The sequence below is a fragment of the Pelecanus crispus genome, chromosome 1, assembly GCF_030463565.1.
Source record: "Pelecanus crispus isolate bPelCri1 chromosome 1, bPelCri1.pri, whole genome shotgun sequence".
In the NCBI taxonomy this organism is placed as follows: domain Eukaryota; kingdom Metazoa; phylum Chordata; class Aves; order Pelecaniformes; family Pelecanidae; genus Pelecanus; species Pelecanus crispus.
In genome coordinates this window covers 112,045,221-113,033,157 of record NC_134643.1, presented here as the reverse complement: position 1 = coordinate 113,033,157, position 987,937 = coordinate 112,045,221, and the positions used below count along the sequence as shown (strand labels likewise).

Sequence of the window (987,937 nt, the reverse complement as noted above, 5' to 3'; positions counted from 1 at the left end):
ATAGCTGCAGGGTGCTCATTTCTGGAAGCAGTTTTACGATGCTACAAAATGTCTTCTCTGCTTTTGCTGGCACATATCATACCATATAGCTGAAGCAGAGCTGTCAGGACAGCATGTCTCTATTTAGCAGACCATTGTTTGTCATCGAACTGATATTCTTGGAGTTTTTTCAACTATAGCATTGTTGCCAATGGTTAAAATTTCAAAGCTTCATAAATGACTGTGCACAAGAAGATTAATCCAGCTGGCAAACTTTCTACTTTTAAGATTTTTGTAAAAGTCATCAACAGGGGAGCCAATAATTTTCACTCTCTGATGAAGTCTTCATTATGGAGCATCTGAAACCTTGTTATAATGTGCGTGACTTTGACATTATATCTGCAGTTATATGCTTGCACGTCTAATAACACTCATACGATGGGAATTGAGTACCACAAAAAGCCTCTGAAAGTAGAGTAACTTAATTTTCCTCTGCTTTCATACAGTGTGCAGGTTTAGCAAGGGTCGCTCATGTTATTTACAATGTCTTTGTTTGTCAGATTCTTCTTATTTTAATTCCCTGGTATATAAAACCTGGCGAATGTCAGCACTTGTAACTATCAGCTTTCAAGAAACACAATCTACAGGGATGTGAGTCGCGTAGGACGCAAAAAGTGTAGGTCACTCCATAATGAGCAACTGCAAAGGGAGGACAAGTTAGCTCAAAACACTTTCTGTGTTTGTCAGATTTAATTTAAGGTTTTGACTGTGCGCAGATTCAGAAACACTTGTCACAGGTGGTCAAGACATGCTAGGAAGAACTACAGTGAATAATAAAGCTATTGTGCTATAATGGTATCATAACACCTGAAGCAGCCACGGTAGCTGTTGTTTCATCATTCTTCAGCATTGATTTTATTATTCTGAAATGAAATTATTACAACTTTGACCTGCTAGTGGATTCTGTGATATTGAGGAAACACTAATAACATTTTTTTTTGTCTCTGTTCCTCTTCTTTTTTTTGCCTTCTACTTCCCCCTGCAATAGGCTCAGGTTCATCTCACTTGAGGTGTAGCCAATTATCAGCATAACCCTGCTGATAAAGCACTCCTGGATGGCTGCATTGGGGGGGAAAAAAACAAAACAAACCAAACAAAAAACACAACAAAACCAATTGGCCAATGCTATATTTCCTTTTTCTCTTTATAGAACTTTTGTCAATCTTCACAGCTCTCCAGAAAGAAATTTCTTATTCAGAAAAACAAATTAAGGTTTCCTTCAGAGAAACAGTTTGATAGAGGCATTAATTCACTGCCAGACAGGACCTGATCCTTATCCTTTCACATACATTAAGCACCATCTTACCTATGGCAGTCCCAAACAAGAAGTGGTGTTACTCAGAGTGCAACATCTATCCCATGCTGCTCATACAAGCCACTTGGACCTTCCTTATTTATGTCATTCATTTTTCACACCACTGCTCTTAAATTTCTTGTGTCCTACAGTCTGGACTCTAACATTTGTAATGTATCCTTATTTTAGTACTAGCTTCATTAAGAATAGTCTTAATTTTCTTACCCTCAGTTTTCCTACCTTTTTTTCCTTAAAAACATGATTTTGTTCTTTGAGCCCCTTCTACAGATAGTGCATGACTTCTTTGCTGTTTGGATAAGAGAAATCAGAGCCTAAGTGTTCACCCTGCATGAGCAGAATCATTTACAGATTGCCACACTGCGTACATGTTAAGATAGCCGTTACTGCTTTTACAGGATATCTTGGGTATGTGTTCAGATGTTCCTTCCTTTGGTACCTTGTATGACATGAAAAAACCTGACCAAATAAAATATTAACTTTGAGAAGCTTTTTCACCTCTCCTAGGCAAGCCTAGCTCCTCCCTCTGTGACATATTTACTAAAGTGCCATGCAGCTTTAAAGAGTTTTATATTTTCTCTTCCAAAATTCTCCTTCAGCTACAAAAGTTATTGATGCTGATTACACCTGGAAATTCAATAACAACTTCAGCTTCTCTGAGTTGCATCCACATAGCCAGCCAGTGATTTGGAATGGCTTCAGTTCAACACAGCTAGTTAGGGAGAGACAGAACATAGCCACCATCCTCATTTGGTTATAGTCATAAATTATCATACAACCTGGCATTGACAAATTGGTCTTGGCCTAGAGCATCCGGGAGCTTTGTGAGAAACCTGGCCAGGATAGGGCTAAAACATTAACAGCAGGCATCCTGGGATATGTTTTCAAACTTCTGGATGGAGGTGGATATGTAAACAATATGGTTTGTGGGCAAATTTCCAGGAAAATCTATTGAAAATTTAAATTTGTCTTCAATTACTTTTCATGGAATTTTCTTTCAGTTCAGTTGCTATCTTTGTTGTCCAAATGAGCATGGGCAAGCTGGATCTAGGATGATAATCGGGCTCATCTGTCAGCAGTGATATGAGAAAAATAGCAGGGCAGTTGCAATTTAGTGTACAAAACATTGCTGTTAAAGGGTAACCAGTTCATCAAACTTTCCTAAAAATGATGAGGCTTTCCAGTGGTAATTTAGACCAGTAGTTGGAAAACAGTTCTAATCGGACTCCAAGGCTGAGTAGCTGTCACATATGGTAAATCTCCACAGAGACTGAAAATAAGCTGAGAATTAATGAGCTTCTAATTTCAAGACTGACGTCTCTTGAATATGTCTCCTTTTTTCTCAGAGATTTTCCCCTTATCCCTCCTCTCCCCCTCCCCAGTCTTACCCTTCCTTTTATACAAATTCCTTATCTCGTAAGCAGTCATTGAAGCACTTTTCTGTGCATGTGCCTATGCGTGTGCAATAGAGCTTAAACCGAAGGGTATAAACAGGCATTTCGGTATCTTAATCTACCAGCAAGTGACTGGCACAACTGGAAGAGTGGGGGGACAACGGCCCCATTAAGTTATTCTGTGAAAAAATTGCATCAACTTTGTACACACTAACACATTTCTTATTAACTAGTGTCAATGAAATGCCTCTATCTGAACATTTTCATGTTTCTATTTGCTGTTAATCTTCGTCTTTTCACTTTAGCTTTTCCTCAGATTCTTTACTCCATCTTCCAGTCTTTTCTTCTAGTGCAGTTTTTCCGTCTTTTTCTAACATATCTTTCTGCTTTTCCCATTCTGCCTCCTCTCCAATACCCTTTTTCTCTGCTTTGTCTAGGATTTCCAACTCTCATGCTAGTCTCCAACACCAGTCTTTCCACCGTCTAATTTTCCAAGATCATTTGTTCCGCCATCAGCATTGCTAATGTGAAATTCAATACTTTAAATATGTCATTCTAATACGTGAAGAGCTGAATCTCTGAGCATGCACATAGCAAACTACAAAAATGAGGAGAATCAAATTCACTTGACTGCTAAAGTGACTGATAGCCCTGTTCTATCATCTACTTGATTTCTGTTTGTTACAAAACGTTAAAGGATTTTCTACACCTGTATGTAGGTGTATAACCATCAGAGAGGAATTAACGAGTTGCTACAAATATACTAGCTCTTTAAGAAGGTCTTGCAGGGAAACATCAATCCTTTTGAGGGGTAGGGGGCAGAGGAATCTGGCAATGCCTCTTTCTTTTTTGTAATCTCCATGGTGCTGTTACAGAAAGATTTAGAACTGCTTACAGGCCTATTGGCTGGGTAGTGTAAGATGTGAGTACAGTAAAATATTATTCTTTTTCCTCATTAAAGTATTATGAGTCCACTTTGACATAAAATCCATAAAACATATGGATTTGGGGAACTCTGAATCATTAATAACACAATGGCTTGTTTGTGGAATAAATATAAGGGAAAGATGAAGTAGAAATTAAATGTAATTGAAAAGGAAGTGAATTTTTGCAAAGATAATATACCTTACCAGTATGGCTTAGTCTACTGGTTTAACTGTAAAGGAGAGCAGGTTAAGATCATATTTTAATCCAGGTGACAAGTGCAGCTGAAAGTGTTATTCTCATCTCCTGATATTTTTTTGAGAATCAGCAGGCAAATCATCCCCATTTTGGGGCACAGGTTTTATCTTGGCTGGTGACCACGTGACAGCCAGGTCCCTGAGAGTACCATGGCCATGAGCCCCCACAGGGAGCGGAGGTGTTATGGGGACAACCTACAGGGCTTTGGGCATGCTCCTGTACACTGACTGCTCATTTGCCTCTCCTGGGGAGGAGGGAAGCCAGTCTGTGTCCTGTGTGACACTGCAACAGCAAATGCCACTTTTTGGTTTCGTTTTGTTTTCATCCTACACCCTGCTGAGGATTTGGAGAGTTGCTGTGGTCTGCCTGGAAAGAAGCAGCTTCTGCAGGGCCCAGTCAACTTCTCTGGTGTCTTTTGCCTCTATCTGTAATGCTGGATGTGGTGGAAATACCTCAAAGCAGCTTCTCCCTTCCCTCTCGTTGCTTGCAGAGAGGTGGCTGGGGTAAGCCTGTAGAACGAGGAAGGGAAGAAGGTACTGGCTTTTGGGGGGTCTGGGAGGCAGTCAGGAGTTTGGAAACAAGGAAACTGTTTGGATCTCCTTCTCTTTGTCCCATGTGCCAGATCTTTCTTCGCCCCCCTCCCAACTGCCTCCCCTTCCTGACTCTGTGTTTTTTGTGTTGATTTCTGTAAATTCTAGAGAAGTTTCATGTTTTGCTTTTCATTGGTTGGATGCTGAAAGGTAAACCTCCTTCCTGGTGCAAAGATTAACAAATTAAATCTCGGTACAGAGTTGCCATGTTCTCATTTTCCCTTTTCCTGCATAAGACTATGGTTTCTGCATAGGCTGGAACCACAAAATTGCACTGACAGTCTCTGGAGTGCTCTTGTCCTCCAGCACTTCTAGCTAGGAATGTAGAGATTTCACAAGGAAATCTCAATCTCCATGAAGTATTTAAATAATCTGCTAAAACTTTTTATATATATATATATATATATATATATATATATAGGTAGAGGGATTTTTTTTTTGTCTGTTTGTTTTCTAGAGAGCTGCACTAGCTGAAGTTGAAAACTAGATAGATTTGTTGCTGACATTATTTATGACAACAGTTCTCTCATTCCAACCCTTCTGAAAAGCCCAAACAGCTCTTCATATGTATGTATTGCAAACTACTTGGCAAGTGTTTTCTATTGACACTAAACTAGTTAAAAGACAAGTAAATTATTTCATACTGTAGATCACAGACTGGCAGTCTTGTATACAAGGCTAGCAAAACTACAGAAGTAGCCAGCTGATATTCACAGCATTTCTTACCAATAATAGAACTTTAACCGTCAAAATGGAGGGATCGGGGTTTTTCTGTAATGTGTAAAATGACATCTGGCATCCAGGTTGGTTTGGTTTTGAGCATCTCATGACAAAGCACAGACAATTACACCAAATTACAGTGTTTGGTGTTGAGAATAAGGGTTACACTGGGTCTCTCCAACCGATTTCAGTCAAGATTATCGAATGAAGTTATACCAAATAATGAAGATAAATGAAGATGTGACATTACTCTACATTACTAAAAAAGCTGTATTACTTATTAAAAAGAATATATTCATTCTGTCTAACACATATCAAGTCTGAATAATATAATATATGAATACACCAGCATTTTACAAAGATTCACAGGCAGATGGATAAAGTAAGCAACACACACTGTTCCTCTCTGTTACTGTGTTGTCAAGGCTATAAGTAACGAAAGCATGTTGAAAAGAGTCCTCGCAACCTGAGTAAGAGTTATATATTGTCAAAGGAATGCTCATAGAAGCAAGTTTCATGAACCAATAAAGCAATTCCATGGATGTGTGAATTGTAGAATTACCTATTAAATGAAAAAATAAATGCCAGAGCTTTGGGGGACATTGTGTTTGGTGTCATTGTCTGATAAATTTGTTTTAAAACGTAAAAGGATTAAAAATGATCATTACTTAGGCTAGGATTAGTAATAAATAAGCAAAAGCTTTTTTGCTAAAGCCCTAGGTGAACAATGGCACTTGAAAATGAAACACTGGCAAAATGCCCATCTCCTCTGGGAAAAGCCCAAAGAGCCAGCAGTTTCTCTTTGTAAGCAAACAGCCTACAGAATGCAAGCGTCTTCCCGGTGCATTAAGAGCATCTCAACAGGGCACAGTTTTTGTGTATTTTTGTGATTACTTGTTTAATCGTAGGTAGCGGTTAAATTCACAGAGGCAAATACAGGGATGGTACGTTTTTTCCATCTGCTCTTTGAGGGTCATATGTTTACATCTAAACTCATTTTTCCCTCATCTGTGTGTATGTGCTTTTGGTTTTTAATTTCCTCTCCAAATGTGCCTCACAAGAATGAAAAGACCAAAATGTGACCACAGACCTTAAGAACTTATTTTTCTCACGCGTTTTTAATTTTTTTTTATATGTGTCTTACTGGAAGCAGACACATTCCAGCACGCATGCACACAGAGCAGAATTTTCCTACTGCAGTAGTTCTGGCATGAGATACTTGCACAGCTCCACATAATGATCTACCTGTGTGAATGGGGTGGGGAGGGTTCACACATCAAAGTAAATATAATGCCAAATTCAGCATTTCACCTATGAAATGGGAAAAAGTTGACCATTCCATGTTGTCTGGCAAAACATAACTTGGACTGTGACTTGCATCCATAGTTTCAGGTTAGGTTTTTCTTCAGAGGTGAGTTTTATAAAATCAGGTATTTAATTCTTTATGAAAATGGCTAAATGGCCATTTCATCCCATTTTTTGAAAGACTGGTGTCACTGTAGCATGTACGAACATAGCAACGAGTTTCTAGAGTGCTCCCATATGGCAGTACAAACAGCACCATTTCATCAGTGTATGTCACTGGCATTTAAAAAACATAATTAAAGGCATCAATTACACCTATCCTCTGTTATTTATACCTGGCACTGTTTAAAAAAAGACACACATTTGAGAGTTTAAAGACCAGGTCCAGGCTCCCTCTGGGAGCTGAAGCCCAGAGGAAGGAGCCACTTTACCCCTTAGCTCCCCTTGCCTGCCCCACACTGCAGCCCCCCCAGGGCCCAGGGTTGCTGATTGCACACAGTTTTTTGGCAGCCACGGGTGACACGCCATGCTGGACCATTGGACCAGACTGAACTAGAAGCAGCAGCAGGAGGACCTTGCTTCACCATCTCTGAGGGCTGTAAGGCAGGAGGAGCTGGCTTAGCATTGCATGGCTAAGCCATCATCCTGGGGCAAGAACCGCTGGGTCACCGTGCTCAGGCCAGGAGCGAGTCTTGGGGGGGAAGAGCCCCACAGCCACAGCGGCAAGCAGCAGGGCTGCCACACAGGATGCGCTGGGAGAAACCTGTGGTTCTTCGCAGAGCGGGTGCTGGGCAATAGAGGTGAGCTCTCTGGTTTCTTATGTGGAAACGTGAGCGACAGTTTTCAAACCTGTTTGGCTTTTCCAAAAAGAAGTGGTTTTGTTTCTACCTCCTGCAGGATGCTGAGCACCTGCTAGTGCTGAAGAATCACCTGCGAGAGTAACCAAAGAGGTCTTGCTTTAATGCTTAAGATTGGTTTTGCAGAAAGGCTGCATTTATTTCTAAAAAAAATAAGGGCTCTTCAGAGGCACGTGCTTGTGACTTGCATACAAAAGAGGGATATACTACCTTGGTGTACAAAGTGTGCCAGGGGCTCGCACTAGGGATCTGGATTGGGCACGCTGGCACTGGTAACTGCATCCAGGACCAGCGATTCCCTGTCCTCGGGGTCAAGCAATGCAGAGCGCTTGTGTCTGAGCTGCTCTGCACCAGCCTCCTGTAGAGCCTGCTGACTGCTCCGGCTCTCCACACTACCCCGACAGTGCTGAAACCCAATTATTTTCTGCAGGTTTCTTCTTGAGTTTAAAATGCCTGAATTGAAGTGAGAACTGTGCTGTACCATGAATGTCTTTATAGCATGAAACTGAGGTATGTGATGGGAGCTGTGGGACGTATGAGCAGAAGCATTTGGGACAGTGATGAGAATGTGTGTTTGTTTCAGAGGGAATTTTGGTTTTACTGCTTAATCTTGAAATGGAACAGAGTATCAATATATTTAGATTATCCCTACAGCAAAAATAACAATTTAAAACCTCCCTCAAGTCAAAATATGTCTTTTTCTAAACTTGTGTTGGCAGACGGGAAACTGCATTAACGTCCTGGCTGTGAGCAGGCCTCAAAGGTGTGTCCAGCAGCTCTGCATTAATAGCCTGAATGCAACAGTGCTTTGGTCGCAGTTGCTTCCTTTTCCTGAAATTGCTCCTATTTTAAGCTGTCAATTTACAGACTTAAAACACACTGACTTTGTAATGGATACAGATATTCCCCAAACAGATAATGTTTTCAGATAGGAGATCTCATCAAGTGTCTGAGCCCTATACACCTGGATAACATCGACAGGCCAACACATAACAACAGATTTTGGATTAGCATTAAATCTGGGTTTTACCCAGGAATAGCTTCTTTGTAACTGGGTGCTTAAGCTACCCCAAACCAAGGAACAAGCACAATTCTTTTTGCATTCCATGAAAATGGGTGGATCTTGGGGGGTTTTTTTGTGGCACATTTGTAGTTTCTAAGGAACAACTCAGTGGGATGCTGCCATTATGCTCAAGGAAACAAATTTAGTTTTTCCACATGCCTCTGGTCCTATAAATTAAGAGAAGATTTTAATATATTGCTTATTGTTTCTGTTCAATTCAAACAGTTGTTTTTTGGTGGGTTTTTTTTAATGGAACAGAGTAATTTCTATGTTTATATTCTGTATTTTATATCTAATGCTTTTGGTGTTAAGTATGCATTCTGTGTGTGTTTTCCAATGCCAGCCCCCAACACACATACTCCACATATGTTTCCTCTCCTGATTTGAATAGAAATCTAACACCGCAAGTGAAGAATGCTGAACTACTGTTTCACAAGCTGTCATTTAAGTGATAGATGGTAAATTGGAATTTTGCCATGCAAATTAGTTAATGCTCAGATGAAGACAGTGTTTAACTATTCAAATAAGATCTCATTCTTGATCAGCTGTTTCAGCTTATATCTCCAGTGAAGCAGACAACTAGCTTTCAACTGGAGCAGACAACTAGAACTCCACAAAACCACCAACTGTGTTCACTTAGTACCATCTCAGTAGATCAAATGATGTTCAAACAGCACTCATCTGTAGCTATCAGCTGGAAACAGCCATGGATGCTGATCCTTCAGGCAAAAAAATTGTGATAGTTGGTAGTATTTTGAAAGAAGAATTTACATCTCTGGAATCCACTACATCCAGAAATGTAAAAATCCAGCAAACTCACAGTGTGACCTTTCTTTTAACAAAAACATATGTAAAATTCACACACAAAGAATAGTATATTTAGAATCTTAGTGGGAGCCAGGAGTGACTCCTATAGTGAAGTTCCCTAAGCCTACATTTTAAATGCCTATAACCTTTCTTTAAGCAGCTTGCTACCACTTTTGTTCACAGGAGACCTTTGAAATCTGGGAGGAAGAAAGCCCCTTGGTTATACAAAATGCCCTGTCTTTACCTGATAAAACTCTATGTCGTTACACATTTATAGCACTTCATTTCAACTTATTTTGCTTGGATTCCTTAGAGAAATTTTGGCAACCTGTCAAATAACTGAGAAGGAGCCATCTACAGAGCTGGTCCTGCTTCCTCACTAGGAGACCTGCAACCGCCTTGCTTACTCCTGAGAGGTACCAACATCACTGTAAGGGTAGTGGGGAAGGAGAGCATCTTTCCCACTGCAGAGCTTCCCTATGGCCCTTCACCAGAGTGTTCCTGAAAGACGAAGTACCACAGTCTTTTGAAGGTGAGGAATAACTACAGCTGAATTAACTGCATCTGGGTCCTCACAGTTATCTCAGCAGTTCATGCATACCTTTCTTATGGGCCAGAGTGACAGCTGCTTTGCCAGCTAAGGTGCTTGATCCTGTAGTACATGTGATAATAATCTGTGCTGCAAGTTCATACTACAATGCAAGTGACAATGGATGATGGGGTGTATAGCAAAATAGTTATTTTATTTCAAGAAAAGAGGGCACAGAAAAAGGGGTTTCTCTCCACTACAAAAAATGAAATCTGGCCACCTACACCTTCAACAGTCTGAGTGCCCTTGTTCATTTGATAACAAGGGCAACATTTTGTTATCAATGCTTCTTTTTTCAGCCTGCTCAAAAAACATCCGAATTTTCTCTTGAGAGGTTTGTCTGCATATGTCTTCTAAAAAGTTTGAAAATACTGCCCACAGTAGACACACCTGATCTTCCCTTAGGTCCTTCAAGAGAACATTGTAAAGGCTGTACCTAGTTAGATGGTGCCTGCCACAGTGGCTGGCAGGGGCAGAAGGACCAGTCTCCCCCACCTGCTCTCACTCAGATGGTGGGGTGTGCTGGCTGCCTCAGCTACTGCCAGGGTGGACAAGATAAAGTTTCTGAAGAAGTACAGCATGCTGAATTTTCCAAAAGAAGGAACCAGTGGGGTGACCAGGGCAGAAGAAAGGAACCTGGGGCTGAGATGTCTGTGAGTGGGCAGAGAGGTGGGAGGAGGAAGGCAGAGAGTGGGGCAAGCACCAGAAGAAAGGACTTACAGAGGCTGTGTAGGTAATGAAGGCTGGAATCAACTTCAGGTTTTAGAAGCCACCAAGGAGAGTGGGAAGACAAAGCAGATGATGCATGGGAGATATTTGGAAGGGGACACTGAACTCAGTTTAAAGAGGAAGGCTGTCAGTTTAGTGATACAGTTAGTAATGTCCTTTGAACAATTCTTTTTATGTAGTTTTATGTGTACAGGTATGGAATGGGCCATTTCCCTGTTCACTAATGTGTATTCTAATCACATTCTGTTCTTTATATGCATCTTAGCAGCATCTACACTGTTAAGACATCTGCTGGAAGTGATGTAGGTAACCAAATCAGTTTTGGGCTAGCCTGGCGTTTCTCCCAGTGTTCTGACTTAAAGCAGAAATGTGTTGCTATCTTTTGCAAGATGTTCACAAAGCAACTCTTTACAAAAGGAGACTGTACAGTGTGCCACCATTTGAAATCTCTTTACAGTGTTTTTCCATTAAAACAACAAGCCTTGGCAGCTAGCATCTACTGTTTTCTGATTTGCAGCCAGCCAATTATATCACTTAGAATGCACTTGATTAGCAAGGACACAAGTTCAAGGCACTGTCATCTGCCTTTGTGTAGTTCTAATTGTGCCTTAGGAGACACTTACTTTTGTCTTCCCTTCTGTATGTTTATCTCCTTCACTGGTTTTGTTACTCCCAGCTACAAGCAGTAGTTCCCTTGCAAACATTATTTTAGCAGTGATCTTGCAGTGTTCTGAGTGCCTTCTAAAATGTCAGATATTAAAAGAATTCAGCTGCCTCAATCTTTAGTGTGACCTTCAGTCATGAAAGTAGATCTGATGGTTTCAGTGGGAAGATCTGCAAGAGTGAAAATTGCTCCAGTGAATCAGGGCTTGGAAAAACAGATTCTATTTTTGTGGCTTACCAGATGGAAGAGTTACTGTAAGGTCTGTATTCAGAAGGGCAGGCATGCTAGCTATAATGGAGATGAAAACAATAGAATGGCCTTCAGCATGGGCTAACCAGCCAGGCACGACTGTATGACCCTGCTGAATGTTTACAATGCATGCTGAGGCCCATAGGAGCAGCCTGGCTTCTTTTGCTCCAAAAGCATAATTGCCCTATCTGGTGTGGTATGTCACCCTGTAGAGTGATGCATACACCCACCATGGCTCAGTAAAGAGGAGGCTCACCGTGATTCGGGTGGCTCTGCCCCACCAACATACACACAAACACACACAACATACATACACCACACACACACACACAGAGTGGTCCATGGTTGCCACTATTGCATCCTGTGAACGATCTGCAAATCATGACGTGTTAGAAATGATGCCTGACCTAGTTAGTCACAATGTTTATGGAAATTGGGCTTCAGTTCAAAATTGTGATACAAACTTCACAGTTTCAGGGCAGCTCTAGATGAAAGGCTTTCCCATTATAATGTTTTCTCTCCTGGTGAAATCATAATCATGATAAATTTCTTATGGCACAGACATTTTTATATTTAACAGAGTGAGTGCCACAAAGCACGAGATTGGAACTTCATTTTCCTGTAATCTCAGTAAAAGAGAGCTTATAGATTGTGAAGAACAAAGCACATATATATATAGTGAATGTAAACAAAGTTCAGGAAAACACTGAAAGACTCTCAATTTATATATATGACTTACTGAATCAAGGGGTCTACATTAAGAGTCCTATAGATAACATACATTATTACAGGTTTGTTCTCTATATAATCTGTTTCAGGAAAAGACTTTTCTTTTCACAAAATAATTTTAAATGTGTGTTTTCCTGATCTGCTGTCTTGTGGTGTGACATCCATGTTACATGAGTAGATTTCAGTTTTGCAGTGGAAACTCCCTTTTTTTAAATTTTCTTGAGCATATGCAAGACTTTCTGGTTTAAACCTAAGTCTCCTGCCTCTAAATAAGATTTCAGTATTAAATAAACTCAATCCAAACTCTATTTTCAACAGAAGGTCCCTGCCCAACTTTTCCTTTATGTCTATTCAGATTATAGCACAGTGGACCCGGGCCCTGATGGGTAACTGTCATAGGGAAATATGTTAACAATAATAAATGTCAGTTATGCTTTTAAGCCCCTGTGAAACCTTCATCAGTCTCTGTCCCTGCTGTAGCACTGCACTGGGAATGCAAGAGATAGATCTGATAGGAGGAGTAGAAACTAAAGTCTTTGCAATACCGAGAGAAGCGCAGTGACATGGTGGGTCATAGCTGGGGTGAGGGATACAGGTGGCTGGCAGCTGTGCTGCCTCCATGGGATTTGGTTGCTGCTGTGGTGTGGTTTCCAGTTACTCCTAACTGGAAACTTATTTCTAACACACTGTCTGACCCATGTGTTTTTGTCTTCTTCCCCCCCATGTCCTGCAAAAGTAAGTTCAATGTTCACTGATTTCCACAGAACGACCAGGATGGGATATAGCTATAGTTGAGAGGTTGTTTTTAAGTATCTCTGCCCACCCTTTTGTCTGCCTACTTTTGTGTCCTGTCCTGTCCTGTCCTGTCCTGTCCTGTCCTATCCTATCCTATCCTATCCTATCCTATCCTATCCTATCCTATCCTATCCTATCCTATCCTATCCTATCCTTCAAGAGATGTAAACATTAAATAATGCTATCCATATGTGATGCAGGTCACATCACACGGACTTGAAGCATGGACCTGGACAATCTGTGTATGTTCACCACGTGCACTTAACACATTCCCATAATCAAAGCTATTCCTGCCTGCTTTGGTGCTCTGACATCCTGCCAGTACAGTGGGGTCAGATGCCAGCTGACCCAATCACAAGTGACCTTATTCAGCAAAAGAGAAGGTAGCCTCGTTTGGTATCAAACAAGCATTATGTCTGTCTCCTACTTTTTCTTCAGTGGTAGGAATTAGTCAGTGGTAGCAGTTCAGTTCTGCTTCCTTTTTTGCTGTTCATCCTCCTCAGCTGCTGCACTTTAGGAAAAAGCAGTGTGGGTCTGAAAATCTTATTTAAAAGAAAGATGTTAACAACACAGTGAAAGACACCATAGGGCTTTCAGATGAAAAGTATATGATGCATGAAAAGTGTATACAGAAAATAATTCAGCTGCTGATTCCTTTCCTTATTCATGACACCTTTCTTTTGTTTTCAGCGGGGAGAACACCATGAAATGTGAAGTATTTCCTTTGTTTGTGGCTGCTTTCTACACCACTTTTCTTTTGTGTTGGCATATCCAAACAGAACAAATCTGTTTGCAAACAAAGGAGGGGAATAAACTGGATGTTTTGGGTTTTAAGCTAAATGTTTTCAAGAAGTCCCAAGTATCATAAACAATCTAATTTTAGGATCCAGTCTGACTTGGGTTTATCCTATTAAAAGGCTCAGTCAATTTATTTAGGGTATCTTCTGCTATATTTGCTTTCAGAGGTATTTTCCCTGCTAATGGACATGACACTCTTTTCCATTTAATCTGGTGTTTCTCATGAAGACTGTAGTAGTATGATCAATTGTAACTAGGAATAACTTTGAATTTTCTCATTACTGCAAGATGTTAAGTTGCCAGGGTGTGATTTACTTTAGCAAGTGGCTTTTTATGTCATCTAAATTTCAGAAATTCTGTGACTTCTTTAAATTTCCATTTCCTTCGCAATGTATCTGTGTGTCTGGTGAAACAAAGAAAGAATTGACTCACACACTGAAAACAGTAGGCATTTGAAACTGCCCTGTTAGACAAATACAACAGCAGCACGCTGCACCACATGAAACCAAAGCAACCACCTGGAAGAGAAGGAGAGAAGAGCTTAGGCTATTAGCACAGACTTTGAAACCATTTTGTCAACAAAATATTCTTCTTTAGTTTGACTGCAGAGATAAGGAGCGACATGAAAGTGAAAAAATTAGAATACGCAACTATCCTAAAAGTCTGAAAATATGCGATGTATTTCTTCGGGTCTTTTGCATCTGATCTAACTTTTGTTGACTTACTGACAACATGAATTTCCCCTTATGCTTGATTAATATAAGTGCACTGAATACCTATGTAAGAGTCCAACCATACCCATGACTGAGCGTATACCATATGTTCCTTTGCAGAGGCTGCACTGTAGAGTCCTCATGCCGCTATCTGCTGGAGGAGGGCACTGGAATGTGAAGCTGGTGGCAACTGGTGTGCTTACCACATCAGGTACATGATACTTAACTGAGTTCACACAAGAGTAAAATGCAGTGGTGTGGCAGGAGGCAGATGGGATTAGTGTTATTCATATCAACAAACGACTCTGAGAAAACAAAAGTTTGAGTGAGTTATTTCTTGTATTAAACTCAGACCTGCATATCTGTTGAAAAGCTATTTCCCCTGCAAAACCTGTTGCTGATTGTCAAGCCAAGTACACTCTGTTGCTCGACAGTCAGGCACAGTTCCTTGGGCATCTTCTTGAGCATCACAGCGATGAAGTAGGCCCGCTTGGCTGCCTGAAGGAGGCATCCGTCCAAGCTGGGCACATGCGAAGCACTGGTCTGTGGGTGGCGGTGCTTGCTGTCCCTTCTGGAAGGGGACAAGGTGATTTCTGTCACTAGGTGAGAGAGAGGTGGCTGCAGAAGTAGCTTAAGAGAGCGGTGTCCTTCCTGGGAGCCAAAGGTATTTTCACAGGAGGCTCACATTTAAGAAATAGGCAGGGACCGCCTCGTGGTAGCTGGGGCACAACACCCATAGAGTGCCTCAATTCTGGCATGATCCGCTACTGGCCTGTTGAAAGGTCCTGGCCAGGAGCGTGTCAGAGAGGTGGGCAGAGCCAGCCCCGCTGCTGGTGTGTGGCACCTGTCTGAAACACTGATAAATGAAATAAAACACTTTCTGTTCAGAGTCACTTTCAGAAAGAGGATCTCGAATGCTGTCAGGTTTCTGTAACTAATTAGCAATTAACTCAGTAATGGATTTTCCTATCTACCTCTGCGATACTTGCATATCTTCTTTATTTTACCAGCCAAAGAGTTTTAAGTCCAAAACCAAAGGCAACATCCTTTACCACCCAAGCAAAGCACAATTTAAAAATACTTAACAGTTCCTTCATGAGTATTTTAAAAGTGTCTTATAGCATTTGGGATTAACAGGCAAGCAAGCTTTGTCACCAACATATAGAGCAATTGTAATACTGCAGAAACCTCCTGGAACACTTTCTTAACAACCTATTCCCATTGTACCCTTAACTGGGTTTCAGGTATACCTTGAAGACTAATGGACTGGATGCTACTTGCATAGCAACAGTTTCCCCTATAGCTGCAGGAGAAAATGGCTTTCTGCAACTAGTCTCTATTTTGGTGAGACTGCACGGCCAAGTGTGCAAACAGAGGTATAACCCTACATGAAATTAGTAACTCGATGAAAGGATACTCAGTGGTGCTGTATGTCCAGAAGAAAAAGCAGGTCTGATTTGTGCCTGGCTCTCTGATAAATGGGCAATGTTAGATATTGGAAGGAACAAATGTTTCCTTCTGAAAAAAATCTGGACATGAACAGGGCACCTGTACTTTCAGGTTTCTTCCTGACATGCAACAAGGATCTGGCCATCAGATCCTCATTCAGGAATGAGGACTGCAGGGTTTACCACAGAGCAACAGAGCAACACCTACTGCACAGTGTGGACAGAGAACATTTGTGCTTTTCTTGGAGCTGCACAAATTGACCTGCCAAAAAAGCGCTTGCAATAATGAATATCTTAACATGTTTGACTTGTTGAATCTATCTGCTTTTTATTTTCTCTCTGACACTTAACATTTTCACATAAATACCACTTAGAAAATAAAATCACTCTCTATACATAATAATCTTGGTGTTAATATGGCCCTGAACAATTATTTTGTAATGTACATTTTAAAATATTTAAACAGGCTGAAACACTGTGATACTTTGATGACTCTCTGGACATATTTAGTTTGCCTGAAATATGGCCAAAGGAACAATTTAGAAATATTTTGGGAAAAATTCAGCTATACAAGGAAGAGTGGAGTGTTATCATAGTTAAAAATGGAAGAGTCTTGCAGAATATCTAAGTAGTGCATAATCTCTATATATAGTTCATGAGAAGCTTTGGGTGCTGTAAAAATGCAGGGCCTACTGCTCTTGGATAGGACATAATTAATATGCAGCCTTTTCTTCCCCTTCATACCCTTGAAACGTCCCCTAGAGATTGGGTGAAAGTCTCTTCTTTTTAAAACCAATGAAGGATTAGGACTATATTGTGAAACACTGGTGTGGGTGCTCTTTTGGTGTGTTCACTGGCTGATAAGGACACTCAAGATGCTGTTCAGCATCCTTTATCTGAGAGGATTTGAACCCAAAGCTCCCAGGAGACTGTCCTAATTAGCACTCTACAGGGTAGCCAGCCTAGGCTGAGGTTTTGCACACTCGTTACGTTTTGTTGAAGCTGCTCTGATGTCTGTCATATTTTATGTTTACAGAATTTATGTTTAAGTGTGTGCACATGTCCTGACTGCCAGGCCAAATGGTTAAGGTGGCAGGCTGCTGTCTCATGTTAAGGGACTTAGGGGATTCTTCTGTTGGAAAGTTTGGGTTGCATCATTTTCAAGTGCTATTGGGCTAGGTGTGGTTTTTGAGGATCTAAATTAGGCATCTAATTGATAATTTAGATGCCTAAATCTCTTTTAATTCCCCATGGGACCTAGTCTTTAGTACATATTCTTGAGGTTTTCCCAAGAAAGACCTTTTTTAGCTGAGAAAGATAATTATGCAGAGAAACATTACCTTCAGGCTTATTATAAAATCCTGACTGTGCAGTAAAGATGCAGCTGCTTGCAATTCATCACTTAACGTTCCTTAAGTTCTGTTGGTGGGTGAGTTTAATAACCACATTTCTGCCAGCAGATGTAACACTGCTTGCTTTTATACGCAATATTTAAAAATATATATAACTGCATAAGGCATACAGGTTTTACGTCTATTGTATACTGCTGAATTTTTCTTTGTTATCTAAAAGCTGCATAAAACTGCACATTTTTGTCCACCTATGAAACGGAGCTCTAATTTTGCAGTCTATTCATAGAAAACCTCATTGATATCAGTGAGATTTCATGTTTACTGAGGCCCTCCTGTGCAGATCAAATTGTCTACACCCTGATTCAGTAAGGCCATTTAAGTGCATGCTTAAGTCCATCTCCCCTCACTAATTTCCTTACGCATGATGTATGTTCTGTTGATTCTAGTTGAGCTGAGGAAAGCCTTCAAATCATCCATATGCTGAAGTGCTTTGTTGATTAGAATAAACTAAATCAGGTGATAAAAATTGAATCTCCTGGCACACCCTTGTGAATCAGTGCCTGTTTTTCCAACATAGGCTTTGAAATTTGAAAAAAGAATTAATTATTCCATCATTTGAGTAATGATTTGCTAAGATCTTTTCTGCTGAATGGTAGCACTTAAAAACCAAAACAGAATAATTCTTCCTACCTTTGCCTCTATGACATTATTTGTGAAAACTCCTATGCTGTGTTTCAAAATGATTTCTCTCTACGTACGCTGAACCAAGAGACTCTGCTGTTCAGTCAGCTAAAAGTAATGTGGAAAAAACCTCATTCCTTTGCTTACAGTAAGTCTGAATCTCTGACTATAGTAGTAGATTCTACAAGTGATGAGCTACATCCTTATTTTGGTTGGTTATGAAAAAGGAGGTGCTTGCAGTGAAAAATTGGACATATTTTTGCTTAAAGCAATAAGTTATGTTCCTCTTGCAGCGCTTGTTCATTTAGCACAGCTACAAAATAAAGCTAAAATGCTCTTGGGAGGGTAATGAAAAATACACTTCAGTGTGCAAGCTTCCTCTTTCCTTTTAGTGCTATGCACAGTGTGCAGACAGAGATGCAAACTGGAGCTTCAGAAAGCTTGACAGATAAAGGCCTTCACCTTGACCAGAAGAGAACCATCTGATGATGAAGCTACAGAATATTCTTATTGTTCATGGTCATTCAGTTTCTCACTTCAGTGAAAAAAAATTGCCAATTATCTTTGAATGAAGCATTTTCAGTATAGATTACGATTTACTCAGAAATCAACCCCAAACTTAATTTCTCTGATTAATCCTTTAAGGATTTTCTTTTGTTATTCAACACAACAGACTAATGATTATTAATACCACCTGGGAGAAGGAGATTATGCAACACTAGAGCTGCATGATGTCCATACACTAGATGTGTGTTAATTCACCATGCAGCTGTCCAAAAAATCCCCCAAACCCAGAAACAGGGCATATGTGTATCTATATGGAAGGGAGGAGGGGAATAATGATAATTTTTTGAACAAGAAATAATGCAAACCTTTTGAAATCTATGTCTGCTTCTGCTGGGTAGGTAACTACAATACAACCAGATATGATCAATCATTTCTTGGTATGGAGCATTTGTACTCTTCAGCTATCTCCAACATTTGTTTTTACACTGACAGTGTAACAAGTCTCTTGCTCCATACTTTTTATACAAAATAGAAACGCAATTCAGCTACAACATCTACAGTAGCGATGTACAATAAGCAATAAGCATTGTATAGAATCTGTATTGTGAGAAAAACCAATTATTGTCATGCAGTCTTAGTTTTAAAATCTCGGAACAGATGGCCATACTTTGAAATCATGAGTATTCTCAACAGACAAAAGGCTTTTGTCCAAATGGATCTGATTGCAGAATCAGGGCCTATATATATGGAAATACAAACTTGTACAATATTACACAACAGGGTCTGTTGATACACAAGGAGTGTAGGAACAGAATGCAGTTGCCACAGTCTAGGTGACAGTGTGAATGCCTTGAAGACTGTGCAAAGCTTGGTTTTGTTCCAATATAAAGTCTCTTAAACCAGGGAAAAGTCTTATTGTGAGCTAAAAATAAAGGAAGAACTTTTGCTGAGGAATTTTCTCCCCTTAAAACCAGCTCAATTATGGCAGAATTTGACTTACAAAATTAAGGCTATAACAGTTATGAAGAATATAAGTTTATCTTGAGATTATAAATATGAGGGGTTTATGCAAAAATAAATACCATTGTTTTTCAAACTCATACATTCTGGACTTCAGCCTCTTGAGTGGAAATGTTATAAAGCCATAAGATTTTTGTTACCACCTTTTCATTTTGATCAAAGAAGACATTATTCACAGAGAAAATCAAGTTTTGCTGAGTATGGTTTTCCCAGCTTTATTAGGAAATTAGAAATTACCTAGATTTTAAATCTATACAGAAGACTATCCAGATGTTGGTTGGTTTACTTTTTTTTGTTTGTTTTCCTTCTGTAAAACAGGGATCAAGAAGGAAATGTGCTAAAATATTTGGAGAGTAGAGGGAGTAGGAACTGGTGAATAACAAGGGGGGAAATCCAAGCTGATCAAATTGGGACTAACTAGCTGAGGCAACTGCACAGTTAACATTGCTGTTACAGTCATACTCCTGTTCTTGCTTTTTCTTAAACATATCATAAATCAGTGAATTTGGGGAGAATAGTTCCTATAGCTGTCCATCTTTTCATAAGCGGCTATCATAATAAGACACTGATCCTGATTTAAAACTTCTGAGTAAAGGCACGTAAGAAATTACTTGATTTCAGGTTCTTGTTAAGTTAGTAACTAACATCAAAATGAAAAGGAGAAAGTGTGAATAAAAAACGTTGGAAGGTATTACAGGGCAAAGTTCTTTGGAGAGTCGAAGAAAAGAAATCAGTTGTTTTGTCAGGATATTAAGTTGCAGAATTGCAAGAAACAGAATGACATGCCAGTTTAAAGATTTAGGCAACAAGTTCACAAAGTGTTTCCAAACAGTAGATTACATGCTTGTGTCCATTCTTAACCAGAAAAGCACATAAATACCTGGTAAAGTTTTAGCCGTGTTCATAATGCTGTGAACCCCATGTACTCTAAACACTGGTCTTTAATGTTGTGCGGATTTGGGATGAACTGCTGATCTGGAACTCAGTTGAAGAAGAAAGATGACCCGTGAACCACAATTCATTTATCTTTATGGTTGTCATACATCAACATTGCCAATCCAGTGCCATCAACATAATTTCTCATGTGTCACTTCCAGTCTCTTGTAGCCTATGCAGTCAGACTTGCCCAAACTTGTGACCATTTCCAAATGATACTGTAGAGTTTAGGAACATTTTGCAAAACAGAACAACAGTGAACATTTACAGTTATTTTTATAGCACAGAGAACAATTTCCATACTTTTGGGAAATGACTGGCAGAATCTGTTATGAACTTCCAATAGGACAGCAGTTTGTAGACTTTTAATTCTTTATCAAAATAACCAAAGTCCTTTCTCACCCCTTGAAAACATCTGAGAATTTACTGCTTTTTAGTGATGACAATCTAAATAGGATTTGTTAGCCTTATTTCAGGAACACAGTCCTTAAAATGTCGACATGTCAGATATCCTACTGAAAAAAAATGAATAAAAATTGAGCATGGGATCTGAGTGAGTGGATATTCAGCATCAGGCAGTTAATTTGATTGAAAGCTATTAATATTATCTCATTAGAAGCATTAGAAGAAACAACTTCCATTATTAGATCTCTAGTTTTTCAAAAGGGCTATAGCTAGGTAAAAGACACTCTTTTCCACTCCTGCATTTATTAAAATCTTCACTGAATACTTATTTCTATATTTAGGTGACAGTACCACAGCTCATTACCAGTGAACAAATTAGTTTGAATCAGAATCCAATCTACCTGGTGTTCAAGGGAATAAGGGTGCAGGGGAAGTGTTCTTGGTGGTGCTCTGTAAGGGGGCCACCTGCCCTCTTACTCACTACAACAAGTCAGTAAGGGACAGGAGAGTACCAATGAGGTACTGTTTTGCCTGCTGACCTGCAATGTGAACATTTTGAAGAGAGACGCTGTTTGTTTTTTCTCATCAATGTGAACTTTTTCTCTTCCAGCTCTCTTCCTTTATATTTTCTGGATCAATCAAACCCTTTCCATTGACTCAGAGCAAATATTTCAGTCCTGTTTGGGGAATCTTTAATTAAAGCTAACCAGCAGATGTAAAGAGATGGGTATAGGTGCTGTGACAAAGCTGTAGGAAGCTTTGTCAGCCTGGAGCTTAGGTTGTTAAGAAGTGGGAGACCCAAGTTCATTGACTGCATGCTTGGGGCCCTGACATTTCAGCAGCTCCATCACTGGGGTCACTCATCATTGCTGGAAGAGTTATTTTCATTCCTCTGGACCCCAATAAATATGTTATTACCTCACACCATGTAGGACAGCTGTAGCAGGGGTATTGTGAGAGACCATGAAGCCTGGTGCCTTGGGCCTGCCAGGATCAGCAGATCTGGGTCCAAGCAGAAGAACAAAATGAACTTTGGTCCCTCCCATTTCCTCCATGATTGTCCCAACCAGAGTACTAACAAAAGGTGGGTCCCAGGCCTTCTGTTTTTTACAGGCAATTTTGTGTGTGTGTGTGTGTGTGTGTGTGTGTGTGTAAAATCCAGTAGAAACCCTTTGATGGGTTTGACCCAGTTTTGCGACTATTTTTCAGGTCAGTTCTTTTTTGATGAATAAATCATTTGTCTACATTCTTCTGCTCTGCTCTAATGGGGTGAACAATTGATGGTGGTGAGGTGATGTATAACATTCATCCATCTTACTAGATGGTCAGAAATAACTGAGCTAAAGAGTTAATTAAGGTAGGTGTAACCCAGCAGTGCATCTACTGCAACCACTACAGCTTCACCCCTGAGCAAAGGGAAATGGAAGAATAGTTGAGCGCTGCTGAATGTTTTGGAGCCTTTGAAGGTTACTTCAGGACTGACTGAACTTCTTCACCATGATTTTCTCAGTCTAAGCCAGCTGTCAGATATTATACCATAGAAAATATTCAGAGGCCAAACTTTTCCTGAACTATTAATTATTTGGATAAGAAATCAAAGAAAATAGGATTTCTCTTTGGAGTTGTGCTTATTTCTTATTTGATGAAAAAAAAAAAAAGTAATTTAGTCTTGCAATGAATAAGGCATTTGCTAAAAGTTGACCATTTTTTAACCATTCTGTTCTTTAGATAAGTCACTGTGCATTGGCAGATCATCTCGCCTGAGCAACTGATTTCCACTTCTGAGTTTTTGCATTTCTTTGACCCTGAAATTTTGGGATGTCAAAAATCCTGGGAGAAAAAGATGCAGAAAGATGTTAATTTTTTTTCATTTAGTTCCAATTAACTTTAACTGGAATAGGGACATAGCTAAAACTGGAGGCAAAATCAAAAGAAAAATTGAAAGCAGGCACAATCAATGTTTGTTGTTTTCCTAACACAGGCTATTATTTAACTGAATGTTTTATGTAATTGACAATTTCTTCTTACATATCCACAAACTTGAAATTGTTATGAAGATGTTTAGGTCTTATCACACCTTAATTTTCCTTTTTACAGTTAGTGTAATGATGCATATAATGCAGTGATGTACAATGCAGATGGATTAGTCTTAAAATGGATGAAGTAGTATTATGGTAACACAGTCATTTTTATGCCAAGCAAGGTGTGAAACTATCATGTTAAAGATGATTTATAAATTTATTATTTTTTCGCAAATGCTGCCTGTCAGGTAATGTCTTGTCAAAATAGGCTTGTAAAAGAAAAATAACAACAGCAGCAGCAATCTTGTTAATAAGAATTCTCTTAGAATGCTAAAGGTATTTTGTTAACTAAACCAAGTAAACTATCCGTATCATATTTGTATACCTGTTGGTTCATGCCTCTTCTTTGCTCAGGAGGGATTAGGGTAACTGCTCAAAACAAAAGAAACATCTATTTGAATCTTGATTTCCATAGCTCTCTGAGTTTGATTAATCTATTCCTGTAGTAAAAAGGGTTGATTTTTTTGTGCTGTCCTCTCACAAAAGTGTGGAGGCGTTTTATGCCTAAATCTTAATGTAGGACATTTTCAGGCCATGCAGAAAGAGAAAATGATGATAAATTATGATAACATTATCACTGATGTTGTGTTTCATCATCTTTTTTGTTTGTATTTCAATAGCATCCAGAGATCTGATTTAAGGACAGCACTGTGGAAAGCACTATATGAACACATGGCACAAGATAGATCTTGTCCAAAAAGAGCTTAAGATCTAAATAAAAATTTCTATAAAGAAGTGAATTGACTAGTCATAGGCCAAGCACCAGGTTTTTTGGTTTCCATTTCTATCCTCTGACTTACATCATCTTTTGCAGCGCACACCTCATATCTGCTCTGACTAATTTCATCTGGGGAGGCGGGGGTAGCGTGAAATCATCTGTGCATTACACAAGTGATTCAACCGTGGTGTATTTCTCTGATTTCCTTCAAAATAATTTCGATGTGATTACCCAAGCATGTAAAATAGTCAATAAGTAGAACATAGAAAAATGTAGTTTCTGATACAGAATTCAGTTGTTCCAGTGATCATGAATAAAATTTGGTAGTGAAATAAAAATATTTAGATTTCTTTTGAGAATGGAGCCAAAGTAAAACAATTAACAGCATTCCAGAGAATGCAGAATTTGGAACATGTGAAGAATGGGAATTAGTTGTTGATGTTCCAGGAGCAATTGCTCCCAGGGACCTCATATCTCTTAAATCATCTGGAAGACCATCTGCTCCAAAGGATTTATCAATTACTATATTCCTGCTTAAAGGAGTTTTAGGTATTCAGTTATACTTCCCTCTGCCTCCTTTTTGCTGAGAAGATTTCTAATGTGTCTATTACTCCATGGAAAACTTTCATAATGCAGCTCCAACTGAAAAGAAATGTGGCTTGCTATATGTGTCATTACCCACCCAAATGCAGGCTCTATTTATAATGCTTCCAAAATCTGTGTGTCTGAAACATAAAATATATAAAAAACAAAACCTGTTGTGAACTAAAAAATTACCACATTCCTTTTGTTTTTTCTCTCGTGCTAGTCAGTGGTGCAAGGAAAAGAGGGCCAGCTCCTTGATGGGGCACCTGGCTTGTAATTCTTAAAAACACAGGAAAGTCTATGTTTCCAAGCATCTGCTATTATAATAATCTTGGAAACTTTTCTTCAGAACTCCTCCTGCTCCAAAATTATTTCAGCCCACAATTATCAGATTCTGCATTCTTAGAAACTGCCTTAAACTGGACTCCTGGCCTCTTGGCAGTATTGAATTTTATAGGTCATATAATGGTGTTATAAAGATCATCTTTACATCCTACCGTGAGATCTCAGGGAACTAGGGGTGTTGGTCAATGATGAAAGCAGTCTTAAACATATTTATTACATAAAACATGTATAATATATATAGACTTGTTGTTTCTGCATGGAATCATTACATCAAAATCTTTGCTATAAACATTTCTCTTTCATCAGAGTTTTTGTACTTGATTATGCTCCTATGCCCTTTTTAGCAGAACAGCAAGAGTGTGTACCCCTCCATACTCCTTGGGGCCGGGCTCACTGCGGCAGATCGCTGGAGCTGTGGACTCTACCAGGAAATCCAGAGCCATCTGGGTCTGTCCTTGTGGTTGGTTGATTTAATCCTAAGCCATGTTGCTGGTTGTTTGTTTTCTGCTAAAAAGCATTTCTATTTATTAGGAAATGCGTGTTAGACAGTTTGACACTAGAATTTGGCGCATGTCTTTGAGTTAACTTGGCCAAAGTGATTTATAGCTGTTTGTTCATGACCAGCATCCATTAGGGGAAAATGCTGTCCAAGTAAAATCCCATGAGAGAGGAGCACAATGGGGAATTGTTAGGAGCTAGCTGCACAGCCAGTGCCCCAGCCACCACTGAGTGCAGGGACAATTACCTGATGGCTTTCCTCTAGCCATGCAACCATACAATTAGGGACCTTTTAAATTCTGTTCCTATTCTTATTTTGTCTTCCTGACTTTTCAGAGATGGGTAGAATTCTGTCATCAGTGCTGAATAGCTGCTATGCAGAAGGAGCGAGCCAAATTATGGACTGCAATCTGATGCTGTTCCAACAATTAGCACCTGATCCTCACATAGTCCTATTAAAACTTACTAATGTAGTAAGCATGAGTAAGCATATCATTATCTGATCCTGGCTGAGCATGAAGCCTTCACATCTGATGGCATCTCTCATTTAGTGGAAATGAATGCTTTGTCCTGTACATTAAATATTAGATGAGCGAGGGAGGGAAAGGGGCAGTAAATGGTCTTCCCAACATAGGCTGAAGAGAATGGTTGGATCATAGTCTCTTTATCCTGTGGTACAGCACTTTGTAAATAATATAGGAGCTAAACTATATTACAGGAACACGGGGAGTTAATGAAAATGGACCATTTGAATAGCTTTGCATTACAGTAAGTACCAACTGCTAACTTTGAGACAAGCTAGGTCATGGCTGCCTTTATATTTCCCCTGTTTCATGACTACTGTCAAAATTCCAGAAGCACTGGAATTCATTCAATGTCTTATAATGGCATTTTCTCCTACAAAATTATGAAGCCAAGTAGGCTGGTGCCTTACCTTTCCTCACTGGTAGAGCTCCTGAGATGATAGGACACTTTGCATCAAGGCTTATAAGCTTGTTGGGATAGCTACCAGGCCTCAGAAATAAACAAGCACAAGGTAAACATTAGCACCACTGTTGTCAGTTCTATGCCAAGTTATTAGTCTGAAAATATGGCTGGTAAGGAGCATCTGTAAAATTTGGTAATTTATGAGGTCTGTGGGTTTGGTTTTTTTTGTTTAGTTGGTTGGTTTTGGTTTGGTTTGGGTTGGGTTTTTTTCCCCACTTGTTTCAGGATTTCTTAGCAAAAAAATGATTTTGATTCCAACCCCTTTGACCCTCTTCCCTCTTCAACTGCTCTGCTAATCAATACCAAGCTGGTTTCTGATTAACTTTCTGGAGCTACACAGGTATTTTGCACCCATGGTAGTTGTGGTTTTACCCCAAAGACACAGAATTTAAAACTAGACTTAAAAGATTTAACAAAAATGGTGTATCAAGCAAGAAACAAAACCACTAGCCTGCTATTCGCCTTCTCTCCTGGGCAAATATTTTAAGCCATAACACTGGCCAGCTTTCCTTCTATTCAGACATTTCTATTAGTATCAAAACATACCTGTGCATAGTAATTTTAATATAGAAATATTTTAATAAGGAAAACAATTTTGAAATGTAGTAAAAAGAACCACTTAAATATCTGTATTTTGATTTTTTTCTGCAGTCCTTTATGTTTAAGAAAGTATGCTATACTTGAAAAAAAAGTTTGAAAGGATGTTTTAATGTCTTTAGCCTTAGTTCAGGGAAACATATATATATATATATATATATATATGCTCTTAACTGTAGCTACTTTCCTAAGTGATAAACTGTGTATAACCTTTGTTTTAATAAAATAAGAAAAGCATACATACAAATATTAAAAAGCAACATGCTTTTTTTTTCCTGTGCTGTGGTCAATAAAGTGCTCTGTATATCATAATACATATTTCCAGCATCTGGTTTTGATGTCTGAAAATGTGTTAGTCTTTCTCCAGTGTCTCTCTGTTCCCCTGGTCTCTCCCAAAGTATGAAAATAAGCATTGACAATAATTCATCTTGGTGTTAATCTTAAAAAACAACAGATTTTTTTTTTTTTTGGCTTTATAGAACAAAGTTTAATTAAAAGGACAAAAAAACAGTTTTGAAACTACACAGTCAATATTTGATGCACACGGTAAATACTATTCATGTGGGCACAAAAAAGGGAGCGAACAACTGGAATGGTTTCAAAAGGCCACCACATGAATAAAGGTGTCATCAAGAAACAGCAAATCACTTTGAGCACATTACGGGAATACTTCACCTTTCTCAGAAACACTAAGCATAGGCCATTTTCAAGAACCTCACCAGAACTTGTTGTTAATCTTAATTATGTGCCTTAGCCTACATGCTAGGAAGATGGATTCTTTAGAAATGTTTGCAGCTGATGGCAATCACAAAACATGAATACTTTGTACATGAATGCTTTGTAGCCTTTCAGTGTGATAGGCTCTCATACTTTCAGTGGAAGATTAGTCTTTATTTTCAAATAATCTCAGGAAAGCTGTTATTGCTATTACATACTGGTACTTGGTGACTCTGTGACAGCATAAAAATTGCATGGGAGTTTTATGGTATGTTGTGGCAGAAAACATAATTCTAAGCACAATGGATGAACAGTGTGTGTATCCTATTACTTTGGTATGCAATTAATAGAAAACCTTGTGCTGTGTGTTTGATTTAGTGAGTTGCAATGCTTTGTAGCAGATAACTGGCTAGAAAAACCTTCCCCATGAAGTCTTGCTAGGAGTAGGTGCAGTGGTAAATCTCACTTTCGTCAATGAAACCTATTTAGGAGGAAAGATTTATGTTAAACTGCTTTGTGCTTGTAGCCCCGCTCAAAACTATAACCAGGTTTCTCTCGTTACCTACTTTCCACGTTAGAGTAGCTGTTGCTATCATAACCCCCCATCACTGCCCCCTTCCCCTTTGCTGTCTATTGTCTGTTTTCACACTCTTCCTTGCTTTATAATCACTCACTCACACTCATTTATCACTGGCTTACTCTGTCCTGCCTACACTATCTCCCACTTTTGTCATGGTGCACTGGTACATTACAAATACAATTAAACCTTTTACGATACCGCAGCTTTTGGCTAATGCATCCCAGCTTCAAGGTTGAAAGATTTCTGATATTACCACTGATATCAGTTCTTTCCCATTTATCGGCAGTGTCCGGACTAATGCAGAAGTGTTGCATTAATTAAAGGAAGCATCCAGTAATGCTGCTGTTTTTGCCAGTCTGACACTGAATTGGAGCTTGATGCCTGCTCATGTTTTAAGAGCCATTCATCACACATGTCATCCCAAAGCAGCCAGCTGTCTGAGAAAAGCCTCATTTGCATTTCATCAGCTACACTCTCCCTCTTCTCCCTACCTTTTGTATGGAGCTATGTTTTTTTTTTTTTTAAAGAGCATAGTCTTCAAAAGCAGCTTACCTAAAATTAGTATTCCATTTAGAATGATGATTTTCTTTAGTTCAGAGGTCTTAGAATTGATCTGTGTGGAAAAAAAGTGTTATACAAACATAGCCACGCAATCTGTCTATATAAAGAAATTAATGCATTATGGGAGAAGACAAAGATTTTTATGATGGATGGACTACACCTCTATTAGTTCTGTACATTAAGCTGTTAGAATTAATAAAACATTTCATTTATTTTGAAAGTACCTTAAAGGGCATGGGATTTTAAAATCCCAGCAGCTCTGAATGATTCTGCATTATGGGTTTTGATTTCCTTTATTGTTAGACTGAAATTGACTGTGTCAGGTTATATTGAAGCCATTTTGCGAGGCCAAAGAACATGCGAAACTGTCTCAGTGTGCTGAAACCACCTGGAGAAAACAGAAAAAATGAAATGAAAAGCTCACACTTTCATTCAGTGACTGACTTGACGAACTAATTTTCGGTTTTGTTGCTTTACTGAATAGTGCAGAATCTGTAAGCAAACATGTCCACCATATAGCAAAACTGAAATGCAGATCTGTCTGAATGCATCTTTATATACTAAATACAAAATATTGTAGATGTAGGTACATGTACACGGTTATCTGTCTTAACTTCAATTTTTGCACAGTGTCAGGAGGTGCTTAAAAAGAAACCCCTCAGTCCAGATTTGGCTGCTATGTCCCTTCATCTAAACAGCAATAACACAGAGAAGTAGTTCAATATGATGTAGTTTCCAATTTCAAAATAAGAGTATACCTATTTCTGAACTGTATAAGAAGATTGCCAAATCACGTAGTCCTTAAACCAGCACTAAAAATCTATTCTCCCACACAGTGAATGGGATGTATCGTACACAAACATCATGACTGAAGTTGTTATCTGTCCCCAATGGCGAGAGGCAGGGGCATGTATGTACCATAGGTGTCTACATCTGAATCTAATTTGAGAGGCAGGTGCTCTAGGGTGTGCCTTGCAGTTTTGCTCTCCTGACTGTAGAATGCACCTTCTGCTCTCTCCGGGGCGTGTAACTAACCTCCAGTTGAAACTAGTAGGCAGCGGGGTACTGATGTGCACCTGGTTCTTATTCTGACTGCTCCTGGAAATGGCTGGTGTATGCATCTGGAAAGATCCCACAGTTTTAACATAATGAAAAAACTCAGACTAGATGCTTAATTATTAGAGAACTCAAGATTAATTTTGTGTCGTGTGTATGTTATATGCTGAGCTAGTGGGCAAAACCCAATAGTTACCTGAACCTAGGTAAATATTAGCCAACCTAACTTTAAGCATATGTACTTAAGTCCTGTTCATTTCAACACAGTCTAGGAAGTGAGTGTTTTGCTGAATAGGCTTTGTGGTTGAACCCTTAAAAAGAAAATGTGTATTTGCACTAGCAGTACAAATGTTAACTTTTATTTATTCTGATTTCTCTTATTTTAGCTGCCCCATTTGACACTGAATTTGAAATAGATGCATTTAATTTAAATTCTAGCAAAAGTTACTTTAAGTCAATTTCTAGTCCCAGCAGAGGTAAAGGAGAAGCAAACATCTCAAAAGTCTGACCTGGTGTAACAGTAAGTGTGGAAGGGATCCACAGTTCAGAGCAGCTTTGCAGTGGCGTTTTCTGTGCTTGCCTGGTCAGCTCACAGTGCAAATATAGGATACAGCATCTTGCTTCTCTCTTCTCCACAAATGTGGCTTATTTAATTCTGTCCCCATGTTAGCCAGTGAAACACTGGGACTGCATTAGGCTGCTCTGACTACCTTTGGGGAGCCAGAGAAGAGACAGGCAGCGAAGTGATTTGTAGAGGATAGAAAGTGTGGAAACAGCCAAGGAGCATGCACCATTTCTTCTTACTGTCACTGGAGTCAGAAGGTCATGATCATAGCCGGTGTCTCCTTTTCAGAGATATATTTATGCTGCATTTGAGCAGACTATTGCAACAGGGACATAGTTTTGTACATAGATGATTTACCTGTGTGCTTTGTCAGCCATGGGAAAGGATCTCCACCTTAGCGTCAGGTGAGCACTGGGCATTGTGTCTATTCCAAGCTGTAGTAGGTTGTTGCGTGTGATGCATAGAAACCTTTTTCCTGTAGTTCCAAGAGTAATTTCAACAAATTTGTTTATCAAAAGCAAGAAATGAGCACAAGTTGCCTTCATTTCTCTCCATGTGTCTACACACATCTACAAGATCTTTTCTGTTTATATTTCAGAGTGAACAAAAATGAAAGAAACGTCTTATATAGATTTATTATAGTTTATTACTCCTTTAAAGAATTATTTTTCTAGTCAATAGGAAAAGACACCATCAGAGATAGCATTTTTCTATGATACATACAGTTGCAGCCACTCCCTGTCCCATTCTTTCTTCTGCTACACGCACCACAGCTGTTCTTTGTGTGACACTGTAGCTACTCCCACTATTTCCACTATAGACCTGGAAAAAACCAGCAATAGTTGGCTTAGCTTTTGTAGGTGGTTAAAATTTAATACATTTGTATCTGTTATTCCTAACACAGCTCCTCCACATTTAATATTACTTTTGGGAGTGTGCAGGGTAAAAGAACTTGAACATGCACTATAATACTTTAATGTTTCTTATAATTTTTCAAATGACTGGCTTTTAAATAGAACAGACATAAAGATTTTAAAATCAAATTTATTTCAATTTCCTGGTTTCAGCATATTGTGGACTAGCTCGCCAATACCTTTAAACTAACCATGAGTATATCTTTATTGTAAAATAGTAAAAAGGATCATCTTTGGTTTTTGACACCTGATGTGAATTTAGAGCTTTTTCTGATTTTTTTTTAACCCAGTCATCTCACTGGGTTAATCACTTATCTATCCCCCAATTTATAAAACTTCTCCCTTGTTCTGACGTGCACTTGATTCACTATACTCCTTATAGATTATTTTCTGTTAATGTGATTGGTGCTTTTATATAGGGATTACTACCAGAATCAGATCTGCTTTTAAATGCTTTAAAAGTTGTCATCTCTCTTTTGTCCAATTTATCAGATACACAGTTATTAAACCTTTTTTTTCCAATCTCAGAGTAAAATATATATACACGCAACCTTATCTCTGTTTCCAGCTGGAAAATATGAATTATTTGTAAAAGTAATTAGGAAGGATTGATTCCTAATCAAATTAAAATACTTGGAAGCCATATTCTGTGAACCCAATTGTCATTTAAATAGCATCTGAATTGGTACCTGAATAGACTAATAGTTCTGAAGGCAAAGCAATGATTTTGGTCCTTTATAAAGCAATGACATATAGAACTGAGCAAATATTTGACAGCAACATCATCGTATATGAAGAGTTTAGGCTCTGACAAAGCATAGGGGATTAGACTTTGTCTGAGAGATGGGGTGGAGACAGCCTGTTAGGGGGAAGAATGAGAGCGACAACTTAGGGTACCGCATGTGGGAAGCTGCTTTACATATAAAAGACAGCCTGGAGAGGGGAGAGGGGCTCTAGGGGGAGGGTGCCTGGCACAGAGACTGGCACCTGGTGAGACAGGGAAGGCACCCGACCTAGGAGGAGAGGCTGACACAGGGTTGTGAGCTGAAGAGAAGGACTGGGGAATGCCAGGGCACTAGCACGGAAGTGCTTTGCGCTGCACGTTTCAGCATGAGGTCATGTTTGTCGGGAGTGTGTTCTCACTGCCTAAAAATGTGATAGTGACTCCCAAAGAACCTGATGCAGAGGCAGCAGGGGAAGGTCACGTACACTCAGTGTCCCACGTATAATAGAAGAGGAAGAGGAAACTGCGGGTAGCCCCTGAAGTGAGGAGGAACTAGGTCTTTGTCAGAACAGGTCATGTTTGGAATCCTACAGAAATATGATGTCTTCCCATCTGAGCCATTTTGTGGTGAGATTTGTGACATCAGAACTTTTGCGAGCATTGGGGGGAAGCGGGGGGGGGGGCAGGAATTACATCCTTAAAGATGGCAGTAAAAGAGACAAAAGGTGTTGAAATGGCAGTAGAAGGTACAACAGCTGACAGCGACTGTGAGCCATAGGCACCATGGTGTAGCAGAGAGGCCTCTGAGAAAGTGTAGGGGAAGAAAGGTGTTAGGGTCTGTGCCTGGCACCCAAAGAAAGCATCAGGCACTTGAGGAAGGAACATGGGTTGCTGTGAGAACACAGCAGTCCTGGGCACAAAGGCTGATATAGGCACCTCAGTCTATAGAAGAAAGTAGCACTTTCTTCCTGCCTTCATGCTGCTTTTTTTTTTTCTTCCCTACAGCTTTGCCTGTCCTCCATCTCATTCACTGCCAAGGAATGAGGGTAGCCTGGGCACTCAGGCAGCATGCAGAGAAAGCATGAATGAGCAGTCTGAACTGAGGTAAGATGAGTACCTACACTGCGGTGAGATCAACAGAAAAATACAGCTGCCAACAATCCTACAAAAGGCTATACGCAACTGTTTTCTGTGCACAGCCCCTGAGGATCCTGTTTAGCCAAAATCTGCAAGTTCTCTCTGTATTTCTGTGCTACCAGCTTTCTTCTGATAGCCGTACCCTTCCGCCCTCCTTCTGTCATCTCTCTCTCCTTGGATTTCCATTATCATGTTTTTCTGGTTCTCCTTGGCATTTATTTTTTTCTGGTTCTTCAAGAAGAAGACCATATGAGGCAGAAGTAAATAGAAACATAGAAATACACAGAAAAGGCTTGCTGATTTTGGCCAAGGTCAATTGCCCTTGGGTATATCCTCTTGTAAGTTTTCTTTCTAAAGAAAACCTTTTAGATTTCAGACTCCTGATTGTGCAATGTGTAAACATGAAAGAGACTGTTGACAGAGGATTGGATTCACAAATTTTTTTGCAAATGGAACATTTGTGAATTGAATTGTCTTAAAAGCTTCTATTTCTGTTTACATTTAAATTTCACTCAGAATAAATTTTAGAGATTAAAACTTATATTAAACCATTAGGAATTTAACTACAATTCTGAATGATTGTCATGGAAATTTATTTTCTTCAAAATTACATTTGTTTCAGTAAGAGAAACAAAAATAGAAATTGTAAAAAGCTCATTCATTTAACAAAACAAAACAGTTGCTGTGACTGTTACAGGATTGTAGTCCAGACTGGTTAAAGCTCTGGAATAGTGAGATAATTTGCAAAGCAAAATGCATATGCAAATTAGTTGATCAAATCACTACACTATTTTTCCTGGTGCTTTGAGTAAAAGAAGGAAAAGGCAAGAACAACAGTAGCAGGATGTCAGAATATACATTATTATTGTTAATGTAATGTAATACTGAGCATGAGGAAAACAAAATTTTCAGGACTCGTGAGGGTATGGACAGCAGTAATCTCAGTGACGATGCAGTTTAACTGAGATTGGATCTGATGCACAAGAGAATAGGGATGGCATTTATTCCATCTGACTTACATTATCTACAGTGTTGTCATCTGGACTTCTCTCACAGGCAACAGAGAGAAAATAGCTCTTGCAGGACAACAATTCAGGTTGCAGATGGCAGGTTGGATAGTACAACCCTTGCTGGTTCTCGGTAGAATATTAGTAACAAAATGATTTCCAACAACTTGACAAATGTTAGGTGTTAATTATTATTTGTTAGACTTTCACACTTTCATATGTTATGTTTTGGAGGTTTTTCAGGCTTGCACTACAAGGAAAACTTTTAACAAGCGGAAGGCCTATGCTTATCTGCAATGAGCAAGTCACTACTGAGATTAAGTCCTGTTAGCTATCACTTTGAAATAAATGTTCATATTATGTATAAGAAAAAGCATGTCTAGATTCCTAAAATTTGCTAAAATCAATTAATGTTTGGGTGTAACAAAACTAACAAAAGAAGATTTTTTGTTATATCTGTACTACGTCAAAGACATGGCAGGTATTTATTGAAGTAGCTTTGGCTTGACTCGTACATATATTGAGGTATCTTATTGTGAAATTGAAACTGGTACTGGAGAGTGATCAATGAAAAACAATGAAAATTCCCATTTTGAGTAATAGACATGTTGATTTTTTGTCCAGTGCCTGTTTTCCTCTCCAGAAGTGGAATATAGCCAGGGAATTTCTATCCTTTGAAGACTTAGATAGACAACAGTAAATAAATACATAAATAAAAATACTGTATTAATTTAAAAAATAGTAGACTTCCAGATCTGCACAAGTGAAAAAAATGTAGCTGTTGCTGTTTGTAACCTCTTCTAATGACAATCTTTCTGCTCCACTGTTTCTTAAACACATAGTACCATCTCCTTAGAAAAAGCTCTTTGGAGTTGGACTTAAAATCTCTATAAAGCATTGTATCTGTATGGGATTTTATAAACAGGATAAGACAATTTCTCATGCTGTAAACATGCCAAACGAATTAGCATTACTGACCGAAAAATTCTAACTGCACAAAAGGATGAGGTTCAGTTCTCCAGAGAAAACCCAGGGAAGGAAGTGGCCATCAAGCCAGACTTCATCAGAGAATGACTCTCATTAATTTTAAAAATCTGCTGACTTTTTGGAATGGTTACAGCAAATGACTTATGAAATGAAAAACTCTTTCCCAACCCAGTGAGCTTTTCAATCAATGTTCTCCATGATGTGCTGTTTGCTAGCTGTCTCAATTCAGCAACCCTAAAAATATTTAGCAATATAAATGTACATTTTAATAGCTTGCTGTGATCTCTCTTTTGATATCTGGCTTTCATGATCTGTCTTCATCCATCCACAATCTCTGGTGCCATCAGCCGAAAAGTCAGTTTCTCTCAAGGGTTCACCTGAAGGCATCTGCAGTACTGAGCTCCCCCCTAGCCCCCGCCTGCTCCACGTCCCCATCAGTCTCACCAAAATTTTTTTTCCTCTCTCATGAAAAATATAATAAGAATTTCTTCCTGTGCATACTCCATGCCCTGAGGAGAAGATTAAATTAAATTAAAACTTAAAAAAGGATTTGCCAATGGCTTAGATTTCTAGTTAAACTGCCTGAGCTACAAATAGGTTTTATGCAGGTTATTGTTCTTTGGCAAATGCATCATTACTGCAAGTCTTTGCTAACAGACAGAGTAATCACTGCTGAGGGAGAGAGGGCTTGTTTATTGACTGGCTGTTACACCACTTTCTGACTAACTTTTCCACCTTTTTTCCACTGTCTAACCTTTTCTTCTCTCAATGGCAGAACCACTGAGATCTTCTGGGAAGTCAGCAGATACTGTCACTCTGGGGAAGAGGTGCATTATGCACCAGGAGTTTTAAGCTATTTGAGGCATATGCTTTACACTATTCACAGGAATGTTAGGAAACAAGGTTTCCTATGTATTTCCTCTGTGTTTTCTTCACAGTCAATATAGGGAGGTGTTTGTCTCTCAGCCAAATGATACAAATGCCTAAAATAACCTGGTGTAACCCCCAGTATCACCCCCCCGCATGGTAACTGCTGGTGTTGAAGAGCAGCAGGGAAGAGCAAAGGACCCTGCAGACACTTTGAATAGGCATGTGCCGTACTGTGCACAAGCTCTGTAACAAACCTGGCTGCTTCAGCATGAGTCTCTCTGCCCCTGAATGGCACAGCTCCGCATCCTGACAGGGAGGGAGACAGAACTAAAGCACCTGCTGGTGTCGATAGCCCTGGTGCTGTTTGTTGAGAGGACACCCAGAGCAGAGGTAGGTACTTAGATACAAATGGATATTGGTTAGTTACAGCTTTGATTTTCTCTGGGATTCCCTCTTTCTTTTTCAGCAGTTTTTATGTCCAGTTGCAGAAAGACGCTGTGGAGGTTTATGTACCTTCGATATGCAAAAGCTGTTGGGACAAGGCATTGTTGCGTAACACGCAGAGCGGTTTCTGATGCTAGATGTGTCTGAGCAATTTGCACTTGGCCGATGCATATGCAGATGCTTCTGTCAGTCTCCTTGGCTCTGAAAGATATTTGAAGGCCACAACCCTCTTTGCCTCACAAGCTTCAAAGATATTTCTGCATTGACAAAAAATGAAAGCACATAGGGTTAAGCCACTGAGTAATTCATAGCTAATGAATATTACAAATGTGTAGCACTTGTATGTAATAAATATTACCTTTCCGTACCAGGTAAATAAAATTGACCTGAAAAGATTTTTTGCAACGACTTACATCCTAGGCCACAATAAAAGAACAGGTTTCACTCTCTGTAATAAATATGAACTAGGAAAATCTGCAGCAATAGGGATTTTCAGAGAACTTTCCCCAAAGTGAGGAAGCAAGATGATTTTTAAAACTTGCCCTACTGTTTCAGTTATTTAGGTTATGAATGATAAAATTTTGAACAATAGCTACTTGATTGCATCTACGTGTAAGACACATATGAAGGACAAAAGAGGCATGGAAAATTCAGGAATAAAAGTGCAGAGAAGTTTGTGTTACAATTTGCTGGCATAAAACTGAAGCAGATTCCTCAAAGTCTGCACTTGTTTGTCAGTAAGAAGAGTCTGTTTGGAAATATAGCCTGTAATAATATAATCCTTGCTATTAGTATAGCATGAATGATGTTCAGCTGTGGATTAAAGAGAAATGAGGAGAAACAGCAGGTTTTCAGAGTTCCTAGCCAGGACACCATCAATTACCCATCTTGCTTAGGTCCTGGGATGTCTGGCAGTTTCCCAGCTATATCTCCTTTTAGGCAGCACCTCTGTGCTGGAGCTGAGAAGAATCATTGTGCTACCTAAGATACATGCTGTGTGGGGAAGTCCTTGTGTAACAAGTTAAGCCCAGTCTAAAATTATGTTGAAGGCAGCATGAGAGGCAGCACAAAATGATCTCGATGAATCTGGACCTTTGCTTTTTTCGTGACAGCACTGGCTAGAGATTTTATCAGCTAATCCAAAAATGGCATCCAATAGACTGAGCCAGTATGTGGGTATAAGCCTTGCCGAATGTTTTGAGATGAACTGATTCAAACTGCCTGTCTTTTTTTTTTCCTTTGTCTTGTGTACAAGCATACGCAACAGGAAAGACTAAATCCCCAAACCTTGAACTGCAGTTATAACCTTGCTGAAAAACATAAAAATCCTGCTTGCCTTTCCCATGTTTCACAAGGGTGTTCTCTTAAAAAGGACACAACGGTAAAGTAAGAAAAAAGGACACTAGGTGTGGTTTGAAATGGTATCTTCACATTTTAAAAGAGTTTTGAAGGATATCATGTGCCAGGAAAAGAGATATAAATCTGTCCCCTGGCTTTAGATGACAGATCCCTGTCTGAGCAAAATGTCAGAGCTTATGCCAGAGTGATACGCAGCCAGACATCAGGTGCTTTCTACCAAGGATTTCTAGGCTTCCCCTTCTTTTAGGGACAAGTGAATCATGGCAGCACAAAGGTTAAACAAAGCCTTTTTGGGTCTTCCTCCACAAATACCATGCAGTTCTAGTGCCCTTTTGAAATAATATTTATTTACATTACTTCTTGCCAGAAATCCCCACTTGATGGTTTTTTTAGGTCTGGTGCTAACATTTTTTGCACCTTTCCATTCCCTGTCATGATCCCCAAGCTCCACATTTCAGCCCCACCAGCCTTCCATCATGCTCGCACATGTGTTACAGTAAACACATGCATTGTTTTGTCCAAAGTCTTCCAAATTCTTGCAGTCTCAGGAGAGGAACACGAAGATGGCCTCAGGAAAGAAATCATAAATGGGTGCATACTTTGCACTTGTGACTGTATACTTTAATCTGATTGAGTATTCATGGGGAAAAAAAAAAATCTGCTTTATTACTTACTATAAATCCAAGCTAATTCTATTTAATGTTCCTTTAACTGACAAAAAAGGATAAGCATAGCTAACTATAAACATGACATAAATAAACTCTAGCATTCCTCCCATTCCCCACCCACTGTCCCAGTTGGCTATTTTATCATATCACTCGATATAAAATTTAACAGTATGGTATATAAATGATCCTTTTTTATTCTTTTGCATAATAATTGGCTGGTTTCCAGTAATAAAGAATAGTAAAGCTACAATTTATTCCAAATCATAAACATCTTTATTTTATATGTGCTTCTTTGCTTTTATTGTGGAGAAAACAATACAGTGGCCAACAGAGAGCTACATCAGCAGATTGCAATAGTTGTTTGAAAAGAACTACAGACACTTGAGTTCGGTCTGAATTTAGCTGACTTGGTGTCTTACTTCTTGGCTCAGAGAAGTAGCAGAGCTGCTAAAACGGTGACACAAATTGATGTTAATAAATTAGTACACTCATAAAAGAAGACTCCCAATTTTAGTGCTAACAACACACCATTATATGCAGCATAATGTAGCTTAAAAGGCACACTGATAAGTGGCTGTATTCAAATCCATTTCTGTGCCCTTTTGTGTTCTTATCTACCCTGGTCCAGCAGACAATCCAGCTTTTCACTAACCTTTGGCACTCTACCATCAGCAATAACCCGTGCTCTCCTTTATATCTCCATAGCTTCTGTAATGAGCGTCACCTGTGGTATGCTCCATTTGGAGCTGCAGCATCAGCAAAACGCACCTGCTCTGGTGCCTGCCAGTGGAAAAAAACTCCGTGGCTCAGGGCTCGTGGGAACCCGTCTGTGTGCCCTAAAGCAATGCCAGAGAAATGGCTAAATACCTATCGTCTCCAATGAGCCGAGCCTTAGCCTCTAATCCTCGTAATTGTTGCCTTAGTAAAAGGAAATAACCAAACAGCGTCCTGAACTGACACAGAGTGCCTGGGCAGCTTCTAGGAAAACTATAAGGTTGTTTGCATTTGCAATAAATTCTTTATTTGAATCAAATGGATTACTGTGGCAGCATCTCAGTTGTAAAATAACTTATTTCCTTGAAATGTTAGTTTTTAAGGGTTTTTTTGTAATCATATGTATTTTTTAATTCCTCTTGTACCTTTTGAAGTGTGTTTATACTGAAATTGAAGGCATTTTCCCTTTAGGAATTTGTATATATTTATCAATAGACATGAACATATACATTCGCATGTATGTAAATAACTTTGAATTGTAGCAGCTTTGTAAAGGAATAAGTGGACTTGTAATTGTTTTAAAATAATAGCTGTAACAGTTAATAATGAATAGCACTTAGAAAAGGATAGGTTTTGCAGAGCTACAGGCAGAATACCAAAACTAGAAATACAGAAATGTCATTCCAGTTGTCTGAAATGAGTGCTTCTCAGTCCTTTCCTCTTTTGTTTTTGTTTTGCTTTATTTTGTTTTCAGAAGACAAATCTAGCTGAAAAGTTTAATAAATATGTTTTCTTGAAGCAAAGGTCAGTTTAGCATCAAGACTGTTATACTCAGTTGTAAACCTAGAGAGATGGTGTCTGGGTTTCCAACATTAAGGCACATATTCTGAAAACAGAGAAGCTTCCCAAAATAAAAGCTTTTTGTTGCTGGACTGATATGTTGAAAGAAGTAGAATTCAAGTCAAGAAACGTCCCAAACTAAAGACAATGTTTCTTGTAGTAGAAATACAAGAAGATTACCAGGGCTATAGAACAAAAATCTTCTGTCTTACAATACAATTTACAACAAAGCAGGTAATATTATTTTCTCTTTCAGATGTTCACTGAGACAGACAACAAAGAAATAACATATTCTGAACTGTCAGATATGCTTACCATATTTTAGCATTTCATTTATGTATGTCTGACATCTGATTTTGCTCTGGACTTTCCCAAAGAACTATATCTATAGTTTCAAAATACTGCCTTTTAAAGAGAAAGACATTCAGTTATGTGGTGAATCAGCAGATAACATAGGCAAAATATTCTGACTCTTGAAATTGAATGACTGATAATAATCCATAAATTCTAACCCTGCACATCCTTTATTTTTTTGTTGAAGGAAGGGAACAAGCTGGCATGTTACAAGTATCACATTAACTACTATCTATTGATTGTATTTTTTTTTAATTCATAGCAAGGTATGTATATTGAGGAAAAAACATACCAGAAGGAAGTCTGTGAACGTGATAATCTAAAATCTTTTACAAACTAATGGAACTTGCTACCTTATAACTCAGAGTCCTGGACATTACTCAGGTGAGAACATAAACCAAGATTAATATGTCTCCCACCAACCTTGTGGATTAATATGGCCATGGTTTGGTTCCCCCATACTGGCACAAACTAATTCTGCCTAGCATGAAAACAGACCTCTTTTTTTTATGTGCTCATCAGCAAAGAAATTTATATTGCTTCAGACTTTGCTTCTGTCTTGTGAATACAGGAGTTGGGGCTCCGAATTATTTTACAGACACTGAAAAAAAAAGGCCTTGAGTTAAATCGCTTTATTTTCTCACCCCTTAAAACCACGTGACAGTTTCTGAAAACGTTCGGGAGGGATATAAAAAACACCCATAAAATGCAGCTCTATTGCATCACAAGGCCAGCAGCATTGCTATAGTTCAGGGATATATCCATGTACATGTATCCATCTCAGAAAAATCTCCTGAAACATGGGGGAAAAAATGGGTTGGCCAGAAAAGAAAGGTAATGACAAAGAAAATATGTAGACACAAGTCAAGAGTCTAGTCCTCTTGTAAATTACCCTGGCTGTCCTATGGTCACTGATGTTATGTGGCTTAGCCCGACTGAGTATTTTGCCCAAAATAAGTAGAATGCTTTGGATTTAGCTGGTCACAGGAATCAATCCAAATCACAACCAGCTGATACCATTTAATTGCTATGATTTAGCTCCTTCTCTTTCAGGTGGGATCTTGCGGACATCAGAGGCAATCACATGGGGAAATGCAGACACAGAGAAGCCATAACAGGATGAGAGTTGAAGTGAGATTCAGAACCCATTGATTTCAATTGCTTTCCTTCTCCTGGTTAAAATTCAGGATTACTGTTTTTGGACTGGATCCTCTGTCCTTCAGAAATAGGAGAATTATAGCTGTTTACTCATACTGCATATGCAGTCGGTCACCAAATGCTGCCTGCAGCACAAGAAAAGCAGAGCTGGGTGAAGCTGGGTGCCCACTGGACTCCCTGGAGAAGGAGGCAGTGCTGAGGCGGCTGTGAGTGCTTTTGATAAACAGGGCAGGAGGTGGATTCATAAGCTGCTATGGGAGTTTTCTTCTCTCATTGGTTAACACAACAGAAATTTGCTGCTTTCACAAAGATCTACTTCCTCAGGCCTTAGTGAGTCATTAGGATCCTCCTTCTTATGCATGGGATTTCTTCTGTGGAAGAAAAGTACAAATGTAGAAGGAACAAGAAAGTGTTGTATAAGTTGGGGGTGTGCAAAAATTGCAGGGTTCCAGTGTTGTTGTTATTTTAATTATTCAAATAAATAAGAGACATAAATTATCTTGACAGTGCCTGCTGGCCACCTGCCTAGCCAAATGTTGGAGAAAATATGTATGATATGCAAGGAAGAAATATGGTTAAAAATGGCATTGTACTCTTCTAGTAAGCCTCAACTGCTATTAGTGTTCAATTAGTAATTGTAAAGAGATTTCCTTCTAAACTATTGAGCGGGAGTTTTGAAATAGTGACCATACTCTCTAAGGATAGTTAAGGGACTATTCTGAATGTACTCTGGGCCTTATTAAAGGCATTGTTTTGAAAGAAACAAAATAAAAGAAACTATTCTTATGCTTAGTAAGTTCAATGAGGCTTTACTGGAAGTGCTTCTGTCCTTAATAGATAAAATAATTTCATTAGTGAAACAAAGCCATTCAGTAAAAAATTAGCAATAGGTTTAAAACTAGTAATTTTGCAGTTGTTACACATTTATTTCTTTTCACCTCTTCACTATATATGTTAGCCCAAGATAATGAGCGGCTTTGTTAATTGTAACAAGCCTCCACCGCCTGGGCTCTTGAACTCTCCTTTCTTGCTTGCATCAGCCTTTTAGCCCCACTGGTATCATTCACCCAGTATGCTTTCACTGACCACGGAACAGGTCTCTTCTCAAAGTGCTGCTTCCTACCATCTTATCCTCTCTCAGCTCACAAAACTGCCTGCTCATGCTGGAAAAATGGAGGATTTCTCCGGTACAGCTTAAACAACAGTGACATACAGTAAAACAACAGCTTGACCTTCAGCCACAATAAGTTTCTGTTGAGTTGAATAGCCTGACACATGGTGATGGTTTTCAGCCAAATAAGTAGTGGTATGTCTTCTGAAAAGGGGGAAATCTTACATTTTTATGATGAATATCAATAAAAGACTTTGTCTATCTTAGCAATTCTGGAATGAGGAGAAAAATGAGGCCAGGGTGGAGGAGAGGTGAGAAGCTTTAAGAGGAAATGTTTAAATTAATTCCATATTAATTAAATAGCAAACATTTCTAGAGTTAACTATGAGCATATACTTAATTGTTAGAGATGCATGGGAGCAAAAATAAGCTGAGGTAGTGTTAGAATAATCTGCCCAGAAGTAAATAGCTTTTGAACGTCTCTTTTTAAATATTAAAATTCCTCTTAGTTGTATTTAAAATGTTTAATGAGAGAGAAAAATCTGTAGTCTATTCCAATCTTTTCCCCAGCTGAGCTACAAATTTGCTTACAACCTTATTGTTATCATGAAGTTAATAATCACGGTGATAGCAGAGAACAGGTGGGGTGTGTGAGATTTTTGTTTCTGCTAGATTCAGAATCGCACTAATGACTTCGATCAGCTCTTTCCTTCCCCTCTCTTCTTCTGGAGTCATGTCAGATTCACGCCACCTCTCAGAGTCCATTAAGCCTAATGTGGGATCCGAGAGCGTGTAGAGTGCTGCCCAATGTCAAAGCTCTTTAGAAGAGGAGTTGTTCGAATTAAACTCTTACATGAACTGTTTGGTGGAACAAAAATAAAACCTAGAAAAAGAGAGCGAGAGCCTGACCAGTTTCTTCCCAAGGGCTTTACCAGCTAGGTGTGTGCATGCAGCCGTCGGATATGGCAGGTGCCTAACAGCAACATGAGCGGGAGCTGGGGCTTCTAACTCTGAGGACACTTCAAAGGACTCTCTGATCTCACTTGGCTCCACAACACATTTGATCAAAACTATTTCATGAAAACGCATAAATAAGTTGAAAAATAAAAGACAGGCTGGAGCCAAGCTGACTTCCTCCAATCACCTAGTAAAGTATACATGACATGTTCAAAAGGTTTTAGTCCTTAAGCCTGTAGCTGCTAACCTTTTCATATCACAAGTAAAGTGAGATTTTTGGCAATGCAGAAAAATCTATAGTCTTTCATGTATGAAATGGAAATACTGCGTATTGAAAAAAAACCCAACCAAGCAACCAACAAAATAAACCCAACATGTTCATGAATATAGCAGTTATTTTTTTCTCAGTTAGGGGAAAGGTTTTTATAACATTCAAGTGAATGTATTCTTTGTCTCATTCAGAAGCCAGCTCAGCTGATAGCACACTAAAATGAAAACTTTTTTCCAGGATTATGACATCGTAAATAAGACAGGACCAGACCAAAGGTACATCCAACCCAGTATCTGGCTTCTGACAGGGGCAAATTATGAATGCTTTGGGAAAGAGCTTAAGAAACAGGGAAAATGTGGGGTAATCTTTCTCCAGTATAGTCTCCAAATTCTATAATCTGTCATTAGTCTGCAAGTGAACTGTAGTTTGTGATTTGATGAACCAGAAGTTTCAATTACATCCCTGTGTTTCATAGATATTCATGGGCCTTTCCTTCATGATTTTATCTCATCTCTTCTTTACTCATTCATATACTGAGCAGATTAAAAAATGCTACTGCAATGATTTCCATCATTTAATTATAGTGTGAGTACTACTTTCTTTCACTGAGTGCCCTCTCAATCTCCTATTACGAAGAGTGAATGTTTTCTTCTTTAGTTTCTTCATGCTATTCATGATTTTGTAGCCATTATTTGATTATATTTTATTATTGTATTATATTTATTTTAGATTATATTTCATTATATTACGCATGCTTTCATTTCTCTCGTTTCTAAACTCTAGAGTTATAGTTGATTTAAATTCCCCCATAGAAAAGAAAGCATGATGATCATCCTTTCTGCCTCTTACCTTGTCTCATACTAAAATGTGAACTTTGAAATGGCATGACCAGGTTTGCACATGGCAGTCAAAACATGGGCACAGTCTTTGCTGGAAGATATGTAGTCTTACAGAGAGTCCGATCCATTGCAGAGTATGACTTTGCAGACTACTGTCCTAATTCAACTATGGCAAGTAAATGGTAGGAGAGGATGAGGCATCAGTTGAAGGCAAATCCTTCAAATTTTTGTTTTGAATGCTTGATTTTGCAACCTTAGTAATATTTTTCTAACATACATTTTCATACTTACCAGAGGTAATCATGACTTTTTTGCAAGAGACAGGCCAATTCACTGGAAGAGAAATGTAATAAAAGGTTTTATAATCAGATTTTGAAAGCACTATTTCAGATCAATTCTACAAAAGCAAATAGTCTGATATGGGGGTGAAAGAAAATGTGAGATGAGTAGGTTCCAACTGGAAGACAGGTTTCAGTTTTCCAGAAAATTTATTTCTCTGGAATTCTGAATATTCATGTTGGATATGAACATTTCTCTTGAACATATACAAAAGCATAAGAAAGAAAAATATTAATAAACTTGTAAAATCCAGTATTCAGAAGTCAGGAAGCATAAAAATCAAGATAATGTCTTGTTCACTCTTCTATGTATTTAGTAATATACTAATCTTTAATTAGATGAACATGTAGAGTATGTCCATAGGAACATTTCTTTATTCAATGTACAGAATTAACAGCACTCCCTTACTGATTCAATATTGTGTTTTGTCTTCTATGGTCAATATGAGGTCATAGGCTTTACTTAACTACAGTATGTTAAAACCCTTCTCCAAAGCCAAGGTTATTAATTCCTGATGGGCTTTTCTTTCATATCACTGTTCTAGTATTTTAGTGCTCAGAGACATTAATGAAAGTACCTTCCCTGTGCAGTGACTGAGGGATGTTGGGAGCTGGCTCACAGAGATAAAAACTTAAAGTGTACACTCACTTTGGGGTTCAACTTCAGACGTACGGTTGGCTTTTCAGAGTGCTTACTGTTATTTTGGATGTTAAAGCAAGAAAAACATTGATTCAGTTACAATTGTGAGGCTCAGCCATTCTGTCAATCAGCCTCACCTCCAAGAAGAAACGTCCATTTAATCTGGATCAACTGTTTGCCTAGTGCACAAAGGAACTGGGAGTCATGCGCAGGCAGGGCATCTGCATCCTGGACATGGTATTCCTCTCCAGCTTGAATGTAGACTCCTTTTGTCTCCTCTGCAAAGGGTTTACAGAAAGGCTTTTGATGCATTCCCAGAGCAGGTGCGGTCCTCTAGTCTGAGACCTTCGTCCCTGCTCTGCAAGGCTCGGCTTTCCAGATATTTTAGTTAACTGGAATCACATTTATATTTACAAAAGTTTTTGATTTGTGTAATTATTGATGAATTGTAGAAGAAAAACAAAAAAGAAATCCAACAATCAGTGGCCCTCCTTTCTAGATTTCATAAAACTGATCTAAAAAATGCAGGCATCATTGATGTTCAAAGAATGGTCACCAAGTGTTTCAGGTGGGTGAAATTTTATCTATCACACTGCATTTCACACAACTCCAGGGTAGGGCTGTCTATTTTTCCACCAGCAGAGAATCCCCCTGGCTCTTCTGCCCACCACATTGTCCTGCTGCTTCGTTTGCTCTATTGTTTTTTCCTGCAGAGTGATACATTGCTGTACCTTCTCTTGCTGCAGCTGAAGCAGAGCCATCCATCATCCCAATCACTGGAACTAAGGACCTTATGGACTGGGAGTAATTATGTAGCTTTGGGGGGTGAGAGAAGAAAAGAGTGAGATTTTTTTGTGTTGGGGTTGTGGGGTTTTTTTTCTGTCCCTTAACCTGATATTTTACATTATTATTTCCTTTTACAAAATATTTCTGTCTTGGTTGGGATCATGATAAGGTAAATTCAGGAGAAGTAGTTTCATTATTTCCAGAATGTAAATTTAATCAATACAAATGCAGTTAGCAACTCCATAGCTGACTCAACTGTTGCTTGGACCTGAATTTGAGTTTCATTTGTGGCTTTCCTTTCAACTTTAATGTAATGCAGATGCAGACTTCACAAAAATAAATGTCCAGTAAACCATAAAATAATGTTGTATAGGTGTTGAATCCAATTTACTGTTACAGGCAAGCTCCTCTTCCTATTCAGATAAAATAAGATCCAAGTGAGGCTCCTGGTTTTAATTTTAAAGACTACAAATTATTAAAACCTGAAACTTTGCCCTCAAACTAAGTCATGTCTTGGCACTTAAAATTAAGTCTTAAATCTAGCTCATAAACTAAACCAGAGCCCAAAATCTCAGCAGTGTATCCTGTCCAACTAGGACAACTGAAAACAAAGGAGATGATTAGGCCTAATTTTCACTCCTCAGTATTGCTGAGTATCTCTTCCTTCTGGAGCTTTATGGTATCTCTGGTCTTTCACTTTAAAATTCTGGCCACCTGTGGTAGGGTATGGGAGGGCTACAAGTGGCCTTTTCCCTGAGGTTGATCCCAGGCACCTTTATGAGCAAATCAAGTACTTAAGTATATTGCTGTCTTCTGCCAAACCCATAACCTGACTTAATTCTTCGCGCTGAGATGAAGGCTTAAGTTAACAACAGCACCTTGTGCTGCCTTCCCAGGCTTCACACCCCCCTCCCCACCTTATCTCTCTCACAGTAGGCCTGAAAAATACTTTTTATCCTCCAAAATTTTTCAAGGCCTTAAAGGCATTTTTCCAATTTAAATTAAGCTTCAAGCTTATATCAATTAAGTTGCTTATAAAGATCTAAGAGCTGAACTACAAAGCGTGTGAAAGACTTGGGTGTTAAGGTACAGATTTTTACTTCTAGCAAGGCCACACTAGGCTTCATACCCAAGTTACACTTCAGATTGCCTCTTGATGTTCAGGGCATATCTGAAATGACTGAACAAAGAAATAATGAAACTGCAATTTAATGATAGAAGTGCCTTGTTTTTCATAGTCTTGTCATGGAAATTGTGTGTAAAAATAAATTTGAGCAAGCTTTGTCGTTATAGTTAGTGAAACAATCAAAGATGCTCATATAATCTCTTTGATAATTAACTGACAAGTTTTAATGTCACCATTGAATCAGACAACAATGAAATATCCTTTCTAGTGTTTCAAAGTAAAATGAATTTGCTCTGCAGTTGGTAAGCTTACTTGGGATATCAATTTTAAAATATGCTCATAGCACGGTTTTGTAAGACCACCAATTTTCAGCTGCCCCTTCTGGGAGAGACACTACAAGGAGCTGCTCTGCCATCAGAAATGATTTAAGCTTAGATCCATCTGGCAAAGGCTTGACCAAAAATCACCTTCTCTGTATGTCATGGTTTAGCCCCAGCCAGCAGCTAAGCACCATGCAGCCGCTCGCTCACTCCCCCTGCCCTGGTGGGATGGGGGAGAGAATCGGAGGAGTGAGAGTGAGAAACACTCCTGGGTTGAGATAAGAACAGTTTAATAATTGAAATAAAGTAAAACAGTAATGATAATAGTAACAGTATAATAATGATGATAATAATAATAATATATAAAGCAAGTGGTGCACAATGCAATTGGTCGCCAACCCAGCCAGTTCCCAAGCAGCAATCACTGCTCCCCAGCCAACCCCCCCGTGCCAGTTTATGTACTGAGCATGACATCATATGGTATGGAATAGCCCTTCAGCCCATTTGAGTCAGCTGTCCTGGCTGTGCCCCCTCCCAGCTTCTTGTGCACCTGGCAGAGCATGGGAAGCCAAAAAGTCCTTGCCTAGCATAAGCAGTACTCAGCAACAACTAAAAACATCAGTGTGTTATCAGCATTCTTCTCCTACTAAATCCAAAACACAGCACTATGCCAGCTACTAGGGAGAAAAATAACTCTATCCCAGCTGAAACCAGGACACTGTCCCTTAAAGTCTGTTTTGTTGTGGGATGAAGCTGAGGAACTGGGCCCTGGTGGGCTACGAGGCAATCACACCTCCATACTGAAGCTTTAGCATAACATGCGAGGAATCACCTGTGCATCTTGTTAACACTAAGCGCTAAGTGCCGGCATATTTATCTGAAAATTTACTTTCTTAGCTGTCGAAGGAAGTGTCTGGGGCTCCGTACAGCTTATCAAATCAACAAGACCATGAAATTGGCATTAATTTCTTTTTTGCTAGGGTATGAGTAAAAATTATGCGTACAATGTAATTTTTTTCAGTTCCACTGTGAGACTAGGATCTTTAGGTGGGTAAACCCCTTTTTACCAGCTGCGATATATTGCACCTTTTCTCAAATTTACCCTGGTTGACAGACCATAATGAGCCGTATTTGCTCCAGCCAAGGAATGCTATAGATATACTCAGACCCACAGAATAAGACTTAGTGCCTCTCTAATGCTTATAGCTCCAAGGCCATGTATAAGGAGAATTGCCCTATTTAATAAAACAAACTACATCTAATTTTGTGATGACTGGTATGTCTGTTGCTGATTAATGAAAGAAAAGCTAGTAAAATGAGACAGGAGAGGCACCCTCTCTACAAGTGCTAGGCTAGATGCAGTGTGGTGTCTACCATCAGAGAGATGGCAAGTACTTATGGGGTTATAATATAAAATGACAAAGTATATCACACAGTGGCCATCAATGTGTGTTAATTAGACATCTGCATATGGTAGACCAAGCTATATGCCATCAAGTCATTTATATCAGATGACTTTGAGCCAAAAATATTTACTCTAAACCAAATTATTTAGAACTTATTTTTGGTAACAGGAATTTATGGGTATAAATTCCTGACAGAATCCCTAAAGCCATTTCACCATCCCCACCCTCCCCACCCTGAACAGTCATCAAACTGGTTTACTGCAATTCTGGACTGGATTTGTGTGGTGTAAGCTGCCATGAAACAAAGTTTATGTCCTTCATTGGGTTCACTAGTCATCACATTTCCCCTTCAGTTGTCAAAGGTAGATATTTGCATTTCCTCACCTTGTTCCTTGATGTCAGAAATTAATTTTGTATTTTTACAGAGATTACTGGCTCTTTATTTCCTTTCTTTACCTAATAAGGGTGGGTTTTTTCCTGACAATGTGTTTGTTTTGAATATTCATGTCTGTGCAGTATCTTGCAAATATACTTTGTACTGAAAATGGAATAATTACATCTATTTCTGTTCCAGCTCTGCTGTTCTTGGACTCATTCAGTTGCTGAATTGACCTGACATATTCTTAGCTAAGTAAGGCATGTTATTAGCAATTCTAATGTGCTTCATTTGAAACCCATATGCAGAAAGAAAAAGTTTTAAAAATATAAGAAAGTGTAAAATACTGTTCCCTATAGGATAATCACTTTCAAAACAGAGGGAACATCATCATAGTCAGGTTTTTTTATTCTGGAAATCACTTTGCTTGGGACAACAAAAGGATTGGAAGAACCAAGAGATATTTAGCTTTACTTCTTTGTTTTCACACTTATTTTTAATCAGTGTTACCTCAATGTCCCAGTTCCATACCCAGTACTCAATTACTGCTCTTTCTGGACTGGATTTATGTTCTCTATGTTATTATGTTCTTTATATTAAGTTGTCCTGTGATGGTCATTTTCCCCTTAAAATCTCAGCTGCTGGAGTAGGTTATTGTGTGAAACACTAAAAAACCTTTTTTCTTTTTCCTTTTTCTTTTTTTTTTTCCCCAAGCAATATTAGAGCTCTCCCAAGTTGTTCTAAAAAAGGTTTAAAATTGTCAAGTTTTATGCTCCCAGCACTAGAACTCAACATTTTCAGTTTTTAAAATATTATTTTAAACCCAAACCATAATTCTGGGGGCTAATTTCTGACTCAATACCCCTTAAAACTTGTTTGATATTTATTATCTTCCTATGTGATTCTATGTGATGCTATGAATATCTTAAAACTTTTAAAACATGACATCTCTAGTACATGTCTCTTTCCACCATTAGTGGCTGAACCATAGAAGCTGTCATCATCATCATCATCAACAGCACCAAAAGCAAAGGGGTTATTATGCCACTTCTGACTACAGGTGTGGCCATAAGCACAGAAGAGGACTGGGGAACTTGAGAGACCCTTTTGTATGAATTTCTGTTGTCTCAGCTGGAAGTTCCTGCAAGCATTCAGGAAATCAAATTTTTCATTCACATCTAAAGAGAGATTTTTATGGGGTGAGTGACACTACGCTGTCCACATCGCCTGTCAGAAATCTGGGTCAGCGGGATACCAGGTAAAGGGACAGTCTTGCCAATGTGTGGAAAAAGAAAAAAGAGGAACACTTTATACCTCCAAATCTTTTAAAGTATATAAAATATTCTGGTTTTCTCTTTTAGATCTGCCAGTGAGTCAAAATTGCATATTTTACTTACATGAAATTCTGACAAGACTCCTTTGTGACAGAAATGTTTAGGTATTGACTGAAATTTTTTGTTTGCATCCCTCTTCTGAAGAATCTAGGCTATAAAATCAACATTTTAAGCTATACAAAGTAGGAAAGCACCTCTGATAATGTTCAGCTAGAAGAAGTAAGTGAGTGGGACTGTTTTTATGAGGACGTGTTTAGGTAAATGAACACATTGTGCTTCTCTGTTGCATTTTATGTCTAGACAGGGAGAATATAACAGTAGAAATTTTTATGCCTTTTTTTCTCCAGAAACATGTAGGTGTGTTTAGAGCATGCAAATCTTTTGATCTCTGCTACTTGCAGGAACCCCACTGATATAGCTCCTGGTGCCTCATAATCTTTAATGCTTCCATCTTCAGATGGCTCCATTTCACTTCTCCTTCCCCCAGCAAAGTACGCACTTATTTTCTCATTTTAAATACGGGGAGCTGAAGTTAGATTTTAACATTCTTGATTCCCAGGAACAAAAAAGAACAGCCTGGAGGGAAGAATCCCAGGTTAGATTATTTTAGATTAAATACAAACAGAACAAATGAACAACATAGTACTGGGGACATGTTTGCTTTGCCTCTTTCCATCCAGCAAGTGTCTTCAATATGCAGAGCACAATTTCAGCACTAGTTTAAAGCTCCCAAAAAGTCTCAAGAGTGAACAGAAACTGATTTTTCTTGTAGGTCAAAGGGCTGCTGGAGAAGATTGCAGAAAAAGCTGATCTGGCATGAAGGGAGGAACATGCAGGAAAGAGAGGGGCTCAGAGACTGAGTCTTGCTGCTGCCGTCACTGCTGTGAGACTAGGGAGGAACCCTGGAGTCAGCGATCCAGCTGCTTCAATGGGATGCCTCCCTGAAAGCATGGATCCTCTGTCCTTCAGCGCCTGCTGCCTGCCTGGCTTTAGGTGATAGGGCAGTACCCATTGCGCTTCTTGAGAGTAGTTTTACTGACCTAAGCATCTGTCTATTTTGCCTTTCCCACAGCTGGCTTGAACAGTTTAAAGGGGAAATTGTTTTGTGGACGCGTCAGGATCACATGGAATCATTCCCATATTCATATAGCATCTTTGGGACAACTCCAGCCATTGTTTCAAGGCAACTTCATATTAGGAGATGTTTAATGTGCTTTAGCTCTTATTAATGTGATTTGGCAGCTGGACATAAGAACAACAAATCAGACAAAGTGCCATCAGCCAATTCACTGCATGCCAGGGTTTGGAAATCTTGGCTATGTGGCACCTTTGTTTCACACACCCACCTCATAGCTTTGGTGATACCTGCCTGGCCTGGCCCCTCTCACCCTCCGGACAGTACCACAGCCTCTACTTCCCAAGCTGAAGAGGCCAACAGGACTTGGGTGTATTGGCTGGTGCCCCTGGGACCTTACACTGTTACAGCTGAGCTCAGACCACGCGTTTCTAGGTTTACAAGCCCATGCCTTGATGTCCTTACAGGGAAAGTGTAAGTATTCATATTGGCTCATGTAGTTAAAGCATGCTGTGCAATTAACAGACAGTAATTTCTATTTGGTTTTGACCAGTATAATGTCCAGCACTGTCTGGCTGTTATTTTCCCTACAATGGCAGATCTGAAGAGGGCTCAAGAGCCAGGTACTCAGCTGGGACAGATCAGCATTGATGTGTTTACATCAGTGAAGTGTTACTGTTTTACCATAGCTACCACATATCCCTTTCTGAAAATGTTTGCTATTGTTAGTGCCCATGTTGGTGATAACAGGATAACTGTGTTGTTACTCACAAAGTTTCTTGCTTGCATTTATTATAGCCTTTCCACTTCCCACACCCTGCTCCTGCTGTTTGGCTGTCATTATTTATACAGCTCAGTAATGTTTTTCAACAAATCTGTCTTTCCCAAACGTTCATTTAGGTTTGCCTGAATTTTATGAGACTGACTTGGAAATGCTGAATAAAATTCTGACCTGCAATGCTGTCTAGACCTCTGCTAAGCCTCCAGGGCATTGTGGATGACAAGTGACAGCATTTAAGATTAACTTTTTCTAAGAAGAAGGTGTTTAATCCTCCTAAGGAAACCCTTATGAATCCAAAATGGTAATGTATTTCCTTAAACTGTTTAATCTAGAAGCTTTTCTGGGTTCCTGTTCTCTGCAGGAAAGGTTTTGCCTCACACGTATTTACGCTTTCATTTTTTTGCTCATGTTTTCTTGTATTTTTGACAGTAATAGCTTTGAAATGGTGGAAGGTAGCTAACTGCTCAGAGGTCTAACTACATGCTCAGGGGCTGAAGTCCATGTTATTTAAAAGTTTGCTTGTTTGCTGGAGAAGAGTGCTTTTTTTTCCCTCTGACTTAATTCCTCCAAGAAACAGTGCAGACCGGGAAGGAAGGCCTTTTTGCTGGCTGAACTGCAGTTTAGGCTAATAATTTCAGCCTGAGAATGCACGAGGTGTAAACTCCCCCTCAGTTTGACTGTTTTGTCTGCTATTTTATCCCCAAAATATGTTATCCAAAGTAATTTTTCTGTAAACAATGAATAGGCTATTCTGTAACATCCTGTGCTGTAAAAGGAAGGTACAGTGGGATGAATCCAGGCTCAGCAGAAACTTCCAGTTCCAGCAAGATCATGCAGATCAGCTCAAGCTGGCCTGCTTTGCAGTGTGTGGAAGATTTCTGGGGGAGTCCCTGATTGCCTTGATGCTACCTGCGTGCAAGGCAGAAGAGGCTCCCCAGAAGAAGCAGCAGGATGCTGATGTTCAAAACAAAGCAGTGGTGGCATGGCATGCTGCTCCACAAAGGGCACCCACCTGAGCAGTGAAGAGAGCTATGCTGATTTGTACTTGCTGGTGGATGATACAGCCCCCAAATTGCTCTATATTAGTTAGCACTGCTCAGCTCTCCTTCTGAACGAGGCTAGGAAAAAACCAGTGCTTTATTGCCGCCTTCCCTTTCCCCAGATAAAATGTTTCTTTTCAAAAGTTCAGGGGTCCCTATGTTTTGCAGCAATAAATACTCCACTATGTCCAAGTTGCCCACCTGAGTACACGTAGCAGACACTTGCTGGATTTCAGCTGGTAAAAATCTGTCAGGATTGCTTTTCAATTACACATCCTTGAGACTCTCATAGCTCATCCATTTTCCAGGCAGAAACGCACACAAAAAGTGTGCATCCACTATGAGTCTGATGTGTTCAGGCTGTGTCAGAACTTCTGCACAAGCTACACAGGTGACAAAAGTGTGTGTAGCAAGTCAGATACTTTCTGGAGGTACTGGATTTACTGTGCATACACAAATTGTCTCCACAGTGCATGCAAAAAGTGGATGATCTGTCACAAATGAGTCATAGTCACTACACATGCACTGCGGTGTTGAGATCTGGCTAGCTGTCAGCTCCCTCTGAGCTCGTGCTTCTGGGAACCACTGGTCTAAATGGATGGATGGGAAGTGCCGCCAGGGGAGCAGAGGCTCAGAGCATGGGCCAGAGCCATAGCAGGGACCAACAAAAATTCTCAGCTTCCTGAATTCTAGTTAAGTATCTTTCACATTGGATTATTTTGTCAGGATACATAATTTCACAGTCTTTTGATGTGCATTCTAAAATATTCAGTTCAAAAGTAAATTCATGTGTACTGGGGAAAATGCCACATACTAAAGTTGTCATGAGAGAAATCAAGAGTCAGCAGCTCCTGTGGTCTGCATGATAGGGAGTGATTAACTGGAACAGATTCCTTCACAAAGCCTGCAAGGGACTCTTACCGTGCTGAGCATGAAGGGAAATACCTGAGAATCAGGCATGCTTTTTAAAGAAAGTTTCACTGCACCTTTTTTTATGCTACTGCTGGAAAAGTTAATAAAGAGTTACCAGAAATTGCAATTTATGGTATTCATATTCTGCAATTGTGATACTGCCTACAGAAGATGCCTGATGTGCAGACGCTGTAAGGACTCACCCTGCCACCGTAGGACCTAGCTAGCTAGGTTCTTCTCTGCATCTTGTGTATGTTCAGCCACCCTGTGGTGACACTATGATGACTCTGTAAGTCTGTATGTCTGTTTTTGTGGCCTCTGCTCCTTCTTGTTCACACACTTATAGCTGAGGGCTACTGATTCGGGTAAACTGTTGTTTCATTAGTGTGCCTCGTAGTGCTGTTTCAAATCTACATTTGGAATTGCTTGGAAACAAAAGCAAAACTGTCCCAACAGTTTAACATGTTCTAATACTAAAATTAATACTGCAATTAAAACTTAATTCCTACATGGAGGCTGCGTGGAGGCATGTACACAGAAGTGAGGTGTCCCGAGTTCACCAATTTTCCAGAAAGGACATTATAAACTCTGCATGCCAATACAAACAAAACAAATTGATATATCAACCTCTGTTTAAATTACTTTTAAAACATAACTGTTGAGGGCATAAGGCATAGATGGAAATAGGCCCCTGCTTCAGAAATGGCCAACCCATCAGAATGCAGAATACTGAAAAGGTCATCCTGAAATGGCACAAGACTCTATTTCATAAAATATAGGCATTACATTTCTGGAACCTCATTTGTGTGACAAAAACTGTGACAAGAACAGAGGTTGGCACAAAATCAATATACTCGGGCAGGGACTGTAATAAATAATAAAAATGAAGAACAGCATAAATTTTAACTGGTTTTCATTACAAGTTAAAGCTGGTCTGATTTCCTATGTGATCTCTTGAAGCAGCATAATTTCCAAAGAAACATCAGCAAAGGTGTATTTCTCACTTTGGATGAAAGGTGCTAAGACAAATATCAGAGAGAGAGAGAGAGGGAGGGATGTTCGTCACCTTCACTTGCACTTGGGTGTTACCAAGAGGAATGGAGGTGTGGAGGAAGGTGCAGGAGGCAGGTGAGGGCCTGCCAAGGCCCATCGCAGCCACAGTCCTCCGGGCGCCAAGGAACCTTGGCTGTTTAGGTGTTCTTCAGTCCAAAGTAGGCTGTTTCACATGGTGTTGAGCAACTCCTCACCCATGAGCTGCTGTGCCATAGCACAAGCCCTAGTTTCGACTGTCTCTTTACAGAGCCAGCTCAACACCCAGATCCTGACGCCTTCATTTTCCAGTCATATGTACTGGTAATATCAATTAACAAGCATAATCCTCTTGTGTTAATCTGTCGCTATCCTCTAAAATTTCAGCAGCACTGCTGCTGCGAAACAATAAATCCATTAGTTACAATTTTATCCACCCAAATGGACACGAGCTCTGCAGGCTGGCTCAGCCTGTGGTGGCAATTGTCTTGCCGAGACCTCCTTGGGCAAGATGAGTGACTCAGCTCCCCTGGTTTCCCTCCCTCGGGGAGGCAGGGAAAGTCAAGCCTGGTCCGCCACAATACGTCTCCATTTAGATTGACAACTTCCCGTGACTGCGGGGTTAACCTTGTTATGACAGCACAGCTGCAGTTGCCATCTCTCCCAATCGCACAGATAGCGCAGCCTTCCCAAAGTAATAGCAGCTCTCGGAATCACAAATTACAGCGAGTGTTTCATCCCTTGTGTTGCTATTTAGCCCCAAATGACTCTGACATCAGTTTCTAACGGCAGAGATGTGCTTTTTTCAGTTTTGTCCCGAGCGAAAGGTTAGCAGGGGACAGCGCCTGCTATACTGGTTCTATTTTGTTATTTTATAGTGAAAAATATGAATCGGTGTCTACTTTCATGTTCCTATTTGGCAAGTACTTTGTTACTGGAACACCATTTCCACCCTCCCATCAAAAGTAATAGTGCTCAGATGCATCTGTACGTCACTGTACATTGAATATATTTCTGCCTGGAAAAATTGTGCCTTTAATGCAAATGCTATTTTGAAATTGTGGATTTTATTTGGCATGTACAACATTCTTTTTTTTTATTAGCAGAGGATTTGGTTATATTATTTGTAGAAAGAGAATAGTGTGGTAGAAAGACTGATGGTACCTGTGGACAGTGTAGTTTTTATTACTGTCAAAATATTTCAGGTAGAAGGCATGTTTAATTAGATCCTCACTTCTCAAATCTCCTTTAATATTTTCCTTCTATCACATTAGAACACTTGTCAAACACAACTCAGGGTTGCAAGACTGGATCTCTGACCATTGATCATTTTTTCCAAGTGTTAGCAGACCACTGTATTCTCTCTTCACCTTCCAGATAACTCCCTAGATAAATACACTTTCTGGGTAAACATCACTCTACCTTCTAGATAACCATTACGTGATGTTCATTACTGCCCAAATGTCTATGTTACAATTTTATGCACAAAAATCTGATAATATCTGGGTGCCTTAGAACTGGCTATTATTAGACAGAAATAAATTTTGTGAGTGGATATTTTTAGTGTTCACAAATGTAGAGTGCAGCATTATTAGATTTCTTCAGTTGCCCTCTGTGTCTCAGGAATGTGCCAAACCCAGTACAGCTTTTAATTGCTTCATTCTCTACTCAGTAATTTTCCTGCTGTTATTAGTGCGGGCTGCTCAGCAATCACTCGGAGCCAAGGCGTTTGTCGGAGATTTCCTTTGTGCAGTGTTTGTGTTCTGCCTCTCAGCGCTCTGTAACGCAGTTCTGCACATGAATTTCTGCTCTACACCGTAACTGGTTCCAAGTGGCACTTACAAGAACGCGGGGAAAATATATTTCTTCATGAAGCAGGTCTTATAGCTATAACTGGACTATATTTCTTAGTTGGCTATCCAAAATTGCTGAAAAGATCTGGAAGATCTGTTAACACATTGCAGGCATGTGATTTGCAATCACGTGGGAGGAAGGAAATCAGGAAGGGGAATAACAGCATCAAGCACCTGCAGGCACTGCCCTGGGTTAGAGAATCCTGACCTGTACAGTCTTATCCATTGTACAAGTATCTATCTTTCCATCTATCTATCTTGTGTGGAGTTGTAATCGTTACAGATATATAAAATGCAGAGGGACATAAAATCCACCCAAATAAGGGAAAATAATGAACTAGAATATTTTTTATGCAATATATATTGGTTTCCTCAAATTTCAAACAACATTCTATTTATTGGAAGTTTGCAAATCTATACACTTTGCTGACATGAAACCGTGTAGGAACATAATGATTAAGACTGATTTACAACTATATCCTAGCAATGGATGCACAGTGGTTGGACCAAATTCAAATTTTATTGCAAAGTTCAAAGTTAGAAAAATTGGACCAGTACTATATACTGAAGGGTACTACTGACTTAGCTGACAGCTTGTTGCCACTGTTCTGGGGATTGTATTAAATCCAGAGTGTCATAGTCTTTGGGTTGTTATGCAAGATGATTTCAGCACAGGGTGGACAACAATCTGTGGAAGGGCATGGTTGTGTGTCTCTGAAGGCAGCTGCAAAGTAAGTGGTTTGCAAGTTAACAGATTCATATTGAAGGGAGGAAAGTTTGGTTTCTTTCCTTGAGGCAGCCAATGCAAGCCAAAATGGAAATAAGAGAGCTTAGGCATTTTGGAGAGGTCCTTCAGAAATGCATATCATAATAGCAATATCTTCTCTAATTGATTATGCAGTCTGAATCTTTGCCATTAAGTGCTTGGCAAAAATATTACGCTCTAGCTCTCCCTACTGGATTATTATTACACAATTTCTGTATTTAATGGGTGCAATGTATCTCTGTGTTAAAGAATTAAACAGATAATCCAAGCATCTCACTACATTGTATAGAAGTTTCATACTTTATGTGCATCACAACAAGTATGGCTATGGTTTGTTTCTTTATTTTGCTAATTATTCTTATTTTGTAGTATATCAGAAAAAAGTATGCTGTATCTCCTGCTGCAGTTTATGAAGAGTCATTCTAGAACATGAGAATATTTCTTTTGGCTGTAGTTTCCAAAAGTACCTAGGTGATTTTTAAGAACTTAAGGTAATTTTTCAAAAGTGAATTAGGCTCTTAGAAGCCTGAACCTCAATGGCTGTCCTGGTTTCGGCTGGGATAGAGTTAATTTTCTTCCTAGCAGCAGGCATAGTGCTGTGTTTTGGATTTAGGATGAGAATAATGTTGATAACACGCTGATGTTTTTAGTTGTTGCTGAGTACTGCTTATGCTAGTCAAGGACTTTTTCAGCTTCCCATGCTCTGCCAGGCGCACAAGAAACTGGGAGGGGGCACAGCCAGAATAGTTGATCCAAACTGCCCAAAGGGCTATTCCATACCATATGACGTCATGCTCAGTATATAAACTGGGGGGGGTGGCCGGGGAGCAGCGATCGCTGCTCGGGAACTGTCTGGGTATCGGTCGGCGGGTGGTGAGCAATTGCATTGTGCATGACTTGCTTCGTGTATCATTATTATTATTATCATTATTATACTGTTACTATTAGCATTACTATTTTACTTTATTTCAATTATTAAACTGTTCTTATCTCAACCCAGGAGTGTTTCTCACTCTTACTCCTCCGATTCTCTCCCCCATCCCATCGGGGTAGGGGGAGTGAGCGAGCGGCTGCGTGGTGCTGAGCTGCTGGCTGGGGCTAAACCACGACAATGGCTTTCACTGAAACTTAGTTGCCTGTCTGAAATATCTTTTAGTTACGTTTAACTGCATACTGTTCTAATTTAATTGATTTTGGAAAGCTAATGGAGAGACGGGTCTATACAGATTTCATTTCTGCCGTATCCAGTGGTGGTTATCCACTTTTTTCCAAGGGAAAAAGCAAGCAGAGATATTTTAGCTGAGGCAAAATATGCATAGGTTATATTTTGCCTGTCTCCCCCAGTATGACATCTGACATATCAGGACTTAGCTAAGAGAAGGCAGGACCTTCATTGATAAAAATTTGATTAAAATATGTTTATCCACATAGTGCAATAAACTGTTTTTTTGCTGGCAACAAGATGACCTTTTTGACTCATTATGCTAAAGAAAAAGTGTATTTATACTTTTACCCATATGATGAGCTAATGATGGGCTTATGACATGAAGTTTCATGTTTCTGCTGAGATGTGACATCCACTGAGAAAGTGTACAAAGAATATAGTCATACACTGTGACTGTAAATGCAATAATTTGCTTTATCAAATAATTTAAGAGAACACGTTTATTGGGTTTTCATTAATTTCTGCTTCACTGCAAAAATCTGTAAAGCAAAAGAAAACAGAATGTTTTTCATGTATCCATGGTCCACACTAAATATCACTGTAAGAACTGAAGTAATTTTATTATCACTATAAAATCCATAGGCTTGAATTCACCTGTGATTCTGTCCTGGGTCCTTGTCTACTTATGATGCACAATGTAAGGCAGTTCCCTCCTGAGCTGTCTTTCACAACAAATCAGCTAATTCCTTTTGAAAACATGATGCAGCTCTGGGAAATGGTCCTAGAACCACCTTTGTACCATATGGATGCAACTGCACCAGGTTTGGCTCCATCAGTTCTCTGCACACCTCCAACGTGATTCCTGCAGTCTTTGCATCCTTACCTACTCATTTGTATCCTCATGCTGCATCCAAAACATTTTAATTAAACCTACAAGGAATAACAATCCTATTCAGTGTGGGCATGGAATTTTTACCTGAGAAAGACATGGTCCATCTATGGGGCAGACATGGGTGTCTCTGTACCACTGCACATGAAGACCAAGAATTTTGCAGTGGAGTCGATGCTTTCAATGATGTAAGTTTAACCATAGGAGATGCCAGACACAAACTGAGATTTTAGGTGGGCTGAATTTCTGAGCAGTCTGTTTCTCCATGAGCAGAACAAAGGCACGCCTAGTTTAGGCACTTCAGTTTGGTACTGGAAGATACATTTCCTGAATCTGGGCTAAAAATCCAACCTCTACACTAATTTCCATTAAATTAATGTTTTATCCAATATATTGCAATTTTAACCTAAAAACATTTTAGCAATGACATTACTGAAAAATACCTGGACCTATAAATCACTCAGTCTGTACAGAGCCTCTAGTCCATCCTCTTTTTTTTAATTTGCCTTGCCTCTTTAACTGTCCATTAATTATATTAACATGTTTTACCGACATAGGATGTTTACATAAGGTAAATCAGTGGATTAGATCAAATGAAAAGATATTTGTATTTCAACCAAAAGTTTTTTGGGAGGTGTTTGATAGTGCTAAAATATTGGCTTGAAGTATACACTCTTCATTTCAGAACTGCTTCCTAATGGCCAGCAGTTCAGAAGGGGCAGGGTTTGCGATTGAGCTCAGCATGAGCTCCCAAAGCTATGCAGTGGGAAGAAGTCGTCAAGGTGGTATCAGCTGCACAAGCAACCATAGGCATGGGAAAGGACTAGGTTTTACCTCTGAAGAATATTAGCTTGACTCTATCTACCACAGGTTTGGTCCAACAAGAGCAAGATATTGAAAAGCTAGAGAAGGTACAGAGAAAGGAGAGAAAATACAGCTAAACACTGAGTAAAAAATGCCATGTATTTTAAGAGAGACATATAGAACACAAGTTGTTTAATTTGTGGAAAAGCAGGTTGAGAGATTACTTTGATTATATTGATAATCTCTCCCAGTGGAAAAATGTCTAGGTGCTAACTGCTCTGTAATATAGTGGAGAAAAACCAGAGCCAGTATGTGCAAACTATAGCTGCGTGAAATTCACATGAGAAATAACAGAGTTTTGATGCAAAGGTGATTAACAAGTATAATAAACCACATTCATAAGTGATAGATTTTCCATTTCTGATGTCTTTATGTTAGTCCCTAATAAAATAACTACTTGGCTTAAAGACACTCACCTTAGCAGAGCCCTGCATTAACATAGCTATACTGCTTCTGTGACAACCTGTTTCACAAGTGTTTTGGGCAGTACAGAAATGGATCCAACCCATTGATGCAATTAGTTGTGAGCCGTAGTCATATGTTTGAGAGAGAATCCGGCCTGAAGACAGAAGAGATGAGCAAATGCATTAAGCAATCTGTCAAGATAGGGAGCTGAAGTTTAAATGGGTGTGTAAATTTTTGCTGTTGCAAAAAAATAATCCATAGCACCTTTCAGCTAATCACGTCCTTATAATATCAGATGCATAGAAGAATAAGTATACATATAGGGCTATTGCAAAAAAGGTCTTAACTAGTACTTGATGCTGAGCTTGCACCTTCTTTTAGAAGAATTTTAAGGTTGTTTCTCAACTGGCTGTTCTCAAATTGGGCAAGTCCCCTAGGATCTAGGAAAACTTCATCTGGTCTCGTTTTTCTTCATTCCCTCTTTCTGTCTCTTTTTCTGTTTCCTCAAAAATGCTTTCCTTTCTGGCAGTCACAGGGGAATATAACATTTACTCTGACCCAATTAGGATAAAGAGACAGAAAGCAAGTGGGACACAAAGGCTGCGACCTTAAGTAGGGGTTGCACACTGTGCAAGTGCAGGATTGCAGAGAAGAATACAAATTTTATTGCAGAGAAAAAAGAGCCTTCCCTTCTGCTTCTGGGTTGAGTTTTTTTTTCTAGTTATGACTGTGAGTTTCTAGATGAATGTGAAAAAAATAAAGCAGTATGTTGAGCTGAAAAGAGTGAAGGCACCCCACTCTACAGTAATATCAAGAGCCACCTACAGGCTTACTGAATAGACCCCCTAAACCTAGGTACATCTCATCTGTCATAGAATTATAGTGTTTAAAAACAAAACTGTACACCTGCAAGAAATTGATGAATGGAGGGACAGATCCATGGAGCATTTTATCAACTGCCTGCCATTTTCAGTATAGCAAACAGTAAAATCTCACTCATTCTGACAGGGAACGAATCATTAAAAATATATGCATCTGGTGGAGAAACTGGGCTAAAGATGGCCTACTAATGACATCATATATCACTATGTGACCTGGTGTGGAAGAAGAAAAATCTGCAGAAAATACCTCCTTAAGAATATTTATAGGAACTAGAAGAACTTTATTATATCATCAGATATGCCATAAACATGTCTTAAAAACATTTTAGATAGCCTATTTAAGGGAAATAGTATTTTTAATAGTATAATCCAAAAGGAAACAGTTAATGTGGACTTGAATTGAAACAATATTCTGCAAAATAAGCCTTATAACAGATGGACAATCACATTGCTGTCAAAATTTGTTGTCACACTTTTATGATTAATGTATCCTGCTGTTTGACTGAACCCATTTTATGATCCTTATATGTATTTCATGTAAAACCCACTTGCATGATATTTACATGTATTTCATGTAAAGCCTGCTAAGTGACAAATTTTTTGTCTTCTTCCACAAGTAAGATTTGGAAATAAAATATTTGCTGCCTGCTGGCTGATCTTTGATCCATGATCCTCACTTGTAGAGCAGATTTGGCCTGCAGTAAATAGAAATAGCATTCTGTGTGGGCTGTGACTAAACTCATTTCAGCACATTTGGAGGGTGTTGAACAAGTCAGCCCTCATTTGCTAAGTCTCTGACTGGAGTCAGGAAAAGTGAGACAATCAGGAGCAAGAACAAAATGTCCCTAAAGCATATGCATGAAGCAATTTTTTTCCTTTTCCCCCGTGGCTTACTCACAGAAGTGAAGTATTAAATGTATTTTATGATGTGATTTATTAATATTGGTAATTTGAGTAAGTTCAAACAATATGTTTTTCACACAATGAAACAATGATAGTACATAAATATATGGGTGTACTATTGTTCTGAGCACAGACACAAAATATACAATGAATATATTAATCCAAATCAATTGTCTTCTAGAAGGAAAGTGTGCTGCCAGCCAAGGACCATGTGCATGCTAGACAGTTGTTTCACAGGAGGGATGCTTCTAACATATCAGTACAAGAGAATGGGACTTATTTGGCTCATTTCTTCAAGCTGTGCTTTTCTGTTGTGGTTGTTTCCCTTTTTTTTCTTGTCTCCCTTTCAGCACATTAAAGATGGATAGGAGGAACAGTTGTGCTGCTCTCTCTATTTTACCATGAGTTTTGCAACAGTTTTGTTTCTCTGAAAGTTCTAGTGAGTGGAAGGCCTATGACTGTGATAAAATTTCAGCATTTATTTTAGGGAGAAAATAAAGCTTCTAAGTATTGTGGCTGCAGAAAGCACTTCAAAATAAGATCTTTCTGGCCTTAAAATAGATCACAGTAAAGAAAATGTAGTTCAGAAATTATTATAAAGTCATGAGTATACATCAGTTGGATGAATTTTAGAGGGGAAAAGAGAATAAAGGGGGATTTGATTTACCATTTTAAAACACTGGTGTATTTTAAGCCTACAGAAAGAGAAGAAGAAGAGCCAGAAGAAAAAAAAAAATCAGAAAAGATGCTAAAGAAGAGGTGAGGACATGAAAAAAATGAATGGCAGCCAGAGACTAATAATGAATGTAGGGTACAGAAAGTGTTTCTGTATTCTTGTCCCAGTCCATTACTCTGATCATGTTTCTATACCTTACCTTCCTTAAAATAAAACAAACAAAAAAATTTACTAGCTTCCCAAATAAAACCTTGAAAGGAATGGTGAGGTAGTATGAGGGAAAGGAAGAAATGATAGTTGGGAGGCTTTTTGTCAAGTATGTAGTCTGCCACAGAAAAAAAGGAAAATAAAAAGGTTTTAAATTGAGAAATGCAAGGTATCTTTACTCTGTGCATTTTTCCATTTAATAGTTTAAGAGAGGATAGACTGAGAGAAAGAATCACATTTTTATGCCAGTCAGTGCAATATTAGACTGAGGCAAACTTCGCTTTTTTTTTCCCAGGCTTTCAAATGCCTTTCCTACTGATATGAAATGTAAACTTGTATATATTCACCTAGAGCAAGACGCGCAGCTCTTCTGCCTCCCACTGATAAATCAAGGCAAACAAGCTGTGCTATGAGACCACTTGCTCTGCAAACTGTTCGTGTGGCTCAGTGGATAGCATGGAAGGGCATCTGTCGAGGTGAGTTTGAGAAACCTGTGTGAAGAGGGAGTGCTGACTTTCAGATAAACAGTTTTATAGCTGTACAAATGCCTGACCTGCTGAATACTACAGGATTGGGAAAATAGATGAGAAAAAGTATTCTCTCACATTAGTTTATCCGGTGTTCTTGACTCATTGCCTGCTGCTGAGTTGCATAGCTGAGTACATATACCTTGTAGGTAAATGTCAGTGATGTATAGATTTAAAATAGCATATTTTAGCATATTATATTACAGCTCAGGGGAGGGAGCAACCTCTGTAACAGACTATGGGCTATTCTACACATGCTCTTATCTGTACAATTATTTTTAGGATAGCCATCTATATTTCTAGTATAGTCCTATAGTGCAGCTGGGCAGGTTGTGTTACGTCAAAGTAGATCATGTGCAGGCATAAGCCTGAGAAGTGCTCTTCTCCAGATACTCATTTTTCATTTGTGCATCCTGAAGTTTCAAGTCATCCTCAGACAGGCAGAACTCTTGTTTCTTTTTAAAGTTCACAGTCCAGAATACTGCTCTCGTATTTGGCAGAAAAAGGAAATATATTTTCTGTGAATGAGGAGAAGAAATGCCTGATTTTGATACTTATTTTTCATTATCCATAGTTTAAGGTGCATTGGTATTGGTCAGGTGCATGACGATTGGTCATATAGTTAAGTCTTTAGTGCTAAGAAATAAAGATTTCTGGCCTGTTGCATATGAGAGAAGCAGTAAGGAAGTATTCTCACTGGCAGGCAAGTAATCAGAGCATATCCATGATTTTCTTTGACACTACTAAATTTAGAGAAGGAATGTGAAAAATTGACTTCATGGGCATGGTGTTCCCTCTGAGGCACACAATGAAGTGTAGATTGGACAGGGATAATTCACTTTCCTACGTTTTAGCCTGACCTCCTAAAAAAAAGTTGTTTGTGTTTGCATGCTGTCCCCTGTGTCCACTTTATTTCTGTTTTCTGTTAACATTTGAACCCATGGATCAGTTTTAACTAAATGGGATGAAAAGATGGAGGGTTTCCAAGATTATTTCAGTTCTACAAGTTTTATGACAACTGACAAGTTTTGGAGCAGAGATACTCAAATTAGTACCTCTAGCTGAGGAAGAGTCTGAATAACTTGCCTGTCTGTCCATAGCTATGTATGAACCTAGTAGAAGGTTGCACCACAGTCACGCAGTCCATCCTACCAATGATATGAGGAAAAGCAGTGGGGCAATGCAGCTACATGGCAGAGAGAGGGGAAAGCAGCAAAAGCAATTTTGATGACAGAGTGCAAATCTAGAGGAAATCAGTCTACAGCACTGCTGCAGCTTGCTGATATATTTATTCAGTTTTATATTCACTTTATTATGCATATAGCATATTGGGGGTTTTAAACAGAGTCTTCAAAGAAAGAAAAGCTCCCCTTCTGAAGCCCAAAATCTTTGCCCCGTGGGTTTTGGAAAGGCTGTTTGATGATGTTCTGGGAGTAAGACAAGGCTGGTTGTCCTGTTCTTTATTAAAACAACAGCAACTTTAAAATGTTGATATTAAATAGAAGGATATTGGGGGGGGGGGGGGTGTACTTTCTCTTTTCTATAGAATTCAGAGAAAAACTACTTTTTCATGAAAGTTCTCATTTAAACCTTTATCTAGGCTTGCAACTGAATGATGTGAGGCAGATATACAGCTTTTCACAGAAAACAAAAAGTAGATATTGAAACACAGCATTAATAATGTTGTTGCAACAGCTTTGCAGAGTTGCTGGGTGAGCAAGTTAACATTTTCTGAAGTGCTTAACCCTATTGGCTACAGGTTGATTATTGAGGTTCTTAGGCTCTGCAAATAACAACATATTGGCACATAAAGTCTATACAAGGTCTTGATAGTCTTTCTACTGACAGTGTTTATAAGACTTTCTTTTTATTTTATTAATACTATTTACAAAACTTTGGGTAAACCCGGGTCAATTCTTAATTGTGTAGTGTGTGGTGTCTGTGATTAGATTAGGAATCTGGAGGGCACTCTCTGAATCAGAATATTTGGTAAGAGGAAGTAGGAGAAAGTGGCACTGTGAATTAATAACTCTTTTCACCTTGTGATGAAGATTATTAAAAATGAAGGGGAATGTGGAAATATGGAGTCAGTTTAAATTGAAGTATTGAGGGGGAAGGAAAAAGTGTTTACCACCTGTGGTTCAGGGTAGGGAAGCACACTCAGAGATAGCTGAGAGCATTAAATTAGTGACTACAGTGATATCTAGGGAATTTTAATTTGTATAATTTATTCAGTCATTAATAAGGAGGACTAGAGTTTTATGTAGAACTTATTTTTATATCAGTATGTGTTACAGGCAACTCAGCAAGGAAAAACTTCAGACTGAATTTTATTAAGTAAAATGGATATGGTAAGTACCATGATCATTAGGGATGGATTTTGGCTACAAATACAGGTGTATTAACATGTAAATGATCCAATTTAATACAATCAGAAATGTATTAAGTAAAATAGTTTGGCAGTGTTTATGAGCAAAGAACTCTGAGGACCAAAAAAGAGAATAATTTGCAAAAAGATTGGGAGGATATACTGCAAAAAAACCCCTGAAATATAAATTATTTAAAGCCTCTGTGGATGAGTGATAAGTTGTTAAGTTAATTGCAAGTAACAACAGAGAGGTTGAAAATTGCATGGAGTCAAAAACTTTGGCACAGGTATAATGTCATTGGAAGAAACAGAGGAAGTGCAGGAAAGAGCATTTGAAGAATAAAATAGAATAAATGAATCACTGTTGCCTGCTCTAGAGGGACAACTGTGGGGCGAAATATCCCTGTGATGGAGCCATCCCCTCTGGGTGGTGGATGAGGCAAGAAAAATAAGTAAAACGAGTAAGAAAATAGCAAATACAAGAGAAATTTAACCTTTTCCTTTTCAAGAACCTAGAGTCCTGTTCCTGGTAAACCCTTCATTAAGACATTGCTTTTGACTTACTGTCTGCCTTATACTACTACAAACTACCATAGGGAAGGACTGATTCCTTAAAGTGTCATAATATTCATGGAGCAGCCCTCTACTGTGTCTGCCTCAGTAAGGTGATATGCACCTCTCTGCACCTCTTTGCACAAAGGTACCTAGACAGCTGGAGGTGAAAACCACAAAACAATGATTCACATAAGAAAGAGAGCTTTCTCCCCCAAAAAGGGGAGGAGAAGTTGATCCAATTATTGATGGTAACAAACACAACAGATAAAACATTAGCGGTATAAGCCAATAGAAGAGATTATAAGTATTTTCCAGTATGTTCTTAAAACCAAAACAAAACAAAACAAACAACTCAGCGGTTGCAATGCACTTAGGGAAATATTGAATCTCAAACTACTGGAAGGATGTCAGACATAATCTGTTTAGTAGAAAACTGTCTTTCTGTGTCTAAAGAAGGACATTACTTCATGTCAGTGGGTGGCAAAATTTTGCATGAGTGATTTTTTTTTCCCTATGATGAAAAAAAAAAAAAAGCTGTTTAAACATTTTCCAGGGTTTGGGAGATGATAAATAGTGTTGTCAAATTATTGCAAAGAACACAGGTACTTCTCATTTCTTTGCTACATCTGAGTTGCTTTGCTAGTGCTGGAAATAAAGTGGCACACAACAAAAAATTTTTAAAAGTCAGACTCCTTTTTGTTTTGTTTTGATTTTTTTTCCCTTGGTTGAAGCAGCTGACAGTATAATAAGATGCAGTGGCCAGAGACAAAACTTAGGATGTGAATGAATTGGTACAATTCCTAATTATTTGCAAAATAAGGTAAACCATTGAGTTGAGGGATATTCCTGACAGGAGCAGAAGCTCTTTCTCTTCTCTAGCTGCTGTGGCCAGGGGTGTATTGCTTGAGAAAAGGATGAATCTTGAGGTCATTTGTACATTTTTCCTTGCCAACTTCTTGGACAGCAACTTATGGTTGCTGGAAATGAAGTATTAGTTACTGCAACACTGTCTGTGTTGGAAAGAAATAGTACACAATAAAGTGTTTCAGTGGGTTGACTGTGAACTGCAAGGTTCATTACAGGCAATAGGTAAGGGAAGTGCCTTGAAAATTTTATTACACAGCGCAAGAAAACAAACAAACAAACAAACAAACAAACCCAAACCCAAAACCAACCCATGCATTTCAGAGCAATGAAAACCTTCAGCATTTGTGAGATTAGCTAGAATAGTATCATAAGCCTAATAATCAGCTTATTAACAATAGCTTTAGAAGAGGGAACCTTGTAGTGAACATAAAGAGGTTGTGAAAGGTCTTCACAATGGAAAAGGAACAATTGGAAAGGTCAAGAAAATGCTGTTACTAACTACTATCCACCTCATCCATAATCAGTGATAAATTAGAAGAGTGGGTACTGTATTGGATAATTTTGCTAGCATCTTGACAGATACATCTTGGTAATGCTCAAATCAAAGCACACCTACCACAGATTTTCCTTTAATCTTAGGAGAAGCACATCAGCTGAAGCCTTGTAAGAGAAAAGTGAGCTGTTTCTCTTCTGGGACTAAGCATGGTCATATTCTGTACAGAAGTATTAGGAAAAAAATTATATTTTTAGGAGGAAATAACTAGGAATTCTAGCCAATGAGTAAAGTCTGTATCATTTGAAGTGAACGGGGGAGAGTGAGAGAAAGCTGTCATTTGAAGGAGAGCAAGGGATGTGGTTTATCATGCAGTTTAGTTCTTATAATCCAGGTGAAAATTATGGAAACTCAATTTGCCTTTTGTAATCTAAGTTTTAGCTGTGTGATAGATTTTGTGATTCCTGTGTTATGATCAAGAAATGAGGAGAAAAACATTCTTTGAATGTGCATTTTTTAAGTTTTAGTACCCCAATGACAAACCAGTGCAGAATTATTCAGGACACCCTAACAGCATCTCTTATCGCATTTGTTTGCTTCACTTAACGCTTTTGCTCACTATGCCATTCAGCTTGTATCTGCACTGCACCTGATCAGCAGACAGCGATCCAAGGCTGTGCCCTGGATCTGTCCCCCTCACACACAGGAAGGTGAGGTGGGGACCCCTCACTAGCAGCCGTTCCCTGCAGCTCAGCCTGTGGCCAGCAAGGCTGTGGCCGAGTGGGAGGGACGGCGACCTCCATCAGAAACCTGGGAGCCTGCTGCCATGTGTCCTTAGAGGAGAGCTCCCCACAACAGACATGCTGAGTGTTGGGTTTCACAGTCTCTACGAGGTGGTTTCCTGTGGGGAAAAATAATAGTTACATGGCTTGGAGTGCCCAAAATAAATGGTTCTGACAGCCTTCAGTGCTTCAGGTAGAAAATGACAACATGTTCCTGCTCTGAAATAGTGATGCCAGCTAGGGACACTGTCCCTTTGGCCCCCTCCATGCCTTGCAAAGGTGGCAGGAGTCCTGGATGGGTGAACAAGGAGCTCCTGACTACACTCAAGCATAACAAGTGTACAAGGCATGGAAGCAGGGACAGGTGACCTGGGATGAAAATAGAGACACTGTCCAGGTGTACAGAGATGGAGCTAGGAAAGCCAAAGCCTGCCAAGAGTTGGACCTGGCAAGGGATGTGAAGAGCAACAAAAAGGGTGTCTACAGATATTTCAACAGCTAAAGAAAGAGCAGGGAAAATGTGGACTTGCTGCTAAAATGGAGCAGGGGATGTGCTGACAGGAGACATGGAAAATGCCAAGGTGTCTTCTTGACCTCAATCTTTACTGGTAATATTTGCCCTCAGGAATCCCAGGCCTCTGAGAGCGCAGGGGAAGTCTGGAGCAAGGTAGACTTACCCTCAGTGGAGGAGGACCTCATGAGGGAACATTTAAACAGCCTGGATGTACACAAGTCCCTGGGACCTGAAGGGGTACAGCCACGAGGTGCTGAGGGAGCTGGTCCGTGTCACTGCAAGTCCTCTCTCCATTGTTTGTGAAAGGTTGTGGTGATCAAAGGAGGCTTCTGAGGACCAGAAGAAAGCAAATGTCACCTCTATCTTCAAGAAGGAAGGTCCAGGGAACTACAAGTCATTCAGCCTCACTTTGGTGTCTGGGAAACCATTTCCAAACATGAAGTAGAAGAAGGTGATTGGGAGTAGTCAGCATGGATTTATGAAGGGGAAATTATGCCTGACTGACCTGAGAGGCTTTTATGATGAAATGCTGGGCTCAGTGAACAAGGGGAAGCAGAGGATGTTGTTTATCTTGACTTCAGCAAGGCTTTTGACACTTACCAATGTATATAAATACCTGGTTGGTGAAGTAAAGAGGACAGTCAGACTCTTCTTAGTGGTGCCTAGTGACAGGTCAAGAGTCAATGGGCATAAACTGAAATACAGGAAATCCCATTTAACCTAAGAAAACACTTTATTATTGTGAGGGTGGTTGAGCTCTGTCACAGGTTGCCCACGGATGCTGTGGAGTCTCCATCCTTGGAGATATTAAGCAGTCAACTGGATTTGGTCCTGAGCAACCTCCTGTAGGTGACCCTGCTCTGATCAGCGGGTTGGAGGTGCCTTCCAGTCCCTGTGAGTCTGTGATTCTGTAACATTGCAGAGACTTACACTGGTTCAAATAACTTTTGTTTCTACCTTTGGGAGGCTTATAAGCTCTTAGAGGAAATGTATGAAAAATAGTTGAATTAAAATTTTTCATATAAAATTATTTTTTCATAATTAATGTTAATTATGGAAACATTTCTTGTACAAATGAAATAAGCTGTCTGCAATCAAAGAAGGTATCTATATTTTTAAGATCTGGAAATAGGGCTAAAAGTTCCTGTGTTTAAAAGTTTCCATGCTGTCATTGCTATAAATTAAGTTTCTAATTAAACACATGCTCATATACACACTCTTGGATGGGAATGCTATGCTTGATCAATAGCCCTAGGCTACACGGTAGCAGGCAGAATTATAGCAAATGGAACTGGATGAATGGGTTTACTTAATGACCACAATATGATTTATTTCATTGGTGGGAAAGGGGGGAGGAAGACATCAAATTGCTAAAAATACTACCCAAGCAAATTAAGGTATGATCTTACAGGAGATACATTCCCAAGGGATCCTGTGTGAGTATAGCAGATCAGAGCTCAGATCACTCTTAAAGAAGCGTACTTGATGAAAGTGTGTCAGCTAAGCAGCATTCAGCTTGTTTTCCATTTATAATTAAGAAGGCTTTTTTATTATTTTTTAATGTAGATGCCTTAACCATGGACAATTACTGACTTAATCAGCACATTTACACAGTGTCATGATTTTAGCCGTTGGAGGAGTCTTAGTACAAGAAACAAAATTAATGCAGATAATTCCACATACAGATAAACAGATGAAAAATATCTTTTTGAATAAAGTTTCACAAAATTTAATTTTTTGATCCCTGACCACAACCACTTGTTATTTGTCATTTGCACTCAGAGTTAAAACAACAGCCCCTGCAAGACTTGCCAGGGTAGCAATGTGGTGGTATCTGCTGATGGTGAATCAGGGACAGGTAGCTACATGCTTGGCTCTGTCACTGACCCCTCTGCCCAGTTACTTACTTTGCCAGCGAAGACAATAATGCCAACCAGAGCTGAGACACAGAGAGAGAGAAATAGATGAGACAGCTTTCTGAATTTTGACTTCGCTGTAAAGAAAGTTTTGTGTTATATGGCTTATGACCTAAAGTGAGCCAAAACTGAAAGAGCTGGCAAAATTTAAATGAGTAGAAGAAATCTTCCCCAGCTCCCCAAAATACATACACACACATATACTGATTTTGGTTCTGCTTGTTAGAAATGTTCCTCCAGTTTCTCTTTCTCCTTACTTATTTATCATGAAAAATGCAGAAACTGAATATAAATCAGGTTTTGACTTTTTCTATAATTGTGCTTTTCAAAGGAGATAATTAAATTTCTGCCTCTTTGGGAAAAGGTCAGCATGTTGGGGTAACAAATATTCATATCTCTAGGGCATTTGCCCTTATTAGCCATGAATCACTGTTTCATAAGCTTGGAGCCTTGGCTAGAATCCATGCAGCCTGAAATACTTTGAAAACCTATGAATTAACAGAGATCCACTTTAATAGTTCAACTTTATTACTAATTAACCTGTATATGCCCCTGTTTGTTATGCTGTAATTCAGAAACTAACACTATTGCTATTGTCTAGACCTGTATTAAATGTATGGTGCTACTTCTCCATTACTTTAGGAATTTGTTGCTATGCTGATCACTTGTTTTGTACACAAGTTAAGGCTGTAGACAGGCTAAGGAGATTAGTGAAGAAGCCTTTGAAAGGCTGATGGTTGGCTTAATCTTCATCTCCACATCAACTGACCCAAATCAAGGAAACAGCCTGTATTTGGTTGATGCTGGAGAGTTTAGTCACAAGTTGACTGACATAATACAAGGAGCTTTGTGGAGAAGCAAACAGACCAACTGGAAGAGAACACAAGGATTTTTTTGGGGTTTTTTCATTTTGTGCAATTATTTCTTGTGATCTGAACTCATAATTAAGGTTTCTATTCAGATTTTCAACTGCTTTTAAGCTTTTGGGATGGCAGAGGTGATCAGAGCTGCTTTTTATCCCACCTGTGGTTTCAGAATGAAATATCGTGACCAATATCTGTGTTCTTGTCACTTCAGCTAGATCCATAAAACCTCTCCAGGCCTTTTGATGCCTGCTGTGATGGAGCTTGAGCTGACACCAAGCTGGGAACCATGTAACTGTGCCATTGCAACACAGCCGGTATTAACGCACCCTCTGGGCAGTGGGGCTGGGAGCCTGGGGCAGTGCCGTTTGGGGTCCAAATCATTTTGCTGGTGCAGCTTGAAACATGGTGACAAAGGCATGACATTGTATGTCTTTGTCAGCATGCCCTTGCTCATCTTAAATGCTCAGACCTATCATTAGCTATCCCTTCTAAAAGTTTAGATAGTCAAATGACCGCAACTCAGCTGCATCCTTAACCTCAGAAGGTCACTAAGTGTCTTGGTTTCTACTAATAAGGACCCTGAGACATATAACTATCTGACTACTATGAGACTGTGCTTAGCTTAATTTAAAGCCCACTGAAATTGAGACACTGAGCAGTCCTCACTTTTCTCACCTGTTGAGACTCATCCTTAGAAGACTCTTCTAGATTGTGCTTGTGCAAAGCAAGAAAAAAAGAAATATCCTCTTGTTCTTACCATCACTTCCTCTGTGGATTAGCCATTAGCATACACTTCCACCATTCAGAGGTTTAGAAGTTTGAATCTCTTCCTTCTTCTTGGTGGTCTTGTGGACATTTTTAATTAATTCCTCCACTTAATACTTTCACCCCTGGTCTTTACGATGCTCTTCAGTCTTCATCCTTCCTGTTGAAATGGTTCCATATGGTGTGGACCAGAGAGGAAGGCCTGTAAGCAAGCTTCCTGTGCCTTGTTATAAGAGTGGTTGCCTAAGAAGTCTAGGTTCTTCTTGAAATGCCAGTAAAAGTTTAAGCATTTTAAATTTAAATATGCATTGTAGCAAGGAGAGTAGCGGAAAGTTGTTTTTTTTCTATGTAAGTACCCTAACAGTTAACCTATATGGTTCTGCCCATTCACCCTCTCTTTCTGGTCTACTGAGTATGGAATGATGATATGATATTTAATATTAAAGTGGAACAATCACAATAGGAGGGCATGAGAGCATTTCCTCTCACATAAGCCTGTAGTATACTGATTCAAACCTTCACCTGGAAGGTGACAGAAGTGGGTTCATAGCCCTTTAGAGAAAGGAATTGAAGCTGGGAGCATTAAACTTACATGTGTGAGAGCTGTTTTATGCAGGATTTCTTTATTAAATGTGACAGTAACACATAGTTCGGATAAGAACAAACAAAAGTGTGAGTATGCCTAGTCATACAAAGAAAGCAGATGTTAGCAATACATTAAATTACAACTCCAGCACAGGCATATTCTATGTCTTTTTTTATTTGCCATCGATCTCCAGACCACATAAAGCAAAAGCTTTCTCATAGTAATTTAATATATTTTCAAGTTCTGCCAAAAAGAGCTGACAAAATGCATTGAGGCTCTGATAATAGCTAAGTGTGACTTTATCCGAACACTTTAAATGACCTTAATGTATTACATTAACTATGCCATAGGATTGGCCTAAAAGAATGTAGGTCTACTTGGGGGAGCAGAGGAAATAGTGAGGTATATTTAGGATAAAAGTTTGTATGTGTAATTTCATAGAAACTAACCTTGTATTAACTGGTTTAGGGTAGACCAACAGAAAAACAAAAGTTGGAGCAAACCAGCTGGTTTTTGGAGCCTGATGTGCTGTATAGAAAAGTCTCTAGAACCAATTGCTTCAGAGAATGTGACAAGAAAATCTGCAATAAGAAGCTGTATAGGAAAAGGTCTAGTCATCTCTTCTGAGCATACTAATAATTTCACTATTTCAATTCAATTTCATTTTTACTAGCTGCCCCTTCTCTATGTCTAAGGAGAAAAGGTGAAAAGAAGTGCTTGATGTATACTCTGTAGCATTTACTATTTTGTTTGTTTTTATTACTTACCCTATAATTTGTCTCTGCTCAAAGATTAATGCTTTCCAGCCATCTTTCCCAGGAGGAAAATAGAAATGGATTTTTTCAATTTAAAGAAGCAAACAAAACCAAATCTTCCTCTCTGAAGACAGCATTGAAAGTATACATACTTGATACCAAGTAAATGGAGCTAAAAAAATAATCATCTTGGCTACACTTCTATGACTGGAAGGCCTTCAGTATACACAAGCATCTATATGTGTGTATATATATATATTTATGTACTTTTAAAGACAGGTGTGTGGGGTTTTTATTTGGAATATATCCTGAAGATTCTTGATAACCCCAGCAGAACTTTTTAAATTTAATATTGCATAGTAAAATTTGATAGAATGACAGAATTTTTCCTAATGGAAGAAACTTTTGCTATACAGGTGAATATGGAAAGATCATAAAAGAGTTTTTCTCTTTAAAGACATCCTAACAATGCATATTTGTCTTTCAGTGGTGTTAATTTAATAGTTAGCGTGCTCTGATATCCAACTGTGTGATGTTTTCATTTGAAGGTGTAGCAACTCACTGAACTTGCTGTCACTAGCCATTTCTCTCACACTCACTTGTGACTGGACTTTCTATTACATTGCTGGAAAAGAGGGGAAATAATGGCACATTTTTTTGGTGGATTTAAGGAAATGAAGAAAGAAAAGACAATTGCCTGCCACAGTTTGAAAGAGCTCTTTTCATATATTCCCATGGGCTTCATATCAGTGTAGACCAAGGCACACGCAGAAATGTGTTGTATTATAAGTTAATGATCTGTTAAAAGAAAAAAGAATTAATATCAACAGTCATAAACCCAAAGATTTTTTTTTCTACTATTTGACTGTTACTTCCTTATTTAAAAAAGGCTACATTCTCTTGGCATTTAGGTGCTGGAAACAATTCTGTAACAGTAGTATTTTTACACCCACATTTTTATGTAATCTTTTCTTTTAAAGATTTACATATATATTTTAGGCTTAACTTTTATAATTTCCCTTGTCTACCTATCCATACTCCCATCAACACTAGAGGTGTTAAATCATTTCATAAGTTAAAAGCCATAATTTTCCATTTTGACTTTGCAAGTAGTCCTCTGACTGGTACCTTGAAGAAATTATGGAATCTAGGATATTTTTCCAAACCCATGTCTGCTTTTTGGATTATCCTTCAGGGCTCCATTGTGCTAAAGCAACCAATGTTCTTTAATGACTTTCTGCGATACCTCCAGGGAAATGAAATGGCTTTTTCATGTCTGAGCATTCAAAGTACCAGTTCCTTGTCCTGTTGCCCTTACCGTGGGACAGGGCTTTGACAATGCCTGTCAAAGCAGCATTGTCTATGGTATCAGAAATGGCAGTGTAAAAAGCTGTTAGATTTTTGATCCTGTTGGCTATGGGCATTTGTATTATCTTGTGGGGGTGTATATTTTTTCAGCGTAGCCTTCATCTTAATGGAGTGTGACAGCTTATGAATGCCAGCTCTCCATTCATTACTGCACAGATTTTTTTCCCCCTTTGTCCACCAATAATATCATTGTGACAGCAGTAGAAACTGTTTACATAAGAAAATAATTGGAAATATTCATGATTTTCTAGGTACTTAGGGCGGTAAGTCCCCTTATTCATACGATGCAATAATATTAGGCATGCAACTGCAAGTATTCATACTCCTGCCATCTTATAACAGGCTAGCAATCTAATATTTTTTGTGTCCTGCACAATTCCATCATTTGCCTTGTATGTGGCACAGGGCTGAAGCTGCACAAAACCTTAGGCACTGAAATGTTCAGCAATATGGCCTCAGTGTTGAGTAGTTTTGTTAATATAGGAGAATTCACAGTTCTGACTTCTGTTCCTAGGCTGCCTGTGCAGTCCTGAAACATGCATGTGACAAATCAGGATTCAAAGGATGTAACTCATATCAGACATCCTAATAAGTTTGCAAACGGGAAGTGCAGCAGAGAAAGTTATGCTATCTACTTGCTCCTTCTCTGGGGTTTTGGAGCTTCATTGCAGGACTGTGACTTTGCTTTGTGATCCATTGACTGGAAGCAGGTGTCTAAATCCAGCCCTTCCCAATAAAACACAGAGGGAAGAGATTTTTTTTTACCTGTCAGTCTAACAATGAAAGCATTTACTCTGAGTGCAGGAAATACAGGAAGATGTGTCTTACCATCGTCAAACGTGTGTCTAACCTATTGGGCCATAAAGCATTCCTTCATGTGCTTGTTACTCTGTTTTAGTACACATTGGAATATCAGTCTTGGCTACTTCTTCACTATTACACTACACTTTTTTAATGACGTCTTATTGTGTCCTGTGAAGATTCAATTATTTCATGCACACTAAAACAATTCCAGCAGGGGAACTGCCTCACATGCAATCTCCTGAACCAGTCCATGTCAGAAAACAGGGCTTGTAAAATCTTAAAGCCACGTTGCTTGAGTTTGGCCAGCATGTTCAGGAGGAGGTCGTGTGACTAGCTGCTGAGTGTGTATTATCCAAATTTTTCTGGTTTTTCCCCTTAGCTTTCAAAGATAAGGCACGGGGTCTGGGATTTATGTAGACTAAAATGGTGGGTTAATATACTGTGCTTGTAGCAAGCCAGGGAAGCTCTGTTATCATTTAGTCGTGTTGCCTCAGCTTCATCTATCCAAAGATGAGAGACCATTTCTTGCTATGGATGTAGTCAAGGTAATCATGGTAAAGAATATTACTCCCAAACTCCAAGTAGAGAGGGGTAAGTACTTGAGTGGGGTGATAACATGTAGATTACCAAGAACATAACTGAAGAGAAGCAGTCATTGCTTGGATCCTCACCTCCTCTTGCCGGGCCAGCAGGAGACATGCTAGTCCCAGCAGGTCCATGGCAAGGATAGTTTGCTGTACCCTGGCTGGAATAACAGTAGTAATGGCATGCTGACACTTTTGTGCCACAGAGCCCCCCAACCTTAAGTAGAATCTATGACAATGAGGAACAGAAAGCAAATTGATTTTTTTCAGTCCAACTGCAAGAGCCATACATTCCTATTTTATTCTACTCTCTTCCTTCTATTTTATAGACTGGAAGAGTACAAAACTTGTTCAAATGGCAGAAAGGTATTCAAATAGCTGGATGGAGAAAACTTAATCCAAATGTCCTAAATCATGGATAAATGCTCTGTTGCTATGCTGTTGGGCAAAAGTGTGTGGATGAAGACACTAGATTTTTCTGGCATCTGATCTTGAAGATATGAATTCTTTTACTGAATTGGTCCCTGCAGGCGATACAGGCAGAGAAATTCCATATTTATGGATCCTGGAAGGCCTTCACTGATCAATGTTTTAAAATTTGGGTGATCACTTAAGCCAAAGTTTATGGGTATGCAGAATACTTTAGGAGGAGAGGTCAGTATGTTGCAGCCCATTTCAAAGAGAGAGTTTGAAAGGCAGTTCCAGCATTTACTGCCACACGTCACCAAACCTTATTATGCTGGGAAGCAAGCAGTCTATGCAGTTTTGCTCTTAGTCAGTTTTGGACTAGCAATACTTCAGGAATAGGCATTAGGAATTTTCAGAATCCCAGCTTTAAGCTTGGCCAGTTTTCCTGGGGTTTTGCCCCCAAAACACTATTATGGATTTAGACTTCAGTGAACAATGGTAGTGAACAATAGTCCCACCGAAGAAAGAGAGATGAGTCTGTATTTAGGGGAATAATTTCTTGGCTTTACTATCATGTTCTGCGTATCAGGGAAGCCAAATCAGTGTCTTTAAATTGATTTGCCAGAGACCAAGGAACAGAATAAGAGTCAGAATCTGCTACTTCAAACCCATTCCACTTTTGGACCTTCCTTAGACATTTTAATTAATATTCCTAAATGCTTAAAGATAAATGAAAGAAATAATGTATTTTTTAAGTAAAGAAATATCTGCAGTATGAGAATTTCCAATTGTCTACGTTAAGAGCAAACAGATGGCTCATTGTAGTGTGTTATTTTGTTATTTACAGAATAGCTAGCTTGTACTACAGGATCTCTTAATCTCCAGAATTTCTCTTCCAAGATTATATATAGGCTCTGTCTTAGTCGTAATATTTTAATTCATCACCACATATTTAGCAAACTCCTTCTTTTATCACTTGATGACAGAAGGGATTTTTTTCTCTGACATTTATTGCTTTTTAAACTGTATTTCTGGTCGGGTGCCAGATTTCTCCCCAAATATTGTAAATAAATGTGAGTAATACAGATTTCGATTTATGAAGCATAATGGCTGGATGCTCTAGCTGTGAAGAGATGCTTTATCACATTGTCCACCATTATGTGGGGAAACTTTAAGACTTTCTTTCCTGCTTTATTTTACTACAGTCCTTAAAGGTTTTAAACCGAGTTGCTTTGAGACTTGAACACAATTATAGTAACCAATCTGACATACGCACAATGTGAATAAAATGCTCTATTATATACAGGCATTTTAACACTGATACATTCTACACACATAAAATAAAGGCACCTTGAAATAAAACTCTTATCTCCCTCACCTCACTTATCTACTAATTACATATAAACTCACAAAATACAAAAAAAAGACGTCTGTATGTATATCATTAAGGAACATAAAAGAAAGGCTTGTTATCTTTTTGCACGCTTATCTGTAAGACTCAGTAATGTTGCTATCTGTAAGAACATATACTCTCTATATATGTGTATGTTCATATATAATTTATATATACTAATGTATCTCCCTTCAGACTCTGAAGGATTAAAACACAGGCTGGGGAACCGTTCCTGTGCTTGTGCTTTCTGAAATCAGAGATTCTTTAAATGGAAGACCTGCGTTTCTTCCTTCATGAGCGCTGCTTCAAGAGAGCATGAAATCAATCCTGCCACCTTTTTGGCTAAATTTAGATTCAAAATGAAAAATTGCCTCTCCTCTAATATCTTTATTCTCTTTCAATCATTATTTCACAACCTGGAACATTTTTTTGTATGGTAGATTGTGCTGGTAACAAAGTTTGAAAACATGGTGGCTAAGCAAAACCATCACTCCTTTGCATCACATTCCTTACATTTTTTGCATAGTGACACATTGTGTGGTTTACCTTGAAGAGCATGAACGAACTTTAGACCTGAAAAGAAAGCATGTGCCTGGGAAAAAAAAAAAAAAAGATATTGATAATCAGTAGGAAATAAATTCCCACCCAACATGTGTAACATTCACCTCCCACTCATTATGTGGGGCTAGTTAACCTCTGAGCTTGATGTGCTGCAATTGAAGATGAATAGTATCAAATTGGGCTGTGGTGGGTTCTGATATAACCAGTGCAGGAATCCGGATTTCCCCAACTCCTGCCCCAGGGAAGAATAAAGGACTGCTTGTGTTCCCTGCTGTAGCAACAGGGGCTGGCATCACTTTTCATACAGTTAGAGGCCATATGCCACATTTCAGATGTGATGTAGAAATGCAGGCTTCCCCGATTTCTTAGCTGCTTTTGATTCTGATTTTTTAATGATTTCCCAGTGGATCTAAATGTTGCATAAGAATTCCAAGGAGAGGGACGACCCAGTTCAGAGAGATACCGTCAGGGGACATTTCCCAAGTGCCTGTTTCATAGGGATGGGAAAGGAAACAGATGTTTTCTATCAACAACTAATGCTGAAGAACTACTAGTACTCCCTCCCTAACCACAAGCTTTAGGCCATAATCATGCACTCCCTTCTTCTGCTTCTATAGATATAACAGCAGCATGTAATAATTCAAATTCTGTCTTGTTGACACAGCTTGCTTCAGCTGTACAGAAAGCAAGTTGTTTGTTCGCTGAATCTGTGGACACATCAGCACTTTTCAGAGAGTTTAAAAGGAGTTTCTGCTTTCTTGATGGCAATTGTAATTGCCTGCTGTCATCTGAGCCTCCTCGAATTCTGTGGCAACACACTGAAATAGCCACACATAGTAAATTTCTGTCAATGTGGCACAATTATTTTGTTAGAAAGTATCACAATTGTCTCCTGAAAAATTCCCTTGAATAACTGATGCAAAGTAAATCTTTATTTTCTGTTAATTCAGGAAGCTGATTTCAAAAACTGCATCTTTGTGTTGAGTAATTATGTGATTTTGAATATGTAGGGCAATTCTAGGAATTGCTTCAGTGAGGCCTGTGTCACTGATGGGGAATAATGTGCTATACACACATGGCTTTGGAGAGAGTGAGAATAACAGGTATTCTGGTAGTGTGTTGTAGACCAACGAGTAAATATGAGGCGCAATGGATAAAATTAGACTTAAAATACAGGCATGTGTGCAAGAATTTCCCAGAGAGAATATTAAAGACCAAAAGGAGGGAAAACCAAAAATGAAATAGTTAAACAGTGTTAGTATAATAAAAGGGGAATAACTGCTAACCTGTTGAACCAAAAAAGATTAGCTGAGGGACTAAACAATTTCTTTTTTTTTTAAATGTAAACATGGTCAAGATGTCTATTCTATGAGAATGAGCACTTTAATACTCTGTTTGGCCAATGTGTGTAATATAATAGCTATTATATATTTCATCTTCCAGTACACAACTGTAGATGTACCAAACTGGAAAACAAAACCATTAACTCCTCTCCATTTGCAACCTCACAGACACCTACTATTCATAGAATCATAGAACAGCCCATGTTGGAAGGGACCTCGAAAAATCCTCTGGTCCAACCTTTCACAGAAAAGGAAGCCTTGATCTAGCACCGTGTCCAATCGCATCTTGAAAACCTCCAGTGATGGGTACTCCACTGCATCCCTGGGGAGGTTGTTCCAGTGGTTGATCATTCTCACTGTAAAAAATTTGTTTCTTATATCAAGATGAGTACTTATTTAAGACCTCTGAAGTGTTCCACAGTACAGACCTTTTCATTTTTGTACCAAAAGGCTGCATGAGTACAGCTGTGGTCTAGGTTCTGCTTAAGGTCAAAGAGCCAAAGTTGACCTTAATTCATAGGAATCCTTGTTCACAGTGTAGACAAGTCAGGACAATCCTGAGGCCAATTATATAGGGGACTATCTTATTCCTTCCATAGTAAGAGTTCTGAAAACATTGAACTCAGTAGGAAGGACATTTAAACTATGAAGAATGTGAAACTGAGGAATGCCACGGGACTGTAAACCCTAAACAAAGAGGAAGGATCCCGTTCGCTGCAACTGCATCATGTGTCTTGGATACCAATCCCTAAGAACAAGCAAGGATGATTAGTAGCTGACATATTTAGTATAAATCTAAAAGCTGCTTCTCATTCAAAAGTGAAGAAAAGGATGAAGTGAAAGGAAAGATAGGAGGGGAAGCTTTACCATAAGCAAAAGGAAAAGGAATATGTAGATAATCCCTGAGGCAATGCAGACAGGGTGAAGAGGGCTATGCTGCTAGCTTCCTACACTAGTTTTAGAGGTCAGTTTTAAAAGGTAGGAGTCAGGTGTGGAGGACTTTTTTCCCACCCAAGACATACTGTCAAGAAATCTTAGGAGACAGCAAGGAAAGGTGATTGATGCCTGGGTTTGGGCTGTTTGGGCTTTTTTTTTCACTATTTTTATTTTTGTAACATTTTTTCCCCTAAATTTAACCATTTCCTTTGCCAGAAAAAGCTGCATTTTAATTTCTAAGTTTCAACTTTATTCAAGGGTGACAAATCTATAATGTTCTTTTTTCTTGGGGTAACATTCAAGTGAAATGATATTTTGCAGGAAACCCTTGCAAGAGCACTGCTCATGGAGGAAGCGTCCCTCAAAACTGTGAAAGTCTGGGGATCTACAGGTTCAAATGCCAGGACTCAGAACAAATTCTCCCTGAGCATGCACTACCCAGCACCTTCCTCGCAAAAGATAGGAAAGAGGAGGCAGCCTCTGTGCTGAATATTCCCAAATTGCTACAGCTGATCAGTGCAAATTTCGTTTGGTGGAAAAGATATGTGACAAGTGAGAGTGGAACGTTGCTTTGTTATTCTGATTTTTCACTGACAAACGCAGATCAGCAGTATGTGTGAAAGGAACCTCGGCCTCTGTGAAACAGGAGAGAGCTCAGGATATGATGCATAGACTTTTTTTCTTGTTTCATGGGGCTGCTGGGATATGAACATGCCATTTTGGGGCAAGCTAATTGCCTGTTCAGCAACTAAAAGCAAGATACCTTTGTTCTGTGAGTTACAATTCCCTGAAGTACACTGTGGTAGCAATGCAGTAATTACAATGCAGCATGTCTTAAAAGAGCACCATTATACATCTCATGAAGAAAAGGATAACTTAGGCATTGCTGTTCACTGGTTAAAGCAAAAGATTTAAAACATCTTGAGCACAATCATGTATGTTTTATGAATACAAATTTTTGTTCATGCAGATTTCTTATGTTAAAAGTATGCTTGAAGCCTACTGTTTTCAGACTGCTACCAGACCAGGTTATAAGCTATTTTGTGCTTCTGGCAAGAGTCCAATAATCTAAACCACATTTTTTAATTTTCTTCTTTTTTTTTTTTTTTTTTTTTCTCTCTTTTCAGTCTCCAGCAAAGAGATATTGTCTCACTAGAATGGAATGATTTCTGGATGAGGTGGCCAATATAAATTAAAGCAGGGTCCTTGGCTGAAGTGAAGCACAATGAATGTTCAGAAAAGGATGGTGAAAAACAGAAGTGTGAGCAGACAGAGGAAGCCAGGCAGCAAATACAAAAGAATATGGGTTTAATATATTTCTGATATCCAAAATAGAGTGAGCATGGTTGCAGCATTCTGGAAATCATAAACACCTTAGAGAGTTAAGACTACCTCATAAATGAGAATAGGTCATTTCTTGGGGAGTATTTATAAATCAGACTTTAATTAAAAGGTCAAGGAAAGATGAATATATGTTTTAATAAATAGTTCATTATTACAGATTCCAAACATCAATAAGCTGTTAATACTCACTTATTGATAACTATAAGCATGCTATAGTTATTTATTAACCTTTAGTTATTTATTAACCATTGACAAATGGAACCTTGTCTATGCAGTATAAAATTGCAGAAGGAAACTGGAATGAAACAAGATATGAATTAGGATTTTGACAGAAATCAGTAAGGGAAGGTAACTTGCACAGCAGTTATGCTGTGTTGTATTATAGGTTCCATACTCTCTCCTAATAACTATGTAATTTTCTTATGTCTCCACGGCACATATTTTGTGACTTTTTCATTAAAAAAGCTAACACAAACCCAATAATCTTTTGCCACATAATACATTATTAGAAGAATCATAAGGAGGGAGGATAAAGGAGCAAGTTTAATAAATGCTGCAAAGCATACTACTGCTCCTGAATGTTTGTGTTGGATTTCATATGATGTATGAGAAGCTGACATGTCCTGTGAGGGCTAGTTTACTTTTTTTTATGAAAGGTTACAGTACTCTGGTCCTATAGTTTATTTAGTTTTGTACTAGTGATGTAAATATTTATTAAAGATTTGACTCATTACATTTTGTGCAACCCTTGCACTCCAAATCTGTGTGATTCACAGCATACTGAAAACAGAAATAATACCCCTAAATCACACCTGTCTGCAAAGAGAAAATCTGTCAGCGCTTTCACTCCCAACTCTTCACCTTGCGTCAGGCAAGGCAACAAAAAAAGTCAGAAAGAAAGCTGGCTGCTACTCGGAAATTAATTCACTGGAAAAATGTTCCTTTGTTAAGAAGTGCCTGGCTAGGATAGCTAGGCAAATACAGAACTCGAAAAAGTTAGCATGTTCTTGGTTTTTAGGTCATCTAGCCCCTGATTTGGAAAAAATCTGTATCATTTCTCTTTGGTTTTGTTTATTTATTTGTTTGGGGGGTTGTTTGGTTTTTGGGGTGTGTTTGGTTTTTTGTTTGCTTGCTTTTGTAAATCATCCATTGAAGATTAGTTTTATGAAAAAAAAAAAAAGGTACATCAGATCAGCAATGTGATATATTCAGATTATATATCCAGTATCAAGATGATATATATACAGCTTGGATATCTTACACTGACTAAGACTTTATTCCAAGAGATGGCAGCGACAACGGAACATGCCCCGGCCAATAGGTTATTTCTGAGACAGACCTGCTCACTGCTGGAATTAAGAAGTGCTAGATTCAGTAAAGGGCGCCGGAGTCTCAGTATTCCACAAACAATCAGAAGTCACTGCGACTAGCAAAAGGCTTTTTGATCCCATCAAAATTACAGTATTTTTGCTCCCATTGCTCCTAATGACCTTTAACGTAGACCTTGCTAAGCTTATGAGAGGCACTCAAAGACTTCATGGGTTGTGCACAGAACCCTGCACATATTTCCAGTGTGACATTTCTGTGAGGTAAACTGGCAGCTACAGACTTGCAATATCTTCTGCTTGTTTGCTTTCTAAATGGCTTTGTCCTGATATCTTTCCTGCAAAGTGGCATGATTGCAAAATACATGAATGAAAATATGAATAGCTGATATTGTGGTGATAAGCGCAGTATTTTGAGAGAGATGAGTTTGAATTCCTGTATGCTAGGCAGATGTAAATCATGGTCTTCCATCTCCTACTGTATCCATCTTTTAAACAAGTATGTCTGCCATCTCATTGTGTGATGAGCTTGACCCTGTCATACTCTAAAACTACTTTCATGAGCCTCTCTCTAAATAAAAAACTACAGCCATTGTGGAGTTCAAGTGGTCCCAAGGTTGTGCAGTGTTAATCAGTTTTGTGGTTCTTAATTCTATTTTCAAATTTGACCATAGTAGTCTTTCTATTCACTTTTGTGGCACTTGATTGATTTTGTTATTAACATTACAAGTCATGGGATCAGATAGCAGTATGTTGAACAGACATACATCAACACAAGTCTACTGAAATGTATATTGATTTGCATTGGTATTTTTAGTCTAGAAAGGTGTTTAAATTTTTGGGTTAAAATGTTTCCCTGTGTATAACCTAGATAAATATATTACAAATATTTATATAACTGCAATATAATATATATATATATTTATCTTTCTGATAAATTACATCTCTCTATAGGTCTGTACTGTTACCTTATGCCTCCAGATAAAAACTGTAAACCCAGCTTTTCCTGAGTACAAGAAAATCCATCTTGAAACTTTAATTAAAGAATAATCTATCAATGACAAATTACCAGAGGGTGGATATGTCACTCACAGTGTTGGCATGTCATTTCAAAGAACACAAGTGAAATCAGAGGAGGCTAACAGATCTGAGTATTTGTTTGCACTTAACAGACAAGGGGAACATAACTGATATGAAGCAATTTCTAGATAGTTTCTATATTAAGAGATTAGTTGGAAATTTCTTCACTCTGGAAGAAGAAGCAGGCACAGAAGCAAGTCTGCATCTTTTGGAAAGTCTGTAAAAATTCTACTAAAACAAGTAATCACTTGACATGTTTAAAACTACTAGTGTTTTTTTAATTGTATTCAGGTTCATGAAGTCTCCACACTGGATGAACTCCTGAGCAGCTTTTTATCTGGCTTTATGGAGACAGTTCTTGTAACCCTATATCAACTTCTCTTTCAAAAGAGTGAGAAGAGGCATCTGTGAAGGTATGAGAAGTAAGAGCTTTTTTTTCCTCAGTTCTGTAGATCAAATAAATTAATTTGTACATATGGTAACTGATCAGCTGCATGTGCATTTCTGTGCATAGAGCCATTTACAAAATAGTGGCTCTATGTAGAGTTCCTATGTAACTGGTAGGTAGGCTAAAAATTATTTGTCTCTTCTGTAACAGAAAATGCACTGGCAAATATTGTACAAATATTTGTTGCAATGTTTTTCACTCAGCTGATTAGTAAAAGCTCTTTTAAAAACCTAAGTGATTACTATTGTTCAATTTCCCAAGAAATTGGGATTTGTTGTCCATAAGTTATTATTATAAGGCCTGTATCAAGACAGATTTCAAATGGGAGGCATATGATCTTAGTATGAATAACCTTGCTGTTAACTCCTCCTGCTTAAGAGAAAACACCGGGCATAGTAAAAGTCATAGTGAGCAACGCTTATCTGTTCTTTATTCCTTCTCCACAGAGCATAGTTTTACCTTTGCCTCATCCAGGAGAACCTCGTAAATCAGGTGGAACAAAAATTACGTCAGAATCATATGGAAATTTCATATAATCTGAAAGCAACTTGCTGGCAGGAAAGAAACCTATTATCCTGGGCTATATACAGTTCCCTGATCACCTCATGCAGGAGGTATAGATATACTTTAGCTATAATCTGTATGTTTTCTGGTCACTGTTGCCTGTTTTTAACTTTCTGTTTGGGTTTATTGGCTTCTATTTTTGGTTGCCAGCTACCAACTTTTTGCTTATTTTTGACCCCTGAAACGTGTCCAGCATGTTCTACCCTTAGAAGAATGTTAAGTCTTCAATAAAAGCTTAAAAATTCACATCTAAAGGTCACAGCTACAATTCTATATAGAGTCTCAATTGGACTACATTTCTTTCAGGAACCACATTGAAGTCTTAACCCATAGGAATCCATTTGGTCTCTATCATGCCCTTTGGCATGAATACAGTTGTATTATGTTTCTCTCAATCTATTAATGTTTTCTATATGAAAAGGGTATTGAAATAAAAATCTGAAAGACAAGAAATCTAATGAATTTAACTTTCTTAATCAATAGCAGTGTTAAGCAAGGTGTTGATTAGACTCTTATTGACCAGAAAGTCCCAGTCAAGGAATTTGCTGTTAGCCTAGACACCAGTGCTGGTTGCACAACTTGTTCACCAGTTTGGCCTCAAGCCCATGGTAAACTACAAGTCACCCCTTTCTGTTAGGATATGGTCATTCACTGCATATGTACACTTTGTGGGACCAAAAGCAGTACAGAAGTGCAACACTGGAGGTTGGCAGAGTATTGTATTCTGATGATCACCTCCCTTCTTAGGTATTGTATCATACATTTTAGTACTTTCTATACTGCATTAACTGAACAATAGATAAATTTATTATTTTCTTAAAATAGAAATTGCTTCTTTCAACAGAGGAAGTCATGGATGTTATTCTGGAATTACCAGTCCTTTAAACTTATATGTTTTTCGTAATGGTGGTCCAAGTACCCTTCCTTGCAGTTTTGAACATCCTATAACATACTCGGCTTTCAATACAGAGGACATTTAACACCTTGCAAAAAATAACATTTTGCAGATACCTGAGAGGACAACAGCTCAGCTTTCTTCATCTTGCTATGATTGGAAATAGGATGATTTTTTTTTTTTTAAGGGTTTACATTCTTGTCTTGTTGATTTGTCATTCTTTTATTTTCCTTTATTATAGATTTCACTGACCGGAGAGAAGTATATAACTCCTTCCCAATGAGTCTCAGTGTTTGGGGAAAATAGCCAAACCTGAGTAACTCTCAATGGAATTCTATTCTTCCTGGATAATTTTTTATTTACTAAGTCCTCTTAAATGATTAGTTTCAGTGTGAGAGTTACTTTTTAATTATATTATATTAATAATAGCCTGCTTCTGTTACACATGACACTATAAAAGGTGTTCAGTAACGATCTGATAGGACTTACTTAATTAATTAATTCTCTGGGAAAGAGCTTCCCAATGATGGCATTTTTCCATTACATGATGAACATACATAATAGACCATCATTCTAGCAGGCTGTGCAACGATTAACAGCAAGCTTTGCTATGCTCACTGGCTTTCCACTATTAAGAATTTTAATTTAACTATAAATAATATTGTCAACACATATATTGAGAAGAATCAGACTAGAATTTTACACCGAAATAAAAACCTCAGACCAGTTATGAAATACCAGTTATGAAATAATACTACGAAATAGTATAATCGTTAAGCAGGAATTGAACTGGTAACATTATGGTTCCATGATTAGAAATATCTGAACAGGATATAATTACTTTTATTAAGGAGTATAGAAACACTCTACATGTGTAAATCAAAACAAAACAGGCAGGAAATACTGGTGGTCCTTCGCTATGCACAAATGGCAGGCTACTATTTTCAGTTAATAGTGTTCTCACAGGTTATTACAAGTGACAGTATCAGATTTAGTTACTCTTTCATAATAAAATGGAATGCATAATGATGCCACTTATTTCTTGGAATCAAGATCAGAGTTGCTGGCTCAGGGGTTTTCATAGACTTTTTGGTTTGTGGCAAACAATTTTTAAGTTCACCCATGCATTCAGAGATGTTTGTGTTCATTTGAAAAGGTGGGGGCAAAAAGGAAAGGGAAAAAAGGGCATGGAAGTACCATATTGATTTTAGTGGCACACACTATCCATCATAAACAGCTAGCACATAGATGCACATCTTACTACACTTAGTTACCTCTATATATAGGATGACCTTTGACACAGATCCTAGGATGGCAAGCTTTCTATTGTGAAACGTTTGTCTTGAAGCTGGCAGAGGGAACAGTGGTAAGACTGGTTTATGTAGCTGTCTCTGTGCAGCACAAACACACCTTTTACTTGAAAACAGAAGTTTTGTCCTTTCTTTGGGGGCAAAGCTGTATTTTTCTCGATATGAACTGTTATCTTTTCCTGGGAGCTATTTCCAAAGACAATCACTTCAAACGCGTTATAGAACAACATCAACTGTTGAGTCTGCCTGATTCCTTCAGGTGAGCAACTCCATGTTTGCCTGAAAAGCAAACAGTTTTGTAGGGTCTCATCTCTATCCTTCTGCACAGTCCTTGAAGAGCACATAACTCAAGGAAGTGTGAGCTACTCTTTACTCATATGCCCAGTTCCCTTCTGTTTATTTTCTGTAAGAAAGGGACAGAATCAGTATAAAATGTGTAGCTGGATTGTTTGAGCACCTGAGCAGAAGGTTCTTTGTGTACATCTTGGCTTTCTTCCTGTGTGGCTCTTCAACAATTCATTTTTACACCTGAGATGGTCTACCACCAAATTCAAGTACTTATGGCCTGATTATAAAACATACTGAAGATTTACTTTTCCCTCTAGCTTCTGTGAGGGCTTAAGAAGTTTGGAAAATTCAAACTCTATATAGCCTAATCTGGACAGACAAAATTAATGCATGGGGTTTGGGGGTTTTTTTGGTTTTTTGGGGGTTTGGGGTTTTTTTGCCACAACCCACTTGCCCAAAGTTAGAGGGAGATGATGTTAGAGACAGTCAGTATTCAAACATTTTCTTAAGAAAGATGTCATAGTTTGAGATCCAGACATCTGGTCATCATTTACCATCTCTGTTCACACATGATATTTTACTTAGGCTGAACCAGAAGGCAGACATTAATTTATATCCTGTAGTCAGTGGGAAAAAGTCTGGTAAAATGTATAAGTGATCATGAATGGAAGTCTCTAGCAGGTTCAGCTGTGGGGTAAGGTCAGTGAGGAGACAGATTTAAGGAAGGAAATCACACCTTGGTGATTTTCTTGGCTTACAATAAGGATGCTCCACCTAAGCTCATCAGATGACAAGTGGTGTTAAGGTACCTTTTCTACAGAATGTCAGGCTGTATGTAAAGAGATTTTGTGATATAAATGTTAAGCTTCTTTGTGGTTTTGTTTGCTGTTATTTTTTAGGTCCATCTCTATAGCATTTTCTGGGGGAAAAAATTATAGCATTACTTCAATTTCAGTTGGCACTGTGAAATGTTAGATTAATAGCTGTCAGGCAGTCAAATATCACAAGAGTTTGCCTATGTACTTCCTGAATTTTGCCAAAGATTAAAATGTCATCACTACCATTAGGGACACTGGGTGTGTACTGAATTACTCTGTGGATTATACTTTGAAAAGTTTCAGCAGCTGAGTATATTTCAGGCATTCATCTCTTGTACTCAGTATTTCAAATCTTTATGAATTTGCTTCCTGGACTCAGGTTAATAACTCAGGAAAGACCACTAATTTAACAGACTTCCACTTCAGATATTCTATTTTAAGCTTTAGCTCCTTGTATCCATACCTTTATAGTTTTTCCTAGTCTTCAAAGAGCTTTCTGAATTTGTACAAAGTTCAAGAAAGTCTATGATACTGCAGCATACTTGGGCAGAAGGATTAAACAGTAAGACTGATCAAGTAATTTTGTGGGATCAAAGAAGATTTTTTCTTTTTTAGATGAATTGAAATTAAAGTGTTTCACAGTTCTGGAAAGGTTTAAAAAGGGAATGGAAGGGAAGGGAATGGAAGGGAAGGGAAGGGAAGGGAAGGGGAGGGAAGGGAAGGGGAGGGGAGGGAAGGGAAGGGAAGGGAAGGGAAGGGAAGGGAAGGGAAGGGAAGGGAAGGGAAGGGAAGGGAAGGGAAGGGAAGGGAAGGGAAGGGAAGGGAAGGGAAGGGAAGGGAAGGGAAGGGAAGGGAAGGGAAGGGAAGGGAAGGGAAGGGAAGGGAAGGGAAGGGAAGGGAAGGGAAGGGAAGGGAAGGGAAGGGAAGGGAAGGGAAGGGAAGGGAAGGGAAGGGAAGGGAAGGGAAGGGAAGGGAAGGGAAGGGAAGGGAGGAGAGGTCCCAATTTTGTCTTTCAGTATGAAGAAAACTGCGGAAGCCTAATGGCGGGCGGGGAGGTGGGGGGGAGCGGGGAGGAAATTAAGGTTTTTTGGTTTTCAGTTCTAAGAAATATCAGGACAAGATGTAAAGCTCTCCACAAAGTTGGAGATTACCAGCCATGCAAACTGGCAGGAGGTGACATCCTTGTATAGAGGTTTTTGCTTTGCTTCCTTTCCAGATAAGCAGTTCATTACTTTCATTGGCTCAGCTACTGAAAAAAGCCTTCAGAATTTGTCCCCATATCCATTGCAGATAGAAAAGACTCAAATGTCTCAGTTTCTGATCAGTGTATCTATTTCAATGGCTTTGTTCATATGCTTTGTCCTAATTTCATTAATACCTAGTTTTCTGGGGAAAATTATGCTTACACCTATTCATATTCTCCACACAGAAAAAATAGCTACTGAAATCAATGAGCCAAATAATGGCTTTCCCACCTTTTTCCTTGGCATGCACTAGAAAGCAATGTTGCAGAATTCCAGATTTCTCCCTTCCCCCACAAGGTAACCATGTGCCTGAGTTCACTGTCCAGCCACACCAGCATAATTTTAAACTGCACTAAATTTGTTTTGATTCTCTGTGTTTTCTCTGTTAGTCTGACAGTTAGATAAAATCTCATTGAGCTTGTGGACATACAGGCTGTCCTTCAGTCATGATAAACATAAAAAGCAATTGTCTTCTCAATGTGTATATATGTGTGCACAGAAACAGCAGAAGCATAGCAGATGCAGACAACTACAAACAGTCAGAGGATCACTTGCAGAATAAACCCAAGAAAAAAGATCTTTCTGGATATCGTGCTGGTGAAAACCTACCCTGCAAAAAAGAACCCCAAAACCCCCCAAAGCATGTCAGCTGTTGTGAGATTTCTGATGTGTTCAAGAAAGACTAGTTTTTAGTACATTTTTGTAAAATGAGATTTGTTTGAAAGAAACATGATTATTGTAATAAATGTTGCCTTCTAACAGAAGCAGAAACAAGTAGAAATACACTGAACATTGATGAACGGATCTTATGAAAAGAATCAAAGGATATTTATATCACAGACTTTTTGTTTCTAAGCTACTGGCCTCTTTTGATTTTAATTTTGAATTTTTGGCTCATTCAGTGTCAAAAAAGTAGCACATTTTTTGTCAAAGAAACCAATACACTTGATCACAAAAATGACATTAAGGAGTTCAGCTCAAGAGTCAAAATCAGTAATTTTACTTTGAGCACAAAGATTGGTCCCAAAGCAGATGTGATTAATGTGAGCTATTCAAAATGAAAGCAAAAAACTGATTAGAAAAAGAAGGATGATGGAAGTGTGGTTTATATAGAAATGAATGAGTAAAATTTCCAAACAAGCTTGGTGATAGTCTGACAAAAAACAAGTTTTTTTTATTTTTAGTTTTCATTTTGAAACAGTTTTCTTCTAATCTAGATTCAAACTCACTACATGACTGTCAAAGCTCTTCATGTGTCTTCATTTTGTATTTCCACTCCTCAGCCTAGCATGAATTTTTACAAGATTGATCTTCAGTATAAAGAACTTACAAAAGCACTTATTTCAAGTAGCAGGGAAATATAGGTAAGCCATTGTACTCCTTCAGAAACTATTAACTTTCAGCATCCCTAACACTGATTAGCTTTAAGGTAATTGAGATCAGTTAAGGTCTCACTGGGACAAGAACCTTATTTTTCCAAAGTCTGCCATTAAAACTTCTATCTGCAGTGAGAACTCTAGGTATTGAATGGGACTCCATCTCATTTTCTGCAAGCTGCTGAACATATTCTTTATAATTTTAAATTTAAACATCTCTGGGATAGTATCATGAAAACAGAATGTTTCATTGGCTGCATAAGGGAGTAACAAAGCTGTCCCCCCCTTTCTGGTCAATTATATCGATTGTGATTCTGACATTTTTAAATGTATTTCTCCATTTACTCCAATTATATTAAGCATAAATGTTAAGATGATTGTCTTGGACTTCAAAAGATGTGCAATGAGCCAGCTCACTTGTAGTTGTGTCAAAGTTAATTAATTTTTCTAAATCTAAAATGACCAGGGATGCATTCTGCTTTCTGTTTTGAATTAAAATCACTTTTTCACTGCTGTTTTATTCCTAGTTTGTATTGATTTTAGGTTCAAAGAGTATTAACTTCAATTCTAAATTTTCTTTTAACCTGTAGAGAACATGGAGGGATCACAAGCTCTGCTTAGAAATTTCCCCAAGGGGTTCATCCAAAGCTTAACGTAACATTCATGAAATTGCTACTATACCCTTAATTGGTTTAGTGGTGGACTTGGTAATGTTAGGTTAATGGTTGGACTGGATGATCTTAAAGGTCTTTTCCAACCTAAACGATTCTATGATTCTATGATTCTCAGTGACTTACTTTCACTTGATGTCTTTGAAGAACCTTCTCTTTTATCCTTCAGGTTCAATTTTTTGGGAATGTTTTTACTCAAATGCAAAATATCCTAAACTAAGAGTAGTATTCTTGCAGCTGGAATTATTTGAATTTTTGCAAATGCCCAAAAGCAAAAACAACAAAAAAAGAGAAATAGGTATTTAAGAGTTATTTTAATTAAAAAAAAAAAAAAATTGTAGTAGGTTAGCCTTGGCTAACAGTCAAGATCCCACCCAGCTGCTCACTTACTCCCCTCTCTCAGTGGGATAGGGAGAGAAAATACAAACAAGAAAGAGAAAGATCCCATGTTGAGGTAAGGACAGGGAGATTGCTTATCAATTACCTTTGTGGGCAAAACAGACTCAAACTGGGGAAAATTAAATTAATTTATTGTCAATTAAAATAAATATGTAATTACTGATTCAGGTACTGGGAAACAAAAAGACAAATGTTAAAACAACATTTCTCCTCCTCCTTTCCCTAGAGTCAACTTCACTCCTTTCCAGACTCCACCACCTGAGCAATGTAGGGCGTACTGGAGGGTCACAGTCATAGAATCATAGAACCATCGAATGCTTTGGGTTGGAAGGGACCTTTAGAGGTCATCTAGCCCAACCCCCCTGCAGTGAGCAGGGACAGCTTTAACCAGATCAGGTTGCTCAGAGCCCCGTCCAACCTGACCTTGAATGTTGCCAGGGATGGGGCCTCCACTACCGCTATGGGCAACCTGTTCCAGTGCTTCACCACCCTCATTGTAAAAAATTTCTTTCTTATGTCTAGTCTAAATCTATTCTTCTTTAGTTTAAATCTATTATTCCTTGTCCTGTCACAACAGGCCTTGCTAAAATGATTGCCCCCATCCTTCCTGTAGGCCCCCTTGAAGTACTGAAAGGCCACAATAAGGTCTTCTTGCAGCCTTCTCAAGGCTGAACAACCCCAGCTGCCTCAGCCTGGCCTCATAAGAGAGGAGCTCCAGCCCCTCGGATCATTTTGGTGGCCCTCCTCTGGACCCACTCCAACAATTCCATGTCCTTCTTGTGCTGAGGGCTCCAGATCTGGACGCAGTACTCCAGGTGAGGTCTCACCACAGCAGAACAGAGGGGCAGAATCATCTCCCTCGACCTGCTGGCCATGCTTCTTTTGATGCAGCCCAGGATACGGTTGGCCTTCTGGGCTGTGAATGCACATTGTTGGCTCATGTCCAGCTTTTCATCCACCAGTACCCCCAAGTCCTTCTCTGCAGGGCTGCTCTCAGTCCCTCCATCCCCCAGCCTGCATTGATAGTGGGGGTTGCCCCGTCCCAGGTGCAGGACCTTGCACTTGGCCTTGTTGAACGTCATGAGGTTCACACAGGCCCACCTCTCCAGCTTGTCCAGGTCCCTTTGGATGACATCTCGTCCTTCTGGCATGTCAACTGCACCACTCAGCTTGGTGTCATCTGCAAACTTGCTGAGGGTGCACTCGATCCCACTGTCTGTGTCATTAGTCATAGTGCAGTCAGGATACAGCAGCTTCTCTCTGCTGCTCCCTCCTTCTCACATCTTTTCTCTGCTCCAGCGTGGTCTCTCCATGGCAGCAGCTCCTTTGGGAATAGCCATGTGCTATGGCACGGGGTCCTCCAGAGACTGCAGTGGATGCCCTGGCCCAGTGCCAGGTAGTACCTTCTGCTCCTGCTCTTCCTCCCCTTCTTGCTCTTCCTCCTTCTCCTCTTCGCCGCTCCTGTTTCTCACTCTTTTTGTTCTCTCGTCCTGTCTTCATCTGTCTCTTTCTGCACCTTCTTATATACATTTACTCTGAGGTGCCATCATTTTCTCTGAGGGGGCTCAGCCGTGCCCTGCAGTAGGTCCATTGGAGTCGGCTGGAACTGGCTGTGTCCAGCATGGGGCAGCCCCAGCCTCCCCTCAGAGAAGCCACCCTTTGACACCTGCACCCAATACAAATTCAAACAAAATATTTAAATCAAAGCTTACCGCTTCAAAATTTGGATTCTATGGTTTTTTTGCACCTGCAGTTAATTTTAGCCAATAAAATCTGTAACTGAAGCGGCATGGAGGAGCCATTACAGTCAGCCTTCTCACTTGAAAGAGGAGTGTGCTTTTTTGGAAGCAAATTTAGTGGTCACCCTAATTTACTGTGACACAGCCTCAGAGTACACAAACCAGGTTCCTTGCAGTGTTGCCTTACCCACAAGGGAAGCCCCAAGGTACCCCTAGCCTGCACCAACCCCAGGCACAGCCCTGGAGTAGGGCTGAGCTGGTCTGAGCACCAGCATGCATGGGCAGGGCATGGACGTGGGCACGGGCACATCTGTCAGCACCAACTGCTTTGCTGCCTGCGGTGCCGCGTGTCCCAGCAGTGCACAAACAGATGCACTTGCAGAGCGACAAACAGTCTGGTATTTGGTCCAGGGTCTGTCACACACCTTGAAGTATTGTGACCAGTGTGATATGATGTCTGCTTGCTGGACTACATGCAATGAGTTCGACAGTATCAATCTAAAACCTAGTGAGACAGAAGCCATGTGACCAAAAAAAGATAAAAAACTGCAAGTAGGTTTGACACAGTAATTACCCCTATGATAGCTCTTTCTAGGTAAGGCAAATTGGTGATGACAATGTAGGGAAATTTGCCTCTCTAGCACTGTTTTCTGAATAAAATTTCCCACAGCTGTCAATCAGGCCATTTTACCCTCACACTAAATTAGCACCATTTATTTTAAGTGTCTTTTGTACAATGCTGAAAGGTGAACTATATTTTAATTCAACCTTGAGAATACTCTGTTGTGTTAAAAGTTCCTATTTTTGTGTAGTCTTTATTATTTCTTAACTAAAAGTCTTAGACATATGAGCTTTACTTTCTCAGCCTGGTTCTGATCTGTAGCCCATAGCCTAGGAAGTACTTTTTACTTTATAATTACAAGTGAATGATAGTTTCACTTTGATTGTAGTCATACAAATTTCCATTTCATTTTACTGTGTAGCTGTAAGGTGTTGTCTGTTTCATATAGCACCTATTGTACTTGGATATTTTGTTTTATTAAAACAGCAAATGCCTTTTAAAATTACTCTTTTGACTCTCCTGCACTGTCAAAATTCTGTAAGACTGAGTGATGCATGGGACATTGCATAGGCTTGTTAATGCTACAGGTAGTTTTACAAAATGGCTTACGGCAACATAAATTTGAGTATTTCAAAGGCAATTCTCAGGCAAATTACTTTTCTTCTCAAAACAGGAGCTACAAAATACAGTGTGCTAAAGCAGGATATGCCAGGAACTAGTCACTGAGTTCAAGAATGATTTTTAATTCCTATACATCGTGAAAGTTTAAATATTCTCATGGAAAGAGAGAGGACTTGGATTTCTATTCTGTTCTAGTTCTGGCTGGGATAGAGTTAATTTTCTTCATAGTAGCTAGTATGGGGTTATGTTTTGGATTTGTGCTGAAAACAGTTCAGATAATACAGTGATGTTTTCATTATTGCTGAGCAGTACTTACACAGAGCCAAGGCCTTTTCTGGACAGTAGGCTGGGGATGCACAAGAATTTGGGAGGGGACACAGCTAGGACAGCTGATCCCAACTGACCAAAAGGATATTCCATAACATATGACGTCACGCTCAGCATATAAAGCTGAGAGAAGAAGAAGGAAGGGAGGGACATTTGGAGTTGATGACGTTTGTCTTCCCAAGTAACTGTTATGCATGATGGAGCCCTGCTTTCCTGAGGATGGTTGAACACCTGCCTGCCAGTGGGAAGTAGTGAATGAATTCCTTGTGTTGCTTTGCTTGTGTGCTTGGCTTTTGCATTCCCTATTAACCTGTCTTTATCTCAACCCACGAGTTTTCTCACTTTTGTGACTCTCTCCCCCATCCCACTGCGGGGGAGTGAGCAAGCGGCTGTGTGGTGCTTAGTTGCTGGTTGGGGTTAAACCATGACAAGGACTTATTTTATCCAATAACAATCATAGTTACTGCTTGAGACAAGGACTGTACCCCATGTTTCATCTTTCAGTGCCCTGATCCCTTGACTGAAGACTGATACTCCTTAACAAGCAATGTGAAGCTCTTTAGGAAGCTCTTTCAAGAAGCAATATTATGCTCACTGTTCTCCTCCTGCCTGTCTCACATCAAATGAGCTGTGTTTGACACAAACCCATGAAAAGTGGCAAGACTTCTGTGCAAAAAGTTAGGCTCTCACAGACTTGCCCATAGCCTACCATGAAGGATGCTCTGAAAAGTATTTTCCATGTGGATTCCAGACCTGGAAATGCAACAGAGGCTTCCTGACTCTTTGAGTTTAGAATGCAACAGCTTTGGAAAAATGAAAACAGAAAGCAAGTACTTACATTATTAGATTTATCATAGATTAATAACTTTGAATGTGATTTTTTATTGTTTTTTAAAATATTCCAGGTTTGCTCAGGGCTGTTATTTTCTCTTGTATTAATATCAGGTAATCTAGTCCCATAAAACAAGCTGAACCATTACAATGATACTTGCACACAGTATGTGTAGCCAAGTGCTTAATTCTTCTGTGTCTGCCATTTCCTTTCAGAGCCATCCAAATACATAGATGGTGGTGTTTATAAGCTTGAAATTCTCTTAGTGTCTGCGATTTCATTACCTTCAGGCACAGATGCAGACCGCGTTGACTCACTTGAGCTACTTGGTAAGCCCAGATCTCCTTTCAGAGATGGAATCTAGCACTATCATTTGTGTTTCCTGAGGAGTCAATGTCAAGTTCACATCTGGAGCCTACTCACCATGCTATGACTATGAAATGGTGGTGGTGTCACCCACCTACCTGTTAGTGAAGGATAAGGAAGGACACCCATAGGTCAAAAGTGGTCCACAAGTTGCTCTACCTGACCACTGCCTTCTCTGAGACAAGAACAGATGCAGAGCTCCCCCTGTGCTCGCCCCAGCACATGCGGATAGGCTCCATGCTGGGTACAGCTGCGAAGCATGAGCATCTGCTGGCACAAGGACAAGCAAAACAGATACTCACTGATGAAAAAGAGGAGTGAAGCAAGTTGCTGCCACTGTGCCGGGAGGTGGACCACCCATTTGGACAGATGTTTGAAGGTGTGCAGGTGGCAGAGAGGAGCAGCTGTTTGCACCATGCGGGCAGGTAAGCGTCTGTGTCTCTGTGCAGGGGGAAAGGATGGGACATCCTTGTAGGAACGGAGGGGAGAAGAGGCATTTGCAGAGAGGTGAGGTAGGACTGCTCTGGAGTCAGCAGGAGGAAGGACTTCCACAACCACATTTGGCACCAGCTGTAAGTTCGATCACCTTGGACCCTATAACCTATTGCTTACTGTACTGTATAATCTCCATTTCTTGAAGTGCCTGAGCTCTTCATTAAACCTCACCTTAACCACTCTGGTGCCAGCTGAGGAAATAGGCTTGTAAGATTAAGAAAATTTGGTAGAGTCTCAGAGGTATCAAATAAACCTGAAACTACTTTAAATTTGTAACTTAAGAAGGCTCTTCTTTCTGGTCTCTTGGTTAGAAAAAATAGATGGTATGGAAAATTTCATTTGGGTTTTTTTGTGACCACTCAGATTTCATTCCATACCACTTCATCCACCCTTTATTGAAACTTTTCATCAGACATACAAATTGGATAATGTGAGGCCTCTCTTTAAAAAGTGAAAGAAATGAGTAAGCCTTTGCTAGTGAGCAAACCTATTCAATCAGCTTCTGTGTAGAAGCAGTTTTCAACATTAGCAACTGGATACCACCCATTAGCATGACTTAGAGCAGCTGTGAAATGCTGCCAAATTTTTGTAATACAATTATTATGTGGCGGCATTGCATAAAATAAACCAGGGCTGCCACTGTAAGCTCTCATTTGTAACAATTCTTTTTTTAAAAGCTGATGAAGAACATCAGGCAATTCTGTGATATACGGTGGATCTGGCAAAGCTCAAAGAGTCCCACGAGCATAAATAAAAAAAATTGCAGTACGAGACGTCTTATCAAATTAAAAGCCTGTTGCATTTCTGTGTTGGTGCTTGCTTTCCTAGAGAAAAATGCCAAAATGTTCTTTTCTCTGCAATAAAAAAAAAAATGAATTCCCAATATTTGCATGTCATGAATCAGGCTGCAGAGACTTATTGTAGTGTCTTGCTGACTGTTCAGAAAAAAATAGTTCACAAAAGTTTGTTGATTTAAATTAGATAAGCTTTCTGTTAGTCTAATTCTCTAAGCAAGGAGGGGAAAAAAACCCACAGATGGTGTCTTTTAAATAATGGTGGGTATTTTTCTACAAAAGCCAGGAGACCATAGACTGTGTGTGTAAACAGATGGTTCAGAAGAAACTCACCTGTTTATGACTTTAAATAAAGATCTGTGAATCCAGCCAGAACCTCAGAAAGGATCCTTAAGACTACTGAATTGTGTTAGTCCACAAGATCTTTACAATACATGTCACTCCAAAATCGCATGCAAGGACTCAGCTATGCAATGCTAACATTTAAATGTATGTACTTATTTCCCACACACTATTGTAATAATGAAAGTTATATTGCTTCCTCGCCTGTTAGCTCATTTAAGGTTTTGTACTTTGTGGCCATATTTTGGAAGCTTTGCTCAGGGAGGGCCCCTGCTGCTGCAAACAAATCTTTATCTGTAACCAGCTAAGAGGAGTTTTAGCAGCTTTGTTCTCCCTCATTATTTTCTAACTCTTTCCTTGTAAACCTTTGCTTTTTCAGCATTCAATTAACTACCAAATATCACTTGCAAAGACATATGAACTAATAAAAAAAGTTCATTCAGTACATTCTTTACAGTCAAGTCATAACACTTCTCTTCTTTGCTTTTGCTGTTCTTCCGTTTTTTTGATCCCTACTAAATAACACTGCTAGCTAAAGTCTGTGTCATGTAATTCTGTGATTTTATCACTCATTAGTCAGTTACTTAAAGCATTCCTCTTTCAGGACAGCATTTTATCTCACTGAAACCTTTCAATTCTTTACTGAAGAAGTTCTTCACAGGATACTGTTTGTACTACCCTCGTGTGTTAAGAGGTAGAGATGTGAGGAATCAATCATCTCGTTGAAGCGTCACATCCTGTAACTTACATTTTGCTATTAACTAGCTACAATGGGTCTCTACCCTTGTTATAGGATGAGCAGGATTGCTTCTGGTGGTAGGCCTTACAAATTCTTAGCTGACCCAGTTGATTTTAAGGACAAAAGATAGGGATCTCCAGAGATTAAAAACTGGGTAGTTTATTTGCTAGTTCTGGAGCACTGCTATATTCTTGATAAAATGACCACACAATTTTTAGCTAGAAAGCAAAGGTGCTGGCTCTGGACCCATTTCTATGGTCAACAAAAAGGCTCTGTGTTCTTTGGGTGAACCCACATGATTGAAGAGATGTGTACTCATAGTTTGCTGCCACCAAAAAGTAGAGGTCCTTTTCCACCTCCCACCTGAAGGCTGTGGAGTCCTGCCAGTTAACTTTTGCCACTTATGGACCACTGTGTGAGCCACTTTAAGTCACTAAACAACTAGAATAAGATGTGGATTGATTTCTGTTGGATTAGCGAGCTCTGACAAGGAAGGAAGCACAATGACCTGGGCAAGGGCAGAGATTATTTAATGGCCTTACTTGATAGGTGAAAGAAGAAACTGGAGTTGAAGCAAGCTTGGGTTGGCTCTGGATCTTTCACAATTGTTTGCAAAGGATTTGAGGTGTTATTTTTCTCGTTAATCTGCTCAAAAAAAACCCAAGATGACAAAAAAACTAGGACATTTACAACTAGGTTCTTGGGATTTAATTCCGTGTAAGGACTCCTGAACCACAAATTCTGTCCTGTGTTTGAGCAGAATTAAAATGAGATGCAGAAAAAGAGAGGATTGCCATGGAGTTATACATACTATCTCATCACCTTCACCTGGTTGTACTTATTTTCCCATTTGAAGTCCATAACTGTATGAGTTCTGTAAAGGTCAATTACTATGATCATTTTTCTATTTTAATTAGGTTTGGTTTGCTTATTTGCATTTTTGTGAAATTTTACTATAATTATTTCCTGCAATCTGGCAACTTTTCACCACCCCAGCTGCACAGAGTTTCTGGAGAGTCAAACTTGACAGGAAACCTGGGATTTAATTTTGTCTATAGGGAATCCTAAGTTGCCATAGAGATAGTGGGAGTCCTGGCCCTTAATATTTAAAAGAAAAAAACCAAGAAAATGGTATGAGCTCAAGGATTTGTGTTGTTCCAATGATCCCTAAAAGCTGGAATGGTCTCATGGGCCAAGGGCAGCCAGGTGCATCTTAGAACATGTCAGGAAATACTGATAGAAGGTGTTGAATCACAACCTTCGATGGCCTCAGTTCCTGGGAACTGCAGTAGCAGAGAAAAGTCAACTGGCCTTCAGACACTCAGAGACTAACCTTCTCTAGCCATAGAGAAAAAGTGATGCAGCTAAATCTCAGGAGAAACAAACTTCAGAAACTCTTGCTATGAGCTCCAGGTTTACTAGAATAAACCTCTGAAATTCTGATGCATGGAAGTTTGATTAGAAGATATTGTTATTCCTTTTTTAGTGTCCTATTTTATTACTCTCCAAACTTTGATTCACAAAGCATTTTTCTGGTTATACAAATTGCCACTGGGTTTGTGTCCATCAAAATAAAATGATGGGGAGTTATGCTGCATGTATACTGCAGCTCAAGGAAAATCAAAATTGTAACTGAATACTGAGAATTTGGACACTCAGGGTTAGGGTTAGGGTTAGAGTTTGTCACAGAATTTTGAAAAAAGGCCTCTATGTAGTCTGCATGTCTTCTGCTGTCTGTGTAGAATTAACATTTAGTTACAGAAAATATATCTGTTTAACTACTTGTTAGTTATAGAGGAAGATCTATACATTTTGCCATGGTTAAATCTATATTTGACTTAAAATTTCTTTTGGCAAACAACACAGTAAGTGGATCAGCTTACAAACTGCTCTTTACAAGGTGATGGCTTGGGGAACATAGGTTACCCCAGCAATCTTTCTCCACATCCATGTGCACAACCCACTTTTAAAAATTCAGATTAGTGGTCTACCATAGATCTTTGATAGACCATACCATAGACCAAGCTACGCCTTTGATTTTTCCATTTGCTCTCAGGCTGTTTGCTTATCTAAGTGGACTTAAAATTAGAAAATGCACCTGGTTTCTCCCATTTCCCTGTCTAGCATTTCTTAAATGGTGATTTTAATGTATGCTTAGTACTTGGGGGACTTCCTAAACTCTAATCTATAACTTGCTGTAGACTCAACCTTGAGAAACTTTATTTCAAACTACAAGCGTGGTGTAATGATCACATAGGGAAATACAAATAGTAGAAATCAATAGGCCAAACACTGTTTTCTCATGTAAGTCTGTCAGCTCGGAATACACCCTTTGAAATCAATATATTTATTCTGGATTCACTGCTTTTTCCATGGATAGCCTGATATAAAGATCTAGGCTTTGGATTTCTTAGAATTTATGTGTTGTATCAATTGCCATACAATGAACTTTAGGCATCACTTCATAAAGATTCAGAGCAAAAATCAGAACAGGTAAATCAACCCTCTAAATATTTAAAAAGAAAGCTATCAGTAAATACTCTACCTGAATAGATTGAGAGGGAAACAATGGCATAACTGCAGAAAGAATTGTATCCACAACTAATTTTTTAATACTCATTTATAATACAGATTTTGTTTATAGCTAGGATAATTTAAGAGAAGAAAATAAAAAGTTATCTATTCAACAAAATAAATACCAGACTTGATAGCTCACCCTTTCATGATACATACTAAATTGCATGTGTGAAGTTTTTCATACAATACTATCAGGAATCAAATTAAGAAAAAATGAGTTCTAGATCAATATAGATTGTGTTTGCAGGAGATACAATGTGACGGATTAGAAAAGCAGTTAAAACATAATTATAGAACAATGATAAATCCAGGAGAACAAAAGGCAGTCTCCATTAAATAGGGAAGTGCTACATGATATAGATAAAGATTTGGAAGTTAAAATCATGTATCAAAAACTAAACAGACCTTGGACTTGTCAACGCTTGAGTAGAAGAGCTCTAAGAAAAGCCCATTTGCTGCAGGAAGTTGTTTGAATCAGTGACCCTCTGAGTTAGCGCTGGAACAATGTTGCACCACTGGGTTAGGGGGGATGCCATGGAGCCATGATTTGTCAGCATTCAGAGATGTTATTGAAAACACTGGATTTGTGTGTGGTTTTTTGTTTCCCCAGCAGCCAAGTGTGTTAATTCTGGTTCCCTGGATAATTTCAAATACCTAGTTATATTGAAGGCTATATAGAGTAAATGATGTGACTCATTTTATCCCAAAATGATAGCTTTTTTTCTGCCTTGTTTCAAAATTGTCACTGCAAAGTCAGATCAAGTTAGGCAAACTGATTTTATCATTCTGTTAAGAAACATTTTCTTACCTTTTCTGCATAAGGCAAAGTGAAGTTTTTCTAAAGTCATCTTTTTAAAAAGAAGAAAACATATTATTTGGAAAACCCTAGCATTCTCATGATTTGGAACTGGAATTTGAAGTTAGATACATAGGGTGGCCTTTGTAAGAGATCTGCCTTTTGCCATCCCTGTAAAAGTGTACTCAAACTTGTTACATCTTTGGGAAATCACAGTTTGCGCATGCTTGGTAATGTTTTGTTAAATTTTTTAACACTTATATATTCCCAAAAGATGCCATCTGCACTGGCAATGCTCCAGCCAGGGCTGAGAATGACTTTCCCTGCAATTGTCTTCTAACATGCTTCAGGCCATGCTTGGTCCAGCAGCTGCATTGAAAACTGAGTCTGTCATTCTAGTGCTCTCAGTGACATCCTACAAAGGGGTCAAGGGGAACATAGTAAGAAACCTCCCAGACTGAAATACACAGGAGAAAAAGTCTGGCAGTAGAATGAGAGGCAGGATGCCAGGGTAAAGCATGGAGAGACAGAGACCGGAATGGCAGCATTGGTATGGAAAGGACTGTGGTTCTTAGGGTGTAATGGGAGAAGAGCGTGGACCTGTAAGGTTAACGATGGTGGGACAAGAAGTTTGAGTGATGAGGACAGTGAGAAGTGATAAAGGTTTTGAAGGAAAAGTCTAGAACTGGAGGCTACAAAGTGTGTGTGGAAGAGCAAGAGAGAAACTGAATGAGGAAGCAGAGAAGGAAACTGCATATGACTTATGAAACCAGCTTCTTGTGTGACCTCAAGGTCATACAACTTCCACACACTGAATCAGTTCCTGCAGTTTTCATGAAGTCTAGACTGGAAGGGGAAGCCACAAGCACCAACTCTAATCTTACCCTCTTTGTTTCTGAGCCTGGCACGTTAATCCCATTGGGATATCTGCCCCATCATTTAGACAGATCTGCCTTTCTTCACCTAGGACCTCCACTCAGAGGTTAGCCTACCTCTTTCCTGGCCTTGAATGATTCATCCTCCCCAGGAATTTTTCTCCTTTTTGTCCATAAATCTCCCAGCAGAACTGGCTCCAAGTCAGATGTTTCTTTCATCTCACAACCTTTACACTCATTCTCTTTATCTGTGAAGGCACCACTTACACTGGCACAGGCAACACTTGAACATCCACCCACCTCATGACAGCCTTATATTCAAACCCATTTATTTTGCTGTTGACCAGAGAACTCAAGTGCACAAAAAAACTCCACAACTATCAGAAAGTGACCACTAGCAAATGCACCCAAATTCTTCTTAAAAGCAACACAAAAAAATATTCTTTTAAAGGCAGAAGGAACCACTATGGTTGCTTAGTTAGACAGTCTAGTTTAAGTAGCTTCCAGAATTCCAGCATACAACTCCTACTGACTGTTAGTTCTGACTCAGGTAGCATCCCCCCTTTAGAAAGACAGCCAGCTGAACAAATCAATGTCAATTTTTTTTCCTGTTTCTTTTTTTTCTTTTTTTTTATTTTCTTTTTTTGGGGTCTGAGGAGAAGGGAAAATACATTGGGAAGAGGCAAAAATTCTAGACAGGCTACGGCTGGTTAGGCAAGGGATGCAAATAATAAGACATAGAAATGGGAATCCTATTCCTCACTTTTAAGCATAACTGTGAGCAAGCCCACTGATTCTCTATGCCTCTTTTCCTCCAGCAGTATTGTTCTGTCTTTCTTCATTTAGCTGTGTGGAAAGCAGAGTGTCATGGTTTAGCCCCAGCCAGCAACTAAGCACCACGCAACCGCTCACTCACTCCCTACCCCAATGGGATGGGGGAGAGAATCAGAGGAGTAAGAGTGCGAAACACTCCTGGGTTGAGATAAGAACAGTTTAATAATTGAAATAAAGTAAAATAATAATGATAATAGTAACAATATAATAGTAATAAGCTAAAACAAAAATACAGTATCATCACATTTAGTAAGAGCACGTGAAAGGAGACTTTACCAGAATTAGCATGTTGGCCATAGAAACACGCAATCCTCGTGTGTCACTTTTTAATGGAGAAGACCCACTGGTATAGTAGGACTGGGGAAGTAACCAATTTTTTATCTATTGATATGAGGGGGGTGTGTGTGTGTGTGTGTGTCTTTTCCAGCAGGAAATATGAAACTAATTATTTTTCCCTTAAGACCATGCACAGACAATAACAATGTTTCATGAGGAGTATTTTCAAATAAATATATATTGTGAATCAAAAAAAACCCCACCTCAAACCAACTCTGAAGACTGAAACTCACAAACAAATTTTGCCTTAGAGATTTTAGTCCAGAAACAAATCCAGGATATAAAATGGTCAGAAAACAGTGCTCATTCTGTCACTTCTGAACAAAATTTCTTTTGGTTGTACCAACATCATTGGATTTGCTTGTTTAGGATGCCTCTGTGCTGGTTTTGGCTGGGATAGAGTTAATTTTCTTCATAGTAGCCAGTAGGGGGCTGTTTTGGATTTGTGCTGGAAACAGTGTTGATAATCCAGGGATGTTTTAGTCACTGCTGAGCAGTGCTTGCACAGCATCAAGGCCTTTTCTGCTCCTCACCCCACCCCACCAGTGAGTAGGCTGTGGGTGCATAAGGTGTTGGGAGGGGACACAGCTGGGACAGCTGACCCCAACTGACCAAAGGAATATTCCATACCATATGATGTTATGCTCAGCCTACAAAGCTGGGGGAAGAAGAAGGAAGTGGGGGACGTTTGGAGTGATGGTGTTTGTTTTCTGTCATGGTTTAGCCCCAGCCAGCAACTAAGCACTATGTAGCCACTCGCTCACTCCCCCTGCCCCGATGGGATGGGGGAGAGAATTGCAGGAGTGAGAGTGAGAAACACTCCTGGGTTGAGATAAGAACAGTTTAATAACTGAAATAAAGTAAAATAGTAATGATAATAATAACAATATAATAATGATAGTAATAATAATATACAAAGAAAGTGATGCACAATGCAATTGCTCACCACCCGCCGACCGATACCCAGACAGTTCTTGAGCAGCGATCGTTGCTCCCCGTCCAACCACCCCCCAGTTTCTATACTGAGAATGATGTCATATGGTATGGAATAGCCCTTAGGTCAGTTTGGGTCAGCTGTCCTGGCTGTGCCCCCTCCCAGTTTCTTGTGCACCTGGCAGAGCATGGGAAGCTGAAAAGTCCTTGATTAGTATGAGCAGTACTTAGCAACAACTAAAAACATCAGCGTGTTATCAGCATTCTTCTCCTACTAAATCCAAAACACAGCACTATGCCTGCTGCTAGGAAGAAAATTAACTCTATCCCAGCCGAAACCAGGACACAGAGACATATTTGGGGTGTGCGTTTGGAGGCATTCATGAGAAAATACCTTGCATATAACTGAAACAAAGCCCACTCCCAGCCTGTGGTGCCAACCTCTCCCTGCTTGTATTGCCTGGGATCTGAGAAAGCTTTTAGCAAAATTTTCAGAAAACTTTGAAAACATTTCCATCAACTACATGGAAGTGAATATAAAATCACTTCTGATAAGCTTGCAGAAGAGGTGAGGACTGATGGCATTTAAAAAAAAAAAAAAGATGACTGCAGGAGCTACTCTACTTGGCGAATGGGTACCCTTCAATCAAAATGTGTTTCATTCTGCCTCACCAAATGCCAGATAACAGACTGAGAAATACAAGGTAAGCCTAGAGAATGGAGTAGTTTGTCTTGGAAAGCAGTGACTCTGAAAGGAATTTAGGGGTCACAGTAGATATATGACTCCAAAAGCCTTTATATGGTGCTGTGGGAAAAGGGTTAATGCCATCCATGGGTATATAAACACAGGAGTAGAGGGAGGTGAGCTTACCTCGCTGTGTTTGTTATTGCAATACTCTGTGCTGTTCTGGTCTCCATATTTTTAAAGGATGTTGGTGGGGGTGCTAAAAAGAGCCATAAAAATTATTTAATGGCTGGAGACTTAATGACTTACAGTGAGAAATTTAAAGCACTCATTTTGTTAAGCTTATAAAAAAGAAGATTGAAAGGTAATTTGATAATGGTTTATAACCACATGCATGGGGAAAAAACACCAGGGAACAAAGGATTCTTTAATCTACTGGGGAAAAAAAGAAGTATAGAAAGAATTGATGACTAAAAGCTGAAACTTAAAAATATGGTACATATTTTTAGCTGGAAAGGCAAAAAATTATTAAAATTAGCAGGGGAAATAGTGGATCCTCCACCTCTTGCTGACTTTAGATCAAGACTGGAGTCACCTTCAGAAATTGGCTGTAACTGAAGAAAATATTTTTAACTATGTTAATGTAAGGAGAAAATGAGAGAAAAAAAAAGTATGTTCCCCATCAATTTCTGATTTTTTTTTTTTTTTTTTTTTTTAAATCAGCATGGCATGGGCAAGAGAATACTGTATTACTTGGTACCTTGCTTGAGCCTCAGGGTCATAGGTCTCTAGTGAGTGGCACAATGCAGAGGGTATAGTGTTAACATCCAAATCAACTGACTAGAGACATCAACTTAGCTCTGCAGGAAAAAGTGGATAAGACAATGATTTGTACAGATAGGCTGAGAACTATTAGGCAAAGATAATGGGCTAGACCTGATATTAGAAAAAGTTTGCCATCACATTTGTAGGACTTGCCGGAAGATATACAGCAAACATCACCTCCTTTCCCAACATTTATTTTGAAGGAATTTGACCCCAGCTGTCTAGAAGGTAAGAGCCTTTTTGGTATTTAGACCATATTCAGACTGAGTATTCCCTTCTGGAGTTCATGAAGTGAAAAAACACTGAGCTAAAATGTCAGGGAAAAAAATTCTGAATAGAAAACTCCTTAATCTTTGAAAATAATTCCAGGGGTTTTAGTCTGAGTTTGAGTTTTATTTGTTTGGTTGGTTGTTTTCACCTTTCCCTTTTGCTTCCTTCCTCCCCTACCTTTCTGGGTATTTCTGTATGTCCCACACAAGGAAGTCAGGCTGGAATAGCTCTCTGACAAGGGTCTGCTCTTGTTACAGCTCCTGTCCCCCAGGCTATCTGTGCTGATTGACTGCACTTCACCTTACTGTTGAGACAGGAGGACACCCTGGTCCTTATGATTCTCCTTTAAGAGTGAGCAAATAATTCATAATGAATTGCTGTTTTGGTTAATTTCACTTCCTCCTCCCTGTTTGTGAGTTATTTATGATTCTCATAAATACACTTGCTAAATAATTCCTATTAACAATTCTGGTCTGCATCTCATTTCAGAGCACTTTACTGCAAGTCTTCAATGTGTGACATTTGAGCTGTGTTATCTAGTTTAAAGTAAGGATTTCTGGTATACTTTTCCATCAGATGACTGAATTCCTGGGATTCACTTTTCTTAACAGCTTAGGATAGTTTATCAAAGAAAAGCAAGACTCCTTCTTCTGTCACACACACAGTGTGATCTCTGACAACTATCACCACCTTTCTCTGCCCTAGGTGTAAATTGGAGACAACACTTTCCTACTCACTTTTCAAGCATGTATTCCTGTAATAAAGTATATGTCCTGTTTATAAGCAGTATGTTAAATGAAGCTTTTTCTGGTCTGGAAAATGATAGCAGCTCTTTTCTTTTCTTTTCCTTTTTTTTTTTTTTTTTTGGCTTTCTGAATTCCTCCATATTTGTGATGTTTCCTTGCATCTTCAGGTCCTTTCTCGCCAGGCACTAGAGGAGGTGATGTGTCCTTGCCCATTCATTTGCTGTAGTCATGATTGCTTTCTGGTGCAGGGAAACTACTTAAGCAACAAGCAGGCACACAGGCACAGAGTCTAAACAAATTACATTAAATCCTGCCTGTAACATATTCCAACAACAACAAAAACAAAAATGGCTCAGTGTTTTCTGAACCTTGGGCCAGATTTTACTATGTGAGGGGCTCTGTGTAGCGCATTTATAGTAGCCACAGTGTCACTAATCATGTAGCACTGATACTCAGGGCAACTGTGAGTCTAAGGAACTTGAGTTGTAATAGCTCCTCTCATGAACCTGGTAAATAGACAACCACCATATTTCTTTGCTCTTATTCAGCCTGCAAGGAAAATGTGGGCCTGGAAAAAAAGCACAGCAAGAGGATTTATTCTCATAGGTTGTCCTTCAGATTCATTACAGTAATCAAATGGTCCATTCTTGCCATAATTTATGCTTTGTAAGTACAAGTTGTACTTGATGGTTTCTCTCTTACAGTTCTTGTTTTTCTTCTTAAACATCACCTACTAACAATTCTGGCTGGAGGGAAGACAAATATATGCCAGACTCAAGGTGATAAATATGATTTATACAGAGGAGGAAAAGAACAAGAAAATTAATTGCTTATTCATTGGTGTTAAACATCTAAGTAATAAGCACAAAAAACTGGAAATTTTCCTCACAGAGAGGTAATCTGGTCTAACTTGCTACGCTGAAAGCCAGTGAGAAGGGTTGTATGGTTGGAATGTCAAAAAAAACCCCAAACCACCAAACCAAAAAAAAACCCAAAATCACTGGCCACAACGTTTTTAGGAAGGACAAGGCAGGGAGAATGGTATTTACTAATGAACAATAATTTGCTGTTATTGCTCATTCAGAACTGGAGAGCCAAGAACATATGTAAATCAGTGCACAGTCTAGCAAGGTGAGGGGTGGCTGTTTGTTACAGGTCAAAATTAAACCAGCAAAGAGGATCAGCTACACATTCAGCAGTGGTCTGAACAGAAGCAAATGAAGTTACAAATGAAACTGCAGTGGGTTGAGCATGAATAGTTATTTCAGACAATTTAAGATAGTTTCCTTACATAAAACTACTGCATTAAGATTAACTAGCTTCCTGGTCATCATGACAATGGACAAAGGTGAATTGATCCTTAAACTGAAATTACAGTAATTGCCCAAACCTTCCCCAGTCATAGCCGGAAAACATTCAACAAGCATGAACAGAGGCTTTATTTTTAGCCTTGCATACTTAAATTTGACAACTGAATTAACCAAGTCTTAAGAACATTATATGTAAGGAATGGGAGGAAAAAGAAAGAAAAGAAGAAAACCTCAAGAAATGAAAGTAAGGAATGCATTTAAGATGTTTGCCAGTAGTTAGAAAGCCTGCTCTGGCTCAAAGCACATTGTGGTTAAATGAGATGCCTTGAAAACTCACAGCAGTTAGATAAGGAGGTGGGAGAGTAATACAGTTGCAAACTTGATGTCTGACACAACTGAGCATACAGTTGCTCAGATTAACATGTAGTCCCCTTTGCAATAGTGACCATTAGAAATAAGTGACAGAATATTCACCTTTGAAAATGTGATCCAGATGTGGAGGTTTAGGATATACAGCCATTTCATTCAGTTAAATGAACACTCTTTTATGTAAAGTCTATACACCACAGCCTTAGAAGTGGACTTCATAACCATGGTCCTTGTGCCTGTTAGTCACTGACACTCCAGACACAGATTACAAAGGCTTCTCACAAAGCAGATTTTAATTTTAGTAGCTTCTCTGCAAAGATACGGACCTACCCTAAGGGATACTGGTATTCAAAATTACAATTGAATCATTTGTACGCTTCTTATATTTATTAAAGGCAGTATTTGCAGCATGAGCTATTAGTTAGTTTCCATTGTTTTTTATACCAACTTTTATTTTTCTTTCTCATAACTCAGTTAATAATCTACATATTATTGTATTAATACATAATGTGTTATTATATTATAATTGTTATCCTCTCTGGGTTCTGTGTACTAATAAATATTTTGGACCATGACAGATATTGCTGAGCTGTTTCCAGTGAAGAGAAAATATGATAAAATGAATAATGCTTCTAAATGTACAGTTTGAACACACTCAGTAGATATGCATGAGATTTTAGCTGCTAAAATACCCTAGGCCTAGTATAAATGCTCTGCATTTTCTTCTGGAGGATACTCTCATTCATTATCTCTCTCTCTCTGTTGACTACAGGAGGCAGCCTAGTCAAACTGACCTAAAACTAGATGTCTGAAAGAATGTTTTAGATAAGTGGTTTGTTTTGGGTTTTTTTTTTCCCTAAACCATTGAAAAGGTCCAATAAAACCCATTTCAAACCATTATTAAGGTTATAGGATGAAATATTTAAAAGTTAGAAAATAATAATATTAAAAAGTCTGGTGAAAATTTCAGGTATGTTGGCATAAATTATGTGACAGTTTAAATCTCATGAACACATTTTTCTTTTCTCCTTACGAGTTCTGTTTGCTATAGTGTTCATATAATGAGCAACAATTCAAGATCTCTTTTATCATTATTGTCTAATACATATCTCCAGGATTTATTTACTGCACTCTGTCCAACCCTTATCTGAAATCAGAAATATTAATTGCCCTTTTTTTAATGGATTTTTCTGATTTGATCATTACTATAGCATCTGAGTACTTTAAACCATAAACCATACCATAACACCTCTTTACAGCTGGAAAAAACATCATCAAGATTAAGATCAAAAGTGTTCCCTAATTTTAGAATCCCCAAATTATGCCTTATTCTTTGGAGGGTGTTGTATTATCTACAAAATGAGTTACACCGCACGCAGATATGCCTGAATCTTCTCAGTACCATCTATGGTACCTCTGCTTTGTCACCTCCCAGAATTAATCTCTCCATGTCAGATTTTGGTCCGTTTAATGCTACTGAGAAATAGTTACACTCTTACACTGCTCAGAAAATGAAGTCATATGCAAATGAATAAGAATCAGATGGCAGTGAAACTCTTCAGACAAAATTTATTAGTCTCTGGCATATCAATCAATGGCTGTGCATAAAAGATACATGTCAGACTAATCCTGCATCTTTCATAAAGCATAAAATTTACAGTACCTATAATATCCTTATGCATAAACTTAAATGTGAATTGCCAATGTTTGCAATTATCTAGAAAATGGCCCGCTCTTATAATTATTAAAGCAAATGTATAAGCCCTGGATGACAGAAAACACAATTTTACTGCTATTAAGAGAAATTTTAATGTATGAAATCACATTAGAATGCTCAAAAGATGGCTTTCAATCATTCACATGAACATTACAAACCTGTTCTATGGAACTTCAAAAAGGGGATGGGTGATTTTTCAGAGATAAACATTTATGAGTATATTACTTGCACATTGCAAGTAGAGCAGAACAACTATCTGCTGTCCTGAGAAACCATCAACTATACAAACTTCCTTCATATACCAAGGAGTGGAAGTACTTATATAAACTTGATACAAAAATTTTGTTTAGGATTAAAGCCAATTTCCAGATCTCATCACTTAGTATTAATTAGATATTTATCTCCCACTTCAGGGGCTGGGAGGGAGGGAGGAGAGGGAGATGAAGGAGTTTTCTTCATGGGGTCCCTCACATATTCTGTGACAGAATGAGAGAGGACTTAGACTCCCAGCTTCCTCTGCCTGGGAGATCTCAAACCAGTGACCAGGCTGGTATCCTAACATCCAAACCCTTGGATACCTGGAGGGGAGAGTGCAGACACATTGAGTACAGGCCATTCTGAAAATGTCTGGGTTTATATGCCTGAAGTTTCCTCTGTAGACCTGGTCTTTCTTCTGATGCCTCTCCCACAGCAGCAGCCATCTCCCCTAGTCTTTCTCAAGAAGACTTGATCCTCTCTTTGAAGATGAAGTATACGGGCATTTCTAAATGTGCATACACTTCATCCTCAAAGAGAAGTTTAGAAAACTTCCTCTTTCCATTTGCCCTCCTGTCATATAGCTCCATAACAATCTAGACTGTTCCAGTTGGTACAATAGCTAAAGTTTTTGACATTACTCTAAGGCTGATGTCTGCTCTTTGGAGATGTGCTTCCAAGTCCAGAAATAATAACAACAGGAAAACTTACTTCAAATAGCATAGGCCTGATCCTGAATTTTGAGGATTACCTGGCTGTTGTATATTTTTACTAGAACACTGCTTCTGTAGAAGTGCCACATTTTCTTGGTACAAGAGAACCTGCATCAGATTCATAGGAAGGTATCCAAAAAGTAAAGGTGGAAAAACAGACCTTCTGTAATTTAAACATATTTTATAATGTCTTTCATGTAAATAGTTTGCCTTTTTCATTATGGATTGTTTAAGGTCTGCCAAAACTCAAGAGCCAGTTGTGCTGTAGTTATATTTCTGACTATCTGATAAATATGAAATCCAGTTTAATTTATGAGAGGACAGGTAAGTGCAAGACCTTGATATAGAAGCCACATGAATGACCAAGGTCAAAAACCATAATAGACTTTTGTGTTTAGAGCTTAAATAATAACTCATAATTAGTAGAGATAGAAGAGAAAATGGAGGTCAAACATTGCTAGAAAGACTGAAGCAGCAAGTGCAGATGTTATTCAAACTGACAAAGTAAATATTATTTCAGTGAATGGCACATTCACAATTTTTTTTTTTCGGCTCTAATTTGTGGTATGCAATAAAATGTTACCAACCTGAACTGGAACTCCTTATCTGCCAAGTGAGGGGAAATGGTACATATAGGACTCATGCACACACAAACTGGGAGGGAAATCTCATTTGTGTAGACAGGCATGTAAGTATGTGTATTCTGGGATTGGGGAATAGCACCCAAGCTCAGTTTTCATTGTTGCGTAAACACGGCTGAATTTCAATTTCCATTTTCTACTTCAACTGTCACCTATATCTCCACCCATGAAAAAAATTAAAATTATTAACAAATAATTAAAACCAACCACTGTCTTTCAGTGCTAGGGGCTTCCTTAGTTTCATACTCTCTGAGCTTTGATTAATAAGTCTTTCATTGGAAGAAATTTTTATTAGGAGGGGACTCCAGGGACTATCTTCCTCTGAAATTTTTTAGTGGTGTAAGATGGTACAGCTTAGAATTCAATTATGTGCATAAAATAAGAGATGCATTTCTTACCAAAGAAAATGGAATTAAGAGTACTTGTTAGAATTCTTTATGATTTTTTTTCTTGAACCATACATTAAAAAGATTTGAATCAGTAGGAAGTCATTCTCAATCAGGAGCTAGTGTCCATATCAAGCTGGATGTTTATGATCCATGGCACAAGGCAAGATCTCAGGAGAAAGACAAAGCCTCAAGATGAAGTCTAAGTGAAATAGGCTATGAGAAGAGCAAATTGGAGCAACGTAAAGAAAAACCTATCTTCAGTCAGAAAAAGATATGGAAAGACAAAGGTTTTCTGAAGTGTTGGCTGAGTTGCAGACAGATACACACAAGGATGAAGTGGTACAGAAAAGAAAATAGACACCAAGACATTGTGTCTTGAATGAAGAATTTACTTGTAAACCCGTTAACTGTTGCTCAAACAAGACACTGGGCAAGAGAGGAATATGAACAAAAATAGAAGTAATACACCCACCTGGCCACATTCCATAGGAACTGACAATATTGGAGGATCATTAAAAAAAAAAAAAGAATTACAACTTAATTGGAGAGTAGAGAATAGGGAATTAGGGCTCACTAACCATCTGAATGTCATCCAGCTGTATGGCTGATAATCCCATACAGAATGTGCTCAACAAAATATTTCTAAAGTGAGCCTGGTCATTTATGCTTCAATAGCATAAGAACAGAGAAAGTTTAGAATTGATGTAATGTCAAAAGTTACTGCCTTTTATTGGTATATTGCCTTATACCTTCTGGTTGTGATCTAACACAAACATTAATTCCAAACACATAAATTGTATGTGACAAGTTGCAACAATAGAAAGAAAAGCCATGCTACCTTATGAATGGCAGTCTAGTCTCATCAAATTCTTGGTCACATAATGCAGAAAAAAATCCAACACATTACAGACCTGAATTATAAAACAAGTAATCTCTTTACTGTACAAGTCCATCTACATGAACCAAAGAATCTCTTAACCAAAGATCAGAATAAGGAAATCAGTCAATCAAATATTAAATGAGAAGATAGATGTGAGTTATTTTGCCTGCACTCAGTGCTTTGAACAGCAGATGCAAATCATATATGGTCATTGTGCAAGACTGATATAATTGGATTCAGCACCCTTTTTTGTATCCAACATGCTAGAAGGCCAAGACAAAAATCTGCCCAAAATTTATTAACATTAGTAAAAATAATATCCTTCTTTGACCTTAAAGTATGGAGTGCATTATGGACCAGTATGACTTCTGGGATCATTGTACTGTTGATACTTTTCTAAATAAGGAAAATCAGAGAATACTAAAACTTGGGCAAAAAGGAGCCCAGTTTAGACAAGTGCAAAGCATTATGATCCAACAAGCTATGGAGGGACAGCTGACTTCAAAATGAACCAAAACAGTTAGGGACTACTGGATCATCAGCTCTCAAAGCTGTCCTGAAGTTTATGAAAAGCAGCTTGTATAATGAGTGAATATATACTGATTAGCAATGGATTCAAGTGTACGGAAATGTGCAGGCTAGCAACTGTACCAATCAAAAATTAATGATAAGTTGTACAGAAGTGTGCAAAATTATTTTAGTGATGACTTGTATGAAGAAGGGAATCGTGATGACACTTGCAATTCACATGTAGTTTCTTTTGACTGCTCTCCAACTTATCCAAAACATCTTCAGTATACTTACCAGAGGAAAACTATTGTGTTGTTTCTGACTGGCATATTCAAAAAATAATTTTCTCTCCTAAATTGCATAAGTGTATAAGGCTAAGGTATAATGCAAAAATGTACTTCTTAACAGAAGGGAGAGAATCATCAATAAGAACATCACAATCCCTACTCTTAGTGAAGTTAGATCCAATTCAGGTTGCAAGGTTCATATTCCAAAGTCACTGGGTCCTACTCCACCACTTGAAGCAAGGTCATCTTCCACAACTAATTAATTACAATTTCAGAAACAAGGGCTCCCTAAGATAGCTCTGTATTCAATGACAAAAAAAAGAGAATGAGAGTGCAAATGAGAGAGAGGATCCTCCTTTGGGTCAAAATAGGGCTTGCTTTTATTCTGACTTGTCCCTGGAAGGTCTTCTGCAAATTAGAGAGTTCAGTGTCTTAATGACTAAAACTAGTCTTATGATTCATAATGTGTCAAGTACTTCAGAAAAAAATAGTTTCCAAATTATTCATTGTTCTTACCTCTGTACAAAGAAGTTTTGGTTTTCTCTTTCTGAAATAAAGTATGGGTTTTTTAATAAAGATTACTGTCATATGGCTAATTTCATGCCCCTGAGCTCCAAATTGGAGAATGTTCTAACATTCAAGTAAAGGCAATGAAAGGAAGGCGATCGCCTCCCTTATTTTTGTAAGACTGCACCTGCACAGTGGTGCCATGGACCAGGAATAACAGGGAAGGTGGGTCAAGTGGGAAAAGCAGACTGGTATGGATATTATAGGCTGGGATGTTGATGACAGATATGGTTACAGCATTTCCAGTGGGATTTACAGTAGCTGTAATCCAGAAGCTGTAAAAATTCTTGAGGGATAGTATGGAAATCACACAGCTAGTTCCTTCCAAGCAGAGAAACTCAGAAAACATAACCCTAAGAACAGATTCAATTACTACTTTTAAGCTGTTTCTTATTGCTGTGCATTTTTTCACAACCCTCGACAATGATATTAATGTTGTTCCCCCTGAGCCACACTTTGCAGTGCACCATTAACCTTCTTGTATCCTATGAATTTGATACCTTCCACCCTGCTGGAGTGCAGAGCACACACATATGTGCATGTACACACAGAGACACATGCACACACACACTGTGCTACAACACTATTCTTACAAACTTGGCAAAGGTTAAAATTAAGTTTTAGCATAGGCATACATTGTACTCAGATGGCAGTCAACAGATCTAATGCTACCATCAAGTACACAAAGTGTGTTTATAAATTTTCAGTGTTCAAATTAATTTCAGGCTGCGCTGCACACTCTTGCATCTACCAGTCTCTTATGTACCTGGATTTTAATTGTTTCTCTCTTTGACATAACGAATGCCAGAAAGTAACCCTGAAGCACTCATTTTGTATCATAAATCACAGTATCTTTTTAAAAGGGAAGGATAATTACAACAAAATAACAGTTCAAAACTGCTTGGAATTTATTTCTTACCTTTGACAAATAGCGAAGAAAATAATTGCCTAAAGACAATGTACAACATTGATTTAGTAGACTTGTTATGCACACATAGTGTATTCTCTGAAAACAACCTTCTTTCCAAAAAAAAAAAAAAAAAACCAAACCAAAAAAACACCACCAAACCTGAGAACTCTTCAAGCTCCTGACAAATTAATTTGTTCAGGGCAAAACACTGAACATTTGTAATTCCTTGTCTCTTTCTTAAAAGCCTGTATGTCACATTTCTTCTGCCCTCTGTATATATGTGTGCTGTAGTTTATTTTAAAGAATGCTTCGTTTCACCAGCCTGCTTGCTTTCTGCTCCTGTTATTTTTCATAAGAGTTGTCTTTCCTTGGCTTTTTTCCTTTTCAGCTCTTTTAGTTTTAATGGAAATATGATAAGATGCCATGGTTATGTGAACCACTGTTCTGATACTGTTCTGTTTGCTGACTCTCTTTCTGATGTGGAATCTGTCTTTACAGATTCTGCCACTTTTGCTGAAAGCTGCTTGAGGTCCGACAAAGTTATACTTGAAGATATGATGATCTCTTATAATTGCTGTCCCAGACAAATAATTACTATTTAAATCATATAACAGCCATCAGATTGCACTAGACTTCTCATTGTGAAAAGCCAAGAAGAGTTGTCTTGTTCTTATTTTAAAGAAATATGAGGGAAAGAGGGACAAAGTCATCACTGTTCAAGCTCGCTAGCTTGAAGATAGTTCAGGTATGTCTATATGAGTTGCTGTTACTTTTGCATTTACTTGTGCTGTTATTTTTAAATAGCAATGAAGACATAGCCTGTATGATATAGGCAAGCTATTTTACTTCCCTTTTACTCCAGTCCTTTCTCTCCCCTTTTTAGATGCCTGAGACTTGTTTCACTAGGCTAGCAGCTCCATTAAAGTCACTAGGGTTTGAGTCTCCAAGCAGCCTGGAACACTCTGCTTTGTGGGGTCAGGATTTACCAGGGAAAGTTGTTCAGCCACTCTTTAGCATGCCAAGATTTTACAAAATACTCTCACCAGAGGTATATTTAATCATAGTATTTTATTTTTCATAGAGAATAACTATAACAGCACACTAAAATATATAGCTAAGAATTACACTTACTCTTATGACTTAGTAACCTAATAGGTCTACTTAATGAATTTACCATGGTTCTATACTTTTTCATGAACTGTTGAGTAACTATGAATTTAATTATAATTAGCAAAATTATCTCTTACAATATATAACATTATTCCTTTTAAACTTTACCTGTGATATTAAAAAACAACTGTCCCCTAGAAATTAGGAAAAACCATTTTGAATTTCTTCTTCTAATATAAGATCTGCTTGAAGTAAATTGTGATTAGGCAAAATACCTCTGCTTGGAGCAACAGAAAATCAGAATTACCAATTTCTACAAAACAGTCTGGTGCTCTGAAGAAGGGCATCAAACCAGGCTTCTTTTCGTGGACTGAAGATCATAGGGGCAGGAATGTACTGCTGCAGGCATCAGTGAGAGTAAAGACTAATTTTTATTCTTTAGGGTACTTTGGACAGAAGAAAAAGAAGGGAAAAAACAGGGCATCCCTGGGCAATTACGCAGAATTGAGTTATTTACTACTGGAGATGAGGTTTGGTTTGAAGTCAAATGTTCATTGGAAGAGAATGTAGAGGGCAGGAAGGAGAACTTGTAAACCACCTATGGACAGTATTAAACAAAAAAAAAATGTTGTGAAGAGAATGATTGGAAAATCCATGGAGGTTAGGAGCACCAAACTTCAAAACTCAGCTGGTAAAATTCTTTTCCAATTAAGGTTTCTTTAATTTCTTTTGAATCTGTCCTGTCATAGCAATACTGGCAACATCCTACTGGAGTCAATGCACAGAAATCTAGCTTCTGTTTTTAAAAAACCAAAAAACGGTTCATTGTCAGTATGCTCATTAGAGAAGAATGTTTCACTTACAAGTTAGCTGATACTTTTCTTAATGACTTAGGTAGTAGTAAAGCCCATTTTAAAGACTTTTTTTTTACAAAACAACCACCAAATGGAAGTGACAGCAGTCAGAATACTAAACCCACAATGGAAATTAAAATTTCCTAATAATGTGTAGATGTTGAAAGTACAATTTATGTCTTTGGACACATTATTATGAAATTCATCATTGCTAAAGTATTGTTTTGATGACATTTTGTAGAATAGCTTTTCATTAGCAGGGTGTTTTGTTTGCTTATTATTAGTTGTGTGGTTTGGCAGCAACTATTGTAAAGTAGTTCTTCAGAAGAAAGTATCACATATTTTCTTATTTTTTTAGTATTGGAAGAAAACATAAATTAGGGTCTCTCTCCTTAGCTGTACAACTGATATTCAAAACAAAAAAATTAACTGACATATCAGTGGTCCGTCTTGGACTGCGTCCCAGGGAGCGCCTCTCTAGCATTGGCTGGTTGCTGAGGCTAAGAGCTCAGCACCCGAATGACTTGCCTTAGACAAAGCTTCCTCCAATCTATGTGCTATGGTTTATGCCTAGAAGCACAGGGGGTTTTTGCCCTCATAAAAAAAATAATAAAGCAAAGCAAATATATGATGCCATGGGATGCATCTGTGGCTACTCTCAAAAACTCTATAAAATATCTAATCTTGTCTCCCAAAGTTCTCTGGCTTTACTGTCGCCATGGCAACACATTTCAACAGATACCTTGATCAGTATAAATATGTCACTCATCTACTAATTATCTATTTCTGTAGAAACAAGTTATCAAAGGCAATTTAGGTAGAAAATGGGAACTGGAAGTTGGTATGGTAAGAAGTAGACATTAACCAAAAAAAAAAAAAAAAAAAAAGGATCCAAACACATCTGAACTGCAGATGGATTTTAATTTCTTTACTTGGATCCAAACATTAATTTCACTTCTGTAAAGGAGTGAAGAAGCATTCAGACTGAATATACTTAGACCTGGGAGTTAAAATTTGAAATTCATACGTATAGGATTTAAACTGTGGGTCCTACAAGGTTAAATCAAAATACTTCAAGAGAGTTTCAGGAAAGTATTACTTTCCCGAACATTGCTGCAGTGATTTCAGCAACAGTAACAAAGAGAATATTCATGCATGGCTGAAAACATTTTAAGATCTACATGAGTGATGTGCAAAAATGGTTGAGAAGAGAAACGCTTAAACCAAACATATCTAAATGCTGATTTTCTGAGAATAGCCAGACACCTTTGGGTTATGCCTGAATGATGTTGAAAGACTATACTGTAGCAGGTTCTTTCCTTCTCATATTGCAGAGTATTCTTTGGCATTCTAGGCTTTACCATTAATCTCTCAGCCTCAAGTAAGTTAGGCAGCAGCTTTTGGTGTACTTTTAAGGACATATACATGCATAGAATTACAGAAGTGTTCAAGTTACGTATGTATAAGACAAGCCACACCTTGATATAGATTTGGCTAAGTAGTGCTGGCAGGAAATAAAACAACAGGAAAAACACCAGAAGTGGCAGACAAAGTAGGGCTTTCCAAAAGAACAAATAATAAAATGAACTAATCTGCAGTCAGCAAAACAGATATATTTGCTTGAGTTATTTAGATTCACCTGAACACTACCTGAAATACCAGGCTCTCAAATTTATGCTGATTCTTTTCAGTTATCATACCATCTCCATGCAAAGCCAAAAAAAAAATTTGGTTTTCTGTAAGTTTATATACCATAGCTAACAAATTGCTCCCCAGTTAATGTCACTTATTCCTCCTAATTATGAAATGCTAAATAAAGCTGTCATTCTCCCCCATAAGAACTTCTGCTAGCCCAAACACCAAATTTACTAGTCAAAGGATCCTTAGTAAAACCACTTCTCCTTTTCTTAATCAGTGGGTTTCAAAATAAATTTCCCTATCCCTTTCTGGACAATCCATTCTGACCCCAATTAAAAAGTTCGGTTTTGTCCCCTGTATTCAGCAGTGTTTGGCCAGTTCAGTCTGTCAGTTCTTCCAGATCCCCACCCCTCCTCACACAATTATATCCACAGCTGCCAGTTCCCAAAGGAGTCAGTCTCCCAAATTCTCATCTATGAAAACTTTACTTATGCAGGAAGATAAAACTAGGATACCAGATGTCAAGAAGTAAGTGGAACTGCTACCACCTTTAAAAATATATATACTGTCAAACTACATAGGATCTAAACAGCATTTAGCATCGTGAAAGCGTGGCAAAAGTAATCAACTAGAAGAAACAAGTCTCTCTTAAAATACCAGATGGTGTAAAAGAAACTTTTCAGACCTACATGGAAATGATAGAAAGGCTGGTATCTTGGAGGAAATAAAACCACAGACTTCCTACTGTTTAAGAACAAAGTATGACAAGCATGAGCAGCAGAGAAAATGTCATTAAAGTTCTATGTGGGAAGAGCTCTAAGTGTATATCAATCAAGATAATATCAGTGGGAAAATGGCTTCAAACCACCAGTGGCTAAAACAGCAAGGTATACTTAGAAACATATGCTCACCTTGAAAATTTAATGCAGAAAGGAAAAGACTTAAGTAATCAGTTTGCATGCTTAGTGATTCCCAGAAAGCTTTTCAGCCCATCCTGTGTGAAAGTGTATGCTGAAGCATTGCTATGGCCCTTGCTGTCAGGGTGTATTCTCATGGAAATTTCTAACTGAATCACTCAGTGGGCACATTTACATGGTAAAAAGCTGTAGAAAAATCTCCCAAAGCCAGAGGAAAGTTATCCTGCCAAAACTGTTAAGCCCTAAGTGGGTTTCCAAATAAAACTCAGTTGCTCTATTGGGTGCCACTTGAATGAGTCAACAATAAACTAAGGCACTAGTTAAAAAAGGCCTTTTTAATATGGAAAAGTATCTTTCAGTTTGTGAAACAGCAATCCCCTTGAGAACAAACTGAAAGGTGAGACTTGTGAATGGCTTTGTCCAGTTTCAGCCCAGTGCCTTTCATATGTTTAGAGGTGCATTCTACTGTTGCTGCATATCAAGTTTGTGGCTTTAGTGTGGGTTTTATCAGTTGCACAGAGCAAAAGAAACATTTCTTTGGACTTTAGACAGCTTTTTAACATTTTCCATATTGTGACTAACCTTCTAACATACAGACCCATTCACGGACCATTTTCACTCCCTCTCCTGTTAACCTCATTCTATGCCTTTTCCTTCAGAAGTTCATCTGTTCAAGTACATGAAAAGTTCACAGAAGGTAAGATTAAAATGAGCTTCCTTCAGTGAGGGGCTGTTGTTGGATGTTGTAAATAATTTCATCCAGCAATGAGTCTTTGGAGGCCCACTGTTATTTCATAATGATCTTCATAATTTGTTTTGATCTGTAGCTTTCTCCAAGTACTCATTATGTCACTGAGGTAGAAAAGACATATTTATTGTAACAGCCAAATATCTGGGGTGTATGGTTGACATAGTATTGATGGTGACTTCAGGAAACAACAAAAAGTCTGTGGTAAGAGGAAATATGTACAACCTCATTGTTTGTGATAAATGTTACAAGACATTGATTAGAGTGGTAAATATATGCTGGGCTAAATTCTTTCTTTCTTTAACATTCTCTCTTCTCTAAAAATACCAGTAAAATACCAGATGTGAATCTTGAATCTTAAGGAATTCAGTTACTTAAGCTCACCAAAATATTCCGGAATATTATTTCAGCATTATTAAACAGTTGTTAAAGAAATGGCCCTCTTGCCCTTTACCTCTAACAGATATTTTATGTAAGAATATCTTCTCTTTGGTTACTTGAAAAGTGAGAGCATTTAATATCTTAACAAGAACTACCAGCTGCTAAAACCTAAGACCAACAACTTCCTTGGTCTGCTGAGGTTCACCTCTAAAGACCACAACCACAGACTTCCACTGAGCTTTTGCTCATGTGATTGTGATTCTCTCTCTGGTGTTTCATGTGCGCTGTGGCAATATTTCAAATATGTTAACCAGGCTGCCTTTTTGTCATGTTTTACCCAGTTAGCAAGGTTGTACCTAGAGGAATGGCTCCTAGAAGGTTCAAGACATGGCAGCAATTGAAGCCTAGTCTGATGTTTGAGAAGGGTGCAATATTTGCGACAAACATACATTTCAACCTCCCACATCCTGAAAAGTGCCAAAACCTCTAATATCCTATTAAATAGAAAGGTCCCTATGCAATACCACCCTCTCTTCTACTTAAAAAAAATATATATATTTAAATGTTTATTTACAACCTTTTTTTCCCATATATAAAAGAATATTTTCCACCTCATACCAAAGCTTCCAAGCTTAGACCAGCCTTACGGTGGAGATTCAGAAGGTGGAATTAGTTTTGTTAACTCACACCTTAAAAAAATGCATCAGACTGGTATTTGGGGGCACACATTATGCTGGTGGAGGCTTTGACTTTTTGGTGAGACACAGAGTAAAAATTCAGTTGCAGTCATGGTGGCCTTAAATTCTGCCTGATATTCCATTTGATTACAACTCAGTTGTGTATAATTCTTTGCTTTCTGTTTAAATGTTTTGTTGCTGTTTAAATTTTCTACTTACAGAACATAAAGTCTGACAAACAACAGCAATAATTAACATATACTGAATATATGAAAAGAGACATATCCATCATCCTTAGGAGCACAAATAAAATCCACTGCCAGATCTTCTTGATATTCATAGTAATACTTTTAAAAAACCCCACCCATCTGCCATGAAAGGAATTTCTCATGTTGATCCTTTCCCAGTCAAATAGAGTAGGTGGATAATAGCATTGAAAACAGGGAGTGAAAAAGGGGCTGTTTTAAATAGCATAAATGATAGCAGCATATAGACAAGTTTGCTTTAATCAGTCAGCCAGCATTAGAAAATTTCAAAAACTGGCAGTTAACAGTGTTTTTCTTCGCTTGTGGTATTTGAAGGACATTGATATGCACATCAAAAAGAATTCAGGGCATGCATTGTGGAATTGCCAGTTGAAGCTTTATAGGTAAGCTAAAGTTGGAATTCAATCCCTTTATCATACACAAGACATACAGACTCTCTCCTACCAAATTTCCACTAATTTTGATTGAAGAATGAATTTTCTGAGGATTTACAGGTAAACGTGTTCATTAAAATCTAGTCTCTAACCCAAAATTGTCACATACTCTACACCAAAGATTTAGCGTAGGTCAAATTGCATAGTGAACTCACAATGCTTTTTTATTATTCATAAAATTTAGCATTAAAAATATAAAAGACTAAATTTCTTAAAGTGGTCCTATTAAAAACAAGAAGAAAAAAAATCACCTTTTTCCATGGAGGGCATGAACAAATGTACATTCCCAAATCATTACATTTATCTTCTTGTTATACACCTGCTTTAACCTGCTCGTTGTTTTGTCCATGTTCCACTATACACAAACATGCATGAGCATACACATGCCCAAATAACAACTTCCCGCTGCTTTCTGTGGCCACATTACCTCACTTGAAACCATGTCAGCCCAAATTCTTTTACCTTCCTGAAGTGTGACCCTTATTGAAATAACAATTTTTGCTATCATTTTTAATAGCTAGCACTTCACCGATCAGCAGAAGTAGCTGCATAACCTCTTCTCCAGGAAAGAATTACAAAGGCTATCTCCCAGTCATCTAAGGAAAATAGTAGAAATGGGTGTCCTTCTAAAATAACCTCCTGAAAGCAAGCTGGTAACTTCAGTTGTATTATTAACAATGGAAGACGACAAACATTTTGGAAGATATTTCTCTGCATACAACCTGCAAAACAACATTGTTTTCCTGAAGAGACAACTACTGGTTAGAGGATAACAGGGAAAGACTTATCTGTTGAGGTGGCTTTGTTGTCCTGTTTTCACATACTTATGATGAAATAACAAATTTTTCCTTGCATGAGAACTGCAGGATATCTTCTCCTAAATATTTGCACAGCAGTGCCACATGCTAATAAGAAACAAATGGAAGTCCTTGAAAATGAAGAAAGGCTCCTTAGCCCAAGCAGCTAGTTAGTTACCAAATCTGTCCACTGTATTGTTAAATCGTCATATGCAGTCTTTATAGAAAAGCTGTGATACACCAAAAATTATAAACTAAACCCAGTTGCTTTACGTTTTATATATTTTACATTTGAAATATCAAGAAATAATTGTAATTGTTTTTAATACCATCTGGAAAGGAAAGAGTGGGTAGATAATGTAATGCAACACACTTCTAGGAAGAAAGGTAAGAAAGATTTGGAAACAGACTATACTGAATACTTTAAAGATGAATGATAATTACTTCTAGCTAAGTTCTGAATATTTCAGCTGCCATAAAAGGGAATAATAAGCCTCTGGCAAATTTGCTTGGGAAGCTGTGACTAAGCAAAAGGGTTTGCATCTGGAAATAAATTTAGGATGATCCAGTGCTTTGAAGATAAGACATCCCAACATAGCTGCAAGTACACTTGATTCGTGGGGGGGACTTGCAGCCCAACAGGTGGAGGGGGAATAGCATCTCCTGCCAAAGTGTGTAGAGAGGGTGGTCCTGCTGGTACCAAGCTCTGGGGAGGAATTTCCCTCCACAGGCACAGACCTGTACCCCTCTTCAAGGGCAACTGACAGCCAACACACACTCCTAGGCAAATGCACTACAAAATCCAGCATACTAAGAATCTTTTTTTTCAATATATTTAATGAATCTTTTGCGACTCTTTTAAGCAGCCACAGGATTTCAGTCAGGACTGGAGAGCAATTTTTTTACATGTACGTAAAACTCCACTCCTTTCCCAAGGATGGCAGCTGTTCCCATCCCAGCCAACCAGAGCCACAGATGCTTAGACAACACATACAAAGCTGTAGTCTTTTGAAAAGGAGGTATAAATGTCCAAGTTTATTTCTGTCCTTTACCTTAGGCACCTGTTTTTGTAGATGTTTGTTCCACTGTGCAGTATATAATATTGGTGAAAAGCTAAGGAATCATTTGGATGGAAGGCATGATACAGTTGTAAGAAATTATTATTTTTGTTCCCCAAATGTCACATAGTCCATGAGAGGAAAAATTGTTTCTGTGAGAAATATTACTGCTTCTAAAAGATTAACACTGATGAAAGAGAATAGCTAAACAACACCCTACCTTTTCTAAATATTTTTTAACTTCGTGAGACAATTATTTTTGAACCTATACTATGAATACTTTTTTCTTATGCATCTCAGCTGTATGGACTCAAAGAGAAGAAGAGAAGGGGATTGATTCATTCCTTGTATCAAAACATACCATTTTACACTGACTTCAGTACTTGGAAAACCAATTAGTGTTACATTAAAAAATGAAATTTTCAGAGAAGTGAGAGGTTTATGATCTTCATTGACTCCTGAGTGGTGCTTAAGGTGTCAGACTCGGTGTAAAGCTACAGATATTAATTACTGTGCAGTAAGCCAGACAGGGGATTCATGGTGTGTTAGCTACTCCATTGAAATTTCTCAAGTTTTCAGTTTGCAAATGTTTACCCTACAGCAAATGTGAGGAGTAAGTTATCTTACTTTGGATAGTAGCATGCACACAGTTATTTCAAAGTAGCTGAATCTGTAATGTTTGTCCTAAGGTGACTTGTTCATGTAGCAACACCTGTAACACAGTGTGTTTTGGAACAGATTCGCTAGTTTGTCTGGTCGAGGTCACTCAAGAGGTTGATTTAAAGAAACAAAATACATTTGTTGTGGCTTTGTTAAATCACATTAAACTTGAAGTATTCATTGAGAACTTAAAATATTCATTTAAACTTAAACTGAGCTTCATTTAGTTTAGTTCACTTCCAAGATAAGACCAGATTTAACACTATATGGAAATTGTTTCACTTACCTAAAGTAAGACAAATATAGGATCATAGAATCATAGAATGGTTTGGGTTAGAAGGAACCTTAAAGATCATCTAGTTCCAACTCCCCTGCCGTGGACAGGGACACTTTCCACTAGACCAAGTTGCTCAAAGCCCCATCCAACCTGGCCTTGAACACTTCCAGCGATGGGGCATCCACAGCTTCTCTGGGCAACCTGTTCCAGTGCCTCACCACCCTCATTGTGAAGAATTTCTTCCTTCTATCTAACATAAATCTACCTTCTTTCAGTTTAAAGCCATTACCCCTTGTCCTATCACTACATGCCCTTGTAAAAAAGTCCCTCTCCAACTTTCTTGTAGGCCCCCTTCAGGTACTGGAAAGCTGCTATAAAGTCTTCCTGCAGCCTTCCCTTCTCCAGGCTGAACAACCCCAAGTCTCTCAGCCTGTCTACATAGGGGAGGTGCTCCAGCCCTCGGATCATTTTTGTGGCCCTCCTCTGGACTTGCTCCAGCAGGTCCATGTTCTTCTTATGTTGGGGGCCCCAGAGCTGGACACAGTACTCCAGGTGGGGTCTCATGAGAGTGGAGTAGAGGGGGAGAATCACCTCCCTTGACCTGCTGGTCACGCTTCTTTTAATGCAGCCCAAGATACAGTTGGCTTTCTGGGCTGCAAGCACACATTGCCGGGTCATGTTGAGCTTCTCATCAACCAACACCCCCAAGTCCTTCTCCTCAGGGCTGCTCTCAATCCATTCTCCACCCAGCCTGTATTTGTGCCTGGGATAGCCCTGACCCATATCAGATGAAGTAGCAACTCTGAGACAAAACACTTTACAACTAGATCATTTTGTCTCCAAGACTTACCTTTTAATTCTTATTTAATGACAGAAACCTTTAAGGTTTCTCCTAAAGTAGGTTTACCTACGCTACACTAAGACATTTATTTGATTACTGAATAACTAGCAACAGCCAATAATGCCAGATAAAGCTAGCAGGACAATAACCCCTAAGTTTCTTCCATATTTCAAAGGAATGACTTTACTGTAGAAGAGTCAAACTTACGTTCACCAGCAACACAATCAATATTTGAAAATTTGCCAGTATTTTAATATTAGATTTGCTTAGGGCAAAGCAGAAGCATCCAAAAACTGCAGCAGAAATGTGTGTGGTGTCCTCTAGCCTTTAAGAAGCATGTTATCTACCTTAAGTCACCTGGTGACCAATTAACTGATGATAGAAATGTCTCATGAAAAAACCCTCTTCATGGTACATTTTGAAACTATCTGCTGCTAGAACCTTTTTCTCTGCAAAATGCATAGGTTTGAATCTCACTGAAGCATAGAAAAATTTCAGAAATTACTTTGAAACACAGCTAAATCATATTGCAAAGGGTAGGTGACAAGACATTAGCAGAGATATCAGTATTTCACTGTAAGCTGTTGTTATACAGCACAAGTAGCTGCAGGGACAGAGCCCAAGTTTTGGAAAACACACACAGTTATATGCACACATATGTGCAGACACATACAGCCATAGATGCACATAGTCATGTATGCAGGCACACACACATGTGCCTACACGTGCATACATGTGCATGACCTAAAATGCACAGAGACTCACATGCACACATGCACACACACAGATCCAGTCCAGGAAGGTAATAGACTTTCTGGACCTACCACAGAAGAATCCTGAAGAACATCCAGTTGTCCTAAAATCTCAGAACAGCAGAAAACTACGGTTCCTTTTGTCCCAAGAAATACAAAAACAAAATTACAGAATGAGACCCTTGTTCTTCCCATTTTTATACTATTTCTAAAGGCTGTCCCAAGCGATTTTTTTTAAGGATATCTGTGTACATATCAGCCTGCACAGTTCCTTCCTTTAGTATTGTTCCTTTTAGTATCCGAAAAAAATTTTTTTGCTTTGCCTTCGGCTGTGGTTTCTCTTCTCAGTGGAAAACTGAATCTCATTCCAAATCTACCGCCCAACACATAGATCAATAAATGTGAAGTAATGCTGCCAGTGACACTGATATGAGGGGCTGAATGAGCCCTTCTGCTGTGCTGCTGAACCGATGAGCCCAGAGGTGCAGCAGAAATTGCAGAAATGGGGAAACTGTGGCAGAAACAGGAAAATGTGGTAGGACACAGCAGGCACCACAAGGTTTTTGGTGCTCAGGCAGACGTCACTGCCCCTGCAATCAGTCCTGATCTTTTCTAGGGAAAGGGCAGAGTGTTAGAGGGAAGCAGCTCCTGGGTTTGACCCATGGCATTACCTTGACCTAGACTGTCCAGATTTCACAGGGACAGCAGACAAGATTAAATACTAGAGAAAATTAATAAAATCCCTAGTTTAATTGGCAACTACTACTGATATTAAATAGATCCTCTTAAAGAATAGTGTTTCTGAAACACTAAGCTCAAATATAATTGAAAATGTGCTTAAGAGAAACATTTTTTGCAAAGCCTGTGAAACTGTAAGGATTAGGTTGAAGTATCCAATGTGATCAATATCTTGCAATCGCATTAGGGCCTCAGGCAACAGGGGCCCTCGTTCCTTCCCGTTTCCCATTTTCTGTTTTCTGTTTCTAGGCACCATCGTAGGCAATCAGACATGAACAGAAAATGAATTCTCTACAAGCTAGTAGCACTGTAAGTGGCTTTGATATAAGTGGAACAAGGGTCGGTAACTTCTAAGCTCCAGTAGCCTGATAAGAATATTAAGTCTACCATTTATCCCCAATGAGTGCTTGATTAGCCATACAGTGCTCTGCTGACAGAGTTCACTAAAAATACATTATGCTAATAACACTTGAGTGCCAGCAATGCTGGGAAAGCCCAAGTCTTAACACAAAGAATGACTCATTATGATATTTACCTGGCAGATACAGTTAAAAGCAAAAATATGACTTCCTAGTCCTGTTTGCAAAGATACAAGTAGAAACAGAGGTAATTCCTCAAAGCATGTAAGGATTAGAAAAAATAAAAAGAAATACCCCATGTTGGCACACTGGCATGTGGGAAATTGAGACGCTTAGTTTTTCAGAGCAGGCAGCTGTTAGTGGGGACAACTATCTTATGTGTATTTATCTTTGTCTAAACTACATCATATGGCTATTCACTAGTGCCTCTTTCTGCCTGGTTTAACATTGAACGTGTTTCCTCCCTTGCTGTGCACTTGCACCATAATCAGGGATTCCTGCTGCGGTCCCACGGCTCCCGCCTGTTCCCTAGCCCACTGCCATTGCCCCACTACTCCTGCTCCTGCTAACATGGCATTTGCTCTCATCTAAGGGAAGAATTTATAGGCTGTCTCTTTTTCTTAGTATCAGCTACAGGTGCTACATACGCCAGCAACAATCCAAAGCGTACTTCAAAGTGTAGAAGATAGCTGGGTGGAGAGGTTCATTGCTACTTCAAATTAACTCACTGAATCTTACAGCTTCTTCCAAACACTGAACACCCCAGTCCTCTTCACAGTTCTCCTGTCCTCTACCATGGCTGCCAATGTGCAATTAGCAACCTGCCTAGCAGGCCTCTGGACTCCACACAGAAGACAGATGCATTCTGCAGCCGACTGCCTGGCTGCCAGCTATTGCACAGGCAAATTGGTGTACAGTATTTGGCCATGACCCGTAGCAAGGGCAAGCAATCATTTCACAGACATAAAACTGAGAGTTTTGCAAAAAAGGATGAAGCTTTGGGAAAAAAAGCACAATTAATCTGTCCATTAGAGCTGGTCAAACTTTTTTTTTTTTTAATGTTTTACTAGCAAAAAATGCTTTTTAAGCCCAGCCAAAATTAAGTCAAATTTGCCAAACAGTTTCAAAGAATGAAGATAACATTTAAAAAGGCAATGGAATGTCTCTTCAATTTTAAAAATATTTGATTTTTTATATATTTTAGAGGTGCCATAAAAATATTTTTAAGAGTTGATAAAAGTTAAAACCAAAAGATTTGCTTTAGTATGTGTAAAACATTTCAGTGTACCTGACACTTATCTTTATTTTTAGTGCGTCATTTTGCCCAGAAAATGGAAAAACAAAAAATAACTTGGGACTCTACCAATTTTAAGAAATGTTGACAGTGAGCCAAAACCCTCAGCTACTCACAGTCAACTATTACAAGCCACCAGACTGTTTAAATGCAAAGGTACGAAAGAGCTAAGTAATCTGATCTATTGTAGCTGCTTGCATGTGAAGTAGTAGTGTGGGAAAGGTCCAGGCAATGGAGAAAAGCAAGCACTTCCATGCCACAATTTGTCTCATGCTAATGTAAATGCCCAAAATAGGTGAGATCAATCATGCCTTAAAAATGTCCATTTCTCTTCACTGACTAGAGGAGAAACACAGGTAACTAGTGATAGTGTAGTATTGTACATTACCAATGCCGACAGTGGGGTGAGATGAATTTCTGTGTTTTATTAATTCACAAAAAAAAAAAAAAAATTTTGCTGTGAAGGACCCAAAACATGGGGCCAGAAATTGCAAGGACTGCCCAATGGAGAGGACATAAATTCTTGTTGGTGACTCTGGCATTCAACATTTCATGTCCTACTTATTCTCCTGTGTTTACCTTTTTCCTCACCTTTTCTTCCATTTAACCCTCTCATCTTCCTTCCCCCCCCCCCCCATCTTCTGTTTTTCTTTCTTCAAACCATACAGCTTGATAGTAGTTTTTTAGAAGGTACTGTTGACACTGTCCACCTCCTTCTGTCATCTGCTTGCTATCTTTCATCGCCATTGGAAAACAAAAGAGGACACTTTAAAAACCATGAATACTTATGCATATTAGGGTATGGGAATTCTCCCAAACTGGCAAACTGTACTGTTGTCAGCAGGAGATGACATTAGATGTGGCACCAAGCAACAATTGCTCTGTTTTTTCAGACTTTAATCCTGAAATGCCACTGTCATTACCCTCCACTTTTCAATGTATTGTCTGGATTCAGACCTCCCTTTGAAGTTTTGTTATGAAATCAAGTATTCCGGGAACCCTAACATTAATTTTTTTGTCTCACCCTTCCAGGACCTACCGTGAATTCCATATGCAGTATTCCAAGTTTTACATTCATCTAGTTTCCTTGCAAGTGAGACAAGAGTCCTTAGTGGGGCCTTAGAATATTTTTCAGTTGGTCCAAAACTGGCCAACTGTTTCACTGTTGACTTCCATGTTAACAGGACACTGCGCGAATTTGAAAAAAATAACCCCTATACCTAAGCAGAAAAGAGTTGTGTGTAGAGTTATTAACAATACTTTAGTGTGCATTCTTCATTATATATGCATAGGTATATGTATATGTACACATAAATATACAAACACTGCATCCATCTCTTAAATTTCATTCCATTTTTAGCTAGAGCTTTCTGATGCTGCCTACTATACCCTACAAAAATACAGTAAAGAATACAAAAAAAAATAAGGGCAATCTGTATTACTCCTAGCTGTACAAAATCATGTATTTGACTACACTTCTGAGGAAACAGAGCAATGTCTGTACCACCCCACTCCATAAAAGCAGTTTACAGGCACCACACAACTAAACAGAAAATACAATTCTGAAGGAACCCACCACACTCCTGGATGACTGAACTGCTGATCATTTTGTCTGGCTGTATGGAAAGTTAAAGCAGCTGAAAGTTTTCAATTTATAGTGAATAATGTACTTAAGCAGCAGAAAATTATATACTTACTGTTCCACTCCAACTGTGTGTGATATATGAAGTACAGTGAACTCCACTAAAAAAAGAAATGAAACCAGGTGGTAAATAATCAAAGTATACTCTTCATTAGCCTTGGTATTTATTCTACCATTTTGCAAGCAATAAGAAGCCTCATGCAGTGTTAGTGCTTTTTCTACTGTGCTTTATTTTTTGCCATTATATTATCAATATTTCCCATTTTCCTTATTGCTCCTTTTCCTTCCCCTTCTGGGATTCTGATATTTTTAGTCACCAAATTTACTATCAGGTTTAAACACTCTTTGGTTTATAAAGTTAATTACCCATCACTATAAACATGTCAATGCAAGTTTTCTAGCTAATCATACGAAAGTTTATCCTGTTATCACACTCTCCTTCCTGCTAAATTCTCAGTTATTTTGAGGAATATAGGACAGGGCAGAAATTTTTCCTGAGCGCTTAAGAACCTGATTTTTGACAGTGGAAGGATATGCTTGTCTACATGCAAACTACATTTGAGGCAGAATAGTTATGATCAGGTAAAATCCTGCCACAGATTTCTAAGAATTTCATCAAGGTATGTGTACGGAGACTTCAGCAGATACTGAACATGAAGCAAATTAGACACTGGAGAATGAGGTTTTATGAAAGCAAACCATTGTTCTACCTTTGGCTAAACATGTAAAATTACTTTTATGTGAATGGGAGACTTCGGCCCTTTTTTTCTGATTATTTAAAATCTCTGATTATTTAAAATCTCTTATGATCCTTCTTTTTCATGGTTCTGTGCTGTACTCTTGGCAGTAACAGTGAGCATGTTAGACTCAGAAACAGTAATTAGTATCTGTTCATACTAATGTTCTGGCCTGTTTTTTCTTATTACTCAAACTCCATACACAAGACATGTTTAGAAGCATAAATTGTTTTCCTACTGCGCTTCTAATTAACACTTCCATTAAGACCCAGGCAGAGAGCATGGAACATACTGAAAGAAACTGCTGTTTACAGAAACGGCTATAAAATGTATATAAATATGTCCTGCAAAGTGCAATCAAGCCAGCTTGCGTGACATGTGGATGTGTTTCTCTGCATATGTAGGCACAAACAGATGTGGTACACTCATATGCAAGACTAATTTGTTCATTAACATTAAAAAAACTAGATGAATAACAGTCCATTAATTTTTATAATTACTTCTTGCATGCCCATATCGCTGCTCAGTTTAGTTTCTAAAGCCCTTGGTAGCTTCAGATTGGCTCCTTGGCATGATCATACTGGATACTTCAGTTACCTTGCACTGGTTTTGCATTTACTAGATTGGATTTACTTGGATTTTTATATTTATACACTTTCTAATGGCCCCACCTCTCTTATTCTACGTGAAATTTGAATTAACCTTAAATTAAGATAAATAGTTTAGCTTTTTTTTTTCCATCTTGAAAGGCAGAATGAATTGATCAAATGGCATGCTAAGCATCATAAGTAGTTCTGGATTTCTAGAAGAGCTGATTTATGCCTTTGAATAAAAACATGCATAATCTTTTCGATTTTGCATATATTCAATACAAAACCAAGTGAGGAAAAACCTCCAAGCAGCTGTAACTGAATTTCACCTCCAGAAATCCCGTTGTGAGACTCAGGAGAGTCAATCCACAAGGAAAGAGATTAAACAAATAGTCTTGTGACCTAAAGTGCAAAAAGCTTTGCACTGTGAGAATAAGTTTGAAAGCCTGACAATTAACTGTAACTCAGGGTTGGTGATAGGGGGATATTGTTGTCTTTGTTTTTAATTACATTTTATTGAACAACTAACTGATAAGCATCAAAAGACAAGATTGTCTTGGATCATCAAAGGGGGGGGGGGGGGGGAGTTTGTTTGTTCTGTGAATTCAGGCAAACTAAAAGAGCTTTTCCTGTGTTTACCTGAGTAATTAATGAAAGACCAAATTGCTTTTGAGCCAGCAGGCTGCAGTTAATTGGAGTTATGTGCATTCAGTGAACTTAGTGATTTGGAGTAAAAAGGATTTACAGTGTAGATGACAACCCTTTTCAGGGAAATAACTCGGCAAAGGCTGAATATTAGAAGACAGCTTCCAGACGATGTAATTTATGTGGAGAGCTTTCTCTTTTGGTTAAAGTTTGAAAGTGGAAAAAGTAGTAGGTTAACTGAGCAAAAGGCTTGAAAAAAGTTTAGTTAAATAACACGTTTAAAAAGTGGGATTCAGACATTCAGCCTATTGCTATTATTTTTTAACTGGTAAGATCAGTGAATTCAGAGAAGTTTGCCAGTCTACTGTAAGAAAAATTATGTTTGCAGGGACAGACGTCCTAATTTCTGGAGTTATTACCATGCCTATTTTTCTAATGTATCTCACTAAGGACTGGAGACATATTGTGATGCTCTTGATCAGATGTAGTTGCATCTAATAATCTACTGTTATTATCAAATAATAGTTAAGACAATTTGCTTTTTAAATGTACTACTCCAAATGCCAAGAATTATCAGCATTTGTAATCCTGTTGGTTATTTATTTTATTTTCCAGACCTGTCTGAATGTGTTCACCAAAGGTGTTCTTAGATAGAGCTATGGTGGTACTGGGGATCAAAGACTGCCAATGGACAAGCCTGTTGGGCTAAAGGACAAACAGAAAAGATGTCCTCCTTCTTCCTGATGAATGCTGTTAAGTTAAACAGACAAGGTTCCTCTCGCCTCTTTGCTTGCTCTAGTAAACCTTATTTTCTCTTCTTAATGAAAAAATTTTTTACTTATGCAAGGACAAACATAAAATAAAAATGAGGAAGTGTTCTTCCTTCCTTCCTGAAGAAACTAACTTTTAGGTACATTCAAATGTCTTCAATCTAGTTCTTACCAAATAACAATGACCTGATCAGATCTCAATCTTAGTACACCTCATGAATTTGCACACTAAATATTTATCTTCTTAGTCTGGAAGACCTGTCAAATTCAGCTTTTTCTCTTTCACTCCCTTTTTTTCCACCACGTTTCAAAATAACCTGAGTTCTTTTACTAAATAATTGCATAATACATTGTTGTAGGATAAATGAATCCTCACTCCATCTTCTCTCTGATCTGTGCCCAGAATTCCTTTATCCAGATTTCTTGGAGTTCATGGTACTGTTGACTGGTGGATATTCCCATATATTTTTAATGATAAAAAATGTGAAATGACACAGCTGGTTCAATTTCACATGATTTTAAATGGACTTGTTCGCTTCATATTGTATTTTCCTGAAATAAGAGAAAAGATATGCAGTCATTGTTCTCTGCTTTTAAAAATCATAATTTTACTCAGTCTTCCAGCAATGATTTTTATAGACAGTTTCAGAATTCTTTGTTCAATGTAAATAATTGTACTTCTCCCTCCTTATCTCCCTTCCTTCTTTGTCTTCCTTGTCTTTTTCCAGTAAAAATGCTGATGAGCTGTACTTGTGTTTCCACATACTTTCAAGCATAAAGTGTAATCAAAGTAGTATGTAAAATCTCATTGTCGTGACTGGGTTAGGGATCAAGCCTGAATGTCTTTTCCCTGAGTCCTACTACTGAAATGTCTGCAACACTTTGTAGGAGGTAGCAAGATATTTCAACAGTTTTATTTTTAGCCTCTCTGTTGGGACTAAAATTGTGCAGTGCATTAGAAAACTTCTTTCAGCCTCAAGTGCTGTGGGTGTATGCAGGAGCTGCAGTATAATCTATGTTTAAGTTGTTATGGGCTAGATTCCCAGTGGCTTCCTTTCCAATGTGATAAACCTAGAGATCCATTACTTTTTAATATGCAGTTCATGAGTTAATAGAAAAAGCTGGCTCAAATTAGTAATAAGGCACACATTTCCACACTGGACTTTAAATTTCAGATGACCGGATATTTACAAAGAACTAGAGCGCTCTCTGTAAGTTTCGCAATTTGTGCTGTATGTGAGAAATGGCATAGGGCCATAGGGTGTGGTTTGTTTTTTTTTTTAAACAGAAAAAATGTTTTTCTCCATTAAGTCAATGAGGAACTGTACTGAAAAACTGGACCCTTATTTTTTGTTTAACTCATGGCAAATTCTGACACACTTGCTCTCATTGAGTATGATCTTGTATTGTGAATAATGATAATGAAACCCTGACACTCCATGAAAAGAAGAGTTTTTCAGTGTGCATAATGTCAGTGGAACCTGGTCTTCACCTCCCTGCCCCTCCCCACCCCTCCCCCCCCACACCTGCCTCCAGTATAAAATGCTACAGAACAGGAGAATGGTACTGAATCATTTGTTTTCATTGGAGCCGGCTGTTCTTTTATACTTAAACCACCTAAATGTCATATAGTCAATGGTCATTTAATGGAGCTTCATGAGCCACATACAAACAAGCTATAAAAATATATGTATTTGTATATATATCTATAAATACACACACAAATATCTGTATATGTGTGTGCTCACTGTTAGTTATCTGAATTGTCAAATTCCATATTTATTTCTTCCACTTCCAAAACTGTTGAATACAACCATGTGAGGCCAAAAGACTCAAGGCAACGCTGTTATTAAGTGGAAAGCAATTACCTAGTGATGACTGACATTTGGTAAAAGACATTTTGATAAATACAAATCATATTATTTTCTCTGTTTATGTAAGAATAACAGCTTTTTTTTTTAGAGATGGGAAATTTTCAAGGAAAACACTGGTTTACTGCATAGTCAGTGGCTCTTCTACAGCCTTAGCAACTTTTTTTATAGTTCAATTTTTCCTTCCTTTTTTGATGGCTATTTTCATTACTTATTAGGATAATGTTGTAAAGTCACTGGTTATTCATTGCACAATTCTGTAAATTACATTAAATCACTAAACAAACTGTTAACAAAACAAAAGAAAAGGAAACATGGAAGCTTCTAAATGATGCCATGTATTTCCAATGGAGCTGAGAAGACTTAGCTAAAATCAATTAAAAAATCAGGTTAGAGAAAAAGAAATATATTCTAAACTGATTTCTTTTGGTTGCACTCATTTGTACTTACTTTACAGGAAGATCTAGTGGACAAATTTTCTGGGAATACCATCTTTGGAAGCCATGAGCAAGGATAAATTAGGAAGGCAAAAGCCCAGCTAGAACTCAGACTGGCCACAGTTCTAAGAGATAATAAAAAATGTTTCTACAAATACATTAACAACAAAAAGAGAGTCAAGGAGAATCTCCATCCTTTATTGGATGCAAGGGGGGGAACATTGTCACCAAAGATGAGGAAAAGGCTGAAGTACCTAATGCCTTCTTTGCCTTTGTCTTTAATAGTCAGAGCAGTTATCCCCAGGGTATTCAGCACCCTGAGCTGCAAGACAGGGGTGGGGAGCAGAATGGAGCCCCCATAATCTAGGAGGAAGCAGTTAATGACCTGTTACACCACCTGGACACTCACAAGTCTATGGGGCCAGATGGGATCCACCCGAGAGTATTGAGGGAGCTGGCAGAGGAGCTCGCCAAGCCACTTTCCATCATCTATCAACAGTCCTGGTTAACAGGGGAGGTCCCTGATGACTGGAGGCTTGCCAATGTGATGCCCATCTACAAGAAGGGCCAGGAGGAGGACCCGGGGAACTACAGGCCTGTCAGCCTGACCTTGGTGCCAGGGAAGATTATGGAGCGGTTCATATTGAATGAACTCAACAGGCAAGTGAAGATCAACCAGGGGATCAGGCCCAGACAGCATGGCTTCATAAAAGGCAGGTCCTGCTTGACCAACCTGATCTCCTTCTATGACCTGGTGACCTGCCTAGTGGATGAAGGAAAGGCTGCGAATGTCATCTACCTGGACTTCAGTAAAGCTTTTGACACAGTCTCCCATAACATTCTCCTTGGGAAGCTGGCAGCTCATGGCTTGGGCAGGTGTACGCTTCACTGGGTAAAAAACTGGCTGGATGGCCAAGCCCAGAGAGTTGTGGTTGAATGGAGTTAAGTCCAGCTGGCGACCAATCACAAGCAGTTTTCCCCAGGGCTCTGTTTTGTGGCCAATCTTGTTTAACATCTTTATCAACAATCTGGATGAGGGGATTGAGTGTGCCCTCAGTAAGTTTGCAGATGACACCAAACTGGGTGGGAATGTTGATCTGCTCAAGGGTAGGATGGCCATGCAGAGGGATCTGGACAGGCTGGATCGATGGGCCGAGGCCAACTGTATGAGGTTCAACAAGGCCAAGTTTTGGGTCCTGCACTTGGGTCACAACAACCCCATGCAATGCTACAGGCTTGGGGAAGAGTGGCTGGAAAGCTGCCTGGCAGAAAAGGACCTGGGGGTGTTGGTTGACAGTCAGCTGAACATGAGCCAGCAGTGTGCCCCCCAGGTGGCCAAGAAGGCCAACAGCATCCTGGCTTATATCAGGAATAGTGTGGCCAGCAGGAGCAGGGAAGTGCCCTGTACTCGGCACTGGTGAGGCCGCACCTGGAATACTGTGTCCAGTTTTGGGCCCATCAGTACAAGACAGACATTGAGGTGCTGGAGCGTGTTCAGAGAAGGGCAACAAGGCTGGTGAAGGGTCTGGAGCACAGGCCTTATGAGGAGCGGCTGAGGGAACTGGGGTTGTTTAGCCTGGAGAAGAGGAGGCTGAGGGGAGACCTTATCGCTCTCTACAACTACCTGAAAGGAGGTTGTGGTGAAGCGGGTGTTGGTCTCTTCTCCCAGGTAACTAGGACGAGATAGGATGAGATAGGATGAGATAGGACGAGAGGAGGGGAGGGAGAGGGAGAGGAAGCAACATATGGATGATTAATTCCAGGCACAAAATCCAGCTAGCAGGCTCGTTTTCTTATATCACTTGTATAGGCCTGTGTAGATAATTCAGATATCATAATGCCAAGTCACATAATAAATAAAACCCCAATTGTACTCATCACCTCATATTTTGGCCAATGCAACATTTGGCCTTATTCCACCCTATGGGATCATTTTCATATAAAACAAGCCAAAAAGTCTAGGAAAATTGTTCCTGGGATAAGAGATATACAGAGCCCCAGATAAGTGCCAAGCCAGAGTTCCTTTAAAGGCATAACAATACGAGAAGTTACTCTTAATGTGATTTGGGGATAAATTATATTTGTTGCTGTCTGATTTGTAGTTGTAGAAAGAAACAAGAGACACAAGGGTTTTCTCTCACACACACCTACAGATCCCAGCACATAATTTTGCTGCATACTTCCATAGCAAGCAAATGATGCTTCATAAGTTATATCTAGAAAGGGAAAAGGCAGGAAAAAGACCTTTTCAGTGCACCAAACAGTACAGGTACGAACTATCCTGTATATTTTCTGTACATTGAAAAAAAGCACACACACACACACACACACACACAAAACCAAACTAGGAAACAGGAAATACAGCTGTTCCTTACATCAACAAGCTGTTGTTAGCATTAGGCTTGATCCACAAAAACTGCATTGCACTGGACAACTTGTAATCAACCTTCTACCTGATGGAATTTGCAATGACATGTTAGTCATGAAGGGTCTCTCCCCACCATGAGGAGTCTCACTGAGGACAGAGTGTCCAGGAGTCACCAGGTGTGAGGGGTCAACCTAATCCAGTCACCTCAAATATCCTGAAGCATCCTTTTGAAGCAGCTCCCCTGTCCTCGAAATCATGAAATATTTGGGGGAAGAAGAAACAGACAATGTGAGAATGACAACTAAGATACTGGTAGCAGCATTGTCAGGGTGGGATTCAAGTCTCTGCTCCATCAAAGTTAATTAAGTTTTTTATAAAAAGCATGAATTCAGCCAGACAGATCACAAGAGCCTTGAATCAGAATATGCTGCAATATGGTGATCAGCAAACTCCATCCAGAGTAGAGAACATGCTCAAGTAACTGCAATATCATTTTACAGATGAGTTCTGTAATCACTGAACTACTGGATAAAAAGAACAGACCACACTCTCCCCAGCTGCGCTTTCTGCAGATTTGGAATTGGTTTGGCAGTGCTTTCTGGATCAATTCCTCAAGTGACCTACACAAAGAAATACCTACATTTCCAACTCTTGAGCTAGAAAGGGATCAATACTGCCCTCTGTTTTCCTTTACATTTGCAAGAATATGTCACCATATTCTTCCAATGACAAAGGCTGTTTCTAAATGCTTCACATTATGGACATCTAATTTTTATTTTTAATTTTTACCCATATAAATGAGTTTCCTGAAATCTAATGGAGTGTAAAGGAAGAAGCTGTTCCTTCTCAGAAGCAAACTCTCAAATAATTTTTAGTGTGTTATTATGGTACTCTATATACAAAGTTGTAACAAACTGAATATTTAAAACCGTTAAAATTTCAAATGTTACAGAATTTTTAAAATTAAATCAATGCATTTGATGAAGGCTGTAAGGAGGAGAAAGCAGCCTGAAACCTAAAGCTAGGAATCTACTAATTAAGATATGCAATAAAAATGTTAATCAAATAAACTTAGGGAGGATGGGGGAAAGCGATTACATAATCCTCCTGGCACTGTATAATGTCTCAGTGCTCTCACACAGGAAAATGATGAGTAGGTAAACAAGTAAGAGAGAAAAAAAACCAGGTCCTTTGATTGTGGGCCAGAGAAAAAACTGTTCCAAATGGCTTCTCTAACCAACATTAACAGCTCAAGTAGAAAACACTCAGATCTAAGAGCTCTCTCTAGTGTGCCAGCCTAGGGATAGCTTACAGGAACTAACCAAGCAGCCTGAGAAAGTGGAGTATTTAAGATGATTCCTGGTAAGTATGGGCATAACAATGTCTTTTGTTATTCTATTTCTTTATAACTCTATTCCACCATTGCAAAATGATAAGTAGACTGGATCATAGATATTTGGTTCTGTGTTCCATATTATAGATGTTTCACTGCTAACCAACAGGTAGGTACTTCATTCATACTTACATGGATCCTTAAAGCAAGGGCTTTGGGATTACGCTTGTTTGTAGCCTTGTTGCCCAGTAAGTACGGTGTTATTTGTAACAGGCTTTGTGCTAAGCCGGTAACTCAGAACTCAACACCTATCAGGCTCTGTCTGGACTTGTTTTCACCTAGTTGGGGCCAGTTTTACTCTTGTTACCTGTAACAACATTTATCTAATAATCTGGTGACTATTACCTACTTTATTTTGGCTTGTGAACAACTGTAGGGGGTAATAGCAGGCAGTTATTCAGTGCAGAATGAACTGTTTATGACTCTAGAATAAAAGGAAGAGTAGAGGAGTACTGGCATGGGGTGATAGCAGGGGTGTTGAAACTATGGGCACAGGATGACACTAGGGGCCCCAGGGCTATAAACACATCACCAGTGGCCAGTTAATGGTCATTAAAGGAATGCAGTAATGTGAGCAGGGTGAAGATTGTTTTAAGGATAACAAAGAGAACAATGAACAAGTTTCTAACATAAGTTAAATGTACTACATAGTAATGTGGAAGTGTGAACCAATGAAGAAGCAGCAGGGCATAGATCATGTTACAAAAAAGTATAAAATGACTCCAGACAGACCCAAAAGTGAGGGGGAAGGAAATGTGTACATCGACATCACAGTTCTCCCAAAAAAGGCCCATGATGCTAATGACTGGCTGTAATCCTTCCCCCCTTCCCTGAACCAAAGGCTGAACCTTAGGACCCAGAAACACAGTGGAAGGATGACAGTAATGCCAGAGAAACATGGAGATAGTAGGCTGCTTGTGTATACTAATCTTAACTGTATATAATTTGAATCATAAGTGTTAATATAATTGTAAGCAGACTAATGGTTATTCTTTGATCAATCTGTTAAGACTTAAATTAGAATAACAATAACATTCCTGTTTGTGTATGATACATACTTATTTTCCCTGTAGCAAGATTTTGAGTGTAGCAAATAGGTGGGAATAAATGCAACTTTGTCACCTGGATGCAACAAACTGGCAACAATTGCAGGATGCACAATACCCCTGTGCATTTCTCTGGTGTTTCAAAAAGGTAAGAAAATACATCTCCACCAAGTTGTTGAGCTGTTTTAGGAGATAATAATGATATAAGGTCCATACATACAGAGAAAACATCTTCCCAAATTACCCAAGAATCCCCTTCTCTGGAAGTAGTATAATAAAGAAAATTAAAATTGAGGATCGTCCCAATTTCATAAGAGAGATGAAATTGCTATCATTGGCATCTGCAGCTCAAAGCATGGTGCTGGACTGAGGACTGTTTAGAACGGTCTGTCTGTCTGTCACAAATTCACAAACCAGAACCACAGATCAGGATTCACCCCTCTAGTATGCTAGGACTTTGGTTTTCTTCAGGATAGCTAGGCTCTTTGCTCAGGCAGGTGGTAGGACTTTTCTGGGGTTTTCGCCTCTTGGAGGAATTCCTTTTTTAACTTTAAAAAGATTGGCACTTAACACGCAAAGCAATGATTGTAATTTTACTTTTTCAGTACTATTAAGATTTAAAATGCTTATCAAATAGTACAAGCATACATTTCAGAGCACTTACTCATTTTTAATATAATTTACTTTTTCATTAGAAAGCAAAACAGTTGATCACCGCAATAGGCTAACATCTAGTAAAAATAAACTCATTGACACTAATTTTGATAAAGTTTTCTTGTTACATTACTAACACTATAGTTTTAAATTTCCTGACATGTTTTTTTTTTTTTTTCATTACATTCATACTGAATTATTTTGTCCAATACAAAGAATATTATGAATTAGGCTTAAAAATATTATTCAGGTTAGGTGTAAGTCACTGTAAAAGCTCAAACACTGTATTTATTTATTACCTGGCTAAAGGTGCATGCTGTTTTGGGATTCTGTATATTGATTTCAGAGAGATAGCCTTTATGAACTGTCTTAACACATCTCTCAATTCTATTACTTACTTCCCAAAACAGTAATAATGATTTGCAGTGTGCAATTTTGATTGCAATGGTAATAATTCTGTAGCTAATAAACATAGTTATTACCATGTGACTTCTTACCTGGAAAACCACTAACAGTATGTGCAGTTTAACTTCACACAACAAATTTGTGTGGGACCTGGATTTTTTTTGAATATGGAAAGATTCATTTTTATATGAAAATATCCATTTTGGTAAGGTGTGACAATGCAGTATCAGAATAATGAAGGAAGAGTTATATGAATTGAACATGAATGTGTAATACCTATATGGAGATCATGTCTCATTACTTTTTTTTTTTTAAATCAACGTATTTTAAAGAAAATTATTTAAAGAAGGAAAAGAAAAACATTAAACTTACATATTGCATATATTGTAAGAAAGCAAGAAAATTATGATTTTTGTATCCAAGCCAGTCACATATGTATCTCTTCTACTAACATACAAAACGTGTCATAAAAGCTATGAAAGTAGAGAAATAAAATAAATTATAATAATATTTTGCACTTTTTTCCCTAGATATCAGAGTTAGATATAATTATTGCCATTTTACAAAGAAGGTAGCTTAGGAATGGAAGAGTTATCTGAATTATTCAGGTACAGACTGGTCTAGCTATTGATGCCCATTCACCTAAATCACCCTGGTGCACAAAACCAGTTCAGAAAGTACATCTAAGCCATTGTTAGTTTTGATTTTAGTATCTTGGCTTTGTTTTCAACAGCAATATATAAAGTTTTCTGTATACAGGTGGTGTTTTTCATGTAGTCTTCAAGTAGATATAGATTTCAGCACGATGCAGGTATTTCCAAAGGTGAAATACAACCCCAATAGCATGCAGGTTGGGAACAAATCATGTATATCAAGGAGAAGTCTGGAGAATTAGGCTATAAATACACAGAAACAACGACAAACCTCTAACCCTTAACTGTTACCACTACAGACCAATACAATAATTTATTATGTCAATAAAACTGGATGGAACATCAGCAAAAAATGCCTGTAAAAAGGAAAAATTCTCTTCCCAAGAATATCAGTGACAAAGGAAAGGTTAAAACTGCAATGAACGTGCATTTTTTTCCTTTGCAATCTGGAGTTTTAAAGAAAAAATGAAATTTACTCCACTCAATAGTCAGTGATGTATATAATTAAATAGAAAGGTTTTGGAAGATGTGATTTTATGGTTACCATAGCAACTAGCACCTAGATGGTCCATATTCCTGTGCTCTTCTACCATCAAAAAAAAAAAAAAAAAAAAAAAAAAAGTCTATGACCCACTTGAACATAAATAGGTTTGTACTGCTCAAACTCCCATTGTTCTTCACAAGCATCTATTATCACTGAGAATCAGGCTGCTGGTATAATCCTACTCTGGAAATATTCCAGTGGTTTTACCAAACAGCAATATGCATCCTCCATGGCTTGACCTATATCATGGCAGTGGAAATACTGTGCACACTTATATGTGGCTCTATTTGGCCATACATGGCTCTAATTCTATATTTGGGGAGAGGAAAGGAAGGTTTAAATGGCTGTTGCATTTCATAGCCTAAGCTACTTACATTTAGAAAAATTTTAGATTTTTTTTCCACAGTCACTCAGCTGCTCTCATCCTATCCCTTTAAGAACAATAAAATTTTGAAAACTTATTTCTGAGTGAGCAGAAGTTGAAAGTTTTTCCCCAAGCTCACCTTACCATTGTTCTAGTGTGAACTGAAGATGAACTAAAGCAGAAGTGCTGAATAGTATATTGCCAGAGAGAATTTTCCTGTGTTCATGTTGCTAAGAAAATCTCCTCACCTCTCTCATGTTGCACCTGAGAACTTAGGAGAAAGGGACAGCAGAAGTGTGGCAAAGGGTACAACGTTATTATCTATTATAAAAATATATAGTAATTGTGGACACTACTTAAATTATTTGTTCTGAGTTTAGAAGATCTCTAATTGCAAATCTTTCTTATATGAGTTTTTCAAAGGATGCAATAATATTCAAGCATGAGAACAAAAATTCAGCCCAACAAAGTAAATTACCATTTTATTAAGTTTACCATCTCTTCCCTCAGAGACCTCACAAGTGTTACTCTTAATTTTAAATGTAATCCTTGACTCGCTAGGGGCTTGCTTCTACCATATGTACATATGAAAGGCAGAATTAATATTAACATTAATGCTAAAAGGGCAGGAAGATGTACTTTTTTTTTTGTTTTCTACTGAAATGTCTGGTTATGATTCCAGGCAAATTTGAGAGGAATTTCTTAAAATCTCTCTCTCTCTCTCCCTTTAATAGGCATTTGTTTCTGTAATATCAGAGGTGGAAAAAATAAAACAAATAACATAGAACACCTTTTTATCACATATTGGTTTTAGGTCTTCTAATAACTGACTATACAACACATCCAAATGTAATATATTTATTTATTAACTAAATATTTCTTCTTAGAATGACAGCTTCCCTTTTTACATTCCTTCACTCTTTTCCCTACGGGCCTTCCAATCCTTACTTCTAGACATCTTAACTTTAAATCATACTAATTTCCATTCTGTGATCAGAATAGAAATACCCTGTACTGCCAGATGGGCATATAAGAAACTACCTTTTCCTCCTCACTCAGCTCATCCTTTTAGAATAACAGTGGAAAAAAGTCCAGTTTTAGAAATAGGACTAGGGAGAGGTTTTACACAGGTGGTATTCTGCAAGTTTCTCTATAAGCCTTCATGTACTCCAAGTCTTCACTGTACCTGCCAACCCATATGCAGGAGACAGATGTTCATCCTTCCACTTTGTTAACTACCTTGTCACAATACATCACCATTTATGTATTACTTCATAGAGGTTGGTTTACACAATTTAGCCTGCATTTCCACCTGTGCTTGAGTAGGATTGGAGAAGTACCTGTTAAAGCTACTGGATTACCTTATGTTTATATAACTGTCTTTAATTATTACATTTAATAGTCGTATAACATAGCAAATACTTTAAGTCTGTTCTGTGCTTACTGCAGGTAACAAATTTGCAGTTCTAAAACAGAGATAATTTGGCTGCCTGCAGATGTTAGGCAATGTTTGTACTGTATTTTCACTTGGGTAACCAACCTGGGATGGGTTAGCTGTAAGTGTGGCAAGACAACCAAGCATCTAGCCCAACTATGCAGCTTTTGATCTCATACAGGTACAGCCAGCAAGGACAGACATGCTGTAGCATGTATAGGCTCATCCATGAATTTAAGTGAGACCACTGAATCATTTCACATGCATTTGAAGAGTCATCATATCTGAAAAACTTAAGTCATAATCAGTGTGTGGCATTCGATGCAGAGCTGGCAGAGATGAGAACAGGACCTGTATAAAATACATAGAGGCAGACAGTTGACACCTAATAATGGGGCGTGGTGACCTTGAGCACCCCGCTGACACTGGTGGTCAGCATGACACATAAGTGCACCATCCGTGCGCTGGCATCAGGTATGAATTCACCAGTCTCAGACCAAAAAGTTGATGTTGTTTACATGCTTTGTAGGACTCCTAAGGGGGGTTGAACCCTTCAGGCTCACTGTAATACATATATTAACATTTTCCACTGTGCCAAATAAAAATGCAAAATGAAAAATTCACAAGGTTAATAAACAAAGGTAGATTTTCTGATACAGTCTTATTTGTCTTAGGTTAACTGCCTCATACATTTGACATCTGTCCAGCACTTGGAAACATATGAACCATGCCACCGCCTCCTGACTTAAGCTGCTATGACTGAAAGTGGAATTGGAATTATGTGAGGGGAGTTTAAGATGCTTAACCTTCAGTAAAACATATCTTGCCCTTTTTCTTCTCAACACAAAACACAACTGCAAATATGAGGCTATTCAGTGCATGGAGTCATAAAACACAGGCATAATTCAGAAGAAATAATGAAGAAATGCCAGAATTTCTGAAGCACATTGACACTCCCTAAAATATTCCTACTGCAACCCTGTGTGCTGTCAGACTCCAACCGAAATATGAAAGGGGAAGTTGGGAGGGCTGATGTTCACACACCATCAGTCCAAAGTTATTTAGTGCAATTGTTTCTGTAATTGCAGCTCACTGGGAATGCTCAGTGTTCAATGGTCCTCGAAAATCAGACTTCCAATTGGCTGATGATGGGTTTTGTTAGATGCACACACCGAGCTGGGAAATTCAGCCACACGTCAGGATCAGAGAATTCTCAACACTGTCACAGCTTTTGGGGTGAAGAGGGTCTTAATGGGATCTAAGCTATTTTTCTTCATACAAACATACATCTCTCTTGCTGAATTAATAACACATATATAAGAGTCTAAGCTGCTGAAACCTAGTAGCTGTTTTAAACCAGGGCGAGTAAAAAATTACAGTGACAGTAGGAAATGCATTTTCTAAGAAAGGTCTTAAGGAACTTAAAATTAACCATTTACATACTATTACCTTTGATGAAATAGTTAAGTAACTGAGATGTCACAAACATTACAAAACTGAGGTTATCGACAAAACTTTGCAGATACCTTTTTTTTCATTAGCAGCGTATACAAACCATCCCTCAAGTTAAGTGAGTTACCTTCAGGCTTTATCAGCAAGAGTGGTGTCAACCTCACAGGTGGGGTAACAGAGAAACACTAGGGCATTTTCTCCTACAGGGGACATCAGATGACAAGAGTACGTACGTTCCTGCTTCAGGGGTGGGGGAGACAGGAGGAGGCAGTGGCTTGGGACTGTAAAGGTGCAGGAGTACATACCCCTGCCCAGGGCCACAGGTTGTGTCCGCGTCTTATCAATGGAGAAATCTCAGCAGGACTAAAGGAAAAAGTAGTGAACTGGTCCAAAGCTCTTCAAGGTTCTTCTGTATCCTGCACCCCCTTCTAAATCCACACCTGAAGATACAATAATGACAAAACAGGGTGATAATTAAAGGCTCTTTTACAGAGGCTTCTATTCTGCAGCTACATAAAGTATTGCAGTCAATAACTTTGCTGCCTCAGGAAATATTGTGCTGGGTAAAATCATATCCCTTGGGGGGACAGAACTCTGTGTTCAAACACTTGATCTTACTTTATAGATGAGACTGTTCTCTGACGGTAAAGAAAATTACAGTCCATGTGTAGGAGCTATATGAAAGATCATGCTATGAATCTCAGTCTGGGACTGAAGAGCTCTGCTGTTCCTGGCGAGCAGCCTGTTAGAGGTAGCCTAGATCTCTGTGGGTTCACAGCCCAGTCTACAGCTTCTGCCCATTTGACTGGGTGATAATACTCTGGACTATCAACTCTGCAGGCTGCGGAAGCTGATTCAGCCTCCTTGTCAGATGGAGCAGTGGCAGCCAAAGAGGGCTAAGCCTCCGGCTGGGAATGTGAGACCCAGCAGTGGCAGGACTGCAATCTGTGAGCACACTCAGGGACAGAGAGGCAACCCCAAAACATGCCCATGTAGGAAGGCATAGAAATTTCTGAAAGATGGGTGCAAAAACCTGCCTAACAGAAGAGTTGCAAATAGGCCATGAAATACATTTTGTGTGGATAGTGCTGCCATAGCCATTATTCTTCCCAAAACATATCACACCTATGTTTTAGAGATGTGCCAGAGGAATAGACTGCCAAAAGTGGCCAGGCTCACAGGCATTCCCTAAACAACCTCTCCTGTTGCCAGCACAGGGCGACCAGCTACTGTGGCAGATGAACCTTTGCTCACACCAGCCAGGGCACTTGTTTGCTTATCCCATCAGTTAAATTCTTGAACAGTAATACAAAGCCACAGTAAAGAGACCAGCAAATAAAATCCATTACTGACTGGTATGTGAAGTTTAACCAAGACAACTTTGCAAAGAAATAAACCATGCAATCAAAGCTGTATCTTTCACCATCTCCCACACGCTGCCTAGGTAATCTGCATATTTAAACAAAGCTTCCTAGTATTCATGCCTGAAAGTGCCTACCGAGGGAAACCGAAGCCAGATGGTTAGATGTCAAAGTGACTAAGAAATTGCTTTTAAAAAGGTAGGCTTCCAATAATTAATAGTCCAGATCTTCAGATAATGTAAATCACCAAAGTGAATTGCACCGTTCTGATTTACACTGCCACATAATCTAGTTGTGTGTGTCCAGCCCTTATTCTCAAAAACATTTAGCACAGATTGCTTGGATAACTCATCTTTGAGGTGGGGAGGGGGAATCAAACATCCATTTGCTGAAAGCCTTTAAGGATATGACATATTCTAAAGCACTCTAAAACATAACCATGTGCTAATTAAAACTTCATACTTTTAAATAATAAAGCAGGAAAGAGATGCAACTCCAGCTGGAACAAACATCTCACTACAGCGTACAGACAAGGCAGAATTTCCATAGGCACAAATGGCAGTGAGGCACCTCCCATCGAGAACTGGTAATGACAGGTCAGGTCAGACAATTCTATACACTCTCAGTATTCAAATGGAAAGATGTCAAAAAGCTTCTGGAGACAAAATGACTGTCGCTATTCTTTGCTGATCAAATAAAATTTTGCAGTTTAAGTGTCAGCTTAATTCTTAGCACTCGTAGAGTGGTTAAGAGATGCTATACCCTCTCCAACCTGGTGGACTCTTGTGTTACACCATGCATGGCAGCAATGAAGACAGATTAATGTTATTTATTTGTTGACACTGACAACAGTAGCCTGTCTTTGTTTCTGGATTTTATCTAATATTAAAGTCTTGTTTTTCAGCCTCAAATAGCCCCAAGACAATGCACTATAATAATTAAGCACAAAAAAAAAGTTTAAACATTAATAGACTGGATGAAATGAACAAAAGGCAACAAATTGCACTCAGTGCTGACAATCCAGCTTTAACACACTCCTGAGGTAGGAAACAATAGAAGATGGGTGTGTTTGTTTATGAAGGTTTCTCCCCTTTGCATTAGTGTTCAGGGATCACGGTTCATCAAGCACTATAGGTAAAACACTAAAACCACCCCAAAACCAAAGCAACAACAGCAAAGGTGAGTAGGTAGTGCAGCACTGGAGCACGTTGCCCAGAGAGGCTGTCAAATCTGCAAATCAGTTTTTCACAGCCCAGCTAGACCAAGCCAGAGCTGACCTGATCTAGCAGTAGTGGCGCTCCTGCTTTGAGCTGGGGTTTTGACTGAAAGACCTTCAGTGGTCCCTTCCCACTGATGTTTTGGTGATTTGATGTTTCTATGAAAACAGCTGCAAGACAGTGTCCTGATGGCAGGATGTGCTTGGCCAGCTTACACCCCAACAAGAAAAGAAGTGATGCCGCTGTGCCTTTATCACGTACGTGCAGCCTGAGACTTTCTCTGTCTGCCAGTAGTGGTATAACTCTTACTGAAACAAGCAGGCGAAACATCTCCTAATGAAAATAGTTATACTTTTAAGCGTGGTTTTAATTACGGTGACAAAGACCATTGATTTTCACACATGGAAATAAATTCACTCTGATGCTTGTACTTACAAGACCCATACCACAAGTATGAAATTCTTGGCTTACTTCTAAGTTCTTGAGCTGGCTTCTTTCATCTGCTTTATTTTTCTTTTATTAAGAATTAATTAAAGAAAGCTATCAAGCTCATCTTTCTGACTGAAGTCAGCCTTCTTTGCTTGGGTAAGTACAGGCAGTACTTACAGCTGCATGCAGTGCAAATCTATTTTAAAAATTATTTTTATTTTAAAGGGTCACTGCCAATGTGATTAGTACCAAATCCAAATGGGCTTTTAACCTTTCTCTTTCACTCTGATGCTGATTTAACTAGTAAAATCCTGCCAGCAACACCAGTTTTAAAAACCAGCCCTCGAAGCCATACCACAGCAAAAGGCTTCTTGAAGTCCAAGGAGATTATGTCTGCTGCAGCACTCCTGTCAGCTGTCATTGTCACTTCCTAGGAGAAGTTAATCAGATTTGTTCAGCCTGACCTCTGCTTTAGCTAGCCTGGACCTGTCTAAGGCTGTACCTGTCGGGTGCTCCCTGTCGGGGTCCTGCTCACCTCTGCAGCCAGGCTTGGCTCCCTCCCAAACTGGGGTGTCAGGTCAGCTCCCCTCCCTGCTCGGCCCCTCATCTGCCTCCTCTGGCTGGCAGGGACTCCAGCCTCTCTGCCACTTGTCCTTCTCTTTCCTCATCTAGTGCTAACTTAGGGCTAATGGGTGTTCTGCTTTCACCTTTCCAGAGTGACATCTTCCCAAGATTCAGCGACTTCATGATTATCCACCACCACTGGCTGAAATGGGGCTGCAGAGACCATGGCAGGGAGAAGACCTTGCCTGCAGGCCCTACCCCCCCCAGAACTAAGTTTTAAAATCTTCCTTTTATTTCAGATGTTTATTCACCATTAACTTCATTTTCTCTTACTCAGATCACATGTGTTTATTATGTCGAGAGCTGGTAGTGATGTTTTTAATTAAGGTTGTCTAATAATTTCCTTTATAGCTTTTGGGTTTCTGTATAGTTTATAATTCCAGCAACGTTAATCATTCTGGGCTAAATTTTGCATGCTTCATTTCTGCCTCAAGTGGAATTGAATATGGGATCATCAGCTACCCTGCTCCTGCTTCCTATTTTTCTTCCCCAAAATATTCTCTTCCTTTAATAAAGTACAGTAGGCTGGGAGCCAGACAATCATAAATTGCACTTTCATCATTTCCTCTGCATAATGCTAATAATTCTGTGCAATTGTATCTGTAATCAAGCAAGGTGTTATGCATCTTTTGCATAGAAAGAAGAAAACTGTCAGTCCATCATCTTAATCAGTGAAACAGTGGAGGTTTTCAAAGGTTGTGCAAGGTCACCAGTGTATATTGGGATTAAAACTTCATGAAAGAAATGTGATGTTGTCCACCATACACAATGCTTCTAGACTCCTTGCTTTTGCAAAAATATAAGCAGAAGAAGCCAAGATGCAAAAAGAACTTCTGTAGTCATCAGATTTTTACACTTTGATTGTAGAGGATGCCATGCATACCATATAACACATCAGAGACACTCTCAGTTGAGCTGGGACTACTAGGCTTTTCCAGCACTCATGACAGCTGGCTGAAAGCCTAAATGCAAGTCTGCCAGATCAGCATGGGGAGTCACACATCATTTCTAAAGGTTGAAATAAAAAGTTATTGTGATTATTTAAAAAAAAAAAAAAAAGTTATTTGAGTTTCCATTCCACTAGATATTTCAGTAGTAAACGCTGTACCAGAGTCTTGGTGTTCTTGCTTTTTTCCTTTCCTTTCCTTTATTTTCCCTTCCCTCCCCTTTTATCTCTTCCCTCTTCTCTCTTCTCTTTGTCTCTCTTTCATTCCTTTACAAGGTTAAAATTGCATGCAGAATAGAAATTCAAGATTTCAGATAAATTTTCACCCTTTTTTCTTTTGCACCGTGTCCCCTTTGGTAAAAAGGCTGTCCTCGAAAACTCTCCAGAATTTTTAAGATTAGCTGCAGTCTGGGGCACGCATAAACAGACACAACCCCCAGGGCTGCTCAGCACCAGTAATTTGGGTGTGAGCTCTGGTAAGAACTGTTCAGTTTTCAGGACTCCAGGCAGCAGGGCTGCCCTCTTTTCTTCTATATATTGCTCCTGTATTCAACAAATTGGGAGGAAGGCTTTCTAACCTATACTCTTCCAGCATTCACTAGTTCAAAACAGGTATCTCTCATTTTTCTCCTGCACAGTTAAGCTGTTCAGAGGTCTAAAGGGGCACAAGATGTTCAACAGATGTTGAGCACTTCTTCTGTCCTCCTTGGTAAAGCAGAAGAGTATGCATCCGTGGCCCAACCCTGTTTGCCTCAGCCGTGAGAGTAGTTAAATTGAAGTTACTCTTAAATCATGCAGGCTTTGCCCCTTGTAAAGAAAGCTGCCTTCACCTTTGGCACTGAATGAGAGATCACTCACTCTTCTGCTTCTACTACAATACTTAGGTCCAATGGATAAGGAAGACAACCCGACTCTAAAGTTCTCCTGTTCTGTGAGGTTAACCTTCACTTTAATCCTTATACTTTACATTCATTTTTGTGAGTGTGATTTCTTGAATATATCAGGTCATGAGCTTCAGTAGCAGAAAGAGAAGGGGCAAAAACCATTGTTAGACAAGAATGCTAATTCTGAGAGCGAGCATCGAAAGGTTGAGTCAGCCTGTGCCACATTGTGAGAGTTCAGCAATCCTCCATTCATTTGTGTGACAAGCCTCATTATGAGGAAGCTTTTTAAAAGCAATTCATTCTGTGGAAGCTTTGGATACAGTTCCAAAAGCAGAAAATAAAACCTGGGAGAACTGGGGAAAGCAAAAAGAGCAGGCAGTAGAATCAAGCAGGAAGGCATACAAAATCCGCTCTTTTGCAAGTTCATTTTTTCATTATGTTTGACATACTTCAGGAGACAGAACTGTGCTGCACACTTGTGGCCTCAGGCAGTGAAGCTGGAAGAAGATTTTTCAAGAACTGAAGAACACACACAGAGCTGTATAACACAGAAAAGGTATAAAAACTGAATTGACAAGATCGTGAAGCTAACTTGCTCCAGAATTACATCAGCCAAGGTAGTCTATTTTGAATTACAAAGTTCTACATATTCCTAACTATTTTAATGCTTATTTGGACCCTTAGGTAGTGATCAAAAGATGTGGCATCTAAAGTTCAGTTGAAAAATTAAAGTAAAATCCATCACAAAGTGTTTAGACAGATTTTCTGAAGAAAAGAAGCAATACCTGGAAGTTGTGTGTGGTTTTTTGAGAGATGAGAGTTACCATCAATAGTAGTTCTAAGAAGACAGCTAGAAAAATGTATAATTTGATGATGCCCTATGGGTTCTGACAGCCTCTGGGATTTGTGATTGTCATTTTTAAGTCAACCACACCATCACCGAGAAATTAAAAGAAAACAAACAAACAGTGTTTTGTGCTCCCTCTGCTGGTTCTGGAGCAGCAGGTAGCTGACAAGTGCTAAACCCAGAGCTCTGCTGTTTGACATAATTCAGTTATGATGAAACAGAAACAACAAGCTTTGACTTTCAGTGTTTTTCCATGTAGCTGGGGTTTTTTTGTTCTTAAACAAGTGAACAAAAAAAGCAAAATGTATTTTAGCTCCCTTTTAGAAGAAAAGTTCTCTTTTTGAGAATGATAGAAAAATAGTTTCTAACATTTGCTGAACTTCAAGGCACCTTGCAACAATCACCTCCTGGCTGATGCTTGGATCAAGATTGTGAGACTCAGTGGCTTGCAACGGTACAGATATTGGCAAACTCTCTCCAAGTACTTGTTGCTACTAAGATTTTCAGTCTCTGTCTGAGCTAATAGTTGATCAGGCCTCAGCTATACTTATTAGCCCAGTAGAATTGAGGATTTAACTGATATGCTCAGAGAATGTAAATACAAAGGACTTCCTATTAAAAAAAAAAAAAAAAAAAGAAAAAGATGAGATTCAACATAAATAGACTACTGTGGTCATGAAAGGAAATTTGTACTCACCGGGTTTACAGGAAAATGCGAATGAGCTTGAGATACATTGATATTCTGGTACACTTTGGTGCAAACAAAGTGGTTCCTGTCCTACACAGCATCCACAGGTGCTACGTAGAGGGATGGTTCCTCTCACCCAGCAATGGTACTTCTGCTGGCAGTTCCTGCAGGAAGAAGAAGGTGGAAAGAGTGTTGCCATAGTACAGGGTGACATCATTACTCCTGAAAAAGTGTCACATTTACCTTTTAGTAAAAAATGAAGAGACACCAGAAGTCTTATGGGACTTATGGGATGGGTCAGATTTGATTCATACTGAATGAAGAACCTCTTAACCTTCAGAAGAACAGAAGCTGACCTTCTGCACATAAGACTATATTGGTAGATATTTTAGGTCTGATTAAAGCTGGGTTTTGGTTCCAGAATTAGCCTGGGGAAAACATGTGTTGTAAATATAGAGTGGAATAAGGAAAGTACATGTACAAACATCAGAGACACATATAACTCCAACTTTCTCACTGGGAACTTGTGATGCTCTAAAGCACCAAAATAACATGCATGTTAGTGTTTGAATACATCGTTACGGCCCTAGAGCTATATTATTCATCTACCAGAACATGCATAATTCAACTAATTCTCTGTCCTTTTTCCTACCGTGTTACTATTTCTGCTCTGGAACTGCATTTGTACAATTCCTTCTACATGGGCCACAGTTGCGGAGATCAGTTGGGGAGTTCTGAAACTGAAAATCAGCCTAGTCCCTAGGCAGATACAAGTTCACCAAGGACAACAGGATTGCATTAGCAGAGCACCTGTGTAAACAGCTGGAGGACCAGGCCACTGTCTTGGTGCATCCCACACTTTAGACCTTAGCACGCTCTTCATCATTTGTAGAATTGCTCTTAAAACCAATTTCAGAGTGCTATAAAATGCCTTCCTTCAGCAAAGAAACTTGTGTAAGGCACACATGAAAAAGCTGAGAGAAAATTCCACTGGACATTTGATTAACTAAGGAACAGAACTTGCTAACATAATGAAGCACAACACATCATCAGGAGGCTGCATCTATCTGGAGAAGTGTCAAACAGCACAGTTTTATGAAGCATGAATAGTGTGCATTATGGAAAGAGAAAAAGATTTTAATTTTATTTCAACCTCACCTATCAGCCCACCACCCCTAGGGTAGAGATGCTTCCATATGTAAGATTGCATAGTTTAGAAAGTCACATAAATTATTATGGCATGAATAAGAGCAAAAGCATCAAAACCAGTCTTCTCTTTGTTGGAAATGGTAGGTAAATTCCATCCTTCCTATGTTTTGTTTTGTTTTTGTTTTTTTTTTTCTTTAAAGATATCCTAAGAAAAATTAATTCTTACTTTAAAATAAAATGGACAAGAAATAACATAAAAATTGAACTACATAAATTATTCATTTGATTCAATTTTATAAGAGAAAGATAGATTCAGGGAACATTTTCTTTGTGATTCACTGAAAATTGTATTTTTAATGTAATCTATATGCTTAAACTTTCTGGATAGTTCAGAGAGATAATGTACATCTGTGTACAATTTCCCTCTGTGAAAATTACAACATCTATGAATTATGTTTATAACATCCCAAAACTGGAGAGAGAGATCAGATCTGGCAGCGTTGGGCTCTAATTTTAGAATGCACACAGTTGCCTGATAATAATTTACACCAGAGACGCTACTATGCTTTCTTATGAACTGCAGCTCATTATCGGTAATATATTACAGAAAAAAACACTCCCTCATTTCTGCAATGACTTTTGTATGACTAGAGCCAGTAGAAAGGAGTCTCAGCTTCTGGGGAAACAGCTTTAATTCCCAGACTAAGATTCAGCTCAGGTCCTACCCTGCGTGATGGAAGTTGCCTCGCAGGGTCTGGGCTGGCTGTGGATCTGCTCGCCCCAAGAGACTGTACATGGCAGTAGCTGTAACCCTCATGACTGCTTTTGGGCCACCCTCTGTTTCCTTCAATTGCACTTTCAGTCTGGTTTAAAACCCTGCTTCTGATATTTTCTTTCTTCTACACAATGTCATACATAAAAATTATCTAGTTCCATACTTGATTTTCTTTCTAGTTCCTTTTTAACTTATCAAACATCATTATTTCTCTGAAAATCTCCTTGGCATCTTGAAGACTCTATATTTGGCCTTAACACCACCAACACTAAATGATGTAATGAACTATTTTAATAAGAAAGCTCTCTACCAAACAGGCAACTTAGCTGCTAATATCTCATTCTTAGCACTATCACAATATTCATCAGGGCTATGTAAAGACTGGGAATTAATTGAGAGAGGTGCCTTTTCTGAAATTTTCAAGTGTCCTCATCAAGATTTGTGTAAAATATTCTCAGATCATTGCCCGAATTTCATCTTAGAAATAAAAATTACATAACTGAAATAATAATAAGCAAAAATAAATGGAAAAAACCCCAAACCCCACACAACTGTATATAAAGCAGGCATTAAGACTCATTTTCAACTGAAATAATCAGACCAATTTCTTTCCTTTTGTACCTAATTTACAATAATTAGAAAGAAAATGTAAACACTATCCTGAAATACAGCAGAAGAATTATGAAGCTAGTGATACCTGATCACCATGCCCCGTTATTTTCTACGTACTAATTCCTGCACAGCATGGTCTGCTTGAGAGGTGCGAAAGATCAACAGCTGTAAAAACAGAGCAATAGCTCCACTGAAGTTTCACACCTGCATGCAGGAACTCCTTCATCAACTCCGTGAACTTTGTCCTTTAACTGTAAGGCAAAGGGTGTTATTAAGTGTCATGCTGCTGTTTCTTTAGTAAACAATGGGTGTAATTAAAGCTATTATGTATCCTCCAGGCAAAAGGATACCAGTATTATGTTGGAAAAAATACGGCTTAGGGTTTAACTGGCTAGATTTGTAATTCTACTGTAGATGATAAAATGTTACCAAATGAAAAAAGTGGTAGTAAATTTTTGTTATTGCACAGGAAATGGCTGCAACACTTAGCTGTAAATGCAGTTCATAGTGAAGTGTTATTAATAAATAGGCTTCTGACAAGAAAAGTTTCTTTTAGTACAGCATAATGTAAGTTGCACTGGATTGCACTGCATTTAGTAAACAGAGCTGCCTACAAATCTGGAAATAACTATACCTGGAGAAAAACATGAGAGTTAACAGAATCACTTTGAAACTGTGAATTTAAATCCAGAAGTCAGTGATATAGTGATCACTTGCTGTTCTCAAAGGAGACTAAGGAATTAGCAGAGAGGTAGGGTAGAACAAAAGCAGTGTAATTCATCGTTCTTTCAGCATTATTTTTTAGTAGAAAAAAGGTGCTAAGATGACTGCAGGAATTTAGTTTGTTTTCTCTAAACCTATCAACTGTGTAAATGATACAGACCATGTTGATAAATGGTTAAAAAGAAATGGAACAAACCCAAAAAATAGGAATCCAAGGCAACAGCTGTCCAAAACAGAATATCTCCGTCTTTCATTTAGAAATCTTCAGCAGGTTGACTGAGTAATTCCATGCTGCAGAAATGCCTTTGGGATGTGCTCCTACTGGCATCCTTGTACCACCTGCTTTGGAAGTACTGTACCATGGGCCTTAGCATTTGCACAGACTTCTGTAAAAGGAAAACGTCAGCTTCCATCTGATGTCTCCGTTTTGTAGTTACAAAAGACATATATGCATAAGTGGTCAGTAGGCTCATGGAGGCAAGATGCACACACGCAGAGAGAGCTCTGTGCTGCAAATTTCAGTGAGGCTGGAATCTGCCTCTTGATTTTTCCATCCAAGCAAAGTGATTATGTAGTGAATGTACAGTAGATTTCTTGCATGTGAAATAAAATCTATTCTCTACTAGCTGGTAAATGGGAGCTCAGGATCATTGCCCCCTCAGCTTCAGCCTTAAGTCTTTAAAAACTTCTTATAAGAAACATTTTTTCAAAATATATTCAGTTATTGATATGTCTTCCTTTGAAAATATTTCCCATGTCATGACTGAAATTATTTATACAATGATAGACCTTATGTTCTCCCTCTGCTGTTTTTATAAATGATATTTTTACATCTCAGGGGAAGTGGTCTGAAAAAAGGTTTGTGTAGAGTGATTAGGCTAGGGAATGATTGAGATAAGGTACCTGGAGAATAAAATTAACTGCACCCTATAGGTTATAGAATAACGATAATATAAAAAATAAGTGCCGCATAAAAAGAAGCGTGACCAGCAGGTCAAGGGAAGTGATTCTCCCCCTCTACTCCACTCTCGTGAGACCCCACCTGGAGTACTGTGTCCAGCTCTGGGGCCCCCAACATAAGAAGAACATGGACCTGCTGGAGCAAGTCCAGAGGAGGGCCACAAAAATGATCCGAGGGCTGGAGCACCTCCCCTGTGTAGACAGGCTGAGAGACTTGGGGTTGTTCAGCCTGGTGAAGAGAAGGCTGCAGGAAGACTTTATAGCAGCTTTCCAGTACCTGAAGGGGGCCTACAAGAAAGCTGGAGAGGGACTTTTTACAAGGGCATGTAGTGATAGGACAAGGGGTAATGGCTTTAAACTGAAAGAAGGTAGATTTATGTTAGATAGAAGGAAGAAATTCTTCACTATGAGGGTGGTGAGGCACTGGAACAGGTTGCCCAGAGAAGTTGTGGATGCCCCATCGCTGGAAGTGTTCAAGGCCAGGTTGGATGGGGCTTTGAGCAACTTGGTCTAGTGGAAAGTGTCCCTGTCCATGGCAGGGGAGTTGGAACTAGATTATCTTTAAGGTTCCTTCTAACCCAAACCATTCTACGATTCTATGAAAACTGAAGAGACCAGCATACCTGAAACTGGAACCGAATACTGTAGGTAGAAAAAACACGGACTATAATTTTGTACTGTGAGGGAACTGTACTAAACAGTTATGCTGAATACATGTCTTGTAAGTAGGCAACTGGTGAAGTAAACGGATTTCCATTATAGTTTGTAGATTAGCTTGGAATATGCTTGATGAAAAAACACTCATTTACCACAGAATATCTTATAATGAAGGCCACCAAGGCTGATATCTATACCAATGGGTTTTTTGACATGGGACTAATTCTTCCACCACAGGACATATTTTACCTTATGGTAAAATTCGGTCTGCTTACTCTTTGATGTATCTGCACCACATCTTATTCAAGACAGCTACTGGAGTACTTCCCATGTTACTGAGCACTGTAGTCAGTTGGATTTCTATGGATAAAAATCTGCTTCCTTCTCAGAGCAGTAGGTAGTAACAAATGTTCAGTATTTTAACTGAATCAGTATTTCAGAAATTTTAAGATGTCCTTTATGACATCACTCTTTTCCAATTAACCCCGTAAGAAGCTGTACTCCTGCTGGGATACAAACTTCCCCGTTCAGGCTTGCAAGCAGGCAATCCTGTATAAAATGAATGTTTGTTACATATAAGCAAATAAAAAAGTATATAAGAAAAAGGCAGGCCTCTGAATACCTCTAACACATTCAAAAAAACCCCACGTTAATTCCTCCCAGGGAGAGATAAGCTGCCACATTAAAAGATGACTTCTAAGCTTGATATTTTATTGCAGAGAGAGCGTGGGAGCAGATCCATCCCAGTAACTGGTTACTTAATTTTTATGTTTTCTTGCTGTTCATTGCTGTGCATTTACAGCAAGTCATTTAAACTACATTCACTCTGAAAAATTAAGCCCTGGTACTGCATTTCAATCTTAAGAATTTATTTCATTGCCAGATGTTAGAAGGACACGGGAAATAAACACTTGAAAAGTAGACAGAAGCTGTGTGTGCCTAGCTTACTTTAGAGCTCTAAGGTCTTCTTTTTCCACATACCATAAGCCCATAAATCCCATATTCCAAGATTCTCAGAAATAATTTTCAAGTACCTGAGTATTTTTCTAAGATTCTGGTTACTTCTATGCAGCTGGCAGCTCTGGTTTATTACATTTAAGAAACAAACAAAGCAGTTTTAAACAACATCATTTTTTAAGACAAATTACCTTTCTGAAATTCCAAGGAAGTAATCTCACTCAGACACAGGAAAATCTATTCTCCTCTCATACCTAGACACAACTTCCATTAAAACAGATCAAGAAGTGAATACACTTTCTAGTATTTAGATTTTTAAAACTATCTCAAATCACATCCAAGAAGGATGTTAAGGCCATCTGAATGGACAAGCCATTAAAAAAGAGAGCAAACCACACACATTAATTGAGCAGAAACACTGATGTATTACACACAGGTTGCTATACTAGCGCAACTCCATTTTATTGACTGCAGTATATTACCCCTTCCCAGTAACACCAAGGCAAATGACAAAAAAAAAAAAAAAAGAAAAAATCAGGGTGTAAGACTAGAGTCCACTTCAGAAGAACAGCAGTGGATCTCATCGTGCATTCTCTGCAGTTAACTAGAAAAATCATAGAAAGCAGAGAAAGACATAAAGCTGTTATGTGTAACATCCCATTCCTCTTGTAGATAACCTTCATTTAAAGCCCGCTAACCTCTTTCTGTTTCAGAATCTATAACAACTTTAACATAGAAATTTTAACTTCAGTGATACAGTAAACTTGAGTATCATGCTAAGATAGAAATTCTCCTTCTACCACAGAAGCCACAGATGTTGCTTCATGTTTCTGTATGCAGCAGCTTCATAATCAACTCCATACAGAAATAACTGGAACAGGTGGGGACTTCAACAACATATGACCACCAATGTGTATCACAGGATCTCAAAATAAAATACTGACTAAACTTAGAAAACATTCAGTGGAAAATAAAATAATATCACCTTCTGCTTTTCTCTCTTTTTAATGTCTTTCTGAAACAACCAGCAATGTATATACATATATAAGATATAAATATATCCTATATACCCTATATAATCTCTCTCCACTATTTCTTTTAGGAGGTGAACAAAGACCATTCAGTACTCTAAGCCTGACAGTTATTCTCAGCACCCTAGAGTAACTGCCCTCCCTGTGCTCCATTTGTTTTGGAGCAGAGCCAGATAAAACACTCAAAGCTTAAGTTCTTTTTTTTTTTTCCCCTCCAAATACTTTAGTATTCTTTTCTGTTATAAAGAAAAAGACACATTGGGTAGTGTCTTATTAATACTATAGGTTCATTGTTCACAGAAGGACTGTAGTGTGTCTGAGAATAAATCAAAATAAAGATTTTCTACCAAGTCACCTAAACCTAAACATTTTTTGTTACAGCTTTACACTTGACATACGGAGCATTTATTTTATGTAATATCAGTGTTCAAACTCTTTTATCCCTTCCTTCTGTTACAATGTTTGAGAAGGGGTGACAAAACCCAATGTGTTCTAACTTTCGACTGGCTTCCTTTGCGTTTATAGTATTTCATGCTGTACCTGACTTTAGTATCCAGAAGGAAAATGTCCAATCCAACTGATACTTCTGTCCTTTGGCTCAACCAATGAAAACATAATCTTCTTATAACTTAACTACTGAGAAGAATTATGTACAATAACAGTTAGTTATTACTTAGGTGCAATCTCTTTATTGTAGTAATTTTTTAAAAAAGAATGCACATGAAGAATTATTCCCCCAGAACCAGAAGGTAAGAAGGAAAACAGTCAGTTTCCTTCCTCATCATTTCTAAGCCTGTTTCTCTAACAGCTTGTGTGTTAGAGAAACAGGCTTCTTTGTTCAACAACAACAACAATCTCTTTTACAAGAGAATTTTCTTCTCTCCATCCCAGGAACAAGGCAGATTTGTCTTCCTGTCTTCTGACTCTCTACTTCTAAAATACATGATTTGGATTGTCAGTCACTGCCCACCTCTTCTGTTTGCAGCCAGAGCATGGGAAATGGAGCTGGGAGATGGCACACAGGTGTCACTTCTACTGTGCAGACCCAGACATTTCACTCTACCACAGCCACAGCCACTCAGCTCCTTAGCTTTATGCTCTGATGGACTAATGAGGGGTCACAAGTAGTGGGCCATGGCCTGACCTGCATATAGCATTACCCTCCAGCAACAGGGCAGTATAGTTTTTCACCACACCAACTAGGTCTGAAATAGGTTGTCCACTGTACCTTTAGCTTTGACACAGCCTTTTGTTATGGCCCAAGTTCTTGGACAGAGGCTTTGATGGTAGTAGTTACCAATACACAGGAACATGTACAGCTTTGCACTTCATGAAGGATGTTTAGTGTATATGTTTTTGTTTAGGTTTGTCACCAGTGAAGGCTACAAGCAGGATAAATATTATGATTCTATGAAGTAGAATGTATATGGAAAAATATTATTTATGTTGATCAAAGCCATTCCCATTTTACCTCAAATTCCACATAGCGGTAGGGTTAGTATTTACTCAGTTAGTACTTGCACATAAATAGCTGGGATCATCATGTATCCACTCAATAGCAAGCAGACAGAAAAAAACTTTTCCAATTTCTAAAGTCAATAGCGATTCTTTTTGACTAGTCTCTCTCCCAGTCAGCTGTTGGGATGTATGGGGGTGTGTACTTGCTAGTATACTGTAAAGTGCAAAGGACTCGTGGTAACTTATCTGTACAGGACCAAGTCATCATCTCCTTTGTGCAAATCTAATCTTGTAGTAAGTCAGTGGGCTCAGCAAAGTTATTCTGGTAAAATTCTCCCCTAGGATATTAAAATATGAGCAACTGTATGATTTGGTACAATTCATTGACTGAATCAGTCCTATTAGTACAGCATAAAATATTCCCCCACTTTATCAAGCACTGTTCCTTTTGCATTATTGACAAGCAGTCCTCTTTAACTTTATTTTCTTCATTGTACCATTCCAGAAAAGAGTACTTACATATGAACAGTGAAATTAGAGGACTGAGTTTTGTGTAAGGCATCTTTATGGTAACTTCTGTGCTGTTTATGCTTGCCTTTCCTTTTTCTCCTAATATATGTAGCAGTGACAGGAGATACAGACAAGAGACTGAAATGGAGAACAGATTCTCCCCACATGTAGCTGGAGAACTATTGGCTGTTCTACAGTGCTGGTATCTTTTCACATAAGAGCAGTATAGTTTTTAACGCCAAATCTTAGAGCTAGCATTTACAAATATGACTAAACTGCTTTGAAACTGTAAAAGGTATACTTTTGCCTCCTAAATCCTTTAAGGATTTTGAAAACTCTCAAATGATATTTGGTATAAGAATGGATGCTGATTAGTTGAAGCCTCCTCATTGTTTGAGGTTAGGTGTGATTTACTCTTATATATATAGTCTGTCAACAGACAGACCCAGTCTATTAATACATGGCTCTGGCTGGTGCCACCACCACAATGTGGGGGTTTTTGATAATGGGATGGCCTACACGACACCAGGCCTGCTGGCACCGGATGGAATTCACCTTTCTCAAAGGGGGAAGAGGGTCTTTGTTCACAAGCTAGGGGGGGTCATTGGCAGAGCTTTAAACTAGGCTTGGAGGCGGAGGGGGATAATACCAGGCTTGCCTGTGACAAGCTGTAGGATGACATGTCAAGGTTAGAGGGACAGGGTACTAGCAAGGACCCTCAGCCTGTTGCTCTGAGACATGCTAGCTACGCTGCAGCACACTTGAAATCTTACAGAGATAAGCCAGGGGCTCCTGAGGTAATAGGAGCCAACAGGGAAAGACCAGTGAAATACCTCAAAGGAATTAATGGGTGTTCCTCTAAGAATGTGACACAACCAACAGCCCAGATGAAGTACCTCTACATCACTGCATGCAGTATGGGCAAGAAACAGGATTTGGAAGCCACTGTGCTGCTACAAAGCTACAACCACTAGGCTACTAAGCCATTACTGAAACTTGGTGGGATGAATCCCATGAGTGCAGCTATCAATGTCCACAGGCTGTTCAGAAGGGACAGGCAAGGAAGGAGGGGTGGAGGGGTAGCCCTCTACATCAAGCAATGGATACAGTGTGAAGCGCTGTCACTGAAGAATAGCCATGAGCAGGTTGAAAACTTATGGGTAAGAGGCAACAAAGGGAACCTTGTTGTTGGTGTCTACTACAGGCTGCCCAATCAAGGGAAACCTACTGACCAAGCCTTCTTTCTCCAGCTACAGGAGGCATCACGCTCGTAGGTTCTTGCCTGGCTGGGGGATTTCAGCCACCTCAACATCTGCTAAAAAAGCAGCATGGCAAGCTGCAAGCAATCCAGGGGACTATTGGAATGCATTGAGGATAACTTCTTCAGCCAGGTGATAGACAACCCTACCAGAGGGGTTGTGATACTGGACCTGTTGGTCACCAGTGCAAGTGAGCTAGTTGGTGACGTCAAGATTGGAGGCAGCCTGGGCTGCAGCAATCATGCACTGGTGGAGTTCACAGTCCCGAAGGATGTGGGTCAAGCAAAGATTAAAGTCAGGACCCTGAATTTTAGGAAAGCAAACTTGCACCTCTTTAAAAAGTTAGTCAATAAGACCCCCTGGGAAACTGCCCTCAGGGACAAGGGAGCAGAACGGAGCTGGCAGATCTTTAAGGATGCTTTCTCTTTCTGTAGAGCACAAGAGCTCTCAATGCCCAGGTGTAAGAAATCAGGAAAGGAGGGCAAGAGACCGGCATGGATGAATTGAGACCTGCTGGTCAAACTAAAGGGCAAGAAGGAACTGCACAGTCAGTGGAAGCAGGGACAGGTATTCTGGGAAGAGTACAGGGACGCTGCCTGGTTGTGTAGGGATGGGTCAGGAAAGCCAAGGTGCAGCTGCAGCTGAACTTGGCAAAGGATGCAAAGAATAATAATAAGGGCTTCTACAGGTATTTCAGCCAGAAAAGGAAGGTCAAAGAAAACATCCCCCCCAATGAACAAGACTAGCAAACTGGTAACAACAGACAAGGAGAAGGCTGAGGTACTCAACAACTTTTTCCTCAGCCTTCACTGGTAACGTCTCTTCCCACACCTCTTAAGTGGATGGACCACAAGATGGGGACTGGGAGAGCAAAGTCCCTCCCACTGCAAAAGAAGATCAGGTTCAAGGATCCTGAGGAACCTGAACATACGTAAGTCTATGGGACCTGACAAGACGCATCCCAGAGTCCTGAGGGAATTGGCCGGTGTAGTTGTCAAGACACTCTCCATCATATTTGAAAAGTCATGGCAATCAGGTGAAGACCCTGGTGACTGGAAAAAGGGAAACATTGCACCCACTTTTACAAAGGGTAGAAAGGAGGACCCTGGGAACCTACCGACCTGTCAGCCCCACCTCTGTGCCTGGGAAGATCATGGAGCAGATCCTCCTAGAAACTATGCTAAGGCACGTGGAGGACAGGGAGGTGATTCGAGACAGCCAGCATGGCTTCACTCAGGGCAAGTCCTGCCTGACCAGCCTAGTGGCCTTTTATGATGGAGTGACTACATTAGTAGACAAGGGAAGAGCTACAGATGTTGTCTATCTGGAATTCTGTAACGCCTTTGACACGGTCTCCCACAACATCCTTCTCTCTAAATTGGAGAGATGTGGATTTGATGGGTGGACTGTTCAGCAGATAAGAAATTGGTTGGATGGTCACATCCAGAGGGTAGTAGTCAACAGCTCAATATCCAGATGGAGATCGGTGACAAGTGGTGTCCCTCAGGGGTTTGCACTGGGACTGGTACTGTTTAATATCTTAATGACATAGACAGTGGGATCGAGTGCACCCTCAGCAAGTTTGCAGATGACACCAAGCTGAGTGGTGCAGTTGACACGCCAGAAGGACGAGATGTCATCCAAAGGGACCTGGACAAACTTGAGAAGTGGGCCCATGTGAACCTCATGACGTTCAACAAGGCCAAGTGCAAGGTCCTGCACCTGGGACGGGGCAACCCCCACTATCAATGCAGGCTGGGGGATGGAGGGACTGAGAGCAGCCCTGCAGAGAAGGACTTGGGGGTACTGGTGGATGAAAAGCTGGACATGAGCCAACAATGTGCATTCACAGCCCAGAAGGCCAACCATATCCTGGGCTGCATTAAAAGAAGCGTGGCCAGCAGGTCAAGGGACATGATTCTGCCCCTCTACTCTGCTCTGGTGAGACCTCACCTGGAGTACTGCGTCCAGCTCTGGAGCCCTTAGCACAGGAAAGACATGGACCTTTTGGAGCAGGCCCAGAGGAGAGCCACAAAAATGATCAGAGGGATGGAACACCGCTCCTATGAAGAAAGGCTGAGAGAGTTGGGGCTGTTCAGCCTAGAGAAGAGAAGGCTGCGGGGAGACCTTATTGCAGCCTTTCAGTACTTAAAGTGGGCTTATAAGATGGGGACAGACTTTTTAGCAGGGCCTGTTGCAATAGGACAAGGAGCAATGGTTTTAAAGTAAAAGCAGGTTGATTTAGACTAGATATAAGGAAGAATTTTTTTACAATGAGGGTGGTGAAGCACTGGAACAGGTTGCCCAGAGAGGCAGTGGAGGCCCCATCCCTAGAAACATTCAAGGTCAGGTTGGACGGGGCTCTGAGCAACCTGATCTAGTTGAAGATGTCCCTGCCCATGGCAGGGAGGTTAGACTAGATGGCCTTTAAAGGTCCCTTCCAACCCAAACTATTCTATGATTCTAAGATATACTAACAAAATGTGATGTTGCAGTCACAACTCCTGTTGACAGTAATGAATTTCTGTTAGTATTACTTACATGTGTTCCTCAGAGTATGCCACAGCAGCTTCAATGGGAAGGCTTTCACTTGTGGAGAAGCATTGTAAAGAGTCACACCTGTAACTAACAAACTAGAAAAAGTTTTGTTGTGGATTGCTCTAAGATGGAAACATTTTCATTATCCTTTGTCATATAAATTACTATGTAAGAAGAATACAAGAAAGCTGGTGACCCAGGACTTGGTGCTATTGCTTATTGCCTTTGAATCAGTGGCTGCTTTGTTAATATGCTAAGATTTTGCCTTTTGGTTCCAGCAGTTACCTTTAGCAGCAGGATTTAATGATTGTCTTCAAAGACAAATCACATGCTCAAGAACTGGCCTTGTTCCCCTTACCGCTCTCCTGGACCTAAGGTGGGAAAGGTCTCATATCCTCAGCAGTGGTCTCGTTGCTGATACAGGGGGGCAGAGCCACTCTGCCTTCAATGGCAGAAAGAAATTCTGCACCGTCTTCCTCAGTACTGCTATCTAACACAAATATCCAGAAGCTCATTATTAACCATATTAAATTTGTTAAGTACCATACATATTTTCCTCCGGTTTGTATTATATGCAGTGTGCTAAACTGAAGCCATTTCCTTTTATAGTCTGTAGTCCCATTTTCTGATGCGAGTTCTCTGTCAGTTTTTTTTCTTACAATATGATCCTTCCTGGTAAAGAGGGTTTCAGCCTTTTTTAAAAAGAGTTAAATGCCAGTTGCTTTCATAAATAGAAATACTTCAATCATTCTTTGATAGTTTTGCACTTCTGTAACATGCTGGACTTTCATTTACCAGATCACATCCATATGAAAACATATTGTTTGGCAACCTTGATGCAGACTTTTCTTCTGTTTATGTGAAATATGTAGCTATTTCACTAATGTATTTTAACCCAGACTCTACGTTCTTTACCATCATTCTTCGGTTCGCAAACTTAAAAAAAACCCCCTTCTTCAGATCTATTTCCCTGCTGTCATATTTTCCTTTAGATATATTCTGAAGAAAGCTTCTTTTTCTGAACTGAAAAATGTCATGGCATGCTTTGTACTGTCTAATTTTTCATCTTATTAATACCAATAATATAATGTATTTGAACACTGCAATATTTTCATAAGATTCATTGGGGGTCTGTCTTTTTCCAGCACTACTCTAATGTTCAGATAATGAAGCATGGGGGCTGAAATAGATAGCCTGCTGACCACCTGAACCCAGAAAGATTAAAATGTATGATTCAAAGCTGTTCAAGGGATATGCTTTCTGGAAGAAAGATTCCTGTAGTGCTCTATCATTAACATCTAGACACTTCATACTGGAAAACTCTGAGGAAAGTAGAAATTCAATTGCTTCACATAGCCAAAAATACATGTTTAGACAAAATGCTAGGCACAGGAATAAGGGTCATTGAGCTGCATTTATACTATCAATTAAGCTATTTGAAGAAATTTCTTTTTCTCCCGTAAAGACTAAACTTTTAGGTGGCTCAAAAATGAACAAGTAACTGAAGCAAAATACCTCCTCTGGTATTTCTAGTAAAGGAGGCAGTAAATGGCACCAATAAATATCGAACAAAGAGAATAAAAGCAACGTGCTGATAATAAAGCTTCCTACGACATTTTGGCCTCCAGAAATTAGATGCCAAGGAAAAGGTATAATTAGTGAATTGGAATACCTGCCATAGTAAGATCAACTGTAAAGTATATACATTATTATCAGAAATGATTTTTTAACAAACATACTAGTGATGGACAGGGAACTGCAGGGGATTTTCAAGATTTCAAAGTGCAGACTTTATGAGAGCTATTAAGTAGGTAGAAAGCATAAAAGATTCAACAACACTCATTTTCATCAAAATTGTCTTTAATAATGAATGTCGTAAGAAATCTTAAATGCAGAATATTTTCTGCATGTCTAATTACATTGAAATAACTAGTCAACAAATATGGAGGTAATAACTTGCATTTGACTTCTTCTAGACTTCTACAAGTCAAAGACTGTGTCTTGGATCACAGCCTAGGTACTTTCTGCAGACTGTCAGAAGAAATCCCCAGTCTGATTTGATGAAAACTCTTGGCTTAGTCAAGTGGCTTATTGACTTCATTGAGACTGAGGCTTCACTGACTTTTCAAAATAAAATTTACAGACAGCTAAACAAGAGCTTGAACTGTACTACTTTAAAGGAGATATTTAATTATCAAAACTCAATAACATTCATAAATGTTATTCTATTCCAAATGTAGCTGTACTTTGTATATTAAATATGGGGGTTTTATCTCCTTGCCTTCTCAAATATAACACACATTGTGATTGCAAAACGTAGTTTTTCTGGCTTACTTCATTAATGTTGCATCCAGATGTATTGCACAAACTCTCTGCTGAGGATCATTTATTGTACCTGAAAGCCCTGAGACTGCTTCTGTATAGAATACTGCTGCCACGTCAGAGTCATCTGCACTTCAGAGGAATATAAAGAAGTAAAAATCAAATTTTGTTTGACAACTTGATTGTGCCTTGAGGCTACAAATCTGATGGCTTTTGATTAGTGCAAAGCATTGTGGTTGTGACAACAGGTGGAATATGACAATTCAAGATGTTCCTAAAATGTAGTAAGGGATAAATAGACTTCGATGTCTTTTACAGATGCTTCTAAGAGATAATGATAACCACTTCAGTCTCAAAGGCTTTTTAGCCATGAATGAAACTTTTGGTAATCCATAGGCATTGTGACAAATTGTCAGCTCTTCTGCATTATTTTTAGGGATGCTGGAATTCAGCCTACCCTCTCTGCTCCCCAGGCTATTGGGAGACTTCTTTGGTGGTTGCAAAGTTGGATGGATTGCTATTTATCTTGCTGTGAAGTGAAGTTTTCTCACATAGCAAATCATCTTACAAGGTGTTAACATTTCCCGTTCCCACTCATCAAAACACTTACCACGAAACAGATGCACCAAAGATGAATCAAGTTTGAACTCATACTTTAGCTACCAGGTTTCACTTTCAAGAGATCATTTCAGATAATAAGATAAAACTGGGCTGACCAAGGGACAGCAACCTGCTGTCCTACTCTAAGGACAGCTTAGGTGAAATAATCAGTTTACTTTTCTCTCCTAAATGCTGAAACTACATGGTATTTTGCACTGGCCAATCAAAAGGAGAGGATATAAAGATTTAAACTATTTTTACTAGCTGTTCATGGCCCCAGGAATTATTCCCTCCAACAACAACACTGCAGAATTGAAGTGCCCTGTCTGTAGGATAGTTTACACTGCTTCTGTGTCCTACATCAGAATAAGAACCCTTTCTTATATGTAGAGCCACCAAAAGGAAGATAGTGCTAAAAGACAGTCTTTCAGCAGGATAGGGAGGAAACGGAAGCAGCACAAAAGCACCCAGTTGGACAGGTTTCCAAGCCAAAACCAGGGTTTGGTTCAACCCATAAACCAAAAGCAACATCCAAATTTGGTACCGCCATCTAATAGTCTCCTCCTATTCATAATGATTCATCTTGAAAGAGGCAAAAGAGACTGATTTCCCATAACTAAATTGTGTTTGCATCTTTTGAAGAATTTTTCCTGTTAATCCTCTGTCGTGGTTTAGTCCCAGCCAGCAACTAAGCACCACGCAGCTACTCGCTCATTCCCCCTGCCCCAATGGGATGGGATGGGGGAGAGAATCGGAGGAGTAAGAGTGCGAAACACTCCTGGGTTGAGATAAGAACAGTTTAATAATTAAAATAAAGTAAAATGGTAATGATAATAATAACAATATAATAATGATAATAATAATAATAATAATATACAAAGCAAGTGATGCACAATGCAATTGCTCACTACCTGGCGACCGATACCCAGACAGTTCCCGAGCAGCCATTGCTGCTCCCCGGCTAACCCTCCCCAGTTTATATACTGAGCATGATGTCACATGGTATGGAATAGCTCTTTGGTCAGTTTGGATCAACTATTCTGGCTGTGCCCCCTCCCAGTTTCTTGTGCACCTGGCAGAGCATGGGAAGCTGAAAAGTCCTTGCCTAGCATAAGCAGTACTCAGCAACACCTAAAACATCAGCATGTTATCAGCATTCTTCTCCTGCTAAATCCAAAACACAGCACTATGCCTGCTGCTAGGAAGAAAATTAACTCTATCCCAGCCGAAACCAGGACATCCTCATAACCTCTTAACAGTCCAGAATGATCATTACTGCCAGGTACATTAGTATGTTATTACCAAAATGAATCCTTTCAGTTGTGAGACCTCCAGGAATTTTAGCAAAAAATGTTTGCATAGGAAAGATCACAAATTAAAACACCTGCTTTTCACCAATAAATTCACTAGGAATGTCTTTCTTCAAAGTATAATGATCAGTCATGAGCTTTCATGATTATGAGAATAAAGAGAACTAATTTGACAGTTCTGCCTTCAGTCTCCTTCGCACTTATTTTATATCAAAATAACTCCTCTGACTTCACTGGGACTGCTTCTGCTTTGTACCGTGTTTTGAAAATAATCACATCCAAATTCTTTTATTTCAACAATGTCCTCATTTTTCTTAGACCTTTTTTTTTTAATTCTGAAGAAACTGTAAATGGGACCACCCCTGGTTTGTATGTGCCCCTTTGAACAGAAAAGCTAAGCTATATGCTGTGCAAACTCCCTTGATGGCTTGACAAGAAGGGGCACAGCTTAGGTCTGCTGTTTGCAAGATGTCCCTCTAACTCATTTCATCCCTTTCATTAGTACTAAACAGTCTTTTAATTAGTGCCTTCTGTTCTCCCACAGAAGTCTACATCCTAAAAAACTCACCTGAGGTGCTGGTTGAGGACAGAGGAGATTAGGTTTTGCCAGCCTCCATAGTTACATGCCTGCATAGTTTCACTGCTTAACGCTTTCTACATACGCACCAACTGAGAACAACACACACCTATAGGAAGGAGGTACAGCAGCCAATGCTGCATCCAAAATATAACTAGACACTTCAGGTGTAAGCACAAAGACAGGAAATATTTCAGAATATGTTTTTTACAGGGCTGCATACAAAAGCTTGCTAACTAAACTCATGCTAGATTAATACATAACATATGGTACTACTGATACTACTTAAACCATAACACAGCTGGATATTAATGCTGATGCCTTTAATTTTAACATAAAGTGAAAAGGCTTACCTGTGAACTTTATATGCAAAAAGCTATGTTGAGACACAGACTACAGTCTCCATACTTGAGAGAGCACATGGATGCATCTGTGCCTGTCTGCAACTTGGGGCTTCCAAAGGAGTCTCCCTGTGATCTCCTTGTGCATCCATGCAGGTGCTGTTCCAAATTTGCTCCACTTTAAAAAGAAGAAATGCTTTTTTTAGGCATGTCTTTATTCTGTCTTTTCTGATCAAATTATACAAAACATCTAGGACAAGCACATAGTATGGATGAAATTAGGAAAAAACCCACAACTTGTCTAGCTTTTGTGGGGGTTGCTTACAATAATTTTAAGTCTAACATAACTTGAGAACTGTTTTCTTTCCATTGCTTTGTGAGAAAACTCTCAAACAAAGCCGAGCTGATGAAATTTCTTGTCTACAATCATTTTAGATAAATCAAATAAATTACATGACCAAAAGGTTACACAAATTATTTAAACATCTGAGTGAAATCTTATGGGATCCATAAACATTTCTCAATGATGAAACATAACAATAAGAGTTTTCTTTGTGGAGGTTATGTTGAGGTTCTCTTGGATTCTTTATATAGAAACCCATAAAAAGTGATTCGTGGGATATATATATCAAATGAGGTTCCCTCCACCCCTTACTTGTAGCTAATATTTCACTAAAATCTAATAGCATTATAGCTATAAACAATATCCTGTATACAGTGATATGTTGAATACTTACTGAAGCACTAAAAAAAAAAAAAAAAGTGTCTGGGTATTTGACAAACTTACAAAAAAATAAGTAATGGAATATTAACTACATACTATAATTTCTTTGAAACATTCCCTATTTTTCAGTGCCTGAATAGTGTGTAGCACAAAAGGATTCCCAAACACTAAAATACAGTGAGAAATTTAAAAATTGCAAGTTAAACTGTTGCAGAACAGTTCATTCAAATTTATTCCAGCTGCAATTTACTGGGTAAGTACAAGCTAACTTCCATCAAGCATGTTGTAATGAATAAATAGCTTTACACCACCTTCCCCCTCCTCCCAAGCTAAATACTTTTGTAGTTTATGAAATAAAATTAACAACAATAATACATAAAAGACGTTCTGCAATACCTAACCATTGCATTTGGACTTACAATAGGTATATGTAGAAATGCTAGTGGTGTGCTCAGATTATTACTTTCAGAATCTGAGCTTGCATTTTTGAAGTAAGTAAGAATTAAATCACTGTGTTTCTTGCAGGAAGTGCTTGTATCATAAGCCCTTTGAACAGAATTAGTTGTTTTGTAGTGTTTGTATGGGGTGAAGAGATTTGTATCTGCAGCTACTATCAAAATATAGATCCAGAGGTTCTTATTCCAGAGCAGAGACTTGATCACTTACTCAGGAAAACATTACTACATATTTCAATACATAAATGTTATAGTACCAATTATTTATGGGAAGGAAGTATCGAGAATGAACAGCAAAATACAACCAACCACTGAAAAACGTATAGTAACAACAATGCTACTAGACTTTTTCTTGTTGTCTTGGACATAAATTGCAAATAGAAAATAGTGCTGTGCCACTCTGTCACAAAATTATAGATTTAAAATCACTAAAATTGAAGCCCTAGTAAATGAAAATATTTTTTCTTGTCATCCCTCAGGACCACAATGTTATTACATAAAGGAAACAGAGGAATAAGACATATTGTTTCTACAACTAATTCTCAAAAACTATTTATGTATTTTATAAAAAGCAGATCACCTAGGGGTTGTTTTTCTCTGGATAGTGTTGTTAGATTTAGTCACTCTAAAAATATGTTTCCAATATTCCTGCTTTGAATAGACCTGCAACATCTCAGAGAAAAGAAAAAAAAAAGGTTTGAATGTCAGCTTTTCTGTCATCCTGTTGATATTTTTGCTACTTTCACTGTTGTACTTACGCATGCACAGACAAAGGAATTCTTTCAGCAAAACAAATTCTTATTTCTTCTTTGTCTAACAACAAAAAAAAAAAAGGCAAACAAAACTAAGCAGTGGCTTTTAAATTGAGGCAAGTGTTGTGGTTTAGCCCCAGCCAGCAACTAAGCACCACGCAGCCGCTCACTCACTCCCCCTACCCCAACGGGATGGGGGACAGAATCGGAGGAGTAAGAGTAAGAAACACTCCTGGGTTAAGATAAGAACAGTTTAATAATTGAAATAAAGTAAAATAGTAATGATAATAATAACAATATAATAATGATAATAACAATAATAATATACAAAGCAAGTGATGCACAATGCAATTGCTCACCACCCGCCGACCCATACCCAGACAGTTCCTGAGCAGCAATCGCTGCTCCCCGGCCAACCCTCCCCAGTTTATACACTGGGCATGACGTCCTATGGTATGGAATAGCCCTTTGGCCAGTTTGGATCAACTATTCTGGCTGTGCCCCCTCCCAGGTTCTGGTGCACCTGGCAGAGCATGGGAAGCTGAAAAGTGCTTGCCTAGCATAAGCAGTACTCAGCAACAACTAAAACATCAGTGTGTTATCAGCATTCTTCTCCTACTAAATCCAAAACACAGCACTATGCCTGCTGCTAGGAAGAAAATTAACTCTGTCCCAGCCAAAACCAGGACAGCAAGCTAAATAAATTATGGAGGAAGGACAGCTGTTTTTCAGAAGGGTAAAATGTAGCAGAAACTATATTCTCACTAAATAATTTGGAAGTATCATATACAAAGCACATTTATCAGAAGAATACATACAGTAGAACCATATAACAGTTTGCTTTTTTGACTATTTAATTGCCTATAAGATCCTAAAAATGAACTATTAGCATCAGCTATCTCATGTGCTAATTAAAACATTCAGTGTTAGGGTTCTCAAGGTATACTCCTTTTCAAATGGTTACACCAGAATTTTACATGATATGTTCATCATAGAATAGAATAGAATCATACAATCGTTTAGGTTGGAAAAGACCTTTAAGATCATCCAGTCCAACCATTAACCTAACATTACCAAGTCCTCACTAAACCAATTAAGGGTAGACTAGAACTAAACCATGTCCCAGAGTGCCACGTCTACCCGTTTTTTGAATGCTTCCAGGGATGGTGACTCCACCACCTCTCTGGGAAGCCTGTTCCAATGCTTGACCACCCTTTCTGTAAAGAAATTTTTCCTAATATCCAATCTAAACCTCCCCTGGCACAGCTTGAGCCCATTTCCTCTTGTCCTATTGCTAACTACTTGGGAGAAGAGACCAACACCCACCTCTCTACAACCTCCTTTCAGGTAGCTGTAGAGAGCGATAAGGTCTCCCCTCAGCCTCCTCTTCTCCAGACTGAACAATCCCAATTCCCTCAGCTGTTCCTCATAAGGCCTGTGCTCCAGACCCTTCACCAGCCTTGTTGCCCTTCTCTGAACACGCTCCAGCACCTCAATGTCCTTCTTGTAGTGAGGGGCCCAAAACTGGACACAGTATTCCAGGTGCGGCCTCACCAGTGCCGAGTACAGGGGGACAATCACCTCCCTGCTCCTGCTGGCCACACTCTTCCTGATACAAGCCAGGATGCTGTTGGCCTTCTTGGCCACCTGGGGGGCACACTGCTGGCTCATGTTCAGCTGACTGTCAACCAACACCCCCAGGTCCTTTTCTGCCAGGCAGCTTTCCAGCCACTCTTCCCCAAGCCTGTAGCATTGCATGGGGTTGTTGTGACCCAAGTGCAGGACCCGGCACTTGGCCTTGTTGAACCTCATACAGTTGGCCTTGGCCCATCGATCCAGCCTGTCCAGATCCCTCTGCATGGCCATCCTACCCTTGAGCAGATCAACATTCCCACCCAGTCTGGTGTCATCTGCAAACTTACTGAGGGCACACTCAATCCCCTCATCTAGATCATTGATAAAGATATTAAACAAGACTGGCCCCAGACCTGAGCCCTGGGGAACACCGCTCGTGACTGGCAGCCAACTGGACTTAACTCCATTCATCACTACTCTCTGGGCTCAGCCACCCAACCAGTTTTATACCGAACGAAGAGTACGCCTATCCAAGCCATGAGCTGCCAGCTTCCCAAGGAGAATGCTGTGGGAGACTGTGTCAAAGGCTTTGCTAAAGTCCAGGTAGATGACATCCACAGCCTTTCCTTCATCCACCAGGCAGGTCACCAGGTCATAGAAGGAGATCAGGTTGGTCAAGCAGGACCTGCCTTTTATGAAGCCATGCTGGCTGGGCCTGATCCCCTGGTTGATCTTCACTTGCCTGTTGAGTTCATTCAATATGAACCGCTCCATAATCTTCCCTGGCACCAAGGTCAGGCTGACAGGCCTGTAGTTCCCCGGGTCCTCCTTCCGGCCCTTCTTGTAGATGGGTGTCACATTGGCAAGCCTCCAGTCATCAGGGACCTCCCCTGTTAACCAGCACTGCTGATAAATGATGGAGAGTGGCTTCGAAAGCTCCTCTGCCAGCTCCCTCCATACTCTCGGGTGGATCCCATCCGGCCCCATAGACTTGTGAGCATCCAGGTGGCGTAGCAGGTCATTAACTGCTTCCTCCTGGACTATGAGAGCTCCATTCTGCTCCCCGTCCCTGTCTTGCAGCTCAGGGGGCTGAGTACCCTAGGGATGACTGGTCTGGCTGTTAAACACAGAGGCAAAGAAGGCGTTAAGTACCTCAGCCTTTTCCTCATCCTTAGTGACAATGTTCCCTCTGACATCCAACAAAGGATGGAGATTCTCCTTGGCTCTCCTTTTATTGTTGATGTACTTATAAAAGTATTATATATAGCATTATAGATATAATAGTAGTGTATATATAATAGTATTATATCACCACATTAAGACACACACTTTGAGTTCTCTTCCAGACAAGCAATTTGCTGTGCAGATGCACCCATTTAGTTTCTTTGAAAGAACACTAAATAGAGAAACCAGAAGGAAAACACCTGTATATTTGATATACTAGAACTTTTTAGTTCAAATCTAGAAATAAAGATCTACTCTTCAACTGTTATTGCCAAGATCTGGCTCAGTAGCATGAAAATATGTCTTCTGTATTGGAACTAATTTGTGTCTGGCTGTTTAAAGTGGCCCTACATACCATAATAACAACGTGCACCTGATTTTCAGATCAAGCTAAGTTCACTTCTAGTTTCCCTGAAGTGATAAGACACTTGAGTTTACATTGGTTGCAGCCTTATTACTCCTTGAAACCCCTCAGCTCATGAACCTACAGCTCTCATCCTTCATATAATTCTCATTTTTGGAACTGATGAGTTGGCAGTCCTGCCAGTTGACAAGTCCCCACCCTGGAATCAGTAGGGATTCAGTGAGAGGAGGATTTGTTCCCATCCATCCAGATGACAGAAGCCCTGGCTTGATTTCACCCTACATCTTAAATGCTGGCCATACCAGTGTAACACTGCAGGAAAACAAACAAACAAAAAACCCCACAGGTAGCTCTTATTTGGATGAATATGCTTAAGAAAAATTCCATCTGTTTGTTTGCAGGTTTTTCTGCAAGCCTTGGTTCTATCTATTTTACATCAATACAGGGACCTCACACTTGGTTGACAGCAAACACAGCTATTGGAAATGTAACCAACCCTAACCTAAGCAGACCTGTAAATTTGTTAGTATTACCAGATTTGTGTAAAGGGTTTAACTGTAAAACAGAATCAGATCAGCTGATCATCTACAACAAAATATTCCTCTAGTCAGTGGAGATGCAAGATTTCCATACAGATTTGCCTGTTTTCTTTGTTTCTTAATTGGGAGGGAGTCACTCAACCTTTGTCCATTCTGTCTTTGGCTTCCAGCTGTGGCAGTAGTTTTTCTGTCACTCCTACTCTTTAGGAACAGTGCTGGGATGAACTGCTCCACTCATATTTGATCAATAAACATAAAAAATATAATTTTTTTTTTGCTTTTTACCAAGCTGGCTGTCTTATAACAGCTGATGACAACGTCTGAAAAGTTCAGATCCAGCTGCCAATCTCACCGGCTATCTTGTCCTTAGGGCTATTCATTAGTTGAAAAGCAGCATGTGAGTGCTGATGAATTTCTATAGCTCACATTCCCAAATACAATGAAAGCAGATGAATTTACAACTTTGTCAAACTAATCTATCTTAATGAGTGGAATATAAATGTTTTACTCAAAAGGGAATTGCTGTTTACCAGTTATGACAATAGGGTTTTAGTGAATACTGAAAATACATACAATAATATGCAAGAATGAGGAAAGAAATCATATAGTGGCATTACTGAGCAGATATCTTGCATCAGCACAAGGGAACCACAATCAGAGAGACCCTCAGGAACACACCTTTTATGGACACACACTTTATGGTGCATGCATACCTTCCACAAGAAACAAAGTAGCCTGGAAAAATTAATTTGGAGACCACCAGTGTAGTCAAAGACATTTTTGAATAACATTTGCTTCTTACTGTCAAAATGTTTATGATCATGTATCTCCTAAGCTAAAAATATTCCTGTTGCTTGAATAATGCTCTTGGGGGAATAGCTAGATGAAAGCCAAACATGCGGCTTCTTTTGAAGCATTTGACGCAACAACAAGATTTCCAGTTTCTTAAATATGATTCTGTTGGTTTGCCAGATTTAATGTAGGATCCAACTTGCTGACTTGGAGTGAAACTGCAGTGGGTCAGTTGCTTGGTGTTCAGCAGCTTGGTATACAGCAAAAAGTGTTACATTAGTCTGCCAAATGAGGGAAGTTCATAGCTCCGCTTGGGCAAGACAGATCTGTTCCAGCGCATAGTCTTCATGAGGCAATGATACTGATTTTCCCATAGAATAAAGAACTCTCCTAGAGCAGCATAAAATGAAACTGGTTCAAGACACAAATTGTCCTGTGGTTCACTTGGTTTCCTGCTGAAACAGACAGCCCTGTGGCACATCAAAGTCTACCTGCACTTACACTGCAAACCCTTCTATTTATTTAGCTATGGGCAAATTATTTATCTGTGGGAAAATTTTGAATATAGTTTAAAGGCCAGATCTGGCATCCTTTGATATGAATAATCAGCAATGAGGCCAATAGCAGTTTCCTAGTAGGACTGAAAAAGCAGTTGGTTGACACAAGTTAACCAACATCCCTGACATCTGAAAGCCTTACCTTTGAAAAGTAGAAATTAATAGTGACAAGCAGTCATAGCTTGAGAAGCACCACAAAGGAATATGGGAGGTGAATCATCATGCACATCTCCTAAAGTCAAAGGGAGCTGGTGTCACTCCATATCCAATATTTATGTTGCCTTTGAATCCATCCTGTGCCTAACCCTACACTAGTCCTGCCACCAATAGCAAAAATATTCCAGAGTGGATAAAACAGAAGTTTTGGTATTACTGTCCTGATACGCACACCTTTGTACATAGGTGGAGAGAGCATGCCATGGAATCAAAGAATGGCTGAGGTTGGAAGGGACCTCTTGAGACAACCTAGTCCAAACCCCTGCTCAAGCAAGGTCAGCTTGGGATTTTTGTTGTTGGTTTGGGGTTTTTTTTTGTTTTTTTGTGGGGGTTTTTTTTGTGGTTTTTGTTTTTAAGTATGTAGGATACGTTCATGAGAAAACATGAAATACTTGAATGTAGAATCTGCTAGGGTAGTATTGGAGGACTGTGAAGAGAAGAGAGGGCCAAACCTGACATAGTCTCATCCATATTACCTAGTAAAGTAGTACTCACAGAGAGTGATTTAACCCACCACCAGAACAACCCTGGATTTCGTTTAAGAGGGAACCTTCATGTTTCCTTCAAGAAAAGTCCTGGAGTGAACTAGTATCTGTGGGGCAGAAAATGGGAGCTCCAGAATCCAGGAGTGATGACGGGAGTTATGTGATTTTACCACGCAGACTCACGTGGACACATGAAGGACTCCTGCTAATGCACCTGCAACCATCTCTCTCTGCAAAAAGGGTTTCTCTCAGGCCGACTGAGCTACCTGTGAGCTTGCTGCTGCTTGAGCATTTGTTACCCTCTGTATGTGCTCACACAAGATGCCAGGAGCCTCAGTGCCAGAACAAGTGTCTTGCTTGCTCTTCTGTCACCATAGCTTTGCCTTCACGCTCCCGACTGAAATAGCTGTGCTGGCAGAATCCGAGGTAGATCTGTGCTTAGTTTCTGGAAACAAAGGAAAAGGACTTAGGAGAAGAGAATGAATAAATTTTTAATACACTGAAGATTGAAAGACAGGATGAAAATTAGATCTCTTCTGTTGTTACATGGCTCAACATCCAAATTCTTACTATTCTGTTCAGGTTAAAAATCCCACACATCATCACTGTGATAACTGAGTGCCTGCTGGCGATGGCCGAGATTTTCAAAGGACTGTAAGGGAGGCTGAATTTCAGTGAGATTTGGACCTGATTGTCCCATGATACCTTGATAATCCCACTATACAAAATAAGGTATTTTTGTCTGTAAATTGTTTAAAAAAAAAAAAAGTAGTTAGGGTTCAAACACCACAAATCAATCCACAGCACTGAGAAATTCATTGCATAATGTTAGTTCCCTTTCTAAGATTAGTGATTGCATCACCAAAACCAAGCACATACAGGACAAACTGATCTTATGAAAACCAGAGTCTGTCTGGGGGTAAGGGAAGAGAGTATTAAACAGACAGAAAAGGCTACTTTGAGAAATTTCTCCCCAGACTGAAATACAGGATCTTCTTTGAAAAAAAATAATATTGCAGATGGCAAAGCTCCGGCTAAAGAAAATCTAGTTATAGCAGAGGAGAAAAGCATATGTTCCAGATACATACTATAAATAGACTAGGTACTCTTATGGGATATATCAGCATACAGAAGAGCAGCAATAGAAAAGGCCTGAATAAATGTGCAGGTTGGTTGGTTTGGTTTTTTTTTTTTTCAGTCCAGTCAGCTTCCTGCATGCATCTAGTGGCATTACAGGGTTTTTTTTACTCATCATATGTTTTACAATCTAGTGTTTGATTCAAAATAAAGCTAATTTGCATTGGCATAGTGACTTAACTCACTGGTGTATTATTACTGTGTAAGCAGGTGTACCAGCAACAGCAAATAAATGCTTGCTGATGGAATCCCAGCAGGGTTTCTGATGAGTTTTCATTTTGTTGAACCTTACCCAGGAAATTATTGTGTAAAAAGCTTTGCTCTTAGTTCTTTGCCTGAAACATTATTTAGCTACACCTGGCCAAATTCATGGCAATTATACTAACTATTCATAGAGGACATACCAAAAATCCCATCAGCCTTTTTAAATCATTGTCTCAAAACCTGCGTATGAACAGTGAAAAAATCCCCCTCAGATTAATATGCACAATGAGACTTCTGATCCAAATGCTGTTCACTGTATAACCTACATAGAGAAAGATAAAATGAAAGCTTTAAGGTGGAATCTAGGTAACACATCACTGGAATATTCCAAGTTAAAATATTTTACACTAAAACATGTAATTCAAAGCAAAAGTATTTATTATGATGACGGTTTTGGCAACAATGATCATGTCATTAGAGTTGATTTTCATTTTAGTTATTTGGGCTGAGAGCATCTCCAATAATTTTGCTGTTTGAGGGCTTAATGGCTTATTTGAATCAATTCAGAATACCCAAGAATTGCTGCAATGGGCGATGCATGTCCCACATTCTACAGTCTCCTATGAAGGAATTATTTAGGTCAATCTTTCTTACCTACAGTAAAGAGCATGAAAAAAAAGTTTTCAGTAAAAGACTGAAGAATAGCTATTGATGCTTTTATATAGAACCATGACAATAACCACCAAAAGCACATACAAAATCCACAGCTAATATTATATAAAGATTTGCAAGTCACCTTCAACTATTACCAAGGTAATTATTTGAAAGCCAACAAACAAGTTTAAAATAAATGTTTCCCTTTCCTACACTAACAAGTGAGCATCTGCCAAAGAGTGGGAATTAAAATGAGTTTTCCTATTGATTGTCATGAGTGTTTATGAATCCTTCTAAGTTATAATGATGACAATTTACATACAATGTAGAAAAGTTGATAAAGTACCTAAAAACCACTATGAAAGGTTCTATAGAGGAACCGCACCATTATTACAAAGCATACTGACCTACTTTTTTTATTATTTTTTTAATCCCACCCAAAAAACCTATATACTCAAGGCAGTAAGATTCCTCCCCCCACCCCCCCTTCCCCCTTAAAGCTATATTTACCTGCCTGCTTAATTCCAGAATGGTATACTAATACACAAATTTTACTCACCCGTGATGTGAAAGATGCTGGACTGGATTCCTGCAGCATTGGGAAGCAGTCAACCCAGCCACCACACCATCACAGCATGACACCTACCAGTAGCTGGAGGAACCGGTGTCTTGAGATGATCCATAAGGGCACGTTTTTCAGATTCCATTCTATTCAGTGTACCAGATTACACAAAAAAATATAAAACATCCATCCTGTAAAGACTCTCTGCTTTACAGCTTAGTTTTTAGTACTTACAGCTTTCAATACCACAGAAAAACTTGCAGACCTATCTTGCCCTGCTGAGAAACCACAATTTGGAAGGACTCTCTGCCTAAATCAGAGCAGAGAGAGGAAGTAACACAGGTGTCAGTAGGCTTCTAGATATCACTTCCAGATGCTTTTTATCTGTGGAAACATTTATGCATGTCCAAAGGAAGAGAGTGAGGATAGCACAGCCACTTAAATATCCACATACAGACCTAACTTCTTTAAAAATCCATCTTGAATGATTTGAGGAGGTTCCTGTGTGTATAAAAAAGTCACAATTTACTTTGGAAATGTAAATTGCCCACGACACTTGACTTTGTTGCATGGGTTTTTTTAAGCAAAAAAACAATACATGAAGCAGGGAATGGAACACAACATGTGTCTATGAAGCCATTATGTGGGTAGGCTCAGTAATGAGCAGGAATGTGATGCCTTTTCTAAGGTTTGGACTGGGTTTTTTTGGCATCACAGTGCCACCACTTATTTGGGGAATACTGGGGTAGTTACACTCATAGGTGCTTTGGAAGGGCCTCTCCTGGAAGTCTGCTGTCACCACCCTGATGCACAGCAGTCTCTCCTCTCTGTAAAAAGTGTCTGCTTCTGTTTCTCAGCTTCTGCTGAACGCAGCACTCAGCTGCCTCCTGCAGGGGCAAGAATCCCATTTTCCCCAGAAAAACAGGCTCCTGCTGCCTTCTGGCTGCTGACTTGGTTCTGTGGGAAGTTAGCTCCCAGCTCTGCGATCCCACTTGCCTGCAAGCACAGCAGGAGCGGGAGCTGCTACCTCTCCTGCAAGCATAATTTCCATCTATTTAAAAAGCTGTGATTCACAAATCATGAGAACTCCAAATTTAGCAAAGCACATTTTAGAAAAGTGGGAGTCCTGCCCCTTCTCCCCACTTGCCCTCAGATCTTAGGAGAAGCCTGAGCCTAAGTGAAGGCATAAACCAACCAGCTTTCTAGGACCCAGGTGCAGGCTGGGGAAACTTTGCTTTAGAAGAAAATTTGATATTTTTTTTTTTTTAATTCAGTTAGGAAAGGAATGAGAAAACAAGCATGCCAGATATACAGTTTATTTAAGAAGAAACGCGTAAACAGCATTTTTATCAGGTCAACCTGGAGAAGATGTGATTGTTACCTTGATGAAAATGCTTTATCTCCCTTACTGAGATCTGCATGATAGACTGACTGGCAGAGCTATTAATTGATTCTTTGTATTTCTGATCTCACTAGGGCCAGAAAGTGTTCCTAACGGTTTCTAATTCCTCATCATGACATCCATTATGTTCACCTCTGAGATGTCTAAATGTATTCCATGTATAATGGCAATGTTATGTAAAATGCAACATGACAGGAATACTTAGAATTGTTCAAAGCTACGCTGTGGAAACTAACTTTATTTGTGCTAGTCATCCAATATGGGATTTGCATGTTTTAGTTTTCTACAGGCACGCTGGGAAACTCAACTACGTAAGGGTTTAGACATTGCAGGTGAGCTAGTGTTATATCCCTTGTGGCTCCACTATGAACAGAAAACCAAACATAAACAAAAATAATCTATACAGGAAGAACAGGCATGCTGACAGAGATTGTTTGACATTAGAAAAGCACAGCTACAGCTGCCTACTCCTTGTTACAATGTCTACAGTAAATCTGGGATAATGCTCACACAAGAAACAAAGAACTACCACAGAGGACTCTTAAATAGGAGAAATAGATTCTGAAAGGTGTCAGTTCAAGTAATTTAACTACAGCAAAGGAAAAATAAAACAGTTCTCTCAAATCTGAGCCTTTCAATTACAGAAAGCAGCTGTGAGGAAATCTAGCCTTTCTTTGAAGCAGGAAAACAGGACAGTTGTATGACACAGGCAAGAAACTGTATTCATAATATATAGTGTGCTTTGCTTATCTATATAGCACAGTGTCAATAAAAAACTTAAATGTACTGTTCCTGTGCCTGAACTGCCAAGAGAGTTGTGCAGGGGGATTGGACTAGATGATCTTTAAAGGTCCATTCCAACCCAAGCCATTCCACAATTCTCTGATTTTATGATATGGTCTCCAGCATGGCAAAATGACCTGTGTTCACAGAAATGTGTACAGCTTGTTGGTTCATTGGTGTTATCTTGCTCTAGTACCATCTAGTATCTACCTTACAGGTCTCACCCAGCCTGGGAAGGTAAGGGAGTATCCACTTAACAGAAGAGCAAATTGTACTTTCCAGAGGGGCTCTGCAAGTTATGTTTACATAAGAAAATTGGTTAAGACGCTGTTTTAGGACTTGTAGGATTTGTAACTCAAAAGATGTTCCAAACTATGCTGAAAATAAACATGGTTTATTATTCTGCCAGCTGAGACGAGGGAATCCAAGTTTCTTTTGGATTTACCAAATGTCTGGGAACAAATGCCCAGCCTGAAAAACTCAATGTGAAGAACGATTTGAACACAAAGTGAAATACCTGTGACACAACATTCTCCAACATATCTGAGAAAGACCTGCAACATTGCTCACACTCCACATTCATCCACACATAGATTAGCTGGTAGTGCTATAGGAACACACAGAAACGTTCCTTTTTGGTTTGTATTAATGTGTATTATCTCCCAAATATCTACAAATCATATCTCCCTTTTTTGTCAGAGAAACAGAGCAGTTATTAAAAGACTCTTTATAATAAAGAATTGAGATAGAGATATTAAACGTATGATGCTTTAAGAGCAACTAGATAATTGGTTCCTCCATATCATCACAAAACCAACAGATCCTTTTCTGAAACATATCAGAGCAAAAATCTGTGAAGAACATCTGGGGGCCAGAACCGGCAAAAATATAAGGTAAGAGCAGAAATATTAATTTTTTTTTTTTTTTTTTTTAATTTGGATCTCACTCTAGTCTTTCTCAGCAGAAGATCTGAATCAAATCAAAGTGCAGATAGAAGAGGTTGTGGACTGAATAGATTAAATGAAGGGCAATAAATTGTCAGGTTCTATGATACTCATCCATCACTTTAGCATAATTCAGGAATAAAATACCTTGCCTACTAATTGTGGTATATCACTTCTCTGCATTCACAGGTGATGACTGGGAGGTGGCCAAATATCTAATCAGTATTTTAAAGGTTTTGAGGATCTGACATCCATGGAAGTGCAAATTGATAAACCTACCAGGAAAATGAGTAGAAGCATTATCAAGGAACTGATGGACTGCTGCACAAACAGGGAAAGAAAAATCAACACACCCTTTGAAGGGTAAGTCCAGACTCACAGATTGTTAGATTTTTTTTTAAAGGAGTCAAAGGCACATGGATAAAAGAGGCCTTGTTAATGCTAATCTCAATGAATTTCAAAAAGCTTTTACCATAGGCTCTTAAGGAAAATATACAATCTTGAAATAAGAGAAAAGGATCTTCTGTAGATAAATAATTAGTTAAAAGAAGAGGGGGGGGGAAGGTATTAGTAAATGGGAAGTTTTCATAGCAAAGGAAAAGTCCACAGGCATCTACACTTTTGCTTCTTGGCATATTCATAAGTGATCTGGAAAAGGACAGCAAAATTTGCTGACCAAGTTGTTAAGGATAGTGATGCAGATTATGGCTGAGTGAACCACTGTCAAAGGACCTGTCAAAGGACCTATCAAAGGAGACAGTAGCTAATGATAATGGCAGTTGAAATTCAAGATGGGTAGCTGTAAATTGTTGCACAAAAATAATCCTAGCTTGATATATGAAATGATCAACCCTGAGATGACTATTCCTATTTGTGAATGAGATCTTGGATGGATAGCAGTTCTAAACTGAATGCTTCGTGCTGGGTGAAAAAACCCAAATAGAAAAGAAAGCAAAACTGTTACACCCCTGTATAAATCTGTAATACACCCACAACTTGAAATTGTGTACAGGTCTGATCTTCTGCAACTTGGAAAGAGTAACACAGAAGTGATAAAGGTTCAAGCAGGGACAACATGGATGTTTCTACCAGAGAACTTAATCAACTAGAAGTCCTGAGACTGGAAAGTTAAAAATAGTAAGAGATGTAATAGAGATCAGTAAAATCATGAGTGGCATAAATAGAAAAATGAAGGAATTATTGTATCTTCCCACATAGGAACTAGGAAAGTTAGCAGGTGTTGAGTGCAAAACACAAAACAAAGGATCCTCTCACTGTTAAGCTGTGGAACTTCCTGAAGCAGGATGATGTGAATGCTGAAAATTCAGATGCCTCTTACAGGTTAAGTTCTTGGGAGGAAAAATTCATCACACCTTATATGAAAAGAAATAACATCTGGCACAGGTAGTCCTTGAGCCACAAACTTTTCGAGTTTGAGAGGAAATTTTGTATGTAGTGTCATTATTATATTCTTTGATCCACTAGCCACTGTCAGATCCTACCTTGTTGAATTTAAGTATTACCCAGTGTGACTATCCTTATGTTCTTATCCTAAAAATTTCCCAGGCACATTACAAAAATGAGTTCAAGGAAAGAATCATTCTTGAGAAAAAGTGGCAAAGGAATCAGGGCCTACAGAGCTCAAGGAAACCATGTAGGATAAATGTAAGTGTAATATTATTTTAGTTTACTAGACATACTTTCCAATTCATTTGTATTAGATGCTTAATGACATTTATTTTAGTTCCTTTTCCAATATTTCTCAGCCCTCTGGATGAAGAAGTTGGATCTGAAGGTGCAGATGCTAAGGAAGATCAGGTAAAGATCACAAAGAAAACAGTAAGGAAGTATTTCAGAACAAAGAATAGGTAGCCTACTCTGAGTTTAAAAAAACACGTGAAATGTAAGAAGAGCAGAAGAAAAGAATGATACAAATTCACAGTTGAGATTTATAAACAGAAATGATAAAGAAATTGTTAAAAATATTTTTTTCCTTTCTTCATAGTTGTGAATCCGACAGCACACCTTCCCTACTTGCACAAGGAAGGACAGACTAAACCTCTTCTTGCTTTTACCCTTTCTCGTAAAAGCCTCAAGTAATCTTTCCATAGAACCACACCCTTCCAACACTTAAGAAGAGGATCCCTAAGCCTGTTAAAGGCATTTTGCTAACAAAATTATTTAGGTAAATTCCTTCAAGAACTTTCAGAGAAACCAGATTTAAACTTCAATTTTTAGAGTATCCAGGCTTTCAAAATTTGAGAAAAAGTAACAAGTAAATCTGCCTTAGCAAAAAGTAAAGCCAGGTTTTATTCTTCCTTCCAGCTACACCATTCTCTTCTTCAAGCACTCTTTAAAAATAGATTTCTGTGAGATGCTCTGCATAATCATGCCACTGAAACTCCTGCTGGGCAGCTGTGTAAAATAGTTGCTCAAACTACCCTGCATAGGTGCTGTGGGCTCTGTACATGTGCTATTTTCTACAGTAAGTTCTTAAAGACATAATTTTCATAGTCGTCAGAGGTTCGATTCATGACAACAAGAACATTTAGTTTCTTTTAAGTGAAAAATTATTGCTTGTGTCTCTTGTAAAGACTAAAATCCTGCATATTTCATTTGTGAATCTTAAAAGGCAGAATAAGAAGAGACACACTGGAAATCTAAGGCTTTGGCTGTAACATTTTTTCAAACTATAAAATCCTTTAAGTAGCAAAAAAAGAAAAGGAGAAACTTCTTACTTCTTACCTTGGCAAACTCCGTCTACAGAATCAAAAAGAGATAAGCGTACAAGGGAGGAAGAAAATGGAAGAGGATCGTCATAGCAACCACTTAAGAACATATTCAACACAGGAAACAATCTGATTAATCTCTTTCTTTTTTAAGAATGACAGGATATGCTGCACCATCCAGTTGAGTAACAGGACATTTTTTAAAAGATAGTAGATTAAATCTCACTTCATTAAAATTTGTAGTTTATTCACAGAGCTTTTGATTCATTCAATGTATATAAAGCTAATAGAACCATAAATAAAAATGAAAATAGCCAGGTCTTCTCTTTGTTTAAATTACCTAGGCTGTAATTAAGCCCAAAGATTTTTGGTAGGAGACAAAGAAAAGGTGATATTACTTTCAAAAATTAGTAATAGATACTCTTGCACTGAAAATAAGGGTATTAGAAAATTAAACTAGTCCAGGGCTAGAGACTAAAGAATGTAGTCCTAACTATCCTTTTTTCTCATTTTTTTTACAAGCCAATCTACTATGCTACAGAAATCTTGGTGGCTTCTGAGCAATATCTTCAATTCATGAAACCACACTTTTGTTTTAATATTGACACCAGCCATTCACTTAGTCTTACTCAGTCTCAATTTTACCACATGCAGTAATCAAATACTGCTACATTACTAGGTTTAAGAAAAAACATAGATATTTATTTACTTTCCCTTTGGGGTTAGTCTTGATATATGTACCACTTTAAGAGATGTGTTTCTGAAGGACTTCTTTTCAGTCACTACATCAGTTCACATTCCAGAAGAATTCCAGGAAAGACTCATTAGCAGATATGGATGGAAAACATTGTTGCTCATTAGCAAAACTTTATTGTTTTGCAAACAGAAAAGCAAGAGACAGCAAACTTTTAATTAAATATTCCACCTTTTTTCAAAGAAAGCCAAAGTATAAATACAGCCAAACCCTGCTCTTCAAAGAGAAATTTAAAAATTCTGCAAAAAGCCAACACTTTCTTCTGCTAGTTTTCATGGGATTTCTATTTTTCAGCATGGGAGAATTTGCTCCAATAATAGGTCATTTGCTATTCCTCAAGTTTTCAGAATCAAACTGCATTTTCTACAAATCCTTTCCTCTGTGTAGCTGTTTGTTTATATTTAAAAAGTCAAGGAAAAATACTTCATGAGCTAAAGAAAAAAGGTATTTATTACATAATTGAAATCTGCAATTATTTTCTAGGAAGTTAAATACATCTATTTCAGATCCTTCAGAAAAAAAGCACTATTATTGCAACTATTAAACCCTGCATATTTCTGAAGTCTAAATTTTTACCCTCGGGGCTTCCTTCTTCAGATGCAAGAAAATTAAACACAGAAACTTATTCCAGTAGAAAGGATAAATTATAAATTTGATCTCACTCATTCATTTGCTTTAAAATGCTTTACCAGATCCTAAACATTAAGCCTAATTCTCCACTCAAACCCCAGGGCAGAGCGAGAGTATTTACTGAAGCGTTAGGTTACAGCTACTTATTTCTTGGCAGGGCCCTGGGAAGCACCCTTCAGTTCCTTGGCCAGGCAGCACAGGGTGGCCCCCAGCCGTGCAGAGCAGCAGAAGCACTCCACATCACCAGACCTGTCCCAAAGACCTGCTCTTTTAAACCTCACACCTCCCTTGCACCCCCATCATGGCCACATCTCACCCACACTCTTCCTACAGCAGCCTGGAGAGGCCACTTGCCCCTTCACCACCATCTCTGTACAGCCGCGTGTCCCTCACTATTGCTGCCCCTACTGTTGTCTTCATGGGGGAAAGCTGTGCTCTCTGTCACGCAAACTTTTGACAGTGGACTGAGCTGTCCCAACAGCCACAGCTTCCCCATGACAATGGGTGGATTTGGTGGTGGGAGGCAAGCAGACACTTCACTACTCTACAGAGCTGGCAAAATCACCAACAAGTACATTTTTGCATGATCACCTCCTCACTTGGTGGTCTCACAAATATCTGGCACCTCAATGGCAACTGCAGCACAGTACTCACAAAACCGGCATCGTGTGGGTTTACTGACATTTGTCAGTGAAAACTATCTGAAATTCAAGGTGACAGGTCTGCTATGGCTTTGCAAGGCCACCCTCTGGGTGTGCACCAACTTCCACTGGAGGACCACTGTACCACTGCCAGACAGCAGCTCTTCAAGCTGAACGTTTCCTCTGTTCTGTCGACTGGTTTCCTATTCATATTAATTTTGCTACAAAACCACCAGTAAACTACATTCGAGTTTTGAGCCATCAGTGTTTGAGGAACATAGGAGGAATATATCCCCTCTCCTATACGAAGCTCTGCTTCTCTCTTTCTCCCTCTTCCTCCTCCCTCCTTCCACCTTAGCAAGCTTCTTTCACATCCCTGTTCTTGACTGGTCCCAGAAAGTGAATGCGAGTCACATCTGCAGAACTATTTAAGGTTCAGTTTTGAACTGTCTAACAGCTGATCACAAAAAAGTACCAGTAAAGTACCAGTGATGGTAGCAGCTGAAACATGCCCCTTAAAACTGAAAAAAAGAAAAAAAAAAACCAGAGGTTTGGCTTCCACTGTTCCCTGACATGCTCCACCAGCCTTCTCTACAAAGAGGCAAGGTGCTGGCCTGGAAGTGGCAGGGCAAATGTGGGAGGCTGGGAGAGTCCGTGGGGAGGTGCACAGGTGTGTGCTGGGGGTGGAATGGCCATTTTAGTTGGGAAAAAGGTACTTAAGAAGCTGTTGGGCATTTCAACAAAAATGCTAGTAACCCCATCCCCAAGAACACACAAAGAATGGGAACCGGCTCCAGCCCTACAGTTTGTCCATCATGTGATGTGGACATAAAGATTTACAGATTTATGGTTCATAGTTTAAACTGTCGGATATCTAAGCCTCCTTCTGGTATTTTATGTCCCTGACTAGCATAGTTCTTATTTAATGTATTCAGCCTTTCATCTTACGATACATAATTCATAAGTCAAATGCTCACCTACTGGATTTCAGCTTCATCACTTGTTGTTTCACGTCTTCTGAGAATTTTGTTAAAACTCTTGATAAAAAGTTCCTGCTATTTTCCTTTTAATACTCTTCTGCATTTAATGAAGTCCCAACAAAGTATGTGTTGAAAGAACATACATCTTCAACTATTGTTGTTTTGTGTTGTCCTCACCTTTCATGAAGGATAAAGTGGTATTATTTATTTTCTATATAAATACACTGATTTATGTTAGATGTATGTTGTGCTTATACAAAATCAGGGATAGCTGAACACATTAGAGGGATTAAGTGTTAAGCACTGAATCAAAAATTATATTGTGCAAGCGTCGAAATTGCAAAATGCTACTGAAAAGAGAAGGTTTAAAAAGACAAAGCAATAATATTTTTCTGCTTCTTCCCTATTGTGGGAACTGTGTATTATGTATTAACACGACATATGGAGAAGCTAAATCCCCACCCTGGACACCTCTAGGAAATTGAACTTTGTTACAGAAACCTCAAAACCTCAAAAGTTGGCATTTTTTGGTTGGGTTTTTTTTTTTTTTTTTTCCACATTGCAATATAGTAAACGTTTTCTTTTTCTGTATTTAGCCTCAGGATTACTGTATACAAAAACATCAGCAGAAATCTGCAATCATTTCCAGAAGAATTCACATGAATTTATCTCCCAAATCTCTAAACAGAGGTTAATGAATGAACAGTCTTTGAACCTAGAGTGTATCTTGAGCTTACCTGCAGATGAGGACAATCCACAAAACAGCAGAACACATTTAAATAACTTCCAAAGGGGCAAATAAAATTCTTTTGCCAAATAAGCATTATAACCACAAGTCACACAAAGTTCAGATGGAATGAACGTGGCCACTTTAAAGTGGTCACTAATGACAAACTGCCTCCTACAGACATTTCAGTGACAACGTTGGAACATTTCAGGCCTATAGTTTCAGCAGTAAATAGGTTAGGCACTCGTGCATTATCAGGGTAAAGATCAGCGTGGAGAAATAAATCCATGACCTATGACAGTATTGACTGGCAAAATGACCAGTTTGATGGAGAATTTTGCTTTTATACCTAAGGACTAAGTTGCATGTGTATGTCCTTTCCTTCAGTGTTGCTATCTCAAATTTGTACTTTACTTTGTGACGTGAGTAGTGTGCTGGTTTTGGCTGGGATAGAGTTAATTTTCTTCATAGTAGCTACTATGGGGCTGTGTTTTGGATTTGTGTTGGAAACAGTGTTGATAATACAGGGACATTGTCGTTATTGCTGAGCAGTCCTTAAACAGAGTCAAGGTCTTTTCTACTCCTCACCCCACCCCACCAGTGAGTAGGCTGGGGGTGCACAAGAAACTGGGAGGGAACACAGCCAGGACAGCTGACCCCAACTGACCAAGGGGATATCCCATACCATATAACATCATGCTCAGCATATAAGCTGAGGGAAGAAGAAGGAAGGAGGGGACGTTTGGAGTGATGGCGTTTGTCTTCCAAGTAACTGTTACACGTGATGGAGTCCTGCTTTCCTGGAGATGGCTGAACACCTGCCTGCCCACGGGAAGTAGTGAATTAATTCCTTGTGTTGCTTTGCTTGTATTTACAGGTTTGCTTTACGTATTAAACAGTCTTTATCTCAACCCACGAGTTTTCTCACTTTTACTCCTCCAGTTCTCTCCCCCATCCCACCATGGGGGGAGTGAGTGAGTGGCTGGGTGGTCCTGAGTAGCCGTCTGGGGTTAAACCATGACAGTAGTCACTTACGCTTCCAGAACTAATAGAAAAGATACAGTAAATGGAATCAATAAAAAGTGTATCATTTATCCCTATGAGATATTTGGATATCTGCTTCAAAACTACACTGTTGTTCCAACCCAAAAAAGCTAATGTAGGCCCAACCTATGTAGCCTGTTGTGGATGGATCCCCTATAGAAACATGCATGTTTTTACACATGTATATATGTGCATAAGTATGTATATAATACCAGTGCACAATAACATCCTGGCTTACTTTACCATAGAAAAAGTGAGCTGCTGATCAAAACATAGCAACAAAAGAGTTTAAAGCCAACCTATTTTTTTTGTATCATATAACCTTGCTCAGAGCAGGACTAAATAATGTGGAGGTTGAGAGAGAAAAAAAAATACAATATATTAGCATGAACAGAGTTATGCATTACAAAATAGGAGGAAATTTTTTTTAAAGCCAGTAGGAACAAGTAAGACAATTACCACAGTGGCTTCTTGGACTGGATTAATAAAGACTGATTGCTTACCATCTTACAGGGGCACATCAAATGAACTTAGGAGGTAACAGGTTCAAAACAGTGAAAAGGAGGAAGTTGTTCATACAACGTACAGTCAAGCACTGGAGCATCTTGTTCCAAGATGCTATAAGTGTTTACAGTTTACTTCAATTCAAAGGATAACTTGGTAAATTAATAGAAGATATATCTGCTGTGGTCTATTAACTCTGGACCAAAAAATCACTTGTTTTGGAAGGCTTTTAACCACAAACTGGGAAAATACTTTGAGGAAGTATCATTAAATGAAACTTCTGGTGGCTTATGTATGCAAGTATCACACCAAAGGCAATGCAAACATATTAAAACATGTTGCTGTTATCAGGTTTCTGACCTCAGTTTCTGACTTCTATTTATTATCACTCACGACTGTGTAAAACTTCACTGGGTAATCTGAAGTGGTGTTCTTCTACCTACAGTCCATGGACTAACAGTGACTTGTAAGTCACACGTGAAAACTACACACACCTTCCTGCAATTGCAAGCGAGTGGGGTAATAAATAAGGTAGAAATAAAACACATACATAAACACTCATAATTTAGTCTAATTTTTGAAATAACATAAAGTAAACCACTGACACAGTCTGTACAGAATTATTCAAGGGTTTGGGACTAGCATTGCTTTTTTTCTAAAAGGCTAGCTAAAAAGATTTAAAAGCGGCAATCCATACATTGGCTGCCCTAATACAGCCACAGTGTCATACATTTTTTTCTTATTCTACACACATCCACATCCACCCATGCTAGTTGAGTTTTAAGAAATGGGGACCAAACCAACTTATGTCAAGAAGGTTGTGGAAGACATAGCTCCACATCCAGTATAATATGACCTTAAATATTAATGTGTTTAAATTAATACTGTAAGACACTCTAATTTCAAAAGCATATTTTGCAGGTTTAAACAGAAGCTGCACTGTCCCGTATTTTATTCTGTTCAGTACAGCTGAAAGTGAAGTCACATTTTCTTAGTTAAGTCAAAAACAAAAGAACAAAAGCAACTTGTTTTGTTTGGAGGCTTTGGTTGCTTGGAAGCACTGGAGAGTTCAGATACTTGAGTAAATCAGACAGCACAGTTCATGGTTCGTTATGTCTCCTCCATGTTACTCTGACAGCTCAGTCATATGTCTTTAAATCTGCAAACAAGAAAAACAAATAGCTTTGTGAGTAGTAAAACTTAAGAAACTCAGCTTCCTGTGTCTTTATATTTTATTTCTGAATTTTCCCAATCTGCTCGGTTTTTCTTTTCAGAGGGGCATTCACACTTCCAGTGTAGATTTTCTGGTGTCCGATAAGGTAGGTGAGCTGGCATGACAGTCTTTACCAGAACATACAGGTTCACAAAACTGTTTTGGAAAGATATGCCAGAATTTAAAGTGAAGGAAGCCAACAGGTTTATATAGTAATAAATCTGAAAATCAATCTATATCTACGTGGGTCTTTTTCATTTTCATCCATGTTAGCTGATGGAAGATCCTGAGTCTGCTTCCCCAGGATTAGAAGCATAGTATCATGTCTCAAAATGAAAAACTATGGTAAAGTTGGGCATATGTCAGTGAACAGTGAAAAGATTCTATATAGTTATATCTTTTTAATATATTCGTGTTTACAGACATATGAACATTGTAGAATGAAGTCACATGAGCATTGCTTACTACAGTAAAATTTATACACATGCATAACATTGAACTAGGAGCTCCATGACAAAGGTCTGCATGAAAGCCTTTTTTATTAGACTATATGTTCCATTACTTTTCTGTAATTTTCAGTTCCTAATTTCTGTGGGTTTTGTACAGTAGCATTGCATTAATGGAGGACTTCTCAAAATTAGCTTTGGAATACTGCAGAACAATTTTATGGGTTACTACCCATAAAATTGGTATACATAGATTATGGATTCACATGTGCATGTGTAAATATTCATAACAATAATGTATGTATTCATTGATATTAATAATCTATACATACCATGTGCTTATCCAAATGACTGTATAATGGATTTACAGGGCTTTAAGTGTGGGTATGTGTGGTTGGATGAACAGATTGATAGAATTTTATATTTAATAGGAAGAGAAGAATGTTTTTGTGCAGGTATAAATCTCTTTTGTGTTTGAATATTTGGGAACTTCATGCCATGGTGCTGGCTTATAACTCTTTTATGTTATCTCCTGTCCCCAATTAATAAGCTAGTAAATAGAAACAGAAAAATAAAGAATAAAATGTGCGTGTTTGAAAATTATTCTGTATTTAGGCATGTTGGGGATACTGGACACTGATCTGATTTCACAACACCACAAGACAAGCTGACAGCAGAGAACTCATTTATCCTTAACACAGAGCACAAAGTAAATATTCAGCCTTGTTGTTTGAATGTTCTGTCTGGACTCACTGCTCACATATTACATCTGACTACATTACTTTGAACAAGTTCAGCTACAACTACCAACAAACCTTTGTGATTTAAATTCCTCAGTCATTTTTCTGTTTATGTCTTCCAGATTTGATGATGTCTCATCTTCAACCAACTGCCTTGGGCTACTACTGCTCTAACAATGCTCAGTCTAGAAAACAGTCTAACCTAATGGAAAAGGTAAAAATCAGAAAACAGAATTACGTGGACTCTGTTCTCTTAGGAGCTGTAGTTTATGCTCTGCATGCTCGTCAAAATGTTTTCACTTATTTTTCCTCATACTTCTATAGTCCATTTTCTGAAATCTACAATATTGTAAATACATTTATACCTCTGACTACCTCCAAGACTGAAATCATTATTCAGAAATCATAACTCAGTCCACAATAACATAAATATGAATAAATCTTAAGTTTAAATTCATATTTTTTAAAAATGTCTTTGTACTCCTCACATTGGAACAGAAGAGCCTAGTAAGTAGCAGTCATATAAAGAGAATGACAAATGCACTGTTTTTAAAAATAAAGTGTTTTTTAAGGTGATGCTTTTTTTTTTCTTTTTAGTATTTGAGGCCATAGGCAAAAAATACCTTGTGTTACATATTTTTCAATAGAGTCTTAAAAATAGAGTATCCATTAGTTCTTTCATAGTTTTACTCCTTCAGAAAAAAAAACAGCAAAGAAACAAGAATTCCCAGATAATTTATGTCTGCTTGTTCAGTGCACAACAGAATGTGCCAGCATGAACTGAGCTAATAGATGTAAGTAGCCGTCAGTGTTGCATTTGAGGTGGTTGTTCAGTGTAAATACAAAAGGGAAGGGAAGGGAAGGGAAGGGAAGGGAAGGGAAGGGAAGGGAAGGGAAGGGAAGGGAAGGGAAGGGAAGGGAAGGGAAGGGAAGGGAAGGGAAGGGAAGGGAAGGGAAGGGAAGGGAAGGGAAGGGAAGGGAAGGGAAGGGAAGGGAAGGGAAGGGAAGGGAAGGGAAGGGAAGGGAAGGGAAGGGAAGGGAAGGGAAGGGAAGGGAAGGGAAGGGAAGGGAAGGGAAGGGAAGGGAAGGGAAGGGAAGGGAAGGGAAGGGAAGGGAAGGGAACTTCTGGAGAACTGGTACATTAAAGCATGAACACTTGAACTTAAAATTATTTTTCTTTGTACTAATTAATGATACATTCCTTTCTGAGGACTTACATGGCAGAAAGTGTGTGCCATTTAGTTTGCCTCTGTGCTGGCCAGGATTGAATATAATAGAGAAACCTTCTTGAAAATGTTCTTAATTCCAAACACCGTTGGTTCTGAACACCAAATGGAGCTCTAGCCTAAACTGTTTAGGAAGAAAATGTAATAATTTAACGCTATGTGCTCTGAGTGACAGTGATTGTAAAGTTAGTGTGACTGTAAAGAAAGGGAAGGTGCCTGGAAGAAAAAAAATACTCATAACAACATTGAGTTCTAAATTCATTCAAGTGATTTATTTTTAGTATGTGCTTACCATTTATTTGTATAGGTTGCTTATTAAAAAATGCATGTCCCAAGAATCCATGTCTCCATCTGAAATGCCAACTAATGCACCTTTGCACAAATGCCGAGTAGTGAATAAAAAATAAATTATCTAACTAAATACTGTTTAATGAGATTTAAATGACAAAAAGAAACAAAGTAGAAGTAGAAGAAAGTTTGAAAAGATTCAGGCAAATTTCCATCTGGCTTTAGTATAAAAAGGAAAAATAATAGGTAAATAGAGATTCAGCAATGAATAAAGGAGTGTCAATGAGCTGGAAGACAGAAATTGGTATGGACAGTGAGAAACACCTGAGCTGTTTGTGAACTAATGTAAGGTATAAATGAAGCAGCAAAATGAAATACTAGTATAAGACAGAAGAGCAGATACTAAAGAAACAGAACTATTATCAAGCTTTGTAGGATTTAGTTTTACTTGGTTAAGGTCAGTAAACACTGTTTTTTGCTGTGCTTGTCTGTCTCTGAGTTGTTAGGATAACTGTTTCATGGTTATAATTTCTGGACAATACAGCAATGACTGTGGACTCCTGGAGAGGAAGTTCTGAGTCTCCAGAGTTGTTGCAGGGAAGAAAGGATAAAACTGCCTAGAAATTACGATCACCAATAAGCATCAGCAATCAAACCTTGGTTTTAACACATCATTTTCAAGAAAAATGCAAAATCTAATCCTAAGCAGCTTAATTATAACACAAATATCAAAGGTGATATGCACTAGAAAGTAAAATGTGAAAGTAAAAGAAATCGGGTAACTAATACAGACTGAATAATTAATGCTAAGTACAATTATAAAATGCAGTTATTTCAGGATATAATAGTAAACAGATTTATTCACCAAATACCTACTGAATCAGCAAGAGATGATTTTATCCTATTTTTAGATGAGGTTTTGGTAAGTGGCAAGGACAGAAAAGAAGAGCTGATTGCAGAAAATAACCTTGAATGGGGTGATCATGTCTGAATTCAATTTAAACTAAGATTAATAAACTATGGGTTTCCATTTTGAAAAGACAGACTTTGAGATAGAAGAGTCATCTGGACTGCATTGATGAGTTAATGTGGAAGACACTTGGAATTCCTTTTAGCCAAAAAGTGAAAGAAAAGATGTGGAATTCATACCCTAAGGACAGAGGTAAAAGTTGTGTTATGACCTGTATGCATGCACAAAAGGCCTTCTCCCATTTGCACTAATTTGAGTAGCTATATCAAATGCCATTCCCCATGAACATCTAAGACGTAACTTATGCACAACCAGAAGCACACCAGTTCTGTGTTTGCAATGCTTTCTATTCATTTGTGTTCATTCATCTCAGAATGGCAAGGTTTGCTTGCAGAAATCCCAAGATCTCTGTACTCGATAAATAGACTGTTTTCTCTTAATATTAAGTCTGATCTTGGCAGATGTGTTGATGAGGCAGGGTGCCAGCCCTTGAAAAACACTTGATATTCATCATTAACCATATTATTTTGTCCTTGTGTACTCAGAGAGTAGTTGATGTCAAAGATATTCTCATGACTGACCACAAAGAAAGATTTTTTCCACTTTCATATATGAGAAAGAAATGAAATGTCTGGAAATCATCTCTAGGCTGCACAGATGCTCCAGTGTTCCAGCTGTTGCCATGAGACCTCTGGATTAACTGCCCACATGCCAGAAATTCTCAAAACCCACTAATAGGTTAAAGACGAATGGAAAAACTTGCTGTAAATAAGTACATTATTAGCAGATGGAACATCACTAACCAGTAACAGAAGAGAATGGTAAAATCTAAACAAACATATGTGTATATCAGTTTGTCCTGTGTTGTCAAGCAAAATGTTATCATTTAACTACCTGCCCTGTGAGACCCCAAAAATTTTAAAAATAGCATTTGTGCCTACCTGACACAAATGTGTACACACACAGAAAGTGATACTCTGCGGTAAAGGGCTTGGTTACTTGTTTTAATTTTGTTTCTTAAATCAGAGACTATCAAGCAAGAATCCAGGAAGTCTGAATTGCTGGACAATTAATAGGTTGAATTAAAGCAGTAACTGCAAGTAGAGGAACATATTTAGCCATTATCAGATACATGGGAAAAACATTGGTTGGAAACCAGTAACAAAGTTATGTTATCTTTTTTCCAGAAATTATTTTTTATTGTTGTTCTGAGGAAGCACTGTTTTGGGTAACGAAATTTTTGTCTTTATCAAAGAAAGGCCAAGCGTGTTCACATGGATGTGAACAAGCTATGTACCTAAAACATCATCTAAAATTGAGGAACTTGTTTTCTTCACACAAAAAATGTGACATTTCAGCACAATTTTGTATTTCTTCCAAATGGGAGAAAATTCCATACAAAATGATAAAAGCATTTCAAAGCCCAGGAAGCTTCAGTATCGAACAGAATCACTGTCCTCTGGAAAACTCAAAATTAAGACACAATCACTTTCTCTTTCATTATATTATACTGACATATCATCAATAAGAGTAAATGTGTCTTAAGCTAAATATATTAATATAGCTGATGCATCTTACTCTTACAATATTAATAAGTATAACTGTGTCCCAACTTCAATATATTAGATTGATAAAATATAAGTGAGAAAACTATCACTGTAACCATTCCTACTCTTGTAACTGTAAACCTATACTTGAGCTGACATGTTCTCACAACTCATTGACTGCTCCCAGGATTAAAAAAAAGAGATAAAATGGAAAAGATAAATAAAGAAAATCAAAGAAATGCTACAGATTTTAATACCATCTATTTAATTTCACACTAAGGTTGCATGCCAAGCAGCCTTCATTTTTTTGACTGCAGATGTATGTACAGGTCTTGTTATATAGTTTACTATAATTTTAATCAATAATGCTAAAATGACAAGTTAGTTGATTTTCAAAATTGCCAGCTTCAGTATTAGCAGTAGTGGCATGATTCTCACAGATTCAATGGATAATCCAAAGCTCAGTGGCTGGTCTTTCATTAACTTTCACACACAGTGTGTCAGACCCTTCTGATGGTGTAAACTTTATATATAATAACATCTTATCTCAAAACCTACAACCTATAAAAGAAGTAAATAGGATCCTATCTTTTTGACTGTCATCCTCCTGATACCAAAAGAAAATTCTGTTACGTTTTCCTGTCCTAATAATGTAGATTAATTTACCATTTTTTGCAGTTGAAGGGGTGTGTCATATTTTCTATTTCTCTGCAAGCAAAATGGGAATATTGCTTAACTCACAGAGGGGATTTCAAGCTTAGTTTTATAATCATAGCTTTGAGTAGCCTGAGTGTACAATTGCAAGCAAGCACATTGTCCTTATTTTGTACAAAACTAAGTAATTTTTTTCAGCAGGTACTTTCAAAGGTCTGCATGAGACAATCTTCATTTATTTTTTCAATTGTTCAGCATTTACTACTAAACCTTAAGTTAATCAATTAAAAAAAATACTGTGAGAAGGCCAGTGTCCTTAGGTTACTAGTCCAGTTTATCTCCAGTGTGAAAAGATCATCCCTGAATCTTCCTTCCAAATTATCCTCACTGTTATTTGCTCAAGAGGTTCAGAAAACAGAACTTAGTAGCAAATACTCTTTTCCTCTAAAAAATCTGTTGCCTAATTTTTACTGCACTATCTAGCTTCACCTCTATTTCATTTCAATCACTTCTGATTTTTCTTAATACTGATAAAATTTAGTTTTGAATCAGCAGTCTTGTAAGTATTTTTCTGCTTTATGATCATCTGTTCAAGCTAAGATATTGGACAAAGTCATTATATGATGGTGTACTCTAGAAATCTTTTCCCCCATGTGCAGAAAGGCACAAAACACATACCATATACTTCTTTGAGGAATAAATATTTAACAGTGTTCCGAAACTACATCAATTTTACCCCTTCTTGATCTCTTTGCATTGCCTAGATCTTAGATTAATGCAGAGATTAGATGTCTATTTTGACATAAATGGCTATTATTGTAGTGCATTTAGGAGATTTATAGATTCGGGGAGTTGTAATAAACTGACTGAAGAGAGGGAGGCAAGTAGGTCTGAGGACATGAGGAAAAGGTGTGAGAGGGTACTAAGCAGCCCCCAGAAAGAAACAAACTAGGATGGTAATTACTAAGGAGATACAAGGTGAGTAGTTTCCATGCTGTGGGGTGATATCTTCTCTCATTTAATGCAAATCCAAGGGAAGAGACTGCAAGGAGGACTTTGCTTTCACTTGGATGTCAGAGAGAGGGAGAGGAACTGGTCTGGAAGATATTCAAGTAGCTGCTCCCAGGCAGTAGTCCACAGGTCCCATTAATGGGGGATTATTAGCTTCTAATACAAAACAGATTTTATCACTTCTCAGTGTGATTTTGCACAGGCAGAAAGGGCCATGACAGTAACTTATGCTTCTTTATCAGCTCTCCTTGATAGGGAAGAGGGGGGTCAGGGGTCCTCGATATGAAGTGAGGGGGAAAATAAATGGTGCATTAGGTGTGTGAATGCAGTGTTAGAGTTAGCCATGGCTTGTGGGCCCAGCCCCTCTACTACAACCCCTTCAGCACTCTGCTTGCGGGGCACGAATTCTGCCTGAGGAAAGCAGTGTGCCGCAGAGGGGCTATGCAACACACCTCTTGGAGTGCTGCTGCTGTCCTTGGCTGGTGGGACTCACCCCAGGGAAAAATGTGGGAGCAATTCCTGAGCAATTCCTCGCTGAGCACGGGGGCTGTAACTGTCCACATAAGTGGGGGAAAACCCTTCTGGCACTCTTCCCATCCTCATTCTCCTCTGACATTTTGCACCTATAAAAAGCCTACACAAAATGGGGCTCTAAAAATGAAGCTGAAGATTTAAAATGAAGCAGTTACCACTGCAATTATGTTCACGCAGCTTCTGTCCTCGCCCAGTAGCAGTTCTTTGGAAAAGGACTTTGTGATACCTTGCTTGTAAACCGTGTGATATAAAATTAAGTTCTTTGCCCTTCCTTGGCAAAAGGAAATATAAAAATCACTACTCTAAATGCTGCATCCATCTTTTAAAATGTATAGCTTTTAAGACTATATCACACATGGTGAAAACAGATCAAGAAAACAGATTGAGGCTTTTTAAACCATCGGTTTTATCCTGCCAGCTGCACTTATTCCCACTGTCATTTACTATCAACATCTTAGTGTTCCGAAAAAAGTGTAAAGACTCAAACATATTCTTGAAAAATAGTATAAGCTGCATGCTAATGAAGCCACACTTCCTGAGGGTCTGTCTCCTGCTATTTGTCAATAAAGACATTTAAGTCTCTATAGTAAATAACGTCTGCTCCTTAGAACATATTGCAAAGCACCAAGAAGAAATAGGAGGATAACAAGTACCAGGTATTGTTACTTTGCTAAGAGAAACACTAGCAACTCCCTCCATCAGTCACTATCTCCCCTCCCCAGACCTCCTGAAAATAATATCTAATTATTTGTTATATTGTTCAAAAATTTGGATTCCACAATATGGCAACACAAATATTATATGGTGGACAGATCATTAAAACAGCACAATTTTTTGTGAGCTGTAAATAACGAAAGAGAGAATCGGATTGGTGCCATCATTCTCAACAGCACATACAGCAGTTTCAAGAAGCTGAAGCTGACATCTGACTGACTTCTTAGCAAATATTACCCCTGGCTGCACTGGCAGATTCCACCATAATATCCAAGACTGAAACACTAACTGACTGCTGCCAAGCCAGGACTGAGACTTGGCTTTTATATTGCCTACTTACTGTCTTTTGTTTTGGTTTTGTTTGTTGGTTGGTTATGTTTCTTAAGAAATTATTAATTTGTGGAAGTATTTACATTTCTGCTTTACGTTATCTTAACACACAGTAACAACAAAAAAAGTATGCAAATACTTTCTCTCCCCAGTGGCCCAAGTAAGATTTATATACTCTTATCTCTTAGCATTGTTGTTCTGTGCCATAAAAGCTGTGAGAAATATGTGAGCATATGAAGGAAGGGATAGCCAAGAGGATATAGAAGTTATTTAGTTTTTATCCCAAATATAAACAACAATATTGTAGTGTGCATAGATAAGCACTGCTCCAGTTCCATCAGGGGGTTCTGTTGCTATCTATGTGGCATGATATTTATCATTCATACAATGACCTTCAATCATTTACTTTGCTACACTACCAAGACCCCTTCATAGAATAAAGGCCAAGTTTTACAGAATTAGAAAATATTAGTCTTTCTATATAGTAGCTTTACATAGGTCTACATTTGCCATCAGGGTAATGCAGGGCAACACAGTTTCGCTCGGGTGCACCTACACAGATCTCCCAGTGACTGAATTATTCATAAGTAGTCTCAGGACAAAATACAATCTTTAAAGTATTGACTGGAATTTTGTGCTATTACTGGGGATGAGGCACATTTCTGATCCAAAACATCCCCAGGATTTTTGAGTACTACAAGATTGGAAACAGCAAGCATTCAGTCCACTGGTTCAAACAAATACATGGACATATCCAAATGCATTTAAACTTTTCCACAAAGGTTTGCTCCTGAACCTTTCCTGAACCATCCCTCCATAGAGGGACAAGTCGGCTAGCAGGAGGATCCTGCCTCTCCCTGGGTAACAGTAGGACATTTCTGTAGCTTGAGAGCATCTCCTGGCTGAAGGCAGGCACAGGAGTCTACAAGTCATTTCTACCCAAACTACTCATGTTAGCTGCACTGCTGTAGGAAGGAAAAAATAAAGCCATATTTGCTGGGATTGGAGTAGAGAGATGCAATGTTACCTTCAGGAGATTGTATGAAGGTGTTTTACCCAGATTAAAAGGAGGGGGAAAAAAAAAAAAAAAAGGCACAACAAACCCCTTCAAACATAGGAAGAAGTACAGCCTTTGCAGTTACACTAGGTATGATAACAGTTATAAGGGCTATTAGCTTCCGTATTACAGATCAGCGGAAGAGGTCAGGGACACATTTCAGCCAAGCAGTATATCTCAGCTAGGCAGAAGGAATTATTTTAATCTTCTTTGGGCTATTCACTGGGCTAAATCAAATTATATAAGCAGTCATTATGGAGTTTAGGGACCAGGGCTGCACTGGATTTCTATGGCTGTTGCCAGAAGTAAATCATAATTAGGGTGCCTCTCCAGTGCTAGAGAGAGTTGCCTTGAGAAAGACTAAAGGATCACTGAGGGTATTGGATAGGTCAGAAGTCAAAGAAAGGAACTGGTCTGTTTGTGCAATAGTTGAACGGACCTACAATGGGGCCGAAAAGATAAGGAAGTCTTTTAGGGGGGTTGCTTGCACACCTTATTTTTAATGGCAGTCATAAAACCCTGAAAGAGCCTTCTGTGTCATTTTTTTAAATTAAATTTGTATCCAAACATAAGATTCAGAGAAGAGTTAAAAAGAGACAATGAGGATGTGTAAAAGATTTTATATTTATATTTATATTTATATTTATATTATTTATATAATATATATCATTATATATATGTGTGTGTAAAAGATTTTATATATTTTATATTGTATTTATTTTAGGTTTTGAATAAAAAATTGAAAGTTCAAACTAGAATCACTGGATCCAACACATTCCAATTTTAGGCAAATCTAGATTAGAGTATGGGTACAAATTCCACTTTTCAGCCCTGTCCAGTAAACATGTCCCAAACATGCCATCAAAGGTGGAGGCAGGTAGGAGGGAGGACTTTAATACAATCCAGCTACATTCTCCCATTGATGGGTGGGGTTGGGGGGGGGGCAGGAGGAGGAGGAATGTCCTCTCTGCAACATCACGAAAATGCAGAAATCAAAATTACAATATTAAAAATAGACGTGACATTGTCCATTTTTTAGAGGGACGATTTTGTCCTGCAGAAATGTAATCATACAAATTCCTGGTCAGTCTGGGATATTTATAAAGGTGTCTGCATTTTTCTCTTCCTTTATGCATACTCTTTGCCTGTTAGGAACATTTATTCAGTTTCACAATAAACATTTTATGCTTCTGTGTCCTGCAAGGTCAAGTAAGCTTATGAAAACCAAGATGCTGCCTGTCTGCCTTACCTCATCACTAAAATTCCCAGACAGAACAGAAACTCCAAAACTCATCAAAACACCATCAGTTAGACTGGAGAGAATTAGAGCTGCATACTAATTTTAATACCTCTATTATGTATGCACAAGACAACTATACTTGAGATTGAAATAAGCAACATAACTTGAAGGACTCTTGTTTATTCACTCTTCCCCGAAAGAAGAAAAGTAACAATTCCATCTAATGAAGTGAGAAGGTGAAGGTAGTTTTACTTTGTGAGTGAGCTAGTTATTGAGGCAGTATCCTCTTGAATCTTTGAGATAAGCTCTAGGTCAAAAGTAGACAAATTAGCATAACATTCATATTAATATATTTCAGAATCAGGTACAGAAACAACCTGCACTCTGAAACCTGCCTAATCACAGACAGCTAATTTTCAAAGGAGTTTTGGCACTCATTATGGTGATGGATGACAGCACTAAAAACATCAACATTTCCTTGACAACTGCCAGGCACTTCTCTTATGTACTCCATGCATTGTGTTTTATATTTTTCATAATTTATTTAGATACCCAGAGAAGTAAAATGAGGTTCCTTGTTGAAGATATTTTGCCATGCTGTGACAGAGCATTTGTGTACTTGCAACACAGATAACCCAACACGGTATCATATTCTAGTACCAGGCAGTCGCAGTGCTGCTATTCTGAAGCTAATATTATCATATCACAATGAGAAATACACACAGACATTTGTACACACACACAAAATATTCTGTACATGAAGTAAGTGTGCTAGTATTTACGGACTTCTTCATGCCCATATATAGAGACACGCACACATACGAACACCTCTGCTCTCATAGCTGTGTGTACAGACTGTAGCCACGGTCAACATGTACCAACCCCTATGCTATTGTACACACATTATTAAATTACCTTCTTTTTTTCCTCCTTCTTCTTTTCCCGTAAATGAAATTAAACATTCGTACGCCACAAAACATTGACAACTCTGGGTTAACGTTGCTGATGGTATCTAGTAAAAAGCATACAAAGAAGAGGGAGAGGATATGTGGAAGACGTTATTAAAAAAAAAAATAAAATCAGAGTAATTTTAAAGAAAAAGGCTCCTACAACTGTTTCCTTAACTTTTACTGGATTCAGTTGATGAGGCTGGCTTAAGCTGCCTGCAGTTCTGTGGAGTTCATCTGAACTAGCCAACATAGAGAGCTTGATTCTAGAACTAAGTGCATTCCTTAGTCTCAAAATTCACTGCTGCTGGAGAAAATTAATTTTGAAATACAGTATTAATCGTCGACAAAAATGAAATGCAGCCCTTTGCCCTGTGAGCAGTCGACTTGCATAAATAGGTACTCAGGGCCCCATCTTAGAAGCATGTTAAGCATCTTTGGAGGAGATGAGTACACTCAGCTTACACTGCCTACAAGGGAAACTGATGTCTCTTGGCATCTTCTGGGTTCAGGCTCCTTTTGATTACAGTAAAGAAGAACACAAAGGTCTCGTGCCTTAGGCAGTGCAGATTAGCCAAAAGCGCATATGCCTAAAAATAAGAAGCGACTGGAGAGTGCAAGGCAATGGTAAGGATGATGGGAGGATTTATCCTGCAAGTTACTGGAACACAAGCTGGCCATGGGCCTACTAGCAGCGGAAACTGGAGAGCGAGCCAAGGGAAGGGAGCTTGTCTTATCTGACATGAGAGCTGACAGCATGTTGGCAGCCCTGGTCACAGACATGACAGCTGTGAGTCAGGTTACAGCTTTCCCTCGCCTGCCTTGGGGGCTCCCCTCCCACTCTCATTTGTGATAGGAACAAAATCTGCAGCCCACTGGGTGCCACAGTGGTCGATGCTACTGCAGCATATCTTGCAGTGGTCACTTCCAGCTCACTGCTGGAAATGTCTTTATCACCTCAATATTATTTTTGCTCAGTTTCACAATATTGTTCCTCTTGCATCATCCTAAGACTCCCTTTCCTGCTTACAGTTTTCTGAACAAGTTCTAGCTATGGTCACCTCTGTCCCTTCACTGTTTGGTAAGGTCTGTGTAAGACATAGCACAAAACACTGAACGAGACAGCATCTATGCTCCTTTAAGCATTGTTACACTGGTGAAACCATTGTTCTTTCCTAAAGGGCTCTCTATCTGCTGGCACCTTCCTAAACACTTATTGTAAACATGATACTTGGGGTCTCTTATGGCAGCTGGCTGGCATGAGCTCGAAGGTAAGCAGGGAAATTGTTGGTGACATCCCAGTGTGGAGACTTACTGGCACAAGCACTGCTGACAGCACAAAGCAGAGTGGCTTAAACCTACTGTAAATTCATTTGGCATCCAAAGGCTTCTCTTAGTCAAGCCACTAATGTTCCAGAGGGATTTTCCCACCACCCAAGGACCAGCTGTGTGCTTTGTGTCCTGGGCTCAAATCCGTATGCCTGGCCATATTCTTGCATCATGCAAGAAGAAGGAATTAAAACCATTACAATGAGACCATGAATTAAGGAATTCGTCAATGAAGGAAGCCTGATTTGCTGGATATGTGACTACTGCATAGATATGAACCTAACACAGTATTTTGATTCAGCTTAAAAAAAACGTGCTGTAGTCTCTCCACCCAAAGATGCAGAAAGAAACCTTAAATATAAGCAGAAAAAAACCCCCAAACAAGCAAAAAAGCATTACTAAACCAGAACAATACAATAAATCTCTGATTTCTCCTTCCTGCAAAATTTCTCTGTGGCTCTAACATAGGAAAATTGCTTTGTGAAAAGCTTTTGTTCTCCTCAGATAGTAAATATTCACCTTTATTATAGGTGAACAGGTAGCTAGGAATTTCCTACCAGTTATCTAGAAAGCTCATAACCATGCCCATCTATAGCATCACTGACTCTCCTATATTGTGCCAAAATCTGTGTTTTTTCAAGTCCGTTCCTATGGACAGTCTATTGCCTAGCATTTATTTACTGGTATTGAAAATTTTCTTGTTTCTAGTTAGATTATGACAGTAGCTTTTAGTTCACCAAACATCTTTATGCTTTCTGCTATGTGGATCCTTATTCTTCAGAGGAGCTCTCTGTAAAACACCACAAAGCCATCTTATGGTTCTTTAGATGGCCCCCCCAAAACTCACATGTGTGTTGATGCCAATGAACACCATGAACACCTTGGCTATACCTCGGCTGCTGCTATCCTGACACAACAGAATAGGTTGTCAATGAGATTTTCTTGCATCCCTTTTATCACTTGTCTGAGAGTGTAAGGCCTATGGGAGGGACTGCATTTTTACTCTGTCCTTGCACACCATCTGGCACAAGGTAGTTCTTGTCCAGAAGAAACAGCAGGAGACAGCTGCAGCTTGTGGCCTGAATGACTACAGCCAGCTCCAGAGACCATGTTGTAACTATTCACTGTGAGTGATGCCCACATCAAAAAATACAGGATGCTACTCTAAGTCCTTCTCTCAGTGTTTGGCCCAGGAAACAATGTTAGATTTAATAGCTGATTATAGCCCTTATGTGTAGCAACTTAATTAAGAATTACAATACATAGCAACTGAAATCACTTGTTTGATATCCAAGTTTCACTAGTGATCACAATTGATGACAGGGTCATATACATATTCACATGCAACATTAAGTGTTCAGCTGTTCAGCCTCAGTTGATGGAAACCAAAGAACACAACAAAAGGAAAAATTCAATTAATGTTTTAAGGGCTGGTGGGGTTTTGTCCCTCACTGTCTTTACAGTGTATCTCATATTGTATCTTTAAGCATTATAGATTCACAAGCATTATGCAAAGCATTATGAGGATAATAGGCACAATGAGGGTTCAGTATTTAATGAAAGTAACTCTTGTTTTTAATTATAGCATTTAAGATCATCTTATTGTCAAGTGGAATACAGCCTTGCTGTTTTGTCATTTGGCATCCATGGTTGGATTTAGGAAATATCCCACCACCCTCTCCTTTTACAATTAAGATCATTTCCCAGATTTTCAGCTAGCTGTATACGTTATACACTTTTTGGGGAGCTTTCCAAAACCAGGACTGAATAGCAAACAAATCAAAGGCATTGTATGAACATCCTAGTGAAAAATATTTTATTACTTTAACATACTGTAAATGAAGGAGGGCAGAAGTTCAGTTTTAGGTATCTTACTCCAAGATGGTTTTAACTGCTGGCATGTATGGTTCCCCCCTTTTTGCAGTTTCTTCCTCCTAAAAAGTAAGTCCCATGACTAAAACAGCCCCAATACTAGACTACTTGGAGCAGACACTTTGGCTGCAGGTAATTAGATTTCACACATTTTATATTTTCAATTACTTCATTTACACTATAATAAATGTTTTTCACATGTAAGGAACACTATATTGGACTAGAGATTTCTATCTTGCAAGAGAAACCAGCAAAAAAAGAATAAAACCCGTGATTAACAAAACGCTCCAAATCCTGTTTGCATACAGATATGCACGACTCCTCAGCAACAGCAAAAAGTAATTGTATCCAGACACATACACATTTCAAGACTGGGAAAAAAAAAACCAACCCATAATTGCTGTGTTTAATGTTTGTATCTTTTGTGTATATTTTAACCATATTTGCAATTTGCAAAGCTATTTGCCTGATGGCATTATTATAAATCTATGAAATCCATCCTTTGAACAGATGGTGCTATAAAACACAATTGTATGTGGGAAGAGGTGTTTGAAGACATAGTATATGTGTAGGCATACATGTGATGACACCTAGAAGACCACAAAAGCTATGTAAAATAGATAAGCATGCCAGCTGGGAGGCCCGGTTTTCCAGGATGGCTGATAGGTATGTCTTTTTCGTAATATCAAATGCCATCTTTGCAATACTTGTAAAATAATACCCATTGGGTATAGGAATAAAGATCTCCACTGCTACCTCAGCAGTAGCTTTTTCCTGAAAGCTCTGTATTCCCTATGGATGATCTGTTTCAGCAAGAAAGAGATAAACAATGTGTCATGTTATTTAGTTTCTCTGCATTTTCAGGTGAATTTTCTTTTTTATGGAACAATCTTTTATTTGTATAAGAACCCAACAAAAGTTTAAACATTTCTTTTTATCATAACAGTAGCAGTAGCAACATTTATTTAGTAAGTCTTTGAGGCTATTTTTTTCATGAAAATATGCAGCAGAAATAATAAAATGCCAATAGTATATTATTTGATGTATATAAGAACCTGGCTCCTACTGCTGAAATTCATACATGTTGGCATAGCTCAAGGAAAGCAAATTTACAATGAATGATGATAATTTGCACTGAAAGAAATTAGTGCCTATTTTGATTAGGAATTAGCCTTCTGTTCAAATTTCAGCAGAGTAATGTATTCATTCCTGGTTAGAGCATTAGCTGGGTTGAAAGGGTGAGAGAAAAGCTGGTGGACAAAGGGAAAATTAAAAAGCAAAAAGATTAAAGAGCTATTTCTCTAGTTCAGTAATAAGGTAACTTACACAGTTCAAACAAAGAAATCACAACCAATGTGTTACACTTAAATACACATTTACTATGGTACCCAACCTTTGTGAAGGCAGGAACCCCTATTGTTCGGTTTTTAGGAATACATTGTTCACCTTTCATCTTTGCACCTAATCACACACAAATTGCTCAGTTTTGGAGGCAGGTAGAAGTGTTACCATTTTGTTACTTCCTGAAAAGAAAGCAGCACTTGAGCAAATACTGTATCATTTGTACATTTGGCATGTGCAGCCAACGTAAGCTTCCCCTTACTAACAATTTGATATTGCACAAAGCACTTCACTAACAACTTTGGACCATGGGGTAGATGCTTAGCTAACGAAAATTGCCATCGGTCTTCTGACTTCATAGGCTATGACAACATACAGCAGTTGAGGATGCGGTACGCACTTCATAATTACATACATAAAAATATTGCACAGCTAAGACTGCTTTCTTCCCCTTAGCCCTGTTCTGGAAAAACAATCCATCAATTATCTTAAAGCAATTCATGTTAAACCTACAGAAGCAAGCTTCGGAGCTACTGAAACCTTCAGCTGCCCCACTACGGTTCCTACCCAGGGTGCCACACTAGCCGGGGCTACAATTCTTACCATTTCTAGCCAGGAAAAACACATTTCCAGAAAGAATTGGCTAGAAATTCAGCTTTATGTATTGAAAAATGTGGCAGAGAACAAATGAATTCTGAGCAATCTCTGCTCTACGAAAGTCAAAGCATTGACTGTGATGAAGTGGAACCTGGAAGGGTCTGCCATTCAAGTGTGCAAGTGCTTTGAGGAATTAATCTGTGAGATAAGCTTAAAAAATGCCAGTATTTCTGTTGTGGTGCCAGCTGTCAGGGCTCTGACAGTTTACCTCGGCACTGAATCTTCAGAACAAAGGAACTAGGTCATGAGACAGGAAATTTAAGCATATTCCCCATGAAACTTACCTTAAAAGAAGAGCATTCAGGTTACTCAGTCAAGCACTGAAAAGTCAGAAAATGACAAATTCAGGGCTGTTTGTTCAACTTTAACTCTCCCTCTTTGTATACGTGCACTGTTGAACTACTAATTATATGACTACAGAAATAATTGTATGTAAAGACCATACTTCAGCTGATGGCAAAAAGGAGTGCTGTTATTCAATTTTAAATGATTAATCAAAGCAGAGGTTTAAAATAGCTTGGTGAATACAGTGCCTGTCCATCAGTGTTTTTAAGTTATTTATGATTAACCTGACAATTAAGTTATTTATGATTAACCTGACAATTAAAACTACTCTTATTAAAACTGAAATTAAAACAATTATAAACATAAAAATATTTACAAATATTCTAAAATAATTAGGCTATTAAATGCAAATAAGATTTTCTGCACAATGAAAATAGCCCTCTGGGGTTTTTTCCCCCTGCAGAAAGGTATCTAGTGTCTACCCTAATGGCCAATTTCTTCCTCAATTAATATAACGTGATTTAGGCTACTGAATGAATCTGGACTTATGTGTTAAGAAGACCTTAAACTAAACCCAGTGAAAGCAAGTCATGATCAGATGCAAAATTAATCTGAGATGGAAAGAAGCATCTCAATGCCCAGGCCCATTGAGGAAGAAGCACCTGGGTGATGGCAGCACAGTCCACATAGACATGAAGTCTTTTCAGCCAAGCTGTATGTTGCACTGTAGCAAAACAGGAAGAGCCAGGGGTCTGGTATTTGTTGGGCCCACTCAGGCCAGAGCAGAGACAACTTCGCCAAAAGCCATACACCCTTCTCATTCCCTAAGATCTCCAAATTCAATGAAGTGCTCTAGCAACACTCATTTCTTCACGATAGGAGAAAGCAGAAATCTATGAAGGTTTGTTTAAGAAGGGGAAAGATTGGGACAACATGGGAAAAAGGAGATATTTGTCTCCTTTTCAACTTTAGGAATTGGAAGACATAAGCTCCTTGTGTATCCTCCCCCACAGCCCCAACAAACCTCTGCCACCCCTGAGCTCCATCCCTTAGCCACCTACCTGCCCTCTTTCACTGCCTCAGTTTCACCTCCATCTCCGATCACAGTGCAGCTCTTTGGACCCCAAGATGCTCTAACTCCATTGGTCAGCAGCACCTCTACATCATTATGTTACTTTTTATTCTCTATATTGCTCTTTCTTCATCACTCCCTCTTGAATAAGACAGAGAAAGATGCAGCAGCAGAGGAAAGGGAGTGCTCCCTCTGGGCAGAGCTGAACTGATAGGTCTCCACTCTGGTTTTGCTCTTGGACACCAAGAAGCAGTCCAGAAAAGCCAAGGCAAGGACTTTGGTCGCCAACAGGGAGACACATCCTGAAGCTGTCTCTTGTCTACCCAGCTACTAATTTTTCCGAAGACAAAATCATCAATTGCTTATAGCCAAAGGCTTTGACAGAGATCTCCTTCATTCAGCGTGAGCCAACTTCACCTTCCTTATGCCAAACGCTCTTCAATGTACAGCTCCCAGTGTAATTAAAAAGCTTATAGTGAAGAGACTGCAAGTTTCCAAATGCTGATGCCCTCCGCAAGAGCAGCGCTGCTCCTAGTTCCCTTCTGTCTTCCTGCTCCAGATGGGAAAGGAAAGACGCAGTCTGTAGCTCCCCTTGTATCCAAAAGTTAAGGCAGTGCATTTGCCTTTTCCCAATTTCTACCCAGCCACAAAATGCATGTACTGCTGTCATGGTTTAGCCCCAGCCAGCAACTAAGCACCACGCAGCTACTCGCTCACTTCCCCTACCCTGATGGGATGGGGGACAGAATCGGAGGAGTAAGAGTAAGAAACACTCCTGGGTTAAGATAAGAACAGTTTAATAATTGAAATAAAGTAAAATAGTAATGATAATAATAACAATATAATAATGATAATAACAATAATAATATACAAGGCAAGCAATGCACAATGCAATTGCTCACCACCCGCCGACCCATACCCAGACAGTTCCCGAGCAGCGATCGCTGCTCCCTGGCCAACCCTCCCCAGTTTATATACTGAGCATGATGTCATATGGTATGGAATAGCCCTTTGGTCAGTTTGGATCAACTATTCTGGCTGTGCCCCCTCCCAGCTTCTTGTGCGCCTGGCAGAGCATGGGAAGCTGAAAAGTCCTTGACTAGCATAAGCAGTACTTAGCAACAACTAAAAACATCAGCATGTTATCAACATTCTTCTCCTACTAAATCCACAACACAGCACTATGCCTGCTGCTAGGAAGAAAATTAACTCTATCCCAGCCAAAACCAGGACAACTGCGTAAAACATTCCTAAGTTTTGCAAAGTTTCTCCTGCTGTTGGAGAAAATAATACAATGCTACCATAAATCAAACCTCAGTCTTTAATGAATAGGACATTTCGTAAGGAAAGACAAAATCTTTTATGAGTCTAACTAATAAAGCTGGGAAAAAAAAAAAAAACATGGGAGCTTTTGGGAATACATTCTTCAAAACATTATTTCTTCAGGTCATGGATTTATGGGTCAAGTCTATTTAAAAACACCAGCAGCAATTGTATGGTACCCTGTACAAGACACAGAGAAATAAGGCAGATTACATCTAATATGTATTTACAAAGCCATTGCTCATAAACTGTTCAGAGAATAAATGTTTCCTAAAGCCATTTTTAGCACCCTGAAATACGCTTCCTGACAAACACATCCTTTACAACCTCTTCCAAGTCAGAATTGGTTTTCAGTTTAAAACCAGCAGATACTATTTTTCTAAAGCAGTAGAAAAGTGGCGTATCTTTCTGCATAAAGTGCTTGCTTATTGAAGATAATTGAGGATGGAAAATACATTATTTTTCTGTTCTATACACCATGGCAATTAAAAACAACAATTAATTGTGTCAAGGTGCAAAATGATTATTTTAATTACCCTTCCAGAATAACATAAGAGGTTCACATGCAGTGACTGCATACTTGATTGTTCCAGGATACTACAGAAGACAAGACAGAAATCCTTCCCTAGGGCAATGTTCCCCACCTCGTTCATGTTGATTTACTTCACAAATAACCTCACTAACTTATTTTATTGACCTCCATAGTAACAAGGTTTTTGAAAGGAACACCAAGATATTTTTCCCTTTTATGGAAGTTTTATTATTTCACTCTATTTTTAAATACTACTGAGAGAAGTATGTGCCATATACCCCATTACATTTCCAGTCTGTCTTGTAATTTAAAATTGGTTATGAAGGTAGCAGAAAGAATTCTAAAAGAATGAGCAAGCTGATTTTCAACAACATTCACAGTATCACTGAGGGCTCATGAAGTCCAGATTTCTCGCTTCCATTAGTATCACATTGAAGTACACTCGGAAAGCAGAACGCCAAAAAGACAGTCTTTTCTTTAATTACGCCTTTACCTCTGCCATCATTGAAATAGCATGCCCTAAGGCAATATAGGGAGAAACAGCAAACTCATTCCTGAAAAGTTCATAAAGCAAACATGATCCATACATCTAAGTGTCTATTCCTCTTGTACCTTCAGGGAGAGAGGAATATTATTGAAATGATTAAGTTCATTTTACTGTCTAGTGTCTTTGAATAGTATTGTTAAATTGGAAAAAGAATATCACTGCACTCTTGAAGCCAGAGTCTAATCCAGTGCTAGAGGCACACGGAACCATACCCACATGCTGCAGAAGATTAATATATTCAGATTTATATTAGACATTTCAAGTTGAAGAGGGCAGTTTCACACTAATGCAATAGCCTAGCTTAAAAGACTTTGTCAAAACAAGTTTTCCTGTAGTTTCTGTCCTTTTTTTGTTGAACTGTTACAGATACAGAGATTGTTTTAATCCCTCTTGTTTTTATTCGAACACCTGTGCTGGTGCATATTCATAAAGATGTCTCATATCCCATCATGCATCTTCCAGATGTTTTTTTTTAAAGGTCTTTGGGAAGATTTTCTTCTTACCCCCTTCCTTGCTTCTTCAGAACAGTTAATTAAAATACTTCAACAGAGATGCACAACATGGACCCACTAACTAGTGTCAGTCATTGTGCAAAAAAAGAGCCAGTGTGTTGGGTAACTGGTTATTGCAACAGTTTTTTTTCATGGCAGCCTGTGTTCTTATTGTGATTCAGCAGAACTGCTGAGGCATCAATTACTGTGTAGTTTCTAAAAGCTTTTATAATTCATGTTTAAAATGCCAGCTTCAACCACAAAGCACAGCAGTCCCATAATCTACAAAATAAAATTTGGGGCTCAGTTTCCATTTACCTAAACTTCTTCAATAATAAAAATGTGTCTGCTGAAGACATCTGTTACAACTCAGTAACATCTAATTTTAATGGCAAATAATAGAGTTCAGCTCCATAAGATTAGAGGTTATGGGCTAGGCCTTTTGGCTGGCTTGGCGTCCCTGTTGAAATGTTCTGCCAGCCAACTTAATATATGCATCCAAAAATCCCAATGACTTGATTCCCTCCTCCTCCTAAGCCTCAAAATAAAGCAATTCTGTCGCCTCGTAATGCTTTGCTCCATTGCATTGTTGAGTCTATGGCACTGTCTGTTTGATGGGAATGACAATAATATTATTTCTTTTCACTAAAAATACAGGCTAAATGAGAAGAAATCCAGAGTTAATTATATGGTGGAAACATGCTCTGCTGGAGAGGAGGTGGAGTTGCAAAAATCACTGTATTTCAGGCCAGCCCTGCTTGCTTTCCTGGATTTCAGATATTGAACTTTGTCAAACCAAAGCTTGAGACTCAGGTTTTTTCAGATAAAATTCAGTCTTGTAGCACATGTAAATCACAAAATGGCACACAGCTATTGTAGAGGATGCTTTTGGAAAATAAATATAACAACACTGCCATTCATAACAATCAAACCATCTGTGACTTTTGACCAAAGTTCTGCATTCCTTTTTAATCCAAAACCCTGTGAGAGATATTTATGATTCTCCTGGGTAGTATATATATTAGTGAAATAACTAGATTTGAAATGCCAGGGGAAATCAAGAGCAGAAAAAGGATACTGTCACTTCGTGTAGCCTCTAACAGAGCACCCAGTCCAGTGAATCACTAAGTAGAACTGCTTGCTAGGACATGCATGAATAAAGCTGCAGAGAGCCATTCACCAGAGACTCAAATGCTACTGAATAAGTCTATGTAAAGCCAGCAGAATCTGGGAATATTGTGCCGTCAAAATCAACCTGCTCCATTTGAAAGCTGAGTAGCAGAAATATCATGAGCTTGGGAAGAAATATGAACAGACACCCTACAGGCTTGCTGCTGATGTTGCAGAGGTCTAAATGGCCTGCTGGACTTTTTAAAAGAGAGGAAAGCATGGGCCAGGTCATGGTTTGGGTTTTACTGCACCTCTGTGCCCTCCTTTCCCTTGGGGCATGCATCCTTACTCTGACTGTCCCCTTTCCCAGCTCAGCGGTTTGCACTCTTTCTCCCTCCTTTCTAAAAGGACTTATTATGATACTGTTTCTAGAGACTATCCATGTACAGACAGTGCCTAAGAGAGAGAAGAATTATCAAATCTGCCACTTGCATGACTCATTCAGATAAAGAAATTGTAATCCAGGAGTGGGAGAGTGCCCTGTAATAACATCACAGACTATGTCCCCAGCTATTGCCAGGCTTTCCTCAGCTATCACTCACAAGTAACATTTTAATACACTATGGTCCTGGTTGCTCACTATATCACTTCTGGTACAGTCATTTGCAGCTCTAAAAATCAAATGAAAACCAGGTGGCATGTATTTTTATTTAATTTTAGTAGTGTTTTACGAACAAATCTATAACAGAAAGTTTGGAAGTGAGCAACCAACTTTCGACAAACAAAAAAAAACCCCAAACATTTAAAAGGGCCAAAGACTTTGGACGAGCCACTTGAACCTTTTATTCAAGCATAAGTCCATAAAAAAATCACACACCTCTCCAAGAGCCTTTTGCTCCTTCCTGTCTTCTCCTCTGTGTTAGGATGAGGGCTGGCCATGGGTACCCATGTCAGCATGCAGACACAGCTGACTGTGTGACCACAGACACAAAGGCAAAAGGGATGCAACTGAGGAGCAAAGGAATCACAGCACCAGCATTTTAGAAGCTCTGCAGGTGTAGTTTCAGACCTGAAACTGAGCCAACTCGGGGCAGGGGGTGGGGGGGGAGCAGAAATCACTGTTTTTCCCCCAAGGATTTCCCTCCCTTTCTTTTGGGAACAGTTACTGCAAGCTCACCTGAGTACCACACCACACTCGGGAGGAACAGCAGGAGTGTGAGCCTGACAAAGGAGAGCTGGGTGTGAAGGAAGGGGAAACCCCTTTTCAGATATAACAAGCAATTACATCATTGAAACCTTGTCATGAAAGCACACATCCAGAGATTGGGGGATGATGCTGCAGACTTAGCTGAACAGTCAGGAGGATAAGCGATACTTACCTGCTATTCACTCTTCCAAGCGCATGGCTAGGGAGCAAAAGTGGAGAAAAAGACAAGAGGGAGAAGCTCTGGTAATCTCTCTCTCTCTCCCCCCCCTAGTCATTAGGTAGAACAGCTGAAAACAGTGTTTACCAAATGGGCTAAAGAACCTACTCGGCATTCCAGAATGGGGAAGGTTAAGAGGATGCTGAAATCACAGCCACAGGTCATTCTCTCTTCTATCCAGGAGTTAACCATCCATCTCCCTCTTATTTAGGACACGTCATAGAGCAACAGGCTAGCTCTTTACGACTGGAGGATTATTTTTGTTGAATGAACAAATAGTAAGTAATCCTATTGTTTTCATCTTCTCTCAGCGCTGCACCACGTACTGCTTTCACTCCTCCATTGTCTTTAATGAAGGTCTGTGTGCGATGGACACACCTGCAGAGCTCTTTAGGAACAGAAGATTGGTCATCATCAAGCAAATCTTTCTTCACCTCTCATGACTCTATTTATGATATACTGATTAATCAATCATCAGAGAGATTAAAGGTCATCTTTATAAAATAAATGGTTTATGGCTGCAGCAAATCATGGCTTTGAGATTTATTGGAAAAGGCTGTAAATTGTCAGTCATGTTATTACACAAATAAATCAGATAGTTACTGCAAATTGATTAACTGATTCCAATTTTTTTAGGAACAAATTGTTTCTCCAACCTATTTTTCTCTCTTCTTGGACAAAATGATTGCTTTGTAGTCCAAGTGAATGATTGCCTGTGTGTCCAAGGCCACAGTTATTGCTTTGAGTTGCTTCACACACATTAATGTTTTCTGAGTGTTGTTCACCACAATTTGCTTTCACATGAGCACCGCTCCTCGTTTGAAAAGACTGAATGGTACAATGGATGTTAGAGATGTTGAAAATAATATTTCAACAACATAATCAGCATTACATTTTTATATGAACAACTCTACAATTAATATAGATAGGTTTTGTCAAGTTTCACAATAAAAATAGAGGACCCAGGATAATTTCCTACACTGAAAGAGAAACAATTAAGACCCTCTCATTGTACCTGGCTTGCTGTAAACATATCAGTATTGTGGGATATGGAGGTGAAAGGGAATTAATGGAATGTTTCAATAACAGAAAATAAAGTTGGCTGAAATTCAGGACATTCATTGCTGAGATTACAATGAATTTTCTTAGTGAAAATAATTATATAGAGGTACATGAAATTAGAACTTAAGAGCCGACTAAGCACATTTAACTTAGTCTTATTCTCACTGCATTTGCACCATCTGCATGTCTCAGATAAATCCCCCTGGGTCACAGTTAGTAGACACATTGGTTGAACTTACACTGTCAATTCAGATTACTCTTTGTTTCTTTTCAGTGCCTTGTTGCTGTGACCAGCCTCACTGCATGCCTGCAGGATCCCTTCTGGAGAAAAACAGATAGGTTCCTCTCACCAGCTAAACCCTAGTCATGGCGCCATGGCTAGATCAGCCCAGGCACTGCTCAGATGGGTGCTATAGATAGGTCTGCACCAGGGTTTTCTCCTGCTATAGAGTCCTGTCTATGATATTAACAGGTCTTGCATCCTTGCGCATCCTCTTCACATGCCCTGCCACAGGCACAACCTGAAGTGTCATGTTATCAGAACACACATGCAAAAGGCTGTCATCTCTGGCACACTGCAAAGAAGTATCGATTATTAAAATACCTTAAAATAGCTAAGACATCTCAGGATCAGAGAATGCGAGGCAGGGCCAGGAGGCTCCTGCCTCAAAGTACCCCAGAACTGGGAGCATGTAGGGGGAAGGAAGACGCATTCATAATTGCAAGACCCTTCATGGCCACTTACAGGAGGATGTACCAGCTCAGCTTGCTGCTGAGAATTTTAGAGCAGTGCCACTCAGAACTGAAAAACTAAAAGCATCCCACTTGAAGGCCCATCATGAAAATGACTATGGATATGTGAAAAGTATGGAACAGGCAAATTTTAGGCACTCAATGTATGATGGACCAGAGGAGCCTATATGTCAGATACAGAAAACTGTGTGATAGGTGTGAGTCTGGGATCATTGATGTGCCATCCTCTGGGACTAGCCAGGTCTCCCTAAAACATCCCTAAAGGAAAGAACCTGAAAACAAGTCACTTAATGCTAAGTTCAAGCAGTTTGGTGGAATAGGAGCAGATTAATAGTCTGGTAGGTAATGACACCCTTACATTTGCAGCACGTATGGTTTGGGGTGCTCTTCAGAGCAGATTAGGCTGTTCCAATGGGCCAAAAATCCACACACACAGGATGCTCACCATAAAGCAATCCCAAAATCCTTTCTTGGATGCAGGTCCCTATATAGGCAATCCTAGGAAGCCTTGTATGGTCTTCTTGCCTGTTTTATGCAGAAGATTGAAGCATGTTACTACTCCCTCCATGGTTGGCTGTAAAGTCTCACATGCAGCCACAAGCCTTATTTCTCTTCCTGCTCATTTCTGGTGCCTTCTTTCCAGTCTCCTTTCTTACTCTGAGTTTGTTCAATGTTCAAACAAAGGCTTTGTAAGGGTAGATGAAATCCTGCTTCTGCTACTGTGGGACAATACTGTGAGTGAACAGACAGGGGCCCTCCTACAAAAGCAGGGAGGAATAAGACATGTTACATTACAGCTAACCACAGCAACTGCTTTGTTACTAGCTAACCCAAGGCTCTGGGCTGGGTCAATAAGCCAGAGAGGTGGGACTGCAATGTTGTCTAGATCTGAGACAACCATCACAGGTACAGCACTTTCAGCTGTGGAGGGACAGAGCAGAGGCCCTTAGCTGTGATCTGGCATTGCTAATTCGCCTTCACCAGACAAAATCCTGGAAGCCCAAACTTGCATTCAAGACAGCAGCCATGGCTCTATGAGACCTCATCACCCTGATCTCTTAACAGACAGCAGCCGGATAGTGTTCAAAGAGGTCTTCAAGCAAATAAAGTCATGACAGCCCTTACAGTCAGAGAGTGATGGGGATATGTTATCACCTTGCTGCAGCTCTGTGACCAACATCCTAACTCCAGCAAAGGCTTTAGGTATTCCTTTTCACCTCATCTACTTTCCCTTACACACACTCTATAAACGAATGCAAAACCAGTGCTTTTGGCCTGGATGAAATCTGAAACAGAATGTTTCCTGATGTAGGCCATGACAAGGAGTCTCCAGATACTCATTTGTAGACATCTTCTGTGGGGCTCAGGAACAAGGACCTGAATCAGCTCCAGAGAAAGTGCTGCCTTTCTGGGGGTCCCACACTGTAAGCCCAAGACCCACACTGGGGGCACTCAAAAGACTGACTGGCCCAACTGGGTTTTCTCACCTGACCATCTGTACAAAGTCTCTGTAGTAGGGACACTTATGTCACCACTTCCAAAGGGAGATTGTTGTCCCACACCTTCAATAAAAGGGACCTCATCTTCTTGAATGCTGGTCATTGTGTATATGATTGCAGTCATGAGGTTAGTAGATTGCTTGGATTGCTAATAATGAAATGTTATCTTGCCATCAGAAAAAGTTTTGGTCTTTAGGGCACAGGCTGATGTCAGTGTCACTGGAGCATGTTTCTGGAACTTCTATGAGAATAAAAGGAGATGTGTTACCGTTTCCATGTTGAGCAGGAAGAAAGGAGCTATAATTCTTTAAAACAGTGAGAGAATATAAAAAGAGTTCAGCAAGTGAAGATAAAGCAGTTAGAGAAGTGAGATGATCTTGAACAAAGAGAAGGCTGTATGATGGCAAATGTCTTATAGATCTTAACATACCATAAAGGAGCTGTTCTGAACATTGCAGGACCTCTCACTGGTTTGTAAATCTTCAAGTGTCACATGCATGTTTAGCATGCACAGGATGCCCTTGTGCTGTTGTGAACCAGTCATGGTATCGCATCCCTGTGTCCTCCATGAGGGTTGGAGCACATTTGGTGCATACCAGGAGGAGAACTTACAGCGTAGTTTCCCTTGAAAGGATTCAAGTTTGCACACACCAGACTAACCCTGTGAACCAAACTGATGCCTGGGAAGGTAGGATGATCTGCAATCCACTTTAAAACAGTTCTAGCCCTATTACAAAGAAAATGCTAACACAACCCCAGCCACTTCTGTTACACACACACAATAGCTAGCAGAACTGTTTATGCTATCATGAAGCAGCAGCTCTGGCAATGTGGACAGCAGCCCTGATTAGCAAGTCTGATTCATCCCGGTCCCTCATTAGAGTCTCACCCCTTTGCATATACAGTAGCACAATAGCTCCTAACGCATCCACTTTGCCAACATGAATGCAGCTGAAAAGAAGATATTGTTTGGTCTCCTGCATGTTGGAGTTCCTAGTCTCTTGATACTGGAATGGCCCCAGCAGCTATGGGTTGCTGGTCGTAAAACAGACAAGCTTGAGGATAAACGTTTTATGGCAAAGATTTGACTGGCACCTGGCAGGTCCTGAAAGAAGGAGCAGAAAGATAACTGAAATGTCACATTTTCCCTTCTGAGTCTGCACGAAGCACAGTTCAGGCAAACCAGAGACTCTGGGCCAGACAACTAAAAGGTCTGGTCACCTCCCACCTAGTGGGGGAGGGTACCAGACACTCTGTGTCACCAACTACTGCTTGGCCTCAACCGTTCATCTTTTTAGAAACTGCTGCTTTCAAGGAGGTACAATAGGGGACTTGGTGATGGTTTTTCTGTAAACACATTGATCAAATGCCAATTACCAAGACTTGTTTATTATATAACAGCTAAACTGTTAAGGGAGCTAAAAATGCCACATGCTTGTTAACATACTTCAAAACCAAAAGGTGATAGCATTATCCATTGACAAGGATCCACTAATCTGGTTAGGAGTTCATCTCACAAACACTAATGATACACAGACAAGTCAAAATTTACCGGTCTTAAAAGGTCGATAATACCTAGTAATTCCATTTAGGAGTTTTTTAGGTAATTTCTTCATGCATACTGACTCACATGCATCCTATATGCCAGATACATATCTCTTTCAAATCAGTCTTAACCCATCAACTCAGAAAATATTTCATTAGTTGGAGCTAGGCTGATGCTTTTGTGATAGACTCTTTCCTGCAGATGCCTGCAACACCAGACAGTCAGTGTAAGGTTATTGAATTCAATGGAGCAAGGCTGATTATCACCAGCTGAAAGCCCAGTCCTTCCTATAGGCATGACCAGTTATTTTGAGTATTTTTTTAACTACATCCTGAATACCTTTAAAAAGTTTGACAAAAGTTTCATGCTTTTTACAATGGGCTGTAAAACATTAAAAATGTCTATAAATGTTTTAAAGATTTAACAAAGCCAAATAAAAAAAATCTCTGCAGGTTCATCCATTTCTATTCTGAAGTTCCCTGTGGGCACACTGCTTCATAGAAACTCTTTTCCCAATGTAACAGAATATCCTTTTAATGACAAAAAGCTGTATTGTTATTCTTAACTCTTAGACCAATATTTGCTTTAGTTGCATCATAATGAAACCCTTTCTATAGAAATCAGCTGGGAAAAAAAAAATCCCTGTGGAACTGTAACAAACAGAATATGCCACCTAGCTCACTAATTTTAAAAGATCAGTTATTTTTTCTGATATATCTAGTATGATGCCTGTAATATACTTTCAAGTAGCACCAAGCAGAGCTGTTGAACTTTACTTTTCAAATATCTTCTTTTCTTTTCTTTTTCCTGTTTTGCCCTGAGGTCTCTGAACTTTGGCAAGTGTATGAAAGTCCTCAGAATCCCCACTATTTTCTTTCTCTTTCTTCTGTTAGTAGCCATCTTCTGGGTTACCACTAAAAAGGCCACACTGTTGTAAGCCAGCTGTAGGTGCTCCACTGCCTTCTGACAGTCAGTGGCCCAAAGAGCTGAGCAAACACAACTGCTATTGAGCTCCCTTTAGGGTGTCCAAATATCAAAACATCTTTCAAATGACCAGTAATAGAAGTAAAATGCTGATACTTAAAAAGCGACTTAATTAACTTATTGCTTTGAATATTTAAAGTAAAAGTAATAAGCAAAATCATAAAATACTAGCTTTCTTATATTGCTCAAGCAACTCAAAATCTAGCATACCTATAAATTCCTCTCATAGATCTCACCAGAAAGGAGCATATCTGGATGTATATATCAGAATTTAGAAATTCAAATGCCATCTTGTACAGTTATGATGCTGTGATTTGATCATCTGAGTGAGAGATTTACATGTCCTACTGACATACTCCAGTTTGAAAACTAGGAGCACAGAAATAAATCTTGAGGCTATTGAAGTAAATGGACAAATTTTCATTGTTTTCCAAAGGATGGGATCTGGCACATTGCAAAATCACTGTAGAGAAACACATAATAAAACTAAGTTACAAAAGCTACTCTTCATTTGGCTTCAAACTACTGTATAATGACTCAAATATGTGTATTCCTTTATCGAGCAAATATATACCCTATTATTTTAAAGTATGCTCCAGCATATCTTTAATATATCCCACTACTCCCCTGAAAGAGTTTGTCAGTTTAAAGAAAAATATTTTCTTTCCTTTTGTACAATGTGTTTTAATACTGTGTTAAGCTGTTAAAAACACATTATAGCCTTCCTTAGGTTCTCTTCTTGGTGGCATTGCCACCACTGAGTTATTATGTAAATTATTGCAATCTGGTTAGCTCCTTCCGTCTCTTTTCTTAACAAAAAGGGTCTGCAAGTGCTAATCAAAATGTTGCAATTTACATATTAATGAAGTTTTCATAATGGCATTTGCTTCATATGCAATATGAATGGTATGGAGACTTTTCACTCTTCTTTTGAGCAACTACTACATTTTGATTTCCTGAAGTAGCTGAGGTACATTTGAAAAAAGCCTGTAAGTGCATCACAACACAGTATATTTCTCTCTATATATCAATATTTCTATGTCTTTGTTATCAGAGTGATACACTCCAGCATCTGAAGCTTAAACATAGCATCATTTGTGCCTGTGGACTGTCATTATTTACTCACATTCCTTTGAACACTTCTGTTGCAATCATTCTGCAAAATGCTAAAGGCACATTTTTCTGCTGAGACTGCTGAGCACAAATAAGTAGTTAATCATTTTTGTGGCTTAAAAAAAAAAAAAAGAAAGAAAAAAGAGGCAGAGGGGGATGGAGAGAGACAAAGTTTTAAAAATACCACAACCCACTCCTATGAAAAGTTGAAAGGTAAAAAAATTGTCCTACCATGATAAATGTCATGTTAAAAAAGCTGGATAAGGAAGCACATTGAGTTTCCATTTTCCATTCCATTTTCTACTTTGCTGTTATTTTAAAATATGGCAACCACACAAATTGTGCTCAGTATTAGATGTTTAAAGCTTTCTAATTAAAGATCTGGGATCACATCTATCTACAAATCAATACAGTGGACTGTATCGATTTCTACTTTCAGTTGAATAGCCAAATGTGAACAAAGTTATGTTCCTTAAATTCCTGATAGAAATTGTTAGGGACTGTCAAACAACACATGGTATTCCAAGTGACAAATTGTCATCCATATTCAAATTGAATCTCCAATTGTTCTTTTATAGCCTCCAGTTAGACTGAAGAGTTCTTTACCTAATTTTTGTTTCTCACTAGAAAATGGAGATGAGGTTAAATGTCTGTTTGCTAAACTAAATAGATCATGTGGAATCTCTCAAAACAATCCATTTTCTTTAACCGTTTTCTTTATTCTTATTTTAACCTTCTCCAGTATTTAACTATTTTCTTCATGAGTGGACTCTAAACTTGAGCATTCCAGCAATGTTTATTCTCTATGATAGAAAATCTATACTCCTCATCAGTTCCCCAGGTTTCTGCTCTAAACAATCCCACTGGCCTTTTTTGGTCATAATTTCTGCTGGGAATTCATTTTCAATGGGATAACCACTGTGACTCAGCTTCCTGAATTTGTAACTCTGAGACTTTTTTTATTATGTTCTTGACACTTCAAGATAAAAGATTCTTTGTCAGGATGAGATCTAATAATGGATTACTTCCATGTTGGATGCAAAATATTTTGACCTTGGAACAATATGTATAAATGGCAATCTTTAAGATATTTGAATCTTACAACATAAAACTTTAAACATTACTCGGATTTAAGACACCATTAGAACACTGATTTACCTGTTTTTTAATAAAACAGCTTCAATGTAATTGATAGATGTTCACAGTACTTTACTGTCATCCTCTGCTTGAGGATGAGTTAGTGCTTTATCTAAGAACACTGGCCCAGGAACTTACAAATAATTTCTCTCCAACTTTTCAGGAACAAAAAATGAGAAATTCTATTTTTGTACGTGTCCTGGTTTCGGCTGGGATAGAGTTAATTTTCTTCCTAGCAGCAGGCATAGTGCTGTGTTTTGGATTTAGTAGGAGAAGAATGTTGATAACACACTGATGTTTTTAGTTGTTGCTGAGTACTGCTTATGCTAGTCAAGGACTTTTCAGCTTCCCATGCTCTGCCAGGCGCACAAGAAGCTGGGAGGGGGCACAGCCAGAATAGTTGATCCAAACTGACCAAAGGGCTATTCCATACCATAGGACGTCATGCTCAGTATATAAACTGGGGGGGGGTGGCCAGGGAGCAGCGATTGCTGCTCGGGAACTGTCTGGGTATGGGTCGGCGGGTGGTGAGCAATTGCATTGTGCATCACTTGCTTCGTGTATCATTATTAGTATTATCATTATTATACTGTTACTATTAGCATTACTATTTTACTTTATTTCAATCATTAAACTGTTCTTATCTCAACCCAGGAGTGTTTCTCACTCTTACTCCTCCGATTCTCTCCCCCATCCCATTGGGGTAGGGGGAGTGAGTGAGCGGCTGCGTGGTGCTTAGTTGCTGGCTGGGGCTAAACCACGACAGTACGGAACTTCACTCCTCTTCACTTACTCACTCGATCCACAATTTGCCTTTTAGGGTCTAATCCAAAGCCAACAGAGCCAACATTAACCAGGGTCTAATGGAAGATTTGAGTTGCATGGAACATGTTTTTTATCATTGAAAAAGAGACCTAGTAATGGTTGTATCCAAAGCTTCATGACAAATACTTCAAAAGCAGATTGAAGACATGTAGCAGTTACAGAATGATATTAAGAAGCGGATAATTTATATCGAATTTCAGGGAAACACTTGAAAGTAAGATTGATTCAGCTACAGAGAATATTCCCAGGGGTGTTGATAAGTGTTTCTTTGCTTTGAGTATTTAGAACTAGTGCTAAGGAATAAATATCTTTTCTTTTCTTAGTTCAAAGCGTTTGAAACTGAAGTCATGTTCATTTCTATTTTTTGTTATTCTTTTTTGAAACTGACATATGATCAATATTTTTAATTTACTGACATAGCTAGTGTTTGAAAAATGATACATTTCAATAACTGTTGCAATCATATTTTCACTAAGCAGATCAGAATTAATCCAGCAAGGACACAAAATAGTCAGTCAAAATGTAATATTAAGAATTTACTTCTATGTTTTTAAAAGTGTACTTTTTCAACCAGAAAACCCAGACCATATGAAAATGTAGCCCATATGAAAATGTAGAGCACCTATATTTAGAATGAAGTCAAGCAATGCTTTGGAGATCATGCTCACTTTTTGCATCTCCTATCCAGTTCTCAATATTTTATTCCCTGAAGGGAGAGGCAGGGACGATGTACAATGTCAGCCATTATGCCAGTGTCTCATATTGTGGCGTGGGGGAAAGACGGAAAGTTTTTTGTGTACCTGTTCTCCTTGCCAAGACATCTTATGACCCAACCAGAGAGAGACAACCCTGCTAGCCATGTGAGCTTCTTACCAAAAACATCATACGATTGAGGGCCATTTAACACATCCCACGTACTTCGGAGACCAAAGAGATGATCTCTGAGAGGGTTTAACCAAAGCACAGCAATCGAAGCAGCTGCACTTGAACAGTTCATAAGCTGCGTGCAACTCAAGAGTTGCAAGTTGGCCATCCTGATCTAACTCAGTGCCAGCATCTAAAGCAGGAAATAAAATAACCAGTATAATTCAGCACATATATTGCATACAATATCTGATAATAGATAAGGAAGCAAACACTGAAAATACTGCTTTGAAAGCAGCTTTTTCTCCATAGAACCTGTGGGAGACTCACTCCAACCTTGTATAATTTCTATGAGGAATTCTGGCAAGATGTTAATCCATCCTCATTTTATGGTCAGTTTGTTTATCTTTAAATTAGATACAGAAAATTACTTTTGTCAAAGGCTAAATGTCCTGTTTTAGTGAGGAGAATGCTCTCACCTGTAAAAAGAGAGGTTCTGATGTTTTAGTGGCAGGTGAAGGAAAGCAGTGGCTTGCTTTGCCATTTGGAACCAGAGAAGACATATATGTATTTAGCAAAACAAAGCACCTCTTGGGAACTGGAATATGGTGTTTAATACTGTTATACTGTTAGAAGAGCCGGTTCACCTTTTGTCAATGCTCCCCTTATTCTTTTCCAAGCAATTCTCAAGTACAGCTGAGGAACAAGGTCCTTCCAGAGCCAGTATTTGTAGGCATCTTGCATGCAGCCAACCTTGGTGTGAGGGATAAGGCATTTTACAAGCAAAGACTTGGACCATTCTCTGAAAGTAGCCATCCATGCCCAGGAGCCCTCCAGTTCACATTCAGTTTACTAGCACAGGTGTAAACATACAGTTCTTCCAAGAGTGAGAGGGCTGTTGGATACACAGGTTTATTTTTATAAAACTTAGCTAGCTCTTTTTTCCTGGGATTCGCACACTTTTTGAGCAAATCAGATGCTTTCTCCTATCTGTGATGTACCTTTGAATCTGGTGGGTTTTTTTTTTCTTCAGTTTTATGCATTTAGTGGCTTTTTCAAATACATCCCAACTGAAACAAGGGTTTGCACAAATGCTACAAAACAAAGAATTAACCTTCTAAAGTAGATTTCACTCTGATTCCATGACGGTGGTGGAAGTAATATTCTCAAAACTGAAAGGCTCAGTTTTGAGGCATATCAATAATCTTTTGCAGTTATTCTTTATTCCAGAAGGCATAGCACATATTTAAAATCCTGGAAAACAAATGACAAACTCACCTTCTGCTGTGAATGACAGGGAAACCTCAAACACAACAGTGTATATGTACCTGGAAAAACAAAACATAAAGAGTGTTTTGTGAGGAGTTCTCAATCAAGCATTCCTCAAGAGAGCAAAGTCACTGATCCATACTGTCTCTGTTACTTCTCATCCCAGATCAAATGGCCCAATAGAATTCTTTGTACAGATACTTAAAAAGACACTACAGACAAAGCGATTTTGAACCCAGCAAAACTGCCTTGCAGATTTTCTATTTTTGTGCAGATCTGTACTGCATTCTGCCTCTCGGAAAACTCCAGCAGAGTTCCTTCTATAACATCAGTTATCTATCAGATTTGATCTGCTTAGAACAGATTTAGCGAAGAAATGGAAGCAGAGCAGCAAAAGGTTTAAAAGCATTCCCTGGGAAATATACTCTACAGGGCATCAGCATGAAATTACAGGGGAGGAAGGAAATGGGAGAGAAGAGTATTTCTAGGAAGGTGTTGCATCTGTGACATGCCTGGCTGAGGTATGGAAAGGAACAATGAAGATCTAGCTGGCCAGCTATTACCCAGGAAATGCTCAAATAATTTAAGCACTCCATTCGTGTGAGTATTGCAAAGATTAAAAGGTGTATGGTAAAGGAGTGACAGAAGTAGCAGGGAAGAGACAGAACAGTGGGGTTAGGTGGGGAACCTGGATCTGTAGTGCTGAGAGAAGCCTGACTGCTGAAGGCAAAACCCCTTTTTAGGAACTAACCAACCTCTCCAAGCTTAGGAATTACAGGATATTATGGTATGCATAACCAGTTCTGTAAAGAGCTGAAAGGAAACATATCCCTGGACTACCTGTGTTGTCAAGTCTCTTTGCCATGTGAACGTTATTCCCCACAAAGTGTTAAAATACTTCTAATATCAAATCCACTTCTGGAGTAAGACTTTAAAAATTCTCAATAAACATATTGCTGACTTCTATTACCTACCCTTTTTACCTCATAAATAAATTATTTGTAACTAGGTGCTATGGCATTGGAATGAGATCTATGTTCCTCTCCACTTTTACTTGTAATGAAAGACAATGCCACGCTTCAATGAAATTAATTTTGGAGTCCAGCCAGAAACTTCTTCTGCACTTTAATTTCATTTTATTTAGGAGAAAGGTGTTTTTAGCTATAGCATTCCAGCTAAGTTCAGGAACACAAGGAAGAAAACATGTCATTTCCTCACATTTAGAAACAAGTGACAGATGTCATTGTTCTAGAAATACTAGGATACTGTATTGACTTGGGGTGAACAGCTGAACAGCAATGATAGTCTTTTAATATACTCTCCCTGTAAATCATCAGAAGTTCTCATGTTTTTACATTTTAAAAATTGGCATATTTAACTTAAGAGCAATAAGGAAATATGGAACAAAATGTCAATGGGGGAAAATGTGATGTTTGGACTTTATGGTAAGGATTTGGAAAAGATAATTTACCTGGAACCATGAATGTACAGGCTCATTTTAAAGCATTTGTCAATCCTCCAGTTTTAGCTGGGAGATACAGCCCTCTGATTTGGCTCTACATTTCAAATATATGAGCAAGCAGAGAAGTGTTTTGGGTCCATATGTCTGGAGACCAGTTACTGTCCAAAACAATCTCTTTCTCCTCTTTTTCTAACACTTACTTCCCAAGTAAAGCTAAAAAAAACCTATTTCAAGTCACCTCATACCAGCTGTTAACAGAGATTTCTTGCTTTTCTATGGTATTTGTGTTGGAAACAATTGCCAAGGTGTCCAGACTGTTGAATCACAGGGAAGTTGAGATTTAACCTTGGCAGAAGGCCATGTGATTGACATTTCCATTGCCGGAGTTTGTCCAAGTCATTTCAAGAGCCAACTAGATTTCATTTTGCCTTATCTGTGGGTTATCATTCTTACAAGAATCATCTCATTCTTGCAGGATCTTGATTTAAGGCTTTAAAAGTCAGCTGGGCTCAAACTGATTTTGCAAGGTCACAAGCACTGCAGGTTTGCTCCATAATACAGACTTAGAAGATTGAGTGCCAGTCTTTTCAAGGTCCTATCAACAGTTATATGTGCCTCACAGTTTCATTCTCAATTAGGGCAATTTTTAAGGCTGTCAGCAGCTCACAATTTTATCTGATGGTTCTCACCTCAATATTTTTTTCCAGGTGCACAGTCCTGACAAAAATTTGCCTTCCTTCCATTTGCAAGCTACTTCAAGAGCCTTCCTCTGTGTTATATTTAGGTAAGTACATATTCTAAATTTTCATCCAGTCAAATAAATTTTCCCTCTCCAAAAAATGTCTGCTGCTGTAATTGACTGTCTCAACCAGGGGGGGCACATAAGATGGAAAGCCCATTTGCACCACACTTGCATATGAAGGATCAGCTGTGCAAAATTGCTACCATGTTTGATTTAATTGCCAATTGTTTTATTAATTGACAATAATTAGTTATTGTCAAATATATTGTTGTTTTTTACACTGAGCCATTCCCCAGGGAAACAAAATAAGCACTGAACTGTTGGTAAGTAATTGCAGGACATAGCTTTAATAGGTTTACTATGAAAACACTATGAGTTAACTTGTAGATTTTACCATTCAATATACCCTTTCGGCTAGTCATTTTTTTATTAATTTCATTGAAACAGGGTAGCTCACAAAATCCTAGGCAAGTCATCATACATGTTTGAACTGACTCTGAGAGGCAGAGGTCCCACTGTGAGTGCAGTTCAGAATTGATGCAGACTGCATGCATATGAGCAATAAATGTGATATGGGGTCCTGGAGTGCACCTCTTGTAGGTTAGTCTGTCTAAGCCAGATCAATTGTACAGAGCAGGCACTGCATGGCTAATCAGTCCTGAACATGTGAAGCACTATGAATATGTCAGACGTTACATGAGCACCTTCTTCTGTGTTAGAAATATGAGACAGAAATTGGAGAGCCTTTTCCTTTATTGAATTTTTTTTCATTTTAACTTCAAGTATCAGACAGTAAGTTTTAGTTGGATGTCTCATGCCAACATGCAGCTCTGCATACATGAGGTACGTTATGCGAGGTAATACCATTTACAGGGGGGAAGAAACCCAATCCTATCAGATCTTAACTTTTGAGGTAGCAGCTACCAGTTACTTTTAAATGTCTTAGTTTATCTTTGCCATTGCTAGTTTTTACTGTTAATGTCTCCTCCTTTAGTTGTTCCACTAAGTAATTGCTACATACAAGATGCTCCTTAAGACCAAAAGAAAAGAAACTGCAACCAAATATTTTAACATTGTTGCAGAACCTTGAAGGAACAAAGCAAAACTATGTAATCCAAATTACCAAAAAGATACTCTTTAACTAAAGGAGCCAAGAAGCTACACAAAGTTTTATTTTAATAATGACTGTGAAACAGTACAGTAATTACTACTACTTACTGTTTGCATTGCAGTAATATCAACAACAAAAAGTTACAAATCCTTCCCCACAGAGCTTTGGTCCCAGTCCAGCCATGCACTCAAGTAAATATACAACTTCAAGTAAACCTACTGAATTCAAAATGCAACTCTCGTGCTTCAAGTTAAACAATGTGTTTAACGACTTTCCTGGGTCAGGAGCTTAAAACCTATGAACGTCTTTTTGGAAAACCAGCTTAGCAATGTTCAGCTATGAGATGCTTTATCTAATGAGAAACAAAAAAGGAAGCTTCATTTATAGTTTTCCTTCAGTCTTTTCCAGTAAGACTAATTTCCACTTAGTTAGAAAATTGCTTCCTCCTAAAAATTGCCCCACAAATATACATGTCAGGGACTTCTGCTGGATCATAAATATAACTATCCACAATATAGCCAACCAGGGACAGTCCTGTTATTTATTATATACCATAAAGAACATCTTCACATCACTTTGAATTATCCTGGACATTGTGCTCTGTACCTTCAACAGGGCACCACTCTTTGAAAAGGTCACTGAAACCAGATACGGTGAACTAGCTGAAGTCTGGCCAGTAATTTGTATAGCAAACAATAGCATTTCAATTTCAATTTCCCTATGGAGATGCTTCTATAGCCTGCTTGTCTTTTCTAGTGTCATTACATGCAGTCAGGAATTCAAGGACTGTTAAACAATAAAACCCCCTTTTTGTCGTTTGTGTCTTCAGTTTCCTATAGCTGTTATTATTTGTTTGTCATCCATTTCCTCTTACACACACAAGTATGCACTTTAGCCTTCTCGTGGCAGCTTCAGAAAAAAAAAAATAGTAATTTTGGTGTTCTAAATAAGTCAGTCAGATGACATTTTCATCTGTTTGGACCAGTAACATGACAGCTTCTGATCCTCTTGCAAACCATTCCTTAATTTTTGCTTTTTTTTTTCTTTGCAGATGTGCTATCAGTAGTAAACTGTGCTAGAATGACCAGTATTACTGGCCAGTGTTCATCAGTCTCATGGAGGAAGAGGTACTTTGTTAGTCCGTACTAACAAAGCCTGAAGATGCTACTTGGTGGGGCTCAGGCTGGAGACACTATACAGGAATACAACTGATTGAGTATTATAAGCATTTTCACATCTCTCAGAGATATTCTGTACTTGCTTTTTGATTAGGTTCAAAAATCCCTTTTGTTCAGTGTGTGTCAGTCAATAATTCATACCCATGACTAAAACACAACTACTTAAGGATTTTAGCAAGAGACTCAACTGACACTAGATGTAATTTGACAGGGTGAGGTGCAGTGTCTAACTGGGTCATGAAGCCTTTGTAAGGTAGCTATTTATCATCATTAAAGAATTTTTTTATCCTCAGTGAGCCATATGCAATAGAAAGTAGGAGTCAATGTGTGCAAGCATCTGGAGAAAGCTCAGGACATAGAACTGGCAAAGCAAGTGGAATGACAAGCTCCATGGGTAAGCTAGTGCTCAGTGCAGTCCTCAGCAGCAAAGCCAGGCTCTAACGCTAACAGATTGCTCTTGCAAGTGAAATCACTGTCTGACTCATCACCCTGTATTTCCAGAATTACCTCAGTATTTTGTTTGTCTGCTCCTGAAACTTACTGCTTCCTCAGTCACAAACCTCGGTGCTGCATGCAAAAGAGCCACAAACTAAGAGAAAGCGAACACAGTACCAGGTAGAATGAATAAAGAGTAAGATTTTTACATGCATAACAAATAACTTGGTAATAGTCTATAAGTCTGATTTTCCAGACACTACAGTGAACATTCATAGATGAATTTGCCTTCTAACTGAAACAGTAACCCTGCAATAGTCACAAACTACAAGATTACTATTGCATGGGTAACAGTCCTTGACCAAGAAAACTCTACACCTGTTGAACAGCTATATGTTCCATACTTTACAACCTTGTGAGAGTGCTGGTGAAGGCAAAAGTCTTCTGAAACCTCAGTACCATTCTGCTGTTTGATGGACAGAGAAGTCCCCTCCCCCAAGTCCAGTGTAAACCATATAAGCAGGCTTTTATGAAATTTACTGAAGAAAAGAAAAGAACTGAAAAAGATAAATACTTCATAAAGCTGATTACAAGAAAAATCTGTCTCAAAATCTGAATTATTTTGACATGTTTGTTTGGACACTTCCATTTGGTTGGTCTCAGTCCAGAATTGTGCTCCTTCATAAGTAACTTTTTGCCTGATATTTTCTAGAAACTACTTGGGTAATTTGAAAACCATGAAATCATCGCACAAAAAGTAGCATTAACTCTGATGAAAAATAATTGACCTGCAAGATTCAGTCCTGCTCTCAAAAGTGATGTGTAATATGTCAAAGCCAGAAGCAATTGTTTCAGCAGCATCTGACATGAGGAGACGAGCTGTGGCCATGCAGAGCCTCACAGGAGGGGCAGATCACCTCGCCTCTCTGCCACAGCCAGAACTGAGGAAGGGGCAAGCCCAAACCATACAGCTAGAAGCATCACCTCATGAAATGGTGGGAATAGGCTCAGTCTTCAAAGGAAAAGGGTAAGAATATCTTTGCCTCCTTCACCAAGATAACTCCTTCATGCAATTAATCACTGTTAAGGGTGAAAATGGTAAACATTAAAAAATAAAATTATGTCAATTCTTTCTATACTGAATGCAGACAATACCACCTAATAAAAACTAGGGAATAAATGACAAATGAATTAAGCAATAGCAGACTTTCATAAATTTATGTTACTTGTCTCTAAAGAAATTAAGTACCACAGCATGCTCTATCAATGACCCTACACATTTTTGTTAATATTTTTCCATAATTGATGTCACAGACCTATCTCAGACTAATGACATTATGTTTGCAAGTTTCTAGTGCTCTCATCAAGGAACTTGGAAAGTAATTTCCTGAAGACTTCATCTCTTTCTGGCTTCATTTTCTTAAGCTCTCATAGCTATGAATTATTCGCCTTCTAGTATTTCTCTTTCCTCAAAATACTAGAAGTTTTCCTTTATGATCAGGTCTACAACATGAAGACCATGGCCCTGAATCATTTAAGAACATAAACTTGTTCTCAACTTCAACCAGAAGAGTGGTCTTTTGGAAACAGTTATAATTCTAAGTCATCCATGTGCTTTACAAGCCAGGGTCCATATTTTTTTCTCTTGGACTAGACAAATCAGCCAGTAGTAAAAGCACGGAAGGAACAATGGAAGGACAAATGGAAGGACAGAAGGAAGGAAGGATAGAAGGAAGCCTGCTTGCAACCTAGGCATACAGGTGGGGTTCTGTATGACATGAACATGCATGTGGTCTCTCACCTAGTGAGTGTGACCAGGTCCAGGCCTCCTCAGATATCTCAAACTATTCCACGTTTCCACTTCCTACAGGAACCCCAGATGCCCTCCCGCAAACTATTCCAGTCAGGTGGAAATCTGTGCCATGGCTGGCTTCATTGCAGCTGTGAAAGGTGTCTGCCAGTGTGGAAAGGCTTGTAAAACTGGAGAGTTAATTTCCTTCCTGTTCTTATGCTTTGCTGAGTTATTTTGTTATCTCCCCCTGCCTATAGTCAGAATTTGGCAACCCACTAAGAATGGGACCAGAGAGGCAGGGAACCACCAATCAAAAAGACCTTTCATTTCACCAGTGCTACCAGTCCGCTCTGCACCAGCCTTAGCTCATCTCTGCCTCTGCTTCCCTGTCTGTAAAATGGAGCTAAGATTACTCGTCTGCATCTGTTACCAGGTAGTGCAGAGCTCTGAATGTGTTGTAACGTTAAGTGTTGATAATTGGTTTAATTAGGAAACAATCCTTGCCCCGAGCAGCGTGCCATCTCCCATCTCTTCTCCAAATCTGTTGGTTTATTACACTTTTTTTGGTTCCCCAGTCTCCTTTTTAAGTAGATCACTTTCCCATTTTATTTTTCATTTACTGTAAATACAGCAGCAGAATCCTTTGTTAGTTGAAATACCCTTTAAAATTCGACATTCAGGCCTGTTAATTACGTTCTTGACTTGCTTATGCTTATTTTTAGAGATTTCCCAATCCACCCTTCACTACTTTTTCTATATATTTTTAAAGAATCCTTCTGTTTATAATTATTTTTACATTGCCACTTAAACAAACTTGCATCTATTGCCTTTTTTCCCTCTAGACTGAACCAGGATGGATTTTAATTGCATCACCAACTGTTTCTAAAACACTTCCTAGAGTCTCCACTAGATTCCCACTGCATAATAAAATCTTGACCAATAAAATACTAACCAAAACCTGTTAGGGCATTTTATGTTTTCTCAAAGTCAGCTTTCCTGCAGTCCAGAATGTTCACTTTGCTTCCATCAGCCCCAAAGAATATTTTGAACTAATGATATTGTAATGTCCTGGGTGGTTTTTTGCTTCAGTCCTATTAATCATACTTGGTATATTTTCTAGGACTTGGTCCAAAATAGCCTCTAACCATCTGAATGCTTCAATAAGCCGTGGAAGAAAGCAATCCTGAAATACCTCTCAAAATGTGTTCCTCCTCTTCATTTTTGTATTGAGTGGTATCCAAATCAACATCTGAGTAATTAAAACTCTGCCAGGATCAAATATCCTGCCTTGTTATAGGATTCTCCAATGTATAAAAACATTTGCTGATTCTGTGTTATTTTATTTTAACTACCCTAGAGATGTAAACTCTCTCTGTAGCATCCTAGAATCAACTTACCATTTTATGGCTCTAATTTCTATACAGATTTCTATGTCAGCCATAATATTTCTTTTCACAAATCAACGTTCTGCCTAACCAGTTCACTTACCTGCTGCTTTAATTTACTTAACCCTCTGGCAGATTCTGTATTCTTCATATTATATGATATTTGTCTGCAAAATTATTTTTAAATATATCCTACTTATAAAATCATAAATATATAAAAAGTATTCAAAATATAAAAACATAAGTGCATGGAAAAATATTGGCAAGATGCATATACACAACTGAAAAGAATTTGAATAACTGCTTCAGAATTTAATTTGATAGCTGTGCTAAAGCCTGCCTAACTTCCTTAGTCAAGTTACAGGATTTGTAGTCACAGGCTCATGATTCTCCCTTGCTCTCAGTACAAAAGCTGTTGGTAGAAATGGATATCTGTTTACCCTTTCAAGTGGAAAATGGGTCTTGATAGATCAAACAGACAGAGAAACAGAGATCAGAAGACAGTTTGATTAGATTTTAGACCCCAGACTCATTGCAAAATGAGGATGCAACTCTCTGGGTGCAATGCACCCGTGAGGGACTTGGGGTATGGAGAGAGGAATACCAACGGTAAGAAAAATACCCCAGTCACTGAAGTAGGGCAGTAACTGAGAACAATCTCAGGCAGCAGAAGAATGCAAAGACAGCTGGAATTGCAGGGAAGTTACCCAGATAGGTACGATGAAAAGCCTGCACAAAATCAAGGGTCTTTGTGCAAGGTTCAACACAGAATGAGACAAATTTCAGAAGTTGATAAAAATGGTTGGAATTACGTACCCTGTGATCCCTGAGTATATCCATGCTTCTTCCCTAAATTAAAGCTTTTTTCTTTTTTACTTCACCTACCATCAGCAAATAAGAGAAAAAATTTTATACTGCTTTTCATTTTTGCAGATAGAATTCTACACATGAATTTCTAAAATATTTCCAGTTGCATATTTCTCATGTGATATTCATTTCAGGAATCACAACAAACTGCAGCAGGTTCATCCTTCTAATTTAACTCAACTCACTAATCAACCTTCTCATTATCTTCACTAACATTTGGCCTGTGCTGAATAATCATTTTCCAATTAGCCTTACGCTTCTTACTTTTAAATGGTTATCCAAACGCGAATTAGTTAGCTCTGTTCTAGCAGAAGTTCCATAGTGCCCACCTCGGTTCATGATATAACCCCCTTCTTTTCTTCCTGTGCTGTAGGTGTTCCCTTCCTCTGAGTTACCTTCGAATGGCTACAAAACCTTTAGCTCCTTGGACAGTGAATGGTTTTTTATATCAATTTTCTAACTAGTGTCGTCTTAGAATCTGGTGATAGTGATGGATTTGGAAATAGAGCTTTGGAAGAATTCTGAATTTCGGGGAACTATCAGATCATTCACATTAGGATCCAGATGTCCCAAACTGATGTCGCCACCTTAGTTCTTAAAGCTTTAAAATTCCCACATGCTCTATGGGAAAAGAACAGATTAGAAATATACTTGGGGAATTTCAGCATTGGGAACCCACTACTTGGGAAATGCCATGCAGGGCAGGATCAATATATGGGGTATCATTGTGTTCCTCTGTAATGGCCTAAATTGGAATACTGAAAGCCTAGGGAAAGATTTAACATTGTGGCCCTTGAGGACCTAGCTCTTGCCCTAAGCATATTCTCCTGAGCCCAGTGTCCACCCACACAGACTCACAGCTGCCCTCAATTATAACGATGCCAGACCAGCACCAGTACAAACAGAGCAGACCCAGCAACGTGTCCATTTACTTCTTTGAACCCAAACCTCTTCACAATGACCCAACAAAACCAATTTGGTGTCTTTACATTGAACTCAGCTCTTCTCTTGATGGCACACAGGTGCACACAATGCCTGGAGAGGAGCACCAGAGGCTAGCTGGACAGGCAGCCTTTCTTTTTCATATTCCAAAGCTTGATAATCCATGCTCTACCACTGCTGCTCCATCACACCTTTTCACTTTATTTTGGTTTTACCAACCAGAATGCTGATAGTAGTCTCAAATATACTGAAAAAAGTCAGATAAATGTCCCAAATGTAAACATGTTCCATGGAGCTTAGTTCACTTCTTCCAGAAAAAAAAGAAGGGAAAAAAAAGCAGACTGGAGAAAAAAAAAAAAAAAAAAACAAAAAAACCCAAAAACAAACCCGAACTTTTCCTTTAATCTACCCCAGTTAAATTGAATAAATTTGCCAGGTGCTGAGAAAAATGCTATGCGGTAAGGGAGAGGTCATCAGGACTCCTTTTTAACACTGGCCTTTGTTCACATGATGATCATGGTGTAGACATGACCATGGAGCTCTCAGTATGCAGATGCCCTGAAAATGGCATTAATTGTCCACATTGTTCTTTTACCTATGCTGGCAAATTATCCACATCAAGTGGATGAATACTTATAATACCAAAGTGTTACTGTCCTTGAAATTCTCAGTTTCTTAGTGATTTTAATTCAATGTACACATTGGAGTTAATGTTATGGGGAAGGACATGTTCCTCTGCTTTTATATTCATTAAAATATCTGTGTGTTTGTTTTGATGTTAATATTCAGGCTACCTGACATTTTGGAACAAATACATATCGCCCTTTTCAAGTAAAAGCTTTTTTTCTTTAAAAAAAGAATGTTTATTTCTTGTAATTTTCTGGAGGCTTTGTGAACTTCATTTTAAACAATCAGTATTTCTCCCTTTTTTTTCTCCCACGGATTTTTCTTCCCTAGTGAAAAAAAGTGGAAAACGGAGGTGAAAAAGAACAGGGAAGAAAAATGGAAGAAAAATAAAAGAAAAAGAAGAATCACCTCTGATTAAAGATGCATTTTATTTTTTTACCTAAGTAAGTCCCTTTCCCCTCCCTGGAATATTTAACATTGATAAAAGCTTTTACCTTGATTTTTTTATAACCAAACAGGGTGGGGGGGGGGGGGGGGGGGAATCACTTTTTAGCCTTTTGACTGGGTCTTTTCTGCAAAACACATACACTGGGAAAAATATTTCACACATTATGCCCCCTCTAATTGTTATAGCTGTATTATAGCAACGGGTGGAAGGTATGTGTCTGCCTTTGATGAAAGAAAAGGAAGGAGTGAAAGAGGAAGAAAGACATCTGTATTACCTTCACATTATACCATATTATCGTTTGAAAGCCTTGTTATTTCAGCAAAGCTTATTTTAGTTAATTCTCAATTTTCCCAGAACAGGACAACACAGTCCAGAGAGGTGGTACAGATACAGGAGGTCCCTACTCATTTTCAGCACTCTGAGTGATAAGGCTTAGCAGAAGTCTTCCTGAGATGATTAATGGCAGATTTGACTCTGGGAGGTAATTATAGGTTTTGACAAGAAGTTTGAGACTTTGGGGATGAAAGTGACTGTGAAGGTTTCACTGAGGAAACCAACCCCTGACAGGCACAACATGCTCGTTACAGAAATTTTGAAAAAGCACAGAGATCTATAAAATAAGCTAGATACAGAAGAACATATTTTTATTAACCCCACTGCTGCTGATGGCAGATGCATCCTCTTTGTTGTCTGGGGACTAAAGTGATTTGTAACCTCAGTAACCACAGTCTTTTTAAGACACAGAGGTTTGTTTGCCTGTGAACTCGCTCCCATCCTCCTTCCTTCACCCTTTTGCTTTTGAGGGCTAGGTGGGGGAGTAAAGGGAGGGAATATCAGATAAATAATGTCATCAAAAATAAATTATGACTGATCAGAAAGTTCTTCCCATAATGCAACTAGTTATATTTACTGCTATCATTCTTTTATTGTTTGGGTTTCAGCGGTGCTATGAATAAAGAAAATATCAAAGTGTCATATGCTGTTCTGATTCTCAGAATACTTATTTTCAGTATTCTGAAATGTGATGTCTGAGAACTGGAGCAAAGCCTAATTAAAAGGGCTTCCTCCAAGGAAAAGGTCCTTAAAGACCTGATAGGGGCTCTTAGTGTCAGCAAGTGCTTTAGGGTCTTCAAAGCAGCATCTTTCAGCTACATCACACTACTGTCGGGATTGAGCATCATGTTACTACAACTCAATACACTCACCAGGTTTTTACTGCAGAATGTCTAACTTCCCAGCTCTTTCGGCGATGGAGGGGGAACAGTCTGTATCACACAGCAAAGAGCAGAGCCCTAATGTCAATTCAGAACAGAATTTTTCCCCAAACAAATATTTTTTTCTTCCACTGAATAAAAGCATGCAAATAGAATCCAGCTCTAGGAAAGGGCCATGAAAAGGCTTATTATCAAATCTAAATGCGTTTACGATTCATACACTCCTTTATACATCTTGCCACTATCAGGTACAAACCTCATTCCAGTAGTACCTTCTGGCTCCTTTGTGCTTTTTTGTCAACTTAAAGCAGCTGTAAACCTGCCTGCTCTGGCCAATTAAGTTGTTTTGTATTTCTGGAGTGGCACAAAGGAAACCCACCCCTCATTCTCAGTTTGGTTTAATAAAATAAGGATATATGGGACACACAGGAATCACGAAAGTCAGAGTAGAACAAGAGTCACAGGCCAGATTCTTGAGCTGCAATAAAATGGTGGCAATCGAAGGGAGAGATGGCAAATTATGCTAGCTGGGAGTCTGCCTCTGAGATTCCACAAACGCTGTTCTGTCAGAAAATAAAATGTCATTATTAGGCTGCCTGTCACCACCATCCCAAAAATGTATCTTCTCAGAATGCTTGTGGGAATCTGTAAAAAAGGGGCATATGCCCAAGTTCATTTTTATGAGATCATTTGTATTACTGAATATATAGTTGTGAACAAATGCCCCAGTGCAGCAAGGGCTTATCAAGACAGCCTGGGAACCATTTATCAAACGGATATGCCCCAGACCAGGGAGTCAGCTTGGGGCCATATTGCTTCCCTTCAAAGCCTTGTTCTGATGTTTTGAGTGAAAACCAGAGCAGAAGTTTGGCCTGGACTTCAGGCCAAGAATAAATCTAACCTGCAATGAGCAATGAAAACCTTAATAAACAGAAGCAAGGTGAGTAGCAGAGCTGCTCCTAGCGATGCAGTAGGAATTTGGCTTCTCCAGGCAGAAACGAGTCCTTATTGTTACTACCCATACTCTCATACTCCACTGCATTAAAAAAGTCTGTGATATAGATTACCTCACTGTATTTAGGCACCTAACATAAACAAAGATTCATTTAACCTAAGTTCAGATATCTGCAATGTTGAAATTTCCCCTTGAACTAGCCACATTAGCATTGTGTTGCTTTAGGATAAAATTTATCATTGTCTAGAAATGCCTATTTCACTGGTGTCCTCTACATTTCGGTTAGATAAAACCTGGTTTGGGCCTCCTGGTCTTCTACTGTGATCAGCAGAGAGAGTGAACAAGATGATCTAGAGAGCAATCCAGAGCATTTGTGATCCAAATTGTCCTTGTGTGGTTCCTGTCCCTCTCTGTACCGACTGAAAAGGGAGCCATAACTGGTGGCTATCATGAAATAAACACTTTGAGAGTGAGGCTCACCTCTTGAGCCTCACATAAGGCCCTCAATTACTTGTTTGGAATTAGGTGGAAAGTATCTGGGCCTGTAAATTTCTGTCTCACAGGGATTTGTGGACTATACTTTCACTCAAATATATTAATTTAATGGTCTGTCTTTATAGAAAACACAAGAGGAATAAAAGTAGACTGAGTACTGTAACACCTAAATTTTTTTGTGACTCACCTATAATATTTAGATTCACCTTCACTCCATAGTGAAAGAAGCAGCTACTGGAAGGTCATGGTCTCAGGACTGGGCAGGTGAATGCCAGGAAAAGGCAGATCATACCATACAGAGTAGAGAAAATGATGTAAAACATGAAGCCTCAATGGTGAACTTAGTTAAAAACCTGCAAGGGAAAAATGTTTGAAATTTTAGAGGAAGTTATTTCATTCCATATCTGCAGGAGCTGTTCACAGCTGACCAATACATTCTTTGAAAGTAACTTCAAAGTTATATGCATGAGAATTGGCAGAAACTGACCTTTATGTCTGTACATAAAATGCTCATGTAAGAATTGCTTGTATTTTCATGCAACCAAGGCACAACGTACCATGGGATTCATGAGGCCAATTGCATGTAATCAGGGATGAGATAAAAAGCATCCCATGTATTTCAGCAGAATTAGAGTACATAGCTCCATTTTCAAATAATCGCTGTCAAGACATAAAATAAAAACACAAAAAGACATCTGTCAAATAAAATTTTAATAACATATGAATCAGAATAAGTTGTGGCCTATTTTTTGAATATTCCAATAGCAGAAAACGAGGTTAAATTCAAATAAATTATTCATTGAGAATAGTTGCTCATCTCTACTATATCTCTGTATAATTTCAACAAAAACAAAGGCATACCACAGAATAAAATGAGATTTTTTTTTAAAATACTTCCTTGAATCTAGAGGACGCAATTCCTTATCTCTTTCCAAAATAATTATTAAGCACATGGAAAAAAATACTAATGCATAAAAAAATGTATTCAATTGGCAGATGACAAATGCATTATTTATTGCTTCAAGTTATTGATGAGCTTTCATACCACCTCGTCATTCTGTTTTGCTCTGTCACTCATGAGCTATAAGATCATCAGTAACTCATAATAAATAATGTATCCATAGCCAGTCCTTTGGGTAGCTACCCTTATTTGTCTAGATATATGCACACAGATACGCACTTTCTCACCAAAAGAAATGGTCAGCCCATTAAACAATGCTGATTTGCAGAGGTTTCAAACTTACAGGCAGAGAATGAAAAAAAAGGAATGAGAACATTAGAATTTTTTTGGCTATGTATTTTTTTTCATGCTAAGAATGCATTGCTAGAATAATATGCAAATATGAAAGGTTATAATGGATCTGTTCAAACTGTATTTATGATAATTTAAAATCATAATGAAAACCTATTTTAACAGATTTATTGTAAGCAAAGGGGACAATTAGTACAGAGATTGGTGTGACTTGAGCCAATGAGCTGTACACGTTTAAGCTTATGGATAATATTTGGTAAAGGTTAAAATGGAAAGTAAATTCAAGATGTAAGTTAGTCTTATAAAAATGACAATTACACACATTATTGGACTGAACAGATGTTATTAGTAAGAATAGATGGATTCCAGTACAATAACATCATTTATAAGAAGTAAATCTCTAATATCTTTTCATCCAAGAACACAAATATTCCTGAATATTTGCACTGAAATGCCAATGCAGAGTGATCACTGATGAAAATGCCCTTTGTTTTGACCTGCATGATATTTCAAAGTTATATACAATGCAGTTATTAACTCTTCTTTCAACTAATGAAGTAAGAATTGGGTTGGTTCATGTCAACTATACAATAGCATTCAAAATGGTTAACCTGTTAACCTGAGTTACAATTTGCATTTTGAAAAAGCAGCTAGAAGAGACCTTTTCTACATGCTTTGTCTTTGGGGAAAAAAAAAAAATGCTGGGGCCAGGCTCTAGAGCCTCCAACTCTATATGCTGTGAGCTGGATTACATATTTTTCTATTATTCTATCCACCTTGTTTATAATTTACTATGCACATTCAACATTTCTAAATGACTGAGAAGAGAATATGGGTATATTGGCTGCATAAACTAGATCAACTGATGAAACGTATAAGCAGGATGAACATGAACCATTGGTGCATTTATTATTTTAAAAAAGCTAATATGATGGCACAACAATGCAAACCAACTATTTCCATCAGGAGATGTAATATTAACTGTATTGCATAAGATCTTGATGGCAATTTATGTAGAATACTGTGGGGATACTTTGTGTAGTTCCAATCATGTACAGTCAAGGAAGACAGCTTCAAACTGCAACAGAAAGAAAGAAGGGTGTCTAGGTTAATATGAGTACTAGAAGGGCTTCCTTTGCTCGGTTTAGGGAAAAAAATTACTGTTCATGTAAGTAGGTTATATCCATTTTGCAAATGTGTGTGTGTGTGTGTGTATTATGGGAAGAGAGGGATAAACATTCAAAAGAAAAGCTATTTACACTAAAAGACACTGTATCTTTTGGCACAAGAACAAAGAAGAGGAAAACATGACCAGGAACAAGCTTGTACAAAAAATGAGAAGATTTCCATAGGAGTGAGGGTTTTAAGCAAATTTCTAGTGGAAGTAGTAATAGGCAGCAAAAAGAGCCTAACTGAAAAGGGAATTCAGTAAATCTATGAATGTCATTAGATAACACAAGGCAGGCTGTGGCTGCCCTTGACGACCCCAGGAACCTTTCCTATGCTCTTATAGACTACAATGTGATTTTTCCTGAATAAAGGCTAGCACAATTACATACAGAACCACAAGGTCTCAGCTCTAAGTGAGCAGAAGAAAAAAGAAATAATTAAAAGAAGTGCCTAATAAAACCAAACCAACCAACCAAACAAACAAAACTCCCTGAACCTCCCAGCTCTCAGCTGCTTTCTCAGTGCCCAGCACTGGAGCTATATGGCTAGCGTCTTATCTTAGCAAGGCACAAAGAGCTACACTTCCAATCTATTCTTTTTCTATAGCACCTTTCTCCACAAATGAGAGGTGAGAGGCCGCTCACCCAGAAGTGACAAATACATATGTCTTTTACATATTAAATGAGTTGCTTATGGAAACAACAGTGACTCACATGAAATGAAATCAATAGGTATAGTAGCTGAATACACAGAAATAAAGAGCTGGCATGCCAAAACTCCTCAGTGCTTCCCACTGACTTCAAAGACTTGCATTAGGAGATGGTCCAAATTAATTTTGTACATGTTATTAAAGTTTTCCATCATCCAAGGCAGAGATATGCTGAGGCCCTGGGGCTGCAGTGAGCTCTATGGCAGAGTGTGTGCACAGCCACCCTGAAGCTGGGGAGAATCCAAGCACCTCCATCCAGTCGTACATGATGGAGGCTTTTGCTTGACTGCCATGTAAGGCTCAGAGACTGTCATATGCTGAAAATCAGAAACTAAACTCTGCCTTAACAGAATGTAACAACACAGTCCCCACATATGGGTTCATTTCACACAGTGTGCATAAAGCAACCAATTATAGCAGCAAGCCAGCTAAGTGTCTGGACTTTTTTTTCCTAAGAATAAAATGAACAAGTTCAATCCCCCACAGAATCTCATTCTTCTCCTTTTTAAATCTGACATCTGCTGTCATATCCCAAATTTTACACTAGAAAGCAGCAGCCTAGAATTTCTCAAATGCGTAAATTTTTCATATTGCACTGAGACTGAAACAGCCTTACCTAACCAGCTGGATCTATCTGTCACCTGCCAAGCAGCACTTGCAATTTGTTTACAGTCAACTGCAAGGAGATATATAAACTCCCCCAGATGAGGAAGACGTTGAATTTACACAGACAAGTGACAAACGAGCCCGCAACGAGAACGCATACAAGAATAGCCTACAGTATGCCATTATATCATGACATAAATATATGACAACTACTCCCACCAATGCCCATAGCAAATGTGTTAGCACCACTAGAGTAATTTCTATGTGTTGCAGTTTTCCCTTTCTTTTCTTTTTTTCCTTGAATGAGAGATTCATTCTAAAGTAATAATGAATAAAAAGGCACCTATTAGAATGAGCAGATCATACTGTATTGAATGGGTTTCAGGACAACACTCTGATTATTGCAGTTAATGCATCTCATTTCTTGTGGATCAGTGTCCTGATACCAGTAATACACATATCTACACCCATGGTAAGTTATAAGAAGAGATAAACTATAATCTTGCTATGGTCTATCATGCCATCTAGACTCCAATTATAATAAACAGAATAACTTACCATATGTATCTGCAGAGTAATATAAAAGAAAGCTTTCAGTATACACAAACAGCAGCCTTTCATAAAAGGAGTGGACTCTGCATAACTGTTAGCATGGGATTCAAGCTTTCTTCTGTCAAGCAGCATTTCCAGTTCTTTCAAAGCTTAAAAATCATGCCTCTTTAGAGAAACAAAACCAGAAATCCTCTGGGCACAAGTGAAATCCTCCCTAATCTCTCAAAACGAAGCTTACATTGCAGGAGGTGTTGCATAGATCTTGGGCTAATCCTCTGGAAGTGAAGGACTATCTTTGAAAATAAGGAAAAAGTGGCATCAACCATGGCAACTTCCCCAATCTCTCCAGATTGTTATTGGAGATAAGACTGATCCTTGTTCCAACCTCTGATGCATTTAAGAAGCAGTCTTTCAGTTTTAGAAGGGTAAACTTCTGTAGCCAACAAAATCTCCTATCTAAACACACCCAACCCAGGAGTTTCCAAAATGAGGATCCCACCTTTTCAGATTGAAGCCCATCCCTGTCATTGACTATTCATACCTCTGCACTGTTTTACTGCGAAATTACCATTTATTTGAAGATGGCTGAAAAAGCAACCCACCTTTATTCAGAACAAATATACAAACCAAATTTCTTTGCCAGAGAGAGTTGAAGCAGGAGTCACTGCCTAAATGCCTTCCAATCAGTGCTGGCTGAAATCTAACCAAAGACTTATGACTGAATGAGATTTTTTGTTTGTTTGTTTTAGGATGAATCCAAAACACCACATCAGAAAATGGAAAAGGGAGCAAGAAAATAATCTGTTTCTCAAAAGCACAAGTGGTAAATCCTGGAGAAGGAGAGCTCTAGATTAGATAGTGGTAGGAAATAGTGAACTGTATCCAAGGATAATGAATCCTAGATCTGATTCCTAAAGAGTTCAGAAGACTGAGACTTTGTCTCTTTTCTTTTTTTTTCTCTCTTTCTGTCTTCTTTTTTTTTTTTTTTTTTTTTAATCAAAGGAGAACACAGCAAGGAATTACTTGACTCCATCAACTGTTTCTATCTCTAATAAATATAATCCACAGGACACCGATTTCAACTAACCACTTGGTTCAAAAAATTTAATGTTTTCTTCTCTGTTAGTAGACATGTAATTGATTTTTTTATATCTCATGCAACTGATGAATGAGAGACTTGGAATTGTCCCTGAGTATCAGACAAGACACCTTCTTTATGCCAAACATATCACCAGCTGCTCCCTGGTCTTTCTACTCTCATGTTATAGAAACATAATCAGGGAAGGAGGCTGGGAAGGAGCCACGGTGCATTTGGCCCAAGTTCTTATTGTGGTTACCCAGAGGAGTGGGACTTCGTATTAAGCCGTGGTGTTTATTATCTGCTCAGTAAAGGTCTGACTGCAGTTCAAGACACACACTATGCATTATTGTTTATTTGCAGTAAAGGGTGCAGTATTTTCAAATCCTGAAAACCTTACAGACTAAACACTCAAAGAATGCAACAGAATCACCACTTCTGCCACAGAAAAGCTAGAAGATGGACAGGAGTCGCCTGAAGTTACTCTAATGAAAAACAGGAATTATTCTAAGGAGAAAGAAGCTTCATTATGCCCTTATGCAATCCAGTGCATGAAGCAATTTTCAGCTTCAAGAATAATATAATTCACATTCAGCCTTGCATAGCCCAGAAGAGCTGTCCCAATTGTCAGGCAAAAACCAGGGTAATGCAGGCAACTAACCACTGTGCTATTTTAGATACCCTAGAGTATTGCCTCCAGCTTTGCCTCCAGCTGCCACAAATCTTCCCCAAGTCCTACACCCACATTTGTTACCCTTGTGAAGGTGTCTCAGGTACCTAAGGGCATCTATCTAAAGTGGTCTACATAATTTTGTCTAGGCAGCTGAATCCCACTCATAATGTCTTCCCTGTTTTTATGTTGGGGCAGTAAAGAAGATTATAGTCCATGTTTCTTGATAGCCCTGTGATATGTTCTATGCAAAAAGAACAGTTCCTCCAGCTTAACAGCCCCTCTGTGTAGAAAGCAGCATAAAGAGGTCATATCAGAGCTGAAAATTGGGCCAAAGAGAGTATATTTTCCTCTGGATGCACAGTTATAATTGCTATTATGTTTAGGGAATTGGGCGCGATCACTGAATGGAAAACACTTTGCAATTAAGAGGGTTGAAAGCATAACTAGATTTGAATAATTGATGTTAATTTCCATTTGCAGAGAAGACTATCACAATGCTAAATCCAAATGCCATGCAATCTTCTGGTCCATTCCCTCATTTCTTGTTGCCATAAATTGCAAGGTAATGCTAACTGGAGGGCCTTGTACAGAATTGCTATACGGATCACATCCCATTATACATCTGAAATCAGGAAGAATCCACGCTTGCATCACTTATGCTCATGAAGCAAGTTCTTTCCTTATTTGACTACACAATTAAATTGAATGAAACTGGATGTAATGCCTTGAAAACAATACTAAATTAAATGGTAATGCAGTAATCCATCAATTACAACGGGGCAACTAATGGCTTGAAATAGCTTTGTATAAGAGTTTCTAGTTGGATTAATAATATAATTAATGCTATGTACTCACCATTAAAGTAGGAAATAAAATATTGTTTTAGTTAATCTCTCTTTGTCATTGATGGGGAAGTGCAATGCAACCAAAATGAATATTCATTGTAACGTAGTGCCTAAGTATGCATCTATCAAAAAAACCCAACAACCAGAATTTGCCAACTATTAGAACATAGTTATTACTGGGATTGCTGTAAGTATCAGAAATGGTGAGCACATTTTTAATAACCTTATTTGTCCTAAATGCAATAATAATCATGCTAGCTTTGTACAGGTTAGAGAGAGAGGAAGATTTGAGTGACACTGTGAGCTAGTAGCCTCAGTATTCAGTTGGTTCAATTCTTTCAGAGACACTACTAGAAACACAGAAACCAGAAAAAAGATAGATGTAAACTATCTGGCCAGCTGTAGTAAGAAGGAACAGAACAGACTCTATATTTGGAGAATTGAAGGGAAGATCGCTCCTCTGTTTTCTGATGTTACACACGCAGATGATCAGTTACTTTAGATTTTCACACTTCCTACTGACATCAAACAAAGCTTAAGAACTGCAGGAATCTGAAGCCACATGCACATATTTAGTGTACCTTGCATGACAGGCATGCAAAGGGATGCACAGCAGGTATCACCCTTTCTAGTCTCCTCCATTAGACCCTGGATCTGAATTACGCTGCTCACCCTCCTGGTTTATTTAATTTACAAAAGCAATCTGTTCCATTGCTGACAGTTGTAAACCAGCCACCAGCTCCATGTTACAGAGCAGAGTACCCCATATTTACTCAGTAGATCCCAAAGATGAGGCTTAACCAGCATCGCCATTGGCCAAGGATTGGGAGGGAAAAGGAGGAGGCTCAAGAGGGCAGAGGGAGGGCTCACAGGGGAAAGCCATGCTGAAGCATGTGATGTACACAGGCATGCTGGGACTTTGAAGCCTTGCAGCCCACTCCTTTGGATACCTTTAGATCAGGCAGCTCTGCACATAAGGCTGTATTTCAACAGTTGTTTAACACTTCCTATGGACCTAAAATGTGGCTATAAAAAGGAATCCAAAGCTATGGACCTATAATGTAGCTATAAAATCCAAAGCTACGATTTCATGCTTTTTATGGCAAATTTACCCCAAGAAACTGGTTAACGTATGATGCTAAGGACTCACAGATTTAAATACAGTGTTTATAAACAGAAGTAGGAACAAATATACACACAGACACATTACAATTCATCATGCTATGTTTACAGTGGCCTTTGAAGCAGATATAAAAAACCTCCATCGCAATAGGGTTTGCTCAGATGCTCCCTGGGAGAAATTACTTGTTCCTATACATCTTTGGACCGATGAACTGGAAAGCAAAGATAACGGTACAGGCTCCTCCTTCTTTCACCTTTCCCTCTCTCAGGTTTTGTCTTGCCCAGTAGCTGCATAGATGCAGTTGTTTCTGAGCTGTGGAAAAGCAAGGAAACGGCAATTCTGCTTTGCTTCCTAATGCTTTCCCCTGACTCCAACAGAACACCCTGTGGGCAAGGTATATTCAAATAGACTGTTAGCACATGGCACAGAGGTCACTTACAGAGTAAAAATGCTATTTTGTATTATTTACAAGAAGTATTAGATAACATTTTGGCCACGGGGACACAAAGAAGCATTGTGAGATCATTAAAGCTCTAAAGTGCATGTAAAGCAGAAGGGTGTCTTTTTAAGAGGTTATCAAAGGATCCCACATGTGTATCAAGTTGACTCCAGGAGAAGCAAAAAGAAATATGCCTGTTAACATTAATGGGAACTGCAGGGTAAGTAGAAAGGCATTCAATCCGACTGCCTCTGAAAATCGGAGAATGTATATTTCAGTAATGCCGAGATTTTAACTGGTGATTTAAGGGAATCTATACATTTCAGATAAGAAGCATAGCCCATTAGACATCATGTCTAATAATTTGCAAATGTTTAACATATCCATACTGTTAGCTTTTTGTTTGGTTGGGTTTTTTTGTTTGTTTGTTTGTTATTTGCTATTTAGTGGGGAAGGGTGGTAAGGAAAATCAGCTTTTCCTACTGTATCTATTTTATGCTTGTAAGGGAAATGGAAGAAAACAACACAGGATACCATAAAACCCAAGGGGTGATTTGAAAAAAAGGTTAAAATAACTATGTGGGACAGAGAGTCCACTGACCTCGTGCATTCTGTCCTTTAAATGTAAACGCTGCTTTTCAAACCAAGAGTACTTTGTATTTCATTAGTGCCTGTGGAAGAACAATAAAAATGCAGAAAGTGTAAAAATCAGGCTTCTGCAAGATAACCTGAATAAGTTAAAATTAGGAGCATATCCTACCCAATTAAGGGTTTCTTTTGTGTTACAGTCATGCCTAAGTATTTTCAAATATTGAAGGAGATTATTATGGATATTTGTGGCTATACTTCTGTGTCTCTCAAGAAGAGGAAAAACTGCATGAGAAGCTTGGATCTGAGGGGAAGGAGTGCAGGAAAGAGAGTGTAATGAAAGGTGGGTGGTAAGTGGAGGGAAAAAAAGACATCAAGAGGGAGAGAAAAAGTCATTTTGAAGTCATTTGGACTTGAGGTAGGGTGATGGAATTGCGTAGAGAACTTTTTTACTGTTTGACACTCTACAACTATCCTAGGTGCCTTAATGTCTGGAACAGATTTGAATTATTAAGGGAGTGAATAACTAGCAAAACCCCCCTCATTAAAGTATGAATGGATATATTTTAACGTCCCTTAGCAGGAAAATACTAGTTCTAAGAGAAATCTGTTCAAGTGTAGGACAGCATCCCTCAGAAAACACAGCTCCTCCACACTGCTTGGGATCTGTGGATAGTGGGATCAGGGATGCGAGATGGGAACAATCCTGCGTGGTCACCTTCTCCTATAATTTATTGACGGCTGTCATGGCACGTGGTAGTGTGCAAACACTGCCCTGGGGGGTTTATCCTCTAAATCACACACAGATAATAGAAGTCAGACACAAAATACCAGGGGAGAGTCCAAACCAGATGGAGATAATCCATTTTACATCAGATGTGGATGTGACTTTCTCTTGGGCTGATTACTTCTCGTTAGAAGAGTGCTTTGCTCAAGGATTTAATTGAAAAGTGGCCGCCAGTCCTACCAAGACAAAGAGCTCCCTTGCAGGAGGTGCAGAGTGAGTGCAACAACTGTAAATTAAGAGGACGGAGCACCATCCAGGGACACCGTGTGACTAAAGACAGTTTAGCCAAGGTTCTGGATGCAGCATAGCCACATCATGTAGTGCCACTCTTGACTAATTACTACATTACAAAGTGGCTGTTCTGCATCTGCAGAACACAGAAAGCATGCCACGTGGACCTGCCGCCTTGTTCAGAGCCAGCTTTTATTTCTGTGCCTGGTCTTACATTGCACAGGCTGTATCTTACTCAAGAGGGAAAAAGAAAACTGAGTGATACTAGCGCCGTCTTTTGCCTACTTCAGCTATTTAGGCTGCAAGCTCTTCATGGGTCTGACCATATTTACATATAGGAGGAGGATGCCACAATCTGACATGTGCCGAATAATTCCAGACTATAAATTTTGGCAAATTCACTGTCACAACTTTAAAATCATCATAATAAGTATCCCTAAAACAGAGCCATCAGGATCCCAAGGTCCAACAGGGGTATTGCCCAATGTGCTGAAAGTCTTCACCAAGATGGTAACACACTAAAATGAACTCCTGGGTGATGATTAAAGGACAGAAAGCCCCAGTGACTCACATGAGAGTATTTCCCAGAAAACAACCACTCTATCAGTGATCTCTCAGCCCTGGACTCAAGAGAAATGTGCAAAATATTTCCAGACACAAGCTTAGGAACTAAAGTTTGTAAATCTACCAAATACCAAAAATTTCACATCCCATGTAGTAGCTAGTTTTAAAACTTTCTCAGGCTCACGCTCACCTTACTCCTAACTAATCTTTTCAAGTTCTGGAGGGTATAAACTACCATTTTCTTTTCTTCTACGTTATCATCCCCTGCCAGCAGTAACATCCCCTCTACTTCCAACAGACCTCATACTTTTTGTCTCATGGTCTACCTGAGATTCAACTGATTAAACTCAGCTTATATTTAGCTTTGACGTTTGCTATTTCTACTTCAAACCTGAAAGCTGTGCAAAAAAAAAAATTATTTCCTCTGCTAACTGTACTGGAAGTTTTATTAAAAGATGTTACCTCTGCCTAAAAACTTTTGGACACAAAACTAATCTCTGAAGAATTTCTAGAAGGAAACTTAGAATTTACCAGGTTTTTCCTTATATACCTTCATGAAAAGCAAAACAAATACTGTATTAAATATTTCCACTTACTACTACGCGAATATTTCCAGTTAGTGAACAGAGACAATACTTTAGGCTGTATTTAGCACAGGAAGGAATCTCAACTCCAGTACCATAAGACCTCATCCTCTCTGATCAACTCAGGTTTTTTGCCAAATCACATCTTTCCTGGCATACAGTGGTCACCCTTCTTATTCAAGTGCATAGCGACCCCCCATAGGACTCACAGCTAGCCATTATGCACTAAAGGGCAAGTCACCAAACCAAAATGTTTTTATTTGCTTCAATAATTACTGCAAACTGGGTTCTTTGAATCCTCATTCACATTTTGTCTATTTTGCTCTGCAATTAGTTTTGCTGGGATGAATGGGACACTTGAAATCTAATGCATGCTTCAGTGAGGGTAAGTATAGTGGAATTGGGCCATAACAACGGATAAAGTAAACACATTCTTTTGTTGCCATCCATCCTGTTCTTAAAAGCCCTATTTAAAATATCCATCAGACGAAGATGATGATGGAAAGACACAAAATGAGGCCATGAATAACAACATAATTCAGATTAAGAATTCTAACCCAAAATGGCCTTCAGAATTAATAGGCCATTCAAGGAAAAAGAATACCCTCAATAAAAACAACTATTTGTGTGAAACCCTCCCTTTAATTTAAGCACAGCTTTTCCTCCTGAGCTGTTGTTTTACATGTATATATGTGCTTCAGTCCACATCCAGGAAGAAAGAGAAACTATCTCTTTTACATACTGACATATACAAAATGAGTAAGAAATACCACTGCAGTTACAGGACACCAAAACTCAGCTGTTACAATTGCATGATGCAATTTAATTAGCTGCATAACAATACTTAGATTATTGCAACATTTGGAAATTACTGATTTATTTTGGAAGTCACTGGTAGCAACAGCAAGTGTATGTCACACATGAAGAAAGCATTCAGGTGTCTGTAAACTATAATATTAAAATGCGTACTTACATATACAAGTCATTTTAAAGCATTTTTTTCTTTTGTAATACAGAGTAATTTTAAAGTTCGTAAAATGATGCCATAATACTTTGGAAGATTGGGCGGCTCACGCTTTGCTGGAGGGTAGGAAAGACTCACTCACTGTGGTGACATTTTCTTGAAAAAAATGTGCGCAATATTATGAGAATCTCTCACCAGCTCCTCTCAACTATGTAATGATTGACATTGCCCACTCCAAAGACTCCTGAACAACTGGCTACAGAAATATCTTTTCTAACAATTTGTTATGTTTTATCCCCCCAGTGTCTTATTCTTTATCTCCCTGAAAAACACTTCAACCCATAAAAGTCTGTACAGCCTCTCTGCTAACAGGATTTTGCTCAAGTTGCACTGGCTCTTACCTCAGGTACGAGTGATATTATTTCTGGTAACAGTTGTGACTTTTCTGAAGTACTCAAATTTCCTTAAAAGTTTTCTAATTAATGCAGGCAAAGGAGACTATGCATGAAAATTTATTACAAAAAAAACAAAGCAAAGTGAGTTGGTTGGGGGGGGGGGAGGGGGGGGGGAGAGGTTGCACCATGTTGTGTTCTTTTTAAAAGCACATGAATGTGTGAATACCTGAAAAACCATTTCACAACTGGGAAAAAGAAAAAGGAATAATAAACCAGACTGAATCTGGGAACAAAACTGGAATTTTGTCCAAAGTACTCAAAAAACAGGGGAAAGCCCAACCTGACAAAGAAGGAAATCTTTCTGACTGAATCAACCAGGAACAGTTGATAGAAAGTGCTCAGAAACCAAAAAAGTCATTATCCAATGTACTACAAGAAGAGACATCTGATTAAAAAAAAAAAATCTTATATGCTCTGCAAAGCTGGAATCTGCAAAGGATTGCACATGCTGCTGCAAAAGGAATATGCCAAGGCAATATCCCACCCTTAGTGAGAAGAAAGAGCTGCATGATTTTTTTTTTTTCAACAGAAGAAGAATTTGTTAAAGGTACCAAGAATAAATGTCATGACCATTAAGGCAGAGTATGTATGACCTTCTTGATTAGAAATGAGAAACGATAAAACTCAGAATAATCCCAAAAGAAAAAACATACTTCTGTCACTTAAGAACATGGCAGTCCTTGGCCCACTAGAATTTGCAAGATGCAACAAAAGCCACTGGATATGTTCTCAAAACGGCATATAAAACACCTCAACAGATGATTAAAAGGATGTGAAGAACTACAAGCATTAACATCAAGGTGAAAGTTCTCCTCATTCTTGAAGCTCCAAGAAACAAAAAGCAAAGACAAAGATCAAAAGACTCAGTACACTCCATGATCACTAAATAAATAAATAAATGTCTGTGTATGTGTGTGTATAGATAGATATATATATAAAAATGCTTGTTCACTACCTATGCTGATGAATAGCCAAGGGCAGATAACTGATACTGATTTTTCTCCTGACACCTTGACAGTCAGGAATGTCTTAGCTAGTGCGAAGGGTGCGATCATGCAGAATGTAATGAATTCCCCTGAAGAGGGTAAGTCAAATGATTGTAAGACATTAGAAATAAAGAGGTCTAAAAGAAAATCTGAAGGTCATTAGGAACTGAAAAAAAGAAATCAATAAAAAGATGACTATGGGGTTCTATATTCATCTCAAATATACAAAAGATATTTTACCTCAAAAACTGAATCATGGATGCAGCTCTTTTGTTAGAAAAAATCAGCAGGTAGTTGTTGACATTTTTGTATTAGTTGTAAGAAAATATGTCCTTGTCCTAGACTACTTAGACTCACTTCCTTCAGATAGTCTTACTAGGTAATACGTCAGTTCAACAGTTATTTTTGCTACCCGCTATCCCTGAAATAGTGGGTATGACTATGCAATTTTCGGCAAATTACATGTTTTGACATAATCTGCTGAAAATCTAGATAGGAAACATGGAAAAACACTCTAAAGCCAGACCTTTCTCCATATTTAGCAGTGCTAGATTACAGTTTGGAACCAGTGAAATATAGGTTGCAAGCAGATAACATCTGGTTTGACAGAAATCAGAAAATAAGAATGGTTGCACTTATGTGAAGGGCACTGAAGGCTTCCAGATGTACAAGACAAAACTCTCACTGTGATTTGGAGTTGAGGAAACATCCATTAATTCCCAAAAAAGACAGTAAGTAGTCCTAAGGTCAAGCAGCAGCACCTGGGAATTAGCACCAGAGACCCACAGATTGCTGTTCCAGTCTCATAGGCACACTTGGAAAAAGCAAATATCCCTTTCCACAGTGGCAGATAGCGAGGAAGACCGGAGGTGATGCTCCTGCCATTCTGTCAGACACAACAGACTGACACTGCTCGGCCTCAGGGCCTGGAGAGACCAGAAAAATAGCACTGCCAGAGTCCTTGGAGAAACATGTATGTCTGTGAAGCAACACATGGCACTTCAGAGGCTACAAGAACGTTATTGGTTTATAGGGGGGAACACGTCTGTGAAATCTCGCCATCCTTTTTTGCTGTTAGGACTTCCTATCACCATGTCTGGCTACAGAAAGCAGGTGTGGGAAGCTGTACCTATAGAAAGTCATTGCTGGAGAGCTGAACCGCTAGAGCTGTTGTGCTGTTCGGAGCACTACGTTACACAGCAGAGAGCAGCCAGACTCTGCATAAAGCGAAAAACATCCAACCCACAGATTCGGAGTGACTATTGGCCAGATGTGACATTAGTGAATGGGGGTGCAGCTCCAGGGACAGCTTAGCTAATCGAAAGCCTGTTGCTCCCATGAGCGGAGGGGCCCGCCCTGCTCTCGCTCTTCCCCTTTGCCAGAGACCCACACGGGTTTTGGGGGGTTGCTTGCCATCCCTTAGCTCCTTAAAACAGACATGCGGTGGGGTCCGAGGAAACCGTGGGGTTAATTCTCCAAACAAGGTAAGGAGCAGGAGCCCAAGGCCAGGATTACCAGAGGGAATAGGAAAGGTGGGAATGGGACCCCCACCCCCTTTCAGTAGCAATGAGCTATTAATTTGCCTCAGCCATGTCTTGTAGAACAACAACCTGCAATCAATCTCTGCTCGGCATTAACTGCAGCAGCAGAGCGTTTCTGACAGACTAAATGCACACAATGAATGGCAAGGAGACATAGCAAGCGGTTTTGCTGTGCCGCTCTCCAGCCTTCAGATTCTGGAAACTGAAAAATAAGATGTGTTGCCCCACGCTACTTTTGGAAAAAGGCCTCGCATTCCTCTGACCAATGCAAATCTACAAAATACTGACATTTTTCACTGGAATAGAAGCAGCAAATACTAATTATTAACCAGTTACTAAGTATGGTTATCAGCTGCATCATATACATTCAGCAGAGGAATCGCTGCGTCTGTTATGTGGGAGGCAGACATTGTACTGTAACAGGAATGAACCGAGTGTCAAGTAATGCAGTATTCTTGTTACAGCTTCAGAACAGATGTCATTTTGTCATAGCTGCTGACATAATTTTGAAGATAAGGAGATTTGGAGATTTAGTCCATGATGTTTTAAAGCTAAACACAGACAGGATTACAGCTTTAAATTTAAACATAAGCTAGATATAGCCGTACAACACAGGGTAATATCAAACACATCCTAAAAAACATTTAGGAAAAAACACCATACTGTTTTTAATTTATTGTAATTGTGGTACTAATGCTACCTCTATTATTATTTTGCTATCTCATATATTATTAACCACTATTTTCACAGAAAAATGTAGCCAGAAAACCTGACCCAACATTGCTGTTCTGGAAAAAAAGAAGTAGAACTAATGAGGCTTGGTTTCCTTGGATTAAGTTTTATCGACTTTCATGTCTAGGATGATGTAAACTCAATGCAAGCTTTTGTCTGTGAATGGGACCACTTAAATGAACATCTCCTGTGTGGATTCTCTGGTGTCTGGTAGTGTATGAGCTCATGCTGTAGTATTTTTTTTCCATCAAGGGTATTACAGAGTCTTTCCTCTATCCAGCCTTGTATTTTCAAACAGCTCTGCAGCATTAAAAACTTTCAAAATGATGAACCCCATTCAGTTATGACTGGGTTAGCCCAAAGGGTTTGAGTCTGTTTGGTGCAAGGAAAGAGATACTGGCCCATATCTGAAGATACAATGATCACTTAACCCTTGTTTGAATAGATGACTTTTAGTAGGTTTGTATTTTAAAAAGAGAAATACTACATAACAATTAAAGATGTGGTAGGAATTTCTTCAGCAATCTCCAAGTTAATCTGAAGCTAACCAGCTTGGGTATGGGTACGGGTAGAGACAAAGCGTGAAATTAAGTGCACAGATGAGGTAAACTAGAGGAAGGGTAGCCCATACTGCTCTCTGGTTTACTACAGCTAATGTACTGGCACTCAGACTAGTTTAGGGCAGTTTAAAGGCTAGATACACTTTTATATCCAGGTAAGCTGAAGTCACATTATTGATCACAATGCAGTCTATACACATACGGCTATATCCCATTGTAGTCCCGATGTATATCAGTATAAATGTAAGAAATATCATTTCAATAAAAGGAAAAAAAACTTCAGAGAAATGAGTCTAACCCAGACATGAAAGCTTAACCTCTTATTTTGAAAGAAGTCTATTCTGTGATTCTGGGTCCAGGGAAAAATGAAATACTAAATGCAGTTCTAACTGGGTTTTAAGTATTGCATGAGGATTTTCTTTCATTGTTTAAATAATCTTAGCAAAGGACTCTCATTCTGTCTAGTCATCTAAACTCTACATCAAACCAGTATTTGCTTTCTACTGAGATTTGATCATGCCTACATGTACTATAGCAGATTTCAAATACATCAAACTGTACCCCAGCTGAATGGTTTGAAACCAAATCAAAGTCTTGCCTTTGCAAGACTGAAAGAAGGATTCCTAACGTTTTTGACAGTGATCAAACCAGGTCTTCTGGGAGCTTCCAAATCTTTTACTAATACCTACTCAAACCTCTTCTTCTAGACATAGAAACACTTCTGAACAAATTACTGCAAATGCTTATCAGTCTCTATCTCTTTTTATTCCTTTAACAAGACTTTCAAATAAAGACCTCATGCACATGTACTGCCAATGGCCTAAGCTGGTAAAAATAGTTTTACAAAACCTACAGTGAATAGTCTTGGCCCTCTGGTTATCTTGCCTGTTCTTAGACATTGTAGTAACTTGTCCGTGATCCCCTGGCTACATAGATGTTCATTGCTCATGATTATTTCTAATGTGGGAGGCTTATCCTTCCTGCTGCTTTGTATCTGCACTTGAAGGCCACTGCTACTGCACTTCAAACATTTTTGCAGTTAATACACAACTACTGGTCTCACACTCAAACACAGAATAGGAAAAAATGTCAAACTAACAGTCAGGCAAAACTAGAATGGCTGGCACTGTATGGGCAAAATAACTGGCAGCAGGCAAAGTATTTGTGCCTTCCACAAACACTGCGGCATATACAGTAATTTACTGTCTTTTATGCTAGTAGCATGTGCAAGAATTTTCTAAAATGCTGTTTGAAAGTGTAAGCTGAGGAAGCGGATAAAGACAGAAGACAACTAATTAGGTATATAATCAAATAGCTCTTCTAGCAAATAAAGAAATCCAATCTTTTGATATAGGAATGGTTTTACATTTCAAAACTGAAAGCAGACCAATCTAAGTTACAATAGGAAAAATGGGGCATTCTGTTCAACCTCTACCTTGCTTCCAATTTCATCTTCAGTGGTTATGTAATTAATCTCTGCAGGTATGTCCAAGTTGCTTTGAGTTTTTCACTTAACGTTTAAAATGATCTGCATTGGATTCCTGTACCATCTGCACTCAGGTAGCATTAAACCTACTCCATTTTGATTGTTTTATCTTATGACTTCATTGATTTATAGGGATTTAACACCACACCTCATTTTGAGAGAGAAAACTTATCTCACTGAATATAATCGTTACCTTTACATATTAATGTGAAAGAACCTCTTATTGGCTCTCAGAAGAAAAAAGACTTTATGGTCCTACCCATACAGGAAAAGCAGATTTGAGGCCTGATAAAAACTCACCTTCAATAAGTTCTGTTTAACCTAATGGAAAAACACTAACCAAAGTTAGTCCATCAGAGGACCGCATGTGTCACTTTTCTCTCGAGGCTCATTAAAATTTCCAAGGTGTGGGAATTTGGGGTTTTCTTTTTTATTTTTTCCATCCGCTCTCCTTGAATTCTTTACCTTAAGAACATCCTAGACATGATCCCATTCCAGAACTGCACTTACTTTTGATTTTCTTAGGACAAACAGATCTTGCTCTGATTGTTGTAGTTGTCAATGCCTTTTCTATAATTTTTTTCTGCTGAAACTTTAAGGGTAGATTTTTTAAGGCCTGAAAGGCATTTCCTTTTTGGGGCTTCTAGGGACTGGGGTGAAGAGGACAACATGCCATTCCTGTGAAGTGCAAGGTGAAAGAAGCAGTTACGTTGTCCTTCAGTTCTATTAATTCCTACAGGTGACTATCACCCTTTCCGAGTTCAATACACAAGTAAAGGCTTGTGTGTTGAATCTTAATTCATGTACTTGTTTCTCTCTATTGATTTCCTGCTATTGAATTTTCAGAAACACATGAATTAGAGAAGCCTGTAGCTGTCATTTTATACTCAGTCAGAAAAATGGTTAAAGACCAAACCATGACACAGTGAAATCCTCATAATCTTAAGAAATGCTTGCAAACTAAAATGGTTTTGGCCCTCAGGTCTTCAGGTTTTACTTATACCACTTTAGTCAGAGTTCTTTTCAGAAAAACAGATAAAGGTCTGAAAAACAAAGCTCAACAGTCTTGTTACCCTGCCTAGGATATGAAAACAGTTTACCAGTATAAAAAGCACAAATCAGTGTCTCCAGACCTAAAATAGATCAAAACGTTTGTACTGGGGTCATCACTCTCCTGCGTTAACAGCTCTAGCAGAAGTGTCAGTGGTGTTTGCTGCTGGTAGCTCCCTGGGAGGGTACCCGGTGTTTGGCCAAAAGGCAGGCTGCGGTTTGTGGTGGTCTGGCTCCGGGATGGCTCCTTACCTGTGTGTGCATGTGGCATTTGTGCCTCTGTGAGGATTTCTGTCTACTCAGAGTAGGCTGGCAGGGAGAAGAAAGGAGGAACACTGCCTGCAGGGACCCCGCTGTGGGATGGAGACTGAGAAACGTTCAAGAAGAAGCAACAGCAGGTACACATCCAGGCCTTCCAAAGACAGAAAAGAAACTCCCCCTAGGAACCCAGCTGTTAATATGTGGAGGCTATCTGTACTTAAGAAATCTGGAGAATGTTTCTGGACTGAGAGCAAAGATGACCCTCCTTGCAAGGGCACAATGGGTGGGAGGTCAGTCTTATCCAGAAGATCCTGTGTAAAATGCAAACATTCTAGGCTGTCCTCCAGAAAAGCTTAGGTATTGAGGGTCAAAATTCCCATTATTTTTACATATTTTTTCTTGAAGAAGGATTGGCAGACCTACCTTGCATTTGCCTTTTACTTGTAGTCCAGCCATAGCAGCAGCTAAACATCTGACTCAAAATAACTGGGATTTTGTTTGTGGTGTTTCTTCTTTCTGGATTGTTGCTTATTCATCTTTTGGTGTTTTCCTTTTCATTAAGAAAATAATATCTACTTAATGTTATATTACAACGAAACAAGAACCTTTTTTGGAACCACGACTTTTCTCATAGTATCACATCACACCCATCATCAGACTCCAGTCCTTTTTGACAGGCTAAAGTGATGCAAAAATATCTAAATCCACAGGGGAAAAATCTTCCTTGACAGGAACCATTAGAGAAAGCAGCCTGCCATTCCCATGAACCTCTCGTAGAGGAGAGACCTGGGTGAAGGTGGGGGACCTGTATCAGCGACAGGGCTGATGATACCGAGCATAGCACTGCTGCCTTCTAGGTGAGTTGTGGCTACCAGAATAACTTAGCCTGGAAACTGGACTCAAACATGCTGATGGCTGCAAGCTGCTTTGCATCTTTCTTATCCTGTGGGATACTGAACCCTTCCTTTTTTTACCACAACAAGTACTCCATCCCCTAAGAGCACAGAGGAAGAAGGTTTTTTTTCTCAGAAAATGATACTATGTTTTAAAAAATGAGACTTTCTTAAGAACCAGTAAATATGATCAAATATTTCTGCAAATTTCAGAATTCAAAATTTTCTGCTGTTCATGGGGAAAAAAACCCTATACCTTTTTCATCATATGCCTCTGTACACGTCTATGTACACATACACATTTATATGTGTCTATGTACATATCTCTCTGTATACATACACACGTCTCTGTACACATACACACAGAGTGCATAGATACGCAATACTCAGCACAACATACTCATATTTCCCATCACTTCCTATTGCCCAAGAGCAGACTGAATACAGGTGGCCTTATAATAGCAAGCATAAAAATGACAACCATTTTTTTATTGTAGAATAATCCACACTGTCAGATGTACCACCATCTGTGTCATTCAGTACTACTGCTCACTGCCTGCTGCCACCAGCACTGGCCCATTATTGAAGAAATTACAGGAGGAGATGCTTGGTTTTATGAGAGAGCTTGAAACCGGTCCCAGAGTCGAGTGTGACATAAACCCCAAAGCTGGACCTAACGTGTGTATTCAAATGGTATCCCCTGCTGTTATACAACCCCAGGCATGTCTGAAGGGGACGGTCTCCACTATTCCTTGTCAGACACCAATGAGTTAAAATAATTAAGGCTAGAAAATACTTCATATGGTTGTGAGAGAAGAATTAGAGATCCTAGTGACTCAAGCTTGCTTAAAACATTTGCCTCTGCAGCTGTCATCGCTGCAGTACTACAGAAACGCTCCTAGCACCAAGCCTGTGCACAAATCAGACCTGCACCAGCTTCCACAGGACTGCCAGACTCCAATTATTATTGGGTGAATCCTCACAGGAGTAAAACCTTTGTCCCCCAAACTGGGGACAATTCTCTTTTCATTTTCTGTTGCTGTATTGCTTTAAAATCATGCCCTAGTGAATGCTGATCAAAATCAATGTTAAAATGAACACGCTCGGTGCAGAATAATAAGTGAGGGGACATTAAGACCTTCTATGCTTGTACTCAGCATTTCATTTTCCTCCCTTTTCCCTCACAGCCCCAAGTGTTAATGAAGAATGATTTCTGATATGACAAATGCTGTGGCAGTTTCATTTCTAGTAGACTAGTACCTGTTCTTACTTTGTTGTAGGCAGTAATGTTTTGAGAATGAAAAGGTTATAAAAGCCATTATAAAATTAAAACATTGCAAGACTGAGGGATGTTTCCATGATCATAACATTTTAAATAGTTAAAAGAGAAAAAAAATCTAACTGGACAATTACCTTCAGTAGAAAATACAGTTTAGTCACAAATATTTTGTCAGCCTTTGGCCTTTTACTACATATGCATTCATAATTCAAACCACCATCTACTGTATAACAAATAAAACCTGCCAGATGGACTAAAGATTGGAGGTAATAATTACAGATTAAATATGGACTAGGCATGGTCCCAGGTGTCCCATTCCACCTATGAGGGGCCTGACAAAATGTAGGAGAGGTTCCTACACAAATATTGCTTCAAGGGTTTTAAAAAGGTTTTTCACAGCCATCATATTTTGACATGGCTTTATCAGTAAAACCATAGTGAGCAAATGCAAAAATCTTCAGAATGGCTTAGCAGTCAGGCTACCTAGCATAGGTTTGTATAATTTTCATGTTGCTTCCAAACAAGGCTATAGTAGCAGCCTTTGTCCATTCCCACATACTCCTCATCTGTGACAAACCTTATTCTTTTTCTTGTCATCCAGGTCTGAGCCCTTGAAGAATCAGAAGACAATTGATATCTGCTAGTCATCCACCATCGGTTTCTCTACTGTAATATTTTATGCTATATTGTAATAATACAATAATGCAATAATGTCATATGGTAATGCAATTTAATACTCTCTTTTTCTTTGCTGTGAAAGAATTTGAGTGAAGGCTGAAGTTTGGCTGACTCCAAAGTTGTGTCTTTCAAAGCTGACTTCTCTCTTCACTGTCTCCATCCTGCCCTGACATACTTCAACAGAGTAAAGCGATGTAGCTAGAGAGACATCCATGTTATATTCTCTCTTACAAGATGTCACATTATAATCTTACAATCATGATATCTGTTTCACTGACCAGTTTGCTATTCAGAACAAATGAAGTTTTCATTCCTTCAGACTGCTGTTATTAACTTCCATATATTTGCTGGAATCATAATAATAGATCAACATCTCTTAGAATTAGAAAAAAAAAAAAAAAAAAAACAAAAACTGAGCATGCAATAAACACTATAAATCATGTCTGGAATGACAAAAAAGTATCATTGAAGTAGATCGTAACCCTGCAAGAAGGATGAGTCAAGAACATAAGTAAGCATAAAAAATCATTGCAGTTCTGAAAATGCTTTCAATAGGTATAAAAATTTCCATTATATTACTGAAACATATATATTTGATTGCTTTGCCTTTCTCTTTCTTACTTCCTTTTACTGCTATGAATAAGAAAGAAATAGAAAAAAAGGTTAAAAAAGAGAAATGAAGAAAGCATAAAACAGAAGATTAAATTGTACGTTTTTAGTTCAGCCTTACACAAAATCCATCAAATTAAAGAAAAGATTAAAAGCTTTGTTAAATTTTCTTGAAAAGTAAAAGTTACTTTTGGTTCAAAAGAAAAAATGTTGGCTAGCTAAGCATAGTGAATGTAAAATCTTGAACCTGGTGTTTCTCACTGATGTATTAAAAGGAAACTGCAGGCATTAGAAGGTCCAAAAGAGAATTCTTTTAGATTATACATTGTTATGCTATAACTATTCCATTTACTTTTCTTTGTTTAAAAGATGGTTCTTCATCTATATCCCTATTAATAGAAAAGCATATACCTACAATTGCACTTCCACATTCTTAAAAATACATGTATTTATTAAAACTAAAGCCCTGGTAAATCTAGGATATGTTTAGAATGAATTTAGCTGTAAGAAAGGCAAAATACTAACAAGAACCTCACAGAGCATGAAAATTAACTATGATATGTTAATTGAAGTTGAATTTTAAACAGAACATGGACTTTTGTAGAGCTTCAGTTACTAAAATGGTACATTCAGTTCAGCATAATAATAGTATTTGTTGTATACCACAAACTGAAGGTATTTTTAACTCAAGGGTCAAGAATTGTCAAGAAATGTGAGCATCACATCACACTCAGCGCCCGCTGAGTACGAGTGTTTTCCAAGCACTGATAGGAGTAGTATGTTGTGTCACTAGGAGAGGCTCAGTGAGTATCTTGCCACTGAAATCCGTCTATTGCAGATTACAAATATTACCACATTTAGAACAAATTTTTGTCAAGGTTACTTCTACCAGCAGTTGTTTTTCAGGTCTGGATTGACAGTTTGACTGAATCTATAATTTTCACAGTGGGAGTTTGATGATTTGTCATGCAACAGTAGCCAGCTCAGCACAGTGGGGAAGTCCATGATCCTGTAAGTGGCCCAAAGGACATACCAGGATTTATCATGTGTGTGCTGATCCACTGAGATGGGGTCCAAGTCTCAAACCATTCCTTTCACTCCCAGGCAGGACAAGATTCCTGGACAGCAACAGTACAAGGATACGGTTCCGATCTGGAGGCTTACCTTCTTCTTGTTGTGCTGCTTTTTTTCTGTTTCTTTATACATGCATATATACATACACGCATGTATAGCTTATTGTGTTGACAAGGCAGATAAAACAAGAAAACATTTAGCTCTTGAGTGAAAATGCCTCCTTGCATGCTCTTTGGGCTATAATCTCAGCTATTATTAAATCTGTGAGCTGTTAAGCACCCTCATCTCCACTGAGATAACTAAGAGAAAAGGGTGGTTGGCACCTGGCAGGGCTGGGATTGAAACAATTTCTAAAAGCTCAGTAGCTGCTTCTCTAATTCAGAATAATTTGTATTGAGTATGATTTTATGTGTAAAAAGGATTTACCAGGCTCATAATAAAGACAAAATGGTGGCCTATAATGAGGACTGGCAAGAAAAGTAAGGAGGAAGAGCACAGCATAATGGAAAAGAAAATGGAAAAAGTGAAATACATAAAAGAGTGAGGAGAGCAGAGGGAGAATAATAAAGCTGGTTTCCTTTCAAAATCTGTTATAACAGGGCTTCCTTATGCCAGTTACAACATACTCATACAGCATCCCAAAATGCTTTCTCTTAGCAACATCCATTGAAAGTTGTTGTTAGCAACATAGTGATGACTGAAAATTCAGCATTTTCTGGAGACTGATTATGTTTCCAGCCTTACAGCTATTATTTCATCTTTCGTTGTTACTCTGCTCATTTATGTGCGTCTCTCTATTTTTCTTCTGGCAACATATCTCCTCTGCTTTAGGTTCTTTTCAGTTCATGGACCAAGGAATCCTACATCATCTTCTTAAGTGGGACTCAGAGTAATAGCTGAGGCTGCCAATTTACTCTTTTGACACAGACATTTTCTCTGGCCCAGAAGCTACCGTAGCACACTGCAGTGCAAAGGGGATAGAAAGCAGGGGGAGGACAAAAAGTCAGTGAAATAAATAGCTTACAAACAAGTGCAACCCAAAGGTGAAATGAGTCTGTGGGTAGCTGTTGCTCGATTAATGGAAGAAATAAAGTTAAAATACCAGCTCAAAGACAGCTAGCTGTCACAATGTCAGAGCTCAGGTAAGCCATTTTTTCCCAGACAGGATGTAAAAAGACTTCTCCCTTTCATAATGGAGACATCTTTGTAAGCTGTGTGTTACAAGGGAGGTCTGCTTCTTTAGGAGACAAAAAACATGCTTCTGTGACCCAAAGGCAATATTGGGAGAATGATCCGGGGGTTCTGGGGTAAGTAAAAGGGATGGCAACCTCCAGCACTCCTTATATTTTATATTCACCAAACTGCATCTGAACCTTTCAGCATTCCTCCATGGCTTATCAGGGAGTACTGTATTTTGGGCTGAAAACTTGCTAAGAGCCAAACTTACAAGTAGCTACTGAAAACAATATTCTTTCTTTCATCTCTGCATTGCTTATTGAATATTAATGTGGCTCTGACTTTCTACCACCATCAAAATTCCCCAACCATATCCTGGCCACAAACCTCTGCTCAGGTTTTTTAACCTCATTTCTGCTCTGATAGTTTCCTGGTGCCTGTTTATTCAATACACTGCTTTACCCTTTTTTGTGGGAGCAGGTTAAGTGCCCTCCTGTTCCATTATACAGCTATAGCATACTACTACATTTCCATAACTAAATAGCTGCAAAAGAAGGGGGCAGGCACGATGAGGGATGTGATAGAGCACAGAGGAGCAATGGTGGGGTGGGCACATCAGCAAGGAGCCAGTACCAGTGGGAGCGTGCTCGCTTGCTCGCGTGGAAGAACCAGAGCGAGGGGAGATGCAGAAGCACTGCGGTTTGGCAGAAATGACTGTGCAGTCATTATTCAGATGAGATCTCTCCAGCCAAACAGAGCGCTAGAAACTACATATCTGTGAAATAAGTATACGGTTATGGGTCATTAAGTCTCTGTTCTCTATCTGACGGGGGCAATAACATTTGACTGTAATTTTTAAGAATGTCTGTGGTCATAGGAAGGTTAGATTTCATATTTGCGGATCTATTTTTTGTTTGTTTTCCATATGAAAAGCATGTACAGAATATTCCTTGCTCCATGATAGCTAAAGCAGAGCTTATATTTTTTCTTCATGGTCAAATGGTATTGTGTATGTATGCTTTTCCTGGGTTAATCTGAGAAAGGCTGGGACAACAGAGCTGGCCTTCTTCCTGCAGGCTAACAACATATTATCCACTGTATCTTTTGTTCAGGTACTACCCCTGCCAACAAAGTTGTTCCTCGAGCTATACAAGAAATAGAGATACTCATTTCTTTTCCTTGACTTCAGAACTTCTAGAGATAATGAACTTTCAGGGTATAAGCATTTTCTTTCCTTTTCTTTATTTAGGTATGTCTAAATGTGATAGAGTCTTGTCCATCATGATCTCACTTCTAAGTACTACACAGCCAAATGCATGATTTAGAGGATTAAAATTTGGATCCAAAGCACTTGGGAAGAGACAGAGATCTCTTTTGATGACTGCATCGCTTCAGAACCACAGTGCAGATCTCATGCTGTACTGTTCTGATTTATCATAGAATCATAGAATCGTTTAGGTTGGAAAAGACCTTTAAGATCATCCAGTCCAACCATTAACTTAACATTACCAAGACCACCACTAAACCAATTAAGGGTAGAGTAGCAACCCCCCGCCTCCTGGCTTGGTGGCTGGATCATTTATAATGAAAGTAAAAACTAGGACTCATTAAGATTGGAAAGGACCTCTAAGATCATCAGTCCAATCATCAACCCAACACCACCATGCCCACTGAACCATGCCCCAAAGTGCCACATCTACCCGTTTTTTGAACACTTCCAGGGATGGGGACTCCACCACCTCTCTGGGCAGACTGTTCCAATGCTTGACTACCCTTTCCGTGAAGACATTTTTCCTCATACCCAATCTAAACCTCCCCTGGCGCAGCTTCAGCCCATTTCCTCTCGTCCTATCGCTAACTACTTGGGAGAAGAGCCCAACACCCACCTCACTACAACCTCCTTTCAGGTAGCTGTAGAGAGCGATAAGGTCTCCCCTCAGCCTCCTCTTCTCCAGGCTAAACAACCCCAGTTCCCTCAGCCGCTCCTCATAAGGCCTGTGCTCCAGACCCTGCACCAGCTTCGCTGCCCTTCTCTGAACATGCTCCAGCACCTCAATGTCCTTCTTGTACTGAGGGGCCCAAAACTGGACACAGTATTTTAGACTTCATTACTTACCACAAATACAAAAAAAACCCCAGCTAAAGCTCAATGTTAGGGTTTTAAAGCATCTAGCTGTTCTGTCTTAAAAAAAACAAACAGGGAAAACTCCTTAAATTTTCATTGCTACACAAATTTGCACTAAGCTTCCAGTTCTTATGGGGACTTTTTTAGCTATTACAAAACATTAATTTCTCTTTCGGGTAATGAGTCACATAAACATTTTCAACTCCCTTATCTCACCCATGCCTCAGAGGAAGGAAGCATCTTTCAGCTCTAGATGCAGGGCAGTACCGCTAAGGGATTTCAGTGTGGTAATAGCTCCCCGAAGCCCACCCATCAGTGCAGCAACGAAACACAAACCTTTGCATTATTATTAATACAAAATAATAATCAGCATGACTGTTTTAATGTCTCCTACAGCACTGAATTAGAATTTCCATTGCCATCCATTCCTGTCAATCACTGTGGAAAGGTTTTGCCTGAAAGCAGAACTGATTCTGCTCAGCATGGAAGCTGAAAAATTCAGCTACGAGGCAGTTGGTGTTAATATGCTACCAGAAATGATATTAAGACAGTAAAAAGTTCTGACAAACAAGAGTAAACAAATTTGAAGCTGTGACAAAAATACACTCATACATATACTTACTGTGGCGTTATAAACCAAGTAAAGTGTGACTTCTAGAAATAGAGGGAAAACTGCTCTGGTAGCCCTATTTTCTTGTTCCTGTGCTAAATGCACACCTGTCTCACTCAGCCCACAGTGATGAATAATTAGCTACACCCTGCATTAGTCTGCAGAGAAGCAGCTCAAGAAAACTCCTCCCTACAAGAAAAGGGGCAGAAACCCCTTTTTTTCTTTGGAAGCAGCAAGCGTAGCTTCTCTCTTAGCTCAGGAGAAGAGGAAGCAATGGAAAGCAGATGCTACATCCCAGTCTGCCCCCACAATTTGCTGCTGTAGTACCAGAAAATACCACAAATTTACCAATTACCAGCTGGTATTTACAAATACCAGCTCCACCCTTTGCCTGCAGCTGATCCAGAGGGAACTGGCAGACTGTCCCATTGGGAGCTTTTCTGTAATTGCTTCCTAAATGAAGAATCCTGAAGTGATGGGGTCTCTGCTAACTGGATCAGACCTTGCCTCCTCCATTACATTGCAGTGATGTCTTCAAACTTTATGGGGAGAGAAGTTTCTCCATTTCCTTCACTCTTGCTCTTTTGCTGTCTTTTGCTCACTCTTCCCTTCTCCTTTTCATTCTCCCTTTCCCTCCCTTTTTCTCTCTCTCTTTCTTTCTTCCTTTCTCTTCTTTTTAGCTCAGTCTGGGATGCATTCACACCCTTTCACCAGAGAAGAAATTGCTGTCATGTATGCAAAAAGATTCTTTCATGGTACTGCTAAGATGTTCAAGGGCACAGCAACATTTTGCAAGCTGAAGTCTGTAACAGGTCTTTCCCTAGGAGGAGTTCAAAAAAGGAACTGCCATACAAAATGTTGTGGAGATCCCTCCAGTTCATTTGTTTTCTGGAAAGTAGCTTATAGTGGCTTATCTCACACTTGTGCCTAGGTTGCAGGTAAATTGGAAAAAGTGAGAAGATCCCAAACCCCCTCTTTCTTGATTACCACCCATGAGATGAACGCTTATTCACCTAAGGAAAATGCCTAGCTCAGTTTTTCTGCAGAACAAATAAAAACAAAATTATTTCTGGATCGTATTTTGTCCAATACACCGAACCTGTGCCTGTAGCAAATTTTTACAGCTGAGTCATGAAACTTGAAAAGCAGAATCCATAATGAAAATGATGACAGTGCCATTGTTCTGCTAATAATATAGAAATTTCAACCACTTAAAGTAATATTGTGGCACAGAAAACATAGAACTGCCCTAGCAGACAGAAAGATGGAGAGAACACAAGTCAGTACAACCATATCATCAGACTCAATTGCTCACTGTAGGGTAAATATTTGAAACGACATGAAGGGGATTCAGCCACATGAAGCCGAGTGAAATTAATGGGACCCCACACAGCTAAATCCCCCCGTACAGCTACCCCCATATGATTCTGATACGATAATTAAGCTATGGGATGCGAGCTCCATTGCATTTGCACATGCCTATCCTGTTAACCTCAGAATAGAAGCCAAGTACCACCAGTACAACCAGGCTTAGGTCAACAATACACAAGTCCTGTACTACTGCACCCTATTGCTATTAGAAAATGTTAGCTAGAAACATTTATATAGCTAACTAAGCAATGACGTTCTGGGCTGTAACTGTAATCAGCCCTATTCACTACAAACAAGTTCAGTGTCATGAATGGCGTTGATTACTCATGGTTTGTAAGGCTTCCAGACAATCAGATTACACAGTAGCTCATGCCCATTTTATAATTATGTAACAGAGCAGTAAGTAGAATTTTCATTAAAAATCCAATGAATAATATCCCTATTTATTTTATGTAGCTAACCCTCCACCAACATTTCCACCTGGAATCTCCTATTCAATATTACCAGGGATGAATTTGGCTCAAATTCCACAGACTTAAAAAGATTTATTTAACTTTGATTTTACTTCTGTGTTATCTTCTGTGATTTATTGAGGGTATCACATTTTCACAGAATAGCTAGACATAATTCTACATTTTAAAATGCCCAAATCCCCTTCTTTTTAAACAAGCTTTATTAATGTTATTATATTCTATTTTAGCTTCATAACAGCGAATATGTTATAAAAATCTGCCTAGGTTAATACAGAAGTGCCATAAGTTTAGAAAGTAAAAGCAACATATATATACTTCAAGTATTCATTAAGGATGAAGTAACTTTGTTTCCTAAATCACTAAATTAAAAAAAAAAAAAAAAAGTCAAAATACCAAAATGTCAAAATGTAACAGTAATCACCATCACCAGTAATCAATGATAATCCACAGGAGCTCAAGTTCAGCTGAAACTAAGTAGAGGGTTGTCTTCTAAGACTGCTTTGGTATCTATGCTAGGTGACTAATACAAGGGAGAAAGCCCACAGGATAATAGGTCTAACTGTTTAAAATCGCTTGGGAGGGGAAGACTATTCCTGAACTATGTGATAATGCTATTAGCTCCAGTAACTCGAGCCTCAGCATGATCCCATACTGAAGGAATCAGACAATGTCTGAGTAGCAGAGTCCTTGACCCCAAGAGTTTTGTAGACAAAGACAGACCTCGACAAGACCAAAAAAGTCAAGGACCAAAGACAGGTAGAGAAGCTACAAGCTTGTTCTGCTTGCATAACTTGAGGTTAATACACAATATTTATTCATCACTAGGTATAAATCTGAGTGACTCTGAGTAAGCTTAGCAGCAAGAGATTACTTGTGATTCAGTTATGTATCCGACTCAAAAGGATTATTTTAATACCGATATCAGTATTATGTAGTTTGCACAGGCTGAGTGTTTGCCATGCTGTGACTGGAACTGGGAACTACTGAGTGTATCTTACTCTCCTAATGCCAGTTCCACGGCTTGTTTCTGTCAAACAGAAATCATCATTGTAAATCCTTGCTGTGATTGCAATGTGAGGTACTGTTATGAAGGCGTGAGGGGAGAAGAGGAGTACTCCTGCATGCTACTTGGATCCAAAGTGAGATCTGCTCAGTCAGAATTACTCTACTGGTAAACGCTACCCCAGATTTTCCATCAGTTTTTATGGCCTGAACATAGGAAATTATTGAGATACGACGTACACAACTAGGCTACTGCTATGCAGTTATTGAACTTGGACCGATGGTGCAAGGATCACAGGGTAGAGTGAGAGAGAGAGAAAATGTGAGCTTTCTACCCAGAGCAGAAAACACCAAAGCAATATTCATTACACACTATAAAAAAATATAATCTCTGTACCCTGTAGATGATATGTAAATAATAAACTAAATAATCACAATGATGAGTAGTAACAATATCAATAATAAAATAACCGAGGAAAAAAAAATCAAAGCCAGAGAAAAAATCAAAATAATTAAAAAACAGAAAAGCAGAATATTAGTGAAATAAAGGTGTAATAAGTATCCAGGTAGCAAAGAAAACCTATTAAGTGATGAAGACTAGTTGTTATATATATATATATATATATATATATATAAATAAAGAAAAATTCAGGGAAGATTTTTTTTTTTAGTTGGCTGCTTTCTTGCTAGTGCAGCTTCCAGCTACAGATATTATGTCAATGCATTTTGCAGATATGCTCACAATGGGAGATGTATTAAAAATAAATAAATAAAACATCTGTAAAAGTGCTTAATGAATGTCAGTAGATCTGTAAATACTACTGAATTACTTTTTTAGAGAATCCACACACCACAGCCAGCAAGAATTAAAATGAAATGCCCATGCGTTATTGAAATACATTAAGAAATATTTTGCTTTCCTATTGTCATGATGTTCAAAGTCATTTTGTGTTAAAGTGCTGTGACTATTTATCAAAGACCTCTACTGGTAATTTGCAGGGAAATCATCTATGTTTTAGTTTAGACAAAGCATTAATTTTTACATTCAAGTAAAGGTCAACTACCATACCCAGATGCAGCTGTAATGAAAATGTGTTCTGCTGAACAATGAAATAGTTCTTTCCATATTCGGTGTCAAATGCCTCTTTAAATTAGCTATATTAAAACTGTACAAAAAAAAGCACCCACTAATCCTTCAACTGTCAGGTATGATAAGGAATTAGTGAGATCTGAATTACAGGACTCAGACAGGAAAACAGCACTAAGAAGAAAACACTTGAAAAGTCTGAATTATAACAAATGTTGGGATTGCTTAAAAATAGCAAGGGCTAAACTCTTATGGATTACATCTTATAGGTTTATACACCAGATTTTGTATGTATTTATAGGATTTATAGAATTTTAGCCAATGCCTTTTAGAACAGAAGAGTAAAATATTATGAATCGTTTGGTCATATTCAGTGAAGAAATGGGAGAAATTTCTGCTTAAAATACCATAGTATTTGGATTGTCCTAGGAGTAAGGAAAAAGTCTGCTCTAATTTATACGTACCTTTGATGACTTTCTCATGAACTGCTCTCACGTAATTAGTTTGATGCAACAGTAAGAAGTGGGCCAAAATTATTTATGAACATGATTCAAATAGTAATATTAGGATCTCATTTTAGAGCTCTTAATGAAAACATACTCCGAGCATTAAATAATATATTAAAAGTTATGGCCTATATCACAAAGCGCTATGTATTATTGATGAAAGTATATCTTATAATTGCCAAGTTCACATTGACTTTTAACAAAGCCATACTTAAGAATTTCTAGGAGTAAAAATAAACTATGTTAAAATTTGAACCCTAACTAAAGAGACTATAAAAGCTACCTGCCATAGTACTTTTCTTCAGAAATAAAACTACCAAACTTCTACAGATTTGCTGTTAAAATTGTCTGTCTCTCTGTTGTCCTTTCAGTATTACTACAGATTATGGTTCAGTTCAGTTTGAGGGTAGCCTGGAAGATGGCGATATGGATCCAAGCAGCCTTCACATCATTAGAGTCTGGAAGCTAAGCAGACCTAGATTTTGAATGAAAACTCTGCTTAGAGGCCTCCAACCAAGATCAAGATTTCAATCGTATTTGCATTTATATAAAGCCAGAAGGGTTTGGCTGAAATTGTAGACTTTCTGAAGCCAGCATTTTTAAGCTTCAGCATCTAAAGAAATCCACAGCTAGACAGAAAACAGAATTCCTTTTGAGGTTGTTTTTATTCCCTGTAAGAACCAAAGGTTAGTGTTTCAAAAATTTTCCACTGACAGGATTTGAAAAAAAGCATCTAATAATCCAGAGAATGTTGAAACCTTTCAAATCAAGACTCTCTCATTTTTGCTATGTTAAGATGTAGTGACAAAACAGAATTGATAAAAATGAGAATTTCAGAATAACTCATTTCAGCATTTTCCAAGAGAAACTTGCCTTAGAAGAAGCACAGCTCCACAAAACTTCCACCTTTCAGTAAACTAATGCTTCTGTTGCCTTTTTTTAGAAGAGCAATTCTTATTGTCCTAAGAATGAAGGCAATATAAACAGCTCCCCCCCCTCCAAAAAAAAAAAAAAATCAGGAATTCTTTTGAAGGAACTACTTAAGATAGTCAAACATAAGTATTTGCAGTGTAATGTGAATGGTTATCTCAGTGGTAAAAATAAAGTTTGTATCTTAACACTGTAACTTTTTTTTTAAGTAACGATGACAGGGATGGAATTAATCTCACCCAAGTTTAGGCATCAGCAGTGCAGATACCTAAACCTGAGCTGGTCCTCCTGGGCCCCTGGCATAGACCATCAATCAAGAGAAAGAGGCTGTGTCAGAGCATGATTTATCTGACCTATTTTAGATACTTATCTTAGTATGAAATGAATCACACCAGAAAGGTGCCATTTCTTCTCCCATACACAGAGCCAGAACGCAGTCCCAGCTCAGGTGTAGGCAGCTGTGGTCGGGTCAGAAGAATCTCACCCACGGGGTACGGAACACAACAACAAAACCCAGGAAGTATCACTGTCCTACCTGTAAACCATGGATTTAATCCTGGCAATTAAAATAAGAGAAAAGGATGTGTCATCCATGCATGCATAAGCCCCGTTTATGCAAGGTTGTTGCCTAAACATGGCAGCTGGAATGAAAAATTCTTTCAGACAACTTTGCCTTCTCTCTCACTTTTTTCTTTCTCCTGAAGGACAACATAAGATGTGGCTTTGCAATTTAATTAAATGTGACACGTGTTGCTATAAGCTACATACTTGCAAGTAGAGTATTTATGCCAAGTATGAGCAATCCCAGAGTAATTATGGCTTATGTTTTACAGAGGGCATGTCACTCAGCAGACAAGTTTCATGAAAGGACTGAGAAAAAGAAAAGCCAGAAAAAGAAAAGGAAATTATGGGCCAGAGGGTTTAAAGCTCCCAGCTGAATAAAGTGGAACTGGAAAGTCTCTTAATGACAGACGAGCAGATATGACAATAACGATAATAAAAACCTAGAGGTTAGAGTTTAAGGTCAGACTGCCAAGCCAGGCACTGTGCTTAGGCTGCTGAGAGGCAATTACTCCAAGACTTGCTAGAAGTACTTTTTCCAAAGATCTGCTCCAGAGCCTTTGGGGTGTAATTCCCTTTCAATGATACAAGCTGGATATGAAAGGCAATTTCAGGAGGTGGATGCAGAGAAGTAATGTCTACCAGGGGGTGCCTGAATGTGTTCATAGGTAGACTCCATCTGAAAAATCATGCTACAGCTTTTGTGCTCTGGTGTATAACATCACTGGCAAAAGCCATAGGAGAGATCGTGACAGTCAAGAAAATAGATAAAGATATTTTGGTAGTGGATATAATTTTCAAAAACACTTAAATGCAAACGACACTTATTTTTTGCCACAGAATGGCTATTCAGTTTGGAGTGGTTGATTTACTGCTATATGAATTACTGTGATTACAATCATACTGGCATTTAAGTATCATGTCACTATAAGATACTTCAGGATCAATAAAAACCTTATAAACTATTGTAAATCTCCTTCCCCTGTCTGTGTGAGATTCAGCTATGCAGGTAGCAACATTGTTACACTGAAATATTTGGGGAGGAGGTTATCTCTAATTACATTGAGATACTAAAAATTGCACAACCATCCTGTGAAAGGGCTTAAAAGATGTGAATGTAGTAAAATGTGCTCAGGGGCTAAATCCTAGACTTCTAAATAATTTAAGCATATTTGAAAATTATTTTTTATTTTCACACTTAGTACCTCGGGTGAAAAAGATGTGCTCTCAGGACACTGAATCAATCCTGCAGTCACACAGAAAGGAATCAAAGCAGTACTTAACACCCTATAAAAAAAGCCCCAGGCTAACAAAATTGCAGGAGGACCTGAGTTGCCTCAATTAACTGCATTAAACTAACATGTGAGGGAACTTGTTTTCTACTCTCAAGTTCAGGTAAGGCAGTTAGGTCCTGCTCATCATTAATGCAGCTTCAGAGAATTACCACCAGGCTCAGCGGAGACTTCCTCGGGCCTGGAGACGATCTGCACAACCTTGCAAGCAAGTTTCTGGTAACTTAAATTTCTTCCCTGGTGACATGCTGGTACTGCTCCCATGGCACTCTTGCTCCTTTGCACCTCAAAAAAATTCCTTCTGGTTACAGGGTATTTATTCTCCCTGGCTTCCTGGTGAGTTCCATAATCTCACAGAGTTGTCCTCTTTTTGTCTTCTGGACCATGCCATTGAGTGGGGTTTTTTCAGCTTTACTTCTGGAGGGCTCATCTTCTCATTTCTCCTCATATTCTCATTTCCACTTCCTCACAGTTTTTCTCTGAACTATCTCAGACATTCAGATGGTCTCAGCTGACATCTTTCCAAACAGATTAAGATGCCTCTAGTTCAGATTCAAGTTAGGGTAAAACATTCAACATTGGATCTATCTCCAAAAGGTAAGTTATTACTGGAATGAAGTTCATTATTTTCTGTCTACCCATTTAACTGTCTGAATAGTGAAACTAAGTTGACTACCAGAGGTTATCTCAAGCTATTGGTACCCTGCCGTTTCTCCAAAACCCCTGAGATAACTGTTCAGTTTTCTCTATCTTTAGATTGAGGTTTAGATGGAAAAGCCTGATGATTTAAGTAATAACCTTAATGCCTTGCTCTGAAAGTGAATGTGGTACTCAATCATATCAGCCTGTTTCAGAAGCAGAGTTTCAGAAGCCACTGTCAGGGGAAAAGTTGCATCTTGTGCTTTCATGACTTTCCTGATGAGTCCAGCTGTCAAAAGCTTCCTACTGAAGAGTGAGATTTCACTGGAATTATAGACCAATTACACTGAGACCAGATAGAATTTATTCTGGATTTTTCATGTATAAATACAGCAAACAACTGTTTTTTGGTATATAATAGTTCCTATCAAAAAGTTGCACTATGACATGAATGAGAATCTCTTTACCACAGCCCTTCAGTTCACAAAGAGCATATCTGATCAGAGCATGTAGATACTTCTAATTTTCTATAAATTTCACCACAGCATCAGCTCCACAAACAACTAGGATTGGACAAAGCATCCCATTTGTGGTTCTATAAGTGCTGAGACAATGACACCTTCATTTCCCTCTCTTTCTACTGGAAACACACTTTATGAGATATCTCAGGTATGCATTTATTTCGCTTTGTTTTTATTGGCATCAGCTCACTGGGAGCTTATAAAACTTCCTGGGATCAACAAATACATTCAGGCCTTTTTCTTCCTCACAGTTGTTTACAACTGACGAATCTCCAGCCTATAATAGGCATTCACATTAATCCCTAAATGCATGACCTTGCATAGTGAACTACTTAATTTCATCCTATTTCTGTTACTCCAGTCCTCAAGGTGACCCACTCCTCCTCCATACCGACAATTGCTCACAACTTTCGTGATCAGCACATTTCATTACCGGACTCCTGCTTTTGTGCCAAGTATTTAATGAAAATATTAAATAAGATTGTCCCAAAATTGATCCTCAAGGAGCTCTACTGATAGTCTCACAATATTATTAGACCTTACATTTTAACACTAATTATATTGTATTATTTATGTTACGGCAGCAACGCTAGAATCAATTGTCCTGCAGCACTACACACACACACACGGAGAGAAAGAGAGCGCCCTTGTCCAGAGGAGCCAGCCACCTGAACTGACAAGACAAATGGAGACAGGCTGGAAGGCGTATTCTACTGTTTTGAGAAGCTATAATCTAGGTGATGTTATGGCAGCTGTAATGAAGATTATCTGAGAATGTGGCATTGTTTAAAATTTAGATTTCTGCTATTTGCAGATGAAGAGAGGGAGAAAAAAGAAACCCTGCTAGATCTTACTCAACTACAAGAATGATGATCTAAGGTTAGTAGAAAATTGAAATTTTTAAGCAGCCGGTAAGGAAATGGATAGTGATAAAGATACTTTGCTGCCTGTTATAATGCCTGAAGAAATATTCAGAATTTTTCTTTGATGTCCTTCACAAATCAGCATGCTGTCACATAAGGCTTTTCTGGATGTGTTGAGTGACTTTCCTAACCATTTAATAGAAACATTTTTCAACATTAGTTTCAGCATTTCTAGGAAACTTTTTAACATACCATCTTTCACCAACACAAGATTGGTTTGATGACAATAATCAGAATCAATGAAGAAGTGTTTGCTACTGATTGTTGAAGTATTGCAATGAGCGAATACTTAAGGAAAGTACCATTTATATTTTTCCTCTCAGTTTTGCTTTGATCCTTTCTATAAATTGTCAGTAATATTTGAATTAATTTCTTTAAAACTTGATGAATTTATTAAATCATTCACTTCGTTATGAACTTTGCCAGTGTATCACTGATAGTAACAAAATGTTCCTATTGTTAGCTGGCCTAACATCCTCCATAGTCTGCTCTCAACAAGAAGTATAAAGCAACTGAAATGAGTATATATGTGTTTTCCTGGCATGTGCAATCGGCATTTCCCCAGTATGGGCATGATGTCAAAGCGTAGTGACAGTGTGCATGCATCCAAGAAAGCAGGCCTACAAGCGGTGAGCATGGAACAAAAAAAAGAATCCACACAAAATCTTTTTTTTGTTTTCCTTTTTTTTTGTAGTGTAGATTTATTGCACTTCAGCGGACTGGTTAACTAACTAAATAAAAGCTCTCCAAAAGCTATTGAGAAACCATCTTGACTGTGATCGCAGAGCAAAACTGACAGAAGTGCTGCTAATACTTATGGCTTCTACAGAAACGTTCATATTCAGAGTGCTTGACAGACATTCAATTAATCCCACTGTATCTTAATTCTAATTGCCATAGGGATTCAGTCTGTTCTGAGGCATATCTGCTGCAAAAGTGTCGTGTCTGTAGCCCCTTCCTACTGTAGGAAATACAGTTAAGCTCCAGTTTGTTATTTTAGTGACAATATTCTTTCAAGGAGGTTTTCCTACATTTTAAAATGGGGCTTGGACATCCTGGTTGGTATCTTGTTGGCACAGCCTCGTTAATCTCTCAGTTGTTTAAAAAATGGATGCAGCTGCAATTTCTCATTTGAAAGTTTTATGATGATTACTGTGAGAGCCAAAAATGGCAAACTCCATAGGAAATATCACCTGTTATTTGTTTTCCTAAAGCTTTCATACACAATACCGTAGGAACACAATAGTGTTTACTTGTTCTTTCAGGGGAAAAGAAACCGAAAACAAACATTAACATTAAAGCACATTTTCAAACCCCCTCTTCACCTCCTTTTTCAGCATTGAATTTTCTAGGACATGTAACATTTCTGACCAACTCCTTTCAAAGCACTTGTGCACTCAATCAGCTCATCACAGATGACAGTGCCTGAAGGACCAAATGTTTGGGGGTTTGACACCCTGATTTCTTTCATTGTCCGAGATGAATATTCTGGAAACAACAGCTTCTTCAGCCTCTGCCGCCTTACATCTAGCTTCGTGTTGCTGCCCCACCTAACTTCCTCCTTGGAGCACAGTGGACAAAGCCCTGTGAAAGGTAGAGGAGAAGTACATAAGTACATGTGGATGTGAGCAAGAACTGTACGAGGTGCTGCATTCCCAGAGCATCAGTAGGCTGAGCTTGTATTTGTTGCATTTATTACCGTGGAATGAAGGAAAACATTGCAAGGCTTCAGAAACTGAACGTCAGCACTGTGCTAGTCTTTGTGATTTTGCTAAATTCTCAGAAATGCTACAAGAAGCTATGTTTCAGCTTGAATTCTGTGTTGCTGGGAAAAAAAACACCGCCCGTCTCACAGGAATGCGATGAGGGTGCCTACGTAAGAGGCTGTAATAGCATGAACAGCTGCCTAACATGTAGGCAGGAGAGCGTGTTAGTAGCGTGCGCTCCGGATTTACTGCCTGCCTCTATTATAACTAGCCAAAGAGAGCTCTCAAGGATTAGGTTGCCAATGAATATGGTTTTGGTATCATAGTCCTGTGCAGAGTTTTAAGGAATGAATTAAAAGTTCTCCCTGATGAGAAGCATTTGCAAAATACTCACCAAAGACAGGGAAGTGCTCAACAAACAGAAAAGGTTTTAGCAAACCAGACAGTTATCTTCATCCTGAGGCGCTCTATGAAACAGGTTTTGTAGGACAAAAGGTAGAATGCAAGTGAAAAGACTGTCATACTGCAAGCATAGAAGGGGAGCAGATTTTAGGTTGATAAACAAATGTACGTTCTTTTCCTTTACACCTTGTACGCATAAAGCTGATGGTGACTCCTTGTGAAGTCCTTCTGAAGCATTCACCCTACAGTAGCAGCAGCATAATAATATCCATGTCCCTCCAAAATGGATCACATAAGAATGAGGTTAGCTTAAGGACAGGATATATATATAGAGAGAGAGTGCCATTTGGCACTCACATATTGTTTACATCTGCCTAAATAGATTCCGTTTCCTGTAAGACCGGACTCCATTAGCATCTTGCATTTCGGGAATGACTATCCAAGAAATAAAGACTTCAGGATTATGACAGCTTTTGAATTTTAAGCTGTCTAAGCCAATGAATGCTGCCACCTTTGTAATATCCGTTAATGATGGCTATGGAAACTAACATTTTGTTCCTATCTTAACTTGTATTAGTAAAGTGGGTGAGCAGTGGGATACAGACTTGGCACGCCACTGAGATGATTGTGGCAAGACCTAATTCTCAGCTCCACTTTCTTCAGGCTTTTACTAGGTATGAGAAACTGCATTACTCTGTACTCAGCTCAGTAGAGCGCAATTTCTTTTGCAAGCATCTTGTTCAGGAATATAATTAAATCTTTGATTCTGTGGCAATTAACGTTGCAGAAATAAAGGTTCTTGGCCATTATTTTCATGCTATCCAAATGCTTTAGGAATACCCTATTAGTTACCATTTGCTGAAAGAGGGGGAGTTTAGTTTTGGGTTTTTTTTTTTTTGTTTTGCTTTTGTCCTTCTATGCATCAAAGCGCATAAGGGCTCCTTTACTGTTATCCCTTGTTGCCGACTTTGAACCAACACCTGTGCTTTAAAGACCAGTGGGAAGCCACAGAATAAAAGTCGATACTAAGTAGTTTTATTCTATATTTCCTATTATTACTCCTGCTAAAAATATCTTAGGCCTGAAAAAAAAAAAATCAATAAACACAATTTTTATCATCATGGCTTTCATTGTCAAACTCCAAAAAAGCCTGAAAAGCAACTGGCTCCACTTCATGCCACATACAGAGACTAGAGCCGAGTAGTGTCCCATCCTCATCATCTCATGTGACAAGAAAGCTGAATGCCACAGCGAATTAAACCCCCACTTTCCTCTTCTGGCAGCTTAAAATGAGCCAATTTTGTGTATATTTAGCAAGGACACAGACCAAAACAAGCATGCGGCAAGGATTTCACTCTTCTTCTAGTGTTCATTGCATTGTGATGGCTATTGTTTGCCAGTCCATAAGGAGGTAATTCACTTCCAGGACAGTTCAATTCAACAGGATTTTTGCCATTAGCTTCAATAAGACTTGGGTTCCTCAGCTCCTTGAGTTTTTTTTTCTCTTTATATCCCTTGATTCCCCTTCTCCAGCCTGCCTTCCCGCTTTATGGCTTTCGTAGAGACTGGATTCCAGTTTCACCAATTCCTTTTCCCCTTTCTGAATGGGATGGAATTTTTTGCCATCCTCAATATGGACATAAATGTAAAGGGGATCCTCATTTCCATGGTGTCATCTCAAATCTTTGACTGTTTCTGTGATCCACAATTCAGTGGCTTGATAAAAAGAAAGGAATAATTTAAGAAATAATGTTCCTAATTTTCAGTTGTTTCACTGTCATAGACAGCACACTAGCACACTGGCTTTTGTGACGAACGTATTTAGGCAACAGAAAAAGCATCATATACAATGAAAAAAAGTAAAGAAAATCAAACCTGAATAAACAGTTCACACTGAGATCCACAGTTGCTGTCAATTTGAAAGATTCATTTTGTGATTTGAATTCTGAAATTTTCAGTTAGTTCAATACAAAATGAAGATGTTGAGGACATGTCCAGTGAGGATGACATCCATGGGAACACTGGGAGTTACTCATGTGTGGGTAAACCTCAAACACCCATAAACATGTTCGCCTTTCAGCTGAGTGTTCAGAACAGACTCTCAGTTCCCAACCTTAATCTCAGCAAATACAAATTGTATACACGTGTAAAGAGCATGCTTCAAAATAAGTATTCTTTGGAAAATAATGGATATATAATGCTAAAACATGTGCAAGGCATTTTCTAAAATTTTATAATTCTGATTTTTGTAGACATCTTTCATGGTATCCCAACAAATATTATTTTACTTTAAATAAAGTCAAATTTAACAGTAACTTATACAGGATTTCCAGGCCATGCTACAAGAAAAATCAAACTTTTACCTCCGTTATTTTAACTCATCACACAAATGCTATGGATTTTCTAATACAATGCTTGTTTTCTTCAGGTATACAGTGTAATCAAAACCTCCGAACGCTACTTTCTTCTGTTACGTTGGCTTTCCAACCAATTAATAATTTTTTAAGTAGCAGTGCATAAATGACCTATTTTTACTGTACCTGAGTGCCAAAGACCAAAGACCAAGTCAAGTGTGTATCAATACTGATGAATAGGAGTTATAATTTTAAAACCAAACTGTTGTATTTTTTATCTTCATTACAGTGGTTTTGGTGAGACCACAATGCACTGAGGACCCAGTGTGGGTGCAAGAACTCCGTGACAACTCTGTGATGCACTGTCTCAAGATACTACTAATCACAACTGAATACAATCACAAAACAATCCAAGTAACTTCTTAGGGAACACCATCAAACAAATTTATAACTGAATAAAAAAAATAATTGGGCAAGATTTCCCACTTACCACTGTCTGAGGTCAGAACTTCAGCTGGAGTCTGACTTCTAGTGAAGCTATGCAGATGGACACGGACATCAGCTGGGGATCCAATGTGTGGTTTCCAGTATGTCACCGTGCCAGTAAAGAAGGAAGAGAGTATTGCAGGTACGCAGCACCAGTGTTTCCGGACAGATATACCTTACAGCAACTAGATCCTAGTTTTGTGATGCACCACTACACCTTTGGCAGCGGCTTAAGCTTTTGTGCCAAGTGGCTGACATGCTCAGGGACCCTGCCTCAAGCTCCACCTCGTTCCTCACACCCTGCTATGGCAACGGCCTGGTCCCAAACCATGAGGATGTTCCCAGTGCCAGGAAAGACAATCAGCTGCTGAAGCAGTCTGTGCCCATCAGATCAACCCCTCCTGCCTCCTCCAAAGGAAAGGTGCAGACCAGATGGACGTTTCCTGTGGCACAGTCTGGTCTACGGGCTCCTGTCTGGATTATGTTAGTGGTTCTAACATATGCCAGTCTGAACTCAGGCACGAGAGCTGAAGACACCCAAAAGACACCCCCCCCCCCCCCCCCCCCCAGCAACATAGAAAGGTAACATATTTAACTTATTTTACTGTCTTCGTATCTGCTTCAAATCTACAATTATGAAAAAAACAATATACTTGAGGCTTATGCCCGATTAAGTTGTCAAGGCTCTAGTACTCTTCTGTGGCAAGATACTTGGTGCTGTAGTATACTGCAGCACCTTCGCATCTGGCTCCAGGCTGTTTAAAGCTCTTGGGAAAGGAGAAGTATGGCAGTCAAAGACAAGGAGCAAAAAGGTTCTGTTGAATAAAAGATAATGGAATGTGCTGGCTATCTTTTTTCTCCCTTTTTTAACTGGGATGATGGGTGTAGGGTAAGGAAGGGCAAGAATGGGGTGATTGGTAAGAGTACAGGGTTATGAAAACGCAAGAGCGGAAAAGGGACCACCACCTACTTGATTGTGAGCCACAGCAGGACCCTGCCGACCACAGAATGGCTGAAGTGCAGGAGGACAGCAGGCACTTAAAACCAACTTGTATTTGTGCAGGCCCCAACAAACATATGACTCATAATACTCATTCCCTTCACATATTTGGATCTTCTTCCCTTTGCAGCAAATGTATCTCACCCCTGAGGTGAATGCTTTTGTTGGTACAGATTTTCTTCATCAGCTCTCTCTGGAAATTGGCAGGCTAAGAGATGTTTTCGTTATCACAGTTCATGAAGCACCCAGAAATCAGATCTTTAAGGCAATCAATTGTAATTATGTAAAATCTTAGGCTGCATCCAGCTCTCCCACTTTGCTCGTGCTACTGTAACTGCATGATTTCAGTGGAATGGATTCTGACTCTTGACAATAAGATCAGAGATGGCCCTAAAATTACGTTTCAGGGAACACAAGAAACTACGCAAGAAAGATATTGTATTTGAGAACATTTTTAATAAATAATGTGACAAAAATTACTTTTCTGATTACTGGATCCTCAGTATGCAAAATTATGGCTAAAATATGAGGTTTCTTACATGAACATAATGAAAACATTAATCACACGGATTGTTCCTTTAGTACTGCACACCCTTTCTATGGAACCTTTCTTTAAAAATTAGCTAAATGAAAAATTTCAGTCCTCGGTAAACACCAAACCACTTTTTTTTTTCTTCTTTTTTTTTTTTTTTTTCATTGGGGCTAGTCCTGATAGCTGTCAATAAACAAACACACGTTCTTCCATTAGCACCAATGACAAAGAAATTTTATAATTACAAAAAAGATTATAAATCTACAGACAGAGGACATCATTTGGCAAATTCAATGCAACTAATGCCTCTACTTCAGCTTTAATGATAATCCAATGTTGAGAGAGGCCACAGCAAAATTGGTAATTTTCTATAAGTCCAGGAAGAGTGAGAAGTGTTTTGATTATGGCCCACGTTTACGTTTGTTACTTTACCGTCTGTCATCATTCAAATATTCCAAATACAAACATAGAGCATTAACAAAAAGATGAAAAATATCCCAAACGAATGCTTAACATTTTCAATAAGACAAAAAAAGGTTAATAGTTACAATGGTTTACAAACAAAGTTTAGTGATTGTGCTTTTAAAACCAAAAAAAAAAAAAAAAAAAAGATAAGCAGTGCATTACAAAAAAATTAATCGCCAAGATCAAACAAAACTTCTTTAAGTGGCACTTCTTCTTTAAGGTGAATTGACACAAGTAGAGGTCTGAGATTTGGGCCAGTAACAGTTAATGGTATTACCCAATCATTATTAAAAATGTCCATTGATTTTCCTGCTCATTTTCATAAGCATTGTTGAAGCTGAAAATTAGAAAAAGTTTCAGATGAACTTGCTCATGCCACGATTAGGCAAATAGCAATCACACTGGCTTACCTCCTGCCTATCCCAAAGGACATTTTTAATAAGAATGTACTTAACGATGAAAATGGAAAGACAAATCAAAGTACCACACAGGGGATTTAAAATGAGTACATATTTACAATAAGAGCCACCTCATCCCAAATTAATTTTACTTGCATTTGTAAAACTGTATCATCTGCAAAAGGTTAGCAAGAGACTGGCAGAAAACAAGACACACAGTCTGTATTGAAATTGCAAGATACCATTTGCACTAACAGCGAAACCCCTAGAATAGAAGAATATTCTGCATGATATTCACTTTGGGGTTCTTTTTAATCAATGCTGTATTAGTTGCAATGTTATCGATCGGCTCACTGGTGTACTGGCAGTGTACTGCCTGCCTCGCTGGGGAGAAACCGTGGGATCCCAGGCTCTGGAATCCCCTTCTGTTCTAATCCTGAAGCAGCAGCTGGCCCAAGTACCACAAAGAGCAGCTTACCTGCCTTCTTGGGCAGCGAAGGTGATGGCACTTAGCGTTTGGAATAGGCAAGGGCCGTTCCTCATAAGGAGGGTTTACAAAGAAAGAGTAAAATAAAAACTAGCATTCTGATGGAATGAAGAAAAATGAAAAATTGTACACTCTGATTGCACTGAACATTATTTCTGGCGTCAAACATCATCAGACTTGAGGCATCTTAAGTGATTTTTTTTTTTCGATTAGATTTTAAAAGCCTGTTACAGTACATGTCGTTGTCTTCAGCTTTCTGTTTCCTGTATTAAGAAAAATAAAAGACATAAATGACTCCATGTTAGATTTTGTTATTTAAAGTTTGCTTCACATACTTCTTAGAGATTTGTTACCTTTAAATAATAATTACTACTTTTAATTATGTGCAGCAATCTGACTGCATGTTGCACACCCTTTCTACAATCAGGATTTAAATTGAATTAATATTATTAGGCAGGAAAAAAAGGAAGAAAAAAGTTCATGCCTTAATATCTTACAAAATCTAGAACGATAAACTTCCAAAAAATCTGAAAGGCATTGTGAGGGTGTTCTTAGATGCTCTAATGCTTTATTTTCACTTCTGAAAGAAACCGGATAATGTAAAGTGCACATTTAAATACTGTGTTTCTGCAAGTTCTGTTCCACAGGTTTTAGCGTGGTGACAGTTACACTGTGCTACATATTACTTGTTTCTTATGTTTTTGACACATTCTTAAGGTTTCACTTCTTGGATTGTGCATAGCATTAATAGACTGATAAATGTACTAATTTTTCTGAAGAGAAATATTTCTGGTTCAAAAGTGTTTTTTCTTGGCACCTGTCTAAGCACAGAAAACAGCCTTATTCTAGTCATCTTCAGCAGTACAACTGCAGTTACCTCCATCTCTTCTTCTTCCTCTTCTTGTTCATACGCTCCCAGTACTTGCATTTCTGCAACATTCCTTCGGGCTATATTTGCTTGATCTGCCCTCTGTCTACCTCCTGATCCTCTTGATGACATAGAGCTGGAGGAGCTGGGGTCTCTAGGATTGTTTGATGTTGGAAACGTTGGTCTAGAATATGGCAGGATGTCCTCTGTATAATTAAATATATACATAGTTATGTTTACAAGACCAGAGATACTGTGATCCTTAAATTTCTGCATGCAGTTGATTTATTTGACTTTTTATGATCCTCAGTAGGTTTAAAATGATGCCTGACAGGAATATGAAATACGCTGTTTCCATAATAACATTATAGAAGCTTTCTCAAGGAAATTTATAGTATTCACGTGGTAACGTTCACCACAGAAAAACTAATTCATGATTACTGTCCACTTAATGTCAATTTATGATCACTGCTCTATGTTCTACACGAAAATGAAGAAAAAAAAAAATAACCCCTGTAGTGTATTTTTGATATGACTGAGTAGGAGAAAATGACAATACATACACAATACTCACAAGGAGCTCACTGCATCTGTATTTCTCAGATTGAATTTGAAACAAAATTAGTGGGCATGTTTTAAAATTTCAGCACCATCCTCTTAAGGTAAACTTCTAATAACTTTTCTCTATAGTAATCCACTATAATTAGTACCAATCTCCTACTAATGTGCCCATTTAACCAACTTACTGCCCAGTCACCCCTGATATTGACCCTGGATACCTGTAGGAAGAAAGGACCAGACATTTGTATGAATCTTTGTTGAAAGCCTTAGTGAACACTTGGAAATTCCATTAATCGTGTTCCATTAAGTAGTAATCTTAACAACTTCCATAAACAAGAGATTACATTGATCAGGTCTGATTCATATAATGCCATGTCACTATTTATAACTAATGCATTACTACTATGGCTTTCTTATTTTTTAAACAGGACTAGGTTTACAAATAGACAAAAATGGGCCAAGTGCCAATTCTTTGGTAGAAAAGTTAAATATGTGACTTATAGATCTACTATCTGACTTCACTCAGTTCCTTGTAAATTAGATAGATTGGACATAACTAGACTATAAATGTGTGGTAGGGGCAAGAACACTGATCCTTACAGCTCTCAAGGAATACTTCTGTTTGGGCTTCCTCAGCATTAGCTTTAATACATGATGGGTGCATAAGGAAAGCAGGATAGAAAATCTATGTTTTTCATAAGCTTTTGTTTCCATTTTACCCTAACCAGAACCTGCAACATGACCTGTATTAGCACCTATAATTACAATAAATGGTGACAATTCAGCAGACCTAACTTCACTCACACCATTAGTGTGAGAGACCTGGAAAGAGCTGCCGCTTCCCTGTGATCAACACAAAAGCATGCAGAATGACCTTGAAGAAGATGAGTTTTTGCTGGTGTGCCTTCTCGTTTTGGTGCTTTATTTCCTCGCAGTTTCCCATCGTTTTGCTGTTCCTGTGATTCTCTCCGCTCTCCCGAATTTGTCCGCACGTCTGAATGCTGTCGCCCATCCACCCCATCCCTCCCCTTGTAGCTCGCTCCTTTCCTTTCCGCAGATCTGTCTGTCCTCACTTCTATAGAAGCAAGTTTTGGCAACATGACCGGCCGCACCTCCAGCTGTGATTTGGACTGGGCGGTTGGTGATTTTATAGCTGGAGGTGGCACAGGAGGGGGTGGCAAGTCTACAAAGTTGAAAAAGAATAATAATTACAATGACATCATACACTAATGAAATGAAGAAATAATATTTAACTTCCACTGAAGAAACAGATGCCCTATTTACTTTCAGCCCTCCCTCTGCCTTTCTCTCTCCACCCTCCAAAAAGTATTATGTTAGTTACAACTGCTGATGGGTATTTTTCCAAAGCTTGAGCTTTAAAAATGTGAAGTAAAGATCTCTCACTGCCTTTTCAAATCGCAATATTTTCTTAAAAATCATTACAGAAAGCTGTAATAAACGTTAGGCACTTGGATATTAATATATCAGTTATGGATATCAACACAGAGTTAAAGATATTAACATATCTTTGCTGATATTTATCACTTGGACCTGCTGGAGCAGGTCCAGAGGAGGGCCACCAAAATGATCCGAGGGCTGGAGCACCTCTCCTATGAGGCCAGGCTGAGGGAGTTGGGGCTGTTCAGCCTGGAGAAGAGAAGGCTGCGGGGAGACCTTATTGCGACCTTCCAGTACTTAAAGGGGGCCTACAGGAAAGATGGGGAGAATCTTTTTAGCAAGGCCTGTTGTGACAGGACAAGGAATAACGGATTTAAACTAAAGAAGAATAGATTTAGACTAGACATTAGAAAGAAATTTTTTACAATGAGGGTGGTGAAGCACTGGAACAGGTTGCCCAGAGAAGTCGTAGATGCCCCACCCCTGGCAACATTCCAGGTCAGGTTGGAGGGGGCTCTGAGCACCCTGATCCGGTTAAAGCTGTCCCTGCTCACTGCAGGGGGTTGGGCTGGGTGACCTCTAAAGGTCCCTTCCAACCCAAAGCATTCGATGAGTCTATGATTTTTGCTAAGTCCATTCAACAACGCAGCCCCTTGTGCTATAGTTACTCAAGGTCTTCAGTGTGCTGAGCATTAAAGCAAGTTGGCTGGGGTGTAAGAATGTATATCAGACACACTGCTGACATATGTAAGGATAAACTATATTAACTATGTGTTCAAAATAATAGGTTAATCTAACACACATATCCCTGATGTCTGTGGGTATCTCATGAGATATAAAAAAAATCCACACTCAATCAATGAAGTAACAAGCTGTCAGAAAGAACAACAACAACAAAAAAAAAAGACACAGAAGACTCTTGAATTTGACAAGTTAGCACAGCTTAAGAGGTTGTAAAATTCTGTTTATTTTTAAATAGTATTTATAAGGCACACATGTTTTACTTAGTTAAATTTTTCTATTCCTGCATTAAGACTTAAAACTAGAACATGTAAACTGTTCATCAAGATACAATAGTGCTCTGTGGAATATAAAATGTGAAGTAAAAAAAAAAAAAGTAAAAGTCAAACAAGGAGCGACAATACAAAAACAGTTCGTGACAAAGGTGTAGGAACAAACCACACTTATAAGAGAACAACAGGTTAAAAAAAGTGAGATGTGAAAGATGTTTAAAGTTAATAATCTCAAGTGAGATTGCTAAAAAAAAAAACCCAACAGCACTATTAAAAAAAAATGTAACTTCAGCATTTTATAATAGTGTGCATTCATTTTTTCTACTTCCACAAAAATCTTGGAGCAGCTGTGTTTTTCGAACACCATTACTATATATACAGCTAATTCACAGTCTATTCAAGAGAACATTTCAACTGAAAATTTACTGAATGGGGCCAAGAATAAAGGTAGTACTCCTGAATAAGAAAAAAACAGGCATCTAACATATACATATAAACTCAGATATGGCAGATGCCAGATATTTTCGAGAGGTTTTCCAGTGACACAAAGCACAAATGACTTGATCTAGCCCTGTGGAAAGGTGGAGCAATGCAGAATTCAGTGCTCTGTGAAGGCTTACTGGGCCCCATTCTCCACATTAAACTGGTGACATAACCTGGAATTGCCCTTGACCTGTTTTAAACAGGACTGGAAATTTTTTCAGTTGTCTAGATTGGGATGATGAGGAAGAAAGATGTCACAAAGTTGGACATACTTCAGGTAAATGAGATCTGTAACATTCTTGCTGCATTAACTCCACTGTTTTGGTAAAAAGACTGAATGAATAGAAAAAAAAAAAACCCACACAAAAACCCAACCAAGCAACCTTTTCCTTGTTCTAATTTATGCCTTGAACAAGGGACCAAATCTATTTAACAAGAACACAGAAACTTCTTTCTTTCTGTTCCTCTTAGTTAGGAAAAGTTGGACAACTGGCCTTACATTCCTTGCAAATTCTGTAGGGTAGTTTGTTTTTCAAACTCTGGCAGTTTGGGGAACAACAGTTTTAGAGAGTAGCTGAAGGTAAACAATTGAATACTGACAATTTAAGCATTTACTTAACACCCACCATTTGCATATGTCTTTTAAGAAAAAGCACTGTCATTTCCAAAACTTGAGAAGGCATAATGTAAATTAGCTGGAAGCCTGGATATACTAAGTGGCTGAATGAAAATATTTTTTTTTTATGGAGTGGGAATTATTAGGCTATAAAGTAAGAACAAAGACAGATCTGTGGGCAATGGACTGGACGTCTTTAAGTAAGGAAACTAAAACTGTAAAAGGGAGACGCATCTTCTGAATCAATAAGATATCAAATACAACAGATTTTGGCAAGAAAGCACAGAATCAGTTACGTTCATTCCTTTGTTATCCATAATGCTTTAAACATGGTTCACAGTGGTAACCTCTGTCCAATACACAGCCTTAGCAATGAAACTCTAATTCCACACATCAGAGCAGCATTCAGACTATCTCTTCTATGCATCTAGAAATGCCCTGTGAGCTCTAGCCACCAAAGAGTGAACCAAACTGTGCTGCCCAGCCCTGTAGATGCTTAAATTCAGTATGTGCCTACAGGTATGGACATTTGGATCACAGGGCACCATAGCCAGGTGAGCTTAAGTGTCAATACCTGCTCCAAAAAATCTTGTCGGAAGAAGTATATAACCTCTTACAATTCAACAATTTGGTGAAAAATTGTGTGAAGACTTCAGAATAGCATGTGATATGTTCCTTGAAAGCCCAGTGCATCAGACCACGTCAGATCCAGCCCAAAGCTTATCTAGCACAATAACTGTTCTTCAGAAGCAATGCTGGAGATGGTGATGGTTCCCACCTTTTGCAGAACACTTTCAGTGATTATAGAACTTGGTCAAGATTTAAAAAAATAAGAAAAACTCTTCATTAGCCTGAAGAGATTCAAACAATATTTTCCTTTCTCTGCAAAACATCCTTCTCACAGGTCTTCTCCCAGAAAAGGACATACCGAATCAGAAGTGGATGAAGATACTCAAACTCAGAAGTGTAGGCTTCTGGAACCACAGTTGTTCATGCAATAAATATATTGTGTCTCACATTCCCCGCTCACTGTCTCTATTATCAGAGCACTGAACAGCCCTTCTGTTGAGCCTGCTGATGTAAAGGGATTGTAGGTACCAAGCCTTTTTAGTCACCCTTGGAGCCAGTCTACAACAGTTGTGGCACAGCAATGCACTGGCTGAATACCAAAGGGAAGGAACAATATCTTTCCTGTAGCTTATAAAATACAGCTTGGAACATACTACTTTATTCAAGAATCCTATGCAGCTACACAGGCCAATGAACAAAGTGGTGTTAAGTCTTGACTATGGAAAGATACATTGATATAAAAAGTTTCGTAAAACGGCAGTAGCTCTGTGGTACAGTAATAACTAAAGAAAAGTGATATTCTCTTTCAAGAACATTTTTGCAGCCTGCAGGGAAACTATAAAAATCTTCATTATAACACAGTACTCCTCGCTGAGAAGAATCCTTTACAGAGGAAAAAAAAAAAAACCACAAAACTTTTCAGAGGTCAACACTATTACACCCCTGTGGTATTTATTTTAACAGCTCAGATCACAGAGAAAATCCAGATTCAATCTGCCTCCTTGAGTACAAACTGGCACACTTCTTATTAAAAGGAAAATGGCAGCTTCCATTGTAAGGAATAAAAAATAAATCACAAAGCAACATCAAGCCAATATAAAGCACTCAGAAGTATTTGTTAAAGGTCAGCTGTGCTCACGTTTCATTCATGTCTATGTACTACTGTTGTACACTTCCCACGTAGCTAAAACAACTAATGGATGCCATTTCATAGCACGGTCTACAGAGGAAACCTTCCATATATGTCTTTTGAAAGGAGCGATGATAATTTTCTAAACGAGAACATATACAGGAATCATGGGATAAGCAAAGAACCAGTGGGGAAAAATAATCTGCTAAATTAGTTTGGCACTGAAGTGGAGAAACCACAAATAAGCACAAAAAGATGAACTGTAAGTAGTGACAAATGAGGGAAGTAGGCCTTATTAGGCAACTCTCTCTTTTAAGCTCTATTGGGGTGTAGGTTTCTACAGCCATACCCTGAAGAAAACAGCAGTTACAGATTGTGTGCAACATTGGAGAAGCTACAGAGTGATTTTGTTTCTATTGCATATTTATGCGGGCATGCAAAACTCAAGATCGTTCCTGACTTAGTAAAGCTTTAAGATCATTTAAGATTCCTAGATACTTAATAACCTCAGCTACTATTTATTTTCATGCTTTATCTTTCAAGAAACATGGCTCAAACTGTACATAATAACTGGATGAATAAATAGATACAGCAAAACCCAATATGACGTATAAAAGCAGTGGTTTGTTGGGTTGTAGGGGTTTTTTTGCCTGTATGTGTATTTACATAATGCTTTTATCAACAAAATTTTCACTCCACAAAAACTCCTTCAGTAACAAAATGAACATTTACAAAATATCTCACAATGGAATCAGAAGTAAGGACTGCAAAGAGAGCAGGTATCTGAAAATTATTATCATTCAATAACAAGCTGATTTTTAGCAGAGGTAAGATAGCATTCCTACTTTTTTTTTTACCTTGCTGAAATTTGTGCAGAATACATTCATTTGCACTGCACAGGCAGAGGGAGACAAAAGTACAGATGATGCCAGCCAGCATGCATAATGGCTTAACATTGTAAAGTGAAAACCCAAGGAAATATTTGGCAGATATTCAATTGCCTTTTGTGAGAAATTCAGCTGCCCTAACGTCATGTCATTGGTAACACAGCTAAATAACTCAGTTACAGTCTCAACCAGTTAGTTGTGAAAATGTTAGCATTTTTTCCTTTGTCACTCAGAGATTTAAAAAAGAATCAGGATTTAAAATCTTGTGTGAAATGTCAATGGCCTAATTTCTATTGAAAGACCTACTGAATCGAAGCAATGACAAGTACTTGTATCTTTTTATCTAAATGCTTACAATTCTGAGGGCTTGTAACTACTAATAAATCAATTCAAGACAGTTCAGAAGAGACATTCATATATATAATTTTAGAAAAGACAAAAATATTCTTTTAAAATTTGGTTTCTTAAATATGTAAGTAGGTCAGGCAAGGTTGAGAAGGAGGATACATCTGTTAGTTGGTTCTTGTAATGCACTTAGTAGTTCACTCTCTAAAAGGCTAGATGAACAGCAATTAAAAATTCATACATTTCAATCCTTACCACCTACTGAGCAAAGATTTTAGCAACAAATATGGAGCACATTTCACTGCCTGGATGACTGTCAAGGAATAGAACAACTGAACTGAAATCCCATTCCACATAAAGAAGAAACTGATTTGAACTAATGCTAGCAGAAAATACAAAATTGGTACTACTTATACAATGCACAGTAGATCAAAGCGTGCTCTCCCTTATTTAAAAAAAATGTAGTAGTAGACCTTTTACTGCTACATTAATAACAAACACACTTTCAGAAATACCAGTCTCTTTCACAAATCTTGCTGTATAAAGAAAAAAAATTACAGAATTTAAGACTTACATATATTGCTGCTGCTAGTAGTCTTGGCATTTTCAACCATTCATGCAAAGACTTTCTTTATTTATTTATATATCCTTTCTGTCAACCAATCGTGTAAATTCTTCATGACACTGGTATTTCATGAAACTGCTAGCAAATACTAATTCAGGTAATTTGGGAACAGTAGAAAATTCTTTATATGTGAAAGTAAATTCCATTTTAAAGGCTGAGAAAGTAATGAAGCAATGTATTTTTCTCTTTTAGGATTTATTCAATGCTTCTAGCCACCAATAAATGCTTAAGTTCAGAATATCTGCTTTGCTACAAACACACACATGTTCACCCACTATGAGGGGGGAAAAAAAAAATCTTTTTATCAGGCACTCCTTTATAAAAAAGATAAGTAACAGTGTGACATCAAGCCAATAGAAAAACCTAAGTATATCTTGGAAAGGTCAGTTGTGCTTAAATGTTTCATTCATGTCTCCGTATCACTTTTCTCCACTTAAGAAAAACAATTACTAGATGTTATTTTATAGATAATTCTAAAGGGACAACACATTAGATGTGGCTATTAAAATGAATGGTTAGAATCTTCAGTACGATTCTAAATATGCTTATGTAAATGGACTGAGGGGAAAAAAATAATAATAAAAAAATCAAAACCAAACAAGCCCTTCAACCTTTGAACTGGGTTTTATTAGTTCTGCAGAAATTAAAGCCATAATTTGCTGTTCCCTGAATGGCCACTCTGTATTGCACACTGAACAGGTTAGCGGAAATTCTTACTTAATTAGAAAATACACTGAAGTAAGCAGGTGCTATATAACACAAAAGAAATATTGATCATGATTGTCAAATCTATTGCAATATCTAATCACAATGCTCTGTGATTTAACTTTGTACAATTACTTGCACAAAAACCCGTCATCAAATACAGCTCCACCTCTTATTTACTCCTGTGTTAGAAGAAAATGGCCACATAAAACTCCTGTTCAGATTTTATTTCTGGTGTCCTAGCTGTTGTGTTTGTACTGAGGTTTGATGCTTAGCCAATTATTCAGTTAAGTGCATTCTCTTCAAGAGAATAAAAGCCGATAAATTGTCCATAAAATCTTGCAAAATGCCATTACAAGGGTCTCAGAAACGTAACATTTCTGATACAGTTTTGGGATTTACACCTTGTGTTGTCCTTTCACAGAAGCAAACATGCACAAAACCACTGTAATAACCTCTTGAAATCAGATAATATTCCAACAGCTCAGTTTCACTGACAGAAGGGGCCTGGGCATAAGCCAAGAGGCCCAGGTGCACTGTGTCATGCCAGTATTTAATGCAGCCTAATATCAGATAGATGCTAGTGAGAGAAAATACTCAGAATAAAGTACAGATAATAGCACGGACAACCACTCATTGCTAAATTACTTCTGCTCATCGTGCTGTGAGCTTTGTATTAAATTTTTTCGTCAAGTGGCAGGAATCATAGGGAGAAGTGGTTCAAAACTCCCTTCTTGTAACCCTGGATAAGGATCTATAACATTAGGCTTTCATATGATAATGGCAAATGATGCCCCTCTGAAAAATTTCTGACTGGTAATGAAAGTCCTAATCAGATTGTTGTTGTGGAGAACCAGGAGGTGGGGAACGATGCCTTACTTTCCCCTCCCCACCGTTAGCAAATTTAGCAAACTTGACAAGATGGGTTAAGTCTTGGAGAATTTATCTTACATGAATTTCCAACAAAGCCTGTGGGTTGTTTTATAAAACTGGAAGGTAGTGCTTTAATAAAAACTGCACCACCTGAGGCATTTTCATTAAAGGCTCTCTCTAGACAACATCACAATGTTTGCATTATCCTCCTACTCTCCCAAGAGAATACAAGCACTACCTTTTCAGCAGGAGTTGATATTGTGTGTGAAGGCACGAAAGAAGATGATTAGATTTCGCTTTTACTCACAAAATAACCGCTTGCAACAATGCTGTGGTCAGGATTAAAATTCATTGATTTGTGTTGCCCACCATTTGAATGGTAAATTGTTTTTTTCAGGAAAGGATACATTCTGAACGTTTTAATAGTTAGTCATGTGAACGAAGATTTTTATCCTAACCACACATTATTCTCAATGACTGTACTATTTATGCTATCTGGGCTCTTAAATAATGACAGTAATTAGTCGATTAGGACACTACAGAAAACAGGTGCGAGGCTCTGGAGTGGAAGCATCAATGTACAGTATTAAGGAACTCTGGCATTTAAAATGATTAATCTGTTCAGTGTGTTTAGCAACAGGAAACACAAATCACTGAATTCTGAAACATAATGTTATCTCTGTGGAAAAATTTCACACACACGCACTGAATGCATATTTAGAAAGGTTCACTGACGTTTTCACCCATTTCAGTGGACTCACCATCTGTGTAGACTTCTCTGCGCAGATGTCCTGGCTGGTGTTTTTGCTTTTTGGCAGGTCGGACCTTCTGTATTACAACAGCACTCATGTTGCTGTCGGTAGACACGGGGCTGGTGGGTCTAGGACAGTGTGATGCATGAAAATGTCTACGGCCTGGAAATCGTTACAGAACAAGAGCTATTATTTTCCTTATCTAAAATAAGATATTTCATACTTTCTCTTTTTTCACATCAGAATGACCTAGCTATAAAAGACCTGAAAATACACTGTTGGAACAATAATAAAACTCACATCCTTCCTGTAATCAGTTTTAGAGTGAACCATAACTGCATCGAAGCATTTGCTATCCTGTCAGTAGGTAGGTTGGCTTAGTTTCACAGAAATTATCCAAATGGTTGGTAGCTGGTAGCTCCTGCACCAGGAAGCTGAACACTCTCAGCAGTCAAACACTGGCAGGCTTTTCACCTTCCAGAAACAACAAAGCATTTCACTTCTCAAAAGGGGTTTCGCCTCCCCGAGCTCGGGCAGCACGAGGTCTCCCATGCCATGAACAGAGCAAGCCACCAGCAGGTCTCAGGTACAGATGTCCCCTCCGCCGCTTTGAGTGAATTACCAGGAATGCATCGGGGATATATGGCGTTTCATCACAGCTTATTTGCAGATAAGAAGTGTCCCATTTTTAGGATGGGTAGTCAGGTATGGGTAATATAAATACATAAAAATCACTGCATAACATGAACTTGACTGTTGTAGAATTATTTACGTGTAATATGAACAGGATGTAAAAAGACCTCTTCTAAATATATAAATTTACACACACATAGACACACATATTTATACAAACGTATATGTATAAAATGGATAAAATCCTGGCCCCGTGGGTATGAATGGGAGTTTTGCCACCTACTTCAGTCGGCCAGGATTTCATCCAGAATTACTAAATTACCTCCCCTCTCACTCTTCATGATGAACAGCTGTGTTGAAATGAAACAAAGGACTGTTAACTGGGAGAGGATATCAGAAATGGGAGGAAGATTGCAAATCTGTGCAGTCAGGGTGGACACAGTTGTGACAGAGTACCTCTTCTCCAGGTTTGGCAGTTTAATAGGATTGATTGGCAAACATTCATGGATCTGCTTGAAACCTGCATCCCACTCTGTGGTATTCTTATTTCTTAGCTGAACTATAAAAATATCCACTGGGCCTAGTTACTGATCAGCTTACTGATTACCTGTATGTACCCAGTGTTACTAGTAACCAGTATGTTGTAAAACACTAAATATTTCAAATATCATATTTCATATGTCCAGTGGTGATTCAGGAGAAAAAAACATAAGTAAGAAACGTATCCATAAGGCCTTTCATAATCTATAATCTAAACAGCAACTAATAACAGCTATCAAAATATGAAACCAACACAAAACCAACCCAGTTCATCTCAATACAGCAGTAACAGCTTGAACAGCATTCTCCAAAAGATAACAACTGAATATAAAATGGAAACCAAATATATTACAATTTTTTTTTCAAATCCAGAGGAATATGACTCTAAATTTTTACTATTTATTTGAAATATACATTTCAATACAGAGGGATTAAACCTCTCATGAAGAGTGACTGAAAACACTGGGAGCCTTATACTAGGAAAAGAATACAATTCTGTAATCCTTTTTTTTTTTTTTCCCCCTCATTCAGTTCTGGGTGGAAATCCACCAGCAGGGTTGAGGTTTGGCAGTAATCAATGAGACCAAAAATTAGGAACTACTTATGAAAAACCATGTAGAACAGCAATTTATTTGAACTGTTTCACCAAAACTCCTTTTCTGACTCTTCCACTAGCGTCAACTGACCCCCCCCTTGAATTTCTAAATGTTGTAAGAACAAGAATAATCCAGGAAGCAGTTGTGGATAAATACATTTCACAACAGCCATTTTTTTTCTACTCCCACCAAACAGAGGACAAACTCACCTCCTGCTGCATCCTGCATTTGACGTCTGGCTACTTTCAGGCCAGCGTACTCCGCAGCTGCTGCAACAGCCTGTGCAAAATCTGCATCGGTAAAAAATGATCCATCTGAAGAGCTAACGCTAGACCGCCCGCTTGAGATGTTATCTTCTTCGGAGGCTGAACCCCAGCCATTGATCATGGACCCTGTTACAGAGCTCTCCAAATCCCCAACGCTGGAGGCAGGTGTCTGCTCAAGGCCACGCAAAAGGAGCCTTCTGTTCTGCATCTTGGCAACCTCTACATCTGCCTCATCCTCTTCCTCTTCTGGTGCGTCAGTATCCATATCAGAGACCAAGGGCCCTGAGATATATCCATAGGTATGTGGTGGGGAGATAGGCCTTGGAGGGGGTGGAGGACTCACAGGTTGACGTCTGCATAAAAATACCAGGGTAAGAAGAATTGAAGTCACATAACATAGTCAGAGAAAATAGAAGATTGATGAAAATATTTCTTTTATTTCCCAAGAAGCTTGACTTGAGTTTTTAAATCAACAGAATTTATATTTGAAGGGTTCACAGTTGTTTGGTTTTTTAGTTTTTATTTTTGCTGTAAATCAGAACTGACTGACAGCTATCTAGTTTGAAATCTACACCAAAGAAATCTGATTCTTTAATAGAGTTTCTTTATCAGTGATTTTTATGAAAATTGGCTTATTTTGCATAAAGCTGTTCATTTTTTCCTGAAGCGGTGCATGTATAGCTATGCAACGAGGTGGTTACAGTTCATGTGACTATTTAAAAAAATTATTTGTGCACCCTTGAAAGTATGAGCAAAAGAAGTGTCTGTCTATTGCTCTAGAAGCCTGAAACTATCAATGTCAACAGATGCCTCTATCAAAACAGATTGCTCCATAAACATTATCTTCCCTCCACCCACCCCAGTGATTCAGAAAGATATGAAAAGAGATATTGTTATTTCACTATTTTCTAAATTGGTCTAGGTGATAATGTATAGAAAGAATTCTCTACCGTAACATTAGTTCTAGGTCTTAAGGATACCAAAATGCACATAAATGTATGGGTTAGTTTATTTTGAGCTTAAACCATCAGTAATGGTGTCTCCAGCTTAAAGAGACAAAGTATTAGATATCATTAGATCAACGTTCAGTTTAGTTAATACTTCACTCGGAGGTCGCAGGTATTAACACTGTCAACAGTTTTTCTCACAGGGCCACAGGCATGCTCTGTAATTTGCATTTGTCTGATAGGAAGAAATACGTTCTGCAGCAATGGCTGTACTGTTGGCTTTGCTTACCAGGAATTTCACTGCAGTATGCTTTGCAAAAATTTCCAAAGCAATTTTCCTTCGTCAATTTTTTCCTCTCACCATCCCATTGACAAATGGTTACTCTCATAAATTAAATCTTTTCTTTTGGGGGAGGGGGGGGGGGGGATTTTTAAAATTTTAATAAATGGGCATACTCACTAATTTTGAAAGGAAAATTTAGCAAGGAAAAACCTAATACTTGGTGTCAAGAGCAAGCTGGAACCTCCCTGGACTATATCATCTTGCCACTGGTTTCCACTTGCAGTATTAAGTACTGAATTGAATGAAGAAAAGGTCAGTTAGGGATATATACCCAATAATCATTTAATAGCCCCCAAATCCCAGAAGTCATTGCTGCATGGGAATCTCTACCTGCCTTTGACTAGAGACCTTGCCCAATAAAGTTTTACTGCCTTAATTTACAGCTCTTGTGACAACTGTCCTTGTAATATATTTGCCAGTCTTCCTATTCTCTAGGTTTTGGTATTAGGAGACAGGCAACTGGTTACAAAATACGTTAGGGTTCTTGAAAAATATAGCTTGCCTGCCAACCTTTAAGGATAGGCTAATTGAGAGCAGCTGGTTCATGGGCATACAGAATTAACAATACTTCGTTCACTTTATCTCATGCAGTGGTTCTCGCTTTGACAGTGACATCGTCTCCTATCTCAGTTCTCGCTTTAACATTGACATCATCTGCTATCTCACTAAATCTTTAGCTTTTTCTCTGCTCGTCCACTCTTCCAGAAGAGCACAGATTCCTGTTTCAGTTTGCTATACTTCTAACAAGCTGACTGAACAGAGAAATATTACAGTACACCATCACCACCAGAATCATATTCTAGATGTCTGGTTCTGATCAGAGATTGAGATAATATTCAGCAGAACTACAAGTAAAGCTAATAAAAAGTATGACAAACAGTATTTTAGACATTATTTTCACTATAAAACCACCATTTACAACCCCCCCGAAAACAATACAAAGAAGCACCACTCAGAATATATTCTTAATTGGAAAGTATTGTCACACCATATTCAAAACAGAAACCCCCCTTCCAGAATGGGCTACAGCTGTTGAGCACAGTACATCCAACTCCTAAACAGCAATGCCATGGGTCATATCAACGTCATTAGATGGAAAAGGTAGTCAGCCAAGCCTTACAAATGAAGTAAATAGAATTATGTGAATGTTTCTGAACTGATGAGATGGATGTAGCAAAAAGAAAAGCAACAATGTTTGAAAGAGTAAGATAAAAAAGAAAAAATTAGTTACTAACAATTCTAAGACTTTCAGCAAATCTAGATTTCACCATTGTAGGAAGAACAAAACAAATATACATTCTGTTTTTTCAGTCTACTCAATGAGTAAGCTGTACGCCCTAGGAGCTTAAACCAGAACATCCTTCCAGACACTTCTGCCACTATTTTTGATGACATTCATGGTGACTAGCCATGACTCTTTGCGTTGAGCAAACCTTCTACTTTCCAGGCAGCTGCTGGCTGGTTATGCATGTTTGCATACATCTGCTCCAACACCTACTCCATTCTGTATGTCAGTATGCATCTCCCACTCTCCAGAACATGGTAGCTGCGGTTCTGCAAAGTCACTCACAACACATCGCTCACTTAGCATTTCCCTTTTCCATTAGCGTCCAGCTAGTTTAACCTCTAAATAACCCAGAAAACTTAAGTGATTAAAATGAACACCTCTGTCCCCTGACATATCGGGGCCAATGGAAATTACAGGAAAATATTATTAGCCACCCACTAATAAAAAAGAGTGATTTTAAAGATTCAGGAAGATAGAGGAAGACAAAAAGATACACAGTACAAGAAGTGTTACCATAAAGAATAAAGAAAACAAAACAAGGCAGACCCAGTAGAAGTGGGGAGCAAAAGTAAAAGCAGATATAGCTTACTTAAAAAAGAATATCATAAAAATGAACTAACTTTTCAAAAAACATTCTGGAAAATACATCCATAAATGTCCAGTAAGCTATATTAATAAAATCAAAGTTCTACAGTCTACTCGGCAAGATCAAATTCATTTCATCACAATAGGTCTGCATTTCACTAAAAATAAAAAGTATGACTAGAATATTGCAGGTAAGTTTGTATATTTGTGGTAACAAATGTGCCTTCTTAACAAAAAGCAAGACAAGTAAGTATCATACACAAAAAGCCTCATTCAGAATTCACTGTTTTATGGAAGAGAAACTGTGAGAGTGTATATGCAAAATAGTTTGTACTAAAAGCAACTCAGAGAATAAACAACATTTCCCTGTAACAAATCTATCTTTATTAATGTTGGTCATTCCTTTAAATAAGGGTAGGTGGAAATGTTCAGAAAATTTTGCAAGCAATAATTTTCTGTATTAGGATTTATGAGAGGAGGAAAATCTATAGGTTATATAAATTATATATTTATATATATTCATACATATTGGTGACAAGTTAATTGCACAGTTACTGTGAAATAATGCATGCTATTTTATGGTAATAATGCAGTAAATCTATTGGAAACAATGGAACTGTAATTATATGGTAAGCTGTGTTAACGATACCACTTTAATATCCTGATGACTGTGAATCTAACTTATGTCAGCATCGTATGCACCGTAAAGTGATATACTGCATTCCTTTCCAGGGTATAATATTAAAGCAACATAATTACATATTTCTTAGGTTACAAATAGTTATAGTGTCCTGGATTAGAAGTTAAATATTAACAGAATAAACATCATGGAGAAAATCTTGGCCTCACTGAATTCAACAGGAATTTTCAGTGGGGCCAGGATGCCTTTCGTCATATCATAGAATCACAGAATCATCGAATGCTTTGGGTTGGAAGGGACCTTGAGAGATCATCGAGCCCAACCCCCCCGCAGTATCTCTCTTGCTACATTTGCATTGACACACCTCCGGTCAGGTTGGTGTTGTACGTGTCCCAGATCCTCCTGACAGTCCTGTAACATGGGCTGGAGTTCTTCCTGGGGAGAGGGGGTGAGAGTGGCAGTTGACTGATGGCTATAGGAGACAGCGGCTGGAGAGGAAGCTGCTCCTCGGACAGGTGGAGTAGGACCTCGTTCATCTTCTTCCTCTTCCTCTAGCTCATCCTGCTGCAGATACATCCTTGCAGGTGGGACAGGACAAGGAATTTCTTGGTCATAGCTAAAATTAATTTTTTAAGAAAATAAGGACTTGAATTTTTACTGTGTAATTAACGTATTTGATACATGTATAAATAGCCCAGAAAAAAAAAAATCATTGTTATATGTGCTCTTGAAAACAGCTTAGTAAGGATGTACTGAGTGGATGTACACCTCTGTCAGTAAGTGATCTCTAAATAGCCACACTACAGCTAGATGAGGAGCACCAGAATGGTGCTGAAGGAAAGTCTCGCTGCCAGCTTGTAGGGCAAATTACAGTTCAGTTAACTAGTGATTGAAGTGAGAAATAGAAGATGTATTCATTTTTCTTACCTTTCATCTACTGAAAGACTGTACTCTTCACTATTGCTATGGGGAGGTGGATGTGCTGGAGGGGGTGGAAGAAGATCTGCCCAGTTCATGCCAGCTTGCTTGGGAGCCTTTGGGGTCCGAGCACCCTTCTTGTGCCCTTGACTCCCTGTGAATAAAAAGCAGTACATACTTGTAATGCTTTTAAGTATCTCCTCACAGCTAGCTTCGAAAACCAAAATAACCATAGTCCCTCCCAGGTCCTCTTGAATTCTCTGGGAATTTACTGTTGTGCTCAGTTGGAATAAACTGGCATTCCTCCTTTTTACACCAGTTTGTAACTGTAGCTTCTTTGTAGAATTACTCTATATTTTAAGCAGTTGAATTTAACCAGAAACTTTACATAGCATGGAAAAAAGCACACGGGATACAAAACGTGAATTGTTAATAAATAGTCAAAATGCGATAAAACCATAAATGAATTTTACAAGCAATGTCATTAAGAGTGAGCTTCCTACTTCTATTAATTACATTATAGATTATCATCCAAAACAAATGAGCTGTAGATGTATTTTCTAAAGTGCCTTTATACTATTTAATTGCTGGAACCTAAAATACAATATGATACAGATATGATCTATTAAAGTTCCACCGTTGCATTAAGTCACTGAATATATGTAATTTGTACTTGTCCACTGAAACGTTTTAGGCACAATGAAATTGCTAGTTTTAGTCTAAATGGCAGGTGCAGTTGAAAATAATTGCTAGAAGAACTAAAATAACAGAAGAAAGAAGATCGATGAAGTATGGCACAAATGTTTTCAACTACTATTACTGGGAATTTATAGCTCATAATAGAACAATGCAGCTGCAACAGTTCCAATAACTTTGAATAAGACCAATTATTCAGGTGGTCTTGAATTTTAACTTTGGACATGGCTATGATCAGAACTGACTCTACCATTATTCCTTGTTGTTGTGCTGGTTTTGACTGGGGTAGAGTTAATTTTCTTCATAGTAGCTAGCATGGGACTATGGTTTGGATTTGTGCTGAAAACAGGGTTGATAACACAGGGACGTTTTAGTTACTGCTGAGCAGTGCTTACACAGAGTCAAGGCCTTTTCTGCTCCTCACCCCACCCCACCAGCGAGCAGACTGAGGGTGCACAAGAAGCTGGGAGGGGACACAGCTGGGAAAGCTGACCCCAACTGACCAAAGGCATATTCTATACCATATGTCATCATGCTCAGCATATAAAGCTGGGGGAAGAAGGAGGAAGTGGGGGGACATTCAGAGTGATGGCGTTTGTCTTCCCAAGTAACTGTTATGTGTGATGGAGCACTGCTTTCCTGGAGATGGCTGAATGCCTGCCTGCCCATGGGAAGTAGTGAATGAATTCCTTGTTTTGCCTGGCTTGCGTGTGTGGCTTTTGCTTTCCCTATTAAACTGTCTTTACTTCAACCCATGAGTTTTCTCACTTTTACTCTTCCGATTCTCTCCCCCATCCCATCGGGGGGCAGTGTGCGAGCAGCTGGGTGGTGCTTAGTTACTGGCTGGGGTTAAATCACGACAGGTATACATTTTTATCCTTCTTTGTTATTGTTACTTCTTTAGTTGTAGATAAAGTCACTGTATTTTTGAGTTTTACGATCCTTCACATTTCTCTCCAACTGAGGCATGGCTTTATATTACCATAGTTAAGCCTTATACACGTGATTAAATACGTTGCAGTGAGATTTAGGAAGCTTGTTTTTCTCACTTCTGCCGTCTCAGATTTTCCATTCTTATGGACAGTAGTTCTGCTTATTATTGTCCCACATTAGCTGCCAGATACAAATATGTTTTAGCTATGTACAATTATTTTTCTGGTATCTCAGTATGTCAAGCAAACCCTAACTATCCCAAGGCAACCATCATCTGCATTCTCTACCCTAAGCAACATGATATATACTAGGTTCAGCACAATTAATTTATTACTCTGGTCACCTTGCTTCATTCCTGCTGGAGTCCTTGGTACAGGACTATAAATTGTTAGCCTTATGAATAACCATAATAGGTGTCAGCATGGAGAATACCACCTTCTCCTTTTTAATTTGCATGGGTTCATACCCCTGAGATGTTTCACGCTGAATTTCAGTTCTTAAAGTCATTGAGCACAGGCTAAGCACCACATCATGATGTTATAGACCTGGGAACGGGCAAAAGGCTGGCTCCCAGAAGAACACTCCAGAGCAGCTGGGAGAATCAGGAGTCGTGCTTATCTCACCCCAGCCACTGAGAATTCAGGTCACCCAGAGGCACAGTAGGCTCATCTACAGGTTTATGCCTCTGCTGTGCCTCAGTCACAATCAGTCAAGATGGAGCACAGGTTAGGATTAAGGCAACCAGACTATCAAAGGCAACAGCTGAACAAAAGGTGGAAAGGCAAGTCTTCATCTTGATTAGTAGATGTAAAGTCCAGGGTGCTGGTGACTGTGACCATAACTCACCCTATAATTGGCTTGATGTAACTAAACGTAGGCTAAGTATCAGACTTACAGTAAAACCCCAAACCAAGCCTACGCATAGTTTCTGGTTTAGCTCTGAACATTTCACACACCACTACCAGAAATCAAAGCTGAAAGTGAACAGGTTATACCGTAAAGAGAAGCAATATCTTTTGAATCAAACCATGTTCTGTGGTTCCAAAGCACAGCGTGCAATTTCAGTGCCCTGGTCAGCATTCTACAGCATAAAAAGCTGTTTTGTTTCAAGATTCTTACAAAGGACTTTTAGGTATTTTGCACAGGAGATACCGATGAGAAAGAAAATTTAACTGTAATTATCTACTGTCTATATTTGAATGATGTACAAGAATAGTTTTCATATATAGCCACTGAAATCTATAAAAATTTTATGTATGCATGCATGCTTTTTTACTCAGTAACATGCATGGGTTTGATTTTAAAAATGAAAAATTTCTTAAAGCAGTTCTGTTAGGTACGACTAAAACGTTCTGGTATCTTGACCCTGTTCATGAATAAAGTTGTCTTGGGCAAGTAGACACAAAAAGATGGCAGAGAAGTCAGTAAAGTACCAGAAAGGTAATACATAAATGAAAATCCTCTTTTTTGTGACAGCTGAAAAGGAATTTCTATGACTTGCCCATCTGGAGGCCATAACATTAACCAGTAGGGCATTAACATTAGGAAATCCAACTTCTATTTGATTTCATGATTTTCACAATTTTGGACAATCCAATCAATTACTTAATTGACATTTAGATGGCACTAAGCAATCATGAGGATGCAACAGAAACATAGGCACCTCCTGGGCCAGTTTTTACGCTGTTTAACATCCCTGTGCTGTATTACTGTCAGTGGGTCCCCCCCTACCATCCCTTCTGTAAGCCCAGTAACTAGTGCTAACTACAGCTAGAGTGTCCAAACACCAAAAAACCCAAGGTTTGGAAAACACTGTAAATACTCACCAGATGTACTACTGCCTCTGTCCGAGCTGTTGTAGGATCCACCTGTATTCTGGTCGTATGACTGGTTGTATGGAATAGTTGGAGCAATGTTGTCATTTACCCGGTAATCTGCAAGTTTAATAGTATAGTTAATGCCACCCTTCAGAAACACATCTACTTTTATATACCCGCTTTATAACACAAAGTAAGATCTCCTGAAAATAGTGAGGAAGAAATAAATTCATTTTTTGAAAGGAAAATCATCCTGTAATCACGTTTTATTTTTATCTTCTCTCTAATTGTAAGTTTAAGGAAAACCATGGGAACTTAGTAGCTCCACAGCAAAAATGAAGTAAAATGAAGTCCTATGCACAGGGTTGTCCCAATGCCTCTGCAAGGATTAAGTCTCAGTGTCTCAATATACGACCTGTGTAAGCATTTTGCATCGCACAGACCTTGATTGATTTTCCATGGTCTCTGCTTAATTTATGCATGCAGGGCAGCCAATGGACTGTGGTAGCTACTTTTTGTATTCCAAAGGTGACAAACCCAGGTAGGAGTCAGCCCTGCATAACAAGGGCTGAATGGTCTGCTGGAGCAACAATGCAGCTCCACTGAATCTGGTTTACAACAGAAGACTTCTTTGTTCAATGCCTGCTGGCTCCAAGAAGATTTCTATTTACATTGGGTCATGCAGATTCTAGCTACAGGCAGGGTGGTTTTTTGCTTATGGCTATTACCGTAACTTCCTTCTGCAGTTCCAAAGCACTGGATATACATATGTTACTTTTAAATCTAGATTTGGCAACCAGATCTGTAAAACTTTATCAGAAGTAAAATACTCATCTGACAAAACAGTACTCTCATGCCAAAAGGGAATTATAATTTACAGAGAACAGAAAGGAGCTGAGTTACTCTTCATACAGCAAATAAAACTGCGTCATAAACAGAAGCACTGGACATAAAGTAGTGACAAAGAAGCACAGCATGTAACTTATCAAAATGGTTATTTCCCATCACAAAAGCTATAGGTATAATTGTCAGCAAGATGGTTTTGACTTAGGAAATGAGAAAACCAAGATCAGAATATTGACTCATAAAATAGCAAATCAAAACAAAAATAAACAAAACTAAGAATCCAGTCCCCATCTGCTGCAGAAATGATTGTGATAATGTAAGCATGGGAAAAAGAACAAAATGATAAATTCCACACCAGAGTGTATTCTGTAATAGTTTCTCAGCCTAGTTGCATTCCAGAGACCACGCTGAAGCCCTACATACCGCATATGTTTACACAGAGGATAAACAGTAAATCAACGCTCTGAAATATGTATATATGACTGTCAGCAGACAATGCTTTAAAGGGGGCCTTTCCACACTACAATATGCTGGAGAATATGCAGCTGTAATATACACAGTTTGAAAGATGCAGTATCTTCCAGGGCATAAAAACCAAACACGTTTTAATTCCAAAACAGATATGTAATACACAGCTCATGAAAGAAAACATAATTACAAAAAAAATACAGCTTTCACCCTCTAGTAAGGAGCCACAAAAATTGAATTTTCTTTTGACATGTTTATGTCAAGGGAAGTTGTCACATTTTATATTGCCCTTTGAACTCTTCTGTGAGTAGATGGGTCCGGTAGAGAAATCAACATTCCTGTAATGAAATGTGTTTACTGGATAACTTATCACTATGCGATCACTTGAGTTACAACAATCCATGCAAAAAGTTCCAAGTTAGAATGGGTCCAGTTCCTAGGGATACTGTTTTGCAAATCAGGTTATTAAAAGAGGTTGCATGGTAGCCTGGAGGACTAGCAAGAAATCACATACCTATTTCTTCCAACTCCCACACATTATATTAAAGAAACATGCCCTCAAGGCCACAAAAGTACATTCTGATGTTTCCCGTTAACACTGAAATCAATTTATTTTTAGCTTCTGGATCCACAGACTTCAGTCAGGGTAACAAAGGAATTTAGTTTCCAAAACCGTGTGCTGTAGCATTGCCTCTCAATATGTGAATCGAAGGCTTGCTAGGAACAAGTCTAAAATGAATTGGATCACTCCATTTGTGTCCCTAGTGTACAACACAATACAATTTTACAGAGTTTGATATGCAAAATGTCATTCGTTTACATGAACATGTAGATTTAATTAGTCTCCATCCACGACTGGGAAGAGTGGGTTGACCTATTTAAAATTTAAGGTAGAGTATAATGCGACTACCATGCATCTGGCTTATGAATAAAATATCTGGCCTCTGTCCTAACCAATCCCTTAACTACTATTAAATTTAAATTAATCTAAAATCCATAGGAAATGTATTTAACTCTTTTCTAAAGATACAGCTTGTTATTTGTTGTAATAAATTAAATATCTGAAGGTTATTGTGGTGCTAATTAACTTTCTGACACTGCTAACTGTGGATTTCTAAATCTAAAGAGGGAGACGTCTAAAAGCACCACAGAAGTGTGTAATTGCTAAACCTGAAAGATTTAGACTCCCAGCACCAGAAGGTCAAAACTCCTCTGATGCCTAAAGAGGAGAAACAAGCTAAAAGCTCTTCACCTTTGTTTAATTTGTTTTGCTCCATAATGTTGTACTGTATGGGTGCAACCTCTTGCTTTTGCTGAACAGAGGGTTTCCAGTGTTTCTCATTCGTATCCCCGCTGCCACTGTTAACATTATTGCTGATATTTGACTGGATGAGTTGAGTGGTGGCATAAGGAGTGGGCTGCCCAGGCTGGCTGACAAATCTTCCGTCCTTTAGATTTGGACTATTGAAGGTTTTCATCTCATTGATTTTGTTGCTGAGGTCCACGTCACCATATACAGTTGACTCAGGCAACATCAGGTTTGTTTGCTTGTTGTCCAGCTGATTGTTGTAATTTGCTATACAATCGGCTAACCACAGAGGAAAGAAAAAAGAAAAGGTCATTCTGTTCGCTTACACCATACTTTCAATGAAATTCCCTTTAAAAATTTTTTAGTGCATAACTATATGGCTTGCATCCATGAAGCAAAGATACTGTAATTAACTAAATAATTTATAGAATATTATCTACCTTATAAGCTACTGCTTCAAAAGTAGTGTTCACTGTTTTGATTCACTGTAAATTCAGACCTTCTGAATTGTATCTACAATGACTTACCTTGCTGGGCTTTTTCTACAGTGGCCATATAAAGATTCTCATTTTTCGACATTATTCTCAGAGCAGTACAGATACCCAATCAATAACTGTGATTAAAATAATTTGCATTGAATGGAAAAATCAACCAAAACTTAATAGTGGGAATAACTAAACATGACAGTCATCTCATGTCTTCTCAACAGCATTTAGACTTTCTTGTACTTGTCATAAGAAACAGAGATACAACAGATTTTTATAAAACAGACTGAAAAATGATTACACATAACAGAATTAAAGAGAAACAGTACAACGTGAAAGGTAACTCAGTACCCAGTAGCAAGTCTTTATTTGATCATCGTTTCCTTGTACAATCTTATAATTTGGTTTGAAACATAAAGACAGGAAAGCAATCTGGAATTTTTGCTCATTTTTAGTTGCTTTGGATATTGCAAATTTAATAATACCAGAGTAATACTGTTGTCCTGTATGCTAAATTTATATCATATAGACGGCATGAATTCATTCTTCTAACAGTTATTGCATTATGAGATCACCACTTATTGCATAGAGTAAATTAGACATGTACTGATGCTCTGGCCACTACTGTGTGAACCAGGTGCGCCTGCCTTTCCATGTTCTCTTGCCTCTGCATGATAGCAGCTCCACACACTTTTTTCCCCTCTCCATATCCAGTCCACTGGAAGAATACTGAATGGAATAACACCGTCTGTGGGTCAGCAGTTAGAAGGCTTAGTGAAACCAGTATTCAATCATCATTAAGCAAAAATTCTCATTTGCCAGCTGATTAATGCATCAATAATTACATAACAATCACCAGGAAGATAGTATTCCTCTTTTAAAAGATGTGGTATTTATGCTAATGAGTTTGATTCAAAACCTGAAGTCCCTTACCTGTGGCCACAATTAATTTACTGGAGAGGGTAGCAAGTAAAACTAAATACAGAATTCAGGATTTGACCATTATAAGAAATGAAATAACTACTAAATATAGAGGATGTTAAATTTCAAAAGTATTCCCCAATATGTACATCTTTTTTGAGAAATATTTCCTGAAAAAGAGAAGTAAAATTCTACTTGAGGAAGGAAACCACTGATCCACATTTTCAGTGATTAAGGAACAGTATCAGAACATGCCACATAAAACTTATCATTGTACATTTCATGCCCCCCAGCTTGTGTTTTTTGAAGGTTTTACTGTTTGAAATATTCTTCTTTCATATGTGAGCTGTTATTTATTGCTTTACAGTCTTCAACTTCTTGATTTCTACTTTTAATATATTTTCATTTCTGCTTTTTCTCTCACCTACTGAAACCATGCTAGTCTTTCCTCCTTTCCAAGTCTATTGTATTATACAGGGCAATTATATATCCAGCATATTCTTTATTCATAATGCCTCATGCTTTGCTATAATATCCATGCAGAGTCACTTATAACATATTTTTGCCTCCTTCCATTTTCAGCTACATCTGATTTGTGTGTAGGGCAATATAATCGATACAGTATATGCAGTAGGTACATTTTTTTTACACAGACGCATTAGAATTCCTCATACAAAGTACTTAAACAAAACCGGTTTACCTATATCACAGAAGATTTATTCTGTCAGATTTTTTTATAGCATCCACTTTTAGAACAACCCGTTCCCATTCTGTAGACTTGGAAGACAGTGCTATACTCAAAAGAAATTAAAAATGCACAGTTACTTAGCATATTCACAGCTACAGAGGGGATATCCAACTCTGCTGCTTCAGAGCATAAGCCAAGCCCAAGCTGACCATAATTAAGAAAACTTGCCAGATTTTTGAGGACAGAAGAGACCACTATAAGCATCTTGTCTGACCCTCAAGCTCATAAGCTCTACTTGAAAGGAAGTAGGAAGGAATCACTTTGCAACACAACCAAGCTTAATATAAAAGCTAAATTGAGAAAGAATCCACTGCACCTCACGACAAGATGTTGTAACTTTATAACCCGCAAAAATGTGCATTTTCTTCCTTTTCTGAATTTGTTAAGTTTCAGTTACTAGAACTTGGTATGTCTGTACTTGCCACAATAAAGTATCTCTGTATCAGAAACATTTTTACATAGGTATTTGTGGACGTGATATCCTCAGGCAGGGTAAGATACAAGTCTCTAATGTTAAAATCTCTCACCTTCCTCTGAAACACCTGGCACTGATCACTGTCAGACAGCATATTGCAGGAGATGAATTACCACCATCACATTATGACTGGTTTCACATTAATTACAGGAGGTAATGCTGTTTTGCACTTATGCAACTTCACTACAGGTAATCATGCTCCCTCTCTGAAATGCTGGGAAACGCTACTAGCAAAGATCAGCTAGAGATGCTGGTAGTGGAAAAGACTTGTTTTCATTCCTCACCAGTAACAGAAACCAGGTTAAACCAAAAGGAACCTAAGGTCCATTGAAAACAAAATGTGCAACATTTAGTACTTCCAGATATATTTCCCCAACCGTGTTCCCATGGAATTCACGAGGTTTTCTTCAAGAGCACTCTGAGTCCTGCCCAAGTTCCCAGGAACTACCACTTAACCTAACATTTCATAATTGCTTTTAGAGTGTGAAGTTAACTTTTTTATCCACATGCCCTAAACAGAAAACCAGCTATCCAATTTTGTACAGAATGGCACCCCAAGGGAGGTTTTGAACGTGCCAAAGTAGACTGACTGCTTTGCAAGTACTGTGGCAATATTTTATTTCTTGCTTCCCATCACACCTAAACCAGAAGAAAAATCTCACTAGTGTGTTTTGGTGCTTCTCCATCCAAGCAGCAAGGATGTATAGAACAACCTAAAAATGACCTTATCCGCTTTTTTTCAGATGCTGAAACATACCAGTTCAGCGTGACTTTTGGTAACCACTACTGAACTTTGCAGGGGCTCCTTCAGCCTACAGCTTGCTACAACTATCCAAATGGGACTGAAAAAAGGGATCCAAGAAGGGACTGAAAGCATAAGCATGACAGAGAGGAGAAACTATATTGTCTAAATGCATTGGAAATAAAAAACCCCACCCAAACACCAAATACATACACTCTCTCAGGTATTGGAAGTATATACTCTGTAAAGAAGATTCATTAACAAGATAGAAACATATCTAACCTGGTCGACTGTATGTCGTAAGGTTGCTATCACTGTTTCCGTTGCCAGAGGTGCAGCAGTTGATGGAGCAGTCATTGTGATTGTTCCCTGTGTTAGGCCAAGTATCTGCTAGCCATGGCTGAGTGGCTGGTTCACTGATGTTTAGGAGTCCTGGCCTTTAAAAACAAAGCTTAGTCATTTCAAAAATTAAACAAAAGCTTTTTCACATTGCAATTATATTCTTCTCAAAAGGCTAGATATTACAAAACAATATCACATATTTAAAGGCTTGAGCATTGGAAAATATGGCTTGATTCAATTATTTAATGGTTTCTAGTCTCCTGCATAACCTGTTCCTTGGTAAGACGCTCTGAAGTGAACAGCCAAGGACAGTATCAGTTCAGTTTGCTGGACTACACATATATGTTTGTGTGCAACCTTTAACTGTCACTTTGGTTTTGTTTTGCTTTTTTCTGGGAAGGTTGCATTTTTATTTTTCTGCCCCTCTCCCTTTCTTAAAGAAAGCAAGGTAAAAAAGGGGAAATTGGCAACTCAAACAAAAAAATTCATGCATGGAAGTGAGACAGATATGCAGAAATAAGAGCCAAGTTTGGATGTGAATAGTCCCAAATTCTTGGTGATTTCTGAAGCCAAGTTCTCCTCACCATCAGATAGTACTACTGTAGCGGATCAAGGAGAACAGCAGACTACAGAAACTGCTGTAGCTTGGGAGTATTTGGATCTCACTAAGCATACCGAGTGTGCGATACGTCTTTGTTAATGAGTAAGCTGCTCACTTAATCTTTATGTGGGTGGAACAGCAGCAGCTCCTAAGCAAGTTTAAAGTAACTGGGAATACTGAACACCTTTAAAGCTATCCAGATATCAATTCTGCATATTGGCTGCATTTGGAATTAAGCGTAGTTAATTCTGCCATCAGCAGAAAGAAATAGCATTCCTTGGCTTCCAAGTTGCTGAATTTTTCTAGTGAGTGTGAAAGATGCTCCGATGAATGTTTTGCAGAATCTTTCGTGCCTCTTCAGTTTTCACACTAATAGTGCAATGGCATGTTATAAAGTCCCACAGAAGTAGCATCCCCTAACAACTTAAAATTGCCTTTGATAACTAAGGTGCTTTCAAAAATAAGTAATTTTAGCCACTGTTATATCAAAAAAAGGGAACGTAGTCTCTTTTCTTACAGGATTTAACGGGCAACTTTCCATTTGAAATAGTGCAAAAACTAGTTTCCACAATATTAGATGTGATGGTCTTCAAAAATAAAATATGCTAATCCTCTTAAACTGCAAGTTGAGAATACAAACTGCATGCAGTTAGCTGTGGGGGATACAGTCTGTCAGTGCTGCAGGCTTAAGTCATAGTCTTAGAATGACATTTAAAAGATCTATACGTACATGTGTATACATATTTCTGTACTGGATATGCCATCTGACAATTTAACATAGGAGGTGATGAGGCTTGACTTACTGTCAGGCTAACAAACCAGCCAATACACATGCACTAAACAAGTATTTTCTGTAAATCTGAAATAAATGTACAGCTAGGTAGTCCTGTGAGCAGGCCAGCTGATTTGAAATACCCTGCTTCTTTCCCTACCACTCTGTTCTTACAATGAAACTACACCTCACGGCATTTGGAGAAGACAAAGCCTTCCGGAATGTTTCAGCACTTTCAAGGCCTGTGTACTGGATTTTTGGATAGAGAGTGAAAGGTCCTTTGCTTCTAAAATTCACTTGCATTCACATCTGCTGTCACGTAAGAAATGTGGTGTGAGGTATGTGAGTAGATGAAAACTCCACTGATTGGAGCCATTTAGGTGGAACAGTAGGCAAGAGATGTTTGCATTACAGCTCCATAGCCTGGTGATGATCGGAGATCTTCATTTTGAAAGATCTTTAACCTTTGCAGAAAATTCCTAGAATCCTTGAAATTACTGTACTGGGTCTGGGGTGGGGGGTGGACTGAGCAAGCAGATGTGTGGGTGCCTGGCTGCTGGCTGGAGTCAATCCACCACAATTATCATTACTTGAATCCTGTCTAGAAAAGGGATTGCCACAGACATGGGTATTTTTTCAGCATCGCAGAAGTAGGGATACGTTGAAACATATCACTGTGACATTTGAATTCTGAATAATGCTTTAACATGCTCACATAACTGCACTTGGCAAATATGCTAAACCTCTCAAAAACATTGCAGATATAATTTAAGGAAGTGAAAACCTTAAGTTTGGAAATCAGAGTAAAGGTTTCATGTGTAAAAATAACTGGTTTTTTAATATTGCAGAAGTATATTTCATATTCTACAAAACACAATACAACATAGTCTGTAAATGCTATATATGCAAATGAACAAAAGAAGCATAGATGTTAGCACCTTGAATCAATTACACTGCTAGATTGTGGCACTGATCCTTAAAACTAGGACAGTAAAAAATGATGCTGCTTCTGTAGCAGCACCAAAATGACTGTATATGATGTAGACAGTTCTGGGTTCATTTCTGTCCTCTGACTCTGTAAGTGTGCTTTGTCTAGCTTGTGCTATGGGAAGAGCGAGAAAGCACAGTGGCACAAAGAACACAAAGGATGTTAACTGTGTATCTTTTTGAACATTCTTGTCAGGGAAAGAGAGGGTTCATCTCTGTTCTCTCTTATTTTCTCACTACCCTGGGGTGAAGGCAGCAACCCAGTGATTTACAGATTTGTCCATTCAGAAATCACACTGTAACTGTTCTAGAGGTTTTCCTCCATGGTTTTATGGCTATGACAACACAGCAGCATACAGTGCTGGACAGAGATATCTGCAACTGTTCTTAATGTGCCAGGTTCAGCAGCAGCAGAGTAGCCTCGCCTCTGCACAGCATTCAAGTAGACTGGGAATGTTTAATTTTATGCCTCATGTTTACCATTACCAAAGCTTTGTATGGTCTTGCAAATTAGGAATCGCAAGATGCCACTTGTGAAACAGGAATTGATATAGGAATTTATTGTCCAGCTGGTCTCTGAGATTTTAGAGTTTGTTTCAGCATCATGCCAAATCTTTAACTGACATGCTTATAAAAAAGGCATGCTTGAATGTGACCTGGGGGGTGGGGGTGGGAAGGTGTGCTACTAAAGTGACACTGCTCTGACCTGCCTTTTTGCTAAAACCTTTATTTTGCCTCCTGAAGAAAACTCCACCTCTACACAGGAAATGTAAATTACTGTTTGTCCACTGCCATTCATTAAGTGTAAACCCAGTAAACGTGTTTTAGCTAAATCCTCAGTCTGGAGTGAGCTAGGTTCTCAAAGCAGGGGGCTTTAAATTTAAAGCCTACCTGTTTCCCTCTCCTTCAGTGCCCTGCCTCTTGCAAGAGATGCTTTAACTGTTTTGCATTCAGAGCAATATTTTTTTCTTAAAAAGTCACCTTATAAGCCGTTTATGTCTTCAGCAATTTTTTCCAATAAACGTTTTCTTTCTTTGTAATATTTGTGAACCAGCCATATTTCTTAATCTTCATAAATGCCATGACTTAATTACTTTTACTCCCTTGATCAGCTGGTAAGCCAGGTCGTTATTTTGAAGTTAAAGTGCTCCCTCTGCTGCTCATTTTTTGAGATGCAGTTTTTGCAGGTGAACAAAGCTGAAAATACAACTCATTCTTTGGAAATCAACCTAAAAATTCAAACCATATATCCTTCTTCTAAACAGGAAAACATATGGTCAAAATATATAAATTAACATAATAAATTAAAACATATCGTTGCAAGTGATTATTCTGCTATCACTTACAAGGACAATTGCAGTCCTAGCATCCTTAAATTTAGTAGCACACAATTTATAGCTTTAAAAATAAAGCACATAATTACCTGCCTCCACTGCTTACGGCCTCTCCTCCTCTCTGATACGTTACTGAAATAGTTAAGATAAAAAAAGGAAATAATTTAAAAATCACTCCTTAAATTACTCCTTAAATAGCAGTATTAAATTTGCCTTTGTTTCATTTTAGCTAAGACAATAAACGTGCATTGTTTATATATTAATTCTGAGTCTCATTCTATTCTGAGTCTCATTCTGCAAGCCATTCCTTCAAATGCGAGTTTATACATAATACTTGTGTTGCTTGATAACTGCTAGTCTTAGCTCCAACAAAGTTTTATATTTCAGTTCTGTTCTGAAAAACACACACACACACGTATCACTTAAGAAAGCAGGAAGCCATACATCAGGTTGAACTTGTCCTTAACATAACTCTGCTGACTTCAGTGGAGTTAGTCTGTGGAAGAATTTAGGTCATATATTTATTTCATGAATGGCTAGATGTTAAAGCTTTGCTCTACCTTATTATTTTGGTAGGAGGTATGATAATTCTGTAACAGAACTTACTTCCAATGTAAACAATGGCTCACTACAGCTGAACCTACTGCAAAAACACATGCTCTTTCTGAATGTTACTATACTCATGGAACAGGCACACTCTAGAAGTCCACAGAAGCTTCGCATTGTGTAAGATTTTACAACTGGATTTATTAATGATACTTTTTAATCTAAAATTTTAAATGTATAAAACTTGGCAAAAAATGTCTGGCAGAAATACTACTTCCTAAATTACAAGGAACGGTTTTGCTAGCATTTCAGAAACATTACACACTAACAAAGTGGATGTCCACATGCATTTATTTGTTAGCATGGATTGCATATCCTTCACAGGAAGCATCAAGGTTGAAAAGTTAGTGTTTAGGATGCAAACATCCAAGAAGAAACATTGCTATAAATTCTGCAGGTTTGCATTGGGTTTGGCAAAGGGTTAAGGAGATTGCCTCCCGGCAAATGCTGATAGATTCTATATTTTCCAACTGGAATGTGTTGAAAAAAAGCAGCCAAATTCTGCTCTTTAGAAGAACTCCAAACTGGGAGTCTGCAAGAGAGAGATAAATGCTGGCAGTGATTACAATAACAGGATTAAAATGTAGGACGCATCGCTACAGGTAAGTCTTTTACTATAGGTAATGCTAAAGAAGAGGGTCTGCTTCCATTTAAAGTCAATGGAACTAATGACTGAGATCCTGGATTGAAAAAGGATCTTTTTTCCTTTAAATGTTTTACACACTTTGTGTTTTTTCAAATTTCTTCTTTAAAAAACTCAGTGCTATTTATTTTGCAGCTCTGACATATCTTATGGAGTCCTGATATTTTCTTTTAATGTTAAGAATCCAACCGAGAAAATATATGTTAGCTAACCTACCAACCTCTTCAGAATTTCAGTAGTGTGCTACAATTGTGATTGCAATAGAAGCCCTCTGTTAAGCCAATTAAAGTAACAGCAAATAATAATAGTTTGAATTAGTCTCCACCGTGGATCTCAAAGGACTTCAGAAACATTAAGGGCCACTCTGACTCATGCCGAACAGTAAGCAACTCCACTGAACATAATAGGATGACTTTTGAAACAAGATACTATTCAATGTGATTAAAAGCACGTGGATAAGAATCTAAGCCATTACAATTAGGTCTGTGCGGATGAATGCAGGCAGGCATGAGATTGCTTCACCGGCGGTCCAGCATGGAAGGATGTAACTCAGCTGCTGCCCAGAGGCCAAATTAGTAGAGTGCTGATTTTGAGCTAATATACCCTGCTAACGTGAGCGTGCAGAGGAGGGGGTAAGTGGTTTTTTGCCCTGCCTGGATATACATGTCCTGCAAGTTTCATAGACCTCTTGTGAAAATAAGGGATTTAGAACAAAGGAGGAAGAAACAGCCTGTCTGTTCACTCAGGCTGTAGTTAAACGTAATGCACGCAGTACACCGGTGGGTACCGCAGGTGTTGAGTTGTATCTACTGCGGAGGAAGAGCTGCCGAGCTGCCCGACTGTGGGACTGACTGAAGGTCAGCTCTACAGAATGGAAAGGCTCTCACGGACTTTGGTGGGCTATGGCTCAGGTTGTGTCATATTTTGTACATTTCCAAGCAAAAAGAAGATGATTTTAAACCCACCCTGAATTTGAAATGCACCTCTGTTTATGTAGAACAGGATGATTATTTTAAAATTTCATAGCACAAACACAGTTTAAGGCAGCAAGCAAAAAAATGTAACTGCTATAGCACTTTGATTTTCTGTATCTCCCAAAGCAGACAACTCCTAGGTCAGTGGATTAATGCAGATTCAGAAGAAAGAAAAGAAGCCAATGTTTCACCAACTATAATCCTACTGAACCCCTTTCAAGGCAGCATCTGGGCTCTGCTAAGTCACTCGCCCTCCATCACAAGCACCTTTTGCATCGCTAGATGCAAAGGCCACACTACTCCATCGTAATACGCAAGAAGAGAGCCCAGGTTGTACAACCTGACGGGATCATGCTGCAAAATGGCATGCTTGCATCAAACGGTACGCTACAAAATGGTACACGCAAACAGAAAAAAGTGTCAGCTACAAGGCAAATATAGACTACTTAGAGAAGAAAATAATGATACCTGTCATTAATGAAATTGTTTAAAAAACCTTCAGGACAGCTGGGCTGGTTACGTCAGAAAAAGAGAAACAGTACCACAAACACATGCTAAAGTAACAAAGAAGGGGGGAAAAGTGCAAATATATACCTGTTGGTGTGAAGGTAAAAGACGGGACTGAAAAATCAAAACAAAATACAAACTGGTTATTAAGCTGAAGAGAGAAAGGGAAACATACCACATTAGTATAAATCTAGCAGACAGCTGAACATAAAACAAATGTATATAACTAACCCAGTAGTTCAGTCACATTGATATAGAAATAAAATTAAATTTGCAATTCAGAAAGAAGCTTGTCTCTGCAGGTACTATTCTGAAAAAAAAGCTTGATATTCTATTGTGCTCCTGAGGGGACCGGGCTGTGGTTCAGCCTTTCAAATACCCCTCAGTCTGGTGTTTTAAGTTTTTCTGAAAATCCTAGCACAAACGAAACCCCCACACTGTTAATCATTTTAGAATGCAGAATGACAAATTCCTTAACAAAGCCTTATCAAGGTCCTATTGAATCTTATCTGCAGTTCACTAAGTAAATGCTCATTACGCTGAACTAATAGGCACGCTTAAGTATTCAGTAAGGAAATAATAATCATATAAAGGAACAAAGAGAACTGCTGTTTTACTGTCTCTGAATCAAGAACGGCACCAACTCTCACTGTAATAAAGGCACTAAAATCTACTGCAGCAATTAATTTTTGTTTTCATAGATGAGACTGTTTAACAGAGTTATTACCTTTCTTTCTTAAATAATCACAAAAAAAGATAAAAAAATCTCCCTAGATGTAACACCTTTCTACCATTCAACCCTTGGCTTTAAGAGGGAAAGGTTAACAACGGAACAATGACATTGCTTGACAATCTTCACTCTCACAGCTACTATAAATCCTCTTTGGATCAATAGGGTCTCTAATCCAAATACAGAGCACTAGTATCTGCTCTTCCTATTAGCACATGCCCCCTCTCCTGTTGACAAGACAGTATAGTTTTTCTATCACTGATGGGCAGAAAAAGGCTAACATTGCCCTTTTCGATCTAATGACAGCAAAGAGAAATGTACGAGAAACAATAAAATATTCACTAAAAGTAGCCTTGAGACAGAATTTGACCAGCAAACCTGGCACAGAAAGAAAAGGTCCTGGCTAAGAGAACAACTGCTTAATCTAATTTTTACAATAACTCTGATGTTTGGGGGGAGTCCAGAGTGTCGTCTTGTTGTAATTTAGGATACGTGGTAGTTTTTTTCCCCCTTTTACCAAGCCAATTTATTTCCAGGGATATAACACCAAGCAAAAAAAAGAAAAACCTCTGAGCATTTGCCCATTTCAGGCTTCATTTGTAGCACAGATCTTTATCTTGGGAATTCCATTGTATTTTCTTTGAGCTAGGCCTTTTCACACAGTCAAGTTTAATTTAGCTACATTCAAAAATGCAGAACCATAGTAACAATCTTTCATTAAAATAGAAGGTGCATTTAAACCAGAGCTATTCAAAAGAGAATCAAGTGTCTCAAAATTAATTTGCAATCACAAGGACTTGAAAAAAAATCTTAAACTACTGTCTCATTACTCTTCTGTGAGCCAAGTACTAAACCTAGTTTAGTTTCTTAAGGAACTGAGGAACAGATGAACAGAGGTTCAACTAAATGAAATCTTTATCACTACCACAGGAAAGAATAACTTAATTCTCAGAGCTTCTATTAATAAACTCTTCTGAGTGTGTAAGAGTGCTAGTACAATATGTATGTGTGGGAGTAGTGAAGTATTTTAACAGATGTCAGGCCTGAAGCTAAATATAAAAATAAATAAATGAAAGACTGAAGAAAGTTTGGGCTTGCAGTGATGACTCGATGCACTGCAGAGTAGCAAACTACTCTGCAATTTGTATTTCACTAAAGATGGCTTTTTTCATGAAGAATACTTGATAATGGAGATGCAGACCCTACTTTCCTCTGTATTTTCATTAAAATCCCCACCAAATTACACAAAAGATATTTTTACAGATACTGAAAAACACAGCTGTTTTGAACAATAGCTGATGTCATTAAAGTAACCCTTTTTAAGGACAAATTGAATGCCTTTTGCTTAATCATAGGTACTGCTGAAAGCATAGTGATGTTAGTTTGATAGAACTGTAGAAAGGCAGCATGGCAGCATGCTATTAGTAAAACAAAACAGCGCAGGCCAATGCAGCAGTATGTCAGGGTCTCTCTTACCTAAGAAATCCTAACCAAACAAAATCAAAGGTGAAATTCATCCCTGATTTCTGTGGTTACAACTCTGCTACAACCACTGTGCCTGAAGTCTACTGTGAGCATTGATACTTTAGTAGCATGGGGGACACCCTAAACTCTGCAACACTCCAGAACTATTTCCATGTATCCACTCACTCAGTTGATATTTTTAGCACTGCTTCTTTTTCATAGCAACACATTGCTACTGTTTAAAAACATTTGTGTTGTATTTGCCTATTTGTCTTGCCCATCACACATTCATTCTTGAAGTGACTAAAGAACGTGATCTCATGACACCTTTCATACATTAAGATATGTGTATCTTTTAAGCCTAGGTCTATCTTTTCATTGCTAAATATCAAACATTCTCCCTCTATTTCTTCAAAAGCAGGATCTCTGATTCATTCCAGAATTTATGGTTCTTACTCTATGAGTGCCTATGAGGTACTGCTTTGAGATGTAATGAACTGTAGCTTATTGAATTCAGCTTTAACTTCAGGGCTTAATCAAAAGATTACTGAATCAGGAGAAATCAAGTTTTTATTCCAGCAGATCTTCCAGCTGGAGGTTCTAGTTTTGTCACAGAGTATACTGTAAAGCACTGCTTGCCCACTGACAATCTGATACAAATGGTATCAATAACATGAAGAGTGCTCTAAGTTAGTCCCACTGCTGCCATTCTAACTGAATGCAGATGCAAGATGGGATAGCCCCAGAATTCAGTCCCAACGAAGGGTCTCACAACAGCATTTATGAAAGACTCTTGGAAAGTATTATTGACTGTTGTGCTTTTGCAAACAGCCGCTTCACCACATTCCCCTGGAACACAAGGAAATTCAAGTACACGCACCAAAAGTGTTACTGTAAGGTACACCACTGTTAGTATTCTTAGCAGCAAGCAAAGGATCAAACAGGAGGGACAATGAACTACCGTCCACTTGACTTTTTCAGATGGTACGGTGTCAGGTAGCAAGGGCATATTGGAAGCTCCCAGCCTTAAAACCATCTTTACGTTTGTCATTTGTAGGAGTATCTTTATGAAAAGCTACTCTAGTTATTTTGCTAAAGGCTTATGCTTTAAAGCCAGGTTTTACACGTCGTGTAAATATTGCTGCTTTCTGCGTTGGCTCCTGATCCACGCTTCCTGAAAGTACTGAAGTAATTTGATCGTTCCTGCATCAAGTCATAGAAGAACAAGAGACTGATGATAAAGTAAATAGGCAGTAAACACATTCAGCAGTCAGCGGACTGAAATATAGAATACGGCACCTTTTCTGATACCAGCGTAAGTACTACTGAGTCCATTTCGCTTCTTCCTGTGGCGATATAGCCAGATGCTGAAGACCATAAGGATAATCCAACAGGCTGCACCGATTCCAGCAATAAAGGCCGGCTGCTTTACTACATCAGAAATCTGCTGGGCTAAACTGACTTGATCTTCTGAAGACACAGGGTTTCCATGAGAATCTGAAAAGACGACACCCAAAATAGCAAATTAATTTCAATGAGCAACTGTAAAAGGCAGCATGAAAAGAACTGACCTAACCGTAGTCTAGTTTTTCGTTAAGACTGCTCTGCAAAATACTCTTTTTACAGGTCTAGATAGAAATGGTTTTCCATTTCTTGTTTTCCATATAAGACAGGTACCTCCAACTTCACTGGCTTTTGTTTGCTTATGAAACCTGCTAAAATCAGGACACTAGGCACACACATAGAAAGTTAGGCTCATAAATTTTGAACTTGGGGACTGCTTTTTTTTTGTTTGTTTATTTTAGCAAAGGAACACCAGCTTCAGAAAATTATTTAGAAAGCCAGCAAAGAACACAGCAAGCAAAAGAAAGTTCAAGTATGAAACATGCGTAGTCTGTTCTTTGAGCTCTGAGAACGGGTAGAAGTCAGCTACCCAAACATCCACTGTCATAACTGAAAATCACAGAATTACAAATTCAAAGTACATTCACACTGAGGTTGGTATTGAGGGACACATTTTAATTTAGCAGTTCCTGACAGATGACTTCTATCTTGTAATACACAGTCTAACGTACACTTTGCAGTCTCTCACTTTGACCTCAATTAAAAAAGGCTGAATATTTAAAAGGATATACAAAAGCAAAAGACCAATCCTGCCCTCTTGACATGAATGAAAAAGCTAAAGGATAACTAAAAAATGAGTTAGGAATTGGCAAAAATAATCAGTCTCATTATTACTGAACAAGAAGCCCTTTTCAAAAACAGTTTATCCTTAAATATCCCACATCAAAATAAAGAACATGTATTTTTCCACACACTTTTTATTTTTTTTAATAGAGAAAGCACCTGCAAGAATCGGTCTTTTCTGCTCTTTCCGTACTGAACTTTTGCAGGAACCTTCTAGGAACAGCAGGAAGAATACTCAGTTAGTGACCAACGCTTTCTAAATGAAATGAAGCGCCTCAAAGACAAAATACTGCCTTCCTGATTTTTTACCACTACAGTGAGTGCTTCCTGGAAATTTCATTACTGCACAGGGTGAGGGCAAGAATTTGAAACCTTTACTCAGAGCGGATATTGCTTTACACATTCCACAGCTCAGTCTTTGAAATACCCATTTTTATTCTTGTGTAAATCCCACAGTTGCTTTTTACTATGAGTAGTGACATCAGATTCAAAATAAGAGATTAGTGTTTTAAGTAGAAAGGTGCTGTTATTAATTCTATTGATATAAACTATAGAAGAAATGAAAACCATATAAACTTAAAAAACAACACCTTATCCTTATGAACTAAGCAGTGAATAGATTTTTATTTTTTTCACGATGACATGCCTTGCATTACTCCAAAATAAGCCTAAATAAAATATAAGAAACTGCAATACAAACAGCAGATGGAATCACAACAAATCATACAAATAACAAACCTCCTCTGGAAAAGGACCGTTTTTTGAATGGCAAATGGTTAAATTAATAACAGCTTCTTCCAGTGAAGAATTCCAGATTTCAGTTTTTGCGACATCGAGGTCAAATACCTATTTTGCCGAGGAATCACCACTGCCTTTGACTGCTACCTTATTGGAAATTTTATTTCATATTTCAGGTCCCTTTATCTTCTGTGATCCTAAGTGCACTGCCTAGTCTGAAAGTTCAGCAGGCAGACTCATTCTTTTCTTACTAATACACCCTTTGTGTCTGCTGGGTTTATAGATTTCACGCCTATTTGTGCAAGGTTAAGATGGGTTGCTTCAGATTTTATGGAGACAGCCAAGTGAAGTTCCATACAAGTGGCCAGATGGGCTTATACGTATAAAGTATACTGTGACCAATGAATTAAATCTGTCACTCTTTATCTCATCTTCTGTCTCTTTGCAGCTGAGGCCATATTAAGATATGAAAACTTGCATCATCAGTCTCTTTTCAAAATGAGTAAGCCTACTATTTCTATATTTTTAAACAGCTACACTACCTTGTACATCTTAATGGAATAGAACAAAGGATTTCCGAAGAACCTGTGGTTCTGAATAAATTCAGAAGACTGATAAATATTTTTTCTCTGATCCTTTAAATATATGTATTTAAAACAATAAATCCATGGGAAAAAAAATAATCTCCAACTCAAAAGCCAAATAAGAATCCTTTTTAAACATGTCAACAATTCAGCCATACAGAAAGACAGTACTTTTACATATACATTCTGCATTGCTCAGTCAATGCATGCCTGAAGATTACAAAATACTGAAAAATCTCTTTGAACATTTATTGTTCTATTTTTTAATTAAGATTCATTTCATGGTATTATTTTGCTAGCCATTGCAAGCATAAGAACAGCATAATAATATATTTGCTTTTAAGAAACGAGGCTTATGGCACATTGTACATGGGTGGACTGTTAGAGCCATTACATTAAATTAGCTCATATATATTTACACACACGGTGAAGAGAAAAATGTGTATGTGTTCATGTACAGTCATATAAACAGCATCATAGAAAAGAAGATGGAAAAGCTTGCAAGAGGCTACATTTGACCTATGTCCTGCTCCTCTCATAATTCAAAACCAGAAACTAAGCTAAATATAAAGCAAAGGGAATTAAATCTAGTGAACCCCTCATTACTAAAAATTTCCAGGAACATTATCTTGGAAGCCTTTCTTTGAGAAGGGCATCTTCCCTCTCCATAATAGTCCTGTGAGACCCTGAATGATCAGTCGGGAAAAAAGCTCTTGATCTAAAAAAAGTACTTTTTCTCCATCCCAGGAAATTTCTGGAAGCTTTGACTGAGATAGAAACGGTTCATAATCAACATTCCTGTTCCTGCTTGCACTCCTCGGGGAGACGTGCCAAAATAATAAGTGAACATAAACATTCTAAGGCAAAGCGCATCTTACTGCCAGAGCAGCAGCCGCAGCATTTAATGTACTTGAAAATGCCTCAGAGTTGTTGGCGCAGGCTGATCCCACAATTCCCTGAAACCAGCATATTATCACAGTGACTCATCCGTCCTTCTTCCACCCCAAGATAAGAGCCTTCTTTATAATCACAGATAATGTTGCTATGGCTATTGTTCACAAGCTACGCGATTTGACTGTCTTGAAGCTCCAGGTTTCAAACTTCAATGAAAACTAATTGGAATTTACATTGAGAAGAACTGGGACCTCTAATTCTCTAATGTTAAATATGCATATAAATAATAATAATAATGTAAAAACTAACATTTAAGTTGTTAAACGTCAAATAAAAGATTAATATACAATTAAGATTGGAATGCCAAAGATTCGAAAAAGACAGGAAATTCCAGGTTCACAGGTGTGCAGGCAAACTTAACTTTGCCTGGTACGTGTTCAACCTATGGAATGGTACTTTTGCAAGTGCCTGTCTCATTTAGTATACAAAATTTACAAATGTTAAGTAGGAAGATCTAAGTTTTGTTGTCATTTCTAATTCTGGTGATTCAAAACTTGCAAAGCACCTGGAATCTGTAACATAATGCCTGAGCGTTTCCTCAAATATATGTGCACGATGGAATATGAAAATTAGTTGGTAAAATATTACCAGGTTAAGAATATGCTCTTTTGTCTCCTTTCTAGTTATATACATTTCCAAAACTGGAAAAATATCAGTTTTGCTCTTCGATCTTATAACATACAGTTTGAGGAGACAACACCGAACTGGTTTGGAAGGGTTTGCTGTGTGGGAAAAAAAAAGAGATTACTTTCTTCGAGTCATCTGCAGGCCACAAGAACAAAATATCAACAAAAAAACCTTACAACTATTACACTAGAAGTACTTGAAGGGCTGACAGAATCATACCCCTGAAGGCATGCTAGCTAGTTCACAAATCGCATCTCCTAAATGAAGCAATTAGAATAATAAAGATTCAATGCGACTTTGTGTTTTGTACACTTGAGACATGACTGGTTGAATGAATAATGCACTCAACATTTATAACAATTGTGCAGACATCTCTGAATAAATAAGTGCATACCATATATTCACACACATTATGTGTTTAAGAGTAACATTAACTGCAGTTGTGGGGCTTCTCAGAGCTGGTACCCTGAATAAAATATGTTGCATTATGTTCTAATTTCACTTCTTACTGGCCAACAAGCATAGGTAATACTGCCAAGCTATCATAGGTAGTATCCCAGCACTGTACAAAAGTTAGGCTAGAGATCAGCAAAAAAAAAAAATTGTTGTGATAGTTCTCACCTTTCTGTACAGATCATTTTTGTAACCAATGTCCTGAAGTTACATGTGATAAGAAAGAACGTTCTATCAAAATTCTATGATTTTTTTTTCTCCACAGCACAGTATAAACACAATATAGTGAGCTGTGTCTAGCTCTCATGAAATACGATTTTTTTTTTCCTTAACACCCAAGCTCTTGCAGTCTTTCTTTACATAAAATATCAACTTTTCTTTTAAAACAAACAAACAAACGGTTTTCCAGCCCTTGGAATTCCACAGAAAGCTTTAAAAAGTCATTCCAAAGCCAAGAGGAAAATTCAGAAGCCCCAAGGGGAGTGTTTTAAGAAGACACATGATTTTTCAGTCAATCTCATGATTTTAAACACTGAAAGGTGATCTTTGAATAACAAGCAAGTATATTGTTGGCTTGTCCCTGGCGGCACGGGAAGTCTGGGGTACTGCAGCTCAGTGAGCTGCTTCATGTCAGCCGAGACATGGAAAATGAGAGAGCTTTGAGCTTACAATTTATACTTGTCTTTGTAACAGGTTAAGTGCGTGCACAAGGTCAGTTATCACAGCTCAGCTGATGCATGGGACTGCGACTGCACGCCTCAGCTCTCAGAGAATCCAGTGTCTCCTGTCCTCCCCTCTTGTTCTGGAAGGTGGCCTCCGACAGGTGAAGCTTCCTCCTGTCACACACCCAGCTGAAACCCTGCCCAGGCATTTCTCACAGCCACAAACCTGGGAGCACCCTGCACAGCACGCAGACCCAAATATCAGGTCGCTGTGCAAGACAGTAGGCTACGCTGGGGGAAAAAAACCCTCCTCTTTGGATGCTCCAGAGCCAGCCACAACCTAGTCGCACAGTTTTGTAATAAAAACACATTATAAGGAGACACATGTTTGATTTTAATGAAAAGTTCTTAAAAAAAAAAAAAAAAAAAAAAAAGTGAGTGAATATCTAAATCATATAGTATATTCCGTTTCCACAGATGGAATTCTTAATTAGTTAAAGAAAAAAAAGTAGTAGTAAGGATTGTACTAATTCAGGTATCAGGAAATGATTTCCTGAAGGAATAGTTGGGATCAGTGACAAAAACATAGAAACTTTAAGTTGTCAGTGGCAAACACGCAGTTCCTAGAGCACGTAGGTACAGGGAGTCAGGACTCTTTGAAAAACATCCTAAAAGTAGCATCCTTAGTCCTCTTTCCTGCCCCTCCCTGGCCTCCCTTCCCTCTCTCTGTAACCATGTAATTTATTGCTGGTGAAAAGTGCCAATTGATGACATCAACAAATTAATTTTCTTTCTTCAGAAGAGCTACCAGAAAACTCCAGTGCCTGCTCCACCCCCATGCTGGGAGCACATCCAAGAACTAAGAATGTGATTCCTTGCGGGGGCTGTAGGAGAACTTGCATCACAGGGTAGAGTCAGGTATACTGCAGCCTTTCTTCTGCCTTGATGATTTTAGGTTGATGGGTGCTACTAAAGGATATTCCTCTTAAATTTAAGTACTCATTTTCAGCAGCCTTCTGCAGTTGCTGAAAGGACTGCAGCACTGTCTAGGTATTTCTTGGTGCTGCTTCTAGTGGTATGGATCTCCGTAAGACTCCTGTCTCCAGGTCTTTGCCATGTAATAACCAAATGATGGGATTTTTACTATAGTATATGTAGATTTGGCCATGCCACAATTAGAAACAAGCAGTACAGACTATGAAAGCAAACCCCAACCACAAGGAAATATATGGATTCTACCAGACTTCCACTTTTGAACATCCTCTGAGGTGTGTGATTGCTCCATGCTTTCTAACATAGTGTCAGTAAAGGCCAGGAACCCAGAAGCAGGCAAAAATCTTACCCTGACAGAGCCTCATTTGTTTCTTTTTCCACTTACCAAAACCCCAAAGTGATTAAGTTCCATTATAAAATTCACCTTCATTTAGCATTTGCTTATCATCATAGAAAAGGAAAAAAAAAAAAGTGGTTATGAAGTCTTTGGCTTTGAACATCGAGGTTACCCCATTATTTTACGCTCATAAGCCTCACTAATTTAAAATTTTCAAAATCTAAGCCATATAGAGCAAACTTGACCTTGACAGGAAAGCTGGCTGTAGGAAAGAACAATCCAACAAATAACTATGGGGTTTTGCACATATTAGTGGAATATCATACAAGCTGTGTGCAATTTTATTGTAAAATCTCTATTAATGTAATTGGGAATCATATGCCTCTGTAAGTTAAATAAGTTAAAGATGACCTTCATTTTAATAGCCAAGGAAATGTACATGTAATTTCCCAGATAATATATTATTCGTTTGGTCTTCTTTTCACATGTAGTAATTATAGATTTTTAAATATAAAAAGTGAAATAACAAGGAAGGTCTACTTATGATACAGAGATAGACAGGGCATAAAGTCCGAAGCGACATGCTGAGTTTGCTTTCACAGTTATATACTGGAAAGATAAGGTATTTTGATACAGGCATACTAGTAAAGCAGCACATGACTATACCTAAAACTACTTTAAAAAATCTTCAGTTAACCAACAGCAAAGATGTATTTCTCCCAGATACATCCAGGAGCAATGCCCCAGATCTGCATTTATGACAGAAAAATGTTCGGTGTAAATGAAGTTAGGAGGTCAAGAATATTGTAAGTCATCTGTGTACCTCCTTCTCCTGTACTCAGGTTATTTACTAGCTTACACACATAGTTGATATTTATTGTGCCTAATTTCAGCATGCTCTTGGTTTCTGGCTTCAATAAAGAAAGATGAAATCTGATCAAGACAAATTACATCCCTAAACTAAAGTGAGCCAACACTTAGTGATTCATACTCCCCTAGATGCTTTATTACACCAGTCTTAAGTGTGAAAATTCAGTTTGAAAAATCAATAACCAAAAAGCACTGCTGAATTGGGACTTTAAAAAAAAAACTGCGCTGTTATAATCCCATCTTTAGAATGCAGTTCTAAGGCAAGTTTAAAACCAGAAATGCCAAATCCTGCTATTCCAGAGATCAAGTAACACTATATATTTCACTTGTCTTGAAAGAATTTCTGGTGCCATAAAAGACAAAAGTAAACAAACAAAAATCATTGACACCAATAGGTAGGATTACTAGCAGGCTTACCTAATTGGATAAACTGGGGATCACTTTTCACTCCAGGTCCTGCCCCAGTACTTGCTGCCACTTCCACGCTATATCGAATACCAGGAACTAGGGAGGGGATGACTACAGAAAAGGTGGAACCATCTACCGTCTTGTTTATATGGTATCGACTTTCATTGCCAAGACACCAAACCTGCAGGGAAGTAAGCATATGGTACGTATAAATGTTCAAAATTCAACACCAAAGGATAAGCAGAAGGAAGGATGACAGATTCCTTTCTGCTGGATAAAGAAATTTAGAATTTGTCACTACTCTAACATCTGCAGTCATGGATTGCTGTCCTAGGCACTGTACAAATACTGAAAAGATACTTCTTGTTCCAAAGAGCAGCTCCAACTACTATAAGTATTTGATGAGTTTATGGTAATTAATTTACAGTTCAACCAGTGACATCAGTGCTAATAAAACTAAAAGCATCAGTAACACGGAACAAATAAGGGAAGCCCTGTAGCCAAGAATCGTTCACATAAACAATAAAGCAAGAGCATCCAGTTAAATGAATTTGCAATTCTCTTGTTCAGGAATCATTCGTCAAGCAAGGCTTTCTTCACTCAAGTGCAAGGGCAAGTCTTTCATCACATGACGTCACAAGAGAACCAATGTCACGCTGGAATCCAAACATTATCTTTTTTTTAAAAAATGGCAGCAAGTGGCAAGGAAGATGCCATCTTCTATTGAGAGACAACAGCATGATATCAGATCTCGTTTTTTGGTTGAGATCAGGACACAGCTCTAACAACTTCAATTAACCACTTCATAAATTACATCAGTGATATTAATTGATTGGGAGAAACACTATGATGAGATATTTTTATCTCTTTAGGCCTGCACCACTGATGTGGCAAAAGCTTTTAAGAGTATGGTTGAACTCCCAACTGCTATTAAAGGTGAAGTAGCAGCTAATCCAGATCTGCTAAAAAAACTGATGCTGTGTTGATTTCCTTTTTATGCCCTTCCCATAAATGTATTGCTCTACAATGAATATTTATCCAGAAAGTTAAATTCAGTACTTTATCTCTGTGAAGAAGCAAACTTCCCCGAGAACAGCAGCATTTCTGAACCTGTGCTGGTTGTACACAGGAGGGAAGATTTTGCTTTTGACATACGGAGCTTCTGAAAGATTTAGTACCCATATAGCTGCTCTTAATCCCTCATGCAATTCTGCCACTGTGGAGATTGCCAGGTCAGTAAGCTAGAGTTTCATGTGTAGAACAATTGCTAGGGCCCTTTCTGTAGGGCTCTTTCTGCCTGGACTCTGGAAATTTCATTTCACCTCCAGGACATTGCAAGACCCTTTTTCCTTCTCTGGATGTCAGGGATTGAAACAAGGCTAGTGGGACACTACTAGAGGATCTGAAATGTATTTTAAGCTACTTTGAAATAGAATCCCAACACAGCATATACATAACTGCTGCTGCAGAGCAGGTCAGAGCACACAAAGAGAAGAGAATCTTCTTTTTATATTCTGATACTAAGTAGAGACTGTTTCAGTCAGTAGCAGTAGTATAATTATTAGTAATATTAGTAATATTGCTCTTAAATCCTAAGGGATGGTCCATGAAAATGCTCTTATGTAAATAAGAACTCGATAAAGTGAGGAACAAAAGATTTAAATCCACATTTTGACTTATGTAATTTTCACAGAAATTGTTACTGCCACCTTGTACAATGGTGTATGTGCAAACAACAAAAATTTATTATGTACTTGTAACTATGCACTACTAAATCATAAAAATGTTTTATTCTTAGGCACTCAAATACATGAAGGAATTCACAAAACAAGAATGTTAAGTTAAACATCAGGTTGTTCAGTGCTTGCCATACTATATTTGATTGCAAACCTAAATAGGCAAGTGAAAACAAACTTTTAGAATGTTATGAAGGAAGGAGGAATTAACGTTATAATAAACACATAAATGAAGAAAGAATTAGTACAGCAAGAGAATTTCTAACTTCATGCTAGGGAAGGAGGGAATGACTTCTGCTGTGATTTGAATTTCTGCCTTTTTGTGTGTGCTGCTGACACTTCTTCAGTTAAGATGGTATCCTCCTTCCTATTTATTTTAGCCTTTAATTAAAGCAGGTACACTCTTGCTTTAGATCCGAGTTGCTGGGAAAACAAAGGATTCCCCCACATACGCGTACCTTTTTTTCTGGGAGAATACATAGGAGATAGAAAAACAAAAAGGAAAAAAAAAAAGAGAAAAATTTGCAAGACTTCTATTTGGTTTTTTCTTGTTATTAGTTGTTAATCTTAAATCACTAGTTCTGCATTTATTTAGTTTTTAGACAAAAATATTAATTTCATGTAGCAACTTAAATAGCAATTACATATATATTCATTGTGCCTGTTTTCTGTCCATGGTGAAAAGCACAAAGGAAAACAACGGCATCCACACAATAAATGTAGATGTGAAACGTGTCAGTGTGACATCTACTGCTACACAAGCACTACAAGACGCTTGCTCCTACATCTGACAGCCTATTACCTCTGAATTCTAGGAAGTATGTTAGGTATTATATCCACTCGGAAATGTGAATTTCCTGACTTTTATTGTTTTGTCCTTACAACCTTAACATTCCTCTGATGCAGTTTCTTGATAGAAATAATTCCATCTCTTTGGCTCAAGGTCTGTCTTTAAATAAAATAACTTTGCAAGTATTTTTTTTTCCAATTACATTATGTATCTGAAACTAAGCCATAAACTGAGTTTTTACTCATTGACCAGGTTCTGAAAGGCGTTTTATTATTCTAAATTGACCATGAAGCTTAGCGATCTCTTCCCTTTCCCCTTTCTACTGAGGAAAAAAAAAATAGCAGAATGAGTTTTGAAGGCTAGGAATATATGTCTATAGCACAGTGTTTTAACCTTAAAAATAGCCAAGACATTCTCATTTGAAAAATTTTCTCAATAATGCCCATTTGCAGGAGACTGAATCCCAAGATCCTGCCTCTCCATGGCTATAAAGTTTACTTGATATCCACAACTAGACATTTAGAATATCTGTATCTTGCTTAGGGAAAATAAACTTCATTTACTTTGCTATGTAAATTATTGCAAACTAATTTGAACTGAAAATAAATACAGTTTATGTTGCTAGAAGAACATAAAATAATAAATATTTTTAATGTAATTTGTTAAAACTTGTTAAAATTTGTTAAAATCAAATAGCGTAATGAGCAAATAAAATTTGTTAAAAATTAAACAGCAGAACGACAACTGTGTGTGAAAGAAGAAAAATTTCTGTACACTAAATACATTTATTACACAAGCACATTCTTTACTTGAAAGTTTTCCATTTGTTTTAACTACCCAGTTACGCACAATTTACTCAGATCTTGACACTGTTAATTATTATCCCTCAGCTTTTCAACTCATTAAGCCTGTTTATATTTACTACCTTGGCCAATGTCTTTGAGTCACAAAATGGTTCTCAAACAGGTATGGTTCCCTCTCTACTTGTGTGTGCATTTCTCTAGTTACAACGAAGGCAAGAAGGCAGTTGTTTTAATTAAGAGTGTTGACCCTTTGCTTTGATTTATGGAGGCTGTTTTAATTGCCTTCTACCATCTAGGCAGAAATTACTAAATAGGGAGTTTGAGTCAAAGAAGTGATTTTCCATCTCATTTGCTCTGACCGACCAGTAGATGGAGCCAAGCATCCACGAAAAACCTCATCTGTCACTACCTGGCCAATACCCCCTCTCCCAGGGGATCAAGGCACACCAGCAGTACCTTATATTCTTGAACCATCCCGTTCTGGTTGTCCTCGGGGGGTGGCTGCCAGGTGACCACAATTGCCGTCCCGTTCCCATCGTTCTTCGTCACTGAAACACTCTGCGGTGGAGCACTAGGAGCTGTTCGTTCGGAAAGAAGGATTGAACGGTTATGTTCATCACATGCAGAAGTGAGCTTTTTTAAGAGGAAGATGGTTTATGGGCTATACAAATGCATTCCTTTATGCCCCACCCTTCATTGAGGGTAGTTCTTGCCCACAAAATAAAAAGATACAGAAGAAAAGTGATGTGAACCTGCAACCAGGCTCTTGAGTTCTGCTGCAGTCTTGCTGTGCAGGACAGGAAAAGTCACACTTGTCACCAGACTCTCCAAACTCAGATACCCACTACCTGAATGTCACAGTCCGGAGCACCGAATTCCCCATTGGTCTCAAATCATCTCACCCAGGATCAAAAGTTTTGAAAAATGGAGTCTATAAATTGACCCCAATAGAATGCTAAATCTCAGTTGCTCTAGTGTGTAAATAATAATGAGTAATAGAAAACTTACCAAAATCAGGACAGAACGTGTAATATTAACACGTTTATGCTAATAATTTGTTTTGCATTTTAAATAGTCTTTCTAAAAACTGGATGCTTAGCTGATGCTTAGGACGAATGCAGTTAAGCACACCTCTTGAACCACTCGCAGCAATAAACCAGAGCTACATGGCATTTATACTGGGGAGGGAAGAGAGAAGGGGAAAGGTTGCACTACCCAACAGAAGCACCAAAATCCCTATTCAGAGGCGCTGGCCACCTTGCATACTCATTATGCCTGAGCAGCAAGAAAAGGAAGATCTTCATGAACCTTCTCTTTTTAGCACACATATGAGAAGGAAATACATAATATAGTCCGCTATATCTGTTGCCCTCATTCATCTTTTCATTTTGTCTTACTGATTGATCCAGATAGAAAAGCCTTCTAAAAACGTGGTTTCCATTCCCTCAGCTATAGCGCTTTGATGATTTCTGTGGTGCCTGCTATCTACTCAAGATACTGATTAGCAAGTGCTTGAATCTGACAGAAGTCACTTGTGACCAGACCATGAACTCAGCAGGGAGGAGCGCACACTGCAGTGAAGATAAAAAGCACATTTCCCATTGTGTGTTGGGAGGGGATTTTTGTACCTCCCTCTCTCTCTCTGTCTCTTGCACGTGGTTCTGAATATTTACTTCTGTGTCACCAAACAATTCACATAATGATCAGTCCAACACAGCCTCCTCTGCTGCAGATTGCTGTTCTCAAACAGCACACACTTCAAACAAAATCAAATAATGAACATATCAGAGCAAAGCAGGCCGGACTACTACTTCAAAAAAGGAAAGATGAAGACAGTCTGGTTCCTACTTGCCTTCTTCCAGGGTCTTTGCAAATTTCACTTCACTATCTGCTCCCTGAAACTCATTAAAAAAAGGGCGGGCCTTGATTTCATAGTTTACACCTTTCTTCAGCTCAGGAATGATAACGCTGTTCTTGGTTGGAGTCTTCACTTCAAAGATTAACCACTCTGATTCTCCATAGGACGCGGGTGTAGGCCGGTACAGAATTTTATATCCTTGAATATACTGAGATTGCTGGTCCACCTGGCAAGACAGCAGAACACACAACACATCCTTTAACAAATACGAACCAGGAATGATGTCTGTGACACGACACACGATCCTTGGACTATCTGTTCAGTTTCTTGAAAGTAAACAACACTGCCAAAACAGATAAAGGCTCCTTGCATTACAGCAAATTACAGGCCTGATTATTCACAAGGGCATTAATCTGTTTGACGCTGGTAGAACTGTGCTGGTTTCCATGGATTTATGAAGGCATTAAAGGGGGATAACAGCATTGTATAAAACGCCCCAGATCTGTGAAATGAACAGCCTTTGCACCCATGGAGCGATGAAGCTCAGCACAGGGCAGACTTCTGCCCACCCGAATCTGCCTGGCAGGGCAGGGGGCACATGGGGAAAGGGGGGAGGGTGAGGGCAGGGGACCTACAGCTCCACAACTCAGGGTGATGAATATGGAGATCAAAGAGTGAGCCTGCCAACTCTCCTGAGGTGCGGAAGCCTCCCCAAATCCACGAAATGAGCACTGCTTCCTGCCTGCATCCTTCTGGAGAAAGTGAATTGAAAGGGCAGCCAGCTGGCACTATCTCCATCGCTGTGATTAGGCTGGGCTCTGTCAGAGGGCAGGTTTGTCCAAGCACTTCCTCCACGTTCACCCACCCAGCAGGAGGCTGCTCTGCTGGAGGGAAAGGGCTGTTTTGAGAGGGCTCTGAAGAGGCTCATAAAACTCAGTACGGTAACACAGATGAGACTTGGAAAAGCAGATCAAAATCCTACTCAGTGGTCATGAGTGCTTTTTAGACCGAGGTCATTTTGTATCACATGCATGGAGAAAGAGATCTTAATGCAAACGAGGGTGGGACTCAATGTGTTTGGCTATAGCTGAAACAGAAAGATACCACAGAATGATATCTTGGAGCATTCACTGTCTTTTAACTACCAGTTTCAATTTCTGATCAATAAGAAAGTCCAATAATAACAACAACAAATTTTTTTAAAAGTGCATCAGATTTTCCCTATTTTCAAAAATCTCATACAGTGATATAATAAAACAGTTTGCTTCCAATTTTACTCCAAAAAGCAAAGTGTTTCTTTTTTAATAACCACATAAAGAATGTGTGTGTTAGCTGAAACTGAGGTAATGCTTATTTTTGAAATTGCAGAGAAGCCACAGGCCACCCAAGAGACTGACAAAAACTGCCTGTCTGGAAAAGGTTGTTCTGTAAGTAAAGGTCAAGCAAAATCATGCTAGGAACCTCAAAGATGTTTTAATGTTATTAGTCAAAACAGGAGATTGCCTGCTGCAGGTGGCCGTACTGCAGGTGACAGTGTAATTACCGTGCAACACAGCAGATATTACTTGTACTCTTGCAGCACCGAGGAGCCCTGGTCATGGACCAGGACTCCACTGGGCTAGGGCTCTTCTACAAAGTCAAAACCACCTTTGTTCCTGTTCAAAATGTTGTGCCGTGGCGTGGCAGGGCCTACACCCTGTGCTCTCCTACACTGCCCCTGCCAATATATTGACATGTTCAGATGGAAGTCTTAAAAAGACCTCAAAGCTCACTTCCTTTGGATTTATTCCTGCACCTGGTATAATTATCCCTCATTTTTTCTTCATTCTGTTTCTATTTTAAAACTGCTCTTCTTTGAATTACCTTTTGTTATCTCATTGCTTGGTACTCACAGGTTCCCATGTTGTTCTTTCTCTTCATTTCTACCTCTTGATTGCCAAATGTCTCCCACAGTAAGCCACTTCTAATCCTTTCTCTCACTGAGGCCTCAGCCTTGTAAGCCTACTTGAATCTTTTTCACGTATGTTCCCATTCCCCTTGCTTCAGGACTCCTACAGTACTGTTTCTTCACTCTCTCATTTCCTCTGCTATATCCTCCATGCAGCCAACTTCCTGCTTCCTCCCGCCAGAGCGACAACACAACATCTGAAAACCGTCTGCCCCTTTTGCCTCTTCTCCCTGTACTGGGTGTACTCATAGCACTGTGGGAAAGGGCAGGTTCAGAGGAGGCTGTATGGGTTTGGGTGTGTTTCTCAGTATCTATGTATGTAGGATGGAAGTAACACTTTCAAACAGAATTATGCAGTATTTCTCTCCACTGGTGACTGACAGACAGGGAAGTGCCCACGTTATCTCATTAGGGGACTGACACACTTCCTACTGAAAGCAGTGCAAAAGCTTCAAATGACATGACTTAAGAAGGCTTTGATCAGTCCTTTAGCTTCCAGAGGAGGACTCTCAAACTCTCACCATAGTGTAAACACCACTCTCTATGGAGACATAAAATAGTGAAAAAGGGACAAAATTTAATGAAGTAGGAAAGAAAAGCCCGAGTAGCACTCATTCCAGAGAAAAACATTTGCAAGCATACAAACTGCACAGCTTCTTAAAGTGTGATTCCACTGCAAACAGTACAATTCAGCAGTATGTATAACCACTTCCATGATACAGATTTATACTTACAGTCCAATGAACTTCAATTGAGGAGGAAGAAAGGATAGTAGGGTTGTGCAGATGTAGTACTACATCACCTAGTTCTCTCTGGACCTGCTTGTGATCCACACCTTGACTTGTTGGTGGAACATCTGTAATAATTTAAAATTCCATTCTCACAAGTATATATGATTGTTAAAATAAGTATATGTAAATAGAAATTAATATATCATAAAGCACGTGATGCTATCACGAATGAAGTTTACCCTAAGTACTTCCCAATTAGGTAAGAAAAAACTACATGAAGTATTTTCCACAGCGAATCACTAATGCTTAGGTAGCACCAAATCAATGCACTGCACTTTCTTCAACAGAGAGAAACAGGAGTGAAATGCTGCATAAAAAGAAAAACCACACTCAGTGATGTCTTTGGTAAATTACTACAGCAGCATCTCTTCATTCTTTCCTGCTGGGAGGAGAAAATGTTCTATTAGTCATTGCAAATTCCAAGAGACCGGTAAACCTATAAAGAACAGCAAAAGCAGAAGCTGTATCTTCAGATAAATTAATGGGCGACCTTACTCTTTTTAATTACAAAATAAATGTAACAACTGAAGAAAAGTAAAATGAGTCATGGCTGCAGCTTCTCTGATGGCAAGTGACTTCTGTGAACAGGAGGCAGAGCATGGCTGAGTGCTGTCCGGCTCTTCTGACATTTGGTCTATTTTATAGCCAAAAGAATTGCTCATACGCATGAAGGGACAAATTCCTCTCAAAATACACAATGGTACAATGGAAACACATTTTCTGCATGCAGAACCCTTGAAAAGCATATTTTACTGAAATAGAATTACTGTCAGACATGTATAAAATTTATAGGGCAATCATTAATAGGGTGTCTAAAATATACATGTACTATGGACAGCAGAGTAACACAGTTTCTGTATTGATTTCATATATCTCTCTTTGATCACTTCACTTTAAACAAATACCACGCTGACTATGGCTAAAAATCAGAGACTGGTAAATTAATTAAAAGTATTTAGAGTTCGCTCTTTCTTTTTTTTTTTTTTTTTAATTTTTATTAATCTAATTCCAGATACGGACTAATGCATTACATAAACTTTGCTCCAGCCTACTACTTCCCTGCCTGACCTCCACTAGCAACAAAGCAAGATCAGGAAATCTTCAAGGGTTCTGTTCTCTGAAGACCTTGGAAATTTCCATACCTGTCTGCTTACAAGAAGTGTCAAAGAGAGAGTACACAGAAATTGCATATAAATGTATGCACAACTACAACTACTGTAATAAGCTGTAACTACAACTACCTAACTACTGTAGATGTGTAGACTATCTTGAAAGCTGAGGTTTGGATAGCGCAGCTGATGCTGATATACAAGACACTTATTAAATGCAAGTGCAACAGTTGTAAAGCATGCTTTTTGCATGGTGGTCATATTCTCAGTTTACCAGCTTTTGGTCTTGTCTAAATAATAATAGAACCATTGTAAGCCTGCATTAGGACAAGGCATGAGGACAAGTTTCTTTCCAGAAATATAATTCCCATTTGGGAATACAAAGCCTATGCGACTTTGAACTTTTGTCATACAGTTTCCTCAACATATTTACATGAAGATGGGATTTCTTCAAAGTTAAAGAAGCAAACTGAGGTTAGCGTGCAGTCAGTGGGTGACAAGCCTGGATTCTTAGCAAGGAACACTGATAACAACAAAACAAAAAAACCCTCCATTTAGTCACCGCTGTATCCACGTGTAGTATGTTCCACCAAACAGTCCATTTATCAGAGTATTTCCTTCTCTGCAAAGTTTGAAAGCATTTAAGGTAGAAGCTTCTGTTTGGAGAGTTGCCTAAATATCACCCTGCTTAGAGTGCAACAGGAAAGTCAGTGGAATAATTAGTTCTATCTTTGCTAGTCATAAAAGATGAGTCACCAACAACATGAATCAAACTATTAATAGGCTCAGCCATTTGCACATCTGTGCAATACGTGTGTTTCTTTTTTCGGTTCCAAGCTTCTAAGACAGGGACTGTCAGTGAGAACACCTAAGCACGTTGTTGTTAATGTTGGTAGAGCGTACAGACGAACATAGGTTACGTTCCTGGTCTGGACATGCATTTAGGACAAGACTATACCACCCTCTAGACAAAAGTGAACTGGGAAATTTTTGAACTTGCTTAGCTAGACCACAACTTCGACAAAACTGAAATGGTATTGGAAGAAGAGTGGAAGTGCTTTAAAGAATTTGAGAGTCAATTACATTTCTTACTCTTGATGAAAATTTTATCTATTGGTTGTTATGTTCACCGAGACACTGTGTGTTTCTCAGGTCTTCAGCTCTACTAGATTCCCAGAAGACAGCGAAGTTTTTCCATGCCATTATAAACCATTCCATTCTGTTGAGTGAACAGAACACTGCCTCATTTGCTGTTTATCAGAGTCAGGTCAGTGATCAGTTCATTTGGGACATTCAGACCTGATACCTCATCTCATCTCCAGGAATGAAACTACACTGCATGAAAAATGGACTCATGCAGAAAACTGCAGCCTGCCCACATAATAACACGTGTTGCCCTATTCCCAGGAATACAGAAATCATTAAAATGTTACTAAATCTCTCCTTGGTAACAGACTTAGGAACCCATGCAATCCCTATTTTCCGTGTGGCCGAGACTCTGCTGTCCATATATAGCCATTGAAATTGTCACCCATCAGGAGAAATGCATAATAACAAAGGACAGCAATGTGAAATTGTTTGAACTCCTTTGGGGGAGAGGAGAAAGACTTGCTTTCAGACCAACTGCAGAAAGAATGAAAAGTCACCAAAGGAAAATGCTTTGTTTCCCTTTCAAAAACCAACACATAGTTACTTATGCAAACAAAGAAACAAACATAGAACACAGGCACTCTTAATAAGCCAATTGGTCAATTTCTCCAGTAGGTAGGAAAAGCAGAAAAAAAAATAAAAAAGAAGGATGATCTCTATCACTTTTACTTTGAAGAAGAGTATGTCCAGTTTTCCCCTTCTTAAGAATCTACATATTTCTACTGGAAAAAAGCAGGCTGCAAAATTGCAATGCATTATTCCCTGTACACCATCATAAGTATAATTTATTTTCTACAGTGACTACGAAGTTATTTTAAATTTTATAGAGCTGGATTCAGTCTGTAGCTGTCCTTCAGTCATAGCTGGAGTCAGCAAATGACTCCACCTACCACTACCCAGCCTTTTCTTCCACTTGGCGATCTGTAAGCATTCTCTCTTTTCCCTACTGTTTTACTTTCAATAGTTGTACTACGGAAATACTTTCAATACATTGCCAAAACCTCTTTACTGGCTCATGATGCCCAATTCCTTCAAATTTTAAACTTCTCTCCTTCCTAATACAGCAGAAACAACTTAGATTATGTGCTTTTTCTCTCTCCGTCTCAGTCTTAAGCCTCATTTGATTCACTGGACACAATAATAACATTTCCAGGGAATTTGAGGATTTGCATGATAACTTGAAAATATCAGAGATTGCTTTTGTTGCTAATGAGCTATTCTGCAAGATGTAACTCTTTTTGGATAAGAGATGCTAGGGTTCCCTTAGGCAATGCAATATGCTGTCTAAGCAGTTTTCAGAGTCTCTGTTACAGAGAAATGCAAGTTTAAACACTGTATTTTACTATCTAGTATATATTATAGGCAGGACAGGCAGACAGTCAAAAGCTACCAGAATTCCTGCATCTGGTATTGTTCAGTCAATTTATGACAGCCACTGTGGGCACCTAAACTGTTCAGTATCAAAAGCTTACCTTGAGTTTTCACTGGATCAGATATTTGGCTTGGGTCACTTAGTCCATATGCATTAGCTGCCCTCACAAGGAATAGATAAATTGCATTAGGTTTTAGCCCTTTAACTGCAAAACTCTCTGTTCTCACATTTTCAGCTACAGTTTGCCAGCTGCTACCAGATGCATGGCTAAGGATAAAACACACACAACAGCAGGTTAGCACGTGCTTCTTTAACAACATATTATATACATAAGTGCAAGTACAGCAAGATCACATGAGACTCATATACCTGAAGGCCTCAATTATGTAAGAGGTTGGTGTTGCACCTGAATTCAAATTAGGCTGCCATGACAATGTTACTGTATTTCTGCTGACATCTGTAACCTCAGGTTTTGATGGAGCACTAGGAATCAAGTTTGGGTCAGTGGGTCTTGGTGGCTGCACTGGGACTCCAAACTCTAACAAAGGAGAGAGAAATGCTGAGTATAGACAGGAAGCAGCTGTAAGCTAAATGCTGTTCACATCTGCACTGGCAATTTATGACAGAGTCAGATAACTTCTGCGTTTCAATTTCTGATTTTCCTTTATGTATTTTCTCCATGCAGAGAAACCCTAATTGATTTACCTTGGACCTCTATGTATGCACTCCATGTAGCTTCGCCACTTGGGGTTGAAGCAATGCAGGTGTACCGACCAGTGTCGCCCAGCTGAGTGAGACAAGAGAAGAATAAATATTTGAAACAATCAGGCACTCAGTGGGCTAGGAAAGTAATTACAGCTCTCTGTGTTCCCCCATGAATATGGATAAACGTATTAGCCTGCAAAAACTTTGAACCAGAAACTTCTTCCATTAGAAGTTATGATTTTGTGTGCGGCAAAATGAAAACGGGTACTTATTCTGAGCATTGGTTAAAGCATCGGAAAAGCTGCAGATTCTAATTTAATGTTACCTATTCTGTAATGAACCAACTGAAGGCCAATTCTTGTAGCATTTATTCCTTACTCTGCAGAGGTCCTAATAAAATAAATTGAGAAGGAACTCAGATGACAAGACCCCATGCAACTGTCAACCTTCTGCCTAAATAATGCCTGGGGATTTGTCTGGACTGCTGCACTGGAGAGCACGTCATCCTTAAAACAAAGCTTAAATATTGCACAAGGCCTTGTACATATGGGGTTCCCTGTGTTGGTATAAATTTCACTCTACAGCAGACCCAAAAAGGAACCTCCATATGCTATTCTCATCCAGTTCTGAATGTTGGATTATTTGTCCATATGCAACTTAATCACATTTCAAAAGAGTTTCTTTTCTTCCTCAAAAGAAATGCTATCCTCCTAAGGTCCCAGCCTCAGCAGATGAGCTGAATGGAAGAGCTCAAAAATCAGAGGTTCAAATTCTAAGCCAGGGTAACTTGTAATTGGTAACAGGGCAACTCTAGGGAACATAGTAAAGTGATGCATTCAGCCTAATTTAAAAACTTACATTTCAAACCACAGAAAAGATAGCAGAGAATAGCCAGTATGTGAAAACTTAACATTTTAAAACATTTTACAGCGTGCGTGGCATGACCAGCAATACTGACCAGGTACTTGCTATAATTCCCTAAGGAAGCCAGGTATTTGACAGGTGGTTAATCATTTTAAGCTATGCTTACACTGTTGAGTGAATATATTTAAACTCTAGAAACTGTTTTGAAAAAGCTGGGTACATGGCTCTATTACTGCAGTATGCAAAACAAAGGTTTTCTTGACAAACATTTGAAATAATTAGATCATTTTAATCTATTAGTGCTAAAACCCAAATAATTTAAAGATTCGCCTTACTGAAATACAAGTTTTGCTTTCCCCTTCATGTTTTAAGTACCAAATAATTCCCTTAATTAATACCTCTTAACAGCATTTTACCCTATGAAATCTGAAATAATGTGCCCTAGGCAGAATAAGCCAAGGTGTTAAGCATAAAGAATGAATTATCTGAAAGTATGTAGTATCAAATATTTCAATACATTTATTTAACATTTCATTAATTCTCATCATAGGATTTACTACTTCAAAGTGCCCGGAGGTGAAAAAACAAAGTGAAACAAACAATGAGAAAACCTGTTTGCCAGTTCAAGCTACCTTGGCATATCGGATCTGTAATGCTCCCGTCTCCAACTGCTTGATGCGAGAGTCCTGGGTAGAAACGAGGATCCCATCCTTTTTCCAGAGGATAGTGGGCATTAAAGTGCCTGTGGCCACACAGCTCAGTACTAAAGTACCATCTACAGCTACAGTCTGATTCACAGGACCCTGTCGAATGACAGGGGGAGGCCGGTCTGCAATCACTGCCAGAAGAAACAACAGGAAAGAGATTTCTGCAACTGGAAGCAATTTTCTAATCATCTAAGCAACAGCAGTTGCTTGAGGATTTGAAACAAGCTGAAGATAATTAACCAAGTAAAGTTGGAGGCATGCATTATTCAGAGGAGGGTGCATTATTAACATTATTAACAGGGCTCTGTTTTAGGGCCAGCCTTGTTCAATATCTTTATCAATGATCTGGATGAGGGGATCGAGTGTGCCCTCAGTAAGTTTGCAGATGACACCAAATTGGGTAGGAGTGTCGATCTGCTGGAGGGTAGGATGGCCATGCAGAGGGACCTGGACAGGCTGGATCGATGGGCCAAGGCCAACTGTATGAGGTTCAACAAGGCCAAGTGTCAGGTCCTGCACTTCGGTCACAACAACCCCATGCAGCGCTACAGGCTTGGGGAAGAGTGGCTGGAAAGCTGCCTGGCCGAAAAGGACCTGGGGGTGTTGGTAGACAGCTGGCTGAACATGAGCCAGCAGTGTGCTCCCCAGGTGGCCAAGAAGGCCAACAGCATCCTGGCTTGTATCAGGAATAGTGTGGCCAGCAGGAGCAGGGAGGTGATTGTCCCCCTGTACAGGAGGCGCTGGTGAGGCTGCACCTGGAATACTGTGTCCAGTTTTGGGCCCCTCACTACAAGAAAGACATTGAGGTGCTGGAGCGTGTTCAGAGAAGGGCAACGAAGCTGGTGAAGGGTCTGGAGCACAGGCCTTATGAGGAACAGCTGAGGAAACTGGGGTTGTTTAGCCTGGAAAAGAGGAGGCTGAGGGGAGACCTTATCGCTCTCTACAACTACCTGAAAGGAGGTTGTAGAGAGGTGGGTGTTGGTCTCTTCTCCCAAGTAGCTAGCGATAGGACGAGAGGAAATGGGCTCAAGCTGCGCCAGGGGAGGTTTAGACTGGAAATTAGGAAAAATTTCTTTACGGAAAGGGTGGTCAAGCATTGGAACCGGCTGCCCAGAGAGGTGGTGGAGTCACCATCCCTGGAAGTGTTCAAAAAACGGGTAGATGTGGCACTTCGGAATATGGTTTAGTCTAGTCTGCCCTTGATTGGTTTAGGTGGGCTTGGTAGTGTAGGTTAATGGTTGGACTGGATGATCTTAAAGGTCTTTTCCAACCTAGACGATTCTATGATTCTATGATTATAATGATGCATAGCTACAGAATTTTAGAATGATACACAACACAGTATTTTCAGAAAGTAAAGAAGCATTACATATTACATAGCAGTATCTGCTAGGCATTCTCTAATTCCAATGTCTTTATAAAGTGATAATGGAATGAGAAAGAACTTCCCAAATTCTTTGTCAAGGGACAGATTTCACCTTCTTGTTCTTCTACCACATAGCAGGCCTGTATAACACAATTAATACTTCAGCATTCAAAGACAGAGACAAAGGAGATAGGCAGGCAGGGGATAACCTGACAAATGTGTACTTAAAAAAAATTTTATTGTACACCATCAACTCATCTTGGTGCTGTTTCTTAATTGGGAGATGCCTAGCAATAGGGTAAAGTAAACACAAAGCTACTGAATAGGACCATATTAAAAATTTTCAGCGAAGAAATATTTTCCCAGTAGTTTCTGACTTTTAGTTCTATGATGACTTAATCTGTCAATAGGACTTCGAAGTCACAAAGAGAATCCCACAGTGTGTTTACATGAATTTTAATGCATCTTTCACACAATGAAAATTAAATGTTATCAATGGGTTATTTAATAACTGTGAACAGGAAGGTATAAAGCAGTCTCAGTATTCGCAGAAAAAAAAGAGTGATTGTCTACGTGAGGTTTGTTTTTCCATTATCCAATGGATAATCAAAAGAAGAGGTAAAAGCTATATTATTGCATTTCAGTGACCTCCTCTACCTGTACCATCCAACATGACATGGGCTGATGATCTGAAAATAGCCACAACTTTAAATGACATAAATCTGTTCAGCAGTGTCAAGGGGTCTCATGTAACTTAAAAAATGGTTTGGTACCTGAAATACAAACCTGAAGTTCTGATAATTTGTGAACATCACATATTTCTAAATTACTTTTCATAACAACAGACAGGGTGCTAGTACTGCTTTTTTTTGGCTAAATTCCAACTCCCATAATTTCATTTGCATGTTCAAATGACACTCTGTGTTTTCAACTGCATAATTTACTCTTTACTTCTTGTCCCAACCTGTTGTAATGCACTGCGAGGCCATTAGTATCTTTTTCTGCAGAGACAGTCAAAATAAACTCATTTACAGTTTGTATTTGACTTTGACAAGTTTGTAAAGAGGTTTGCAGATGTCAATAGTAAGAGGCTGACCGATCTGTGCTCTACAGGAGAAATCTAATGCCACTGAAATCCATGGCTAATTTAAGTGCCACTGAAGTTGATGGCAACTCCTATCACCTTTAGGTGACAGCAGGGTATCATTCTGCATATCCTGCCTTCATTTTATAAAAGTACCAAAAAAATATTGTCCCAAGACATTCTACAAAAGAACTACCCATCAGATCAACGCAGAGCATACAGTCACAGTAAAGGAAATATATTTAAATTAATTTGATTTTTTCCAAATTCAGATGACATAGGTCATTAACAGAAAAACTCTTAATTTTCTTAATTTTCTTTTTAAAATTTGTTTCTCACCTTGCCATGGCCTTCTCCCCAGTGAAAAATGGATAGAAGTGGATTAAGAAATGTGGCTTACCACTTGTGAGAAACTAGAAAGGATGCAGTCCTATTCCTCTGAACAATCTCAATCCGGTGGGTGTAAATAAACACTTTTATTTTCCAGGTTCACTGCATGTTTCTAGTATGGCATTATTTCTATGTTTTCTATAGGGCAAAGGCCTAGTTCATGGAAACTCTTCTCAGACAACAGCTTCCCTCCCCTCAAAGTCTGTCCACAGACTGCACTTAGCCTCTTTTTCCATAAGTGCTAAGACTATTATTTTTCCTGTGTATCTTTGCTATTAAAAATATGAAGTATTTCTGATAATTGGCAAATTGGCCTCACATCAGCATGTTACTGCTTACAGTCATGCTACCTGTAGCTTTTTAATCTTAAATTTTTTTCCCAACTGCTCCTAAAAAGGAACATATAATAACATTCATTTATATGTTATTCTACTGACTTCCATACAGGTTGAGGTTTTTTCCTTGTTACACTGCAATATTAAAAAACTAGGGAAAAAACAGGTAAATGGAAATGGTAAGCAAACAGACACACAATAACAGGGATAAAGAGCGAGGCAGCAAGCAATCTGAAAGTAAACTAAATCTAGTGGGGGAACCTAAAGAAAAGCCAGAAAAATTAACAGATCTGACAAAAACCCATAAACTGAAGTATATTTGCTGAATACAAAATGGAAATACAGTGTTACACAATATCCAAAATTTTAAACCCCCAACAGAGATGGCTGAAACAGGATTTTTATGTTTAAAGACACATGCAATCCGTATTTATGCAAAACAGATTTCAAAGTAGTATCATATCACCCCACTGCTGTCTTGAAATAAAAATGAAAACTCGGAAATGATAAAATAAAGGTATCATTACCATCAGTAACTTCCAAGTAGGCTTTTGTTATGATACTTCCTGCAACATTTAAAGTCTGGCAGATATAGTACCCAACATCAGATCTCTGGACATTGGTGATAGTGAGGTCTCCTGTCTGGGAAACTGAAAATCGGCTGGATGACTGAGGGGGCTGGTATGAGAAAAGCAGATTCTACAAGATGTATGGGAAAGAAAGTGGGAAAAAAAGGGTTAAATAAATTCAAACATCAATAATCTTAGTTTTACTATATCTAAACAAATTCATCTTTTCACATTATACATAAAACATTCTGCTCTTCATACCTTAAGCATGTCTATACCACAATGTGAATAGCTTTTATAGGATTTTTTGGTGATAAAATAGGTGCAGACATGCACATGTAAGCGTGTAAGTCTTTTGGGATTGCTCTAACACCCTCTACGGACAACGTTGGGCTTTACACAAAGTTTAACAAGCACTAGCGAAGATGTGATCTGTACAGATACCATAACAGTGCACGCAACTGTGGTGAACCTAAATAATTTGCTTTAACATCCTTTTTTAGAACTTACTCCAGGACATTCTATTTATTTCATTTAAATGCATATGTTGGTTTACTTATTTGTATTTTAACTTTCACCTTCCTAAGGATGAAGTGTTTTTTTAAAAAGGGATGCTGTTTAGATCTCTCTAATCATAGTGTTTGTGTTCTATAACGAGTCTTATAATATAGAATTAAATCCTATGCCAGTTTCTAGTTAGATAGTTTTGGTATGAAGTACATAGCATTTACCAGCAGCGGTCAAAAATCAGAACCGCAATCAAAATAATCCAAGTCCTTTACACTAACTATTGCTTCCGAATTTCTACCTCTGGCTGAACCATTTGTGAATGAGAATACTTCAAGGTCACAGAGGCTATTTTTTATCTCTCTTTCTTGCCTAACTACATTTTTACATTTTGCATTTTCAAAAATAATCCAAAAGAATGGAACACAACACCCTCTACTTCAGTATTAGCAAACCCCATTCACTGACCTCCTCCTCCAGTTCCCTCAAGCATCACAAGTGGTCACCACTCAGCAGAGTCAAAAATGAGCCAGAAAAATTATGTACTAGACAACATTAGGGGGGGGGGGGGGAATCAATCCAGGTCATAAAAAAATACAAACATAATATACTGGTATACTTATACCATTGAAGATTATCATCTAAATTTGATTAGCAGTCTAGTTGTACTTAGGTATTTAGACAGAAATGCTGCAAATGGAGTAAAGCAGCCAATATCTAAGTGTTCTCAATTTCTCTGGCCTATTGTTTTGTAACACAAAGAACCCTGTTATATGCTATTGCACCATTCACTCCTTCATTCACAGGAAAAACAAAATCCCATATTCCTTCCTTCCTTCCAATAAAGAATACTTTGTGTCACATCCCTCCTTCAAAAGATGACTCTGAAAGAAAACTGTGATTCTGTTGCTGTGCTGTATTGTGTTTCATCCACTAACTATCAAGATCCTTTACAAAGCAGCTGAAAATATTTTTGCCTCCCATTCAAATAAGGACGCTGGGAGAAATGTGACCTAGTCAGGTATGACCTGTCAGCCAGCTGACTGGGTGGGAAAGGAGATCTCCTTAGCCCCAAACCAGAGTCCTACCCATGCAGTGATGCAGATCAATACAGCAAATGGTTTAGTTTGCCAGACACACATGAGCACATGGCTAATTAATAGCTGCATCATAAACCCAGAGCCAAACTTTCTGACAATTTGGGAGTGTTTAGGAGTTCAAACAAACTTCAGCATTAGTCACGTCTTCATCTCTTAAAAGTTCTCCCTGTTAGGGGAAAAAGATTTTCACAGTAGTAAAACATGGAATGTTTCTAGTTATTTCATAGATTTATTTTTACATTCATGGAGAAAACGGGAGATTGAGTAAAACATAGATATCCTTTCTAGTAAAGCTGACACCACCTAGCATGCATGTGACTTAGAGGTAGAGAAGAAATATCCAGCATCTCCAAGCTCTAGACCTATTTTCCACATCTTTAAAACAATCATTAAAACATTTTTCTCTCATGTGACTTCATCTCTTCAAGAAACTGCCAGGAAGGAGGGACAGAAAGGCTGTTTTACCTGACTTCCCTCTCTCCGCCAAAAGATGGCTGGCTGAGGGTTTCCCGTTGCTTCACACTGGAAAGTCACCGTTCTCCCCAGTGCAGCTACCTGATCTCGAGGCTTCACAACAAACTGTGGAGGCTCTGAAAGGAAATACCAAAAAAAAAAAAAAATCATCACACTACTATCACAAAAGTTAGCCTATTTGAAAGCACAATTTGCCTACTGACTTTAAATGGTGCAAACCAGAATAGTTAAGTTTCTTTAATAGGGAGAGGCAGCACAAAAGACACATCCGTCTCTAACAGCCACAGCTTCAGCATCACTCGGATCATCTTTTCTGTTGCTGGACCTCACAATTAAAACTCTGACGGTGCATCATGCGCTTTTATTACTGACCACTGACACAAGGAAGTAAGTCCCACCAACTTAATGAGACAACTTGCAGAGCAACAGTCACCAATACGAACAAATTTGGTACAATTTGGGTTTTGAAGGAGGAGTATGGCTGCAAGTCAGAATGGGGAAATCTTTGAGGAACAACCGGCCCACAGGCCACACTTTGTCAAGGGCTGCAATAAACACTGTTCAGTAACTATGAATTCAGGCTTACATGCACAAAAGTCACAATTTTTGATTTACGAAAGCTGAGGAGAGAAAAAGCCCTTAATTGCTTATATAAGAGACTGTCGATGTAGTCGGGGTCTCAAAAAAATTTCAAGTCAAAAGCCCCAGAAACACTATCAAACAACTTATAACCATTTAAAATCTGCAGTCCAATTACTGAAGAGGAATGAATTTAAAGGAACAGCAGAGCTAAATGTCTTCCTCATTTACACAGGCAAGAGCATGTTCAAACAAAATATATATGCAAATGAAGGCAAATTTGAAACATCTGCTCAGCCTAACATTATAAATACTGCCAGCATTGTCCAAACTGCTTGATTTATACAGACTTCAACAACCCCTTCATCCAGTAGCAAATAGAATGTCAAAAATCATGTCAGTCACATTAAAAAAAAATCAGGATAGACGACCACATTAGGTATCTTGATGGGGCTAGCAAAGAAAAAAATCTACCTTGTTTATAGGCTGTTAAGTCTCTCTTCTTGAAAAATGTAATTGTGGCTTTTTCTAGAACGAATTCAGTAACATGCAAAGTCCTTTCTAAAAAAAATGCTTTCAGTGTTCCTGTGGGCCAATACTTTCAGTTATCTGTTCCTCATGCCTTGTGCCTCTGCTCCCTACTGAGTTCGTATTAGAATATACTCTTCTTACGACCCTCCTCCTTTGGGAAGAATTTTTAAAGCACAAGATATTATTGTTTACATTTGGATGCAAATGCTACTTTTCCTAGAATTTCCTTAGATAAGAAACTACGCAAAATGAAGGTGAGATTGACCTACACTAATTAGCAGACTTCAAAACGTTTAGCTCTGAAACATTCAGTCAATACCTTGGAAGAAGATGCAGGAAGACTTTGACATGACAGCATGTTTAATTTAGAATGGAAGGTGAAACTGTCTGGGGTTTGCCACAGGGTTGTAAGGTATGATGGGGAAAATGGAGATGAGAGTGAAGCACCTTTGTTATGCTGTTGGATTCTAATAACAAGAATAAATTGAGCATATAGTTAAATTTAGGGCTTGGTTGGTTCTGTACTAGTCTGTGACACAATGCCACACAAAACGGAACTGAGGGTTTCTAAATCCTGTGCTAGTGCATAGGATTTATAAGGTTTCAGGTTTCGTTGAACTTGAGAATGGGTACAGCTATAAAGAGATTAAAATGGTTCTGACCACCTGAGAAACAGCTGAATGCTTGTGATTCTAGAACCTGAAGATGAGTGTTCATGGACTACTGAACACAAAAAATGAGGGGAAATTCAGTCTTTCAGGTAACCATGGTAGAATTTATGAAATGTAAATAGGTATATGTTTCTCTAGAAATTATTCTAAATTTGTATTTTGTATGTATATTATTCTAAATATATATGTATATTATGCATAGGTGTATTATTCTAAATCTATTGCCATTAAGGTAAATAATAAAAATCCTGTTAGCTTCAATGTCAGAAGGATTAAAACAGGGCTAAGTGAAACTTTGTTATTAAACTCTATTCAGCGTTCACTGCACTGGAAGCATTTTCAATGTCTTTTTTTTAACTTCAGTTTGCTTTCACACCTTGGGTCACATACGTGTGGTATGTGATGAATATACTGTAAAAGATGCTGAAATAATAATCCACTTAAGGAAAGCACAACTTCTATCCTTGAGACCTTTAAAACAAAAATATTTTTTACAGAACACTTTGAGGTTCAACTAATGCAGTCCCATGGAGAAAGAAGACATTAGGATTTGACTTGTTACATCATGTAAAAACAGACAGAAAGTTAGCAACCCATTACCTTTCTCTTTGCCATTAAGTTACCCATACTTCATGCAGAATTTATTCTGTGCGATGTGTCTTGTCAATAACAAGTAAAAGATGTGAGCTGACTGGTTGAAGGACATGGAAGGGGATGGATGGGAAGGGGAGGAGAAGTTCCCGTCAGAGTGATACGATGACTAGAAGATGGCCAATAAAATTTCAACTTACCAGATACAACTAAAAACAAAAACAAAACAAAAAGAAAACATGGAATAAATAAAATTGAATAGACATGAAACAAAGCAAAGAATAAAGCAAAATTAAAAAATAAATAAATAAAAAAGACCCTTGGTAAGGACCTTAGAAAGCACACATATATATTCTGATATATGAAAAATAGGTTTGAAATGTTGAACCACATATTTTTTTATTTTATCTTTAAGCAGAAGTCTCTATCAAATGCTGAAAGCAGGCTGTAGAGGAAAATGGGTAACAGACTGAAATAATTGTCAGGCAACTTGATTTCTACTCCAAGCCTTTCCAATGAACTATTGTGTAATGAGTAAGATTTTTTTTTTTGTGTTATCATTATTTCTCTGCATAAAGAGCCTTCCATGGTAAAATTAACTTGAAATCTCCAGTAAATATCAATCTGCAACATTGCTGAAATGGAACAGTGACATTTACACTCTTTCCAAAGCATCCAAACATTTCCAAATGCAAAATACTTCTCTGAGGCTAATAGCTATTACAAAGGCAGTTTATTAAAAAAATAATAATATGCTGAGGCATTTAGCCCACACACCAATCTCTTCAGTATAAGATTGCTGTATCAAGGTCATAATGCTCACTATTAAACTGCAAATGCAACCTAAACCACAATTAAAATTAATTTCAAAAGATTCTTAACCCTGTTCTCCCCCCCCCCAATTTCACTAAAATGTTCAAACCCAGAGATTTTTTGCAAAATATTAGATTTTTCAACAGAAATTGTTAGTCACAAATTATCTATTATCTTTCAACTATAGTTGGAAATTTTCAAAACGTTTGAGATGGCACAGATCCTGGGAGGCTAATTTTGCTTATAAAAGAAAGGCATGTTAGAAAGCATTCCAACCACATATCACTGACTGAAAGAATGGATTGAAAATAAAAATGTAAAAACATGCATTTTGAAAATATACACAGATACTGGCAAAAAAGTCAATCAAAAAAGGGCAGTTGGTATAAATACAGAAGTCCAAAAACATACAAATTTTTTTTAATGCATGTTACAAATACCAAGCTTTCCAACACTTTGGTCTTATCGCTTTATGTTGAGAGTAAACCAACTATTGTTCAGCAGGGTACACTTTCGTATCGAGTAGGTAAGCATCTGCAATACCCCATCCTCTAATACAATGCATGGAGGAAACTAATAATATCCAGTCTGCCAACATTCATTAGGCATAAGGAATACTGGCTTACAGTTCAAATAAATACAGAGGACTCCAGGTGTATTATGAAAATGAAGCAGAAAGAGAATCAGATATAATATTGGAATTTGGATCATGTTGAAGCCAAGAAGCTGCAACAGAATGCACCAAAACCAGATCACATAGAGAATTTGGGGTTTATGTTATTAGAGACATTTTTTTAGGAAATAATCCCAAACAGAGGAAGCTGAAATTACCATTTTTCCCAGATTTGCATTTCAATTTTAAGGAAGTATTCTGGATGTACGCTAGCTGCCTTTAAGTGTGTCAGTTCAGTATTTCTCAAAGAGAAAATCAACATGCATTACTCTGCTGGGATTATCTGCAAGTCTATGATTTCTAAGAGGAGAGGTCAAGAAATGATACACAAGAATTGCTGAGAGAAATATGCTTGTCCCCAAGACACAGGTCCTAGCTAGTCTTGATTGTGTGTAAGTGTATTAGCCAGTAACCACTCCTTTTTAACTGAAAAGTTCTCTACTAAACTTGCAATTACAGTCTGACCTGCTCTGGAATTAGAAATGCTTCTCCAGAAAACACAACTCACATTCTACATGAAGTAACCTGATAAGAGACTTAATGGGATGCAATTCTTGCACGCAGGAAGTTACTCTGAATTACCAATTTTCCATTACTTGAGTAGTGCCAAAAAGAGAAAAGTTCAGCCTTCTTGGTAGCAATGCAAAGCTGCCTAAGCCCTTTACTGAAAGCTCACTTGAAAACTTCTAACAGATAGAAATCTGTCTTGATTGCTCAATTACATTTCTACAAATAAAACTAACTTGCAACTGCTGAATTTCCACTTTTCTTTTTACCAGTTTTGTTAGTGTAGGTCAAAAATAACCCTGTCAAGGAAATGTATTTTTTTGTCCACCTGTAAAAACAGAGGGGATACTGATACATGAAAATAAATCCCTGTAGAAACAGGGCATCACATGCGTTGCAAATCTGTGGCAAGGGCAAAGGGTGAAATTTCACAGAAAAATTTAAACAGTTCTGTCGGAGGGACATCATGTAGTTTAAAAGAACAATAATAGCAACAACTACAACAAAGACCACTTTCTTAGTTTGATTTACATCATATTAATATCTAAGGTTACTAAAAATGAGAAGTAAATAGTTTTTCCTCTATTATGGCACATTTTATTTGACAGCACTTTCAATTATGAAGTAAATTAATTTTCCCTGTGTTAATCATGGCTTTTCACATGGTACTTAGAGGGAATAACCTGTTTGTAAAAACAGAAAGTTAGCATGTAAAACCACAAATACCAAAGGAATAATATTTTTTCCTTTCAAATGATTTCCTTGATGATTGAGGTTTTTCAGGGAAGATGTGTCCAGTCACTGAACAAAAAAACAAAAGAGAAGTGGTTTCCAGACTAGTGATGTGATCTTTTAATGCCTTATTCTTGCCAGCCATCCTATCAACCTCACTGGGACTATTGGTATCATTAAATCCACTCGCAGGAGTAGGAATTTGCAGTTTTAGGACTTCAACTACAGACTAGTGTAGTTGCCAGATGTTAATGGAGCAACTATTGTATTTGACAGATGTAGTACTGTAGAGTCATAGGATAATCAGGTTGGAAGCAACCTCGGAAGTCTCTAGTCCAACCTCCTGCTCAAGCAGGGTCAGCTACGGGGTCAGACCAGGTTGCTCAGGGCTTGTTCCAGCTGGGTCTTGAAAACTTCCAAGGACTGAAAATGCACAGCCTCTCTGGGCAACCTGCTCCACTGCTTGACTGTCCACCCAGTGAAGAAATTTCTCCTCATATCCAGCCTTGATCTCCCTTGTTTCAACTTAAATTCATTGTCTCTTGTCCTCCCACCATGCACCACTGTGATGAGCCTGGCTCCATCTTACGGACAACCTCCCTCTAGGTATTGGGGGCTGCTGCTACGTGCCCCTGAAGCCACCTCTCCTCCAAGCTGTGCAAGCACCATTCTCTCAGCCTGTCCTCACAGGTACCTATGAGACCTCAACATGCTGTGTGTACTGCTTATATCTCTAAATAACACGTTTTGTAATTCTTCTCACAAAGGTGAATACAAAAGTTGATCTGGTGTTTCTCTGTAACTCATTGGTTTCCTCATATTTACAATTAAATATTACAGGGCTGTGCCTATTTCTTAGTCTGGTATTGGACAAGCTATAAACTTCCAGTACCCTGTTCCTGAAAGCTGTGGTAGTAATTATCCATCTCAAAAAGTAAAATTACAGAAATTTCCAGTCATTTATACTAATAAGGTGCTTTTGAGATCCTGAGATTCAAGGTGGTACTTAATTACTAAACAGTATTTTGTTCTGCACATTAAATACTCATTAATTATTGTTCTGACTATTACTATTTATGAATACCTTCCAGGTGCTTGGAAGATATCTTGTTTTTCAGTTGACACAAACTGAATACTTTTGATTTAAGCTCAATGTGTTTCCTTTTTGATTATTTAAATAAAAATCTTCATGTCTTCAAGGACTGCTTGGCACCCATAGAGGCTATTATAAAAGAAGCAAGAAAGTATAATTCTACACCAGAGAAATGAAACAGTCCCAATCTTCAGGCCAATAATTACATACAACAATCAAGCTCATATACAGTCTTTAGCTTCTGTATAAGTCCTTGGCCATATGGCTAATCTAGCAAAGGGCAGTCACAATGAAATTTAGATTGCTTTCAATTAATTTAGTGATACATTGGTCCCATTTCAAGTGAAAAATATCAGAGGTTGAATGTGCCTGTAGAAACAAACTGGTAGGAGATGGGATGTGAGTATGAGCCTATGCACTGGAAGAGACAGCGGAGCTTGGGAGCAGGCATTTCTGATGCGGTTGGCCAGGTACAGACTAGACAGTGTGAGAGGAGAAAATCCAGAGCTAGCAAGAGAGATAGTATAGAGATAGCTATGTTATCTGTCATGGAACATTGCAGTTCTATAGAATGGCTGAAACTCAGCTGTTTATAATCTTGGTACGAAATGAGTGGGTGAGAAATCCACTGTTAATAACCTCTGTCTGAAATGAGTGGGTACAAAAATTTGGGGTACTAGATTTACATACAGAGGAAATGTGAGAGTCTGAGTAGGTTTAGCAAACTGGTCAAACTCTGACTGCTCACTCCTTAAAAGAAAAAAAAAATCCTGAACACTTTTATTTTCCAATTCCTTCCCTAATTCCAAACAAAAACTCAGCTAAAAAGCTGCCAACCTCTTCTGTTCATAAATGTTTCATTGCTAAGCCTGCTAAACTCTGAAATCTAATTAAATACTTTTTACCTTCAAGTATCTGAACAAGGACCATTGAATGTCTTTCTGCAACATGACTACCAGATATTTATGTTGGTGTTTTTTTTAAAAAACTATTACTAAGGGAGATAGTTTAAGACAATCTTTCATTTCCTATCTAGTGATTTGTAGGCTATTTGTTCTTATCAAAGCAATCTGAAACACCCAATATCCTCGATATGCACATCTCTCTGCAGTCATTTGTGGAAAGTCTCACTTTCTACAGAGAAATAAACAAAGGCCAAAATCTCTCATTCTGGAAAAATATAAATGCTGCCTTTCAGCTGTCTCCTGGATACAACCTGTGAAAAATATGGGAAAATAACACCAGGTATATTACAAAAGAATTGGGGTATATCGCTTTTCATCCTCATTGGCCTCTGTTTTCAGCTGTCACTTCTTGAAGTCTAGATACATATATAAATAATTCATATTTTCCCAGATTTTCTGCTAAAATTCACATTCATGTAAGACCAGACTGGGACACCCTTACTCACCATGAATGCTTTCACAGTACATAGTCCCAGAGCACTAAGTGTGATATAGTGCAGTACAAACTTCTGAGGAAAGGTCTCACAGTCTGGCACCAAGCATGCCACCGGCAGCCATACAGTTGAGGCAAAATGTTTACATGAGATTTTTGATGTTTCAAATCAAAAGTGATGACTTGTAATTCCAAACCCCCAGCAAGGGAGTGATCGTGGTTTATTACATTTATGATGACTGGAAAAAATCTGTTTTGGATTGCTGCTGATGTGTCAGATAAGCCCTTCTTAAGTTTAAAGGACAAGTGATTACAGTTAACTTCGAAGTTACCAACGGCAAGAAGATACAAATCTAACTGATTGGAAAAGAAACAGATTAATTGTCTTCCATAATGGTACTGTAAGTAAGAGAATGAAATTAAGAAAGCAAGCAGTTGACTATTAGGAAAAGTAGTTCTGAGAGTAAGATCGCCTTTACAAGTAGTGGAAACCTAGAAACCTGTAACAACGTTTCAGGTGCATGCACAGGAAAGTTAGTAAGGGGAAAATCTCAGTATCAATTAGCTGCTGTGCTCCTCAACATACTTCCCAAGAAGTTTTTATTTTTTATTTGTATTTATTTTTTGTTGACAATTGACCCACATTCCCTCTTCTGTCTGCATAGTGAAGACTTGCCATGTGCTGGGCAATAACTTAGAAACAGGCTGGCTAGAGTCCGTGCCCTACACAAAAGTGCCACTCTTAGGGTACCGGTGCACTGCCATCTGCACTTCTCACCGTGTCCTGACCTGGCTGTGCTCCGAGCCAGCAGCCACAAGACAGCTGCTGCCTGGAAACCTGGGAGCCACGTCACCATGACACTCACTCTGACCATGCAGGGCAGAATATTCTCTCATTTTCAGCACAGGGCACAAGCCTGGCAGGCTGGATTTAGCTTATGCCTCTTGACTTGGTACCCAGAGAAAAAGGGCAGGTGCCTGTGTGTGCTCAGGAGAGCTAACGTGCTCTAGGAGAAAGTGGTCTGATGATGAAAAAGGGCAAGTACCGCTCCTTGGTGCAACAGTACAAATAAAGCCTTGAAAATATAAGTGCATTTAGAGCTGGGACACATAACAGGGAGAGACACAGGCAAGGATATGGCTTTAGAACACGTACATAAACACGTACATGACAACACATGCAGTGTGGCAGTTCAACATCATCAACTCCAGAGCCAATTTTAGAGATCAACTTAAAGTGCCACGGATTCAAAATCAACACTTCTCCCTCCTGCAGCAAGCAGGAAGGTATCTGTTCTCAGCTCTGCGGTGAGAGCAACAAGCAATTTGTTTCAACAGGTTGTTGGTTCCATTAGCGGCATTAAAGTGTCACTAAGTTTCTCTACTCTCTGGAGGCTTAAACTCCACCCTCTGCTGATAAACAGCGCAAGATCCGTGCATTAACCAAACCTCCTGGCTGGGTGCTATTTTGTTTTCAAGAGCTATCAAATGGCATTGACTCCTTATGGATTTCTGGCTATTTTGAGATTTAATTCAGGATGAGAGGTGTTTCCCTCCTCAACTCTAATTGATGGGGCTGGGCAATAAAATGTGGCTCTATCTCAGCTGTGTCTCAGTCACGGAACTATATTAATGTCTGCTTCACAGCAGGCTAATGAATCTTCTCTTTAAAACATTTGAACAGTCAAGACGAAAAGGGCTACACAAGTGTGTGTGTGCTTGTATATGCATGTGGGGGAGGAACCCACTGCAAAAATTTGTGGGAAGAGAACAGTGCGTAAAATGTACTCACATGAGATTTTTTGATTTGCAACTGATTTTGCTGATACTAGCTACAAAATAAGAAAGTTCATAATCTCACCTTCTGCAGGACTCAACATTTCTACGATAAAAGTAAAACATGTGGAAATAGACTTTGCAGTGTGGTTTTAAAAGGTAGCACTTCTCAGGTTAATACATGTAGTATACAGTTTAAAACATTTATAAATTCTATAGACATTGCCTTGAGGTGACAAGAGAAATCTGAAACATGGGGGTTAGAAGAGAGAGAGAGAGGGAGAGAGGGAGTTAAGGTCTTCCAGAAGTTCCTCTGCTCGTCTCTCCTCCCCCTTCCTTGCTCTGGGTCCTCCTAAACCATCTTCTAAACCAAATACAAATTAGAGAGCACACTTAGGACAAGTCTAATTCCATCTATTTAGAAACTAGAGTAATGCAGTAAACTGTGGAGTCCTGTTTCCCAGGCTTCCCTTTTTGGAGAAGAGTTGTCTTCCCCTGTGTTTAAAAAGAACTGAGGTAATTTTGGGCGCTGCTGCAATCTAAGTAGTTGTGGCTACAAATATTTATACTAAAGCCTTTTACAAGAGTGAAAAAAAGAGAGATTAATTTTAAATAAGCTGCGGAGAAGTACAAAAAGAGTATGATAGCTGGATACAATTTGAAGAATTCTTAGGATCTTCCTACTGCATTTTTTGACTTAGAGTAAAGGATAGTAGAGCTGAAAAGGAAAGGGAGTGGAATTTTTTTCCCAGCTGTTTATGATAGCACAGTTTTCTTCTTGGAAAGAAGTACTTGAAATCCATAGCAACCTTCTTTATTATAAGTTAAAGCTATTTGTGAAAAGTGGCCAAAGCCCCATGATCAATGGATACCAAACACACACTAAAAATGGAAGGACAATAAATCTCTACAGTGCAGTAACTTTTGATCATTAAAAAATGTTATTTTGGGCATGCAATACTCAGTAAGGAATACTGTCAACTGAAACAGATACTACCTCAGAAGAAATCTGGAATTCTTTTTATAGGGACACCACATGCCCCACACAGAGACAACCCAAGTCTACATAGGGGACACTAATAACTGAACTTACTTTTTAATAATGTTAACAGGAAGGTAACTGTGACATATTAACAAATTTCAGTTATAGGTAACAAAAAATACAACATATAAGAATTCTATACAAGATGGAATTATCCATCAGGTACTGGGAATTTTTATGGTGATGGAGGTAGAAAAGGGAACAAGTTGCTTAAGGAAATAAACACAATGTGCAAAAATAAAATAAAATAAAAAAATCAGGGACACTTATCCTGATTTTCATACAGCGAACCAGTGGTTCATCTCTGCCAAAAGACAATGTTATCAAAACTTGCTGGTAGTCTGAAACAAAAGTGTTGCTGCAGCTATAATGGTCTAGGGATATTGGCAAACATGTTTTGAGGTTTAGTCTTTAGTTAGGTTAGTTCTACTCTTTGAGGAAAAAAATCTGACTAGATCAGAGCACCCAAGAACTCTGAAGGAAGAGGTACAGAAAAGGCCATCAGACCTTGCTGGTGGAAGACTGGACCAGAGCAGAACTCTCAGGTGACTTCTTCCTCTGTACCAAGACCCAAGTACCACTGTGCTACCTTAACTGTGTCAAAAGAGAGAGAGGCTGTTTAATTTGAGGAGGCGCAAGTCCTAGGTGGGCTCTCATTATGTCACTGAAAGATGCAAAGAGAACAGAATCCCCTTCAACGCTATGTTTAGAAAGCATATGACATTTATGAGAACAAGACAAGCAACCTGATGTCCATCCAGACAGCTTTGTTTTTTTGTTTCTCAACCCTCTCAATCCTTCTCCATACTTAAATGGAAAAAATAAAATCACGCTAAACTTTGGGAATCAATGTGTGGTCATAGGGGCAAGAGGAGCACGCAGATACCTCCTGCAGAAAATAATGTGAGCATACCTGATACTTAGCAGTTTAACCTGAAGACGTTTTCTTTCCTGAACTAGAATATTCTGATACTGAGGCTGCTAGGTGATCTAGTTCGCGTGTAAAGACTGCACGATACTTTATTACTAGTTCTTGAGTGTTACTCAGCACCTAACAATAAAATATTTTAGTGCTCAAACAAAACATAATTCATAGTAACAAATGGTACTCAAAACAGCTTATCAAAATAATGTTTGAATGCACTGTTATTATAAATCAGCATTTACTTTGTCAAGAACCAATTCAAGAGATGACCGATTTTAATGATGCACGTAAACTAACAAAAACAAGAAAGTGCACTATAATCACTGTATAGTCCTTCTGAAAATTACTTACAGGCTATACACAAGGCAAAAATAAAGTGTGTATTACCGTTTTATGGATGTTTAGCATAATTTAATAAAGGCTAAGTTTATTTCAGAATGAACACATAGCAGAAGTACTGTTTAATGAACAACCAATGAAAATTATTATTCCTTGCACTCTATTTAATTTTATACATAAAACGAAACCCCTGCAAACCCAACAACTTGTAGTAAAATTCTACTTTGTCTACTCTGAAGACAGAATTATTGAAATGTTATCTTTAGAAGAGCAGTCACAAAATAAATTCTGCAACAGTGAAGCCTGATATAAAACCGATTGATTTTTCCCTAGCTGTGGGATTTAGGAAATTACAGGCACTAGAAAAGAGTCTTCAGATTTTCTTTGCTACTTTTTAATTGAGTGTTGAAGTACGCTACACAAATCTACTTTCTTCAATTTTCTGCAGCAAGTGATTCAAAGGTAGAATTTTTAAGAACTTTACAGTAAATAAAACCCTTTCAGCAGGAGAAAGCCTCTAGCTTCAACTTATTTTTGTAGTAACGTTTCTCCAAATTGTTTGGAGTCCTTTTGTTCTACTTGCTCAGAAACATCTGTCTTAAGTCCTTGTTTCAAAGTACTAAATTGCAGGAAGGAATCTCAAAAGTTTTTTTTTTCAATGTTATTTCCCTGTAAGCAATTGCTGTCACTGTTGTGTGACCCTATGTAAAAAAATAAAACTCCATTAAAAAACTTAAAAACCATAGAACCAGTTATTTATTAAAATATGTTACATGGATTTGAAGAAACTATAAATCACTTTTTTTTTTTTTTTAATTCTGCTGAAATATTTACTGATTCCTTCTTTTACGTGTATTTTAGAAATGCTTCAGGAATCTTAGTGTACTTGCATCAGTAGAACAAGCACCTTCAGGGCACTAATCTCTTCTTCAGATAGTTTCCTCAGTTCCTTCTGATTAACTTTTAAGATTTATATTCTTTCACCAGAAATAGGTGGCAAACTTCTCAGATCCTTGATAGAAATCTGAAGTGCTGTCATAGTTTACAGCAGTCATTAAGGGGGAAAGGGCTGTCTCTTTAAGCTACACAAATCACAAGAGATGGTTTCCCTCATTCATCCTGCCAAAAGTTCATTAATTAAAAAATCCTGAAGTTCATAGCACAATCACTATTCTTCCTTCCTCTTTCATGGGGACTGAAGACAGAATATGGCCTAAAATTAGCTCTTTCAAAAGGAGAAATACTAACTTAAAGAGAGACCATGTAGACAAGTTCCGATTTAAATCCAAATCCTACTTTTAAAATTCAAGTGGTTAAATTCACCCATGATACTGTGAGGCGTTCACTGCAACACATAGTAACCACCATATACCTCAATAGCATTTTTGTAATCCCATAAAAATCTGAATTTTGTCTTTGTTATTTTAATGTAGGTAGCTCAGTCACCTATAAAGCGATTACATTTACAGCCAACTTATAATGAGTACCAGCAGCCTGACACAGTGGAAACATTTATATGGTATCTGACAGATAAAAGAGCAAATCCTATTCCTTTTCATTCCAGGTGGTATTCTCAGCTCTACCTAGAAGCCTTATCAAATAGATGTCTTTTATGGCATGCCTTGAAGCTACTTTGTACAAAGAGGGGGTGGAAGGAGGAGGAAATTCCAGACCTGAAGCACGTGCCACCTTTTCAGATTAAAATTCCTCAAATTAAAATTCCTGTCAGTACAGCAAAATCATGGCCAGAAGTTACTTATCAAAAGTTCTGCTCACTATCCACCCTGCAGACAAGCTCCATTAACCCTAAAACTAGTGACATCATAAGCTAAAAACCCTTGATATCAAAGATCACCACTGTAAAATATGAATTGGCCAGCATAATTTCTGTAGGAATTCTTCTTTTTTCCTGCCAAACTGATAACACTGAATGTGTTTAGTGCCTTTGAATGGCAAAATTTACATTTTACAGTTCAGTCACTGCTGCTGCATGTTTAGGTGCATATTAGGCAGAGTACTGTAACAAGTATTGCGAGCTCCTCCAGAGCCACTGCTTGAGGAAGAAGAGTTAAGAAGAACTCAAAGTTTGAGGATCGTTGTTCACTACCAACCTGCTGGTGACAGACCAACAGTCACCAACAGCTGCGGTGTCAGTATGATTCTTGCAAAGTCCTCAAGTCAACTGATCTACTTGGCCTGTTTCTCTTTTAACTCCTGCTGAGTAGCAACTACACTGTCATTCCTGTAATGGTTCCTGCCAACCGCATAGTAGGACTCCCACTGGAGCCATAATTTCTGCTTGTATCAGAGAGTAAAGCCCTTTTCAGCATGAATTATAAACTTATTATAAAAGTAGATGTTAAAAAAGCCTAATTAAGTACTGGAAATGGGAGCAAAGCCAATGAAAGTAGGGGGAAATATGTAGAACCTTTGGTTGTTAGATTTACTTAAAAGCATTTTTATGATTAAATGTGAAATTTGCAGATTCTTCAAGAAGCCCTACTTCCATTTGCATTAATGGCAAAACTAATTCTCTTTTAGAACTGAAGTTCTGAGGCATGCATTTTTGGTAATTTTGTGTGTCTTAGGAACATGGGCTTCAATTATATATACAATAATGAAATATGTAATATTGTAACTTCTACAGTCCCTCTTCAAGGCATAAACCTAAGCAAATCACATAATAGAAATCTCCACGAAAACATGAAAAGTATCTTGCATATATACTAAATACATACACAATAAATATATCCCACTTGCTTAGTGCTAGAGCAAGAGAGGAAACCACTGGTTCCGGAGATGCACTTTTGGCCACAGTTTCCCTTTTCTGGAGCACATCAGCTACTTGGTAAAATATAATGTATTGGTAAAATATAATATATTAATAAAAATGAAAAATAAGTACTCTGGGCTGCTTCCTGGCAGTCTGTATCGACTGGGGTATTTATTTAATAATTAATCATCTCCTGAATGAAATACTTTCACATGTATTTAGCAATGTCTCTGGATGCCTTACATATGCACCACACATTGGTACAAAATGAAAACAGTGGACTGAGACACTCTAATTTTAGGAAAATGCAAACAACAGCAGGATTACATTTTCTTAACTATTTAATTTTCCAAGGAGAAAATAAGATAACTTGACAAGCAGTTTCAAGGATGGAAATGCTTTTAAGCTGCAATAGTAAAAGACTAAGTGAAGGGTTCAAACTTCTATGTCAATACAGAACTCCAAATTTGGTTTAAGAATATGACTGAAATCGCAATAAAAATACAGTATCTGTACTTCACATAGGAAACACTTATAATCCCCAAAGTTAGGAGTCCGTATAAAGGAAAAGAGTGATTCCAATGATCAGAACCTGTGATGCTGGTGCCATGAGCAGGAAGAACATTAAAATGGAATTGATACTCCCTCCCCTCTTTTGTATGTTCTACAGTTAGCATCCTATTATATAGAGTTGAACTATCTGAATTGACAGTTCCTAGTCCACGGACACAGATTGGGCCCATTCACCTAGCTCAGAGGCAGTGCTGTGCAGTTTTCCTGAGACAGGGAGCACAGCAGGGCATGCACTATGCACTCCAAACATCTGCTAGATCAAGTAGGGTTAGAGCTGACCTGGAGGTAATAATACCACCAGATCCAGGGCAGCTCTCTGCTGAGACACCCGGTTAGCTATTCGCCACATTCCATCAACACATCCCTGACACCTAGGTACCCCAATTAGCCCCCTTGTTGCATGTTCCATGTTTTAATACCCTGAATGGAAAATGTGTATTTTCTAGAGCAGTCTTTTCCTTCCCATAAGCCTAGGTCTCCTGGATACTCTAATAAATGGATTTTGATCATAATTTACTACATTACCAACTACAAATTGGCCTTACATATTACAGTTTCTCACATCAATCCCTTCTACGAAGACATTAGTACAGACAAATGGCTCAGGAGGTAATCCGTTCACACTGGGAAACAAATTATCCCATAACAATATCCGCAGAGCAAAGCTGTTACAATGTAAATATCTACTGTGCAATGCAAGTACTTAGAAAAAATAAGAATCTTGCTGAATCAAGACTTACATTATTATCATGTTCCTTGAAAGTACCATTTTATTATAAAAATTCAACAGATCTCACTCTAGATCTCTAACATCTACATACTTACAGAATTTTATATCTAAGTAGCACCGTTAACCTAAATGGGATTACAAGAATGTGTTTGCTTATTATTTTGAATAGGACTACGAAGGATTAGGGCTACCAATAGCTTATTTACAGAAATGTAACTGCTCAGGCAGTCATAAAGCAAATTTTCTTAATAGAAACATTTTACAAGATAAACAGTTGATATAAGATGAGAACTTCATAACAAATCGCCATTTAAAAAGTAACTGAGTCTTTTTCCTTTGAATAAACTGTGCTTACTGCTCACATGTTAACCTTTTATTCTAGAACACTGAGCATAAGAGCTGGTTATTTTGCAAACATGAGGTATCAGTTTTGATGTATAAACATCATGGTGACTAACAAAACAGAACATCTCAAAATTCTTGGTTTTATGAGAGCTTCAACAGAAGGATTCCTATTTTCCTAACAGCTACAGATGTTAGGGACACCAAATGTTTCTGGTGGAAAAAGGAGAGCAGGTTAAGGACAAGACCTTTCCTGTTACAGTAAATGTGTCAAAATAGAGGCCTGTTACCAAATAAAATACTTTTAAGCCTACACTTCCCCAGAATTCCATAATGACTAATTCCCACTGAACAGAGAAAAGGGCAGAAGGACCATCAGTGCTTAGAAAAAAACATTAGGATGACATCATTGCCTGTCTGCTAGCCAGGAAAGGAAGAGAGGGATTATCTGAATAGTGAACATCTGGATTGTGTATATAAAGGCAATGAAGGATTTTTTATACATATTAGTTCACTGAGTTCCACTGAATTTTTATCTTACAAAGAAACAGTAGTGCTACGATATACTTTTATAATAAAAAAAGCAACAGGAATTCCAGTGGTCTGGGTTAGTGTATTAAAAGATACACAAACAGATTTATCATTCACTGCTCCTTCAGTATATTTAATTGAAAAAAAAAAAATTGGCAGATGCTTGAACTTATAACTCTTTCTTTTCAAGTTACAACAATGTAGTTTGGTAATGCTGGTTTTCTTTTTTTTTGTTAGTGTTTCAGATACAAAGATTGTAAGTGACATGATTCTGATCACACTGAAGTTCAAAACATACTCAGTTCCCCATCCCAGTACTGTAAAGACTGCTTACAAAAAATCTTACATCTGAAGTGCTTCAATTTGTTAAGAATACAACTCAAACCAAATTTATATTTTTGCTTTTTTTTTTTTTTACAACACAGCACAGAGTTCCTGCACAAGTAGTAACTCTACTAGTTATGTATAGACTCAACTAGTCTGCTATAGCAACTCTATAAAGTTGCCGTGCAAAAAAATCAACTTTATTCTAGGTTAGAGTACTATGTAAAGAAACATTCTTACCTTGAACCGTTAGAGTTGCTGATGCTTCAGCTTTTCCAACCATATTTTCTGCAACACAAGTATATGAGCCCATGTCTCCTGCCATAACTTTCCGGATTTTCAAGGTGTGATCATCACGGATTTCATATCTTTAAATACACATAGTAATAAACAATGAATAGGAGTAATAGAACTTTGTATAATTTCTGTAAAGGGTAAAAATATGGTGGGTTTGCTCTCAAATATTTTTATTCCTACATTTCCTTAGAAATAAAAATATGTACAAATCCTTATAAATTGATAATATAAAAATAAAGTTCTAAAAGCAAAATATATATAAATATTTGAAAACCTTATTCTGATTTCATTTGCAATGTGAATCCAGTTTTACTGACGTCAGTAGAATTTCACTGGCATAATACAACAGTAAAGCTCTAATGCAAAACATTTTAATTGTTAGAACTCTTTTAACAAGTAAATGTAATAACAGTTATTATTCTCCCTATAATTTTTCCATCTGAATGAAGGATTTTTTTTATATAGTTGAAAAGAAAATATTACTCTCAAGAAGATCAGAATTGCTTGAAAGTTAAGATAAATCACAATTCATTCAATAATTTTTTTTAAAGAACAATGTAGCCTTTTACCATTTCCTCTCCTTTCATCACCTTTTTTCTCCTCTTTGTATAATGCAGTCAATGTGTTTCTCTTTATGGGAAGTAGATTTTTCTCTTGAAAATGCTATAGTTTTGATTAAAGTTATACACTAGATTAACAGGGAGCTGGATTTGGATGACTGGAGCCAACTGTTACATGGTTTCTTTTTTCAATCCCCTCCCCTAATAGGTTTTTAACTGATGATTGGGAATTCAAGGTAAATAAATAAATTGTTTATCTATCACAGAATGTATTTCTTTTCAATAAGGTGTTTTATTTTTTTGCCTGAAATAGAGCAATGACAGGGGAAAGAAAAAGTTAATTAAAAACTTAGTAACAAAACCATGTATAACCAATGTAGCTTTTGACATTACCAGACTACATTTTATATCAATTGCAATTCCAATATATGCTTCTTGATGTTGCAATCTAATTTACTATTTGTTATATATTCTCCAAAACTTTTAGTAATTACAAAAAACTCCTCAGGTGAAGAATTAATCTGTATCAGATATTACTCACTGAACTTATTTTTTGTTGTATGTCATGTGTTGTCACAAAAAAAAGCTTGAGAACAAGCTGTTCTTAAGTTTCAATATAAATTACAAGTTTTATAAATTACAATTGCTCAATGGGAATTAGAAATGTCTTATTAGATCAGCCAGGCCTTCTCCATTCAAGAAAAAGAAATATTAGCTGTCAAATGTTGAATGGCTACGTCATATACCAAGCTGGATATCATAAAAAAGGTAACTCCATGTACTGCACCTTGCTTTTGGTAATTCCCCATCATCTTTCCTCCATCTTACTGTAGGGACTGGGTCACCTCTTGCCTCACATTTAAACTCTGCACTATCATCCACAGTTACAGCCAAATTACTTGGTCTCTTCACAAAAGACGGTCTCTCTAAAAGGAAAGGAAAGGAAAAAAGGGGTTAAGTCCAGCAGTTCTGTGCCCGAATTGTGATCTTCCCTGAACTGTGGCTGTTAGAGCAAGGGGAGCAGGGTGACGAATCTGATGGAGGTGCCTCTGCTGCCGCTCCTCTCACTCCCAGCCCCAGGCGAAGATCCCTGCAGGTGGCCAGCACTGGGAACCTCAGGACAGGAGGCAGATGCTCTCAACAGTGGGTCAGGATCCCAGCACAGACGTCCTTACTTCTTATGTATCGTCATCACAGCTAATACAGCTAAAGGAAAACACAACCTACACAGAAAATCTAAATACACATCAATCCTCAGATAGAAGCAGGCCTGCTACAAGGACCCAGACAAATGACCACCCATCTGCTGCACTGCTTCAAAAAGACAGAAGGCACAAACCAAACACTGTCTCACTGGAGGTTTTGACTCAATGGTGCCTCTAAATTCGAAGACCAAGTAAGGTCCAGTATAGTGTCTCTATGAGATTGCTTGCAGGTGTCAGCATTTCCAATGCTACATCAGAATGACAACATTTGCTTTCACAAGCACACATGAAATAAAACAAGCCAAAACCCCCTAAAATGTCCTCTCTAATTTTTGTTCACAAAAATTGCTGTTATCCCTGACTTACATTGTAGGACATGGATGACCAAAGTGCTGGCTGACCAGAGTCAGATTAATTGCTGCATACAGGCTTTCTGCAAGAACAAAATGGGATCTCAGTATAGGCTGTGCTATTCTGGCAACCTAGCTACTAGCTGGAAATTTCAGGAAAGGGATCGACACACTTTTCTACCTGTAGCAGGGTTCAAAGTTTTACGGTGCTGGGTTATTCATAGTTCTGTAGTTCCACACCAGGCTGGAGTGCAGCGAGGTTCACACATGCACAAGGAAGAAAAATGTTTTTAACAATTTGTGGGATACTCCAGGAAGGACTTCCTATCTAGAAAGGCAGCACCAGATGACAACAGGATGTCCATAAAAGAACAGGGAAGGTTTAACAGGAGACTGCTTGGCAGGTTCCCTTGCCTAAGGCAGATGACCTTTTTGCCTATAAATCTGTGAAATCTCTGAGGGAGTTGAGAAGGCAGTTGTGTGTTTTGACTTGTATATATTAAAGATATAAATATAATCTCCCTGGAACTGGAAGAGTCTGAAGCCATTGGCACAATCAGGAAGTGTGAATACCCCAAAATATGCCACAAATTTCTCATAGGAGTACAAAAGCACCAGACAGAAGGATAAAGAGACAATCCCATACTCTTAGTGTCTCACGTTTGTGTTTGAAAAAGGTAGTTCTGAGTATTACTTTGACTTTGCAGATAAAGATGTAGAGATTCAGTATTATAAAACCTTAGCGAATGGCTCAAAAATGACTGAAGTGGAAATGTGAACTGAACAAAACCCTATAAAAGAGCTTCTTTTATTCTCAAGGATGTCCCGACCAACTGGACACTTGCAGAAAACTTACCTTTGCTTGCAATGCTAGGCAAATAATGTTAGGTGAAATAGCAAGTAGATCTTTAAGCTGCCAGTTCTAGCCTGGGTTCATATACAAGAAGTGAGGCATGAACCAGAGACCTACAGAGACCTAGACATGAATCTAGCTGTGAATTAAAAAAATACAGACATTCCCCCTACCCTGGCCCTTTCTTGTAGGTGCAGTAAAAATGCAATCTGAATACCAGAAAAGAACATTCTGGATTCAACTTCAGAGTACGAATAGTTTGGGGAAGAATATTCAACTTAATTATGCAAGAGAAAAAGAACTGATCTGGTAAGGCCAGGACTGCTGCACAGCAGCAAAGCCCACAAGAGGCACATTGTTCTCTAGATCCCTTTCCTAAAAGAAGAGTAATAGTCCGATGGTTTTTGTCTGCCCATTCATAACACTCTTATTCAAACGCATAAATGGATAATGGAAATCAGCACTGATTTAAGTATCTATCTTTGTCACACAATCATTTGGTAAATAGAAGGAAAGCTTAGCAAGGATCACTTTGAAACTTTCTAATATTACAGTTGCTGGCATGCAATCCTCCCTCTGATCTAAAGCAGAGACCTAAAAGCAAAAGTTCAACTTCTGAATAACCAAAACCCATAAACAGAAGATCTATGTTGAAAGAGTTTAATATATGAAGTCAGCATGTCTCTCATACTTTTTCATGCATATCTAAGGCCTGAGTTTAAAGAATAAGGTGTCTTAAAGATTTCTAGACACAGACTGATAAGACATTCAAAGTTTTACTGTCCTGTTTGAAAACAAAACCTCACTAGTTTTCCCAGGCTGAAAATTAGAAATATGTTTGAAGGGAAAACGAGATGGAGAAGGTGGCAGACAGACCTCTCTCTGCAATGCATCCCTCTTACAGGTGTTCAGCAAGAGTAATATTTTCCAGCCTGGATTATGTAACAGTCCATACCATGATTCCCTGGTTAGTAGTAGACTAGTGATGAGCAATTAACTGGTACAGTTAACTAGAAGCCCAGTGTCAGGACTTTACCCATGTAACTATGACTTTCTTTCAATTCTAGATTTTGCTTGGAAGTTCTAAAAGTCTATTTGACAGTAAACTTCCTCCCAAAGTGCTTCAAAGGTGTCTATACATTAAAAAAAACCCAACAACAAAACAGCACAGTGGATCATAGGAAGTCTTCTTTCACTTCTAAAAAGTTACACACTATCTTGCTAGGTATTCAGTTTCAACAACTTTAAGATGGCATACAATCTCATTTTATTACGGAAAACCCTGCTTCAAATAAAACTCTGAACAGGACTTCAAGTTTCCTGAGTCCTAACTCTAAAAAGTAGTGAAGACAGATAAAAGTGCCAAAGACTGACAAGACAGATCTTAAACCTGAATTTAAAAAAAAAAAAAAAAAAAAAAAAGGATAAAAAGCAAGAGCCAGGACTACTGCAGCAGCACTGTGATGGAAACCAGTGTGTTATGAACCACGGCTTGGATATTCTCATCCTGTGATGATAAAATACCTATTCCTTCTGCAGAAACAATTAAGCTATCTCAAGCCTCCCCTACTTTAAAGTAACATGGGACACATTCTGAATGAAAACTACCAAAACTGCATCTACAGTGATCACAAGGCAATTCTCCTATGCCGAAGGTATTCTGAGATTGCACTTGGAGTTACAGCTTCTTTTCTGCAACAGCAACAAAAAATGAGATTTTCGGCTGAGCTCAGTTATCTTCAATGAAAACCTGTTTTCTGATGCTCAGAGGAACTACCATTAGAATCACTTGAACAAGTAGACCTGTTATCTTTACAACACTCAGTACACACAACTATAAATGAAAGGATAATTCTGTAGAGTAGAAATTTAGAATAATTCTGATTTTCTTCAACGAGAGGGAAAAATTAAGCCTCTGCTTCTTAGTGATGTTAATTTTTGGTTTGCTATTATTTCACAATACTGATCCTGTCAGTGGACACTGGAATTATTTTCAATTCAAGAACTAAGAAAGTGTCTTCCGATAGCAAAAACAGAACTGCAAAGCCATTAACTGCCACCCATTTGGTAGAACACAACCTTGACAAAAAAATTTTCAACATAAACAGTGACAAGGAAATAGACGAGAATGATCCTTAATAAAAGGCTTACTAGGAAAAACAAAAGTTGGACATTTTCATTAACACAGTCTTAAAGGAGGAGTTCTTACCTAAAACAGTGAGCTCCGCAACTTCACTTTCACGTTCTCCAACCATATTTGTTCCAACACAAACATATTTGCCAGCATCATTCTTTCTTGTGTATGTGATCATAAGCTTCCCTCCTCTGATCTAGGACAAATCAAGGATAATAAAAAATACTTTAATATGAACTAACGATTTAATAATATTTATTAACTTGAAAAAGGATTTGTTACAGGTAATGAAAAAAACAAGGTATCAGTGGTTTTCCAAATCATACAAAAAAGTGAAAAAAAAAATACTATTAACCTAGTTTCCTTCTCTTATGTGAAAAGCTTGCTGTTTAGTTTTACATCAGTATTTTAAAATCTCTCAGATTTGGACCCCTATTACTCTTTTCTTCATTCTGTGTCATTTAGTACTGGCTGCTTGTTGGCCAGAAGGACTACAGTTCCTTCCTATGTACTACTGCAGTTCGATACAGTCAGGTGGAGAGGAAAAATTAGAAGTAGACATAAATCCCATTTTCATACCAAGTGCTGCAATTACATTTTCTTGACAAGAAATATGTATACGTTATCCTACCATTGGTCATGCTTGTTATTATTCGTGAATTTTGTGTTTGTTTTGGTTTTCATTTCTAAAGGAAGCAAAGGAAATGTTTTATTCTTTAGTTCTTCACCTTTAAATAAGTAATTTTAAAAGCTGATAAGCAGCTGGGCAGAAGCAATTAAATTCTTACTGGGAAATGAGTAACATTCTGCTCTTAATTCTGAATTCAGTTTTTGGAACATAATGGAATTCCAATAAGCCCAAAACTAGAAAACATACTTCCCCTTTATGATTCCAAATATTTTTTAATAGCTATTAAATGCATATGAAAATATCTGATCTCCCTTTAAAAGTATTTATTCTCCCGTTTGATTGACAAAATGGTTGAACAAATTTCAAAGTTCACCACAATACAGCAAAATTTGTGTAGGCAACTGAATACATACCATGTTTACTTTAATACACAAAAATGTTACTTAATTACATTAATTACATTTTTAAGTGAACATATGCTTGTAAGTCTAATCACATATGAAAACCTCTGCAGTTCAAGGCATGGGTGGAAGTAAACAATAAATAAAAGCCACATATGAAGCTACATGGACGGGTCTAATGTGGTCAGTGACAAGGAGGAGAGCGTTCTCAATATGAGGTATTTTGCTCAAGTTGCCTGCAGCTAGAAATCTATCCCTGAAAATTTGACATCTTGAGCAGCGCTGGGCTCTTATTATCATTGTAAGATGTACACACACAAAGATGACAGTCAGTTATTGAGATAAATGAACATGCACATGTAACGTAGATAGTGTTGCATACAAATTTCACTCTGTTGCCTTTGGCACTTGTTGTTTGAGAACCGAAAAGATATGTCCTTTATCATCCAGAAATCTAGTAATGCTAAAATTTCAATGGGGATATGAGGCATGAAGAATGAAAAAATAAAGGTGGCCTGCAAATACACATTTTTCAAGAATCCATGTGCATTTTTAGATGGCTGACCTCCTGAAATGGTAAGCATGAGACAAGAAACTAACATAAAACTAAAAGTCTATCTATATTTATTCCTTTTTACACCTCCCTTAATCACAGAAAGCTATTTATTTCCAATTAATCTATGCAAAGGATTTTAAAAAAGAATTTTAGAAAGAATTTCACATGTAATTTGGGGTATTTGTAAATCCATATATAGATGAAGAAATACATACTTTTCACGTATATCAATATTAAATGAACTGGATTTAACAAAGAAATGTATTTACATATCACAAGAATTTACCAACTCAGCTGATGATTTCAAACCCATGTAAACTGAAAGCAGTGATTTTCATACATGTCTTAAGAGCTTAAGTCCTACTGTCAATCAGTGGCACTTGCATTCGTCTGTGATTTTGGCACTTAAGAAAGTCCCATTCAAACTCAGTACGATATGACACAATTGCATATTTTGCACAAATTGTAACCTCCAGCAAGAACTATGCTAGGAGCTTCTTCTAGGAATCACCATAAGACTCTTTTCAAAGCATAGATGGAGAGAAGCATTAAAGCAGAAACATTTGAACAACTAAAAAATTACTGAAAGCTGCTTTTCTTCCAAGTTATTTGAGATTTACGTAAGGAAGGAGAGGAAGAGGAAACATTCCCTCATGGACGTTGAGGCAGACTTCCAAAGACGTGACATGCCTACTGAAGGAAGCTGTGCTTCCAAGAAGGAATTCTGAATGCATTTGGTATATTTTTCCTAAGGGTTTTCCTTTGTTGATCTTTTTTGTTTGTTTGTTTTCCTTAAAACAGAAGAATGGTTTAGAACTGTAGCTACAATGATGGCTATGCCACATTAAATTGTAATGAATTACACAGTTATGATAAAATGTACCACAAGCGCATGTGGAATTACATATGTCTGTAACTAGAGCATTCACAGATGGCTAGAAGAAAGCATACTTCCACTGTTGGGTCACTACCCAAGTTTTCCATTAAATTTTAACAATTAGGTACCCACCATCTCAGTAAGATTGATCAAGCCCTTCTCTTCATTAACAAGACATTGCAAATCAGATCTGTAGCTATGACACATTTACATTCTGTATGTGCAATGTTTCCCACATTTTCTCTCAATAGGAAATACTAGAAATACCTAAGGGCCATAGACCAATGGCTTTAACTAACAAAGTACACAATGAAATACATGCATGTGAACTTTTGTAGGAACACATAAATAATCACTGCTACATTTCTTTGTCTTACGAAGTTGATATCCCGTAATCCAGTACTGTAGTTCATATCCAGTACTTAGAACAGTAAAGAGCCAAATCACCTTTGGGAGCAGTATCTGAAATCATGCAAATTAGAACTATTCACAGTCTGTGGAAATTCAACAGTTAATCAAGGTGTTTTAATTTGAGTGCTTTGGCTCTTGTATTTGTGCCCCTGCCCCAGAATACACCAGCTGGACTTTATAGTAGCGAATGATATAATGGTTTGAAAAAGTGACAGGCAGGGTAACATTTCATCTCAAACCTCCAGAAGAGCTGTTACCATACTGAACACAAAGGGAAGTCCTTTCCTCCTAGTAAACAAGATATACCAAACAGTTTTATTGCACTACTCTGGTAGATACTGCACATCATGGGAAAAGAATTGCTCTGCTAACTGTCAAAGCTTTAAGTCCAGTTTTGAAAAGATGGAAGTAAGTATCATGTTTCATTTATACAGAAATGATGCCGAGGCACTTTTTGACTTTTCACGCCTCTTCAGGATTTTGTTCTGTTCTGTGCCTATCAGCAAATTTATCAGGGCTGTGCAAGTAGAGAATACAGGAATAGTACTGAATACAGATGAGAGAAAAAGATTGTGATCAGTGGTACACAGATGATCTTGAGTTTCCTGTAACACATATGGATTGTTGTATGTACGTTAAGAGAATATATGACAGCATGGTGACTTACAAAGACTTATTGAAAGCAATTTTCTATGACCTGTGTGCCTTACTATATTTTGCTCCTTGTGAGTAAATTGTTCATTCAAGCAAATCCCCTTCATTTATTTCTTGAAACAATAGTTGGAGATGTTCATACAGAAAACTCTAGGCACCCACAGAGTTAACTAGGTCCAGAATTGTAAATTATGGCCACCCAGCAGCAAAAAATCATATACAAATAATGAATCAACTTGGTCAGCCAATAAATCAAATCCATAAAAACTTACCCAAGGGTTCTACAACATACCACCAAGTATTCAGTATAGCTGTACACATATATATATTTATCCTAAGACCATATTTTATATACCTATGCATGTTGTGAGCGTGTAAATTTCTGTACGTATAAATCCATACCCATCTGTCTGTGTTAAGAAATATTCTTACATATGTGGGTGATTCTTTTACTTTTCACAGAAATATGCTATGTTACATGAGAAAGAATGAAGCCATGAGAGAAATGCTTGGGAAGTCCAAATAGGAAGGTGACTGGCATTTCTATTTTACTTTCTTTTAGTTTCTAGTTTCATTCTATTTATTAAACAAAACCTGGCCTGTTGCAAAATAATTCTAAAGCAAACTTAAATCCATAAGAAAATCAAATTCAGACTGCAGAGTGAAATACTGAGCTCTGTTTGTATAGCCAGAGTTGCTTCATATGCAATATCACAAATTTCACGTATTTCAGTCTTCTATGGTACAGCATACATAATATCACATTTCATTTAAATGAAATGTGACAGGCATGTGATAGTAACATGTCAGACATGGTCTTTGCTTTAAAAGCGTACCACCTAATTGTAAATGACAATGAAACAGTTAACAAACAAGGTGAATACAGGCAACTGTAATTAATAGCGTCACCAATGGTAGATACAAGTGAAATGGAGCTTTTATTTCTTAGGAAACAGAGTTTGCTCATTTCCCTCTATGCGGTCTAGCATCCCAAGACAGGTTAGTATATCCACATTATGACTTATCATTGCAGAATAGACTATAAGGCACGGAATGTCAGCAATAGAAGACAACTTTGCAGTTTTAACGAAGTTGAGTAAAAAGAGAGTATAAAGCAATACCTATCTTAATTTTTTATTTAAAAAAGTGTATCTTGTTCCAAGCCTTGTGTATCCCATGTATTCTTCCCTACTGATTATAGCATGCTTAAATATCAGACACTAGACATCAAAATGTGTTTGGAATAGGTCTTCAACAATGATTAAAGTTTGTTCTTGTTCAACTTCAAAGTTCAGACAGAGGAGTCTGTCCTGCTTTTGGTTCCATTCTCTGGGACCCCAGGAAGGTACGTGCTGCCTCCTCCAGATCAAACACACAAAAAATTCTATTTGAAAGAAGTTTAAAACATACTTTCAAGTGGTCTTCCTGTGCCATAAATCCCTCACGACAAAGTGCAAGTCAATTGTTCCCCCCTACCATACAGACCAACAAAACAGTCTTGCAATGATGAGAGGCCTGAAGGTAGAGTCTGTAAAGGATGGTGCAAAATGCATAGGAAGATAGCTTTACTTAAAAAGAAAGAGTATTTGAGGTAGATAAAATGACAATAGATTCAAGCTGCTGCTTCTGGCACCCCTGCCAGTCTGGCCAGGATACATCAGAGTCAGAAGTGGATTCAAGTCCGCTCATGAGACTGCCTTCCCCTCTTTTATGGCCTCATTATTAATGGCTGTATCTACAAGAAGATGGATATCTACAAAGGCTTAAGGGTTATCTGTGTCCTGAATTGTTTGGTGACTTCAGAGGGAGCTGAGGGTTATTCAGCACTTGGCATTATCACAAGACACCAAATATCAGAATTACCATATGTGTTTGATACTTCACCCAACTAACAACATTGTGGAAACAGCCAAGATAAATACAGAATGCCATAAATCAACTTCAGAAAAGAAAAATCCATACCTCAGCATATACAGTTTTCAGAAGTTTACAATTGTAACAATCCCAAACTTACTTTCTACAAACATTTGGCTTTTGTTAATCACAAAGGAAGATTTAATTCAAAATAGGCTGTATTGGCTCACATTAAACAGAACTAATTTCTGAACAGACAGCTATGTTTATATGAAAATATTTGAACCAGTAAAATACTTCTCTGAAAGATATTCACAGCTACGGTACAAAACATTTACTATGTAATACTTCCTTTCTTATTATAAACCAGGATTAAAATCCTCCTACAACAAAACCATGTTATGACTACCTTCATGGCCTTAAATTTGCTTTACCAAGATCTCAAAAATAAAAACCAAAAAAAGAAAGTAGCAAACGCTTCCTTCAGAAACTGTTTTTCACAATGCTATTTACTGAGTACAGAAAACAAAATCAGCACATCCTCTGGGTCAGTAAAAAATAGACGGAACTAACCAATCTTTCTGCAACACCCAAAGAAAGACCAACTGAGCCCAACATGGAAACAACGTGTATGTAATGACAACTACAATATTTCTGTAAAACTGTAAATTTAACCTCGTGCATGAATCTCCCCTGGATGCACTGGTGCATATATAGCTTTCACTGCAATCAGTGATTGAAATCAGCAATAAAAGTGAACTTGAACTGAACTTGGGGTCTGGTGTGTCTTCGTTTCTCTCCCCTTAAGCAAGTCAGATGATTTGAAGTATCTGTTACACAGGAATTTTCTTCTAAGCATCACCACCACCGTGCTATTTACACACCTCCAAGGATAAAATCCCAGACCAGCTGGGGTTAATTTGCCACACAAAATCTCTCAGCTTTTAATTATGTTACCTAATGTATCACAAATGTAATATGGAAAAATAATCCTAACAAACCACAAATTTTAAAACATATAAAAAAGTTTTACCTGGTAACCATAAAAGAAACAACATAGCCCAAATCGACACAGGAATTTAGCAGCCTATTTCCCATGGAGAGTGCCTACACTGCAAGACAGACGCAAGGCCGCTCCGTGGGGCTGTGTCGAAAAATCACCAAGAATGAAGCCAAGGGCGGTTTCAGGCCAGCTCTCCAGGGACCACAAGGGCCCCTTTACACAACCAGACCAGACTCTGCAGTGAGTTTGCACGCTGCAGAGTACGCCTAAACCCTGCGGACAGCACTGGAGAGGTGCAGAGGGGAGAAGTACCACCACACCATTTTAGAGGAGTATGGACTCTGCTGCTGCTTTCAAGGGGATTGAAGCTCCTCACTGTCATAGTAGGTATTGACCAATGTTGTCTTTTTTAAGCCTGTTGTTAATGTTGGCAGGACAATGACATGGATTTAAGACAACTCGATATCATGGGGTGTATTTCTGTGATAGGAAATTTCCTACTTTCCCCTAAGGAAAGAGGAGCTGTGCAGAGCACAGGTCTCCAACAGCTGAGTCCTAACTTTCAACTTCAAAGCTTAGAAGCATGCGTAGATAAAACTTCACTAAGTCTTGTAATCAGATGAAAGACATTTCTCAGAATGCAGATCTCTCACAGCCATCATGACAAAATATGGGATTTTTCAAGGTCCTGATGTAGTGTCTCCTAAAGGGAACTGTTCTGACAGGACTCAAGTTGTCAAGAGCTTTGAAGTAGATGTTCATAGCTCCCACAAGAAATTGAAAGGCCTTTAACATGCAAAACCGAGGTTGTCCTAGACTTAAAAGTACAATTGTGAAGCAACAACAACAAAATCATCACAGTCTGAGAAAGGAGAATAGAAATAAGAAAGAATTCTTCAGAATGGTTCTCTTGGCATGGGTCTGTGCAGTGGGTCATTATTGCCAGCTTTGGCTTCAGTCATTCAGTGAACTTCTGAGATGTAGCAGATTTGGCTCAGCCTCCCACTTGCCTCGAGGAGAGGGCATATCCCCTCTGAGACTGCCTGTCCACTGCTGGCTCCTCACTATAGGGCATGCAAATTGCAGCCTCCCAGATCCTTCCAGTGACCGTTGCACGTCCTGCACTCAATTGCCTGTGAAAGCTTTCCTCCCTGGAGCCGGCACAGCAGCTTCCCAAGAGAAGAAGGAATTTCCGTCTTCCTCTGGGAGTAAACCTGAGCCCTTTATGGCATAGAATACAAACTGAGAACCAAACTAAGCAACTAAAATTTGTCACAGGTGGCAAAAATGCAGTGGATTCTCTCATACGTTTCCAAGCTGATTTTTTGGCAGTTTAAAATTTTGAGACAGATCTGACTTCTCATTCAAAACATTTTCTTTTGAGACTTTACAATCAGGTTTACTTCCAAAGAAGTGTTGGCACTACCAACTAAGCACTACAGATACACAAATATTTTGCAAAATGTAACCTTGAAAAAATATAAAATGTTTTCTAACATAAATACTGAAAAACTGCTGATTTTTGACCAAGATGACATGTCATCGAAATGAGACCGTGCTTCAAAAAAAGCACATAAACCTGGCTTAAATTTCTATTGCATTTCCCTCTGAGTCTAAGCTTAGTGGAACTCTAGCATTTATACTAAGACTATGCTGGACATAGAGTTGTGAAAACATTAAATCTTTCACATAATTTGTTTAACGCTTTCAAAAAAAGGAACACATGCACCACATTGCTCATTTTTCATGAACAGTTAAACACAAAAGTCATATATTAATCTGCCACATTTCACTCTTCCGTCAGCGATCACTGCAGCTCTTGTGACTGCAGCACGTGCAAATCATAAATCACAGATTTCCTTGTGTGTTTTGTGGTCTGCACACAAGCTTTGTACTACAGGACTGAGGTAAAAACCTGCAGTCACAGGCAAACACAAGCAAATCTGACTGTAACTTTCATTTTTATTGAAGGAACACCGAAAAGCCACTGGGCTAAACGTTATAGCTACTGCTTGGAAGATGTTAACATTTAAACTTGTAAAGAATAAGGAGGAGAATGCATGCAGAGAGAGGTGAAGATCAAACCCCCCAATTTCCCCAGCCCACACAGCAGCCCTGCATCATTATTTTCATTTTTGTGCTCAACTTTAGATCCTCCAGACAGACTCAACAGGCAGTGAGCGACCTGCAGATCTCAGTCCGTGCACAAATGTTCAGCCCTCTGCTGCCACAGGGGACTATACAATATAAGCTGATCTTTAGCCGTGGACAGTGAAGCCAGGAGCTATCTGGAGTTTCTGTTGCTCTTGAAATAAGCCAGCACAGGTTGCAGTCAAGCAGAACAAAGCATACGCTGTTCCGGTTCTCTGTATGTACTGGGATCGTTGCTCCTTGACGCTCACGCGTTCCCCATTGCCATCCTTGAACTATGATAGCCTCTGAGAGTTGTTGTTTGTGGGCTACTGCTAGGCTTGCCACTGAGAAATACGGCTTCAGCGTCAGCAGGAACAGGCTGCTTACCACTTCTGCTCTTCCCACTCAGCCCTTGCCTTTGGAGCAGCAAACTGCTTACCGCTCTGTGTGTAAATGGAAGTGGTTACGGTCTGAATAGCCAAGGAGACTGAAGCGACAGAAGACTGAAGAATGGTGCCTCTCCCCTTGCCTCGCCTGCAGCCGCTGGCTCTTGTCTGCTCGCAGTTGGGGGCTGCCCGAGCTATTCAGGGGGGCTCTGGAGCCCTGCTGGGATAATTGCTTCCTTTGCAGCAGTTTCTTGCTATTCCTCTCAGATGCTATGGTGGGTTTAAACTCCCAGTACAATTTTTGTTGTTGTTCAAAGGGTATTGTAAACTGCACCAATGGAAAAGGCGGACAAAAAATGGCTGGAAGCGGGGAGAAACTGTTCTGGACACTGGAAATAGCAGCTGCTCAACTTTTTCCATTTGTATTTACAAAGCAAACTACAATCTACTGTATGGAATTCAGTGTCTCCTGTTCGTGGCAGTTTGCTGTTGGTGGAATGGGCTTGTAAAATGGCAGAGAAATTGAAATTACTCAGCCCTTTCATTTTCCCAGTTTTTCTTGTGGCTGCATGCATGCCTTTTTTTAAACTAGCGCTATCCTAACATAAATAAGAAATGTTGACGTCTTCTGTGTGAACAGTGTAAAAACACATCATGAATAGGAAGTGATCTTTACAGAAAACTAAAAGCGTTGCCTGACCAGATTCCAGTTTCTTTGGTATGAATTACCTTTTTTATGACAGCGACAGGAAGTCAAAAACTGCAGTTGCATTCCCGTAGTAAACGTTCCTCCCTAAAAACCCAGAAACAGCCAGACTATGCTCCTAAAACAGATACAAACCCAAATGTTCATTCTGAAGTAAACACTGAACTTTTCAAGACATTACTTTTCCTTCACCAGCCACTCAGCATGACAAACAGAAAAGAAGATATAAATTTGTATTTAAAAGACTAATCTACCTCACATCCTGGCCAAATTTTTCAAAAGCAAATGCCAAAAGTTAGGAGTCCTTGGCCGCTGGGTAAAGTAAGGGGCAGTCAACACTTCTGGCTATCAGATGGACATATTGACATATCCAGGTAGTTGAGTTTGCAATTCCGCTTTCAAAATCTGGTCTTGAATGCACAGCACCAAAAGGCGCTGCCTATAGCCCACGGCATGCAATACACTGAGTGCCATCCTGAACCATCAAGGACCACTTACAAACGGGACATGTAAGAGCTGCCCTCAGCTGGAGCCCCACCAAGGTCTGAACTCACCACTCCCGAGACACTGTGTGACTCCAATCAACACCCCAAATACATAAAAATATTTCTACAAAAAATATATGTCAGTGGCATTTCTCTGTGATGTTCCCGTTACTGCAAATTTTTCCTTTGCTGACTTTCTTCCCATGCTGATGCACCTCAAGGAGAAGTAAGAAAAATGATGCAAAAACACACACTAAAAAATGCTGGTAGAAGTTGATGCATGTGAACAGGCATGGAAGACAGTACTTAAAGGACTGTCCTGATAGCATCTATGCAAACAAAAGACCTTATCAATAAGCTTCCTTAGTCTTCTTGCCTGCTTTTCCAACACAAACAAATATTAACAAGGATCAACCACTACTGCATTATGTAAACAAGCTTAGTAGGTCACATCAGTACCATTATGTCTGCACCAAGGTATAATATAACAGAAAATTTTGTTAACAATAAAGTTCACCCTTTTTTATCTTAGAGGACACATTTGTTCCAACATAGGTTTTGCTTATTTATGTCCAGCAAAGGTAAAGAAATTACACTTGCTACCCTTGCAAGTTCATTTTTAATGGAAGACTAGTAATGGGGTTTTCAAACCCTAAATAGAGAAAACTTTCAGAAATTAAGGGGAAAAGTTCTAAAAACCCTTAGGCGTGATAAGCATAAAACCAAAATAGCTGAATTAAGACTTCATCAACTATGCATTGTCCTTTGTGTTATACTACTATGCATTACACTTCACATACTTCATGCAGACTTTTTCTAAGACAGCCATATTGTTGACTTTTTTGAAGAAAAAAGAAAGCCAAATTCTACTGAAAACCGAAGTCAGTAATGACCAAAAAAGTCAGAACTTTAGAGAATGTTTGATATAGGGGGAAAAAAAGAGTTCTGATGATTCCCTTCACCTCTCAAACAGTTCCATGTGTTACTACACATTTGACAAAAGTGCCATAAAATCTTAAAAAGTTTCATCCTTTGATAAGATCCACTTTTAGGTTGTTTTGCTTTAGTGGTTTCAGTGGATTGCAGCGAAATGCTACATGTTTAGTGTAGACTTGGTAATATTAGGTTAATGGTTGGACTGGATGATCTTGAAGGTCTTTTCCAACCTAAACGATTCTATGATTCTATGATTCTGTGTTCTCCCCAGACCTAAAGTTTGGCAAGAAACGTTTGGTGGAATATAATATGAATATTGCCACCCTGTTTCAGAAAAATGCTTAAATAGTCCTTACATTTCTGAATACTGAATTCTAAATACTGAAATTCTGGAAAATCCTATTAGATTTCAAACTTTTGTTCAAGACCTGTAAGAACTAAAGTATAAATGCTGTACTATAGATATTATTACTGACACTTTCAAACATCCATGCAAAGAACAATCTGATATGCAGGCCATTCTACGCATAGAATATTAAAATATCTTACTTCCTGTATTTAGAGTTACCTTTAATAACATGTTAGATTTTGATCTAGGCTCATTCTGCTCACACAGCAAGCTAATTTCATAGCACGATTACCTGGAAACATACCACAAAGGTATGAGCTTATGATCCTAATGGTACCCTTTCAACAAATGCTTAGGAGAAATTCACCTTGAAGTGGAGGACTAAGACTGGGCTGCTGCTGAGCCTGACATACATGTAGCCCAAAGCAGCAACTCTGTTCCTGAGACATAGGAGGAGGTGCAACCCAAAGCAGGAAGAGGGATTTCATGAGATGCACACTTCCTTGAGGAGTGGAAAACCAGAAGCTTATTAAGTGGGGATTTGGAAGAAGGTATACATATGGGATTCCAATCAGAAAGAAATTTTAGATGCTAATCAGCTAGGAACTTAGATATTAGAGTGGTTTGAAGTGTTGTAGTGTTGTTTCTTTTTCTGTATGATCATATGGTTAAATAAACAATACTTTTCCGTTTCAGAAAGCTCTTTTGTGGCATTGTCAACTACTGTTCAAAGGGAAAAACCATGGGATCACACCTAACTGGAGTTAACGTAGCTGTTACACTATTGTAGGTTTCCAGACAAGTCTAAGAAGAAAAAAAAAAGGAATAAGTGATTTAAGGCTTGTTACCTACAAGACTGTGTTCAGAAAGTTTACACAGAGGACAGAAAAGGATACAGCACCATCCCATTAATATCTCAACTCTCTCAATTGAATGTATAGAGGACAGAGAGTAACTTTGTATACAGTCTGAATGCTGCAGATAGGTAAGTAAGAGTAATCCCTGTAGACCTGTTTTAAAGTAAAGAGGAAAGAATAAAAAGGTAAAACCTTGTAGGCTATGTGCTATTTGGGATTAAAAGCAATCTCTGTGATTAGCAGAAAAAAAAAATTGCACTGGCATTCTCCACTGTACCTGAATCGTCTTTACCTTACAAAACTTTTCAACATTAGCTAGTGTTAATTCTCCAGTGAGAATATGTGGAAGTCATATGAAACAATGTAGGAAAGAGAATAAAACTGATTTTTGCATTTATTCCTTTAATTCTTTCACAAACACAAAACTGATGGCCATTAACAGTATCTAGAAGTAGATCTGGCCTATGCATTTTATCAGACAACAATCTTGAAAAAAACATGAACTTTGCTAAGAGCACATTTATAGAGTACAACGTATTAAAATAATGAATTTGAATACATATTTGGAAAATCTGTGTCAGCAGAGTTCTCTTACAAAAGAGTTCTTCTTTTGTACACACTTTTGTACACACACAAGAACAGTATTTGCAAATATAATTTTCTGGGTTAGCAAATCAAAACCGATTTTAATTCTAACAGGCTAATTATCCAACACAGTACCTTGGTAGGACAATTCCAAACAAACAAATTGTCTTTAACCTGTCAGTAGCTAGAACTGATCCCACAAAGCCAATACATAGTGATGTCATTCTGTCTGTTACCACATACTCTTTTGCACTGTTCGGCTACGTAGTACTGTAAGCAACAGTTCAGGTATGAATCCACCTGTTTTCAAATTTAAAAAGAAAATGCTTCCTCACCTTTTTATTATTGCTTATAACCATATAGTTGTTATCTTAATGATTTAGGAAAAACAGGGATAAAGCTGTAAGTTTTAAAATTTGACATCGATTTTTACACAAAACTAGGAAGAAACATAATTCATTCTCAAAAATCATCGACACATACTCCTATGAAACAGCACTGTGAGACTGAGGCTTCTGTTTCAGTTATCTGAAACAGTGTAGCTTGACAAAGGCTCCAAAAGAACAGGTGTCGCGAATATCACAAGCTGTAATGAGGTGTTAACCTTGGTGACAGAACAGAAGAGTCGAAGGTTCAGCTGGCATCCCTGGGGGTGATCCTTCAAGGTGAATTTCAGACCTATTGACAGGGCAGCACAGTAAAACTGACACTGCAGTCTAAGAAATGTATATGTTACAGAGATGGAGAACTGCCTTTTTCTTGAACTTTATATTCATAGCAGTAGAAGAAATGGCCTTTGTTAAGATGGCTAATGCAAGGAGAATACAATTCTCCACCTGTTGAGTGTGTTCACCTAGAGGTGAACGTTTTCAAAGGTTACCTTCTATTTTTGAATCAGAAACAATTAGCAAAGCAGGCTCGCAGGTTTATTTACTCTGGTTGCACCGGCTACTCTTCATTTTGCAAATTTTAAAAGTTATTCCCCCATGTCCTACTTAAAATGTCCAAATTGCTAAAATTAAGATTTCCTCTCCCACTGAAAAACCTGTTACAACCACCAACATTTGTTAGCTTCAAGAACAATAGATACAATAGACAACCTCTTATACTGGTGGTCCAAAGTCTTTGATTTTGGATGACAAATGTAGAGTTACAGCTGTCACCTCCAGTTGGATAATTCCTAATATTTAAGAATCACAAACACAAGAGATACCAGCTAAACATATAACAAGGAAATTTTCTTAGCAGAAAGTCTCATTAGGACAAAAATGAGAATGAAAATGGAGTATGTCCATAAAACTCCAGCTGGCAAAAGGAAAGTAACTTAATGACAAACAAGCCAGTAACAACAAAAAGTTCATGAAGCAAAAACAACAGCAACAAAAAGATGTCAAAAGAATGTCAACTCATTTAGCACTTCAAAAACGGGCTTCTCCCTTGCTATAAATTATACTATCTGCTTTATTGGAAAGGGTGAAATATTAGTCTCAGTGAAGACAATGGTAATACTCCCACTGATTTCAGCAATGCCAGAATTTCACACTGAGAGTCCAGGATGTGTGCAAAGTGTATTTTAATGAAATATACTAATCATAGTCTTTGAGAATGCAAATTTCCCAGGAGTTATAATCATGCAAAGTACCTACTATAAAGACATTCCTAATTTTTAATAAACTTTTGAGATCCTTGAGTACGAGGGACAATAATTTCAAAACCACTTTGATGCTTCAGCATATAATTTGAATGGTATGGAGATGTTTTCTTTAAAATAAAAGGAAAACTCAAAAAATTTGCACCTGGGCTAGATCCTGCAAGTATTATACAATCACAAACACTCAGACTGGAGCATGACCTGAGTATGTAAGTGACAATATTACTCTACTGTTTTGCCTACAAAAAAGGGGCCCATTCATGATTTAGGATGTAACAACACTTTGCACTTTGCCAAAGTGGCACAACACAGCATTGTTGCAATAGTGTCAGGCTGCTTCATATGTATGAATGAATTCATTCCCAAGACTTATGAAATGCTGAACAAGAAGTACTGAGCAATTTCAAGGCTTGCCGAAAATCACACAGGAAGTTTGCAGCAGCCCAGTAATCTGCTTTGCTTACCTTGCAGACTTTCTACCTCAAGGCAATCTTTCCTTTACTGTACAGTAATTTTCTCTGTAGGAGAATGTTTTGCAGCTCACTTTTAAAAACTGTGTTGCAATGACTGTATAGTCTCATGGTAAAACCAGCTTATCTTTAATTCCGTTCACTGTACAGGCCTGCCAGAGAGCAGAACCACTCATTCCTGGAGTCTGGGGTATCTACCACGAACCATAAAATAGCTTCGATCAGATACCTGCAGCTTCTATGGTAACATTTTACCCTGAACAAGTAATTTTTTTCCTACTTGATTTGCTTCAGGTCTTACTCCAGGATAAATGCTCAAACTGAACAGCAGAGTTCAAAGTAGTCCTAAGAGACAAATGACTCCAAATGAATGGGAAGAGCAAGATCTGCAGAGTCTGAAATGTGGGCCATGGTGGAGGGAGGCCCAAGCCATCATGTCAAAAACTTGGCATTCTGAATGGCATAGCCACTCGGAAAAGCAATGATGCAAAATACACAAACTTGCAGTTAAGAAATCTTGAGTCATAACCATTTTGTTCAAGGAACCAAACTTCACGTTTTGTGAGGGTAGGCAAAGTTACTTAAGCATACATCTCTATGGCTAGTTTCAAAATTAAATATATTCCATGCAGCACTAAAAATATTTCAAGATACCCACCAGGAAAGCATTTCACTTTCTCAAGTTTTACTTTTTTAACAGCATTATTTTCCCTGGAAGGTTTGTGGGGCTTTTTTTCTCTCTTAAACTTATAGGGGGAAGAACTTATTCCCTCTTCCCCCTCTTATATCTGTGTAATTTATTCTCCCCCATGCAGCCAGAACCAGGAGGCCTAGCTGAGGCAAGCAGACAACCGACAACAGCAGCAAAGAGAGGGGCAAAAGCAAAGCTGTTGAGGTAGAAGAAAATGAGTATAATTAGATCCAAGTATAACTAACCACCCACACTTCCACGTTAAAAGAAGAACAATCTTTATGTGAACATGCGCCAAATAGATTCTTGTTAGATAACAATTTTTCAGGAGGGAAAAAAGGATCAATTAATTGCTCAATGCAGCACAAGTATTAGCAAAAATTGTCCTACAGCTAGATAAAGAAAGACAGTAGCTTTTTTTTCTTTCCCTTTTAAGGAGGGCAACCATAAGAAGGCAGACTTGGTCCTGCATAATATTACACAGGAGTCTGGAATAACACCCTACAATGTGTATGTTAGTCCCACACTACTGCACATGGTGAATATCTGAACTTGGCAGTAAGTAATTGTGAGTATATTATTACCTGGCGAGAGAGAAGTACTCTGTTAGGTTGAGGAAACCCAAGAACCGAAAAATTATTATTTTTGAAGTGCTGTGATTTGGACTAGGCTTTTCATATAACCAGAAGCATCACAGGAAACTCAGTAAGGCAAAACTATCCAAACAAAGTGAAATAAGCAAAAATGAAGTTGACAGAACTTTCAAAAAGTAGACCAAAAAATCAAAGCAAACCAAACAAGAAGCTCTAATCACTTACATCTGTTCAAGGCTCCAAAAATGGGCACTGTTCTTCTCTACTATTTTTATTCTACATTTTTCTTTTGATTATGAGAACATAATACGTGCAAACTCAGCACATAGATTGTTGAGGTTTTATTAAACATGCTTTTAGAGTTAGTGTCATTTTTACTTTACAAAACTAATTCCTAAAAAAAGCATGATACACAATAAAGTCTCAGTTAGCAGTTATCCGATATTTAGATTTTAAGTGACAACATGTGGCTGCTGCGGTGTGCAAGCAACTAGGAATATCAAAAATGCCAAGAACAATCAAATTTATAAGGTCCACTAGAGACTTTCAGAACGAAAATGTACTTCCCCCCAAATGGAGATGGTTTCAGTGTTTGGAAAACAGTGAACACAGTGAGGAGCTGTGTTGCTTTACTTCACTGATATAGACTTACCACAAATAATGCATTGATTTCTGTAGGATATTTGTGTGTTAAAAGGTCTTCCATGCTTTACTAATAGAAATATCTCTGTATACGAGTATAAAGTAAACGTAAATACAGTAAAAAATGAAGTAAAAGGCTCACAGGCCCTGGAGTCTGCATGAAAGAACCTTGGAACGCAGAAAATTTCTAGTGCTTTTTTGCACATCCGATCTGTAGGGATCCTAAGTCCCACATCCAACGGACTGAACTCTACTCTGAGCATGTAGTCTGCCTATACAGAGTGTGCACGCTTCCTAGTGTGAGTCCTAATGTTTGGTGTGTCAGATTCATAAAAGGCTTAAAAAGTTTGATTCTTCAAATATTGCTTTGCTTCTCATTGTTTTTGCTCATTATGAGGAACTGGAGAAAGCACACAGCACAGCAGTCCCTAAGGGGCTGAGAAGAACGGTGTCTCCAGAAACAGATTTTTAACTTAGAGGAGGATGTCCACACTCTACATGTAGGATTTCCATATAGCTGGTGAAGGGAGGGGAGGAGAAAAATTAACTTCCTAAACCCAGTCTTCATCTTTATTGTGTGTAATACAAGCAAAGGCTCCTTTCCTGACTGCTTAAAAAACCTAACCAAACAAAAATGTTTCTTTTTCATTAAGAGAATAAAATGAATGAAGAAATAATTTCCCTCCCACATCCTTTCTTCATCTCCCTTACCCATCCCAAAAAACCCCAAGAACTAGAGTGTCAGCCAAACAAAACAAATAATTTACTTTCTCAGCATAATAAATCACCTTTGCTCCTAACCATTCAAATCATAAAGTCCTACATGCTCTGGATAGCTTGAGTAACCTAGGCTGAGATAACAAACACCTGGTTTTTTATTATTTTTTAAGGAGCAGCTTCCCATACTCCATTTCTATAATTTCAGGTAGTCCCAGAGGTTCAAAACTCTCAATAAGCCATTCTAATAAGAAAATCCTGGTAGTCTATTGTCTAGGCCTGGGGAAGCCTCAAAACTCAGATATCTAACACATACCCTATTTGCTGCAGGCATTTATTTTCTTTTACTATCTAGGTCATCAGTTCATGACTAGGGACAAAAGAAATCCATGGAGAAATTTGACTCAGTGAGGCATTTTCCAATTCCTTTAAATCCACAGGGTATCTGCAAAAGAACTTCATTCTTCTTCACTTTACTTTTATACTTAAAAGTAGAAATCAGTGTAAAATAAAGTTGAGCATAGATAAATACATACTTAGTTCACATTAAAGGAGTACTTTTCATTACTGCTGGGTGAAACAATACCGAGAAACCATAGTTATGCATGTCTAATGCCTAACATTTTAAGTGGCGAGAAGACAAAACAGCTGATGCTATCTGCATCACTGATGCAAAGGAACATTTCTGGAAAGTTGTGAGAAAAAACAGAAGGAACAGATACTCCTAGCTATAGGGACAATATGATCACCAATAACTTGGTTTAAAAGGCCAGCAACTAAATGGCCATAACAAGCCTTATGATCTAACACTGAATTATGATGAGTTTTAATGCCAACAGTTTCGGTTAGTGTGAACACAGTCTACAAATCTCATAACCTCATACAGTAGGTTACACTATTACCAGGCATGCTCCTGGGAGCACACGAGGTCAGTTTGGTCCCAAATGCAAAACCTAGTCTCTGTGATAGCCAGCACAAACCCACAGAACCTGGTGTCCTCCCCAGTCCACAGATGTTTGTCATCGGGTCACCCTTTTGCCCTGCATCATGATGCTCCTTCCCTTTCCACTGTAAAGAAGTATTCGGGACAGTTGACTGTAAGAGCTCTAGAGAAGGAAGGGAATGTGCGCACGGGCGTTCTCAGGCCATTTGCTTTGGCTTGGCACGTGGAGCCTTCGAGCCAGCGCAAGCTCATTTTGCCCCTACCCTCAGCGCAACAGAAGCTGTGTGGCCATATTAGCACAATACTGTGCCGGAGTGATCTAGCCTGTCTCTCAGCAGGGCTTATTAGCTCAGGCTCGGCGCCACATTAACCGCTGCCATATGGCTTCTGGTCGATTCAAAGAGCAAACTGAATGAGCTCACATCTGCCTGACAAAGTCTGCATAGCTATGCTCTTTAAAATGGCAAACCTGCAAAAAGCTGCGAGGAGAGAATCTTGTAATAGGTTAGGATTTTCAGTCCACGTTTACTTCAGTGCTTGTAGAAATAGAATCTGTCACTATTAACAGCTGTGGTCAGGGTTGGAAACTACTCGTGGTTGTGTTCGAGATGAAAAGCTTCGTCTCAAAGAGCTGAGTCTGAAAAATGATGCGAGTATGGTAAGGCTCCAAGTAGGATGGAAGAAGAGAAAGAGGAAAATGAATACAGAAAGAAAAGTATGTGCGATATTGTCTCTTCTTTCTTTTAGCCCAGGCTATTAGTCAGATTTTTTACAGCCTACCAAGATAAGCAGGATTCTCTGTAGAAGGTGGCAATGCTTTTCAGGGCTCAGCCAAAAACCCCACAAACAATGTACAAAACGATGCGACAAATGCTAATCAAAGATTAACATACTACTGAAAAGGGCTCAGATATGCCTGTGATAAAAAAAAAAAATTACACGGGAAGTAGCAGCATAGCAGAAGATACCCTGAGAACCTTTGTCTTAACACAGAAAGAGTGGTTCTGCAGATGTGGAAACTCAAGTGGTTTAGACACAGCAGGGGAAACTGCAGGCACACAGAGAGTTGAGGAGGAAGATGGGAAAGGTGCCCTGATAATAATGCAGGAGACGACAGAAGCACATGCCATGGTCAGAACAGAAAACAAGGGAGACAATCCAGAATGATTTGTGGATGATTTTGAATGATTTGTAGAATCTGGAGAGCAGAGAGGCTCCAGCAGGAGCAACAGAGACGCTGAAACAGAGCTTTAAGCGTGAACACAGGAAAACAAGGTCGCATTTTGGAAAAACTAAGAGCAAGAAACAGCAGGATTTAGAGCCATTTTCACTATCCTCTGGGACAGCTGTGTGGTTCCAACTTATTTTTCACAATCTTTTACATTTTTTTCCCCTTGAGGTGCCAAGTTAACTCACAGCAGCTCCAGTTGTGTCACTGGAGGAAGCAATATTAATAGCAGCAGAAATATAAATCATTAACAAAACCTATGCTTGATCCTCAAGGAAGCCACCATTGTAGGCATCAGCAGACGAAGGAAAAAGAGAGGTAGAGTGGGAAGCCAACCCTCAGCGAGTGAGGAAAAGAGACAGAATGAAGAAAAAGGACTGGGAGGAAAGGAAATTGCTGGGGGGCAACAAATACATATTGGAAATCAGAAGAAAAAATACACTTCTCCTTCTAACCCTCCTGGGGCATATAGGAAATTGCTGCCTGCCCTTTAATCTGCCCCAAAAAAGAAAAACAATTAAAATGAAATAAAACCCTGAACTGTAGGTACTTGCTACCCCCCTTCCACTCACCCCCACTGCTTTGTGTGCTGTGTACCCAGGCCATGATCCTTCATGCAGCTCTCCCTAGGACAGGCTATGTTACCATAAGCATTACATCTTCTACAGAAATATGCATTCTTTTGCTATGTATCTAAAATACGCAATTTGAGGAGATTAAGATGTTAAGAGATTAACAAATTAATGAAAAAAGAGAGTAGGCCAGAGAAAAAAGAGAAGCGGAGAAGAAAGAAATAAGGATAAACATCTTGAATTCATTTGGAGTGGCACCGTAACAGCATGGTTTGTGTCAGGACCATAGCTGTTTTAAAGCGTTAAGACTGCTCCTCTTGTACAGCACACAGCAACACATTCGATCAGTTTTTGTTTCCTTTTTCTTGTTTCACCTCTCCTCTGCAATTTTTCCCACTGCAATTTAACTTTGGAAGGAAAGGCCCCTTTCCTAAAGAGTGAATTAATTTCTGCTTTTTCCACTGTTTCCTCCAATACAAACAACTCTTTCTCTTTTCCTTTTTAACTGATAGGCATAGTCATTTCTTCCATTTCTTTTTTCTTTCTTGTTATGACCAAGATCACATTGGGATCACCTATGCAGTTTTAAACTTGCCAAAGCACAATGAGGCTGTGAATGGTCTCCACCAAGAAGAATGCACCAAGTTCTCTTTGACAACTCATTAACAAAAAATTTGGGGCAAATAAACAAAACATCTTCCTGTGGAAGGTTTAAGGAGGTTTTCCTGTCACAGCAGAAGATCAGAGGCTTTGTTGTCACATTTTGTAGAAAACATTTTCATCACTCACTCGTGTAAAAATAGCATTGTGCAAGACACAATAAATGCTTCATATTTGTGATGTACTATTTAAGGGTCAGGAAATGAAACAGGAATCAAGAATTCAAGTTGCAACTTATCTAAAATAAGAATGTAAGTCATTCAAAACTGTTGATGTCACAAGACAGCCACACAAAAAAGGAATGAAAACCTGTATGCATTATTCATCCTGTAACTTTGATCTTAAAAGCTAAGAAACTTGAACAAGGAAAGATAAATGGCTTCTCAAGCTTTTTCTTTTAAAAATCAAATGAGGATGATTCAGGATAAATGATAGATAAGAGTTAATACGAAAGAGGGGGAAATTGCAGTCACAGTGCTGCACCAAAGTTTCAATGCAAAGGCTTTGCTTTTTTTGTTCACTTACAAAGGATTTCTTTTTTAGGTACCAGCATCCATTTTCATGTATATGTAAAAGATTTAACCTATTAAAATTTCATGTTCAGTATGCATAGCTTTTTTCTTCTATCACCTATACCATGACTTCACGTGAACAATTAGGAAGCCTTCTGAAGCATGGGCTACTACTGGTCATGGGGCAGGAACAACAGAAGCTGTGAAACCCTGACCTCCAAACCTGGCTCAAACATCAACTTGCTCTGGAGCTTATGCAAGATACGTACACATTTTCCCACTGAGAAAGTATTGATAATTACAGGCACTCTGACTGCATCCTGATTTTATTGAGGCTTAGTTAATTGTGCAGGCATTGCCCTGAAATATGAGACAAATTGAGAGAGAGATCCAAAAGTGCATGGAGGTTCCCCTGTCTAGATGAGAGATCCACAAAATCCTCTTTGAACATTTGGTGCTCCTGAGAGTCTGTAATTATTGCCAGTTTTTGCCTAAAGATATGCTCAAAGGCCCCACCATCTTGGTTAGATTACTGATGTCAGCATCTTATATACAGGCAATTGCATTTGGGATTCACAAAGACGACGGAGCCACAACACAGTTCCTTAAGGGAGGCTCTGAGCAAACCTAATACAGACAGACAACACTGCATTCATTACAAATCACAGCACACCAGCCACTTACATCAACAGCAAAGCCAGAGGAAGAGTGCTTTTACATCACAGCATACAGCAGGAGGTTTTGCTTATCTGAGCTTCCAAATTGTTACCTCCACACAAGCAGTTAGCACTAGTCAGATGATAGATTGGGGCTAGACAGGTGGGAGAAAAACACTAGGTAGATGCAAGGGCAGGTTGTGAGATGGAGGAAATGGATGGGGAATGAGGTGAAAATTTCATTGCGGTGGTATGTGGTAGGAAGGCAGTGGGGACACCGTTTGAAAAGCACTGGGAGGTTTTGGGGTACAACGGGAAGGTGGCTAAGAAGTGAATGGAGGCATACTGGGGATATTCACAGGCTTACAACCAACCAATATTCTCTGCAACTGCCGTGAGTGCCCAAGCAAGTCATTGCTAATGGTACTCACGGCCACTGATGCTCCTGCCAACTGCATCTAGAAAAAATACGTTTGGAAAGACCAAGCCCAGTGATTACAGCAGTCAGCAGAAACTAGGGGACTGACTGCACTTCCTCCTCAGCCCGAGGGAATGCAAACTCATGGCTTTCGGCACCAAGGTAAGTGCCTGAGACGCGTAGCTATGTCCTAATGAAACTGGGCTGCCATGCAAAGGAGATGGCTAGACTGATGGGGCTGGGAGCAGGCCTGTTCCTGGTGAGGATACCTAGAAGCCCAGAGTCCTGGCCTAGATCCTCGCTCCGAGCACTTTGAGGGTCTATGAACTTCACCTGGCAGGACAGCGATTCCAAGCGCATAAACACCACGAAGGGCTGGAAGCAGAACAAGGAGCTTCCCCACCCTGGTGAGGCCCCTTTTCTCTTACTCATAGGCAAGGCCTTGCATCACCTTTCTCTACTGTGTCTCACCTCCAAGAGGAGAGTCGCACGGTCTCTTGCAGTGCAGACGGAACATTTCAGAAGTTGGAAAAATACACTTTATTTTTACATTGTTTGCAGTGAGAAAGTAGAGCTATACACTGGACTGCACTGAAGCACTCCTTTTCAGTGATATATATTATAGGAGGGATTCTTGATTCCACAGTAATCCCAGGAGAAAAATTAACTAGATGAGCACAGAATCGCACTAGTTCTGCTCTGGCCTCCTAAGTGTTTTTCAACTCAACAAATTAAGTTAAAGATAAGCATTTGCTTCACATGCAAGACTGTCATTCCTGCTTCATTTGTAATATATGGAGATGGATTAGCCACATCAAGCATATGTTTTCATACTGTGGTGTAAAGAATACATATGAGAAAAATCATGTTTAGCTCCAAAGCACTGAGAAAACTGTTTATAGGCAACATATTCAAGAGCAGAGAGAAAAAGATGTTTTGATGATGATTTTTCATCAGGCGCACCCAGTGGACATGTGTACACTGAAGAGCCAAATCTGAGTCTGTACTAAAACTGAGCAGGACTGGGAGAGCTGTGCTCAAAGAAAATGTCTGCTGCTATAATCCCCATCACAGATAGCTGTGCCCATACCCTTACTTTCATTTCTTATTTGTTCCACTCACTACTGTTTATAACCTGAAAGACATATAAATTTATTTCTCTTCAAAGCACATTTATTTGCCCTACAAATGGACCAAAAATACATAACGGCTACTTTGATTTTTATTATCTCACCTACATAAACATATTGATTCCCTTAACCCTACCAGGACAAAATAGTATTTTCTTTTTACTGCATTCCAGAGAAAGTTGTGCCTTAACTTGGATTTTATTTAACTGCTATTTATCTACATCTTTTGCTTCTGTCAGGAACCAAGCTACTACCTCTGTTTCTCTGCACCCTTAATACTTAGTCTGTAAAGCCCAGTACTGCTGACTCAAAGATCAACACTGTCACTGAGGATGAGAAAAAAAGCTTCCATATATAAAAAATAAGGTTGCTTCATGGACATATCGTCTTTTTAAAGAAGGTATAGATATGAATCAAAAAGGAGGTGTCAAGCATCATCCTTTAGTCAGAAAAAGTACAATCTTAATGTTTATTTTAAATCTCTTGTCAGAAAGGAAAGCATTAATATGAAATGCTTTACACAGCCTTTGACACTTACAGAACACTTGAAATGGCAATGAGTCAAAAATCAACAAGCCTTTAAGAATGAAAACAACTGGAAATGCTTTAGAAGCGGAGTCACTGAAGTATTTTCATTGATTAAGTGCCCATCGGTATTACATATACATTGAACACCAACACATATAGTTCGACATTTCCTGATCTGGTAATTTCATGGCTTAAAAAGAGGAAGGTAACACCTGCAAACTGTATTACCTGAAATTCAGTCTCACTGAGTCAATGATAATTTTGCCATCAAATGAATGTAGGTGTTCATTTTAAATATAGGAACTTAAATGAGAAACTTTTTTTTTAAAAAGGTTGATTTAGTGTAAAAATGAAATCTATTGCTTAAAACCCAACAACCTCATCCTAATTTCAGCTGTTGTACTCTTTTAATTCTTTATGTTGCTGCTGCTTAACTGAAATGGAAATGACCTAAAGGAGGTAAGTTAACAGAAATGGAATAATTTTAAGTCAGGCTTCAAAATTATTATTTTTTGCCCATCTGTCCTTTAGCATGTTGTCCATTCCAGGTCCCAGTCTCCCCTTGCCTTCCAGCCACTAGCAGGATAATACAGATGGTTACTGCAAAGCTGTTAAGACATACATCTGAATGCATATTTATCCACTTGGCAAGGTCCTGCTACAGCTGTAAGTCGATGCAAATCTGCATTACAATGTAGCTTCAGTCTCTTGCCTGTGTGAGAAAGCAGCCATGATATTAATTGTGCTGCTTAAGACAATGCTAGGCAAATATGACATAAATGAATGCAGTTGAGCTAGCTATTGCAGCACTGCTAATTTACACCTCTGAAAACAAACACTCATCTGGACACATGAAACAAGCTTCTATCTACACCTACATCAAAACTCATTTTCATTTGTTTGTTTTTGGAAGCAGAAACTGGTAAGGCAAGATAACTCCAGCAGATGTCATGGTGAAAGAGTCATGTAGGTGAGTATTTGATACAATCACCAGAAAAGAAAACCAAACTGAGGGTCTTTTTTCCATCGTAAGCACAGTTTTAATAAATACAGGTGGCACTGCCAGTCAGTGATAGTTGCTTTTGTTCTGGGTATGTCTTTGTTCTGGCAGCTGGGAGGAAAAGAAGTTTTCATGTATAATGAAAGAAATATACTTAATAGGCAACACCTGAAAATCCTTCAAGAGAACAAACTATGGCAATAGAAAATGCAAGTTTAGAAAGCTTTTCCTGAAAAAAAAGGTAGCACTGGAATCTTCTCTTTATCTCAGGTCAATTGACTTGTCACAGTGGGAAGGAGATTTGAAAAGGAAATTGCAAGTTCTTAGCAAGTATGATTGGAGGAATTGAGTTAATAGCCAGCAATCAGTATAGGTTCAGTAGGGTACTTAAAAATTTAAATGTATGCACACGCCACAACTACAGAAGGCCTGAGCTTTGTCTTGTTTGTAAAAAACAAGTGGAACAACAGGCAATTTAAATCTGAAACAAAAATGGTAATTTTTTACTTAGATTGCTGGGGTTTAAGTATTCTTCCATTAAAAATTTCCCTCATTTCAGCATACGATTGAGGTATATAAATTGCATGTGCCTCTTATCTTGTTTTACGCTAGTAATCCTCCCAGGACCAACAGGATCCTATATGGTATGTGCTTTCAGATGACACAGTTTCTCACCATATGGAAAGATGTTTTGTATCACCATGTTGTCAGCATATAAATGATTTTAGAACTCCATTTTTCATTGCCATTTCTTCAAGCTATTTAGGCTCAATAGCTTTTTGTTTCACATGTCAAAAATTAAAAGATGGATAGTTTTCTGGTTTGAGAAGCTGCTTTATCCATATTCTTGAATAATCACATATTCAACATGTATTCAACAAGCTACAGATACAAATGAGTATGACAACACTTCTAATGAGGAAACAGCTTAATTTGAGAGGGCAGGATAGGCCACCATCTCTCTAAAGAAATGTGACTATATCCCCAAACCTTCTTATCATTTCTAATACAACACACAACTTTTCTGCACAGATTCTTTTCAACAGAATTACAAAAGAAGGTGTCACCTACACTACTAGTAGTTCCGCTTTCCAACCAAAGAAGGCAGATATTATAGGTTGCAGAAATTTGTAAGTGGATAAAAGGGCAGAAAATTATAGGACACTGACCAATATAATGAATTTCATTTCCGCAAGCTTCTAATTCCTCCGAGGAAGGGAACAACATAGGTTTTGCATGGTCCTCTTTAACAAACAAATGCATACCTTGCAATGAAGTAGTATGAGACTAGAGGATGCATTCCAAGCTAAATGCAAACTAGCCTTGCCTCCGAGGCAAAGAAAGGACAGATTCTAGAAAGTACATACAGCATGGCTGGATGCCCGCATGCTAAAGAGACTAGTAAATCTAGATTAGTTGACTTTCACATTGTTTGAAAAACTTTTTCTACTTACTGTAATTCTCTCATCTTTGTCATCTAGCGGGGTCCCATCTTTTTTCCACGATATAGTGGGTTCCGGGTGACCTCTTGGGGGCTGACATTCCATCACTGCAGGTTCACCCACGGCTACCATTACATCTGATGGATTTTGTCTGAAGTCATCCCGTAGAACTGAAAGAATAAAGAAAATGAAGTAAAAATTACCCAACAATACACCAATAGTACAGCAAAGTGTTTTGTTTTGGCCTTTAATGGTCCCTGTTGTCATTGTACTTTACATTAATGAACAATTCAGTTAATGAATTTCATTTGGCATCTGCGGATGGTGTCTGGTACTTCCACACAGTAATAGAGAAAACCCATGTACAACTTATATTTAACTTCCAACATACAAACCAAGTGACTTTAACACGGACAGAAGTGAAAGGCTGACACAGACATACGACTGTTCACACAGAAGAGCTGCCTCACTTGGTTGTATTTGGCCTAGCATCTGCCTAGCATGTGAGCACAGGATTCCTATCACAGCTGAAGAAGGCACACTGTCTTCTGCTCAGGTAGCATGTCACTTGGGGAGAGGCACAGCAGAGATTGCTTTCTGCCCCTCTTTTTCTGAGACAAATGGTCAGCCTGCCAATAACTCAAGGTTTTTGGTTAAAGATTGGCCACTGGCTGTATGAATTGCACCTATCACTGAATTTATGGCAAAGATGAACAAACTAGCTAAACCTCCCAGTTCCTTGCTGACATTGTAAGACACAAAACACTTGTCAGCCTTAGCCAAACTCATCTTTGCAATTTGGCTTGTGTCTTTTTCAAGGAGGGAAAAAAAAAAAAATCCTGATCTCTGGGAGTCATCCCTTAGCCTGAGCCAGGACTACATCCTTTATTTGGAAGAAGTCAATTTTACTACCTTTTCACAGAAGGAAACATTTTTGTTGTGGCTTCATTACTGTAATTTGTTCTTTCTTATCATTTGGCCAAGCCCAGGCCTAGGAAACTTTAGTTCCCTGCAGTGACCCACTATGAATTTTATCAATGGCTGTGTGATTATTTTTCTTTTTGGGAGAGGAGAGACATCATACTGTGCTCAGCAGACCACTACACAGGGACACAGTTAACAGAATAATGGCATTCCTAAGTCTTGTCAAGTAAGTGGCATCAGGTTTAATCTGAAAATAAGTAACTCAAATGATAACAAATATAACATTGTAGTCCTCTCCACTGCTGTTACACCATCCACACTGAACAAAGGATATGGTAATGGAAAAGTACATTACAACCAAGAGATTCTTAGGATTGTGACAAAACCATCTGTCACTCTTGCTACCTGCAACAATCTTGTGTCAACAGTAAATAGTGCCAAGAATCTGCAGCAAAAAATATATTCCCCAAGCCATGGAACACAGATGTATGGACATTCACTACTGAATAATGGTTTGGTTGTTAATGCTGCTTCAAAGCAAGGTATGATTTACTGTTAGACATTAAGGAATGTGGGTGTGCTTACAGATTTGGCAGGTACAGCACTGCCACCAAACCATTCCTCTCTGTAAGGTCTTTCATGCTGTTAAGACCTTTTAAAATGGTCTGAGGGCAAATGGGTCATCTACTCTGGGAAAGAGGGTTATACCTTTCCCACACCTACTTTCTGCAATGCTGTATAATCTAAAATGAAGGGAGGAAGCAAAAATGACTTGCAGTTCTTTGTTTTGGAGGATTACTGCCAAATAGCCGTATCAATAATCAATAGGACTATTTTCTATTTTTTCTTCTCAAGTACATCTACCTTCCATCTACCTACCATTCATTGGCTACAATCACAGGCCTACGTGTCCAGCTTGGCTCATTATAACATAATACACAACAGGGAAAGTTCCAGATTCATACAGTAGTGTAGACGGGAATCAAAAGCAATAAATATAGAATATTTTACCACTATTCTTGAAACAGGATATAATTTCTGGAAGTACTAAAGAACATTTGTGTACCAACAAGACTGAAGTATATTGCAGACCTCACCAGACATCATCTGAATTTACCAATCCCTTTCCAAACTGAAGCACTAACGTTCCAACTATTTCAGTTCAATTACTGAGGTTTCTGGATGCCCTGGAGTCAGGAGATACTGATGCACTGAAAGAGGACATTCAAGGATAAAATGTCTCCATCCCTTTAACAATACAAACTAATACAACAGAATGATAGGACTTAATAAAGAAATTAGAGAATAATTTAGGTTGGAAGGGACCTCAGGAGGTCATCTAGGCTACAAGAATGAGATGCTGTTGGATGAACATAGTCCCTTGGGTGAACTAGGTCTCTCGAACAGACTTAGTCTAGAAAGTTTTTTTTTTTAAAAAAATGCATGCTTATTGCTTGGTGTACAAAAACCTGAGAAAACATGCTCTATCTAAGAACAAAGAATTTCTCTCTCTACAAAGCAAATGGACTAGGAAAAAATGACAATGTTTTCAGCTATAAAATTAATCCATGTTACATCTAGAGGAAATAGTATGTTTTCAGAAAGAGGAATGATGTCATTTGTTGTTATTCAAAAAGGTAAGTCAAAAGACCAACCCTTTACCTTCCCTTCTGCTTTCAACAAAACTTCATTAAGTTTAACCTGCATTCTCTTACAGCTTCCTTACTACAGTCCCCTAAATGATGATGCACCAAAATTGGATACATCAAATTATTTTCATTATGGGAGTATTAATATACTACTCACATACACCGAAAACCTTATAGATACTTACTCTGTTTATACTGAATATGGCATTAATAACCAGATACAACTTCTTGTGTTCTCAAGTAGCCCTCAAGCCATCCAGAAACAGTAAATCATGTAGTGTAACTGGCTGGGCTGACACTGCTTCTGCTAAGTCAAAGGATTTTTTCTATTTACTTTAATAGAGACTTGATCTGGCTTGGAGCCACTGGTCATATTATTACTTCTTTTTTTCATTTCTCCAAACTAAAAAACATCAAAGAAGAAGAAAGAGAAGTTGCACTAAGCTACTCAAAAAACTCCACATGTCCAGTTCCCAGTGCCAACAGCACATGAAAGTGCAGAAGAGTTTATTTGCTACACCACAGTTCTATTGCAACACAATAAAAGGGGTGTTTTGACCATAAGTAAGAAGCCTCTTATTACTGCTGAAGATTGTATCACTTGGATAAAGCTAAGAGATATATAAAAAGAAGTGCCCTTAAGTTTAAAAAAAAAAAAAAAAATCAAGTGAAGTGATCTTAATAAACCATAAGTGTTTTTCAAGTCTGAAAGAGCTTGTAAATCTAAGAGGAACGTATCAGATAGCACCTCAGATGGCTTTTAGCACCTTTGAAGCAGCAAAGTTGTCCAGTACTTGCATAATAAAAACAAATTACTTCAGTAATTTCTAAACTCCTTAGTCTCAGATCAGCTTTACAAGAATAGTACCTTGTCTGTAAAGTAAGACCTTTCACAAATTAACCAATGTGTAACAGAATGCTTTAGGAAGACATCAAAGGTCCAGGCCATAGATACATCAAAACAAGTTGTTTGTTTTTTTTTTTTTTACTATGAGTTATTTTGGCTCTAACATTACATAATGAAATGCTAACAAAATGTAATCTATTAGAGATTACCCCACAGATAGTAGTCATGTAATTATTTTTGCAGCTGTAAAGTAGATGCATGCTCTGATTTTTTTGCCTCAGGCCCTGGCAATCTTGCATAAAGTTATAAATTTAAAATTTTCTTCCGTTATGGAAAAAAAATCATTTTTTCTTTTCTGTCCTTCCTAGTCGAGGCTCACTGTAAATTGAGAATACATTTCCTTTTGAAGATATATTAGAAGTATACTTTGTAATCCAGTACAGCATGTGCTTTCAGTCACCAAAGGGTCAAATTTCACCACATGCACTTCTTTCTATATATATGCAGCTGGAATGAAAATAGATAAATTAAAAGTATTCTTGCCTTTTTTTTCTTTTTTTTAATGAATTCAGTGTAGAATCTTCATAGATATAAAAAATCCACTATATTTCTGACATACTGTGCATAAGGTTTTCTACCATTTTAAGCTAACATTTTCTAAAATACAATGAATAATGATCGTAATTATTGTTGTTGCACAGCCAGGACAACTCCATGATCTTGCTGCGTGAACTCTTAACTCCCATGTTTGTGCTGAAAGCATTTTTATGCTATGCTTGCTGAACTAATCAGGTTCAAGAGCAACTTTTGTAACTCCACTTTAAAAGTCAACTACTCATACAACTATTTAAAATTGTGTACTATTCAATCAATAAAGCAGTTACACTTTCCCCAGAGAATCTTTTCCAGAGCAGAAAGGAATTAGCAATCACTTGAGGATAAATTTTTGTTGACAAGCAACAATAAGTAGAGACAGTATTTTTTGTGTAGAACCCTAAACAGTGCTTTTGAAAATGCAGCATCCGGTATTTTTTTTTCTTACGTTCTTCACTGGCTACTATGAAAAAGAGTAGGGAGTCACTACTGGGTGAAATGGAAGGTAGGTAAGCAGGGGGGTTTTGCATATACATGCTGCAGATATTTAAGAAAGATTATTTTTAGAGTTTGTCATTAAATATCTGTGATCTCCTTCAAAGACAATAAAGAAAACCAAAGCAAAACACAAGAAAAAAGAAACCAACCAGAAAGCTTTAGTCAGTAAGTGAAAAGAATGAATTTGTAAGGAACACACTAATTACCATCATACATTGTGGATATCATGCCTTAACAGGTGGTATGATTTAAGAACTGGAAATAAGAAAATCTCTTGGAAATTTTGATTACAGGTCTATTCTAGTCAGACTGGCTAGACACTTCATGCTAGATCAGTCCAAAGCAGTGCACCAAAATATATCCAGGATCTCTAATCAACCAAGATATTATAGCCATGGTCACCTGGTGAGCAGACGAAGAAAAGGAAATGATGAAGTTGCAGGTGCAGTTTCATAATCAGATTAAGGCAAGCTTAATCCATGTCAATTCTTCTAAAAGAGATCATCCAGACTTGCTTCCTGCTAACTCTCCGGCATTGTCCGGGACAAAGCACACTATTTTGCAAGGCTGGTTGTTAGAGGGAGATCGGTGAGCCAAAGTGTCACACAGTTAGACAACCAAAGAGATCACAACAATTTCCACTCTTTCAGCATGAAGATAATTTAGATGTTTCTTTGTATTGTAGCATGTGCCTCAAAAATGTGGAAAAGTGAACTAAACAGAAGAAATGTTTGTTCCTCACATTGCTTTACAACCAACCAGACCTCAGCTAATGAGCCAGTTACCTCCCAGCAAACAAAAATGTGCTAACATCAAAACTATGTGCTAAAGCTGAGCAATGCAACCCTACTGAAGGCCCACTGCCCTGCCTTTTGGCTAATTTTGTTACAAACCCCCCACATAATAGATTTTAAGTATTTTAATACCCACCAATTCTATTATTTTAATTCCTGTAAATTTATAGCAAGTACTTCAATGTTTCTCTTCCCTCCTCCCAAACAAAACAACAGTATTACAAAGAAAGTTTCCATCTAATATGAGGAACGAAACAAAAACAGTGTGCACATGCTGTAAAATGCTGTAAGATTAGGAAAATGAAAAATGGGATTCAGGAGACTATATAAACGTTCTAATCCCATGAACCCATAATCAGAGAGAAACTATACACATGGCCTAACAGTTTAACTCTCTCACAGAGCCCGCCCTCCTCCGACACAGGGCTTCCCTGATTACACAGTCTAAGAATTTGCAGTGAATGGATTACCAGATATAAGAGACTGCTCATTGTAAAGAGACTGATCTTAAGGTGCAGTTAGATGGATGAAATAGCCGCAGTGAAATTAGATCACACTTCTAAAATGTTAACAAAATGTCCTGCTTCAATTACTGTAACCTTTAAGTTGTTTTAAAATGTATTCTCTCCAAAGAGTAATGTTTTTGACTGATTGCTTTTTATACAGCACCACCAAACTGGGATCTTAGTATCTACTCAAGGTCAACAGTTACCTTCTCTGGAAAAAAGTCTCATTCCCTATTATATTAAGCAATACATGTTAGCAAATACACCACCTGCATGCTTCTAAACCATTAATGGAGAAAGAAATCAAGGAGTGCTGCACCTACTAGATCACATCTTTTAAAAGGTGCTGATGACAAATACAAGCGATACGTTTGAATCAAGCAATATGCTACACTGCAAAAGCAATTAAATGTTGAGGCATTTGGCAATAAACATACTGAATGCATGTAAAGATGTTAAAATAAATGTATTTATCGTAATTTGTTATTTTTCATTCAGTCATTAAGAAACTTACAATTGTTAATAGAAAGAAACGCACGCTTAAGGAGCAGGTTCCAAAAAAGACTTCCATAAAAACCATTGGCTGAAAGTTACTGACGATAATTACAAAAACTTACGGAAACCACTCACAGTCAGTCTGATTTTATTTCAGTAGTTGAAGATTTGGGCTTTAAGTATTGCCAGGAATCTTACCGGGCAACACAGCTGTCATCCCACAACAGTATTTCCATGTGTGGAAAGGAAAGTGTAAATGAATTACATGATGAATTGGGAATCAATTAAATGACCAGATCTGATAAGTCATATAAAGAGTCATTTTAACTCCTGTGAGAAGAGTAACTGACAGGCCTAAGAGAGCTCGCTGCAGCACTGGGAATCCTAATTAAACCCTGAAGGATCTGTGATGCCTCAGGCATGCAACTCTGAGAGTGTCCCTTAGGTTGATTGAAAATTGGAAATAGATAAGGAGAATGGGCCTAATTATTAATTTGATTGACTGTGTACAGAACGCGATCCCTCTCAACGTCTTCCAAATATTATGGTCTGGGACAAGGCGTTTACTACCTGTAAGTCAGAATTTACCTCCTGGAAGAGTAGATTCATTTGTACAGGCTGTAGAGACAGTTATTCACTTGTCCTAAATATTTACAGGTATTTGCTTTTCTACTACCATTATTATTATTTTACTGTAGATTTCATTTTAGAGTTTTGGGGTTATTTGAATCATGCTTCATTACTGACAATATTTTTAGTGTGACTAACACAGCGGATTTCCAGACTTATGGACACAAACCAAGGGGTTTTAGACACAGCTCACGAAGAACTGTGTCTTTGGGAGATCACAAATTAGTTTTCCCTAGGCAAAGAAGGGTTTACATCTTTAAATCCAAGGATTTGGGTGTGTTCTGTAAATAGAGGGTTTTTTTTCTGTACACTCAAGTCAAGGTCCTGATGTCATTTGGATAGAAATGTTAGCTATGGTAGCCTTCCTTCAATGCAGATTATAATAGAAAAGAAGAATCGGATTAAGATGCTGCAGTGAGACCTTGTCCTGGCCCTCCAAATTAAAGCATAAAGAGGTAGCTGAAATGACAAAAGACATATAAGGACCAAACAATGAAAAAGAAAAGGTGAGAAGACACTTCACCAAAATGCCAGTGTTTTCCTTAACTGCTTGTTAAACCTTATTTTACTAGCAGACTGGTTGTCCCTTTTAAGAAAGAAGACACAAACCAACCCAGAAACGCTAGTGTCCTGTAACTCAGGATTCCAGGGAGAAAAATAAAGGAAGGAATACAGGCAGCAAGGAGAGAAGCATTTAGCCACTTTTCAATGAGAGCTTAAGGCTGGGATAGATATATGGCACTGGCAAATGGAGCCAGATTGCAATTGATTGAAAAGGTGTTGCTGCCAAATAGCAAGCTATGCTGGCTTGAGATGTGAAAAACTGACTCTCTTCCCATAGTTTCTAAGGTGGAAAATCTCTCACTAGGCCAAACCTGAAAGAATCTTATTTGTCTTAACTCATGTTGTTAAAAGAGGAGATACAGCTATTCCACAGACTTGCCAATGAAACTGTGGCAGCACTGTTTCTGTACTACAGGCAAGACTTCAGTGGCTGATGCTTGTACAATTGCTTATAATCATCCTTTCACTCTGAAGAAGCCAAAAACTTAGGAGAGGAGACATTTTCAAAGAAATAAAGATTCACATGCCTGTGATAACAATGTTTCTGCAGCATAGCCCAAAATCTTCATATGCGTTGTGGTACTGTTTTGCTAAGCAACAATTTTAGCCATGCCCTTCTGCTTAGCATTCAAATTTTAGCGTGTTATAACTATACCACTACCATCAGTGTTTCTTGAAAGGACCCTATTTCCATGAAAAAATCCACATTATGCTGTTAAAGTGGTTGAAAAATATGACATTTTAATATCAGAGAATATACAGTATCATTATCACACTCAACCAGCTAAGTCACTTCTCCTTTATTATTCTGGAAAATTATATTCCACCATTACATCTGAGGTCAAGTCTGAAACATCAGTCAGAAGGTGCAAGATGCAGGCACTTCATACGGCTGAGTGGCTAATTCTAAATAACAGCGCAGCTAAGAACACCATTTGTTGGCACCAGACACTATAGCAAGGCCACACTGCTCAAAAATGTTGCTGAACTATTGCATTCACTTTTATTCTGTTCTGTTGTTCTGTTGTTATTATATACAATTTTGTTCTGTTGAAAGGAACTACAGACCACAGAACTCCACGGTCTTTTCTCACCTCTCCGGACTGCTATAGAGCAGGGTATACCTTAGTGAACGTTTCCTTAATTATGCTCTGCATGTCCAAATGCATGAATATACCATTCCTATGGTAATGTTACCTTGTTTCTTTACCTCCTAAAACATTCAAGATGTAAATTGACAACAGATTGCCACAGCAGAAAACAGGTAAACTTTTTCAAAATTACATTTATGCCAAATATCATATACTTTTCAAATTACTTTTGCTGGTTTTAGAAAACATTCCAGGAAATCACCTCAGGGAAAAATGGCAGACAGCCTTACGCAGAGGTCATAGAGAAATACAGTCTTCATCTAATTCAATTAACTGCTTTGGGTTAGATCCCAAACGGTACAGGCAAACATTTGTTCTATTTCAGGCATACTCCACGATATGAATCATTCTGCTTTCTCAGTATAAAGAAGCCCAGCGCAGTATCATACACTCAAATATTTTATTGCTCAGAATTTGAAAAATCTCTAGACAGACGTCTTTATGTTTTACAATGATAGCTCTTCAACCATCCAAACCACCCAAAGGCTTCAAATATTGTAATATTTTACCTAGAGTGTTACAAAAAGTAGCAAAGTTAATAGCTACAACAATGAAAAATGGTATTGTAAGCAAATGGACATTACCAGATTCACCAAGCTGGAACTCTGAATTGCAACTCTTGGAGATGCAGATGCTATCGTAAATGGCAAAAGATAATAAAATCATGCAGAAAAGTACTTCTGCATTTGGACTGTTATTCTGGCCTCAATCCCTATGAGATATGCAAAGGCAACGTGCCAATTGATCAATATGTTAGTATTTAATGTGCAATAAGTGCTACTGAGTCAAAATCAGAGAAACATTGCCTGTTAGCAGAGTCTGCCTTATTGCTGGCAGGAAGGAGTGCATGAAGTTTTGGATCACCCTATGTGGTAAAACAGCAGCCAGAAGTCTGATTCAGAATTAACAAAAGGAAACAGAGGGTGATGCTCAGCATGAACACAAATGCACATAGCGCCAGCCAGATTTCATTACTGAAGATTTTAATTTTGATTAAACACTTCCTTTTATATTGGGTCACATTCATTGTTTTCAACCCTCTGTTTTCATTAATATTTTAATACACACAGAACACTAAGTTGCGTAACTTCAGTGTTGCGCCTAAAGATAGCATCTTTAATAACAGCTACAAAAGAGATGCTGGCATCCATCGCTGCCCAACTTTGTAATGCTGTGAGGCACCATGGGCTGGTAGGGACTTTGCGGCATGCAAGGCAACGCGTCTGCACTCACCACCAAGCAAAAGGAAAGTGAATGACTGAAACATTAGCTTAGTCTGTTTGAAATAGGAGCTTATAAATGCATTCAAGACAAAACAAACCCATGTAACGGAAATGGCTGTGAAAGTGTAAGAGGATCAAGGCGGTAAGTGCATTTGGTGGAAATGTTGCTTTCACCTTTGTTTTACACCCTGTGAGAAACTGCAGTACAGCGCAACTCCTTAAAAACTTCCCAGGAAACAACGGCAGTAAAGAAATTGTAACATGTAATTTTAGTAATTTGACTGTTGGCTTTTTCCCCCTTGGTTTCGCTGTATCTAACTCCTAATGATGAAACTTAAGTTTGGACAAAATTCAAGAGACCACACTTTTTCCTGACTCCATACGAGCTGGGGTACCATTAGCAGAAGGACCTATGCTTGATTTCCCTTGCCATTACAAACCTGAACTGCGGGGTGCCACGATACACTTCACAAAGACCTATAAACTCCATTAATTCAATTCCTATCAGTCCTAAGCAGCCCATATAGGTTAATTTCCTGGTAAGCCACAAGACTCTTAGATTTCCATTAAGAATTGTTATAGAGAGAAAAAGCAAATGTATTGTGTGAGATTGGGATTCTTTTATTTCTCTATGAACACTGAATATAATTAAATTTTCAAGTCAGTTCAGTGGACTGGTTCTTTTCTGTGTGTTTAAGCACAAAAAGTAAGCTTGAAAACATTATGAGACTTCATCTAGATTACCAATAGAAACACAAAAATGAAAGTCATACATTTTCAGGACAGTTTTAAAAAGCAAATACATCCTGACTAATTTTGGTAAACAGGATACTGAGAAGCCAGTGAATTTGCAAGATAAAAGCTACTGTTATATGCTAATAATTCACTCGGAAACAACTGAGTTAAGGGGAAAAAGCCAACCCCAAAACACTGTCTGGATTGCCAGAATCCTTACACTTGTTTTACTGATATACTATGAGAATACATCTTTGCTGTTACAGGACTTTCTAGTAAACAAAAACTCCAGCTGGTTTGGTGCCGCTTACTTTCATTGTTAAGACACTTTAAATCTTACTGGTGAATGGCACTGTGGCAGTTATTTACTGTTACTCATTACTATTAGCATCTTTAGTGCAAAACACCACTGGCTTCAGCAGTCTACAATCAGGAAGAATTCCAACTTCTCTTTTCCTACCCCACCTAGTTAGTTCGTCCAGAGAAGCTGTACCAGGCACGTCAGAATTTCAATTCATTTGTTAGGCTTCTGGTCTGCATATTTATGTGGGCCTCTAGTAAATACACAAGGTATAATAAAAGAAATTAAAAAATAATTTTGGCTTCTCTTGCTTCTCCTCAGTTTGCTTCGAAACAGAGCAAAAACCAAACTCAAAGGCAAAATGGAAGTTCCTCTATGGATGCGTTTATGTCAGTACTTGAGTTTGGATCAGGACTGAACTGTGAAGGAAGTCTCCAAATCTTCTCCACCAACCTGGCTTTGTTTCGTGCCTTGGACTGGGCTTGGAACGCAAAAACTTATTATTTGGGGAGTGGGGGGGTGGGAGGGGGGTGGGTGGATGGAACTAGACCAGAAGATGAACACCAGGTTCCAATGGGTGTTCAGGCAATAGACCAAACTGCAGTCCTCATGAAACATGGACAGTGTAGACACTGTTTCTCAAGCCAACTGTTTCCCTCTATAAATACACTTCGATTGGGTTGCGCTACTTGCAACTACTTGCTGTAGATGTAATGTACATAGAGCAGAACTAAGAACACCTGATATCATAAAAATTCCTTATCAATATCCACTATAACAATCTTATCTTTTCCTCTCCCCATTTCTTTTAGCTATCACACCATGACCTGTCTGCCAGTTCTTCCAACACCACCATGCCTTTCCTCCCACATGTCCACTAAATTACGATGGGATAAGAGGAGTTGCATGCCTGTCAATATTTATGCACTGTTTGCTCGGCCAGGAGGCCAAAAAGGACAGCTAAGCTTTAAGTTCATATTACAGGTTTTCTTTCAGTGTATGTATCCATTTATTAGATCTTGGCCAGTAATTACAAAACCAACCAGGAGCAAGAGGGCTAAGAGAAGGATGATACAAGCCTTCTCTTGTCAGGAAACAAGAAAATACAAAGCAGCAAATAAGAAGCTTCAAAGTCACCATGTTCATTTATATATGAGATTCTAAAACAAAAAAAGAAATTATCTTTGCTAAAGAAAGTGCTTTGTTGTTGCTTGCATGTTTGAATAAAATTGACTGGCATCTTTCAGTAGCTTACCATGACAAGTGATGACTCAGAAACTTTCCTGACCTTTCAGGCTGAGACACTACAGATGCTTCACGTAGAAAATGCTTTTCAATTGTAGACACTCCTAATGTTTATACAAACTGTAACGTGCATATAAGTACTTGGTTTTCTGTGCTATGTTTCTTGTTTGCTTTACAGCAATAAGATACTCATCTCAGAACTGAAATATGTACAGTGTATTATGTAGTACTAAAAATGCAATACATACATCTAAGTGTTAAAATATAGTTGTCTATTTTGGATTTGTTGGGAGGAAGGAGTATATCTTTTGTGTCCTTAACTAAAGTCACAGAAATAATAGCATTATATATCCACAAATCCATTGAATCAACCATCTCATCTAAAATGGGAACCCTTAAGAATGAAATAGAACAGAATGCATTGAGGATAACTTCCTAAGCCAGCTAATAGATACCCTTACCCGAGGGGATGCAATACTGGACCTGATGGTCACCAGGACTTGGGGGTCCTGGTGGATGAAGAGCTGGACATGAGCCAGCAATGTGCGCTTGCAGCCCAGAAAGCCAACCGCATCCTGGGCTGCATCCAAAGCAGCGTGGCCAGCAGGTCGAGGGAGGTGATTCTGCCCCTCTGCTCTGCTCTGGTGAGACCTCACCTGGAGTACTGTGTCCAGCTCTGGGGCCCTCAGCACAAGAAGGACATGGACCTGCTGGAGCGGGTCCAAAAATGATCCAAGGGCTGGAGCACCTCTCCTGCGAGGCCAGGCTGAGAGAGTTGGGGCTGTTCAGCCTGGAGAAGAGAAGGCTGTGAGGAGACCTTATTGCGGCCTTTCAGTACTTAAAGGGGGCCCACAGGAAAGATGGGGACAATCTTTTTAGCAAGGCCCGTTGTGACAGGACAAGGAGTAATGGTTTTAAACTAAAGGAGGACAGATTTAGACTGGATATAAGGGAGAAATTTTTTACAATGAGGGTGGTGAAGCACTGGAACAGGTTGCCCAGAGAGGCAGTGGAGCCCCCATCCCTGGCAACATTCCAGGTCAGGTTGGAGGGGGCTCTGAGCACCCTGATCTGGTTAAAGCTGTCCCTGCTCCCTGCAGGGGGGTTGGGCTTCATGACCTCTAAAGGTCCCTTCCAACCCAAAGCATTCGATGATTCTAATAGTAAGCAGGGGAAAAAAAAAGTGAGTGCTTTTACCAGTAAACAGAAGGAAGCAGTGCCACTAGCATTTATTCCCATTTCTGTGTCAAACATCTGTTTTCACTGTAAGTCTGTATGAATAACGCCTAGGTAGCCTTTGTTATTTTAGCATGTGAAATTGTACAACAGACAAAACTATCTGATCTCTCAGAGGAAAATTTTTTACGGAGCAGAGTGGTAACTCTATACATATTCATCTAAAGAAACAGTAACAAATACCTCACAAAACTCTGTCAAGGTTCATGGAAACAATTGGGATTTGTATATACATCATTTGGATATAGGCCATTATCAAACTATCTAGAGAGTTAATCAACAGAGGACACTCTCAGCAAAACAAGACTGATGCTACATAATCAGAAACACGAGAGCTGTAAACAATGGAAATGCACATTATTCCCAAACAGTATAAATAATTTAAGACTTCCAGAACAGAAATTAATCTACATACCATTTGAAGCACACAAGAACCACCAACTCAGACAGAATAATAAAAGGTAAGGGAAAAATAGATGGATAATTAAAAAGATACTTTCCAAGTGGGAATACACTTAGCTTAGCAGTGCTGATAACAAGTAAAGAAATAAATATCAAGGAAATCCTATTACGTGCACATATGTTTTATATGATTTTTTTCTTTTTTCCCCAGAAGGGATTGGGGTTTTCTTTCTATGGTGTGATTGGACACTGAACCTGCTATATCCATCAACATCTATCTGATTAACTCCTCAGCTCTTTGAAGCTTCAGTGTTTTATAGGGCATTATTTGCAGAGAGATGGAAACAATCTGATCTGCCCATATTTGAGATGGGCATTCTTTTAGCCCCCACTGCTCTAGAAGCCTGTACCCTTTCGTCCCCAGATGAAGTCTCAACAGAGTACTTCAAAGGAAAAAGATATTCATGGTTTCTTAACCTTTCCTTTGAAACTGAATCTCTAGATCCAATATCATCTAGCAAGGCTAATTGCATAGTATGCAAAGGAATTGCTATTATTTCAATACAACCCACCATAGAGAAATGATGAAAGCTGAGGCACTGCTGTAACAAGCTTCACATAAAGACAGCACTGCAAACACAGTATCAAAGGTGAGTATATTGCGCAGGTAAAACAGGAAAATTTCACATATTATCTTTATAACCTTATCAATTACATTCAAATATCAGCCAGCTTATCCTGCAAAGAAAAGTTTGGGAGAAGACAAGAGAAGAGAAGAAGCGGGGGGGGAGGGGGGGGGAGGGAGCAGGGGGGGAGAGAGCGAGAATGCAGATATGAAGAAGGTACGGTTAGATTTATTATATATCTTTCACCATATAAACTCACTGTATTCACTATTTATTTTACATTCAAGTCTCCTTACCCTCTACAAGTTTTACACTTTCCTGTAATACAGGTCCAAATTACAAGTTGATTTAAGATAAAGTAGAAAAAATATGGAAATGCAACAGAGAAACTAATAAGAAAATTTAATCATAAAAAAGTAGAAATGTTATCTTTTTCATTAAATGTTTATATTTAAGACTATCTACCTACCTAGAAACCCAAGCCACCTACTCTAAACATCCTTTACAATTCTGTGGCAAAAAGTGGGCAGCTGCTTGATTATTTGACAAGAAACAGTCGTATTTGACACTGTTTATCCACTTAGAAATTAATTTTTTATGTTTTAAAAGCCTAGTGATAACATTTTTGGAAGTCAAACACTGAAGAACCAAAAAGCAAGTTTTTTTCCTGTTAGATTAGTTCATCTTTTCAAAACCTCTCAACTCCAGGTAATTATTTTCTACATCACAGGAATTTAGCTTAGTAATGTACTGGAGTCCTTTTTAGCAGTGATACATGAATATGTACTTAAAAAGATTAACTGTACTGTTAGACTTGGATCTTCTAAAATGAGTGGAGTTTGCATATTTCATTTTCTTTCTTATGCAGCAAGAAACAGTGCTAAAAAAATTATGAAGAGAGTGGCATGTGCACAGGTAGAGGTATAACCTAAACAGTAATTTGGAAAACTCTTACTACATTAAACAGCTTCTACGGCAAGAATGTAAAAAAAGGTGACTCATTTGGAGACAACTAGAAGCTTTAAAGTAAAAAAAGAGGAACCTTCTACTCCTCACCATAAAAATTCATACCTTAAATCAGTTCCATGATTTCCATTAATACAAAAGTAAAAGAGAAGTACTAGAATCCGAGTTAGAAAAGTGCTTAAGCATGTCCCAATGTTTCTGGAGCAACAATGAGTTTAAGATATGCTTAAAAGTTTCCTTCAGTCAGAGACCTGTCAGTTCTCCCTATAAATGTTGAAAGCAGGGGAAAGGTCTTCAATCTTGTTAAAGTACATGTATGGTGTTCAGGAAAAAAAAACCAAACCAAACAAAACCCAACCAACCACACAACAACCAACCAAAAAAACCCCACCAAACAAAAAAAAAAACCCCAAAACCCCCAAAACCTTGAATAACACTAACAATCATAATTTTTATAGAATGGGAGCTGCCTTCTCTATTACTTTCCTACATCAGAGTGGGGAGGTACAATTACATTAGTTGCATTCAGCACTGCTTCATGCTACCTGTGATTATACACCAGGGACCGTGTATAATCTTACTCAGAATGCAACAGTTGAATCCAAAGTCACTAAGGCCTGGTATGCAATAAGAAGACCCAGCTCCACGTGAGATACCATGGATACAAAACAGCTTTATCCACCTATGAAATATGTTCAAGGAATTTTTTTTACGTTTACCATATGAGGAGGTTGCAAATTGTTAAAATGAAAGCTTTTGTACATTTTTATATATATAATCCTATATTGTCCAGCTACTTGATCAAAGTAGCTTTTGCCTCTCCTGTTTCAAAATAAATATAATGTACTTGCATGTGCATGTATCGTTTATCATAAAATAAAATATGTCTAGCATTTATACATATTTACTTTACGCAACATGACCAATCAAGAACAATCAATCATGTTTTTAAAGGCAGACAAACTGCTCAGAAATGGGCTGGATATTACTTAGTAACTTTAATTATTATTAACTAGTCAATACTAGCAGCACCCAAGTTCAGGAAACATTGAAACCATCACCCAGTATTTTTAGACCTCTCATGTCAGATGTAAAAGTTAGGCCTGAAACCTTTGGTTTAAATGTTTTTGAGGTAACAGCTATGAAAAAGAGCAAAGAAAACAAGGTTACTTTTAATTAAACACAGAAATTAGTATCTAGCACAAAATAACACATTATTGATGTGGTAATTAAAATATTGCATTCTGAAAGACAAATATATTAGCAAGCCAGAAGGATCTGGCCTTATTTCATTATACTTTAATAGAGGGAAAAATGAGTTAAACAGATGGCACTCAGGATTTCTCAATGAATTCAGCATCTGTGAATACATGTTGCATAAATGCCAATTAAAATGTGTCCGAGTAAATTTAAATCCCTTGCTGATAGAATGTAAGCCAGCCTAGCTGGCTTAAGATCAAGGTTAAACTTAATCATCTGCTCAACTTGTAGCCAGTTGCTCTCAAATTGTTCAGAAATTCCCAGTGAAATAATAAAACAGCATTCCTACTGATTTGTATTTATTTACATTCGTAACTCTCTTCTCAAGCATTGGGCTGAAGCACAAAGAAAAAAAAAAAGTACTATGTGAATCATTTGACAAGTCTAAATTGAAAAAAATACTTCTTTGATTTAAAAAGCTTCTGCAGAAGTGTTCTGCAGAACTTTCCCTTTAGGTAGTTTTATGAAACAATCACTTTAGAAGTGTCTTTATAATTTTTATTAACCACACAAGCCACTTCTTACTTTCCTTTACTCTGTTACTGACAAATTACCAATATCTTATATTAGGTTGTCCTACAAATTTTTCATACAATGCAAAGTGAACGTTGAATATGATATAATAAAATACATACAGAAGAGGCTACATTGAAAAGTTAAAGCAGTGCTGTTATGCAACCCTGTAGCAGTTCTAATTCAATTTGGTATTCAACTGTTTTGTAATAAAAACTGCACAGATATGAACAGAAAAAACAGTACCGTTGGTATAAAAAATTAAATAAAAACCCATCCAAACTCCAAAACTCACAAAACTTTAACTTTGCTGTTTCAAGAATTACAAAGTGCAGTTTAGCAGGTCTGTATCCAAGAAGGCTGAGCATCCACTCTCATGAGAAAAGAGAAGGCATTTTTGTGATGCGCTGAGCCATCCATAAAAATTTGGTATCATTGACTGAACTGGGGCAAACGTACACCAAGCAAAGCTTGGAGCTTTTGCAAAGCTAATCAATTAAGTCCTTTTATACATAAATCCATGTGCGCAGCCTTTTCCCGTACCAATTATTTCATGCTGGTAGCGTTCTGCTGAGGGAAAAGCCAGTCCGAAACTATAAAACATACAACACAACAGCAAACGAAATTAAATGCCTGAAGTGCAAATTACTATCTAGGAAATGACATCTGAACTATTCATGCATGTATACATGCTAGTAATAAATTAAATTATGGTAGTCGGGGAAAAGACCTAAATGTCATTAGGAAGAGTGCAGTGGAAATACTGGTGCCCCAGTCAGCAACCATATAATGAAAGCTTTCCTTGAAAGTGGGAAAACAAAAGGTTTATCACTGTTTTCTACAACAGCAGGAATGAAGTGACCCAACAAGAAACATATGCATGCCTATGTGTCTTTAGATGGCAGAAATCATACTGTATTTTGAACGGTTCACTAATTCAGCAAAATCTGTTTCTTAGGCATTTCCCAAGAGTGGCTGGGGAAGACATCCTCGTGTCTTCTACGGAAGACCGGTGCTCAACAGAATGCACACAAGGAGCCTGATTTTCAGACGTATTCATCACTGAACTATTGAAACTATGGCTGAGGAGCATCACTGAAAATTAGGTCCCTAAGCATTTTAGTAACAGTAAACAACGGTATTGGAGACGAAAGGAAATACCACCACCCCCCCCAAGCCCGGGTCCACAACAGACATGCTTCCTAAATTGAACTATGAACTGGGTAATGTCAGCAGAATTTTCAGATAAGAATTTAACTCAGTAAGGACAGCATACTACTCTTGACTGCCTTGTGGCTTGCAGTCTTCTATTGCAGTATAGTGTGACTGCAGTAGGAACGGTAAAAGACTAAAATGATGAAGTAGTCAAAGGTCCTATAGTACAACATGACTGACTATATAACTTACTGGGAAAAAGAAGTGCATGGTCCGAAATAAGAGAACTTGTCATTCAAAATGCCATTACCAAGAAAAATAAACCAAAACAAATATAAATAATAAATAAAAAACCAAAATTCCGAGCACAGGCAGCATTCAGCACAGAGGGAGGCTGAGGGGAGGAAAGGCGGATGGACAAAGTAACTTGGCACTGCTGAAAACATGACCTGGTACACACTGACGGTGAGCGAAGAACCGATGGTGTCCACTTCAGGCCCTTTCTGTCCTCTATCCTTACCTTCTGGGACAAGTATTTTTGCTTGACTCATCTGAAAAGAGGATTTTGAGGGAAGAGCAAATTCCAGCGGCCAAATGGACAGCCCCCAAGAGTCAGATTTGCCTTAATCCCCTGCAGGAGAGTGCCAGCGAAGAGGAAGGACAGGTCTGTGTGCTGTGATCTTCTTTTGTACTTCTTTTGTTCTCCCGTTATTACTCCTGATTGCAGCTGTACTTGATTTCTTCTATTGGCTAATTTTCCAACCCTCTTCAGAAGCTTTATAGCCTTGCACTTAAAAGTTTCACCAAAGTCAGGACAGGCCCATTCCCCCAATCAGTTGATAATGGCTGAATGTCACACACATCACAGCAAACGGCAAGATTTTTGAAAGTGGATTCAGACCTTTTGATGGCAGAAGCATCTCTAGCTTCACAAACAAGTTTTGCAACCGACGGTCCAGATATATTTGTCTCAAAGGTCTTGGAAAATGAAAGGCAGAGCACCTAATAGGATGGATCAGGCCCTACCAAGCGCTAATCCTCACAATGATTGTAATGATACTTGGATTAGATTCTTTACTCTAGCTTGCAATGCACAAAATAAGATGATTCAACAATTGCTGTAATTCTCCGCAGTTGCACAAAGAATACACACTTAAAGATTCAACTGAGCAGCTTTCATTGTTTTCTGCTGTAACTGCTGCTCTGTTTATTCAGAAGAGGTGACCTTCTAGTAACCTTGTTCTGTGGCTATGAATGAATGGAAATTTGAGTTTGACCTCACTTTATGACCTCTATAAAAAGAATTATATTACAATGATTTTGTGTCTTTATGTCAGCATGTCAGATAAATATTTTATTCAGTTGCTAACTGGATAATGCATTTTCAAAACACCTCACAAAGCTGAATGTATTTTTAAAATATATTGCTAAACGAAGCAAAAATTCAAGTAACTTTTTAGTATTTAAATGTATTTGACATTTAAGAAGTATTGGATATATTTGCCTTAGTGAGAATGCATTATGCGTTAAAAAAGTTTTAGCTTCCGTTAGGAAGCAGTATCCATGAATAATACATCTTTTTCTAATGTCTTTTTATGTACACAAAAACATCGATTTGTACATAGCTTAAAAGAAATCTAAATTACAGGTAAGCCATCTAATGTGTCCCTCACTACCTTTTGGCAAGCTTAGTCTAATCAGAGTTTTTCCACTAAATTACCTAGATCAACAGAAACCCTGCACAATTATATCCTCCTCTCTAAACCAGCACATGATCTTTGCTCATGTGCGTAATTGCCAGGGTGGAAAATTGCAGTGAGGATGATGGTACAGATGTTCTTTCTCAGTTGACCAAACAAAATGAAAGAAAACAAAGAATTCCTGTTTCATAATGACTTCTACTTAAAATGCACTGTTTTATACACATTCACACATACATAAACAAATACAATGGGAATTTTCAACAGATCTTTCTAACAGAAGATTACATTCTTCTGTTGACAGTACAGGAAAAGATTAGGTTTTAAGGAAGAGAAAGTATTAATAAAGCATCAACATGTGAAAAACAAATGTTCGATGTTTGCAAACTATAAGAACATAACCTATGACACTTACTAAGTTAAAGTTGCTGAAGAGGTTTCAAAAGCAGGATAGACACACTGGAGAAAATCTTTTTCACTTGTATGCAAAGACAAAAAACAAGCAATCTCAGCACTGACAGGGTAAAAATTTGCCTGGAATCATTATTACTGCTATATTTACTGGTCCGCATCATTGAAACCAAGAAATTGCACTTTAAGGGTGTCCTGGTTTCGCCTGCGATAGTTAATTTTCTTCCCAGAAGCTGGCATAGTGCGGTGTTTTTGATTTAGGCTGAGAACAATGCTGGTAACACACTGATGGTTTAGTTGTTGCTAAGTACTGCTTACACTAATCAAGGACTTTTCAGCTTCTCGTGCCCTGCCAGCGAGAAGCTGGGAGAGGACACAGCCAGAACAGTTGACCCAAACTGGCCAAAGGGCTATTCCATACCATGTGACATCATGTTCAGTATAGAAACTGGGGGGGGGTTGGCCAGGAGGCAGTGATTGCTGCTCAGGAACTGTCTGGGTATCGGTCAATGGGTGGTGAGCAATTGCATTGTGCATCACTTGCTTTGTATATTATTATTACTATTATTACTATAGTGTTATTATTACTACTACTATTTTACTTTATTTTATTTCAATTATTAAACTGTTCTTATCTCAACCCAGGAGTTTTCTCACTTTTACTCTTCTGATTCTCCCCCCCACCCCACCGGGGCAGGGGGAGTGAGCAAGCAGCTGGGAGGTGCTTAGTTGTTGGCTGGGGTTAAGCCACGACAGAGGGGATGAAGGTAGATCATCATGAGTAATGTCCCATGTATTCATCACAGACTGTTGCAGAACCATGCCCACTGAAGGGACATCTCACGAAATCCGTTTTCCAGATCTCACAACCCCCTGCCTTCCTCCCATCTTGTTCTTGTCTCTCTACAGGTACTCCCTGCTTTGTATACCTTTGGGAGCAGTTCTCCATTATATGTTTGTTCAGTGGATTCTATCAAGTTGTGGGATTTTTTTTTTGTTTCTTACAATTAATTATTTTACATTGTACTCAAAACCTCTCACTGAGAATCACTGCTGTTAGTTGAGGTTTTTTTCATTTAGGTTATTTCCAAAAGTGTCCTGCTTATTCTCAAATACAAAGCAAAACAAACAAACAAGCCCTAGCAATTATCTTGCATCAACGTACATCGGCACCAGTATTCAGTTATGGCAGTACAGAGTGATCAAATTTTTCTATGTTACAGGGAGATGCAACAAGAAAAGGAGACAGAGAACCAGGCAGAGGTGGTGAAGAGCTTAGAAGAGCAGCTGTTTGAAGCTAGAACACCACAGAATTCCTCCATATAAGCGACAGCAGTGGTTTCTATCAAAATGAGTAGCGTAATGTATATCGGAAAAGGAGGGATTGGAACAGAACTTGTGCTGACCCAAGAGTATATACTATGGGGAGTAGTGAAAACCAAATTGCCTTCCTTTACCAACACTGAGAAATATCTTGGCTGAAGATCTTCCACCAGTGTACCCAGGAGCCAGGAGAAACTGAGAGATCTGAACCATGTTATGTTTCCTACCTTTCAGCCCCTCATCAGCAAAAGTATTTGTATTTGAGAAGGAGAAGGACAAAAGTTAACGGGTCTTATATGCATAAAATTTTGCTTTTGTGAGGGGTGCAAGAATCTGCATCTCAAGAATAGCTGCATAACAAATTCTGGTGAGATAGGCACAGGCCAGAGACAAGTGTTGCCCACCTTCTATAGTCTACGCAGCAGTGCTTTACTGTTGTCTGTCTTAAAGCAGACTTTTGTCCTAGTTTGAGTTGCTTGGACACAAATAATACTCCTTCAAAATGGATACAAAAAGACCAAGAGGCATCCACATCACACTCGGACAGCATGCTGCTATCACCTATCTCGAGGGTTCCGTTACATCTAAGCCTACTATAGGGAAGGAACAACGACTCCAAGTCAACATGAGATTGGAACTAGGTATGGATTAGCTACCCTCAGCCTCATTTCTCACAAAATTCAGATGCTTACGTGTCTGGATTAAGAGAAACTGGAAATAACCAATAAAGTTATCAATACTTTTCAAGAAATACAGTATCTATTTCAGGGTTCATAACTGATTATCTTGCAAGGTGTGTAGCTGCTGCATGAAAGCTTGCTGGCACTCTTTACAACTCTTTCCATTACTGGTTCCTAACAGCACCACTGATCATTTCTTTCAGATGATTCCATAACTGCTGCCTCTCTGCACTGCTTTGCTATTCACTGTAAATATCATGTGCCAGAAAGGGAATAAACATCCATGTATGGTATAAACTGCAACTAAAAATCAACCGTATTTTTTCAGATGTCTTTTTACAAATCATGCTAAAAGCCATCTGCTCAGTGTTAGGCTAGACAGAAGAAGTACTAGAGGAACTGCCTTTCCCTAAGGTTTCTGAACACTTACAGAGAACAGAATATGCAATTATTTTACAATAATATATGCACTGTTATGTGTGCATATTCCAGTATGATCTCTAACCATGAACAGGGATGAAACTGTTCTTCCTGTCAACCTCAAGTGTGTGTTTTATTTATCCTCATTTAGAATAAAGTACTTGAAAACATCTGACAAGTGTTTAACAATAACAAATACATAATTACTGAGAGTTACAGATGGAAAGAGTAAATCAGCACTTTGTAGTGTTACCTATCTAAAGGAGAGTCAGTTCCCATTTGTTTCCTCTGCACAGCACGTACCCATAACTACAGGCTAGGCTCACCCTCACTTTGTAGTTCAGCTTTACAGGCAACTAAGACAAAAATATAGCATCCTTTGGGCTATGTTTCTCTCTAAACCAGTCTGTCAAGGATCAGTCATACAAGACAGGCTCCTGAGATGATGACCATCTCTTGAATATGCAAGTGACAAGTCAGAAGAACCATTTCATTTGTATATAATGGCCTAACGCCCACAGACTTAGCTGATGACTAAAAGATCTCTGTTGTCCTCTTACACTTTCAAATATTTGCTCCAAGAGAAACCAGCTGCTTCTGCAAAACGTATCAACTTCAGAAACTGTGAACTACTTCTTGATTTGACTTGAATCACTGAATAACTTCAACAAGTATGCATTTAAATTTCAGGAATGTCATATTAACAATACTTAACTTGCCTCCCAAACAAAACTGATGCCCATAGTATATACGCTGGTGGCACACACATGTTACTTCTCACACCTGAGAGGTCAGTGATTAAGTTCACATCTCCTTGTGATTCATGGAGAAACTTTTAATGTTGTCTTGCTGAACACTGTCTCAAATGGTAAGCTTTTGGTTTATCTAACCAATAAAAAACTAGTATTCGCGGCTCCATCCTATTCTTATTTGTGAGCTCTGTTCTCCGCAAAAAGTTAGGCACATTACCAGATTAATTTAGCATGCAGCAGGTTTAGGCTTCAAGCTGCTTTAAGTATTTGTTGTTGAAAATAATCTCTTTTTACAGTGGTACCGTCAAAATTTTTTCCTTTAGCAAACATGTCAGCATTGAATTTATTAAGTAGTATTTGTAGCTTGTAATAAAACATACTACGACATGGCCTATATTTTTCGTGCTGTGTTCACAGAAACAGCTGCATGTGCACACCATGGAATTTACCAGTGTCCTGGTTTCGGCTGGGATAGAGTTAATTTTCTTCCTAGTAGCTGGCATAGTGCTGTGTTTTGGATTTAGTAGGAGAAGAATGTTGATAACACGCTGATGTTTTAGTTGTTGCTAAGTACTGCTTATGCTAGGCAAGGACTTTTTAGCTTCCCATGCTCTGCCAGGTACACAAGAAACTGGGAGGGGGCACAGCCAGAATAGTTGACCCAAACTGCCCAAAGGGCTATTCCATACCATGTGACGTCATGCTCAGTATAGAAACTGGGGGGGGGGGGGGGGGGGGGTTGGCCAGGGAGCAGCAATCGCTGCTCAGGAACTGTCTGGGTATCAGACGGTGGGTGGTGAGCAATTGCATTGTGCATCACTTGCTTTGTATATTATTATTACTATTATTACTATATTGTTATTATTACTACTACTATTTTACTTTATTTTATTACTACTACTATTATTATTTACCTTATTTCAATTATTAAACTTCTTATCTCAACCCAGGAGTGGTTTTTTTTTTTTTTTCACTCTTACTCCTCTGATTCTCTCCCCCATCCCATCGGGGTAGGGGGAGTGAGCGAGCGGCTGCGTGGTGCTTAGTTGCTGGCTGGGGCTAAACCACGACAACCAGTATTCACATGATGCTTCAGTGACACAAAGACGGACTAATCTCTTTGTGCTTCCAAGAAATGGGAAGTTCTTCAAAACTATTTCAATCAAGTATATAGCTATATATACTTATATATGTACCAAAATGAGAGTACCAGGACTCAGGTTAATTTATTGTTGTTTCACGACTTTGTCTGAAAGCTTGCAAAAAATCAGCAACGTTAGAAATGGATCATGCAGGATTATTCTCCACTGAGTACACCAGTCTGCTCGGGCATCATCTCAATGCCATTCCTGTTCCACTGTAAATATCCCGTACACCTTAAATGGGCCACTCGGGGTGTGTCTGCCTCCTGCAGACAGATTGCAGAGTAGCTCTAAGCAAGTTAGTACATCCCCACAGTGTGGTACCAGTGATGTGGGGATTCCACCGCAGGTCTGAAATCAGTGAAGCCACATAACCCAGCACCTGAGGTAACAAACCTACTCATCAGCATTTACAAATCTGGGAACAGAACCATGCTGATTGCCTCTGTAGTGTAAACATGCCTTTACTTTCTCTAGTCCCAGTTTCTCACCTAAAAAAATGCAGGGCTTACCACACAGCTGAAGGTCATAAAACATTAGAAACATGAAGGCTGTATGAAAACCTCAGATAGACATAGAACATGACCTAGATCTAGACGTAAATACTGAAATGTAGTAAATACTGAGAGGATTTAGATCACTGAGCCCTTTAGAAACTAAAATGGCTTTATGTTAATGAAAATCCTTCCATCGTCGCCATATTGCCAAAAGTCCATGCACATGTTAAGAGAGTCGCCTTATTCATAGCTTTCTGTGCTTAAGGTCCTATTTTTGCAATAGACAGACACATTTTCCTTGACCACACTATCAATATGTTAACCTGAGAAGGTATTAACAGGCTGCTTCACTGTATTTTTTACAGACACATTAAATTTTGAAATGAAAGCCTGCAAACCAGTCATTAAGTAGGTTTAAATCATACTGAAAATGTACAAGTGAGGTTTTCTATTGTCTGTTTATAACATAAAAAGCACTGTAATCATTCATGTGATATTGATCTGATAATTTCCATTCACCTGTTCCAATGGGACCAAGAGGTTAATAAAAGATGCCTATTTAAATGAAAAGTACTATAATTGGAATCTCATCTTTTAATTTGCTCTCATACTATCAAATCCTGCAAAGTAAATGGCTGTGAGATTCCTGGGGCAAAGTATATGAGGACTTTACGGCACTGATTTTTATTGAATAACGAGGCTGCCACCATACCTGGGTCTAGGCTACCATTTTATGTATGCTCAAATTAAATTCACATTCTTTAACAAGCTCCATGAAGCTCTGTTGATATTATGTGTACTCTAATTATTGCTGTACTTTAAAGTTATAAGTAATTACATTAACTTGAATTCAAGTCAGATCGTTACAGTTCAGGAACAGTTATGAGAGATGACAGGAAGAAAGAGGACAGCAGTTCAGTATATTCATGGAGCTGGACTACACACAAGCATTGTACTCTTCCACAGGTTTCCATGTTTTCAAATTGAGTAAATAATGATAATTTTCAGTGACAAGACGAAAATTCACAATCTCATCAGAATCTGCACCTTGATAGATATGATTCAATTCAGACCATGAATCGAAGTAAATCTTTCTTATTGCCTTCCATCCCTTTTTCACATACACAATCCCCAAACTAAGAATCAACAGTTCCACTTGCTTAAAACTCACACCGCATATTTATATACACACATGCAAACAAATATGTTCATGTTCACTGTCTGTTTGTCAGCAGTTCTGAAATAGCAGGCGATCCACTGGAAGTCCCAGTACCTCCCAAGATCCCGACAGTGGCTCTGTGTCCTTCTGATTTCAGAGGAGGTCTTGGGGTCATAACAGCTATGCTAGCACTAACACAGGAATCTGTTTCCAAGCAAACCTGCTTCCAAGTATATTACGGGATTTTTTTGGGTGGTTGGTTGTTGATTTTTTTTTTTTAATAATTTTAGGGGCCTCATGCACAGGTCAGCTCCTATGTAATTTACCTGAGAACATTTTTCAGCTAACTACCATGACTCGTCCTGTGGTTGTGGCTGTGATTCTGTAACACTTGCTACGAGCTCACTGACCGCAAGGCATTGTTGGATGCTTTTTTTAAAGAAAAATATGGGGAAGAGAAGAACAAATGTTAAAGTAATGCTAATCACCAAACTTACACCAATAAAGCAAATTCAAAATTTAAGATTAAATAGTCCTTATTTATTACACTGAATAACTATTTATGATTTTATATTTGGGTACACTGGTGGATGGTACCAAATTTCCAAGCATTATATAAATCCACCTCCACAAAAAAGACAACTGTTCTCCTTTGTGTTTTCTTTGGTGTTAGCCTATTATGATTCTGAAGTGGCTAAAAACTGCTTCCTGAAACAGACTTGTAGCTCAAGTACAAACACATTCATATGTAATGAGTACAATGTGTTTTTAACACAATCAATAACGTTTCGTGTTGAAGTACTCTGTCATCACTAATAGATCATCCATATTCTACAAATTAATTTATTTTACTAATTCTAGTACAGAAGGATTATTAAAAACTCAGACTCTAGTCTACATTTAGGTTTGCATTAGACAGTTGTAATCATGTGACTGCATAATTTTCTGAACTAAAATTAAACTTGCACCTAGATAAAATGAGTGAATCTTGGGTCTTTAACAGCAGAATCTCTGTGGAAGAAGAGCCAAACTGGTAATTTATAAAACTGAACTCCATTTCAATGACTCTAAAATAATAAAAGGATTTATGAATAGTTTCTCTCCTTTTTACACCAGGATTACTGGTGTCATCTGGGTGAGGCTGAGGACTTTGGAGTATTTCACCTAAACTAATAAACCTATTTCTTGAATCTGAACTAAGTGCTGAAGTTCACTTCTAATGAGTGTTGACTGATCTTGGCAAATAAAGTGAATTAGACCACACATATCTGAGCCAGACAAGTCATCACTAGTTAGTGTGTCCCCAGGGGACAGAATGAATAAAAATTGTTTCTCAGCTTATTTTTCTTGAAGGATCACCACAAATGCTCATGTTGATAGCAGCACTATCTTGACATCCTTTCAGAGCTGTTCTTAGCACTGGTAGCATCTTGTCTTGTTGAGACTTTTTCTACAAGTTAAAAAATGGAGCCATTTTAACAGTTTATTTTATTTTTATCTATCCAAACACTTATGACACACTCATCAGCCCCATGTTTGTAGGCCTGAGATTTGAGTGTTGTCACACAAAGGATTAGTGTGCAAATCCCCGAGGGCCTGGAGTGCTCCACATCAAACAAAGGGTTTCATCACCAGTTTCCAGCATAGGAGCACTGGGGTGGCATGGGGCTGCACTCCAAGGGGAGCTGGACTGGGGGTCAGAGGACCCAGCTGGTTTGACTCAGCTTTTCCTGACACCCGGAACAACTCACGTCACGTCTCTCTGCCTCGGTTTCCAAGCAGAATGGAAACAGCGGTATCTCTCAAAAGGCTTTGAAAGCTATCCCCAGAAAGCCTGAAAAATATTCTCTAATACTACTCGCTATTAAAAATGCACAAAACACCACTGAAAGGTTCAGGGTATTACCACATCTAATTGCTTCTACCAAAAGCAATGCTGTAATGCCACCAGCACTGTTGCTCTCCTGAAATCAAAACAGGAAAAATAATCCTGACCTGACAAAAACATAAACATGCAAGTTATGTTTTAAAAAAGTTTAAAAGTTTTGCTGCTTGAAGTGCAAACATGAAAAAGCATTTTCATTTCCCTGGCTTCATGGAAACTCACGTGCGGCTCAGATCAGGAAAGAACCATAACACACGTCCCGCGCGCCTGCACCGATCTCTTGACCCGAGTACGGCTGGAAGAAGGGAAAAGCCAATCTCTTCAGATGTACCTCTCATCACTGACATAACCTGGCGGAATTACTAACTTATTGCTCCCTGGACATCTTTTTTGCTGGACATCGATGTTCTGACTGCTGGGTTCAGAGCATGTGACAACAGAGAAGGGGCCCGGGATGCTTTCCCCGAACGGGAGCTGGGAGCTGAGCTCAGGGCCAGCCCAGCGCCCGTGAGGCCAAGGTGGCCTGTCCTGCCGGGGCTGGAGGAGAGGTGCCCCACAGCGTGGTGGGAGGCCACGGCCGACCCCAGGGATGGGGGACCACCTGCCCCACACCCCGACACTGAAATGCAGAGGGCTGCTGCTTTCAGAGAGAGAAATGAAGGGTGCCTGCACTTACTGCTTGTACTTACTTGTGCCAGAAAGTATTCAACCTCTCCACAGCAGTAAATGCAGAACTGCATTGCTAAAGTTCAGTTACTGTACCTAGTCATAATCTGATCTATTCTTCCATGGGTACTTACATTTGTGTTGCCTTGAACCTGGTTTTGGTAAAAAGTTTTACAGCCACTGGCCTCCCATAGTCTTCTCCATAGTTTAGTTGTCTTTAAAATAAAGAAAATCCACATACTGTGTCATACAGAAATGTCATAATGGACAGATAAATCAGGCCTTCTGTAAAACTTTTTTATATTGGGGTTGCGTGGAAAGGTTTTGGTAGCTGGGGGGCTACAGGGGTGGCTGCTGTGAGACACTGCCAGAAGCTTCCCTGTGTCCAACAAAGCCAATGCCAGCCGGCTCCAAGATGGACCCACTGCTGGCCAAGGCCAAGCCCATCAGCAACAGTGGCAGTGCCTCTGGGATAACATATTTAAGAGGGAAAAAAAAAAGACCAAACCACTGGGACACAAACTGCAGCCAGAAGAGAGGAGTGAGAATATGTGAGAGGAACAACTCTGCAGACACCAAGGTTGGGCTAGAGGATCTCTCAAGGTCCCTTCCAATCCAAAGCATTCTATGATTCTAATAATGTCAGTGAAGAGGGAGGGGCAGGAGGTGCTGCAGGCACCGGAGCAGAGATTCCCCTGCAGCCCCTGGTGCAGCCCATGGTGAGGCAGCTGTGCCCCTGCACCCATGGAGGTCCATGGGGGAGCAGATACCCACCTGCAGCCCGGGGGGTACCCCATGCTGGAGCAGGTGGATGTGCCCCAAGGAGGCTGTGACCCCATGGGAAGCCCACGCTGGAGCAGGCTCCTGGCAGGACCTGTGGACCCGTGGGGAGAGAGGAGCCCAGGCTGGAGCAGGTTTGCTGGCAGCACCTGTGACCCTGTGGGGGACCCACGCTGGAGCAGTCTGTGAAGAACTGTAGCCCATGGGAAGGACCCACATTAGAGAAGTTCATGGAGAACTGTCTCCCGTGGGAGGGACCCCACGCTGGAGCAGGGGAAGAGTGTGAGGAGCCCTCCTCTGAGGAGGAAGGAGCAGCAGAGACAACAGGTGATGAACTGACCGCAGCCCCCATTCCCCCTCCCCCTGCACCGCTGGCAGGGAGGAGGTAGAGAAAATCAGGAGTAAAGTTAAGCCCAGGAAGAAGGAAGGGTTGGGGGGAGGGTGTTTTCAGATTTAGTTTTTATTTTCTCATTATCCTACTCTGATTTGATTGGTAATAAATTAAACTGATTTTCCCCAAGTCGAGTCTGTTTTGCCTGTGATGGTAATTGCTGAGTGATCTCTCTCCCTGTCCTTATCTGAACCCACGAGCTTTTCGTTATATTTTTCTCTCCCCTGTCCATCTGAGGAGAGGAGTGATAGAGCGGTTTTAGTGGGCACTTGGCATCCAGCCAGGGTCAACCCACCACACCTTTTAGGTGAGAAATCAGAATGAAGGCAAGATAAACTCTTCCAAAACAACATACAAAGGTTCAGTCTTATTTCACATTTGCAGAAATTGCAAGCTCCACTGACACTGGGTTTCCAAAAAACAAACAAGCAAGCAAAAAAAACCCAACTCAAAACCAAATCATCCAACCCCCCTTTTTTGGCAAGGGAGGGTATTAGAGGCAGGTGATTTGGCACACGAAACTGGTTGGACCACATTGCACTAGTGACCGTATCACCACACAGGAAGCTGGAGCTCTTCAAAGGTTATTTTAGAGACATCAAAAACATTTGCAGCCTAATATAATAATATCTCCTTAAAAGTAACAGTGCATCTGCTAAACCTCTTTGTGCAAAGGACACAGATCACTTGCTCCCTGGAGATTTTCAGCCATGCTGTATATTAGCTTGAATGATCATAAAAAAGCAGATATGACCTGCCATGAATGTTTCTGTAAGTACATTGTGAGATGGTCCTGAAGTTCTTTTTAACTACACCTTTTGTTACCTGTATGTCTCCTAGATATCTAGGATCTGAGGCCAAAAGATGCTGGTTAAAAGGAAAAAAGAATTCAATGTCGGTGTAGTGTTGGAGGAGGAAATTAGCATGTCCTTTACATACAAGCTTCAGACGACCTGGAAAAAGCAGAAGAAATTGAGGTTTCCTCTAATTGAAATCTAGTATCCAGATAAAGTTGCAGACATCTAACCTTTGTTCTCTTACTACAAAGCTGTTCAATTACACATGGAAAAATGGAGCACAATAAAAGCTATGGCATCTATTCACACCACAGGAATCCAGTTTAATTATTCCCACTAGGAGATATGAAGTATTTCCTAATGCAAATACTGGACTCTCAGAACATCAACATCAAGGACCTGCAATGTATTTTCCCCCACAGGGAAGAAGTATAAAAAGTGTTGCATTTTACACTGAATTTAAGCACAGTATTTTCTGATGATTCTGCTATGGAATTAAAAAAGCAAATCTCTAAGCTTTCAGTAAAGTCCTTGCAGATTTTCTAATATGAAGCATGAATCTGCATGATGGGTTACTGCAAAATACAGCTATTTCTGTAAACATCGACAGAAATGTAACACAGTACGCTCTGCGTTCATTCATGGACCTGCCATTAAAAAGTAAGTTGCTTTCTGTAAGCACCAAACGTTTTAGGGCTGTGTTTCACCATTAGCTATGTACTTACAAATGAGTACCAGTTACCATCAAAATGGGTGATACATTTATGCACCCTCAGCAAGTTTGCAGACGACACCAAGCTGAGTGGTGCAGTTGACACACCAGAAGGACGAGATGTCATCCAAAGGGACCTGGACAAGCTGGAGAGGTGGGCCTGTGTGAACCTCATGAGGTTCAACAAGGCCAAGTGCAAGGTCCTGCACCTGGGATGGGGCAACCCCTGATATCAATACAGGCTGGGGGATGAAGGGATTGAGAGCAGCCCTGCAGAGAAGGACTTGGGGGTACTGGTGGATGAAAAGCTGGACATGAGCCAGCAATGTGCGCTTGCAGCACAGAAGGCCAACCATATCCTGGGCTGCATCCAAAGCAGCGTGGCCAGCAGGTCGAGGGAGGTGATTCTGCCCCTCTGCTCTGCTCTGGTGAGACCTCACCTGGAGCACTGCGTCCAGCTCTGGGGCCCTCAGCACAAGAAGGACATGGACCTGTTGGAGCGGGTCCAGAGGAGGGCCACCAAAATGATCCGAGGGCTGGAGCACCTCCCCTACGAGGCCAGGCTGAGAGAGTTGGGGCTGTTCAGCCTGGAGAAGAGAAGGCTGCGGGGAGACCTTATTGCGGCCTTCCAATACTTAAAGGGGGCCTACAGGAAAGATGGGGAGAATCTTTTTAATAAGGCCTGTTGTGACAAGACAAGGAATAATGGATTTAAACTAAAGAAGAATAGATTTAGACTAGACATTAGAAAGAAGTTTTTTACAGTGAGGGTGGTGAAGCACTGGAACAGGTTGCCCAGAGAGGTAGTGGAGGCCCCATCCCTGGCAACATTCCAGGTCAGGTTGGACGGGGCTCTGAGCACCCTGATCTGGTTAAAGCTGTCCCTGCTCACTGCAGGGGGGTTGGGCTGGATGACCTCTAAAGGTCCCTTCCAACCCAAAGCATTCTGTGATTCTATGATCTGTGAAATATGTCAAAGACCAAAACGTCATTTCTAAAGCAATGCCTCATGAGTGGCAAGAAACAGTGGCTTTAAAGAGGGTAGATTGATTTGCTAATGGTTTAATCAACAAGTCAAAAGATTTTTATGGCACAAAATTCAAAACTGAATCTTCAACCTAAACCAAATCAGTATTTACTGCTAAACACTGAATCCAACCTCTAAGTAAGAGTTTCATCCCTGTTCTCTGTCAGTGGTCCAGCCTCTGTCCTTGCCCATGGTCACCTCTGTGTCCACTTTCATGAGTTGTTCTCACAGGACTCCTTTTCCACTTCCAAGTTATTTCCAGTGTCTTCTGCTGGTCTGTAAACTGAGGCCGTCTACAAGGAGCAACTCTAGGCTGGTAACTGCGCTCCACCACAGAACTCAGCTGCAGGACAGCTGGTAGTCCCCTACACTAAGTACTCGAGTACTACAGAAATTAAAATATTTATTTCCTATATTTTAAAATAAATGAAAAAGAGTAAATATGAGGGGAAGAAAAGGTCTTGAATCTACAGACAAAAGCTTTTATTCCAGTGACAGAAACAGGAAATAGATTTTTAAGGAAGTATCTGTTTATTTTCATGAAAAGCATCTGTCATTTGATCCTGGGAGGAAAAAGGATCATGATTGGGCTATATTAAAAAAAAAAAAAAAAGTCACAAAGTTCAATTTTGGAGGAAAATAGGGATTTACATTGTCCTCCATGCTGTGCTAGCAATCCAAGCATTCTTACTTATACTGGAAATGTTTTGGTTGCAGATCACACTTATAAATAAAGTAAATTGATTCTCAGTGTTTATGATGAATGAAATATATGCATATGTGAATTATATATATGCTTTTATATATATCTTCATCCAAAATACTAGAGCTAAGGTAGGGTCTTCCTTCAGCATTATGTTCAAAGGTACCCTTAAGCATAAAAAAAAAATCTTTTCAATATAACATTTTTAACTTGATATATTGTTTTTAAAAAAGCTGGATAAATGAAATGTTTTAGACAAATGTGGTAGATGCACCAGTTTAACTTCTGTACAGAGACATATAGACATCTTTGCCATACACATAGCTTAAAATTGCTACCATGTGCCAAGTAAACTTTTACAGATGTTCAGCAACAGAGTTCAAAGAAACTGCATTGTGTCTTCCTGGATATATACTAGCCAAATAGATAAAAACAAAGAAATATCAAGATATCAAATGAAGTGTCCATTCGCTGATGTCCAGATAAATGAGATATGCAGGACTGCTAACATTCTTTCTTTCCCATTACTTGAACTACATTCAAACAACGCTCTGCAGTTATTTTGAGCTTACATCGTGAGGCCTTCCAGCTAAACTATGACATGTTTTAAAGTGACTTTTCCCTTTGGCTTTCAAAAGGACATTTCTGTCTCATAGTACATGTGTGAAATCCTCCTCTGAGAAATTTTTGTGTGCACACATAGAAACTGTCTCTCTCTCAGCATTATACATATTATCGACAGAAAAACATACTCTTGTTGGGGTGGGGCTACTTTTGTATATTTTAATCACAAAAACCATTTTACTTGATAGAACCAATAATGTCCTAGATAAGGTATGCCTAAATAAGGCATCACCTCTGCCCCAAAGGGTCTGCTTTTAATTTTTATTGCTTTCAGGAAAAATATATTGCAAGTTCATGTAATAAATCTAAAAATCATGTAATGAAGCCTGTAACTGTAAGGTAAGCCTGTACCTCGTAATGAAGCCTGTAACATGTAATGAAGCCTATAACTGGTAAGTTTAATTCATCATGTCTTGTTGACTGCTCACCTGTTCTATACTTCTGTGCCCACTAATCCATTTTCCCTAAGGCCATTTCTAACATTCCTAACTTTTAAACATTTGAATGTCTTCAATCACTTTTTAAAAATTAAAAAAAAAAAAACAACCCTCCCACCTCCACCAGGAAGTATTTCCTTTCTTCCTCTCCACTGTGGAATTTCCATTTACCTCTTTATCCCCAAAACACCCCATGCACACACTCCAAATTATACTTCCCTAAGGCACAGGACAAGCCATATTCAGTGCTGGAACAGTGACAGGTTTAAAGTATAATATTTCACAGCCCATTAGGGCTGGAAAGAGAGGTTTTTTAGCATTTAGTGAGGTACAAATTCCCTTTCCAGTAGACAGAGCCTGCTCCTACTCTGCGTTATTCACTCACTCTCTCTATATGCATGTACATATGTATACACACACATATACACCCAGCCCAATACATATCTCTTTATATACATCAATCACACTTTTTCAACAGCAAAATTTATGGAAAAGCTGTATTAGGCAATTTTTAAAGGTTTCTACAATTTGTTGCTTATACTTTTCCTTTCTTTCCTAGTTCCACACAGGTGGATTTGTTCTATGAGAGGAATTCAGTCAGGCAAAGGAAGAGATGAGAAATAATATCAATGCAACTGAGAAATAATTCAAGAGAGTTTTATGAAGCTAGATTTTTCTTCCATGCAAGTTATGTGGCACATAGAGAATTCATGGTGTTTTGGTATAACATAAAGGTTTTATTTGCCTTTCCTTACGATGAACTGCAGAACTTACGGCTTTCACATGCAATAACGTCAAAAACTCTTGCCAATAAAAATGACTACCAACCCTTCATGCTTTCTTCCTCTCTTAAATCTAAAATTTCCTCCCATATAAAATAGTCTATAGCTATTACTAGTGAAAAATGACAAGATTTTTTTTTTTAACAAAAAGACAATTAAATAGAAAACACAATTTTGTGAACAGCAAAATTAATGAAGCCTGAATTCTTGTAGGTTTGTATCTCAACCAGTTACTCCAGTATCTAACAAGATGGCAACTTAAACTGCAGCTTTTCACTAGTTAGGTCATTTACAACAGCTCTGTTCTCTGGTGTCTTGTAAGGGCAGAACTCATGCACAGTACTTCCTCCAAGGTCTCTTCTTCTCTGGCTTTTTTACCTAGGTGCCTGTGTTTCAGGAAATTTGTAGGAACAGAATATCTGAGGAACTGGGCCCTCCTTCACCCCTTCAGATTTGGTTGAAATTGGCCACTGTGTTAAAAAATCTGTCATTGTGGGAAACGCTCACAAGCATGTGGATGCACGTGTGCACGAACACCCAGGCACACATAGTGTAATCACATAAACCTAATTTCCTTCGGAAACCAGGCTAAAAATGACATAGCAACAGCAGATGTGAACACAATTATGAAAAGCAGCTGCATGAGTTTTCCATGAAACAAACAAACATAAGGTCAACACACATACAGGTTCCTTTAACAAAGCTGAACTGGCAAGCCTTTGAAATATTTACATAAATATTTTAAATATCCTCTTTCTGTGGGGCAGAGGGTATACATCTTGACTTCAGTTCATATGAGACATGTTCCTTATTTTCTCTCGGTCAAATTCTTACCCACTGAAGTCAATGGAAGCTTTATCTCTGACTTTTAAATCTACAGTCAGGATTTCTTTCTCTGAATATACTGGTATAACTTCTGTGGGTGTGCTCATACCTCCCCTTTCTCTGCCTACACTTGTATATATATTATGTTTTTATATTTTCTCCTTGCCATATATGAATATAGTTGAGGAATTCCAAAATCTCCCACTGACAAGATATGCACGAAAACCTTCGTAACAAAATGAATCAGAGCCCAAGGACATTTGGAAACAAGTATCACCACAAAACAGCCCTATACTCGTAACCAGAGAGATGAGCTTTTCACTGCTGCCGACAACAGAAAGCAGTTTGGGCTCTCTTAGACCAATGTGAGAGCCATTTGCCTAACACTGTTACATTCAACTTCAAAAGTCATCTGGAAATTATACAGTGGCATGTATCATCCTTCTATCATAAAAACACAGGACTGTGAGGGATCTGGAGGGGCAGCGGAATCCAGCCTCATCCTCCCCTCTTCCACTATGCAAGAGACATGTAATCCAGACACGTCCACAGCATACCTACCTTTATACACCACTTTTCTTCTCTCATCTGCTGCACGGAGCTCAAGAAGAAACCAAAGCTAGCACCCTAATTAACCCAAAAAGACATCTCGTGTTAAAGAATCTATTCCAAATGTTAGTTTTTACTCGGCTCGACATTATGAGTTTCCAGTAAGTCACAGGAGCTACATTTCCTCCTCAGTACTCCTCAAGGAAAGCTTCCCATACAGAACATGCATAGTTTGAATGTTTCAGCTAACCAGACCATTAGTTGCTCTTTTTACACCATTTCCAGAGGTAAAAAGGGTTATCTTCACAGCTTCTATGGCAAATGCAGTGAAAGATTTAAAAATGCAATTACATTTTGAAATACTCTAACAAGGGCTCAGTTTTGCAGTGTACTGACCATACTGCTAGACATTCATGAAGAATTCATACAATCATAGAATTGTTTGGGTTCAAAGGGACCTTTAAAGGTCATCTACTCCAACCCCTTTTTTATATAAGGGTTATTTTCCTAAACTCTAATTTCACTTGGCTTTGTAGGGGGTTTAATGCAACTTCTCCTTTGAAATGAGGGACAGTTTCATAGGACATGAGAGAGTTTGGGCTGTTCTTTTTTAGCTGTATGGCTGATCCCTTGTTGACTAAAATAAAAAACCCCAACAGAAATATTGAATCTAGAGATAATAACAATTAAAAAAAAATATGCAGAAATCAAACTTTTAACAACTACCTCACTTACAAGCTGCTTTCCCAAATCTAGCAGTTAGTCTCTTTTTTGTATGGAGTAAGACTCAAAATAAAACTCACTCAGTCACCTCTGCTAGGGAGATCTGGGTAAAAATTAAGAGAGACAAAGAGCTATATGCATCCAATATTGAGGGCACTGGCAGTCATATATCCTCAGGCTATAAACTGAAAATAAAGACTATTAAAATGTAGACTGAAGCACAGATACCTTACAATATCACAACTTCTCAATATACAGAAAACAAACAGCATTAAGTGTAGTACACACTTGGCGATTACCAGCCTAGATGCTATAACCGGAATTAGTTATCTACTGAAACGTTTTCAGCTCACTCTGAAGTTTCTAAGCACTGCTTCACTCTTTTCAAAAGAAAAACTGGCCATGTGCTTTTGCTGGTATAATTTCCATTTGGTAGAACAGACAGTATTTTTCCGCATTTGAATGAATGAGTAAAGCAGCTGTTGAGACAAGGACGCCTAAACTGAGTGCAACTCTGTAAATGCCTGTGTGCATCCCCGTTTGAAACACCGTACTGGGTTTTACCAGTTTTTCCCATTCTGTCACATTTGATTTTTCTCATGGGGGCACAAGGATGATTGGATTCTTATTAAGAATTTGCATAGTAAATGTTTCTTACAATAGATGAGATTCAAAGTACTTCAGTGGAGATGACAATGCAGTAAGTGCTTTGCCTGGTAAAAGGCATGCCACCTCTGAGGTGAGCACTCACTGTTCCATTTATTTAGGAAGGGGAGGGAGAGGAAAGTTCAAATGAAGCCAGAAAGTGAAGATAAGAAATGTAAAGATCAAAATTAACTCTGTCCAGGATGACTCTACTATCATTTCAATTGCGTTTTCAATAACACACAGAACTCATAATTAATGATGTCACCAAATTTGCAGAGACAGAAGTAGAGTGCCCAGATTACTTCTGAAGGCTTATTTGCTGCCAGTGCTTATCTGATGTATTGGGAAGATAATTAGAAGCCAGCAAGCAAGGAAGGAGTTTGATTTGAGAAGTTGGTCTCCAGTGTGCGTGCTTGAGCAATGTTATCAATGTTCCCTGTTGAGAAAGATTACTAGTACCCAATCTTGTTTAGCGTTTGGGATTAGAATTGTGCTCTAATTACATCTTGTTAACTTTTTTTTTTTTAATATCAATTCTAATTTTGTAAGCACATGCCTATTCTTCTACTTTACTAGCATATACATCTTTGTGTCTATAATCTTGTTGTAGAATAAGAATAAGCTTAACGTGATCTGACAATCATCAAGCACATTATTTCCTAGAAAGATTTCCCCCCCCATTCAAAATATGTAAATATTATCTGGTGGCTTTTGTCCTCCCAGATGTGTTTTGGACTCTTCAGAACCAGGGTGTGGTTTTTAGTTTGAGACCACCATCAGATCGATGAAAAGCAATCTCCACTGCAGCGTACCAACTGATACACAATTGCATGTAACAGAGATCACAAAGCCAGATCATGTCAGGAGCACCCCCATTAACTTTGCAAGTCAGTTATCTATCCCTCTGAAAAGTTTAGCAATACTTGCTACAATTTATTTGAAAGATGAGGGGAAAAAAATGCCTCCAATTGTTTAGGTTGGTTTCATTATTGCATACTCATATACACAGAAAGTATTAGGAATTTTCGTACCATGCATTCCTCTGCAGCAAAACTCACACACAAATGCTTTTATACATCAAAATGTTACTTTAGCCCCTCTCTAAATAAGAATTAACAACTGCACTTTTTTCCAGTTTAAAAAAGCAAATCTAAACCAAAACCTAAAATGAAAGAAAAAATCTGATTCCTCAGTGAATCCTTAAAGTAAAGACAACTGATTTTTGTTTTGCATCTGCCTCAGGATCTGGCACATAGTGGATCAGCTTGCCAGTGCTTGGCTGCTTAGTGCACTGGGGGGAAAAAAACCCCAACCAAACAAAAAAGACAAAACAACTAACCAACCAACCAACCAACCAAAAAATCTTCCTGGCTTTGGGAAAGTCCTTTTCCCTCCTGGAAGCCTTCCCAATAGCTGTGGTTCCTCATGCCTTTTTCTATGGACAGCTCCAACATCCCTGGTCTAGCTTGCCTTCTGCAGTCCTCTAGATTTCTTTGCTGTGCGTCTTGGATCAAGTTCCCAAACCCTTACACTCATAGGCATTTTCACAACTCCCGCCTTTCACATGCTTTTCTGGTTTCTGAGCTGATTCTGGCACCCGTTTTTTCATAGCTCCTTTCCAGCAATGAGTCAATCTGTGGTGCAAGTCTCAGCACAGCAGCTGCCTTCATCTTCCTCTTATTTTAACTAGCAGTACTCTGATTAGCACCTTACACAAGGCCAAGCTTTAAAACGAGTTGTAGAGGTCAGCAGCAGCTTTGCTCCCTCTTGTCTGGAATTCAGGATTCCTCCAACGCTCATTGCTTCTCTCGAGTACTGCACCAACATGGGTAGATTCTCTTCATCTTTCCAGCAAGTTTTCAGATGTAGGTGCCTACTTAGATGGCAAACCCACCCACTGAGATGGTAAGAAAATATGGCATGATGTACTTGAAAGATGGGAGCTTGCTTTAGATTTCACCTACCGAAAAAAATCACTCACTTGCACGCGCACACTTTCTCTCTCTCTTTTTTTAACCCCAAAAGTCAATGCAGCTATGGAACACTGAAATGAACCTGATTTTGGATCCTAATGAGAACAATAAAATAGCCCAATCCTTTTCTCATTCTTCTGACTTGCATCTACTCAACCATGCTGAAATATAAGGAAGCCAGGAACTCTTCTATGAAATCAATGCTGCTAATGAGGATATGCAACCTAGAGGAAAAATACCTTTAAGGGAGTCAGGAGAGGAAATTTATTTGTTGTAAAGACAAGATATCTGACTTATAAATCCAGCAGTATTTATATACAATAATTTTGCTTGCTGCTGTTACAGAAAGACCTCTAAAGCAGAACCAAATTCTTAAAGACAGCTCTTCCATGTAATTTAGAACAAAAAGCATTCATACTATCATTTTCCTGTGCCACCAAATATCTGTCAGCTTTGGGATTTAGTGGCAGTCACAAAGCCACTACCGGAGCGCTGAGATAACGAGGAACTCAGCATGCACCTAACTTCAAGAAGGTAAGGAGCCCAATCTTCTTAATGTGGAGTACAAGTTGCATTGGCACATCGGATATCAAGTTCAACTTGCTGTTTTATGCTTTTAAACACTGAAGTTATTAGTACCACTATGAAGATCTAAACAAGGATTTCTTTATAGTTCCTTACATAGCTTTGTCCTTTTTTGTGCATTACAATGCAACAACTCATATCCTATCAATCTTACTTTTATGCATTCCTTACTAAAATGCTGTAACTATTCCTGAATAATTTTTTTTTTTTAATTAGTCAATCATTTCTGTAACCCTGAATTGTCATATCATAGAAAGATGGGTATGAGATTAGGAGTTGAAGTGTAATCTAAAATAGGATTCTGGCATTTGAAGGTTCTTTGTCATACGGAGATTCATGCCATATCAGCCATTTTATATATGGCTACAAGGGAAACATCTGCAAGGTCTAACAGCTGATAAAGAGTAACCTGCCCTGCTACTAAAAAAAGGAAGACTGCATTCTATTCAAAGGCTGCAGATAAGACTTAATGAACTGAGACTTCATAATGGAGAAATGATGGATAACATAGACCTAATATACTCCTCGTACACAAAGCATTAAGAAAATACGTTAAAAAGAGAATCTTAAGCTGGTTTCTTTGAGGTATTTGCAGCCCTGCGTAAAATACGGATTTAACAACTTTAAATAACTCTTTCAATATCAACTTTTCCAAAGATGCTACTTCTAAATTAAGATCATGTGATTCCCTCCCCCTCTCCCACCCATGTTTTGGCAAGTACTACTAAACCACGTTATTTTAACCAGGATAGAGCATGCAGGCTCAGATAGGGCCTCAGGATATTAAGCTTTGCTGGCCATTTTCACAGAGAAGAGGTTAAGACACATGTATTTTAACAGTACTCTTGCTGGTCATTTCAAAGAGAAGCAAAGCTAGTTGGTGGCATGGAAAAGAAGGATGGAATGAGAAGTTAAGGGGGGGGGGGACCTTTTCACTGACAATAAACAACAAGCTTGACCTTTTGGAGGAGGGTACTCTTTCCTAATACTGTAGCTCAAATGAGCTGAAAAAGAGATCTTAGTCCCACAGAATGATTTATAAAATGGTGCATGCTACAGCAGAAGAAAAGAGGAAGCCTAAATGACAATGGACCAAGGAATGCAGTCCCATGATTGCAGGCAGTGCATCACTTCTGGCTATGTCTCAAAACAAATGCATTTGCATCTGCATACTGACTGAACTCCTTTGCAATTCTGTTTAGCAAAGGCCTAGCTTTGCGTCTCCACCTGAATGAAATGAAACCCATATATTGTTAAGTAAGTCCCTGACACTTCATCTGGCTGAAGCTAGTACTATAGCCTGGTTTTAGTTTTTGAGGTATTAAGGCATGTGAGTTTCAAAGCTACAGAAATCTCAGAGACAAACAGAACTTCCACTCCAGATCAAGCCTGTCGCACCACAACCCTTCACAATATTTGTAGCCTTGTCAACAGTTTTCCTTTCAAAATATATTGCTGAATCCAAACTTTAATCTAAAACATTTTATTTGGCTGGGAACTGCTGCTTCTCAACCAAACACTAATTGTGCCAACATTTTTTTCTTGTCTCAGTAACTCTGAGTTGTATTCTTGAAAAGATTGTTAAATATGTTACAAGACTTGTCCTTCACAGCAGTGATATTAGACTAGTAAGTAAAGAGGCTTTCATCATATAACAACTCTTAGCTGCCAGCTTTCTTTACTGCGTATTAGTGAATAAAATGGGATAACCATGTGTTGTACAAGTATAATTGGCTGAAGGGATCAATATGATTGGCTTCCACTCGTGCGGTTTTCATAGCCACACAAATCAGTACACATTTGCCTAATCGCTCAGTAGGTGTTAAATAACAGAAAGTGTGTTTTAGAATTGGCATTTAAAAAACCATTTAAGGTCAACAACGGCTCCTAGGAATGCCAAAGGGGAAGTATGGTACCAAGATTTCTACATTGTTTAAAAAAACCCCAAAAAACAAAAAAACAAAAAACAAACCCTATGCAAGCAAATGCACCTGGTGAAAAAATTACTCTGTAAAATGCATTGGAAAAGTAACTTCATTCTGTAACTACCTTCATAATTCAGCTCTTATGTTACCCGTAATGCTCCCAGATCTGTGTGGGACAAAGGGAAGTTTGCATCCAAAAAAGTGATACATATGGTTTTAATTGCTTTTTGCAGGGAAGTCAGGGTCCAATGTAAAGAAAAGTTATTCCAAACTCCAGCTTGCAAACCAGGTTTTCATGTGAAAATTTCCAATAAAAAAGCAGCAACAGATGTGGTTGAGGCTATTAACTTGCTTGGGACATTTTTTTCACTCTGTTCACTTCCAATCAACTGCCATCTACTTCTTCCTAATCAATACTGTTTTCACTTAGTGCAGTCAAGACTTCCCTCACAAAATCTCTTCCAACAAAGAATCAGCTGTACATACAGCATTGTCCAATACTTTCCTTTCCCTTCAGTTCTCTTTTTTTACAAAAACGTATGCCTGAATTTTTCCTTTTATTGAAATCATAGATTTGATATAGAGTATCATTTTTAAATGAGGTAATGAAATATGGCATCAAGCTACTGCACAGCAATGTAGCTGTCTGTTCTAACACTAACCAAAGCAAAAGAACTCAACTTTGAACTTCCATAAAATATAACTAACATTTTCCTAATTCAATTCCTTGGTCTTGGCTACAGTAACTCAGGGCATTAAGCACAGTAAACCTTCACTTACAGAAATTGTACCCAATGACACAGTACAATTTTAATACCTTCAGAATAAATGCTACCTTTTTTCTTAAACAAGTTAAGAATTTCCATAACTGAGAAGTATCTGCTGTTACATACTCTACACTCCCAACTGCCTGTGAATGTGTTTAATTCTGTAACAGAACCATTCTCATGTGGGTGGAAAGCAAAGGGAGATAGACTACGCAAAGCTAAATGTTGGGGGCCAACGTAAAGGTCAGCAAGGATACAGGAAGAAACCTTTTAAAATTTAAGGAAGAAGAAAGATGATGTGAAAGATAACGAAGACATTAGCAGAACAACAAAAAAAGTAAAATAACATCATGTAATTAAGAAAATAATATTCTGAGTGTAAGCTAAGTTTTTTAGGCCTGGGTAAATAAATAAAGCACAACAAGCACACCAGAGTGAAATAAAAATAAAAATACTAAACAAGCAGCTAAGCTAGGTGAAATTTTACAAAGCAGTGACAACTAGATTTATAGAAGATAGTAGTTATTAGGTCAAAATTTCTTGTCAATTTATACATATATTTTGTTCAGTCCTTATGATTCACAGATGATCTGGATTGTTACCTCCTGTGACAGATACAGAATAAGTGACTAAAGCACAAGAATTCAGTTAAAATGCTAATACATTTTGGGGTTGCAAGCAACCACTAGAAAGTGGCGTCTGAATGAACCTTCTCCGGAACAAATCTTCACTTCTATTTTCAACAAAAGTATGGATGTGATGGTTGAAGTATGGAGTGAAGGAAAAATACCCTATAAAGCTGCATTTGTCCATGCTTTTGTTTTCTTGTGATTGTATTCTTTGACTGTTACATACTTGGAGCAGAGATCATACATCTTTCATGTCCTTTATGTCTATTTTTCTGACATAATATTAAATCTGTCCAACATTTTGGCTTTCAAAACAACATTCAATTTATAACCAAGACATTATAAAAAAGCCCAAACAAAAGAAAACCAAATAGAAATGAAAATACTGCAAATGCTGACTTAATATGCAACCCCTTGAAAATGTACAAAAGAGATTCATTTTAATCTATAGTCTACTTATTGTAATTTAGTTATTTTGCATTTAATGAAAGAACATTTACCAGTAAGTTCCAAGTGAACATGAGATATGAAATGCTCTGAAAAGCAGTTAGGTTTTCCTTCCATGCATATTCATACCATGACATATCACCATGCAGATTCTTGATTTGACAAGAGAAAGCTTTTCAAATGAGAACACCTGACTATACTGAACAAAACCTTTAGTACAATGATACTTTTTCTGCGATGAAAATTTTTGGCAAAGAAGTCATCCCGATAACAAATAAAAAAAAAAGGCAGTTTCTCAATTTGAATACTGAACACAGGGATTACTTTATTTTAAAAGACAGCCCCAAAATGAGTTGTGCAGTCTAGCAAGCCAAATCAATGGGAGTAGCATATTTAAAGAGAATCCAAGAACTGTTTTTCTCTGTCCTTCTTAAACGAGTTTGCACTTGGCTCTCTGTATTGGGTTTGCGTGGCAAGGCTTTGGTAGTGGGGGGGGCTACAGGGTTAGCTTCTGTGAGAAGCTGCCAGAAGCTTCCCCCATGTCCATAGAGCCAATGCCAGCCGGCTCCAAGACGGACCTGCCGCTGGCCAAGGCCAAGCCCAAGGCCAAGCCCATCAGCGATGGTGGTAGAGCCTCTGGGGTAACCAAGAAGAGGAAAAAGTTGCTGCACAACAGCAATTGCAGCCAGAGAGAGGAGTGAGAGTATGTGAAAGGAACAACTCTGCAGACACCAGGGTCACTGAAGAAGGAGGGGAGGAGGTGCTCCAGGCACCAGAGCAGAGATTCCCCTGCAGCCCGTGGTGAAGACCATGGTGAGGCAGCTGTCCTCCCCTGAGGAGGAAGGAGCGGCAGAGACAATGTGTGATGAACTGACCACAACCCCCATTCCACACCCCCCCGCACTGCTGGCAGGGAGGAGGTAGAGAATTCAGGAGTAAAGTTAAGCCCAGGAAGAAGGAAGGGTTGGGGGGAGGGTGTCTTCAGATTTAGTTTTTATTTTCTCATTATCCTACTCTGATTTGATTGGTAATAAATTAAGCTAATATCCCCAAGTCGAGTCTGTTTTGCCTGTGATGGTAATTGCTGAGTGATCCCCCTGTCCTTACCTCAACCCATGAACCTTTCCTTATATTTTCTCTCTGCTGTCCAGCTGAGGAGGGGGAGTGACAGCGGCTTTGGTGGGCACTTGGCATCCAGCCAGGGTCAACCCACAACGCTCCCTTAAGCCTGAGCATACAAAGCAATAAAAGAAAGGAACAGACAAAATTCCCCAAGGTTTTAATGTATTTTTCATGTTAGCATTTCTAGTTCTTCAATGGCCATTCACAATGTATGTACAATTCTTCTATAATTCAGTGACTTGTAACTGTGAATCCTGTCTATGATGACACCTTCAACCTGAGGAAAAGTCTGTGTGCTGTTAATAATTACGTTGTCAACTATGTATTTGCAGTTGATTTGAAAATGCAAGTAGAAGTAATCAGATTAATATGCTTTGGCATACGTTAACCCAGTGCCCAACATAGACTTCTTTCAGGTTGTTCAGGAAACATTCATAGTAACTTCAACATATTTTTAAAAGGAAATTCCTTGATGTAACTGGGTGATATCTAGCTCTTTGGAGACTGTGGACACATGTATCCTCTTGAGCATTAATTTGGCTGGGAGGTTGGAAATATCAACAGTTTACGGACTAAAGCACAAGAAGAACAAGAAAAAAAATCCTGTTTATAAGAACACGGCCACCATCAAACATTTGTTAATGTTCTATAAAGGGCTCCCAAAGTTCATTAAAAATATATAAGTCTTCCTGCGCCCTTCTTGAGAAAAGGCATATTGCCTCTGTACATAATGACAAGGACGTACTGGACAGAGATTTCGGTATCCACAGATTCTTTCACCAAGAACAGCAGCATTACCTCCATCATGCCCTCAGACTGAAGTTGCAAATTACTTGACCAATGGAATTTGCTTGACAAATGATGCAATTAAAAAACTTTTGCAATACATCCCTGCTGTTACTTTTGTTTTCTGTGCCTCTTTCTTGTTTCTCCTCTCTGTGACTCTTTCTCTGCAGCAACATTCAAATCTCAATTCTTCATTGCTTTAGTATCTCTGTTCTCCTAAACAGTAGCAGGAAAGTGTCACACAGGAACCGATTTCAGAGCTGACAATAAAGTAAGTGTACAGGCAAGGGGCTTAGACTTGTGCTTTACAGGCACCAAGACCAATAGTATAAAACTAACTACATAAATAATGTTATGTCATGCAAGCTGTACTAATACACCATGCCACCCATGAGGCTGGTGGGTTAAACATTTACATTGCTCATCTATAGGATTTCTTCAAGCAAAAAGCAGCAGAAGCCAGAGAAGATAATTTTAGAGCAAGAAGCTTTGCAGGGTCTAACTTCAGGGAAGAGAACCAAGCTTTCTTCTGTCCACCGAAGTTTGTTGCCTGCCAGGGAAAACATGCAAACAAGAAATCTTGCTCCAATACCTGCCTACCTATCTGCACGCATTTATTTTAAGGCAACTACTCAACTCTATGCTTCTCATTTTATCTGAATACAAGCATTTTCTCTAATCAGAGATGAAAATAAGTAACTGAAAAGAAGAAAATAATGTCCTGTGGTCTAGAGAAAAGTCAAAGGACTTGAGCATCACCTGGGTGAAAGGCTTAAGATAAAGAATGGCTACACAGTAAGTGTACAAATATATTCTCCTTTCAATTCTTCCTCTTCTTACACAAATCCAATTTCTAGACATCTAAAACATGTGCAACTTCAGCATGTGAGATCTCCCACTGATGTCAATGTGCCTAAAGTCAGCATCATGCTCGAGAAATTCTCTGAAACACATTGTTAATAAAAGCCATGAACTGCAGCGTACCAAAAAAGTGCTTAGTTTTCTCTCCTTTGGAGACAGTAATTATCTCAGTTTGATATAAATGGCTGAAAACAACATACAAAACTAAGCAGTTCAATAATCACAAAAAAGGACAGAAGTCATTCAGATAATTACCACCAAAATAATTATGGAATATTGGCGGCTGAAAAAGATGACTAATTTGCACTTGTACTGCTGAAATACAGAATTCAAGATCCTGATGCTGCTACTGCGAACAGTTGGGTTCTAGCCACTCTCTGTAAGTAAGTTTCAGGACATTTGTTGGGTGATCACTTTCCAATTTTTGGCTTTCTACTAAAACCAAATTCCTTCTTTATTTTTTTTTTAATATGTGTTATCCTATGGCATTTACTCACAATAATTTTCTATTCCAGTGATTTGATTTACTTGGAGAGCTTATTCCAATTACCAAAGCATGGTTTTGTTCCTGCTTACTTTTGTAACCCATAGTCTCCTATTACTGTGAACATCATCATTAAAGAATGTGCTTTGTTCTTTTGTTGAAAAAAAGAAAATTTCCATAATTTTGTCTTTGTTGGTTTTGGTTTTTGTCTTTTTAGTTAACACTCAGGATCTAATTATCTCTTTTTTCTTTCCCTAATGTTCTTTCCTATCTGAAAAACTTAATACTATAGCATTTCTCTATTTCTCATGTGGTTGTAACAAAATACAGTGGGAAATCTTTAATTTTATAGCTTCATAATTAAGATAAGTGAAGCTGAATAAAGAACTGCTCCTATAAAACTGAAGAACACCAAAGAAACATTTGTAATTAGTACGGGCTCATAAAGATTCTACAGAGATGATGTACATTTTTGTACATTATAAAACATTTTTCTAAGGCCAATGCAAATTAATATTTACAAATTGTTCTGAATCTTTTTCTCTAAGTATACAATAGTTCACTTGTTAACACTGACATATTTATCTGGCCTTTCCCAGTTGTAGGAAAAAATTATGTCAATTTTCCCTCAGACTGCCTTCCTATTCTGTCACACACATTATTTCATGAAACATGAATCCAAATGTTCTGTTTCTTTTCAATTTCCTTTCACCAGAAATTCCAGAGTCCCCCTCTCCATGGTTTTTAGTAACAATTCAGCCTTTCTGGTCTAATGGCAAAAACTCAATACTGCTGTCTTTAATCAGGCTACTTTTCACTTCAATGTCTTCAATACTGAAGATTCAACCCTTTGTTAGAACTACTTCTTTCCAGGTCAGAAGTTATGCCTATGAATCTGCATTAAGCATCTATTCCCATAAGAAACAGCAGGGTTTGACAAGATGTCTGAAAAACACGGAACACTCACACACAGAAGGAAAAAAAAAGGTAATGGATTTCAATAAAGAGTATCTTTTACAAGTTGTAATAATCAAGTACTCGGGCACTTCTAAAAGGTTCAGGTGACTTTGTACTGGGATATAGGCCATTAGAATTACAGTTAATGCAAAGGTAACCCATATTACTTGGAAAAGAAAAGAAAAAAAAAAAGGTGATGTTTAAATAATTAGAGGGAATATCTTTGTCTCTTTCCTTTCCAAATTAAAGAACAATTCCTTAGTTGGTTCAAACCATCTATGACTCCAAGTCTGTGTCAGACTTCTGGCAGCTGAATATATGAAGGTCCAAAGCAGCTGGGTTCAAATTAAGATCACAAAACTGACATGATCCTGATACTTTCTATGCGGAAAAGCTCACAAATACAAGGTGTGACAGACTGTACAAATAAGGGGATACCATTTCCTGATGCACTGAGGAGAAAAACATCATTAGTAAGTGGATTGTCTTTTTTCACTAGCTGCAGTTTTTGAATGGTTTGTCCTGTGGACAGCATGCTGCAAATTTTAACCTCAATATGACAAAATGAGTCACAAGTACATAGGTGAATCCCTATAAAGGTAAAGAATGGAAAATCATTTGATTAGAAGAAATAGCTGTCTTTAACATGCTGCAGAAAGGCAAATCCCCAGCCTGCAATATAGTTCAATATAGACTGAATAGGCAAGTCTCACACGTTTTCTGTTTAAGTCAGCTGAGAACGTCCTTGATTGTGAAGAACAACCACCCTTGATTAGCCATGTCTCTTGATCCCAAAGGAGTGGAATACTCCAAAGGAATGGCATACTCCAAAGCATACTACGGCTAGAAACTACACATGTAAATTGAACATAGGAGAAACCAGCATGTAAGAGAGATAAGAAAAACAAATTCCTCTGGTACTGTGATCCAGCTGATTATATGAAGACTAATGTTCCAAAAACCCTTTATGATATTTCTTTTGTTCTTGAACAACAGTATATACAGCAACCCAACTGTGCTATATTAAGCTGTGAGACACGGGGGATAAGCATTCTGAATTCTGTGCTCACATGAACGACTCAGGTCCCCCGTCCCACTGAGAGCTGAAGAAGGACAAAGACCTGCGTGGATGCCTGAAGCTCACTTGTGTGGACTTCATATATGTCAACAGAGACCTGCTGCCACCTGCAGATTCTGTTCAATCAAGAATATTAATTTTAGGTTCTTTAGATCTATGTCCCACTGTAGGTGGGGGATATATCCTAAGGAAATACATTCTATAGATAACCTATGCTACAAATTGAAAACAGCATAAAAAGTGGGTCTCAGGACAACTCAACACAAAAAAGCCAGGAACATTGCCTGTTCCATTGGATTGTGTACATTTTAGGACTCTGTTCAAAAGAACCAGATGTATGGTTTTAAAATATATACATTAAGCTCAAAATTGGTTACTGAAATGAACAGCAGTTCTGATTCAGATGTGTATATAAACATAGAGGTTATACTGAAAGATACACAGGCATTTAAAAATGCTTTGTATATTTGTGTATGACTATCTGTATGTAAACTGGCCTCAAGTGTTATGCTTTGATTAATCCCTAAAAGACAAACTTTCAAAACTAAGGACAATTTACAGTAACAGCAACTACAGAAATTATATGGAAAAAAAAAAAGGTTTACCTAGAGGTAATACAGTTATTTCTTTAAAATTGGGGTTTTAGCTCACACATCCTTCCTTGTGCAATACCATTCTGTCCTGGTTTCAGCTGGGATAGAGTTAATTTTCTTCCTAGTAGCTGGCATAGTGCTGTGTTTTGGATTTAGGATGAGAAGAATGCTGATAACACGCTGATGTTTTAGTTGTTGCTAAGTAGCGCTTACACTAGTCAAGGAGTTTTTCAGCTTCCCATGCTCTGCCAGGTGCACAAGAAACTAGGAGGGGGCACAGCCAGAATAGTTGACCCAAACTGGCCAAAGGGTTATTCCATACCATATGACGTCATGCTCAGTATAGAAACTGGGGGGAGTTGGCCGGGGGGCAGCGATGGCTGCTTGGGGACTGGCTGGGTATTGGTCGGTGGGTGGTGGGCAATTGCATTGTGCATCACTTGCTTTGTATATTATTATTATTATCATTTTCCGTTCCTTTTCTGCCCTACTAAACTGTGTTTATCTCAACCCACAAATTTTACTTCTTTTTTTTCCCCCATTCTCTCCCCCATCCCACTGGGGATGGGGAGAGTGAGCAAGCGTCTGTGTGGTGTTTAGCTGCCTGCCAGGTTAAACCACAACATACTCCTTTTTAAGGACACAGATGGTAGGCACAGATTTGCTTCAACAGTGTCAATACCAAAGGAAGATGTAAGCAAGTCACAGATTGGGAAAACCATCAAAAATATGGCTCTTCAGCTTTGAAAAGATGTAGCACCTCAAAGAGGCAGTAGCAAACAAAGCCACAGTTTGCCTCTTAAATGGGTAGGGCTAGTGATTGGCAATTACCTAAACTCTTGTGGGTTTTATCTAACCAGGTGACCTGGAAATCCGTTCAAATCAACATATTCTTTCATGGCATATAGGTAAGGAAATGCTAAAAAGTGGCTTTAAAATTACAGCAGATTAGGTAACAAAGTTATTTGGCCATGCTCATCCTGTCCCGAAGGGAAGTAAAGCAAAACAGAATACAGCTGAAAACATTTTAAGATAACTCACCATGGAGAACTGCACATCACAGATTCCTAACAGGATACAGAAATTACACCTCTTAATCATTGGTGTGTATATAGACTGGATTTTCGGTGGCTGAAAATTTTTGTCCTATGATGGTAATTACTTGCTTTAGCACTGAGTTTTAAAATCAGGTTTATGATCCTAATACAGAACCATAGCTCCTTTTTTGTATTGATAATTATTTGCCAATTTAACTTTTTTACACAGTTGCAGTTTTGGAAGAGCAAAAATTAATGGTTCCATTTTCTTCTGAGCTGGTGGTAGCAAAAGGCTCATATTAAGAGAGCTGTTGGAATGCTGAATGTTAATTTAATAACAGAAGGGAGCCAATAAAGAAAGACTGAACAGTTTTCCCAGTGCTGAACTTCATATTGAGAAAGACTGGCATTGGAGAACATAGTTTTCTTTCTAAAAATATTTTCGTATGTCTAAAATGAAAGAAAAAATTTAAATATGGAATTTTGTAGAAGCTGTCTTGGACTGAAAAGTATTCCTGAGGTCAGTGCTATATAAGAAAGATGACTCTAATGAGTCAAAGAATTAAGGCAATAAAAGTGAGATACTGCAACCAGGTTATTGTCCTTACATCTGATCCTAGGAATGAGGAAGAAAGAAACTTTCAAAATGCTAGCGTCAATAACCTTGAAGACAGTTATTAAAAGGTACAGAATTGGTACAAAACTCTACAAGAAGGCTTTAATCAAATATACCATGATTCTGTATTTCCTATTAAAAGAGGAAAGGGCTGTTTTGAAAAGACTAAGCACCTTTTGTTGGGATGTTTAAACAGATACATTTCCAATCCGTGGTAGAAATTAAAGCACCAAAGTTCCAGGTAAATCTTAATAAGGCTATGCAATGGAATTCATCTCACGGTAAACAAAAGGAAGGAACATACTACTCTAGGAGTGTTATTCAGTCCTTAGAGAAAGAGTTTCCCAGAAGACTGACGCCTGAGTAGGTAGTTAGAGCCAAACAGGATTTTCACAATATACATCCAGGGGATGCACAACTCACGATGTGTCATCAAGTAAGTGTATGGTTCTGATCTTGCTTGTCATGGTACTTGAAGGCTTCAAAATAATACTATGGCTAGGAAAATACTTTTATATGCTTTCTACAGATAGAGAACTGAAGCACAGATGAGCCAACATGTCCACAGTCACACCAGTTGTCAATGAATAGGGAAATCAGGACAATCAAGCATCAGATGAGCCTTCTAATTCTTCTGCTTTGGAGACCATGGAAGAGGACTTCAGCACTCACAAGGAAGAAAATCTGGAGAGTACTCACTGTGCTATTTTAACTCCTCTTACTGTAAATGGGTACTTTGTACTATCCGAATCTGGAACGAAATCAGATGTAAAACTGATGACTGCAAATATGATCTGTTAGTCTGTTAAGGATTGAGTTAAGCACTGTATTTGGAGGAAGACTGAACAGAGCTCTTCATAGGGAAAAATTCCATGGTCTTTGATCCTACAAACCCCAAAGTGACTAAGATTTCATCCAGACTTATCCAGACACATATTCAGCTGTGACAAGATTCAAGGCAGATTTAACAGATCCCATTTTGTCTCTTCTGCTTACCTGGGATCATATGTACGTACAATACACCTTTGTGCATTGTAATCTGTATGTGACTAAGAGACTTGGAAATGTGTACTGCCTAACAGCTATGGACAGAAACAGTGACTTCCTATTTAACTTCATCTAGAAAGCTAAAATCTCACCTTATTTACACATGCACAGCTTAACTAAAATCAGTGAAGCTCCCTCTGCTTAGGCTAATAATATGGCCCAAGATATATAATACAGTAAGTCTCTAAGTACATCATCTCAACTGTGCAAAACCACTTTTACTAGACACACTAATCACCTATTTCTTTTTAAAATGTTAGACTTTGTCTATAGAAATTATCTCATTCTGTTTCATTGCTTTTACTTGGATTTTGCTGCTAGCAAACAGAAACTTTCTCCTACTAGCTCTTACTCATGTTTCTGGTACCAGGAACCCCAGAGCTGCTCTATAAAACTTGATGCATGTCAAAAAGGCTATTTTGAGTGTTTTGACTTGGCTTTAAGCCAATAAGATTATTTTGCAGGAAAAGGACAAAACTGGAACATATTTTCTATTTATACTGATAAAGTCAGTCAGCTGGAATATATTAAAGAATTTGCTGGAGCTAAATTAAATGTTCTAGTAACTGCATCACCTGATATAGAAGTAACAGAACTTCTCAATTACACTGGGTTTATTTGAAGACTTGTTTCTTTCAGATTTTACGTCCAAAATGATGACACATGAAACAACTTCAACTCTGCTTGATGCTACACAGCTCAAGATCAAGCTCATACTATTCTGTGGCTGGGAGTAAAATTGCACACAACTTTAAATTATCTCTAATAAGCAGCATGTGCTAGTATACTTGTCAAAATTGCTCTATTTACAGCAACAGCGGAAATAAGTATTTTTCAATAATTGACTCATATTTGCAGAAGCTGAGTTTGAATTATGATATACATCGATAATTAGGAAAAATGTGGAATGCAATACATTTAATAGAAGATTCAATTTTCCGAGAAATGAATGAGACTCCTTAAGAACAAGATGGAACAAGAGACACAATGTAGTGACTCTTTGTAAGTCTTTTTAGACATTTGCTACTGCACAAAGATTTTAAAATTTTCTAGCTTAATTTCTAACTTTTCTACCTACCTGTATATCTAAAAATAATTTCAATTATTAGAAGAGGTACGCTAGTTAAAAAAAAAAAAAAAAAAAAAAGTAGGAAAAAGAAAAGTAAGCAAGCCAAGGAAATACTACTACAAAATAAAGCCCCAAATACTCAAACCTTGGAAACTATAAACAAGTACAGTAAATTCATTGTTCTAACAATAAATAGTTAGGGCCTACAAATATCAATAATGTCAAGCAGCAGGACTAGCAAACCAATGTGTTATATTTTTCTGATGGTGTTAGTGTGCTGTGTTGTGTTGTTATCCTAGATTTTCATTTCCAATTTAATAGCTGAACTTGATTTTATTAAATACCTGCATTATATGTTTCCTCTTTTATGACTTTTTGGCTCAAAAAGAATGAGCAGAAGTGCTTTAGGGTCCCCAGGGACCTGTTCTTAGTTCTTACACTGCTATTTCTAACTGTTTTGGGTTGTGGGTATGGTTTGTTGGGGTTTTTTGGGGGTGGTTGGGTTTTGGTTGTTTTGGGTTTTTATTTTTAAACAACGACCTAAATGTAAAATCTCTATTGCAAGTATGCAGATGACAGAGAGATTAGTAAGTACATAAATAAAGAACTAAAGCAACCTGGTTACTGCTACAGAAGAATCTACCAGATTAAACAACTGCAAATCAACAAAATGTATTTTATATTGACAAATTGAAAGTAACACCTTTGAGAATAAAACACAACTTATTGTAATAAAAGAATAAAATCTAAAGTTTGGAAGATCTTCATACAGCACAACTAAACCAACAAAGATTGCAAGCCCCCAAAATAAGCTACTGTTGGACGGAGAAGAAGTATAGCCGCAGCAGTACGGCTCCAAGCCAGAGCCCGACTAACCTTGGCACAATACTGCTCTGAGAAACAATCTGGTCACAAGCAAGTGAAACTAATCTAACATTATGCTACCACTGAAAAAGGGTTACAAATTTCTCTACTTCTGGCCAGAAGGCAGCTGTAGTGCTCTTCATGGGGACTTGGACCAGCTCGCTGACTCAAATGGAGATACGGGGCTTTTTTTCCCAAGGTAGATTTAGTCAGATGAGCCAACTTGATTCACCACGCTACAACTTGGGTACAAGAGCCAGCGCAGGGGGAAGAATGGAAACGTGTGGCTGTGGCTGAAGTAAGAACAGCCCGTTCCTTTCAGCAGCAGTGCAGGCTTTGACCAACTTTTAAGCCAATAAATAGCTACACGGCTTCCAGAACCACATCAAGAAAAACATGCCATATAGCAATGCTTGCAGACAACTGCCATACCATGTGTTTCTAATGTAATACAGTGACAAAAAAAAAAAAAAAAAGAAAAAAAAAAGAAAAAAGCAGCAGCAATACATCAGTCACTGGTCGTACACAAAGAGAAACTTCAAAGTACAAGTGACGAACTGGCTACACCTTTACACAGTGGTAGAAGGCAGCCTACCAGTTTTGGCTCCCAAAGTTCAAGACAGAGGCAGTCACCACTTCTAAGTCTTAAGAGAACCTAGTCTTCCAGGCTAAACTTAGGAATGTAAGAAAATCCCATCCTTCATTGAGTCCCAGCAAGTCTAGATCACGATGTAAAAGTGATCATATGCATTCTGGTCTGACTGCTTTCGGTTTTCACATTCTATTACTCTTTTCTGTTTCTGGGAGACAGAAAGTAGGAATAAAAGGAAAACTCTTAATTCCTTTAAAGTTTTACTTATTGATCACCAACTACTGAAGAATTACTATTCCTAGATACCAGTCTGTGTGCATTGCTTGCCCACAGAGAGCCATGGCGATCCCCCCACATATAATCAGATGGGATATACTGTAGGCCTTACTGACAGGAATGGAGGGAAGAAACAAATCATCTCCCTTCTCAGCACCCGTGATGACACACCTGCTGAGATCATCTTAGCAAACTAATCATTTTGGATAGACCTCAAAAATTGATAATGTTCTAGTCTCTGCTGTTTTCAGCTGTTCTAAAAAATATTTTTATTTATATAAAGTTGCCAGTCAGCAGGCAGATAACTGGGTGAAATTTAACAGATGTGACATGCACAGTCCCAATGAGACTAAATGGTTTATTGATCCTTCCAAGTCTTAAACATTATGAAAACCAGACCTGTGTGCATAGCAGACATTATGATGAATCAGAATTATGATGAATCCCCAGGTGAAAACAACAATTGTGGCTAATGACAATTGGGGTGGTGGGGGTGGTTAAAAAAAAATAAATAAATGCAGTATAAAATAATTTCCACTTTAACCAATTTCATTTGAGCACGCAGCCAGATGCATCACATAGAGTTTGAGAAGATCTTTACTGCATGTATACACACAGGAGTATATGCAGATATGTATACCATCAGGTGGAATTTATAAACCATTGATTGCCCCATGCTTCCTCTAATGACACTCATCAAGGCAAAAGATCTGAGTCACAGCCAGAGGCATAGGGGACAGCAAAAGACTTCTTGCATTTTTCTGAATATATGCCAGTTTGTTTTGGTTCAACATGTGCAAATAAGGAAAAAAAATAAAACAACAAAAAAAGGCAATTTACACAGACATTTTGCTTGCTCCTGTTTCGGTGTCATTCAGGCCATGGCGTGCTCTTGCTGGATTTGTACAGTATCAAGCATAACAATGTCCTGGTCATAGCAGGAATCCCTAAGGTCTAGTGTAATATATGTAATGAGTAATAATGCAGTCGCCTGCTGTTTCCTGTGTCTCTAGCTGCTACGCTGACCTTCTTCTCTTGATACTGCACATGTCAGCTGGCTCCATTTGCTTCTGGAATTAGCATTAAAATGGCAATCCTTAGAGATTATGCTACAGCCAGAGTAATGATAATGGAGATTTTGAAAGAATTTCTAGGGTTTTTTAATTGCATATTTTAAAATACAACACTCTTCCTATGACAATATGAAGCAAAGCTAGAACTTACTGTTTTCTTTTTAAAAAAAAAAAAGATTACTTTAAGAAATTTGCATCAGAAGATACATCTCTCCATCTCTTGTTGCCAAGACAGTCTGTGGATGTACTTGTCAGAACAATGCCATTAATGAGATTTTATGGCGAGTTTATCTTAATTGAAAGAATAAATACTTTTACTAAAAATAACTGCCACAGACATGAAAATTCCTGCAATCTTTGATCAGATTGTAAAATGAAAGACAAACTAGGTTAGTTTAAAAATCTGATCAATAATTCTAAGATAGGTAGAAGGAACATAATACTTGATAAACAATAATTTTCAGATACTGAAGTGATTGGTTAATGAAATTTTGCATGGGCACTGCATCTTGAAGGATTCCTGTTATGCTGTATGTCAAAGTTGTTATACATTAAATCTAATTCCTTCTGTTGAACTAGACTGTGTTTTCTACATTTGTATTGCCTTCCCTTTATCTTCCTACTGAGTTTCAGGTATTGTCACAACAGATTTGCAAGACCATATGAAAGTTCAGGGAGAAATAAGATTAAGAAATAGCACACAACACAGCCTGTAAAATAAAAGCTTTTTTGTTCTAAGATGAATCTTATTGTTTAAAACTCCAAAATTGAGTTTACACTGTATTTTTATAGTTTTTTTCTGGTGAGCATATATATAGAGAGAGGATTAAATCCATATCTTTTTAATTTTTTTAATATATTTAGGATGCATGGAAAATATAAGGACCAGCCGGGTTAGCTCAGTTGGTTAGAACACGGTGCTAATAACGCCAAGTTCACAGGTTCAATCCCTGCTCACTGCAGGGGGGTTGGGCTCAATGATCTCTCAAGGTCCCTTCCAACCCAAAGCATTCTATGATTCTATGAAATACAATGATTTTGCACCACAAGCTATTAACGATGTAAAGAAATACATGTAAGTACTGCATTTTATAATTTTTTTAACATCATCCTCATTATGTTTGCAGCATGTCAAGCCTAAAACACTACTGCCTAGTTAAGTAACTAAAAAGATGAACATTTCTAGTAAGAAAAAAAGTATGCTTTAATCTGGCAAACAGAAAGATAAAATTCAATTGCTGAATTGTAATTAGACAAATTCAGTCCAGAAAATATAGAGAATACTCCACAGTCAAGGAATGTGGTAGATTCTCCCTCATTTTAAATCTTTTAATTAAGATTGGATGTCTGTCTGAAAGATTGGATGTCTGTCTGAAAGATATGCTCTAGCTCAACCACAAATTGCAGGTTGGATGTCAAAATTACTGAGTGAAATTCTAAGGCCTGTGTTATGCAGGAGGTCCATTCCTGGTCTACATTTATGCTGAGATGAAAGGCACTCTAAAACTAAGTAGCACATAATTTGATTTCTGTGAATTTTGAAGTCAATGTTTTGGGGGTCAGAAAGAAATGAAGACAGAATGCAGGCACACAGACTGCAGTCTCTTTCTTCTAAATGAAGAGGAGAATTTATGTCTCTTGTATTACAACACTTTCCTAACTGTAGTAGTAGTACCCATGCTCTACAAAATATGCCAGGGCATTAGAAAAACACAATTATTTACAGTATTTTTTAAATAGAAATAAATGTTACTTAACTGATTTGTCATTGTCTCATTCAGACACCATCTCAGCTTACCATTCTACAGTTCTGTGGAACAGCTTAGAATAATAATAGTACCATTAAAGATCAAGGGATTTTTACCACTTGAAATACCTACTAGTAGGTATGCATTTTCCTCCCCATTAACTCATAAACGCATGCAAAACAGTTTCTGTGACAGGATATAAAGATTTTATAATCTCTTTATAGATAGTGTTGGGTGTGTTACAGAGAGAACATTCCACACAATAACTCAAAAGTATCTCAACAAACTGATGAGAATTTAAGAGCAGCAATAAAAAACATACCGAAAGACTTAGAGGAGTGGTTTATGCAGGAGGATGCAGACACACTAACTTTCCCCTTCGCTAAGATGACATGTAATGGAACTATCCTGAAAACTGTCTCTGGGTATCGAGGGCAGAGAAGAGAGGGTCTGCTTAGAGTGTACAAGTCTAGTGGCCTTATTTGCACTGATAGCGATGCTGAGCTTTGAACTTTAAACTGAAGCTCAGAACTTGCATACATTATCAAACATATCGGCTATTGAGCACGGAGCCCCTCAGACACTCCAGGGCCAGAAATGAGCCAGGCTGTGCTGACTCAGCGCTACGTGCTGTGTCAATAGATGCCCTGAAGTCCACGGGGTTACAACACTCCTTCCGCCCCCTCCACTCCTGTTCCTGTTATTAGTGGGCTGGCACCAGGCTGGCAGCTGCAGGCAGCTCGTCCCTGTTCGGTTGTCAGAAGGATGTGGAGCCAGGATAAGCAGCACCAGCCTTGCAGGGGAAGGCGGGCTGCTCCAGAGGAGACCTGGCCCATGTAAACATCAGCACACCGGAAACAAACAGCTCAGGATAACCTGTTCTCCTGGGTTAACTTCCCATGCTGCTTGCCAGGCTCTGTAGTAGTGACAGGTGCTCCTCTGTGCCTGAGACATTGCAGCCCAAGAGCCCTCCTTCCCATCCTTTCCACCCAGAGTTTTTTCCTGCTGCTTCTCAGCTCCAGTTTCTGATTGAAGCTTAGGAGACCAACTTTTTGATATACATTGGAGCACAGAGAAAGGGAACCTGCTGTCTGAACAAAAGAGTCAGAGAGAGAAAGAATACGGTTTAGAGTTGACCGTGCGTACAGGTCCTCAGCCCTGGCCCAGCCCGTGTGGACGTGCCATCTATGCAAGCCTGGCTGCGCTCGGCTGCTTATCAACACCTCACGTGCTGGCATCGTCTTCAGCATTGGCAACCCGTACCAAACAAGGAGAGGAAATGGGCTGAAGCTGCACCAGGGGAGGTTTAGGTTGGATATTAGGAAAAATTTCTTTACGGAAAGGGTGGTCAAGAATTGGAACAGGCTGCCCAGAGAGGTGGTGGAGTCACCATCCCTGGAAATGTTCAAAAAACAGGTAGATGTGGCACTTCGGGACATGGTTTAGTCTAGTCTACCCTTGATTGGTTTAGAGTCGACTTGGTAGTGTAGGTTAATGGTTGGACTGGATGACCTTAAAGGTCTTTTCCAACCTAAACGATTCTATGATTCTATTCTATGACCCACATGAACCAGCTTGTTCGGGTCTACAGGCTGTGCACAGGGAACATCTCGCTCTTGCTGACACAGTTACTTTTCGCAGCTCAAACGCAGTATGGTGGAATATGGTCATTCACCAAATAGGCTCATTTACATAAAAGCAAGAGAATCAAATAAACCCCAGCAAATAGAAAAAAAAAAACCAAACCAACCCAAAAACGGGGGGGGGGGGGGGGGGGGGGGGGGGGGGGGCAGTGAAACAATCAGATAATGTGCAATTAGCTTGTGGAAAGCTGCTCCAGTGATGTGAAAGATGCACCAATGTTTAAGTAATATAAACATTCACCTAATTACTCTCCTTTGGGAAGTAACTACACCAGTAATGGCATGATCTAACAAGTTTCTCTCCTCTGCGAGCCTCTGGAAGGAAAAGCACTTAATTTTAAAATGCTTACTTGCCAGTGCTATAACATTATCACCTCTGATCATTCTTGCAATACCAGCACCATTTCCCTATTTCTATTCAACTTTTAACTAAGATGTCCACACTGTAATTTTCATCAAGAAATAAAAATGCTATGCATTTTTAAATGGCAGAATTACTCATTAACTTCACAGACTCCCTTATCTAGTACTGAATGGCCATCCCTGAGCTGTCTAACTGAGATCGCCTTAGGGAGTTGCTCCACTATCAGCTGAAGTAGCAGAACCCTTTGAAGTCATTCTCTTGTAACATCAAGTTAAAAAGAAAACACTGCCTCCAAGGAATTCTAATTACAGTATTTCATTTCCAGGAACTTACTTTTATACTGACCCAACAGTTCAAGGTATACACATCTTTTTCTTGTCACTATGATAAATTAATAAAGCAAAATATGTATTTTAAATGTTTCCCATGCCAGAAGGTTTTAAATATGTGGTTAAAAAAAAATTCAAGGTCAGAAATCATCTCCAATAAAACAAATTAAACTGTAGTAAGGATTAAAACCCATGTCATTCATCCGCTTTGCCGTTCCATTTCCAGTGTGTCCTATATCGACTATTTACTAAATTGTGTATATGAACAGATTAATGGGAGTGGAAAAGAATAGAGTAAAATCAGTAATAAGGAGAATGTCAACAGTTCAGCTTAGAGTTTTTGTTGCTGTAGCTAAATATAAAACAGCTAAAAAGGTTGCATAAAAATTTATTTCTTTATGACAGGCTACTTTACCCTTATTTTTAACTACAGGCAGATAATAGAAATATGTGTCTCTCACTAAAATCTATGTACTTTAATTTGGTAGTTTGGAAAACATTTTAGCATTTTGCCTTTCTCAAGAAATTGAGGAAAAACTCTGCTCCTTAAATCTCTAGAAAGGCAGTCACAAAGCAATGACTTTGTGTGGACAGGCTCTAGTGAATAGAAATAAAAGCTCCCTGAGAAAACATTACTACTGCTTGGAAAATTTTGTCCACCAACTTTAAAAAAAGTGATTCAGTGTCGTATGCTTCACAATCAATTTATGAATATGGCAGAATTACAAAGAAGACTGAACTAAGCCTACACAACAGTAATCTACATTGTTTACTTTACAAGACTGCATTCTAATTTTTCTACAGGGAACACTTAGTGTTAAATTATAAAGCAATAAATTTTTACATAAAAATCTACTGGGAAATGATATAACCTGAGTATTACAGAGGCAATATGTCTAACATTAATTCTACCAACTGAAGAATTCCAAGTGGCCTGTATTTAACAGACTGGGAAATACACATTTCATTGTATTTTTAATGTTGTATTAATCTCCAGTATTTCAACTTACCCAGACAGTCAAATTAAACATTTTGGAACAGCACTGTGATATATCTTAACTTTGTGTTAAAGACATTCCCTGCTATGAAAGCTTAAGTATTCATTAGGAATTCAGGTGCAATAAAAAGGACTGATTAATTAAAAGACAAGAGATACTTGGTTTTACTACTTTTTGAATGCCATTAAAGAAAGCAATAGGTGGCAAAGGGATGAGCTTACTTATAGTTAGTTTGTCACCTTGTTTAAATGACCCATTCTGCTGAGCAAACCCAGATCCCCAGAAGTTCTGCCTCACTCCCACCATGCTCCTGGTCTTGCAGCTTGCATCAATCTGAGCGTAACGAGAAGCCATTTGATTGCATTTCTGTAGGTTTAGGAACAAAACTTCTCTTTATTGTCCCACTGGGTAAAATGGGCTTGGATATCAGCAGGTGGCCTTTTCTACCAATGTCACATGTAGAAGACCTACGGGACAGCACTGCAGGATCTGTATCATAGAGCGAGCAACATTAGAAGTAGACAATGGAGGAAATGACGAAGAAAATGGAAATGTTTAGGAATCTCTATTTCTAAAGGCGTTTTCCTACATATATATTCATGGACCCAGGTGCAAATGGCCCACTAATCATAAACTCTCCACAAATTCTGACTTGAGCAGGTGGCAATATTACCAGCTATGATATTATTCATATTATTTAGATATGCTCACATGTATTTAGGAACCTACTAATCAACAAAACGTATTTGAAGAGTAATATTTCATAAAAGAATAGCCAAAAGAAGACCAACATCCGCAGGAAATTTCCATCAGCTTTATAAAAACAGCACCTTTCATCTCTCTCCCCCCAAACCCTGCCCATACTGCTGTCTCAACTAAAGAACTCATTAAATATATCCATATTTAATCCAACTTTGCCATAAAGTCGAAAACCTCGGTTGTCTCCTGAAACTCCTTAAATACTTTAATCAATTAGTCTGGAAGGATTTTAGCTGGAGACTGAGCTTTGCTATCACACTTCAGAAGAGATGTCAGCTAACTCTATAGGGTTAAAAGGAGACCAGAAAAGGATAACCAGAAAGTCTAGATGTGTCCTCAGAGGAAAAGGAGCAACAGTGCTCTAAAGAATGGATAAGACTGAAAAGGAGACATGATAACAGTCCTTGTTTATGTAAAAATTCCTTTCCTGTAACCTAGTAACATATCAGATGCATTTCATTTTCCTACACACTGATGAGAAGTTTTACTTGGACGTAGTTATCTGTTGCGAGATTTGGGAGCAGACTTGATGTAAATGGTTGAAAAAAGGTTATCTTACAACTCCTGCATCCTATTACAAAGCATGCCTCCTCTGACTCGCATGCAAAATACGAATACCAAAGTTATTGTACAGCCAAAATTATGTTGGATGACACCCTCAAGTGTCAAACCTTCTGCCTCCGATTTGCTTAAATTTAATTCTTCAAGTTCAAACTTTCTGTCAGGATGGCAACAGGACGATCCCTTGAGCTTGTTCTTTCTGGAGGTATGGATTAGAAGAATGATCTAACAAATCTTGATCCAAAAATGCTGCCATAGAATGAATTAAACTTTGGTATTGTGCAAAGCAGAAACCGTAACTTCTGTGCTATTTTCTTTCAGTGGTGTTCGTATTTTTACTTTGAATCACAAACTGAAAAAAAAAAATTATCTAAACTCATATTTTTTTTATTAAAAAGTCATTGATAGAGGCAGTCCCAAGTTCCATGAACTGCATCCCACAATTCTTTGCAAGGACTCCAAGTAAACTTGGTTTTGTCTATCATGATAGTATCTGGAGGCAGGGGGCTAATTTTTTTTTTTCTTTTCACTCAGTTTTTTTAATTTATTCTGGATGAACGTGGATGAACTGTCAGCAAGCTAACAGATGTTAAATGCTAATTTCAGAGGTTTCACAGTAGTGTGCAAAGTCACTATATTGAAAGATTTAACAAGTTCTATGTAGAGATACATGTAATGCAGCAGACTGGCAGGGATGAGAATTCCAAAGACTTTCTTCATATTGCTAGTCACTATCACAGCAAATAAATCTTTCAATTTCAGATTTGCGTGTGCATATGTGTGTGTGTGTGATTACAAAATCCCAAAACATCATGGAAAAACATAGGACTATACAAATATGCCTAAATGAATAATATTTATGTGAATGGTAGAGTCCAAGTTACCTGAAGAAGCTAGCTCTTGACAAATAAAGCTCCGCACTCGGATTAGGAGGGCTATTCCAATGAGGCCCTTCTGCATCCAAACACAACGTGTGTTCACTGGGCATTTTCTTTTTTATTGCCAGTATGTTGTAAAAAGGAACTCATAAGAATAACCAAGTCAAATATGCTATTTGCTACACCATCATTTCCGTAAGAGGGATAAGAGAAACACTGTTTGTCATTTTGCCTAATGCATAGGTCAAAGACATTTCAATGTCAAAGGCACTACAAAAACGTACACAAGGCAGAACTCTTCAATACTGGAGTCTTAAAATACTGCCATTGCTGCAGGGAATATTTCCATCCTACAGGATGCTGTCTGTAAGAACAAGTTCCTACACAGTTCCTACCTATTATACCTGCAGGACATAATGAGATTTGAAAGATTCAGTGTTGTGTGAGTGATGCTTTTAAATAGAAGTAGCTTTCCTAGAGAAGCAAGGTTTATATGGATAGATTGCCTATCTGTCTGCTTACCTGTCTCCTTCTAATAACTTTGTGGAATACAGTCACTTTCAACCAAAGTTAGCATCAGGCTATGGTCTGCAAGATAATTACACTCCTACAAGTTCTGTGAAAATGAGCAGCTAGAGCCAGAAGACTCTAAATCAGTGTTTCCAGTAAGAAAAAGGCAATCAAAGCTAACCTGCCAAAGCTTCTAGTTAGCTCACAAATCAGCATAAACATACATTAACTGCAATACCCCATGGCTTACCTGAGCATCACAGACTACATAGAAAATAAGTGGGGTTACGTGCATACCTATCCATACATTGAGAAAGAATGAGGAAACAACCATCAGAACTTTTTTTCCCCTTTGAATGGCATTTTTGCCTTTGACTGCCTGTAGATTTGGGGTTTTAACAGAACTCCAGGTATCAGGACAGAGCACTCCAGTGTGCAACCGTAACGTTTAGAAAGCTTTCCATGATGCTTCTCTACAGCCTCCACGGAGAGGCAGAAAACACCTCTGACCCACTTCTCTTCCCAACCCCTTCTTCTGCTGTTAAAAGAAGCTCAGCTCCACGTGTAGTGACAGAGTCTATGGCAAATGGAAAGTACCATTATATAAATACAGGATATTCTTGACATTTCAAAAAACGTCAAGCCAATAGAACAGTAAAACCATTTTGGGTTTAATGATCGAACTGCTTTGTCTTATTCATGTGCTGTAAAGGATACTGAGTTTCAGTGAGCAAATGAAGTGAGAAAAGGACTGGACAACAAGGAAAATCGTCCCTTTCGATGCAATTATACATACAATGGTCCATATCTACCTAGCCCAGTTTTCCATTTCTCCTAATTAAAAGCAATAAATCAGGACAGTTTATTGCTGTGTTTTGTTGTGGGTTTTTTTCTAAAGAAGAATGTTTTGACTTACATGTTTGATACCTTCAGCATCAATTAACAATTGGACCTCAAAAGGGCATCTTCTGTTACAAAGTTTAATTTCAGATCCATTCCAAAGCCTATTAACAAAAGCCTTTGGACTGAAACCTCACTTACATTCACAATGTAGAGCAATAGGACTGATAGAGATCACAGAATAGAAATGGTTACATTTTACCATAAAAGGACTGAATAATAATGGAATATCAGATTTGAGTAAAAGCATTATTTGCTTTTTCTGCATATTAGGCTTTGTCCTTCAAAAAAACCTACATAGGATATACCCATAAGCTAGCCCTGAATCAAATGGTCCTGTCAAGCCCTCAGCATAACACACCACAGAGATGCCAGTTTGAGTCTTGAACGAGAGTATGCCTTATGACTGTAGCACTGTGCCTACAAGAATAATTTTATCATCTCCATGAGAATACAGATTATTTTAAGGCCATACAATACAATCATTGCTGGCTGCACTGTGCCTCATACGCAGACGTACAAAATGCTATACAATGGGTTTTTTTTCTTAATCTGTATTTCATTTTAATTAAGCAATTTACATTAATAATAGAAAATAAGAATAGAAGAAAACTATTTAAGTCAAGTTTAATACTTGTAATATTAATATCCTCTTAAGATGACAGATATAGCTTGATAGAACTGCTGAACTAAAGCACTGCTTTATATTTATAGCCCATGAAAAACTATCCGTTTAAAAACATCCCAAGTAGCACTGCTTGCCTTTTTGCTCCCCCCCCCCCCCCCCCCCCCCCACTTTTTTTTCCTAACAACATGCAAAAAATTGTATTGGGACCTCATGCTATATTTTAGTTAACTTTTTAAATTATTTTTTAAATACACAGGATCTCTACTGTGGCAATGACTTGGAAATTCATATTATTAAAAAATGCAGTGAACTTGGATTAAAGCAGTAAAATTACTTATCTCTTAGTGCTATAACATCTGAAAAAAACCTGTTTCAAGAACTTCCAGTTTTACCATTCTGGTACACTTTTGCTAAAGAAATCAAGATTAAAACAGAATGCAGTGAGTGGCCAAAAGAAGTTAATTTGCTCAAGGTGCAAAAAGATCTATGCTTCTCCTCTGAGCAAACACGGAGCTCATTTTCCAAGTTCCTTAATGAGTAAGTGTTCAAGGAGCTGAAGGTAGTTTCAGTCATTTAACTGTGGTTACAGTCAAGCTGAGTCTTGTTGCTAAAATCTCAATTACCACTTTGAGAACTGAAGTGTTGATGGAGGCTTTGTTTATGCCGTGTGTCTTCTGAAGGCCCTCTACAGCAAGACACTTTCTTCTTTATGGAGCAAGTAACTTGGATCCAAACGACAGCAGAACAATCACCATAATATTTTTCATAAACCTGTTGGTGATAGCTTTTTAACTGTTCCAGTCAATGCTAAATATCTCAAGATTAATTTTAATCCTGGATAAAGAAATGTAAAAGCCACACTGACTTGATGGAAAGGCTCCCAAATTAGTAAATTGGAACATCATTTTTGCTCCTGGTCTGTCTTGAAGGAGAGCTTTAGCAGTGGCAGTGGTCGACTCCAAATATGTGGGAAACCCTCCCTGATGAATTTAATGCAGAGTATTTCTAAGTTAAAAAATAACTCCAAATACGTACTTTAAACCACCCCAGTAACTACAGTACTTTATTACTTATCAATTTAGCAAATGTTTCTGCAGCAGTGCAATGAGATTAAGTATTTGGCATTTTATTGTCATCCTCAGATGGACAAATTAGGATGATTCCAAAAAGCAAAATTACTTTCACACAATTTCTTATGACATACCACCTATCCTTTAAGTACTGCTATAAAATGCATTATCTTTATCATTCTACAAAGCCTGAATAAGAGAAATGGACATGGACGATAGCTAAAAATAGCTGAGCTATGTCTAACAGATATATAAAAATATATACACATACACACAGAGAAATATGCAGACATATGTAATACACGAAGAAAGCAAATTAGCTTTATGTGATTGTGTGATACTACCTACTGCTGAAATAAGAATAAACTAACCATACATTATATTTGTTTTCTAAGAGAGAAATGTTGCTGGGTTTCCCCACACGCAGGCACTCTACCAAAAGAACAAGTGTACAAACATACCACAAAAACCAAACATCTATTCTTTGTGTATTTGGGTCCACAGACAAAACCAGTTTGTAAACCTGTGATTTGAGATGGCCTGTGACTGGATATAGTAAACCAACAGTAATTAAAAAAAAAAGAAATCTATACATCATCAGGTACACGACACATTAGAACTATTAAGACATAAACAAAGATATAACTACAATGGACAATGGGAAACTTAGACTGATGCTTTGGAAATACCTGATATATTTTTAACTCCTCTTTGACATCTACTGTTTACATAGTCAGAGTATTTACTACCAAATTAGGATGGGGTTTTCAAAAACTCTCAATGTTGGTTGAATCTGCTACCACTAAAGTTAATGGGGGCCAGATTCACAGATGGTGTAAATCGGCTTAATCCTATCAAATCCAGCTTTGAGTGTTTTATCACTAACTTCACTGAGTACAGATTAGGCCACTGCCGAGTCTTTTGAAAATCCCACTCCTTAATTCTTCTGCACACAGTAAATTTAAAGCCCAGTAATTAAAAAAAAAAAAAAAAAAAAAAAAGGAGAAAATAAAATTCTAGGCAAAATGAGGCTACTAGCTCCAGAGGAGTCCACTTGTCCTTTCAATGAACATCCCAGCTGAGGCCTGTAATCCCAGTTTTCAAAGACACACAACCTGTGCACATTATTATTAAAAAGAATCCTGGATCTTTCTAGGGGAAGTAGTAATATGTTGACTAATTCACAACCAGCTACTCACTTGTGAACTAAACATTCTCAGAGCTACTTGATAAAATCAGGTGAGATCAACAACATGTACGATAGCTAATTTTTTTTTTATATTATCTTCATCTGAGTCAAATTAATTATAATGTATTCATCTCATGATGGAACTGTACAACTGAAAATATGGGTTCAGTTAGTTTGCCATTAATCTTAAGAAGTTGTAAATTACTCTGTAAATAATACCTTGAAAACAAAGAAAGGGACTTTTTGCCATAAAAGCAAGAAGGATGATATCCTCTGCAAGGGTGTAAACTTTTAGGGGTATAAAATTTGTAGTGTATAAGGTCAAGTGAACATTGCATGAGTACTGTTAATTTTCACCTATATAGTGTAATAATGAATCCACTAGCATCAGCTATGCCAAAACATTTCCATTTGTTAGAAATAATTTTGTACCACAGACAAAGAACTGGAGAGACTGAACCGCTGAAGGACTGAAATGACAAAGAATTGATTAGGTAACATGATCAGAGGACTCTCTCAGTAGTTTATATTTCACAGAGTTTGGAAAAGCAAACCCCTTTTTGAAGTGCCTTCCCACGTTGTTTGCAAACCCTCACTCTGCATGTGGCAATCGTAGAAAGGGTGGGTTTTCTACCATCTCATTTAGTGCTCAGTGCCTCTCTATGAGATACTCTGATGTTACAGAGCCAAAGAGGAAAACAAAGAAAATAAAAAGCATTTGATCACCTGTGTATCAGGGAATAGCCTAACCCCCTGGCTGACTACGCAGGAGTCAAGGGCAGGACAGTCATTGACTGAAGGGTCAGGGTTATGAGAAGGCTGAAGGCAACACCAGCAACTCTCTTCTCCCCAGGGCCCCTGAAGGAACTGTGAGGAACTCCCAGTGCTGTATCTCTTGGGAAAAGCTTAATATCAAAATTGTAAGCATTGCAAACCAATATGTTTTCTTGCAAACCAATATGTTTTCTTGCAGTTAGAAGGGCACTTCTCCTGTTCTGCACACCTTTCTTACACTTCTGTGACATTTTCTCCATGCCAAATGTCTCTAAAGAAAGTGAGAAAGTTACGCACATGACTTGGAGGTTTCCATATTATAAAGACACAAAACATGACAGGAAAATGGTTTCTGAGGTTTTTACACTCATTTAATTAAACACTGTCAAAAAGATTCAATGGCATATCATCTCATCTCTGGCACAGAAAAACAAGTACTTCTTAACTGAGACTAAAAATATGAAATAACAATTTCAATCTCATTATTCTTTAAGACTGGAACCTGTCCCACAACCTGTTTCACAACTGAAATCAGATATTTAGAAAGACTCTGCCCTCTTTATCCCCTTATGAGTTTAGTCACACAGTTGAAGGGTGCACCTGTAGACCACTTTTACAGTTTTATTATGATAACAACATCTCAAGTGCTATGCTCTATGATAACCTTAACTTTTGAGGCCCCTTAACACCTTACCCCTCCACCTGTTTTCTGTTTAATCGGTATTTCCTTTACTCCATTTTTCCCCACAGACAACTAACTCTGTGATTTCTAAATAGCATCCCTGTAATAGTAGTGTTTCCCACAAAAGTCTCAAAGTCGCAAAGCAGTTTTACCAAAGTTATGCTGTTGCAATATTTACACAGAACTCAAAAATTGCTAGGCTGCTGATGGGCTGTCATCATCACTTACCATTTACTTCTTTCATTATTAGCTTATATTCTCTCTGGCTGCTTTTTCTTTACCCATCTACTATCTCACATCATAGACCTACTTGCATTGCGCGTGGTGTCACACACAGCACGCACTGCATACAGTTTCTTCTCCTCCTGTTTTCCTTCTCTAGCAACTGAAATGACTAAACTACAGCAACTGTTTATTGCAGTGTCAATTAATGATAGAGGGGCAAGCGCCCCTCCCAAAAGCAAGAACCATCTTTAACACCCCCATTCAAAATGTATTGTCTAACCTTTCAGCAAGTTAAAACTTCTGAAACTTATCACACAAAGAGGTCATACAAAACTAGAGCAGGAGGAGGTGCTTGGGTTTTATTTTTAAGTGTACCTTTGCACTTAATTCCAGTGAGTAACAGACTCCTTGAAATAGTGCTTTCAGATCTCAGGTTCTGTAGCAACGCATACTAATGATCACTCAATTTCTTTCTTCTTTTCATTCCAGGGAAATAATTAAGGGGGACAAATCTACTTGCAAAGGTATCAAACAAGATCTCTTCCATGATGCACCCCTTCATGACTACATGTGTTCCAAAGCTGCTTAACAAAAGGTGGGATTTCAGAAGAAGATTGTTGAAGTTTGCTCTCCACAGGAAAATACAAGTACAATAAACTCCACTATCGTGTTCATAGGGATTTACGTACAAAATCCAGAACAGAAATAAAAAAAAAAAACCAGAAAAAAACCCCAACCCTCTCAGGCGTTAGATCTTTAATCCTTGATTATTTGTCCAGCAAGGTGACAGATGGCAAATCTACTGTGATTATTAAAGCTCTTCCTCTGCATTGGCATCTGTTTTCCCTGGGGTAAGTAGAACGAGGGAGTTTGCCTGCCTAACCAAATCAGCCAAGTCTAGCTATGACTCCTTTCAGTATATTAATACTGCACAGAACTACATATCCTCACATTGTCTTCTGGTATCATGCCTGCTAGTTATCTATTAGGTTGTCATGGATTCTGTTCCAGTCTTTGCATAAAGGAGAATGTAAAGTGATATTAATTTACACCTATCTACATATTTCTAGTACATGAACTGCTGACACAAATAGGCATCAAATATTACCGATCTCAGAGAACTGCAACTGTAGTCATGGAAACAAGATCCAAGCGTCAATTTGAATTTGGAATTCAAAATGAATGATCATTAAAAGGAGGTTAGTATTGACAAACTCTCTGATACAGCTGTGTGCTCCTGCAAGCATATCTAATCCCCTATCCTATAAACGTAGACTGAGTCCCAGATAAAAATGAAGCTGCAAGGATATGGATGGGCAGTGTGGGGTGGGGGCAGGGGGGGTGCCCAGATATTCGGAACACTGCATTAATGTCAGAGTCATTGTTCAATAAGAAGAATATTCTTTGCTTCAGAGACCTGAAGGTACTAGCAGTTACCTGTGGCATGCAAAGAGAGTTCACCATCCTGCTTAAAAGAAACAAAAGAGCATTTTATTTCATGTAAACTATGTAAAAACATCCAGGGTAACAAAGAGAACTTGCTGAGCTTTTCCTCATAGTCATACCTTTTGCTTTTTTGAAGTATATGTAAACTCTAAGTGGTGTCTGGCAGGGACACGGGACAGTTCTGTTTTCTATTGGTTCAGAAGGAGAAACTACGAGCTAGTTCAGAACCCTAACAGTTAAGGTTTTTGTCTTCTCTAAAACCCAATTACATTCTTCCCTTCAAAATAATAGAAGTTAAATTTTGCTCTAAATTATGTTTAGCAACATTTTGCATTACCTCGAAATTTTATTCACATTTTATTGGAAGTGCTTTCCATTACTAAATGTGGAATGTTAGACTAAAATCATAAACTAGAAGATAATAAGCTTTGAGACTGTGATGATTATTATATGCATAGCGGTATGTAACCATACACCTCCAATGATAATACTGTAACCTACTTTGCAGAAATAAACAACTGGTATTCAATGTATAAAACTACTTTTTTTTTGGGGGGTGGGGGCGCACATGGGCAAAGACTATAACTCATTCAGATTAGTTCCATTAACTGCTTTTTACAAACAATTTCAAAGAAACCAAATAAAGACAAACCAAAAAAATAAGCCATCTGCACAATTAAATGGTTAGTCACCACATTTAACTTATATAAGCCATACTACTGAACAATGTAAGCACTATCTCCCTGAGCTGACATCCTGGCAAAAAAAATGTGCATCTTTCATGTGTTTGAGGTTAGTTGCCGTGAAGTGGTATACCTTGCTCTAGAGAAGAGGGCAAACATATACTTTATCTATGAAGAAGACGACGGAAGGAAACAGACCCTCTCAGTGGTGTTCCATCTGTCAGCAAGATTAAAAAGGTGGAAGTTTAAAATATGAAAAATGCAATCAGAGTCTTGTCTACCACTATTTTTTTTTCACTTGGTACAGATGTGAGTTAAAAGACAAGCAAGAAGGAAGAAATACGCATGTGATAACAGAAGGCAGCTACCCGTTATGAAACACGTATATTTACTGTCTCATGAAAAAACTCATTGTTTAATTCTGAGAAATATTTTTGGCCATCAGGTTTTCTGAGCTTCTTAATTATGGACAATTTGCCACCTAGATTATTAAACTGGCTGATTTATTTAAAACGAGCCTTTTGGCCTTTTGAATGTAGGAAAAAACCCTATTAAACAGTATGACTCAGGCATGTACCATAATTTTTCGAGCAACAAAAGAAAAGGTCAAAGGCTGAGCTTAGAATTGACAGGTTAGCTGTGCTGTAAATCAATACTAGCCTTTGTTGACCACAGTGATTGCTTTATGGATAAAGGTCAAATCATTTAGAAGGTTCAAAGAATAGTAATGAAACTTCGTGCTTAAATTCTTCCGTTTTTCTACATCCCCAAAATACACTTCTCCTGTATTCTCTACTGAACAGAAAGATGAAATGATAAACTATAAATCATTCAGTTACCAGTCATAAATGGGAGAGAGACAGAAATCATCATCCATAAACTCTAAAAGTTCCCCTGACACCAGAAATTAAGAGGATGATGCCTTTCCCTGCTGGCCTAAGAGAGTGATTACTAGCACTGTTCTAGCGCTGCAAAATACCACTTAATTTGGAACTCACCATGAGACTACTAATTGGGTCAATAGCCAGAAAGTGAAAGTCGGCAGTGACAGTCTGCCACTCAAGCATGCTTTTGCTATCCGCTTAGAGAAATCTTATGCACCTGCAAGGAGCCACTAGCAGCGGGATGCAGCTGCAATTACACAAGGAGAAGCGATGACTGGAGCAATACTAGCTGAACCTGTATGGAAGGACATGGGGTGTTTACGCTGCAACCCCTTCTGGTGCCCAACTGGTGTTGCCTGTAGCACTGCCTTCCTGACCGTCCCATCACAAAGCAGTGCTCTGAGCCCGGTCAGACAGGAGAAAGTTCAGGGCTAGGCTAGAAGACAGCATTTATTTTGAAAATAGAAGCGTCTCAATGAATCCAGAGTAGCTCTGACTGTCTTTTGTGAGGCAGAAACATGTTCATTGTCTACACTGAAAAGACAGAGCTAATTCATACCGATCTTTTGGAACAGACACAGTTTATCTTGAGATAAATTGCTGCAAATAATTAGATAAAATTAAGCCATAAAACATTTAATTATATAACCTTCAGAGAGTCATCACTGGTTCCTCCATCAGTTCAAATTCTGTAACTGGGGTTTCCAGTGTTTACTTTGCAAATGCATTCAGAAAGGCAGTGCCTTGTCTGATCATTTCTTTTGATCTATTGAAGTTTTATTAGTTTCAACAATTTTTTGCTACTGACTTAGCATTCTGATTAGTTATCACTCAGCTTCTTGCCTACTGTCAGATTCCTACCAGCAAGACTGTAAGCCACTTTGTCACTACACTGCAGGGGAGAGAGAGGCTTTCTCCTGTATTTCATTGCCTTGGCAATCACAGATTTAGGATTCAGAAGAAAAGACAAATGCTTTTCTCTGTTTTGATGAAGGTCAGCAGCAGGAATTTGTCCCTTCCTGGAAAGTCCCGTACTATTATTATTTTACACTTCGCTGGAGTCAGTCAAGAAAGGTTAAAAAGTCTGAGGTTCTCTCTGAGGTCAGAAACATCAAGAAGCGACTAACCCTCATGTAAGTCCATGGTCTCACCCTGAGGTCTCAGAAGCTCTCCTCCCACTGGTTTGCTATTGTTTAATGCATTTCTGCCTATCATGTCAATGTAACTTATAAATGATTTGTACGTCTTTCAGGAACGTTATCTTATCTTTACAGCAAAACTGCATCTGAAATACAATTCTGTGTGCCACCTGATTGAAAGGTCATACCCTTATATGCAACTATCAAAAAGATTTAAACAAACCTCTTAGGCTCAGTCTTTACGTGCCATGTGTCCTGCTAGAATCACTGCATTTTTTCCCTCCTTTAAAAAACAGCAACAAAATTGCTAACCTGGCTGTTGGATGGGTCTGTTAGTTCATGACAGACATCATGCATAGATTACCTTAAAATGGAAACATTCATTTAAAATGGAAAGGCATTATTTAAAAAAGAAGAAAAAAAAATAATCTTCCTGTGGTTTTCCAAAAGCATTCCAACGAGGTTACTTACATTGCTTTGAAACTGGTTTGAGTTATGGGAAGGCCACAGCCCGAGACCGGCAGCTGAGACAGCAACAGAGATGAAAGTTTTTTAGCTTCCAGATTCAAGGGGGAACACAGCTGCTACAGCTGGTCCTCTCAGATCTCAACACTTACTATAGCGATATAGAAAGCGATAATGTTTTGTGTCTCGGTTTGAAGAATGCATTAATAAAAACAGTCCTTAAATAGAACAAAAAGAAAAAAACCAAAATGATTAATCAAACACTAGGCTTTTAGCTCTGGAAATTGAAGTGGGCTGATTTTAGGGAAACCGGGTTCTGTTACATACTTAATTACTACCTCTGCATAACACTGCCATTGGTGTGGGTCAGTACTTAACTATTTTCTCTTTTTAAAACGACCAGCATTTGTTTATGTTAACCTTACAAATGTTTTTTTAATTGATATACAGCAGCATATATATGAAATAATCAGAAAAGTTTCTTATAGAATGTTAGGAAAAAACCTAATACCACCATTAAATGTTGATCTAGGCAGATATAATGGGCAAGTGTGATATGAAACACATTTTCAAAGAAAAACAACAATAATAACCTAAGAGGAAAGGACTGGAGAACTTTAAGATCACTGTTCAGCAGTTGCTGAGCCCTCAACTCACAAATGATTGTGTGATACTGTACATTCCCCTCCTGCAACTACATAAGAAAGGTGGGGGGTGGAGGAGACAAAACACATAAATATGAGTTTTTGAGAAAATAAGCATCCTATTCCATACATGTAATTTCAACAACACTGCTAATTTTGGAACTTCTCTACAAACAAGTACTGGTTTTAAAACAAAATGGTAGCATGGCTACAGTTGTTGTTAAAGTGTTCAGGTCTATTTAACAACATGAAATTCATCTTCTTTTAACTGAAGTTATCCAGATCCTGGAACAGAAAATAACTTTGTTAAAGCACAGAGGAAAGCACCAAACCAGAAACTGACATTCAAATTTTCAGGCTCACTTTATAAAAAGGTTTCAGTTCCCAGCTGAGAACAATGCAAACTGCTGAACATAATAATGATGATGATGACACTAGTTCAATGTAGGTGCTTAAGCATGAACAGAGCAACTTTGGGAATGTGCCTTCTGCCGTTTTATATTCTCGGTCAGTGTAGTGGTTTTGGCTGGGACAGAGTTCATTTTCTTCATAGCACCTGGTGTGGGGCTATGGTTTGGATTTGTGACCAAAAGTGTTGATAACACAGGGACATTTTAGTTACTGCTGAGCAGTGCTTGCACAGCGTCAACGCCTTTTCTGCTCCTCACCCCACCCCAGCAGCGAGCAGGCTGGGGGTGCACAAGAGGCTGGGAGGGGACACAGCTGGGGCAGCTGACCCCAACTGACCAAAGGCATATTCCACACCATATGACGTCTTGCTCAGCATATCAAGCTGAGAGAAGAAGAAGGAAGGGGGGACATTTGGAGTGATGGCATTCTGTCTTCCCAAATAACTGTTATGCGTGATGGAGCCCTGCTTTCCTGGAGATGGCTGAATGCCTGCCTGCCCGTGGGAAGCAGTGAATGAATTCCTTGCTTTGCTTTGCTTGTGTGCATGGCTTTTGCTTTACCTTTTAAACTGTCTGAGTTTTCTCACTTTTACCCTTCTGATTCTCTCCCACATCCCCCTGAGGGGAGTGAGCAAGCAGATAAATGGCTGCTGGGGTTAACCCACAACAGTCAGCAACCAAGAGTTTGTCAAAAAATAAACACCCGTTTCAAAAAAATAACACCAATGGCTTCTTCAAAAAACAGCTGCAGTCACTGTCAGAATTATTTTGTACTGTGTTCTAGACAATTTTATGAAGAATGTATTTCAAATGTGGCATGGGGTTTTGTTTGTTTGTTTGTTTTTTAACACACCAAAAAATCTTCTTTTAAAGGAGATTGGAAATTATCTTGGTATGGAAATTTTTCTGGAAGAAAACTATTTAGCCAAAACTATAGAAAAACTTGAGGACTGAAATTGAACAGCTGTACTTGAAGGATGATATAATGACATTACATCAGACCTATCAGAAAACTATTTTTTTTTTCTTTAGTCATCTAAAATGTAGCTTATGAAGCTGATGATTCCTCTGCCATCAGCCAAACTAACAAAATTTTCTTGTATCTTAAATTCCTCCTCATTAGTATTAAATGCATATATGCTTTTTTATAAACTCATCACGGGCTATGATAAAAGGTATCCTTCAGGTCTTTATTTTAAATTCTCTCTCCTTCCCAATAGTGAAAAAGCCGAAAGCAAATAATCACTTGTATCAAAGTAGTCATGGTTCTGTTAAGTTAGCTAAACCACACAGGCATTTGGAAATCAATATGAACTAAAAGGTGCAAGTCAGTATGCATGAAGACACCCATTTAGACAGTCAAAAATCCAGAACTATTTATGGACACTTTGCTTGTTAACTGTAGTTAACCAGCTTAAGTGTTGGTTTATGTCACAGGAGCGATAATGGAATTTTACGCAATCATCAGTCTTGGTTCATGATAATTAATTAAAACAGTAATCAAACAAAAAGTCCCTCTCCACAGTAAACCTCATTTAAGAGCCACCAAGCAACAGATATGGCATAAACTACTGTTATAACACAAAGAAACTTTATATGTTTAATTATGTACCATACACATAAGTCTTAGGTTATGTTTTGATTGAATAGCCTGAAGAAATCTCTCTTGTCTGAAATTAATCCAATCATGTTTCTTCTCCATAAAGCAGGCTTTAAAATAAACAGAAATTAACCTTTCTTCCCTTTGCTGTTACTTATGTACTTTTTTTTTTTTAAAGGTGGAATCTTTGTGTCTACAGAAGGATTTTGTATGTTTTATTGCACATGCTCAAGAAATGAACTTCACAGAGAAGTTAGTGATAAATAATTATTATATACTTTCAAATGGCAGGTGCAAATGCTTGAAGCTTTTGTTTCTGCAGTGTGGGAAGTGATTAATTTTAACATTGGTTTTAATTAGCCTGTATCTACAAAATGGATTTCAGACAAACGGCTTTCAGAGCTTTCAGACACATCCTCCAGTTTTATGTTTAAAGAGGTAATCAGGAAAAAAAAATGCACAACCTTCCTGAGAAATGTGGACATAAGAAGTAAATATTAAATCATTTACAGTAGGATTCTGGAGCTAATTAAGTCAACAATTGGCTATTGTGGGCCTAGAATTTCTTTCTAATCTTCAAAAGTGTATTTCTTTATAAGCTAGCAACTGGCCCCCATATTTTGGACTCTCACTTCAGGCTTTAGAAGTTTCCTGTAGCAATATGAGCAGCACTGCTGGTACTTCAGTGCGAAAGACAAAGCCTCCACTGAAGCGGATTCACCACATCCAGCAGTCTGTGAAGAAGTACCACATTATTTATTTCAGTTGTTATATACAGCAAATGGTGCAAACGTCTAAGCAGAGATCATGAAGCAGTAGCTACAGCCAGAAGCAAGAGACAGTGTCGCAGAAGCCAGAGAAGAGCAGGTCCTACAGACACGGGGAGACTCAGAGAACACCTAGCCCTGAGAGGGAGAAAGCTGGGGAAGTCCAGGAAAGCTTGATTTCCCATAGGATCCATGTGCAGTCCATGCTGCTCATGCTGTAACTCTTCTGGAGGTAGACTAGACTTCAGAAAAAAAACTAGCAAAAGACTATCATGCAAAGCACAAAATGTTCATAGAGCAGATGATGCCCAACAGCTCTTTAGTCTTCCTACCAGAGACTGCTACTTTACTCTAGTTTTGTATTTAGTTAAAACCTGAGTTTTCCGTAGCAGCCAGACTTGGTTCTCACCACTCGTATTGCTGGCCAGCCAGGGATCCCATTACAGAACATTATTATGGTGCACGGATATTCAGGGCAATTTGAAAAGAACAATTATTTTTCAATCTAATACATTGTGTTGTACATTCAGACACAGCTGCAAGTCTCAGATAAGGAATAAATATCAAAATAAAGTTTTTTTTTAATTCAGAGGGCTAGAATACTAATATGTGATGACCTTAATAATTCCTTTGAATATTTGGTGTTAAAACACTATTCCTTAAATGACCAGCAGTGAAGCAGGTTTAAAAAATTTACCATTGAGATTGTTCTGCCTTACCAGAAATAACTGTTCCTTGGGTTTTATATTCCTTCCGCAAATCAAGGATAGCATCAGGTAAGTCCATTTGGCTACTGAACATTAAATGCAATATTTTCACTTAAGAATTTCAAGACAGTTACATTACCTCCTTCTTCAGAACTGACACTGGGAATACACCCAGCAGATGACTGCCACAACTTCAGTAAGAATACTTAGCATTTAAAAACAAAACAAAGTCTCCATGACTTTAATGGAAGCATTGGTATATAAGGTAGAAGAGTTAAGAAATACTCTTCTGTTTTCTCAATCCTTACCTACATCTATTAGCGTTAGTCTGTTAGTATTAGATAACTTATTTTCAACAAAAGTTTAAGTTTTCAAAATAAAGCACCTAATCTTCCTAAGCTTAAAATAACTGAGGTTAGCGTGTATGACAGTGAAAATCCTATTTTTGAGTGTCAAACATGCTAGAAAAATTACAACTTCAGAAAATTTGGTATAACCATCTGCGAAACTTAGATTACATAATGGAAAGAACTAGTCTAAAATGATGCTATTTAATTTATTCAATTATCCGTTAGAACTCAGAAATTAATATCAGCTAATTTTAAGAAAAAAAGATTCTATTAATTACACATCCATGAGGTGCAATCAGCAAAAAGACAGACAAGAGCTCATACAGTTTACATTAAGAACAAAAGCACAGCTCCAATTAAGAGTTTGTAAGTGGGAACACTGAAGGCATTTTTGGAATGATTTTATACTTTTCCAGTTAAAATATACAGCTATTGCTGACTTCACTAGACAAGGCCTTCGCAATTCGAGCACTTGTTCAAGAAGTGTAGACTAACTTCCAGTATTCCTTTGGGATTCACTAAAGATTCAAATTCACCTCCTCTACATCTTGTGGTGTCGCTTCCTGAGCAAGCAGTCTAACAGGCTACCATGTTAAACACAGCAGCACAATGAAAACTGGCTTTTACAGCCATTATCTTTCTAAAATGAGGGTCACCATTGATAAAGCTGCCATGCTTTAGAACCCATCCCACATAAAGGAGAGAACCCTAGGAACCAAACTTTTCAGAGAACATGGCAGCATTTAGTTTGCATGTCCCAAGCAGTTGTAGACATGAATTCAGAATGAGATGCTTACCTTAGCTGGGACAGTGTTAATTGTGACTCCCCACAATAATAAAAAAGTAGACAGTTGATAAAAGCATGGGCTACCAGCAACTTGGCAGAGCTTTTCTGAAATCTTTATTCGGGTTAAGAACAAAAATTCTGCTGAAATTTTGTAGATCTGGGTCTTAGACATCACCTGCACAATGTAAGTCATTATTTTAAAATACTTCTTTCCTTTTTGGTAAACGTAAGCAGGATATTAATTAAAACTGTGACATCACCATCAGCTACAGCACATAATTTGTGAGCGTTCTTTCTATGAAGTTAAGAAAAATCTTCAAGCTTTGCTATTGCTTTTACAGAACCTTGTGGGCAGCAGTAAAACTGTAAATAATTATGCCAATGCCACGCTACTGCTGAGTCAAATACCTGAAAATAAATCCAGGCATTAAGAAAGTCAGGAAATACCGTTATTTGTGGGGAAGTATGACCTAAAATCTGTTGTTACTGTGGGCAACCATGACCAAAAACTTGAAACTGGGGGGAAAAAAAGTCATGGACTGGGAGATGGAGATGAATAGCAGACACAAAACCTTGTCTTCCTTCTTTATTTCTCAAGAGGCTTTGCCATGGGAAAGCAGTTGAAAGCTCCTTCTCATCTCACCCCCTCAGTGTCAAAAGATAAATACTGCCTAAAACCAAACCTATGAAGTGCTGAACAAGGATCTGATCAATGCTAGATGCCAAACCTAACAATCGGTATAACAAGGATATTGGGCTTTGCATGAGGTTACCGCCTCCAAAATTTTGTCTACAATGTTTTGAAGATCACCCTATTTTACTCTTTTTATTCAGACCAACCAGACTGTTCTCCAAGTGGATGATCTCTTAGAAAACTGGTTTCTTTTCTAAGAAAATTCATTAAAATAACAGTCTCTGTAATAAATTGATGTGGACTGAAGTTTAACAAAGTAATGGAGAAGTACTTGAATTAAAGTCAATACTAAAGGTGGTACAGGTATTGACTTTATTGTATTTTTGCTTGCGTTCATACAAAAGCTGCTAACCTTAAACAGATTACAAAAGCAAGTGAATGGGATAAGTTAATTTGTCATAGACCTTATCATTGAACTCCAAATATGTGCATTAAGAGCAGAAAAATAAAAAGCTTCAAATCAGATGTTAGGAGAAAGGTAGAATTATAGTAATTACATGTCAGACAGACTTTTTCATTAAGTACCCCTTACTTTTTTCTCCCCCCCACCAAAGCATACAATACTGAGATATTCTAAGCATGTGGAGTCTCAACTCCATTTCCAGGCCGCACGGAATCCATCTGAAATACCAGACATTTAAAAATGTCATCTCTAAAAGAAAGTTACATAAAGAACTAAATACAAGATAACCTTACTGGTTAACATCTGGTATCTGTAACTACTTTTTTTTTCCAAATAAGTTCTACACCAAAACCTACAACATTAAACAGGCATATTTCTTTCATAATGAAGCATTTCTTATAACTATTACAATTAACTCACAAATGTTCTGCATTATATACAACATGAGTCTAAAGCCTATTCCTATGGTTCAAACAGACTTTCTGCAAATCAGTGAAAGATTTTAATTTGGTGCAAGAAGCTGGCAAATGAAACACCACTTCTGCTAGGCAGTCAAACTTTTTAATGCTTTCTACCAATTTGCAGCCACCCCTGAAGCCATTTCAAGTTCTTATTTAGAACTACCCCACATTTATATTTAAGATAAGTGTTTTAATATGCTTTAAGGAAGGTTGAAAAGATCATTTATCAAAACACTGTTTTCCACTCAAAATATATTTGGCTGACTCAGTAATTTCCAATTAAATCACATTGATTAGCACTCTGAATGTTCCCTTTTCTTTAACTGTTATTTTCAGTTTTGTTCTATGAAGAATATTTTTTAAATATCATTAAGGCTGGAAATGATACAATAAATATTTTTCAGCACACTAACGACACAACAACCTACGTGCGTTTTCAAAGGAAATTAATTCTGAGAGAAAAATGTATCTGTAAGTGATCCAAAAGCCACCAAAGTGAATGGCAATACTATGGCTCAGGTCCCTGACTTCAATACTGGAAAATGCAAATATTGCAAGTCTTATGTCTCATTTTATTTGCCTTCCTTTCAACAGTCCTCTGACAATGATTGCAGCTATTAAATGAAAGCCTGCAAATGAGTATTTTCTATTAACTCATTTACCACCAAATGTTTATCATCGTCTAACTAAATAAACTGCACGCTTTCACTAGAGATACTAAACCTATCATTAATTTCAATCAACAATGCATTTTAATCATATAGGCCTACACTTATTTCATAACTTGCCTGCAATTTCAAAAGCATTTATCACTGTCATCATTTGTATATATTTTTAGACCTCAGACCTGTAAAGATTTATGCGCTAGAAACATGTTCCAGTGTTGCTTTTTAATTCCCTTAGAAAGAAGCCATGATTCGTATTTGATGTTTGTAATATGTACTTAAAACTCTGAAATAGAATTAAATTACAATGGAATATATTTCAGTGTTTTAAAGTAAGTTAAAGTAAATTCAGTAAACTATTTTTAGTGGTTTTTTGGTTTAAAATAGGTCTATGACCTCTTTTCTTGCTTTCAGATGGTAAGAACATAGACATGGAAACCACGGCTGCTTTTGGCTACACACAGAAACGATGATCAATGGTTTAATGTAGGCTCTGAAATTTAGAGAATGGGTACACATCTTATAAGTTCAAACAAGAAAACCAGTTGATGAATCAGATACGCACTGCCATTTCTGAGCCTAAAAAAACTACACGCTGTTACAAGAACACAACAAAGCAGTGCCAGCAGCTGGCCCACAAGGCTAAGGCAGTCAACTCTTCCAACCTGTGGAGGACATCAACTCACTGCCAGCTCTTGAAAAACAAAGTTTACCCCTTTGTTATTTAAAGGCAGGCTCTCTTTCCATCCAGGTACTCGCTACTGAGAGCCAAAGATCTTGGATCTCATGGATCCACAAGCAACTTCACTGCCTTTAACAAGGCAAACACAGTAATTTATAATGCACAACTAACACATTGTACACAAGTCCCAATGGTTAATTAAAAACATAAGATGACAGTGATTTTGTGTTATTGACATAAATGTTCCCTTTAAATTAACACAAATGTTAGCGTTCATATAGAACTACTGTAGATATTTAAAAATTTTATAGCAGAAACAAAACTGAATTTAGACATGCTGTGTCTTCTAAACTATTCTGTACCTCAGCTGAAACTCAGCCTGTGAGGCACTATGGTGCAGACAGGTGAACTTCACCATACTGGAATAACCACTTAAAGCAAACACTGAAAGGTAAGAGAAACACTACATGAATATTTCAGCAAAACGAGTCTGACGATCTCTCATAATTATCTGCACAACTCAAACCAGATAAGAAGATAGACCCTGCATTGTTTAGCAAAGGTTATTATACTCTTTGCTTCAGACTTGTAAAATAACCCAACCCATTTATTTTAATTTCAGAAAAAAATGTATGTAGCATTAGCCTAAGGTATTTAAGGGATTTTGTATCTTAAAGATTACTTTTGTATACTATTAAAATAAAAAAATGTGATTTTTAGCTATAGACCATTTATAAATAATCATATAGCAGAAATCATATTTGAAAGAAGTAAAGACCAAAGTCCTCATAATAATGTGAACATATCAAGGGAAAGAGAAAGCAAAACATTTTTTTTTTTTAAATGAAGTGTTTGTAGACTGTGAGGCAAACAGCTGCAGATTTAAAGGGTAAAAATGGGGATGGAGGAAGACATGGCAAAATGGAGAGTGGTTCAAGGGAACACAAGGAGAAGGTGAGAGGGAAAGTAAATCTTGTCAAGAAAATGGGATGGCCACTAAACAGACCTAGAGAAAATGACAGGAAATGTGCTGAGAAATAGGTAACAGACATGGAAGGAAACCATGGGACTAGAATGTCACCTGTTTCCTTACAGCGGACAGAGGACTGAACACGGGCAGAAGAAAGCGGAAGAGCTACCTGTTCTTGATAAAAGACCGAATGCTAATTTTCTGTTTGGCTGTGAGACAACCACACAGAAATTATAAAGAATGTCTTTTCCCTCCTAAAAAGCATGCTAATGTGATTAATCTGTACACTTTTAAAACCAATCCAAATCAAACCAAACATAGTTGAGAATAACTCAGATATCCGAGTACTCTCCTACATGAGAGTAATAAATTTTCATTTTTTAGACTTTGCAGCTTGGAGCAATAGCAGTTGAGCTCTCCGGCTTACATTTATTGTATATAAGAGAAAAAGTGCTTGTACTGATTTGAAAAGAGCGCTAAGTGAAAGTTATAGCACTTTCATTAAAGCATGTCATGGCTATTGTCCAAAAGGACTTGAGCACTGCTCTTATCTCTAATTAAAATATAACATTTGATTCTCTGTATCTGTCAATTGAGAAAGGATATGACTTCTGAAGCATCAAAGGATACTGCAACTAGAAAACGCATTAGAGTTCAGAACAGCAACGACTGCCACAGAGCCATCCTGCAGTTCATCACTTCAGAGTTAATATGTTGTCATTCCAGCAGCAGCATACAGTGAGCATACTTGCAAAAAATAAACCAGGCAAAAAATACTTCAGGAAACAAATGACAGTTGACAACATACTTTTCTTTTATATGCACATATGTGAGAGAGCAGGAGAGATAGGAAGACACAACAAAAGAGTTAACATCTTAAGAAAAAGAAGGGGAGTGCATATATTTTGCTTAATATTCATGAGGATTTTTCCTAGGGGGCAGTCTCAATCATACAACTGATTTGTGGAGTTTTGCCAAGGGCTAATGAGGCAAAACTTTCACCCACTGGGATACTATTCTTTTTGGGTTAAAAAGAAATAGTAAACTGAAAAGTGGTCAAAAAACCTGCTTCTCCAAGCCAGTCTTCAGCAACATCTCCACTGCAGGACACATCAGTGTGGACTTTCCCATAATACACCACAATTTTGCATGCAAAACACCTCATGCGCCTACAAAGTATTAGGCTGTATCTTGAATTACTGGTAAGTTTTTTTCTGTATAAACATATTTCATAAAATTATAATGTTGCACAAGAATCTTTTATAATGGCGAAAATATTTGAACCTGAAGGTACCTTTACGTTGCATAAAAGTACAGTGGAATTGCTACAGAAGCAAACTGGCCTACCAGCATGAAGTCGGCCTCTCTCTCCAGGCGAGACCTACAGTCTTCTAAGGTTCAAAACAGGCAAAGGCCATTTATCCCACTACTAAAAGGTTCCACTCGTTTACAGATCAGTGATTTTACACAAAATATCCGAAGTCAAGTCACATGCCATCATGGACATGCACAGAAATTTCAAGACTAACTCCACAATTGCCTGGAGGACTCCTCTTCCATCCAGGAACTCGTTAGAAAGAAATGTCGTGATATTTACATTTGTTGAGATGATGAAAGAGCAGCGAGGGATGATGGAGTATACGACTTTGGAATTTAGACTCTGATTTAGTGGATTTCGCATGAACAAAGCATTCTGAAATCAGCGCCTGCCACATGGATCACTGGTGATTCAGAAAATATTTCAGTGGAAAAGATACACACATAGGCCCTTGTTAGCATTTTGGCAACAGATCATTGCCGTTTTTCTGCCAGACGTGCAGAAGCTGAACTGGCATAACGTCATGCTACACACTGTACATCCTGCACGTATCTTTCAGCTGTGATTGCTCTGGTATAACAAATGGCATCTGAGAACCCATAAATATCAGTAAACAGTTCCAGCCTACTAATAGCTTGTCTCTCTCTTTAATTTGGCATTTCATACAAATAACATCAGGCCATTCCTGCTGTTCTGAATAGAGAGTATTTGCTTTTGGGAAAGACAGACAGAAAGACATAAAATAAAATAAAAAACAAAAAGGAAACAAAAAGACACAATTCAAAAAAAGGAAGATGCCCAACTTGCTTTTTCTAAAACCACTGAACATGCACAGAGTTCAGCTCCTGTGCAATAGTTTTACACATGTAACTGAGTGATTGAGTGCAACTAGGATAAAACAGATGCTTGACTTTTTGCTGCTACTTCCAGGCAGGAAACATTAACAGCCACATGTTCTCCATAGGCCGCTAGGAAAGTCCAGGCGAGACCTGTGGCAAACCCAAACCCTCTACTTCAGTACAACATACTTCCACTTTTGTCCGTGTTGCTCTTGCAAGCCCAGCAGCATGTATACGAAAGTCTAAATCTTCTTCCGTCCAGTGATCAAGCTCATTAAATGTCACGAAACGTTTCCAAATGGAGAAAGTGGAAAGGGCAAGGTTCATAATAGGATTTACAGAACAAAACATCCCTTTCACTCACTGTAACTTGGGAGAATGCTTACACCAAAAGGAAGAAAAAAAGAAAAAAAACAACCAAAAACTAAATAAACAGTGGAAGAAGTTCAGTCATCTGACTGCCCTAAAAACTGTTAAACAAAACCGAGAAAGCTAACCTATTAATCCTCCAGCAGGACTACTGTAGAAATAATAATTTATGCAACCTCCCTGGTTACTCTGATGTCTTTATCTGTAGAAGTGCAGTGACCCCTAAACGTCTTTGACCTACTAAGTGCTAACAGATCAAACACTCAACAGCTTTTAATATATTTTCAGATTTAAGAGTCCTTCCAATCAGATGCTGACTCTCGAGTTCTCCAGCAATGAATATTTCATAATATTCAGCCAAATACTTTTAGAGTCAGAAAGTATCAACTCCTGTAGATTACATAGAATATATTCTCTGCATACAATTACAATAATTTTGTTTCCTAAATTCTTATCATTTGGCAGTATTGAGTGATTGGAGGGAAGAAGACCAGGCATGGTAATAATACTTAAATAATAAATTACTATGAAAAATATATGGGAATTTTTAGTCTATAGCATTACATACATATATTTCTTAAGTAATATTTCTTTATACCTGAAAGCTACACTTGATATATTACATTCAGAAGTTTATACTGACAGGAAGTATGAAGTGAAAATGTTGAACTTTTTTGACTGAAATTCCGTGTCTGTACATTTATCATACCGGCAAGGAAAGAAACTATTCTTAACACAGCTCCAGATGTGGCACCATTTTACAAAAATAAACACATTTAATTATAAATTGACCTACTCTACTGTATTAAAATGAAAGCAAGATTTAGTAGTGCAATCAAACAAATGCAGAGGGGAAATGAATGGTAAAGATTATCCAATACAAAAAACTAATGGCTGTAAAAGAGGTTATTTTCTTAGGTGGTTGTCTTCAATTATCAAAGCAAATGAACAGGATCAATCTAACCAAGGATAATAATAATTTTAATTTTTGTAAAATACTTATTCGCATCAATATTCAGTTCTGCAGGTTTCCTTTATATGATGACCAAGGGTAGGTAGAATAAAGAAAAGATCAAGACAAAGGTTCATACAAGCCACTACAATCTGTCCTGGAGAGAAAGACTGCCATTCACTGCAGTGGACTATTCTAAACGTAACCCAGCAGATCATCCTTCCTTTGGTTTATTTCTACTGTCACAGGAAGTATAATGTTATTTGAAGTTTGTCTCTATCTGGCAGAAATTAAATGTTAATAACTTTTATTGACTCATTTTCCAGTTAAACTATTACTTGAATGCAAAAATACTATGCTAAGTAAAATCCTTCCAAACATGCATTGTTAATAAATCCACAGTATTCAAAATAGGGATTGAGAAGGCAAACATAATTTGCAATGTGTGCCAGTAAGTAGCTTACCTTCTCATGAACTCAGATTTGATGACTGTTTCGTTGGTTTTTAATGCCACTTTAGCAGTTTGCCAGAGGGAAAACAAACTCTAGCATCCTATGAAGTGCAAGAACTATAGAACAAGCAAGTGAATATTCGAATGAAACAATTATACAGTGTCACTAAGCTGAGTTAACAATAAATAATCAATCCTCTTTAAAAGATGCATTACTACTCTCTCATTTTTATTATGGAAAACACATTACCTTTTGAAGAACATTTTATTAAATTACTTTTGTCCAAGCAAATTGTAATACGACAACTTAAAACGGAAAAATGACCTTGAACTTTGGGGTTTGTTTCCCCTCCACACACACTGGGAGGATTATGAAAAATTCACAACTTGACTTATCCTTATTGTCTCATCTTGCTGAAACGAAACTAACTGCCTGCTTTCACTCACAATAGCTGTCTAAAAGGAAAGCCGTTAAAGAAGAAAGCCTTCAACACATGATTTGCCACTACATACCTCACATTGTGACTTGCATTGAACAGGCTTGCAGGCTCCACTGAACCTCCTTCATCCTAAGTGTAGAAATACGGTCCCAGAAGAAAAGAAACAGATAGCAGTAGCCATATCCTCTCTTTCTAATGTACAGAATAAGCACTGCTTAGAAGCCAGAAGGGGAACTTGAGCTTTGATCTTTTGCTGAAGAATCCTCTCTATGAAACCTGGATTTATAACTATTTTCAAACCAATAAAGTTGTCCCAACTTGTATTAGAGAAAGTAGTGCTCTCTACTTTCTATAACGGTAGCATCTTCTGCATTTCTGGGATTTATATGGAGGAAGAAAATAGCAGGAAGCCCAAATAAGTAAGTCCTTTGAGATCTATATCTGAACAACAGTTATACTTTCACAGTAATTAAACGATAGTATTTACAGTTACTGTAAGAAAAGTAGCAATGTGAAAAGTAGCCCCTAAAGACGACAGTGACTTCCACAGCTATCTACTCAACACCTGACATTGTCTATGTGTTACTTGTTAATGTACAATTAAACCAGATTTTCCAACTAAATGTAGCCAGTTGCATGGGAAGATTTTCTAAGGCAAAAGGGAAACTTATTGAAACCAACAGGCAGGTAAGTGCAGCCTCCACTTGTGCATTTGAAAGCACCACTCCAGTAAAGCCTGGATAAAAATAAATGTGAAATACTTCTGAACATCGCTGTTCACCTCTGTGAAGAAGGGAAATTATGTATTTCACTAACACTGCGAGTGCAACGATTCTCAAACTAACCTAAAGGAAGTCTGCTGCAGTAGACTTGCCATAGGAAAAGCATAATGCCTACTAAGTCCAGGCACCCTGACTGTTCTCCTCCAAGGCTGCAGGGCTGGCTTGGAAGAGCGGTGTGCCACCCTTCACTGAGGATGACTGCTTCACCTGGTGAATGGCAGGGAGAGATTGCTGCAGGGCTGCGATGCCTCTCACTCATGAGAGTTGCCATCGCTGTCTGCAGACTTCTGAGACATTTTGGATTTGTATGAATAGAGGTGAAGGAATAAGAGCCAGACAGAGGAAAACAGCACACAAGGAAGTCTTTTGAAACAGCAAATTTCCTAGGCTGTCATTTTACCAACTATGTCCTTAGTTAGACACAGAGAAAGAACAACAAGATTTGAAACCAGCAATACATCACATATGGCATTATTCTAGCTATTACAGGTATTGAATCAGTTTTAGATTTATTGGATGGGAGGCAGTAAAAAATTCCCTTCTAGATTGCCTTCTCAGGAGGTACGTACATCAAGAACTATGAACAGACAAAGAAAGGAAACGCATACCAATGGAGGAGAAACCAAGGTAATTTCAGCAAGCCAAGGACAAAGGGCAGGCTTATCAGGCAAGATAAAAAATAAAATACTTTTGTGCAAAAACCTCTCTCTTGCCATAGTAAGTAGTGATTACATCCTGGCAACGTTCATATGCAGAAATGAGACTGTTTACAGCAAAAAAATTTACACCGTCCAGTTCAAAAACAAGGCAAACTTGTTACAATCTGGCTAAAAGGAAGTTGTTTTGTTCTCGCTCATTTGAGATGGGTAGCTGGCAGAAGACAAAACTGAGGTCTCTTCAAATATTTGAATTCAGAAAATATTTTTTTGGACTTGAAAGAACATACTTTCCAAACCCTGGAAAAAATGGCTTCTCCTCTAGATGAAAGGGGCGAAGCTTAGAATAGAGTAATAGACTTGAAATATTTGGCTTTTCTGCCTAACAAGGGGATGTTTTCTGAAGTATTTCTAGGGCGTAAAACACAGTCTGGTGAGCGCTAGCATCACAAGCAAGTGGTTGAACCTGTAATCTTAGCCAAACATCGTAGAGGGAGTCCCAGAATATGGTGTGATGGAATTCCAGCGCACAATACAAAAACTTTCAGCTTTTTCTATGTATTAAGTCTCACCCAATATCCAGACTGGTTTTATATCCCATTTAAAAGCAGATAAAACAAAGAATACCTATCATTTATACCACCTCTACTCAGCTAAACTTTTGACTGCTACCTAACACCAAGAATGATATTGAAATAAGATGCATCACAAAAAGATTGTTGACACTGTATGTGAAGCAATGCCTTTTGCACAAAAGTATAAAATATCATCGGTGGTAACTACACAGTAATCACATTTGTTTTGTGTTGTTAATTAATTCCCATGTTGTGGAAAAAACAGCATGCATGCTCAGTGCTCATGTGCTAATTATTAGTTTCTTCCAAAAATACATTCAGTTATTACTGACACAAGCATTTAACCTTTATGTAACAAAGTAGGATCTTCCTCTGTAGTAAATGGTATTAATTCACTGAAAACCAAATTTGCATGAACTACGACTCTGAAATAAGTAAGAAAGATAGAAGGTAAGTATTCCTTGTATTGGCCTCCAAGTTGAAGTACTTTTTAAAAAATTAAATACCACAGAAAACAGAAAGCAATTAGGGAAAAAAAAAAATCTATGACACTAAACAAGATTTATCTTTAGTAAATTAAAATTATTTAACCGTATTAAATGAAACTACAAATATCTAATTCATCATTTCTGAGATATCTTTCATGAAAGGCCCATGGTACAGATTTGAATAGCTTCCGTGTCCCGTACCCCCAGCTTCCGTACCCCAATTTTGCAGGAAACACAACAGAACTATTCTCTGTTATTTTAGTAAGAAATAAAAATCATATATATTTCAGGATAATTAACAGAGTCTGGAGAAATGATCCAAACTATTATGTGCTTTGTCTTCCATATAATTTATGTATTTTAAAAATCATACTACATTTTTTCCCCGACTGTAAAATAAACATGAAATGTCTTCATCTGACATTCAGCATATGTGAAACCCTTCAGATATGAATCGATACTGTTGAGATTTTCCTCTTCATTTCAGTAGGTGATGACAAGTCAGACAGAAAGCAATTGCAGTAAGTTGCACACATGCTGGAATTGCAACCAAGTTCAGTTTTATTCTGCTTCAGGGCCTGCAGCGTTTACACCATACTGTGGATTTTCTGTTATTACAATATCATTATCAAAATTCAAAACACAACATGGAGGTTCTACAGACATGAACACTACTCAGCCTAAACAGTAACACTTTGCAGTAACCTGTATATTTTTATAACGAACCTAAGCAGTAGAAACACAATCAAATCTTGAGGTAACTTTTTTGTTCTTCAAAAGACAAAGATACTTCTGAGACCAACAGATCCAAAAAGAACAAGCCGAGACAAATGAAAAACTGGCAAGGAAGCTTGAAGGACATAAATTCAGCAGAGGTGAAGAACACTTATTCTCAATTTGAGAATATATGCACAGGTGCATGGGCACACACATACATACACACAAGATCTTTTCTTTATTAGGCTCATGCTTTATTCTCCAGCCTCAAAGACGGCAGCTCGCTAACAAGTGACAAGCCATCACATCAAGCTACAATGTTTCTAGCTTGCCCGACCAAATATTGCATACACTCTGAATTGCCAGAAAATGGTTTCTGCAATATGAAAGTCTATCTGAAATTGCTAGTTGAAAAGTCTATCTCACGCTCAGTGAGCAGACAAAAAATACTGAACATGCTGGAAAATAAGCACATTCAGCTGTATCTTCCCTGCATTATTTTACATAAATATTGAATTTGGGGTTTTGACAGGGCTTATTTGTGTTTTTTTGACCAAAAAAAGTGATTGAGGGAAGCATGGGAGATATGGAGGTGGACAAAACCATACATTTGCTCTTATAAACTAGAATCCACTATGTGAATGCAAAGCATTAGCCAGAAAAAAGAGACATCAGATTCTCATGGGATTATTTCATACCATAGCGTCTTCCAAACTTTATCCAATTCGTTGCTAGGCAAGCTTTTGCAATTCAAAAATGAGAAACAGCCTATCTACTTGGCCCAAGATTAGTGCCAGTCAGGCGCTAAGAGCCCTATGAACACAGCTACAACAGAACTTAAATATTCATATAGGCATGAATGCTGATTAGTTGGCAACACACTTTCAGAAGTATTTTTGACCAAATTAGATAATTAACCACTCATCTAAATGCCCTCTAAGGAATTTCTGATTTCACACAAGACATCTATCCATGTATAGGAGGAGGCTCCTAAGTGTCTTTAAATACCCCAACCTTCCACCTTAAAGTTCACCTTTATTTGTAAAGCATTTGTAAAATTCCATTATTACTCTTTCAGAAACATACTTAGCAAAAATGCTCCATTTACAGGGATAAATACAAACCAACCAACCAACCTACTTATTGGAGGTACAAAATCAAACTAGGATCTAATATCTACGCTCTAGCTTCTCCATCCTGCATATACTAATCAAAGTTTTACTTTTTTTTTTTTCTTCCCCCCCTCAGTGATAACTGTATAACTCTACTGTCCACAAAAGCTTGCCCTTGTGATGCTGGGAATAGCAACCTTGATATCAGTGAAGTTAACTAATTAAAATTCATGTTAATCTTGCTGGCCAAAACCAACACAACTCTGACATACCAGCTCCACAATCTACAGTAGATTTGAAAAGACAAGTCCATTTTTCTGGGAGTAAGGATCTACACAAGTTCTGTGATGGAGTCAGACTCGAAACTCCGAAAAGTTCGTAAAAGCAGTACATAGGAAAAGCTACTTAGTAAAAAAAACCACAGGGTGTAACATTAAAATTCAGGAAGGCTTCAGAACATGAATAGGTCTATCCAATAGATCAATTATTACAGTTATAGCTCACAAGTATTTCCCACTGATTTTAGCATACATATCACTAGCCCTAACAAAAAGCCTGGATCTCATGAACACTTGTTGTCTTAATTCTCATGGCATAATCCTCCCAGCAATGAGCTATTCAACAAAACAATTCTCTCTCCCTTTAAAAAAGATACCAGTCAGGAAGTTAGATATTGCATCAGGCAGCTACTAAACCAGACCACCCTCCTAGCCACCACATTAGATACCAGTCCTTTGGAAGTTGCTACTGAAATGCTAAAAGCCAGGTCTGCAAAAAATTGGTTCCAGCAGACAGTAATGGAAACATCTGACTTAGTCTTGCTGTGGTGCACAGAACCAAGATTTTTCCTGTCATCTCACCCGAGTCCATGCTGTGTCGGCAGACAATGGGACTATTCTGAGAATGACCCTATTAAGCTGTGCAATTATAGCAAACTGCCGACTGAAAAATGGATTTGTTTATGCATAAGTCTAAACATTATTTATCAATCAGATAAATTTCCTCTCTAATTCCATGTGCTAGGTTTTTCTCTTTCCAGAAGACTTTCCAAAAGCTCCAGTTAACATGATCAAAACATGGCACTTCATTTTTTCTGTCCTTAAACTATGTTCTGTTTTGTGAAGCAGCTAACAAATTCAGCTTACAGTACTAGCTTCAGCTCTGGCTTTGCTTTCTTCACATGTGCAAGACAAAACCCAAGTAAGCTGCTTTTTCAGCTTGGATTAAACACATCACTGTGCTATTACAGAAGGCATCAGCTCTGAGATGATGTTTTATTATGTACCTTTATACAATTTCAGTAACAGTTCAATTCTCAATGGTTTCATCCATCGGCTGTCCTCTCCACCTCTGTGTGTTTCTTTCTATGTTGCTCTCAAGAAATGAGCTCACAAGGCTTCAGCACATCAGGTCAACTGTCTTTGTTCATTTAAGGCCTTACTAAAATAAACAATTTTTTCATGGCATTCAGTAAGGTTAATTCCTAGACATACACTCCACCCTTGTAGTAAAGAAAACAGCAGATATTTGAAAACTTATTTCATTTAAGAAATTCAACCTCAGTTAATTCTTTTCTACAAGTCTCCCTATAAGATTTGTCTTTTTTAGACTTTCATCTCTACCGGTCAAAGATATTCTGGTAGCTGGGTGTCAGCCAGGCACACCAACAACCGCTGTGGACATCTCATTAAAGAATCAACAAGATAAGTTGTTTCTATTCAGAAACGAACAGTTATTACACTGGCTGGCTGGTTTCGTACAAGATAGTCTTTAACCTAAAGAGACAAAGCATTAGGATATAGGCAGGAGAAACTCAGGTCATCTCAGAGAAAGCACCACATCAACAAGTAATAGGCCAAGCCAAAGGAGTTGAATCCAAGATAAGGAAAGAGATTTAGTAGTTTAATTTTAATTAAACAATTGCATTAAAAATTCCTTATTACACCTTGGAAAATACTCAATGGAACGGGACTGATAATAAGGACATATTTTTGAAGAAAGTTCTCTGCTGAGATGCATTCCCTGCCACTCATCTCTGCTTCTGAAGTTTCATTTCTGACATATAATTAACCAAGCAAAGGCCACAGTAATTATGAAATTTGAGTCAATGGCACAGTGAGATGAAAAGTGTAAATACAAACACAAGGGTAAACCAGCAAAGAATACTGCAATTAGGCTCTCCTCCTTTTCTTTGAGTTGGACAGTCTCAGCACTGAGGCTGTTTATCATTACCACTGTTTCATACTAGACTATCCTGACTCAGATAAAGTAATAGCTTCCCTATATTTAACCAAAAGCCTTCACTGAATTTATGAAAGGAAGCTCTTAAAAACAAAAAACAACAACAAAAAATCCCAAAAAAAACACCAAAAAAAAAACCCCCCAAAAACCTGATGCAGATAAGTCTTTCTCAGAAGGAAAGTTTTTCCATTGAAAACACCCAAACAAAACCCAAGTACCAAACCTATTCCTGTCTAAAATTTACTTTTTTTTTTCTTTATCACAAAAAGTGGTTACCTTTTCCTTCTAAATACACTAACTGAAAGCTTCAGAAGACTCAGAATGACTTGTTTAAGAGTAACACCCTCTCAGCTATAAAATGTTGCATGTAGGAAAGCAATCACCACACAACTAGCTGCAGATGCATTTCAAAATATGAAACATTATGCAGGGGGCATTATGCACACTCTCAAACAAAACCATTAAAACTCCTCAAAAAAAAAAAAAAAAAAAGAAGAAAAAGTGACTCATAAAGAAGAAGCGTTTTAAACTAAACTATATAAAATGGTGATTAAAAGAAACTAGGCAACCATACTAAACTAATTATACTTAATATTCAGAGATGAATAGGAACAACCAGCTCAAATTTTACCTGTGTATAACAATTTTCTTTCAAGTTTTAATGTCCAGAATATGTATATGTTGGATTGTATCCATTTTAGTAAATCCTCTCCTATCAGAGAGCCTATTAACTTTACCTATTAACTTAGTTAATCAATTAACTAAGACTCAGGTGCATCTGCAATATAGTAGGACATAATTGTGAAATATCCATGGTAAATCTAAAGTTTGGTAAGAAAGAATAAATAATTATTTTGATTAATGGATCTTTTCTTTTTACAAACACACAGAAAACTAAAAGCACCTGGAATCTGCAGGATGTCTCTGTACATAAGACGTTCTTAGTATAAGTTCCATCAATGCAAAAAGAATTTATCTTGTACTTTATTTGGCTAAACTTTCTGACTGAGGTGACCAGGTTACTCAAACAGTTATCCAGACTTCCATTAGCATGAAACAAAAGAAATGCCTGGCCCCTGAAATCTTTTTGGTTTTTTAATGGATGGACACTAAAGACTGACTGGACATATATAGTAGATTAGTACACAGAAAGCAGAAACAAATGCTTCAACTACTATCTGAAGTGTATACAGAAAAAAAATGCTGGATTTATTTAGCTGACAACATGCATCATAAGCATTTGAGAGTTACTCAACAAAATAGGTACGTAAGTACTATGACAGTGCCACAGAAATTCCTCTGTTTTTCATGATGAAATGTCTCTATTTTAAAAAATTTGTAAAATAACTTGGGTATTTGGGGTCCTTGATGCACACTACTCCAAGATTTTAAAGTACACTACTACAAGACAAAAAATACCAATGTTGTCATAAGCAGCAGACGAAAAATAAGGAAAAAAATCAGCCTTAAGCTCCAAAGAAGAAATCCATTAAGTGAATAAAACCAGAGATTTACAATGGAATTTGAGTTACAATTTTAACTATAGCTTTCACAGTCAGGGACAGGGACAATCATAGACATTACCCACGCACACAAAAGATAAAAGGGGAAAAAAGTATGTTTGGTACATCACAGCTGTCTTCCATTACCTGTAATTATCCATGTTCAGACCAAGCTAGGAACAAAGATACACAAGGAACAATAGTTAACTGCATGTTATAAGGCAACAACATAGTATTCTTTACCGTACATGATGTTCACTTGCAATGAAAAACACCAAGCATACTACTTGCAGGTTACAGGTTTTGCTTTACATTGTCAATGTTTTAATTAAATGTAAGTTAAATTGGGTATTTTTTTAAAAAAGCTATTATTTTTGAAATATGTTCCGTGTTAAATTTTATTCAAAGATGTATCCTTACAATCATGTATTTCTTTACAACAAAAGATAAGTACAGATGTTCTGAATTAATGAGGCTAGTCTTTAGTTCCAAGACACAGTATATAAACTTAATAATATATTTATGAAGAGATGTCTTAGAAAGTTACAGTTTTGCCCCCCGTACTCCAACCAAAAAGCTGCTTCAAAACCTCACATCTCAAAATTAAACACCCTTTTAAAATTTCTGGTCAGATTTTATTTAAGATCATTTCCTATTCATTTTTTCTTGAGTAAAATCTGGTCTTTAAACAGTAAGGAAATACCTTCCTCTTCTCCACCATTCATACAGTACAGATTTTTTAGCTCTTAATTTCACTAAGTCAAGTAAAGCTGCTCTTACAGTCTCTTCTTACAACCCTGATTCATTATTCTTCCAGTCATTCTTGTAGCTCTCCTTAGCATCACTTCCAGTCTCAATTTGTGTCTCTGGAACACAGGAGATAACAGTTGTATACAGTATTTCAGATGAGGTCTCACCTAGTCTTTCTACAATGGCACAAATGCTTCCTTATCTGCTTAACAATAACATTTTTAAGCTGAACCTCACCAGATGATCTGATACCCTCCATAAACCTTCTCTTTTTCAGTCACTTTTGCTTCAGAAGATCATTGCTTATATTTGACAATTCTGTTATTCACCTTAAACGCAGGACTTGCTATTCATCATTCTAGTATAGGGCTATGAGCTTCAGCAGATACTGAATTTAAAATTATTTTATCCTCTTTGCTGGGTGAAGTCCTAATACTAAAATCTGTAGACTCATGCTATCACACAAGACCAAAGGTGACAATGTTTTAAAGTTAAAATTAGAAAAAAGAAAAGTAATTTAATGACAGTTTAACATGTCTTTTCCTTAAAATATAGTATCATTAAAAGGGTGAGGAACTATGATCAAACATTCACCTGTCAAATTAAAAAAAAAAAAATCCACCACTCCAAACAATTTCCAAAACTGAAAACCGATGACCTAACACACCCACTTTCCCTCCCACTTCTATACTGTTTGATAGTCCCGCTACCATATTCATTATTGAAACAAAATCTCGAAGGCAAGGATTATGGGGACTCAGACATTTGCAATGCCGAGTTACTCTCTTTTCCCCAAGACCAAAATGCAGCAGTTTTCATCAGACACTATGAACAGGGTAAAAACATACTCAGAGTAGGATGCCAAAAAGCCATCATGCTGCATAAAAGAATTTAAAGCCAGCATGTTCAGCAGAAAGTTCCCTGTCATTAGGTAACAGAAATGCTGAGGAAAACAATCTTAAACACCACCACTAAAGCAGGCACCTCGGATTCTCCATTTGTAAGGGAGATCCTACCCAGTAGCTTGCAAAGATGCAAATTCATAATAATGGATCATTACCATAAACCACAGACTAATTTAAAGACAGACTGGTCTTTTGGGGTTTGCCTCGCTCTCGAGAACATAAAATTCGCATTTTTCATGCTATCGCTGCTGTAAAGCAGAGGAAGATTTGTGTGAAACATCACCTCTTTACAAGATACAATCCCAAGACATGTGGTGCTTTCCATAAAATTCTGACCTACTTAGTGGTTTCAAACTTGGCCTTTCTACTTGTTGAATTATGTCCCAACTTCTGCTGTTGCAATTCAAACATTTTCAATGTCAAGAATACTGAAAGTATTACAGAAATTGTGTCCAGGATAACTACTACTTCTCACATTTGAAGTAAATTTTAAACTCTTTCCACCAGAAACCAAGCGGTATTTCTGCTGACGCTGTACACTTTTCAAACTCTGCTTTTTAAAACCAGCTTCTTTGTAGCTTTCTTTGCTGTTGCATAGGGTTGAAAAGACTTTTCTCTTCTTGCTAGTTTACACAGTTTTGAGCAAAAGCCAATATGGTTGTCTTTTTGTGTAGACTATTTTATAATTTAGCCATCTAATTTTACTTTGAACTTTCAATTTTCCCATAATATCTTTTAGTATTGGAGGAAAAAGGATACAAAACTAAGGAAAAGTATTTAGTCATGGTCCTTTTCTCACTTTGTTTGCCTTCAAAAATTCTTTAGACATTAAATTGCTCATAAAACAATTGCATTAAATATCAGACTCAATTAAAAGTGTCTTCCCTCTTCTAATTTTTCTCAATTTGAATGTTCTCCTTCCTTTACAGAGGAGAAACGGCCTGACAGAGAGTGTTATTCTTACATGTCTGATTTATTTTATTCACCTTTTCAAGAGAACTGAGGTAACTCTGACTTTCGGAAGGATTTATTGTTTCGTTTGCACTATTATCTCCCTCTGGAGAGATCAGATTTTGCTGTCTCTCTTCTGACACAAGAGAAAGAGATGGGCTAGCTAAACTGTTAGACCTTATTTCTGCGTTGTCCGTCTTCCTTTGTCCATCGACTGAAGCGCTGTCTACAGTAGTATGCCTATGCCAGGTCTCCCTCTTTTCCCAGGCTACTGTATAAACATTTAAATACCACTGGGATCACTAAACAATTGCCTGAAAAGTTCATCAGTTTCAAGGTTCCTTTCATGCTTACATCCAGCCCTGATAGTTCATTATTTAGATTAAAAACTGAGACACCTAAGTAGTGGAAGGCTTGCCAACAAGCTTCTGAATCAGCAAAATCTGATCTCTAACACAATTAAGAGATCTTCCTCTTGCCCAGTGTGACTGCATCCTAAATGAATTAATTCACCTTTGTGCAGTGCACCTGGCATACAAAACAAGCATTTGTCTCCTCAGTGAGTGATTCTTTGACTGTGGCATAGTCCCATGATTTGTTCTGTGGCACAGATTTTGCTACTTTGTCACTTCTGCTGTTTGACACTTGTCTGTCTCCTGGAAGTGAGTTAAGAAAATCTTAGCAGTCCCATCCATCAACTCACAATAGCCAGTACTCCTTCTTAACAAAATAGATTTCCCTGGAATATTTTTAGTATTGGTATATTACACAAGAAGAATATTCTGGAGGGATATTGAATGGTCCTACTGTGAAAGAGAGTGCTACATTATATACCTGCTTGAGTGGTCATCGTGGTTTAACCCCAGTTGGCAACTAAGCACCACACACAGCTGCTCGCTCAAACTCCCCCCCACTCCCCAGTGGGACGGGGGAGAGAATTGGAAAAAAAATGTAAAAGCCGTGGGTTGAGATAAAGGCCGTTTAATAGGACAGCAAAGGAATAGAAAGAAATAATGATAAAAGAATATACAAAGCAAGTGATGCACAATGCAATTGCTCACCACCTGCTGACCGATACCCAGCCAGTCCCTGAGCAGCGATCGCTGTCCCCCGGCCAACCCCCCCCAGCTTCCATACTGAGCATGACGTCACATGGTATGGAATAGCCCTTTGGCCAGTTTGGGTCAGCTGTCCTGGCTGTGCCCCCTCCCAGCTTTTTGTGCATCTGCCAGAGCATGGGAAGCTAAAAGGTTCTTGACTAGTATAAACACTGCTTAGCAACAACTAAACCATCAGTGTGTTATCAGCATTCTTCTCCTACTAAATCCAAAACACAGCACTATGCCTGCTACTAGGAAGAAAATTAACTCTATCCCAGACAAAACCAGGGCAGTAGTACTCAATATCAGCATGCGTTGTCATTCAGTATCAGCCTAAGGAGAACACTTGCATCTGTGTTTTAATACATACTACCCCAAATCTCTCTTTGTAACTCTATCTGGAATCTGACTCATCTTTTCGTTCTTTCACCTCCCTCCTTGACAGCTGGAAGGAACAGAGAGTGGGATGCGTCCCGTCTCCCACTCCAGCATGTCCCTGTCATGGCATGAATACAGTAGTTCTACCACTGTGGGCATGCTTTATATGCAGCATGTACCGTGAAAGGGCACCCTGAGATAATCGCTCTGTTTTCTCAACGTGGAGAACTAAGAGAGTAACAAAGCTGGCCTAATGGACAGGGCAAACAGCAAAGGCCCTGCTGCCAACAGAGCTGCAGGGCCATTTTTACCCCACCAAAAGTTCATTGTTTCTCACATCTTGCCAGATGATCACAATTACAAGCCAGAGTTGTTCTTTCAAAAGCTTACTGATTTCAGTTTCAGTGAAAATATGTTCTTGCTTTTGCTAATGTAATCACTGCACAAGACTTATGAAAATAATATTTATGCAAATGATATTAATGTCTCAAAATCCACACCTTCAGCTGGGAAAAAAGTGATATGGGGCCATGATAACAGTTTTCAAATATGCAAAGGTTGCTGCAAAGAGAAAGACAACAATTCTCATTGTCCCTAGTGGACTGGACAAGGAGTAATGCATTTAAATTAGAGCAAGGGTAATTCTGGTTAGACGTTAGGGAATGAGATAACAAAACAGTAGAATGGATTACACTCAGGAAATAGTGGAGTCTCCAATATTGCTGATCTTTAAAAACAGATTAGACAGATGTTTACCAGCATTGATACTGGAGGCTGATTCAGGAGACCTGCTTTGCAATTATTCCTGAACAGTAGTGGAGAACGTCCCCTGTTGGCACTTTCTCCCAGGCTTACCCTTCAACTAGCTGAAAGATATGGCACTGATATATACACTCACAATGAACATGTATCTTCCAAACACTGTCCACTCTCATTTTCTTGGGAGACAAGATAATTTGAAGGACAAGTTTTGTCCAAGGCTTGCTGCCTACAGTACAAGAGGAAAAAACAGTAGTATGCAGCAAGCTAACAAAAGTCGGGCAATGCCAACAGTTATCAAATGACAATTACAACTTTGTTTATAAAAGCAGTCACAATAGCCATGTGTCAAATATCCATGTTAAAAAAGGTATTCTACACCTCTCCTTCAGGGGCGCATAAACCACCAACACTTTCTTAGGCATTTTAGAAAAACACATGCAATGACAGAGTTTATATGTTTAACAAAAATAGCTTCCTCCAACTTTTTATACATTTTTTTTTAAATAGCTGTGACGTTAAACAAATCAAAGTAAATATAAAATGTCTTAACAAACTTCATGTAAGGAGAGTGAAGAGTCACTTCTTAAAAGAATTTATAGTTCTCAACACAAAACAAATGTTAGCCTTTTTCTGCTCCTATTGGAGAGCCAGTAACTTGGAAACAAAATCCAATATTCTCAGATGTGGGACAGCACACATATTAAGACTTGAAATTTGAACTTTATTACATGTAACATCATCTTTCAGATGGAAACCGTCAACTACCATTTTCTAGTAACACATGGGGAGCCTGTCTCCTCATAGAGGGCACAGAAGGAATCACCGAGTTCCTTCTGTGCATAGCAAATTTTCAATATAGAACAGTATTTCTTAGACAATCACCTCCTTCCATTAAAATGTTTTATATCTTTATCAACAATCTGGACGAGGGGATTGAGTGTGCCCTCAGTACGTTTGCAGATGACACCAAATTGGGTAGGAGGGTTGATCTGCTTGAGGGTAGAAAGGCTCTACAGAGGGATCTGGACAGGCTGGACCGATGGGCCGAGGCCAACTGTATGAGGTTTAACAAGGCCAAGTGCCGGGTCCTGCACTTCGGTCACAACAACCCCATGCAACGCTACAGGCTTGGGGAAGAGTGGCTGGAAAGCTGCCTGGCAGACAAGGACCTAGGGGTGTTCATCAACAGCCAGATGAACATGAGCCAGCAGTGTGCCCAGGTGGCCAAGAAAGCCAACAGCATCCTGGCTTGTATCAGGAATGGTGTGGCCAGCAGGAGCAGGGAGGTGATTGTGCCCCTGTACTCGGCACTGGTGAGGCCGCACCTGGAATACTGTGTCCAGTTTTGGGCCCCTCACTACAAGAAAGACATTGAGGTGCTGGAGCGTGTCCAGAGAAGGGCAGCGAAGCTGGTGAAGGGTCTGGAGCACAGGCCTTATGAGGAGCGGCTGAGGGAACTGGGGTTGTTTAGCCTGGAGAAGAGGAGGCTGAGGGGAGACCTTATCGCTCTCTACAACTACCTGAAAGGAGGCTGTAGGGAGGTGGGTGTTGGGCTCTTCTCCCAAGTAACAAGTGATAGGACGAGAGGAAATGGCCTCAAATTGCACCAGGGGAGGTTTAGATTGGATATTAGGAAAAATTTCTTCACAGAAAGGGCTGTCAAGCATTGGACCAGGCTGCCCAGAGAGGTGGTGGAGTCACCATCCCTGGAAGTATTTAAAATATGTGTAGATGTGGTGCTTAGGGACATGGTTTAGTGGTGGGCTTGGCCGTGTTAGGTTTACAGTTGGACTCGATGATCTTAAGGGTCTTTTCCAACCTAAATGATTCTATGATTCTAAAAAATATTGTTAAGATTGCAAAGAATTTAAAGGCTCCCACAAACACTCTATCTGTGAATCTGGTCATTTAAATAGCAATTTATTTATTTTTAATATATGCTAAGTCACCCATTAGTTCTCAGGCACTGAGATGATGCAGGTAGCATTTTCTCATTGCTATTATTTCAGTTCTACACAGAGTTTAAAAAGTTTAGAACATCATTGTATTACACATTCTCATGAGGTCCGTTCCCAGCCTTCAACTTGCTCCTATTTTTAGCACAGGGGGAAGGGGCGGGGGGGGAAGACTGGTGTCCGCACACTTTTTTCCTGTCCCCTACACTGTGACTGTTTTTTTCTGCCTCGCTGTGATGTGAGATAGGTCTCATCTTTCTTACCTAGAACAGGAAATCTGTCCCTGTTACTCTTTCTCTCCACCTGCATCATTACTCCAGTCTTCATCTAGAATCTTCACTCTCTACTGTTAAAAAAAATACTATAACTTACATCATTCTCTCAAATTCTGTTAGCATTGGATTCACAATTATTTTGTTATAAACATTAATTCTTGATTTTTCTTTACTTCTCCTTGTCTTCTGGTTTTGTACTCTGGATGTTACTTGCATGTCCCCCCCCCCCCTTTTTTTTTCCCCCTTTCATTTTTGTTCCTTTGAAGTTCTTATGAGAATCTCTTCAACACTTCAAATATGTTCAGTAAGAAAACATGGTAAATCAGTGTTTTATCAAAACAATGTGGAAAAACCCCATTTCATTTACTGAAAAGTCCACCTTGGACAATTTAAAAGCTGCAATTTGATTCCAATTGCACCATATAAATGCCAGACAGAATGAGAAACTGTCACTGTAATTGCCAAGTTCAATATAAGATTTAAACACAGCAAGTCTCTGCTTTTATGATGGTTCATTTATGTGTTACTTGTTGGTTCTGTGGGTGATGCAAAAGAAAATGCAAAACACTGTCATCATTGGAGTCATTTTTAAAGCAAATACGCTTTAAAAATGCTTTATATTTAAAAATGCTTTATTTAATTTTATATTTAAAAATGTTTTATATTTTCCTCATATATAATATTGGGGATATTTATGTGATAGATTAAAAAGAATTGTCTGCAAATGACTTCCCAATACAAGTGCTTTACAATATTGCATCTCCCTCTGACATCCACATTATATAATCCCTTTGCCCAAAATGCTTAAATCATTCTATAGAAAATTAACCTACTATATATTTTAAATTTGAAAATTCAGTATGTCTTTATCAGTGTTTATTATTCAAAACAAACATAAAGCATAGCTGCTTTATAATATACTATTGGATATAACATTGGAATGAGTGCAATAATGCAAACTGGACTGCATTTTACTTTTTGGGGTCAACAACCAAGATAATGAAAAAACTTGTTGCCTTGTCACAAATACCACTAGTGTGGTGCAATACATTTACTTATTTATTGCATGCTATAAAGTGATTTGGTAAGAATTTCATTGTGTATTTAGGTTCAATTTCACATTTGCTTCCACCCAGTGGTCTGGCCCAAATACAAGTTTAAGAAATATGCAAGCAAAACCTACATAGCATGTTTGATCTTATAAAAATTCATGAATATTGTTACCACATGCTTTCTTCACACACAAAAAGGAATCTAAATACCATCTGTGCAAGATAGACTAATTAGGGGATTAGGACCACAGAAGTTCTGCTCGCTTACGTGTTCAAGCGCCTGCTCCCTTGGCCACTGAAGAAAAAAATAAGTGACGAAGAGAAAAGGGACAACAGCACCCTCCTGGATCCAGTGTAGACAGGAGTTAACTACCCTCACAGAATTTAGTTGTCCAACTCTACCCATGGGAGTTTGCATTTTTTTCCCTTGATGTATAATGCCAGGCCCAGCACAAGGCTTGTTAATAAACTTGGCACCAGATGAATCACATTTTAATAAGTTCAAACGATATTCTGCAACCGACTGGTATTTAATGGCTGCAGCATACTACAGGGACCAATTTTTCAGGATTTGGCACCAACAATAGAAAACGAAATGATAAAAGCACATAAGTAGCTCTTAAACAAAATAAATGAAGTATAAACATAAGTAAAGGCTGTACTGAATATATAAAAAGAGTCTGACTATACACAAAACCAAAGATCCATTTGGAACCACCTAATTTTAGAAACAGAAGTGATAAATGTACAAAACAATCTTCTATTAAAAGAGAGTCACTAACTAACATGCTTCAACATCAGTTTGAAACTGTTTGTTTGCCACGTCATTTTTCTTAATCACGAGATAATTTATGAATGCTAGTAACAACACGCAACCAAAACCCTTAAAGGAAAAATCAGATCTTTGTATTTTGAACACGACTTCTGACAAGTTTCAACAGCTTATACCGTATTCAACAGTTTGACAGAAATTTGTAGAGCTAAGCAATGAACTCACTCAGAAATATGTATTCAAAACATTTTTTTTCTTTTTGGCTCACTGAATGCTCACAAGCAGATGGGTTCTATTTGTTTAACATATTTCATAAATTTATTTTTGCATTTTATATTTTTACCATTTCTGTAGTGGCTGCTAATAGTTCACTTTGAAGAAAAATCAAAATGTGAGACTGGTCATGAATCAGAATTATGCAACTAGCCTGCTTCTTGAGTGAACACACGTGTATATCTTAATCTATTGCCAACTTAAAAATTTGTATTCTGAAAACATTTTCCAGTTGGAAGCTAAGTCAGAATACCTTTGCTGGAGTAGTCTATATTTCCAGACTATGGAAATATTAAATGTACTACTCAACTACTCATTCCTATCCCAATCTTACAGTTGAGAGAATGCCATACAGAAATTCGAAGTGATATACCAAAGTTGTACAAGATAACTGAGCAGGAAGGGAACATCAGGTCTCCAGGACCTTGCAGTAGCATTCCCAAGACCAGATCATTGTGGTGCCCAGGTAAAGCACAAGTACCTTTCCAAAGCACTATTTAGTAATAAAGACGATCGTTGTTTTGCAGTAATTCAGCTGGAGAAGGAAATGATTGAAGTCAGTAAATGTTGAGGTATCCAAAACTCTTATGTCACTGAACCTAATTTTGATTTTCAACGTTATCCCTTGTTTAGTCTAGCACTGCTGTGGAGGACCAAAGATTGATGACTACAGTGAATAATGTTTTAAAGCAACTTGGTAAGATACAGCTGGCTAGCCAAAAGAAAAGCAAGTCCCCAAACATAATATATTTAATTACTTGAGCTAGATTTTAAAGTAGCTCTGAAAAATCAGGGTTCTATTAACTTTCCCGAAAAGATTTGTTTTGATTAAAATTTCAGTAAATTCACTAAAACTAAAACTATGACTTCAGTCAAGTAAATACTGAGTAACTGGCCAAGCCAGAATGGACAGGCTTCTCCCAGCATAAGAATCTTTGGTCTTCCAGCTGAGCTACATAAATACTGGCAAGACAGAAGACAACAAATACCATATCCGTGTTCCACAATGTGCATAGCTGACTCAAAGTGTTCCAGTTCAGAGCTCTCACTTGTTAGTGACTAACATTCCCTCTCCTATCCTGGACACTAGCGTCTTCCCAGATACTGGCTTCCGCAATGAACTCACACTGTCAACAGATGTGAGGGTGCTGCTTACTCAGCTTATGAATGGTTGCCAGAAGAGATTTGCTGCTTCAGGCTGCAGTAAATTAATCCCAGTAGAAGCAAGGTTTATTTGCTCCTCCAGTAGTTTGAAGAAAAAACTGATGGCACAAGACTAAGGACAACTGAGCACTGGAGATAGCCTTGGAAAAGCCAGAGGTCTGCTGGAATGCTCTTTCAAGTCCACATTACCTATAGGGTATTCACCTCAAAAAATCCACTTACCCTTTACAAGATACTGCTGTTTGCTCTTCAAACGTTTACACAGAGAAAATTGTTAGTAACAGTGTATATATACATTTAAAGTCAAGGACACAAAGCTAGCCAGTGAGGGCAATAAAATCAAGTAAAGTACAAGCTATGGAACCTTTTTCCCAAAGCTCTAAACTAGAAGGAAAGACAACTGTTTTCAGCAGAAATTCTTTCAAGACTGCTGTTCTTAGAAATTCAACTTCTGCATGGTTGATTTTGTTTAATTTTTTATGATTATAAAATAAAATGTAAAATAACAAAGGCAGACCAACTTTGTTTCCATTTTCAATACCTCACCTAGAAGAGGGCACAGTGAAGCTTTCCTTGCTGTTCTGAAAGCCAACTCAAGGCTACAGAGCCAAGGTGGTACTAAACTGAATTTTTTCTGTTTACAGGCCTGGTGAGTCAAAGAACGGCTACAAACTGGGCACTTGCTACGCTGCTTCTCTCTATCTTTTGCCTACCATATTACATATGTTAAAGTAACTTGCTTATCTACACCACAACAAAATTCTAAATGCTACTTGAAAAAGCCAATGCAGCAATACATTTCTTTTAACCTAATACGGCTTTATTATTTTAAATGTGATTTTAGTTGGACAGAGTCAGTGACACAGGAAGGAAATATTCAGAGCTTATCACAGACTCTGGATATCTCACTGCAAGTGCTCAAAAATAACACATGTATTAAGGAAGCTGAAAATTGATCTTTCAAATTGTAAGTACTGCATGTGAGAAGGAAATTCCCTCCAGCAACATTCATTCCTCTTTTGTTGATAAAAGCATTACTGCCAGTGAGAGTATTCAAGTGCTAAATTGTACACTAGGCAACATAAAAAAAGTTTGTCTGCTTTGGGTTCAGCAGAGAAAGAAAGAAAAATGCAAAGTTCTATACTTAACTTTTATTTTCTTTATGTAGGCATGGATTTGCTATACCCAAGTTACACAGTTCCCACACGAAGTATGTATTTGTACAATATCTAACAGTGCCATATAGAACTCATACAGTATTTTGTGTTCCAGAAAATTTTCAGCCTCCTCACTATTATTATTGTCCAGCCTTGACCTGCATTTTTTTAGCTTTTCCATGGATATTTATAAAAATTAAAATCACTGAGCAAAAATCTCTGAAGGACACTCTGAGAACTTACATGTGGGAGGAAATGGAAGTCTACGTTCTGTCTGCAACATAATCGAAAGGCAAATAATAATCTTCAGTGGTGCAGATACAAAAATAATGTCATGTTTACTGCTACATAAAGTATTACGAGTTAAAGCCAGTAGTTTCTGGACTTTGTATTAAAAAAAAAAAAAAAAAAAAATCTTAACTGGCCTTGAAATATCCACTAACTCAAACGAGCAGATGATTCAGAAACCTGTTGGAAGTCATTATTTTTAATTCCTAAAGTTCCTACAGAAAAAAAAATTCCAAAAGGTGAGCTGAAACCTAATTGCTTCTTTTTCCTGATTCTGCCAAACATGCTTTTCAAACGACACTTCCGCCTTTACACTCATCCTCATTGAACTGCTCATTACAATCTCTGCCAATTTGGCTTTCCTGATATTTACAACTTCATATTGTTATTTTCTCAGAAATACAGCATTAAAAAAAAGCTCTCAGGCTAGAAAAGTGAACTATTTACAACTGAAATTAATCTGCTAGATTCTACTTCCTCTACCGACAATGTTTATTAAGAGTCCCACATTCTTGACTTTGTCACAGTGGGCCTTGGCAGGGTCTAATGGCAATGTCAAGTGTTGGTACTCAAGACTTGTAGCCGGAACAGCAAGAGTAAGCAAGGTTTGCTTCATTCTGTTACTGCTACAAGCACACCCAGAAGATAGAGACTCAAGAAGTTGGCTGCAGAATGGCAAACACCAGAGCTGGGTTATTTACCATAGCCATGGATTTGAGTGAAGGACGCGGGAGCTAAACACTGTCGCCTTCTTTTCCTTTCTCCCAGAGGCAAAGTGGTATGAGAAAGAAGAGTTAAGCTTAATTTATCAAGCATTTACTAGAACAAGTAAATTCATGAACAGTAACAGAAGCATGCGAGAATTTCAGCACTTCTCCCTGCAGATCACCTCTAGTAAGTCATCAGTTCTGTACTTTTAATAATGCCCACCACCTCTTTTTAATCATGTTTCTAAAATACCACTTTTAAACTTTCTTTAAAAAAAAGCTACTACATTTACTTCAGCAGCTGACAATTCTATATTGAGGTTCCCAAGATTCTGCACCCTTGGGAAAACCGGTGCATGCAGTGGACCCAGCAGGCTATCTAAGTAACGAAACGGAGCCCAAGGCAACAGAGGCTCTGAAAGGCTCAAAGATAGTGTAAAGCCACTTCAGGTTGACTCCAGGCTGTATTCTTCATGTCCCTGTTTGAACTCTCTTGAATATTTAAAAAAAGCCACATGGGACAATTTTCTTTGTTGTTCCTCCATTAGCCACTACAGCAAAAATATCTCTACCTATAAAACATAAGAACACAAAATATTTCCTTGCAGAACTAGGCTCAATGCCTGCTTTGTCCAGTATTATGCCCCCATTAGTGGTGAGTTGCAGATTCTTAAGTAACAGATTGAAAAGAATTATTGTTTTCCTAATACAGAGAGTTCAGCTTCTGGCAGCCAGAAACTGTCGTTTGAAAAAGTTTGCATCTGGACTTATATATTTAGTAGCCATTGACAGATCTATTCTTCATAGTTATTTATTTCCTTTAGGAAGTAGCTTGTACTACCATATTGCACCAATGAAGCCATTTCATCATGCTAGAAGGAAAAAAACAGGCTGAGATTTTCCAATTCAGTAAGTTGGTAGTTTTCTTCAGAGTTTCTCCAGAACAATACCTCAGTTAAGCAAAATGATACATGATTCTCCATTTAATGGGAGTGAGAGAATAGACACAAAAATCTTCTTCTCAGAGTCATCTCGGAAACCATGTAATCTTTAAAAATTACATTCTAATTAGAAAAAATAACTAAAAAGGAGCGATGGCATTTTTCTGGATTGTCACATGCAGGCTGTCAAAATACAAGAAAAGCTTAGAAGAGGTACTTTGCATGCTCATACTGGACCCTTAAGCCTATTGCTCCTGATAATAACTGCTTAATCTGGCCAAAGGAACAAAATCTTCCTTTCCAAAGCATTTCCAGAAGGAAAATTACCCAATATCCTCCTTGAATAGAGCTTTTTTTAAAATGTTATGATGGTTGTTATTCCAATGAAAAAGAACCTTATCAATTTACATGGAAATAGCCAGTTAATAAATCATTCATCACAGGGCTTTGCAACAACCTTTTCATATATTAAAATTGTAGGTTTTATGAGGCAATCACTACCATAGGGGAGGATGGGCAGACAATGAAGACAAGAGAAAGGTTCTTCATCATAGTTCTATGGCTGTCCTCTCCAACTTTCTTTAAAAACAAACAAGAAAAAAAAAAAAAAAGGAAAAACACCCACAGACAAACAAAACAGATAAACAACCAAATGAAACTAGCTGAGCTAACAAGAGCAATGGTCTAATGCTTCACACAGCCGAATCATTCAAGATATTCCTAGTGGTCTTCCAGAAGAGAGAAAGGAATCATATTTTATCAGAAGTTACTGTCCAGCACAGAAAAGTTAAAATTTAATAACTGACAGAACTATGACTTTTAATTGAAGATGTGTCATTCAAATTTTGTACACTTATTGGCTGGTTTAACTACCAGTATGACTGGAAGGGCTGAGTGCCACCAAAAAACCTCTGACATCTCATGGTAGCCTAGAATTTTGACTACTAGAGCTGACAGAATTACTACAACTGAAACCCCTCCATAAAATCCTCTTAGCTCAAGAGCTGATTCTGAATACTAATTCTGCCTAATCTGTCAATGCCAGGACCTTTTTTTCCTGTTCTCTTCTAGTAAACTATATTCATTTTCTTATTACTTTTCCATCAACCATACAACTGTTTCCACCCTCAGCTCCCTTGTGATGTAGATGAATAGCAGTCTCAAAAACAAATGAGTGTCCTTCACAGATATTCCCTTAGAACAGGTATAATTAATTTTAAAACATCACTTAGACAATCTGGACAAATCATGAAGCGAGTTCCTTAAGAGGCACTAGCTAATCTGAAAGAAACAAACAAAACTCTTCCCAGACCGTCTCAGAGTTTAAACTTCCTAGAACATTGCTTTTGCTTTTCAAATTTATTGCAAACAACAGAGAAAGGAGGACAGTTCTTCAGCTGTCTTCCCGGACACATAAAGAGTTATTTAAATGCTTTATCAACATTTTGGAAAAGACCTCTCTTTCAAAACCAAGTTCCCACCACTTCCTTTGTGGTTCCACTCAAACAGTGGGCAATAGCATTAATTAAAACCAGCCAGACAGATTTAGAGCATGTGCTCTGTTTGTTGTTTTAAATTGTTGAATATCAATTACCTTATTATTTTGTGATTAGCATGAAACATATGCATCTATGTCTTGTGGCTTTTGGCAGTGATTTAAAAAAAAAAATTCAGCAACTTTGCATACGGCTGTAAAACAGCATGTTTCCAGGCATTTTTAGCGCTGACTAGAGCCATTCTCAATCTGCTCACCAGCATGAAGTTAATTAGGAGAGGCATGAAGCTTATGGCTGGGTGCAGAAATCAGCAATGGAGCAAAATTATCCTTTTTTTGGCTTCAGCCAGTAACTGCCACTGCATCTACATGTTTTTTTTAAAAAAAATGCTTTCACTGCTAACTATCGGTTTAAGCTTTAACTTTGTATCTTATCCAATTTTCTAAATCCTTCAATGAATGCAAACTGATGAACATATGAAAAAGGAAAGAGCTAATTATGTAGAGCTTGGGGAGGTACTATAATGTACTAATTTACAGAAAATCCAGTTTCAGACACAGCCTTGGGATTCTTTTATCAACAGTCCATTTTCAACCACAGTGAAACTGGCCATTTTATTCACAGAATGCCAAACCAAGCTTGTTCTGCAATGCATAAAGACCTTCCAAGAATATCCACGTAAAAGGGAATCTCCCTGAATGTTTCACAAGAGTCCTGCATCATTACAGTCCATAGAGGAGGCGGGGGGAAGAATACTACCTTGGATAAGCGGATTTCGTCAAGGCCCTGTCTACTTTTCATATATAACAAGATCACAGTGAAAGCAGAGTAATATGATGAAAGAGGAGTATATAGGAAAATCTTCCTGCCAGTCTCCCTAGTAATAGATTTTATTCCTCATATGATATTAGATCAGGGATTTATTAGGAAAAAGGACACATTAAACAAACAAACAAAAAAGTAATCTAGGACTAGATGAAATTCAAACTCCTTTGTTTTTCTTCATTTTGCAAACTAAGGATGGATTTCCTTGTCTAGGTCACCTTCCACAGTAAAAAGACCACTCAGCTACATCATAAGGTATTCATTACCCCTGCTATGCCTCAAACCGTGTGCATCCATAAGTTTTTCAATTTAGATAAGTCTGCTTTTGAAATTACTCCCAAACATCCCCACTTACTGTATTCTAGTTTGCATCATGTAGCAGTCCTGTAGCGTGTGAAACTGGATTCCCTTCAGATGAAGCTAAGACAGAAGACAGGGTCCTGGAGAGGAGCTAACGTCATTCAGGCCAAGCATCTGGACCAGACCCAGTTTAAAGTAGAAGCCCTAAAAGCCGTAAACAGCTGATGCTGGGGCCTTTCCCCAAACCTTTTCACTCCTATTGCACTGTAGTATTTGTCAACATCAATATAATCACAGTCTTGCTAAGTGTCCTTTGGCTTATGCGGACAGAGTTTAACCAAAGAAAGTCGAATCTCATATCCTATACAGTTGTCAGACATCAAGGAGACAACAGGAGCTAGGTGCAACAGGACACATGGGAGGATGGAGTAACAGGGGTTCAGATGCTAACAACAGGAGGAGGCTTGGGATATTCCAAGTCAGCCCCTTCTTTCTCTTAAGTGAAAGTGAAGAAATATTATAATGGGTCTTTCTTGGAAACCGCTATTGTCTCTTCCGACACTTACTTAAGTTTTCACTCAAAGTAGTTCTTTAGGAAGCACCATGAGGTTATCACATTCAAAAAAAGACCATTTCATTAAGTGAACCTTTTTCTGATCGCTTCCCCCTCAAAACAATTGTCGGGAAGAGCAGGCACTTTTTTTTTAACATTGATTCCAAACGACACAGAGCATAAAATACCAAAAGCCAGGAGGAGATTTGAGCTGCAGTCCTAAAAGCAAAATCTATTCAGCATGTTGCTGCCTCTTGCATCAAACACCACCAGTGCACTTTTAAGTACAGAACAGGACTTACACTTTGAAACTAGATACAAGTTCAGACAGAACCACGGGGTTATTTCAAAACTTCATAATTATAGCATTACATCATGTCAAATTCACATTAAAATATAACCAGAATATTAACATTTTATAGATAAATACAAAAGATGAATTTTTATAATGGCCACATCAATCAAATATTGGTATGTCTGATCTCAGCTTTTCTTTTTCTCCACTTTGAAGGAGATTTAAAGATCCAGTCAAGATATCACAAGCAAAAAAACCCAAAACACTACCCACAAGTGGAAATTCAGACAGTCCTACAAAACACGGAGGTTTCCAAAAGGAAAAAACAGTCACCAATAGAGCAGATGAACATCGAAGACTAGAGAAGGCAGAAGGAATCAGAGTTTAGAATTACAAGCTATATTAAAACCCATTATTTTTACTGTTTCTTGTTTGTGAGAAATAATACTTATCTGTGAGAAAACTTTTGCAAAGAAATAGAAAGAATTCTTTCTTGTACTGAATACTCAAACAACAGATTATTGAAGACTCCTGGATTTTGGGAAAAGATGAACAGAGAGAGGAAGCTTCTGTAGTTTTCTGCATTCAAAATTAACACTAGAAGAACTTGGAAGAACCAAAAATCAACGAAAAAGCTAAAGGACATCCCTGAAACAATGAGAACTTTGGGATCCAGTGAAAATTTGGGTCCTATTGAAAAGAAAACACCTTGGTATTGCTAATTCTTCTGGAGATAGAGATTAAAAAATATTCATGTATACTCAAGACAATAATAAAAATATATGACTCATGAGTCACTAAATAGTAAGAAAACACAGAATATTTACATCTGTAATTATAGTTACCAATTCCAACTGTAATATTTTTGCCTATAAGTGTGCTGGGAACGCAAAAATAAACACAATTTGAGTTCTGTACAAATACAGCATGAAGCACATTATAAGTACATCCACAGTACAAACAAGCATACACTTTACTGATCATAGAAAAATCACATTCCAGACCACAGCCATTTCTAATTAGCATATGGGTTTTTTTAGAGATACCTTTTCTTTATTTATTCTCTTGTCATATCACACAGTTATTTCACAGTGGACTAGCAAAAGGAAGGATTTAAGCTGCTAACTGGTAAGGTGAAAAGTTTTTATACTAAGTTCTCAGCATTCTGAAGAACAGTTTTCTCTATCCCAACTATATTGCCAATTAAAAAGTTAGAGGGTAGTTGATTTTGCTAGGCACTACTTTGTAGCAACCATTTTACATTCAGTAAGGAGCTGCCAGTTTATAGCTGTTTTTACGTATATTTAAATTCAATATGAAGACAATTAAAAATAAGGTAATGGAAAGCGTGGGAAGAGTTTTAGAAAGAGTGACAGTACTCACTTGTTCTGTTTTGACTTTGCTCCACTAATTGGCTGAATTGTGCAGGATTGCTCAGAAGATTAATTGAGGCTAATGAACTGAAGTGCCTCCCAAAGGGCAGGAGGGGCCCTACTCTCCAAGGCTTGTCACAGGGGTTTGTTTCAAAGAAGCAGGAGTATACAAACACACACAAGTTAGGAACAGTAACTGGTCACAAGGTGAGGGAACTACCAAACTCACATATCCCTATTCCTCACCTCTATATGCTTTTCCAAGCCTAAAATGGCAAAAAAACCCCAAACCGAAAGCAAACATCTTGCTCTAAATTTAGTCTTAGCCATTTAGTCATCTGCCAACTGAAGCTCACTATCCATTTTGACAAAAGAAAAGTCCTTAATCGTGTATTAAATACAGGCAGGGGTCCCAAGCAGTAAGTGGCCTCGCAGCTGTGAGGACCATGGCTGGGACACGTGCCGCTGCCACCTCCACAGACAAGAGCCAGCCTTTCCAAAGGCTCTCATTACCCTCTCAGGCTGAGGCCAAACTCAGCCTGCCTGAAGTTCTGGTAATCAATTAGCCAAGGTCCAGGCCGGCCCAGGAAGGGAATCATTTAAAGGGAAGGGTGGGGAGTACAGAGGACAAAGCTATCTCTTGCACTAGAAGAGCTTTTCATGTGCATATGTGCCTTGAGCATTGTTCTGCCACTGAAGAGCCACATTAATCAATGTTCAGGACTGCTTTAAATACAGAAGTACAGAGCTGGCTGGTGATTTATTACGGGGCCCAACACGCAGTCCTCACGAAACAAGTTGGTACTTTGGAAGCTGCCACCAACAGACGGAAGAAAGGGGACGTGGCAGTGGGTGTAGGGAGGCACAGTCAAACCAGCTCCATTTAACTGACACGAGGGAAACGCAACGTCGGCAATCGCCTCAGCAAACGTCCACGAAGCGTCTCAAGGGACCGAATGCCTCATTTTGATTAGCAGCATTGTATAATTGCCGAGATTCCAGAAAATTAAAGCTCGCGCAGTCATGAATACTGCCATTATATATACATAATGTCCTAAATGTCGTTTAGAAGTGCCTGGAACTGAGGTCATAAATTAAGATATCTACACCTCCCTCAGAAGGCTATGGAAGTTTTAAAGCTGCGTGTCCTTAAACAGAAAAAAAATAAAACCCGTTTCCATGTTCCTGTAATTCTAGAATCCTTGTATAAGTCCTTTTAATTTAACCCCAAGATGGGAGTTTCAAAAGCATCTTTCATTTTTTTATGACGAGGGAATTTCTATTTAAAACTTTAACTAAAATAATCTCTGAAATCACCTCTTCTCTGGTTACGTGCTTATGTCCCAGAGTACATATGACAATGTAGTATCTCCTCATCAAGTCCAGTCCTCTTAATTATTACTCAGGAAGAGAGGAAGGACAAAAAGCGCTCTGATCAAAAAAATACAGATATGTAAAATTCTGAATTCTTGTTTTTCCTCATGACAAATGCTAGAAAGAACAATTGCACTTTTCTATTATTACAGGGCAGTTAATATTTAAATTTTATCTTGAGGTGTACAGATTATTTTTAAATCAAAAAATACTACTATAGCACACCTCACATTTACGTAGTTTTTGCATAAGATACAGATTGTTGTAACGTGAACAAAAAGAACAGAAATTACATGGTAGAATTCTTAACACACATGCATTGCACAAAGAAGAAACAATAAGAAATTGTTTCAGGAAGAAAAAGGAAATCACTGCAACTCGAAATACAAAGACCACAATAATAGCCAGAGGTCACAAGTTCAAAAGTGTACCAAATAAGCTCTGACACCAACCCAAAATACATAGGTTGCAAAGTGCCATCTGTGCAATGTATGTAAATGTTTTTTGTGAACTGTCCGAAAACTCAAAGGAAATATAACCACAGCCTGTGGACAATTACGCTTTGTCTGCTATTTCTAGGAAATTTAGGTTTGTGATCAAGGAGTGAGTCTTCACATTTGCTTGAATAGTCTGTTTATTTGCTTTAAGGATACAATGCCCTCTGATAATTCTGCTTTAAATACAACACACACACACACATACTCACTTCTCAGTGCCTTCCCTGGCTGTTGAAAGAACACTGCAAAACCAGATGTAACATTTGGCTGTACAGCATTAAACCTATTAATATTACACTAACTGGATTTGCCTCAGTGCCTACTGGGTGTCCTTAAAATAAAATTAAAATTTAAAAAAGTACTCTTCTTCCCAAATTCTACATCGTCTGAGCCAACATTTTCATCCAAGTAAAGTGCTCTGAGTTTCTGGACTTGGTCCTCACAATACCTTTATTTTCACAAAGCTTTATGGGAACACTTTATTACATATTCTAAACAAATACGTCTTAGAAAAATCTGAAAACTTTTCCTAAAGCAACCGCTTCAAATTTCAGAGCCTAAAGAAACACTTCTAATCCATGCATTCGCATGTAAAAATTCTCTTTAGAATTAAAAATATTTTACAAAAAAACCAAAACCAAACTTCTCTATGCTTTTTATTTCTAAGTTTCACTTGCAAAAATACTGCAAGGACACACAAGTATACATAAAACACAATACAGAGATATTTTTTTCATTGCACTGCAAGTCTATTAAATGAGACTGCTACAATTACAACATTAATCTGAGCACTAGGTTTCAGTGCAATGGCTGGTTAGTGTAATATTGTACTTCAATTGATCTGAAGGTTTAAAATATTCCCCAAAGAAGGGACATTGCTCAGAATTACAAAGACAAAAGCAATTTAAAGTAGATGGCATTTTCTAAAATTACCCAAATTAAATATGAGAAAGTGATAAAGTACTCATAGAATTTGGCTATGAATAGTCACATTACACACTTATTAGTAAATCTTAATATATACACACACATATGCTTTTAAATACCTTAACCTACTTGACAGGGGAAGCATAAAACAAGGTATAGCAATTAAAAAATAATAATAAACATGAGTTACAGAAACTAGAAAAATCTACCTCCCTGAGGAACAGCAAATTTAGGTCTTATAAAGCCCTGGAAGAAAGCAGAACTCTAATCATCGTATTTGCAAATTATGTGGAATCAAGAAGAGTAAAACACTGAAGAACAGAAGCAATGAAAGGTATCACGTTTGAAGAAATGTATGAAAAAATATCAGGCACATGGGTGGAATATAATCTGCATTGAGGTTAAAAAAAAAAATGTATTCACTTTAACTATGAACTATAGCAGAAAAACTGGAATGAGCCTGGAAAACATCTGATATATTCACAAGAAAAACTCAGATGGAGAAAAAAAAGATTGGTGATTCCAGGAGGATTACAGGCTTCAGGCAGCCATTAGTAAGATTATGAAGTACTGCATATGAGGATTCATAAACTACAATAGCATTTACTTGGTTCAAAGAGAAACTGAAAAGGACACGAGTGTAAGATTCTCCAATATAATTGAATATACAAATCAGAATTATAAAGAGACAAAATGCAGATAGTATTATTTGTGCCAATTTGCAGCTAATGCAAATCTGGATAGAGTTATTCACTATGGTATTTATTTCAATACTCCACTTTTTTGAATGATGGCAACACAAAGAAAAAGGCAAGAAAACCAGAGCAAGCCTGAGGCCTATAATGTATAAAGTACACAGACTTTGAAATTAGCCATGAAGAATTTATTACTTTCTCCAGTGACAGCAGTCTCAGGGAAAAAAAGGCAAGAATGAAGAGGATTATGAAGAGCCAAGAATCCAATATTTAGCTAGCTATGGAACAATTTAAAAACAAGTGTCCTTTCAAAAACAGATTACAGGGTGAAATAGGACAACAGAGGATAAAATTTATTAAGTCTCTCCTAATACTTAGAAATCAAAGCTCCAGCCACAGGAAATCAAGGTAATTTCATCTAAGTTCTTCAAATAAAAAGATGTTTACCTCACTTAACTAGTTAAGCTAGTCTACTAGCCTTAGCCGGTTGCGTAGCTCCCTGTTGAAATTAAGGGAGCAGGACAGGCAACTGGGGGCTAAAGCTTCTGATGCACATGCTGTTTACTGATTTACTTTAGGAAGAGTCTAGAAAAGTAATATTCACTAGACACCATTCAAACAGTCACAGTTAGACGGTACGTAGCTCCTACTAACCCTACAGAGGGTAGTGTTTGCCTCACAGTCACATCATAGGTTCTGACAGTGATTAATAAATTCAGATAAATTAGTTTTTCTAACTAGTAGGCCATAACCTAGAACGCAACAGGTAAACACTGCGTACCCATGCAAATATACCCTGTGTTTGCCCACTGAAGTAAATCCTAAACTTAAGGGTCCACAATTATAATTGCAAGAGTAATACACTCCAAGGTGCTCCTTGGCCTCCACTGAGTCTATTGAGAAAAGCGTTTGTTATAACAATTTTTTTGTAATACAGATGAAGAAGTGTCCAAATCAAAGAACTCTTGTCACTCAAGCAACAGGATTTCTGTCAAACTTCTAAGTTCGAGTACCATTATTGTGACTCTAATTTGAAATGGAAACCTAGGGGCTAAAGGTTCAATATCCTCCAAGCTGAAGTTCTGAAAAGACCTTCTCTAAATCTGAGGCGTACAATTCATGATTGTCATGAAATACATTTCTGGTAGAATAGCTGTATCATGCCAGCATGAGAAGGAAAAAGACTAGCAAACCATGTTGACTCAGATTTTTTTTTTCAGAAAAAACATAGTTAAGATATAATCTGTAATCCAGAGAGGTGAAGTACTGCAATGTCTCCGATTTTTTTCCTCAATTACAGCTAGACACACATCAATGTTTTAGAGATACTTGGAAAGTGACAAAACAATTTGTTAATAAAACTCTGAAATACCCTTCATTGGAGAGCTGTTGAAGAACCAGATTATATTTAAAAATTAAAATCTCAATATGCTATGAAACAAAATTACATTTTCATCCCCAAAATATTAGCTAGACAATTATGTCTCCCAAGAATATTTTTCTTGAATAATTTTATTAAAATGCAAAAAGAACCTTCTCAGATGACGTTCTCTAAAGAACTGCTAAAAAACCCACCCCAACAACCCTGAAATTGAACTTTTTACCTTAATGTTTGAGATAAAAAAAAAATTCATTACAAAAGCCAGTTTCAAAGAAAATTCGCAGTACAAATTAGTTATAATTCCTAAATGTGGTTAAGTATGAATTTCAATTAAATCCTATCTTGATACTATAAATTCCCATTCATTTGTGGAGTTACCTGGTTAACAGGCTTAACACCCTAGAGGAATCTTTGAAGACATGCGACCTATTGTTACTGTATGATACAAAAGATCTCTTCCAAAACTTATAAATCTCCAAGCAAGCTGTCCTTTAAAAGTGAAGTTGAACCATCCATACACTTAGACCATGCTTCATAAGATGTTTCATGGGTCAACAAATGTTCTTACAACTTATTTAAATTGAAGGAATTTGACTTAATCATAATACTGTGCTAAAATCAAATCAATGGCCACCTCTTAAGCAGCCAAATTTCATTTCAGCTACAAGAACCCATATGCAGAATAATTCTATTCAAGCTAATGAGAACTCAGAAGAATAAATTTACACAGATAAAATCAAATATGATTAACTTTTGGGGACAAAGGAAGAAGCCTCCACAAAGCATTCACATACTAGCTTCAGTCTAAGTACTTAAATTTTTTAAGTTTATAGATCAAGGATAAACACTGGAGGACTAAGAACTCTAGCATATAAGTGATGATAAACAGGACGCTATTTGTGCTGTTACTTGAGGTGTGATCTCACATGTATGCCATAAAATCTTTATATTCAAACACAACACTTCTGTTTCTGCTGCTCTATCTTGCATTGAACTGTTTTTAGCTAATTAGTTTATTTTACACAGACATTAATTATTTCTTTTGCCCTTGTTTTAAGGGATTCCCTTAGCGCCTTGCAGCCTGGTCTGGTTCAGTTTCGGATCAAGCAGACCCTTCCCACTGCATGGACTCAAACGAGAAACAGGGCAGTGAGGTGGTTCCACAGTCTCTTTAACAATGGTTTTAATTAAAAACTTAAATGATCAGTGTGCCCATTGGTCCTCGTGAAATCTGGATGGTTCACTACTGGCCGTCACTCTTTAATGTTTCATTTACTGATGCAGAAGTTAAAGGGGCCACAAGGAGAAGTGATCGACGCAACCCTCCCCAAAGTAACTTTGACGCGGCTCAGTGTACGTGCTGGTTTTTTCCAGTGTTATTAAGCCTTACTTGGAAACAGGGTGGGGGGGGGGGGCCCACTTTAAATCAGAAACTGAGCTTGCGTATTTGGCTTGCCTATTTTGTATCTGGGCTGATGTAATTCTTGTGGAAGAAATGCATCGTTTGAAGGGAAGACACATTGATCTGTCAGTTTCTTGAAGTTGTTCAGGATTGTAGAACCTTTAAATAAGACTTGATGAAACACTTTTAGCAAGCAAAAAGCAAATAAGGCATACAAATGGGCATGAAATTCTTTTCTTCCCCGTGTCACAACTGTTTGTCATGTGACTGAACTCTGTGAGAAGCACAGCTAGTCACAGTGCATGTACTTTTCATACATAGGCATGGTTTTAGCTCACTGATGGACAAAGAAATTTAAGTTCTTTTTCCTCCCCCTGCCTTTTTTTTTTTTTTATTTTTTTTTTAAATGGGAGTCTTTACCATGCTCAAACTTTAAAGAATGGTGATGCAGCCTCTCAATTTCAGCACTGTTATTAGTTCTTGAATCAATGTCAGTAATTCAAAAAAACTGCAACTTAGTCTTTATTACCTGGGCTGTCACGGGAGAAGCATTATGAAAGCACTCACCACAGGCACACACTTTGGTCACAAAACAATTCAGGTGATTTTACTGATACTACTCAGGAGTAAGAGTTAGAGGAAGACTGCTAACCCTGCACGTAAATCAAGACTACCATAACATTTCTGTATGTAAGAAACACAGAAATAAATTAAGTCATAAAAAAAAAAATCTTTCAAAAACAGAACAAAAGTAGCTACTGGCCTTGCCCCATATCCTGCCAGCACAAAGAATTCCTGCTCACAAGAAAAACAGTCCATGCTGAAAGCAAGCAGAGAGGCCTGTGGGAATTTGAAAAGTGTAAGGCTATTATTTCTAGGCTTTCATAGACAGAAATGTGATCAGAGCTCCAGGAAAACGCAGAAACCAGAAGATATGGCAATTTCAGTTTTAACCACAAGAACTCTGAAAGTGCAGTTATGCATAGCTGCGGCTCTTGAAATTCTATCAGTATTACCACATAAGCCTTCATAATACAGTTAAATTAATATTTAATTTTATTCCAAGCAAGGTCCTTTTGACAAGGTAACCTGTTCTCCAACATAAACAATATTAATTCAGATATGAATCCTGGGGGGAAAAAAAAAAAAAAAAATTACATTTGATGGTTAATGAATGGATGGCTTCTTTATTTTCCTAACTGAACTTTAGGACAAAAATATCTTGACAGGTACATATTTGAATTCGTTACTTCATTCTCAGTTCTGGTACTGCCAGAACAGATTTGAGGGGTAGGGAGGGAGACAAGTGGCACAGGGGGAGCTGTCCGAAGAATATCCTTAAGGAAACTGAAGTCTGGTCCACATACAAAGTGGAACTGTTTTAATAAATCAGTTCAACTTCACATGTTGACACATTTTAATGGCTCTACCACTGACTTGTATATTTTAACATGTGTCAGTAAATACACAGAAATAAGCCAAGCTGACATAAGCAGTTTGAAACCAGTACAAATATTCAGTTGGGACACTAAGCTTATTCAGTTAAGTCAGCTTCAAAACCTACTTTAAAAAGTAAACAAAGCGTAGCAAGTGCATATGCATGAATGTATAGCACTTAACACCCCCCGCCTCCCCCGGCCCATGAGTCTGAGTCCTAAATGTGCCAGAAGTCCAGCTAGGGTGCAGCTTCTACAAATGAAGTGAGAAGGGGGTTTTGGAATTGTTTGAGTGTGTTTCAAATGAGTTTAAACAGAAAGACAGAACACAGATATGTGACATCCTTGTCTCTCTAATTTGCTGTTGAAAGATTACAAAAATGATATCAATTTCAAATTTATCTTCAAAACCATTGCCCTAACAAACCTTTGACAAAATATCATTCTTAAAATACATGAAAAACAATTCCGGAAAGTGGTATTAGCATTAGGCTCCTGCATGTCCTGAACACTGCTCTGCTTTATTGAATATTCCCCTCAGTCATCCATGTTATTTGTAAGCACTTATCATGATTTTTCCTTACTTTACATATAATCACCTATTTTTCCTTTTTTTTATTTTTCTTTTTGAATTGGGAAGATGGGCAATTTTTCCTCTTCTTATCATCTGGCTTTTTAAAAAACAAAACAACTAAAACCAAACAAAAAAAACCCACACTGATGGCACCAATTATTCATATTTTCTTGCTTTATGCAGATGGTTCCTGAGTTTGAAGATGTGACTTGCAATACCAACCAAACCCAAAACCTAAGACTGACTGGCCAAAGGAGAATTCTATTCACCTAACGTAATGAAGAGAAAAACTATTTCATCATCATTCAGCTTTCACATTTGCAGAGGATATTTATAAATTATGTAAGTCTATGAAAAACTATTTATATTATTAGATTAAATTATAAACAAAAGCACAAATCTGTTATCTGAAAACTCAGAACAAATGTTTGTATTTTCTATGTTTTTCTATGTAATCTAACAAAAAAAAGACGACATAAATAAAAGTAGGAACCTTCATAAATATCTCCTTTATTGTCTTATGTTTTGTCTTTCTCTGGCAATACTCTCCCCTCCAATTATTGTTATATAATTAGAAATTGGAAATTGCTTAATATATAAATCAATATTTAATAAACTGTAATTTCATAGATGCATCTTAGGTTTATTCCCGCTAGCAAAACCTAATATACAGCGTACATATTGCAAGATCTCCATGACCCAGAGGCCATCATCTCTGTAGAAGTCATCATGGAAACTCAGAAGTTCCCCCCTCTGACAAGAGCTCATACCCAGAGTTTCATTATGACATGACGGCCACGGGATGTGACAGTCACCCCCCCTGCACGTCATGGAGAGTTAATCAACCAGCTCCATTTCATTTAAGTATAACCTTGCAGTGGCATACATTATCAGAACATAAAAGAAGTCATGACTCGTGTTAAACACGGTATTTTGAAAAAGCAGAAATTTTGAGAAGATCACAGTAAAGAGGAAAACACTTTTGTTGAAGGACTGAAATTTGAAAGGACTTTTATCAAAACTATGAAACAGCAGTATCTTGGAACTAATCAAAATTCAGCAGGGTAGCAAAATACTGGTGATTTTAACACAATATTTATTGCAGAAAAAAATGCCAGGGTTTTTTTTGGTTGTGGTTGGTTTTGGTTTGTTTTTTTTTTTTTTTTTTTAAGTGGGTGTGTGGGCAAAATACTGTAAAATTGACAGTGAACAAAAATTCTTGTTAAGGTGGGGGAAAACAATCTTGCACAGAAATGATTTAAATCTATAAAATGTTAGCCTGACAGGCATGAATTGGTTCCTGTCTTCTGATATGCAGAAGACACATCAGCTATCATTTCTTCACACCCATACCTTTGGTAAATTAGACCACATCAAGTGTCTCCTCTAATAACTTCTGCGATAGCCCAATTTTCCCCTCCATGATGGCCATTTTCATGCTTGTTTTCTTTCTCTCATTATGTCAGTTTTTCCCTTGTCTGCATTCTCCTCCCCCAATACTGGTTTAATAAAACAAAACAAAAAAAAATACAATAGTTGATGGCCATGTCCAAGGGAAAGTGAATATGCTGTTTGATTTATTTATTCACAATTTAAAACAGAACACAGAAAAAATTTATTTTTTTCTAGAGTCACTGTAGTCCAACCTTTAAAGACTAAACACTTTTCCCATTAATTAATTTTTCACTTTAAGATCTTCTGTAATATTTTTACCAAATTCAAGAAGAAAAAGTAATCCTAGTTTTCAGAAACAGTCCAACACATCAAAAGGAATCATTAGAAATTAAATACACCAACAACTGTCCCATGTTATGACTATTAAATCGGTCTAAAGAAAACATTTATTTATTGACAAGGATTTTTAGAGCTAGATTTTTTTAAAAATCTAGTTAGAGTGCACATACTAGAACAGGATGTACTTAGAATTAAGCAACCCTATTTCAGATCAAAGGACTTTAAAGCCATTTCTAGCCAGAGAATGACATTATTTATACTACTGTGTCCACAGAGGATAAATCCATTTCTTGTTTGAAGAGGTTAGGCAATAAAAAGAGATTTATAAAACTAGTACAAATAATTGGTTTCCTTTTCCTTATCCTCTGTTGGCTTCAGTACACGTTGAATAACCTTAAATCTCCACCCAGTCTGGAGCAAAATATTAAGATTTTATGTTAGTGTTTTTCTAAGAGAGCTCCATAATTATAATTAGGTTTGTACTGAATCAAAACTATATTTTAAAGGGAGATCTATCTGCATATATTTTCTCATACTGTCCTAAAATACACATTGTGAAAAGCTTATTTTTCACAAAATCAGGTTTACTATTTCATTCATCTGCGGAAAATAGTAATTACAAATATTCAGGAGACAAAAGATGGGAATAAATTTATAAACACTGATATTAAGAATTAATTCAACAGAGTGAAGGCAGCAAAAAATAAGAAGGTAAGCAGTAGCCTTAATTATCTCTGAAATCTGTAGATTGATACTAGGTTCTATTATGGTTTACTTTTTAGTTTAGTTCTTTATTAATACCAGTGTTAAGTCACTATATCTGTCCATCATTTTGCATATTGCAAATACTATTTCATTATCGCTTAAAAAACACAACAATAAAAAAAAAATTGTTTTAATTGGTTAGCTAGAGGTAGCCCTTCTGAAAAAAAAAATGCTTTTTGATATGCTGTGACAGCCATTGAGATAATTTCCTAATAACATTTGTAAATCAAGGGTTTCAAGATTTTATGGCATTTTACACATTGTCATTAATACTATTATCAATCCTACAACCTATTTTTAAAAGCATGTCAGACTTGCTGATGACTATCACTGACTACACTAGGTAAATAAAATCACTGAAAAGTACTTTTAAATAAATATGAAGATATGAGACTTAGAACGAGATCTTACGTATCTTATGTTCTATTTATCCATAACAAAGGCAGACCAACGCTAGCAAAGAACAAGATTTCTTTTTCTGTGTAATTAAAAATGAAATTCATCTAACAACAATTGTAAAGGAGGGATCTCAGAAAAATGGTTCAGTCCTAGTTTTCATGCTCTAATTTAGCAATTTGATCTTGTTAAGCAAAAGTCTTGGATACATATTTAGTAGTAAGTTTCACATACTTAAAATGTTTTGATTGCAAAGTGACATAAGAATGAGCTTCAACATTTTGCAAAATTATTGCCTAAATATTTGGTGTTTCTTTGATGACAGCTTGCCAATTAATGTAAATTACTACAGCACTTAATATACAACTTTAACACCTGGGCACCAGAAATTAGTGAATATTCACTTACTCATTTCACATAGGCCACTGAGCAATAAATCAGGCCTAATGGCTAGAATGCAACTTCTTACCTAAAATGGACAAATTGAATAGAACAAAAGAATATTTAACTTGCCTATAAATAAATGCAGCTTTAGAAGCTTTATTAGTCTCTATTGGAAATACACAACGAATATCCAGCCAAAAGGAATGATGTAATATCACAGAAAGGCACAGAGGATGTTAGAGGGAGAGTGTCCCCTTACTTTTCTCAACTAAATAAGCGAATAGCCAATTGCCTATAAAACACATTTTTATCATACAAAACCCCAAATATCACATGCAAAAAAGATTACCCAGAATTTTTTTTAAATGTTAAATATTTCCCTCTGGTCCCTTTGATTAGAGCTTCATATGCTCCTCCAGCAAAAATAATGAATCAGATAACATTTGTGGGATTGTGCTTTCAGTAACAAGGCTAACACTGTTACCCTGCTTCTCAAGGCAAACACTAACAAACAAAAAACAAAACAAACAAAAAAACCCCACCCACAAACCCCCCCCCCCCACACACACACACATTTCAGGAAGAATGAATTAATATAGGCTCATTTATCACTAGGTATATAGATACTCTACTGATGAAATGCCAAACCTAGTTCTTAGCTAGCAGCAGCCGCAGTGATGGAAGCTACAGGTACAAACTCATGCCAGGCAATCTGCAGTGAACGCAGAGGAAAAATAAGGCTCGGCTCAGAAAACTGGTCTACTATAATGATTACACTATATAAGTAAACTCAACTTTTTCACTGAACAGACCGAACAGCTAGATTGAATGTGAACTTATTCAAACTCTATTGATCAAAAACTTCTTATATGGTCCCTATCTAGTGACACACATCAATAAGCAAGGTTTGAACTCACAGACTAGAAGAGATCTTGTCTGTACAGCTACATATCTATGAGATCCACTCTTGTCTTCCCCACAATGTCCTAACTCTTTGTATAATCTGGAACCTTAAAAGAGCCTGGACCTGTAGGAGATAAGAAGATGAGCCAATAATACAGTGCTGTTTTGAGACTATACACATACTTTGCATCAACCAGGCTTCTGCTACAATACTGTGTCCAATTTTGGGTATCGCTCTTCAAGAAAAAAAAAAGAAAAAAGATAAGAGTCAGACATCAGGAATAGTCCATGGGAGTGTAACATGAATGACTAGAAAGTATGAAAAACTAAGCATAAGAGGAAAGATCAAGAGAGTTAGGATTTCTTAGGCAAAGGGAGTAAAATGTAGGTGCAAGAAGTAATAGTGATCTTCAAGTAGGCGAAAAACTTCTTGCAAAAAAGACACTTGTACTCTCCATCTCCACAAAATACTGGACAAAGAATAAATTCTTGATATTTCAATAATAATGACACAGCAAGGCCAAGCATTATGAAAATAGTTGTAACACTGAAGACTGCAAAGCAGTACTGGCTGCCTGGGGAGTTTACAGACTTCTCACTGGACATCTCCAAGAACAGGTCAGGTGACCATCCATCACTAATGATACAGGTATGATTGGACAGGCTTTGGGGTAATGAGTTAGGACTAAATGGCTTCTGGGTTTTACAGAAGCATAGAAAACAAGAGAGACATTTTAAGTTCATCCATTCTAAGTCAGATATATAACACATTGCAATAAGCGAACAACTGGTTAGCCAAATTAAGGGAAATCTTTTTACAGAGAGTCAAGCATAGTTGATATTAGGCTCAGAATCCTTAAAAAAAGTGGTATTCTAAAAAATGTACAGAAACAACTGTTGTTTAAAGAACAGTTCTCAAGAACAAGACCATCACTAATGAAGAACTGCTTAATACAGCAACCATAACATACTACAATTAACATCCAAAAGGGGAAATACTGAACTAGAATAAAAAGGTGAACTACAGAAATCACACAGAAGTGTATTTTTGTTAAAACAACTTCAGAAGAGAACTTAAGAAGATAATATGTTTGTAGCTGACACAGATTCAAAGATCCCATGAGAGATTCATCATATTCTGTCATTTTTAACAGAAAAACTGGGTACACCAACAAAAATACCAGGCAGCACATTTGCTCATGTCTTTTTCAAAATAAGTTTTGTGGTTTTGCTTTGTTTCTAAACACAGTACATTCTGTAAACAGCTCCACAATGCTAATAATCATTGAGGGTAGAAGGGACCTCTTGAAATCTTCCAGTCCAACCTTCCTGCTCAAGCATGGTCAGCTAGACCAGGTTGCTCAGGTCAACTATGTCCAGTCAGGTTTTGAATACCTCCACAGATGGAGACTTCACAACCTCTCCAGGCAACCTGTTCCACCCTCGCAGTGAAAAAGTTTTTTCTTGTGTTCAGATGGAATTTTGTGTGTTTTAATTGGTGCCCATTGTCTCTTCTGCCACTCAGCACTACTGAGAAGAGTTTGGCTCCCTCTTATTCATTGCTTTCCACCAGGTATCTACAGACATGGCTCAGATTCCCCTGAGCCTTCTCTGCTCCAGGCTGAACAATCCCAGCTCTCTCAGCCTTTCCTCATATGACAGATGCTCAAGTCCCTTAATAATCTTTGTGGCTCTGCGCTGGACTCACTCCAGTAAGTTTGCATCTTTCCTGTACTGGGGAGTTCAGCACTGGACCCAGCACTCCAGATGCATCTCACCAGGGCTGAACAGAGAGAAAGGATCACCCCACTTGACCTGCTGGCAACGCTCTTCCTAACGCAGCCCAGAAGGCTGGTGGCCTTCTTAGCCACATGGATGCATTGCTGGGTTATGGTCAAGTTGTTGTCCACTAGGACCCCCAGGTCCTTCTGTGCAGAGCTGCTTCCTAGCTGGTCAGCCCCCAGCCTATCACTGGTATATGATGTTATTCTTCCCCTGCTGCTGGATTTTGCACTTCCCATTGTTGAACTTTATAAGGTTTCTCTTTGCCCAGTTTGATTATCTCAAAGTAATATGAAAGGCCAAAATGTAAGTGCATTCAAAAGACAGACAAATTCTAGCTACAAGCTGCTGTTCACCACTAGAAGCTGGGAAAGTATTCCAAGAACATCTGATGTTTATTAAACCTTTCTCTCCCTTAATATTTAATACAGCATAGTTGGATTTTTGGCCTGATCCAGCATGGCCCTTTCACATTCAGTAAGTTAGCATAAAAGGTGCAGTAAAGGAGAAGGAAGGGAAGTTAAAAAAAGAAAGAAAAAAAAAAGGTTCTTTTGACAAGAACTTCTTTCGCATTCATCCTGTTTGTTACCAACATAGACTTGGTAAGAATTATCTCCAGTCCTAGTCTCTTCTGTACCAACACAGCTTTCACACGTTTAGTGATAACATTCCAACCTGATCTATACTTTCCAATTACACTATCCTATAGTTCCTCAATAGTAAATCCTACTGATCCTACTATTTGTCTGAATTATCAAAGCCTCTTCTCACTCATTCAGCTGTTAAATACTGTAAAATGTCTACAGTGGCTATTCAGTACTATACAATTCTATTCCAGTCCACCTTCTTCACCAAAGTAATATTAAGTCATCAAATCTGAACAAAACCTCTGAAACCGTAACCATGGGCAACATATTACACGGTATCTCTGGTATATTACACATGGGACCTATTTTCTGATACTACATTTTACTTCAAGAACTCCACCATTTAGACAAAAGCATGCAGTACAGTTTCTAGCTGTATGTTTACTTTTCTTCAAGTATAAATCGATGAAATAGGCAATTTTTAAAAACATCAAACTTGACAGTAAAGGATATTTTGTGAGACATTACTAAGCAAAAAATAAACTTTATTTCTTTTTTAATCCCATTCTAATTATCTTTTTAATCTCCCAGTTAATGGAAGTGTACTCTAAATGCTATTTTATGTTATTTTGTTTCCTTTCAGCTATACTGCAGTGCTCATCTTAACTAATATATGTCTGCAAATCAACTAGGCTGACTGTCTCTCCCAGTATCTACTGACCAGAAGGCATAGCCCAAAAGCTAATGAGCTGCTAAACATTGCTGCCATTGAAGAGAGCTGTATTGTGAATTTGCAATTTTGCAAAACACCATGCACATAACTGATGATTCCTGTCAGTAGCTGTAGTGTGAGATCACGATTGACTCCAAGATAACAATTAAAATGGAATACATTAAGTAACTCGTTATGGATAGCAGAAGCATAAAGCTTGTCACTGACTGTGGCTTCATTTCCCTGACGCCACACCTCATGAAAGCCTTAATGATTTGTCAGGTATCATAGATGAGTCCATGTATAAAACTTATTTGGAACAGTCTATAGCTTTGCTCTACTGCAGGCAAACCACAAATTTTATTTACTTGGTAATACAAACCTCTTTCATCAGGATGCCCAGACAAAAGAAAGACTACATGATTCAGAAATATTAGCATACAGTCATTTCACTTATATAAAATTAAAGATTTGATTCACAAAAGGACATCATTTTTCAAGAACCTTAATTCCACATTGGACTTTACTGCCCTGTGCCTTCGTTCCCATTTCACTGTAGAAGAGAAACAGATGGCTCAGAACTGGATTCACACAAAAGGATTTTGATAATTGCACTCCTGGACTCAGTATATAAATTCTGCTTACAACTTCCTTTAAACACTGATGCCCTTTTGTGACTCTAGACTACCCACTCACTAAAACTTTCAGGATGGAAGAATTTTGCTGCAACTAGTAAATGCTGGAAAAGGAGCACATGAAATCGCATCACTTTAGAGACTTAGGTATGTGTTTCATCACTGAATTCATAAACCATAATCTTCTAGATTTAGATGATAAGATTCCTCTTTTAAAATAAAAAGGGGGTGATTCTTTCCAAATATAGCAACATTTCAAAATGTACCTTCTTTATATTCACGGAATCATAGAATGCTTTGGGTTGGAAGGGACCTTTAGAAGTCATCCAGCCCAACCCCCCTGCACTGAGCAGGGACAGCTTTAACCAGATCAGGGTGCTCAGAGCCCCCTCCAACCTGACCTGGAATGGTTCCAGGGATGGAGCCTCCACTACCTCTCTGGGCAACCTGTTCCAGTGCTTCACCACCCTCATCGTAAAAAACTTCTTTCTAATGTCTAGTCTAAATCTATTCTTCTTTAGTTTAAATCCATTATTCCTTGTCTTGTCACAACAGGCCTTATTAAAAAGATTCTCCCCATCTTTCCTGTAGGCCCCCTTTAAGTATTGGAAGGTCGCAATAAGGTCTCCTTGCAGCCTTCTCTTCTCCAGGCTGAACAGCCCCAACTCTCTCAGCCTGGCCTCATAGGAGAGGTGCTCCAGCCCTCGGATCATTTTGGTGGCCCTCTTCTGGACCCGCTCCAACAGCTCCATGTCCTTCTTGTGCTGAGGGCCCCAGAGCTGGACGCAGCACTGCAGGTGGGGTCTCACCAGAGCAGAGCAGAGGGGCAGAATCACCTCCCTCCACCTGCTGGCCACACTTCTTTTGATGCAGCCCAGGATACGGTCGGCCTTCTGGGTTGCAAGCGCACCTTGCCGGCTCATGTCCAGCTTTTCATCCACCAGTACCCCCAAGTCCTTCTCCACAGAGCTGCTCTCAATCCCTCCATCCCCCAGCCTGTAATGATATCGAGGGTTGCGCCATCCCAGCTGCAGGGGGCAACTCTGAGGGGGAACCTCATGAGGTTCACACAGGCCCACCTCTCCAGCTTGTCCAGGTCCCTTTGGATGGCATCTCGTCCTTCTGGCATGTCAACTGCACCACTCAGCTTGGTGTCATCTGCAAACTTGCTGAGGGTGCACTCGATCCCACTGTCTATGTCACTGATGAAGATGTTAAACAGCACCGGTCCCAGTACGGACCCCTGAGGGTCTCCACTTGTCACCAGTCTCCATGTGGACATCGAGCCATTGACCACTACCCTCTGGATGCGACCATCCAGCCAATTCCTTATCCACCAAACAGTCCACCCATCAAATCCATATCTTCCCAATTTGGAGGGAAGGATGTTGTGGGGGACTGTGTCGAAGGCTTTAGAGAAGTCCAGATAGATGATGTCTGTTGTTTTTCCCTTGTCCACTGATGTAGTTACTCCTTCATAGAAAGCCACTAGGTTGGTCAGGCAGGACTTGCCCTTGGTGAATCCATGCTGGCTGTCTTGAATCACTTCCCTGTCTTCCATGTGCTTGTACATTCAGTAGCTCAGCGGTCAAAATTTCTCACCCGTGTATCATCACATCCTCAGGGATCATCTCCCTAGCCATCTGGACTGTTGTGAAGTGGGTTCAGTGATAAGTTGGTGTATTTACGTAAACATAAATAAATAATTATTATTCTATATTTAAAAAAAAAAAAATCAGTTAACTCTTAACTCATGACCAGCTCAAAATAAATTTCACATTTACTTTGCTCCCTTTCAGCAAACCTGCTTTTGCTACCTTCGAACTCTCCTCCCCCGTTCTGACTCATTTCTAGCATAAAATCCTTTATATTTTATGACACCAAACACCAACATTTCTGAGACTCCTTGAACCAATGTGACTGTTTTTCTAGCTACAGCCATGTTCCTTTGTGACTAACAAAATAAATTTTCACTGACTGTGCTTTGAGCAGATACGTATTTGTGCATACTGACCAATTAAAGTGTATGGATTCAAATGAAAATAGAAATGACTGTACACGTTCTTACAGTAACATTTCCAGCAGTGCATGCCAACCAATTCCATAACAAAAAAAATCTGTTGACAAAAGCCCAGAATGTCAGGCTCCAGATTTCAGTATTTTCTTCTGATTGTAACTCTTCATGCCACTTGAATTCTGAGGTGCAGGGAATTTTATACATTGAAAATAAAGCTACACTGGTCCAAGGCTAAGTCTTCTTGGGAAGGCTGCTACTTTAAATGACAAATGAAAGCAAGATGTCATTAAAATTAGACACATTTCAAGTCAGAGGTAGAAAATAAAGCAACACACCAAGCCAACTTCAGAAATTTTCTATTTCTAATGTCTTACTATACTCCTCACACTAGAGCTCATAGGTCTGGAGGCCTTAATATTGTTGGTGTTTTGTTTTGTTTTTTTACTAGTTTGCTGTGATTCATTAGATAAGTTCCAAGCTTGATTTTTTGAAACTAACAAAGCATAAAGGACTAAATCTATGAACCACTGCTTTCATTGTACTCTCCCTTTTAAGGCCAAAATGCAGCTTGCAAGCAGCACTGAACATTATTAGCATTAAGTGCATTGGCTCATGAACTATTGGGCATTAAAATCAATCAGAGTTTATCCTGGAAACCTAGACAGAAAATGAGATGTTTCTAATGTAACTTTTAGAAATAAAAAAGGAGAAGAATTTTCATCGTTGTAGCTGATCATGGGTGAAAAAACACGTGGACAGAACAGTACAGAGATTTTCATGCTTAGGAAATACTTGCTAACCGTGGATCTGTGAGCAATAATCAGGCAGAAAAAAGAAAAAGCCACTCTCCAAGGACACATATGATTAACAAGCTGGAACCAATTAAAGTCAAGTGAAATCCATTAGAACAGAAGACCCTCAAAGTTCTGCTCATGCCTGCCTGGATGGCTACATGCTGCCTAAATATGCAGGTGCAACACGGGACAGGACAACCAGGAGTAAAAAGTTACTTTGCACCGTTCACATTGAAGAAGAGATTTCCAAAAGCTTTAGTACAACACTTAATGTAGTGTATCACTAAAGTATATTTACTAGTCAAGACAAAAATAATTTCTTTGGCCATCTATTTAGGTTTCAAAAAACTGGTCATTTGAAAAGTAATACTATAAAACATCCCCAAGTCATACTCTGATTATGCAGGAACACTTTAATTTGAGCATGTTCAAAACCTAAAAATCTTTTTTTTTGTGATATTAAAACCAACCCCTATATTTTCACTTATTCAATAAAATAAGATTTGTTAATATTATTTTTATTCCAGGCTGATTCATGTCAAAAATATATATATAAAAAACCTTCTTTAGGAATATCTTCAAAAGGTTAACTTGAAAAATCTGGGATCTATTCCTAAACTTGAAAACAATGTTGATATTTTCTAACTTAACTTGCTTCGGAGAAAACCATATCTACAATGAGTCTTCTACAATGACGGTTAGTTTCAGTAATTCTTTTACCTGATGTTTCTTCTAACTGTGATTTAAAAGAAAAAAACTTTACCAAACAGCAATTAACCAGGCAAAATGCTGGTAAAACTGTTCATTTTCCTGCACAATTTAGTTTTATCTCCTCTATCGTAGATTCTCTAGGTAAGCACTTCATTCTAGTAAAGCCATTAAAACACCTTTTTCAACTTTTTTTGTAAGATAATAGATTTGGCTTTTAATGAAGCCTTCAAAGTTGAGACCACTTTCTTGATTGATGTGAAAGTTTCTAGTTCTAAAGTTAATTGATCAGATTTTCTGAAGAACTTCTGCTTTTACCTGTCTAATCTTTATTAGAAATTTAAGCCTCGACAAGCACTCTGCTTGGACTCACTGGGATACAATTTCACAATGCTCATGCTCCTCTCTGGACAGAATCCTTCTACCGCAGCTTCAGATCTAGGTTGGGTTTTTTCCTCCAAGTTTATTAAATTTATTTTCACTACTAGGCCAAAAAAAAAAAAAGAAGGTCCAAGCATAAACATGGTTTCTAAAACAACCACCACCATCACCACCACTAACCAGTCTATTCAGATAAATACATGAATTTCTCTGTTATTCCCAACTAAAAATAAAGTGTCTGAACATTGGCCTCCCTCTCACCCCACCCAGTTGCATCCTTCAGTATACGTTCCTCTTTCCCCTCCTTCCTCCAAGAGCGGTGTTAGCTGATCTCACTGATACAGCTTTGAAGACCACTCCTGTGACGATAATTCCTAGAGCTTCCTCCCCGCTCCTGACCCATCCATGCTGTGTCCTGTAACACTGCTGTCCCTCGCAGTAGTAGCTCAACATTACCAGAGCTTGTCTGGGGCTCGAACTACACCACCAGGTGTGGTGGAATAACCTAACTGCTGATTAATTTTATCAATTAACTGAACACAGCCACATGTAGAGACGGGCAAGTTTGGCTCCCACTTGCCAGGGTGCAGAAGCAGAAGGCCGAGTCCCACAGAAGTGGTGCCCACTACCTTTTGTGGAACGTGAGTACCCAGTTCTCCCACAATCTAAACAAGAAGTAACTATTTAAGAGAAAATTTCTCCTTGGCGGGGGGGGGGAAGCCAACCCATCGTGCTCATGCTGGGAACCAAATTAGCATGTTCACAAAGGAAAAGTTACACATATAGATATATATTAAGCAATATAGCTGGAAATAAATACAAGTCGCAAAACAATTTTAATTCTTTTCTATATGACCTTTAATATTCTCCTAAAGTAAATGAAAGGGGATGATCCTCAAACACTCCCTCAGTCTGCCTCCCATCAGACATTTTTTAAAAAAAAGCTATACAAATCATAAAGTTTAAGATTTTACTTACTATCTACTGATAAATATCATCATAGTAACACATGTAAAGAGGTCCGTAAGACAAGCTGCATGCATCTTATATTACTACAATCATTAAATCGCCACGCTTACGGACAGGCAGTCTGATACTTCCCCCTTTGGACATTACATAGGAATAGATAAAAGGGTTAATATATACTTGGTATTGTTCTAACAAGCAAGATATCAGCTGGTAGGTGAGACCATACAGAAAAGCACCACTGAAGCCCAAGGAAAATACCAGCTGTCTCCCCTCAGAGAAGACAGATTACCACCTGTCCAGTTATCTTCCATACACAATACAAGGCACGTTGGTCATTTTAACAGGGATAACTGTACCCATATGCTGCACTGCACTCTGCCTACTTGTAAATATTCGTGATGGATCATTGTAAATCATAGATTAGCCCAGTGGTGATGTTTAGCTAAAGGCTGAACTTCACGCTTACTTTAGCTCCCTGAAACCTTAATCTACAGTGTGCTGTGTTAGCATCACTACTCTAAGCAAACAACAGAAAGCAAACACACGTGCACGCACGTGTGTGCATACACAGACACATACGCATGCACAAAGGGAGGAAAAGTATATAAAAAACCTCTAAAATTTAAAAAAGAGTTTAGGGCAGAATTGTTTTAAGTCACAGTCTGGTAAAAGAGCACTTAACAAGCTTTGGTTTATATACTGGAGAAGTCCTGCTTATGTTTTAAGCCATACACCAAGTACTGGTGTTACAAGGTCATAAAGACTGTTGTAGCTTTAAAACCAACCAAGGGGAAAAAAAGAAGGAAACAAACAAACAAACAAACAGATCTTCCCACATTCTATATAGCTTGGGGGGGGGGGGGGCACGGAATCTGTAATCTGTTCCAGTAAGTTTTATAATGTTGGTAGAACATGCTATTTATGATACAAATACATGATCAGCACTTTTTTGCAAATTAACTGAGTGTTTTTCTGTTTGCAATGTGGCTCTGAATAACTAGCTTCATAACACAATCTGAGTTTTATAAAGAAATAAGCAAAAGAATCATCTACAGTGTAACTCTGCCACCTTCACAACCATAGCTCTGCCAAAAAAACCAGACTCAACCTGAATCCTCAGATCCCATAGGAGCTGCAAACTTTATTAGAATATTCTGGCTCTTCGTATTATTCTTTTTCTGCCATTCTCTGTGTTGAAGACAAAAAAAAAAAAAAAAAAAAAAAAACAACAAAACCAAACAAGGCGCTTGAGAGTCGCTGGCATGGAATACAGCTGACTGCTGTCTGTCAGCCAGATGTTAGTGGCTAAAAGCTGCAACATTTGCAAGGAATAACAAGGATGTCTGGATAGGAAGCAGGAATACATCAACAAGGAGTGGGATGAAGGATCTCCAATTTTGAGTGTCTCTAAAACTTCAGAGATTTGGGGTTCTCTATAGCCTTGCTCAATCCCTGCAAATACTTCGCCCTAGCAGCTGTTCAGATGTTTGTTTGAACAAATGTTTGTAAAAAAATGTTGAAATAATTATTTTGTATAAAGCTGTTGCATCATGGTCTAAACTGCTAGTTATTGCAGGGCTGTGGGACAATGCACTGTGGTTTTGACCCAGAATCAAGTATTCTCTTGTGCTGCTTTCAGTTTTAGAAAAAATTAAAGACCTAGAGCCTTGAAAGATTCACACTGAAAGGAAGAATCACAGATTCCCTGTGAAAGCTCTGCTCACTCACTCATACAACTCATCCAATTGGATCAGGTGCAAAATTTGTGTTAGCTGAGCAGAAACTTAACACCATATCCATCCCTATGTTTTTTGCTAAAATAACAACACAAAACACAAATCCACCATCTAGCCTTCTCAGTATTTCAAAATTCTCAATATTTCAAACAATAAAATGTCACCGCATGTTTACTCATAATATATATATTTCAATTCCTTCCTTGTCTGCACTGACTTGGTGTCAAGTTGCTGAGGTAGGAAAATTGAAAAAGAAAAAAAAAAAAAAAAAAATTCCCACACCCAAAAAAACCAAGTCCAGAGAACATTATTTTCAACAATGACATATTATTTCTTACTAGAAATTCCAGGCTAGAAAACATAACATTGTCATAAGATTAAACCAAGGGAACTTTTAATTTTAAAACATGTTATAATGTAGTTCAACATGCAAGAGATGCACAATTTACTGACAAATCGCTTTAAAATACCTAGTCATTTAATTAGCTTCCACTTCAGTGAAGCTGATAAAATTTATTTTATTCTCAGCTGAAGCAAGTCAAGGCTTTTCTTGTGCTGATCTACATAGCAACTGAGATTCACATATTGCTTTTAATAAAGCCTCAAATGCTCTGATGATAAGATTCTTTAAATATAAATGAATTTACCTTCTTCAAAGTTTTCACTATTTTGTAAGGGAAATACACATTCCATAAATTAGACATTAAAATAAAACTTGTAAGTACTGAAATACAAAACAGTTTTTATATCTGAACTTCAGATACATTATTCACCCATATTCTCTCTCCAGGTATATGCAGAATTATGTAACTTAATTACCATATGTTTCCTCTGAGCATATTCAGCTGCATGTAAAAAGGATCATATACAAGTCAATCAGTAGCTATCAATACTCTAAGTCTGACCAACTGCTAAGTCAACTTCTCAGCCCCAGTAGCGCATCACCCCGCCTGTGCCCCCACCACCTGTGCCAGAGTTAATACTTGGGTGTCAAAGATACAGCTCTGCTTCAACTTCAAAATGGCAGCTTTTGCAACTCCAACTAAGTTTAACCACAAAAGCCCATTAAACAGCAGTTATAATACTTAATTGCACTCAGCAATCAGTCTTGGATTATTATAAATGGACAAAAAACCCCACCAGATTAAAAATAAATTAATTTTTACTTCAATTTTAACAGAAATTAAGGAATGCTTCAAGCTCATTTACACATAGGGATTTCTTTCAAGAGCAGAGAAATTAAGTTGACCATTAAAAATTATTTCACAGATTTCATATGTAAGAGTTTATTCCCTACAGAATAGTCTAATATTTTACCTAAAACCCTACAGTAGGATGTGACTGTATTATACTAAACAGTAAATACTGTAAACACAAATTTACTCTGTTAGCTACTACATTAAATGTGTAAGTTTTTTTAACAGTCAGTTCAAACAAACTCTCTTTCTAGAACATGGCCTTATAAATAGATTATTTTTAGTTTAGGCACTTTGAAAGAATAAATCTTCTATGCCATCAAAATTTTATTGCTTCAGTCTGATTAGACCTTTGTTTCAAGTAACCAAAAACACTTGTGTAATCCAGGCAAGAAACAGCGGCTCCTACCAGATGTCATTACTTAAGGCTAATATATCAGGTGAAAATAAGGAACATAATGCGCGGAATTTTAAAAGTTCAGTTGATCAGTAGGTTCAAGTCAAACAAGAAAAACACAATTATAGGCACAAATACCGTATAGGAAGACAGAAGTCACAAAAAGATGACAGAATCTGGAGGAATCTGATTTTTTCACACCTCTACCAAATACATAATTATAGTCTGGCAGCAATATGCCATAGCCCTGCATGCTACCCTGACAGCAAGATGGGATTACTACTTTCGGCTGCTTATTCATGCCTCTTTACCAAAAGCTATCCTCTCTGATAAAGATCTGTTTCAATACATTAGCCTAAATACAGGCTAAGTAACAGTCAGCATATAGCCCTTCCCTAACTTGTTTTGTCAAAATAATTCTGTACACTTTAAATAGCATAATTTAAATCAGGTTTTCTCAAAACATATCATCTTGACAGTGGCTACACAGGCAGTTATGCTGCATCGGAGTGGGGCTGTAATCACGGTAGGGAAGGACAGAAGCAAACAGCTGGGACCAAAAGCTCTTAACTAGGCTTAACTGTAACCAGAAGAGCACATCTGACCTAAATTGACAGAAAAGCGCTTAACGTCACAACCCAGGCAACTCCCCACTTCTGTGGGGGCACATGCACAGAGGAAAGGGATGAAGTTATCCTCCCAGTCCCCACTTTGAGCCACACAGCACCAAAAGCAATTGTCTGCCCAGGATAACAAAGTCCAGTACTTCAGCAGCTGGGATCTGGAGAAGTAAATTCCACAGTACTGGAATTTCTTTCCCCATGCACCCAAAATAGCCTTGCTGCTCTTCTGCATCTCCGAATGTAAAAAACTGGGTTTTTTTGGTTTGGTGGTTTTTTTGGTCCCGTCCCCCCCCCCCCCCAGAAGAGTTCCAAAGAAAGAGTAAGCATCTGGAAAGGAATAGTCTTTTTCTGCTGTGGTTCTTTTTTGAGCCTATATAATCTCTCAATTATTTAATTACCTATTATATTATGCAACTATTACATGGATTACACCAGGTTTGACCTCCTACAGTGTTGTGACTGAGATATAGCAATCCAGACCAGCGGCAGGCTAGAAACAGTCCATTACTGGTAGGTTTTCTCTGCAGTCTTACCTCAGTGAACAGACGTCCAGGCTGAGCTATCTCACATAAAACTAATACAACTCTCACAGAAAACTAATACTAAAACAAACCCTTCCAATCTATATTCAGGTTAGTTATTTAGTCGGAGACAAACTCAATTCATATTAACATCTACGTTGTCTTCTTCTCATTCATGACAACGTCTGCCAATGTGCTTAGTAAAGCAGTGAACTACGTGAACACGGGGCTCCATTTCTCTTGTGAAATTACACAAAGAATAGCTTATCTCACCATGCACAAAATGCGTTGTGGCACAGCATCACAAGACCTGCAACATTAGGGTGGTTCAGTCTGCACCTGAACTGAAAAATCAGGGAGACTCAAACCAAGCAGTAAACAGCTTTGGACCATTCTTGTGACTCCGTTCAGACTCTTAGCTCGGGCATCAAGCACCACTCACTGCAAACCGGTGGGAATAAATGTAAGGGCAAAGCCCAAGTTGAATATCCAAAGAGACTCAGCTACTGGCACTTGCTACCTCTGTCTGGGAAAGTGTCTACAACAGCACTTTTAAAAAGTACAACACATCCACTCCCTGCGGCTTATTCATTTCTTCCTACCCTCTTTCTATATGTTTGCTCCTAGGCTAGTTGTAAGCTCTTTTGATCCTATGAACGATGGATTTCATTCTATGGTCACTATAACAAAAAAGAGGGTAAAAACCAAGCAAAGTTTTCTTAATGCCTTCCTGACCTGGTCAGTATCTGTGCCTACAAATTCTGATTTTACAGAAGGAGATGTTAATAAAATACTATTCTAGAAAAAAAACCCCAAACAATATATATATATACACACATTAGAAGAAAGTTAGCCACACAATGATTTATATTTTCTTACTGGAGAATTTTCTTACAGATAAGAAAAATAACAGAGTTATGTCAGATATCGTTATATGAAAACAATAAAGTAAATAAAAGCAAGCCAACTAGAGATGTTATGACCAGGATAAAGTAGGCTATTTTTCTCCTTTTAATATGTGCTTTTTTGGAACTCTGGAAAAGATTATAAATCATTTTTTGAAAAGCTTCATAGAAAATGTCATGCAATGATGTTTAATACAAAAAAAATATACACCATTTTCGTTTAATTAAGTCTTCCTTTATTCATTTTCCTTTAAGTCTTTTTGTCTGTTGCCTGGAATAACATAGGCAGAACAAAAATGTATTTGTAAGTGGTTTATACTTTCCTCTATTTTATTTCTTTAAAATATTCTTGACAAGTTCTTGATCAAGAATATGTATATTTATACAGACTTTAATTTAACTAACAGAAAAGGCAAAGTAAGCTCACATTGCATTTACCAGAATTTTCATTTTCTCCCCCACAACTGTGTACACAAAAAATCCACTAAGTAAAGTCTGAGCGAGTACAAATTTAAAGAGATCTATGCTGGATTGGTATCGACTTTCCTCAGTGCACCTCTTGCTTTCCCTCCCAGGTAAGAAAGTAATGAAGTGAGCCATGAGCAACAGCTAAAAGAGATGCTTTACTGCATCAGGTTTATGACAACCTGAAATCTATTCCTTTCCCCTATAAACTCAGATATAGTTTGGCATTGACATTATTTTGAACTCCTTCCATATGATTAAAAGCTGACAGGCTTTAAGGAGGGGGGTTGGACTAGACGTTTACCACAGGAACCTTCCAACCACACTGATTCTGAGGCTGGTTTAGAAACAACACTCTGCTAAATTTACATCTTTAAATACTCATTTTAGTAAAAGTACCTCTACGTTTATTTTCTATTAAAACTTTAATAATTCAACTATTATTCTTATTAAATGAACCTTGCAGCAGAAGACCTTCATGCACACTAGACAACAGAATATTCCACTATGTTCACAAAGGCAATAAACATGCAAGGCCACTTCACACACTCTAACAAATCATCTCCTCTAGGCAGTTGTACAACCAACCTCTGTAAAAGCCTCAGTGAGAGCATTCGCTTATTTCAAACATAAGCCAAACAAATTTGAAATACTCTTTAAATAAAATTTATTATTAGTTTCATTTTTATTGTAGGTTCTGTGTTTTTTAAAAGGGACTAACACATTGCTGGCTGTACACAAAAACTGATATGCCCTCAAGGAGCATCTTTGAACTTAGAAGTCTGAAATGGTATAATCAAGGAAGACCCCCTTCCACAAGAGACTGTATTTTCCTCCCAAGAACATCAGGCATCTCAAAAAACACTGAAAAAGTTAGGTTTTGCTGGGTTTTTTTGTTCTCTTCAAGTTTATTTTTACCTAAAATGAACTGAAAAATGAATGATTGCAAATTAAGAGAAAAGAGAAATATTATTTTAAAACATCAACAACATTTCTCATGTTTTTTAACTTGAAATTCCTGCTCAAACTCATAAGCCCTAATATCACAGCATCTTGAAGGAATTAATGTAAAACTCTACTGGATCTTTCAAGTTTAAGACCCCAGCATCTAATATCAGCATTGTTTCACTTACAGGAAATCTTGTATATTTTAATATGATTCAGTGTCCTTACGGTGGGGAAATAAAGGCAACCAACACAATGCTTATCTTTGTAGCCCAAGAGACTTTTTCCTTTGCCTTTCAAACTGCAAGCATCCAGATTACAAGAAAGTAAAACATTATTAAAGTGTACCATTTCTAGAAATTTGCTACATCAACGCTCTGCTGGGTTATACTGGGTTACAATTCCAACCTAAATTTTGCAGGGCTTTAATTTAAAGGACAATTATAATATTTGCAAGTAGGGATATTTTTTTCATAATGAGTGTATATAACCAAATCACATTTCAGTATTTTTTCTGAAGAAAATATCAGAAAGAAGCTTGAAAATTATCCACATGAAATAATGCATTTCTTTTTTAATCAACTACTGTGATTATGCACATTGATCAGACTTGCTGTACTTTTGCAAAGAACAAATTGTTTGCGTTAATTTTTACAATCGCCCCATCCAAATATTTCCAAATTGAATCCACTTCCTACTTCAGGCTTATCTTTCTGTTGCTACTTCATAGTTATTGGAACTACAACTTTTGATCTAAAGGTAACATGAAACAATAAATGACAGAGGGAAACACTCAGAAGGCAAATCTTAACTGTACCCACAACAAGAATATCAAAGGCTTTGTTGAACTTTTCCCATTACCTGGGTTTCAGCATAGCTCATGTAAACCAGGAACCACTTCACTCTGTAAACTAAACTGTTTTTCTGTCTTCTAGACTTGTTACCGATTCCAGTGAGGAAAACTTAGCAGTTTTTTAGAAAAAAGATTTTACTTGGAATGAAACCTGAGAAGTCAGGAAAATATTTTACTTAAATTCTCCTTAAATCCTACAATAAGCAACATTACAATGTTAATCTGCAAACCGCAGCTGCCCTAGCAGAATGGCTAACCTGCCTCATATACTTGTCAATAAAGACTCAGCTGGCACTTTTTCCTCAAAGTACTCAATAAAATGCTGCCTTTGTTGTATAGAATTCCTATACAAAGGTATATGGCCATAGGTCTCTTTAGATACATATTCTACTGAGGCCAGGGTAGAAAAGCTATACTAGTTCAGGGCCACAAAGCACATGAATTCAAGTCTGGAATACAGTGTGGCTTCCTGGCCTCAGTACTCTCTGACGTAACTCCTTTAAAAACCTTTTTTTTTTTTTTCTTTTAGGCCAGTTCCAGCCTTGCAGTACTGTCTATTATAAAACCTGAAGACACAGTACAGATTTCATTGATACAGACAGTCCTGAAAACTACACACAACTTGCATTACTTTTTAAACAGGTAATAATACATGCCAATGTGTATTTCATATTATTTTTAAATAAAATGAATTTGTCACTTTTTAAGACAGCAAGGACAAATGGAAGTTATTTTATGGTACTATTTGCTTTACAGAAAAAACTTAAAAGACTATGTCAAAGTTTTTAAATACAATCACTTCTGCTGTACATTCATATGTGCATGTTTGGCATATTGAATGTTAAGGTTGTACATACATATATAATTCTTCTTCAGTGATGGTAAAACAACACTTCAAAGATGTGTGATACGTAGCATAAATATTGGGGGTATGAATTTATTTATATGAATTCACATTTGTAGCAGTGGTTCGCAAATCAAAGAACAGGCCAGTGCTGACCGCCCTGAAAACACAGAAGAGAAAGTAACTATGATGTTTTTATTAACCACCTAAAATAAAAAAAAAGATCTCTGTCACTTAGCACATTAAATGCTGACTGATGCTATCAAAAAATGACACTGAACTTGACAAAATCAAGTAAATAAACTAAATAACTCAACAATACACTTCCAGCAGGTGTTCCTGGTGTTTAAGGAAACTGTCTGTCAACATGCCATGCCATAGAGATGGTTATGGCCCACCCAGACTAACAAACAGCCCGCAGATCTGATACAATACTACCTCTGTAATTAGTATTATCCTAATGAAGTATGCTATGAACAAACGTGCAACAGTTTCATTGAACTTTGGTGTAGACACAGCATTTGTCTTAGTTCATTTATTTTTATTTCTTTTGCAAATATTCCAGATTAGACTGAGACCTAGTTTGTAGCCTTTGTACCAGTCTATTTATACAGGCTAATTTAATACAGATCACCTTATAGAGAGATAAACCCCAGTTTGGGGAAGAAGAACCATGAAGAAAGGAAAATAGCAAATGAAAGTGACTTTAAAGGCCCACAAGTTTCTCGAGATAAGTAGGCCTTCAGAAGATGAATGAAAAATAGTAGTAGTAATAAAGATTAACAGCACTTCTACTGGAAGCATGCCCAAGGCTGAAGTAAAAGCTGTGTACAAGATTCCACAGATAATAGGCAAATACCCTCCAAATCATTAAAAAAAATGAAAATCTTTCACATTAGTGTTTCCCACCCTTTACTGAAGGGGGAAAAAACCCGAACAAACAAAACAGTATTTCTGTACCTGCCTACCAGGAAGTAAGCAGATAATTGAAAAGCTTTTGGATTTTCCCATTAAAAAGAACTTTCTCTCCACTCACTAACAGAAGAGCGCGTCTGTATCACCAAAAAACTGCACACAAAGCAGCTTTGTCCTCAACTACGGCCTTTTTGTACTTCATCTTGAACTACAGTCCAGATACTATGAACAGCAAGAGTCCTCACCTCCTTAAAATTTTCATAAACTTACATAGTTAAATGATAGCCAAAGGAGACTCTTCATATCACATTCCCTCCAAAGCCTTCCTATGCATTACAAACAATCTATATAGAACTGCAGGGATTTGGCCTCTGCTCCACTCATGAACAAATTCAGGTGCCTACAACCACACCATAAAGCCAGCTTTCCCCAGGACATACATAGATGCTGGTACTGGTATGTAAATGGCTAGAGAGATGTGGAGATGTTTCACTGATAAATAGAAAATTGAACATTTCCAAGACAAGGTGCAAATCCTAGATGAGAACAGAAGCCTGAAAAAGATGTGCCAGTCACAAGACATAATTACAAAAAAAAAAATCTGATTAAAAAAAAAAATCCCTTGTAAACAAAATCTCTTCAGCCTTCACTGGAATGAAAGGTCCTTATGACCTCCACATGCTACCATCATATTTATCACCTGTTCTAATTATAAACTGTATTGCAGAGACTTTTATGGGCTAACAAGTCTTATTTCACATCACCAGTAATCCTTCCCATAGAACAAAGCTGCAAGAGAAACAATAATGCTCTACTAGGAACCTCTTACTGTGAATTAGTTTGAAATTATTGTGACTACTATTTTTCTAAACAAAATGGCAAAAGCATGCTCAGAAGGCATTCGTGTATTCTGGCCATCTTAACAATAACTACTGAAGTCACATGTTTAACAGTATTTAGAAAAAAGTTTACTACTTTACCGAAAGAAATCAGCCTACTTTATATTTTATTGCTGTCACAAAGAAACAATTACCTTTCCATCACCATAAAGCTTATTTTTCCCCACCGTAACAAAACACAACATCTGCCAGCACTAACTTTATTTCTAACCATAAAAAGGGTGAGGGCTTTCAGATGGTATTTTCCAATGTATTTTGGATAAAATCCTCTTTCATAAAGAGTACTTCTTTCCCTGTAGTTAGCCCTAGTATAGCACTACTCCTTCCTGATTTTGTTGTAGAAGCTCTCTCATTTCCAAGCACACCTTGAACTTCCTCAGGATGGTGAAATCTGTAACATTTCCCAGTCTGTGCCTTAAAAAAATACAGCTGCAAAGCCTGCCGTAACTTTTTATAGTAGCCATATTACTTCCTTTATACGTGATACAGTAAATCTAAGATACAAAAATAAAATGCAGAGACTCATAAAAGATCTTTATTGCATGCAGTAATTGAAAATATATTTTGTATTTTATTTTTTAAGGTAGAGTTTCTCTGTGTATTAAATTAATAGAGCTTTGAACAAGATGCCTGAATAAATTTGTGCAGAATTTTTGTTTCAAGTGAGATGTATATACGAAACCCATATAATACACACATGTAGGTTTAATTAAACAAACATTTTTAAAGCAAGATGCTAGTATATAGTTTATTTAGAAGATCAGCACAAGAAATGTAGGGTATGTTATCTAAAGTTAAAATCATGGACTCGTAGAATGCTTTGGGTTGGAAGGGACCTTTTAGAAGTCATCCAGCCCAACCCCCCTGCAGTGAGCAGGGACAGCTTTAACCAGATCAGGGTGCTCAGAGCCCCGTCCAACCTGACCTTCAATGTTTCCAGGGATAGGGCCTCCACTGCCTCTCTGGGCAACCTGTTCCAGTGCTTCACCACCCTCATCGTAAAAAATTTCTCCCTTATATCCAGTCTAAATCTACCCTCCTTTAGTTTAAAACCATTATTCCTTGTTCTGTCACAACAGGCCTTGCTAAAAAGATTGTCCCCATCCTTCCTGTAGGCCCCCTTGAAGTACTGGAAGGTCGCAGTAAGGTCTCCTCGCAGCCTTCTCTTCTCCAGGCTGAACAGCCCCAACTCCCTCAGCCTGGCCTCGCAGGAGAGGTGCTCCAGCCCTCGGATCACTTTTGTGGCCCTCTTCTGGACCCGCTCCAGCAGGTCCATGTCCTTCTTGTGCTGAGGGCCCCAGAGCTGGACGCAGTGCTCCGGGTGAGGTCTCACCAGAGCAGAGCAGAGGGGCAGAATCACCTCCCTCCACCTGCTGGCCACGCTGCTTTGGATGCAGCCCAGGATGCGGTTGGCTTTCTGGGCTGCAAGCGCACCTTGCCGGCTCATGTCCAGCTTTTCATCCACCCGTACCCCCAAGTCCTTCTCCGCAGGGCTGTTTATTACTCAAAACAATTCAATCTATGTGAACACTGACATGCCTTAATATTCTGTTCAGTTGATTTGGTTCCCTTGCAATTAAAAAAAAGCAATGTAACTTGTTCCAAAGGTTGACACTCTGCTACACTTATAGAAGAGCCTACCTGTGATTATTTATTCCCACTACGCATATGCATTTCAGATATGCTTTCTACTCAACCAGAAGAGTCTCCAATACATCTATAGCAGGAACAATCAGATACAAATAATCATGAGGCACTAGACACACTAAGCCGTATGACAACAAATCATCTTAGCCAAAGTAATACCCTTCAAGGGAAGTAATTTTTATTTCTCCAAAACGTTTAAAGAGAATGGCAAAAACTCAAATTATTAAGGTCAGGAATAAAGATATCATTACTCTTAATTTACCTTCCCATGCTTCAGGTCTCGGCTGCAATACAACGCTGAACCTAGGGCCAACACCACATGCCGGCAACAATCCCCCATCGGCTTTCATAGAGGAAGAAGTTACTAAATTCCAGAGAGGCCATCACCACAGTTTAAAAAAAACCCAAAACATAACTCTTTGGAAATAACAGATGGACAAAATTTTACCTAGCTTGGACAGATCCACTACCAACAGCTTTCTTGTTTTGTTGTGGGCAGTGATCCTGTTTCGCGGCCAGCGCCACAGCTGCCTGTCCAAGCCGACCCTGTGGGAGGTGTTCCCTCCCGGAACCCTCCCATGGCAGCACCTGCCCAAGAAGCCCATGCCCAGGGGTAAGCCCTGCAGTGCAGGGCTGCCAAAGTCCCCTTTCTACACTCTGAAGAGTATCAAAAGCCTGAAATCCAGAAGAGAAGACAAAGGATGGCTCATTAAGGACTAAAACTGCAGGTACAACAAATAGCATTATCAGAAAACAGATACACTTTTAAGAGCACCCCAGAAACCGGGGATGAGGGGAGGAAAGGGAGGCACGGAGCCCTGAGGGCTTGGCACCTTCTGCCACTGGCAGAGCACTCCATTTCCCTACACAAGTCCAGCTGGCAGATCTGATGCAGTTGAGTGCCCACCGGCAGAGGCGGCTGAGGAATAAGAGATTTCTTTTCTGCGTACTTTGCGTGCAATGTTTTACCTACTGAGACGCTTCGTAGACACAAAACTGTTTAGGCCTTCTTCAATGCCATAACTGCGGTCAGGATAGTACACGTATATATAGCTTCTTAGAGACAGAATCCCTGCATCTACTTTCATGTAAATATAGTACTAATTGGAACTTCTGCATAGTATGAGTTGACTTGTAGCCTCACGTTACCTCTTAACATTTGCTTTAATAAAACTATACTAGGTTGAGCAGAAGTCTCATGTATACCAAGCTTTTCAAATTTGGAATCATTTGCACAACTGTTTTGTGAGCCCGTTGCCACTTTCCAATGTCCTTTTGTGTGTGTGTGTGTGTGTGTGTGTGGACTCAGCATTCCAATAATGGTCTCACTGATGATTCACCTGTACTTCACATCCCTACTTGCATTTCCCAGCAAAATTTGGAAAAATATTGTTAGACTACCTAATGTCATTCCAGGTCCTTTTCAGCATCACTCCCTTACAGACTATGGTCCCATAACGCTGAACTTCCAAACATGCACCTTTTGTGTTTAGATGTACGATGTAGCATTTGAATGCAAGCATATATACTTGCCAAGCCATTCAGTTCAAATACAAAGAACGGACCTAGCTTTACCACTACTTGTTTATCCATCAACATTTGTCTTATGTGCAAATCCTGCAAGTTGTGACTAACAATTATTGGGTAAATCCATTCTGAGCTATGTACTTCTACTTCAGTGACTCTTTCTACGTATATCTATTAACTTAGCGGTTTTGTGTGTGTGTTTAGAGGAAATGGGCACTGCTCAATTTGTTCTATAAACTAGTCAGATAATTTGAAGAAAAGTAAATCAGTTTTTCACCATTAGTTTACATTGCTCTTCTACAGACAAGCTCTCCTCACGCTCATCTAACCCTCTACGAAGACTGGTTTAAATCAGGTTTCTTTTTTGTCATAATTGAAGTCAGGAGAAGATTAAACTTACTTTCTTCTTTCCAGTAACAAAATATTTAAATGATGACAGCATACTGAAGGAGCAAAACCAGGGACTGTGACTCCTAATTAATGCTCCCATTTTCTATCCTCTTAACTTTGAAGCTCTGCATCTATTCCATGACATAGAGCAGAAATATGCATGAGTTGCGATTCTCCCTCTAGAACAGGGAAAACTAATTGACAGCCTGAAGGCTGAATCCAGCCCCGCAAGACAGTTGTACTTGGCTCCCATGATGGCCTAGAGCACGACTGCACATTATGTACTGCACTAAACAATTTGCTTAGCCCACAGGAGAGCAGGAAAGAAAGAAAAGGGAGTGAGGAGAAGTAGGGTAGGGGGTGGGAGGAAGAAAAGAGTGTGGGTGGTGGCTGACAGGCTAAAAATGGAAGTGTAACCATTCCAGCATTTTCCCACCTTCCCGAGTTGCCCACACGGAGAGCAGAGCTGGAGCTGGCTGGGTCCTGCGCAGGGTCTGCCCTGACCTGGGCTAAACCAGAGGAGGGGTCGCTTCCTGCTGCAGTGACTTGCACAACTGTACCAGGCTCCAGGGTCCACATGCCTTTTGTAACAGGCTTTTAAGAAATAGCTTTGCTAGATCTGCTAGATAATTAGGGTAGACCGGGACTGAACTAGTGCCCCAAGAAGCCCTACAGAGGAGAGGAAGGCAGCATTCCTGCATGGGACCTACAACCTCTCCAAAGGGAGGTCACACTGCTGGAGCAGAGATAAAGTCTGGATGTTCCTGCTCTGGGCACAAAGTCCTCTTCGCATCCACTATGTATTAAAGCAAAGGGGCTGAATTTGACTTTACAGGCTTTCCCTGAGCACGGGTGAAATTGATTTTTAAACCAATGACACTCATCTGCTTCTGCAGGAGCAGTCCCAAGTCCAGCAGGAACACACTAAATTGAAGTCAGAAACACAAGTGTCCCTGTACCAGGCTCTCCAGTGTCTTCTATAGCACCTATATATTATTAGGATTTCTCTTTTGTACCTTTCTCTCTCTGGACAATGGAGGGTTAAATATACAATCATCTTGATATACTCATCTGATCCATGAGCAGCTGGCTGGGGGGGGGGGGTGGGGGGGTGGGGGACTGTGCCCATAACCGTAGGGAATCAGCAATCCAGGCTCTAGAGGAATAAATCCATAGAAGAGAAATAAAAAATTACAAGTTAGAGAACTAAATTTCTATCCCAGCACCAACAAAAAGGGATAATTTTTGGAACATTTCAAAGGACTTCCAACGTTATTTGCAATTAGTGCTAAAAATAGGTACGAAACATTTCAAATAGTCCTTAAAGCAGAGTGATGAAGAGCAGTCTTATGAGGAACAAATGTAGCAGTGAGCGAGTTCCCAATCTCTCCACGGCTGACATACGTCTTTGTGACCCTCTGAGACCAAGATTTAATTTCTTCCTGCCTCAGTTTTTCTGTCTAGAGAACAGCAATAGTAAGACCTCCTTCTTTCCCAAGTATGAGGACACTTGAACACTTATAAAATGCTTTTAAAAACTTGATTTGAAATACCTACACAAAAACAGAGGAGTGTGGACTTTTCAGGGTACTCTTGCAAAAGAAAACGTCACAAAGCAATGCTAAGATACCAGAATCGAAGTATACGTATTGATTCTCTTTCTTCTGTACACGGGCAATATTTACTAAAATTAGCTGGCGTTTGTGATTTTTTTCTTTTTGGAAAATACTGTGACTATTTTTGGTTTAAAAACCTAATTATTTCAGTTAGCATTTTAAAATGAAGTGATTTGCAATGCCTACGATTACACTTTTTATTAACATCAAAGGACTGGCTCAGCCCATTAATAGTGAAAAGGCTATATATTGAGGAGATTTTGATTATTTTTGTTTTACTAGCCAATTCCATGATGGCAGTTTTGAGTATTTCATTCTCCACTTCTTCAATAATTATTAATATATGTCTAGTACATCTTACTTCACAGGGAAATGTTGCTATCATATCAAGTAACTTGCCAAAAATGCTGCTTGATGCCTAGTTATGAAAGGACAGTCCTTTCCACTGTATTTTAATTTCTGTTTATTCAGAAAGTGGTACATAGGGAAGTTTTCATATATTTTGAAGAAAAGTTGATCAGTTAATAAACCAAAACCATAGTTATTAGAAAGAGCAGTCCAGAAGATGACACAGGTTTATAAAACATCTTAGTCAAGTCACACTATCGGTGGAGCCTTTCCTGTTTTAAAATCTCACCACAGACGACACCAAAGAACTAATTCCACTAATAACACTGGAGCCAAACAAATTATCTTCAGATAAAGATGTCTACGAGAGAGACTTGCTAGTGTCTGATGAAAAATTTAAGAGCAGCATGGTATTCAAGGAATCCACTTAATTATTGCCATCTTACTTTTGTGGCATTTTTAGTCTACATATTCTGTATACTTTAGGGTGAAAAAAAATATTCATTTTTTTGACATCAGAGAAAAACCTGCAGGTTTTTACTAAATACTCTATCTGTAGTATAATTGGTGAGTAAGGATAAGTCATTGAGCTGAATACCAGACTTTTAACATAAACAGTTTCTGCCAGTAAGGCATTTACTAATAGGAATTGAGGAACAAAAGCAACCAAGAATGCCTTTGCATCTGGAAATGGTTACAGAAACCAAAATGGTAACTGTGTGTAAGTAGCACAGTCAGATATATCTAAGATTTTATCTTTTTCTTTTCTGTATTTAAAAAAAAACACCACACTGGTTAGAAAAAGTATTTGACACTTCTTTTGCCTCTTTTTCTTTTTGTTAATTGGAAAATTTTTAAGTTGTAAATTAATAAAAAAAATATTTTTAGTGGCTTTTTTCCACTTTATTATGAACTTTTGGAACTGAATTATAGCAGGCATACAGGTAAAATATTAAATTTCAGTCAAGCCAGCTCTAGCACACAGCTCCCCTCTAATCACTTTTGATAGCATAGAAGCACAAAGAAGCCCAGTTTAGAGAGTCCACATGTGTTTAATCGTTGATTAATTGAACAAAAACTAAGCGCCTCCAGACATACTTCTTTTAATCACGGGAAAGATATCTTTTCAGTTGCTTTGCTAGTAGGAGAGAGTCAGCAGATGTCTGTCTGGTCTAAAGGGAATTTCTCTTTCTCTGGAGAAAACAGTTTAAATAGCAGTGGAACAGCCATATGCTGACTACGCACTGCTTAACAGATGACGTAGAGAAGCATCTACTACCGCAGGGAGTGGAACAGGGCAGTTTTCAAATTAAATTTCTTTCAAATTCAAAGCAATCAGCTGAAATCAATTTGCATACAGGGTACAAGTTAAGTCAGACAGTTCTCATCAAAACAGCTCACAGACAAAGATGCAAATCTATCTTTGTCAGTAGTATGATTTTTAAGAAAGGTTTTAAAGTTATCACAATAAAAAAAAGAAAATCAATTTCTTCACAATTTTAAATACAGCTGATACTTTTGTTTTCTGGGGAGTGATGATTCAAAATGATAATAAAATATCTCATCAATATGAGTTGTTTGCCAAAGTTTCTAAATTCATACAGAAAAGGATATTGGCACAATGCAAATTTATCTCCAAATTTAGCTCAGGAGCAGGACTTTCAGTACATCAGGAAAACATGTTTTAAAATGTAGGATTGGGGGAAAAAAGCATCAGAACAACCAATGCATGAGGATTACTAGTCAGCATTTTATCTGTTTGACTTTATTCTTTTTGCTTATATCCTTTTGCCTACAGGCCTATGTCCTATATTATCATCTAGGAAATGTAAATAATAAAAATAGGAACGATCTCCTTCACTTCATCTAGTCCTACCAAGACTTCGGGGGGTGTGGGTGGTGTGGAGATTAGAGTTTAAAGCAGAAACTGGGGGGGAAAAAGTATACTAGACATCTGTTAGTTGAAAACCACCTATAAAAACTCCTTTGGACTAGCGAAAGCTCACCAACCAGGAAAAAGAGGAGACAGCCAGTGGTCCTAATTCATTTGATAACTTCCACCAAGGATCTCTCTGAATTCTGCTTGAGTCTCCATCTTTCACAGCCCACAAGGCATACAGGCTTGAGACGTATGAAACAGCACGTAGCCTAACACCATAGGAAGGGGAGTATGCAGTAGAGACTGAAAACAGACTGTGGTATCAGAACCTCCATTTTCTTTTTCCTATATTTAAGGATGCCTGCCTTTATTGGTATTTATACTTGATGTTAACAGTCTGAATTGTCTTCCACAGGCTTCAGAATAGTAACAGCAAAACTAAGGGGAGCTTTAGTATCAATTCACTATGTTGGCTGGATTCAGAAAATGACTTACATGTCGATCTCGGGCTCACACTTGGAAATGTAGGGCCTTTTAAACCTGAACAATTTTAATTAATTTCTTTTTCCTCTTAAACTAATGACCGATGAGTCTAAATCTACAAGGCCTAGCTCCCACTTTGTTCTAAGAATAAACGTCCCCAGTTTTGGTTCAAGGTTTCAGACAATCTTTTACCCATCAGAGTCGCCATTCCACAGAAAGACTGCCACCACATTCTTGGATTTATGAATTTACCGAGCTGCATGGCAATTTCTGGCAAGACTACAAAATGCATAATTTGCTTCATCATCCATCTCAGCATGGTCACCATAACATCCTACATCATTCATCAGCTTAAGAATAATCAGTGTAGTCACAGTACCATAACCAATCAAGAACTCTGTTGGCTAAAGGCAACCTAAATTCCTCTATTCTTCCACATAGTTTCTGGGAAGACATAGAAGAACAGCTTTCTTGGGTCAGACAAAGTGCTCATGAAGCCTATTATTTTGCCCTGACCTTGGCAGGAGTAGGTAATTGCATCAAATAGGAATCTTTTATTTACGTGCTCTGTTTTCACAGTAGCTGCATGTAAGTCTCATACGCATCAGCATCTAGAAAAAGCTTTCATTTGTGCTATCAGTATTATTGTTATCCACTAACAGTAACACTGACCTGTGAACTGCTTTGAGTACAGAATTAGCTATAATGCTCAAATATGTTGACACACATCCTCAGTAACAGTCCTCTTAGTCTGCTTCCAAAATATATTGAAACTTAGCACTTAGATCTAGTACAAAAGACAAACAGTACGTGCTTCCAAACATCTCCATGGAACAAACAAAATCCTAAAACACTAATCTCACAACTATAGGCTATACAACCTTCAGATCTTTAAAAGTTACTCTTACATATTCCCAAATACATGCATGTTGTATTTTAGATAATACACATAACAATTTTCCTTTAAGAATGGACTTAGGCATAACTACAAAATGAAGTTCTACCATACCAAACTGTATCAGTTAGGAAACATATTTAAGTTACGGCATTTCCAGTCAAGCTTTGGTGTTCTGGTTTTCTGTTGCTTTGTGTGTTTTAAATCTGCACATCATTTTATTCCTCAATGCATAAATTAACCTTGTAAACCTCTCTACAGCATGAACATCCAGTAACTCTGATAAGGCACATTTCTTATTTTATTCATTTATTTAATGAGTACAGGCATGACTGAATCATCAAAACTTCACCAAGCAATACTAAAAAAACAAAAGTAACTCTTCTTTTTGTCTCCCTCACTGCCCCCCGCAAGGGTGGACATTTACCTGAAGAAACCTAGTCTTTGAACAAAACGACAAATGAAAAACTCAAAAAAGACAGACCTTTTGAGATATCTTAAAACCAACTGCATACTTGAAACAAAAGCCATCCACAACTTTTATGAGACTTTGCCAAATAAAATTGTAACCACTATAAGCAGCACATTTGCCATACACAGGCTTTCATTATACCTTGTTGCAAAGCACTACATACAGCATGCAGGTGCAGCAAATCAGCTCTTTCTAGTAAGAACCTCTGTACCAGCATACTCCGAAACCTATTATCTATCCTTAGCAGCCTACAAATGAAGGGGAGACTCTCCTCCCAAAGAATTTACTGTGGCATGTTCACTGCTGCTGAAAAAGTTCAGGAAGAAGCTCCAGAACCTATGGTGGAATTAAAAAGCAATAAAAATATAAAATAAAATAAGTAAGACCTGCTTTTGACTTGGCATGAATGCATATTCTTCCAAGTGAGTCCCCAGACAACCAACTAAATCTTGACTATCTTCACTATAGGAGTGTTTGTCTCAGATCCCATATAACAGATTTGATCTCAAAGAATCGATGTGGAGACAATGCCTTTAAAGCCAAAGGAGTCTTAATTTATGTGTAGTTTGTATATAGAAATTCTTTCTATCATCACTGGAATGGAAACAATTTTAAATACATTAACACTTCTAGAAGAAATGTAGTTTGAGTTACTGTATATACCAAACTAAGCACAATTTCTTCTGATATGTTTATCAAGCGCTAAATGGAAACTGCTGCACGCACCACAGCATGTGTCTACTGGCCCACTGCAAAGAGGACACAGAGCAAACAAAGTGATCGTGAGTTAAAACTGAGTTAATAAAACTTTTAGTGAAGTGGCAGTGCAGATCATGGCTCTAGTAGCAATGTGCCACCAACAAGCGAGGGGGGGCTGCCCTCTCCAAGACAAAGAGAGAAAAGATCATACTAAAACTAACAATAAATACCGTAAGAAACACTGAAAGGTAGTCAACAAAAGTTGAGGGTATTTTTTCCCTGATCTGATGAGGTATCAACGGTAAAACAGCATGCAAATGAATAAAGTCATTAAAATCATTTTAGCACAGCTTTTAACAACAAAATTCTTAAACTTTTGTGAGTAAGAAATGTGAAAATACAGTAAATGAGGTAGCTGTTGGAAGCACAGAAAATGTAACAGCATTACCCAATATGTACCACTGTTAAGCATAATCACTTATATAGATCTGTTGATCATGACAGCAAACAAACAGAACTGTTCTTCTGAGGTTCACCCAATGCTAAAATGATATCGCCTGTTAGGACAATATACTGCCAACAATATATTTAGTTCCTCCCTTCAACGAAGAAAAGAACAAATGGTTTGGTTAAAAAGGGCATATTTTTCTCTGAGGCCATGGGTGCCTCAAATTGTAGAAATTCTGATACTTATCCAAAATATTTTATACATGGTCATGCAACTGAAAAACGGAGTAACCTGTTGTTTGCCTGATTCTTTGAACACACCAGCGATTGCACGTAAGGTTAAAACACAGAACATTTATAAAAAATTTGACAGTATTGCATAACTTGCAACTAACAATATGAACAATAACTCAAGGAGACCCTATCTTGCCCAAAATTAATGGAAAGTGAGAAAGAATTTTGCAGCTAATTGAACAGATCACATTCTGCATAACACAGGAAAATGTAGTACAGGAAAGTCATCACTGATCTTTAGATTCTATAGCAACTTTTTCTTCATCTGCCAAAGGAATTTCAGAACAATAGGTGCTTTGTCATTTTACTAACAATAATTAATGAGGCTGCTGATGAAACCATCCTCTTCACAGGAAGGTTGACTCTGTTTCTTGTAATTCAAAGGAACTTGAAGTGGTTTTAACCATAAGACACCTATGCTGACTGTATACCATTTTTATTCCTTTTAAATGATTTTAAAACTGCAACAAAGCATTTTTAGAACTAGAACAGTCATCTAACATGTATTGAAGATTATGTTACAACGATGACAAAGCTACACATGAAAGAATCGTGCTAAATTCCCTGGTCATAAATACACCTCTTCTCTAAAACCTCATTATGACACGGCAAGGGGTGAGGGGAAAGAAAAAGAAATAGTCTAATTCAGTGGAAAACACCAGATTTCATAGCCTGATTTCAAATAAAGCCATCTTAAAGTAATTCAGCCACCTTCTCTGAAACTTGACATGGGCCATGTGTGGATTGCTTGCAAGACAAGTTCTGCTGATAAAGAACATGAACATAGAGACTCAATACATTGCCTTCACGTGTCAGGACAGTCCAATTTGAAGACAATCTAAAATTATGGCTTATTTCCACCCAGTAGAGAGATCACACTAGCAATTTTTGTTCTCATTTGGAATCTCCTGAACTATTTTTTCTGTTTGCACCATACTATGAGTACAGACTGAAATTCTTCAAATGCGTTACTATTTTTAAACCATGTATTAGGACATTCATGGAAGGCTGTCAGGACAGCCATGGAAGGCACATGGAAGACCAATTTTTCTAACCCTGAGCTCGGAATGTAATGGTAATAATAATATGATTGAACCAGAGTACCATAGGAGCCATAATATTTAAGCAGTTCCATTTGTTGCACTGCTCTGTTTCTGTGCACCCTCACTCCCTTATCTCCTTTTGCGTTTGGTTGATTCATATTAGAATTTAAAGAAGGTATACAGATTAGAAATAGTTGCATAAAATATGAACATAAAACTTCTCTATTTTGTTACAGAGGTTTAATGGGACAAAGAAATTCCTTATCTTTCACCCTTTCACCTTTTTTATAGGTGAAAGTAAACACAACTGGGTAAGCCTTCTTTAAAATATGTGATGCTCCTAAAGCATCTGCTATTCTCATTAGGTCTAATTCAATATGTGACAAATTAAAGTGAAAAAAATAGAAAGAAAAAAGTACAAAGTTTACTTATCAAACTTTCAGGGATACAATACTACTATGCTTAAGAGAGAGCACATGTGTGCAAACGCACACACACTAGCGTCTAGAAATATGACAGTATGTTTCAAAGAAGTTATTTTTTAGTTTCTCCACATTTTCTCATTCGCTCTCAAGTCTCATTAGGACAACTAGTTTTCCTAGCAGTGACATTTAGTGGGATTTCCTAGCAGTATTAATAAATTACTTCAGTTCCACAGTTACTAGGGAGTTGGTTAGTAAAGGAAACACAATATCTAAAGAGTAAAAATATGGCTCTATGCATCTTTAAAAATTAGGCAGGGGACTTAGAGGACTACATTGACATTCAAACTCTCAATGTTCTTCAACTGACTGTAATGGCAGAGGAAAATAATATACACAAACTTGTAAGAGTAGCTAAAATAACTGTTCTTGCTTTCCTCGAGCAGAGATAGCTATATTGTAAAAAGCAGCACATTTGCAGGCAACTTTGACTTCACTGCAAAGAGATTTCTCCTAAATGACGTTACATCTTTGGTAAACTATGCTTCAGAGGCAGTTTATAGCAATCCAGGCTTACTATGCAGCTGCAACAAGCATTGAAAGAGTCAGGTTCAAGGTAAACCTACCTCTGATAAATGGTAGGTTTTAAGAAGCACTAGCAACAGCACTACTATTAAAACCTTCTATGCCTCAAGCGACTTCTGTTAATGCCATTGCTTGTGGTAAGCAATGGTACAGCTTCACTCAATTTTTTGGATATGTACATAGAAGCCTAACGAGATTCTTGTAAAATTGAGATTTGTCTTTGTTATATATGCACACAAGCATTCTAATTAAGTCATTTGTTTATCAGCAAGACATGAACAGCTTAGGTAACAAAATCTGCAGATTTGTTCATTAATTTCAGCTTGGCTTAAAACATTAATGCTGTACAATGGCAGTCAGGAGGGCAAGTTTGCTCATGTAGCCTAACACCATACAGACTGAACATACAATGAAAACGATACACCAAGAAATATGACTTTTCATTGTGAGAAGGATATTGCTGTTTTAGAACCAATGAATAGACAGAGCTGTTAACGCATCTTTCATATCAATGTGCTATGTAAAGGTTTTTTTGTTTGTTTTTAAAGTCACAGCATAGCAAGTCTATAACTGGGATATTCCCGGGATCTGATGTAGAAAGTATCTGGAGTATTATCCATTGTAAATTGAAAACAAATGTGAGCGCAAACTTGTACACACAACAGCTTAGTGTAAGATATCCTGTTATTGAGGTTAGAGGTAACATACATGTGTATATACTTTACAAATACTTTCGCAAAAACATTGCTCTTGAGAAGCAAATCCATTTCTCAATGGCAAATAGAAACATCGTGATAAAAGTTACCCTAGAACTTTCATGGCAAAAGTGAAGTAAGTTTCTCTCAGAGAAACATGATTTGAAATAAAAATTCACAAAGTCACTGACCACCAAACATAACCAACTTCATCTGCATTTGATTTTTCCTAGCATCTTCAAAAACTTTAGAGTGGAGAAAGAAAGATGTATATACCCCTGCAGCTATTGTTGCACCTCTTGACATGGGTAGGTTTACTACATGATGCTACATAACAGGCACCCGTGAGACCTGGACATAAAATTTTCCTCAAAAAGGAGTAACTGGAGGAAACCGACAGAAAAAAATTAAACACTGGATCAAACTATCACACACCAATGACTGAATTTGGTCTTGATCAGGTGCATCCGTTCACCAGACAATCCTGAGAGATTCAGGCTTATGAAGCAGCTCCAGCTATGTTCCAGTCTGCTAATGGGTAACTTTGCACTTTTCCAAAACTTCTTCAACTTCCCTATTGTGAAAAATGACTTTTGTTTCCCAACTGTTTATGTGACAGCCAAAACAATCTCCAGCCCCTACTCTAAGGATCAAGCATGGTTCCAGTTTGTGCTCCCACCTGTAAAAGCTGACATTTATAGAGAGAATTACCCAGTTTCATTTTGACAGGGACATGCCCTTTTTCACGTTCTTTAGGACCTTTCACCAATGGAGAATGTGTCACTGGTAGGCAGTAATCCGAAACCAGTTACATTCCTCAAAAACAAAACACGGAGCTAATTTAAGTAGGTCTCCAGTGATCAAAAGGCTGAGTTCAGGAAGTCAAGAAGAGGGAGGCAAATGGACTTGTAGCAGCCTAAGTCTGAAGGATGACTACAGACTGTTATCTGATTATCCCATCGCACACCCTTTCTGGGCTACCCTACTGAAACTTCATTCTACTGCAAATTCCATTTGAACACATACAGCAAGTCTCCATTTCAGAAATTTTGTGTGAATAACGTTTCAAATAAAGATGAAACCAGTCAACTAAATAAAAAAAAAAAAAACCACATATGCAATTAAACAAGTTACATCTTTTTTATTTAATTGACTTGTAATTCAGCTTTCTGCTGAGTTCCTATTTATGCAAATTTATATCCTTCCCATTATGAAGATCTTGCAGATCTAAATTACACAGAAAATGTCATGTAATATTAAATTACAAAGCTATTTTGCACAGAGCTGTGTAGCTTAGAATAGTTTTATTAGTCTCTAAAGTGTCTGAGAGATTTTAGTTCTTGAAAGATCAGGCAGCTAGCTATTTGTATAGGCAAAGTTACAGTCCCTGCAACATTACCAAACAGAATATAGTCAGTGGGGGTTCAAGTACTCCTTTTGTAGATTTAAGAAAGATACCACTCTTCACCAGCCAGAAGGATCATTTTGTTTTTAAGGCTTTTTTGGGGGTATAGTTTCAAGGAAATAATGACAGAAACTGCAGGAAATACAGCTGCAAAAAATATTTATATATACATAAAATAACATTATGGAGAAGATATAACAAATCCCCAGTGCTATTAGTAGACACATGGGATCTTCAAACGTTTTGGAAGGGCCACAAGAGGCAGAGATGAAATACAAAAGAGACTTACTTAATTCAATCTGCTGACAATAAATGGCATTTAGATCATGTTCAATGGTATTAATTGAGGACTATACTATCATGACTGAGATACATACCAGTGGAAGAACATGGAGCATCCTTTGGATTAAATAGCATGCAACACCTCAGTCAAGTCACTGTGGTGGTGCATCCCTCCCCCCCGCTTTTCTCTCTCTTCAACAGCTTTACCACTTCAGGAATTCCAGAACGCGGCCTTTGTGTAGTGAGTTGGTCAGTTAAACACTCCTTAATTGTACCAGAAACTCCTACATGGCTGAAGCAGAGAGCCGTCCTGTCTTTATTAAAATCTCTGTATTATGGCTAACGAGGGGAGCGAGAACAAACAGCTACCCCTGACAGCCTTGCAACAGAGCGGTATCATCGTTACTGGAATTCCAGCAACTACCGACCCGAATTGTGGCTCGGATGGAAATTTAGTGATGACTAAAGCCAATCTTCTCGCAATCCTATAAACAGAAGTCCTAAGTGAGGCCCACTCATGCACCAGCATCTCCCTCTGAGTAAGACACCTCTCAGAGCTAGCAAAGCTATCAAAGTCTCAAAGTTTGCTACAACCAGAGGTCCATTAACCAAAGACTGACAGTGGAGCCTGAAACCCTTCGCTCCTTGATGCCCAACCCTCGCCCACTGAGAAATGCCAAGACATTAGATGTATTTCACTGAACTTGAGGGGAATTTTTAACAGGTATACCTTTTTTTTTAATATATATATATGTATTCATATTTGCGTGTATGCATGTGTGAATCGGTTTAAGTAGTCTGTAGCTATTTAATTTCAAAGTGAGTCTTATACTGCTGCATTATCCTTATTCCTATAAGCCACTGACCAAGTCTGAGACTAAGAGTGGGCCTAGCCGCACCTAGACTCCTCTCTGAGGAGTTTAGAAAGCAAGGGGGTCTATTCTGAACCTCGTGACTCAACAGGAGGATCCTCCTTATCCCCTGCATACACAACCTCTTTGTGAATCATTCCAACTCAGCACAACTTAATTTTCCTTTATGCACTTCCATGTAGTACTGGAGTGAACTTTGCCATCTTTGAATGTGTAACTAAGTCACTGTTTTCATCAGTTTTGTCTAATCACTTTGTTAATCACTGATGACTGAGTGCTATTAAAATATAACAATCAAATCCTGTGATTCGCTACAAGTAAATCCTAAACTGCTACTAAATCAAACTGTGTAAAGTCACTCATTCACAACAAATTAACATATTCAGCAGGACTCACAAACCTGCATTTGTGACAGTCCCAAAGAAAGGTCAATAAATAGAAAGAAACAAAGCACAGGGAAAAATCTCAGCAATTTTATGATTTATGATTTTAGTTTCTCCCCCACTGTGGCTATCACACCTAAAACTGTTTTTAAAGTTCTTAAAATACACACGTATTTAAAGGATAAAGCAGCTTTTAATACATTGCACTCCTGAAATTTTTGTAGATTTGAAATCCCTCTACATTTCCTTCTTTGCAACTGTGGAATCTATGCTCAGTGTACTCAAGGAACATGTCCACCTAATTACACAGGCAACAAATTCTTTGTGGACTATCTCAAAGATAAGCATTGGAACTGCCTAAAATAAAATAAAAAAAAAAAATCTGCATGAAGGAGTAACGGACATGAACATTTATTTTTAGTATTAACCTGAATCTGAAGTCAAATCTACACATCCATTGAACAGTGAAGGAATGTCATCTGATTGAAGTTGTTACTATAAGAGGTGATAGAATAAAATGCTGTGATAAATGCCCTATCACTTTATGAAACAAACTGGTGCAGACAAGAGCTGGTTCTTCCCACGAGAGCTACCTGTTACAGTGCAAAAAACACTTTTACTTTCTACATTTCACAAAACTTTTCTGATTAAACTTGCAGCCTCAAAGCATATAACGAAATGAGTACTCTAAATGATCTTCTGTACTTTGTAAATGGAAACCAAATAAAGGCAATTTTACTTTGTAAACATACAAAAATTAAACTATAACAGAAGGATTTCTTAAACAGCAATTGTATATGACTACATGTACACAAATGTAAATGCTGTGGTGCTCAAAACAGGTGTACTGAGAAGCTAATCAAAACAGTGCTGATTTGCAGCAATCCACTGTGAATGTAGCTACAGTTTATAATGACGATAGCGTTGAAGCTATAACGCACAGATTTTGAATTTAATGCAAATTTATTCCACCAGCCTTCAACTCTTTCCTTGTTCCTCACCTCTTCCGTGCTATTCAGAGTATTTTGGTGCTTTTGTACTGTCACATCACTACCTTTTCTATTAAAATCATAACCTTTCCTGTTAAAATTCTTTGTCTATAATCTGCTGGTATACAATTAAAACTGTATACTATTATACCTACAAATCTTATTTCCAAATATAGATTGTGATTTCCCCCCCCCCCCCCTTACAGCATTGTTCGTGTTTATTTTCTGACACTAGCCCTCAATATGAGAATAATTTTGAGCTGGATTAACAATTTAATGCTATACTATTGTTGCATGGTGTACATTTGAACCCCTTTAAGAAGATACTCATTTTTTTTTTTTTTTTTGAGTGTTGGGAGAAGCTTTTAGAAATAATTTGTGGTGATATCAATATTTTGCATTCAGACCCTGTCAGGCTCTACTGTAATCACATACAGATGACTTGAGGCAGGGGTGACAAACACATTTAGCAACTACATACCAGCTGAATTGATGCGTGCCATAGTGTACCAACCACTGAAGTCTACCTCATGGTTCTGGGTTCCGATGAAAAATTGTGGAAGACACAGAAACACTACATGCATTTCAAACATTACTTCAAGGTACATCACAAACCAAAAGAACGTGAAATGAGCACAACTGTCCATGCTGCTTTGCTGCATGGACAGAACATTAGAACTCATTTCAAGACTGAATGAGCAGTGCTATAAAGTAAACAACAGCAATTACATAAAAATCAGAATCTCTTAAACATTCACGCTGACTCAAAATTATACCCGCAAGATACTGGATATAACATTTGGGAGTAACCAATCAGAAGATAATTTAAACAGCTAGCCAGACACTAATTACTTTTATCACTAAAAGTGGTAACAAGCAAACAGCATGGTCATAGGTCTTAATCATGTGTATTTACTGTTATATGGGATGCTCAAGATCCTTCTGGTATAAGAAGGATGAAAGTCCTTGGGATTTTCTGTGAATGTGAGTGAGACTAGACAAAGGGCTCAAGTAAATGCACAAATTCATAGTCTAATTCCTTTGCTTTCTGTGAAAATTATGAAAATCCAGCCCTTCCTCTAAAGTTATATACCAGTGGTGGCATTTATTTAACTTGTCTAAGGGTTAGGAGCCTCAGAGCTAATTAACAACATGAATTGTTTAGTCAACAGAAAGATCGGTGTTTTCAGACCGCGACTCACCCACTTCTGTGCTAGCTCTTCAACATGACACCAGATGAATTGCTACAGGTTTTAGAGGAAGCCTGTAAGAGCAACTTAAAACAGATACCTAACTTTGGAATCGCAAGGTTTACTCTCATACTTCAGTACACCAAAATGGATATTTTTTGACCTACACTTGTCCCTCCATATGAATGCTTAAGACCCTTTCATGTATACTCTCTTCCTTTAAAATCAGTAGAGTTTAACGGGTATACAGGAAGAGATAAGCATTACAAAGTGATGTGAACATACCTGACTGCTCCTTCCGTTGGCCAAATACTTAGAACTAGAGAGGTAATTTGTGGGCCACTTCTTTTAGAGAAAAAAGAAAAAAAGTGTTTTGCATTTCTAAAGCTGCGATTATTTTTTCTAGTGTTTATTTGTGCAACAATAATTCCAAATATACCCTGTTAGATCAAATCCTGGCTATCCTGCCCCCTATTACACATTGCATTTTGCATGGTTATCTGGAGAGGAAAACACATCTATAAATTGAACATAAGTATACAAAAATCTAACAAACATTAAGTAATCATAATTGCATGGAAGCTTACCAGTAGTGAGAACACACAAAAATGTCCAAATTTCCACAGTGGTATGATATCTCTGACTATTTTTTTTAATTTTCCTATCTCTGTATCAATAGTAATTAACCGTATAATTCCTTCACTGCTTTTAAGTCAATGCCCCAGAGGCAGCTCACACTTATTTTTTCAATCTTCAAATAACATCAAAGCAAGCAGTTGTTACCAAAGAGTGGGGGGGAAAAAAAAAAAAAGAAAAAAAAAAAGAAGATGTACTTACTTGCCACCTCCAGCGACGCATTATGACTTACAGCTTCCCCAAGGTAATTCCTTGCCACACAGACATAGACCCCTTCATCTGGCCTACTTTTGCGCCCATGGACTATGCGTAAGAAAAATAAAGATCCGCTGGGCAGCAGCATGCGGTGGGAGCGCGGGTCATCCTTGTCCGTTTCCACTCTTTCCCCCCCCTTGTACCACTCAATGGTGGGGGTCGGCCTTCCTTCTGCTTTACAGTTTAAAGTTGCCGGTTCTCCTTTGGAAACAATTAGATCAGAAGGGTGTTCGACGATTCGAGGTGGGAAATCTTCTTGCCGAAGACGGGAGCCTGCAAGATAAAAACACAAAGTTTTCTTAGGAGATCGTTACCAGGTACAGTCACTGTGTTTTGCAATACAACTACTTAACCATTACCCTGTAGTACAGGATTAATAAGAACAGCTATTAACATCTTTTTAAAGTGGAAAAAAACACCTTAATGCACTTCATTGTGTGCAAGGTTCTCCCAAGTGAATACATTCAAAAGCATTTTTTCAACAGGCGACCTGTATTAGTGAACTAAACTGCCATGTTCCTAAATCACATCCATTTTTATACATATATATTCATGTACACAAATTTATACATGCATGCATATGTGTATGTAGAATTATGAAAAACTAACCCTACAGATATTCTACAGACATCAGACGATCTCTACTAGCAAAACTGGTACTGCTCTAATTCTAACACGAAATCACAGTCAGCTTCATTTGACCTTTTGGAAAGCCTGTGAATTCATGCAATGTCTGCAGAGTAAGCGTAACATCTCCAGCACCCACAAAGTTGCTTTATTTTGCTTGTATTATCAGCTCTTTTTAGTCACTTGTTAAGCAGTACCACAGAGGTACAAATGCATGGAGTGCCTGAGCTCTTCTTATACCTCTTGTGCCAGGGAAAACCAAAGCAACTTTTTACATTATAAGAATTTTTATTGTCTCCAGTCTAGAACTCTGATACAATGAGAGACAACAGTATCGGGGATAAAAGCAAAGTTACAAGCAAACATGATACTCTTCTAGAAAAGCATTCAATTTCAAACCAATTCAGACTGCAAGCTCATAATGGGCATGAAAAAACCTGTAACAGTCTGGAAAGATATGTACCACAGAATAATATGGCAACCAACTGGGTGCCCATGAATTCCAACTCAGGAATAAGAAGCTGCCAAAACTTTTGGGGTTTTAAATTGTTGACTTAATTTCAAATTACTGTTTTCCTTATTTTTCTCTTTCGTGATATACAACTTTGCCATGGATAAAATTAGTCTCTTGGGTCGCTAATCCCTGATTATTAAAATTTTAGATGCCAAGATTCTTTATTAAAATTAATAACACGGGTTTTGAACAACTGTGAAGCACCAGAAAGAAATATAAGATCTACTCACTGCAGGTTAATAGACCATAAATGGGTACGGAAAAAGGGAAAGAGACAAGGAGAGGAGAGTCCTAGACAGCACTGTTTTCAATATATACTATATGTATGTGTATGAGTATTTTTTATATATATATATATATAATTTTATATATAAAAAATAAAAATATTCTAAAATGTAGAACTTTCATGTAAAATTTCACACTTCCTTCAACTCCAGATAATAATTCAAATTAAACGTTACGCTAATCAGCTAGCACTAACCACATATTCCCAAATCTGTGGTAGTATGGCTTGACTACACTGAAATATGTTTGCATTCTTTGCGCAGTAAAAGGAGATAGTTTTATATGAACATTACTCATCATTAACTAACTCAAACAGCAATAAACCTACTCTTTAGTCCTTTGAGGAAAAATAATATAAGTAGCATTATAATTTAGGAATATAGTCCCAAATACAAGAAAAATTTTATCATTTATCTAATTTGGCGATTTCTGTTCAGATATTCACAATATTGCAAGATTTTGTAGTACCCCAAGTGAACAAGCAATTATATTTTACATTTACTTTTACCTACAACAACTGCCTGAAACATGAAAACTAAAAGTATGGGCAGACAGAAGAGAAGCCAGGAAACTCCCAAATCCCTTTGCTAGTTACACACCACTGTGCAGCCCAGCCCTGCACATCGCTATAAAGCAAGCTTTTGAGCTGCACCTCCTAGAGATAGGGCACAGGCCAAATCCAGTGAGAGGAGAGCTAAAAGTAAAAGAGCAGAAAATTGTGCCAACCCGCGCTGGGCTTTTGCAGCAGTTAAAAAAAGCCTCTAATATACTTCTGTTTGCCCTGAGAGCACATCTCAGTCATTGCAAACTGCATTTGTGCCTACCCATCCTGAGCTTTTACACAGCTTTTGTGAAAATCCCCTCGTGCAATAATGCTGCCCTCACAACTGGGGTGACCAATTTTGGATCTGTCTTTCCAAGGTAAAAATGCCTAGACAGGGATAAAAACCTTATTTGGTTTATACTTTTACTCACTTATTACACACCTCACAAGGAAAGGCACAGAAACAAAAGATTAGAGAACTAAAATCAATTGTTGTAAGTCACTCCGGAAATATAAAAATCCAAGTGCAAGGTGAAATGTTAAAAGACAGTTAAGAATTGTTTTAAAAAACAAGGTTTGCACATATGCTAGTATGTATCACATTTGTATTTTCACAGATTATGCTAGTCAACAAGCGCACAATATAGTATAAGCCTCCCATTGTTTCTGTCAGCCTGGCCGAGACCACAAATAAATGAAATACCATTTTCAGATGTATTGTATGCACACTTTCCATACCGACATTCAAGTCACTGTACACTAAGTTCAAGTACTGTGCAGAGTGAAAGTTTAAAGACTGACCTCTAAACTTTCTTGAAAACCTAGAGTCAAAACTCTTAGGGGGAAAAAGTCCTCAGGAAAGTCTAGGAATGCTCATATACTTTTTAAGTTTCTTTGCTGGGCAACTTAGAGGAGTTAAAATGACAAAATGTCCTTTTTTTTTTTTTTTTTTAATCCTAGCATTTTATAAAGTAACATTTCTCTAGAAAAATTTCATTAAATTTCTTGAAGCAGAAAGGGACAAAAGTTGCACAAGTAGTTGACTGGCATATAGTGAGCATTAACCACAGATTTAGTGACAACTGCCTGAGGGGTATAATGGCCTTGACAACCAAGTTATAATCTTTCTACATATCTACACATTTTTTTTTAAATCTTTCTTTCCTTTTAGCCTAGTTATTTAAGCTGCATTTACGTTTTACTGAGAAGAAGCAGCTTCAATTATCAACATAAATCTTACAGTGGGCACCAATCCTGTAATTTTCCTGTCAAAAATCCTTCCCAAGGGGATATTTGGTTTAAAAAAAAAAAAAGAGGCAGAACACCTATTACACACTGGATCTGCCATTAAATATACAACAGAGCTGCTTTTTCTTTCCCCCAAAGATGACAGCACTGGGTTATGGGAACTAACCAACTTGTGTTCTCTGCTTTTATTATAATTCAACTCTTTCATAAAAAGTCAACAGGATGCCACCAATTAAAGTATGCCATACTAATTACTTCATGCTGCTACTTAAAAGAACAATTATATGAAATCATGTTTCCAGTTTCTTGGACTGTGCCACAACTATTTTTACAAGAATTCAAATACTGAAATAAACAGATGTGAAGGTTCAAAGAAAGTTAGCATTAGATGAATGCTAAACTGATATAGGCAAGATTTGCCTTTATTCTCACCTTAAAACCTCCTGTTGGTAGTATATACAAATATAATGTATTGAAAAATAGCAGGGAATGTGTTTAAATGGGAAAGCTGCTGATATCAGGGCTACAAACACTGTGCTGTTCTTTAGGGGGAAAACAAGAGTTACGTGCTACTAGAACAGAAAATGCCTCAAATTTGAACCACACAACCTAAGACAGTTAAAAATAAGACCGTATCTACAGTTGATCTAAACTTCAGCTCAGAGGGATATGGAAAACCTGATTTCCCAAGATCTATATATCTAAATAACAATTTATCCTATGTCTTATAAAAATGCTGCATGACAGACTGTGTCTTTAGCCAAGTGCCAAAAAGCCAGTATACTCCTGGCCCCATTTCTTTTCCATTTCACAAGTACAGCATTTAACACTGATTTTCAGAGCACAAGATCTCAGCTCTTTTCTTTCATTGAAACGCTTTACATTGTAACATAAGGCCTGAGTGACTGGCTTAATTGCTATCAAAGTTATTAGTAAAAGCTAACAAAAAAAAAAAAAAAATCACACATTTAAAATCAGTGTTAGGTGATTCTTGCAAACAAATAGACTTCATCAGAATATAAGAGCATTCACAATTCCCCAGTATTTCCACTATGTATAACTTAACCTCTTTCAGAAACTTTTCAGAAAGTTCAGAATTTTTTGTGTGGTTTTGTTTGTGTTGACTGGGAAGATGTTCCATAACTCTCTTGTTCCAGTGGTTAGAAATCTTTCTCTAATCCTCAGGATAAACATATCCCTGAGTAGTAAATACCCCATTCTTACTGTGCTTGAGCTGCCCTTTAATTCAGACCTCTCCACACACTTCTCAGGATTTTACCCCTTTGACATGCAGATTGCAACCTTTTCCTTTTTTACCATCCTCTTAGATTTTGTGTTCTTGTTGCTGTTAGAAATCAACAAACTAATCTCATCTGGTTTTCCCCTCATCAGATTCACTCACCTTTTCCTCATCTTAAATTCTAGTTTGAGTTCGTACGTTTTGAGCATAGAAGACCCAAACCATACACAGTTAAGAGACTTTGAATACTATTTCAGGCACACATGGCAAAGCAGTGTCACATCATGTTACAGGGGAAAAATAACTAAAGGAAAAATCGAAGTATTTTTCTGAAAGTGGCTTTTCTGCCCAAAGACATGGAGCTAACCTAACGTATTGGGTTTACTTGTTCTCACAGACAAGAAGTAATTTTCAAGGAAAAACAATAGGACAAGGAGGATCCGCAGAGATCTTGTCCTACTGTCTTTCTTTCTCTCAACTTCTCCAATTTTTAATACTCTTACTTTTTGTATACAACCCTTGTTCAACCTAAATAAAACACCTGATTTCTTGAGCTTTGTAGCCTGCAAGAATAGTGCATATTAAAAAGCAACTACACTGAAATTTCCTTTATAGGTATTGCAGTCTTCCCTCCATAACCAAAAGACATGAAGTAAGTAATGAAGGCAGTAATCCTGTGTCTATGCATTTGGATTTTCCCAAAACAGTCAACTGTGTAAGAACAGAAATTTCACTTTTGAATTCTCCTTTGGCATAAAGCACAAGAGCCAAAACTGCATTTAACCAATATTTCTGAAACACTGATTTGAGAACAGCATTGGTCATTGTATCACTTTGGACTGAGAAAGCAGTTCTTTGCACAGAGAATTTCATTTACAACAGCTGTTCATCTCTAACAACTGAGTATTGAACATATAGTCTAGAGAAAAAAAAAGTTACACTTTTTACCTAAATTCTGCCATTACTTTGCAGTCATAACTGTGAACATTTCCATAACTACTTTAAAATGATACCACCTTTATGAACAAAAGTGTCAGGCGACAGAGGTGTTACAGACCTGCAAGTGAGATGCTATTTGTACACCGAGGAGAAAAATGAATAGTTGGAACATAACAGCAGTTACATCAGTTGATTAATGCCCACCCAGGACTACAGTTTTATTGAAATGCATTTTAAGGTGTGTTTAATGGTTCCAAATACTGATCTGGGAATAGGACCAGTTCTTTCCAATAACTTAGATACCATAAAACGTGACAAGCAAGGCTCTCACTTTGGATCATAGAACCTGCAATTCCCCTACGTGTTCCCAATTAAGAGTAACATCTCCATTTCTTGTCCTAAGCAAACAATGGAAAACAGGTGAGCAAGATGTAACTAAAAAGAAAAGCACTGAACCCTAACTGATCACTCCTACCATGAAACCACTGTGAAGTTCCCTGAAAAAGTTGCTCCTTTTTCGGTTTACACCATTATGTCAAGGAATGCTTTTGTTTCGCTCCTGTAATTGCTATTGGTGTTTCTGTTGCTGGTGAGAGATGAAATTATTAATAAATGTTCTTTCTCATTATTTCTGTTACTAAGGGATATTTTTGGGTAAAGCAAGTTGCACTTTAAATACAAAGTCTGATTATAAAATAGAAAAAGAAATTTTGTTTCTTTTAAACTTAAGTTGTAAGCACCCACAAAACATTTTTCACACTTAGAAAGATAACCTTGAAGTATTTTATGTTGCTAAGACACTATGAATTACAATTACATTTCTGTCATGGCTACCACACTATCAGATGTCAGAAACCAATAATTTACTGTACACTTATGACTGGAAAAAAACTAGAATAACCACAGCAAGCCTAGAGTTTCAAGCCACGTCTGTCTCTCTGAAACAAGAGATTAAATGGGAGCTGTACTAAAAATGCCTCAAATCCAGACTGACCTTGTGCCTGGCTCTTACACTGAGAGAAGATTTAACCCAAACATTGGAAGACATAGACGTTCAGATATTCAATTTACACAACACTCATGTACTGGTCAACTGAACAGGAGTTAGATGAAGTATTATAGCACTAAGCTTAATAAACAAGGGAGAAAAATAAAAGCCATTTACATATTAAGTTGCTTTAAATGTTTTTTTTTTCTGTTCCTTATTCTGCAGCAATTTGGACATATATGATTAGGTCAGAAAAAGCCATAAATTTTTAGGCAAAAAGACTTCTGGAAAGATGTACAGCATCTTATAGTTATTTAAATACTCTGCCTGATGGGAATGAAAAAAAACCCCAATATTGGCAGGTACTGTATTGCACAAATACTAACGCTGAGTCTTTGTTTTAATACCTAAAGACCTATTTCCCAGGAGATGCTAAGAGAGACTAGCTCTGTGAAATAATCACTTCTAACAAAGAAGCTGAAAGCGGCAACAGTAAGAGTCATGCTTTAGTTTCTTAATCCAAAATTAAATACAACTCTTTAAAATTGCTCTTGAACAAACCGTTTACTTTCAAGAGACATAGCTTTACAGTCAATCTTTATGAACACATGCTACTGGTTTGTCCAGCAGTTGGCATAAATAAGTCCTGACCTGGTTATTCATTAAATTAGCTAGAATATAAATTTAAAATAATAATATTTATATTGAGCTATGTAAGATGCTCACATTTACATAAAACCTCAGGCAGTAGGTGATGTTCCCAGTGTAAGAAAGTGTTTTTATTTTTTCTTTCCCTCAATTCTGCTTTCTGGCAAGATATTTATCGCATTTGACTTTAGCAGATACTGGAGTAGTCTGAGATAGCAGTATCTAGAGCACTGACTTTGGAAACCTAACTTCACTCAATAAAAATTAAAGTATCCCACGTAAAACTGGTAAGTTGGGAACAGTATTTTCCCTTAAAGAAAACACTAATGAAATTGCAGGAGTATTTTCATTAATAATGCAAAATCATCTATGACCCAGTGAGCAACCATGCCATATTCAAAAACAAACACAATGGTAATAAAGCCTACTTTGTTACTCATTTTGTCTTTGAAATGGCTGGAGTAATGCTGGGAGATATTTCCTACACTGGGACGATACTGAGAAGAAGAGCACGACGAGACTGAGAACAGCTGAGCTGCATCTGAAGGCAAGCTCGTCTTTGGAGATTTGGATGTGACAACCTGGCAATGACAAACTGCTCGGAAATGATCATACTAAGTTGCAGGGTGAGTGCAACAATGGGGGTCAGGCAGGTACAGGGGGAACACAGAGAAGACTGTGATGTTGTGAGAGCTGCACAGACCCTGGAATGGCAGTCAAGACTGTAAAAAGGATGGCTGAGGGAAAAGAGGTGGCAAAGGATTGTCGAGAGGCTGTAAGTATTAGATAGAACAGAAATAAAGAGTGACTGGAAGACCAGTAGGGAAACGTGCCTGAATATTAAAGTGATAGGACTTCATGATAATTGGATAATTCTGTGGATAACCGAGTTGAAAAGATATTGGAAATGATCACTGGTTAAACAGACAAGTTGGGATGCGGTGGGAAGATCTAGGACAGCTCAGAGCAATCACTGCTGCCCTTTTCTTCCCTGACAGATCGTGTTCCCTACAAAGGAAGGCCTGACAGCTCTGATCTGATTGCACCTGGAATACTGTGTCCAGTTTTGGGCCCCTCACTACAAGAAAGACATTGAGGTGCTGGAGCGTGTCCAGAGAAGGGCAACGAAGCTGGTGAAGGGTCTGGAGCACAGGTCTTATGAGGAGCGGCTGAGGGAACTGGGGTTGTTTAGCCTGGAGAAGAGGAGGCTGAGGGGAGACCTTATCGCTCTCTACAACTGCCTGAAAGGAGGTTGTAGTGAGGTGGGTGTTGGGCTCTTCTCCCAAGTAGTTAGCGATAGGACGAGAGGAAATGGGCTTAAGCTACGCCAGGGGAGGTTTAGGTTGGAAATTAGGAAAAGTTTCTTCACAGAAATGATAGTGAAGCATTGGACCAGGCTGCCCAGAGATGTGGTGGAGTCACCATCCCTGGAAGTGTTCAAAAAACAGGTAGATGTGGCACTTCGGGACATGGTTTAGTCTGGTCTACCCTTGATTGGCTTAGTAGTGTAGGTTAATGGTTGGACTGGATGATCTTAAAGGTCTTTTCCAACCTAAACGATTCTATGATTCTATCTGTTGTCAGCAGCTTCACTGGCACACCTGAGAAGAAAAACCAACTATAGTAAAGTGGTAAAGCGTGGGATGAGACACTAAAGAACTGCTATTTCCAGGGATTACTTTTCTGTTGAACAGTGAAGAATTAGGAAACAAAGAGACTGTCAGGCCCTCTCTCCTCTCCATCGTCCATCCTTGTCCTCAATCATGTTTTATTCCAGACAGGAAGAGTATCTCGTTGGCTGTGAACCACTGGTTTGCCATGTGGAACAGGAAAACAGAGCTTGGAGAAAAACAGTGATAGCGCACCAAAACCAAAGGAGGACTCTTGGCTGCGCTGAAGGAACCAAATGAACTGCCAATTTAATGAAAATGCCTCAAAATTATATAGATACATTATATAAGATATTATTATATGAATATGCTGACATGCTTTCTATGTTATCTATTGTATTTTATTTTTATATATATTCTGTGTGGATAATTCAGGTGTCAGATATAGTGATGCAGAAAAATTGTACTTTACCTTGAGGTTGGTCTGTAATCAGTTTCAAAGATTTCACCTATTTGTGAATGTACTAGTTTTTGGGTTGTTCTTTTTTAAAATCATTTAGTCATGAAAACAAATGTAACACATTCTCTTCATATTATTTCAGATGGGTTGCCCCCACATTCTCCCAGACTTTTCAAAGCCACCTCCTACTGTGCTTAGGAATACCAACTTCTAATTCATTTCCAATTCCAGATTCAGTGTGAGATTGAACCTGATATTAATCAACTGCACGTTCAAATGTTTGCAGGATGCTGACAGAAGGGAAAAAGGATCCTCATTTCTGCAGGACTATCAGGAAGCCAGAGAAACAGCAATTCTCAATAGGGCCAAGGGTTTTCTCTTCTCAGCTGTGTCAGACAGCACTCCTCAACTGCAACAACAGAAGCCCACTATTATAAGGCCACAGTCAATAGCATTCCTAGGCTTGTGCCTGTGCCAGTTTTGGTACATCTCATACAATTAATATTGCCATTTATTCCTGTTTCCAAAATGAATTCAAAGACAAATATGAGGATTCAAAATACCTATCCAGAATCCTACTTTTTAAGATTATTATAGATTTGTTTCAGATGCAAGGGTGAATGAAATATCAAAACTGCCCCCATGAATCCAAATGTTAGGTATTAATAGGAGGGTTATGTCAGCTCAGGCATAAATTTGAATTTAATTACTCACAGTGCTAATAATTTAGAAAAGTTTAACAATGGAATAAAAAAAAAATCACTATCAAGTAGTTCAGTTTCCTTATTTCTATTTTTATGATTTAATTTGTTAAAAATTTGGATTAAAACAGATTTCTTTCACTCCATTTAAATCACTTTTGACTTTTTGTAAAATGACAAGTTTGGACAATTACAAAAAGGGCAGGCATTTTCAATTACAAATTGTTACTGCAGTAACACAATACCGTTGTATTTTAGTTGCATAAGGAAGAATGGAAATTTAAATTCAAATGAAAAACTATTTTCAATGAGTTGTTTACAGTTACATAAAATGAACAGATCAGTATCAATTAAAGTATTTTATAATTAATAGTTTAAAAAAAAATTAAAATCAAGTAACCACTTACTTAACAGCCATCTATCCCTACCCTCTTTCCAAAACATGCTTTTACTCAAATATAAAGCTAAGTAAATTAGTATGAAAAGCATAAAAAGATAACATGCTCTCAGGGGAAAGCAATAAATATCTCTACCTGAGTGGAGGAGAAAAAGGAACTATAATCTGACCAGTTGAGAAATTAAACATCTGTTGAACTTGTAAGAACACTGCTAGTCAAATCAGACTGTATTGCTAGACACTGACATCTCAGTGACTGAGAGATGATTCTGTTTGCAGCAATAAGCAAGAACCAATACAGTATTTTCAGAGGACTTGTGAAATGTTCTACCTTCCCATATAAATGCAGATTAATCACATAATCCTCAAAATATATTTCAGCTCATTTGGGTACTAAAAAGCCATAAGTTACTTGGTATAGCAATCAACATGACATTCACTGCATAATGACTGAAGATAGCCTTCTATTGCTATTTTTCACCAATATAAAGATATGTCAAAACATCAAACTAACTTTCACCTAAAATAAACTTCCACCTATCAATCCCATCAAAATCATCTTCTACTGAGCAACTGTGTAATGTTTTCCCTTTGACCATGTTTGAATTTCTTGTCCCTCAACAAGCCAAAACATCCACTGGGTTTGGTTTTTGTTTCTTCAAAGGTTTCTTTGGTTCCAAATTCAAACTGAAAATCAGAGATCTTCCACATGCCCATTTCTTTTACAATTGTTTCTACTTACTTCTTTGCATAACTTTACAACGCTAACATTGAATCCAACTGCAGATGAATGGCATTACATGTAGAAAGCCACATCCCAGGACTTCCTTAAAGGTACAACAGTAGAGGCCCAGAAGACTATCACTCAGTGACTAAGGGATGAAGAATTAATGCTGCCATTATCATCTGTGACCTGATTGCCCATCCCAGAGCATGACTGCTGAAAATACAGTGAAAACTCACCAAAAATTTTACCCAACATCTCTGTCACTCCTATACCTTCTCAGCTGGAATTTAGTTCTGGTTGTAGTGAAAACGGTACAACAACTTGAATACAACCACAGTGAAGACTATGGTAGCATTCAGTGGCTACCACAAAGTTTCCTAAGAACAGGGCCCGAAGAAGTTCCATTAATCAGGCTTCTGCACTTACTCTTACATAAACCTTAAGTCATCTTGCTCACCTACACCTCACATCCAGAGTTCTCACACTTTGAGCTCTGAATCACGTTACAAGGAAAGCTCTCTGGTAGATGCCAAGAAATGAAGCCACACAGGGAATCACTGAGCTCCATATGCTCCTCCTCTACGAACACACACTGCAAAATTTCTCAGTTATCCAAATACTAAAGTAAGACCCGTAGAGAAGAAAAATTAGTTCACTGTAAGTAAAAGCTACGTTAAAGTGATTGTGGTAGAAAACATCACCCTTTTACACAGTGGAAAAGCACAAACAAGCAGCTCACTGAAATTTCTCCATGATCTCATAGTTGAACACAGGGGGATGATTCAGCCAACAAACTGAATGCTACCTGTAGGAAGAGTGAAGCAAAAGGCAGACCATGGTACCTGCTATGAGAGGCACTCCCCCAGCTAGCAGTTTGACACTCTGCCAAATGAAACCTATGAGTATAAATGGAACTGAGAAAAGTACAAAGGACTTTGATTTTTACTTTACAATCTCTGGAAGATTGCTGAACTAACCTCTCAATTTTCTCAACATAACAGCACGCCTTCTTGATAAAAGAAGATTCTATAGTATATACACAGCTACCTATATATATATATATATAAAAAATACAGTTAGCAATGTGGCTTTTAGTGGTTTTGTCTCATTTTATACGACAACACAATCTATGAATAAAGAAAAAAACTCAGGAAATAGTTTCAAAATGAATCTTAAGTTTCAAAGTACTCTCTGTAGACACTAACTTCAGTCTTCAAGCATGAAAATTATATTTAACATCTCTCTATATAAAATTAACAGGAGAGAAAGAAAAAGATAAAAGAAATGGTAGAAAGAAATGTTAACAGACTGTTTTCCGGAATATTCATAGTGAATTCTTCAGAAAACCTGTCGCTAATAGCCTAAGTGTTCAGCAGCCTGAAATGTATTTAAACACTTAAAACAAAGCTTTTGAGATGTCCTATATGATAGGCATACTCAGGGAAGACATTTAAATAGCACCAGTTTTAGGCGAGTTATTAACTTCTTCAAGAAAAAGTACTGAACCACAATATGAAGGATAATTGTCTGGAGTAATTTATACTTTCAGAAAACAAAATATTTGAAATGGCCTTTTAAAGGATTAGTAACAAATCCCTAGAGGAATGCAGCCCTCCTCAGTCAATTTTCAACCTTAAAAGCAAATTCTGACATATCCAGAACATTAACGAAGACAATGTTGATACCTTACATAGCATGCTAAATGTGAGAATTTTACAGATAAACAAAAATGCTGTTGACTCTGCCTACTGAAGCTTATCATGGAATGAAAAAAAGGTTCAAGAAGGGCAGTAGCTTATGGTTGTTGAGGATGAGATTTAAGGAGTGAAGAACTTCATTAACAGTATGAGAAAAAGTTAGAAAAATATAATTATTTGATCAAAAGATAAAAGTTGGGAGTGTTTTTTATTTTGGATATTTTAAATTAATTAATTTCGCATTATTTTTTAATAGCTCATTTAACAACTAGCTTTTGCATTACTATTATAACGTGTTCTGGTGAAGGGATTAGAGTGCAAGTGCTGACAGAGAAACAGAGATCAATATTCAGAGGTCAAAAATGGAAAAAGGAATGAGAGGGGAGAGGTAAGAAAAAGACAGTGCTACATAACCATGAGGCTGAGTCAAAAGTAGCAGAGACTAATATAAGCAGCAAGCAAGGGAAGAGAAACAGATCTCAGAAGAGTTCTGCAGAGCTGCACAAGAAACATAAAAACAAGACTAAATGAAATTTAGAGGAACAAAGCTGTATGATTTGAGAAGATTAAAATGCATAATACAACACCACCACAGGCAAGCAGGCAGAGGTTTGTATGGTTTACATGTATAAATGCAAATGATGACGAAGCCTCAAAATTATTAAGGAGAAAACAAGGGAAAGGAATCATCATTATTATTTCTAGCAGCAATCACTACGTGACTGAGGAGGGGGTTCAAACAGCAAAGAAAAATAGGTTATGCCAGGAATTAATGAGCCTTTGAGGAGTCTGTGTGCCCAGAAATATTATCCATCTTTTTTGCAACTTTATCAGTAGGTCTAATAAGAGATTACTTCTCTGCACAAGGCTTGTTTCACGAGTTAAGATAGCCCTGTACAGAGAGGCAAGTGGAAAAACAACAGCAACAACCTGTAAAAAATGGGCAGCTAGATTCAAAGAATTCAACTATGTGTGCTCCTTCAGCAAAGGAAAGCTATTTTTCTCTAGTCTGTAAGACTCTAAGGTATGATTATATCATTAGAGTTTTCCTTCCAACAAATTAAGCTGCATTTTACAAGGATGTTGAAATGCTGAGGAAAAAAAGCTACTTATATTCACAGAAAGAAACAAATTTAATCTCAAGTACAAGTATCACATCTTCTACTACTCAGGATTATGGTAATACTTCCTATTATGCATAGAAGCTACCTGTTCACTAAGTTTGCATGTTCTTCTCTAATTTATTACAAAGTGGACTAGTTTTAATTACCACCTCCACCCCCTCCCTCCCTCCTCCCACAGCTACTCCATGCAGAACTTGCTCCATCCCTCGAGAGAAATAGAAGTAGACCAGGACCTTTACTGCCAACACATAACATTAATCTCACTAGAAACTTTGGCTGTTCAAGTAGCTACATCCATCTCTGTTACAGCGCAGGTAGGCTATCAACCATGACTTCAGAGGCGGACACAAGGAACTAGAGGTTTTGTTCATTTTCAGCCTTGCAAAGTACTATCCAAGGTTTTAAGCAGGCTTTTTTGCAATAGGGTTTTCAAGGCTAAACTGCCTTTTTGTATCATGAATATAATTATGGCATCATTTCTAAATGCTAAAAGGCAACCAATATACAGACTTCTCCACTTTATGTAAACAGCTATTTGAAACAAAACCCCTCAACCTAAATTAAGGCTTCCTGAATAGGCTGAAAGCCTTCAGTGGGACTAATTAGAAAGAACCACTAGGCCTTGAGGCTCACAGCTGCTCACCGGTACCCTCTGCAAAGGCTGAGAATTAAATGCATGGTTAGGGGTTTAAATTGATTAACCGGTACCAGTTGTCCCTTCTCTACAGGTAGAGCCCTAATCTCAATCTTTTTATTCTCTAATATACCATTATATGACTAATTAGCAGGCACTATGGCACATGTATCAGTTTAAAGGAATTTTTTTAATGACAATTAATCTGTCCTTATTTTAAATTCTTACTTCAGAGAAACAGGAAATTGTCCCTCAGCTTTTGCTTTTAATCAAAACACTAAGTAGTGCTAAAAAAAGGTCTATTAAAAATGAATGGGTCTTTTCTTGAGAGATTGTGCTGCAAATTTTCAGTCCCTACATATTACTTAGGAATTCTACTCTTAATTTGTTCTATAATTTTGTGATTGATCCAAGTATTCATAAACTGGCATATCTGCATTAGGAACACCACACTGGAATAGCTACAGGACTTTATATACAGAAGTGAATTATAAATAGTCAAGCTACATAGAACAGATTCACACTATTTGATTCTTCATAGGGACAGTGGTAAGCAGGCAAGATAGACTGTTAGGAAGAGAAAGACTGGGAAGTCTTTATTTGCATCAACTGCTTAAATTTTTCAACACAGCACATCATCATTGAGAAACACTACCATCAAAAGAACAAAGGAGCTAGTTCATCAACTTTGAAAATCATAATCTAATAAAAAAATAAATGAACAAGAAACTCACATATAAGACTTAGAAGAAGGGAAGCAAAAGGTGTCTAAAATATTTCAGCCCAAACCCCATGTTCTATCATCAAGAAAAAATGAAAAGGGCTTCATGGAGAGCCCAAAGCTCTCAGCAAAGACTGTGTGCTGCTCAACCATATCTTCTTGTTTCAGCTTAAGATTGATGTGGTGAGAACCCACTCAAGGTCCTCTCTGGATATACTCCTAAGTGAAATCACTATATGTAAACACCAAGTGCTTGGCCTTTGCAGTAAAAAAAAATAAAATCAAGATTTTTCTATTAGGTAAATATAACCCCTACAGAGTGCAGAGGAAAGACAAAATGACTCGATATAAAATAATATTTTTTTTCAACATTCTAAGCAGTAAATGACATAGAATTAGCCTACTTGGTGTGAAACTGCCTCACCAAGCCAAAGCCAAACCTCTTGTTTCTTCATGCCTTGCCACTTTAGTAATGGTAAATTAGTCACTTCCTTCCACCTGGAATGAGCAGTGCACAGACCTGAGCTCAAGGCAGGTGTCTTCAGGGTGTTTATGCCCTTTCTTTCAAAACACACAAGAATATTTTTGGGAGGGGGGGAGCAGGGGGAGAGAATCTGAGAAAAGTGATGAGGGGGCCCATGTGCATCAGCAATTAGAGAAGACCCAGCACATAGAGAAGTCCTGGGAGCGAGTCTCCGCTCCACAGGGAATTGATCAATTTTACATATAGCAGTTAAAACACCAATTTTAGAAAAAAGTCATTGTGACTTGTTTATGAAACCCAATCTGCTAGGTTTATCTGAGATTCCATATAAGTGGGCTGAATGCCCTAAAGACCATAGGAAGAGTAGTAGGCATGAAGAAGGGCACAGAAAGATGGGGTGGGGAGGGGAGAATTTGTCTGGCAGCATTTAGACTTCCCTGTGATTAGGAAACAGGTCATGGAGGTTTCAGAATGGCAGTTTCGGACATGGTGCCACTTCAAGTACCTAAGTCCCTTTTCGATCCTAACTTTAACCTGGGTGCTTATTTCAATTCTAGAAGAGAGGCAGATATTTATCTGCCCATTCATGGAAACTGCTAGCAGCCCGATCTACTAACATCTGCATAGCACTATTTAAATACTAATATAAACAATGGAGAACTAAACCAGAAACCTGAAAACAGTATGTTAGGTGCTGAATCTAACCAAAATTATCAAAACTTGGTTTTTTCCTTATCTCAAATGGCAGTTCCATGCTGATTTCAGTGCCATTTAGTCACTGCAATGACACTAAAAGGATCGAGAAGCACTTTTCAGCATATCCAGAAATCACAAGTCTTAGCAGAAACATTTGAGCTGAGAACACAGATACACAAAGCTTAACTCCTTAACAGTAAACATGTCGGGTGGTTTTTTTTTTTCCCTTTTACTATCAATATTTAATTATCAGTAACAAAAAAAATAAAATTTCAATCAAACAAGAACATTGTAATCTGTGCAATCCGACAACTGTTCTTACAAGTCAACATTACAATTTCACAACTGCTTTGTTAAGTAGCTTTCTTTCCTGCACCATACCACTTCTAAAAACAAGAATAAGATGGGTTTTGATTAAAAAAAGAAAAGTTGATGAATTAGCAACAATGTTATAGAATTCTACTCAAGACAGATTTCTGTTTAAAAAGACAGAAGAGTCTGAGCCAAAGCTGAAAACTTCTTACATTTAAGTCAGGATACATAGCTTTAAGAATGAAAATAAAACCTCTGCCTTTCTCTTGTTTAAAGAGGACCATTTTTCATGTAGTTGCTGTATTAGTTCTTAATTGACCATGCAGCATTATCAATGAGACAAGAAAGTTCAATGTTTGTACTTGTAATTCTCCAGAAAGTCATCTGTTAACTGATGAAGAAAGGCACGGGGGATTGAGTTAAAGCCCAGCTATTGAAGCTTTGACCTTGTGTTATTTACATGAACAGAGACCAACTTTTGTACAAATGCTTAGCTACTAAAAACCTGTAAATGGAAGAACGTCTTACTTGGAGATAAATTGCTAGCATAGGATAAAACGTTGAATCAAACAAGAGTTCCTAAGTTACTTTGAAAAACATACCAGAGAGAAGACCAAGTTTCGATCAGGTACAAAAAGAATAATTTAAAAACAAACACACATAAAAAAATAAAACAAAAAGACTTTTCACATGCGAGATTAGACCACTCTGAAACTAGAAAAGAAGCCACCCAGCATTCATTTAAGTCTGTTCTTCTAATGACATAAGCTGAATACACTAAATAATATACATTCAAGCTGTCATTCTACACACTTTATACACACTGCAGAAAGTTTCATGTAGTACACAGCTTTCTCCAAAAGTCTTGAAGTGCACTTAATATTAAAAATGCAACAGATCCTCAACATGTCTGTTCTTACCAATTAAAGTAATTGTCATCATTGTCTGGGCCTTTGTAATCACATTAAAAGTACTATTTTCTAAAGAAATAAAAATAAAGGTGCTCACAGACCTATTCTGAAATCAGCAATTTACAAATTTAGGCAATAAAAAGGTTCTATGAAGTACTAAGTCCCAGTGCATTTCAACAGGATTCCAGGGCCTAAAATCCTTGAAGTTGATTTGAAAACTGGAAAACTTAATATACTGCTGAGAAAAGAGCGTTTGTTTTTTACGTTAGATCACGTGACCATAGAACTCTTTCCCTTATTAGAGTGTACCTACATACACGCCAAATCAAATGGATTACCCCAGCAAGCATTTACCAACATTCATACAGGTTTCACTGATTGAGCTCTGAGAAAGTAATATGCAATGATGACTAGAAGCAATAAAGCAAATGATTAAACAGGAAGCTGTACACTGAGTATGCTGCATGCATACTTAAGTAAATAGTGTATCTCGAGTACATTATCCCAACCTTCTTACAGCCTACTAGTGCCCATCTTTAAGTAAGACTGGCTAAAGGAAACTGAGATATGAAGTATAGTTTTCTATTCTTCATTTACCAAATACAAGAGATCTCTCTTTCCTATATCTTGCTAAAACATCAGCTTGTAATTCTTTGAAATTCCACCTTTAACAAAAAAACCAAATACTGAATTACAGAATCACAGTTCTTCAGCCTCACTTAATTACACTCTTTAACTAGATTATTTTCATCCATGAGAAGTGCACCCTCAGTAAGTTTGCAGACGACACCAAGTTGCGTGAGAGGGCTGATCTGCTTGAGGGTAGGAAGGCTCTCCAAGCTGGATCAATGGGCTGAGGCCAATTGTAGGCATTTCAACAAGGCCAAGTGCCGGGTCCTGCACTTCGGTCACAACAACCCCATGCGATGCTACAGGCTTGGGGAAGAGTGGCTGGAAAGCTGCCTGGCCGAAAAGGACCTGGGGGTGTTGGTCAACAGCCAGATGAACATGAGCCAGCAGTGTGCCCAGGTGGCCAAGAAGGCCAACAGCATCCTGGCTTGGATCAGGAATGGTGTGGCCAGCAGGACTAGGGAGGTGATTGTCCTCCTGTACTCAGCACTGGTGAGGCCACACCTGGAATACTGTGTCCAGTTTTGGGCCCATCACTACAAGAAAGATATTGAGGTGCTGAAGCGCACCCAAAGAGCGGCAATGAAGCTGGTGAAGGGTCTGGAGCACAGGCCTTATGAGGAGCGGCTGAGGGAACTGGGGTTGTTTAGCCTGGAGAAGAGGAGGCTGAGGGGAGACCTTATTGCTCTCTACAACTACCTGAAACGAGGTTGTAGTGAGGTGGGTGTTGGGCTCTTCTCCCAAGTAACAAGTGATAGGACGAGAGGAAATGGCCTCAAGTTGCACCAGGGGAGGTTTAGATTAGATATTAGGAAAAATTTCTTCATGGAAAGGGTTGTCAAGCATTGAAACAGGCTGCCCAGGGAAGTGGTTGAGTCCCCATCCCTGGAGGTATTTAAAATACATGTAGATGTGGTGCTTAGGGACATGATTTAGTGGTGGGCTTGGCAGTGCTAGATTAATGGTTGGACCTGATGATCTTAAAGGTCTTTTCCAACCTAAACGATTCTATGATTCTAAGTCAGAATTTGATGGGCCAATACAGACTATAGTCTCTCTCGTGTATCACCATAAATATAACTCTAAAACAAAACACAAACTTAACCACTGTGCTGAGGTAAAACAACAGATCCCAAAAATATCTTTCATCCTAGTTTAAGTAAATATCCTCAATGATTAATTGCAAAAGGAATACTCATACAAACATGCAGAATCAAGCCATAGTCAAGATCATCGCTGGCCTTGATGAAAGCCCTTCTTGGTATATTTAAAGAGGTAAAATCCCCATTTTCCTGTTAATGCTGTCATAAAGCCCAGAATGAATTAGTAAAAATCGTTACTTTTATGTTAAAAGCTCTCATGATGACAAAAATGAATTAGCAGGGGACAGGAAGTAAAAAGACAAATAATGCTAAAGAGGCCATCTCCACAAAACACTGCTGTGAATGCAAGTGCCTAAAGCCTTCCATGCTTATTAGTATTGCTCATTGTAGTCCCCTCTCCCTCTCTATGCGACAATTTACCTGCTCTCCTTCACTAATGCACAATCTTCCTTCCCCCCCCCCATTAAGAAGACTCCCTTCCTTATGAATACCTATCACTCACTCTACAGCATGCTGGCTTTCCACTGACACAGAACTCTACTGGTGAAAAAAAATCTGCAGGGGTAGACAAAATTGTAGTGGTAAATAGTGCATTGCTTCCAATGTAGAAAAGACAGTACACTACTAAAAACTACTCTGAATCAAATATTAATCCATAGAACATAACAATTCCATAAATCATTAAAGATAAACATTATTAAAATAAAACATAACTTAGTTAAAACAGGAAAGCTGGCTTGCCCATTTCCTCCAAGTAAATATGTTTTTAAGTTGAGCTTTCAATCAAAATATTATAGGATGGCATTATAATTTTACAAAACAAGGTACTATTCTCAAGATGAAAGATTTCTTCACATGGCTAAAAAAGAAAAGCTACATATTCACATCAGGGAATCCTTTACAAAACAAAACCAACAAAACTAATATGTTGTTTGTATCTCCTCCTTCTCTATTTTTAAGGTCAACAAATTGCTGCATACAGATGACAGATTTTTCTGTCCTGCATATGAAGATATGTTGAAGACACCATTTCATGAAGGAGAAATAAATGAAGATAAGAAGTATGAAAGAAAATGTGGCTGAATTTGACAAATTACTATGCATACTTTATAAAAATCTACAGAATACTGACAGAAATCTAAGTTATATTTTAAACAAAGTTCAAAGCTATATTGCATCCAAAGCACTATGGTGTGATGTTGAAGATAATACTACTTATGATTACACTTTTAATTTAATTTATTAAATTGTCAAACATTCCTTTCCTTTTTAGTAAGAGTTTGAGGTTGTAGGCTTTTCAGTATCTGTGGTCTGTTGGATCACTTGCTTGTGATACGGTCTCAGCAAAAGTGGTGACTGAATACTGCAAAGCCATTTCTATGAAGTCAGAATATTCTTGTAGCTACTTCTGGACAACTGGATGTGAAACTAACAAAAAAACCCCAACACCCTTCCATAAACCAAAACCAGATTTTTTTCCCCAAAACGCATCAGCTCCTTTATGCTACAGATTTGTAAATTACCTGAGAAAGATTTTCCTGAGAAATATTCATTATACCAAATCTTTATGTTTAAAGAAAACCCCAAATTTTTCTCTTCTCCCCCAGAATTCTCCCCACATAACTGTTACAGGACCTGCCCAGGTCTGCAGAACCAAAAGCAGTCCCCAAGAGGTGTGACCCATACATTTTTCATAACAGATGTCCAAAATAAATTGTCTGTGTATACAAACAAGTGGAAAAGCTGAAAGATTACATTATGAAGACATCTATTATGTCTTCATATTGCTCCCATCATCGTGACCAATAGCTAATTTTAGTGCCATAAATGAGTAAATTTAGCAAAGTACAGTTACTTTCCCCCGCCCTTCAAATCTAGCAAGAAAAAAAGAAATCCCATGAACTCCTACAGAAATAGCAGGTCACCTGATCCTCCAGGACAGGAGAACAAGAATCTCGGGATATTACAGCATCATCATGAGGAAGACCAGTGCAGGAAACCTAGAAAGGATTTACAGGTTGGATCTTTCTCCGTGATCCCTCAAGAAACTCAATGGACACAGATGGCGGGTATTTTAAAACAGCTTACTGCAAATGACATTCATATGGTTAGAACATACTTGTCAAGTAGAGCTGAGTACAGCACTACTAAATTTTTCTTACACTTGGGGTTTTTTTTGTTATTGTAAAAGTATAGTCTTGCAGAATGTGTAAGCAGATGAACTTAAGATTTCTAAATACCATTAAATTACATGGGTCAGGTGGCTCAGTTCAATTGAGAAAGTACCTACAACATCAGTATTGGCTTTATAACTTAAAAGACTCAGATTGTTTAATATTAACCCAAGTTAAACATTACAAAAGTAAGAAACACACATCAGCCGAATGGAAGAAACTTGTTCATTATGAAGAAGTAACCTTAAGTCACTACCTGGGAGAAATTAGCTCTCCTTCCCAGAATCTCTAGCACTCACAACGGCACCATCAGCTCACTGCCATTGCTCACAGTTGGCCCAACTTGGATCTTTACCTAGCTTTTTAAATGAAACTCCTCAGATCAACTTGTGATAAAGCTATTCTCCTCAATTGACTAGGTCCTCATTTACAAACCACAAGTTTTGCTTTGACTTGCTAGATCTTTCAGCAAGCACAAGCGATCACTAGTGCTCTGGAGACTGACCTTACTATTTTCACTTCATAGATACTGGTGAATGGGTCAGTGAGCCATAAGCTAAAGCTCCACCATGCTTCAGAAGTCTTCTTTACAGAAGTCTGCATTTTAATATAAATGTATATAATCGTCCCTCTAAATCATCAGTATTAGCAACATGATTTGCCTACAGCATCACGCTGCTTCTGCCAACCACAAATGGCAAGATTGTGCAGCGTTAGTTACTACTGGAACACTGCATATAAACCTATGCATGCTTTCCCTCTCCCAAACACCCTCATACTACTCAACTAGAATAATGTTTAAAGAAATGTATATTCTAAGTATTAAGTACAATTTGACTCCACCTTGCAGAAATAGGTATTTCTATCACCGAAGTATTTCAGAAGACACACTACTGAATGTGGTTAATTCACCATCACTTCATTACTAAAAGCATTATCTATGTACATCAAATAGTTTCCAAAAGAACAAAACAATTTGAGAGAATTATCTGCAAAATTAGCTACTTATGTTTTATTTCTTTCCAGATTGCCCTAGAGCTTCTATACTGTGATAAAACGTGCCAACATATCATATAATACTGGAGTATCAACAGAGAAATTTACTCAATGTGCAAAAGGAAGTCAGGGGAGGGGGGAAGTTGTGGGAATTTCCAGTATGAATCACCACTGAGGATCCTTGGGAGGGGAGAGTGAGCAGAAGAGAAAGAAAAAAAGAGGAACACAGAAATAATTCCTCCTGTAAAGAATGCTTTTCCATTGAAAACTAAACCAGACTTCAAAAGAGCGGCTGTGGATTCCTTAGACAGATGGTGTCAATAGATCTGTCTATTAGTCACTTTGGCAGCAGCAGTATGGTGATGGGGTTTGTAAAATGCCACTTAAAAACTTAATATAAACACAAGAGAAGTACATTAAGAAGTTAATTCAACTTTCCAATACATGACACTTTTCCCCACGTATCACGTAAAACGAGCTACTGTTAATATCTGAGAGTTTGCAGGTTCTGCTGCAGCTTTACAGACTGTAGTAGAAATGGACTTAAATCAAAACCCCACATGGGACAGCTGGCCTTAACAGTTCAGACCTAATGGCTTTCCTGTCAAAGTCCTTCGGCATCTTTGATTTTGCTTTCTTGTCAGAACTGACGACACGTAGTGCTGTTTTCTCACTGATACACCATTTAAGATTGGAAGTCATGGTTGCTCATCCTCCTCCCTCCCCTATTGCAAGGTCTCTACTTCCTACTAACGTGATCTAACATTTTAAGTAATTGAATCATAATTCTTAAATGCTTTAATTTTAAGTGTATCTGGTTTAATTCTCTGAATTTATATTCCAGAATTGTTTGATGCCAACAGATAAAAATGAGGTATTCTTAAGGCATTCTTAAATGAACACACACAAACTTTAGAATCCTTCGCAAACCCTGAAACTAACTCGGTTAGCTTCTACCGAGAGGAAGTCTTACCGGGGAAAAAAAAAACAAAACCACCCAACCAAAAATAAAAAACAGATTTTGGAATTAAAATATTACCATTGTAACATAATGTAGTTTCACAGGACCTGATAGGTTAAAGATATCCAGAATTCAGTAGAATAGCTAAATGCATTAGGAACAAAGTCAACTTTGTATTTATGCGGAATTATGCATTAGCTATTAAATGGCATGCATCTGGCTAAGTTCAACAAGTTTAAAATAATACCACTCTATTAGAAATTAAATGTATTTTATAAACACATATTCCTAGGATTACTCTCTTCCTCATTGTTGGTTCACTGACTAAAGCTGTAGCAGTGACGTTAATCAGCACTTCTGGTGGCAAAGAGCTCAAACATTCACTTTTAATTCTCAGAAGTTTAGAACATGCAGAAAGTCGGAGTCTATCCCACCACCCTACTTTATTTCTCCAATAAGAAATGTAACTGAAAGAAGCAATAGTTGAATCATGTTCTTTTAAGGTGGAGGCAGATGCTTAATACAGAACATCTGTGCTCAGAGAGGACAAACATGTAGTTCCAATAATCTTGGTTGTTACCCATGTAAAAAGGAATGCAGAAGCCAAACAAAGACAAGGTTGGTCTTATCACAGGTAACACATATGGTGGGAAAACTCCTTGGAAAATGGTCAAGATCTAAGAGCAAAAGAATTGTAATTTAATTACCCTCTACAAAGCATTCCACCTGCCTAGCACAAGATCTGAGTCATACAGTTGCTGTTTTAATAATAAAAGATTCATTGGTTATAACTATGCCTCCACCGGCACGGCAAACGTATCTTCAAGAACTTTTTCCCCTCTCTTTGTTACTGTGCTAGAAGGGAAAGCATTTCTGAATGAATCCACAGGATGCACTTGAAGACAGGCAACAGCTCCTGGATACAGGTACACAGTCACATTCAGATTAAGGAAGTTAACAAGAATTTAGCCTGCTTATAAGATCTAACTCTGACCAAGGAATCCATATATATGGAGAACACAGAGTATGTAAAATATCAATAAGCAAAAGTCCTTTCCACTACTATCTGTCATTATAAAAGAAGTCCAGCTTTGGTCTTTCCTTAAAGATGGATCCTAAACTGTAAGCTGCAAGCCACTACCACCCCACATGAGGCTGTTTTAAGAGGTTCATAGTTTGATATAATGGAACCATATGGATCATGTGGAACCACCATCACCTTTACAGTATTTTCCAGTAAATTTCATTTTAGTGGTGTGTGTTTATATAGTAATGTACAAGAATTTTTTTTTCATCAACATAGTATCTTAATCCAAAAAAGGTGGAAACAACTTGTCATACTGTATTTAAGACTAGTGCTACAAACAATTTGTAAAATATTACACCATGACTTTCATCGTTCATCTTATAAAACTTAATTCCAGACTTTTTTTTTTTTTTTGGGGGGGTGGGGGGGTGGTTTTTTGGGGGGTGGTTTTTTGGGGAGTGTTTGGTTTTGCCAGGTTGTGGGGTTTTTGTTCGGTTTTTTTGTGGGTTTTTTGAGTCAACTATCTTTACTTGGAAAACCAAATGCTTTCTACAGTAGCACCACAACCTGGCAGAGACAAAAATAGGCAGCACCGGGCATTTCATGCTGTTTTCACAAGAGGCTAGAGCAATACTGCTCTGTGTGTTATGTAAAATTTAAATTCACTCAAGAGTTCTATGCTGTGCACCAGCACTTGCTTCACAGAAAGAGAAGGAGTAAGGGCACTGTGGCCTTGTGTTCACACAGCAGGCTCAAGCAAGGTGAAGAGATAAGAGGGTGCTGATGCAGAGGGAAGAGTGGTATTTCCTAAGGAAACTGTAGCATTACCATAGCGATGTTCCAACTAGTGTCTCAAACAGATGTAGGAGGAATCAAACAAAAATTCCTAGAAGTGTGGATGGGAGGGGCAAAGAATTGCTTTTCATTATATATTTTTAAAATGGCATTTTCTATTCTAATAGAACAGAAAATACATTTTCTAAACAGTGTTTTCCTCTCTGAAGGTTCCCAAATTATTACAAGGTGTTTAAATACAGGCATGAATGATTATACTTTTTTTTTTTCATAATTATACATAAGCTTTCTTATTTTAATAACACTCTAGGACACTTCATTTTTTGTTTAAGGATGAATAGTGTCTCAGAGAAAACATTGCCCTCTCCTCTAGCATGCCTAAACTTGTATTTGTAATGATGGAGACAGGCACTAGTAAAGGATAAAAGGCCCATCTAAAAGGAGTTGCTTAAAATTGTCAAAACTATTGGCGCTTCACAAGAAGGATGAATGTGCTAGGGGGAAAAAAAAAAAAATCACGACAGACTAATATTCTTATGTTATGCAAGGATGAGTCTATTTCAAACTAAATAACTAGGTATCCTGAATACAAAATATGGCAGTTTGTGATCTGGAAGAACAAGTTAATCCTTTCACCTATCTCAGAGAAGGAATTTGGAGTAAGACAAAGATTTTGGAAAGAAGAAATAGACACTTTTACCTTCCTTAGGACAATGAATTGTCTTTGATTTGGGTTTTAATGATTCAATAAATAATAATTCAGTGCTCCATAACTATAACAGAATTACAAAGTACTAAGCAACATAATTACATATTTTCTTTAAGAAACATTTCTTATTATCTAGTAAACTCTGCTACTTAAATGTATTAAAAGCAATATATGTTTATGTTCAGGATACACCAAAATAATTCAGTAGGATTTATTTCCTTTGTGCAAAAAGCCTTTGGAGAAAAGAAAAGACAATGTAAGTGAAGAAAGCTGTCCAAGACACAGTCATGAACATCTGTATTCAAGCATGAAAAAAACAATCACTGATAAAAAACCAATGCAATACAGAGAAAGCTAAAACTTATGAAGGACTTGAAACTGACAATCAACCAATAACTGGCTATTGATGCACCTATTCAAAATATTATAAAGCTTCAGCTATCTACCCTGAATTTTGTTGGAATTGAAAACTAGATTTATATTTATATATTAAATTATACTAGATTAGTTATGTTACCTATTCCGAAATCCAGTTCTCTCTCAATTCTGACACTTACTGAAATACGGGTGCACCAAAACCATTTGCCATATGGAGCCTCTGACTTGATTGTTCTAACAAGTACTTAATGATTTTTGCATAATTTTATTTATCAAATTTACAGACTTAACTTTGAAGTCTATTCCCATGACAAATTGTTTTCATTTCCTAGAAAGCAAGGAAGGAGAGAAAGACATTATCTTTACAAACTAATGTAATCTTTGCTTACAAGGTTTACTCCTTAAAACTGTTCAAAGTGAAACGAGTAAGATAAAAAAATATAATAAAAATAGTTGAGATTTTATCACTGTGGTGAGGATATCTTAATCCAGTGAGAGGAAAAATGTTGCTAAATATAATCTAGAGAATTATTCTCTTCCTGCTGCTCCCAGAATTGAAAAATGGTTTGTTTTTTTTAATTATGTTGAGAAAATGTGTGATGTTGTAACTTCAAACACAAATACTATACTGAAAGTTATATGATTAATACTAACACATTTCAAGCAAGTGTGACGCTTCCTGTACGATTCCAAAATAATAAGGTAGTAACAAAAACTGATACATAAAAAACAAGCAATAATTTTTGTCATTAGTAGTAGTTCTGCCTATTGTAAACCTCACATCATGCTAGCACTCCTATCATGGACAACCAAATCCAACTCATATTCCCAACTATACCTTGAAGTAACTGAACCTTATCACCAGAAGAGTGCTTGGAACATTTTAACATCTGAATGTCTGTAGAGTTCCATATAATACACATCAGCAGGGAGGATTAAGTGAAGTGAATATCCATTGTTAAAGGATATATAAAATAGTTATCCCTAACACAACATTCCTTAAACTGTGAGACTAAACCCACTTCCTTATGACGGCAAGATAACATTGAATACACTCTGTAGTTTTCTTTTCATGTTGTTGAATGCAGTCGTGTTCCAAGACTCCACACAAAAAGGTAAAATACAATTGCAAAAGCCAATATGTAGCTATTTTAATACATCTTGTTCTTCAGACTATCAATTTTCTTCATGCTAGAAATATTTCCTTTAAAAAACAAATACAGCTTGAGTAGCATCTACTTTTTATTGACTGCACGTAATTAAAGCTGGCCAATGTATCAACAGCCTAACACAGAGAGGCAATAATTAGCTCAGCTGCTAAATACATCCCAGACTGCTATTGCTTCTGATGGTTGGGTGCTGTGATCCTCTTCCATGGCTTTCATGGAGTCCTAATTAGTGATTTCTTAATCCCATTTTAAAAAACAAACAAACAAACCCACCACCACCACCAAACCAAAAACCAACACAGGCACAAAAAACAACACAAAATCAACCTGAAGTTAGACTATGCTGTTGCATAAACAGGTGGCCATTTACACTAGGTCAAACCAAAAAATCCCATAAAAGCATCTCTACTCAATGTGAAATAAAACTGAAGAAAAATCCTGTTTGCTTAATCTTTCTAGATTCCAGCTAATTAAAATGCGGAGTCGTTACATTACAGACCTGCTGATATCCTGCACATTAACACACAAGTGCTGCATACATGAACTGAATGGCTGTTGAAATGTACAGTTTCAAAAAGAAGCTATTTAAAGATTTTGATCCCCTAGTCAGGTTCCAATTCAGAAAGAAACTCCAATTTACTTTTCATATTTTTCCCAGAATTTTTGGTCAATTATTTAATATTTTTAAGTCTATATACTTACAAGCTGGACATATTAATCTCTGGAACTGAGCCACATCCATGAAAACTGAGCAGCTTTACATGCAATCTTTCAGGTGTATGTGCACACTAGCACACCTTCTGACACTTTTCATAACCAAATTGTGGAAACATTGTTTCCTTTAGTTTAATTCACCCGCAGATACAAACAGGCCTCTACTATTCTGACTTGGTCTGCAATGACATAGGAAACAAGTTTACGGGGAAAGAGTCCCGTCCAACACCTGCCCCAAAATTGGGTATTAGCCCTCAGACTGCTAGTCATTTCACTGGATACAAATATTAGCAAAATTGCAGTATTAACATCGACAATATTTAACCTAACTTCTTAAATAGAAATGGCTTTTGATCCTACTTTATCCCCAAGAGTATTACTTCATATTAAAAAAAAAAAACATTAACTCAGTATGTAACTTAAGAGTAAAATAATAATTTCCTACACTACAATATACATAAAGGCATAATTTTACTTAACAGTTGCCAGGGAACTATGTACATTCCAAAACATACCAGATACATTATATAATATCTGACTTGGAAAAAAAAAAAACATATGGATTTTAGAGACATACCTTAACATGTTCAAAGAAAAGTTAACTCAACCTGTAATTAAAATAAATCCCTATAAGCAGGGCAGGGCAAGCAAGATGTCTGGATAGACTGTCTAAAAAAAAAAAAATAAAACCACCAAAAAAAACCTAAACGAAGCATTAAATGACAGAGCTATCACACAACCAACCAAGTCAAACCAAAACATTTTCTGTTGCATTCTCCCACAACATTAATAACGCCAGGGCATCTCCACCCAGGAAGGAAGGAACTGGTGGGGAAGTCCTGCATATAAGGCTTGTTTCTGAATAATTAGCAGAGATCACATGTCACCAAAGACCTATAGGTCTCTAAGCCTCCATCTCCATCACCCTTACTACCACACTTGCTGTGTTAAACACTGCTTCTCAAACTGCTGACATACAAGTGCCTTCAAATCCCCACTGACCCGGACCTAGAAAATTACTTCCTCATCAGCAGGCACGCAGCTCAGGGCAGACCTTCGGACCACTGCTGCTGCTGTCCAGCTGATGAATAGAAGGCAAGAGAATTCCCATGCTGTGAAGGCGGTGCCAAACAAAATAGCTACCTGCACTGGAGTATGCCTGCTCATCACAGACAAATGTCAGAGACCTGACTTATCTCTGTTTGCAACCCTTGAGAATTTAAAAGGAGAAACCATGCTCAGGTTACCCTAAACACAAAACCACATATGATCCTCAGTTTTCTTACATGTACAAAGGAGATTACAGATCTGGTAAAACGAAATATTGAGGAATCTTTCTTTGTATTTGGCTAGGTCTTCCTTTACACCCACTGAAGTCATACAACTGGCAGGTGAAATGTCTGATGATTCAAAGGTCTTCTTCTGAGTCCCAGCTAGAAATGGCAACTAGTCTTACACAGTCAACTAGGATGCAACCATGCCTTCAGCCTAGGACTGTCTACCACTCACCAAAAAAAAAAAAAAAAAAAGTGAGGATTCTTGATATCATTTGGAAATATCCAGAACACATTCCAGGCCAAACATTTCATTTGAGATTACTGTGGATGGGGGAAGGAACAAAGATCCACATACCCTTGGTCTGAGACAAGGGGTAGCATTCTGCATACGGTAATTCTTTAGCTTACTGCATTTGTTCTTCCCTGATTATTTTTTTAATGTTTAATAAGTGAAATATCACCTTATTCCTGTAGCTATTTGACCACAAAAATAGGAAATACACATTAAAGAGTATAATCATTATACACAGTTGCACCTAGTATAAATGTAGAGTCATTGGCATGCAGAACAACTCACATAAGAAACTTCAATATGTCTGCTTACAGGAGGAACCAAAGCATCAGGCGGTAAAGAGTTGCAATTCAAGCCGAACAAAATAAATTTCTCCAGTCCTGCAAACACGTAGAACAACATTAAATCTAGATAATGAAATCATGCCATCAGTTGGAATGGTCTAGTCTTAGAGTCTCTGAGTAGCACTGAATTCTTAAGGGCGGGGGGAGAAGAGAGAGTTGGCATTTTCCTTCCTCATTTACTGTACACTCTTCCAATGTAAGTTTTTCTCTTATTCGCACGTCCTTTTTAAGTAGTACACAGCCCAGTACTAAAAGCATCTGACTCTTCTCTGAGACTTACAAATAGCATTACTTGATAACATTAGATTAGGAGACTCTAATGGCTTCGTTACTCTGGTGGTTTTTTAATTCATCAGCTTTGTCATCTAGCTTGCTAAAAGGGCCATAATTTTCAGTTGACCTGTGAAACTACTATTTTTTTTGAAGGACTGAAAATTTTAAGCGTCACCACTCTTGCAGTCCTCTATAACATACATTCGCATCTATAGGGCCCAGGCCAATCCAAGTCTGTCCTTGATTCTCTGAATGGACAGAGCATGCATCCTCATGAGCCTCACCAAAGGCCCAACTAGCCTATATCCCGTTCCTTCTGCTGTTTAAGAGTGTCAGGTAAACACCAACTGTAACACAGCAAAGCAAGCTGTTTCATGGCAAAACACAGTGTTTATTTCATTTTCACTACACACATCAAAAACCCTGGGATACGTGATGCCTCTATTCTCTGAATGAGGCAGGGCAAGCATTAGCAGTCTCCACTAAAAGCAATCTTCAGTCTCCTCCGCCTAGAAGCTGCTAATTATGTCAGTCTGGCTGAACGATGACTGATAGTTTCGTGATCTCACCTATTCTCCAACTGAGCTCAGATCACCCACTCATTTTATTAGTAAAGAGAGGATCTGGAACGAGGAGCTGAAGTATCTATTATCCCTTTATTTCCAAAACAGCGACAGTTTACAAACTTTTCGTTTGTGAATAAAATTCTTACTTGCAATAAACACAATCAGGATGTAGGAATGTTAACTTCTTCCTCAGAAGAGAGGGAGAAGAAAACAAATACAAAACACCCAGCTGATTTGAACTTCTCTTGTGGGATAAGCACTTGCCTAGTTGCTCATCTACTTGGGCAGATTCTCAAGCAAAGTAAATTAACACCAGCTCATTGACTTCACTAGCGCTTACGCTCCTTTACAACAGTTAAAGCTGACCTGTATTAAAGCAGCATTTCACACCCGCAAAAAGCTGCCTAAAGACAGCTGGAGCCAAGAACTGCAGTGTGTTTCTTCCGCATACTTAATAGTTATGCTGAACACCAGTCTTCCTCTTCTCCGAGGGCCTGCAGCCCTCCTTACACTGCAGTGATAACAAAGTGACCAGCAATTTCTAACCCATCAGCCCCGACCAGCGCACAGCTGGCGGATGGCTAGCCAAAGCGTGTGAAAGCCTGAGCAATTGCCCTTGAAACTTCTGGGAGGGAGTGGTGCCTGTGCTTGCCAGACTAAGTTACAGAACTCCGTTCTCAATTGAATTCTTACGGGTTTTGCCAGACATCCTTCTTTTAACAGCCAGAGAAGTGTTCTGTCTGGAGCTGGTGGTTCCTTCTGACTGGCGATGCACTGTAATGAAAGGAGGCTTGACACAAAGAGAGTCAGAGATGAGGCATGGAGAAAGAAAGAAAATTTGTGTAATTCAGAAGGGAGAACTGTTAGGATACCTCTACATCCTTGAATTTCTTTTCTGCCATGCATAAACGTAGGTCTGAATACATAATGCAAACCACTAATGAAGGGAAAAAAACCCAACCAAACCCCACAACCACTGGAACTAAAGAAAGATTTAATATACTTGGGGAGATATATAGCACCACGGAAGACTGCAAGAAGGATAAGCACATGAGCTCCGCAACTAAAAAAAATAATATTCGATAGATGTAACTAGAAATAAAAGTTCTAAGAAGTCGTTTCATTTTGAACTGGAAGCAAAAATGAACTGCCTACCTGCAGATTTTAAAGAAGAGGCTCTGAGAAAGCTACGGTGATGTTATTGTACAAAGTCTGACACCACAGAATCACTCAGTAGCAATGGGCATCCCCAAGTAAGCCTACATAGAAACCCGTACTTCTCCCTTTTCTCTCTTCACTTTTCCCTTTAACTGGTTAAATGATATAGAGGCTGCACTCAAATTTTTATATCAAATGAGTGCACTTTTTTTTTTTTTTAAATTAGCTTAACCTTGTTAAATCAATTCTTACACTTACCAGGGCATGACATTGTTTACACAAGACTAAGTGCAAAACCCTGACCTCTGTATTTCCATCATGACCTCAGAGAATAGAGCCCACTCAACCCACCCCAGTTCTTACAACTTTAATTATGTTCGACAAGGCTGCTGTGCTTTAAAGGTATCATTTACTGAGAGCAAAAGCTGTTTATTTTTATTCACATTAATCACTTCCATTTTGTTTTATTCCATTTATACGCCCTGGCTTTTGCAATTAGAATTGCTATCAGACTGGATCACTTCTTCAGACACAGCTGAACAGCTTCTAACGCTATTATACAGCCCTATAAAAATCCACACCGTTTAGCTTTTATCTGATGTAAATGGAATTGATCACAGAAATTCAACAAGCTTCCAAATTGCTTGGTTCTTTAAGAAATCTTGGGGGGCAGGGGGCGGGAAGTGGCATACAGCCAGGGGACAAGGACAGGTCTTACCTGTCTCATTACTTAGAATTTTAACATCATGAATCAGGCTGATATCTCTAAAAGAAAGTCCAGCCTTTCTGTGTAACTTCCCTGTCACTCAAAAAGCACCCATTCTCTTCCCACATACTTTTGAGCTTCAATTCTCAGGAATACAGTAAGTCAGAGTATTAAGTGAAAAGCCAAGTTACCAATGCAACTTTAGAACTATCTAGAAGGAAAGCTTAAACACACTAGGGGAGTTTTACTAGGGTTTTACCACCACAGGTTCTTCAAATTATTTAATGGCATATGAACAAATCTACAAAAATACATTAATGTTAAAAGTTAAACTATAATAGTTTAAAGCCATTATCGTTTAGTTTATCATTATCACTTAGTTTAAAGCCATTATCCTTTCACTTTACATTTAGAAGATGAACAGCCTAAATAAAAGTTGTATTAGATTCAGCTTATTTAATGGGACTTCTAAATTGAAATAAAGAGTACATAGTTTGAACTTTACGGCAAACTGCACAATCTTCACATTTTCTTTTCTGTACCACATAAGCTACTTGCTCACTAGACACAAATGGGTAGAAAACAAGAGTTTCTTTGTTTGCGTACATTAACTTAAAGCTGTAAAACTCATTCAGCCAAACTTTCACCTTTAAACCTTAACCTGACTTGTAACAACATTTGTAGCCTCTAAAATTACACTGCATACACCCAGACAGAGTTAATCACCCTTCACTTTTGATGCGTAGAATAATGATCTACCACTTAAACTTGAGCCCTTAAAAGCCTGAAGAAAAATATGTACGTATCTGTGTCTTAAATCAGCAGCGAAACAACAAGACTCTACCTAGCATTACCCAGTTGAAAAGGAAAACAAAACAAGACATACAACTTGTAGCTCATGAAAGTTGAAAATAAGTGCATTTAAAGTCTCCTCAGAGAACAAATTCATGTTTCCCAGCACATGCTATTGATCAGACACCTGGTACTTTTAGGTAAAAAGACTAGTCACAGAGGAAAGTCTGGCTTTATTTTTTCTGTAATTTAAAACTTTGGAGGTGAAAAAAAATGAAATTAAGTAGAGATTTGGAAATAGCATGTTCTAAAAGCTGATGAGCTTGTTATCATTTTAAATGGCTGGCATTCTTTCTTTAAACAAGTGGTCTGTGCTTAACATTTTGTTTATAATATATTATGGCTCCCTTGAAATACTGGGCTAGTAGGAAGCAGACTGTACTCATTTTCAAACCTGAGCAACCGCAATAGTTGAGTATTTTTGCTATCTAAAAAAAAATCAGAACTATGTAAAACTTTTAGATTTATGTATTATAGTTCTCTCACAATCCCAGCTAAACGCCACAGAAAAAAGGATACTATACAGCACAAGAAAATTCAAAGCCAAAAATGCTTTGAAAAAGCTGTTAGACATGCAAACAAACAAAATCAAACAAAGCAGATAAAAATGAGAAGCTAAACAAAACCAGTTTGAATGTTGAGGAAGCAGGGGAATGACTGACTACCACAGGAAAGACACCAACATCACCAACACAACATGCAATACATCCAACCTTGCAATCAATGACAAAAACGGATCCTAAATTGCAGAATTTGATTAGTCTTGAAACTTTCCTCACTTTTTAAGTTTAGAGGTGACATTGTTAAGCATCTCTCTTTCCCCAGTATTAAGCTTTTCTATGTAATATCGCATAGTAGAAAAGCAACACACAACTTGAGCCTTTGCAAGACAAGATAAAAACTGAAATCAGTAGTTAAACTTCCTTTGACTTTAAGGGGCTGAGAACTCATCCAGGTTTTGTTTTTCTTCCTCGGGCGACAAAAGGAATGAGTTGCTGTTTCTCTTTCATTTATACTAATAGAGAACAGGGAGCTATTTTTATTTTCTCTTTATTACTGTTTTTAAAAAAAAGGAATCCTCATTTTAAAACAAGTTTTAACAAGTACGTTACAGTCTGCACACATAATGTGTTGGGTGGAGTAAAAGCCCTCAGAAACACAGTGCACAGAGCCAATAATGGACTTGTCGCCAACACCCTGTTATTTCATGACTGCTAGAACAAAAACAAATGCCACGTTCAGTTCATTGCAAAGAAAAGGATTCATTAACTTGATGTGGCTTTTTACTTGACCTGCATAAGGTGAGTAAAATAAAATTTCATTTTATGAGATTTAATATGCTCAGCTGCAAGCCTACAGGAATTGTGATGAAATGGCCAAGTTAAATGACTAACTCTGTTTAATTCTCATTATTACTGGGCTGTAGGTCACTATGAATTTTTAGCTGTGAGGTTGTTGCTTTCCTTCCTGCAATAAGGTAAGAGGCAAACAAAATGTAAATGTCTTTCTGAAATTGATGTAAAATAAAATGTAAATTCCTGTCAAAGACAGAAATACCCATCTTGAAGACACGATAATCTGAGCACAGACATTAAGCCAATCTTTTTGGAATAATAACAATTGACTTCATTGACATTTAAATAGTAATTCCCTCCCCTCCCCCCCCCAAAAAAAAAACCCAAACCCACAGTTATCAGTCACAATCAAATATCCACAGTATCAATAATCCTTGTAGTCAGAAGAAAAAAAAAAAAAGCTGCCTGTATAAATAACATTCACTCCTTCTGGTCACAACATTAAAGTATTGGGTCAGCCCAAATCTACCAAACTTCCTAGCTTGGCTGTCCCAGCAAAGGCAGGGAAAAACACACTTATCTGGAATACTGGGGGGGGATGAGTGGGAGGGAATTAAATAGTCTCATTCCACATTATGGTAATGGCTACCACATAAATGTATGCATGGGAAAGAAGCAATCATTTAGCTTTAAAAAGTCCTACTTCCTTGCTTTCTGCTGGACACACCACCACCCCCACCACCCTCCAAAAAAAACCCAACAAACAAACAAACCAACCACCTAGATTTTTAAGAAAACCAAGACAGACATTAAACAAATGGGAAAAATGGCAATCCAGAAGCCATAAATGTTGCAAGCAGAGATTTTTCAGCAATGTAGTTTAGAGAACCTCAGCCCCTAGCTGGTAGAGATTAAAGCCGAATTCCATTTTAGTATTTGCAGTGATAAGCCCCAGAGGGTTAATATCTTATTCTAGAAGGGCCTAGCTCCCTTTCATTTTCTACCCCTATGAATTTGCTGCAGAAGGTCATCAATTTTAAGCAATACATCATAAATGATGCCACTGTTTGTTTCTTTTTACAGTTCTAAAAAAAAAAAATTAACACTCGAACACACATTTCACTGGTTTCTCTATTCCCTCTCCTAAAAACTTGGAAGTAAACAGAAGCGTATTTATATCAGTACTATAATCCTCCTACGGAATGAGAGCCTTTGAATATTTCAAACATTATTCCTGACATGATACCAAGCTACACTCCCATTCAGCTCAGTAACTGCCAGAATCATGCTCAAGAAAAGTTAAAATAAGTACTCTGTATGTCTCTAATCTTGTTTCACTTTATATGTTTTGATATTTTTCTTTCTCTACAGGCAACAGAGACTAACACACATAAGTGAAAGAGAAAATAGAAGTAAATATTTTCTGTAATTTTCTAAGCAGCAAAGCACTCACCAGCAGCAAAATTCCATCCTGCACACTCCTTCCCATATCAAGGCTCTGATTGCCGCATACACATTTAAATAGTCACAAAGTGTTCCTCAGAACAATTCTTCAAGAGTTAATTTCTTAGTTTCTAAACTGAACAGCAGCACTTAACAGATTTATCCTCGTATCAAAAGGCAGGGAAGACTTTCTTCCACCTTCTGTAGTCAAGAAGTAAACAGTAGCAATGGTTCCTTCTTTCTGCTTTGCATCTCATTTTAAATTATTCCTTTTAATTTTTAAGGGCTGTATAACCTAAGCAATGAGTCTCGTTAATCACTACTGAATGATTTAACCCAGCCATGCAGTTCCAGATGCCACTCAGTGCTAGAGATATGCTAATTCCTTCCAAGCTTTACCTCCATTTGCAGTTGAAACCGTAATTTTCCGTGTTGGTGGAGACAGGATTTTGCTCCTTGCATGCGGCCTCCTGCCAATCACTTTTATGCCTGAGCAGTGGCACCGTGCAAGTTCCATTCCACAGTTACATCAGACACCCTTTTGTTAAACCTGTTCATTATACACATCCTCTCTCCTACATTCTGCTGCTACAGCATCACAGTCCCAAACTCTACCCTCTCCAGTGAGAACTCCTGGTTTGGGTAGCAAAAAGTAAAATAATTTGTTACTACCCTTGCCTTGTTTCCTTTTCTCCTTGTTCCTCACATTACTTTCTTTTTTAGGTGGTTTTTTTTTCCCCCTCTATCACCTCCTACCATTAAACACTTTGATTGTGAAGTATCTGTCAACTGCTGTACCTAGGGCATCAGCTATATTCCAAAACCAGAAAGTTACACTGACAGAGTTGGTTTGTGAGTGGGAGGCGAGGGTGGAAATATTCAGAATCTGCAAGTCCCAGTTCTGAACCTGCCTAGCATCCAAGAGATCTCCCAGCACAAAGCTAGAGCAAGTGCCAAGTTTAATACCAGGTGGCAAGAGGTTTTGATAGAAGAAAAAGAAGAAAATGAGTAGTGACACTGCTTAGCATTTCATCCAAAATCTGTATTTTATGACCCCGTATTACACCTCCACCACATGAATACAGGCAAAACCTATTTTTGGATTTGGGAACTCCTATCATTTTCTTGGGCGTACATGCTTGGGCTTATTTGGCCAACAGGAGGTGTCCAGGTTGAAAAGCCTGCTTTTGACTGCTGTTAGTAAAATGCACTGTAAAAGTGACAAGCTAAGAAGATTCTAAAGGAATACATACTCAAACACATTTTTGATTGGCTTCTCACCCTACACAGAGCTACTGGTGCACATGCAAATTTGAGGGTATACAGCTTTTTTCAGTTAATTGGCTCTCAAGGAAATGTTCACCACAATCTCAATTTTCAGATGGGCTAAGTACCCACAATGGTCCCTAAACATTCGCAACTGAAGATAAAGTCAAACACTTTATGCAATTTAAACACTAGAATCAAGAGTTTCAAAAGGCGCTACTGATTTTAAGTGGCTCCAAATTTAGGCTGTAGGTTCCCAACCTCAACAACTCACAATGTCCTAGATTACAAAAAGCTGAGTTTTAGTGTCTACTGAAAATCAAGGCACTCTTTAAAGCACATCTGTCTGGTCACTAACAAAAACCCATTTCTTTCCCCCTTTACCTTCTTCCAAAAGAAAGGGAAGTTCATCCCATGCACATCTTTAGGCCTACATTATATCCTTGGCCAAATATTATATCCTAATTTCTAAGATTAGAAACTGTTAGTGCCTATTATACTACTGTAGAAGCAAATAGTAAAATTAAAGTCTTCTATATATGAATTTAAAACCATGAACTGCTTTCTATGTCTAATCTTCAATATAAAGGCAATTAAGCAATTAGATAAGAGGCAATATAACTAACCCAGAATGTAAAATAAATATCTTGCCTGAGGATATGCAAATTTCAGAATGCACAAAAATGCTAGCCAAGCAAGTTTTAATGCAATACTAGCATGAAGCAGTTTAACAGTACTAAAGAAATCACAATTCTGATTTATGTACAAGACAGTTAAAGGAGCAGAAGACAAAGACTACAAAACTGAGTAACATCAAAAGTACACAGACTATACGGTTCTCTCACACGGCTGTCACGGATGACTTCAGATTTCATTGGCTGGAAACCGATCCTTGCTATACCCTGCACTGCATGTCTGAGAAGACAGGTTGTTCCAAAATTGAGCTTATCCAACTCCTAATTCACTACACAACATGAAGAAAATAAAATACTAAGTTTAAGATTTTAAATCTAGAGCTCAGCACACACTTGTCAGCTTTACAGATCGTTAACTTACAGTAAGGGGTGTTCATATTATTTTAATCATTCACTATATTAGCATTAGACTTAAGGTAATGGAACACCATATTGAGCAAATACTTGCCATCAGAAAAGGGCAGCTGGAATAATTTTGCATATCTGACTATGCATTTCTTCAAAGAAAGTATATGTATTTCAGGACTGCAACAGTCCAGAAAACATGCTTGTTTTGTGATTAAAAAATATCCATACCATTTCAATAATACTATATTCAAGTAGCCATTTTGGTCTAAGCTGAATTTGTAGTAAGTTATATTTAAATTAAATGCTCTATTTATTTAACCTACAGCAATTTACTTAATTAAATACAATAATTTAACATAGTACAGAAAGCCCTATGCCCCTCTAAAGGTGTAAAGTCTGGTGGCATAAAACAAGAGGTGAATGGGAGTACGTTGTGGAATTTGCCTCTACCACCAGTCAGCAAACCCACAGAGGTACTCTCCTCTTGTTTAGATATGGAATCGAGTTGTTTGTTATGGAATTTCTTTGAAAGCCAAGTAAGAAAGAAATCTTCAGCAACATATTTACTATTTTGTGAAAGCATATATGCTAATACAAACATTCTACATATGTCAGCATTCTGACTGAGAAGATGAATACCTAAGATGTCTTTATACAAAAAATGATGTTTTTATGTGCTAGCTGTATAGAGTTTATATTAAAAAAATCCTTTAAGATAAAAAAACAAATGTGTTAAAAATTAGGTTGAAGTAGACATTAAAAAAATGCTATTGCTGTTATGAAAATCCAGGTATCGAACATCTGCATCAGAAGGCGAAGCGCATGCCCAAGTTTACACCATCAGGGCCTATCAATGCTCCTGCAGCAACATGTTGACATCATTTCACTAAAAGCTAGATGGAAAAGGGCTCAAGTTCTGTGTAGTTCTTTGTACAGTGGCACTGAAAGCAACTATGAGTAAGCTCAAGGACCTGAAATGCAGCTTTCACAAAGATGCAAAGCTGCTTTTTAAACTTTTAAAACATGCTGATCCTTTATTTAGATCTACAAGTGCATTCTCTGCTGATTAATGGTAGCTCCTCCTTCCTAATTTTCCAAGTTCCTGTTTCCGGAAAACACAACATTACTTCCCACCAAAAAAAAAGTGAAGGCAAAAGGTTTTGTATTCCCCTCATCAGCACAGGGTTAGCCTCCTTTTGGTAAGGCCACCTTAAGGCTATACCATTCAATAAACCATTCTGTCCTCAGCAAAGGAGAAATGACTTCTCTGTTCACGGGTGTGAACAGAGCATTCTGCATCTTCCCCTTACCCGCAGCTGCTCAGACAAGTAGGCTCCAAATTAAAAGACTGACCTACCACCGTTCACAAATCACATTATTGTCAATTTATCTATATCGTTTTAATCAGTCATACACAGACACACACATACACACATCAGTCTTGGTCAGAAACTTTCCTCAACTTCAGAACAAGAGAGACATAGAAAATATCTACAAATCTCAGAGAACCCTGGAATAGTTCTCAATATTTGACAGTATTTAACTTCATTAGTTGCTCATACACTCCTTCACTTTCTCACTTAAAAATAGTTTCCTCACTTTATTTTCAAAAGACATGGGAAGAAATAGCATATACTTTCCTTAAGCCTCTATTCATTGTTTTATTGAAGCGTAGGACATTTCCCCTACTACTTATACCTGAAATGGATACTCCAGGAAAGTTAAATGAGAATGACTTGCCTACCTCTCCCTCTACTGTTGTTTTAAGACCAATTAAAACACATATATTCATGGTCTGAGAGGCCTACCCTCATATCTCTTGACAAATGTTCCAGAGCCGTATCTTACCATTTTTGTGGGTAAATGTACAATTTTTCCAATGAAATCATTGTGTCACCCAACAAAGAAATTCTGGCATGCAGAATCAAATTCATCACCACCTTATTTCAAAAAAGTTTACCATCATCTTTCGGGAAAAATATTTTCCAGTACCCGGCCTAAGTCTTTCAGCATCTTGATTATTAACTTAGCTCTTTAAAAAATAAAACCCGAAACCATAATACAACAGCAGAATAACAGAACTCTGCACATCTGTATTATCAGCTTCCCAGCTGCTCCTCTTTCTCCCCTATTGAGATTTTCCACAGTACCAAGTCTCAGCTGTGCGAGTTCAATGTAGCTGGCTGACGTCTATGGCCCTTGTCTGCAGACCAAAATATTTGTTCTCATAAGACATTTTCCTTTTTCACATAAATGCCCTTCTACCCACAGCAATTCAGCACTGATTTAAGGCTGACGCCAACAATCGGCCAAGAGGCATCAGCGTATGTGTGAAACATGCTATTATAGTCAAACTATAGTCAAAGAGCGGTATGAAGACCTATATAGGTAATCCTAAAGAAGGTATGAAGAGAAGGTACAACCCAGTAAATTATGTGGCCTTAAAAGCACCTCTAACTTCCAAGATACTTAAGAAGAGTATTTCTTTGTAGCTCTATTCTCACCTCTTGGTCAAGCTTCTAGTCACTAACAGGAAAATACTCTTACTTCCCCTGTTTACACAATTTATTGGACTTAAAATGCACCTCAGTCACTTCACTATTTACTTTACAATTTTATGAACAGCCACTCAGGTGAAAAGTTAAGGAAGGTTATCGCCACCGAACGAGATTATATAGCAGAATACACAGATAAAATGTGTCAGGACCTCAGCATATAAAATTCTTAAGTGCCCTTTAGCTTGCTTGGAAAAAGCAAGGCTCCTACTAACTTCCTGACAGCAAAATAACCTCAAAATACTAACAACTATTGACAAAAAAAAAGCCTCATTCTTAACCATTCAAGTACACAAAAACCCCAACAAATTCGCAACAATAACTTATATTTTGACAATGCTGATCTCCACTATGAAAAAAATATTTTGAAGAAGAATCTGAAACAGCTACCTTGACACCAAGACAAGTGACCGTTATGCACACAATGCATTTAACTATAGCAAAAATAATAAATTGTAGGAGCTGAACAAGTGACTGGACTTGCTAGCCCCAGCATATTATTAAATTAATTAGACAAAGCTATCCCCTAATGAGACATAATATTACACTTGTTTAGGATTGTGAAACAAAGCTCTTCCAGTTATTTAGGAAAATTAAGTGCCAAACCAAAAACAATATTATTTGAGAGCAAGGGAAAAGGTTCTCAGATTCTTAAGTACAGTAGTAGATTTCTCTGTCTTGAATGTCTAAATATTTTCTCTCTCTACTTCTTATGAAAAACAAGATTGGTTTTGATTCCCCATTGGACCTCTTTGGCCATCACTTCCAAAGGATTTTATATTAAAACATCACTTGGCATGGATATCACATGTTAATATTTGACGTTAAACAACATTGTTACCTAAGTGTCACTAGTTTCTGATAATATTTGTAATGGTCCATCTATCTTTGCAGATGAAATCAGAACCTTTAACCTGTAGACTTTGGGCAAGGGATTCAGGAGTATCCTTCACATAAATTCATGTTTTCTAATAAAATCTTATGGACAGTACACAGTAATCCTCCAAAATTCAGTACCATGAACGTTACAGATGATCCCTGCTAATGAAAATCCTGTGTTGCTTCAGGACAATGGTACGGGACTACATGACATAGAAGCCAGAAAACATATGACAACCAAGACCAACTGTGGTAAGCAAAAGTCAGCTTGAGTGTTCTTCCGCTTTAAACAGGTATCCAAATTAATCGCTAAGCTATACAAAAAAATGTCTCTTTGTAGTCAAAAGGTAACAAAATATACACTAATGCAAGTTTCAAAAAACAAATCTGATCTCCACACATACTATCAGTCAAACACCGGGATAACTTGGAGAATATTCCATCACAAGTAAGGAATTATCAATTTCATAGCATGTGGTTATTTCTTTTCTAGGCTGAAGTCCTCAAACACAATGCGAGTGTGGCCAGCTTCTTCAACTGTAAGCAGCTGACTCAATCTTTCTTAAACATTCTTAAAGTTACTTACAACAGCACACAATGCATTAGGGGTAGGTGAGACACCTGGGTTTTATGTCTTCTTGGGTGTCTGACTCGCTTTACAGATTATGCACTTAGACATTCATGATCTTTTGAACTGCTATGTAACATTTTTTTAAATATATCTTTTAAATTTTTTTACTCTTAGATACAGAATATGGAAAAAGAGCCAAAACAGTTCCTGGAATACTCTACCACTTCATGAAGGGAAGCTTCCCTCTTTAAATACAAACTTATGAGGCAGACAAACAAACAAAATGTACCAAAGAAGTGGCCAATTTATTTACTCCAATAGGTAGGCTAGCCAACTGGAAAGGACTTTGGGGACACTCCATGGACACCCTTAAACTATTAACCGTCAGAAAATAACTCTCCCATGAAGGAATACAAGAAACAATTTTGCCCTCCGCTGGCTAGAACTATCACTGGAAACCATGCCTGTCTCGCTGCTGTCAGAGCTGCCTATTGCATACAGCATGAAAAGCCCTCTTGAGCAAATGTACCGATCCCATTTGAAGTACAGTAATCAGTAGGGATATCACGGACAGGAACGGGGGGAAAACACGTTGAGCAGGTGGGAATCAGCTATGCAATGAAATACCGCATATAGATATAAAGATTTCTGTGGAGGGATCAGAAAAATCAAACAGTAACATACTAAGCCTTGAGAATTGCTAGAGCAGCGAACACGTGGAAAACCAGAACCTTGACACTCTTATGCCCAGCAAAACCGTTCTGCATGTTACTCTCCAGATAACTGAAGGCTTTTATTTTCCAAACATATTAACTTGATGCTGCTGTTTCTTGGGGGGGTGGAGAGATGAAAGCTCTATGGATTATGAAGGAACGACTGCCTCAAAATGGAGGAAAAAGGGCAGAATGCAGGTAAATACTCAAGAAAACAAGGATACCAGAGAAGTACCCTTAAAGCAATTTTCATCCTTATCTTTATACAAAGAAGCATTGAAATTACACTGAAAGAACAAGGGAGGAAAGCTGCTATATTCCAATGTTCAAAATTATTCAAATTTAAATGTATTCAACATTTATTAACCACAGGCTTAGATGAAAGAAGGTACTTCACAGGACTGCACAGAGGCAACACCAGGGTAAAAATTAGGGGTTTTAAATTCTAAGTGGTTTACCAATTACTGTTTTAACAAACACTAACCCACTTACCCTTCTATTATTAAAATTTTCCTCCTCCCCATCCCCCAATTATTTCCCACCTCTCAGTAGAAGTTTCTAACACCCCATTTAGAGCATGGTCACACAAACCGTTGACTCAGTACTGGGTGTAAGTGAGGGAAGTGAAAACCTTCAGTGGAAGAGGGAGGAAAGGATCAATCAACTTGCAAACAGATCAGCTGTCAGCAGAACTCAAAGGATTTCAGTGTGGAAACTGCTGTAGATGACTCCTGTCCTTCCTTCTGCACTGCAGCCATCTGCCCTCAAACTTCATCCTGCCAAAGGTTTCTGGCATCTCCATTGTTCTAGACACAAGACTGACTATTTGATCACGCTCTAGCTGAGGGGAAAAAGAAACCCCTCTGGTGAGGGAGTTACTCTCTGGTATTTGTCTCTTTGTTACTGACTTTGCTTACAAGGCAAAATTAAAAACCTCCATAAAAATTCATGGCTTTTCTTCTGTCCAACAACTCGGCTGGAATCAACATTATTAAAGAGAACATCCCCATCCCGGGGGTGGGGCAGACATCAACCAAAACTTGCATCCATCTTACTCTATCGAGCATTTATGTGAGAAATATATGAGAGAATAAAAAAAAAAAAGAAAAAAGAAAAAACAAAAAAACGACCACAAAAAAACTAAACTGTGTCTTAACTTGGAGTTAAGGATACCCCAGTATAGAACTGAGTTACAGAGTACACTGCATTATGAAGTCAACTTTTCCACAGTGGGGACAATACGCATGAAAGATATACACAGAGCAAACTGGTGAAAGGGCTCTTCCCCATTCCAATTGTTTCCTCTGTTAGATAAAGAAGCCAATACCGAGAAAACCAAACTGAAGATGGCATGACTGACACAGTCAAAAGTGAACAGGGTTAGAGCTACTTCCTTTTAAAAAGAGAAATGCAAAGCTTTCCATATTCAAAGCCGCAGAGGCAAACCTAATACCTAACAGCAAGAATGTAATAGTTAAATTTATGATATAATCTAGAAACAGACATTAGTTATTGCATTTTGGTGGCATAATTAAGACTTAAAGCTTCAGGCAGTGTACTTAAGTCTTTCAAAAACTTCATTCATTCACTCGCTGACCAGGTGTCTCGTGCTACCATAACTTTAACGACTCCGAGGGGTCCTCGGCAAACTTATAAAAATCAATTAAGGTGGAAGAGCTCGCGCCTTCACTACAGCACAAGGTTTTACTGCATTTACCCCTAGCTTAACGCACGGCAACAGGCGCTGCTGAGAACGGGAGGGGATCCTGCAGGCAGACAAATCCGGCCTCCCCAGAGCCACAGCAAGCTCCCGCAGAAACAAAACCCGAACCCCTCGCCCCGGCACCTTCCGTGACGGCCCCGCTTCGCCTTACGGCCCGGCGGGGGCCGGGCTGGGCGCTGCCGCGGCGGAGCGGCGGGGCGCACGCCCCTCCTGAAGTCACCGGCCGCAGCCCTTCGTCACCGCCGGCCGCAGCCCCTCGTCACCGCCCGCCTCACCGCGGACGGACCGGGCGCTCGCACGGCGCAAGGTCTGCCGGCAGCAGCGCCCTGTTAGCACGACGCTGTCTTTAATCTCCGGGCACGATGAGGTGCCCCAACACGCGCAAGCAGCGACTAATGACGCTGCATCCCCCTCTATCGCCTCAGCGATCTCGCCCGCTCCCGTTTATCAGGCTGGCGCTTCACTTCACGCACGTGGGTAAAAACTTTTGACCGCCGAGGTGAAGCAAAGCCTGTCCCCAAGCCGCCCCCCACCGCCGCGCTCCCCGCCCGGGGGGGGTGCGCCGGGGCGGCCCCTTCACGCGTGGGCCCGGCGGCTGGGAGGGGGCTCGGCCGTGCAGGGGCGCCCGGGGGAGGGCGCGCAGGACCTGCGGCCTCTCCCCGGGCGCGTCACCCGTGGGGAGCCCCAGCCGAGCGGAAGGCGCGGCCCCCACCGCCCGCGGGGGGCCGGGGTCGCTTCCCGCCCGCCCCTCAGCGCTGGGGCTCGCCACCAGCCCTGCTTACAGCACACGACCCTCAGGAGCTGCCGGCGGCGGGGGGGGGGGGGGGAGCCGCGGCCGCCCGCAGCCCTGGGGGCCGCGCACCCCACCACCCCGGTCCCCGCGGGCAGCCCCCGCCCGCGGAGGGGCCACGGCCGGCGGCCGCCTCCCGCACCGCGCCCGGGGCGAAGGCGGTCTGGGCGCCCGCCGGCTGGAAACCCAGCTTGGCTCCCGAGGAAGGGAGCGGGGCGGGAGGCGCGGAGGGGCCGGCTAGCGCATCGGCCCCCGCCAAAGCGGGGCGGGCGGCGGGAGCGCGGCCGCGGCCCCCTATCCGACGCGTGGTGGTTACCTGAGGTGAGACACACGAATCCAAAGAGGTACAAGTGAGCAAACTCCGCGATCATTGTCCTCGGGTGGCGCCTGCAAGCAGTCTCATGCCAGAAGAGCGGGGGGAGAAACGGAGAGCCCCCAGTTGTAATTCCACAGAAGCTTAACGTCAGCGAGGTCTCCTAATCCCGCCGGACCCCCCCGGGCGAGCCCCCTCCGGGGAGGGCGCTGTCAGATCCGCGGGGCTCCAGCGGCACGGCAGCCCCGGCCGGCCTCCCCTCTCCTGGCCCGGGCTTTCCTAAGCGGCGCCTTGACACTTCCCCAGGACCATCCAAAGCGACAGGAGAAAACAAAAGATCCCCGAGTTCCCGCAGCCGAGGTCCGCCGCCTCCCGATCACAAGTTGCCGCTCCGGCCCGAGACTTCGCTTTGGGCGCCCGGGACGAGCCAGGAGCGGAGCGCAGCCGGGACGGGTGCGGAGCGGCCACCGCCGCCCTCCGCGAAGGCGGGAGGCGGGCAGGGGAGCGCTCTCGGCGAGAAGCGCCCCGCCGAGTCACTGGGCAGCGGGCGAAGGGCGGCCGGCGGCGGGCGAGCGGCGGGCAGAGCGCGGCGGCGGAGCGGCGGCAGCGCCCGCTGCCATCACGGGGGAAGGAGGCGGGCGCGTCGGGGGCCGCGGCGGAGCCCGGCCGCAGTCAGGCGGGGCGGCGGGCAGGGGAGCCCCGGCGGCAGCCCCTCGCCCTGCCCAGCATCGCCGCCGCCCCCCGCACGCGGGAGTCCCAAACTCGCCCCCTCCCCGGCGCCGGAGGAGGGCACAAGGGGGGCGAAGGAAGGAAGAAAGGGAGGAGAGAGAGAGAGGGCGAGCAAAACTTCCCCGGGCCAACGCCCCCAGCCAGCCACCCACCCCACCCGCCCGCCCGCCCTCGGTGCAGCCGCAGCGGCGGGAGGAGAAGAAGAGGAGGAGGAGGAGGAGGAGCGGCTCCTCGCCTTCCCCCGCCGCCGGGGCAGGGGCGCACGAGTCAGGCGGGGCCGAACCCGCCGCGCCTGAACTTTCTGGTGTCACGTCGAGCCGCCCGCGGCCGCCGTGGGCTTCCCTTTCCCCTTCCTTCCCCCTCCCGGCCGCGGCCGCCTCCGCCTCCTGCCCGCGCTGCCGCCGCCGCCGCCGCGGCAGGTCTGGTGCCGCCTCAGGACACCTTAAAGGAACCGCACCTACGCGGCCCGGCCCGGCCCGGCCCGGCCCGGCGGATCCCGCCCCGCCCCGCACGGAGCCGGCACCGCCTCCCGCCTCCCCCCGCCGCCGGCCGCCGCCGAAGGTAAGTGGCGACGCAGCTCCCGCCGCCGCCAGCCGTGCCCCGGGGCCCAGCATGGACCCTCCGGCCGCCGGGCTGAGGCGGGGGTAGCGTCAGTCACAGGAGAAGGCCAGATCCCTCGCCTCGAAAAGAAGCAAGCAAGCAAGCAAACAAACAAACAAGCCAACCAGCCAACCCCAACGGGGGTGCCCGGAGCCGCACGCCCCAGGTGGAAGATGGCGTGAGGGGCTTGAGGCCTCCCTCGAGGCTGCCGGGGGTTCGGTTCGCTGTTGCGGGCGATTCCGCCCCGCCAGGCACCCGCTCACCGCAGCCCGCGCGGGCCCGCAGCGCGAAGGACGGCAGCCCGCCTCTCGCCCCTCACGGTTTACCTGGCCATTTTCCTTTCCTTTGCTCTGCTGCCGTGGCCGGTGGCACTAGCGAGTGGCACTGTGGGCAGACGCAGCGGCGTCTGGCCTTGCCCGCGGAGCCAGGAGAGCGGCTTGCGGGTCATCCCAAGTGCCCGCGGCCTGGCCGTGCTCCAGGCGTGGACCCAACCTGCGGGACAAAAGTCCTCTCGACTCCTCGCTCCCGCAGCTGGGCACACGGGCGGGTGCTTTGCAGAGGTACGCGAGCCGCTCTCACAGTCAGCTCGTCGTGGTCGCGACGCCTTTATCTCGTGCCACGAGAGGCAGCGGTAGGGCAAGAAGGCTTAACGCCGTAGGTGAAAAGGGTAGGTGTACCTGCAAGAAAGATCGCTGCCCGGACAAGCCAGACATAGAGCAGCGCTACCACCTCACAGCAAAGCTCCAGCTATTCCTAGGTTTGGTTCATTAGGTTATGAGGACTGAATGAGATGTAAAAAGACATTTCATTCCCAAGAAGCACATTGAATATATTAACCCCGTTGCAAGCGAGCCTTTGCTTGCAGTGGGATAATAAAAAGCCAGAGAACCTTTACTTCCCGTCGCAGGATTTATGCGCACCCCGCGTCGTTATCAGCCAAACAGGTTTGGATGCTCTCAGCCACCATCAATCCAATCGCACTCGTGCTGGCCTGCCACTACGTTTGCCCCGTTTTGCCTCCCTCAGGGTGGCGTAGGGCAAACTGACTAAAAGTCCAACAACGGAAGGGTCCTGTGGGTTGCACTGAACCTATTTTAGTCCGCTTTTATGCAAGATCTGTAAGGACAAATTTTCAATAATGTAAAGCAAAACTGGTCTGCATTGGAAAAGGAAGTTTCAGGTTATACATGTCCAGTGTGTACGTATCTATCAGCAGCAACCAAACTGGCAAGATTTTCCACTAAAACTGATGAGAATGGACCAAACATTAGAACACTCAAAAGTTAGAAAAATAATCTAGTGTTTTAACACCAACTGGACATTAATTTTCAGACAGAAAAAGGAATTAGTGTCCTACTTCAAACACATTTAGAAAACAATCATAACTCTGCAATCAATAACTGTGAATACTTTTGCATATGACCAGATTTCTTCAAGTTGTACCTAGCTGACAATTTCTGTTCAGTGACCTCACGCCATCGTTCTGCACTACATGAAAGAAAAATGTATTGGCGCTTCCAGAATTAAAACACACTGCAAAAACAGTGAAGAGGTCCTAGATAACCCTTGAACCCTAGTAAGAAGTTTGAGATTTCAATAAATTAGGTTTGGGGTTGTTCTTTTTTAATTAAATAAACGGGAGTCGCACGCAGGGCTGAAAATGAGCGTCAAAGAGTTCATTTCATTCACTTCCCTCCCTCTTCTGATATAGGGTCAAATATAAGCAGACTCCCACCAGCAAGTATTTTTTAATCCCATTACTATACATTTCTAATGACTGTTCCAGTTACTATATAGTCAGATTTTTCTTTTTTAAAAGCCTAGACAAAACAGTCTCCAGGAAGAAAACACACCAACACCACAGATAACATTTTGAAGGCGTGTTCTTTATTCCTTCTCTAGTATCAATACTTGACAGACTCACACACTTTGTACCAAATTACATATTTAATTGATTGCTTCTGTTAAAAAAGCAAAACCACAAATCTACAAGTAGGTCACTCTATAGGGAATAAATAGGTTTACATATTTTGTGAATGTACATACACACATATTTTATATATACATGTATTTATTTACTTGTAAAGTGTCATTTTTATGTATCCCGATTTTTATATGAAGCTGTCAATATTCCCTGTAATCTTTAATTGTAAAAACATTGTTTTTAATGCATTTTTATGACATATGTATTATCTAGCAACATAAATTAATCTGTTTACTTTGTAACTGGCAACAAGTATATATGATGCAGAGAGAAGGTAAATAAAACATTTAGCTAATTCCCAGAGTGTTTTCTCTACTCAAGATAAATCTGTTTCCTGTACATTAGTGAAATAGTAGGTTTTTAGATTCACGCACTCTTTTGCTTAGGTCATTCAAAAAGAGAGGCAGTAAAATTTTATGCTGTGTTGAAGTCTCATGTACGCTGGATTTTAAGTTTCTAATTTCACATTTCAGATACAGAGAGATTCTAAATACAGAAGTGGATTAAAGGTCTGAAGCTTGAATGACCTTACCATATGATCATGAGGTGAGCGTAGGTGAAAGAGTTTCAAGCTTTTGTGCCACACTTACCCCATGTTTAACAGGCATCTAAGACTGTTTCTACCACTATAAAGAAATCTTTATCCTTTCAGAAGTACAGATTCATTCTGCTTTAGGTAGCTGTAGTGAAAATACTCTAGAGTTTCAAAGACTTGTTCAGTTTGTACTGTCTCAGATACTTGATAACATAATGTTTAGCTGTCAGTGTTTTCTTGCTTCAGAAAAATTAGTAGGAGTGGACATATACTGCTCTAATTACCTTTTTTAAAATTCATTTAGATTGTAATAATATATAACAGCTGCACGGCTGAGTGAACCTCTTCAAATTGTAAGCCTATAGAAATTCATCAGACTATCTTGTAAGTAATTGACATCATCTTTAATTCTGCAGATGTTCTTACAAAATCTGTGCTATTCAAGCATCCTTATTGTCCTTGATACTGAGACATATATACATATATATGAGATACACACATATATATATCTGTCAGAAAATGTTTCTAGGAAAAGAAATATGGCTTTAAGCTCTTCAGATCTGGGGAACACTTCTTCTATGTGTATTAAAATGCAGATGTACTTGCTGTATTATTTCTGTAATATGTGAAATGTGAATGCCTGAAAAGTAATCAGGTCAGATAAGGTAAATTTGGTGGCATCTGAAAAGGAGAAGGCAAAAGTGTCATAAAATTACACTCCACTCTAAATTATATCGATGGATAATTTTGACTCCAAAAAGCACAGAAAAAAATAGCCCACTTCCAGTGACATAAAGTCATGTTTTTAAGTGAATTTTAAAACTACAGTATATATATATATACAGTATATATATATACAGTAATGTATGCATTTGATTATATAATAACATACATCTTCTGCATTCATCAAAGTGAAATATTAACTCTAATTCCCAGCATTTATCTTTTTATTTAAATTTCATACAGTACTGAATGCACAACAGTTGAAGGACTGAATTTTTAATCTGGTATTTATCTTCTTCTAAATCTCACCCCCCGTTTTTAAGACTTACACAAACATGTAATTTCTGAGAGAATAGGACTGCTCCTATGCACAGAATTACACATGCTGCCTGTGTTTGAGGCACAGGACTCTGGTTGGGAAGCCTCCAAGAAAAAGGAAAGGTTCTACAGACCTGATAGTTGTGATTCAGCAGATGGCACTCTTCCCTCGAAGTGACGGAAATCAGTGCTGCCTCTGATACGAGGGACAATGTGCTTTTAGAGATTATTTATTTCACGTTACCCAGAAGAACCTGAATTTCTGTAAGCACTAAAGATCCCAGGGTACTTCTCTCTAAAGGCAGAGATATGCACATGATGTCTTGGATGTGTTGTGAGGGTAACTGCACTCTCTCTCCACAACCCTTTTTGAACTTCAAATGACTCTTACCTTCCTGATCTTAGAACTGTGTAGCCTTCCGGTTATCTTCAGGAGCTCGCGGCCAGAAATACCTATGTGCGTGTGCGTGTATATTACATGATCGCACGTGCACGTGTCTGCATATGCGCACAGAGCTTATCATTCTGAGCGTTCTGAGGCTGGCAGCTAGGATGACTAAATCAGTAACATTATTCTATACGCTACAATTAAGCTTCCAGTGACTTCGCAGAGACTAGTTCAGATGAGAGTGCACTGTTAGTGTTACCAATTAGACTATTGTGAAGATGTCTGTACGATTTATTCAAACTAGAACTATTTTCACAGATTTTTGTCAAGATGTGTGTGACATCCCTCCCAGGCTTGGCTCTGCTTTCGTGTGATCATCCAAATAGATTCAAGAATCCCACAAAACCAGCAATGCACTTGCACATTCACCCATAGTGAATCATGTGATTCCATGTGTCCTGTCCTTTCTGTTTTGGTTTTTTTTTTTTCTCCCCAGTTAATCTTAGTCACTTTAATGTTAGTTATTTACCTACTATAGTCTAAAATATGTTTAAATTACTGTATCACATTATTTTACCCTTAGCATTACTCATTTAAAAAAGGCAGCCACTTAAATAATCCACCATATTCCTGCCATTGTTCTATCAGATATAACTAAGTTTCAAAACCTGTTTCTTCCCAGCCTGTTTAGAACACCACAGAAGCGACCTGTTGGATTATTTAGTAAACTGCTTTAAAAAAACCATTAAAAACTTTTTTCTAAGTATAAGCATTAATAAGCTGAAATGAAATGGAAAAATACAAGGAATTATACATCTCTCGTCGTATATTTGTCTCTAAGTGTATTATGGGCCTAACCAATGGTAGGAATCCTAACTGAAGTCAATAAACATACATGACAGCAGAACAGTGTATAATTTCAGTAGTTTTTTGCAGGTGTCAGTAGTAAAAAAATGGACTTTTCTACATTAGAGCTAAACAGTGAAGTTGTTAGAAGAAGGAGCACTGTGAAGTGTAGCTGAATATAAAAAGTGCATGGATAGCAAAAGCTTGAAAACCTACAGTTGCCATATAATTAATTGGGATAATTATTATGAGTAAAGAAAAAATGTTATGATTTCCATGCCCATATAAGTCAATTTCTGTCTCTTTCTTGACCTGGCTGGTTACTGTTTAAACATGCTAGTCAAATAAATTATTTTCTTGTGTTTGATTTTTAGGGCCTTAGCATGATTTTGCTTTTATTTACATTCATTTTGGGATGTAATTCTTATTTCTTGGTGTTACTCTTAATTACACCACTAGTGAATTCAGACTTCCAGTGTCTTTCACTACGTACAACATTTAGAATAGTACTCATCGTCATTGCACAGTAAGGAATACTAGCAATAAAATATAAGATTTTATTTGCTATGTTGAATTTGTAGATAGAGACCCTAAACAAGCTCAAGCCTCGTTATGCTAGGTGTATAAAAACAACATGACAAAAGATCCTTTCTTCAAAGGATTTATAAAGCATCATTATCAACATAAAGAACTACAAGAAAAATTCACCAGTGCCATAAACATGCAAAATTCCATTGACATTTATCCTTTAATACTCGTTTATATTAGGGGTGAATGCAGCTTTTCATTTCTGTTTCAAAGATGCTATACCACATCACGACTGGGAAAAAAAAAAAAAAAAAAAATCACTGAAGATATATTCCTCTTGTTCCCCCAGTAAAAAATGCTAAGGGCATATTTTCTATTCAGTCTACTCAGCAGACTAGCTCAAATACTTTTAAAAAATTATTATAATTATAGGAAATATTGCGTACAACTTCTGCTCTGTGGTTTTGTTCTTGTTAATGACAAAATGCTAATCTGCTTAATATGTAATTTATATACAAACAACACAGTATTTATTACCAAACCATTGTTATCTCTGACATTACTAAACAAAGAGAGACCTGTCCCTGAAATCTCACTATTTGCTTTAAATGTTTAGCAAATGAGCCATTCAGTACTGACGATCTTGTTTCTATAGAGTATGGCAAGAGTATGAGGGTGTCACCTAGTGGATTGTTTGGACTGCCTATAAGAAAGCTAACAAGCAAAAACATCCAAATGGCATTGAATGAACTAACAAAATGAGAGAGAAAGGATTCTTTTTTATTTATTTAATTACTCCAGGAATTGTGAAGGCTTCAACAGAGCGTTATTGTTCTGTAATATCTGCTTTTGGATTCCCATTCATGTCACACAATCTTTTGGCACTGAAAAGGGCTGTAAGAACAATGCATCCAAAATTTTGAAGAGAAAATTACCTATGTTCCTGGCTCAGAGGAAAGGTTTAGTATTACCACAGATGACCACTGCAAATGAGTTGCACAAAACTTTTGTTTAAGGTTACAAATAAGTGGAAGAAATGATATACAGTGCCTGTAGGTTCCATCAATTATATTTTAAAAGAAGGAACTATTCCATGGTTTTCAACAGGCCATCAAAAAAAGGTTTTTTACATGTATTAGTTTGAGATTGCTGTATGCATTTATAATTCATGAATAGTTAAGGTTAACCTTAGCAATCTGGAGATGAAAAGGATTACATAAACTATCCATCTTATTTCTTTGATTGAATTACTGCACATATTTAAAGCAGACGCCACTTAAGAACTGAATACCTGCAGTGAATTAACTCAGTCAAATGCAAAGCAGATACCCAAGCCAGCTCACCCAGTACAATTTCAATTGCATGTTGAAATTTAAAATAACCGGCATACAATTTATAATTGCATGATGAAAGCCTATCTGATCCCATATATTTAACCTCTTTTAATTAAAAAAATGCTTACTATAGTTTTAATATTACATTCTGCCCTTGAGTGGAGGAAGGGAAAAAAGTAAGGATGGAACTACAAATGATAGAGACATTCTGTTTTAGTGCTTAGAGCATACATTTCATTACACCCCCTGAAATTTTTCAGTGTGTGCTGTGTGACCAGCATGGGAAGAGGAAAAAGTCTTTGCCCCATGATGGTATGCTAGTTTGCTGGTGTCAGAAGTACGTACTACCTGTCAGCAGACACAGTATGCTACTGGAAGCAGCTGCAAAAATCTTACACTAGCAGTACGCTCTGCTGGCTTTGCTGTTGGTACCCTGCTTGAAGTGCTAACATGTCTGTTTTAATGAACAAGTGGAACTGCTGTTCTCTGTGTATAAGGGCTAGCCCAGCCTTAGCCTTTTCTGCATATACAGAATATGTACAGACAATCTAAAAGTCCTTGCAAAATACCTGAGGTGAAAAGGTATAAAGACCCCAGCAATCCTTATCCATATTACAAGCTCTCAAAGCCATACTTCAAGAAAACTGTGAAAAAGTATATTACTTAGTTTAATTACCAAGCCAAAAATTTGTATAAATGTATTTCAAGTGTTTGAGTAACACCAAACTACCCCTACTTTTTGAGGTAAGAAATAAAGGAAAAAAGTAGAAAAGATTAGTTAAATCTCTCACCCTCGAAACAGAGAGCAGAGATCTGTTGATCAGAAGCATCTTATTCTGCTAGATATTAAATGTTTTCTGGCCCTTAGAAGCATTTCTCTCCTCTTTGGGACGTGGAGTTATTTTGGGTTTTTCTTTTTACTTTTTAATTTTTTTTTTCTCAAAACTGTTGGTCTAGGTCCTAATGGATTCTGGTGAGAAGTGCCCAGGTGTTGTATATTGTGAAGTTCAGTAGTAGACACTGATAAAGTGCAAAATCTGCAGGGCGAGTAAGGATTGCTGCTGAGGGAGAGGACGCTGTCGATGAGTCTTGTATACGCATTCATACAGCAGGCTGTTTTATTTTAAAATAGTTCCTTCCAGCTTTGTGTAGGAAACAGCAGTACCAGGCTCCTGTACTGCATACATCTCTTTTCTTACGGAAGGTCAGGCTGCCTTCAGAATAGGAAAAAAAAAAAAAAAACAAACCAAAAAACAAACTAGAGGGAAGGCCTTGGGCCCCAGCTAAATATTTCATTAAAAAGAAAACTGGTCTTGCATGTGTTCTCCTTAAAACCTCCCAAAGGACAAATCTGTCAGGGTATGTCTACATAGTTAGGAGCATCCAGTAACACAACTCTTCCTCCCACTCTCTGAGACGGCCTGACATGAGCCAGCTCCAATCCAGAAGCTGAGTAAATATGCTATCATAGTGCCAAGCCTGAGCTAACACAGGTTGTGTCTCAACAGGCCTTATTAGCTCAGGCTCATTACTGTAATAACAAGGCTATGTGGCTGCTGCACTGCAGCTGGCTCTGTGTGCCTGGCTTGCCGTGTGCGAGGAGCAGGCACTTAAGTATCTGCTCCTGACTGTGTAGACATGCCGTCAGCGTGTTCCTCCTCTTCTTCCCGGAGATTTTGTCATTTCATTTAAAGCCAGCAGCTGCTCCTCTCAAAAAACTGTACTGGCATAAAAGAACATTTAAAAAATAGTATGTTTGTGAAAGGTTGTGGACTGCTGACTGCCTCTAGCAGGTCAGAGGATCACTTCTACTACACCATAATGGCGTTTTCCCAAGTAGAAAGCAGGACCTTACGCAAGGATCACATAGGTATACAACTTCCAGTTTCCTCTCCTATCACCTTTTCACAGAAAAGACGCAAGAGTAAATTACATACTGAGCACTGGAGGAGGCCTAAAAAATGCAGCAATGCTTTCAAATAAAAAGTGAAAAACTCACCCTTCCTTTTCATATAAATGGACAAGTTTTGTATTTCCCCTGTTGTTACTGAGTAGACACAATTTATCTGCATTTACCCTCAACTATACTTCTGGACAAACATCCTACTTTGAGCTGGAGGGCACAGTCAGAGCTGCACGGACTCATAGCCAATCTCAAAGAACGCAACAAGAACAGAAAAATTGTTCTTTAAATCTTAATGCTGGAAGGAGACAGCACCAGCATGGTAGTTCAGATGGTAATATCAGACTAAATAAACACTCAGACCAAAGAAAGTCTCAGGCAAAGTTCTTACAGACCACAATAGGGGAGGGTATTACCTGGGATCTACCCCTTCCACATACGATCCCTGCAGTGGTAATTCTTAGGTGGGTAAGCAGAAGAGCAGCAGCAAGACACAAACATTATGTGCCAAAAACTTAATATTAAACCTACACCTACACACACAGAGGAAAGTATTCCCAATCGTTTTGCATTATTTATTTAATAAATTATTTCTGGGTTTAGCTTTGACTGACATTTTTAAATGTTGCTTCCTATGATGGAGCTGGGAAACCGTCGCTTTTGTGTATTCAAAATTGATAGTCTCACATAAATAACAATATCAGGCCAGGAGAGATTGCCTTGGCACTGAGAGGGTTTGCAATATTGAAACTTTGCATCTTGCCATGAAAATGTGGCACTACCAAGGGACTGCTTCTTGACTGGTAGGGGAAACTATTCACCTGAGCAGAAGTTGGAGAGATTTTGTTCAAACATATTCAGTTCGTTCTCTTTGTGAACAATTTTATTTTTAATAGTAAAATTTTAAATTTGCTTCCTAACTTTTAAGAAAATATGCATGCTTACATTGTGCAACACTTTTTGGTATGCAATACTACTTGTGTTGCAACATTTGCATTTTAATTTAAAGAAGCTAATTAGGTTTTAAAAAACTGATTTTTATGATTAGAATGGGGAAATCCTCTCAGTCAGTTCAATGTGATGATTAAAGAGTCTACATGTCTTTCAGTAAAGTACTTATCAAACTTCCAATGTACTTTGTCTGTTCTTATCTGCATTGTTTCCAAAAAGTAACGCGGCTTCTAGTTTTTAGTGAACTATGCTGTAATGCCCTCTGCTGGTATTAAGCTGGTAAAAGCACTTTCGATTTCCATTTTAGGTGATCTAAAGAGATATAAAAATGATTTAAAGACTGAGGACTCGAACCACTATGAACTTCTACCAGTGCCCTAGGTTGGTGAGACTCCGTAAGAGGCTTTTAAGTAAAAACAGCTAAATTGACCTTAAACAATACCAAATTTGATATAAACTTTTTACAAAGTTGTCAAGACCTTTCAAGGCTTCTCAAGAAAGAATATTTGCTAAATTCTCAAAATTCGGTGGAAAATTCCAGGGCTAAAGGAAGAAACTATTAAGAGCATCAACAAGTTAAATGTCCATTTAACTTCAAGAAGTGAATTCTGCATTAACAAATCAAGACTGTGAAAGTCTTATCAGAATTGTCATGTTAGATTTCAGTATTTCCAATGGAATTTCCGAGCTCTTGGTTTACATTTTACCCAGCCAATACATGACAATAACTGTAGACTGCAGCCACAGTTCAAGCAAAGAACTGAATATATGCACTAGGACTTGCATGATACTCTTGGTCAATATTTTGAATAGCATTTAAGAAAATGGGAATGACAATTTAGACAGTTAAGTATACATGTACTGAAGAATCCTGCTTCAATACTTTTATGGCATGCACACATGGAAAGAAGGAAATAATGAAAATCAACTTAAGTTTTTTTCTTCCCAACTTGCTACTGTCTTACAGAAAGCTTAGTGACATGCTACCCATTCCCAAGGAGTTAATTCTTTCCATAAATAAATATCAAACACACAAACATCTTCTGTGCAGCACGATTAATCAAGTAATGGTTTTTAAAGTGCCATATCATTTGAAATACGTATTTCATAGTGGCTTGGTTAAAATTGCCTTCATGAGATAGGGTACGGATAAAAATAAGGTCTAGGATGTTCTTGGTTTTGTCTTTCAGTTCTCCCTGAGCACAGAGTAAAAATTATAAACCTGGCCCGAATTTGGCATCTTGGTAAGGTGAGTGAGAGTTTCAAAAGTGCTTTGCAGAGGGGGATGTTCAACCACCATTGAAAGAACTCCCCTCGGTATTCTTGAAAATCTCACCCTTAAACCTTTATTAAGAATCCCTTGAAAGAGATTTTTGCTTGAAGCCATAAATCTTCCCATCAGATATGCAGGGAAAATCACCAATTAACAGGAGACATGAAGGATTTTCTTGATTACAGTTTGGACATGCATTTCTCTGGAGAGCTGCTTTTGTTCAAAACCAGCCTGTCTCCTCCATGTTTGAGCACACAGTATGTTTCACAATCAGAAACCCACACAATTTTAGTGCAACAGAAATATGGGTTTGAATAGTCCAACATGTTTTCATGAGACAAATTGTTATACAATAGGTGACATTATTGTTTTGACACAACATCATTTCAGATGGTGAGAACATTCTGCTTCTATGTGACACAATGGCATTGGATCCAAATTATGAATATGTGTAGGTGTGGTAATAAACACGTTAAAGGCAAACATTAGCACTGAAGACTACTGTGTAGATTTAGTCTACTCCTTGGAGGATTTTAGGTTCTTGGACATGCCGCGTCCTAAGCTGGCAGTAGCTTGAGGTGACAACCCACTGCCTGAGAGCAGGTGTGGGAAGCATGTCTGCCAGCTTTCAGATATGTATGAAAAGCTGGAGTCCATCTGTTTTATTCCCCAACATTTTAATGATTTGCCATATCTCTGATTATCCATGTCATTTAAGCCACAGTGAAGACAACAGTGGAGACAAATTTTAAATAGCATAATGTGGTTCTCTTTGAAATCTGCTTTGCTCTGATGAGGATTGTAGTTGCTTTTTTGTTTGTTTGTTTGGGCTTAGGTTTTAAACTTAACATATTAACTAGAGGAAACAGTTTGATCAGTGATCAGAGTTCCTATCAGTGAAATAATGTGATGCCTAGCCTTTGTGAAATTTGCGTTATAGCTTTTCTGGAAGACATTGCTCAATGTAGTCTACCAAAGTAACATTCTTGAATTGTCTCTTGTCTCTACTCTTCTCTATTAAATGATGTATTACAGGTAATATTAGTCCCAATCATATGTAACCATTTCTTACCAAAGAGGTTAATATTGTGTCCAGTGGCTAAAACAAGACATCTTGAAGAAATAGCATATTCTTTTATTACCTATTGGATTCAGGATAACCTGTTGATTTGACACTGATTTCTCACTTGAATAGTGGAGAGGCTGAAGTAAGCACACAGTGAAAAACCCATCTTATAGAGAGGAAAGGACTTATTTCTAGAACCTTGGTGCACAAGCATACGTAGATTGTTGTGGCATTTTAACAATGTACAATTGTTAACAAATGTACAATTTTAACAAAGTACACCAGTCATGTAATATCCTCACCCAAATGCTCCCATGCTTGCCATGGCACTTAACATAGAGCATAGGTCTCCGTTCTGAAAGAAAAGGTGTCTTGGTAAAGAGTAAACTTAAGCTGTTACAGGGATGGCAGCCATTTCCATGGCATAGCAGTCTTCCCTGCATCTGACAATCAAGCACACACTAACAGCAACAGGCAGAAAGGAAAACTGAAAGGACTTGTCTCTTCAATGCCCTATTGCTGCGCAGGTGACAATCCCTTAAGTCTGACTGAGATTCCATAACCATAAAGTTGGATCCAGGTCCATATACCAAATAACAACAAAATACTTATGTTCTGTCCACCACTCATTCTTCAAGCATTTGTTGTCTGAAACACTGCCATGTCCAAATAAAAGCACAACAATTCTACCTCATGAGGCTTGAGGTCATGACTTCTGGAGTAATGTGAAAGTCTTATTTCTGTCATGTCCTGGAAAAACTAGGAACACTGTATTTGTACGCACAAGAAAAAATAACAAGAGATAAATAGCTTTTTGGGTGCATTTATGCCAAACTGTTAACAAGTTTAGTAAGACATATGAAGTAGATCTCTACTTTTGAAGTCAGACACCAGCTTCTGGAACTGATACTTACAAACAAATTGTTATTATTATTGCAAACAACCTATAATAGCATGGTACTGATGAGTCAAGGGAAGAAGTGGAATCTTTATTTCCTGATCCCTGCAAGTTAAGATAAGGTGCTTTTCTGGAAGTCTTAAGCAAATTCAAGCATGTCTTATGGAGCCCAGTACAGGGGTTAAATGGGTGAAATTTAAATGGCTTTTATAACATCATACTTGTTAACTGAGTGGTCTTTTCTATCTTAAATGCTACAAATCATGCAACAGATACTAAACAATATATTATCTAGGAGACGAACATCAGTATTTTAAAGATTTTATATACTACTACTAATTTAAAAGGTTTTATTTGTGTCTGCAACTATAAGCACGCCACAGCTTGCAAAAGATTCTTTTCTATTCTATTGACAAAAATGAGCATAGATCCAAAACATGATAGTCTATACCCACAAAATGGGAATGAGTTACTGCTTTCACACCTCTTCAGTTTGTGGCTTATAGAGTACAACACAAGTTCATTATGCTCGTGTTCCTAATTATAAAAGTTAAGGAAATTTTCCTATCTTCCAATGAAGTAATATCTTCAATTGATTACAAATAAGATTGGAAAAAAAATCCTGTAATGAAATATGTGACACAGTTGTACTAAATACAATGACACATTGCTCAGCAAAGCTGCCAATAAAGTGAAACAAATAAAACTCCTCAAATGTTTCCATCAAATAAGTAATTAAAGGCTTTCTAGTATGCAGCTTCATGGAGTACAAAGAATAAATCACATAAAATAAAGGCAAGACACTAACAACCCAATTTCATGCAGAATTCCAACTCCTGAAAGGTTTGAAGCCTCAGGCACTTAGAATTTACTGTTCTCATTCAGAGAAATGATTTGCAGACCTAAATGAATATTTTAGGGTTTTTTTCTTTGAGTCAAATGATCCATCTGTTTACTAAAACAATTCACTGCAAAGCCAAAGAGGTCATTTCAGGGTAAAACCTCCATCTTAGCAAAGGGTAAACCAAACAGGGTGTCAAGTTGAACTATTTGAAGTATAAAGTGACATTAGATAATGTTTGATGATGGTCAGATTGTATGATCTTTCTGCTGCAGCATTTTTAAGACTGGGATACAAAGAATCATTTTCTTGGAGGGTATAACATTAACAAAGGTTTATATTTCTATGTCATTATCCTAGTTTTAAGCTGTCAAGTAGTGTTGATTAAAACTTTATATGTAAAAATGCATATACCTTGCAACTTACTAAACAGCTTACAGCCACACCATCAGACAAAGAAGTGTTTGTCAGTAGGCTATGAATTTGTAAGTTAAATCAAGGCAATAGGCATACGCCAGAAAATGTTTCTCATCTTCTCCCATTTTAGAATGAGAGATTCCATTTATTTCAAATTGCTAATTTGCAGTAAAGTTGGAATGCTTTGATGTGGGACTTGGTGGCAGGGGGAGAAGAGTAAAACCAGGACAGAATATGTTCTTGTGGCATCAGCATGGTTGAGTGGGAAAATGTTTGAAATGAAACTATACCATATCACCTAAATTTAATATTACCAAAAATTTCAGTGGTGTTAGGTTTACAATACAGCTTCTACTAAAAGCAAGTGAAAACTCCCTTTAAATGGATTACAGTCTCAAAATTAGAATCTATTTTTGCTTCCTAAAATAGAAAAATAATAGAGAAGTTGCCATGATTCTTCAAATGCTGTCACTAATTCCCAAGATCTAGTAGAATATATAGAGAATAAGAGCTGTTCTCAGTGAGGTGATTCCCCACGCTTGTTTTGTTGGTTTTTTTTTTTTTTTTCCTATTCCATGCATTGGAGACAGGCAGGTGGAAATGCTGAATTAGTGATTCTGCAAATACTACAGAGTCTAGTGGAGGAAACTGACTGAAGCAAAAAAACTGTATTGACAGTATTGTGTACACTCTTCCAACTCACATCCTTATCCAGTGGGTGAAAGTACAGTACTGGGTCCCAGCAAGAGTTTATTGATATGTTTGCAACATCACATACGGTACAGCTTCATGGAGCCCAGGTGTTAAAAGAGAGTCTGTTCTGTTGAACCCAGATTTCCTTTTCTTGAACATAAATACCAGTCATTACCTCCATCAGAAAATTCCAAGATCATTTGTTTTACTCATATGTTTTTCAAAAGTTTTTCTTAAAGCCAAAGTGGAAATTTGTAGAGTATTTTCTTTTCCGCACTGATGACTTCTGTGTACCTGATTTGGAATAGTGTTTCACAGAAGGTCAGCTGTCTAAAGGCTAGTTCTGTCTCTACTCCATCTACAGCCAACACAGAGAAATGGGCAATTCCAGAGACTTTTTAACGGATGGATCTTAACACCTGTCTTAGAACTGATGAATCGTCTTCTGGAAGCACCTGTTTCTGCCCTCTTACTGCAGAGAGGCATGCATGATTGGCTTAGACTTGGCTTAGACTTGGCTTAACGACTTTTCATACACCTGGCAAGATAAATCCAACCTTTACATGTAATACTCGAGGTCTGCTTGAGTGAAGGACGCTGTTCTGCTTGGAAAAGATGTTCAAACAAAGGCATCTTCAATATCTGGCTTTAGATATATTTAATACAGGTCTTTAAGTTAGGAGTCTGCTGTAGACAAAGTCTATGAAGTAGTGAAACTTCTAAGAGCTCTGAATCTGAGTGGTTTGGCTGAATCATCAGTCATCTGATTGAAACATCTGAATCAAGCAGTTTCCTTGATTATTTTTGCAGAAAATTCTAAATCAGCTGTTTGCATACATAAATTAATTAAAAACTGAAGTGGCTATGAGAAATGGATAGACTAATTGCTCTGCAGTTTCTTTTAACACCGCTACGTTTCTCCTACTATTATGCAAGCACAAACAGGCAAACAGAACTATATTTCCCTGGCCAGAAGTTTTGCAGTACAAGAGGAAATTGCTCAAGCTGTAGTAAAGGACTTGTATTGAGTCTTACATGTACACAATGTGTGTGCTTCTCTCTTTGTCTCCTTTGTCATTTACCTATTCTTGTATTTCAAAAAGAAATCATAGTGAACTCTCTGTGCAATTAAGATCTTGTCCTAATGACTGTATTAGAGGTCTTGACTGCCTTTGAACCTTTGAACAAAATGCTTAATTAAACTTGCTTCAAGGTGGCTGGCTCCTTGATGTTGAATATCATAATAGACTATCAACAGAAAAAATCTTTTAATATTTTTTCTAAACATGGATCACTTCTTGGCTTATACAAATTATATTGTCAATGTGCAAAAGTTGCATCAACAGTCTAATAAAGCAAACAGGGCACATCATAGTACTATTCATTCTTCCAGTAAAAATTCTAGGATGACTTTTTATTTCCATGAACCTGGAATTGCAGGAGATCCTTTATCAGGGGCAATGTTGCTTCTTCTTGTGCCCCGCTTTGGAAGACGCATTTTCCCTTGAAATTTGTGATGACAGAGAAATTGTAGTGAATCTATGTAAAATATCAGCATCAAAATCAAGTCTTATTCTCCAAACATGCTATACATATACACTAAGCAGGCAAAGACAATAATAATAAATCTGACTATTCTTAGTGGAAACCAGAAGAGTTCCCTGTGTTCTGCCATGTTCTGTACAGTACTTATGAAGCGTGATGATGATGACAACAAGTTGCCTCTCTCTTTACTCTGTTTTCACATCTCTTTTGAGCTTTAACACCCAAGCAAGTGTTGAATGCTTACTGCTTGTTTTCAAAGCCATGGCTAAATTCTTCCAAAGCTCTTTAGATAAATGGTGAAAAAGCTGTTATGAAAACATACGTGTTGCTGTCTTTCTGTTTCTTCTTTCAAGTCCATTCCTTTATACGCTTCATTTATACTGCTTTTGAGATTATTAGACACACAGGCTAGAGGTAAAATACTGATATTACATAGATTTAATCTTGTAAGAAAACAGATGCCATCTTTAACATGATTTAAAGAGTACAGGTGCTTTATATTAATCAAGTTCTTTTTTGCTTTGAGTGTAACTATGTCAGTTGAGGTGCTTATCTGTTCATGTTCTGTTCAGATAAATTACTGCTAATCATGTTTGAGGGCATGTTTAAGAGTTTTTAGACTGGTTATAGATATTACACCATTTCAAAACTATCATAAACTATCATAAATATTATACTGCAACAGTTATAGTGCATCTGGATAACATTTAACCTGATTCATAATCATTGCCACCTACTGTGCTACAGTAACCAAACATAAAAGCATGTTGTTATTAGTCTGTGCAGACTACACTCGAACTATACCGTAAATATTTCTGAGGTGGGTATCACAGCCTTATCTGCTTGACTATCACCGTATATTCACATATTACAACTGTTAAGAATTTATTGCAAGACTGTAGCCTGTGCTATATGTTCAAACTTATTTCACGTTCTTATGGGAGTTGGCTGTTAGCAGGAGAGGCAGAAGAACCAAAGGTATTATTTTCATTACTCATTGGGAAAGATAGTTTTAAACTGGGGGAGAACAACAGGAACCAAATTGATTCAGATAAAATCAAACCTTTTTTGACTCAAAACGTAGAGGTTTAGGTGAGGTACACTTCCAGTGAGTTGTAAGCCTGTTATTTTTCAGTATCACCAACAAAATTAATTGCAGAATAGAAAGATAATCAAGATGAGACTACTAAAAACCTTTGCAAGTGGCAAAGAACACATTGGAAAAGATAAGGTGTGACTTGGCTGATGTTGCAAGGTGTAGCCATACAAAGTGCTCACTGAGAGAAGGGAATAGGAGTGGGCAAAAGGAATCAGAAAACTTGGCCATGAATCTCACATGATGATATTATGCTACCAGAAGGAGACAAGGGGAAAAGTGAGGGAGGGGAAAGGGGGGAGGTAATACTGAAGACAGATCGGATGGAATATATTGAAGGAAACCAGGGAACAGGCAGATGCAGGAGCTGAGAAAAAGTGACAGCAATGCTCTAATGAGAAGTGGAAAGGATTAGAATAGCTTCAGCAAGTCTAGTAGCACAGCAATAACCCTGAGAAGCCTAATGACATTTGGGAACTTAAACAAGGCCTCATATGTAGTCTGGATGCTACCAAGGTAAATGAAAATCTTTAGCAACAGCACCACTTGAGTTCTTATTCCAGTGTTATGACAGTTACTCACTGTTCATCAAAAGACTACACTGTTGAGAGGAGGACTGGGTTATGCATTAAATATCAGAATAAAAAAAAAAAGTTCTCTAAGCATACAGGAGTTCCTATCCCTTTCTGAAGAATACTCCCCTCCTTATTTTCTTTGACAGGAGTCAAAATGTTCAGTGTTTGACAGGGACTGGGCCTTAAGAATTGTCTCAAATCATCACTGTCTTTATGTTTTCCGCTCTGTTGCCTACGTTGTAAAATATGATTTCCCAAACCCAGTGCCAGCCACCACTCTTCTTCAATCAAAATTATTCCTAGAGACTCACAAGTGTCACATCAACCAATCCAGCACCTCATTATAAAACAGGGGTGAAACATTGGGAAAAGAAAGCAAACAGAAAAGAAAAATGTAAATAGCATCACTTCTTGGTTACCAGGTGCATCTTATCTTATCTCTCTCTGTCTCCCAGGCTGTAAATTCCTTAGGGGTAAGGGCTGTCTTAACAAGTGCTTTGTAGAGTGTTTATCACAGTGTCATGCATGTGTTCTAGCATAGTGACAAATGTCACAGAACTACTTTTCAGCTATTGTATGTTATCTTATGTAATACTACTTTGGGATTAATATATGCCACATGATTTGTGTTTTGCAATAGCAAAACAAAAATCAAGATATTTGGATTTCATTGTCACCTTTCTAGGACAAAATCCCAGAAATTAGTGCCAAACCTAACTTCTAATCAGACTGCAACACGAGGAGATGCATGAGTAAAATGAGTGTTTAATTTGTTCACTCTCGGTTTCTTTATGCTGAGATTTGCTGCTGCTTTGTTGAATTTCAGCATGGTGGTCAGATTACATGAAACTTGGCAAACTGAACTGTCTTTATACCAAATTGCAAAACAGATTTCTAAAAACTGTCCTGAAGTCAGAACTGGCCATAGATCCCTACATTCTGAGCAATACTATTCACCTATTAGCCGGCACCAGGCATTCAAAGTGTGTGTAGTTTTATAGATGTCCATCCAATTTCTGTTTGGCTGTATTCCTGCATAATCTTTTCACTTTAAGTATGCTGATTTCAGTTGATCTCAATGTAATTTAATCCCAAATTCATGGCATATTGGCTGTTTTTAATCTAGCCCTTTCAAAGATTTTCCCTTGAAGCCGAGGCATGGGGGTAAGCAGTTTCTTTGCACTGCCTATAGCGTAAGTTTGCATTTTTCCCTTCACCTAACAAGAGGTGATACTAAAAGAGGAATCAGTCATTTTTCTCTCTTCTGGTACACTGATCTTTTATACTTTCTATTCATATTCCAAAATTACAGTGGTAATACTTCTCATTTACTTCATTCTTTTCTGCAGTTCCCGTATCTGCTTTTCTAACAATTTCAGTGAAGCAGGTAGGTTGCATAAAGAGAAAGATTTTTGCCCATTGGCTTAATACATTGTGCCAGACAGTAAAAAAAAAAAAAAAAAAAAAAAGATAGTTTCAGGACTGGGATTAGACCTAAGAGATCACAGTTTACCTTCTTAAACTCCTATCAAATTTTACATCATCATTGACATATATAAAGTTGAATTGCAATTTGCATACAAGCCTAATAGTCTGCTTACAAAGCTACATGTTTAATACATGTTTTATTCCTTCAGGTAAACCAAGGCCTGTTCATATTAGGACCACATGACAACAGGTCGTATGGCTCATATTTCAACAATGAACGAGAGCAATATTTCACATCTGAGCTAACAAGACACTGGAGAGCTGTTCAACAGCTCTCGGCTTCTTATTTCTTGTGTATATGCACTGTGGTTGTTGTGGACTTAGTAGTAGCTTATGTTAAGAACAGAGCTAAAACCAAAGTTTCAGTTAGCTAACAAGCAATGCCACTCTTGTCACTCTCCTTCCTTGTAAAAGAAACATGCGTACAATTGAATAACTTCTCTGCACTTTCATGTGGAACAGAATTACACTCACTCGTTATTTGTATCACCATTTTGCGGCCAGTCCTGGAAAAAAAATATACACCATTTTATTAGTGCTAGAACATGTCAATATGCTTTCAAGTGGATAAAAAGCAGCAGAGAATTTGGGGCTATGTATATTTTACCTCCTAAACCTCAGGTTTTAGAGTATTAGTTCTTCTAAAGCTACTTTAAATGAAAAGTGACACTGCTAAGCAGAACTGCTAAGTCCTACTGCTAGCCAAAAATAGGAGGTCTGAAAATATCGATTACTTAAAAGAATTGCTTTGGCACCAGCTGCAAGCTACTGAGAAATAGCGCAAATGCAACAAATGGCTTATTTTGTTAGAGTTCAGTTGGAGTTATTTTCTTAGATGCTGTGTATGAAAGATTTAGGCAGCTTTAAGAGGGGAGCTGAGATTACCTCTCAACTGGTGGGGGGAACCCAGCCAGGGAGTTAGTGTGGGGTGAAACAGGCTCTCCAGTCAGGTTTTCTCCACTAATTGCCACCGGGAAGTAAGGACTCACTAGAATGTACGTTTTGCTGTACATCCCCAGTGCGGAAGGGGTAAAGCAAAGGTAACACTTACTTAACGAGGATCCATGCCTATGAATAATATTTTCAGCCTCTGACTGAATTCCAAGTCTCAAAGTACGTGACAGAAATATATCCATCTACTACAAGATGAAACATTACACCTAACCTCTAATCACTGGAAGGCTTATTTTTTAAAACTCTCAATTCAGTATTGAAATAAAGACTTTTTTCCCTTTAAAATGAAAGAAGAGTAAAGACATCATGCTGATGAAATTATGCAAATTAAACAGAGTCCATACAAACCAATTAGTTTCAAGATCAGAGGTGACATATTTTCTAACTAATACCAGTTTAAGCTTTTCTTTATGAGCCTATAAATAAATATGCCCTCACAGGAACATGTACAAAAGGAGAGAGAGTATCTAAAGAAGAGGACCAGATTAATTTTCCATACCACTAATACATTATATTAATAAACAATAACCTCTGAAGAGGTTTATTTGTAAATTACAGAATTCCTATTATTGTCTTGTAGTCATGAGTTTACACAGGATTTACAGACTAAAAATTTGCTAGAACCATGGACATAATGGCTAGATGCCTGGGGAGTCTTATAGCAGACTCTTTGATTCAGAATATACTAGAGCAAGCATTCATTTGGTGGTTTTCCTTGTGTCCACAATAACACCACCTGCTTTAAAATGGCTGCTTTGAGTCAGCTCTCCCCCAGAGCAGAGTCGGCTAGTGCTCTCCAGTGCATTGCATGCTCTTAATAGCGATGTACTATTTTTTCCCAAATACCACAGCATCTATTCATTTGGGAATCTATAGCAAGCTGGACTGAGGCCAGAGAGTAGTCCCCCTGCTCTGACTGCTTCTTGCAGAATCGCCATCCGCAAACCTGCTGCTTGTAGCAGAATTTACTAGAGGTGCGTGGAAATTATACTCATGGCTTCGTAAGGAACTTTGCAACTCTGTATTTTTTTCCTATTCAGGAACCAAATAAAAAGAATATACAAAGCCTGAAGTATTTGGTTGCTGAAGAGTACATTCTCTAATTTTGTCTTTACTACTCAAGTACATAAGTTCGATGAAAAGCATTTTAAAAAGGAAAATTTAGATGTCTCAATCCTTATCTCACTAAAACATTTTATTTTTTTATTTTCTCTTTTTAACTAATTTTTTTCATCCATCTGAAATGTTTTGATTTTCATAAATCACCATTTCAGAGGAAAAGTTGTTTTAAACATTAACACCCTTTTCATACATTAACTTTCCTGCAAAGTAATTACATTTTGAGTTTGATTTTGCACCAGCTATCCATATAGGAAGGCTGTGCCAGAATTTGACGACTCTGATACATAGATGCCTTTTTCTAATTTATAAGTTTTTTTATAGCCACTTTATGCCTTTTTAGCATTTTGCCAACATCATCTTTATGCTTGATCATTACCTTCTCTTTCCCTGATGAATATCTTCTGATGAATGCTTTTGGGAGCAAACCTTCTCCCTCAACTTTGTTTCTGCATCACTGTTTACCAGTTGTCATTTTGTGATTGATGTATACACTCAGGTGTTTTTCCTTTATCATTTCACAATTGTGAATTCTCAGATTTGTGGTAGATAATCTAAGTCCCCTAGTTTATGACCTTGTTCTTCACATACTCAGTCCCACTTCAGTTCTGCTAGTCCTTATAGTCAATACAGCTTTACCTAAATGATGTTCTGATATTCTTCTGTATTTATGAAATCTCCAAAACTTACCATACACCATGTTCTCATACAAAGATGGTTAGGAAAACTAGTAATCTAGGGCAGACCAAAGACAAATATTTGAATGATTCCACTGGAACTTCACTTCAGCCTCAATATTTCTGTAGTGCTCCCTTCAGCATCACCCTTTGAGTTGCTTACCCAATTTACTGATCTTATACTAGTATCAATCTTCTGCAGGGTACTTTAATTTTTGCTTAAGTACAATAAAAAAAATACATACTCAAGTCTAGGTATATTGAAGATCTGCTTTTCTCTCATCTCAAGGAATCAGTTATCAAAGAATAATATGAGATCTCATCATTTGTCTTCATAGACATCAAGTATAGCAAAATGTTTCCTTTTTTGCCCCTCCCTTTCTCAGTCATAAATACGAGTCTCATTTAACACCACTGTGATCACAGTGGTTTTCACAGTAAAAATCAATGTGCCTGTCAACACACAGTCTTTTTCCATCCACCATACTCTAAACACAAACCATGCAAACCCCATGATTTCTCTCCAGTTTAGACCTAATGCTACCAGCGCGCAGCCGTGAACATGTCAGGCAAGTGTGGGTAACTGAAGAGCAGGACATCTCACACCTGAGGTTTTTAACACTGACTTATAGCTTCCTACCAAACCTTTCCACACTGTCCCTGGTCTTCCAGCACCGTCTCCTTTCTACTGTATTTTCTACCTCCCTCAGAGAACCCCAAGCCAATGTCCAGTCCCTCCTGCTCCATCAGTACTTCTACTTCACACCTCTCCTCACAGGAACCATGTTCCACACCTTCTGGATTTCTCTACCTTGGCTCCTCTTTCTGTACCCTCAGCTAGCGGTGGAGCTCCTCAGATTGGCTGAGGGACAAACAGGAAAGCAGCTGTGGGAAGGGGGAAGCTTGTGCCCCTTGCCAGAACTTACTCTGCTTCTAAACATGCTTTTGCTCGGAATGAACCTCTTCCATTTTCCAGGCATCAATGCTAACATTTGTAGAGTCTGGAAAAAGAATCTGGTAAGTCTGTTTGGAATAGAAAACAAGCTGAAAATGAAATATAATATTCAGCTGAAGTATTCTTTCCAAATTTGATATTTCCTGGATGGCTGCTTCTCTCATACCAGCTCCTCTTTAAGTCTCTGTCAAAACCAGCATATCAAAAGGAATGGGCCTTAGCATCGGATTAGATTCTTTTTACTACTCTTTATTCAAATTAACTAAAAATAATTTGGAAAAATTTCAGCACAGAAGCAAATGAAAATAAACAGGGTAGAAAATGAATCCTTCTCATGGCTGCTATAACTGGAACAGCAACACTTTAATACTGCACCAACTTTTTTTTTTCCCAGCAGTTTGTTTTTCATATCCCTCCAAAACTCTAGAAGTATTCCAAGGCACCTTGTGGTCTTTGTGATGGTAGCTTCTGTAGCACAGTGCAACAGTTAAAGCTTCTGAAAAAGCCTGATACTTTGCGAAACAAATAATGCATGTTTGCTTTCCCTGCCTGAATTTGTATTCTTGTGAAAGATGAGACTCAAAGCAAACTCCAAAGTAACCCCCCCACACACACTAAAACACTGCCACTGGCGTCTGCTTAAGGACTGATAGAATAGGCCAATGATTTTGGGGGCATCACGTCCTTTAAAAAAGTTCCCACACTCAGATGGCTGTCAATGGTGGTGCCAGTGAACCGTTACGCAAAGTCCCCCAAACACTTTGTAAACTAGGATCCGGGAGGACAATAGTAAAGTTCAGTGCTGGAAAGAGATAGTGTACTGAATGCACAATGCCAAGCTTTGTCTGTGGGGGCTTCTGTCGAGGGACAGGGCTACTTAATCTCCTCACTTGCCCTGGGGATTCTAGCTGTTTTAATGTGTCCTTTTTGAGAGCCTGTGAACTGTAGAATATAGGCTGGTAACAACTTTCTTTAGGACTGCCTCAGCAGAACCAAAAGCTGCCAACACAGAATACCAGCACAGTGGTGCTAATGAGCACAAAGAAGACCTTTAACTGTTTTTACAGCTACCGTGGCTAGGGTTTCATGTCATTCCTTGGTGAAGGAACTAATTCTTTGGCTTGTTTTATATAAGCCTAGCTTCTATCACGCTGCAGAGGATGGCCTCTTCACCCATTTTTCTTTTGTTTTCCTCTTTTTTGAATAATAATAAAGCCTGATGCATCTTTAATGAACTGTGGGGCTTTCAGAGCTTTTTTCCCCCTTCTTACTATATGGTGTACATACACAGTGCATATGTACTGGCTGATAAAAAAAAAATTAAATTTATTATTGATTTGTCTAAGGATAAGTAGCAAATGCAAAGCAAAATCATTGACATATTTTTTAACATCCAGGATAAACTCCTGAAGTCAGTGAAATTCCTGAAGTGAGAGTAGAATAAAACGACAATCTTTACTTCAGGAATGTTCTAGTTTTTGTATTTTTAGGAAATGTTAATTTTTTATTTTATCTAATTTGGGCCTTTGGCTGTTTGTTATATATTACAAATGAAACTGTGCTATAACTGAGAAAACCAAAATTGTAAAAATGATGCTATATATTAAAATGGATGCACGGTGCAAGCACAAAGATGCAGACCCTAAAACAATAGAATAAAATCAGAGACACCTTTTAGAGGAATGAATGACTTGAAGTAATTAAAGAAGCCCTATGTATAAACATATGAACTCAAGGGCTTTCCATTGTCCAACCAAAATGTTTTCTTTATTAGCTACATACCATATTACCTACATGTGGACATAAAAAGTATAAATCATTTTCAGTTTAGGCTTTGTGAATGTTTGTCTCTGCATGAATCTGATGACTGAAGTTGTCAATGCACTCACGACAGGCTATATGAACATTTGTGTTTGACTGTTATGTCATTCCCTCTATGTATCTAGATACCATATAAAATCTGCATGTGTATATATCCATATTAGTATCTGAATATCCTTTTGTTTTCTTTTTATCCTTCTTCACTTTCCTTTCTACTTCACTCTGAATTTTTGCATTAAAAATTAAAAAGATACAGTGCAACTAAGGTTGAAGTGTTAATGAGATACTCAGGGCAAAGGACATGTTCAAAAGCTGCAGTTAGTTGCTTTTTGCTGCAGTAGTGTAGGAAAAAGCAGTACAGATTTTTTTTTTATGTGTATTAGTACTTCATATCAAATAATAAATGGACCATAAGTAACGGACTCTTGCATATGCAAGCTCAAAATGCAGCTGCATGTTTTGAAGCACACTAGCATGCTGTTGTCTCTTTGTGAATGAATGTACTTTATGGTCTTATGATAAGTCACTGATATTTACTCATATAACCAAATCAAACCCAGGCTGTTCACATTGAATCCATGAGAAACGCACGTGGTAGTTAATCTGGAAGCATTAAATTCACTCTACTTTTAGAATTTTGGGGCTTTCTCTATCTAAAATCATTTGTGCACCACCTGCTTGTTAAGTGGAAAGCTCTGCTGTGAAGCAAACCTGCTTTAACATACACTGATGCCTCCTGAGATTAGCCCGAAAGGTGACAACTCATGCTGAGACACTAACTTTACACCTGTATGTCATGAGCCAAATTCATGACTCATTTTAGTAAATTGTTGCTCACTTTGCACATGGTGGCACAAGATGGTCAATGAAGTCAATTAAATAACATAGTTTAAGGAGGAAGAAAACCAGGAATAAACAGCTATAGTAGGTTTAATTCTAAGCTATACTAGAATGATGGGATACAGATTTAAGTATTTGGCAAAAATATAAACTACACATGACATTTTACAGGCAATGGGGTTTTGCTTGGCAACAAACACTTGCTGAGAACCAAAAGTTCATACAAAACAAGTCACAGTCCTAGTCTAGAAAATCAAATAAACAATTTTGTTCAAGAATTTGTAGGAATTAAACCAAGTTCTACAGGATCAATATTAAAAGATTTCTTTAAGCAGCCAGGCTAATAGATTAGATTTTCCCTAGAAACTGTGGTTTCAACTCAGGCCCAAGCCAATTGCTGTCATTTTTCCCCCATGGTATTTCGAACCAAACCTGTTCTTATGGAATGTAACTTAATTTCAAGGATGACTCCAAAATATATAGCTAAGATAGCAATAGTGTTAGTGATGCCAGCATTTAATTAACCACAACCTCAAACAAAACAGAACAAAACAAAGCAGAACAAAACAGAACAAGACAGAGATTTGGAGTCTGTTGGCTTTTGAAGTAAAGAGGAAACACGGAAACATGATCTAATGCAATAAACTAATGAAAAATATGAAATTTGTTCTAAAATTTTGCAGACAGGTGTAGGTTATTCAATCCATGCAAAAGCTGTAGGATGAACCTGTAGAACAGGTGGGAAACACCTATTGTTTAGCCGCCATGTGGGATAAAAGCTCTTGAACAACTACAAGCCTGGTCAAAATTGCTTTGAAGTGCTCTTATGGCACCAGGTTGGCTTATATCTATCTGGAGCAAATGGACACCGGAAGATGTAATAGGTGTAGAAATCAAGTGACATGACGTTTCTAAAGGCAGGTTTTATGTCACTTGTACTTGCAGGCCCTGGTGTAGTGGAGCAGAAATAAATATTTGGTGAAAGGAGAATGAATGTGGCTGGAGCAAGGTCATGTTCATTGGCTGCCAGAACATTCCCCTGGAGACATGGGAACTTGGCATAAATTAGAGTTATCCTCGGTTGTACCAGGATATAGACAGCTCCAGTACAAGAGGGTATAGATAGATTTTGTTTGTGCTTTGATATATGACGTAATGTTTGGTTACCTTGTGGAGGAGAGACCACTTTGGATAGGAGAGGCTAAGGGAAAAATCTGCTTTCTTGGCTTCGACAGAGAAAATTAATCTTTACATTAGCAGTATAATTTCTGACCTAAAAAGAAAAGTTAGTTGGCCACAAGAGATTGGTTTTGGATTCTCATGAATCAAGCAAAAAAGTGAAGAGGTAGAGAAAGGGAAATTAATTATATGAAAGCTACATCCACATTTCCCTCTCTGAAGCTGAAGTCCGAACAGAAAAGCTTCCGTGGCTTTGCCGAGCGTGGGGCCAATGTCTGTGGCTCACTGTGGATATAGGGAGGCCCTAGGTGACTATAAATTGCAGATCCCTGCATGAATGCAAATATAGCTACATTCACACATCTGTGTTTTATTAGGTCAATGTTGGTTGCCAAAATAAGTATTATCATTTCCATAATAAATAAATAGTATTCTTAGGACTAGTCAAATACAAACTTAATTTTACTGCCACAGACAACCCTGCTTCTATAGAAAAAAGCTAAGGTCTTGTACTTTAGGCATGTTATTTTTGTGTACAGAACATGAGTTATTTGATAGTGGAGTAATACAGTTTCCAGAAATTATCTTGTATAGCTGCAGCAAAATCTTACTAATTCATCCTAATAAACAACAGTCCTATTTGTGAGTTATATCTTGTCTATATGAGGAAATGAATGCACTATGAACTAGCATGTGAATTAAAAGTATACTTGCCACTCAACACTAATTCCTTGTATGGATGTGCTAAGATCTAGATTAATCCACCTAATTTTGGGCATATAACTGAAGAATCCAAGTTAGGAGTCTAAGCATCCTGCAGTTTTTCTATCGCCAATGAAGAATCCATTTGAGATTTCACTTACACGCTCTAGAAGAATCTCTCTTTAGCTATAACCTGCATCGGGTAAGTAAATAGGGTGCCTCAAATGAAATACCAAAAGTTAGGTGAGATGTATCTTGTTGTAAGGGTGCTCTGAAATAGTGAGCCAAATGTATGCAAGAAGGCATCTTGCATAGGTGTTGGCCTGGCTCCGTAATTGTTCCCTTTGTCCCCAGATCAGCAGTGAACAGGGGTTTGGTACTGTGTCTGCTTATGTTATGCTGGCTCTCTGTATAAAAAGAAGAGTTCTGTCTTCAGGGCTGTCAAATCAATACTGTTTTTTACAAGCTTTAAAAGTTCACAGTTTTCTAGTGGAAAGGAAAGATTATAAATAAAGAGTATATAATCCTGAGGCCCTTTCCCTCTCTCACTCCCACCCCAAAGGACATTAGTATGTTCTGTCAGGCCTCTTTCAGCTTTAACATTTCCTGCTACACTCAGTGAAATTTAAACAAAATCACTTTTACAAACATTTAAATGGAAAAGTATGGAGTTTTGTCATTTCCCTCCTTGTGTAGCACTAATTAACAAAGCCTTTTTGTGAAAGCAAAAAGCTTTCCTTTTTTAGAACTGGCATGCTCCTCCTTACTGATTCCCAACTGTGGTGGCACAATCCAGTATTTTTGAACAATGATGAGAACAGAAATAGATGGAATTCAATAGAAGCATGAATAATGGCAACCAGAAACGGAGTGGTGACATAATCTGTCTTCCAACTGCCTTGAGATGTAGTCAAGAAAACACCACATTGTAACTTGTATGTTGTGATCGCCTCTGATAGGTATCGCCAGATAATTTTCAGGACAGATTTATCCACTCTGATTAGCCATTTCAACATTTTTTTAATGAAAGCTATGCTTACATACTTATATCATATATGCCTTCAGCTCCCACATCCTAATGATTATCAGCTGGTTATTTTCCCTCTTGTGCTCAAAAAAGTGGAGATTCTTCAGCATTTCCCATGTGATGGTTTCTGAAAACACACTCAGGAAGGATATGCCATGGGAAGAACATATTGAACGAACATTTTCAAGGGGGCAAAAGAGCTGTAATACCCTGTGAGCATAAAGATGCATGAATATGCAGAGAAAGACAAGGGAACAACCTGAATGTGGTTTAAGGCTGTTAAGATTTCAAAATTGAAGGAGGTGGATGAATTCATATTCAACAGAACAAGCCCTATCTCCAGCTGATGCTTTATTTTGTTTCCAACGCGAAGCTGTAATCATATTTTGTCTATACTATATTAGGGTATCAGAAAGACGAATAAATTTTTAAAAGTGGTAGGTTTTTGCAGGTTTTTTTTAAATAAAAAAAATTGTAATTCATTACTAGTAAAACAATCTAACACAGTGAAGCTGCAACGTATTCAAATACTGATTGAATTTACGGTCCTCAGGGGGATATGACCCATTACAATTTGCTTATTATTATAGCTTTTGGGGGAACAAGAGATGCATGGCTGTTAAAGCTGTGCCACGATTTATCACAGTCTTCTGTTTTCATTTGTTTGTGACTTTCTGAAAGAGTCTTTTTTTGGGCTGAGACCTCTATAATTGGTCTCAGCACAATGGAACTCCTCCTCACTCATCCCTCTTCCCTCCCCATCCCCCTGCCTTCAATCTGTTCAGCATTTTTGTGTTAGTGGTGAGTGGAAAAAATAGCACTTATTAGAGACTTTTTTTTTTGGCTTTGCCATGATTCAAAAGCTGTCTAAAAGGAAACCAAGAAAATTTTTATTTGGCACAGTGAACGGCACAAGCTGCCCAGTTTAAAGGTACAGTCGAAGTGGTGCTTTCGAAGGATGCTGGCAAAGTGCCTAAGAGGCATTTCAGTTATCTTTGCCACAGGCAGGTGAAATCCTTCCAGTTCCTTCCTGCTCGCTGACATAAAACCATGCCCACAACTCTCTAGAATGCTTCCCATTGCAATTGCCAAGAAGTAACTACTGAAAGCACACAAAAGTCAATACAGCAGCAAGATTAAATAGAGCACAGCGGAAGGAAAGGTGGTTTTGGGGCTACTGCAATGGTTTACAAACTTTTTAAGTAAAGACCTCTTCCCCTTCTTTCAGATAGATCTGTGCATGATTTTAATCTCCATTTCCTTTACATGCAGCAATAAGTGCTGCAGTTGATCTGTCCTCTTCCATCTCTTTTCCTTCTTCCCTTCGTTTCTTTCTGATCTTTCTTCTCCCTTTTCCTCTACCCCTTTGTGAGATTTGCTACTTGGAGCTTAGTCTTTTTTCACTTGCAAAGCCATTCCATTTGTTTTTGTTCTACTGCTAGTGTCAGTTCACTAGGGGTTACATGCAGCTAGTAGTAACACACCCTCTGAGAACTGTGAGGATCCATTGTATTGACAAAAAAGGCAACTGTGAAAGAGAGCTCAAACCCCTGCCAAAGCAAGAGCTACAGTCCAACCATGCAGATCTAGCACAGGACCGCATATCAGAGGGCTGTCTATCAGCAGTCTGTGTCCAGATCAGTTGGTAACTTTTTTTGCACCTGTAAGCACTCCCTAACCTTTGTCTGCAATAACTGGAAACTCTTTGGAATGGTTCCTCAGTATATGCAAGTGCAAGGTTTAGGACAAGACGACACTGCTTTTAGTTGGGATCCACAGATACGATTTTGTTGCTTGTAATTAATCACTGTAATGTTTGATGTGGGTTCAAACATTCAGACTTGCTCCTCTTTTCCTCGTCTTGAGTTTTGAGAAGTCATCTGGGCAACAATGGGCCCTGGAGTGTCCTTGCATGCCAGGTTCACATCAATGGAATGCCCCTGATTTCACTCACATTCCTCCTCACCTAGACGAGGTCAAGGGGAGAAATAATCACAACCAACCAGTGCTGTGTTGCTTGCACTTGATTAAATACACTGACACTATCATTAATCAAAGTTATGTTTTAATGGTATATTCACAGTGAAATATATGATTAATGCTGTGGATATCAGAAGAACAACCTTCTGTTACCTTGCAACTACTTTGTCTTCTTTAAAATGATTGGGAATTTGCATTTAAGGGTGTACATGAGTGAATGAATGCACATGTGTATTCATTCCTGGCTTTTATGTTTTTATCCACAGTATCCATAATACAGATTTGCTTCTCTATGTATAAGGGTGTCACATGTACTATGTGCACAAGTAATTTTGTTATTTATATATGTAAATCACCAGTGCATGCTTTTAGAGCAGCTTGTCATACCATTTGCTGCCACCCAAGGAAAGCCTGGGGCAGCTGAGTAACAGCACTCTGCAGCAGGAGCTGGAAGACATTCTGCATTGGAGAACTGCACTTGTCTGAAGGCACAAAACGTGGGTGTGAGGGAAAGAGCATATTTGGCATGACATTGATTTATGGGGTGCCATGTACTCCTTCTGCATACCAAACACAGAGTGCAGGCTGGTGTGGAGATTAGAGGAGGTGAGGCCATACTTTATTTCCTAACCCCTTGAGAGCCTCCTCACCCCATAAGGATGAGGGATAAAGAAGTCTCTGTAAACACCTGTTTCTCTATTTTTCCTTTCTCCTTCTGCACTGTTGTCATATCTAGGAAGAATCTAGCCCATATATTAATCTAATTTCTTTAAAAAATTAAAATTGCAATCCATAAGAAATGGGTTTAGCAAGCAACCAAATTACATTCCTAGCTATTCTCTAACAGGCCTTTGAGTTTCAAGGCTTTGTAATTCCTGTCCCTGTGTGTGCTACATACATTGCTTTTCCCTAAAGGAACTGACAGAATTTGTCTTGATTACTGAAAACAGATGTTTGTAGCATATGCGCCATGCGTTATAGCTATGTTGCATGAAAAATTGTGGAGAGAAATTAGTTTCCTCGCATGCAGGCTTACAGGTCTCCACTAGAGGGAGAGCAGTAGAAAGCAGAGAAAACATTCTGTATCCAAAAAGGATGATAGCAGCATCATCCTATGTTTTCCTAAACTGGCGGTTTTAAGTGTGTTGTGTTTAGGCATTCTTAAGTAACCAGAATCCACCTACACATGCTTTTCAAGGTATTTGCATATTTATGCTAGAATTTATGGATTTCAGTTACTTCAAAGTTGTCTTCTGTATGAAACATGAAATTTCTACATGGGAGTTGGCGATCTTATTGAGACCTCATGTTTCACTTTTTATTTTGCAATTTTGGTTTATACATGTCTTATAATTGAAAAAATATACATAAATACTCAAGAAATACAGCTACAGGATCACACTGATGTTTTGCTTTTGTCTGACTTCTCTACATTTTATTGCATATACTATAATTTGATATCTCAGGAAATAATTAAGCATGTAAAATGCTCTGTATTTATGGATTTTAGATTATCTCCCTCATGAAAAGAAGAAGATAATTCTCTGAAGGAGAAGAAAGTTCAACCATTTTAGCATTTAGAATATAAAAACAGCAATAAGAAATTGAAATTATGTCTTAATAACTTAGTATTTTACAGTTGATAAAAAGAAACCAACACAATTCAGACAGTGTTAGAAACCAGAGAATGCTATATAATGTCATGTCCTGGAATTTATGATTTTTGCTCCTTGTTACTATTCAGTTATAACCATGTTGTTGGTATGCTGCCTTTTAGGAGCAGAATGTCTCCCTAGACTCTGTGTGTATTTATATGGTTTTCTAATGTCCATGCAAGAATAACCTTCACTCCTAAAAGTAGTGGTACTAGCCTCACTATAATAACTCTGTTCGTTCATGGTGTTATAATAACTGGCTATTCTATGCCAGGAACTATTCTATGCTAGGAACTGGAAACTGAGAGTGAAACACTAATGATATAGAACTGAGGTATTTAGCCAACCTAGCCAAAATGGGCAAGAACACAGTATGTATATATCACACAATGAGTATCTATATACAGACATATAGATTTATTTTAACGCATATATTTCAAATGGATTTCAGGATAATGTGCATGTAGTATAAAAGATTTTCTACTACTGTGTGGACGCTTGTTTTGCAAATGCCCCAAATAGGTCAGCACAAAAGCACTTCACTCAGTGACAGTTTGTGAAAGACTATGAATTCTTTCCATCTAATAGATTTTACAAACATTATTGCAGGAGTTTAAAAAGTTAATTTTCCATAATCATTTGCCAGTTACATCTGAACCTTGTCCATCTTGCACCAAGAGCAGCTATAATTTTTAAGATAAAATTCCATAACTGGAAAAGGGACAAATTCTTTCTTGGGCATTTTCAAGCTAGTCCTTTTGCCCATCAACAGGAAATAATTTCTGACATTTCAAAAATGTAAGGGTTTCTGTATTCTTATCAAACACAGGATCTGGCCTCTGGGATTGATCAGTAACAGAGGTCAAAAAATAAAACATTAATTTTGTATTAGACAAAACTTTTTTTAAAAATTATTATTTTAAATACACTATTTCCTTTTATCCAATGCTACAGAAAGAAGTATGAGCAGTTAGTCTAGCTTGGGAACCACAGTCTAATATTTTCAGGCAACTGTTGCTTCTAAATCTACTATCTAAAGGTATTTCTCTGTGTATTTTTACATTCCATCTTAAAATAAGCAATGTTTATATAGTCTCATGTTTGTTTAATCTTTATTTCATCCCACCTGAGTTGTTTTACCAGAACTGAAATGACATAATATTTTTCATTTTTAAATTCTAATTTCTTAATACTAGTGTCTGTTTTATTTGAAATATGTGTGTTATCACACAAATAGAAGTAATACAGCAATCTAGCAGATCTATCTATTGTTACTCGACTTCCTGTAAGAGTTTTGTTCCTCACACGTCTATGAGTTCCGGTAGAGATTAGTTTTGGGCCCCTCACTACAAGAAAGACATTGAGGTGCTGGAATGCTTCCAAAGAGCAGCAACGAAGTTGTTGAAGGGTCTAGAGCACAAGTCTTACACGAGCAGCTGAGGGAACTGGTGTTTAGCCCAGAGAAAAGGAGGCTGAGGGGAGACCTTATCGCTCTCTACAACTGCCTGAAAGGAGGTTGTAGTGAGGTGGGTGTTGGGCTCTTCTTCCAAGTAACAAGCGGTAGGACGAGAGGAAATGGCCTCAAGTTGCACCAGGGGAGGTTTAGATTGGATATTAGGAAAAATTTATTCATGGAAAGGGTTGTCAAGCATTGGAACAGGCTGCCCAGGGAAGTGGTTGAGTCCCCATCCCTGGAGGTATTTAAAATATGTGTAGAAGTGGTGCTTAGGGACATGGTTTAGTGGTGGGCTTGGCAGTGTTAGGTTAACGGTTGGATCTTAAAGGTCTTTTCCAACCTAAACAATTCTATGATTCTATGACTCACTTCCATGCACTGTGCATTACACCTCTTCCTACATCTCCAAATCCTTTTTACCCTCCTTCCAAGATGCTTAGTAGAGGCACCATTCTTTTTCTAATAAGTAATATAGTACTGAGAAAAAAAGGACTTTGTTATGTGAGGATGTAAAATTCCAAACTTGGCCAGCACATTGCCTCAAAATACTGTAAAACAGGTGATTAATGGCACCTTGCATCTGTGGTGATATTGGCTTCTGCCTCAAAATGACTTTGGAACCCAGTGGCTGGCCTTCTTTCTCAGAAGTACAAGAGTCCAACTTGCTCCTGGCAGCGACTCCAGCCTGTCCTACGCATCAAACATTAATGCCACTAATAACTTTACGTCACTGACGATGCCACATTCAGAAGGTTCACCCCTCCTCCTGTGCCTCAGAGCAGCTATAGCTGCAGGAAGGGCAATGCATATTCTTCAGAAGAGTACAGCAACTGAGTTAACTAGGGAAAATTCACAATTTATATTGAAGTGTACTGGAGTTTTATCACCATTCTGGAAGACAAATGGCTAAAGTTTTGTTGAACAAAAGCTATGTGATATCAGTTGGGTTCACTTACTGGTAAACAGATATATTTTTGAAATGTTGACATCTCTCTCTGGCTGTCTGTCCTTGTCTCAATCAAGCAATAACCTACATTTGGCTAGCAGTAGATTTTGTTAATGTTTATGCTACCTAGATCTGAGAAAGTTGATATTCAAGTGGTATCCTAGATGTTGATTTCTAAAAAGATAAGCTCTCATTTCTTAATAGCTCTTATTTTAAAAAAATCTATTTTAAAATATTTTTTGAATTTTCAGTTGCAAATTTTATTTTATCAATTCAGAATTAGAAACTTCTTAGAATTTCCCTTAAAATTCAGAAATACTAAGCTGGCTGTAAGTTTAAACAAAAAATAAATCTTAAAGACAATTTCTTATATCATATGAAATACTGTTTTCCAATGAATTTTTACCAGGGTACAAAAGGCAAGCTTTAAAAAGAATGCCAAAGAGAGAAATTAAATCATTAATCCATCTAAAAGGTGCCAGTTATAGCCTGGAAAAATTAGCATGCATATATGCAATGAAAATTCATTTTTACATCTATTTACGTTTACATGCATTTACATTTACATTCAGATAGATGGTTCATCATTCATTTTCATTCTGCCAAGTATGTTGGGAAAGTTGGGATGAAAATAACCAAAGTATAGCTGAAAAAGGCTATAGGTTTTGTGCTATCTGGCTATGATGGTGCACAGACATTTTTTTCTGTCCCTTGGGAACTGCTGTCTCTAGAAGCATGAAACAGACATGTTCTCCACTCAGTTGAATCCTGAACATATTTATTCATAAATATGGTGTAGTAACGTTACTGTACACTTGCAGAGGTGTCTCATTGTTTTGGATTATTGCATATGGTTCTGATACTGTAGCTTACATCAGAGCACACAAAATGTCCTCAACAGGCCACTGCAAGATATAGGAGGATAGAGTAAAAGTTTCAATAATTTGCTTTAGGAAGGTTAGTAAGTTAGTTAAACTTACATAGTGGTTTTCATCCAGCTTGCGCTAGGTGCTTATTCACAAATATTCTTTTGGCTGAAACTGTGTCAGCTGAAGAAGATTTATTCACAAGTTACTGCCTAACACCTCCCTGCTGGAAGTCAGGTTCCTATACAGGTGCTTTCTAACCTGTTCAGTGAGAATGAGTGATGTGAGCTGAAGCGGTGACTTGCACGTCTCTGTTGCTCTGATTGATTAGGGAGCATTCACAGGAGCAGCTGAGCTAGCAGCTCGCTGGAGGCCATACCCTCCATACGCTCCAGCGACATAAAGCAAGGAAAAGAGCGGGAAGACCAAAGGTACGAACTTCTTCAGCTAGCTAGCTGAAGAAGATGTATGAGCAAGTCCAACCAGTTCAGGCAGATTCAGCTGTCACCACTAGCAGACTATGAGTCTAACGTAAAGGTTTAGGAGTAGGTACCTCAGTGAATGTCCCTGCCTCTTCAGCAGTGTGTCTGCATGGCATTCTGCAGGAGAATACAAGCCAGGTCTTCTACAAAACATCCTGGCACCATCTAGGTCAGTAAAATGTAGCAGAAGCACAAGAACACTGGATTTTAAGCCTGAGGACCATGAAATCATCTAAGTCAGTTAAAGTAAAACAACCATATAATTTTATGCCTTTTTCTGCAACCTGTGCTTAATAAACTGCATTGTTGAATGAACTGCACTGTCATGGCCTCGTGTTTCAAGCATTTGAAGACATGGAAAGATGAAGAATTCAGTGCTTCCTTGGCTGTTATGTTAAAATGTGTTGCTTCTTTCTCAATCAAATATCCAGTTTTAACTGCCATTCACTGTTCTTCTATATGCTGCCACCTTCCACATCAAGAGCCATTTAGTGAGGATGGTAGCACACTGTGATCAAATTTGTCCTTGATCTTATTTTTAATAGTTAAGCTAAACGAACTAAGCTTATTATTAGTCTTTCAGAGAGAAACATAGAACAGCCTGTTTGCCACTCTCCTGCATCCATTTTTTCAATATCTTCTGATATAACAAACATTAAAAAGGCAAGGTATAGGACTCCTTCCATCCTATAGGTTTGCATATAAAATCCTAATCTACAGAAAATATAACACAGGCAGAATGAATGGCCACAAAAGGACAGTTTGTCAGGCTTTCTATCCGTTTCAGATTTTGAAATAAGCTTTTAAACTGGAGACATTTTTTCCACTCATCTACCTTCTAAAGCTACGATTGGGAGACTGGGTCATATATAAGCTATAGTGACAGGCATTTTATGGATGTATAATGATATTGTTTAACATAAAATTATAATAATCAAGCATATGGGGTGTCTCGTTCTGCAGTTTGAACACAGAAGTGCCATTTAGAATGAAGACTGGGATCCTAGGCTCCTCGAAATCAATGGAAAAATCCTGTTGACTTCAGTGGCCTGAATACTTAGCATTTCTAATTTCCAAGAGGAGGGTTAACAGCAGAATAATTAAGTTTTCCAGATGTTTTTTTTTTGTCCTTATTGTGCTTCATAAGAATGTAAGAATGTTCACAGATTTGTCAAAAAAAAAGATAGACATTGAATGCTGATGAAGGAAACTTACCATCTACATACAAAACCCTATCATTTTACCTGCAGACCTTTAGTAGACAATTTGAAATGATAGGCATTACTAATATAGAATACTGGTGTTACCATAGAGGTGCTAGACAGGCTGCAGCACTGGGAATCTTTTGTAGTTTATCTTGTTATGACCTCTGCTTTTATTTATGGCAAAATTAATTCAGCATAGCATTTCTCTTCTTAGCTCTTTACAATGGAGACTGTCATTCCTATCAGATTATCCCATGTAAAGTGACTTGATAATATGTACTAATTTCCAAAATGAATTAGCTGAGCCATAAAGGCTGTTCATAATTAAGTTGTTGCCATTTGATTCTGAACCAAGCTCTGGAAATACAACAGATTTTTTTCCAATAAGTCAATTTTTATCCCAGAAGCCAATTGACCCAAATATTTTCCTTTAATAAAGGTGCAGTCGTGTTTAAATCTCTTTACTACACACAACATTTCATATGAAGCTGTGAAAACTCTAGACCACTAATAACACAATGTGTCTCTTGTTCCCACAACAAGAAAAAAGAACACCTGTATGACTTTTAAGCCACAACACTGAATCATTTGGCAAGACATCAAACAGAACAGCATTGTTTTCAATTGCTATTCATTTATGTGCTGCCAAAACACATTATACTGCTTTTAAAAAGTGTCATGCTGATTACTATTTCCAAAGAAGATTACATTTCTACAGGTGATGAGCTCTGCCTCATCACCTCTGTCTAAAATGAACTCTTGCATTGTTAATACTCTCTCTCATAAGTTCTGAAACACATAAAGGGGCTTACTAAGTTTGTCAAAAATATGGCTAATATTATTTAAGTGGTAGTTTTTGTTAGTATAAGATCTAGTAAGCACCTAGGCAGGTGTTGATGATGTAATTTTCTAACTCTCTAAAAGACTGTGGGTCTGAGACAACTATGACTGACATCAGCAGGTAATTTATCACTGCATTTTCAGTCAAGCCCAGAAAACTCCTTCCAAAAGAGCAAGGTAGCAAGGTACTTATGCATGTGAATGGGTCCATTTTATTTGTATGACTGACGTTTGGTGAACTGGGCCTTCAGCTGTCAAATTTTCTTACTAGTCACATTTTCAGAACTTCAGCATGTATTGGGTTGGTGTGGCAAGGTTTTGGCAGCAGGGGGGCTACAGGGGTGGCTTCTGTGAGAAACTGCCAGTAGCTTCCCCCATGTCCATAGAGCCAATGCCAGCCGGCTCCAAGACGGACCCACTGCTGGCCAAGGCTTAGCCAATCAGTGACGGTGGTAGCCCCTCTGGGATAACATATTTAACAAGGGGAAAAAGTTGCTGCACAACAGCAATCGCAGCCGGAGAGAGGAGTGAGGATATGTGAGAGGAACAACTCTGCAGACACCAAGGTCAGTGCAGAAGGAGGGGGAAGAGGTGCTGCAGGCGCTGGAGCAGAGATTCCCCTGCAGCCCATGGTAAAGACCATGGTGAGGCAGCTGTGCCCCTGCACCCATGGAGGTCCACAGTGGAGCAGATATCCACCTGCAGCCCAGGGAGGACCCCATGCCGGAGCAGGGGGATGTGCCCGAAGGAGGCTGTGACCCTGTGGGAAGCCCACGCTGGAGCAGGCTCCTGGCAGGACCTGCAGATCCATGGAGAGAGGGGAGCCCACACTGGAGCAGGTTTGCTGGCAGCACCTGTGACCCCACAGTCCTGAAGGACTGCACCCCATGGAAGGGACCCACGCTGCAGCAGTTTGTGAAGAACTGTAGCCCGTGGGAAGGACCCACATTAGAGAAGTCCATGGAGGACCGTCTCCCTTGGGAGGGATCCCACGCTGGAGCAGGGGAAGAGTGTGAGGAGTCCTCCCCTGACGAGGAAGGAGTGGCAGAGCAACAGGTGATGAACTGACTGCAACCCCCATTCCCCGACTCCCTGCTCCACTCAGCGGGGAGGAGGTGGAGAAAAATCAGGAGTGAATTTGAGCCTGGGAAGAAAGGAGGGTTGGGGGGAGGGTGTTTTTAAGATTTAGTTTTTATTTCTCATTATCCTACTCTGATTTGATTGGTAATATTTTTTTTTTTTTTTTCCCCCGAAGTTCAGTCTGTTTTGCCTGTGATAGTAATTGCTGAGTGATCTCCCTGTCCTTATCTTGACCCACGAGCCTTTTGTTATACTTTCTCTCCCCTCTCCATCTGAGGAGGGGAGTGATAGAGTGGCTTTGGTGGGCACCTGGTGTCCAGCCAGGGTTAACCCCCCATAGTTCTTTTTGGTGCCCAGCGTGGGGGCTCGAGGGGTTCGAGATAATGACAGGTTTGATTGGAATGTCCTAGATCAAATCTGTAGCTGTTACTGCTGTTTAGCTGTTAATTGGCAGGCTCCTGTGCTTGCCATGGAGCTTGCTTGCCTCACTGTATATTAGAGTCTAGCGCTTGTTAGTGGCTGCTTTTTGGTTTTGCTGCTTGCTCTAGTGCTGTACTGCTTATCATCTTACTCTGCTGTGCCTGGAACATTTTCATAACAGCAATGGCTGTGCACCTGGGCTAGAACTCCAGTGTGAACTCAAGCCAAAGGGACTGTGACCTGTGGATGAGTCCACACAGGAGCAGGACACCCCGAAGCGTCTGTGGCCATGGTGATGTCTGTGCCACAGCACGTATACCTCTGAAGGGACTGTGGCCCAAGGATAAGTCCATGCTGGAGAAGGTACACCTTGAAGCATCTGTGGCTGTGAATAAGGTCATGCTGGAGCACCTCAAAGCGTGTGGCCATGGGTAAGCCCACAACAGAGCAGGTAATCCCTTGGAAGGACCACAGCCATGGGCAAGTCCATGTTGGAGCAGGTTTACTTCTGAAGGGACTGTGGCTGTGGGTAAGGCCACACTGGAGCAGGTGTATCTCTGACGGCATTGTGGCCCATGGAGAAAGCCACGCTGGAACAGGTGCACCTCAGAGCAACTGTGGATAAGTCTATGCCACAGCACATATACCCCTGGAGAGACTGTGGCTCATAGATAAGGCTCCACTTGGAGCAGGTACAACCCTAAGGGACTGCTGTCTGCGGATAAGTCCAAGCTGGAGCAGGGGCAAGGGGAGGAGTTCATTGCAATGACCCTATGGTCTGGTCCAAAGGAACCAGGGGCGGAGTGTGTAATGAAAATACCTTTAAATTGTTGTCACCCATGATTTGAGTTGCATGTTATGGGAATTACTATAGCAGGAACCACCTGAACCAATGGAGGACAAGCCTTACAAGAAAGAGTGCAAGTACAGCAGTGACCTGACCTGAGCCAGCTTTGGTGCCCAGTAATTCCATGCAACACAAAACCTCTCCTGTCCTGAGTGACCACCATAAGAGATGGAGCCCGAAGTCATGGACTAAATTAACTCAGTGGACATTTTGTGGACATGAGTGGACATTTTATGGACATTTTACAGGGGTCATCCATAGACTAAGGGAATGATATCTGTGTATTATATCAAAGGATGGGTAGGGTGGTGGTGGGTAATGAGGATGTATTGGGTAGTGTGGGACCTGAGCATGATGTAAATGGTATGGAATAAGGGGTGGAGAAAGGGCTGGTTTGGGCTGGGATAGAGTTAATTTTCTTCATAGTAGCTACTATGGGGCTGTGTTTTGGATTTGTGCTGGAAACAGTGTTGATAACACAGGGACGTTGTCATTATTGCTGAGCAGTACTTGCAGAGTCAAGGCCTTTCCTGCTCCTCACCCCACCCCACCAGCGAGCAGGCTGGGGGTGCACAAGAAGTTGGGAGGGGAAACACCTGGGGGCAGCTGACCCCAACTGACCAAAGGGATATTCCACACCATATGACATCATGCTCAGCATATAAAGCTGGGGGAAGAAGAAGGAAGGGGGGGATGCTCGGAGTGGTGGTGTTTTGTCTTCCCAAGTAACCATAAGGCATGATGGAGCTGTGCTTTCCTGGAGATGGCTGAACACCTGCCTGCTGATGGGAAGTAGTGAATTAATTCCTTGCTTGGCTTGCGTGTGTGGCTTTTGCTTTCCCTATTAAACAGTCTTTATCTCAATGCACGAGTTTTCTCACTTTTACTCTTCTCATTCTCTCCCCCATCCTATTACATGGGGAGTGAGCAAGTGGCTGTGTAGTGCTTAGTTGCCAGCTGGGGTTAAATCACAACATAGCACAAAATCCATTTACCTATACATAAATTAACATTATTCAGACATTCATAGCTATGCACCTACATAGATTGCAATTGCAGTAAGCCTATGATTTTTTGGACTTGTTAGAGTGAAATCTTCCCATCACCCTCCCAAATTACAGGGCATCTGCCTCTTTACTAAAGGCTTAATGTTAAGAATTGACAGTTGAATAAAATTAAAATACAGGATTTCAACGCTAATTTACACACTGTAGCTGTAAGTCATTTTCATGAGTAGAGTTAAGTGAATCTTACTATAAAGCAGGTGTAGCTTTCATGGCTAGATTATGTCTTTTGGGTCAAAGCGAAGAATATGTCAGTGAACAAATTGCTGACATACAGAACACCAGGAAGGATTTGTGATGAAGCATAAAATAGGTTAGTTACAAAATTTAGTAACTGAAGTTTTCCATCTAGAAGCACTTTATGCAAAACAAGCATCACTGTGAAACAATCAGATCCGTCTTTTGAAAACAGACCTTCTTTTGTTTACTTTTAAATAAAAGAAAGAACCTGCAAAAATGCATTGCTTCCATGGACTTATGAAAGCCTTTTCTGAATGCACATTTTATAGTATGAAACAGGATAGAAAAACCTCAGAGTTTCTCAGTAGTCCAAAGCTGTCCAAGATTCCTAGCATGAGTTTCAAAGTGTGAAGAGCGCATTGTAAAATGGTGCCATAAGTGCAGTGAAATGATACCATAAAAGCTGTCTTAGGTGTTTTACAAAATGAACAAAGTTATGATTCTTGCCCTACAGAGTTTCTAGTCTTTGAGACAACTAAGTATGAATAGCAATGGGGGAAGAGAAAATGAAGATTACAAAGAGAATTACCTTTGCCACAATACATTTCCAGCTGCCTGAACCACATTGTTGTAATATGTGAAAATTGCTTATATTCTTCAACAGGGCTTTTAATAAAAGCCAAAATTTGTATGTTCATCACAGGAAGCTGGTAAAGCAAAATGGCTTAGCGGAGATTGATCAAACTGAAGTAACCTCATTTCTTCCTACTGCAGTTAGGTGACTTTTGTATTTTAACAGATTCTCACTGCCATTTTTATATGAATTAAAAGTTCAGAACATATGCAGAGACAAACAAAAACCACACCAAAACATGTGCGAGAGAAGTTCCTGCCAATGCAAACTTTGCATGGTTGTTTTGAAATAGAAATGACTCAGCCATTTGATTTATTTTTTTCATAAATTTTTTGTTCTACATAGATTTAGTCAATGGGAGTGACCTTTAGTAGGCAGCATTGAACCTCCAGTTGTTGAAAAATGGGAAAAAATAATAATAAAAAGTTTTTACATATGCCTTTTGTATGTATCTCCATCTTCCTGGAACCTGCCATTACACTTTAATTCCAACTGATGCCTCAGGATCCCTAATCCTGAAGATATCCAAAATGAAAAGTAATAATGGATTATAGCCATTTCTAAGAAGCATGTTACAAATTTAACTTCAAGTTCTTGTGATTACTTTGACAAGTCTACAGTTCTTCTGTAGATCTTAGTTACTGTCCATCACTTATGCAAACAGCTTTAGTCACACCAAATAATTTGTTACATTATTCCTCTTTATGAAGTTTCTTAGGCAATAGGTACAGTTTTCAGAATCATTCTTTAGCATTATAGATTTGCAACAAATCACCAAATTAAAATTAAAAATTGGGGTGGTGAAATACTGTGCTCACTACAATTAATGACAAACTTCAGCCACTTAGATTTTATTCAGAATATTTGCATTGGATGTACAGATTATTTAGTAGGGTTTTCATATCTCTATTGTACTAGTGTAATTCTAAAATTCGTGTTCTCTAGCAATACATTTATGAAAACAAAGTTCCATTTGTGTACATAGTTAAACTGCACACCTAGACCTGATCTGCTCTTATTATTCCAACATAAAAACAAGTAAAAACTGCATATACTAGGGTATAATGGAAAATTAGCTTAAACACAGTCAAAATAGATTTTTTTACTGTTTTTTGTGTTCTCAATAACAAGTCAAAGATTTCTTCAAGAGACAGATAGTTTCTATCAAAAATAGCTGAAAACCCAATCTTGTTTAAAACAATGTTGCAAGAAAATTTCAGCCAGACAGAATAATGGCATAATCGTACTCATCAAAACTAGATATGCATAAATGAAAGCAGAGTATGTCCATTCAGAAAATAATCTGGGTTTGGACAAATCTAACAGCCAAAGTTTAATGAATGTTTTTCAGAAATTTAGGGTTATCTATTAAATTCTACAGCAAGCTCACTTACACTGAAGCACTCAGATCAGTACAACCAGAACTATTTACACCACACATTTAATCAATGGTTCTGGGGAAACTACTTTTTATTAACTGTTAGAAGCCAAAAATAAGATCACAGTCACAGTATGGGTGTTCAGATCTAATTTCCCTAAAACATAGTGTGCATCTAGATGTATTAATCAGAATTGTTAAATGTCAGAGCCTGCCCTAAGGATTTTTCTTATGGGACCTACCCAAATGTGGATGCAGACTCTTCTCCTGATCTCTTTTGGCCAGGTGTTTTCACAGAGTTTCAGAGTAAGATAAAAGAAAACTCAAAGGCATAGATGACCTCACAAGACTTCCACTCCTTATGGTAGAAGCCTACTAAGAGCAATTTATGATATTTCCCAGCTGTCAAGATCATAATGAGAGCCTTGGATTGACTAATTTAATATAATATAAACAAGTACCTCCAGAATCCATTGACTTGGCCAACATCAAGTTTGCATTTAAAGATGTTCCAAAAAAACAAAATCTGAGTTTATCTTCCACAAATCTATGTGTGCAATGATTCTACAAAATATATGCTTTACAGAAAACATTTCACATTTCTTTCTAGAATGAATCTGTTTTAATTAGCTGAATGTGATAACGGAACTGTGTCAGTTTTCAGGTTTCTAGCATTTAAACCAAATATTTTAGCTCACAAGGATTGAAGCTGCTCTGTGGGATATTTCTGTGGCAGGTGGCAGCCTGCTTTCTTTCAACACACACCACGCATGCATTCATTTAAAAAAAAAAAAAAAAGAAAGAAAAAGAGAAAGCACTAAATAAATTCCAGTTTGGCATGATTATGTGATGCGTGGCCTTGTGTGCATGGAAACTCTCACCTATTGGCACTTGCAATTTTAGTATCATGTAATTAAATTGATTTTTTTGTCAAGCCAGTTTTAAACTATGTCTTTGAGGTAAAAGGCCGGTGCATTAATCCACTGTGGTATTTATTATTTAAATACTAATCAAGAGGTCAATTAATGTTTTCATTGCTTTTGTAAATGAGTAATGGAGTACTGCTCAGAGCTCTTGGGAGAGTCTACTGTTAAATAGGAATCTGATTTCATTCCTTCTTTTCAAATGGCCCTAAATGTATTTATTATGCAGCTCTTACCTTCTAGACATTTTGCAGTTCATGTGAGTAGAGTGGTTCACTTGAACTCTAATCCCTATACTGCACTTCCAAAAGCCCAAGCTTCTCAAATATGCTAGGATTCTAGTTCCATTATTCAAGCCCAGATCTATTTTACAGTAAAAGGGTTTGATGAATATAAAGCTGATTTCATTGTAAGAATTAGAATCTCTCCATGTGCCAGACATGAACTAGGAAGTTTCTATTTGACTTCATATTATCTACAATATTGAATGGAAGGGAAGTCAAGTCAGCAAAGGATGATTAGTCACTTTGCTAAAATTGATTCATGTGTATGGAAAAACAGCTTTTGATATCTACATTCCTGAGTTTACTAAACACCTATATGCACTCTATTTTGCCTACTCATTAGGGATAACATTATTTAATGCATTTTGTGTTAGACCCAGACTTTCAGTTCCTTTATCCTATGGGAATCAGACTTGAACAGCTACTTCATCATATAATGAAACTCATGACTGCTATAAAATGATCATGGTGTGACATACTTCTTATGGTTATCTGCTTCGTTATAAACTCTAAAATTCTCCTTGCCCAAAAGTGTGCTGACTGACTCAGCTAGGAGCAACGATGCCAGATGTCAGAACAGGAAAGGACTGGTTCAAGATCTTCATCCTAGCAGTCTTGCTCACTGTCTCTCTGGCATCTCTTACTTTTCACTCTATTTCCTTTGGTCTCTTGTGCAAAGTGGAAAAATAAGATAGGGAGAGAGATGCTGTCATACCAATTTCTGTGAAGAATATATAGAACTGTTTTTAAAAGTGATACTTAATTCCTCCCTACTGCTGCATTTGCAACAAGGTTGATTGGCCAGCTAAAATCTGTTTTCGTTACTGCCGCTAGTGTTAAACAAGCAAGGAAGAGCTATAGACATAGCCTAGAACCCCTTACATTGTTCAAATGCATTCAAGTTAGGTCTCTAGTATTATGTGGACTAATTGGGCAGTTAGAGCAGATTTTTTTTATCTAAATGAATAACAGTAAGAAATGGCAAGCAAAATACATTTCACTGTGACATCTTAGCAATTAAAACTAGTTTTTAAATTCCTTAGAATGCAGTTTAGAAGCCATCACTACTATACTGATAAATAACATAAAAAGAGAAACACATACCTACAAGACAGAGTTTGGGAAGAATTTTAAGAATTTTAGACCCTCAGAATATAAACTTTACCCCAATAGAGAGGAGAGTAGGACCCAAGCATGACCATTAAAAAAGGAATGGAAAAAAACGTGAATGCTGAAGAACAGGGAACATGACTGAGCTCTATACTTATACTGAAGGAAGACAGAAAATTTCCTTCGTGTACTTTGTGTAAAACAAGACCTTTTCTTTACTTAAGTCAAGGTGCAGACTGTCTGCCTCTTCTTTGACCTTGCTCATTTAGTCCTCATCTCTGATGTATGAAGTGAGAATCGAGGTGCTGAAATGCAAATAAGGCTACAAATGAGAATCAGGTATGTGCATGTGACGCTGGGACCTTCAAAGAGGCTCTGAAAGCAAATCTACCACAGAAATCCGGCATTACTGCTACTCATCAAGATAGGCATGCACTCAAGGCAATCAAGGAGGTTGTCTGTCACTTAGCAGAGGTAGTTAATTGACAATTCTCCACTTCCATTTGAAGAAGGGTGCTTAATAATAGGATTTTCTGTCTTCGTATAAGTGATGAGGCTTCTTCACTGTGCGACTGACTTTTTTTTTTTTTTTTTTTTTTTTTTTTATAGGACTTTTATCTGGAACTGAAGCTTTGAAGTCTAGGGTCCTGCTGTCAGGGCTTATTTCCTTTATTGGCTCTTGCTCCCTCTGAAACTAAGGCAATATAAAAATTGAAACTGACAATTTTTCATTACTAATATATTTTTCATAGTTTTTGAACTTCATATTCAAAGGTTTCTTCTCACAGGAAAAGAAAATCACATTTAGTTTATATTAGAGTAACACCCAAAAGCTTACTTTGAGCCAACTGCAATACGATGCTCTTAAAAGGACAATTTCTGCTCCAGAGGCCTTATAATTTTATATTATTTCTAACAGTTCTATTTCTGAGTATGCTGAGCACTTAGCCAAGATGCAATCTGATGAATGAGTTTCAGAATATGACTACTGCTAATTAGCAGCTGTTAACAACTGAAAAGATGCATGTGGTACCAAAGCTTCAATGCCAACAGAGGGAAGGGCTTTCTACATGATGAGAGGTTATTCACAGGGTTGCACTGGTTCCTGAAGCAAGTCTATTGTTGTTGGCACCCATACTGCAGGGACAAAGATCTTGTCGTCTGAGCGCAGGCACTAAGCCATCCTGACAGATGGTTTCTGTTGTGGGTAGAGCATGTGTGTTGTATGCAATATGTTAAGGTAATGATGCCCACTTAGGACAAGCAAAGTGTCTGCCTCACCTTGATTTTCCACACTGCCATTACTGACTCAGTTCTGAAGACAATGTGCTTTAAAAACCTGCTCATACAGAGATTTTCAGTATTCCTGGACTTTGCAGGGAGCTTGAGAGGTAAGAGAGGTAACTAATGACAATCCCATCACCACCTTTCATCCTTCAGCTAGAAGAATCCAGTGGAATGAGCCAAAAATTTTTTGGTAGGCCTGCCAAGATTTGTAAATATGTCAACAAGGGGTGGAAACTCTGCGATAGCCCCTGTGCTTGAATGAAAAGCACATGTGTGGACAATTGAATCTCTAGTGCTTTCATGTAGGAGAGCTTTCTATGTAACTGCTGCTGTACTGTGGTAAAGTAGTTTTATTTACTGGAGGTATTTCAACTAGATGTACTTACTTCCCAGTGAGAAACAGTACTTTAGTGAGAGCGTTTTTCAAATGACAGCAAACCAACTTTTTTATCATTAGGTCAACTTGTGATGTTTTGTCCATTTGCCTGCTTCACAGCAGAGTAACGTAATGCTTCTAAAAAAAATATTTTTAAGTCCCTAAAATTGAGAATGGGAAAGTTATTTTCCTTCAAATGATGACAATTTTTGTTTTCTTCCAAATTACAAAGTAATTGTGCACTGTCATCAGCAATGAATAATACATGACTAGTACAGCACATGGCATGAGAACAAATGGTTTCCTGAACAGCCCGATCAATGAAGCCTGGTTTCCTAAATATTTGTGTCTTGCCTCCTCTCCCAGCACTGACATTGCCACAATTTGGTGCTTGCTCTTCTCATGATCTCTACATTGGCTGCAGTGTAATGCACTGTCATCAGTTCTCCCACAGTCTTCCTTGCACACCGTAATATCTCAGCTCTCTCCTGTGTCTTCTGCTTACCATTCTGGAGATGTTGGCTGGCCAGGAGTCAGCTCATGCGGTAGACAGTCTGCAGCTACATATCTGTTAATTTGTCAAGCAGTCCAAACAGAATGGGACCTGTCTTTTGGAGAAATAAGATCTTTCTCTTCTCTGTCAAATTTAATTGACATTCAAATGTGAAAAGCAGGGCTGATCACAGACATTTTGTTCACTTAGAAGTGCAGACAAATAAAGACTGCTTTTGCCCTTAAATCTAAAATAGTCATACTATTTTGATGTTTTATCCTACCTTTGAAGAAAGTACTGCATTCATTTTTTTTTCTTTGCTACTTAACATGTTGTGTTAACATTTTATTGACTCCAAAATGTCTGATTATTATGGTTTATGTTCTGTACAGAAGAACCCCCTGGCCCTCTTCCCTTGCTTTTCAACAGAGATTTACTAGTAAAGGCTGAAGTGCATAACAATGTTAAGGAGGCCTCATGATTTCCAGTATATCATGCTTCTGAGCATTTATTCTGTTTTCATTACTTAACTGTGCTTTCTAAAATAACTGTCTGTCATTTATCAAAATGTAATGTACCTTTAATAAATATTATCCTTTCATTTTGATTATATTTACTCTACAACATGCAATATTTGCAACCATCATTTAAAATAGGGTTTTCCTTCAGGAGTATGAATATAAGAGGCTCTTTCCTATTCAGTTAGAACTATATAGATTATAAATTCAAGTAAAAATGGAAAAAACTGTGATCAAATTAAATTCTGAAACACATCCTTCTTATGAACCCTTGTAGTTCATTGCTTGGGGAGCTCAGTCTTATATATCTAGAACCCAAGAGACTGTATTGTAGAGACAGAATGAAAAGCTTCTTATGGTATACCTTGCTGTGGAACATGATATTGTGTAAAACTTACAATGTCATTAGATTGGTGGTAGCTTGTTGAAGTCAATAAGAACAGAAGATGTTTTCTGATATTTTTTTCACTTGAGAAGCTTATTTGCGGTTTGTATTGATTCATTCTGATGTATGGTAACAGTATCTTGAAGCTTTGTAGCCTCTGAGTTCCAAACAAAGGTTATTTTGGAAACTTCATGTACTTGTCTTATCACTTTATGTGATTATCTATGAAAAGCATGCCTCATATTTTTAATACAGACAGACAGATCTTTTCCACCCACTGTAGCAGTTTCAATGCTGAATCAAAATGTAAATCCATTCATTCTGACATATGAAGAAAGAATATCTGTTTCATCATTGATTTCTGTTTATGTTTACAGGTCAACAGTGGAAAAGTATTTCTGTAATGCAGTCAGCTATGAAATTCAACATGTTTTAATCCACAACTTCATTTGTTTAGTGTTTTGGACCAATAATGTGTGTACTTGTCTTGTAATAAAGAGGTTGTGTGAAAACTAACTGCTATAAAACCTTATTCGTCTTACGTAGAGGTTATTTATCTAAGTGTTTATGATTTGCCTTCCATATTTTTATTCTTTTCCCTAACAAAAACATGTATTTTAGGAGGGAGAAACCTTATTTAATCAATTAAACAGATTGCTGGGCATTCATTCCTCTCTGCTTTTAGAGGTTGTTAAGAGGTGTACAGAACTGGTAGCTGAAGAGTAAATGAGATGTTTGCTGCTTGAATCAGACAACTAGTTAGTCTTATATTTGCACATCTATCTTGGTAGAATTCCTACTAATTTAAATCCAACCAGACCTATTTCCACTAGTTTCCCTATAGAATGTATTTGAAGAAGAGGAGTGGAGTTAGGCAGAGGTCAGATCCACAGCTAGATGGAATTCTAGGCATGGATCCATATAAATCTTTATAAGGCTTAATCCTTGCTTTGAGCCGTGCTGAGTAAAGGACTGGTAATCAAAAGCAATACCCCCTGAATTGCTGGCCACTGTGAACTGAACCGCATCTTCATAAACAATGGTGAATTCATTTGTAACTCTATAGGTCAGAATAATCAATATAAATGGGACCACGGCATTTAGTAATGTGCATGCAACATTTTAGTATGGAATAATTCAAGACAGCACTTGGCAAAGATCAACAGGCCTGATCTAACTGAATTTACCCATGCCAAAGGGGGTCTTTAATGAGATTTGGATCCCGTGTAATTAATGTTTGCCAAAATAATGCTTCATCTACTGGCATTTCATACAAATCATAATGATTTCCCAAAGATGTAAAAAATTACATCCCCATATTTGGCATTCTAGTTTTTCAACTGCTTGAAAAAGAAAAGAAAGCCCCAAGAATTTTCTTGAGAAATCCTTGTATTCTTATTTTTAAGTGGTAGCTAATAATAAAATCCCTTCAATACTCCACTCACTTGAATACAATGAAAATCTCTAGGGAGATCATTTAAGAAAATGAATGATATAGAGCTACCACATAAAATTCAGAATATCCTGAATAGGTTTTTTGAAAGAGCTTTTTGATATATATCAGGTGTTACAGTAAAATTTCTTTAGTGAATTAGAATTTTCCATCATATCACACTGAGAGCCATACAATGCGGAATAAAAAAGTATTATGCTTGATTTGGTAGTCAAGAGGAATTTCTATCTATAAACCAGAAATTGACTGAATACAACACATATACCAGGTACCTTTGGGGAACATAAAGCTGTGAAATGTATTTAGAGTGTAGTGGTACCGTTAATTTCTACTATTTTAGTATGATATTCCCAGGCTTTCATTAGATGATCATTCTTTAAAGTAAATTTAATTGTTTCAAATCCCTCCTGATTCTTGCCTGTATGTGAAAGGACACATTGCAAATAAGAAGAATTTCAGAATGACACAAAGTCTGTGCAGGAAGCTACTGCTTACTGCTTTTATTCTGTGGCATTTTTTTAGCTTCTTATTTGAATATTGTATTTAATTGTTTAGTTTCTCTGCCATTTCTTTCTTATGCCAGAGGAGGCTGAATTAAAGTACATTTAAAATTGGTATTTATGTTGAACATAGGTACTTTAAATTAGAATGAACATGTATAGGAAATAATTCTCAGATTATATAAGTATTGAAGGCATGCTGGCCTAATTTTTTTGCACCCTTAGGTTTTGCAAAGACCTTTCAGCGCTGAAGCACTGAAGGATCAGCTTCAGTGGGACTATTTTAAAGAACATTTATGTGGTAGGTCTGTTATTTAAAATGAAGACCAATAAATACTTAATATTTCAATATTTTATTTACTAAAATATATTAATTTAATACAATTAATGTTGTTCCATGAACATTTTTATATTTTGATAAATTGTATTTAGCCCTTTCACATAACAACCTTGATAATGAAATGTATAAAATGTTATCATCTTAACATCATAGATAGCATACTTTACTCAGTCTTTACTTAGATTATTCTCTGAATGCTCTTAATCAAGGAGGTAATTGTTTTTGAAAAGAAAATAAGGTAAGTTATTGTTTTCATTTAGTAGCTAATATTAATATGATCAATTAATGGACTCCATTTTAAAGAAAAAGTATCAGCTGTGGAGAAATTTTTTTCATTAATGTCCCAGGAACGTAGTGTTTGCTGCGCTAATGGCAGCGTATTTTATGTAAATCCATTAATCTAATAACCTTGCCAGAATAAAGAAGAAAATTTGTAAAGAAAATAAAATAGAGGAAAGGGTCTACTACTAGATGTATGATAAAAACATCAGAGTAAGATTTCATTTCCCAAAGAAGCTAATCTTTTCTACTTCTCTGAAAAACTATTTAAATGAGGTCTCATTAGCCTTAGTGGTTGGTGCTCAAGGTGTGCTGCTAGGTTTGCTAACCTTTTGATTAAATCCCCAGAGGTCTCTGACCTAGTTCTTTTGTGCTGACCATCTAAAATATGTTCTGATGCATACTGTTGTTAAGGTAGTCCCAGAACCAGTATAATTAGTGAGCCTTAAGCTATGTAGAGCTTGAAAAGGCAAGAAACCATTCATATGGAAACTCACATGCTTGGTGTCTCTTCAGACGGAATCAACAATCACCAGTGCAACCCTGGGAGCCTTATAAGACTACTTGCCCATTTAACTGTCTTGCAGGTTTGCTTAAAAATATTGAAGTTTGTCAATAAAAGAAATTGTGAAGACAAGAATGGGAGCAGAGTTGGATGTTATTAATAATGGTGCAAAGGAAGGACACAAGAAGTTGTAATTGTCAGTACTTTTTCAAAGGTAGTTGTTATTTAACTCTGTTGGGAATAGAAGATGCTTGGATACTATTAAAATATTTGAGTTTTGCTAGGTTTTCTATATACTGTAAAGAAGTAGTCATCTCCGGCTAAATAAAAAGAAAGTTCCTCTGGGCTTTGTTTTGAGCAGTGTGCACTGAACCTTACAAATCATGCAGGTCAAGCTGTGGCTTGTCCATCATTCTGCTTTACAGAATCATAAAATCATAGAATGGCTTGGGTTCCGACCCCCCTGCCATGGGCAGGAATACCTTCCACTGGATCACATTGCTCAAAGCCTCATCCAACCTGGCCTTGAACACTTCCAGGGAGGGGACATCCACAACTTCTCTGGGCAACCTGTTTGTTATAGGGCATTGTGTTCTTAATACTGACCTAAGGCCCCAGGAAATGGGTAGTGACTCAGTGGCAGCTAGTGTCTGGGAGCTCTCACTTCAGCTGAGGCCAGCTACCCCCTTTATCTGCTGCAGTATAGTTTCTGCACCTCCTCTTCTCCTCTCTATTGTATCTGCTGCCGACAGAGCTGCTTCTGAACCTGGATTTGGTAAGTACAGCTGGGAAAATGCAGGAGGGAAAAGAGAGGAATGAGGGATGAGGGCTGGTGGGGACCTTTGGGGAAGGCCAGAAGAAGTGGGTGCTGTACAGTCCAACAGCAGGAAAAGCCAAAGAGTAACTCTGTGGCATGCCTGTCCTCCCCCATTACCTCACATTGGACAAAGACCCTTGATTGAGAGCAAGAGTGCAGGCCCAGGACTTATGCACTTATCTGCAGCATTTCTGGGGTTCTACCGCAAAATACAGAACCTCTCAGCTTAGAGTCTCTGGTGTGGTGATGCATGTGTGTTAGTGGGTGCTTGAGGAGGAGAAGGAAGCTATCCCAGTGCTTTATCAGCTCATCACTCCTTCCCACCTCTTCTGGTCTATGTACACAAGAACATGTAGAGAAGACCTCTTCTATGACCAGAGTATTACATGTGGTATGGGGGCACAGGAGAATATGAAAATTGATTATGTATCTTTATGCCTCTGGATGAAAGTTGAGGATAGGCAGTAATCTAGCCTATTGGTTAAAAAAGTCTTTAACCAAGAAATCTGCAGTGTTACACACATATCCATACCTGTAAACCAGAAGACTGCATACAGTATGTGTCATGTCATGACTCTCAGTAGCTTCTAACAAACTCTCTAATTGGACTTCTACTTGAATACAGAAAAGTACAGGCAACATTCAGACTGTTCCAGTCCTTCTCATTTTCATCCCCAGACTCTCATTTTTCTTCTATCCATACTATTTGCTTCCTTGCCTGCTTGTAGGGGCACCAAGAAGCCAAGCTCACTGACTCAGCAGGAAGTACCGACTAAATCATTTATAAGGAGCCCTTTTGCAGGCAAAAGACAGGCTAATCACTTAGGCTCTCGTAACTCTCCACTGTTCTACATTACAGTAGAAGAGACACGTGGCCAGTGGGTATTTGCAGTGCTTCACCCACTCACTTCTATGTAACACTTATCTAAAATATATTCCACTTTATTCCAAACTACATGCTATTTCCAAGTCCCAGACCTGGCTATGTACTCTGTGTGCATATGTTGGAAACAGGTGTTTTCAGACGAATCCAGAAGAAATTTGATCTCATCTTGTAAAAGGATAAACAAAACCTACTGATTCTGAGATACTGAAAAGCAAATTCAGAAAAGACTTTTATCTATTTATTTAAAAAACTTCTTGCAAGAGAAAGACTTCAAATTTAACTTTAACCATACTGGTAAATGACAGATTTTAAATCCACTTTTTCTATTATTTGAGTGCTCTAACATAGCCTTGAAAGTATGTTCTTTATCCCTACTGGAAAAGACAAACAAATAAGCAAGCAAAAAAATATCATTAAGAAATATGCCATACCTTGCAGGACTGGAGTCTCCACTATCTTGGTAGAAAAAAGAAGGAAACTACATTTCAAAAGCTACTAGAGGACTTAGGATCCTACGTTGTTCTAGTGCGACTCATGTCCTTACCTCAGTTTTTAGTCATTTTTTGAAATCTTCCCATGAATAGTGCTTGTTGGATTTCATTGCTTACTGAAGTAAATGGACAGTAGTTGGATGGGCACCGGATCAGTCTTACCATGAACAGACATGTTATGGCTAGAGGAAAATTAATATAGGCAGCAAAAGACTGTAGTAAATCATAATTTCTCACTATATTCAGTTCAAGCTGTGTCCTGACAGATGTACACCACTTTCTAACACTGCACTACCCTGCCAGCACCACTGCAGAGCCTATCACAGGGACACAGTTTTAGGAATGCTAACTCAGCCATTTCAGACTGCATTACTTTGATACACTTGTCTGCCTAAATACAGCCATCCCGCTTTGATCAGGCTGCCAAAATAAATATGTCGCAACACTTTTTCTTTATCTCAGTTCAACTTCTGGGCAGCAGATTTTAAGAGCATCTACAGCTACAAAAAGACCTTAACCTTAATACAAGCACGTTTTCCAACCAAATAAGTAGAACTCATAAAGATGCCATCTGGGTATTACAAAAGAATTAATTATTCAGATTTTAAAACTAGCTCCATCCACTCTTCAGAGAACTTTTATAGACCTATTAAGAAAGGGGTCTCACCAAGTATATTCTTTCTAGGTGTTATATTTACAGTGACATGGGTTTAAAAAAAAAAAATCACTTACCCTCTCTATTCTGTTCTCCTCTGAGCCCCTACTCCCTTGATAATATTTGTAGCTGTCTTGGTTTGGATTGATAGTAAACATGTTGGCAAGCACAGAAACACAGAGACAAGCTAGCCTGACACACTTGTGTGTATACATGTCAATAAGCTTATAATTAACATATTGAATTTATATATAAATTAATTAGTTTATAAAGCACTTAAACAATAGAAGTATATTCTAACACACTTGTATGGCAAAAGCACATCCCTATCAATAACAATAAGGCTCTACAACTCTAGGTTATGCTCCTGGAAGAAAGAGCAAACAGCTGCTAATCCCAGTGGCATTTTTTGACTTTTTCTGGAAAGATGAAGCCTCTGCATTCTGGAGGTTAAGGGCAGCCAAATAATCTTGTTGTCCAGGACCATGTCTAGATGGCTTTTGAATATCTCCAAGAACAGAGACTCCACAACCTCTCTGGGCAACCTGTGCCAATGCTCGGTCATGCTTACAGCGAAAAAGTGTTTCCTGACGTTCAGAGGGAACCACCTGTGTTTCAGTTTGTGCCCATCGCTTCTTGTCCTGTCACTGGGTACCACTGAAAAGAGCCTGGCTCCATCCTCTTTCCACCCTCCCTTTAGGTATTTATATACATTGATGAGATCCCCGACTGTTACTACAAACTTTAGTGAACTTTTATCTCAATATTGTCTATTTTTAATAAGCTAAAAAATGGCTTGCTATGCTGATGTGCTGAAGTGAAGCCTAGATTATGAATGCCCAGCTGTTACCAATGTGTTACAAGGAATCTTGCTTGTTATGAAATATACACACTTCCTTTACCTAAACAAACATTTCCTCTGAAAGTTCTTCACTTCATTATAAAGCCTTCCCTTTGGGATGATTACCAAACTGATGACACCAAACTGGGTGGGAGTGTTGATCTGCTGGAGGGTAGGATGGCCCTGCAGAGGGACCTGGACAGGCTGGACCGATGGGCCAAGGCCAACTGTCTGAGGTTCAACAAGGCCAAGTGCCGGGTCCTGCACTTGGGTCACAACAACCCCATGCAATGCTACAGGCTTGGGGAAGAGTGGCTGGAAAGCTGCCTGGCAGACAAGGACCTGGGGGTGTTGGTAGACAGCCGGCTGAACATGAGCCAGCAGTGTGCCCAGGTGGCCAAGAAGGTCAACAGCATCCTGGCTTGTATCAGGAAGAGTGTGGCCAGCAGGAGCAGGGAGGTGATTGTCCCCCTGTACTTGGCACTGGTGAGGCCGCACCTGGAATACTGTGTCCAGTTTTGGGCCCCTCAGTACAAGAAAGACATTGAGGTCCTGCAGCGTGTTCAGAGAAGGGCAACAAAGCTGGTGAAGGGTCTGGAGCACAGGCCTTATGAGGAGCGGCTGAGGGAACTGGGGTTGTTTAGCCTGGAGAAGAGGAGGCTGACGGGAGACCTTATCGCTCTCTACAACTACCTGAAAGGAGGTTGTAGTGAGGTGGGTGTTGGTCTCTTCTCCCAAGTAGTTAGTGATAGGACGAGAGGAAATGGGCTCAAGCTGCGCCAGGGGAGGCTTAGATTGGATATTAGGAAAAATTTCTTCACGGAAACGGTAGTGAAGCATTGGAACAGGCTGCCCAGAGAGGTGGTGGAGTCACCATCCCTGGAAGTGTTCAAAAAACGGGCAGACGTGGCACCTGGGGACATGGTTTAGTCTGGTCTACCCTTGATTGGTTTAGTGTGGACTTGGTAATGTTAGGTTAATGGTGGGACTGGATGATCTTAACTAAACGATTCTATGATTCTATGATTATGATATTTACCTGGCTTGTAAACCCCTACAAGATCTTGAATTTTGAGAATTTCCATCAGGGTCTGTCTGGAATAAAAACATTGCATATTATGGAGAATTTTATTTTTTTCCTCCAAATCTTCAATACATTCTTGCAAAGTTCTCAAAATGGAGGGGGGGGGGGGTGGGAAGAGATCAAATGTTGAGTGTGATATAGATATCAGCTCTATTTTTTTTTTTTTCTAGGGAGGGTTTATTTAATTTCTCGTTGCATATTGTCTGATTGTTTTGATTATGTTATGGATATGATTTTATTAAGTAATTCTTAATAAACCCAGAAGTCAAAGTATTTCTATTTATGCATATAAATTTTGCATAAAAATCCAGTTATCCCATGGGTGATGTTGTATGCTGAAGAACTGAAAATCACACTGACAACAATTTGTGTGCATATCGTGCAACAATATTCACACTATTCCCACAAATTCCTACAGTACCTTTTCCAAATAAGCTTTCATTCTATTTTCCATTTGATAATGGCCTGGAAGGTACAATTAAACAGCTACAATTTTGGAGGAAAAAATAACCCCCAAGCCATTTTCAGCCTTCTGTGATGTACTTACTGTTCATTAAAAATGGTCTCTAAACTCTATATAATACCTGAACATTGCACAGAATTTTTTTCCAGAGAAACAGGCATCTTCCCCACCAGACTTTTATGATAAATTTGCCTTTTGAGGTATTGTAAGAAATCCAGAGCACTAACTTTTTAATCACTTGATCAGCAAGTTCGTGATCCTTTCATCTTCCTTTTCCTTTCTTTTGTGCTCCCTGTCAAAGTTTACCATTTCCATTGACTACAATATTATCCATTTGTTTTTAAGCAAAAAATGAAAGAAAAATAATCTACATATGGAATGATGAAAGGCCTCATTACACAGCAGAGTACAAGTAAACAATCTTACTTAAAATGAAGCAAATGATACTTTGCTATCCAAAAGTTTAAATCTACTGGAAAGCAATTCAGTTTCCCTTGGACAATACTTACTCCTAACAGAAAGAGCAAAATCTTATATTTGGCTTTGCACTAATCCAGAAACAAGACAGAGAATTTTACTCTGCTAAAGATTACACCGAAATAAATACAGAAAATAGTTTTTCAGTGATTTTTGAGTGGGTAAGTTATGAGTGTTTGAATGGACTAGTTACTTCATTCCAAGTTTAGCCAAACTGCAACCCTTCTTCTCCTGTTGGATATTCAGAAATTAAACATGAAATTAGGAAAAAAAAAACAGGAGAGAAAACAGCAGAATGAAGCAACTAGAGTTTAGTACCTCACAAGAACCATCTAATGGGAATAAAAGGAAGAGTCTAAGAAGAGGCAGAGAATCTAGTCAAAAAGCTAGTGCAGATTTGGAAGAGATTATTTCATAATACTCAAAGCTTGAAAAAAAAAAAAATAGCATTCTGCCTATATTTAGCAGTGCAAAATAATTTAGGATTTTTCTGTAATAAAGCAAGCAGTAGTGAGTTTTAGTAGTAATTTTTCACTGCTTTTTAGGAAGTATCGGACAGAAACCCTATAAATAATATATTGTCCAGTAAATTGTAAATTGTACCACATAAAGATGTCTCCTTTCTTATACAAGGGTCACTGAAAATCAATATGGTTCCTTCCAGAAAGCTCTCTACAATGTTTTAACGCTTGTAGGTGATGGTTCAACTTGTTACGGTTTGTGGATAAGTAACATACAAGAATCTCACACACACCCCCCGCAACACACCAAGCACTGAAATAAATGTCTGATACTACTTCCAGAAGGATCTGGTAAAAATAACTCTGCATCTTCTAATTGATGTTGATTTTTATTTTCTTATTCAGTGTTGATGTATGAAGCTGTGATGCTGGGACAAGAGTTGTAATTATAAACAATGCTAAAAGGAGAGATCAGTTTTGATAGGAAATCCTAATATGATAGATTCTTTGGGTTTTTAGACTCCCATGTATTGGGCTTAATACTGTTTCCCACAATATTCCTGTATGCAAGCAGGGACATTATGGTCTGGATGGGTGAATCACCAGATGAGTAAAAACTTGATGATTCATCATCTCAGAAGTTAATGGTTAAGGGGCTGCAGCCTACCTGGAGGACAGTAATAAGAAGAGGGACCACTGGGTCTCTCCTGGGCTGCTGAAGATCTTTATCAGTGATCTGGAGGAGGTGAGGGAGGGCATGTTCACCACATTTACAGCCAAAAACAAACTGGGGGAACCAGTCCACATGCCCAACAGCAAGGCTGCCACCTGGATGGAGCCAGACTGGCTGGAGGAACGGGCCAACAGGAACTTAATGAAACTTAACAAGGACAAATGCAAAGTCCTGCTGTAGGAAGGACGAAGCTCCTGCATACAGGCTGTGGAACAGCTCTGCTGGGCAGGCCCTGGGGCTCTGGGCCAGCAGCAAGCTGAGCGTGAGCCAGCAGCCTGCCCTGGCAGCAGAGACAGCCAGCAGCATCCCGGGCTGGGTGAGTGCACACGTGGTAGATCAAGGAAAGCGATTATTCCACCCCTACTCAGCACTCATCTAGAGTACTCCACCCAGTTTGGGGCCTCCCAGTACAAGAAAGATATTGATAAACTGGGACAAGTTCAACAGAGGGTCACCAGGACGGTCAGGGCTGGAGCACTTCCTTGGGAGGCTGAGGGTCTGAGGTTTGTTCAGCCTGGGGAAGAGGCACTTACAGGGGGACCGAACCGCCACCTGCCCATGCTGACAGGGAGGTCACTGAGGAGATGGAGACACACTCTTCACAGTGGTCTGTGGCAGGGTGAGAGACAACAGGCATAAGTCAAAAACAAGAGGTTCAGACTGAATATAAGGAGAAATTTTTTCCCTATGAGGGCAGGTAGGCAGTGGAGCAGGTTGCCCAGAGAGGCTGTGTCAGCTCCGTCCTTGGAAGTTGTCAAGACCTGACTGGATCAAGCCCTGAGCAGCCTGGTCTGACCTCATAGCTGACCCTGCTTGAGCAGGAGGTTGGACTAGAGACCTCCAATGGTTGCTTCCAACCTGGATTATCCTGTAAATCCATGATCCTATACAGTAATAATTATGAAAATTGACCAACAATGCTAATATCTGAATTATAAGAAATTACCTTTCAACATTTTTCTTTTCCTGTAATACTTAAGAAAGTGCATTATTTTAGACACAGTAACCAAATGTTGTCATCTATACCGTGCATTTCACTGCTATACATTTAACCACGAGACCATGTGCGTTACTAACTTCCTACTTCTTTAAATAAAACAAATTGCCTAGCTAAAACAAAAGACTAACTTATATAACACACCCTGATGAGGATGGGGAGTGATCTCCTCTTAGCTTTCTCATCCTGTGATAATTCATACTCTTTTGACCTACTGGCAGAAATTTGCACTTCTGAACATCTTCACAAATTGCTTTGCATACTTAATTCACTGAACTGACAGCAGTGTCTGAGGGTAATTTGCTCTGTCTTTACTCTTGCTAGGAGGCCCTCAGCAGAAATCCTCTCATCAACTCCAGGGGTTCCTGTCTGTGACAGTCAAAATGGAAAAGAGAAAGTATAATACTCTGTGAATGCCTTCTGTTTTGATTTTACTTGTCTCATGATTAATTAGGAACACACGAACTCAAGACTAAAATGCTTATCTTGGGGAATCAAACCTAGTATGCATAGCCTATCATAAATTTAAATCTTTGGAAAGGAGATTTCAAACTCCTGTCTGAAAACTGCTCTAGAATCCGCTGCTGTAAAACTTCCTAAATTTCTATCCTAAATTATTTCTATCCTAAATTAACTAGGGCCCATTTTATGCCTGCTTATTCTTTTGTCAAGTAGTAACATATGAGTAAAAGCTTAGAATCACCTATTATAAAAGCACACATTTTGAGCACTGTTTGAAGATAGGCTGATTACCAATAACTGGATTTCTTCAAGTTGTATAGTCAACGTGCTCTGTAGCTAATTTTTTTTTCTATGTGTTCTCTAAGAAGATAAGCTTGGCAATAAATGCCAATCACATCCCCCTTTCATTAAAGCCTCTGTCAAAATAAGCTTTCTATTCCCTGATTATTTTCATAGCCCTTTGCTCAACATTCTCTAGCTCAAATTCATCTTCTTGAGGTATGGTTGTTTAGGACAATCCCTAGTATCGCAGCTATATAGGGGCATATACTACTACTACTGTCATTATTAGACAAATTCTTCACATAATGTTTTGCTATCTTTTTTTTGGGGGGTGGAGTGGGGTGTCATTTTAAATTGGTATGATGACTACCAGAAAACTCAGTAACTGGTTGAGAAACATGGGATGTTGCCATTGCTTCCTGTTTTAATCAAACCTCTGCCTTGATGTATAACATAATAATTGGAGGAGGAGATTTTCTATAAACTATTTCATAAAAACTGGCAGTGCAAGATTTATATAAGTAGAAGTATCTGTGCTCCAATATTGCTACTGTGTTTTAATTAAATTATTATTACCCGAACATCACTATCGTTGACAGGCAATTCTATCGATTGGTCTTGTATTTATGTCTATATTTTAATACATATTAAAAAATGAAACCAAAAACAAAAACCTCGGTATCTGTGTCAGAAGAATGCTTGCAAAGAGAAGCACAAAACTGAAAGGACCTTTCTGGCAGTTTAGATTGACACGGGGAACAGAGAGATTGCTGATAGACAAGAGCAGGGGACTTTTTTTTTTTTTTTTGTCTGCCTGTTCTTTTTTTTTTTTTTTTTTTTTTTTTGATTAAGCATAACGGTATCCATCTGTTCCTGGATTTAGAGTGCAGATGTACTCTAAGAAGTAACTTTGTAAAATTGGTATCATGGGGCTCTGTGTTCATTCTCCCAGTGACTCAAGAGCACACGTGCTCAGTTGGCAAGTTTTAAAAAAGAGAAAGACTATGAAAAAGGTCTTAACTGCTAGCTCTGCACGTATCCTGAGACGTAAAAGTCAAGCAGAAATCTACTGTGTATTACCCCTAGCAATGCGTATTCTGTAACTGCAATTAAATGAATGTTGCTGCTATCTAATCTAGTGATTCATTCAGCTCTGTTAGATGTTTATTGGTTCTACAGCGTGAACAAGTGTCTGTTTTTCTCTTCAGGTTGTTGGACATGATGAACTCGGTGCACTATAAGACATGCCAGTAGCTTACTTGGAATACTTGTATATAAACAAGATCTTTGTTTTGTTCAGACATTGCTACCTACCTGCTTCACATCTGAAATTACAGCGTCTTCCCAACCCAAAATATCCAAACTTTACAACCTACATCTTCATTCACCACTTTTTGCATCCCATTAGCCAAACTCTTTTTGTTTCATGTGTTTTTTCTCAATATTGCTCATTCTTTCCAACTAATCCTTAAACAAAGATAATTTAGAAGGAACGTCAAATCAAATAGCAAATATTTCTTTACAACATTCTTATCTGTCATCCTGTTGCATATCATATCTTTTTCTCCTCTCACCTCTTCCTCTCAGTCACAAAATCTGTAAGTGGATTTACTACCTCTAATAGTCTGTTAGAAAAAAAATGGCTGAAAAATACTCTATTTCTCACAGGATTACTGTAGATTTCCACCTCTGATGTCAAAGAAGTCTTATAAGTGTTTTCTTGAATGTGTTTTTAGAACTACCATTTTTCAAAACAAACACTGTGTAATACATAGAATAACCTATGTAAAATTACTGGAATGAAAGAAGAAATGTCTCAGAAATGGCCATGCAATGAAGAGAGATTTCCCCTTCTTTTCTTGAAATGCTCACCAAGAGCAATCTGTCTTATTTGACATGGGACACGCGGTGATCCACTATGAACAATTCTCCTGATCACATAACAACATAGTAGTAAAAAAGAAAGGTAATGCAAGAACAGGGATGGGATCCCTTGTCATACAAAAGAACACCACCACAATGATTTCATGATTAAATCAGGGGAAAAAAATCCAAGGCTAACTTTGGGTTACAAGTGGGAACCAAAGGATTTCTTTGCATACTGGAAGAGTCTTTTGAGAAAACTATGAATAAAAAGTTTATTTGGAAAGACTCCTTTAAAAAGCCATGAATCTACTAAATGAGGAGTGGTGATCCTTGTCTGCAAATGTTTGACTATATAGTGTTAATTTAACAAGCCATCATTCTGGTGTCTGTAACACAAGCGATACTCTGTGATCTGTTAAATGATCCCCGATATTTATGTCACAGTTGATTTAACAGGAAATGTGCTACTTCCTGGAATATAATGCACACGCACACTTCAATAACACAGAACAATGGAATCTTAGAGATTACTCTGCAGCCATTGATTATGTGGAAAATAACTGAGGCTCACACTTCCCGCATACTGCCCTTGCACTATTTTGGGGAAGAAAAAAGAAGCCCGTGAGCTAAGAGTGAATGGTTACTTTACTAATCAGGCTAGCAAACCACATGTGAAATCTGATGTGGAAATATTAATTATTCTTCTCTTGAAAATCTGCTCTAACAGGTAAATATTAAACAGAAAAGTATGTTAGGTAGTTTTAGTCAAGACAGTTTTATCCTATGCTCTTCTTCAGGTTTCCTCACTCCCTGCTCCCTGCTGCAGGGTTGTGGCTCTCAAAGCTCCTCCAGCAGTAGGGGACACCATTCAGCACATCATCTTCTCCATTTGACCACTAACCACAAGCCCTTCCTTCTATGAGCTTTTTTTCCAAATTCTCCATCTCCTGGGTTCCTCCGGTATCTTATTTGGATAATTTTCCATATTTCTCCTCTGATATACAGTAGGAACTCTCCTAGATCTTTTTCCTTGCTTCCCTTCCTTTTCTGTTTGTCCCTGTACTTATCTCCAGGACTTCAATGAAAAAAATAATGATGGGTAGCTTAAGGGTTTCTTTCCACTTTAAAATTACTGTCCAAAATTACTGATGTTATGTCTGACATCTCTGCGGCCTAGACTTGACAAAGAACTGAATTCCTGCTTGCATCTTCCATTCTCCTGCCTTCCTCTGGTGATAAGGAAAGATTTCATTATATTCTCTAGTGCACAATCCTATCACCTGGTTCTCTTTTCAGAACCTAGATCCAAATTGATGGAGGTGGTTTTACTTACAATCATTTTTAGATATCTACATCACTGCTAGTCACCTAAAGTTCCCTTAAAGTCCATAGAAAGAGAAACAGGCTGTATTGGGTTTGCAGGGCAAGGTTTTGGTAGCAGGAGGGGCTACAGGGGTAGCTTCTGTGAGAAGCTGCCAGAAGTTTCTATGTCCAATAGAGCCAATGCCAGCCGGCTCCAAGACTGATCTGCTGCTGGCCAAGGCCAAGCCCATCAGTGACAGTGGTAGCCCCTCTGGGATAACATATTTAACAAGGGGAAAAAAACAAAGCAACACAAAATATGCAGGTGGAGTGAGGAGTGAGAATATGTGAGAGGAACAACTCTGCAGACACCAAGGTCAGTGAAGAAGGAGGGGGAGGAGGTGCTGCAGGCATCGGAGCAGAGATTGCCCTGCAGCCTGTGGTGAAGACCATGGTGAGGCAGCTGTGCCCCTGCAGCCCATGGAGGTCCATGGTGGAGCAGATATCCACCTGCAGCCTGGGGAGGGCCCCACGCCGGAGCAGGGGGATGTGCCCGAAAGAGGCTGTGACCCTGTGGGAAGCCCACGCTGGAGCAGGCTCCTGGCAGGTACTGTGGACCCGTGGAGAGAGGAGCCCAGGCTGGAGCAGGTTTGCTGGCAGGACTTGTGACCCCGTGGGGGACCCACGCTGGAGCAGTCTGCTCCTGAAGGGCTGCACCCCGTGGGAGGGACCCACACTGGAGCAGTTCATGAAGAACTGTAGCCTGTGGGAAGGACGCATGTTGGCGAAGTTCATGGAGGACTGACTCCCTTGGGAGGGACCCCACGCTGGAGCAGGGGAAGAGTGTGAGGAGTCCTCCCCTGACGAGGAAGGAGCGGCAGAGACAACAGGTGATGAACTGACCACAACCCCCATTCCCTGTCCCCTGCACCGCTCGGGCAGGAGGAGGTGGAGAAAAATCAGGAGTGAATTTGAGCCTGGGAAGAAAGGAGGGGTGGGGGGAAGGTGTTTTAAGATTTAGTTTTTATTTCTCATTATCCTACTCTGATTTGACTGGTAATAAATTAAACTGATTTTCCCCAAGTCGAGTCTGTTTTGCCCGTGACAGTAATTGCTGAGTGACCTCTCCCTGTCCTTATCTCAACCCACGAGCTTTCGTTATATTTTCTCTCCCCTGTCCGGTTGAGAAGGGGAGTGACAGAGCGGCTTTGGTGGGCACTTGGCATGCAGCCAGGGTCAACCCACCACACAAGCCTAGTAATAGAGCGTTTCAGAAAACTACTTTGGATGTCTTCCTTAGGGCAAATTAAATACAACACAAAGTATCTAAATCATATGCTTTTATCTTATTGAATGTCACTGTGATCTGGCCTGTTCTTTATGCACACAGTTAAAATAGCAATTTAGATTTTTACTATTACACATCTTAACTATGCAATTATTTTCCAATCTGGCCTTGACAGAGTAGGATTGGTCTTTTGTGAAGATGTAGACAACGTAATCTTCTTGGCTCATTTCTTTAAACTGACAGAGTTACTGTTAGAAGTTTTGGGTTTTTTTTATCCCTAAATCCTTTGCTGAATCAATGCAGATATGTCTAGCATCTTTAATATGCTACCTATGTGGTCATATCAGCTTTTAGATGTTTTTTATTCTTAGCATTTCTTTCATATCAAATATGCAAGAGAAAACCTTCCTATAAGCTCCTTCAGTCTAACATCAGTGTCATGCATACAGAACAATCCTCAGTGACTGAACTTCGTTTCTTGATTTGTTATTATTTATTCAGCCCCTATTTATTTATATTTCGAATACTTTCCAGAAGTGATCATCTTCAATACAGATGTGTATACAGCCTCTCTATTTGGGTCTACAGTTAATAACTAATAATTCTTTTGATAATAAAACCCTGATGATCTATATAAAGTGCAACAATCTGTTGGATACCACATTACTGTAATGATTAGGGAGATAAAAAAATCTAGAGTTTTGTCCTGTAACATACTGAGAATCATGAAAAGTCAAATACAAAGTAATCATTTTCCCATAATAACAGTCTTGAAATTTATCAACTACTTCAATCTTTATCTGAAATAGCTTGGGTTAGCAACTCCTCTCTCCCCCCCTGAAACCGATGTCTGTCCCGTTTGGTACAAGGTTATTTCTCAAGGCAAGTGCTCGCATCCACAGTAGAAACAACAGAACCTAATGGAACAGCCAAAAATCTCCTGATTTAAAGCAGACTTTAGGATAACACACTTAGACACTGTCTAGGAGTCATGTATCCACTTAAGAACAGTATGAAACAGCTGCACATATTCATCCTGAAAAACATATACAGAAAGAAAAATATGTAGGAAAACAATTATAATCTTTAACCCTGAAACTTCCCATACTAGCGAATGCTTTGCTATTTACCTCGCAGCTAAATGTACATGGAACTGGAATATGTGACCTACAGATGTATCACTGCTCTTAGTATGAGTAAAAATTTATGATCCTACTGTATGACAACAGTTATTAGCTTGTTTGGCCTGTGTCCATTCAGACACCATCTGAAGATAAATACAGGATTAAAAAATAAACTGCTGCTTTTTTTGCCCATGGGTCCAGACATCCTGGACTTTATCTGAGTAATTTTAGGAATGAGTCCGAGGGTTTTCAGTACAAACAAACTTCTGGAATGGTTTTCCTTTTGGACAGTGGAATTCTATAGGTAAGAGAGAACAAGAAATGATCTAAGAATACTTCTGTAAAATCCAGGGACTCCATATTAGGCCCATATAAATGGGCCCATAAATTAGAAAAAAATGTAACTTTACCTATAAGATTGTATTACAGTTAATGTTATTTTTAAAAATCCTTACTGATTACTATAGAAACCTGTTGGACTAATTTTAATAAATACCTCAGGGCTTTTCCATATAAACCAAGGTATATACACAGTGTTGCTGATTACTACTACATAGTGGAGAAAAATATAATGGATCGTTGAGTCTTTAAACTTGAAAAACTTGTTTTTTCCTTCATTCAGTGCTCATTCAAATAGGGGCACAAAAACTCCAATTAAATAAAACCAGCCATAGTCTTGGTTTTCATTTTTCTTCAGCTTGTGTTTACTTCTAACTTTATCCTGGCTTTTGTGCTTGCTTGGAAAACGCCTATTAAAGTACGGCCTAGAGTTAAGATCCAGAGCCTCTGGGGAACTACTAGACCAGGGTTTGATTTTGTCAGCCCTCTCAGATGACCCCATTAGTCTCCGAGAGGCAGGTTCAACAGCTGCCATAGCCCGCAGAGGCCCATCCTCGGACGCGGCGCCCAGGTGCACGTGCGCATCCCGATACGGGTGAAGGGTCCTCATGGGCAGACAGACGCAGAAGGGTCTGTGCTCTGCTCGGGAAGTCGCCCCATGTCCCCACGCTCAGAAGGGGAGCTACCGGCTCAAATACTGCCTGACATGCCTTAAATACTGCCCTGCAAGTCAGGGACAAAGCCTCCGCTGCGGAGCAGCACCGCCTGCAGCCCTTGCACCCTCTGCCTGCCATCACCCACCCCGCACGCTTGCCGTGGGGGGTCCTGCGCCAAACCTCCAGCCCCTCTCCAAAACACGCCAGTGGGAAAAGGTGATGGTGTCTCCCCCCGAGTTCTTACCCCCGCTACACTTGTGGCTAAGGGGGCTCGCAGAGGGCGCATGCAGGGCCCCCTCTCCCACCTCCGTGGGCAGATGTGAGGCTGTTGGGTGTGGAAGTCTGCCTGCTGGGCACCAGCCCCAGGCCAGGGGGGTGCGAGGGGGCTGGAAGGGAACCGATTGCTCCTCTCTAGGTAAAACTAAGCAACTTTATTAATAATAGAGTCAGACTCGTGGTCCCAAGTAAATTAGTGTCTGTTTAAATACAAGACCCAGGGATCACCATTCCCAGCCTTGTTTTCTGAAAGCGAAAATCTAACTTAAAGTAAGTTTTAAAAAGTATTCTTTAAGCTGTATTAGCTTTCTTTTTGTCAATATGATGACCCCATATGCATCAGGGAGCACAGATGTGTCAAACTTGGAGAGCGTGTGTTGGGGAATTTAAAAAAAAAATTAACAGGAATTTTCAGAAAGCAGAAAAGTCTAAATAAACCACATGCAGCAGGGTTCATGCTATATTTTTCTAAGGCGGCATCTGTCTTCCTGACTGAGGGGAAATGTGTATTGCTTTGCTTTTTTACCTTTTTAGAAAAAAAGTGTTTTAAACTGGAATAAAATGATGTGTCAAGGTTTTAAACCACATGCAGGGATGATTGTGAGGGGCAGGCAATGAAAGCTGTAATAATTTTAAGTGGTGTATAACAGACCTGAAGTTTTATGAATGGACAAGAAATTACTCCCTCTCTCTTATACCTGCCTGTCCTCTTCTTGTATCCTGTAAGACTGTCTTAGTTATGGATATCTGATTCACACACTTTTGTTAATAACTTGGCCATATGCAATTTTACACAGTGTGAGCAGTAGTAGCACTAGTAACCCACCAATAAAGTATTTAAAGCGCATCTTCCAGTTAGATGTCCAACTAATTCTCCCTCCTTCCCTTTCCAAAAGTTGCTACCACCAGAAGAATTAATACTTACCTTCACAGCCTAAAAGTTATTTAGATCTAGAGGCTGCCACTGTACTGGACCACCAGTAGTTCATGACAACCCTAGACGCAGGGACTCTGTAGCTGAGCCTGGGCTGTGGCCAGTAGTGTGACTCCCGGAGCTGGGTATCGTTTCAGTGGCAGAGGAGTTACAGAATTGGGTCCCTCAGAGATCACTGCTGCAGCACACCGTATGGTGCTGCTTATCTGTGGCTTTTCTTATTTGGCCTACAGACACATTTCTCTAGTCTATGCAAAACAGAAGTCAACGAAACAGATTCTTCTCCAATCACGTTTTTGTTTCACTTGGATTTTTTCCCCTGCTGCAATATATTTTACTTTTGTTTATAACAGAAACAAAGAAGAAAAAAACAAAAAAGCCCAAAACAAACATATGGAAATATTCCCGTCTTTGGAAAAATTTCTTTGAGATGATATATTGCCTTATGCACTAGTATACACGGTTCGAAGGAAAATAATGGGTGCATTGTTTCAACAATAGAAAATTACTTTAAACATTTAAATAATTGAAATGTACTAACACACACAAAAAGACAGTCATCTCGGTTAATTAAAAGGCACAATAACATTTCTCAGCAGTACTAACAGTATTGAACTTCTAGGGTGATGGTGAAAGGCAGCCAGCTAGCAAAGATGATTAAAAAACCATGTACAGGTGGGAATGGCAGATGTGGGTGGAAAGCGTCAGAAGTAGGCAGTCAGGAATATTTTGGAATGATGCACTCTACCTGTGTAGCCCAGCGAATTGTCGCCGTTATCAGAGGTGGGGAGTGGTGTCCCGCTGTCGTTCCCCCTCTCTAGGTCGTCGGAGTCTGTCGGAAACAACACCAGAGCTGCTGATGGGGTCACAGGAGTAACAGTAGTTGCCATTTCGACCACAACACGTCCAGACACAATTAAATCCACACATGACAGCAAGAGACACAGTGCCAGCGCACAGCACGCTTCGTCCTTCCCCCTCCTGCATGGTGGTGCCCAGTGAAAGGCGGCTGGGAGCATTGCCCGGGGTCCCCGAAACGCTGCCCCGCTGCCCCTCTCTGCCCGCTCCCAAGCCTTGCTCTGCAGCCCGCCAGGCGCGGTGGCCACCCTGCCAACCAGCCAGCGCAGGCTGTGGTGAGCATATGGGGACGGGAAGGCAGGGGAGCTGAATGCTAGCATTGCTAATTTTCCACCTTATTGTTAATCAAAGCTATTGACTGTGATCACTCCCCATCATCGCTTCATCTCCTGGCAATTACAGACTCAGGGGACTTCACCTCTTTGTGGGGAGGAGGCGGGGGGGACGACTGTGTCTTGGCAGGCACGGGGGGGCTGCTCTACCTCTTCTGGAAGATGGGGCAGGGGAAAGGGGTAGAGCCCCTCTATGAAAAGGCAACAGTTTAGCAGCATAAGGAGTAAGATGCCTTTTCTGAGCTGAAAGATGCTTGGAAGGAAACAGTTTTAAAGTCACATAAAAAAAAAAAAAAAAAAAAAAGGAAGGCAGCTGGTCAGCTAAACACATAAATGAACATGTGTTTTAAGACCCCAAGATAAATTGCTGATCAAAACACCACAAAGCGCTGGGAAGATAACTCATAATAATGAACTAAATAATTCAAAGCAAAAAATAAAATAAAAATCCCAGTGGCTCTGAAAACAAAACAGCACAACCCAAAGGAATTTGTTGTCAATATCACTCGATCTTTTTACTCTCGTCTATGCAGCTTAATGTAAAACTGTTTATTAAACTTAAATTCTATTTTTAATTTACTTTTGATAGTGCACTGTCCAACAGATAACACCTAAAAGAAACATTCAGATTCTGTTTAAAAAAGAAAAACTGCAAGAAGCAAATCTCTTTGCAACCACAACAATAGGCTGTTTATTTCTTTTTCCTGTTGACAGGTGTCAGATAATTTATTAATTATTGTAAAGACCCTGAATAGGAAAGATATGTTTTGCTCTCTCACACGCAGGCATATTCTGGACTTTTATAATGACTGAAAGTAATTGTTCCATTTCAATAAAATGCACATTCTGAAGTTTCACAAAACACCTAAAGCAACTATGTATGATATTAAACTACAAAAATCATAAGTGGATTTTTTTTCTGGATGCTTAATTTTACTAGCTCAGTCAATCTAATTTTTAAACTGTGATGCCAAATATTCATATTCTCCGTTTCTTTTTTAAAAATTCTTATATAGACAACATCCTTACAAATTGAAATCTTGTTAATGAATTACAAAAGAAAAACAAAAACCTCAAGACCAATCCACTTGAGGGGACCTACTGGAAAAAACATTTCTTTAAGAAAGTCAGTTAAAGAATTGACACCTTTTAAAATACTGTTGTGCAAATTAAGAAAATAAAAGACCAAGCAACAAAACACATCCAAACACCAAGATGGTGTTTCATCTTGGCAGATGAAAAAAGTGAAATATGTTCCTTTATTGCTCCATTCATCTTTGCTGGCTCGCTAATGGCCAATGTCACGTACATCTTTAAAATCTGCTCTGAAAATGGCTGTAGAGTGACTGGATCAACATTCTGCTTCTCCAGATTGCTCACTTATTTGCATTCAAGGATTGATTGGGTCAGAGTTTTAAATTACAGCAGTAAAGGACAGAAGGACGGGACTTTTTATTTAATTAAGAGGCAGAGGCTGTGCCTACTTTTTTTAGGGCACATGTTTATAATTGACTACAGAAAGCTGAGACCGAGATTTCAAGCAAGAAACCTGCTGATCATCATTTTGAAAGACTGATTGCCTTCTAGAAGATTTAACCACACGCTACTCAAAATGATGAAGGAGGAGGAAGACACACTGAAAGCTACTGGAATGTTCTATGTGTCAGTGTAACGTCTGGCATCATGTGCAAAATATAATGCCTAACGAATTGATCTTTTTTACCCAAGATACTCCCTCAGACATGGCATTCCCAGCAATGGGCCACCCTTCTCGTAACCCCTCACAAAACAATGGATGCTAATGCCCTTCAGCAAGGCTCACTTAGGAGCAGTCTTCATTTCAGAAATGCTGTGCATTCAATACAGACAACAGGACATGAGAGCAGGAGCTTTAAAAACTGTGCTACAACTACTTGCAGCCATTTAGGCATGAAAATCTTGGCTTCAGTCCTTCCACTGACGGAAATGAGGGGATTAGTCTCTTTTTAACACTACTGATACTTACATGATATCTGTTAGTGACGATGCACTTGTTATTTACAATCCAAAACCACACAGACATTATTCACCCCCTCTTTCTTTGAGGAATGCTACTTTTCCACCTGATATCGAACATGATATTTAACTAATGTGAAATTAGGGTCTCTGGCTGGAAATGACGATGATCGCTGAAGTTCAGTTCTTGCTGTGGGTGAATTCTACCCATTTCACTGAACTGTAAATCTGCACCCAAGTCCTACATTTCGGGCTGTGGCCCCCTGCACTGGGCTGAATTTAATTTCGGCTCTATCACAAGATCCAGCTTTGCCTTTGCTTGGCAGTCCCTGTTAAGAGAAATAAGTACTATTGACTTGAACAGCACATTTCAGCATGAGACTGCTGTGAAGGCAACTCTGTTGAATGGGTGGTAAAGGGCCTGAATGTTAAGACGTGATGTATTTCTTATGACTACTGTGCTGTAGGATCCGGCAATTGTCCACCTGGCTTTGCTAAACAAAATGAATGATTTTACATCGTTACATTTTTTTAACTAGTCACCATGCCAAAAAAAAGTGAAGGGGATGAATTATATAACCTGGTACAATTCACCTGATGTATGAAAAATTTACAGCTCAGTCTGAGTCAAAGCAGACGCTGAACGGGGTGCCTCATCCCTCAGAGAAATGCCATAATCACTCTATAACAGGTTTCATAGAACTGACAAAGAGAGATGTCCCTCAAAACAGCTCTCCAGTAAGGTTGAACATAGTGGTTGAATTTCTGTATCAGACAGGAGGAATTTAACCCAAGGTCTCTGATATTCTAGCTGCTCAGAAAAGCCTATTTTCAGTGAAATAAAACTTACATTTTAAAAAATGCCTAAACCGTAATTCGTTGATTCATTAAGTAAAAAAAAAACAAACCAAAACAAAACCAACCAACCAACCAAAACAAAAAAAAAAACCAACATGTAATTCAACAGAAAATTACTTTTATCTGTAAGTATGCAAAACTTCAGGAAGAAGGTAAAAGGATTTCCGCCCCTAGCCCCCTTTTTTTCTTATAGTCCTGAACAGGTTTGTTTTGGAAAAGGAAGCTGAAAAGTGAAGCCTTAACTACCAAAAAGAAAAAAAGGAGCAAGCCACCCCTTATCAATTGCTACTACAATTTTCTTTCTCAGGAGCATTTGAGAGAGGCCTCATTTGAGAGGGGGAACCCCCTCATCATGCTGAAAGATATCTCATTCCCTCTTTTCACAGCCATTTCCAGAGGCACCATTCATTAAGTTGGGCAAATACCTAAAGGCATTAAATAAAACTCAACAAACGTCTATTTTGACTTGATAGGAGTGTGCTAAGTTTACCAGCACTGAGCGGTCCAGCTTTTTGGTGGAATGGTTTCAGGTTTAGTCAGCGCAGCCCAAGCACAAATGACATCTTAAAAGCAGCAAGAGGATTTGGTTTAATCATAAAAGTTCAGAACAAGTTTAGGTGGTCCAATGGTAGTCAGATAGCACCAAAGATTTATGTGAATGTGGGGAACCTTTTCCAATGAAATTTCCACTGAAATCTTTAAGTTACTCCATTTTACTGGATGGCAGCAGGAGCTACTAAACACTAAACATTCATGCTTTAATTTACATATCTTTAACTCTTCAAAATGATCAGAAAATCTGAATACAAAATATTTACTATTGCTATTCATTCCCTCGGCTCCTACAACACCTCAAACCAGACAGACACATTTATTTTCACAGCTACTTACATTCAAGTGCTTTGTGCAATCCTAACCTCCACAATTATATTAAAAATGCTTTTAACCATGGCTCTGCTATTCACAGAAGTCACCAGTGATTTTTTTTCCCACTGGTAACAGAAAGTGATGCCATCAGTTATTGCTTCTTTTGTACCAGGGAGATATGTCTGTATGACACGTTTTATTGATGATGCATCCTTAAAAGTCCCCAAGTGATTCAATATTGATGCCCTGGCCCATCCTCCTGGAGGACATAAAGAAAAATTGAAAAGACCTAAACAGACACAACTTCTTACTACTGTAGGAATCTCATGTATCTGAGTTTCTATACTGGTCATTGTTTATCTGAAATTAAAGCTGTCTACTGAAAAGTGTCTAACTACAAAAAAGTAACTGTTGCCATATTTAATTCCAAAATATGTGACTTCATTATTTCTTGTTACGTTCCTCTAAATTTCATTATCATCTTCAGCTTGGGGGTGCAAAATTGGGAGGAAACAGCATGAACAGCATTTTGCAAATGAACATTAATAAAAGATTAGGGTGAAACAAATGAATATAAACTACTATCAATATTAGAATTGTGTTCTACAAATTGGATCAATTCCCATTGATTTGTTTCTAGTGATCTAGAGGAATTCAGGAAGAGACATCAGAAAAAAACCCTAACTGACCGCACCAAACCACAACCTAAGATGAGGAACTAATTCAGTACCCTGGTTTTTTTCAGTAGTTTAATTTATTCTAGGTTTTCATTGGAGTTACAGTAGAAATACACTATAATACATCTTAAGGGATATTTGACTTAATTCTATTTCTTCATTTGGTTATTCATAATGACAAAGCATTTTATGCTATCAGAGTATAGGCAAATAAGGATCGTACCTAAGGGAGAACTACTGTTAAATTAATATATCTGTGAGAACTAACTTTTGTACAGGGAAGTACTATCTAAAATGATATGTTTATTTAGAAAAATACAGACAAGCTTTCAAGAATGTAGACCTACTCTTCAGATCTGGAACAAAAAGGAAAAACTACAAGCTATATGCAGAATTGGGAATAATTAGGCCACCCTTAGACTATCACAGCTTGGTAAACACTTACAGGTCTATACCAGAAGCCCATGTAGCATATGGCTGACTAATCTGGAGAATATCCTTACCGATATTAGCTGAAAGGAAATATTCTATTATTTTTCATAAGACTTAATAAAGCAACTTTCTAGAGACATTCACATTCAGCCAGCTAACTTGTTTAAATTGGATAACTTTAGGGAGTTATGACCATTTTTGTCAGCTAAGAGTCTCCACAAGTAATTAAGAAGTTTTTCATTAAAAGTTTACACTGCTCAGCTGCCTCATATTAAAAGTTAAGAAAGGCCTAAGCTAAAGGGAAAAGGCAAGAATTTGTTCTCACATAATGGCTTTAATCTGAGGATCTCACACAAGTAAATTACAAAAAAATCCATAAGGGTGGTTTTTATTAATAGCCTGTACAAATACGTTCTAGCAACTCAATATGTGGTTCTAAAAATAAAATGCACACTTATGCACAGGTACAGAAATGTTATTCATTACACACAAGAGAGAACTTTCTGATGAGAACAGAACACTTTGTGGTGTAAAAAACCCCTTAGAAACAGATGTTTCTAAAACAAGGAAGAATACAGGTTTTATTTAATGATTTTAGTATCTTTTTTTTTTTTTTGGTTGTCTTCAAAGAACGGTGCGTATAACTGAAATCCTGACAAAACATCAGTGGTGGATGCTACTTAAAACCCTTTCCTTCCCTTCATTTTCATAATTCATTCAATAACAGCCGTCAACTCAGTAAAAAGTAAATGAGGACTTCTAGTTACGCAAAAGCAGTAAACAACCTCTTTGCATCTTTATGCTTCTGGTAAAGAACCTCTTTGCATCTTATTTATTTATATATTTTGGAGGTAGGCAGTAAACATAGGTTTTAGCAACTTCACCACAGATCCAGCAAATATATTTTACAGAGCAGCACTACTACGGTTGTTGGGTTTGTTGGTTCTTTTTTTTTTTTTTTTTTTAAAATCTGCATCACTTGCTTTCAAATTCTAAAGCTGAAGTCTTATGTGGGATCGGTCATGCAGGAAACTATACGAGTATAATTACATAGCATTTCTGACCAAACACTTAAATTCTCAAAACTTGGTATTTAGCAGAGAGCACGTAAACATGCACTGTAAGACTCTGATACTCCCAAACTTGTCTATTGTCCTCTCTCCGCTTCCCCCCACACCTTGACTCCTAGCTCTTCCTTGCGTTTCTTGGACTGTCCCTTGTAGCGCTCTCCTGTTCTGCATCTGCTCCCATTTCTTTCCCTGCCAGATAAACCTGGAGGTAACAGCCATCCAGGCTAATTAAATGGTGCTGGAAGTGAGTTAACAGGTGGTGGCCCCAGCTGCTTTGGTTGCAGGGGTAGATAAGAGACCCATCACTAGCCTGTATAAGGCACTATGATTAATTAGGACAAGAAACCGTTTTCTAAGGAGGCACAACCGGATTTATAACAGGATTTTTTTCTCTAAGGCAACAAGCAGACTTTCTCCAGAAAATACAGAAATAAATTACTTATTCTGAAGTGCTCACCAGTCATCTTGACTACGTTCAATATGGCATATGCGTAAGACTTATTTGGCATAGGTTTCTTCATATCAATATTTTGTATTTTCTTTTTACTGCAAGCTCTGAATTTGACCTTACTTTAGGAAATTTCCTCTCCCTTAGAGGCTCTCTTATTATGTTTTCTTCCAACTAAACTTACATGTTTCTCAAGAGAGTTCTCATTACTGTGGGAACTACTATCAAGACATTTAAATAATAGCAACTAGCACCATGTACAGTTGAAGAACTGGTTATGCAGGCTTCCCATGCAATCCTCCAACTCCACTGGACTTCTTGCAGTAATCCCCTAGCCATAGTAATCAACTCTATGAGACTACACCCAGTCCTTCAGACATTAACCCCTGGAGCTGCTGCTTCTATGACTTTAGCCCTGTAAAGTAGTTTTGAGGCTGAATTATGCAGCTGCTTTACAAGTAGCTGCTCCCAAAATAGTAGCAAAGAACAGGGTTCATTTTCTCTTTACTGTAGAACTAGAACACAGCAAGAAACCCCCCATGCTTAATTACCCTTTATTTTATTCAGCTGAGTGGTGAACTTTGGAAAGGTGATGAATTTCCCTCATTAATGACTATTACAGACAAACAATGGAAATGCAGGAACTAATTCAAAACACCAACCCAGCAGCCTTGCAGTCACGTGATTTGAGATTGAAACTACCATAAAAATGAACAATGAAGGGGATGTACACAATTCAAGAGCTGAGAAAGCCCTTTCGCATTCCCTTGCTTTTCTGTATATGCAACGTCATCTTCTGAGTTGTCAAAGATGTATCTGCAACACAGCTGTGTCATTTACATTTTACTTGTCTATCTGCAGAGCTCAGCATGAAGAATAATGTTAAATCAATGTATGTCAATGCTTGTTTATAGAAAGAATGGACATACTTGCACTAATACAGTGTCCAGCAAGGGAATACACTGGCACACTAAGTAAGCCTATTAAAACTGCTATATAAGCAAGTCTCTCTGATATCACAAGAATCCCAGGTTCTTTTTTTCAGGAGACACTCCTAGCTGCTTTTCTAGCTGTCCTGGTTTGTTTTCCTCCCCCTCCTTTTAGAAGGACAGCATTATGAACCATTTTGCTGTTGCCAACACATGTTCTCTACCTTCCAACAGTGACTTCAGCCACACTGTGATTACTGGTACCCTTAGCATACAGATTTCTCAGAGTAAAGGTCTCCAGCTGTTGATCTTATATGTGTCCCCTTCCTTTTTGCCTTCCACAATCCCAGCCCTTTGGCTATGACAGAGGAGGCAGCAGACAGGACAGGTTCTGAAGGTCCTCTTCCTTTCACACTTAAAGCCACTCACATTCTATTTAACCTGTCTTCTGCACAAAGCAAAGACCTGATAATGCTACATACTATGCAGTGATTTAAAAAAGAGGTTTTAACCCTGTCATAGTTTGCAATTATAATCTTTGTGGCCTAACAGAAAGTAATTTAATAAGTAATGTACAGGGATGATTTTGAAGTGAAATGAAAAGGTGAATTGCAAGGTAAACAAATACTCACAGTGACTTGTAAAAAGACATGGAGATGAAAAACATACCATGTCAATCAGTACAGCTCTACAAGAATAAATTTACAAGAAGCTACAAATATCATCAGATCACAAATACATATCCATGCAAAGTAGTAGTAAATTGAGTCTGTCCAGAATTCCCTTTCCTATTAACCTTCCAAGACAGTAAAATACACGCAGATATCAAATGATTCTCACTTGCAACACTACTTTTTAAAAAAAAAAAAAAAAAATTCAAAGAATGTTTTCTTTTATTCATACTAAGTAGAGGTAAGTACTTCAGGGAAGTTTTTGTCTTTTGTTATTAGATCACAGGGGTTCTTTCTGTAAAGTTCTTCCTAAGAGCTACTGCTTTTGTGCAGTGTAGTGAAATGTATTCAACAAAGGAGGTTTTTAAGTTTGTCCCTTGGAGAGAAGCCATACAACAGGTGTTCCTCCTTTCTTTGTTTACCTGAGCTGCCTACTCACCATTCAAAATCATATCCTTAAGAAAACAAATGATGGAGCATGTAAGCATTTGCCTGGAAAATTTGATATTAGGCTGAAGTCCTTTCTTGTTAAAGCAGCAAAATGCTCCCATTGACTGTATGCAGGGTACTGTTAGCACAGCTGTGAATACTTCAGGGAAACAGAGAAAGAGCCACAAATAAAGAATCAGCAATTGCTATCCAGCTCATAATGAAACATACACATATGTCCCAATCAACTTAATAATTCTCAGTCTAAACCAGGAAAAATTTGTAAAATAGTGGTAAGTTAATTTAATAGTTCCTAGTGGTTCTTTAGCATCTTCCAGCTGGGAATCTCATTTCTCAGTGTGATTAATGTCAGCCTCAAAAGAAAGCACAGGGTCAAAAATTACTCCAAGTTTATGAACTCAAACTCCAGATAAAATAGAACAACGATGAAATGAAATAGCCAAAGAGGACAACAATCAATAACCCTTCCATCTTGTCAGAATTCAGCTCTGCAAAATTAATACCAGATAAGAAATCATACAACACAGCAAGGGGTACTTGGGTTTACAAGGTTCTACAGATTTCTCTAGATATTGTCAATTTGTGATATTGTGGACATTGAGCATGGGAATTACTAGCTAGAGGCAGTAATTTTGAAGCAAAATAAGACCTTCAAGAGATCCATGGGAACCCCTGAAATAATTACAGCTGTAACTGGAAGCACAGAGCCCAAAGCAATAATGTACGAACACTGAAAAATGATATGTTTTAAACTACACAAATATGATGAGAACAATGCCAGTGTAAATAACAAAAGCAGTCACATCAAAATTTTGATGGATAAGACTATCAAGATGGCAAAGACGGACCAGATCACATATCTGTGTTCAAAAACCAGCCAGAGCTTTGAGATAAACTGCCCAATAAGACACAACCTTGTCAGAAACTTCAGTTTGTGTGTTGGTAGATACAGAACAACATCTAAATAGCAAATGGAAGGAAACAGTTATGCCACCCTCAAAAAGCAAAACCAGAAAAACCATAGTGCAGATCAGGAAATTAGGGTTCTCATAGTACGGGACTCATTTGTGATCACAGAAATGAATTGAAAATGGAAGCACAGATGACTAAGAATGCATTGTGTTGGATTTACTTGTAGAAAGTTTCCCAAGTATACCATTGCTGGCTAGGTCAGCAGCTTTAATGTCTCAGAACTAAAGTACAACATTGTAAGAGTGACAGCTTGAAAAAAGAAAAATTTCTTTAGCAAACCCCGATTGTTTGTTTGTCCTAACTTCATTAAATGTGTTGGTGCAGCTGCTTTGGGCAGGAAATAAAAAATACTTCTGAAGCAACATTATACATATCATATGTTTCTAGCGTGATTGGTTCCATATTGTTGAGGCCCTCAAGTGCCTCTAGCAGAGTTCCTCAGCAAATTTTAATGTGTCAAACTGGATAAAAGTCAGACGTAGATGCTTTATCCCTACAGGCTAGGATGATTGCTATTCAGCACAGAAACTCCAAGAGTGAAGATGATGCCCTGGCTTCGATCTGAGTACTGCATGCTCCCACGGGCTGCCAATCCGAGCGCGTGGCCTGAGCCCTGAGGTGGCTGCCAGCAGCCTCCCCCAAATTCCTGCATGTCCTGGTGCCCTCAGGGTTCCTCTCTGACTGTTCATGGCTGAGACCTCAGCCCAAGGATGCCCCAGCTCAGTGGCAGTGGGGTCAGCAGCCCCCAGACCTTGCTGGGTGCCACAGGTGGGCCACAGGCTATTGGAGCACAGCAGGTGTGTCAGTAGGCTAATCAAATGTCCTTCAGCAACACTTCTACTACCTAGTCAGTAGGGAAACATAATCAAGTGGGATCTCAAGTCAAAAACTTTAGCTCACTGCAAACTAAATTCACCGAGCAGAAAATAAGTATACCACATAACAGAGTATGTCAGAAGATCAAGTCACTGATAAACACAGAGCTGCAGAACTAGATCTGTACACATAATCTATCAATTGCAAGCAACCAGTGGCTCACAATTCAGTGATACATCATTACTGCTACTACATTTAAAAGACTGCATGCTCTGTCTCAAGGTTTGCTAGTTTGGAACTTCATCATATTATGATACTAAATATCTCTAGGTATGTCCAAGATTACTTCAACTAGTATACTAAACTCCTACCATACAACAGACCGAAATAGAAAAACATTTAATATTACTACTGACTTCAAATTTATTTTATTGACTTTGCTGGGAATATAGGTATGAAAGATTATAGAAAAAGGAGACAAGAACAAAACAAAACCACAAGAACCTAGAGAAAGAATAGCATATTTAGCATATTAAAGGCAATTAATCATCTTTCATTTTAGCAGGCCAGACTACAGAAAATTCCTGGAAAAACACTGTAATTTCAGAAGGTGCTAGATATGAAAAAAAGAGACTAACACATTGGCTCAAATAACATACTGAGCTAGAGACTGATCTGACATTGAACACTGGTTAGGAAGTAAAACAACACAAAGCAGAATGGTGTTGTTTTATTAAACCAATTTAATATGTCAAATAGAAAAAAATTGCCTCAAAAGACAGTGAGGAAATTTAAACTTTAAAACAAAAGAAACAGTACTGAGTTTACCACATCATTGCCATTACTCAAGTTTTACAGTTTATCTAACTCTACTGAAACTTGTGGTGGTGGTGTTCTACAACTGGAGAGTGACCAAGGAGATGTGATATGATCTTGAAAGTATAACACTAGAGATAAATAAGTTGTAAGTGTATGTAAGTGCTCAAAACTGAACAGAACTGAAGCATTAAGCAAGTCAGTGAAATAGAGCTTACATCTGAGATGAAGACTGTTTCAAGCTCACTTTCAGCAAAAGCTTCAAAAATGGTTCAACATTTTAGAACTTCTTCTTAGCTACAAAGGGCTAAGCAATGAGAACAGAAACATTTGTCACTAGAAATAATATAACTGAAAATAATCTAAGATGTTTTCCCTACAGTTTTTATTTTTCTAAATGGTTGTAAAAAATTACTATATTTTTAAAAATGCATTTAGTGTTAGAAAAGAATGCACTGACACATACAACATAAAGAAAGTTATGTTTAATGATGAAAGGTAAACTGGGTAAAAAACTGACATAAATAAATAAAAAAATCTCCCATAAACACTGACTGAATGTTAACTAGTATTACAGTGATCGGCACTCATGTCTAAGAAGTTGTCTTAGGTAAGCTCCTATTTAAGCTTTTCTCAGCAGCTTGAAACTTGAACATAATTATGTTTGACTAGATTTAAGCTGAGTGTGTTTCAGGGTTCTGCCCCCCGCGTCATCCCAGTCAGAGGCCTAGACAGAACCTTCCCTGGTTTCCTTGCAGCCTCCCACCACGGATATCTTTCTCAAGACAACCAAAAGACAGTAGTTGGTGTATGGCAAAATCTTGTCCTAATATGCAGACAAAATGTAACTACATCTCCCATCCACTGGTTCAGACATAGCTTTGAGATTCCTTCCATCTTTATTTATGATTTTGGTTCAGATTAGCAAGAGAATTCAAAAGACGCTAGAGGAGGATACCCGACAGGTGCAGACTATGTGATAACAGAAACTCTGTTCTGTAGAAAATCAGACTAAAGTAAAACATTTGCAAACCCTTCCTCATCCCACTCAGCTGAATTTATCAATATATATTTCATAATCTGAATTAGTAACATGAATACAAACTACATATTTCATAAATCTGAATGATGGACTCCAATTCCACAATTTGAACAATTATAAAGATTCTTATAATTGAAAATAAAGGCCATTCGTAAGAAGAAAAAAAATCGCTTGATGAAAAATGCTATAGGCATATGAAGATTTTTCTGATAATGCAGTACAAAGAAAATTTAGTTGAATATAAACTGACCCCTCATTTATCATATCCTGTGGGTGAGTCAGTTAATGACTATTGATTCTCTTTTGTGTTCATTCTTACATACTTCATCCAACCAAGGGGAAAGTAACCATAAGATATTAATTTCAGAGAAAAATATTTCAGTGATAAATATTTGAAGTTGCAGTTAAGGATGATTATTATACAATAGATTTGGTGTACTGAAATTATAGGACATATTCATATAATCGCAGTGGGAAATATCACATAATATGCACTAGGTGATCCCTGGAAGTCATGTGTTGCTAGTAACTAAAATGGACTTCAACAGAATTGTATCAGCTGAGGATCTGATACATGTTAAGTGCCACTTTTCGCTAAACTCAGGAGTACTGGATTACTTGGGAACTTTGATCATTCAGAGAACAATGATGAAATAGGTACCTGGGATCACGGTTCTCTAGCCTACCAGTATCTGAAGATGAGAAGCAGGAAAAACATTCCTTTCCTACACTCATCTGATTTCACAGGCATCTTAGGGAGTTTGTTTTTTTGCTCTCACTGAAATATAAAGAGCAGAGCATATGACTCCTAGTGTTTGTCTGTTTTGAAGAAAAGTTGATCAATGAGAGAAATGGAAATGATCTTTCTTCCACAGGGAGAAAGGATGCTCTGCACTTTGTGCAGTTGCCTTTGATCTGTGAAGAAAGGTATAGAGCAGACTGAACTAGTATGTGGCTAAAACACAGCATAACATATTTAATACAAGCCTATCAACACAATATGTCTTTTAAAAATACTGGAAGCAGTGTCAGGTTTTTCTTTGACCTTCCTTTCACAAAATATAACTACTGTTCTATCTTTCTTGTACAACTGGTTTTCGTTTTCCAGCTAAACAGCTCAACTAGTGATCAATCCTTGATTCGTAGACCAATTCAATCAGTTATTATTTTATTATTTACATATTTAGAAAGTTTAATCTTTGCAAGGATCTTTTCGGTATTTTCTTCATTTAAAAACCTCTTTCTCAATAGCAAACTTTTTCCCAATCAAGCGCAAAGTCTCCTGGCATTTTTTTCAATGTTTTGGGTTGTTCAGTGTTTCAGGTTTAGTTCACAGCAAACAAGACAAAGTTGAAGACGCATCCTTGTGAAAACGCTGTTTGCGCAGGCTTCTGTTAGCTGCTGAAAGGTCGCCGTGCTAAGGGAAGCTGAAAGGTGGTAGGTAAGTTTATATTATGATTTTATTTAAGCTCTTTGCAAAAAAGGAAGAGCGAGAGAGAGAGCGCGCACACATTTTGTCCAGTCTGTGGCTCCTTTTACAGAAACAATTGACTTCTTTTGTATTTTTATTACTAGAAAAACTGAAAACAGGTATCTGAGGAAAGAAGAACCAGATCTCCCACTGCAAGAACGCTCACTAAAATCTGGCTGGTGTTTCATGCAGTGCTCAGCCACAGGGAAAACCTGGGCTTAAGAGGAGCCCCCGCCTGCCGCAGTGGGGGCTGGAGCCCCCCGAGGTCAGGGAGGTGTGGCAGCGCCTCCGGGGAGAGCTTCCTACAGCCGACAGGGCTGAGTTACAGCTGCTGCTGCTGCTGGAAGGGGAGGAGATGAAATTATAGCGTGGAGTGGGGAGGCAGGGGAGGGAGAAAAGCAGAATGTCCAAAGGGATGAAAACACCACAGTTTCACTTTCATCCCTTTAATATTCTCAGAAAAAGCTTTCGGAGGATGAAAGCCGTCACTTGAAAGTCTGATTCCTCTGTCTTTGTGCTTTTCAGGTATCTACAGAGAGTAGAAATAAAGTGATAATGAAGAAGCATTAAAAACAGTACAGACTGTTGCCTGAATCCCAATTAAGTCACTGCAGCCAGATACACGTTCCTTCAACAAACGTTGTGACCCCTTATTTTAGCCAGTAGCCCCCCAAAAAATAGGCAGTTACAAGATGATTCCCCCACCCCAAATCCTTGCAAGTAAAAAGACTCTTGTACAGCCTTATGGTCACAAAGGCATAAACTTGAAACTTAGGAAACTGTAGAAGTGAACCTGCATGACTGATCTTACTGCAGCTTCCCCAGCCACATCTTAGTCGTTAATTCCATGACCATATCAAAGTATTCTCCCAGTGCAGAGAACAGATGATGCTCAGTCAACAAGCAACTGTGCAATGCTTGATTTCTCTGTATTGTTAATACATATCCCAAACATCACTCTAACGATAGTTTAATTTTGCTACATGACTTTGCCCTGTAGTAATCAAAGTCCAAAGCATTTGAGGTATGTAGACACTGAAGGCTGATGAGGAATCATACTTCTTCAAAACTAACAAACTCAGAGACACCACTGCTGAATGTTCTGCAAATCTGAACTAATACATTTTCCCCAAAAGCCTGCAAGCCGGAGGAGGTACTGTTATCGTCTCCATTTTAAAGCTGGAGATCTGAGATGCCATTGTGGTTAGAGTCAAGTTCTCTGAAGAAAGTTACTCTCTTCAGACTTCCACCGCCAAGGCTTCCAGCTCCATGTTTAAAAGTCTGTAATGCTGCAGCTAGTACTGGGAGAAGAGGAAACCAATGATGTCCCAATAACCTGATGTTCTCTGTGTTTTGGAGCTTTTAGTCTGCTGTCTGATAGCACAAGTTTGGCTAGTTTCCAAGTTTTAGCCTAGCTGGCCTGAGGGACCAAGCAAGCCAAAAATGTTATTAGCCCAAATGGGGACATTTCCTGCCTTCATGAACATTACTAGACCAATAAATAATTAGTTGATTAAACTAGAAAGGAGCATTTCCAATTCTTAGGAAAGGATTAGTAAGTATGAAATACATTTGTCATTTCCACTGAATGTGTTTAAATGATATAATATTTAATCTGTAACATTCTGAATAAGACTCATATTTAACGTCTACTTTTGCAAAATACATTTAAGTGTCATACTCACTCTTTAAAAATCTGGGTTTATATTTGCATCGCTAATATGAAATGAAATATATAATACAGACTTTGATTGCTGTCTTCTGTTTTTCTCTCTTTCTTCTTCCCAGTCCCTCTCCCAACAAAGCAAAAGTGTAAGCCCTATTGCCATTTTTAAGTATGCGTGTGGAAGAAAATTGATTGCTGAGGCAAAGTTCTGTATGTGCAGCAAAAAAGAAGGTCATGCTGACAAAGGTTCATTTTATTTAAAGGAAGCAGTTTGTGACTGATTGCTTGGGAAGAAAACAAAAGAAAAGTTATTCTAGAGAATGTTTTGGCTCCTGGAATCAAGACAGCTTAAAGAAAAGGAAACCCTGAAGGGGAGATAGATGTTTTGAAAGAAAGACTGCTAGCCTGGAAACCATCTCAGCTGCTAACTTTTGAAATAAAGTATCTTAATCTGTCGCTTTCTTGCTGGGTTACCACGATCAGATCAATAGTACTCAAATCCAGACACGTACTAAGATACCAGACACCTCTGTGGATCTATTCCCTAGTCTCGCTTTATCCAGTTTATAAAATGGGAATAAAAGATTCCTGAATTATAAAATATGCACGTCCATATGAAATTGAAATGTGTCTTAATGTCTTTGTTATTTTTATAAGTTACACTATCAAAAATGTTTCAGTAATAATCTCAGGGGGTTTGACAAGTTATGAGAGGCATAAATTTATCTAAGACATTTCTTAACCACTTAACCTTCTTAGGCACTAAAAGTTAAAGGGTTGTGTAAGTACAACTCTTATCTTACTAATCCTATACTTTGAAGAGAATGTTGTATTTGCATTGTAATTACATCTTCAGAAACGTCAACTGCTGCACCCTGTAAAAGAAATAGTTTTATTAAGCCTAAGTTCATCACTGCTCCTGAAAGCCGGCACTTTGCTGAGCATGTATAGGTATTCAGTATTCTATACAATAATGATTTATCTCATGTAACACCATTCACATTTTGGAGGTGACAATGGGGATTTTCTTTGACATAAACAGAAATACTAATATGTTAAATATTAAAAATGTTCTTACTGATAGTCTACTAAATGGTCAAGTGACAACTTAGTCTTACAAACTCAACTTTCTTATTATGAGACTCCTAAACTAGAAAATCTAACTATGCCTACCAGATATGTACACTACATCTTAACAGATTAGTTTTTGTCATTCCTATAAACTAGTGTCAGAATTGTTTCTTGTATTTCTGTGCTACTACAGAACCCCCTAGCATCATTTAAACATGACATTTTGCAATACCACTCAGTGCAATCCTGAAATGATACAAGCTGGAAATGCTTTCCTTCTTGCCAGTTTTTCATAGAACGCAAACCCCACATTTGCAAAAGCCTAATTAGCAGCTTCTAAGACTGTTGACTCAGGTTCTGCTAATTTGTATTATGAAATGAACTGCAAAATGAGTGGGTTTTATTCTCTATTACATAAAGCACCCTTGGACACCAAACTGATTTCTGGGATCATGTCTGGGTGAAGAAGCCACAGCAGCTTGCTGTTTAGTAGTTTAAGGAATTAGTGACCTTTTAAATATATCAAAAAGCCTAATTTGGAAAGAGTAAATAATTATGTGGTCTAAATATTTTTCCTTCATGAAGCTGGGCTGGCTGCATCACGCTCAGGTTATTCTCAAGACAAAGAAGTCCAGACAAAAAAAATCTTGGCATCTACAAATGCCATATGGAGTTTCCATGTGTCATTGTTGTATGACAAAATTATCTCCCAAATTTCTTTTCCCCAAGATATTTATAATATATTGACATTTTTGCCAGTTCTTTTTCTTCCAAATCTGGGAGGAGGAATGTTAAATTATTTTTGAGTCAAGAAGCAGAGAAAAATAATTAGCTTAAAAAACTCCAACTATAGTCTGAAATGGCTTTTCCAGGCATAAAACTGCACATTATTAAGGCCTAGTGTTGTGGGACTTTCCATGGCTTGAGGCTAATGCTCTCCCCAAGCGAAGCTGAGGATCCATCCTTTCTCATGGTTTGATGCTCCTGTTTCTAACCTTCATGGTTTGTTAGCCAGGTGACCTTCAACCTTTGATCCTGGAAAGACTATTAGTGGTGACTCCAGGAGATCTGCCTCAATAGCACGGCTGTAGGGGAGCATTCCCAGGTGCATTATAAATGCAACTTATCACATCATTCTACAATTAAACAATGGGATATCACGATGCACTCAGAATGCGGACACATAAATATAACTAAATACATGTGCATAGAAATAAAAATTGGCATTTAGTGGAGATAAGTCCAGCTGCATCCATTATGCTGCTGTGACCCACTTTTATGTGCATATTCTCCACTTATCCTAATCCAAAATAAGATTTATGCAGGTACTTTGCTTCAAGCAAAATCTTAGTGTCATGACTGGGCAGGGTTCTTTAAACAAAGGTATAGGAATAAATGACAAACTACTGGAGAAATTACCTCTGTGTTTCAACAGCTTTTGTTGAATTGGGGTCTAATCCCAGCTCTTTAGACTACAAAATAACATTTCAAAACTTGGGACAAGTTTGACTACATGTCAAGTAAACAATTCAACACCTGCCATGTTTGGGGCGTTATTGTACTACCAATAATAAATAACATCCCAGAGCTCGGAGCTGTTTAGAAGAATTGCCAGTGAGGAATAAACATTTTTTTCTCTCTCTTTTTCATTGTAATTCCCACAGGTTGCACTTTTCCTTCTCTTCAAGATTCTCTGTTGCATTCCTCATTGGTGTACTTTAAAAGATTTCTTTCAGGATAAAAGGCTAAAAGGAAGCTTTCTGTGGTGAAAATGTATCACTAGTTGAATTCTGCTGCATTTGATGTAGTTGTAAAATGAAGGCATACCTGATGTTGTATCTAGATACAATATTTGAAAACAATCCTTAAATAATTCAGTTTTTTCTATTTAAATCATAGTTAAAATGAAGTGTAAGTGTATGACTAGGACAGGAAGAATAAGGGCTATGACAATAGAAGGTCCAAAGAAGATGCCAAAGTAACGTGTTCCTTAAAGCAAGTAAGACAAAGCAGTATTGTTTGACTAAGTTTATGGAATTTGGAATAGATATGTTTCATGCATAACACAATATGATTCAAAACAGCTGACCTTTCCTTAAAGAGTTAAGAAACGACTTTACTGACAGTTGCAACTTCAAATGGCTCCACTGACATAACTGTAACATGAACCAAAAGCCTCATCTTGCAAAGACTTTTGTGCTTCCTATTATGTACTGTGGGAAGTCCCACTGACCTCATGGCTTTGAAGGTTAAGCAGGCAACTATGTCTTTATAGTTTAGTTGACTTGTGGTCTAGCAAATGAAGAACTAAGAACTGCCAAGCTTAAAACTAAGCGTTTTTATTTGAGGGGCCAATAATTATGTGGACTCAAAGGAAGGGAATGATAGATAACAAGAGTAGAGTCACAGGGAGGGAAGAGGGAAGAAAAAAATTTCGTTGAGAAATGAGCGCCAGTTGCTGACTCATAGAAACATTTCTCAATACAGTTCATGAAGACGTTGCATACGGATTCAGTATGCGTGTGCGACTGCTGAATAGTCCATGGATTAAGAGCCATAGACACAGTTAACATCCCTCCTGAGCTTTTAAATTCTAATGACTATCAAGGCTGAATGTTTCTTCCCCCCCCCCCCCCCTCCAATAAAGTTTGTGGGTTGTATAATACATACTTAAAGTCTCTAGAGAGTTCCCACACCTATTTTGTCTGTACAGTACCCTTTGGTGATATTACTACATAATCAATCATAAAGAAAGGGGAAAAAACATTTTCCATACTATTTGTTGTAAACTTAAGTAGCTGAAATGTAAATGTTGAGTCTATATAACAAATACCTTCATCAGTACTGAGGGAAAGATGTAAACCCTAAACAAGCATAAAACCTGCCTCCAACTTCCTGCTCCTCTCATTCCACAGTTCCATTTAAGACAGCAACACAGGCAAAACCTTTCTTGAAATTTCTCCATTGTCATTACTAATAGAGCTGCATCACTGACACCACCACCACAGTTTAAGCACCAAGACAGTCAATGCCCTTCTTTGTTACACAGTCTCCAAACACGTAGTAGTATGGCGGGATGCATAAAATGTTTCAGCTTCAGCAGAACATTGAACAGATATTTAGGTTTATCCTTCAAACAGCAGTTAAGCATATACTCCATTTAAGCATGTTTAAACTACAATCATTTCAACAGGACTTAAGCATATGGTTAGCGGCAGTTATATGCCTTGCCAAATGAGGACAAAAGTGCTATGAAATGAATATTGGTGCTACGTTTGAATTTCCCGGTGTCTTTTTAAGACAGACTTTGAAAGTGGTTTGTAAATATGTTCATTTATTATTGCATATTCACTAATAGACTTGTGCTGGGGAGTCCTATAATAGTACAGTGCATATTCGTCAGATTATACCAAAAAATCAAAATACCTATTATATGCAATGTCTTTCCTGTAAAATGATATGCCAACTTCCATAATCATTTGCTATTCTCTCTTTAGAAAAATTTGGTGTCTTTTAAACCTCCTAATTACAATAACAAATAAAAAGTCGGTTTTAGTAATAAGGAAGGAAACTGGCACAGAATCATAATAAAGAAAAGCCAGCTGAGGAGCCTGCTAGAAAACAATACTATGTATAATTGGTGTTTAATTATGCAGAATTAACAAATGGCAGCAGCACTGGTTGTATTACTTGACCAGGGCTCTTTGCCAAGTCAACAAGCTGGTTTTAATGTAGGAAGTAACCCATTCAGTTATCTGGCGCCTTCGAGCAGGGTCCTGACTGCTGCGTTCTCCATCTGTGTTGCCAAAAACATTTAGCAGAAGAAAGAAATCTGTTGATTTGCTAAAGCAAGATAAATTTCGGTCATTGATATGGGTGAATGCACCAATAAGATCATAAAAAAGTTTTCTAAACATTTTATTCATCTGGTGCCAATGATTTAGTAACACCATGAGAGCTCAAAATACTAATTAGTATGAATTTGCGGGTTGATATATTATACAATAGAATATTGAACATGTTTATTTGAATATATTACCTCTAGTAACCCCTCCCCTCTCCATACACACATATTTGAATGTATTTAAAAACATGTTTAAATATTTATGCTCTCTAGAGCCTCATTACATAATTTCCTCCTATGGTAAGCAATTAATTTGCATTTTGAAATGAACACAACTATGATGATACATATGAGAGGTCCCTGGAGAGCATGTCTGCTACCGTACCCGCACTCACAACTGACCCCTGTAACAAACCTGGGAACTGGCCTCACCAGCAGCTCCCTCCTGCTTCCCCACTGCTGTGGTCTGCTGCACTCAAGAGATCTGGCCTGGTACACCTGTGACAAGGTGTGCTGATTCAGGGGAGCTCAAATTCAATTCGAAAAAAGCCTTTTTGAATTAAATACAGATAACAAAAACCTTTGGGGGAAGGAGGAGGCAACAAACACTCCTGGAGATCCCCAAAAGCATGTAGCAGTCTGCCCCTTCTGAACTTCTCTTTCATGTGTAGGTTTCTTTGAGGATTGTCACTATGTAAATGGTAACAGTAGCAGACGTACTGTCAAATGAATAAGAACCTTCAATGAGAAGTGCATTGATACATATATTATGTTTATGTTGTATATCTATGCTGTTTGCAGGAAGGCAGAAGACCTATTGAAAACCATGGAGAGAGAAACAGAACTGGGGCTTTGATAGAACAGAGAATACAGATTGAAAGTAAACAAATGGGAAAGTCTCTCTCAACCAAATTCCTCTACAGATTTGCATAGATTCAGGTTCACCTGAGTAGCCACTATTGTTAAGTTCCTGACTAGGTTTCTCTTAGGTCAGACCAGGATTTAGACTACTGCAAGATACAGTGACCTAGTCTCATCTGAAAACCTGGGAAAAAGGTTAATTTTGCCTGCTCTTCCTCACAAAGAGTCATTGTCACAGGAATCTGGTTGCAGCTGAAGAGAAACTACGAACAGAAAGATTTGTCTTTGCTTTCAGTGTTCCTCAGCACAACAGGGTGCATACAAACCAAGGACACCAATCTGCGGAGCACCAAGTGTAACACAGAACTAAATGGAGTCCTCTTTTACATCCTTAAAAATAATAGGCTCTAGAATTCAGTGCTCATTTTAACCTCCACCTTTACTGGCAAAGAACAACAGTTTTCTCCTTCCTTTTTTGCCATACTTTTTCAATGACATTCAGCATCATAAAAACCAGTTCTTAAATCCACAGCATGTTATGTTTGGAAATAGTTAAATAAAAATGCCCTTCTGCGTGTGCGTGTATATCAGTGCGTGACTTTACAAAGTTGAGCTATTTCCAATGCAAACACAAGCAAATTTGGACATCCTTATATATTCGACATTTTATAGGCCCAGTAAAACTTGATCAAAATCCACTTATACTTGTCGGTTGTGTGACTTAACCTTTAGGGTAGATTAATTAGATTAACAGACCACATACTGTAGATTCCAGTACTTCCTCAATGGCTATTAAATTACACAGAAGGAATTACGTTTTAGAGTCCTGCTTCCTTAAATCAAATTCCAGCCCTGTCACCTTTCTTTCATTTATTAGACTGCAAAGCTCTTGTTCCTTTTGTAATAAAAACTGAACCTCTGTTAAATTCCATCCTTCGTACTTGACGTTATTCATGATTGCTGTGCTTAGGATCAGATAACTACAGAATCTTAGTCTACACTGGGACAATACAGTTCATGACAGGTATTCCTATCAAAGGACTGAAAAGGTACCACTTAATTTGTGAAGAAGCAGGAAGTAGCGGAGTATTCTTACTTTTAAGAGACCGTCTACGAGCCGTGCCCCATGCAGACCACAGCACTGGAAGTGCAGAGCGGCCACTGGTACGGCAGAAGGGAGTACCCAAGCTGGAAGACGGGTGCTGCTTGAAGGAGGCTGTTCAGCTCTCACCATCAGGACAGATAATGCTAACATGCAGAATGCCTTCTGGTTAAGGCATGGAGTTAGGTAAATAGGGCTTAAGAAATACCTCTGCAGCTTTCCCAGCATGTTCACTTTTTCGTTCTCAAAACGTTGCCCAGACAGTGAGCAAGCATTTTGTACACTTGCCTTCTATTCCCAGACACCAGGGAGCCTGGGCATGCGCATAAACATGAGCAGAATATCCAGTATTTCCCAGAAAGCACCAGAGAAACTGTATACGCACAACACAATGCAACTAGTAAGCTGAAGAGACAAGGTTTTGGGCTTTCTTGCACTCCCATCTACCTATAAACTCTTCCCAGGATATTACAAACAGCACCACAACGAAGAAACCTGGGTAAATACGTCAAGCTTAAAAAGCTAAGATCTGAGTTCAGCTCTTTGCTCTGAAAAGGCTGTACAGCTGGGAGGAATATAATAACAAGCAGTGCCAAAGGAAGATCTGCACCTCCATGATGCAACAAGGGAGAAGAAGGTGGAATCCAAAATCTGTGATACAAGAACATGACTACGGACACAGCATCTACTGCACGCCTGCTGGTGCACACTCTTCCACCCAAATGCCAGCATGCTCCTGCTGTCAAAATTGCTAGAAATATTAAAAGAGTTAGCATGGAAAAGTTGGTGACAGTGTATTTTTTTAAGCTATGAGGATGCCTGGACTAGCTTTGAAGCAGTGCTACAAAATCCAGCACTAAACGTACTGCTGTGTGCCCAGCCTCGGTCCCCAGTAACGCTCCAGGCATTACAAACGGCATTCAGGACTGTCCCATTAGGACAGCAGAAAAGCTTGTCATCATCAAGACACCACAGTCTCGTTCCTCTTTGCAGCTCATTTCTGGTCTGTGATCTTAATTCTACACTACGTGCCTAGGTTTCTCACTGCATTTATTGCTGATGTGGCTCTTTCTGTGCTCCCCGTATGGCTGGGAGTATGTGCAAGTCCCATTACAGTTAGTACAGTTGCTTTAGTAGCTAGGGCAATCCATGGCTCCTAATGACAGGCCAATTATCTTTGAGGGTAGCAACTTACCCACAATTGTATTTCTCCAAAACCATGTAATCAAACCCACATGGCTTCAGTAAAGAGCAAACCAGTCTTGGTGAAAAACCTTGATGAATAAAGACAAAAGAATCCTCCACCTTTATTTACAACATGCTAAAAGCCACCTACTTGTATACATTTTTAAGACAGAAATTTCATTTCAATCTGAGCAGGCAGGCAGAGCCTTTAAGCAGCCTGACACAAAGAGAGTTTGGAACAATGGATGAAATAGCAAACCCTGACAACCCTGCACTTGTGATCAGGTAGCAGAGCCCAGGAGGGGAGCCTGGTAAGGCAATTAGAAGCAGGTGACGCTTGCCAAGAGAGACTTCAATCTTCAGGCAATCCGTGTTAGAGGGGCTTTGACAGAGCCTACAGAGGAATCCAAAGCTGCCCTAACTGCTCAGAACTTCTTCAGGATATGAACTGAGCCCCACGTCTGGCAAAAAGTATGAAAAGTATGACAAGCTGTGAAGCCTTCTTAATACAATCATAGCAGTGCATAAAACCATTATTTATATGGTGGGGTTTTTTTGTCTCGGACTTCTATGCTCTGCTTATGCTGACATCTTCGTGCTTTGCACAGCAGGAAAAAGAATACTGTGCATATTTTACACTATCTATTCTTGCCATCCTAATTTGGATGCCATCTATACCCCTGAGGATCCCTCCATTATGGGAAGCTCTGCCACAGCAATTTAAAGCACCTGAACTACAACTACTGACTGGAAGAGTCTGTCCTCATTCATTAAGTACTTGTCAACTAGAGATAAGCAGCTAAAATTGCATGCCTAAAATAGGTGAATTGATACTGTACTGTAAATAATGCTAAAGGGTTTCTGCCCCCAAAATGCTTACAGTTCTAAATAAGAAAAGGAGGAAAACGGACAGAGGCTTAATTTGCTGTATGCCACAAGTTAGCAGCAGAGAGGGAAACAGTACCCGAGGTCTGTTCTCCATTCACTAGACATCATTTGCACAGCTAAAGACTTTTGTATGACCACATTTAGAAGTTAAGCAAAAAAATCTCCCACTAAAGAAAATCCTACCATGAATATTAAAAAAAAAAAAAAAAAAAGAAAAACATCCTTCTCCCTTCCTTGAATCCTGGAAAAATAAAATCCTTTAATGCCTTCATCTTCTCACTTAAGATATAGATCTGTATTCTGAACTCTATTTTTCTCCCATTTGATTACCATACGGAATCTGGGGGGAAAAAGCATGCAGTGAAAGATACATTCTTTGAATGAAAAAAAGCAAAAATTCTTAGTGTCACAGATGGCTGTCAGGATGAAATGAAGCTTGTGTCTGCTGAGAGAATCAGACGTTAGTGTGAAATCTGAATAGAAAGGAACATAGCAGAAGGCAACATTTCAAAAGGAGTTCAGCACCAACTGGCATTGTGAGGGTTAATTTACTGCCAGGAACTGCTGGGCTTTTCATTCTCAGTAGACACACAATAGACAGATCCCAAAAGTACCCATCATAATCACAGATGCTGGGGATTAATGCTAAAATGAAAGCTTCATGAATATTAAAAATATCAAAACTGCTAATGATGTAGCAGAGTTTGGAACAACAACCAGCCTGAAAATCTAAGTGTGTGCCATACAGACATAGTGAGACACTGTCTTTTTAAAACTGATTAAACCTACTCAATTTGTAACAGAAAGAGGCTTATGCATATTAGGAGCTGAATTGACTGCCAAACTTTACAAATTGCACAGGCTAATTACCATAATTAAGCTTTGGATTGAAGAAGAAAATTCCATTTATCTCGGAATGACTCAGTGGAACTTCAACAAAGAAGGCAAAGTACATCAGATGGTTTGGCCTTTTTTTTTTTTTTGCCTCTAAGTGGTGTTTCAAAAGCAGTTGTGAAAAAAATAATCAGAGTGACAGCATAGAAATACTTTTGCTTGAAAATCAGAAAAAGTGCATAATTTAGGGATCTGATTTTGGAATTTGTTCTAAACCCTCCCCTACAAACTAGCACAGTAAAATATGCTCTATTTTTCACATATGAAGTCTGAATCAGGGGGTAATGCAAAGCCACGTGTCTTCTATAACCTGAAGCCACATATAATTCCTGTAACTATGCTTCATCAGTTTCCTGGAGAGGACACAGCGTAGCGTTTGATCTGCTGGATTCTCCTGCTGCTACACATGTCTGCTGTTTGCCTTCTCATGACAGTGCAGAGAAGTTATCTTGAAAGATGAGATAACAGCTACCACATTTTAAGATAAAGATTACATGTTATTCTATCACTTTGAGCTGGATCCAAAGTCTTCCACTAATCTCAAATGGGCTTTGGATCTTGTCCTACGGGAATGCTTAGTCTGCAAACAATAAAGGCACTGCTGTGAAAACTTTATTATGGGATACAGGAAAACGTCTTACTGTATTTCCTTTCCTATCCACATTTAGGAAGAAAACATAACATGAAGGTCTTCCTTAAGCTTGCCTAGGCTTTTAACTCACATATGTATGAGACCATACGAAGATAGAGACAACATGCAAAGGAGAACACTGAGATCCTGGGGAAGTATTAATCCTCCCACTTATAATGGGATTCTGAATTTTCACCTATCAGTTACTTTAGTTTTGTCTGCATTTATCTAACTTTTGCTTCTAGGGTGGTGATGATGATGTCTATGCATTTTCAGGTCTCTTTACAGAATGCCTTGATCAAAGTGGTCCTGAAAAAATATATGCACAGGTTCATTTCTATGAAATAAAGAAAACTCACAATGCATAAAAAACACCCCAAAGCAAATTAAACAGACCTGCATTTCATTCACTGTAGAACTCAGGGCAGTTATATCTATCTACCATTATGGGTGAGCTATAATTACTTGTAAAAATAAATGTGAATTAAAGGCCTAGGTAAACATATGAAAGAAAATGAGACAAAAATAAAAAGATCTTCATGTTCAAACACGATTTTACTCAGCTACATTAGAAGGATCGTGGGGCCATCAGAACAGAACTCTGCAAAGAGAAATCAGGAACAATTTCAAAGTGCAGATGACTAGAAGTGAGATATGTTACCCAACAGAAGAGGGAGAAGAATGTAGTCATATTTATCTAACAGCATTGGTGCTTTCAGGAACCACCTGAGTTTTCTGGAGCACATCTTTATTAAAGATTCACTGACATTATAAAAGAATGTATTCATATGGGAGCATATAAGAGACAAGAAACTACCAGCTAATTCTAGTCCAGAATTTGCATCCATCAAGATGGATTCAAATTCTAATGTGATATTACTCATCTCATCTATACAAACCATACATATCTGTTTATATACATTTCTAATCTCATATAACAACTAAAATACAGAGTACCACCGCATTTACTCCTTGAGGAATCAATAGATATTATATTAAAATACCAGCTCATGGATAATTTTACAAAAATCTTCCATCTATGCATGCCATGCCTTTCCCTCTTTTATATGACTGCTAATACAACCAACTCTGAGATAGCCATCAGCTGAAATTCTGCACTGTGCAAACTAAGAATCCTGGCAGCAACTCCACTCTGCATTCTAAATAATCAGAAGACATACACTTCACATGCTCAAAATTAAGCTTGTGTTACTTTGTGTGGTGGCAGAAGAAAGAAACAGAAGTTGTGGAGACCCTCTAGTCATGAGGAATTTCTGTGATTGGGATATGTAAGTGATTATGTTGAAGATGTGTGTATGTGAGTAATTTTGTCTGTTACTAATTTTGTATATGGAAACGTATCAGTCTCCTTGTATAAGTTGGAAATAAGTTGATCAGACATAGTAGAGATGCAAGTAGTAAAGGAAGAGGACAATCCCAGATTTACATGACTTTCACTCTTTCTTATAGTCATCATTAAAAAAAGCAAATGGACACATTTATTATTGACAAATATAATAAAGACGATTATCCTTTTTCTTTTTACCTTTTCATAAGAATCTTCTCTTGTCCTTGTATGGCTCTATTCTGGAAACACATGCAGCTGTTACTGGATGAAATAGCAATACAACAAGCTGCACTATAAATTGGCCTAATGTGATTATGTCAGATTCTTTTTATATCAATCTGTTATCAGAGACTCCCTTTTCTCTTTTTTTCTCACAGTCCTGCACCCAATGGAAAGCTCTGTGGTCAGAAACTGCACAGGCAGCTTGTGACAGGCAAACCACTGAAATGCCCAAGCCCTGCTTTTAAGTGGAATAAAGAGATCAAGTGGCACCTGAAGACAGAAGGAAAAAAAAAAAAAAAATTCATTATTCCTACAGTAAGGCACTGGTTGACTGAACTCAAAATCAACATTCACAGTTCAACACCTTGAGTGAAAAATGCCAGCACTTAAGATGTCCATGCTTCACCTGATCTTTTGTCTGAGGGACCATTCCTTGAGAACTTATGGCTAGAATTAACTTCATATAGATAACATACTAATTAATAAAACAATCTCTGTGCTTTCTCAGAAATTTTTTCCTTGCCCTCACTGTAAAGACGAGGAAAAATCTTTTTATTCATAGGTTTTTTAAACAAGATCTTAAAACATGTATTACTTGATATTTACAATCTTTTCAACAAGAATACCCACAACCTAAAGCAGGTCAAGCACAATTGTGTGTACTATGCAAATGCTTTACTATTGGTACTCCCTATTGTTTATCTCTTAGATAAGAACAGGAAAGATAAATTCCAAATATTTGAGTTTTGAGTGAATGAATGTTCAGTTTAATGATTCAATGTTTCACATAGTCTGTTCCCTTTCATTGGCTTGTTTGGTTTTAGTTTCTTGTTTAAACAAACTAACAAAACCACTTAAAATACCTCAATCCAATCTAAAATCTTGGAGAAGAGGCCCACGAAAGAAAAGTTACAGCTCTGTTATTCATTATATGCAGAAAACAAATTACTTCAAAAAAGTTAAACTTTGTAAGAAGGACAAGGGTTGTGTATTATTGAAACTGCTTTATTAAAATTATTTCATCCAAATAATTGTTCTATGTTTTGCATTTCTAGAAAGAAAGGAAATAAGGCTGTATATAAATGTCTTTTTAGAGACTGCAAAGTAAAAAAAGAAGAACCCCAAAACCCATGGTGGAGTCCTAAACTAGACATGTTTCACCAGCTTAACAAAACTTTAAAGAACTCTAGAAACTGGTACATTATTACTTGAGAATAGTTTTTATTACAGGTTATAATATGTCTGTTATTTCTAAAATCACTCAGGATTTTCTTAAGTTTTCTTTACATACGTTCCTGTTCTGTGACAGTGGGTTAAAATCTTCACACCTGGCTCTGGTGTTAGGGATAGAGATGCTGAAGAACCTGCCCCTGATCCTTCAGAGGGCTAGAAGAACCCAGAAGATGCCTTCATTAAAAACTCTCAGCCAGCCTAGAAGGAACGGGGTAATTTTATCAGCCGAAGCTGATGAGGCTCTGGAAGTCTTCTGAGAAGCATAATATAGAATTGCATGCTTGGATGTTAATCTGTCAATGCAGTAGAGTATAGACATGCCGGTTTAAAATTTTTTTCTTAAAGTACTTCCAGATATAAAATAGAAAGAAAGCCACTCAAGTAATCTTGAGCCTTTAGTATGAAAAATTGTAGACATGATCTAAAATATATCTGTAATGATCTTCAGAGGGAGAAATTTGGGCAATACCCTCAGGCTGACCTGTACTTTGGAAAAGAACATTTCTTTATATTGAACTATGGACTATAAATATGCTGAAATTTCATTTATTCTAAATCTTGAAATATGGACAAAATAGTGGCAGGATACAAATACTCAAAGAATTAAGGAATATATTGCCTATCACCTGTAGGTTACTGGTTCAAATTCTGTCAGATGAATAGCGACAGAAAGTCAATACAAGCCAATGGCTGTTTCATGAACTACATGTGAATCAGGTAAGTAGTCCAGGAGCAGATCCCGGTATAGTATAATTCCTGATGAGGAACAGCTGGTGGTTGTAGCAAAAAAGCCAGACTGAACTCCTCTCTAATAAAGACTCATACTATGAAAGTATGCATTTGAAAGCATGGCCTGTACATCATTTGTGCTGTAGATTCAGAAGATCCATTTGCCTTCAAATATTGTTGATGTGGCATGAGCATATACACAAAATCAATGTCACTAGGCACTGTATTCCAGAACTCTGCAGAAACACCTCTGCAGAGATCACTTTTGCTGCCCAGGGAAATGCATTCACTTCATAAAAATATGCACTTCACTAAATGGTATTCACCAGTGCTCTTTCTTGCAAAGCAATAAATGAAAATGATAATTTCAAAAAGGCTATATTGTTATTAGACAACTGAGTATTATAATATTACTTAACCAATATAAAGATGATACTATTAGAGGGTTTTTATTAGGTGGTACTAATAGGGTTTTTAAAAACTTAAAAACTTTATGAAGTTAAGTTTTTAAGTTTTTTGGGGGTTTTGGTTTTGTTTTTTTTTAAGAAGTTTGGAAAAAGAGAGTGCAGAAAAGACAGGAAGATGCTAGTGGACATTCTGACTATTTTTTAAGAAGAGCTGATTATTACTTAGCAGCAATTTTCTGATTTTCATTTAAGATTTTTCATTCAAGAAGTTCATTTCGGGTACATTTCAATGAGTGATAAATTACAAGTTAGTTTAACTCCCAGGAACCCCAAAGGGCAACTTTTTGGTGCTAGTGTAGTTGGGCAATATGTCCAGGAAGCAAATTGACTGCTGCAGTAAATCAAGTTGCTTTCTAAATTTAATTTCCTACACTGGCCAGAGCTTTTGAGAAAATAGAAAAGCCAACTCTTTACCACCTACACTGCAGATAATGCAAAGGATTCTGCTAATACCATCTAGCAGCATAGTTAAAAAGTTAAATAATTGAAGTCATCAGAATTTAAATGACATTGTTTTGGAACAGATTTAAGCAGCTCCAAAATTAAATAAAATTAAAATGAATAGGTTACAGAATACAAAGCAATCTAAAAAAATTAGAGTGATATTATCCATGCGTTTATTCATACTGCACACATCATTGTCCTCTTCACTCTGTATTTTCACTTTTAACTACTCTCAGATTTTTATAAAATGCCATCTATTTCAGAACCCCAATCATATAATAGCTAATGCAACACAACTTTCCACTAACTTCACTTAAGGCAACAGATTTCATTTTAAAAGAACCTCAGATATCTACCCAGTGAAAATCCTTGGAGTTTTACTCTAAGTTACTCAACTCATTTTCAGTAGATATAGCTTCTTCTAACTAAAGTACCTACCTCTCCCACAATCTTTATTTTTCATTAGTTTGAAGACAAATCTAGAAATAAATTTCTGCTGTACTTTTTGGCCACAGATAACTTCTTTCACTGTGTGGCTGAGCTACAGTTTTACCCATACAACTTTCTGTACTGCAAAGAGAGTAGCTTAATCTACCCTGGCTGTAGTATAGGAAGAATGCTTTCAAGGAGCTGAGGAGTATCTGCAATGCATTTAAAGTAATAATGTAAAATACTTGAAACATTTAAGAAAAACCTCCAAAAATCAAGCACCCTTCCTCCACAAATGCTTTGTTTTTGTGGAAAAGGACAACTTAATTTGTAATAACCTGTGAATTCAAAGTGCACCTACTTCGGAAAACTTCTTTTCAAACCACGCAGAATTGGGGACATCTGAATCAAGGCTGGCTACTATTCTCCAGTATTGGACAATAATATTAAACACCTGCTTTTACAGCCTACTGGATGAATATGGCTGCTTTTGACAGACAAGTACTGGAACCAAACCATCAAATTACAAACCAAGTTAATCTAGGGACGAATAGAAGAGATGGAAAGGGTTGAAAAGGATACAAATGTCTGTTCATGCGTAAGCAAGTGATAAATCATGGAGCACAACATTATTTCCTGGCATCTTTTTATAATGTGGCTAGAGACTGATGAAATACAGGACCAGCCGTAGTAAATCTGATAACTGGTTCTATCAAGCCCAGATTTCTGTCTGTGCTGGATGTTCAGACCACTAAAATATACCTAACCTATTAGACAGCGTTAGAGATGGAGGAAGACTACTTATAATCCATTTATGGTTAGAAGAATGAGTTAACTTATTTTTTTAAAGAGAAAAGACTAAAAAGAAAAGAAGTTATATAGAAACAAAATACAGTGCGTGTCAGAGAGACGCACTGAACATTTCAGCAACTGTTGCTAATAGGAGTTCCAAACAATACACTTGGAGTGGAAATCACTGCCACATGTTATATGTATTTAGGATGTGATGCAGAAGGGCAAGATTAGTACAAAAATTCCAAATATGTGGAGGGAAGGAGATAACACCTAAGGAATTCCAGTTCCACACAATAAAGGTGAAAGTGCTCAGGTTTCTCCAGGCTAGCTGTAGCTACATCTGTGTTGCTATTCCCACCACCCATTTCACGTGCAGCTGCACCAAAACGTAAATGTGAGGAGAATCAGAGAACCCATCTGTGTTGAGCTTAATATCGCCACAGGCACCGGAGTGGCAAACATGCAAATGAGTTGATTAATCAGGAGGTAATTATGCTTCAGTTACTTTTTCTGTTACAGGACTGCTTTGATAGGAAGATTAGGTATTATACATGGGAGCAGCTCATAGGAAAAAATGTTACACTACCCTGTGAGACAGTTTAAGGTCCTTTACAAGCACATTTCCTGTACTATTTAGATGAACTTTCATTTATGAGAACAGGTTCATATGTTATTAACTAAGTGAATCTTGACAGTGAGAATCAAGTCTATAAAATATTGATTTCCAAAACAAAACTTGTACATGGCATTTTCCAGCTGAAGTAATTCTCTGGCATGGGGTACAATCTATTTACTAATTTCCTTTAAGGACTATTTTCTCAAATTAACTCATTCTCAGATCTTGTAGGACTGTGCTGCTGCAAAGTGGAGCAGGAGTCACTAAAGGAAGATTATCTTTTTTAAAAAAAAAAAGCAAGATGGATTGAGCATCTTTACTAACTATACAAAAATTCTTGGTTTTGAATTCAGATGGGCTACATCAAAAAGTGAAAAATCTGTAGCAGTTACATTGCAGAGTAACAAGCAAACTTTTTGTGTCCAGAGTGTAAGTGTAAGGCAGTGGAGGATTTCTATCCCCAACTTTGAGAGAGATTGCTGTAGAGGATGCTCGATGACAGCAATCAAGGCAAGCTATCCCAGCCTGCGACTCACGGATCAGCAACTCTGGCTTACTGACTGCCAAACCTCCTCAGTGGCTCCTTGCAGCCAGTAGAAACTGCTGCAGTGGGGGACTGGGCATTATTCTGCAGTTGTACAGACTCTAAGCACGTTTTCAAACTGTATTATTCTTATATTATTTAGTGCTCAGAACACAGCTGACATTTTAACATTCATTTCTGTATACCGTTTAATTCCCTATATGTTTACATGCACAATTTCCTACTTTTGAACTTCTGTAGGATCTGGTCACAGACTGCCAGAATCAGCAGAACAACATGCATGCTGGAGCTAATTCATGATACAAGGACTTCAATGTTTAGTTGCACTGATGATAATAAATCTCTATGGACTCAAGGCTATGTTATCTCTATCAGTTAAGGTTATTTTCCCCGCTGAGAAGATTCAGTACACTTCTCTGAGAGTAGGAAGCAGACTTTCACAGATGTCAAACACAATAGCCTGTTCACAGGTGAGAGTTACACGATGGTTAGGATCACAATAGTGGAGGTTCGTATTTCCGGAGGGACCACTAAATGCCCTGGGATCCATTATTTATACCAGAAATATTTGTACGTGCACAGGTATCAAGTGTCCAGCTTTCACCTCCTGAAGGGCCCAGCTTTGCATGGCAAACTGAACTGGGACACCGGGACTTCAGCACAGCCAGAGCCAGCCACAGCACGCCCGTTCCTCACTACCCAGGCACCTGCAACTCTGCATGCTTTCAGTGTGAAGAAATCTTGAAAGCAAGCTTTGCACCTAATATTAAACATTGCAATAAACTAAGGATGAGAAGGGTACACCTGAAATATTTTTCCTCTGCAGGCAACTTCTCTGTCTTGCATCTGCAGTGAGATGTCTATGAGGCATCTTTAAGAAGCAATATGTGATTACTGCACTCTAGCATTCATCCAAAAGCATCCTGTGCAAGTTAACTACAACATTCCTCTAAAACACTTCAGTGCGTCCCTTTTCCTGTTGCCTGGCCCTCTCACTAATGTGGCGGGTTACATCTCTGATGGAAAGCTCTGCCAGTGATTTTCCACTGGGCTTCTTCAGAGACTGGATGCTAGTTGCAAAAATCAGTCAGTTTGGAACCTAGCTGATTCCAGCTGGGTTTTGGAACCCCATATTAACCTTGGATCGGGCTTATTTTAAAAAAAAAAAAAAAGAGCTAAAATATGCACAGCAGCAGTGATTGCTGACAGTAAATGACAGTCTGTGTTGTGGATAGTCTTGCGGCAGCTGCCTGGCTCAGGAGTCTTTCAGTGCCTAGAAGAGCTGGCTGTGGATTTGCCCCTGCTGTGCCTGGGGTAAGGCTGATGATCCGCTGGATCCTTGCACACGAAATAAACTCCTTCCTATTCAGAAACTCTTTAGTCCTTTCACCTGAGCGCCTAAGCTTTTGCTTGTTTCCCACAGCATGCTACATGAGCTTGGGAGCTGAAGTAACACTGAAATCCAGTATCAAATTCAGAGCCTTTGTTAGGGAAGAGGCTCCCACTGCTCACAGCTGCTCTCTGGCACCTTCATCTCTCTCGAAACAATACTAACATCTGTATCAACCGACAGAAAAGGAGAAGTAGCAAACAAAGCTAAAAATATTTGTCCTCCAAAAATATCATTCAGTGTTGTGTTATCAACTGTGACATTCTACAGTAATTGAACACTCTGATAATTCACTGCAATTCCCTAACAAGCTGAATCAAATCACAACATAAAGATAAATAAATAAAAATTAACTCACTTCCATACATGAAACAAGTAATACTGGACAACTACTTTAATATCCCTGCTGAGTAGACATGCTGGGCTGTCTTAGAGAAACTCGGACAACTTCATTTTGTGGAAAGAGGAAAAACCAATAAACTTGAATCTGTGGTGTTCCATCACTTGGGCTTTTTCCCACTGCTTGCATGGTGAGATGGGACATTGAATGGGCCAGGAACTTTAGGGTGAATATGCCTACACCATCCTCTGATGCTCAGTAGCCAAAGGGGACCAGAGGATCAAAAAAGCAGGTTTTATTGGAATAAGACCTTAATTACTTAACTTCTATAAGAGAAAAAACTCCACATACAGAAAAGACAGAAAAATAATGTAAAAAGTCACAGACAAGGCTCTCTTTGCCTTGGCGTATTTGCCTTAGCCCTTTGTTTCACTCACTGAGAGGCTTTTTGATTAGAGCAACTGGTCTACGGTGATCCCTGGGAGGTTATTTCTATCCCCACAATTGGCTGTAATTAATCTTTTAATTTTTTTTTACATGAGCTCCCAGTTGTATCTTTGCTGTGACTGTCTGCTTTTCTTTTTCCTGCTTTTCCCGCATTTGTAAAGCTTCTTTTACCTTAAGAGAATAACAAGCTGTCGACAAAAGCAAGTGATTTTTGTTCATCGTATCTGTATTCCTGAAACAAGAAATATTCTCTGTGAAAACACTTGTATCATTTGAAATCTCAGAAGAGGTTTCACATGAGGTGTGTTAAAAATCAACTGAAAATATAAGATGAACTAATGAATGAAAGACACTTAAATGATCATGCTAAGTGAGACTCTACAAGCATGAGTTTTGCCAAGAGTGGATTATGCATAACACGCATTCATGTGGAGAGCACTAGTAGTACACAATATTATATTTTGTATGATAACTTCTTGAAGCAGTTTTACAGAAGACAAGAATCCTACCACATTTAGAAGTCTAAAACTAGGTCACTGTGCTAGAGCTCTACACAGGTGAAACCAGGGTATCTGGTTTTTCACTGACAAAAATCAGTAGGCCATTACAAAAGATTTGCCTCGATTTGTCTGCCTATATTCAGCAAAGAATGAGTTCTTATCTTTTCAAAGTGCCAAGTCAGCCAAAAGGATGAAAGTTATTACAGTCACAAGTCATCCCAGAAGATATAAGGCTTATAGTTTACCTTTCTCTTCACTGACCATGTATAAATTACACTACTTTTAAAATGTGATGCATTACATGTATACTTCTGTATTCAGAGATTTCTTCAGATTAATTCTGAATATAGTAATTCACAGCACATACCTTAGGCTTTCAGTTCTTCTAAAGAATAATAATGATGTGATTAAAATGGCTATAAAATAATATAATTAAACCTTTTAGATGATCTTTAGAAGCTTCACTAAAGGACTTGGAAAGCACTCAAGCCACGAATATGTTCCTGAAAAGCATACTAAAAATTTATTATTTTAATTTAATTTTTTGGCCTTTAAAGAAAACCTGTAAAAAAACCCCCAATTTCTGCTGCTTTATTTTGCTTTCAACAAATATAGCTTTCATCAGATATGATAGGAGTTGATACAAATACAAAGCTGACATAGAAATATCAGGCGATTAGCAATACTTGTTAATACTTTCCTTTGAGAGGACAGTTACAACTAATGTTGAATAGATTTTTTTTTTTTTCCCAGAAAACAGTTAAGGTTTGTCACTATTGTTAACCTAAATAGTGAAAGAGCTGCCAGACCGTAAAGAGTTATTAAGGAAGTTGTAATGAGGCAGCTCCAGGAACAACTAGATGTCATAATATTTGCTATTTATTTGTAACAGGCTGAAATGATGTGGAAATGGAACTGAAAATGTATCAACATAATGGTCCAGGGAAGGCTGCCCTCAAGTAAATTTTTTTATTAGCATTATAAGCAGCTTCTTGGTACTATGACTAAAACATGCTGTTGATTCGCCTGAAAATTTTAGCAGACCAGACAGAACGCTCTTTCAGGTTATTGATGTCAGAGGCCCCAATGGAAAATTTGGCATTTTTTCACCTTCTTATATGGATTAGAGTTTAGGTCCTCCTGGCGTAACCTGTTATGTGCCGTTTACAATGTGCAAATATGCACGTGGAAATCCGTGAAACGTTGGTCTGTACAATTCTCAGCTTGGGCGGCATCTGATGCTCAGCCGTGTCATTCATGCCATTTCATGCAATTCAGCTGGTGGACTTCAACAACACAGCATTTATTGGCTAAGTAGCAGACTATGTACTGAGCATCTAATATAATACGCCAGTGATTATGGTTTTGTTTTCTCTCTTATGACTGGATTTTAATAACGAAAAACTGGAAGAAAATTCTTAGGTCATCAAGTACAGTCCCTTGGTATTACAGGCAACCACATTTCATAATCCCTTATGTAAACTGATCAAGCTCCCTCAAATCCGTAATATTTTTATGACCTTCAGAGATAGCAGCAGCAAGGTATATTTATTTTTGTTTTAGGCTGGATGAATTCTTCCTAGCTTTTTTAATAGCCAAAGACTTAGCTACCCTGCAACAAACACAACAGAATTTAAGAAAAAAAAGTACCCGATGTATTAAAAAAATAACTGTCTCAAAGCTGGCCAAATACTTTTGTGTGATGAAGAAATCTAATACCATACTACCCTAAAATTTCTTTTAAATTATAAAAAACACACACCTGTAATCGCAAAATCATATTGAAATGTGAATTTTATTTTATAACTCAAGCAACAGTGCCATACAGAGTTGCAGTTACCACTACAACTAGGGATGGGACCGACCATCCAAATTTAATTCAAAGCATTTGTGAAGCTGAGGTTGATCAAAGAATACAAGATTTGCCAAAAATCCAACTTAATTTGATTTTATTTAATATGTGGAATCAGCCCTACTGCAACCAGAAAAAAAAGGACAAACAACACACATTGCATAGCAGAGCGATTCAGCATCAGAAAAAGAGCCTAATGAGACAGAGTACGACTTACATCTGGATGATCCACCTATACATGTAGAATTTAAACCTGAATGTATTGATGCCATCTTTCAAGCTAAATCTATACATTTATTTAAGACCTGGAAATAGGAGTGGCAGAAGATATTTCTGATCCAAGGCTAAATAAGAACAATAAAAAAAGCCAAAAGACAACTGGAACAGGTATATTTTTTTTCCATGGGATATGAAGAGCTGATAATTATTGGCAGTAGCACATCAGACATTCTTTAAATAAAAGAATGCTGAATAGAACATTCGTTTATATTTCCAGATCGCACTTTTGTGTTGTTCAGAAAGCTGTCTTAAGCAAACACTTGCTGTGCTTGGGTTTGCCGACCAACAGCTTTATTTGTGGTCTCATGAAATACCTCATATCTTGCTGATGACAGACAAGTGCCTGTACTTCTTGTTCAAAGGCAGGCTCGAAGTCAGAATTTTGGACCAGCAAATGTGTAATAAAATAGTTAGGTTCAAATTATGACTGTAGCAAGCACATGCTCAGTTTTCAACATGTAGGATCTGCTAAGGCTTTCTTAGCTGTAAGGTAATTAGGTATATATTATAGCCTTCTCCAAACAGACTGACCTGGAAGAATGAAACGGCCTCAGTCCCAGCACCTGATGGGGGGGAAGGGGTGGTGGAGTGTGGGTAGTGACATCTGGGCTGTGTTTGGCTAGCAAGACCAGCTTCAGAAACAAATTCAGAGGATCAAGCTCAACTTTTTTGCAAAGATCTTGATGCTGTGCTGGGGAGAGCAAGACATTTGACCTGGTGGCTGTTACTGTCAATCTCTGGGCTTGGCAAAACCACAGCTTGGTGGCAACAGTTAGACCATCTTTTCCTTGGCTCTGTTTTTCATTGTACTTCATCTTGGACAGTCATTTATGTATCTGGGAAGCGATGGGAGGATGACACTGTTTTGAGGCAGTAACATTTACAGCCAGCTTTACCTCTGACCCTCAGTACATCCAAAAAGCAATAGTTATGAGTGAAAAAGAGCATGCTGAACCATCTGATAGAAATTCCATTTCTGTCACTACTATCAAGTACTCCAGACATATTTAATAACTAAGCTATAATAGTCCTACTTCTATAGTTCTAAAGCTGTGAAACCACTTTAAAAAAAAAGAAAAAAGTGGCATGAAAACAAGGACCAACAGCCAAATACAGGCCATTGTAGCTCTTGAAATACCAGCTCTAACTTTTCTTAAGAAACACAGATATCTCACCCAGAAATTGGGCTGTATTTGTTTTGCAATTTGAGTGAGTCAGACACATAAATATTTAAGTTTTAATTCAATTGCCTCTCCTGCGGTCGATGAGTCACTACTACTCTGATATCTGAGGAGTCTCACTAGGGGAGGTCCTGGAAATATGTTATGACGCCCAAGTGGGTTCCAGCCGGAAAGTCTGTGAGCTGCACGTTTAAAAAGTATAAACTTATTTTCCTTTCGTACACTCAAAATATAGGTAATGAACTAGAATGTGTTTGCTTCCTGGACAGCAAACAATCTTGCAGCCAGAAAAAATGTTTACTTTGTAAACACTATTTTCTTTTCAGAAAACTGTTTTAGCAATAGATTCCATGATGAAAAACAGTTTAGGTCATAAAAGACCTAAAAGAAATAGAAACTGTAACACTTTTCCTTCTCTCTAAGCTCCTGAAATTAACTTACAAGAAGTTACAGTCACTCTAATGTGCTAAAAATACAGAGAACATACTTTATACAAATGGATGATGCAAAATAATTTCAAAGCCTTTGAGCGAATAGGGAGTATTATGAAACTTTCCATACACAAGCTGCAAAGAGAGACTAATTAAAAACTAAAAAGCTACATTGCATTGGCATGCACCTTACAAATCAAGTGGGGAAGTCAGTTGTGACTGCAACATAAAAATAATTAATGTGCAGGCATAAGAGAAGCACTTCCTTTTCTGTATGACACACTGTAATATTCCTGTAACCTTCCTGAGTCATCTTACCGCCACTTAGCATAAAATGTACCTTCATTTACTCACTTGCAACAGTTCCTATTTTGACTCATACTGGATAAAACATGGGGTCAGTACTGAAGAAGCAGATGGGCACCGAATTCAGTCCTGTGTTTCCTCCATGGAGGTACAGATGAGAGAAGAAAAATAACCATGCTGGAGCTCAACAGGTCCAAAACAATGCCAATGGCAAAGCAAAGGACAAATCTTCACAGTTTTCGTGGCCTTGTAGCCCTTGAGAGACTCCTGACCCTAGGGAAGCAAGCCAGCTACTTTGCAGATGAAAAGTAAACCTGCTGCAGATGTCCTTACACAGATGAAAATCCCAAGGCCTCCAGCTACGAGTTACAGAGCCTGTGCAAATGAGCTCCCCACAGTCCACATTTGACAACTCCCAGCCCTCAGAAAGAAGATCTCTACGCATCTCATGGGGATGAAGCCCAAAGTAGCATAACTTTGCTGCACAGCTGTTAGTGTGGAAATATTAGGTGTGAGCACGGTATTATTAAATCTTCCCCCCAATAACCATCTGTTGTTATTCCCTCAATCCAAATTCTGTATTTGTACATGAAATGCAAGGGTATGCATATACACTGTGCAATCCTCCCCCTAAACCAGAGACAAAACCCTCTGGTTTTCACTTCAGTAGCATTTTGAAACTAAAATTGGTATTTACCTGAAGTCCAGGCTTTCCTATGTTGGTTGGTAAGTTTTGTGGCAGCTCAAATAGTTGTCACGATCTAATAGCACATATTTAGGAAAACTCTATCTTCACTGATCAGTAGTGATAATACAGAATAGACACCCAAAGGAAACCTATTTTTACAGTATGCAAAAGCCCCTTTTACTATATGTAGCAAGCCTTGCTTGCACATTCTTTTTCTTTTTTCTTTTCCTGCTGCCAGCCTGTATTAATGAGGTGGTGGATGTAGGGGGAAATGACATACTGCCTACATATGTTATTTCAGAATAAGGATTCCAAGAAGAACTCAGAATAAAATGTCCCCCACATGCTTCAGTTTAAACCCATCAGCTCTCTTCTCTAATGGCTTCTCTTTTTCGCTTTGCAATAAGCATATCAATTTTCTGGATGCTACACTACTTTTATATGACATTTTGTTTTTAACCATTGCATCCACATTCCATTACTTTCATTTTTCTGAGATACTGATGGGGACAGCCACTTTCCTACGGGTACCCTGAACACTAGGATTTTCGGAGGGGAAAATACATGCCACGGGTAATTTCATGGACACGGAACAACATCATGCCACTGGCGCCTGAAATTTAGCGGTTAACTGTGGGTGCTGCAGGGCTGCTTTTTATCACTGGTGTCAAATTTACAAGAAAATCACCACAGAATGCCTTTAATGTCAGCTACAGTTTTCAGTTCTGGAAAGTATCAGAGGATATCCCTTCTCATGTACAGGGATTTGTCTTCCAAAGCTGGAGCTATTACAGATGATGGGCTCTAGGTTCCCAAACAATCAAGATGTCACTGAACTACAAAGCATTTTTTTCTTTTCATGTCACATAAGTAAAATAAAATTGAATTTTGAAGAAAATAATCGTTTTTTTTTTTTTTTTATTTCACTAATTTAATGTTCAGATCTTGATGGTGACTTGTGACTGCACAGACTAAAGGAATTAACTGACAACACGTCATCACTTGGGACCTATATAGTCACAGGTAACTCTTCTCCATAATGTTCATACAATACAAAACCTTGATTTCAGATAATTGTAAACTATGCTGCTATTCCCTCTAAATAATGTACTTTTATTCATTAGAAATACAGGTCTAGAGTATTAGCACGTGTAAATTAGCATTTTTTCATCAATAATTGCAGACACTGTCCAATTTAAAATAACAAAGTAACTAGTTTATTAACTAAATATTCATATTAAAATGGAAGCAAAAAAGTACTTGAATATGACTTATTACCACTGTAGCAAGAATAGAGATTTTACATGCAGTAATTTGGCAAGATTTGACATACAGTAGTTGTATTTTCCCAAAGGGAGAGCCAAAATCTGGCCAGATCTGTCATGGTTTTGTAAGTGTGCCAGATATGACACAGAATAGATGTGATTAATTATCTGAAGAATTATATGTACATGTATTTCCATGAAATAGTCACAATCCCTCCATACAAATTATCCCAACAACAGCCGTCTTGCTGGGCAGTCTGAGATGAGGGAACAGACAGAAATCTCACAGCAGTGATGAGGTTCTACCAAGTACTGAAAAAAAAAAAAAAAAAAAAAAAAAATCCTAACTAGCATTTCTTTCTCATTGATAAAGTGATTTTTAAATCTCTTCCTTGCTCAGTTTCTCTGTATTTTGTCCATGGTATGAAACTATACCAAAGCATTCAAGATCTACAAAAGCATATGGCCATCGGTTTGAAAACTAAATGACAAAATTTAAACTTCTGAAACAATCTTTAAATATATAAGAAATGACTTGAATATTAAAAAAGTCAAGCAACAATTGTGTGTTTCAAAAACTTATTAAGAAGGCAATATTTTAATTGGCAGCTCCATTTTAATCTTTCCTTACCAACCACAATAACAGAGAAAAACTTTAAGAAAAAAATTCTTGTTGTCTCTAGACAAGGAGTACAATAGCTTTCCAAACTGAGCCACAGAAATAAATGTCATAATAGATCATAAAGATTGTAACTGAAATGAAATAAGTGTAAAGACCATATTTTAGTAGCTTAGGCACCAAAACACTATGTACTATATACACTGTCAGATGATAATTTCCAATTAAGCTTGAGTTACAGAAAAGCAGTATTTTAGACACGTTACTGTGCAGCCTCAGTGTTCTTGCAACTATAAAGGAATTCCAGAATTCCTTAGGCACAGTTCTGATTTTTGTGCCTTGGGGAAGACATAAAACAATCGCTTTATGGTCAATCAGTGAAGTCCTTAGAAGGCCTTGCTGGGGAAACTGCTACTACCATCTGTAGTGAAACTGTATAGGCATAACTAAAATGGAGCACAAGATATTCTTCCCTTATAAACTCAGACCTGCTGGAGTAATTCCTGTGAACAGCCACCTGCTCCTACAAGCCATTTGTTCCATTTGTAAAATGGATTTTAGCTCCATACTAACTTCTGAATGAGAAATTCACTAAGCTAGCCAACCACTCATGCAGCCATTCCATTGCGAAAATTCCCTATGTTCCTATACTTCAAAATAATAAGTGATACATGTCATTCAGATGTCATCCCTCTTAGATGTTAGAATTAAAACACTCAAACTGCAAGACAGAAGTACATAAGATAAAAGGGTATTATAGTTATATATTACAATTATTTGTAATTGCTTGCTTTTTTGAACTACACACTGCATAGTAGCCCATATCCAACCTACATAGTCATCTCATGGCCTTTGAAGCCATGAGACCATCCAGCAACCATGACAGTCATGAAGTTTCATGCTTTCATTCTATCTACTCCAGACTGATCAACAGCTCTGAGGAAAACGCTTGGCATTTTTTTCCCCCTAGGGAATGACATCATGAAACTGCTTTGAGACACAACCAGTTGTTTCCACCAGATATTGTGAGGTCACTGTGGATCCAGTCTTCAGCTGTCTCCATGCTGAACCGCATCACTATGACTTGTCTCATAGTGCCAGAGTTGTATTCCAAAGCAGAGAAGAAAAACACCCTTGAAACAGGTTAATTACATAAGTTATACCTTGAATTTTGCCCCCTTCTGGATATGTAATAGATGACAGAAATAAGCTGGGAATTTTAAGTGGGAATTTTCTGACTACTTACTACAGTTAGCATGTAGTACGCATCTATGTTATGGTGGGGGAAAGCATGAAGAACAAACTAGCAGGATAGGGTGTAGTCCATGTCGACCATGGTAATCCTTGCCTGCTGTGGGATCCTTCTGGGATTGTGAGGCAAAAGTGAAATCTAGTACCTCTGACCAGTCCCAAACGCACCACAGGAGCTGGAAACATTGCTGGGCCTAAGAGGGCCAAGTCCTGGCACTTGTTCTGTGCATTGCGGATGTGCCAACAGCACTTCAGTGCCAGCATGTGGAGAAAGATCATGACTTTTTGTCACCAGTAAAATGAAAATGAAATTCATAATTGCATGACAGCCAAACCCAATAAAACAGAACCTTAACCAAGGCCCAACTATAAATACAAAACTGTTACCTCACTTCATCCAGACTCTCAAAGATATGAATGCCCACTTTTGTCCAGTTTCTGCTCATTTGTACTCCTTTGATACCCTAGTATTAACCTTGTAAAATCACTGTTCACTTTGCAGTATGTTCCCAAGAGTTGATCCCAAACAAAAGGGAAAGCAAGAGAATAAAAATCTTGAAGAAGGCCCAGGTATTTTGTACTGATATAACATTGGTTTCTAAAGTGGTGGAATTAAAAAAAATGGAAAGGAAAAAAAACAATTTCATAGGTTTTGTTCACCAAAACACACTTTATAAATCAAAGCTATGAATTCATCAGTACATCTTTGAAAATGTGATCTGATGCAATGGACAGAATTGATGCTATAAGTATGTCATAGGTTTTTGATGTCCATGATGTGAGACATTCATTTCCATCTCTGCTGACTGTGGCCTTCCTGCCATCTAAACAGGAAAAGAGCATTTTAAATCCTTTTTCTGCTTTTGTTATTTTATTGTGTGTTCTCGGGAAGGAGGTGAATACTCAGTCCCGGCTGGTTACCAAATCACATCCATCAGATTATTTTTTAAGTAGTAACGATGTCACTTTTTTTTATTAAACAGTAGACAGTTTATATCCTCAGAATTAACTTTTTAAATGCTAAAATATTATTCTTGTTTCAGAGCCTAGATGTCTGGGTTTATTTCTAGACACTAGTCTGAATACTTGAAAAAGCAACGGAGGTGAATTAGCAGACCATATTTAGCCACCAAGCAATGCCTTCTGTAAAGATCTTGCTGGTTTGAGCCTACATGCCATTTTGGGGTTCGGTTCATTTGCACTTGTAACAATCATCACGTGCGGTTTCACGTACGGCGGCATGACTGGGAACTTTGGTACGGCTCCTTCTGCCTTGGGAAGGGCTGGCTGCAGCAGAGCCCTGCCAGGCTGGCCCACAGGCAGCTGCCCACTGGAGCTGAGTAGCTATAGATGCCAAGACTTAAAGCAGATTTCTAAAGCCCTCCCTCCCCTTTTTTAAATGCCTCTGGTGTTCTCTGTTCAAACACTTTGCAAATGAAGAAAACAGATTATCAGGTCACCCTTAATTAGCTACATGAGTGGTTTCTAGTGCTCCTATATCTTTTTTACATTTAGGACATCACCCCAGTGAATTGATCCTCCTACACACATGCTGAAACTACCACTTTTTTATTTAAGTTATTAAGAATTTCTTTTTCCAGCAGGCATAGCACCCATTCAAGTGATGCGTGGTGCAGTTCACTCAGGAATACCTGTGTCACTGTTGTGCAGGAGCGTCAAAATGATGCCCCATGAAAAGGAAGCCTGCAATACTGGGATCCGCCAGCAGCCCTGCTCCACAGGTGTGCGATAGAAAGCAGGGTGGCAGGAAGGTGAGGTTTGGGAAACGTGGGCAACAGGCTTCTGCTTTGCCACATTCTTCCCACAAGAGCCAATGACTCTGGGGAAGGGCGGGGGAGATGGGAGACCTCTAGATACACTGGGTTTGGATAAAATTCAATAATCACTGCCAGTATCTTTAGCATCAAAAGCAGAGGACGTGCTGTGTCTTGTCCTCTGAGTCTGAATAAACAGCACCACCCTAACTCTCCTCCTTTTGCTGTGGCATGAACCACCGATCCTGTTTCAAGGTACTTTAACCAGCCACAACACACAAACCAAAAGTTTCCAAATTATTTTGTTAGTAATTGCTTTTTCATTGAGCTCATCTATACTGCTGGGATAAATTAGGGATAGAATGTGGAAAGGATCAGCAACACTGAGAAAAATGCTAAGGCCACCTTCTCCTCACAGGAATGGAGTAAGACCGCCAGGATTAGGGCCTTACCCTGATGAAATCAAGAATTAAGACACAGACTTTCTGTCTGACCTTGAAAAAAATCACTTTGCTTCTGAATCAGAACTTAAAGTGGGAGTATTGACACATTCTCCATCATTATCAATAAGGCCTGCAAGCCTGTCAGATACCCTGGGAACAGAAACCATTAAAGTGCATTACCATTGGTGTGACTGTTTTCTGATATCGATGGGTTTAAATGGAATAAAATACACATGCACATGCATACATCTCTTTATAAAGTATTTTCCTCAGGTTTATATGTTTGTGTCTAGTTTGAGAACAATGGAAGCAAAACATTTCCACTCATATGTGTAATAAATTACTCTGAAATTCTCTCTGAAATGTATTGTTGCAAGTGAAAGTACGAATCCGTCCTGTATTTTTTTTTCCTCTCTACCTTACCTTCTTCTAAGAGATCGCATTAACTGTCACTTACATGGACAATTCTAGTTATGTTTTGTTTATGGCTTTTCAGCAGCTCTGTAATCCTAGAGGATGAAAATATTTTCCATTTGCCACAGTGACACGTGCTGCGGAGAGAAAATATGAACAGCTGCAGGCTTCCCTAATAATGGGATCAGATAACACACTCTTCAGGATTTCAGTTTATCATTTTTCCTTAAAGGAAAAAGCAGGTCTTCTGTTCAGGCATCTCAATGTGAGACTGCATTGACTGCATAAGGACCATCATACTCTGGATCAGAAGTGACTGCTTCAAAATGAAACATCTCTAGACTGCCTGGCTGAGAGACTTTCACCGATAGAATCAGCCTATTTTAACCGTCGTCTTCTGAACCAAACTTACTGGCTTTAAATTAACCATATGTGCTATATGTGAGTACTCAAGAGTTCAGTCCTTTGCAATTAAACAAACTCTTCAGAAGAAAAAGCAGCCTGCAGGTCAAAGAAAATGAGGTGGTGAGTTGCCATTCCCTTACTAGAGAACTTTCAATATTTGTCAGTGATATATTAGGTCCATAAAAAAATAAAATATCATTATTTAGGATGTTTACTTTAGCTTGGCTCTGAGAGGCATTTGTGACCTTACAGAAGTACTTCATTGGAGGTCATTATTTAGACTAAATTCCAGATACAGAAAACAAAGAGCTCTATTCATAACAACTAAGACAGCAAAGTATTCACAAGAGAAATGAGCAAGAATTTCAAAATATAGACTAAATAGGACTGTGATTCAATAGAGGTCCCAATCCAGGAAAGCACCCCTGTAAAGCTAACTTTTTAAGCACACACTTATTTTCAATTCTAAGCAGCAGTGTATTCAACACAACTTTAAAAATACTTTAAAATCGTTTCTTGACTTGGAGCCTGGGATTCCTCTCAAACAAATTCCTTTCTTATGCATAGGACAGGCTTTATTAGAGAACAAAAAGACCCACTACAGTATCAGTCACCACTGCAGCTATCAAGCACATCTTTTTCATGGTTCAGACTTACAGTTGTACTTACCGAATGGCTAGAAGCACACGGGTCAGAAAGGGATGAAGCTTGTGGACAGGCAACTTGAATTCATTGAATCAACAATAAATGAGCGAGCCAAAAGAGGGAACTTTATATTCCCAGGACACACTGTAGAATAATAGCCTGTAATACCTTGAGATCTCAATGAGCGGATTACTTGTTAATGAGTAGTTCATCTTTCTACCTTTTCAGCAATCAACCCTACTGAAAATATTGAACACAAAGAACAAGAAATATCGGTGGAAAGACACTACTCCATTTTGTCATGAAGGATAAATCAGTGTTTCCCGAGGAATACATAAGCATCACATGTCAGGTGATCTTGGAAATATTAATGTATTTCAAGGTACCTACAAACATTCTCCAACTTAATGAGACAGATGGAACAAAAAGTTGAGAAAAGAATTGCTAAAGGACAGAAACTGTACAAAGACAATGAACTTTTGACTGAATTCATGCCCATTTACAGAAGCTATGAAGAATGGGTCAGTGGCTGAAGAGGTCCTGAAGAATGGCGGGTCAATGAATATCAAGTCTAAAAAGAGTCAGGTATGGGATCTTTTCTGACAATCACCTGGAGAAATACCCACTGATCTTCATTAGCTTCCTCTTATATGAAATGGGGATCCTCATTACGGCTGTGCTGTCTTATACAAAATGATCTGGTCATGAAAAAAGTGAAACTGTAAATTTCAAGTTTTCTTCTTGAAGATACAAAGGAATAGTAGAAGGTCTCACTGACACTTTAAACAAGACTAGCTTTGAAATAAACAAACTTTGTCATTAAAATATTATCACGGAACACCTTCAACAAATAACATTGTCAGTAAATGTCAGTGATTTACAAATCACTGTAGCAGATCTCCTGATCCTGCTGATCTTTGTGTACAACTATCATTTTCACCTCTGAAAAGATGCTGATCCTGTAAAGAAGAAAAGATCTCAGTTTCTAGAAGGAATGCTAACAGGAAACTGAAAAACATAATTTTCTTGCTTTGAAGAGAGAGAGGAAAAATTCTTTTCAACAGCTGGGATGCAGCCAAGAATGTACTTTGCCCTGTGCATTCTTCATCTAATACATAGTTGTTTTGTTGTTCCAGGCACAAATCCATTTGCCATTGTTTTGGGGACCCTTCATGTATTTACCAATTGGCTTGCTTGCAGCTGAGGAAACTCTGACATCACTTACAAATATTTACAAATCTGTAAATTCCAATTTTGCTCAATCATCTCAGGAAATACATATATAGAGATACATAAGTTTTTAATCAGCTTCATCTTCTGGTAAGAGTACTATAAAAATCAGATTTTGAAAAAAAAAAAAAAAAACAAAAACCCAGCCTTGGTTTTGTTTAATGGCAATATTTCAAACTTCTTGAATGATGTATGTCAGCCAACTTCAAGTTCTTCAGGAAAAAACAGGTATAGCCATTAATAAAATATATGCTTGGAGTACAGTATGGTGAACTACAAGTAATAAGCAATATTAATACATTTGCAACAGAGTACTTGTATTACAATTGCATTTGAATCTTTCTGAATAATCACTACAACCATGAACTTCTCCAAAACGAACCTACAACGCAGCTGGACCTGATCTTTATATTACGTTGCGACCACACTAATGATGGTTGGTATTTACACTGACTGGGGTTATGGTTAGACCTTTTATATTTCAGGGAAGGACCAAATGATCTGATACCATTGACTACAGATTGCTTTTGCACTGTCTGGACATTTTCTGAAGATTCAAGCATTCTTAAACTGAAGGAATCTTTTTCCACCGTATGAAACAAATTAAAAATTCAAACCAATCCTTATCATTTACACCATTCTGATAGAGATTTGTATGAAAACATCAAATGCAAAAGGAAAATTACACTAGAAAAGTAGACTCCTATACATATGGGAGCATGGGAAGCTGAAAAGCACAGAACTCATTCAAACACAATTTCACTGTACCGCTAAAATATACAAAAAGTAGCTGAAAAATCTTTAATCCCAGCTTGCAGTTATTCCTCTGCCCTGTGAAGTATGAATTATGGAAGCACATGACACTAATTTTAACCACGGCTCATATTTTACTCTCATGTTCAAGAAGCCACAAAGATTTTAATTTTCTCCTATGCTGGTGTGTAGAACTGCTGAGTACAGATTCAGATTTCCAGATATCACTGTATCTATTATACATGCTAACAGGATTAGCTAGCATTAGACTGGCATCCACAGGAAGCGTGATACACAGTAAGACCTGAGGAATTCTCTCGGGAGGCAAAAGGTCTAGGTTGAGGCATGCAGGATTTCAAAGCAATTCTTGGCACAATTAACTGCTTGACCTGCAAGATGAACAAGCATATCATTTAATTAATTGCCCAGCTTTTTCGAGCCATGCTGCTCATTTTTCTCGTAACTGTATGATAATATACTGCTACCAGTTTTCACAGAGACAATGAAAGAAATTATACATCAAATTGCCTGGTGATGAATCAGGACTGCATTTCCTGTTGCCTTCAGTCTCTACCATCAACTCTGCTGATGTGATATATATATATAATATATATATAATTATGCAACTTCATATTGCTGTAAAGGTGAAGCAACAGTAATACTACTAGAATTAGTCCTGGTTCTTACAGAGGTTCCATATTTTTTGTCTCCTTGACAACATGGGTAGAAAAATAAACTAAAAAATAAAGATATTTTTAAATCCTTTATCAAGCAAGGTGTGAAATACCCAATTAGTTCTGTTGTAAAAATGGTTTCTGTCACTTTTGGACTACATCAAATACACTCTATGCTAACATCTGTATAGCCTAGAGCTTGCAAGCCAGAACAAGAACCAATTATCTTTCTCCCCATGTAAGCCAAAGGAAGGATTTTTATCTTTTCTTTCCACAGATACACACAAGTGTCTAATTATTTCTTTAAGTTGGGATGCTTAGAAGTAAAAACTTGCTTTCTTTGGATTAGCAGCAGAAAATACATTCGAAGATCTATTCTTTAACTTACATTATGCACAAGGAAGCACATATACTTCAAAAATTTTAAATAGTAACTTTTAAAATGATGGCCATGGTACATAAGAAAAACCTTCCGTTTTTGGAAAATGACAGTTTCTTGTCTATAACTGCTCCTCCATACAGTGTGTTCACAAAGAGGAGACCTGTTTTACTGAGCTCTTATGATTTTCATTTTGGCAACCAAGCTGGTGTATGTTTTATAGGTGTATTAGAGAATTCTTAGAGGACTTTGCCCTTCTGCTCCGCTCTGGTGAGACCCCACCTGGAATATTGTGTCCAGCTCTGGAGTCCCTAACATAAGAAGGACATGGAACTGTTGGAGCCGGTCCAGAAGAGAGCCACAAAAATGATCCAAGGGCTGGAGCACCTCTCCTACGAGGCCAGGCTGAGAGAGTTGGGGTTGTTCAGCCTGGAGAAGAGAAGGCTGTGGGGAGACCTTATTGCGGCCTTTCAGTACTTAAAGTGGGCTTATAAGAAAGATGGGGACAATCTTTTTAGCAGGGCATGTTGCGATAGGACAAGGGGTAACAGCTTTAAGCTAAAAGAGGGTAGATTCAGACTAGATATAAGGAAGACTTTTTTTACAATGAGGGTGGTGAAACCTGGAACAGGTTGCCCAGAGAGGTGGTAGATGCCCCATCCCTGGAAACATTCAAGGTCAGGTTGGATGGGGCTCTGAGCAACCTGATCTAGTGGAAAATGTCCCTGCTCACTGCAGGGCGGGGGTCGGACTAGATGGCCTTTAGAGGTCCCTTCCAACCCAAACTATTGTATGATTCTATAACTTAAGGAAAATAATCCTGAAAATCTGTTTACTCACACAGCTGGGAAGGTCTAGAGAAATGGTTTTGTACTATTAAGAAGCTAAAGTTTTTATTAATCAAAATCTTGCCTTGGGGTCTCTATAGTTATGTCAAAATTTCTAGGCATCCCTTATAGCACACATATTAATTCTTTGCCAGATTTCATATTAATTGTATGTATGTTTTCAGTCACATTAATTTAAAAAAGGGACTAGAGTCATTAATGACTACATTTTAATTTCCAGCATTCCTTCTAATTCTTGGGCTATACTGTTGTATTGCTGTTCTTTCTCCCCACCCCTAATCAATAAGCATATAAAATTATTAGCTCATACCACCTATATGAAGCCCATTATAAATCTAAGTGAAATAGTATTTAAACAATGAAGAAAACTAATGTCTTTACAAGACCAAGCTAAGCAAATAAAAAATTACGGCTGCTTGATGTTCCCTTCCCTAATTCTCCCAAAAGGCAAAGCAGGGACCCATCTGTATTTTGTTTGATTTAGTCATTTAGAATGGGTTACGCTTTTTTCCCCGTTTTTTAAATAACCACATCTTTGTGTAATTTAGGTGGTAACTGATGAAATAGATTTTTCCTTTCTTTGCAAAAATGTATATATTTATAGAACTGTATAAATAATAAAACACTCACAAGAAGCCTCTAGTAATAATAATTTCTTCTAACACTAACTTTTTAGTCTATATGATTTCTCTGTGATCAAACAGCATCGATGTGTTGCAAAGCCTGTTGCTTTTAACAGTTGGTGAAAGTGTAACAAATTTTCAGGATGGCTTAAGAGTTTACTAAGGAATATATGAGGCTAGGGCAAGTAACATAGTGACTTTAAACTGAAATATAGTAGGAATTGGACAGGGAGTTAAGCTGCAGGGATGAATGGGAGTGTATAAATCTTTAGAGACAGAGGAAGCCAGCCTTTGTACCTCTTTTGGTCTCAGAACTATTCTCCCTGACAGCAAGAGATTTGCTATTAAAAGCATTTCACTCTTCTCAGTACTTTTCATTTACAAAGCGTTAAAGATTTTCTATGACCTTATCAAGTCTCCACTTGCTCACATTCACCTCTGCTCTAAAAAGTACCAACAAGAGTTTTCTCTTTAATTCCCTAATATAATTAAGTTAAGCTTGAAGCAACTCTTTTCTTCTGTGATTAGCTTGAAGTTTGCTGTTTCTGACCTTGGTGCCTGAGAGCCAAGGAATCTCTATTTTCCAACTGTGTCACCTAGTCTAATAAAGTAATGTAAGAATCCCCAACAAACCTTGTCCCCCGAGCCAAAACTCTCACCCAATTCAAACTGATTTATAAATACACATTATTTCTAAAAGTGGAGCTCTTAACACACTCTGATGCTTTGAAACTAGCAGATTAATTATCTGGAAGAGCAGCCCTTGCACAGTTAAATTTTCATGGAAACACAGACACATCAAGATCCCAGCAAACTATACCAGGAACATTTAAACAACACAGGGCAGCAAAAGGCAGGAAGGTTTCTATGTAAGTACATTCCAAGGAGGTAAGAGAAGCAACACTTCCAAATACAAAGCATTTTTCTCAGAAGTCCAATTTTTTTCCTCCTCCACCTCTCCTTGTTCATGTATACTTAACCACAGGACGTACTGATGTCAGAGGAGATTAGAAATGATCAGACTGCCACTGCCACGCCCAATCCTTTTAGCATGCAAGCCTGACGGAGTTGAGACAGCCACAAAGAAGGTGTAAGACAGAAAAGCAGCTCTGGGCTGCCTCCTGTTCTCTGATCTTCGGTGTCTTGTGGTCAAGAATATTCATTAGTAACACAGACAAACCGAGTGACGGCATGCAACTCATCCATACCTATCCGTCAGACATTGAAAAGATAGTCCATTGATTTGTACAGGTCACTGATCAAGTGTTTTAGCAATGCAATGTTACACAAAGAAGGACAAGTGGGAGCTCTGATAAATGAGCCATATATTCTGCTGAAATTGTAGAAAAGGGAATAATAACATCTCCTAATGCCTACCTACCCAAGTAGCTTCTTCTCCCTGTCTTTGAAATTATTGCTAGCAGGTACAAATGCCAACAGAATTGATATATATTCTGTTTACTGTCAGATTTGTACATTTATTTCAAATAGGTACAAATAAAATGAAAAATGACATTTACTATTTGGAAATACTATGGGCATATGAAATACCATATGACTATTCCTGTAGGCTTTTTACCTGCCCTAAAGCAGATGACCAAAATGCCTGTTGCAAAATTTCCACAAAGTCCATCACTGCCCCCATCCCAAGAGTCACAAAAACACAAGCCAAGAAAGGCCACAGGGAATGACGTGGCCCATCGTGTACAAAGTGAAAAACTATTTGTTTCTTACTAAGGAAATAAAATAAGGGAAAATAATTTGCTGAATGGATGCTAGCTGTCTTTTGATATTAAAAAAAAAAAAAACCAAACCAAACATCCTAACATTACTTTTAGAAAGAAAAATGATTGGTACATTTAGTAGTTAAGGTAAGGAAATTTCCTAAACATCACAAACTTATCTGTCTGCTAGGCGATGCTCATTACATTTTCATAGAAATGGTGCAGACCTCCTTATATTCATCCCCCTAAAAATCTGGGAGGAAATTAACAAATAATCTTAAACATGACCTTTTTATACAATCTTTTATGCTTTAAAATTTTCAATGCAACTACTGACATTTTGTGCTTAGTGCAGGTGCCCAGGCACTGGCGGGGGGCTGCTGTGGGGCAGCCTCTGTGCGGAGCGGCCAGGGCTGCCCCGTGCTGGACACAGACGGTTCCAGCTGGCTCCAGCAGCCCCATTGCAGGGTGGGGCTGAGGGGGCATCTGGAAAAGCATGTGTAAGAAATGGCAAAAAATGCAAAAAAGAAAAAAGGAACAAAAACATGTGAGAAAAAGCCATGTGAGCACTGAGGTGAGAGAAGGAGAAGAAGGAAGGGGAGGAGGTGCTCCAAGTGGTGGAGCAGGGATTCCCCTGCAGCCCTTGGACAGACCACGCTGGAGCAGGTGGACATGCCGTAAAGGAAGATGCAGCCCATGCAGAGCCCATGCAGGAGCAGGTTTATCCTGAAGGACTGCAGCCCATGGGAAAGACCCACTGTGGAGCAGGGGAAGAGTGTGAGGAGGAAGGAGAGGCAGAGGAGAGCTGTTATGGACTGACCACAGCCCCCATTCCCCATCCCCTGTGCTGCCTGGGGGGAAGGAGGTAGAGGAGTCAGGAGTGAAGTTGAGCCCAGGAAAGTGGGGTTGGGGGGAGGTGGTGTTTTTATTTTTGTTTTTGTGGGTTTTTTTTTTGTTTTGCACTACCCTGACTACCTTGTTTCTGACTATATTAATTAGCATGTGTTTAGTTTTCTCCAAGTCAAGTCTGTTTTGCCTGTGACAGTAATAGGTAAATGATCTCCCTGTCTTTATCTTGACCCATGAGCTTTTCCATTCTATATACTCCCCCTGTCCTGTTGAGGAGGGGGAGCAAGCGAGCAACTGGGCGGGTGTTTGGCCCTTAGCCAAGGTTAACTCACCACACTTTTTCTCCAGATGATGCTTCCACGAACAGCCTATCTGTCCAGACCCAACACGTTGTATGAACCTTGACACTGCAGAACTTCAACTACCTATTTACTAAAATATCAATGTCCCATGAGGTAAGAACCATCTTGTCATCCCTAATTTATTTACAGAGAGTTGATGCTTATAGATCACTTGACTCCCCTAACATCACAGATTATTTCCATTGGAGTAGAACTTGAACCCGCGTATTCCAAGTCTGACTCCTGAGATGCAAGAAGTCAAACTGAAATGACAGAATGCCTCACAGTGTTATTCAGCTTCCTGAGGGAAGCAGCAACTACTGTTGTCATCTTTAGAACAGCTACTTCTACTACTGCATGATTAACAGCATATTATCAACATCGATGAAATAAATTTCACTGAAGACATGAAAATAAGTTTACAAACACTATCAAGTTCTCCTTATTCTTAATAACGTCACCTAAATAAACCCTTAAGTTGAACAGTAATACTACCAAACCGCTTTCATTACATGCAGACCATGAAGGAAGTATGAGTACATTTGCCGTAGAGAGACCAGCTGTACAATGGGATTATAGCAGATGATTTTGCCAAGATCAACCAACCTGCTGCTGATTTCTTTTACTGAAACGGTCCCCCAGCCATGGTCTGTGCTAAAGCAGAATTTATCTGTGGAAAAATGTGCAACTCAGTTTCCAGTACAAAGAACTACCACTAGGAACAAATACTAACCCTAGGATTTAACACAAAATGAAAAGAAAATCTAAGGGATCTAAAGTATAAGGAAATAGGTTCATCCAGCTACATATTTATTTCACAGGGGAGATTACTGTAAGGACCCCAAGACTAGCAAGTAAAAAGGGCAAAATTGTGTAATTTTAAAAAGGCTCAGGACATAGGAATGAAAGGCCTATTAGCCTTTGTTTTTAGTCTGTTTTCTTGAGAAGCTTCAGCCCACCAAAGGCAGCTCTGCTGCTTCTCTTCAATCATTCAAAAGATCCAGCTGAAAACTAATCTCAGTCCCTTAAAAAAACCAAACCAAAAAACAACTCCCTCCCCCAACCCCTCACCACAAAAGACCAACAACAAAAAAACCCCAGAATTTTGTTTTTAGCTGGATCAGATCCCTTATGTGGCTGAATGTGTGCCCACACAGTACTAAGTCTGGTACTGGGTAATCAGTAAGAACCAAGTTTGTGGACCAAAGTGGAAAGAAATAAGAGTTGGATCATTTCCTCTAGTGGTCCATTCTGCCTTTAAAGAGACCCCAGCTGCCTGGGAAATCACATCCCCATGAAAAAAAAGATGCCAGGTACAATTTTGAAAAGGTACAACAGAACATAAATCTTGCGAATCTGTGTGTAGCTCCCAGGCAGAACTGTTCATCTTCATTTGTCACCTGAATTCAATCTACAATACCTGGGGAGAGCTAAGCTCCTCACAATAATGTTTACAACAACCAGTATCAAGAACAGAGTGTATTTTAAGTAATAGGAAATCCTGAAGTACTCATTTCCATCTATGCAGATAATGAAAACCCAACTGGACATGGCCCTGAACATCCTGCTCTGGCTGACCCTGCTCTGAGCAGGAGGTTGGGCCAGGCAATCTCCAGAGATGCCTTCCTGCCTTGACTAGTCTGTGACTGCCGGTGAAATTCATGCCACTGAGACACCTTTAGGAGGCTGTATGGCAGTTGGAAATCCACTCCCACAACCATAGATGTTTGGGTTTTCCTATCACTTTCATTTTTAAAAATACCTTCTGCCCCACACCAAGTAAATGCTTTTAGAAAATTTCTCTGGAATGATATTATTTTGTTTTCTGACAGGTTAATGTACCACCATAGTTCAAGTAGTAACATTTTGACTTTCTTTTGAATACTGGTACAGCACTTTAACTGAGAGGTTAAGAATAAATACCCAAAGCTATTTACACCCTAACAGATATCAAACAAAAAAAATCTGGATGTGTTGTCATTAAGACTTAAAACTTTCTGGCTATACAGTCTTAGAAAGGTGCAACGATTTACTGTTTTCATGAAACTTTTTAATACAACTTCTAATCTCAAAAAAATGATATTTTATATTCAGCACTTTTTCTGTCAGTCCTTTAAACTAGTCTTTCTTTGACTTACAGAGCTATCAGTCACTGTTTAAAAGCCCTCAATAAACTAAATCGATTGCCCTGAAAGAAAGCCATCAATCATATTGACTAGTACTAAGAAAGGCCAACACCATGTTAATTGCGTGCAAAATTAACAGGAATTTGCAAGTGATTTTCTCAAGCAGAATCCCTCCTATGCTTTGCATGTGTTGAATTACTAAGTATTATTACCATAGAAGTAGCTCAGGAAATCACTTAATATTATCAAAACATAGGAAAAACAGTAGGAGATGAAGAAGTTTTTTTTTCTTTTAAAACCTCAGTTGCATAAAATAATAGCTACCACATTCCTCTGAGTTTTTGGGGCAGAGCTGCTCACAGTGACTGTGCACCTTCTAACATCCCAACAGCTGCTGCAGCTCTCCGGCATTAGGCTCATGGAAAGCCCTGGCCAACCGAGTGTCAGTGTTCAAAATGCAAGCAGTAGTCGTGTAACATGCCTGAAACAAGGACGACACATTCAAATCCACTGAACAAAAGCCCCACCGCTATTGCCATGTTTCTAAATTCCAGAATGTCCACTTTGGTGATCACACAATTCCTTTTGTAGAAGTCTTAGCGTAATTCCTTATGAACAGTATTAAAATTGTACGCACAGCTGTATCCATTTTAGTCTGACAAGCCTTTGTTCTTAGTTTCAACCCTCTACTTTTTTCACTTTATAACTTGGGGGGATAGTCTCATATTGATGAGTTTGATGTTTCTTATATAACTCACTGTGCAGAGGAAGATAATTATCCCCTGAGTAAAGTCTGACACATTTCTTCCCCTTTCCTTTCCCTTTTGTTTGTTTTTTTGTTTTTTTTTTTTTAAAGAGTGGGTAGATGAAAGCATGCTTTTTGAATTTTATATTGTATGTAAAATAATCGCACTTCTTCCCCATTTGATCTATATAATCTTTATCTAGCATCAGTCACATAAGCTTAAAAAACAACAGGGGCAGATCACATGAAAGCATTCTAGAGGGGCAGATGTGGAGATTAACAACTACGAGAAGGATACATTTTCACCGGCCTTCCAGACAGATCATAATATCTTTTAAGACAAATTTTAATCCTGCAAGTAACAGACCGATGACCTAAAACATTCTCAAAGTGTAATATTATGTATGACATCTACACATGTTGGGGGAGTTGAAATCCAAAAACATACAAAAACAAGTGGGGATTTTGGATGGTTTGGGCTTATGTTTGTTTTAAAAGCAGCCTGTCAGCACTTCATGGTCCATTAAGAGAGTCGTCTTGCGTTCTCCTTCAAATACTATTCCTTCTGGGAGACTTTTCTCAAGAATACGAAGGGCCACATTGTGGGTCACACTCTATCCACATTGCATGTCTGTGTTGGCATAAAAAGGCTATCAAATTCAGAGCGATGGCAGGCAAGACAGCTCAGCTGACCTAAAAGGCTAAGGGGCACTTCACCCACTCGCTCGCTGTCTCCTGATTCTACCGCTGTTCTCTTTTGCTCCCAGACACATGCTCTTGTGCCTCTCTCGCACCGACTGTGGTACTAATCTGACTTAACAGCAAACTGATGTGATTCACCATGGTAGCAGAAAGCCTAATTCCACCCCCTCCCCCCCTTTATTACTTTTCTATTCCCCTCTGAACTGCTTTGGTTTCCCAAAGGGTCAACGAAGCATCAGGACAGAATAAGGAGCAGAGGGAGGAGAACATGGGACCACCTCTTTCAGTGACAGTGAACCCTGCGATCAGCTAAGCCCTTGCTGTCCAGTTATATCCTAATTCACCTAATTTCAACAGCTGAGAATCAAGCAAATGGAATATACTGGCCACAGGAGCCTGTGTACCACTCAGCTCTCCAGAGCACATTGCTGGGTGCAGTCAGAGCATTACTGTGCTCTGAAGTTCCTTTTAAACTAATTCTCAGAAAAGAGCAATTTAGAATAGCATTCAAAACTTTGACATTTAGGCTGAAAGCAGGCCTCAACACCTAGAGATCAAGGGCCAATAAAGCTGCTCCATCTTGCATCCTACTAGCTCAGCTTGTCTGAACCCAGAAGTGTGGTGTTCTGCATCCACCCATAGTAAGAGGCATTGATTACATCCCTAAAAGATGCATTTATTAACCAATACCAGGAATTTATCAGAGGACAAGGGAAGGGGAAGGAAAAGAATCATAATCCTTCATGGGGTGAGAGAAGCAGGATAAGCGTTTGGAAAAATTACAACAGTCTTTGAAAGACTGAAGACGTGGGGTGCTCAAAAAACCAGCTAGGTAAAAAACTCTGATACATCCAGGACATCTTAGATCTGGGCATCATATTTGTTATAAATTGAGTAAGAAGTAAGCCTCCTGAGAAGCAAGGCCACTCTCCCAGGTAATTTGAATATTCTTCCTCTACAAAGTTACAGGACTTGTGAAGATTACTCTGTACTGGCTCTCCTGGGGAGCAGAGTGGGAACAGCCGAATACACTGATGATATCGTAGTATTGATTTGTTGGTCTAAACAAAGTCACTACCTGACAATACCTTTCCCGCAGCACTTTTGTGAGCTGGAATTCTGCCTGATCACTACGTTCAAACCTCAGTTTGCCAAGCAGCAGCAGCAGCAGCGCTGACTGAAACAGCGCCTCTCCTCCCAGCACCATGTGCCCTTGGTCAGGCCAGGACAGCAGTGCTGACACCACGAAGAGAACCGTACTTAAGAATGGACTCAGGCTCAAAATTTTCTGCTTGGAGTTTTTGTGCATGTCTTTTTTCTTTCTTCAGATCAATTTTCTTAAGAAGTTACTTCATCCAACAGAATATAATGCCTCTAATATGGTCGCACTAAACCAGATTTTTGTGACATGAATAAAAAGCTGCTGGTTCAGTCCCCCTCTCAACACCTACCTCCAGACCTTTTTTAAAGAAAAATACAATAATTGGATTTCATTACTGCAGTACTAATTATATGTGCCCTACTAAGGGCCCAGATAAGTAAACTGAACCTTAATTAAGGATTTAATTAAGTATCCTCTTTAACTTGTTGCACGTGTATTTTAGCCATAGTACTGACTACATAAGACTGACACATTTTCAGCAACACTGGAGTCTCCTTGAACATACTGACACCTTCAGTGAAGTACTGGAAATTAAATAAATACAGTATACTACAGAGAGATTTTCTCTGCTTTAACCTGTATATGCCTGAAATAGAGTAAGCATAGATTCAGAATAACAAAGACTACTGTTTTGAGATAACTAAAAGGTAAAAAGATGACATGAAAATAGGATAAAGTCCAAAAGCTGAAATCACAAGAGAAAAATAAATGGAGATAAGTGTTGGGCATTAAAATTCATTAAAATTATTTTAAAAATGCACAATGCTTTTGAATGCCATACTAAGTACAATTCAGCACAATATTAAGTAAACACACGTATTTGCATTAAAGGGTTGAAAAACTGAATAGTAAAGGTATGCTTATGTTAAGATGTATGCTTAATTATCAAGCAAATGTCTAGATCATAGAATCATAGAATGCTTTGGGTTGGAAGGGACCTTGAGAGATCATCGAGCCCAACCCCCCTGCAGTAAGCAGGGATTGAACCTGTGAACTTGGCGTTAGATAGTCAAACCGAGTCACAGACACCAAAACATATGTCCTAAGCACTGAGAGTTTGAGGAGGTAAAGATTGATCAGTCTGCAAAAATACAGTAAGGTACTCCTCTTGCATAATTTTTCACTAAAAAATAAATTAGTTTGGTTAAAATGTTTTTTTTTTTTTCCCTGACACTGCTCATCTGCTTTCTATCAGATATTTAAATGGTTTATTCCCCCAAAAAAGAATTAAACTTGCCAGGAGTAAAAAAAATGAACATGTTGAAGGCAAGCATACAACTTTTAGTGGAAATCCTGTATTTTTCAGAACTTTTGATTTCTTGATGGAAAACCCTAATAAAGGCACAGGCAATATGTTAACCAGTGTTAAAAGGAAGATATTGGCTCAGAAGAGTCTCATACTCTTGAACAAGCTAGGCTTTGCTTTATCCTTGTGCAAGATACTTGACCTTATTTTTTAACCATGGCCAGTTTAGCTATAAATTGGGTCAGGTACTCAAAATAAGGGTCAGCTAAGCAAAAATAAAGCTTTGTATCTGAGAGGAACTAGCAACACGTATGTGGATTAAGTACAGTTTGTTAAGCTGAAACATCACTGCAGGACCCAAATTCTTCTAATTAAATTATAATTTATCTTATTTCAATTTATAAAATTAAGAAAAATCCTGCAATAGCCATTAATGTACTAAACACGTGAACCCTCTTTATGTGTACATATTTACTGCAGCCACTGGAAGTGGAGCAACCCACTTTGCTGGATCAGACTTGTCTTGACTGTAGCATCTGTCACTAAGTGTCCTGCCAGGGGAACTTCCTGCTACAGACACTGTCTTATGGCACGTAAACAGCAGAAATTCAGATATCCCAGAGGACCCACTCCTGCAGCAAACAAGGAACCTCAATCTCGGGGTTCACAAACGCAGGGCTGCCTGAATAAAAGAGGCAACTGTTTCTACCACCTCTTCCATGTAGGAATTCAGTGCAAAAATACACTCGGTTACTTATTGAAGTTTTCCTCCTTTAGGATTACCCCCTCAAGCTTGCTTTTGCAATAGCAAGAAATTTGAGCCTGATGAAGGGCAGAGCTGGCTACAGTCAAATGGAATCCACATGCTTGTGCAACATGAAAAGGCGGAATAATAGAAAGAAGTTACTACATGTCATGACTGTAGAGTTTCCAGCCCAACTTCCTCCCATTTTCCTCACTGTCTGTCTCATTCTCATTCACATCACAAGTCTCTAAAAAATAAATAAAACCAGCTGGGCTTCTTTCTGTAGCATTATATCCAGGAAAGTATAGCTAAGCCCAGTGTTCGAGTTACACAAATTTAGATCAGCTCAGGATGAGGTCCATAAAACTTCTGAAGTAACTCACCAGTATCATAAAAGCTCAAAACCACTGGCCAAGCCAAAAGGTCTAAAAACACTGGGAAGCAGCTGAAGCTGGCAAAATTATAAGCAATTGAAAACAGACATGGTAACAGAAAGTGTTAAGAAACTTTAGCTATACACATTGCTGCCAACTCTAGCTATAAATCAGACAAGTAAAATGGGAGGCAAACCTTCAACAGTCTGTTCAGAGCTTTTTAGAATAAGAGCGTGTCTGTTTATATACTTTTGTACAGTGCTAGAAAAATACAGTAATTAGAATGGAAATACTACCTTTTGCTTTACACTAAGAACAGATTAAATAAGGGATCTCCAGATTTTACGGGAAAAAAAAAAAACCCACAGAACTAAAGATTTCCTTTCAATTTTTCTGTCTTCTAAAATTTTGTTAAAGTATCAAAATTTGAAACAAACTACGTCTCCCAACCACCTTTGTTGAAAGGGTCAGCAAGACGTGCTCGTCTTGATCTATAATATCAGTGTAATTCTCAATGAATTTCATTTCAATCATCAAGCATACTTCTTCAATAGTAGGAAAACAATCGGTACAGAACTACAGAGCACTTTTTGAGTATCATAGGGTTGAGGTTGGTGAATGAGTGGCGCCCCTCCTAAATTTTGGTCTGTCTGGCTAACCTTCCTCAGATATGTTCCAGAAGATCGTTCTTTCCATCTTAAAACCCCAGACAAAATAATATCGCTTGCCTCTCACAGTGTTTTATATGTGGGATACATTCACTCATCACAGAAATGCTGTCACTCCTCACCTTGCAGATGAAGATCAGAAGTGATTTACCCTGGTCCCATAACAACTCAATAGTTAGACTGAACAGATGGACCAAAATAGCCCAAGAAAGGGAGCCACAAACCCTTTCTCCTCTCTGCTGAGCTCTGCCACTCTTCACACCTAAGATGCACCACATCCCAGCCCTGGGCACCAAGCGTTCTTCTCACTGCCTGCTCCATTCCCAAAGCATCCCGGCCTTCGCAGGATCACCTTCCTATTATTCCTACTGTTGCTGCTCCCTCAGCCCACTCTACTGACAGGTTTTTGTGACTTTTGATAATACAAGTACTAGATAACCACTTGGACTGACACTTCAGCACTGACAAACTTTGTTCCATACACACAGCCTTGGGCTTCTTCAGTGAGCCAGAAGCAGGCAAAGAAAAACTGTGATGAGGAAGACAAAAGAGAGTGGCGGGAAAGTGAAAAAGAAGGGCAGAAGCCTTGCAGTTGACTTCTAAATACTTGTGATACACTGATTACAAGTTATATGCCAACTTTCTTACTCATGCAAATAAGAGGTACTTCTCAAATGCAATTTACCCTCAGCCAGGGCTCGTGCTACTAAGGTCATTTTTGAAAATATATAAAGAAAAGCGCTGTAGAAAAACATATGCAGTTAAGTTTTTATTAACTGTTTTATCCATTACCATTAATAACTTAATAGTAATATTTATTCTCCCCTAGATAGCTTGATAATAAAGTGTGCTAGTTTTAAATAATTCCAAATTATCCTAAACATTGTTTCTGTGAAAGCTAAAGTAAATCTGTTACTGATCTTGACAGGAGATTTAAGCCAACTAAGCATTTTATTCATTTTTCAAACTCTTACCTTATGTCTTCTCAACTATATCTCTGTGTTTGACTGAATGGCTAAATAAAAGTAAAGCTATGCAGTCTACCTATTGATTTCGGCCGGCTTATCTGACAGAGCTGTTACTTGCAAAGTTACTTGCGTACAGTTTTAAGGATCCAGTATTTCCTGCTCTAAAAACTACTGGAAATATGAAAGAGTTAAGCAGCTCTTGTTTACTGTTGTATGGAGCCAGGACAATAAATAAAACAATGGTTCAATGCTTCTTAGACATGTTTGAGTTTCTTTTGGATGCATTTCAGTATGACTTCAAGAATACATTGACCTACAGACTCTAATTTTGGGTTTGCTGAACTAACACAACTCCAAAAATTCTTTTACATCAAATGCATTATTATAGGGGACAGTTTCAGTTTGATTTAATCATTTGTTGAATCAGTTTTGGTTGTTTTCCAGCACTGAGGAAATTGAAATATAGGCATTTTAGGAAAATTTAGACCCCAAAAGCCTAAAATAAGCCTCATTCACTTTGAAATATATCAGTTAAACTGTAGATGTCACAGTATAGAGCCCTTTTATCCAGACTACTAGTTGAAAATACTTTTTTTGCATAAATAGGAAAGTAGAGGTACATTACTATCACTGGATTTGAATATCTATTTATACATTAGAATACATGGGGTTACCTAGAATAGGTATAGTTAGTAATGAAGTGTGATATTAGATTATGATAACAACAGAAACCAGGAAGCGCACGCTAATTTTATATCCAGACACAGTTTAAGAGTGTCTATTTTATAAATATATAAAATAGGAAAATAAGGCATGAAATCCTTGTTTAAAATGTTTAAGGTTGGCAAGCTATCCTCGAGCTTTTTTTCTGGACCATATAATACCTGGCTTCTGGTAGGCCTAGTTGGTATAAACAAGACATATGACTAACTTGGATCTGAAGAATAAAGAATACTAACTCGACCTCTAATTTTGTCCTTATATAAACCCCTAATTTTGCTGTAAAAATCCCAGAGTGATCAGTTAGATATGAATTGAAAAAGGAAGCATAAATTGATCCACATCTATTCTAATAAAGAGAAGATCAAGCAAAGATGATAGTTATTCTTGCATAAGTGTTCAACAATAAGTGTGGAACAAAACTTTCCATGCTTTGAATCGCTGCAAAAAGAAGTCAGGTCTTCAGTAGTGAGAAAATATAGAGCAAAAGGGCTCGGAATGTCGTTCTTTTCTGCCAGTGCTAAAAATTAAACAGTTAGGGTGAGGCAGGCAACAAAGAAATAAGACACTGTATTGTTTTCTTGAATTTTGAGCTTGGGAATGTCTCTAATGAACAGGAAAGGAGAACCACTGGACCAGCACGTATTTCAACAATTGACTGGACCAAGGTCAGAGTGCTCAGCGATTGCCAGGACTGAAAGGAATTCAGATAATAAATAACACTATTTTTCTTCCTAAACTATGCTCACCTGAAATCTACAGCCACAGTGGTGGACGTACACAAAGCAAGGTAATATTGAACAAGAATGAATATATAATAGCTTGGCTATTTACCACTTATTACTGGTTAGAGTGGCAGGTGATTCTGACCCAGTGGTGATTTACATCTTTTTCAGACAACTATACTATGGTTTCAGATGCTCATGCCTGCCTCGTGTCATCCTTATACATCCCAAGCCTAGCTGCATGTGACAGCCACCCTCACCTGGTGCATGAAGCCGAGCTCGCAGGACAAGCCTATGGCAGCAGGCAGCTGCAGGGCAGTGCCAGCACCAAACACTCTGTATCAATTTGGGAGTCATCTCAGCCCCTGGTGCCAGATGGACAGAGCCTGGCTCGGCCAAACTCGGCAGGGATGACAGGTTTGCACTGGGGGGGACAAGAGGATGCCTGGCATGGTGGTCCTGTACTGCACCCGTGCAGAGCCAGTGAGGCATCGTGCCACCGAGTAAACCTGACACAACGAGGAGCATAGCGCAGAAGTACCCAAGTGGCTCTGCAAGACACAGCTCATAGCTAGCTAATTAAGTTTCCCTGTCAGACCTGAAATAACTCTCAGTGGGGGCAACTGGGCTTCTGCCCAGCACTACATAGCACATGCCTTAGTATTCTATCATCCTGAATAATGGAACACACAAATAACATTACCTTGAATAGCAGAAAACTCTCTCCTGAAAAAAAACCCTAGAAATATTTCCTAAACTTCAGGAAAGGGTGGCAAGTAATGCGAAGGATGAATAGAAAAAAGTCTGAAAACTATACACCTTTTTTTTTTTGTAGTTATTATTTTTCATTTTTCTTTCTTACACTGGTTATTCTTCTCCAGAATGTATTATCAGACATGTTTTTGACTTGGTCAAATATCCTCCTTCTGTGCTAGGATGATTAGGCTAATGGAATCACATTATATTTATTATTTACAGAGTCCATGGGAATGGCTTAGCAAAAGTTCAGGTTGAACAAAGCTCAAAAGATGACTTTATTTTTGGCACTTGCCATGTTTGCAGAAGAAACAATATCTAAGGAAGTGCAGTTAATGAAAGGAGTCTGTTTAATCAGCATAAAATAAACAGCTAAAAGCAGGTTGCACGGGGAGAAGCAATAAAAGAACAAGTGACTTGCTATGGTATTGTTTTCTTTTCCAGTTCCGCTCACAACAGAATCTTTTCACCAACTGTACTTAAATGCCTCAGTTTCAACACTGCATTCCATAAGGAAGAGAAGAAAAAGCTTTCAGTCCTTTGTACTACAATGCTCACAAGCTACCCTGGATCTTCTGTAAGCCTTATCACATGCTCCTCAAGTAAAAAGTAAAAGCACCCAAAAAAAAAAAAAAAAGATAAATAAAGAACAAAATTTATACACCAGATGCAAGTAAAAACAGTAATGGGGCATAAAGACTGTATTTTAACTGAAAAACTATGCTCACTGAACAAATAAGCTTCTCTTAACAACACATATGTAGACTGAAGAGTACACATTGAATTTGGGAATACGCTGCCCTGCTGGAAATCTTAACGTGATCAGATCCTTTTACCCCAGTGGGACTTACAAAATGAAACCCCAGATTTTCTTCCAATAGTAAACAGTTATGATGCTATTTTGATCTTAAGCTGATACGAGAGCCAGACACAAATAATGCATATATTGTCTTTGGAATAATAATAATTAAAAAAAAGAAGGGGAAAAAAAAAAAAAAAGAAGAAAACATACTCTCTGTTTCAGCAGCACTTGTTTTTAGAAGAGATTAAAATAATCTGACATTTTACTAAGTCACCAGAAACTTATTATCATTATTATACTGTTATTATCATCATTACTATTTAACTTTATTTCAATTATTAAACTGTTCTTATCTCAACCCAGGAGTGTTTCTCACTCTTACTCCTCCGATTCTCTCCCCCATCCCATCAGGGTAGGGGGAGTGAGCAAGCGGCTGCATGGTGCTTAGTTGCTGGCTGGGGCTAAACCACGACAGAGGTTCAGAGACAATTTTTTCTGGTTTTTCTAATAATTGGTGAAAATGATCATGTCCATTGCTAACGTTATGGGATGTTGTAGCTGATTCTTTTCCTGAGGCCCACCTTGCAATTGCTTATACCTTTCATTATTCAGGCAAAAGATTTTCACACTGGATATAGACACAAAAGAAAAGCTTTGCAAAAGAAAAGCTTTGCAGGTTCATAATAACCTCAAAGAGTGTCAGTGTGATTCTATATCCTGGAATTTGAGATTTCTGGATTTTGTTTTCAGTTTCATTGCTTACAAGCCAAACCTTAAAAAATAAATAAATAATAATAAAAAAAAAATCCACCACAGCTTTCCTTTAAATCACTCATAATACAAATGAATCACTGATTACTGATGGCATTCTGTGCTGATGAAGAACTAGAACAATATGGTGAAGGAAGCTTCTATCAGCTTAATTTTCACAGATATTACAAGCTGTATACTGAATGCATCCAGAAACTTCTGTTCCTAACTTTTATTCCAAAAAGTATGTTTTGCAAATAAGAATGAAATTAAATGAATAATGTTCTGTTCATATGAGTTAGGACTCTAGGATATAACCTACAATTAGCCTGAAGAGCCTGGAAAGTAGAGAAAAGGTAAATGCCTGACAGCCATGAACACAGAAGCAGCAGACCACAGAAGGCACAAGAACATTGTGATGTTATTCAAAGAACTAGTGCTTCGAAGTGTGTATGTTCTCTGAGGAAGCTAGGGAAGGCAGTACATGAAGACTTTTTTTCTAGAAACTAAGTACAGGAGAAATAAAACTGGCTGTAATTGCAGTGCTTTGTACTTACTGAACAGCTGCAGCACTCCAAGAACCTGGGACCACGGCTGTAACATGTACAGAAATGCAATAGTTCATAGAGCAGCTGTGATGTGTAACATCTGAGAAGTAGCTCTGAATTTTAAGTAGAACTTGAAATAAAGCTCTTTCACAGATAAACTATGTTCAATGTTCTTCTCTAGTTCAGAATAGCCACAATACCTATTACACCATACTGCATCATGCTGTAGCAGCGTGTTAATGCAGTTCCCCAATGTGGGTTGTTTTTTTGGGTTTTTTTTTTCCCATTAGGAGATGGGTTTCTAATTACCATCTGGGATCTTTGGTTTAGAGGTATTTTTAATGTCTTGAACTACTACGAAGTTTTTCACTTTTGTGGGAGGTGAAGGGAAAAGATAAAGAAAGGAAGGAAAAGGGATGGGATTTATTTTGTTTAAAGCAAGACTTGTAGGAAAACATTTTACTTCTGAAGAAAATTCCCATGGGGAAATACGTCTTAATTTTAAGGTTTTGCTTTAGGAAATTAAGGATTTCACAATTATGTACTGCATTTCACCTTTTTTTTTTTTTTTTGACAGTTAAAAATCTATTACCTTACATTTATTTCTGATCATGCTGGGTATGTTTACAGTTGAAATATATATATACATATCCACATAAGAAAGTTCTGCCAAGTTGTTTTCAGATCAAGGGACATTTTAGAGAAAGAAAAAAAGGAGCTATTTACTTAGTAGCAGCTGTCTGCAACAATTTCAAAAATGTACCAAAATAAAAACAGAAGAGAACATTTTGTGATATTCTGACATGATAGCAATAAAAGTGTGCCATTACTACTACTATCATGTAGTGATACATAAAGAAATAAAAATATCACATGTACAGAGTAAAATGGTATTTCAAAAATAATAAAAATTCAGTAAACTTTTTTAACTCTCTTTTCTATCATGTCCTTTCTATGGAAAATATAAGCACCATCTTTAATTCTGAGGGGAAATTTAAATAGTGACAAACATAAGATTTCTAACAGCTGCAACTGCATCAAGTGTTATTGTCAACTTTAAAATGTATGCATAAGATGATGTATATTAAGAGGCTTACCAAAATCCTGACTGCACTGCATTAGAAATAAAACACTGACGTGTTTTGCAATGTGATGCAATGCATCTTATCAATTCAGTAATTTGTCAGTTAATATCTCATCAATAATTAACTCCTCAGTAAGTATCAATAACTAACTCAGCAGTAATGCATACCAACTGCCCAAAAAAGTTTTATATAAAACAAGCCTTTGAGTTCTATCACTAGTTTATCCTTTATATGGATGTTACATTAAATAGAATATGTCAAAGGAAGGGCCAAATCTACTCTTGAATGTAAATGGAGAAATTGCATCCGTGCCTAGTTTATGACAAGCGCTACATCCTTGAAACAGGATCTGGAGGCTGTCCCTGCTTTTGCAATCATTTGCTAAAGAGCAAGCTGGTGAGCTAGAAAAGTCCTCTTCCACACCAGTGGGCTGCATGACCACCTTAAAACTCTCTTAAAACCACTTGAGGAGGAGCCCAGCTCCCAAGGCAGGCTTGCACCTTATGCAGCTGCTACCGGACTAGAAGAATTGTCCAGGTCCCTGATTTTAAGACTTGCCATATCAAACCTCTAGCTTGTCAGCTAACCTGAAACCAGCCTTGACACCCAAGATGTGTTAAGGTAGAAGTAATGAAACAATTTATCCATTAATCTTAAAACATCAAGTATAAGCAGGTCTACAGAAAGGCACATGCATATAAGGAAACAAGCCTTACAGCTACCTGTACTTTAGTTAATTTCTAGGAAGCTTCATTCTTGCTTTGTCCAGCTAACCAGCTGCTGTAACAGATGATCAAAGACTCACAGCTGGGATCCAGGCCTACCCAACCTTCATCTGAAGAACTTCCATTGGACCATATCTTTTCTAGGATACACGTAACCTTTTATGTTCAAAGTCTCCCCAGGATGCTTCTCAGACTCAGACCTTTCACCCACAAATATTTCACAATTCATAACTTAATCAGATCAATTTTATCGCTTTTCTAACAAAACTACTGTCTTGGCCTAATTTAAGAAAAATGGGTGCCCATTGGAAATGACAAGGTGGAACCAATTATCCTGTGAAATATTAAGAGGTGTATTTTTTTTTTAATTGAAATCAATATCTCATACTAACATATATTAATATAACATAGTCATATGAACAAAAAATGTGCATAAGCTTAATTTTCAATTCTTTTGGGAGTTAAAGGCATTAGTTAGTTTAGGATGAACAACCTCTTAACCAAATTTATATTTATACTGCTTCCCTGTAATGTTTTGGTGTAGATAGATGCAACATTTGCTTTCCACAGGAAATACCCATATCGTGAATTATGTAGATTGATGCAGATTTCACTGCATAATTCTTAGTAAGTTTTTCAATTATAAAAGTTGGTAAAGAAAGAATCTGTAGAAGGAACTGAGAGGTTAAAAAACTCAGACTGTAACTTATAGTGTAGTAGGCTACTGTGAATGCAGAAAAGACTCATAACTTCACATCATTTTGTAGCAAGAATAACTTAGGAAAGAAAGTGCTTGGGGAATTAACTAGAAATGGAAGAGTACCTTTGCCTTGTAGCCATGCTTAACGAAGGTATTAAATTTTTCTCTTTTGAGGCTGTCAGCTTACCTTGCTGAGGTTCACAAATTCTCCCTTAAGAGACATTTGTATAGCATGCATTTCAAAAAAATGACCTGAAAGATGGATATGAAGAGGGTGTCTTATGAACAGAATATGAGGAGCTGAATAAGACACTAGATTTGGCTGCTACACAAAGTTGTTCTCTTCTCTTGCTTTGTTAAGATACCACCATTGCTCTTGCACAGACTTGAAAGAAAAGACCAGATGAAAGTTAGGAAAAAATGATGTAGGAAATGTGACAGGACTGTAAAAGAAAAACAAAAAAAACCAGCTGAATATTCCAGTGGGTAAAAAAAAATAGAGGATACAGATACAAAAATACATGGGAATTAATGTGTGAGAAAAATGAAGAAAACGGACATAAAAAAGCCCAGAAGACTACGTAGTAAAGAAAAAAAAAGATGGGAAGGGAAAAAGGGAAAGAACTAGATACAACTGGGAAAAATTAAAAGATGACAAAATTTTAAAGGTAACAAAAGTGAGTTTGGAACATAAATCACTTGAAGTGATTAGCTTAATATTCAGTTGAATGATTCTCAAAAAGAAAAGGCTTCTAAGTAATTATATCTTCTGAATATGGGACTTGAGCTACTTTGAAAGTTTTGTTCAAGAACAGAAATTGTCTTGAGGAAAGAGAAGGGATTTTTGGAGAGAATAACAGCTTTAGACAACATGTACAGCTACAGAAAGGTTAAAATGGAAAAAGTAACTAAAAAAAAAAAAGGATCAAAGAGAAATTAAGATAAGAAAGTCACTGAGAATAAGGGGCTTTTCAAGCTTTTTACCCAAATGCAGAATGAAGAAAGGAAACAGGAAATGAATACAAATCAGGGACTTTCTTGACAGAACGAAGTTGAGCATTAAAGGCAAATCTGTCATCTCAAACCCATGTGTTTGCACTCAGTTTTGGTACTTCAGTTTTCAGACATGACATTGAAATAGAGAATTCTCATTGAATTAGTAACTTTGAGCAAAATACATCTCTTAAGTCATCATGTTACAAGGGCAAAATTGTGTTTTAAATTAACCTAATACATGAGACAGCATGTAATTGCATTGCTTCAAAATCAGTCCAAGAGCAGGAGGGTGGCTCAGTCACATAGCCCCTTCCTGTTATCTGCTTGGTTCACAGGGCAAGGTACTACCATTTATTTAAAATGGTATTTCAAATATTTTAAAAATCAATTTTTACCAGTGCATTTCATTTTGTAGGAACACACAAATTCAGATAGCCTTAGCCTGCAATGGATAAGAATAAATGCATTGCTTATTGTCCCCAGTTTTCTTCAATAATTTTCTGAGCACCAGGAAAAATAAGCAAGAAATGCCAGCCAAGGGAAGCGTACTCCCTCTCATCTATTCAAGGGATGCTAAAAAAGGGACCACAGAAAGGCAACTGTGTGGAGTCAGGGACCTTTCTATTTGCTCAGAGGAGACAGCCTGAGCATAAATCAAGAGAGCGCCATGATTAAGAAGATGTAATGTACCCAGAAGGAGGTGGAATAAACTTCCTGGTCACTGGACATCATCTTCTCCTAACCTTACCTCCTCTTCCCGGGCCGGTCCCATTGCAGCTACTGGATGTCTGGAGAAGGGCTGTAGAGGCAGTGGAGAAGTGAGGGAGAAGGACAGACTCAACTTCACACTCCTTTCCTCTCACCCTGCTTTTACTAGCCCAGGCCTCATGTGAGCTGCAACAGATCCAAGGAAACTCGAACGGGACCTAATGTTACCGATACTATAAAATACGCTGTAGTTCTCTATGGTATATGCCCACTCCTCATACTTCGTTTCCCACTCCCATCGTGAAACATCATGAATGTTTCATGATGACTTCTGGTCCTTGTCCTTTATATGTATCCAGCACCCACTGCAAAGTGGTACGTAAGACAGCAGCCTAATTCATTGGCCTTTGGAGATCACATTTAACTCTCCGCTCTCAGACCTCAGTCTGAAGCTGTCTGCTCTAATGAATATATACTCATCTAAATACAGATACAACTTTCCATTGCTTGTAATATTATACATTTCTCAGTACTGAGGATTCTGCAAGAGAATCTCTAAAGGCAGGCAGTCAAGACAAAGAAATACAAGATAAGGACATAGAAAGGTAAAAACAAGAACAAAACTCACTCACCCTTCTATTTCTACTGAAAACAGAAGTGGGAGACAAATCCTGTGTTTTAACTGCCAGCACAGTCGTTTGTTCTTCCTTGCCCTCCCTTCCCCCCCATCTTTTTGGAGTATTGTATTTTACAATTTTATTTTGCCCCCACCACAGATTTCATAGGAAATATTTAAATGGCTATCTTGGTCCATTGACCAGCTGTGGATCACTGATTGTCTAGCTTTGTAGTCAATCATAAGTCTGAAAAAACTTACTTTTAGAAAGCAGAAATTAAAATAATTCTTTGTTCACATAACAACAACGCAAAGACACTTTAAAGACATTCTTTAGGTCTAAGAGCTGAGTTAAATTTTAATTCAAAATCATCATTTTAAGCAGCAGATTTTTGTTTATTCATTTGACACTCAAAAAACTTTCCATATTCTCTTCTTTAGCCACAAAGTCTAATAATGAAGAGGTTGTAAACAAAAGGTCATAATAGGTAATTCTTGAAAGCATTAGCCAAAGTGCACAACTAGTGTTTCAAAATGTCAAGGCAAACAGATCCTGATGTGTATCCCAGTGAAGGTATTTCATACTAGTAAAAAATTCAAACCATTTTTTCAAAACTCAGACTACCTTCCAAAAAAAGAAATTTTAAAAAAAATCTGAATTTCAGAAGGTTGTTTTTTCCATCTACACTCAAGTGAAGGATTTAGGTCTGGGACCATGATAGCAGTCATGGTTGTAATTTGTAGGGAAACAGGTTAGAGCCAGGGAATATTAAAAAAAAAAAAAAAAGGCAGGGGCAGCCTTAAGAAGAGACATATAGGCGAAAGTATGATTTGTGGAGGCAACGGCAACTTTCAGCTTCCCAGCTCTGCAAAAGACTTCCCTGTCTCCTGAAAATGATACAGGGTCAATAAGGTGTACTGTGATTAGATAATCCACCATCAGGGCATCTGCCAGCATGTCAGTCAGATCTAGGAACTGATACAGCAGTGTAGGTAGGCAAACCTTTTATGTACAATAAGAATTCAGTCTTTTTTTTTTAAAAAAAAAAAAACAGTTTGCATTATTTTGATAATCATTTCCATCTGTCTTAAAACTGAGCACATCAAAGCACATCTAGAATTAGTTAGAGTCTTGCATCTGTAATTACATTTTCAGCATATCAGAAACCAGAAGCAAAATCTTGATGATGGAATTCACAGAGCGAAATCTTAGATTAACCTTGGGAAGATGAAAATACCTTAATTTAATATTCATTGACCCACCATCTTAGTTTTGATCAATATTAATTTCTGATGCTAATAAATCTTTACACTATGCCAAGGACAGGGGAGTCAATAACTGCTTATTATAGTGAAAAATGAAAATATAATCTTGCATTTTTATTCATTTCACACACAGCAATTATCAGCCAGCATTAAAGTTTATAAAAGCATCTGTCTCAGGCTCCACCAGGTAAAAACAATTTAAAACTTTCTGGGCAGCCATGGTTGATTTGAACACCACAGAAAATTTGAGTTTCTTCTCAATGAGCCACAAAGTACCACCTCATTTAATACCTGTTATGTTGCAAGGAGATTATTCCATATGGACAATCAATAGACACATACCCTAATCAGTTTCTCATGGAGAAACTTTTTAGTAGACCCAGACCTCACAACTGAACACCATTCTTACAATTTAGGCTAAACATTTCTTTCCAAGATTTCATTCCCTTACGTTCACTTAGGCATCAGGCATCAAAAGAGACCTCCTGACTATACTTAAGGCAGTGCCAAAATTCCCATTGATTTCAACCAGGACAGAGTTTCTCCCTAGGGGAATGAAGATGACTGACAATAATACTGGGAAAGCAGCCAAAAGGCTAAAATAGCCAATAGCTAATAACTGTATTTTATTTCAAAGTATCCTAGTTTTGCCTCTAAAAACTGTGCCTGCTCTACCAGAGCCACTTCTGGCCAGCTCCAGTGAATGAACATGTTTTAATGGGATGGCAGTGTCGTGATACAGGTCATGCAGATGAGAAGGCAATACATAATAATGACTTGACATATTGATGGTTGTTTCCTCGAATTCCAGTCCTAAAAGGAATTTTTAAGCCCATATGTAGGCTGTATGCAAAGCTTACTACACAATTAACTTTAACTGGTAAGTCCACTTTTTAGGTTAGATTCCATATAAGTTAGTGACTTTTGACCTTGATGATTAAGCTTTCTAATGGGATGCTACATGTTCACAGGGGCAATCAATCAGTGCAATATTGAAACCTCTTCATCAATGACTGCAGCAATCGCTTTTTATCACGGTCAGCAGTCTCCTGCTTTTAGCCATCAGCCACACAAAACCTGCTTTAGTCCACTGCCATTTTTGCCTCTGACAAAAGTTAGTGTGCCATCTATAGATAACTAAAAAAGAGGCAGTCATATGTTACTAAGTTTTCTGATACTTGCCTTTTGATAGAGTCTTTGCCTTTTTGCTAAAAGAATGAAATCATCATCTGATTTTACTGAAATCTAATTTATACCTATGTTAATTATGCAGCCAACGAGCCTCAAGGGCTGATGCGGGAAACCAATGGTACATTCTTTATCATCATAAATATTGTATTACTTCAAATGCACTTTGGAAATTCCATTCTCAGCATTTCTTAATGATATTCAGAACTCCAGGACAGAGCAGACTCTTATCATCTGATGTTAGAACAAGCTCTACTGCTTGTGTATTATTTTTTTCAATTACTGCAATATCAATCTTCCTTTATATTTCAATAATCCAGTAAAAGATAATAGTATTATGCTAGTCAAAGGGTTGCTAAAATTTCTATTTAAATGCTTCTGATCAAAAAATTTATAACCATTGCAAAGCTTTTATCATAGTAAGAAAAAGCCTGTACACAATATTTCAGGCCATTAAAAAAAAAAACAAAAAACACCAAACAGCAAAAACCCAGCATACTTTCAGATATCTGTATTAATCTGTCTTATTCTTGATACACTAAAATGCTTCTAGGTTTGTACAGGTCTTAAGTAAAACAAATACACCAGTTGTGGAGGAAGATTTTATTTCATGTCTGCAAAATAAGTACACAAAGTAATTTAAGTGCAGTAATTATTTCCATCATTTAAAAGTCTTTCTTTATGGACCTCTGTTTATGATTGCCTTTAGGATCTCTATCTAGTTGACTTGCCACAGCTCCTTCATTTTTAAGGATGTGCTTGCTCCTGAAACTGCTATGCTTCGTAAGTATTTAAATGCTTTGCTGTTAATTGCTGAGTACTGACATTAAAAAAAAAAAACAAACCACACCTTGATACAAACACCTGATGTACATTCCTTTCCCTTATGGCCCTTAGTCTGTAAGGGCACAAATGGAACTTGTTCCTACTGAAAAGCAAATTGTGCAAGTGCTATAAAAGGAAAGAGCTGTGCAAATCAGCCAGTCCCAGGCAGAAGACAGAAATCACCTTTAAATTGTATTTTCTGTTTAAACACACTGCTGTTCATTATGTGGATTCACAATACAAAATGTGACTTGAAAATGTAATGAAAAAGACACTGTGAGTGTGTCACATAGAATTCTACGTGCATGTTTTGTGATGGGCTACATAGAGAACACGTAAAGCTGTGTGGTTGAAGGGTCACAAACTCTTGCTGTGCACTGCAGATTACTTTCCGACTCTACAGTTTAAGTATCTCTCTTACTACAGCTATATAGCTGCTAGCTTGCCTTGCCATAAATAACATTAGAAACTCCAACACACAGCTGTGGCCGCCTTTTTGGTTCTTCAGGGACTGGTCAAGGGTTGGGAGTGCAACGGGACTTTGGTTTCATGGCTTCCCCCTCCCAGCACATACATGTGGTTTCCTCTGAGCTGCACACAGGTCTGGTAAGTGCAGCTAGTGGGACTAATCATAGTCCAAAGGCCGTGCGGAAACAGTGCTGAAAGCTTCTTCAAATTGGTGATACCTCCTTTTGCATTTCAGAAACAGTATGGGGAAGAGAAGAGCAAGGTATAAAGAACATCTATTGTTATAAGTTAAAATGGATATATCCATTTCCCCAAAGCAGCTCAGAACAAGGTTATAATCCCAAATCCAACACTGCATCAAAATGGCAGCTTCTAGAAATCTTTAAGATACTGCCTTCCTGTCATAACTCAAGATGCAAGTAGAAGTCATGTGTCCTGAGGAGATGGAAAGAATGAAGCATGCAGTGCTCCTGAAATTAATTTAAGATAAAGTTCCAAATGGAGTAAGTTCTTAAATATCACTTATTTATCCGTTCTTACTCCCACTCTGTTTGTATCAGCGCATTTCAACTTTTAACTATATTTCACCTGAAGTTTACATTAAGCATGACAACTACTATTACTCAGGTGTAACTTAAAATGTATGGTTTAGGTCCAGATGTGAAATAGAAGATAATAAACAAGTAAGAAGAAAAGGAAAGTATAAACCAACTGCAAATAGACTATACAAAAATGCAGACTTCTTTTTTTCCAAATTCCAGAAATAATTCCTGTTCATTAATTTAGACAGATCTTTTTAATGGGCATTGTTTTTGAGACATGTTTACGATAAAGTAATTCTAATTTCTTTCTTTCTTTGTTTTTAAAGACAGGAATTATTGATCCAAGTTTAGAAGTTGATCAAAGCAGACTTTTTAAAAGGAGCTTTTATTTCTTTCATTAAACAGGAAAGACTCTATTGCACAAGTTTTCCCTACCCCTTTGGATAGTGGATACTTCTTTACAGATTTTTATTAATCATAAGGGAACCACATTCAATATCAGTCCAACGGAGACTTCCATGACAGAGTTGAGAGACTGCATTTTAAAGAGGTGAAAAGTCTTTTTTCTTTTTTACCTTAGTCATGAAAAAAACCTCTTAAGGAATTTCTCACCAGTTACATGATGATTGATCAACAGACAAAAATGCTATTGTCAGGCTAAGCTTACTAGTACCTTAAATGCAAGATGGTTTCACTTGTGGAAGGTTCTTGTACTGTCCTTCATATTGTATTTCATCATCTCCGGAAACCCTAGATCTATTCCTCTGGGAACACTGTTTCACAAAGACTATCTGCACAATACTGTCATCTGTTACTTTCACAATCTAGATAATTTTTTTTTCAGAATTTCCCCCCCTAATTTATTATTTATTTTTTGTTACATGTTCTTGTCTAAATCAGTATGATTTCGGTGTGATGGCTATTTTGGCAGGGAAAGCTGCAACTAAAGAATCATCTGGGGTTTATTTGACACGTCAATTGGGATTGAAAGCCCTAGAAACTGCGGAGAAAAAAACAAACCTGAGCTAAAAAATTGAAAACAGTTGAGGAGTCATCAAATACTGAGGAGTTAGAGACTGGGAAGTGTTCATTGCCCTTCAGTGCTTCATCCTGCCTTTTCATGTCATTGATACTCCACCTAGTTCCTTAATCTGTTACTTGAAATGTGCATTTTTCTGTGGGAAGGGGGAGCATTCCAGTTAAACTAACTCTAACATTCAGCTTCACCTCTAGCTCCCCTCCTCCTTTCCCACAAAAAAGTCAAACCAAGCACCATATCTAGTCTGTGCACTAAAATGATCTGTCCACACAGCACTCATAATCCCAGGGCCTAAAAAAAGCAAGCGTTTACTTCAGGGGAACTTACTCAAAGTCAAAATTCAACCAGGAGGTTTGACCAAAGGAGCAATTCTGCTGCTCCCTATCTCAGCCTTCCTGTGTGGTGCCTGGTGGCCACATTGTCCTGAGCTAACAGATAAGGTGCTGTATCCCTTCAGATTGCGTTGAGTTCGTGTCAGGTCTCATGTCACAGTACCTCTGGTGGCTCCTACCTGCCCAGCCTCTGTCAAAAATGCAGCTAGTAATGTTTCTGTCATCCACCTAGGTCTCAGCAGCAAAATGCAAGTCAGGAGCCTCATCTGTGATCATAGATAACATTAACCTTATTCACTGCTAACCTAATGTTAGTTTTCCTGAAAAGAAAATTAATCTTAAATTCACCGATACAATAAGGACAAATTTCTGCTGATCTATTCAATGTTTGTCTAATATTAGAACTTATTAATAAAATACCGTAGATTTACATAGTCATTTGTAAACATGTGTCCTTTTAATGCCTTGTAAGAGTTGTATGACCATCGTCTGAGCTACTTATCTGTCACAGAATTGCTGATTCCACATACTAAAGCTATCCATAGGTTTTCAGCGTCTGTCTTGGTTTGTGCTGACGTTGTGCTTTTTATACTACATACCTCTTCCTTTATTAGATATTGATTTTTATTCCTATTAACTATACAATTGTTTTCATCTTTTTTATCTTCCTTTTTAAGGCATTTACGTCACATGAATTCATCTGTCATAGCTGAAGGCAGTCTAATTCAATGAAGTATACTTAGCTTCTAATACTGGAAAACAGTGGTTTCATACAACATTCAGGTTATATGAAACAACAACGTAAGTTAAACAAATTATAAGTGGCTTTATAAAAATGTAAATAGTTTCAAACTGCATTCTTTTTTACTGGTTAAATATTCCACTGAGATAATTTAAAATATAATGGTGAAGCTAGCCACATACAAACACCAAGTATTTTAAAAATTGTAGCTTGATAGGATCCACAAATAAAGCCAATTTATTTGACTAAAAGGGTAATTTCTCTCAAGATTTCCCTCTATGACCTCCCATGGTCATCCAATAAAAAAATGCTCCTTTACGGTCTGGGCAGCTCCTCTTTGCACAGTATATGTAAATGTGACTCTTGACTATCCTAAAATCTTGGGATCAGCAGCCTACCCTAGGTGTCCTTCTACACCCCCACAGCTGTACTAAACAGACTATAGCCACAGCAAAAGGCTGAACCCCAAGAATGCAAAGCTCAAGTCCTACTCTCTGCAGACACCACGACACAACAACCCAAATTCTGCCATGAACATCACAACGATGTTGTGGTCAGCATAAGATAAGGCAACATTTTTGAAAAGACATAAATAACTTTGGCATTTAAATCACATCAAATTATTGGACGTTAAACTCTTGAATACCTGAAAAATGTAATACTATAAGGTTGTCTTTGTGAGGCAGAAATTGAAAGTGAAATGGGATGGGAAATGACAAAGCACATACTATTTTGATACTAATTCCACCATGAGAGCATTATCAGAGTGCAGTTGAGGAAGATGATCTTCAGAAGTGAATGGGCCTGTAAGGTAGCACATGAGAATCATGGATGGAAAAAGAATGAGGCTAGAGCCTGACTAGAGCATTGATTCCCTGCTGCAGCTCTTTGAAGTTATATATATACACATACCAAAAAAAAAAAAAAAAAAAAAAAAAAAAAAAAAAGAAAGTGTTTTCTATTTTTGTTCTACTATGTTCTACCAATATCTCAAGTCTGACCGACCCAACTTTAAGCTTAAGACCATTTTTAGTGGAAGTTCATCAGCTTTCTTACTACCTGTGGTCAGGAGCTCAAATCTTACCACTTTGATTTTGCCTTGGGATCTTAGTATCCCATAAATATTTGGATTAAATCTGTAGTCATGCAGTATAGCCCCAATTTAATTTGCTGATTATATTCCAGATGTATATTCCATGCAGATACTTACCACTAATTGAAGATATTTAAAATAATTGCTCTAATGAATGCACCATTAAGAATTTAATCTAATAGTTCTACTCAAGACTGTTTCCAAAAAAACCTCAGGAGATACATCCAATGATTGCATCTACATCAAAAATGCTGTTTAATATTTCGTATTTGGAAAGTATCCTAAGCCTACTGTAACAAAAAATAAATGAGATGATTTCAACAGTATCTATCTCTAATTATGTCAATAAGATATTAACAGGAAAGAATTTGGTTCTACAGCTCTTAAGAGCTTGATTGTTAAATTTATAATGACATGGAAGCTGTCTTTCATTCGGCTGAGGAAAAAGAAAAACAGCAAAAAACAGATCCCCAAAATGACTATGTGCAGTTGAGGAGCCTAGTCTACTGTCACTGCATTTTATTCTCCTTTTCATTTGCAGTAATTGCAGTAAAATAGCTGCTCTTCAGGGACATATTAGGAAAAGAATAGTAATTAAGCTTAGGAAGGTATAATCTGTATAAAAATGAATTAGAACTGACTCAGTCTAAAACTAACATATTATAGATTCAAATGAAAACCTAGCTGTGCACTGTGAATAGCTCATTCAAAAACACTTCCAGATTTCTAGATGTCAGCTCTGTCACTTTGGGCACATTTATTATCCTTCTCAAAATGTGTAACCCTTCAATGTGAAAAACAGCATCACCAAGGAGTCAACACTTTCCCTTCCCTAAGGAGCCATGCCTGGGAATACAAGCAAAAATCCTAAACCCAGATAAATAGAAACTCACTTTATGAATGAGCCTGCACAGTTTATCAACACAATCACTTAAATTGTCCGTATTATTTTAGGAAAACATATAGCCCATGCTCTATTTTTTTAACCAATTCCAGCAGTAAAGAAATCAACATCTCAAGGGCTTTTAAAAGCTAGTTTTCCAGCATAACTTTGAGTTGAAGCAGTTTACTAAAAATAAATAAATTCACTATTTAATAGTTCCTATACTTTGTTTCCAGCTAGTGAACAGAGGAAGGAGGATGAACAATCCATAAACAATTGCATTTTAGATGGTGCGCTTGATGAAGTAAGGTAGTGAAACCTGTAGTTGGATGTATTTTATGGGACTGTGTCACAAAGTCCAAAGAAAATGGACAAAAAAAAAAATTGTGGACTACTGGAACATGCATTATCTAATGAATTTTCATAAAACAGCACAGACATCAGTGAAAGATACCATCAAGTTCACTGGACCTCACATTCCTGTGATGTCAAAACTGGTCTATTTCCAAGTTTATATGACATTGTTGCTTGCCTCTCCCCAACTCCCTCACTCCAGTGTTAGACCTTCCCTTACTGAAGGGATGAGAAATACACAGCTTATGCTGTCAAGTCTAAATACTAGATTTATTTTCAGAATTATTTTAGTCAATATTTGCACAGAAAAGGGCTTTATCCATACCTCTTAGATTTCTTCACTATAAATTATAAAACCAGAAATTAAATTAAACAGAAAGCAAGATAAAGCATGACCCTCCCTAACCACTAAATCATCTGTGGCAACCTGTACAAATGGATGTATTTTGGAATGTTCCCAAAGTCGAACTGTTGAAGCTAGCTTTAAAACAACATGTGAACTAGCTTGCCATGCTCCACCCTTGGCTTAACCCTCAGAGATATGGCCAAAAATTTGCTAGACAAACAGGCGAGGAAGGAAGCGCAGTGTCACTGAGAACAAGACAGACGTACAATTTCTTTCCTATAATTCTGTAAAACACTGCCCTCTGTATAGAAAATGTAAGAAATGTGGCACATGAAATGCTCTGCTACCCCCAGAATAATCTGTTCTGTGATACTAATACTACTGTTCCTTATTTTTAATTAAAAATTATCTTTTAATGATTATCACATTACATTGCATTTCTGAGCATCATTCAATATTTTCAACTTCCATCTTCCAATGACGTATGAAAATCCTATATATAAAAATTTATAAACCAGTAAAGAAAACAGGTGAGAACAGCTTCTTCTAGGATACAGTCCCGAGACTTGGAAAATGCATGACAATTTTGTATGTAATTTATGCAAGCAAGGAGGGTTAGTAAAGCTTTACAATTAGACTAAAAATACTGTTTTTAATTACTCCAAGAGCATTTGCGACAGAATTGTGTAAAACACAAGTAGATCTGAAATACTGCACAATAATGTTCTGGTCTATGGATACATGTGCACACAGAACAGCTCCCTGTCACACTCTTAATGCTGATGGATAAGACGCTGGCTCAGTTCCAGTCTGACACACATGGGCATGCGTTACTGCATGTCCTGGAAAACAGGCAGTTGGTTTTGAGTATGCAGGACTATGGAAAAACTACCTTCTGTAGCGCGCCAGAGAGTAAAAAAATCTAACATAACAAGGAGTTTGTGAAGTAGTCCTCATTTTATTCATGAAACACTTGACAGTGTATATCAAATGCTGGAGGATATCACAAGTGATTTACCTACATCATTTATTTTGCAGTGCAATACACAGAGAAACATGCCCCAGCTCCTTATTGTATGTTAATATTAAATCATTACACAAGGCAGCTGTTTTGTGTTCCGTGTGGTTTTCAGTTTCTTGCTGACAGGTGTCCAAATCACAGAAAGTATCCCCCACATGTAGTGGCAGCTGGCCACACTGTCATCCCTGAGATACCAGGAAGGGGAAAAGAGGGAGTTTGTTTACTGGGATGATTAATACAATCATTAGATAGCTCTCCATTTGCTTTGAAAACCAAGCGGAAATTGAAGAGTGTATTTTGAAGTATTGCAGAAAAACAATCTTTCTAAAATTATAAGCAGGATGTTGTTTTGGTATGGAAAAAAACCTGAGAATTGCTTGAAATATTTGGTCAAAAAGCTGAAATATCCTTTGCGGAGTTTTCCTTTAATTTAGCGAGCATTCCATAACATGTGTGTGTTCAAGTCAGGTAATATCATGGTAAGAATTCAGTACAGTGCACAAATAGATCGTGTCATTCCTACATACCTGAATTTAGATTGTTGTGCACTTTTTGAATGTTGTAGTCCTTTTTCTGATAATAAGTGAGAAGAGTTAAAAGACGACAGAGGTTTAATTTACAAGTTAACCTTAGGTCAAACGCGTTGTCATATTTTTACTTCATTTACACTAGGAACACAAATCAACGATACTATTTTCAGCTGCCTGTTGGAGTGACAGTCCATCCAATAGTACAAGAACTGCTGACATGCACTAAAAGATATAATGCAGTGCCACTTACAGCACCAGGTAAGGCAGAAGGTCAGCCTCTGGGGGCTGGCGGAACCCCACCGCACACTGCTGTCCTTGTAACTGAGTGATCAAATGCCATCGCAGCGACAGACCTCGACAGGCTTTATAGAAACATATCCCTTTGAAAGGAACAGTGGCTGAAGAGCAAATGTTGGACTACACTGAACAGCCTTTCCCAAAATCCGGGTCTGCCTAACATGTCATGATCCAAGCTTTTCCAAAGTTTACAACTGGAAAAGAGAAGCTGAGGTCCAAATGGGCTTCATCTCACACTGATGTTCCTCTGTTTTCCCTGTTAACTTCCAGGGTTTAAAGGGTTTAGCAAACTATTAACCATCCTGGTTGCACTCTCATTCCCTTAAGAAATTCTAAACCTGATATTGCAGAAAGGCATGGATATTTCATCCTCACACCTGCTAACCCTGGAGGGAAATATCTTTAAAACAATCTTCTGGGAATGCTTAAAAAAAAAAAAAAAAAAAAAAAAATCCTTAAAGCACATTCCCAAGAAATTTTAGAAATCTTCAAGAAGCACTGTGCCTTTGAAAAGGAAGCAAAAACCCCCAGCAACAAACAAGCCAAGTTAATTCAAAGCATATTTTGAAGTATGAGATGTGTTCACTGCAGTAACTTTTGCTTCTATCACATAAAGTTATAGCTGAACAGTGCAAATGAAATGTATTCTATGAAAAAAAAAAATCACGATAAAAAAGGTTTCCTTTTTTGTTTTAAGTGGTTACAAGTTAAATAAGAGTTTTGCGTTTTTTAAAGACTAGATCCAGTCTTGCTAATAAATGTGTATATAAGCATCAATGGAATCTGATTATCTGTAGTGCACTCAATGCAGTTCTCTTTCTGTTTAAAATTACTTTTTAAAACATACAGTAATTTCTACAACTATAATTCATGAATTATGTTACCTTTTACCAAGCATTATATTTAGAAGTTATATGTATTTATTTTTCTGGGGACTTTTTTAAATGAAAAGATACCTACATTTATAATCAGCAAGGAGGAGTCTCCTAAAAACACCAGAAGTCCCTAAATTACGTAAATGGGGCTCCGTTGCATGCTATTTACAGGCCATTGCTAGTAAGAGAAGAGAGAAGCAGGTCTTCCTCTTTTCCTCAGTAGCTGCTAGGGCAGATGGACGACACATGCAGGAAGCTTCTTAGTGGCATTAGCTTCCTTCCTGCAATCCAGCTCTTGCTACAGCTACATCAGGAGTTATTCCCTAATATGCTATCAGCAACTTAGCACAGAAATCAACATTTCTGGTGCAAACACGCACTATTCGGACTGACGAAATCACAGTCCCACAGTGCTTTCTGTGTCTGTGCCTTACAAAAGGATAAATTATCTACCTGCATAAGACCAAATGAAACAAGCTCAGATGGGAATTGTTCCTCAATAGCATAGGTCATGTGCTGATGAGCAATCCAAAACTCTGACTTTGGGTCCATGTGAAACCAAAGAGAACAGATGCAGAACCCACTGGTCTGGCAATAAATCTCCCCTGCCCCCAGCACTGTGGTTTTCTTTATTGAATCGCCTCCCTTAGAAGTTCACAGCTGCCCCCCAAGCCCGACCTTCAACCTTCTGCCTGACTTGGTGTTGCAAGTATTATTAACATTATATCTTTTAGTGCATATCAGCAGGCTTTGTTTTGGCTTTTTTTGAAGTTACTGTTTTGTCTCTCAAGCAGGAACATAGCTGTTGAACACACAGACATGCGCAATACTGTTAGAACTATTCAACCCATTATTGCTGCACCACTCGTGTATGTCACAAAAACGGGCACTGATACTTGGTACTTTTTTATATCATCGATCAGACTGAAGGCAGTGAAAACAGCCTGTTACATGATTACAGGAAGCCCATTCCTGTGGGTCACTGATCTGCAAGATGTGCAGATACAATTCAGAATAAAATAAAGAGTTGATTTTCCTAATTTGAGGTGCATAGTTATCAATTTGTTATTTTAATTAATAAAAGGATACCCAGTACAGACTGCTGACTTCCTCCCCTCCCCAACCCCCCCTGCCCCCACCCCACCCCCCTGACAAGGAAAACAAATGCATAGGAAACACTAGCACATTTTCTGTCCTTCTTCATTGGCCTTCATGTTGACACAGATACAGAATTTGCGACAGATCAGTGAATCTTGCAATTACCAGTCCCAAACAGTCTGGGCAGGTTTCAAAATCTACCTGACCACATCCCGTATCTGATCACATTTCAATTAGGAGATTTTCTCCAGTAGTGTAAGTCTGTTTTACCTGACAAAGCTGGAGAGGCTCACAGCACTACCTAATGAGGAGAGACTCCCTTTTTTGCTATTATGAAGTCATCTTTATGCTTTCATAAAGGTAGTACTAATAAGTACGTATTAAATATCATTAGTAACCATTTAAATGTATTCAAGAGAAACACATGAGTAAATAATCTTTCTATTCCTGCATAAATTCATCTATGGTTCTGTTTATTTAAACTGATTGGTAACATAAGCTGGTTATAAACTATAAATATTTTTTTCTCATTCTGAGCATGACACATTCTAATTTTGTTTGCAGTATAATTATCCCCGTATATCTCAGTATGTGCTTTAAAGCATATTTTTTCCCATATGAAAACAACTACTTAATATTTCCACTTTCCACAAATACATAATTCAAATCTGTTTACTAAAAGTTTTATACTAGTGCTCTGTGACCAGGAAAATGAAGAGACTTAAGCAAAAGTATAAGGAAATTAATCTTTAGACCCAACCTGCCATTTTAAAATATCCCAATATATCTCTATTACGCCAAAGTCAAAAGTCAACAGAAGTGCAGTCTGCCTAACCTCCTTATTCCTACATTAATCAATCTCATCCTGCTTCATTTTGCTTTTGCAATAGGAAATAAAAGAAATAAGAGATGGGGAAGGAAAAAAAAAAAAAAGAAAAAAAGAGATGATTACACAAACATACACTTCAGGGAGATAGATCCACTGCAGCTAGACTGTTGAAAAATAGTCAATATATAAGGTAAGATAATACTTTCTTTCTGTAAAACAAAGACTAGTTATGTTAATGAAATAGCCAAATGGAACCTTCAGGCCTAACATAGTAAATCTCCAGTAAATTCCAATTAGTATTGAAGTAATAAGTCTGAAAATGATTTTTCTCCCTGTAAGTAATACATATACTTAAAGAAAAAAAATGCTAATAACTTGGATGCCATCAAGGACCGGGTCATTAGATAGGTAAATTAATCATTTACACATACTATATAATTATTTGATACATAGTTTTCAAGATACATGTGTTTAAAAACAAAAACCAACCCAACACCAAAACAACCACCAAAAAAATAAACCCACCAAAAACACACATCAGTAAATCAGAACCACATTATAGAACCCTTCAATAGAGTGGTGCCATTTGATGGCCACTTCCAAGCTGGCAGTCCCTTCCACTGACTAATCACCATAAAACATTCTGTATCTGAGAGCAGAAATCTCACTTTTGTAAATGGAAGTCTTCAACAAAACAAGATACAGAAACAGAAATCAATAGCCACGTTGTACTAGTGCTTTGTGAAACAGGTATGAATAAACTGAAATGATCTCAGACACTGAAGAAACATTTTTACAAAAATGCTCGGTGCAAAACAAATGTATGCATTATATTAATACTGAATATTGCTAAATGCTGTTAATTAAGGATATTTTAAAATATCAAAATTCAAGATGAAACGATGCTTGCATTACAATAGGTAAATGCTGTAGATTTTTGACAAGTACTATCATGAATACACTTTACCAGATGTGAATCTAGAAGCTGATCCCATCTGTATCAACGTGATGGTGAAACTGGAAGACAGAGATGTTTACCACTCACTCTCACCTCTTCCTTCTACATTCCCATAAGCATAGCACAAAGGTGGAGAGAAATCCTACATTTACTGGTATCAGAGACAAAATCTTACGGACTTGATAAGAATGGAGACTTCATCGCCAGGTCTGGGCACTGAGTCTTAAATCAGGAGGTTCAACTCGAGACACAACTGATCCTTCTTAACTTACTGCTGTCCATGATTTTGTGCAACACAGCATGCTCCCACACCACATACACAGTAAATAATCAAACAAATCATCTTGATACTTTTGATCAGTAAAATAGGTCATAAAAGTTCCTTCCTTTGCCTTTGCTTTCCTTCCACGTGCTGGCCAGTAAATCAGAGTGAACGTGGAGAAAAGGCAGCCCAGGAAAATCTGCCCTCAGAAGGGACAAAGAAGAATCTATACATCCTTCCCAAGATGCCCCTGTAGCAGGCTTTTCTCCTTTCTATAGATTATGCCACAAGAGCAGTTCAATCACAGGCCAAAAGAGTAAGGCAGAAACTGTTTAGCTCTTCGCAGCTGCTCTAATAATTTAGGTTTTTAGATAGTATAGATTAAAACCCACACTGTTGCATTTGTTCATCTGCTTCTATACACATGCTTACCACTGAAAAAAGGTGGGTTTAGCTCTTGCTACTACTCAGTGACTCATGTTTATGCCAGTTCACTACTGCATACCTCCAAAGACCTGGTCACTCACAGATTGCATTTTTATGCCACTATGATTTACAGAGTGTGAGGGAGACAATTACATAACTGTTTACTTAAACTCATAATTTCTCGGAAGCCCTACACAATCCTTTTGTTATCATAATCTCTAACGGGCATATGTAGCGTGAATATATCATGGCATGAAACTGGATATAGCTGACTTTGCCTGTCTGACTGGTGACTTACTGAGTCCTGCATGTCTGAACTTCTGGGAAACAGCTGCTGGTCCCACACTGAAATTAGAACATTTGAGCTCGTCTGATTTATGTTAATTCCCGTGGGAACAATGACATGAAAAATGAACACCACTTGTAAATAAAGTACCAGTTCCCTCAGCGGTGAAAAAAATATGAAATAATCTAATCTATTTCAGAACACACTGATCTATTTACCACCTTGCTACACTGAAACATATACAGTGTAACGATATCTTGGAAAATAGAGCCTTGAGTATCCAGCTATTTAAAGAAGGAGGTTATATGTCCCTGTCTTGCCATTATTTGAAGAATGTTTGCTACAGTGACTGGGTTTGTTTTAGTTGAAGTATTATGATGTTGTGGGGCACGAGAAAGGTGAGTAAAAATGAAATTCAAGTAGAAAAAGACAAGGTATAGGAAATATGCCCAAGTGATCCAATTGTAAAGGAGTTGATATTGTCCAAAATTTAGAAGCCATTACAGTTCATCTAGGTCTGATGCTCAGCTTGACAGGTCAAACATTCGAAATCTGTTTTTTTAACATACTGGACTCTCATGGGAGGCTCCACACAACATTACACTGTCCACTGATCAAAGCTGGTGTTCATGAGACCAAAGCCAAAGCAGCTGGAAATGACTCCTTGAGGATTTCATAGTTTTTCCTGTAGATGGGAAGAATAATCCCTCCAAACATTTAGTGTAGTCACAAAAATTCGTATAAGCAAAGGAATAACTAGTTGTCTCCCAGACCAGAATATGACTGGATCACATAGTAGCATAGCTGAGATACTTCTCAGGTATGCATAGGTAACAATGGTTATGTCTTGTATTTGATGACCTTTTATCACTCAGGATTTATTACTTCTGAAGCTCTAGCAAAAAATCCTATCAATTGGCAGAGCCTCTAAGTTTTACCTTACAAGCACAGACAGCCTTTCAGCATGTAATCGACTGGAGATCCTGCTGCTTGAGTTACATGAGGTAACAGAGCACAGACAGTGCTCTTTTTACTTAACAAAAAGGAACATCTCTTCATGACATTAAGTCTTTTGCTAGGCTGTCTTGGAAAGGGTCAGTAATAGAAGGTTAGGGGAGGAAACGGACATGGTCAATGTGTTTGCAACTACGGAGAGTCAACAGCTAGAGCCATTTCAAAGGACAGAGCACTAAGTTACTCTTACTAGTTATTTCCTTATGAATTTTACATGCCAATCTCAACTTGGGGTTTAAAAAAAAAAAAAAAAAAAAAAAAAAAAAAAGAAAGAAAAGCAAAAATGCCTCCCCCTCCCCCAGGTTTTTGTTGTCAAGATTTCATTTGTCAGCTTTATGTTTGAAAAGGTGTAAGATAGGTAAGACCTACATTAATACATTTAAGAAAATTGCAGATTGTTTACTTAAGAAAGGAACTCCACAAAGAGTTCTTCATTTTTATGTCTAAAATTTGAAAGTGACAGACAACAACTTTATTGTGGTGTCGAAATGCTGATATGGAAATGGCCACTGGAGCCAAAAAGCAGGTATCAACAGTGGTATCTTTGCACAATGTGCTGATAAAGTGTAATGCTTCAAGGAGCCCCAAAAGAAAATATACATGTAAGAATGACTGACTGTTCGAATATCTCCACCTTCTGCAGCACTTCAGATGAGACTGTTTCAGGCACAGGGTGACCTGAATTTAAATTTTGATATGTTTCTCAAATGGTATAATTTGAAAACCTAGTTGACTAATCTGCAGTGGTATTAGCGCAAATAGCTCTGAAAAGGGAAGGAGGAAAGAATGGCTTTTGCCAAAGAAATAAGAAAACCTACAAATATCAAAGGACTGAAGCAAGGACAGGGGAGCAAGATACAGCACTTCATACAGATGTTTCATTAATGATTGCCAATCCAATTGTGTCCCTCCTCAACGTGCTAAAGGAGATTAAAGACTTTACTACAGTCTTCAGGGTCTAGAGGTAAATTAACGTGAAATAGGGCTTATTGGAACTGGGATTTGGACTAAAGCAAAATATAAAATAAACAGATGAAAACTGCTTCCAATAGAAGCTATTAATAAGAACTGAAATTTTGATTTTTAATTCTTTTTTTTTTTTTTTTAAACAACTGCACTGACTGAAGAGGATGAGGAATAGAATATACACGCTGGAAAGAAAGCTAAACTAAAAGGAAGAAGAATTACTGTTACTTAATGTCTTAGTGTCTCAATTTTTCTCAAAAACTTAGGGGTGGCGAGATGCAACACAACTACTTGGTTATCTCGGGATGAAAGCCTTGGGGACTCAGATGGGGTACAGCATTATTTCAAAATTTGAAATACGTAATAGTAATTTGTAGCCTTACTTTAATATTTACACACTTTCTTTCAGAATTTCCAGCAAAGGAAGAGGGAGGGGGTGAAACCCATAAAAAAAAAAAAAACAAAGTAAAGCTCTGTTTCACTAGCCACATTCTACTTTTTCTGGTTTCCCCGAAATTACATTCCAAACTCCATAAAGTCAGCTTTCCAGTCTTTAAAATTTAAATGAAAGGGGGTTGCCTTCAACATTTTGAAAACTCTTGAAGGAATATTTCTTAAGCCATGGATATCAGTTGTTCCCATTCTTTTTTCTGGCTGCATCAATTAAAAAATAAAAATTTCCATCTACATATAAACTACTTATCTACCTTTTTGGTAAGTACTATAATAATTCTCCCTTCAGCAACTAGTCCAAAAGTACAGCAATTATGGTTTATGCTAGAGCTCTTTATTAAGGAAGCAGGAGTTCAAGCTTTTGCTCATCAACAACGCAATAGCTACAAATCCAAGGAGTAAAGACTGGATTTGTTTTTCTGTGTCCTAGCACTTTGTTTTCTCCAGAGCCAATGCTCAAAAAGCAATTTTTATGTGAAATATACCACCACTTCATCAACTCTTGCATGATGCACAATAGAAACAATTGCACTACAGAATTCTGTCAGTACTTATTCTTGTTATTTCCAGAACTGATGGAAACATTTATTTTTGAGCAGAGGACAATGAAGCATTAAAATTTTAAGTCCATAATTTGATAACATGCTTGTCAAACCCAGTTCAGATAAGGAAATATGAAACTGCATCTTTTTCATTGCCAATGGATTCATATCATTACAAGTACATTCACATAGACAAATCCTGTTGCTGGATGCACTAGGGCAAAGTTAATCAGACCATCAGCATGTAGTTTTTCTAGCTTTACTTGAACTACTAGACTAGCTAAACAGAAGAAGGGACTAGCAAAATGAAAAGAAAAAGAGAAAACAAGCCTTGGGCATAGCAGATAATGCCAATGTAAGGCATTATACTCAGAAATTATACATACTTGGAAACTGTTTACAGATTTCTGGGCTGTAAGCTAACAGAGTCGAAGGTACCTTTGCAACAGTCAAGATGCTGAACCAACCATGGAATCAGAAAAGAAAAAAAAAAAAAACAAACCCAAAACCCAACACCAAAAAAAAAAAAAAAAAATCCCACCAAACAAACAACCCCCCCCCCAAAAAAAACATTCATGCCAATTTTTTTTTTTTTTTGTATGTTTTTTTTTGTTGTTTACCAATACATCTTGGGACTATGTTTGGGTTTGATTTTTTTTCCCCCCCCTTTTTTTTTTTTTTTTTAAGTAGTTAAGGCTAGGGTTAGTACTGAGAAGGTAAATTATTTTTTCAACTTATTTTCAAATAACTGAATTTGTTCAGCTTAGATAAGACACTTCAAGTCTTCCATATTTTCCTTTAACAGATAACATAATAGCTTTTACACAAGACACTTTTGTGTAAGGGATATTTCATTAAGATGAGATAGAAGGCCACGGTGGTGGAGCACATGCCTGTATGACACACTATCCTCCTTTCTCTCCCCTCTGCCTGGAGAACAGTTGTTTCCCCAAGACACTCCTTCCCCAAGCCCCTGGGAAGCCACACCAGCATCTAAGAGTGCAACCAAAGTTCAATGTCTCACTTTTCCTTCAAGAAAGATGGGAACTCCCTCCTTCTCTTTTCTTTTTTTTTCTCCATTTCTTATTTTGCAAATCTATACTGATCTTCACTTGAGAGTTGATAAGACTTCCAAGGAAATATGATTAACCACACTTTTTCCTGTATTTTTCACATCTTAGGAGTGTTTCCTGGAGCAAAAATAAACAGAAAGATGTGTGAATATAACTATCGCATCAATATTTCTACTTTGTCCTGACCTATCATCCTAGTATGGCCTCTGTAATTCATTATATTTATGAAGTGATTGTAAACCAGTTGCTCCCAGCAGAAAAATTTCTCTTGTTTCTACTGTACCCCCATAAATAGGGCCACTTGGATCCAACTGAAAGTAGTCCAAAACATACAGGGAGAGAGCAAGATGACCCTGGTCTGAAAGACCAATAAGGTAATTTTCACAGAAACCAAGCCCTGGTGAAAGAAGTTTCATGGTAGAACAGGTTAGATCCATGCATTGTTCTGTTAGCCTCTTGGGGCCTTGCGTTTTGACCAAACCCAGCATTTTTCCTATGGATCAACACCGAACAATGTAATTGCTTACAGGTCTAACAACATTCCAGGTACTGGCCTGTAAGGGAAATGAATACAGTATATCCTTAACCTCATCTGTGTTTTCTTGTGTACAGTGCTATTTACCCATTCCTCAGAGCTTTCTGTTTCAAACAGATATTAATCTTATAGCCACTCTACAGCCACAGAGCTAATATCAAATATTGTGCACACCGTCTTTCTTTCAGAGTGATTGTTTTTCGCATGGGGGTCCTTAATAGAGAGAAGATGCTCAGGAGAAACCAGGGATAGAGCCTATACCCGAACAGAGTCTTAGTTAAAAAAAAAAAAAAAAAAAAAAAACAACAAAAAAACCCCACCCCCCAAGCCCACAACCACCCCCAAAACACACACACACACACACACACAAAGGAAAAAAAAAAAAAAAAAAACAAAACCAAACTCCCCAAAACAAATACACCAGTGAAGAGCTAATGTTCAAAAGTCTGCCGTATCAGCTGAAGTCCTCCACACATATAAAATATTTTTTCCACTGTAATTCGCCGAGGCAAAACAAAAATCAGTGGAAGGAAAACAGAATAGCAAATGTTATGTCCTGCGAGCCCACATGAAATATTGATGATAACTCATGTGGAAAAGAATTTAATGTTGAAGTTTATCAGCACTTGACATATGACACATTACGAATAATTAGGAATTACTGTAGGTGATAGATAGACCAGACCTTTGTGTCAATAGGAAGGGTAAGTTTCATAGCAGCCTTAATCTGTGTAGGCGTAGTCACAAAGAAATATGTTGTTAATGTGAATTTCTCATTAAAAAGAAAAAAAAGAAGAAAAGAATCCACACACAGAAAAACCCATTTAAAAGAAAATCCATTTTTCCTCCAAGTGAGCAGTGAAACTCAATTCACATAGGATACCAGGAAGACCTACAAAACTGAAAATGCCTTTACACAGAGATCAAGGTTCCAGAGGCTGCAGCTCAAAATTAAGGAGAAAGAATTTTAAGAAAATGTATGTGACTGGCAAAATCTCTTAAAATCTATTCAGCTGAGGAATCAAAGAGTATCTTCTTAACCTCTTTGATCTTTATCTAAACTCCTTCCTAACCTCTCCTGTCTTTATGGAAGAGGTTAGGAAACAGTAGCAATTCATAGACTACCTAATAATTTTAGAATGCCAAGTCCTGTACAAAATCAGAATTAGAGACAATACCGTTTTAAATCATGTTAAATGTATACTTTTGAGATTGTTGTGCACAAAATGCAGAATATTTTGGAAGTCGAAGAGGTGCAAAGGAGGCAAGAGCTTCATTTCTGTAATTCTGAAGATGAATATTGTCTGAACAAATACATATTATAAAAAATTAAGATGTTCTTTATGACACTAAGTAAAATGAGCAGTTAAGCTGTTATGCAAATCTAAGAGATTGTTTAAATAGAACATGGTAACATCTCCCTGTGTACTTTTCAGTGTGCTTTCAAAAGGAACGTTGATTCTACAAATAGCTTCCTGTGAAAAGTCCTCTATTTTTTTCTAGAAATAAGTGTTCTCAAGTAAAAGCCATTCTTTTCCATCAGTTACTATACAGCACCGACTTCCACCATTATCTGTTCCCTTCTCCATATACTCTCAGAATAGTTAAATCACTGAAACGCATCTGATCACTGTACGGCATTTATAATTTTGGGATAGGAGAGGGAAAGAATAAATTTGTGGAGATCTTTTACAAGAATAAAAGTTACTGAACATTGTTTGGCAACAGCTGAGAAGTAAGGCTGTACCTTTCATTCTAAATATGCTTATTTACAGTGTATCTTGAGTCATTGGCACAAAGAGTTACCCAAAGGGATAATAACTGAGTGTCAGGGATCCTTTTCACACCTGCTGAAAAAAAGCCAGTTAGGCTTTACTCAGGAAGACTCAGCTTGTAGTCTTTTTACTGCGATTGCTTGAAAGTGAATAAAAAAGAGACAAGACACACACAAGGAGTGGCACAAAGACCTAGCAGAGCGTTAAGTAGATGGCAACAAGCCCACGTCCTGCAGGTCTGGACACAGCTCCTACTTGGAAGGGGACGTGTGAGAAGCCATGTGCAACTGCGGGCGGCCGGCTAGCTCAGCCTTGCTCAGGTTGCTTTCACCGGCCTCCGGTAGCCGCTGCGGAGCTGACGGAAGCCGCTTGCACACACCAGGCAAGGCGGCAAACAAGAGCAAAGGGTTTATTTACTAAACCCAAGCAGCTGCCATTTCTAATGCAACTCCCTCCTGCTTTCAGCTCGCTCCAGCTCCCGCTGTCCGGCGATGGGTGGGGACGGCTGTGTTACTGATGAACAGCCAGAACTATAAATATCTATGCTCTTGTGCTCTGGCCACACGCTCAATCCTCCTCAAGCATTCAAAATCTTGAAATTCAAAGCAAAGCCTCCAGAAAAGATGGGTGGGATCAATGCAGTTGTGCGCAATTCGGGGGGTGGGGGGGTGTTTGGGTTTTTGTTGTTGTTGGGTTGTGGGGGTTTTGGTTGTTTTTTGGGGTTTTTTTTTGTTTGTTTTCCAGGCAGCCACGGCTATTGCTAAATCATCACAAGAGCGGTTTGCCATAATTATTTGCTGTCTCCCAGGTTGGCTAATCCCTGCTGAGTGGGGAGGCAAGCCTGCTTCTGCAGCCCTTCGAAGACAGTGAAGGGGGAGCCTTCTGGCAGCAGATCAAAGAGCTACCCTGCTAGCCTGAAGGACGCACAAGGCACAAGCAGCCTTAGCTTTTATTAAGGTAGCGAATACTTTTCTTGTTTCACCACTTAGCTGGTCACTTAAGCTGACTATGCCGACTACGTGAGGGAGGCACAAGGCAGTAGACTGATGTAGGGTATGCCCAGAGGAACCTGCAAAATCCTTTCCATCAACCTGAGAAAATGCTTCCAGCAAGAAGCAGATCCACAAACCAGCCACTAATTGACACAAAGTTTGGACAACCGTGTATTTAGTTGGCTACTACTAGAAGAGCAAGTCAGAGCAATTTTTTGGTTTGTTTTTAAATGTGTACCGGGTGCAGATGCCCAGCTGTTGCGGGGTGGGGGCTGGGGTCGGCCCCTGTGCGGGGCGGCCGGGGCTGCCCGGTGCCGGACACAGCCGGTTCCAGCCGGCTCCAGCGGCCCCAGCGCGGGGCAGGGCTGAGCCCCGCAGCCAACATGGCGGTGCCTGGGGGGGGCCCGGGCGGGGGGGGCACAAGGCTGCCCGGCAGCCAGGGGAAAGTGCGAGAAGCAGGAGAGGCCAAGGTCAGCGAACAAGGAGATGCTCCGAGGTGCTCAAGCAGAGATTCACCGTGGGCCGTGGAAAGCCCATGCTGGAGCAGGGAAAAGTGTCAGAGCAAAGAAGTGGCAGAAAGAAATCGCTCTGCGCTGCCTGTGCCCTCCCCAGGCCCTGCTCCCTGCTGCTTGGGGCTGAGGGTAGAGGACTCAGGGGCAAAGGAGTGATGTTGAGCCCGGGAAGAAGGAACTGTGTAGAGGGAAGGCGTTTCACCTTTTTTGTCTTTGTTTCTCAACATCTGACTATTTTTAACCGGCAATAAATTTAATTAATTTTCCTCACGTCAAGTCTGTTTTGCCGGTAACAGTAACTAGTAAGCCATCTTCCTGTCTTCATCTTGACACACAACTTTTCTCATCCTGTTTTCTCCCCGTCCCGCTCACAAGGGGGAGAGGGTGAGCAGGTGGGTGGGCATTTGGCTGTTAGCTAAGGCTAATCTACCGCACAAATGTTATGGCCGTATTGCCTTGGTTTCACAGAACTTATTGCAGGCTTTTCCACACTGATTTAAAGTAAAAAGCAGAATAAGAGAACTCATTAGGAATTTTTTTGAAAAACATCTTGATGACCCAGAACAAAAACATTTTGTGATATTGGAATTCCCTGCAGATTGGAAGAAAGTCAGTGATCTCCTTCGCGAAGGTTAACACATGCTAAGCAGTGCAGATTTAGGCTCGGTATCTCTTATTCACGTGTGCTAAATGCAAGAACACACTCGATGAAAACAGAAGTCCCCACAATAGCGGCAGTTTTCTCTGCAGTTAATACCTGTGTGAATGACTTTTCAAGGTGGAGTGAGAAGTCCTGTTTTCTAACAAGGGTTTTTGCAGACATAGTCTTATAGAAAGAAACGCATGAATTCAAATCCATAAATTCTGCACCAGAAAAAGGAGAAATTGGAACTGTGTGTGACACAGTCTGTGGTAAGGCATGATAATTTATAAGACCATATATCAGTCATACTGACATACATATAACAGAAGTGAAGGCACCACAGTCTCTAGAATGAAAAAGCCACTCCACAGCCCTTTGATTGCTTGATAGTGACAGATGAGAGCTAGAAAATACAGCCTCCAAATTTCATATATCATTCTGCAGATTGATGCATACACATACTGCACTTTCAAAAACTTCTACTGTATTTCTGCATCATGAAAAAATAATCTAAGGGCCCTTTGCCTTGCTGTATATCAAGATAAACTGCGAGGAGAAAAGCAAGCACCGAACAACAACAAGCAGCAGCTTATTTCTGTATATTTACTGGATGTCCATAGATCAAATCAAAAAAGATATTGAAAATTCATATCAGTTTTCTGTGAGCCATGTGCAACTTCACATGCACTTTTTTTTTTCTTTAAAAGCGCAGCTGTCTAATTGAGCATTAACAATCTAATAAGGTACACAACAGGAACTGAAGAGCAACTTTTCTTTCAGACCCTGCAGTGCACAGGTTCTGTATCACTCCCAGCTTTTTGATTAGACCATAATTATAACATGCCTCATTTAGAGCTACAGGAACCCTGACCTTGTCAACAGTACTGGACCATAACGTGTCTGTCTTAATTAGATCTGATTAGTTCTGGGCCCAGATCTCATTGTGAATCTTAGCTCCATTAAAAACTGCTCATCTGTTTGGCAGCTGCGGGCATTGCTGAGCCTTTTTCATCATACTGCATGGGTGTGCTTTGCTCGTCCTGACTCTCCCGAGACATTAGGACTCAATGCAGCGTTTTTGCTTGGCCCTCAGAATAAGGCAGATTATGGAAAGGAAAGGAAAGAGGTAAAAGAGAAGTCTTAACTGTTTTATGGACAATTTCACACTGTATCAGACTAGTCAATTATATTGTGATAAGGCTTAAAATTTGTAGTAGCAAGTCATATTTTGGGAATAATAAAGGATTTTTGTAAAAAAACCCTCACATATGTTGAAATTGAAGACACATTACAATGTAAAATCACGTATGCCATCTGTGAGTGACAGAAAGGTGCACAAATAAGTGGTGTGGTGTTTTGGTGGTTTGTTGCTGTTGTTTGGGGTGCTGCTGGGCTATTTGGTGTTTTTTCTTTTTAACATCAAAGGTAGTAAAAGTTCTCAGCGTTACAGTTTTGGGGGTATTTCTCCACTGCAGTATTTTGGACGTATTTTAATAATCTTAGAATGTATAAAAGTCTTTCACCTGTAATGATTTAATCTTGACGTTTTGCAACACACAACTACTGCAAAGAAAAGAAATCACATCCATTTTAATACCCTTTCCCTCTTGTAAATTATAATTGATTTTTCTTCTGTATCACACTTTAGGGGTGATATTAAAAGACCAATATGATTTTTCCTCTTATTGAGATGATTATTACAGTCATTACCTAAGAATTAGTTAGCACTCTATACTAAAAGCCCTATTCCCATAGTTAAATTTCATAACTATGTATACCACTTAAAAAGACCCAAACCTCAAAAACTTAGTTTACAAAAAAATACTACTACAATCGTGCTGCTAGAATTTCCTCTGTATCCATTTATACTACTTTGTTTGACTACAGACCCCCCTTTCTTAAATCCCCCAATGATTCTCATGTACTGGGTATAACTGCAGCGGAAAGCTGAAACATACTTGGCATTATAAATATAGACTTAAAAGCTGTCATTTTATATAATACACCTACAAATGCATTGGCTACGAAAAGGCATTTCCAAGAGCTTCTACTATTCTGAAAAATGCAGAATTTGATTTAAATAATGGGACAACTCAGGCCACTCACAGAAGGTTGTCTCTACAAAGCTATAGTTTTTAAACCTCACTCTCTGCACATCTCTGGTTCTTAGCAAATGAAGGGGGAACTCCTACATGCTGACAAATCGTTTTTAAGATGTGTTCTATACCACAGCAATAGTAACTTGCATCTATCCAAATATAGTTAATTTAGTATGAATTCCCAAGGATTATAGAAGTTGGGAGTATCTGAACACCACCACTTGTAGAAGCACAGTATCAGAAAACTTGCTGTTCAAATCAAAATTTAAGAATGACTGAGCATTTTGGCAAGACATTTTTCAGAATTTAGAGCTAATCAATACATGCCTCCAAGTTAACATAAGAGATGATATCAGAGTAAGACTATTTTGTTTAAAAAAACAACTGCTAGTGCATGCTTTATTTAAAGTGGGGCATTGATAATGAAGTGCCTGACTTTAAAAGTTTAGCTTTATAAAGAAAACTGAATAAATGAAGAAAATCCAAAGGTTTTTGGGTTTTTTTTCTCCTCTATATATCACAACAAATGCTGCAGCAAGTACAAAAATACACAATTACAAATCTTCCATTACTATAACTCCCAGAAGCCTATTTTTTTTAGTACGAAAATCCTGAGAAGGAGGTAAGGAAGAGGTATATTTAACTACCACCACAGTATCTGTGTAGCAAAAAGAATTGAAATAAAACAAGCAAATAACCTTAGTTCAAACAATAGCTCCAAACCTACTATTGTTCCTTCCTGCTTCTCAAGTTTAAGTAGAGGTAGGTTGCCTGAAAACTATGTTATATAGAAAGCCCTAAAAACCAGAGAGCATCAATACTTAGGTTTCATTAAAGAACAAAAAATTAGAAGCAAAATGCATCTAAGAAAAGAAATAACTATGTCTTTAAAAATTTCAAGTGCCATAGCAGATGGTACCCCAGGTATACTCAAGTATGTGATAGTAACTTTTTTATAATTATATTTTTAATTATTATTATTATATAATAATAATTTTAAAATCCACCTATTGCACATGCTTCTTCTGAAATTTCATCTTAGAACTTCTTTTGTGTAAACACTGTTACTGCCCATTGAGAAATGTTTTCTGATTTTACGAGTCTCAACAGAGTTGAGGGAGAATATCCTTTCAATCTTCTCTCTACTTCTTCAATCTACCAGCTGTGCTGAGGATACCATTGACCATCTCTGCTGGCAGGGCAGGCTGCTGGCTGATGTGCAGCTTGCTGTCACCAGGAAGCAGGTCCATTTCTGCAGAGCTGCTCCCCAGCCTGTTACGTTGCCAGGAGTTATTTCTTCCTAAATGCAAGGCATTGCATTCATCCTTGCTAACCTTCCTAATATGCCTGCTGGTTCATTCCTTCAGCTTAAGTCCACCCAATCAGTATTTTACTCATCTAGCTGTCCATCCATTCAGGCTATAATAACTTAACTTGGACACAGGAACATTGTGGGAGACATTGGAGAATGCTTTGCTAAAGTTAAAGTGACACGCTCTGCCTTTTCCTCATCTGAAAATCCAGTTATTTTATTATAGAAGACAACCAGGTTGGTCAGATGTGATTTACCCTTGGTAACACCATCCATTCCTAATCACTGACCGCCTTCATGTGCCCAGAATTTCTACTTGGTGATTTCCTCAGAGATTGAGGTGAGGTCTGTAGCTCCCCAGATTGTGCTTTTGGCCTTTTCTGAAAGTAAGGAGTGTGTGACAATTGCTGTTGATACACTCCAGGTCTCCCCTGGCCATATTGCTGATGCCCACATGGAACAGAAGCAGAAGAAACTATCCAAGGGCCAGGTGAGCCTTGGCAGCCTCCATGACATGCCAGCTCCAAGTCTCCAGCAAGCAGCAAGTCTCCCTGGACAGTAGGACAAGCCAGGAGACGGGGCCCCTGTCCCCCGCAGCAGGGAGCCTCCCACTGTCATCCCTTGGCACTTCTTCTTGTGGTGGACACGAGGTTCAGACTCAGCACCTGCGATACTTCCCCAGAGGGAGTTCCTAGCCCCTCATCTGCCACGAGGGCACCAAACCTATTCTGCAGGTCTGTGCGGGCAGGCAAAGCCATCCTCTTGCTGCTGGAAGCCACAAGCTTCCAGCCTTCGTAATGATGGCAGTTGCCATTTGCCACTCAATCAAGCGGCCTCCGTCTGCCCCCTTCTGTGCAGATGGGGTGCAGGCACATTTCTACAGGGTCCCTGTGAAGATCCTCGTGCCCCCTCTTTCCTCTTCCCTGGTGACATGAAGTCTGCTCACCTCCTCCTGCAGCACCCTAACCTGGCAGGGACAGCCCCACTGGCAGCGTGCACCTCCAGGGACAGGCGAGGACCCTGCTACTAGCCCAGCTCTGGGAAGCAAAGCCCAGCCAGCCACCCCCAGAGCTACACCACGTCCAGACCACAGCTGGGCTGGGGCAGCTGCCCCAGCCAGGGTGGGCGACCGGGCGCTGTAGCCTCACCACCAGGCCCCAGCAGCCCGCGGCTGAGTCTCTGCCCTCCAACCACAGAGACTCCTAGCCTTGAGCTTAATACCCGCATGAAAACCTTATCCATGGATGAACCCACTTTTGCTTAAAGTTTCCTCGGCCTCTAACAGGATGCAAAACTGCACTACCACTTACGTAAGCCAAATTTATCTTCCACTTACTGTAACACGAGCATTTCCAGTATCTTCAGTGGAATCTATAGAGTTATAAGAGCAAACACAACTGTTAAGGTTTACTGGCAGAGATCTTGTTTTCCGGTACGTCTGTAAAAGACCATGCAAACTACAGGGGTTGCAGACACATTAAACAGTAATTACAATTTGGCCACCAACCCAAGTGAGTTGCAAGTGCTAATTTAGTGAAAAATTTGATTTCATTTGCAGTAAAGTGATCATCATCAAACTCTCTACAAATTCTTTTGCAAGTAATTATACAAACATAATATTTATTAGGTATTAAAGACACAGAATGCCATGGTAATCTTTGCAGCTTTATCCCAGTGAATAAATATGAATCATTGTATTTCTATGCAGATTTCTGCCTGATCTCTGCTCTCTATTAAAAGTGTGTCATAATGTTTGCAGAAACAGAACATTTGTCATAAAATTCTATGCATGCAACTTACTATAAATTAACACAACATAAATATATTTTGAATACTGAGATCACCAATTTTTCAAAACATTGCTGTAAACACTAAAAGTTAAGTAACCCACTATTTTAAGATACTGTGACCTCACTACATAAGATTTCATTAAGGGGGGGGGGGGGGGGGGGGGGAGGAAGAGAGACTTTTCCTAAGTTTTTATGCAATACTTATTGCCACTAATCATAGAAAAAAAGTTTGCATGAAAAGATTAATGTGCTTTGTATAATAAGCAGTGTAAATTAAAATGAGCATTACAAATCACTGTGATTGTTTTTATTGAATTTTTATCAACTAACAAAATACAGTACAAGTTTATATTCAAGTAATAAAAAACGTAACTCATGCTGTATCTTGTAAGTTGATATATTTACATTCCTTTGGGTCCTGTTGAAATTTCAGCAGTACTGTTTTAGATTCATTCCTAGTTTCACTGCATCAGCTGACAGCACAATGCCCAAGCACTTCATGCTCTCATAGTAAAGGACATCAACTCACAGAAGTTAGCATAATGCTGATTTCCAATTAGTATTAAAAAATCCATATATTCAACATACAGAAGATAGATTTCTACAGATAATGATTGCTATCAGTTACCCAAGCATGTGCTAACTTAGAAGAATCACCTTTTCAGAAGCATATAGAAAATTGAAATCCTAACTTCTGAGGACTTCCCAAACTTGCCTAATTTTGCTTTTCTCTTAAATCATTCTGGCTCCTGAAAGGAACCAGTAAGTTTTCCCTCCAATTCCAGAACTTCTTGATGTGCCATATCCTACCAGGAGTGCACAAGCCTATCGGGACAAGAACAGCAGTGTGGAAATGCCGGTTCTGTGATACTGATAGAAACATAGTATTTTCTGTCTTCTTGACCCAGAAAGGCTGGCAATACCCAAAAGCAGTTACATCAATAAAGAACAAGCCTGCCAGAAGTAAGAGCACCAGATCTTTTTCAATAAAAACTTTAAAAACTGTCTTTGAAGGCAGCACCCTGGGCACACGCACCCTGAATCCAAAGTAAAAAGTGTATTTGGAATGATGAATTTCTTACAGCTGAAATAGCGGGTGAGACTTGCTGAGGACATAATCCATTTATAGTGCTGTGTGGCAGCCAGTGATGAGCATCCAGTCACTCATCACCTGTTCCTACGGTAGCTGGTCTGCAGATTTGGCAGTGATGGGGGGGGTGAGTCAGAAACTAGGACAGCGGCAAAGAATAATTTGGTCCTGCAGACTCCACTATCGCTCTTAGCAGTGTAACAAACATCCCATTTGGATAAAGGCTTCACTTAATGGAGCAAAATATTAATTATAAAAAGCATTTTAGAACAACAAAAGTTACAAATATTTGGCCTGGCAGTAGGCAGGGGTGTGGGGGAAGAAATACAGGAAACAAACGTATGGAAATCTTCTTTTTTTTTTTTTTTTCCTTTTGTTCCCTTAAAGGTAAGTCAAGACCACAGCGTTTAAGTCAATAAGCTATTAAAATTGCCTATGAACTACTGAAGCAAGAAAACATCTTGATAGTAAAATAAATTGGAACAGCACTGTCAATTTCTCCCTACCGTTAGCTTAAAATATTCCAAGAATTACCAATAGCAAACTCCAAGCCTCTTTCCCTTACTACTGTCATTATCTCTTCCATTCCCCCAGAATTCCCTCTCCCTTTCTTCCCTGCCCACGTAAAAACACAAATGCAAAACTAAGCAAGCCAACTCCAGCCAAGAGTCCAGGAAAAATACCAGCTAAATCTAAAAATACCTGTAAATGGAAACAATACCTACAATGGAGGGGTGCTGGTGGCAGGTTGGGGTGTGTGTGTATGTGTATGTGTGTGCATTGGGGTTTGGGGGTTTTTTGTAACCACAAAGGTTATTGTAGGAGATGTGTTTTAATCCATAGCATACTGCATAAAATAAATTCAGGCATGCTTCTAAAGCTTAATGAGTTGTTAGATTTATATATTGCCACTGTCAATACCATCCCCCCAAAATGGATGCCAAGCTTCATCTATGTAAATATATAAGGGAAATTAAATTGTCCCCAAAATATAAGGGCTTCTGGAAATAATGAGGAAGACAGAGTTCTGACAGTCAGATAGATTAATAGTGTGCTAATAAATTAAACATAAACCACCAATCCCAGCTGCCTGTGATCTAATGGTCACTCAGGGACATTGCAGAGCTTTAACATCTGGTGCAAAGAGGGCAAAATTACCTCTACACTGGCCTTTCACCTTCTAAAGACACCGGGATTGCATATGGCACAATTGCATGCATACCAGATGCTCACTTAAAATGTGCAACAATCCCTTCCCAGTAAACCCAAACAGTTTAAGTGATTTTAGTTCAAGTTAAATCAAAATGAGTTTAAAAGAAAATGAAAACAGAATACTACTTTTTCTGTATAAGATTTCCTTCTTGGGAGACCTATACTTAGATAAGTACTTGTTTCACTCCAGGTCAAATGAGAGAGCTGGCCATTAAGTCCTGGGAAAAAGCTTTGGAAAGCATTGTATAACAGTTGGCTCTCTTTAGCACATTTTCAGTATATCCCCTTTCAAATGAAAATGGCTATGCTTGAAAGCACAAAGTTGCAATTTAGAAAACCAATGCCACAGCGTACACAATTGATGACCTCCAAACCAATAAAAATGTAAATCCAAATTTAATGGGAGATTAAATACACAGGGAAATTAACATTAGATCAACAATTTTATCTTCCATACAATGTAATTTGCTTCACTCTTTCTTAATATTTGGCAAAAGAAATGTGTCTAAAAGATTGACTGGCTATACTATATAAAATTGAGCCCAGCAGCACTGCAGTATTTAATCCTTATATAAAGCTTTATTTCTATTCACCACCAAAAGGTTTTGTTTAATTATACCTTGTATCACTATGACAGTATTATATCAGACTGGAAGTACTTGCTTTCAATAAATCTGACCTTCACCAGTAAACAAGGGAATATTTGGGGATTTTGTCTTTTTGCTTTTTTAATTTTTTTTTTCTTTTCTTAAAACAGTGCATTTTTCTGCATATCTTACTATTCAAGCTGTCATTTACTATTTAACCAACTACTAATTGCATTTCTAACTACTAATACTAATAACTTCTTCCACTCAGGAAGTAAAAATCAGTTGGACAGAGCAGTAAGTTCTTAACCATGCCTTCCTGAAGCGGACAAACACATCCCACCCCTACAGGCCCATGACTGCTCCATACTACATGAAGATATGGCTTCACTTCAAACATGCTTCTGGAGTGGCATGACTTCCTTGAGAACTTTAGGTACAAAGGACTTCATAGAAAAGGTAGTTTAAGGCTATGTAAATCTATCCAGGAATTGCATAAAAGCTTAATTGTCTTCTCCTCATTACAAATTGTCTTTTCATCATTTACTGAAGCATTTGTACAGGTCTTTACATAATGAAAATACATTGTGCCTATTTAGCTATTTGTAATACCAAGTCATATAAAGAAAAACAAGAATTTTCTGCTGTGTGAAGAACAGCAGACAAGCATGGGAATGTTTGCTTCCATGCATCAAGTCAGGGCTTAGCAACTGGCGCTAAGACAGGCACTTTGTTGATTATGTCAAATATCACAATCCTAATCTTGCAAGGTTGTGACATCACCAGAACTCGTCTGACTCTTCCAAAAGAGAGATGGATAGCCTCATTTTTGACGACAGCTCCTTTTTCTGGGGTGATGGGAGTGGAGGAGAGGAAAGGATATGTGTTTGGGGGGGAAAAAAAAGAGCCTACAAAACTACAGTTGTTAACTTCAAGGGAACTTTTAGGAGACAGTGCCCTACATTTTTACTCTGGTTTTATTTTACAATAGGCCCAAAAGGCCTAACACAGCACAGTACACATGAAAATTTAGCCTGTTTGATTCAGTAATGTGAGCTGAAACCAGTTTTTGTTATATATTTATTGTAGTTAATCTCTAATGCAACGTATGTAATCCAGTATAGTCCAACACAGTACTTTTCTGCATCTCCATCAAAAGCTAATGCAGGGGTATAATTACTCCATACTGCTCATTTAACTCAGGTGTTTATCACTGTGGTATCATCCTTACATTGTTGTTATAATAGGCTGCTCTCTTTTTCTAAAGGTAGCCTTTAAGGACAAAAATTTATACTGTGCCACTTCAAACCAGGAATAAAAGTCTGCTGTAATAAAAGTCTTAAAAGTATAACTATGTCTTTATGCTTGACTTCCAGTTTACTTAAAGATACATTTTGAACTTCCATTTTCTCTATTTGTTCCTTTCAGTCTTCATCATTATCACTTTTTTTCAGATTTCACAGATGTTTGCACATGCCTTATGGACTGTGTGCATTCCAAATATAAAGCATGAAGGGCTTTAGGAAGAATGGGAAATGTTCCCCCATGCCAAACCTCCAAGACCAACTAATACTAAGCCATTAACTATTTCCACAAAATCAAAGATGGAGACTCTGCTGGTTACGAGACACAGGTGATCATTGATCAGACCATCATTTCACAACAATTATCACGCATTATCCTCTGAGATCTTACAGCACTGTCTAAAGTATGTTTTGCATTTAATATTTTAAAATTTGCATATCCAGAAGACAAAGTATCATACCACTGAAGGTAAACATTTGGATAATGTCTTTGTCAAACTGGAAGACACTGTTAAACTGATTCCCAAGTCAACTCCCCGTTATTCAAGATCACCCAATCAGAGGACCACCGTACTAGTTGGGTTTCTACAGCAAGAACATATTCTGACCTGAACCACAAAAGGAAAGTATTTTGAATTGGCAATAGGAGGGGAAGGGCCTATCACAGCAATTAAAAATAAGTAAGTTTTTACCATCTCTTGATGAGTTTTATTGTATTCTTGTTTTATTGTTTCTTGTGGAATCATATTGCTAAGGGAATGTTATGCATATGAGCTAAACCCACGAGACAACATCTGGATGTTACATTCCATCTAATAGCATTTGCAGAAACAGGCTGTTGGCATGAATCTCTCTCTCATGGCGAGAATGTCTCTATTTTATTTGTTTTACTGTTGGGCTCCTGTATAAAAATACCTGGGCAAACTGCATCCACATATCAGTTGAAGGATGTACAAGGAGTTAGCAAGTTTTCTTCTTCTATATGTTTGTGTTATATTAGAAAAGACAGATCTGTAGCATATTTAGTGTAGTATAATGCATTAAGACGAATCTCAGTATAGTACCGAGCTTGAGAGAAGAGACAAATGTTAGCGAAGTTCCAATATCAAGCATTTTTGCATAGCTCTCTGACATCTATGTGCCTCACCAACTCTGCAGAACATCAGAAAATTTGAATACTTCTAGACTGCGTCTCCTGAACAACATAATCCGTCAAAACAGGGATCAAGACAGCAAAATGAGATGCTCAATTACACTTTCTCACTCTGCTGCAAATATGTGACCAATTTTTATGCCACTATGGTTGTGCCACCAGGAAACAAAGTTAACTTTATGATTTTCTCAGAATTAGCTACCTCTTGTGTAAATTTTCATGTACACAATGCGTTTCCAAAAATAACTATTCATATCACAATTTATAGTGCCATTTTAAAGATTTTTCAACACAAATACTAGAAGCAAGTATAATGCTTTAATGGCTTACTAACGCTTTCATCTGTGTGTTTTTTTTTTTTTTTTAATTGAGTTTACTTCAGTCTCCATACGTAGAAGTTTCCATGACAAAAACACAGATATTTCATATTTCAGAAGTAATTCAGGAAGTGGCGAGTGCAACAGAGGTGAGGGAACAACTTCTTTTGCTATGTAAGAAACAGGTCTAACCCTCCTTCCATTACGAGTGTGTATGTATTTTGGGGGAGAGCAAACATTTCCTTTATGGTTGTAGATGGTAGTCCTACTTTGACTGTGAAAGTTTTCCTTTCGTTTTTCCCTTCTTCTTAATTTGTAGATCTGCCAGCCAGATATCCACCTGGCATCACATTAAAAAACAGACAAAGAGAAAACCCAACCAAAGAGCAACAACTTATCTATGATTGATTTCTGTGGCTTTTTATAGGAGATGAACAAGTCTTTGTCTTATGCAAGCCCATTATCGATACTGGAAAACAAAAACAAGCCCCAAAACATGAGATACTGAAGCACTGTGCCTGCAAGACTGATTACTGCCCTAAGACAAAGACAGGACATCTTCAGGAACAGATACAAAACCCCCAAATCCATCACTTTCCACTCTATGTAAGAGCTCATAGCTTTTGTTATAGGTTCCGTATGTCACCAGTCTCCATGTCACAGACTTCCACTCCTACGTTCACAGGACCCATGACTGGCAGCTCTGATGGCTGATTAATTCTTAATGGAGAGCAATGTCATCAGCACTGTCAAATGGTGCAAGGGCTGAGCACCTCAGCCCAGCACTGTTACCAACGGTGACCTTTAGGTGTTCCAGGATTCCTCTCCGTGTATAATCAAGAAAGGTCTCTAAATTCATTTGCAGTCTGTAAAAGCAGTTTTATCTCTTGAATTGCTAATAGCCCTTACATTTACTCAATAGAATATTTTAAAATATTTTAAAATATTGTAAATGTAAATAGTAAAATTTTGGCAATGAAAAACCAGTTCTGTAGTGAAAAGAAATGAAGTTTTGAACTTTTACGAGGCATGGATACCCTTCCTGGATTCTTGCCTTGGGGAATTTAAAAAAAAAAGTGACAGAAACAATCTAGTGGGTGATATTGGGTACATATTAAAACTCTGACTCTGGTTGGTTGTTTTGGGTTTGGGTTTTTTGTTGTTGTTGTTGGGTTTTTTTTTCTTTTAACTGAAATGGAGAGAAGCTGGAGTAGTTTAAGATGTAGCAAAGCATTATATACAGAGTTAGAGTGGGAGTACACACAAGATGACTAGAGTAGGAAAACCAGAAATAATGTCATTGCAGGCTTGACAGCAGCTTCCTCCTTTACAGACCTCAAAGACAGTTTATTCAGTTTATTTTGATGCTACTGTTGGAACTATTGGAACATATTTAAGTGACTAACCAGCACTTTTTCAGCCAGAGTCTGAAGGGGGGAGAGGGGAACCACCAAAAAAAGCCACAAAGAAACCAAACACAAACCCACAGTGTATTACAAAATCATTTCTATCGGTGATCTGACTACAGAGGGATAACATTGAAATATGGAGAGATTAAGGATACAGTATGTGAACTAGACTGTCTATATGCCGTCATATTTAGCTACAATATGATTTTCAAAGTTATCACTTCAACCTTTCCTTTTTATTGCTGCTTATATTGTCACTGGGCATCCAAATCTTTACTACAGTCAACACGCCACACTTGAACAGAGAAAGATAGTATGTGTCAAAGCTTGGGCGGGGGTGGGGGCAAGGGGGGGAGCGGAGAAAAAAAAAAGGTGCTGTGCTAGCTGAGATGCATACAAGAACATGGATGAGAATTTTAGTTAGGTGCATGATTAGCAACTACTATACTTAGGTACAAACAGGTGATCACAAGAAAAAGCTACCAAGGCTTAGTGAGTTATTGTTTGTTAGCTGAGCAATGATACCTGAGCATACACAAGCTCCCAGCTTGCTCCCAGTAGAGTCTGGTATTTTCACCATTAAACATGCACCAGCAGGCTTACACTCAGTCTGACACAAGCCTCACTCCTGACCTCTCATATATCAACGTGATATCATTAATGTGCAAACATCATGTTAGAGCTTGTCCATTTAGATGGGCACGCTTCAGTACAGACGCTTGATCTTTAAAGGTACCTAACTGATTTCTGCAAGAAAAAAGAAAACAAAATCACGTCAGAAGCGTCTCAACAGCAGATGCCATTTACCACAAGCAGGTCAATCTGCCCTGAATACAGAGTACTGACACATTTCTCTCTCCCTTGGCTGCCTCAGGACAAAGAAAACAAGAACCCAACACTCAGCTATAGGAATACAAAAATCACAAGGCGGAACAGAGCTGTTGAAAACAAGATTTTTTGCTTCAGGTGGTCCTGACTTCTTGATAATCACAGGAAAGTTAGATACTCAAATCTCACCTTTACATATTGACACCCTCACCTCCTCGCTTTTCTGTGTCTCCTAATTAAGATAATTTGCCTTTGTGCAATCCTTCTACTTGTGTAACCCAGCAACAGCTTGCAATAGAAACAGGCAGTAATTCCAAAATTCTTCCTATTCAACTACATGAATCAGTTTTCATAACTGTATTTCAAGAGATTTTAACAACAAAAAGAGCAACACACTATTTCAGAAGGTCAGTTTCTAAACAACATTACACACCTGCTATCATTTTAGTGTGCATTTTCCAATAATTTGTTAAGATCAATTACTACTTATTTATACATTAGCTGTTATAATACCAGTAAAAAATGCTCACATATTAAGAGACATAAACGGTTAAAATATTTTAAATTGACAAACATTGTCTTTTGGCCAATATTTGGTTGCACTGGAATAACTTTGGCTGACATTTAAAAAATTAAAATCTTTTCACCTGGGAAAGCTGGCTTTTTTAAATTTTTTATTTCAATAAACAAAAAAGCGATAATACATCTTTTCACCCTTACTTGTCCTCAGATTAACTGCTGGGAGTACAATTGCAAACACTGTACATGAATTTAGCAACTTCTAACACAGATTGATTCATTTCTTTGAAGAAATGAAGGAGCATTGAGAAAATTCACTTATGCGTTCCTCTCGCATACAGTAATGTCATCAATAATATATGCCCAGTGACTTCTGGGTTTCTATTTTACACCGTATGAATAACCAGTTCTTGTAAGTTTATTGTAATCACGATATTTTAGAACAGAAGTTTTTCATAGCTTCATTATCAATGACATCAAAGTTACTTTTTTTTTTTTTCTTTTGGGCAGGGGGAGGGTGGGAATGCCAATGCTGGGCAAGGCAATAATTTCAAAGCAAAATGAAATTAACTAAAAATAGCAATCAAGTCCTTGTCAGATAGGACTAACATCAATCCAGGCTGTATGAAAAAACATGCTAGAGCTGGCATATGAAAAGGAGCTGTAAGGAAGGAAGGAAGGAAAGAAGAAGGAAGGGAGACAGAGGGGGCTGGGATTTGGGCCTCAGGAAGGCCACCAGTCTTGGCTGCCTGGCACCTGGGGAGAAGCTCTGGGGGCAAGCACTGGGGGCTGCAGGCATTTCAGAAGCAGGCAGCAAGTCTGGCATGCAAGTCAAGGCCAAGTAGTGAGACAAGTCAACTAAAACAAGCTTGGTGAGCGAGTGAGCCTGGGGGGGGGGGGAAGTTGTCTGAGGTGCTTGGATTTTGCATTATAATGCATAATCTTTTTCACAGGGTTTTCTTTTTCCCCTTTCCTTTTGACCTTCTTCTAGTCCTTCTCACAGGCATTCAGCTTCTGCTGGTACAGATTCTTCCCATGTTCCAGCCAGTTTCCTCCCAGATTAAAGCATCATGAAAACTTGACTTAGACTTCATTCTCTCGGAGAAAAAGTAAACTACATTAACAACAGCCACCTGGCCTTCTCAGAGGTGGAGCTACCTGGAGGTGTGTGCCTTCTGGCCCTGCAGCAGGTCCTGGGCAGCACAGACACGCTCTGGCCAGTAGCTCGGTGCAGGCTGAGCTCCATTTGGGCAACAGCTCCCAGAAACATGTTTGTCTTTCACTGCAGAACTGACAGGGTAGGGAGTTATTTACCTCCTTGGCACATAGAGAAGGGAAATGCGAGCATACATCAGGAATACATACATGGATTTGAAATGCAAATCTGTTTACCATACATGCTGTTGGGACTGTAACTCTCCAACACTCCTTTCTTGGCAAAAACAAAAAACAAGTTATACTGGATCCTAGGCTTGACCTTCATTGTTTAGCATGCCTTACAACAACCACACTGCTTCATATGAGTTTCAAACTTCATATAGTTCATTGTTCATCAGCACTAATCTTTATTTAAAATGCTCTATTGAAAGCATCTTTTCTTAAAGGTGTTTTCAGTGAAGTTTCTTTTCAATACAGGATATTAACTCTATTGTCAATTATTCAGATGTTAGTCGCAAAATTTTGCATTCCTAAATCTCTCCTAAATTCCTGGACAACTGAGAAAAGTTTGAGGTAAACTGAGAATCTGAGAGCTTCAGCATTTTGGTTTTTGCCTGTGCATAGAAGCCTATCTATACTAGCACATAGACCATATGATATTTTTAAGGCTTTTATAAATAATGTTTCAAAGTCTTTTAATTAGCATTTGGGATTCTTAATATTACTGACTTCCTGGTGCCTCCTTCAAAATTCTGCTTTGTAAAACAAATACCACTTCTTCAGTCTAAATCCCCCTTACTATCATCAGGACAAGCATTTGGCTATTAAATTCTAAAAGACTGAAAATACTTCATACAACTGAATTTCCCTTCAAGAAAGAAACAACCCTCAATCAGTAATAAACTTTGAAGGAGTTACATAGCATGCTTATGCTTTAAGCAGAAACAGATATCATAAGTCCTGCACCTGCTTGTATACATGGGATTACTTTATGATCAGCAGTAATTTTTATTCACAGAGGTTACTTCCCAATAGACAAATGAATTAAGAAGGAAAATTGTATTCTATTCACCACTCTTCTTGCACTATTTAATTCAAGATATTCCATCTCTATCGCTGAAGTACTTCCAAAATAAATAAATGAAAAAAAAAAAAAAAACCCAAACACCCAATAACATCCAAACCTCAAAATTTTCCTTTTCCTAATGTCGTCACTCCATACTGAGGCTGATTTAATATAAACTAAATATGTAAGTAATAATTATAGTAAGTTTTCAACCATTAAGTCATCTTAAAAACATTAAAAATAAATCAGGAATGAAATAATTTAATTTGATTGTTCTCACAAGTACCTCGCATCTGTTTCATGGGAAAACGAAACCACAAATACGCACTATAGGTAGTATTTCCAATGTCAGTGAGAGTATAACCTAAACAACAGTGCACAATTATTTAGGGCTGTCTTTAAGATCCAAGAGTGAAGTTATTTAAAAACTATTGTTCCTCAGTGCAACTTCTGGATGTTGTACTCATAAAAGAAAAAAAAAAAAAAAAAAAAGAATTTGTTCTTGTAACCTGTTTGTTCCTGTAACATCACTTACATTCTTTCCAAATACATGATTTTGGATGTTATTACTCTAGTATTCCTAATGGTGTTTTAGTCTGGATGTAGTTTTCTTTTTTTTTTTATTAAGAGTTAGAGTATTTCTTAAAAAATTATTCTGCTCTTCCAAAAAAATCAGAAGGAAAGTTTTGTAATGAAGACTTTTGTCAGTCAAAATATGGTTTTGCCTTCAAAAATTATATCTGATAATCAAGTAATCACTTGGCATTTTACAATAATTTTTTATCTGTTTCCTTCAGCACACATGCACAGGTGTATGTACTTATTGATTAGGTTTTAGCACAAATTTTATCCTGGAGTAGCACTTTCCTACAGACATACAAACTTATTTCATAAATATTTTCATGTTCCAATTTCCTATACAGAAAAAAAAAAAAAAAGGCCTATGTTTCTAAACAATCTCATGTTCTTAAGTTTAAAATGTCCTTCATCACAGACAGAAGATGACAACCAGCAGAAGACCAGCAGAGATAAGGATGGAGCACATCTACATTTGGCAAGCAGGAGGAATATTCAGCCTCCAGTCCTTTCATTACTCGTCTCCACAAAATTTGGGGAGAATGTGAAAGGTAGCACAGAACAAGCACAAGAAAAGCAAGGCACAGGGGCTTACAGTGATCACTTATTTTTGCTACTTTTCTACACATTAGAAACTGCACAGGCAAATATGTGCTAGGATCTGCAGAAAGGGAAACAAATGCTTTGAGGAATGGGTCTGTAGAAGATGAGAGCTCTCAGTGCCTGGCTGTATAAGACGCCTAAACTCTGAGGTTCCTCTGCTATTGGGGGAAGTTGAGAGGCCATGATCCTGTCTGAAGCAATTAGATAATTGCTTAAATACATAGAGGGAGAGTTGCATCTTACATATCTTTCTTCCTGAAGAACAGCAACTATGGCCAACTAACATGTTAACAAGTTAACGTGTTCAAAATAGCCAGACACCTAAAACAATGTCCTATTTTGTTTCTTAACAGGGACTCATTCTTGGAATGCTCCAAGGGTCTCTTCTAAGCTTTAGCCTCAGTCATAACCCCCAAAAGCATTCCCCTCCTCATAAGACTTTTCTAGTGACATTCGGAACATTTCCTCACAGGACAGTACAATTTCTTTTCTGCTCAACTGCTCACATGTAGGATAAATGAAGCGAAGATTTTTTGCGTAGTGCCTAACCTATAACAGATCTTCACATCAAACCATGAGCTGGGCTCTGTGCTACCTGTGCTTTCTTAAACCAAGTTAAAGCCCACTTTCTGCAGACACATTCCATGTTGTTTGGCATCGGCCTATAGCTAAGGAGTTTTCCTGATCCTTCCCTGCAAAGCAAGACATTTTAATGACCTGGTATCTCATCATCTCCAAAGAGGAATATAAGAAGCTGTCTTAAGCTATCTCTTCTTGGCTATAAGCCTACTTTTTATGCTTGAAAACTTGGCTTCAGTAAGTACAATCCAGCATTGCTTTAACTTTCTGCTTAGTTCCTTCAAGAGATTTATATGAAAAGAAATTAATAAATGAAGAATCATAAAAATGTGTGGCAAACACAAATAATACAAAACTTTCCCTTTGTGTACAGCCTTACAGAAGCAGCCCTTATATAGGTATTGCTTGCAAATAACTTCAAATTGAGAAACTTCCCCCTGTAAGGGCTAATTGATTATACCAAAGAGTAACTAATTGTACATGTGAGAGACACATGCAGGAATCAGCTGTTTTGTTTAAAATTAATAGGTGAAGCCAAGTTACTTAAAATACCATTAATATGTTTCTAATAGAAAGCGCAAGAGTAGTCTTAGTTTTAAGCTCTTCCCTCACCTAGACTCAGTTGTAGTAAGCAATCATTAATAAAATGCATTGTAGAACCCATTGCTTCCTGCAGTTGTTAGAGTCCCTTTACTTTCCAAAGAAAAGTGAACTCTCATAATGGACACAAACAACATTTTCTATAAAGCAGAAAGACAGGCACTAGGCATGGAGTTGTTCAGTAAATATCGTTAAACCCAGAGGCTTATACCAAAGACCTCTCAACTGTAAGCACAGGAAACAATCAGTTAAATCAAGAAATCCTGAAGAATTCTGACAAGGTACAGGAAAAATTGTGTTTAACTCATCATACATGTTTTGAGATCAAACGTGAAAAAAAAGCTTAATTCACTTGAGATTCAAGCTGAAAAGGTTTGGGTTTTGTTTTGTGGGTTTTTTTTTTGTTGTGGTTTGGGTTTTTTGTTTTTGGTTTTGGTTTTTTTTGTGGACATGAATCAGTTCCTCACAAAGCTTAAGAAGATGGTGCTCCTAGGTTCCCTCTGTAATCAGAGGAGAGAAGCAGCCCTAATTGTCTCCCAGAGTACTTCTCTCCAACTGCTTTGAAAAAGATGAATCCTGCCCTTAGTGCCCATTAAGCAAGAGCACTTACTTCCTCAAGTGGAATGACCTCCTGAACTGCAGAGTGGCGAGGCCTCCCGTTGTGAGCTGTGGGACCTACACCACTGCGGGTCCTAAAGAACATACCAACTCCTAACTTTACTCCAGAAACAAAAGCAAGCCTGGAGTTAGTGATTAAAGCCATCAGTAGTTACCAAAGTTTGTATATAAAATGCAGCAGTGTGCAGTACATACTATAGTAGTCTTGCAAATCACTTTCTGTGCTAGGAACAAGCAATTCAAGCACATTAAAGCCTATTTTGTGACATAATTAATATCTTCCTTATTACACAATATTTGAATGGAAAAGCAGTATTGTAGCATGCAATCACACATGACATGATTTACTGTCCCGCCATGCAAAAATCCCCATTGCTAGCACCACATGGACGATAATCAGAGCCATTCCTCCAAATCATTTTTTCATTTGGTACATCACCAGTCACCACGGACTGATGGGGTCTCTAAGACGGGTTCCCAAATCCCAGTCTAGCCCTCTTTGCTGTTGGAGTTATTGCTGTGAGGGATAATGGCAGCACAGATCGCATTTTACCTTCTTTTCTAATATGTGTATATAGACTACCTCCATCTGGTACAGAAATTAGAGTATAAATGTTAACTGAAGTGCAGCAAGGTGACTGTGAACAAGACATCAGTGGTTTAAGTATCAAAGTCTGCCACTGCTGAATGTGATTTGACCCTATGATAAAAGAGTCCTTGGTTTCTTTTGGGGTATGGAGTTCAGCAGTTTTTCAGATCATAGTTTCTACTCTTTCCCAGAGCACTGATTTTAAACAAAGGAAACATTACATCTGATATTATACTTATCACTCTAGTAACATCCCTTTGATAAGCACATTACTCTTGGAAAGAATAACATCAAGGAAAAAGTTGAATATTACAGATCTCATAATATTGTTTGACTATAATGCAAAGCTTTCTCTAGTTTTATTGCATGCAGTTGCCTAAACCCTGGTGCTTGGTGACATTTGTATGGCTTACGATGTTCCTCCTAGTCTCCACCTGGCTATTTCATTTGCCCTAGGGTATCCCAGACATTCCGTGTATAGCCGGCACATATGAGGGAGGACCTGTGGGAATCAATGACAATTCAGAGAAGCAGTTGGCAACTAGGAAGGATACTCTAAGGTGACTTAAAGTCACAAAAACCATGTACATTTAGGCAACTGAACTCTGTCTTAAAAGACAGCCAAAGAGCCATCGTTAGTCTGGGTGAATGGAGAGCAGAAAAGGAAAGATACTCTATGTATTTGCAGCTTCTTTCAGCTCTTTCCCAAGAAGAGAGACATGCCCAAGCAAATACTATCTGAACATATGTTATATTATATCTGTCCTATTTGTCTGAAACAAGTAATGAAAGAACTCAAAAAGCATTAACTGATGTTTACAGTATGGTAAAAAAATAGGAAGGAATTTTACTTAGGCAAAGATCATAACTGTTTCATTTACCTTAAAGTACCATAGAAAGTTCAAGTAGAATTGAATTACTGAGACAGATATAAGAGCACTAGCAGTGGAAACCAACAACAGACAAACAGACACAAGGAAGTTACTGTACATTATTACAGTGTGTTGTACAGATGCCCATGAAAAACACGCTTTTATGGCAGTTGTTATACGGCAGGAATGCTCCTTCAAGATGCCACCATTGGTTTTAATGGAGTTCACTCTTGCACTTTGGAAAATGCATAGCAAGACAGTTTATCATCATGTTCCCCTAGATTCCACTGTTCTAACAAAGTCTTCAGTGTACTAAAAGAAAAAACAACAAGAAAGAAACCCCAACCAAACACACCACTGCACACAGGCCAATGGAAAAAAAGATATCCAGGTTATTCAAGGGTGATTTAGACATTCAGGATCACATGGTAAAACTTTGCAGCCATTCAAGTTGGATGTAATTGAGCTTATCCAAAACAGCTTTGGAGAAAAACTAAAAAACAAACAGGTCTCCTAAAACCCCTGTTTAAAAAAGAAACGCTTGCTGCATATGCCATGGTAATCCTTCACATGATGTGTGATCTTCTATGCTCCTATCATATACCAGGATGATTATTTATTCAGACAGGGATCTTTTCTGCACAGTTGCTGAAAAGACAAATATTGAAGTTCTCAACCCCTTCCCACATAAACCTGCCTACCAGACTGCATCCTTGATTTAGACAAGATCAGCTTGCTTTGGGTTCTGCTCAACCTGTGCTAAAATTACTCGATAATAAGGCAGTAATTTGTTTGCCTCTTCAGCATTTTAAGAGAGATTAATCTACTACCAACATTTAATGGAAATTAAATCGCAAGCATATTACAGGATAATTGGGAAGCATGAAAGGAGTTGCTCAACTATAGTCATGCCTGTCCTGTTCTTCAGAATTACAGTATCAAAAGTTGTAACAGAAAGTGACTATCAAAGACAAAAATACCGAATACAGCTTGCAGCTGGCTGCTGTACAAAGCGGCCGGACAACTGCCGAGAGAAGCGGGCAGCAGCGTGCCCAGCCAGCACGGCCGGCTCACTGCAGGGCCAAGACCAAGACCAGACCCATGCTGCACAGACACAGCAAGAAGGGAGACAGTCATGGTTAAACATTTCATGTTTTTATTCTGTCTTACCCTAGAACATTTGAGTTTTGTGTTATTTAAACAGTCTAGTTCATGTTCTAACAAAACGGGATCTGTTAGTGTTTGAAAGCATTTTGGTCAACCTCAGGCTGCTCCCCTACAGAACCCAACACACGCTTCCCCACAGATGTTAACTCTTTCATGACAAGAAGTATGCCTCTGCATACCAAAAGCTTATATAATGTACTCATACTTTTATCTACTTCACATCTTCAGATAAACAGACTCTCCTTCTGAAATTTCAGTCGAAAAAGACACAAGACTATGTATTTAATTACCCACCTCCTGATAGTTATTTGCAGCCTTCTCAAAACACAGAAACTTGACACAGCCCTCTGATACCCTTGATTATTAACAGAGAGCAGTTTTTAGTCCTGATTGAATAATGAAACAAATCTGAGACAAACCCTAGACAAACCTGAAAACATAGTGAAACTCAGTTACATGAAACAGTTTCCAACAATGAATTGGGCCCCATGTCATATTGCACATCATTGTTTTAATACCTCTACATTAAAAAGAATTATTCTGAAGTAGAACTAATTGCATCAGTAAGACAGAATGATGATAGCTGAAGACAGAATGACAGTAAGCTGCATGCAATAAGGAATTTCACAAACTTTTTGATGCAATTTTAATACTTGAGAGGAGAGAGATGTGGTATGTGTGAGGCCTGGCCCAGGGCCAGAAGCGGCTGCTGTTTGTGTACAGTCTCCTTTGATGGTGGTACTCAAGCAAGCCAGACTTGTGACTCTTAGATAAGATGAATAAAACACATGTGATTTTGCACAGCCAGGTTAGAACAGGTGGATGCAGTTTCTTGTGTTTTCATGCAAGGTGCATTAGCAGTGCTAATGGGGGGGAAAACCCTTACGGGTCAGTATCTTTACTTGTTATCTTGCTGTAAAGAACAACTTGTCCCCAGAACCTCACGTCCAGGTAAAAACCGAACTGCAGTAACAACAACAGAAAAACAACGAAGAACATACCAACAAAACTGAATGCATTTCATTTTAAACAGAATGAAGTTTGAAGTTGCATTCCATTCATTTGCCTTTTAGCAGTGTAATATTAATTATAAACTGGAGTTAGCACAGCAAGACTTGCATTGCCCTTACCTCAATGCAAGCAGCACAGTCCCGGTTGGTCATCAGCTTGAACACCATATGCACAAGGAGGGTAGTTACAGGTCAGGAATGCTGTAATTTGGCAAGATTGTATGGGAAAATGCATATGGCACCTGCTGACACCCTACAGGCACTTTCCAATGCCTTACTCTTTCAAGAACACTAAATAAACAAGTTAAATTCCTCATCCTGAGATTTACAACTTATGCGTGGGCAGATTGCTGTGCCTACATGGTGCCTCACTGAAGCCAGCGTGGCTCCGTGCAGGTGCAGCTGTCCATATGCACATAGTAAACTGCAGGCTCTGAGCTTATACTTACTATTTAAAAAAAAAAAATAAAAATCAAAGACAGACAAAGAACAACAAGAAACTGATTTACACTTTCCCTGCACTCTAAGTAAATGAATGTTTTGGAGAGAAAGAACAGAACTGATCCTGGTTCCATCTCTCTTTCGCCCTGTACAGATGCTCAGGGAAATGTCTCCCCAGAATAGCTTGGGAAAAGCAGCAGCACATATTTTTCCTTGCAAACTAGGGGTGTCGGACTAATAGTAATCTAGTCAGAGTAAACTATAAAGAAGTATGAGTCGCTACTGCTGAATCTATTTTGACTTCTTTATGTAGACATGGGTCCTTAAAAAGAAAAGATATTGGCTGTAATATGACTTGCTTTGTCAGGTCCTCAAAGTTTGGCTCAGGGAATGCATGGAGTGGCATAAAGCAGCCAGCTGTTCCTATAATCTTCAGTAACCTCCTGTTTCATAACTGCGAGGTCATATTATAGGGAAAGCACATTGTAAGTATTACCTTTCAAAGTAACTTGGACTATACAGTTGTTGCTACGAGAATACTATATGCTGGCATATGGGAGAGAAAGCAGAGTTTCTGCAGTCTGAAGAAAGAAAGAAAATGGGTCAGAACCCCTATCTCCTCTAAAGTGTGAGAAAGAGTGTGAGAAAATACAAGTCGCATTTCAGTCACCTGAATTCCCAGCTCTGAGGCTGGAAGGGATAGACTGTACACTCATTAAATTGTAATTTTTCAGTATGCTGTTCATTTTGTATGATGCCAGTTCGTCACCTTAGCATTGATTCAGAAGCACCTTCCCATGAGCCAGCAAAGACTTGCAGAACTTATTTGATCAGTTTTCGCATGTAATTACTTATTCTCATTTGCTTCTTGGTGTTTGAGAAACCTCAGGAGACAGTAAAGCTCAGTGTCATGACAGAAGCCATTTTTAAAGCAAGATTACCCCCCCCCCTCCCCTTTTACTCTGATTGCATATAATTCCAGGCGGGTGGGGGTGGGGGGAAACCCAAACCCACCACCAAAACAAACCAGTAAAAACCAAACCTAACCTCTAACCTCCCTCAGCATTGTTATTTGGACTTCTGATACAGGCAGACCTTCAAGACAGCTTTCCTCAAATAACATCTACCTTGTGACAGATAGCAAGGTTCTTACATTCACATATAGCAAAGTTAAGGTGCCACCTTTGCAGCCTCTTCCACCTTTCATCTTTGCAGCAGATATTATGCAACCAAACACTTCCCTGTCACATCTTAAGTTAATATACTGGGAAATTCATTCTTTTCCCACTCCAACCTATTCATGACAGATAATGCAGACCAGCTAGAACGGAGCATGACTCCCCTCTGTCCTGGCTTTTCAGCACAAGAGCAGCTCAGGCAGACCACATACAATTCTCCTGCCACTTTGTGTGTTCAATATATATTGCCCAAATTAGGTTTAGGAGTTTTTGCTCCACTAGGTTTTTAACAGCCAGAACAACACTTTTGGGTTAGGAGACACTTAGGACAGGCTTCGCTGCGACAGTATGGTAGAGCACAGACCTGCGTACAGCCTCAACCAGCATTCTTTCTCCTTGCCTGAAGGGTAATCCATCATGACAGTTTGTTTGATTTCCATAATAGAAAACAGTTCAAGAACATCGCAAAATATTTTCCAGTCACTTGGTGGAAACTGAGTATTTTCTAGTTAAAACAAAAGTTGTCAAAGCATTTTGTGAGAGAGTCTGTTAAGCCCATTATTTGGGGACTACTTTTAAGCCCCTGTTCTTCAATTTCCTGACTAGTGCCTTACGTGGCAGGTTGTAAACACTTCCATCCTTGGCAATATTTTAAATATACCTATTTCAATCTACAGTCATAACCCCTCCCAAAAAACACTGAACTACAGTGAGTTTGTCTTTCTAGCCATCTAGCCATTTAAAAAAAAAAAATGGATAGGGTATGACTTACAACAGCTTTTCTCTTCCAAACCCTTTTTAATGATCTTATATAATAAATACAAAACACTTGAAAAAGTGCAGTGTTTAAGATGTCTTTTCTGTTAGATATTGACTGAAAAACAAGGTTGGTAAAGCCTACATTTTCTTACAGTTTTTTCTCCCCAATAATTTCTTTTTCTCCAAATGAAGCAAAAGGATTTCTTTTTTTTTTTTTTTTGGTGCTTCTGCAATTACAGCTTTTATGAGCTAAAGGTGCAGAAGAGTATCTAATCATCCACTAAAGTTCAGTACCCAACAGGAAGAAAAAACAAAAGCTTTATTGTATCTATGATTATTCCTTTCTTCCAGACCAAATGCTTCTTAAAGAATTTTTTGCTTTTTATTAAATGATAAAAAAAGGTCAACCTTAAGTTTTATCTATTGGTGTCTTCCATAGGAAAAAAACAACCTAGATTTATACAAAACGTAAGTAGGATGTCAGTAGAAACAACTGCAGCATTCTTATTAAGAAAGTGGAGTAAACTGAAGGCATAAGCTACATACAAGCAAATCTATGTGTGCTCTTGTACATGTCCATCTTTGAAAATTTAGTCTTAATTTATCAACACCTTTAGGCAAGTCCAACAATACTTAAAACACTTCCAGCTCAGATCTTTTGGATTTAGTTTTGACACAATTTATAGCACAAAAAGCAAAAGGTCTTCAACATATTCTTTAGTAGAGCAAGAAACTGCAAAAGTGCTTACATTTTATAGTGACCCAGTTAAAACTTCTTTCTCCAGAAAAACCTTTATAAATATGGTATATTATGTTTCTAATATTCAAAGAAATATGCTTCAAGTATATTGCTCATCTGTTATATTGGTCTGCCATCTGTAGGTCACTGAGAAAATTCTTTATTCTTGGCATTTCAGACTGCTTTGTTCATTACTTGGCATTTTTAGTAGATAGTAATTAGAAGTATTACCATCAATAGTATCCTGTACACATCATATACAGCTAATTTGGAAATCATTCCAGACATAAGAACATCACGAGAGACTTAACGCTTCTCCACCTAGGAAACCCCACAATCCACGACGCACAGTTGGTCTGTTATCCTCAGCTCTAAGGGCATCCCGGGAGTATTAAGGTGTAAGCTAGAGCCTCAGGAATGGCCATTTATAGCTGAGCAATACCAGCTTCTCAGCCCTATGCCTTCAGGCATCTTATCTCTGCTTTTCTGTATTGTAACTATATTATATACACACACATAAATATATGTATAAAAACATGTATGTACACACCCACATTCCTGCATCCCACATGATTTCTCTGCAGGTTTCTTCAAAGTGTCACACAAACAATGTTTTTCAGGGATGACACATGAATAAAAACAATCTAATAGCCTTAAGATGTAAAATACTCTTTCTGTTTTGAATGTCCTCAGCCAACCTCAGCTGCAATTAGTTGTGAGCACTCGGATTCTGCAGCAAACAGGAACTGCTGTCTGCATGTCATGCTCACAGATGTCAATTAGACTGTTCAGTAGGAACAAGTGTTCCTTTAGAGATTACTCCCTTCCTATCTGTTATGATAGGAGAAGATAACTCCAGAATAGCTGAGACAAGGTACAGATAGAGGGCTCGGTGCCAGGATCTCCCAGATTTGGGCAGGCTGTCTAGCACATTTCAAGGTGTAAATTAAGTCAATGGTCCATTGAGATTGTTGTGTATCACACCAGCACAGACACACACAAATTCTCCTTAGATCCGCATGTTCTGCACTGCGGTGACAAGCCCTTTATCAAGGATAAATTGGAGGCATTTACCTTCCATATTTCAGAGCCTTTCTGGAACAAAAGGCAACGGAGTCCTTAGGTTTATAAATCAGTGAATAGGTTCATGCAATACAGAGTTCATCAGTGATATTAAGCATTTGTGATCACAGTTCCCACGCTTTAGTAACTGTGGATATGAAACTGTATACAGTTTCTATCTGTGAAATCAGAGATTCCTGACAAGCCTCTGATACTACTGAAGTGAGAGAGATGCTCCTTTTGTTCAAAAAGTTTCAGACCACTGAAATCTACTCCACACGGTCTTGCCAAGTTTCATACAGCAGAGAACATCTGCACTGCACCATATCTTATTGATCTGTGTGCAGAAATATCTTAGCTAGTTCTGAACAAACGGCTGGAGACCTAGAAACAGCTGAGAGGTCCCTGCTTAGACTGGTTACGGTGGGACTATGCTGCTTCCAGCTTCTGTCTATTACTGCTGCCTAAAGCTGTGCTGCACAGCATTGACGTATGCACATTCATTGAGAGCAGCTGATATTTTCAACATGCAGGGTTGGTTTTTTTGGTTTTTTTTATATGGTAAACATGCACAGAGAGGCAGTAAAGTCACGGCTAGTGTACGTGGTCAGCCCAGGCAGAATTTGTACCCAAGTCTGAAAGATGTCATGTTAAGTATCACAAAGGAGAAAGTAAGAAAAAAAAAAAAAACCCCAACCCAAACAAACCACCAACCAAACCCAAAATAAATTACACCCTCCTTTATGGTCCCCACACATATCATTTCTTTTCATATAATAGACTGGGTTTTTCCGAAACATAGTTGTATGCTGCTGAGAATATAGACCCCCATCTGTTATCCAAGCCTTTCTTCTCCACAATTTAAAAGTGAAATATCTAGCCAAATCACTTACTTCAAAGCATATTACAATCTTTTCTTTCTGAAATCTGTACTGAACTCCTCATCCAAAAACACATCTTTAAAAACATGACATAGAAAGGACATGTCATACTACCAATTCATCCAAAAGTCAAACCAAAACCTTACCAAGGTTAATTTCACTGATAATAACTTGAGCGCTCAGTTCTGCCTTGGATGGCAGCAAAGCTGGAACTTCACCTCATTTTTAAAAGAGCACAAGAGGAGGTTTTCCACACTTCTAGAAATCAGAGCAGTGCCCTAGAGGAGGAATATTCTTGCAGCATGTCCTGAAGTGAAACTGCAAGGGATTAATCACAGTCATTAGCAGAAGCAAGTACAGACAGCCTGCATCTATCCAATAAGCTTCCTCAGCCTTTAAAGGCACCTTGGGCTTATTATTTGTCAAAAAATGATACCTATAACTTCCCAGTCCACCTGAGCATCTTAGCAGTAAGATGGGTTTCAAATTAATTTAGAAAGTCTTTCTATATTGGCATGGTTTCAAAAAAGAGGAGTAAATAGTACAAAGAGGATTGACCAGTAGATGGTAAATCAGATCAAAGAGCCAAGTATCCTCTTTCAGACAGGTGTCCAAGAAAGTCTTTGCACTTAAACACCAAACTGATACTTCCCCTGAATTATCAGTATCCTGTACGTGGTGATATGCTCTACAGACACTTACGAAGTCAAAGGTATTTTTTTATTACATGTGCCAAGGTGTTTGGGTTTTTTTTTGGTTGGTTGTTTCCCCCCCTGCCCCCCCTCCTCCAGTACAGTCCTAAAGATATTTTTTCAGAACTTGTTTGGGTTCCTGCTAGTTTCCAGCCTCCATGCTCTCCTTTGGGAGACAACTCTACAATGCAACTTCCTGTGGTCACAGAAGTATCTTCTTTCGTGCATTAAAAAGAAGCATCCTCTCCCCCCCTCAAAAAAACCAAAACCCACAACCCCAAAAATCCTATCACCTGATGTCTGCTGGATCTTGGACTGGAAGATTATACTGTGCAGGCAATTGAGCACTTGGGTTCAGACTGCCAGACAAGTTTTTTTAATCTAATCCTAAATTGCCACAGGAACAAAAAGTGCTGTACACCACTCTGTTGTTTCAAAATACAGATGGCTATAGCCAAAATACAGATTTAGCCTTTGTGTTGAGAAATGTTAAATCCAGAGGAGGATTTCCTATTGTGCAGTCTAAAGCTGTGGGCTCAAGTGTCCCACAATAAGACGCAGCATGTGTGCAGTCCTCAGCTCCAGCACGAACCCAGCTCATGTCCTGGCCAGTGAAAAAATTCCTAGCTAACCCGTAACTACCACATGATTAAATCTGTCACAAATACCGAGCTGCACAGGAGAAAATCTGGGGCTGGAAACTTGAACTATCATTCAGAACTTGAGACAACGAGGTATGTTTCTAATTATTTTACTTTTCAAATGAACATTTTTTCCTGTAGAAGCCTGTCTATGGCAAATAAATTGGAAACAAATCTGAAGTTATATCATTGCACATCTGTGAGGTAAGTGAGCCACTGCAAGTCTATGCTCACAGCTTGAAAACTGAGAGCGCATAAAACTGCTACGATCCCCGGTGAGATGAGGTGATCTCTGATGAAGGACCAATTGGATTATTATAAACAGCTTGCAGTTAAGATTAGGCCTTTTCTTGAAACACCAATATAAATACGACTTATTGGGTTCAACGTGGGGATATCTGGGCAACTACTCCATGGTTAGTAGCATAGTGGAAGTCAGGCTAAGTTTTCCAATTACGTTTTGGAAATAACAACCCTTCTGTAATTACTGCTGTACTTAAATATATCTCTCTCTCTCAATACAGGTGTCTTGTGGCCTAAATAAAAAGCACTTCATGATTAGAAGGAAGATAAGAGCAATATTAGCTTTGTGAAGAGGACAAACAAAATCGTTTGAATCCTCATAATTTTTCTGGCCACAAAAGTGACAGACCCCAACATATTCTGATACTTGACTGTTCCAGCTGTGAAAACAAACTTTTCAAAGTTCCCAACCAGCAGGCTTTCACATTTCTGGGAAATGAAACACTACTAGTTGTTTTATTTATGGTATCTCTGCTTTATGACAGTTAATGAGCTGTAATTTTATAAAAGAGAACAAAAACAATACTTCGTGCCATCACAAATAGCCATCAGTGTTATTTATTGCAGATGTTTTAATCTATTGTAGTAATAATGAAACATTCATTGTTTTGCTACCCTGAGCAATCTGTGAGAAACTTAAAATTACAAAAGCTCCCCCCCTTTCCGCCCTGAAGCTTTTGCTCCTTTCCAGAAGGTTCTGTTGTGGAAGGGATAATGACGCGCTTGGTAAAAAGCATAGCCGAGGAAACAGCCAATGTACAGAAATAGTTTCACGATGAAGTTTAATGAATGCCTTCTGCAGAATGCAACTGTTTTGTAGACAAACAGGACATTATAGGCGTGATTAAACGTTGAATATTTAAGTCCTCGACTTGATAATATTCATGTAAAAGAAAGTTTCATGGCATTTAGTCAGTGTTTTTAGTATTGCAACTTGAAGATGTACATAAGCAAGCTGAAGACCATCAGTTCAGATGTATTCAGCCTCTGCTCTCATTAGGAACTACCATGGCTGTTCAATAACCTTATCAAAACCAAGTAGACAGGTTCATGCATGCAAGAAAACACCTGCCAGAGGCGGCCATACATACAGAGAACAGTATATCAACACAGTTTCTCCAAGCTTAGCTGACAGCTCTGCACTATAATCTGTCTTGTATCAGCAATTGTAGTGTTGGAACCTGAAAAAAGGCAACTCCCTCATGCCGATTCTTCACCTTACCATCTAGTAAGCAATGATGGAGAGAAATCTGGGATGACTTTACCATTTGAGCTGCATCAACTTCCACACAAAATCGTCAGGGGCAAACAAAACAAAACCAAATACAACCCAATCCGTGAAGGCTCCCAGGGCCAAGTTTTTGGTTCATGTTTCAGTGAACATTTCATCTTCCTCCTCCTCTTTCTCCGTTAGCTCAACTATTGACTAATGCGGCCCCACTTGCCTGGTAAAACAAGTAGACAACTTAATTTACAGCAGGTTTAGCATCTGTCAGGCAAGTAACAAGACAATCATTCACAAGGCTCTATACCTAAGAGAATGGGCAATTACTCAGACATCTGGAAAAGACAAAAGAAAACCTGAAAAATTTGTAGTGCGGTGAGCTCATGTGCCAGCGGTTGACTTTCTGCAATAACACTAAGGAGCAGGGACCCCAGCTTCCACAGTTCTCCAGTATTTGCCAGCATTATAGTTTCACTTAAAGTCAAGTTTAATCACAGAGGATATAGAGAACTGCAGAAAATGGGGATGTGTTGAGGAAGATGACCTATAGCCTGGCTGAAGCTGTTTTGAGCTCACCATAACAATCTTATTGTTACAATCCAGTCATAAGGAAACAAGCATTTTGTCTTTATCACAGCTAAAACTTAACTCTTCAAAGACTACTGCATGTATTGCCTGTTCCAATTTCACTGAAAATAAATCCTCAGTTACAGCTGCAAGAACGCACCAGTCATGCTCACAGGATGCAATAGCTTACGTTCAGCTCTTTGCTCAGGCCGCCTGAAGGAGTTCCTAGAAAATACCAGCTCCTTGACTGTGTGCCCCAGACCTATGTCTTGTACACATTAATCTTAACCAGAATGACTGAAAGCACTAGACGAAGCTCAATCCTCTGTGCCTACTTTCCTACCCTAATCCTTAATTTCCACTCCTCATATCAGCCAGACAGAGCAAGGGGAGCACTAAGGACCAGGGATCTTGCCCTTTATCACAGTTCATCAGAAATGGTCTTTAATACCCAAAGAATTCACTTAGTATTCAGTACTAAAGAAAGCAAAATCAAGTCTTGTGAAAGTATGTTACAGCGACAGAAGATCATGTTATCTATAAAAAGTGCTGCCTATATTCTCTTAATTGCTTCTGTAGCAGCTATAGATAGAATTTAACTGTGAACCCCGCTCATAGTTAAAGTGACAATTAAAACCAGCGTCATTTAGTTGACCTGTATTGCATTTCTTAAAGCATTTTCAAGGATAACAGGTATTATTTCACACACTTTCGCCCTAGCCATGGCACAGGTAGCATCTCAGGATAGGCTAGCCTATTTCCTTCTAAGTGCATAAAACGCCACAATCACCTAGCAACTTTCATTGCTGCACTTTCCTCATCAAGCCAAGCCTCAGGTACACCCCTCGAACTCTTTCTGTCCTTATCTACCTCAACAATAGCCGTATCTTCGCAGCTTTCTCTTTCCCCTTTGAATTAGCTCAGTGATGTTATGTGCTTCAGAAAGATATGGTCTCTTCAATTTACAATTTCACAAAACTAACATAAAAACTTGGTAATATGCATGTTGCAGCAGAGATCTGGGCCTTGATGTTTGATTTACAGCTTCCTAGAGTTTGTTTGCCAGAGCCAAGAGATCTGCCTCAACTTTAAACACATTATTTGAAAATAGTCTGTGAAAAACCTCTATGCAATAGGCATGCTTTCAAATGTAAAACGAGGTAAACACTGCTGACAATTCTCATCAATGGAAGGAGATTCCCTCCCCCAATCCAATGAAGCTCTTCAAGAGAGTTAATTACATTGCTAATGGGATCAAAAGACAAAGTAGCATTCAAAAGCGACCTTAAAGTAACCACCATGATGCAGAACATGTAAACAGCCCTCATTGTCCATTTTACTTGTGGTAAACCGGTAGATACGCTAGTGGTATTTGCTTGTGTTATGAACAGCAAGTCTAATTTTTTGATTTACATTAAGTCAAGAAACCTATGCTCCCACAGATGAGCTAATCCCATAGAGCAAGAAGACCAAATACTTAGTTCAAATAGAGACTTTTCGTATGTGTGAATACTTAACAGAGGGTGTTGATGCACTAAATCTATTAGAAGCATACAGATAGCCAGGAATAAGGTTCTGACATCATTAATGATATGTCAGAATTGAAGGGCACTGTGCCCTGTAGGCATATTTGCTTTGCAAGCTGGTAAGAAAAGCCATTTCAGAACGCTAATTTTGATCTTCAGTGCCCAAACCCTTAGTTAAACACACGCACTGGAAAAATATCACATTGTATGCAAAAAGACCACTACATCCAAAAAAACCTGAGCAAGTCAGGGAGTAACTGTGCTGCACACACCACAGAACAGTGGTGATTCCAAATGTAAGGCTGAAGTGGACTCATTATCATCACGAACAAAAAGTGTGGTCCCTAAGGCTGAAGGCTGGGTCACTGAGCAAGTGCCCCTCAGAAGTATGAGGGGCAACCCCATGCTTCACAAGACTGATGACCATTTAGAGAGATGCTAGGATGCTTTTTGAGACACCAGCTGCTGACATTAAAAACAAAACAAAAACAAGCCACATATGAAATACCAGCAGGTAATCCCAAATTGCTGTTAGGACAGAGAATTGCCAATGAGATCCTTAGTCATCTTTATGTAGAAGGCTTTATGCCCAAACCAATTACCTGCCAACTTGCCTCCGTTAGCTGGAAAACCACAAACGTGAAGAAACATCAGTTTTGTGAAACTACCTCCTTGAACTTCTTTTAAGAATGTTTCTGTAGGAAGGATAATGGAGGATTTTCCAGTACAGTAAGGATTGCTATTCCCATAGCTTCAGAATATTAGCAACCTAATATACCGTGCTTTATCATTTAAGAACTTTTAGCACAAGTATTAATGGCATTTATACAGCATGTTAAAATAACCAGGAATACTTTACATTAGGGAGTTCTTATTAAGTTAAATGCAATTACAATTTACCCACTTTACGGTTAATGGCAAGATACGACTTTGACTGCTCTTCACTGAGCTGTGTGTAGCTTATTCAGATGACAGGGCCACAATTTTATCTTTCAGACATTAAAATCATCAAGTACACTTCAATCCCTTGTAATCAAAAGGGTTCCTTTGCTTTTCAGCAACCTTACTCACTTCAGTAAGATCAACAAGACTCAAACTCTGTTAGATACCACTTTTCTAAGGCCCAGTGAGGAAAGCTTTGGAAGAGAAATGAGTTTACTCACTTTGATATGCTAGACTCAGTAACAAGAAAAGCTTTGACTCTAGATTGCCAAGATCAGAACTAGAGAAATACCATGTGCTGTGTTAAACCGTCAACCTCACCACGCCTAGGACCCTACAACCAACATAAGGCTGCAGTAAAAACAAAAAACCAAAAGGGGACACCCCCCCCCCCCCAAAACAGTCCATGAGGTAAGATTTAACTACAGAAGTTTGAAGAACACAGAGAAAAGGATTAAAGAACAGCAATTAAAAAAAAAAAAAAAGTTATTTTAGCCTTGTCTTCCCACATCAATTTAAGTTACCAACTCAAGGCCAAAGCCCACCATATTATTATTTCGTCAGGGAAAACTACTTGGGCAACCTGTTCCCATCTCACCGTTTTCTTCTCCCTGCCCCTGCAAGGGGACACATATTAAGGGTTACTCCTGCTCAGATTATTTCATTTTTTTCCCCCATGCAGTTCAGCAGTAACCTCTCCAGACTGGGTTACAAGAATTCACCAGCTAAACATCACCACTAGAGCTACAGGACTTAACAAAGAAACCTGCTCAAGACCAAACCAAGCTCGCACTGGAAAGCTGATAGTGAAAACCACCAAGCCAAAAAGCAGTACATAGTATTGTCATAACACAAGTAAGATATCCCTCTGTTTTGCAAAACAATTCTGTAGCACATACCTCCAGCTCCCATATAACTCCAAAGTCTTGATTTCAGCAAGACCAGGCTGCTAATGGGCTGTTGTCTTTGATCCCATTCTTCTTTAACGGTGGACCAGTTCCACAGCTGGTATAATCAATCTCATCACTAAATTCATTTCTGCCAGCTGAGGAAGGGGCCTCTTTTTACTCTGTAGCTTGGAGTACACTCCACTTATTCTATCACTTGTCATCTCATCTTTGGGCAGCAGAACTAGCCCAGAAATGGTTATGTTTCTGATAGACAGCTACTGTCCTTACTTTAAATGGCACCCGACTTTGCACATTTGCCTGTTGAACTCTTGAAAATAAAAACAATTTAAAGATCTGTGACAATATATTAAATAGTTATTGAAATCAGATGCAAGTTTTGAGTATGACAAGTAGGCGTTTATTACTTCAGTTGAAGGGTATTCTTACACTTACTTCTCTCCATAGATGGACTCAAGATAATTCATAGTGGGGAGTCAAAACACTCAGCCAGTTTAACAGCAGTCTTTCATTCTCCTTCATAAATAGGTGTGCACAAACTCTCTACTCATTTAAACCCCGGAATCTGTACAGACAGACAGGTGACTACCCCAAAGCATGAAAAATCCCAAACTGTTCCTTTCCCCATCACCTCACTTCGGGACTTGATGATCATATGAATCCTGTTGAATGCAACACTCATCTAAAAAGTGCAAGTACTCTTTTAAGATCGGTACCTACTGATACTCATCTCACTAAATATATTACTTGCATTTCCCATGAGATGAGAACACAGTTAGCTGTTTTCTGCAGCAGGATTCTGGAAGGCTTTTTGTCTCAGATGTTAAAATGTAACTGTCTAGATAAATATTCTGTACAAAGTGAGATTTATACTGTAACTTTATACTACACATGAATAACTACATTAAAAGAATTAATGCATGAATGGAGCTTTTCTACATTATTTTGATCATCCTTCTCAAATTCAAACTCATAACCTATACATGCATATTTTGCAAATTAAGCAGAATTTCTTGTCACCTGTGAAGCATGAAGAGTTGATTTCAAATCACCAGAATAACAATAGTTGACAGTTACGTAGCTTGAATGGCTCAGGTCCAAGTTGAAATGTTTTCTCACTCACAGTTTCAGAACTAAGAACTTTTTTTTTTACTTTTATATAAGCATTTTACTATAAAGTTATAACACCAAGGCTGAGGGCAAAAGAAAAAAATAGACTTTCTCACAGTAATGAAAGTATCTTGTTGAAATAAATGTGCCTTGCATTCTACAGTATATTATTCCAAGAATCTTAGAGTTCTTAACAAATACTCTTTAAATACTTCACAATGCTCCTTTCAGTCTCATCTCTGTACTTTCTAACTCTTAAATGAATTTTTTAGTTGTCAGAAGTGTATGAATACTATTGATAAGAACAAAAGTAGCAGTCTAGAGGCAAACCCAAACAACTGTTCCCTTTTAGTGCCTTTTTTCCAAGAACCAATAACTTTTTTGAACTTTCACCACTGAGATCCTGATATTTTTCCATGCTGCCACCCCCCATGAAAGGGATTGGTTTTAATTAAGCAAAAATGCCTCTATCTGTTTTGAGTGAAAGAACTATTTTTCTATGTTAGTAAACACACAAGTATGTTTCCTTTGAACAACTGGAGCAGGTGTAGTCTGGAAGATAAGATCCACCATAGGCATATGTTCCAGTAAGTAGTTCTGCCCACCTGCCTCTGGAAGGTACTAGTTCTGTTACTGTACCAATACATGGAAATTATGCACTAAATACACAAAATATGCTTCTTTCCCTGAAGTTGGAAATTATATCCTAAGAATGTGCTGTGTGAGGGTGCAGAGATAATTAGACTGCACAAGTGAAATATTAGGTTAGAAATTTGCATTTTTCTGTATGGGTAAAAACACTTGGGTTACCATAGACTTACCGCAGATCTGTAGCACAATGCATGAAAGGGCTGAAGAAGTGCAAAATGTTTGCAAAAGACTTTAAAAAACACAGAACTGATATGGAACGAGCCACAGAGATTTTGTCAGGCATTGACACTGACACAAGGTATTGAGAACAGAGTACACTTTAAAAAAATAAATAATCTAATGATGACTTATTCTATGACTGCTCCCCCGTTTCAGGACTGCAGCCTGAGTCTGTAACTGCTGCACTGAAATACTGTAGTAACAACACAGTGGCAAGCAAAGAGCATGAACACATCTTTATGGATATGCACAAAGCAGAAAAAGTGTTGTATGATCAAAGACAGTTGGATAATGCAAATGCAAACTAAATACTGGATTTTTAATCTGAGTTCTGGCATTTTTGGAGAGCGCTCATCAATGATTACATTAGTAGCATTTTGAGTATTTGAGCATGAAATCACTTTCAGTGTAGTTGGCAGCTTTGGTGTATGCTTTGGTAATTTATAATTCTACTCCAAATGCTAGCCTTCTGAAGTAGGTATAACTCAGCTGCAAGGCAGTGATATTTTTATTTGAAATATCATACCTGTACAAATACAGCATATCTTCCAAGAGCTCTACAAATAATCAGCAACACACTGTCAGGCTGAACACAGCTGGCATTGTTTATGTTCCCCATCTCTGTGTATACATATAGGAGACTTGGGCTTTTGGACTCTATTTTATCTGTATAGGATCAAAACTCAGGCAAGTACCTATAACTGTTCAACTCCAAGGAAATAGTAGAATTCAGTGTCACATGAGGTAAACTTGGGGTCAGACTGGCTAACCTGGGGAGGTTAAGGAGGAGATTTTGCTAAATAGAACCAAAGGTATTGTAACAAGGTATTGCTTAAAGCAGCTGTAATGCTTCTCTGCTGAATGAGATATTTCCAGCCTGCCTTCCACTGAGGCCAGCTAATCCTATGAGTGATACAAAACATGTCACAGAAGGACCTGGAATCTGTGTCTCATTGGTAACAGTGACATTGACCTTGCTAACTCCTAACAAAACAATTTTCTACTGCACTGATATAATGGTGAAAACTGAGCTGTTATGCCTGTTTCCTGTTCGTAGGAAAAGTCAGTTGCTGTAACAGGCAACTAGACTGCTCTTACAGTTAAAAATCAAAAAATCAAGTATAATATGGAAGCTGCTGAGAAAAACATAGACAGCTGCACAGGCTGATGTCACGTCTTAGAATTTCATGCAGATGTATTATTACTTTATTTATATTTGTCTAATTCTTGCTCAGCTGGAGAGGTTTAATCTTAATATTCAACATAGCTTGTTTTGAAATTCTGCTTCTTTTTATTCCAGAGCCTTATTTGGTCATACTAAGGGAACCTAGTTTATAGCTTGTAACTTCTTTTATCTAGACAGAGTAACAATTATCCAAGTGCCAAGTAAACACTTCTGGTGTATGTATGTGAGGGACATATATGCTGCTGTGCATGCTTTACAAGTACTATAAATTCGTTTTCAAGCTCTGTCACAAACAAATTCGTCCCCTTTGGTAATTACTCAACCATTGAGCAGGTTCTACTTGGCAGATTATCTACCATCAGATTCTACATTTTATAATGCTTCCTTCTCTGTGTAAGTGGTGGAGACTGCTGTGTGTAATCTTAAGCCTGTTTGGTAACACCTTATTCTTGCTTAGTGAGTAATATCACTTAAATGTAAAGCAGGGCTTTTTATAAGAGCACAGAGACTCAGATTTTCTAAGGTGGTCTCAGTACACTACTGTGTAATTGAAATCTTCAACTTCACATGTCAATGAGATTGATCTGACTGTAAGCATTCAGTTCCCTAAGAAACATGCTTTATTACATGTTTTCTCTGTTGCTGAGACCTCCTTTCCTGGCTGCTCTGGAATTATGTATCCCTAGGTATGTTCTTGGCTCCTAAGACATTTTCTGTTTTATTGAGGACCCCAAGCCCGTAGTGGAGACGCGTTGTCCAAAAATGTTGTTGCACTTTGAGAGGTCCAAATGCAAACTTTAGCCTAATGAGTTTAATTTCCCCAGGCTCCCTTTACTGGCTCTTTCAAAGGAAATTCTCTGCTGAGAAGCTTTGGGATAGCTAGGCTAAATTCAGCCTTTATAGAAATACCACCCTTATTTAGTTACTACCTTAATTGACTTATACATCTGGTCTCTTGGACTCCAAACAAAACGTTAAATCATTTGATTCTGCTATAGCCCAGAGAAAACACATTTTCCTCTGTCATCAAAAAGCTGCTGTAGATTTTTCAGAGCTGCTTAAGTCCTGAAACTATAACTTCAAGTTTTATTCTCTTGCTCATCTTCATTGTCATGAGCTGTTATCTTTGTGAGAAGAACTAGGTACTGAAAAGCATTCTCACATAGCAGGAGAGAACATGCTGCTATATATGTGCACTAGATTATGTAGAACTTTTATTGGAATCTGTGCTAAAACAGTTTTATCAATAAAGGAACGTTTAAGCTAATCCAGAATTACGCTTGTTTTCTACCTCTACTGCAATGCCCTCAAAAGACCACATATGCCCAGCTATTTCTGGATTGACCCTATTTCCCTAGCTGCTCATAACATATGGCAACACTGTCAGTAGCCATCATAAAGTATATCTAGAGCCAAAAACATGCACAAGAGCATACCCATATATAGACTTTGAACTATATACTGACATATCAATGTATAATTTTTTTTTTAGCTACACGATGTTCTCATGAGCTTAGAACTACAAGACAAGAATCTGTAAAACTACTAATTTTCTGTGTGGCTCTTGCAAATTCTCATACACACTTTTTCTATCATTGACTTCATCCATAAAGTCAAGACAGCAAACACAGTACTACTGATAGCACCTGGTAGTGATGTGAAGAAAATGTATCAATTAATTTCTTTAGATACTACAATTGCTGCAAGGTTGCTAGATTATATTTCTTGGGCTGGGGCTACTTCAGAAACAAAATGATTTTAATAAAATACTATCCCAAAAGGTTGAATCCCAGGATGAATTAACTCTTCAAATCGCCTTTTGATGCAGCACTGTTAGGTGACCATTGATGATTCCTGTAGTTAAATTAAATAGCGACAATGAGTCAGAAAGGGAAAATTGGTTCATTCTGATGATACACATTTTCACAAAGCAGAAGGTGCTGCAGCTGCAGAGGTAAAGGGGGAGACCTTCTCAACGAATCTCTCAGAAAGGAAATCAATAGCATTTCTTGTTCTTCAGCTACAGCATGAATCCCCAAAACGTAAGATATGGTATAGACCGAAGCATCTACAGCAGCAGAATGGTGGATAGTACTTACAACATATGATAATAGATGGAACATACATCAAAAGTCAGAGATGTAACCTTACCAGACTCACAGTTTATGATTTTAATATTTAAGATAAAAAAAAGGTGTGAACTTTATAATCTGGGTGGGATAAAATGCCTGTCAAAGATTTGTTTTGGCACCTGCCTCATCATTTTCATATTTCTCTAACAGTTCATATGAAAAGGGTTTCTGAAATACAGCAGACACTCCTGGGAGACAATCTAACAAAACAGGCTAAAGTCTGCATCCACCAGCACAATAGCATCATTGCTTCTCAGTCTACAGTTTCCACATTATCTGGGAGGTGCTTATGTACACAGACTATCAGATGTCCAATTAAAGCTTAAAGGTGCTGCATATAAAATGCAAACTAAAATGTTTACAGTCATTAAAAAGAAGACATTAATGTCGTAGTGTTATATGAAACTAAGCAGGCTTTGCTAAAAAAAAGCAAACATTACTATTCAGGGCCATGTGATTTTTAAATCAAATATTGGATATAAAACCATTAGTAGCTGACACGTAAAACTGTAACATTCCCAATGGCCTTTAAGGAAAAAGAAAAACTAAGTCAGTGAGACTTTGTTTTCAAGAAAACATGCGGTTAGTTTTTTTTTTTATGTTGCTGAACACAGACAAAAAAGAAAAAAGTATCTTTATTGGTACCTGAACATTAATAAATCACATCAACAGATGTTAAAGCAACCAGAAATTGATTGTGAGAAAAATATTATCTTTGGATATTGTTGTAAAGGGACAACTGGTGTTAAGAAAGGAATAGAGTATACCTGTAAAATGATATTGAAAGCACTAGAAACAACAAAAAAATTGGAATATATATATTTATTAGTTTCTGTGGGGTTTTTTTTCATGAAGATGTACACACAGACTGTATATTAGACAGAGGAAGCTAAAAAGACATTATTTTAAGCAATGTCTAAAACACCAAGCATAAAACTAACGTCTTGTTACAATGTCCTGTAACCTACTCTTTTTTATTCCTAATGTTACATGTTGGCTTCTCTTTACACAAAACAGTAGTCTTTCTCCATTAACAATACACAGGCCCCATCTGTTTCTCATTAAATACCTTACTTTTTCTGTAGTGCTTTGTGTTTCTGTCGCAGAAATCTCTCTGAGAAAAATGGGTTTCATAACTAAGGATTTAGGTAAATTGTCGAAGTCTCCTCAGCTCTAATTCAGCACATAGAAGAAGGGTCAGCAACTGGGGGACATTTCTTCCTCACTGACTCCTCTGCTTAGAGTATCCACGTGTCTCCTCATCCTGCACTAGTGAAAGGTACCCCAAGTAGCCCTGAAACATGAAGGGGTTTTCTCTGTGTGCTGTGTGACAGCCAAGAATTGTTTTGGGACGGGAAGGATGAAGGGATGAAAGAGAATAAGACCTCCAAAAGGTAGCTCCTTTCAGCAAAGCCTGCTGCAGAGAAAATGCAAATAAAAATGCAGAGAACAAAAGCAAGTCCATTTTCCGGACTGCAATATATCAGAGGAAACATTCCACAGGGGTAATTTCCCAGCCTGATAATTCAGTCCATTGGGTAGGCTGAAACATATAAAAACCTTGATGAAAGGCAGTGTAATTGAGAGAAACAAACTGATTGATTCTGAACATATGTAAAAGAATAGTAAATAAATGTATTTTTCTGTAGCAGCTACATTTTTCAGGTCAAGTCATCACAGACAGATTTTTCACACAATGATTTACTACACAGTACATCCACCTTCTAATTATTGTAGATTTTTGTAATTCATACAATTTTCACATTAATTACTCAAATACAGACTTGTAGTATGTTATGAGTGGTCAGTGCCTTCCTCCACTCAAGTATGGGGTTCACAAATGAAAAAGGCTTTTGTTCTATTTTGCCCAAATTCCTACCGAGCCCTGCAGCATGGAGTTTCTCAGAGACACTAAGATCTTAAACATAGCATGAAATCAGGATGTTGGGTAGGAGACAGAGACCCTATGAACATCTTTTCTGCAGGAAAAGTTGGTGCCAAGGACAGAGGTTTGTGCTACAAATAGAAAGGGAGAGGAAGAAATTAAAACTAAGTGCCTTTAAAGATACTAAAAACATCCAATGTGAGACACACATCTGTAGGCTTCATTATTTCTGCTGTATGTGAATTTCCTAATTTTTTGTTTCGTTTTGTTTTTGGTTTATACTATACTCAATCTTGAGTAAAAACACACTGATATTCCAAGTGCTCTGCAGGGCACCATTCACGTTTCATGGCATTTTGCCTTAGTGGTTTTGTATCCCAGGAAAAACATATGATGTTGTATCACAATACCAAGTGAAACTAATTATGGCAAATAAATGTTCTCATGCATTCTTTCATTGTCTAAGAAGTAATCCTGATTTTTATAAAACATCTCTGATTCTGCATGTGCATTGTTAAATCTACATTCATTCATATTTGTATAAAGTTTCTTTAGGTAGTATGTGACTAGTCCCTGAACTAACATACTATATTTTTTGGTGTCTAATTGGATTGCAAACTTTTAAAGAGAATGAGAACACTTGAAATACCTGTCATTTATTACTTGCAAGAATGCAAATATGGGTAATTATACAAAGAACAGACATTCCCTAATCATTTGTGAGCAAACCCAGTTTAAATGGGTGTTTGCAAAAAGCAAGCAAATCACATCATGGATGGGGCCACAGAGCAAACAGCCATTTAGAAAATAAAGTCAAGCTCACAAGCAGTTCTTCAAGATTAGTACCAACGGTGGTCTTGAGTTTGCTCTCGTGTAGTTTTGGAATAGTGAAAGATAGAAGTGCAGCATTATCAACCACTTCCAATTTTGGAAGAGTCGTCTCTGATTTGGTGTTTTTATAGCCCAATACAAAAATCCAGAGAATGTCCAGGAAGTGTAAAGTACATATTACCCTGGAGCTGCTCTATATAGAGAAAGCTTCACGTTTATTATTTTGTTTCACTATTTTTCCTACATGCATCCTTTCACAATACAGAAATACCTCCTGGGTGACAGTGAGTTCCATTTCTAAAAAACACATACGTGTTATCTTGACTTGATTGTGGTATCTTCATTCATTAATTCCTCACATAGAAATAACTATTTCTATAAGCATTCACTGCCATAATGATTTTTTTTTGCATCTGTAACAAGAGGGTCAGTTTATGATATCAGTGGTCTAGCATCATACCCTTACAAAGCAATAATTTCACTGGAGGGCAGACCTGAAGTGGGACAGTGATGAATCAGGCAACCATTCATTTGTAAGGATGTGCAAATAACAAACCAAACAAATGGCACATCAGAAAAATACTTATGACCTATGTTATAATAAACAAAAATAAAAAGAAGTAACAACTAAATTTATACTTGTTTTCTGGAAAACTATGTTGTATAGAAAAAACATAAAGCCTTCTTTACAAGCAAAGACAAAGGACTTTGACTTAAGAAAGTCTTGAGGGTGCCAATGGATTCCTATGTCTAGCTGTCTGTTGAAGCTTTGAGACAGGTATGCACAAGCATCATCACCTACAGGATCTGTGTAAACAAAATAGCCCCCTACAGAACCACATATGTACAACTCATGATACAGAAATCAAGACTTTAATAAAAAAAAATCAAAATTAAATGGAGAGCTTTTTATTTTGGCTAAAACATCTTTCTCAGCCAATACAAGTGGCCCTGAAACGCTGCTGTGTTTTAACTTGAACTTATGCAGTGGCAGCCAGATTTTCTTATCTTTCAACCTGCAACCCAAAATCTTCAGCTTGCTGAAATTCAACAGGTACTTCCAAGAGCCACATAAAGTAACTGTGATGGTGGAAAGATCAGTCAGCTCCCCAGTTCTCCAAGAGGTATGAAATAAAATCCCAAGGATAGACTAGAATATTGATCACAGCAGTGCCAGGTTGCTCATTTCAATGGGAAAGCCGGTTGCCTGGGGCTCACTGCCACGTAGGCTGGCAACACTCGTATAAGGTACTGGAAAAGATGCAATAGATTGGAAAACCTTCAAAAAGCTTAAAAATCACAACTGGGGCACCAGAAAAGTACGTGATAAAGAAGAAGGCGTGAGGATAAGGCAGAAGTGAAATGAACACATGAGATGAAGGGATAAAGACACTCCCAAGTACATGCCCAGGCAACAAAGCATTGCTGTAGTCCCCGTTGCTATTCCCTGGAGGGGTAGGGAGGAATTGAGAGTCCTTGTCTCCTTTCGCCTTTGCTGGCTGTGAGAAAGTAAGCTGACAGCGGGATTTCAGATTCACAAGAGGAGGAGAAAGATCTTCAAAAGGAAAGCATCCCTTGAACAGAAAAAGGAAATACATAAAATGCTGTGATTCAGAGACATTTTCCCCCTATTAGTAATAAATGCATCTGTGTCTCACGTAGCTGGCCATGTCTTGCAGTTTCATTAGCAGGGGACACAAGGCAGTGTCCCAGTTACAGCTCCAAGCTGCGGAGATAAGCGATGACTATTTGGATCTTCCTTGTGTTAGGAAAGAGCATCAAAATGGAGGAGCTGAGTGCAAGTGCAAGGCTGTAAGATCACCATAAGAGGAACCAGTGGGTTCTTTACTGTTCTTTTCTAAATCATGAGATTTTTTAATCATGGTTCTTGGCAGCAAAGCAGACTTGGAGCACCATAAACTGCTTATCTAGGTACTAGATGGTGCTCATGTTCCTGTTTGGATACCTGTGCCTGATGATTCCATATATCACCAAGCAAAGAGGCAGAGGGAGATGAATTATCAGAGAGCCTGACTATCTGAGAGAAGGAGAAAAAAGAAGGGAATGCAGTCACTGAGGATTTTAGTAGTTTTCATGTAAAGAATGGTGTTAACTCTTCAATCGTCCTCAGATGGTAGCTAAAATAAGGAGTTACAAATGAGAAAAAAATAAAGCTATTCTTGTAGGTGTTAGGAAATACATATAATGTTTTAAGGCTTGACTACGGAGTGATTAAAAAGAAATTATCATCAAATATATTTAAAGGAGAATATACACAGGCAGGCTTTAACAGATGGTACAAGAAGGCCCACAAAGAGAAACAGGCATTTATCTCTCAACATAACTAAGTTACAAAAAGAACAATTTTTGTTGTTGTTGTTAGTCAGAAATAATAAATGAAAAATAAAGTTTCTAAAAATTTATAATTAATTAATTTTACACAAAAATAGAACAAATAGGAGCACACAAATTATGCTCTTTTTTTTCCCTTCGTAGAAGTACTTCAAAATCAGTTAAGTTAAACAGCTCTCTGGAAATTGTGGATTGTCTTACTGAAATGTAATCTCACAGCAGCTTCATTGACTACCTATCATATGGTACACTGTACATTGAAATTCAGTTCAATGCCATTCAAATTTATTAAAGGTCAAAAGTTCTGGGGCACCAAATGTTCCAAATTTTAATTACTCCAAAATCCTTATGCTTTTATGAATCAATATAATCTCACTTCAGTTTCTACTGTAAGTCTTACTGAGGCAATTTTAAAATAAAACAGTTCATTTTATCCTCATAACTTAGGCAAATTAAAATTCTAAATAATTTTATTTCTCTGCATAAGAGGTCATTTCCTAGATCCTACAGACAGATTGGTGGAAGTGGGACACTGAAGTTAATACTACAGACTAAGTAGTTTGCTTGAGAAATTGCACATTAGTTAAATGGTAACAGCAGAAGTAGTTCGGTTTATGCCCTTCTAGATTCACTTCTTTTCTCCTTCTTATCTTTCTTTTCCTTTTTCTTTACTTTTCTTCAGCCTTCAGCTATTTAACTGTCACTTTTCTGTTTGCTTCCAATTCTCTCTTCTTTTTCTCCCTTTTAAAATCTCTCTCCCTCTTTTCTTAATCCCTTTTCACCATTCTTCTAAGTTTCTTATCAGTCACATCTACTCAGGGAGAAAAAAAGCCTCCAGCATCTGAAGGCAGCTATCTTTTCTGTTCGTAGTTCTTTTTAGATACCGAGTTACTTGACGTTAAAATGTCTGCGATAAAATGCTATCCTCTAAGACAGTATTGTGTGAAACAAGATTTCTTATAAGAAATACAACTACCTGAAAACAGAGAAAAAAAGTACTTTGAAAGTGGCCTCAAGGTTAGGAAAGGCCGTATTAAATCTTTCTGGTTACAATTTGACACCAAAGATCACTAAATGCTTTTGGTTTGGGATTCTGTTTAAAGCTTCCAGTGAAGCATGTAGTGCAAGATGATAATATTAACAGGCGAACTTGCACATTTAAATTATTTGATACATGTCAGGGTTAAATACTGTAACAAAAGAGCAAATTTGAACATCAAAGACTACTCTGTAGCAGTTCAAGAAGAACAATTTTTTAATTCTTTTCTGTAAGATAAGGAACTTGCTGGTTTCTTTAAAAGAACGCTTATTTTTAGCAATCTAAAGCACGTATACTCAACCTTACGCTTTTTTACAGCAAACCAGGAGAGTTCATCTGAGCAGAGAAATTAATGTCTTGTCCGTGGCATGCTCCCAGCAGCAATTTGTCTGGGGAGCCCGGTGGTCACTCCCACCCGGAGAGACGGGCACACGGCCAGTGACGTGCCTGGGCCGTGTCGCGTTAGGGCTAATGACTCCCCGGTAAGATGGTGACTGCAGAGCAATCCATCTTCCCTAAACCTTATAGCCCACCTTGTTCTAAAAACCCTCCTGGAAAAAAACGCGCCCGGGATCATTGCAGCACACACCACCACTGGATTACACCAATCGCTGGGGCGGTGGCAAGCTGCCCTTTGCCGTCCTCTGTCCTGAGACCCCCTCGCCTCCAGACCGCGCGACGGCTGGGGCTGGACGCGCGCCCCGGGGCTGTGCACCCACCACAGAGCCAGTGCTTCCCACCTACAGGTGCCAGCACCGTGGTGCCAGCAGAGGATGCTCCTCTCTGCCTGGGGTGGCAGGAGGCAGGGGGGCACACCGGGCAGGGAGGGGCCGCCCCGGGGGGTCTCAGGTAGGGCAGGCGTTCCACCTCCTCCCAGTCACCATCAGTGCACACATACTGGGCTCCCAGTGCTGACCTGTGGACTTGGGTCTGGGTCAAAGTCAGAGATGATTTTTTCATCGAAACAGCAGATAGACTTAACATGTTCTTAACACTGTAAGCAAAGATTTTTTTTTTAAAGGGTTTCAGCCATAAGATATTCTTTTTTTTACCCATAGAATCATAGAATGCTTTGGGTTGGAAGGGACCTTGAGAGATCATCAAGCCCAACCCCCCTGCAGTGAGCAGGGACTGAACCTGTGAACTTGGCGTTATTAGCACCACGCTCTAACCAACTGAGCTAATATTCCTCCTAACTTCTTTCTGTACTGGCTTTGATCCCTTTCTTTTCAAGCATGTTTATATTTGAGGCAGCAACATTACTGTTAAATCCATATTTTTTTCATGGATCTACACAGATAAAGCCACATACCAGATTTCTTTTCCTTCTTACAAAAACTATTTGAAGGAAATATTTATTTGATAGTCAGATATAAACCGTGGAATAACTTGCAATATTTAACGCCGATGCACACTTCAACTTGTCTAAATTGTGATCAGTTTGAGGAAACCTGGACAGAAACAGCTAGATATTGCATTAACAGAATTAGGACAGTGCTTCTTTATCAATGGTAAAAATTATAAGCATGAAATACCATAATAAATTCACAACAAATCAACTAAGCAACAAAGAGCAACACAGCATTTACATATGAAAATATGTAAACAATTTCAGCATATTTACTCTACCTAGAAAACTCTAGATTAGGACTCACTGAGAAATGACTAATAGGTTGCTAATAGGCTTTTAGCCTCATAACAGCAGAATGTTAAAGCTTTTAACAGGCTAGAACAGCTCTGTATGTACCTACATTAAATGTTCGACCACTCAGCATTAGCCAGGTCAAACTGAAATACCAAATGGGCTTCAGGTACCAGTACGAACCCTGAAAAAAGCAAAGCATTTTAAAATCAAAAAGTAAATTATGATTACTAGTATAATTTTAAGGAAATTGCTTATTCACTGGAAGCTTATGTGAATACTGAAAGTAATTAGAGAAAATTATTTCTATTACTTTTTACCACACAGGTAATTACAGGAATTTTAAAACTTTCTGTCCCAATAGATCTCTCTGGTTTGAAAGTTTTAAATATTGTCTACTGCTAAATAAATATGAAAAATGAAATACATTCACTGTCCAGGGGAAAAAAAGTGCTTCTTTTGGTTGGCTTTTTTCTATAGGGAGATGGCAGTAGAAAAGTATCACTATTATTTACTGAATTTTTTTGCTATTTTATATATGTATATACATATTTACTTTAAACAAAATAAAATTCTTATCAACATTAGAAATACATTATTTTTATACAGTAATTTACATACGGATAGGTTAGATTAACAAATACATTGACATTTTTCTTACATTCCCTAATTCAATATAACCTATGGAAAGCTTGATAGTTTTGAAATCCAGCAGAATATCACATATATGCTAACTTTTGGGCGGGTTGCTAGTTCTAGTTGCTAGATTTATTGCTAAGAAGACCTTGATAACCTTATTACTTTTCTTCTCCTGAACTGTATATTCTATGTTTAGGTTGTGTATAATTTAGGTAGAAAACTCAGAAGCTGTACTTTTGAACAAGACACAAAGAATATAATAATTATAAATTAAGACCATAATAAGGACAAAAATGCTTTATAAGAGATTATCATTACTATGCAAAATAGTTATAATATTTATCACCTTAATATTAGCTCTATCCTCTATTCAGAGATCTTTATTGTCAAATAAGTACTTTTTACCTCTTTGTCTATCAGTTTGAGTTGTGAGATGTTTTGAACATTAAACTCAATATTCACAACTGCACAACACATTCTGCTCTAGAGTGACAGTCTGAATCCTGTAACTGTGTGGTTTGCCTTCTTGATCATCCTTTTGCCTACGTAAAGTTCCTCCAAAGGAACGAGGCGCACACACATGCATACTGTCAGCCCACAGAAGGCATGCATGCTGTTTATATTTTAAGCTTCAGGAGTAAAAGTTTGAAATAAAAGTCAGTCCTTTCTCAAGAGTCAGTCCTACTGTGAGACCTTCTCTTTCAGATGTTTCCTTAGCACACAAATTCTGTTAAAAATATTAAAATTCCACTAAAATCCGTTCTTCACAAAACCCAACTAAACTACAGGAAATTTTTACAATCACCCAGGTTCAGCAAGAGTATATTTTGTCCCAGAGTGCTCAAGAAAGCAAGCTATGGAGCTTTTAGAAAGTGTATGTATGTATAGATTATATATGAGTATGTATGTATGCATGTGTGTGTGTGTGTGTGTGTATATATATATATATATAACTTCCAACATACAAAGAATCAGCAAGAACAGGTGTCACTGTTCTTTACTAGTGATGTATTAGTGACATTCCTACTAATGACTATGGTTAAACGAAGACCATGGCATTTGACATTCCTAGTGACAACTACAGTAAATAAGACAATGATGCTGATGTGAATCTCTTTGCCTATAATTCAAAATGAATTGAACAATAGAGAGAATAGTTTTAACATCTTGTAACATCTTAAAGCTTCATAACTATTTCTACCAAAAATACAAAACCACATTTTTGCTCCAGCAATTCACTCTGTGATAACTTTAAATTCTGATCTTTACATATGATGTCCAAAACTTGCCCCAAAATTTACAATTTTATTCTCTATGAGAAAATATATTTTATTCACAAAGGAAACCATTTTGATTAAAATTTCCTAACAAAGAAAATTACATATACTACAGCAATAAATATACAAAGTTATAAATGTCAGAAAATACGCATGTACAGTCTCCAATGTAAACATTATATGCAGTATACAGCAATTAATAACCACCATGGTATTACTCTATAATATAGTTTGTCTGAGGGATAGTAAGACAGTCTTAACACATTGCCACTTCAGTATCAAAATAACAATGAGATTTCTTTGTATTATTTCCCATGATCACAAGCACACAAGTTGTAAAATACAGGCATTCAAACAGTAATTGTTGGCTTTCTTAAAAATGAAGTGAACAGCAAAAAATAATAGCATGTGCCAGAAGACACCACAGAATAAGCAATTAAGCAATGATATTTTTTATATATTTAAATGGTTTATATGTTTAATATTACCTCCAAGATATGTGTTGTTCCCCCCCCACACACACCCCCCAGTGCTGTTATAATGAAAAGTACAGATGCATATGGGAATGAATCCCCTTTTTTTCCTGCCATACTATTTTTTATTGCAGTTGTATTTGTCAGAAATGGTAATTTCCTCCCACTCTCGCCAAATCGCATTTCACTCATTTCAGCTGTAGTGGAGCAGAAACTAGGCAAGTTTTTTTCTACCTAAAAAAAACCTAGGCAAAAATTCCCAGCTCCAAGACTTCTCTATGGGAAAGTAAAGAACAAAGCTTTGTCCGAGCAGGTGTAAGCTCAGATAAAGCAAACACCACTCATAGAGTTTTACTGTGGTCCTTGCCGGAGCACTTTGGTCCTGCCCTTGAGACACGTGGCTAGAACTTGGATCACGATGACTTTTCTGGGCAACTCATAGTGCCTCTTAATATTCCATGATCTTGTTTGGAGAAGCATCACAGAGACTCTAAAGAAATGCAAAGTTATCCTATCTTTTAAAAAACCACTTGGAGCAAAAGTATTTTGAAATCTCTCTGTACGGTAAATATAAAAGATCTTTGAAGCATTGCTATACTGCTACACCTGAACGCTTTAGTGAAAATTCCTGTTAAGAGATGCAGAAACCAGACACATCCCCTTTCATTTAAGGTCAATTTTTTTGGCTTGGGTTATGTAATTTAAGTGTAACCCAACTAAATGAACATATATATATAAAAAACATAATATGTATATATTACATACTATATAAATGTGTAATATATATATTACATAATCACACACCTTCTGAGAGTATTTTTTATTTGTATTTTAACTATGATGTGCAAAAATAACCCAGCAAGAGAACACTTTTGAGTACTCTGTCAATTGACAGGCAAATGTATAACATTAGTAGCAATTGACAAAGAATCAACCAACTATGATTACACAACATTTTGGCTTTCTCCTTTCTCAGAAAGAAGGAGCTACTTCCTGTAGCATCCAGCCCTGCATGATAGCTGTATTCTATTAGGGGAGAAATTCCTGCATCATGGATAGCGAAGCCAAACGGTATACAATTCAGATGGCATTCCTGTAAAATCTCTCTTGCCCAGCAGTTGTTCCTAGTATGAATATTGCTAATATTTAAATAAAAGGAACATTAAGGTCTGCTCCAAACACCTTCTCTTAATTTCAAGGAGACTTGATTCAGATTCCTAACTTTTAACATATTCCACAACTGATCTCTCTAAGCAGTTAAATATCACAATATCAATATGATATAAAAACTAGTTTACATCCTTGTTTTTCCTTTAACCAAATATTAGCAGTTTGCTAATGTGCTGGATTGAGAGTGCCCTGTCCTGAGAGAAGCAAGCAAGCAGTTTGAATCCATAAGGTCTAATAGCTAACTGCAGATGACATTAGATGTCCTATTATAATTGCAAAACAATTTCCAAAGATGTGGTGTTCTTGAACTCCTATATCTGTGTATAATATACTCATCATGGCTTAAAGCCATCCCAAACTGATTAACTTCAGTAATGCTTTTGTGAGACATTCATACCTATAACTTCATCTATTTCAGTTCTTTATAGAAAAAAATCAGACTAAATACTCAGAACCACAAACTTCTAAACACCTGAAAATCAATGAATCAAAAATGAAAAGACAGTATTTTTACTCTGGGAACTGGCTTTTTTCATAAAAGGTAGTACTTGAAAAGATGTACAGGTACAGACCTTTTTACTGAGCAAGAAGAATGCCTTGGAAAAATTTCAATCAATGTAGTTCAGGTCTTACTAGATTTGTGCCTCAGTTTCCACATCCATTAAAGGGCTCTTTAAGTCATAATTAGTTAATATGCTTAAATATTTATAAGCTGTAGGATGTTATTTTTATGCATCACTCACACACACATTAACAGCCTGCTAGTTTGGGCAGTGTATTTTTCAGATGTAAATTGCTTGTGAATGGATGAGGCAGTTCTCAGTTCCATTCAGTCCAGAGCCTCTTATCTTAATACTGCTGATTTGCGGGACCGAGTGAAGTGGCAGGATTATCGGTATGTGTGCTCCTACTTTAGGAGAAACAAGTATTACTCAAGCTGCAGATCAGCTTCCAGACAACATGACTGTCAAGATAATAACCCATCCCAAGGATACCAACAGCCACCCCTACATGTTCTGGTTATTTTAGGGACTTCTATCATATGTATTTTCCAATCAACAACATCACATTTAGCTGAATTAAACTGAAAACCTCAACCCAATTTTCAGTACTCCTTCTCCTTTTTGTAATCTAGGTATTTGTCAAAAAAAAAAACAAACAAACAAAAAAAAACCCCACAGTGAGAATTTACAGGCATAATGATAACAGTATGTTGCCCATCATGGGCATGTTTATTTATATAGCTGGACACGAATAAAGAATAATCTCGGCAAGAACCGAGATGCCCTTTAAATGAAAATAGTCATCTGGCTCTTTCAGTCAAGCAACTGTGTGTGCAGTAGGAAGTCTCACTCCCAAGTATTATCATGACTCATCTTCTTTCTTGTTCTAATAGTAATGTTCTTTTCTCTTTTTAAGTGCAGTGTTGATAAACCCTGCACAAGCTGCAATGCTGCGTTAAATCCCCCTTTCTACATCTGTAGATTTTAAACTGCCGTTACCCGTTTGTATGCATAAAGTTACCCAGTGTAATCACCGTGGTTACAAGGTGCCTTCACGCAAACAGTACACCTGTAAAATTTGCTACCTTTATCAATGCTAACATTTGAAATAGCGCGCAAAATGGTTAAGACTATAAATAGAAAAGGTACGGCTGATCGCAGCCTGGAAGTCACACAACTCCCTGGAAACAGAGGAGTTAATCAGCCCAGGCAGTTCAGAAAGCTTGCAGTGAAACACAGGGCTGTGCTGCAGATGTGGGGAGCGTACAGAAGGTGTGGCCCGTGCTTTCTGCATGCATACTTAAATACCTAAAATTATATGGCCTTAACGTTATTATTAAAGAACAACCTCCCGGAGAGGGAGAATTACACAACGAAACGAGGCCTAACACATTGCTTCAAACAGAGAGCCGAGAGCGCCGAGAAGAAGAGAAGGAAAAGCCGGGGTTACTCACGATTCTTTTCACCTCTCCACCTTGACCCCGCTTTTATTCTAGGCGTGATGTCCGCAGCAGCAGTTATGTCTACTAGCCCAAGCAGCAGCAGCAGTGACAGCACAGCCATGCCAGGTAACAAAAAAAAAAAAAATCACCTCTACCTGGAGTACCGATAAAGATGAATTAGAAGACTTTCCTTAGGAGCGAATAATTGGAGCTAACAGCACTTACTCAGCAGAGGCAGAGGGAGATGTAAAATATTATTCCTACTAGAGACGTTTATTAAAAATTGTATTTCCATTGCATCGCTTATTTCCTTTATCCAGGGAATGTAAAAGCAGAACAGTCGTAAAGGCTTCCCCTAAGCAGGAGCCTCTGGCACTCAGATGCCGGAAGAGATGCGCTGGCAGCTTTCTGTGGTCCCTCAGAAGCCACCAGCTCCTCACCTGCCTCTGCCACCTCTCAGCCCTTCCCAATGTTTATCAACATTCCCCACAGCACCCTAGCAGGGGACACAGCCGGTCTGAAACCGGAGGAGATTTTTTTCTCCTTCACTTGCATATTTCACTGCAGTTTCACAGAGCTGATGACACGGAACGTTTTAATGTTGCCTCTCAAAACTCATTACATTTATCAATGGGTGCAAAACCACAGTTTGTAAAGCTTCCTCCCCTACCCACAAACAGGGGCAAGGAAAAATAAGGCGTCTAGGATGAGAAAGAAAGGCTTAGAAAAGAAACTTTTTTTTTTCCCTTTTAAGCTGCTTAACACCTCTGTCTCTTATTCAGCATAAATATCTCTATTTCTAGGAAAAATAACGCAGACAGTACTACCTCCCGCCCGCGTTTCTGTCAGCCGACCCTGCATGAATGGAGCAGTTCACTGACAGTAAGAGAATCTCTGCGAATTTCTGTGTATAATCTATGCTACCGACCAAGCCTTCACCCTGCAGCCCAACAGCCGCTGGGCAGCCGGTACCCCGGGCAAGCAGCCTCCAGTGCTTGCAGCATGAACAGCAGTGGTGGTGGAAGCTGCTTAACCCCCTATCTATCAGTGCCAGGGAGCTAGCTCACAAACTTCCCCGTGGTGATCGAAAGAGTCTCAAGGAAAAACTGTAACAAAAATTATCTGCTAACCCTTTCACCACAGTTATGAAATCATTCCACACGACCTGTGGAGGCCCAGGAAAGCTTAATCCTGGGAGCTGAAAATCACTATAATAAGACCAGAATGCTTTTCACGCATAGTGACAGAGGGCTTTAGTCTGGGTAGAAGTCTACATTTATATTCAATAAACGAAATTGCAAAATATCTAGCTCTTTAGCATCATAAGCATCAGCCTCAGGAATACTTACAATTGTAACTTACTTATACAACGGTAAAACTATTTTCTTGACAGAAGAGCAATGAATTAGCATTCTACAAGCTGGTCTTCTGCATCACACATTGCATATTGGTTGTTATGTAGATGCTATGGCTATAACTGAGCTGCAGAATTAAGGAGGTTTTTGAATAAAATACTGGAATAAATTTCTAGATACAATTTCAATTGCAGAGAAAGAAGAGACAGTGCAAGCTATTTTAGTCTTATTGGTGCATCTATTAATTTACAGTGTTCACAGCCACTGCTCTTTATGAAATTTGAGCTCCAAATGATTAGTGCTATTGAAACACTCCACAGTGACCCGTTAAAAGTATGACCATCTCAAGCCATTCACCTCTAGACGTTCTCATGTCAGTGATGGTAACTTTCCAAAACAGGCCAGGAACAATTCTTTCACCTACAGGTGCCAGACTTCAGATGACCACAGAGATACTGTATCAGAAAGTTTTCCATGACTATTAAAGTAATTATCCATGAGTTCTTTAAAAGGAACGCTCTGTTTCTTCATTTGGACTAGTTGCACAAATCAGGAAAGGAGACCTGCTCTTATCTCAATTTGGGCTAACTATGTTCAATACAAAAAGCAAAGTATTTACAGCACAGGACGTAAAGAACTGGTGATCTGGCAAATCTTATGCATGTTACACAGTACAAGCAGTCTTCAGTTTCAGTCTGACCCCCGCAGCCCCCGCACGGCTGTTTCCCGCATGCAGATGACCAGGAAGGGGTTGCTTCCGCGTAAGGACCCAGCACTGTGTCTGGGCAGGGAGATACTCACCACCTCCTCGTCTCAGTGGAAGTTCCCAATGAAGAGGTTTGGTTTCTTTGCCGTCATTTTATTCTACAGGATTCACATATATGGGCTAAAGAACAATAGAGCATCAGTCCCATACATGCCATCAGGCCTTTGCACCCTAGCAAAAATAACTCTTATGGTAACATACAGTGTTAAAAGAAATGGTTAGGAATTTCAGATTGCCTTTTTTTAAAGCACATTCTAACTGCACATCCTTCACCATCTGAACCCATGCCAGGGAAACGTGTCAATACTCGCTCTCTAAAGATGACTCATCATGTTGCTGGTTATGTGGGACACCTGAATGTACCAAATTGTTCACTGCACCAAAATATTGCACAGGAAAAAAACCTCAGTTAATACAAGGTGGTCCTTTAGGAGAACATTAGCAGTAATGTGGAATGGTGTCATTTACTATGAATGCAGAAAAGTTGTCTTTTCAAATGACAGCTGCAGTTTTGAGCACGAAACCAAAAGGCTTTGTGATCTTGCAGTTGGCAGTGCACTGTCTGAAGGACAGAAGATAAGGACTTTCAAGGAAAAAAAAAAAAAAAAAAAAAAAAGGAAAGCTTGGAATTCCAGAATGAGCTACACAAAACAAATCCCAGCCAAAAACTTGAGCTGCCTTCTAGAAGAAACCCCTGCCTTGTAGCTAATGCTTGTTATGCTTCATTTGGTGCCAGATGCAAACCTCATTGAGCTTTGTGCTGTGCAAAAGTAAAATGGTGCACTGGACTGGTGTCTCAGTAGATGTCTGCTGAGCTCTCAAGCCACGCAGTTTTGTGTGGTATGCAATCTAACACAGAGTGTTTGGAAAGTTTCAGAACTGTAGGCCAGACAGCTTTTTATCTTACAAGACTAATGGAAGGGTACCTTTACGTACACAAAACCTGCATGGACATTTTTGCACAGGTTGCATCCATTTATCCTGTCATAGGAGAAGAGCTGTCGCCTTCAGAAAAGCTGCCCTGTATTGTGATGGATGTGAAGGAACGCCTGAAGCAGCACCTCATAAGTGACCATTTTTCTCTTCATTCACACCAAAAATGCAGTCAGACAGGGAAAACTTACCACCAAAAAAGCTTTTCAATCACCTTGTCTAACGGAGTGCCTCATGCGCGATGTTGCTGGTTAGCAGGATAGTGGACAATTATGGCCATAGAAGCAATGCCGGTCTACTGCCTTCCCCACTGGAGTAATAGCAAGTAAAATCAAACTGATTAAGCATTCAGAGGTGTGAAGCCCAATAAAAGGTGGCCTGTTCCTGTGTGATTCACTGTTTTACAGCTCATTTAACTAGTTTCACTTTCTGCTGTATGATCTCTGCTCATGTGAGTACCTTAGCAATTTGAAAGCTTACTCAAAAGCAATGCAATTAATTCCCAAATTAGCCACTTGGACAACTTTTTCAGAGATGCAGTGGACCACTTGAAGATGTTACACCAAGACTGGGTGCCTTTCTGACTTATGTTGTGGCTCAGTCAGAAGTTAAGGACTTTAAGATAAAATTATAAAATCAATTTATGGTCTGGGATACACTAGGTCTATCTAGCCTTAATTTATGTCATTCTCTAAAATGGTCAGATATACTTAATTTCTTTTCTCCTCAGCTTTCATTATGCCCTGGTCTTTTAATTTTTGTTTTAGTGTGTCATAGGTAAAAGTCACTAACAATTTACTGCACAGTTCTTTCCTTGGATCAGATATCTTCCACAGAGATTTTTCATCCATAAAGAGCAGAACTTTTTCCACAGTTCTCTCTCCTTTCATTAGAGACTTCACCTTTCCCTTCTTCTAAAGGGTAGCGGAGCTCTCTGCAGCATCTTTGCGTGGCCTTCCAGGAAGAGTTTGAAACACCTGTCCTCTCGTGCACAGGGATACTTCATCCACCAAGACACGATGAAAGCTGCAGCCTCTCTCACTAGAAGCCTGCAAGGCCATGAGGTCAGCCCTCTTGTGCACAGACGTCCTTCCACACTCTCCTCAGACCCAAAGCCGCTTCCTTACACAGAGACCTCTCTGTCGCCTCTTCTGAAGAACCCACGACTGATTGTATTGGAAATTCATGATCTGGGAAGCTTTTTTTTTTTTCCCTCCACAGAGGTCACATGCTGCTTTTGTGCTGAGAGAGGACAGACTGACAAGGAAGAGCCCGGCCACCGTAGCATGGGCTCATGAGCCATGCTGTCCTGAAAGTCACACTAGGACTGGGTCAACTCATAGGTAAGGGCAGCTATTGCTCTCTCCCTGTCTTATCATGGAGGATAATGAGATGCCCTTTAGGGTCCTTTATTTTAAGGCATCTTCATCAAGTTTGCAAAACATAGCAGGTCTCTCTTTCTGCAGTACAAACTGTATTTAAACTGTTGCCACACACAGTTCTTTCATTGCCTTTGCTGCATTTCTGCAACAGACTCCCATTTCAGAAGAAAGACTAAATCTGGTGACTATCAGAGAGCTTTTGTGAGGCAGCCATACAGAGACTTTAAGGCATGACAGGACAACAGTTACAGAACTCATTAAAGGTAAAAGTTACGTGAGTTTTATTTTGCAGCCCCGATGACTTTAACAGCTCTGGGGAGATCAACTCAGATTCAGCAATGTTTGCCATGAAAACAGTGCAATTCTGTGAAGCAAAGGGCATGCTCACATAATTCAGCAGTGTGTGCGGGGACCAGACTTCCCCACCATTTTACCCCTGCAAGCTTGGGGAAGAGGTAAAGTTCCCAGATCAGCTTGATAGGGTTTTGTTTTGTTCTGTTTTGTTTTGTTTTGCTTGTAATGTAGAACTATTAAATACAACAAGCAAACAAAGGATCCTGAGTCATTCTGTAGCTCATGGAGAGTACAAAGCATGCCTTACAATTTTTTTTTAGCATCCAGATGCATAAAATAAAAGAAATATGAAAAATTTACTATCCTAGTAACATAACCTTTACTTTTTTGTTTACTTATTGAACACCATCAGTGCACTCAGCACTGTATTAACATACAAATTAACATTACTTCTCCCCTAAAGACTTTATAGTCTACCACAACTATGTCTTAAAAGTCATCACTTCTATGAGGGCACATGTTTGTTTGTTTCTTAATTTCCTCATTTTTTAATTTAAATTCTCAACCATAACATTACACATTTTGCTAGCACCTTTTAAGTTCTTCATGACAGAGGAAAACAAATGTCTTCTGCATAGAGAGATATACACATACAAATCTTTAAGTGCATGTACATGCATCTATGTATACATGCTCCTGCTAATAAACTCACAAACACATAAACAGAGCAAGAGTTGCTCAATTAAAAAATCAGTTTTGATACTTACTATTTAATCTTGATTGAAGTAATATTTGAGTAAACAAATCTTGTTTTGGGTCAACCAGTCTTACTTATATACTCATTTATTTTATACAATTAACATGGAATAAAGTTCCTCTTATTGAAAAATTTAAAAGAGATGATACACTTTTTTGAGGGGAAAAAAAAGATTTTTCTTACCTATGTGCCTTATCAATTTGCCATCTACCCTTATGCCCCCAAGGTAACATAGATTTTTTTTTTTTTTTTTAAGTGCAAGGGTCTGAGGCTATCAACTATAAAAGAGACTTCAAAACACATACAGAGATCAAAGAATATTACCAGACTTACTTACTTTTTCCATCTGGCTGCAGAAGAGTAGGCATTAAACAATGTCTGTAAAGCTAAGTCAGCAACTACTGTGTCTTTTACAAGAAATTCCACATTGCTGGCCTAACTAGTATAAGAAAAGCAAGAATTATGACTGGTTTTTTTTCTTATCTCATAAGACATAAGTTTTTCTCTTCTTTTGCAACAGATACTTTAAGTCCATTAGGAAGTAAATGAAAGGAAAAACTGATCCATAAACATGTAATAGAGAAGGGATTTTGTTTCTATTGAGAAGAATGCAAAGTAAGTTCCTATGAGATATCTCCAGACTTGCACTCAGGCAAAAAACAAAAACCCCCAAATCCAGCCTTCCTTCCTAAGCAAACTAGACATCTGAGACAACATAACTGGCTAAAGTCTACACGAGAAAACATCTATTAAAACATCTGCTATTTGAGCTGGAGGTGACTAACTTCATACCATGGCACCCCAGGAGACTTTATGCATTTACAGTCACTGTTAAAAAAAAAAAAAGTAACCAAAGGACCAGAAGAGCAGGGCACTCCCACCCCCAGCTGAGGTAGGGTATCTGAGCGATGCTGATGCTACCATAGGCTACCAAGTCAAGTTCCTTCCTGTACCTTCTCCTTCTACAGCCACAAACGCCTTCAATGAAATATGCAATACAAAATTAATTCTTCTTTAAAAGCAAAAAGTACCAGCAGACTCTGAATTCCAACACACCATTTAGTAAAGAAAGCATGACTTTCAAAAAAAAAATTCACATCTCAATATCCATTATCTCTGGCACTAAATCTTCATTTCAGCAAAAAACCTGAGTACATCTCAAGAGCTCTCAGGACCCTTATGCTAGCTTGTATTATAATATGACATCTCAGTCTTTCACTGTTTTGACCTCAAACAGGTAGTCATAGCATCCCTTCTCATAATGATTATTTAGGATTTTTATGTGTGAGTGTACAACTAACAGATCTACACAGTCCTATGTGAACAGATATTTCAGCATAGACAGTGTTTTATGTTAGTATAAATGAGAAGCCATATGAGACTACCGCAAGAATGCCTCCCAGATCATGTTGATAGCAAAATTTTATAAGATTATGTTGGTGCTTTTAACATCAAACTTGTGGATTAAACATGTCCCAAACACATTTAATGTATGCAAGTAATTTATCATTATCTGTTTTAAAAAACTGATAATCTTTATCATATTAAATCAGGCAAACGTAGGAGTGTTTACTGAGTGGTGAAGAATTATAAGGTTATGTTCAGAGAAAAATAAACGCAAGAAAACTAAAATGAATATTGTTCAATGTAGAAATATGCCATCCTACGCAGCTCTCAAAATAAACTGCTAAACTGTGGCTGGCCTTCTGTTTTTCAACAAATGATTGTTAGGCTAATCTGTCAGGCCTAATTTGCATTTCTATATTTGCTTTTTCTCACCCACTTAAAATATAATGTTAGTGGGTTTCAAGAAAGCATTCACAGAAGATCTGGACATTTTATGATTGCAAGATGAAAGACAAAGCTTGTTGCATTTTTTTCTTCTTTATTTTTTATGCTTTTAATATTTCCTTTTTGTTAATTGCTCTTCACTGAAATCTTATTTTCCTTTCCATCTAGTTCTGACTTCTTCATTCTCTCAGTGAACTGCTCTCTTTTTTTCCCCGTATACCCTCCACTTACTGTTCCTCGCCTCCTTCTTCTATATCTCTGGTTAACCAACCCCTACTCAGCCCTGAGGTACCACATGGAAGAGGTGGGAAGGAAAGGTAGTTGGGCTGAGAACTGTTCCAACACGACTGAATAACAGATGATAAGAAACCAAGACAAGGGTGGCATTATCTCAGCAGCTGATTTTGAGTAGATGACATGAGATAAAAATGCGATACACCTTGTACGCTGGCCCTTTTGTACATTTTAGCTCAAAAAGCTAGAAACTGGAGCCAGCCGACAAGTATATAAAAACCCAGAAAATTTATCCCAGAAGATGGAGATATTCCTGGTATTCATTCTGTTCATTTAAGAAAAGAAATTGCTTTCTACACATGCTTGCTGAATGGGACATGATGCTGGAACACAAACTCAGCTAATTTTTCCAGGGGTGGGTGGCACCAGAAGCACAGGGAACTATTTTGGCAGATGGGCAGAGAATAGGAACTACGGCAAAATGTATAAAAACATGTATAAGAGTCTGGATGCACTTTTTCTGCATCTGCCAACACTATTCCAACCTAAATTGCAATGCAGTGAAGGCTTTACACTATCTTTATCCAAGTGGGTGAAGGCATTTCCTCTGCAGTGCTTCCTTCCATACTGATCGAAACAATAATGAAGGTCAATGTCTCACAGCCTAATAAAAAAAATAATCCCAGTTGATGGATGACTTTAACAGGCAGTTGCACTGGTGTTAATGAATGGAATTTTTTTTTTTTAAACATTTTTTTCTTTTTTCCATTTTAGCTGAGAAAACTTAAATCTTTAATGCTGAATTTTGTTATTAGGAGACTAGGTAATTTATAATCATTTTAGCAATGATATGGCTTGTGTCCCAAATGGTGCAAATAATTCACTGACCGTAGCAGAACTATAGCAAACTGTGAGCATCTGGCCTCCTCTGCTTTGATCAACATTTTCAAAGCCTATTTGAGAAAGATGGATGCCCATTCCTATTAAGAGAACAATGGGAACTGGGTTTCCATGTATCCAGAGAGAAGGCAGTAATACAATTTTCAGCAGTCAATGGAAGTTAGTGGTCTGACTTCTATTTGTGCCTTTGAAAATCTCCCCTGTGAGATACTTTGGGTGAATTAGAGCTATGGGGTAATCTCCTAAATTAGAACAGAATCAATAAGTTAAATGAAAACATTTACCTTAAACTCTAATTTAAGCCCTGAGCTGATGGGATTAAAAATGTTGTATCCTTAATAGACGTAGGGAAATAAAAAAGTCTCACCACTAGCTGATATGCCATAAAGAGCATGGGGCTAAAATTACCTTCTAAAATCTCATGGCAACTCTACGTTCAAGTGAAATATAATACAAATATATTTTTCTATGGGTTGGGATACAGAGATACTCAGAACAGACAGCACTGTGCCTGGCTTTTGTTTATATATCAAACTCAAAAACACTTTCTTAGCTGATTCAGGGCAGCATTTCACTTTAAGTTTCATGTTTTACTATCGTACACAGATCTGTTAATGAAAATAACATTTTGTCCGATGACAAAAGTATGTGTTTTTAATGAGTTCCACACTTTCTAATCTAGAAAATCACCAGTATAATATATTGGTGTTTAGAATGATATAACAACTAAGACACAAGATAATAAATATCCTTAAGTATATAAGCTACTTGAAATTAATAACTTCAATAATAAAGTCAATACTTTTCTCATAGTATTTAGTAACTGCTTCCAATATAAGCTCTGACTCAATTAATGCACAGAAGCTTTTGTCCACTTTCTGATGAAATTTCTTATATGCCACCGTAAGGCTTGCTTAAGATTTGTGTTCATGTTATCATTTTTATCTATCATAAAGAGAAGCATTATTTTGGGAAATCATTGAAAATACGCATGTGAAATAACCAGGAAATAACTGGAAACATCCAGGTGCCTGTTTTAAAGATTACCAAATCACATTTTGGAGACATTTAATCCTGACCATTTTCCTTTGAGAAAAAAAGAAACACGCGTAAAATGCAAATGCACCTTTCATTTGTTGGTAGGAGTTTGTTATAGGAATAGACAATTATACACTTAAGTGAAAGATTTGGTTTTAACAAAAACAGTGTGGCTGTAATAATAAAACTTTCCTTACTAATATCAGGATGAAACATGGCTAAATTATGCTATAGTAAAGATGAATTTTTGAGAGGCAGGGCTATGTAGTAATGTAATTTGCCAGCAAGCTTGCTTGTTTGTTTGTTTTACAGATAAGATAGATATATTATGTATAACACAAAACCAAGTAATAATCATCAAAATAAAATGAAAAAACCCTCAACTTTAGTAAGGGAAGATGAAGAGTGATTATCATACTTTCTCATAAGGTGGGAATGATGAGTATCACCTTTTGGAGTTATCAATATAAATCCCTGTATATGACGGTAAGTGCAACCTGAATGATTTAAAATGGTTCAGTGCCTGCAGGTGTTGCTTCCCACAGAAAACCTAGTTTTTCTCTAATTAGGAAGTCTAGTCTATTCTTCTCTTCCTCTTTTTTTTTTTTTTTTTAACTGATTGTTTGACTTTCCATGTTAGCTAAGTTAATACATTTGCTTCTCACTTACCTGTGGACCTGTTGTCTGATACATTTCACAGATTTCTGCTCTGTTGACAGCTATGCTAGGTGCATTCAGAGCTATTTTAAAGATGAAAGCTGTTAACATGACTTTCTCAGACAGGCCAGTTAAGACAATAGTTTCAAATTTACGAGAGTCTGTAAAAAACCCCATTTTTAAAAAATTCAAAAGCACTCCCTTTTGTGTATTATAATCAGATGTTAAAAATACTAGCAGTCACAGAAATACTGTTAGCTTACTAGATAAAAGACTAAATGTTTAAGTATAAAAGTTATATTACTATTAAGGATTAGCATGAAATTGAAGTATAGTTGCATATTTTGTACTATACAACAGAAGGTTTTTGAAAGGAGTAAAAATTAACCTCTAGAACTTACTGGTTTTGCATATCATGTATTTGCACTGCAGAATTCATATGGAAACTGCAGTCTGTAAAAATGAAGCCTGTAGAATTATGCAGTATGACAGCCTACCTGTGCCTTGCAAAGAAAGTATTACAGTCTTCTCAGACTGAAGACTTGACATTAGCAAAAATAAAGACCAAGAGTGACAGGAAAGAGGTAAGTGCAAAGCGTGAGTGGCAGTTCTTTGGATGAGTATGCACCCACGCAGGATCCAGGCTGATACAGCGGCAGCAGGCAGTCTGATGGAAGCTCATACTGGAAAAAGGCTGAGTATGCTTTTTTTGTGAGGCCCTGGAAGTAGGCAACAGCATTCCTGGCTGACTTCCACTCTGAATTTCCTTCTCTCCACTGCAGACTGCAGCAGTTCCGCTCAAAATATTGAATACAAACCTAGAGGGCTGGCTCAAAGGTTGGGTTTTTTTGGTTTGGTTTTTTTTTTTTAATTTTAGATACACTCGAGATACATTGCATAAATGAATCTCAGCCTTGCTGTACAGGATCACCTTTAACATTCATATTGGTTTTAGAGTGAACCTCTGCCTCTAAAAGTGTTTTTTCACCCATCATCTTCCAAGACCTACCATTAGCTTTTGCTATGCAGTGGGATTTCATTAATTAAATTAAGTTTAAAAAAAAAACCAAAACAAAAAAATCAGTCAAAGAGAAGCCACAGTCAACTCTGATGTAAACAAACTCCACAGAAATCAAAAGCATTTGGTTGACAAACCTCAGGGCAGATTTCGATCCCACATAAATCCCAATGACATCTGGAAATGAGGAAAGAGTGGAGAGAGAACCCTGTAAGAACAGCACAGAGCTCTTCCCTTTGCTCACCCTTGCTTTCATTCCCTCATCTTCCTTCTCATTTTCTCCCCTTCCTCTCCAACCCTTACACTTCATAAAACACACATGTAACTGGTCAGCTTGGACAAGTCACATGGCATAACTTCAGTTATGGCAATTCATTTTATTTAAATAAATTTCTTCATTTAACATAAAGTTGATTGCTTTATCAGACTACACATTTAGAGGATCATTTTACAGAAAGAGTTGTCCTCAGTTGAATTAACAAACTTGTTCCCTTCATTCTAATTTTCTAGGGATTCTTTAATAATTTCTTCTTTTCCTCTCCTAATGTGATCAATGCAATGCAATCCTCTTCGGAGCAGTTCAAGTAATATTCATGGCTATATATCCCATTACATATATTTGTGTGTGTGTATATATATAAAATGTACAACACATTAGGATATGTGTTTATTATTTGTTTATAATAAGTAAATACATGGAGAATAAAATTAAGCAAGTACCTAACGTCTTGTTTTCTAAGGTGATAGCTTCTCCTCTACCTAGCTGCTACACTTCGTAGCAGGCATTGTAAGGCCACCTGTGGATCCATTACCATTTATCTGTAATTTAGCCTATTAGCCTTCACACTACATGACGTAATTCTCTGCTTGCAACATATGTTGGCAGTTTCACTCTGTGAGGTCCATTTACTGACTCCAAAGTGTTAGCACACAGCAAAACTGTGCACTGTATACACAGAAATCCCTAGAGTAACTTTATATTTGTAATCCGCGTTGCTGCTTGATTTGTTTTGAATTAGATATATTTTAAATTCATGATTGTGAAGTGTATGTAATTGCTTCATACATTACCATGCTTACTGTGCTCATTATGTAATGCAGTGTAGACCAGAAATTAGGAACTGTAACTTGCTATGTCACAGTTTAGAAAATAGTATAAAAGAAAAAGAAGGGGGGAAACCCCCAAACAAACAAACCAACCACCTGAAAGAAGTAGGAAGAAGGAACTCATTTTTTCTCGAAATCAGCAGGAGTTATAACCAAAGGACAACTTAATCCCTACTTAACCGAGTAATGAAACAATCTATTAAATTTGCAGCTACAGGGAAACATCTGAACTTTATTTTATGGCTAACTCAAGCTCATCATATTGGCTTTTTAAAGTTAACCCCAAAGAAAGTCTGGAAAGCAATCAGTTTTGAAAACTGTTTTTTAGAACACCTTTTTATGTTGTGTTTAATAAAATTAAGACTCTAGATATCACTGTATCAACTGTTGTTAAAGCAAATACTAGTAATTATAAATATGGCACCAATATAGCCAGATTAATTTTAAACAACAGAATTTTAACATGAAGAAAAACCAATTTTCATTGATATTGGATGTAAATAATCAACCAAATCCAAGAACATTTGGACCCAAAGCATGTAGCCAGCTGAAATGAAGGCTACAAGTGACTGTCGACATTATGAAGATCATTACTCATACTTAACATGAAACATTTTTTCACCCTACAATTCTGAGATGTGAAAGGCTTAGGGCATACCTCCTAAATCCTTTGCTATCAAATAGAGACTTGGCTCTGTTAGTTCAAATTCCAAAGGTGAGGAGTCACCAGACCTATAAATATTCCTTTGATATACAGGAACATTTTTTTTTTGTTGTTGTGTAACACAGTACAATTGATTAGTTAGTATTTGCAAAAGTATTGATTTAGACCTCTGGATAAAATTTATTCTGGGATAGAAGCATGTGCTTTTGAATTTGAACCACCATATGTTGATGAATAAATATTTGGACCTGAATTAACTTGTGAAGTTCTGCATCAGCATTTTATAATTGTAGCACATATTTCATTTTTATTGGCAAACCACTACTCATTAGAATAAACTTCTAATTTATACATAGCCAAATGGTACGATTTGTCAAATAGGAACATATGTACTTGGAAATAGTCAACCTTTTCCAGTAATTTCAAAATTTTTCACCATTCTTGAAAGGGAGAGGTAATGGTTTTTAAATTTTCTAGAGTGCATATGAATAGCTTCAAGAGCCAAGTCTTTTATTCTGTGTTTCTGTGCCAACAGATGGTTCCTTCAAAACCACCCTCCCAGTTTTTACTCTTGAAATAATACTCCATGCAAGACTTCTGGTTCTGGCAGCAGAACATCCAGATTTTCTTTTATTCTTCTTTGAATCTTAACAATTTCTCCATCACCTTATGAAAAAAAAGCACGAGAAGATGCTATTCCTTCAAGCACAGAGAAAGGAAGTGTAGAGAAGAAAATCATAAGGGAAAATTTGAAAAGTAAAATGGTAAGAAGGATTAATGAAGAATGAAGAAAAGTTGTAATATTACAAATCAAAATGAAAATCAAAAAGGAAAAAAAATCAGTAGGAAAAAAGAAGATTTATTTTTGGTGAGATTTTTATCAGGCACATTTCTGGGAGCCATGAAGCTGATAAACTATTCCAAATAGTCTCTGGCAAAAAAGGATAGGAAATGTGAGGTCTGAGAGCCAAGAAACTTAAAATACAGTACCACAATGACTTTCTAAACCGAGTTCCTTGCATAAAAAAGTGCTCTCCACTCCAGTGAGATGAGTTGCAGTGTGCTTGCCACTGCAACTGATCATCTGGACATTGTCTTAACTTTTTTTTTAATTTACAAACTGATTAAAAACCATTAAAGCTAAAATCACATGATTTTTTTGCTCTTCAGGATTGAAATACCTGAAGATTCATCTGCTCAAAACCTTCTTATTTTTGTGCATTTAATTTGCCTGAAATCTGTAAGGTAAAATTTATTGTTTAGTACTCTTTTTATAGGAATTCTTTTAAATAAAATTTGTTAGACATTCTACACCAGAACTTGTTTCTGAAATAGTCTATATGGCTATAATTATAATAGTCTATAATTAAACACAATATAAAATTAAAGTAATTTACAATAGTCAACATAATGCTTGTAGCTTTCTCTACCAAGAAACTTAAAAGCAGTATTATTTACTCAAAACAGTAACATAATTGCCTTGTCATGGGTCTTGACAAATAAAGCAGAATGCATAGGTATATATACTTTATTCACTAGACAGGAGCGAGACTACATTAAATTTATTACAACTTTTAATATGTCTCTATTGTATATTGTACAAAATAACAGTCCAAAAGTTTCAACCTAAGTCTAGTAAAGTGTTTCATCACCAAAACTATGACCTCACTCTACATTTTGTTCTGAAAAATCTGTATATAGTTTGCTTGCTCATTTGTTCTTTAAAAATTGAATGTGACACACTGAATTTATTTTTATTCCAGGTTCTGCAATCTCATCTTAACTATGAAATAGGATAAATACTAGTTAGGAATGATAACATTTGCAAAGCTTAAAGATTTCCTTTTTTACTGGTGTAAAAGTATTAGGTTCTTATACTCACTAGGTATTGAACAAGGTACGTTATAGCAGCTAACACTAATACCAGTGCATGCTCTACAATGCATCTCTCCAGTTTTAATTTTATTAGAATACTATATATGCTGAATAATATCTCTTCGGACTAATTCTATTCATTTTTGTTCCAGCCACACAGCGGAGGTTGGGTCACCCACCTCCTTCTGGAGAATGGGAACACAGCAGCAAGTCTTCAGTTAGCGGTGGAGGCTGCTCCTAGCCCCATAAACACAAAAATAAAACCAGATGTCAGAGATCTGCAGAGGAGATCTAAGGATATCTTATGGCTCTCAGGCACATAATAAAACTCCAATGAAATTTTTAGATGAGGTAGTAGGATTTAAATATCACAAAATGCTCACATGGAGTATTTTAACTTGTTTCTACCTCATACAATGTCAAAAACAATTCAGCCGTCTTAAAAATTAGTACTATTCCAAGTTTTTCTTTCTCACTCTCTCTCCTGCTTTCTCTCCAAATTAAGGAAATTGGAGAGTTATAAATTCATAATAAAACTTGAACTTCAAAAAGAATGATCCAAAATAAGGTACATCAAAATTCCAACACTACAGAAACAGATTCAATTTATTTTTCTGTTGAATGAAATTCTGTTTAGCTTCAACTAATCTTCTCTTGCTTAAAAAATACTAGGTAAACATTTTGAAAGCAGAGAATCTACATTCAAGATGATGCAAAGCTATGAAGCCCCACACATAGGAACTAATCTTGTAGCTTACAGTCACAAAAATACCCTTACAGAATACTACACCCTTAAAGGTAATTTAACCATGTGGAGGTCAATAGAAATTTTTCAATTGGCTTGTATAGAATTTAGACAAAGGCTTTGAGAAAAAGTGTCAGTGTCTCAAAATGACCTTTAAATCAGATGACTTGGGAAAGAAGCAAAGCACTGCTCTGCTCAGAAATGATAAATTCCAGAGAATATGAATGCAATGAAAATCCCACCTAATGTTGAGGTGTTAATATCAAAATATGATATAATGCTATCAAAGTCCTAAAATATAATATTTCTTCCCTCAAGGAAAAAAACATAAACTTGCTTTGACAAACTTAATATATGAAAATGAGAACATAATTTATTTTAAAGTTTTAGATTGTTCCAGTTTTCTTTTAATAAAGACTGATGGAGGTTAATGTAATCTTCATTTTAAAAAGAATCTCAAGCACTTAAAACTTGTGTGATGAAATTTATAACATAATGTTTAATAATTTAGTACTTGGTAGATTAGTTCCTTTTCTGTATTCTATAAGAATTCTAAAACACATTTTCTGAATTCTGTAAAAAATCTTTAGGAAGCTGCAAAATTATAGAAGGATTACAGTAGATTACTAAATGTGCTGACGTAGTTTTGTCTCACATTAAACACAACAGTCTTATAATGCTTTTTTCTCCTTAGTTTGCATGCTAAGGAAATAAGATGCAGTTTTTTGAATATAATTTTCAGGCATATATCACTAGATCATCCTTCTGAAATTTTCTCTATGTACCATCTACAATTAAAGACAACTTAATAATGAAGTAATTTACAATAATGCATCTAATGTCTTTAGCTTTGTTTACCAAGCAAGTTTTAAAAGCAATATTATTTACTTAAACTTCAATCTGGTTTACTATTTTTTCTAAACTAATTTTTCCAGCCGAAGTCTCATCCATGGATCTTGTTACTGATATCCTCTTCCTGCAACTAATTTAATACAGGAGAATGTTTCACAGTCCTCATTGTTTCTAAAGCAAATGCTAATTCTAATTTAGTGAGGTTTACAATGAACGATATACTAACAAAACACATTCCTATTACAATTATATCAAATATTGCTTTTGAAGTTTAAGTTCTGTTTCATTAAGAATTCTAAAATTTAACCCTTATACATGATGCTGTTAAGACGCAAGACTTAAGTGGACTAATTCTCACAAAGAGGGTAGCGGATACATAAATAAAAAAGCCCCCTACTGATATTTTCCGTGCATGTTTTATAGCAAATAATTAAAAATATTTCTCCAGAAACAAGGTGGAGGATAAGCACATACATCTGCCCACATACGGGCCTCAGTGGATCATAAGTGGAAACTTCAGGTGAATTGGTACTATCAATCCCCAAAAAAATCTCAGACCTCACAAAGTGCCTACTGTATAACTGACTTAATGTCAAAAAAATTGAAGTAAAAGTCTTGGAAATATCCTATAGGTATTTCTCATAGAAGAAAATTTCTGTTTTCAATATAACTTAGAGAGTACAGAAGATAAAACAGTGAAGATGACAGTAAAGTGATAAAAGCATAGTTGATAAAAGAGAGATGATCTCTCTCAAATTACCACATACCATAAATTCAGTCAAGACAAATGAGGTTTTGAATTGATACATCACAGGAGTCAGGAATGTCAAAACTCTACTTTCTAAGAGTTCATTATGAAATGTAACTAGCACGGGAATTAATCTTTGTGCTCTCCAGAAATTACATTACAACATATAGCTCAGGGATATAGTGAGCTAGTTAATATCAGTCCATAGAAAGCAGAAGTGCCTTTTTGAAGTCATTAGTCAGCCTTGGACAAGAAAAAGCCCAAGAATTGTATTTATGAGGGAAGATGGGTTACCACAGGGAAGCTTATCAGTTTATTTCCCGTGATCTTCATCCATCTCTTCTGCCTGATGCCTAAACTGAAAATGAATCAGATCATAGATGTCACAATTTACAGTCCAGTGTTTCAGTATAAAAGTGTACTGAGAGCAGTTCAGTAGCTGCTTAACATGTGGCTTATTCAGCTTCACGAAGACAGACAGATGTATTTTGCCATATAGTTGTTGTGTCTTTTGTTTCTAAGTCAACAAGGGGGAAACTCTACGGGTCACTTGGTTGGTCAGTGGTTAGTCAGTGTCAGTCACTTCCATCAGCCAAATTCAGCTCCGAGCTCAGGTTGTCCTACCATCCCCATGCTCATATGTACACTTGAGCCATGGATCAGGAACATCTGGAGGAGGAATGACACTTCCTTAACACCTTTGAGGGTATTCTCCTTCCCCCAGGCTGGGTACATCAAGCCTGGGAAGAGATCAGCACCAGATATCCCACACTTAAACATTCACAAGTCACTTGCACAGGCTTTGGGCCAAAGCAAACAAGCAACAGTACAGACCAAAACTTTATGCCTGGCTTCTGAGTCTGCACTTAGCCATGCTGCACAAAACACTCTTGAGCTTTAAAATATTGCTTTGCCATGGACATCCTTCCTCACACTCTTCCCTCCATCCGTCTCTACAGAAGGGGTATAAACTCTGAGTAATTAAGAATCCAGGTCTTTGCTAGCGAGTTATTCAGTTCCAGCCGCATGACACACCAGGCAAATTCTGAAAGGTCTTAATGTGATAAATAGAAATAAATTGAAAATTCTTCTAATTGCCACATCCACATCTTTGTAAGTTGTGAATATGTCATGCCACAGAAAAGAGAAACCCAAACTCAACATTATATTCACTCAAAGGGGGGAGAGGGGGGGGAAGCAATTGTAAGCCAGCAAAACAATAACATATGCAACAGAGAGCTACTGCCTGTCAGCATTATCTACTACGAATACAGTTCTTAAGCTCCATCCTTCTGGGCATGTGGGAAAGAGAAGTCATTACTGCAGTGGGAAGGGACAATATTCTTCTTTAAGGTCAGAGGGGCAACTCCTATTTGCTGGCAAATAGACTCCTTAAAGCATGATGTGATCAAAGGGACAATCCAGAACAAAGTCAAGCCACAATTGCTTGGTTTACTAATGTCACATACACTGAAGTGAATTTGATATTAAAAGAATACAGTACTAGGCAGCACAAGACCTCCACATTATGTGCATGTAAAATACCTTGCTATGAATATTAAAATATTATTGTCGTTACTGCAATGTGTGCTACTAGAAGGGTAAAATATGATTATGAAGACAAGCCTGCCCATGCACACAGTGTTGTACACATTGCACAGGATGCATTAAAAATGGAATTCTGCACCAGCTGACAGGACAGGGAAATGAGGGGAGGAGAGGGGAAGGGGAGGGAGAGGAATGGGGACAGGGAAAAAAGAAAAGAGAAGGAGTCAGGGAAATGTAGACCCCCTCAGGCACACAGCAACAATTTATTCAACCTGCCTGTTAGCTGTCAGGGTACTTCGAGCTCACTAGAATATGTTCCAGTACTGATAAAAAAAAAAAAAAAAAGTGTCACACAGAGGTGGAGGAAAAATAGAAATGCATGTTGAAATCTGTGGTTAGAATCCATAATCCCTATTCAGCAATGCCTAGTAAATGAAAAAAGAACAAGCAGCCCTAAATACTTTTTACCTGACCTTCAGCTAGGATTTTGTTACTATTGTTGGGATTGTTTGAGAGACTGGTAGAGATGCACCTTTGTTTAACCTTTGCATCTCATCTACTCTATGACTGTCTGCCTGTGTGTGCGGGTGTGCATCAGATTTTGCCTAATGATTTTTCTGATTGAAGTTCAGTTAATTTTGTGTAAACTGGTAGTGTTTATAAGAGTTATTAAACAAAAGCTCTTTTTCTTTGCTTTATGAATTCCTTTTGCTCACAAAATATTTTTAGGTATTTAGTGTCCAAATTTCAGCTGTGTCTTCAAATATTTACTATTTTTGCTTGGTATTGTTTCTGTGCCTTGGATGAATATGTAAAGGGAAACTGGGAAAAAAAAAACCCAAACCTGGAGTGCCACAAATCCACACTTTCAGCAAAAATCTTCAAAGCAATATATGTTTGCACAAGCATACATTAAGTTTTCATTTTTTGAAACAATTTTCTTGGGGGAGGGGGAAATTATCTGGACGAGCTCTAGAAAGAATTCAGCACTGAAAACAAAATTGATACTTATCCATAGCTGCATGCTTGTGTCATTCAGTAACAGACACTTGAAAAATCTACAGTGTCTTTTTTTTTTTTTTTTTTTTTTAGTTAGCTTACTTTCATGCCCTAGTTTGTCATTCAAATATCTGCCCACAGTTAGTGTTTCCTGAAGGTATTTACCTGTATCGTAAGCCAAAAAGTTTATGGCATAAGGAATTGTTGATTACCCCCCCCTGCCCCCCCAGTGACAAGTAATACCTCTCAACAGGTGCCATTCATTTCTCTGGGTGGGCTTGAATCTTACTGGGTTTGCAAGGTAATATAGGGAATGGATTGATGAGTAGCGTAAAGTAAAAGAGTTGAAAAAAGTAACACTTTAGGAAAAACAGAAATGGAGTTGTGGGTTTGAAGACTGTGGTGGACACAAAAGTGTGTGTGGTTAATGAAGCAAATAATTGGAAAGGGTAAGTTTTACAGCCTGCCTTGGCTGTTCCTATTAGAAGATCCAATCTCCCATATCCACAGGATGACAACTTAAAAGGGATACGAGAGGCTGATAAAGCCCTCGGTGCTGTACCATAATGCTATTCTCACAATCTATGAGGACACAGTAGTCAAAAACTGGAGTCCTCTCATTCCTCTGACAGAGAGCAGGAAGATTAGAAAGACAGAAAGATATAGCATCACACACATAAATAACCCCCACACATAAATAACCCACACACATAAAATTAAGGGACAGCATTTAACATGACACTCTTGCAAACGCCCTTGGGAGCACTAGGTGCTGGTAATGGTGAGTTTGAACAGATCTGGTAAGTTGTAGCTAAAACATCTAAAACAGGAGTTTCAGAGGCGCTCAATGTAGATTTCACTGATCTTGCCAAAAGCAGCAGGGATTTTAAATGCTGCCTTCAACAGAAAACAGAGCTGCATCATGGTTTCCTTTTGAATATAGGTCTACTAATGATTTGTCTCTGACTGAAACTGCAAAACTTTTCTGCAATATAAAATTTGCCACACAAATTCTCATGGCTTTGGTACATGAGCATTTGATTGCCATAAAGCCCATGTTAAGCAAGGTGTCACACTGAAATCAAGGTAAACTTAAACTGCTGCAGCGTTCTGGGACCTTCTGGTTATAGGGGATTTCACATCTAGGGGATGTTACATCAGTGCTCTGAGCAGATCTACACAGTGCCAGGAAATAAACTGGTAGAAATCAATGTGTTGGTTTTAATCTGAAAAGCTCCAAGTGGTTTAAGAATATCCTTAAATGAGAATGTGCCTTCCTCTGTGTGACAGATCCTGCAGCTATTTCATCATGAACAGAAGGGGTCTGTTGGTTTGCATTCACTGAGTAGAACTGCCCATCAGAAATGAAGCATGCACATTCCAGGTCAGGTTGGAGGGGGCTCTGAGCACCCTGATCTGGTTAAAGCTGTCCCTGCTCACTGCAGGGGGGCTGGGCTGGATGACTTCTAAAGGTCCCTTCCAACCCAAAGCATTCGATGATTCTATGGCACGGCCTCTTGATCACGACCCTGTCTCTTTACTTTCCAGGGATACGGGAGAAGAGGCAGCTGACATTCAGAAAAAGCAGAGCCGTTACTTAGTTTTAGTGTGATTATGGTTTTCTTCAGTGCTATTTATTTTGCACTTGTATTTGTGGACTCCAAGTTATGCTGGTCATCCAGAATTTGGGATAAGTTTTGTCCTCGTTGCTTCCACCATTACAGCATTGAAATGATTCTACAAGCACAGAATGACTGAAGTTAAAGAACTTCATAGAAGATTTCTTCAACAGTCAAAAACATTTCCCTGTAGAAAATTCACATTTCTTTTTTTTGGATCACATTCAGTTATATAATTAGAAAATAAATCTTTCTCACTTGTACTAAATTCTCAGAGGCTAAAGGCACGTCACTGGGTTGGATTTGATTTCTCACCTTACTGTATGCGCTAATGTAAGATCAGAAAAGACTTTTATTTTAAAGTGTTGTACCTTGCCGTGATGTACCTTTAGCAGAATAAATATGCCTTGAAGTTCTACTCCTAGGTTTAACAATAATTCTGATGAATCAGGTAATGTGTAACATTTTACGTCAATCTTTTTTATTCTTCCAGGAAATTAACAGAGTTAATTGTAGATTAGATGACCTAGGTGCTTTGCCTTTTCTTTTGTAATCATTATGAGACTAGTCTGTCAAAAAAATTAAGGTAAAATTTCAAAGATGAAAAGGAAAGTGCACCTGCCAAAGTGTCTCACTAATTAGAAATAATTTTAAAAGGAGGTTATTAAATACAATTTGTTCTGCATTTCATGTCAATGAAATATACTTGAACATTTCAAGCCCTTTCTCACCATTTTTTCTAAGCACAACTTCCTACATTGTCACAACTTGGGAATCCCAATGCATAATTTCTGCAAGTGCATACATCTACATGAAAAAGTGACTATTCAATTTATATCATCACTGCTACGCCCTATCATTGTTCCCACCACTGAAGAAAATGTTCTGTCAACATGATGATAGATGGCCTGGAGTCAGAACAGTGCAATTAACCTTTCTTAAGCTTATTCTCATTTAAGGGGGATAATAGAATTTGATTTTTTCTTTTCAGGGACTTCCCAGCTTTCAAAATTATTTTACAGTACGCAAAAGCTAAGCACTTTCTACATTTCTTATGAAACAATTTGCATTTTTTGTATTAAACTTCTGCTTGTCATTCAAAAGAAACATAACTCTTATTATAATTAGTCTACAAAAATATAACACTAAATAACAAGGATCTCCCAAATAACAAAATTTTAAAATACAGTTCAGATCTTGTGTTCTAATTTGTTTTCTGTTTTCCTGATTATGAATTTAAAATGCATTCTCTTCAAGTTTTTAAACATCCCTCTGGAAGCTTACTGTCTACAAAAGAGTTGAAAACTCTTCTTTTAAATGAAGAAAAGAAAAAAGGTTTAAAATTCTGATGTTGATAGTATGAGCTAGGAGCTGATGGGAATTTCAAGACTTGAAACAAGAGTGCAAGAGGTGGAAGTGTTGATTAACATACACGGATCTTTTCCCGGACACAACAAAGGAGAACGAGAGCAGCTGAGTCCACTTGTGACAGCTCCTGTTTAAAAAGGCTAAGTGACTTTTCAAAGTCACACAGGAATAACTTTGCCTTCTGATTTTTGTTCCCTTGCTCCATTAGATCTCCACAGTGCTCCACACACATACTGACAGGAGGATGTGCATGAGCTACTCATGGCTGACAGTTTGCTGTACTGTCGTCACTACATAAGAAATATTAAAAGAAAAAAGGAACTACAGACTACAAAGCAGGTTGCAGAAAACCTTGAAATATTACTTCCCAACATAAATACTTCACAAGGTCAGTCAAAGATATACTTCTGTCTCTTAGGAAACATCTTCCAGGTGCATATTTAACTTTCTATCTTTTGTCCTAGTGGGAAGAGAAAATAAATAATAGAGTACCTCTCAGCACAACAGAAGACCTCCTTGCAAATCTTTGCTCATGTGAAAAGGTGTGTGGTTTTGTTTGGGGTTTTAGTTTTTAAACCTTGAGTAATCCAACTGATATTACATTTCGCAAGATTATATTTCATAGAATAAAAGGTATCTAGGAACTTCTCCAAATGAATCTTAAATTGGCCTACATTGGTCAGAGCATTTCCTTTATGTTGGTTAGCCTGCCTCAGATTCAACAGAAAACAACATGCTGTATTGCAGGAGAGATGCTATCTGGGCTACATTATCCTATTCCTAGTGTTACCTACCTGTAAAAGAGCCAGCACATCATGAAACAGCTGTAGAGGCGGCCACAGTGAGTGAGAGCCTCATGACACAGGCACTCAGCAATGAGGCTGATTCCTCTACAGTCTCTGACATTTACACTTTCAGATAAAATGTCTAATGAAATACAGCAGCCAGCCCAGAGGCAGAAACAGGTAATCTTCCTACAAGAACTGAGCAGGATATTGGAGCAAAACAATTTAGCATCTAGCTCAAGATCCAGCAATGCTAACTTGAGCATCACTCCAGACTCTTCTTGGAACAGCAGTCCTGGCTGATCGAGCTGTAAATGAGCACTTCCCAGACACCACGGTGGGCTACAGAGGTCTCTTTACTCCTGTGTAACCAGCTGGTTGAAGAAACTGAGCTTATCTGATAGGACAAGGAGTAGCAGGCAAACTACTGAGCCCATAAGGGGACTCACAGTGGGAATAAAGCAGAACAGTATTAAATGGATCCTTAAGAAATTAATATCAAGCCTCATATCTTTACCCAATTAAATACATAAATTAAAATACATTAAAGAACCCCACTTACTGCTGGGATTCACCATTTGTATCTGGTGGATGAAATCTTTACAGAAATCACTGCTATAAACACATTTCTTTTAGGGTGGTTTTTTGGGTTTTTTTTTTCAGGAGTAATGTGAATGAATCTTTATCAATTTTTTATTACAAAAGAACTGACAGAGCTAGTGCAGAAAAGCGCACTAGCACTTACTTGCCATGGCTGAGGAGGAATATGAACCAATTTCATATATATTTGTGTACAGTAAAAATTAAGATACGTAGTTTAACTGAATTCTCCTTGCGTTGGGTAAATGGTAGTTTTTGTGTTCAGGATCCGAGATTTATCTTATGACTTGTCTCCTAATTTTATGCTTTCTTTTCCTTGCATTGCTGAAATGAGCAATTAAAGACCGATCACGGTCCATCTTTTTAGGATGAGAGGAAATGGCCTCAAGCTGCATCAGGGGAGGTTTAGATTGGATATTAGGAGAAATTTCTTCATGGAAAGGGTAGTCAAGCATTGGAACAGGCTGCCCAGAGAGGTGGGGGAGTCCCCATCCCTGGAGGTGTTCAAAAAACAGGTAGATGTGGCACTTTGGGACATGGTTTAGTAGGCCTGGTGGTGTTGGGTTGACGGTTGGACTGATGATCTTAGAGGTCCTTTCCAATCTTAATGATTCCTAGTTTTTACTTTCCTTAAAAAATAATCCAGCCACCAAGCCAGGAAACATGACATTATTACTCGACCCTTAATTGGTTTAGTGGTGGACTTGGTAGTGTTAGGTTAATGGTTGGACTGGATGATCTTAAAGGTCTTTTCCAACCTAAATGATTCTATGATTCTATGTACAGAAAAATATAGAATGCGTTATTTGATTTTTCTCCCTTCAAAGAAGTAAAAATAAAAGCATGCTTTATATGTTCATCCTATGGTTTGATAGCTGAGGCAGAGTTGAGAAAACTTCATGTATTACAGCTTCCTACACAATTTAATTAATCCTTCACACCACTATGAGTAAAGTAATGCATAATCCAATAGGACTTCATTCGTCATTTATCATCAATTATTGTCCCTCATTGTAGTGTTAAATAATACCAACCTCATTTAACATGTGAAATGAGTCCCATTGATTCCTTTGTCTTTGTAATTGAAAGGGACAGTCCTATCAGTTTCATTAGAGGTTATTTGTCCTCTAACACATCAAACAAGATTTAAAGCTTAAATATTAAAAAAAAAAAAAAAATCCATTACACAACACAAATAAACCCAAAGGTAAAATTTATAAGGTCAGTGAAATACTAATATTAGGTTCAGCTACCCAAGCATCCTGGAGACAGATAGCATATTAGCAGCTAGTACATGATTTCCCTGTGAATATTGCAGTAAAAGAAATGACTGTAACTTAAAATCAATGTTAATATAGAGAAGTATGACAATACACATTGCAGGCCAGTGTGCATTTTTGAAAAATGTACTTTCATAACTGCTGTATCAGTAGCTATGCCAGTCAGACGTGTCATGCTCTGATTTAGGTCCTAGAGAATGCTGGGACAGCAGAAGCATCACTACGCGATCATATTATTTTTGGCTTAGGAAGAGAACGTGCTTTTTAAGCAAGCAATCCAAGCTATAGATAAAAATCAGTCCTCCCTAATAAGTACTGGAATTGCCAAAGGAGCTTACAAATATGAAGGAACACATTTACTGGTCAGGGCAGTTAACTCTTTTTATGCTGGAATAGGCATGAAAGTGTAGTGTAATAATATCAGGACCTAGGCAGATGTTCAAGAGCCATAGTAGATTGTAAGTATATGAGCAGCTACTTCTTTTATACTCCGAGGTTTGGCCCATTATTATCCATTGTTTTCAGAATATTTTAGTTGTGTTCTTTAGCAACATGGTGTACTATCTTGACCAGGAATCACAAAGCAGAAAAAAAAAAAAAAGCACTTAACTATCTTGGAGAAACCAATCACCTGAGTATTCATTGAGTTCAGTATTATTTTTCATGCATGAAAGAGCTATTTGTGACAAGCAGTTATGGATTAGAATTGATTCTTCACGTTGGGCTTTCAGAATGAACCTTTGCCTTTAACGTGTTACGTATTTCCCTGGTGTGAGAGTCCAGTTTCCTTCCTCCCCTTTATGGAGAGAAAGCAAGGCAGAACTGTATCTGTAACATCATGTTACCCTGGGACTTCAGTCTGTACTGCAGCCCAAATCCCCAGATTATCTTCACTCTTCACGTGTTTGTTCACTTTCTGGCTTTCTTGGCAAGAAAATTCAGATACAGGGTGGGGACTGGCTGACACTTGAGCTTTGCTTTTGTGGGGAGCAAGAGTTGAACTGGTTCAAGCCCAGTTATCTCAGGCAATACAGATATATTGCCTTCAATTTGAGAAAGGTGAGAAAAGAAAGTTAAAAACTCTTAAGCAATTAGTATCTCACAACCAAGAAGTAAGCTGAAATTTCACAAATATATCAGGAGGTTAGTGAAATGCACAAGACAGTATGGCTTAATATTTTGTAATATGTATTTCCCGCTTTCCATCTGAAAGTATGTTTTAGTTACTGCACCAGGAATGTATCACCATAGCAAGGTCTCTGTAGTTAACTAGAGTTCTTCCCCTTATGTAGTCTGCTCTGTCTTAAAATCCTTTCTTGGAAGATCAATATGTAGTTAATATTTACATGACCTAAGGTTTAGCTTGAAAACTTTGTACCTGAATACCATTTTCATTTTACTCATGTTTTATTTTCTCCATAAATATCAGGCATATGTTTTTGTAAGTATTCATTCTCATTTCCTTAAATGTTTTTTCATATATTCAGGATGGGCCTTTTTTTCACAAAATGACAGGAAGTTTCCTGGACTATTTAATGCATACAATACATATCTAAGAGTTAATTTTTCCTTTATGAAGCAACAACTCAGTTTCATTCACAGGCTCGAGCAAAATTAGCAACCATTAATGAGCCTTGGCATACAGAGTAACACAACAAACACGTTTATTTCCATAGCTTTATCTGAAATAATAAAGCTATTCTCTATTTCATAGTCTAGGCTCTTTTACGAATACTTTAACAGTAAATAAAGAGAAGCGCATCTCTAAAAGTAAAAGACCAACAGGAAGAAGTATCACAGGCCAAAGATTGTCCCAGCACTTGAATTTTGGAGGAAAAAAGGGAAGCAACCTTTTCTCATACATAGACATAAACACAAGAGTATCTCAGGTTTCCCCACCCTCTGTGAATACTGAATCAAGAGCTTTATAACACTATGGGAAGGTCAATGGTCTTAGGCTACTTGAGGAAGGATTTCAAATGGAGAAGCTGGTATGAAATCCAAGTGATCCCTGGCACCAGCATCCCACATGACAGATTACACTCCCCACCCCCCATCGCAGCTCCAATGTGATCCTGATGGAAAGCCATCAGCTGCTTCAGCTGCCCCTCTGGGGTGGGGAGCAGAGAGAAAATCTCAGGTAAAGGTCCTTAGGCTTTTACACAAAGCAACTACCATAATTCCCATCTGGGAGATGATATGTTTCACAGAAAGCTCTCTCCAAAATTCAGCACGTAATCTATAAATCAAACCATGGACCCACAGTAACATGACAAGAAAGAGAAAGGCAACAGAAGATGATGAGTGAGGGTATTTAAAGAATGGAGCTAATAAATAACAGCAGAATAGAGGCCAGGAACAAAAACAAGGTGAGATGAGTAAGAGAAGAACTGAATGGAAAGTACAAATTAAAGAACTTCTTCAACCTCCTCTTTGTCATTTTTGATACCACAGAAGTGTTTACAATGCTTCTATCACACTTTTTCAGTATGCACTTTGTGACTTCCTAGTCTTTAAACATTTTTTGTAATTACAGACGTTCACATTTGACAATTCCACGTTCATTCCCCATTTCAATGCACTGCCTCTAATTTTGTGCTACAACACTCTTGCACCAGCTTGAATGATTATTTCAATATTTATTTTTTGCTTTATTCAGAAGTGAGTCTTAAAAGAGCTCCATAGAAATTTTAAAATACAAAACTGTCTTTATGGTTGGGATTTCCACTGTTCTCAAAACAAGCACAACCTGCTGTCTTCACTGGCTTAGAATGGTCTGTGTATTCCCTTGATTAATACTAGATGTTTTGTTTTCCTGCTCAGTTTGCTACCTTCAAAAAAACTATTGAGTCCATGCAAAAACTTCCTACACATAAAATGAAATTATGGATTTACAATATACTACATCTTTTTCACTAATTCCTTTTTTGGACAACCTAGCTGGACAAGTTAGAATGAAGTAAACTATCTTGTACAAAGGTATTCTTAGTGTGTGCTAGAATTAGATAGCTTGCTACTAACTCATATCTTACATTATTGAATAGTATTTTCCCTGTGTTCCCTGGGAACAGGAAAAAATGGAGAGTGATGAGTGTGTTGTAATTGGAATCTGAAGGAGACTTCGGGTTTATGTTTGCTATTGTTCATTTTAATGTCCCAGTATGGTTTCTCTATGATATCTGGTCAGCATTCTGAATTTCATTGTCTACTGGAATATACTATGAAATATGAAAACATAAAAAAAAAAAAGCTTAGGTTTTTTCTGTTGATTTCTTCCTATTCAAGAAGACAGAGTACATTAATGCCACCTCAGTAGTAAGCTTTTATATATAACCTCTACATTTTGTATGTGTTGAGTATGTTTTACTGCATTACAAGTGCAAGTTGTATATCACAAAAGGTGATTTCCAAGAAAAATATTCATCTGTGTCCATCCAGAATCTGTAAGGAAATCCCAGGGTATGGAATTTAAAGCACCACCCTAGCCAAAGCATGATGCTCCCTTTCATGTTTCATTCTGAAGGCTCATAAGCCACTACGAATTTTGATCTTCTTTTCTCTGAAAAGGTAGTATATATTTCAAATTAAATAGGAATATGAAGGTCAGAATCACTAAACTCAACTATTTGCTCTCTGGTATAATTTAGAAACATAATAATACTACCACAATAACAACAGAAAAGTTCTTGATAGACATAAGTAAAATTTCTGTTTTAGTTACAGAATTTAGCCCTTTTTGTGGCCCTTTGAAAGCAGTCAAATTTCTGAATACTCTTTTAATTTGTGTGAAGATTCTTATGGTCCACTGAATAATGTCCTTCTAAATAGAACAGTAGGAATACTTTTTTCCCTACTCTGCTGGTAATGACAGCAATGCCAGAAAAATATCAGATGGCATGAACTTTTTCATGTAACTCAAAACAAATAGATTCTTTTTATATTACAGAATTTTGAAATATTTTAAATATGTTTTTATTTAAACATAATGGAATTAAATTGTGAAGCAAGTTCTTTTTACAGAAGGAAAATCAGCTTATTTGGTTTACAAAATGTCAAAACACTGAAGTGGTTTTAAACCTATTTTTAACCAAATTCCCATATTTGTTTTCTTTTATAAATGAAATGTATATTAAACTTTACAGCTCTGTAAGTAATATTCAAAGAAAAGATTCTCACTTCTCGTCAAAGGACATAGTGGTTTCAAGCCAATGACAGACTTCATTATTATGCATTGACATACTTATGACCATCAACTTCAATGTAGCTCCACTAATATATACCAGCTAATGATCCACTCAAAATGTCTACAAATATTTTAAGTTCTATATGTTTTTTTTCAGCTTTGCAGAAAAAGACCTGGGGGTCCTGGTAGACACCAAGTTGAACATGAGCCAACGACATGTCCTTGCTGCAATGGCATCCTGGGCCTCATTAGGAGGAGTGTTGCCAGCAGGTGGAAGGAGGTGATCCTTCCCCTCTGCTCAGCGCTGGTGAGACACATCTGGAGTGCTGCATCCCATTCTGGGCTCCCCAGTACAAGAGAGAGATGGATACTGGAGAGTGCAGCAAATGGCCACTAAAATGGTTAAGGGACGGGAGCGTCTCTCCTATAAGGCAAGGCTGAGAGAACTGGGGCTGTTCAGCCTAGAGATTGTAGGCTCAGGAGGGATCTTGTCAATGTATATAAGTATCTGAAGGCAGGATACAAAGAGGACAGACCCAGGCTCTTTTTCAGTGGCACCCAGTGACAGGAGGAGAGGCAAAGGGCACAAACTGAAACACAGGAGGTGCTGTCTGAACATCAGGAAACACTGCTTTACTGTGAGGGTGACATAGCACTGGCACAGGTTGCCCAGAAAGGTTGTGGACTCTCCATCCTTGGAGATATTCGAAATATCTGTCTGAACATGGTCCTGGGCAGCGTGCTTTAGGTGGTCCTGCTTGAGCAGGGAGGTTGATGAGGTGACCTCCAGAGGTCCCTGCCAGCCTCAACCATTCTGTGACTATATTACAGAAATGCCTAGCCATCCTAGCCAAGACTGCACATACACAGTTAAGGAAGAACAAAAGGAACAGAAGTATGAAGGGAAAAACTAACTTTGCTTGCTAGAATAGAAATGAGCACACCTGAGTCCCAGAGCAGTGCTGTACTGCCTGGAGCAGGGACTCTCAAGCTGTGGCATTCAGCAACCATGCATCCGCTACACCACTTCTCCTCCATGTATGCCACAAAATAAGCTAGATCCATGACCAGAAGCTGTCATTGCTGATAGACAGACTTGCCTTTGAAGGCCTGAATTAGTCTAATGGAACAGTAAACTCTTAATTTTTACATACGTAAAATGTATGTAAATTTTTAAAAACAGAATATGCAAAAAAGTGTTACTAACCTCCAGCATTTCTATGGCATTCAGAACTTCAAATTTCTCTGGCTCTTTAAACTGCTAAGTAGCATCTCAACTACAGAGCATGTTCTTTGTGGTAAATACCTTTTACAATCCCAAGTTTTATCTTCTTTAAATTAAGCTAGCCCTCAGAAGCTTAACATTTAAATCAGGATTACTTCTCAACCAAACCAACACAGGCTGCACTTGAATATTCCAAATCAATGCATGACTAATGGGATTTTTCCTGCCACAGACTGGCTAAATTAAAATATAATCTTAGCTACTGCTTCCTTTCTACTGATTACAGTCAAGGATGCAGCAACCTTTGCTGCCTGGGTGAACTTTTTCTGATATCTTAATGCAATTTCCAGTACACCCTGGGATAATCCTTTGTTCAATATTGCTGAAGTGGCTTTTTCACTGACCAGTGGTTTTGAGGAAAGCTCAAGACATTATCAGTTAGCAATCATTAATTAAAACTGTTTACCTTGAAACTCATTGTAATACATATAGCTGAACAAATGGGTTTCGATCTTTTATTCTGTGAATATTAGTTTTTAAAATTTCTTAAAATATTTCATTTTATCTAGACTAACAATTTAGTTAGATGCCGCTAAGTCCTTATTCAAAGGAAGTTCAGTCAAATGTGTATGCACATTTATGTACACTCAAGCACTGTATTTGGTAATTTCAAAGATAAATCAATATCTGATATCTCTATTTGATATCAGTGGAAATGTCCTCCAGCTTTGTCATCAGATGAAAAACTTGTTCATAATGTGAATGACAAATTCGGTAGCACGCTCCTCCCCTACAAAGGCATCTCCCCCTTCTGATGGCTCTTCCTGTTCCCTGGCCAGGAGGTGAAGGAAGGCAGCGTTCCATAGAACACAGAGGTTGGCTCACACATTTTGACTGCAACTAAAGTGCCTTTCCTCTACACTGTAGTTAAGGCCAACATTTGCAGGAGGCTTCAGGTTTTACTGGCCAACTCTGTTAAGGGAACCACAATTGCTTAACAGTGGGTCAAAACTGTCAGAGACTCGGTTAACTATTTCATCTTTCTCAGAACAGGCAGCAAAGGCAGGTAACAATTCATACTTTTAACAGTTAATATGAACGTTGTCATTGTTCCCTTTTTGTGTCATAACAATGCAGACAAAAGGCAAAAAGAAAATGTTACTGGTAGACCTTCTGCTATTTAAAATGTTATTATATACCTTTTTGTCCCTTTTACACCGAGCTGAATTCCTTTGGGAGGCTGAATAATGACCATTGTCTCCTAACCCCTGCACGAGGCAGCTGAACTAAATTGATTAAATAGCCTACTCCCTTTTGTCTCTTTTCAGTCATCTGCATGCCTTGACCAAATAAAACAATCTTTTTCATCCTCACATACAGTGTATTTTGCATGTGTGCTCGCACCTTTCCCCCCATGTTTGGGGACAATGCCTATTTATGTGAATCCTCTGGCAGCCCCTTTCCATCCTGGGCTCCACTGAGTATCTAGGCATGGTAAACTACATCTACCCGTGTGTTGCTGTATAAGAGTAGCACAAAGCAGCTGGAAGATATTCCTAGGATCATTCCTTTACCATTTCCTCTAAAATTCTTCTTAGAGTTCAACTTACCTATCTTCCTGACTTTCATGGCTCCCCTTACTACAGTATCTAAGCACCATGTCACTTTTTCAATGTACTTATGACACACCCGTGAGAAAGCAAGTATTTTTCTTCTCCTTGCACTGACATGGACTTGAGGTATGGAGAGTCTAATGGAGGACAACTCACAGCTTATAGGGAATTCCCCTGTCCTCAGCCAATTCTGTAAACATTTCAATGCATTAGGAACTGAAAGGGAAATAAAATTATATATTGTATCTGTTTGCCTCTTCCAGAACATATCACAAGAACACCTGAGAGATAACACCAACCTGCTTTTGGAATAGGGACATTAGCTGCTATCAAACTTTATGTTTCCCCAGCATTAAGGTCAACAAGTAGAGCCTTCAAGTAGAGGAGGACTACATTCAAAAACTCAAAGCTCAACAAAAGTTATTGTAATCTGAGATGCTTCAACTAGCTATTTCTATGAACATAGAAAAATCCTTGTTTGTTTTCTTGGAAAAAACCCAACCCAACCCAACCCAAACCCAAAATTTTAGTTATGTAAGAGAATGGTTGCATGACATTTTGGAGCAGAAGCAGTACAGTAAAATGGTCAGGAGAGTATTTACTGCATTTTCCAAAGTAACTTAGCACAAAGTCATACTCTAACTTTTTATTTTCTGTTTTACAAGTGGGAGTTTCCTTCCCATTCTCTTGCAATGCAACTGAAGAAGGTCACAAGTTCCCGGGTGGCCATCTTTTGAAGGCAACTTCCATTATTGTTCCTCCGAGCTCCTTTATATCAGCACACACAATGTCAAATGTAATTGCTGAACATAAAAAATTTCATAATCAATGAGAAGCCCTAAAATGAAATAAATGGGTGGAACTAAACCATTAACTGAGCATTGTTCAGCATAGGAAGTGTTCTAGAAAATAAGCTGCAAGATTAATTAACTTCAGATATTAGTAAGGAGAAAATCTGAGATCATGTCTGCCAAACTGTAATTTAATCTTCTCCAAAGCAGAAAAATTAGATGGAACAGGTATTTTCCATTACAGTGAAAAGTTACGCTAGTTGTAAGAGGCTTCTGTTTCTCTTGCTATTGTGGACATTTCTGTACACTAATTTGTAATTTTAAAGCAGATAAACCTAAGGTTATTACCTATCAAACAGCCAAAGCGGGCAGACCTCTTCTCATAGCACATTTTACATTGAGTGAAAGAAAGAAGCTGAAACTTCTTTTCATTTTACGCATTACCCTCTTACCCATTACTAAAATGGAGACAGCGGGATGAATTTTAGCAAGTAATGATACAGTCAATCTACCTGTGGAAACAGGTACAGAGAGCTCAGCAGCTATGATCAATGAATGAACATACCTGTACTGCAGTGACCTGATTGCAAATACAGAAATAATCCACAAAACCCCACTTTAACTAGAGACTTCACCCAGATGGTAGGCTTTGTATCACCTGAAAGACATCCTAGTTCTGATAATCAGGACAGAAAGTCAGAATAAATTAAGCAAAGATCAGCTGTAAAACTCAATTTAGCCTGCAGTGAAGTATAAAAGAAGAACTCCTGCTATTGTGTGTGTCCACCCAATCACTTTCACAGAAAGTACCTTGCAAGGTGTCACAGCCAAGATTCATATGAAGAACTGATATTTAGTCAAGCCAAAAGCAGATCAGCCCTTTGTTTGGTAACCAAAATTAAAGGTGAGTTAGATACGTTGGGGAAGAATAGTTTCAATTTCTCACCTCATGTTTTTCATTTGCTTTTAACAGACATTTTCTGTAATGTTCAGAACTACACGATCTGTATCTGCAGGAATCATAAACTTACAACTGATTAAGTGCTGTTCCTTTCCATAAAAGCATGACCTGCTACTGAAATTGAAGATAGAAAATTTATTATGATGGACTTCCCATTTATGTACTAGCAAACTTTAAGAAATGTACTGTAATACATGCTCACACAAAATTTTCGTCTGCTGGATAGATTGCTGTGGAAAATATGTTGAAAAGTATCCCATATGTTATGTTAAGGACTGATGGCATTTTCACTACTGGCAGAAGTGATGATAAACATCTGTCAGCAATAGAGGGGGACTAGACCGACTAGAGGCTGTGAGAATTTGCTTAAACTGTTTATATAAAATCAGAGCATGCAGTTAGCTGCAGAGACTAGAGGGAGAATTAATCCTACGGTGGTCAAGGTCGAAGTGACCATCCCACTGAAAAACACAGATATGATCACACATTATTAGGTTTTACTGAACATTTTGGTTCTTTCAGAGAACTGTGGAAACAAAGTCCCTAGGGGGCACAGCCAAGGGACCTTTCCAGGCACTGCCCTCAGAACCCTCAACACCTTCTGACTTACAGGACAAAGTCACATTTTAATACTGCTACCTTATAGCCAGCAGTAAGGATGGTTTTGCCACAGGTATTATTTATAACCCATTAGTTATGCCTCAAGGTTACTGGCTGAAGTTGTGTAAAGGTTTTCCCAACTACAGAAAGAAAGATCCAATAAAATACAGTCAGTGTATGTACACGTTGCCTGCTCTGACAGACAACAAACCACTTGTGGAGCTTTTCGATGAAATGCGAGGGAGTGTTAGCTATGGCATCTGTTCAGCTGGGGCCCCAGTTTTCAATGTAGCTGCGTGAATCTGGGATAATCAATTAGGTAGGGTGTCAGTATGCCAGCACAGATGTCCTCAGTCAATTGCAGATAATCATCAAGTTCTTTGAAATTTCCAGAGGAGATTGCATTACTCTTGGGACACCCTTGACCTGACATCAGGAAAGGTTTCCCAGATAAGAAAAATAAAAGGATCATATCCTTTCCTAGTGCAGCAATATATATTGCAGGCTATCCATAACCTTGAAAGGGTTAGTGATGCACTGAGAGCTGGACGCATACTGCAGGACACAGGAGCAGTGCTCCGCCCCCCCGCCCCCGCCATGAAATCAAGACTTTACAGCATGATATGATCAATGGCATCAGTGATGTCAGCAGACATTTTCCCTCGCACTCTTTTCTCGGGAAGGCCAGCAGCTTCATGGACATGTAGCTTTTGTAAGCTCAGACAAAGGGAGAGAGGTTTTAATTTCAGTGCGTACTTATTCAAAATGGCACTTGGAATATAAAAAACTTTGTGTGGAAAAATGAGACAAAACTGTTTTACAAGGACTACAAGAAACACTTTCCCTATCAATGGTTCAAATTTTACTAGTACTGACTTCAAAAACTTCCTAAGAAAGAATAAAGCAAACCCAATAAAGTTTTTCCATATGATCCAGCTTCAAATGTGGTGTTAGAAATTTTTTAGAGCTGATCAAGGGTATCAGTGGTAACAGCTTGGAAACAAAGCTATCTTGATTTCTTTAGAAGCACAAGGCAAGTTTTGAATCTGGAAGAACATCTTAGTGAGAAAACACAGATGAACTTCATTTTGATTTTATCCATCACTGCACAAAGGATAATTATCACAGGAACAAAAGCTAAAAATGGCTATGATACCAAAGAAAGGGAGCTGGACCCAGAGGACTATTTAGACTTATGGTCACCATATTCTGATTCCTAGTAAAATTGTAAAGACCAACTATGCTTTTGACGTTTTCTGTTAAAGGAACTATTGATGTGCAGTGATGAGACAAGCAATAGCATCAAGAACTTATCTACAGAGGAAAGGACATGCAAGCAGCGGAGTCTCTTATTCAGCTGAGGTGCATCTGGAAGACCTAAGAAGAACGCCCACTTTTGCTGGAAATGCAGTTTGAACATCCAGGCAATTGCTGAGTGGGCCAGCAGATTGCAAAAGCAGGTATTAGCTACTTGAGACAAACCCTAATGCATCCGATTTACACTACTCCAGGACAAAGCAAAGGAAAATAACACTTAAATAGAAAAAGAAAAAAAGATTACATCAAGACTCTTAGACAACAAAGTTAAACGCAGCAAAATAGCTATGCTAGAGTTAATCATGTCTACATTGTAGTCAGGGCTGTGTAGCTGAGAGATAAACCAGCCAATCTTTATCTGGCTTCGGTTTCAGTAGTCAATCAGTTGTGACAGCATAGAGCTCACCACAGGCTAATTCATATATAAATAACTTCTGTGACTGCGGTTTAAATATATATGGGCTTACTTGGGTATGCATTGCGTCTTCTGTTTTCTAAGTGAGGGTATTCACTCTCCACAAACGTTTGCTGTTTTATCACATGGTTGACTTAAAGCTGTGAGTTCCTAACATATTGAATGGTATATAGTTTATTATTTTTGTTCCATTAAGCATTACTCAAAGCAAAATAAAACATAAAAAGCAGTATTCTTTGCCTGCTGTTTCTGGAGGCTTTGGATAGGTAGCATTAATTTTTCCAGCAAAGTTTTGCCCATTTCAGTGAGACTACTATAAAGAAGGAAGAAATCAGTTTGAGTGCTCTGTGAAGGCAATGATGGCTAGCTCTATTCCTAAGTACTGATATAAAGTATTAGACATTCTATAAGTTACAGCAAATTGTTCATCATACAGTCAGGCCAAAGAGACAAGTGTGTGAAAAATGAAGTCTTTCACATATATTAAAGAAATTATTTTCCAGAGTTTCAGCATCCTACTGTATTGGTCAGTTTATACCATACTGTATAAAAGTAATGCCCATTTTGACACTCAAATATTGATGTATCAAGCCCTCTAATATAACACTACTTCAAAGCTATACTATATAAAAATGTTCTTATATGTTCTGTGCAGCATGAACAAAATTTGAGAAGTTTAACTTCCTCATTCTTTGGAAGAAGAGAAAGAAAAATGCTCATCCCTTAGATGTGAGCTTTTTGAGTCTCAAGAAACCGATGAGACGGCGAATTTTATGCCAATGCCATTGATCAGATGTCACTGTCTCGCAGGACTGATTTAATTGTTTCAGACCAGGTCGGACCACCCTTATTCTGTTAAGAGTGTAATTGATTTCATTGTGATTACTTGCAGAGAAAAGTCCTATCCAGTGTGTATAAGAAATGCAGGCTCCTGCCCTAGTGAGCTAATGCAAGAGGAATATTCAGAAGAAAATTACACTTCCACCTTTATGAGTTGCTTTTTTATGTACCCTGCAAAGATTATATCCTTCAGTTGTGTAACATGATGGGGTTTTTTTTCCCCTTCAAGTAACCTCCCAACATTGCCATTAACCTATTCCAACATGAATATTAGCATATGCACTACTAACGTGTGACCTTTTAACAGACATTATATGCTTCTGTTAGCCATGAAGGCATCTCTAATACAAGAATGATTGTGTTAAGACAGTCCAAGTGATAAATGAAATGCATATTAAGCCTTAATTGTAATTAATTATAAGTACACATAACAACGCCCATGTTCAGTACCATATAAAATAGGATTGGTTTCCATTAACACCTATCAATGTGCAAGGTTTAGATAACAGTACAAATTAATACAGAAGAATGCTTAATACAAAATCAATAAACTTCATCCAAGCCTGTTGAATAACGAAAGGGTTTTAAAAGTACCATTCTAGTTAAATGCCTGGTACGTGTTGCCCTCTTGTGGAATCCGTGATAAAGTACAAGTTACTTTGTATTTATTTTTACGATTTTGCAGTGCTATTTTAATGTCTGAAATGTAATGATTTATTAAATTCACTATGTGAGGAGTTCATCATGATAAACACTAAATATAGTCTGTAAATGGCTACATTTGACAAGCAAACCTAAGTAATTAACTCTGCTAAATCAGGCTCATGCACTGCAAATTGTAGAGCCTTAGAATATTAGTCAAAGTTTCATTTGTTCATTTGGAAAAAGAAAAAAAAAAAACAAAACCCAAAAGAAAATAGATATTATACAGAATTTTAGATCCTTGTTGAAGTTAAAATTTCTGCAAACCATGCAAAATTGTATTTTAGAATTTTTAGCTGTTTGTTATTGAAAATCCCAGGCTTATCTCACTTGTGACTGATACTACCTGTATCAGATACAACATAAACCGAATCCCTTGGATGCTTCAAATTTCACTATCAAATCACTCACATACTTTAAATGCAGAGTAACTAAAATACTAACTTTCAAAGAACAATATATTTAATTACCTTTTTTTCAATACATATTTAAGAGAGCAATATTTTCCCTTATGAACCAAGAAGAAAATCAGGAAGCCTGAATTAAACATTTAATCAAACATCAGAAAAGTAGAAAACAGATTTTAATGAAGCTAAAGAGAAGAATCAAGAACTTCAAAGATGTTTAACATACTATCAGGATATTTTGAAAGAGTTAAAAATTGAACTATACCTGAATTTTCCCTGGGAAAATCTGCTCATATAAGAACATGAATACGTTAATTCCTTTAAAATGTCTTCCAACAGAAGGTAAGTTATATTTAACACATTTACATAAGCATTATATTTAGGGCAATTTCAGATACCTCTAAGTGGTTGTTTTCATTGTTTGGGTTTTTTTTACCATTTCAGTTTGATTTCAGGCATGAGTCAGTTTACTGCAACACTTGTACCCTTGATCAAAGATTTCCATCAGCTGTGGACAAAGGTCAGGTGTCCATGTTAATGTTATCAATGGTCTCTGATACTGCTGACAGCTTGGTGTCACCGATACGTCTGCAGGATCTGATGGATTTGGTGTGATTGCTTTATTCTTCACCCACTGAGGTTTTATTTAGTTTAGAAAAAGGGGCTGAAGGGAGGTTGTGATTAGCTAACACATTTCAGTTCACCCTGTCCCATGACCCTTTTGCTAGTGCTGGCACAAACTAAACATTTTACCTTGATTTGACTGGTTGAAATCAATCCAGGAGGCAGGGGCTTCAAAGTTTAGCTGGTTGGTAACCCTGGATTGTCTCACAAAAAAAGTAAATTTACAGAATGTTTGAATTCTTTCAATATATGGGATTGTTTATGGAGACTGTGAGCGACTTGGGGCCACAATGTCATTGGTAAATATTTGGATGAATGGAACTCCTCAAGCTTTGTTTTGTTTCTAGCAACTCCCTCTTTTCTCCCATCTGCAGTTCTTGGCTACGGCTTCTGCCTGCTCTAGGAAAACAATGATTAATGAGCCATCCTATAAGCTGAGGTTATATGGGCTGATAATGCCCTAAAAAACTTGCTAGCATCCTCAGATGAGTGTTCCATGTTTCTTCTAGCCCAGTTTTTCTAAGAAGAACCTTGTATTTCTTGAACTTTTACCTCAGAACTTTATCTAAAACATCCCTTAAATCTGGTTCTGAGCTTTTATAGTGTTAGAATGTGTATGCTTGTGTTTGTGTGTGTTTGTATATACACATAAATACATACGCCTTCTAACATACATTCATACATGCTTATTGAATCTGAATTACTTGAGTTACCCCTGCTTCACAGGAGTGTGTTAAAGGCAATTTTTAATGCATTATGACTTTTCTATCAGCAAATGTATAAGAAAATATAATCTCAATGTTATTAATATAGAAACAAAACTATTTCATAATGCTTATGCCAATATAAGATAAGCTGAGATGACTGAAAAGTAGGTTTTTTACTCTTTTTTTTGTTTATCAGGGCTAGTCTGATCAATTCTTTGAGCTGACTGACCATGACTTTAATGATGGCTCAAAAGAAGCAGAAGGGATGCCTGGCAGAGAGCACTGGGGAGAACACAACCATTGCTTTTGGCAATGGTGTCGATTTACTTTGACTTGATTGAGATGTGAAGCAATACTACCACAGTTAGATGACCTAGGTGAACTGAGGCTTTAGTGGTTTGAGGTCAATAATGCCCAGACTTTAAACCCCAAACTACCTACATATATCACAAAGCATTAGGCTCACGTGTTCACAAAGAACAGCAATACTGACATAGCCCCTGCCCTTTCGACGAGCTCCTGTAACTTTATTCATGAAGGAGCATCATGTAGCAGAACTGATCTCCACACCAGAAAGGTATGGATCATGAAACTTTAGGAGCAATTATCATAAAATCCAAAATGAGGATAAATGAAAACATATATTAAGGTGACTGCTTTTATATTCTCGCTCAAAAGCAGACATAAATACAGCACCAGTAACTCTAGTAATATCTGGGTGGCAGTTGCTCTCATTTCAAATAGCAAACCATAATTTCTTCTGATTTCTCACTTAGCCATTTACACCTTCATCTTGTCTATCTGGTATGTCATCTTGGAAAGTTATCATTTACCAGAGTTATAAAGGAGCAGCCAAGGTACTTGATATTTCTGTTGATTCTGCCAAATGATTCATACAGAGCAGAAAATCATCAGTACACCAAAAACATTTTATCCGTGAAAAAAAAATAGAGAAATGTGAAAAGTAGTCCTTCATATGCAGCACATATAGAGATGCACATACACACACATACACAGAAAACTAAGTGACATCTCTGCAGTTGTCTAAAATAACTTTTGGGTTCTCTGCAAGCCAGACAGAGGCAAATCAGTGTTAGCAGTTTGGGTCTTGACCAGCGTGATAGCTTGCTCAAAGTTTTTATGATTTTAGTGCGATTAGATCTTCCTGGCAGAGCTGCCCCATCTCTGGGTTACTTCTGCAGAGGAGAACTAGGGAGTTGTATCTGCAGAAAATTAGGAGTGAAGATGTTTGGTGTAAAATGCTCCAAGAAAAAATGTAGGCCATATTCAATACTGCAGTCAGTGTGGGGAGAGGGTGCTGACCTCCAGCATCCCTGCCATCTCCTTCATTTCCTCACAGCTTTAGGTGAAAAATACTAAAGACTGTCCACACATAAGCTTCATAAATTCATGAGTTATACGAGAAGAAAAGGATAAATCTTAGAAAGCTTGTCTGCACATGAATGCAAAACAAAATAAAAAAGATGGGATTCTAAATTCATGCTTAGCAGGTAAATGGTCAGGATTAAGCCTGTTGTAATCAAGAATTAAGATGCCAGTCACACTAGATCTGAACTTCACCACTGCAACTTAGTGCAGAAGTAACTCTAGTGCGGCCTGTGAAATTTTCACTGATAACTATATGAGTAGTTGACTAAGCAATGAAGTGATGATTGTGTCAAATGTATAAAAACATTACCTGATTTGCTCTTATAACAGTTCCTTAGCATCTTACATATTCTGGAAATCAGGTTTTCAAATATAGCAAGCAAAAGTGCTTTCTGGTTTCTACCTGTCACTGAGTACCGCAGAAACACAAGCTGTTACTTGCAAGTCCCTTTTACTAACGCAATGATCAGCCCAAGGACTATTAAGAAAGTCTGCAAACAGTCCCTCTGAGGAACAAATAAAAGCCTTTCTGTGTATACAAAGCACTTTCAGTTGGATAAAACATTTCATGGGTCATGATCAATGTTTCATATCCTGATAAATTTAGATTAGCAGCTGTACTCCTTTACAAAGGTGGGTGAAAAAAGCTCCTTGTTCAATAGACCTTCCAAAGGCTGGATGTCTTAAAAAGCCTCTAAAATAGCTTTTCTTTTTTTTCCCCCTCCAGAAATCAATATGCCTTAAAACATTTTACCTTCAAGAGTTATTGCACTTTAAAAAGAATGTATTAAATGCAGGACTGTTCCCCAAAATATTTTTTAATCTAGCTCTTCCATATACAATGTTATTATATCCAAAGATACTATGACCCAACATTTAATGTTCAAAACATACAGTCTTCTCTCATGGATTCATTTTTATTTTTGGTATCCAGAACTTAAATCAAATATCTTTATTTAACAAAATCAAATATCTTTATTTAACACACTTCATGGGAGGTAGGAAGGGGCAAGAGGCCACAACATTAGCTCTACTGACATTCTTTGTGCTTTCCAGCTAGTAAAAGATTTATGTGGTACTTCAGTCTTCTGCTGACTTTGCTTCATAGTGAATGTGCATGTATAGCAACTTTAAAACTAAAATCAATGTAAAACTTTCAGCTATCTTGTTTTGTTTGTTAGTCTGTTAACACAAAGCTCTTCTTTGCAGTAACATCTTGGCAGACCAATACCAAATACGTTTTGTTATATTGAATGCTATTTTAATTATCTTAAAACAAGGTGAATATGAAGAAGGCATTACCACAACATATTAAAACATTTAATCCTGTTTCTGTTCTAAAACCGAATCATGAGAATAATGATTTTCAAGCAAACCTGATTCTGAATACAACAAAGGTAAGGAATATTAGCATTTGGCCCAAAATCTCCATAAAGTCAGTAAAATCAGCAGGTGCTGAATTAGTGCATTAGCCTGCAGCAACAGCCAAGGATTAAAATGAGCCTAATGTTAAAGCCCAGTAATAAAAGGAGGTTACATCTCTTTAATCATGGGATTTATAGCTTCTCTGTCATTTCTTATGGCTATCTGCAGCTTCTACATCTTCTGCTCTTCTCTGTTGTCCCATTAACTGTTACACATCCACTGAACATAATGGGGGACAGAAGCCATGATCACAGCTTGTGGTAACCCATGCAAGACCACTTATGAGGTACATGAACAATACAATAAAGGAGAGGTCCTGGGCAAAATACAATGGGATTCAACATCATTCAACAACTATTTACATAGGCCTTAGAATGTAAATACTAAACCGACAGAGTTGTTCATGTAAAGTATGATTTAATCACTCAAATCAAGACAGCATTGAAAGGGATAGCAAAAGCTTGCCTAGGCCATCCCTCCCTCTCCCTGGCAAGAACAGACATGGGTCTGCTGAGTTGCTAGCCTATGCCACAGTCCTGGAAAACCAGTCCAGGTGCTAGTCAAAGGGGTAGGTTAGGGCCAGTGGCAGTAGCAGACACTGCTGACAGGATGCATCTCTCATTTTCAATTTTCCACCCACAGGAGGAGGTGCTACACTTATGCCTTTTGCCTGCCTAATGGCTACTGGCATGGCCAGCATAAAGCTAAAAGATTTTTCTTTGCTCTTAAGCCAGCACTCTGTCAAAGCTCTACTCCACATCAGCTGGGAGAGCAAAATTTATTTTTGCCTGCATTGTTGAGAAGCCCTGAGTCAGCTCTGCTAGAATGATCCCTCATGATGAAAAATTTATGGCTTTTTCCCTGCCTCCCTCCCTCCCTTTTAATATCCTTCCCTTTTCCCCACAGTGTTCTTCCCAATTGGATTTGGCAACCTCACCAATTCCTGTTTAACATTCTCTGTCATCATTTTCAAAATAAATGTATCTAGCATCATGCCTCTATTTCAAGACCTCTATCCTCTGTTTTTAGACTGATGGCTTTTAAAGGGTAAGCCAAATCCCTAAATGTTTTAAATCAACAGTGTTCTTTTAGAGTTGCTTTAATCACTTAGACGAGACACCTATGCAATTTCTAGGAGCAAAGTCACAACTTGTGGAAGGAGTGAATTATACAAGACGCCATCAGCTGTGAAGTGCTGTGAACATCCAGAGGTGTTGGAAAGTGCACAGTCAACTAAAAAGAGTCAACAAAGCACAGAAATTTACTCTGAAATAAGGAAGTAAATCAAGTAATACCCTCTTTCCAGCTGCTTGCAAATTAGCATTATCTCCACCCACTACAGAGCTCCAGCCCATTAGGGCTGATGATAATCAGCAGCATGGAGAAGATTATGGAGTTTTCCATCAGTGCCATCTGTACAAGAGCTCTGGCAGAAGGGGAAGACAAGGGTCAGACAACCAACCAACCTACTTGCTGGTACACTAAGCCAGCCCTAAGTAAGTCAGGGGAAACACTACCGCTGGGTTTACCCCAGAATTTTGTGGGCTTAGTTTACAAGGAAATTTTCCATCCCAGGAGAAAGTCACAGATTAAAGAAACATTTAAAATAAATTGTTTGTTCCACACAGTATTTTAGATATAACCTCATAAACAACAGATACATTTTCTTCAGTTTGCCTAGAGATTTCTCTGGATTTCATTTTGATCTCTGTACTTTTTCCCTGCATTGTTTTATAGATAAATTCTTTGTCTATGATCTCTGAGAATGTTTCTGCCACATCAACAAGTGAAAGAGAGGAAAAACTGACCTAGATACTAACACACTTTTACATCTTATTGTTATTCATTTTTATGCATGTTACTTGTTTATGAGTGGCACAAAATCTGTAGGAGGTAACTGCTCTTCACACTCCACCTCTCCATGTCTTGGGAATGGGGGAATGCTGCATCTGTGCTCAGAGGAAGCCAGATCGCTGCCTGTGCCTGTGCCTGCCTAGATTCAGCTGGCAGGCAGCCCTCCGGGGTGGCACAGCGTCTGGTAGGAGTTGGGACAGCCCTTCAGGTTTCTGCTTCTTTCCTAAAACTGTACCAGCCATAGTCAAGATGTAGTCAAAATATCTGCATTATCCTAAGGTACACGTAGTTACTAAAAGCCAGTAGGATACAGCTTCTAAAGGAATACATCATATTCCAAAACTGTCTCTTGTGAAACTTCAAGTTTCTGTGTCTGCTATTAACGGATTGCCTATCTTAGCAGAAATATATCAAATTTGGATTCATTCTTTCCTTTTTTCCTAAAAATATGGCTAGAACTTTTAATGAAGAACTAGTTTCAGTTCAAGGATAGAATTTCCAAATAAGTCGTAAAAAAGCGGTTACCTGCAGGTAGCAGACCTGGGAGCTGCCTGCACACCTTCTAGGCGGGGGGGGACAGCTTTCGGGGGACTGTGTGGATCTGGCTCCCAGTCAAAGCCACCAAGGTAACTGGAAAAAAAGACTGCATGCAAGGACCCACCCACAAAAACACTGTAAGCAGAGACAAGTTTACAGAATCTTCTTATTTTTATCGTACTTGACCAGAGCCCAAGTGTTTCAAGAGACGCATCTTGAAATACATTACGTCTCAATTCAGCAATAAGAAAACCAGTCCTTTAGGCAACAATAACCAGGTGAGTGGAGCGTGGAGCATTCCCCAAGCAGAAGAAATAGAAATATTCTGTATGCTGCGTATCCAGCTATGAGTCAACAGTAACCTGACCTTCACTTAGAATATGTAATGTCTAGCAGCAGAGTTAGGGTTGAACATCAAAATCTCATTTCCGATTACTGATCTGTGAAATGCTTGTTGACAGTGGAAGAGTTTCAGAGAACAAATAATATCAAAAGAAATACCAGCAATCAAACTATGGTATTTAATGAAGCGTAAGATGTGGTTTTTATCTTTACCAACTGATCCATGCAGCTGCAGTTCTAGTATTTCAGAAAATGCTGTTAACAATGGTAGAGCAGCATTTTTTTAATAAAGAGTAGCACATTTTGTCTTCATGTACTTATTGAATAAGGCAATAGCATTTCTAGGAAAACAAGTTGCAAGTTTTTTATTATTTAGCTAATGTCATGCTTTTAAAAGAAAGAACATCTCGAAGTGGAAATTTTGTCTGTAAGTTGTGTATTTTGTCAAAAGAGTTTTTTTGTTAATTAACATTACAAATGTTTCTGACAACTGAAAAAGATGCCAGTAATATTGATGTTATAAATTATGAAACTTCAGCTGTTTAGAGTAATGGAGATTGAATACTGAGTGGATGCATTGCTGACATCTTGGAGATTCAGTTATACAAATGTACTTGTTTCATCCTGGAAATAAAATAGATCTCATGGGATTCTGTTGCCCACATGGAAGAATGAAAAATAGAATCCAACAACGGTAAATTGATTTTAGAAATATATTTTTACCAATAGCGATACAATGCAGTCAGATATATGTTTATTTACAGTATGCAGTTTTGTAACTGTAACTTGGAATTAATAATATATTTAAGTGGCTTGAATCAGCCAAAGAGGCACCTGAGCCTGTGAAGCTGTCAGTAGGAACTCCTTCACAGCTGCAGCCCAATGGGTTGTAGTACATACTTACATATATGTACATACAGTATGCAAGGTAAAATTGTGTATCTCGATTATGTTTGGAATACGATGATGAAATGATTGCAAGGATTGAAAAACAATAATCTACACTTTGAATTTACAGTCTTTTAATACTAACATGCTGGGGGGAAAAGAAATCACTTCAATTACTACTGACTAGAATAGGGCAAGGTATATAAATTTCTTAGCAGCCTTTCTGGTGCCCTAATTTTTACCTTCTTGAAGAGCCACTTCTACCCAAGAATTAAAAAAATAATAATAATCACATCTTAATACCTTTTTTTCCTTTATGTTTTTCCTTCCCACCACACCTTTTAGTAGTGTGCTTGTCCACTGCCTCTCCTTGGGCGGCTCCCCCCTCAACCCTCTCGTGTTCATCCCCATGCCAAATAAGCACAGACAACCTCTGGTTCATGCTGCTGCCTATCTTTCCCTACAGTATTACCAGAAGAATTTGAAGTGCAAACATTTAAGAAACAATATATGTGTGTGTTACTAGAGGTAAGAGGTAACTCCAGTAGTTCATAACAGTAAATAAATTGTTAATTTTGAGGGAATCGGCTAATGCCTGGCTGATGATGGAGCCCTTTTCGTATTGTTCTTTAAATGTTCCGCATACTATGGGAGAAAGGCTGGTGTAGTACAGAAAATAAATGGATGCCTGCAAAATGTAATTTGTTCCAGGAGCCACTAGAGGGACAATGAGGACAGAGAAAAGATGCAAAAAAAAGTCTACCTGCTTCTTCATCTGCAGTTACTGGAAACGTATGTGTTGGGTGAGGAGGGAAAAGAAATCCAGGCCAGACAAGCTTTCCTTGTTGGCATGGCTCCTTTTTTGTCTGCTGCTTCACAATAAACCAATCTGTTGTTCTGAAGTGAGAGCAAAATATTCCCTCCCTTCTTTCACCTTGTACTCCTTTAGAGCTACATAAGTTTGTTTAAAGTTTCCTGCGAAATACAAACTGTACATTTTTTTAAACACACTGAATGTTTTGCTCTAGAACACAATGCTGAGTAAAGGTTAAAAGTGGGCTCTTACTGAGGGGCACTTGCTGTCTCCCACAGTGAAAATGTTCCCATTCTCTGGACAAGAGCAGGAAAGCCTATTATTTTAGCGTTATAAAAATGGATATCAAAACATCTTTAAGCCTATTGTAAGATAGAAATTGAAAATTATTTTTTCAGTGTCTTTTTCCTCCTCTCCATTAGTGGTAATTATGCAATCATTTTTTTATTTCTTGATTCGTGACTATGGACAATTATTAAGATACATACATTAACAATTTTGATTCAAAATGACAAAGCAATAGGGTATGCAAAAATACACCCACAAAGGATTTGAGATTACCGCATGGCAAACACACCATCTCTTCTTTTTGAGATGCAAATTTCTACATGAAATGTAAAAATTGTCTGCAGCCGACTAGAAAAATAACAGAGCTATGTTGTGCCATCTCAATACACAGTTGAACATATTTATCCATCAGAGTTCTTACTACTGCATAAATAATGTATACACACTTGACAGTTCTGAATAGGTATGTTGATTTTGACTTAAAAACAAATAATCCTGTTTATCTGTGAAGAGTACAGATATGACTGGATGCTGAGAAGTTATTGTGAAAGGAATAAAAACAAGACTGAGCACTGAGTGTTATAAAATTCAGACTGTATGAGATATTTTTGGATGGTTGAACCCTAATAAAATCAGTTGACTTTAATGGTTGCAAAAATACATTCACACAAACCTGACTTACAGGATAAGGATCTTCTGCACTAGCAGTAGGTAATTTTCTTGGATAACTTGTAAGTACACCAAAAATGAGGATTCTGGCCTTGGTTCTTACATAGTACATTTTTTTTCTTTGGTCTTAAGTTGCTTCACACCAGAAAATAGAAATAAAAAGGTTAAACATGGAATGTTTTATAACATAAATAAATTTCACGTTTGATAATGCAAAAAGGAGCAAAGATCCTATTCTACAAACATAAAGTTACCTTTTAAGATTATGAGGCACATCTGGCAGAAAACAAAAGAAAGCAGTGGTTTTTTGTTTCATAAGTATACAAAATCTATAAATAGCAGCAGACATTGGAAGTCTGTGGATTACAGTCCAAAGGTGAAGTATTGCAGAGCTGCAGCATGCTTTAATGCCATTTAGGTTGCAGCTGAAGAAGCTCTTTGAGGACAAGCAGTCCATGTACCGAAAGAGAGGAAAGATGGAAACTTGTGCTATGCTTGGACAAAGAAGGTGTGTGGAAGATGAAATTACTACTATCTTGCATAAGTAATAAGAAATTAAATCAATGCTGTAACTCTTGTCACAAGATGCTGCTTGAGTCATAATTTCTAACCAATGAAATTCAGAATTTATTAGAAAATTATTCAGAAGTCAAACACGACACAAATACATGTGTGAAATAGTCAAATGTAAACAGTCTGAAAAAAACAAAAAAATGTCTGGGAGCCAATTATCCAAAGTGCTTGGTGACTATTTATGGTAACAGATACACTGTAAGGAACATCTGGATTCACTCTTAGAAAAAATTTGCTCTTAACTAAACTAAACAAAGGAGAGTCCAGAATCATGGGACTGTAATAAAAATTTTTACAGCTCTGCCAGTGAAAAATGTTAGCCTCAATGACAACCGGTTAATTCACTCTCTAGAAGAGCAGTTCTACTTAGAATACAATAAATACCATTGTAATTGAGTCTTCCCCCATTTTTTTTACATTTGCTTCATACTAACAAATGGTCAAGCATTGGAACAAGCTGCCCAGGGAGGTGGTGGAGTCACCATCCCTGGAGGTGTTCAAAAAATATGTAGATGTGGCATTTTGGGACATGGTTTAGTAGGCATGGTGGTGTTGGGTTGATGGTTGGACTGATGATCTTAGAGGTCCTTTCCAATCTTAATGATTCTGTTCTAGTTTTACTTTCATTAAAAAATAATCCAGTCACTAAGCCAGGAAACATGAAATTAATTATTACTCGACCCTTAATTGGTTTAGTGGTGGACTTGGTAGTGTTAGGTTAATGGTTGGACTGGATGATCTTAAAGGTCTGTTCCAACCTAAACGATTCTATGGTTCTATAAATGCTGCTTCTCCATCTTATTTTTAAATGTTTTTTGTCCTAAAAATACACTTCAAAAAGCACTTTGCTGAAGTTGAAGTTTGACACGTTAAACACTAGATGGCAGAACAAGGCTGGAGCTCAGCATCTGAAAAGCCTGCATTTTCCACGGAGCATTTCAACGATACCGGTTGAAATATTTCACCTGGGGTTTTTTTGTTGGGTTTTTTTTTTTTTCCTATGAAAGTTGCCAGTGGTTACATAAAAATTATCTCCTTACGTTACAAGCTTTGCATACACACGCTGTTTGCTTTCCCTGGAAAAGAAAAGCAGGAGGTGTCCCCGCGCCCGCCTCCTGGCCTCCCCTTCGGTGCCGGCTCCCGCCCCAGCCCGGGCCGGCAACCGGTCCCTCGGCCGCGGCAGGGAGCGCTCGGTGTCCCCGGGGCGGCTGCAGAGCCCCAAAGCCCTGAGCTCAGCTCCGGAAGCCAAGCCGCCTTGACTTCCAAAGGGCTGCGCGTTTAAGTTGAAAACGACCCAGAACTGAACGTAGAATTTTGGATTTAGGCTGAGGTACGGATCAAAGAAAGGCATTTGCCTCTCAGACTTCTCAAGGATTATAACAATAGGACACACAGCAACAATGCTAGGACACTGAATGCTCCCATATGAACAGACTGATTAAAAAGACCTCTTCTAAAATTTGAAATTGCACTTTATAAGCAATATTAACTGAAAGAAGAGTTTCACAGAAATTAAGAGCTTAACAGGTACCCTGGCTCACCTGACCAGCTCATGCATAAAAGAATACAACAAACGAACGCACCAAAACAAATTAATAAAAGCAAGGTGCGATTCAGTTGTATTGCCGCCAAAAGCAATTAAGATACCATTTTGCTCACAATCAGGCTCATAGAATCCTGTATCCCACCATGTCTTTGACGAATCCCACAGCAGCACCTCAGTGGAGCAGCTCACATTTTGGCTAAGTGGAAAACAACGTGTGCTGGCGATCTGAGACGTTACGTACAGCTGAACTTGAGCAGCGCTGCGTGTGATTTGCTGCTAACAGCACTAACAACGTGTTTCAGACGGGACGGCAAATTTCACTGAGGCTGCGCTGCAACTCTGCCTTTAATTCTCGCATAGTAAGCATCAGCTGTGGTAGCCAAAGGCTTTGCATAAGAGCAGCGATGCATCCATTACAACCCAGACATGTTAGGTAGCATCAGAAAAAAAGCAATGTGTACAGACATTATCTCCTATCCTAAACCTCGTCCTAGCCACATTATCTTTCTTCATACACCTAGAGTTGCACTTCAGAAGCTTCAGTCTTCCTGGTTTCAGCAGAGCCGTCCTACGCAGCCCCTTAGGAGGTCTCTGAACATACACTACATGAAAACAAAAGGCAGAAATGTCACAAACTAAGGCAACAAATGGTCGGGGAGGGCTGCTGAGCTGCTGCTCTGGGGAAGGCAGAGCAGCTGCTCGGAGCTCTCCCACCTCGCACAGAGCTGCTCCTGGCACTGCCGGGGAAGGAAAGTGCATCCAGACGGCAATGGGGCTCGCTCAAACGCATTTCGAAATAAAAGGGAATGGCTTGGGCAACAGCATAGCTACCATTTGTAATCAAATATGTAATTCACGTTACATTATTTCAGGCTTGTAATATTACATATTTAATATTTCAGGCTTCATGCTGACTGATGGGCAGGAGATGGCAGCTTTGGGAGGATGAAATTACATTGTCTCCTAAGAATCAACCTACAAGCATGTAAACTACTGATAAAAGATGAGAGATGGAGAGAGAGAGAAAGGAGGGGGAGGGAGGGGAGGGAGAAGGGGGGGGGGGGGGGGGGGGAGAGAGAGGAAAAAGCCCCACTCCACGTATGACGCTCACTGGCTGTTCTTTTGTTCCAGTTTTGCCTCATTCTTAAAGTGGTACATTTAACTGGAATTAAGCAGTAATTTTAGCCCAGATGGACAGAAATAGGGAGAATATGGCTGGCCTGCCTAATCCCCTTTCCCTTGGGCCTCTATCCTCACCGTACACAGCAGCAATGCAGCCGACGTTCCCTGGGGTCTGTTGTTCCTGCACTCCCTCCCTCCCCAGCTCCCCCTCTGAAGCCCCAATGGCAAGAAACAGGAATGAACTCCAAAATGACTGTAGAAGGATCACAGGGAAAATCAGATGACTATACCCCCAAAAGACTCATGGTCGTTTTCTTTTTCCTCACAGATGCCTTGACACTGTACAAGGGTAAATTCAGCAAAAAAAAGATGCTATAGTAAGCTAATATGAATTTCCTTTCATAGGTGTTCACACCTAAGCTATGCAAGCCTTTATGTCTAGGGTTTGATATTGCTCAGGTTAACTAATCAGTGCAAGTTTACCCCTCATATGCTTCAAAAGCAGAACAAGGGGTAAACAGTGTTTTCTCATCCCTAGTCATAAATACCAAAATGTCATACTACAAATATATCATAGGGATTAATTTCTTCCATCTTTCTCTGGGATTAATTAGCTGTATATCAACTGAAATCAGTCAAACTAGGGTGGAAGTACTACAAGGGGGGAAGTGAGACACAAAATCATCATAATCAAGTAGGTTTTGGCTAGCTCAATTTTTCTATCATTTTTGCACTTTCCTATGCTCCATCTTATGTACAAACATCTTTACATATACACCCAGGAATCCATCTCACTGCTCTCTTTCAACCCTTTCTTTCCTAACATAGAGCATTGCACAAACACTGTGGTGAAGGTAATTCCACAGCTTCCCACATTGCTCCCAGCTGTTTTGGAAACCTTATGCTCTTTTTTATCCAATGAGAACAAACCCACTCATTTTTGACCTCAGACTCAGTCTCTTTCAAGCAGTTGCCAAGTTGCTACTGTATCATGATTACTCAGTTGGCATTAAAACCCCAAACCTGTTGAACATATATATTTGATAAAGAACAAGTCTGTAAGCAGGCTTTATGTCTGAGTCTGACTATTACACAGGTGAACCAAAATCTGACCCTGACTACATATCACCAGAGCAAAAACTGCTGGGAACACTTTGATGCCCGAAGGTTTTACTTACATATTTACGTCTGCCAAGTTCAAGAGCCTTCACACTAGACTGAGCACAACATCCTGTTTCATATTCGGAAATACCAGCTCTCTAGCATGTTGATTGGATTAAAACTAGTAATACCTAAGAAAAGGTTACTCAAGGATAGGAAGGACTATACTCCAGCTATAACGTAAGAGCCACGGAGCAGCAAAAGTAGGTGGCAGCAGGTGGCATATTTATATCCTCTGGAGTACTCTCTTTTTCTCAAAAGCCAAAGAAGCCATTGTACTTATTGGCACAAAACAGAGAAGATGCTAAAAGTTTACACGATTTCAAAAAACATTTAGACAAATTAATGGACAACCCCCACGCCCGCTAAGGACTATTAAAGTGAAAGATACTACCTTGGGCTGGGAAATTCCTTGGAGTGTTTTAGGGAGGTGGGCTTTCCTTGTTCTTATATTACCTATGCATTTGCTGTTGGCAATTTTGGATTTGAGGTATCAAGATAAGATCATTGATGGGTCCTGTGAAAGCCTTTTCTACACTCTTGTTAAGCTTCAGTGTATTTTGATGAGTGACATGTTAACCTACATCAATTATTTCAATGATTGCCATAGAATTTATTTAAAGAAACACAACTTTGTATTTGTTAATTTTAAAGAAAAGATTTCCTAACTAAAGTCTCTGCATAATGCTGTCCCTGGTTAATCAGACAGTCTAGCAAAATCCCTAGCTTTTCCCGGCTTCCCTGCAATTTTCTGTGTATTTCAATTCAGATCAGGGCAAGTTCCTAACTAACAGAAATACTGCTGAGCACCGTTAATACTCTAACCATGGGTAAAAACATGTCATCCTCACTAATAGTGAGCATAAACAGAAACAGCTTTCAGTTTCATTAAACTAAATAAGACCTCTTGGAGAGTAAAATATTATTTAAACTGATTAAGCATAGCAGAATCAGCCAGTGTATGAGTTAGTTCATATTATTTTTATTTTGCCTTTCTGAACATGGAAAGAATAACTTCAGCTATAATTTACCATTGAAAGCCAATAGCCATTTCCTACTTAAAAGAAAGAAATTATATTGCTAGTTACTTACAGGAGCTTTGCTGGTTTATTTTGAAAGGAAACACCTTGTCACTGGTAGTTACAAAAATTGCCTACAGCTTTCAGCTTTGTAAAAAATTTCGGGCCCAATTAAACTTCTAGAACAGTCTCTATAAATAAACGCAGTAAAAACCCAAATTCCCTGGAAACCTTATATATTAGTTGCTGACATGGGAATTCGGATGGTCAGATTCTCCAGTGCTGCTCATGATAAACAACGGCTTAAACCCACGAGCAATGCTGGGGCTGGGGCTAGTGCAGACAGCAATATCCACTGTGTTTTGCTCGGGTGGGCATGTGAGCAATAGTAGCTTACACTAAAATGGTAAGCTGACACGCCTGGAGTACAGGGATAGGTCTTCTCTGCGATCCTTTCTTTGAGAGACATAATTTCTTGCAGAGGCATAAGAACCTGATGGAGACTTACTAATTTTGTATCTTAACCACCCCAGCAAGGTTTGCAAGAGAATGCCTTTTGAAACCATCTGCACACTTTAGGTATGACAATTTTTATGTGAATTAGAAATTGCTATAAATGGCTTTATCATGAAAGTAAGGAGTACAGCATTTCTGTATCTATATAACTTTGATAAAAATTAGTGAAATAAGTGCAGTTTAATTTGGGAGAGGAAAACGAGTGGGTCGTTGGCTAAAATCACTCGGTACAGACTAGTTTCAAGATTTTTGTAGGCTATGGAAAATATATAAAATTCCCCTGAATGCATATGCACTCAGTTATTTTGAGCCCTGATAACCAAATGTCTGAATTTTGATGAACTCTAGGCTGAATTAATTTTCAATAATGAAATTCTAAATGTTACAAAACACTACTTCTGGGTATATCTCTGTCTAAACACAAAGGGGTATATTTTCATTTTAATGCACAGGGGACTCATATACTAACCAGTATTAATGGCGGCAGCAGGTATTATAGGGAAAATATTCCATGTACTAAGAAAAATTCTATTTTTTCTTTATTTGACATGTTGTGTTTTATCAGTTGTGATACTACAATGAATAAACAAATAAGCATGTCTAACAAGAAAATATAATTGTGAATGACAAGTAATCATAAATTCAGCCCTTCTTACAAATATAAAAAGGGGTCACAGCTATTCTGAGATACTACCAATTCTCTTTCTTACCATCTGAGTTGAGACATTACAATGGTAGGTAGGTTCATGAGCCACAGAGTCTTAGAAGAAAACCAGCTGACAGCAATTTTAGAGAATCTGAACTGCTTTAAAAGTAATACATGAAAATGTGGATACTGCTAAAATGTTTCTCTTTGATTTTGGGTGGATTCGGGATTCTAAATGAAAAAAATCATTCAAAGAGAGATATGATGCACTTGCAAAGACACAAGGACGAATTATTACAGCTGAACTCAGAGTCGCATTCCCAGAGCCGGGCACTGGGTCCTCCAGCTCCAGGTGTTATTTAAACAGACTGTACATGCCTGTTCTGCTCTGAAGTGCAGACCCACCACTCCCTCACTCCATAGCATCTTACTGCTTCCATAATTTCACTAAAATTTAATGGGAATATTCAAGTGATAGCTGAACATAAATAATTGCATTGAGTCCATCCCTAAGCAGACAAAAGGAGGGAGATGGAAATCTAACACTGCCATTTTGCCAGTGCTGAACTTTGGTACATCCCCAACTGTTTGCAAGAAATTGATGGCAGAAGCAAGAGCTGTGTAAAGATCTCTTGAGTCTCAGTCCAACATCTGTACTACCAGGCTAATATCACTAAAGTATTGAAAGTACTCCCAGCTTTGTTCTCCTGGGGAGGTCAGTGCACAATGTCACTTCTTTCCCAATGAATGCTTCAAAAAGCAATCATCTCTCTCATTGACAGACATTTCTCTCCGCCAAACTGTTTTTTTAATGGCTTTCCACATATTCGGAGTTATTTACATTTTCTCTCCCTCCCTAGAAAATATATTCTTTTTAGAAACGCATGCTGATATCCAACATAGATAAGCCACAGCGGAGGTAAGGGAGAAGAATATTTTCTTGACCATCTCCAGGGGAGATTACAGCCACTAGCCTAGCCTAATCATTGTCTTGGGTTGTAAACAACATGCTGTAGCCTTCATTTAAGATCCATCGTAAAACAGCAAAGCATTCTGCTGTTACATTCTCTTACACATACTGGTATCAACTAGGACAAATTCACTGAAGTCAATCTTCACTGATATAAAACCGTGCAATAGAAAAGAGGAAAACTCTAAATACTCTGGTATTGTACCACATCCAAAGAATAAAAAAACTACACATGCATGATCACAAAAAGCTTCACCAAATGAGAACAAGGTATTCTTTCATCCACCACTAGGAAGCAGTGTAACCATGTTTTTAACAATTTGGAAATAACTATTCAAGTCAGACTTCTGGAATATTTAAAGGGTGGACCCCAAGACAAAAAAGAAGGAAAAAAAATAAAGAAAGAAAAAAGCCATTTCTGTCTGATGACTATATCAACTACTTGTGACACTGAATGCCCCTGCAGGAAAGTAAAACGAGAGAGAGTTCTGAACATGATGGAAAAGCTGCACGTAGGATATTTTTCTCATGATTAAAAGAGATAAACCTTTGCAAGCCTTCTTGCATCCTTCCTGCACATGATTACCAAGCAAAATAGAAGAGAAAAAGCACAGAAGGCCTGCTACTTTATTATTTTGCACCGTGTAAAGCATTGTTACAGTTTTTGAAAATTTCTGATGTCTTTGTAGAATGCTTTTATAAAGGTGTGAGAGGAGTGACGCATTTATAAGGATATGAAAAAGATGACAATATCATCATAAAACCTAATGGAACGAAGATTAGCAGATTGGATTTGGGGCTAGATTAGTGTTTAAGAGCCGCAAATGCATGACAACTCTTGCTACTTCTAGCATATTTTGTGATGGTGAGTTTCGTGACTGTCTTGAGCAAGAAGAGTACGTGGTAAATATCTCACCTCTGTCTATAGGGTCAATGGATCCATACTCTTCCTGACCTTTAAGCTCTAAACATGTCCTAATTATTTCAGTAGTAAAAGTGTCATATTCTTCACTGAGATTTCATTAAGAAGAAAAGTCTGAAGGCTTAGATTCTCTCGTAATTCAAATATCACAAGAAGATTACTTATTGTGATAACAGCACTTAACATTTACATCCCTCATTCATCAATTACTTCACAAACATCAGCTAATAAGGCAGACTTAGATGTGTTTATTTTCTTTGTCTTCTAGACTAGAAACCCAATCCAGGGAAGTGATTCATTAGTCAAATGCAATACATGCCAAATCTGGTAATGTTACTTTCCCTAGCTTTTTTTGCTACCTGAAACCATCCTATTACACTTTGGGCTGTATATCCTGTTTCACGAGACAGATAAAGTGAATACAGTGGTTTTATTTCTAAGACGTTTATTACTTCCCAGAGTATTAAATATAGCTATTTTACATCTCCATATAAAAGGTTGCTTATTTTTGAGATATTTCTAAATGAAATTGATAAATATTTCATCATTTCCATCATTTGCAAATATGTTATTGGTTTTATATTGATACACATAACATAATTCTTTTATATAACTACATATCCTTATATCCCTTACATCTCTTCTGGGGAGAAAGCTTCCAAAACAGATGTTGTGTACAAAATTGTGCTTCTTTTCAGTCCTGATTTATAGTCTTCAAAGACCTGAAGTCCAAGTGATACTATGAACACTTCTCAGCTCTTCTGAATCTTTCATATTTTTCTTTCTTGCATGTCCAGACATTGTAGTTATTCTTTCTAATTTAATTTCAGTAGTTTTGAAGACTGCTGACTAAGCCCTTGGCAAAACATCCTGTTGGTATTTATTCTAGCCTTAATGTAAAATGTCACTGAAATTCACACACACACAAAGGATCGGTGTATACATCGCCTAAGAGAGTTTACACGACCTCCTAGACAGAAGGGTCATCACTAGAAGGTAGATTAGGTTGAGCTGGGTAAACAGACTCACCCACCCCCATTTCATGCCTGTCTCTGCTATCACATGAAATACACGTTGCCAAATTAGTAGCACTAATACACTTTCTATTATGAAAATGATTGCACAAAAATATATATTCTTATACAAGCATAAAAACTTTAATATTGAGTAGGTCAATGCCAAAGATTCTGTACATTAACCTGTTAACTGAGGGAAGAGCTAGAAACAAAATAAGCCAAACATAATAAAGGAGAAGCAGTACAAAAATAACCTGGGTGCGCAGCCTGGGCCTCAGTGAAAGCTATAGCAAAAATTGCTAAAACTGCAGAGTGAGGACTTCACTCAGACTTAAGACTTCATAGTTCTTCCCAAGCCTTTTGGTAAGGTTGTTCTGCGTATTTCGGGAGGTGGATGAGGGAAGACTCCTTTACAAATTAACGCATTTTAACGTTTCTGCTCTATAGTAATAATAAAACACACTCTTTAAAGTAGAGGTACTGTGATGTCTTCCCCTCCGATGAACTCTTTTAAATATAGGAAACAAGATTAAAAGATAGTACCATGTATCATAGCGAGCAGTACAAATGATAGGAAATAAAATATAGCCTGGCTGGCAGCATTCCAGCCTTCCTGGCTACTTGTCAACTCTCAGATGTGATGATATGCTGCATGAGACTTGCCTCTGTATCTTCTACATGTAACCTTTATCTGACAGGGGCCTAAACAATGCCCTTTGGAGGAGACGGATTTTGAATGCGGCAGTTTGTAATTCAAGCTAAATTCCACAATTAAGTATAATTATGTGCCGTATGTTTTCATCCTTTCAATTTTATGTAGTCTTGAAAACTAAGTAAATATGTAGGCCTCTCAAATAATGGAATGTGTCACTGCCATGATGTAGCATCTGTGGTTTACTGCAGTATATCTAAAAAGAAAATAGAATCAATGTAATTATTCTAAACTAAGTTATCTGAATCATAGGATAGTTACCATATGTGTGTGGAATGATTTTGAAAGTTTGTCTACCTGTACTTTTTATTATATTCAGGCCCCACTTCAGATCTCTAAAACATTAAAGATCACAAAGAAACCAACAACAGTGCTCCCTAAAACTGATACAATTTCCCCAGGAAAACAAAAGAAGATACAACCTCTTCTTATATGTTTACAATGATAATATTAAAACCCATGGTTTCATTCTTTCTTTTTCACCCAATCCACAACTGCATGCCTCTGCAGCTTGCTTCTAAATGAATCTCATTTTATAAAAATAAGTAAAAAAATTAAAGGTGGGGTTTTTTAATTGAAATGTTTTAATATAAACCACTGATTCATTCTAAATGAAGACTGTGAGAATACCTAAATGTGCCTGTCCTCACAAAACATGAATGCTTTTGAAGCTAGTTTGAAGAAAACATCTTTCCTGCAGAACCCAAGGCAAAGATATTTATTACGATGGAAGTTTTCAGCCATAGTAATTGCAGCATGATTACTAGTCATCTCAACATTCTATAAGCACACAAACATATCTACTTTGATTGAGAGGGATTCCACACTTGTGAACACAGGCATACCCCGAGCTCAACGTCTGGTTTTGTCTTCTTTTCCTTTGGGGAAGGTTCACACCCAGAGTCAGTTTGAACTGAAGCTTTAGGTAACATTGTGGCTCCTTTGAAATAAATTCCAGCACTGGCTGCAAGGGGGCTAGGATTTCATGTGCTAAATTCAAATACTTTTATGTAATTTCTTTGTTTGGACTTGGTTTTAGGGTTTGCTTCATTCTGAGGAAATACTCATGAGTTCAATTAACCATTTCTCAGATACTTCCAGGAAATTACGATGTTTTCTTTTTTAAAACAAAGAATTTTTTAATACCATGCAAACGCTACAATGCAGAACACACCACTGAAATCCTAAGAATTGGAAAGCAGTTTCATTTACAGAAATGATTGAAAATTAAGTATTTTAAACCCAGATAATTCTAGTAGAGCTGCCATATAAGCAGTTAACTTAGTTGACAATGCAGCAAAGAAATTCTACTCTTCTGTCAATCTGATCCTAAGGCATATGTGTCTTCACATATATACACCTATATAGTTTTGATGGAACTTGAAAAAATAACTAACGAGTTCTATCTAGGCACAATGCTGCCCTACTTCTGATAGGATAAATATGGAAACAGGGTCTTTTTTTACTTTTATTTTAAGATTTGTACAAAAAAATGGACTCGTAATGGAAAAGTTATTGACACCATAATTATTACATTATAGCATCAGCTACGACCTAAGTTCTTACGATGTATTTCCTCACAAAAAACCACTCTTAATGATTTTTGCCTGGTACTTTGCATGACATATTTAGGTCCAGCTTTACAATAAGCAATATGCAGAGAAGCATTTCATTTTAAGGAATGTGGCTGAAGAATGCATCAATTAGCATTCAGGGCTCTCTACGATTAGTGGCTTTATTTTTACTCAAATAGTTTTCAACAGAAATGACAGCTACATAGGCACTGTTAGCTGTTGTATACTAGTAACAGTTAACATCCTCTATGATAGTTTGTGTACACAGTAAGATGCTAAAAGATATTCCTAGTAATGGAATATAATTACAGAACAAACCAACAATGCTCCATTTTCTAAATTAGCCATGAAAGTGAGAAAGAAATGCTGCTTTAAAGACATTTGGAAATCCTTTTTCATAGTGAATATAGTTACTGGAACACTCATTTTTTGGTTATTAAACCTTCACCTTAGAAAAAGCATTCTAGGAAAAAAACAACAAACAATGAAGACAAATTCTGTATGATGACCTTGGAGTCCACAGTTAACACTCTTACTACAAATCAGTACCAGTTAAATATCATTTTTAAATGAAGACTGCAAGGAAATGTACCACAAATATGAATAAAAAATTATTATTCACTCCTACTGAGGATTCATTGTAGCAGCCAGAAGTCAGATAAAGGTAAAACAAGCTCTTGTTTTCAGAGTTTGGACAACTACTATTGTTGGGTCTATGGGGATGTCCAACTACTACCTGAATCCCACTAATTCTTGACCTCTACTCCAATACCAAGTTTTACAGTCTGCTTATAAGCATTTTATTATGGAATAGAACAATTCAAGATTAAACCACTTTGACTTTATTTAAACACTGCACTTCCATTAAGCTAATATACTTTTGCTGAATTTTTACAGCTAGCCTAAAATGCTGCACTTATTTTATAAAGATAATACTTCTCATTCTTCATCTTGCAACAGATTCCAAAATAATCCAAAGCTTAAGAGTGTGATACTGAATCTCCCAAATACTTTATAGAGAATGCTTTTATTCTGATCTTGCACAAGATGCTCCTTCAAAAGAGTAGTTAAGATAGCATGTGTGGGGGGAGAAAGGGGAGAGGGTAAATCAGTTAAAGAGGTAAAAGCAATGAGAAAAAATTTAGCCAAGTCACAAGAGCAGAGCAAGCATAATGAGTCAAGGCAAATTTGGAGCTCAGCGAGGAATCACTGGATTTCTGTAGCATGCATACAGGTGTGTATCTAATACGACAGCAAGAAATAGTAGGACCTTATGAAATCAGTACAGAAGCTAATGCAAGTGGTTAGCAGAGTCCAACAGATCTGCTAACCTTCTCAGCATTTTCAGACACTACATGGCCTACACACCCTGCATCAGTCTCTAGAGTGTATTCTCTATCTTCCTCCTGCTCTTACTTAATTAAAGAGTTCACACGATCCTGAAATCCCATAAGAACGTGCCTTGGTGGCCAGCAGCAGAGTTCAAGAAGCATTTCATGGCTCAGAGCCGGAACTGAGAGCTCACAGTCAGACTGGTCTCTCACTGATAATTCTAAACCTAATTCTGTTCTGTTGCATAAATCTTTAAATAGCTTACACACTCTTTCTATTGATCACTGAGAAGGTATTTAACAAGTGTTGTCTGGGAAAAGATTAACTAGCCATGATCTCTTTAGATTAGAAAGGAGACAATGAATTGATGATATGATAAATACATAAATTCATGATTACCTGGAGCTGGTTTCTCTCACTACTAGGCAGACAGGTTATGCTAGTTTCTGTACCGCTTTTTTTGTTTGTTTACCAATGAAGGCAATAAAACCTTCTACTTTCCCCTCGCCTTCAGTACTTCTAGTACACTAAAGCTTTAGGGTACTAAATGGTCTGAGCTGCAAAGGAAAAGATTGTGTTACAGTGAAATGGAAACAAAAGCTTGTGGTCTCAGCTAGGCTATGAGGTGGTGCGCATAAGCACCAGAAAGCAGAACAAGGTGTCATGAGATGTGTACAGTGACAGTTTACTGTTTTTACGGCATTGCATGAATCCGCCAGGGATTTTGCACAGCACAGTTTGCTGGAGACCCCTCTTGTTTTTTCTCTCTCAGTTGTCACTGGCAATGGAACAAAATACAGCAGGTGGCTGGGGCTCCATCTGGGTCCAGTGCTTAGCATTATTAAGCCACCGTAGAAAACCACAGTGAGCTCACATCTTGGATACTACATACAATCAAAGGTAGTATATAGCAAAAATAGAAATAACACAGGAAAGAGTAACAAAATTGATAGGCGACAGGTAGCAGATTTTGTATGAGGAGAGATAAGGTAGCCTAGGACTCTTCAGGTGGTTTTGAATCTGAAGCTTGACCATTTTATTTTATGCTATTACTTTTGAAATAACCTCCATGCCATTCTTGATTTTCATGCCTTTCAACATTTATTTCCTAATAAGCGAGAAAAAGAAATACTTTTTCATACAATACATGCTTAAATTACAGCCCTCTGCCACAGAACCTTATGAACATCAAAAGTAGAAACTGTGACTGATCAATGAACCCCTGCAGTGGAAGAAGGCTCTGAGGAGATAGGCAAGTGCTTTGTGCTCATGAAGCTCATGATGGGATGTGGGGAGTGACTGTCCACTCCTGATGCAATGGAAGCTGAACTTACCTCAAGACAGAGGGGCCCGGAGGGTAGCCTTTGGGCTACATCAGTTGTCTTCTTGAGCTAGCCAGACTGGTGAGATGCAGGTTAATACATGGCTCAGCCCAACACAGACTACAAAAAGTGAACAACTAACAAACAGAACTTAGAAGAGAGCAAAGGGCTTGAGCTGGTTTGAACCCAGGTACTCCTTCCCAGAGGCTGGGGACACCCAGCCATTGTACTGGGATCCAGCTGTGCATTGCAATTGTTATACGCTGTTAAGTGTATTTATATTTTGATCTACATGCACTGCTGCATCCCTGTGCTAAATCGAAATCCCACGTCATGTCAGGTAATGTCAAATAAGTAAATCTGATATTAAACATCAAACCCTTCACGTGTGGAATATCAAAAATAACCTGGTTAGAGGGAAGTGGACTCTTGACATTAATGCAGTCCAATGTGGTTTGATCACTAAATGTAAGAAAATGCCTTTAAGGACTATTAAACACCATTATTCAGTACAATCTTTCATCTGAGATTCCCTAACCTGCATGTGAGGTTCTTATAACAGTTCTTCTTCTCTAAGCTGCTGGCCAGTAAAAAACATGACCCTTTAGCCTGACCCAGTACATTGTTCTTATGTGGGGTAATTCAGAAGCTCCGAAGTAGGTATCTCTGTCCAGTTTGTTTGCTTGTTTGTATATTGGGTGTGCAGGGGTACAGGGGGTTGACAGTGAAATCTGGTCATTTATTCTCAGTTTTCATCTTCTGTATCTAAGTCAGTTTTTGATACGATACAGTGAAACGCTTACAGCTTGCATCCATGACTATGGAATATATTTGGTAAGTGTTGTAAGTGATCTCTTCAGAGCCTCAGCAGAGTCTAAACAAAATGTCAGTTATGATCTTCTTAATATGCTCATTTATTAACGTGTTTGTAAAACGTCAACAGATCAAGAAGGGAGAGGTTTTTTTCACACAGACTTTTCTGCTTAGAGTTGTCATGTCGTGCTCTCCTAGGTCTTCCCTTTCACTAATAGACTAGGCTGAGGTATATGGTTTGGAGGTCAGCAGTCCCCCAATTCAAACACAAACATCTGTAAATGATGGATGTGATATCTGTCACTCTCCAGTCCCCCAAATAAGAAAAACCTGCATATTTTTAATAGCCTCTCATTCATTTTATACTCCAGTTCTCTTAGCAGACTTGAATTTCTCCTATTTGATTTTTTTTAAAGGTGTGAATAGTTCCAGAACCTCTCCAAATGCTCTGTCTTTATTGCCAAAAGAGGGAGGTATTTCTTCACAACCTTCAGTGTCAGCAAGTCACACATACAGGTCATTTAGCTGCTTATCACCATCCGTAGCTCCCTTGATTTCCTATTTCTATATAATTGACACATTTCTTATTTAAATATTAAAGAAAGATTTTCATATGAATTCTCTATGTATAACAATAGCTCTGTTACTGTGTTTAAATGAATCTCAATTAGGTCTAAATGACAACATTAGGAATCTATTTTCTACTACCTTTTAGCAGTTATTCAGATTGGCTTCACCTCTGATGCATACATTGGTACAAGAATTACAGCTAAAAGGAGTTTATTGGTTTTTGTGGCACAGAATTTTTATACAATCGTTGCTGAAGACATATGTAAATGTAAAACACTCTCTGACATTAAAATAACTATACTTTTGATTAAAAATTGAATTTGAAATGATTAAAAAATAAACCATTTGAAGATTAGACAGAAAACAAATGAAATTCTACCTTATTTTGTGACAGTTAATAAATCAACTTTAAACAAATTTCTGCATATGCTCAGAACAATCCTGTTTGAAAAATAATCTTCTGAGTTCATGGGAAGTGATAGTTTAGTGAACAAACTTAATTTCTATGTTTTCACAAAGTAGTATGAAACAAAATACTTCCTGCATACGTCTACGGACTCACACCTTCAAGTTAAATCCTGCCGTAATCAACAAGCAGAACATTTGACAAATTCTATTTGTTATTTCTTCTTCTTTTTTAATCTCTTGTCACTCTGCAATTCATCATGCTAAAAGCTTTGATCCCTAGCATTGAACAGACATGAATTTCCTAAATGACTAAAACTTATGGGCAAGTGTTTCCTTTTAGAGCTGTATGTAAATGCAATGTTAAATTTTATTTTTGTAATCTCTTTAATCAGAAACAAGGGAATTAGCCAGCTGTTTGGAACTCATGTTAAGATGTAATTAAGCATCTGATTGAATTTCTGTGCATATCAAACAGCAAAGGTTAGTATTTTCACACAAGACAGATCGCTTTCATTAAAATAAAAATCTTCTCACCAAATGACAACAGAAAGGGTTTACTCCAATGGTTTGTCTCTGAGATATCCCTCCGCAAGAAAGCACACATCAGAATGGCAAAAAAATTTGCTTTATGTGTCAATCATACCAACAGGATTCCTTACTGAGTGACACCTAGCTTTCCCTTACATCTGTACTGCATGCTACTGCAATACGCTAAGGAATTGCCTGTCTTGCAGGCTTCAGAGAGAAAAAAAAAAATCCACAAATTATCAATTACTCCAGTGTGGAAATAAGCTTTACTGCCACCTGTGCTTGTTTTATTTTTATTTATTTATTTAGTTGGTGGGGAGTGTTTTTTTGGTTTTTAATTGTTAGTGAAAGACATATTAAAAAGTATTACTGCTGAGGTTTATGTATATATATCACATATAGCCAGGATCATTATATGTGGTAAAGCAAAACCCAAATTTTATCCTTTTCATGGGATATTGTCCAGAGATGAATATTAAGAAAGATGAAAGATGAAAATGTATTCCGTTTTTTAGTACTAACAGACAAGCACAATAGTGAGCTAAACAAAAACCATAGGTTTATGGTGTGGGATGAAGATTTTAAATAAATTACTAGAGAAAACTGCTTCTTTAAGTAATTTCATCTCAAGAGAAGTAGGAGCAGCTCCTTGACTATTGCCATCAAGTCTGATTTGGGTCAAAGCATCCGTATCCCCTTTGTGCTAGCTAGGAAAAAGCAGAGGCAGGAAAGAGTGCCATTAAGGTAGGGTAGTTACTCTCTGTCTCCTTAGTTTCCAAAGGTGGAAGCAGAGTTTAATCACCGACCTACTCTCTTCCCAGAGCATTTCTGTACTCTCGCACCGCTCAAGGGATGGGGCAGTGGAGTGATGCTGACAATTCTCGGAACAGTCTGTGTGCGCCCCACTGCAGTCCCTCTCCCAAGGACTTCCACTTGCCTCAAGAGAGAACATGGAAAGCGGCTGACCAGAAAGCCGTGTCACATCAGCTTGCAGCATCAAGCACCAGAGCCGAGAACACAGGACAACACGACTCTTAAGACACCAAACTGGTGTGCCCGGTGTTGCCCAGCCTTATTCAAGCCCCACGTGGATGGAGGTGAGGCTCACGGCTCTAACAAATTAGTCTGGTTTTGTAGAAATCCTCGGTGTATAATACACACAGTGTGACCCCAAAAGATCCTAATCTGGAGAACCAGGGCAGACAGGGAGGGGGAGCAGAGAGTATCCAGCAAATGAGAATATCTTAGGTAAATGTATTTAAGGAGTTCCTGGCTTGGGGATCTGCATACTTGTTAGACATAAGCACACTGGACACACTCACTGAATTTTCCCATTCCCATCTTCTTTTGTATGCTACACAGAAGAAATGCATTGGCTATGAGTTACCATGCAACACAGAACAAGTCCTGTATTTGATCATTCAGAGGAAAGGAACATCACAGTGCAACAGACTATGTGTGCAATTCAGGTATGTTACTTTGGCTGCTTCTGATCATGACAGTTGAGAAAAAAATCCTTGCCTATGTCTGTCTTGCTATCCCTCTGCAAATTAACAAATATAAAATTTACAAAACAGCTAAAAAATCACAAGTGTTTAGAGATCTATTTGAACATGAACTTGAAAGAGAGAGAGACAATTCTGACACTGTGCTTATTTTATGCAGAGCTGTCTCATTCAGCCTACAAGTTTTTGTAAGTTAAATAATTTTGACTTAAGGGATTTTTTTAGGAAGTGTTGAGTAGAAAGTTTTCAGGTTTTGAGACAAAGATAATTTTAAACATTCAAAGGACTGTGCAAAATTTTCCAAAGAATAGCCAAAGCGGTTCTCATTAGACAATAGCAATTTGGTTTATAACAGAAAATGACAATTATTTTAAATTAAATTCTATCTAGTCTAGTTAATATAAGGAGAGTATACATTCCTAGAAAGGAAAACACTAAAATTGGCATACTATCACAACATTGCCGAGATTCAACTTTAAATTTTTGAGCAACTATTATTGCTTATACCAAGTATCTACATGGCCACAGAAGATGCCATGGATGAAAGAAAGAGTTTGTTCTACAAAACATATGCAAGCACCAACAAAGAACATTTTGTCCACTCCAACACATTGAGTATTCTACACCATGAAGCACTGGCAGCAAACAATATTTCCTAAGATAAAAAACATCTGGGGTAGAATATTGGGCCTTATAACAAACTTCCCCAAGCAAACACAACCTCTTCTAGAATAAATAATGCTGGAATGGGATATATGCATAGAAACTATATAACCCTATGTCTACAAATGTGTATATAGAAGTACTCTAGACACATGCACATATTTGCTCATACTGCAAAATAATTTTCAACTTCGGTTTTGTTCAAAATCCAGAGCATAATATCAACATGGTTATCTAGAAAGATGTCCCTCATAATCAAGACTCTGCCTTTCTTAGCATAACCAGCCATGCCAATCTGAATTCTACCCATAAAATGGTTCCAACTGTAGAGAATCCATGGCTTAACTTATGGTTATTAGTCTACGTGTGCTTTGTAAGTAACAGAATAATCTGTTTATTCTGTTTTCTCCATTTAAGTTCCTTTTTTCCCCGGCAGCACAGATTTCTTTCTACTGAAGGGTTTAGAAACTAATGCTCTAGATGATACGAAATGACAACTGAATAGTCTTCTTCATGGTAAAATGAATCCCAAACCAATTATGATTGTTACTTACCAGTCGTGGTTCTTAAACTAATGCTAGTTTGGACTTTTTCCTGTCTCTTTTCCTTCTTCTGTAGAACAAAAATTAGATAAATTCTTTTGACCAAAATAATCTACCCTCAAAATTAAAGTTACACTCTCACAGCTACTCTGTAGCACTGGATAGCAAACACTGCTCTGCAAGTAAAACACACTGTGGTATATAAGGTTTGTTTTCCTCAAACTGCTCCATTTTACTGTATTTAAACATTATTCTAAAACATCAATTAGTCAATTTGGAGAAGGAATTCTTCAAAAAGCAACTGCTTTTTGACGCCGTTTGTAACTTTGACTAGAACATTTGTTAATGTTTGATCTGTGTGAAGAGAGTTTTAAAAAAGCTTCATACATATAGCTCTCCATGCCTTTAATTTGATAAAACTAGATTAAAATATGAGAGAGAATCAGTTATTTTACATACATTTGTGAACATTTTCCTGAGACTTGGTCAAGACTGCATTCAGCCTAGATCTTCATAAACTTTACTCTGAGACCAATTCCACTACTCACTCCCACTCCTCAGGTCCTTTGTGCAACACTAAAACCTGGATCTCTTGTAAGGGAACAAGGTCCAGTCGAGAACCATCTCAGTGAAGAGCAAGAAGGAAATGGGCCCACTGCTATGAAGCTAGCAAGCTAGTTGATACTGCACTGCATTTCATTTGAGCTTTAAATCCTCAGGTTCTGGAGTCACATCATTCTGTCAAGTTCTCAAACTTTATTTATTAACTTGTCGGAAGAGACTGAAAGAAGTGTGAAGCTTAAATACAAAGAATCCAAATCACTGAAAAGGAAACTAAATGGTATTTTTTCTCAGCCTATCTCATGATTTTTTAAAGCTTTGGATAAACAGTGTTGCATGTATATGGTATTTTCAGCTTTAATTACTTATATTAATAATAAACTTTATTATCATTTCCAAGTGAAGAGCGAAAACCAAATCAAAGATCAACTCTGATGCAATCATGCTTCAGGTTAGATAGGGAACCCTCATGCAGCCCATATTGATTCTAACAATGATTCCATAAAGCATTACTGAAGCAGAAGGTCTGCACACTTTTCTTGAATTCTCAGTTCCTTTTCCCTAATTTATATCAGTGTTTATCCCTAAATATTTTTCCCAAGCCAAAACAAAACACAAGAACCTCCTCCCTTCCTCAGAAGATCTTAAAACTCAATTTAAGTATTTGTCCACAGATGAATACGAGTATAATATTTGAGAGTATATCCAAAATACATTGTTCTTTGTATGGTGCTATTGGCTGGAAACTAAACAGTCTTAACATTCACAGGTATTAAAAATAAAGATAGAGTGTTTAATTTTTTTTTTTTTTTTTAATAGAGCTGATTTTACTTCTAAGTGTAGTAGACCACATGTCCCTGTGCAATGGCATCATAGGCATTTCAGTCACACTTCACCTTGGGGGCTCAAGTAATTGTTGCCTTGGCAACACCATGCTTAATGTGTTTCATTTTGCCTCTTTTCTCCTTTTGTGAGTATGAACTTAAAAAAAAGAGGAGAAAGTAATATATCACACCTTTTTCTAACCAAAATCCTATGAAAGTAAACATTAATAACAATACCATCATAGGAATGATCATTTCCTAGACAAAGTGTGAAAACAATATATGTTATAGAAAAAAGACAACCTGTTCTCTCAGAACGGAACTCAGATGTTCAGTATTTTTAGCTTATTGGCAGCACCAGATGCTGTTTCCTTTAGTGGCAAAGTATGAAAAATATCTTTTTACCCTTTGTTGAAGAAAGAAATTTTATTAATTTTATGTTTACATAACTGTGTACATACATGTATATTGTATTTTAATAAATGTTAAAATATTTTCTTAAAATTAGTGTTTTCGTATTTTACAGACGTGTCAATATCTTCAATGAGATCATTGACAACCTTCAGAATGCAGTGTCTTTACTGTTCTGACGACACTTTTTAGTAATGAATAAGGCCAATGGCACTGTCTATCTGCACTAACAGATATACATACACTTACTTATACATAATATATGTGTGTATGATTACATGTATATATATACATGCATATACATATAAAATACCTTAAAATGAGATGCAGAGTGCAAGTACTATTAGCAAGAGCTTAATATAGTGCCTGAGTAGTAACTAAGGTGGACATGTAGCTAGCTGCCAACTGGCCTGGCTCGTTTTGCTGTTATTTTATCAGTCACTAGCAAGGCAAGTGAATCTTCCAACTTTATGAACAATAAATTTTACACGGGAAGTTTTGGGACCCTGCATGTGCACAGCAATGGCCATGAACATGTGCAGCATACTCCCATCCATCAAAAGTACCAAGGTGGCACAGCAAATCTTCTATTTTCCTGAAATGATTGTGTGGTGGGGTTTTTTTAGTATCCATTTGATAAGCATAATGCCAAATCTATGACTTGGTAATGAGCGCATCCTCAAGGTATGAGGGTTACAAAGAACTTTTTGTTTCCTTGCCAATATAAAGAGTATAAAATGTAACACTTAAAGCTCCTTTTGCTCTGGAAAAGATAACTCTAAAGAATGCACTAGGAAGAATGAGCCTTTTTATCACAAAAGGAAATGGTAAGTTTTATGTATATATGAATATGTTAAAGAAAAATTAGTTGACAAGTATTTTTAAAAGTTCTATTATAACAGTGAGGGATATTTTTGTACTGACAGATTATCATCAGGTCTAAAATCAAAGCATATTAAGATATGTAGGTACTCTCATTAAACTTTTCTATAGTTTATAAAGCATATAAAGCATACAAAGAAGCATATAAAGATAGCATTTTCTGCTTCCTCCTTAGCCAAGTTCTTGACAGACCTCTTCATAATCAAGGAATTGGATTTAAACTCAACACTTCCCCATTTTTTAAAAGTTTGCTAAAATGTTGGTTTTAAAGTTTAGAAAATACAAAGAAACAAATACCACACTTCATGCTGCTTCACATCTAAGCCTCAGAACTAGGGAAATACTGGAATTTACAGTTTGTCTTTGCATCTGTAATCAAGCACATGATCTGGACATAACTTTAGTATGACAGTCATTACGTGGCAGGAAGTTGTTCACAGAATCCTGAATCATTTTTTGCAAAGAGTCCACTTTACAGATAAATCTGAACCATTCTGAATTCAAAGAAACAGTTTTCTGTCAGGTACGTTTCCTTTGTTATAAGAGTTGGAAAGCATGAATAAGGTACAGAGGTGAGAGCAGAAAGAGCAGTTCTGGGGTTAAATTTGCCAAAAGAAATGGATTGGAGCTCTGTCTGACATGGTGATAGCCAAGTCATTTAAAGCCGAGTTCTCACTAGTGATCTCCGTCCATTGCTCATACGCAGGTCTACATGCAATTAAGTAACATCTGATTTCCAAAATTGCCAAGCGCTCGCAGCTGCAACTGAAGACAATGAGATCTGTGCTCTGAATGCTTCAAAAGCTACAAAAACTAGGTCCATGGTGTCCCTAGTGGAAGATAGGAACCAGGTACTTCTGACCTAATCCTCTCTGCATTTCAGAACTTCATTTATAAATCAGGATAACAACATCCCTTGTACCTTGCTGGAGCCATGTGAATGTAAATTCAATGGTATTTCTAAATCACTCAGATACTTTAGGAATAAGCAAACTGGAAAAGACCATTAGAAAATTAACAGAAAATTAACAGTAAATTCAGCCTATATCCATACAACCAAGAACATTAAATGAGCAATACTGATTGGTTTAATTGCCTTTCAATTTGTCACATTTCTATCCTTTATAATAGCTATTGGTTTTATATGAGTATTTCAGACAGAGTAGTTGATGACATGGTTTAGCACACAGATTTTATGAGTGTGCATTTGGGATTGTCACTCATGGGTAGCTAAGTCAAAAATTAATTGTACAGATGAGTCTGAACAAATGAAAACAAAGCGTTTCTGTTGCAGTGTTATGTGTTTCATATATAAAGAACAGACCAATAAAACTATGTGGCAAGCACCTAAGAGGTTTTAGTAATTTTTAACTTTAAGTACTATACTTACCTTGCTATATGCAATATAATTTAGTTCTGCACTATACACACAATATTTACTTGAGTCTACTTGACTTAGGCTGGGCAGAAGAAAAAGATCTAAATAGTAAGGTCTTTTTCCTCTATTTAAAACAAAGAAGAGATAAGGTTATGACCTTGTTTTTAAATACAATTACTGTTTTATGTGGAGACCTTCCAGGCTGCAGCATTTTCCAGCTACCGCTACAGTGAATGCTGTGTATGCTCTGTTGGAAATTGAGATCTACCTTTTTAACATTCAAAACATCATCCAATTCACATATTAAAAATAATGATAAATTATTTTTTCCACTGTAATAAAACATATATTTCCCTATTTCTGTTTCTTTGGTTTTATCTTACAGTTACAAAAGCAATCTTTAGTTCAACACCAACTTAACAAAGCCATCGCTGTATCTATTGCTCCTGCTCGTGCATGTTTTCCTTTGGGATTGACATCTCTATCGCTCTTTGAAAAAGTTCTTACAATTAAAGACTGTGCTTGCCACCACAGTCTCTCCCTCTCTCTCTCTTACATACATAGGAGTACACACGTGCACACACAAAGGTGGAAAACTTCTAGCAGCAAGCAAAAGGACTTTTTTAAAAAGGAACATCATATTCTAGTTCTGCAAAGTTAACACATATTTTTCAACCAACTAAACCCAAATATAAGTTCAGATAGTTAATATTGCCCTCACAGCAATTAATAAAGTAGTGCTGATCCTTAACTGCAAAGTTGATCATCCATTTACATACTTGCTATAAACCAGTAGAAACTGACACAAAACTAAGTTTTTGGGTTTTATTTGCTATATACATTTTGCTGGTAGCTTCTGGCTGCATAGCCAACAATAGCTTTCTTCCACCAGCAAATTATCTGGCAGTAAACTGGATATATAGTGTCTTTAATGTTGACTTATGAGGACTGACAGTTAAACATCCTATTACTCAGGGTTGACCATATACTCTTAAATGCATAAAATGAAAGGAAGATGGAAGACACAGAACAGCACATTTTCCAGAAAACATCACACTAAAGCATTTCATCTCTGCTATTAAAGGCATGATACAAGTGTCACAAAAAAGTTGCTTATATGTTTAAGCTGTCATTAAATTGATTAATGATTAAGAAGAGGTGAACAGTTCAGCAGAGTTAAGTCTGAATCTAATACATACAAGGCACTAGCACTTGCTGAACAAAAATGATCTTGTTTTTATTAGCTAGATTCAGATTTGATAGGATGAACCATTCACCCAGACATAGTCATAACTCAAGAGAACTATAAGCAACAAGAAAATGTCTTTTCTACTTTGGCATTTTATATATAAATGGACAAACATAATCCTACAGTTTGCATTTAGAATTAAAACACTTGAAAATAGAATACTAAAAAAAAAATATTGAATTAATATACTCTTATCAGAGTGGAAGTAGTCATCTACCATAATGTTGCACAGCTTCCCCATTAAATCATCTTAGGAAAAAAAAAACATTCAAGTAAAGAACCTTTTTGAAAATAACTAGTGAAACAGGGAATATTCAAAACTGCCAGAACCATATCCACAGAGCTCTATGCTTAATTTCACAATACCCTTAGGTTTCTTTACTTATGGAGCACTGGGCCATTGACAATTTCCCTCCTGGCATATTTTTGGGTATGAAGAAACCCTTAGCCTACGGAGGGAAGTTGTCCATCTCTCCTCATCTCTCTCTCTCTCTCTCTAACTGAAGAACATGAAATGTGCAGGATCTAATGAATGAATGTTTAAAGGGCACTGAAAGGACAATTTAGAAGTGTATTTGCAGTTTCTAGAAAGATGTTCTTAATCACTCATCATTAACTACAGTTATCACATTAATCTGTAATAGTGTGAACCAGCAAGGATATGGACCATGGCCAAGTATACTGGTAGAGGAAAAAAAGGACTAATGAAAATCAAGAAGGAATATGTTAGACAGAAAACAGCAGAACTATACTAGAAGATAAAAACCAACAGAGGTAAAGTCTGACAATTAAATTGCTTAAATATTCTCAGAGTAAATTCTGAAAATTTTCAACACAAAAAGTATGAAATAATGAAAACATATTTCAAGTTACATTAACTCAAAACTTGTTAATAAATTTTCAGTTGTTACCAATTCCATGGGTACTGTAAATTTGTAATAATTAATAATGTGCAATAATTAATAATTGAAATGGTGAATAATTAATTAGCTTATTGGGGAAGGATCAGTGTCTATTATGATGCATTTGAAGCGGCAGTAGCTGTCAGGATGCTCTTGTCTGCTAAGACTGGTAAAGTGTATCCATTTCCTTATGTGATTACAATTATTTGTTTAAAGGCAGGCATCGTAGGCATTAGGACCATTATGATACATATTATACAAGCATACATATATCTTCTGTGATCCATGCCTGAAAACTTTGAAATTCTAACTGAAAGGAACAACAAAATGATTATAAAACAAACAAGGGGAAAATGAAGACAGTCAAAGGGTTCAATAACAAACCCTTGTGCTTACAAAAACAAATAACCATATGCATAAATAATATATTCTTTATCCTTTAATATATATTTTCAAATGCCAGCTTCTATTTGATCTACTTTTCACTGGTTTCTCACTAATATCACCACTGAAATAGATTCTGATGTAAACTAATGTTCACAGTAAAAAGTGAACAGCCTGTATCTGCAGTTACTTCAGAAACTTTCAGAAGTACAGGTTTCAGTAGACCTGTTTTATGAGGGAAGTGTATACACTGCAGTTACAATGCAAAACATTGCCAAAAGTGACACTTTATTCATCATAGCTAAGCCTCACACAAATGTAAGTGTACTTACAATTTGAGAATCTGATCAGTCTATTAAGCAGGACACACATACAGATGTGTATCCTGCGATATTTAAGGACATTAAATAAATTCCAATAACCAAGTTAAATTAACATGCAGAAATTATGCATGAGTATCTGAAACTACTTCAAACATGATTAATGAAGCCTGGAAGATAATTGCATTAGGAAACCAGTAGCATTAAACAAAGATAATTCTATGTAAAAGAACAAAATTCATCCAAAATTTTAACAAATGGATGAAGGATTAAAGATAAAAATCCAACTCAATTACAGTCTGTGGCCCCAATCCAGCAAACCACTTAGAGCGTAAGTTTAGTTTTATCAAAGTTAACAGACCTCATCAGTCTAAAGATTAGCATCTGCCTAAGGCACTTCCTAGACTGGGGCCTATGGATTCTGTGCAACTACACTGAAACACAACCCATTTGCCTTGCAATAATTACATATTTAACTAATAATTAAAATACTATCCATCAAAACAAAAGTGTACTTTAAAAGGCTTCAGTGACACGCAAATGCTTATGTTTCTATCACTGTTACATGCAGAGCGATCCAGAAAAATTTCCAGGAAGCTAAATAAGAGACATCTGATCTTTAATCACAGAAAGAGAGGATGCATTTTGCAACTTTTTTTTTATTATTTGTGCCTCTTATGAGTATATATAATTTTTGAAAAAACCTGTCCATGATGGTTTAATAGAATTTAAACATAGTCACTCTGCCAGCATCTAGCTTTTGCTTCAACTTTTTAGAACAGAAGAAATCTCCTAAACAAACCCCCAAAATAAGTCTTTTGGGATAGTGATAAGACCACTAGCATTGGCTCTGGGTATCAGCAGAGACCTCTGCTGAAAATTAAGGAGTAAATCGTACTGGTAATTATGTTTTCTATTAAGATACAGCTTGGAGAACAAATATTGCCTTCAGGAGTAGGCATATCTGGATGTAATAGCTGACTGTCTCTTCACCACTGAATCACTAACTGGTGATACTTTTTTAGACATGGCTTCAATAAAAAGAACAAACAAACAGAACAAGGTATTGTAAAAATAACCTTGATCAATTGTATGTTGATTAACTGTAAAGATAGGCACCTAATATAAAATACAACTGTAAAAAAATGTTTAAGAATAATGAACTCATTACAGAAAAAAGTGCAATAGAAAAACCCAGACTGTGCTATTGCTCTGGAATGTTGAAGACAAAGATGAAAAGAAAAATAAAAATTGTTTTCCACCTAAGAGGTAACCATATTAGAGAATGGGTCCACGCAGGACTAGCTGAACTGTAGCAGGCACATATTCATATAATTCCTTTTTTAGGTCATAAAAGTTGAGAAAACCTGAGAAATTGTGAATGCATTAAAATGTATTTTTTTGTGTTTTCTAATAGTATTTGATAATACAATGTAGTAGTATATTGAAATTTCACCTGAAGTATTTTTTTCCTTTGGCAATTGTAATAAAAACAAATAAATATGGGTTGACTTCACCCAGTGGCTTGGTGTCTCAGCGCTTTATTCATTAAGAAGAAGGTTATGGTGGTGGTACTCTTCTTATAACAGTCTGATATCTAGAGCAGGAAAGTCCCTACAAATGTTTCAGTTCATTCTCTGTTTGAGTGGTTTCAATGCATGAGATTTTATCTCAGGGAAGCGACAAATGTTTGAACCAGTAATGGCGGTAGGAACAGATAAAGACCGCACATGTTCTCAATTCAACCCTTTTAAAAAGGAGCTGAAGTCCAAAGATTGGAAAAATGTCCTAACCACCAGATTAGACAAAATGTGCCTTCTAAAACACAGGTATTGTTGCCCGAACCCCAGTATAGACATTTTCACTCTATTGCGTATAGGGAGACATTCCAGGGTGTAATGGAGATTCTTCGGCCTTGCGTGGTATCACGTATAGTTTTTATACAGCCATAATTTGAAAATATATAGAAACAATTGCTCTTCTGTTGGTCTTGATTTCATTATAAATGTTTGAACAATAAAATGTTCTTACAGAAAATACACTAAACGTTACTCAGTAGAAACAAATATCCATATGAAAGAAAGCTGTATACATGACTTAAGTTAATTTGTTGGACACAGTTTAAGTAGCTAACAGTTAAATCTTTTTAAAAGGAATATGCATCCTATTAAAAATTATTCCACTTTTCAGTTAAATTTTTGGTAATTCAGCATTTTGTGTGCAAATTAATTTAGTTAACTTGTAAAAATCCTTGATGGGTAGGACCGAGGCAATGTGTTCAATGGAACTTGGTTGTAACAGCTGTCTCTTTCCAGATGGCGGCCAAGACAGGAAATAACATTGTTGTGATGCAATTCCAGAGGATGTATATAGTCAGAAACTGCCAATTCCTGCCTCACAAAAAAATGCTTCATAATATGCAATTCTATTTGAGGTTCCCTTCTGTGAAAGCATTGTTTGTCTACGCTGCCAATATTCAATTGATTACTTTGGAAAATGCTTGGGATAGGATGTGATTGGCACTATACCACTCTTCAATTAATGCATATTCCATTCCACTCTAAAAAACATTCTCTCTACAACAAAGTCAAGAAATAGTGGATTCACCCATGAAATCAAGTATATATCTATTATTCTCAACTTTAGTAATTCTAACAATTCTATTCTTTAATCTATCAGATACACTCTGTTGAATTTTTTTCCTTTTTAAGAACCAGAACACTTTTGGTGTTTCAGTTAGTTCTCATCCATACAGCACCTACAATGACTCTAATATTTATTTCAACAGTCAAATATGTTTTAAAAATAGAGTGAGCATAGCTTTCAAATAAAATACACCACAGTCACTTTGTCTCAGGTTCCCCCAGCTGGGTTTTAAAATTATTTTTAGCCTATTTAGTCATAACTGAAGCAAAAGAAATTATTTCAAATAAACAAATGGAAACATGGCATTGTAAAATGTTTCCTTCCTTCCTGTTGTAAGTCAGAAAGAGACCGCTAGTTCAGCAGGTGTGAAATTCCAGTTTAAGGACAAGCTACTCTAATTTCACAGTTGAATCGCAGAGTTGCCACAGAGTCCCCATTTCACATTTGCATGCATTCAAGGTCATTACTGAAGGTGATCAAAATGAGACTCGACACCTCCATTTATTTATTGTCAGGGAGTGGGTCTGAAATTTGCACTGACTCTAATCATTCTGATTCCACGTCTACGTCAAGGTTATTGCAGTCTTGTCTTGCCTTGTCAAAGAAGAATTTCCACTTCTAAAACACTAGCTTTCAATAATTCCCATCTTTGATAAGATTTCAAGCTCAATAATTCTGACACAGATACTACACAATCTGCTTGTACATCGCTTCATCAATTCATATTATTACCTCTCATCAGATTAAACCAGCATCTTTCTCTACCATATTCCTGAACACTTCATTCAATGATGCACCTCAACATCTTAAATAACACAGAAGACAGTTTAAAATTTATACAGACATGTGTCCGTGTTTTAAAATACAACCCCCTTTTTGTATACATATATTTACACATATATGCACATGGTATATATAATGTATATTCATAAAAATGTAAACAGGCATATATAGACACTTACGTAACAAGACATAATTTAGATAATTTATATCCAGTTAGAAAAGACAGACTATGTGTGATGACTAATAGAAATTTGAATAATGGTTACAGTAGACACTCTACAATGAGAATGAAAATCACCCAAATATTGAAGTGTGCTGAATATCTTACTGATTCATTACTTATAATGAAAAATATTTCTGCTCAATAGCTGTTTTTGAAAGTAAAGTCTTGAAATTCTGAAAAATATGTTCTTGGAAAAAATCAGTATATTTAGTCTCAGTTTGATTGGTATCAAAATAAGAAAATTTCACAGTCTATGAACAGTTCATATGGATGAGAATGTTTTATCTCCACTACATAGATGGAAAAATTTATGCACAGAAAGATTACAATACGTAACCAAAAATGACATATTGATCAAGAAGTGTTGAGAAGCCACCACAGATGACTTTGTTCAATTCCTTACTCTTAAGCATTATGTGAGTATATCTACTCTTCCTTTCAGAGCTTGATCAAGTCCCAGGAGTAATTAATATCGTTTCTTCTCTAGTAACCTCATACAGCTCCTGAAGTCTACAGGCTTGTTGGTTTGCTTTAATTGCATATTTTGCAGGCTTTGAGCCTGAACTTGGAACATGCTTAATTTAGTCTATTATCATATATAGCAATTATGAAATAAATTTATGATGTCAGACTAATTCATGAAGTCAAACCACCCTAAGTTTTAAGATCCAGCTATATTTTCTTGGATTAGCTTCCATGGTCAGGTAATCTCTAAACAGACTAGAGAGGCAACTGCTATCAATTGATTTTCTTTCACTCGTGTGCTTTTGGCCGGGGTAGAGTTAATTTTCTTCATAGTAGCTAGTATGAGGCTATATTTTGGATTTGTACTGGAAAGTGTTGATAACTGACCAAAGGGGTATTCCATACATCATGATGTCATGCTCAGCATATAAAGCTGGGGGAAGAAGGAGGAAGGGGGGACGTTCGGAGTGATGGCCTTTTGTCTTCCCAAGTAACCATTACAACTGATGGAGCCCTGCTTTCCTGGAGATGGCTGAACACCTGCCTGCCCATGGGAAGTAGTGAATGAATTCCTTGCATTGCTTGGCTTGCGTTTACAGCTTCTGCTTTCCCTATTAAACTGTCTTTATCTCAACCCATGAGTTTTCTTACTTTTACTCTTCTGATTCTCTCCCCCATCCCACCAGGGGGGAGTGAGCAAGTGGCTGGGTGGTGCTTAGTTCCTGGCTGGGGTTAAACTACAACAACTCACTAAAAAGCTTTCTGTTGAGCTGAAAAATAAGCAGTGAATTGATAAGTGTGAAATCAATTCCTTTTCACTGTTTGCAGGCCAAAGATAAATAGTTGTAATAGATTTGGACGTTACAGCATATGGCTAACTTTTGATCCTTGTACTCTCTGTACTACACTATATGTCAAAGTTATCAATCAGAGTTTGTCTAATTCACAGATCCATTTCTCTTCCCTAAGAAAATTAAGTTCAAATGTCACCATAAGGAAGCATAAGGAAGAACATGACTAAACCGTCATTTAGTCACTGCATTTATATAAACTGGCTTTTTCACTGAGCATTTTGCTGAGATTAATATAGTGTATTCTTAATGTTACATATTTAAGATCTTTTCTAGGTATGCAGAAATATACAATCACTGCAGTATCTGACCTTCTTAGTTACTACTGTATTTATTCTCACATATACCTGTGATTCAGGAAGTATGAGTATCTAACTTTACAGAATAACGGAAAATAACATAGCAGTATTAAATTAACTGAATTAAGCTGCACAAGCAGTCCACACAAAGGCCAAGAAAAGAATACTTATCATTGATTGCTTTACCCATGAGCATTTACTGATACTTCCTCTGGGACACATTATCTATGCATCAAGGAAGTGTTCAGTAATACGTTCCAGTAATAGGGGAAACATTTCTTCAGTACAACACAGTTTTTAAATTGGTTTCTGAATAGATATTTTTATTTTAGTTTAAAACTCATCATGTTCACCCCTGAAAAATTTTAAATAATGAGTTAATAAAAAAAAACTTAGACACAATTTCGCAATCTTTTCTGATTTCAGTCCATTCAAATGTAAAGATGTGATTCCTTAGCCTTGTTTTAGCTATTCTAAGGCAACCTATTTCTCCTGACCATAGGGCTGCAGAAATGCTTTTCAGAAAGGGAGTTCTGGGAACAAAGGCCAGAGGAACATCCCAAATATCCTCTGTTGCCTTTCCAGCTCTCCTTCAGCAATATCACTTCAACAAAAGGGTTCAGAAACTATAAATATGTTGCTTTTTACTTTAGGGACTCTAGGAAAACTTTTATCAGATGCAGCATCATATGGTAACATGACACATATTGATAGGTTTGATATGCTAACATTAAAATATTTTTTATTAATGTCTTGCTCTAATATAAAAATATCAAATACAATAAAATGAAACAAAAATGCAAAGTTACTAACATTATTGACATGTTAGAATGAATCATACTGAAACTGTATAAAGTATATTTGTAATCTACAATAATTTATTTGAAATTTTTTTAAAATAAGAAACCTACTCAGTTTTTCTTTTCTTTTTTAGCAACACCAAAAGCAAAAGAAATAATAGTTTCATAACTAAACATTGGTCAGCAGTTTTGCTGCCTCTAGGTATTATAGGACTAATTTGCTTAAGAAGGCACTGGAAGTTTTTCTGGTGTAATGTTGTCTTTCCTTGGTTATCTCAATGTTGACAGCATGGCAGATGACACAGACATCTGTAACAGAACTCTGTTACATCCTACCTTTAATAAATCACAGAATCATAGAATCATAGAATGCTTTGGGTTGGAAGGGACCTTGAGAGATCATCGAGCCCAACCCCCCTGCAGTGAGCAGGGATTGAACCTGTGAACTTGGCATTATTAGCACCATGCTCTAACCAACTGAGCTAACCCGGCTATAATCTAAGATGTTATGAATTAGCATTTTGCACCTATGGAGATTCCCCACTTGCCGCAGTAATGACCTTCATCAGAAAACACTACCAGAAATCTATGGTGTACCTATGCACATGAGCACAGAGCTGGTGCTCATGCCTGGTATCAGCTTTAAGAGATTACATAGCTAACATTAGCACCGATCTCTCGATGGTACTATTTAGTTTCTTGGTGAAGTTCAGATATTTCTAAGGTTCAGGTTTCTTCTTTTAAGAATCAGCTAGGGGACGGTCCAGGTATTCATCAGCGCAAACTGCCAGGTTTCAGTGGCCAGGAATGTTTTCATGAGAATCTTTAATTTAGCAGGATAGGCACAACCTTAGATGTGTAATTTCCAGTACTACTGTTAAGTCAAAATTTGCAGATGTGGCAAGTGTTTTGTACCTACATTTCAGGATATCTAGTTTGTAAAACCCTGAACTGAGCCTTTGACTTTCAGAAACTCAGAGCATTCTCCCATGCATATATAATGTACTAAATGGCCAAGAGGGCCAACAGCATCCTGGCTTGTATCAGGAAGAGTGTGGCCAGCAGGAGCAGGGAAGAGATTGTGCCCCTGTACTTGGCGCTGATGAGGCCGCACCTCAAAATACTGTGTCCAGTTTTGGGCCCCTCAATACAAGAAGGACATTGAGGTGCTGGAGCGTGTTCAGAGGCGGGCAACGAAGCTGGTGAAGGGTCTGGAGCACAGGCCTTATGAGGAGCGGCTGAGGGAACTGGGGTTGTTTAGCCTGGAGAAGAGGAGGCTGAGGGGAGACCTTATCGCTCTCTACAACTACCTGAAAGGAGGTTGTAGTGAGGTGGGTGTTGGTCTCTTCTCCCACGTAGTTAGCGATAGGATGAGAGGAAATGAGCTCAAGCTGTGCCAGGGGAGGTTTAGGCTGGAAATTAGGAGAAATTTCTTCATGGACAGGGTAGTCAAGCATTGGAACAGGCTGCCCAGAGAGGTGGTGGAGTCCCCATCCCTGGAAGTGTTAAAAAAATGGGTAGATGTGGCACTTTGGGACATGGTTTACTCTAGTGTACCCTTGATTGGTTTAGTGTGGATTTGGTTGTGTAGGTTAATGGTTGGACTGGATGATCTTAAAACGTTTTTTCCAACCTAAACGATTCTATGATTCTATGATTTCTCAGGGCAGCATTCTCCTATCAGTCCTGATTATCATTCTTGAAACTGTTATGCAGCTAGTATATGTTAATAAAATGGTAAGAGTTGTGGGGAGTGTCTTCAATTTTACTTTAAAATGCAATAAGGCTCTTAAATTCCTACTTAAAGAGATGTTCAACTTCACAAAAGGTCTAAGCACTCAACAGGCTGCAGTAACTTCAGAAGACTGTGGATTACAACCCCCAGGCAATTATTAGATTATATTAACACCTGACAGCAATGCAACTAATAACTATGTAATATGATATTTTGTAAGTCTTTTTCTGTAATAGAAAACCTAAAAAAAAGTAAAAGAAAGAACTAAATCAAACATAAGCCACACAAAATCCTAAAATGTTCAGATGTGTTAAAATTGCCTTCAATATCCTTTCACCAGCTGAGAACTTGCTCCTGAATATGTGACATTCTGAATGCCAATATATTCCTTTTTAAAAAGACACAAAACATAAAACTGTGGGTCACAAACTGTTGTGGTTTAGCCCCAGCCAGCAACCAAGCACCACGCAGCCGCTCGCTCACTCCCCCTACCCCGATGGGATGGGGGAGAGAATCAGAGAAGTAGGAGTGAAAAAAAGCCACTCCTGGGTTGAGATAAGAACAGTTTAATAGATGAAATAAAGTAAAATGGTAACAACAATAGTAACAATATAATAATAATAGCAATATACAAAGCAAATGATGCACAATGCAATTGCTCACCACCCGCCGACCGATACCCAGACAGTTCCCGAGCAGCGATCGCAGCTCCCCGGCCAACCCTCCCCAGTTTATATACTGAGCATGACGTCACATGGTATGGAATAGCCCTTTGGTCAGTTTGGATCAACTATTCTGGCTGTGCCCCCTCCCCGTTTCTTGTGCACCTGGCAGAGCATGGGAAGCTGAAAAGTGCTTGCCTAGCATAAGCAGTACTCAGCAACAACTAAAGCATCAGTGTGTTATCAACATTCTTCTCATCCTAAATCCAAAACACAGCACTATGCCTGCTACTAGGAAGAAAATTAACTCTATCCCAGCCGAAACCAGGACACAAACACTGTTGCTCTTTCTAAAATACATTACAGATAATGATAAACTAATTCCTGAAGTCTTGACAACTTATTTTCTGAGACTGAAATTGATTTGTGTTCCTTTCCCATTGATTTTACGACGGAAAGGTGAAAAATATACCTAAGATGCATTGATATTTAATGATTAGAAGGAAAAATATATCTTTCAAATACAAACATTAGTTTTATCTCATCTACCTGTTGCTCCAAGGGTTTTTTGTTAATTTGCTTTTGTGGAAGGCATAATTTTAACTTGAGTTCTAGGCTACTTTTGTGAAAAGCAAAATGCAATATATGGGAGTATAGCAAGGAAATACTTCTTAAAAAAAAAACCATGAAAATAAATTTGGGCTGTCCCAGCAAGCCAGTGAGCAAATGATAGCTTTGTAAGTGGATTTACAGAATTCTGCCTTGTTTATAAACTCTTTCTTACAGATGTATAAAGCCAATGTCTACTTGCTTATCTTTCCTCTTTTGCCTTGAAGAAGGTGCTAGCCAGACTTTCCTGAAGAATCCACCTCAGGGTAACTTAGTGCAGCCATAGCCCAGGATAAGCACACTACCTAAGGTATCTCACTACTGCTTTATGTATTCATGTTCATAACACGCCTGTCAGAAAGTAAAGTGCAGTCCTACTTTTCAGATAGGAAAGTCAGGCAAAGGCATCTGCCCAATAAAAATTTTAGGGACCTATACTATGGTAAGTAGAACTGAGGTGATGGAAATTTGATCTTTTCTTCTGAGAGTGGAAGAAATGAAGCTCCTTCTGTATTTGACTTTGAAGTTCCCTTGCTGTCTGGAGCCATGCTTCCAAAAATGCCCAGACATGCTTCCAGTCGGGAGGTCCGTGCAGTTCAGTTCAACTCCCCGAGATTCCTCAGTGTAGATCAAGAAGATATGGGTTTGTTTCATGAAAGACTATTTGCTAGACAGAGACCAGTACCCCTGAGCTGTGCGAGCACCCTGCTGTCTGCCTGGCCTCCCTGCCAGCACTGCGGCCACTGGCTTGAGCATCTCACCCAGGCAGGAACTACCTACAGAACGACCATCATGGTTTCAGCCCACCCAGAGAGGATTCAATGCACAAATGTCTTCCAAGAACAGAGTAATACGTAAAGATGTACATCAAAACCTTCATTAAAAGAATGAAATAGCTACAAGACAATATACACTGTATTATACAACATTGTGTAAAGGTGTGTTCAGGTACATCCTGACCAACTGCAGCGAGCGACGAACAAAGGTAGCTCGTACTGCTGCTGCTGGGCTACACTATGCAGCTGAGCAAAAATGGTCTGGTCCCGTGTGACTAGAATGAATACCTCTGATGTGAAAAGGGCCCTTACTATGTATCTTTCAGGTGTCAGACACTCTATACATGGGTTATAGAGATAAAGATATCAATTCATGTCATTGCTCATATTTTGCTGCTTGTTTTAGTGTGTACAATGTGAAGAAAACAAAAAGTATTTCTATTATACTGTGATCTCATGAACAACTATTTAGCTCATCTGCTCCAACCTCACTTTTTTTTTTTCCACAAAGACTACACTACATTACACTCTAACATATATATTTACTTGTCAACTGGTTACATAAACTGTAAAACTGCTAAGGCATATTCCTGGCATATCTAAAAAGCATATTGCTTTTTTTTTTTTTTTAAATCAAGAAAGTAAGTTTTGCTTAAAACAAATTCAGCACCATTGAAAAAGCAGTGATGGTAGAAGAGAAGAGACAGTTTAACTAATGATTTTTCTTTTTTTTTTGTGTCTAAGTTTTGGGCAGGAAGAAATATAAATGTGAAATAAAGGTACTAGCTTTACAATTCTATTCTTAGCAGCCTGTTCTAGTCCAGAAGACTTCTTCTTAAACTATGAAGTTGCAAACTACAGACCTGCAGGTCCCACATTAGCAATTACAGCTTATGTAGTAGATGAAGGAAATAGTCAATTCCCAAGCTGAAAAGCAGGTATTGTCATGTTCTTTGCTTGTGACTTGTTTCTGCTTTGACTGAAGTCAAAAGTGAAATATCTATTGGCTTCAGCTGAACAGAATCAAATGCAAAGTGCATGTGTTAATATAAATGCAAAACAGAATTAGTGTGGGAATGGGTGACATGAACATAATGAAGAGAGAACTCAAAGGAATCTGTGGAGGGAGCCCTGGAAAGGTTAAACTTTTATAACTTCACGAGCAAGTCTGAGCTCTCTGAACTATTCAGGGAGGCTGTGCTTCTGAAGAGCAAGGAAATTATTTTGGTGCCTTGGTTGTGATAAGAGCTAACATTTAAGCATGCAGCTTCTAATAATTGTTTTAATGAATTTTGTTTTTCTAAGCATCCAGTTTGGCAGGGGAAAAAAGGGGAAAAACTCAGGTAATCAGTTAGCTACATATTGCCAGCAAAGGTAGACTTGGCAATTTGGAGAACTGGTGTTTTAGAGATATCACTGTAAATGCATAGTCTCTTACAAATTTTATATTTATTACTTCCTAACATCATAAAATGAAAAATCATTATTATCATAATGATTTGTGAGGTTTTTTTAAGTCTAAGCCCAGAACTTTGCATTTAGCTGTGCAGCTGGTGAAAGAAAAAAGCTGCACCGTAAATAAATAGGGAGGTGGTTTTATACAGATCTTGTCTAAAATCCTGTCTTATATATGGCCTGCCATATATATATATATGTATATATATCTTATATATATAGCCCTGCCAAGGTCTGTCTAGCTCCTGCCTCCAACAGCAGTCAATGGCCAATGCCATTCAGAGTGTGCATTACTGGGGCAAGGGTACAGTGCTTCTTCCTGGTTTATATGGTTTCCCTATATCTAACAATTACCAGGTCATGGGCTTTCAGTGCTAAAAGTATCATTTAGTATGTAATAATACTTTTTCTTCCACTAATTTTTCCAGTCAATTTTTGACATGACATCTTGTGGTAAGGAGTCCCTCAGTCTGACTAAATGTTACATAAACTAACAGACTGACTTTTGTGCTTCTTTGTTTTGGTTGAAATTTTTTTCCACAAATCTTTCTCCTGTTTCCAGTTCTTGAATCTGAAAAGCTGGTGGGCAATCATTCCAAACTCAGTTTCTCTGTTACAATTGTGGCTTCTAAATCTCCATCCTATCTACCTTCACCCATCCCTCTCCAGGGTTGAAGAGTCTTAACCTGATGGGTCAGTTTTTCTGTGCAGTCATACCCATTGTTTTTCTCCAGAGTTTTTTCCAGCTCCACTACATGCTTTAGAGATGGTAGGACTAGAACTAACTTCAGACAGAATTCAAAATATTGGTACACTAAAGATTTTTATATATGCACATTAACACTATTTGCCTTATTCTGTATGCCTTTCCTAATAACACCTAACATTTGATTTGCCTTTTTTTGACTGTTATTGAGCACTGAACTGACATTTTCATAGAACTATCAATCATAACTCCAAGATCTCATTTCCATGTGATAACAGTCAGCTAGGAATCCATCATTACATATGTAAAGTTAGAATTGTTTATTTCCCATGTGCATCACTTCAAATTTATCTAGATTGCATTTCATCTGCTATTTTACTGCAGTCACTTAGTATGGTAATATCTTTCTTCGGTTCATCATAGTCAGCCTTTGTTTTTACTACCTGGAAAAACTTGGTGTCATCAGTAAATTCTGTCTACTCGTACACACCCCCTTTTTCAGTACTGATGAAAATGTTGAACAACGCAGACACGTGTGACTCTGCTGGCGACCTCCCTCCTCTCTCAAGAGCAATCTTTTACTCCTGCCTTCTGTTTCCTCACTGACTTGTCTCTGCTTGGAAGCTAGAATTCTGTTTTTCTTTTTCAGCTCTTTCCCTTCCTCTTTTTTCATTCTTTTGCACAAATCTCTTCAACGTCATCTTATAATATTCTACTCTGTTGTCCAGATGCCTTCTACAACAAAAACAACAGCTGAAATAGGTAACTTCTGGACAGAAGGAGGGTTGGTACTACTCACACAGGGATAAATAACAAACCTAACCCTCAAGTGCAAATAAGTAGGTTTTATTGTAAGTATTTTCTCATAACTATTTGGGGCAGGGAGGAGACACCCAAACCCACACATAAAAACCCCAAACATTTTCTATCCATCAGTTACATACAAAGGAAATCTCCATGTCAGAAATAATGAGCCTAAAAATGACTGGCAAAAGCTGCAATCCATCACTATGTTAAGGATTTGGGACACTTATTCTGTGAAGAGCCACGTGTTGTGTCAATGCAGATCATACTTATTTTCCCTCCCTTAATGACTTGCCAACTCCATAAAAAGAGTTACACTCAATGTCAATCATACTCCATCCTCACACCTTTAGAATGTGACGAACTCCAGCTTCAATATATGGTTATTAAAACCATTTTGAATTATTCTACAGCAGAATTCAAGTGTATGTAAACACTTATATAGAATATGATTGACCCTTTCATCATAATAAGTTGACAATGTTAATCTACTACCAAACTGATTTCCCCCCACTTTGGCTTTTACTTGGATAGCCATGAGACTTTCTGTTGATATCTATTTACAGTAACTGCTATGGGATAAAAAAGGAGTTATTTTTATTATTATTTTTCCTATTCCCCTGCTCAGATACTGGCTCTAACACTAGAATGAAGTTACCTGGGGCTTCCCAGCCAATAATTGCTACCTGCAAGGAAGTACATAGGTAGTAAGCAAGGGAGTTTGCTTCCTTGCAAAGTAATCCATTTAATTAGCTTAGATGTACTGCAGGTATTAAATTGCTCCATGGGAAGGTGTAAAGTTCTATACTGCTACTTCCATCTTTGCTCCTTTCTTTTGCTCTCCTTCCCCTTGTTCTCAAATGTCTTGCAAGAATAATCAGGAGAAAGGGTACTTTTTAGCTGCAGTGTTGTTCTCTTTTTAACTCTGAGATCAATAAAGTTCTAGACTTGTATGATCCACCCTACTGTCTCTGTATGTTAACTCTAATACTAGCACAATACATGCTATACCAGTCCACTGATAGAAATGTGACTTTGAAAAATCAACATCACACAAAACAACAAAAAAACCCCACTTCCCTTCGAATACTCATTTTTAATTTTTTTTTAGTAAATGTAATATATACTTTCCAAAATGCATTAAATCCATTGCTTCTTTTCACCCCATTGAGCACCTGAGTTTCTTAGTTATCATAGGTATTTCTGTATATATATATTAATAGGCTTTGGATGTCATTTGTGAAGTACTTTCTATAATGTTTTCCTTATTCCACTATTATACTCTCCTTTGCTTGCTATTCAAAAGTCATTAAAAACAGAAAGTGCTGAACTAACGTGCATTTGACAGTTCATTTCAAATAATCTAATATGCCACCTTATGCATACATCTTACATTTGTAGAGAGTAACACAAATTATGCATCCCAGCAGTTATATAAATTTTCCTAGGTGCTTTATCCACACCAGTAATTTTGAACACCTGAATACATCCCCAAAAGAATGTGTAAGAACATTTCAGCTTCTCAGCTGTTTTCTTGCTAATCTCTTAAACAGATTTTGCTAGCAATCTTTCATTGCACCCTAATAATACAGGCATAAAGCTGGAGTCTGAATCACTACATACACTGAGTAAGAGCACAGACAATGCAGATATGTAGCACAGATATTCATATGAAGATACAACTTTCTTCTCTGTTCATAAGCTATCACAGGAAATAGAACCAGTAGCAACATAATATGTATTAAACATAGCTACATGGAACCTGAAATAATTTTTTGAAGATTAAATTTGAAAAAATACATTAAAATTACTATAATAAAATTTGCAACACCACGTACAAGCACCTGACAACATGGCAGAAAAACCATAAAAGAAATTTTCTTTTCCGTTCACAGGCACAACCTCAATCCTGTGAGTGAGTACATTCATCTTTCACTTGAAATCTCCGTTTAAGTCCTAGAATTAAAAGAAACAGATGAAAGAGCCTATTCCATCAGCCTTTCCCCACCCTGTACATTAGAGTGGCCACAGTAGGTAAACTGAAAGAGATAGTATTTCACCCAATTAATTTCACAGCATGAATATAAGAAAGTGGGTCATGGTAGCTGAGTAGTAATTCTGCATTCACTTGATTTATTTTAATGAAAAAATAACATGGATTGAGATAGTTCAGTATTTCACAATATGACCAGCATCCAAACATATTGTACACATCTTCTTTTATTAAAAGTATGGATTAGTCACTAAAAGTATTGTTATCTTTCTAATATATGACAGTACTACTTTGGAATGACTGTATGTGACCACTAATTATATTTCAATAAGCCATGTAACAAGTTTCCATTTAAACACTAAAAAGAATTATCAGTAAAGGTATTAAATTGATTCTTCTTGCTATTGTAAATGCTACAGAACATTTTTTCTGACACTACAGATGAACCTACATTATCATGCTGGTACACAAAAAAAGTCATGATCCATTAAGGAGGCAAGCCCTTCACAGTGGAGGGAAAATGAGAGACAACAGACAGGGATTGAAAGAAAGGAGGTTCAGACTGGATATAAGGAAAATTTTTTCCCCATGAGGACAGTCAAGCATCAGAGAAGGTTGCCCAGACAGATTGTGCAAACTCAGTCTTTGGGTATTTCTAAGAAGCGACTGGACACAGACATGAACAACCTGGTCTGACTAGTGGTTGACCACATTTTGAGCAGGAGGTTGTACTAGTGACCTCCCAAGACTGTTCCAGCCTGAACCATTCTACAATCCTGTGACAGTGCACACTGTCTACAAGCTGTTTATATCATCAGGATGGAGCATAAACTTGGTTTCCTTGCAAAAAACCAACCTGGCTCCGGATAGCTGATGCAACCATAATTTCCCTAAAAACATACAGTAGGTACTGTGTTCTGATTTATGTTACACACGTATTGAAGTACATGGGATTTAACTTGAACAGAAAGACTGCCTATAAATGTCTTGGCGATTTACTGTGTTTTAATATCTTCTGGGGGAAAAAAAGTGAATATTAAGATAATGTGAATAATGCATTAATATATTTTGGAAGGAGATTTCCTTTCGTATGGTGACTTCACACTGATTCAGTGGGCTGAAAGAATACAAGGATAAGACTTTTAAACTGTATGCCGGATAAACTTACAAATATGCCAATTCTTCCCCACCTTTAACCAAAGCAATTAGGTGGCTTAGTCTACAGACTGAGATCAGTTATCTGACTGTGAGAAATGTGTGCCAGGACAATATTAACAGGAATCTTAATGGAACACATTCTGAATCCTCAGACTGGCAATAAAATGTATTTTTAAAACAACTATATAGACTATATCAGTGAATATAAAAGTAATTGATGGTATGTTCTCACATTTTTTACGGATCTCCTTTCGATATCCAAGTCTTTCCTGCTTGAGTGATCAATATTACTTTGTTACTACCTAGCACTTCACTGCTACCTCTGTGAATCAGTTTTTTATACCTTTCCACTGTATTGTGCTTCCTCCACAGCTGGCAAGTGTCCAGATAAAATACCTTTCTTTATTCTTTCCTGCCTCTTCTTTATCCCTCACTGCATTTACAAGGAAGCAAGGGTAGAGAGCACCTCCTCTGTTGAAATATACAATTGCATCTGGCAACTCCTGATGTGAACTAATTTCATTTTCGTACTGTAGTCTCTAAAACCAAAAAGTGCTCATCCTGTAATTTGGTATCTTTTAGAGTAAGCTCTTTTCTGAAGTTTGCTCTTGGTTTCAGAGTCTATTAGGACATTCTGATTTATATAACTGTGATTTATATGAAAAGCTCAGGAAAGATAATTCTCAACCTCGATCTCACAACAATGTCCTGCTGAGTCACGCTGTAAAACCCTGAGCTGTCTTGGAAGTCAACCTTGGTATAATCTGATAGAAATTTGGCTGGGGAAAATGGATTCTCATGTTTAGTGAGGCTCTTCCTTGCAAACAGCACTGCTTCAACAGTGGACTTCAGCATGCATGACTTTATACACGAAAAGTGGTACTTACGCTGGATTTTCTGACCTGTAAGTCTTCCTCATTGCTGATTCAGCTCCTTCAGAAATATAGCCTTATGAGGGCTAGAAGAATATTTATTTGTTATGTAAGATAAAGAGAGATCTGCTTGTTTATGAACTTCCAACATTTCCTTACCACATTGCTGACTTTCAGAAGATTAACCTAGCATGAAATTATTTTAATTCCAACATAATTCATCCTCTAGATGTGGAAAATCCTAGAAGACATCTATGGCCCTGTATACTAGTGATTCTTTCAGTGATCTGAGAAGAGTGGATCAGAACACAGTAATCAGAACAGTGATCTTGTGCATCATTGACCAGTGTACCGGACCAACTAATTTTGTATCATTTCTGAGACCTGTATTAAAAAATTATGTGCTCTTTTCTCTGACCTCTCCACCAGAAGTGATTTTTGTGTAGTTAAAAAGGCAATTTTTAATATAGTCAACATGAGTTTTGTGTTATGCCTACATCTTGTGTTAAATTTTTCAAATACAATTTAGTCTAAGCAAAGAGCTCCTCAAAGAACAGAAAATGTATAAACCAGAAAAATGGAATATAAAGGTAACATCACTGCCTGTGAAAGAAAGATCCATAAATTAAGGAAAAGCAAAGAAATGGTTCTTTTGGAGAACATAATATAAAAGGTATCATTTTAACCTATGGTGGATGGGGCTTTTCACATATTTGGGGACTCTCCTCCAACCAACATCTATTCTCCAAATGGAAAACTGTGTGCGTATATTGTTGCATTACCAATACAAATATGTGGAAATACACACACTAGGTGCTTCGGCAGTATTATTCGTGTGCACAGACCACTTATTCTTTCTCTTAACCTGCCAAAAAGTCCTGTTAAACTGCTTGTGAACTGCATAAAGAAAAGTAATTGTAGTTCAATTTTATAAAAATTGGTTTCAAATGAAAATAAATCCCCTAAAATTCAGAATTCCAAGCAAAAGGAAACTTAATCCTTATCTTGTAGCATTCTACATTAGAAGCCCCCCAATGTATTTTCCTGCAAGGCTGGTAACTATCAGACCATTGCATCTTCCTCTACAATTTATTTGAAACTGTACTATACAGTCACCACGATCTGTCATGTGAGAAATAAAACAAAATAAAAAAGGAAGTATTTTGAAATTATATCTGACTTTCTTGCATCCAATCAGTTTATCTATTTGTCCTAAGTAATAATCCTTTAAATGTGAGTGAGCTTCTCTATGCCAGACCCTGGCACAAAATTCATAGGTCTTCTTTTACAAGGATAAAGTACAGTAATATCCATTCATCATCTTTTTTCCCCTCGAGCTGGCCTTATGTTACAGCTGTGTAGGTTCAACAGTAAATATCAACCCCTAGTTCTTTATAATTTTTTTTTAACTTCTCCTTATCACTGCAGTGATGGAGACAGTACACAACTTATTATTCTGAATTCATATAAATTCAGATAAACTCACTAATTAAATTGTTTCCTGAAGAATCCCTTTAGATGTACGTTTTCTTGTACACTTGTCTGAATGTACAGTAGTTCCCTGAGCTACTGATGCATTTTGTTATAAAAGTATTAAAAAGATACCGTGACTTTAGAGACTTCTGAGAAAGATTCAATGGCTGTCTGCCATGTTCATATTGCACTGTGAGCACTAAAATGTCTCCCTGAGTGGCACGTGGGAGGCTAACTCATGTCACCAGACGTGTCACCACACAGAGCTGAATCCTTTAGTTAATGTTCTTCTTACTTTGTTTTTCTCTTAGAAAGTAAATGTATTATTCCTGGTGCTCCTTTCTCCTTTTCTCTCTCCTGTGGGCTACAGCTCTATTTCTCATACTGGAGCTGCTTGCTGGCCTCTAAATTTTGTCTTTAACAGCTAGTGAGCGTGTGCCACAAATGCTGCTATAAGGATACAAGTTGCAGGACTTCCATCATTTAGTGTCTCTCCTCTCTGTTACTGCATTTCTTTAATTAATTTCACTGATGTATTTAGTAAACACCTCTCAGCTATTTATCTAGCTATTTCTCCTTTCTTCTAACTAGTAATCCCCAAAGCTCATGTATTTTGTGCTCTCTTTGTGCCTGCTAAGTTCAGAGAGCGGGGCTCCACAGTACAAGCAATGTGCTCTTTCTTTCAATGCATGCTACGTTGAAGACTGGGACACAGCTACTTTACAGAACACAACACATGAACAACAGAAACTCTGCTCTTCAAAATCTTCTCAGCCCATCATAAAAGTTATATATTACTTGACGGACTTTCTGCAGCTACATAAATTTCAGTCTTACACAACCCCATTAATAACAGACCAGCAGAAGCAGCATTCAGTACCCCAAAAGCAAAACTCAAAACCCAAAACCGTTACAGAAAAATGGCAATTGAGAGATAAAAAATGACAGGTTGTCTACAGTGAAAACCATCCATGTCCTTCTTTTCATTATCAGCATATAAACTGGGATCATTGCTCCCTTACTGAAATGACAGTTTAAAATTTGCTGACTCAATTGTGCAATATAATTTTCAGAAATCAGTAAGTAATTCAGCATTTCTTATCCTTAGACATGGATGCTTACTGCTACAGCAAACAACTACACTGAATTACAGCCCTAACATGGAAATTACATCTGAACCATGCCGGGGCAATGACTCCTGTATGTGCAAATTAAAGAGGCTTTTAATAATAGAGAAATAAAATCATTCATGCAGAAGTCTTTGTAATAAACAGTATGAAAAGCAGAGCAATAATAATATGTACATTTTTACTATGCTTGCAACATTGGGTGATAACTACATCTATAATTCACAAAGTATGTAAAAACACAGGAGCAATAAAACACTAACATCAACATGTTGAGTCATTAATCAGAAGATAAGATAAATTTATGAGTAGCAATTAATTGTAAAGGATTGTGACCTCTGTTGGTCCCACAATAATTCCAGGGGTAAGTCCCTGAATATTTTTAGACTCCAAAGGACACCAAGTATTTATAAAAACAACTACGGAAAACATCAGATTTCTAAATTACATTTCATTTCAATGAGCCACTCTGGGTTTTGTAAATGTCAGAGGCCTTTGATAATTCATGTAAGAAATCATGAAAATTTTGAAAAGATCTAAACATTTTCAAGTTTGGTTGTGAGTGTAGGAAAAAGATTAAAAAAGCATGGTATCAAGAAATGAAACAATGTTGTGGGAGTAAAATACCTATATGCAAAGTTATGCAAATGCTATCTGCATGTCCTATAAATTAGGGAATTGGGATATGCTTGTAAAGTTGGAATATGAAGGTTTACTTTCATGCTTATGAAATGAATAGATTGAGATTTGAATTTCAGGCAGCATGCAAAATGAGGTACTGTCTATGTATTCTTTCTCAATTTAAATTTAAATTAGTTCAATTAAACAGTTTTAAATTAGTTATGTTACTTCTAATTATTATAAAACCCATTTTTCCATACCTTTTTTGAAGTCCTTCCCTGAAGCAACAGTGTTGATATGACCAGGCATACCCAAACCTATTTTTATGTGTATTTTTTACAACCTTAAACCACCAGTGCGATTAAAAAAACTGCAGCACAAAACAGAATTTAAAATGCCCTTTGAAAATGAAAGATTCTGATTATCTTTCTTAACAACAACACAGAAAGAAATCCCACCAAATTATTATGTTTGCAAATGCATATATTCTAACAGCAAGGGTTGGTTCATTCGTCTGCAGTGTTCTGTTCCCCTGTCCTCTGCCAGGGAAGCTCTAACAAGCTGTGTATCTCACATACATCATGTTGAAATAGTTCCTTACAACAACACTGCTTCTGAGAAAAGCTATCATAATCTGCTCTCCAGTCTGTCCTTCCAAAGCCACTACCTTAGTTATAAAGATGCAATAGGTTGCAGAGTTGCCGTGTAAACTAATCATACTACTGACCTGGTTTACTCTGTAACACCACAAAGATTTATGCTGGCACAATTGAAGTTCATGCAGAAACACGTATGTGGGGTAAAAACTTGTTAAAATATATGGAACCATACCCTCAGGAAGAGCTTAATTGTTTTGGTAGAAGCGATCAAAGTATGCAAACTTAAGCTGAAGAAGGTTGAGTTTTCACACAGATTTTTGCTATTGCTTATTTGTTATTTTACTATTTTATTATTATAGTATTTTGTAACAGAAAATGCCAAGCAACTTTCAAAATAGATGTTGTTTTCAACCTCAAAACTAAACTGATTATTTTGTTTGCTTTCTGCAAAACTAGCATATTCTACATGGGTTTGTGGTGTTTTTTTTTTTTTATTTAAAGAGCAAATTATAAAGTGAAACTCAACATTTGGGAAATATCAGTAAAATAATTCTATGTAAAACCTTAATTTCTTCCTATTATTTTCTTTTGCATATGTAATACCGTAAAGTTTATTCACATGGTAGAACACCTCTTTCAGTGCATAGGCTGAACATTGGTCACAATACTTAGCTGCAATATTTCATTTTGTTATCATCTTTAAAACTAATTAAAAAAAAATATTTATTATTCAAGGCAAAGCCTGGTAATAAATTACTTCCTCTCTTCCTCTAGTGGTTGCTATGTTGTTCCCTTAAACCACATTCTTAAGTACCTTTTTTTTTTTTTAATCTCAAGAAGAAGAGAAAAGTAGTCACAAACAGAAATAGTTTGCAATTTAATCAAACACCCTTTCACTATATACACATTCTGTGACAAAAATAGAATAAGACAATTCAGAATTGTCCTCAGAGCCTGAGAGCTGAAGAAGCTCGGGGATCTGAGGAGCATGAAAAAAAATTGCTGTATCCATACTAAAGAAGTGATGTCAAGGCTGTTTCACAATATCGGTAGTATTTCTTACAGAGCCTACATGTTTCCTGTCTCAATAGGAAATGAGAATGCAGTTATCAGTCTGGAGAATGTACCTGGATTATTTGCTAAGAAGGCTTGTCAGTATCTGGATGAGAAAAAAAGGGCTCGATACTTTTGATCCAACATCAGACACTCACCAGGTATCATTATTGGTTCCTTCTTTAGTCAATGGCGAGACATAGGTAGTCAAGGAATAATTCAGCCCACTTCAGCCTTGGTTGCTGTGGAGCCCTACCTCAGGTGTCTTCACTTAAGATAAGCTGGAATGAATTCAGACCCTCATAACTACTCCCTAATTTATTTCCTTGGGCTTTACATCGTTGAGATTTTATGTTTCCTGAGACTGGTTAGCTTTCAGGCACTGTGCCTGGAGTTAAAGCTCTAGGCATAACTCTTTTTCCCCTTCTGAGACCTGAGATGCTCTGGCCCAGCTGCTGAAGCTTGTGACTCATGCTTCAAGCTTTTCAGCAGGCTCACTCCAGAGCCCCTGGCCCAGCAGGCAAGGATGCTGAAGACTTCACAAAGGCTTTCAAAATTCCTCATTTCTGACAGCAAAATGTCCAAACAATGCCATGAAATATATCATGTGTTCCCATAGCCTCACTTACTTTTGAAAATACCGGTGAAGTCCAAATACTTCCCGTCTCTGCACTAGAGCTGCAAGCCTTCTGCATAATTTGGAGCTGCTGTCAGAATAGGTTGGGAAAAGCACTTTTCCTGTAATATATCATCCTTATGCCTCTCATCAGCTTGACAATGGAAAAACCCTCACATTTAAAATCTCATGACGACTTCTATGCTGCATCTAAATCAGTGGGGCTAGCCGTACATCCTCAGCCTGACCTGTACTTCAAGCAAACACTAAGGGCCTTTACCCTAGGCTTTGATTTTCCTGGAAAGAAAAGAAGAACACGTGGGCTACAAGACAGCCACAGTACACTTTGCTTTCATCCCTGATTTGGATAATTATAAGATGAACACACACAAGATAAACAACAGCATATCCACTGTTTAGTCTAGAGGCAGCCCAGTTGTCAAAAAAGAATTAACAGACACCAAGGATAGGGTTTATCTGACCAAAAGGAGATTTGATATCTCTTCCTTTCTTTAGTAAAGGGAGAGAACAGGCAACTACAGAGGGCAACCCCCAAAATGCATCTAGGACACATCAACAATACTCTGAATGGCCTCTCCTTATGGAGTATAAAGTATTTAGAGCCCAAGTGATCAGCTCAGGTGCAAGTTTCTACAATATTAGATATCTGCATCTGTGATGCTAGCTGGATGGATGAAGAACACTGAGTGTCAGCACAGGGATAAAAAATCTGCCTATTTGATAGGTCTGGGCAATGTGTAGCAACCCTCCACTGTGCTAGAAAATATAATGAAGGAAAATGCGTACAAAGAAAATGAGGAATTCTTGTTTCAAGATGTTGTTCAAAAATATTATTTCTTCTGTTTGCAAATATTTGGATATTTCTTAAGTTTGATGATAAAAGTAACAGTGCTCTTAGGTTGCTGTTTCTGAACAGTTACTTTCAGGGTTCTGTATACAGCAGTACTGAAACTTAATTGTTGGTAAACCCCTATTGATTTTTTTCCCCCAAAATCCTGTAAACAAAAAAATCGGGCCTATGAATCAGTAGATATACTAGAATACAACACAGCATAAGAGAATTTTCTATTGTATTGTCTTAACATTGTCACAGCACACCATACTCTCAAAGTATCTGAAATTCATAACTAGGCAATATAATTTTCCTTATGCAAAACAATATTTCTTCCATTGTACAGACGGAAAGAATTGAGGACTACCTTCCATAGTATCTAGAGTTTCCAGCAATACTGTACAGATAAAATGAGACATGGTAAGTCTCATTTTTAAAGAATATTTCACAGCTTAATAATATTTTGTGGTGAAAAATGCCATTATGTTTAATTCTAATGGTGAATGCCCAGAGACCTGCTGGAAAATGTGGTCGTGGGAGTCAAATCAGACAACTCATGAAACGAGGTGTGGATTATTAATTTCCACCTGTTGATAGTTTTGTTTGAAGACTCTTGTGCAGCAGCACTTAAGAAACCTGTGGAAGATGCATGGATGGACTCCAGTTCTCTGCAACTGCACAGTAAACAAGAAAGGCAACATAAACCCAGCAGTTCTTTATGATAGCACCCTGCCCACAGTCCAGAAGCACTATGCACTCCAAGGCAGGGGGATATTATAGAAAAATAAATTGTTCCATAAGCAGTAAATCTAACAAAGCACAGTCCTCTTCTCTTACATTCTCCCACCATGATAATTTCAGATCTTTAGGAAATATACTCTGAAATCCTTTCAGCAGTGACTTCATTTCTCCTTCAGTTCGTCTACACCCTTCTGCATTTCTTTTCCTTCCTTCCTCCCTTCTCTGCCCTCCATGCCCCCTAGCTGTATATGCCCAAACCCCAACATGTAATGGATTTGTTCTGAGCTACCCCATGTGCTGATGGGCGATAGATGTCTGGGGGTACTAATCTAGATCTTTCTCTACAGAGCCCAATTCTCATAGGAATTTCACATCTCTCTAAATGATTTTCTTCTGTTACATCCCAAAAAATTTGTCAATGGATTCCAAGTCTAGTGAAGGAAGGAGGATTAAAAAAATGAGAGAAGAGTGGCTGAATTTATTAACATGCAGACAGACACTACCATCAGATAAGCTAAATCATGTTAAAAAGAAGAAAATACTACACGTTCAAAAAGAGTTCTAGTATACACACAGACTATTACAGTACACAGCAGCATGTCTGCAAAAGGAGTTTTGACAGTATGGACAGAGCTGCGAGCATGAACTGCTATCTCATGTGATACTAAATAGGATAATAATATGAAGTAAACAGCCTATGAGTGTGGATGCACTCAGCTGACACAGAAAATGTTCATTCATTTATCTTAAATACTGGTGATGAATTCTTGATAACCTAAACATTTAATTTTGTGACTCTGATGTTCTATTATAGTTCACTGTGTGGCATTCCCTGGGATAACCCTCTTTCTGCGCTTCGTCATGAGGAACACAGCCTCAGAATCCAAGTATGCTGTCCAGGGGTGCTTCCTAACTCCTGAACAGCATCTGGTAGGTCCCCAGAGTCATCCCAATATGAATGGCAACACAGCAAAGCCTTCTTTTCAGGAGTTTCTCTCTACTTTACCTTCTAGTTAGAAGGAGGCAGAGATAGAGATCCCTTCATATGATCTGACAGAGAAAAGCACAGTGTAGTGAATGATGAGACCCAGACTTCCCACATTTATTTTCAGGCTCTTAGGACTGTTGTGCCTACAGTAACAGTCATCCTGCACCAATCCCTCTCTGTTCTCCTTCCTCTTCTTCCTGTCCTTGTCCCATTCTGGTTTTTCCCCTATCAGGTCAAATTCCACAGCAGAATCTCCTTATTTTCCTAATTCCTTAATACAAACATCCTCTGACTCTTTTCCCACATTGTTTTCACCAGACTGGCTCTTCTGTTCAGCAGCTCCCTCCTGGAAATTAATTTGGCATCACCCTAAGAAAACAAAGGGTTGACTAATCTTCCTGATCACTTTACCAAAGTTCAACTCCTATTCTTCAGAAGCAATGATCACAGGGAAAGTCTTGCTCATCCTTTCCAACCTAAGAAAATTGAAAGATTTTTTTGAAAATTCTATCAATATGCTAAATCCAACATCACCTGCTGAATATGAGATTTCATGGGCTTATACAACTGGAGCACATTTCAGTTAATTTTCAAAGAGCTGACAAAAAGATGCCAGTTTCAAGTTCTTGCTCAAAAATGTTAAGCATGTACTAATAAGGGCAAACCAGAGTCCTTTTATCTGATCTTTTCTTGAAAAAAAACCCTAAACCATTTATCTTACATTAAACAAACATATGAATTTGGTTCACCTGGAAGCACGGGAAATTACAATCCAAATGATTAAGCTAGTCAAAAGGTAGGTCCTAATAATGGGAACTATCATTTAGTCAGGTTCATTGCTTTATCACTACTGAAATCTGAAATAAACTTTCCAAGTGATCAAGAACTTTGCTGTATGGTTGGAACTGAACTAGACAGGAAAAGAAGAAATGAAAAGATAATTGCAGAAGTATAAAAATTTCATGTTACTCTTGCATGTTTTACTTGCTTACATAAACAGGCTAAAAAAAATAATCTTTAATCTTTTTGTGGACAAAAGTAAGATAGAGCAAGTAGAAATATCCATGAGGTAGGAATGAAGAATTCTGCAGAGAAAAGGCTGCAAACCAGTCTTTTACAGCGGGGAAATGAAACATGATGTACCTCTATGAGACTGAATGAAGACATATATTAAAGATTAAAATAGGAAGTAAGACAAAGGCTTCAGTAGAAGACTACTCAGATCACCTAACTCTTCGCTTCGGCAGAATTTTAATGGTGACTGTGAGTGCCCTGTGACCCTTTAATGAAATTTGTTACTTTGGCACTGTAATATTAAAATATCACTGACACTTTGTTTACATGATTGCTTATGTCATCAACTATCAGAATAAGGATTTTATACAACCAGCCTAGAATAGAGCAGTTTTACTCTAGATCTTCCTTCTGTTTAAAAAAATGTGGAAAAATGTGCTTTTCTGAATTTTAAACATGCTATTACTGTAGCCATATATATCATACATGCTTTTAGTCTTTTTTTTGAAAAGAAGGTAGACTAGTTGGTTTATTTCTAGTATCAACATTCTGTCATTCTTTCTGAATTGGCAAAATGAACTGTTCTGCAAATGCTGACCAAGGGATTTCACTTATTTCTTGCAAGGTGACGGTAACATAGATTGATTGGAATTTCTGCAGTAATAGGAAGGTTAAATATTTCGAACCAGAGCTCAAAGCCAGACTTGACACTGACTGAATACCTTCATAAGCTACGACTGACCTCAGACCATCCTTTTTCTCACTATACTTAATTCCTTTGAAATACTAGATGATTCAGACTTTCCTGCTAAACATGCACAATTTTTTCTTGTAATGTGTAAAAAACCCTCTGCACAGTCTTTCAAAAACCACAGAAGACAAAAACCTTAATAATGGAATATTTCTAAAAAACAAGAAGTAGAAACCAATTTCATTTACAAGCTATATTACAACTTTTAAAATATCTACAATAGGATAAAGCACCATGAAGTCTCACAAAAAAAGCAGCACTATGAAATAAAGACAGCAGATGGTGAAAGAACAGCAGACCGCCATGTAAAGTCAAGGTCCCAGGCTAGCTTTAAATAAGCTAGCTCAGGTCCCAGAAGTAATCTAGCTGTGACAGCAGGGAGCTCAATTCAGGTAAGCTGTGTGAATGCCGGAAAGAGCCGAACTTAGGTTAACATTTTGACCTCTCTATGTAGCAAGCCCTTTCAAGGACAGAGAAGTTTTGAAAAAGATACGTTTTAAAGAAATAGAAAATAAACTAGGAAGGTAGGGAGTAATCATTGTCCTCTTCCCAGTCCTAAGTTTCATGCATTTCATTTCAAATTCAGAATTGTCTGTGTATTTTGAAAATTTAGGACAGAATACCATCAAATTCAAACACCAGGTTTCATCCGTGTATCGGATTGCCGTGATTAATTTATAAGACCAATACAAACTATCTAAATATTTACCATTTACCAAATGCTTAAACAAAGTTAATGCATAAGAAGCTTTCTTTCCTGCAACAGCTCCAACTTAAAAACAGAAACCCCTCATGAGTGTTATATCAGAAGCAGGCCACCGAAGTGCTAAAATTTTAAAGCAGATGTTAGCTTTTTTGTGTGAAGGTGGCTGAAGTAAACCTAAACTTTATGGTAAAGCTAATCACAGGTATTTCAGATTGTAAACAAATTAAAAACTGAAGGATAAAATTCTGAGATGTTATAAACAACTGATAAATCATAATATGTAGGAAATAAACCAAAGGGAACTGGAAGGTAATGAATCCGTGTACAAGTTAGGAGACAACCTAACATATGAAACCAAGAGGAGATTTAGCTCTTAAACATCTGTAAACTCCTTCCCAGTCTTCCTCAGTGGAAGATGTAGTTGTGAACATCCACAGGCTCTAACCTCTTTGCTAACTCCAATTCTGAATTAGCACAATGCTTAGTCCTGATTTAATAGCCAGATAAAATCCACCTTATCAGCCACCACTCATAAGCAAACACATACTTAAGAGATATGGCAAAAGGAGATGGTGGAAACTGATGAATAGAAGTGGTTGTGGGTATCTTTCAAAATTGTGATGCTTGTTTATGTGTTACATGCCAAATCACCAAAGAAGCCTAAGTGTGCACCAAATTTCAAGCATTAAGCTATCCTAGAAATTTTAGTGTAACATATGATTAAAGGAACACATGCTTAGACATTAAGTAATTTCAAGAAATGCAAGCAATTAATTCTATGCTAATTCAGTGCCATGTTTTTAGATGAGTGTTAGTGAATATAACAAAGCATGTTTTCTGAAATGGTACTGTACATGAACAGAAACTTTAATTTCACATCTATACATTTAAGTTCCACATGGATGTAAAGTGAACTGGAAACTGTTTAATCTTACTGTGAGTAGGGAGTACTGTAAGTGAATAAAATCCTGAAGGGCATAACTGAACCATTTGGCAAAGACAGGAGGAGAAAGGAAGAAAAAAAAGCATCCTTTTGTTGAGTACCGTTAACTGCCCTTCTACTTCCATATATTAAAAGTGTGACTTTGGAGGTCATCTCAGCTGTGTGTCAAAATGAAGTAGGCTTAAAACCTCAATCATTTACAATCTGATTTAAAAAACAAGTTATAAATAATATCATTAAATTTTACCCTTAGGGTAATGTTGGGGAGAAAAAAAAAGACAAAGAAAAAACACACCCAAAATGTAATTAAGAAATATCTAAACATGAAAACTTAACAGTAAATGCCTAACCAGATGTGCTTTGCAGCACTTTCAAGGGTTCTTTGATCTTCATGGTAGCCTGTAACAATGCCTTGAGCAAAAACCATTTGCAAAGGATAGGTGTTTCTTTGTTTTCATACAACAGAGGAAGGAGAGTTGACTGATTTAGTAGTAGCATACATAGAATATTTGATGTTATTTTGACAATTAATGTACAATCATTAAATTAATATAGGAAAAATATTTAAGCTGTATTAACAAAAACAGAAGCTCACTGATAGTCATGATACCTGCAGCCTTATACTGTTTAATGTATGAAATATAAAATATCAACTCCTCTGAATATGGGCCATATATAAGTTTCTCTCTGGATCAAAATAATAGATGGTGATTTTTAAACTGTAGACAAAAGTAAAGTATTTTTCTAAACATTTATAAAATTCTATTAAAAAAAGTCAGAATAAAGAAGACACAGCAACTAGTCAGTTACACTTTGCTGTATTGGTAACACCATCATGGATATAGCATAAATACTTAGAATAATGTTACTGTCAATCTAACACAACAGTTAAGGTTGAGAAAAATCTTAAAATATAAGACTTGTTTGCTTTCCCCAGTTCCACTTTGATTTAAAATCCAGATTAGACAAAAAGCAGTAATTTCCTGTTTAGTTTGTGCAAAAATGAGGTGGCAGTCTCTGACGAAAGGATATTTTTTCTGCATATGCAGATACAGGTGCATATAAATCACCCTTTGTCAAGGCAGAAATTGTGCCAATATGTTCAACACTTATTAAAATATTTAATAAAACATCTCTAGACACTCTATTTCACAGCATTGAAAATAAATTAGCAAGTGTAGATATGCCTACAGTAACCCCTTGAGTAGTCATAAGTGTGAAAACACCCTTGTAAATTGTTACATTCTTTCACTGATATGACTGAAATTACTTCTATAATTTATGTTAAAGACATTACATTGCTTTGAAGCTCTAACAGATTCATCATCTAAATAAATATTAGATTCAACAGAGACTCTATGTCATTTTGTGCTCTACTTCTGTAACCAAAGATTGTTCTCAGGGTAATTGATGAATTATGTAAAGAAAAAATTATTCTTGTTGATTTTAATATAGGTAGAACAACTTCTGGTGAAAATTCTATTTATATTATCTACAAATATATACATAGCATTTATGCCAGTTTCTCCATTTACCTTATCAAACACGGTCTTTACAGAAGAATTCAAGCAAATGCATTCTTAGATTATTGTATGCAAATGCCTGTACAGTAACCTTGCTATCAACTTTGGAGTGTCACAGAGCTATGTAAACTAGGAAAGCTTTTCAACGTAAGTTTATAATGCCTGTGATAGATACTCAAGACCTGATTATGCCATTCTCATAATCAGCATTTTTGTCTCTAAGAAGCTTAGACCTTCAAGTAAGACTATTTGTGAAGCAAGAAATGAGTATTTACCAACAATTTTATCAATAAAAGCTTCAGAATCTGATCTACACATTTACAAAATCTTTACCTGTGGCCAATCAAGCCCATATCAGAAAAACTGATTCCCTCCTCATTATATATAATCAAACTTTTTTATATGACCATGATTGTCATTGCTGAATTTTTTTCTTCTTGTTTATCTTTGAATTTATTTTGGTAGATAGCCTTCCCAAAACCTTACTTTTGAGATCAGTTTTGGTGAATGCTCTGTCAGTACATCCAAAACAAGTAGAATATCTGTATGTTTTGAGGAAAATTACAGGCAGAGGCTTCTAGAGGAAAAAAAAAAAAATGGAGGAAATGCCTCTGGGATTACATCCTTGAAAAGTAAGAGAAAAGAAAGGGAAACAAAGTGAAGTGTGCCTTCTTACACACGCACAGAAACAGCTTATAAAGGCGCCTACCTGCAGGCACAATAATAGCAGCTGTAGCATCTAACCTCTATCAGTCATAATCTAGAACAGTGCCACTTTCTATTAACCAAGCAATAGAGGAACTAAAATTACTTATACTGGTCTGCGCAAGTCACTCAGTTTGCTCCAGTGCATTTTGATGACTTAATTAGGAAGGCGGTGCAGCACATGTGGTTTTCCAGCCAGGTTCATCACAAAGGCCACATCATCAAAGGAGAAGAGTTGTGTCTTCTACAGCTAGATTAAAAATAGGGATTTCTTCATTAAGTGTCTTGCAGCTGACTGTGCCTCTTGGTTTGTCTCCATCTATTCAGACAATTAAATAAAGCGTCATGCTTTATTTATTTCCTTTTAGAGGTTAATAAAGAAGCCATGAATTGAAGTACAGCTGACAGTCTTTTTATTTATTAAGACCTCAGTGTACACAGTGACAATTTCTGGAAGGCAAGGCACGTGCTGGGATTTTTTTTCCCCTTTTAATATATGTCCTCTTTCCTTGCACAACAGTTCTACTAATAGGAATCACAAACCTTTGTCATCCTCCCAAGCAGGGAGTGGAGTTGGAAAAAAGAAATCACAAAAAAATGCAAACCAAACCAAAAATCAACAGGGAAAACCTAAAGTCACACCATAAAGCCAACACGTGAAACAATCTGAGTACTTTGAAAATGTGTTGATGTCAGTCAAAGTAAAGAATATGGGTAAATGACAAAACTGTAAAAATCAGCTGATGTGTATCTGATAGAGTCAGAACAAATTGAGTCACAATATTCCAAATTAAGAAAAACCATCTATGTATTTCTACTTCTATCAGCGGGAATGGATGACTAGATAAATTACAAGAACATTATGTAGGTAAATTAACTGAAAATGGTATACAAGATTTACTACAGTTTCCATTTGCTGATAAGAAGAAATTATTATCTCTTCTGTTATTAAGTAATCTGGTTTGTACAGTCATAATGGAAATTATACATGGAAATATCATACCATGGAAACATCATAATGTTTCTTGATAACAAATACATTGCATCATAACATGATGTGATCTAACATTAATTGATTAATATTGGGATATAGGAATATAAATTAGTGAAAAATATTTTTAAAATACTTTGCAAGGATGACATATTACCCTGGACTTCAAAGAAAGCAGAATACTCCATAAGGCAAGATGACTTTTCAGTCTTAAGACTTAGTAACTGATAATTTTATGTCGTTATGTGTACTTACAAATGCACATATGAATGCATACAAATATACAGTGGTCAAATTAGATGATCTCAGTGCTGCTTCCTCTCTACAAGATGTTACAGTATGGCCTATGCACATTGCAGGGACAGGAGAGAAGGAAGAGGCAGACATGAACGCAAACATGTTTTTTACAAGAACACAGATGCCAGTTTTTCTCTTTTAATTTTTATTTTATTTAGTCTGTCTAAATACAGCCCCTTCTTTGTAGGGGCTAGCCAAAATGTGAGTGGTGTTTGGTTTGGGTTTTGGTTTGGGTTTCTTTTTTTCTTCTTTAGATCTGAATTGAAGGATATTTTATGTCTGCTTCAAGCTAATTGGACATGGATGACAGAAGCACATCTTTCCACATGTTCCTTGACCCCAGCAAGGCCTAAACTGCCTGTCTACTCTCTCTGAATTTGATGTTGAATACCACAATCTACAAACTTGATGGCACTTACAAGTGGAAACAATACATGAAATCATCATCCCTTGCTACACATCACTTAGAGACACATTTGTCACAGTTATATTAAATTAGGATCACAAAAACATCATTTATGGCCAAGAGTGACATTTCATAAAGCCTCTGAAAACAAAATTACTGGAGAAAGTGCACCAAAACGTGGTATTTCTTGCCACTACAGTTTGTCAACAGAACAGTTCCTCCATGATCCTTTCTAAGGTAGAATTTATATGATGGAAAGTTAAGAACATGACAAGACAGACGAATCTGTGGTCCTGGTTGGTAAGCTGAATTTGAGCCAGCAGTGTGCCCTTGACCCAGGGAAGGATACCAACATACTGAGATGCTTTACTGAGAGCATAACCAGCAGGTCAAGGGGTGATTATTTCCCTCCAGTTGTCATTCATGAGTCTGCACATGGAAGAGTGCATCTACTTTTGGGCCACTTGTTCCAAGAAATAGAAAAATGGGAGAGAGCCCAGAGGTGAGCCTCTAAGATGGTCAGGGACCTGGAGCATATGAGATACTGGGAGAGGCTAAAGAAGATGGTTCGGTTTAACATACAGAAGTCTAAGGTAGTGGTCTAATTACAGTCTTCAACTACCTTAAAGAAATTTTTGCAGAAGTGAGAGCCAGACTCCCCTCAGAAGTGCATAGTGAAAGGACAAGATGCAAGGGTCACAAATTGCAATACAAAAAGTTCCAGCTGGCTCTAAATGGAAGTAAAAATTCACCTTGAGAGTGGTCCAAAGAGGTTATGAAATTTCCATCCCTGGAGGTGGCCAGAATGCAGCTGGACACAGCCCTGTGCAACCTGGTTTAACTCTGAAGATAGCACTGTTTTGAGCAAAACCATCAGACCTCTGTGTGCTTTCTAACCTAATTTTTTCCATGACTCTGTGACTGTTCCTACATCAGAGCTACACACTTCCAGTCTTATATTTATACGTATGTCTTTAATAAAAAATAGCTAAAGGTTATCTTCATTTGGGCTTAGATTCAACGAAAGAATAAGTGGAATCTGCATGGAATTTGGGGACCTATATTTAAAAATTTGACCCTGTTAGATTATGTCCTTCCGTCTTTAGAGTTAACATTCCTCTGGGACTTAAAGCTCTGTTCCTGAGAAGGTGCAGCTTTACATAAGTTTTGAGTTTTTTGGCTTCTATCCTTTGCCTTATTTCCCCTGTGACCTATAAACTAGGCTTTCCTGTTCAGGTGCTCTGAAACGCTTATTGGCTCATCACAAAATATTTATGAACATCACTTTACTTTAAAACAATACAAAATTATAATCAACAAAACTGCCATCTTTTTTAAATATGAGCTCAGATGTTGGACCACTTGCTCAGAAAGGGTGAAAACTATTCTCAAGTACCTCCCGACTGAAGGAATTTAAATCCATAACCCCTACTCTTTGACAAGTGTCAAGGGACTACTGGTCACTTAATTTCCTTAGCTCAATGAGTCTTCACTTTTCCTTTACAGCTTCACAATAAGGGACTTACATGGAATTTGAGCATCCAATTCTCTTTGCCTCTGAGCCTGTGCCAAAAGACAGTCAATAGTTAAACTATGGGTTTGGTTGGGTTGGGTTTGCCTGAACATTTCCTTTTTAACCATTATTCTCAGAAAAGCCTGCACAACCGTAAACTAGCTAAATTCTTCACTTGAACTATTCAATGCCTTATTCAGATCATCGGGAGATTTATTTTTGATATCCGATTGAAAATTCATTCAGGCACTTAAAAAGTACAGAAGGATGAATGAGTACACATTACATTATACAAGACAGTGATCTTCTTTATGAAGCAGCAAATGAGGATCTTTCAGTGCTCACAACCGTTTTTTCAAGCTACCTTCACAGGTTGCAAGGAAACCAGAGGAATATAGAATTTCTTGTTAAAATGTATCAATCACATATATAAACCCAAAGTGTCATATTCAGACAAGAAATTCAGTAGTTTGACAAGCAGGTGATGGGAAAACTGCAAGTCTTGTCTTGAGTACTGAAAAGTTAACAGTGATTTTAAAAAAAAAATCACACTAACCAATTTAGTTATTTATGTTACTGAATTATGATTAACTTGAGAAAAGCTCTGATGTAAGAGTTTTCAGATTCCAAAAATGATTGCTTACACCTTAGCATGTTAGAGGCAGTGAAAAAAGACAATTTGAATTTATGAAAGTTTCATTATGAATAACTGTCTCCTGTTGAAAGAGGCAAACAAGCTATGATAGTGAACATATTTCCTGTAGTGTTCCATTAGTAAACCAAGAAGTATGAGGAAAAAGGAAATTTAAAATATTCTTGTCTACCCCGGAAGAGGTCAAATGCTGGACTGGTTCTCTTCAGGATTTCAGTAAGCTTCTATGATTACTAGAGAGAGGTTTTTTGTGGTTGGTTTTTTCAAACTTACACTAGTGAAACATATTTCTCAAATTTACATTTTACTATGTATGTTTTATATATCTTATGCTTTGTTATATATCTACATTTCCTAAAGGAAATCTATTTCCTGGAGAAATAATGCACTTCACAGATTTAAAAATAATAATAATAAAAAAGTATCAGAAAGCAATCTTTTTTTTTTTACTGGAAAATGGTGGAAATATGTCAGCCTTTCTAGTGAAATATCCGTCTTTGCTTAAGTACTGAGAGACAGTACTTGTAGACCACGGAGGTCTACAAGCTTCTATCAAAATTTCTCAAAGTTCTGGGTTCAAAAGAGGTTTTCTGCTCGTCCTCTTCTCTCCAAGATCTACAGAGAATTCTGTTACAAAAAATCCATTAATAACCTACCAGGAACATTCAAAATATGTCATTACATGGTTTTACGAGGCTTTCTTTGTCTGGATATCTCTGTAAAGCTCAAGGATGACTAGATACCACATATCTGGCATCTGTTCCAATTCAGATGGAGGGCACTTCCACACTACTCCCTGCTAAAGGACCTGATCTCAAGCCCAACCAAATCCATGAGGAATGCTCCTACTGTCTTTATTAACAGAACACAAATCTGAAAGGTGGCACTCAATTCTATTGACGTTTTAAAAAAAAAAAAAAAATCTCAGTTTAAATTGTTAAAATCTTTTGCTGCATGTGGAATTTATAATTCTTCTATATATTTTTGACAATGTAGTACCTGGTAACTTTAAAACACTTCAGTGACTTAACTGAAAACACAGAGCTCAATGTATGCAGCTAAACATAATATAGCATTAGTTAATGCCATGTCTTCTTAGATCAGCGCACTTTAAAATCAACTATCAAGTTTTCCAGCTTTTAAATATGCAGAGCAACTGGAAAGAAAAATCACATCTTTGGCAGATAATGTTCAACCCCTGATTAAATAAAGATGTGCCAAGGCAGAGATACTTTAAGCCTCAGGAGACAGCCATAGTGGAATTGTGAGTGTATTTTATATGTGAATTAGAGGTAAGATGTAATGACATGAGATGAAAGGCTCAGACATGATTTCAATAAAGGGGGAGACAGTACTTCCCTGTGGACCCCATATGCAAAAGAGTGAGTCTCAAACAAGAATACATGAAAAAATTCAGCAAAAAACTAAATAAATGTTTTAAAGTTGTAAGACCACTATTAAAATTCATCATATCTTACTGAATTTGAAAATTCCATTTCTGAGGGTAAGCTTTAACGTATTTCTGATAGTTTGTCGTATGAAATTAAAGCTATGTCATCAATAAGCACTTTAATCTGTTATTTTGAAAGCATGTTTTTTATTGAAATAAAATAACCCACTTAATTTAGTAGTACTATGATCACAGACATTTTAGCTGCTTAGTGCTTTTAGCAATCCTCAGAAAAAGCTGTACCTATTGCTCTATTGATATTTTTTATGGATACAGCAGAATTCCAAAGAACCATTATTTCTTTTTTTTCCGCATTAAATGGAGGAAAAAGTGTGAGATTTTGCACAGGTCTCTCTCTTTCTGAGCATTAAAAAAAAAAAAAAAAGACACATGCCTTTGTAAGGAAAAGACATGAAAAGAGCAAAATGAATGGATGAACTGCTTAAAAGAAAAAAAAAAAAATCCTGCTTTATTTGATCTTTTGTGATAATCACACTCCTGGCACCCTGCCAGCGAGGCTGAGCACACTGATGTCTGGCCAAGTAGAGTAATCTCTTGGTTCAAGTCTGAGGTCTGTGATGAAAATTACAAAGCAGGGACAAAGTCAAAATGCCACCTGTGATTTTATTCTGAAACTAATTTAATGGAAAAAGTAATACAATGCAAACAGTCTTTTTAGTAGAGTCTACAAAACTATGACTAAATTGAAACCAATGCAAGTGGATGGAGGTAGCTATCATGCAAATACATTTGGGTCTGCAGGCATTCCTTTTGAAAAGAGCAGTACATGTCTTTGTGACAAGTAAATTGCTTTGAAATTATGTTTGAAGTCCAAGGTCAAACTTTTAAAATGATAATTTTAACTTACATCTTCCTCTATTCTGGAGTCTTTTTGCATCTCCTACATAATGCATTTGAAACCAACAAAACCAGGGGAAAAAAAAAATCAATGAATTTACTTAATTTACTTTCCACGAACCACCATTCATTATTGGTCAACAAACCCTTGAAGGAAAAAAACCTTCTCCTTTCTCTTTTCATTCACTAGTCTATATTTGAACTAGTTCCCCAAAGATACATGGAAAAGAATTGTATAGCCACAAAATTCCATATGCACAATGCATTCAACTTAGAAATCCAGCCAGTAGAGTCTTCTACATTATTATTCAGATGCAAAGCAGAAAAAAACAGCCACCAAAAATCAGCACTTCACTTTCTTTTTTATGTCTATTGTGTTTTCCTACATTTTACTGAAAGCTTTTACATTATTAGCAGTACTGACCAAAGTTTCTTTGGGTTTTTCCCAAATAATGAAGACGATTCAGAATGACTCAGAAGCTTTTTTTACAGATTTATTCTTTAAAAAAACCCAACACCACCACAACAAAACAGATTTTGGGTTTTGTATGTTACTTCAATAAATATCCTCTGTTCACTGACCAAGTGATACAGGTTACCTATTTTACCACCACCTGCTTTTTAAAGTGGGATAGTATCTTGCCATTTTTATACACGCTTGCTACTCTTCCCTGCACTAGTAAGACTTGCTATACCAAGCACCAGAATGATACCTGTTCTCTAGGACTTCACTGAAAACACTGCAATTCAACTATTTCACAGTTGCTGTTATTTTCCTTCTTCTTCAGGAAGGTTATCTATAGATTTCCTATTCTCTTTGACATTCAAGTCTGTGTCTGCACTGTATTTCTTCCCTCCACCAACAGTGCTAATCAAAGGAATGCTTTAATAGCCACCTTAACCGTGTCGTACTTATATTTTCAGGCCACTCCTTTTCCATATCTTCCTTTGCAATCAAAAAATGCCACTCATTGTGGCACAGACAATACAGCACTTACTAAATTCTGTGTTTTCAATATGCAGATATGCTCACAAATTTCTTACCTACACACACATTAATATATGGAGAGAGAACTTCAGGCGTATATGTATACATATATTCACATGGACAGCAAAAAAATCATTCATAAAAACATTAACTTGTGTTTAAATAAAAGGTACCTACCTGGAATGAGCTGACCCAGTAACTGATGGCATCTGGAAAGGCTGAATACAGCTACTATGACCAAAAAAGGATAATGTTTCCATTTCATGATGTGTCCTTCCTTGCATTACACCAGCTCAGCAGTGCTAACATAAATGTTACCTGCAATACACAATGGAAATAAGAACAGACAATTTAATGACAAATCTAAGGTACTTCCAAATATTTTTGCCCAATGGAACTCTGAAATATGCTGGTTTCAATACAGTTTTAGCTATTAAATTATGTTACATTTTCTAACAATTAGGAGGTTGTAAGCCACAACCAGAATATTAACTATCCTTGCAGAGCAGACAATCCAAAACCAAATGTTTTAAAGGGACACGAGGAGCCCCATAGTGCACATGTATATTTTAAAGCACGGCATGTTGTTTGGTCATCTAACCAAAGTTATTAAATAAATTGCTCAGTTCAGCAAGATAATTCAGTGTAGGTTTAATCCATCCCAGTTCAAGGAAATACTTAAACATTTGCCTAAGTTGAAAAAGGTTCAATGTTATGCAGCTTTCTATACAAGCAGGGTTAAAAGTTTACACTAGTCCTCTTCTTATGACATGGTGTCTTGCTGAGTGAGGATTAGATATAATTTTGCCCCGTAATAATTTGAACAGTTAACTTAACTTTCTGGTGAGTTTCTGTGCTCTTAAGGGCAGAAAATTTTCATATGACTTGCATGAAAATGGAATCTTATGAAGGAAGAAAATATTTTGAATCAAAATGTGACTTTTACACTCATTTTCCATACCAGCACAACCGTAGGTTGAAAAGTATTCACAACGCCAACACTGTTGAAAAATAATCTCTGCTTATCCTACTCATTTCTTACTCTTCAGCTATATTAGTGCTTAGCACAGACTCCTTAGCACTGAACTCCTCAGGTCTTGTTTACAGCATACCAACCTTTTCAAAATGCCTTTCTCTATAAGTTTCTAAAAAACATACAGTGGTTTTTAGATGATCATAGGTTTCTAAAAACTGTAAGATGTTTTTTAGACAACCTCTTTCATTAAATACACACAATCTGTAAATAAATGGGTTTAGTATTTTGTTTTGGGTTTTTGGGAGGTGCTTTTGTTTTGTTTTGTTTTGTTTTATAAGGGCCTTTATCTCAATACAAACCAAAATGTGTGTGACTGCAATGTCCAATATATTGCATAGTATCTGGGGCTCAAGTTCTTGATGACAAAAGAGGTGCCATTTTAAATGTCTGTCAAGTTACTAGATGCACACAATTGCCTGACCTTAACCGACAATTAGAGACCACCGAACACAACCGTAAATGTGAAACAGCATGACATGTGAAGCTCTACTCCAACAATAAATAACTATGCTAGACCTTGATAATGTTACAACTGCACTTCTCATTTCTCTCTCCTCTTACTCATCCCCCTTGTAGTTAAGAATGTATACTCAGTGATGAACAGTTTGGATTATGACTCCTATGTCACCTAAATGCCAGCAGACAGAATTGTAACAGAAGAAACCTATGGTACCGTTAGTCACTTCTTCAGTCTGCTGGGACAGAGAATTTTCAGCTGTAAACCTAATATACATTTAATGACTGCAGACAGAAGACTTGCATGGTTACTGGGAGTATTTGGTGTCATCTGATACTTTTGGATGTTCAAAAATGCATAAATAAGTTAAATATGAATAGATTCCATCACCTACACGTGCTGCATTTTACATTTGCTTCTTGTTATACCTGCACTTCTATTATCTTAGCAACCAGAAATAATAATACTCTGCTTCCTACTACTGCCACTGCCTGAATCCTATGAAAAATTTTTAATTCATTTTTCTCACTTCATCTGCACTGCACACAAAAAACCCAGTTCCTTCCACTCCCATTGTTTTAATTTCCCCTATCACTTCTATGACTGCTTTTCTGTTGCAAACAGCTTGACAGCTCTTAATGGCAGAGTTAACAGCAATTAGTGGCCAAAGTGTTACATTCTGCTCTAAATACTGCTCATGATATGACTCCAAGACTGAAATGAGGATTTGCAACTTCAGGCCTTTAGAATATCGATCTCATTCTCTGTACAGTCATACAGGCTTCCTTTATAAAACTGTTTACCATGTTGGCTTCAGATTCCCACAGTTTCTTCATCTGTACTTTCTGCCTGCAAGTACAAGACTGAATGTTGTTTCTAACTCAAAGCTGATGAGGCAGCCCATTGAATTTTGTTCACTAAACAAAAAAATAACACTTTCAGTTAAGGATTTACTTTGTCATTAAAATGTGAGGTGCTCACACAACATAAGTCAATGTGAAAGAATCATTTCATTAATAAATTTTGTGAAATCATTCAAGGACTCAAAGATTTAATAAGTGTCTAAGTGCTCCCATCCAGTGGAAGGACACAACTCCTACTGATCTCAATAGGAGTTAAGATCACACATTCTAGAGGCAGAATTTGATTTGTGGACAAAATTGTACTGGGTTTATGTAGCAAGGTACTGGTAGAGGGGGTGTTGCAGGGTGACATCTCTAAGGAGAGGCCAAGGGCTGCCTGGTGCCAGACACAGCTGGCTCCAGCAGACCCACTGCCGGGCACAACTGAGCCTGTCAGCAAAGCTGATGATGCTTCTGGGAAAGCCTGTGTAAGAAAGGGCAAAATGCCAGACAGGCAGAGGAATAGGGAAAAAAAGGGGTCAGAAACAGGAGAAGGAACACCAAGGTGAGAGCAGGAGGAGGGGGAGGAGGTGCTTCAGGCACCAGAGCAGATTCCTCTGCAGCCCACGGAGAGGACCACGCTGGAGCAGATATCCACACTGCAGCCCACGGAAGACTCCAGCCTGGAGCAGTTTGATGTGCCCTGAAGGAAGCTGCAGCCCATGAAGACCCCACACAGCAGCAGGTTCACCCTGAAGGACTGCAGCCTGTGGGAAGCAACCACACAGGAGCAGGGGAAATGTCTGAGGAGGAAGAAGGAGAGGCAGAGAGGAGCTGTCATGGACTGACCACAACCTCCCATTGCCCCGCATCACTCCAGGGAAAAGACAGGTGGGGCAAAGGTAGAGGAGTTGGGGATGAAGGGGTGAAGTTGAGCCTAGGAAAAACGTGGGAGGCAGGGGAAGGGGTGTTTTAGTTTTTTGTCTGTCTTTCTCACCATCCAACTCTATTTTAATCAGCAATAAATTTTGCTCTTTAGCCACCACAGCCATAAAGCTGGAGCAGGGGGAAGATGAATCCCAGCAACATACTTTATGGCATTTGCCCTATCTGTGAAGACATCCCATGCGTGAACCCAAAGTTTTGTCTTTTCCATACCTCTCTCTTCCATTTATTTAATCGGTAGACAATGACATCTTTTTAATCCCTTTGTATATGATAGACCTCCACAGGGAGCTCAGACATTAACTACCTGGCTTGTTTGTTAAAACATTTTCTGCCCTCTAATTGTGCTTGTGTTTCATGTTTGAAATATAATATTTAATTCTAAGATCTGAAATTATTTCAGTGTTATTAAAAACATTATTCTTACAGAAAATTTCAGTGAAGATGGCTTTAATGAAGCCAAATAATTTTAATATGAAAACAAAGGTTTTTAGTCTACAGTTTAAAAACAATTCTTGCAGGTATTCCTTGAAAACAATCCTGAATAGGAGGCTAATTCTCTATGTTCAGAGTATAGTGCTTTCTTCTGAAATAGTAGCCCTGATGACAGGGAAGATAAAGTAGAAAAGATGTCATCAGAATGGAAAATGGTTTTCAGATAGAAGTTGAGTTCAGCAGAAGAGAAACAAGATCTTTCTTATCATAGTCTACTGCCACAGTCCGCAATTCAAGTACTACACTATAGTGGAAGAAACCCACAGGAGTGTATCACAACCAAAGGGATTCAGCTGGCAATTTAAAACACTGCTTCCCTTAGTACATACTAAAAGACCATGAAGCATCTGCCACATGCATTTAGAACTTCTATTCATATACAGATTTCTCAGTGTCATAACATTTATCTTTTTTATTATAATAACTGAGCTAAATGTTTCTGTGTTTGGTCCTTCTCTACAATTAGTCTTTCAGTGTCTGGAATACAAAACTAATACTGCAGAATAAGGACTGGCACTAATTAGATGTTGCCAGTGACAGAAGAAGGATGCACTCGCTATATAAACTTCAGCTGACCTGAGACCCCACTTAACTCTGTATCATATGACTTCAGATCTACACCAGAACGTGCAAGAAAAGATTCAGGTCCAATGAGTTGTCCAGAGTGTACAATGAAGATAAACATTGGCTCCTCTATGACATTATAATCATTAAAGAATCAACAGCAAATTAAACTGCACAAACCCAGAGGGGAAAGAAGCACTATGGTAAATGCAGGGAAAGGGTCTAATCAATTATTTTCTTCCACTTCCCAAGTATAGGGTTATTTATCACTATAGCCAGTGCAGCATTCAGCAGAAGTAAAGACACTGAGACAAGACCAAAACCAATGCTGGTTTTCCTTTCATTTCTCCCCGCCCCCCCCCCCTCCTTTTTTTTTTTTTTTTTTTAAACAACTTGATTATTATTGTTGCTTCTCTAAGAAATGGTAACCAGCTTGGTAAGACTAGATTTTGACAGTATGCTGAATAGCAAAAAAGGACACAAAGGTCAGGTAATTAAGATTCTAACTTGTAAAAATAACTTCCCTTTATAAAATCTATGCACGTTGGTAAATATTATGCTAAAGAAGATTGTTCACCTACAGGGTGAGACAGAATTTTTAGTTGCCGTGTACCCAAAGGCCATTTTGGAATGGACTGGCAAAAATTCACTGAAAGCAGAAAAAGTAGAAAATCTTCCTTTTGAAGTAATGTTAACTCATTTTGAATGTACAAAATTTTTTAAGCTTGACATGCATTGTTAGGCCTGCTAAGTATAGACCTTCCCATATTTTCAATCCTTTTCTTATAAAGTCCTAATGTCTATTGGTCGGACACCCAGTTATCTGGTCATCTCTGTTTAGATTGACACTACTTCTGAACTTACTCCTCCTGTGTGTTATCATCAGTAAAGTTATATATCACTGAAATTAAGAACTTCCCTCTAGTATTTTAAACATCCTGTCTTCGTTAAACTAAATTTATTTGGAGTTCCAGGAAGATGAGAAGGAAGCACTGCCATACATTGTCTCAACTGTTTCCATTTAGGAGCAAGAATGACACAGAGTTGATGAAGTAGGGGAAAAAAGTCTGGCCAGCTCCTTTTCTGTTACAAAGTAAATCAACTCTACTAAGATCAAAGCAGCTAAAAATATATAAATCTATTTAAACCAGAGCAGTTATTAGTATAGAGCATCTATGGATCTAGACTGTGATCCTTTCAGTGACAATTTCAGCAGACATTCGAAACCTCATCTTATATAATCTTTTAGTATTCCAAAACATCTGCTTTTTTAGAACTAATTGTTAAGCCTGTTGTAACAATTATGATGCAAGATTTATACTTTACTTATTTTAAGCTGTGGTTTTGTTTAGTTTTTGGGGTTTTTTGTTTGTTTTTTTTTTAATGCAGTGAGAAAACCAAGAGTTAAACAATTAATAATAATAGTAATGGATTGAATATGTTCAATTTACATTTCTAAGCTGGCAAGTGACAAACTTATATGTAAAACAGTCTTACCTAGATTTTAATTGCCTTGATTCTGCGTATGGTATTGTCCTGGTTTTGGCTGGGATAGAGTTAATTTTCTTCCTAGTAGCTGGCATAGCGCTGTGTTTTGGATTTAGGATGAGAATAATGTTGGTAACACACTGATGTTTCAGTTGTTGCTAAGTAGTGTTTATACTAGTCAAGGACTTTTTAGCTTCCCATGCTCTGCCAGCAATTGGAAAAGCGATTGGAAAGAGCACAAATCCTTAGCCTCTGGAGGCGACTACTGTCTGGCAGGAAGATGTTACATATCGCCCAGGCAAATGGACCACCACAGAGAGAGGTATCCAGTACCTGAGGGAATTAGCCATGCTGGAAGTGATTTATAGTGACCTGAACAATCAGCACTTATCCAAAGATCCAGATGAAGTCCAGTGCACACGACCCATGTGGTGGAAGTTGATGTGGAGTGCACCAGTGTTGTATAGCCAACTCATTAGCAATACTGACCTGGAAAGATGAAGAAGAATCAACAGTGGATGAAGTGGTTAGCCAACTCTGGGAATACAAAGAATGTATCTCTTCCTCTCTTGTCTTGGCTGTAGAAAAACTGTCCGACTCTCCACCTATACAGACCAGTATCTCAGCTATTAGGAGTAAGTGTCCCTCTGCTCAAGAGAGAGCATATAGGGGGTAGACACCACGGGGCACCCTGTAGTTTTACCTGCGTGACCACAGAGAGGACATGGGGAAGTGGGATGGAAAACCTACTTCGACTCTAGAGGCATGGGTGCTTGAGTTGCAAGGAAAAAGTATTACAAAAGGGGGTTCTCCCAGGAAAACTGCAGCTCCAGTTTCCAGTGGGCAGTTCCCCAGACAGAGTAGAAGGGCTGATCTTACTTCTGATTTTAGCAAAGGGACTCCTGACTCATATGTACAAGAAGTGAGTAACAAATACTGTTACGAGGATTAGAGGCACCCTGCTTCCAGCCAGGTGGAGGAAAGGGACAACCGGGTTTACTGGACTGTGTGGATTCAATGACCTGGCACATCAGACCCACAGGAGTATAAGGCTCTAGTGGACACCGGTGCACAGTGTACCCTAATGCCATCAAGCTATTCAGGGGCAGAACCCATCTGTATTTCTGGAGTGACAGGGGGACCCCAACAGCTAACTGTATTGGAGGCTGAAGTGAGCCTAAGCAGGAATGAGTGGCAAAAGCATCCTATTGTGACTGGTCCAGAGGCTCCGTGCATCCTTGGCATAGACTACCTGAGGGGAGGGTATTTCAAGGACCCAAAAGGGTACCGGTGGGCTTTTGGTATAGCTGCCTTGGAGATGGAGGAAATTAAACAGCTGTCTACCTTGCCCGGTCTCTCGGAGGACCCTTCTGTTGTAGGGTTGCTGAGGGTCAAAGAACAACAGGTGCTGATCGCCACCACAACAGTGCACCGGCAGCAATATCGCACCAACCGAGACTCCCCGATTCCCATCCATAACCTGATTCATCGACTGGAGAGCCAAGGAGTGATCAGCAAGACTCGCTCACCCTTTAACAGTCCCACATGGCCAGTGTAAAAGTCTAACAGGGAGTGAAGACTGACAGTAGGCCTGAAAGAATTCACGCAGCCGCTGAGTGCTGCCGTGCCAGACATGCTAGAACTTCAATGCAAACTGGAGTCAAAGGCAGCCAAGCGGTATGCCACAAGTGATATTGCTAATGCATTTTTCTCGATACCTTTGGCAGCAGAGCGCAGGGCACAGTTTGCTTTCACAGCACTTTCACTGCTTTCACAGCCCATCTGGGCTGCTGCATTATTGGCAAGATATTGCTGCCCGGGTAGAGAACCTGGCTGTAAAAGTATGTCACGTAGATGCTCATGTACCCAAGAGTCGGGCCACTGAAGAACATCAAAACAACCAGCAGGTGGATCAGGCTGCTAAGAATGAAGTGACTCAGGTGGATCTGGATTAGCAATATAGGTGTGAGTTACTTAGAGCTCTGTGGGCCCATGACACCTCAAGCCATCAAGGAAGAGATGCAACATATAGATGGGCTCGTGATCAAGGAGTGGACTTAACCATGGACAGTATTGCACACGTTATTCATGAATGTGAAACATGCGCTGCAATCAAGCAAGTCAAGTGGTTAAAGCCTGTCTGGTATGGAGGACAATGGCTGAGATATAAATATGGGGAGGCCCGGCAGATTGTTTATATCACACTCCCACAAACCTGCCAAGGCAAGGACTATGTGCTCACCATGGTGGAAGCAACCACCGGATGGCTGGAAACATATCCTGTGCCCCATGCCACCGCCAGGAACACCATCCTGGGCCTTGAAAAGCAAGTCCTGTGGCGACATGGCACCCCAGAAAGAATCGAGTCAGGACTCATTTCCGAAACAACCTCATAGACACCTGGGCCAAAGAACATGGCACTGAGTGGGTATATCACATCCCCTATCATGCACCAGCCTCTGGGAAAATTGGATACAATGGGCTGTTAAAGACTACCCTGAGAGCAATGGGTGGTGGGATACGCGTTTAGCAAAAGCTACCTGGTTAGTCAACACCAGGGGATCTGCCAATCGAGCTGGCCCTGCCCAATCAACACTTTTACCTACTGTAGAAGGAGATAAAAGTCCCTGTAGTGCACATGAAAAATATGCTGGGGAAGACAGTCTGGGGTATTCCTGCCTTGGACAAAGGAAAACCCATCCATGGGATTGCTTTTGCTCAAGGACCTGGATGCATTTGGTGGGTGATGTGCAAGGATGGCAGAAGTCTGATGTGTATCTCAAGGGGATTTGATTTTGGGTGAAAATAGCCAATGAACCAAACTGTATGATGTTAATTGCTATATAATACTGTATGTCATCACTACTATGGTTGCTACATGCCATATCAACAGTATTACAGCAAGAATCACACAGATTAATGAAGAATGAACTTTTATGAATCCAAGCAAAGTGCAGTGGTGATGGAACCAAAATGGCTTCAGCATGCAACAATCCAGCACCCCACACCAACTCTCCTGCCCTGAAAGACTGTGATGACAGATGGAACCCAAAGTCGTGGACTACATGAACTCAATGGACATTTCAGAGGGATGGCCCATGCACTAAGGGAATAATATCTGTGTGTATATATCAAAAGACAGGAGTAGTGGTGATTAATTAGAATGTATTGGAAAGGGTAGGACCTGTGCATGATGTAGATGGTATAGAATAAGGGGTAGATAGTGTCCTGGTTTCAGCTGGGACAGAGTTAATTTTCTTCCTAGTAGCTGGCATAGTGCTGTGTTTTGGATTTAGTAGAAGAATGCTGATAACACACTGATGTGTTTAGTTGTTGCTAGGACCTGCTTACGCTAGTCAAGGACTTTTTAGCTTCCCATGCTCTGCCAGGTGCACAAGAAGCTGGGAGGGGGCACAGCCAGGACAGCTGTCCCAAACTGACCAAAGGGCTATTCCATACCATATGATGTCATGCTCAGTATATAAACTGGGGAGAGGTTGGCCGGGGGGGCAGTGATCACTGCTCAGGAACTGTCTGGGTATCACTCAGCAGGTGGTGAGCAATTGCATCGTGCATCACTTATTTTGTATATTATTATTATTATTAATTATTATTATTATTATTTTCCCTTCCTTTTCTGTCCTATTAAACTGGCTTTATCTGAACCCACAAATTTTACCTTTTTTTTTTTTTTTCCAATTCTCTCCCCCATCCCACTGGGGAGGAGGAGAGGAAGCAAACAGCTGTGTGGTGTTCAGCTGACTGCCAGGTTAAACCACAACAGTATATTTACTGTCTAAGCAGTACCAGAGGAATAGTTCACCTAGTATAAGTGAAAGACAAAAAGCTGTATCCATGTTCATCCACTCATACTGAAAGATGGCAGCAGACACCCAAACAGCAGCCTGACAAACTGTGATATGTGACATAAGATGTAGCCTAAACCCTAAATACCCTCTACTGCCTACACATGAAAGCTCGGTGTGAGGAGACAAACTTATGACAAAAGAAACATCTTTTCTCCTACCAGTCTCAGTCTCATAAACAATCCCTCTGCCAGAAATTCTGCTAATCTCTAATGTTTCCTTCATGTGTCTGGCTCTATTAGCTGAGATTAATTTTGAATAAGGGACAACTTTAACAAAGATATTTTCCTCAGGGAGGAGTACATAAGTGAGACAGTGAGCAACAGAATGCTATTTCTGCATAAGGAAGCAATGTATTTATAATGCAATAAATGTGCAATGCGAGGTATGAGGTATGGAGTGTTAAGGAGTGTAAAGAGAAAGGGAAAAAAAAAACCAAACACCCAACCCAAACAATCCCATTAACTGTAAAACAATAATTTCCAGTTGTTCTGTGAATTGGGGCCACTTGAGAAAACTGCCAGGGCTCTGCAGGCTCCTGCCCCTGTGTGACCCCCGGACTGTTGGTCTCTCTCAAGGAGTCAAGTTAGGCTACTGAGTGCTTACTGCTCTCTGCCTTTTCTGCCTGCTGTGCCAGGAGCAATACAGACACACTGCCTGAGCATGCAGGGCTGGGGTTAGGAAAACCAAAGCCCACCTGGAGGTCAGTCTGGCAAGGTATGTGATGGGCAACAAGAGGGACTTCTGTAAGTACATAAGCAGCAAAAGGAAGACCAGGGAAAATGAGGTGGGGAACCTGGGGACAAAGGACTTGGAAAAAGCTGAGGTATTTGATGCCTTCTTTTACCTCAGTTTTTGTTGGAAAGACCAGATTTCAGGAATCCCAGGCTCCTGAAACCAGAGAGGAAGTCTGGACTAAGGAAGAGTTGCTCTCGGTGGAGGAGGATCAGGTTAGGGACCACTTAAACTACCTGTGGACATACACCAGTCCCTGGGACCTGACAGGATGCAGCCATGAGAGCTGAGGGAGCTGGTCAATGTCACTGCAAGGCCATTCTTGATTAGCTTTGAAAGGCTACAATGATCAGGAGATGTTCCTGAGGACTGGAAGAAAACAAATGTCACTCCTACCTTCAGGATGAAGGATCCAGGGAAGAGTGGGCCTGTCAGCCTGATCTTGATCCCTGAGAAGGTGATGGATAAACCTGTTCTGGAGACCATCTCCATATGCATGGAAGGACAAGAAGGTGATTGGAAGTAGTCAACATGGTTTTATGAAATCACATTTAATCAACCTGAAAGCTTTCCATAATGAGATGACTGGCTTGGTAGATAAGGGGAGACCAGTGGATGTTGTTTATCTCGACTTTAAGAAGGTCTTTGACACTGTCTTCCATAAGATGCTCATAAAGAAGCTGATGAAGTACAAGCTAGGTAAGCAGAGGGTGAAGTGGACTGAAAACTGGCTGAACTGCCAAGCTTAAAAGATTGTTACCAGTGTCACAAAGTCCAGCTGGAGACCAGTCCCTTGTGGCATAGCCCAGGGGCTGCTGCTGGGTCCCATACTGTTTAATATCTTTCCTAGTTACCTGGACAGTGAGACTGAGTACACCCTCAGCAAGTTTGCAGATGACATAAAACTGGGAGGAGTGACTGATACATCAGATGGTTGTGTCACTATCCAGAGGGACCTCTGCGGGCTGGACAATTTCATGAAGTTCAACAAAGGAGAATCCCAAGTCCTACACCTGGTGGGGAATAACCCAAGGCACCGGTACACACCAGAGGCCAACTGGCTGGAAAGCAGCTCTGCCAAGAAGGACCCGCGGCTCCTGTTGGACAAGAAGTTGAGTCAGCAATGTGTCCTTGCAGCAAAGAAGGCCAAAGGTATCCTGGGCTACTCTGGAAAGAGAGCTGACAGCAGATCAAGGGAGGTGATCCTTCCCCTCTCCTCAGCACTGGTGAGGCCACATCTGGAGCGCTGGGTCCAGTGTGGGGCTCCCCAGCACAAGACTAACAGTGGAACAAATTCAGCAAAGGGGCACAGAGAGGGATTAAGGGGTGGGAGCATCTGTCATACAGGGAGAGGCTGGGACAGGAGAGTCAGGAGAACAGAAGGCTCAGAGGGATCAGATCCATGTGGATAAATACCTGCTGGGAGGGAATGAAAAAGAGGGAGCCAGGCTCTTGTCAGTGGTGCCCAGTGACAGGACCAAAGGCACAAATTGAAACACAGGAAATTCCACTTAAACATAATCAAAAAACCTTTCCCACTGTGAGGGTGATTGGACAGTGAAATAGGTAGCCCAGACAAATGTGGAGACTCCATCCTTACATGCAAAACCTGATACAACACAGTCCTGGGCAACCTGCCCTGGCTGATCCTGCACTGAACAGGGCATTGGACTAAATGCCCTGCCTCAGCTGCGATTATCTGCTTCACTGTTTGGGAACCACAGCACCAAAATCAGCAATCCATATACTGATCCATATACTGTTTCAGGAAGTGCAGTATTATAAAGTGTCTAGCACAGAATGAGGGAAGGCTACCTCTCACAGAAAAGCAGTCACAAAATGCTCAGAAGCTGAAGTGTAGACTGACTAGAAAAGCTAGGAGCATCAAATGGTCCTGGAGCAGAAGCTGACTGGATGGAGATAATATGATAATATGGAGATAATAAGTCTTTTAGGCCTTAAAAGAAAAAATCTTAAAAAGAAAAGATAGGAATACTGGAAAAATCACTTATCTTGTGAAAAGTCCTCAATGCATGGTCAAAAATGGAAAGTTGAGCAGGTTTGTGATGACATTTTTTGGGGAATAAGCTTATGATCCCAAAGGTAAGCAGTATGTACAGACAGGCTAATGCTTAAACATGCTATGCAGTGTCATAAGCCATTGCCTGTCATCGCAGTGCTTGTCGTGTTCAGGCTGATTATTCCCCTGGAATGCAAAAATCAATTCTAACTTGCAAGCTATTATTTTGCACAGACCTGCAGTATTGCAGGTTTTGTTCTCTATTTTATATTCAGTCACTCTCAGGGGAGCAATCAGAGGCCAAAGGTAATTGGTAACAGTCACCAGTGAATTCATTGGACAAAACTTTCCTCAAATCCAGAAGGTGATTTCATTCTGTTAATTAGCCTTTTTTGTTGAAACTGCCGATATAGCTAAAAGCTGTGGGAAGAGAGAGAAGTGAAGATATTTGTATCATCACTCTCAAGAAGCTATACAAGAGAGTGAGAGGGAAAGATCTTAAGGCCTTAGCCAAAAGCTTTACAGTGCAGGATACTCTCTGTGTGTGTGGACATGTACAAGCACTTGTGCGAGAGGAAGAGGCAATGTAGCTTCAGACACATCTCTGATCTATTAAATTTTACCTGTGCTTCAAACCTAGAGGAAAGCAACACTTTGGGTTGTTCTTCCCAACTGTAACCAGGCTGCCTGGCATAATTCTCACTTGTAGAACAGCAAAGTTCTCTATAATTAAAGAAGTCTGCCAAAGGAGCAGAACTACAGTCTCCCGGAGCTTCAACTGACTCACTCCATGCAATTCTGAAGCACAAGACTTTTGAAACAGCTCTTTGTGTTTATTTGTGTTTTTTTTAAAAATGCAATTTCATATTTTTCAAAATTGTATCCCCTTTAATCAACCTGAGCCTGCCTTTTTGCATAATAAGGGACCATCTCTTAATAAGAGCAAGCAAGCAAATGTGAAGCAAATCCTGTAGTAACAGCACTGTGGAAAACCCTATAGGAAAATTAATTGAATTCAGAGCTGGATTTGGATGTGGTACCATACGCAAAACTAGGTCTAAAGCAGGGAGGGGAAAGAAAAAAAATGATTCTCGGTTAGTAGCTGGATCACTGACTGAGGCAGGGTGTCTGCAAAGAACTTGCATATGAGTCATAGAGAACAAGAATTATAAAAAAAATCATGGATTATCTATGAGATTGCCAGCTTTTAAATGCTTTGCCCTGTTTTAGTGAGATTTTCCTTTTCTGACTGTGACTCAACAACCAGGAAACAAAACTTCACATGATTCTGAACCCAAATTACAAGACTACTAAGCATCAGATACTAGTCTATGCCTCTCAGAAGAAAACAGTACCTATGATATAAAATAATTTTCTCATTGTTTCTCAAGTCTGGAAAACCATATGACAAAAGTAAACAGGAAAGTTGCCTTTAGGGATACACCTACTTGTGAATGTCAGGAAGGAAGAAATAAAGTGTTACTCTAGTCCTATTGTATCAGATACTTCCACCTTTCATTTCTATAAAGTCCTTTTGCACATAAGTGATGCAAAACTTAAGTTTATCTTTTGTTCAAGCTTAAATAGGTTCCTTCAAAGAGGTTTGAACTTGTTAAAAGTGATGCTATCTCTTCAAAATAATAAGAATATGCTTGCACTCTAATCTAAATTTAAGACAAACTCAGTAACAGTGGAATGGCCCCTGTGTTTTCCAATACACAAATCTTAAAAGCTGGCTAAATGTTAAAAAAATTGTGCTTTTTCAAAATACAACCAAGGAATGATCTAAATAAAGCAAGAACTTTCTTGTATCTTGTATTACTGATGCATTATCTCTTTTTGCCCTTTGGCATATTAAATCAACAACTCGTGTCTCAACAACTAGGACTTTCAAGGGAGTGTTTGCAAAAAACTGGGCACTGTATCTGCTGCAGATTTCCCAATATGAAATACCATGTTTCCAAATTGCTTTTCTAGAACTACATACTCATCACTTTTCAGTGATTCTCATTTTACCAATATTCAGTTTTCATACTCATCACACAGGCAAAAAATATCATTAGTCATGCCTTGATGCAATGAGTAATTTCTTGATTCATAAGAAATACTGTCAATGTTCAAATGCTATTGAGTAGTGGACATTTGAAGACGTAAAGTGGTTGTTGTCAAAAGTACATCCAGAGTCACATGGAAAAGAAATACTATTTGATAGAAAGAAAATTCAGTGCCTGAAATGTTAAAAAAAAAAAAAAAATTCCTTTGACTGCATTTGGGCTCCTCTGTTATACCTGATCTGAAAAAACAAGGGTTTTTCAAAGGCATTTAGCTTTAAACATTCACAGTACCTTTGAATGTCCTCAGCAGGATCAGAAGAGAGGGATTCAATTTTCAAAGATAATTGTGTCAGATAACTGTCTCATCCCTTTTCAGAAACAATCTGATAAATACCTAATTACCAGCCAAGTGATTTCAGAGCCACACAGCTGGGCCTGAGAAAAGGTTACAGGGAATGACAAGGTCCCTAAAACCATAGAGAGCAAGATGCAGTTGGTTTGTGAATTACTTCATTTATTCAGCTGATAAAATGCATAGAAAGTCCCCAGAGAAAACCAAATACTCATAAAATGTTGAAATAGTAAACAGAATCAATATTTAACCAGAAAAGTAAAATATTAATTTTCAAATAAAACAGGACTGCTTACTACAGAACAATTACATTCCAAAATCCACAACAGTAAATATTTGAGTCCTTAAACTCACTCATTTTTCCAGAAAGTATTTGTACACTACTCAGTCTAACCTTGTCTCGTGTTGATATATAATACTGTTTAATAAGAAATTGGCTTTGCAGTAATTTAGATTGCAATCTTGTTGCAAACTTAAAAAGCATTCTGATCTTAAACAACTGTAGTCTTAACTGTCAAACTAGAAAGAATTTATAAATTATCACCAATGTTCAAGAACTATCTCATCCTTGAAAAAAAATGGTAATCCAGCAATCGTTTATAAAAACATGGAGTAGCTTCACTTTTAAGTTATCTCCACCAATTAAAAAACCCCACAGGTATATGTAGCATCTCAGATTTTGGTGAATCTTTTTAAATTGTACATTGTAAAAGCCAGTCCTGTAATCTTGCTGAATTCTTTGTGCTTGGAGAAGTGTTGGCCCCTACTACACGTCCTAAATGTTAATGGAGTGGAGAGTGTGAAATATCAACATAATGATGCAGAGTTCAGAATCACAGATGGGAAGCAGAAGATTACTGATAATGCTTCAACAATATTAAATTGGCCAATTTATATATTCCTCAGGCTTTATGAAATACATGCTTGCTGTGTGAAAAATGCAACAGATCTGGGGTGGTAATCTCAAAAGTACACATTTCTGAAATAACCCTGCTCCCAGACTGGAGGAAATTGATTGGAATTTTGCAAATGCAATGAAATAGGGATGGATCTATGCACTTTTGTAAATCCCACTCACATAACCTAAAAATAAGGACACAAAAGATGTTACATACACATAGCAGAGAGGTGAGTCAATGGCTGTTGTGTCCACAATGTGGGGACAAAGATTTAAACTAAGCCGGTTGCCTTTACTCTGGAGTGGAACAGTAGTGATCGCAGTCAAGAACAGAGGGACAGTTTTAAAACATGTTCCTTTCAGGTTCTCAGCTAGTAAGCGACAGCATTTCTGCATGCATCATTATTCACCTTGCACATAAACATGAATTAAACCTGGCTGAGAAGAGCTGATGCTCTGCTAGCATTTAGGTTCCAGCAGTCAAGCGTGCACATTCAGTGGGGCAGGCAGGAAAATGTCCTGGGGTTTTGCTTGTCTGAAAATTAAGATTTGACCTCTGATCACAGCTTGGGTGTAACCGGTGTTGTGAAAGTGTGTTTAAATATGGAAGTAAAATTCCCAGATAAATTCTCTCCCCGGCTACAATTTATCAAAAAGAGACCTGAGTGCTAGCCACTCATTGCAAAGAAAAGCCCAGACTCCACTTCAGTGCATGGTGAAAGCTTTGTGTTCAACTAGCCTCCATGCTTCTTAGGCTTCTCTATCATGACACACAGAGGCAGTAAATGACCCCTCATAAATTTAAAACTCTGTGAAATAAAAAAAAGGGAGTACTAGACAAAGTCTCAGCGCACAATGCAAAACAGGGGATGCTTTCCACTGCAAAGCTATGAAACAATAAGCATTTTTGGACCGTGGACTGCAGCCTCTAGAGGCAAGAAGGTTTGCCAGAATTCTTTTCCTCTTGAGGTTCAGCTCTGAGGGAAAGAAAAATATCTTGGCTTTTGCCCTTAATAAGAATGAGAGCAATTAGAGAGGATTTGCAGATCCTGCCCCACCAATGAGCCTTCTCAGAGACAGAAATTTACATCAGGATTCTAAGAATATTCAGCTCTCCCCGAGACGGCATTCATCCTTCTGCGGTCACCAGTAAAGGTGAAGCTTAAACAATATAAGGACTTTCAAACTTATCTGCTTCTTGGTTAAATAGCTGTGTGAAATGCTAACTCCTTGGGGGAAAGGAAGGAGATGCCAGCTCTCATGAACATACTGGAAGAGTGGCAGAATCTCTTTGAAACTGAGACTGATCTGATAAGGTCATTATGGTTGTTAATAGCAACTCTTTCTTCTGCTTCCCTGGACGAGGCTGTGGCATTTAGCTGCAGTTTGGAGCAGCAAGCAGTGGAGCTGTTTTTGCAGGGGGACATTGGGGACCGGCTGCGCCTCTGGCAAGCCCCATCCTGTCCAGATCCCAGCAGGCATAAGAGCTTCTCCCTGTGAGAGGAGTACTATTGCATCCTAGCCTTTCTGGGACCAAAGCTAGTAGCTTTTTGCTATGTTTCATACTTAAAGCAGACTTTGCCATCTCACTGTCAATTTTGCACCCACTAGCTTCTAAACCAGGAGTCCAGCGTGAAGAGAAACACAAAGATTTAAAGTAATTGCATTTGTACAGCTCCTGAGACTGTAAATCTTTGGGTCAAGTTAAAAATCATGATGTCGCCACCCCCAGCCCCAAGAGGAATACAGGGAGGATGTAACCCTTACCTCTTCTGCCTGGCTAATGGGCCCACGCAGAACTCCACACCAGCTCCAGGGGAGTGAGATGCAGGGCAGCACAGTGGTGGGCTTAAAGTATGTGGGATGGAATGAAAAAGGAGATCCGGGATTATTTCAGAGAAAAAGTTTAGTGGGCGCAGGACGTGAATTTTTCAGAACCCAAATCCTTCTGATCCCACTATTTCTCTTTCAGCCTCCTATGAGGATAATAGCCAATAAGGGTGGGGGGACCACAGGCTACATGCAAGAAAGTGCTATTCTGTAAACCCTCATAATCTCTTGAGTATGCTTTATGGAAGGGATTTATTTAGTCTATGTGCTGTCAACAACCTATGAAAAATTAAGGTATCGCCAGCAAGCTCCTCCCAGAGTGTGATGGGCTCCCCGTTCCTACAAGTAGGAGGGAAGAGAGAATCTGAAGCAAGACCTGAAATTTCATTTTTAGTATTTCTATGGAATTGAAGTCTCAGACAAATAATGTTTGAAAACTGCACTAAATTTTAATCAAGAGCAGGATACGCAAAAGAAGTTTCCCTCATAATCTAAACATTAATTTGAAAATGCAGATCACTCCTAAAAAGGATATCATCCTCTTTTTTTACCCCCTTCCTCCTTCGTTTCTCCTTTTAAGAAAATCCCTTACAGCATATTTGTTATCATCTTATCAGTTCTGGAACACAATTTAAGGTCTGAAGTTACCTGTTGTAGAGCTAACAGTAACAGAGAACTCAAATTGATAGACTGAATATTTTGAGCCTGGAAAACTTCCCTTGTGATGATGCTCCCAGATCATTAATCCCAACTATTAGAAACAGAGAAACTGTTAATGTCCATTAGTATATGAAGCACAGTAAACAAGACTGCATTTTAAGTTTTGGTTCTAAGTATTATTGTAGAAAAATAAATAAAAAGGATAGAGCTCCTAAAAATATCCTGACCAGGAAAGCACAACAGATATGGAAAAGAGAATGAAGGTTTTATGTCTCAGAAAGGCTATCCAAACTTAGAAAACTGATGTAAAACTTGACATAACATTGACATACAAGAGCAAATATAAAACCACACATGTGCCTCAATAACAAATTCTGGAGTTTTAGCTACCCGGATAGCACAGTAAACCAAAGCCTGGCAATAATTTTCATTCATATATTCTCAATGAACTTTCCTGAGAGAAAACATTCTGCCCAAACAAACAGGATTTTGTTTTGTCAGAATATCTAATATACTAGAAGTTCAGATTAACTGGTTAGTATTTTGACAGGTCCCCAGTTTCTATCCTCACACATTTTGTATCTGTCAGATGCACAATCAGATGCTCACACATGTATCACACTCCTTGTAACTACAGCAGACGCCAGCTATAAACATATTTTAAAAGTTATGGATCTGCCTGACATAACTGATGTGACCTTTCCTAATAGAGGAACTGCTGTATAATCACTCTCAGGTGGGCAAGAAAATAAAACATCTTGAATCACTGAATTCAGTCACATCAGCAGGAATTTGAAACCTGTGGGCCAAATAACTAAACTACTATCTCCTAAACCTTTAGAGACTAAAGTTTAAATATTCCTGAGCTGGACAGAAACAGGCAATTGGAAATTTATAGAAGTGGACAACTGATTTCCTAGCAGTAAACCATAATGACCAAACTAACTTGAAATGGATGAATAATTAGGCAGGGGTAGGAAAAAAGGCTGAATCCACAGGAATTGTATATTCATGACTTAATAATTAGCCATATTTATGCATATTTCATTTAAACAGTTCTCTCAATCTAGGACTACTAGAAGAGCAACTACCACACAGGCATTGTGACAGTATAATTTTAAAAAAGGCTAAGAGTGATTCAAGAGAAATATTTCTGTCTTTGACTTTAGAAAAAGTTTTATTTTCTTTCATTGAAGTAGCTGTCTCTTTGGAAATACCTGAAATAAGGTGGCATTCATTTTCTAACAAGCCCTACGCTGTCAGAAATAAGATACCAGCGGAGCAAGACAACTATATCATATACTTTCTCTCTGAACTGGAAACTGAAATGAAGACTGTTAATTAGATATTAGAGAAAATTATGCATGTGCTGGCTTGTGCTACTGGCACTTTTGGAAGGCAATATTGCTTTTCTAGGACTCAGAAAAAGGCAACATTAACTTAACTTAGTGAAAGGAAGACACTGTAAAAAACTGACTCAATACTTTTACCCAATTTAACCCTTTTAAAAATAATTTTGTTCTAATATTTCCATTACCTTGCCTTTCTGCCCCCTCTCTTTCCCCTCTTTTCCTTTCAGATAAGTCTGGAGACCTGGATCCACACAGATGAGTTCTTTGCAGCACTCTAATGCTACAACCAGTGAGAAGAAAGCAGTGGATTAAATGTTCATATGGCTGCAATGTAAATTTTCTGACATTTTGAGCATGTGATTTATCATATAGTCAGATGAACTAATCAGTATTAATGAAGAGGTTCATAACATGTCTCAAACTCACATTCCTTGCATGCATTAAACTGATTCAGAGCTACTCTTTTTCCAGTTCTTTTCCTGTTAGTGAGAGGGAAATAAATTTATTTTAAATCCTTGCTCTCATCTGTGCCAACCCATATCACAACCCACTTTCCATTCATTTCCTGAAAAATGGATACTTAATTTGTTTTCAATCTACCTTGGAGATCTCCAGTATGTATCAGAAGACAAAAAGTAAATTTGTTGAGTATCGTGAACAGCATGCTCTATAGGGTACAAAATATCCCTAAACTTTTTAACTGGAAAAAAGTAACAGCTAATAATATTTTCCCAGGGAAATAAGTATGCACTAGAATACTTGTATGTGCTTATACTATAACACTGTAACTTGCACAGCAAGCACTAAAATTGAAACCTCTAACAATATATGATCATAATTGATAAATTAATTATTAATGTCAATAAAGATTCTTTTGCATAACCACAAACCAATTAAAGAATTTTGGTATATGAAACAAAATATTTTGGTTATTTCCTGGTACTCTTCCCATTTCTTTTATGTCACCCTGTGTGCATACTTTTAGTAATATCTCTTTCACAGATACCAGCATCCTAACACTTGGTCAAACTTTACTACTGAGTCTTTGCTAAAATCATTACCATGGGATGATCTGTTCGTAAGCATGAAATCTACAGCTATCCTTGTCTTTGCACAATAGTTTATACTGTGTGTTTATAAATAGTTCCTTCCAAGTACATGTGTAACAATTACAATAACACTTTTCCCCTCTCGGCTGAAGTGATGCTTCCGTGAGAAACTGTTTCTCAGTTCCTCAAGGTGTCTGCTAGTTCCACAAAGACTCTGCTTATGCAGAGCACTCAAATAGCTCAAAAGCCATGAACCGAAGTGCCAGCAGATGACAAATCAAAATCTCATTTTCATAAACCAAACACTACCTCTCCCAGCATTTAAAGTTCTTGTCTGAAATTTGCTTTGACGAAACTGAAGTCAAAGTTAAATTGAAGTCAGGGAATAAGAGCATGCTAAAGTACACTGCTATGTTCGGCAGTGGACCAACAAAGATACACATTGGGACACACTCTAGCGTATGTGTTGGAAGACAGCACTTTCATCAGCACACTGGGAAAAATTTTACCCTTACAAGTGCCTACAGAAAATAACTCTCTGCTCCCCTCCCCCGGTATAATCAGCTTAAAAATACTCTAACAGAAAAACCATAACCAAACACAAAATAACTCATGACTGACAAGTTGTTGACATTCTTCAAAGCAATAGATACTGCTCTACCACCGCAGGCAAGAAAAACTAAGACAAATAAAAATGTAGTGCATGAATAGAAATTAGAGCAGGTTTGATTACAGTGAAAAATAAGAAAATCCAAAGCTCCTGAAAAGCGGTTTGAAAACCAACAGTCCTTGGTATGGAAAAACACCCCTGTTTTTCAAATGGCATTCAGAAAATCAAATTTCCTTGCACAAAACTTTTCCTGTTCAAGCATTCAGACTCCAATCTTCAAAAGCCAATATTTATGAGACGACTCTTTTAGCAATTTGCTTCACTAATCTAAAATAGCATTGCTCACATTTACATATAAATTAAGCCAACTACCTCATCACATTCTTTAAGCAGTTTATTTCCTCTACTTGGCAAAGCATCTGGTTTAGTTTTCCATAATATAGAATATATCATATAGAAAATATACATCTTCTCTGAACATCTGAAAGGGAATAAACAAAATTGTATGCTTGGTGTGACACAGCAGATTCAGAATACAATATTAGAAGAACGGAAATAAGAAAACAGTGCAGGAATGACACAACATAGTTTTATTGCTCTTCCATTTAGTGCAACCTGTCAGTCTAACTGTAAGTCTAAACCACTAAATTTCACATATGAAAGTCTGGGCAAACATTCAGCCAATTTATTTTAATGGATCACTGTCTCAAACATAAATCAAACCCAGTCTTATAATAACATTAGAACATAGGAGAAGAACTTCTCCTGGGAGCAGATCTATCTTCAACCTGCAATAAATGCACCCTTTATTAAAAATATCTAGTCACCGTCAATGGCTTTTGGGGTTTTTTTTGTGATTCTGATACAGACTTAATAAAACAATTACTAAACAGAATATATAGGCAGCTTAATTGGCAAATCACAGATTAACTGCTCCACTTCTGACCTTTCTTCTTCTACTTCGTCTCCTACCTCAGCTGTCTCACTGATACCTCACCTAGCCGGCATGTCATCGGCTTAACATGGCCAAAATTGACCTTTTTGCCTTCCCACCCAAGCACTGCATCTCCAGCATCCCCCCTGTCACTCAAGCCTGTAATAAAAATGTCATTTTTGTTTCACCTTTCCCTAGGCTTCTTAATCCAGATCATAAATAAATCTTTCTGCTGCTGCTTCTACACATAAAAGATAATTTTCTTCATTTCTGCCTGCACAGCTAAATGCTCACTTAAGGCCTTGGTTCTCATTTTGATTCATTTATTCTCAAGCTCCATTACATCGTATCAACCATTCCCTTTCAGCCCATTCTAAATGCAGTTTTTCGTTTTATCTCCATTTAGGTTTCATCACAATGGGTAAAAATTCCAAAAGCATAAAACAACCTAAAAACCAAAGATCCTTGAATCCATTTAAGACTCTAAATGGATATGGGTCATTTTTGTAAGCACTCATGCAGCTAAAGATGCAGATTATTATTAGACACATGAACATCTACAAAAGCTTCTCTCTCTGACAATGGCACATCAGCCCCTAAGTATCTTGGAAATTGGACGATTTTACACACTCATCCACTCTTGTAATCCTTCTGCCACCTTCTTGTGTTTCATGCACCAATTTTTTCATATAATTTCTTAACTTTGTCCTTTTTTGCCTCCTCTTTTCTCTTGGCATTTTAAATTCTGCTTCTGCTACCATCTATTTTATATACAGCTTTGCCACTTTCTCCCATAAATGTCTAAAATTCCATTTCACTTCATGCCTTTGGCATAAAACGTCCTCTGTGAACTTCCTCCTTAATGGTACACCTAACTCTAAGAAGCAGTTCACTAATATCAGCTAAGTTTAAGATGCTTAATGGTACTATAGTAACAAAGCAAGTAACTATTCATATGGAGCATGTATATGTCTGTGTATATAAACCATATATGTCTGATTGCATATTGTCACTCTTCTTACAATGATTTTACATTCCAACTATGTCATTTGTGTGTCTTACAATGAGAATGAGTCTTCACTGGGAGCAATAAATCATCTCTCTATATTAAAACCATAACTTCTAATAATTCATGCAGAGAGACTATGCAGAAAATTATCAAACACTCAACACCACATTTTTAAAGCCAACCATACATAAATATAAATAATGTTTCATTCTTTTCTGATTGTCTCTGCTTAGGATTCCCCTCTTTCATATATCACAGTATTATTTTGCTGTATTAACTACTGAAAATCTAAGTTTTCAAGAATAAATGAACAAAAAAGAAAGTGCCGAACTAGAGAAAAATATTTTTACATTGTTAGCTAGAGATAACGCACATGGATCATGCAGGGGACCCTGAGGCAGCCGTAAATTAACAACAGTCGTTCACAACTGACTCAAAGAACAAAGTGAACTACCTGTTTTTCCTCTATCGGCCCATTCTGAACTAAACCAGTACTTAATGTCGCACAGGGACCTTTCTGGACTGGGAAAAACACCTGGCCCTGCATCATTCTGAAATGGCAAGTGGTGACGGGAAGAACAGTCAGTGGGCCAGGGCCCTCAGCCAGCGTGCTTCCACTTCGGACCCAGCGCACATGGAAGGGCAAGAGGAATGCCTCCCTAGCAATGGCATGGGTTAGAGGTTTTGTTAAATAGGAAGTTTTGTCCTTGCATTCCGTGTTAACATAAACCACTCATGACATCAAAATTGCAATTTCTCCTTTTTTCAGTGGACTGGGCTGTCCTGTTCCCTGTGCCCCTAACTAGCACCATTACTAGGTTTCATCTTCAATGTGTCAAGGTTTCTGTGCCTGTGAAAAAGACCATCATCCACCTAGCTGTTTGCTCAGTTCTGGTGATGTTATTCCTGTAGGCACTCAGCAAGCTAAGCGCTTTCTTTTTATTGGGTAAGTTTTTCACTCAGTCTATGGTTTAGCTTCATAAATGCTACAGGGAGCATGAAGGACATATAAGAGTAGGCAGCCATGACTATAGAAGAGGAAGGGAGAAATTGCCTTTGCTGGCAGCAGCTCACACTTGTGCCAAACTAAATGACTATATGACCATGCCTTTAGACCATGACCGAATCCCAACTCTAACTTGTCAGAGATTCTTAATAATAAATCTCTACCTTCTGGATAGATTTTTAAGGTATACATACGTGAAGGAGCACAGCACAACAAAACAAAACCCCAGGGAGAAGGCATTCAACAGCCTTCACAGGTAATCTTTATACATAGTGAAATTACATAAGAAAAATCGCACAGTTCTATTCACAATAGAAAATACATAAGTTCTTTCATTTACATATTCATTTCACAGCTATAAAATAAAGCAATATGTAATTATTCTAATTAAAACATCAGAGCCTGTTATTTAGTAAACGCTGCTGCTTTTTTTTTTTTGCTATTAGAATGTTTTTATTAAACACTAAATGTGACAGCAAAAACTATCATATCTATTCTATAAAAAGAACTCTATGTTAACACCTATATAAATGCATCCCATAAAATACTTGGAATTTTTCCTTAAAAGAGGTACTAAAACTTCCCCCTTTAATTCATTAGCTTTCATTCAACTTTGATTGCTGCTATAAAATGCTATTTCTTTTTTACGATACCATGATCAGGTTTTTTGGCTTACCATAAAGGAAGTGAACATCAATCATTTGTATTATTCTATCATGATCAGTGCTCAGAAGGGAATGCTCAAGCAATTTTATTAAATCATGCATTACCTCCAGCCTGCAGTTAAAGAAAAACAAACCACTGAATCCAAAGCTCTAGTTATCAAAGAAATATGAATCGCCCTTTTCAATATGTATTATTAAGCATCCTGTACAAAAAACTCTAGTGCTGAAGCCAAAAATGATTCACATGAGATATGTTTAGGGATGAAGCACTAAGAAATTTCTGGCAGAAGTGCTAATTCTGCAAAGTTTCAATGATGGAATAAAATGGCCAGCACATGTATTCATCATCTGATGTTATCTTTTGTATAACAGCATGTACTCCTCTCTCTTTAATTGTTGCTAGCTGAAATGGCATTTGAGCTGAGTAGAGACTTGAGAATTAAGGTCGTAACAATATACAACTAGAACTGCTTTGCCAGGTCTTCTGCTGAGTATATCTTGGCCACGACTCTCAAGGCTCCATTTCTGCTAAAAATTGTAATCGAGACCCGGACAATAAAGGATGTTGAAATGACCCACACTTTAAGAGGCATTTCCTAGTTTCTCATGAAAGAGTATTTTTGACCAACAAAATGTGTTTTCCTTAGGTCACATGGCAGGAGGAGTAACCATGAGCATGATGCACTTTTCCACATGGGAGGGGGGCTCTATGTCACTACTGACAAGTGACTCATAAAGTTGGTTGCTCATGCTAGACTTCATACTTTCTTACATCTGTCCAGAATTTTGGAGAGGACTTCCTTCACATTCTTCCTTTTATGTTTCAGTGAACATAGTTGCCACAAATGCTGCTGGATACCCAGCCCTGGATATGACTTAGTTATTTTGTATTGTATCATAACAAAGAGCACTATATATACCACCAGTAACAACGCTACTTTATTTCCACTGTGTCCCAAACTTTGGCTGCAAGTCTGCGGGAGTAATAGTATGGACTTTTCTCTGCATTCCTTGGATGTGCATTTCTGTTAAATTTAATTATCTTCTAGCTGTCAGAATTAAAATGAAAACACACAAGTGTGCCTCCATGTTCAAAACATGTTATTGAAGAGACAGAAGGGCTTAAAACCAGGGAAAAGGAATGTTTTAGGCTATACCTCTAGACAAGTCAAAACAATATAATTAAATGCATTTATCCTCTTACCTACAAAGAGATACTGTGCTAACAAATTTACAAAAATGCAAAAAACTCCTGAATAGAGCAAAATGGCCAATTAGTTGCTTGCATGTTTAAAAGAAGATGGAGGAAACAACCTAACTTCAATCCCTGGAGACATACAAAGGATCTCTACCTCTAAAAGAGCATGATTGCCTGGAGATAAGGGATGGGAAAGAGGCAGTCACATTAGAAGTGGAGAAATACAGCCCAAAGTTGTATTACAGAACACTGCCTCTAAGAAACATCTTATGGGAAAGCCGTGGTAGCATTCAGTTTTTGTGACACCTAGTTTGGTGTTACAGGAAGATTTGCAACAGTAGCAGTCTTCCCAAATTTTTCATGGGCCATGTGTGTCCTTACAGTCTTTCTGAGCTGCTTCAGTTCAATCCCCATTTCCTATGCCAGTTGGCTTGGAGTGGCTCACATCCATACTGTTCTTTGCAACCTCTGCTTAGAGTTGCCTGGTCGCACTCACACCAAATGGCATTTGAAGTAATCTGTGGCTTGGTACCTATACCACAGATACTCACCTATAAACATCTTTAGTACATTTTCATATAGCACATCTATAACTGCTCAACAACTGCTGGGTTTTGTCTAGGGATGCTTGTGCCATTATCACACATGGGCTGGGGAGTGATATGTTATCATGGAGTTCCCCCTCTCTCTCATTTATTTGTTCAAACTTTACTGTGTATAGGGAAAAGACTGCAAGGTAGCTAAGAGCTGATACAGTTAAGGAACAAAAGTTCATGCAACCACAACCATGCCATACTTTAGGGCTGGTGGGGATGTCCCCACCCAAGGACTCCAACCCAGAGGGGTGCACTTCCTCTTCCAGGGAGCAACACCCACTCTCCTCTGCTGGGCTTTGTGTCAGTATGTGCATCGCTGTGCTTAGCACAGGAGAGAAACAAGACTCAAAGAAATAGTTATAAAGATCTGGACCTCACTGTCCCCACAGAAAGACTTGCCCCACCCCCAACTGTTGGAACCATCCCTCTCATGTTTTTCTTGAAGGAGTTTGAGACAGATGGACCTTCTCTCTCTCCCTTCCTCTGCCCTCCCTCAGTTTATTAAGTGGGTATGGCATATTTTGGCAAAACGGGTAGAGTCTTGCTAGCACAGTACTAGCCATCAGAAATAAGCAAATCTTTCTCTCCTGCCTACTGAATTCTGAAAACTTGCCTCAGGATTAAGTTAAGATCTTTATTTTAATATCCATGAAATATCAAGAAAGATAAAGAACAAAATATCAAGAATGTGAAGTTTGAAGTTAGCCCTGCCTTCAGCAGGATGTTAAACTAGCTGCCAAATACTGAAGTTTGAACATATTTCGACTTACACGCATATCTGCAAAGACATGGGAAAACAATCTCCCTTTTCCCCACAACTGGAGCTCATTAATCCTAATTCTCTGCTTGTCACCTGACCAAAAAGTAGATACTTGCTAGCTTTCACATTTCAAGCTCTAGTGTCTGAGAAACAAAAGACAATATCCATATTCTTTATGATGTTTGAAGTAAGGAAGATCATTTTCCTTGATAGGCATTCTACACTATAGCATTAGTAAACATAATTCTGCTGAGACCGTTTATGTCATTTCATAATGCTCCACCTGAGCCTGCCCAAAGTTCTGGTACTGTACATGCAATTCTTAAGTGAGCTTAGATTTATACACTATCATATAAATTTCAGCATTTTAATAGTGATAATTGGAATTTGAAAGAAGTTAGAGTTAATTTGAAAGTACACAGCCTCTTGACCTAAGAAACTTCTTGAAATGCTTTTAGGAAATATGATAATCTTATTGTGTTCTTCCTTATTTTGACTTCATTGAAATATGCAGTAATAAGTTCCTATTCTAGAGCTAGGATTATAGCCTGTATATACGTAGAGTTATGGCTACTTAGCTCATGGGAAAATAGCTAGGGAGTATAAAGATTGCTTCATATTTGTTCCTGAAAGAAGAATATAATGAGTTGAAAAATAATGTTAAATACAGGAGAGAGACAGCCTCCACAAAGGGTCTAAGATGCTAGAAAGCAGTAGCCAGATTAACTGTAGTCTCATCACTTGTCATGTTTCTAACAATAACTACTGTCAGACAAATTAATTATTTTTACTGTAATATCAGTGGAGCTTGCTTTATAGTACTGCTCTCTTGCTAGATGGTCAATAGGTCACACACATCTAGGAATGTCCTTGCATCCATTTAGAATAACTGTACATAAAGCTCATTTATCATGCCTTGGTAAAAAGCAAGTCTTCCAGCATGCTCTTATTTCTCTTTTTAATCATGTTAAAAAAAAAAAAAAAACCCCAAACCAAAACAAAACAAAACCCCACCACAAAAAACCACCACAACCCTCGACCTATATGGACTGGATACAAATAGATACAGAATTTGCGGAATCTCCCTCTTCATCGGTCTGCATTTATACAGCTATCTATGCTTTCATTTGCATCTCTCTGTTCCCAGTAGTTAACTTCAGCACTAGAGAGTTTTCTATTAAAAGCAAGCAGTTCTGATTGATTGCTGCCTGACTTCCCCCACCTCTCCCCATTCCAAGCCGTTCACAATGGGCTCATTGCTTCCTTCTATCACCTTAGCCTGAATGCCTGAAGCAATGTATCCGTATCTAAGCTTCAGATCAGATTTGCAAGGAGCTAAGGACCTAATTAAATCAACTGGAAAAGGAGTTTAATCAATAGCAAGCTGTAAACTCCCATCTTTGTTTTATCTGTAAGTACATAAATTACAAAAGAAAATTTGAATGAAGGAAAAGAGATTGAGAGAAGCACTATCCAATCTACACTATCCAATGCTTCCATTAAATTAAGCTTCAAACTATTAAAAAGAATAGCTTGAATTTCAATCACGAAATGCAATATTCATTGTATGCTTTAATTGAGGCAGGTGAAAACCGTATCATTTTTTTCCTGTTTTCAGCTTTGCTTTTCAGCCTGCAATTTCTGCTCTTTTACAAACCTTTCCTTCAACTATTCAGGCTACAAAAATTCTTTTCAATTTCCAGTATATCCTAGATGGTAGCTTTAACAGCCTACTGCAGTCTCTGCCTTTGCCTATTCAGTTTTGAATGCAATATAATAGATACACATTCTTCTCAAATATGCCTTTATTATTCACAGTTTTCACCATAATTTTTTTTTTTTAAATACCATGTGTGCTATGTTATCTCAATGAGCCCCACAGCACATGGGCTTTTCTGTACTGTTAAAAGGGGTTTCTGTAATCCAAATGGTGTTGATAACCAGAAGTACCACTTTCACTTCCTCTTTGCATGAAAGTTGTCAGGTTTTCTCCTCTGTTCACGTTGTTCTTGCTGTCTAAGCCTTTATAAGCCATAGGCTGCATTATTATTTTGCATAACGTCATCTTTGCAGGCTTCTGTTCTAGACTACATAAGGCTGAAGTGGTGAGCACCCTTTACAATGCTACACCTATGTACACACATTTTCAGCACTATGTGCCATACTGTACCCTCAGACATGTTTGGTCTCAAGCAATTTCTTAAAGAGTGCATTTTAAAAAGTACAGAGTCCTCTTTGCTTCTAGGTTTATATAGAGGGTGTAACACAATACTGAATTCCCAGTCCATCCCGCTGTACTGGCTTTGCTCATTTTAGTTTGATTGCAAAGTACTGAACACACACTCTTCTCAGAGTTGCCTTCTTTCATCCATGTGCTGATACCTTCGTATGCAAAATAAAAAAAGAGGATTCCATATTTCTAAAACAACACACAGCATTTATCAAAAGAACTCTCTATCCTGGATCTGCAGCTGGCTTTCCATCCACATAAATGCAGATCAACTTCTTGGTATCTCTCCTATCTTTCTTCATGTAACCAGAATTCTCATCAAATCCCATGGAAGCAGATATATCTGAATGTAGTTTTCACTTTTGTTTAAACCAAACACTAAACTGGCATGGAAATGACAGTAAAAATACACCTTTATAGGTGAATATAATCTATATATAATAGAAACATTTTTTTCCGGCAATAGCTGCTTAAGCCAAAATAAATAAATCTGACTCCTTTTTTCCCCTGGTTTCTTTCAAAACAAGATTTATGCAATCTTATACCATATACTCTGAATCGAAGAGCATAACAGGTGTTGAGTCTGTTCATAAACTGTAACGAAATTTGAGAGGTGGGTGTCAGAGGTAAAATTCTGCATTTCCACATGGTGGAAATGGGCACCTGAACAGAGATGTCCATTAGTGCTCTCCCTGAAGGGCAGCCAGCAGCAGGAGCTCTCCTCACTAAACATCCCACCTGCACGGGCCAGCCAGTTAATTAACACATCCAAGCTCAGGGCAACCCATGACTCCCTCATGCTGTCAAAACTGCAGGTAGGGAAGGCTGGACTAGGCACCTGTCAGGTAACTGAAAGTACTTTGGAGGGGTGAGGCTACATCTGGAGCTGGAGCTGTCATGACCAAGCTGCGACAGGAGAAACAAAAACCTGAAAGAACATGATTGATTTCCCCACCAAAACCCTAAAGGACATGTTTGCCAAGGAAAAAAGGCAATTAATGTTCTCAAAGGAACATTATTATGCTGGTGACAACCACCAATTCACCTTTACCACCATCCTTAACTCTGCAAAGAACCTGCAATGAGACACAAGTCAAAATCCGTAATCATCTATCACTACAGTAATGCCATTTTTTACAATAAAAACTTCAAGAAATCTTAGATATGCAACCAATGCCAGATGTTGGTTTGATTAAAACAGATTATTCCAAAAAGCATGCACTGCACAGCATTGAATCAGTATTTTTTTCAAGCTGTTATTCATCTTCAAAAAGTGTTGGAACACCATTACTCTATTTGCCCTAAAAATCACTGACTTGCATTAAGCTTGTATGAGTATTTTCTCCTCTTCCCACATTGTGCTACTCATTTTATGAGTGTCTATATTAAAAAAAAAAAAAAAAAAAAAAAAGATGTGGAGAAACATAAGTTACATTTTAAGCCTTACTTACTTAATTAAAAATAAAGGACCCTACCCGTTCCCACAAAAGATACATTTTATTTTATTTCTGGTTATATCCATGCTATTTGGATATATGTTTTCAGAAAGAGAATAAACAAAAGACTTGCTGTGAGTTTCTAGTTATTTTTCAAAGTAAGGAAAAGAAAATGGTTCAGAAAACAGTAAGAAGTGAATCATTCTAGTAAAAGTTATTTAAAATTTAAAATCAGATTTACTTAGTATCCTCAATGCACAAGTATTTTAAAGTCATCACTTGCTTCAACATTGCATTATGTTAATGACAGATAATTAACATCTCCAGAATGTTTAACTAATGCCTTTTCCCCAAAACTTAACATATATATGAGTATATACATATATATACACACAAGTCTGTGTATATATCAGGTGATGCTGAACAGTGTAAATCCTTTACTAACGTTTTTAAGCAAAATATAAGAATGAAGCATAAAATTACATCAGACTTACAACTGATAAAGAGAGGAAATAATTTAGAGGAATTCAATATATCGCATGTGAGTTCTGAAAACTTTGAATGATTAGATCCATGCCAAAAATTTTTCTTCTGCACAACAAATTGGAACACATCACACCTGAAACAACCTCCCCGGTCCCTGTACTGGTAGCTATTGAAAAAGAATTGATGTACCTGTAAACCGCTTTACTTTGCAAGTAAAGTGTTGAAATTAATTCTTCAGCTTTTTTCTTTCTTTGATAAGTCTGAGCTAAAAAGAAAAGCTGCACTGGCAATAAAAATGAGAAAAAAAAAAGAATAACTTTAAAATTATATAGTTCTATGTGCATGCAGTACCTTGTGCTGTTTTCAAGCTACAGTAAAAAATGTCAGTAATTCCACCAGTTGGCTATCTCTCAGAGACTATGTGATCACATCAGAAAGAACTGAGCTTGCATCTAGATAATTTAATCAACAGTAAAAACAAAAAGAGACTTTACATAAGCAGTTTTAATGTTTGGTTTTGTTTGTTATCTTTGTCTCTTGTCATGTGGAAAGGAGACACTCTTCTACTTACTGATCATCAACTTTTTTCATTTTTGGGTCCTGTCAGCAGCTAAGCCTTGGGGCACTAACAAGTTGTAAGAAACCAATTCTTGTATACCCCTACACTGAATATCTGGTGTGGATATTCAGTCTGAAAGCTGCAAACATTTTTAAGGGAAGTAATTCTTTGGTCTTTTGATCCAGAGACAGTAATGGGGAGAATCTTCCAATCATGTGTCCCTAAAAAAATGTTAACTAAATGACAGAAGTTTCAAACCCAGAGCAAAAGGTCTTTGAGGAGCGGAAGGAGTCTAAAATTCTTGTTATATTCAGAAAAACTTACTACTTTGAAACAAATATTTCATTACGGTAGTTCACAAAATACCAAAATGGACTATAACTGTTTACATTTATATAAATGGAGTTGCTAATTTATAAATGTGGTTAATGAAAGGCAGTGTAGCTAAATCAAATCTGGTTTATGCTCACTAATTTCCATGTTCTGTTAATGTACTGGTTGCATTTTTTATTTTAATGAAGCAAGTTTTTAATGTCTGTTGTTAGCTACTGTTAAATGACCAGCTTTCTACCACATCTGGCTTCTAATTACATATAAACAGCAGCTGCTCAGATGTGCTCTACCATTTGAGACAGGAGATGTTCTTTTCCCTTACAAATACATCAGCACTATGCATCATTTATGTTTTACAACAGCCAAAAACTCTTCAAAATTATGTTTCTCTATTCCTAGCAGCTGGGTTGGGTTTGCATTAACCTGATGAGCCTTTACAAGATGCACCAAAGAGAAAAATTAATCTGAGCGGATGAAAATGAAACTCCTCCTGAAGTGCCAGTCTGAACCTGACAAGCACTGAACAAGCATGTTGAAGTCAAAAGGATGTACAGATTCTTGGCAGTGCTAATGGTGAGACTTGTGGCCCTGGGTCATTAAGAAACTGATGAAGTAGACTAATTTGAAACAAATCTGAAGCTTTAAGCCTTAAAGTAAATCTTAACCCATTTAATATCTATTTTTACTGTGGTTTGAGAAGTGGAACAGAGACACTCAAGTTCCCAAATCCTTCAAGTAAGCAGACAGACAACAAAAACAACATGAAGAGATGACAGTGTTTTTCACTTTGTATTTCAAAAATTAATCCTGCCTTTAAAAATGTTAATATTATATTTCCAAATCAGAGATACGAGAATGGAACAGAACTGTAACATTGCTGACACACATGTAACTAGTTCCTTGGTTTGCTTTTCCCCATTTGGGGTAATATTTGACTTTGATATTTATGCAGTACTTCATTGGATGGAAAACAAAACAAAACAAAACAAATGATGCAGCGTACTAATGTTTTCTCACTTACAGCCTGGACACATCTTCCTGTTTTTTTTAAATCTTCCAGAATCAAGCCCTAAGAATTTTGGTGTCTTCAAATAAGTATTAACATTTTCTGCTTATTAAAACTAAACGTATAAATCCTAAAGTAATTATTCTTCTGTGTTCAACTGATACATATATATAACATAAACATGCATTTATTTTACTATTTTAGGCATTGCAAAGTAAAAACGCAGTAATTAGTTATTATAATCACTGTACTTATATAAATACTACACCTGTTTAAGTGTGTTTTTCTTAACTTTCTTTAGTATACACAACAATGTAACCTAAGAATTTTAGAAGCTACAGCTTGGAAAAGATACCATCACCTCAGGGTTATGAATTCAAAGGAAACGTATTAATGCTGTTTGGTTTTCAAATTTTTAACTTTTAATCTGTTTTCCAAATTCAGTTTGGAATTATTACTCTGTATTTACTCATTAAAAACTTCCAGTAAAGCTTATTAAAAGAAAGGATCTGCGTTGTCTGATTCTAAGCATCTTTGTTCTCCTCAACCAATTAAGCAAGGAACTCAGCACTGCAAATGGCAGGGTTGATGGTACCTCTCCCTTTCTCACAGCGGCTTTCAAATATCCTTCAACTTTGTCCCACAGAGCGTTATTTTAAGAATGGGAAAGTTCAAGTGTTCTTTATATTCAGTGTTGTAATATTCCACTTCAATTTCTGCAAGGGTAAAACAAATGATTAATATCGCTGTGCAAATTATGATTGTCTGTAGGATGTAGACATTTAGAGAACTAGGTGCCAGAGTAACTAGATTGTGATGATTTTTCCATTTCTCATGGATTATGGAACAGCTGTCAGATGGTAACAACTTACACTAACTATTAAGCTAGTCTGTATTTGAACTGGTGACCTAGGAGTGAAATATTCTCTCTCTCATGATCTTTCATTCTCTCATTAACAAGACCCCTGAGCCTTTTGCTTCCCACCGAATAGATCTTTTTTTTTTTTTTTTTTTTTTTTAAAAAGTCAAAAGCATGTGTTTTCTTGATTACCCAGTAAGATAGCTCCAACTGGTGCATCTCTTTCAGACACCCATGACCAGGGACAGAACAGTTGCTCACTACTTAGAGACTTAATTACAACACGGAAAATGTAAAAGGCAATAAAGAGTACATACATTCTACCACTTAGCTAAGATACAGATTGTAAATAATTCGAAGGCTAAAAGTCAATATGAGAACAAGAATGTAAAGCATAATGCTACATTTTTATACAAGTGTACATATACACACTCACAATTGCACCACATGCACCTAGAGTTTGCTAGTGCTGAGATTGAACAAGAAAAAGTAGAGTTCATCCTGACAGAAAAGTGCTAAGTTCAAAGAAATTATATATCTGCCAAAATGCCACAGTGAATGAACTCCTCCTACTACAAATATCACATTTTTTCTTGCTTTCCAAGTCCTGTAACATTATTAACAAACTGATACCTCTTAAAGACTCAACAAACTCCTGTAGGTTTTTACTGAACATACCCTGAGGCAATGGATGTTGTAGAACTATAAAAATCACAGAAGGATATACTACAGAGTGAAAGAAAAAAAAAAACAAAAAAAAAAAAACAAAAACACACCACCATCAAAAGACAGAAAACTGTCAAAGTGACTATATATTTATACACTAGAGAAGCAGAAAACTAGAAACAACATAAAAGAAGAATAGGTAACAACCACTTAATCCTCAATGCAATGAAGGGTGGATGACAGCCAAACATCTAGGAGCAAGAAACATAAAAATAAACTATCACTAAGAAAGGATACAAAGCATATTGAGCACTTAGCAGCCCCAAATCACAACTATGTTTTCATGCCATCCTTCTAAACACAATGGGCAAGTAGGGAAGTGGCAAGGTGAAAAGGGAAAGAAAATTCACAACAGTTATCTATATTTAAAAGACTTGGCATACCTAATTCCATGGATATGCAAGACTAAATAGGAGTCAGCAGTTAAAGGTAGAGTAGTAGCACAACAGTAAGTTATGAGTTCTGAAACATACAATACTTTTCCTCAAAATTTTTGACAAAAGCAACAACTGAAAGAAAGAACCAGTTAGTGGCCTCTTATTTTTATAATCAATTTTTTTTAAAGAAGACTAAAAAGAAGTTCACAACCAACATATGACAATGAAAACTGCATATATAAATATATACATACATGACTCAGCAAAGGGTCTGAGCTGAGATACACAAACCAGTCATGCTTTTCAGTGAACTAGGCGATTAAAATGAAATCTGGCTTCCCTTACAAATGAAGGTGCCACCTTATATGTTTTACTATTTAATTTAACTGTGAATTCTAACTGCTTGGATGTTTCTGCAAGCTAGGGGTTAAATTAGTCTCTCCTCTGTTTGAACCATAACCAAAAAGCATTTTATGAGTGCAATAATGCACTTCAATAAATGGAGCTCACAACAGATACTCACTTTTCTCTGGGGAATGAAGAAAACTTGTATTCTCTTTCTGCCTCACAACACACTGGCAGTCTAAGGTATCCTTTGTAGTCACACAGCTTGTTGTATATTACTGGATGTATTTCACTTATATAGATGCAGGAAGCAGTTAAGTATAGCCCCTCACCTAAGGTATAACTATTTTAATCTCTCAAACTGTTTTCTTCCTTACTCATGCAGAAACCAAGTTATACTATTTCTTAACTCCATCCGAGTTTCCATTTCAATTTTGGGAAAAAATGGTGAAGTAATCATAGAAAAGGACCATAAAGTTACACACCATATATTTAAATTCTCATATTGATACTACAATAGCAATTCTATTACCATAATAATAGGTATATGAATATAAATAAATGCTTCACTTCATTTGTGTCAGCATTTGCAGAAAACAATATGACAGAGAGCAGGGCTCCAGGGATTCATTTGACATTATTGAACAACCTCTTAGCCTAGGATATGCCTTTAGCTGCCTTGCTACAGACAGATTACACAAAGGAAGATCTACTGTTGGCTTTTCAATGAAAGTCTCAGAGACTGATCTGTGCAACACAAAGAATTCACTAATGGAAATGCAAATAGTGTCACCTTTATAAAACAAAACAAAGAAACAAAGCAAGGAAGTCTTAACAATTTAGCACCCAGATAATTTCTTAAGAAAGCTTCTCTGAAAGAGCCCTTGTGAAGGCTCCTCCTGCATGTACCTCAAGCCCCTGGAGCAATAGCTGAGATTTCTGATATAAAATTTAGATTAAAATATTATCATTCCAGTTCAAAAGCAATGAAATACGAGAGAGGTTTTAGCTTCAGAGGACATAAAACTCAACAATAACAAAAGGTACCCTAAAATATAAGAGTTTAGTATTGAATACTACATTACCAGATACAACTCACAAAACTCATTTCTGAAAACTGAATAGCAACCTGCATGTGATAAGACCACGAAGCTAATTTTAAACAATTATTTGTAATGGAAGTGCACCACATATTATAGAGAAGTTTAAAACTTCAAGTAATTTGGGGTATTCTGCCACAACAGGATTTCCAGCATTCTAGTTGGGGAATATCCTACACCAGTGCAAGGAATGATGCTTCAGAAAAGAGCTTGTTACCACTTTAAACTGCAAAAGGAAAAGAAGAGGTGTGGGAGGAAATAAAGCATCTCACCGGGGCTCCTTTAAGGATAGACTCCTGTTGGTTCTGTGCATATTGGGTAGCACTTCATACCATGAGAAAAGTCAGGAAGGTCAGAGTTGCTACTCATAGCAGAAGGCTACTAAAGTAAAGATTTAGAAGGGCATTCAAGATCATTTAAACTATAGCCTTTAGTTTATTCAGCAAAATAACAGGCAGTCTTATTTCCATATGTAATCACTTGGAGACAGATTCAGGCCTGCAGATCACAAGTTTGTTTTTTGGTGGTTTTGTTTTGTTTTTTAAAGAAATGTGACTAATCACCTGCTTTCTGTATTTTGTGATTCATGCACATCTGAACGTAGAAAATCCACAAGTTTGCAATTCTTATAGTGTCATATAGGGGAAGAAAAAAAAAAAAAGAATTTTGATTTCTACAATATTAACACCTTGGCCCATAAATTTATTTAAAATGAACATGGGAGTAGCCATCCCAAAAAATGTGTGGATCACATGGCATGCCTGCAGCCTTCTAGCTAGAACTACAACACAAAGGTGCTGTGCAAACTTTCCCTGAGTGAATGAAGTTAAGGTAGTACCACAGCCCTGAAGGGATTACTTTTTTTTTTTTAATAACTTGATATGAAGAATTCATTTCAATCCATAATGTTACAGTGGAGCTTTTATATTGTTCCACTGCTGATCTTTAATAGATTTTTAGATGCGCATCAATTGAGGAAGAAGTTGGAATGGAATAAAAAGCAGACTAGAAAGTTATATGGCTGTATAAAATAGCAATATAGGACAGCCATTTGCAAATATATTAGGCCTGACCTTAAACAGGTGGAAATCTACAATGCTTCATTTTACACCAGCTGAGAATCTGACCTATTGAATCTAAGGTGACATTTCCCATCAATCTTTTATTTATTTCACATTCATTGCCAGTTTTCTATATATTGTATGAACCTATGTGAACTACATCTGTTAGCTGCTGTATTCAAGAGTCAGCATGATGACATTAAAAATAAAAAGGATAAAGTTCTGTTCTTTCTTCCCTTTTTTCCTCCTTTCTGTATGATTCATGATTCTCTTTCAGAACTTGGTAATTCCTCTTGGCACCATTCAGGCTACCTGATTTCAGTAAATAAAAAACCCTGAAAATTAAAGTGGAGAGTGCAGAAAGTAAGTTAGAGATTAAGGATAAATTGAAGATGATCTAAAGCAGTGAAAAGAAATGTATTTGTATTGCAATGAAACTGCTTGTAATAGGTTGTTTCAGTAATCTTGCACCACGTGATAGAAGCCTGACATGCTCTACACATCAAAGCAGAGGCAGTGAGATCCACTGCAAGGCCAGTTTTCAGCTGAGGTCCATCCTTTGCACAGGCGGTGGGAGACTTGGCTCCTTCTTACAGCATTCCTACTCATGCAGTCAGGCTGGTCCAGAGTTTGTACTCCCTTGGAAAAGGAAAAGACAAGCAGGAAATGAACTGTATTTAGTTTTTACTTTTATTTCCCAGGAGTACTGCAAATACGGCCTTTTATTTGGGATAAATAACGAGATGACTATCTCATACGCAGGGACATCTCATATGTTGCATACAGCGGTATGGAAAGAAGACAGTAACAAGGAAAAGAACACAGAATAAGAAAATTAAATGGGAACTGCTGATGAAGAGCAGAATTAACATAGTAAGAGAAACAGCCATCTTCTGCAGCAGGTACAACCAGTACCCATTTATTCTACAAAAGTTTCAACCTAAAATGATTGGGCAGCACATGGCTTTGCAGCAGTACAGTGCTGCATACTGGGAAGCTGAAGCTAACATCTTAGAGAGATGCTTGAAATTGAAAGCATTCTTACTAACTAACAAACTGGAGTAAAAGAACCGGTGGGTAATCCTTGTATAATGCCACTGGAGATTACTACATGCAGTTAATTTGACAGCGCATCTACAATCCAGATGCACTGAAAGCCACAGAATACTGTACTTTGAAAATAGCACAGAATGTGGTGGAGGGAAGTAGGACATTTTGGCACCTGTGAAGGAAGCAGGTGGGTTACAGCATTTGGGAGGCAGTACCAAATAATACGAAGTAGGTGACTGATTGTCAAGAATGCGTTCTCATGTCTTGACTAATAAGCAAAGCTGATCAGAGTATAAAACCAATCTCATTTTCCTATATAGCTCTTGAACTTCCAACATCTGTTAGAAATAAATCGACCCCACTTTTTGATTAAGTTTATCCTCTTGCCCTCAATAGCATGCAAAAATGTTCTTGGGATATATAAAAATAAAGTACAAGTTCTTGCATCTTCCACATCCCAGTCCCAATCTGTGAGTTCTAGCCACAACTTTCCAGATTGCTGAGATATTATAAACTTGCCATTCAAATTCAATCTATGCATATCCTCAGTAAACACTGTAATTTCAATAAAACATCATGCTTATTGTACAAGTATTTTTGTTGAAGCAGATTCCTCTTCCTAAAAGCATTAATTCACTTAAGTTCACAGCTGTATTTACCCACTCTTGAAAATGCTGTTTTCTTTCTATAAAAAACAAACAGCAACAAAAAAACCAAAAAAAAGCCAACCCAAAAGCATATCAGTGCCTGCATCTTAGAAAAATAATTCCACAGGCATGAAATTTTTAGATAAGGCTACAGAGCTTGAAACCGCACTTTCTGCATTTCTTCGAGCACAAGTAAGAGTGGCTTTTAACTAACCTTAATGTAAGTGTCTATAACCAATGAAGAAATACAGGTACCTTCAGGTACATGACTCAAATACCTTTTTTAGGAGGAAGTCACCTTCTGGAGATGGGCACTGACTATTTGGTCACGCTGTGAGAGCTTCTAGTGCAAGTCTAACCTGAAGATATCAGAATCCTTCCCGCTATGGATACTTGATTAACATAGTAGTATAATTAAAAACTAGAAGGAAATAAAACCGTCTCAACACTTCTACAAAGCCATTTCTGATATGCAGTTTGCAAGGGAGTCCATCAGAAAACTGTTAAACCAGATTGTTTTCTTCTCCCTTCTCTGCATATCGAAGGCTTTGCTCATTCCCAGTCTTTTCCTCATTGTCACTCATCTGCGACTTCACTCTCCATCTGTATTGCCGTATGCTGAGTGATAAGGTCATATCAAAATCCTATCCATAAGTTTTTTAAAAAAAAACCTGTTATGTAGCAGCACGGGCAAAAGAGCTAAGATGTAACAGCAGTATAAAAAAAAAATCTCCCACCCCATGCCCCCAAATAAAAACATAACCACTCTACAAGTACATGAGTATAAAACCAGTGTTACACACAAATTCTTCTTGTTTCCAAACTCTTGGTTCTCAAACATCAAGACTGCATTGGGTTAGGGTTTTTTTTTGTCAAATCTGATAAAGAATCTTTTCTCTTTATTATATATTCCTATACAAAGAAATAATAGGCTATAAGGTATTCTTTATAGTAGCCGAATCCAGACAGAGAAACCTGCGAAGTGGCTTAAGTGAACTATTTCACAACAAAAGGGTGTCTCATGTTAGTGCCTCACTTACCCTGGCATCCTAAATTACCCAACAAAATGGTGGCAACATTTATGTTGATACTAAGACCTCCAATGCCCTTAAAATTGCTGAGTCAATATCCTTT

General features: G+C 38.2%; 1 protein-coding gene across 1 annotated transcript; it reads right to left on the bottom strand.

Annotated features, from left to right (window-relative positions):
* Nucleotides 1-290,323: 290,323 nt before the first annotated feature.
* On the bottom strand, nt 290,324-835,306 carry ROBO1 (roundabout guidance receptor 1). The gene is made up of 31 exons (XM_075712575.1): nt 835,198-835,306; nt 685,704-685,787; nt 568,755-569,081; nt 403,558-403,715; nt 376,944-377,064; nt 373,114-373,252; nt 371,710-371,837; nt 357,099-357,107; nt 354,518-354,642; nt 352,404-352,575; nt 348,627-348,832; nt 347,131-347,212; nt 346,795-346,963; nt 346,526-346,692; nt 342,739-342,860; nt 340,051-340,282; nt 338,655-338,776; nt 334,879-335,050; nt 327,356-327,553; nt 323,950-323,976; nt 321,222-321,264; nt 317,379-317,533; nt 313,669-314,004; nt 311,112-311,219; nt 307,666-307,810; nt 307,103-307,354; nt 302,879-303,288; nt 300,910-301,062; nt 292,379-292,687; nt 290,953-291,149; nt 290,324-290,338 (listed from the first exon to the last, which is right to left on the bottom strand). Exons 1-31 carry the CDS (start codon nt 835,304-835,306, stop codon nt 290,324-290,326), a joined length of 4,992 nt encoding a protein of 1,663 aa, XP_075568690.1.
* Nucleotides 835,307-987,937: the final 152,631 nt, after the last annotated feature.

Excerpts from the sequence above, each read along its gene's own strand:
- ROBO1 (XM_075712575.1), bottom strand. The coding sequence starts at position 835,306 with ATGGCTGTGCTGTCACTGCTGCTGCTGCTTGGGCTAGTAGACATAACT. Across the intron at positions 303,289-307,102 it reads CAACACCAACCTGACCGGAG|ACGTCAACCTGTGAGTCCTC; the intron begins GTGTGTCAATGC and ends ATTTTTATGCAG. Across the intron at positions 301,063-302,878 it reads AATGCAGGATGCAGCAGGAG|GCCGTAGACATTTTCATGCA; the intron begins GTGAGTTTGTCC and ends AACGATTTCCAG.